Genomic DNA, 1,020,000 nt, shown 5'->3' on the forward strand with positions numbered 1-1,020,000 from the left:
TGTATATATATACACGGATGATGGATATATATCCATATATATGGATATTCCACTATTTTTTCTTAATATTGTTTTGATCATTCTCTTTCCAAAAATTTGATCTTTCTCTTTCCAAAATTACTATAAGACCAGCCAAAAAAAAAAAGTATCAGAGTTCTATCTTCCTGATTTTCCCACTGAAGGGTGAGAGAAAAGAAAGGTCTCGTCTATCATCTAAAATCTATTAGTAAGTACTTTAGCTGGGTCTGGAAACTAACATGTCACATATCAATTACACAGGAATGAGCTGACATTTGCTTTCTGCCAGGAGCAATACACAGATTCAGAGAACTGCTACTCGAACATAGTTACAGAAAATAGAATATTTACCTTTGCAGGGATCTGGGACTTACGAAGCTAGTATTAAAAGCTGTATGTTAAAAATGAGGACCTGGATTTCAGGGAGTCCGTGGAAGTCCTAGGCTTCTTCGGTGTGGGGTCTCATTAGCCAGCCTGTGTGAATGTGCTGAAACAAAGAGAGGATGCTTTCCCTTACTTCTAGCAGAGTTAGACAGAAGTAATGAAGGAGGTGGTGATAAATCATTAATTCTCTCCTAATGCCTTCAGAAACAGACTGAAATGTTAATACTGAAAGGGCTCGTAGATGCCATGTCTTTCCAGTTCTTATTTTACAAACAAAGAAACTGAGGAAAGGCAGACTGTGACTTTAGTGAGAGCTTCTAGTCCCTTTGTCATCCCTCCTGTATGCCATTTGGAGATGCTGTCTGCCTGGAGAAGTTTTGCTGGTGGGACTGTGATTTAGGTTCTCTGCAGCTGAGTGAAAGCAAGTGTAAAAACGACAGAGGATTATTGAGAATGAGAGTGTATCCCACTCTCAGAGAATAGCTGATCCTTTCCACCATGGCCTCTAAGGAATTTCAGGTAATCCAGATGAACTGGCGTTGATCGCAAGTGCAATATCCATCACTCAGGACAATCTGCTAACATAAGGTGCCTTGTGCTTCAGAATTAGCTTCAGGCTTTGCCAGCTAGAAACAGCCAGCCATAGACTGGCTTGCTTTTAAAAATATCACTTGGCTATGCTACAGACCTCTAATATAACAGTTGTCTACAGTCTTAATATAAAATGAAATTAAGTTGAAAGAACTTTCCTACTATGTGAGATCTGTGATCCATATTTATATATCAGATGTTTATAGTATATATATAATTTATTCTTAAAGCATAAACAATATATTAAACTATAAATATATACATTTACATATATAGACATTCTAATATAGGTATTTATTTAATATAGTAATTAGTAATTACTATACAAAATGTATTTCTCATTAGTATAAATAGATTTCAGTCTATATTAATGAGAAGAGCATATGCAACCCTACTGAACAACATATTTCTAGGAATAAAATTAAGTCTTAAACTATCATCTAAGAAAAAGATGAGTGTTGGCCGGGTGCAGGGACTCATGCCTGAATCCCAGCACTTTGGGAGGCCAAGGCAGGCAGATCACGAGGTCAGGAGTTCGAGACCAGCCTGGGCAACATGTGAAATCCCATCTCTACTAAAAATACAAAAATTAGCCGGGCATGGTGTCACGTGCCTGTAATCCCAGCTACTTGGGAGGCTGAGGCAGGAGAATTGCTTGAACTCGGGAGGCCGAGGTTTCAGTGAGCCGAGATCATGCCACTGCACTCCACCCTGGGTGACAGAGCAAGGCTCTGGGAAAACAAAAAAACAAAAAACAAAAACAAAAACAAGAAATGAGTGTCCTTTCTGAGACACAAAATATTAAGAACTTCTCCTTCTTGTTGAGAGTCGTCTACAGTAGACATGAGAAAATTCAAATTGCAGTTTCCCAGCTCTTGTAGCAAAAGCAAGTTTTCAAGCAGTAGATCTTATTCATTATTGAAGCAAAGATTTCCAACAGCACAGGCAAGATATATTTTCTGGAAACTGGGACATAACACCCAGCACTTGAATTAGAGACCACAGGAAAAGTGTTTTTTTCTGTTTCTCCGCTATACGATTCAATCATATTGAACAAAAGACTCATTCTGTTGTTACTGTTCTACATACAGTGAATATTTTTACTGGTAGTGCAAAGTAATACTGGCTCCAATAAGAGGAATGAGTCCGTCAAAGCCTGACTCCTGGGTGACAGTGTCCCACTGCTGCCATCTTCTGGAGAGTCCAGGCTCAGCGGCTGTGAGCAGATGGTTTTAACATTCAGATCACCTCCAGCTGATTCACCTCACTGACTGACAAAGACAGCCCTGCTGCATTTGCGGGTGTGGATGTGGTTACAGGAGGAAAAGCCTTCCTGAAATGGGCTGAAATCATGAAGGCTTGATCTAGGAGGCAAGGCATCCTTCCCGAACTGTATTATAAGTGACTACAATAGCTAATGAGTGGAACCCGTCTTAGATATCAAAACCCTGACTTGTCTCCCTCTTTCCTTCCTCCATTGAAAACAGAAATAGGTGCAGAGCCCACAGTATCCTCTCCCGGGGCCCTAGGCCTGCCTCTGAGTGTTTTCAAGCACAGTGGCAGAAACACGAGGCCACCTGCCCTCCCGCAGCTAGAGGGAGCCGTCTGGGGCCCCAGGATCCCAACCAGGATGGCGTCTGATCAGCAGAGGGCTGGGTGTCTTCCCTGTCCAGTCTCATGAGGTCAGGGTGCTTGATAGGGTTGTTGTCCAAAAATAAATTAATAATAATCAGCGCTGCTTCCTCTTCCTCCCTCTGTGCAGTTTCAGAGCCCACTTCCTGAGAGCTCCCTGGGCAAGGGCTCCATGCCATCTCCAAGGATTGGCCCTGACCAGCCCTCTCTTCTGTTTGGCCTCTCTCAACTCAGAGACCCCACAGGAGATGGTGTCCTCAGAGGCCCAGCGAGTGTTCCCAACCCACTTTGTAAACCCTGGGCAGTTGCCGAAGGCACATCTTCTGCCAAAGGAAAATACTGGGTGGAATTTCCAACACAGGAGGTCGCCCCGGTGCAAACTTGCCCTGGAAATATATGGAAACGCTCCCTGATCTATCAAGTCACCCTTCTCAAGGTTCAGAAAGCTTCAGTGACCCAGAGGAATACCAAGGGGGAAATGGTGAGATGGCGGGGCTGTTTGCTGTCCTCCTGCATCTCCTTACAGTCTAGTCTCATCTTCTCTTTAAGCACCCACCACAGGCACACGTGCACACACACACACATACACAGGAACTCAGAGACACTCACCCAACACACACACACACACACACTGCCCTCTCTTCTGCCTTGCAGTCAAATATGTGAATCCTTGGATGACACAGGAAGGATTTATTTAACAGGAGGCTGAACATTTTGAACATGGAAATGTGAGTATCTGTGAACACTGAATAGGCTAGATTAGCAAGAGCAGAGACTGGAAGAAAGGCCAGGTGGGTGTCTTCTCCTGTCTCTTCCTTCTAATTAGCATTCAGTTAGCCTGTATAGAGGACCTGCTACACCCTGGGGATGATTCACACATTGTCCCTGCCTCCCAGTTACTCCTCCTCTGATGAGGGTTTGCAAATGAACTTTCTTCCATCATTTCTCCCCCAAAACATGTATCAAATGATATCATTACTTGCCAAACATGAAATAACATAAGGACATGAATTCTAGAGGAATTTTGTTTTGAGAAATGAAAATATAGATTTCAGAAGCCACTGGGAAAGGAAGATTTACAGGACCAAATAACTGACAAAAAATGTTAACTTGCCAGAGAAGAAAGACTCAAAAATGTTCTATTGGCATAAACCTGGATGATGAGGAGAATGAGGGTGCCTGTGTAGGGGAGTGAAAATTATTTTCTCCTCTACCCTTCATAGGTTTCTAGCTGGGTCTCCCTGTTTGGGGCGTTGGAACCAGAGCGATTCCATCTTGAGTGAGGGATAGGAAAAATGAGGCTGGGACCTGCGGGGCTGCATTCCCAGAAAGTTAGGTATTCTTAGCCTCTAGGTGTTAAGGGAACAGGTTGATAATGTTTACTAAACAGACCTAGACTTACCAGTATCCTGATATCCCAAAATCTTGAGAACAGAAGCATTCCTAATTTTGCTTTAAAGATAACATCAATTCTTGCAAAATAATTAAGAAAATTAACCCTTTATCATAGACCCTTGCAGCAGAGTACATCTCCCCATGATCTTTTTTTTTTTTTTTATCCTGTATATAAACAGGATTTATCCTTATACACCTAGGGAGGACGCGTTTCCCCTCTTACTTTCGAGAACGCCCTGCTCTGCCTGTGAGTAGCTATTATGTCACCACTTTACTTCCTTAATAAATTTACTTTTACTTTGCACTGTGGACTTGCCCTGAATTCTTTCTTGCGGGAGATCCAAGAACCCTCTCTTGGTGTCCGGATCGAGACTCCTTTCCGGTAACATCGCTGTGTTGCCCAGGCTGGTCTTGAACCCCTGGCCTCAAACCGTCCTACAGATTGGACCTCCAAAAGTGCTGGGGTTACAGGCGTGAGCCACTGTGCCCAGCTGGGACAATCTTTATGAAGGTGAATTAAAACTGTGGGAGATGAGACCAGAAAAGAGGCACCAGGGCGAATGGATTCTGGTGGAGAATGAGCCACAGGTACGCGATCATGAGGCAAATGGTGGGGCCTAACGCTGCCTTCTCAGCCCTCGGGATGGGAGACAAGGCTAGAGAAGAGGAGGCTGGTGTGAAAACGCCGGGAGGGAGAGTTCTGGCAAAAATGGGGGCATCTTCAGTTTCACTTGGCACCAAAAGGAAAATTCAATGCGCATTCTTTTCCGAATGCCCAAAAGCCTAATGAGGTTTTGCTTTCTTTGTCTTCTCTTTCCGGAGCCCTCATCGAGCTTCATTCTCAGTCACGTCGTAAGGTTTTAGAGGCGCTTAGCACTGAGGACACTGTGGTGCCACAAAAACAGACAAGCAAGGCATGTACGCTGAAGTTGGAAGAGGCGTCTTCTACATTTTCATTGCAAAATCAGAACTTCGGTGAGTTTTTTTTTTAAATGTTTGGGCCCCTGTTTTCCCGATGCCCCAACTAAGAGCCCCACCTGCCCCTGGGAATCCCAGCACGGCCTTTTAACCCAGCGCTGCTTCTCAGTCTTCAAGAGAGCCCGGAGCTCTGTGCTCCGCTCTTCCCTGTCCTCCGTGCTGGCCTTGTGCTTTCGTGACTGGATCAGGCTCCTAGGCTCTGTGTCTGATGCAATCAGTGCCAGGTGAATGCCTGGGCGGCCTCAGCATATGGGACAAGACACCGGGCCAGGCCCTTGCGTGTGACACCGTGGCTGTTTCAGATCCGCTGCAACGCCCGGTCCCAGTGCTGCCCGTGGTCCCCTCACACTCCGGAGCCACTCTGTCCTTTTCTTTAGTGCAGCTGCTGGCTGATAAGCCTGCTCCCGCTCTCTCTAAGGCAGGGCCAAGCACAGCTCCTGTCCCCCGAGGGCGTGTACCTTTGCACTGCCTGAGGCTGCTCCTTGGTCCCAAGTCCTCAGAGCTTTGCTTCTCATGACAGTTTTCCACTCTCAGATGAGCACTCAGAGGAGCTCTCCCAGGGGCACAGTTCCAGCCCACCTGAATCCTTTCAGGAAGGACCTCGTCCCTCTGAATGCTGGTGATCACATTTCAGCACAATTTATGAAGTGCCTGTCATAGGAAAAAACTTAGAAAGCGTTTCCAGAACCACCAGGCTTAGGCACCCTTCTTTCTTTGCTTCAAAGAAACAAAGATAGTATTCAAGCATGATGTTTAAACTGTTTGGGGTCTCCTCTAGAGACTTCCTCATTGTTCTGGATCATCACCCAGGTATCCAGGAGACACCCATAGTGTTAAACTTCTGTTAGTTTTTCTCTTGTTAATTTGTCTTCTGTTAGAGAGACTCCCAGCTAGGAACCCATGAAGGTGGAGGTTTATGGGAATGTCTAGATATATTTAGGTATCATAAAATTGTTATTTTGCTACTCAACTTGTTCAGGAGAAGCGACAGTGTAGCAGAAAGAGGCCAACTGGGGACAGCAATCCCAATTCTGCAACCAGTGGGCTCTGTCACTGTGGGACCTTTCCATGCCTCTGCTTCCTTATCTGAAAATGAGCGGGTTGGACTAGATTTTTCACTGCAATTCCTTTAAGTTCTATCATGCGGAGGTTTTTTACATTGCTACCTTCTTATGTGACATAGTTTTGAATTAAGAACTCCCCAGTTCCTCTTTGCCGTTGGTATTTGAGATGTAAAGAATGGAAACACTGATCCCCTCAGACCCACTTTGCAGATAACCCTGCATTTTACGGAGACGTCAAAGCAGGAAGTGCTTGGCTGGAACATCTGCTGACAGCCTAGTCTCTTTTTGCAAGATCATGATGTTCTGCATGCTCCTGTGACCTCTTATTTCACCTTGCTAAGAATTTTATGTTTATTTATTAACCTAAGGTAATGTAAATTCCATGGTGGCTCACTGAACTTCTGAGTAAGCTTTTATTTTTATTTTTTTCCATGCTTCCTCCTGGTGAGCTCTCTCTACAAATTTTGAAACAACTTTAAAGCTGAATAAAAAGCAGCTCAGCAAATGAATCCCAGACCCCGGTAAGAGAGAGTCTCCCCCAACTCACATAGTGAGGGGCCAGTAGTGCGCATCGTCCCCAGAACCACCGTGAGGGTGAGGCTGGTAGCGGGCAGCACCCTGCCTGTGATGAAGCCAGTGCGCTATGACGAGCAGCAGCTTCTAGACCCATGGACCACGGGCACTGCCAATGCTCCCCCTCCGGGGACGACTCCTGCCTCCCATGCAGGCCCAAACTCTGAAGCCCACGAGCTTGCTCAGAATTGGCTCAGGCTGCAATTACTTCTCTTCTCCTATCTCTACACCATTCCTTGCTGGTAGGCAGCTTCTCCTTTGAGAACCACACCTCCCTTCCCAGACTAAAGGAGACACCACCCACCCTCCTGCTGAAGGCTGCTCCCCTGCAGCCTTCTCAGCACACCTTTCTCTAGGTCCAAAAACAAAGTTCACATGCTGACTTTTTACCTTTTTAAAAGTGGCTCCGAATTCTGGCACCAGCAATTCAACACTTGAATAAGATCTGAAAACCTCACAACAAATTACAAATATATTATGGGTGCTGTTGAAGGTGGTAAATTGTGGTTAATGTATTCCTCTCTCTCTCTCTCTCTCTCTCTCTTGCTTTCTCTCTCGATCTCTCTCTTTCTCTGTGTGTGTGTCTGGCTGGCTGGCGGTCTTTTCTGAGACAAGATCTTGCACTGTCACCCAGGCTGGAGAACAGTGGTGCAATCACAGCTCACTGTGCCCTTGAACTCCCGGGCTCAAGCAATCCTCCCACCTCAGCCTCCCGAAGTGCTGGAATTACAAGTGTGCACCACCTTTCCCAGGACCTTTCTATCTTTCTTTCCATATTCATTTATTCGTCCAACAAATATTTACTGAATCATTACTGTGTGTTACACACTGAGATTTCAAAGCCAGAGAAGAGTTGATTTTGGTAGGAGAAATAGGAATATTAATAAATTACACCACAAACAAAGTACTGGCTGTGCCCCTGGCACTATCAGGCAAAAATCCAAAAATTCTCACTGACAAGAAATAAGAGGCCATAGTCCCAGGGCACTGGCTTAGTGTACTCCTCCCCATACTGTACAATTAAAAATGAATTATTGTCCCATTTTACAGAGGAGCAAGCTGAGGCTCAAGGGGATGAATTCACTCAGTGAATTCTTCCTCCTGAAAGAAGAAAGTGGTAAAGTTGGTCTTGTCTTTTTGGCTGCAGCTAACACCCCGTCTCTCCTGACTCTCTCCAAAATGGGAAGGGTTGCCTTGACCCTTGAAGCCTTGTCCCAGGGTTCCTTGTGGCATGCTCCTAATGACCTCATGACAGCTAAATCTCCTGATCCTGCCCAGGGTCAACACGGAGGAAGGAGAGAAACCTAGGGTGTCTAGGCTGGAACTCAGGGACCTGTGGCTCCTGCGCCAAGCATGTGAAGCACCCCTTGGGCAATGGTTTCCTAAGAAAATCTGCCCTGTTCATGCATTATTTAAAAAACAAGGGAAAGAAAACAAAGAAACCCCTCAAAGCTCTTGTAATAAATTCACCATTCCCTTATTCTGTGAACTTTCATTTATTGAACACAGGCTTTGGGAATAGAGGGATCAATAAAACTCAGCTGAAATCCAAGGCAGAGCAAGATGTCTGAATCGAACTGTGCAGTGATCATGCCCCACCCTCCCCTGCAGGACACTGAATTGAGTGCAAACCCACATGAGAAAACACCTTCACAAGAGCTAAAATATCAGGTAAGAGATCACAGGACCCGGTTTTAGCATCATAACGAGAAAAGCGGCATGGAAGAGGGTAGGAAGGACAATCCCGCACTGCGCGCACCGTTCCTCCCCCAGGACCAGGCAGCTCAGTGCGGAGAGAGAATCTTTGTGCTTGGGAAAGGGAGGGGGAGGTGAGTGTGGCACTTCCCTTTGGATCTCACTGCCGGCCCCACCACAGGGGAACACAGCACTGGGCAGACTTCCATGCCCTCGATTCCAGGCCAGTGCTCACAAATGGAAAATTTAGATCTGCCCCAGGCCAGAGGGGAATCCACCACCCCAGTGGGAGGAACCCAGTATCCAGCATGCTTCATCACTGGGCCGATTAAAGTAGTTGCAGGGCCTTAGTGACCGTGGTCCTTTGGTAAGCCCTAGTGCTGCACTAGTCTGAGAGGTTGTGGGCTTGGGGTACAACCCAGCCTGACACCAGCTGCAGCAGGCATGGGAGTGCTCACATCACACCTCTCCCAACTCCATGCAGAACACTGTGGAAAGAGACTCCTGCTCAGAAGAAGGAGAGAGAAGGGTACAGAAGATTTTGCCTTGGAACTTGCTACCAGCCCTGCCACAATAAAAGAGAGCATTAGGGAAAACCCGGAAGCCCCCAGTTTTAAGCTGCTGCTCCTGGGCAATGTGTCTAAAGCCTCGCTGGGCCAGTAGGGAATCTGCTACAACAGTGAGACAGACCTCAGTCCTGACCAACTTCACCACTGGCTCACTAAAGTTGCCTCGCGCCTTGAATAAACATCAGCGGAAAGCAGGCAGTAGCTGTCTTAGGCCTTGACGAGCCCTGATACTGCACTGGCCTGGAAGGTCACAGGCTTCAAGTGTGATCCAGCATGGTGCCAGCTACAGTGGCCATGGGAGTGCTCTTGTCATCCCGCCCCCAACTCCAGACTTACAGAATGGAGACAGAATCCTTCTGCTTGGGAGAAAGAGAGGGAAGCAAATGAGGGACTTTGCCTGGAAACCCAGAGAATTCTCCCTAATCTTACCCAGGAACATGAGAGCTAGGTGTTTAGGAGTCTGCAAAAAAAAATTACAGCATACCTGAGCTTAGGGTGTTTTCTTGGATCAAATAAGGCACCAGTGACCAACCCTGGAGAGATGAAGATGTGTGACCTCTCACGAAATTCAAAACAGTTTTTATGAGGAAGCTCAATGAATTTCAAACAACACAGAGAAGCAATCAAAAAATGTATGAGTATTTAACAAAACGATTGAAATAATTTTTAAAAATCAAACAGAAGGCTTGGAGCTGAGAAATTCAATTGATGAGCTGAAAAGTGCAATACTGTCTTCACAGTAAAACTGATCAAACAAGAAAAAATCCATGAACTCAAAGGTAAGCTATTTGAAAATACAGTCAGAGAAGGGAAAAGGAAAATAATTTTTAAAAGAAAACAGGACACTTATAAGATCTAGAGAACAATCCCAAAAGAGCAAATCTAAGAGTCATTGGCCCTTAAAGAGGGGTAGAAATTTGATTCAAAGTAACAACAGGGAACTTTTCAAACCTAGACAAACATATGAATATCCAGGTAGAAGAAGGTCAAAGGTCACCAAGTAGGTTTAACCAAAGTAAGACTACCCCAATGCATATAATAATCAAACTCCCAAAAGTCAAAGACAAAGAGAGGATCCTAAAAGCAACAAGGGAAAAGAAGCAATAACATCTAAAGGAGCTCCAGTACCTCTGGCCACAGACTTCACAGTGAGAGCGTTACAGGCCAGAAGGAAGTGAGATAACATATTCAAAGTGCTGAAGGAAAAAACTGCCAACCAAGAACTGTAACCAGCAAAGTTATCCTTCAAACATAAAGCAGAGTTAAAGGATTTCCTGGACAACAAAAGCTAATGGAATTCATCACCACCAGACCTGTCTTACAAGAATGCTAAGGAAGTTCTTCAATCTGAAAGAAAAGGGTACTAATTTGCAACAGGCAGGCATGTATAAAACTCACTGGTAAAAGCAAGTACACAGACAAATTCAGAATACTCTAATAATGTGATTGTGATGTAGGAATTCATATCTTTAGTATAAAAACTAAAAAAAAAAAATCCATTAAACATAATGGCAACTACCATGATGTGTTGAGAAAAAGGCAATATAAAAAGATGTAAATTAAGACAATAAAAGCCTAACTGTAGAAGGAAAGATGGAGTTAAAATGCAGAGTTTTTCAGTTTTTCCTTGCTTGTTTGTTTCTTTTCTTTGCAAAGTTAAGTTGTCATCAGTTCAAAATAACTTGTTATAACTGTAAGATGTTTTGAGTAAGCTTCATGGTAATCACAAAGCAAAACCTATAATAGTACAGTAAAAATAAAAGGCAAAGAATTAAAACATACTACCAGAAAAAAAATCACTCTCCACAAAGAAAGATATTAAGAATGGAAGATGGAAGGAAAAACAGGCATTACAAAATAGTCAGAGAATAAATAACAAAAAGGCAGTAGTAAGTCTTTATAAATAATAACATTAAATGTAAATAAACTAAATTGTCCAATTAAAAGACACTGAGCGGCTAAATTTTTTTAAAAACTCAACTATATGCTGCCCTCAAGAAATGCACTTCACCAATAAAGATTCACATAGACTGACAGTGAAGAGATGGAAAAAGATATTTCCTATAAATGGAAACCAGAAAAAAGAAGGAGTAGCTATGCTTTTATCAGATGAAATAGACTTCAAGTCAAAAACTGTAAAAACAGACAAAGAAGGTAATTATGTAATAACAAAAGGGTTGATTCAGCAAGATGATATGACAATTATAAATATTTATACACCCAACATTAGGTCACCAAAATACGTAACGCAAATATTAATAGATCTAAAAGAAAGACAGACCTCGGCCGGGCGCGGTGGTTCACGCCTGTAATCCCAGCACTTTGGGAGGCCGAGACGGGTGGATCATGAGGTCAGGAGATCGAGACCATCCTGGCTGACACGGTGAAACCCCGTCTCTACTAAAAAATACAAAAAAAAAAAAAAACTAACCGGGCGACGTGGCAGGCGCCTGTAGTCCCAGCTACTCGGGAGGCTGAGGCAGGAGAATGGCGTGAACCCGGGAGGCGGAGCTTGCAGTGAGCTGAGATCCGGCCACTGCACTCCAGCCTGGGCGGCAGAGCGAGAGTCCCTCTCAAAAAAAAAAAGACAGACAGACCTCAATACAGTAAGAGTTGGATACTTCAACATGCCACTTTAGATCATTCAGACAGAACATCAACAAAGAAACATTAGAATTAACTGACACTCTAAACCAATGGACCTGACATTTACAGAACGTTTCATCTAACTTCTGCAAAATACACATTCTTTTCATCACATGGAATATTCTCCAGGATGGATGATTGTTAGGCCACAAAACAAGTTCTCAAAAAATTCAAAAAAATCAAAATCATATCAAGTATCTTTTTGACCACAATGGAATAAAACTAGAAATTAATAACAAGACAAACTATGGAAATTTTACAAATACATGGAAATTGGCTGGGCACAGTGACTCACACCTCTAATCCCAGTTCTTTGGGAGGCTGAGGCAAAAGAGTTGCTTGAGCTAAGGAGTTTCAGACCAGCCTGAGCAACATGACAAAACCCCATCTCTACAAAAAATACAAAAATTAGCTCGGTATGGTGGCCGCTGCCTGTAGTCCCAGCTACACGGGAGGCTGAGATAGGAGGGTTGCTTGAGCCCAGGAGGATGCAGTGAGCCATGATCACACCATCACACTCTAGCCTGGGTGACAGAATGAGGCCCCATCTCAATAAATGATTAAATAAATAAATAAATGGAAATTAAACAATATGCTCCTGAATGACCATTAGGTCAATTAAGAAATCAAGAAGAAAATGTTAAAATTTCTTAAAACAAATAAAAATGGGCCGGGCGCGGTGGCTCACACCTGTAATCCCAGCACTTTGGGAGGCCGAGAAGGGCGGATCACAAGGTCAGGAGATCGAGACCACGGTGAAACCTCGTCTCTACTAAAAATACAAAAAATTAGCCGGGCGCGGTTGTGGGCGCCTGTAGTCCCAGCTACTCGGGAGGCTGAGGCAGGAGAATGGCGGGAACCCGGGAGGCGGAGCTTGCAGTGAGCTGAGATCCGGCCACTGCACTCCAGCCTGGGCGACAGAGCGAGACTCCGTCTCAAAAAAAAAACAAATAAAAATGGAATTACAACATACCAAAACCTATGAGATACAGCAAAAGCAATACTAAAAGAGAATTTTATAGCAATAAATGCCTACATCAAAAAAGTAGAAAGACTTCAAATAAACCTAATGATGCACCTCAAGGAATTAGGAAAGCAAGAACAAACCAAACATAAAATTAGAAAGAAAAAAATAAAGATTAGAGCATAAATAAATGAACTTGAGACTAAAAAATACAAAAGATCAACAAAACAAAAATCAATAAATGTTTAGCTCTACTAAGAAAAAAAGAGAGAAAATCCAAATAAATAGAGACAAAGAGTCATTACAACAGATAACACAGAAATACACTCACTAGAGACTCTTATGAACAACTGTATACCAAAAAATTGAAAAACCTAGAAGAAATGGATGAATTTCTAGACACATACAGCCTACCAAGATTGAACCATGAAGAAATAGAAACCTGAACAGAACAATAATAAGTAATGAGAGTTGAAGCTGTAATAAATAGTCTGCCATCAAAGAAGAGTCCCTGACCTGATGTCTTTATTGCTAAATTCTACCAAACATTCAAAGAAGAATTAATGCCAATTCCACTCAAACTATTCCTAAAATTGTAGAGGAGGAAATACCTCTGAACTCATTCGATGAAGCCAACATTACTAATACCAAAACCAGATAAGAACACAAAAACAAAAAAAGGAAACTACAAGCCAATATCACTGATGAACACAGAAGCAAAAATCCTCAACAAAATGCTAGCAAACAGAATTCAACAACACACTAAAAAGATTATTCACCATAATCAAGTGGGATTCATCTCAGGAATGCAAGGATGATTCAACATATGCAAATCAATCAATGCGATACAATACATTAACAGAATCAAGGACAAAACTGTATGATTATTTTAGTAGGTAGTGGAAAAGCATTTGATGAAATTCAACTTGCTTCATGATAAAAATCCTCAACAAACTGGATATAGAAGGAACATATCTCAAAACAATAAAAGCCATATGTGACAAACACACAGCTAACATCATAGTAAACAGGGAATAATTAAAACTTTTCCTCTAAGATCTAGAACAAGACAAGAATGCATATTTTCACCACTTTTATTCAACATAGTACTGAAATTCCTAGCCAGAACAGTTGGGCGAGAGAAAGAAATAAAAGGCATCCAAATGGAAAAGGAACAAGTCAAATTGTTCCTGTTTGCTGGTGACATGATTTTATATTTAAAGAACCCTAAAGACTCTACCAAAAAAACTTTTAGAACTGATAAACAAATTCAATAAAGTTGTAGCATACAAAATCAACATGTAAAACCCAGTAGCATTCCTATATGCCAACAGCGCACAGCCTGAAAAATAAATCAAGAAAGCCATCCCATTTACAATACCTACAAAAAATTAAAATACCTAAGAATAAGTAGTGAAATTTCCAAAGAAATTTCAGTTTTACTTCTAGAGATAGTTCCCAAGAAGTATAATATCTCCAAAATTAGAACTGTGAAACAAAGAAGTTGAAGGGGACACACGTAAAAAGGAAAGATATCTCATGTTCATGGATTGGAAGAATTAATATTATTAAAATGTCCATACTACCCAAAGCGATCTACAGATTCAATACAATCTCTATGAAAATACCAATAATTGGCCAGGCGCAGTGGCTCACGCCTGTAATCCCAGCACTTTGGGAGGCCAAGGCGGACAGATCACCTGAGGTCAGGAGTTCGAGACCAGCCTGGCCAACATAGTGAAATCCCGTCTCTACTAAAAATACAATAAGTGGCCAGGCATGGTGGCACATACCTGTAGTCCCAGCTACTCAGGAGGCAGGAGAATTGCTTGAACCCAGGAGCGGGGGTTGCAGTAAGCTGAGATGGCACCACTGCACTCCAGCCTAGGTGACAAAGCAAGACTCTGTCTCAAAAAAACAAAAAACAAACAAAAATCCAAGAACATTCTTTACAGAAATAGAAAAAAAAAAAATCCTAGAATTAACATGGAACCACAAAAGACTCCGAACAGCCAAAGCAATCCTGAGCAAAAAGAACAAAGCTGGCGGCATCACAATATCTGACTTCAAATTGTACTACTTCGCTATAGTAACCAGAACAGCATGGTACTGGCATAAAAACAGACACCTAGACTAATGGAACAGGACAGAGAACCCAGAAATAAGTCCACCAAACTTTCAAAGAAGAATTAATGCCAATTCTACTCAAACCAATCCTAAAATGTAGAGGAGGGACTACCTCTGAACCCATTCAGTGAAACCCACTCATTTTTGACAAAGGTGCCAAGAACATACATTAGGGAAGGGACAGTCTCATTAATAAATAGTACTGGGAAAACTGAATATTGATATCCATATGCAGAAAAATGAAGCAAGACCCCTATCTCTTGCCATATACAAAAATCAAAACAAAATGAATTAAAGACTTAAATGTAAGACCTAAAATTATGAAACTACTACAGGAAAACACTGGGCAAACACTCCAGGACATTGGTCTGGGCAAAGATTTTTTTAGTAAGACCTCAAAAGCACAGGCAACAAAAGCAAAATGGACAAATGGAATTAAGCTAAAAAGCTTCTGCACACCAAAGGAAACAATCAACAGAGTGAAAACACAACTCACAGAATGGGAGAAAATATTTCCAAACTATCCATCTGACAGAATATATGAGGAAATCAGGTGACTCAACAGAAAATAAAAACCCAAATAATACAATGAAAAGAGGCAAATGATCTGAATAGACTTTTCTCAAATGAAAATATGCAAATGACCAACAGGTATATGAAAATATGCTCAACACCACTAGTCATAAGGGATATGTAAATCAAAACCACAATGAGATACCATCTCATCCCAGTAAAAATGGCTGTGTTCAAAAAGACCAAAAATAACGGATACTGGCAAGCAAGCCAAGGAAGGCGAACTCTCATGCAATGTTGGTGGGAATGTAAATTAGTATAGCCATTGTGGAAAACAGTATGGAGTTTTCTCATAAAACTAAAAATAGAACTACCCTATAATCCAGCATTCCCACTACTGGGTATTTATCCAAAAGAAAGGAAATCCACATATCAAAGAGATATCTGCCCTCCCATGTTTATGGCAGCACCATTCACAATAGTCAAAATAGGCCCTCAACCCAAGTGTTCATGAACAGGTGAATGGATAAGGAAAATGTGGTATATATACAATGGAATATTATTCTGCCAAAAGAAGAATGAAATCCTGTCATTTGCGGCAACATGGATGGAACTGGAGGACATTATGTGAAGCGAAATAAGCCAGGCACAGAAAGACAAATATCACATGTTCTCACTCCCTTGTGGGAGCTAAAAAAAAACAGCTAATCTCATGGAGGTAGAGAATAGAATGACAGCTACCAGAAGCTGGGAAGAGGACGGGAGTGGGAGGATGAAGGGAGGTTGGTTTATGGGTACAAATATATAGTTAGATAAATAAGTTTTAATGTTTGATAGCACAGTTAGGTGAATATAGTAAACAATAATTTACTGTATATTTTTAACTAGCTAGAAAATAATATTCTGAGTGTTCCCAACACAAAGCAATGACAAGTGTTTGAGGTGAAGGCTATCGCAATTTCCTTGATTTGATCACTATATATTGTATGAACATACATATTTTGATACATAGTGTATCAAGATATTACATGTGCTCCATAAATACATAAAATCATTATGTATCAATAAGGAATACATAAAATAATAATAAAAGTTAAATCTGAACATGTTTCTTCAGAAAAACAAATTTAAAACGTGGCCACCATTAGATAGAAGACATTTGCAATCACCTGGGAAGATACCTGCAAAGCCGGGGCAGACTCCTGGAACTCAGTTCACACGGTCGATGTCTCTTGTTCTGCACCCAAAGGTGAGAGCCTGGCCCACTCTCTAAGCCCCGAGGTGGTCTTCCAGGGAAATGTTTAGGAATGAGCACCCCTGAATCCTCCATATCTTTCAACGCCTTGGTCCCAGCATTCCTGGCTGACCAAGCAAACAGCCCCTTGAATCCTCCGTGTCACCAGCACCCATCTGAGGCAGCGCTCAGACGATGTATTCAGAAGGTGGGGAGGCCAGAGGCCAGGAGTCCTCTGAAGGTTCCTGCCATCTAAAGGCACTGTCATCACCCCGGCCGATGCATATCAAGAACACCATCTCAGGCCGGGCGCAGTGGCTCACACCTGTAATCCCGGTACTTTGGAAGGCCGAGGTGGGCGGATCACGGTCAGGAGATCGAGACCATCCTGGCTAACACGGTGAAACCCCGTCTCTACTAAAAATACAAAAAATTAGCCAGGCATGGTGGCGGCGCCTGTGGTCCCAGCTACTCGGGAGGCTGAGGCAGGAGAATGGCGGGAACCCGGGAGGCGGAGCTTGCAGTGAGCCAAGATGGCGCCGCTCACTCCAGCCTGGGCCACAGAGCGAGACTCCGTCTCAAAAAAAAAAAAAAAAAAAAAAAGATTAAGATTTTAGTGAGAAGTGTGGACTTGTTCTATAAAAGCTAGACATCAACTACGGTTTTTAAAGAAATGGCACAATTAGGATTTATTTTTAGAAAAACTGTGTGGATAGCAATGTAAAGGAACAGAAATTCGAGAAATTTTCTACAGCGGAAATTCTAGAAATTCTGGGGGCAATGAGTCTAGCTAAAAGGCTACTGCCCTTGTGAGAGGTGGTCAGGTAAGGACATGGAATAAAAAGTCGGCCAGGCATTGGTGGCTCGCACCTGTAATCCCAGAACTTTGGGAGGCCGAGGTGGGGAGATCAGCAGGTCAGGAGTTCCAGGCCAGCCTGGCCAACATGGTGAAACCCTGTCTCTACTAAAAATAGAAAAATTAGCCGAGCGTGGTGGCACATGCCTGTAATCCCAGCTACGCAGGAGGCTGAGGCAGAAGAATCACTTGAACCAGGGAGCAGGGGGTTGCTGTAAGCCAAGATCGCACTACGTGAGTGTGAGTGAATGTGAGAGTGAGTGGGGGAGGGTGTGAACCTGGGCAAGTTCCTTAATCTCTGGAGCCCACATTCTCAAACTTGTTAAAAATTTAAGTTTCTTTGTGGTGATTATTTCACCATGTCGATGTATATCAAAACATTACATTGTGCACCTTAAGATATACTTTTTATTTGTTAATTACACCTCAATAGAGATAAAAATAAAGAGTAAAATTTTTTAAAAAGCAATTTCTGAGCTTCATCCTAGAAGTTCTTATTTCCTGAGCCAGGAGCAGAGATTAGAAACCCAATTTTTAAATAAATGCTTCTGATGTGGATGATCTATGTATTATAATGTGAGAAAAACTGAGATTGATTTCTTGTGAGTTAACTTAGAATAATTTTTTTCCTGTGTTTCTCCTGAGGTCTCAGTGAGCAGAAAAAAAGACAATCTATATAAAATTATGTTGTAAACTGAAGATACTATACAACGGCAGAATGTTCTGTGAATAAAACTTCTATTATTCCCCATAAAACCTTTTGTATCCCCCACTAAAATAGCCCAGATTCTTTGCTCGGTATGTAGTACATCGGGCACAGAGTCTTTTATGATTTCTGTGTCACACTCTGCATTCTAACCTTCACATCTTTGTGTGGTTTTTTTTTTTCCTCTCCATTTTCCCCTCAAAGTCCAAGGCCTCCTTGAGTTTTGGGTTTTATATGATCTTTGTCAGTCCGTCTTAATCCAGTTGCATTTCAGTTGTAACAGATTCTCTTCGAGCCCCTGCACTGTCAATCTTGTCATGAAAATCACTCACAGATGCAGAGCTGTCAGTAGCATAGGTTTGAGACAGATTTGGAACATCATAGCCATAGGGAGTCCTGTGAGACTTTACCCAGGCCCTGGGACTTGGTCCAACTTTGGTTGGCGATGCTTTTATTCCTGGCTTCAGTGCTCCTGCACTCCCTGTCCAAAGCTGTCTCTGACCCTTGGTTGACACCCTCCGTTAACAGTCCCTCAATACATGACAAAGGGCTACACCTACACACTGGTCTTTCAGAGGCACCTGCCCCAAGGGCTGGCTGGAGAGTGGGGTTGATACAGACCTCAGTTCTGTCCTTCCCAAACCCCCCGACACCCAACACACACACATCATCTGTGCTTTATTGAATTCTCATCCTTTCCTCTTGTTCTAACTCAAATAAGCTGTACTGTTCCTTCTGTTCTGGCCTGTCAGCCAGTGAGCAGGCTGAAATGAATGTGAATCAATGAATAAATAAGTGATACAGATACAAGAGAGTCAGTGGTGTGATAGCTAACTCTTGGGGCTGTGTGAGCCAGGGTAAGGATAGAGCAAAACTCCACTGAGGGTGGCCTCTAAGGGTGGTCAAATACAAAGTATAAATGGCACCAGGGACTACTTACATGGCAACTTGGACAGACTGTGTAACTCTATCATGCTTCCAGCCATTGTCATTTTTCCAACTTTAGGTTATTCTTTCTTTTAAGAATACTTTCTTCTGCTACTCTGCAGCTGGGATGCTTAAAAGCTGGTTAATTGGTGCCAACATAAAGAAAGGCCCTTTGGTTCCATTTTCCCAGGTTTTGGGGGACATCTGAGCCAAGTAAATTGTGGCATCCTCACACATTAATGAGCTATCTGTGACTTGGGCATTTTGAAACAAAAGTGTGGTGTGGAAAGTGGCCAAATCACTCCTACAGTGTGTAAATGCATTCACTTCCTCCTCGTATATTATAGACTATAAGCAGGGGTCTAGCAGAGAGGGGGTGGCGGGAGTCCAACAGTGAACAAGACATCCTGGCCTTTCCGAGATCATTTTCTCAAAAGAAAGACAGAGGAGTCAACAGGCAAGTAAAATAGGCTGCAACAGAAGGTTCTGTTTGTTGCGTTTATTCTGGGGAAAAACTTCTCCCCTCACAGTGTATCTACGATGTTGTGAAATTAGAAAACAATTTGGAAAACTCTGTTCATATTAGATGCTTACTAGAACACTCCCATGGGAGGAGTGTGTTCCTGAGTCCTAGAGAAGCTGAGCAGGCAGATGGAGCTGATATCATGAGCCAGAATATTTTATAGGTGCAGGGTCCATCTTTCATCACTGCCATGCGAGTGAGCTGTGAAATGCGAGGGGACTGTATATGGACTGGACCTCAGGTGCTAAAGGAGAATGAAGACTCCAGAAAGCAATATTTGGTGTAAGACTTGCTTTGGAAGAAGATGTCGAGGCAGCAGGTTCTTTGGCTGCTGACTCCTCAAAGTTGGCAAGAATTAGGTGCTTGTCAGAAGTGTTGAATCTCAGGTTATACCCCAGATTTCCAGAATTAGGATATGCATTTAGTAAAATCTCCAGGTGATTCATAAGCAGTTTCAGAAGTGCTGATCTACAACTGGCAAGAAGGTACAGCTTAGGGCCTATCTCAGAAGTCTAGACCTGGAAAAAAGCTACAGCCTAGGATGGAGACAAGAGTTGGAGGAAACAGAGTAGGCACAATGCAAAGAAGCCCAAGAAGATGCTGCTACAGAGGACTGCCCAGAGAATGAGCCCATCTTATACTGAATAAACTGCTCACTGCTTTTTCTGGGACCTCTCCTTACAACCTGAAACCATCTGCCTTAATAAAACCAATAGTAGCTGAGTCTTTGATGGTGCCAGACACTCTTCCAAGCACTTTACCTGTATCAACTCATTTAATCTTCACAACCCATAAGGGGGTTACTAGGAGTCTCTTCATTCTACAGATGAGAAAATTGAGGCACTGAGGTGAAGTGGCTTCCCCTAAAAGCCCACACAGCTAGCAAGTACCAGACCAGGATTAAAACCCAGGCAGTGCCATCCTTTACTACCATGCTCTTGTGCCTTGCAGAATCTTAAGCTGTTTGTATTTGCATTTTGTTCTTTTCGTTTTCCTGGGTGCTATGGTTTGAATACGTCCCCCAAGAAAGCATATGTTAGAAGCTTAATCTCTGATGCAACAGTGTTGGGAGGTAGGGCCTAATGGAATGTGTTTAGGGTGTAAGGGCTACACTCTCGTGAATGGATTCATGCCAATTACAAAGGGACTTGAGGCTGCAAGCTCAGTCTCTCAATTGCTCTCTTGCCATGTGATTCCTTCTGCCATGTTACGAAGATGCAAAGAAGTCCCTCACCAGATGCTGAGCAGATGTCTGCAATGCCCTTGGACTTCCCAGTCTCCAGAATCATAAGCCAAATGTCTTAGTCCATTTTGTGTTGCTATAACAAAATACCAGGCCGGGCACGGTGGGTCAAGCCTGTAATCCCAGCACTTTGGGAGGCCGAGACGGGCGGATCACGAGGTCAGGAGATTGAGACCATCCTGGCTAACACGGTGAAACCCCGTCTCTACTAAAAAATACAAAAAAAAAAAAAACTAGCCAGGCGACGTGGCGGGTGCCTGTAGTCCCAGCTACTCGGGAGGCTGAGGCAGGAGAATGGCGTGAACCCGGGAGGCGGAGCTTGCAGTGAGCTGAGATCCGGCCACTGCACTCCAGCCTGGGCGACAGAGTGAGACTCCGTCTCAAAAGAAAAGAAAAAAAAACAAAAAACAAAAAAAACACAAAATACCAGGGACTGGATTATTTCTAAACAAAAGTTTGTTTCTTATAGATCTGGAGGCTGGGAAGTCCAAGTTCAAGTGTCTCACATCTGGCGAGAGCCCTCATGCTGTGTGTCATCCCATGGTGGAAGGTGAGAGGGTAAGAGAAGGCAAAAGGCAGTGGAGAGGAGGTCAAACCTACCCTTTTTTCAGAAGCCCACTCCCACAATAACAGCATTAAGCCATTCGTGAAGGTGGAGCCCTCATTACCTAATGACCTCTTAGAGGTCTCACCTCTCAACACTGTTGCATTGGGGATTAAGTTTCCAACACGTCAACTTTAAGGGATACATTAAAACCATAGCACAAAGTAAATTTCTCACTTCAGCTTGGGAGACAGAGCAAGACCCTGTCTCAAATAATAATAATAATAATTTTAAAATTAATTAACTAATTTCTTTTTTATATAAATTACCCAGTCCATGCAGCACAAAGGAACTAAGATGCTTAGAGTGTCTGTTTTGGTTTGTTTATTTGATTATCCTAACTCTACAGTCCTAAAGAGAGATAAGAGGCAGAGACAGGTGTGTCCTAGGCTGTCCCCTCCTCTGGTCTCCTGTCCTGTCACCTTTCACCAGAGCATGCAAACTGGCAGCCCAGGGGCTGAATTCAGCCCACGGTGTGTTTTGCTTCACTGAATGTGTTCTAAAAATCAGAACTTTTTACACAAAAATCTATATATTCACATTTGCTCTCTCTGGCTTGCCACAGTACCCACCACATTCTGAGGTCTTATTTCTGGCAGCTAATTTGTTCACACTCTGCCTCCATCACAAAATGATGTCTTTCTCCCATTTGTCTCCTCCTGTAAACTGTCAGCTTCACAAGAATGCATGTCTTCAACCAGGCATGGTGGCTCACGTCTGTAATCCCAGCATTTTGGGAGGCCAAGGCGAGCAGATCACCTGAGGTCAGGAGTTCGAGACCAGGCTGACCAACATGGAGAAACTCTGTCTCTACTAAAAACACAAAATTAGCCAGGTGTGGTGGAGCATGCCTGTAATCCCAGCTACTCAGGAGGCTGAGGCAGGAGAATTGCTTGAACCCAGGAGGCAGAGGTTGCGGTGAGCCAAGATCAAACCATTGCACTCCAGCCTGGGCAACAAGAGTGAAACTCCGTCTCAAAAAAAAGAAAAGAAAAGAAAAGAAAGAATGCATGTCTTCTAGTCATGGGTGTCCCCCTGAACCCAGCACTGAGCTGGATTGCTGATCCATGCTTATCACATTGCGTATTCTTGAGGAGGAGCAAAATGCAGAGCAGGTGGGAAGCAATGCCCCTGAGGAATGGTTGTGGAAGTGAGAACAGGGGAGTTAGCCTGAGTATCCTAGACTTGATGAAGAAGACTTTTGTACAATCACTGTGGTTCATGGTGATCCAAGGACAAATCTTTCCTTCAAAGCAAGCTGTCGGGAAATCCCTTTTCTCGTTGAAAATTGTAGTATTCCGTGGAAACTTGCCATGTTACATCAAGTAGCTGATTTCTTAATAAGTGAATTCATCTCCTTTTCTACAGTAGCATTCTCTCGCCTTCATTCACCATCTGTCCTTTTGAATTTATATTAATGGATCCCTTCCAAGACATTCGCAGGTTCTGATGTGGGATAAATGTGTGCAAAAATGCTCCATTGCCAGGAAGGCTGTTCTGTTCCCCACCCTCACTGGTGCCAATAAAGATGTTCTTCCCTGTGCTCTGCTTCTCAGAAGTGTAAGCATTTGTGACTCATCAACGCAACACTAAAATTCACTTTTCAAGAGCATACAGTTGTGCTCTCTTAAAGGATAATATCAATAAGGCTGCTGACGGTGACTGTTGAAAAAACCAAAGCCTCCATATTTTCCACTTGTCAGTTCAACTCTGGAACACAGCTGTGACAACGAAAGATTTACCATTCTTGGCTACAAGTAACTAGGTTCAAAAAACAAATCTCCATATCATGGAAGTGATTATTTGAGTCCACTTGAGAGAATCATGTAAGTATATTTTATCTTCTCGTGATCCTTTTATCTACTGGGAAATATTCAAGGGGAAAATCAGAGGCAGGTTATCATTTCTGGGAGGAGAAAAATGAGTATCTTCACTCAGCCCTCCTGGATATGAATGCTAGCCCCGAATTTACCACCTAGGTAGCCTTGGTCCAGTTACCTAACCTTTCTGGGTCTTAGTTTCCTCATCTGTAAAATGGAAATAATAATAGCGACATCACAGAGTCAGTGTAAGAATAAGGTAAGTGAACACGCGTGAAGTGTGTAACCTGCATGGGAAGCACCATACATTTGCCTTGTTGTGAATGTCGCAATATTGTGAATGCCCTGATGGCCTGTGACTGCCAGTCAGTATTTGGCATAAAAGTCAGTGGCCACATCAGAAAGTCATATGATCGGGGGTCCGTATCAAAACGACTAGGAAAAAAGAAAATTCAGCAGTGATTCTGGATATCAGTTTCCCTTTACTCTCTTTTAAATGCCACCCAGGCTGGAAGTAGCAGTAGTTTGGGATTCAGATGTTTAAAAAGCGGCAGAGGGTCTTTGGCCAATTGTTTGTGGAAATAGCGCACAGCTGGAAAGAGCATCCGTCACTGCAGGCCCTTATCTCCTGCGAGGGTGAGGAGCCCTCTGTCTCTCCTGGTCTCATCATTAGCAAGGGATAAAGGGCGGCAGTGGCTTACATTTCCACTTCAGCCTTCCCACAAAAAAAATTAAATCTGATAAGGCAAAATGCTAACCTATTTCAAAGCTCCCATTACATAATTCAAAAAGAGTTTAGAAGCCTTCTTAATTTCTCTTAAATTATTCATACCATAAATCTTTAAAATATTGAAACTCCTTTCCCTAGCAGTCAAAGGAGACTGCCGATGGCAAGCTCTCTGCGTGTGACGGAAAGAGACAGGATCGATACTGGGGGCTTAGGAAGGGACCGCGGTGGGCGGGGGAATGGCCTCCCCATAGAATCTTCAAAGGATTTCATTCAGCCTGCTCTGCTTTCTGGAACTGGGAATGTTTTTCTTTTGAGATCAAGGTTTTACCAAATGGCATTTAGTTTTTCAAATGTTGGTCTCAAGGAAGAGCCTTTAACAAGGCACAAGCAAAGATGGGAAGAAGTAGAAATGTCCTCCTACAGCAAATGAAAAGTCACTCATTAGCAAAACACCAGGGTGCTACTATCTAGACACTAGTGCAGCTGGCACCAATTCTGAGAGGAGAATGATTCATTACCATGGTTACTGATGCCAGAAATATTACCTTCTGCAATCAGCATACACAAAGATCCTTTAAAGAGAGTGTAAAAATTAGAGCACTGTAAACAATTCGTGAAAATTGCCAACAGCACGGAGGCTGAATTTACACAATGCTGCTTTTTGGGCATAAAAACAGGGGATGCACCATTGCTGCACCAGCAAATCTTGCTGAGGGCAAAAAACAACACTCAAGCCCAGAGAGCTTGCTGAAGGCCCCCCAGCAGATATTTCCATACAAGTTTATTACCTGTCCCACTGGCAATTTTAGAGCAAGATCCAGCTGATTGGTAATATCTGCACAATCAAGTTCTGGTTCATTAAACCCGTTAGTGAGATTTGCAAAGGGTCTTGAAAAATGCAGTATATTATAGTAATAGATTAGTATAGCCCAGCGCTATTGCTTCCTGGAAACAAGATAGGAATAAAAGCCGGCTGTGGTGGCTCACGCCTGTAATCCCAGCACTTTGAGAGGCCTAAGTGGGTGGATCACTTGAGGTCGGGAGTTAGAGACCAGTCTGGTCAACATGGTGAAAACCTGCCTCTACTAAAAATACAGAAATTAGCCAGGCGTGGTGGTGCATCCCTGTAACCTCAACTATTTGGGAGGCTGAGGCAGGAGAATCACTTGAATCCGAAGGCAGAAGTTGCAGTGAGTCGAGATCGCACCACTGCATTGCAGCCTGGGTGACAGAGCGAGACTCCAAGTCAAAAACAACAACAACAACAACAACAACAACAAAACCAAGATAGGAATAAAGAAATTTTGCTGTTAAATGACACACAGTTTTCATTTTCAGCTGCAGTGGATGATTTCCCAAGCTTTGAAATAGAAAAATAGATTAACACCCATGAGAAAGTTCTGCCTGAGTGGATGGGTCATTTCCGTACATATTTTATTCTGTTTAAAGACTGTCAATACCTTAAGTTAATCCATGGTACTTTATTTTTATTTTTGAGACAGGGTCTTGCTCTGTTGCCCAGGTTATAGAGCAACGGTGTGATCTCGGTTCACTGCAACCTCTGTCTCCCAGGTTCAAGCAACTCTTTCACCTCAGCCTCCCAGGCAGCTGGGATTACAGGTGCCCACCACCACACTGGGCCAATCTCTGTGTTTTTAGTAGAGATGGGGTTTCATCATGTTGGCCAAGCTGGTCGTGAACTCCTGACCTTAAGTGATCCACCCGCCTTGCCATGGTACTTTCAATAAACTCTAGTTCAAACTTGGCAAATTCTGCTGAAAATGACTACAGTGAAACCTGTTACTCAAAACTAATGTCTAAGTCATGAGTGTTTGAGCAGATAATGAACTGACATTTACCTTCCCCAGCATAAGCTCTTCATAAAAAGGTTGTTAAATCAATTAGTGGTATAAACAAAATAATAGTAGGGAATATCTCATCTAATTACAAGAATAAAGTGTTTCTGTATTTTGCAACATAATTTGCAAGCTAATAAAAATGCTCTAGATTTCATGTTTGTCATCTATTCTCTAAAGAAAGAATAGCGGTTTATTAATACCTTTTTAGCCACAGTATGGGTTCAAGTGGACATGATTTGACAAATACCTACGTATGCACATTCGTACACATACATATATATATAATATAGATCTGTAGATGTAATGGAATCTCCATAGGAGCAAGGTGTTTTGTTTACATTATTGTTTTATCCCAAGCACCTAGAAAAGTGATAGCACATAGAGGATTATATACAGATATAGCCTTCTTTTTTTTTTTTTTTGAGACAGAGTCTCACTCTTGTCACCCAGGCTGGAGTGCAATGGCGCGATCTTGGCTCACTGCAAACTCCACCTCCTGGGCCCAAGAAATTCTCTTGCCTCAGCCTCCCGAGTAGCTGGCATTACAGGTATGCACCACCACGCCAGGCTAATTTTTATATTTTTAGTAGAGATGGGGTTTCACCATGTTTGCCAAGGTGGTCTCAACCTCCTGACCTCAGGTAATCCACCTGCCTTGACCTCCCAAAGGGCTAGGATTATAGGCGTGAGCCACTGTACCTGGCCTAGCCACCACACCAGGTCTAGTCTTCTAATATCTATATAGTCTACAGGTACACACACACACACACACACACACACACACACGAATGAATATTAAGACTCTCCTTCTCCCTCTCAGAATTCAAAAGGTTTTCATTGATCTTCTTTGTGAGCTTTTGTTGTTAGAGTCCACGTCACCAGCGCTCCAGTTACGTGGTGAGCGTGGGTCACAGTTCTGTGGGCTCTGAGCCTCCTGACACTTGGCAAGTGCTCCCCAGATTGCTGCACTTGGCCTCTCCAGTTTGACTGTAGTCTACTAGGTTCATGGCCCAGCCCTATGCACTGCTTCTGTCCCTGATCCTGTGTCCCTCAAGCCCAACTAGGAAGGAGTACCTGATTCTTCTTTGCTTCACTTTGATATATTCCTTTCCACCTCCAAATAGTAGCTGACAGTGACATCATTGACTTCTGGTCTCTTCCAAGCATGGCAACATCCTCATTGGCTTTTCCTTGGTGCCAATGGTTGATATTCGACCATATGCCACCCACAGCTCTCAGAGAACAAAATCAGCTGCTGGAGAAGTCCCTTTGCACACCAAGGCATGGGCAGCAAAGGCAAGACTGGCCACAAGGCTGGGGATGGGCTAAAGTGATGGGCTTGCTGATGTGGTAGCTCCCAGACAGATGCCATCTGGAGGCAGTCACTAAACCTTGTTTTTTTCTCTTTGAAAGAATTACATACCTCCCTGAGATTAGCAGGCCTGAGCACAATCATGTGTTTGCTGGGACCTTGGAGTGGAGAGGCTAAGGCACTACAGAAATTGCAACCAGGAACTCCACAAGACGTGGGCGGATGGCGATGCCTGTCTCTCCCAAAACCTGCCCTATCTTCCGCAAAGTAAGGCTGATAGGACCCGGCTAGTGTGGACACCCTGTGAGGACCCTTGCTCCTCTACTTCAATAGAGTATTCACTTCTGTCCAGCGAAGAAACCTAAGAACAGAGATATTTGCAATTCTGCTCTTTCTCGGTAGGCAGTTTGGTGGAGTAGGTCAGAGCCCCAGCTTAGAGCCCATCACAGATGGACTTCAGTCTCTGCTCTGCTACTTACTACCTGCTTGATCTTGGGAAAGTTGTGTAACTTCTCTGAGCTTCAATTCCTGTAACTGTAATGTGGTGGAAGCAGTCGCCTTCCTCATAAGTTATGACGAGGACTGATTGCTGGTGAGCGTGGAGTGTCTGGTGCTTAGGAAGACGCTGGTGACTCTGTTCCCACTCTTCTCTTGTGATCATCAAAACAACCTGGATGGACCAGCCCCACATGAGCAGCCTCTGTTTTCTCCTGTGCCCTGAGCAGGGTTAGCATTTGGACCCAACTCCCATCTGTGGCTAACCAACTCCATGATGCAGTGACAGGAAATCCATACTTTATTCAAGATTTCATGAGGATTCCATAGACAGGACTCGCAACACCCAACCCACAGTGGAAACAATGAAATTCCCCGTTAGACACCTACTTCTCTCTTCTAACATGTTCCTTGCCCGTCAACCCCACGCCTTCTCCTTATCTCCCCACAAGACAGAATCTAAACATCTTGCTTGATGCTCTGAGCGGTCCAGTCCTCACCTTCAGCTTCAAACCCCATACTGAAAAACTCAGGGCTGGGGTCAGCAAACGCCTGCCTGGCCTGACAGCTGGTGTGATTCTGAAGCTCCACAACTTTGACCTAATCATCTCTCTAAGGGGTTCTCCTCTCCCCTGTCCTTGGGGAAGGAAACAAGACAAGTCAACCCCAGTGTGAACAATGTCAAGTTGATTCCTTTACTGTTTCTCTGGGATGCTCCAGTTTGCACAGCCGGGGGGATTTAAGAACCTCTGACTCCAAGGCTTTAGCCTTCTTCATCCTCCACAAGTGTTTCTTCTGGGCCTTACGCAGATGAAAGGTGTTTCCGTCTCATCCTACCTCGGTGCAGTTTAACAAGAATATCAGAGATGCCCACCTCCACTCTTTCATCAGCCATGAAATGAATCGAACTACAGTACAAAGCCCTTGACATCCTTTCAGGAATGGAACAAAAGGCATGGTTTCCTGGCACAACAGAAACCTTCCAGCCTTCTTCCTTCCCAGAAATGGGTGGGCAGCTTACCTCTGCAGGGCCCTACCCTGCTTCCACCCAGAGGCCTGGATCACACATCACCCCTTTCTGTGTAGTGGTAATAAGTAGAATATAAGCTTTACTATCCTACAGCTCAGAGTTTAAATCTTGGATTTCCCCACTTAATGGTGCATAAATTACTTACCCTCTCTGGGCCTCAGTTTCCCCATCTACAGAACACAGATAATATTATCTTCCTCAGAAGATTGTGGTTAAGACCCAGAGACACACATTCGACACACAACACACATTCCCAGCAGAGAGTTGTGATTTGTTTCTAACGTTGCTAGAGCTGGGTCTGGGGTTTCTGTGCCCACATGGCTGGCGTCATGGTAAGCATTGGCCCAAGGAGGCTGGCATGCTGACCTCAGGGGCCAGCTGCCTTGCCACTTGGACCCACATTCTGCCTTCCTGCCTAGACCATGGGATTTCATTCTCATCATTTATTTTCCTCAGGTACGAAAAAATAGACCAGTGGTCCTCAACTGGGGCAATTTTGCCACATCTCTCACCCCCGGGAGACATTTGGCAAAGTTCGTAGACGTTTTTGGCCATCACAACTGGAGTAAGGGTGCACTGGCATCGGTGGGCGAAGGCCAGGAGTACCGCTGATCATTCTGCGATTAACAGGACGGCCCCACAGCAAAAATCATCCAGCCCTGAGGTGCTGGGTGGAAAACCCTAAACTAGACCAAACGGGTCATTTGGTTTCATCTGTGTCCAGAGGTAGATAATACAAGGATATTTTTTTCTGAAGTAGGGGAATAAGTGGTTGGAGGTAACCATGTAAAAAATACATTTGTGGACAAATCCTTTGTAAAGGACAGTAAGAATTGTTATCAAGAGAGTAAGATCTCAGATGATTTTTCTTGTATTTTAAATCTTCCTCTAATGTTATTCGGGCAACAAACAAAGGAAAAAAAATCATTCTAGGATGTGGCAAAAGATTCAGCTGGTAATTTAAACAAGCAAACCAGCACTTAAGTGCTGCAAGCCCAACAATAGACTCAACAACCTTCAAACCCTATTCACCCAGTGGGCCAATTTGTCCACACCCAGTGCACTTTGAAATCACCTAAGATAGAAGCAAACTGAGCAAAATCAGCCTTGGGAGGGGTGAGAAAACCATCCACGTTAAAATAATTTAAGTAGGGCTTTTACATTCATTTAATTTTTACTTCACTGTTCATTAAACCAGAAAATGACAGCGATTGTCATGACTGGTTAGGTCAGTCGAGACAAAAAATTTCTGATATGACTGATTGTTTCTTTAATTATCATTATTATTATTTTTGCCAGAAACTATTTTGACCTGCCAAGTCATTAAAAACTTCCAAGCCAATCTGTATGTACAAATAGAGCCAAGGCAGAACAGTGGGGCACAGGGAAAAAAGCAGGCACTTAAAATACCTTTTACATTATTATAGGATCTATAGCTTCCATCATAATGAAGGTAAAAATATGATATTTATAATGAAATGAGTGGCTGAACATCAGAAGATGTAATTAAAATGAGGAGGAAAATGACCCCAGTACGTGATCTTAAAGGTTCATCAGGGCAACGTGTGTAAAGTCCTATTCATTTGAGGCGTAAAGTCCTATTCATTTGAGGCCAGAGAATGGCTTAGATCCCAAAATACTATACTATTAAAGAATGAGTTACTCACCATATTTCTTGTTAGCCAAACACATGAGATACAATAAATGCTTTTAGTCACTGTCAGCACAGTGGAGATAATTTGCATATGATTTACATATAATCTTTTTGCAGGCAGATTACGGCGTTCACAAGTCTAATCTTTTTTTTTTTTCAAAGAGAAGGAGCCATTGACTAATGGATTTCTTTTAGATAATGTTAGAGTTTTTCAGCTTTTGTTGTTCCTGCCTCTAACCACTGAATATTAGCAAGCTCATAAATTGTCCTTTTGATTTACATATTAACACTCTGATCAAGACAAGAAAGCATGACAATCTAACCTTTGAAATGATTATATAGTGTGGGACTGGGTTTAGTTTCCTGGGAGAAAATGCCAAAGTTATAAAATTATAAACTACATTATTTATGAAAGAGAAACGCATCCTGACAGAAATTAGTTTAAAGGCAAAATTCCGTAATGGGTACAGCTTGTTTGATCTGCCCATTCTACCTCGTGTAGTCTTGCTGTACTAATCTGTTTATTTACTCACCGATACATTTATGCTGCACTCCACAAATGATTCTAGAAAGCACACACACATAAAATACACACACATAGAGAATAGTTGAGATGACAAAAAAGAGGACAAAGAATTAAGCCAGGGAGAGATTATCACACAAAATGCAAGCCATACAGAGCTACAGTTGCCAGAGTGAGCTACAGATTTGGTGCCAAGCTTCTCAGCAGCCAAAGCAAAAAGTGCACCCCAATTATTACAGGGTTCACAGAAAACAAAATTTTTCAGAAGTAGAGCATTTCTTGACTATGAGACTTGGAAAATGTTCTATTGTGTCTCATGACAGCAAGTTCTCAAAGGATTTGTTAAATAACAGTAAATTTTGTTTTCTGTTTCATTACTTTCTGCACTTATCTGCATCGTTTTTGAAATATGTTAATAGAACACAATTTTGAAAAAACACTACCCTGAAGAAACTCATATTATGGGCATTAGGAAACATGCATAAAGATATTTGTACAGCGTTGTTTTATTACAATTCATTTTCATCCAGTAGAAAGATAGGCTCCCCAGCATGCACAATATGACCAGCCCATCTGATTTAAAAATATATATAAATTATCTGTTGTGTTCCTTCTGTAGTCCCAGCTACTGGCAGAGGCTGAGGAGCAGGAGAAGATCACCTGAGCACTTGGGAGGGTCAAGCTGCAGTGAGCATTGTGTCTGCACTGCACTCATCAGCCCAGCAAGATCTTGTCAAAAATATATATACTCTCTAGTATGTAGCTCATATATATATATATAGAGAAGAAGAAAAGAGAAATAGCTCTCATAATTTTGATATATCCGTGAAGGCTGGTGAGCAAACCCTGTAATCAGCAACACCGGGAGGCTGAGCCGGGGGATCACGGGGTCAGGAGGCCAGAATTCCATCTGGCCCCAACTGCGGTGAAACCCGTCTCTACTACCATGCAAAAAGCTGCTTGAGGCGGTGGCTGAAACCTGTAGTCCCAGCTACTTGGGAGAGCTGGTGGAGAATGGCAAGCAATGGGCTTCCTGGAGAGGCAGGCTTGCAGTGAGCAGAATCCGGGCCACTGCACTCCAGCCAGGGCGACACAGCGAGACTCAGGTCTCAAAAATTATATAATATTACATTGGGATATAATATGAGTTAAAAACAAATTCAGACCCATATAGATGAATCTCAAAAACATTAAAAATTGAAACACCTTTTTAAGAAAATTATAACAGTGAAAATATGTCGGTGAAGGAGGGTATAATTAACGAAATATATGCATATTTTTACAGCAACTCATACATCCATATGATTAACAAAAACATATAAACATGGATAAAAAGGATACATAACTTCAGGTAATTGATTCTCCAGGAGGGCTGCAAAGAGAGAGGAGAATCGGTGGCGCCACACTGTGAATACTGAATGGGATCCAGGCATGAGACCCTCCACCAGATCTGTGATATTATGAAATATATACTTGGTCCACCATTTCCTGATAGCACTCCTAAACCTTGGAATTTCAGTGATGATGTGTCTTTTGGCCAGGCATGGTGACTCACGCCTTACAATCCCAGCACTTTGGAGCCGAGACAGGTGGATCACCGAGGTCTAAAGAGTTCAAGACTAACCTGACCAACATGGAATACAACTCTACTAAAAATACAAAAGGCTCAGCTTCTGGGTGGTGGTGGCGCGTACCTGAAATCTCATGGCTACCGGGAGGCTGTGAGGCTGATCACTTGAATCTGGGGTGGAGGTTGCAGTGAAAGCTGAGATGGTGCTGCCACCCACCCCAGCCTGAGCAACAAGAAGTGATAACTCTGTCTCAAGGAAAAATGTCTTTATGCGCTAATAGAATGACTAGTAGTAGCTGGGGCCTGTAGATAGCTTCGGGAATCAGGAGGACTAGTGCTGGAAAGACAAGGGAATATGACTGAAGAAGGTTGAGGAGACTTTCAGCCCCACCCCCCAACCTCCAGGGAGGGGAGAGGGGCTAAAGGTTAAGTTGACCACCAATGGCCGATGATTGAATCAGTCATGTCCACATAATGACAGCTCCATAAAAACCCCTAAAGGACTGGCTTTGGACAGCTTCTGGGTTGCAGAACACGTGGAGGTTCCTGGAGGATGGTGCCCCAAGAAAGGGCATGGAAGCTTCAGGGCCCTTCTCCCATACTTTTCCCTATGCATGTCCATCTGGCTGTTCATGTGTTTCCTTTGTAATATCCTTCATAATAAATAGGCAACGGTAAGTAAAGTATTTCCTAAGTTCTGTGAGCTGCTTCACCCAATTAATCAAATATGAGGAGGAGCCATGGGAACCCCAATTTATAGCTGCTTGTACAGAAGCACGGGTCACAGATGAGCCTTATGATTGGCATCTGAAACGGGGGCGGGGAGGGCGAGGAGAGTCTTATGGAACTGAGCCTTTAACCTGTGGCATCTGAGGCTATCTCCAAGGAGACAGTGTCAGAACTGAATTGAATTGAATTTCAGGATACCCAGTTGGTGTCCACTCTAGAATTGTTTGGTGTGTGGGAAAAAAACCCACACATTTTGTCTCAGGAGTATTGTGTTGAATAGTGTGTGAGATTAGGAAAACTATCAAATATTTTAATATCAAACTCCACCAAACATCTTGGTTGGGATTTTTCCCCCATCTCTAAGATTATCTGTAAGACTTTCTTTAAACAAAAATAGGAAACAAATATGGAAAACCAATTAACAGTCTAATGTTGGTTGTGGGCACTTGGATGTCTCTTATTCCTTCTGTCAACTTTTCATTGTATTGAAACATTTAATGTTTAAACACAAAAAATGAAAAGGGAAGTTTGAGGACAGATTTTAAAGGATCTAGAAGACCATAAAAATGCAACCTTTATTCTCTAAGTAATAAGGCTGTTTGATCAAGGCGAAGCCTTGTCAGAGCTGTTCTGGAGAAACATGACTCTCCCAGCCACATAGAATAGATATACAGACGAGCTGGAAGCAAAGAGGTGTATTAGGAAGTTGTTGTGAAATTCCTATTATAAGAAATATGGTGCAACCTATATTACTTAGAAAATATACAAAAATTTGCTTAAAATATATAAGCAAATCTCTTGCTTTTAAATTCTTGAGATACATAATTAACTCCATCTCTGAATTTGATGGTCATATTCTCAAAAGTTGTCCTGTAGGGATTATTGGAGCACTTGCTGTCACATCTCACCATCAGGCTCAACGTTTTTTTCTGATTCAACTGTAGATTTGTGGAAAATATTTTGATTACTATAAAGAGTGAATGAGAAAAACTGAGACTGGGGTTGGGGAGGGAATTAGGAATCAAAAAAGATTATTGCTTCTATTAAGAATACCCTAAGGGGAGCAACATAAAATTAAAACTGAAAGCAGATTTTGTGCAAATCACATGCTAATTCACTGGTGGCCCATCTATTTTAAGTACTGGCTTAGTTATGTGTGATTAACATGAGCACATCAAATCCAACAAGGCACACAACTCACAGTCCTCACAGCAATGCACCGTGTTTATTCTGCTGAGGGATCATTCCAAAGCATGTAGCTACATTTTTCCCAAGAGTAAATTCACCTATAGGAGATGCTGAAGACCCACACCTGCTCCCTAGCCATAACTTGTCAACTTGTTGCATGATCTGTGCATGCCCCAGGAATTTCCCACAAATCAATACATTGTGACTGATTTAGAGCACTTTCCATTCTAGTTATAACTCTGACTACGTTGGGTATATGTCTGTGAACATTTCTGCTTTCACACTCCAGGGCTGGCTACCAAGTATTGCTTAAAAACAAAACAAAACACTCAGAATTGTGCTGATTGACTCATCTATGTATTTGTGCTATCTAACCTGGGGATGGGGTGGTGCTTATAATCTTATATTCATGTGTAAATTTATCTCTTCTCAGTCCCCAGGGTGCTGCTTCAGACTTTGGCAGTCACCTTAAGTCCCTCCCACTTTCTGGCTTTCCTTTCCACTTAAAGAACGTGAACCCTCCTGGACCTGAAGCAACGCCTGTGGTTCACATTTATCACCCTTGCTTGTCCTGTGTGGATTTCCTCATCTGCTTTCCACTTGGGGGAAATCTAGTTCGAGTGTGGTTCCTGCCCTGTGCTAAGGGATGGAACATGTGGCTCTTCAGCACCCAGCAATGATTGGATCAGAGGTGATCACATGCCCCAGGGGCTGACCAATCACAGTAAGGCAAATCCCTGGCCACGATGATTGGTTCAAAGATGAGATGAAGACCCCAATCAGTGGAATCCAGGTCAAGGCCAAAATTTGGACTCGACCTCCAGGAGGAAACCTCCTTTTTCTTTCCTTATGCTGGATCCTAAGAGGATGAACCAGGGACCAGGCAGTGGCCCCTGAGAATTGGAACCAATGAAACAGAGAGGGAAAGAAACCAAGATCTGATGGCACTGTTTGAACTCCTAGATACATACCTTCCTGAAACCATCCCTGCCCCTTGGCCTTTCCATGAACCAGTGACTGTCCTCTTTGTTTCAGTGATTCTGAGCAGGGTTTTCTGTCACCTGCCATTGGGAAGTCCTAACTAACCCAGTGCCCTGTTTCATTCTCCAAAGCAGCCTCTGCAGTCCTTCTCCAGGCTACAGGCAGACCTTGTTCTCACCCTCCACAGATGGCCAGCCTCTTATGCCACTGAGAAAAGAGAAGCCATCAGGCACAGAGCCCCCAGCTTCTCTCTTCTGACTTCTCATCTATCTGCACCTCCGCCACTGTTGCAATATCGGAAAAGGCGTCCTGTCCAAGGAAAGCCTGCCACGTCTGCTCCTGCCCCGCCTGCCTGCCCTCCTCTTCCACCTAGCTTTATCAGTTACTCCCTCTTCTTTGTGTAGCCTCAATCTCTCCTGCTGCACGGCTCTTGCTCTTCAGCACATGAACTTACATATGTCTCTCACTGTCAAAAAAGGAAAAAGAATCTCAGCACTTTGGGAGGCCGAGGCAAGTGGATTGCTTTGAGCCCAGGAGTTCTAGACCAGCCTGAGAAACATAGTGAGACCAAGCCTTTAAGAAATAAAAGCAAAAATTTGTTGGGTATGGTGGCACAGGCCTGTAGTCCTAGCTATTCAGGAGGCTGAAGTGGGAGGATCACTTGAGCCCAGGAAGCTGAGGCTGCAGTGAGCTATGTTTGCGCCACTACACTCCAGCCTGGAGGACAGGGTGAGATCCTATCTCTAAAATAAATTTTAAAAAAAATAGAAGAAAGAAAGGAAGGAAGGGAGGGTGGAAAAAACAACTTTTCTTCTTCCAGAAAATCAATCTCTCATTCTTTTATTTTCTCTGCTTCAGAACATGTTTTGTTCAAACAGCTCCTGTCCTTGCTCCACTCTCCCATCATTCATGGCAATTAGGATGCTGCCCCTCTGCATCCTAATTGGAGAGCTCTGGAATCTGCCAAGTGCAGTGGCCTACTTTCAGTATTTCACTCCTCTCTCACAATTGCTTCTGCTGATTTATCCTCCTCAGCATCCGAGAGGGCTCCCTCATGGATCTTACGCTTCTTTTCCGTGGCCCTTCCACCCCTTTCCATCCCTGAACCCAACCAGTTTTTTGGGATGACAAAACTTGTTGAAAATGTGACAAAGCCCACAGTTTGTTTCCCTAGAAACATGTACTTTGCATATCACTGTTCAAGGCTCTTAGTAACAAAGTACAGCAGTTTAAGCAGAAGGGGCTTTGCTCAGAGGACAGATAGCTCACACAACAGTGGGGAGCCCGCAGCCCTACAGTAGAACTGGTCTGCCTCTGCCCAGTGAGGAAGCTTCCAAATCAAAAGCCACCACCAGCACTGGCACAAAAGCAGTCCGCCTCCACCAGGATCTGTGCCAGCAAAACGGGAGCCCCACACCCCACTCTTCGCTCCTCCTGTGTAACTCCATCCCTGATCAAATCTCGCCTGAGGTTCACTGTCTCCAGGTGACCCTGTTTCTAATCAAGGTCTCGCACAAGCTCATCTTACTGGCAGAATCTAAACCTTGTCCAGAGTACCAGCTTCAAAGCGGGTGGGAATGTAGTTTCCAACTTTCCAACTTCTGCACTCTAGGAAGGGCTGGAATGGGAGCTACTAACCCGTCTACTGTATCACCACCTACCCACACACACAGAATCCAGGGACTGAAGTTCAAGAACCACATTTTAAAGGTTAATGCTTCTAAGTGCTTTAGTAAGGATTTCTGTTGTTGTTACAAGTATTGGAAATTATACTTCAAATCACCTATAGTAGGAAAGGGAATTAATTGCCTCAGACAGTAGAAAAGTTCAAGAGCAGAGCTTGGTCACATTTATGTCAGGTGAGTGTGAGTATCAGGATCTGCTTCCCGCTTCCTGGCTCTCTCTCCAGCTCTCTACTCTGTTTGCCACCTCTTTTCTCTCAGGCAGGATCTCCCTGCAGGGACTGGGGGCCAAAAGCCACCAAAAGGCGGAGGCTCAGTGCTGTGAAGGCAAATCAATACTGCCCGTTATAGGCCGGGTGCGGTGACTCACGCTGTCATCCCAGCACTTTGGGAGGCCCAGGCAGGAGGTTCACTTGAGGCCAGGAGTTCAAGAGCAGCCTGGGCAACACAGGGAGACCCTGTTTCTACCAAAAAGAAAAAAAGACCATCAATTATACCAGGATACTCTCAACAAATAGTGTGATTTCAGCTACTGCCTTGACTTACCCCTTGATTTATTGGAAGTAAATCCTACTTTATTTCCATTCAGTGAAACAGAAATTTAAAGTCACCTGAAGACATAATCCAGCTGAAAGGAAATTTCTAGAAGGAGAGGCACTCTCTTTCTATTCCTCATCCATTCCTTCAGAATGGTAAACAATATTCTGAAATGACTCACATTCCTTCTGGCTTTCCACTGAAAATGGAATTGTTTGCTGTTGCATAATCCAGCTCACTTTGTCAGAATGATGGGCATAGACATTTCTGTCCACAGGAGATTTTTTAATTTTTTATTTATTTATTTTTCTCTTGAGACGGAGTCTTGCTCTGTTGCCCAGTCTGGAGTGCCGTGGTGGGATCTTGGCTCACTGCAAGCTCCGCCTCCCAGGTTCACGCCAGCCTCCCGAGTAGCTGGGACTACAGGCACCCGCCACTATGCCTGGCTAAATTTTTTTGTATTTTTAGTAGAGACGGGGTTTCACCGTGTTAGCCAGGATGGTCTCGATCGCCTGACCTCGTGATCCGCCCACCTCGGCCTCCCAAAGTGCTGGGATTGCAGGCATGAGCCACTGCGCCAGGCCGATTTTTAAAACCATATATACATATTATTGCTTCACCAGGAACAGAACCGTGAATCCTTATGACCTCCAAATCAGATGATTCAATTACTCTTTCATCTCATGTAAGGAAGGCTCACAACCCAACACACCCTAATTAACTAATTTTCCTTCCAATATTTGCTTTTCATTCAATATTTTTCCTGTTTCAATTAATCACCTTCTACCCTTTACCCAAATTAGAAACTTCGGAGTTGTCAGGCCTCTGAGCCCAAGCCAAGCCATCGCATCCCCTGTGACTTGCACATATACGCCCAGATGTCCTGAAGTAACCGAAGAATCACAAAAGAACTGCAAATGCTCTGCCTCGCCTTAACCGCTGACATTCCACCACAAAAGAAGTGAAAATGGCCGGTCCTTACCTTAAGCGATGATATTATCTTGTGAAATTCCTTTTCCGGGCTCATCCTGGCTCAAAAAGCTCCCCCACTGAGCACCTTGTGACCCCCCACTCCTGCCCGCCAGAGAACAACCCCCCTTTGACTGTAATTTTCCTTTACCTACCCAAATCCTATAAAACGGCCCCACCCTTATCTCCCTTCGCTGACTCTCTTTTTGGACTCAGCCCGCCTGCACCCAGGTGAAATAAACAGCCATGTTGCTCACCCAAAGCCTGTTTGGTGGTCTCTTCACACGGATGCGTGTGACATTTTGGTGCCGTGACTTGGATCAGGGGACCTCCCTTGGGAGATCAATCCCCTGTCCTCCAGCTCTTTGCTCTGTGAGAAAGATCCACCTATGACCTCTGGTCCTCAGACCCACCAGCCCAAGGAACATCTCACCAATTTTAAATCGAGTAAGCGGCCTCTTTTTACTCTCTTCTCCAACCTCTCTCACTATCGCTCGACCTCTTTCTCCTTTCAGTCTTGGCGCCACCCTTCAATCTCTCCCTTCTCTTAATTTCAATTCCTTTCATTTTGTGGTAGAGACAAACGAAACACGTTTTATCCGCGGACCCAAAACGCCAGCGCCGGTCACGGACTGGGGAAGGCAGCCTTCCCTTGGTGTTTAATCATTGCAGGGACGCCTCTCTGATTACTCACCCACGTTTCAGAGGTGACTGATCATGCTGCAGGGAGGCCTCCCTTGGTCCTTCGCCCTTAGCGGCAAGTCCCGCTTTTCTGGGGGAGGGGCAAGCACCCCGACCCCTTGTCTCCCTGTCCCTACCCCTTCTCTGCTTTTCTGGGGGAGGGACAAGTACCCCGACCTCTTCTCTCCCTGTCTCTAACCCTTCTCTGCATTTCTTGGGGGAGGGACAAGCACCTCGACCTCTTATTTTTGTGCCCCAATCCCTCACTTCCACGCCCCGACCTCCTTTCTGGAGGGCAAGAACCCCCGAACTCCTTCTCTCTGTGTCTCTACTCTCTCTCTTCTCTGGGCTTCCCTTCTTCACCATGGGCAACTTTCCACCCTCCATTCCTCCTTCTTCTCCCTTAGCCTGTGTTCTCAAGAACTTAAAACCTCTTCAACTCACACCTGATCTAAAACCTAAATGCCTTATTTTCTTCTACAATGGCGCTTAACCCCAATACAAATTCTACAGTAGTTCCAAACAGCCAGAAAACGGCATTTTCGATTTTTCCATCCTATAAGATCTAAATAATTCTTGTTGTAAAATGGGCAACTGGTCTGAGGCGCCTGACGTCCAGGCATTCTTTTACTCATCGGTCCCTCCCTAGTCCCTGTCCTCAATGTAAATCTTCCTTCTTTCCCTCCCGCCTGTCCCCTCAGTCCCAACCCCAAGCATCGCTGAGTCTTTCCAGTCTTCCTTTTCTACAGACCCATCTGACCTCTGTCCTCCTCGCCAGGCCAAGCTAGGTCCCAATTTTTCCTCAGCCTCCACTATAATACTTTTATCACCTCCCCTCCTCACACCTGGTCTGGCTTATGGTTTCGTTCCGCGACTAGCCCTCCCCCACCTGCCCAGCAATTTCCTCTTAAAAAAGTGGCTAGAGCTAAAGGCATAGTCAAGGTTAATGTTCCTTTTTCTTTATCTGACCTTTCCCACATCAGTTAGCGTTTAGGTTCTTTTTCATCAAATATGAAAATCTTAGCCCAGTTCATGGCCCGTTTAGCAGCAACCCTGAGACGCTTTTCAGCCCTAGACCCTGAAAGGTCAGAAGGCCGTCTTAATATGCATTTTATTACCTAATCTGCTCACAACATTAAATAAAACCCCCACAATTAAATTCCGGCCCTCAAACCCCATAACAGGACTTAATGAACCTTACCTTCAAGGTGTACAATAGAGTAGAGGCAGCCAAGTAGCAACTTATTTCTGAGTTGCAATTCCTTGCCTCCACTGTGAGACAAACCCCAGCCACATCTCCAGCACACAACTCTGAATGCCTGAACCGCAGCTGCCACGGGTTCCTCCAGAACCTTCTCCCCCAGGAGCTTGCTACAAGTGCTGGAAAGCTGACCACTGGGCCAAGGAATGCCTGCAGCCTGGGATTCCTCCCAAGCCGTGTCCCATCTGAGCGGGACGCCACTAGAAACTGGACTGTCCAACCTGCCAGGCAGCCACTCCCAGAGTCCCTGGAGTTCTGGCCCAAGGCTCTGACTGACTCCTTCCCAGATCTTCTCGGCTTAGTGTCTGAAGACTGACGCTGCCCCATCGCCTCGGAAGCCTCCTGGACCATCACAGACGCTTTGAGTAACTCTTACAGTGGAGGGCAAGTCTGTCCCCTTCTTAATCAATACGGAGGCTACCCACTCCACATTACCTTCTTTTCAAGGGCCTGTTTCCCTTGCCTCCATAACTGTTGTGGGTATTCACGGTCAGGCTTCTAAACCTCTTAAAACTCCCCAACTCTGGTGCAAACTTGGAGGACAACATTCTTTTTTTGTTGTTGTTGAGACAGTTTCATTCTGTTGCCCAGGCTGGAGTGCAGTGGGGCAATCACTCAGCTCACTGCAAGCTACGCCTCCCGGGTTCATGCCATTCTCCTACCTCAGCCTCCCAAGTAGCTGGGACTACAGGCGCCCGCCGCTGCGCCCGGCTAATTTTTTGTATTTTTTAGTAGAAACGGGGTTTCACCTGTTACAGGATGGTCTTGATCTCCTGACCTCGTGATCCACCCATCTCGTGCTTCCAAAGTGCTGGGATTACAAGCGTGAGCCACCGCGCCCAGCCTGGACAACATTCTTTTATGCACTCCTTTTTAGTTATCCCCACCTGCCCAGTTCCCTTATTAGGTCGAGACATTTTAAAATACCTGCTTCCCTGACTATTCCTGGGCTACAGCCACACCTCATTGCTGCCTTTTCCCCCAGTTCAAAGCCTCCTTCACATCCTCCCCTCGTATCCCCCCCACCTTAACCCACAAGCATAGGATACCTCTCCTTGGTGACTGATCAGTCACCCCTTACCATCTCATTAAAATCTAATCACCCTTGCCCCACTCAACGCCAATATCCCATCCCGCAGCACGCTTGAAAAAGATTAAAGCCTGTTACCACCTGCCTGCTACAGCATGGCCTTTTAAAGCCTGTAAACTCCCCTTACAATTCCCCCATTTTACCTGTCCCAAAACCAGACAAGCCTTACAGGTTAGTTCAAGATCTCTGCACCTTATCAACCAAATTGTCTTGCCTATCCACCCCGTAGTGCCAAACCCATATCCTCTCCTATCCTCAATACCTCCCTCCACAACCCATTATTCTGTTCTGGATCTTGAACATAATTTCTTTACTATTCCTTTGCACCCTTCATCCCAGCCTCTTGGCTTTCACTTGGACTGACCCTGACACCCATCAGGTTCAGCAAATTACCTGGGCTGTACTGCTGCAAGGCGTCACAGACAGCTCCCATCACTTCAGTTAAGCCCAAATTTCCTCCTCATCTGTTACCTATCTCGGCATAATTATCATAAAAACACACGTGCTCTCCCTGCTGATCGTGTCCGGCTAATCTCCCAAACTCCAATCCCTTCTACAAAACAACTCCTTTCCTTCCTAGGCATGGTTAGTGCGGTCAGAATTCTTACACAAGAGCTGGGACCGCGTCACGTAGCCTTTCTGTCCGAACAACTTGACCTTACTGTTTCAGCCTAGCCCTAATGTCTGCGCGCAGCAGCTGCCACCGCTTTAATACTGTTAGAGGCCCTAAAAATCACAAACTATGCTCAACTCTCTACAGTTCTCATAACTTCCAAAATCTATTTTCTTCCCCCAACCATCGCTCAGGACAATGCTTATGCTGATAAATTAGCTAAAAAAGCAGCTAGCTTCCAACTTCTATCCCTCACGGCAGTTTTCCTCCTTCACATCAGCCACTCCCACCTCCTCCCCCACTGAAACTTCCACCTATCAGTCTCTTCCCACACAAGGCAAATAGTTCTTAGACCAAGGAAAATATCTCCTTCCAGCCTCACAGGCCCATTCTATTCTGTCGTCATTTCATAACCTCTTCCATGTAGGTTACCAGCCGCTAGCCCGTCTCTTAGAACCTCTCATTTCCTTTCCATCATGGAAATCTGTCCTCAAGGAGATCACTTCTCAGTGTTCCATCTGCTGTTCTACTACCCCTCAGGGATTGTTCAGGCCCCCTCCCTTCCCTTACACATCAAGCTCGAGGATTTGCCCCTCCCAGGACTGGCAAATTGACTTTACTCACATGCCCCGAGTCAGAAAACTAAAATATCTCTTAGTCTGGGTAGACACTTTCACTGGATGGGTAGAGGCCTTTCCCACAGGGTCTGAGAAGGCCACCGCGGTCATTTCAGACATCATTCCTCGGTTTGGCCTTCACACCTCTATACGGTCTGATAACCGACCAGCCTTTACTAGTCAAATCACCCAAGCAGTTTCTCAGGCTCTTGATATTCAGTGAAACCTTTATATCTTTTACCGTCCTCAATCTTCAGGAAAGGCAGAACAGACTAATGGTCCTTTACAAACACACCTCACCAAGCTCAGTCACCAGCTTAAAAAGGACTAGACAATACTTTTACCACTTTACCTTCTCAGAATTCAGGCCTGTCCTCGGAATGCTACAGGTTACAGCCCATTTGAGCTCCTGTGTGGACACTCCTTTTTATTAAGTCCCAGTCTCATTCCAGACACCAGACCAACCTGGACTGCACCCCAAAACACTTTCATCCCTACTGTCTTCTGTCTAGTCATACTCCTATTCACCGTTCTCAACTACTCATAAATGCCCTGCTCGTGTTTACACTGCTAGTTTACACTGTTTCTCCAAGCCATCACAGCTGATCACCACTCTAAATTCCCTCTTAAAGTAAATAAATAATCTTTGCTGGCAAAGCTACGCTGAACCCCCTTAGGCACTCTCTAATTGGACGTCCTGGGCCCTCCCAATTCTTAGTTCTTTAATACCCATTTTTCTCCTTGTTTTATTCGGCTCAATTCATCCAAAACCACATCCAGGCCATCACCAATCATTCTATACGACAAATGTTTCTTCTAACGCCCCCACAATATCACCCCTTACCACAAAATCTTCCTTCAGCTTAATCTCTCCCACTCTAGGTTCCTACGCCGCCCCTAATCCTGCTTGAAGCAGCCCTGAGAAACATCGCCCATTCTTTCTCCACACCACCTCCCAAAAAATTTTCGCCCCCCAATACTTCACACTATTTTGTTTCATTTTTCTTTTTAATATAAGAAGGTGGCCGGGCGCGGTGGCTCAAGCCTGTAATCCTAGCACTTTGGGAGGCCGAGATGGGCGGATCACGAGGTCAGGAGATCAAGACCATCCTGGCTAAAACGGTGAAACCCCGTCTCTACTAAAAAAAAAAAAATACAAAAAACTAGCTGGGCGAGGTGGCGGGCGCCTGTAGTCCCAGCTACTTGGGAGGCTGAGGCAGGAGAATGGTGTAAACCTAGGAAGCGGAGCTTGCAGTGAGCTAAGATCTGGCCACTGCACTCCAGCCTGGGCGACAGAGCAAGACTCCGTCTCAAAAAAAAAAAAAAAAAAAACAAACTAAGAAGGCAGTAATGTCAGGCCTCTGAGCCGAAGCCAAGCCATCGCATCCCCTGTGACTTGCACATATACGCCCAGATGGCCTGAAGTAACCGAAGAATCACAAAAAAAGGGCAAATGCCCTGCCTCGCCTTAACCGATGACATTCCACCACAAAAGAAGTGAAAATGGCCGGTCCTTGCCTTAAGCGATGATATTATCTTGTGAAATTTCTTTTCCGGGCTCATCCTGGCTCAAAAAGCTCCCCCACTGAGCACCTTGTGACCCCCACTCCTGCCCGCCAGAGAACAACCCCCCTTTGACTGTAATTTTCCTTTACCTACCCAAATCCTATAAAACGGCCCCACCCTTATCTCCCATCTCTGACTCTTCGGACTCAGCCCGCCTGCACCCAGGTGAAATAAAGAGCCATGTTGCTCACACAAAGCCTGTTTGGTGGTCTCTTCACACGGACGCGCATAACGGGAGGTATCTGCCTTTTCTCTCTCTCTGTCTTCTTTCATACCAAGTTCTTTGTCAAGTACTGTTACCAGCTTCTAAATCTCCCTCAGATCTGTATCTTCCCTCTCCTCCTCTCTACCTGCCTTAATTCAAAAGGCCTGGAGGTACAGCAAAAGCTTGAGAACAGGTTTCTCCCCTCCAGTCTGACCCTTCTGCATTCCACCCACTGCTGGAAAAGAGAAGCAGACACATATCTGACTTTAGAACCGCCCCTCACTCCCCATGGAATCTTGAGAAAAGTCATTTCTCCTCCTTGGACTTGAGTTTCTTCATTTGTAAAATAAAAGAGTTGGGAGACAAAATGTCTGAGGCCCTTTTCAACTCAAAACTCCTGGAATTCTAGTTCCAACAATTCCGCCCTACCCATTTCACTGGGTTATTGTGAAAATCAAGAGGTAACATGTGTGAGCCTGCTGGAAACCTAAGACTTATTAGGTTTTAAATCTCTAGGCGTATGATTAATTACCCTTAATTCATCACTGTCCTCTCCACCTGGTGCTGAAGGTATGATAATAGCTAACATGTATTGAGCACTTACTGTGTGCCTGGTGTTTTGTGAAGCCTTTTGCACTCATTATCTTATTCGATTAAGTCACATAAAAAGGGAACTCTGTCCTCACTTACCAGGTCCTAGAATGTGGTCTCCGCGTTATCAGATAAGCCACATTCGCTGCACTAGCTCCCTAGGTGAGCAGAGCTAGGAAGTCAGAGCAGATGAAACAAAAACTGCCGCGAGAATGTCCGTACAGCAGCAGGACCGCAGACCGTCAGGGACAAGTGGAGAAGGCACCTTACCTGGTGTGCAGCCTTCAGAAACCAGGTCCCCAGGGGTCGAAATGAGTGCCCCAACCACAACTGACCACAAACGTCTCAGGCTCCATCAGAGGTCTTTCTGGCCCCCTCCTTGGGCTCGGGAAACGACAGTTTCTTGGCAATTTTATTCCTCCCCGTAAGAAACACGGAATGTGTGCCTCTCCTAATTTCCTTTTTGCTCTCCTTTCTCAGCCCACGTTGCTGCTTTCCAACTAGACTGCCTCTCCCACATTCACGTGTACTCACATTGATTCCCTTGTCCTCACCACTCCCTCTCTCTGTCCTCCAACTCCAAATCTTACTAGGGAAATCTCAACCTCGGGAAAAATCCATCTTCCCCTTCTGTGTCAGGCTGGGTTCCCCAAAACCAGGGCCAGGTGGGACCTCTGGGCCAGTGTTTTGTTCCAGGAGGGCTCCTGGGAGCATCCTGAAAGGAAGAGTGAGGAAAGGCAAGAGGAAGCGTGAGCAAGGATGCGGTTTCTGGGGAGATCTACCCTCTGCCAGACCCCACGGGAGCCTGGAGCAGAGATTTCACCTGAGAGCCTGAGCTGCTTTCAGTCCAAGGAGCAGGGCCTCTGTCTCCCCTTTCCAGGCACAGTGTGGGATGAGGGCGGCTTGCAGACACACCTGGAGAGGGAGTTCCAGCCAAGAGAAGGTAGCAGAGATGGGTCTGTAGGGGCCAAAGGAAAGCTTCCCCTTCACCCTCTGAAGGTTCACTGAAAAATCAACTCCCAAAAGGAACACACATGTATTAAATACACACAGGGGCGAACCAGAGAGCCACTGCCCCCACCTCCAACGGGGTTCAGAAGCTTACACGCCATCTTGAGGTTACAGAAAGAATGGGGGCTTGCATTGTGGCAAAACAGGTTATGGGAGCAGGGAGAAGAGGAGGCCTGGCCAGCAAAGGTGGTCTTGTTATATAGGTGAAAGCAGCCTTCAGAGAGAACAAATGGTAAATTTTTTCTAGACCTTTATTTTTATTTCTTTAGATTTACCTTTTATTTATTTCTTAATTTTTAAATTGACAACCAATAATTACATTCATGGTCACACAGTGATATATTAATACATATAATGTACGGCGATCAGAAAAGGGCAATTAGCACATCTATCATCTCAGACATTAATCGTTTCTTTGTGTTGGAAACATTCAGTATCATCCTTCTAGCTATTTGAAACTATCTGATATATTATTGTGAACTATAGTAACCCTACAGTGCTACTCCTCCTGTTTGGCTATAATTTTGCATCCTTTTTTTTTTTTTTTTTTTTTTGAGACAGAGTCTTGCTCTGTCACCCAGGCTGGAGTACAGTGGCGTGATCTTGGCTCACTGCAAGCTCTGCCTCCCGGATTCACACCATTCTCCTGCCTCAGCCTCCCGAGTAGCTGGGACTACAGGGTTCTGCCACCACGCCAGGCTAATTGTTTGTATTTTTAGTAGAGATGGGGTTTCCCCATGTTGGCCAGGATGGTCTCGATCTCCTGACCTCGTGATCCGCCCGCCTCGCTCGGCCTCCCAAAGTGCTGGGATTACAGAGGTGAGCCACCGCGTCTGACCATTTTGCATCCTTTAACAAATCTTTTCCTGTCCTCCCTTCCCCCTAGGCTGCCTAGCCTCTAGTATCCTCTGTTCTACTTCTTACTTCTATGAGATCAACTTTTTTGGCTTCTACACATGAGTGAGAACATGCAGTGTTCAACTGCCAGCCTCTCAGTTCATTGTTCTTAGATGCAGACAAGGGAAGGCCTCAGAGAAACCAGGATGGCCTCAAGCCGGGTTTTCTCTACAGATGCAAATCTCCCTCACAAAGGCATTTTTGCAAGCTTAGTTCTGTTCGCTGGTCCTCCAAACGGCCATCTCAAAATATGCCAAAGGATATTTTGGGGTGAAATGTTTTTGTTTCCTTCAAGTTTTATTATTATTATTATTTTTTTTTTTTTTTTGAGATGGAGTCTCGCTCTGTCTCCCAGGCTGGAGTGCAGCGGCCGGATCTCAGCTCACTGCAAGCTCCGCCTCCCGGGTTCACGCCATTCTCCTGCCTCAGCCTCCCAAGTAGCTGGGACTACAGGCGCCTGCCACCTCGCCCGGCTAGTTTTTTGTATTTTTTAGTAGAGACGGGGTTTCACCGTTTTCGCCAGGATGGTCTCGATCTCCTGACCTCGTGATCCACCCGTCTCGGCCTCCCAAAGTGCTGGGATTACAGGCTTGAGCCGCTGTGCCCGGCCCTTCAAGTTATTATTAGCACGAGCACCTGAGCCTCCCTGGAGACCTGGGCACAGCTCCCCTAGTGTCTGCAGCAGAATTCCTCCTTCCTTCCATTCCATTTGCCTTCACTGTTTTCTCTTTTATGTAATTACATAGGTAGCAAGGGTGGAGAAACTATTTTTCAAGCTGGCATCAGACTTGCTACTAGGGAAACACCTGTTTAGGGAAACACTTGAATTGTCCTGTTATCTGGGCAGCTTGAGAGCAGAGGCTTTAGGGAGATGAGGAAACCAAGTGAAAACTATGAGCAGGTGGTGCTCAGAAAAAGAAACCCAAACGGCCAGTAAGTATAGAAAAAGATGCTCAGTCTCCCAGCTCAAAGCTGCCTGGCACAGAGAAGAAAAAGCCCACTCACTTGTGTCAAGGTGGCTCAGGGTTTGTCGTGAAATATATGCTCCAGAGCTCCTCTGAACCCACATTTTTGCTCAACTGAACTGCCCACTCCTGTGGTTTGAATATTTGTCCCCTCCAAAACTCATGTTGAAACTTCATCCCCAACGTGGCAGTATTCAGAGGTGACTGGCAGAGCCCTCATGATGGCTTAGTCCGTTCATGGATTCATGGATTGATTGGTTACTGGATTGATGGGTTATCGTGGGAGTGGGACTGATGGCTTTCTAAGAAGAGGAAGAGAGACCTGAACTAGCACGTGGTCACAATCAGCCCCCTCGCCATGTGAGGCCCTGTGCCACCTCAGGATTCTGTAGAGAATCCCCACCAGCAAGGCCTTCACCAGATGTGGCCCCTTGACCTTTGACTTCTCAGCCTCCATAACTGTCCGAAATAAATTTCTTTTCTTTATAAATTACCCAGTTTCTGGTATTCTGTTTTAAGCAACAGAAAAGGGACTCAGACATCCACCATTTGAAGGATTGCATTTTAACTCAAAAGACCAGGTTGTCATTTCTATTGCTTTCTGATTTTTTAAAATGAAAAATGTATTAAACCTGTGTTCTTACGTTTGTCATTGAATTTCATACTAGAATCCACTGAGATTCGTTATGCTATTCATTGGTACTATTGCTGCTATTATTTAACAGCTACTGGGGGAGGGAGCAGTAGAAAGTCATTTTATTCCAGTATAAAACAGGGAGAATAACTGAAATTACTGACTGCAGTCTGGAGTTTCCCTAAGAGGTGAGTGAATCTCACATGAGCTTGGAGACCTCACGACATTGAGAAGGGAAGGGACTCCCAAGGTTTTCCTGTCATGGCGCTCATAGAAAATGACAATATTTATACAGCACAATGGGGATCTGGGGACAACCATATGGGACTTGGTAAACCGCATTACATTTTCTTCATATTATATCATAATTATGTCAAGAAAAATAAGTAACCAGGGAAATATTTAATATTAACTTTCTATAAAAGTTTCCAATAAAATCTTTTTGAGAACTTCACTGAGAAATGCGGGCTTGCTGCCTTGGGCGTAGCTTGTTTCTTGGGTTTTGAGCCAAAAGTGGCTCCACATTTTTTTTCTAACTCTCCGTAGTCGCCATCCAGGAGAAAACGTGTTCACGCGAATGGGTGATAAGTTGGAAACCATTTTGCAAATCTTCCAAACATTTATAACACTTGAAATGAGATTTAAAGAATCTAACAACACTTTCTTTTCTTTCATGGTGAAAGGTCTTACAATAGTGACATATAGATTTTGACCCCAATTGGACTTTTCGGCTTTAAACATTTTGCAGTGAAAAAGCTCTCCCTTTTTCATGTTTATCGTACACGCTTTAGAGCAGTTATTTGAGGACAGAGACTCCACTCAAAGTGCCCATTAGCCAGAAACGGACAAGCCCGGTGAATGGGGAAGGCAGAGATTGGGGCCTGGCCCACCTGGCACTCCCACGCCAAAAAAGGCTACATGTTGAGTCATGGAGACCTGCTCCTTGGACATTTCCAACATGAACTCCACCAGCAGCTCCACCCGCTTGTCCAGTAAATAAGGAGCAGGCGGCTGAAGTCCATCTCCAGGTGCTGGGTCACCTTGGTTGCCCCTCCTAGCGCTACAGGGAGTCCCAGCGTTCTTCATCCACGCTCAGTCCTGGGGGTAACATGGGACAGTGTTGGACCCCCCACCTCCTTTCCAGCCAGTCTCAGAGGAACGCCAAGCCAGCATGCTGGCCAGCCAATCCAGGCCCCGCCAGGCTGCCCTGAAGGCTGAGGGGATCAGTTCCTCAAAGCACGCCTCTGAGGAGTATCCAGTGAAAGCCACAAGCAGGGAGGGGAAAAGTAACTCCTCAGGGAGACAAGGCTTCATGAAATAGCTGGGAAACAAGTAAAGCTGGAGAGCAATTGGGCATCCAAGCTCTAAGAACATACCATCAATTTTTACTTCTTTATTTATAGAAAATATAATGAAAATAATTTTTTTTTTTTTTTTTTGAGACGGAGTCTCGCTCTGCCGCCCAGGCTGGAGTACAGTGGCCGGATCTCAGCTCACTGCAAGCTCCGCCTCCCGGGTTCACGCCATTCTCCTGCCTCAGCCTCCCAAGTAGCTGGGACTACAGGCGCCCACCACCTCGCCCGGCTAATTTTTTTGTATTTTTTAGTAGAGACGGGGTTTCACCGTGTTAGCCAGGATGGTCTCGATCTCCTGACCTCGTGATCCACCCGTCTCGGCCTCCCAAAGTGCTGGGATTACAGGCTTGAGCCACCGCGCCCGGCCACGAAAATAATTTTTAAAAATACTTTATGCGTACCTGATAACATTGAGCCTTTCTTTTCACTGTATTCTGCAATACTGCAATTCGTTTCTGATGTTGGCCACTCAGGTTAGCATAGATTCCGTGAGGTGAAGGGAAAAAGAATGCCCTCATTTCAGATGGCAGCCACATATTCAGAGGTCCCAGGTCACTTGCACAATTTGGGGGTTCCAATGACCCCCTTATGTTTGATAATTCATGATAACCACTCAGAGAACTTAGGAAAGTGCTAAACTTAACTGTTACAATTATTATAAAGGATACAACTCAGGACCAGTCAAATGCAGAAACACATGGGGCAAGGTCTGGGAGGGTCTTGAACACAGAGCTTCATGCTCTCTGTCCTTGAAATTGGGACATGTCACCCTCTTGACACATCAATGTGTTTACCAACCAAGAAGTTCATCCAAGAAGCCCCAGCGTCCAGAGATTCTATTAGGATTTAATTCCGTGAATCACTGGCCATGTACTTGAACTCAATCTCCAGCCCTCCTCCCCATTCTGGAATTCAGGAGTCAGGAAGCCATGGCTCAGAGCTCCAACCCTTTAATCACAGGGCTGGTATTTCTGGTATGACCAGCCCCAATCCTAAGTCATCTCATTAGCATAAACTCAGGTGTGGTCTGGGAGCCCCCCATGAATAATGAAGACAATTTTATCACTCACGAATTTCCAAGGATTTAGAAGTTATCTCCTAGGAAGAGGAGCAAAGACCAGACAAATTACTTATTCTACAAAAATCCCAAAGAACACCAGCTCATTACCCCATTGTTGCAGGAAGTCAGGGACCCCGACGGGAGGGACCGGCTGAAGCCGCCGAAGAACATAAATTGTGAAGATTTCATGGACATTTATTAGTTCCCCAAATTAATACTCTTATAATTTCTTATGCCGGTATTTACTGCAATCTCTGAACATAAATTGTGAAGATTTCATGGACACTTAACACTTCCCCAATCAATACCTCTGTGATTGCCTATGCCTATCTTTACTTTAATCTCTTAATCCCATCATCTTCTTCATAAACTGAGGAGGATGAATGTCGCCTCAGCACCCTGTGATGATTGTGTCAACTGCACAAATTGCTTGTAGAGCATGTGTGTTTGAACAATATGAAATCTGGGCATCTTGAAAAAAGAACAGGATAACAGTGACGTTCAGGGAACAGGGAAGGTAACTTTGAACTGGCCGCCGTTGAGCCGGACGGAACAGAGCCATATTTCTCCTCTTTCAAAAGCAAGTAGGAGAAATATTGCTGAATTCTTTTTCTCAGCAAGGAACATCCCTAAGAAAGAGAATGCGCCCTGAGGGTAGGCCTATAAACTGCCCCCTTAGAAGTGTCTTTTAAGGTCAAAGCCGAAGGGATGAAATAAGCCCCAGTCTCCTGTAGTGCTCCCAGGCTTATTAGGAGGAGGAAAATTCTCACCTAATAAATTGTGGTCAGACAGGTTGTCTGCTCTCAAACCCTTTTCCTGATAAGATGTTATCAATGACAATGTGTGCCGGAAACTTCATTAGCAATTTTAATTTCGCCCCGTCCAGTGGTCCTATGATTTCACCCTACCTCCATTGGCCTTGTGATATTTTATTACCCTGTGAAGCATGTGATCTCTGTGACCCACACCCTATTCGTGCGCTCCCTCCCCTTTTGAAAATCGCTAATAAAAACTTGCTGGTTTTACCACTCGGGGAACATCACGGATCCTGCTGACATGTGATGTCTCCCCCGCACACCCAGCTTTAAATTTCACTCTCTTATGCTATTTCCCTGTATTTCTCAAACCAGCCGAGACACTTAGGAAATAGAAAAGAACTCACATAACCATCGGGAGCGGGTTCTCCCGATACAACATGATTCTCAGAAGAAATTTCCCCCAAAAGCAAGAGTTGTATGGATTTCCCCCCAAGAAAAAATAAACGAATTATTGGGAAGATAATGTTGGGCTAAAGGTCAGTTTGAAGAAAGGCAGTTAAGAGAATAAAAAATAATGACGTTAATGAGAAGGAAAGATTAAAACCAAAAGTCTGAAAAGAAATGATCAATTAAAAAATGCAAGTCCTTGGGCGGGTGGCACCGTAGACCATCTGCAATAGTGCAGCCAAGTACAGTGTCATCTTTTATTGCTATTTAAAGACCTACAGGTTGGGATATCAATCTTGGTGGACCATCACTCCTTGAACTAAATGTTGGGCTTAGACTTACCAATGGATGGGGCACTCCACTTAGGAGAGAAGAAATCCACCTGACTTCCACCAGGCAGCCACTATTATTGGTTGTAGACATGCATCAGACCTGGTGCATTTCTGAAAGACTGAGAAAACAAGAAGTGATGCAAATCTTCTGAAATGCAGTCCCATGGGCAAAAGAAAGAGCCAGAAGCTTGTTAAGAAACACATTACCATCTGGAAAGAAGTACCAGACATGTATCTGTGAGAAATTGGTGTCTTCTGGGAAACACTGAGGTGCCAGCAGCTGACAGGGAAAGATAAAATAATGATCACTGAATTCTTGCCTGCCAACTTGGGAGATCTTCTTGATGAAGAAAGATAAGAGGTGGCTGGAAGTGAGGGAATAGCTCAAGCCTGTAATCCAGCACTTTGGGAGGCCGAGGGCCAGGTGGATCACAAAGGTCAGAGAAGATGAGACCATCCCTGGCCCCAACTTGAGAATTTGAAACCCACGTCTCTACTAAAAATACAAAAAAACTAGCGGGTAGTGTGAGTCTGTAGTCCCAGCTACTTGGGAGGCTAGAGGCGGGAGAATGGCATAAACCAGGAGGCAGAACACAGTGAGCCGAGGGTCAGTTGTACCACTGCACTCCAGCCTGGGTGATGACAAAGCGAGACTCCGTCCTCAAAAGAGATAAGAGGTAAAAATGTCAGGCACGCAGGCCTTCACTTTCTTCAAAGAGTGAGAAGCTTGTAAAAGAATAACCCTACAATTACAAGTGAGTTTTTCCATGCTTATTACACAAAGAAGTATGGCCTGAATTCTTTGAAGGCAAGTCTGTAACTAACCAGGCTGGAGTGCAATGGCCTCATCTCAGCACTCCAAGCTCCCGCCTCCCAGGTTCCACGCCATTCTCACCTCAACTCCCAGTAGCTGGGACTACAGGCGCCAGCCATGCCTCCGGCAACCCCAACTTATTTTTAGTAGAGACAGGGTTTCACCATATTAGCCAGGATGGTCTCGATCTCCTGACCTCGTGATCTGCCCGCCTCGGCCTCCCAAAGTGCTGGGATTACAGGCTTGAGCCACCGCACCCGGCCAAGTATGTACAATTCTATGCAAGGAGGAATATACAATTTGCCTAAAGTCTGAGATCTTGATTGTGTCTGCCTCATACATTCTTCACTAAATATTAAATGCTTCCAAACGTCTGGACATTTGGTATCTGTAGATAACCGTCTTTTTCAAAAAGAAATAAAAAACAGAAAACCTTCCTTTCTCTAAGGGAAGAGGAAAAATATTATTGCTACAACTTTTAACAAATACATCAATATTTCATCCATTCTAAGATGCACGTTTTCACAATTTTACATCTCTGAAATTGGGTGCATCTTATAATTGGAAGACTTTTTTTGTGACACATGAAAGAAGAGTACATCTATAGTACCTTAAATTGAATGAAATGTGAGCAACTGCTTAAAATAGTGTTGCTAGACAAAGTGTTTAAAGTTTAAAGAAACCCACTGTCCTGAAGAGCTTAAGTACTCTTCAGGAACACGACAGGAATTAGGTATCCAACTTCTGGAATTCTTAGGGGACACTAAGAACTGCTTCAATCATGTGAATCTATCACTTTGAGATATCGTATGTTTCTCCTTCAGTCTCTTAAAGTAGTAAAAAGTATTTATAGAGATTTCATTCGAACAGGCAGCCATATTTGTATTCCTGGAATAAACCTAACTTAATCGTGATGTATGGTTGGTTTTACAGATGACTAGATTCAGTTTTTTCTAATAGTTTATGTAGAAATGTTGAATTTCACAATAGAGATGTGTCTATAATTTTTATAATTATATACATTTCTATAAATTCTATATATTTCTATAAATTTGGAATTGCCTAATCACTAGATTTTGCTGAAACATTTGTTCTGCTATCTGGTTTTACTGCTTTGCTTTGTTTTGCTTTGTTTGGAGGGGGAGAGAAAGAGTTTAACTACCAATTCACTGTCTTTCATAGTTCTAGGACTCTTTAGGTTATCCATTTCTTCTCAAGTCACTTTTGGTTATATATATATATATTCACATATATTCCTATGTTTTATACACACACACAAACACACACACACACATGAATTTGCATACTCTACCTGAGTTTTAAAAATCTATTGTCATAATAGGCCAGAAGTGGTGGTTGATACCTGTAATCCTAGCACTTTGGGAGGCTGAGGCAGGAAATCGCTTGATCCCAGGAATTTGAGATCAGCCTGGACAACATGGTGAAAACCCATCTCTACAAAAAATAAAATAATTAGCTGGGCATGGTGGTGTGGGTCTGTAGTCCCAGCTAATTGGGAGGCTGAGGCAGGAGACTCGCTTAAGCCCAAGGGGTCCAGGCTGCAGTGAGCCATGATCACATCACTGCACTCCAGACTGGGCAACAGAGCTAGACCCTGTCTCCAAAAATAAAATTATTGCCATAATATGTCTAACATTCTTTTTTTTTTTTTTTTTTTTTTTTGAGACGGAGTCTCGCTCTGTCGCCCAGGTTGGAGTGCAGTGGCCAGATCTCAGCTCACTGCAAGCTCCGCCTCCCAGGTTTACACCATTCTCCTGCCTCAGCCTCCGGAGTAGCTGGGACTACAGGCGCCCGCCACCTCGCCCGGCTAGTTGTTTTTTTTTTTTTTTCGTATTTTTTGGTAGAGACAGAGTTTCACCGAGTTAGCCAGGATGGTATCGATCTCCTGACCTCGTGATCCGCCCATCTCGGCCTCCCAAAGTGCTGGGATTACAGGCTTGAGCCACCGCGCCCGGCCCTCTAACATTCTTTCATTATACTTTTTATCTCTACCGCAACTGTGGTTATGCCCGTCTAATTCTGAACCATACTTTTATCTTTTCTATTTTTTTCTTTAAAAATATTGTTAGATGGTTTTCAAAACATTTTTATCTTTGTTGATCTACTTTAGAGTATCTTTGTCTTCTGTATTATTGCTTTCTGCTCTTATTAATATTAATTCTTTTTTTTTTTTGAGGTGGAGTTTCACTCTTATTGCCCAGGCTGGAGCACAATGGCCCAATCTCAGCTCACTGAAACCTCTACCTCCTGGGTTCAAGCAACTCTCTTGCCTCAGCCTCCCAAGAAGCTGGGATTAACAGGCCTCATCCACCATGCCAGGCTAATTTTGGATTTTTGGACAGGGTTTTACCATGTGGGGCAGGTTGGTCTCGAAATGCTGACCCCAAGTGATCCACCCGCCTCAGCCTCCCAAAGTGATGGGATTGCGGGTGTGAGCCACCGCGCCTGGCCAGTTCTTAATTAAAATTCCTATGTGTTTATTCTGTTATTCTTTTCCTAACTTCTTACATTTAATTAAAATGGATTCTCAGCTTATTAATCCTCAGCTCCTTATCTTTTACAATCTATTTGAAGCTATAAAATTTCTCCTAAGTACAGAATTGGTTATATTTCATGTCTTAATATAGATCATTTTCATAATTATGCACATCTAATTGTTTTTTAATATCCTTACTCATTTATTCTGTGATCCGTGAGCTATTGAAAGGTGCATTTTTCAAATGTCCAAATGTATGGAGTGATTTTAATTATCTTTTTAATACTAATTTCTAGTGTAGGTGTGTTGCGGTAAGAGAACACATTCTGTGAAGAACTATTTTTTGAAATGTGTCAAGACTTATTTCATGGTATAGGATATAATCAATATTCAGAAATGTTTTATTTGCAGTTGAAAAGAATGTGGATTATCTAGTTGTTTGGTCCAGGGTTATAATATGTGGCCAAAGGTGTTGCTCAAATATCTTTATCCTGACTGATTTTCTGTGCTTGACCATCAGCTACCAAAAAAGGTCTAGGAAACAGTCCTCGCCGCCCTACTGTGGATGCGTCCACCTCCCCTTAGGTTCTCAGCCCATTCTTGGACCACGGAATGGAAAGCTCTTGGCCTACAGGGATCAGTAGCTACATCTGGGGGTTTCCGGCCTCCCTTCCTTGAGAGGCTTCCCTACCTGTTACACAGAGAAAATGAAAACATACCATCAAAACCAAAATAAACAAAAACCAGAAAGCAACTTTTTAGAAAGATTCCAGTGGCCCTAATGTTGCTGCTACCTGACAGCGCGGATTAGCCGCCCTCATGGGAGATGATAAGGAAAGGAGATTTTCTAAGTAAAGGGCTCAGAATTCAGATCAGAGTCAGAATAACAAACGAGCTTTTCAAAAGGCAGCTGCCCAAACCAAACAAGGAATTTTTCACTTGTTTACAAAGTGTGGAAAGAAATATGGGCCTCCCATTGGTCTTTCCACAAGACAGTCACACACACATCATCTCCTGATTATCACCATCATTAGTATAATTTATAAAAATTGAAAAGACTGGAAATAAAATTGATCCTGGAGAAAGAACCACCAGAATTCACTTTAAATGCAAAGGAGCAACAAAATTTATTGACTGAAATTAAACACAACAGTTAAAATGGCAGTGTGGTAATTTCATTTTCAGATGTTTGAATGGAACAAGAAAAGTGCTATTAGTCCAAGCTTCTTACATTCATTAAAAGAGTGACTATCAAAAACAGCAACATGCACAATGGTACATATGCACAAAATGGAATTATATCAACAAATATACAAAATACCCAAAATAAAATATTTACAGGTTTAAAAATATAAACATTGATTCCTCTATCCCATTAAACCATTGGAGTGGAGAAAGGAGAAAAGACCCTATTGCTATTTAGAATCCCTCTTTAAAACAAGTTTTTAAAACATAGAATTAGTTCTAGGAGACAATTTTTGATGTTTTTCAGGGGTTTAACATTCTATTATAAAAATAATATCTATAAACCTACTAACAATTTTCCTCCTGTGCACAAAAATAATACCGCCAAAAGTTTGTCCTCAAAGACATGCCTGACTTTCAGGAAAACTAATTCTAGAAATGGAGTTTCTCGTTTGGGTTTTCTTTGTTACTATTTTCAAATAACCTGCAATTCCCTATATTACACTGAGATACTTTATATAAATAACATGGGCAAAACCTGAAGTTCACAATGAGCCTGCTAGGTAGCTGGTGTCAAGTACAAATGATAGGAATCTACTTTGCCTACAACATCAAAAGCATTTTCCCTGATATTCCTGATAGACCTACGACTATCAGATCCTCCATATTCAGTAAGATTTATCCTGGAAGCAGTGAAAATGTTAAATATTACTTTGCTAGAGTTTTTCCTCCTTTATTTAGAAATAAATGTGTAGTAGGGACCAATGGTTGTAATGTAGATATTTGAGAAGGTTCATTGATTCCTTCAGGCCACCTGGAGCCATTTCAAGGCAAGTGAACAAGTATTTTCTGCATGTCTACTCCATGCCCCTATGCTATTGAACCAGATATTTTTAGTATTTCTGCTTTATTTTGTTAAATGATTCAGGTCTGAGAGTATCTGAGAAAGTATAATATGTCTCAAGTAACCAGAAACCTAAGCCATATCTTATTTAAAATGTATCTTCTCGCATAGAGCAGAAAGTTATTCTACTCGATTATTGAAGAATTTCCAAAAGTATCCCATTTTACCAATACCTACCTTACATGGTTCTTGTGAACAGCAAAGATAACAATGTAAAAAAAAAGCACACAGCATCCTGTCTGGCACCATAGTAAACGTAGAGGATATGTTAATAGAATTCAATATAAAATACTCATCTTCACGGTGACTGACTTATTGAAGGTGTTCAATGGCTATTAGTTGAATGAGTTAATGAATCAGAAAATGTAGGACAGGATTCTGTGGCTGTGGACACAACACAGGATGGACGGCTTTTAAAGGAGCCAGGTGATTATTTCTGAAGTTCAGAATTGCATCAAGGCAAGGGACAACTCAAACAGCTGTCATTGAAACACACACAGATAACCAGTTGGCAAAGATGTGGAGAAATTGGAATCCTTGTGCACCATTGCTAAGTATGTAAACAGATGAAACCACTGTGGAAAGCAGCACAGAAGTTCTTCCAGAAATTAAAAATAATTCTATTTTTAATTAGAATTACCATATGAATGACCCAGTAATTCCACTTCTGGGTACTTATTCAAAAAAACTGAAATCAGGATCTTAAAGAGATATATTTTCACTCCCTTGCTCATTGTAGCATTACTCACAATAGCCAAGATGTGAAAATAATGTAAATGTCCGTCAGTGGATGAATGGGTTTTTAAAAATGCAGCATATACATATAAGGAAATATTATTCAGCCTGAAAAAAGACGGAAATCCTGCCATATGCAGCAACATGGGTAAACTTGGGGGATGTTATACGCAATGAAATAAGCCAGTCACAGAAGGACAAATACTGTGAGTTCCCACTTCTATAAGGGATCTAAAATAGCCAGACTCATAGAAGCAGAGAGTAGAATGATGGTTGCCAGGGACTGATGGGGGAGGAAATGAGGGCCTGCTGTTCAATGGGCATAGAGTTTCAGTTACGCAGGATGCATAGGTTAGAGAGATTTGCTGTACAACACTGTGGCTATAGTTAACAATACTCTATTGTGTACTTAAAAATTAAAGAAGGTAGGCCGGGCGCAGTGGCTCATGCCTGTAATCCCCACACTTTGGAGGTGGAGGTGGGCAGATCACTTGAGGTCAGGAGTTTGAGACCAGCCTGGCCAACATGGTGAAATCCTGTCTCTACTAAAAATACAAAAACTAACAGGCATGGTGGTGCACGCCTGTAGTCTCAGCTACTTGGGAGGCTGAGGCAGGAGAATAGCTTGAACCTGGGAGGTGGAGGTTATAATGAGCTGAGATCACGCCACTGCACTCCAGCCTGGGCGATAGAATGAGACTCCATTTCAAAAAAAAAAAAAAGAGGGTAGATCTCATATTCAATATTCTTACTTCAGTTAAAACACACACACATATGCATAGACCACCCAGAACCCACCAAGACTGGATTTAAGGTAGGAATAAAAACAAATGAAACAAACATGCTTGGAACGAATGATACCCTATCAGGGAAGAAGTATCGCCATGACAACAGAAGAGATTTCTGTCTGTACTTCCCACGTTAATCCTAAGAGAAGAGGATCCGTCCAAGGGAAGGCCAATGTTTGCCTACTCAGCGTAGCACAGCGGCAGGGTTCCCTGTATATGATTGTGAGCACCGTCATCTCAGACACAAAACTAATTTGCAGCTGCATGGACCTGGGTTAGCTCTTTCTATTACAAGTGAGCTGACAATGACACTAAGCAGTTCTTAGCTCTTCTATTACTGCAAATCACTAAAGAGTTTATATCCCTGTCCTACAGACTAGGGGAAAAGAGAGAGAGAGAGAGAGACAGAGATGGAAGGGGATAGAAACAAAAGGGATGAATTAAAGCTGTCATACTGGAGAGATAATATTACCTACCCCATATGGCTGTTAAGAGGACTAAGTAATTATTTCTAAATCTCCTAGCAGCGCCTGACATATCGTAAGTATTCAACTAATGTTAACTATTGTTATATTTACTATTTTTTTAGAGGCATTCGTGTGGCTTAATTCATAGTGCCCTTCCTCGACCTCACACCACTCTGCTTCACCCCACAAGCTATAAGCAACAAATGCAAATACCAAAAAAAAAGTAAAATAAAATTGTTTTGTGTTTTTAATGTATATTAAGAAAATCCAATTACAGCGCAGCTTAGGTGTGAGCTCCAAACTGGAGGGGTTTTATTAAGTATTCGAAACAGTAGATGCCCCATAAATAAGTGTTGCATTGAATTAAAGTAAATATCAATGATGAAAGGTGCCCAATTTCAGTTCTGGAGGCTTCGTGACTATTTTCATCTTTCCTTTGGCAGTTTGAGAAGGAACTCCTTTCCGTAATCATGAAACTATCATTCTGAATCACCTCTTAAAAACATCATCTGCAGTGACATAAAAACATTCCTTAGAAGTGGCTATTGTTGCAACAATCTGTCTCCTTTAAACCCTTATCACAGTGCAAGGCTTTTGAGAAGCAATGAATGCATGACAGCCACCAGGAAATCTTCAGAGCAAGATGAGGTCTCACAATGGATGGCCGCCTGTGAGGAGCCACACTTACACACTGCACTGACCGTGTTACAGCTTGCTTCTGCCTGTGAACTACACCCTTGCCTTTTGCTTCCCCACACAGGCTCTATAAGACACCCGTCTACCATACTACCCCCTTGGTCCCAAACTGTTTCATAAATATTTTTGTGTGTTATGAATTGACATTTTCTAAGGCTGAGTTTACACAAATAAGAACTGTTCCTTTCCTTGCTCTGCCCGGAGGTGGGGAAAGGGAAACTGGGTTAGGTGAGGTATTTGGGTTTTTTCTCTTATTTCACTCAGATACTTTAAACTAGCTTTCCTCAGTGATGAGACGAAGCGATTGTGATGCTTTTTCCTTATGTTTAACAGCAAAAAACTTCTTGAATTAATATCTTAACAATGAGAAGGGGAGCAAAGCATATGTGAATGGACTGGAACAGGTCTCAGTAGAAGCCAAGCGTCAGGGGAGCCAAACCCATGTATTTGTAATTCAGGAGAGAAATCTAGATGACTAACAGCAGGGAATGCATTCTGCCATGCGAACAGAGCAAATATGCTAGCGTCATGTGAAGTGTCCCGTCACTGCTGTCTGAGGGCACTTAGGAGACACGAGCTGCCTGAGTGGATCTCCTCACACCAAGCTGACAGTCAGGAGTCGCCTTTAAAATTAATCTGACAAAGGTGTAAATAATGAAAACTCTTAGAAAATTCAAAGAAATCTCAACACCTGACATAGTCTTTTTACCTGGATAATTGTGTAAGCAAAGGGCTATTTGCATACGGTTTAATTGCAAATACTTGAAGACTACCTCTGAGATGAAGAAATAAATCCTTTAAACACAGTGAGTTATTACCTTCATAGATATTAAACCCTTTGTATTTAAATAAGCAGTTAATTTGTGGAAAATGTATCTAAAGGAAGTCCTTTGTATTCTATATTCTATTGTTGTTATTAGATAAAATAATAAAAATCTATTTCCTCTTGTGATTATTTAAAATGCTGTAGTAAAATTTCTCCCAGTTGGTGCTAATGGCAGGCTAAAAGCATCAACCACCATCTGTACTAAAGCAGAGTGTTTCAAATAACAGTGTATGTGTAATATAGACATTAAAGTCAGGCTATCTTTGTGCAGAGCTATTAAGCCAACTGATAAATTTTCGTCCAACAATTGGTTGGACTTTTTCCTGTCTAATTTGGGCAGCTTTTCAACCAAAGAAAGTCAATCAACCAAGTACCTTAGAATATACATACATGGGAAAGATACAATTAGCCTCTATCCAATCCTTCCCTTAAAAAGTCAGCAAATATGGGCCTGAATAATCTTCACAAGGTCATTAGATATAATGCATTAATAAAAATTGGAATGTAAATCTAGGAAAATTCTTGAAAAAACAATCTCCGTGAACACAAATGAGAGAAAGTAGCCCTTGGCACAAGAAAGCAACTATGATCCCTGTTCCATGGTTGGAAAAAGTTGAGAATTTACTCTTCCTGCCACTCCAGGGATTTCCCATCAAGTGATTGAGGCTGTCTAATTCATTGCCCAAATCCTTTATTTGAATGATGTGGGTGCAATTCTTAAAAATATAAGGTTAAAAAAAAGGTGGAAAATATAAATTTAAAAAGAAAATATTTTATACCTTTTATAACTGGTTAATTGACAGGCCAGTGGAAATTAAGATAAACTTTGCTCACGTGTTCCTTTTCTTATGAAGAGGAGACACAGCATAATGATGTAAATGGAGGAATAAGTCCGAAAATCAGGAAAGCAAAAACTTCTCTTGTACTGCTTAAGAAATAGATTGCCTTTACTATTACAATATTCTCATAAGTTTTTCAGGTATTCTTAACTTTCCTGTACAAATGAACAAATGAACGAACATAACTTTGCCATGGATTCATGCAAAGGAGAATATAACCCTTGCAGGAAAATGTACCACAAGGAAATCAAGATCCTTTGTTTTACAGCTAGGAATAAAATTTATATTTTCTCCATTCACTAGGGGAAGATGAATATATTTTGAGTCTAAATAGTACTATCGGCATGAAATCAAATTTAAATCCCTTGTTTAATACAGAAATAATTTCAAAAATAATTTTCAAATCTAGAGTAGATGTCTTTTGTCTGTTAGTCTGTACACAGTTGTGTGCATGAGCACGTGAGTGTGAGATGCTTACATGAATTTCTGGTAGTGTGTTCAGAATGCTTAAGGCTATGACTGCATATAGGGCCTCAGCTACACACATAAAGAAATTAAATATTAAAAGATTACTTTGAAAAAGCATTATGGATCTGAGACAATGCAATAAAAGCCAGTCATATGACTAATGAAGAAATTCAGCAAACCTCTCCTAATCGAATCACTGCAAATTTAAAATGGGGAATGGCCTACTTTCTGCTACTGGCTCAAATTTGCTTTCCTTTGATGCCCATTTATTTTGTTACTTTCTTCATATTATTAAAATAGGCTTTCATATATTTCACTTGCCTTATTCTTTCATTTACGAAACAGAAAACAAACTTAAAAAGCATGTAATAACAGTTCATTACTAATGCAATCTCTCTGGAAATGAGACTTATACAGAAGTGTTCATGTCATTTACATATGTGTAGTTTCACTTGAATATGCATAATCTTCCTGCTATGATGAATCACCTCCTAGTAGAAGCTCTGGTCTTTTAATTAAATACACTGAAGTGTATTTTAAAAAGGATATTAATTTCATCATTAGACACTAATAGCATTCTAGGAACTGCTTCAGTTTATCATTGAAACTAGGCATATAATAACCCTTTCTGAAATAAATGTTTCGTCTGAATATTAGAAAACATACATAGAAGCAAACGACTTTTCAAAAAAAATCTTGGCATGAAGGGTTTACAATACAGAAGCTTGCCAACGTCATATTCTGCACACACTTGTCTTCATCATAAGTCCATAAAGCAAAAGGCAAATGATGTGAAAAACTATATCTTTCTATTGTGTTTCTTTATGTGTTCCTCATTTTGCACTCACCATATTGAGGAATGGTTGGATCCAAAATTTTATAATCAAGGTTAAAAAAAATATCTGAAAAGAGGCTTTGGGGTGAGAAACAGACTCTTACCCAAAACAAGGCAGAGCCATTCCTCTGGGACACCAGCACAATAGATTTGTTGTTGTTGCTGTTTTGAGAACCAGAGGACCCATATGAAACAAAACCAGAATCTCTTCCCATTACAATACATAACAGAACGTCAAGGGTTTGGGGGACCCTCATCACGTCTAGCTGTAAGACCGGATTTTATATTCTAGATTATTGACGATTACAAAATGTTAACAGCTGGATAAACTGTAAAATATGCATTATCTTCACATGAGAAGGTTTCAGCTTATAAATGCTTAAATACTGTATCTATTGGCATTTAGTAAAATCTTTCCCTGATCCTGATTTCTGCACTGGGTGGGGGAAGAAACAAACAAAAGCAAAAGCCTGCTCTCCTGAGCCTTTTATATCTCCCCAAACAAATTACTGAAATCAACCAAACCAAAACTCGCCTTTATTTTCCCAGTGTTAGATACTTGTCAATTTGCATATCTAGCAACTGAAGTAGGGAAGTTTTCTGCCAATCAATGGTCCCCTCTGCTCATCAGGTAAATACCTGGCTCTTTCAGCTTTGGAGGTGTTTTCCACACAGTGATACAGCAAAGGTTCTTTCTTTTTTTTCCTTTTTCTTTTTTTTTTTTTTTTCCTGGAAAGGAAAGAGGAAAGAAGGGAAGGAAGGAAATCTGTCTTGGAAGAGGAGATCTCCTCTGGTTCTTCAGTGGTTCCTTCAGGCCTCCGGACACTGGCTCATCCCAATATCCAGGCATGACTCTTATTTAGGTTTGGCTAAGTCCTGTTTTCTGCAAAGGCAAGTAAAGGTGACTTCCAAGTGTTCACTATATTAAAGAAAAAAAGAAGAAAAACTTAAAGGTAAAAAAGAAAAAAGTGCTTGAAAATAACTCTCAGGGACTTATCTTGAGAGGAGAATCCCAAGTGTAGCATCCCTCTTTCTGGTGTTATCCTGTCCCTGCTCAGGGCACAGAGACCTCCTTGGTCCATGCTCTGGAGCAGGCGGGGACGGGTGGTGTCCTAGAAGACTTTCTTTAGGAAAAGCAAAACTAACTGCAGTGGTTTCCAGGGAAAAGTTGTATTCCTTGACATGTGGCCCATCCACTTTGGCCTGGAAGACCTCACAACTTTTTGGCACTGTCGTGGCAGGCCGTTGCCCTGATGGTGGTCCCAGCCAAGCCCCGGTTGCTGACTCTGCGGACCAGCACTTTGGAAACCGGGATTTTTGTTCTGGGCATCTCACTCCTGGAGGGTTGCTGGTGCACCACGGGATGGCTAGATGGAAGGTTGGTCAGGTGCTTGATGCTAATAGGGATCTTAGAGTCCTTCAACAAGCTGCCTGGGGTTCGCAGTGGACAAGTGATGGTGCCTGGAGATACGGGCTTTAACCGGGACAGGCAGGACGTCTCCTCGTTGTCCTTCCCTCCAGGAAGGGTTGCTGGACTTCCGTCCGGGTCAGCATAGAGATCGTAGAGCGCGTCCCCGCTGTAGCTATCCCGGGGGATGCCCGCCTTCTTCCCGCTGCTGGCGCTGTCTTCCTCTGGGCCTGGCGTGGTGGAGTCCCAGTAGCCCTCGTCGCTGTTGGGGACGCCTTCCTGCTGCTCCTTCTCCGGGTGCTTGGGCTCCTCCTTCGGATGGGGCTCGATGGGAATCCGGTTGAGCCTCCTGCGCTTGACCGAGGACGCGTCCTTGGCCGCTTCCACACACCTGGTGTCTTTGGGGGTTTCGGGCGCCACCTTGGTTTCCAGCGCAGCTGCCACCTTGGCCGCGCCCTCCTGGGGCCCGGGTCCCTGCTCCTCGGTCTGGGACAGCATGTCCCAGAACTCCTGCAGGTAGGTGTCGTCCACCTCGTCCGGGCTGGCCATCTCCTCCCCGCCTCCCTGGTAGGCCACCACGCCGGGGTTCTTTTTAGAGAGAGGCGGCTTGCCTGGCCCGGGGGCATGCTTGTCACAGCTGGCACCTGCCTCTTCCTCTGGGTCTGCAATAATATCTCCACAGCCTGTAAGAGAGTCAAAGCTTTTCAGTGAAGTCACGTCAGAAAACATCAAACAAATACGATCTGCCGACGGGTCTGAGGGTGGATCGACAGAGGCAGGGTCCGGGGCGGCGGGTGCCCGGCCGCTGCCGCCTTCGGAGTCGACAAGGGGGACCGTCTTGACCGGAACGGCCCCCGTCCTGGACGCGTCCTCGGCCGTGCGGACCTCCCCGGGCCCCGGCTCGGGGGGTCCCCGGGGCTTCTCGGCGCGCCGATGCCCCGCGGCGTCCTCTCCCCGGGCGCCGGGGTCCGGGCCCTCGGCCTCTCGGCAGCTCCGCGCTGGGGCGCGGTCGGCGGGGGCGGGCACCTCCTCTCCCCCTGCGGGCTCACCTGCTGGGTCTGGCGGGGCGTCCTGGCCGGGCTCCTCCGGCTCGCGCGCGGCTCTGGGCGTCTCCTCCTTGACGCACTCCAGGCTGGCGGTGAGCGAGCCGGGCAGGATCAGGCCGCCCCCGGCCGCGCGCCCCTCCGCGGCCTCCGCCTTGGCCCGCTTGTCTTTCCGGTGCCAGCGCATGCCGCTGAACAGCCCCCGCAGCCCCCGCTTTTGTTTGCCGCCGGCCTTGCTCGCGTCCGCGGGGTCCCCCTTGCCGTTTTCCGAGCGCCCGTTCTTCTTCAGCAGCGAGAAGAAGCTGTGCGACTTGGCCACCGAGCTGGGGGCGAGGGAGCCCCCGCCGGGCCCCGCGGCTCTGGGGGGCCCCGGGTTCGGCCGCCCCCCGCCGCCCCCGCCGCCGTCGCCCCCGCCGCGCGGCTCCTCCTTCCTGCCGCTCTCCAGCACCAGCACCTCGGCCAGTCCGTCGTGGGTCCTGCTCCTCACCAGCCCCGTCGGACCCGAGCTCTTCCCGTCCCCTTTGTTTTTGACCCCAAAAATGCTGGGCATGGTGCCACCCGATTTCCTTTTCTTGAATAATTTGAAGGCAGCTTTATTAATCTTCCCCGACGGCGGCTCGGCGGCCGGCGTCTCGGCGGCACAGTCACAATGCAAGTCCATGTCTGCCGCGAGGGTCCCGGCCCCGGCCTCCGCCTTCCTCCTGCAGACCCCCGCGGACGCGCCAGCTCCGCCGCGCTCGCTGACAGCCCCGCCGCCGCCGCGGCTCCGGCTCGTCTCCATGGAAACCGCGCGGGCTGAGCCGCTGTCGTCAGCAGTGGGCTCGCGCCAGGCCACTGTCACCCGTGTTCTACATCAACCTGAGCCGCGCTCGCCGCCGCCGCTGCAAAAGAAACACACATAAAAGACCATCTTCCCTCCCGCAAGGGCTTATGTAATCCCCTAACCCACTTCCATCCGACTTGGCGCGGCGCTGCATGGCGTTTGTGGGGCACGAGCAGGCGACACAGCCGCGAGCTGATTGCAGACATTCGAGTCGTAATGATGGAATTCAGATTCCCTCAACTCTCACCCACCTTCCGAATCCTTCTCCAGACTCGCTGTTCGCGGGAGCGCAACCGTGGATCACGCAATGCCTCTGAAAACGACAGCGCAATTCAACCCAGCACAAAATGCTTGCTTTTCTTATCCTCTCTCTGCTGGACTCCATGCATCTTCATGCCTTTCCCAAGCCCTGCATGTCTGTCCTTAGCACTAGTGCACCAAGCGCAGCAGGCAGGAAGCACGTCTGCCTACATCCATGTCTTGTCCAGAGCTAAGCACACGCTAGGTCCATGCTGTGTGGCTGTCGTTATGGTTATGGTTCTTGTGACAAAAGTACACGGCACCACTCAGTCAGTGGATCAGCAACCCGGCAATGCACACACAACAGCTCCCCGGGGTGGAGTTTGCCTGCACCTTTGGGACAACCATGAGTCTTATCCCAGACTCCAGCCACCATGGGATGAAGTCACAGACGCCGGGGCCCAGCCCACATCTGATAACAATAGACAAGCTGACCGAGAACACAGGCTGGGCATCTCAGACCCACTCCACAGGTGGGCCTTCGGGTCTGGGTTCTGCCCTCTCCTTTCCCACTCAGCGGGACACTGGCATTATTCCTGTCACTGCTGTACCACTCCCCTCCCCCATCCCACCAGGGCTGACTTGTAGCCCCCTTCCCCAATAGACAGAGCAGAAAAAGCTTGGCAGGGGTCCCTGTGTGTCCAGGGGTCTCTGCAGACATTCCTACCGGCCTGGCCTGGGGAGAGGGAAAACCTTTTTTCTGGAAACAGCCCAGTCTAGGGGTCTCCTCTGTGTTCTGATTTAAAAAGTGACTGGTAATATTCTCATCGTGACATCTGATTTCATAATCCCAGATGAGTGCTCCTTAGCAAAAAGAAGAAATTTGGAGAGGCATATACATATATTAATATAATGTATACAATAATATGTATATTATATATGTATATATTATATGTGTATATATGTATATATGTATATACATATTATATGTATATATGTATATACATATTATATGTATATGTTATATTATATATGTATATATGTATGTATATAATGTATATTATATTATTATATACATTATATTGATATAATATATCATTATATATAATAATATAAGCATATACATATATTAATACAACATATATTAATATAATATTAATAATTAATTAATATAATTCATATATTTTATTTTATAAAATAAAATTATTTTATATTATTTATTATTAATATAATTCATATATTTATAATTAATATAATTAATTATTAATATAACATATATTAATATACATATATTAATATAAGCATATACATGTATTGATATATTACATAATTAATATAACTATATTAATATAATATAGTATATATAGTATATGTTATTTAATCATTTGATTATTTATTAAATATCGTTTAAGAATATATGTAATAATTACATATGTATACAAATACCAGTCTCTTCCCCACTCGTTTTTTATGTGCTGTTTGCATTATGCCAAGAAATCCCAATCCCCATCCACGTAAGTTGGCGTTTTATTAATGACGTATGTTGGCCATTGCAGCTTCTGTTGTTATGAGATACAGCTGGTTTACATTTAGACCTTGGAGTTATTAGTTGTATTATTTCCTTTTTTGTTTATTTTTATCAAGAACACTGTTTTGTAAAACAAAGAAATCAATGAGTTCAGGTTCACAAGAGGTTGTTACTTCCGGACTCTAATTCCATCAACTCTCTCTCACTATTAATGAGCGTCTCTCCTAGAACAGGAAGTTCAGGAAGTAAGGTGAGACCAGAAAGAGGCTTTCCCGGACTCTAACTGACCGCTTGACATCATGAATCAGACTCCTCAGTGCTTCCTGGGGAGACCGGGTGTAAGGAACTGTAAAGAGAAACCCATTCGTTATGTCTTTACAACCTTTTGAGAACAATAGAAAGTCTCAATTTTACACACACACACACACACCCCCCATACAGTTGCTTAGATTTGTGAGTTACTATGTAGCTCTGTCAGTTTGGAAGAGTTTGTGACTGGGATCAAGGAAAAGTAAGTCGCCTATTAAAAAATCTCCCTTTCTCCACTGGGAGAAAGTGGTCTGTTTATTCACCCATCAGGGCAGGTCAAATGTGACTCTAATTTACATGAGAATCTTTGGGCCTCCTGGGAGAAATCTGATAGAGGACTTTGGGATGGGTATCATTCCTTTGGGACATCAACACTCAAACAAAGAGAAAGAGACAAAGCTGTCTTCAGCCTGGGGAAGTTGCCCTCACCATGAGTTCCTGGCCCTGAGACAGGAGAAAGCAGGGACCCCTGGAACCATCTGAAGACACTGGGCATGGGAGCTGTAGAGTCTGCAGTGTGAGTGAGGACCCTCCAGCATCCTCCTACCCAACATCCTTGTTACAGGGATAGTGGGAAAAAGCAGGGTGAGGCCAGCTGAAAGGAACTCACCCCAAGAGCCAGAGAGGTAAGGAGAGAGTCTGCAGGGGAGAGAGATGAGGCACAGAATGGTCCGATGGTTTGACAGTTAGAGCCAGGTCATGAACCATCATAAAGACTGAGCCATACCTTATATTAAACTTCACAGTCAAGGGTGGAGAAAGCAAAATGGTGATTTATTTTTTTCCCTGAAAGACAGACCATGACAGTGAAGATAATTTTACCATAAACACTCCCATTTTTTGTTTACGGTTTCTTCTTTCATTCTTTTCCCCCATCCTGCTCCAGCTTGGGAGTGAACAGAAAATTTAGAGTAGAAAGGAATAGTGTACAGGGCCGAGGGGAAACATTTCGGGGAAAAGCCATTCCAAAACATTAAGACGCGTCACAAATGCAAACAGCAAGTGGATTTTGCTGGAAGACATGTGTGGGCTTTTCTTTGTTGGCACCAGGAAGTATTTGTCATTTTGTTGAGGCTTTTTTTTTTTTTTTTTGCTAGGTGGTGAGGTTCTCTGGAGGATGGTACTCAAAACAAGGGAAAAAAAATGAAGAGAAACACAGGAAGGATCATTTAAGAACTTAACATCATCATCATCATGATCATCATCATCATCATTTCCTTTTTTAGGGTGCCTTCAAAGCAGTCCAGCCCTTTGCCCAAAGCTTACTGGGTGGAATTCTTTTTCTTTCTTTCTTTTCTTTCTTCTTTCCTTTTCCTTCCTTCCTTCCTTCCTTCCTTCCTTCCTTCCTTCCTTCCTTCCTTTTTCTTTCTTTTCTTCTTTCTTTCTTTCTTTCTTTCTTTCTTTCTTTCTTTCTTTCTTTCTTTCTTTCTTTCTTTCTCTCTCTCTCTTTCTTTCTTTTTCTTTCTCTCTGTCTCCCTTCCCTTCCCCTCTCCTCCCTTCCCCTCCCCTCTCCTCCCTTCCCCTCCCCTCTCCTTTCCTTCCCTTCCCTTCCCTTCCCTTGCCTCTTTCTTTTCCTTCTTTCTTTCTTTATTTTTTCCCCCAGAGTCTTGCTGTGTCACCCAGACTGGAGTGCAGTGGCGTGATCTCAGGGCTCACTGCAGCCTCCGCCTGCCAGGCTCAAGCTGTTCTCCTGCTTCTGCTTCCCCTGTAGCTGGGATCACAGGTGTGCACCAAAAAACCCAGTTAATTTTTTTTGTACTTTTTTATTTTTAATTTTATTTTAGTAGAGACAGGGTTTCACCATGTTTGCCAGGCTGGTCTCAAATTTCTGACCTCAAGTGATCTGCCCGCCTCGGCCTCCCGAAGTGCTGGGATTACAAGCATGAGCCACCATGCCCAGCACTGGGTGGAATTTTCTATCCTAGGTGAGCTGCCGAGGAGCTTCCCTTTGAGCCGTTGTGTGGCTGCTGCTAAGGGACTTCTCATGTGTCACAGCGTTTCTGCTTAAGGAGGCTGCTAGCTTTACCTTAAACTTGCTGTGGGTCTTTAGAGGGATAATGCTTCATCACTATGGTTTGGAAACAATACCTGGATTGAGACCACCTCCCGTCTGCAGACCGCTTGGCCAGCTCCTGACCTCACCCCAGGCTGAAATGTCTGCCTCCCTGCTCATGTCCATTCCCACATGGGATTAGCCTCCAAGCTGGACTTGAGAAGCTGTGCTGCCAGTGAGAACCCCTAAATGTCCAACCCAAGTTCCCCTTTATGAGATGAACAGAAAAAAGCTCAGAGCCTCTAGTCTTAAAGTTCCCTGCTGTCCACTCTCTTCCTGTATCTGAGGCCTGTCCTTGCCCTCCATGGGCCTCATGGAAGCTGAGACCACAGTGTGAAGTGCACAGGTACCAGGAGAGAAATATGTGGATGCTCCTTGCAGAAAGCCTGGCCCTAGGTGCAATGCTGCTGGCATGTTCCCGTGTCCCCCTTGCCTGGGAAGATGAGGCTCGAGGCTAGGACGAGCAGCATGAGGGAGGGCTACAGGTCTGAGAATACCAGGCCCCGAGTTAAATTGAAGTTCTTGTGTTTTCTTTAGCATATTTTGATTCCTGATTTCCCCAAACATCAGCTTTCACTGTGAGTTAATAGCTGTTCTGGATATATGCTTATTAAAAGGATAAATTTATTTCTAATTAGTAATCTGCGAGCGAAAAGCCCGCTGCAACTCATAATTTTCCACATTAACCCTGGTGCACAGTCAAGGCTGCTAGGGGAAAAAGCCCATCCCAGGAGGAGCCACAACCCCACGTAGCCTCCAGAGTAAAGGAGCAGCTCAAAGGGGAGGAGTTCCGGGTTCATGGGACATTACCTCTGCCCACCTCCCATGGGTGTGTACCTGGATTCTAGGCAAGGGAAGTGCCACAGAAGACCAAATAAAAGCAAAATGAGCTTTTGCCTGTAGTGCTGGTAGGCACCAAGGGGACACTGGCCATGCGGCAGCTGACAGCACTGGTATTTGGGCAGTTTCCACGTCTCCCCCCAGGCTTCTAGTTGTTTAATCTTTGGCGTCCATTAGCTTCGAGACACATTTTTCCAATCTCTGCCTCAGTCTGAGGCAGAGATGTTATGTTCCTCTCTGCGTGCCTGTCTGTGTCTCTTCTCCTCTTCTTAGAGTGACACTAGTCACATTGATTAAAGGCCCACGCTACTCCAGTATGACCTCATCTTAACTTACACTTTGGTTACATTTGCAAAGACCCCATTTCCAAATAAGGTCACATGCACAGAGACCTGGGGTTAGGACTGCAGCAGATCTTTTGGAAGACACAGTTCAACCCGCCACAAACATGGTCAGCAATGGTGACAATCCGCCTCTCCTTCAGTCCTTCAATGCAACCACCAGGACCCTTGGCACAGACAAGACTATCCTTGGGCTCAGTCATTAGTGGGTTCAAACTGGGCATGAGCTTCTTCAGCAGGTGTAGGCCTTCAGCAGAGTTTGGGGTCACTGATGGCACTTCTGGGATTGCCAGCAGTATGGGACAGCACCACTGCCAACCAGAGGAAGCAAGAAGGGAAACAGTGTTGACCAAGAAGGGTAGATCTTGGCGTATACCTGTGAGACCCTGGGGTCTCTCAGAATTTTCTAGGAGGAACCTAAGACAGGTACCAAAGTTCCCATGTAGTGGAAAGGGTAGAACAAGAGGACCACTGTCGCTCTCCCTGTTCTCTATTCCCTGCGTAGAAGCCAGAATGGCCTGAGAAACATGTCACGCCATAACTGCTCCTCCCAATAATTCCCTTTTCTCTGGCTCTGCCATTTAGCTAGTTACTCTTAGAAAACATTGTATCTCAGATGGCATAGAGGGTGGGATTTCTTCAGCTGTTGGCACTAAGGTAGGTACAGTGCAGCCAAAAACAGGGCAGAATGAGGTCAGATAGCAGAGGGTGCACGGACAGGATGCCAGGGCTTTGGGCATGGATAGATGCCCTGTTAGAGAGCAGCCAAATAAGCAGTGGGAATCATCTCACCCCAGCAGGGATGCAAACCGGAACCCGAGCCCAAGATGAGGGCCCTCTGTTGTTAATGAGGAGGCCAGGCTCAGAGATTCAAGACTGGGAAGCTGCAGCGAGGCTGCAGAAATGATCTGGCCCACAGCGGGACACCGATAGGAAGCCCACGCCCCTGCTCCTTGGGTGTACTTGTGCTCATCTTACAAAAACTCTACTCTGCATCTGCTTCTTGAAACAAAGCTGGCCTCACACTCAGGCCTTGGTCCAGCCCACCCAGCATGTACACACAGTATGAACCACCCTGTGTAGCTAAGGTAGGCCTTCTGCCCGGGTTTCTCATTGCCCCCAGTCTCCAGCCATATGAGCAAGCTGCTTTCTGTCACGGCATCCCCACATCACAACCCCGCAACTCCTCTGAATCATGGCCCCCTTTCCCAGCTACTTCCACTTCTATCAAAAAGACATGGGAAAGTTCTCTTGCTTTCTCCTGCCACTCCAGGTCTGCCCCTGCCCCTTGTCTTAAGATCCCCTCCACTGGCCCTGCCATGGCAGCAGTGAGGACATACATGAGCGTTTCAGACAGTAGCAGGGTCCTCTCTACTCTCAGGTCCCTAAGCTCATGAGGGGAGGGGTGTCTTATCCCCACTCCTTAGGAGCTAACCTGGGTGGAGGGTGCAGGGAGCAGAGCCCCTTCCTAAAGACCCTCAGCAGGCTCTTGCATTCTTTCTGTGGAGCAGTTTCACGGTGCACAGGTATCAATCCCAGGGGAGGACTCTAAACACTTCACCAATAACCATGCACCAGTAGCAATCCTCTTGCACAAGTGCAGTGAGACAGAGCACTCACTCAGCAAGTGAAGTGAAGCAGTCCTCCAAGGCTCAGTAGCTCTGCCCAGGCCCCATGGAGTCCCATCTGCATGTGCCCTGTGTTGCGCCACAGCTGAGGGACCCTGATAGCACACTCTGAGTTAGGTTTTATGCCAGGGGACCCATGGATCGCTGGGATAAAGTATTGCAGGACATCCTGTTCTAGGGGTGATGGGAACAGAGCCCAGGCTATCCCAGCCAGTCCCTCCTTATCTCAGGATGTTGCATTCCCAGCACATCCTACAGTTATTCTGAGAACTACAGGCAAGTAATGGGGGAGGAGCTGGTTATCCGAGGCGCTCTGGGGACTTGTCCTGCACTTTCCTCCTCTGCAACTCTTTTCTTCCATTTCCTAAAGTCTTGGGATCTTTTTTTTTTTTTTTTTTTTTTTTGAGATGGAGTCTGGCTCTGTTGCCCAGGCTGGAGTGCAGTGGCCGGATCTCAGCTCACTGCAAGCCCCGCCTCCCGGGTTCCGCCATTCTCCTGCCTCAGCCTCCCAAGTAGCTGGGAGTACAGGCGCCCGCCACCTCGCCCGGCTAATTTTTTTTGTATTTTTAGTAGAGACGGGGTTTCACCGTGTTAGCCAGGATGGTCTCGATCTCCTGACCTCGTGATCCGCCCGTCTCGGCCTCCCAAAGTGCTGGGATTACAGGCTTGAGCCACCGCGCCCGGCCTCTTGGGATCTTAACTCATCTAGACAACAGACAAAACCACATTCGGAGCAATTACATATTTGTTTAAACTTACCGCTTAGGTCAAGATCTCAGCTCCTGAAGTTCAAATGACCGTAGCTTTGTCAAACAAAAAAACCTTTTTTCCCCCAAAGATATCATGGACTTCAAACACATATTTTGAACTCTGAAAGCTGAGTCTTACCATTTGCTTTGCCTACCTGTTCCAGCTTAATTGCCCAGCCCTACCCCATCCCTAACCTCCTGCAAACAATACACAAACATACTTGCTCTCACAGTCTATGCTCCAACAATTTTGAGCACGTTTCCTGAATACGTCATTGTCCTCTTGCTTCTCTAAACACTGCAGCTATCATCTGAGATGCTGTTACCCACTGTGTGCAACTAATGAATTCCTATCTATTTCCCATGTAATGGCTGGGACCCCAGATCCTCTGTTTCTGTCAGAGGCCCAGCATATTCCCATGATACATCACAAAAATGCTCAGGCCAATTTCTATACAGTGTCAATCATCATGGTGCCCCAGGGCTGACTTCCCATAAGTTGACTGACTTTTACCGAAAGAGATTTGTGATGAGAGTGAGAAGTATAGTTCTTCTCCTCTGTGACAGGCACATCAGCCAACCAGCAGAGCTGCACTTGAGTGGCTCAACCATCTCAGTCAGAGGTGGATGACTCCTCTTCCTGGGCCATGACCTCCTTTCCCCCTTTGAGTCACATAGCAGGGTGGGTTACTTCCCTTGATAGTCAAATATGTTATTTAAGATTGTGCTAGTTTGTGTAGCAAAATAGATTCCAAAATAAAACAGGTCAACTCAATAGAGGTCTATTCTTACTCACTGTTTTAGTCCATTTGGACTTCCATAACAAAATACCATGGATTGAGTGGCTTATAAAGAATAGAAATGTATTTCTCACTGTTCAGGAGGCTGAAAAGTCAAAGGTCAAGGGCACCAGCAGATTAGCTATCTGGTGAAGGCTTGCTTTATGGTTCACAGATGGTGCGTTCTACCTGTGTCTTCACATAGTAGAAGGGGGAATGAGCTGCCTTGGCCCTATTTTATAAAAGCACTAATCCCATTCATGAAGGCACCACCCTCGTGACTTAATCCTCTCCCCAAAAATCTCACCTCCTGATACCATCACCTGGGAGGTTAGGATTTCAACATGAATTTGGGGAGGGCACAAACATTCAGATCATAGCACTCATCTCTAAGTCAAGTATTGAAACCAGAAGGGTTAGTCTCTTCCATGCGATCATTCAGGGTCCCAGGCTTCACTTCTCTGTGTCCCCCCACTGTGGGGTTGTTGCTCTCTGCATTTAGCTGGTGGAAGGAGAAAGAGATCCTGGAAGAAGCACATCCATTTCTAAGAAGCTTGACTGCGGCATGAAACAAATCACTTCCTCTCACTTCTGTTGGTGACATCCAGTCACATGGCCACATCTGGCTACGAGAGAGTGGGAAATATGGTCTAACCACGTGCCTGGCCACATTCCTATTACTACAGAAGGAGAGAACAGATTAGAGCAGGCAGCTGGCAGAATGTGCTACAAATCAACCTACTCAGTAGCTGTGCTGGGGAAAGGAAGCATTCCGTCTCCCCCGTGGGTTCACTTTTCCTCCACGCTTCCCCCTCCCACAAGACAGTGCATTCCCTCTCAAGACCTCCCTGTACCAATCTCTATCGCCTGCTCCCAGCTCTCTTCATACCCTTCAGCCTTCCCTTAGGGGAATGTATTTTTTGGTTCAAGCAAACACGTCTAGTAAATGTTTGAAATACACTAGATTAAAAACCTGATTGTGGTGATTCCCACCTCCAGAGTAGCGCAGGAAGGACCTCTATGGTGTCCATTCTGTTCCATGAGCATTTGTAGAGTCTCTCCCGTGTGCCGGGTGCTACCATGAATAAACCATGATGCCTGCCCTGCACGGTAACCAGGAGGCTCGCCAGTGTGAGACTTGCTGCGGTGTGAACTCGCCAGCTCATTAGGCCGACAGTACCATTGTTCCATCCCGGGTTGTAGGTCAGTGTGATCAGGCCTCAGCAGCTTGGGTGTTTTCTCTTCTTCTTATTCGAAAAAAAAAAAAAAAATCTGTGTTTTCCTCCATGATGGTTAATCCCCAAATAGTCAGGCTTACTTCTGTCCCGGATCCTAACCACCTACCGGGTTTTCTTCGTGGGCTTTAGGTTAAGTCCCTGATCCGGTTTCATGCAGCTTTCATTGATGTTTCATTTGCTATCCACCACAGCAAGGTTACTTTTTTCAAAAGACAGAAATCTCAGCAGATGTATTCATTCTGGGATGTTTCCTGGACTCACACCAGTGAACTCATTAGCCTAGGCTAACTACGGGCCTTTGGGGGCCTTTTCTTTCCTTTTTTTTTTCCAGTTTGTAGCAAAAAGCGGGATCATGTGATTTGCGCATAGCAGCTCTCCTTCCTGTATGTTCAGTGAGCAGTGACTGAAATCCCCCCCAAGAAGGACGGCTGTGCTTTCTAAACATGCATACACTTCTTAGCAGTGTGTGCTTTTGTTTAGTGGGAGACTGAAGCTGAAACAGGAAATTTCTAGGTCAGCTATACTTCTCTCTAATAAAAGAAAAGTCTAGCCAAAAAGAACAGCAAAACTATGGCCTGGGCTTTTTGGAGTGTCTTGTCTGATTACCCAATTATTACAGCTCAGATTAGGAAGGGATTAACCCCTGAGGTTGGACAGATGGAGAACACTATTAAAATACCCCATGTGGGGTTTCGGAGTGAGTAGCAAAGTAACCACCTGTCCCTGTTTCTTGGGTCAGTCTGCCCTCATTTAGAGTCTGAAGATCACTGTCTTTGATGTCCAAGTGTGGAGAAACCGAATAGCACAGGAAGCAAGCTCTGGCCCCACCCCTGTCTGGCCCAGAAGCACTGCTCTCCCGAGTCTCTGTCCCTATCTGGAGCCCTGCCCTAGACTGACCTGATGAGAAATATTCAGCTGAATTACAAGTGATTTTAGGGTTGTTATTGCCCAGGGCCCGTGGGAGCAATCTGGGGACACTTTATGAGACTGTCACAGACAGAAAGGTTTCCATTTCAGGCCTCCCTATTCCTTTGGTAACTATTGAAGAAATTGGCACCTCTTCCTTTCTTGAACCTCTGCATTTCAGGGGCTACACTGGGGCTGTTTGCTCTTAAGTGTTCTCAGAAGCTGCAGAGGGGTGAAGTGAGATCTGTGTCTTTGTGCCTTTTCGCCCCTGCATTAGGGAAGTTGGGACAGTCCCTCTCTGGGCAGGGAGGCTGAGTGACTTTGCTTCATGTTCCAGCCTTGGATTCGCAGGCAGGAAGGTACTATAAGCAGTCCATTCAATAATTAATAAGCCATTTAGTTCTGCTTCAAGTCCCTCATCTTACAGATAAAGGATGTGTTCAGGAACTTTAATGGTTGATGAGAAAACACTATGCCAAATAAAATATGTTGGGTAATCTTGAAATTGTCATGATTTAGCTGGGTGAGTACTTCTTTCTTATGTATCTAACTTAAGTCAATTTGAGAAAAACCCGTTGAGCACATTGAATGCCTACTTCACCCCCAGCACCACGGAAACACAGAATCTCAAGGTCAGCAGGATCCTCGATCCCAAAATTATATAAGCAGCCAGCCATTCAAGATTGGAATGGTTCCAGGGAAAGCACTTCACTGCATCCAGAGGCAGTTTACTCCACGTCCCGACAATCCCACTAGAGATTTCTTTTTAGAGCTGATTTTTAAAAAATCGTCACAGCTTCTATCCCTTAGTTCTAGTTATACTCCTGTGTTGAGCAACTTTTACGTGCCAGATGCAGTTCCAGGTGATTTTCATGCATTCAATCTTTTTTTTTTTTTTTTTTTTTGAGACGGAGTCCCGCTCTGTCGCCCAGGCTGGAGTGCAGTGGCCGGATCTCAGCTCACTGCAAGCTCCGCCTCCCGGGTTCACGCCATTCTCCTGCCTCAGCCTCCCGAGTAGCTGGGACTACAGGCACCCGCCAGCTCGCCCGGCTAGTTTTTTGTATTTTTTAGTAGAGACGGGGTTTCACCGTGTTAGCCAGGATGGTCTCGATCTCCTGACCTCGTGATCCGCCCGTCTCGGCCTCCCAAAGTGCTGGGATTACAGGCTTGAGCCACCGCGCCCGGCCGCATTCAATCTTTTAACTCCACAGTCACCACATGAGGTGGGGTCTCTCCCATTTTTCAGATCACGCAACTGGCACAAAGAAATTAAATGATTTGCTCAAGATCAGTAACTAGTGAGTGGCAAAGCACTCTGGCTCCATTAGTCTCTCTTCTTCTTCTTCTTCTTTTTTTTTGTTTTTTGAGACAGTGTTGCCCCGGCTGGAGTGCAATGGTGTGATTTCAGCTCACTGCAGCCTCTGCCTCCCAGGTTCAAGTGATTCTCACGCCTCAGCCTCCTGGGTGCAGGGAACATGAGACATTATAGGGTTTATAAGACACCTTATTTACACTTGGGCAGGTCACAAAAGGCTTCATGGAGGCAGTGGCATATGGACTAGATTCTAAATAGCAGGTAAGTGCTGGCGAGTATGCAGAGAAATGGCTCTCCTACTGCTGCCTGTAGGTCTGGAAATTCATAGACATTCTTCAAGATGACCAGGTATTAATTTAAAATGCTTGTGCCATTCAACCTTGTGATTTCAAAGTCCAAGTAAATAATCTGAACATAAACTTATTCAAAGTGTTAGTTAAAGGATACTGCTCTTTAATGGAACATAGAGAAACCACTAAGACTTTGTGAACAGCAACCTGATGCCAGCTGAAGGACCAGGAGGGCCCTCCCCGTGGTCTCTCAGATGTCTGATTGACATGCCCTGATTCTCCCTTCCACAATTTATGAAAATGCAAATTTTTCCCATTAACTTTGTAGATGACCAAGAGCTTCTTTTCAAGTGCTTTTTTCTGGCTATGCCCTGCCCAGGGCTGCTTTAATTCAGCTCCTATTTCCCTCGAGTATTTCATGATTTGAGTGATTGACTATGCTTGTGCGGCTCCTGGACGGGGTGGGGATCGCGCAGTTTGGCACTGTCTCTCACTCATTCTTGTTTCCTCTACTCCCTCGAGCAACTGACAAATGATTCCCCACACTCCTCCTCAGAGCCTTTTTCTTTAAAAAGGCAAGTTTTCCCCTAAAAGGAATTCTCATATCAGTTGCTAATAATATACATTTCCCCTCGCATTATTGTATGAAGAATTTTTTCATGACATGGGAAAATGCTTATGATAACATTTCTCCCCACTCCCTTCTGAGCAAGGAAAAAGCAACACACAGTCTTGAAACTCCACCCAGGATAGTGTCACCCATGTAAAACAATGTGCATCAAGGGAAATGTAATCAACGGTAGCAGTGGCCAGCTCTGGAATAGGACACTGGATGATTTGTATTCTTCTACATGAATTTGCTCTCTTTACCAAGTCTTCAGAGATTACACAAAGATAACACATATTTGGAGCCCAGGTACCTGGGAAAATGGAAATTTTACTATTCGGAAAAATTTTTTTAAATCAAAAAGCGGGCAGCAGCCAGTGTGGGAAAGTCAGCCGCGGTTTCCTTTTCCCTCCAGGCGCAGGCGGCAGACCTGCGAATGGGTGCTCCTGCCCTCCTTACCCTGCCCTGGTAGCTACCACCTCAGAGTGGAAGCTGGGCGTTTGTAAAAGGCAGATCTCGGTGTTCTGACTTCTCCTCGTCCTGTTGGTAGACTGCCTCCATGACACACCGGCAGGATTTCTATAAGGGCACAGAAGGCACCAGGAGGGTGGGTGAGGACCCTGTGGCCTGCGAGTGCGCGATGGGTACAAGTGCTGGTTTCGGGCTACCCTACAGATCCCCAACTCACCTTCAGCAAGTACCTGCACCACGAACTGCACTTTCCAATACAGATGGTTCCCCTTTTGGCAGACTAGCAAAACTCAGGGAGCTACCCACAGAAAGTGCTCATCTTGCTACCTCTGTTAGACATTTAGCTTCTGACTAATCAATCCGAAACCATCACCCCACTGCAGACTTTCTGCAGCTGACAGACGTGAATTCATGAGGACCGGGAAGGGCTCCTAATATTTCCATCTGAAGCGATATCCCTGAAATTTCATAGACATGCGGTCACGCACACATCTTTCGGAGGTCTCAGAAGCACAGCAGCTATTCACAGCTCCTCTAAGAACAGACAAGGAGATTGCAGGTGGGTTGTCCTTGAATAAGCTTCTTTCTTCCCCTCCTGCCTCCAATAACATGAAGCACCAGAATAACTCCCTGTTACTAATGTGCAAGAAGTTTCTTGTAGGTGGTCCATGCAGACACTATTCTTTCATTTTTTAAACGTTTTTATAAGAGATTGGCTCTGTATATGCGGGCAATTCCTTCCTTCCTTCCTTCCTTCCTTCCTTCCTTCCTTCCTTCCTTCCTCCCTCCCTCCCTCCCTCCCTCTTTCCCTCCCTGCCTTCCTTTTTCTTTCTTTCCCTCTGTTTCCTTTTTGTTTTTTACTGGGTCTTGCTCTGTTGCCAAGGCTGGAGTGCAATGGCGGGATCTCGGCTCACTGCAACCTCCGTCTCCCAGGTTCAAGTGGTCCTCCTGCCTCACCCTCCCGAGTAGCTGGGATTACAGGCGCCTGCTGCCACACCCAGTTAATTTTTGTATTTTTAGTAGAGATGGGGTTTTGCCATGTTGGCCGTGCTGGTCTCAAACTCTTGACCTCAGGTGATCGGCCTCCCAAAGTGCTGGGATTACAGGTGTGAGCCACGGTGCTCGGCCTGTATGCTGACAATTTCTTCTTACACCTGTGAAAATGATGTTTGTCATTCTGACTAAGCAGAATTGTTCTCATGCCCTTGTGAAGCATTGTATTCACACTGAGTTCAAACCTCTGGTCCTCCCACTTTGTACACAGATGGCTGGAGACAACAGACACTCTAGTGCATGTTTCCGTGTCTCCCACTCTCTGCTCTCAGGCAGGAACGAAGCCCAAGGAAACCAGGCAATAATTCTCTGTCCTTACAGCAACAGGAAAGTTCTCCTGGAAGGAAAGGGCTATGGCTCCATGTAGACCTGCAGCCTGCCCTGCAGGGAAGTAGGGAGAAGGCAGGACCAGAGAGTGTGGAAGGGATCAGTGGCTAGGGTGGAAGAGGGCATGAGAGAGAGAAATGGCTGTCTAGTAGATTCCAAACCAAGGCAGGACCCAGACATGCAGGGATCCCCATCTCCTTTCTGATTCTTCCCACATGAACACGCTCCAGCTGGAACCTAGGTACCAGCAGCTCAGGCGGTTTGGGAAATACTTTAGCTTCTCCACTAGCAATCCCAAAGCAGCCCTGATTTTATACCCTCTAAGTGTATAATGACATTGTGCATTTGGTGCACAAATACAGCATTGAAACAATTCTTCTAGTCATCTTTTTTTTATGAGGTTAGGATTCTGAGCCCTTTCTCTATAGATCTTTCTCTACAGAAATTCTAGAAGGTTCTAAACATGGGCTGGTGAGAACTGGCTTACGTTTTAAGAACCTCACCTGGCTGCTGTGTGGAGATCAGATCTGGGGCAAGGTGGCATGGGAGGCCAATGAGGAGGGTTCCTGGTGGTTTCAGCTAAGGTGGTAGCAACAAAGACAGCAAGAGGTGGTGACGTGTTAACAGACCACATTCTCAGACCTTGTTGTCAGTGACATTAAACATGATGTTAACATTAAACACGATGTTGATAGAGCCACTTGTATAGGTGAATGTGGTAGCTGTGATAACTACGTCTGCATCTAGTCACTAATATTCAAAGCTATTTACTGAGCTCAGGAAAGCAAAATAAGACACAAGCCCTATCCTCAAGTAGCTTACAGAATCCAGGACAGAAATTTTGCCTATAACCAGGTGGAACAAGTGCATTTGAAAGGCACAATTCAGTGGGATTCAGACCCTCCAAACGAGGACAATGACTCCTGACGGGGTAACCAGGGGTGCTTCCCTGGTGTGGGTGAGCAAATGTGAAGAGGACGCCTTCCTAACACGCAGAGGCCTAAGGGGCAGGACAGGAATGGCTGGGGATAGGGAAGTGTGCAGTGTCCTCAAAAGGTGTGAATGCTGATTCGGGCTGGAGGGTAAGATTCACAAAGGAGTCGTTATTGGGAGGGGAAGCTTGGAGGTAGAGTAAGGTTAGTTTAAGGAAGGCTATAAATGCTCAATTAAAGGATTTATTCTGTGGGCAGAGGGAAATACTGAAGTTTCGGGGCAGGAGGGAGTTTATCATTGTCTGTAGGCAGGCAGATTACAGGGGGCAAACCGGGACATGAGCACGGAGCTCAGTCGCCCATCTGCTGCTAGACAGGAAGAAAGAGTAGATTCTAGAAACATTGTGGGCATAGAGCCACATTGTAATTACCTGGCTGAACGTGAAGGGTGAATGGAGGAGAGAAAAGAGAACTAAAGGATGCTGAAGTTTAATGACTAGGGGAGTTGGGAGTTGCTGTTCATTTCTCTCCAACTGAATTTCAGGTACATCTGGCACAGGAGGGTCGAGGTGGCCAGCAGGTACAAGGAGACGCACAGCTAACACTGGGGAAAACCAGAGTGGAATAATTCTCTGAGCCTTCTCCTTAGAGGCAGCAGTCAAAGCAATGGGAGTGCATGCAACCGCAGAGAAAAAATAATGAAGAACCAGAGAGGAGGAAAGGAAAGGGGGTAAAGGACTCATCTTGTAGAAAACCCACAGCTAAGGGTCAAGAAGGAGAAGGTTAAGCAGAGTGATCAAGAGGTTGGTTGATAGCCTTGCTCTGTAGACCTTTAATTTGTTTGGAACTTGGTGCCACCCTGACATAATAGCTGGCTTGCGAATGTTCCAAATGACCTCCAGCTTGCTTGTCTGGGTCTCTCTCTCTACTTTAGTGGACATTATGATGCCCAAGGAACAGAATACTGCTGCTGAGAAAGATCTTTTACAAAATCTCTGTTGTACGATTAAAACTTGTTCATTTTCAGGTTTTTAAATCAGACCATAGTTCTGCATTGTGAGTCTTTCAGATCTCTATAAATAGTATTTATGTCTTCCTGGCTGAGGATCTCAGAGACACTCAACAATATTTGAATCTTAGGCTGGAGAACATTTCGTATTTTTTAGTCAGGAATAGTACATTTCCTTTCATGAATAGAAGCTTTCAGGAATTATATCATGATGTACAAATAAAGAGGCCCTCACATGGTAAATAATCCACCATGTATGCATTGTGTACAGAACACGATGACTCTCGACCTCAGCCTGGCTTCCTGTGTAGAAGAGTATGGCAGAACCTGAGAGGAGAGAGGGATGGAGAGAAGGAACCCCAGCTCAGATCGCACGCATAATTCAGACTGCAAAGCAGGGCGGCTTCGTGGCATGCGGCATCAGTGGCACCAGGCCCATGCTGGGCTAATGCCCCGCTGGTGAGTTTTGAAATTCTTAATACTTTTTGAACAAGGAGCCCTGAATTTTTATTTTCACTGGGCACTGCATATGATCTAGCCAGTCCTGCTGCGGAGCTTAACATATGTCTGAATAGTAACAGAAGAGGTCAGTGGGGTCTCTCTTGGAAATACTGTTTGAAGCGGTTCTATAGGTCCTGCAAGCTGGGACTGCAGGATGTGGCCCCATGGGCTTCCCCAACAGTGGCCAACCGAGGCCAGCCTGGGAGGAGCAAGCGCTCTGCAGACCGTGGTGTTGGGAGCTCTACCTTTGAGGCCAGTGTCTGGGCAACAGCTGCTCACCCTGCATGGCCAAAGAATTTAGCTGCAAAAATCTAATTTGGGACTCCCTAATTAAACTAATGAAGTCAGAGCATTTTAATCTGTTCTTGGTGCAGCCCTATGTCTAATCCTAGAATAAATAGATAATTGTGACTTTGTGGCATATGTGTGCTGAGAAAAAATAATGTGTGCTGGTTTTTTTTTTTTTTTTTTTGGTGATATGTAAGTCAGGCAACATCTTTGTATCCTTTTTTAAAAGCTTGGGAAAGGAACTGATTTTCCTTAGCCAAATGCAATGTTTAAAACGAAGCAAAATTGTAGTGCCTTTAAAATCAATCACACTCCTATTTCACCATCCTTTACTCACTGCCATAAACAAGTCATGTCCAATAGTCTCAACCCCTGAAAGATCCTATCTGATCCTCAAATTTTTCTTGTTTTAAAGAACACTCATGAATAATAAATGCTACCACACAGATGTCGCCTAAAGAGGCTGAGGTTGGGGAAGTGCAGAGCGAGTCTTGTCTCCCTCCTTTAGCCTCGCATCCTACAAATGAGGAAAATCTACTGATTAGCCTTCAAACTATATCATGTTATTTCCCTGAGACACATACATCTTCATAATGTTGGAAAAGCCTATAAAATCCAGAAGCTAAAGGGTAATTCTGTTGAATCCTTCCATTGTTCTTCCCACCAAGACTGTTCTTTATTAAATATTTCTACCTCCTTTTCTTTTTTTTTTTTTTTTTTTTTTTTTTGGGGGCCAGGTCCTCTGTCCATCCCGGGCTGGAGTGCAGTTAGCCCGGACCTCAGCTCACTGCAAGCTCCGCCTCCCGGGTTCCCATCCATTCTCCTGCCTCAGCCTCCCAGTGGCTGGGACTACAGAGCCCTCTAAGCCGGCTAATTTTTGTATTTTTTATTAGGGAATGGGGTTTCACCGTGTTAGCCAGGATAGTCTCAATCCTGACCTGCGTGATCCACCCGTCTAAGCCTCCCTAAAGTGGGTTACAGGAAAAACTGAGCCACGCCCGGCCTCCTTTTCAAATAACTGAAATGAAGTCACTCATACCTCCTTTGGAGTTTATTGATTTATTTACCAAATCTTTTAAATATTAATCTAACTATTAGGCTACTTTTTTTTTTTGAGACAGAGTCTCACTCTGTCGTCCAGGCTGGAGATTGTCGCTCAATCTCTGCTCGCTGTAACCTCTGCCTCCCAGGTTCGAGCAATTCTCATGCCTCAGCCTCCTGAGTAGCTGGGTGACAGGCATTCGCCACCATGCCTGGCTATTTTTTGTGATTTTAGTAGAGATGGGGTTTCACCATGTTGGCCAGGCTGGTCTTGAATTCCTGACCTCAGGTGATCCTCCAGCCTTGGCCTCCCAAAATGCTGGGATTACAGGTGAGGGCCACTGCATCCGGCCCTCAGATTATTTTATGCAGGAGAAATCTCTGTCCTATAGCCTCTCACTTTGCCTCTAGCTCAGCTAAGTACTAAATGCAATGTTTTCATTTCAGAGCGACCTCCGAGAGTGCATGGACAGTCGGCACACTCCACCTCTACTAGCGGAGAGGAATAACTTCTCAAGTGAATGGTGAACACCTGTTTATCATGCCCAAGGCTGGCTGCTCCAGCCAGGGGATGCAAAAATAAGCAAAACACAGACCCTACCTAGAGAGGACATATGGACAGTTTACCAATTTTCCTGAGAGTAAATTTGTAATTTACAAATTTCCTTGAAAAGATGTGACTAACCATCTTAATTTGCTGAAACGGAGGGATTTCCCAAGATACGGGACTTTCACCTTCAAAATCAGGAAAGCCCTTGGCAAACCAGAAGGAGCTGGTTATTCTACTAATTAAAAAGTAAATAGTATTACTGTGTATGTGGAAAAGAAAATACAGTACACAGGGCCAGGCATGGTGGCTCACACCTGTACTATCGGTGCTTTGGGAGGCTGAGGCAGGAGGGTCACTGGAGTGAGACCCCGTCTCTAAAAAAAGAAAGAAAATACAGCACACAAGCCCTGTTTGTGGGACCTCTGTCTGAGCCAACACGTGGCTTTTGTGGACCTTTCTGTGTGCACCCCACGAACACGGAGGCAGAGTGAGTTCCGTGGTTTGGTGACATGCTCAAGATGCACACCTTGAGCTCTGAGTCCCTAAGACTCAGGTGAATAAGGTGATAAGGACCAACTCAGGGAAAGGTAGGCTCTGCAGGAGACCTTCCAGAAGCCCTGTGGGTGGGGAGGAGAAAAGAGTTGCCCACATGAGAGGCAGTGCTTTGGGAGGACCCCCCGGGAGCACCCTTTGACTCTTCTCCCTTCTCTCTCTTGCTGGACTCCCCATCACCATCCCGTAACACTTGACTCCCAAGCGTCACCCCACAACACTGGACTCCTCCAACAGCAGGCAGCAGGGGCCATGGCGCTGCTCGGACTCCACTCCAGCCTCCCCTGCCACTCTAGGCTCCTCCTGCTGGTGACCCCAGCAGCAATGTCCTTCCTATACGCTGCTGTCTCTTGTCCTGGACATTGGATAAAGCTCAACAGGACAGACATGCCGGAGAAAGCAAATTTTATCCCAAACACTACAGTCTCTCTTCAGAGAAGCCTTTGAAGGTGGGAAACATTACAGTAGACGGAACTGGAGGTTTTCATGAAGCCTGTGAAGAAATGCTGGGAAACTAGAGGAACAGAGACAAACAGCTCCTCTTTCCTTTTGTCTTTATTTTGATATTTGTTCTTGAACAGTCCCTTGTTTATTATCCTATGGTGTGTATTCCGTCCCCATGATGATGCCTACCGCAGAGCCAAAATGTGAAATGAGACTCATTGTCCACCGCAGATGTGCTGCTAGAGGCTGGCGGGGCAGCGGTGAGGGAGGGAGACGTGTCAGCTGAGCCCATGACAAAGGGATGCTCTGTGTGTTGTTTACCATGACCTTCACAAGAGTCCAGATGGGGAGCTGCACACTCAAGGTCTGAAATCCACAACAAGGGAAATTCTAGGCAGAGAAGAGGAGAACGCAGTTGAGCTTGGAGAGATGAACTGGATTGGAGTTCAAGGAGAGACGTAGTACTTCACTGTGGGCAGAGTCATTCGCTGAGCTGAGAACAAGTGCTTGTTCTTGGGCGGTTAACACATGACAATGTCTTCTGGAGACAACAGATGCTTGAATCTTATTACTACTTAAGCTGATGTAAGATTTATATTAGCTTGGTTTAAGTGTGTCACTAGAATAACATTTTTTACTTCCATTTTAATTTTGAAGTTGAACTGGAAACAATTGTGAAAACAAGCATGAAATTAATTTCTTTATAATCTCTCAGTAGTAATATGACATCAATATCAATAGAGCTCATATTGAAGAACTATTTGACTCAAAAACAATTATGTGTCAGGCACTATGTTAATCTTAGAGAATTCACATAGGCATCTCCTAGTAAAATAAGCACTCTATTTAATTTTATTCCTTATTTAGTTGTCTGCATTCCTGACTGAGCTGAAAATTTCACAGGAATAGGGATCAAATCTGTCTGTATCCTTTATGGCTTGCACAGTACCCAGCAATCATATAGTAGCCACTCAATAAATACTTGTTCAATGTATGAGTATATGAATGGACATAGTTCATATGAGGCATGATCTCTGCCTTTAAATTGTGCAATCTCATAAAGAAAACAAATATAATCTTTAAAAAATCCATACAAAACAGACTGAATTAATTGACAAACAGATAATCACATTCATTCATTTATTCGGTCAACAAATATTTATGGCCAGGTGAGTTGGTTCACGCCTGTAATCCCAGGACTTTGGGAGGCCAAGGTAGGCAGAGCGCTTGAGCTCAGGATTTCAAGACCAGCCTGGGAAACATGGCAAAACCCCATCTCTACAAAAAGATACAAAAATTAGCCAGGCGTGATGGTGCACACCTGTAGTCTCAGCTACTCCGGAGGCATATGAAAAGATACTCCACATCATATGTCACGTGTCATCAAGGAAATGCAAATGAAAACAATGGTGAGATGCCACTACGTATTTATTAGAATGGCTAAAGTCCAGAACACTGACAACACTAAATGCTGACAAGGATGTGGAGCAACAGGAACTCTCATTCATTGCTGGTGGGAATGCAAAATGGTACAGCCAGGTAGGGAGACAACTGGACAGTTTCTTATAAGACTAAACATATTCTTATCATACAATCCAGCAATTGTAGTTCTTAGTATTTACCCAATGAATTAAAAGCAATACATTTATGTCCACACAAAAACTTGCACACAAATGTTTGTGGCAGCTCTATTCATAACTGCTAAAACTTGGAAGCAACCAAGGTGTCCTTCAGTAAGTGAATGGACAAATAAATTGTGGTCCCTCCAGACAATGGAATATTATTCAGGACTAAAAAGAAATGAACTAAACTATCAAGCCATGAAAAAACATGGAGGAACCTTAAATGCATATTACTAAGTGAAAGAAGTCAATCTGAAAAAGCTGCATAATATATGATTTCCAACTATATGATACTCTGGAAAAGTCACAACTATCAAAAAAAATTTTTTTTAAATGGGAGGAGGAAGGAACGAATAGGTAGAGCCCAGGATTGTTAGGATAGTGAAACTACTCTATATGGTACTACAATGGTGATTACATGTCATTGTACATTTGTCCAGCCCCATAGAATGTTCAATACCAAGGATGAACTAACGTTAACTATGGACTCTAGGGGATAATGATGTGTCCATGGAGGCTCATCGGTTGTAACAAATGTACCATTTTCTTGTGGGATGTTGATAGTAAGGGGAGGTTTGGTGGGATGGGGCGGCAGGAGGTATATGGGAACTCTCTGTATCTTCAACTCAATTTTGCTGTGACTTTAAAGCTACTCTAAAAAAATAGTCTACTAAAAATGTATAGTGAGGAAATATATACAAATCAATAATTTCTATTCAGTAAATATTACCATAAATAAAATGAAAATTATAACACTTTAAAATACATTTATGTTTTAAACATTTAAAAATAGAAACACGTTAAAACATAATATGTTGAAATTATAATATTATAACATTTATTTTCACTGTTCCAAATGTAATCTCCCCAACCCCACAACATTTGCTTCAACACAAACAACTTTTCCCCATACCATCAACATCAACTGGTCTTCATGTCCCCATGGAAAGGGCAGCTAAGAAACTCAGCAGGATTCAGATCTCATTCATGTTATCCTCTGGATCCAGAAGGAAGAGCACCTCTCCCCTGTGCTAGTCCCAGCATCCATTGGTTTTCCTGTCCTGGCTGGAGAGGCCTGTTACAAAGTGCTTCCTTTGGTTACAGCATTTGTGAGCTTTCTGGGCATTGTTTTGTTTTTGATTGCAGAGCAGGTGTAGCTTCTCACTGTAGGCAGCTAATAACTTCACCTGTTTCCCATCTGCCTTCATCGCTCTGAGTTTAACCTCTTACCGATGGGAAGAAAGTAGCAAATCAGGAAGCCCAGGCTGCCCGTGTGGAGGGCACATCGCTGGCTGTGGTTTCATGTGTCTCTGACAATAACCAGAGGTGGGTTTACTTTCCTCCTGAGTTTTTTGTTTTGTTTTGTTTTGTTTTTTGAGATGGAATCTCGCTCTCTCTCCCAGGCCGGAATGCAGTGGTGCGATCTCTACAGATCACTGCAACCTCCGTCCTCCAGGTTCAAGCAATTCTCCTAACTCAGCTTCTGGAGTAGCTGGGATTACAGGCATGCACCACCACACCCAGCTAATGTTTGTAATTTTAGTAGAGACGGGGTTTTGCCATGTTGGCCAGGCTGGTCTCGAACTCCTGACCTTAGGTGATCCACCTCGGCCGCCCAAAGTGCTGGGATTATGGGTGTGAGCCACCACGCCTTGCCCTGAGTTCTTTATACCTGGGCTCCAAGTTGCTTAATTCATCACACTAGGAGCATGAAGCTCGATCAGAACACCTTTGTTTTCATCCTTTCCTAGTTCATCAAAACTTGCTGCTGCCACTACTCGGAGGCTCACGAGGATTGAGGGGCTGTGCTCTCATTTCAGATGTTCTTCCAGGTTACTACCAATGCCATTCCTCCAGGTTTCCACCAACGCCATTCCTCCTGCATGCCCCCCACACGGCAAACTGTCCTCCATCAGAGCTCTGAGAGCCACAACTCCAGCGGTGCCTTCTAAGCCCCAAGTCAGAAAAGTTATGGCCCAAAGTCTGCAGCTAGCTATGACAAAGATGGGATTCTGTCCAGCACCCAGAAACTTTTGTGCCACCAAATTGTTCTGTTTCTCCAATCATTAGACTCTTTCACGTTCTTTGCACAGTTCCCATCAAAGTAAGTCATGAGTGGGTCACTTCTTTGTATCAAATCTTGATTCTCCTTTGTCTCCTGAGAGTAGAATGTTTTCCTGGATAAATTGCTTTCATCTTGCCACTCTATGTGTTTCAATGACCTATTGCTGAATAACAAATCACCGTGAAACATCGTGACTCAAAGTAACACTTCAGTGATTTCCCATGGTCCTGTGACCTGCGTGGGTGGCTCTTCATGGGTGTCCCCATGGATTGCTCACACCAGTGTGTCTGTCTTGGGGCTGCGCTGGCCAAAAGGACCATGAAGGTGTCTTGTACATCTGAGGGCTGGGTGCTGGCTGTACACTGGAGATCATGGGTTCGCTCCCCACCCCAGGTCTCTCTGTCCCCGTGTAGTGTCTCATCCTCCAGGGTTCCCCGTGTCGCTGCTGTCTCCAGGAGAACAGTTTGGGCTTCCTCACCCCATGGCGGCTGGGTTCCAAGAGCTTCCAGGCTTTCCCAAGAACTGGCACAGAGATTCTGCATTCTATTAGCCAAGCGAGTCACGAGGCCAGTGCAGATTCAAGGGGAGGGGAAGCCGCTTGTACCTCTCAGTGATAGAAGTGGCAAAGAATCCTTAATCCACCACACCGTGCCACAGTCCTGCCCTCAAACTCACTCTGAAAAGGCGAAGAGTAAACAAACAATCATCTTTCTGGTGTCACGTGCTTCTTCACCAGATGTTCCTGTGTCTCCTCATGTGCTTGCGTTCAGGCTTGGGGCAGCTTTCAGGAGCCCTGAGTGAAGTTCACCGAACAGACCTTTGCAGAGCCCAACACAGAAGCATGTTAGTTAGCAGTGAATAAACGCCTCGACTTCTTCTGCCTCCACTGCTTCTTCAGGTGACTGACAATTCCACCTGACTTAGGCACCAGGTTTGTTCCCAGCTCAGAATGCCTTTGAGTCAGAGAAGTTCTGCCGTGGTGTTTGTCACCCGTGTTCCAGCTGCTTCAGTAGACCTGTGCGACGGAGATTAACTCTGGTGGCTGCCTCCTCTCATGCTGAGGAAGGCCTTGGGATGGGGCATTTTCTGCGTCAATGTGGCCAGGCCACCAGATATTTAGTCAAACACGTCTTGATGTTGCTATGAAGGCATTTTTAGATGCGATTTACAGTTAATCAGTAGACTTGAGTAAAGCAGATGCCCCTCCCTAATGGGGTTGGGCCTCATTCAATCTGTTAAAGGAGTTAAACAATGGAGGCCTCCTGAAGAAGAGGAACTGCTGCCTCCAGACTGCCCCTGCACCTGAGCTACATCAACTCTTGCCTGGGTCTCCTGCCCCACGAAATTTGGACTTCCCAACCCCCACAATCACATGAGCCAATTTCTTTTTGAGTGTGTGGGGATGGGGTTCTGGAAAAGGGTCTTGCTCTGTCACCCAAGCTGGAATGCAGTGGCACAATCACAGCTTACTGCAGCCTCCACCTCAAGGTTCGAGCAATCCTCCCTCCTCAGCCTCCCGAGTAGCTGGGACTACAGACGTGTACCATCACACCCAGCAAATTTTTGTATTTTTTTCGTACAGACAGGGTTTTGTCATGTTTCCCAGGCTGGTCTCAAACTCCTGGGCTCAAGCAATCCACGTGCCTCAGCCTCTTGAAGTGCTGGAATTATAAGTATGAGCCACTGCACCCAGTCCAATTTCTTAAAATATATCCCTCTCTCTATTTACACCCATCCTGTCAGTGTAGACTGTTTCAGATATGTGTGGCTGTTTCTCTGGAGAACCCTAATTAATGCGGGCCTTGCAGTGCCCTCCAGGTGGGAGAACTGGGTGGGTGGGAGGCTCAGGGAGCTGAAGTTGGAGACATGGCCCCCAGGTGGTCCTCCCTAAGCTCCACCAGAGGCAGGAGTAAAAACAGACCTGGCAAGAAACAGCACCAATGTAGAGAAAGGTCCAATGCACATCCTGAGTGAGGGGCTGAGGGAGCTGGAGGGACAGAGGGCCTGGACCCTGCTGACTTCAGCATCCCAGGGCTCCTGCCCTGAGCACGCACCCTCCGCCTCCCATCCAGTGTGCTCAGAGGATCTGTTCAGCAGAGAAAAACTGTGAATAGAGAGAGCATAGTTTGTTTGGCATTCAGGCTCACTTTTTATTAATAATATTTATTCACCACGAAGTGCCAGGCGTTCTGAAAGACTACCATGTATCAGTGAGCTTCTGCTACAGTAGTGATTCATAACCAACAACCCCAGATCTCAGTGGGCAGGAACCAGAAACAGTTCTCCCTCACAGACACGCGCCTTCCCTCACGGCCACCCTCCTATTTCATTCTCCACATGGAAATATTCCTGGCACTCAGAACTACTTTGCATACCTGCTGTGCTCTCCTAGGAAAGGCTGGGAATTTGGCTTCATTTTGTCATCTGAGGCCCTGTATCTCCTCAGTTGTAGGTCACTTGACCAGCTGTGTTCAGCAGAACCATATGAAGCAGTGGGTAAAATCACGGCCAAACCTCCAAGAGAGGCCAGACACGTGCCGTTTCTCCCTTTTCTTTCATTGCCGGGTGCAATCATGTGTTCAGTATTCCAAAGAATTGGCTGCTAACTCACACATTTTCAGGGCAATAGTAGCAGTTCCTATGCTGGGTTCATATGTGATTACTGCAATTACTATTAATAATAGCCCACACATCATCCGAATGCCTGACGTGCTCTCAGCGTGACCCCCAGCCTGCAGTGTGGGGTACGCTTCTTCAGAGCGCTGTTTGTGCCTATGCATGTGTATCTACACATCCACACATGTGCACGGTGAACCCTTGCTCAGCTGTGAGATGGCCTGTGCCAGTCCCCATCTGGCCATCCTTTCTGAACCCTCCCTCCTCTGGGTAATTTCCGGTACCCAGGCATTCCCTGGTGTTCTGGCAGAGTGGATCTCTGTCCTGGGCTTCAGAGATGACAACTATCACGACTACCACTGCTGGGTGAATACATATGAGACGAAGATCCTTACACATGAACCCTCTTACTTCATTCTCATCATAGCCCATTGAGGTAGGTGTTGCTATTCCCATTTATGAATGAGAAAACCTGAGGCTAGAAATGGTAATTCACTTACCCAGAGCTGGATGTGAGTTAGGGCAGGTCCCAAGACTCTCATCAGCGTCAGAAAATAGAAGTCTTTCCATCCACTTTAGTACAGTCTCATTTCTGTAATTAAAAATGTCCAATTTCCTGCAATAGTTGAATCTCCAACTTAATTTAAAGGGACGTGCCTCTCCAGACAGATTTGGTCTGTAAATATCAATTTACACTAAAAGGAACCAGGGCTCCTTGGAGAAATGATCGGTGTCAGAGTTGGAGCAGAAAATGTACAAGATGAGCCTAAAATTTCTTGACCCTGAAGGCAAGGAAATAATCAGACCACATCTTCAAAACAACACAGGACCCAGCCTGAAGGTGCACCAGCTCACCAAAGAGGAAAACCTGACCATCATAAAAAGCAAGATGATGGCAATCAAATACAGGAAAACCCATGGGCTTACAGTAACACTAAATCAAACAAAAATACCAAATTTATCAGCTCCCTTTGGAGGCTGCCGGACACCTACACATTATTCTGAAAATGGGTATATAACAGAGAAGAATCCAGCATTATTCTGATGTTTGTTTGTTCGCTTGTTTGTTTGTTTGTTTTTGAGACAGTCTTGCTCTGTCGCCCAGGCTGGAGTGCAGTGGCACCATCTCGGCTCACTGCAACGTCTGCCTCCCAGGTTCAAGTGATTCTCCTGCCTCAGGCCCCTGAGCAGCTGGGACTACAGGAGCCCGCCACTACACCCGGCTAATTTTTGTATTTTTAGTAAAGATGGGGTTTCAACATGTTGGCCAGGCTGGTCTGGAACTCCTGGCCTCAAGTGATTTGCCTGCCTTGGCCTCCCAAAGTGCTGGGATTACATGTGCGAACCACCGTGCCCAGCCCTATTCTGCTTTTTCATATACAGACTGCATTTCAGAGTAACCAAACAGTCAATAGGGGAAAATTCTGCTTAATAGAAGAACCCACCTAATTGATAGCAAAGTAATTACATTGTTAGAAAATCACAATTTTGCAACCCCCGAAAGAAATAGTGGAGCTTCACGGCAATCATTAGTGGCTGCTAAAATCTATCGGGAGAAAAGCCATGTGCTAAGAGGCCTATCCCATGAATGAAAGGCAAGGGTCCTGTTTAGACCCTGATTTGAATAAACCTGCTGAGAAATTCATTTCTGAGTCCAGCGGGGAAATTGAACATGGACTGCCTATTAGATATTAGATATTACAGGAATAGTATTAGTTCGGTTGGGTGTGATAATGTTATTGTGGTTATGGTTTTTCTTTTAATATCCTTATCTGTTAGAGACATATACTGAAATACATACCAGTAAAGTGATGCAATGTCTGGGATTTGCTTTAAAATACTCTAGGAAAAATAGTACCAGGGCAGAATAGATAAAACGTAAAAGGCAGAATACTGATAATCGTTGAGAGTAGGGGATGAGTGAATGGGGGTTCATTACTATAGTCTTTTTGTGTATATGTGAACATTTTCATAATAATTAAAAAAAAAATTTATAATGTTAAAGCATCTCCCAGCTTGATGCTTCTTTCGGCTGGAAGGTATAGAGGGAAAACAGGGGTTCCTGTTTCTCTATAAGTTTTCCATCTCTTCCTTACCCAGTGTTCCAAAGGAAAAGTAAGGATAGGAACTTCCTCACCCAACAGGTGCCTTTGTGATCAAAGGTTGGTGTTTTCTGGGCCTGGGAGAGGTCATAGCTCCTTTTCCTTCGGGGTTGGGTGGATTTTACTTTATTTTGTGGAGACTCTCCTTTATTGGGGCTCTCCCACCCACAGGTCTCCTAGCGTGGGCATCAGCTCCTCTGGCTGGCCGCTGGTTATCTCCCCCTCCCCACCCCATTGCCCCATGTATTTGGGTTTCCAGCCTGGCCTTCTCAGATGTCAGCTGTTTACGATGGCTTTGGGTGGGTTCCCTCTTCCATGGAGACCACACCTCATCCTAGCCCAGTGGCTCAGCAACGGAATTGACTTCTGGGTCTCCTCATTTGTTTCCTTTCCAAATCATCTCCTGAGAGATACAAATAGGGACACTTGACTGGGGTGGTATCTGGGGTCATGAGTGGGAACAACAGCAGATCCTGTCACCTTCTGGGGACTGGTGCCATTTCTTGGCTCAGGTTGTCAGTAGAGGAACCCATCCACCCTCCTATCTACCCATCCTCTCAGTCTTGTGTGCAACAGGCTTCCCCAGGCTAAATCCATCACTGTGGGCCTGTTCCAGGAGGCCTGGGGGTGTGTTGGTGTCTGCTACACCAGTCAGGGAGCTTTTGGCAGCAAGTAACAGAAAACATGACTAAGAGCGGCTAAAGCAAAGGGGGTTGTTATTACATATACTAAGTATAGAAGAAGACAGTTCCGGCCGGGCACGGTGACTCACGCCTGTAATCTCAGCATTTTGGGAGGCCGAGGTCAGGAGAAAGGACCATCTCGAACATAGTGAAACCCCATCTCACAAAGATGTACCACAGAGATGCCTGTAGTCTGGCATGGGGGAGGCTGAGGCAGAAGAATGTGGCCAGGTAGCTGCAGCAGCCGAGGCAGCACACTGCACTCCAGCCTGGGTGACAGAGCGAGACTCCATCTCAAAAAAAAAAAAAAAGGAAGAAGAAGAAGACAGTTCCATATTGATCCAGTGATTTGATGGTATTGAGGCTCTGCATTGCATCAGCTTCTCTGCTATCTCTGTATTTTCTCCTCTTGTCGCAAGGTGGCTGCCACAGTTCCAAGCATCATGTCCTCACACGAAAATATGCCAAGGCAGGAAGGAAAGGGTAAATCCTCTTCATGGGACCCTATTTTTCTTTTTTTTTTTTTTTTTTTTTTTTTGAGACGGAGTCTCGGCTTCTGCTGCCCAGGCTGGAGTGCAGTGGCCGATCTCAGCTCTCACTGCAAGCTCTGCCTCCCTGGTTCTATTCTCCTGTTCAGCCTCCCAGCATGGTCACCAACGCCTTCCTGCCAGTTTCTTTTTTTGTATTTTTAGTAGAGACTGGCTCACTGCATAGCCAGGATGGTCTCTCGATCTCCTGACCTCGTGATCCGCCCGTCTCGGCCTCCCAAAGTGCTGGGATTACAGGCTTGAGCCACCGCGCCCGGCCGGACCTCTATTTTCAACAGAATGGAAAACCTTTCACCAAATTCCCCAACAGACTTTACATTTCACTGGCCAGAATGGGGCCCCATATCCCCACTCCCCACTGCCCCAACCCAATCCCTCTCTAAGGGGACTGGGATTCTCATGGTGGGTTTAGACTAATGATCTTTCCTGTGGAACTGCTTCCATCTTCCCTCAATCAGCCTATCCCAGAACAAAATTGGGAGTCTGTTAGCAAGGGAAAGGCGGGGACTGGCTGTTGGTGAGCACCCACACTGTCACCACAGGCACCAAAGACAAACACCACCTACTTCCACCTCGTAGCGCTGCCCAAGGCAAGTTCTAAGACCGCATTCATCAGTCCTTCTGAGTTGAAATCAGTCATGTACGTGACTGAGGTGACAGGAACGAAGCTGAGTTCTCCAGTGTGAAGAGGTTTGTTCTTGCCTCACGGGCCCTGACGTGCCGAATAAGCTGAACGCCGAACAAGCTGAACGAAGAGTGGGAAACAGGCCCGGTGCTACTCCAGGACGTGAGCTCCGGGGCTGCAGGGCGGGGCTCCAACCATGCCCCTTCACTGGGCAACACTGCCAGTCTGGCTTTGCATGTGCCTCAACTTCCCCAGATGGAAGCCTGGGTCTGCTGAACCAGGGAGGCGGGAATGGATGGAGTCAGGGCAGGGGAAAGTGTGGGGGGTTGTGGCACTCAGCTAAGGACCAACACGGCTGTGACACAACAACAAAACACAAACAGCCTTTAGCGTACATACAGGGAGCAGTGGGGACATAAGGTGAAAATCCACCGGAACAGTGTGATCGAGGGGTGTAGGAATCTACAGTGCCTGCAGATGCAGCTGCCAGGATGCCCTGAGGAGCGGACTCAGAGAGCAATGAGATGAGAGTTGAATCCAGAAGGAAGGGAGAGAAAACAGTGAGTGGAGGTAGAGAGGGTGGGGAGGGACTGCAAAATGGGGAGGGAGAAGGGTCCTTTCCCCTGGGTTTGCAGGTTCACTCTTAGAGGCTGGACTTCTCTTTGTTTTCTCCTGAAAGGAAGTTAGTTAGGGGGAGCTTATGTCCACGTTAAGAGGCTGGTGGTGGGAGAGCCCCAATGAAGGAGCGTCTCTAAACTAGTTAGTTTCTGATGATCACTGAAGCAGGTTATAGTGTGGCTTGTTTTCATTAGTTTGAATATCCATGCTCTGGGCTTGGGGGTGAATTTAACGTTCACCACCATCATACACGAGTCAGACCCTCCTCTTGGGGAGTCTGAATGTGAAATACAGAGAGTTAGAAAATAGGGTCAGTACAGCGGAAGGGAAGGCAGGAGCAGAGCCCTGGAGACCCCGGAGCCTGGGAAAGCATTGAGGCGAAGAAGCAGCGGCCACAGGATCCCTGGAGAAATAAGTCATGTCCGGGTGGAGAGGGAGTGCCAGCACCAGGGAGGGGAGCGGTGCTGAGACACAGAAGGGAGGTCAGTGCTCCTGCTACCCCGGGAACCACACAGCTGCCCTACACTCAGAATGAGAAAGCTCCCCTCTATCCTCCTGGCCCCTGCCAGGTGACACATCCCTCATTTCTTTATTTCCTCATGTGTCCCTTTAATAAACCCTCCTTACTTAAAGTAACCAGATAAGCACCTTTCTTTGACTCTAAAAGAGCTCATTAAGATCATCATCCTGTACTTGCTTCTCCATTTTGATCCTGAATCAATAAGAACATTTTTCCCACGGTGAAATATATTCCAGTTTTCTATTCATGAATGTCGTCATTGCTGGGACTTTGGTATGCATGGATGGTGCCTGTGTGTGGACAAAAACATAAATTCAGTAGTTTATTCACTCACCACGCATGTTTTTAACACGCACACCGGGTGCCAGGTGATTAAGCTCCGGAGGTGAAGAAGATGGTATTAAAGGGTTATGATTCTATCTAGAATATTTTATGCCTCAGAAAAGAGCGTAGAAAAAACTGAAACCAAAGACAAAGGAACTATGGAGGAAGACAGATTTAAAAGACATTCACTGGCTTAAGGAAGAAGAAAAGAGAAAGGATCACAAGCCCATCCGTCTCTGTGGGGGACAGGAAAGCAATGAAGGTCCATCCATATGTGCACAGCACATGTCCCTCAGTGCCACTTGGTCCTCTCCAGGGTGATGGCTGTCCTCGGGGGCAACATGAAAAGTCTCCTGCAGCACCCCTGATGCACAGCCCCCTCCACCCTGGTGCTTCCATCATCCGAGTCTCTGTCCGCAAGTGCGGCGCCGGCATCGGGGATGCTGCCTGCGTGCTGGGCAACAGCAGCTAGGTGTGTGGCTTTTAAGATTGAAAAGATAGGCCAGGCGCAGTGGCTCACACCTATAATTCCAGCATTTTGGGAGACTGAGGCAGGTGGATCACCTGAGGTCAGGAGTTCGAGCCCAGCCTGGCCAACATGGTGAAACCCTGTCTCTACTAAAATTACAAAAATTAGCCGGGTATGGTGGTGCACACCTGTAGTCCTCAGGAGGATGAGGCAGAAGAAGAATCGCTTGAACCTGGGAGGTAGAGGTTGCAGTGAGCTGAGATTGCACCACTACACTCCAGCCGGGGCAACAAGAGCGAAACTCTGTCTCAAAAAAAAGAAAGAAAATTGAAAAACAATAAAGGTGTATGTGTCCAAGTGTGACTATTAACAGCACTGTAAATGATGTATCTGAAAGAGCCATCTAGACACGTGTGCTTTTGCATGCCAGGGGTTCAGAGGTCATCCAAGGAAAGGAAAGGAACCAGACTTGTGTGTCAGACACCAGGTCTGTGCCGGAAGGAGACAGCGCGGAAGCACCTGCTGCTCACATTTAGAACAATAGAGGAGTTGGGGCGGGGGGCAGGTGTGCAGCAGCTCATTGGCTGCCTGATTCAAGGCCGAAATGAAAGGCTGGATGCCTTTGCACTTCACTTACATGGTTTTCTTTTTAGAAAGTGGTGTCACCTGGAAATCCAGTGATTCGTGCACTCTCTCAGAATCTTTCCAACCTGCTGTGAGAAATGTGCGCTAAGTGCACTTTTTAAAAGGAGTCAAGAACGATTTTTCTTACTGCAGTAGTCTGACTTCACACTCGAATAATGATCTTATGCTCACCTTGACTGTTTTCATGTCATCGCTGCCTGGACTCACATACTGCATGGGAACTGCTCAAAGACAGTAGCAGCCACTGAGTAGTTTGTGAAATGCTTCATTCCACACCACCCTCGACGACCCTGCTCTTACTTAGTACAAGTGAGAACCATCACCGCCGGCTTGAACCCACCCACGAAGAAACACGGGCTCGGGAGGGGAAGCACCTGGTAAGAAACAGAGCCTGGACTTTCAACTCACAAGCCACGGGCCTTCAAAGAAATTAACCTAATAATCTGAATAAAACACAATAAAGCAAAAAAGTAAAGTTTTTGGATAAAGACTGTGGATTTTTTTGACTCTTCATACTAACACAATTCTCATCCCTCTGGCTGAGTTCACCTGACCCAAGACTGCAGAGCTTTGCTTCACTTCTTCTAGGAGCACATGAGACCTGTGAGGCTGAGTGTCTTGAGGAGTGACTAGGAGATTGGCCCAGTCCTGTTTGCTCATGTATGTTATGCATTGATACCAAGGACACTCCTTTCTGTCAGATGGAAAGAGTCGTTGATCTGCAGGAACAAGAGACGCCTTCTCCTCCCTGGCCATGCTACCCGATGCCCATGAGTACTCCACAGTCTCCAGCCAGGGGCACGTCTCACTGGGGGCTTGTCCAATTATCTGGATAGCAAATGGAGAAAAACAAACCACCCATCACCCACAAAATAGATCTTCCAACTGCTGCTTTTAGAAAAGCTCTTTGGACCCTTTTCACAAGATGGCACCAAGGGTGAAGAAGGAAGCTTCTGCCCCTCCTAAAGCCAAAGCAAAAGCTCTGAAGGCCAAGAAGGCAGTGCAGAAAGGCATCCACAGCCACTAAAAAGGAAGAAAGAAGAAGAAGGAAGAAGAAGAAGAAGAAGAAGAAGAAGAAGAAGAAGAAGAAGAAGAAGCAGCAGCAGCAGCAGCAGGAGGAGGAGGAGGAGGAGGGGAAGGAGGAGAAGGAGGAGGAGGAGGAGAAGGAGAAGAAGGAGGAGGAGGAGGAGGAAAGAAGAAGAAGAAAGAAGAAGGAAGAAGAAGGAAGAAGAAGAAGGAAAAAGAAAGAAGAAGAAGAAAGAAGAAGAAAGAAGAAGGAAGAAGGAAGAAGAAAGAAGGAAGAAGCAGCAGCAGCAGTGCACACCGGTTCAAGACACTGCAACTCTGAAGGTAGCCAAAATATCCTTGGAAGAGTGCCCCCAGGAGAAACAAGCTTGACTACTATGCCGTCACCAAGTTTCTGCTGACCACTGAGTCCGCCATGAAGACAGAAAACAGCAATACACTGGTGTTCATTGTGGATGTTAAAGCCAACAAGCACCAGATCAAACAGGCTGTGAAGAAGCTCTATGACATTGATGTGGCCAAGGTCAACACCATGATTCGGCCTGATGGTGAGAAGAAGGCATATGTTCCACTGGCTCCTGAAGACCATGCTTTGGATGGTCAACAAAATTGGGATTATCTCAACTGAGTCCTGCTGGATATATATACATAATATATATATAAAATTTCACCAGAAAAATAAATAAATAAATAAAAGCTCTTACAGGGCGGGTGCGGTGGCTTACACACTTTGGGAGGCCAAGGCTGCTGGATAACCTGAGGTCAGGAGTTTGAGACCAGCCTCACCAACATGGTGAAACACTGTCTCTACTAAAAATACAAATATTAGCCTGGTGTGGTGCTGTGTGCCTGTAGTCCCAGCTACTCGGGAGGCTGAGGCAGGAGAATCGCTTGAACCAGGCAGGCAGAGGTTGCAGTGAGCCAAGATGGTGCCACTGCACTCCAGCCTGAGTGACAAAGTGAGACTCCATCTCAATAAACAAATAAATCAGCTCTTACATTTGCCTGGTTGATGCTGTGGCTACATCACCACCCGCTCTGCCTGGCACAGTGTTTGGCCCCCAGGAGGGATTCAGTAAGTATTTGTTGAGTGAGCGATTCACACTGCATGGCCTCTGTCCATCTGCACACGGTTATCCCAGCTCACTTTACCTGCACTGCCCCTCTAAGTAAGACCACTTGCACAGGACCAGTGCAGGATACAGGTGTCTCAGCACCTGGGGCCGGAATTGCAGGGAGCATGGAGGTCCTACAGGATGGGCCAAGCTTCCAGAGGTGGTGTGGATAGCAGGAGCTCCATAGAGACCACACCAGCATCGTCTCTTCTATTTCCACTTTTAGAATAAATGAAGTCACTCTCCTGCTTAAAACCTTCCAGGAATTTCCCCCTTTTTCTTAGGGTGATCAAGTCTGAATTCCTTAACCCAGTCTACCTACCCCTCGCGGCTTCGCTCTTGACGCTCTGTCCTAACCCACCTCCCGCCACTGTCCCCTTCATCCACTGGGCTCTGGCCACCTGGCTTCCAAGTGCCACCCGCTCGCTTGCTGACTCAGGCTCAGCCTCATCTGTCCTTCACAGCACTCTCTCCATTGGAAACAGATGCTCACCGATGTAAGCCTCTCCCTTCAGACCATGAGCTCCACGAGGCAGAACCTCATCCGTCTTGCTCATCATCATCCCCATGAGAGGCAAAGTAGCAAAAGCCAAGCCAAGCTTGCTCATTCCAGCAGAATTTCACAAAGCCCCTGACTCTGCGACGACATACAGCAGCTCTCCGAAAAGATGCTTTGAAGACAGAACAGGATAGAGCACGTGGCTCCCTGTGTCTCTTGCCAGAGTCACTATATTCCTTAAAAGATAAATGACCATAGTCCTTGCCTTTTCCTACACAACATGTCTGATGGGGTTAGGGATTATTCCTCTGTAATGTATAACCAGATGCGCTCTTACACCCAAACCTTGATGTGATTCCGTGTCAGTGTAACATCTGCGCAAGTTTGATGTGATTTTTGTACATGCTGAATTTCCACCACCTGCATATAAGCTGTAGGCTAAATACTGTGGTGGAGCATTTGACAGAACCTCTCTAAAGGGCTGCTTCTGGGCTCTAGGCCCCAGTCAGTAAGACTTTTTGTGTATGTTTTATTTTTTAAATTTTTTTTTTTTTAGAGATGGGGTCTTGCTATGTTGCCCAGGCTAGTCTTGAACTCCTGGGCTCAAGTGATCCTCCTGCCTCAGCCTCCCAAAGTGCTGGGATTACAGATGTAAGCCACCATGCTTGGCCTAAGACCTTTGTTTTTTGGTTTTGGGTTTTTTGGGGGGTGGTTTTGAGACAGAGTGAAACTCTATCACCCAGGCTGGAGTGCGGTGGCACAATCACAGCTCACTGCACCCTTGAACTCCTGTGTTCAAGCAATCCTCCCACCTCGGCCTCCTGAGTAGCTGGGACTACAGGCATGCCCCACCATGCCCAGATACTTTTTGTATTTTTTGTAGAGTTGGGGTTTCACTATATTGCCCAGGCTGGTTTCAATCTCCAGGCCTCAAAGGATCCACCTGCTTTGGCCTCCCAAACTGTTGGGATTACAGGCTTGAGCCACCACGCCTGGCCTCAGCCTAAGACCTTTGAATAACACTAACTTTAAATCTTTAAAAGCTTGACTTTTTTTCATTAATTGGCACCCAGTAACATTACCTGTCACAGCGCAGATAAGCTCTGAATATTGGAAGGAAGGGAAGGAAGAAGGTGGTGGGGTGGGGGGCAAGGAAAGAGGGAAGAGGAGAAGGGGTGGGAGGCAAAGACAGTGGGGGACGCTCCTTACTTTAGGAAGGCCCCTCCTTCCTACCCATGGACTTACAGGTATCACAGAGACAGGCAGGGAGGAATTAACGAATAGCCTCCAAAAGACGATTCATTTCATTACATCCCATGCTCTGCAAAGAAACAGTCATTTTAGGAACTTTTCTCACGAAATTCTATTGGTTTTATGGTATTGACTGCATTTTAATATTAGTCTGTTTCATTAAAGACAAATGCTTTCAAAAGCTTCCCACTGGAAGCATGCCCTGGCCCAGATAGCATTGTGCTAAGCCTCTTAAATAAGCCATTTCTATAAAATCACCAGTTCCCTCATTCTGACCATAATGATGTAGGCTTTCTGACAGAAACTCAAAGTCAGGCCTGTTGTCACTGGGTGTTTCTAGGTTTTGTGAAGAGGCCACCCCTCACGTGGACTGGTAAGGGGCATTTTCCAAACCTCCTGGTTTCGTGGAGAAGGTAAGTCTAACACCAGCGTTTAGTACTCAAGGAGCCCTCGCCCTGTGCCAGCACTGGGAGAAGCAAGGCATGACTGGGTGAAGCTCTGCTTTGATCCACGTTCTGTTGTCCAACGGGTGGCCTCAGGTGGGGACTTCCTTTCCTCTGTAGAGTGAGGACTATGATACTCCCCATCTCGGGCAGTGACAAGGATCAAGGGTCAGGATGCTGCGTGGCCCATGAAGAAGGCTCTGAAGGCTGCGCGCGGTGATTCACACCTGTGATTCCAGCACTCTGGGAGGCTGACGTGGGCGGATCATTTGAGGTCAGGAGTTTGAGACCAGCCTGGCCAACAGGGTGAAACTCTGTCTCCAGTTAAAAAAAAAAAAAAATTATCTGCGTGTGGTGGCAGGTGCTTGTAATCCCAGCTACTGGGGAGGCTGAGACAGGAGAATCCCTTGAACCCGGGAGGCGGAGGTTGGTTGCAGTGAGCCAAGATTGCGCTACTGCACTCCAGCCTGGGTGGCAGAGCGAGACTGTCCCAGAAGAAAAAAAAAAAAAAAGCCTTTGATATAAAAGTTGACTGTTCTTGTTCAAGAAACCATCCAAGTGCATCCTCACAGGAAACTGACAATGGATGTGCAAGTATGAGCGCCACAGGCATGTATTTGCTGCTGTACGATTCTCATTGTGCAGAGGAGGAGACTGAGGTTTAGCGGAGTGATGCTAAGAGACAACTGTGGGAAGTCACCCTGACAATGTCAGGTCCTGGGGCAAAGGCAGGATTTTCACCCATGGGCCTGTCCTTCCAGCCCATGCTGTCCCTCAGGTCTGGGTCTGGAAGGAGAAGACAGCCACAGCTGTGTGTCCCTGCACCAGAATTGCCTTAACCCATGCAAAAACAGGTGAGATGCCAGAAGCTGCCACCGGCCGGTCTCCCCCATGGCCCAGCGGTGCTTTTCTCTCTCCAAAAACGAGCAGCAGACAAGGCAGCGGGGTCCACATTTTCACACTGGCTCATGAGCTCTGTGACCTTGGGAATGTCACCTCATCTTTTTCATCTTCAGATTCCTTAACTGTGAAATGAGAAAAACACATCCTGCTACACATAATCTAAAGGCTTATGGTGAAGATAGAATGGGATGATAAATGGTCCCATTCCTTACACATTTTGAAGGATTCCACACATGAAGTCTTTGGGCTTTGGGGTTTTTGGTCCAGCAGTCTCTCTGTGGTAACAGAAGCTCAGGCAGCCCTGGCTCCCGTGTAGTGGCCCCAGGACCTTGGTCCAAGTCCTTGGAACCTGTCAGACTCTCCTTCCCCCTTTGTAACTGGACAGTAAGCATGTCCCCTCCCTGGGGTATTGCAAGGGCTAAATGAGAAGGATTGTGAGGAGCTGTGTAAAGTGTAAAACTCTACCCAAGGGTGAGATGTTATTACTCCCTCTTTAGGGGCAAGGTCTGTTTTTCTTCCTCGTATGGCACTGTAGTTGCTTAATTGTGTGACCCTAGGGCAGGAGGGAAAATTAGAACTATCCAAAGGTTTCATGTCATTTCCTTTTTGTTTTTTTTTGATTTTAGAGACAGGATCTGACCCTGTCTTTCAAGATGGAGTGCAATAGCGTGATTATAACTCGCTGCAGCCTTGAACTCCTGGGCTCAAGCAATCCTCCTACCTCAGCCTCCCAGCGTCCTGGGATTACAGGCCTGAGCCACAGCGCCCAGCCTCATGTCATTTTCTTTTTTTTTTTTTTTTTTTGAGACGGAGTCTCGCTCTGTCGCCCAGGCTGGAGTGCAGTGGCCAGATCTCAGCTCACTGCAAACTCTGCCTCCCGGGTTCACGCCATTCTCCTGCCTCAGCCTCCCGAGTAGCTGGGACTACAGGCGCCCGCCACCTCGCCCGGCTGGTTTTTTGCACTTTTTAGTAGAGATGGGGTTTCACTGGGTTAGCCAGGATGGTCTCGATCTCCTGACCTCGTGATCCGCCCGTCTCGGCCTCCCAAAGTGCTGGGATTACAGGCTTGAGCCACCGCGCCCGGCCGTCATTTTCAAATTCCATTTCAGACTCCCTCTCTTCCGTGCACAGTACTGATGCCAGTGAAGCAGAGTGGAAACCAGTGTTCATGACCACAGCCGCTCCCAATAGAGCCCGCCCAGGGCTGCACGTAGGCTTTCCAACCGCACGGGCACGTGTAATCACAGTCACAGAGCTCTGACTTCCTGAGAGCAATTTCAGAAGGAAAATGTATGACTGATCAAATATTTCTGGAATACAGATTCTGCACATTTCGATTAAAAATAATATTTAGGAAATATTCCAGGCTTTTGGTTGAAAGTGAAACATGAGGGTCATAAATATCTCATTGAGCTCATTAGGCCGGCCACGGTCCTCATGCCACATCAAGTAGGTCTCAAGCTCTGGGCTTCATTCATCACATGACTCTGTGATTATCTCGAAACCAGCAGCGAGTCCCTTTGTGGGAGTGATGATTAAAGAAGACATTCATAACTAAGAAGTTTCAAAGCCCATCTGTGCTGCTGACATGTGAAGAAATGCTGGGTGTGTGCAAACTGAGAAAGTGGTGTTTGGACTCCCCCAGTAGCTGTGGCGTGGGGTGAAAACTATATTTGGAAAAGGGACGGTGTTGTGGCAGGATGGGTCCCACACTCACCCCCTCCCCCAAATAAGCAGAGAGGAAGGCCTCCGCTCTCTCCGCACCTGAGCTGCTGCTTTTCCAGAACCGTTCACACTGCAGGGAGGGAGGTGAGGACAACATTGAACGGGACTCAGTGAAGTCAGCCTGACAGAATCATGTCGGCGTCACCTTTAGCTATCGTTAGTGTTAGTGTATTTTATGTGTGGCCCAAGACAATTTTTCTTCTACCAGCGTGGCCAAGGGAAAGCCAAAAGATTGGACACCCCTGCTTTATAGCAACACAAAGCAGACTAAGACACCCCCATTCCAACAGTCTTGAATGAAAGCTTCCTTGCCATTTTTAACAAGTTCAGAATAATTCCTCTTTACCAGTTCCAATTCTACCCCAAAACTTAGTTGCAAGAAACCACCATCTGGTTTTGCTCGCAGTGTGGGAGGGGGATGGGAGCAGTCTGTCTCGGACCTATGAGGAGTCAGCTGGGAGCTGGGGCTGAGCAGCCACTTCCCCGATGGCATCTTCACTTCCACGTCTGGCACCTCGGGACTTCCTGGCCTCTCCCTCTCTTCCTGGCAGCTTCTCGTCCAGGGCTTCACACCGTGGCGTTTCCAGCATGGTGAGTGCAGGCTTTCCTGAGACATCTTCCTTGGGGTGGCAGCTGACATTCCTGAGTGAGTGTCCTAGCAGGGCCTGGAGAAACTGCAGAGCTGGAAGTCCCACATGTCACTTCTGCCACATGCTAGTGACTAACCAAGTCTCTGAGGATGGCTCAGAGTCAGAGGGAGGGAGGAACAGACTCCACTCCCAAAGGGGAGGTGGCTTGGTGGCTTACATATCCAGGGAAGGGAGGAATTGATGGTGGCATCTTAGAGACAAGCTACCCATCTACTGTCACCTGTTCCAGGTTTCGCTACTCTCAAAACAGGACACCTGGCTGGTCACAGTGGCTCACACCTGTAATCCCAGCACTTTGGAAGGCCAAAGCGGGTGGTCATCTGAGGTCAGGAGTTCCAGACCAACCTGGCTAATATGGTGAAACCCCGACTCTACTAAAAATACAAAAATTAGCCAGGCATGGTGGTGTGCACCTGTAGTCCCAGCTACTTGGGAGGTTGAGACAAGAGAATCGCTTGAACCCAAGAGGTGGAGGTTGCAGTGAGCCAAAGATCACGCCACTGCACTCCAGCCTGGGCGACAGAGTGAGACTCCTTCTCAAAAAAAAAAAAAAAAAAAAAAAAAAGAATAAAAATTAAATTAAAACAGGACACCCTGAGGAACTAACCCTGGAGTCACTGGCTTCTCTCTGACATTCCAAACTTCACAGCCACCTTATATATTTTTTTTTTTTTGAGACGGAGTCTCGCTCTGTCGCCCAGGCTGGAGTGCAGTGGCCGGATCTCAGCTCACTGCAAGCTCCGCCTCCCGGGTTCACGCCATTCTCCGGCCTCAGCCTCCCGAGTAGCTGGGACTACAGGCGCCCGCCACCTCGCCCGGCTAGTTTTTTGTATTTCTTAATAGAGACGGGGTTTCACCCTGTTAGCCAGGATGGTCTGGATCTCCTGACCTCGTGATCCGCCCGTCTCGGCCTCCCAAAGTGCTGGGATTACAGGCTTGAGCCACCGCGCCCGGCCATATTTTTAATAGTAGATGAGTTTCCAGCCTGAAAAAGTTCCAGTGGTCAAAGCTCAAACAATTTGAGCAACAGAGTAAATAACATCGTATTCAGTTATAATCCAAACTACAAAATAAAAATCCATGAGTTCTCATGAGGCAGGAGAATAAGGATTAGGGTAACCAAGGGTTAAGGCATAAGCAAAAGAACAGCAGGCACAGCCAGTTCTAGGCAAGATTAGTCAGCATCCAGGCCACATCCTCACTCCTGTGATAACAAGACAGAAATTTCCACTTCAGCTTCTGATTGACTGCGGGTCAAGTTTCCACTTCAGCCTCTGATTGGTTGCCAGCCAATCCTTCATAGGGTGTAACCAATTGGAGGCCTCTAAAGGGCACCTAGGAGTGTTACCAAATTCTTTCAGCCTAATAAAAACCCTAAACATTGCAATTGGTGAGGGAGCTCTTGAGCTGCTTTCTCAAGCTCACTTGCACTCTGTGGAGTAAACGTTCCCTTCAATAAATCTGTGCTTTCACTACTCTGTTCTTTTGTTGCTTTGTTTGTGCTTTTTGTTCAATTCTTTGTTCAATACGCCAAAAACCTGGATGACTCACAGTCAAGACCTTCCATCTGGTAACACTGACTGATAAAATGAATGAATGAACAAATAAGTGAAGGAGATGAGACGACTATCCCATACAAAAGAATTCCAGAGAGAGCAGTGCTTCTCCCAGCATGGAGTTTGAGCTCTGAGAATGGACAGACTGCCTCCTCAAGTGGGTCCCTGACCCCCGCGTAACCTAACTGGGAGACACCTCCCAGTAGGGGCCGACTGACACCTCATACAGGCGGGTGCCCCTCTGAGACGAAGCTTCCAGAGGAAGGACCAGGCAGCAGTATTTGCTGTTCTGCAGCCTCCGCTGGTGCTACCCAGGCAAACAGGGTCTGGAGTGGATCTCCAGCAAACTCCAACAGACCTGCAGCTGAGGGTCCTGACTGTTAGAAGGAAAACTAACAAACAGAAAGGAATAGCATCAACATCAACAAAAAGGACATCCACACCAAAACCCCATCTGTAGGTCACCATCATCAAAGACCAAAGGTAGATAAAACCACAAAGATGGAGAGAAAGCAGAGCAGAAAAGCTGAAAATTCTAAAAACCAGAGCGCCTCTTCTCCTCCAAAGGAACGCAGCTCCTCGCCAGCAACGGAACAAACCTGGACAGAGAATGACTCTGATGAGTTGACAGAAGTAGGCTTCAGAAGGTCGGTAATAACAAACTTCTCTGAGCTAAAGGAGGATGTTCAAACCCATCGCAAGGAAGCTAAAAACCTTGAAAAAAGATTAGACGAATGGCTAACTAGAATAAACAGTGTAGAGAACACCTTAAATGACGTGATGAAGCTGAAATCCATGGCACAAGAACTACGTGACGCATGCACAAGCTTCAGTAGCCGATTTGATCAAGTGGAAGAAAGGGTATCAGTGATTGAAGATGAAATGAATGAAATGAAGTGACAAGAGAAGTTTAAAGAAAAAAGAGTAAAAAGAAATGAACAAAGCCTCCAAGAAATATGGGACTATGTGAAAAGACCAAATCTACATTTGATTGGTGTACCTGAAAGTGACGGGGAGAATGGAACCAAGTTGGAAAATACTCTTCAGGGTATTATCCAGGAGAACTTCCCCAACCTAGCAAGGCAGGCCACATTCAAATTCAGGAAATACAGAGAACACCACAAAGATATTCCTCGAGAAGAGCAACCCCAAGACACATAACTGTCAGATTCACCAAGGTTGAAATGAAGGAAAAAATGATAAGGGCAGCCAGAGAGAAAGGTCGAGTTACCCACAAAGGGAAGCCCATCAGACTAACAGCGGATCTCTCAGCAGAAACTCTACAAGCCAGAAGAGAGTGGGGGCCAATATTCAACATTCTTAAAGAAAAGAATTTTCAATGCAGAATTTCATATCCAGCCAAACTAAGCTTCATAAGTGAAGGAGAAAAAAAATCCTTTACAGACAAGCAAATGCTGAGAAATTTTGTCACCACCAGGCCTGCCTTACAAGAGCTCCTGAAGGCAACACTAAACATGGAAAGGAAAAACCAGTATCAGCCACTGCAAAAATATGCCACATTGTAAAGACCATCAATGCTAGGAGGAAACTGCATCAACTAACGAGCAAAGCAACCAGCTAACATCATAATGACAGGATCAAATTCAGACATAACAATATTAACCTTAAATGTAAATGGGCTAAATGTGCCAATTAAAAGACACAGACTGGCAAATTAAATAAAGAGTCAAAACCCATCAGTGTGCTGTATTCAGGAGACCCATCTCACATGCAGAGACACACACAGGCTCAAAATAAAGGGATGGAGGAAGAGCTACCAAGCAAATGGAGAACAAATAAAAAAGCTGGGGCTGCAATCCTAGTCTCTGATAAAACAGACTTTAAACTATCAAAGATCAAAAGAGACAAAGAAGGCCATTACATAATGGTAAAGGGATCAATTCAACAAGAAGAGCTAACTATCCTAAATATATATGCACCCAATACAAGAGCACCCAGATTCATAAAGCAAATCCTTAGAGACCTACAAAGAGACTTAGACTCCCACACAATAATAATGGGAGACTTTAATACTCCACTGCCAATATTAGACAGATCAATGAGACAGAAGGTTAACAAGGATATCCAGGACTTGAACTCAGCTCTGCACGAAGCAGACCTAATAGATTTCTACAGAACTCTCCACCCCAAATCAACAGAATATACATTCTTCTCAGCACCACATCACATCTATTCCAAAACTGACCACATAGCTGGAAGTAAAGCACTCCTCAGCAAATGTAAAAGAACAGAAATCACAACAAACTGTCTGTCAGACCACAGTGCAATCAAATTAGAACTCAGGCTGAAGAAATTCACTCAAAACTGCACAACTACATGGAAACTGAACAACCTGCTCCTGAATGACTACTGGGTAAATAACGAAACAAAGGCAGGAATAAAGAAGTTCTTTGAAACCAATGAGAACAAAGACACAACATATCAGAATCTCTGGAACACATTTAAAGCAGTGTGTAGGGGGAAATTTATAGCACTAAATGCCCACAACAGAAAGCAGGAAAGATCTAAAATCGACACCCTAACATCACAATTAAAAGAACTATAGAAGCAACAGCAAACACATTCAAAAGCTAGCAGAAGGCAAGAAATAACTAAGATCAGAGCAGAACTGAAGGAGATAGAGACACAAAAAAACCCTTCAAAAAATCGATGAATCCAGGAGCTGGTTTTTTGAAAAGATCAACAAAATACATAGACCGCTAGCAAGACTAATAAAGAAGAAAAGAGAGAAGAATCAAATAGATGCAATAAAAAATGATAAAGGGGATATCACCACCATTCCCACAGAAATACAAACTACCATCAGAGAATACTATAAACACCTCTATGTGAATAAACTAGAAAATCTAGAAGAAATGAGTAAATTCCTGGACACATACACCCTCCCAAGACTAAACCAGGAAGAAGTTGAATCCCTGAATAGAGCAATAACAGGCTCTGAAATTGAGGCAATAATTAATAGCCTACCAACCAAAAAAAGTCCAGGACCAGATGGATTCACAGCCAAATTCTACCAGAGGTACAAAGAGAAGCTGGTACCATTCCTTCTGAAACTATTCCTATCATTAGAAAAAGAGGGAATCCTCCCCAACTCATTTTATGGTTTGTGACACCAAAGCCTGGCAGAGACACAACAAAAAAAGAGAATTTTAGACCAATATCCCTGATGAACATCAATGCAAAAATCCTCAATAAAATACTGGCAAATCGAATCCAGCAGCACATCAAAAAGCTTATCCACCACTATCAAGTTGGCTTCATCCCTGGGATGCAAGGCTGGTTCAACATACGCAAATCAATAAACATCGTCCATCACATAAACAGAACCAATGACAAAAACCAGATGGTTATCTCAATAGATGCAGAAAAGGCCTTCAACAAAATTCAACAGCCTTCATGCTAAAAACTCTCAATGAACTAGGTATTGATGGGGTGTATCTCAAAATAATAAGAACTATTTATGACAAATCTATAGCCAATATCATACTGAATGGGCAAAAACTGGAAGCATTCCCTTTGAAAACTGGCACAAGACAGGGATGCCCTCTCTCACCACTCCTATTCAACACAGTGTTGGAAGTTCTGGCCAGGGCAATCAGGTTGAGAAAGAAACAAAGGGTATTCAATTAGGAAAAGAGGAAGTCAAATTGTCTCTGTTTGCAGATGACATGATTGCATATTCAGAAAACTCCATTGTCTCAGCCCAAAATCTCCTTAAGCTGATAAGCAATTTCAGCTCAGGATACAAAATCAATGTGCAAAAATCACAATCATTCCTATACACCAATGACAGACAAACAGAGAGCCAAATCATGAGGGAACTCCCATTCACAATTGCTTCAAAGGGAAAGTGGCATGGAGTACAGTCAGCCCTCTATATCCGCAGGTTCTGCATCCACAAGTTCAACCACCTGCCAATCAAAAAATAACGAAGTAATATATAAAATAGTACAAAATTTTAAAAACACAGTAAAACAACTATTTATATAACATTTACATTGTATTTGATTTTATAAGTAATCCAGAGATGATTTAAAGTACATGGAAGGATGGTTCATGCCTGTAATCCTAGCACTTTGGGAGGTTGAGGTGAGTGGATCACCGGAGGTCAAGAGTTCAAGACAAGCCTGACCAACATGGTGAAACCTCATTTCTACTAAAAATACAAAAATTAGCTGGGCGTGGTGGCGGGTGCCTGTAATCACAGCTACTCGGGAAGCTGAGGCAGGAGAATCGCTTGAATCCAGGAGGCAGAGGTTGCAGTGAGCCGAGATGGTGCCACTGCGCTCCAGCCTGGGCAACAGGGCAAAAAAACCTCTGTCTCAAAGTAAAACTAATAATAAAATAAAGTAGAAAGAAGGATGTGTGTAGGTCATATGCAAGTTCTATGTCATTTTGTATCAGAGACTCGAGCATCCACAGATTTTGTATTGGGCAAGTGTCCTGGAACCAGTCCCCTGTGGATACTGAGGGGTGACTGTATATGGAATTCTCTGAGCCATCTTTGCAACTCTTTTGTAAATCTAAGACTATTCTAAAACTAAAGAGCTCATCTAAAAAGTCAGATAAGTCTAAGTCAAAACAATCTTAAGTCATTCATATGAGACTAAGGAATAGAAAACCAGGGGAAAAAGGTCTAAGCCTCACTGCTGTGGCACCTGGAGCCTGTTACTTAAAACAGCAGTTAAGAGGACACAAATAGAATCAAAGGAGATAATGACTTTACTAAATTATAATTACCTCAGATTTGGGATTTAGAATTTTGAAATTATCAGTGACGGTACATGGAGTCACTAATTATAAAAGATAAACCAGACTGTGATTCCATTTAAATTTGGAATTTCAAATTTTGCTCTCCTTTCTTCTGCGTCATCCTGATTGGATACATTTCTGAACTGTAAATTGCGTTTGCAATGACAGCAAAGGCGTTTGAGTCAGAATGTCCTCCTCCTGTGTGATGACTATGTTCACGAAAGGGGGATGAAGCAATGCAGTCATCTCGTTGCATTCTAGCTGCCTGATGCGGCTTAACCAACCACCAGAAGCAACTTCTCCCAGATGAGGGGAGACCGCAGGGATTTAAAGTTTTATTAGAGTGTTAACTCCAAAAGTGCTGGTATGGATGCCAGTGATACCAGGGCAGCAGCAGCATTTTCCCACAGCTGTTTCTCAGTGGAGATGCTACTTGGACGCTCACTTGGCCATGGCAACGGGCTGTCGGCTTCCAATCAAGTTGCCATTTGAGTGGCAGCTCAGTGGGAAACCCAGATGAGCACAATGAGGCCCCGCTCTTCAAGGCCGACTCCATAATAAACGTAGCTCTTTTCCCAGGCTAAGGGTGCTGTGAAAATGCCCCTTATTTCCTGCATCCCACTGTGTCAGTTCCCATCGCTGTCTTTTTCAATGAGCCAGCATTCATACAGGAGAAGTGGTAATAGCACATAGTTTTGAGAGTGCATTTGATTTTGTCTTCCTAAGAAAGGACTCACGCGGAAGACAAAGGCTCCCTTCATCACATTCTAGTGAAGTACTTGAGAGGGAGGCCAGCAGAGAGAAGGTTACATATGTGGTGAGGGGGTTCGATTTTATTCCCACTGCACTGGGAAGGCATTGGAAGGTGCAACCATTCAAGGAAAGTGTGTGCTGGGGAATTTAAGAGATCTGCCTGGAACTGGGGGCAAATTTAGTGGCTCTGCCATGACCCTTGTACATTTCAATGACATGGTAGAAAATTGGGACTGAAAGAAACAATTCCCTGAAGTTTTGGTCTCTTGAAAGGGTTTCCCCTACAAGCAGCTGTTTTCAGGGGATCCCACAAGAAGATGGACTCAGGTTTTAAGTTGACAAGGAGCTCCTGGAACCCTAGGCCATCAGGTAACAATTGTTAATTCATACACTAATGAATATTTCTTCACCACTAGCAATGTGCCAGGCACTGTGCTGGGTACCAGGATTCATAGAAAGCAAGACTTGGCCCTTGCCCTTAGTCACGTACAGCCAGCCCAGGGCTAGAGAGAGGCCGTAAAGGGGAACCCGCCTAGGAAAGACCAGCTCTGGTTTCACCAGGCTTTTGTAAGTTTGACCAACTCACGCCAAGTTTAAACATCTGAAAGAATGATTCCCAGATTGTCTCTGGGCTTGAGACCCAGCAGCTATTTATGTTTGATGCCTCCTTCAATCATCTGTAAAGCATGTATGTGATTTAAGAACAACTTTTCCCGTTGACATTAATGAATTTCCCAAGGTCAACAGCCATCCATTCAGATGCCTGAAAAGCTGGAACATTGACAAGGTTGCATTTGGGGGTCTCACATTCATCTTTCCATATCCTTCCCACTCTCCTTAGAATTCTAAAATCTTTCATTCCCTCTCCTCATTCCATCCTCTCAGGAAAGAATCTAAAACTTACCCATCTTGAGATTTAAGGAACTGATGAAGCTCAAAGCATGTTTTAGGGGGACAAAGTTGCTTTCTTTGCTTTTGGCGTAAGCTTCACTAAATTCCACTGTAGATGGTTACTATATGTTGAACAAAAGAATAAATGAATACACTTAAGCAAAGAAATTAAAATAAAAAATAAAAGAGATTGAGTACAGTGACTCATATCTGTAATCCCAGCACTTTCAGAGGCAGAGGCAGGAGGATCACTTGAGCCCAGGAGACCAGCCTGAGCAACACAGTGAGACCTCGTCTCTACAAGTAAATTAAAAAATTAGCCAGACGTGGTAGCATACATGTATAGTCCCAGCTACCCAGGAAGCTGAGGCAGCAGGATCAGTTGGGTCCAGGAGGTCAAGGCTGTAGTGAGCTATAATCGTGCCACTGCCCTCCAGTCCAGACAATAGAGCAAGACCTTGTCTCGCAAAAAAAAAAACAAAAAGCAAACAAATAAGATGTGTTGGCCACAGCAGAAGGGGAAGTAGAGTTAAGCAGTAGCATCTCCACTACGCCAAATGAATTCATTAAGCAATCAACAAACAAAAACAAAGACATGATATTATAATAGAAAACAATGTAGAGATGATGTGCCCCCAGAAACAAGCATCATCTGCCTCAAGAGAAGGTAGTTAGCAACCTGACCCCCACACACATGTACTGACCATACTGTCCACCCTTCACTTATTTTGCCAAGACTGGAAAAGGTGTACCATGGCCTGAGGCCAGTAGCAGCCCTCAGGCTATCTGGTGTCTAAAGCTACTGGGCCAGAAGCTGACCCCGCTGACAGAAGCCCTCTCTTTTTAACTGGGAGGGATGGAAAGTGTGATGTGAAGCAACAGAGTGTTGCATCCTATGTGTGTGTTGCTCTTTCCGGGGAAGCGGAGGCCTCTGATCTGCGAGGTCCACTACTGTAAAAGTAAGGGCTATTAAACTCGGTCTCCCTGATAACTTTGCTCAGAGAGAGGGCACCACCTCACTCCACTTTCTTCTTCCATTCCAATTCCACTGCCTCGTGTACGCATTTCCTTCCAGTAATCAATAAATTGTTGATTTCTTTTTTCTAAAAGGAAGACTTAAAGGTCTTAAATTATTCAACTTGTACCAATTGATATTGACTCTGTAGGTAATTCTTTCTTCAAGCCACGCTTTAAACAGCACAAAGACTCTGTATTGTATGTTTGTTATCCCTCTACACACACACACACACACCCACACACACAGACCCACCTTACATCTAAGTGACTCTTTTGCCTTTAAGATAAATTTTAAGTGGAGTTGCTTCCTCAGCCCTCCCAGCTTCTCTGTGGGTTGTATTGTGTGATAAACTTCGCAGAGGAAGGAAGAGACAAAACCACAATCTTTTCTTAATGAAGGAGGCTGCGATTACACTTCTGAATTATAACAGACTGTTTTAGACCAAGGAAAGAATGCGGCAGGTTGCTGGGACAGAAGCAAGCTAATAATTTGTAGGTATTTATCTTGCATTCAGGCCGGACACAGTGGCTCACACCTGTAATCCCAGCACTTTGGGAGGCCAAGGCGGGTGGATCACCTGAGGTCAGGAGTTCAAGACCAGCCTGGCCAACGTGGTGAAACCCCATCTCTACTAAATATTAGCCAAGTGTGGTGCGCCTATAATCTCAGCTACTCCGGAGGCTGAGGCAGGAGAATCTCTTGAACCCACGAGGCAGAGGTTGCAGTGTGACAAGATTGCACTGCTGCACTCCAGCCTGGGCAACAAGAGCGAAACTCCATCTCAGAAAAAAAAAAAAAAAAAAAAATCTTGCATTCAGCCACTTTACTGATTCTGTATTAAAGGAAATGCTTTCCCAGTAGATTATCTGGTGCTTTTTTAGGTAGACAATAATATTTCCTGTGACTTTTTTTCTCCTTTTACATAATTAGACCTCTTATTTCTGTTTGATATCTAATTGCATTGCCCAGAAAATCCTGGAAATGGTAAGTACTAATAGTGACGGCAGACACTCTTGGGTTTTCTTTTCAATTTTATAGGAAATGTTTCTGAGTTTCACATTTATTACTTTAGCTATTGTTTCATAAAGTCACATATTTTATCCCAAAAGTGCATCCTCATAATTCCTCATCACACACTTTTCTACTTATACTTTCAAAAATGTGTAAATGTAGAATCACACTCTAGATTTCTCGGCAGTACAGGAAGTCAGCAAACAGCAAATCAAGGCAAGTGACATTTCCTAATCTTTTAGCATCTCTGTGAAATTAATAAACTATCCTACATGTTGTTCTGGATTTGAAAAGGTTTTCAAGTAAATTACTTCTTTTCTTCGTCCCTTTAAGCCTCAATCCCATTTTCAAGTGTGAAATGTCTTTCAAACACAAAAGGGCAAAAAGGGATAGTATAAAATGATATATTCAAGGAACAGTTTTTATTTTATTTTAATGTATTTGAGATAGGATCTCACTCTGTTACTCAGGTTGGAGTGCAGTGGCACGATCATAGCTCACTGTAGCCTCTAGTCCTAGATCCTCCTGCTGCTGCCTCCCGAGTAGCTAAGACCACAGGTGTGAGCCACCATGGCTGGCTTGTTTTTTTTCTCTGTAGAGATGGGGGTCTCACTATGTTGCCTGGGCTGGTCTCAAATTCCTGCTTTAAGCGATCCTCCCATCTTGGCCTCCCAAAGTGCTGGGATTACAGGTGTGAGCCACCACACCTGGCCACAAGGAACAAGTTTTTTTTTTTTTTTTTTTTTTTTGAGACGGAGTCTCACTGTGTCTCCCAGGCTGGAGTGCAGTGGCGCGATCTCGGCTCACTGCAAGCTCCGCCCCCCGGGTTCACGCCATTCTCCCGCCTCAGCCTCCCAAGTAGCTGGGACTACAGGCGCCCGCTACCGCGCCCGGCTAGTTTTTTGTATTTTTAGTAGAGACGGGGTTTCACCATGTTAGCCAGGATAGTCTCGATCTCCTGACCTTGTGATCCACCCGCCTCGGCCTCCCAAAGTGCTGGGATTACAGGTGTGAGCCACCACACCTGGCCAAGGAACAAGTTTTAAAGAATTAGATTGCTTTATCACTTCACAGCAGACAGTTTGAAATGACAGTTGCTAGGACTTCTGGTGGTATTAGCAGAATAGTAAATATAACATATATGTCATTTTTATTCCAGACAGGAAGCATAGAGGTAGTTACTAGTGAATGACACAGTAAATTAGTAAATTATACCAGATGCCAAATAAATTTTAACAGCCTTGTAAGCTGCACATCTCATATTCACATATTCATCAATATGTTAATCTTTAGCTATATAACTTAAGGTCTGAATACAATACCACATAAAAAGAAAATTACAAAGGTATCTACAAAACAACATTCGGCTCTTGAGACAAAACTTCAGTTTGATCGATAAATTATTCTCTATCTACCCAAGAGAAATAAACCATATATCCACACAAGTACTTGTATGTGAATGTTCACAGCAGCATTATTCATAACCCAAAACTAGAAATGATCCAAATGCACTTGACCTGGTGAATGGCTAAAACGTGGTTCATTCAGACAATGGAATATTATTCAGCAATAGAAAGAAATGAACTACTGATAGATGTACAACAAGGAGGAATCTCAAAAATATGTGGAATAAGCCAGATGCAAAAGGATATACATTGCATTACCCTCCTTATATGAAATGTCTAGAAAATAAAAATTTATATATAGAGAAAACAGATCGGTGATTACCTGGAGCTGGGGCTGGTAGGAGGGAATGACTGCAAAAGGGCATGAGGGATCTTTTTGGGGTGATGGAAAGGCTCTGGGGGTAGATTTTGGTGATGGTTACACAACTTGTGGATTTGCTAAAAAACATTAAACTGTACACTTAAAATAAGTGAATTTTATAATATGTAAACTATAACTCAGCCAAGTATGGTGGCTCATGCCTGTAATCTCAACACTTTGGGAAGCCAAGGTGGGAGGATCAGATCATTGAGCCCAAGAATTCGAAACCAGCCTGGGCAAGATAGCAAGACCCCATCTCTACAGGAAACTTTAAAAAATTAATTAGCTGGGCATGGTGGCACATGCCTGTGCTAATTTGCTAGTATTTTATAGAAGACTTCACATCTATGTTAAAAGGTGAGTCTGGTCTACAGTCTTCTGTTTTGGAATTTTGTGGAAATAAATCTTTATTGAAATTTTTAAGTTTATTTTTTATGGGTCTATTCAAGTTCCTATTTTGTCCAGTTAATAAAGATTTTTCTATTTATATGCATTTACTGTGAGATATAATTTTTTAAAACTGCATACTTATTGATTCCTTCCTTCATTTGACAAATATTGATTGCTTACATTTGACTTTATAGATTTAATTCATAGTAAAGTGTCTGCCACTTCACATTTTAAGGATTTAATCGTTGTGACTGGCGCTGATTTTGCTGCTGGTAACACAGTTGTGAACACGACTGGAAAAGTCCTGGAAACCACAGACAGAATCAACAAATGGATTACAGACGGTGGAGGTAGGCGGATGTGGCTGCCTGGGATGAGCTGGTCAGAGACAGGGTGGCCAGGAAGACGAGGAGCTGCGATTTTAAGGGAGGGAGGCTTGCTAAGGCCAGGGGCCAGCACGTCTTGGCTGGGAGAATAGCAAGTACAAGGCTCTGAAGCCAGAACAAGCTTGATAGGTTAAAGAACAGAAACAAGGGTAGAAAGAAAAGGTAGGCAGGCAATGATAAAAGAGGCCAGAGGCCGGGCGCGGTGGCTCAAGCCTGTAATCCCAGCACTTTGGGAGGCCGAGATGGGCGGATCACGAGGTCAGGAGATCGAGACCATCCTGGCTAACACGGTGAAACCCCGTCTCTACTGAGAAATACAAAAAAAAAAAAAAAAAAAACATAGCCGGGCGAGGTGGCAGCGCCTGTAGTCCCAGCTACTCGGGAGGCTGAGGCCGGAGAATGGCGTGAACCCGGGAGGCGGAGCTTGCAGTGAGCTGAGATCCGGCCACTGCACTCCAGCCTGGGCGACAGCGCGAGACTCCGTCTCAAAAAAAAAAAAAAAAAAAAAAAAAAAAAAAAAAAAAAAGAGGCCAGAGAGGTAGGCACAGGTGAAATCAGAGGCCTCCAGGTCATCATGAGCAGGTTGCATGTACTCTAAGGGCAACGGCCATATACTGGAGGATTTTATGTAGATGGTGACACGATCCCAGTGTATGCTATATGATCAGTTGGGCTGTCACATGGAGTTGGGGCAGTGTCTTAGTCTATTTTTTTTTTTTCACTGCTAAAAAAATACCTTAGGCTGGGTCATTGGTAAACAACAGAAATTTATTGTTTACAGTTCTGGAGGCTGAGAAATAAAAATCAAAGCACAAGGAGATTCAGGGTCTGGTGAGGGTTCATTCCTCTTAGATGGTGCTTTCTGGTCCTCACATGGGAAGGGGCAAGGGAGCTCCTCTGAGCCCCATGGTGTTATGAGATGTATATGCATATGGTATATGTGTAGGCATTCCTCCACGGTTCCTCGCTCCTAACTCCTTTGTGTATTAGACTGCTCTCCTGCTGCTAATAAAGACATGCCTGAGAGTACATAATTTATAAAGGAAAGAGGTTGAATGGACTCACAATTCCACATGGCTGGGGAGGCCTCATAGTCATGGAGGAAGGCAAATGAGGAGCAAAGTCACATCTTACATGGTGGCAGGCAAGAGAACGTGTGCAGGAGAACTCCCATTTATAAAAGCATCAGATCTGTAAGACCTATTCACTATCAGCAGGGGAAAGACACCGGCTCTGTGATTGAATTATCTCCACCTGACCTCACCCTTGACACACGGGGATTATTACAATTCAAGGTGAGATTTGGGTAGGGACACAGCCAAACCATTATCACCTTGTTACAGTCTTTTGTTATAATGCTGGGTGTGTTGGGCCTCGGGACAGCCTCTGACCTTCTGACCTTCTCCCGCCCTCCTGTCACCTGCCCCAAGGCGGAACACCAGTCTTTTCCTGCCTTTCTGATTGCGGGTTTTAAGACCTTTTCCTGAGTGGGTCCCATCTCATGTCCTCGGGGAAAGGAACGCTTTCATAAAAACCCAGTAGGAGGACTGGGCTCAGAGTGCTTCCAGATGACTGAAAACGTGGAGGTTCATGGAAGCTCGGAACCCCTTCCCCCATACCTCACCCTATGCATCTCTTCTTCTGTATCCCGTGTACTATTCTTTATTATAAGCCAGCAAGCGAGTGTTTCCCAGAGTTGTGTGAGCTGCTGCAGCAAATTAATCCAACCCAAACAGGGGTCGTAGGAACCCTAACTTGAAGACGGCTGGTCAGAAGTTCCAGAGGTCCAGATTTGCAGCTGGTGTCAGGGCATACGAGGGGAATCTTGAGGACTGTGGGATCCAGTCCCCAGTGCTAGGGAGCCCCCAACCTGTGGGATCTGACACTGTTTCCGGGTAGTGTTGGAACTGAATTGGAGGACACCCAGCTGGTGTCTGCTGCTTCGTGTGTGGGGAGAAAAACCCACACATTTGGTCACAGAAGTCTTCTGTGTTGACTGTTGTGGTGATGGGAGAGTAGAGGGAAAATGAGGTTGGAGAGACTTTTTCCCTCAACAAGCCTCTTTTATAAGGGCCCTAATCCCATGCATTTGGGAGGAGCCCTCATGACTTAATTACTTCCCAAAGGCCTCGCTACCATAGCAAGTATTAGTTTCTAAGATATGAATTGAGGGGAACAGCATCGTTCAGGCTGGGAAGAAGAGCAGCAGCTGGGAGACTAGTCAGGGGTTCTGTGGATGCCCAGGAGAGAGCTGAAGGTGTTGCCACATTATTTTTCTCTTTTGTTTCATTTGTCTTTTTCACCCTTAAGTAGGTATGCGGAAAGTCTGCCCACTTGATCAATTTTTGTCTAAGAAACTGCTCTCAGGTTTCTCGACTTTTTTGATGTTCTCTTTTTAAAAATTCATTAACAGTGTTCTTTATCTTTGCTTTTTTTCTTCTTTCTTTCTGTTGTTTTTACTCATTTTCCCTTCTTAAGCTTAGCTCATTTGTTTGTTGCTTTCTTTAAAAACAAAAACAGGCTGGGCGTGGAGCCCGTAATCCCAGCACTTTGGGAGGCTGAGGCGGGCCAGGAGCTCGAGACAAGCCTGGCCAACATGGTGAAACCCTGTCTCCACACACAAAAAATTATCCGGGCATCGTGGCGCATGCCTGTAATCCTAGCTACTCAGGAGGCTGAGGCAGGAGAATTGCTTGAACCCAGGAATTGGAGGTTGCAGTGAGCTGAGATCATGCCACTGCACTCCAGCCTGGGCGATAGAGTGAGACTCCATCTAAAAAACGAAAACACACACACTCACACACACGCACACACACTCACACACACTCACACACACGCACACACACTCACACACACGCACACACACTCACACACACGCACACATACAATTTGTTGATTTCAATATATCCTATAAATCTGATAGGTAGCAAAATCTTAGTTTCCCCAGACATTGTCAGTTTGGGCACTAATGGCCTTGCATTGGTGACCCAAATTTCACTGGGTCATGGCCCCACGTGGATAGTTACCATCTTTTTTAACCCTCTTAAGTTTGAGGAACTCCCCACCATATAAAGCAGAACCTACCTACCATATTTTAAATGAATAGCCCCGATGCTTTCCCAGCTCCTTTTGTGCTCAGAATGAGTCCTAGACCCTAAATTAGAATCCAAGGACAGGAAGAGCTGGCGGCTGTGCAGAGCCCTCCTGGGATGCAGGTAGCCAGGGCCACAGCCACATACTATGATGGAGGAGGTTGTGGCATCTGGAAGCCAACAGCATAAAATGTTCCATGAAAGAGGGATGACCAAACACATCAAATGTTTTAAATGAACCAGAGAAAGGGAGCAATGAAAACGGACCATTGACTGTGGAGACCATGGGGAGTGGAATCAGGGACCGCTCTTTCTGATGGTGTCTGTGTTGTCTGTAAACAGGGAAGGAAGTGGCGTGACAGGATGTTGGAGGCTGGAGGAGAGAACGTGTGTGGGCATCCACAGAAGGGGACAGTACTGAGTAAGGTTGGCACTTTTTTGAGATTTCTTGAACATATGCAAATTTCCAAACATTCAAACATTTCTGTAGCAGCAAGTCCCCATAACGTGTGTATTTGTTTCAGAGGACGCAAGAGTAAAAGCCAGATCAACTGCACTCTAGGGCCAATGTTAGGGGTAGAACCTCCAGGCAGCTGGAAAGATGAACCAGGTCCACAGAGTCTGTGGAGGGAATTACAGGATTGCTCCTGGAAACCCTGAGTGGGTGACAAGGGCTGAGTGGCTGGTGGCCCGGTGGGAAGCTTGAGCTCCTCACAGTCCTAAGCCCTCCTCTATGTAGTCTTTCTTCCATGAGGAAAATTGGACTTAAAATGTTTGGATTTCACTGATGTAGATCTCCAATGAATGTTTTTTTTCCCATTTTCATAGATCCCTGTAATTGCAAAAATCTAGTGGAGGTTATTTCTTGCACTCACTTCTGTTTTGACTGAATAATATGAGGACATTCCCCAGATGAGGACACGTTTCAAATGTGCTCCATCGGAGGCCTCTAGTTTCCGCTGTGGTTTAAACGCTTATCTTTGAATGAGCTCCTAGTCTATGAGGGAATTGGAAGAAGTATATAAATATTTGAAATGGCTAAAAGCAGATTTCCCCTGTCAAAACAACTGCAGTTTACCTCGAAAAGTGAATCCCACAGAACCTAAGAGGCTTCCCTTTCAGGCTTAGACCCCAGACAACACTTCCCACCTAATCTTTGGGCTTTCTAATTAGTGACTTTCACTTTTTTCTTTTGAGATGGAGTCTCGCTGTGTAGCCCAGGCTGGAGTGCAGTGACACCATCGCGGCTCACTGCAACCTCCGCCTCCCATTCTCAAGCAATCCTTGTGCTTTAGCCTCCTGAGTAGCTGGGATTACAGGCACACACCACCACACCCCAGTACTTTTTGTATTTTTTGTAGAAACGGGGTTTCACTGTGTTGTCCAGGCTGGTCTCAAACTCCTGAGCTCAAGCAATCTGCCTGCCTTGGCCCAAAGTGCTGGGATTACAGGCATGAGTTATGACTTTCAATTCTAAAAGAGTAAGAGATTCTCCACACGTATTCCCTACGATGTTAAGTCTCTGTGGCAGACAAGGAGTTGCAAATGGAACTTACAAAGATGCAATCAAAATTATAAATTGTAAATTTAATTATAAATATATAATCTTATAAAATTATAAAAATAAATTATGCATTATAAATTGAATCTATGTATTGAACGCTACAAAAATTATAAATTGATTGCCAAGTACTACAATCCTATATTAAAGGGTTTTTACCCTATTACTATTTACAAAAGGATATTTGACTACCTGACTTTCACTTATTTTCATGCCAATGTTAAACGTAAGATGTATACCCGTGAGGATATAGACACAAGCAGTCCATATTCCAAGAGTGAAATACTGACTTCATTGTAGATGTGACGCTACACCACCGAGCTGCACTTCATTGGCTTCACTTAAGCTCCGGAATAGGACTCTAAGAGAATCCTCTAAATAGCTCATTCCTATTTTCCAAGCACACTAGTAAAACCACTGTGGAGAACAACTGAACATTCTACAGGTCAGCCTTTGAGACCATAAATAAATAGGAGATGATAAAAAGAGGTAAATAAATAAGAACAAAGTCCAAGGTTCTGTGGGTGCTTCTTGTCTTTCACTACCTGTTGCATTTCACACCGTGGATCACGCCGCTTTCCAAACCTTTCCCCTCTTGACTTTCCGTATCCCTTCATTCATTCAACAGATCTTCACTGAGCATCCAATATGCCCTCGGGCCTTGAGTTACATCCCACACATGAAGGTCCCTATCCTCGTGAAGGGTACGCTTGACGTTTGCTGTTTAAAAGCCTCTTTCTACAGCAGTGCTGAAATTGACGGGAACGGTGGGCAGGAGAGGGCACGCTGAAGTCAGCGTCTGCTCGGACCACCTGGTCCTCGCCTGCCTGGCAGCACCTGCCCTACAGCCTTCCATCTGAGGGCTGACCCTCACCTGTTCCATCTTTGCCTCCTTAGTGAGGCTCCCCATTGCCACCCCAGGCAGCCACAGCCTTCCCCCCCTCCTAAGCCCTATTGCCCTTACTGTTTTTCACAGCATGCATAGGTTTGCACTGTACAATAGAAATCGCTTCGACTGATGAGAGTTTAGTGACTGTCTCTCCCTCGAAGTTTCCAGGGAGACTCCTCAGTCTCCCTTGTCCTACCCCCACTTCATCTGTTTCCTTGGGTGTTATGCTCGGTTCTTTGCAGTAATGACTTAGTACCTGCTGTCGGTCAGACGCTGAGGATACAACGATGAAATAAGCCTTGGTCCCCATCCTCAGGGAGCTTATAATGTGTCACAGGAGGCAGGCATGTTAGCATTTTCACGGCTCAGTCCTTTGCTATGAGCTATGTTCAAGAAGTACTTGGATTTATTTGAATTCCTAGGAGATCACAAGCAGACCACTCAGCCCTGACTTCAGCCTACAGAAGACCTCTTGTTGACCATGAATTCAAGGATTCATTGGCCTAAGATGATATTGAAGGATGAGTAGAGGTTAGCTAAAAAGAGGGCAAGGGGGATAGTAGAACATGGGTTACACTGGCAGGGCCAGTCAACCCTCCCCACTCCCAGGTAGGGATCCTCGTGACCCAAGCACATATGGTCCTTGGTGGCTGCACCTCTTGATGATTTCCCAGCGGCCCTGGAACAAAACCTGAGCCCCTCATCTGCACACCTGCCCCTCCTTCCCGTGTGTCCTGCTCTCCGGGGTGATGGAGGCATTTCTGTCTTTACCATGAACGCTTTTCTCAGGAAGACAAAATTAAATACTAAAGCTATGATAATACGATTTGTAATGGGCAAATGCTCTGATGTTTAAAAGGGAAGAAGATGGTGATAGACAACTAAACAGTGAGGCAGGGGAAAGAGGGGCACTGCCATGGTGCTCTCATTGCACCTGACCCTTTCCCCAAAGGTCTGGGAAAAGATCTACATGCAAATGACCTGAGATAGTATTTGTATTTTCATGAGTCACAAAACTGCCAGAAACAGACCTGTTTTCTGAGCTACAGACTCCTGAACCCAGCTTCCTACTAACCATCTTCCCCTGCCTTTCCACAGTGCCTTCAATCCTTCCCGTGAAAAGCAGAACCCACAATCTTCCGCACATACACCCGACCCCTGCAGCTTTACTTCTCAACTTGGTTAATGACGCTGTGGTCCCAGCTGGCAATCCAAGAGATGTCAGAAATGCCTATTTCTGCTGTACCCTCACATTAAACTGGTCCTCAAGACCTTTCGATTCTCCCCACTACAACCCTCTCTACTCCTTCCCCTACTTGACATCCCAGCATGCAATGTTTGCTGTTTTATCATTGCCTGAGCAATTGCAAAAGCTTCCTCATCGGAACCTGCTGTCTCACGCTGGATCCCCACTCTCCTCCTTTCCCTAAAGCAGAGCTTTGCTAGAACCTGTGAGCAGGTAGCCCACCTGGGAACTACTCAAAGCGGCAGGAATGAAGGAGCCCACTGAATAATGGGAGGAGCAAAACCAACATAAACATGAATTACCGAGATCACCTCTGTAGGCAACTGGGGTTCGATGCCACCACTTGAGCACGTGCAGATTGCCTCTCTGAATGGACCAGGAGGAGCGTGTGGCCACTGGCTCCATCCCTCCCTGTGTGAGGGAGTCCCCTGAAAGGGTTAAATCTCCTGCACTTTGGAGCTGGATGGTTCTGAGCTGGGCACCCCCTACCTGGAGTCAGCGGCTCTGGAGAATACCTGGAGCAGGTGCAAAAGGTGTGAGGTGTACTCTTGGGAGAAAAGCTTTAGTGCCAGGTGTATCCAAGCCACAGGAAAGTGCTCACTGCCCGAAGTGAGGTGAGGGGGTGTGGGGCAAGGCCTCAGAGGCATCTGACACCCGATAACCCAAATCTGCCCTCCTTCCAAAAGGTCTTTCTAAAGTGTGTCCGATTATGTAACTTCCTGCTTAAAATCCTCCAGCTCCCGGAGGCTTACAGCGCAGCACCTGCTCCCAGTAGAACACAGTCTGCACCGTCCGGCCACCGCCACCTTCTGACCTCATCTCCCATCTACCTATCCCCACCAACACATCAGAGCGCCTGCAGCACCCTGGACTGGTCATGATTTTGTCATTCCTTTGTTATTCATTTATTTTTTATTTTGAGATGGAGTCTCGCCCTTGTTACCCAGGCTGGAGTGCAGTGGCATGATCTCGGCTCACTGCAACCTCTGCCTCCTGGGTTTAAGCGATTCCCCTGCCTCAGCCTCCCAAGTAGCTGGGACTACAGGTGCCCACCGCACACCTCGCTAATTTTTATATTTTTAGTAGAGACGGGGGTTTCACCATATTGGCCAGGCTGGGCTCGAACTCATGACCTCTGGTGATCCACCCACCTTGGCCTCCCAAAGTGCTGGGATTACAGGCATGAGCCATGACCTGGCCTCATTCCTTTGTTTTTGTTAATCTCTTTATCTTGAATGTTCCTTCTCTTCCACCTGCTGAATTCCTACTTATCACCTAAAACTCATCCCAACTATCATTTCTCCTGTGGAGCCCTCCTGACTCCTACCACATGCCCCCGTCTGGCCTACAGAGGGGGAGAGCAAAAGCACCCCTCTCTTGTTCCTAAACCCAGTCATCACAGGCCATGTCATGGGTGGAATGGTGTAGCCGGCCTGTCCATTTTCTTGTATTACATGCCGCCTCTCTCCCCACTGTGTTACGAGACCCTTCAGAGCAGAAACTTTTCTGTCCTATTTTTGCATTTTCAGTGCCTTAAACAATGTTTGACCCATAAGTCAGTCACAAAATGTTTCCTGAAGAGCAACATGAATTAGTCACGTATAATGAACTGGCCACTTTGCTAAGTATTTAATCCACGTGCCACGTAACCGCGTGGAGGAACCAAAAATTTCGCCTAATAAAGTATACCTGAAACCCTTATCAACCGTGGTCAGGCAAAGGGGTTAAACGAACAGAGTCAGATGTAAACAGCTGAGGGTTCCGTTCCTCTACCACTTACTCATCTTCACCATACAGAGAAGCTTCCTCCCTTTTATATCCTTTAAAATACAGTCCTGGAAGAGCAACCGCTGTACATTTATTAGTTCACGTCAAAATCCCCAAGGACTTGAAAATGGACACTAAATCAGAGGACCTGGAGTGAAATGCCTCCAGAAAGGGTAAGTGGAGAAAGGAATGGCCCTTGCGGACTGAGAAACTGGGTTAAAGCAGTGGGAACAGTCAGGGAAAACAGCCACAAACACTGCATCTCCCGAAGATGAAAGTGCTTCCCTAGCAGCTGCACAGGAAGGAGAAGCATGAAACATTTATTACTATTGCACATTTTCAGACAGCTTTTGGCAAACAGCCACCTGGCCTGGCTCCTGGAGGTGTGGCCCTAGTCCCCCCACCCAGCCCCGCTGCCAGGAGGTGCTGCAGAGCACAGAGGTCCACTAAGTGGGGTCTCTCCAATGGCAGAAGGCTCTTAGCCGCATTGGATGCATCCCATTATGATCCTGCATTCTATCTAGTATTAATATTCAAACTGAAATCCTAACTCGCTTCTAACTCTGTAATGCACTCAAATATTTACAATAAATATTTGCCTCCAATTAGGGGGAAGGAAAGAGAAAGCCTATTAAAAGAAAAAAAGGGCCAGGCACGGTGGCTCACGCCTGTAATCCCAGCACTTTGGGAGGCAGAGACGGGTGGATCCCCTGAGGTCGGGAGTTCGAGACCAGCCTGGCCAACATGGTAAACCCCATCGCTACTAAAAATACAAAATTAGCCAGGCATAGTGACATATGCCTGTAATCCCAGCTACTTGGGAGGCTGAGGCAGGAGAATCCCTTGAACCAGGGAGGTGGAGGTTGCAGTTAGCCGAGATCACACTATTGCACTCCAGCCTTGGCAACCAGAGTGAAACTCTGTCTCAAAATTAAAGAAAGAAAAAGAAAAAAAAAAAAAGAGCAATTCTAGCAAATGGAAAAGTCACAAGCTATCTGAAATTTAAAAGTACAATTCTTGGTATGTAGCAATATTTTAACATGGTTCCTTTACATTTCCTCTCAACTCAATCTGAAATTTGAAAAAAATAACCCTCAAAAGTTCGGACCTGTATATCCATCCATCCACCCGTCTATTCAATCAATAAGGACTTCCTGAGCACCAGTGGGATGGCAGGCACTGTGCTTAAGTGTTGAGGATAGAAAGAGGACAACACTTTCCTGCCACTAAAAGAAGCCTTATAGTCCAGGACAAGAAATGAGTCATTTTTCCTTTTCCATGTCCAGTCCCTGGGACATCTTTAATATATTCTGTTTTTCCAATTCTTCTTCTTCTTTTTTTTTTTTTTTTTGAGACAGGGTCTTGGTCTCTCACCCGGGCTGGAGTGCAGTGGCGAGATCATGGCTCACTGTAGCCTTGACCTCCTGGGCTCGAATGATCCTCCCAATTCAGTCTCCCGAGTAGCTGGGACTACAAATGCATGGCACTACACCTAAATTTTTGTAGAGATGGAACCTATGTTGCTCAGGTTGGTGTTGAACTCCTGGGCTTAAGCGATCCTCCCACCTCGGCTTCCCAAAGTGCTGGGATTACAGGCGTGAGTCACCAGGCCCAGCCCTACTTCAATTATTTTATTAGAAAAGTTATATAGATAAAAACGTAGTCTGCATTCATGGTCTCTATTTACTCATGTCCCATTAAACCACAAAGCCTCTACTACCTAATGTCAGCCTCTACTCCCTACTGAAACTGCTCTTGCCAAATGAAAACAACAGGGACAATTTCTACCCTTTAAATGACCTCTAGGTGGCACTGGACATAGTTGTTAATTTTCTCAAACTTCTTCTCTGCGTTCTGTCTCTTTTCAGTTTTCCAGTGCTCTCTCTTTTGCTGTTTTTTCTTAAGGTCTGCCCAGTTTTGAGGGATTCCGTCTCAGATCTCTTATTTTATTCTAAGAACTGAAAAATGTTATGCATGCCCATAGCTTAATTCTGCACTACAACCTGGTGGCGTCCAGATTTCCCTCTCTAATTGACGCCTCTTCCCTTAACACCAGTCCCACATTTCAATTTGTATAAAATAGCTCCACTTGGATGTCTCAGAGACATCTCCATGTAATACACCTAAAACCCAAGGCTTTTCCCACACACCCGATTCTTCTCGTCCATGCCCTTCCTAGATGAACGGCAGCCCCATCCATCCCAGTCAGCCTGTGAGAAACCTGGAAATCACCACTGCTTTATATCCATGCTCACACCTAGGCCCTCTAAATTCAATCTGACCTTATATCCCTCTTGCTTAAAACCAAAGCTCCAAACTGCCTCTCCATCTTCCTCAATATGACATCCAATACAGCTCTTACTACTCTCTAGTCACATTTTCATTACGATCAAATTTTGAAATATGTTGCTCCCCACTAAAAGCCATGATCTCCCTTATTTGCCTCTGTATATATTCTAACCGGATAACTTTCCCCTCCCTACCTGGCTAAAGCCTACATACACATTCATCCACAGCCTACTCCTATATGAAAGCAGGTCAAAAGGAAGCCTTTGATGACCCCTCCCCAGGCTAGACTTCTCTATGTTATAAGAGCAATAATTTACAGCAGCAAAACAATAACAAAACAAGTAACGTTTACTAAGGACTAACCCGTCACACTGGTTCTTAATTGTGCATCAGCATCCCCTGGGAACCTATGAAAATGCTGGTCTCCAAGGCCCAGTCTGATGCTCAGATCATCTGATCTGGGACTGAGCTCAAGAATCTACTACATTTTTAACAAGGTACTCTAAGTGATGCTGACACAGTTGATCGGGGAACCAGATTCTGAGAAACACTGAACTACTGGCTCTCCTCCAATCCACTCACTATATTGCCACCAAATTAATATTCATAAAATAGCTTTTGTATTAAAACATCAAGTACTTGGCACCAAGCCTGATTGTGTGCTTCACACATAGCTGTCAACTAACTTCAGTTCAGTGAGGTTGATATTCTCTACAAAGAAACAGAAGATTATAGAGGTTAACTTGCTCAAACTCTCATTCCTAGTGATAGGATTTAAACTTGAGCCTCATTTCAGCCTACAATATCTTGGGTCATTCTTTGTTATAAGAAAGTAATGACCACAAGTTTCACTGGTACCTGCCTGACAGTCGATGGACTCAAATGCTTGGGCTGGATTCGAAGGCCCTGAGTCTTCCCCTCCCTACTTAACTCCCCATATTCCCCACATGAATGCCTTCTGATAATTTTCTTAGCAACACTCCCTTTCCTCTTATATTTTAAATCTCTCTTCTCCATCCCATCCCTCTCTAACTGCCAGATACGTGGATCTTCCTTAAATTAAATCACAAGATCTTAGAACTGTAAGGGAACGTGGCAAACAATGCCTTCACGTAAAGGGTGAGAGAATGAGACCCCGTGGGGAGGTGCCTTTCCCGGAGGCCAGTACAGAGGTGGAACTAGGTCCTGGTTCTCCTGGTCCTTGGGCCAGCACTCTCTCCTCAAAAAACACCACCTCCCTTCATTTATTCCAAAAACTACACCTTCCTCTTGTGTGAAGGAGCTTTATGGAGTGATGGAAATGTTCTAAAACGGGATTGAAGTGACAGTTGCAAAACTCTATATTTACCAAAAACCACTGAATTGTACACTTAAAATGGGTGAATATTTAACTATGTAAATTATATCTCAATAAAGCTGTTAGAAAATAAAATCTTGCCCTTGGAGAATGAACTATACAGTCAGAAGCAGGCTCCAGCGCACGGCAGATAGCGGTGCATCACTGTTATCAGCCTACTGCTGGTCCTCAAGTTAGGGTCCCTGTCCTTCCTTAATATTTTTTTGAGATGGAGTTTCGCTCTTGTCGCCCAGCCCAGGATGGAATGCAATGGTGCAATCTTGGCTCACTGCAACCTCCATCTCCCAGATTAAGCAATTCTCCTGCCTCAACCTCCCGAGTAGCTGGGATTACAGGTGCCCACCACCACACCTGGCTAATTTTTGTATTTTTAGTAGAGACAGGGTTTCACCATGTTGGCCAGGCTGGTCTTGAACTCCTGGCCTCAGGTGATCCACCTACCTCAGCCTCCCAAAGTGCTGGGATTACAGGTGTGAGCCACCACGCCTGGCCTCTGTCCTTCCTTTCATAGCAGCCATCTTACCTGCTGACACTGGAAGGTAAGCTTCCTGGGGACATGGGCTTTTGTATTTGGTCCTCTTCTAGGTCCCCAGTTTCTGCAATACCTGGCATGTGGTAGGCATATCAAATATTTGTCAAATAAATGAATTTAAAAACATGCAAACCTCTTTTTCATCACTTGACCACATCGAACCTGGCTTGTTTTTCGAGGGAGGGGATGGCCAACCTGCCCAAAGTTCACAGACGCTTGGGGCAGGGCAGGGACCGGCCAGGCTCCAGGGTCTGCGTTCTAACCACCGCCCTGTGCTGCCTCCCATGAGCATTGAACACACATTAGCTGGGAGCGCCAACAAATCTGCAATTAGTGAGATTACCTAAGTCCTAAGAGATGGCCACGTTGGTCAGTATCATTTCTTCATTTAAGAGAGAGCTGGGTGAACTGTTTTTAATGAAGATTAAGAAGGGTTTTGGAATAGCAAGGCTAAGTGTGAATACAGATTGCTGGCTATGTAATGGTGAGCACGTTACCTAACTGCTGAATTGGCTTCTTCACAAAAATGAGTAAAAGACCACTGTCCTTGCAGGGCTACCGTGAATCTTGAACCAAATAATGCCTATAACGTACCCAGCAGCCTACCTGGCATGCACTAGGCACTCAATAAATGCCAAGTGACTGAAAGAAATTGGGGGGAGTGGGGGGCAAAGTGAAAAAGAATTATAGGAAAGAAGAGTAAGGAGATAACATGAGAAGACAAGGACAGAAAGAAGAGGCAGAGGGCCAGACGCAGTGGCTCACACCTGTAATCCCAGCACTTTGGGAGGCTGAGGAGGGCGGATCACGAGGTCAGGAGATCGACACCATCCTGGCCAATATGGTGAAATGCTGTCTCCACTAAAAATACAAAAAATTAGCCAGGTGTAGTGACACATGCTTGTAGTCCCAGCTACTCAGGAGGCTGAGGCAGGAGAATTGCTTGAACTCGGGAGATGGAGGTTGCAGTGAACTGGGATTGTGCCACTGTACTCCAGCCTGGGCGACAGAGCAAGACTCCATCTCAAAAAAAAAAAAAAAAAAAAAAAGAGGCAGAAAGAGGAACTCAGTAACACCTATGTAAATTTTAAACACACACACACACTCACAGGACGAGCACCTCGAAGGACATATATTCAATATGTTAAACAGACGTTCTGGCGGGCGAGGAATTCGAGTGAGCTGAAGGGGAGTACAGAACGAGGCCGCGGCTTGTATGAGCAGAGGAGCTGATGCTGAGCCCTGAGACCTGAGTCACCCAGTCCCACAGGCCTGTTTCTCTCTCTCACACACACACCTCCCTCGGACTTATGCAAAGACAAGCAAAGAAGGAAAAGACCACCCTCTCTGCCCACTCAACTTCTGTTCCCAAACTCTCTGATGTTTTGTTTCGCTATCTACCAGCTGCTCAAAAAAACCTACCTTCTGCTGGATCCAGTGAGCCCCAAATCCTCCACAATTCCCCTACGCCCTCCCTTGCCACAACGCCTTTGCCACCAGCCCTCCTTCCCCTCCTCAATGCCAAGATTGCTTGTCAAGGCCTTATTTCTTGACAGTCTGCCCCATGTCTGCTATTTCTAGCGAATACATTATTAGATAAAGACTTCGGAATTTACATCTTCCTGGAGGAACTGTCTTGTATACAAGCATGCGGTTGGATCAGTTAAAAACAGAGGGCAGAGAAGCTGACAATTTCTTCTGTCAAGCTTTTGAAACTAACTTGAGGAACAGCAACATCCTCTGATAATAATGTCTGGTGATCTGGTAATTTGAATAAGAGCTTCTCACTCACCCAATTTCACACTCAAGTCTTCTATTCAACATCTCCAACTTCATTTCTTTTATGATATTCCATGTTTGCTTTCAGATAGCTGGGCTAGAGCGCACCTAAAACTTCTCATATATCGTATATGATCCTTGTGTGTTTAATTTTCATATTTTTGACAACCATACCAACAGTGCAATTTAAGATGAGCAAAAGGATGGTGGTTCAGTTAATAAAGGTGAGAAACGTTTTTCTTCCTTCTTCCTTGCCGAAGTGGTCAGCTTTTCATGGTGACCGCCCTTCCTCTAGTTTACAAACCTATATTCTGCCAACATTAAGGAATAGCTGAATGAAAGCCAGAAAAGATGTTTCAAGAAAAAAAGGATACTGATGCAAAAATCCTCAACCGGAATACCAGCAAATTGAATTCAACAGCACATTAAAAGGATTATATACCATGACCAAGTGGGATTTATTCCTGAAATGCAAGAGTAGTTCACATACGAAAGTCAATCAGTGTAATACACCACATTAAAAGAAAGAAGGAAAAAACCCCACATGATCATCTTGGTGCAGAAAAAGCACATGACCAAATGCACACATTTTCACAATAAAATGACACTCAACAAAGTAGGAATAGAAGAAAGTACCTCAACGTAACAGAGGCTATACAGCGTATGAAAACCCCACAGCTAACACCACACTCGAGGGTGCAAGACTGAAACCTTTTCCTCTAAGATCAAGAAGATAAGGATGCCAGCTCTCACCACTTTCATTCAATATAGTACTTGAAGTTCTAGTCAGAACAATTAGCCCAGGCACAATGGCTCATGCCTAGAATCCCAGCACTTTGGGAGGTCAAGGCGGGAGGGTCACTTGAGTCCAGGAGTTTGAGACGAGCCTGGGCAACATAGCGAGACAAAATTAAAAAAAAAAAAAATTAGCTGAGCAAGGTGGCGCATGCCTCTAGTCCCAGCTACTCTGAAGGCTGACGTGGGAGAATCCCCTGAGCCCTGGAGGTCAAGGCTGCAGTGAGCCGAGGTTGCGCCACTGCACTCTAGCCTGGGCATTGGAGTGAGACTCTGTCTTAATAATAATAATAATAATAATAATTCCACTAAAATGTATCAAAAATAACACTTATAAACTTAACCAACGAGACTAAAGACTTGTACACTAAAAACCAAAAAATATTGCTAAAAGAAATTAAAGATGACACAAATAAATGAGATGACATCCCATGTTCACAGACTGGAAGACAATATTGTTAATTTGTCAATACTACCCCAAGCAATCTACGGATTCCATGTAATAAGTATCAAAATCCCATGGCAATTTTTGCAGAAATAGAAAAACCTATGGAAGAATACATATGGAATCTCATGGGACCCCGAATAGCCAAAACGATCTTGAAAAAGCATAAAGTTAGAAAACTCACACTTTGATTTCAAAACTTACTGCAAATCTACAATAATCAAATAGTGTCGGCTGGCAGGGTAAATCATGCCTGTAATCCCAGCACTTTGGGTAGCTGAGGTTGGAGGATTGCTTGAAGCCAGGAGTTCGAGACCAGCCTTGGCAACATAGTGAGACCCTGTCTCTACTAAATAAATAAACTTACTTATTTATTTAAATACAGTGTAGTACTGGCAGAAGGGTAGTCATACAGACCAATGGAATAACATAAAGAGCTCAGAAATAAACCCTCACATATGTGGTCAATTGACTTCCAACAAAGGTGCCAAGACCATTCAATGGAGGAAAGGAACAAAGGCACCAGGAAAACTGGCTCTCTATATGCAAGAGAATAAAGTTTGACCCTTACCTAACACTATATACAAAAATTAACTCAAAGTGAATCAAAAAGTGAATCAAAGACCTAAATGTGAGACATAAAAATATAAAATTCTTAGAATATAGGGCAAAAGCTCCACAAAATTGGATTTGGTGGTGATTTCTTGAAATGACATCAAAAGCACAGGCAACTAAAAACAAAATAGGACTTTATCAAAAGTAAAAACTTCTGTGCATCAAATGACACTATAAATAGAGTGAAAAAACACAGACTGGGAGAAAATATTTGCAAGTCATATATCTAAAGGGATTAATATCCAGAATATATAAAGTATTTCTATAACTCAACAAAAAGCCCAATTAAAAAATGAGCAAAGGACTTGAGTAGACATTTCTCTAAAGAAGATATATACAGGCCTGGCATGGTGGCTTACACCTGTAATCCCAGCATTTTGGGAGGCTGAGGCAAGTGGATCACCTGAGGTCAGGAGTTTGGGAGCAGCCTAGCCAACATGATGAAACCCTGTCTCTACTAAAAATACAAACATTAGCCAGGCATGGTGTTGTGTGCCTGTAATCCCAGCTACTCAGGAGGCTGAGGCAAGAAAATCACCTGAACCCAGGAGGCAGAGGTTGCAGTGATCTGAGATCTCATCGCTGCACTCCAGTCTGGGCAACAAGAGCAAGACTCCATCTCAGAAAAAAAAAAGGCCATATACAAATGGCCAATAAGCACATGAAAGGATGTTCAGTATCACTAATCATTACCAAAATGCAAATAACAATTACAATGAGATACTGAGATACCACTTCATACCCTAATGACCACTGGGATGGTTATCATAAAAATAGAGTGGAAAATAACAAGTGTTGGCAAAGATGTGAGAAACTGGAACCCTTTGGCATTGTTGGTAAGAATGTAAAAAAGTCACTAAGGAAAAGTTTGTTCTTCAAAAAATTAAACAGAATTATCATAGAATCTAGTAATTCACTTCTGGGTATACACAAAAAAGAATTAAAATTCTTATTCAGTTCTTGTTGAGACTTGAAGACTTATACACCAATGTCCACACCAGCATTATTCACAATGGCTAAAAAGTAGAAATAACACAAGTGTCCATTAACTGATGACAGGATAAACAAAACATGATCTATACATAGAGTGGAATATTATTCAGCCAGAAAAAAGGTATGAAATTTTGATACATGCTAATCCATGGATAAATCCTGAAAACATGCTAAGTGAAACACACTAGACAGAAATGGACATATACTGTATTCTACTTATATGAAGCAACTAGAATAGTCAAATTCATAGAGACAGACAGTAGAATGATGGTACCAGGGGCTGGATTGAGGGTGGGGTGATGAGGAATTACTGTTTCACGGGTACACAGTTTTTGTTTGGGATGATGCAAAGTGGATGAGGTAATAGTTATAGTTGTACAACATCGTGAATGTACTTAATGCCACTGAATTATACATTTAAAAATTGTTAAAATGTTAAGTTGGTGTTAGGTATATTTTGCCACAATAGTAATGAACAAAAGAATACTTGAGGGGAATGGGTTCCCACAGGATAAATGGCAGCTACCCAAATTAGAATTTCCACATCCACCAAAACAACCATACAGATCAACAGGGAGGACAAACTAGGTTGCCCCTGGTGTACACTTGCAGCATTATTAAGAGTCAGAGAATTTTATAAATTTCAATTTAAATATGACTGGAGAAATAAAGGCCTGAGACCAGTAGATCTGGTTCCAGTTTTCACCGTCTATACCTGAGTGGACAAAATCAGGTAAAGAATGCGCAGAAGAGAGTACAATGAGGTTTTGCTGGTGATGGATCAGTAAATGTCAACTAGAGCTCATTCCCAGAAAGAGAGGATCCCTCTCTCAGTAAAAATATTGACACCATGTCTGAAACTGGGGAGTCAAAGAAAGAGGCAGTGTTGAGAAAACATTATTTCTAAAAGAATATCTTTGAAAAGAATATCTTGGAAGGGTAGAGGTAACAGAAGAGAAGAAAACAGCTAAAGATGAACATCCTCCTGAAACAAGATGATATGAACAAGTTGAGATAGACAACAAAGGCACCCTTTATTAAGGACACTGTACTTCACTAGAGCAATGAAAGAGGAAGTTCTGGAACGAAGAAAACTGTTAAGACATGCAAACTCTTCCATTCTTCTACATAAGACTGTCTGTTATCACTGGTTCAGGCAAATCCAACACAAATACTCATGAACAGAAAATGAAAAACAAACAACAAACAAGCATTCATGGGAAATTATTAATAAAAAAAAGTTATACATAAAACTTTTCAATAGATGAAACCCAAAAGAGAAAGATTACAGGCAGAGGCAAATGGTACCAAAACTAAAAGATGGATTAAAATATAAGTAAAAATGCAAGTACTGATATGATAAACAACCACTTATCATAATACAAAAACTCAGAATAAAAACAGAGGAAAAAAGTGAAACAAGAACTACTGAACTTAAATAATAAGCTAAAGCAAAAGGAAACTATTTCAGAAATAAAAATTAAATTTTGTTTGCAAAGGGAAATATCAATAACAACATACAATAAGAAACATAAAGGAAAGAAATTAAAAGTGCCAAAAAATTAAATAGAAATTAACAAAAGATGGTAACAGGATCAGAGAGAAAATAATACTTATAGAAGATAAACAAGATCTAGTATGTGTACAATTTGAGTCCCTAAAGAAGGAAAGAAAAACAATGTTTAAAACTGATTCAAGAAAACTGCCTAAATACAAGCAGACTTGAATCTACATGCTGGTACACAGGGAAAACTGACTTAGAGGAGTCAAGATATAACTTTGCAAAACTATTGACTTTAAAAAGAAAACAAACAAACAAACCCCACTGGACTTTCAGGCAAGAAACCAAGTCACTGACAAGGGAAAGAAATGAGGTTGGCTTCAGACTTCTTGACAATATTACAAAGCAAGAAAACATTGGAACAACGTTTTCAAGAAAACCTAGGAAATAAGTGTGAGTATGGTCATGTGAAAATGGCTTTGTTCTTACAGGACACACACTTTAAATACTTAAGGAACATAGGGCATCATATCATAGCATCTTACTCTCAGAGGGATTCAGGAAAAACTGTCCCTTCTGTACTTGCCAGTTTTTCAGTGTGGCTGGATTGTTTCAAAATAAAAAAAAAAAAATAGCAAAGAAAACCCTGAGAAAGAAGAGTGATGAGGCAGAGCTAGCTCTACCATATAGCCTAGATAAATACAACTGGATGGGTTTGGCACACTAATATAGATACACATGCTACAGAACAGAATCAAGAACTACGTAAGTGACATCTCAAATCACTGACAAGATGAACTTACTAATAAATGATTCAAACAACTAGACAGCCATTTGGGAAACAGGTAAATTTGGATTCATACATCTTTCTATATATCAGAATGAATTCCAAATGGATCAATCAAATGCAAAAACATAGAACCCTTTAAATATTGAGAACATGAGTGAATCCTTTATACCTCGTATTAGAGTAGTCAGATTATGATTCAAAACAAGAAGTAATATAAGACTAATAAAATTCTACCTCCTAAATGTCAAACTCTTCTACAAGGCAAAAAACATAAGCAGCAAATGACAAACTGGGAGAATATCATTTGCATGTCTGTTTTCCCATATCTCAGGCTCATCTTGTCCTCTCCCTTCAGTTTTGGAATCAACCATTTGTCCAACAGAACCTTTGTTCCTTTGCACATTGTATCACAAAATATAAAAAGCTCCTAAGAAAAATACCTATTTTTTTTTTAGAAAAAATAGACAAAAGACACAAACAGACAATTCACAGAAAAAGTGCAAATGACCTTAAGTACACGAAAAAAATGAAAAAATATGCCAGGCACGGTGGCTCACACCTGTAATCCCAGCACTTTGGGAGGCCAAGGCAGGCGGATCACAAGGTCAGGAGATCGAGACCATCCTGGCTAACACAGTGAAACCCCGTTTCTACTAAAAATACAAAAAAATTAGCCGGGCGTGGTGGCGGCACCTGCGGTCCCAGCTACTCAGGAGGCTGAGGCAGGAGAATGGCGTGAACCCGTGGGGCTGAGCTTGCAGTGAGCCGAGATCGCGCCACTGCACTCCAGCCCGGGTGACAGAGCAAGACTCCGTCTCCAAAAAAATAAAAATAAAAAATAAAGAAAGAAAAGAAAAGAAAAGAAAAAATAATTGATGCCTTATCCATCAATGCTATCTTTACCATGCTCAAAACTTACAGACTACAATCCTATGTGGAAAAATGGAAGAGTTAGCATGTCTTAACAGTTTTCTTAGTTCAAGAGTTTCCTCTTTCACTGCTATAATGAAGCACAGTATCGTTAATAAAGGGTGCCTTTATTGTCTGTCTCCTGACTTGTTTATATCATCTTGTCTCAGAAGGATGTTTACTTACATGTGGTAGCTCATGCCTGTTATCCCAGCACTTTGGGAGGCCGAGGAGGGCAGATCACTTAAGGTCAGGAGTTCAAGATCAGCATGGCCAACATGGCGAGACCTCATCCCTACAAAAAATACAAAAATCGCCGGGCATGGTGGCGTGTCCCTGTGGTCCCAGCTACTTGGGAGGCTGAGGCATGAATTGCTTGAACCCTGGAGGCGGGGATTGCAGTGAGCCGAGATTGTGCCACTGCACTCCAGCCTGGGCAACAGAGCGAGACTCTATCTCTAAGTAATTAAATAAATAAGAATTCCCCACTTTGGGAGGCTGAGGTAGGCGGATCACTTGAGATCAGGAGCTCAAAACCAGTCTAACCAACATAGTGAAACCCTGTCTCTACTAAAAATATAAAAAATTAGCCAGGCGCGGTGGAGGGCACCTGTAATCCCAGCTACTTGGGAGGCTGAGGAGAATCGCTTGAACCAGGGAGGCAGAGGTTGCAGTGAGCTGAGATCACACCACTGCACTCCAGCCTGGGTGATCCCAGCGAGACTCTGTCTCAGAAAAAAAAAAAAAGAATTCCCTTCATCTTTACGCGATTCCCTGAGCTACTTTTAGTCTAGCTGACCTGTTCAAAACACCCTCAACAAAAATATCCTCCTCTCAGCCAGACATTTTCTTCCTCATATTTACAACCAGATCTGTCTCTGGAGAGATATTTCACCTTGAATGTTTGCACTCACTGGGCCCTGCTGTTTCTGGAGTTTGTTGCTTCTGGTGGGTTCGTGGTCTTGCTGACTTCAAGAATGAAGCCCACAACCTTTGTGGTGTTACAGCTCTTAAAGGTGGCAGGGACCCAAAGAGTGAGCAGCAGCAAGATTTATTGTGAAGAGCAAAAGAACAAAACTTCCACAGCGTAGCCACAGAACGCCGATTGGCGTGTTTTTACAGAGCACTAATTGGTGCATTTTACAAACCTCTAGCTAGCCACAGAATGCTGATTGGTGCATTTTACAAACCTCTAGCTAGCTACAGAGTGCTGATTGGTGCATTTTACAATCCTCTTGCAAGACAGAAAAGTTCCCCAAGTCCCCACTTGACCCAGGAAGTCCAGCTGGCTTCACCTCTCACTGCATTCCAGTGTATGTGTACTCACTGGACCCAGCGCTTCTTTTAAAAATGCCAGCAAGGCTGGGCGTGGTGGCTCATGCTTGTAATCCCAGCACACTGGGAGGCCAAGGTGGGGGATCACGAGGTCAGGAGATCAAGACCATCCTGGCCAACATGGTGAAACCTCATCTCTACTAAAATATAAAAAAATTGCCCGGCATGGTGGCACACACCTGTAGTTCCAGCTACTCAGGAGGCTGAGGCAGGGGAATAGCTTGAACCCGGGAGGCGGAGGTTGCAGTCAGCCGAGACTGCGCCACTGCACTCCAGCCTGGCAACAGAGCAAGACTCCATCTCAAACCAACAAACAAAGGCCAGCAAATACATGTAAAAAGTTAAGACAAAATTAGAAAATCAGCATTTTGTAACATCAATGAAATAACTGATTTGGGCAAGTATAATTAATGCATAGGTTGTTAGGGATGGGATATTTACTTTGATGCCAAAATATCGCCCCATAGAGCATTTGCTGAGTTCAAAGGGAAAAAAATGTATCTTTACAAGGAAAAGATAACCAAGTGATTAAATTTAGCGTCACCAACAGTGGAACCACCAGGCATTACATCCTCCTGCAGTAATTCAATATGAAGTACGCAGCATCTTTCCTGAAATGCAAACTCTGAATTGCATCTAGTACCTACTTGACAGCAGCTACAGTAGACAGAGGAACAAGTTAAATTACACCACGAAGAAACAATCAGACAAAAGCAGAAAGTGGGAAAACTACAACTGGTCTGGTGCAAAAGGTCAATGCAGAGGGGAAGAGGTGACCGGCTGTTCAACACAGAGACTGATGGGCTATCACCAAATGCAGTGCACAAACCTCAGCTGGATACTGACGCAAAAGAGCAGGACAAAGGCCATTTGGGAACTAATGGGAAAACAGAACTTCATACAAATGGTTCCATCCCTCAGGAGGGGCACGGTTACACCACAGTAACAAAGAGCCCAAAATCTCAGTGGCTTAAAACAAAGATTGATTTCTCGCTCTCACTTGTATCACAATGTTTCAGAAGTGTGATGCTCCCCAGCCTGTTGCTCTTTAGGCAAGAGTAATTCTGAGGCGGGGTACGGTGGTTCACGCCTGTAATCCTTTGGGAGGTCAAAGCAGGTGGGTCACCTGAGGTCAGGAGTTTGAGACCAGCCTGATTAACATGGAGAAACGCCGTCTTCACTAAAACGAAATTGTGGTGGCGCATGCCTGTAATCCCAGCTACTCTGGAGGCTGAGGCAGGAGAATCACTTGAACCCGGAGGTGGAGGTTGTGGTGAGACGAAATTGCACCACTTATAACTCCAGCCTGGGCAACAAGAGCAAAACTCCATCTCAAAAAAAAAATAAATAAAAATAAAAAAATAATAATAACTCTGCATCCCTTGAAGAACAAACGAGATGTTTACTGACCATGATGGATGGTTTACAGCAGTGTTTCTCAAAGTATGATTCCCCAACCATTTGCATCACAATATCCAAAATATTGCTAAATGCAAACAATTTATTGGTATGCAAATGATTTTAACTCCAGAGTCCCAACCCCTAACTACTAAATCAGAAACAGAACACCAGGGCTAGAGAGTCTACTACTAGCTTCTGAAAGTTCCTTTCAGTTCTGCAGGCCACTATTTTATAAAAGTTGCCATTTAAATGGATATTTTACTTTGCTAGAAATAACTAGAGTAGCACAAATACTGTTTATTGAAATATCAGGGTTTCATGTTTACATTTTCTTATATCAAGTACAATGGTATATATATATTTTTGAGATAATTATTCTAGATTATAGGCTTTCTTCTAGATGTAAGTTCCTAAAACTTAGTTTACATTGATATCTAGATATATATCTTAAACAGTCTCCAAATTTTCTTTAATTAATCAAGGTATGTTAATGTCACTTGGAATTCTACATGGAAAAGCCAACAAAATAACTAAAACTTGACTAATGAAGATCAATGTCACTAATAAAAGTCTGCAACTGTAGTAGTAGGTTGGTGCAAAAGTACTTGCGGTTTTTGTCACCACTGTCGATGGCAAAAGCCCCAATTACTTTTGCAGCAACTATATAGTTTTATAGATGATCAGCATTTAATCCAACTTAGCATGTCAGCTGGCAATTTTTCAAAATTTTAAAACTGGCCTTCTGCAAAAACCCCTTTTTCAAAACAGGCTTGACTGACACCACCTCCCTGCTCTGCTACCCGACCAAATAAATTGAATTTGTTTTTAAAGAGTTCCCTTCATCTTTACTCAAGATTCCCTGAGCTACTTCTAGCCTAGGTGACCTTTTCAAAACACCCTCAATAAAATTATCCTCTTCTCAGCCAGTCATTTTCTTCCTCATATTTCCATCCGGATAAAATTACCCTCTTCTCAGCCAGTCATTTTCTTCCTCATATTTCCATCCGGACCTGCCTTTGGAGAGACATTTCACCTTGAATGTCTGTACTCACCGGACCCTGCCTTCCATCAAGCTGGCAAGGGCACAATAAAACCCTGATTGTTACATGAGCAAGTGACAGAAACAAAAGGAAAACTTAATGACATTATTACCTACATCTGATGGGCCTTTTAGCCCACTATACCTATTTTAAATATTCTGGAAATTATTTTTGTATGAAACAGGTATGATTTATCAACAAACTTTTGGAAAATAAACTCCTCAAACCTTATGCTGTTATGTTAATGTAATGGGCAAGTCGACTTGCCTACGTGAGAAGAGAAAAAAAAAACAACTACAACTTGATTCTATTTGTTTTATCCAGAAGAAAAACATTCAAAGTAAAATGTGAACATTTAATTACCTTTAAATAACATATGAAATAATTTACATGCTATACACTTCCAAACACACTGAACATAAATCCAACTTTATAAGACATATACAGTCTGCTTTTGCCAACATATATCCTGTAGGTCACTTAAGATGTAACTGATTTCTCAGTCCACCTGTGAGCATATAAACACACAAATATATGTCTAAAGTTGAAGATTAAGATAATAAACCAGAGTTGAATACAAGAAGTCAGCCACAGAAGATTCTAAAACCACAATCAGTGACTGGAACACCAAGGCACAAAAACTTCCCTTTGTAGTCACAGAGATTAAGTTTCCATTCCCAGTGCTTAAATATGGAAGCAGTATTGGTTAATCACATACTATATTTTATAGTGCATTTCTGTTGCTGTTTAAAAAGGAGTATTTTTTAAATTACATAATGTATTACAGAAAAGCATTGGAAAAATAAACAGGATTAGATAAGCTCTCATACAATAAAGCTTTTTTTTTTGGTCTGAAAAAGATGTTTATGTTCAAAACTAATATAATAGAGGTGTAACACAAAGCAGCATGAGGGACCCTATGCAAACTGCCTAATACTCAAATTGTACCTCATGCCACCATGTTATTTAAATTTTCAATTTTAAAGCCAGTTGGGTGATATTGCTAATTCCAAGTGATAGTTTTGGGGTTTTTATGTTTTGTTTCTTGTTTTTTGGTAATTTAAAGATATGTACTTTAATAAACAGAATAAACAGTAAATATAACATGGCAAAATGAAATCTTTCCCAGAGTGTAAGTTGCTTTTGTTAAACAATAACTTTGTAGTAGAATCTCTTTTTCTTTTTTTCTATATTTAACAAGAAGAAAAATAATGTTCCCCATAGAAATGACTTCAAAATTCATGCAACCATGCACAACCTAAACTATCTATACTTCTCTTTTTTATTTACCCAAAAGTTTTTGGGTAAACTGAAAGTTAGATACTCCAGGAACAGCAACTCATTGAGCAATAAGGCAGTTAAAAAATATACGTATACATATACTATTCATTGTTTCTAAGAACAGTTTTAGAGCTTTAGCTCTTTAAACTTACATAGTTGTGAAAGAAATAAAGCCAACCACAAAATAAGAATCAATGGAATGCAGTAATCCATATATAAAAGACAGTCAAATGTGCTTATACGTATTCAAGAAATCAATAATCTAAGCTGTAAATAATAAATTACCAAATAGCACTAAACAAATTATGATCAGAATAAACCCTCAGTTTCATTAATTTTGAATACGAAAGTGGGGCAGGCTAAATGTGAACAGTGTACTTCTACAAGTGTTTATATAGAAGTATTGTAGCATGCAACCCCAACAGTAATGAGAGCACAATTCTTTACAAACAAAACAAGGCTGACCAAAAGAAAAACAAAACAAAAAATCTTGTTGTAGGCTGTAAAACGTAAGGGTAAAGAATCCACTGGGAATTTAAGGCTTTCTTAGAAATATTTTTCATGGCACTTCAACATTAAATATCACTAAAAGGCAAAATATGTAAATATTCATAGTTACAAAGCTACATAATTGAAAGCACATGCCATATCATTTATTAAGAAACTATGTTGTCAAATTTTGTTTTCTTGAAGTTAAATTGTACTTAAGGAAGGCTATTTATGTTTGGCTGAATTAACATAAATCACAAATGTCAATTCCTTAGTGTACAGTGCAAATTGTGTTTTGAGTAAATACATCAAATACCACTCATTTCTTACAGAATTGAATGTCATTCCTTGCTGGAAATGCAATTCAAATGACTTATCTCTCTCACAAGGGCAGTTATTATCCTTCCTTCAACTATTAGCCTACTGTTAAACCCTAAAATTGTTATTAGACAAATTCCTCTTGGTCATGCTTACAGACCATCCTCACAATAATCCTTTTCTTGTATTGCAATCATTGCAGAAAAAACTCTAGGAGCCTAACAGGTCATTCTTGCCACACCATACTCTAAGCTGACCACAGCAGGTTCTGATTTAGAAAACTCTTCTGCATATTCACTATAACGATTATCTGCCAGGCTGCTGCCCTCTATAGTTCGAAGAGCATCATTTACGGGTAGCAGAGTCTGCTCTTTAAAACACAGGGAAGTTTTGAGGGTAGGTGATTCAGGATGAACTGAATGCAACAATTCCTTGGTGAGGATGCCATCTGTTTGCTTATTTTTGCGCTGTTTAATTTTCTAGAACAAACACAAATTTGAAAAGAAAATTACTAACTGCATATACCACAATGTGTTACATGAAAAAAGAAAACATGCTTTTTGCAAAATATGTTCTCTGTATGTATAACAAAACTAAATCTCAAAAAATTAGAAACATTTAATGCATATGACATGGTTGAAAATCCTAATTGTGTACAATTTTTTGCTGTGGAAAATTGTTAGTTTTTATGTTTATTAAACAAACAATCCAGCAAGACTTGACGGCAGGCGATCACTAGGCTTCCACACTTGAAATGGACATATATTACCTAGAAAGCATAACAGTTAAACATTTACAAAAAAAAGAAATGTATATGAAACATCCACCCTGAAAACACAACAAACAATCTTGTGTAGCTAAAGGGCTCACTGTATGAAGAGTTTTTCTTACATGGTTTTCCTACAGTGGCTTGTTAGGTAAAAATAACAGACTTTAAACACAACAGAACTTTATTTATTTATTTTTTTTTTGAGACGGAGTCTTGCTCTGCCGCCCAGGCTGGAGTGCAGTGGCCGGATCTCAGCTCACTGCAAGCTCCGCCTCCCGGGTTCATGCCATTCTCCTGCCTCAGCCTCCCGAGTAGCTGGGACTACAGGCGCCCGCCACCGCGCCCGGCTAGTTTTTTGTATTTTTTAGTAGAGACGGGGTTTCACCGTGTTAGCCAGGATGGTCTCGATCTCCTGACCTCGTGATCCGCCCGTCTCGGCCTCCCAAAGTGCTGGGATTACAGGCTTGAGCCACCGCGCCCGGCCTAGAACTTTATTTTTTTAACAGAAGATTTTTAAAGTGTCCTGTGGCAGAGTATGCTCTCTAAATTCTTGGACTGTCCCGATAATCCTGTATTACCTATTAACCTGGACTTGCCTCTCTTGACCATATCCTTCTACAATTTACTCAAGCAGTCATTACCTCCTTATATAAAAGATGACTAAGGTAGACTCCTGCCTGAGAGGTAGGCGAGACAGTCTTACTGTTATAATTGTCTAGGATTTTAAAAATATATATGTACTTACTGATCCTTTTTGCTTATATAGGATGGCAGAAAAAAGATTATAGGAAAGTCTTAGGGTAGAGAGGGATTTGTTAAACAAGACACACCCAGAAAGCATAAAACATTGACCAATTTGACATGAAAATTCAAAACATCTATATATAGCATACCATAGAGTGGAAGACCATAGGTTGGACAAAGCCATTTGTAATATATATAACTAACAGAATTAGTGCCTGGCATATAAACAACTCTTACAAATCAATAAGAAAAAGGCAAATATGCCAACAGAAAATGAGCAAAGATTTGAACAGTCCGTTCACAGAAAAGGAAAACCAAATGGTCAACAAATATGGAAAGTCATTTAACTTCATGTGTAATCATGGAAATCCAAAACTGAAAACAATTTAAATATTCATCCATAGCTGAATGGATAGACTATGATATATTCATACAATAGAAAGTTATACAGTAGTTACTAAAACAGATGAATAAAAGCTGCGTGTATCAATATGGATAAATGTCAAAACAATGTTGAGCAAAATGAAGCACATAAACAGTATGGTAACAGTTTAAAAACATCAGTTTCTTAAGCAGAGTGGCGGGTATATGGGCATATACATTGTCTATTTCCTTTTACACCTCATACAAACATTATAGATAGTCTTTGGTACTTTTTCAATACACAATAAAAATATTTTAAGTCAAGAAAAACAGTATTATGAATTGTGGATACAAACATATATAGTAAAAGTATAACAACATGCACAAGAATGACTAAGAGCAAATCCAGCACAGTGAATCTGCAGACCTCAAAATACATGGGTGAAGACTGGCTAAGAGTATAGAGGGTCTTCAAATAGATCTATGTTTTATTTCTTTTTTGTTTGCTTGTTTTTGTTCTTGAGATAGAGTCTTGCTCTGTCACCCAGGTTGGAGTGCAGTGGTATAATCTCGGCTCACTGCAACCTCCGCCTCCCAGATTCAAGCAATTCTCATGCTTCAGCCTCCCAAGTAACTGGGATTAAAGGAATACACCACCATGCCTGGCTAATTTTAAAAATTTTTTTAGTAGAGATGGGGTTTCACTGTGCTGGCCAGGCTGGTCTTGAATTCCTGACCTCGTGATCCGCCCGCCTCGGCCTCCCAAAGTGCTGGGATTACAGGCATGAGCCACCACGCCCGGCCTATGTTTTATTTCTTAAAACAAGAATGAGAAAGATCTGAGGCATATATAGTAAATGTTAAAATCCCACAAAAGCTAGCTGGTGGGTACACAGATAGTTATTGTATTTATCTATACATTATGCTATATACTTCCAGTATTTTAATGTATTTTAAAATACAAAGAAAGTGATTCGAACTAACATATTCAATCAAAGTAGGGTTGACCTGATTTTGAAGCAACTGCTTACTTCAGAAGTTTATACGCTGATTTACACCAACAATACAAGTATTAGTCTAATCGTAAACTAATTTCACATTCCAAATATATTAAATTAGATACTTCAGAATACTTACAGATTCTAGGTCTTTAATATCTTTCTCTAATTGTTCATTTTGCTCGTTCATATTCATAATTATATTAAATACAGACTGCCTAGGATGCAGTGTTCGATCAAATTGGTGGTACATGTTCCTCCAAAACCTTTATGACAAAAAAAAAGTTTCAATAAATTGTGTTTGAGAAAATTCAAATATAAATACTTCAATGATGTCAACTTACTTAAAATTGAAAGATATTGTATTTGGCTCCAAAACTGTAAATCTGTGAGATTTGGAACTGTAGAGAGGATTTAAATACTTCTTTTGGTCTTCCAAAAGAAACGGCCACAGAGAATAAGTCTTCTCCTTCAACCTTAATGTAATGAGAAAAACACAGAGATCTTTCCTATAGGTGCAAGGTAGTAATGGTAATATTCATTTTTATAAACCAGGCGATGGCTTCTGAAGCAGATTTAAATTTTAGTTTTTTCTTCTATTCACAGTCTAACCTTGTCTCACAATTCCGTATTCTCTCTAATCTCCTTTTTCATTCATAATTAGGTAATAAATAAAGCCATGTTTCTTGAACACAACACAGGTATAACATTTTCTCTCACAACCGTATATTTTAAGGGATTCCTCTCAACTCACACAATTTCAAAAACTTGGTCTCTGTTTCACCTACTTCAAATCACCACAAACATACACATAGAACAAGATACTAATGTATCTTTCTGTCTGGCCTTCTTCTCTTAACCTTACATCTGGGCTGTAGGGGCAAGTACCACAGGGCAGGAACACATGTAAGTGTGAGTGGGTGCAAAAAGGGAAACAGGCCAAATCAGGATATTATGCAAGAATTTTAAAAACCAATTATTTTGCAAATCTAAGAGTAGGTGGGCAAAAGTAAGAATGGTTTTAGACTGCACATTTACCAAGTAAACATAGTGTAGGTATCCAGAGGGAAAGCGGAAAATCTCCTCATTTTTCCGTAACTCCTAAGATAACCCATAGGTGTGTCTTAGAGAAAAACTACTAGGAAATATCTACTTTTATTTCCATCTTTCCATGTTTGATAATGTTTGGCACTAATTAAGAGTAGTTTTTCCTAAAACAGCTCTGTACTCCAGCAAACGAGTCACCTCTGTGCTCCAAATTATAATAAACAGTTTTGAATCACCGTAGCATAGAGCTAAAGTCTCAGTGTTCTTTGATTGTTCATCTCCGCCGTTCTCTATTCACTTTTTATTCTCTTTACACATCTTTCGAATTTTCCACATGCTCTCAGTTCTGCTGTTAACTCTGTTGGGAGTGTGAGCATGTGGCTATCTTCAAATACTACCAGATTTAGCTTCCTCAGTATGTCCCTTGGATGTTCAAAAGTCTGTTAAGTGCTCTTTACTGCCTACTGTAGGAGGCAATAAAGAAATCCAAACTCAGAAGCCCAACCTAAAACAATATACACAGGACCTCTAAGACCTACTCCAGAGATCTTCCTTGTAGCAAAATTTAGGCAAAAACCCCTATCCCCAAAGATTGGTCAGGAAATAACATGAACTAGGGTCAAGTAGTGTCTCAGAGCTTTTCTCTGGACAGACGCGCTAGAGTCAACACAGCTAGATTTACTTTCCCCAAAGAACTGTCTGTTTAGAAATGCGGGGAGAGCTATAAGGCTCCATCTTACCTTAAAACAAACCAACAGTTTAAAATATTTTACACCTTAAAACTAGTCACCAACACACTCTGGGAAATTAAACAGCGTAAGGATTTCTGTGTTCTAAAATATATTAATGCAGACTGGAAAGAAGCATGAGGGGACTTCCCAGGGTGTTGGCAATATTTCACATTCTGGGTTCTGGTGACATAGGTGTGTGAGTTTGGTAAGATTTACTGAGCTTCATACTTACGCTATATGTACTTTTCTGTATGTATGCTACACTTCAAAACACACTTTATAAGGTGTTTTTCCTATTAACTGAAAGGCAGGGGAATATTAGAAGGGTACTCAGCTTTAGAAATACAAAAAATAAAATCTTTACAATAAAATTTCAAATTGTCAAGATATTTTATTAAGTTTCAACCACGATTTTTGTTAGACCTCGGCTAAGTAGGGGGAAAAGGAGACCCTTTTAACTGAATCATCTTACTTGAGCTCTTCTCTTTCCTTTTGACAATTTCCAAGGAAGTTTCCAAACTGGCATGAATGAATATGTTCATGGATCTGAAGAAGAAATGCTTCACTGAATTCAAAGGCTTGTGGAAACTGTTCGGTCAAATGCCACACACATTCCAAGAACTGAGTAAACACTGGTGAGACTTCCTTTGGGTCACCATCCAAATGGCCACACCTAACCCCACAGAAAGTACAAGCTTTTAAAAACACCTCTGAAAGAGTCCATTGTTCAGGTATTGTTAATCTTAAACACACAAAAATATTCCTAAAGCACTGTTATAGTAGCACAAAAAACTAGAATTTTTATTGAAACCATTTATGAGTTTTTAAACTACAGCTTTAAAGGATCTGTTACCATCTCTAAATATAATGCAGCCAAAAAGGAAGGTAATAGTCATAAAAATTAACAAGTGTACTAGAATTGAAAGAAATTACAGAAAAAAATTAAACATCTTCATGTAAAATACAGTAAAAACCATGACACTCTTACCTCCCACCACGCATGTGAGTTCATAAGGAACAAAAACATTTTGGCATTCTAAACTTGGTTTACTAATTTTATAAAATATATGACCGTGTAACTGTGACTCACCTCTCTGAAAATTTATGTCCAAAAGAGATCCAATCCTTTTCTATTAAAACCTTAATGAGAAAAAGTAAAATTCACTTTCTGACTACTTTCAATTATTTTGTTTAGGCTGGATTAAATCTTATTAGTTTAAAAACAGTATTTACTGTACACTTTTAACTTATAAACAAAACAGCACAAAAAACCACAGGCAAAAGAATGCCAAAACCTTGATTCGAGGTGGGGTTAAAGAAGAATAAAAATGTATAAAAAGAAATAGAGTAGTTTTGTGACTTAAATTATTTCCATTGAACTTTTTACATTTTAAGTGAAAAGAACATGTTATAAAGCAGTATTACATTTAAGTTTTTGTATGTATGAAGATGACGTATCATAGGAAAAAGGCTAGAAAAATGTAAACCAAAACTGCTAACAAAGGTTAACTCTAGGTGGTAGACTGAGGTGGATATTTTAAACCTTTTGGCTTACTTGTACATTATTTATATTATTTATACACTACTCTTTTGAAGAAAAAAAACTAATGATAAAAAGACCAATTATTTTAATCAAATCATCTTACTTGAGTTCATGTTCAAATCCAAGTGTTAACATCTATCCTCTTGAATGGACTGACTTTATGTTTTCCTTGCTGCAGCTTCTCTACTTACCCACTCCACTGTAAAAACAGATTTCTAACTTTTTCAGTCTAATCTAAACAAATATTTGTAGTATTTAGTATACTTTATCACTTCATTATACAGTCACCAAGCACATTCTTTTCATAGTGTCAAAACTGCCAGTTTTAGCTTCTCTGAGTTTTCTCAAGCCTCTGCTTTTGGCAGAAGGCTATACACCGATGTGGCTGAGGATGCAGTCGCTGGAGCTCAGGCACAGGCTCCAATCCCAGCTTCACCACTTTGTGTGACCTTGGCCAAGTGATCTTTTGGCTGGAGCTACAGATTTTATTCTGGTCTCTCTGCCATTCTTCTGCACAGCCACGTTTAAAGCATAACTCAGTATCTTTCTCACTAAATGTATTCTTCGGCTTCTCTCAGTGAAGAGCCAGAAAGCAGCACCATCCGTCCTGGCACCTAATTCAGAAACTTCGAAATCATCCCAGAGGAAGACTCCTCTCTTCTATCCCACATCCAGTCCATGACCAATTCTTACTGACTCCACTTTCTTCTCTTTTTTTTTTTTTTTGAGACAGAGTCTCACTCTGTTGCCCAGGCTGGAGTGCAATGGTGCAATCTTGGCTCACTACAACCTCCACCTCCTGGGTTCGAGTGATTCTTCTGCCTCAGCCTCCTGAGTAGCTGGGACTACAGGTGCACACCACCACGCCCGGCTAATTTTTAGTAGAGACAGGGTTTCACCATATTGGCCAGGCTGGTCTCAAACTCCTGACCTCATGATCCACCCGCCCCGGCCTCCCAAAGTGCTGGGATTACAGGAGTGAGCCACTGCGCCCAGCCACTGACTCTACTCTCTTTTTTTGTTTGTTTTTTTGTTTTTGAGAGGGAGTCTGGCTCTGTCACCCAGGCTGGAGTGCAGTGGCCGGATCTCAGCTCACTGCAAGCTCCGCCTCCCGGGTTCACGCCATTCTCCTGCCTCAGCCTCCCGAGTAGCTGGGACTACAGGCGCCCGCCACCTCGCCCGGCTAGTTTTTTGTATTCTTTAGTAGAGACGGGGTTTCACCGTGTTAGCCAGGATGGTCTCGATCTCCTGACCTCGTGATCCGCCCGCCTCGGCCTCCCAAAGTGCTGGGATTACAGGCTTGAGCCACTCGCCCGGCCACTGACTCTACTCTCTAAACATCCCTGGAACCCTGGAACCCATCACTTCCCCCTTCACTTGTGTGTTCCTCTTTTAGTGTGGTGAAATTAAGAACTTTTGTCTCGTGAGTTATTGTAACAGTGTCTACACTGGCCTAGCCTCCATTCCCACTCCCTCTGGCCTTCCAGACACCAAGCCATCTTTTTAAAAAGCACATCTAATCAAGTTACTGTTTGCTTGTTTAAAACTCTTTAATAGCTCCTATTATCCAAAGAGGGGAAAGCCCCATTCCAGCCTTCTCTTCCTCAGGCCCTGACCCCACTCTATTCCTCTGCACCTAAGCCCCCTATTCTAATACTCACTCTGAACTCCATCCATCACACATTACCTGCAGTCACCAAAAGAGGTTATGCTTTGGTTCACACTGTTCTTATCGCCTGGGAAGCTCTCACATGCTCCCCATTTATTACCTAATTTCATTTGGATGTCTAATAAATAATTAAAGCCAAATAAGGTAAAGAAAAGATTCCTTATCATATACTCTCAAGGTAAGCTGAGCATTATTTTCTTATTAGCAGCACTCCCGCTTGGCCTGTCCGAGTCAGTATGTTAGCAGCACAAAATAGTGGTGCTGAAAAGGGACTGGTGATTTTTAATCTTCCCTTGTTTTAAGATGGCACTGTATTTAATAATTCTAAACTCATGAAAATTTTCTAACATCTCTTCATTTAATTATGAGTTAAGATGTAAATTTTGAAAACATAAGTTAATCTGATCACACGTTTAAAAGCAAGCAAATAAAAATCTGATCATACCTTTAAAAGCAAAGAAACAAAAAGTAGGAACTAGGCCTTTATCTTCACAAAGGAGAAAATCTATTCAACCAGAAATTTTATCTTCAGATATAAAACATGGCTAACATGTTATTACACTTACAAATGCAGGTGCTTTAAATAGAGGGTTTCCTTCAGAATTTAATTTTAAGTACTCTCATTTGTGCATTGTTGTATTACATTATTTGTATTTGTTAGATAAAAATGAGGGACAAAATACTAAATATTTCCATTGCAACATTTTAGGAAAAAAAGTTATTTAAATCTAAAGTTTATTGTCAGTGTTAGCACACATGGAAATGTGTCTAATTCACGGTTTCCCAACCTCAACAGTACTGACATTACAGGCCAGAACATTCTTTGCTATGGGGCTGACCCCCCAGCAAAAATTTTATGCATTATAAAATGTTTAGTTAGCAATATCCCTGGCCACTCCCACAGATGCCAGTCTCATCATTTCCTTTAGTGCAAAATTGTCTCCAACACTGCCAAATGTCCTCTGGAGGGACATAAAATTACTTCTACTTAAGAACCATTGGTCTAACCAAATAAATCCTTACCATGAATCCCTTGATTGTCCTGTAGTAGGAATCCAATAAAAGAGAACCCAGGGAACAAACCTGGGAAGTCCTATCCCAACCGTCGGAACAATGCACCAGCACACTTGCATTTTCAACTGTTATTGCCTAAAAAGAAAGATCACATACATTCTAGCAACTTTAAGGTAAACCAATAAGTTCTACTTGAAAACCATACTACCAGGTATTGTGTTACAAAGAAGTGCTATGCCTGCAATGACGTCACAGCAACGATTTCCAAAATATGCAACAAAATACGGTAAAAACAAAAACACAAGCAAATAAACAAAAAACAAAGAAAAAATGCTGCTTCAAAGTACTTAGGAGCATCTTTTTAAGTTTCTACATTAAGTGCTACATGATATTTTTAAGGCTGAAAATAAAGTGAAGCTCATTAAAAAAGTAAAAAATAATAAAAGTTACCTGATGAATAGATACCAGCCCCCAACAGAATGAATCTACTCCTTCCCAATCATTATAGACCCCAAGACCAAACATGAAAGATAAAGTGTTACTTTGGCCAAGAAGATTGCAGCATCCATAACAGCTTTGATATGGCGAAGCCATCCTGAGCTCTCCAAACCGGAGTAGAAATCATTGACGGAAAGCCCTTTAGTGCCATTGACTAAAAGAGGGATAAAAATATTTCAATTAGAATATGGCTAGAGTTTCTGTGGTTTTTTTTTTCAAGATCTTTCTAGATAAGTGAATTAAGAAGACAAAATAAATAGGCAAGACTCTATAAATGAAAAGATGCTATTAAAAGCTCAATAACTGATTCTTGGATATATTTTTCTATTATTCCTGTGCTTACAAAAATGCTCCAATCTCTTTAAAAACATTGTAGCACAAGCATCTAACTAAAAATAATCTTCTATTTTAATTTTTTAAATTCCATACTATGACTGGAATATTTAAATGAACATTACCATAAATTAGTATTTACTGTACTGACTACTCAAGAATATCTATCTAATAACAATTTTTTTGCAAAACCATTAGAATTGTTCTAATACAGTAGCCACTAACCAAATATGGCTACGAAACATTTGAAATATGGCTTGTCCAAACTCAGATGTGTAGTAAGTGTAAAATACACACCTGATTTCTAAGAGTTGTTGAAAAATATCTCATTACTGATTTTTTTATATTGATTACATGTTAAAATAATGTTTTTAATATATTAAGTAAGGATATCATTAAAATTAATTTCACTCGTTTCTTTTTAATTTTTAAAATGTGACCACTGGAAAATTCTAAATTACATGTGACTAGCATTAGATTTCTTTTGGACAAGGGTGCCTAAAAAAGCAAGCAATAATATACCTTCCAATAATTTCTGAAGGCTGGACCTCATGACATGAATATTTTCAATTCCAACAAACTGAAATCTAATATTGGAATAGTTGTCTTCATTTTCATAACCTTTTCCAGCTGCTCTGTTGGCCATTGCATTCAGCTAAAATTAAAAGTTTTAGAAATTTAGAGACAAATTACTTTTCTCTTTTAATTTACCAAAATATCATGAAAATACTAAATAAGCTGTATTTTAGCTAGGAGAGAGTTTAAAGGAACTCATCAAAACTGAATAAGCTACCATCCACGTTTTAATAAGTAAAAATGCCACGTTATTAAATAGTAAAGAAGGAAATAATTAATATGATTGCTATATAATGGAAAGGTCAAAGTTCTCATAAGTTCATGAAACCAATTCATTTATGTTTTTGTCAGTTTTCCATATGTTTGTAATATTTTAAAATTAAAAAGAAATAAATGGCCGGGCGCGGTGGCTCAAGCCTGTAATCCCAGCACTTTGGGAGGCCGAGGCGGGTGGATCCTGAGAAGTCAGGGTCGAGACCATCCTGGCTAACATGGTGAAACCCGATCTCTACTAAAAATACAAAAACTAGCGGCGTGGTGGCGGGTGCCTGTAGTCCCAGCTACTCGAGGAGGCTGAGGCCCGGGGAGAATGCGTGAGCAGGTGGAGCTGCAGTGAGCGAGGTCGGCGCCACTGCCTCAGCCTGGGCGACAAGCGAGACTCCGTCTCAAAAAAAAAAAAATAAATAAATAAATAAATAAATGTCTCCTATCTAATTTTTAAATGATTCAGTTGAGCAGAGCTGGCTGGGGGACTTTTCTTTTACAGAATGAACCTATAAGTTTATTTCAGAACAAGCCTAGAGCACTGATCATTCTGAGAGCCACAGGGACCTGAAAATCAGATCTGAAATATGCTTCAGATTACTTGAGGTCTTCTATATGAGAAATTATTGGAGGCCCATACACCATATAATATGGCATATAACCGGCTATCGAGATACATCTCTGAGAACTGGGCCAAAAATAAACTGGTCTCCAGGAAAAAACAGATTGCTCATAGGCCCATGGTCTTTAGCTATTAGATCAAAATGTTGTCAGTGGTCCCCTTAGGATCTGTCATGCTCAATTCTTCCAGGCTAGGATTTCATATAGTATGTTAACACAATTTATTAAAAATTCTTATGAACGTGGATAAAACAGAGCCTAAATTAGAAGAAAAGGAGCTCTTCATTTTGTGGATTTGACCTCAGTTTGGTAACAAGTACAGTTAAATTGTATCCTACTGACTGTAAAATCTACAGTTAGATGTTAAAAAATGCTTCCACATTACTACTTGATTTACATTTAACTAGTAAAACAATCAAAGAATGATATATTTTCTGTGAAGATAATTATATAAATAAGAGCTACGAGGTCCTGAAAAACAAATCACTGTATCAGACCTCATCTTCAAAAATTCTCATATTACAATAGCCTTTTATATCTAATATTATCTAAAAAGTGTTCTAGAATTTTTCTTATAAGAGATATCACCAACAGTCTCAACTCCTGTCTTTTATTTTTAATAAAAGATTATCAAAGTTATCAATTTCCATTTTTAAATAATAATTATTATTATATATATTTTTTGTCACTCAGTCTGGAGTGCAATGGCACGATCTCGGCTCACTGCAACCTCTGCCTCCTGGGTTTAAGCAATTCTCCTGCCTCAGCCTCCCAAGTAGCTGGTACTACAGGTGCCTGCCATCGCGCCGAGCTAATTTTTTATATTTTTAGTACAGACGGGGTTTCGCCATGTTGGCCAGGCTGCTCTGGAACTCCTGACCTCAAGTGATCCACCCACCTCAGCCTTCCAAAGTGCTGGAATTACAGGTGTGAGCCACTATGCCCGGCCAAATAATTATTTTTTTTTTTGAGACAGAGTTTTGCTCTTGTTGCCCAGGCTGGAGTGCAATGGCGTGATCTCGGCTCACCACAACCTTCACCTCCCAGGTTCAAGCGCTTCTCCTGCCTCAGCCCCCTGAGTAGCTGGGATTACAGGCATTCGCCACCATGCCCGGCTACTTATGTATTTTTAGTACAGACAGAGTTTCTCCATGTTGGTCAGGCTGGTCTCAAACTCCTGACCTCAGGTGATCCACCCGCCTTGGCCTCCCAAGTGCAATTTACTCAATCTCTTCTTCTGTTTTCTAAATTATCTTTTGTGAAATTGCATAATGATGAGAATCACTTCTAAAATAGTGACCATTCCCTTCACAAAGCTGCCTAAAAGCCACTTGCGTTCTATATTGCTCACTCGCTTTTTCTCATTGCTCTCTCTTATTTTCTCATCATTCCGGATTTTTGAAGAAATCCTCACTATAAATCTGCCAATGTCCTTTTGTGTAGCCCACCAGCTCTGCATGCGACGCTATAACAAAAATTAAAAGTAATGTTAGCTATTACCACTGAGGATTTTAATTATTTTAGTTTCAGGATCCTATATGAATTGCTTGTTTAACTATGTTAATAAACAGATGGGACTCTGACATTTGTCCCAATGATAACAATTTGGCCCCATAGCACAGATGCCTAAGAGAACCCAAATTCCTGTTCACTATTTACAATTCTCTGGTTCAAACTGTTTCCTGACTTAACTGTTTTCCTTATTTTCTTGAATATTTCAAGCTAAAATCCATTATTTTAGCATAAAAATGTTTTGCCAATTGAAAATTCTACAAAAAAGAATAGTAAGAATTTAGAATGGGCGCAGTGGCTCATGCCTGTAATCCCAGCACTTTGGGAGGTCAACTGAGGTGGGTGGATCATTTGAGGCCTGGAGTTCGAGACCAGCCTGGCCAACATGGTGAAACTCCATCTCTACTAAAAATACAAAAAATTAGCCAGGCATGGTGGTACGTGCCTGTAATACCAGCTACTCAGGAGGCTGAAGCAGGAGAATTGCTTGAACCGGGCAGGCAGAGGTTGCAGTGAGCCGAGATCACACCACTGCATTCCAGGGTGACAGAGTGCAACTCTGTCTTAAAAAAAAAAAAAAAAAAGAAGAGTAACAATTTATTTTTCACAACACACATTTTATTATTTCTTCACAATAACATAAGATTTAAATACTAGCAAGAGTTCTCAATATACAATTCAGCTTTCCTGAAATTATATATATCAGAAGACATAAGAAATCACCATGAGCTACTCAGAAATTGGTCTTCTAAATTGGTATCCTTTAAATAAAGGATTGATTTCCTTAGTATGATTAACCTTAGTTAATTTAAAACTAGGATTCAGATATTTTATATATGGGCAAGTTTATTAACTCTCATTAGTAAAGTAATAAAGATAATTAAACTAGCAGACTGTACTGTATTTAAAATACATACTTTTGGCCTGGTATCCATGACATACATATAGCGATTAACTGGATTGGCTTTACTAATGGCTTGAAGCAAGTGTTCATCCTCCAGGCACCTGGCACTGAATCCAGAGAGTGGTTGACTACATCGACAAATGGCAGCCTATTTTTTTAAAGAACAGAAAACAGATTATGCAAATATCTCTAAAATGTGTCTTTAAAAATGCTTACAAGAAAAAAAGCCAAAAGTGTTAAAATCAAATATAACAATTAGAAGGCATTAACTTTAAGATCCTCTTTGAATTAAATACTACTTCAATATCTTGACATTCTCTAAGTTTTCCCAATATTCTCTTCTCATAAGAAAACTACCTCCTTATCTAGTTTGATTAAAAAACCCTGAGTCCTAAGAACTAACACCCAGTCAATTCTCTGTTAAGTAACCTTCTGTTAAGTAACTTTCTGTTAAGTAACCTACTGTTAAGATGCCTGCATTCTGCGTTCCATTTAGATTACAGGATACTTCCAACTGACGTTCAAGTAAAAGATTAGTCAATAAAAATAGAACAAGAATTTTTAAGTAGCATCATTAGAACTTTTACTTTCTAAAGGCTTTAAGATCTCTAATTAGAAATCAGCAATCTTAATATAAAATGAGAAAAATAAGCTTCAATTCAAATTTGGGTTAAAATACAGTCAATCGAATAGAGCAAGAATATCTATAAGTAGTGAATGGTTGGATTCATTATTTACTGTTTTTTGTTTGTTTGGTTGGTTTTTGAGACAAGGTCTTGCTCTGTTGCCCAGACTGGAATGCAGTGGTGCCATCACAGCTTACTGCAGCCTTGACCTCCTGGGCTCAAACAATCCTTCCAACTTAGCCTCCAGAGTAGCTGGGACTACAGGAACACACCATTGTGCTTGACTAATTTTTGTATTTTTTGTTAAGACGGGTTTTTGCCATGTTGCCCAGGCTGGTTGTCAACTCCTGGGCTCAAGCAATCTGCCCACCTCAGCCTCTCAACATGCTTGAATTACAGGCATAAGTCATCATGCTCAGCCTACTATTGTTTAAAGTCCTAAAAAAAGATTTAAAAGATTTAGACCCATATACTTTTTCTCCAATGCAAAACAAAAATACATACAAATTCACACAATTGCATATTTTAAACTCACAAAATAAAACCATGAAAATATGATAAAATAGTAGAAAATGAGTATTGCCTAATTAAATTCTTTTCAGACCTACTTTCTGATTTGTTAAGTTGTTCACTGAATAACTATTTTCAGCCCAACTTTCCAATAAACAATGTTTACACATATGGCTGTGTCAAGAGAGGCCATAATCATTTAACCTCTCTACGATTTATTTGTGAAAAGTAGATTAGAAATTTCTGTCTAAACCCTTACCCCTTTGCCTCTGCTCCTTCCCAAAATCCAAGTCAGGTTCTAATAAAGAAAGTTAAAATGTATAAAACCACAGGGACAAAGAGAATGGGAAAAAAGACATAGAGATGTCAATAAAATTTGGGGAGATGATAGCTGACTAGCAAGTGATACCCAATTTTACAGGACAAAGAAAGCTGCTAACTCCCTTAAGTCAATAAGAAGCAAGGTATTTTGTGCAGCAAAATCCCAAAAGGCTCAAAACCTCTGAAGGCTTGAGCAGGGATATAACTGAAAAAAAGGAGAACTGGTGGAATGTTTGCAGGAGGGCTAGCTAAGACCATCAGACTCTCCCTTACCTTGAAGACAAGGTTTATTCTATGATGAGGATGAACCTGAAGACTCTATAGACAATACACACAGCTGTGGGCAGGGGTGAAGCCCTATACTCACAAAAACTAGGAGCATTAAGTAAAGTCTACGTAACAAAATGTGAGATCCTGCCACCACTCTTTTCACCCTTGGATCACGGCCAGATTTACTATACACATTGGGACCAAAATTAGAGGTTTCTTCTTTAAGGAAACCAACTTATACAACAGAAAGAATCCCAAAGCCAGGCACAGTGGCTCACACCTGCAATCCCAGCATTTTGGGAGGCCGGGGCAGCTGGATCACCTGAGGTCAGCAGTTCGAGACCATCCTGGCCAAATGGTGAAACCGTACCCATCTCTACTAAGAATATAAAAATTAGCCAGGCGTGGTGGCACATGCCTGTAATCCCAGCTACTCTGGAGTCTGAGGCAGGAGAATCACTGGAACCCAGGAGGCAGAGGTTGCAGTGAGCCGAGATTGTGCCACTGCACTCCAGCCTGGGAGACAAAGTGAGACCTTGTCTCAAAAAAAAAAAGAAAGAATCCCAAGATACAAACCATTCCTGCACACAAACTTCAAAACAGCTTAAATATGAGAAGTTGGCCAAGAAACAGGTATTTGAAAGACATGAAAGACAAAAACACTAAATAAACAGAAAAAAATGGAACTCTTAGCAAAACAATAACTAATGTGGGAAGCATGTTTTAAAACTTTAACATCCTCAAAGAACTAAAACATCACATCCAAGAATAGAAAACTATCTTTTTTTTTTTTTTTTTTTTGAGATGGAGTCTCGCTCTGTCGCCCAGGCTGGAGTGCAGTGGCCAGATCTCAGCTCACTGCAAGCTCCGCCTCCCGGGTTTACGCCATTCTCCTGCCTCAGTCTCCCAAGTAGCTGGGACTACAAGCGCCCGCCAACTCGCCCGGCTAGTTTTTTGTATTTTTTAGTAGAGACGGGGTTTCACCATGTTAGCCAGGATGGTCTTAATCTCCTGGACCTTGTGATCCGCCCGTCTCGGCCTCCCAAAGTGCTGGGATTACAGGCTTGAGCCACCGCGCCTGGCCAGAAAACTATCTTAAAAAATTTCAGAAAATAGGAAAAGCTCTCAGATATTAAAAACACTACAGGAAAAAAAAAAGGATCTAAGACACAGACTGGAGATAAGGTTGAGGAAATCTTCCAGAAAATACAAAAAAATGAAAAATAAAGGAGAAAGTTTTAAAAAAAGAAAGTAGAAGTTTATTCTACAAAGCCCAATTTTCAACTAATAAATTAAAAGTACAAAGAAAATTAATAGAAGAGAGGAAACTATCAAAGAAATAGAGAAGCGAATTCCCAAAATTGAGACCTGAGTTTCTGGATGAGATTTAAAAAGACATTACTGTGAAATTTCAGAACAGGCAGGGCACGGTGGCTCACACCTGTAATCTTAGCACTTTGGGAGGCCTAGGTGGGTGGATCACTTGACATCAGGAGTTCAAGATCAGACTGGCCAACATGGTGAAACCCCATGTCTCCACTAGAAATACAAAACCAAGTCTCCACTAGAAATACAAAAATTGGCTGGGCGTGGTGGCAGGTGCCTATAATCCCAGCTACTTGGGAGGCTGAGGCAGGAGGATCGCTTGAACCCGGGAGGTAGAGGTTGCAGTGAGCTGAGATTACGCCATTGAACGCCACCCTGGGCAACGAGCGAAACTCCATCTCACACACACACAAAAAAAGGAATTTCAGAACACTGGGGAAAAAGAAGATTCTAAAGGTTCTCAGAGAAAACAAAACCAGGTCACAAAGGACTGGGAGTCAGAAATGGCATAGAATTCCTCAACTTATTTGCTGTGAGACAAGGAAGTGACTTACCCTCTTTGAACTTCAGTTTCCTACTTGAAAGTTACAGGTAATTAGTAAAGCCTACCTTACAAAGTCAGGAAGACATGCATAATAAAGCATTTAACATACAGTGCCTCCTGGCCTTCTATTAGCAGGCTACAAAGGTTAAGTTTTACTAATATAAGCAAACCTTATTACAGCATCTCACTATAAAGATTCCTCCTCCACTGCTTCATGTTGCAAAACCCTTTTGATTTGAGTTTACTATTAAAATGGGACTCTGAAAAGCCCTTGGTTCTCTCCCTTGTCTCAGCGGTCATCTTATCAAAACTAACTGGTTTTCCCAAATATAAGCAGAATCAAAAGAGAACCACAGGAAAGAAAGAGGATCCTATCTGTTAACTAATTGTATTATTTTCAAGTCACTGCTGGAAGGAAGGGAGGGTCAAGAAAAGATGACAAGGCCGGGCGCGGTGGCTCAAGCCTGTAATCCCAGCACTTTGGGAGGCCGAGGCGGGCGGATCACGAGGTCAGGAGATCGAGACCATCCTGGCTAACATGGTGAAACCCCGTCTCTACTAAAAATACAAAAAACTAGCCGGGCGTGGTGGCGGGCGCCTGTAGTCCCAGCTACTCGGAGGCTGAGGCAGGAGAATGGCCTGAACCTGGGAGGCGGAGCTTGCAGTGAGCCGAGATCGCGCCACTGCACTCCAGCCTGGGTGACACAGCGCGAGACTCCGTCTCAAAAAAAAAAAAAAAAAAAAAAGAAAAGATGACAAGAAGTATGAAAATTTCTATATTTGAGTAGTTTTGTTTTAAATTTGCAAAAGTGTAATTAAACAAAAAGCCAGTGCTTCTCCATTAGCAATCTTTTAATGTAAAAAATAGTGTTCTTGATCCGGGCAGTGGCTCATATCTGTAATCCCAGTATTTTGGGAGGCCAAGGCAGGCAGATCACTTGAGGTCAGGAGTTCAAGACCAGCCTGGTCAACGTGGCAAAACCTCGTCTCTACTAAAATTAGCCAGGCATGGTGGCATGTGCCTGCAGTCCCAGGTACTCAGGAGGCTGAGGCACAAGAATTGCTCGAACCAAGAGGTGGAGGTTGCAGTGAGCCAAGATCGTGCCACTGCACTCCAGCCTCGGCAACACAGCAAGACCCTGTCTCAAAAAAAAAAAAAAAACAAAGTGTTATTTAAGATACTTAACCCTGAAGATGAGTTATACTTTATTTCTAAAATCAAAAGAAAAGCATCCTACCTCCTTATCTTGATGATAGTAGGAAAGAACTGGGAATCTTCCCTTGCTCCGGAACTTGGAACTACCAACAATGATGGGTTTGCTTGCTATCCGGGGAACATACAGTTCTCTGGGGTACGTTTCACAAATCTGTAAATATCAAACCAAACATAACCATTGTATCTCAGTTCAAAACCTCTTTAAACACCTTGAAACCTTATTAAACGCAAGAACAGCACATTTCAGTACACAGACAACTTGCTATGCTGACACTCTCTAACCCTCTGGTATTAACATTTTCTGAATTTCTCCAAAACGTTGTTAAGGTACCTTATAGTCCCGGTTGGCATCAGACAACTGCCAGTGAGAATTTGGCACTCCCATCCTCTTATACTCCTCAGCGAGATCAATGAGCTGCCAGCCTTGTAGTCGTTCTGAATCATTTTGTTTGGGATTATAAGAAAATGCATAGAGATCTTCATATTTTGCTACAGAATACAAAATTTTAAGTGTTAGGTGCAATTTATAAGACATACTACAAATAAATGTAATTTTTCAGTTTTTTCCTTCATTTTTCTCTTTACAATCTTCAAAGAGATGGCTAATACCTGAATATATTTGATATTCAGTATGCAAATGATTATACCTAAAAAGCACACATATCAATCTGAGATGGGATTTTTTGTCATCAGCAAAAGTAAAGCTAATAAATACAGTTAGACTTACATGTTAAATCCTCTACTGCAGTATTTCTTTTTCTTAAAAGTAAAATTATAAAGACACTAATAGACATTTTCCACTAATCACTTTCCCAAATGAGATGTAAACTAGACTAACGTTATAATGAGAAGCTAGAGACAGCATGTAGAACATGAAATTGCATTATACATCCCTATCGGACACTGTCGACTAAAAACAGCAACTGTTGCACAGAGCTCTTGAGGCGCTTTGGAATCATCTTTACTAAAAACTCTGGCTTGAGACAATGGGATGTTACAGGCTTATGTCCTCAGAGAGAAGAATGAACAAAGACCTGCTCTGAGACCACTCTTGTAGGCAGCAATCCAGACTGCTCAACCGAAATTCAGTCCAACATAGAATTCAAGTCATGCTGGGGGAAGGAAGTCACCAGATCCACAGGGCATAAGTAGTGATAAGATTCTTCTTTAGTGGCTCACGCCTGTAATCCCAACACTTTGGGAGGCCAAGGAGGGTGGATCACAAGGTCAGGAGTTTAAGACCAGCCTGGCCAAGATGGTGAAATCCCATCTCTACTAAAAATACAAAAATTAGCCGGGCGTGGTGGTGGCTGCCTGTAATCCCAGCTACTCAGGAAGCTGAGGCAGGGAACTGTTTGAACCTGGGAGGCGGAGGTTGCAGTGAGCTGAGATGGCGCCACTGCACTCCAGCCTGGACCAGAGAGTGAGATTCCGTCTCCAAAAAAAAAAAGTTCTTCTTTAGGACTGAACTCAAGCTTACTTCTACTCAAATAGAATCCACCCTCTCTTGTTTCTCTGCCCAGCTTCTGTATCTCCCACTCAAATCTATTAAATATTTTAGTCCCACTGCTACCAAAGGACCTTCACCTTCCTTAACTTTTTATTTTGTAATATCAATTTCCAAGTCATTCTCTTTGATTATGAAATACCCTCTTAAAAAATATGTTGTGCGGCCGGGCGCGGTGGCTCAAGCCTGTAATCCTAGCACTTTGGGAGGCCGAGACGGGCGGATCACGAGGTCAGGAGATCGAGACCATCCTGGCTAACACGGTGAAACTCCGTCTCTACTAAAAAATACAAAAAAAAACTAGCCGGGCGAGGTGGCAGGCGCCTGTAGTCCCACCTACTGCAGAGGTGGAGGCAGGAGAATCGCCTAAACCCGGGAGGCAGAGCTTACAGTGAGCTGAGATCCGGCCACTGCACTCCAGCCTGGGCGACAGAGCGAGACTCCCTCTCAAAAAAAAAAAAAAAAAAAAAAATATGTTGTGCTACTTGCTATCAATAGACTTAAAAGATTAATATAAAACTGTGGTTTTGTAAGTCTCTACTATAAATGCTTTACTTTTTCCTTATCATTACCCCTTCCGATTATACCATTCTTAGATCAATAGTTTCTAATTACTTTCAGGCCAATTTAGGGGAGATAGAGTACACAAGAACTTGACTGTCAGAGTATAAAAGGATAAAATAACAATAATAAAACATTAAATAAAGTATCTTAGATAACCCATCTCAAAGTGAGCATGCAAGCTTTGGTCTCTAAGAACAATACCTTGTTTTGACAGTTGTAGCAAAGAGTTGTAAATATCATGGCAATCTCTTTCTCTGGGAACAATGAAATGCACGGTTCTGAAGTTCTTGCACTGAATCACAAGGGGACATCCAGAAGTAGTCAAAGCAAGTTTCTCTACTGAGGCAATATGGTGGTGTAATATCTACAGCATGAAAAAACATCCCGGTCATCAACATGGAAAGCACTGAATATTCTCTTCTAGAATGCATAAGTTTAAGAATGTCCTCCTCAACAAAAGTTGCAAATGTTACATACTCACTCAAACTTCAAGTTTTTTGTTTTTTTGTTTTTTGAGACGGAGTTTCGCTCTGTCGCCCAGCCTGGAGTGCAGTGGCTGGATCTCAGCTCACTGCAAGCTCCGCCTCCTGGATTTACGCCATTCTCCTGCCTCAGCCTCCCAAGTAGGTGGGACTACAGGCACCCGCCACCTCGCCCGGCTAGTTTTTTGTATTTTTTAGTAGAGACGGGGTTTCACCATGTTAGCCAGGATGGTCTCGATCTCCTGACCTCGTGATTCGCCCATCTCAGCCTCCCAAAGTGCTGGGATTACAGGCTTGAGCCACCGCGCCCGGCCTAACTTCAAGTTTTTAAATGACTGAATGCCCAAGGCAGAAATATGGGTGTCACTCTGATCCCTCCTCCATCTCTCCACATACTCAATACATTATCAGACCCCGGGAACTGCATCGCCTACATGTTTCTGTAACCTATCCTCTTCTCTCTCTCTCTACTGTCACATCCCTAGTTGTAATGTCCCCACTGTTTCTCACCTGAACTACTATAGATAAACAGCCTCCTAAACGCTCTCTCCATATCTACGCTTGACCCTCTGATCCATTTTCTACAACACAGTAGTGAATATTGAAAAGCAGACTAAAAATAGGAAGGCAATCTAGTCATTTCAAGTCCCTCTCCCGATCACTGACTATGTTCTAGTGACAACAGCCTTCTTTTGGCTCTTCGAATGCACCAAGCTCCTTCACACATGGTCAGATGCTCCCACTAAATGGAATACTGTAACTCTACCTCTTCATCTAAGATCTTCTAGACACATTTCTGGCCTTTGCTCAAAACTCATAATATCACCAAAAGTGTAGCCTGACATACCCCACAACCCTTCCCAAGTAAGTTACGCCCCCTCCCTTTTCTTACTGCAGCTCAAGCTATACTTTCCCTTCATAGTGATGGCAGCAGTGGCCTGTCTGGAGTGGCCACTGTGAGGATGCCAGCTGCAGTGGGGGAGGTGCAGCCAGGGTTGCGTGCTCTGCAGAACAGGCAAGACCTGGGAACAGGTGATCCCAGGGGAAGCCCCATGCCCTACCGAGTTGGCAGGGCAGGAGCCACACTCCTGGGCACAGCTGCAGCCGCCCAGCCATGGCTCTGGACCCAGGCATCCCTGCGTTCCTGGGGGCCTAGGAAACCCCCTCCCCCTGCAGGTTCAAAAGTGCCTGCTCCCGCTCCCTGGCCTCTTCCCACTCCCATTGCCTGCTCTGTGGCAGAGCAAAGCTATGGACATGTCCCGACAGCCCAGCCCAGGTACTGTCGTGACCTAGCTGGGTGTGCATGTGCTTGGGGCGGCACTGACACACCAACCTCTGGCTGCCTTGGCCCCTCCGGAAACTACTTCTGAGGCTGAAACTTTGGGTGCCCATGAGCACAGGAGGGAGGCCCAGGGCCTGCGAGTGGCATGGTGCCGCGTTGATCAACATTACATCTCCAGCACCTAACACAGTACCTGGAACATTATAATTGCCCCCCTCAGATCGAAAAGCTTACAAATGTTATATATCACACACTTCAACTTTAATTTTTTTTTTTTTTTTTTTTTGAGACGGAGTCTCGCTCTGTTGCCCAGGCTGGAGTGCAGTGGCCGGATCTCAGCTCACTGCAAGCTCCGCCTCCCGGGTCCACGCCATTCTCCTGCCTCAGCCTCCTGAGTAGCTGGGACTACAGGCGCCCGCCACCTCGCCCGGCTAGATTTTTGTAGTTTTTAGTAGAGACGGGGTTTCACCGTGTTAGCCAGGATGGTCTCGATCTCCTGACCTCGTGATCCGCCCATCTCGGCCTCCCAAAGTGCTGGGATTACAGGCTTCAGCCACCGCACCCGGCCAACTTCAATTTTTTAAATGTGAATGCCCAAGCCAGAAATATGGATGTCATCCCTGATACCTCCTTTATCACAATAAGAGTTTACTAAATGAATGAATAAAAAGTCCTACTATAAACTCAATATTTGATGGTATTTTAAACATATGCTTACCATTCTCACCTACTACCAATAATATTTTGTTTGCTACTAAAAATGCCTACTGTTTCTTTTTTTTTTTTTTTTTTTTTGAGAATGATCTAATAATAACATTTAAACAGAGAATAAGGAACAAAAGCTAACTGTAATATTACAAGTTGAGAACCCCTATCCAAAATGTTTGGGACTAGAAGTATTTCAAATTTTGGATTTTTAAAGATTTTGGTATATTTGCATTATACTTATTATACTTATCAACTGACATCCCTAATCTGAAAATCTGGAATAGCATTTCCTTTGAACATCATGTCAGTGCTCAATTTTTGGATTGGGGATATTCAACCTGTATATCACTGTTCTGATTGTAACTATAAAGACCCAAAAGCATATGCAGGAAGAAAATGATAAAGAAACCTGGTCCTACCACTAACTAGTTATGTGATCTTGAAAACATAATCAACTATAAAGTGAGAAAAAGGATATAAGGTTGGTAAGGCCCCTTCTGGATCTAAAATGTTCATTTCTATGGCTCTAGTATACTAAACAAACTTCATTTAGGGGAAATATAGGGAATATACTGATAAGAAAGCATTTAAAAGACAACAATAGGAGAGTAGAGAATAACACAGATATCTTTTTGCTGCCCCTCAAACTATATTCCTAGCAGCTGAAGGAATAGCTATATGGAAAGCCTTCATTTATATCTCTACGGGATGGATAATAGAGAAAATACTGAAGTAAGTGGACAAAGGAGGGGTAGATGGAGTGGATGGTATTATGACTAATTATTTCAGAAGGTACTGCTAGATAAAATTCCTGGCAATTCTTGGATTGGTAAAATTTCTGGCAATTCTGGATGGAGAAGGGATCCAGTGCCTCTAGGGAATACAACGTCTCTGAGATCAGTATCTCAAGTGAGTTTCCTTAACAGCTGATGTGAAATCATATATCAATTGGTCAGCCTTCTTCAGGAAATCAGAAGAGTACAATCAAAGAGAGAAAGAGAAGAGTACTGTATGTGTAGTACAGGGGGGTACCACAGAGCAACATGAATCTCTGGACTGGGAGGCATAATTGACCTCTAATCTTGATTCTACCACTTAGAAAAATAGTATGAGCAGCTATGATTTACTGCCACTACTATGTTTTAGGCACAGATGTTTTTCGTACTTTCTCTCATCTAAGATTCACGAAAGTCCTACATGATGACGGATGCTATATACCAATTTTATGTGGGTGTTAAGCTCAAAAGTTACATACTTTTTGGCAGACACTGTTGGTCTGCCATTCCTCCCCACCTTCCTTACTTGCAGCACCCTTTTCCCTCAAGAGATCCAAAATACTAGGGTCTGCATTCTCTACCTCCTTTTCAGGTAGGAGTAGCCAAGTGTCCGGATTTTCAAACAATCAGAGGTTAGGGAAAGTCGGCTGGGGGTCCTTCTGAGAGAGCCTCTCCTCCCTGATAAAAGGAGAGGGGGCTACTGAGGAAAGCCTACTCACCTCTCCTGCTTTGCAAGGTTTGGCACCATGTTCAGTCAGGTATTCACTTACTTACAGCCAAAAGTACCCTGACATAGTCGCCCAAGCAGTGAACAGCAGAGCTGACATTTGAACCCAAAGCTACCTGACAACACAGCCTACATGAGCTCCTTTTACCATGTTACACTGCCTGGGTAACACTGAATGAATTACCACTTCACTGAGCTTCAGCTTCTTCATCTATAAAGTGGAGGTTCTAAAACCTGGCAGAGCTAGTGGCACAGAAACATGCCCAAGTCTCTTCCTCTCAAGCACAGGGACACAAGCCCCATATTCTAACCCCCTTTCCTACTTCTTTTTCTGCTTAGCACTTATCACTATGTATTCTACTTATTTACCTATTTATTGGTGATGTTATCCGTATCTCTCAGCACTAGAATGTAGGCTCCATGAGGGCAGAATTCGTCCCTGTTATTATTGGCTATTGTTTCTAAAATATCTAGAATAGTGATATGAAACACACTGTGGATGCTCAATAAATGTGTGCTGAATGAATAAATGAATGAATTCTAAAATAGAAAAGGAAAAACAAAGAGTCCAAAATAGCCATGGCAATTTTGAAGAACAAGTTGGGAAGGTATGCTCTACTTGATATCAAAATTCATTTAAAAGCTATAGTCAATAAAACAGTGTGGTACAGTGTAGTCAGTATACCAAACGAATAGAAAAGAAAACTCAAAAGCAAAGCCTCACATACATGGAAGATGTTTTTATGACAGAGCTCGTACTAAAGATGAATGAAATGAAACAGTCAATAAATGGTGCCAGTCATCTATAAGAAAAAAAAAATTAATCCCTATTCACATCATACACCAAAATATTTCCCAGATGTATTAACAACTTACAGGATCAAACTTAAGCTTTTAGAAGAAAATATAGAAGAACCTTTATGACTTTGACATAGGAAAGGATTTCTTAAGTCACAACAGAGCACAAACAATTAAAGAAAAAAATGAAAAATCTATAACATTAAAAATATAAACTTTAACTGAAAGACACATAAAAAACACAGAACACAAGCCACACACTGGGAAAAGCTATCTATGTCACACACATCTGACAAAGCATTATAACCTAGAACTCTTTATTTCTTTTCTTAATACTTTTTTTTAAAATTTAGTGGGTACATGTGCAGGTTTGTAATATGAATATATTGAATGATGCTGAGGTTTGAGCTTCAACTGAACTCATAGCCCAGATAGCGAACATAGTACCCAAGAGGTAGTTTTTCAACCCTTGTTCCTCTACTTCCCTCCCTCCCACCTCTATTAGTCTATTAATGTCTATTGTTCCCATCTTTATGCTCATATGTACCCAATGTTAAGTTTCCACTTCTAAGTGAGAACATGCAGTATATGGTTTTTTGTTCGTGTTAATTCATTTAGAATAATGGCTTCCACCTGCATCCATGTTGCTGTAAAGGCCATGATTTTGTTCTCTTTTTAAGAGGGCATAGTATTCTGTGGTGTATATGCACCACATTTTCTTTATCCAGTCCACTGCTAATGGACACCTAGGTTGATTCCATATCTTTGCTATTGTGAACAGTGCTGCAACAAACATGCAAATGCCCGTGTCTTTTTGGTTGGATGATTTATTTTCCTTTGAGTATATATCCAGTAACAGGATTGCTGGGTTGAATGGTAATTCTATTTGTAGCCCAAAACTCTTATAAAATCAATAAAAGACAACCCAATAAAAAAAGAAAAGGAAACTTTTTCCTTTTTCTTTATCTGAAAAGGGTAAATTCTTTGTAATCAGCTCATCAACATTACAATTGGACATCTACTAGATAGGCACAAAATTTTAAATTGACAATATCAATGTTGTTGAGGATGTACAACATTGTGTAATACACTACTGAGAATAAATTGGAACAACCATTTTGAAGAGGTGACATACTTAGTAAGATTATATATGTACTTATTCAAGACCCCATAATTTTACTCCCAGGCAAATATCCCAGAGAAGCTCTGGCAAATATACAGAAAGAAACATATATGTCTCATATAAATACACAAAATGTTGTTTACATGTATATGCATACTACAACATTTATACTAGCAAAAAAAAAAAAAAAAAACCCTAATTAAAATTTGTATAAAAACACTGTGGAATATACCAAACAATCCATTTGATCTGTTAACATGTACATATTTTTTAGATTTTTAAAAATTAAAAGGAACAATAGGTATTTTTTTTTATTTTCATTTTTTTTGAGACAGAGTCTCATACTGTTGCCCAGGCTGGAGTGCAATGGCACAATCTCAGCTCACTGCAACCTCTGCCTCTCGAGTTCAAGCAATTCTCCTGCCTCACAATCCTGAGTAGCTGGGATTACAGGCACCCACCACCACGCCCTGCTAATTTTTTGTATTTTTAGTAGAGATGGGGTTTCACTATGTTGGCCAGGCTGGTCTTGAACTCCTGACCTCGTGATCCAGCCACCTCGGCCTCCCAAAGTGCTGGGATTACAGGCATGAGCCACCGTGTCCAGCCTAGGAACAATAGGCATTTCAAAATTATTTATGGAGATAAGAGTGTGGTATTTTATAGAATTCCATGTTACACATTCTATAACTGATTTATTAGAAGGGAGGGCTGGAGTGATCTGGAGACCAAAAAATATTTTGGTTGAGATAGGTAACCAATGATTAAAAATTGTGTTATATATTGTGTTATACACATTCAAAATAAAACATGACAGACCAAGTCCATTATTATTATGATAAACAGTACAGCTGCGGTGCTCCTTACCCAGGTCTCTTTTTGATGAGAGTCTATAAATAATAGATGTGTGGCCGTAAGATAGAGAGTTCCTGTTAATGACTTGTTGCTGGTACTGAATCGGTCAAGTAATTTTACTTGTTCTACCTAAAAGAAAAAAGATATTATTTTTCATTTCAAAAGTAGTATAAATTATTTTTCTGTTAGCCCAGGACTTACATGCACCATTCTCAATTTTTTCTTCGTTCTGTCTAAAATCATAAGAGCTTATTTCTTACTGTTAAATTCCATATATCTTTTTGGGGAATGTATAAGCCACAAATAACATACAGATTATTTACAGTTACAAATGTAACCAATAGAGAACCACATTGTGGAAAACAGTAACACTTATATTGAGGGTAGCAAGAAAGAGGGGTGCAGTACAAATAAGCAAAAACAGTTTTCATATCCGAGTCAACATTTTTATCTAAAGTTGGAAAATCAAAATATAAATATATTATTATCTAGAGTTTTAGAGTAAACTACCAGAAAAATTAAATCAGGGAACATTTAAATGGTTGCCAACTCCAAGTAGTCTCTATATTCTCCTCACTATCCCACACCAGGGCAATGATTGTTTTTTGTCCACCTCCGGGCTTTTACTCACACTGTTCTCTGCTTCTAAAATCGTCTCTTCTGCTTAGCTAAGTGGCAGGTATTCTTCAAGACTCACTAACATCCTGCCTCCTAACATTAATCCTTATTAGAGAAATCGTTCATTACTTACGTCTTGGCTTCGTATTCCTCTGTAGCTCTGAATTCCCTGGCACAGATTATGTCCTATGCTGCTCTGGCCTCCTCTAGTGCCTGAGCTGGTAAGGCACACAGTATGTCTTTATGAATACTAGTAGACAGACAGACAGAGACACACACATACACACACACGCACACACGCGCGCGCACATACACACACGATGTTGCTGCTGGAGTGGAGGGTGGAACTAGGGCTAACCAGGAATGTGCAGGAGAGTACTGCTGGGAATCTTTGTGTTATTCATCCTTATGAAAAAAAGTAAAATAACCACTACCAACCTAAAAAATGTTAATTTGGGCCAGGCACGGTGGCTCACGCCTATAATTCCAGCACTTTGGGAGGCCAACGCGGGCGGATCACCTAAGGTCAGGAGTTCAAGACCAGCCTGGCCAACATGATGAAACCTCTACTAAAAATACAAAAAGCAGCTGGGCATGGTGGCACACATCTGTAATCCCAGCTACTTGGGAGGCTGAGGCAGGAGAATTGCTTGAATCTGGAAGGTGGAGGTCGCAGTGAGCCAAGATTGTGCCACTGCACTCCGGCCTGCGTGACAGAGTGAGATTCCATCTCAAAAAAACAAACAAGCAAAAAAAAGTTAATTTATGTGTACCAGCAGGTTGTAGACAGTTTTTAAAATTGTTTATATCTTCAAAATCATCTAGATAGCTAACCACTAGCTCATTAATTCTACAATTTTCTCCCATATATTAATATATTTCATCACCACCACGCCCAGTGGCTCACACCTGTAATCCCAGCACTCTGGGAGGCCAAGGCGGGTGGATCACAAAGTAAGGAGTTCAAGACCAGCCTGCCCAACATGGTGAAACCCCGTCTCTATTAAAAATGCAAAAAATTAGCTGGGCACAGTGGCGGGCGCCTATAATCCCAGCTACTTGGGAGGCTGAGGCAGGAGAATTGCTTGAACCTGGGAGGCAGAGGTTGTGGTGAAACGAGATTGCACCATTGCAATCCTGCCTGGGCAACAAGAGCAAAACTCTGTCTCAGAAAAGAAGAGGAAAGGAGGGGAGGGGAGGGGAGGGCAGGAGAGGAGAGAGGAAGGTTTTCTACTTATAAACCTGAATAAAGATTTCTCTTAGAGGTCAACATTTATTTCATTGTTTAGGACCATTTCTTCCTTAAATAAAAATCTAGCTTCAGTTTACCACACACTGCGAATCCAAACTTAAACACCTTTTAAGACAAATGGGATCAACTACTGTTTACTCCTCTTCATTGTGCATGACTTGGCTGGAAAGGGCACTGTGGCCAACCAGCACTGAGCAATTACTGCAATATAGATCTCACCTATCTTTCTGGGTGGAGACACAGAGCCAAACCATATCATTTCCTAAGCTATTAAAACAAAGTTTTTAAGGCTCTAACAAGAAGACAACTGATGAATATACATGGAAATAAAGGTTACCATAAAGTATCAACACTACTCAAGCAAATAATCTGTGTCCACATCATTCAGTAGAGTTTCAAATAGCTTCTCAGAAAAAATTAAAAAGTCTACTGGCAAGTAGTTTAAAAGTGGGGAGGGGCTGATTTTATTACTATTTAATTAAATAGGAAGTTTGCTTTAAAAAGAAATCCACGTGAAATTTTAAATTTTGTGGATTTTTTGAAGATCATAAATATTCCTGGTTGTGCTCCAATTATAAATCTCACATTGTAACTTCTCTATGAGGCATAAGTATCTACAAAGCTTCTATACATGGAAAATAATCACACCACTTTTCATTTGGATTTTATTCCTCTTCTGTCCATCCCCTGTCCACTATTACTCTTCCTCAGGGGTCCATTCTCTATAGGAAACTTACCTACTGTCATTATGTAAGCCTATATGTTAATGACTCCTAAAATTGTACGTCCAGCTCCCCTCTCTCCTGAGTTCATACTGTCTGCTACACAGATAGTATTTCCTGACATACTAGTGAGGTCTCATTATATGCCTATTGGTGTGACAAGTGCTTACCATACATTATTTCTTTTAATTTTGACAACTCCTATATAGTATGTACTAGTACTGTCCCCACAGAAACTGGGACTTGGTGAGGTTGGTTAGTCATCTCAAAGTTACACAGCGAGAAGCAGCTAGTGGTATAGCTTAGTCATAAACCTATGTGATCTGATTCCCAAGCCAAAACACCTTCCTACTATGCTATACTGTCTCCACTAGATGTGTCGGAGCCATGTTATACATACTGAAAGCAAAACTGATTTCCCCCTCACCCCTCACAAATAGGTTTCTAATTCTGTATTTTGGATGTGAGTTAATGTTAATCCTCCATCCTTATCAAGTCACCCACACTGGAAATCCGTGAATCATCCTATGACTTCTTCTCAATCCCCAACATTCCATCAATCACCAATTCCTATGATTTTTATCACCTAAATATTTTTAAATCTGCCCCTTCCACCACTATTAAAGCAATTCCTAAATTATAATGAAAGCCTCTGTTCATGTATCTGTCTTTTCCACTAAAGACTAACATAGCCCAGGGCAAAGACTGTCTTTCATTTACGCACGAATATCTCCTAACAGCTAGTAGTGTCTGACACAATAAATGTTTGTTGAACTAAGATGAACGGCCACAGAAAAATTATTTTCCTCAGGTGAAAACCAGAAGGTGTGCCCAATTTACCAGTGATCCCTTTTGTTGAAATCATCTGATTTATTAAATAAGATTCTTCTTTATCCCATTATACTTTTCCTCATCTATCTTTTCCCTACACAGTGGGTGAACAGTAGGTATTCATTCAGTAATTCTTGAATAAACCAGCATGTGGAACTTGAGTCAATTAAACCTCTTTCCTTTATAAATTACCCAGTCTTGGGTTGTTCTTTACAGCAGTGTGAAAATGGACTAATACATGTACTCTATCTTTGTCTGCCTAATAAATATAAGCAACAAAGTGCTCTAGTAAATATTTGCAAAACTACTGTAGTTAGTAATCTGGTCAAGTAGGTCGAGTCCTGACAGTCCTCTCTGTCAAGCTACTGTCCAGTTAAGTTGAAATGGAGAAAGAAAGAAGGATGCATATGGAGTTTAAAAAGCAAACTCCATATTTAAAGGTGCTCCATAGTTGGAAAAAACTACTGTAAGTGATGAAAGCAAAGATCAGCAAAATGTTATTCACTAATGGGAATACAGAAAATACAAAATTCTCAACATAGGAAATACAACATTTATGTCTCAATAGCAGAGGCATAACATTTTATCTGATTAAAAAAAAACATGTTAAGGTACAAAATCTGTACTGTAGATTTAAAAAGGTACAGAGGTTTTTAAGTACAGTAGTCCTTTAGGAAATATAGCTTATAAGATCATTCCAGTGTCAATGTGGAGAAAATGCTGAATTGATTAAGGGCAACCAGGTAAGAAGCTAATGAAGCCATCTAGGTGACTGGTTCATATTAGGGCCTGGAGTAAGCTGTGATAGAGAGGAAGTCCCTCTTGAGATAATAACAAAACTGATAAGGGAAGGGAGAGGAGGAAAAACAGAGGTTCCTTAAGGGTTTTAAGCTTGTCACACTGGTGGCCATTCACTAAGATAAAGTAGTATAGAGAAGAAAACGTCTGAAAGAAAGGATATCTTTAATAAAATAAACTGAGGACTATCTTAGCATATGCCAACTTACATTCAAATCTATATAACAGAAAATCATTACATACAACTGCTTCAATAGGGTAATCTCTATATGAAAGTGACAGATAGTGAAAGTAATCTGAAATCATTCCAAAACATCTATTTAGTATTTACACTAAAGTTCTCAAGAAAATAAGAGAATTTCTGAGAAAATACACTGATTATTTTGCTCTTTGTGGCAAATCCCACCCCTCACCTCTAAGGTGAGACTGAGTCTCGCTCTATTGCCCAAGCTGGAGTGCAGTGGCGCCATCTTGGCTCACCGCAACCTCCAAAGAAAATCAAGTATTTTTCTTTACTAAAATCATTGGCATACAAATTTCAAACCACAGACTTAGTCACCTTCTAAAAACCAACTGCTTCTTTATATTTCCCCTTTTCACCAAGGAACTAAAAGTATTTTACAGATGTTGCTACAGATTTTCCCCAGTCTGTTCTCAGAAATGTGTTAAGTCAGATGTTAGGAAGCCACTATAACTCTTTCAGGTCACCATCACTGTGAGGTACTCTACAGAAACTGTTAGGATCCTTAAATTATAGGTATCACCACAGCCAAAAAGAAAATGGAAAAAAAGAAAAAAGCCTTTGGGAAAAGAAAGAACAAATGAAGAATAAAAATGGGGAAAAGAGAAAGGAATTGGAAGATGTCACTTCGGTGAGGAATGGTAAATGCCAACACACATTACTTTAAGGACTATTTAGTTGAATCGTTGCCAACTATGGGCCTACACTAAAAGGTACCCTAATGGTCTATGCAGAAAGTTCAAATTTCAGCCAATTATGAAGTCAGGACTGGAAAACACAGAGAACCCCACACATACGGATTCACATTCAGAAAATGTTGGGGCCACCACAGGTGTAGTGGCTCATGCTTATAATCCCAACACTTTGGGAGGCCAAGGCAGGAGGACTGCTTGAGATCAGGAGTCTGAGAACCAGCCTGGGCAACACTGTGACACCCTCATCTCTACAGAAAAAAAAATTGTTTTTTAATTAGCCAGGCATGGTGGCATGTGCCTGTAGACCCAGCTACTTGGGAGGTAGAGGCAGGAGGATCGTTTGAGCCCAGGAAGTAGAGTTATGATCATACCACTGCACTCCAGCCTAGGTGACAGAGCAAGATCCTATTGGAAAAGAAAGGAGAAAGACAGGAGAAAGGACAAAGAAGAAAGGAGAAAGGTAAGGGGAAAGAAAAAAAAGAGGAAAGGAAAAGAAAAGGAAAAGGAAGGAAAGGAAGAGAAAAGAAAAGAAAGAAGAAAAGGTTGGAAATGAAAAACACAGGGAGTCACACAAACAGAATCACATTCAGAAAACTCAGACACCTCTTTACCCCTCAGGAAGAAGTGGCCTCTGGGACAGGAAGGGACCAATGGCCTTCAATCAGACTTCTGTGACCAACAGTTGTACTTATTCTACAACTACAACAATAGACACGGTGGCTACTGAAGCAGAAAGTGCACCATCACTGCTCCTCTGGCTTGTTGCACTCCTTCCCTATAGCCAGGCACTCATCTGGGACTCTCAGAATCATTCCACACTGACATCCTGCCAAGAATTAGCTTTCAAAAACGGAGCACTTCAAGTTGTGTGCAGGAAGTGGAGAGCAGAGATTATGTTTTTTGTTCGTGTATCCCAATTTCCAGAACAGTGTCTGGCTGCATAAATTATGAAATGAAACAGTCACAGACCTCAAGAGGGGAGAGAGTAACCTCAGATCGTAAATCCAGTGGGCACTTTTCAGTTTTCTCTTACTTTGCTTATTCCATCAATGGCTTCCTATCTCACTCAAAAAAAAGCAAAGATTTTACAGTGGCCTTCAAGACTACAGTAACTTGCCCCTGTCCCCCAGCTTTAATCTTCCACTATGCTCTTCTTCACTCACCCTGCTCTAGTTGTCTTGCTTGTTCTTAGCAACCAGGCATGCCCTCAAAGGGTTTTTGCCCCCGTTGTTCCCTTTGTTGAGACTCTCCCCCGCATCCCCCATGTGGGGATGGCTTACGCCCTCACCAGTTTCAGGTCTGTACTCAGGAGTCACCTTCTCTGTAAGTGCTTCCCTAACCACTCGATTTACAGTGGTCCTCCCTTAAACCCCCTCCTCAACCCTCATACTCTCCAGAGCCCTGGCTTGCTTTATTTTTATCCATAGCATTTACCACCATCTAACACACTATACATTGAACTTAATTTTGTTTATTGTTATCTCTTCTCCAAATAGATAAGTTATAAAGGCAGTAGTTTTTGTCGGAACTTACAACAGTGCCTGGCCCGAGGAGGAAGCAGCCAGAGGATGGAGCAGAGAAGGAAATTAGAACAGGGAAGACTGTCCCCTTCCCATCTGTGCTTCACCTCTTCCAAATTCATCTGGCTTCTCCTCCTCTGCTTGCCTGCCCCCTACCCCATTTTTTTTTTTTTTCTTTTTGAGACAGAGCATTGCTCTGTCGCCCAGACTGGAGTGCAGTGGCATGATCTCGGCTCACTGCAACCTCCATCTCTCGGGTTCAAGTCATTCTCATGCCTCAGCCACCCAAGTAGCTGGGATCACAGGCATCCGCCACCACGCCCCGCTAATTTTTTGTATTTTTAGTAAGACAGGGTTTCACCACGTTGGCCAGGCTGGTCTCAAACTCCTGACCTCAAGTGATCCTCCTGCCTTGACCTCCCAAAATGCTAGGATTACAGGCATGAACCACCATGCCCAGCCTGCTTGCCTTTTTAAGTGTTTAGACTATTCTCTACAGAGTCTCAACATATTCTTGCATAAACTCATCCAAAATAGAAATTTCAATGATTTACCTAAACACAACTCCCTCCCAAATCTACTCTTGAAGCCAGACTTTTTCCCTCACACTAGATCTTCACAATCAGCTAGTTACTAGAAAAAGTCTGACCACCCAAGCTTCTATTCATCCCCTCCTCTCTATTCTTACTCACACTGCCCCAACTGACTAATCAAATCTCTCAATTAGATCATTATTCTGTGAGGCAAGAGAGTGTGGTTAAGAGAATAGGCTTGCTATCAGAAAGACCTAAATTCAAGTTCCCACCTCCACCTCTTCTTTGGCAGAGCTAATTGTGCGAGCCAGGACAAGTTATTTTATTTATTCTCTCAGGGTTTCAGTTTCCTCACCTGTAAAATGGGATAGTATTAGTGAAAATCAAAACAGCACTTTACTTGGAAAAAAGCTTTCAGGTGCTCCTCAAAACCTATTGGCTCTTATTTCAAAGACAATTTAAATACTATCAATTTATCCTTATTCTTATTTTTCTATCTCCTTCCTTCTTTCAGAAGGAAGATATATTTGTACACATACACGGATCATATCACATTCTAATGACAAAAAGAGGGAGCAAGCTAAAGAACAAGTTAGGCATTAACTTTTGTAATAACTCAATTTGGGCCTTAGTAGCACCAGATTTTTATGAGACATTCTATTTGATTACAAACTCTAGCAGTCAGTCTTTCATTTATAGCTTAAAAAAAGTTCTTCCATTCCATTCAGTAAAGTTCCATTCACAGATAAGACAATATCATTTGACATCAATATAAGATGTCAGCCAAAGTACTGGCAGAGAAAGGAGAAAGACTGCATGAAGAACTGTCTCTGCATATTTCTCATTGTTTCTTGGCAGGACTATGTCATTATGGCAAAATAAGAGCTCAAAGCAATAGGCAGTAGCTACATGATTCATAAGTGAAGCTTGGAAATGCTCTTTCAGAAATTCAGATTCAGGGACTTGACATCTTTGATGCTATACAGTTAGTAAACCAAATGTGACCAAAACAGAATGATATATATGTTCATTAGTATTCAGCTAAAATACTTAATCTGATAAAATTCTGATTAGCAAGCAACAGTAATCCTAAATATTATTTAAAAACAATACCACATAAATATTATTTATGGCAAAAACAGGTTTGGGGGGAAAAGCTCTTAGAATTATTATCAGCATTTATTTCTGAATTAATACTAATGCACATTTAACAATTAGATTAAAACTAGACAGGCACTGGAAAAAGCACACATAGTCTTTGGAGTTAAACACACCTTAGTTTAAATACTAATTCTATTTCTCATGAGCTAATTGAGCAGGTTTCTTAAATTCCTAAGCCTATTGCCTCCTCACCTATAAATGCAGATAATACTACCCAACTGACAGGGTTATTTAAGAGATCAGTGATGATACTGTATAAATTAACATATTTATGCAATTGTATATATTATAAAGTAATAATATTGTATAATTGGCTATACTGACATATAGTTGCTCAACAAATGGTAATTATTACTTTTCAAATACAGCTGATTGAACAACATAAATCACTAAATAGTCATAAAGGACACTCTACAGTCAATTTTGATCCTAATGACTAAACTACATAAAGGTCAAAACAGCTAATAAATCTAAAACAATCCACTTTTGGTTTTTAAATACTTACACTTATTTTTGCAGCAAAACTAAATCCAGATGAAGGCTATGCATAATGGAAACAAAAGGTTGGCTATGTTCAAACCAATCTTTTAAGAATAAGTTATTTTCCTAATATATTAATAATTTAAGAAAATGTTACAGTCCCCACAACAATTAACAGAACGTACCCTGAGGTCCACCTCCATCTTGCTCTGATACACCCAGTGTCAATAGAGCGTCTGGCACATACTAGGTACCTAGCAAATATTTACTTGCGGTCTATGTACACTCACTTAATATTACTCCAGAGTAGTGATCCAATACTAGAAAAACAACCCAAAGTAATAAAAGAGCATATTTGAAAAGTAGTTGTAATAGAAAATCATCAGAAATTTCTTAGTCTCTAAAAACGCCTTATTAAACCACCAGCATGGGACCACTATGTAAAGATAAGTCAAAATCAGAACATTACTTGAAGAAAAGTTCATCCATTGATAAAGAGGAATATCAGACAAAATGAAAGTCAACGGTGACAACTTTCAAAGAGCTAATAAGAGGGGCTAGAACTCTACAAATAAAAACAAAGATATATATTCATAATACATTGAAGGAGGAAAGATTTAAAATAACCAAGAGATCCTCAATATTTTCCAAGTCTGTTCACTCTTATCCACCTAAGAATAGGATTTGCTCTAGTTGATCAGATTCAGTTTACTTTTACTGATCTTTTTCTTCTTTTTTTTCCGCCCCCACTATGTCACCCAGGCTGGAGTGCAATGGCGCGATCTTGGCTCACTGCAACCTCCGCGTCCTGGGCTCAAGCCATCCTCCCATCTCAGCCTCCCAAGTAGCTGGGGACTACAGGTACACACCACCCGACACGGCTTTTTTTTTTTTTTTTTCCTTTTGAGACTGAGTCTCGCTCTATTGCCCAGGCTGGAGTGCAGTGGCGCCATCTTGGCTCACTGCAACCTCCACCTCCCGGGTTGAAGCAATTCTCCTGCCTCAGCCTGAGTAGCTGGGATTCCAGGCACCTGCCACCACACCCGGTTAATTTTTGTATTTTTAGTAGAGATGGGGTTTTGCCAGGTTGGACAGGCTGGTCTCGAACTCCTGACCTCAAGTGATCTGCCCACCTCGGCCTCCCAAAGTGCTGGGATTACAGGCGGGAGCCACCGTGCCCAGCCAATTTTTTTGTTTGTTTTTGTAGAAACTAGGTTTCACTATGTTGTCCAGGCTGGTCTCGGATTCCTAGGCTCAAGCGATCTGCCTGCCATGGCCTCCCAAAGTGTTGGGATTACAGGCGTAAGCCACTGTGCCCAGCCTTTTACTGGTTTTCGATTGTGTGCTATGCACCGTAGAAAGCACATGAAAAACAGAGGAGGTTCGAACTGATGCAGAAGTAAGTCACGTGCACTTAGCTACTATATAATAAGTATCTGGAACCAATACAAGAACCTGATCCAATGTCTACTCTAGTCCTCTTTTCCATCTGTGCACCTTCTACTAGTTTGGTTATAGACTTAAGCACCCTTCTATTTTCAAAATTTAAGTACCAACAACTTGAATTCTCAAGTTATTTTATCTTTCTTCTCTTAAAAAAACGTTTTAAGGGGTTAGTTTTCAGCATCTTCAATTTTGTTAGATACGGTATGCACAACGTTAAAGACAAACTCTAATAAAAATTCATGTGTACCTTTAAAAGGTTTGTGAAACATTTAAAAAAATTTTAAAAACACAAATTCTTCTTGGAATAATGAAGATAACGAACATCTGCTGGTACCCTAAATGAGCCGTAACTTTAAGATGGGCAGCAACTAACAGGGCTCCAGCTTTGCCAAAACGTGGAGAGGCCGCCTTGCAGTGGGCTCGCAGTGATTTTAGAATGTTACTCTTCCCGTCTCGATTTATGTTTTTCTCCCTCCCAAATTTAAACTTAAATGTCGTTGGAAACGTAATTTGGTAATATTCTGATGTCATTTCCTTCCGTTTTTAAATGTGTAATGAAATAAAAACATTTGTTCGTTCTCAAAATAAAGTTCTTCCACACACAAAAATTAAGCGTGGAGTGTAATAAGATTAATCGAGTAAAGCTGCATCCCGCCTTTTAAAATACGGAACAACATTTTCCCCTTCTCCAGAACTCCTGTTAAACTGACTACTGACACTTAGGACAATGCCTGAAGTTTGAAGCACCTACACGGAAACACCGGATCCGAAAAGACTGGAGACCGAGACAGCAAAGGGAGGTGGCGCGGAGAGCTGATCTCGGCTCCTCCAAAACTCGTATTGTGCATCTGCGACATGGGACAAAGAAATGTGAGCAAGGACAAGCTTACACAGCATCATAATGTTAATTTGAAGACCGATTTTCCGGTAGATGAGGCAACGAAAGGCCGAAAGACCCCAAAGTTAAAGGAGCCCCAATTTTGCCCGAGAAAACGTAGAGCTAGGAGGGCGGGGGAAGTTTTCCCGGACTTTTATCCCTACGCACTCCGAGATGCTGCAGGAGGGACCTCTGCTCCTGTAGGTACAGGGGGCCTCTGCACCCCGCTGGGCCCAAACTGACCCTGCCCTCCAAGACCAGGCCTGGCCGGACCCTCCCGCCCCGGGCCGGGTCTCCGCCGGGCCGGCCCCCAGCCCCGGTCAGGCCAGCCGAGCCTTCGTCTCCTCCTGCCTCAGCCGGGTCAGACCAGGGCCCCTGAAGACTGGTTGTCCCGCGCTCGACTACCTTGGTCGTCCGGATATGCTCCATCGCGAGGAGACGTCAGCCAGCAGCCGGCCTCACGGGCGTACCATGGGGCTAGAGAAACAGGGCGGTGACAGCCACAGAGAGCTAGCGGGAACTCCCTCCGCCGGCCAGCGACGCGGGTCCGTCAGCCGGCCCCGGTAGCGTCAACCGCGCAGGCGCAGCCGGCCAGCGCCGTCTCCTAGAAACACTTCCCCAAACCTCGCGGCCTCCGGGGGAACAAGGGGCTGGCGGACGGGCAGAGAGTCTGCGGACCGAGAGCGGCTTGCTGGTTCGTCCCGGACCGCGGCGGATCCCACAGCGCCCCCTGCTGGAGGAGGCCGATGCTGCTCACCACCCCTCCCGAGGCCGTCTTTGTCGTCCCGCCGAGCGCACGCGGGGCGGTCGGGGAGGAAGACTGCGCGAGAATGGATCCCCAGTAAAGGGCGCTTGTGGGGTGAGGGCAAGACTGGAGGATGTTCTGGGGTCCGTCGCCATACCAATGGACACCACCAAATTTAGTTTGAGCTGCAGTTCTACTCATAAGAATGTATTCTAAGGAAATAATTAGATTTGGAGTTATTATTCTAAGGCAATAACCAAATAACGAAACCAGCCTTATTTGAAACAATCAAATCTCCAATACTACGGATTCCTTATGTAAAGTATGATGATTAGCTAGTCCTCAATCTGGTCTGCTGTCAGAGTCCCGCCTCCTACCTCAATTCCATACGATGTTAGCACCAGCCTCCATTAAAACTCACCCTGTAGAGGGATATCACGTAATGAAAATGCTAATGCTGCATTACCGAGGGAAGAAAAAAACTGGCTATAGAACAATAGGTTCGATGTAACCGTGTTCTGTAATTTTTATTTATGTAAACAAAAAGTTTACATTTCTAGAGGAGGGTTATTTTTGTTAGAATACGTCTAATGTGGTACTTCTCAGCCTGGAGTGAGTGTTCTCCCCAGGGTACATTTGGCAAGCTCTGGAGATATTTTTGGTTGTCTCAAATGGGGGTGGTGGGTGGCGGCGGGAGGCAACTGGTGGGTGGAGGCCAAGTCGCAAGTCAGCTGCTGAACACCCTACTAGGCACCAGACCAACCCCCCAACAACAAGGAATTATCCGGCTCAGAGACGACAACAGTGCAGAGGTTGAAAAAACCTGCTCTATGCCAGGCGCGGTGGTTCAGGCCTGTAATCCCAGCACTTTGGGAGGCTGAGGCGGGCGGATCCATTGAAGTCAGGAGTTCGAGTTCGAGAAACCCTGCTCTACCTTTTGTAAGTATTCTGTACTAAGCGAATTAGGGTTTGTAATCTTCAGCTTTCTTACTGCGATTGGTGTTAGAAAAGCCTAACATCTACATTTTCTTTTATAATTAAAATTTTTGTTTCACTTATTTGTTTCATTTTGTTCAAGTTGTCTTGGCTTGTTTTGTTTTGAGTGCCTACTATGTTTCAGACAGATTGCCAACACAATGGAGATGGTTATTAAACACAACAGCCTTTGTGGTGGAGTTGCTGACTCCTTTAAGGTAAATATGTAAGAAGAGTTACATTAAACCACCTAGAAACCAACCTTAGTACAGTATCACATCCACCCCCTCCCCCGCAAAAAACCCCACAAAATCTGTTCAGAAAAAATATATATATACGAATATATATGGAGAGAAAGATAAAAATAATGTAGGTCTTTACTGAGGATTGCTTTTTGAGAAAACAGAAAGAGGTGAATTGTATAGCACACAGCAAGACTTTCTTAATAAAACCTCTTTATATCATTTTCCTCCCAATTTATATCTTCCTCCTTCCCCATTCCCCTACAGATCATCCTCCCTCTTCTCATCTCCTCACTTCTTGTGTCTTCTCTTTACCAATTCTCACAGAGAGGCCATCACAATGATGTCAGGTGACCAAATGTACTGAGTGCTTTGCAGGTATTCGGAGGAAAATGCTATTGCTTTCCTTATTTTAGAGATGAGACAAGTGAGACACAATGAAGTAAAGTAACTTGCCCCATATCACATAGCAGATAAAGCCAAGATCCATGTTATAAAGCCAGACAGGCTGACTTCAAAGTCTGTGTTCTTGACAACTGTTTTACATTGATTGGCTTCTCAAAATCCATATTAAAGTTCTATTTATGTTAATATGATAGTCTAGAAAATTACCTAGCTTTACAGAAATAAAGTAAAATAACAGACAAAATATTAAATGACATTTCTTTGACTCTTGAGTTGACTACTCTTGCACTAGATAGAATATTCCTTATGGTTAAATCTGACAATCACTCAGTTCCATTATTTTTCCTCAAGACGTCTCTTTAGAGGTCTCCAGATGCTTCTAGGAGCCTTTTCTCCTTTTGCTCCAGTTTGCACTTGTGTTCGCTGAGCTTACTGAATGAGTATTATCCTGGGACTCTCCTCACCATAGGCCTGAGAAATGTGTTGGTTACTTGCGCTGAATTTTTAGATCCTGTGGTTTATCTTTCTTGATTTACTTACTTGCATTGTTTTATTTTGATGTAGTATATTCTGTATTAACTTCCTGAGAAAGGGTGAATGCAGGATAAATCCTTGATGGGAAGTTTGACTGGGTCTAGAATTCTGTAATTTTAATTAGGATTTTGAAAGCTCCCAGAGACGTATCCTAACTTTCAATGCAGTTCAGAAATCCGATGGTGTTCCAATTTCCCTTTAGGTATCGCTTCTACTTTCTCAGGATGCTTTTTGGGTCTCTTTATCGCCAATGGTCTAAAATTTCAACAATAAACCTTAGCTTTCTTGTTTATTTTTCTGCCTAGTGTTTTGAGCTCTGTAATCTGAAAACATAAGTCCTTCGATTCTGGGACATTTTCTTGTATTATTTCTGTAATAATTACTGTTTCATTCTTTTTCCTTCTTCCTTTTTCTTTCTTCCCTTTTTTAATTTTTTTATTCTTCTCACCTGTCTTCTCTCCTGCATCTTTCTTCTTTCCTATTTCCCTCTTGTCCTTTCTCCTTTCTTTTTATTTTGTTTTATTTTTATTTATTTATTTTGAGACAGGGTCTTACTGTGTCACTGAGGTTGGAGTGCAGTGGCACAATCTCGGCTCACTACAGCCTCGACCTCTCAGGTTCAAGCAATCCTCCCACCTCAGCCTCCTGAGTAACTGGGACTACAGGTGGGCACCACCAAGCCTGGCTAATTTTTGTATTTTTTGTAGAGACGGGTTTTTTCCATGTTGCCCAGGCTGGTCTCAAACTCCCGGGCTCAAGTGATCTGCCTGCCTCAGCCTCCCAAAGTGCTGGAATTACAGGTATGAGCCACTGTGCCCAGCCCCTTTCTTTTTTCAGTAGAAATTCCTCGTCTGACTCCCTAATTTTACTATCCTTTCACTCCTATTTTTTAAGTATTTGCCTTTCTAATCTACTCTCTAGGAAATTCTTACAACTTAATACTCCAATGTTTCTAATATTTTTAATTGCTGCAATTATACAGATATGTATATTTGTGTATGTGTGTATATACATATGGTGTATATACACACATACACAAATATACATACGTGTATATATATACATATACACACATATACATGTACATACATATATAATTGTAGACAAACCTTGTGCTCAGATCTTGGATTCTTTTCCTTTTTCTTTTTTGTTTACTGAGCACAAGGTTTGCCTTCCAAAGTGCTGGGATTACAGGCATAAGCCACTGTGCCTGGCTTATATTTTTATTTTCTAAGTGTTTTCACTTTAAATAGACTTTATTTTTATTTATTTATTTGTTTGTTTTTTAGAGATGAGGTCTCGCTATATTGCCCAGGCTGTAATGCAGTGGTGGTTCATAGGTGTGATTGTAGTGCACTCCAGCCTAAACTCCTGGGCTCAAGCTACCTCCTGCCTCAGCCTCCTGAGTAGCTGGGAATACAGGTATGCTGTACCACAAGATGTTCCAGGCTCACCTTGCATCTTTCCCACCCCAGCCCTAGAATCATCCATTTCTCCAAGGAGCTCTGGTTCCTTTTATTGGAAAATGATATGAGAATCCAAGATCTGTTCTGAACCCAGGATGACCTAACTGGAAAAAAAAAAGAATCTAAAATCTGAGCACAACGTTTGTCTACTAGAATGTTATTGTTTCTAAGTGAAGAGATCTTTTTGGTTACATACATTTTCCTATTTTTCTTTGTTTTTCAGTTTGTTCATTTATTTGTTTTCTAGCCTCCTGCTCTGATACATGTAAGATCTCATCTCTCCTAGGTGAATAATAGTTTTTATTTATTTATATATTTCTTGTAATTTTTGCTTCCTGAATTCTATTGCTGTTAGGTTCTCTCTCTGCTGTTTTGGCCTCTGACTTTGATGTCAGAAGTGATCCTCCAATATCTGATCATCTTTAATGGTCCTTTCCAGCAATAAAATGTTGACTGGAAACTTACCCTTTATAGGAGAACTTGCCTATTGGCAAACTTAACTACTGAATGATGGAGCAGGGATTTGGTACTTTTGTTGGAGGTCCCCGCATCATTATTTGAAGACCCTGTGCATGTGAAGGGCACAGGGAGCTCTGGGAACAGGTGTCCTGTTAGCAGCAGTAGCTGAGTGGAAGCCCCAGTCAGGTGCCATATATAGGATCCAGATGATCCAGGCCATCTGCTTCTCTGTCGCCAGTTCTCCCCTTGGTGATTACTGCAAGGAACAAAAGGACCCATTTCCCTGCAATACAAGGGGTAGGACATGAAGAAACAGTGGAAAGAGAAGAGGTTCATTCACTAATACTTGTTTTATTGTTAGTAATATTTATAAAGCACATGATCCAGTCTCAGAGAATTTCAATATGCACCTGTGTTCCTACTTTCCTATCCTTCCCTTAAAAAATGTTGACATCCAATAACATTCATCAGATTAAGCATTTTCTGCTGTCTGATCTCATCAGTCATGCCAATAGAGCACTTAATACAGTTACAATTCAATTGAGTAGTCCGCTGCAACTTACAAACTAATCTGAAGGAAGACAATCAAGAAGAGATCTGTTTTTGAGGTTAGACTGGTGAATATCAAAATACCGGTATAATCACTGACCACAAGAAAGCAGATGGGAATGAAGGTCAACATGTTCTCTTCCTGTAAAGCTTTGGGGGAGGTCACATTGCAGTTGAGAAGATGGCTTAGTTAGCATGAATTCAGAGAAGGGGAAACTAGCTGGATGATAGGAGAGGCTGTTGCCATTCAGCAAAGATCTTGATGCATCAGTCAACCCTATCAGGATGTACCAACCACAAGAAAAGGCAGGAGTGGCTCTGGGCCAGGCAAGCCTCTAGAGGCAGTCCTGAAGGTTCATTATTTGAGGGAAATATTAGATTTCCCTAAACGAGGCCTCATCGTTGAACAATCCTCCTTCTAAGGGCCCTATTCTTTCTTGAGATATGCCATTCCATCTGCTAGGTTCCTATCAAGATGTGGTATAGAAGCTATGCTGTCTTTTTAACAAGACATATCTGTAACTTAATTTTGTTTTAATGTGTACATTTATAATTTCCTTTATCATCCAACTTCTAGGAGACATCAAGTTTTTTCTTACATGTGCCTACAAAAACAACTTAAAATATTGACATGACTAATACTTGATGATTTTAATAAAATATTTTCTTAATTTACTTTGCATTTAAAGATGGAGTATTTTTGCACAAAAAGTTAAAAGTTAAAAATTCACAAAAAGCATCAAAGAAACTATTATTATGGTTTGAAATAATGAGGAATCAGATTTTTTTTTTTTTTTTTGAGACAGAGTCTCACTCTGTTGCCCAGGCTGGAGTGCAGTGGCGCCATCCCAGCTCACTGTAAGCTCTGCCCCTGGGTTCAAGCCTCAGCCTCCGGAGTAGCTGGAACTACAGGTATGCGTTACCACGCCTAACTAATTTTTGTATCTTTTAGTGAAGACGGGGTTTCGCCATGTTGGCCAGGCTGGTTTCGTACACCTGTACTCAAGTGATCTGCCCACCGCGGCCTCCCAAAGTGCTGGGATTACAGGCATGTGCCACCATGTAATCAGAGTCTTCTACGTTTGTTTCTCTGTAATGTTTACTCTTTATTTTTACACTACTAAAAATAAAATAAAATAAAAAATGCCCCATAAAAGGCACAAGAGATATTTGATATTTTGATTATTATGTAAGAAAATATTTTACATTTAAAAATAAAATATTGATACTCTTTAGGGGGTTGGCTTAAACAACAGAAATTTATTGTCTTGCAATTTTTTAAAAAATTTTTTACTTTAAGTTATGGGATACATGAGCAGAATGTGCAGGTTTGTTACATAGGTATTAATATGGCATGGTGGTTTGCTGTGCCTATCAACCCATTATCTAGGGTTTTGTTTTTTTGTTTGTTTGTTTTTTGTTTTTTGAGATGGAGTCTCGCTCTGTCGCACAGGCTGGAATGCAACGGCACGATGATCTCGGCTCACTGCAAGCTCCGCCTCCCGGATTCAAGTGATTATCCTGCCTCAGCCTCCTGAGTAGCTGGCACTACAGGCACCCGCCACCACACCCAGCTAATTTTTTGTATTTTTAGTAGAGACGGGGTTTCGCCATGTTAGCCAGGATAGTCTCAATCTCCTGACCTCGTGATCCGCCCGCCTCAGCCTCCCAAAGTGCTGGAATTACAGGCGTGAGCCACCGCGCCCGGCCCATCTAGATTTTAAGCCCTGCATGCATTAGGTATTTGTCCTAACGCTCTCCCTCCCGTTTCCCCCTAACCCCTGACAGGCCCCAGTGTGTGATATTCCCCTCCCTGTGTCCATGTGTTCTCATTGTTCAACTTCCACTCATGAGTGAGAACATGCGGTGTTTGGTTTGCTGTTCCTGTGTGAGTTTGTTGAGAATGATGGCTTCCAGCTTCATTCATGTACCTGCAAAGGACATGAACTCATTCTTTTTTATGGCTGCATAGTATTCCATGGTGTATATGTGCCACATTTTCTTTATCCAGTCTATCATTGATGGGCATTTGGATTGGTTCCAAGTCTTTGCTATTATAAATAGTGGATGCTTTTATAATTATGTTTACTGTTTACCAGCAAATTGAATATTATAAAAGCAATCACAATTCCTAATCTTGGTGCTTCTTAAGTAAGTGTAAATCATTAAAAGAGCAAGAATATTTCACTTGATTTCGTTTCCTGGCTTTTATTTCTAGGAGTTTTATGGAAGAAGGTGAAGTCTATGATTAGAATTCTCTGTGAAGTCAAAGATATCTGAATTCAGATCTCATTTCTGCCATTTACTAGCTGTGAATTTAGTCAAATCATTTAACGTCTCTAACGCTTGGTGTCCTTATCTGTATAAATAGTAGTACTTATCATTATTTTCTTCATCGAGTTATTTGTACAGGTTAATGAAATAATGAACAGAAGTACTTAGCACAGTAGCTGGCCTCGATAAGTGCTCAATAGCTGGATATAGCAGCATCTGCCTGTAGTCCCAGCTAGTCAGGAGGCTGAGGCAGGAGCAATCAGAGCTCACTCAGCTCACTTGAGCCCAGGAGTTCGAGGCTGCAGTGAGCTATGATTGCACTACTGTACTCCAGCCTAGGTGACAGAGGAAGACCCCCATCTCTAAAAATAATCGTAGTAAATAAACACTCAATAAATAATAGTTATATGTACATGTTAAGCAGAATAAGTCCTAGAGTTCCCAGAAATATCTAGATACCTGTCGATCCTCATTCTAGTTCTTCACCATGGAGTTCAGAAATGTACTTGGGTCAGGCTGTGTTCATTTGGGGAGACTGATCTTGTCTCAGGATGAAGTTTGTCTGAATGCACTGTATACTGTATTCAAGTGATCACATTATGTATTCTATATCTCTGCAATTGAGTAGGTACACCTGGCCCAAAGAAGTGCACATGTCCAGGTTATCCTCATGCTGGATTGGAGGAAGACAATACTAGTATTATGTTTCCATAGGTTGGTGTGATCCTCACTCTTTCAGGATCTGGGGGTTCAGAGACTTGCTCCTCATTCTGTCTTTAAAAAGGTTACTAGCCTTTATTTTTTCTAAGTGTCCTTCTCTCTAAATCCTTTAGATAAGTAAATCTTGATGATTTGGCCAAGTGGCATCTGTGTCTGGGTTTTTGCACTTGCTATTGACACAGTGCAAATACTGCCGATACAGTGGTTAGTCATGCTGTATTCTACATGACCACTTTATTGAACACTGGGTTCTGTGGGATGCGAGCAGACAGTGTCTTTCTTTTGCTCCACCACTACCCTTCAAGCCTGCTTTGTTGGCTGTCTCTTCACCTCTCCTCAACAGGAGCTTGAGCTGATCCTGGGGAAGTACCTGTTTCTCTTGTATTTTAGAATAATCCGATGTATATTCATCACAATGTATCCAGTTCAAAGCTTCTCCTTTTCCCTATACCACCCAGGTTTGATGACAGTGGGATGGAGGTGGGACGGGGTAGGAGAATCTGTTTTGACTGTCTTGGCCCACTTCCCTCCTGCTCGCTTTTTAGCTGCTGTTTTGGCTCCCCGAGCATCAGGTCTTACTTGATAAAACCTTTTATAATCTGGCATCACTGATTTGTGTGCAGCAGATGCCTGAATGCCTCTTCTTTCTCCCCTGGGCAACTTGGTCAATTACTTAACCCTTCATCTAACCTCTGGGGCTTGCAGAACGCCTCAATTCCCTGAAGTAGGTGCAGCTCTCTCTACTTCATTTCTTATAAGCTGGCTCTTGGTTTCTGATATACACAAGGCTTGGCTACTCCCATTTTTTCTAGAAACTTGTCTGTGTCTGTACAATAACTCTGTTCTCACAGCTCCACCATATATGCACACACTTGTGCTTGAACTACCTTGAGAGAGTTCCTATTCTTTGCAATAAAAGAGGTCTAATTAGATTATGGGAAAACCGCTCAGAGCAACGGGAATTGGGCAGGCTTAGGGAACTTTTATCCATGAGATGGAAAAGACATGAATGTACTCCTGCTTCATGGAGGTGGACATCTCTCTAGTGACAGAATATGTGTATCCATCAAGCACAATGACTTGTTTCCATGAAAGGTGAGAGCAATAAATGCAGATATATTGTTCCTCTTTGGCTCCCATTTTTTTGAGACTACATGTTGACCACTGCCTTTCTTTTGGCATGTTTCAAGGCAATTAGATAATAGGTCACTGGTGGCATTTTTATTGTTATATTCCAGTCCTATATATACTATTGACCTTTGCCAATCTTGGATATTTCCTAGTTTTCCTCAGTAACACATGTAAAATTCATCTTTTGGGGTGAACGCCTACTAAAAAGGTATACTACATTTAGTTATGAATAATACAGATTCAGCTCTAATGGACTAAATAACATAGAAATTGACTTTTCTCTCATTTAAAAGAAATCTGAAGGTAGGTAGTATAGGCTTGGCATGGTGTCTCTATGGTATACCATCAGGGACCTAAGCTCATGCTATCTTTTTGTGATACCCTCGTTTGCATATGACTTCCATTCTTAAAGTCACTCATGGACCAAGATGGCTATTGGAGATCCAGCCATTGTGTCTAAGTTCCAGGCAGCAGGAAGAAAGGAGAAGAAAGTAGAAACAGATGTATGCCAGCTATCTGTCCCCAAGAAAATGAGTGATCCTGGAAGTCTCATCTCATGTTTCCCACCCACCTCTACCTGTAAAGGAAGATGGAGACATATAGTTGTTTATCTGGTTAGTTTGCCACTTTGGAGAAAACTGAGGTTTTAAGGGAGAAGGAAGGAAAGAATAAATATTGGTGGCCAGAAGATAGCTTCCATCGTTTATCTTATGTTGACATTGCTTAGTTTCTCTTCTCGGTCTTCCTTATCCACTACAGTTGTCAAGTCATAAAAGCAACTTTTTCAGGTCCCATCTCTGCCAATAGGAAGGGTGTATCTCAAAATAAATGACTATCATTTGAATTAAATACATTTATTTAGCTTTATGGCTAACTCCTTACATTTATTTTTCTCATTTCTTGGGTGATGAGTGAAAAAAATAGTCAGGAAATAGACCATTACTGTTCTGACCTGTGACTGGGAACTTTTGTTTTAGCTTTAAGCTTTTCACCCTTAACTTTTTAGTTTGAAAATTTCAAACCTACAGAAAGGTTGTAAAATTATTATAATGAACACCCATATACCTTGTTTTGACCATCATCCCATAACTTGCATTATTGATTTATTTCTCTATATACATTTGGTGGTGGTGGTTGTTGAATCACTTGAGAATTTAATGAATTTTTAAAGTGGAAGGACACTACTTAAATATTTAAAACCCTAAAATATTTAAGACCTTTTCTGAGAATAATTTTCAAGATAAAGACTGTGATTGAAGGCAAATGGTTACATGTAATTTCTAAAAGATAACCTCTCTTCTGGATATTTCAGAGGACCAGAACTAGAGATATTACAGACTCCTTTCAATAGACTTCAGATTCCCACTTCCTTTATGTGTTAGAACCTCTGCTGAGAGAGGTTCTCAAATGGTTATCCTGATCTGAACACCCCCACCAAAGCAAACCTATTTTAGATATATTAATGCAAACACAAATTAGAAGTTTTAGCCTGGGCAACATGGCGAAAACCCATCTTTACAAATAAACAAATTAGCCGGGCATGGTGGTGCACACCTGTATGTGGTCCTAGCTACTCAGGTGGTTGAGGTGGGAGGATCACTTGAGCTAGAGAGGCAGAGGTTGCAGTGAGCCAAGATGGTGCCACTGCACTCCAGCCTGGGCACAGAGCAAGACCGTGTCTCAAAAAGGAGAAAAAAAAAAAAAGAAAAAAAGAAAATTTTTTACAGCGCTATTTCTGTTTGGATAATTCAGTTTGATTATGACATTAACAATGTCATCATCCTGCTGGCAAATCAGCAAAAGATGGAGTTCTCTAACAGAATGCTTACAATGTAAGAAGCAAGGAAAGACAAAATGGCCTGCTCTAGAATTTAGAATCTGAAGCACTTGCTTCATCCTTGGAAGCAGCAATTCACACAGAACTGACACATAGGTTCAAGTCCTCTAATGCTGAAAAGAGTACTATCTGGAAGATCCTTTGGGATAGGTTTGTTACTCTACCTAGACTAGGTCAGGGTGAAGCCAGATTCCAGTGCTCCATGGTTCTGCTCGGTTGCAGATAGGATTCAGGCTTATGTATGCATAATGCTCAGTTACTGCTATTTTACTGTTTTCAATTCACTAACCAAACCATTGAGCTTATTGAAAACCGCTTTCTTTGGAGTTTCATTTCGGTAGAATGTAAGGATGTAATTTCTTTCTTCACTAATAGGACAAGCAGTACAAGGTATATGAGATGAGAAGGGATCTCTGGCCGGGCGCGGTGGCTCAAGCCTGTAATCCCAGCACTTTGGGAGGCCGAGACGGGCGGATCACGAGGTCAGGAGATCGAGACCATCCTGGCTAACACGGTGAAACCCCGTCTCTACTAAAAAAATACAAAAAACTAGCCGGGTGTGGTGGCGGGCGCCTGTAGTCCCAGCTACTCGGGAGGCTGAGGCAGGAGAATGGCGGGAACCCGGGAGGCGGAGCTTGCAGTGAGCCGAGATCAAGCCACTGCACTCCAGCCTGGGCGACAGAGCAAGACTCCTGTCTCAACAAAAAAAAAAAAAAAAAAAAAAAAAAGAGAAGGGATCTCTGAGATCTAGTCTTATACTTGGTGCATCTAGTGGTAGATTGCAATACTGCTCATCAGATATTCCAGATTTTGTCTCTGCAGTGCTCCTCCTTGAGTGATTTGGGGATTTATTACTGTAGCATAACTTAAAACTATTCTGTCAGATACAAGGCAAGAAATGCTACACTAAAATTTTGATAAAACAAAGTTGAAAGGATAGTTTGCTTGTTAATTGGAATGGCTTCCCCCAAAACCCAAACTTTAAGTCAGATTTCCTTTATTTCTTTTATAACCGTTTAGCTTTAAAACAGTTATAGATGTGGCTGGGCCTGGTGGCTCACGCCTGTAATCCCAGTACTTTGGGAGGCCAAGGCAGGCAGATCATGAGGTCAGGAGATTGAGACCATCCTGGCCAACATGGTGAAACCCCATCTACTAAAAATACCAAAATTAGCTGGGCATGGTGGCATGTGCCTGTAATTTCAGCTACTTAGGAGGCTGAGGCAGGAGACTTGCTTGAACCAGGAAGTTGGAGGTTGCAGGGAGCCAGGATCTAGCCACTGCACTCCAGCCTGGTGACAGAGACTCCGTCCAAAAAAAAAAGTTATAGATTTACAGAATTATTAATTACATAGAGAGAATGTTCATATTCCTCACACCCAGTTTCCCCTATTATGAACATATTAGTTCCTATATTTTTACATGCTCTTTCCTTCCTGCGAATATTACAAGTCTTGTTCATTAATATATATTTCTTAAGTGCCAGCCATTTTGCTATTACTAATTGTAGGATGGTATTCTTCAAAAGTTTTGGAAAGAATACACGAGAAAATCAAAAGACATAGGGAGTGCCTTTCTATCTTCCCATAAAAATCATGTGGATCTTTTTTTTTTCAGTCAAAAGGAAGACTTTGTGTGAACAATCCTCTTACTGACCACCCTATAGCCATTACTGAAAATAGCCTTCTCTATATCACTGAAGCTTTTAAAACTCACAACAATCTTTTATTTTTGCCTCCTGTTGGATAACTATGAAGTTTTTATTTATATCTTAATCCAAATATATCCCTTTTTTTCTTTTTTATCATTCCCATTATGACCTCCATGATGTTTAAAATGTTATGGCCATGAGCGGTGGCTCACGCCTGTAATTCCAGCACTTTGGGAGGCCGAGGTGGGCAGATCCCTCGAGACCAGGAGTTCGAGACCAGCCTGGCCAACATGGTGAAACCCCATCTCTACTAAAAAATACAGAAATTAACCGGGTGTGGTGGTGTGTGCCTGTGATCCCAGTTACTCGGGAGGCTGAGGCAGGAGAATCGCTTGAACTCAGGAGGCAGAGGTTGCGGTGATAGGCCATTGTATTCCAGCCTGGGCAACAAAGCAAGACTCCATCTCAAAATATAGTATAAATTTAAAAAATAATAAATTAAATTTAAAAATAGATAAAATAAAATGTACATGTTTCTTTTTAATTACACAAACACAGAGGTGGTGTATTAGTCTGCTTGGCTGATGTAACAAAATACCATAGACTGAGGTGGCTGTAACACCATTTACTTCTCTCAATTCTGGAGACTAAGTCCCAGATAAAGATGGGGCAGTCTGGGTTCCACGTGAGCCCCTTCTTGCTCTGTCCTCACATGGCACACAAAGGAGGACAAGCTCTTTGTTATTTTTTCTCTTAAAGGCACTAATCCCGCCATGGGGGACCCACCCGGGTGAACTCATATAAATTGAATTACCTCCCAAAGGCTCCATCTCCAAATACCAACATATCGGGGTGGGGCAGGGCTTTAACATATGGATTGGGGGAGGAGGGAAATAGTTCAGTCCACAGCTGATGGCAATGCCCAAGCTCAACGCAAGATTAAAGTACTGATTTACAGAGAGCTGTGAGATGAGGTTAGAAAGACTCCTCATACGGAGGTCATCAAGTGCCAGACTAAAGAGCCACTGGGCTTTTTAGATCATAAATCCGGGGGTTGCTTATGGGATGGATTTTGTTAGAGATCACGAGTGGGAACACCATTTGGGGGGGTAATATAACAATTCCTGAGGGAAAAATAAAAACGAACACTATGACAACCACTCTCGAATGCACCACCACCAGGAAGCCTTTCCTGACGCTTCGCCAGAGAGGTTCTCTTTAAACGCGAATTTTTCTTGAGTTACCCTAGAAATGTGAGTTCCCCTCCACATCTCGCCTTCTCTCGTACACGTTCCTGTGCGTTTCCCAACCCTTCCACTTCACGGTGCCTGCAGCACGCGGTGTGTCCGCGCGCCCTACAGCCCTGCACCGCGCTTCCGGCGCAGCCGCCCGCGCTCGGCCCAAGGTCCCGCCCTCCCGCATCAGGATGCGCGGACGGCGTTTGTGGACTTGACCGCATGCCAGGAAATCCCGCGGGCCTGGCCACTTCTGGGCGTCGGGACCACAGCCGGCCACCCCACGGACGCCGGGGACGCTCTCCTGGGCCCACTTCAGGGCTGCGCGTCGGGCTCGCAACAACGGCGTCCAGCTGGCCTGAGGCGCAGGGGTGGGGCTCACGTCGTCGGACGGTTGCATGGATTATTTTCGATTGATTTCCGAACCTTCAGGAGGCAGACACGCTCCCCTTCCTTCTTAGAGATGATGGGGCGGCAGCCAACGAAGGCCCGAAGCCGCCTCCTTTTCTGTGTGGGGAGCTAGGAGATGCTCAGGAGGGACCTCCCCGATTCTGAGCATCATTTTTGGCAGGAGGCTACATATGAGCAGGAATTGACATTCATCATTCTAATGTGCAGATTATGTCAGTACGGATGCTACGATAGAAGAACTAAAAAATGACAGAAATGGTTTCGCTGTTTTTAAACTCTGGGAGCCTACACCTTTAAGAGATTGGGCCGTGCGCCAATCCCACCCGGTCCCGGGGTGCCTTGCGCGGCTCGCCGACCCCCCCCCCCCCCCCCCCCTCCAACTCGCGTCCCAGGGCTCCCTGCGCGGCGGTTTCACTTCCGGCGGGCGTACTTTTGCGTGGTTGCTCCACCCCCTCAGCCTTACCTTCGCCGCCGTTGGGGCTGGAAGTTCCCGCCAGGTGGGTTCCGGGCGAGAGATGTTCCCCGGCCCGCCTCGGCTTTGAGGCGAGAGCAGTGTCCCAGAGCCCTTTCATCTTGCTGACGGCGTCGAGCCCCGGGCAGACATGTCCACAGGGTTCTCCTTCGGGTCCGGGACTCTGGGTTCCACCACCGTGGCCGCAGGCGGGACCGGCACGGGCGGCGGTTTCTCTTTCGGAACGGGAGCGTCTAGGTAACTGCACTTTCTCGCCTTCCTGGGCCGGATTCCCCCCGAGCCCCACCCCCGCAAAGCTCCCCTCGTGTCCGCGTCCTCTCTCTTCCCGCTGGCTTCCTTCCCGGTGAGGCTGGAGAGAAGCACTTAATCTAGCCGCCCGGCGTCGTAGGCCTCTCGCTCGCCGCCGTACCCAGGCCCAGCGCGGCCTGGTGAAGTGGAGGGCGGGATGGGTTTTGTGCCGTGAGGTTTCCAGAATCCACGTATAGCTCAGGCATTGTTTGGACCTAGTGGGGTCTTGACTGCGTGGAGGGGCCTGGGGGTCTTCCCCGGAGCTTTAGCGATGCGTCAGTCTTAGGCGTAGAATGAACGTTGAATGAATGAATGAAATTATAGCATGTTGTGGAGTTTTATGGTAGATAATTCCAATTTCATTGCAGCATTTGCGGTTTTGGATATTACGGTGTTTTAATAACTTTGTGGTTGTTTTTAACGAGCTTTTCAAGCTTCTGTGCCACATGGGACCTCATCTGCTTTTGTTAAAACAACAACAACAACAAAAAACACTTCTTTGCAGTGTTTTTTAGTGGTAATTTTGTGCAGTATGTGCAGATTAGTATATCTGACGCAAGAATGTTGTGTTGTAATCACTCAACATTGTCTTTTACTTAAATTACAAAACGTAGGTAGCATGTTCCTCGTTTTTGTGCAACCCATTAGTCCAGGTGGCGACAAAAACATAACTGTCCAGAAAGAGACAAAGTGGTGAGACATTTATTTTAATGAGAGATTTAAGCTTTAGAACTCAATTTTTTAAAAGATAAAGGTGGAGGGGTTCATAAAGTTAAGGAGTGTGCACACTGTCAACAAGATACTTCCTGAAGCTTAAAAGATGCGGCTGTAGATTTAAAAGGCAAAAACTTAAGCATGACCTGCAGTTTAAAAAGGGAGGGAGGAGGAATCACAGGCTATACAGCCAATTCAGAAATTTGAATTTTCATCCGTACCTCCGTTATTCTTACTCTACTCGCTCAACAACAGGTCCTAATAATTTTACTTCTGCCATTTCCGTTTGTCTTTATTTCCAGTTCCACCACCCTGCTCAGGCTATTATCATTCATGGAACAAATATTTATTGGACACATTCCCATGTGCAGGGCTCTGTTTTAGGTATTAAGAGTCTTGCTCTCTTGATCCTTAACATTCTTACGAAAATACTTCTGATTCTTGTCAGATTTTTAACCAGCTATCTTTCTTATTTTAGATGAAAACTACTGCAATCAACTTCTTCAATCTGTTCTGCCACATTGTAGCCAGAGTAATTTTTTTAAAAAATTGTCATTGCTCCCTCTTTAATCATTTCCCGCTATCTTTAGAGTGAAGTTAAAAAAAACAGACAAACAAAAAAAACTTACCATAGTCTGCAAGGTCCACTTCTGCTGGAACCTCTGGGTACTCATCTTGAGCCCGTCTTTTTATTTTAGTTATCCAGACCCACTGTTAAAAACAAACACGCAACTACCACCCGGTACACCACTACCTGCACACAAATAAATAAATGAAATAAAGTTTCAGAGAAAGATACTAACCCCTACTTCATGGGATGCACTTTGATCTTTTCTATTCTATTTCTTTTTTTTTAATGTTGTTTATGACTGGAATTAATTTTTATATTTCTCTCATGGTCCTGATCTTAGTGTGAAAAAGCCTGTCCTAGCAACATGACCTTTTCTCTTTTCAAGTGGGCTTTGCCAGCCCCTTCCTTGCCAGTATCAAATGGTCTCCTCCCCAGAGAGGCCTTTTCTGACCTGTCAGTCTAGGGGAGATTTCTGTTCTCCTAGTACTCTTGGAGTGCTGATCACAATTGTAATCAGTTTGTTATATTTATTGTTAACTTGTTTGTTGTCAGATCTCAGCTCTAGAATAATTAATATTTGTGTCTCTCACTGACTAGAAACTGCCTGAGGGCAGGGTCTGAGTCTTACCACCTCTTCCTCAGTCCCAAGGACAGTGCCTGGCATAGAAAAAGGGCTTTAATAACAATTTGAATGACTGAGCAAATGAGTTATTAGTAATAAGTTATAAAAAATACCCAAGTTTTAGAGAGGCTTGGATAAATTAGTGAAAGAGGAGACAGTCTGACATAAATTTGTTAGAGTGCTGGTTGGGAGGCCTGACAGCCCCTAGTGCCACCTGGTGATTTGATGTCTTGAGGTCGGTCATTTTAGGGGAGTTCTCACATCTGGAAAGGAGATGATTACCTGAGTTGATGAGTGAGATGAAGCATTTGAATATTTAGCATCAAATCTGGCACTTGCTAAGTGCTCAGTAAATGTTAGCTATTATGTTAGCTGCCAAGTCTGCATTAGGGCAAGCTGGGCAAGTTAAAATAACATTCCTGATGTGATTGAGTCAAGTTGGTTTTTATACAGCACATCCTATCAAGTGCTTGGCACATAACATTGGTTTGAGGCAATAATTGGTCAAGTCTAGGGTAGCGCTTGTTTTTCTTGAGTTTAGTAAATTTCACTGACACCAAAATTTCTCTTTTGCTTCTGTGATAGGGTAAAATTTCATTTTGATGTGTTTCTTTGGCAGCATTTTCAACTTTCATTATGTTTCATAATATCTTCAGTTACGTTGTCAAGACATTTAAAAAATGTCAAGATATTAAAATATATATATAATATATATATATATTTTTGAGACGGAGTCTTGCTCTGTCATCCAGGCTGGAGTGCAGTGGCGCGATCTCGGCTCACTGCAAGCTCCGCGTCCTGGGTTCACGCAATTCTGCCTCATCCTCCTGAGTAGCTGGGACTACAGGCGCCACCACCACGCCCGGCTAATTTTTTTTGTATTTTGAGTAGAGACGGGGTTTCACCATGTTAGCCAGGATGGTCTCGATCTCTTGACCTCGTGATCTACCTGCATCGGCCTCCCAAAGTACTGGGATTACAGGTGTGAGCCACTGTGCCTGGCCTTTTTTTTGAGACAGAGTCTTGCTCTTGCTCTTGTTACCCAGCCTGAAGTGCAATGGCGCAATCTCGGCTCACTGCAACCTCTGCCTCCTGGATTCAATTGATTCTCCTGCCTCAGCCTCCCGAATAGCTGGGATTACAGGCACACCACCACACCAGGCTAATTTTTTTTTTTTTTTTTTTTTTTTATGTTTTTAGTAGAGACGAGGTTTCACCATGTTGGCCAGGCTGATCTCAAACTCTCCTGGTTCAGGTGATCCGTCCTCCTCAGCATTCCAAGGTGCTGGAATTACAGGCGTGAGCCGCTGCGCCCAGCCACCAATAATGTTTTAGTATCCCCCAGATACTCATTTATTCTACTCCACATTATACACACAACAGTTTCAAAATAACAATACAATCAGACTACCCACAGCTAAGCTAAATGTTTTAGCATATATACCCCTTTTATGGTTGTACCTATGTTGTCTGGATATAGCCATTACATACTATATTCTTTTGCTTGTCGCGCTCACTTAGGTTTCTGTGTGTGTGATATCTCACTTAGTTTTGGTTGTAGCAATGTGTTTTTAATAATACCTTTTAAATTCAGACTAAATGTTTAAAGATCTGTGGGCCTTTTTTTTTTTTTTTTTTTTTTTTGGTGAGACGGCCTTGTTCTGTCTCCCAGGCTGGAATGCAGTGGTGCAGTCTCAGCTCACTACAACCTTCACCTCCTGGGCTAAAGTGATCCTTCCACCTCAGCTTTCTGAGTAGCTGGGATTACAGGCATGCCTCAGCACGCCTGGCTAATTTTTTTTTTTTTGGAAGTTTTTTGTTGTTTTTTTGGTAGAGACACTTCTATCATGTTGCCCAGGCTGGTCTCAAGCTTCTGGGCTCAAGCAGTCTGCCTACCTCAACCTCCCAAAGTGCTGGGGTTACAGGCATGAGCCACCCGGTCTGGTCAAGATCTGTGTTTTAATTGTTAGTGAGAGCTCACAGCCCTACTTTGTCTCCCACCTCGCCTTTATCCACCCAAGGTGCACACAAACACATTAAAGATCAGTGGTGAACTAAGTACTTCCTCTTCTTTTACCTACTCAGTATGGATGGCACACCTCAAGTTCTGCCCCTTAATAAGCTCCTCCGTCTCTGTTCCCCTCACAGTGGTTAGCTCTTTTCCTCAAACTTCTGCGGTATCTCTTTGCCATCATTTGGTACTTGATTATAATCTGCCTTATAGTAATTGTAAACTTACTGAAGGTGTGTACATTTCTGCTGCTTGAATGATCTACTGCTTGAGTATTTCCTTTCTTCCTTGTCCCCCAGTGATTGCAAAAATCTGAGTGGCTTCTTAAGCTGGTTATGCAATTGAAGACACGCACACCCAAGTCACTTGGAGAACTCTTCTGGCTTGGAGTACAGTTATTTGTGTTGTTTTCCCCCTGGTAAACGGCATGTTCCTTGACTAGGGACTTGATCATCTTTCTGCTTCCTTGCTATTCCTGGCATAACGCCTTGTACATAATATATTTAGTTGAATTTATAAGTATCCGTAATGATAACAGTCATAACAACCTTTATTGAAGTTAATTCATCCTGTGCAATTTCTGAAGTCTTATATTTAAAGAAAAAAAATCTGCTGGCTGGGCGCGGTGGCTCACGCCTGTAATCCCAGCACTTTGGGAGGCCGAGGCGGGCGGATCATGAGGTCAGAAGATCGAGACCATCCTGGCTAACACGGTGGAACCCTGTCTGTACTAAAAATACAAAAAATTAGCTGGGCGTGGTGGCGGGCGCCTGTAGTCCCAGCTACTTGGGAGGCTGAGGCAGAAGAATGGCATGAACCCGGGAGGCGGAGCTTGCAGTGAGCTGAGATCGCGCCACCGCACTCCAGCTTGGACAACAGAGCAAGACTCCGTCTCAAAAAAAAAAAAAAAATTATGCTAAGTGGGTACTGTTAATTCCTATTTTGCAGATGAGGAAATAGAGGCTCAGAAAGGTTAAGTAATGGCACACAAGTACCAGAACTTGGGTGAATTCGTACTGGAACCCAGCCACACTACTGCTGCCAGAGATTTTGAGACTTTGAAAATGATACTGGGTTCTCCCATGGTGATTACTCTTTATGGAAGAGCAGCAAAGGAAGCAATAAATATGTAGGATAAAGAGGATTCCCCATTATGCTATATAATCTCCCTTAACTCTCCTACATAATTTTTGAAGTGCCAACTTGTCAAACTTTGCTTGCTTTCACAATTTGTCTTCCCACCTTTTCCTAGCAAATCTGAACCTCTGAGTCTTGATAAGAGTAGTTGAAAAGTTGTGAACTTTGTTCACATTCACTTGCTTTTATCAGCTGTTCTTTTTTTAAGCTTTCCAACGCTCTATGAAGAGTTTCTGTTAATGCACACATGATCCTGAGACACGGTGATTTTGCTTTGCGTTTAACTTTTGCCAGGAAATGTGCCCACTAGTTTTCCTATTTTGCTTTTTTTGGTGGTAAAATCCCTAACTATAAGCTCTCCCCAACCCCACATTGCCCTATGAATGTGGTAATGTAGCAACCTTGAAGATAACTTAAAATCACTTTTCTATGGCCATTTTAAAATATGCTAGGTTTCAAAGATTGGTGAAAGCAGAATAATTGTGATCCATACTTATGATTACCTTGAGATCTGAAATCCTTATTACTATAGACTGCTTTTCTTGAAATCTGGTATTGTTTTTTTTTTTTGAGAGGGAGTCTCGCTCTGTCACTCAGACTGGAGTGCAGTGACACTATCTCGGCTCACTGCAACTTCTGCCTCCGGGGTTCAAGCAATTCTCCTGCCTTAGCCTCCTGAGTAGCTGGGATTACAGGCACATGTCACCACCATGCCCGGCTAAGTTTTGTATTTTTAGTAGAGACAAGGTTTCACCCTGTTGGTGAGGCTGGTCTGGAACTCCTGACTTCATGATCCACTCGCCTCGGCTTCCCAAAGTGCTGGGATTACAGGCGTGAGCCACCACGCCCAGCCTGAAATCTGGTAGTATTGTATTTTTTAAGACTACGTTTACATGTGGATTTATTTTTAAGGAAGAACAGAAACGTGTTTGAACTTGGTGGGTTAAAGATAAATTTATTTTTCTTTTTGGGTCCTATGACAATGTATTTGATATGTTACGTGAATGAAACTATCTTGAAGAGTTAATTTTTATTTCTCTTAAGTAAATATTGGCTCTAGTAGACTTCCTTTTGTGCATGTAGTTTTTGTTTTGTTTTTGTTTTTTTAAATAAGCAACCCTTCTGTGGGGCTCAATTTTGGAAATCTTGGAAGTACTGCAACTCCAGCAACTACATCTGCTCCTTCAAGTGGTTTTGGAACCGGGCTCTTTGGATCTAAACCTGCCACTGGGTTCACTCTAGGAGGAACAAATACAGGTGAGGAGGATCTGACCACATTGTCAGGGAGTAGGCTTGGGATATTCTTTCCTAAATTCTGTCCTGTATCTCCGTTTACAAGGATCATCACTGGTAGTAGACCTTAAAAAATGGTAAATACTAAGATGAAAAGAAATACAAGGAATTGGAATTAAGGGCTAGTGATATAGGCCCGATCATTGACTGTCATCTACTCTGAAGTAAGGAAGGAAAACATACAAACATTAAATTTTTAGACTGTGTAATAATAGAGTTTTTCCTTAGTGAAGATTGTTGTTTAAGCCAGCTTTATCAATTTGGAACGTTAACATACATGAGATAATCAGCACCCTTACTGTAACATAATTCACTTTTTTTTTTTTTTTTTTGATACACAGTCTTGCTCTGTTGTCTAGGCTGGAGTTCAGTGGCATGATCATGGCCCACTGTAGCCTTGCAACCTCTTGGGTCCAAATGATCCTCCCACCTCAGCCTCCTGAGTAGATGGAACCACAGGTGTGCACCACCACGCCTGGCTTTTTTTTTTTTTTTTTTTTTTTACTTTTTGTAGAGAAGGGGTCTCCTCCTGGTCTTAAATTCCTGAGGTCAGGTGATCCTCCTGCCTTGGCCTCTCAGAGTGCTGGGATTGTAGGCCTGAGTTACCATGCCTGGTAGAGATGTTTTACATTTTCGCATTATTAAAACAATAAGTGGGAAAAGGGCAATAGATAAAGGACTTGAAGGTTTCGAAAACAATGGAAAATTTTTGTTTTTAATACAGCTGGAAAAATAGTGTTTCACTGGAGCTGACCATTTAAAAAGTTTGCTTCTTTATTTACCCTTTATTTTCTAATACTCTGTTTTCTTACTACTTTTTGCATTGATCTTCCAGCTTTGAGTGCAGCACATTTCACAGCCACATCTAGAAAATGGAAGAACGACAGGAATAGATATGAGCAGATTAGTCAGTGAGCTGCTTGAGACAGCTCAGTGTAGCATTTTGTTTGGAATTGCTTTTTTAGATCTTGCTTAATTTTGTTATAAGCAATAGTTATTTGCATTTTATAAATTTTATTCCTTAATCAAATTATGCACAGCTTGTAATATGAAAACCAGTGCTGTGGGAAAAATGCGTGATTAGTGGTTATGGTGGCAGATACTATGATATGTATTGCTCTAATTAGAAGAGTTATCACTCCCTGAGGGTGATTTTAAGTCTTTGCCTTATGACGGGTAAACCAAAAGAATGTCATCTTCATTGATGATTAAATTTTATTTCTCTTTTTGTCCCCAGGAATAGCAACAACTATAACTACAGGATTAACTCTGGGTAAGAATTTTTGAGGAAAGATCCCAGCTCTGTGGGCTTCTAATAATTTTGATAAATTGAGTGATCTTTCTACTCTTCTCTCTTCTAATATCTCACAGAGCTGGGGTATAGAAAAAAGTGTGTGTATCACAGATGGTGACTTATCAGAGAACCTTTCAGTATTTGAGTGGTGAAAAAAAGGAATGACTTTGTAGAGTACTTTTATAATTCAGAAAAGTATTTTAAATGCAGAAATTGTTTTTAATGTGGAAGTTTATTTCATATTACTTTTTTTAGTCATTTGACTCCATTTAGTGGAAAAAACACCAAACTTTAAGCCAGAAATTTTGGAATTAAGCCTCTAAAATAGTTGTGAGGCCTTAGGTAATATTTGGGGGCTCTTAGTTATCTAAAAAATTGAGGGTATTGAACTAATATCCAAATACATAATACCTTCTGTAGTGTTACGCTAAAGGGAATGTGATAACTAGGGTTTCAGCCAGCTTTCAATCTGGATGGCAGTAAACAATGTGAATGGAAAGGAAAAGGAAATGAAGGAACATTTAGAAGCCCTTAAATTGAGTTTTAAAATAAGGATTGGCAGACTTCATTTGGATGCTACACCTGTTATTAACAGAAAACACAGCACATCTGTTTATCACCAAAGTTTTGGACTGGGTTGGCTACAAACACAAGCAAGTGAATCTTCTTGTTTTCTTTTTTGCTTTTTTTTCCCCCCATCAGACAGGTTCTTCCTCTGTTGCCCAGGCTGGAGTGCAGTGGCACCATCAGAGCTCACTGCAACCTCAAACTCTTGGGCTCAAGCGATCTTCCCTGAGGTTCCCAAGTAGCTAGGACTATAGGTACATACCACAATGCTCGACTAATTTTTTTTTTTTTTTTTTTTTTTAAAGAGTTGGAGTTTTGCTCTTACTGCCCAGGCTGGAGTGCAATGGCGCAATCTCGGCTCACCGCAACCTCCGCCTCCTAGGTTCAAGCGATTCTCCTGCCTCAGCCTCCCAAGTAGCTGGGATTACAGACATGTGCCACCACGCCCGACAAATTTTGTATTTTTAGTAGAGGCAAGATTTCTCCATGTTCGTCGGTCAGGCTGGTCTCGAACTCCCAACCTCAGATGATCCACCCACCTTGGCCTCCCAAAGTGCTGGGATTATAGGTGTAAGCCACTGCGCCTGGCTTTTTTTTTTTTTTTTTTTTTTTGGCGAGACAAGGTCTCACTGTGTTGCCTAGGCTGGTCATGGACTCCTAGCCTGAAGCCACGTGCCCTCTTTGTCCTCCCAAAGTGCTGGGATTATAGACTTGAGCCACACTACGCCTGAGTCTTGTTTTCTGAGGTTGTGACCCCATACATGATTTCAAAGTACTGTACTCTGACAGGAACTTCTAGTTGTGATCAAGGCAATCCAGAAGCATAGTTTCTGGCTTCTTTTCTCTCTGTGATTTCAGGTTAAGTCAATGCAGGTCATTCATACATTTCTTCACTTAGTATTGTTTGAGCAGTTATTCCTTCCTAACCATGCGGCCTTGTGTATACATGATGCCTTGAACATTGAATATTATCTTGTGGCACTGGTAGTGAGGATGGTCCTTGATGATGACATTGGGAACTGCTAAGGGTTGGAGCAAGACAGTCTGTTGTGAGGTGGAAGGGTTAGGCAGGTATATTAACATGTTCTTGTATTATCTGATAAATTTCCTAAAAGATGTAGGAGAGGCACCATGGAAGGCAGAGGAAGAAAACAGTATGGTTTACTTTACGGGCAAGAAGCATTTCAGACAGAGGATTGGCAAATGCAAAGGCCCAGTCATAAAAGCATTCAGGGAAATACAAAACATTTTGTTCTTGGAGCTTAGAAATCAGAGGTGGAAATGGTGGGCAGAGTTGAGATTTGAGGAGCAGGTTGGGACCAGATAGGAAAGGGAGGTATATGTCATGTCTTTAGACTATTTTAAAGACAATCTAGAGTTAATAGGAACCTTAAGTTGGGCAGAATCACCAGGATATTTGTGGGGGGTTTTTGTTTGTTTTTGGTGGTGGTGTTTTGTTTTTTTTTGTTTTTTGAGACGGAATTTCGCTCTTGTTGCCCAGACTGGAGTGCAATGGCATGATCTCGGCTCACTGCAACCTCTGCCTCCCAGGTTCAAAAAATTGTCCTGTCTCAGCCTCCCAAGTAGCTGGGATTACAGACATGTGCCACCACGCCCAGTTAATTTTGTATTTTTAGTAGTTTTTTTAAGGTAACCAAGATAATTTTAAGAATAGATTAGAGGTTAGAGGAGACTGATACCAGAGAAATAAATACTGTTGTAGTAGTTCTTAAGAGAGAGATGGCCTGCCGGGCGCGGTGGCTCAAGCCTGTAATCCCAGCACTTTGGGAGGCCGAGATGGGCGGATCACGAGGTCAGGAGATCGAGACCATCCTGGCTAACACGGTGAAACCCCGTCTCTACTAAGAAATACAAAAAATAGCCGGGCGAGGTGGCAGCGCCTGTAGTCCCAGCTACTCGGGAGGCTGAGGCCGGAGAATGGCGTGAACCCGGGAGGCGGAGCTTGCAGTGAGCTGAGATCCGGCCACTGCACTCCAGCCTGGGCGACAGCGCGAGACTCCGTCTCAAAAAAAAAAAAAAAAAAAAAAAAAAAAGAGAGATGGCCTAAGCTAAGGTTTTTAAGGATGCTTGTAGTACAGGATATTTCTGAAGTGCAGTCGACAGGATTTGTGACTAATGGAGTACGGGAGAAAGAAGGGATGTCAAGAACGACTGGTTTCTGGCTTGAGGAATTGAACTGAGCAACGTTGGAGATTTAGCAAAAAGTTTTTGTGGTGAGATATGTAGGAGGCCAAAGGGGCATCAAGATAGAACTAGACAATGAGGACTTAGGTGAATATCAGTTTAGACTTAATCACCTGTAGTTGAAATGATGAAAGTGGGTGAGTCATTGGGGAAGTAAGGAAGTAGGAATAGAACCCTAGGAAGTGTCATTTAAGACATGAACAGAGGAAAGACAGCTACAGAAAAAAAGGGCTGAAAAGGAATAGGGAGACAGCTGGGGGCAGACAGAGACACAGGGGCCAGAAGAAAGGAATGGAGAATGAGTATTAGAGAGGAGGGACCATTTTTCTGCTGAAAGGGAAAGGAGGAGGATAAATGCTGCATTAGAGGTAAATCTAGGAGTAGAATTAAAAATCGATGTATTACATTGATTAGATTTTTTTTGTTTTGTTTTTCTTTTTTTGAGACAGAGTCTCTTGTCTCCCAGGCTGGAGTGCAGTGGTGCGATTTCAGCTTACTGCAGCTTCCCCCTCCCAGATTCAAGTGACTATCATGCCTCAGCATCCCGAGTAGCTGGGGTTACAGGTGTGCACTGCCATACTCGACTAATTTTTGTATTTTTAGTAGAGGAGGCGTTTCACCATGTTGGCCAGGCTGGTCTCGAACTCCTGACCTCAAGCAATCTGCCCATTTTGGCCTCCCAAAGTGTTGGGATTACAGGCGTGAGCCACTGTACCAGGCCATTCTTTTGTTTTTCTTAACTCAAAGAGCCATTTTTTTTGTGTTCACCATGGTTTAGTCTCAACTTCTACATATTTTCTCTCACAGACACATCCTCCTTCTGTTGGCAAAAGGTAGTATCACAAACTTTTAGGGATCCATATTGAAACCAGTGTAATAGAACACTTACAGGTAAAGTAGAATTTTGTTTGTTTACTTATTTATTTATTTAAATAGGAACGCCAGCCACTACATCTGCAGCTACAACAGGCTTCAGTTTAGGATTCAACAAACCTGCAGCATCTGCCACACCATTTGCTCTACCTATTGCTTCTACCTCAGCTAGCGGTCTGACTCTTTCGTCTGCTCTGACATCAACTCCAGCAGGTGAGGTAGAATGAAAAATTGTTGCATTCAATGGTTAAATTTCAATTTTATCTGGTTAGAGAACATAGATAGTCACCTTTACTAAACATAACTTAGGATTTTGACTACAGAAATTATTGATTTATAAAGAAGAAAATTCAGCTTTGAGCATTGAAGCAGGAGAGGCTGTCTTGGGAGATAGTCCCTATTTAAAGAGCAAAGCAGGGAAGAGGGCTAGAGAGGTAAAATGTAAACTTGTTAATATTGACTTTGTTTTCATGGAGCCATTTAGTGACAGGGAAAGACAAAGACTTGGCATAAACCTCGCCTATCTTTTGATTCATTTAATATGAAGGTGAAGTTGATGGCCTGGGGTGAAGACAATATTGCTGTCTAGAATCAGTTACCTGGTACCATTGTAATATTCCTCAAAGCCCTTATTTCTGTCCCAGATTTTTGCTTTAAAGCTGCTGTTTCTCTTTATTCTTAAGTATGTAATTTTATCTTTAGCAAGTAGTTCTTCCAAAGAGCCAATTTTATCATGGATGTCAGTTTTTAAAAACATCGTATTTGTATTTTTCTATGATGCTGTTAAATAAGTTGCCTTTTGAAAGCTTACTATCTCTTTTTTTATAGCATCCACAGGATTTACTCTAAATAATTTGGGTGGGACAACAGCCACCACTACAACTGCATCAACAGGCCTCTCTTTAGGGGGAGCCTTAGCTGGTTTGGGAGGTTCACTTTTCCAGAGTACAAACACAGGAACATCAGGTAATTGATGGTATTTATTCTCCAGAATAGTAAATATTTATATTTAAATGTACTTATTTTTATTTTAGCCCTTTGAGCACATCACTTTTTAATCTGCGTATTTTCCTTTAAATATGAAAACTAAATTATAAAATGATGGTTTTCATACATAATTGGATGTATTCGCCATATTTTATTTATTGTTTATTTGGGATGGAGTCGTGCTCTGTCGCCCAGGCTGGAGTGCGGGGGCGCGATCTTCTTTCACTGTAACCTCCACCTCCCGGGTTCCAGAGAGATCCTCCTGCCCAGCCTCCTGAGTAGCTGGGGTTACGGGTGTGTGCCAGCACGCCTGGCTAATTTCTGTGTTTTTAGTAGAGATGGGGGTTTCACCATGTTGGCCAAGCTGGTCTCAAACTCCTGACCTCAAGTGATCCGGCTGCCTCGGCCTCCCGAAGTGCTGAGATTACAGGCATAAGCCACCGCACCCGACCTATTCGCCGTATTTTAGAAATCCATTTTCCTCTTTCTCAATATTGACTAACTAGATAAGAAAACAAAGAAGAGCCTGTTTAAGGAGTCAGTAAATTGATCTAGAGATAACATTTTTTCTAAAAAGAACAAAAGTTATATCAGCTCGGGATTGCATGGTCTTATAGAAGTATAGATTTATTAGGCTGGGCGCGGGGGCTCACACCTGTAATCCCAGCACTTTGGGAGGCCAAAGCAGGTGGATCACCTGGTCAGAAGTTTGAGACCGGCCTGGCCAACATGGTGAAACACCCCGTTTCTAGTAAAAAGACAAAATTAGCCGGGTATGGTGCTGCATGCCTGTAATCCAAGCTGTTTGGGAGGCTGAGGCAGGAGAATCACTTGAACTGGGGAGGCGATGGTCGCAGTGAGCCGAGATCATGCCGTTGCACTCCAGCCTGGACAACAAGAGTGAAACTCCATCTCAAAAACAAGAATAATAATAATAAATACAGATTTATCAACGCAAGATTCTTGAAATTTTGCTACTTGACTCACAAGTATACATTAATGACTTATGATTAACCATAGTCTGGTCCTTTTTATTCCTTTTGTCAGGGAGGGAAGATTTAAATAAACAAATGAATTCTAATACTTTTTTTTTAAGTTTGTGAAAAGAATTTGGGAGTATGAAATTATATTCAATACATGTCATATTCAAATCTTACAAATTCACACTAGGCTCTCTTAAAAGTATGCAGTTACAAAGTGTGTTCAGAAGGCAAGATGTATTCACCTGAAAATACACCAACTGAAACTGCTTTTGTAGAGAGGGTTTAAAAGCCCTCTAACAAAACCCCTTTATAACAAATAAAGATTGAATGTCTCCATATTAAATTGATACACATTCTGGCCCTTCTAATAATGACAAATCGCATCATCCAACCTACATATACCATTGCATTCAAGAAAGGGTATCAGTCTTTGACCAAAACATGCTCCAGACTTGTTTCTTGTTATTTGCCTAAATCAAATATCAAGAAAATCTAGGATCCAACTTTAAAAGCATTGGAGTCCTTTGAACAGTAAGGGGAAATTGTTGTTGTCTTTCAGTGGAATTTATAAGTGATGTTTTATTTATAGGACTTGGACAGAATGCTTTAGGGTTGACTTTGGGAACTACAGCAGCTACTTCAACTGCAGGCAATGAAGGCCTTGGTGGTATAGATTTCAGTAGCTCCTCAGATAAAAAGAGTAAGTAATGCTGTTGTAACTTTTATGTTCTAACAGTACTGTTGAGGGAATGTCTAGGTTGCCGTAAATTCTTTTGTGTGAAAGATTAGTAGTTTATATTTAGTAGTAACAGTTTTTACTTTTAAATTTGTTTGTATTAATATTTCACAAATTTTATGTGTGTTCATTTAAGGTTTTATTTTTGTAGATAACAGATTTGTATGTGCATGTCTTACGTAGCTATCTTAATGTGTATACGAATATGTATTTTTTAATAGGGATCATGATACATATGCAGTATTGTTTTGTAGTCTGTTCTTATGTAACATATCAGAAGCATTTGTCTGTTGGTAATTCTTTTTAAATATTTTAATGCTGCTTAATATCAGTTTTATGGATGGATAATTTAGTCAACCATTGTTCTCTTGTTAGATGTTTATTTCCAGATGTTTTACTCTGGGAAGTAAAACATTGGGCATCTTTATCTAAAAAGGCAACATAATATAGTAGTTTAAGAGTCTACTATGGAGTGGAATTGCCTGGGTTCAGATCCTGGCCCAACTGCTTATAAGCTCTGTGACCTTATTGAAGTTACTTATATTGTGTGCTTTAGTTTTCCTTATCTGTTAAATGGTTTGAGGGTTGCTATTTGTAAAACCTTAGCAGAGCCAGACGCATAAGTGTCTCCTTTTATTATCAATGTTTGTTTATACTTTGGGTTATTTCTTAGGGAAAATACCCAGAAATAGGATCATTGGCTTAAAGAGAGGGATATTTTGGAGACTGTTAGTATATAGATTGTGAAATCGCTTTCCCAGAAAGATGTTACCAGTTTACCCCCTAACCAGTATGAAAATACCTTTCTTGCTGTGCCCTTGCCACATTGAATATTGGTTTTAAAAATTTGCTAATCCAAAATCATTGTGAAAATGTTTTTATTGTTCTGTGTGTTACTTTGTTTTGCACCATCTCTTCTGCTTCTGATGAAAGCATGTTCCACTAGAATATATACCATATATACTAGGGTGTATACATACATATTGACCTTCTCTGAAGAATGACATAAATGGATGAAGATGTGAAATAGTATCTGTGTATCTATATGACTTTTTTAAAAAAAACAGACACAGGTTTTATTATAAGGAGATACTATTCTAGGTTGAATTACTATTTTAAAAGTTGGTAAAACCTTTTTAAACTTTTACAAAGTTTAGGTTTCTCTTTCAATGAAAATTGACTAATTTCTAAACAAAGTTCGTTTTTACTTAGTTTTCTTTGTAGCAGCTCCATAATTAGCAGCCTTAGCAGCTTATTTGTTCAAAATGGAATAGCCTGGTACCACTTTTATTACTTTTATTTTAAGCATGAGAGTACTTCTCTATTATAATTGTTTTTAGGCTGAAAGAGCAGGCTAAGGCAGAAGAGTAAGATAAATAAATGTGAGAAATTAATCTCCCCTTCTCTGCCCTTCCCCACATCTTCCTGCTTTCATAGTGTACCTAAGATAGAATTGAGCAAGGAGAATATATAGAATAAATGCAATAAATGTCTTAGATATGACATTAAATTTTATAAATATGTATACACGAACATGTATATAAAAAATTTGGATGTGTTTCTACTATGGATCTCTGATTACTACATCCCCGTTTCCTTTTATCTAATGCTCATATCAAGGGATTTTTTTTTAATCCAAATGATTTCTTTTTTTCTAGTAGTTGTATCAGTTAGCTTGGGCACTGCAGTACCAGTGTGGGGTTTAACCAGATGGAGAGTAGCAATAAACAGCATTCAGTGAAGAGGGTAAAGCATCGCGTGAGACTAGAGATGAGAAGAACCTTGACCCTTTTGAAGAAATGACTGAAGGCCAGATTAGCCACAGAGGAGAAAGACGAGGTTCCAGAAGTCATGGAGGCCTTATTTGCCACGTTGAGTTTTGTCATTATATTAATACCTCAGGCAATTTGGGTCTGTTAAAGGGATGTGATGAGATTTGTATTTTAAGATTAAGAGCTTTCTGACAGCCATATGGAAAATAGCATCCGAGAAGAATAGACATGGAGAACTGTTAGGAAGCTTTTGTAGTGGTCCACGTGTGTTATTGAGGCAAAGCTAGGTAGATTAATTGGGGGTCCATGGTAATCAGGGATCCATGGTGAAAACAGGCTCAAGTTTTTTATATACATGTTTGTGTGTACATAAGTATTTATAAAATATAATAAAATATATCAAAGAAATAATATGCTAGTCAGTTTAAAAGTTGGTGAATTATTTGGAAAAACATAAAATTAAATCCCTAATTTTATTTCCATATCTCATAAAATCTAGGACATCTATAGAAGATAGGTGGCAATTTTAGAGATACTAAATATGAAATTAAAAAATCTTAAACTCGGTAAAATACAAAACACGGAAACATAAATTACAGTTGGATAAAAGAGGTAGAAAAGTAAAACCCCATGTGCAGAGGTAAAATGTAAATGAGGAAAGTAAAATGCTTGATTTTTTTTTTTTTTTTTTTTTTTGATACAGAGTCTTGCTCTGTCACCCAGGCTGGAATGCAGTGGATGTGATCTCACCTCACTGAAACCTCCACTCCCTGGCTCAAGTGATTCTCCTACCTTAGCCTCCTGAGTAGCTGGGACCACAAGTACACAGCACCACACCTAGCTAATTTAAAAAATTTTTTTTGGCCAGGCGCAGTGGCTCACGCCTGTAATCCCAGCACTTTGGGAGGCCAGAGCAGGTGGATCACGAGGGCAGGAGATCAAGACCAGCCTGGCCAAGATGGTGAAACTCTGTCTCTACCAAAAATACAAAAACCAGCCGGGCATGGTGGCAGGAGCCTGTAATCCCAGCTACTCAAGAAGCTGAGGCAGGAGAACCGGTTGAACCAGGGTGGCAGAGTTTGCAGTGAGCTGAGATCACACCACTGCACTCCAGCCTGGGCCATAGAGTGAGACACTGTCTCAAAAGTGAAAAAAAAATTTGAAGGGACAGGGTTTTGCCCTGTCGCACAGGCTGGTCTCCAATTCCTGGGTTCATGCAGTCTGCCCAAAATGCTTGATTTTTAGGTGCTTTTTTTTTTCACATTTTAACATCTCTGAAATTTAGATATATCTTAACAAGGGTCTAATATTAGAAATACTTATGAAATTATGTAAAGGAGACAAATAATATACTTAATGCTGAAATAGCTCTTATAAATAAGAAAAATACCTCAAGAAAAGTGTGCAAATCACAAGCAGTTCACAAAAGGAGAAATATACTTGTCTCATGAGCATTTGAAGAAAATGGTTTTCTTCACCAAATATAAACTAAGAATTATTATGAAGTGGCATTTTTCACCTACATAACTGGCAAAGGTTTTTTAAAAAATATGTCTGTTGTTGTGAGGGTGTGATAAGGTATTCATGGCAGATGGGAAGATAAATTGTGATATTTGTTTTAAGGGATTGTCAGATTGGAGAAGTTCAGGTAATCTGACATAGTATTCTGTACTGATAGGACCTTAAAAAGTGTAAGGTAAAGTTTTCAGGAGTTAAACTGGTAGGCAACAACGTACATTTTCCATACAGGATATTTTTCATGGAAGATGGTTGAGAAAGGAAGATTCTTGCCCTTGAAAGTAGATGTACATCTGCTATATATATCTGCTTATGTGTACTGATGTCTTCATAAAATGCTATGCTTCTGAGTTCATGACGAGTCATGACATCACATGATGTTTAAGAGGCAAGCAAAAAAATGCTTAACAGTTTATATTTATACTTTAATTTGTGTTAATTTAAAACTTGTATTTGGAGTCTGTTGTTCAATTACCTACTTTTTTTACATGAAGCTTCTTGAATTTTCTAGGTGATAAAACGGGAACAAGACCAGAGTAAGTTTACAAATTTACCCTTAAGACATTTTAATTGAAGAGTTTAACTTATTAAATTGTAGACAGATGGTATAATTGGAAGTAAATAGAATCATATACATTTAGGAGAAAAAACTTTTTTCAACGGTATTTGTTAAAAGTAAAATAATAGACATATGTTCTGGAAAGATAATGAAAGGTCAAATCTTTAGTTTTCAGTCATTAAAAAAATTTAAAACTATTTCTTTCTAGAAAGGTGTTTGGTATTTCCCTAAATAATATAAATAAATACAAATATGTGTGTTTATTTCTTTAGTCTATTAAATATTGAAGAACTCATGGAACTTTACCTTTGGAGCATTTAAAAAAGATATGAATTATTGTGCCAGTCCCATTTTATGTCCTGGTGTTTTCAGTGAGGAGAGTAGCCTCCATATACATCATATATATGTTTGAAATTGGTCATTCTTCTTATTACCAATTTTATTTTCTTACATGATTTGTACTGTATTAAATAAAGCATTCATAAATGCATGACAAATTCACTCCTTACAAATATCCTATGTGTGTTTTAGCTTACTTTTTAAATGAAGAAGACTAGAGAAACTAAGATCTGCCTAAGGGTTATGAAATCTAACTCATGGTTCCATTGCAGCATGCCAAATTTCACTTGTTCTTGTTCTCATTAAATATTTTTTATTCCTGTAAGCTCTGCCTAGGTCTTACTTTTTCATTCTAATGCATGTTGAAGAACTAATTGAAATGAGAAGTTTTGTAGCTTTCTTTAATGAATACATTAATATTTTGGAACTGAACAAATTGTCAGAATCTTTAAGCCAGAGGGAACTTAGTTTAACATCTCACCCAATTTGCAGTATTTTCTGATTTTTTTGTTAGACATTTAGTCAAATGCTTTTAAGTATGTTTTTAATAGATGCCAGTCTTCTTAGATAAGAAATCTTCATGTCGGACGAATTGTTAAAATTATTTTATAGATTCTATTTACAAGAAATTTATTGTTTTTTATAAAGAACTTTGAAATCATCCAAAGAAGCTATACGTGCTTTTTTGTTATATTTTCTTGTGTCTTAATACTCTAATACTCTATTAAAACTCAGCTGTCAACTTTTTAAAATCTCAGTGATCTTTATACATGTTTTGCATTTTTCTTAGGGATAGTAAAGCTCTGAAGGATGAAAATCTACCTCCTGTCATCTGCCAGGATGTTGAAAATCTCCAGTAAGTGAAGATAAATAAAACTTGAAGAATTCTAGAATATTTCTTAAGGCGAGCATCTCTTCCTCCTCAAATCGCATCCTAGAAGAGCATCTCTTAATTAGGGTTAACATGTTAATGCTTTTAGAAATCAGAAAGAAAGCAGAACAACGGGAATTAAAATTCTATAACTACCCTTCTGTAAAAAAGTGTGAACTGTAGATGAATTTTTAGTTTTGTTTTTTAAAACACTTGGACTGTTTTAAGTATATATATATTTTTGTAAGAAACCAAAGATATACTTTTAAAAACTCGGTTTTAAATATATACTTTTTAGGAAATTTGTGAAGGAGCAGAAACAAGTTCAAGAAGAAATTAGTAGAATGTCTTCAAAAGCAATGCTTAAGGTACAAGAAGATATTAAAGCTCTGAAGCAGCTCCTGTCATTGGCTGCCAGTGGAATACAGAGAAACACTCTCAACATTGACAAATTGAAAATAGAAACTGCTCAGGTATACCATCTTATGGCCATTTTACCTTACGATTTTTTTGTTTTGTTTTTTCCCAAAATTGAAATAAGGTGTTTTGTTTTTTTGTTTTGTTTGTTTTTAATTATAAAGTTTGATACAGACATACTGGTAGGAAACCAGATAGCTCATACACTCTAATAATGAGTTTTTATTAAGCATTTTCTGTATACAAGACAGTATCCTAAGCAATTTATATCTGTTTAAACTGTTAAGTTTTCTGAAAAGGCCCAACAAGGTAGGTATTATTATCCCCATTATATAAATAAGGAAAAAAGCACAGAGCTTTGTTAGTAAATGGAAGTGCCTGGATTCAGACCCTGGCAATCCAACTCCAGAGCTTATGCTGTTAACTAACTAGGTTTCATAAGCGTAGTTGCTGGCTAAATTGGTCTATTATGTAAGAGGAAACATAGCTAGTCAGAAAATAATGTTTTTTAACTCTGTAAATTTGAGTGATGACTTGCAAGTCGTGGTTAAATCTTAGTTAATAAAAATAGTAGGCCGGGTCTGGTGGCTCACGCTTTATAATCCCTGCACTTTGGGAAGCTGGGGCAGGTGAATCACCTGATGTCAGGAGTTCGAGACCAGCGTGACCAACATGGTGAAATCCCATCTCTACTAAAAATACAGTAATTAGCTAGGCGTGGTGGCGCATGCGTCTAATCCCAGTTATTCCGGAGGCTGAGGCAGGAGAATTGGTTGAACCCGGAAGGCGGAGGTTGCAGTGAGCTGAGATTGCACCATTGCACTCCAGCCTGGGCAACAAGAGCAAAACTCCATCTCAGAAAAATAAAAATCAATGGTAATGTGGCTAATATTGTCTGTCACTAATGTCTACTTGTTTTTCCTCCCTATGGTGTAATATACAATACATATTTAATATGTAGTTCGTTTCTACCTCAGTGGGAAAGGATGATGATAGGTGATTTATTTTTGTTGTATTTATCATAATTACGGAACGTACTTGATCTCATCATAGCAGTCTAGAAATCTTTCCGTAAAGTTGTCACTGATCTGTTAATGAACTTCATGTGAGACACACCTTTTTGCTGTGGATTTATCAGAGGGCTATGAACTTCACAAATGAAATGGTAGTATTTTAAGTAAAATTTTTAAAGGTGCTTTTGGGTCTTTAAGTCCACCATTGGAGAATATCTTGTAATCTTTTTAATAATGATGTGTTACTAAAAGAGCTACTCGAAACTGTAATGGCTAAAGGGATTTCAAAGATGTTAGTGTCTGTTCTCAGATTTCCTGGTCTCTTAACACATTTTCTTGGTTAAATATGAATGTAATAGAGGTTGAGCGTCCCTAATCCAAAATCTGAAATGTTGCAAAATCCAAAACTTTTTGAGTGCTAACATGATGCTACAGGTGGAAAATTCCACACCTGAACTCGTGGGATAGGTTACAGTTAAAACTTCGTTTCATGTACAAAATTATTAAAATTGTATACAGTTACTTTCCGGCTATATGTATAAGAAACACAAATGAATTTTGCGTTTAAATTTGCGTTCTATCCCCAAGGTGCTGTGTGCAGATATTCCAGAATCAGAAAAATTCTGAAATCCAAAACACTTCCGGTCCCAAGCTTTTTGAATATGGGATACTCCACCTGTATTGCCCCATGTTTCCCTTCCACTTACTCTTCCTAATCATCACGTATATCCTTTCTAGGGAATAGAAAGAGTTAATTATGTTTTTATACTGGAGAATGTTTAGACTGTGATTAAATATCACATGAAATTATGTGAAATATTTGAAATTATATATAAGTTATATGGGAAACATCATTAGAGCAAAATAATGAAGGAGGCAAACTTGAAAGAAAGAAGTGAATGCTATATGGGACCCATTTTAACTCTAAAACTGAATGATTCCATTCACTGCTGTTTGTGGAGTAGCTGTCATATAGTGGGCATGTTAATAGTCTTTTAGAGATAAAAAGACAACTCCAAAGGTACTAAAAGTCTAGGAGGATGAATGAAATAATAAAAGATTGAGAAGAACTTAAAGGTGGCAAAGGAATAAGAGGTTGGGATTCAAAGTTTCCTTAAGGAAGAATCATCTGAGCTGAATTTCAGGAATTTTATAGTTAGTGCATATTGGGCTTAATACCTAGGTGATGAGCTGATAGGTGCAGCAAACCACGTGGCACATGTTTACCTATGTAACAAACCTGCACATCCTGCACATCTACCCTGGAACTTAATAAATTTAAAAAAACAGATTTTTATTTCCTGCTCACCAGGTCAAAGGGGAAGAAGAAAAAGAGAAAAAAAAATTTTTAAAGAAATTTGATCTAAAATTATTCCAATTTCTAGTAGACAGGAACTAATAATCTACTAAGAGTCTAATGAATTACCAATTGAAAAAAATGTTCTGAATCCTCTATAAAGTATCAATCTTATTTAACCCTAAAATGTTTTCTTCTAAGAAAGCCTTTCTGGGAAATATAAGTTCTGCAGTTAGAAGTGATGTAGACCAGATTCTTATGGAAGACAAAGTCTTTTATATACTTCATTTTTAGTAAGTAACTTGAGTTTAAATTAAAATAGGATAGTTAGTTCTTCTTTTGGGGTGAGTCGGGGCTACATGGTTTATTGAAGTTAAATTGCTGAGTTCAGCTCTCCAGTCATTCAACTAACATTTTTAAAAGATCTGTTGTGTGCCAGGCGCTTCAGCAGGCATTAGGGATCAAGACTTAGATTAGGGAGGGAGTTAAATCCATCAAGTGATATGATCCAGGTACGAGGGTTTTGTAGGGGCACAGAGGCCTCAAGTGGGCACTTTTATCATCTGTCCAGTGTAGAATACCTTTACATTGAGTCTTGAAAAAGAGGCAAGTATCATGAATGAGGGTATGGGCATGTCTGATTATCTGCAAGCAGTTTAGTGTTATAAGAGTCCGGGCCTGGCTAGAATCAGTGCTTAGAGTGGTAGCAAGGGTCAGTCTTGAATCATCTACACATGTATTTGTATTGGAGTGGGGTGGGATGGAAGCCTGAGTTGAGTGAAAAGGATGTAAAAAAAACAGTCATCAACTTAGCAGGTTGGCAGTTTAGTGAGGGAGAGATGTTGCTACAGGGAATATAAAGTTAAAGTAACTCTTTATGAAATAAAGAATACTTAAATAGAGTTCGAAAATACAGTGAAATTGATAGGAATTTGGAGTGTAAGGGGGTAAACAGAATACTAATCTTGAAAAAACATTGGCTGGAATGGTAGAATACAATATAAGAATGGTTGAGTGTGTAAGCTTTAAAAGATCCCGTTCTCCGGTCTTCTAGCAACATGGTATTGGGCAAGTTACTTAATGGCTTTGTAAATCCATTTCTTCATCTGTAAAAAGAGAAACATTGCCTGCATTGTAGTGTTGTCCTTGAGAAGTAACCTTTAGCATAGTGTTTGGTACATAGCAAGCACCCAAATGTTAATTGTGCCTGACTCAACCTCAACATTATTATTGCCACCTGCCTTTAAAAAAAGCATTTTCTGCATTTATAGTAAAGATTTTAAGTGGTAATATAATCTTTACACTGTGAATTCACTTCATGAATCCTACAGAAATCATAGTTTTAAAAATAGATCTACAGCTCTTTATAATTTTATCAAAGTTTGTTAAACAAACAGAAATTTATCTGCTCTTGAAAGGTTTTAGCAACTTGTGAAGCAGCTTCATCCATAATATGTTCTTATAGCGTGAACCTCCAAGGTATCGTTTGAAGTTTCAGTCCAGAGACTGAATATTTTTTTTAGTATGGTATTTTTAACCTAACTCTTAACTGGCTTTTTTTTTTTTTGAAACCCTCTGGTATATTAGGAGTTAAAGAATGCTGAAATCGCTTTAAGAACCCAGAAGACGCCGCCTGGACTTCAACATGAATATGCGGCTCCTGCTGAGTAAGTGGCTGGATTTTTAAAACAAATGTTTCTCACTTTCAGAAAGCAGAACAGTAATAATAGTATACAAACTAAATATTTTTAGTATGCTATGTGGAAAGGCTGAGCTAATAAGCACTTTACATGGATTTTAAATTTCATAATAACCCTAAAAAGGTTTATCTCCATTAACACCATTTTACTGCAGGGTAAGTGAAGGCTAAGATCTGAGCTTTTCACCACTATTATGCATTTATACTTCATGTACATACTACTTACAGAGTCTACTCCATTTTATTAAATTTTGCTGGTAATGGAAAATTACGATTATTCATTTACATAGGTAATACATGTTCTGGAAGAAAAAGTAGAAAATATAGATAAGTAGAAGAAAAAAACCAACCTGCAATCACATCACTCAGCTTGTATATACATTTGGTTTCCATACATGTAAAATACATCTTGTCTCTCTCTCTATGTCCTTCCATGTTGATGAAGATAATGATAACTAATGTTTACCAAATGCTTACTATTTGCCATGCAGTGTGCTTAGGACTCTACATGCTTTACCTTCATATTTCATAAGACCTCTGTAGCTGTTGTTATTCCAGTTTTAGCGATAGAGACTGAGGTATGCAAAAGTGAGTTGAGTGGTGGAGATCTGTTTGATTCCTGATCCCTCACCATTAATTAATTAATTAACTTGTAGAGATGCCATTTCACAGTGTTGCCTAGGCTGGTCCTAGGCTAAAGTGATTCTCCTGCCTCAGACTCCTAAAGTGCTGGGATTACAGATGTGAGCCACCACGCCTGGCCCCTTACTTATTTTATTCTTTTAGTTTTTTATTATAATTTTGGTCTTACAGATAAGTTTCAAGATGAGAACTAAAAATTCCTGTATGTCTTTCATTCCAATTTCCTACGTATTAACATTCTTACCATATTTTTGTTCCTCACACTCTAAATGTATATATACATTTCTCCCCCAGTTTGGGTGATTTGCAGAAATAATGTTCACTATACTAAAGTACTTCAGTGGATATTTCTTAAAAATAAGGATATTCTCATACTTAACAATTCTCAAAATCAGGAAATTCATAATGACCATGATATTCCTCTTACTCAGATTGGCATGGGATGTGCTTCCTCACTGGACTTCCTCTACTGTTTTATCCCTCTGTCTTGTTCTTAATACTGCCATCAGAGCTAATTTTGCAAAGTGCTTTCATGGTTGCCCATTTTTTACTGAAAAACATTCAGATTCCTTTGTATACTACTCAAGATACTTTTTTTTTAAATCTACCTAGCACTCTCTGTGAGTAAATTTATTAGAAAAGTAGCAATAATTACATGTGCTTTCTGTAGTATACTACAGTGTTCTCAGATTATAAATTTCATTGATAAAATAACTATAAATTCTTAATTCTGCAATCTGGTTGGTAGACGTTTCTACTTTATTGTAAATTTATTTTAACCTTACAGAAAACTTCCAAAATAGTAGTACAGAGAATTTATTTGTATCACTTCCCCTGCTTCTCCTAATGTTAACATATAACTATAGTATAATTACCAAGAACAGGAAACTAAAATTGTACAATATTATTAACTAAACTACTAAACTTACTTAAATTCAGCCAGTTTTTCCACTAATGTACTTCTGTTTCAGCATCCTATTTGGGATTCACAGTGCATTTGTAATTTCTCCGTAATCTCTTCCAATCACAGTTATTCAGTCCTTCCTTTCCTTGGATAACCTTGATACTTTTGAAGACTGTTACATTATTGCAGAATATTCCTTAATTTGGATTTGTCACTCCGAATTAAGAAAACATTTCATCTGACTTTTTAAATGTTTTTTAAAGCTACTTCAGAATCTTGGTTCAGCAATTTGAGGTACAACTTCAGCAGTACAGGCAGCAGATTGAAGAACTAGAAAACCATCTTGCCACTCAAGCAAATAATTCACATATAACCCCTCAAGGTAACATGCTTACTGTGGTCATTTTTTTTGAACTTTTGTTTATAGGAGATAGATGTGGTTATATAATAGGTATTCTGGATAACTACTGGTAGCCCCTTTAAGAAAATTCCCTTAGAAGTCATTTACTACTCCTTTATTCCCTATAAATGTAATATGCTTTATTATATGAATTGCTACTGTGGTAACAAGGGCAGAAATCTTAGGGCATTCCCCCCAGTTTACTGTTGTAGACATTCTTCTCCCAGTCTACTACTTTGTATGTTCTCTAGACATGAGAACATTGATAGAGTTTTTTTCTCCTACATGTTAACTATGCCAAAAATTGGACTCAAATAGAAAAGTAAAATGGATTGTGCTCTCTCTCTCTCTCTATATATATATATATATTTGGGTGATAATGTAATTTTCTTTTGTAGATTTGTCAATGGCTATGCAGAAAATTTATCAAACATTTGTAGCTTTAGCGGCACAACTTCAGTCTATTCATGAAAACGTAAAGGTAAGTTTTCATTGCCCATTTATCTACCTGGATATCTAGACCCAAGTGTTTGTTCATCTGGGGACAAATGTATCCATTCTTAGTACAGAAATAGCTAAAATCACATATAAGTGAAAAGATGAAAACTACTCTAATCCATAACATACCTAGACATAATGATTGATAGTATATGTTCTTTTAAAAAAGATCCAAGCACCCTGTACAGTCTGTTATTACAGCTTTTTTTTAAGCAGTGTATTGTGAATAACTTTCTAGGTTAATACACATATTTCCTGAATATCATTTTTAATAGTTAATGTAGGAGTTTGTTGTGTGTTTGTACATACATTGTTTAACCCGTTTTCTATTGGATATTTAGGTGGTTTCTATTTCTTTACCACTATAAATAGCACTATAGAAAATAAACATTCTTAGCCAGGCGTGGTGGCTCACACCTGTAATGCCAGCACTTTGGGAGGTCGAGGCGGGCAAATCACAAGGTTAGGAGTTCGAGACCAGCCTGGCCAATATGGTAAAACCCTGTCTCTACTAAAAATATAAAAATTAGCCAGGCGTGGTGGTAGGCACCTGTAGTCCCAGCTACCTGGGAGACTGAGGCAGGAGAATTGCTTGAACCCAGGAGGTGGAGGTTGCAGTGAGCTGAGATCACACCACTGTACTCCAGCCTGGGCAACAGAGCGAGACTCCGTCTCAAAAAAAAAAAAGAATATTCTTAGTAGCAAAATGATTTTATACTACCTTAATTTTATGTGTGTTTTAAGTGTTTATTGGCCACTGCATTAAAACCCTGCTTACAACATTTCTCCCTTCTAAATGCAGGGAACTGTTTGTGTTTATTAAATAATGTAAATAAAATGATTTATCACTGAATATTTAGACTGACTCTTGCTGTCTTTTGTGTGTGTGTGTGTGTGTGTGTGTGTGTTTAGTAGAGACAGGGTTTTGCCATGTTGCAAAGGCTGGTCTCGAACTTCTAAGTTCAGGCAGTCCTCCTTCGGCCTCCCAAAGAGCTAGGATTACAGGCATGAGCCACTGCACCCAGCCTGAATATTTTGACTCTCATATAATGTTAGTTTTGAAAATGTATTTAAGTGAAATATTAAATATAAGTACATCTTTTCTAACTAACTGAGCAAATGTAATTAAACTCTTTAATCTTAGAGTATATGTGGTCCAAAAAAACCTTTAAAATTCAGGCGGCCAAACCTGAGTCTAGATAAATTATCAACTGTGTAGAATAGAGTTTAATTGGAATTATCAACATTTTCATTTTTATTTTGATCTCATGCATAGTAACAGAATTTTTTTTAAGTTAACCATTTAAATTACACTGTTTTTGAAATGGTAGTGCACTTTAGACCTTTTGCGTTAGTAGATTTAAAACTGTAACCCAAATCTTTAAATTTTGTTCCAAAGGAGGAATTTTACCAGATTTTTAAAAAATTTTATTAGTCTATAATAAATGTTACTTTAATTTTTTAGTAAAATTAATGTATGGCACTTAGAAGTCCATTGTGCAGAATTTTTTTCCTTAATTTTTATTACGAAATCTTTCAAATGTACACAAAAGGAGGCTATCGTGATAATGAATGCCCAGGTATGACTACGTAACTGCAGCCATTATCAGAACCTTGCCGAACTTGCTCCACAGGAAATGCTTTTTTACCCCTCGAAGTATTTTAGAGCAAATGCCAGGTGTAAATATACTTTATTTATTTATTTATTTTAACAGCACTTTCTCCTCTCTGGTTTGGAAAATATATCATTTTTGGTAATATGACCATAAAACAGTGAGACAAAGACCACATAAAACTGCCCTAGATCATGTTAAATAAATGTTGTAGACGTGAAATTTTGACCTACTCTTTAAGCAACCCAAGAACAAAAGGATATTCCCAAGAACCAAACAATATTTTATGATCAGATTTGGTATGTTGCCATTATTTTTAGCTTAGTTTAGTGAGCAAACTAAGCTCTAGGCTTCTTTATTTCTTATAGAAATCTCACAAGACATTTTTTTGTTCATTTTGTTTTTCATTAGGAAATCTGTTGAAACAGGCATTAACTATCTTATCCAGCCAGGCGTTAGGAACATTAACACATTTGGACGTTTTAGCAATTTGTTTTATAAATCATGGCTGCTGTCAAGGTTTTTGTTTGTTTGTTTGTTTGTTTTATTATTTTCTTTTGTTTTGTTGAGACAGGGGCTTGCTTTGTTGTCCATACTAGAGAGCAGTGGCATAATCATGACTCGCTGCAGTCTCAATCTCCTGGGCCCAAGCGATCCTCCGGCCTCAGCTTCAGCCTCTTGAGTAGCTAGGACTATAGGCACGCACCACCACACCTAGCTAATTTGTTAACTTTTTGTAGAGAGGGGGACTTTTGGTGTTGCCCAGGCTGATCTTAACTCCTGGCCTCAAGGAGTCCTCCTGCCTAGACCTCCCAAAGGGCTGGGATTATAGGTGGAAGCCACCGCGGCCAGCCTGTTTCTTTCAACTAATGAATGGTCTTAAGTATCTAAGGTGGATCATTATTTTCCATTATCTGAAGTAGAACTAAAATTTATGGGATACTGATGCTTGCTCAGGAAAAGGAAGGGTAGATTTGCAAGAGATCAGTAAGGCTTGTTTTTCTTACATCATATGTCTTGATTCTGGCTTTATATCTTCTCCAATATCCAGTTCTTGGCAGGCCCCCTTTTTTAATACATCATAAATGTAGCAAAGTTTGGAACATCAAACACTGACAGCCACACAAAAAGGGCGATGATAGCTTTTAAATACTGTAAACAACAGTAAGATTTTTAAGTGCTGTACTGGTTATAATCAGAACCTAATGTTTATTAATTTCTGCTAAGAAATGTAAGAAATATGAAAAATCTGTGTCTCTTCAAAAAGTGTTAAAAACCTATCTAAATTAGGCTAAATCTTCAATGAAAGCATAAAATAATTCTAAAGTGAAACAGAATTGTTGCTTGTTAATGGCTTTAATCAAGGCAGATGCTGCATTGGGTAAAAGCAGCTCACTTTATGAACTTGGAAATTTTTCTTTCTTTGGAGTTATAAACTCATTTTTTTTTCTTTGAGGTGGGTGGTTGGGTTCATAACTTTAACATGGATCAAGTCTCATTGTTCATTGGTCAAATAATAGCAATAAAGTAGAAGCCCTCATGATACCCTCCAAGCATTCTGCTGAGGTGCAACATCTTGTTTTAGCATGTGTTACCCAGGCCTTCTAAAAAATGTATTTAAAAATATATATATTTAGTGCTGACTTTTTTTTCTTTTTTTAACTGTTTTAATCAAAAGGCTATGAAAAGGTTGGACATTTGAGGGGAAAGTTTCTTGAGAAACTGGAATATTTATTTTTAAAGTCTTTTCATCCATCTTCACATTGATGGAGTGTTTAGATACTACTCTGTCTAAAAGCATAGCTGATTTATTTCAAACAAGGCCTCACAAAGACAGTATTTTAGGAAGCATATTGTAAAGATAGGGAGTAAACTATTCAAGGGAGCAGTAGAACTCTTGAACTCATCACTTCCTATACGAAAGTGCATTATTAGCACTCTATTTGCAGTTCAGATTGAATGTATAATATTGGCAGTGTCTTTGGTAACTTATGGTTATATTCATCCACGTATTACCATAGTCAATGTGGAACTTCATTTAGCCTTTTTGTTTATTTTTTATTCTTTAGGTTCTGAAAGAACAGTACCTTGGCTACAGGAAAATGTTCTTGGGAGATGCTGTTGATGTGTTTGAAACAAGGCGAGCAGAAGCCAAGAAGTGGCAGAACACACCCAGAGTTACTACTGGACCCACCCCTTTCAGCACCATGCCAAACGCAGCAGCCGTTGCCATGGCTGCAACACTTACACAGCAGCAACAGCCTGCTACAGGTCTGAACGCATTCAAGTTATAGCTTCTTACTGTTCCAATGCAGAACATTTATGTGCGTTTTTATAAGTCTTCCATTTGTGTGAGCACTGAAGAAATTTATATGAGTAGCTGTTCCAATACAATCTAAAATTGTGATGGACACAATTATAAACATACCTGATAAAAAAGGCAGGGTAGTCTTAGCAATAATTATACATCAATTAGATACTGAATATTGTGAATTTACTTAATGTTATTTGCTGTATTGCTATAAATGCCCTTTAGAATATGGTGTTTCACTAGTGAATTACATTTAAGAATAACATTAGATTCTGAAATCATGACTGTACCATTTATTGTTTTAAAGTCAGAAATCATCCATCCTTACATTGAATTTTTCATATATGATACTGATAGATGGTGCATTCTCATTTTCCTCATACATAGCGATTACCCACATTCAGGATGAAGTATGCTTTTATTGACTGAAGTTATGTTGAAGATCAGTAGGCTTGTTTGTATGTATGTTGACTGTAAACAGAATACAGGCCCTCTAAACCAACTTTTGAAGAAGATACATGCTAGAATTGTACCTTTTCAAGGTGAACAGAACAGCAAGAGCCGGAAAAAGATGTTTTGAGATGTGGATTGCACATTAAGCACAGGAGAAAGATGTTTTGAGATGTAGATTACACATTAAGGAGCAACTGAGAAGTTGAACAGATGAAAATGATCGGTGACATGGAAAGCAGATTGTTTTATTCCTTGGTTTAGTTACACTTCTAATTAGAGAAACATTTTTGTGGTCATTCTACAGTGCTTTATTTGGTCCTGTGTCTATCGGAGGTTAATAATTATCTTAATCCTGCCATCCCTTTTGTCAAGTTTGAAGCTTGAGATGGAAAAATAGTCTTAATTGATACAGATTTTTTTGCTTTAATCATCATAAACTTCTTAGTAATGCTTATTACTCAATAGCATGTGTCTTTCTGAGAGTTCCATATAGTCCAATAGTACATTATAATACAAAAAAAATTAATACATATTTAGATTGCATTCAGGCTACCTATACTAGGGAAGCATTCTCTGGTTTTCACTATTGGCAGTTTAAAACATTGTTCTTCACATTTGGAGGTGACAGAATTGACTTGCCATAAGTAAAGGGTTGATGATAGATTTATGTCAAATCCTCCATATTCCATGGCTGGACCCGTGTGAGTAGTGGCTCGCATGAGCACTGTCTGGTAGCTCTCTAACTGAGTGGAGTGTAGGATTGCATTCTCAAGTTACGGAGGGAAAAAGTCATTATGGGATTGATTCCTTTGAGGATTGATACTTCTTAAAAGGAATCAATCCCATAATTATGACCATCAGCTCTCATTATTAATTAACCAGTTAATCAAACAACCATAGTACTAGTTTACTTTTTAGAGCCAGTATTAATCCTAAAGTAGATAAGTGTAGGTTTGGTTAAGTGCTCTTTAAACACAGTGAATTTCCATTCTATTAAATAAAACTTGAGAAATGTCAGTTATATAAAAAGTTATGTTGTAAGTGGATATATTCTATGATAAATACCTAAACTTGAAGCAAGACCACCTGTCAAGGGTTTGTGTGTGTGTGTGTGTGTGTGTGTTTAACTTTCTTATCTAGACAGTATTATTTTGAGAAATTCATAGGTTTTCACTCATACATTTTGAGCTCGTGGACATATGGAGATGTGTGTTCATTCTCTAAATGAGTGCCTACTATGTGCTGGGCTCGGGAAATGCAAAGGTAGACAATATAGATTTGGTCTTTGTCCTCTGTGGTGGTTGAGAATATCAGCCTAATTTGGTGTATTCTTGAGCCTTTTGCTCATAGGCTTTAATTTTGCCTGTGACATTTGCCAGGCTTTGGGGAAATTGACTGCCTTCACTCTTCCCTGAAATTTTGAAGTCCACATAAGGGCTTTCTAATCAGATAGCAGAAATTATAATTTATTAACCTAAACAACCTTACAGTGTTTTCACTTTGAATTGTATGAATTCTTAGAACTGAGAAGCTAAACAATAGTGATAACAATTTTACATTATCTTTTCTTTCTCCTTTTGTTTCTCTAAAGGTCTCCCAGGCCTTCCCAGTCAAAATTTTAGTTATTTTAGTCATGTCACCATGATGTGAGATTTATGAGCTCTGTTAGATACATTTAGAAACGTCCCTATTTATAAGTTATCCCTTATGCTCTGTGACTTCTGTGAAATCTTTTAAGTGCCAGTAACAAATTTTAGACCATCTAGATGAAGGTAGAGAGAGCTTACACATTGTTTTTATACGTCACTGTTTATCTATACAAGATTTGAGTTATCAGAGGGATTTTGCTTTTATTTGCATATGAAATTTTTATTAACATGAATATAGGCACATAGCAAATAGCTTCTTAGACTGCTGCCTTCTGAAGGTGGCTTCTGTATCTTTCTCAGAGGAGGAGTAATACACTTAAATGACTTCTTTGTCTTTCTTCAGTTTTTTTTAAATGAAAAAATCTATATACTAGGGCTTAGGCACGTGTGATTTACAGTTATTTGTTCTGAAGGCTGCAGAGAATTAAAAATCCAGCAGGCTATTTGTGTACGAAATCATGAGCATCATTACGTGGATAACGTAGTTTCATGTTGGCAGAACTTGACACTTGTAGTGCTTCCCAAGCCTCCTGAAAAACTGAAGACATTTACATTAGGCTTTTCAGTATAATTTTAATTTAGGATAGGTTTTTTAGCAATGTACTGGGATTGAGTTTTGCTGTTGTGTTTTGACACTTTTAAGAGTTCTTGATGTTTACATAATAAGACTTTTCTTATGTGACTTAGCTGCTGTTTTAAGGAGAGCCAAGACGTTTTGTTAGGAATTCCTACTTTTTAGCTTAGTGTAGGTTTGGACATTTAAGGTGTAGTGTTAAATAGGAAACGTTAAGTATTTCATCTTAGTTTCTTGTGGTTTTGTGATTTTGTTGTATTTAATGACCAAAGGAACATTCCCCATTGAATCAGTAAGAGTAAAACTTTTCAAACTGGGGAAAAGGCATTTTAGGTTTTTTAAAGAAAAATTATTTTAAAATGTGACTTAGAAATAACCATACTAATTACATTAGGCATTTTGGGTGATCATGGAAAATTATAAAATATTTTTAGCACTTTAGTCCTTTTTCTGTTAATGCAGTTTTACTTTTAAGAAAGTAGAATTTACTCTGGAAAATATGAATTACAGTGCTAAACCTGGCTTTGTTGTGTGTGAATATATTATATGGTAACTTTTGTAAAATGTTACTCTACACGAAGATTTCACTTTGGCCAGTCATTGATATACATCACTACTCACTTAATTTTATTTGTGGAAATAAGAACCTCTCATTGAATGACAGTTCAGATTTCAAAGCAGACTTCTTGAATTGTTTACGTAACTTTTGCCTGAAGGATTTAGACTCTGCTTTCTAATAGTGAAACTAATACATATGGTGGCCAGAGTGTAATATATGCTAGTACTTTGGCATGGGAGATATTTATCATGAGTTTTTATTATTAAAAAATGTTATACATTTGCCTACGAGTTTTTTAAATGATGTTGCCTTCAGAATTTGTGTGAAGGTACAAAACTAAAAATGTCATGTATCTGATGTGCAATGAAAAGTCTTGTCATCATTAGATAGTTCTTGATTATCTATATTATGAATATTGATGATTAGAAAAATCTTATGTTCTGTTGCTCTTAACAATAGACCCACACACAACAAAAAGCATGCTATTTGAGTAACTCTTATGACTTACAAGGCTGAGGGCTGTGGTGTGCATTATTCTTTAGGGTCTTCCACCAGCAGTGCCTCCTCTTAACCTGTGACACACAAGTCTCTCAATGTTAAACTGGACATGTGTTTTTTTTATGTTTTTTGTTAGGAATCAGAAAGTATAATAATATGCTTGGTTTCTTTTTCCTATAGTAACATTTTACAAAAGAGCTGCTAGGCAGGTATTTTATTCTCAAATTGATCTCAAACTGGATGTAAAATGTTAAATTATTTTTTTAATAGTAGTGTAAGAATTCTGGCTGCTATTAGTTATTGTTTATTTTCTGGGTAGAAGCTATTTGAAAAGTCCAGTTTCTGTCCCAGTGTAGCAAAATGTAGTTCCTCGGTTGTTTTTCTTTAAATGCTTTATAATTTTACACTACCTTTTTAATATACAAACCTCATTCTTCATTGGACAACTTGAAGGCTTTGATTTCTTTAAAAATTTAAATTTTAATGTGTGTATTACTTTGACAGTTCCCTCAACTTTGAGATGCACTGATCACTGTGCTTGAAAAAGACAAAACTGAAGATTGTACTATGAAGTTTATTGAATAATTTTCATAAATTATTTATCCAAATGAGAGATTTTTAGATTTTTGTATTCTGCTTAGTTAAAAAAAAAATAGTAGTTTAAAAGAGAGGCTAGTAAGTTTGATGCTATTCTTGCCAAACAAACTCAGCCAAAATCTTTAAAGTAACAAGTGGGAAAAGGATGACTAATCGTTCTGCTTCTGAGTACATTTTCCAAAACATTGGAAAGAAACTTCTGAATTGAAATCTTGAATGTATTGAATCTGTCAAGGTACACAGCGGTGCCTTTGTAAATGTTCATTACCTTATTTAATCAGGTGATAAGTGGTGTAATGTAGCAGAGCTTAAGAATAGAACTCAATTATCACTTTTTGTGAACAAGTTGGAATTGTCATGTTACTGTGTAATTGATTTGCTTTACAATGAACAATAAATTTAATAAAATAAAACATTGTCTTGTTTTTTATCTACTTACTGTATATATCATTTATATTTCATATGAGAAATCATGCCTAGTTTTTTGGGTACTTACTCTTATGAAATAACATGATAGTTTTGCCATGTTAGTGTCAGTCTCTCTTCATCAGTTGAGACTTGACTCTAACACTAAGGAACTTGATTAAAAAAAATTAAAAACCGCTTACTGATTATACCAACTAGTTTTATCAGAAACAAGTGAGGAGATCTAAAATAATTCTAGAAGTAAATCTAAAGGAACTATAATTTATGATACATTAAAGATTTCAAATTATTTAGTAGGTTAAACTAACATTCATCTTTCATTGCGGTAAGCCTCTTTTAATTGTCTAGTTCTGAACAGGTTAATTTTTTTAAAATCTTTTTTTTAATTTTTAGATATATCAATTTGGATAGTTAAGTTAGACTGGAGAGACATCCTGAAAACTAAGTTTTAACAAATGGAATCAGTTAAAAGTAATCACTGTTCATTTTAGAAATAATTTCATAAAGAATCTTTAATCTTGAAAGAGTAAGGCAAATTTGTTTTTTTTTCCCCCCCATTTTTTTTTTTATACCAGGGCCACAGCCATCTCTGGGAGTTAGTTTTGGAACGCCATTCGGCTCAGGCATTGGCACTGGCTTGCAATCAAGTGGCTTAGGTTCTTCAAACCTTGGAGGTACACTTTAACTTTTCTAATATTTCATTGAACTATTATATATTTGAATTGATACTAGCCTGTAAAAAAAAAAATTTCTAAGAGGATCTGCTGCTGTTTTGGAAGTTAAGGTTCCATCTGGCAAAAACGATTCTCAAACATAATTATTGCTTTCTAATATTAGATTTAGTATCATTCCATCTTCTGTGAATAGTAAATATAAAGTATTAAAATTAAGAGGTAGGCATGTTCATGTTTTCAGAGCAATATGCTGACACATGAACTTGAGAATTCTTTAGTTTTAATCATCTTAATTAAAAATCTTAAAATTAATAGTCTTAATGTTAGTTTGGAGTCTGAACTACTTCTGGATGATATACATTCTCCTAATCAGTATCTTCTTTTTTCTGAAAATGAGTACTTAGGGAAATTATTATGAATTGAACAGCTAAACTCATGTCCATTTCTAAGCACATTTGGCAAATTTGCCTATATACATACTTGTTTACATAAGCAATTAAGCTTATTTTAATAATACTTTCATAAGTTTAGTAAGGTAAGTCCTCTGCAGAAACATCATGCTAAATACAAATACATTCACAGTTCTTTGATATGGATAACTGAAAGTTGGTTGTATTTTCACAGGTACATTATAATGTAATGAGTAAGTTGCCCTTATTTCCACTAAAATATAAGACAGGAGACCTATAAGCTAGTATGGTTGTTTAATATAGACTGTTCTAAATTAGGAATTATTAGAATCATGGCAGATAGCATAATTCCTATAATCTAGAATTAATTTGCCATCACATTTCTTATTGTTAGAGGCAGTGATGCTGTCACACTCAGTATTTTAGCTAAGCTATTGCAAAGTAACCGAAAAAGCATTTGAACTTTATTTGTAGAGCACCTGGCTCTTAGGAGAGTGGAAACTAGTCTTCACGTACTGAGAATGTCGTGACCTTTGTGTGATGAAAAATCCTTCCTTTTTTAAATGATTAAGATAGTATTGTTAAGAGAAAAACCATGATCTTCTCACCACCAATTTTTCACTGTTACACTGGCTGGTAGTATGGCAGGAATCTGCCGTTAAACTGAGTAGATTTAAAGTGTTTGACTATAGTTATGCAGTTTTTCAGTGGTACAGATTCTTAATTAACTAAAATTGGGAAAGAGCAGAGTAAAATAACCTTGTAGTATTTAGTGTGTACATTGTTGTGCATGTCATGCTTATTAATGTATTTAGTCCTTTATTTGTGAAATGAAATACCCCTAAAGTGGAAATGTTTATAACTGACTAAAATCATACTTGAATGGTGGGTAAAATTTTCTAGCACATTTAAAAGAGAAAATACTAATACTTTCTTTTTTATGGCCTTGTTCTTTAAAAATTGGGTCACAAACATAGTCTAAATAGATGTAAACGTTTTATTTCAGAATTAGTCTGGTTCTTCTGAAAGTCTCATGCAAAGGAGTAAGCAGATTTCCTTAATAAGGCCATGTTTTTCAACACTGTATCTATTAGACCTCTGATGATTTTTGGTTGTACTTGTCCGTATCCTTTAACCTGTGTTTTATGTGCCATTGTATATTTTTCTATTACCCTTCCACTAGGATTTGGAACTAGCTCTGGTTTTGGATGCAGCACCACAGGGGCCTCCACATTTGGATTTGGAACAACAAATAAACCCTCAGGAAGTCTTAGTGCAGGTTTGTGTGTTTCTGCCTGGATTTCAGGCAAATTTAAAGGTGTAAATTATTTACTTTAAAAGTATGTGTTGTTATTTCCAGTAACCCAAAAAGTTCCCTCCCTGATTCAGTTTTTACCCCCTGGATGAAGTATGCAAGCCTAACTAATCATTTTACTTTCTCTCTCTCATAAACTAAAGGGCAGGTTTGTAAAGTATTTCTAACAAGACTTCTTAGTTTGATTTAATAATTAATTATATCTTCTAATTAAGTAGAGATTCATTTGAACCCTAGTGACTAACTTCGTGGTTAAGTCATTTTCTTCATTATTGCAAAAAGGAACCCATCATTGTGAAAGTTTAACCAAGTTTCTTGTCATAATTCATCCTGGAGAATGATTTCTATTCCAGAGTCCCTCTGGTTTTGAGAATACCAAATCTTTATTATTAATTTAGTTCCTTGTTCATTTTTGAAATAGGTATAATTTTTTTGACTCTTCTTATGAGAAATTCCAAATTTCATCTACTTTTGCATTTATATTGGTAAATATGGCTTGTTTTAATGTGCAGTGCTTAGGGACAAATACCATATCTAATATAATGACATAATACTGTGAAAGATGTGTTTAAATTTAGAGAATTTAAAGGAAGTTCCACTTAATATAAGTAGTGTTTAAAATCAGCAGTTCCAGTGGAGGAAGATAATAATAGGATTCCATGTTATCAGGATTATAATCAAAATATTGTATTAGTTAACTAGGCAGTAGTACTACTAGATCTTAATTTTGCAAAAGCTCTTATAAAATCAAAACAGTGAGTACTGCTTTTTTGTTGTTCATTGTCTTGAATATTGTGGGTTGACGCTTTCCTGGAGTGCATGGGATAGCAAGGGTAGGTCCAGATATGTGAATGTCCCTCTTCTACATGTGGATAAAATGTTGTTGGGGCTAAGGAGGAAGGCACCTTGACATATTTAATTAACAGGAAAGTTTCTGGCGATTTGAAGTTTGTATAGATTTTAGTTATTTGTGCTAAGGTTTCTCTTTTGGCCTGCATCACTAAACTCTCTTTCAAGGTGCCACTTAGTTGTTAGCTAAATTTTCCTGTTAAAATTTCATGTGAGAAATTTAGGGCTTTAAGATACTTGCATTTCTTACAGATTATGTATTCTTTTAGATAGAAGTTTACTGCTCCTCCCTGTTTTTATATTTGATTTTGGAATTCAACTTCTGATATGAATATTTTTTTCCCTAAACATAAGGCTTTGGCAGCTCAAGTACATCTGGGTTTAACTTCAGCAATCCTGGCATCACGGCATCAGCTGGTTTGACTTTTGGGGTGTCCAATCCTGCCTCTGCAGGTTTTGGAACAGGAGGACAACTCCTTCAGTTGAAGAAACCTCCAGCTGGAAACAAAAGAGGAAAAAGATAAACATGGGTTGATGTGTTGAGAGAATCCATAACAGCACCGTTCATTCTATGAGTCTATTTTTCTAATGATGCAGTAATTAAATTGCATCCCAGGAGATTTATAAAATTTTGATATTTTTCCCTACTCTGGAATTTGAACTTTCTTCATGTTTGCCATACTGAACATCTTTTTTCTTGTGAATTTAAAGTCCAGTTGTGTTCCCTTTTTAGTTTGATTCTCAGTGTAAGAAATGTTCTCATTACATCAGTGATTGATAATGGTTAGAAACCATTAACCTAACACTATTTAACCTAGTGTTTTTGTTGATGAGGTTTACATTATGTGAATACATGCACATTTGTTTCTTATACAGATGGTGTGAACTCTAGGGCCTATACTAGAATCAATTTGTTCCTTGATAAAGGCCTTTTGAATTACACTGCAGGGCATCTTGTGAATATGTATGTAAATGTATACAGAATAATACACACAGTTGTGTGTGCATATAGAATATATATTTACGCCGGGTATGGTGGCTCACGCCTGTAATCCCAGCACTTTGGGAGGCCGAGGCAGGTGGATCACCTGAGGTCAGGAGTTCGAGACCAGCCTGACTAACATGGTGAAACCCCATCTCTACTAAAAATACAAAAATTAGCCAGGCATAGTGGCAGGCGCCTATAATCCCAGCTACTCAGGAGGCTGAGGCACGAGAATCGCTTGAACCCGGGGGGTGGAGGTTGCAGTGAGCTGAGATCGCACCACTGCACTCCAGCCTGGACAATAAGAGCAGAACTCTGTCTTCAAAAAAATGAAAATAAAATATATATTTACAGGCCTACAACTTTTGCCTCAGACTGTTCCCCTTTTCTAAGGGTATTCAAGTTTTCACCTTTAAAGCTTCATATCCTCAGTGCTTGTAGAATGATGAGCTAGAGGTACCAGGTCATTGCAGTTGTTTGCTTAAAGACTTATTGAAATGGTTACTGGCGTAAATACTTGGCCAACTCAACTTTATTGCCCCGGCCTTTTCCATTTTTGTTTCCACCTTAACCTGTAGCAGCCCCTCCAAATGAGGAATGCTGTAAGACTCATCAAACAGATTTTAACAATTTTATTATCCTGTGTGTCCTTATTTGCTTCTGTGAGATGTTTTTTTCTTACCTGAGATGAACTTTCAGGAGCATATTTGAACTCCAGACTGGTGTTCTGGGGCAAAGAGCTATTAGCCAAACTGATTCTATGCAGGTGAAGGATGCACTAAAGTTCTCACTTTAGTGAGACCTTTTCTAGCTATTCCAATACAGAGTTCTTTCTTACAGGGCTATTGATATTGACACCAAATGGAGTGGCTTCTCAGCCTCTTAATGTCTTAAGTAAGTGCTTAATTTGGAATAGAGAAACCAGTATATTTTAAACAAGAAAATTATTCTTTGTAGCAACTGTAAATTCTCCCATTATAACAGTGAACAGAGCTCCAGGTAATAATGCATAGGCATGTCAGGTTGCATCTGTGTATTTGACTACGTTAGTATTAGTATTAGTGACGTCAGGTGGATATAAAAGAAAACCCTTGGAAAGAGAACTGCCTTAGCCATGATTTCAGAGAGAAACCATTAGTAGACCTATTTATGATTCAATTACAGTTTTCAGATAGGATGTGAACATGGAATTTCATTGAAAATAGTTTAATTTTTTATATAAAAGGTTTTGTATATAATGTGTGTCAGTGACTATTTTCAAAATCATTTTCATCAAGACACCTTTTTTCTAAAATAGGCATTGCATACACGCACATGTACGTGCTCACGCACACACATTTTTTGTATAATGTTGGGTTTGATTGTAAAAGTGTTGTCAAATCTGTTTTATTTATCTGCATATAGCAGTGATTGGCTTTTTTGAATTGAAATTTTTGTGCATTGATGCATTGAAATAAGGAAAATTATTTATCTCTGAGCAGTAAGCTTATTTTTGCATATTTCTGTAATATTGCAATTCCCAGATCCAGATCGTGGGAAGTTAGGGAAAAGGTGTGATTTTGTGTTTTGAATTACTGTCAGAATTACATACACAATTACAATAAACTTTTTTTAAAAGACATTTCATTGTACTGCAAAAATCTGAATATTTATATTTCTTGTTTTTTTCTTTATATATTTTGCATTTTAATATGTTGAGCCACTGGAAATTTGTAAGATTAATTTGTTATAGGAGTTTAAATGTGTTGTCATTGTCTCCATTGTCTTTGTCCAGAGCCTATTATTATGGAAACAATAAAATTTATTGTGTCAGTTGCTTTGATTCTTTATAGGTGTCAGTAGCTGTTCTTAATATGTAATTTTCTTATTATTGCTCTTTTCTTCTCCGGTTGGGTTTTAGTGTATTCCCTTCATTGGTTTATACATCTTGCTCTTTTTTAAACAGAAGAGTGAACATAAAATGGTAAATTATTTCTCACTTGCTTTTGTCTTCTCAAAATGACAAAAACCGTGAACATTTTTAGTTACAAAGAAGAATATTGAGTAAAGGAAAAATCCCCTTGAACTTTGAGGCCCTAATTCCCCTCCATTTCCTAGTGTGCACTCTAATGGTTTGATATGTATCTTTGTAGACCCTTTTAAATGTGTCTTAAAGAGTATATAAATGTTACTTCTCTTTTCTTTTTCTTTTATATTCTCTCTGATTTTTTTTTTTAAATCACGTTTTATTCTCTTAGATCCCTCTTTTTACTTTTTTAACAAATGGGTTAAAAAGTCTGTGTTCTGGACTTGTTCTTCTTCCCTTCTATTGGTACATCATCAGCATTTTTCTGTGTCCATATAGATTTACTTTTTACATACTGTCCCATAGAATGGGTGTACAATGATCTGTTCCAACTATTCTGTTTTGTGTTTTTTTAGGAAATGTAATTCTTACTTTAAATTTTTTTATTTCCATAGGTTTTTGGGGAACAGGTGGTATTTGGTTACATGAGTAAGTTCTTTAGTGGTGATTTGTGAGATTTTGGTGCACCCATCACCTGAGCAGTATACACTGAACCCAATTTGTAGCCTTTTACCCTTCACCCTCTTCCCACCTCTTCCCCTCTAAGTTCCTATAGTCCATTGTATCATTCTTAATGCCTTTGTATCCTCATGGCTTAGCTCCCACTTAAGAGATTGGTTTTCCATTCCTGAGTTTCTTCTCTTAGAATAATAGTCTCCAATCCCATCCAGGCTGCAAATGCCATTAATCCTTTTTTTTTTGAGATGGAGTTTCACTTTTGTCGCCCAGGCTGATGCCATCTCGGCTTACTGCGACCTCTGCCTCCTGGGTTTGAGCAGTTCTCCCTGAGCCTCCTGAGTAGCTGGGATTACAGGCATGATTACGCCTGGCTAAGTTTTGTATTTTTAGTAGAGATGGGGTTTTACCATGTTGGCCAGCCTGGTCTGGAACTCCTGACCTCAGGTGATCTGCCTGCCTCAGCCTCCCAAAGTGCTGAGGTTACAGGTGTGAGCCACCATGCCCAGTCAATTCATTCCGTTTAGTGGCTGTGTGGTGTTCCATCGTGTACACACACACACACACACAAACACCACACCAACTATTCTCTGTTGATGGATGGTTAGGTTCATTTGACTATTTCAGTTTCTTTAGGGTTGATCCTGGAAAGAAATTGCTGAAAAGTCATAAATTGTGTTTTTTAATGTCACATTGCCTTCCCAAAATGCTATACAAATATGTACTCCTACCAGCATGTATATCCATTTCCTAGTATTCTTTGTGATCCTAGTTAATTGTAATCCTAAGTCTGTGAGGTCAAACTTTTTAACGTGTACCAGCTATTTGTATGTGAGTGTAATTGCTTATTATGTCCTTTGACAATTTTTATATGAAATTAGGGTTTTTTCTTAATGATTTGGAGGACCTCTGTAGATAATAGGTATTAATATTTTTCCTGAGAGGTATGTCTAGTCAGCTGTGTTCAGAATCCTGCCTTGACCATGTGTGATCTTAAGCAAGTTACATAACCTTTCTAGAGTTCAGCTTTATCGTCTGGAAAATGAGAATAATATACATGGGTGGTTTGTATTAATAATCTAAAGCATTTGGGTAGTGTAAGCCCTGACACTTGAGAAGCATTAGCTGTTCCTGCACCAATACCCCACTGCATTAATCATTGTAGCCAGATGCTTTATTTGTATACCTGATAGGAAGCTGCTCTGTCTTACCCTTTTTGTTTGTTTTTGTGTGGGGAGGCTAATCTAGGACACTTAGTCTTTAAGATGAACTGTAGTCTGTACTTTATCGAGTTTGATTTTTCTTCAAAAATTCTACTGAGATTTTTATTGGATTTACACAAAATAATATGTCCTGGGGGAAATTGACAACAATAAGCACAGCATGATATATGCATTTCTTGGGTCTTTTATTCTTTTAGCAAACTTTTTATTAGATTCTTGTTTATTTTTACTAACCATCTTGATTTTATTTGAGCGCAAATTTTTATCCCGTAGTAGGTATGAGGTCATTTACATTATTACAACCAGTTAATTTATCTGTCCTTTCTGATGATCATACAGTAAATCCGAATTAGTGTCCTACCTTTTCTGTGAATAAAGCTGACTTTGCCACACTTTTTAAAGCACACACCAAGACAGGCTTGTTCAGTCACAGGATTCTGGGCCTTGCTAACATGAGCCAGTGTCCTGGGGAGTCTGAGCTGGCATACCTAACTTAAATCTCCTGCACAAAGTCCTCTTTGCCTCTTACATCACATTCCCATTTATTGGGTGCTTAGTCTGTCCTGGGTACCACTCTCGGCACTTTATATACTTGACCTTGTTTAGTCTGAATATTACCGTATAAAGCAGAAATACCCAATTTATAGATGAAGGAACTGAGGCTAACGTTAAGGAACTTATTTGAGGTCGCATAGCTAAGTCATAGGTCTGGGTTTTAAACCCAGATCTGTTTAATTCCAAAGCACAGTATTTTACTGCCTGTCTCTGATACAGGAATAGCATGCTGATTTTCATGACTAACAAAGGCACTGAAGGTAATGTGATTACACAGTTCATATGGGGGAAACTACAAGTATGTAATAGACCAGATAGGGCAAAGTAAGGTAAGTACCTAGGTCTATGTGATTTAAAAAGAGAGGGAATAATATCTGTGGTATAAAGAGTGTTATAAAGAAGCAAGAGCTGGACTTGTGCAGTCCATGTTTGACCTTTTCCTGCTGGTTCCCTATGAAGAGGTTATGGTCCAGCAGCTGGACCATGGGGGCGGTGGGGGGTTATGTCCACCTTGGAAAAGGTAAGCAGAGCAATGTTGACTATTTGAATTTTATCAACTGTCAGAAGTTTAACAGGAAAACCTTTCCTGGAAGGCTTGTATGACTCCCCCTCACATTCCCAGACCAAGTGAGACTTGCTGGTGCGGATAAACTTCAACAGGCCCTTTAGAAAAAGCTCAAGAGAACCTGGCCGGGCACGGGGGCTCACGCCTGGAATCCCAGCACTCTGGGAGGCCGAGGCGGGCGGATCACGAGGTCAGGAGATCGAGACCATCCTGGCTAACACGGTGAAACCCCGTCTCTACTAAAAATACAAAAAAATTTAGCCCAGCGTGGTGGCGGTGCCTGTGGTCCCAGCTACTCGGGAGGCTGAGGCAGGAGAATGGCGTGAACCCGGGAGGCGGAGCTTGCAGTGAGCCGAGATCCGGCCACTGCACTCCAGCCTGGGCGACAGAGCGAGACTCCATCTCAAAAAAAAAAAAAACTCAAGAGAACCATGGAAACAGGCAAGAATGAGAGACAGCAACATACATAGGAGAGAGTAGGGATTAATGGAAAAATTGATTGTGGCCCAGAATGGTTTTTGCCTTTTTCACATTCATTCAATAGAATGCATTTGTTTTTTCTACCTAGTCTGTCAGCTAATAGAAACAAAAAACCTGCCAGGCTAAACCTAAAGGTTTCATTGCTGACAAGTGTGCTGCAGAATTAACTTGGAGAGAACTTTCTTGTCATCACCACCCCTCTTTTAATCCCCCTGGTAGCAAGTCAGTTTAATTCAGTAAACATTACTTAATAATTTGTGTGCTCCACTGCTGGGAATTTAGGAATACAAATATGGGTAGGATATTGTCTATACTCAATAGTAGCTAACAGTGCTAAGTAGGGGCCAGGATCTACTCTTATGAGTTGCCATACATTAACTCATTTAGTCCTCAGTCCTGTGAGCTGGGTACTGTTGTTCCTTTTTTTTTTTTTTTTTTACAGGTGAGAAAACAGGCACAGTTGTTAAATAATAGTCACCACTCAACTAGCAAGCGAATGGGCCAGAATTCAAACCCAGGCAGTCTATGTACAGTCTATGCAGGCTTTTAACTTTACATAAATTGATATAAAGTGGGCTTTCTTAAGTTATAAGGATACAAGAAAAATTCTCGAGTGTATGAGGAGATTAATTTGGCCCGAGGGAATCAAGAAAATACGTGGCTTTGAGGAATAAGTATGAATATGGTTTATATTTTGTGAAGTATTTAGAAGTTTAAAGAACCATGTATTTAATTTAAAATGTTAAATTTGAACAACATAAAGGGGTTCAAAATAAAAAGCAACTAATACTTCACCCTCCAGAGGAAGTTTGTATCCCTTATCTCAAATGCTTGGGACAAGAAGTGTGTTTCAGATTTTAGAATATATATATATATATTTTGTTGTTGTTGTTGTTGTTTGTTTGGTTTTTTTTTGGTGACAGAGTCTCACTCTGTTACCCAGGCTGGAGTGCAGTGGCGCAGTCTTGCTCACTGCAACCTCTGCCTCCCGGGTTCAAGTGATTCTCCTACCTCAGCCTCCTGAGTAGCTGGGATTACAGGCATCTGCCACCACACCCAGCTAATTTTTGTATTTTTAGTAGAGACAGGGTTTCACCATGTTGGCCAGGCTGGTCTCGAACTCCTGACCTCAAGTGATCCACCCGCCTCGGCCTCCCAAAATGCTGGGATTACAGACATGAACTACCACTCCCGACCTGAAATATTTTCATATATGTAATGACATCTTGGGGATGGGACCCAAGTTTAAACATGAAATTCATTTATGTTTTTTATACACATACCCTGGGGGTAATGTTATACACTATTTTAAATCATGTCGTGTGTCAAATAAAGTATTGACTGACCCTTCACATGAGGTCAGATGTGGAATCTTCCATTTGTGGCTTCATGTTGGCACTCAAGTTTCAGATTTTGGAACATTTCAAGTTAGGGATTCTCAACCTGTATTTGCATTCCAGCTCAGGGGAAGAAGGAATGAGTGAAGAGAATACCTTTCCTTTCAGGAGTATGAGCCAGCAGTTGCATACTTCTACTCATACCACATTGGCCAGCACCTAGTCACATAGCTGCAAGTAGGTCTGGGGAATGTCTTTTGCTAGATATCCTGCACTCAGCTAAAACCCATACTGCTAAGGAAGAAGGGGAGAATTTACCTAGGGTACAGTAAGCAAATCTCCACAGGCTGCTGGGCCTCGGCTTGCCTCCTGAGCAGGGTTATAACCTCAATGTCTTTGTTAGCAGCCACAAGTCTCAGTGCTCCATCGTTCTCACACTTTCACTTCATTTTTGGCTTCCAAGAATTTACTTTATTGCTAATTCAGCTATGCATTTAAAAGATGTTTTTTAAAAATTGCCCTCATTATTTTCAGGTGTTTTGTAGTGGGGCTGTGTTTTAGGAGTCTACTCCATATACAGCTTTAAACAGAAGGCCTTATGAGTTAAAGTTCCACAATAGAGCTTGTTTTTGTAGATGTTTTTATAGGTGCATTAATAACAATTCTTTCAAATCATTGTTTACATCTTCTCTATTAGCCAAACAAGGATTGATCTAAAGAACAATACTCTTTTTTTTTTAGTAACTTAACCAAAAACAATAATGTGCTGTGCATTTGCTTCTTCAGGTGTCAAGAATTTCTACTCCTCTATACTGTGTTTTACTTGCAGTTGGTTTAGAACGAGAGATTCTTCCTTTTTAGATCCTGATAATAAACATTTTGTGGACATCTATTATAATCCAACAAGGGAGTGGCTGGCAAGTCATTCTCCCTTGGCTGAGAAGCAGTGCAGTCTGCACTGTCCACAGTGGTAATCACTGGCCATGTGGGGCTCCTGAGCACTGAAATATGGCAGGCGTGATTGAGGAACTGAACTTTTAACTTTAATTTTTATCAATTAAAATTTAAAAACTGACACACCATTCAAATATCAGGCAACATTTAAGTGTGTTTGGAAAAACTTGAGTACATGAGTCTACATTTTCAATAGCAAAATTTATAAAATCTAAATGCAAATTAAGTTTCAAAGGAAATTTAGCATTCAAATTGAAAATCTTTAGGTATAAAATTCACACTGGATTTTGAAGACAGTATGAAAGATGCAAAATACTTTGTTAAGGATTTGTATTGACATGTTGAAATATATTGAGTTAAATATATTTCAAAATGTTTGTTTACTTGTTTTAATGTGTTTAGTATAAAATGTATTATTATTATTATTATTATTATTATTTGAGATGGGGGGTCTTGTTACGTTGCCCAGGCTGGTCTTGAACTCCTGGGATCAAGTAATCTTTCCATCTTAACCTCCCAAGTAGCTAGGATTATAGGCGCACACCATCACACCTGGCTAGTATAAAATTTAAAGTTGTATATGTGACTCGCATTATATTTCTGTTACACCATGCTGCTTTAGATGGTGCAGACCATGGTTCTGGGACCAAATATGGCTTATATGTCTAAAAGAGAAATAAATTACAGATAATTTATTTTGCTTCTTTTTGCCTCTTACGTCGATTGTTAAAGCAGTTTGCTACTTGGTGTCCCTGCTTTCTTTTGTCTACTGTTGTTCATCATCAGAGTTCCTACAGTTATCTTCACGAACAGGATCCTTTCAAGCCCATACTCATTGGTACTCTTTATTTCAAACTCTTTCATAACATAAAAAGCCCCTCAGAGTCCGACCTCTACTTTTACCAGTCCCTTCTGACACTGTCCCACACCAAGGCCATTCCCAAACACTATGCTCTTTCACAACAGGGGCTGTGTCCTTTGTATGGAGTCAATGTTAGCCCTTCAGCATCATCTTTCCTCATCCTTCTCTAACTCCCCTGGACAAAGTTAGTTTGTACCTCTTCACTCTGGTTGGACTTTGGACCTTCTAATACAGGCTTACCTAGTTATATTTGTATTATTTGGTGGTATCTTTGTCTCCCATATTAGGCTGTGTAATCCCAGGACAGGAGCCCTGTCTTGTTTTAGTTTGGGTTTGTTTTTGCTTACCGTTTAACTGGATTCTATTAATGTTTATTAATTAAATAATGCAGTGGGAAAAGGGTTGCTTCAGTGGCCCTCCCTGCTGATCGTTCTCCACATAGGCCTTGCAACCATGCTACTAGGGTTAGAATCTCAGCTTTATCACTTGGTGGCTCTAGTTAGGCAAGTTATTTAATATCTTTGTGCCTCATTAGTAAAATGAAGATAAGAATCCATCTTATAGGTTGACTGTGAAGATTAAAATTGGTTAGCATATGTAAGGTGCTTAAATATGTTCCTGTAAGATGCAATAAGTATTAACTATTGTCATAATACAGTCTAAACGATTTTTCTCTTTCTCTCAGGCAACAAATCACAGGTTTTAACTGAATTTCGAAAACCCAGTGTTACAGAAACCAATGAAGTAGGAAGAAAAATCCAGTTCTGAGCAGTCCTTGAATCAACAAATATCTACCTTTAAGGAACTTCTAATTCTCATTTTGTAAATCCCATTATTTAAGAAAAGCGCGTTAAATTTAGAGTAGATTTGGTCAAGATGTTTAGAATTAAGGAAATAAAAGTTGCCCTTGGTGTTAAAGGACAATCTAATGGCTCATATACCAGATCCTAGGAGTATTTAGAGGAACTGGGAAGCAGACCACTAATTCAATGTATAGAAGACATTGGTGGAAAACTCAGAGTAGGAAAAGTTGGTGCAAAATAAAATTGACCAAGTATAGTGAATTAAATACTTTTAAATTCCAATTATGCAACTCACTCTTTTGTTAAAAAAATAACATTTTATTGAGATATAATTCACATACCATTACAGTTCATCCATTTGAAGTAAAATTCAGTAGTTTTTAGTGTATTCACAAAGTTGTACAATATTATCACAGTCTAGTTTTAATTTAAAAAAATTTTTTTCGACTTGCCTGAGCTCAGGAGTTCAAAACCAGCCTGGGCAACATGGCAAAACCCCGTCTCTACTAAAAATACAAAAATTAGCTGGGTTTGGTGGCAGGTGCCCGTTACTTGGGAGGCTGAAGCACGAGAATCGCTTGAACCCAGAGACAGAGGTTGCAGTGAGTTGAGATTGCACCATTGCACTCAAGTTTGGGTGACAGAGCGAGACTCTGTCAAAAAAAAAAAATTTTTTTTTTAGAGATAGTCTCTTCACCCAGACTGGAGTGCAGTGGGGTGATCATAGCTCACTGCAACCTCCAACTCCTGGGCTCAAAAAGTCCTCCAGCATCTGCCTCCCAAGTAGCTGGAACTACAGGCACGTGCCACTATACCTGGTTAATTTTTTTTTTTTTTTTAGATAAGGTCTCTCTGTGTTGCCCAGGCTGGTCTTGAACTCCTGGCCTCTAATGATCCTCCCACTTTGACCTCCCAAGGGGCTGGCATTACAGGCACGAGCCACCATGCCTGGCCACAGTCTAGTTTTAGAACATTTTTTGTCACCTCCCCCTCCTCCAAAAAACAAACCCCGTAAGAACATTTTGTTACTCCTTATTCCACCCTAAGCCCTAGGTAATCATTACTCTCTGCCTCTCTAGCATGTTCTGGATTAGTTTATATAAATGTGACCATCTTCTTTCACTTCACATAAGGTTTTCAAGGGCTATCCATGTTGTAGCATGTACGAGTAGTACTTCATTCCTTTCTATTGTCAAATAACTTTTTTTATTTTTTATTTTTTTGGAGATGGAGTCTCTGTCACCCAGGTTGGAGTGCAGTGGCGCGATCTCGGCTCACTGCAATCTCCGCCTCCTGGTTCAAGTAATTCTCCTGCCGCAGCCTCCTGAGTAGCTTGGATTACAGGCACACGCTGCCACACTTGGCTGGCTTTTTGTATTTTAGTAGAGACAGGTTTCATTGTGTTGCCCAGGCTGGTCTCAAACTCCTGAGCTCAGGCAATCCGCCCGCCTCAGCCTCCCAAAGTGCTAGGATTACAGGCATGAGCCACTGTGCCTGGCCTATTGTCAAATAATATTTGATTGTGTGGGTATAACACATTTTATTCATCCAAGCATCAGCTGATGAACATCTGTTTCTGTTTTTTGGCTATTGAGTATTACTACTATGAATACGCATGGAAAGATTTTTGTGTCAATGCATGATTCCAATTATCTTGGGGTATATACCTAGAAGCAGAGGTGCTGGGTCATATGGTAACTCTACATTTAATATTTTGAGGAACTGCCAAAGTTTTCCAAAGTTGCTGCACCATTTTACATTCTTACCGGCAATGTATGAAGGTTTCATATCCTTTATTGTCTGTCTTTTTTATTAATAGCCATCCCAGTGAGCATGAAGTAATATCTCATTGTGCTTTTGATTTGCATTTCCCTAATGACTAATGTTGAACATCTTTATTCACATGCTTATTGTCCATTTGCATATTATGCAACTCATTCTTATGTATACACCATTTCTAGATTCATCTAATTAGCTAACAAATATTTGTGAGCAACTATTATGTGTCAGACATGTTTTTAAGTGTTGGAATAGGTAAGTGAACACATCAAACAAAAATTCCAGGCCAGGTGCAGTGGCTCACACCTGTAATCCCTGCACTTTGGGATGCCCAGGCTGGTGGATCACTTGAACTCAGGAGTTCAAGACCAGCCTGGGCAATGTGGTGAAAGCCTGTCTCTACACAAAATACAAAAATAAGCCGGAAGTGTTGGTGCTCACCTGTAGTCCCAGCTACCCGAGAGGGTGAGGTGGGAAGATCACTTGAGTCTAGGAATTCGAGTCTGCGGTGAGCCAAGATCATACCCGTACACTTCAGCCTAGGTGACAAAGTGAGACCTTGTCTAAAAAACAAACAAACAAACAAACAAAAAAGACTTGCGCGGTGGCTCATGCCTGTAATCCCAGTACTTTGGGATGCAAGGCAGGTGGATCACAAGGTCAGGAGATCGAGACCATCTTGGCTAACATGGTGAAACCCTGTCTCTACTAAAAAATACAAGTGTTTATGTAGACAGATGCAGTAGCTCATGTCTGTAAGAACAACATTAAAGGACTTAATGTTACTTAATACTTAATACTGTTTGATTGGTAATGGTATCATTAATTTTGTTAATGTTCAGTGATCTATTTGTCTATTCATATGCCACGTACATGGGGGTCTAATACCATAGATGGTCTCGATCTCCTGACCTCGTGATCCACCCACCTCGGCCTCCCAAAGTGCTGGGATTCTAGGCGTGAGCCACCGCGCCCGGCCAAAGATGCATTTTTTTTATCAGAAAATGTTTTGAGGGCCCAGAAGAGACAGGTAAAGAACCCTAACTGAAGCTACATTTAGTGTAGATTCTTTTTTTGTTTGTTTGTTTGTTTGTTTGTTTTCGAGACGGAGTCTCGCTCTGTGGCCCAGGCTGGAGTGCAGTGGCCGGATCTCAGCTCACTGCAAGCTCCGCCTCCTGGGTTTACGCCATTCTCCTGCCTCAGCCTCCCGAGTAGCTGGGACTACAGGTGCCCGCCACCTCGCCCGGCTAGTTTTTTGTATTTTTTTTAGTAGAGACGGGGTTTCACCGTGTTAACCAGGATGGTCTCGATCTCCTGACCTTGTGATCCGCCCGTCTCGGCCTCCCAAAGTGCTGGGATTACAGGCTTGAGCCACCGCGCCCGGCCTAGTGTAGATTCTTACCAGCCTGCAGTTTTCAATGTAACTTGCCTGGCCTGGATGTTCTTAAGAAAATTAGAAGCAAAGGCCGGGTGTGGTGGCTCACGCCTGTAATTACAGCAGTTTGTGAGGCTGAGGCAGGTGGATCGCCTGAGGTCAGGAGTTCGAGACCAGCCTGGCCAACATAGTGAAACCCCTGTCTCTACTAAAAATACAAAAATTAACCGGGCGTGGTGGCAGGCGCCTATAATCCCAGCTACTCGGGAGGCTGAGGCACGAGAATCGCTTGAAGCCGGGCAGCAGAAGTTGCAGTGAGCCGAGATCGCGCCATTGCACTCCAGCCTGGACAACAAAAGCAAAACTCCGACTAAAAAAAAAAAAAAAAAAAAGTAAAAGAAAATAAAATCAGAAGCAGAGGCCAGGCAGGAGGGGCTCAGGCCGCACTGCTGTCTTTGCTAGCACAGATTCTTCCTGCTGAACTCTGTACTCCTCCTTGTCAGTCCCTAATGTTAATTTAGGTTAAAAGAAATGTAATGATCGCATCAGTAAATGCAAGGTCAGACTTTCACCTGAACGGTTTTATTTTTGTTTTGTTCCGTTTTTGCTCCGAGGTCAGAATGTCACAGGCATGATAAAGATTTAGCTTTTTATCTTCATGGGATTGTGCCCAGAAAGATCAAGCACAGTCTAAACATTATGCGATAAGTAAAAACAAAAAATAGATCAAGTGACCTTGAACAAGTCACCTTACCTCTCGATGGTTTTGTTTTATGAAAGTGTGAGTGTGTGTCGATGGGTCTGTGCGTGTGCGTGTGTGTGTGCTCGCGGGAGAGTGCTGCTAAGGTTCCTTAGGGCTACCTGCAGCTTTAATATGCGTGGTTAGAATGCCGGGCAGGTTGTGTAGAGTGGGGGGCTGGAGACCCCCGACCTTCTCTAGTGCCAAGCCACACATCAGACACTTTGGTAATAACCCTTCCACGAAGACCCTGAACAGAGACCACCAGGCTGGGCACGGAAGAACAGAAATTGCGAAAAGAAAGGGGCAGGATGCGTCCTGGGGGATCACAGCGCCTCCACTTCCACATGACAAGTGACAGGCAGGTAAATAGGCAGCAGACAGGCAGAGACTCCAAGTCCCCCAGGGGCACCCTTCTCCTGGAAGAGCCCACGAAAGCACAGGCCCAATCCCCCACCCCACCAAGCCCTCCCCATCGCCTTCCCCGACACCTAAAAGCCCCCCGTCCTGCGTAACATTGCGGATCCCTCCCAGCCTCCCGTCCGCTCCTCCTCCCGCGGGGCTCCGCTCAGGGCCGGTCCCCCGCCCCCACGCCGCAGCCCGGGCCAGCGGGGCCCGCCGCGGTGCCGTTCGCGGGCGCTGCCGCATTGGCCGCTGCGGCACGGACGGCGCAGCCTCGGGCGCTGCCCGGCACAGGCGCGGGCGGTCCCGGCCAGCTAGCAGCCCGGCGAGGTGCTGGCCCACCCATGGCCCTCGGGCCGCGGACCCTGCGCCCAGCCCTGCGCGTAGCCTCCGTCGCTCGCCCGGGGCCTCCGAGCCCCCCACACGGGCGAGATGCTGAACGGCGCAGGCCTGGACAAGGCTCTTAAGATGTCCCTGCCGCGGAGGTCGAGGATCCGCTCGTCCGTGGGTGAGCTGGGAGGGGCGCGGCGGGGGGGGAGTGGGCCCGGGGCGGGGGCGGCGCGGGGCGCGTCTGCGGTTCTGCGACACTGCCCCGCCCGCGCGCTGCTCCGCTCCCCGGGCTCCCCGGGCTCCCCGGGCTGCAGGATCCGCGGACGCCGCGCGCTGGCCGCACGGGGACTGGGCGTCGCTGCACCTGCGGGGCCAAAAGGCCCCAGGCCCGGGCGACGGGAGCGGCGGGCGTCAGAGACCCCCCGGGTCGTCCCTGTACAAATGTGTGTGCGCGCGTGCGCGTGCGTGTGTGTGTGCGCGCGCCCTGTGCGCGTGCCCGTGCGCCCCTACGCGCGGATGCAGCTCAGGGAGGTGACCTAGGCGGCAGTCCCCGCGGTGGTGGGCACTGTTGGGTGGCGCGGGAAGATGCAGCCTTCCCCGCCGGCGGCCGGCCCGCGGTGCTGCAGAGCTCAAAGGCAGAGGGGGGAAAAGGCATCCGAAAGGTTCCTCCAGTGATTCTCACCACTTGGAGCCCCGGGTCCTCGCGCGCACAGCGGCGACGTACTGGCTCATAACCGTCCGTGCATACGACCACCTGGAGACGAACACACACATGCACACGCGCGCGCACACACACAGGTGCACACACACCCTGCCTGTAGGCGCCTGGGTGTTAGAACTCGAAACCTAAACCCAAAAACGCATATAACATCCCTGACCCTTCGCACTGTTAGAGGCCTGCGTTCTATGATTATAGAACACATTTAGAAACCATGATGTCGTGCAGCTGGATGTTATGTGGCTATGACACTTGATAAGGTTACCTAGACCATTAGTTAATGCAGACGTAGAGAGGAGCCCCCAAAATGATTTCTTACCGTTTCAGGACTGCGGCAAATTTGCAGGCAGATCTTTGACATGAGGAAGGTAGAGGGTGTACAGTTTGGAGCTGGGGTCACTTGTCTTCGTGCTTTTTTATTTGTTTTGAGAAAATAGGCGCATGAAAATAAGCGACTTTAGTATTTCTGTAGTTGAGTAATGTGAGAGGGAAGCAAGCTTATCAGGTAATTTAAGCCAATGTTTGTTAAACTTGGGTAAAGTCAGGACACTTTCATATTCATTTTAAGGAGAATCCCAGCCTGAAGGGGTCACGGGGCGCAGGGTCAAGACTAAATAGCGGGGAAGAGCTGCGGCCAAGAGACAATGGGAGGGCGCAGGGATACAGGCGTGAGGTGGCGGCAGCCTGGGGAGACCTGGGGACACCCTCTGTACCTTCGCAGGTGGAGCCAAAGGCATTTGCTTGTGATTTGGATGTGGGGCTTCAGTACAATAAAAGAATTAAAGATGGCCCCAAGGGTGTTGGTCTGAGACACCGGAGGAATGCACCCCTTGCTGAGATGGGGAAGCTGCGGAGGACCAGGGTTCTCTTTTGCGGAGAGGGCAGGTGTGAAGAATTTGGTCTGAAATGCCTACCGCAGAGCCAAGTGGAGATGATTAGTAGAGAGCTGGGTTTATGAGTCTGGGCTCCGGGGAGTGTGCAAGGTATCTGCATTCAAGAGTCGTCGGCAGGACCGGCTCCAAGAGTGTATACCCTGCAGCTGCTCAGAGTCTGCCTCTTACAAGAGTAGGCACTTGCTTGGATGTTCTGCCCAATGTTGCTGTCTTGAAAGTCTTAATTTTTGAACAAGGGGCCCACATTTTCATTTCACACCGGCCCCTAAGAATTCTGTGATCAGCTGTCAATATGTATAGATGTGACCTAGAAAAGAGGGGTCCTTGGATACAGTCCTGGGCACTCTAACATTTTGAGGTCAGGGAGATGAGGGACAACAGAAAGGGCCTGAGAGGATGGCCAGGGAGGTCCCTGGAAACCCAGAAGGGGTGCTCTGAAACTCAGTGAGGAGATGTTCAGGGAGGGGTGGGGTGCACCTGTGTCCAGTGCTGCTGAGCTCAGTGAAGATGAGACTGGAGAACTGTCGTGTCAGTGGAGGTCACTGGTGATCTTGAAGAGAGCTGTTAACCTATCATTGTGAGGAACAGTGCCTGATAGAGCAGGTGTAAGAGAGTAACAGGACAGGAACTGGAAACAGCAAGTCCAGAAAACTCTTTTGGGTGAATATTGCAGAAAAGGGGGGGAGAAGCAGATTGACAGGTGGCTGGGGGAAGATGTGAGTTCAAGAGAGGTCACTTTGTTCTGAGACTGTCCTGTAGTCTGATGGCATGAACATCAACGCAGGGAGCTTTTAGGGAGCAAGGGGGAAGGCAGTGATCTGAGAGTAACCGTGGGGAGCAGGGTCCTCCTGGCACAGCAGTTAAGGCAAGAAGTTTCAGGAATAGTCAGAGGGGTCGGGTTGTGGGGGATCTTGCTGATGACAGGCTGAAAGTTCCAGGAGACAGAGTGGAGGCTCTGAGGTTGGGTCTGTTTAGGGTATTTGCATAATGTATGGGGAAGAAAGAGGATCTGCATAGTGTGGGCTTCTGGGGACACTGATGGAAACAGGGGCAAAGGGCCTGACAGTCGTATACTCCCATAAAAATACTAAACAAAGATGTGTGATTTTTAATGAAGTCTGCTACTTTTCATTTTTAAAAAATAAACTAATGATGAAAGGATTGCAGGTCATAGCCTCAAGATTATATGCTGAGCTGTATATTCTTTTTAAAAATAATTCTGGAATATTTTCTTGTCTGAACCATCTTTGATTCTGCACATTCAATTGCACTTTGATCAGTTTTACCTTTCCCCAAATATCTGCTTGGTGCCAGTGTGTCTCATTTTGCCAAATGATGAAAATCCAAAGATTTGTGACCATGGGGATCCTCCTGCCCTTATAGTGCTTATAGTCTGCTCCGGGTGGAGCCCCTTGGAATGGAAACAAAGTCAGTGACAAATATGTATCAGTGCCTTCTATGTGCCAGGCATGGTTCTAGGTGCTAGAGACAGAGCAGTGAATACAGCAGTGTGTCTCATGGAGCTTATGGTCTAGGCAGTGATTATAATGTACTTGGGAAGAGCTCTCAACTCTCTGCTCTCACCTTGACCCAGATGAGTAAGGAAATTAACTGTGTGCATGTGAATATGGGTGTCGGGGTTGTGGGAGGGGAGCAGTGGGGACAGAAAGGAAGGACGTTGCTCTCTATGGATGACAGCATCAGTGCTGTCTAGGGCAGAAGCTCTTCCCTATCTTACTGAATTTCTGGACTTCGTGAAAGAACAGGCAGGCAGGAAGTGCACAGACCAAATGCAGAACCCAGAGAACTACAAATATTCCTTTTTTTTTTTTTTTTGAGTCTGTCGCCAGGCTGGAGTGCAGTGGTGTGATCTTAGCTCACTGCAACCTCCGCCTCCCGGGTTCAAGCAATCCTGCTGCCTCAGCCCTCAGAGTAGCTGGGACTACAGGCACGCGCCACCTTACCCAGCTAAGTTTTGTATTTTTAGTACAGACGGGGTTTCACCATGTTGGCTAGGATGATCTCGATCTCTTAACCTCGTTATTCACCCACCTCGGCCTCCCAAAGTGCTGGGATTATAGGCATGAGCCACCGCCCCCAATCAGGGCTACAAATCTTCTAGAAACTGCCCCTGGAGCCCTCCTCTAAATTCCATGCCCAATTCACCCTGCCCTCTGCTGGTCATCAAAGATGTTTTTTAATGTATGTTTGCTGTTTTTGCCAGAACAACTTGCCTTAAGTTTCAAGGAGGAGAATCAGGGCAGCTGAAAATACAAGCAGAGCTAATGTGAGAATGTAATAGCTGGAGGATGTCTCAGAGATGGTCTGATCCCTTCACTTCACAAATGGAAAAAACAATTCAGAGAAATTCCTTACTTGCTGCGTAATTTCTGTCAGGACCAGCTAATTAGCAAGTCCAATGTGGTTCTTATTGTCCACCTGCCTAGTTCAATATCAGATCTAAATGGAACAGAATACTCTCATTGATTCTATATTGTTTTCTCTTCCTTGACAGGAAATAAAGATAATAATCTAATTTCTCCTGCTTCCATTCCCTGTACTACCCTGTGTGTGCTCAGTAATTACAGATTTTACTCATCTCTGTCATGGGCAGCTTTTGAACTTGGTCTAATGGTCTAGATTCTGTTTGGAAGTTTCTCAAGGGCAGTATATCTAGGGGTTAAAACCCCAGACTTTAGGGTTAAAGAGAATTCAGTTTTTTTTTTGAAACGGAGTCTCGCTCTGTCACCCAGGCTGGAGTGCAGTGGTGCGATCTTGGTTCACTGCAAGCTCCGCCTCCTGGGTTCACGCCATTCTCCTGCCTCAGTCTCCCGAGTAGCTGGGACTACAGGTGCCTGCCATCACGCCAGGCTAATTTTTTTTTTTTTTGTATTTTTAATAGAGATGGGGTTTCACCATGTTAGCCAGGATGGTCTCGATCTCCTGACCTCATGATCCGCCCGCATCAGCCTCCCAAAGTGCTGTGATTACAGGCATGAGCCACCGTACCCTGCCTGAATTCAGGTTTTAACACTGTCATTTCTACCTATATGACATTCAAAAGGTTCATTTACTTCTGTTACAGATAAAAATAAGAGTTTGCACTTCATGGGTGGTTGGTAGTGGTCTGTGGGTATGTGCATGTAAGTGCATGCATTAATTGACACATAATCAAGATGATATAGACAGCATGTCAGATTTCTCCCATGCTGCCCATCGTCATCTGAGGCAAAGTCCTCCATCTAGGCATTTATCCTATGTAATAGAAGAATTGGCAAAAACTTCCTTTATTATTTTCCCCTCTAAATCTAATGATGGAGGCCTAACTAGGAGAGGACTGCATAGTCATCACAGGAGAATTGAAATGTTCTGTTACTGTGATTATCCAGGTGTAAATGGTTACAGAAATAAGCGCTTACTCACCAGGAGCTCTGAATCTGGATAGAGTGTTGTTCATCGTCTAGGGGCTCTGAAGGTCATCACCTTCTGTTGAAAGGAGTCCTGCCTACAAGGCTGTCTTCTACCCCACACGTGGCCAATAAGCACCTCTGTGGATGCCTTCTGTTGTCCAATAATTGGTTTTACATTTACAACGGATACGTTATCTTAAAACCCCCTCAGACAGAGGTGCCAGCTAGGCAATGGAATATTTTATAGTTGTTTTCAAAAATGTTTTTAAGCATTTATGAGAGGAAGTGTATACAGTGCCTCTAAAGAAGGGTCTCTATTCTTCCTCCTTGGATCTTTACATTTACTAAATATAACTTCTGGTCAATACCACACTGGATACAAGATGTTATTTACATCCACTTAGGCTGGGAAAAGTGCTCAGCACGAATGTTAACAACCATTAAGAAGGGCTAAAAATAAAAAAGTGATCTCACCCATGCCCTGGGAGTCTCTCCCCATCATCATCAAGGGCAAACACAGAAACAGGACCTACTCTAGGAAAGGAGAGAGCCCTTCCAGGAATAGAGTAAGGCGTGGGGACCTGTCACACCCCAGTGGCTTCCTGGGTCTGCCTGCACAGATGTGTCGTAAAAGTACCTGGATGGGCTGGGCACAGTGTCTCATGTCTGCGCTCCCAGCACTTTGGGAGGCCGAGACAGGTGGATCATTTGAAGTCAGGAGTTCAAGACCAGCCTGGCCGACATGGTGAAACCCTAAAAGTATAAAAATTAGCCAGGTGGTTGTGGTGTGCGCCTGTAATCCCTGTAACTCAGCAGGCTGAGGCAGGAGAATCACTTGAGTCTGTGAGGGGGAGGTTGTGGTGAGCCAAGATTGCACCACTGCACTCCAGTGTGGGCGACAGAGTAAGACCCTGTCTCTAACAAAACAAAACAAAACAAAACAGTACTTGAATGACCAAGCCTGGTGGCTCACGTGTGTAATGTCAGCACTTTGGGAGGTCATTTGAGGCCAGGAGTTCGAGACCAGCCTGTACAACATAGTGAGACCCCATCTCTACAAAAAATTTATAAATAGCCAGGCATCGTGGCACATGCCTGTAGTCCCAGCTGCTTGAGAGACTGAGGTGGAAGGATCACTTGAGCCCAGGAATTCGAGGCTGCAATGAGCTACTGCACCACCTTATTCCAGCCTGGACAACAGAGCAAGACCCTTTCTCTAAAGAAAAACAAAGAGCACATGAATGATGCTGGTCGCCCCCCAGCTGTGATGGGGGATGGCTACTGGGCCCAATATTACCACTGATACGTGTGCGCGTGTTTGTGTGAACAGGTCTCTTGCTCTGATGCTTCATTTCTTCCCTCCCGCCCTGCCCCTGTTAAGCTTGTCATATAATATTTCATCATATTTCATGCTAAAAAGTGATCTAATCCTCATTCTGTTTTTTCCCCAGAGTTTTGCATGGTTTTTTTTTTTTTGTAATCATTAGTTTATAAATACTGCCCATTTTGCTTTCCATCACGATCATTCCCAGGTGAGTGTAGAAAAAGCTGCATTCAGGAATATGGTAAAATGTTACAGGAAGATTTATGCCATTTTGATTGGTTTGCTTCAGGTTGCCTGAATTTTTAACACCCTCTTCTTGTCACAGAGAAGAGAACTTTGTTATTTTTGGCTTTCACTGGAGATCTCACTTCAGAGTTGGTTAGTAGGGGTTTCTGCTTTCCAAGCTGACATGTTTTTTTTCTTTTTAGCATCTGTTCCATATACAGGGTGAATAGCTAAAGGGTTCCAAAATTGCGCGTGAAGCAGCTCCTCCACATATTCCTCACTAGCCAGCATAACTGACAGCACTTGGCTGTCTCCGTCCCTGCTGTCCTAGCTCCGTCCCTGCTGTCCTAGTTCAGTCTCGTCCTAGCTCCTCGCCCCTGCTGTCCTAGCTACTCTGGTAGCTCTGCCTCCACCTGGATACTCATGCTACCACCTGAGGGCAGGCAGTGCTGTTGGGAAGAGAGCAAAGGAAGTGAGTCTGGTGGTGTGAGAATAAAGATAATAAAGGTAATTACGAACACGTCTTTAGTGTTTTTCGCATATTTTTCTTACTGGTCTTCACACCATCCCTCTGAGAAATATATTGTTATTGCTTCCCATTTAAAAATTCTATATACCTATTTGTATACTTTTCTTTTTAAGTAAAGGCAGGAGAGAAGAAATACTCCAGATAGGAGAAATGTGTTTTTCCTTTTCCCCTCTTTTGCAGAGAACGTTAAGGCAGGCTCGTTACTTTTGATTCAGAGGTTTTGCATTCAGAAGTAAGTGTTCCTGTCTTGTGTAATCTTTTGCCAAATCATCAGCAATGTACATTTCACACATTGCAGGGAAGCATTCGGGTGCTCCTTCTCCCTTTTCTGTCTCTAGAGATACTGTGTAAGCCAGACACGGCACCGAGGATCCCAGGATTACTGTAAATATTTTAAGCACATTACAGAGACTGATTATGTAGGAAACTAGGGTAAGCGAACTACTCCACGGAATGAGTGAGTACTTCTCTGTGCTGACATTTGCAATCTCATTCCAGATGTTTAGTTCAAAGACAGTTGCTTTTTTCAAGGTCATGATATGTGAGTATTGGGGAGCAGTTCATTCATATTCAAAGGAGAGAACAGTGGCCTGGCTGATAATATATTCAGTCACTGCGCCATGGGATCAGGCCTCTTACCAGCTATTTTTAGCCACATAATGATTATCCTTATTTAAGTCTCTTCCATTTTCTTTTTATTGTCTTTATTCTAATGCATCGAGGAAACATAACATTGGTTTTAAAACTGCGGAATTTCTGTGTTTAACCCTCAAAGCAGTGGTTACTGTATATGTAGCAAACAAACTAAGGGGTCTTCTGGGACTCGGCGGAGCGGGCCCTGCTAAACGTGTAAGATAGTGTGCCGTTTCTGCGGCGTCCCCCGCCCCAGCCTGCCATGTCCCCAAGTTAGTCTGCTGTCCATTTGTGCTGGAGAGAATAACAGAAACACACAGTCTTTCTGGATCCACTCTAAGTTCATTTTCCTGTTGCCCCTTCCTGAAGCTTGGAAATACATTCATTCAACTTGATTGAACTCTTCTAGTGTCTGATTTTCTGGTGTTAGAGTTTGGGCAGATTTTCCGGAAGGGAAGACACCAGCTTGGGCAAGCAACTGAATAGGTTTCTCGGCTGGATGCAAACACAGGGATGAGTGAAGATTGTAAATGAAATGCACAGTTAGGGCCTATTATAAGACTCTAGGTGCAAAATAATGAGACCTGAACCTGGGCGGCATCAGAGAGAAGTGCAAGTGATAATGGAAAACAGCTGGGTTGCAATCAAGCCGTACAAATGGAAGCGAGGGAGATGAGAGATGAGGGAGGAGCTCTCCCTGGTCTTGGGCAAGTAGAATTGTTGAGCTTGTACCTTGCTTGTCTAATATTTGTCCTTTAGAGAGCCCGAGAGACTTCGTACAGAGCAGGCAATACTCTGTAGAGTCAGATTATTCAAGTTGAAGGTGACTTTGCAGATCTTTGCTGTGCAGTAGAGTGGCCACTAGCTGGGTGTGGCTGAAGAAATGGTGAGTCACGACTGAGCTGGGCTGTAACGGTAAAATATGCACTGGATTTCTGAGACTTAGTACGAAAAAGGAAAATGAAACAGTTCATTCACCATGTTTTCTGTTTATTATATATCGAAATAATATTTTGGATATGTGAGGTTAAATAAAATATATTATTAAAATTATTTTATGTATTTCCTTTTACTTTTTTAGTGCAGCTGCTAGAAAGTTTAAAATTGTATATGTGGTCTGCATTATATTTCTATTGGTGAACAAATTATAGATCATCTAGTCCAAATACTTTAATTGATTATTTATGGAATTGCAGACTTTCAGAAATAAAATTATCTGACAGTCAACACCCCCGTTGCTTCACAGGGAAACCAAGGTCATGAAAGGTGAAGATCCAGGGACTTGTCTGATCTTCCAACGATAGTACCAGTGTGAAAGAACTAAAGCCATGTCTTTGGATTCTCCAAGTATTAAAAAAAAATTGTTTTTCTTCTCTGCCCCCTCCCTCCAGCATTTTTTTTTCAGGGTTATTTATCTTCCTCTTGAGTGAATGTCTCCCTCAGGCACACTCTGAGATATCCACCTTAAGTTAATTTTGAAAATGAACTGGGTTATGGCACTAGGAAATAATAATATATTTCTTTGAACCTAATCTCTAATAGAATCTGTTTGCCTGAGTCTTTTAGTATTGTCTGATATTATCAGTCAGTATTTATGGAGAGGATCTTCAACACACTCCTCACTCCAAAAGTCAGATTTATGGTTAATCTCACTTTTGACTGCATGACAAATCTTCATACCCTCCACAACAACCTTCTTTAAGACCAGTGGGCATCTCAGCAGCACTTTTTTCTTCTCAGAGACCAGTCATTGATTGGAGTAGAGCACCTTTTAAAGCAACACATTTAAAAATGTGTTCCCGTTAGTGCACATTTTCTTCATAACACATTACTTTCTCCAATGTCGGAAAAATGGAGAAAGTAAATACAAAAGAGAAAAAGTCTGAATAGATAATGTTCAAATACCATTAGGTTGTGAGTGGCTCTGAGTCCCGCTAGGAAGACAAAGGCAGGTTTTATTACCAGGGGATGCTGCTGGACTTTTAAAATTGTTCAAGACCGAGTTTTTAGGCCTTTCTTTTAAACTACATTGATGAAATTATGGGCTGTGATAATAAACACAGTGCTGGCAACCAGGATAATACTGGGTGATGATTAGTAGTCCGATAACTTGTATCAGTGTGTGGTTACTTTGATTTCACTCATAATTTGTGAGTCCACATGATGAGAGCTGTGTTGTCTGCAGTCTGTGATATTTTTCAGTGGAGATCTTGGCCTTCTGAGTGTGAGTACAGAGTGTGGCTGAAGAGCCCCAGGGTAGGAGAGCTAGTCCGGAGTTCTGAGACTACCCGCCAGGCTCTTCTATGGAGGATGGTATGTTGACAAGATATTACAGGGCAATGTTGGCAGTGTTGTGCAGAGGAAGTGGGATGGCATCTGTGTGAACACTGTGATGTTGTCCGTGTTAACACTATGAATTCAGCACCAGAAGTCACACCATGATGTCACACTGTGTCACATCGTGACAATGTATAATGACAGGTATCCCCCATTATGGTATCATACAGAAGAGTTTCACTGCCCTAAAAATCCCCTGTGCTCCAGCTGTTCATCCCATCCTTCCTCTGTAACCTTCCGCAACCACTGATCTTTTTACTGTCTCCATAGTTACAGCTTTGCTCTTTACACAGTGTCATGTAGTTAGCATCATATAGTATGAAGCCTGTTCAGATTGGCTTCCTTTACTTAGCAAGATGCATTTAATGTTCCCCCATGTCATTTCATGGCTTGACAGCTCATTTCTTTTTATCCTTGAATCATACTCCGTTGCCTAGATGTACCACAATTTATCAATTCACCTCCTGAAGAAGATCTTGGGTGCTTTTACTTTTTGAAATTATAGATAAAGCTGCTATAAATACTCTTGTGCAGGTTTTTGTGTGGACATAAGTTTTCATGTCTTTTGGGAAAATGCCAAGGAGTGTGATTGCTGGTTCGTATGCTAAGAGTATTTTGGAAGAAACTGCCAGATTGTCATCCAAAGTGGCTGTACCATTTTGCATCCCCACCAGCAGTGAATGAGAGTTCCTATTGCTCCACATCCTCATCAGCATTTGGTGCTTTCAGTGTTTTGAATTTTAGCCGTTTGATAGATGTGTAGTGGTGTCTCGTTATTTAAATTTGTAGTTTTCTCATGACATATGACGTTCAGCGTTTTTCCATATTTAATTGCCATCTGTGTATCTTCTTTGGTGAAACATCTGTTCAGATCTTTTGTCATTTTTCTTTTTGAGACAGAGTCTCACTCTGTTGCCAGGCTGGAGCACAGTGGCACGATCTCAACTCGCTACAATCTCCTCCTGGGTTCAAGAGATTCTCCTGCCTCACTGGGACTACCGGCATGTACCACCGTGCCCAGCTAATATTTGTATTTTTAGTAGAGATGGGGTTTGGACATACTGGCCAGGATGGTCTCAATCTCCTGACCTTGTGATCCACCCGCCTCGGCCTCCCAAAGCGCTGGGATTACAGACATGCGTCTTTGGTCCATTTTTTAACTGCATTGTTTGTTTTCCTAGTTTTGAGTTTGAAGAGTTCTTTGTATATTTTGGATACCAGTCCTTTATAAAAAAATCAGAGGTACGTTTTCCAAATATCCTTTTCCAGTCCATGGCTAGTCTTTCGTTCTCTTAACAGTGTCTTTTGCAAGGGTGAAATTTTAATTTTAGCGAAATCCAACTTATCAATATGTTCTTTCATGAATTATACTTCCGGCGTTTCAAGGTTTTTTGATAATATTTTTGCTTAGCTTTTTGAAATTATATATTTAAATTTATTCCTTGAGAGGGTATGCTTAAATTATGCATATAATGTTTACTTACTCTGTCCCTAGCAATGGCTAGAGTTAATTAGTATATATATATATATCTTTTTCCTCTCCATAGAGACCCTCTCCAAACAAAAAGAAGGCAAAAACCTTGGCACGGTTTTACTCCCTACCCCTGACTCTCCCCTACTTTCTTCCTTGTCATAGTCACCTGAGTTGGTTCCAGAGAGTAATTAGTTTTCTCTGGGTAACAGGTGTGTGTGACTTTCTTTACTCAGCTGTGCTTCCTTGGGTTTCATTCTCATTGCTGGAGTAGATCCCTGAGGATCTTTTAGGGAGCATCTGTGAGTGGCCATCTGTCTGATTTTTTTCATGTCCCTAAAAATGCTTTCATGTCATCTTCACAAGTAAGTGACAGTTTTGCTGTCTAAGGAATTCTAGATTCAAAATTCTTTTTCTCTGGTACACTGCTTTATTATCTTACTCGTACCCAGGTTTGCTGATGAGCATAGATATCAATCTGGTTCTTGTTCCTTTGTAGCTTAGCTATTTTTTTGTTTTGTTTTCATTAGTTTTTAATGATATATCTATCTTTGATGTTCTGAAATTTCAATACGATGGTTTAAGTATTTCTTTTATTCCATTTGTTGTCTAGTCAACACTAGAAAGATCTTGCAATCTGACGCCGGGTCTTTGTTTTTGGTGGAGAAGTCCTTATGTCTCACGTCTTCGAGAGTGGCCTCCTGTGCATTCTCCCTGTTCTGGTGGCAACTCTGGAATTAGACTGCTCTTGCCACTTCTGTCTTTGCTTCCAGCTTTCTTAATTTTCCTTAAATCTCTTTGGGCCCCATTTTTGAAGAACTCTTGGCTTTGTCTTCTTGTTCGGTGATTCGCCCTTCAGCTTTGGTTTGCGTTGTTTTGTTTTTTCCTCTCCAGTTTGTAGTATCTATTAAGTTCTTATTTCAACAATTACATTTTTTCTTGGAAAGATTTCTAACTGACTCTTTTTTCATAACAGCCTAGTATTGCTTCATGTATTGAATATGCACCCATTTCCTGGAGGTTATGAATTACACTTATTTTAAAATCTTTTTCTGATTGTTTTATTATTTAAGTTCTGTTTGCCTCTTCTGTCTCTTGGTGTTCATGAATCTTAAATCCCTTATGATTCTAGAACCCCCACCCTCGTTTTCTGGCAGTCAGGAGTCCCAGGAGGGGCAGTGAAAAGCTGCAGGGCCGTGTGACACTGCCTTGAGCAAGTGCAGGGATGGGTGGGACATGCCACGGGTTGGGCCACACCAGTGGCTGCTTTGCTGAGCTATATTGCTCAGTGTTTCTTCCACATAAGCAGCTCCATGTTCCATAAACCGCGGGGAAGCCCTTTCCAAAGGGCTTTAGTTAGTCTTTTGATGTCCAGAGCGCCAGTGTTTTAGTGGTTTAACCCTGAACCCAGTGTCGTTAGGGACCACATTAGCCATGCAAGAAGTTTATATTGCTCTTTCCTTTCTTTCTTTTATTTTATTTTATTATACTTTAAGTTCTAGGGTACATGTGCACAACGTGCAGGTTTGTTACATATGTATACTTGTGCCATGTTGGTGTGCTGCACCCATTAACTCGTCAGCACCCATCAACTTGTCATTTACATCAGGTATAACTCCCAATGCCATCCCTCCCCCCTCCCCCCTCCTAGAATAATCAATGCTCTTTCCTTTCTTTTGCTGAAATGCCTGCATGCTGGTGGAGGAGGGAAGCCAACTGAACTGTGCTATTTCATGTGACTTGTGCTGCAGTTTAGGCTGAATTCAGCCCTTTCTTTAGGCAAGGGTATAGTCCGGATGACTCCAGCCAGACCTGCTTTTATGTTTTGATCCTGGCACTTGCTAGCTGGGTGTCTTTGGGGAAGTTACCTCATTCGCTCAGCCTCACTTTCTTCCTCTATAAAATGTCAGTAGTAATACCTCCCTCACTGGATTATGGAGAGACTTGAACAAGGTAACATATATAAAGCATTTCACACTACCTGAAACTTAAGAAGTGTTACCTATTCATATAAAATAAATAATTAAAAAAGATTGTTATTATTTCCAGAATAATATACCAGGGGCATAGAGAGCTGAACCTCTTCCATTTTATTTTGTCTATAACTGGATTGCTAACTTCTCTTCATATAATTTGAATTTCATGTGGATACAATGCCTTTGGAAAGTTTAATTATCCCCCTGGTGGGCTTAAGTTTTTTTGTTTTTGTTTGAGACAAAGTCTTGCTCTGTTTCCAGGCTGGAGTGCAGTGGTGCAGTCATGGCTCACTGCAGCCTTGACGTCCCAGGCTCAAGCAATCCTCTCACCTTAGCCTCTTGAGTAGCTGGGACTACAGGTACACACCACTATGCCCAGCTAATTTTTAAAATTTTTGGTAGAGATGAGGTCTCCCTGTGTTGCCCAGACTTAGGCTTAATTTTTTTTTTTTTTAGACGATTTTGCTCTGTTGCCCAAGCTGGAGTGCAGTGGCTCGACCTCGGCGGTTCACTGCAACCTCTGCCTCCTGGGTTCTAGCGACTCTCCTGCCTCAGGCTCCCGAGTAGCTGGGATTACAGGCGTGAGCCACCATGCCTGGCTAATTTTTGTATTTTTAGTAGGGACGAGGTTTCACCATGTTGGCCAGACTGGTCTTGAACTCCTGGCTTCAAGTAATCTGCCCACCTCGGCCTCCCAAAGTGCTGGGATTACAGGTGTGAGCCACCACCCCTGGCTGGGTTTAATTTTCAAAGAGCATTATAAAACTCTGCTCACATCAGTGAGTGCATGGGAGAATTCAGTCGTTCCTGAGAAACAAAACCAGTTTTCTTTGTGATGATGGTGCTTCGTTAAACTTAGAGGAACTCAGTCATTATGTAGGGTCCTATTAACCACCCCCCCGCCCCGGGGACCCCTACCCTGGTCACTGATAGGAATATGGAGGCAGGCTGAGGTGGAACCCATTCAGACCTGCACTTCAGTGAACTATGCTAAGCCATGTGGTAGTCTGAACTTTAATAGGGATGAATGGTTCTTCCCTTGGAATCCAAATAGCTGTTTCCTCTTCTCTCTAAGAATGAAAGCTGTGACCTCCACATTAATTCCAGATTCTGAAACAGTTTATTGGTGGCGTTTTTTCTCTGCCTTGATTTCCCCGGAGAACAACACATCTTCTGAGGCCCTCTTGTCCGTGGATCCTGCCAATACAGGATTCTTCGTGTTCAACTACTTATTAAAAAACACAGGATTCAGTCACTTCTCACTGGACTTTTCTGAAGATAATTTTCCCCCTTCTTTAGCCTTGTTAATATAGAGAACTGGCTCATTCTGTGCTTGGGACTAAGACAGTGAGTAACGGGAGAAACATTGCTGAGGTGGTTCTGCCTAGAAAGCAATCAAGGATTTCCAGGGCAGCCGTGAGCAGCCACGAGCCTCAGGCTGGATGCTTTAGCCGGAGTTTAACTAGCGCAAATGGGTCTGAGCTGCAGGGTCTAAATGGACCTGTCTTTTCCACACCTGAAACGTTTCTTTCTGTTTGTGTGTTTGTACACATTCATCTCTAAGCACTTGCTTCTGCTTTTGTGGGTCTCTTTGAGGTGGGCTGAGTCCTAGTCACGTCTAGATTCTTGTAGCACATTCTAACTGTTGCGGGTGTTGGGCTGAGCTCTTGGTGGGGTTCACCTGCTACAGCCCAGGTTTAATGGTGGTCCACTTCGACGGTTGGGATGTGCACAGCTTCACTGCCTTAACCACCTCACCAGTCACTAAAATGGGCGTAAATGACAAACCCATTTATCAACTTACTTCAAGGCGCACCTAGAGAAAGAGGAGAACAATTGGAGTGACTGAAACATTATTTAGAGCTGTAATTTTCTAAAACCTGAAGAATTTTATAATTTTCAGAGTTTATGATAGGTGTTTAAACTTAAAAGTTTAAAGATAGGGGTTTCGTTCTTTAATCTGTAAATGTTTCTATATATTGATTAAAATCACTTTATTAGGCTGGGCGTGGTGGCTCATGCCTGTAATCCCAGCACTTTGGGAGGCGGGGGTGGGTGGATTACCTGAGGTCAGGAGTTTGGGACCAGCCTGGACAACTTGGTGAAACCCCGTCTCTACTAAAAATACAAGATTAGCCAGGCGTGGTGGTGCATGCCTGTAATCCCAGCTACTTGGGAGGCTGAGGCAGGAGATTCGCTTGAGCCTGGGAGGCAGAGACTGCGGTGAGCCAAGATCGTGCCACTGTACTCCAGCCTGGGCAACAGAGCAAGACTCCATTTCAAAAAAAAAAAAAATCTTTACTAGTGTTTTCAGTTATTTTTATGGCGAGGGCTGTTTTGGTTGAGATATTGTTGTGTTATCTTATTTAGTGTCAGAATTAAGAAAGGAAAGGAGGGAAGGAGAGAAAGAAGGAGGAAAGAAAGAAGGAAGGAAGGGATAAAGGAAGTGAAAAGAAGAAAGCTGGCTCCTGGGGGACACGTCAAGGACACTTCAGCACAGTTCCCTGTTCCTGTGGTCGGGAGAGCTTGTCTCAGGAGTGAGCTGAACACAGGAGCAGTGACACGGCCAGCAATGGGCATGAGGGGAAGTTGGGGTGAGGGCAGGTATGCATGAAACACATGCTGAAGGAAACGATGTCTCTGCCTGTTTGATGGAAAATAGATTCACCAGGGAAGAGAAAGCCAATGAGAATCCAATGAAAGTGTCTTGGGCAAAGCTCTGTGATGTGGAAGAAATGCAGCTCTACAGCAGGGGTATTCAAGGAGTGTAGCACCAACTGCCCGCACCCAATAGGAGACTCATCACAATTAAATTACCTGCTATAAGGTTGTGATAAGACAAACAAGAACTTAGTCAAGATAGTGGCACTCAGTGAAATATGGGGGAATCCAAGTCTGGAAGTAGCCACTGTTTTACTTCCAGGAATTGAAAATAGGCAAGTTTGGAAATAGGAAACCCCAGCATTTTAGATGTAAGGAGAATCAAATAGAAATTGTTGGGTTTTTGTAATATTAAAGTAGAATATGATTTTGTTGAGTATAATAATTATTTTGGTCATGTTTTCCCCCTAAAATACTAAAACTCTGGACTTAATGAGGCCAGTAATTGTCAGCCAAGGAAATAAGACAATAGGTTGAAAAAGGCGGCATCAGCACTGGCTCAGTCCAAGCACTCTCTGGGAGGTGTGCTAAACTGGTCTAGGGTTACTTGGAAATCTTCAGCCTCTTCTTTTAGTCAGGGACAAATGAACTAGAGCACTGAGGGTGAAATGTACGACTGATTGACTTAGACAACCTGAGAGGCATTGAGAAAAGTTGTGTTTGGTAATTAATGCGGAAACGCATTTGTGAGCCTGTTCATCAAATTCAACTTTGGAATGAAGAAGTACACCGAGTAGCTTCTCTTACCTGCTTTTTCCTCAAATCAACAAATATTTGTTGAACATCTCTTGTGTCTAATGTGTCAGTCAGTGACCTGGATTCATAGTTGTGGATGAAGGATGCATAATACTGCATAGTTCCTGTTTCCAAGGCTTTTACCATCTGATTGGGGAGAGAAGACCTGGACATGTAGAAAGGAAATAGTAAAAGGTAGGCGATGTCCAAGACAATACTAGAAGAGATGCTCACAAGGCATAATTAATTGCTAAAGGAGTTGTGAGGATAAGTGAACACTTGAAGCAAAGAGTGGTCATGGTAAACTTTTAGGAAGAGGACACAAGTTAGGTTTCAATTTTTTGCCTTTTGTTTTGTTTTGTTTTGAGACGGAGTCTCGCTCTGTCTCCCAGGTTGGAGTGCAGTGGTGTGATCTCAGCTCACTGCAACTTCCACCTCCCAGGTTTAAGTGATTCTCCTGCCTCAGCCTCCTGAATAGCTGGAATTACAGGCATGTGCCATCACGCCCAGCTAATTTTTGTATTTTTAGTACAGATGAGGTTTCACCATGTTGGCCAGGCTGGTCTTGAACTCCTGACCTCAAGTGATTCACCCACCTTGGCCTCCCAAAGTGCTGAGATTACAGGTGTGAGCCACTGTGCCCAGCCCATTTTTTTTGCTTTTTAAAAAGTCAAGGTTATTAAGGTATAATTTACACACAGTGAAATGTGCCCTTTTGGGGTGTAAAGTATGCATAGTGTATGGGTGTATAATGTGGCTTGATGACTTTGACAAAAACACAGCTATGTACAGTCAAGATAGGGATTTTCCATCACCCCTAAAGTTCTCCCCTGTCCCTTTGTACTCAGTTCCCTTCCCCTCTCCCAGCCCCTGTTAACCACTGATCTGACTTCTGACTCCGTAGTTTTGTCTTTCCCAGAATGTCATACAAATGGAATTATCCAGAGTGCAGTCTTCTTTGGCTTCTTTCACTTACATACTGCTTTTAAGATTCATCTGACCAGGTGTGGTGGCTCATGCCTGTAATCCCAGCATTTTGAAAGGCTAAGCCGGGTGGATCATTTGAGGTCAGGAGTTCGAGACCAACCTGGCCATCATGGTGAAACCCTGTCTCTACTAAAAATACAAAAATTAGCTGGGCGTGGTGGTACCCACCTGAATCCAGCTACTCAGGAGGCTGAGGCAGGATAATTTTTTGAACCTGGGAGGCAGAGGTTGCAGTGAGCTGAGATCGTACCACTGCACTCCAGCCTGGGCGAGAGCGAGACTCCGTCTCAAAAAAAAAAAAAATTCATCCATGTTGCCACATGTCTCAGTGGTTTCATTCCTTAGTATTACTGAGTCGTGTTCTATTTTTATAGGGATGGACTGCAGTTTGTTCATTAGTTTCCCTGCTTCTTTGAGCTAAGTTTCAAAGGACAGTAGATTTAAATGGTCAGGAGAGAGGGGAAATGGGATAATTGGAGGTAAAATGGCATACGGCGAATAGAATGAGTCACTGAGATGTAACGCATCCTGCTTCTGGGAAGAATCAGTAAATCAGAGAAGACGACTCCTGGGTATGAGGTGTTATCTGCATTTTTATTATAAATGAATCCAGCTCAAGCCTTATCTCCTCCTTCATACTTCAACCTGCAGTAAATGCTCCCTACTCTGAATTTCTATTCATCCGTCCATTCTTCACCCATCTATTCATCTGTCCATCCATCCATCATTGGTCCACCCATTCTTTCATCATCTATTTATTTTATTTGTCCTTCATTTAACGACCTTTGTTTCAGGTCTCCAACATGCCAGGCGCTGACTCACGAACAGGTTAAACAAGTTAAAAATCATAATCTGGCCGGGCGTGGTGGCTCACGCCTGTAATCCCAGCACTTTGGGAGGCCGAGACGGGCGGATCACGAGGTCAGGAGATCGAGACCATCCTGGCTAACCCGGTGAAACCCCGTCTCTACTAAAAAATACAAAAAATCAGCCGGGCGTGGTGGCGGCGCCTGTAGTCCCTGCTACTCGGGAGGCTGAGGCAGGAGAATGGCGGGAACCCGGGGGGCGGGGCTTGCAGTGAACCAAGATGGCGCCGCTCACTCCACCCTGGGCCACAGAGCGAGACTCCGTCTCAAAAAAAAAAAAATAAATAAATAAATAAAAATCATAATCCCTGCCCGCAGGAAGTTCTTAGGAATCTACTGGGGGAAACAGCAAGAAAGGTGAAGCTAGTAACAGTTACCGTACACTGCTTTGCATCATTGTTTTACTCTCCGTGTGTGTCCTTGGGGCTAGGAAGCTCGCCTTGCCATCTACTTCAGTGCCTTGAATATCATAAGAGTTCAACAAGTACACAAAATAGCTGAAACTGCAGCACTGTGGCTTAGTTTTGGCCTTTGGAAAAGAAAGAAACCTACATGTATGGATGCTGACGTTTGTTCCCTTACAGGAGGCCATACAGAGGCTGTACAGAAGGAAGACCACAGTGGGGATCCTTCAACAGGCAGTCTTGAGTGGATGGAGGGCTCAGGAAAAATCGCAGCATGGAACAGTTACATTTTCCTCATCGAGAATACGCGGTTGAAAAAACGATTTGGAAAATGCCAACAGGCATCTATCACACTTCGATATAAATGCATGAATATAAAATTAAAACGATCAGATTCCATTGCCGAGGTGGATGGGCAGAGGCAGCCACTTCGTCGCTGGGTCTACTTGTTTGGTGCTGAGCTGGTGCAGTGTGATAGTGCAGTGAGCTCAGCCCACCCTGGTCAGCAGCAGCTCTCAGGGACTGACCTCACACACGGCAATGGGTAGTGGGCACCACCCAAGTGCCTGATGCACTAGTCAGAAGAACATTCTGTTTCTTTAGTGCATACTGTACCTTTCCTTTGCACATCAGCACATGTCTTTGAAAATAAGTAATTGAAAGTCTAAGCTGTTGAAACTTTCAATTATTTTGACCCTTAAGGGAATGTGATTATGGGACCTGAGTCATGTGACAGGCAGTTGTCACCTAGGAGCTGTAACCTTAGTTTCTCTGATTATAGATTGGCCTTCTTCCTTACCTACGTTGTTTTGTAAAATGCTGTAAATGACTGAACAGTCTCAGGGAAGACCTCTTCCCTCTCCACTGTCCGTCTTCATCATAAAATTAACTTCCCTCTTTGCTCCCTCACACAGACTTCGTGAGTGTCACACAGTCTAAGATGGGAATGTTAAATACATTCTTTTCTTTTTTCTTTTTTGTTGTTGTTAATTTTTTTTAATACTTTAAGTTCTAGGGTACATATGCACAACATGCAAGTTTGTTACATATGTATACATTTGCCATGTTGGTGTGCTGCACCCATTAACTCATCATTTACGTTATGTATATCTCCTAATGCTATCCCTCCCCCATCCCCCCACCCCACGACAGGCCCCGGTGTGTGATGTTCCCCTTCCTGTGTCCAAGTGTTCTCATTGTTCAATTCCCACCTATGAGTGAGAACTTGTGGTGTTTGGTTTTTTGTCCTTGTAATAGTTTGCTGAGAATGATGGTTTCCAGCTTCATCCATGTCCCTACAAAGTACATGAACTCATCCATTTTTGTGAACGCATAGTATTCCATGGTGTATATGGTACTTACATTTTTTCTTAATCCAGTCTATCATTGATGGACATTTGGAGTTGGTTCAAGTCATCTCTGCTATTGTGAATAGTGCGTGTAAACATCGTGTGCATGTGTCTTTATAGCAGCATGATTTATAATCCTTTGGGTATATACCAGGTGATGGGATGGCTGGGTCAAATGGTATTTCTAGTTTCTAGATCTTGAGGTGCCACACTGTCTTCCACAATGGTTGAACTACTTTACAGTCCTACCAACAGTGTAAAAGTGTTCCAATTTCTCCACATCCTCTCAGCACCTGTTGTTTCCCTGACTTTTTAATGATCACCATTCTAACTGGTGTGAGATGGTATCTCATTGTGATTTTTGGTTGGCATTTCTCTGATGGCCAGTGATGATGAGAGCATTTTTTCGTGTATCTGTTGGCTGCATAAATGTCTTCTTTTGAAGTGTCTATTCTTATCCTTCACCACTTTTTGATGGGGTTGTTTGTTTTTCTTGTAAGTTTGTTTGGAGTTCTTTTGTAGATTCTGGACACATTAGCCTATGTCAGATGAGTGCGATTACCAAAAATTTTCTCCCATTCTGTAGGTTGCCTATTCACTCTGATGGTAGTTTCTTTTGCTGGCTTGCAGAAGCTCTTTAGTTTAATTAGATCCCATTTGTCAAATTTTGGCTTTTTGACATCATGCTTGTGTTTAGTCCCTCATGGTCTCTGGTCTCCTATAGACTAAATCTATTGATCTCATCCATCTCAGTCAATTGTCATGAGGTGTGATGAAGGGATCGGTTTAGCTTTCTCGTGTGGCTGTGAACACATCATTTGTTAAATAGAAGTCTTTCCCCATTTCTTGTTTTTGTTGTCAGGTTTGTCGAAGATCAGATGAAAGTTTGTAGATGGTATTATTTCTGAGGTCTCTGTTCTGTTCCATTGGTCTATATCTCTGTTTGGTACCAGTACCATGCTGTTTTGGTTACTGTAGCCTTGTAGTATGGATTTGAAGTCCAGGTAGCGTGATGCCTCTAGCTTTGTTCTTTTTTGCTTAGGATGGTCTTAGCGATACGGCAATTTTGGTTCCATGTGAACTTTAAAAGTAGTTTCTAATTCTGTGAAGAAAAGTCATTGAAAGGTAGCTTGATGGGGATGGCATTGAATCTATAAGTTACCTTGGGCAGTATGGCCATTTTCCGCGATATTAGTTCAACATATATGAACATGGAATGTTCTTCCATTTGTTTGTGTCTTCTTTTTATTTCATTGAGCAGTGTTTTGTAGTTCTCCTTGAAGAAGTTCCTTTACCTGTATGTAGTTGGATTCCTAGGTATTTTATTCTCTTTGGAAGCAATTGTGAATGGGAGTTCACTCATGATTTGGCTCTCTGTTTGTCTGTTATTGGTGTATAAGAATGCTTGTGATTTTTGCACATTAATTTTGTATCCTGAGACTTTGATGGAAATTCCTTTATCAAGCTTAAAGGAGATTTTTGGGCTGAGAGATGATGGGGTTTTCCTAAATATACAATCATCCCAATAGAAATGCAAGCAGGGACAATTTGACTTCCTCTTTTCCTAATTGAATACCCTTTATTTCTTTTCCTGCCTGATTGCCTGGCCAGAACTTCCAATGCTATGTTGAATAGGAGTGGTAAGAGAGCATCTGTGTCTTATTGCCAGTTTTCAAAGGGAATGCTTCCAGTTTTGCCCATTCAGTATGATATTGGCTGTGGGTTTGTCATAAATAGCTCTTATTATTTTGAGATATGTCCCATCAATACCTAGTTTATTGAGAGTTTTAGCATGAAGGGCTGTTGAATTTTTGTCAAGAGCCTTTTTCTGCATCTATTAAAGATAATCATGTGGTTTTGTCTTTGGTTCTGTTTATATGCTGGATTACATTTATTGATTTCGTATGTTGAACCAGCCTTGCATCAGGGATGAAGCCCATTTGATCATAGTGGGTAAGCTTTTGATAAGCTGCTGGATTTGGTTTGCCAGTATTTTTATTGAGGATTTTTTGCATTGATGTTCATCAGGGATATTGGTCTAAAATTCTCTTTTGTTGTCTCTGCCAGGCTTGGTATCAGGATGATGTTGGCCTCATAAAATGAGTTAGGGAGGATTCCCTCTTTTCTATTGATAGGAATAGTTTCAGATGGAGTACCAGTTCCTCCTTGTACCTCTGGTAGAATTCAGCTGTGAATCCATCTGGTCCTGGACTTTTTGGTTGGTAGGCTATTAATTATTGCCTCCAATTTCAGAAGAGCCGTTATTGGTCTATTCAGGGATTCAGCTTCTTCATAGCTTAGTCTTGGGGTGCCATGTGTCGAAATTTATCCATTGCTTCCAGATTTTCCTAGTTTATTTCGCGTGAGGTGTTTAAAAGTATTCCGGATGGTAATTTGTATTTCTGTGGAGTTGGTGGTGATGTCCCCTTTATCGTTTTCTTGCATCTGTTTGGTTCTTCTCTCTTTTTCTTCTTTATTAGTCTTGCTAGCAGTCTATCAATTTTGTTGATCTTTTCAAAAAGCCAGCTCCTGGATTCATCGATTTTTGAAGGGTTTTTGTCTCTATCTCCTTCAGTTCTGCTCTGATCTTGGTCCTATTTCTTGCCTTCTGCTAGCTTTTTGAATGTGTTTGCTCTTGCTTCTCTAGTTCTTTTTAACTGTGATGTTAGGGTGTCAATTTGAGATCTTTCTGCTTTCTCTTGTGGGCATTTAGTGCTGCCATTTCCTCTACATACTGCTTTAAATGTGTCCCAGAGATTCTGGTATGTTGTATCTTTTGTTCTCATTGGTTTCAAAGAACATCTTTATTTCTGCCTTCATTTCGTTATGTGCCGTGATCATTCAAGAACGGAGTTTATTCAGTTTCCATGTAGTTGAGTGGTTTTGAGTGAGTTTCGTTTTTTTTTTTTTTTTTTTGGGATGGAGTCTCGCTGTGTCGCCCAGGCTGGAGTGCAGTGGTTGGATCTCAGCTCACTGCAAGCTCCACCTCCCAGGTTCACGCCATTCTCCTGCCTCAGTCTCCCGAGTAGCTGGGACTACAGGCGCCGCGCCACCAGCCAGCTAGTTTTGTGGCCACCCCAGTGGGCGGGGTTTCCACAGTGTTAGCCAGGATGGTCTCGATCTCCTGACCTCATTGATCCGCCCGTCTCGGCCTCCCAAAGTGGTGGGATTACAGGCTTGAGCCACGTGCGGCCTTGAGTGAGTTTTCTTAATCCTGAGTTCTAGTTTGATTGCACTGTGGTCTGAGAGACAGTTTGTTATAATTTCTGTTCTTTTACATTTGCTGATATTTACATTTGCTGAGGAATGCTTAACTTCCAACTATGTGGTCAGTTTTGGAATAAGTGTGATGTGGTGCTGAGAAGAATGTATATTGTGTTGATTTGGGGTGGAGAGTTCTGTAGATGTCTATTAGGTGTGCTTGCTGCAGAGTTGAGTTCAATTCCTGGATATCCTTCTTAACTTTCTATCTCGTTGATCTGTCTAATGTTGACAGTGGGGTGTTAAAGTCTCCCATTATTATTGTGTGGGAGTCTAAATCTCTTTGTATGTCTCTAAGGACTTGTTTTATGAATCTGGGTCTCCTGTATTGGGTGCATATATATTTAGGATAGTTAGCTCTTCTTGTTGAATTGATTCCTTTTCCATTATGTAATGGCCTTCTTTGTCTTTTTTGATTTTTGTTGGTTTAAAGTCTGTCTCATCAGAGACTAGGATTGCAACCCCTGCCTTTTATTGTTTTCCATTTGCTTGGTAGATCTTCCTCCATCCCTTTATTTTGAGCCTATTCGGGAGACCTGTCTCACATGTCTCTGCATTTAAGGTTAATATTGTTATGTGTGAATTTGATCCTGTCATTATGATGTTAGCTGGTTATTTTGCTCGTTAGTTGATGCAGTTTCTTCCTAGCATCGATGGTCTTTACAATGTGGCATGTTTTTGCAGTGGCTGGTACCAGTTGTTCCTTTCCATGTTTAGTGCTTCCTGCAGGAGCTCTTGTAAGGCAGGCCTGGTGCTGACAAAATTTCTCAGCATTTGCTTGACTGTAAAGGATTTCATTTCTCCTTCAGTTATGAAGCTTAGTTTGGCTGGATATGAAATTCTGGGTTGAATAAATTAGAAAGGAAATAAAAAGGCTTTCAGAAAAGAAAACAAACTGTAACCAATTAAATTATTGCAACTTAAACAGTAGCCTTTTATAGAAAATGTTGTAATCCTGTTAAATTTCTTTGTTTTCTTCTTACATAAACAAGACCTTAACTTCGACCTTCAGAGCACTGACTCCATTTCTCTGGAGCACATGTTTCTAGGATGCCAGTTTACAACTTATTGCTTGGATAAACTTTTAAAAACTGGATTCTAAGCTGGGCGTGGTGGCTCATACCTGTAGTTCCAGTGACTTGGGAGGCTGAGGCAGGAGGATTGTTTCAAGTCAGGAGTTTCAGACCACACTGGGCAAAACAGTGAAGCCTCAGCTCTACAAAAAACCCAAAAAACAAAAATGAACTGGATTCTGATCCTTTTGATTATTTCAGGTTGGCATGGCCTTTCAAACCCAAATGTCCCCTCTTCCCTGAGACCTTCCATGGCTGATAAAGGTTGATAAGCTTTTCTTTCCCTGAGCCGTAGTGGCACTTTATCTGTACCACTTTTTAGTTCATGGATCCTTTTTTTTAAAACATCCCCAAATTATTTACGTACTTTTATTTATTTATTTTTTTAAGACAGAGTCTTGCTCTGTCACCCAGGCTGGAGTACAGTGGCATGATCATAACTCATTGCAGCCTCAACTTCCTAAGCTCAAGCAATCTTCTTGCTTCAGCCTCCTGAGTATCTGGGGCTACAGGTGCGTGCCACCATGCTTGCCTAATTATCTTTTATTTTTTGTAGAGATGGAATCTCACTATGTTGCCCGGGGCTAATTTCAGACTCCTGGCCTTCAGTGATCCTCCCACCTCAGCCTCCCAAAGTACTGGGATTACAAGTGTGAGCCACCGTGCCCAACCTATTTGCATACATTTTTGTTTGTTTTTTGAGATGGAGTCTCACTTTGTCACCGAGGCTGGAGAGCAGTGGTGCAGTCTCAGCTCACTGCAACCTCCGCCTCCTGGGTTCAAGTGATTCTTCTGCCTCAGCCTCTTGAGTAGCTGGGATTACAGGCGTGCACCATCATGCCCAGCTAACTTTTGTATTTTTAGTAGAGATGGGGTTGCACCATGTTGGCCAGGCTAGTCTTGAACTCCTGACCTCAGGTGATCTGCCTGCCTCGGCCTCTCAAAGTGCTGGGATTACAGGCATGAGCCACTGCACCCGGCCCCTATTTACATACTTTTAAACTCCTCTATATAACTTTCAGCATCTTAAGAAGCTGAGGTTCATTTTATGTTGTGCATGCCTTGACTATGACACATGCTCAGGACACATTTATTGACAATCTGACATGACAGTGGGGTTAGCTGAGAAGGATCCAGAGTTCTGCATCAGGTAGACACAGGCTGAATCTTAAACACTGATCATGAGATCTTGGGAAAACTCTGAAACTTCTCCAAGACTCAGTGTAGTAACCTATAAAACAGGAATATTAGGATTAATGAGAGGAACTAGACAGTCTGCAAACTGCCTAGCTTTTGATAGTTATTCTGTAAGTACTGTTTTTATTGTCTTGGTTGTTATCAAAAAATGAAGTGAATGATCACTATAACTGTTACACCTTGTAAGTGCATCTTTAAAACAGGTTGTAAAGATTCTGATGGATGGTTTCAGTATTTTAGGTGGAGTTTACAGGCTGTAGATGAGCTTGGCTTGTTCTCTATAGTGTGATTAGACGTGTCTGCCTGTTCTGGCCACTGGTAGGCTGAGAGTGAGCTGGGGGTAGTCTAGTGGGAGGAGAGCTCATTACTGGCTAGCAGTGATGCAGGGAAGTTGGGCTCAGGCAGGCATCAACAGAGATGTTGGTCAGGATAATTCATTAAGACATAAACTTGTGGCCGGGCGTGGTGGCTCAAGCCTGTAATCCCAGCACTTTGGGAGGCCGAGATGGGCGGATCACGAGGTCAGGAGATCGAGACCATCCTGGCTAACATGGTGAAACCCTGTCTCTACTAAAAAAAATACAAAAAACTAGCCGAGCGAGGTGGCGGACGCCTGTAGTCCCAGCTACTCGGGAGGTTGAGGCAGGAGAATGGCGTAAACCCGGGAGGCGGAGCTTGCAGTGAGCTGAGATCTGGCCACTGCACTCCAGCCTGGGTGACAGAGCGAGACTCCATCTCAAAAAAAAAAAAAAAGACATAAACTTGCTTTGTGTAATTTTTGGTATCTGTGTTTTACTTAACAATAGAAAACAAAATAAAAGAAGCAAACTGAAAACCAAGACAAAATAAAACTCCAAGTCTAACCAGGATGTGGCAGGCTGAATCCAGGTTGTGCCCCTGAGCCTGAGGGGCAGCCAATCAGAAGAGGAAGATAAAGACAAAGCAGGAGGTGGCAGAGACCAATTGCTGGCCAGGCTGATGACATAGGTCAGATCTAGGCTTGCCAGGCCTGTGAAGGGGACCATAATATGTCACCCTGAAATATGCCTTTTGGGCTAAGGGTTATTTTGAGCTGAAGGCATTGAAGAAACATCAGATGCAGAAAGAAAAAGAAAAGCTTACTGTCCTTCCCCTATCTGGCTAAAAGCAGAACATAAATTTCCATTTGCAAAAGTGTCTCCCTCTCCCATACCAGAAAGAACAAAACAACTCTTGTTCACCTGAGATGACTGGAGTCTTATCAGCCCAGAGCACTGAGTGGAGCCTGCATGACAAGCCTTACTAAAGCAGCCTTATCTTCCATTAATTTCCCCACAATATTTACTCTCCCACAATTTGCTGCCCTTAGAAACCTTCCCTTTTCCTTTGTCTTGTTACAGCTTCACAACTTATCATTCTTTGTTGAAATGGTATGTAAGCTCTCTAGCCTATGTACTTCTTTGGGTCTCTCTCTACATATACATACAAAGACTCTGTGTCTTCCTAAAATGATGACCATCAAATAAAATGTGCATGTCTTTATTTCTCTTCATTTGTCTTTTGTCAGTTTGATTAGCAGGGCCCTCGCTGCTGAACTTAGGATGGTAGAGGGGCAGGGTTTTTCACCCACTATTGGCATTCTTCTGGTCGTCCCTCAGTAGGCTGCTGGTCCATCTGCAATGTGTCCACTTAGTCACCAAAGCCAGAGATCTTGTCTTGGGCCTGAGGGGGCTTCTGTCTTTTTTAAAAAGGCCTTGAGACTCTGCTTGTCATCCTCACCTTCAGTTTTGTGGCTTGTAGGGGTCAAGGGAAAGCTTTCCCTTCATCCTCTGAAAGTTTGCTGAAAAATCTACCCAGAAAAGGCAGATTACTTAGAGAAAAGGCATACACATTTATTAATGTATACATGGGAGCCTTCAGAATAAAGACCAAAAGATATGGGAAAATTGTCCATTTTTATGCTTAGGTTTAACGAAGTATGGAGAGCCAGGGAGAGAGATGATTGGACAGAAAGGGCCAGTCATAGCTCACTGCAGCTTTGAACTCCTGGCCTCAAATGATCCTCCCAACCCAGTCTACTGAGTAGCTAGAACTACAGGCATGTGCCACCATGCTTGGCTAAGTTTCGAATTTTTTTGTAGAGATGGGATCTTGCTATGTTGCTCAGGGATGTCTCAAACCCCTGGTCTCAAGTGATTGCTCTGCCTCAGTCTTCAAAAGTGCTAGAATTACAGGCACGAGCCACTGTGTCTGGCTGATCCAATTTTTCTTTCTTTTTTTTTTTCTTTTTTCTTAGAGGAGTCTCACTCTGTCTCTAGGCTGGAGTGCAGTGGCATAATCTCAGCTCACTGCTACCTCCGGCTCCCGGGTTCAAGAGATTTTCCTGCCTCAGCTTCCTGAGTAGCTGGGACTACAGGTGCACATCACCACGCCCAGCTAACTTTTTTATTTTTAGTAGAGAGGGGGTTTCACCATGTTGGCCAGGATGGTCTTGATCTCCTGACCTTGTGGTCTGCCTGCCTTGGCCTCCCAAAGTGCTGAGATTACAGGTGTGAGCCACCGCACCGGGCCCTGATCCACTGTTAATAGACTGAGTGGGGAAACCCAGCAAGGCCTGTCTGTCTAGATTCTTCTCGGCCTCTTGAAGGAGCCTATCTTCCTTCTTGGTGTGGAGCAGGATCCTTTCTGCAATAAGGAACTTAGGACATACAGTCAAACAAGGTAAGTCAGATAACTTTTTTATGGCCAGTTTTTACACAGAAAGAGGAAAAGTTTGAGTGCCTTTTTTAGGTTTTATGGCTGGTGGTGGGGAAAGGGGTTCTAGTTTCTATGACCTGCCTTGAAGAAGACAGATTCTAGTTTTTATGGCTAGCCTGGGGGATAATGGGACTGAGAGACAATAGGGCAGAAGAAGGTCAGAGGGAAACTTTTGCTTCTGAGGTCTTGATTTTAGGATATTGTTTTCTCGATCCCAGCAGGCTTCTGTCCTGGCTCTTGCCTGTAGGAACATGGGCTAATCTGCCCTTGAGCCCCGGTAGCCTGCAGTCATGAGGGTGCTCTTGGGTGCATTATTATCTTCATGTTCCCAATCTTTGCGCTCACGAACTCTATTTTGGGGCTGGAAATTTCATGTTTTTAACACTGACTCTTAGTTGTGGGCGAGCGCCCGCCACTAGCAAGCGTGCATTTCCTTTCCTTTCTACTTTCAGACTTTTCAGATGCATCTATCGCGGGGAGGATTCTAAAAACTTTGCCAGTATATGCAATGTTATCAATCCACTGGCATGACTGTGGTGAGGCAGAACACTCACACAGCAAGCTTTCAGCAAAGCAGCTTTATTACTCACAGATAGGCAGCAAGAGATGGTAGAAGGCTGGGCCCATGGCAGGCCAGTCCCTCAAGATTCAGGAAAGCTGCCCAAGGCAGATAGATATGTCTTGTCTCTGACACCGAAGGCATGCCCCTTGGTGGAGGTGGGGGTGGTTCGATTTGCTGGGTTAAATAAAGCCTTGCTGGACATCTTGTTCTAGGAAGACGGGAACAGAGCCTAGGCTGTTTTGGTCAGTCCCTCCTTATCTCAGGGAGTCGCATTCCCAGCACATTCTCCAGTTGTCCTTAAGAACTGCCAGTGAGAAGGAGGGGAAGAGCTGGGTCTCCAAGACCATCCAGACAGTTGTCCTATAGCAACTTAGAAGAAAGCTTGTCTCCTTCTTATAGGACCTTGTGAAAGTCCACTTGAATTATCAAAACCATCAATATACTGATATTTTTCTATCAAGTCATAAAACACCAGCCTCTATGAACACATGGTTGAAATCCTGTGACGCTCAGGTCCCTTTCAGCCTGCCTACTCTGCTGCTGCTGGCCCATGACTGCAACTTCCTAATAAGGCATGGAGGGGTCCTCTCTGCTCCTCACCCACCTTGACTCAGTGCACAGTCACACTCCAGGACGGGCAGCTTGCAATATGGGTCCATTTCTTGGGACCCATTTCCGTCTTCACTGGGAAATTTATTTTACAACCTTGGAGAATTTTCCTTTATTATTAGTCATTATGCTTTGTTGAGGAAAAAAGCCAAACTCTGTAAAATATTTGGAAAGGTTTATTCTGAGCCAAATGTGAGGATCATGACCTGTGACAGCCTCATCAGGTCCTGAGCACATGTGCCCAAGGTGGCTGGGTTACAGCTTGATTTTATGCAATTTTGGGAGCTAGAAGTTATAGGCAAACGCATAAACCAATACGTATAAGGTGTACGTTGGTTTGGCCAAGAAAACTGGGACGTCTCAAAGTGGGGGCTTCCAAGACATAGGTGGATTCAAAGATTTCCTGATTGGCAATTGGTTGAAAGAGTTAAACTTTGCCTGAATTGTTGAAGGCAGCAGGAAGAAATGTGTGGATTAAGATAAGGAGGATTGTGGAAGCCAAGGTCCTGTTATGTAGATGAAGCCTCCAGGTAGCAGCCTTCAGGGAGAGTAGATGGTAAATGTCTCTTATCAGACCTTAAAAGGTGTCAGACTCTTAGTTAATCTCTCCTGGATCAGGAAAAGACCTGGAAATGGAAGGAGATTCCTTACAGAATGTAAATTTTGTAATTTACAAAATTTGAGATGGCTTTGCAGGCCATTCCAAAATATGCTGAAGACATATGTCGAAGAAATATATTTTGGGGTAAATACTTTGATTTCCTTAAGAGCCTGTTACCTGTCATGCGATGCTATACCAGAACAGACTGGAATTGGGGTCTTACTGCTACAAAGAGTCTATTTTGTCAGTCTTCGGATCTGTAGTTTAGTGTTAATGATGGTCAATTGCACCTAAACATCAAAAGAGAGAATGTATAATGAGGTCTGTCTGAGCCCCCTCCTTCCTGTCATGGCCTGAGCTAGTTTTTCAGGACTTCTTTGGAATCCCCTTGGCTGGGAGGGGGATCCATTCAATTGGTTGGGGAGCTTATAATTTTATTTTGGGGTTACAGCTTTCATATGTACAGTTACCCAGTTGTCATCACTGTGGGCCATCTGGTGCATGGGGGAGACGTTGCCCCCTCTGGCTCACTGCTGTGTCCCTAGTACTAGACACACAGTAGATGCTAATAAACATTGTTGACTACATGCCTTGTGCTAAATCTTCTGGAAACAAAAGTTTGAATGAGACTTAGTCCCTGTCCTTGAGGAACTTGGGAGGGGAGGAAGGTGTCTGCAGAATTATTTCCAATACAACATGATAAGCTCTGTTAAGAGCTATGAGTGAGGTTGAGAAGTGGCATGAAAGAGAAGAGCATCCTTCTCACCAGGTATGGGGGTGACCAAGAAAGACTTCATGAGAGAAAAGGGTGCTGTCTGCCATAAAATGTTCATCCATAACTGAAGTAATGCATATGAAAAACAATAAGACAGGGGGTAGACATTATAAACTTCAGGTTCTGTATATATGTATAATAAGATATTTTTACTACTATTAGTCTTTTCCTCTACTTGAAAATTTGCTGCAGTTTACAACAGTTATCACCAAATGCCAGTTTGTGGACTGGCAGAGGCACGATCCCAGAAGGCAGGACCTGGGTATCTAATCTGCATGTATAACCAGCTCTGAGGAGGATGCGATATACCACCCAGTGTGGGGACTGCTGGGCATGGCAGTGGTTCTTACACTGAAGTGTGCACTGGAGTCACTTGGAGGCTTATTAACATGCAGGTGGCTGTTTCCCACCCTCAGAAGTTCTGATTCAGGAAGTGTGGGTTAGCTACTGTTGTTAGTCTGTGGCACACTTTGAGAATCACTGGTGTATAGTAAGATCCTGATTTCTTGGTGGTTCTTTTCTACTCCTTCCTCCTCTTCCTCTTCCTCCTCCTCTTCCTCCTCCTTCTTTTTCTTCTTCTTCCTCTTGTTTTTCCCCTTCCTCCCTCCTCCCCTTCCTCCTCCTCCCTCCTCTTCCTTCTCTTTCTCTTCCTCCCGTCTTCCCTCCTTCTTCCCGTCTTTCCTCCTCCTCCTTCTTCCTCTTCCTCTTCCTCCTCCTCCTCCTCTTCTTCTTTTCCTTCTCCTCCTTTTTCTTCTTCCTTTTCTCCTTCTTCTTCTCTTTCTCCTTTTTCCTTTTCTTCTTTCTTCTTCCTTTTTTGAGACAGGCTTTTGCTCTGTCTGCCAGGCTGGAGTGTAGTGGTGCCATCACAGCTCACTGCAGCCTTGAACTCTTGAGCTTAAGCCATCCTCCCACCTCAGCCTCCCGAGTAGCTGGGTCTACAGACAAACACTGCCACGCCCAGCTAATTTTTAATTTTTCTGTAGAGATAGGGTCTTCCTATGTTGCCCAGGCTAGTGTGTGAACTCCTGGGCTCAAGAGATCCTCCCACCTCAGCCTCCCAAAGTGGCTGGGATGACAGGTGTCAGCCACCACACCTGTTTTCTTGGTGCTTCTGAGGAACATAGCGTTCCACGTAAATGACTGATCTGGATAACTAAAGATTATCTCTCCCAATGCCAAATCTTTGTTTCTTCAGGTCATGTTAAAAGAACACTTACTGAAATAAATTTTCCATCTCTTTGCTTTCTTTTTTTTTCTTTTATTGATACATAATACCTTACTTATTTGTAGGGTACATGCGAGTGTTTGTTACCTGCATAGAATGTGTAATGATCAAGTCAGGGCATTTGGGGATCCATCACCTTGAGTGTTTATCATTTCTATGTGTTAGTATCATTTCAAGTCCTCTCTAGCTATTTTGAAATATGAACAATATTGTTGCTAACACTCCTTTGCTTTTTTTTTTTTTTTTTTTTTGAGATGGAGTCTTGCTCTGTTGCCCAGGCTGGAGTACAGTGGTGTGATCTCCACTCACTGCAAGCCCGCCTCCCAGGTTCACTTGTATTCTCCTGCCTCACCTCCCGTAGCTGGGACTACAGGTGCCCGCCACTGCCACCGGGCATGTTTTTTGTATTTTTAGTAGAGACGGGTTTTCCCACTGTTAGCCAGGATGGTCTCGATTCCCTGACCTCGCGGATCCTCCCGTCTCGCCTCCCAAAGTGCTGGGATTACAGGCGTGAGCCACCGCGCCCGGCCCTCCTTTGCTTTCTTAACCAGAGGATTCTGAACACCACTGAATCCTTTCCCGATGACTCAGGATTATTCTAATGCACATCCATTATGGTTCTGCACAGTAATACATAGGGTGGGTATTCAAATGGTTTAACACCAGACGGCATGAAGTCTTGCTGAAGACAGACTCCTGCTGTAATGGTGCAGAAAGGTTCTTGGGCCTCCTGTGCTGTGGCAGTTACTGGCTTATAGGAAGGCCTTGAGGGTTCTGGGAAAGGGTCTGAGAGGGCCGGCATTGTGGGGCCACAGAGGGCCTTGGGACAGTGGCTGTTTATCACTATGTGGAAGCATTTTGATATTTCAACAACAGGAAGGATGTATTATGCACGTCAACCCCGAATACACACTGGTTCTGTGACTGCCCACTTAACAGGACGTTTTTGTCTAGTGTTTCTTTATTATCAAGTCCTGGGGAATCATTTACAGTTAACTTTTCTTCATTCATAGAATAACTGCCAGGCACTCTGGGTTTAGAGGAAAATGAACCAGACGTGCAGTGAGCGTGCTGCACAGCTCGGAAGTGAGACACGGTCCTTAACTCCTCTGAGACGCAGCACTCTCAGTAAAATTTCAGTACATTCTTGCCCTTCCAATATTGCAGAATGGTGAGGATCAAAGTGAAAGAGGATGCAAAAGCCCTTTAAAAGGTGCCGTTTAAAATGAGTATTGGGCAGATGAAAAGGATTGTTATGATTTTTACTGAAAGTGTTAAAAAGAAGTGGCATTTCTTAAATATTTTCAACCTGAAATAGTCTACTGTAGCAAATGCTGATATCTATCGAGTTATAAATTGAATCTGATGAAAGAGCTAGCAGCAAGATTACTAATAAATCTTTGCTCTTGGGCTGTGGTGAGAAGGCTCTTGTTTCCTTTAAGTGGCAGCCAAAAGCTTTTTTCTCTGAAAATAACCATTTTTCATTATTATTCTCCTGCTTCAAGCTGTTCTTTTTTTAGCAGTGAATATGATTAGGCTAGATTGTGAGTGACAGAAATAAGTGCTTGTTGGTTCAGGAGGGAAAAAGCAGTAGATGTGTCCAGTATTCATGGGGTGCACATTCCAAGACACCCAGTAGATACCGGAAACCTCGGATGATACCGAAATCTATATACACTATGCTTTTTCCTGTACGTACATAGCTATGATAAATTTTAATTTATAAATTGGGCACAGTAAGAGATTAATAACAACAATAATAAAATAGAACAATGATCATAATATCCCAACATCAGCACCGTTGTGCTTTGGGGCTATTATTATCATTTAGAGAAAAGGTTTCACTCTGTCACCCAGGCTGGAGTGCAGTGGCATGATCATAGCTCTCTGTAGCCTTGAACTCCTGGGCTCAAACGATCCTCCCTCCTCAGCCTCCCAAAATACTGGGAATACAGACATGAGCCACTGCACCCAGCCTGGGGCCGTTAGTAAGTCAAATAAGGGCTACTTGAATCCGAGCACTGTGAAACCATGACAGTCGATCTGCCAAGAAGACTCCTAAGTGACTAAATGGGCTGACTGGGAACATCCTTCTAGTGAATTCGCTGGATAAAGGGATGATTCACACCCTAGGTGGGAAGGAGCGGAATGGTGCGAGATTTCATCATGCCACTCAGAACAGCATGCAATTTAAAACTGATGAGTTGTTTATTTCTGGAATTTTTCGTTTAATATTTTCAGACCACGGTTGACTGCAAGGAACTGAAACTGCAGAAAGCAAAACGGTGGGTCAAGGCGACTGCTGTATATGAGAGCAAGGTGTCAGACACAAAGCGGCTTCGTGGACACCTGGCCCTGCGTGTGTTAGGGTGTGAGGGTCTTTCTGCATGGATGAAAGGCCAGGATGATTTTAAAGGTCCTTTAAAAATAGCATTGTTTCTGCCGGGCGCGGTGACTCACGCCTGTGATCCCAGCACTTTGGGAGGCCAAGGCAGTTGGATCACAAGGTCAGGAGATCGAAACCATCCTGGCGAACACGGTGAAACCCCGTTTCTACTGAAAATACAAAAAAATTAGCTGGGCGTGGTGGCAAGCACCGGTAGTCCCAGCTACTCAGGAGGCTGAGGCAGGAGAATGGCATGAACCCGGGGGGTGGAGCTTGCAGTGAGCAGAGATCGCACCACTGCACTCCAGCCTGGGCAACAGAGCAAGACTCTGTCTCAAAAAAAAAAAAAAAAAAAAAAGCATTATTTCTTTTCTTCTCTGCTGGTGTGCCCTGGCACTGGCTTCTGGGTCAGCACCAAATCAAACGTATGATTTACTGGTTCAATCAAATTCTTTCTTTGCCTGTTCAGCAGGGAATAGCTGAGTCAGGTTGGGCTCCCGTGAAAAAGACCCCCATAGATATGTGGTTGCTATAGTTTGAATGTTTGTGTCCCCAGTGCAACAGTATTAAGAGGTGGGGTATTTAGGAGATGATTTGGCCCTGAGGGCTCCACATTTGAGAATGGGATTAGTGCCCTTAGGAAAGGGCTTGAGGGGGCAAGTTTGCCCTGTCTTAATCTGGTTGGGCTGCTCTAATGAAATACCTTACACTAAGTAACTTATAAGTAATAGAAATTTATTTCCCACAGTTCCGGAGGCTAGGAAGTCTCAGATCCTGGCACAGCCAGATTCAGTTTCTGATGAGGTCCCCGTGTCTGCTTCAAAGATGATGCCTCATTGCCATGTGATCACATGCAAGAGATAGAAAGGAAAAGAGGATGGACTCACTCCCTGACTCCCTTTCATAAGGGCACCAGTCCTCTCGGTGAGAGCAGAGACCTCATGACCTAACCATCTCCTACAGGCCCCACCTTTTAATACTGCTGCTTTGGGGATTACATGTCAATATGAATTTTGCGGGGGACACAAACATTCCGACCACAGCACCTCTTTTTGCCTTTCTACCATGAGGGGATGCAGCAAACAAGGCACCACCTTGGAAGCAGAGAGCAGCCCTCACCAGACACTGAACCTGCAGGTGCCTCAATCTTGGCCTTCCCTGCCTCCATTACTGTGAGACATAGGTTTCTACTTATGAATTACCCAGCCTGTGGCATTTTGTTACAGCAGGAGGAAGAGACTCAGACAAAGGTCCCAGATGGGTTTGCCTGGGAAAACGGTTGTTCCCAGACCAGTCCAGCTTAGTTTGTAATACTGAGTTAAATCAGGCTTGGAAAGTACAGCAATGTACTGTGCTAGAGAAAGGTATAGAAAATTCTTTAAAAAGAGAATTCAAGTTGAGTTGTGGATCCTATCTCCAGCTTCAGTGGAACCTCACTGAGTGACCTCGAATCCATTTTCAATTCCTCTGCATCCAGACTTTTCATTCTAGGCCAGCTTTCTAGATCAGGAGATTAGGTGGTTGCCTCTATCTGTGTGGCAACCATACTTTTTCCAGAACACAATAGGAACGTATGGTCTTTAGAAGTATTTTTTCTAACATGTATTTATTTTGAATGGAATGTTGCCTGCCAACTTAATTCCTTGGTCCCATGTTGTAGCTATGGCACTTGGAGATTAGTGGTTTAAAAGAGTAGATGACTTGAAGTTGAGACTGTCCATTAAAATCCAATGCAGATAGTTGTTATAATCAATGCAAAAGTTACCGGTTTGCTTTATTTGTCCCTGGTAAGATAAATCCTAGAAGTATGAGGGAGGGAGAGGGGCTGCAGGAAGGGATCCATGCATTCATTCACTCATCTATCCATTTGAATGTTTGTTGAATACCTGCTCTGTGCCAGGCACCGTGTTAAGTGCTGAGGATGTACTGGTGCGTTAGGTATAGTCTTTGCTCTCATGGGACTTAGGGCTCAGTGGGAGACGTAGATTGATTGGTAAATGCTTCAGCAGGGAAAGTAGAGGAAGCACCTAGGAAAACCACCAGGACTCAGAGGCCAGAGCAGGCTTCCTGAGGGGAGTGGTCTTGAGACTGAAGCCTCAGTTGTGCAGATAAGGCAGCTGGGGGTGGCAAGCATGAACAAAGCCACGGTGACCGGAGGCCTGGAGATGTGTGAGAGCCAGGGAGGACAGCTGGAAGCGTCCCCCTGGCTGGCGTTTGTGGAGCGAGGCAGAATTCACTGAAAAGCTCAGCCTGGTTAAAGGATTTGAATTTCATCTGCAGGGTGGTGGAGATCCTTTGGAGGATGTGACCTTGCCACAGTGAGATTCACACTTGAGGATGTTGGCCCTGGTTCACTGTGGAGAGTGGCTTGGAGAGGAGAGCGGTCACAGTGAGGAAAGCATTCGAGGAGAGGAATAAGCGGGGGAACACCCAGAGGAGTGGCAGTGAGGGTGGTGGGCAGTGGGTGTGCATCTGAGAAACATGATCCATGTGGAAACGAGGGAGAAAGAGGAGGCGAGTGCGCTGCTCAGATTTCTGGTTTACGCAACTGGGTGGGTGCAGAATGCGGGAGGAAGAGCAGGGTTGTGCAGGGATAATCATGTTTCTTTTTTGGCTGTGCTGATGTGAGGTGTCTGTGTGGGGGAGGGCAGGTGTCCAGCAGGCAGCTGGATCTGAGGGTGTGGTGCTGGCAGGTGAGAAACTGGAGAGTCATCAATGGGCACTCGTGATAACTGATGTTCTAGTGGTGGAGGAGTAGCCCTGGGAACAGGGGAGGCGAGGAAAAAGTGCCCTGGCCAGAATTCGGTGAAACGTCAACATCTAAGGAACAAGCAGAGAGGAAGAGAAAGCTGGAAATGCCACTGAGAAGTGGCCAGACCGCTGGGGGAAAGCAGAAGAGGGTGGTCTCCCGGAAGCACAGGGATGGCCGAATTTCAAGTAGAGTGTGCTCAGCAGGGCCAGATGCTGCTGGGCTGGTCAGGTGAAGGCTGGCAAAGGGTGTTTGGGTTCAGGAGCAAGAGGCTGTTGGAGACCTTGATGAGAGCCGCTCCACGGAAGGCTCAGGACAGAGGCCGGATGGCAGTGCAGAAGGAGAAGAGGAGGGAAGGAGCAGACGCGGAAGTGTAGACAGCACTTTCCAAAAGCTCAGCTTCAAGGGGAGGGGTGGGAAGAGGCTGCTGAAAGGTTGATCCGAGTTCAGCAAATGGAGTCCTGAAGAGAAATGGGATCTACCGCATATGATGAGTCATGGATGCCCTTCTGTATCCAGTTAAATTAGAATGCACAGCCATTTAGCAGTAAAGCTCATCTCCCTTCATTCATTTTTTCTAGGAGTCCCCAGGTCTTCTTTCTGAGTATGGCCCACATATCTCAGCTTCCCAGCAGGTGCATCCTCCTTTGCTTTGGTCCTCTCTCCTTGGGGTACTCCCAGTGCGCTCTCTTGAGACCCTAAAGAGCTCGCTGGGCAGCGAGGTACTGCCCAAACTTGTAACCTGCCTCTCCAGGAGAGTTTGACCAACCAACACATAAAGCTGATTCAGGGCCAAACATTCTGGATCATGAGTTTTGAAAAAATGGACAAAATCCTAGACATCATATATTAGAAACAAAGCATGAAGGTACAGCATTATATACACTGTTGTGCTATGTTTTTAGGCTAGACAGTGCCTTGCACTTCAAAGTGCACGTCCTAGGCAGGAACGTTCTAGGGGAAACGGAAAAAGTGGTTTATCCAGAGGCACACAGCCGTCTCTGCCTCCCCTTTAACTCTTCTTTTCTTCTCCTACCCTGTCTTCTCTCAGCCTAGCTTCTGGCATGTTGAGTCATGACTCATTCATCCGTCCATTCACTCATTCATTTATTTATTCATCGAAAATATTTTGAGGACTCACCTTCCAGGACATGATTGGCACTAAGAACTCAAAGATGGGTAAACCAAGAGTTTTGCCTGTTAGGGGCAATATGACCCGTTCCACTGTGGTCAGGTCTATACAAACCTACTCCCAGATTCTGAGGAAGCAGAGAGGCTGAAGAAAGAGGCTGGTATATAGAGTTTCTCAGAAAGAAACATTTAATAGGGACTTACGAACAGGAGCCATGCCTCTGTCTCAGGTGGTGGAGAGATGGTGGAACCCCGGTGCTATTACCCTTCAAATCCAGGGTTTACAGCCTACGGGGGAGGGGTGGTTCGGAAGGGAGATGTAGACAATTGAAGTATGATGACATAAGATTGCTTGGTAAATACCTGCTCTTACAGAAGAAATCATAGGTAAACTGGAAGTCTTAGAGGACTTCCCTAAACAGAAGTTAATCAAAAGCCAACATGGTGGGTTAGCTCCCAAGACAGAGTTAGAATTGTTTTTACTTTCACATGGCCAGTGCTCTCACAGGACTGTGCATACACTACAGTGAGAGCCCCACAGAGGGCACTCATCTATCTGCCTGGGAGTGCAGAAAGGAGAGGAGGGCTCCCAGAGGAGGTGATATCTGAGTCTAGCCTGGAGTTGGCTCTCTCCAGGTGGCTGGCATCGAGACCATGCTTGGGGTTGGAATCTCCTGCCTCATCTCCCTCCTGGGGACCCACCTCACTTCTGGAAAGCCAGCTCTGGGGTGAGGGATTGCTGAAGCAGTTTTGTTACTCTTGCCAGAAAATATGTTATCTCTTCCGGGTCAGATATTTTTATTTCACAAACCGTTGTATAGGTAATGCCTCAGCCCAAGCGGTGGCTTTCATGTGGGCCACGTTCTTAGGCTGGCAGATGGTCGTGCCTCTCAGATCGTCAGGCCACCAAGGTGGCTTCTCCTCTCCATTGGCTCCAGCCTGTTACCGCTGCTTCCAAATTCTGTACACGGCAATGGCATTGCTGAGAAAGGACACTTACCTGGCAGTTGTGATTTAAGGGTCACTTAAAGATACCGTGATTGGGTTGAATTAAGAACTGCAGAAGAGACTGCCTAGATCTCAGATGTTGTGATGATATTCTCAGTATCCACTCAAGGTTTCATGAAAGAAAAGACTATAGCATTAAATCTAATCAAACTAGGAAACCTGCTGGCTTGAGAAGAGAATGGATGTCCTATCGTCCTGGACATATATTTTTCCTTACAGGGTAATTTAAAGAGGAAGCAAAACTTAGGCATTCTTTCTGGATGGCATACTTCAGATAAAAGGAAGAATATCTTTGAATTCTGATATAGAGGTTTGTTTCTAGACTATATGTTGCGTGTTTGTTTCAATGAGGAGAGAAATGGATTTTTGCAAAAGGTGATTTGTAAGCCGTGGCATTGCCCATGCCTGTACAGATTTCAGGACGTAACAGGTATATGATAAATATTTGTTAAACATACAAATGAGGGAAAGAATGAACAGAGGTTTCCCTCTGATTGCAATGACTAAATCACTGTGAAGGTTCAAGGTTGCCGTAGCAGTTGCAATTTTCTGCCTTTGAATTAAGGCTGAGGACTCTCTCTCCCAATTAGTACTTACAAAAGTACAATAAATAAACTGAGCAGTGGCTGCTGATGTCCCCTCTTCTTCAATTTTAACTATTCTTTTCATCTTAAGACTTAGTGAAATCTGTCTTTGCAGACAGGATTGATTATTTTCACTACCCAGAAATATCTGGAAATCATACATCCTAAAGTACCGAAGGAAACCACCCGGTGAGAAATCTAGACTCTTTTCCTGTGCATTTAGATGCAACTCTAGCTTCTTCTTGCAGGCTGTGTTTGCCTGGTATGCACCCTGATAGCTTAGGAACTGGTCCTCATGAAGAGAGGAAACACCCTGTTTCCCAAGAAGCTTTGGTGGGCCCTGATGTCCAGACAAGCCAGTGTCCTGATCAAGCATTGGTGTGGCCAGAGGACAGGCTGGGCTTCTTCTCGGCAGTCTTCTAGATCCAGGGTTTCTTATGGAAATGCAAGCACTTCTGAAAGAATCAGTCCCACTTCAGCACAGATCATTGGTTGTAACTCAGAGGACGCTCTGGGAATGTGTCGCGCTGGTAAGTACCAAGGCCTGCAAGCCAAGGAGGAAAGCTGTACTGTTTGGGGGAGGCAAGACAGACAAATTCTTAAAGCTTCATCATTTGGCTTCTTTCCCAGCCTGTACCCAGAATCTTGAGGAAGAAAAAGGCTAATTGAATTTTTGCTCCCTATGAAGACCCTTCCTCAGTAGTGAGAGTTAAAACCCAGCAGACAAGGAAGCAATTTTAAAAAACCAAACTCTTCCAACTGTATGTATTTTGGAAAGTGCAGTTTGCCTCAGTTATGGTAATGCTGAAACATAATCTAAATGAGAAACTCGTATCCCAAATATTCAGTGAAGTCAGTAAAGAGTAAGAACAAATGCTATCTTCCCACTGCCTAGAATTTCCCTCCATATTGAGGCCTAGGGAAGTGGTTAAGAGCTTGACGAGTAGGGATTATTTGATTTTGAGGAGGATTATAAAAGAGCTTTATGAGGAAAATGATGAGCAGCTATTAAGAGACTGCACATGCGGGAACAATGGAAAGACCTAGAAGAAAGTGGATTAGAACGGAAGAGGATGTTTGGGGGGTTAAGAAAGACCCTCCTCCCTGGGTTTTGCTGGGGAGATCTACATGGGTTTCCGAAGGTGATTGCAGTCTGTCCGCCGTAAGTTGAATCAATCAGCAAACATGCCTTGAAAGGCATCACATCAGTCCTGTGGGAGATACCACGGAGCATAAGACGTGAACTCCCACTTAGGGGAACCCATGGTTTGAGTTGAGGGGAACAGACTCCGTAGCCTCTCAAAGCCATTTATCCAAGAGAATGAATTAATCTTCTAACAGTTTTCAAAAATCAATATGGTAAAGAATATTTTGCCTTCACGATTTGTAATTGACCCAGCCCCCATCAACCAGGCACAACCTCCTTTCCTCACAGTCCTCTCTATAACTTTTCCTGAGCACTCCGTGCTCTGAATCTGGCCTGATCCCAGCCTCTTTTGTTTTTTAATAGACATCATATTTTTTTTTTTGTTTGTTTTCTTTTTGAGACAGAGTCTTGCTGAGCTGGAGTGCAATGGCGCAATCTTGGCTCATTGCAACCTCCGTCTCCTGGGTTCAAGCAATTATTCTGCCTTGGCCTCCCAAGTAGCTGGGACTACAGGCATGTGCCACCACGCCCAGATAATTTTTGTATTTTTAGTAGTGACAAGGTTTCGCCATGTTGGCCAGGCTGGTCTTGAACTCCAGACTTTAAGTGATCCACTCACCTTGGCCTCCCAAAGTGCTGGGATTACAGGCGTGAGCCACTGCGTCCAGCCTTTTAATAGACTTTATATTTTAGAGCAGTTTTAAGTTCATAGAAAAATGTAGTGGAAAGCATAATCTCCCTCATCCCCCCTCCCAATCTCCCCCACTGTCAGTCCCCATCAGAATCCCGAACCAGAATGGTATGTCCGCACAAACAATGAACCAGTGTTGACACATCATTATCATTCGAAGTCCATTGCTGACATTAGGTTGTATGTTCTGTGGGTTTGGACAAATGTATAATGACATATATCCTCCATTACAGCATGGTACAGAGCAGTTTCGCTGTCTAAAAATTCCCTGTGTTTCACCTGTTCATCCCTCCCTCCCCACTAACCCCTGACAAGCACTGGTCTTTTGCCATTTTTGAGTGTCAGAGCTAAAATCATACAGTAAGTAGACTTTTCAAATTCACTCCTTTCACGTAGTAATATGTATTTAAGATTCCTCCGTGTCTTTTCGTGGCTTGTTAGCTCATTTCTTTTCAGTGCTGAATAATATTCTAACCTCTTTTGTAGACCTGTCATAGCTCTCAGGCTGCTACCTGGTAGAGAGACAGAAGCAAAGGGGGGGATATGGCTGTCTGGAGGGCCAGTGTCCCTTAGGCACTGCATTTGAGAAAGGGTTGCCCATGGAGAAAAGCTCTGTCCCTTTAAAGCTCTGTCCTATAAGGAAATTTTGGAAATTTAAAAAATCCTGTTTCAGTGGGTAAATTAACCCCTTACTTATTTGCATGATCATATCATCCTGCCTTTACAGCAGCTCGGGATAGTTTCCTAGTTTCTGTCTCTGAACTGGAAGGAGCAGAATGGAACTTGTTCCCAGTCCTGCCTCTTCACATAGACCCCTTTCATGCTCTGTCCCCTACTTTCTGTGCTGGCTGCCCACATTCCCCTGTTGTCACTGTCTCCATAGGGCTCCACTTTGAGGCCTCTGTGCCAGGAGATATGCTATTGCAAGGGATGATATGAGCAGGCCTGGATGTAGGTTGGTTTTGCTGCTGCAGTAGGTATAATTTGTCTGATTTTTATTGATGTGGAGCTCCTGTCTCTTTTGGTCAAAGAGAAGGCTTCCTCTCCTCCAGGGTTAAAATGCTTGTGGAGCACGTATGTTCATTGCAGCACTATTTACAATAGCAAAGACTTGGAACCAACCCAAATTCCCATCGATGATAGACTGGATAATGAAAATGTGGCGCGTATATACCATGGAATACTATGCAGCCATAAAAAAAGAGTGAGATCCTGTCCTTTGCAGGGACATGGATGAAGCTGGAAGCTGTCATTCTCAGCAAACTAACACAGGAACAGAAAACTAAACACTGCATGTTCTCACTCATAAGTGGGAGTTGAACAATGAGAACACATGGACCCAGGGAGGGGAACAACACACAAGGGGCCTGTTGGAGGGTTAGGGACAAGGGGAGGGAGAGCATTAGGACAAATACATAATGCACGCAGGGCTTAAAACCTAGAGGACGGGTTGATCAGTGCGGCAAACCACCACGGCACATGTATACCTATGTAACAAACCTGCACATTCTGCACATGTATCCTGGAACTTAAAGTGAAAAAAAAAAAGTGTATTTGACATTAAAAAAAAAATATGACTGGGTGTGGTGAATCACGCCTGTAATCCCAGCACTTTGGGAGGCCCAGGCGGGCAGATGATGAGATCAGGAGATCAAGACAATCCTGGCCAACATGGTGAAACCCCATCTCTACTAAAATACAAAACAATTAGCTGGGAATGGTGGCTCGCGCCTGTAGTCCTAGCAACTTGGCAAGCTGAGGCAGGGGATTTGCTTGAACCCAGGAGGCGGAGGTTGCAGTGAGCTGAGATCGTGCCACTGCACTCCAGCCTGGCGACAGAGCAAGACTTCGTCTCAAAAAAAAAAAAAAAAAAAAAAAAAAAGCTTGTGCAGGATCCCAGGTGAGTTGGCCCTGCCCTTCTGGGTCCCCACAGACAGGATGGTAAGCAGTGAAGACTCGTACACAGTTCACTGTGGCAGACTCATGCACATTGATGTGTTAACCTTTTCTTCTGTCTTCTGTCAATGGGTTTTTATTCAGTAACTAGGTTTTAATATAATGAGGTAAAGATTTGCAAAGTATTGTAGTAATGTCTTATTAATGAGTTCTATTTATAGGTGATCTACACTAAGCTGTTGCCTTAAACTCTTTACTTTCCCAAAATAATCTTGGCCTGATTTTAAAAGACTGTTTATAGAGACTCCTCAGATCTCTTACGCTCTGGGACCACTCTCTTGGTTCCTTGCTCAGCTAGTTCAAGGAAACTAATTTTACATTCAATAATTTTAGTTTCTGATTGTAGATGCAGAACAATATTATGATCCTCTTGGAATGCTGCTAAAGGAGCAGCTTAAATATGGAAATAATGAGCTTTCTGCAAACATGCAAAGAATTATAATAATACTTAGAGAAATAAAGCATTGTTGTGATGCTTGATTTTAGTACCTTCAATTATAGTTTGCAAATTCATAGGTCATTTCATGGAATTGTTATTTCAACATCTTTCTTCTTTACTTTTCCGTGCTAGTGTTTGCCCTTTTCTATTTTGATCTTTCTGTAAAGCACTCTTTTTCTGCAAACAACAATTTCTGAAAATAACACTATTGGTGAGACCAGCAGGTCTGCTTTCATCTCTTCTCAGCCCTGGTACATGCTGTCTACTGAAGTATTGACTTCAAGTCTGCAGGCTCAGTAATAATGTCTATTGTGTCTATTTATGGAAAAGGAATTTTCTGGACCTCATTTTCTTTCGGGAAGAAAGGGAATAATTATGGACATCTATATATCACCCTGAGCATAATTGTGTTGAAGCAGGAAAAACAGAAAACAAAAAGACAAGATCCTGGACATCCAGGGCTCAAGATCTAAGATGTAATATTCCAAATATCACAGCAAATAGCCAAGCTGAAATATGAAAGACATGGCAAAACAGGTAACTTGGAAGAGTCCATGGAAAAAGTGATTCAAGAGAATGATAATATCTTCTTTCAGATTCTTGTGTGGATTCATCATGAGCTTTAGACAGAGCAAAAACACTGTGTCAGGCACCATGAAGCTTGGTCAAGTGTGGTACCTCCCCAGAGAGAATAACTAGGGAAAATATTGAGAATTTTAAAAACGTTGATGTGCATCAATGAAACAGGAGATACAGCCTTGCAATCAGGAAGGATCACATGCCTTTCAAATTTTGCCAAGAGAGGTAATTGGATTTTTGTATTGCAGTGACACCTGATTTTGTATTGCAATGACACATAATTACTTTTATGGCAAGTAGTTGTGGTTAGGGTATAGTCTGACTCTAATTAGCCAAAGAGGCTGAACCCATTAGGACAATGACTATCTGAATACATGACATACAACGTGTGCTCAGCCTTCTGCACGGCTCTTGCTGTAGTGGTTTGGTTTACCACAAAGACCCCATTAGCTTCTCCCATCAGCCACGGCACTTACAAGTGTAAATGAATTTATGTAGACAGTCCTTAGTGGGTTTTTTTTTTCCCCTTATGGTAAAATGTTCTCCCTCCAGTTTCTGATTATTGAATTCATGTTTGTCTTCAAGACCTTGGTCAAACGCTATTTGTTCTGGGAAGCTTTTCATCTTTTGTTCTGTCAGAATGAATTTAACATTTCCTCAAAGCCCCAGTGGCATCTATTCCTACATAGAAGTTAATTCGCTTTCTTCTGCTGTCATTACATACCTGCTTCTCCCACTGAATTTTAAGTTATTTGAACTCAATGACCATCTCTTATTCTTATTTGTAATATCAATGCACAACACTGTGCATGGTGCATGTCAATTTGTTCTAAACAAAATAAAAGGATTAGTACCTTGTACAGCAGATCTCATTAAATCAACACAGTTTTTCAGTACTCCTGTGAGCAAGACCCTGAGTAAGGGTTGAATATTCTTCTAAGCCTTGCTGTAAGGGCTGGAAGAAAGTGCACAGAAAGCTTCCTCATCCATAAATGGGGTGGTCTGAAGATCGAGTCACTTGTATGTTCAGTGTCTAATGTGAGATAGGTGCTCAGTCTACAGTAACCATAGCTGTCACTTGGGAATTTTTCTGTTGGCTGTTGACTGAGCTAACATCATCCCTGGAATTTCACTTTGGGAGTTTCTCTGAAGTGGTTCTACTCCCTTCTAGGCCTGCAGCCTGCTTCCAAGTTTTCACGACCACTCCTTTAACCATTTTCCTTTGTTCTTGCTATCCAGACCTTCATATAACCAATCCTGTTGTGTTCATCCAGTTTTTCTGCTCTGTTTTTAACATTTCTGTTCTCCTACTGACTGTACTCCAGGAGTTCTGGGCTCTTAATCTCTCAGGTAGATCCTTTTCTTTTCCTTTCTCCTGGAAGCAATTCATTATGACAATATTAGCAAAAGATGATGGCTTATTTATAATGTTGTCAAACTTATAAAATTCTTACAACCTTCTTTTAAAACTAGCTCTATACTAGGGATATACCGTGCTATTCGTAAGTTTTAAGGAGGGTGATCTCTTTTGCAAAGACTAAAGGTTTTTCCCCTGCTGCAGCTCATGCTTTGTCCTTCTCAGTCAGAAGGAGAATATCAAGTGTGTTTCTACATGGTGGCTGGTTCCTGAGAGGTGGCTAGTACTAAGAGAGGAGACTTGGATGAAGAGGGAGAATCTAATATTTGCTTCATGGCTGCCTGCTTATCAGATTACATGAGTTTTCACAAATCACTTAGCTTTCTCAGAGCCTTAATTTTCGATACATAAAGCAGGAATAATAGTCACTGTCAATCTCAGAGGGTTGTCTATCTTGTCAGCAAAAATGTTTTATACTGTTGTTAGGAGACTGAGAAGACTGGTTTAACAAATTAAGTGTAGCCATATAATGAGGTGGCATAGCTCTGTAGTTCACTGCTCTGGGAAGATGCTTAGAATGTATTGTCTTAAAAAACTACTGCATAATTCTATTTTATGTTAAAAAGTGCATGTTTATTTGTGTGTATATATATGTACATACATATACATATTTATATATACATACATGCATTAAAAAGCGGCCGATACTGGAAGGCGGCACACATAACTGTGAGTGCAATGTGATCGGAGAGTTAATATCATTTCATCTCATTTCTGATATCTACATTTCTCTAAGTGGTGGGATTCTGGGTGACTTTTACCTTTTCTTTTGCAGTATTGAAAACAAATTAATAAAAAGAACTTTAAATCTTCCTGCCCAAACTCTTCTCCTCCTAAAACTATCTAAATAAAAATGCAGTTTTTGTCTGCCTGCAATTCTGTCTCTTCCTGCATCAGACCAGTATAGATTCTTTTTAGCTGTAAAGATTTGTAGGGAATGTTGGCAATAGTCTGGATGAAAATACAGACTACCTTGTCAGAAAGTTCCTTTGGCAGAGGGTGGTGGGTGCCCGTCTCAGATACCGGCAGGCATCCTCCGGGAGGGGAATAGATATAGCCTGGGTTGAGCTGCTTGGATCATGTAAATGAACAACTCTATATAGGGGTGCTTCAGGGGCAGAAGTACCAGGGAGTTATTTAATGATGGGCAGCAGTTTATCTAATGATTCCTGCAGGACACCTACGATGCCATAAAGCAGTATTCAACAGTGATGAATTGCTTATTCTATAAGGTCTATAGCTTAAGCCACCATATTTGGGGACTGGAGGCTACAGGGATTTATCTTCCAAGAAATAACTTTGTTTCTGATGGAGAGCATGCGTCTGATTGTTTGGAGATCATCTGTCTTCTATAGCCACCGGCTGTCCTCCCTCCTTTCCTTCCTTCCTTCCTTTCTTCTCTTCTCTTCTCTTCTCTTCTCTTCTCTTCTCTTCTCTTCTCTTCTCTTCTCTTCTTTTCTTTCTTTCTTTCTTTCTTTCTTTCTTTCTTTCTTTCTTTCTTTCTTTCTTTCTTTCTTTCTGTCTTTCTTTCTGTCTTTCTCTCTCTCTCCTTCCTTCCTCCCTTCCTCCCTTCCTTCCTTCTTCCTCCCTCCCTCCCTCCCTCCCTCCCTTCCTTCCTTCCTTCCTTCCTTCCTTCCTTCCTTCCTTCCTTCTTTTTTTGAGATGGAGTCTTGCCCTGTTGCCCAGGTTGGAGTATAGTGGCATGATCTTGGCTCACTGCAACCTCTGCCTCCCAGGTTCAAGCAATTCTGCCTCAGCCTCCTGAGTAGCTGGAACTACAGGCATGTGCCACCACACCTGGATAATTTTTGTATTTTTAGTGGAGATGGGGTTTCACCATGTTGGCCAGGCTGGTCTTCAACTCCTTACCTCAAGTGATGCACCCACCTCAGTCTCCCAAAGTGCTGAAATTACCGGTGTGAGCCACTGTGCCTGGCTCCAAAGGGATCAATTTGTAAATTCAGTAAACCAAAACAAAAAATCTAGCTTTGTGTTTGATTTTTTGGTGCAATACTGCAATAGAAGTAATTCTTCTAGTAGTTTTGGTGACAATATCTTTTATACTTGTAGTCAGACTTCTTTTTATTTCCTTTTTTTTTTTTTGAGTTGGAGTTTCACTCTTGTCGCCTTGGCTGGAGTGCATTGGCATGGTCTTGACTCATTGCAACCTCCACCTCCCAGGTTCAAGCGATTCTCCTGCCTCAGCCTCCCGGGTAGCTGGGATTACAGGTGCCCGCCACCACACCTGGTTAATTTTTGTATTTTTAGTAGAGATGGGTTTTGCCATGTTGGCCAGGCTGGTCTCGAACTCCTGACCTCAGGTCATCTGCCTGCCTCGGCCTCCCAAAGTGTTATTTTTCCAAAGACTTACAACCTTAATTGATAATGTGGTAATCTAAGTTAAAATCTAAGTGAGCCTAGTTGCTATTACTGATTCTGACTTATCCTTACATGTAGTGTGGAGTTCAAGCCATTCTGTTTTTTCCTTTTTAATGGGAATCTAGAGGCCAGAAGGGTAAGTTGCCAGCGATTTAGAGGCCAAACAGGTGTGGGGCAAAGGTCTTCTTCCCTGGAGTCTCTCTTCCATCGCTGGCCAAAGACCTTGTCATCATTTCAGAAGGGCTCTTTATTCCCTTAAAGGCTGCTCTATTTTTATTCTTCAACAATCCCCTGTTTTAATTTTTATTTCTTCTTTTATTTCTTTGATGACTAATGAGGTTTATCATTTTTCCATGGATTGACTGAAAATCTTTCATAGTTGGTGGCTCTTTTCTTGCCTTCATGAGGGCATTGGAGTGAGCGTGAGGCGTGGTCAGTATCTGCCATGTGGAGTGATGATGATCAGAGAGTAGAACCATGGAGGAACCTTGGTGATCACTAAGCCTGACTTTCACTCCCAAATTAGGAAACTGGAATCCACAGAGACCAGATGACTTGTCAATAACTAGAACCGTGATTGCATCCTGATACTTGACTCTGTGACTATCGACTATCTTATCACAAGGGCTGTGGTTTTTTTTTTTTTGAGTCGGAGTCTCGCTCTGTCGCTCAAGCTGGAGTGCAGTGATGCAATCTTGGCTCACTGCAACCTCTGCCTCCCGGGTTCAAGTGATTTTCCTGCCCCAGCCTCCTGATCAGATGGGATTACAAGCATGTGCCACCACGCCCGGCTAATTTTTTGTATTTTTAGTAGAGATGGGGTTTCACCGTGTTGGCCAGGTTGGTCTTGAACTCCACCCACCTTGGCCTCCCAAAGTGCTGGGATTACAGGTATAAGCCACCTTGCCCAGTTGGGCTGTGTTTCTTAAACAGAAGTACCCATCATAATAAACTATATAAGTAAATGTAATAAATTTTAGGAGATTAAGCTGGCTGTTCTCAACTACAGGACCTAGTCTGGAATGTCATACTAACCAGTCCCTGGATGCATCTTATGTTTATGTCGCTTTCCCACAAGTTGAGTGCCTTCATCTATTCAACTGAGGCTTCTTACATATTATTAACCCCACTCATGGTATTAATTCCAAGCTGCAAAGTCTCAGAAGCACACGTGATGCTGAATTTCATTGCCCAAGTTGTGGTTAGTTACCTGATGTACACTTCGTTCTAAGAGAATTGCCCTTGGTTGCTGTATGCTTATTTTCCCTTCTTTTGTGCTCTCCCCATAACCCAGCTATCATTCATCTCTTCATTAGTTCCTGTCCCATGCTTGTGGCACAGGGTCATGCAGAGCAGGTGCTAGGTAAATACTTTACCAGGGGAGCACACACATTGCCCATTTGCCAGAGAAGAAGCAAAAGAGCATGGTGCTTTTGCTCAGGGAGATGGTATAGAGAGATGGTTTCGGAGAAAACTGATGCTGAAAGCCAACTGAGACTGTGACGGCTGTGAGAGTTTCTAAGCTTTTGCATTAGAACAACATTTTCACCACTACAGATCCAATAGCACAGAATGTTATTCACTGTCTCATTTGCCTATGAACATATATTCATAGGCATATATGTGGGTATATTTCATTTAGCATATCCTCCTCCCCATGTGCTCTCCCTGCATCCAGTATGTGGCCCCAAATCTTGAGGCAATGCTTGACTGCCCCTTCTCTCACACCCCACCCCTAGTCCTTCAGCAAATCCTGCTGCCTCTGCCTTTGAAATAGGTCCCCAATAGAACCACTTCCCGCCACCTGCACAGCTAAGGCCCTGGGCCAATCCAGTGTCATCACTCAACAGGGGTCTGCACCGATCCTCTACCCTGCTCCCTTCCTAAACTGTTTATTCTCTGGTCTACAGCAGATTGAGCCTTTGAAGATTTCATCAGATCAAATGACACTCCCACTTGAATCGCAAAGTGGCTTTTTTAGTTCTGTGTAGACATAAACCAGAGCTCAACAGGGTAAATGGTCTTTGTGGTCCAGCTCTTGGGTCCAAACTGACATCCTGAGTCTCTTCCTCTTGACTTGCACGTGCGTACGCTGGCTTCCTGCTGTTCTTCAAAAGCAGTGAGCACATCCCCTGTCTCGGCCTCGGCTCTTCTCTCTCTCACTGGGTTTCTTTCCTCATCTCAATCAATTATCTGATCAAATGTCATCTCTTCAGAAATGCCCCCTTGGCCTCCACATCTAAAGGTGATCTTCTTAGTCACTTGGTCCCTCTCTATCCCCCTATCTTTTTTTTTTTTTTTTTCTGAGACAGGATCTTGCTCTGCCACCCAGGCTGGAGTGTAGAGGCCCAGTTGTAGCTCACTGCAGTCTCAAACTCCTGGGCTCAAGGGATCCTCCTGCTTCAGCCTCTCAAGTAGTTGAGACCACAGGCGTTCGCCGCCACTCTGGCTATTTTTAAAATTTTTTGTAGAGATGGGGTTTCACTATGTTGCCTAGGCTGGTCTCAAACTTCCAGCCTCAAGCAGTCCTCCTGCCTTGGACTCCCAAAGTGTTGGGATAGTAGGCATGAGCCACTACACCTGGCCTCTTTTTCTTTACTGAATACTTTATACGTTCATTCATTGATCACGTGTCCACCCCCAACTACCCCCTAGATTGCAGCCTCCATGAGACAGGCATTGGGTTTGGTTCACTGTTTCCACTACAGAAAATAAACATCTGTGGAATGAATTACTGGGATTATCTGAGAACTGTATTTCAGTGATTAAAATTCCTGTTAATTTTAATCCTCCTCCTGGGGAGGAGGATATGCTAACTGTAATATACCCACATATATGCCTATGAATATATGTTCATAGGCAAATGCGACAGTGAATAACATATGATTGAAAGGGCACTGGCAGCCTGCAGATGGTAAGACACTAGGGCTTGCCTATCATTGCCATTGGACTTGTTTGTGCTGCTGTTCCCCCGCTCCCACCCCTACCCCCATTTAAAATAAAATGTTATCAATAGATTTCACTTGAAAGTCTCTTGGAAGACTCCAGGATTAGTCCTGGCACCAGGGGTAGAAGATGAGAGCCCTGGATGATGTGTTTTCAGAGCAAGCACAGACAGCGTGCATCGATTCTGGACAGCATTAATGTCTGCGTGTTTATCTCCTTTACAGAAATTCAAGAACCCGTATTACCCTCCCACCCAGTCCTCTCGAAATGGACAGATTCCAAAGCCCTCAAGAAACATTAGCTGTAGTTTGTTGTATCACATGCCTTAGAAATTGCCAAGCAGAAGCATAAATTGTCAATACTTCTTCCAGAAGGATTAACTTTATTAATATTTATGATTGGCCTCTGAATGGTATCGTTCAGCTTTTTGACTTTCTTTTATTCATGGGAGATGCACAAAGCAACTTCTTTTCGGGTTGAAAATACTGAGGCATATACAAAGTAAAGATATCTGAATGGAGCCATAAGCCAAACCGTATTTTGTGCTTGTGACTTGTGTTTCTTGATGAGTGGTATACTGTCTTGAGCACTTTTGCTGCTTGGAATTGCCATGGGGTTGACAACTTGGGCTACCACAGGGGGTGGTTTAGAACACTGGATTCCAGATCAAGTAAAGCCATTTATCAGAACTGTAATTATGAAGTATTGAGGTATTTTCTTTTCACTTGCTTGTCGTCTTTGCATCCTGAGACCTTCTTTTGTCCCCAGTTTCCCATTAATTCTTGGCCATTTATGGAGACAGGTGTGGTTTAGTTTCCCCCAGTTTAGGCTGAGCCAGGTGTTTCATTCATCTTCAGCCTGTTGGTGTAACTGAGTCCCCACCTTCTACAAAGCTGGGTCCTAACTACCCAGGAACATTTGCACTTATTTGACTTCATTTCTCCCCTTTCCCCAAATGCCTGGGTTCTAAGTCCTGCCTTTTTGGTCTGGGCTAGACACTGGCCAGTTTCTTTACCATTTTGGTTTCTGTCTTCCTCATCCATAGATGAGATAGTTGTATTGACAATCTGTAAGTCTATTCGTTTATGAGCTGATATTTATGGACTGTCATCTCAGTTGTTGGATAAGTTTTCCTTGATTGATTCATTGATTCATGGACTCATATTCTAATTTGTTTCAGAAAGAATTTAAGGCAGCTGGATAAGTTTTTACTTCATTAGCTTACAAAGCACTTTCGCATGTATTATCCTGTTTGTTTATCCCAATAGTCCTGTGAGGCAGGTGAAAGTCTGATATTACTAATTTCATGGTACAGATGGGATTAAAGCCTCTTTAACACTCCAAATCTGAAGATTCTATAGCCCAATTGTTCAATTTAGACTTGTTAGGATAATTATTCTAGCTCAGTGATTCTGAAACTTCGTTGCGTAGGACTGGAAGTTTGTTTACAGTAGAGATTTCTGACTCACTATATTTGGGTTGGAGCCCAGGAATCTGCATTTCTCATAAGCAATAGCATGATTCTGATCAGGAGGCTGCTGGCTGCACCTCTGTGCTTACACAGTGCCTGCCTCAGCAGGGATGTTCACCAAATGTCCATTGACTTAACTTATGCACAGCAAATCTCAAGTCAGTACTAAAACTTTTAAGCATAAATAGATATACAATGGACACAATATGCAGTCAGTTTTACTGTGGAGTCAGTTGATTGGCACCCAAGTGTCTGAAAGTAAAATTAACTGGTGCTCTGTGTACTGTGCTCCCAGGTCTCCTTGTTAATGCTGTAGGCTTCAGATTTTACCTCTTACACTTCTCATACCCATATGTCCCATAAACTCTCATTTTCCCTTATTAACAGACTCTCTCAACCCGCCTTTTCCTTCAGTGGCTTGCTTCAGGAAGCCCATTAATTCTCCCATTAGCAATTAGGGAACCATGGTCTCCCTGCCCAGGACATAGCTCCCAATGAATAAATACCCTCAGACGTGGAATAACAGGAACCTGTATCAAAAGATCCCCACTGTCCTGTAATAATACCCCTAATATTTGCATGGAACGAGAAAAGGCTCTATGTTAAAGCAGCATCAGCTGATGTTTTCTTGCAGTCTTTTAAAGTCCATTGATAAATGGCAGTACCCTATAGAAGGTAACAAATAGGGTTTTAAGCCTTGCAGTGCCAGACCTTCACTGAGAAACTGTAGTCTCCTTGGGGACAAGGCTACTCTGCCTCCTCTAGATCTAGTACCGTATCATGTTAAAGAATATTTTTCTTTTCCAAAAAGTTAAATCATAACTCTCATAGACATAGTGTTAAAGAGAGAAGTGGGAAGATGTTACAATCGATTCCAGGCAGAATCCAAAGAGCAGATGCATTTGTAGATCAAGAAGATTGAAATGAATTTGCAAATAGAGGCTGAGCTGGCATCTTCCACAGTATGGTGGGCGCAATGAGCTGAGCTGCCACCTGACAGCATTTCCATGTCTACAGACAAGGACGATTTTGTATCGCCTTCCAAGATCCACAATTCGCAGAGCTCAGACAATGAAATGCTAGAATCAAATATCTCAGAAGGGTGTAAGTTTAACAGTTCATCATTTTCTATTGAAGCACCAATTTTCCTTGCCTTGACTATACGTACTTGTGTTTAACAGTCAGTTTAAGAGAGAATTCATCCTAAGTTGGGTTGCTCTGAGACTTCTCATCTGGGTCTTTCTGTCAGAAAGAGAACCACATTCTTTAATGAAGGGATCCTTAAGGTAGTGGGCTGGAAGAGGGGGAAAAAAAGGAAGAGAAGGGAGGGGGAAGAAGGATGTATCAGAATCATCTTAGAACCAGGGCCATGTGTGCGTGTGTGTGTGTATGTCTGCGTGCATGTGTGTGCACGCATGTGTTTAGGAAAAGCTCCTCATACCCTTGCTGAGATATTTGACTGCTCTGAAGTTTTAGGTTCCCATTGTGATCATTGAGTGCAGTGACTCCAGGCACTTGGCCCTGGAGACTTTAGTTCTTGTCTTGGTCAGTGACTTGCACCCTTGGGGCTTTGGTCCAATCGCTTGACTCCAAATATCCTCCTCTAAAACATGGAGAAATACTGATGTTGTTATTGTAGGGAAGTAGAATCTACTTTCTTTTCCTCCCCCATCACTAGGCTCATGGTTAAGGCCCCTATCTGTAACAAAAGACAGATTAATAAGAGAAAAGCATACACATTTAATGTAAGTTGTCTGTGACCTGGGGACTTTCAGGAGTGAAGACCCTGAAACAAGGAGATACATTTTTATGCTGTTTTGCATTTTTTATGCCATTTTTAGGCTATTTTAACGAATGCCCAATGCACTCGTTCACTGGGCAGGTGGAGTTTCCAGGAACACAGGAAGTACCATGATGCAAACAGAGAAGAGCCCCTGAGAACCAACAGTCAGGCTTTTGCTTGTTCTTATCAACTGTAATGTTTTACTACAAGTGTTGATTCTGTGCAGGCCTCTAAAGAATTGATATAATATCTTGCTTTAGGGACTTTATAGCAAATCGCAAATACAAGATTAATGATTAGGAAACAGCAAGTGCGAGAGTGAAATATAATCAAAGGCTATTAAGTGGTGCAATGTGAATAGATGATCATTGCTCTAGGTGGTCAGGAAAGAGTGCTCTGCAAAGAACCCTGGCCCTTACTTTATGTTTTCTGACAATGCACGTGCAGGCAGTTGTGACCCTGATTCTACTGACAATTGAAAGGAACAGAGAATTGAGGCAGGTGGACAAATAGTTCTAGAAAGGAATACGATACATACTTCATGGAAAAATGTACACACTGGTCATGGGTACGTTATCTTCCCGGAGCTGAAGGGTTTCTGTGGAAAATGCAGTCACAGACTCAGTATCCAGACTTAAGATTGGGAGCATCTCAGATTTTGATTTCATTTTGAAAGACAGGGAGAGGGCCCAAAGGGAGTCCTCCTTGTCCTTTCAGACTTATTTCTTTCTGTAATTTACAAATTCTTCATTTTTTTTTAAAACCATTTGAAAAGAGCCATTTTACAATGAATTGGCCAGAAGGAGGTTAATACAGACAGGAAGGTGGCACAGCAGGGCTCTGTGGCCATCAAAGACAAGGATGCAGTGGGACCAGGTGGCCAGGAGTGGTTTTGGCTAGAGCAGACACAAGGCTTTGGAAGAGGCTGTGCCTCCCTGGTTAGCATTTTAAAAATTGTTCTCTGGGAAATGTCACATCCTTGAGCTTATTACATTGAACAATAGATAGGCTTTTAGATGCAATTTGGTGACTATAAAATACAATCTTTGGTGATAATTGAAATGAGCTTCATATTTGATTTATAAAATTCAATGCTCTTGATAGATAATGCATGCAGGCCCGAATACCTAGGTGATGGGTTGATCTGTGCAGCAAACCACCATGCACATGTTTACCTATGTGACAAGCCTGCATATCCTGCACATGTATCCCAGAACTTAAAAAAGAAAAAAGTTGAATGCTCTCATTCACATGGTCACAGAGAGTTACCTATAAATATTTCTGGAATATTGATGGTAAGAATGGATATCCAAGCAGGCAACTTGAACACAAGAAGTTCAGTTTCATTTGAAGTCTCTGTTCTGTTCTTAGTAAGCTCAAGCATTAAAAGACAAACTTAAGGTTTAACTGGTGTGGCTATAAACAGCTCTGTACAAACCTCCACCTACTTTTAAAAAATTACTTCCATGGGATGTGTTCCTGAGGTTATTTTATTTCAACCATGCGTTCCCTTTATTTCTAGAGCTTTGACTGAGGTTCTAAGACTGCACATGAAGTATTTAGGATTTTGTCTGTTGTGTCCAGTGTGATGTAACTCTGGATCAACGGAGAGCTCACATTCTTTAGAAATATTACTAATCACTTTGACGTAGAAAGCACAGATTCAAATCATTTTGCATAGAGTATTCCCGTAGTGGTTCTAGCATTGCAGTGGATAACCAGATGCTTACTTAGGAGTACGTTTTGTTTTCTAGGTCCTTCCAGAGCCCCATTCTTTTACTATGTGTGAGACACAGAAACTGTCCTTTTCACATTTTTAAACATGTTTCTCTAAAACTTGTAGTCTCTCCTCTTTTAAATTTTTTTTAGAGTCAGGGTCTCTGTCTGTTGCCCAGGCTCAAGTGCAGTGGCGTGATCATAGCTCACTGTAGCCTCGAACTTCTGGACTCAAATCATCCTCCCACCTCAGCCCCCCGAGTAGCTAGGACTACAGGCCTGTGCCACTGCACCTGGGTATTTTTAAAAATTTTTCGTAGAGACAGAATCTCGTTGTGTTGCCTAGGCTGGTCTTGAGCTCAAATGATTCTCCTACCTCAGCCTCCCAAGGACTGGGATTACAGGGATGAGTCACCGTGCCTGGCACTCTTCTTTTAAAAGAGAAGTAAACTATATGGAAACTTGAAAATTACACGAGCAACTATTAGTTTTTACTTGCACAGGACTGGAAGTAGACACTAGAGAAAAGAAAACAAACGTGGAGTTTGGTCTCTATAGCCTGCAGTGGCTCTCCGTGGTGCCATGGAAATTGCTGCAGATGAAGCAACCGTGTCTATGTATTTGATGCCAAATTCCGCGGCTTGGCAGGACTGATAAAGGCAACATCTGATGAAAGTTCCCTTTGAGGATATTTCAATTTCTTTCCTTTTTTTTTTTCCTGCTTCTCTTAAATTCATCAGCATTTTTGCATATCATGCAGTACCTAGAACAGATCTGCTCATTACTTCCTCCCTACCTCAGTCCCACCGGTTATGAAATGGTGATGAGAAACAACTCCTGAAAGTGATGAAAAGAGGTACAGGGCTCAAAACCTGAGTTCTGGTTTTCAGAAAAGACAAAGCAATACCATTTCCCCCTCTTTTTTTTTTTCTGACTTGTTCCTATAGTATTATTTAAACAGTCAAAACCACTTATGAATCAAGAATAATAATATAAATATTTCTTAAGGACTTAGTAAATACATACAGAAGTGTTTTTGAAAGCAAGTATTATTGATCTCAGTAATATATTTTGGCACAAGCATTGGCTTAATAGACTACTTAAGTGTTTATTTTTAAAGCATTGACCTGTTTGTAAGGCTTCATGTCGGGCTACAGGTGAGGTTTGAGAGCACACACTTGGAAGGCTCCACTAGTTCTATTTAGAGATTTCTAAAAGGTCCCCATTAGACCAATGAGTTAAGATCCCCATTATCACTGTAGTCTTCTGTCAATAAACATCCTTGCCTTCCCTGTTTTGCGTTTAGTACAGCCTTATTAAAAAGTTACCAAAAGATGCTTGCATATATTGTCATAGGAAATTCCCATTACTATTCATGCTTTTAAGAAAACAATGAACTTGATCTTCACACGAGTCAACCTATATAACACACACAGAGAGGCTCTCTTCAAGGAAGGATGTTTATTTGGAAATAGGCATTGCAATGGGAATGTACATGCCACAGTGAAAACTGTGTGTGTATTCAGAGAGATAAAGGGAAGGCAACGTTTTTAAAGGAAAAAATGAGGAGGATTACATAATTGTTCAAAATCGTTATCCTTGGCTACAGAGATCAGTGACAAGAGTGCTGCCAGTCTGAGGGTGCACAGGTTGTTGCTGGGGCAAATGTCCTTACAAAAGTATTTTTTTGTGTCGGGTTTTGATAGCCTTTGTGCATGGTTGTGGTTTTTGCAGCTGTTGGTAATAGTTCTTGTTATCAGGCATACATGAATGACAACCCTCTCTTCATGGCCCTCCCTGGCTCTGTTTGTCAGGGTTATCTTAACATTAGTGACTCCATTTTGGTTCTGACAACTTTCACGCGTCTTCTTTCACTGCTGCACCCCCACCACAGCATCGTGACGGAAGGCGTCAACTTCCGCACTCTGACTCTTGGACACATGGGCACTGGTGTCACTTAAGCTTCACTTTCAGAGCTCCTTCTAGGCCTTTTTACCCACACATAGCCTTCCTTCTTTTTTTTTTTTTTTTTAAATAGATCAGATTATACATTAGTAGCAACTTTCTTTTTCTCTTAATGTACCTTTGATAACTTTCCTTATTTGTAGATGTTTACCCTATCTTAAAGCAGTATAATACATTTCATAGTAGGTGTGTACCAAGGTAATGAAGTGAATCTGCATTAATAAATGTTTAGGATGTCTGGCTTTTATAAAGCTTGCGAGTGATCCTTGGCCATGTGCATTTTTTGTGTACATTTTCGAATATTTTTGTATGCTAGAATCCTAAGGGTGGAATCGGGTTTTGAATTTTGTAGTACACGTTCATGTGATTTTTTTTTTCTAAAAGCTGTACCAGTCTGTATTTATAAGTCTACGAGAGCACCCATTTCTACTTAGACAAAGCAGCAATGAATATTATCAGTCTTTTTAGGTTGTGCAATCTAAAGGATGTCAAATGTGTGTTTAATTCTTATAATTTGCATATTACTGACTACTATTAAATTGAGCATCTTTTTACAAGTTCTTGGTCAATTTTATTAGTTGGAGATCAGATGTTTGGCATAGATCGTTCCTTGTAACAATATAACTTAAGGTCTACTAAGGACTAGTAAGCACTTGGGATTTAGAGATGAAGGAGTTTAAATGTTTCCCTTTAAGGAATCTACAAGCTAGTGAACAGCAGTGAGGTATGCACAAATAATCCTAACAAGGTGAGTTGTGTCCATTAACAGCATAGGCAAAGTTTAAAGAGGGATGTGAGGATGAGGATTTCAGAGGGTCAGGGTTGAGCCAGGTTTGAAGATTTCTCCAGGTGGCAGATGGGGAGGGCCATCAACAATGTGAAATTGTCGGCACACCGTGTCCTAGAAAGGCGAGTTGTCCTGCAGGGCTTGGTGTGGGAAATGGAGCTGGGAAGGGGATCGTGGACCTGCTGTGACAAGATCAGGGGAAGAAATCTTTTCCTGGGCCCAGCGGAGGGTCCAGGAATCCTGTTCTCACTGCATAAAATGCTTTTTATTATCTGTTATAAATATGTGTTGACTGAAGGTGATGATTCCACATCTTCACTTATCTGCTTGGCCCAAAGTCCATTCTTCCCATTCTTGTGTCGTTTCTTCCATGGCAGATCATTCTAACACACGGCAGTGTTGTTTCAGCCTTAGGTTCTCTGTAATCACATCATCAACACAGGTGAGTTGGCATTCCAGTCACCTTCCAATATAGAGGAAGTTAATTGGTGATTCCCTTTTTTTCTCCTCTGAGGACTGCTCATGATCTCTGCAGGGATTTCTGAGCAGGATGTCTTAGTCAGAGGCATATATTTAAGTCTAACTGCTGTTACACTTAATAGAAAGTGGCTTGTAAAACACGTTAAAATATTTACAGGGTTCCTTTGAAACATAGTGATAAAATACTCAGCCAAACTTCTTTTTGGAAACAAGTTCACTTAAGCCATTCAATAAAGATGGCTTGGCCAGGCGCCGCAGCTCATGCCTATAATCCCAGCATTTTGGGAAGCCACAGTGGGAGGATCACTTGAGGTCAGGAGTTCAAGACGAGCCTGGCCGACGTGGTAAAACCCCGTCTCTACTAAAAATACAAAAATTAGCCAGGCGTGGTGGTGGGTGCCTGTAGTCCCTGCTACTTGGGAGGCTGAGCCAATGGCGTGAACCTGGGAAGCGGAGGTTGTAGTGAGCCGAGATCGCACCATTGCACTCCAGCCTGGGCAACAAGAGCAAAACTTGGTCTCAGATAAATAAATACATAAAGATGGCTTGATTTATGTCATTAAAGATGTTTCCTGCAAGTTTTCCTGATAGATCATGTGCATTTCAGTGATGACAGTGGAGATTCATTTTGTTTTCTAGCTACTAGTGGTTTTCAAAGAGGTAATGACATGGTACATCCCTTAAAAATGAAGAAATGGACTGAGGTACACACCCTGAAATATGTACTCTGTGTGTAAGTCTCAGCACATTTCCCTCTTTTCTTATACTATCGTTAGAGCACTTGGGTTCCATTAGTGCTGTGTTTTGAATATACATTTTGCTTTTTAAGTGCCTCCAACTACTGCTCAAGATCAATTTGCTCCTATTTTTAATGCTAGAAGTTCCCCCCAGCACTCCCCACCACCTGAAAAAAATTAACTAGGAAACAACATCCGCTTCTAGTCCTAGATCTCTAGTACTTGCAAGATGTCATACATTTGAAATCGTGCAGTATGCAGGCTTTTCAGGTTGGCTTCTTTCACTTAGCACTATGCGTTTAAGGTTCCCCTATGTCTTTTCATTGCTTGATAGCTCAGTCTTTTTATTGTGGACTAGTACTTCTTGGATGGATGGATGGATGATAGTTTGTTTATCCATTCACCTACTGAAGAACATCTTGCAAAAAGCAACACCATGAAGACTGTAGAAAGAGCAGTGCTTGTTGGGGGTTGGCGGAGGGAGAGATGAATGGGTGGAGCATTGTGTTAGGCTGTTCTGGTGTTGCTATAAAGAAATACCTGAGACTGGGTAATTTACAGAGAAAAGAGGTTTAACTGGCTCACAGATCCGCACACAGTACTAGAAGCGTGGTGCCAGCATCTGCTTCTGGTGAGGCCTCAGGGAGCTGTGACTCATGGCAGAGGGAGGGGCAGGAGCTTGCCCCTCACATGACAAGAGTAGGAGCAAGCGACAGCGTGGTGAGGGAGGCGCCACATACTTTTAAATGACTAGTTTCCCATGAACTCACTCATTAGCATGAGGGCAGCACCAAGCCATGAGGGATCCACACCCTCAGACCCAAAGACTTCCCACCAGGCCCCACCTCCAACACTGGGGATTGTATTTCAACATGAGATTTGAGGGGACAAATGTCCAAACTATATCAAGCATGGAGGATTTTGAGGGCAGTGGAACTACTCTGTGTGATACCATTATGGTGGCAACATATCATCATACACTTGTCCAGACCATAGCCTGTACAACACAGAGTGAACCCTAATGCCAACTGTGGACTTTAGTTAATGATAATGTATCAGGGCTGGGCACAGTGGCTCACGCCTGTAATCCTAGCACTTTGGGTGGCTGAGGCATGTGGATCACCTGAGGTCAGGAGTTCGAGACCAGCCTGGCCAACATGGTGAAGCCCTGTCTCTACCAAAAATATAAAAAAAATTAGCTGGGCATGGTGGTACATGCCTGTAATCCCAGCTACTCGGGAGACTGAGAGAGGAGAATCGATTGAATCCGGGAGGCAGAGGTTGCAGTGAGCTGAGATCGGTCCACTGCACTCCAGCCTGGGCGACAGAGCCAGACTCCCTCTTGGAAAATAATAATAATAATAATAAAAAAAATAAAAAATCAGTATCAGCTCATCACTTGTAACAAATGTAAAACACCAGCGCAAGATGTTAATAAAGGGGGAAAGCCAGAGGGGGTGTGAGGGAGTATGTGGGAACTCTCTACACCAGGGGTTCCCCCAACATAGAAACCAGGCTGCAGAGCAGGAGGTGAGCAGTGGGTGAGCTAGCAAGTGAAGCTTTATCTGTATTTACAGCCACTCCCCGTAGCTCCCCATTACTGCCTGAGCTCCACCACCTGTCAGATCAGCGGCAGCATTAGACTGTGCATTCGAGGGATCTAGGTTGCGTGCTCCTTATGAAAATCTAATGCCTGATGATCTGTCACTGTCTCCCATCACCCCTGATTCTACATTATGGTGATTTGTATAATTACTTCATTATATATCACAATGTAATCATAATAGAAATAAGGTGCACAATAAATGTGATGTGCTTGAATCATCCTGAAACTATCCCTCTACCCCCAGGCCATGGGAAAATTGTCTTCCATGAAACTGGTTGCTGGTGCCAAAAAGGTTGGCAACCACTACTCTACACTTACTGCTCATTTTTCTGGGAACCTAAAACTTCTCTAAAAAAAACAAACAAACTGCTGAGCACGGTGGCTCATGCCTGTAATCCCAGCACTTTGGGAGGCCGAGGTGGGCAGAACATGAGGTCAAGAGATTGAGACCATGCTGGCCAACATGGTGAAACCCCATCTCTACTAAAATACAAACATTAGTTGGGCATGGTGGCACGTGCCAGTAGTCCCAGCTACTTGGGAGGCTGAGGCAGGAGAATTGCTTGAACCTGGGAGGCGGAGGTTGTAGTGAGCCGAGATTGAGCCACTGCACTCCATCCTGGCAACAGAGTAAGGCTCTGTCTCAAAAAAAAAAAAGAAAAAAAGCAAGTCGGCCGGGTGCGGTGGCTCATGCCTGTAATCCCAGCACTTGAGGGACTGAGGAGAACAGATCACTTCAGCCTAGTCCTTGGCAACATGGCAAAACCCCATCTCTACAAAAATTACAAAAATTAGCCAGACATGGTAATGTGCGCCTGTAGTCCCAGCTACTCATCAGCCTTAGGTGGGAGGATCGCTTGAACCTGGGAGGTTGCGGCTGCGGTCAGCTGTGATTGTACCACTGCACTTCAGCCTGGGTGACAGAGTAAGACCCTGTCTCAAAAAAAAGTCTATTAATTAACAAAATTAAAACTTATAAAAAAGAAGTAGGCAAATTTAACTGGTCATGTGACAAAAATATTTATGAATCATGCCTCAGTTTCCAATCCTTACTTCCTACAGAGTTCTGTGCACTTGGCGCCACCATTACAACACTGTCCACTACTTCTTGGTGACTTGCTCTTTCAGTAAATGTGAATTGAGCACCGAACGCTAGATGTGCTGGGTTCGAGGATGAGCCATAGTGTCTACTCCTTGAGATCTTAGTCTATTGTGGGAAACAGACATAGAAACAGGTGAATGGCACTTAAACCCCTGGGTGTGATATTTAAAGATATGAACAAAGTGCTGTGGGACCACGGGGAGCATTGTCTCAGCTTCCCTGTAGGAGTCAAGAGGAGCCTCCGAGAGGAGGGCGTGTCCGACCTAAGTGTGTTTTAAGTGTGAGGAGGTGGCAAGGTGTGTGTTTGTTGGGGCAATGCTTGCACGTATAACAAACCCCCAAGTACATAATGGTTCAAACACAGCAGCGTTACATGTTGCTCATAGAATGGCTCAGCAGACAGCCCACTTGCAAGCAGGATTTGGGACCCCAGGGTCCTTCCAATGTTACCTCATTTCTATGCATCAGCTGGAGAAAAAGGGAGAGAAGTAGAGGCAGCACAAAAGCTTGATGGCCCAGCCTGGACATGTGTCACTTCTGCTCAAGTCCCCTTAGCAAGAGCTCATAGCATGACCCCAGAACAGGTCTGGGAAATGCCTCCAGCTAGGCAGCCGGTGACACTGCTCCAGGCTATGGAAAGGGAGACTGAAGGTTCTTAAGAGGTAGTGAGTGCTCCCTGCCATACCAGGGGAAGTAGAGAGTTCAGTCTAAAGAAATAATCTAGTGGCCGGGCACAGTGGCTCATCCCTGTAATCCCACCACTTTGGGAGGCCGAGGCGGTTGGATCACTTGAGGTCACGAGTTCGAGACCAGCCTGGCCAACATGGTGAACCCTTGTCTCTACTAAAAATACAAAAAAATTAGCCCGTTGCGGTGGCGAATATCTGTAATCTCAGCAACTTGGGAGACTGAGGCAGGAGAATTGCTGGAACTTGGGATGCAGAGGTTGCAGTGAGCCGAGATTGAGCCATTGCACTCCAGCCTGGGCCCACAACAGTGTGACTCCATCAAAAAAAAAAAAAAAAAAAAGAAGTAATAAATACTGCGTGTTAACTTTTTGGAAGGACTCTCCCAAATCTGGGGAATTCACCCCATTCTACCCAAGGAGGAAAACGGGCAGCTGGATGGCTGGGTGGGTGGAGTGGGATAGTTCTTCATGCTGCAGTCATTTATACCCTCGAATGTTTCCCTTCCGAGTGTATTAATTATTAAAGAAATGAGTCACCTTAATAGACTGCTGCGTAACGTGTGGGAAACCCTGTGGTTCCGCAGGCACTGGGTCCCTGTGGGGAGATACACATTCCTCACAAGCTTAGGGGAAGTTGCTATTTGAGGAGGCAGTAGATGTCCTTTGAGCCCGGCTTGGAAGGGCCTTGTCTGGTCGCTGAGGCATTTAGGCGTCCTCGTGTGGGCCAGGAGGAGGCCACGGCATTGGGCAGGGAGCCCTCTCCAGGGCTTGGAGCCAGGCATAAGGCATTGGTGACAGGGAGGTGGCCTGAGCAAGAGTCGGCAGGGTGCAGTGGTCCAGGCTGGGAGATGAGGCTGGAGGAGAGGGATGGCTGTGGGGATTTTGAGGAGGGGTTGGGCTCTTAGACAGTTTGGCAGGGAAACCAGGAAGGTTTAGGAGCCAGTTATCCCGGAGGGAGAAAATCAGTCCTGGCTGTGATGTTTGGGTTTTGAGCCCTTAGATACATGGTAGGTTTGCTGAAAGGTAAACAATCCCATTCCAGTTTTAGAAAGCTGGAGAAGCAGGCAGGACCTCCAGGGGGAGATGTCTAGTAAACAGCTATAAACGTGGGCTCGGGTCCCTGAGAGGGTCCAGGCCGCAGCCTACCTCAGAAAAGGAGGCTGTGACCTTGGGTGAACGTGCAGCCGGAGCAGGGGGCTCCAATGCAACTGTGGGGGGTGTCCGGTAAGGAATGGACATGGGGGAGCCTGTGTGGAGGGACAGGAAGGCAACAACCACAGTGGGAATTCCTAGAAGCCCAAGTAGGGATTGCTGCAAGAATGGGGGATGCCAAATGCTGCAGGAGTTTGGTAGGAGCCGGAGTGCTTGTGCACGGCTGGATTTGGCAAAGACTTGCCATTGCTCTCGGCAGAGCAATTTCAGAAGATGGTAGCAGGAGGCCCCTGTAGGCTACTGAGGAATGAATAACGATCAGACTAGAGGACAGTTTGAGATGTTTTGAGAGGCAAACGACAGGGTAGGTTTTCTTGTTATTGTTTTTTGTTTTGTTTTGTTTTTGTTTTTTGAGACATAGTCTCACTCTGTTGCCCAGACTGGAGTGAAGCGGCGAAATCTCAGCTCACTGTAGCCTCCACCTCCTGGGTTCAGGCGATTCTCCTACCTCAGCCTCCTGAGTAGCTGGGATTACAGGCGCCCACCACCATGCCCAGCAAATTTTTTATTTTTAGTAGAGACAGGGTTTCACCATTTTGGTAAGGCTGGTCTCGAACTCCTGACCTCAGATGATCCACCCACCTCGGCCTCCCAAAGTTTTGGGATTACAGGCATGAGCCACCGCCCTCAGCTGAGGGGATAGTTTATAGTGGGCTCTTAGGCATGATTTTAAGTCACGGGAAGAAACTAGTTAATATTGTCACTCCTTGTTTAAGTGGCTATTCCTTCCTAAAACACACACACACACACACGCACACACACACATATACATATATATATATACGCACACACACACACAATGAGTGTGTGTATATAGTCTGTCTTCTGGTTATTTTGATAACATAGCCTTTGAATGGATTAGAAAACCTCAACATTGTTAAGTATATATGCTTTCTGTAAACAGATTTCAATTGATGAATTCTAATAGTGACTTTTACTTCAGGGGGAAAAATCTCATACAATTACGATGGAATGGGAATTGATTTTCTCTCCCCTGAGCTCCGGAAAACAATTTGAGATTATCCAGTTCTAGTACTAGCTTGATTTCTTCTAACAAACTTTGTTTTTTAAATGTGAAAAAATAAACATGAATTGCTTCTCTGTAAAGTATGGGCTTGTATTATTTTTTAAAGCTTACCTCATGATTAAAATATAAGCTATATACAGAAAAATACAGGAATTATTATTTTTTGTTTACTGAGCTATAAATTACTTACATTAAATTCATTTTAGTATATTCACAAAGTCATGCAGCCATCACAATTATCTAATTCCAGAACATTTTCCTCACCCCCCAAAATAACTCCATACCTGTTAGTAGTCACTCCCCTTCTCCCCGTCTCCCAGCTCCTGGAAATCACTAATCAACTGTCTGTCTCTGAGGATTTGCCTGTTCTGGGCATTTCCTTTAAACTGAGTCATGTGGTATGTGGCCTTTGTGTTTGGTTTCTTTTACTTAGTACAATATTTTCAGGGACCATCTGTGTAGTAGCTTGAATTGGAACCTTATTCTTTTATTTACTGCTGAATAATATTCCATTTCACAGATATCCCACATTTTGTTTATCCATGCATCAATTCATGACCATAACTGCTTTTTAATGTTTTCATTTTGAAGATCTGGGGCCTGATTTGTGCATGAAGAACGCTATGGTAGCTGGTATGAGCCCACCTCACTCAGCCCAGGAGCCAGGGCAGAGATGCCACTGGGGATTTTGCCAGTTTGCCTCGGAGGTCCTCGTGTGTCCACGTGCTTGGGTGCTCATGGCCCAAAGACAACTTTTGTGCCTCATCTACAGTGCTCCCCTAGGGAATAGGATGTCTACAGGGACCCTGGCATAGAACAGAAACCCCAGCCACTGCATGTCAGGTGACATTTCTTCCCTGGGGATCTTTAGATTTGCATAAACACAGAGAGAGCGTTTTCTTCTGGTGTGAACCCTGACTTCTTTAGTTTGGGGGCTTTGATGGTTTCTACCAAAATCCTAGGGATGTGTCTTATCACGTGCTTGTGGGCTGGTCAGAGGGCTCGGAGCTCCTAGGCAGGGGCCCCCCAGTTTTGCGATGTTCCGTGAATTGCTGCAAGCATCTAGCCTGCTCGTTTTCTTCCTGTCATTTTTTTTTTTCCTGCAGATGATACAACCATGTTTACCACCATGTTTACGCTTCTCAAAGGGAAGCAGTCCCAGAAAAAGCTCCCTTAGGATGCATAACTAGGTGGACTCCTGGGTGTTTACATGTTCTTAAGTGGTGGATGTTGTTCTTTCAAGGAGCCTGGCTGTTTTTTCAATGCATGCGTGTTGTATCTACTAGAACAGAGTTCATGACAGGGTCAGTGTGTGAGCGGTGCTTTCCGGCACGTGTGTTATCTAAAGAGACACAGCCACACATGGGGTGTTCTTGGCTCTGTGTGGAATGGGGATCAGTGAGCCTCCTTACGTACTTTCCCACAGTTTGGAGAAATCTGAGTTAGTCTGCAGAATGGCTTCTAATTCTTTTAAATCTGATCTGTGGGAGTTGAGTTGTTGCAAGGTCTGTCTGCGTTCCTAAGCCTTGGTACTCTGTCTTTCCACGATCGCAGGTCAAAGGCATTTTCCCATAGGTTTCTTTCCGGATGAGTAGGGGATGGGAAAGGAGAGAAGGAAGTGTTATGGATTTTCTCTGCACATCTCTGGTGTGTCCTGAAGTTCATTTCAGGTCTGTTCTTTTCGTTTTGTTTTGTTTTGTTTTTGAGACAGGCTCTCTCTTTGTCTCCCAGGCTGGAGTGTAGTGGTGTGATCATAGCTCACTGCAGCCTTGAATTCCTGGGCTCAACTGATCTTCTCACCTCAGCTTCCCAAGTAGCTGGGACTATAGGCGTGCACCGCCACTCCTGGCTAATTTTTGTATTTTCTGTAGAGGCGGGTGTCTCGCTTTGTTGCTGAGGCTGGTCTTGAACTCCTGGGCTCAAGTAATCCTCTTGCCTCAGCCTCCCAAAGTGTTGGGATTACAGCTGTGAGGTCTGTTTTTCAGGTGTTGTTTGTATACACGGAAGTAGAGTGCACATACATGATTCTTGTGTGTCAGATGAAATGCCTAGTTCCACACAGAACTACCCTGCATGAGAAATCACATGCTTCTGCTCACAATGGCAGTGTCATAGAACCAACCTGAGTACCCATCAACGGTTGACTGGAAAAGGAAATGAGGTAGATATACACCGTGGAATACTACACAGCCAGAAAAGGGAATGAAATCATGTCCTCTGCAGCAGCGTGGATGGAGCTGGAAACCGTTATCCTAAGCAAACTAACTCAGAAACAGAAACTACTGAGTGTTCTCACTGACAAGCGGGAACTAAACAGTGGGTACTCATGGACATAGCGATGGAGATAATAGATACTGGGGCCTCCAGAAGAGTGGGAGTGCTGAGGCTTGAGAGATGACCTGTCAAGTACAATGTTTACTATTTGGGTAATGGGTATACTAGAAACCCAGTCCCTACCAGGATGCAATATACCTGTGTAACAGACAAGCACATGCACTCCCGAATCTAAAAAAGAAGAAATCTCGTGCTTGATGGGAGCGGAAGGGGAAGGTTGGTCAGCCCCTCTGTGGTGCAAGGAATTCTTCAGAGATGGTCAGCACTGAGGCTCTTGGTGCCTGTAGGTTGCATTCAGGACACTGACCCAGTTTGTCATTTATTCAGGACTCATACCTGGGCTCACTGCCTAAGGTGCATGAGCCTCTTTCTCTTATCCACTTTTTTTTTTTTTTTTTTTTTGAGACAGTGTCTCTCTGTGTTGCCCAGGTTGGAGTGCAAAGGTGTGATCTTGGCTCACTGCAACCTCTGCCTCCCGAGTTCAAGTGTTTCTCGTGCCTCAGCCATCCGAGTAGCTGAGATTACAGGCGTGTGTCACCACACCTGGCTAATTTTTTTATTTTTAGTAGAGGGTTTTGCCATGTTGGCCAGTCTGGTCTCGAACTCCTGGCCTCAAGTGATCCACCTGCCTCGGCCTTCCAAAGTGCTAGGATTACAGGCATGAACCACTGTGCATGGCGTCACTTTCTTTTCAAGCACAGTAACTGCCCCATCACAGAATTAAAATACCGTTCTTTTTTATTTTCCCCTATGTTCCTCAGCACCCAGCCCTGTGCATTTTATTGATGACTTGTCTCTCACTCTTTTTTCAGTTTTGCACCACATGCTGTAAGGGGTATGAAGTGCAAATAGGCTTGCTGCATACTTGGTATTTTCTCCAGCGTGCACGTGTTCTGTTGGTATGGATGTATCACTGCATTGCTGATGCAAGTATGGCTTGTGTAGCATTTTACATCTCATCTTGTCTCATCCCTGCGTGATGATGGCATTAATGAGAAAGAAACCACACAAGTGCTTCTTGCCCTCTGCTCTTCTTGGGATCTGTGCACCCATTCCTTGCTGGGGCACCTTGAGTTCTTATGTGTTCATCTGCTGGAGACTGATTCCAAACTCTAGGAGTTCCTGGGCATAGGAAACCTTTTTTTTTTTTTTTTTTTTGAGACGGAGTTTGCTCTTTTGCCCAGGCTGGAGTGCGGTGGCATGATCTCAGCTCACTGCAACCTCCACCTCCCGGTTTTAAGTGATTCTCCTGCCTCAACCTCCCAAGTAGCTGGGATTACAGTCACCCACTGCCATACCTGGCTAATTTTTGTATTTTTAGTAGAGAAGGGGTTTCACCATGTTGGTTAGGGTGGTCTTGAACTCCTGACCTCGTGATCTGCCTGCCTCAGCCTCCCAAAGTGCTGAGATTACAGGCGTGAGCTACCGCGCCCAGCTGGAAATCTTTAAGTATACAATCAATTAAATGATGTGGGCTATATCTGCAGGGAGAGAAAGCCATTAAAGCTCAAGTTTTGTTTTTATCAACATAATCTTCGTAGGTTCTTTCTTCTGGAATCATCTAGCTTCAAGTGCGATGTAGTACTTCTTGGGTGTAAATGTCACTGGAATTGATGGCATATGTTACCTCTTGGTTTTTATTGGGTTTTACTTGTTGTTCTTTTTCTTTTCTTTTCTTTTCTTTTGCCTTGTTTGCACAGTTAAGGGATCTTGTGGTTTTTTTCCTCCACTTACTGTATTATATTGATTTATGTCCCTGCTTTCTTCAAGAGGCCTGCATAAGGAAAATATAATGTAGACTATTAATTTTAGGAGCAGTCATGGAAGAAGGATCTTATTTATGCTTCCCTAAATTTTATTTTAAACTGTAGACTAAAATGATCTTATGAAAAATTTTGCACAGTTAAGAAAAAGCAGCGTGCGTGTGTGTGTCTTTTGGACTAAATTTAAGCCACTGGCAATCTTTTTATTGAGTTGTAGCCATAAAGCTTCATCTTTTTTATTTTTTTGACTTGTTAATAGATTTTACTTTTATTTTTTATTTTAAAAAAAGAATTTCAACTTTTATTTTAACCTCAGGGGTTACGTGTGCAGGTCTGTCACATGGGAACACTGTGTGAAGCTGAGGTTTGGGGTATAGATGATCCTGTTACCCAGACAGTGAGCACAGCACCCAGTAGGCAGTCCCTCAGCCCCTACCCCATCCCCCATCCAGCAGTCCCCAGTATCCATTGCTCCCATCTTTATGTCCATGTGTACTCAGTGTTTAGCTCTCCTTTATAAATGAGAAGGTATGGTAATTGGTTTTCTGTTCCTGGTTAATTCACTTCAGATAAGGGCCTCCAGCTGCATCCGTGTTGCTGCAAAGGACATTATCTCATTATTTTTTATGGCTCCGTAGTATTCCATGGTGTATATGTATCACATTTTCTTTACCCAGGCCACCATTGATGGGCGTTTAGGTTGATTCCACGTCTTTGCTATTGTCAATAGTGCTGTGATAAATAAGCGTGCATATGTCTGTTTGGTTGAACGATTTCTTTTCCTTTGGGTATATACTCACTAATGGGATTGTTGGGTTGAATGGTAGTTCTGTTTTAAGCTGTTTGAGAAATCTCCAAACTGCTTTCCATAGTGGCTGAACTAATTTACATTCATGAACTAATTTACACACCAGCAGTGTATAAGCACCCTCGTTTTTCTGCAGCCTTGCCAATATCTGTTGTTTTTTGACAGTTTTTTTTTTCTTTTTTTTTTAAACAGAGTCTCACTCTGTCACCCAGGCTGGAGTCCAGTGGCATGATCACAGCTCCACTGCAGCCTCGACCTCCCAGGCTTAGGTGATCCACCCACCTCAGCTTCCTGAGTAGCTGGTACTACAGGTGCCCACCACCACGCCCAGCTAATTTTTGTATTTTTTGTAGAGATGAGGTTTCATCGTGTTGCCTAGGTTGGTCTTTAATTCCTAAGCTCAAGTGACCTGCCAGTCTCGGCTTCCCAAAGTGCTGGAATTATAGGAGTGAGCCACCATGCCTGGCTGTTTTTTGACTCTTTAGTAATAGCTATTCTGACTATTGTGTGAGATTGTATCTTATTCTGGTTTTGATTTGCATTTCTCTGGTTAGTGATAATGAGCATTTTTTCATATGCTTGTTGGCTGCTTATATGTCTTCTTTTGAGAAGTTTCTGTTCATGTTCTTTGCCCACTTTTTAATGAGGTTATTTGGAATACTTCATCTTAGCACCAGAGCTTTCAAAGATGCCTTAAGTCAAATTCCAAGATGACTTGGAAGGTGTGCCCATAACCTTCTCAGTCAGATTCAGAATTAATCAATCGATGGATTCGGAACAAGGTTTCCATGGTCTTGACATTGCTACTTTAATCGAAACCTTAATGTTTCCATATTTTGCTCCCGCCTCCTCCAGGGATATGTTCATGCTAAGAAATCTGATGACTTTTCAACAGATCAAAGTTCTTACATAAAGTCAGTTGTCAAAGCTTTTGAAGCTGCGGTAGGTTCAGGAAATCAGTGTAAATAAAATCAATAAAACTATTTTTAAAATAAAGCTTTTCCTGGTATTACTGGAGATTGTATTTAGCGTTTCTAAAAGATTCTTGATGTTAACACCTTTTACCATCAAACAGAATTAAAGAGTCATGTATCTTTTGGAGTCAGTGTTACAAATGGATTTTAAAGAAAATATGTTAAGGGAAGCTCCTGCTTTATCTGAAGTCTAAAGAATAGGTAGGGAGAAAGGGTGAGAGGGTGTATATATTGTTTTGGAGAAGGAGTCAGACAAGTTTGAAACAAATTGAGATTCTGGAATCTTTATAATTCCCAAAAGGATTCTTTGCCACTGGGCAACCTCTAATTTAGATATAATACTATATGTTGATGATTAGATAAGGTAGCCTTATTTATTCAGGCTTTAGAAAACAACTTTCAGAAGACAACCCTTTCCCTTTTAGCCTTTTTCTAATTATGAACTATGTTCATAATTATTTTTATTGTGTTTGTATTGTTTGAAAGTCTTAAATCCGTGAATGTCTTTAGGGCATTCCGTGACCTTTAGTTGATCTTTAATTGTGAGATAGTTCAACCTTGAGGGCAGATGAGAAATGAGGGAGGGTCTGGGTAGGAGGTTGACAAGCCAGAGACGTCTAGTGAATGTCAGAGAAGAGCCTACATCTAAAAACTGCCTTCTCTTATTTTCAAAAAAGCTTTAAAATATATTATCAACCTTTCATGATGATTTCCATAGAAGGATTTTCACTTTCTACAAAAGATCAAAGACAGTAAAAGATGAGTTAGAAAATGTAATCTTTGCTGGACACCGTGGCTCACTCTTGCAATCCCAGCACTTTGAGAGGCCAAGGAGGGAGGACTGCTTGAGGCCAGGAGTTTAGATGAGCCTAAGCAACAGAGACCTGCATCTCCACAACAAATACAAAAATTAGCTTGGCATGGTGGTGTGCACCTGTAGTCCTAGCTACTCGGGAGGCTGAGGTGGGCAGTTCACTTGAGACCAGGATTTGGAGGCTACAATGAGCTATGGTTGCACCAGCGCACTCCAGCCTGGGCAGCAGAGCAAGATCCTGTCTCCAAAAAACAAAAACAAGAACAAAAAAGAGATAAGAAGAAAAGAAAAGAGAAAGAACATACAATCTCCATCTCCCAGCTTTGAACCAAGTTTGTTAGTAAATTCAGCCTAGTTGGCTGGGTTTTTATTTCTCTGTTACTTATTGTTTTATTTTATCTCACTCTAGACCTTTTTGTGGTAGAATTTTTTACCCCATATATCTGTGTGACACAGTATGTCATAAATGAAAATAAATGAGAAAACAAAGGATAAGAGAAAATAGGAGTAAAAGAAAGGAAGACAAAATCAGAGGTCAGAGAGAGTATATTTGGCTCAGACCATTTAAGAATTCAAAGTGGAAAGGAGGCATGATCCCTCACGAGAATTAGTGTCCATTAGAGGAGATAAATTCTGCTCCAGAGACATCGAGCTGTTTCTGATACTGAGCCCAGTATCGAACTTCTCCCTTAGGAATCCAAAAAGGTGCTGTGATACGGGACCACATCCCCCACAACATCCCTGAAGAAAACCTAGACAGGCTGCCTGGGGCGTGCCGTAGGACCTGGCAAGGGCAGCTCGGGGCAGTTCCTGCCAGTGTTTCAACTCAGGGGCATTAAGCCAGGCTGGTGGCCTTGGTGCCTGCAGGGTCTCCCTAATAGGGAAGCGCCTGAAATCTTCCTGGGAGGCAGGAAATGCTTCAGGATGAAAAAAAGGACATCATGGAGCTTTGCTCACCCTCCTGTAAATCTCCATAAATGTCTTTGTTTGGGGCCTCCAGACTCTATTAGGGCATTTTCAATGAAAAAAAGAGGCTGTTATTTTGCTGTCACGTTCAGACATAATGTATGTCATCGCCTTTGCGTACCTGCTTGCTGCTTGTCAGGCTTTTAAAACTTTCTACCACTTGTTTTGTTGGTTTTAACTAGACACATTTGCCGCATATGGTTTTGTTAAACGTACTGAGTTTGGGGACTTATGTATGTTTTCTTTGTCAATGTTAACCAAGGCCAGGCACGGTGGCTCATGCCTGTAATCCCAGTGCTCTGAGAGGCCAAGGGCAGGAGGATCGCTTGAGCCCAGAAGTTCGAGATCAGCCTGGGAAACATTGTGAGACTTTGTCTCTAATTTTTTCAAAAATTAGCCGGTCATGATGGTGTGCACCTGTAGTCCCCAGCTACTCGGGAGGCTGAGGCAGGAGGATTGTTTGGGCCGAGGAGTTTGTGGTTATGGTAAACTATGACTGTGCCACTGTACTCCAGCCTGGGCAGTAGAGCAAAACCCTGTCTCTAAAAAAAAATAAAAAATACAAAATAAAAAAATTAAATGTCAACTGAAAGTTATCATATTGAGAGGTCATTGCAGTCTAAGAAGTTTGAATATTAAAATCCAAAGGTCATTTTATGAGAGAAGGTTAACAAGGGAGAAGTTCTGAGGGGTACCCGTGCCACCCATTTGTCCTTCTTCTTAAATGGTCTGGAGGGGGTGCTAGTGCTGGCGTAACTTAATCGTGCACGAAGATGCAGGTCAGCAGAAAGAGCTCTACACAGATGCTGGGGAAGCCTGGCTCTTGGAGCTGGTTCTCCCCAGTCATTTTCTCACAGGCTCTAGGAATGAATCATCCGGTGTCACTGGGAAAGTGAGCAAGCCAAGGAGAGGTCTCATTAGTTTCGAAATTGTTCTGTAGTGTGTCAGGATATACCACTGAGGGTTATTCTTCCTTTCCCCTTTTCCTTTGCTGATTTGGTAGGTGAAAGTCTCCCCTCCCACTACCATGAAACATTGCTCCCGCTCGTCCTGTATAACTCTCTACCATCCATCCTAGATTACTTGTACTCAAGAGCTCTGCCAGGTGAATTAGAACAGGACAGTCTCAGGGCATAATATAATTCCCCCAGATTATCAAGGATCAGCCTTGAGCTCTCTTAATACTTAGAAACGTCACTGCTGCTTTGTCTTCATGTAATGGATGTAAAGGACTGAACACCATGCCTCTCACCTGTGGCTGGAGAAGATATTGCTCCATAGGTAATGGACACGTCTACAGAGTTTTCAAAAAATATAGATGCAGTCTACCCAAGGCATGGGTGAAAGAGGACAATGTGACAAGCAGTGATTTTTTTGAGCTAACGATTTTGCAATCTGATGCCTTCTAGATATGGATTACAGGTCATATAGCTTAGAATAAAGCAAAAACAGCCTTGATGATTATTTATGGAGTTTTTTCAGTTTGTAATTGTTAGCCAGATATATTTTCAATATGTTGAGACCCTTGAAAAAGCTTTTTGTGTTAAAATTATTTAGATGAATACTTAAAATGATTAAATGATATGTAGACGCGGGAAATCCAGCAATTATATGTGAATATGTTCTAATAGTATTCTGTGGTCTTGGAATATCTTCTCTGCCTCAGGTGTCATCAGAAGGAAAACTATAAGCCCAGAACTATAAGCTCCTAATTGGGGATCAGGATGTTTCTGTTACTTTAAAATTACTTTTTCTCTCCCCCAATTGGTTTTCAGCTTATTTATTTCAGTTTAAATATCATGCTTAATTTTTGTTAGATATTTAATTTGCTCTTGCAGCTTAGAACAGTGGTGAAATGGCTGCTAAAGTATGGAAATCCAAAGAACATGAATGGAATTCTGAATTTCTGGGCAACTTCTTGTACTTGGTGAAGGTTATAACTGATGAAAACTCTAGTTAGGAGAAAAATCTAAAGCACTATGTGTCAGGATGTATTCATTTTGGCAACTGAATGCTTTTGTCCCAGCCTTACAGTTGGAACAACAGTGTCACAGACCTGAGCACAGAAGAACTGACAGTGGTTTATATCAAATCCATGTCATGAGGGGAAGGCTTGGGGCAGTCAGCGCGGCGTCGACTGTGAAATACTTGACCGTTCTGAGCTTCTCCTGGTCTCTCCATTCATTTATCAACCTACCTATAACTTGGGGTTCAGGTTTTTGCAATCTAGATACAAATTATGATTCTTTTAGACATACTTTTAAATAAACATTATTGTATTTCCAGGAAAATTGCCATAGTAAACAAACACCCAACCCTACAACATCCTGCTTTGCATATATACCTTATTTCAACAATTAGACTGTTTGCTTTTTCCTCAATTTTTTATTACAGTAAAATACACATAACATAGAATTTACTGTCTCCTCATTTTTAGGTATACAGTTCAGTGGAATTAAGTACATTCCCGTTGTCGTGTAACTATCACCACCATCCATCTCCAGGACTTTTTTCATTCGTAAAACCAAAACTCTGTGCCCATTTAACACCAGCCCTCCTCTCCTGTCTTCTCCCAGGCCTTGCCAACCAGAATTCCACTTTCTGTCTCTAAGATTTTGACTACTCTAAGTACCTCTTATAAGTGGCATCACGTTTCACTTATTTCACTTAGCACAATGTCCTCAAGCTTCTTCCATGTGGAAGCGTGTGTCAGAATTTCCTTCCTTTTCAGGCTGAATAATGTTTCATTGCATGCATAGACCACATTTTGCTTTTCCATTTATCCGTGGATGAGCAAAGCAGCCTGGGTTGCTTCCACATTGTAGCTGCTGTGAATACTGCTGCTGTAAATGTGGGTGTACAAATACATCTTTGAACCCTGCTTTCAATTCTTTTGGGTACATATATACTCAGAAGTGAAATTGTTGGATCAGATAATAACTCTATTTTTAATTATTTTTTCTTTTTTTGAGACGGAGTCTCGCTCTGTCACCCAGGCTGGAGTGCAGTGTCTCGGCTCACTGCAACCTCCTCTTCCTGGGTTCACACCGTTATCCTGCCTCAGCCTCCCGAGTAGCTGGGGCTATAGGCGCCTGTCACCACGCCCGGCTAATTTTTTGTATTTTTAGTAGAGACGGGGTTTCACCGTGTTAGCCAGGTTGGTCTCGATCACCTGACCTTGTGATCTACCCGCCTCAGCCTCCCAACGTGCTGGGAATACAGGCGTGAGCCACCGCGCCCGGCCTACTTTTAATTTTTTAAGGAACTGCCATACTGTTTTCCATAGCAGCTGCACCATTTTATATTTCCACCAACAGTGCACAAAGGTTCCACTCTCACTACATCCTACACAACACTTGTTATTTTCTGTTTGTTTTTTCTTTTTGACAGAGTCTTGGCTCTGTCACCCACGTTGAAGTGCAGTGGTGCAATTATAACTCGCTGCAGCCTCAAACTCCCGTGCTCATGTGATCTCCCTGCCTCAGCCTTCTGAGGAGCTGGGACTACAGGTGCACATCACCATACCTGCCTATTAAAATAATTTGTTTTGTAGAGTTGGGAGGAGTCTTGCTCTGTTGTCCAGGCTGTTCTTGAACTCCTAGGCTCAAGTGATCCTCCAGCCTCGGCTTCCTAAAGTGCTGTGGGTGTGAGGTGGTGTCTCATTGTAGTTTTGGCTTGCATTTCCCTGATTATTAGTTCATGTTGAGCATCTTTTCCTGTGCTTTTTGGCCATTTACTTGCATATCTTCTCTGGAAAAATGTCTGTGCAAGTCCTTTGCCCATTTTAAAATCTACTGTGAAACATTTGACCATTCAAGTATTGTGACAGCCCAAGACTCTGTCAATTTGTTGTTGTTGTTACTTTTTAGGAGTTCTCTGTTATAGTCTAGATATTAATCCTTTATCAGATGTGGGATTTGCAAAATTTTCTCCCATTCTGTGGTTGCCTTTTTCCTCTGTTAATAGTGTTAATAGATGGACAATTTTTTGAACTTTGATGAAGTCTAATTTGTCTGTTTTTCTTTTGTTGACTGTGTCTTTTGTGTCATATCTAAGAAATCATGGCCAAATTCAATAGACGAAGTTTGTTTTCTACAGTTTAATTTCATCCTTATAACTATGAGATGGATTATTTTTCTTGTTGTGCCATTACGTATAGCAGATGAAACCTACTGAATAAAAGTTGAGTTTGAAGTGATAGCAACCCCTGGTGATTAATCTTCACTTCAGATGGAATTTTATATTTACTTTAACTGGAAAAGTCTCCGAGGAAGAAGTATTGCCATTTCCTTGGGATACGGCGAAGGGTAAACATGAGCTTTATTGGATTTTTCCTCCCTTGAGTGCTTCATAAATAATAGAAACTCTGTCTTACAAAGTGAGAAAGAAAGAAGGATAGTAAGTTAATTTTAGATAAAGGTAATGTGGGAGGTGAGACAACTGCTGCTCTAAGTATGTAACGTGAATGGGTCACACTTCACAATGATCAAATAGAAATGCAATTTTGAAAAACAAACTACACATGGAATGTGTTGTACGCGCCTATCATGATTCAATTTAAACAGCCATTTATGTGGGCAATGCTGAGACTGTAGTCTACATTCCCTTTCCCCATTCCCTTTTGGGATTTTTTTGTTCTTTTCTCTTTATAAAATACCGCATAAATTGTTTGTTTATTTTGTTTATTGTCTCTCATTCCTCCCTAAAACATAAGCTACATGAGGGCAGGGAATTAGATCTGTTTTGTTCCTTGCTGTAGCTCTCATGACTAGAAGGGTTCCTGGCACCCAGTGGGTGATCAGCAAATATCCGTTGAGTGATATAATATTATAAGTAAAATAAACCACTTAAATGACAAATGCATTTGGCACATTTTATTTTTTAATGTCTTTTATTTTTGAGATTTAGCATAAAGTATATAAATGTAAGGTACATACCTGGATGAATTTTTATATACCTGTGATTAACACCCAAATAAAAATGTAGCCTAGTTCCATCTACCCCTTCTAGGTTAGATCTTCTCTTGCTCATTCCCAGACAATCCCCTTCCTGCCAAGTGCAATCACTGTTCCGATTTTTCTCATCGATAGATTAGTTTGCCTTTGAACGTCATGTAAATGGAATTGTACAATATGCACTCTTTTGGTCTGACTGCTTTTGGTCAGCAGATTGCGTCTGTGAGATCAGCAGTGTGTGGTATTCTGCTGCGTGATTGATCCCCACCTGTTTATTCATTCTCCTGCTGATGGACATATACGTGGCTTCCATTATTTTTTGCTAATGTGAATAAAGTTCTTGTATGAATTTTTGTGGACATAACTTTCAATTTACCTTAGATAAAATACATAGAATTAACTCAATCATAAGGTAGATGTATACTTAACTCTTAGAAACTGCCAAAGAGTTTTCTAAAGTGGCTGAACTCATTTACATTCTCTCCGGCAACTGTCTCACATTCTGGAGAACGTGAGGAGTTGCTCTTCTTTTGAAGCCATACTTATGGGTATGCAGTGGTATCTCCTTATAGTTTAAATTTACATTCCTCTAATGAGTAATGATATCAGCATCTTTTTTTTTTTTTTTTTTGAGACAGAGTCTTGCTCTGTCACCCAGGCTGGGGTGCAATGGTGTAATCTCAGCTCACTGCAAGCTCCGCCTCCCGGGTTCAAGCGATTCTCCTGTCTCAGCCTCCCAAGTAGCTGGGATTACAGGCACCCGCCACCACACCTAGCTAATTTTTGTATTTTTAGTGAAGATAGGGTTTTACCATATTGGTCAGGCTGGTCTTGAACTCCTGACTTCAGATGATCCACCCACCTCGGCCTCCCAAAGTGCTGGGATTACAGGTGTGAGCCACTACACCCGGCACCGAGCATCTTTATATATGTTTATTGGCCTTTTGGGTGGTATCTTCTTGTGAAGAACCTGTCGAAGACTTTTGCACTTTTGCTTTTCACATTCTTTATTGTTTTACATGCATTCTTTATTTTGGATGCAAGCATTAGATACATGTATTCCAAATATCTTTTCCCAGCCTGTGATTTCCCTATTCCTCTTCCTAATACCTTTCAACAAACAGAAGTTTTTGATTTTAATGAAGTCAAATGTATCAAATTTTCTTTCATTATTGCTTTTGCGTTGTGTTTAAGAAAACTTTGCCTCCCTTGGAATGATTTTAAAGGCATTAATACAGTTAGCGCAATTAAAATAAGGTTGAATTAGATGCTTTTATTTGAAAGAATAAAAGCGTTAAGTTTAAACAACTTTGAAATCTAAACCCCTCCTGGGGTACCTAAGCTCCTGGTAGCACCTGGTGTTCTCTTTGGAAATGACTTGCAGCCTTGCCTCCTTTATCCCTGACCTGGAGGATCGGTGAAGGACGGCAGCTGTCTCATTCATCTTTGTCTTCAGTGCACTACACTATTCCTAGCACAAAGTAGCCAGTGGTTTTATTGACTGAATTCAGGAATGCTGACTTTACTCAAATATTGATTAAAAAAAATTTTTTTTTGCCAAAATATACATCTTTGTGTCCTGATGTAAACTCTTACTATGCTTCTTGAATAGAGACTATGTAAGAAAAATACCATTTGAATTTTACAGGAGCTGCAGAGAAGGTTATAGAGGAGGACTCACTGGCATCAAATAATGATTAAGATTCCTGTAGATGGTGGCTGGGTGTAGGAAGGAGACTTTGGGCAGAGTAGGAGTAAATGCATGCACAGCCTTGGTGGATTAGTGAAGACCAAGAAGTGTGATGGGGTAAGATTGATGCCTGCAGATGAGAACCCAGTGGTGGTCATCCGATGAAGGTACAAGACAGGCAGTGATGAGGAGCTTGGAGTTTGACCTCCTTCCCAGCGCTACTACTTATTGGGAACCTGGACCGGTTAATCAACTTATCAGATTCCTATCTATGAAATGAAGTTCATGTGTACACCATGGAATTGCTCTAAATGATAGCGTGCGTGAGAGAAACAGACAGAGAGAGATACGGTATGTGGAATTATCCATAGAGTGCCGTAAGTGCTCTGAATGTCAGTGATGGTCTTCCTGAGACTTCAGTTTCACCCTTTGGGGCTGTCCTATCAGTCTCTGCTCCCCTGGCTGTCCGTCCAGGCCTGCCGTCATTGTCTCCTGCCCACCCCCAATTCAGAGAAAGGCCAGCTATGCTATTTCTGAATGTATGGCTTATAACTCTAATGGTGCTTGGAATGCCACAAAGAATGTATATTTATGTATACCACTTATCTTTCACCTAGCCCCCTCTTCCCCAAATTAGCACAGAATTTGTTTTAAATATCTTTATGTAGCTGCTCCTCAGACTGCTGCCTGCCCCTCCCTTACCCCCAAATGAGAGCATTAGTTTACTGTCATAGGCATTCAAATATGCTGAGTAAGTTAATTTATAACTTGTGTAACTGATCAGGACAAATGCTTCTGCCTAGGGATCCAAAGCCTGGAACCACGCCCGCAGTACATTGAGTTTTTTGTTCATTCCATTATCTTTTTTGGAACGAAATCACTTTGCCAACCCCAGATCTTCTTCTAATGAGACTGCAGTACTGAATCATTTGGTATTTTTATGAAGTTTCTCATTGAATGAAATATTTATTGTGAGAAGAACATTAGAAATCCAAAGTTTATCTAAAATAAATCTGGCTACAGCTGAACAAAATATATTTTGCTAAGCAGAAAAGAATAATAAAAATTTCCCCTAAATGTCATACAGAAGTCTTAGAGGTTTATGTAAGAGAACTTGGATTTTTATAGACCTAGGATTTTGTTTTGTTTTGTTGAGACAAGGTCTTGCTCTGTCACACAGGCTAGAGTGCGATGGCACACTCATGGCTCACTGCAACCTTGACTGCCCATGCTCAAGCAGTCCTCCCACTTCAGCCTCCCAAAGTGTTGGGATTACAGGCGTGATCCACCACACCTGGCCTTAAACCTAGTTCTAAAGAACAATAAAACAAGTAGAACATTCCTAATTGCGTTTAATGTTAGCTTCAAATTGCTTTTTAGACTAAGCAAGCAAACTAAAATTTTTATCTTTGTTCTAAATAATATATTTCCTTCTCAGTAAAATAGCAGAGATATTTAGGTTTTGACAAATAAATAATTTTTGGGGGGTTAGCCAAGGGCTTGCACACTAGATCATCTCACCTTAATTGTTAAGTAAAAACCTTTTTTTCTATTTTTAATCGATACATAATTGTACATATTTATGGGGTACATGTTATTTTGATATATGCACACAATGGGTAATGAACAAATCAGGGTAATTAGCATATCTATCTCCTTAAACTTTTATCATTTCTCTGTGTTGGTCAGATGGGAGAGTTCCTTTGACCCCCTCGTGGGACTTGTGATGGGGTGACTAATTTACTTGGCTGCCATTCTCAAACCCCTTGCGGAATGGGAAGCACACAGGGAGCAGGTGCAGGAGCTGGGGTGAGTGCCTTTGGGCATCGGTAGGAACAAACTCAGTACCAGCCCTGGCAGTGTCTAAGGATTGCCTGTGACATCTGGAGCACCAGAGGGCATGTGTTACAATCAGTGCTCTTTTAGCATTTGCTGTCCACAGATGGCTAAGTGTTAAATCAGCTTAGTGGAGGGTCAGGGTGACAGTCTTTTACACCCTGCCATTTTGGTACATGGAGTCTTGTCCAGTGTCCAGGAAGAATCAGGTCACATGGCCTCGAAGGATGGTGAATGTGGAGATTTTATTGAGCAGTGGAAGTGGCTGTCAGTGGGATGGGGAGCTGGAGAGGGGATGGAGTGGGAAGATAATTTTCCCCTGGACGGAGAAGAAGTCCTCTCAGACTATCCCTAGGCAAACTCCTCTCCAACTGTAGTCTTTGATGTCCAGCTGCCTCTCAACATTCAGATGCTTCTTTTCTTGCCTTCTCTGCCATGCTGTTTTACATCTCTACCAGTGGATATTCGGGACTTTATAGGCACAGGATGGGGCGTCGTGGGCCAAAAGGTGACATGTGGGCCAGAAAATGGGGATGTGAAGTACTCATTTAGGGCCACGGGTCCAGGCTTCAGGGTGGAACCCTTGCCAGGGACTCTGCCCTTTTCTACCTAGTATTCCCCCTGCTTCCTGTCTGTATTACTGGGAACCTTCAAAATCTGCTCTTCTGGCTATTTTGAAATATACAATAAATTATTGTTCACTATAGTCACCCTATTGTGCTGTCAAACACTAGAGCTCCTTTTAATGGAACGTTTTAGAGGGAAATTTAAAGCTTAGTTTTTGTTTGAAGAGTTTTGACTAATATTTAGGGTAAAATTAATTTTGTAATCTAAAAATACACATAAAGTCAAGAGAAAAAAACTGAGGGAGATAAACATAAGGAAAATAAATCACTCTGAATAAGCCTAGATCATTCTGATACTTAATCTGCCCCAAATAACCTTTTTGTAAAAGTGAGGGAAATGGTGTCATGTTTTATAACCTGTCTTATTTGTCTACAGTTTCATGAATATTTTTCAAGTTTATTACATATTCTTTTGTAACATTTTAAATAGCTGCATAGTAGTCTCATGAAGACAGAAGATAATTTAATAAAGTTCTTTTTATTTTATTTATTTTTTTGAGACAGAGTCTCATTCTGTTACCCAGGCTGGAGTGCAGGGGCATGATTTTGGCTCACTGCCACCTCCACCTCCCAGGTTCAAGTGATTCTCCTTTCTCAGCCTCCTGAGTAGCTGGGAATACAGGCGCCTGCCACCACGCCTGGCTAATTTTTGTATTTTTGTATTTTTATTTTTAGTAGAGATGGGATTTCACCATGTTGGCCAGGCTGGTCTCAAATTCCTGACCTCAGGTGATCCACCTGCTTTGGCCTCCCAAAGTGCTGGGATTACAGGCGCGAGCCACTGTGCCCAGCCAATAAAGTTCTTAAAGTTCTTAGTTATTTCTAACTTTTTGCTATTATAAACAATACTGCAAAAAAAAAAAACAAACAAACAAAAAAAAACACCTCATGATTTCCCTAACTATTTAGAAAGATCTTTTCAAAGAACCAATTCTGACTTTAATTTTCTTGTTTATTTCTTTCTTTGGCTTCCCTTCTCATCTTCCTCTCTTTTTGCTCTGCTGTGTGTTTATAATTTGCTCTTGTTTCTCTAGTTTTTAAATAAAGCATCTTTAGTTTAGACCTTTCTCTTTTTCTAATGGAAGCATTTAGGCTATACATTTCTAAGTTATATCACACGAATTTTGATATTTATTTTCATTCAGTTCAAAATATTTCCTGGTTTTTAAAAATCCTTTTTGTTTACCCTACAGTTTAGCAATGTGTTGTTTAATTTACAACGTATGGAGATTCCCCAGAGAGTTTTCTACTATTGATTTGTAATTGTGGTCGGAGCCATATGTTACATCATTTCAGTTCCTTTACGTGTGCTGAGACCTGCTGTATGCTATAGATGGTGGTGTATCTTGTGGAGGGCTCCATGTACATCTGCACTTGTGGGATGGGGTGTTCCCCAAGTGTCAGCCGTGTCCAGGGCTTCAGAGTCTTACTCACATCTCATATCTCACTATTATTTTCTTTCTCCATGTCGTATCAATTACTGAGAAAGAAGTATTGAAGTCTCCAAGTAGAATTGCAGGTTTTTCTATTTCAACTTGCAGATCTATTAGTTTTCCATTATATATGTGTTATCAAATGCATAAACGCTTAGGGTTATCAATTCCGGTTGGTGAGGTGACCCCTTTATCATTATGAAATGTGCTTTTTTACCCTTGTAATATTTCTGTTCTTTTAGCTTTTATTTTAAATTCAGGGGTACAAGTGCAGGTTTGTTACATAGGTAAACTTGTGTCATGGGAGTTAGTTGTACAGATTATTTTATCACCCAGGTATTAAGCCTAGTACCCATTAGCTGTTTCTCCTGATCCTGTCTCTCCCCCCATCCTCGACCCTCCTAAAGGCCCCAGTGTGTGTTGTTCCTGTCTCTGTGTCCATGTGTTCTCATCATTTAGCTCCCACTTGCAAGTGAGAACATGCGGTATTTGGTTTTCTGTTCCTGTATTAGTTTGCTAAGGATAATGGCCTCCACTTCCATCCATGTTCCTGTAAAAGACATGATCTATTTTTTTTTTTTGTGGCTGTGTAGTATTTCATGGTATATAGGTACCACATTTTCTTTATCCAGTCTACTATTGATGAACATTTAGGTTGATTCCATATCTTTACTATTGTGAATAGTGCTGTGATGAACTTGCGTGCATGTGTCTTTATAATAAAATGATATAAATTCCTTTGGGTATATACCCAGTAATGAGATTTCTAGGTTGAATGGTATTTCTGTCTTTAGATCTTTGAGGAATCACCACACTGGCTTCCACAAAGGCTGAACTAATTTACACTTTAACCAAAAGTGTATAAGTGTTCCTTTTTCTCCACAACCATGCCAGGATCTGTTATTTTTTGGCTTTTTAACAAGAGCCATTCTGACTGGTCTTAAACTCTTGGGCTCAAGTGATCCTCCTGCCTCAGCCTCCCAAAGTGCTGAGATTATAGGCGTGAGCCATCTGTGCTGGACTTTGATGTGTTTTTTAAAAATATTTTGTTTGGTGTTCATTGAGCTTCTGGACCTTTGGGTTTATAGTTTTCAGCAAATTTGGAAATATTTTTCCACGTTACTTCTTCAGATATTTATGCCCTTTTCCTCTCTAACCCCTTTGTTCCCTTGGGACTCCAATTATGTATGCATTAGACCCCCATGAGATTGTCTCGTAGGTCACTGATGCTCTGTTACTATTTTTCTTCTTGTGCTTCTTTTTGGAGAGTTTCTATTGCTGTCTTCAATTTCGTGCATCCTTCCCTTTGCAGTGCCTAACTGCTATTAATCCCACCTACTGTCGTTTTCATTTCAGGTATTCTAGTTTCCATTACGGACTCAATTCAGCAAGACCGTGAGACTTTTGTTTGAGTTCCCCACCCACTGTACTTTGGCTCAGAGATCATTTTTAGCTAGAAAGAGAGTGCGATCCTAGTGCTCATTTTGTTTGTTTTTCTTCTTTCGAGGATTGCGTTTCTATCCTGTCTATTTTTTGATATCAGAAAATAGTTGTTTCCTATCCTTTTTCCTGTTTTCTAGCTGTTAGAGTGGAATGGCTAGTCTACACCTCCTTACACCCTCATGGTCAGAAACAGAAATCCAATTAGTATACATTAAACTTTGTCGATTTGTGTGGTAAGATCATGTCATTTTAATTTCTATTTCCTTGGTAATTGATGTGCAATTTTTTTGTCTTTTAAGTTAGCTTAGACTTCGTAGGTTCACGACAGTACAGATTGAGGGAGTCAGTTGCTTGAATATCACCTAAGATGGGCTTTTGTTTGTTTTGTTTTGTTTTACAGTAGTGAAAAATCACCTCAGACCAAAACCACAGGTGTCCTACTGGGTTCAGTTTTCAGAATCTCAATGTAGATTTTAAAAGGGGAAGAGGTATCCTCTCCTATAAGCAAATATACCTTCATGAGTTTTTTTTTTTTGAGATGGAGTCTCACTCTGTGGCCCAGGCTGGAGTGCAGTGGCGCGATCTCGGCTCACTTCAAGCTCTGCCTCCCCAGTTGATGCCATTCTCCTGCCTCAGCCTCCCAAGTAGCTGGGACTACAGGCGTGCGCCACCACGCCTGGTTATTTTTTTGTATTTTTAGTAGAGGCGGGGTTTCACCATGTTAGCCAGGGTGGTCTTGATCTCCTGACCTCATGATCTGCCTGCCTCAGCCTCCCAAACTGCTGGGATTACAGGCGTGAGCCACCGTGCCCAGCTTAACCTTCGTGAGTTTAAAAAAGTCCACAGGTTTGAGTGAGAGAATTTGGAGAGCTGGAAGGTCACAACACAGCTCAGATGGTGGACGCTGGGAATGGAACAGCGGGCAACCACCCACATTCGCCTCTGGCATCTTCCCACCACCATGGGCTGAGCGCACTGAGAGGAGGTCGTGTTCTGTTCCTTAGGTGCAACAGGGTTGAAGGATTCTCAGTCTCTTCTTCACCAAAATACTTCTTTTTCTATTTAGATGCTTTCCTCTTCTTGTAAGATTATGACTGGTTTCTATTTCCACTTGGCTGTGATATTTTTGTGTAAGTCAAACATCAATATAGTGTTCTTGAGAAAAGCGCTATTAAAGATTGATACCCTGTTTCAGGCTGTATTAAGTATACAGTAGTAGTAGTAATTCGCTGGCTATGAAAGCACTTACAGACACAGATGTATTTAAGATACATCATTGTGTGTTATATTAGACATTTTATATTTCTGGGAAGATCTCAAATATTTAAAACAGTAAATATATTTTTTAGCTTCATCAATAGGTACTGAATTAAATAGGTAAGGTTGAGGCTTGAAAATGCAACTTTAAACTTTTAAAATTAAATGTTTAATTTAAAAAAACATAATAGGAAACTTTTGAATTAAAAATAACTTAGGGTAGGTTGGGAGGATCGCTCACATCTGTAATCCCAGCAGTTTGGGAGGTTGAGGCAGGAGGATCACTTGAGGCCAGGTGTTTGAGACCAGCCTGGGCAACATGGGGAAACCTGGTTTCTACTAAAAATACAAAAATTAGCTGTGCACGGTGGTGGCGCCTGTAACCCCAGCTACTTGGGAGGCTGAGGCAGGAGAATTGCTTGAACCCAGGAGGCAGAGTTGCAGCAGCAGAGATCACGCCACTGCACCCCAGCCTGGGTGACAGAGTGGGACTCTGTCTTTACAAAACAAAAACCAAAAAACAGTGTTATATGAACTTTTCTTTTCTTTTCTTTTCTTTTTCTTTTTTTTGGACGGAATTTTTGCTCTTATTGCCCAGGCTGGAGTGCAATGGCGTGATCTCGGCTCACTGCAGCCTCCACCTCCGGGGTTCAAGTGATTCTCCTGTCTCAACCTCCAGAGTAGCTGGGATTACAGGTGCCCGCCACCATGCCCAGCTACTTTTTGTATTTTTAGTAGAGAGGGGTTTCACTATGTTGGCCAGGCTGGTCTCGAACTCCTGAGCTCAAGCGATCCATCTGCTTCGGCCTCCCGAAGTACTGGGAGAACTTTTTCTTTTTCTTTTTCTTTTTTTTTGAGACAGTGTCTCGCTCTGATGCCCAGGCTGGAGTGCAGTGGCGCGATCTCAGCTCACTGCAAGCTCCGCCTCCTGGGTTCACCCCATTCTCCTGCCTCAGCCTCCCGAGTAGCTGGGACTACAGGCGCCACCACCACGCCCGGCTAATTTTTTGTGTTTTTAGTAGAGACGGGGTTTCACCGTGTTAGCCAGGATGGTCTCGATCTCCTGACCTCGTGATCTGCCCGTCTTGGCCTCTCAAAGTGCTGGGATTACAGGCTTGAGCCACCGCGCCCAGCCTTGGAGAACTTTTCCTAATGACTCGAGATGGTAAGTGTGAATACAAGGGATTACATTGTGCCTAAGCAGGGCCGTCTTCATGGCTGGGGTTTTAGGGCTTATAGCCTCGGGATTTGCTTGTGCCTTTTATTCTTTTGTGCTAGTTCTTGCCTGAGTTGTCATTTCTGACCAGTGACTAGTGTGCCTGCCTATAGCCATTTATTTTCCTCTATTGGTCCCTAATCTGAGGTGGGGTTGTATCTAGCCTATTAATCTTATTAGAAACAAATGTAAACTAAGTATGTGCTTTGCTTCTAAAGAAAGACGAACATTCTCTTATAAGAAAAGTGTTTTGATATTGTGAAGAACTTTCTGAAATGAACTAGATTTCTCGACAGAGTTTTTGATTCCTAAGTCCCAGGAGGTTGGGAGAGTTCACCAGAGGGCTAAGTTATAGGCAGGTGAGGTGTTAATACTTAGCTTTAGGGTACAGTGAATTTGGGTACGGATCTGTGTTTTTTGATAGATATTCCTGAAGCTGGTATTGAAATTCTGTTTCCTCATTTAGATACAAGCTATGGGTTTCACTGAGGAGTGGGGAGGGCTGTGCCAGGAGGAAAGGAACTGGTTTGGTAGTTGGCAGCAAAGAAAGAGATGAGCGGTAAGATGGTTAGTCATTAATAATGAGGTTGTGACTGCTAAACTGGCACTGTGGAATGTGTCCCTCAGGGGTGAACTGCATGGTCTTTTGGCACCGTGGAGCGTGTCACTCGGGGGTGAACTGCGTGGTCTTTTTGCGTCTGGCTCCCTGTGTTGTTTGTGGCTGGGCTCTCTCTTGGCAGATGTGATGTGTACTTTACTTGCTTTGCCATTGGCGTGCCTGTCGTCAACCCACCATATAGCAGTTCCTCAAGTGCTGTTGTCATTATTCAAATCGAACTAGAGACTGTCTTTTCATGAGTGTGAACATGTCAGCTGGAGCTAGAGGAGAAGCATCAACTCAGGTCCTCTGCCGAGCAGACAGAGATGGAGTTAGGAGAAGAGAGGTTTACTGGGGACAACCTCTCTGAATGATGAAGGTGGGGAGGGCGTGGGATTGGGCCCAGAAAGCCTTCATGTTGAGATGTTGATCTGATGCCTGTGACAGAAATGGGAGAAGCAAGCAGAGCCGGGCAGGGCAGGGCAGGTCTCAGACCACAATACCCATCCGATGGGACCCTCTTATACTAGGGTTGGCAGCGTAGAGCTGTTGGCCCAGTTGCCTTCTTAACAATGGCTTTGGCTGGGTGCAGTGGCTTTCGCCTGTAATCCCAGCACTTTGGGAGGCTGAGGTGGGCAAATCATGAGGTCACGAGATCGAGACCAGCCTGACCAACATGGTGAAACCCCGTCTCTACTAAGAACACAAAAATTAGCTGGGCGTGGTGGCGGGCGCCTGTAATCCCAGCTACTCAGGAGGCTGAGGCAGGAGAATCACTTGAAACCGGGAGGTGGAGGTTGCAGTGATCTGAGATCACGCCACTGTACTCCAGCCTGGCCAACAGAGTGAGACTCCTCCTCAAAAAAACAAAACAAAACAAAAACCCAAAAAACAAAACAAACAAAAAATCCCAAAACAAACAAACAAAAAACAATGGCTTTAACTACTTGTAGAATTTTAGGAGATACTCTGGTCTTGGGAGCATCCCATTTACTGATCTTCTGTTAGCGTGGCTGGTGTTTTGCATTTTGTAAGTAAATCCATTTTGTCTGTGTTTGCATGGAGTTCAGTTTCAGACGGTGTTCCTCAACTCTGGAGGGATATAATCCCTTGATTCCTGCTTCTCCCCCTCACTGTCCCCCGCAGCAATGTCTCCTGATACAGGGGTGTGGCTCAGCATCTGACTGTCAGCACAGAAAAAGGGAGCTCTGGACCTAATACGAGACTCCTTGACTGTGGCCCTTCTCGCTGCTAGTGCGTTGGCAGCATGTGCAGAGTTGAGTATGCCATAGACACTTAGCTATGATTCAAGATTGTATGTCAGACATTGCTGAGAGCCTGGCACCGTTCCTTCAGGGTTCTGTAGTGCTTGGCTCATTTGTAAGTAGTGCCTTTGGCAGAATGGTGAGCTCTGCCCAGGAGCAGCACAATGCTTTGATTACTTAGGCCTGTAATTCCTTATCTTTATGGAATTATGGGTCATAAGGATATCATACTGAACAGGTAGTATATTTGGTTATATTAATTTATACATTTCATTTCATAGCTCATTGATATGAAAAGCCTTTCATTCAAGGGGGAACTAATAATTTAGACGGCTAGAAATTCAATAAATTCAGGAAGAGTGCCAAGAATGCCACGCCTCTTGTCTTTCCTATCCGTGCCAAGCAGTCACCCGCCAGACTCGGTTCGTTCATTCCCTTGATCTGCTTCTGAGGTCAGCTGCTGCCCCCTTGGCATCCCAGACCCTCTGACTCATAATTAGAGACCCTTCCTTTGTGGGAACACCTGACCCGATTTGTATCTGCTATAACATGTCTTATTCTACATTCTTGTAATTTTGTACAAGTTTCCACTACTAGATCATTTTGGCTTGTTATCGTTGGTCTATCAAAGTAGTTTTTCCATTCTCTACTCTTTGCGCTCCTCGTCAGAGAAGTGTCGTGCAGGGAACCAGAGCGAGGAGGGTTTGTCCTTCTTGTGTGTCTGTCTGGCTATGGGGTGGAGGAGAGCACAGACTCAAAGGAGGGGCGCTCTGGGAAGCCCAGACCATGGCTGTGCATGTTGCAGCGTGTGTGCTCATGGCTTTGTCTTGCTGCACGGGATGTTCTTCTCCATCTTTACCTTTTGCTTTGGAAGCTTTCAGATGAATCCCAGCTGCTGACTTTACAGTGAAAGGCATCTTAAATCTCTCCAACCGATCACCCTTTTCCCCGGCTGGAAATCCGAGTCTTTCTCGTAGACTCTGAACATCCATAGCTCTCACTGGCTCCACTTCCTCCACTCTCACAGGTGCTGAGAATGGTAATATCGGTAGAGCACAGTCCACACTTACACAAGTGGACGTCTTGTTAACTGGAAAGGCAGACACATCAGCAGAATAATTCTAACGTGGAAAATGCACAGACTGGACCACTGCACGTGGTTACGTTGGTCGTGTGAGATTGAGAAATGTGCTTTCTGGAATTGCTGTCTGCCCACCTGTGCCTGGGGGCCCTATGCATAGAGGAGGGGGATGTAACCCAACCCGAGGATGTGTGATGAGGGAAGACATCTCAGAGGAGAGAAAGCCTAGGCTGTGTCTTTAGGGGTGAGTAGTAAGCAGGCAGAGAACCGGTGGAGAGGAAGGAAGTCTAGGTGAAAGGAAACACACCACATTCGAAGCTGTCTTAGTTATTCTGCGCTGGTCTGTTTCCTCTCCAGACTACAAGTCCTTTGAAGGCAGGGAGAGGGTTTTGTAACTTCTGCATTATGCATACAGAATGCCCAGAATTTATGGTGATGGAATGACTTCTTGTCTGCTTTAGCCTTTTTGCCTGCCTCCTTGACTTACTGAATTCTTAGACATGTTATCTTAAACAGGAGTGTCCAATCTTTTGGCTTCCCTGGGCCACACTGGAAGGAGAAGAACCATCTTGGGCCACCCATAAAATACACTAACACTAATGGTAGCTAATGAGCTAAAAAAAAAAAAAAATGCCCCCAAAACTCGTCATGTTTTAAGAAAGTTTACAGATTTGTGTTGGGCCACGTTCAAAGCTGTACTGGGTGGCATGTGGCTTGAGGGCCGCGAGTTGGACAAGCTTGCTCTAGAATACGTTAATCTTTAGTATTTGGGACTTAGCTTTTCCTGGCTTAAGTCTGGAATGGCTATTGGTATTTCTTTTTACTGCATAGACTCTAGGAATATACTTTTATTTTTAACAACCCCACAAAACTTAATAAAGATAAAAGATTTGGTTAGTCAACAGATATTTTATTGTGTATTTCGGGAAACTCTTTGAAATGCCACTCTCATTTATATAAAGGTCAGATAGATGATTTATGAAGGTAAAAGGTCATATCGATGATCATATAGATAAGGGTCATATTGATGATTCTTATAGTAACAAACAAAAAAATGCACCTGTGGGCATTGAGCTGGTTGCTTAATTACTCGTTGCCCTATTTTTATTATCTCTAAAAAATTATCTCTAAAAATAAGCATGCTCCTCATATGATTGTTATGAGGATTGGACGGAGTTACACATACAGATGCTTAGAACAGTGGTAGGCTCAACAATAGTTGTGCTTTTTATCACACTCGTCTATGGCACCTTAGTGACATGGCAAAGACAACAAATTGACCTGGCAACCTGAGTGGATTGTGGAGGCCTTGGACTCAGATGATTCGTATGCAGCTCTTTGGCAGTGCTCTTGCTTGTTAAAGATTTTATCATATTTTAAACTTTCTCACTTCTGTGTCTGAGAAGAAAACGTGATACACAAAATGTCAACTCAACAAGAGAGTCGGGAAAAGCCATCCTACTGGGAAAGTCTATTTTGTGTCAGTGGAGTTGGGAATGAAGGTGAATGAGTTGGTCTCTGTAGTGACTTGCTCAAATCTGACTGCATGTATTTAGTGGGTTAAGATTGCTGATGGAAGTAGAGCGTTGGGTTCATATGACCAGTGATTGTAAGCAAACAGGACAGGCTGATTGGCAGGAGAAACTGGCGTGATAGTTCTTGTACTTGACTGCTGACTTCCATCTGCTTGGAGCCTCCACCTCCCCGAGAAAGATTAGAATGAATGTCAAGAGAGACATCAAGGCGTTTTCATCGTATGTCTTTCAAAACTAGTAGGATTAGGCAAGTCAGCTTTTTGTTTATGAGGAGACTTTGTAGACTAATTCTTCTTTCTAATACATACAATACTTAATTGTATATATTAATCTGTATTATATAGTTATATTATAAATATCTCATACTTACAAGAGTTGGATGGCTTGACTCTCAACATTTTCCACATTAAGGAAGAGATACCTGAGCAGGGCTTTTGTTTTTGAGACGAGCGTCTTGCTATGTTGCCCATGCTGGCCTTAAACTCCTGGGCTCAAGCAGTCCTCCCGCCTCAGCCTCCTGGGTCGCTGGAATTTACAGGTGCACTCGCCATGCCCTGCAGAAGCCGCGTGTGCTGGGGCGCACCGCAGTTCCAGTCACTGTCATTTTAAGGATTGTTTGGAATGCAGAAGAATGGCGTGAGGGAAGTGCATTAAAACACTTACCTGTTTTTAATTTCCAGAAGATGGAGTGGAAGGCGGGAGGAGGAAAGGAAGCAGTGTGATGAGATACGTCTTGATGTTTCTCTCCCCGGGGAAAGCTTCCCCAGTCGGAAAGATGAAGTATGTGGGATAAGTGAGGGTACTGAGGAGCAACAGGGAGGTCCTGTTTTCTCAAACTGCCCACCTGTGCTTCTCGTGTGGTCTGGGAGCTGATCTGAAAGCTCCTGGGGCTTCCCTGGGGCCTGGCTTGGCAGGGTTGTGGATTGAGGCTGACAGAAGGTGGCAGAGAGAGCACAGCAGACTCTGTAGGCTCTGCAGAGGGTGCCCAGGTGAGGCAGAGCCATCTAGGGAACACAGATGCCCTTTGACAAAGCCAAGCGAGACCAGTCACAGACATCGCCCAAATGCCAGCAAGGGGACCAGGGATGTTATTCTGCAGACCCGAGGAGGCAGAAGGCATTTATGTGCAAGGATCCTAACTGTTCCCCACGCCCCCATCTCTACCCTCCGTGGACCCAGCACCATTTTCAAGAGAGAAGCCAGAGGAGGATGAAGTCATCTGGGAGCTAAAGCGTCCTTATTCAAGAAAGACTGAATACCACTTATCTTAACTTTTCACATTGGACGGAGCTACAAACAAAACTGGACATTTTCATTTTTTTCCCAGCTATCTATACTGGATGATGCCTTAGGAGGTGGGTCAGATTAGTTGCAGACAAAATTTGAAGAATTGCATTTTTCTCTGTCCACTTAAGACAGAATGTGAAATTTTGTGTTCACGTGAGTCACTCGTCAAACATGTTTACTGAATGCCTTCTGCGTCCCATTTCCTGGGGATGCAGAGGTGATGAAGACGAGCATGGGCCCTGTCCTCCCGGAGCTCCTGTAGAATGTTGGAAGACAGAAAATGAATATACACATTTTGTGGAGTGGTATGTGCCATGCAAGAAATAACGTGTGGTGTTAGGGAATAAGTGAGAACGGGAATGGTGTAGCTAGGGCGTGGTCACAAAGTGCTTCTGTGGGGAAGTGACATTTAAGCTGATGCCTGAGTGACAGGAGGAACATTTGAGGTGAAGGAAAAGTAAGAACCAGGTCTGTGGAGAAGGAACAGAGCTGATGTCTTGAGGAAAGAAGGTCATCATGGGTGGGGTTCAGGAGCAGCAGGAGAGGGGTCATTGATGTCACTGGGGAGGTGGGCTGGCTATGGGGCTGGTTGCAGTGAAGCCATGTGCCTTTGGCCAAGCTGTGTGGGTCTTCAAAATGCTTAGGACAAGGCTGGGTGCAGTGGCTCATGCCTGTAATCCCAGCACTTTAGGAGGCCGAGGTGGGTGGATCACCTGAGGTCAGGAGTTCAAAACCAGTCTGGCCAATATGGTGAAACCCCATCTCTACAAAAATACAAAAATTAGCCGGGCGTGATGGCAGGTGCCTATAATCCCAGCTGCTCGGGAGGCTGAGGTGGGAGAATTGCTTGAATCTGGGAGGTAGAGGTTGCAGGGAGCCGAGATTGCACCATTGCACTTCTGCCTGGGCAACAGGGAGAGACTCCGTCTCAAACAAAAACAAACAAACAAAATATGCTGAGGACAGGCAAACCACAACTTCAAAGGAAACCGCCCGTCTCTTAGATTAGCTGTTTGAAGATGGTGTTTATGCATATTGAATCAGCAATGAGATTTTAGAGCTGGTATCCCTAACTTGGGTCAGTGTTGGGGTCCTAGGAACAATGGAGAATGTCTATCCTAGCAACAGAGGAAGTTGCTAAGGAGAAGTCACTGGACTTGTATTTTTAAACCTCAACCAATCCAGCCCAGATGAAAAATTACTCTGAATTGAGTGTTTGAAGCATAGCTTTTCTTTTTTTGTTGGTTTTTGGTTTTAGATATGACATACATTTCCTTAAAAGCATATTTGTTTTCATTTAAATTGCAGGATGAATTTAATATGTCTAAGGTATAAAATGGGTTTCGAGGAACAGAAGCCCAATTTATATTGCTGTACTTATTGGAAACAGGGCTTCAAATTACAATGGCTCAACTTTCACCCACTGTGCTGGAGCCAACTAGGTTGTAAGTAAAGTATCACCAGCATGTGTCCCTGCTCACGTGCAATTACACCTGCAATGCTCTGCTGTTTCTCTGCACAGCCAAATCATAATCATTCTTATAAGCCTACTTCAAATGGCTTCCTGAATGAAATCACCCTGTTTCTTTGGCCCCCACTGAGACTGGCAGCCATCTTTGTGCTTTGAATTTCCACATTTCTCGCTCTCTGTTGCTGCAAAAATGGAAGCTTATGCCCCTCTCCCTACCCACTACTTTGCAAAATGCCTTCTATCTAGGAGGTGCTCAATAACTGAATGCATTCCACACCCAACAATATTTTAAATCATAAAGAATCCACGGCCTGTTACCTCTCTTTGCATCTTCTCTGATCTGAAAAAAAGAAAGAAACCAACAAGTATTTGCAGTCATAAAAAATCCTGACCCATCAGTGTCGCTTTCCCTTTGTGTTTATTTCTTTTGAATTCTTGGATAGAAGTGGATTGCAGATGCTATATTTGGAGAGATGCGGTTTGTGCAAAGGAGGGTCTTGAAAAGGCCTTCGAAATGTGTCTGGCAAGGCTAAAATAATCACATTTTGCATTTGCACAGCATTTTCATTGTGTCTGTTTGATTAGGAGAAATAATCAGCCCAAGTGCTTCCCCAATGGCTGAACTGCTTTTGATGTGTCTGTGTTCTGAAGGATTATAAAACATCTTTGTAAATATGGGGTAGAGGCCATAGTTGAACTTGAAACTCTTTTGAGGAGTGGAATGTGTGTGTATACACATGCGCACGTGCCTCATGTTACAAAGGCTTTGTAATGACTGCACTGTTTTTCTAGAGATTTTTCTGGGGGCAAAGAGAAAACTACCTTTACGTACTTTTCAAGTACCTAAAACATTAGAAAAAAGACATAACCAACTTCTTAATTCATGTAATAACAGTTTGAATACCTATGTTTACCAGGAAATTTCAGCTATAGAAATTTAACTGGGAGTTGGGATATAATCAGGCTATGAACTGCAAAAGAACTTCGTTTATATAAGGGCTCAGTACACCATGGCCTGTAAAGTAAGACTGGTTTTTACATTTTTAAAGATGTGTGAAGAAGAAGAAGAAGAAGAGGGAGAAGAGAAAGAAGAAGGAGACTATAAGACAGAGACCATATGTAGCCCATGAAGCCTAAAATATTCACCAACTGACACTTTACAGAAAAATTTGCCAACCCTTGATTTATGTAATCGATTTCTATTTTGCAGATGAAGAAACCAAGGCTCAGATGGTAGCCTGCTTACCTAAGCTCACAAGAAGCAGCCTGTTCTATTAATGGAGAATTGGATTCAAGTTTCTGCAGATCTGGCTTCTAATCCTATCTTTCATTTGAGCTAATATGGTTTTGTGACTGATAATAAGGTTTCCCTTTTGGCTCTATCATTCTAGAGTTCACAGAGAAATGTCTGCAATGCAATTCTAACATCAGCTACCTGGAGTGAGGTCAGACTTCACAGGTTAAGGGCACAGTCCTCTAGAAGATTGTCCATGCTTCAACTACCAGCTGCAGGCTCCGGGGTTCCCAGACCACCTGCACATCTGACCAACTGGCTATATACTCAAGGGTCCCACTGCCCCTTCAAAGAACTCAGAAAAATGCTACACTTATGGTACAGTTTTATTATAAAGGACAGAAGTCAGGACCAGCCAACTGGAGACACAGAGGTTGAGGTCTGGGAGGGTCCTGAACATGAAGCTTGTGTGTCTTCAAGGTGTGTCTCTTCCTGGCATATTGATGTGAATCACCAACCTGGGAGGCTCCCCTGAATTTCAGTGTCCACAGGTTTCTATTGGGGTTTCATTATGTAGGCATTATTAATTGGATCATTGGTCACATGAATTCAACCTCCATCCCCCTTTCCCCTCCCTAGAAGTTGGAAGGTCAGACTGAATCACCCGGCTCAAACCCCCAACCCTCTAACCACATGATTGGCCCTTCTGGGATGGCTGGACCCCATTCTTAAACCATTGAGCAACCCACCATGAGTCATCATCTTAGCATGAACTCAGGTATGCACAGAGGGGTCCACCATGAATAACGAAGATGCTCCTATCACTGGGAAATTCCAGGTTTTAGAGGCTGCCTCACAGGAACTGAAGACAAAGACCAGACATACTATTGCACAACAGTGTCCAAGCCCTGTCTGACTCCACCTCGACTTTTCATTCTGTGCGTAAGGAGCACAGTTACAGCCTGACTGACGTGGGACGGCCTGTGTGACTGGCGATGGGAGGAGGATGAGGGTGGCCTGTGTGACTGGTGTAGGAAGGAAGATGAAGGTATTTGTTTCCAAAGTTTTTTTTTTTTTTTTTTTTTGAGATAATGAAACTTCTTTGCCAGGGAAATGGACTAGATGTGTCTTAGGCATGTTTTGGAGTTTTAAACATTTTGAATTAAGTTAGGGTGAAAATACTGCAGTTTGGAGTTAAGGATTTTGTTTCTGTGTTACTTAAGGCAATGAAACAGTAATAATTTGCCCTAATGTTGACTGTTCTTTTGTGTTTAATCCCTTATTTGAAGTTCTTAACTCCCTGACCTATTTAGTTTATGCTTTTATTTATGTATGTTACATAAAAGTTATTATAAATAAACGAATACATGCATACATATTATTATAATATTTAATATATTGGAGCAAATTTCAAAAACTTCTCAGCATTTTTCATTGTCTTCCCCAAATCCCTCTCCATGGAAATTGTTTATGTAATGGATAGAAACTGGGTGTTGTCCTCACTTTTACCTGCTCCCCTGACAACGTGAGGTCCGCCATTGTCCCTGCTTCCTCGCCAGTGACTTCCACATTCTTGTTGCCACACACACATTCTAAGTGAGTGAAATGATGAGGAATCTGAGTCATTCAGTGAAATGAAAAACATGACCAATCATGTTTAGAAGGTTGAAAATATGAGAATGTACATTTTGTACAATGAAGTGAATGAAGTGCATGGAGGAGGCATCAACCAGAGAGCTAGAGCTGGTGGAAGGTGAGCGGCTGGCAGCACTGGAGCAGCTTAGTGAGCGTCCCTCCCCTTCCACCTCCTCATGCTTCTGTGGGTCACTGGTGTGTCTACTGTAACCGATCTGCTCTCCTCTGCCCTTCCCTGTTCTTCACCTGTCCTCTTATTGTGGTCTCTGGTGGGCATTCTCTACCATCTCTCTCGATTTCCTAACATTCTGTTCTTTCTCCAACCCTGGGCAGAAACTCGGAAGGCAGCAGGAGGAGGACAGGGGTGCTTATCTCATTAGTCTTGCACTTCCCACCCACTTTGGGGCTTCATCAAAACCTGCTGGCCCAGATGTGGCCGTGAAAACTTTCCTCTGTCAGATTCAGCCTCCTGGGTCTGGGTTGTGGCATCTAATAGCATCTGTGCCAGATTATCTAAAATCCTGGGCACCTGGTGGTGATCTACAGGTCAATAGGAATTTGTCCTTCCTCTTTAACCCTTCTTGCTTTTCCATCTTATAGGGGAAAACAGGTTCTCTGTATACTGCTTTACCATACTAGTTAAGATATGTGGTTATGAGAAGTTTATAGAATGATCCAGTGGTGGCTCATGGAACCCAAACCCCCTAGTGCAGCTGGGATCTTGGAGAGGACCGGACTTAGGACCCAAAAAACTGTTGGGGCTGTTCTTCATGCAGCTGCCTCATCTCTATCTCAAACAAAATCCTTTCTCTGTCTCCTGGTCCACTCAGAGGTAGAAGATGGCCATCTAGAGACCTGGTGTGTGTACGCTAATAGGTCAGCCACATGCAGAAATGGTCCTTACTAGTTCCCATGTCAAAGTTCCCAGGAGAGAGACCCTTGGTGGCCCAATTTGGACCAAGTAACCATCCCTGGTCCAAAGAGCTGTAACAAGTAGACAGGATTGCACGGTATGACCCAGCTCGTGGGCTGCCTGGCTTGTATGAGGAAAGAGGTCTGGTTCAAGGGAGACAGACAAGGGAAAGGCTGGTTCAGCCACTGGATAAAGGCACCTACTACATTAGCCTCTTATGTATTCGTTTACGGCCTTGACCTTCCACTGTCTTGTCTGCATTTCCACTTTGCAGGGTGGGGGCAAATGTAGTGCTTTTCTCTTTGCTTCCTCTTGTTCTCTTAGTTCTTTCCCTTCTCTTTGGTTTCTTTCTCAACTAATAGATATTTATTGAACTCCCACTCTCTGCTGACACGGCGCCTGATTATATGGGGGAGGTGTAAGCGTATACTCATTTTATGTGGTGGTATTTGCAAAATGCATTAACTCAGAATTATCTCATGAGTCTGAATTTGAAACCTTAGTCATAATGTGCTTTGCTGTAGATGGTATAATGTTTCCTTAGGCAATATGTTTTCCACAATTTTTTTTGAAAATATTAATGTTTTTCTCTAATACAGGGTTAGGTTGAGATGAGGCCACTGAGGTAGAAAAAATTTATCTGAATCTCAGGGACAGGTGCGGGGTGGTATAACTATTTCTACCTAGAAAATAATCCCCAGATTTCCCCTGCCATGGTATAGAAAGCTGTGTTGGCCTGAAGCATGCTAGGTAGGTAAGTGGTAAGATATTATTCCACTTTATTCTGTCATCACTATTTACTCGTGTCAATACTTTTTTTCATTACAATATTTGTTATCCAACATCTAAATTCTTGTTTGGAAAAGTTATTGTTCCTGTTATTATTTCTATCAGTGATTTTTTTTTTTTTTTTTGTCTCAGTCTTCTTCAAACCTCAGTGGTCTCGTGTTTCTTCCTTTTCTGGTGCACACATTTAAACCTCACCTCCCCAGAGATCTTGCAGAGTTTTTTTTCTTTCTTTTTTTATTTTTGGTAGAGATGAGGTCTTGCTATGTTGCCTAGGGCTCAAACACCTGGGCTCAAGGAATCCTCCCAACTTGGCCTTCCTAAGTGTTGGGATTACAGGCATGAGCCACCGTGCCCAGCTCAGGGTTTTCTTTTGAGATGTTTCTCATGTCCATCCTTTTATCCCATCCTCCATTTAATTCATGCTTTTATCATCTTGCTTCTAGATTGTAGAATTTATTTCCTACCTGGTCCCCTTATCTGAATATTCTCCTCTCCTGCTGTTCCCCCTTTGCCGTCACTGCCGGATGCTCTTCTCTCTGGCTCAGAAATCTTCTGTGGCCTCCTGTGACCTTCAGGATGAAGTTCAAGCTTCTGTGCTTGACATTGAGTCATCCACAGTCTGGCCACAGGCTATTTTTTTTGGTGAACTTCTTCTCTCCTTTTTCCCAGTTTGGACCCTCAGGGTTGATTTGTTTTTTTAGTTGGCCCCAATACCATTTTGTCTGCTTGAGCCTTTGCTTAAGCTCTTCTTGCCCTTGCCCACAATGCCCTTCCCTTTCCTAATCCACACCTCACCCACATTGCCAGGCTCTTCTGTCTGTACTCAGAATCTATTCCACCACCTGCCCTCCCCCAGCACAAAGAAGTTGCTGACCTCTGAGCCTCCTTAGCACCTTTGGGTCCACTCTTAGTCACACACTGGTAAGTAACCATGGTTACACCTTCATGCCTTAATTGAGGGAACATTTTCGAGGGCAGGAACCTGATCTTTTGTTTTTGTGTTCTCAGTGGCATCTAACAAGTGATCCTGACTGGGTGCTCATCAGCATCACTTAGTGAGCTTGAGAAACAAAACACAGTGACCACAGAATCTGAGAGGGCAGGGCCCAGGAACATTGTGAGAGCTGCATTGGTAATACGAATGCACAGGGGAACTGAGAGCCACTCGGTGAGCAATGAACCACTTTGACCAAGCTCTGTTCAGTGAACCCAGCCTGTCCCTACTGTTCTGGAGCTTGGGCTCCTGGGTGCAGTAAGACAGAGCATCCATAAATAAACTCAGGTAATGATGATATCTGGTACTGTGGAGGAAGACAAGGCAGGGTAAGTGGGCAGAGAGAAAAGCAATACTTCCATATAGGCTAGCTTCAAAAATATTCTCCATCTGTCTTACATCAGCAAATGCTCCAACACCTGTCCTTCCCTTATTGCAGTCCGGGCGCCCCAGCTGGTGGGCCAGTCTGGAGAAGGGATTCTTGCTCTCTGCTGCCGCTTGCTGATGAGTAGTGGACCAAGCAGTGTCCAATGGAGCCAGAAAGACCCCCGAGAGTGGGAGGTTGGAGGGAAGGAGGTGAGGGATCATGTCTGAGTGAGGAATAGCCAGGGCACTGTGGGCACACACAGAAAGCAAGAGGAAAACTGGAGTGTGCCTGGCCTGTGACCAGGGACCCGGCTTGAGCCCTGGACCCTGCATCCACTAGGCGTCCCCATCTGGGTGAAGGGAGAAGCCTTAGCCCATTTCAGACTTAACTCTTACTTAATATTCAGAATAATATGTCAGCTTTCAGTAAACGAGTTTACGTTTCGCTTGTCCCTTTCTTAGGATAAAGATTATCACCCTTCTAATCACTTGAAAAAGATGATGTAGCCAAAACTTTCTCTTTCAAAGTGTTTCTCTATGACAGTGAAAAGTATTCTTTGTAACAGGGAAGTGAAGGTTTGCTTGTGTAAGATGTCAGTTTTTTAATGATGTGCAACGTCCATTTCTTTGATAGTTGGAAAGCATGGCAAGTATTAGAGGGCTAATGTATATTTAAGAAAAACAAGATAAGGCTTCATCTGTAGGGTATTAATTTTTCTGAAAAGACGCCTCTCCTCTGAAGGTCACTTCTCAAGCTGGGCAGCCCCTTCTAACAAAGGATGCTGCTTTAGAGTTGGAGATGAGGTTAAGATCTACGTGCCTGTACCAGTTTCAGTAATAACTGGATCCTTCTCTAGGTCTAGGCTGGAACGTCTCAAGTGAAGGTTATTGGGGGGTGGGGGTTTGGGGCCACCCAAAAAGGCTTGACCCATAGGACTGAAATCAAATACTGAGCTAGGCTGGCTTGCCACGTAGCCACAGAAACAGTAATTTAAGCAATAAAATGAAAGCTCGCTCGCTGGTCCAGAGCTGGGTTGGGACAGCTAGTGTACTCAGTTCTCCAGGTGCCTGTAGGGAGAAGAGCAGCGGATCCCTTGCAGACCATGGTGGGAGCAAGCTCTTCACCCTGGGGTCTGGGAAGCCCATTTTTACTGCCCAGAGGTGTGCTTTCGCCATCTCTTTCTGCGGTGGCTGCTTGCAGGGTGCATTCCCATTGCTGCTGTCTCTGTTCCTAAGGAAGATCAAAGGAGCCCAGAAAACCCAGTTCCAGAGCTCAGTCCCCAGGACTAGAGGGTACGCTCGGCCAGATGGCTGGGGGTGCCGCTGGCCTTGGCGCCCCCGCGCGATCAGCCTCCCCGGCCCCGCACACAGCTTGGGCGTCCAGCCCGGCCAGGGCCCTGCAGGGAGGGAGCGCAGGAGCTGGGGGCGGCTCACCCGGGGCGGGGCTCGCTCCACAAGCGCCGGGGGCCGCGCGGCGGGGGCCGCGCGAGGCGGGGCCGGAGCCGGGGGCCCGGGAGCCGAGGCGGGGCCGGCCGAGGCTCTCTTGGCCCGGCGTCTCCAGGGGGAGCCAAGGTACAGAGGCGACGCCCGCCTCGCCCGAGCATCCTTCCCCGCCGGTGGCCGCCCGCCCGCGGCCCGCGCTCGCCGCCTCCCGCCTGGCGGTTGACTTCTTTGTGTCGTATTCTCTGCCTGCGCCCTGTCTCTGCAGGACCAGTTCGTTCTTCTTTGGGCTATAAGAAGGCGGAGGATGAGATGTCACGGGCCACGTCTGTTGGAGACCAGCTGGAGGCACCCGCCCGCACCATTTACCTCAACCAACCGCATCTCAACAAATTCCGCGACAACCAGATCAGGTAGGAGAAGGCGGCCGGCTCGCGCGGAAGGCGGTGGAGTCGCAGCGGGGAAGGGGCTCGCCCTCCTGCGCGGGGCTTGGCGGCGCACCTGGCCGGCCCCGGTTCGTCTCCGGAGCCTTCCGCGGCCCCCTCCCCACCCCGCCAGCCCGCAGTGCAGCCCCGCGCTTCCAATGGGCTCGTGCGAACGCAGCCCTCACCGTCCTCTCCTGCGCATCCGTTCTGCGCCCAGCCTGCCTGTGAGCCCTGAGAAGTTTTCCCTCTCATGTCACCGACAAAAATGAGGTCTCTGCTCTTTTCATGCCTGGGCTTCCTTCCCGGAACCCCCTTCTAGCCTTGTTTTAAGCCAGTTGATAGCTCTCTTTAGCAATTTGCAGACCGTACTGTGGGGGACGTGCTTCATCAGGGACTCCCACAAGTCACAAAGACTCACATTCGGTTGTCAGTGGTCCACGACAATTGTTAAGAGGTCTTCATTTGCTGGGAAACTTTGCCCAGAGTTAGCAGAAAGATGGACAGAAGCTAGCGTTTAAATGTCTACTTTTGCTGGCGGCTATGTCACACACTCTGGCTATAGCAGCTTAGTGAATCTTCATAACCTCTTGAAGCGGGCCAGGAGACTGGAATATAAAGATGCTAAATAATGTACCTATAGTCATACAGCTCCTAAATGGCAGACCTGGAAATTGAACCCAGCCCATCTGACTACTAAGGGTAAATTTTTTTTCTGCTGTGCAAAGCTAGTTCTTTAGCACGGGTGTGTGTACATTTTCAAATTTCATTAAACTTTCAGGCTTAAACAACTTTGTATCTGGGAGTGACTTCAGAGGATGTAGTTCTGCGAGCTGCTCAGATCACCGTGCTTGGGTGTAGAGAAGTTCAGTGATTTATCAGGTTACACATAGATTATTGACAAACCTGAGTTCCAATCCAGTGTTCTTTTTTGAAAGACAAAAACTTTGTTATATGTTCAAATATTCCACTACCGCACTCATACTTGTACAGACGTCTTAGCCTGACATCTTTATGTAGAAAGGTCAGGCTGTTGGACATTATTGGGGTAGAATAATGGTGCATGTTATATGGAGGTGGAATTTTCACTTATTAAAGGGTTATTAGATTATGCAGCTTTATTTTGGGTTTTAAGAATGACAGTTGGGCATATTTTATACTTAAAAGTGTAACTTGGAAGAATAGCTGAGTCCCCATTTCAGAATGTGTGGGCTTCGTTTAAGATACAGACCATCAACCACAGTGAGTTACCACTTCACTAACTAGGCTGGCTCCAATCAAAAACACAGATAACAAGTATTGGCGATGATTTAGAGAACTCGGTACCCTCATGCATTGCTGTTGGGGATGAAAAACGATGGCGCTGCTTTGGAAAACAGTTTGGTATTTCTTCAGAAGGTTCAGCGTAAAGTTACCATATGACCTAGCCATTCCACTCCTGGGTGTATCTGCCCAAGAGAAATGAAAACCTATGTCCACACAAAAACTCACATACATATATTTCACAGCAGCATTATTATGAATAGCCCAAAAGTAGAAATAATCTAAATGTCCATCATCTGATAAACGAATAAATAAAATGAAGTATATCCGTACAATGGAATACTATTGGGCCGTAAAAAGGAATGAAATATTGACACATTGTACAACATGGATGAGACTTGAAAGCATTATGCTAAGTAGAACAAGCCAGTCACAAAAGGCCTCATAGTGCATGATTCCATTTATACGAAGTATCCAGAAGAGGCAGATTTATAGAGTTATGAGGTAGATTCCTGGGGTGGGAGAAGAGGGAAAAGGTTGGAGGGACGTGGGAATGACTGTGAATGTGGCTGAGGTTTCATTTTGGGGTGATGGTTGCACAACTCTGTGACTTTACCTAAACCATTTGGAATCCTGCCCTGCTCATATAGTTCCGTTTCTTCACACCTTCTCATATGTGTTTCTATTGAATTGCTTTCAAAAAGGTGATTTTCTAAAATATATACACTGTATAAGGATATGGGAATTGAAGAGCTACTTTTCTTTTTACACTCTAGTGTGTTTTCAAGTTGTATTTTTGCTTAATTCCTATTAATTCCTTTAATTTTGTTATCCATTTGTGTATGCCTAAGTCTGGGAGAATAAAATAGAGACCTTTGTTTTTGTCTAAATTATTTTGTTTTAATGGAAGAGAAAGATTTTTTATTTTTTTTTGTGAGACAGAGTCTTGCTCTGTCCCCCAGGCTGGAGTGCAGTGGTATGATCTCGGCTCACTGCAACCTCCGCCTCCTGGGTTTAAGTGATTCTCAGCCTCCCAGATAGCTGGGATTACAGGTGCCTGCCACCGTGCCCGCTAATTTTTGTATTTTTAGTAGAGACGGGGCTTCGCTGTGTTGGCCAGGCTGGTCTCAAACTACTGACCTCAGGTGATCCACCCGCCTCAGCCTCCCGAAGTGCTGGAATTACAGGCGTGAGCCACCACGCCCAGCTGGAAGGTAAAGATTTTTAAGAGCACTGATAATGGAGCTTCACTACCTGTTCTGTAATCAAGATTGAAAGCTGACCCAGACTGATTGTACTATTAGCCAGAGGGATTCTGAGTGGCTGCCTGCTGTACAGTTTCATTTGTACTGTTTTGAGAGAGGCAGAGTAAGTTGTGGATGTACAGTGGGTTGGTTAGGAATAAAGTAGGCAGTTACCAACTATTCTATTTAAAGCTTTGTATAAGTATATAATTGAATTAGTTGAAATATATTACAATTCATATAATTTCTGAGTTAATGGCTTATACTGTGAACATAAGTTTCTGCGTGCACTGGATAGGGGCTAAGAAATTAAAATGTGGTCCTTGATGTTCTTTAAAATGGCCTTTGAGTGTTTGGTTCACCTTGACTGTGTGTTTAAATAGGAATTACTAATGGTTATCAGTGACTTGTAGTTCTTTAAAAAATTGATTATAGGCCAGGTGCAATGGCTAACCTGTAATCCCAGCACTTTGGGAGGCCAACGTGGGTGGATCACTTGAGGCTAGGAATTTGAGATCAGCCTGGCCAACATGGCAAAACTCCATCTCTACCAAAAATACAAAAATTAGCCGGGTGTGGTGGTGCGTGCCTGTAGTCCCCAGCTATTCGAGAGGCTGCGGCACAAGAATCACTTGAATCCAGGAGGCAGAGATTGCAATGAGCCAAAATCACACCACTGCACTCTGGCCTGGGCGACAGAGCAAGACTCTGTCTCAAACAAACAAACAAACAAACAAACAAAAATGATTATAAAGCTTCTTAGCATTATGGTTTAAGGATTTTAGAAAACGTCGAGCCATGTTATTTTAGCACTTTAATGTTATTGAACTCAAGTTTTATCATAATGATTTTAAAAAATAAGGCGTTTTATCTTGGCCATGAATGTTTGCTAAAAGTTAGTAAAGCTGTTCAAAGGAACATTTTTATAAAAGGATAAAGGATTTGTTTTTTAATATAATTTTTCTGGAGAAAAGGTTAATGGTTTTCTTAGAGGCAGGGGCATGGAGAGTTTATCCCAGTTCATTTGCCCCTAAATTGAGCTCTTTGAAAAGAAGGGAGCTCATGGGATAGATGAGGCTCAGGCTAGTCTGCGGACTCAGGGCTGTCTGACTTACCTGAACGTTGTACCCCCTGGCAGGCCTGTCCCCTCTGGAACAGAGTTCTCTCCCCTACTTTCCTCAACCCTAAGCCCGTTTTGGCTTGAAACCCTCTGGATCATAGCAGTTGCTCTGCGCTTGCCTTTCTGGGCAGCTGGCGTTTGACTAGGAATGGGAGTTTGATGCAGAGGAAGGGAGGGCAGCGAGGGGCGACATGCTGTCATTCAGGACAGGAATTCCATGGCCCAAGGTTACTGGAATGGAATTGATGTGACTTAAAAAAGAGGGTGGGTCTGGGGAAATACCTAGAAAGCAGGAGTGAGGTCCCCTCTGGGGTCCACTGTGGCCTTAGCAGCCCCAGGGGAGTGCACTGCGTGAGAACTCCAAATTCTGGCCAATTCGTTGAATTTTGGGGAGGGACTGTACCATGTATGTAGATGTCTCACCAAACCTTGTTCTTGTTCTTGACACTGAAAGTAACACCAGTGTTTGATCCGAAGCCTGTGGTAGGTTTATTAAGTTTTTCATTATTGAAGCCAATGAATTCAGATGATCATAATGATGGAGAATTATGAAGTAGTCTTTTTCTACTAGGGATTGATTTTCTAGGACCTTAACTATGAGAACAATAACTTTCCTCGTCCTCTAGAAGTGAATAGTAAGTAATGGGATTCAATGTGTATGTACATATGTAGGATTATGTGTGTGTCCACCTAACAAGGTCTCCTTTTGCTGAAGTGTACAATCATATCTCCTTTCAAATGTTTTAAAGGTTTTAGTGCATAATTCAGCCATCTAAAGTATACAATTCAGTGATTTTTAATATATTCATAGAGTTGTGCAACTATCATCACAGTCAATTTTGGAACATTTTCATCACCTCCAAAAGAAATATTATACCCTAGCTATCATCTCCCATCCCTTCCTCCCCCCACCCCTAAGGAACCACAAATTTACTTTATATTTCTATAGATTTCCCCGTACTGGACATTTTGTATAAATAGCATCGTATCCTTTTAAGTTAAATATTAAATGCTTACAAAAGCTCACTATTTAGAGGAAATGGGTGGTGAATTTTTAATTTTATATATCTAAATTTTCAAAAACATTTAAAGTTAAAATGTTTTTTTCCCCCAGAAAAATCTTGAAATAATGTACCGATCAAAGGAATGAGCAATACTTACGTCATCACTATCAGACATATGTAATCTTTCTATGCGATTATCAGCATGCCATTTGAAATAGTGAATTTCAAAGCCATAAGGCAGTTTTCTTCAATATTTGAAATGAGGTCTTCAAAGCTAGTTAGGAATGTTTACAGTTACTCAGTTTTGAATGACTCATTCATTTCAGGTGGGCGTTTTAGCTAGCAAAAACTTAATTACGGTGATAACTCGAGCTTTGTCAAGTTACTGCATTTCTTTGGGTTGGTTTGCCTTAAAGGAAAATTACTTCATGTAAATTTTTGATAAATTTTTGTTGGCTTTGCCAAGGTAAATTTTAAATAGAGTATTACCTTTGCAGAAAAAGGAATTGAGCACTGTGTGCTAGGTTGGTACAGTATCATTGTTTATAATATTATGCTGAGATCCTAAGTTTTTTTACCTTGTTTTTTTGGTTGTTTTGTTTTAACTTATATTTTAGGTTCAGGGGTATGTGTGCAGGTTTGTTATACAGGTAAACTCATGTCATAGGGGTTTGTTGTACATATTATTTCATCACCCAGATACTAAGCCTACTATTCAATAGTTATTATTATTATTATGATCATCTGAGACAGAGTCTCACTCTCTTGCCCAGGCTGGAGTGCAGTGGTGCAATCTTGGCTCACTGCAACCTCTGCCTCCTGGGTTTGAGCCTCAGCCTCCTGAGTAGCTGGGATTACAGGCATGTGCCACCATGCCTGGCTAATTTTTATATTTTTAGTAGAGACAGGGTTTCGCCATGTTCGCCAGGCTGGTCTCAAACTCCTGACCTCAGGTGATCCACCTGCCTTGGCCTCCCAAAGTGCTGGGATTACAGGTGTGAGCCACTGTGCCCGGCCTCAATAGTTATTTTTGCTGCACCGCTTCCTTCTCCCACCCTCCACCCTCAAGTAGGCCTCAGTGTCTGTTGTTTCCTTCCTTGTGTCCATGAGTTCTCATCATTTAGCTCCCTTTTGTAAGTGAGAACGTGTGATGTTTGATTATCTGTTCCTGTGTTAGTTTGCTAAGGATAATGGTCTCCCCCTTAATCCACGTTCCTGCAAAAGACATGATCTCATTCTTTTTTATGGCTGCGTAGTATTCCATAGTGTATATGTACATTTTCTTTATCCAGTCTGTCACTGATGGACATTTAGGTTGATTCCACGTTGTTGCTGTTGTGAATAGTGCTGCAGTGAGCATTGGAGTCCATGTACCTTTATGGTAGTAGGACTTATGTTCCTCTGGGTATATACCCAGTAATAGGATTGCTGGGTTGAATGGTAGTTCGGTTTTTAGCTCTTTGAAAAACCTCCAAACTGCTTTTCACAATAGTTGAACTAATTTACACTCTCACCAACAGTGTATAAGTGTTCCCTTTTCTCTGCAACCTCACCAGCATATGTTAGTTTTTGGCTTTTTCAATAGCCATTCTGAGTGGTGTGAGATGGTATCTCATTGTGGTTTTGATTTGCGTTTCTCTAATGTTCGGTGATCGTGAGCATTTTTTTTCATATGTTTGTTGGCTGCATGTGTGTCTTCTTTAGAAAAGTGTCTGTTACATCCTTTGTCCACTTTTTAATGCTGTTGTTAGTATTTTGTTCTTGTAAATTTGTTTCAGTTCCTTATAGATGCTGGATATTAGACCTTTGTCAGATGTACAGTTTGCATATATTTTCTCCCATTCTGTAGGTTGTCTGTTCACTCTGTTGATAGTTTATTTTGCTGTGCAGAAGCCCTTAAGTTTAATTAGATGGGATCATAATTCTAAAAGAATATTTTTGTCTTAAGGAATAAAAAGAATAAAATAATCTTCAATAACCAATTGGTCCATAAATAGTGGAGAGAGATTATATATGTGGTACTAGATTCAATGTCATTGAGTCCTGTGAGGTTGAAGAATTCTCTAAATGTTTTAATGCTACAGAATTTATGTAGGATCTGGTCTTAATGCACAAGCTGCTTATAGTTTAGCAAAGAAGCAATACCAGCATCCTAGTTAGAATCAAAACTTTTTTTTTTTTGAGATGGAGTCTCACTCTATTGGCCAGGCTACAGTGCAGTGGCGTGAACTCCACTCACTGCAAACCTCTGCCTCCTGGGTTCAAGCGATTCTCCTGCCCCTCAGCCTCTCGAGTAGCTGGGATTACAGGCACCCGCCACCACGGCCGGCTAATTTTTGCGTTTTTGGTGGAGAACGAGGTTTCACCATGTTGGCCAGGCTGGTCTCGAACTCCTGACCTCAAGTGATCCTCCTGCCCTTTCCTCCCAAAGTTCTGGGATTACAGGCATGAGCCATGACACCTGGCAGAATCATAACTTTTTTTGATTGATGTAAAGATCATTATCTTAAAAACCAGGTTTACATAATCTCTGGTTTGAGACGCAGTCTTTATCAAGCTTGGCAAAGGTGAAAGTATTCCTTATCAAGAGTAATTGCTGATGTTGAAAATAGTCTCCAGATTTTCCTTCTTGGTGTGCCGCTTTTGGTTTAGAAGCAGATACACTTGGGTAATTTCCAAGCCAGGCACTGTATTTTCCGAACGTGAATGGCACCACGATCCTGAGTTCTTATTTTGGATGTACCAGCAGCAATTAATGCCACAGAAGAATCTTGTAATGAGAACTGTTATCAGCTTTACACCCCTGGACAAGTCTTTTGAGGAATCCTGCAGATGAAAATATTGGAACTGGGGAAGCTTTGGTGTGGTACATTCCAGGTAACCATTGAATGTGTGAGCTTTCTTGAAGCGTATTTTTAGCAACAGAAAAGCCTGTCAGCATTGGGCTAGTTTTATATTTGGTGTTTCTAAGGAAACAGCAAATGTCTGACAGGACAGACTTTCATGGTGATTTCTTTATCAAGTTGACCCCTGTGTGGGTGGATAATGGAGCCCAGTTTGAATTTGACCAAAGAAACATCTGTGCCATTCCCACTGTTTAAAATAGGTAAAGGCATTTGGTTTGAGAATTTCGGCCAGTAATTTATTTCCCCTCTCTCCTCTTCCCAAATTCTGTTAACTCTTATTGTCTGCTGTGAACTTGGGAGCATTTATGATTCTTGATTAAAAAGAATTAAGCATCAGGATTTGTGAGACAAATTAAAATTCAACCAGAATCGGAAGAGACCCAAGACATGTCAGGTAAGTACTGTGTGGGTCCCTGAATTGGATTCTGGAACAGAAAAGATACATTGGTGGAAAAACTGGTGAATCTTGAATAAAGTCTGTAATTGGATTAGCATTGTGCCAGTGTTACTTTCTTAGTTTTGATAATTGTGCTATGGTGATGTAAGATGTTAACATTGTGGGGAAACTGGGCAAAGGATAGAATTCAGCTCTCTTATTTTTGCAACTCTTCTACAAGTATACAATTTTCAGCCAGGTGTGGTGGCTCACACCTGTAATCCCAGCACTTTGGGAGGCTGAGGCGGGCAGATCACCTGAGGTCAGGAGTCGAGACCAGCCTGGCCAACATGGTGAAACCCCATCTCTACTAAAAATACAAAAATTAGCCAGGCACCGTGGCGGGCACCTGTAATCCCAGCTACTCAGGAGGCTGAGGCTGGAGAATCACCGGAACCCAGGAGGCGGAGGTTGCAGTGAGCAGAGATCGCACCATTGCACTCCAGCCTAGGTGACGAGAGTGAAACTCCGTCTCAAAAAAGAAAAAAAGTGTACAGTTTTCTCAAAATTAAACAAATCTTAAAATCAACTAGAAATGCTAAACTCTTGTTTTTCTGTTGAATACTTTGGTAAATGTTTGGGTCTTTAATTGGAAACAGACAGGATTTTGAAGGGAAGATGGTCAGACGGAAAAAGGATCAATGTCTTCATATGTTTGTTGTGATGAGTAGATGGGAAAACCCTTGCTCTCTGGGCATCAAGGAATTCCCTATGCTCACAAACAGCACCAAGAGTTTGTTTGCATAATGTCTGATCTAGTTGCTTAAGTTGAAAAACTAGGTAGCAGAGTAGACTGCTCTGTTTCTGCTCAGTTTAGTCATGTGAGCTTCCGTGTGGTTATCCAGAAAGTTGCATCTAAGTGTTTGTTCTACTACTTCTGGCTGAGTCACTCAACAGACAGCAAAAGCTGACTCAGAAATGCTAATCAGCAACCCTTTCAAGAGGGACAATGCTTAGAGAGAACAAAAGGAGAGGTCTGACCATTGTGGGGATGTAGGGATGTTTAACAAAGAAATTTCCTGAAATCCATGAGGTTGGGTTTGGTCATTCAAATGCTGACCCATTCTTTTCTCTTAAATGAAAGCCAGCTCTTCAAAACTGAAATCATATGTTTTTAGCCGGTACTATTTTATATTAGATGTCAATGATTTCGGGCTGATTTTGGGATGGTAGTAGTCACTCTGATGGATTATTCTATGCATATCCAGTATCCGTATCACTCGAAAGACTTTTGGAGACCGTTGGCAGGTTTCAGCTTAGAAAAGACTTCAGCTTCAGAGTGGACCTAACTCTCATGCAAGTTCTCTGTCTATATCAGTGGTCTCCAAAACTTTTTCATTGGGTGTCCCATTTGTACATCTTTTTTTTTTTTTTTTCTTTTTTTTCTTTTTGAGACAGAGTCTTGCTCTGTCACCAGGCTGGAATGTAGTGGCGCGATCTCGGCTCACTGCAACCTCTGCCTTCTGGGTTCAAGTGATTCCCCTGCCTCAGCCTCCCAAGTAGCTGAGACTACAGGCGCGTGCCACCACGCCTGGCTAATTTTTTGTATTTTAGTAGAGATGGGGTTTCACCATTTTGGCCAGGATGGTCTCGATCTCCTGACCCCATGATCCACCCTCCTTGGCCTCCTAAAGTGCTGGGATTATAGGCGTGAGCCACCGCACCTGGCCTGTAAAATTTTTTAGCATGAACCTTTGATATTTATATTATATATTTAAAACACTCGTATACATATGCTATCATTGTTATTACTGAAGACCCAGTACGTATTTACCAAGATTCTCTGTTAAGAATTGTGGATGTAAATACATATTGTTCAGTCTTCTCTATTATTTTGAATGTTTTTGGCCGATTTGTCAGAGTTAATTAAATTACCCTAATGTTTAACCTAGTAAAATGGTTTTAAAGAGCTTTTACTAGGAATGTAAGTGTCAATTCTGCTGCTTTTTATTTTCTTGTAATTGCGTTATTAATAAGTATCATTTCCAATTTGTGGTTTTGTTGCGTGACTCTTAAGCCATTTGTTCTTTTGGGAGGGTTAATTTAGTTTAAATTAGATACAGTGATCCATGACTCCACCTAGCTGGGACCTGGAAATTGAAATGTGTAGTAGTAAGGAGAGAGACAGGGAGGGTGCCACTGTTGTCCCTGTGTTAGCTCAGGCTGCCATAGCAAAATACATAGACTGGGGAGCGTAAGCAGGCGTTGGTCTTCTCATAATTCTAGAGGCTAGAAGTCCAAGATCCGGGTGCCAGCATGATCCGGTTCTGGTGAGGGCTCTTTCCTAGCTTGCACATAGCTGCCTTCTTGCTGTGTCCTCACAGAACAAAGAGAGTGAGCAAGAGCAAGAGCAAGAGTGAGGGAGAGACAGAGTGAGAACTCTCTGTCTCTAGTAAGGGCACTAATCCCAACTTGAGGGTCCCACCCTCGTGACCTCATCTAATCCTAATGATCTCCAAAAGGGCCCAACAATAGGATCCCATCACACTGGGGGTTAGGGCTTAACATATGAATTTTAGGAAGGACACAGTTCAGTCCATAGCACCACTTACCCTTCCCATTTAAGGAGGTTCCTCTCCAGCCACATTACGTAGTATCATGTTGGGACACCAATGTCAGTGCTTTTAATAAATGTTCCTGAAGCTTATTTTTTGAAGGTATATATAAATATAAGCTCTGATAGCCTCTTCCCAAACCCCACTTGGGAGCCACCTGCTTTAGAGTCAGCTGGTTAGGGCCCTCCTTCCTTAGAGGAAACCCATCTGGTCAGACGCAGTCTGACTTTTACTTTAGGCCCCAGGAACTCTGCGACTGATCATAAGTCTTGTTTCTTAAGTAACATTCGTAATCCTACATTTGGTATATGTGAGGTAAGCATTGCAGTCCCTCTCTGTCATTAATTTGGGGTGTGTGGTTAGTGGCAGCACTGCAGGGGTGGGAAAGTAGAAGGATGGGGCAAAGCTGCTGGTAGAGACCAATGAGCTGGGCCTGAAAGATGAGTAGGAATCAGCCTGGAAACTTGGGTGGGGCTTGATGGGGAGGGCAGGCCAGACATGGGGAACTCCACGTGCAGAGGTGCAGAAGAGTGTAATGGCCATGTGTGTCTTCCTGGAAAAGATGTGGAAGAAGAAGGTGATGTGGTTTGGCTCTGTGTCCCCACCCAAATCTCATACTGAATTGTAACTCCCATATTTCCTATGTGTTGTGGGAGGGACCTGGTGGGAGATGATTGAATCATGGGGGCGGTTTCCCCCATGCTGTTCTCGTGGTAGTGAATAAATCTTACGAGATCTGATGGTTTTATCAGGGGTTTCCACTTTTGCATCTTCCTCATTCTCTTTTTGCCTGTTGCCATCCATGTAAGATGGAACTTACTCCTCCTTGCCTTCCACCATGATTGTGAGGCTTCCCCAGCCATGTGGAACTGTAATTCCAATTAAACCTCTCTCTTTTTTAAATTGTCCAGTCTTGGGTATGTTTTCTTCAGCAGCGTGAAAACAGACTAATACAGAAGGGATGAGGGACAAAGTGCTGTGAAAGGCCAGGCTACTGGAGACGGGCTGCCGTAGCCAGGAAGAGCTTTTACGGGCCAAGTGACAAAGTGATAGTGCTCGGGTTTGATGTGCACGGCCACCTGCTCTGCATTTAGAATAAGCACATGAGGCTGCCGTCATTGCCCAGGAAGAGGTGCAGGGCTGTACTGCTGCAGGAGAAGAGAATCACTCGGGGTGGTTAGCAGAGGGGCTGTGAGTGGACAGCACTAGGCAAGTGTGATTCCCAGGTTCCAGTGTTCGTGACGGGGAAGGCGTTGATGCTGCTTCTTGTGTTTCTGAGTTTTGTTTTGAACTATTTTGAACTGTGGGTTGGGGCAAGGTGGTTGACCTCAGAATAGCAGAAAGCCCCTTTCACCCCAGTATGAGACCACCCGGGGAAGCAGAGATACACATATAGGGGGCGACCTCTATTGGCTGCGTCATGAAGGAGCTCCTTCCTCCAGCAAGGTGGGGGCAGCACTGGCTCTGTTGGAGAGACACAAACTTTTGACAGATCTTTCTCTACCTCTAGATCTGTTTGGTGTCAAGATACTCCAGTTAGTAAACCGGAAGTAGAATAATGTCATCCCTTGTAGCATGGTGAGAATTAGATAACAGCTGGGCACAGTGGCTCACGCCTGTAATCCCAGCACTTTGGGAGGCCAAGGCAGGAAGATGGTTTGAGGTCAGGAATTTGAAACCAGCCTGGGCAACTTAGTGAGACCCCTATCTCTACAAGAAAAAAATAATTAGATGAGAATGTAGCTGTTTAAGGCCGCACTGTGTAAGAGCTCACAGACTCACACAGAGTTGCTCAGTGCCACCAGTTACCTGGTTATTATGAATGTTCTTCTTCTTTGCCACTCATTTTGCTCTCCAATTCGTTGATAACCAAAACAATCAATTATAAGCTGTAACTCAGGGAAAAGGGAAGTGGACTTGCGTACTACTCTGCCCAAGAGTTATACGTTGCCAAGAGGAGAAATATGCAGGCTGAAGAATCACAAAGTACGTTTTGGGCATTAGGGTCTTTTGTACGTATATATTTTCTAGCCTGTAACTGCTAGGAGCAAGCAGGCTGGACTACGAGCATAAGGCGAGTCTAAAATGTGTTTGAGTGTGCATGTGGGGATTGGTGTTGAATCAAGAAACTGGCTTCCCCTTTCGGTGTCGTGAAAGAACACAGTTGCATATAAATTCACGTTAAATTCACTGACACCTCCTCCCGCAAACAAGCACCAAGATTCTTTCTCATAGAATGGTTAAAACCTTAAACTTGGTCCACATGTATGACTAGAGTTTTATTGAATTGCGACTATGAAGTCTGCATCTGTGTCTTTCTACCCTCCCTCCTTTTTCCCTTCCATCTTGTTTGGGACCACCAACTTTTTGGCTCTGTGGGGCTCTCCTTTGAATATCTCTGAGGGACTTGGCACTGTGCATAATATGGAAACGGAATACTTAATTGTAGATTCAATGACATAAAGGAATATTACATATTTTTTAAATTTTTTCTTTCTTTGAGGCAGAGTCTCGCTCTGTTGCCCAGGCTGGAGTGCAGTGGTGCAATCTTGGCTCACTGCAACCTCCCGCTCCCGGGTTCAGGTGATTCTCCTGCCTCAGCTTCCTGAGTAGCTGGGACTACAGGCGCCCACCAGCAGGCCTTGCTAATTTTTTTTGGTATTTTTAGTAGAGATGGGATTTCACTATGTTGGCCAGGCTAGTCTTGAACTCCTGACCTCAAGTGATCCACCTGCCTCAGCCTCCCAAAGTGTTGGGATTACAAGCTTGAGCCACCGCACCCGGCAGGAATATTCTTTAAATTATTGAATAAAAGATATGACTCTTCTGTTTTGATCCCAGTGAAAGGTGGAAGTTTTGAAAGTATTGCTGTCTAGCATATGAAACATGTTACCAAGCTTGACAGTTTAAAAATAGAGCTCTGTATTTTAAAACAGTAAGGCCATTTGCTGAGTAGTATCACAATTGTTTCTCTAGTACTCAGCCTTGTTAAAACTGCCTCATACTCATTTTTAATGTTACTTTTACAAATTAGAATTCATTAACGGTTCTAACATCAATGTACCAGAGTAAATTGAATGATTTCACATAATGAAGATGCCGTGGTGAGGCAGAAACATGAACTTCTCTCACTATCACTGTTTTGACTGCCAGCTGTCATGCAGTTTCAACACTACACCTATTTTAACAAAGTTTTTTTCACTGTGTAAGATTAGACATAGCAGAGGAAGTAATTTTAAGTACAGGATAGTGCATGTGTGTGTGTGTTGGGGAGGTACCACCATTATTCTCTGTACATGAGTTAGTCCTATTTGTAAGCCAAACATTGTGGACATTGGAAGGTCAAAAAACTTCAAGACAGAAAATAACATAAGGGAAGATTTCTTCTCATACTTTTACCAACTCCTTCCACTGCTTTATGTAAATGTGTACACACATAGGCACATGCCATATCTTTCAACCCTTATAATTCACCGGGCCTACACATGAACATCTGTCTTCCTGAGGGACACACCAGTTCACCTGGAAAATCATTCTAGTCCACAGTGAGTTAGTGGTGAAGGTTCTTCCCCCTGCATCGAGGCTTCCTGTGAATCCCAGACAGTGGTTCTAGACTGGCCGACACACAAGCGGCAGTGGACCCATAACAACCGCAAACATGTTTAATCACTATAACAAAACGTTAGTTCTCACATCGTATTTGAGTTAGTATTGAACTGTCAGGAATTTAGTAGTTCTCTTAATGTTTAGTTTGATAGTCACAGACCCATTTATAGAGATGACTCTTCAGGGCTGTCCCAGGGAGCGTATGTGGCCTCCTCGTGTGTTGTTGGGTCTTCTGTTACATCGTTGGGAAAGAGTGAGTTTTCTTATTCCACCAATTGACAACATTGCTCCTATACTCAACAAAAATTCAAATGAGGATTGGAAAAGCTTTCAATTTTTTGCCCCTAAAATTGTACCCCCAAACTCCAAAACTCCATGTTAGTATGTACGAAGTCTGAGGAAATGCTGAGAAAGCTGGAGACTCTCTGTTACCTGCTGACAGTCTTTTCATGTGTCTAGTTCACCTTCTGAGGTCCTTCTATGTCTAGTTTTATGGTCCCTTTGCTAGTATTTTCTATGGATGGTTGATGGGTACAATGTGCAATGCAGTATTCCAAACTTTTTTTTTAAATCATGTGTCATGCACTTAAGTAGACAAGAAGCTATTTTCAATTCAGTGCTGGTGTTTGCTACAGAGTTAACTATGTTTTTTATATAAATCAACCTGTGATATTTATAAAGATTTTAGAGTAGTAGATTATAAGAAAGTTAACTGACTTGGATTTTAAACCATAGTACTTTTTATATAAATAGTTTAAAGATATTGATTGGGATATAAACCCAGGCATTCGAGCTGGCAACAGCTACTCTCTTTGGGTCCTCTCCCTTTGTGTGGGAGTTCTGTTTTCACTCTATTAAATCTTGCAACTGCAAAAAAAAAAAAAAAAAAAAAAAAAAAAGATATTGATTTAGCATTCTTCACAGCCAAGTATGCTTTCTTATATATCCTGAAGATAGATTGATTATGCATCATTTTTTTGAACTATTGTGTTAAGGGGCATGATTAATTTTGATATTTTGAGATACTACCATTAGAAAAAATGAAGGCAGTCAGAATATGTAGCCCATTAAAAGAAACTTATGTGCTGCTTACTTTCTGAAATACATGGAATATTTTAAAATTAGGACAGCATCAACATGGTTCCACATATGCCCGTGGAATAATTGTTATAATATAACAAATAGAGGCTGGGCATGGTAGCTCACACCTGTAATCCCAGCACTTTGGGACGCTGAGGCAGGTGGTTCACCTGAGCTCAGAATTTTGAGACCAGCCTGGGGCAACAGTGTGAAACTCCATCTCTACCAAAAGTACAAAAAATTAGCTGAGCATGGTGGTGCACGCCTGTGGTTCCAGCTACTTGGGAAGCTGAGGTTGAGGATTGCTTGAGCCTGGGAGGTAGAGGTTAAAGTGAGCTGAGATTGCATCACTGCACTCCAGCCTGTGTGAGGGACCAAGACCCTGTCTCAATTAAAAATATTAGTAGTAACAATATAACAAATAGAGCTATGGCTGAGTTCTGTAGAAGTGACGAGCTATATAGTAACTTCTAAGATGTATTATGTGCTTAGTAAGACTTGAAAGACAGTCTCTGACTAAAAAGGTGAATTATTTTGTAAAACCTTTTTGCCAAGGTTTATGTTTTCCATACAATTCTCAAATACAATTTCGTGGAGTCTTTGCAGAATGATGTCAGTGCTAGTATTTACTTTTGCTTTCCCGTTCTCATTCTTGGCATGTTTTTATTCCACAGGCTGTCACATACCTCTCATTTTCTGTTTTGTGCATATAAAGGTAACTTGGTTGGCGAATCCATGGTATATAGATCAGGTATTTTATTTTTAGCCTCACATTGCATAAGAAAAATCTAGGTTCATTTGGTCTGGGGCGGGCTCTGATTTCTGTTTGCAGCCAGCATTCCTGGTGATTTTATTGAAGGTGGTCCTCATTTGCTGTCACCCTCATGTGATGATAGTTCATAGGAATTTTGTGAAGGTTAAATGAGTTAATATGCATAAGGCACTTAAAACAGCACCTTACTGAGTGCTTTATAAATTCTGCTATTGCTGTCGTTTGCATTTTAGATAGTGTGTTTGACAATAACTCTCCCACCAGTTTTGGAATGTACCACTTGAGTTTTACAAAAAAACCAGGTTTTGACTTGCATTAGTAGAGATTAAAAGGTAAGGTGCATATCAAATAGGATAAATGTGTTTCAGGAACAAACTAGAAATGTTTCCTTTTTGCACTAACCTGATTTTGAAGATTAATTCTAGTTTGCCTGAGGTTATCATGGAGAACTTTAAATTATTAAACATGTGATGGAAAAAACTTGCAGTGTGATCTTTCTCTCTTTCTTTTTTGTTTTTGTTTTTGTAATAGCCAGAGTGGGAGGGTAATTAGCTATAGTATGAGGAACAAAAGATAACAGGTACGGAAGTCTTGGCTCTACCAGGGACCAATTGAATGACCTTAGGTCAAGTCCATGGTTTCGCTGAGCCTGACTTTCCTTGTTTGTTTGATGGAAACACACTTCCCTAGAAAGCATGTCAGGAAGCTAAATGAGATTTCAGATGCAAGAATGCCTAGAACACAGTACAGTGGCCGTAAATGTCGTATATCCCACCCTGTTTGACAGGTTGGGTAGGCTTGTTGTTCTTTTTTCTTTTTTCTCTTTATTGTGGTAAAATACACATAACATGAAATTTATCTCCTTTATTATATTTAAGTATACGATTCAGTAGTGTTAAGGATATTCACACTGGTGTACAACCAATCTCCAGAAAGCTTTTCATCTTGCAAAACTGAAACTCTGTCCCTGTTAAACAACTCCCTGTTCCTCCTCCCCCTGCCCCTGACAATCACCGTTCAACTTTCTGTCCCTGTGTATTTGACTTCTCCAGGTCCCTCATGTAATAGTTTTATTGCTCGTTGACATAGTAATTAAAACTTTATCATTACAAGGAGTCTTGGCTGGGCATGGTGGCTCACGTCTGTAATCCCAGCACTTTGAGAGGCTGAGGTGGGAGGATTGCTTGAGCTCAGGAGTTCGAGACCAGCCTGGGCAACATGGCAAAACCCTGTCTCTATGAAAAATACAAAAATTAGCCGGGTGTGGTGGCATGTGCCTGTAGTCCCAGCTACTTGGGAGGTGGAAGTTGCAGTGAACCAAAATCACGCCACTGCACTTTAGCCTGGGCATCAGAGCCATACCCGTCTCAAAAAGAGAAAAACCAGAAGGAGTCTTAGTACTCTATCACATGGTCATTTTTGGAGGTGTTTTTGTCCTTTTTCTATGCTTTATCTCATGTCTTGCTGTGTACCACAGTAAGCACCACTTTTAAAAAATAGGTATAAATGTTTAAAGGAAATTCAGATGACTCCCCCACCCCCCACCCCCCATTTCTGCTGTCTGGTTGACTTTACCATTCGCGTCTTTCCCTGATGACCCTGGCTAGGTTGGGATACACCAGGACCAGGGTGCAGAGTCGTAGTGGCCAGGAGGACGCTTGGTGGGGTGGGTGCAGATTTTAAACCAGATCCGCTTTTTTGTTGAGTGGATCATTTTCATGGCACTGGTGCTGGTTCAGTCTCTCGTGTCTGCACCTGTGACAGGGTTTCCCTTTCATGTTCCCGATTGCTGGTGGTTATCGTTCTAAAACAGCCAAGGCACGGTGATTCTCCCTGTTGAGGGACCGCTACTTCTCTTTTGTCTCCAGTAAGATACACAAGGTCACTCTCGTTCTGTTCCCGGCTTACCGCACCATCTCCCCAGGCTCCTCTTCCTGTGTCTGGCTGCTGCCTTTAATCACGGCACATTCCCTGGAACACGATCTCCTAACCTACTCAAGTTCGTCCTCCTGGAGGGCCCTGTCTTTTCAGGCTCAGGTCGCAGCTCTGTGAGCAGTATTTTCTTCCTCGTCCTGCATCTCCACCGTTTGCAGGCGGAGGCGGCCCCTCTGTGCTGCAGCATTTCTCAGACTCTTTTGCTCTGGAACTTAGCATGCAGCACCGCATCTATTTTTATCCGTCTCTGACTCTCCTGCTGTGCTGTGTCATCCTTGATGACAAAATCTGTCTGTTTCCCCTCGCATCCTCCCAGCGTGGCGCACAGTCCCTGCCAATGGGAAGTGGAAAAGCTTTGCTGCAGGACTGCGCTCTGCAAGGGAAGGTCAGAATTGAACAGAAAATGGGAATTGGCTTAATGTGTTGTTCTCAGATATCCCTTCACACTTAATTGCTTATTGAACAAAGTAGAACCCCCATGGTGATGTGCAGTTACTTATGCCTCGGAAATTGATGTATTGTGTGGTGTTGATGTTGTACTTTCCTCTATAAACTAAAAGGGGGCTGCCGAGTTACATGCTTTTAATGCCGATTTCTTCAGACTTGGCAGATGGATGTCTACCCTCAAATGGAGGTACATTTGGGATTTAATGTGACAGCTGGTATCTTTAGTCATTTATGTTGGTCAAGGTTTAAAACTTGTGTGTTCAACAAATTTATTTGTAGTAGCTGGTGTATACTGTCTTGGTGCTTGGAGTTACAGCGCAGTGGTGGAAAATCGAGGGCTCTGCCTGCAAGGTTACTCCTTCGCTTTTCGAGTATATTTGAGTAAGGGAAGTGTAGTAGAGAACACGCATGTTGAACGATCCATTTCCATGGCTAAGTTTGTGGCCCCTTTTTCCTCCCTGCCCTCCGGCTCATGCCCTTAGCCTCTTAAAGAAGAGTTACGGGAGAGAAACTCCTAGTAGCCTCCGGGCCTGTTTTTCCTGAGCCGTAAGGCAGGTGCTTCACTCTTCACAGGGCTGCCCCCGTGTAGCTTTGATTCCCACAGCACTTTTCTTAGAAGCTGTCCTCGCGGAGCACAGCACGGACGGGCCGGGAGCCGGGGCTCCCACGCCTGAGGCTGCAGTCCTCCAGGAGCCTCAGATGTGAGGCAGAGCCAGTCCCAGCTGGTATCTTCACGGCACACGATGAGGAAACACACCAGAAAGAGTTATGTAACTTGCCTGAGTTCCTACAGTCAGTGAGCACCAAAGGCTGTGTGGGGTGCAGGGGGCAGTGATCTGCCTGAGGTACAGGCAATCAGAAGGTACACACAATAAAATCCACTAAAAGTCCATCTGCTTTTAATTATCCCCATGTACCAGCAGTAACATTCTCCTCCCTGCAAAAGCCTTCATTTGGACTAAATTCTAAATAATTGCTGTTTTTTTTGTTTTGTTTTGTTTTGTTTTTTTTGAGAGGAGGTCTTACTCTGTGGGCCAGGCTGGAGTGCAGTGGTACAATCATAGTTCATTACAGCCTCGAATTCTCCCACCTCAGCCTCGCAAGTATCTGGGAATATAGGCATGCGTCACCATGCGTGACTAATTTAAAAAAAAGTTTAGAGACAGGGTCTTGCTGTGTTGCTGTGTTGCCCACACTGGTCTCAAACTCCTGCCCCTAAGTGATCCTCTCACCTCAGCTTCCCAAGTTGCTGGGATTACAGTTACAAGCCTGGCTAGTTTTAAAGATTTCACATACATATATAGTATATACATATGTAAAATATACGCACATATTTTCTTCAATGTAGCACATATTTATTTTATTTACTTTTTTTTTTAAGGGCTATTGGATTTGATTTATTTCTTTTAAGTGACCATTATATTCTACATGGAAATCCATTAGGAGCACTCCCAGTTAACCCTCTGTCTCCAGTGCCTACAACCAACTGAACTGTACGTGTGCATGTTGAGAGCAAGGTCCTAAGAGTTAGGGCAGATCCGGAGTTCCCTTTGGACACAGTGCTCTCCAGGAGCCCTATGGTACTACATATTCCTGAGTTAGTCAGTTAGTTAGTTTTTGTACTTATTTATGATTATTTTGTAAAGATGGGGGTCTCGCTGTGTTGCCCAGGCTGATCTTGAACTCCTGGCCTCAAGTGATCCTTCTAGCAGAGACTCTCGAAGCGCTGGGATTACAAGTGTGAGCCGCCATGCCCAGCACCTGAGTTTAAACAGTAGCTATGAAATAGTGACAGCACAGTGTTTATAAACACTAAGAAAGTAGAACTTGAGTTACTTCAATTCTGTCATTTTATGTGACCATGTGGGGGTTTTTACATATAACATTTAAGACAGCAAAACAGAATATGAACTGCAGGGTACGATATTTTGTTTGGTAAGCGCATATTTTAGTCTGGTACATTTTCCCTAGATTCTTACAATTGAAATTCATTCATAATTATTCATTGTTTTTAAATTGAAGACCAAGTCAAGAAAAGAAAATGTGACATTAGTGGTATGACTTAGTAGGTGTTTATACCTTTGACAGAGCATTGGTTTTGTTAGATTTCATTTATTAGTTACTTGCCAGTTAATGACATAAATATTGTATCAGTCTGTAACCAAAGGATCAAAGTTCGAGTTGCTACATATATAGATATAAAAACCATTGAATAAATATTTGTGCTTTTTTCTCTGTTTTTGGACTATAAAATTTTTATTATTTTATTTACTGGCAGGATTAGATGCAGTTTTGTTTGTTTGTTTTTGAGACGGAGTCTCACTCTGTTGCCCAGGCTGGAGTGCAATGGTGCGACTTTGGCTCACTGCAACCTCTGCCTCCTGGGTTCAAGCGATTCTCCTGCCTCGGCCTCCCGAGTAACTGGGATTACAGGCACCTGCCACCATGCCCAGATAATTTTTGTATTTTTGTAGAGGTGGGGTTTCAACATGTTGGCTAGTCTAGTCTTGAACTCCTGACTTCAGGTGATCCACCCTCCTGGGCCTCCCAAAGTGCTGGGATTACAGGCATGAGCCACCGCGCCTGGCCTAGATGCAAGTTTAATAAAGACTATTTTTGCTGTTTGTTTCTTTGTTGGTTGATTTTATGTTCTTTATAGTTATCACTGAAAGAAATTTTGCCATATAGAGAAGGGAATTGCTTACGAAAAAAAATTCTCTTGGTGTCAAGCACACTGGGGACATTACCGCCCTCAGCCATCATCACAAGAAGCCCAGCCTTGATCTGGTCTGGACCCTCCCACTGTTCCTAACCTTTGAGTGCAGCTCCTCCTATCCCATGTCATCATGTTTCTGTAGATGTAGCACTGCATCTTACAAGCCTCAGTTTCCTCCTGTGTGAAGGGAAGGGCTTGAATGAGAGTTTTCAAGGTCTCTCCCAGTTCTGAAATCCTGTGGCTGAATGGACCCTAAGCTGTGCCCTGACCGTGGTGAGGAAGGCGTTTCCATTACCTGTTGGCTCGTTATTACAGTGACTGCAGCCCCTGCCTTTTGGAGTGTCTGAGGCATGTGGGGCCCAGTTTCCTTTTGCAAAAGAAGAAACTGGCAGACGTGGAGGTGGTCCAACGATGTGCGATCCATTCCCCATTGCTTTAGTGCCTGCCTGAGGAGCAAGGGACTCATTCCAGGTTTCCCATTGTGCTTGGAAGGAAGATGTATTCTCCATAGGCTCCAAAATTCATTTGTTTAGACATTTTAATTACATTTTTTCAATCTGTATTTTTAGCTTGTCCAATTAGTCAGTTTGATAATAGCATCAGTCTCCTGTTACAACTTTCTTGGTCCATTTGCTTGTGAATTTTGTTTTACATGTTTTCATATAAAACATAATTTACATTTTGAGTAAAATTTAATTTTATGTAAAATAAAGTGTACCACACTGGTGGTAATGTGGCTGTAATTTTTTCTCTGGCCTTATACTCATTGATTATGTCTGTCTTAAACTTGGTGGTGATGTTACTATTTCAACCTTTCCTTTCTTTTTGCTCGTGTTTGTGTTATACAACTACTCATAACTTTGTTTTTGATTTTTTGAAGTTGCATAAGAAAATCCCCACAGAGATCCTTTTTCATTTGATGGGGGCGCTTAAACCATTTGTTGTTGTAACTTTTTGGTAGGGTATTTTTTGTTTTATGCTTCTTATTTTTGCTTCCTTGCTGTTTTCTCAACTCTTTGGCTTGGTTGAGGAAGCTCGTTGTGGGATTACTAAGCACATGGGGGAACTGGAAGTGAAGACATCAGTTGTCATCACATTGATCTTGCAGAGTCTGTGGACATTCAGGCAGGTGTATCCAGAGAAGTTAAATATGCTGGTCTAGACAGAGCTTGTGGTAGACATCCAAGCTGGGGGTGAATTTGATAACCATCTGATGAGTACACTGGTGACAATTTCAGCCATATGTGGAAAAGATGGCTCAGTGCATTGAATAAAGACCAAAGGCAGAAAACCTCAGGGATGATCTCTGTTTCAGGGTCAGGAAAAGGAGTGTGGAGGGGAGGTTGCACAGGAGCCCTGGGAGGTGTAGGGGCTAACCAGGAAAGGAGGGCTGCCAGCTGAGCTCAGGTGCAATGTTTATTGACTTGGACAAGAAGAAGAGAGACTTCGTTATCAATAGGGTGGAAAGAGCTTAGGGAGTCGGTTTGTGTGTGTGTGTGTCAAGGTCAATCACGTCCACTCTAAAGCTCCAGTTTACCCCATGAAATAGGGAGGAGGCAGAGTGCTCAAAGTGAAGGGGGTGGGGTAGGGTGGAGAGTTTGAGGAAAGAGAAGGGTTGGAACAGCCAGTGTGGGCATGGGAGAGGGAGCTGTCCAAGGTCTGTGGCACGGAGAACCTAGGTGACATCAGAAAACACATGTGGGTCAATGACTGTTAGAATTGCTGTGTTGAATAATGTACTTCCGTTTTTTAATCCTTTGATGATTAAAAAATTACAAGGAAAAGATCAGTCTGGGTCTGCTGCATTTAACTGTGTGTATAGTAGATGTAATCTCCAAGGCGGGCGGTGGGGGTAGTTGGAGGGATCGCTTTGACCTTTCTGCCACTGCAGAGACTCCTGCTGCCAATATTGAAACATTCATAAATATCTTATTAGGTTTCCTGGGAACAAAGCCATGCTGCAAAGGGTATGAAAGCCTGTTTGGCAGGGATGAATGTAGGAAGGATTATGTGAAAAGAGAGGAGACTGTGGGGACACAGCCCGCTTTTCTGTTTGTTTGCCTGCTTGTTTGTTTTTGTGAGGGGCAGGCTCTGTGGTATCTGCATCTATATTTTAGAAGCGCTTTGCTGTTGTTCTGAGATTCACAGGGCCTTCATCTGTGTTTAAAACACTGAAAACATAAGGATAAAAACTGATTTGAAGCTTCTGACATTTTTATAATTGTTTTCAAACACAGTTAACAGCATCTTCCCTTTTACTGTTCTGGACACCTTCTGTCCGAATCCTTCTAGCTGTGGGCGAATTCGACTTTGTAATTTCTTTTTTCGCAGTGATGTCAACAAAATCACACAGACCTAGGGATCTAGCCCGGAGCTCTGCCCTGTCCTTCTAGTTCCCTGGAGGCCCTTTGCTGGCTAGCATCCCTTGGGTGACAGCTTGCTTTCTCTCCACATCTCTTGCCTCTCAAATCTGTTTAAGATTCTGCTTCTTAAACTGTCTGAATTAGGTGTCTCTCCAGATTTCCCTGTGGCCAACTACCTCCCAAACCAAACACCTACGTGAGCCCACCTTGGGTGTTGTTCCTGAGGACGTCGAGGACATTTAGGCAAACACAACAAGAACAGGAAGTGGACAACGTTCCAGTTATAACCTCCTGCTGCTGCCCTTCCAGGGTGGGGCTGGGCTTCTTCCAACCCACTTTACCACCTGTCTTTGTTCAGGAAAGGCCAGAGTGTGACATTGCCTTGGAAATGGCCTGTGTAAGAGGCTGGGAAGGGGGTTGAATGAGTCCGAGAAGCAGTAGGACTGGATCTGGAAGGGTTGATGAGGACTGGATGAGGTGTTGTGGGGTTGTGAGTCTCGTGTGGAGAAGAGCTGGAAAGCACAGATGGAGGTGGAGGGACCCTTCCTTACCTTTTCTCTGCTCTCTCTTCCCACCTATCTGGCTTTTTGGTTTAGTTTTTGCTTTTTAAGAAACAGGGTCTTGCTCTGTTACCCAGGCTGGAGTGCAGTGGTGCGATCATAGCTCATTGCAGGCTCCAACTCCTGACCTCAAGCCCTCCTCCTGCTTCAGCCTCCCAAGAAGCTGGGACCACAGGCATGCACCACCAAGCATGCCTTCCTTCCTTTCTTTCTTTCTTTCTTTCTTTCTTTCTTTTTTTTTTTTAAGAGATGGGGTCTCACTGTGTTGCCCAGTCTGGTCTCAAACTCCTGACTTCAGGAAATCCTCTTGCCTTGGCCTCTGAAAGTGCTGGGATTACAGCCATGAGCCACTGCTCTAGACCCCTGTCTGTTTTTATAGCTTACAGTCACTTTTGTACTTCCCATGGCTGTGTTCTGACAGTTTCATACGGTGTATACCTTGATCTGAGCTGTACACATCAAGTTGCTTGGTTTAAATATATTTCATCTTTCTGGATTGAAACCCTTTGAACAAAGAGAACAGGATTCTTGTTCATCTTTATACAGGCAGCACTAACTGAGCAGTTTATCCACCAGAATGCCCATCACCAGGGCTCATGCACATTCAGGCTAGATGCTCTGACACTAGATGTTCCCCGCGAATTACCCGAGGGTCATCTGCCTGTATTGTCTGACTTCTTTGAAAGGTGCTGTCCTGGGGAAGGAGTGAGGGTGTGGGCTTTCTTTGCTTGCCTATTTTATCAAGTTTAATTGCAGGAAGCCATTCCTACAATTAATGACTTTATGTAATTATGTAATTAAAATGAATCATTGTTGAAGAGGAGACCGGGTGGAAAAAAAAGGATTGGGAGCATCTTGGCACATGGAAGCAGCTCTGGGGAAACTGAGAGTCTCACGCCCCTGGCTCACGTGCCGCCTCCAGCTTGGGTGTTAGACCACCTGATCATTTTCCTATTGCCTCTGGCTTATTTTGAACCCCTGCATGAAATCTGTGTTGAAGAGGAGAGAATACTTTTTTTTCTTTTCACATTATAGTTAATTGCTGAAAGAAACAGTTTGGTTAGGAAATTTGGAAAAAAACAGTGACTTAATCTAAAGGGGCCTTGATTTCCTCACTGGCAAAAAGGAGTGGATATTTGAAGGCTAAATAAATGATGCAAAAATAAAATAAAATAAAATAAAATAAAATAAAATACAAGTAAACAAACACATGATGAACATAGTGCCCAGAACACTTTGGATTTTCAGGAAATGTTGTCTTCCTTATCATCAGTAAATTGGAAGGTAACAGGGCTTGATGATTATCAGATGCTCTGATCTCGAGTAGCCCAGAATTTTTTAAAAAGTCCTGTTTACTTAGAGGAACAATTTGTTCTCTTAGAGAGGCACAGGTGGAGTTGACCTTTGTATGCAGGTCACATTTTGGATGAATGCATTGCTGTGCTTTTGTACTAGAGTATTTCATATTCTTATTAAAATATCAGGAGGAAATGAGAAATCTCAGTACTGTGATCTGCTTGCATGGGTTGATGTGTTAATTCAGCCCTTTGGATCTAAAACTACTCTGGGCACGGCTTGTGTTTGGCTGGCACCGTGCTGAAGTGTTGAGACCGTCGTGGTAATGAGACCAAAGTGCAGGGGCTGACTCCCTCGGCAGACTGCAGGGCCCTTGGAGGACCTCCTGCAGGTGCGTGCTCTTCATGTGAGCAGGTGGTGGGGCGTCCACAATATGTGATGTATCATGATCAACACAGGTCAATCACCTGATTTGAGAAATTCTTTGAAGTTTGAGGTAGGCCATTAGTAGTATCAAAAACAGAAGGAATATTATGTGTGATTAAAGTCGTGAAAGGAGCTATTATTCCTGTGAGATTTGTAGGCTTCATATTTTACTCTAACATATTTTAGACTGAGTTAAACACAGAGTACTTTTTAGGTTTAATTTAACCATTCAAAAGAATGGTTAGTTTTAGGACTGATTGCCTATTAAATTCCTGACTATTATGGGAAATAAAAAGTTTAATAGCTGAATGAAAATTGAGTCTGCACTATCTAATTTGGTTTAAACCATACTTTTCCAGATTTCAGGGGAAAATAAAGGCTGTTTTAATGTATGAATGCTCACGAATGTTTATTTGATTCTGCAATGTTAGTTTATTTTTCCATTAATGGGAGAATTTGAAGGTATGTTAAGCCAACCTAAGCAAATATCTATAATTTAGACCACTGCTTTTTCCTAGTCTATCTCCCCTCTTGAAGACAACTATTTAAAAATAAGATTTTCAGCCGGGCACGGTGGCTCACACCTGTAATCCCAGCAGGAAGGCCAAGGCGGGTGGATCATGAGGTCAGGAGATCAAGACCATCCTGGCTAACACGGTGAAACCCTGTCTGTACTAAAAATACAAAAAATATATATATAGCTGGGCATGGTGGGGGACACCTGTAGTCCCAGCTACTCATGAGGCTGAGGCAGGAGAATGGCGTGAACCCGGGGGGCGGAGCTTGCAGTGAGCAGAGATCGTGCCACTGCACTCCAGCCTGGGCGACAGAGCGAGACTCCGTCTCAGAAAATAAATGAATAAATACATAATAATAATAAAAGATTTTCATTGTCCAGCACTTGTTCGTTGTAATTTTTGCCTGTTTCACTTAATCCATATGCTGTCTACCCATACACGTGGACACATGTGCTCTGAATATGAGTTGAAAATTTTGGGCACCCAATACGGGGCAGGTGTCATGCTCGTTGTTAGGAATTAATGGTCAATAGGGTGAGACTTGCAGTGTCGGAGAGATAAACAGGTGCTTATACTATGAATGGTGGATATTTGTGAGGAAAACATCAGTATCAAGGCAGCAAATACAGCAGCAATATTTGTGTGCCTGCTTGGATTTTCAGATAGTGGATTCTGACTAATAGAATTTGATATTTCACCTTTAAAATTTCTCATCATAGAAGTAAATCAGTAAGCTCTGCGGTGTAAAGGGACTCGAGTCTTTCCGTGATCACCCATTCCACAGAATGCTTATTCTACACGTGCACACCTCTTCTGGTTCTCACAAATTCTCCAATGATACTGCAGATTCAGTCTCTCAGACGGGTCTTGTTACTGATGATTTATCTAATAGTTAAGCTGGTCTTTTTGGTCATAGAATTGGCCAATGTGGATAATTCTGTTAATACCCTACCTCAGCCAAGCTCAGAGGATGATATTAGATAGCATGAATCTAGTCTGAAAAGTTTTTTTTAAACCCTGCAGGTATATTCTAGTAAAAATTGAGTGTAGGGGTTTAAATAATATTGGGAAGAGCTAACATTTGTTGAGAACATACCATGTCCCCGATGCCATTAGAAGCATTTTATTTCTCTTAACTCCATGTTTGACATCCATTTTGCAGGTGATGAAATTGAGGCATGGACTGATTAAATAACAAGCCTGGGGCTCATGGCAGACCCAGGAGTGCAGTGGCAGAGCTCATGCTTTCAGCCACTCTGCTTCATCTTTGGAGGCAGGATGCTGAATCCCGTACTCAGAGACTGTTTATATACAGAGTATTGCTAATGTGTTGTTCTAATCAGTACCCAGGAGGACATGGACACTTTGCCTAAGGAAAGTAAAACTGAGATTCCTTGTATTTGACAATAAAATAGAATCTCCATGTGGCAGGGGATAACTGCCCCCAAGATCCATTCTCTATCCCACGCCAATTGTTGCCCTGTATTCTGGCCTAATTACGTGTTAGTACTCCCTCAGGCCAACTATGGGCCCAGACCTTAGTGTATAGTAACCCTTACTAGATTGAATGCAGCATTTAAGGAAGACTTGGCAAAGGTGAATGTGTTGCTCACAGAAACAAACCAAGAGGGAGGTGAGTCTTGAGTGTGACTTGCAGGTAGAGCTATATGTAAGACTCTACTTCACAAATAATGCCTAGTTCTGAATCTGTATCTGGTGGAATATTTCAGAACATGAGATTTGGAGCCAGACACGCTTGGCCCTGATGACACAGACACCTTGGTGAACCATGTATTGTCACGTTTGGGGGGTTGAATCTTGGTTTAGCTATTGCGTAGCTACATGAGCCTGGGCCAGTCAGCACCTTCTTCGAGAGCGTTTCCACCTTTGTAAGTTGGTGCTTATCTAGCAGATTTGTTTAAAGGTCAATTGCTGGGCATATGTTAATTACCAGGTTGGATGCCAATAATTTCTCGTTGGGGACATCATGTTCTATTCATTCAGGAATGGTGTGGCTATTATCTCAAACTCTGCCAAGACACGTACTGGTTTTCCTCTCCAGTGTCTTCTTTTATTTAATGTTTGTAGAGTACTTCCCTGAGCTGGTTCAGTTAGGAAAACAGACAGTAAACCACAGAACTAGATAACTTCAGATTATAATAAGGGCTGTTAAGAAAATAAACAGGAGACATGAGGAAAAGTTGGGATAGGGTGGGGGAAGACCAACGGGCAACTTACTGTGGAGGCGACGATTGTGTTAAGATGTGAGAAGGAGGAGGTAGAGCAGGGTGGGAGGAAGATACCAGGCAGAGAAGACAGCAAGGGCAGAGGATAGCTATGCTACCTCCTAGTCCTAGGGCAGCACAGCTGAAACTCCCCAAACATGACAACTCCACGGTTCACCAAGGCGTATGTGTCATGGGGGGAGTAGATTGTTTCTTCATAAATCCTTCATTTTATAGTTATCAAAATGCCCTCCAAAAGTGTATTGCCTGCTCCCTTCTTATCTTGAAGTGTGGTACAGATCAGTAAGATTCCTGTTTCCCTGTACTTGGAAGGAAGGCACAATAGGGTGAGCAAGGTTCCACACAAGTTATTAGAGACTGCTAGAGAGAGAGTGCTCTTGTTTGCCCTAGAGAATGCAAGTGAACTCAATTATGTTATTGTAGAGCTTTTCTGAAGGTGTAATTGAAATATTGAGGTGTAACATCATAGGATATGCAGGTAAGATTTGTCTCATTGAAATAACACCTTTAAACTTCCCAAAGGTTTTAAATGTCTTAGTCGATTAAAACAGTGCATCAGTGTTACACTGCAGGCATGGATTAGCTCCATAATATTGTGTGGAATGCTCTTGCACTGTTAGAGAAATGAACTAAAGTGAAATGGAATTAAAGTGGAATATAATGACCATGAGAGTAATAACAGTGGTAACTTGAGACCCAATATATAATATTTTTTCACTCTGTTGCCCAGTCTGGAGTGCAGTGGTGCAATCTTGGCTCACTGCAACCTCCGTGGCTCAGGGGATCCCCCTACCTCAGCTTCCTGAGTAGCTGGGACCACAGGCACGCATCACCACACTTGACTAATTTTTTTTGTGCTTTTTCTAGAGGTGGGGTTTTGCCACATGGCACCGGCTGGTCTCAAACTCCTGGACTCCAGTGATTCACCTGCCCCAGCCTCTCAAAGTGCTGGGATTACAGGCGTGGGCCACCTGGCCCCAATATATATAATTTTAAGTTAAAACATTTTTGTGTATTTTTACATTTTTGAGGCATGTAAATATATTCCCTGTGCATTTTTTCATTTGTACGCCTTATGTATTTTTTTCACTTCTGAAAAACTAAACTTGAATGCCTGTCTTCTTCAACCCATGTTCGTATTTCTTTGACATACTTGACTCCTACTCGATGATGTGATACTATTTTAGAAGCGTGGCTGGGCAGAAAGGGGGAGGCATGAAAGAGATGCAGAAGTCACGTGTTTCAACATGTACCTGAGATTTGTTTTAATCAAGGATGTTAAGACCTGCAGACACAGAAAGCGGCATCAGCAAGAAGTTTGTACTCACAGTTCCCTAGAAACACGAGGCTGCCACACCACGCAGGGCCACACACGGAAGCTCCAGGTGGCTTAGGAAGTGTGGACAGTGGCCTTCCCTATGGTTTCCATGGGAAGGGCAAGGTGGGGTGAGCAAGTTTGGAATTGGCTGGTATGGGTAATTTCAGTGAACTCTGGGCATGCAGGCTGCTCTGGTTGTGTGGGATCTGGCTCTGGGATGATCAGGGAAGGCTTGATGAATGAGAGTTTCTTAAGGGAGGCAGTTGGGAGGCACAGCACAAACTTTGGATCGGTTGGTTTGCATGTGAAAGACATATTCCCTGGCAAGTTGTTTGCTGTTTCTAGGAATTAGCCCTAAAATATGCTATCCTGTCCCAGGGTCAGTGAGGCCTCAGGGGCCAGAGCATTAGGGTCCAGAAAATAAGAAAACATAGTTATTAAACTATAATATGTTATGGGAAGCCTTCTGTTATTTATAATCAAATGGAGACAAGACACACATCCGTGGATAACTTGTAATGGAAGGTAGCATAAAGCTCAATGCTGAAGGGCGAGGTAATTTTCCCAGACTTCAGGGAAGGGAGATTTGTCCCCTGGGGCACTGAGGAGCTGTCTTACTGGATGGTAGAACAGCCCAGGGGTTTCCGGAAAGGAGTAGGACTAGAAGAAAGGAGGGTGAGTTCAGGACACAGAAAGACATGCGTGTCTGAAGCAGAGGTTTGCACTGGAGGGGGAGCAACCATTGGAAAGACATTGCGTGGAAGCAAATGTTGCACCCTTTAATTACAGGATGGGGAGCTCAAGAGAGGCGTTGTGAATTTATTAACAATGCAAAATCAGATCCCATACCCTGGCTTCGCTTCCAAACTCTGTTAGTTAAAAAGCAACCCTCTGGAGTAATGTCAAGCGCCTCAAAAATAAATTCTCAAATGCTGGCTATGATTTGGATCACGGGGTGTTTTTAAACATGCTGTGTGGCATGTCAGACAGCAGTCATGTGTCATTGTGGATAGATTCAGGCAATTAGGAGGTGTGATGTGGGGAGGGTTTCCAATAGGCCATGATGACACTGGCAGTGAAAAAGGAGAAATAAACGGGAGATGTTTGGCTACATAGTTTAATTCAGATAAATCCTCATTGAGCCTCATTATAAGCTCATCATCAATCATTGGGAAAATGAATTTACTGTCAAGTATTGAAGCTTAGAATGCTGCCAGTGGGCATGCGTTCTTTTTTTCTGTGGAGGGTATCTGTTATTGTCGTCTGATTCCCACAGGGACTAGAACCCAGTGAAAGTGATTCTGAGTCTGGGGTAGGGCAGACAGCAGTGTGAAGCATGCCTCTGTCACTTGCTTTTTGGGTGATACAGGGCAAGTTAACTTTTTAAGCTGCTAATAGTAGCTACAGATAGTAACTGCTATGATAACATTCAGAAGAACAGTGGTAGCGGGTGGATCCTCTACCTAGAACGCTGACGAATTCACTCCTACTTGTCCTTTGGACTCAGATGTGACTGCGTGCGCGTGTCGTATCACCTGCTTGTTATGGCTGTCGTACTTGGCACCGCACAGCGTCATGGCCTGCGTGCCGTGCTCTAGACTCACACACCTGGAGGCTGGCATTGTGTGGGTTCTGGTTTCTAGTACAATCGTGTGTAGGCATAGTGGGTGTTTTCACGGCTGTTGTTTTGCTATGCATTGTAAGAGGCATTGTCACACCCGAGTGGTGGCTCTGTTTATTAGCTTAAGAAGAAACCACCTGGGGAAGACTTGACTGAGCTTTTGAGCATTCAGAGCTCTCCAAGGGAGAGAGCTGTCGTGGAGGTGTCCAAGCGGGGACAGAACGTCCAGGACTACGCACGTGGGATCAGTGTACTACCTGGGTGGAAGCTTCTCTCCGATGTTGGGTCTAGAAGAGACATGAGCTGCCACCTGGCTTCACTCCTCACCCCTCCCTGTATAGTTCAAACAGCAAAGTTGTGTGATGAGTTGGTGACAGCTCAGCCAGACTCGGCCTGGTTGCCCTGTGCAGCGTCGAGACCAAGTCCGAAGCTCCTTCTGTGGAAATGCATGCTGGTTGACAAGAAATCCATGACATACCCAAGCAGAGCAGCCTTTAGAGAGTGGAATGAAAAGGGAAGTAGTCCTACAGTTCGTGAGGTGGGAAAGGGTGGCCGGCATGCTGACAGGGAGCGAGGCCGTGAAGCAGCGTTCATACGGAACTTTCCAGCTGCAGGAGTTGTGCTGAGATGGGAATTTGCTTTCTGGGTGAGACGCTCGGTACTGGTGCTACCCTTGGGCGTTTGGAGGATCCAAATCCACAAGAACTCAGCCTCCACTTGCACCTGGGGCCGGGACAAGACCTCATGTGCTCAGTAGAAAGAAATACCTCCCTTTTGGAAGGAGTAAGATGTTGGAAAAATAATTAAACACTCTGGATATTTTCTCGTGTGGATCTTTCAGAGTTCGATCAGGTGCCACACACTCTGATGCTGAAAAGGATAGGCATACAGTCAATTGTGAAGAAAATTAAAGTCCGGATAAAGCCGGAATACTTAATGGCGAGTTTGCCGTAGCATGTGACTCTGAGCCTGTTGCCAGCGTTCGGTAGGTAGAGGCGTAAAGATGTGCGTGCATACACAGAGCCAAACAAGGCGTGTAGATCTTTAACAAAACTTCTCCAGTAGGATTTTGGGACTGTCCTTTGTTGATGATTATCCAAATGTTTACAAGCACCGTGAAGTAACGTTCTCTCTCTGAGCTCCTCAAGCTGTAAGAGATGATTCTGTCGTGTCCATGGGTACGCAATGCACTAGAGAGCGTGTTGGAAGGAACCCAGTGGGGATTTGTAGTCTGCTTCCCTCTGCCTCATTCCAATGCAGAGTTGTTCACTGGTACTTTCTTGCCCCACTGCCCTGCTACCCCAGTCCAGTTTTGCATTGACTACTGTCAGTATTTAGTATTGTCTATATAAATGGTATGAGGATTAGGTATTATACTGATAGAATTATTGGTGGATTGGTAATTGGTATAGGATTTGGAAGAGATAGAACTGAATGGTACCCCATTATTTAAAAATCATTTTTCATCTAACATCTGTTTATGTTTTTTCAGAAGTTGTAGTTAGATTATTTATTGAGAACAATTTTTAAAAATCTTCCCTTTTTTTTTTTTTTTTTTTTTTTTAAAAGAAGTACACAGTGTTCAGACAGAGTCACTTTATAGTGTGATGGGAAAGGTCACATATAATGATCTGTGGTCCCCTTGCTAGTAAGTGCATGTCCCTAAACCAGGCTATTGTTCTCATTACTTCTAAATCTTTGCTTGGGTCAGTCGGCTTGAGGCCATCGGACACTATTAACTTTGGTCTGTATTCTCAGAATTGTATTTTTTTTAGTGAGAATTTACAGTTATTGTTTAGTTGTTGGAGAAATTACTGCTCTTACCCATCTTCCTCTTTCTTATGTGAGATAACTTGATAGTAGTCACTTTACTAAAAATAGTGTATGTGTTGGTTTTAGAATTATTGGATTGAATGGGTCTGAAATTGCTTTGACTCGAGTCTCAAGTTTGCAGATGATAAAACTTCTATTAGATTTGTTAAGTAGGATTTGTTTTTTCGGGGGTGGTGGTGGTGGTGGTCACAACCCATTGGAAATGCCTGTTAATCAATCTCTCTCTCTCTCTCTCACGAGATCTATTGATGTATACCCTTTATTCTTCCAGTTTCTTTTCTCAAAACCACATAAACCTGCTTGATTTATTTTTCCTTTTATAAGACCATTATTTTCTTTCTTGCTTTTCATATAACCTTAATGTCTGATATTAGTTTTAAAGTCTGATTAGTAAAATCATTTTGTGTTTTATAACTGGTTATACATGTTCAAGTCACCTTCACACATATAAAATTTAACTTCATAGACTTCTTAAAACACAACCTGATGTAAGTACCTTCACTTTTATCACACGCTTAACCCTTTATATTTTGTGTTCTCAGTGTATCTGACCTAGAGACTGTATCTCTCTAGAGATATTATAGTTCTGAATCTGTATCCAGAAGGATGTACACGTCCCTGTTTTGTACACATCTGTAGTTCTGTGGACATTACCAGGAAAGCCTACTCACTTATTTCCCTTTCAAAACTGTTGCCAGCTGGCTACCATGTTGATGGCTCTACATGACTTAATATTATTATATACAATATATGCTATATCATATTCTATGATAATATTAAATATCATTAACAAGATATTATTAATATCAGACATATTCTTGCCTTCCTTTGTATTCTCCTGTACAGGCATTCTTTCCTGCTCTAGAATTATAAATTAACTGCAACTTCACAAGACCTGCGAAAGAGAAAGGAAAAATGGTGGCCTCCAGGGCAGAGTGTAGAGATAGAGGTGTGGAAAAGTCAAGCAGCTTCTCCAAGCTGACGCTGGGATTAGACATCAGCTTTCCATGTCCCCGACCAGGCTTTGGTTATTCTGAGGAAATTGGATCTAACAAGTGTTTGGTTACAGCTTCCTATAAAGGACAGTTATGTTCAGCTTTGTTGAAAATCCAATTGTGTGTTTCTCCTAGATAATACCTAATGATGAGAGAGCTGTTCTGCTCTGCCTGCTGAAAGTTGTTGATTTTCTAGTTGAGTGGGACTTATCTGAGGGGAGCTGACAGATTTTTAGCTCCTGATTCTAGGTCATTCATTTCTATGGATGCTATAATGGGTACATGCTTTTTTTGTCATGCCTCAGACACAAACCATTAATATTTCTGCTCTTTCTTATTTATGCAAGGTATAGAATAGTCCCAGTTTGACTCCCTATAGAATAGTCCCAGTTTGACTCCCTATAGAATAGTCCGAGTTTGACTCCCTTACAGGGTGGACTGGGGCCAGATGTACCACCTGGCCGACCTCATGTATGGAAGCCAGGAGGCCATGTCTTGGACGTTTGTTTAATTCAGAAAAAGGCATCAAGGCATATATTGCCCGCCAGTTTTGTGCCAGATGTGCTCAGTTGGAAACCTTTGAAACTGGAAACATTCATGAGACAGAGTTCTGGCCAATGCGATGGTAGCTGAGGGCATCTGAGGAAGCTCCACTTCCCAGATTGAGCTGCCCAGTTCTCTGTTTCTCCTCGTGTGGAACACGGCTGTGGATCTAAAGGGGAGCAGCAACTGTGACACCGTGACACCATAATCCCGAAGTGCTGGGATTATGGGTGTGAGCCACCATGCCTGGCCTGAAGGTTATTTTAGACAATATTTTAAATAATTTTGTACATGAAACAAAGTTTGTGTACATTGAACCATCAGAAAGCAAAGGTGTCATGTCAGTGCTCAAAAAGGTTTGGATTTTGAAGCATTTCAAATTTCGGATTAGGGATATTTAACCTGTGTGTGTATATATACAGTACAGTACAGTATATATATATATAAAATATATATATAAAATAACATATATAAAACTTATAAATAGGAAACTAAATATGTGTGTGTATATCTATATATCTCTATATAAATTTTGGTAAGGAATAATATTGTGTAGAGGGAGATATTACCTTACCAAGAGCCAGAACATGTATAAAACTACTGTAAATTAATGTGATATTGGTTGGGAATTGACAAAGGTATTCATAAAACTAAATACATGCCAGTATATTGAAGAGTGATATCTCAGTTAAATGGAGTGGATAATTGTGCTGGTACCATTCTTTGTGTGTGTGTGTGTGTGTGTGTGTGTGTTTTGTTATTGTCGTCGTTTTTTTGAGAAGAAGTTTTGTGCTGTCACCCAGGCTGGAGTGTAGTGGTGCGATCTTGGCTCACTGCAGCCTCCACCTCCCAGGTTCCAGCAATTCTCCTGCCCCAGCCTCCTGAGTAGCTGGGATTACAGGCATGCGCCACCATGCCCGGCTAATTTTTGTATTTTTAGTAGAGACAGGGTTTCACCATGTTGGCTAGGCTGGTCACGAACTCCTGACCTCAGGTGATCCTCCCTCCTTGGCCTCCCAAATTACTAGGATTGCAGGTGTCAGCCACTGCGCCAGGCTGTGCTGGTACCAATTTTAAATAAGTGACTTTGTGTCAGGATGAAGTCAGAACTGAATTCTATCCTTTATCATAGATGAAAATAAATTCTGATTGCAGAAATTAAAGACTGACGTAAAAAAATCAGTAAAGACAGTCTTAGCCATTACATATATAATGAGGTTGGGGAAGAACTTCTTAATACTAATCTAAGGTGCTATAAATATTTTGGAACATGCCCAATGTCCAGTACCTCTTTGTATGTCAAAGATGCCGTTAAAAACTTGATATACAAATAAGTGATCTAGAAAACTACTAAATATAAACTACATAATATAAAATAGAGTTAACAGACAGTTCCAAGAGGCTTTGCAAAGGGACACTGGGAAAGATCAACAAACCAGTGGGAAAATGAGCCAAGTGTATGAGGAGATGATATGGCTCACAAATGTATGAAAATATATTCAACTTGATTAGCAGTCAAGGAAATGCAAATTAATGTGACAGTGATGTCTTACTTGACATAAAAAAAACTGTTAATATCTGTTGCTGGCAGGAATATGCATGCAAATAATACTCCAACACATTGCTGCTAGAAATGTGAAGTTTTAAAATCCTTTTAGCATGTTATCTACTATATATTAAAATTTATGCTCCTCTAGGAACAGAAACAAGACATTAGGTAGGAACTTAGGAAATCTGAATGCAGTGTGGACTGTAGTTTAATTTTTAACAACCACGTGACCCTTAGACTCATTAATTCCACTTCAGGACAATTGATCTCAAATAATCAAACTCGTCAGTATTTATGGCCATATGAACATGGGTCTTCATTGAGACATGTCTTATAGTATACAAAGCCTGGAAATAAAGTAAATGCTCATCATAGAAGAATGACTGAATAAATCATGGAATATTATATCACCATTAAAAAGGATGAATAAGAATTAGTACAATTGGCTTGCAAGGATTTTGCAATATTGTTGAGAAAGAAAAAAAATTCAGAAAATGGCGTAATGTCTCATACTTGTGGAACATTGGCAACCCTCTGTGTGTAAATCTGTGTGTTGAGACATCTATGTAAGATTGTATAAACTTTGAGAAAAGTCTGGAAACGTATATAGGTTATTATTAAAATAACCACATGTAAATCACTTACATATTTGTATTAGATGATGCATATATCCACATAAGCAGATTTTCTGGAAGCTAATGGTATTTACACTTCAGGATGTCTGCCCCAGGGCCCCAGAGGGGACCCTGCCAATTTCAACATGGCCAATTATTTTTGTATAATTTAATAGACTTGAGCCTTGCTTGGGGTAAGAACACAATGTCTTTTCACCCAAACTTCCCCCTCTCTCATCCTTCTTCTGTTAGGAGGCATGTTTTGGGGACCTGGGTAAGGGAAAGTTGAGTTGGAAATAACATTTTGTTGGGTTTAGAGATGTATTTACATGGTGTGCAGTCACTTTTGTGAACAGGTAAATTATTAGTTCTCCCAGCATAGAAATAAGGACCAGAAATATTCTTCCTGGCCACTTCTGCACCTGAGATTATTATATGGTGTAGCATTTCTAGAAGTATCAAAATATCAGTGTGGCATGTTATACTTGAAGTATGTGAGTCATATTGGAGAGACAGTGTTTGAAATGTGTGGAGCCAGAAGCTGGATTTTAAGTTTCACTTACGCAGGAAATTTCATAGCAATTCCTCTAAACTTGACAACGATCATAAAAATTTACCTGGCATAGGTTGATAAGTTGCGGAGCTGAAAGAAGCTTTACCAAAAGATCAATTAAAAATAATTGATCAATTATAGCTAGAGGAAAGAATGAATTCTCTGTTCTTTCTATACAAACTATTTACAAAATTTTCTAAGAAACTATCCACACAAAATTAAAAATATGGAGGGGGAAGTATTATAGACTATTAATATTAATATTATAGTATTTAATAAAAATAGTATGTTTTCTGGATAAAGTGATGTATTTTTCAGCCTTCATGAATTTGTAATATGTTGTGATTTTTTTCATTATAAGTAAACTTCTGTGCCCAATTTTGTTTTTGTAACACTGTATTTTTCTTAAAGCAAGATTCCCAAATTGTATACACATTGTATACAAATTGCATCCAGTCCCCACAACATTTAATATTCTCCTTCTCTGATTTCTGGGTAAACTAATGAGTAAATGAAATGAAAAGAGGACTAAACATTTTAGAATTACTTAGGAATGAATTATAGTACTTTGTGTTTTTAAATTAAATGGCTGTAAGTGAATATGCAAGAACCAAATGCAATAAGGCTATTACAGTTCTAAGGCTAAACATCGCTTCTCTGAGGATCCTTATTAGATCATTGATGAAGAACTGGAACTTCATCTGGCGCAGGCCCCCAGTGTTGTTTACTTTGCAGAAAACACTGCTATGCTGGCTGGCCAGTAGAGGGCACTGTGCTGTTGGTCTGAGTTGTACAGTGAGCGTTCCACCTGCAAGGCGTGGAGAGGTGGTTAAGATGATAAATATTTTATGTGACCAGCCTAGAGCTCGCAGTACAAGACAAGAAATTGCTTTCTCTCTCTGATGCTCTGCCTTTGTCTGTCCCCGTGGTCTGTCTCTAACACTCTCTCTCTCTTACACACACACACACACACACACACAGAATGTTGAAATAAAGGATGGATTACAGATTGTACACTTTGGGTAGACATGAATAGAGAAAAGCTTGTTAGAGAAGATGACCCCTTGGACTGTTGGCTCAGAAGAGAAGGATGTGGTTTGATGAAAAGAAGAAGAAAGATGTTCTAGGAATTTTGCGGAGGATGAAAGGAAGCAAGAGAACTTAATAAGAGCAAATACTTTTTAGAATAAAGTGATTTCTGTTTAAAGGGGAAGAACTGGACTCTTCGATTTCCCTGTGGGGTGAGTTTTAGGGTAAAGACTCCTGTGCTGAAAGCCAGCCTGCTCATCTCAAAGGAATACATACAAATGTTGCACTCTGAGTGCTGTACTCATGTTTGTTTCTAGTTAGACTCTTATGGGGCAGATGACAGTTTCCCCTTCTTTTATCCATGATCTAGGTGTCAGTTGCCCCTGGCAAAAGGAAGTGATCGTGGGGAGTGATAGCAGATATGAGTAGTTACTAGTTCTTTTGTGGTGGAAGCAGTATAGAAACAAATTAGGTCTTCAGTCTGATTTCATGTTCTTTTTTTTTTTTTTTCACAGTATTTGGGCCATATTTATTTAATGAGTTATTTCTTTTTTTTTTTTAATTTATTTATTATTATTATACTGTAAGTTGTAGGGTACATGTGCATAACGTGCAGGTTTGTTACATATGTATACTTGTGCCTTGTTGGTGTGCTGCACCCATCAACTCGTCATTTACATCAGGTATAACTCCCAATGCAATCCCTCCCCCCTCCCCCCTCCCCATGATAGGCCCCGGTGTGTGATGTTCCCCTTCCCGAGTCCAAGTGATCTCATTGTTCAGTTCCCACCTATGAGTGAGAACATGCGGTGTTTGGTTTTCTGTTCTTGTGATAGTTTGCTAAGAATGATGGATTCCAGCTGCATCCATGTCCCTACAAAGGACACAAACTCATCCTTTTTTATGGCTGCATAGTATTCCATGGTGTATATGTGCCACATTTTCTTAATCCAATCTGTCACTGATGGACATTGGGGTTGATTCCAAGTCTTTGCTATTGTGAATAGTGCTGCAATAAACATACGTGTGCATGTGTCTTTATAGCAGCATAATTTATAATCCTTTGGGTATATCCCCAGTAATGGGATGGCTGGGTCATATGATTTCATGTTCTAAAAAAATCTCCTTATGTATGACCAGTCCTAAACTTAGCTAAAAGAATGGGCTGTCCCTTGACAGTTATATCTGGGTACTACTTTTTTGTATTAAAGTATTATTAAAATAACACATGTAGTAGTTAAAAGTTCGAATAGTTTAGAAGTGCTTATCATGAAAATCAATAGTCTCCTGCCCCTGTGTGCCATCCCAGTCCTGTTCCACCAAAGGCAACCACTTTGAACTCTTTGTGTTTTTAATTCTTTTGAAGGTTTCTACCTTATTTCAAAATTAAGTTTAGAAATGTGGTTTTCTCTACATTGTAAAATACAGTTTAGAAATGATCTCTCTGAACTCTCTCATAGATGCAGATTTCAGTTGTTTACTTCAGATCCAAGTAGTGAGGCAGTATATCCTGTTTGCCTCTTTTCTAGTATAACTTGCTTTTCCTGCCTTATTCTTCTCCTTAAACAATTTTTTGCATATTAATTTTTATCTTTTCCATCAGATCAATACACATTTATATTATAAGACCTCTCTATATATTTTAAAATAAATATCCCAGAATAATCTCTTGGTTTTACCCCTTCTCCTCCGCAGCCCACCATCTTCTTGCCAGATGAGGCTGCCCTGTCCATGTGTTGCTGTAAAGTGGTCATCTTAGAACTTTCTCACTGCTTTCTTGATATTTAGACACTGTTGGGGAGTGGGGTGGGGGGGTTGTTTCTTGATTACTGTTTTGTATTGTTGAAGAACATCTTGCAGTAAGAGGCTTCCTAAAAAAGCTTATGTGAAAAGTAGATTTGAGTGTCTTGATAACTTGGCTGGGTATAGAAATCTAAAGTGTCACTTTAGTGGTCTGTGTTGCTATTAAGAGACTCAATTTCATCTTGATTGTTTTCTCTTTATAAATAGGCTCTTTTTAATGTCTTTATGTTTTAGAAATAGTATTCTATAAAGAAAAATATTTAGTATTCTATAATGAAAAATTTTGGTGTGTGTCTCTTATTGTTTTGGATACTTGGCGTACCCTTTCAATCAGAAACCTTTTTTCTTAGAGTTCTAGGAACCTTTTCTGTATAACTTGTTAATATTATCTTTCTCTAGTTTCTGTGGAACTCTTAATAGTTGGATATTGGCCTTGTATTTGTACTATTAAGTCTCTTTTATTTTGCATCTTGTTTTTTTTGGTTTTACTTTCTGGGAAATTTGCTTAGCTTTATTTTTCACTTCCTTTTTTTTTTGCAATATTTTAGTTATGCTAGCATACTTCCAATTGCCAATAGCTATTTTATTCTGTTTCCTTTTTAGAAATACCATCTTATTCTTGTTTTATGTGAATGTGTTATCATCTTATGACTCTGAGGATATTAGCATTAGCATTACTCCAAACTCTAAAATATTCTTTTAAAGTTTGCTGTACGGTTTCCTCAGGTCTCCCCTTTCTTCTGTATTCATTTAAAAATCTCTTTTTCGTGGTGGAGGCTTTCTACACACATTTGATAATTTTCAAAGAGGAAGTGTAGCAGGATGATGGGGTGCTCTGTGAGTGCAGGCCAGATAGCAAGCCTCACTTCTCAGTGAGGGACTTTTAGATGTGAGTGTATGAGGTTTGTATGGGTGCCCTGGGAATACTCCTTGCTGTGGGTGTAGCAGCCTGGCTGTGTAAGATTTCGGTGTAACCAGAAGAAGGGGGCTTGTGAGAGAGGAACCATGTTTCTTTTATGAAGGCTTTTGCTTTGAACTCTTTATAGTTTATCTTGTGCGGTTCCTCCATGCTCCTAGCCCTGATTTCCTGTGTGAGCTCCTCTGTGTAGGGACTTCAAATACCTCCCTTTGCTTTCTATGCTTGCCGCAGACCCTTTGCCATCATTGGTGTCTCATGAGTCTCCTGAGCTCTGCAGGTTGAAGCTGTTCCCCTCCTGTCCACAGGCTCCCCTGTCTCCAACGCACTGGGCTTGTGCCTGCCTCTGCCCTACCTAATATATGATCATGATAGTTAAGTTTCTGTGTCAACTCGACAGGGCTGTGGGGTGCCCAGGCATCCGGTTGAACATTATTTTGAGTGTCTGCGAGGGCATTTCTGGATGAGGTTAGCATCTGCATCAGTAGAGTGAGGAAAGCAGGTGGCCTCCCTAGTGCGGGCGGCCCCATCAAACAGTGGAAGTCCTGACCAGAGCAACCCTCTGCCGAGTAAGTGGGAGCTCCTCCTGCCCGACACACTTCAAACTGACACATTAGCTTTTCCCGCCTTCAGAGCTACTGAAACAATGGTTCTTCCTGAGTTTCCAACCCGCCGGCCTTTGGACTGGAACCATACCACTGGTCCTCTTGCCCATTCCCACTGCTGGTGTTGAGGTTTGCCAGACTCCGTAGTTGTGTGAACCAATCCCTTATCATAAATCTACATGTCTCCTAGTGGCTCTGTTTCTCTGACATAATGACACTCTTATGAAACTGAATTATTATTTTAAAAATGGATTGACGTATCTTCTGAGAACCCATTTGTGAAGGTAGAGCCCGTTCTTCCTGCCTCGCAGGCCAGGGCCCGCCCTTAGGCGGCCGCCCCTCTTGTGGGCGGGCTTCTCTCTCACTGCAGCTCATACTCGGAAGGCGTCTTGGAGGCACGTTCAACTTGTCTGGCAAAAGCAGAAAGAAATCTGCTTTAGAAAAAAGACAACCCCACATCTTAGCTAATGATTCCATTCCTAGTTGTGTGTGTGTGTGTGTGTGTTTTAAACTGACTGCATATTTTTACATTCTTTTCTAGTGTGGTAGGGGTGTCCCTGTAGGCAGAAGTGGTAAATGTGTTTTCATTTTATAATTGTCAGTCTGATCTAAAAGCTAGGCAGCCTTTAGATCGGGTCTTTACTGCTGTTAGAATCCTGCACATACCGACTGACTTACTCATGTCTCTATGTGAGATTTCAGTTAGACACCTTCATGGATGGGTCCACTTTATGAAAGTGTGAGCTGTACACTTTGGTTTTGTGCACTTTGCAATAGATGCATGATAGTCATAAAAATGTCAGTTAGAATAAAGTTTGACAATGATGTGAGCAATCCAGAAAGATAGAATAATGTATCTCACCCCAGATTTTTAACTCTACAACATGAAGGCCTGGTAGATATGGCTTTCTACCCAGACCTAAATGAAACAGTTGTGCTTTCCATACTGGAGGTCTCTGTGTACCAGCCATCTCAGCTCCGGATGTTCTCCCAGCTTCACCACTTCAGTTTAGCTTTCCATCCAGATCACGTTTGATGTTTTAGTTCCTGAACCCTGTCTCCTTGGGAATTGTCCTTTCTGACAAGGTATGTCCTCCCTGAGAACCAGTGCCCCCTTGACTGAGGACAGAGACGTTTGGGACCTGAACAGGATGGGTTTAGGCCCTTGCATTTGGATAACTCGATCTCAGAGTGGCTGCTCCACCTTACTTGGTTTGTGGCATGCCAACACTGAGGACAGCCTTAAACCTTTCCTCGTAGTAGGGATTATTTCCCTTTGGAAAGAATATGCTGAATTCTGAATGAGAGGCCAGATGTGGTATAATTAAATGCAATTTGTTTTAGTGTTAGAGTTTGACACACTGACCTGTTGTGTTTCTTTTGGGGCAGTGGCTGCATGGAGCCTGAATTGTGATGATTCCTGTACTTGTTGAGGCCAGGTATTTTTTATAACAAATAGTTGTTGTTTCTTTTAATTGAAAATTGAGAAGAATCTCATTTAGAATGATCCTTCCCTTGCAGTGCAAAATTAAATAAATCTCACAACTCATTTTTTTTATATACCGTAAAGTTCACATTTTTTCTTTCTGTTTTTTTGTTTTGTTTTGTTTTTTTGAGACAGAGTCTCACTATCTCACCCAGGCTGGAGTGCAGTGGAGCAGTCTCGGCTCACTGCAACCTCCGCCTTCTGGGTTCAAGCGATTCTCCTGCCTCAGCCTTCCAGGTAGCTGGGATTACAGGTGCCTGCCACCACGCTCGGCTAATTTATGTATTTTTAATAGAGACAGGGTTTCACCATGTTGGTCAGGCTGGCCTCGAACTCCTGACCTCAAGCAATCCACCCGCCTCGCTCTCCCAAAGTGCTGGGATTACAGGCATGAGTCACTGTGCCTGGCCACAATTTTTTTTTTTTCCTATAAAGCACCTGGGCATGCTGACTTTGGCAGCACATAGACTACAACTGGAATGATACAGAGAAGACTAGGATGGTCCCTACGCAAGGATGACACACAAATTCATGAAGTGTTCTATATTTTTAAAGTTAAAAAACATCACTTGGGTAAAACTTGCTTTCCAATAATGTCACATTTCATGATATTAGCCATAAATATCTGACGTCTTGCATTTGGAATTGGTTATCTAAGAGTTGTTCTCACTAGAAGATCTGCCTGGCAGCATGCTCAGTGGTCAAAATGTTATCTTCTTCTCAGCTCACGTTTCCATGCAAGTGTCGAGATAAAGTGTTTCATGTCCATAGTTATTTATTGAATAATGCATTGAGTAATAGAACAGATTTGGAAATCTGATAGGAGCAGGGCAGTCACACTATTTAATAGGAATTATAGGTAGACTCTAATTTATGAACTTACCTTCAAAGGTGTATTGTAAGTTGATTGGTCAGCGGTCAACTTCCATTTCACTTGTTGGATGTGTTTTGTCACACATAGTCTGAAGGAGCCTATGTGAGCCACAATAAAGGATTATATAGAATTATAGCACTAATACCTCTCCTGGTCCAATTACTGCATTCTGGGAACAGGCTATAAGATAAAGACGTGTCTGACACCCATTTTTCCTGCCGTAGACTAAGAATCAGGAACATGTTGAAAATAGAAATGACAGTGCTTTAAAATGAACTGATTGACCTTTTTTTTTTTGTAACTGATGAGATTTCACTAGGTTAGCATTAATAAAATGAAGTGGCCGGGCGCGGTGGCTCACGCCTGTAATCCCAGCACTTTGGGAGGCCGAGACGGGCGGATCACGAGGTTAGGAGATCAAGACCATCCTGGCTAACATGGTGAAACCCCGTCTCTACTAAAAATACAAAAAACTAGCCGGACGAGGTGGCGGGCGCCTGTAGTCCCAGCTACTTGGGAGGCTGAGGCAGGAGAATGGCGAGAACCCGGGAGGCGGAGCTTGCAGTGAGCCGAGATCGCGCCACCACACTCCAGCCTGGGCGACAGAGCAAGACTGTCTCCAAAAAAAAAAAAAAAAAAAAAAAGAAGTGAAAATTTCTTGTAAGGTGCTCCTATGTTACCATTGACAGGCTCTGTTTATCAGTGGGAATTCTTGTATTCAAGGTTATTTCCAGAACACAGTTTGGGAGGGATGGTTGGCAAAGCCTAAGGAATTGATGCCAGATGTGGAGGGCCGTGGGCTTTGCCATCCATTGGAATGTCCTCTGGGGTGGCTCCCAGGTGTGCGGTGATGTCCATCAAGAAGAGCGTCAGAGGGCCACTGAGGACGGCCTTTGCATTTGGTGGTGTTGCTCTTGTTCTTTCTCTTGACTGGTTGAATGCACTGCTAAGGAATCAGTGAATTGAACTGCTTAATGTTTAGTGTTATCATCTTGTCCTCAACTTCCAGTCATCTAGAACTCCTTGCTGAGTGACTATTTGGGAGGAGGAAGGTGAATGATACCGTATTGGGAGCCTGCTAGGATGGAAGGCTTCCAGAACATGGTCATGGAATGCTGGCCCTGTTCACAAAGTCAGCCTCTGGTGGGGAGGCTTAAAGACTCCTTTATTCTTTCGGTAAATACTGAACGCTTACTGTATGTTGGGAAGATGTAAGAAATGTGTTTTTCCATGGAATGCAAGAGAATAAGGCAATTGTTTTTGGCTGTCTTTACGCCTTAACTTGGATTTACTGTTTCAATTTTGGTGATGAGTGTTAAGCTTTAGCTGACTTTCTGTGTTTCTGGAGGCTTGCTTGAAAGGGAAGTTACACTTTGAGCAGCTACTGAACTTTGCCTCTTTTAGATCGGTCTCTGGAGAACAGCTGTCAACTTCAATTTTTCTCGTAGCTGGAAAATCAGACTCTGGCATTGTCTGTGGATTCTTGCTTTCTGCCGCATTCTGGAGGTCAGACTCCTAGGGTGCCTTGTGATTTGTGAGGATCAGGTAGACCCAGACCCATATTTTGCCAGACCCTATTTTCTAATGAAATGTTTCCCATATGCACCTAATTCTGAGTTATGGAGAGGAGCATGTCCAACATACGTGTAACAAGAGCCACCCCGTGAGTCGGGCTCCTCAGAAGAGGGTTTGCGGATGGATGTTATTACCAGGTTCTGTCCTCTCCTGGGAAACCTCCGGATCTTCCCATCTCCAGAAAGGAAAAAGGCCAGTGTGTCAACATGAGTGACAAGGCCAATGTGCTGGCCCTTTGTCACATCCATTTCAGTTCTCTCCATACTTCTCCACCTCCGTTTGCCCAAATTGGGCTCTTTACTGTCCCTCCTACAAGGGGAGCAACGGGACCTCTCCCACCTTGGCGTTTCTGCACTTGCTGTCCCCTCCCTCTGCAGAGCTCTTCCCCTGTGTGTCCAGCATACTTGCTCCTGCTCCTTCCCCTCCTTTAGGGCCTAGTTCACAGGTCACCTTCTCAGTGAAACTTTCCCTCGCCACTCTGTTGAAAATAATCCCTTGCTCCCAGCCCCAGCCATTGTACCCTTCTGTATCCTCCTTCCCCGATGTGTTTTCCTCTGCCGTGTTCATCACCATCTATGCTGGTATGTGTTCTATTTATTTTTTAAAAAAATCTCTTTTCTCCTCTAGAGTGCAATTTCCTTGAGGGTGTGCGTTTCTGACCACCTGGTTCCCTTCAGTATCTCCAGGGCCTGGCACACTGCCCTAGTGCATAATTAGGACTGAGGAAGTATCTGTTGCACATGATGGATGGATGGATGGATGGATGGATGGATGGATGGATGGATAGATGAATTTTTCATAAAACCCTGCCATCTTCATGTCACCCTGTTTCAGGAAACACACTGGTCTCATGTTTAGAGGGAGTCTGAGTGAATAATAGGGAGATGTTCCTGTTTGCTCCTGGCCACTTACCTCCAGCACCCAAGCTCTGAGGTCTTGGGTTTCCATGCAGCTAGAGCCCCTCCTTGCTGTGACTAGCCAGGAGGGCAGCGATGCTGACACATGCATTTCATCCCACGAGTGGGAATGCCTTTAGGGGAGGGGTGGCTTATTTACTTGGGTGAATAAACTATCCTGTTGGGAAGTTCTGTCATTCACCCATTTCTCCTGGAGATGTTTTCCCCTGGCAGAGTGAATGGTCAAACATCTCCCATCGTATTACATTTTTTAAAATTGCTACATAATAGTTGTATTGACACATATTTTAAAAGTACATGTGATAATTTGATACATTCATATAATGTGTAAAGATCAAATCAAGTTCATTGGGATATCCAGTGCCTTAAATATTTATTTCTATGCTAGGAACATTTTAATTATTCTCTTCTAGATACACTGAAGTGTACAACAGATTATTGTAAACTGTAGTCACCCTGCTGATCTTTCAAATACCAGCTCTTATTTTCTCTACCTGACTGTGTGTTTGTACCCATTAATCAACCTCTCTTCATCTCTTCCTCCGTGCTACCCCTCCTGGCCTCTGGTCACCACCAGTGTGCCCTCTCTCTTCATGATATCCACTTTTCTAGCTCTCACATATGAGTGAGAACATGTGATATTTGTCTTTTTATGCCTGGCTTATTTCACTTAACATAATGACCTCTGGTTCCATTTATGTTGCTGCAAATGACAGGATCTCATTCTTTTTTTGTGGCTGAATAGTACTCCATTGTGTATATATGCCAGATTTTCTTCATCCATTCATCTATTGATGGCCACTTAGGTTGATTCTGTATTTTGGCTATTGTAAATATTCTGAATAGTGCTGCAATAGATATGACACTGCAGATATCTCTTTGATATATTGATTTTCTTTCTTTTGGATCTATAGCCAGCAGTGAAATTGCTGGATTATATGGCAGTCCTACTTTTAGTTTTTAGCTTTTTTTTTTTTTTTGAGACGGAGTCTTGCTCTGTCTCCCAGGCTGGAGTGCAGTGGCGCGATCTCGGCTAACTGCAAGCTCCGCCTCTTGGGTTCCACGCCATTCTCCTGCCTCAGCCTCCCGAGTAGCTGGGACTACAGGCGCCGCCACCGCACCCGGCTAATATTTGTGTGTGTGTGTGTGTGGGGTTTTTTTTTTTTTTTTTTTTTTTTTTTTTAGTAGAGACGGGGTTTCACCATGTTAGCCAGGATGGTCTTGATCTCCTGACCTCATGATCCGCCCGCCTCGGCCTCCCAAAGTGTTTGAATTACAGGCGCGAGCCACTGCTCCCGGCCCTATTTTTAGTTTTTTGAGGAACCTCCATGCTGTTTTCTATACTGGCTGTACTCATTTACTTTCCCGCCATCAGCGTACAAGGGTTCTGCTTTTTGCATGTCCTTGCCAGCATTCAATCTTTCCTGTCTTTTTTATAATAGTCATTTACACTGTAGTGAGATGATATCTCATTATAGTTTTGATTTGCATTTTTCTGATGGTTAGTGATGTTGAGCATTTTCCTGTTGGCCATTTGTGTGTCTCTTTTGAGAAATGTCTGTTCAGATCTTTTATGCATTTTTAAACCGTATTATTTTATTTATTTATTTATTTATTTATTTTTGCTGTTGAGTTGTTTGGGCTCCTTATTATATTCTGGTTATATTCTCCTTATTTATCCCTTGTCAGATGGATAGCTTATAAGTATTTTCTCCCATTCTGTGGGTTGTCTCTTTGTTGATTGTTTTCTTCATTCTGCAGAAGGTTTTTAGCTTGATGTAACGTTATTTGTCTATTCTTGCTTTGGTTGCCTATGCTTTTGAGGTCTTATACAAAAAAAATCTTTGTCTAGACCAATATCCTGGAGTATTTCCCCAATGTTTTATTTTAGTAATTTCCAGTTTCAGGTCTTAGATTTGAGCCTTTAATCTATTTTTATTTGATTTTTGTATGATGAGAGATAGGGGTCTAGATTCATTCTTTGATACATAATTACCAGTTTTCCCAGCATCATTTATTGAAGAAACTGTTCTTTCCGCACTATATGTTCTTGGCACCTTTGTTAAAATGAGTTGACTGTAGACCAGTGCTGGGATTGGGCTGCGCCGTGTTATGGCCCTGTACCACACCGAGGAGCGCGGCCAGCCTTGCTCACAGAATTATCGCCTCTTCTTCGAGAATGTAACTGGTCACTACATTTCCCCCTTTCATGATATTCCTCTGAAAGTGAACTCTAAAGAGGAAAATGGCATTCCTACGAAGAAAGCACGAAATGATGAATATGAGACGCTGTTTAATATGATTGTAGAAATACCTCGGTGGGCAAATGCTAAAACGGAGATTGCCACCAAAGAGCCACTGAATCCCATTAAACAATGTGTAAAGGATGGAAAACTACGCTATGTGGCGAATATCTTCCCTTACAAGGCTTATGTATGGAATTATGGTACCCTCCCTCAGACTTGGGAAGATCCCCCTGAAAAAGATAAGAGCACGAACTGCTTTGGAGATAATGATCCTATTGATGTTTGTGAAATAGGCTCAAAGATTCTTTCTTGTGGAGAAATTTTTCATGTGAAGATCCTCGGAATCTTGGCTCTTATTGAGGAAGGTGAAACAGATTGGAAATTAATTGCTATCAATGTGAATGATCCTGATGCCTCAAAGTTTCATGATGGGGTCTCACTATGTTGCCCAGAATGGTCTTGAACTCCTAGGCTCAAGCAATTCTCCCACCTCAGCCTCCCAAGTAGCTGGGATTAGGGGCATGCCATGGCACTTAGCTCCAGGCTGAATTTGACAACAGATATTTTTAGCAACGTTTTATTGAATTCTTTCAGAACATTCAGATTACCTTCATAAAGACAAAAACTTTTGTACTCATAAATTCACTGGTGTATGTAATATTTAATTACATCTCATAATTATAATAAAAGATACAGTTAGCATAAATGGTTTGGGAATAAACACACCTGATGCTTGGTAAAGCTAAAACTTAACTGATGGAAACAAAAGTGTGGGCTTCCTTCTAGAGTATTCTGCCAGAGGCAGCATACATAATATGTGAACATGACTCAGAATGTTCTACAGAAGTAGAGTCTTTACTAATCAGTCCAGTAAGTTGATCAAGTAGAGTTCGATTAAAAGAGCTTAATTTGTAATCAAAATTAGAAACTGAAATAGATTTAGCTTGATTACATATAGAGCTTTTCCAGATTATCCTAACTTTATTGGATTAGTTCTTCTTTAAAATTCATACAAAATTAATTTCACAAGTGGGAATAAATGACTACTAGAGAATTGCCACTTTTCTTAAAATAACATAGATTGTAAAAAATGTATCTAATCAAAGATGTCCTACAAATAGATAGTGTTGATGGTTGCACAAAATTGTAGACATACTTAATGTAACTGAATTATACACTTAAAATGCTTAACATGGCAAATTTTATGTTACGGATATTTTATCACAATAAAAGAAAACTGAAAAAAAAATGAGTTGACTATAAATGCATGACTTTATATCTGGGTTCTCTCTAGTTCTCTTTTTTTAAGCGATGGGGTCTCACTATGTTGCTGGTCTCAAACTCCAGGCTTCAAGTGATTCTCCCACCTTGGCCTCCCAATGGCTTCTCTATTCTTTTCCATTGGTCTATGTGACTATTTTTATGCCAGTACTGTGCTGATTTGGTTACTATAGTTTTGTAGTATGTTTTGAAATCAGGTAGTGAAGTCAGCTTTGTTCTTTTGCTCAGGATTGCTTTGGCTATTCAAGATTTGTGGTTCCATATAAAGTTTAGGATTTTTTTTTTCCTGTCTCTGTGAAGAATATCATTGATATTTTGATAGGGATTATATTGAATCTGTAATTTGCTTTGGGTGGTGTTGTCACTTGAATAATATTCTAATCCATGAGCATGGAATATCTTTCCATTCTTTGGTGTCCTCTTCAATTTATTTCATCAGTGTATTAATAGTTTTTCTTATATAAATCTTTCACTTCTCTGGGGAAATTGATTCCTAGGTATTTTATGTTCTTTGTAGTTACTGTAAATGAGATTGTTTTCCTGATTTCTTTTTCAGATTATTTGCTGTTGGCATATAGAAATGCTACTGATTTTTATGTGTTGATTTTGTATCCTGCAAGTTGCAATCATGTCGTCTGTGAACAAGGCTAATCTGACTTTTTCCTTTCCAGTTTGGATGCCCTTTATTTCTTTCTCTTGCCTACTTTCTCTGACCAGGACTTCCAATACCATGTTTAGTAACAGTGGTGAAAGTGGGCATCCTTATCATGTTCCAGACCTTAGAGGAAAGGCTTTCAATTTTTCCCAATTCAGTATGATGTTGGTTGTGGGTTTGTCATGTATGGCCATTATTATTTTGAAGTATGTTCCTTCTGTATCTAGTTTGTTGAGGATTTTTATCTCAAAGAGATGTTGGATTTTATCATATACTTTTTTCAACATCTACTAAAATGATCACATGGTTTTTGTTCTTGGTTCTGTTAAAGTCATATATCACATTTATAGATTTGTATATGTCAAACCATCCTTGCATCCCTGAGAGGAATTTCACTTGATCATGGCAAATGATTTTTTAATATGTTGGTGAATTCATTTTGCTAGTATTTGGTTAAGAATTTTTGCATCTACTGGCTGGGCGTGGTGGCTCATGCCTGTAATCCCAGCATTTTGGGAGGCCAAGGTGGGTGAATCACTTGAGGTCAGGAGTTCAAGACCAGCCTGGCCAACATGGTGAAACCCCATGTCTACTGAAAATACAAAAAGATAGCCAGGCGTGGTGGCACATACCTGTAATCCCAGTTACTCTGGAGGCTGAGACAGAAGACTAGCTTGAACCCAGGAGGTGCAGAGTGTGGTGAGCCAAGATCACACCACTGCCCTCCAGCCTGGGCAACAGGGCTTGACTCTGTCTCAAAAAAAAAAAAAAAGAATTTTTTCATATATGTTCATCAGTGATATTGACCTATAGTTTTCTTGCCTGATTTTAGTATCAGGGTGGTGCTGGCCTCATAGAATGAGTTCGGAAGTATTCTACGGTCTTCAATTTTTTTTCAAGGCTTTAGGAGAATTTATTTATTTATTTATTTTTTTGAGTCAGGGTTTCACTCTCATTACCCAGGCTGGAGTGCAGTGCTGCAATCTTGGCTCACTGCAACCTTGACTTCTGGGGCTTAGATCCTCCCACCTCAGCAACCTCCTGAGTAACTGAGACTTCAGGCACACACCACCTTGCCTGGCTAGATATTAGTTCTTCTTTAAATGTTTCATAGAAATCAGCAGTGAAACCATCTGGTCGTGGACTTTTCTTTAATAGGAGTCTTCTTCTTATGGCTTTGATTTAGTTACTTGTTATTGATTGGTTGAAGTCTTCTGTCTCTTTGTGGTTCAGTCTTGGTAGGTTTTATGTACCAGAGAATTTATCCATTTCTTCTTGGTTTCCAATTTGTTGGTGCATAATTGTTCATAATAGTCTCTAATGATTTTCTTTTTTGTATTTCTGTGGTCTCAGTTTTTATGTTGCCTTTTTCATTTCTGGTTTTATTTGAGTGTTCTCTTTTCTTCTTAGTCCAGCTAAGGATTTGTCAATTTTGCTTATCTTTTCAAAAATTCGAGTTTTTGTTTCATTGATCTTTTGTACTTTTTTTAGTCTCAATTTTATTTATTTCTGCTCTTACATTTATTATTTCTTTTCTTCTACTAATTTTGGGTTTGGTTTGTTCTTGTTTTTCTAATCTCTTAAGGTGCTCTTAAGTCTTTCTACTTTTTTGATGTAGGTGTTTATTGCTATAAACTTCCCTTTTACCATTGCTTTTGCTGTATCCCATAGATTTTGATATGTTATATTTCCATTTCCATTTGTTTCAAGAAATTAAAAATTCTCCTTAATTTCTTCATTGACCTCAGTTGTTGAGGAACATGTTATTTACTTTGCATGTGTTTATGTAGTTTCCAGGGTTCCTACTGTTATTGATTTCTAGTTTATTTCATTGTGGTCAGGAAAAAATAGTTGATATGATTTCTACTTTTTTGAATGTGCTGGGACTTGATTTATGGCCTAAGATACAGTCTTTTCTAAAGAATGTTCTGTATACCAATGAAAAGAAAATGTATTCTGCAGCAGTTGGGTGAAATATTCTGTAAATGTGAGTTAGTCTTGTTTTGTCTAGTATACAATTTAACTCTGGTGTTCCTTTGCTGATTTTCTGTCTAGATGATCTGTCCATTACTGACAGCGGGAAGCTGAGGTCCCCTTCTACTATTGTATTGTGGTCTATCTCTTGCTTTAGATATATTAATGTCTGCTTTATATTTTTGGGTGCTCTGGTGTTGAGTGCATAGATGTTTATAATTGCCTTTATCATTATATAATGATCTTCTTTGACTTGTAGTCTGTTTTGTCTAGTATAAGAATAGGTAATCCTACTATCTTTTGGTTTTCACTTGCATGGAATATCTTTTTCCATCTCTTTCATTCTATGTGTGTTTATATAGGTAATACTGGTTTCTTGTAGGCAGCATATAGCTGAATCTTGTTTCTTTATCCATTCAGCTATATATATCTTTTAATTAGAGCATTAAGTTCATTTACATGCAGTGTTATCATTGATAAGTAAGGACTTACTACTGCCATTTTTCTGCTTGTTTTCTCATTGTTTGGTAACCAGCTTTCTTCCTTCTTTCCTTCCTTCCTTCAATCCTCCTTTTCTTTTTTCCATCTTCCTTTGTGGTTAAGTGATTTTCTCAGGTAATATGTTTTAATTTGTTGCTTTTTATTTTTAGTGTATCTATTATAGGTTTTTGCATTGTGGTCATCACAAGGCTTGCAAAAACATCTTGTAGATATAACAAGTTATTTTTAAAGAGATAACTTATCTTAGATCACAGAAAGGAATAGAAACAATAAAGTAAAAAAACCTCTGTGTTTTAACTCCATCTCCCCTACATATTGATTTTTTTGTTGCCTCAATGTGGATATATTTACACTGCCTATTTCTTAGCAGGTTGCTGTATGTGTTTTTGTTTTTTTTAGATTTGTCTTTTGGGCTTCATACTAGAGTTATGAGTGGATTGCACACCACAATTACAGTATTAGAGTATTCTTGGTATGTCTATATGCTAAATTTTACTAGTGGGTTTTATACCTTCAAATGTTTTCTATTTACATGTTAGTGTTCTTTTTTTTTTTTTTTTCAAATTGAAGAACTTCCTTTAGTATTTCTTGTAAAATGGGTCTGGTGATGGTAAATTCTCTCAGCTTTTGTTTGTCTGGGAAAGCCTTTATTTTTCCTTCGTAGGTGAAGGGCAACTTTGCGGGATACAGTATTCTTGGATGGAAATTTTTTTTCTTTTAGCACTTTGAAAATTTTGTTCCACTCCTTTCTGGCCTGTTTGGTTTCCATTGATAAGTCTGTTGCCAGATGAATTGGAGATTCTTTATACGTTATTTGCTTCTTTTCTTTTGCTGCTTTTGGGATCCTCTTTGTCCTTGATCTTTCAGAATGTGATTATTACATGCCTTGGGGAAGTCTTATTTGGGTCAGATCTGTTTGTTGTTCTCTGACATTCCTGTACCTGGATGTTTATTTCTTTCTCAAGTTTTGGAAAGTTTTCTGTTATTTTTTTGAATAAGCTTTCTACTCCTTGCTCTTGTTTAACTCCCTCTTGAACACCAGTGATTCTTAGACTTTGTCTTTTGAGGCAATTTTCTTTATCTTGTTGACAATCTTTGTTCCTTTTTATTCTTTTTTCTTCTCTGTGTATTTTCAAATTGCCTGTTTTTGAGCTCATTGATTCTTACTTTTGCTTGATTCATTCTCCTACTGACAGCCTCTAATGAGTTTTTCAGTTCCTCAAATATATTTCTCAGTTTGAAGATTTCTGTTTGTTTTTATTATTATTTCAGTCTCTTCATGAAATTTCTCTGATAAATTCTTGAGTTGCTTTTTTGTGTTATTTTGAAAATCACCGAGTTTCCTTAAAACTGCTATTTTGAATTCTTGTTCAGAGAGCTCACATATCACCATCTTGTTAGGGTTAGTCACTGGTTCCTTACTTCATTTGTTTGGGGAAGTCATGGTTCCCTGATTGCTGCTGTCACATATGAATGTATGTCTATGTGTTTGCACTGGAGAATTAGTTATTTTAGTCTTCTCTGTCTGGCTTCTTTTGTTTTTTATTGGATATATTTGCTTAGAGATTCGTTGTAATTTACCTGTTGAATTTCTTTCTTTTCCCATTAGGTCACTGCCTCCTTTTCAGCATTAGATAGTGCCTTAAGCCCAGGTTTGTCTCTGCTCTAATAAAGAATTGGAGCACTGCCCATCCCAAAAGGGGATAGTGCCAAAGGGGATGTCCTAGCACTGTGGGGAGGTTAAGTAGGGATTTGTGCTCAGGGGACCTGTGGGATGAACCTCCTGCAGCATGGTGTTGCTAAACAGACACTCCGATTTGGTATCTACTTTGGCCAACTTATCGAGTCAAGTTTCCAGAGTTGGGGATAGTAGTCCTGCCTCCTCACTTTGTCTCTGGCTGTCCCCAGGGATATTTTTTCCTTCAGGCATTCCTCATGCTTCCTGTGAGTTGAGGTAGGAGCAGGTATCCTGCCAGGGAACTCAAAATGATGGGGAAGCTGCTTATCACCTTGATTTTCCTTTTTTCCAGTGTTAAACTGAGAGTCAGGGGGAGATTTTCCATGTGCTTGGTGCCGGCAGATTGGGGAGAGGGGCGTCTTGGCTATGGATGTCCCATTCTCTTACCATTTGCTTGGAGCTTTTTTACTTCTCTGTGGCACTGAGAACTGTCTCATCTTCATATTTTCGTTCTGGGATATTTGTGGTGATAATCTAAGTGCTGTAAATTTGGTTTTTGTTTTCTGTGCGGGGAATGAAGCCAGCCAGCTTGCTTCCAAGCCACCATTTTGGAACCAGAAACCTCACTGTATTATACCTTACAGTGCTCTGCTGAATTAAATTCAAATAGGAAATATGAACAAATTTACCTCCTCAGCAACTATCCTAAATCCCTGCTACTCAAAGTGTGGTCATTGTACCAGCAGCATTGAACTCACTTGGGAACTTTTTAAAGATGTGGAATCTCAGGCCCACCCCAGACCTACTGAATTAGAATCTGCATTTTAACAAGCTGCCCTGGAGACTGGTATGTACCTTCATATTCAAGAAGCACTGTCCTGCAATATTCTGGTAGACTTATTTTGACAGGTGCTGCCTTCAGCTGTTCGTAGTGTTATATCTTTAATTCTGTAACCCGACTCCTAATGGCTGTCTATTTTGGCAATTATTTTAATGCCACACAATAACCTTTTCTTGGTTGAATGTTAGTTTCTCTGAATTATTGATCATGCTGACTCTATCTCAGGATGCAAGCATTTGGGCTCATTTTTCAAGTTCTGGTAGAGTCAAAGTTAGTATGCATTTCCCTCTCCACTTCCACCCTCTTATATTTCATTTCTTGCCACAAGCAGGATGCCTTTTCTCCTCAACTCTCCATCTTCATGCTTCTCAGGGATATGTAGGTCCCTAAGCACAGTCAGCATTTTGTTCAGGTGGAAAACGTTCATATATCGTTGGGGTCATGTGCCAACTGTGTGCATGTGTATCTGGTTTATACAGATGGAATCTCAGGTTCAAATGTTATAATCAAGCCATCTTGCAAGATAGTTTCTACACTCTTATTTCACAGTATGTGAATTTTCTTTTTGTTTTTCGCTGACAAATGTTGATTGTGTTATTTCAGTGGTCAGGATTGCTGTAGAGGTATGCATGATATTCCGTTTGATTTTGTCCTCTAAGCCATAGGTAAGAATTAACTTTGTATTGTGAGCCATCACATACATGAGTTTGGTGTATTTTCCCTACCTTTTAATGAGCTTAATGTCAGCTAGTTGATTCTGTCTGGCAAAATTTCACAGTGCCATCCTGTTATGCCACAGGGCCACGTAAACAAGGAGGAGATCCATGTCAGCAAATTTCTAGCTAGTTCAGGGATAGCCTTTCAAGTTTCATATTGCTTAAGTTTTGAGTCTTTAAAAAGTGGTCTTCATATAACATCACATACGTCTTTAGCACCTTAGGTAGAAGGTGCTAAAAATGATTTTGTCTTTAAGGATAACTCTGATCACTGTATTGTGAAACGTGAGGCCATTGTACCATGGGACATGATTTTCTCTAAGGCAGTGGCAGATGGCACTATTGGCAGTGGGACTATTTCTTGTTCCATCAAATGACCTCCGGCTGCTATATTTTTGAGTCGTCTGCTTTGGTATTACTCTGCTGTTCCAGGCTTGGTTGCTGTCCAGTCTCACAGTAGTGTACCTTGCCTGTGGTGTATTCTGTCTCCTGAGCCCTTTGCCCTTCTATTGTGGTGCTTCTAATTTGTTGTAAATTAAAAACCTGCTAGATAATTTTGCTAGAATATATTATAATTAAGAATAGGCTCCGAGTGATGTCTTCAGAGGGTGAGCTAGGAATCATATAGGTACTTCTATGGTGCAAACTTGAATAAAACCTGTGAGCAGCCACAGCTGGTTTGGTTCGTTTTGCCTTTGGGTTATTTCACCGTTCACTCACTATCTGCTGTGTGCTAGGAACATATGGAATTGAAGTAAACATTCTTGTTGTTCCCATAATCTGTTCTGGGGATAGATAAAATGCAAAGCAGAGCATTACACCTATATGATATAGGTGTAAACACTGTACTGTGGACTTCCATGAAGAAGAGTCATTATAAATTTGACCAGACTTACTAGAAGATGTAAGATTGGGTGGGAGGAAGGACACTTTAGTCATGGAGAGACAGGTGGGTGGGGTGTAAGGGACAGGATATCCTAGGCGGAAGCAAAAGTGTGAGCAAAGGTGGTCAAATAAAGGGTGTGTGGAAGGAGTGGAATTTATCTGGGTGTGATTGAAGCACGAAATATCTGTGGTGGGTACCCAGAGGGAACATCAAATTGTTATTCACACGCCTGCTGTTCATAGCATGTAGCCCCTAGAAGGTGGGTAAATGTCTCTGCTTACATTGTGTGAAAATTAAAGAAGCACATGTATGTCTTCCAACATGGAGAAAGAAGACCTCATTGGAAGAATTTCTCATCGGGGCGCCATGTTACAAACTAACGCTCTTTAGGAGAAGATGCACAGCAATTTCCTTGTTCTGAGTTTTGATGCTTTTTTTTTTTTAAAACAATTTGTAAAGCTTTCGAAACTTCTTGTCTTGTTCTTGTGTTTTAGAGTTTACATCTATAACTGATAGTATTATTTTTCTTTGCACTTACAGTACGGCCAAGTACAGCGTGTTGACATTTCTACCTCGATTCTTGTATGAGCAGATTAGAAGAGCTGCTAATGCCTTCTTTCTCTTCATTGCCTTATTACAGGTAATGGTTTTTTAACAGTTCCTTGGAATTCGCAACCTTAATTACATGTAAAATGAGATTTTGCTAAAAGGTTCCTTAACTGCTAAAGTGTTATCATCTTGGAATATAGTTTGTTTCCCTCCTCCGGTCATTGTTCGATAGAGTGAACAAGCCTGACTTTGTATACAGGGAGATTTCTTTCGGTATGGCCGTAAGGATGATTGCAGTGACTGAAAGAGGCATTGAAAAGTGGCCTTAGGGCCATACTTTTAAGCCTTTTTCTGTTCCAAACACATAACCAATGTTGGATAAAATTTAAAAAAATATGTAAAATACATAGCTGGTTTTTAAAGTAAGGTAATTATTTTTGAGTAACAGAAATGGAACAGAACTGCAAAAGTGTGAACCATGCGTGACTGCCATAATTTTCTTCTCATGGAGAGGATTTTTATGTGCCAACTTCCTACTTGTGGTCTCTTATCTTCCAGCAAATTCCAGATGTATCTCCAACAGGAAGATATACCACCCTGGTGCCATTGATCATTATTTTAACAATTGCAGGCATCAAAGAGATTGTAGAAGATTTTGTAAGTTTTTGCTTTTGGATAATAAAATCATTGTATGCAGTAGATCATAACTTACGTGTTGCCTCGGGTGATATATTTAAGGCAGAAAATTGGGCTATAGCTTAACCAGCCTTTTTAGATGCCTGATGATATTTTTTGGGGGAGGGGATGTATACTCAGAGTGTCCTAAATACCTGTACAGTGACACTAAACAGTTCAAACTTTGTTTTCAAATATTAGGTCTCTGGAGCCCCGTTGATTTTTATCACTGATGTTCCTATAGCCTGTGTTAGAGCTTGCTAATTTGGGCAGCAAATGAAGGATTGCTGTGCTGTCTAGGATGGCAGCATTGTCTCGCTCTGCCTGAGGCAACTGTACAAGAATCTTCTCCCCTCACAATCATCCTAGTGTAGCTCCAAGTTCATTGGCTACAACAACTATATTCCTTTTCTCTCTCTTTCTTACTCTGTCTTCCCCTATATATTTGTGTGTGTGTGTGTACATATATATATACGTACACACACACAAAAAACGTGTATATATATATTTGTGTGTGCTGTCTCTCTGTCTCTGGATCTTCCTCTCCCCCCTTACACACACATACACACATCTTGCTTTCACAAACATATATGCATCTTTCTGGGAATAGGTATGTAAATAAATAGGTATGTAAATGAATATTTAAAAAAATAGGTATGTAAATAAATATAACACAGCTTAAGCATCCCTAAATCCAAAAACCCCACATCTGAAATGCTTCAAAATCCAAAACTTTTTGCATGCCGACATGATGCCACAAGTGGAAAACTCCACACCTGACCTCATGTGATGGCTGCACAAAATTATTATAAACACTGTATGAAGGCTATGTGTATAAAGTGAATATGAAACATAAATCAATTTGATGTTTAGACTTGGGTCCCATCCCGGAGATACCTCATTGGGTATATGCAAATACTCCAAGATCTGAAACAATCTGAAATATGAAACACTTCGGGTCCCGAGCATGTCAGATAAGGGATCCGCAACCTGTACACATTGAAGCAACGTTACTTTATCAATAAAATGAAGTTGGCTGTTTGTTGCTGGGTTTATCATACTGAATAATCATTGCAGTCTGATCTAAAGCAAGGAGTGAAAAGTTTTGTACTTCCAAGTGCTAGAACCACAATAAAATAATTGAAACTAAGGAGACCACTTCTAAACTTAGGGAGTGCTGATAGATCACAAAATTGTTGAATTGAATTTTATAGCATGAGCATTGTTGGCAGTTTCCTTGTCCCCTGTAATTTCCTGATTGTTTTGTTTGCTATTTCAATTATTCATGTGGAACTTTTGTTAGAACTACTTTTTCTCTTTCTGTAACAGAAGCGACACAAGGCAGACAATGCAGTTAACAAAAAGAAAACCATAGGTAAGATCCCAGGCTGAATCACTTTTTCCACTGGAAAACTTAAGATTAAGGCCTGCATTTAAGGAATTTTAAATAAGTACTGAGTGGTATTGAGATAAATTGGGAAGATGATCTATAAAATACTTTAAAGAAATAGTAAAAAACAAATTGAACATGATTTTAGTCCTAATAATTAAGATTTGAACAGCATTTGTGTATTTTAGAATGTTAGAAAAGGTTGTAATTTTCAGGAACTAGACAGTTTTTATGTCCATAAAAAGTCTAAGCATTCACGTCCTTCATTTATAATCTCTCCTTACTTCCATCTTCTACTTCTTATTGTTTTATTTCTACAACATCAATTTTTGGTTTGTTTGTTTAATTTTTTGAGACAGGGTCTCACTCCTGTTCCCCCGGCTGGAGTGCAGTGGCGTGATCATGGTACCCTGTAGCTTTGACCTCCCAGGCTCAGGGGATCCTCCCACCTCAGCCTTCTGAGTACCTGGGACTACAGGCGTGCACCACCACCCCTGACTAATTTTTGTGTATTTTTGGTAGAGATGAGTTTCACCATGTTGCCCAGGCTAGTCTCAAACATCTCGGCTCAACCTATCTGCCTGCCTTGTCTTCCCAAAGTGTTAGGATTACAGGTATGAGCCACCGTGCCCAGCTGTTTAGTTTTTTTTTAAATTGTGGAACAGCAGGCCTTTTTTTTTTTCTTCTGGGCTGAAAATAAGTAGATTTAACTTACATACATAAACATTGATGTGTATGCATTAATGTACATATGTTACAGAGGTACATACACTGGTGTTCCATTGTGAGTGGGGGTGCTGATGTTATGCCGTCATGGCTAAAGATAGGGTATGTTAGAATTAATAAATGGAATTCTAAAAGAAGGCTTTTGGATTTTAGGAAACTGATTCGATTTATTACCAGTATTAACCAATATTTTATTTTTCTCTTTTTCAGTGTTAAGAAATGGTGTGTGGCATACCATTGTGTGGAAAGAGGTAACAACGAATTTTAAAGACGCACCAGTACTATTGGTTTGAAGACGTGTGATGAATGGCTGGTCTTGACTGCAGTATGAAGTTTGCGTTGAGACATGGTAGAGTTTTCCGTGAGGTCTGCTGAGACCCGAGGCGTGTTTACTCTGTCCCCTGCCCCTTCTAGTAAGGGCCCAGTGTGTCACTTCAAGCTATGAACTTCAGTGCTCCTGACTGACATTTCTGAAAGCTCAAAGTATTTTCTAGTTTCTAAATCCAATTTGAGAAACATTTTCCCTGGTCCTCTGTTGTCTTAATCTAAGTTAAAGTTTATTTTTGTTTTTAGCATTTGTGATTCTCACTTCTAACATTTTTGGGTGGAAAGGTCATTAACTACAGAATGGTGGAATGGGGGTAAGAAACCACCCCGTTTCCGTTCTAGCACAGCGGTTAGCTGCTCTTAATAACAGCAAGGAAAGCTTTGCCTCCACGTCCCCGGACGTGTGAGGTTTAGAGGGTTGAAGAATGGTGTGGTGTTTTGGTTGTTTGTGGTGATGAGTAGAAAATTTAGAAGAAATCTGCCAGACCATCTGGGTATTTTATATCTGATAAAATGAGCGTTTTAGCTGGACCTTCTTAATGGACACAGGACGTGTTGGGGGATGACTCTCATAGCCGATTAACATGATTTCAAAAGAAAACAATGTTTTAGAAGGGTAACTTGAAATAGTGTTTCTTGCTAAACATTTAGTAAACAATGTTTTTAAATGACTCTTATAGTCTTTTATATCTGAAAAATGCCCGTGATATGATAACTGCAGCATTTGCTTTAGTTTTCATTTTACTTTACTTTGTTGTAGGAGAATTCCCCCACCCTTTAAAGAAATTTCTCCTTTATAAAAGTGTTTTGCAGTAACACCTTCACCTTTGCAGCAGTCTTGAAGTCCTGTGTTGCAAATGTTCATCAGCCTCACGTTTGGAAAGGTCGTGGTTCTTCGTCAGGAGGTTGGGAATTCTTGACACACAGTGGGAGAAACGCTCCCAATGCTGAAGGAATTCAGGGGTTCTCCCAGCACTGGGAAATTGCCCCTCTATTTCTCTAGGGTCCTTCTTGTGACTCCCTCCCCAGAAAGGTATCAGTATCAGCTAGAGTGAAGAATGATTTGGATTCTGAGGGCCTGACATTGCTTGAAACAGCAGAAAATGGAGTGATGGTCTCTGATGGATGGTCCAGGAGCTGACGGCTTTGCAGACTCCTGAAACTCGTGACTGTTTCCAATGTTCATTTGGGAGAAAAACAACAATCACAAAGAAACGCCGGTTCTATATTGTACCACATGCATTTGTATTTCCATTTAAAATGTATATACTTGTTTCATTTCAGTGGAGCTCCTGGCATGTGTTAGAGATTGTACTAGGCATGGGAAGAATGAAACACAGCACTTCCCTTAAGGAGTTTCAAACGTCAGTGGGCTTCCCAGTCACTGTCCGCAGGGCTGCTAGAACCCAGATGGCTGGGCCCCACTCCCAGGGTATCTGATTCACTGGGTCTCGGGTGGGGCCTTAGAATTTGCACGTTTAAACAAATTATTAGTTGAGGCCGAAGCCGATGGTGTAGGGAGCACACTCGAACCATCGGTGTCCTGGGAGAGAGAGGGAACTAACCTGACGCAGGGCACTTGTTGAGCTCTGTGTAGGAGAAAGCGTCCACCTTGGGAACAGCTGGGAGGGGCCACCTGTCTAGACGCTGTGGTTCAGATCAGGAAAGTCTGCCCTCCAGAGACGCTCTAGTGCCTCTTGAAGGGTGAATCGGGGGTAACTAGCTGCGGAACTGTGAGTGGTTCAGTGTGAGGATGAGAATACAGGAGAGGGCAGAGATGTCAGGCAAGGGGGAGCTGGCTGTCCTTAAGGTCCCCAAAATGATAGTAATCTAATCTGAAGTGCTGAAGCTCAGGTCTGCCGTCCTCTGGGCTGTAGCTGAGTCACTGGTGAGCACCGAGAGGCAGCTCTCAGGTGGATCTCAGTGACTTTGATTGACTTCGAGAGGATCTTTCAGCTACTTCCTCAAAATTAAGAGACTTGAGGAACTCTCTGAGGCTAGAGTGGATTCAGGGATCTGGAGGGTTTCTGTTCCCACTGTACTAATTCTTTGAGGGAGTGTTGCACACACAAGGAACAATCACTTAAGCACATGAAATAGAAAACCATTTCCAGGCTGGTCACGCTCATGCCTGCAATCCCAGCACTTTGGGAGGCTGAGGCAGGTGGATCACTCGAGCTCAGGAGCTCAAGACCAGCCTGGCCAAACATGGCCAAACCCCATCTCTACAAAAAAATACAAAAATCAGCCAGGCATGGTGGTGCGTGCCTATAATCCCAGCTACTCAGGAGGCTGAGGTGGGAGATCACTTGAGCATGGGAGGCGGAGATTGCAATGAGCCTTGATCGCGCCACTGCACTCCAGCCTGGGTGACAGAGTGAGACCCTGTCTCAAAAACAGAAAACAAACAACCAAAAAAATTTTTTTTCAAGCAAAATCCAAGTAAGTCGTTTCTCATGTACATAAAACTTCTTAGTACTTGGTTACTGACATATGAATGTTGCTTTATTTAGAGAGTAAAAATGAGAGAAAGCCATAATTTCTCTTGTCCTCCCACTTGGAATTTTAAAAAATCCACTGCCTTGTTTCTTTGGAAAACATGACAAATTTTCCTTTCGAGTGATTTTTTTCTTTACTAATTACTTCTTCTGATTTTTATATGTAATTAAGCTATTCATATGAAATATTTTTACTTTAATTTTTTTTTTAGACAGAGTCTCGCTCTGTTGCTCAGGCTGGAGTGCAGTGGCGCTGTCTCGGCTCACTGCAACTTCTGCCTCCTGGGTTCAAGCAATTCTCCTGCCTCAGCCTCCCGAGTAGCTGGGACTACAGGTGTCCACCACCACGCCTGGCTATTTTTTTTTTTTTTTTGTGGTGAGATGAGAGTTTCACCATGTTGGCCAGGCTGGTCTTGAACTCCTGACCTCAAGTGATCTACCTGCTTCGGCCTCCCAAAGTGTTGGGATTATAGGTGTGAGCCACTGCACCTGGCCCAAATAGTTTTACTTTAAAAAAACACTTTCAATTCACATAACATCCCTTGCTTTTGTACTGGTGATTGTTAAAATAGCTTTGTGGCATTTTCCCCAGACACTTCAATAAACAACTTAAAGCACCAATAGGATACGTTTCGGTAAATTTGCCTTTTTCCCAGCGGAAAATTAAACATGGGCACCTGCTAGCTTCTAAGATCTGGTAGTTTTTCACAAGTATCATATCACTTGAAATTCCTGGTTTCTAAGAGAATAGTAACATGGCTACAATAGGAAATTGAAAGCGTAAGTGCTCATTTTGAGCTTTACAATTATTACTGTACTCGGAATGGTCTTCTAGTATCATCAGAGAATTCTAATGTCCTTGACCTTCACACTCATGATGTCCTTTCAGTTGTGCTCCTGCTGATGGAGACTGACATTTATATGGACCTGCTTTATGCTAGGTGCTGTGTATACTTCCTTAGTCACTGCATTTACCTTACAAGGCTGGTGGCGCTGTTTTCCTGTTTCAGACGTGAGGTGCTGGGGCGCTGAGAGGCGAAGCAGCTTGCCGAGATCGCAAAGCCAGCACACGGTTATAAAGCTAGGATTGGAGTTAGTCTTGCCTGATTTGAAAGCCCCAGTCCTCTCCACCCTGGTGCTTTCTGCGATGTTACTGAAAGGATTTGTAGAGACGTGGCCGTGGTGCCATTTTGGAGACCACAGCCCTTTTCCTTGGCTTGGGATCTTCTGTCTGGTGGAGTCTGTTCCCCAAGGTGGTCTCTGACTTTGGCCATGACCCTTTTTCTGGGAATTTCTTGAGGCTGTACAAATCTTCTCCATTTTACATGGTATATTTCCAGGGGGCCTTTTAGGCGCACTTTTCATGGGTGAATTTCCTGTTGCCTTTTAATCAGAGCATTGGTCTTCTGTGCAGCTTGCCCTGTTTTGAATCCCGGTTCTAACACTCAGTGGCTGTATTACTGTGATCAAGTTATTTTGTTTTCTGCATCTCAATTTGTAAAACAGAGAAAAATTTATGTGTGTTAACTTAGTTGATCCTTACAGTCACTCTGTGAAATATGTGCCTTTATCTTCATTATATAGATGAGGAAACTGAGGCACACAGAGTTTACATAACTTGCTCATCGTTACACAGCTCATCGGGGGTGCAGTGGGGATCGAGCCCAGGCATTAGGCGGGCTCTGGCAGGGCGTGGGTGACCATTCTACCCTACTGTGTACAGCTATGGAAATGCTCAAGTATTTGTAAATGGATGGGTAATTGGAAGAAAACGAGATCTTTATAGCTGTTCTGACTCCCTCTCCCTTTCCTTTTTTATTAAACATCATTGCAAAAAAGGCAACATTACCAGTGTCTGCATGGAAGCACTTTCCTTTTGTTCTTGTCAAGGAAAATAATTTGGGCTTCTGCATCTTAAACCTCATGGCTTAGTTATATAATAATTTTTTTCATCAAATATTTAAGCACCTTTTTCACCATGTGTGTTTTGTTTCTTTTCTTTCATGCCTCTTTGTCCTCGTCCCTGGCTCTCTAGGTGGCAGTGGGAGACATTGTGAAGGTCGTCAACGGGCAGTATCTTCCAGCAGATGTGGTCCTGCTGTCCTCCAGGTTAGCTGTGCTAGCGGGCACCTTTTTTTTTTTTTTGCAATAAATGTTAAGAACCATAAAATATTAAGCAGTGACTGGAGCAATCTTGAGCTACCTGTTTCCTTCTACCATCCTCTCTCTGTCCCATTCTTCCATTTCTTGTCATTTGCCTTCTCCTGCCATGACCCTTGGTTTCTTTCTCCCATTCATTCCTTTGTGCTTTTTCTGAACTCTTGTGTGTGTATTGTCTCCACTTAGTCTCCTGGCTACTTGGTGGGTATTTCTTATTTATAGGGATACTGAGTCTAGAGCAGTGGAGGGGTCTCCGGTTGCAGCATATCCGAGATTTCAGAATCTGTTTCCTGATGGGCCCTGCCAGCAGTCTCTCCTGCGGAACCCAGTGCTGCACTTTAATAGCTGTTCAAGAACCACGGGTGCTTTCTCAGTGTAATCGTGACCAGCAGATGGTGTTTGCTCTTCATCCGTCCATGTTTTGCCCCTTTTCTGTCCTAGTATCATTTTCACTTTCTCTAGGTAGTTTTATTCTAGGAAGGAATCATCACTCAGTGCAATTCTTGACTTTTTTTGGGCTTGATGCGTGAAAGTTTATAGCTAGGAAAGAAAGCCAAAATTAGGACGAGAATTGACATCTATTCTTGAATTCAAGATTAAATTGTGTGACGTTAGGACTATAACTTCCTATATTTATACACTGTTGGGAATCATAGATACGCAGGCCGTTTGCATTTTCTTTGATTGCAGATGGCATTTGTTGTATTGAAGTTAATCACTCATTGGATTTTAAGCCTAAGCATTAATTTTCTGCTTGAGATAATGGATTTAAAAATAGGACCCCAGGCCTATGGAGGGGGAGAAAGAACCAATAACACAGGGCAGGATTTGTATTTGTCCGTATTCATTGACAACAAAGAATCTCTTAGAAATATTAAAATATTCATCACTTGATAGTTCGGACTTTAAGTCTTGGCTGTGACCCTAGAAAATTGTGTGTGTGTGTGTGTGTGTGTGTGTTTCGTTTTGGAGACAAGGTCTTACTCCATCACCCAGGCTGAAGTGCAGTGGCTCAATCATAACTCACTGTAAGTTCAAACTCCTGGGCTCAAGTGATCCTCCCATCTCAGCTTCCTGAGTAGCTGGGACTACAGGTGCATGCCACCACACCTGGCTAATTTTTAAAATTTTTTTGTAGATGTTGACCAAGCTGATTCTGGAACTCCTGGCCTCAAGCCATCCTCCCGCCTCGGCCTCTCAAAGTGCTGGGATTACAAGCGTGAGCCACAGTGCCCAGCTAGTTTTTCTTTTTTTCTTTTTAACTTGGTCTTAATACAGGATTGCTTGAGCTGACATCATGTTTCCAGCATGCTCACTATTAGTGTCTGAGTGTGTGCTGTGTGTGTGCCGAACAGCCTGTTGAGGAGGTTGTCCCACTTAATCTTCCCAATAACCCTGGATAGACTTCCTTTGTACATGACAAGATTGAGATACAGAGAGACTAAACAATTTGCTGAGGCCTTAGAACCCATAAAGGTAGTGCTAGGGGATTTTACTTTAACTAGGGTTTTTTTTTTTTTTTTAGTTTTTGAGGCAGGGAGTGGTTAATCACTATGTCAATGTAGCTAAACTCAAAGATTAGAAATAGAAGTATAATATCTGTTATCCTTATTTTTATTCTTTGAGTTTTCTGTCTTTAATGCCAGGTGTTTTGATTAAAAAGTTGGCCTTAAGATTGTAAAAATGGCATAGAAGCAAAGCCTTGCCAAGCCTATACTTTGATCCTTCAACTCCCCTGGCTGTTGTTTTCTTCAAAAAATGTGTGTTTCTACTGGCTGTGCCTTGGGCAGCCTTTTTGGTCAGGCCCAGCCCTGGACTTGAAGGATTGCCTGAACCCAGTGGTTGGGTCTGAGTGGGGACATCACGTGTTTTCCCTTCTCTTTCATCTTCAGTTCATTCCTGTCTTGAGGCTCAGCAGTCACTATGTGGGGCTCATAAGGGGAGATCATCTGGGCAAATGACTCTGTACTCGTGCTGAGTCCCAAAGACAAGTGTGTGTTTCCTTTTTCATCCATTACTCCTACTATAGTGGTTATTTATAACAATTTATTTTGAAGGGCCAATCAGCAGACATAGATTCCATAATGGAGATTTTCTAAGCTGTGAATCTGTGGAAAGGACCTTATGAAACTTGGCTCTTTTTTTCTCTCTCCTTAGTGAACCTCAGGCAATGTGTTATGTTGAAACAGCTAATCTGGATGGGGAGACGAACCTTAAAATACGTCAGGTAAAGTCACCTCTGATGACTTGTGTTGTTATGGTAGACACAACTGCAAATGTGGTCCCCACACATCTTTTTCTAGAGAAATAAAATGTTCAGCCACTAAGGGTTATGCCTTAGCCTTAATGGAATCTATGGGAAGAATATGCCATTTATGATGAGAGAGAATATGTAGAGAGCTGGAAAAAGCAGGCTGCATCAAACTGTAGGTCACGAAGGGTGTCAGGCCTTCATGTAGCGTCTTATTGAGCTTTCTGCCTGTGATGCTGGAGAGAGGGGACATCTCAGCGAAGCTGAGTGGCTGGGAAGGGCACAGCTTAGTGGACAAATGGAGCAGAAAAGCTCCACGTACCCCAGTTTACATCATTGTTTAATAAAGATTCTAATCCTAGAGGGTGATATAATTAGATACAAAACTTCCGTGCCTTAAAGAAAACTATTCTTACCATATATTTTAATTCTAGAATTACGAATAGTCTTTTTCTGGTTCTTTTTTTTGTTTTGAGATGGAGCCTCGCTCTGTTACCCAGGCTGGAGTGCAGTGATGCGACCTTGGCTCACTACAGCCTCTGCTCCCCGGGTTCAAATGATTCTCCCACCTCAGCCTCCTGAGTAGTTGGGACTACAGATTCATGCTACTACACCTGGCTTAATTTTTATATATTTTTTAGTAGAGACGGAGTTTCACCATGTTGGCCAGGCTGGTCTCAAACTCCTGAATTCAAGCGATCCACCTGCTTTGGCTTCCCAAAGTGCTGGGATTACAGGCGTGAGCCACTGCACCTGGCCAAGAATGAAGAATGGTCTTTAACATAAGAAAATTTTAAGCATTTTGACACTTAAAAAATGTTTGCTGCTTAAAGTTGAATTCAGCAATTCTGTCCATATATCTTTCTTTTCTACTGTAGATATTTGCTTTAGACTTTTTTTTTTTCCATTTAAAGAAGAGTTACAGCCTGGGCAACATAGCAAGGCCCTATATCTACAAAAAACTTTAAAAATAGCTGGGCATGATGGCATGTACCTGTAGTCCCAGCTACTTAGGAGGCTGAGGTGGGAGGATCGCTTGAGCCCAGGATTTTGAGGCTGCAGTGAACAATGATCGCATCACTGCACTCCAGCCTGGGGGACAGAGTGAGACCCTGTCTCTTAAAGAAAAAGAGAAGAGTGCTAGATAGTGTAAACTATTGAAGGGCTACTCTGTTCTATCTTTATGACCAGTGTTAGCATACAGTTAGTAGATTGTGCTTGCTGTGAGGTGCTGGGGTATGTTAATTCTTACTTGTGCACGGATGTCTCCAGCATAGTGGTAGAATCTTAACTTTCAGCTTCATGACATTCTTTTGCCACTTTTGCATTAGATCACTGTGGCAAAAGCTACTGGAAAAGTCTGCCTTGAGGGGCTGTCAGTTTGACTTGTTAGCCCCCCAAATTATTGCACTGGAGATGCCTTATTTTTCCTTTTGATTAACCATAGGGATGCTGAATGGTGTCCCTAAGCACAGAAGATTGTGTTTGACTTCCTCCTTTGGTTTAATCTTTTAGGGTTTGAGTCACACTGCTGACATGCAAACACGTGAAGTTCTGATGAAGTTATCTGGAACTATAGAGTGTGAAGGGCCCAATCGCCACCTCTATGACTTCACTGGAAACTTGAACTTAGATGGGAAAAGGTATTACGTGTCTTTTCTTCATTGTCTTTTAAACTATGTGACTAAGAATTACTGGAGCTTTGGAAAATGTGTTTGTTTCCTAGTTTTGTAATATTTTAAGACAGTGAGATTTCATACCCTTTCCATTAATTTGAAGGCTTCCTTAAATTTAAGAAAAAAACCCTGAGCCCAAGGGCCTTGGATGAGGCTCAAAGCATGTGGCATATTCTTTCTGTGCCTATTCTCTACCAGAAAGGAGAAATGGTTTTAGCTGCATAAAATTGTCCAGAAAAGCAGAGGAGAGTTATCTGAGGTGTATACAAGCTAATACACTTGTTACAGAAATGTGTGTGTGTGTGTGTGTGTGTGTGTGTGTGTTTGCTAACCTTCTTCTAAGGAGCGTTTGTTTGTTTTTAGAAAGTTGATTATTCTTCCTTTAGAATATTCAGTGCCCTCCTGTCTATATTCTGTTATCTTTGTCCTTCTGGCATTTGTTATGTTGTTCCGGAGTTGTCTTTTGTTCTGATGTTGGGGAGCAGTTTCTACCTTCTGGCCGTCTTTTGTCTTGTGCCTCTGGCCAATGCACCCCCGCTAACCCTGTAACCCAGCCTCTTGGGGTGTCCTTTATATTTTGACGACCCAAGGCTTGGAAGGACCTGATCATGGGAATCCACCCAAATGATTATAAATATGACAGCTAAGTGTGGCTGCTTGTTGGTTTCATGTAGCATACAGAGCTATTCTACGGGTTCCCCATTTTGAATTTCTCAGTTATCACTCAGGTCTTTATTTACTCATTAAGTCATCCTTTAAAACATTGATATGATAGGTTGCTGCTTTTTAAGATTTTACTCCCTTCTAATAGTCTGTAAAATACACTAGATTTACTTTACAAATAACAACAATAATCATACTTCCAATAAGAATACTTACTACAAATGAGTCAGCTTCAGTTGTTATTTTAGCAACTTCCTTTCTGGGTGTTGAGTTTCATAACAGGATCATGAGAGATATAATTCCCTGTAACGTTTTATAGAAAAAACACTTTTGTTTGTGTAGTGATGAATGTAAAATAAAACTTTCTATGGGTCCTTTTGGGGTAGATTAAGCCAGTGATAACCTTTGTTGCCTGTGTTTCTCAGTGAAGTAGTTCAAATTGGAGCAAAGGGAACATTTGATTTATTGTGGGTTCATGTTTAAGGGAAAAACTCATGCTCATTTTCCAGACTATCATTAAATATCATTTTTTTTAAAAATTTTTTATTTTTTAGCCTTGTTGCCCTGGGGCCTGACCAGATCTTATTAAGAGGTACGCAGCTTAGAAATACTCAGTGGGTCTTTGGCATAGTTGTTTATACTGGACACGACACCAAACTCATGCAGGTAAAACAGTTCTCTGCTGATTTCAGTCTTTTTTTTCTTTCTTTCTGCTTTTATTGACTAGAAGGTGGAAAATGCAGATGTTGCATTTAGGAAGTTCGAGTTTGTCTATGAACCTAAATTTGGAAAGGAACTGCCTTTATTTTATTTAGTTCCTTAGGTAGCTTCTTCTAGATTTCTGTTCTCTTATCTGATATTTGTTACCTTATGCCTGAAATTCAAATGGTCTTTGTTTTCTGGATTAGGGGAACAATCAATTCTAACTTATTTTATCTTCTGGACTTAAGTGGGGATTAGTTCTAACTTTTAAATTTTTCTTTCTAATTCTCCTCTTTATCCCATTAATTAGGATTTTATAGCAAATTGTCTAATTTAACTGAAGTTTAGACACTTTAAAATCAGTTATTTTTGAACTGTTTATTTTTCATATACCCAAGAAAAAAATGAAGTTAAAATGATTTTGCTCTTTTTCCCTGTTAATGTTTTTTAAAAAATTTGTTTGTGAATTTATAGGTCACGTTAATATTATGACGTATTTTGCCAGACAGCTTTTGAAATTCTACATAAATCAGTGTCACTATATGTCGTTTCTTACATTTCTTTGGTATCACTTGGCATCTTATTTTTGCTAATGGTGGCTATTAATGAGAATTGGCTTTTCAGCTTGTCTGTTCTTTTGTATAACTTCTACAATGCACATTTGGCTGTATTTCTTGATTTAAAAATATTTAGTGACCACATACCAAGTCCAATGCTAGACCATACAGGTGCTTACCCTCGGGGAGCCAGTCGGGCTAAGGAGTAATATAGAATGACAAAGTAGAGAGAGAAATACTGGAATGTGTGTCATTACTAAGGGCTGTCAGTATGTATAGGAGGTCATTCAACCTAGGTTGGAAGCCAGTTGACTGCATGCTAAGAATGATTCCCCTGGCAGAAGCACATTTTAGATATGGAGCTAGGGAAGGGAAACTGTTGTGTTGATCTCCTCTTTGAGGTCAAATGATAATCAGATGAAAGAGGTAAGTATTAGAGGAGATGAAGCGGTAGACCCTGGTGGCCACCCCAGCTAGTAAACACGTTGAAGACAGGGAGGAGAGATGGGATTAGAAGGGTTGAGAGACTCCCTGAAGTTGAAGAGGGTTGTTGGAGTTGCTGAGTGACAGGCTGATCAGTGGGTAGAATCTTGTCTTTGTATTTCGGGGGTAGAGAGTTTCTAGCACGGGAGACCTGGGAGTGACCCGTGCGAGTAGGAAGTCAAAGGCAGAGCTGTTGAAGGCCATTCGATGTTGACAAGTAAGGATCTGAGAGACTAAGGCATTTGATGGGTCAGCGCTGTGAGTTTGAAGATGGGGTAATGGTGAGGCTGGGCCAGAGAGGAATGCCATGAGCCAGTTGTCAAGACTTCAGTGAGTGATGGGGAGCAACTGACAGGTCGGTAGTGTAGCCAAATGGCGTGAATTTTATGAGTGAGTTTTTTTTTTTAAAACATGGCATCCAAGGAATAAAGGTCCAGAAGTATTACCAGGTCTTGAATATACATCCGGGAATGCTACCCTCAGAGGCCAAAGGATGCAGATGTCTACTGGCGCACCCTCTGCTTGGGGGTGCTCAAAGGAGGCGTGTCCTTGACTGTGGGAGGCAAGGAGGAGATCGCTCTTGAGGGAGTAGGAGTGCAGGGGGAAGTTCAGGAGCTGGAAGGCTAGGGCCCAGGCGCAATGGCCTGTTGCAGAGCTTGTGTGTTGAAGCAAGGCGGGAGGGCTCCACGGAAGCTAGGAAAATGAAGAGTTGGTGAATGCTGAGAGGCAGCTCTTGGGTGGATCAGGATTATTTAGTGTATCTGAGGTGTGCTTGATCCATCTGCCCTCCTAGGTCCGTATCCATTCACAAGGGCTGACTGGAATGCTTTAAGTTTATTTTTTCTGAGTGACCTGCATATGGAGAATTTATCTTGATGAATAGTTTAGTGCTCTAGCCATGCAGGAACTCAGGAGGCTGAGATGGGTGGATCACTTGGGACCAGGAGTTTGAGACCAGCCTGGGCAACATAGTGAGACCCCATTTCAAAAAAAATAAAAAGAGTTTAGTACCCTGCCACCTAGAAAGTATCGTTTAACTCCCATAGTGCAGTGTCAGTAACCCTTGCTGAACACTTTGGGAGCTCTGCTAACCACAAATTACTACTTCTGGCTTTTTGTTTGTTTTGTGAGACAGGGTCTGGTTTTGTTGTCCAGGCTGGCGTAGGGTGGCGCGATCTTGGCTCACTGCAACCTCAGCCTCCCAGGCTCAAGCCGTCCTCCCACCTCAGCCTCCTGAGTAGCTGGGACTATAGGCACATGCCACTAGGCCCGGCTAATTTTTTTATTTTTGTGGAGACGGGGTTTCACCATGTTGCCCAGGATGGTCTTAAACTTATGAACTCAAGCGATCCACCCACCTTGGCTTCCCAAAGTGTTGAGATTACAGGCATGAGCCACAGTTCCCAGCCTACTTCTGTTTTTTGTGATGAAGTGGCCGAGAGGTCGTGGGTAGCTAGCTCACATATGGTCAAGGCCCCAATACTAGTTTTAAGATTGTGCATATTATAAATTTAAGCACTTTCCAACATTTCTTATACACTGGGTGTTTTTTTTTTTTTGGCAGGTTGTAATATTGTTTTTCTAGAGCATACATTGGTAATACAATGTATTACCAACTTTCTGGAGTTTTTGGTCTGGAAAAACAATACTACATGAGTTAAATGATCCTTTAACACGCTCCAGTCTTCTCTTCAGTGAGTAAGGCATGCACTGAGTTTGCATTCGGTGAGAGTGAGGGGCACTTTTCCTTGCCCCTAGGGGTGAGAAACCTCTTTGCAAGGCTTCTTGCTTGTTGACTGCTCCTGTATAGAATGATGGAAAACCCCAGAAACATCTGTGCTAGACCTGCTGTGCCTTTAGGGCTGAAACAACAGGTAAAAATAATGAGCTTTCAAAAGGAATATAATGTAACACACATAGCTGGAAGCCATCCTGTTTGTGAAATAACACTGTTTGTCTGTACTTGTGCTACTTGACCACAGAGAGGAAACTCAGTTGCCTTTGGGTTCTTCTACCATTTTTTTTTTTTTTTTTAAAGTCTCTCACCTCAATGCCTTTCTTCCTTCAAGGTTCCTTCAGTTCATGTTTAGTTTACTTACCTGTAGAAATGTTTATGTCTATTATTTCTGTTGGTTGATTCAGTGGGAAAAAGAGAGATTATCACACTAATTACGGCAAACATAATTACAACAAATCATGCACGATTCTGAGTGATGCACATATATCAACTCATTTATTCCTCACAATGGCTAGGTGGTATTGTGCTCATTTTACAGATGAGGAGGCTTGTGGCATAGAGTAACCCAAGCTCACAAAACTAGTAGGATTCAAAAGACAGGCCGTCTGGCCGGGTGCAGTGGCTCATGCCTGTAATTCCAGCACTTTGGGAGGCTGAGGCGGGTGGATCACTTGAGGTCAGGAGTTTGAGACCAGCCTGGCCAACGTGGTGAAACCCTATCTCTACTAAAAATACAAAAATTAGCTGGGCATGATGGTGCACACCTGTAATCCCAGCTACTCAGGAGGCTGAGGCAGGAGAATTGCCTGAACCCAGGAGGCAGAGGTTGCAGTGAGCCAAGATTGTGCTGCTGCCCTCCAGCCTAGGCGACAGAGCCAGACTCTATCTAAAAAAAAAAAAAAATTAAATAAACAAATAAAAGAAACAAAACCCGAACAGTCAAACTCCAGAGTCAGTGTAACCCAGGCGTCCCCAGGCCCCAAGCCACGGACTGGTACCAGTCTGTGGCCTGTGAAGAACCAGGCCCCATAGCAGGAGGAGAGTGGCAAGCAAGCTAGTGAAGCTTCATCTGTATTTACAGCAGCTCCCCATTCCTCACATTACTGCCTGAGCTCCCCTCCTGTCAATCAGCGGTGGCATTAGATTCTCTTAGGAGCGCGAACTCTGTTGCGAACTGCGTATACAAGGGATCTAGGTTTCTCATTCCTTATGAGAATCTAATGCCCAGTGATCTGTCACTGTCTCCCATCACCCACAGATGGGACTGTAGTTGCAGGAAAACAAGCTCAGGGCTCCCACTGATTCTGCATTATGGTGAGCTGTATAATTATTTCATTACACACTACAATGTAAGAGTAATAGAATTAAAGTGCACAATAAATGTGATGCACTCGAATCACCCCAAAACCATCTCCACCCAAGTCTGTGGAAAAATTGTCTTCCATGAAACCAGTACCTGATGCCAAAAAGGTTGGGGACAGCTTTTCTAACTAGAATTCAATTGCCTGTTTCCTCAGGAGGGAATAAAATATCTAAGATACAGGTCTGATTTTAGCTTTTTCAAAATCTGACATTTTGACCTGTTTCTATTTATAATTCCATTACACTGAAGTAGCAAGGTTCTTTAAGAATTTTATGGAAGAACTTATATTGCCTGTGGGAATTTAACCTAAAATTCCCTACGCTAAAAGCTCATCACTGGGCCAGGTGCGGTGGCTCACACCTGTAATCCTAGCACATTGGGAGGCTGAGGTGGGCAGACTGCCTGTCCTCAGGAGTTCAAGACCACCCTGGGCAACATGGTGAGACCCCTGTCTCTACTAAAAATACAAAAAATTATCTGGGTGTGGTGGTGTGCACCTGTGGTTCCAGCTACTGTGGAGGCTGAGGCACAAGAATAGCTTGAACCTGGGAGGTGGAGATTGCAGTGAGCCAAGATCGTGCCACTGTACTCCATCCAGGTGACTGAATGAGACTCTGTCTCCAACAAACAAATAAACAAACAAAAAACAAAAAAACCCCTCATCATTGATCATTGCAAGTAAAAATGTTCAGGGGATGGGAGTCAGTAGGCTGAGGTTGACTTTCCACAAAGTGTACATGTTGAAGCTTGAAGATCTGGGATTGTTCCTCTTCTGTTAGATGAAAGATAAAGTTCTCTAATCCTCCTAATTGGCCAGAATTCAGCCACTGAAAAAGATCAGAAGTCAATAACAAATGCGGTATAGAAATGAGGTTTATGGTAATTTTTTCCTGCCTGTACATTTAGTGAATATTTATTAAGAATGATGAGATCATGCTTCGTTTTTAAGAGTTAGGATGACCAGTCCTGGACCTGGCCTGCCAGCCCTTACCATGAGGCCAGACCTGGATGTGTCGTCTCAGTTGACCTTGATGTAGTATTTGATTGATGATAAGTTGGCTTTTACTAATGGATTTCCATTTAGACTCCTGAGGAATTTTTTTTTTAAAGTCCGTAAAGGATGAATAATTTAGAGAGATAAAGTAAAAGGGAAAAAAGTAGAAATAAAGGAAAAAGCTGCTGTGTTGTTTAGATATTTAAAGGACTTAGCTTTTCAGAATCACCAGTACAATCTCCCAACTCCTCTACCCCCAAAGAAAACTATGGGGAAATAGTATTTTTGGTTTGCCAATAGAATTCAAATAACAATTTCAGTGACGTGGTATACATTTTTCTTGGAGCTTAGGAGTGAATTGCCTCATGTTTTCATCTCAGTTTTATTTTCACATTGTGACTTTATTTGTATTCTTATCTTTGGAGACATTGTCATCCTAGCTCTTTTAATGATCAGATCAATGGAGACTAGTAAAGAAGAATGCTGACTTAAGTTTGGCACAAGTAAGTGCCTTACAAACTTTCAGATTATCCAAACGTGGCAAATCAGTGTTGTCTCCTAAAAGCCTGGGCCTGGCTGGGTGCAGTGGCTCCCACCTGTAATCCCAGCACTTTGAGAGGCCGAGGCAGGCGGATCATGAGGTCAGGAGATCGAGACCATCCTGGCTAACATGGTGAAACCCCATCTCTACTAAAAATACAAAAAATTAGTCAGGTGTGGTGGCACACGCCTGTAATCCCAGCTACTTGGGAGGCTGAGACAGAAGAATCACTTGAACCAAGGAGGCAGAGGTTGCTGTGAGCCCATATCGCACCACTGCACTCCAGCTTGGGCGACAGGGCAAGACTCCGTCTCAAAAAAAAAAAAAAAAAAAAAAAAGACCGGGCCCATGATTCATGGAAGGAGACCTGCAGGCTCATGCTGTGAGCCTCTCCCTGTCCAATTCCTGGCTTTTAATTTAAATCAGAAATTATTTCACCTCCAGGAATGGATTATAAATAATTCCCCTATGGCTTTCCTCTCTTCAGTGTCTCCTTCCCCAACCTGCTGTATTACTGTACTGGTTTCCTCTGGCTGCTGTGACAGATTTCCATAGTTTTAGTGACTTAAAAAAACATGAGTTATTATGTTGCAGTTCTATAGGTCAGAAGTCTACTATGAGCAGTAGACTCCCTACGCTAAAACTCGAGATGTTGGCTGCTCTTTCCTGCAGGCCTCAGAGGGGAATCTCTCTGATCATTTCTCTGTCGCCACCTCTCCCTCTGAGCACAACTGGGAAAGGTTCTCCCTTTTGATGACCCTTGTGGTTAGATCAGATCCACTTGGGTAATCCAGGATAATCTCTCCCTGTCTCACAGTTGTTAATTTAATTTAATCCCATCCACAAAGTCCCTTTTGCTGTATAAAATAGCATACTCAGGCCAGGCACGGTGGCTCACGCCTGTAATCCCAGCACTTTGGGAGGCCGAGGCAAGTGGATCACCTGAGGTCAGGAGTTTGAGACCAGCCTGGCCAACATGGTGAAACCCTATCTCTACTAAAAATACAAAAAATTAGCCGGGCGTGATGGTGGGCGCCTATAATCCCAGCTACTTGGGAGGTGAGGCACGAGAATCACTTGAACCCGGGAGGTGGAGGTTGCAGTGAGCTGAGATCACACCACTGGACTCCAGCCTGGGCAACTGAGTGAGACTCCATCTCAAAAAATAAAATAATATAACATACTCGCAGTGCCCCACAAGTAGGATATGGGCATCACTGGCGGGGGAGGGGTCATTTGTTTGACCACCACAAGTACCTTCAGATATTTTTTAATAAAATGACTTCAGGTGCATAACTGTCTTCCTCAAACAGTTCTACTGACTCTCCCATGGCTGAGAGGAGGATCTAGTCCCAAATTTTCCACCTGCACTGGAGTGATTCTTGAATCCAGCTTTAATGAATCTTTCTAAACTCTCCTGCCAACACTGGCCTCGGCTCCAGCTGGGCTGGTTTCCCCGCAGCAGTGAGAAGTGAGAAGGCAGGTGCTAAGCCTGTGATAAGATTGCTGTTCTCCTTCCGTTTCTCCTTTGCTGTCTCCATCATTCAGGATGCCGCTCAGCTTTCTCTTGCCCAGCCCCTTCCTGACTCTTCCTGCTGCTCCTGCTTCTTGTTCACAGTTCTCCAAGTGAACTTTTTGTCCATCCACTTACTTTGAAACCCATTAATGTTCTGTTTTGCATTATTGATATGTATGCGTTTGTGTATGTTTTTTTTATTCCTCAAATTCTGAGCTCCAGGGGGGAAAATATGTGTTTTAGAAATATCTCTGTATATTTATTGTAGAACTGTGCTATTACCGTGAAGGTCTTCTCTAGATTTTTATGGTATGGAATTTCTAAGTTTCTCTTGGATTACCAGCGTTCTGATTTCTTTGAAACTGGACTATATTTAGAACCTGTTGTGTTCTAAGATAAGGAAAGTGACAATTTTAAGCTATGATATAATCATAAGAAGTACAGAATAAATCATGTGACGTTGGAATGTGTTCTTTAAGCTGGTAGAGTATGTCGTCTTTCTTCGTTACTCAAAACTAGCTATTGATCAGGAGCATGGTACACTTTTGAATTGCATTGATTGTTTGGCAAAAAAAATAGTCTTTTACTTGTCGGTTGTTAAATACGGTTGTTTTACCTTCTTTCCCCCAACCCCTTGCCCCAAATCTGTTCTGTGACCCTTACTGATTTTCAACGCTGTTGTGTAGAATTCAACCAAAGCGCCTCTCAAGAGATCAAACGTGGAGAAGGTGACTAACGTACAGATCCTGGTGTTGTTTGGTATCCTGTTGGTCATGGCCTTGGTGAGCTCGGCGGGGGCCCTGTACTGGAACAGGTCTCACGGCGAAAAGAACTGGTACATCAAGAAGATGGGTAAGTGTCGGGGTGGGTTGCTTGCTCCAGTGGAAGAAAACCATTCTTGAGACGTTCTTGCAGGCGTGGTTGATGTGTGGTGTCCCTGCCGTCCTTCTGTTCCCTTCGGTTACTGTACATAATGCCAGCCCTCCAAGGAGAATTGAGATTAGGATCATGTGACGAAGCGAAGATAGGCACATTTTGGAATTGTTTTATACCCAAATGGTTATTTTTAAACTCTGCGTTAAAGTATTTTCTTAGTAGTTGCCCTAGGAATTACAACGTATTTCCTAATTTATCCAAATCTACTTTTGATTAATACTAACTTAATTCTAGTAAAATACAGAAACGTTACTCCAGGTGTACCTCCATTTCCTCTCCTGCTTGGTGCTATCATTGTTATATTCCATTTATCTGTGTCGTCAACTCCAAAATACAGTGTTAAAATAATCTATGTCTCTTAAAGAAGCTAAGGGAAAAAAGAAAAAAGCATATTGCTAGGGTTTTTTGTTTGTTTGTTTGTTTTGTTTTGGTTGTTGTTGTTTTGAGATGGAGTCTCGCTCTGTCACCCAGGCCGGAGTGCAGTGGTGCAATCTCGGCTCACTGCAACCTCCACCTCCTAGGTTCAAGCGATTCTCCTGCCTCAGCCTCCTGAGTAGCTGGGACTACAGGCATGTGCCAACATGCTTGGATAATTTTTGTATTTTTAGTAGAGACAGAGTTTCACCATGTTGGCCAGGCTAGTCTCGAACTCCTGACCTCAGGCAATCCACCCGCCTCGGCCTCCCAAAGTGCTGGGATTACAGGGGTGAGCCACCGCACCCGGTCAGGATTGTTTTATATTAACATATTTACTTACCATTTCCAGGTCTCTCTCTTCATTTCTTCCTGTGGATTTGAGTTAACAGCTGGTGCCATTTCTTTGCTTCATGTTCTTCATTCTCTCCTCACTCCTTTGTACTGTCATATATATTACATCTGTATATAAGTTCAACAATGCAATTTTATGATGCTTTTCGCAATTGCTTTTTTAAAATTGAGCATATATAAGTATACTATCTTTTATAAATACTAGAGAATTACCATTACTAGTGTCCTTTGTTTATGTGGATTTTAATTATTGTCTGGTATCTCTTTCATCCTGGAGAGCTTCTTTAGTATTTCTTGTATTTGTAATTGTCAGGTAGATATTTGTTTATACCTTAGAGATATTTGTAACTGTTGGAACTTAGAGATCTTATTTAGAAACTCCTTAATTCTACAGGAGAACAGGAGAGCAAAGTAATATGTCAGGAAGAAAAGCAACCAGCAGGAAAAGTGGAAGGCTTGGTAGTGAGTAGGAAGTGAAGGGATTGTGGAAAGGTAAAATTACTGGCCAGCGTATGCCTGCTTCTCCTGTACCTTCCCAGCTCCTTGGCTTTCCGTCACAGCCACCCTCCAGAACTCTAAATCGGAATCATACTACCACCATTTGATGTAATTTCCTGGGAAAAAACCCAATAACTGTGGTTTGGAGCCATTACAAATTCTCAATCTCCCTCCGATCCTAACCTGCTCCTATCTTTATTCTCATTCTAGTTCCCTTCACAGATAGCTTTAATACCAGTTAAACCCTGTTGCAGCGTTTTCCTTAAGCCTCTTGCTAAGTTAAGAAGATCTCACTACTTTACCCCTCAAGCAGAAGATTGTGGCTGTCGAGGAAAGAACATCCCTTTTGATGCCCCCAGACCTTCTGCCCCTCTCCCGCCCTCATTCTCTGTCCTCCTGGAGCTGATGCTGCCTCTGCTGTGGACTCCATCCCCCTAGGGTCCTGTTCCATCCTTAGGGATCTCGTTCCTTCCAGATGTCCCTTCTCTTATCTTTAGTCGGGCTCAAGACTTCTCCTCTTTGTCTGCTTCTCTTGTTCACACTTTTGTCCGTCTTTCCAGCTCTTTGGAGTATCCCCAATATACATGTACCTTAGTGAGACTGTAGGTATTCCTTACAACCATTTCAAAGGCCTGTCTTCTTTTCTACATTCTTTCAAGTTTGCTTCTTTTCTCTGTTCTTCAAAACTTGACACCAGCATTTCTTCTTCCGGATGGCCTTCAGGGACTGTGCCTTCCCATTGGAAAGCCCCCTGTGTTGGTTCCCGCCACGCCCTGTGAGCCTCTCTTTAGTAGATGCATCCTGCTGTGCAGTCGCACTGTGGGGCCTGTGTGCCTCGTACGGAAAGCAGCCTTGGAACTCACAGTTCCTGACATACAGGAGGTGCTCAATCACTGTTTGAACATGAATCTCTAAGTAAGCCAATAGACTCTGGTTGTGAACACCTTTCAGATACTCTGGTTTCCTTCCACAGACACCACCTCAGATAATTTTGGGTACAACCTGCTGACGTTCATCATTTTATACAACAATCTTATTCCCATCAGTCTGTTGGTGACTCTTGAGGTTGTGAAGTATACTCAAGCCCTTTTCATCAACTGGGTGAGTATGAAAGCAGAGTTGAGTCCCTATTTTCCAATGTTATTTCAGAGCTTTTGGCATTTCATTGAGCGCTCAAAAAAGAAGAACTATGTTCATTTACCATTATTAGGTCCAGGGGCTTAAACTGGCCGTACAGAGAACTGGCCAGGGATCCCCGGTGAGGGTGTTTTTGGGGAATGGAGAGGGCAGTGGTTCCTATTCGAGGGGTTGTTGTGAGGATTGGTCGGATGATGGGGTGGAATGCTGAGCCAGCGTCTGTCATCCGGCTGCACCTGCTATTGATGCTTTTAACATCTAGTTAGTGCTAAAGAAAAGGCCTCTTGGGTGTGTTTACTGTAGTGGTCACTCACATATCAAAATTCGTTGTGACAGTCCACTTGGATTTGATTGTAAGGGTGGAGATAAGATTTTTAAAGGACTGCCATGGCCCTTAAGCAGTGGACTTCAGCAGCCAGTGTTTGTAGACCAGGCACTTTGATATGCATTTTTATTTGATCTTCACAGCAATCCTGTCAACAAGGTCAGAATCGTGAGTTAGTCTAGGTTGTGAAATGATTATCTTGAAACCAAATCTCATATATATTATATGAATATAAATCATATATGTGTGTGTGTGTATATATGTATGTGTGTATATATATATATTTCTTTTTGAGATGAAGTCTTGCGCTGTTGCCGAGGCCGGAGTGAAGTGGTGTGATCCCAGCTCACTGCAACCTCCATCTCTCGAGTTCAAGCAATTCTCATGCGTCAGCCTCCCCAAGCAGCTGGGATTACAGGCGTGTGCCACCATGCCTGGCTAATTTTTGTATTTTGAGTAAGGGCAGGGTTTCACCATGTTGGCCAGACTGGTCTCCAACTCCTGACCTCAAGTGGTCTGCCCACCTCGGCCTCCCAAAATGCTGGGATTACAGGTGTGAGCCACTGCGCCCAGTCAATTTTCTGTATACTAATTCTATGCTTCTCCTCAAATCACAGGGCTTCTCTATCCTAGTTGCCACTGCTTTTCACCCCAGAATTTGAAATTAGCATTTCTTTTTTGTTTTTCTTTTTTTTTTTTTTTGAGACGGAGTCTCACTCTGTCGCCTAGGCTGGAGTGCAGTGGCACTTTATCGGCTTATTGCAAGCTCTGCCTCCCAGGTTCACGCCATTATCCTGCCTCAGCCTCCCGAGTAGCTGGGACTACAGGCTCCAGCCAGCATGCCTGGCTAATTTTTTTGTATTTTTTTAGTAGAGACAGGGTTTCACTGTGTTAGCCAGGATGGTCTCCATCTCCTGACCTCGTGATCCGCCCACCTCGGCCTCCCAAAGTGCTGGGATTACAGGCGTGAGCCACTGCCCTTGGCCAAAATTAGCATTTGTATTAAAATAAAAGTGTTTTAAATGACCCGTTCTTAGCTTCTTTTCTGTGTTCATCTGAATGAAGGATTAATGGTATATATTTTCTGAAATCCTGTCTCTCGTTCTCTCTCTCTCAGGACACAGATATGTATTATATAGGAAACGATACTCCTGCCATGGCCAGGACATCAAACCTTAATGAAGAGCTTGGGCAGGTGAAAAAGCCTCTTTGGGAATTTTGGGAATGGTGACATGAGCATGAGGGGACATGAGTGTTAGCAGAAGAACCGTGGAGAGATTTTGTAAACATGCCTCTCCATGAACATGGCTAGAACATCTGAAGAGCTATATAATACTTTTGACTGTGCCATTAGATATAAGCGTTACTCGGTTTTGTCTTGCTTTTTGAGACACAGCCATATCGTATCACCCAGAAGTAACCTGCAAAAAAAAAAAAAGTAATATAAAAAATACAGTGCAACATCATTTGGAACCCTTAAAACAGTATTATCAGGAGCAAATGACAGGGCAAACGATGGCTAAGATACTCAGATATTGAGTAACCCTTCAAAACGTGTTGGGGCCAATTTAAAGGACATGCATTTCTCGCATGTTCTGGATTTTGTCTCTGGAATATTCTAGGGAACAGTATCTTTTGCACGTTTACCCCTGAACTCCTCTTGCCTTTACTAAGTTATGCTTTGCATTATGTCTGTGTCTGCCATTGAAATTCTTGTAAGGAATAACCTCTTTTTAAATGTTTTAATTTAATTTAATTTCTTTTTTCAACTTTTGTTTTAGATTCAGAGGGTACCTGTGCAGGTTTTTTATGTGGGTGTATTATGTGATGCTGAGGTTTGGAGTATGAATGATACCATCACTCAGATACCTGAGCCTAGTACCCAACAGTTTTTCAACGCTTTTCCCCACACCCTTCTAGTAGTCCCCAGTGTTTGTTGTTCCCATATTTATGTCCTTGAGTATGCAATGTTTAGCTCCCACTTAGTAAGTGAGAACATGCGGTATTTGGCTTTCTGTTCTTGCATTAATTCACTTAAGATAATGGCCTCCAGCTCCATGCATGTTGCTGCAAAGAACATGATTTCGTGTTTTTTTTTTTTTTTTTTTTTTTCTGGCTGTGTATTCCATGGTGTATACGTACCACATTTTCTTTATCCAATTCACTGTTGATGGGCATCTAGGTTGAGTCCATGTCTTTGCTGTTGTGAATAGTGCTGTGATAAACTATTTTTGGTAGAACGATTTGTTTTCTTTTGGATACATATCCAGTAACAAAAATTGCAGGTCAAATGGTAGTTCTATATTAAGTTCCTTGAGAAATCTGCACGCTGCTTTCCACAGTGGCTGAACTAATTTTCACTCCCACCAATAGTGGATAAGTGGCCCCTTTTCCGTACAGCATTGCCAGCGTCTGTTGTTTTTTAACTTTTTAATGATACCCATTCTGACTGGTGTGAGATGGCATCTCATTGCGGTTTTGAATTGCACTTCTCCGATGATTAGTGATGTGGAGCATTTTTTCATGTGTTTTTTGGCCACTTGTATGTTTCTTTGGAGCATGTCTGTTCATGTCTTTTGCTCTTTTTTTTAATGGGGTTGTTTGGTTTTTGCTTGTTCAGTTGTTTAAGTTTCTTATAGATTCTGGATGTGAGACCTTTGTCAGATGTATAGTTTACAAATATTTTCTCCCATTCTGTAGGTTGTCTGTTTACTCTGTTGGTAATTTCTTTTGTTGTCCAGAAGCTCTTTAGTTTAATTAGGTCCTACTTGTTGATTTTTGAGGACTAACCTCTTTTGAATGCCTTGCCGTTGAAGATTTTGGTTTCATTTCATACACCCTACTGAAACCCACCAGGAACCCTAAGGGGAGGGTGCTGTACCTTCATTTTATAGAGAAGGAAAGGAGTAACTTATCAAAGGACACTTGGTTATTCAGCGTCAGATTGGGGACTTCGGGTTGTCTGTAGAGATCTGGCCTTCCCAAGCTTCCCTGCCTGGTGAAGGAACATTACCATGTTCCATCTCCCCTGCTCCTCAGTGTCCCTTTGTGAAAATGCAGGAGACGTGGCTCATCCATCTGAGGGTTAGAAAAACTCCCTATGGAGGTAGGCTTGCTTTCTTCGTTTCTCTTTCCTCAAGGATAGAGTGAATTCTGTGGTGGTTTTTGTGTATCATTTTTGAGTTTATTGCCAGAAAACTGAGGCTCAAATTTGTGGATTAAAATAGACCTTTGTAGACAAAAAAAGCAGGTGATTGTTTCTTTGATATAATTTTCCAAACCTACTTAATATTTGCTTTGTCTTTCCTTAAATTGTGTCTATTCTATGAGTGCTCTTAAATTCTTAGTATAATAGGATGGATTGTTATTACAGAGAATGTCCTTGGCACAGAGCACAAATCCTGCCACTGCCTTTGGGGCTCTGTTCACATAGGGCTGGGTACAGCACCCAGAGCAGGCCTTGGACCTTGGGCTTTCAATCCTCATTTTTTTTTTTCTTATGTTCTCTCATTCTAGAATGGCTTTGTCATTTCCTTTATCTGTTGGTAAAATCCTTCTCCTGTAAGAATCAGTGAGTTCTTGGTGCGTATCAGGCTACATTTGCCTCCTCTTTGAACTCTTCTCCAGTTTTCCGGGCTTGGTTAGTCTGTTTTCTATGTTCTCATAACAGTCTTTCCAAACATAAATACAGTAAAATAAGGGGTGTGAGTGCTGTAGTGTCCATTTCTCTCTGGAGACTTTGTGAGGGTGTGGGTGTGCCCTAGACAAGGTCTTTGGTTGCCTTTGTTAGTTTAGCACAGTGCACAGTATGGAATTGTCTGCAGGTGTCATTGAACTGGACCTGAATAATTCAAGGATTGAAAGTACCCGTGGATGCTTCAGTAATTCATCCTAATTGAGGGTATGGGGAACGTTTGCATGGGGAAGAAGTTTTGAGTTGGTACTTTAAGGACAAGTTAAAATTTAGTAGGCAAAGTGATAGCAAATCTTGATAAGCCCTTATTATAAAATGTTCATTTTTAATTGTTTTTTTTTTTTTGAGACAAAGTTTCGCTCTTGTCGCCCAGGCTGGAGTGCAGTATTTGTTTATATCGTGATCTCAGCTCACTGCAACCTCTGCCTCCTGGGTTCAAGTGATTCTTCTGCCTCAGCCTCCTGAGTGGCCGGAATTGCAGGCACCTGCCACCATGCCCGGCTAATTTTTTTCGTATTTTTAGTAGAGATGATGTTTTGCCATGTTGGCCAGGCTGGTCTCAAACTCCTGACCTCAGGTGATCCACCTGCCTTGGCGTTCCAAAGTGCTGGGATTACAGGTGTGAGCCACTGCACCTGGCCTTTAATTTTTTTATATGATATTTTAATTTTCTTGAGAATGCAGAAGGAATCCCTGCTTACTAAAAGGCAGATTCTACTAAATTTTCCATACCCCTAGACTTACTGCATATAAAAATGTGTTTAAAGTATAAATTACCCCTAGGGTACTAATATTATATTTAGAGGTAGTATTTGACTTCTTTAGGAGCTTGAATACTTGAAGTCCCTTTGATCGTTTTCAAAAAACTTCCCAGTGTATTCGTCTATATTGTATCTTTAAGAAAAATTACTGAGTAAGCAATTCATGTAATAAGTCCCTCTTCTATACAACAGTAAAACGCTGCTTCCCTAGGCCAGTTCCCTGGGGTCTCTGGAAGGTATCTACCACTCAGCAAGTCCTGACGCCTCTTTGGAAGGCTACTGAGAAACCGGAGATTCCTCTGGAGGCAATTCTGTTAATTCCTCTCCCTTGCTAATCCATGACATCATTTCTCACATGTTACATGTAGAGTGATAGTGCATATCAACCGGTAGCACATCATACAGTCAGAGCTCTTACTGCAGCTCCGTCTGCATATCTCGGTACACTTTGACTATACGATTCGTTATGGAAGAAGGTTTGTTAAGTGGTCTAAACATTAAAGTATTAATGTATTTTTTGTTATTTATTTGCTTGCTTTAAGGAAATCTACCCGTTTCATACAGGTTTTGAAAAATATAGAAGGGAAGACTTTATTTGTTGATCTTTGCATCTCAGTACTTCCTGATGTATATTTCTTTTATTCTTTGATTTAGGTGAAATATCTCTTTTCTGACAAGACTGGAACGCTTACGTGCAATATCATGAACTTCAAGAAGTGCAGCATTGCCGGAGTAACCTATGGGTCAGTGTTTATCACGTACTGAAAATTTACTTGTAGTCTTTCAAGAAAGTAAGTTTATTTTTAGCTACTTAGTCAAATATCTTGACTTACTGATGTTTTGAAAGGATAAAGATCCTTTCAAAATTAAAAAAAAAATCGAAATCCTTTACAATAGATTTAGATATGTAGTTACTATGGAATGCGTTTATAGCTGAATGGATCCCAAATTAAACTCAGAACAGTTAAAACATGGTTTATTTCTGACCGGGCGCAGTGGCTCACACCTGTAATCCCAGCACTTTGGGAGGCCGAGGCAGGTGGATTGCCTGAGGTTGGAAGTTTGAGATCAGCCTGGCTAACATGATGAAACCCTGTCTCTACTAAAAATACAGTATTAGCTGGGCATTGTTGCATGCACCTGTAATCCCAGCTACTCGGGAGGCTGAGGCAGGAGAATCACTTGAACTCGGGAGGCAGGGGTTGCAGTGAGCCAGAATCGCACCACTGCACTTCAGCCTGGGTGACAGAGTGAGACTCCATCTCAAAACAAACAAACAAACAACAACAACAACAAAAGTGGTTTATTTCTGCAAATATTAACTTGGTAAGAAGTCCCCGAGAATCTGTAAGTTTGTATATCTAATCTAAGAATTATACATTTACTCAGGTTTTGATCAGAATGTCTGTCTTTTGATCACAGTTTTGTGACCACTCTGTTTTCCCTTTCTTTGGCAGTCACTTCCCAGAATTGGCAAGAGAGCCGTCCTCAGATGACTTCTGGTAAGTAGATTCTAGCACTTCTTGACACTTCAGTGGAAAAGCCTGTGGAATAGTTTTTATTTATTTATTTACATTTTTAGAGACAGCCTCACTCTATTGCACAGGATGGAGTGCAGTGATACAGTCATAGCTCACTGTAGTCGTGAACTCCTGGGTTCAAGTGATCCTCCTGCCTCAGCCTCCTGCGTAACTAAAACTACAGGCAGGCGACACCGTGCCTGACTAATTTTGTAATTTTTTGTAGAAATGAGGTCTCACTATGTTGCCCAGGCTGGTCTCAAACTCCTGGCCTCAAGCCGTCCTCCCGCTGTGTCTTCCCAACGTGCTGGGATTACACGTGTGAGAAACCAGGCTCGCCCTGGAATAATTTTATTAGCATTTCTCACCTGCCTATTTTTTTATGTAAATAAAAGTTGCATATATGTTATTTTGAAAGAAAACCAGATAAAATTTAAGGATGAACATGGTTTGAAAAGTCCGGAGATACTACAGGACTTTTACCAAAAAATCGACTGCCCTTGGTTCAGTACTTCCCACTCACTCCCTATTCCCTGGAGGCAGTCAACCTCAGTGCTTTTGCTTTTTAAAAAATTTTATTTTTATATTTCAAGGTAATATTTATATTAATTTTTAAATTAAAGACATTTAGGCTGGGTGCAGTGGCTCACACTTGTAATCCCAGCACTTTGGGAGGCCAAGGCAGGCAGATCATTTGAGGTCAGGGTTCAAGACCAGCCTGGCAAACATGATGAAACCCTGTCTCTACTAAAAATACAAAAATTAGCCGGGTATGGTGGTGGGCACCTGTAATCCTAGTTACTCAGGAGGCTAAGGCAGGAGAACCAGTTGAACTCAGGAGGCAGAGGTTGCAGTGAGCCAAGATCGTGCCACTGCACTCCAGCCTGAGTGCACAGCAAGACTCTGTCTCAAAAAAAAAAAAAAAAAAAGAAAGACAAATTAAAAACATTTAGACATTGTTCTAGTTTTTACCGTGGATGATGAGAGTTTATCTCCTACTCTTGCTCCGCCCCCTTTGGAAGCATTTCAGATTTTCTGTACCTCCTTAGGCATATGCCATTTCAACCATGAAGCTTTGGGCAGATTTTGAAATGTTTCCTTTTTTTTTTTTGTTTTTGAGACGGAGTCTCGCTCTATCTCCCAGGCTGGAGTGCAGTGGCATCGTCTTGGCTCACTGCAAGCTCCGCCTCCCGGGTTCACGCCGTTGTCCTGCCTCAGCCTCCCGAGTAGCTGGGACTGCAGGCACCCGCCATCATGCACAGCTAATTTTTTGTATTTTTAGTAGAGACGGGATTTCACCGTGTTGGCCAGAATGGTCTTGATCTCCTGACCTCGTGATCTGGACCTCCCAAAGTGAATTTTTTCCATTATTTTGGACATTCAGTGGACCACTAGTGAGCCATTTCTGTCTCTGAATTTCCTCTTCTTGATTCTCAGCGGTCTCTTTGTATTATTTCTATGATAATTTTCCTCCTCTCCAGCTTCCCTGTTCCCTCTGCATCTCTTGATAGTCAGATATTGAATCTCTTGGGTTGATCCTCCAATTTTGTTATCATTCTCTCTCATTTTCCATATTTTTTTTGTTTTACTTCCTGGTATTTTTTTCAGCTTGATCTTCTATCCTTTATCATGAGTTTTTTGTATGATCTCACTTTTGGTTTTTGAAAGCATTCCCTTAACGTTGCTTTTGCATTCTGTGTTTTCTCTGCTCTCCTCTCCCACCCTCCCTACCGCTCACCCGTGGTGTTTTGATTTATTTTCTATAGGCTTTCTTCAAAAACCTGGTGATCATTAGCTGTGTGCTCAGATATTTTTATTTCTTTTTGTGTAAAATATGTGTAACATAATATTTATCGTTTGACTCTTTTAAATGTACAATTCAGTTGCACTAAGTATATTCATAGTGTTTTGCAGCCATCTGCACCATTCATTTCTTGAACTTTTTCATCTGAAACTCTATCTATTCAACAAAAATTCTTCATTGCTGCCTGCCTCCGGACCCTAGTAACCACCACTCTATTTTCTGTCTCTATGAGTTTGCCTGTTCTAGGTACCTCATGCAAGTGAAATTGTACAGTATTTGTGTTTTTGTGTTTGGCGTATTTCCCTTAGTGTGTCTTCAGGGTTCATCCATGTTGTAGAATGTGTCAGAATCTTTTCCCTTTGGAAGGCTGAGTAATGTTCGATTGCGTGTATATGCCACGCATTGTTTATCTCGTCATCTGTTCATGGGCATTTGTGTTGCTTCCACCTTTTGGCTACTGTGAATAATGCTGCTGTGAACATTGACATACAGGTATCTGTTTCAGTCCCCCCTTTCCATTCTTGGGGGTATACACCTAAACATGGAATTACTGGGTCATATGGTAATTCTATGTTTAACTTTTTGAGGAAAACCTTTGCTATTTTCCATAGCGGAGCCACCATTTGACATTCCTGCCAGCAGTGCACAAGGGTTTCACTTTCTCCACATCCTTGCCAACGCTTGTGATTTTTCCGGTTTTGTTTGTTTTATAATAGCCATCCTAATGGGTGTCAAGTGGTACCTTACTGTAGTTTTGATTCCTGTTTCCCTTATAAAGAGTGATGCTGTCTGTCTGCGTGTGTCTTAAAGCTTATACACAAGAAACCTGATTGCTAGGTCTGTGTGTGGAGTGGGGACCCTGTGGTTGATGACTGATTGCCTTCCCGGAGAATGATCAGCCAGGACCCATGATTGTATTAAGGGATCCCTGGATGTCAGTGTCTGTGGGTGTTTCTTGTCAGCCGGTCAGCTTTCTTTTCATAAAAAGAACTTTCTAGTTTCCTGCCAAGGGCTATAAATTTGGTCTGTTTTGGAAGCTGTGTGGAGGCAGTGGGCCAGTGATTGTACCTTTCAGCGTATATAGAATTTCATTTAAAACACTGTTTTGGGAGGTTGCCCCAGCCTATCCATATGTGTGCCTGTGTGCCCAGTGTCCCTGGGCTCAGGACTACTCTGGTTTAATTTCTGTAAAAGATAAGTTTTTTTTTTTTTTTTTCTGGCTGTGGAAGATTCAGTGGTCTGGCTGCATGGGATGTGAGAGGATTCTTGAAGTGTTTCACAAGTGGACGTGGAAGCTGTGCCGTCTTCCTCCTTCCCTGTACCTCACAGGTGCCTTGTACTGCCATTTGTTCTACCTTCCCAGCACTCTGTTGAGGGCATCAGCTTGCATTATAGGCGCTCCCCCTTGTGAGCTGTTGGTTGCTGTTTTCTGTGCTGTACTACACTCTGATACCTGTTTCGAGTGAAGACTGACGTACACTCTGCTGTCATGTCTTCTTTCATTGTCTTTGTCTTGACAATGATGCAATTTCAGGAGGGGGCCAGATGCAGTGGCTCATGCCTGTAATCCCAGCACTTTGGGAGGCCGAGGCAGGTGGAGCACATGAGGTCAGGAGTTTGAAACCAGCCTGACCAACATGGCAAAACCCTGTCTCTACTAAAAATACAAAATTAGCCAGGTGTTATGGTGGGCATCTGTAATCCCGGCTACTTGGGGGACTGAGGCAGGAGAATTGCTTGAACGTGCAAGGTGAAGGTTGCAGTGAGCCGAGATCACGCCATTGCACTCCAGCCTGGGCTGGAAGAGTGAAACTTCATCACAATAAATAAATAAATAAATAAATAAATAAATATTTTTTAAAAATTCAGGAGGGAGTGGAGATAAATGAATATACAGTTGGTTCTTCACATTTTCTTCAGTGTGATAGCTCACAGCCATCATATCGTTTCCTTTCTTGTAATTATTTGTTGTCTTCCGTCTCCTACATATGAGCTCTGGCCATAAATGGCAGCCATAAATGGCTGCATGTATACAGTGCAATGCTTCCTCTTGTTTTATTTGCTTTGAGCAGACACTCTTGGAAGTTCCCTGGTAGAAGTGACTCAGGGGCCAACTGAAATGACAGTCGTAGTCTTGATCCCCGGCTTCTGTTCCTTCTCCTTGTAACTATTGTTCCTCGTAACTGTTGTTCTTTACACTAACTCGTGAAATATTTTATTTATAGTAAACTCCAGGATTAATTGTTTTGAGGTTTGAAATAATAATACAGAATTCCAAGCCTTTGAAAGTTTAATGTGAATTCCTACAGGACTTTAGGTATGATTCTTCTGGAAGGCAGATTCTTTCCAGGTTTGGGTTGACTTAACAGAAACTTTTGAATTGGATACATTTTCTCTGTTCTCTCTTACAGTCGGATGCCTCCCCCCTGTAGTGATTCCTGTGACTTTGATGACCCCAGGCTGTTGAAGAACATTGAGGATCGCCATGTAAGTGCTCTGCTTTACTTTGAAGACAGCAAACAGCTTACTATGCACCTTTCTTATAGATACGCGTGTAGTATTTTGCAAGTTGCAGTTTTAGAGGCCGGGAAAAGTCTCAGTTTGATGGTGTGAGTCCTTCTGAGAAGTGATCTGAGATGCTTTGTGGTGAACACTGTGCATGAATTAGTGTATTTCAATACATGATGACTTTGTAAAGTAGCACAACAAGATCAAGACAAGTCTTACCACAGAATTCTGTAACAGTTCCAATTGCTGTTGCTTTGTAAGGTTTCTGCAGTACTATTTCGTCACAGTTGTGAATCTAAGAGGCCAAGTGTAATTGCATATCCTTTGACTAGGATACTTTAGGAAACAAAAGTAAGATCTATATAATAACAGGTAGCATTTATTGCATTCTACTGTGTGCCAGGCAACTAACATATATTTCCTTCAACATTTTAGTCAACATCTGAATCACATCTGGGAGGTGACAAGGAAGTTAAATAAAAGATTAAATTGGCAAATAGTTGCCCAGCACATAAGTGTAGAAATGAGCCTTAAACCTCAGTCTGTTAGATTTTTAACTATGACATCACACCACTTCAAATCAGTATTAACTGCAGCATCGCATCAATTCACTGTTATTTTATTTATGTATGTATTTTTAATTTTTCTATAAGTTATTGGGGAACAGGTGGTATTTGGTTACATGAGTAAGTTCTTTAGTGGTGATTTGTGAGATTTTGGTGCACCCATCACCTGAGCAGTATACACTGCACCGTATTTGTAGTCTTTTATCCCTCGCCTCCCTCTCACCCTTCCCCCAAAGTCCCCATAGTCCACTGTGTCATTCTTATGCCTTTGCGTCCTCATAGCTTAGCTCCCACGTATCAGTGAGAACTTACGATGTTTGGTTTTCCATTCCTGAGTTACTTCACTTAGAGTAATAGTCTCCAGTCTCATCCAGGTCACTGCAAATGCTGTTTATTTGTTCCTTTTTATGGCTAAGAGGTATTCCATCATCTCTCTCTATATGTATATATACATGTGTATATATTATATATGTATATTTCACAATTTCTTTATCTACTCGTTGATTGATGGGCATTTGGGTTGGTTCCACAATACACAGTTGTGAATTTTACTGCTATAAACATGTGTGCAAGTATTTTTTCCTCTGGGAAGATACCTAGTAGTGGGGTTGCTGGATCGACTGGTAGTTCTACTTTTAGTTCTTTAAGGAATCTCCACACTATTTTCCATAGTGGCTGTTCTAGTTTACACTCCCACCTGCGGTGTAGAAGTGTTTTCTGATCGCCACATCCATGCCAACATCTACTGTTTTTGAGTTTTTCATTATGGCCATTCTTGCAGGAGTGAGGTGGTGTCGCATTGTGGTTTTGATTCGCATTTCCCTGATCATTAGCGATGCTGAGCATTTTGTCATATATTTGTTGGCCATTTGTATATCTTCTTTTAAGAATTGTCTATTCATTTTCTTAGCCCACTTTTTGATGGGATTGTTTGTTTGTTTTTCTTACTAATTTGTTTGAGTTTGTTGTAGTTTCTGGATATTAGTCCTTTGTCAGATGTATAGATTGTGAAGATTTTCTCCCACTCTGTGGGTTGTCTGTTTACTCTGCTGACTGTTCCTTTTGCTGTGCAAAAACTCTTTAGTTTAATTAGGTCCCAGCTGTTTATCTTTGTTTTTATTGCATTTGCTTTTGGATTCTTGGTCATGAAATCCTTGCCTAAGCCAATGTCTAGAAGGGTAATTCACTGTTATTTTAAAGGCTACTCTGAAAAATGCCAACTTAGAAAATTATTCACTGATCAAAGCACTTCACAACTAGTTAAGTCAGTATAAATTAGATATCATATGATTTTTTTTCTGAAAAATGTCTAGATTTAAAATTAGGTAAACACGAGCAAAATTAAAACTTTATCTTTCCAAATTTCTGAAATTTTAAGAGACAGATATATTTAAGATTTTTCTAAGTTTTCATGAGGAAATCCTACTTTCCTCCATCGCAGTTAGTACCCATTTGTTGCCAGCACTTCTGAAATGTGGGTGTATAAGGCTCGCACACCCACAGGCTGTGATGCTGCTATCCCCACTGAGTTCTTGGTGAGGCTGGTGAAGTGGTCCAAGCCCACAGAGGATGCTGCTGGAGTCTATGTTCTGTTTCAGTCACAGACAGCTACAGAATCGTTTCTTGGATTCTGATCTTAGAGGTAGATCCAGCTACTAGGCTAGAGGTTCTCCAAGCAGAAGGGTGGCGCCTCTGAAGAATCGTCTCTGCAGGAAGGTGGTTTTAATCAAAGATGTCAAAGAAACAAGTGTACTTTGAGCACTGGAGAGGAAACAAGTGTTTTCAAATAGTATTCAGGTCGCGGGTAACCACACAGGTGGGCAACTGAATATATCTGTTCACATTGGGATGGTGACTGGAAAAGGAGACAGTGGAAGAAGGTGACACAGGAGCTCCGGAGACTGTTCTTGGTCCAGTTTCATGAGTTTGCTTTCCTAGATCAACAAGGAGAAAGTAGCAAAGGAAATAAGATGAGCACAGTGTACGGAACATCACAGAATTCCAGTATTGGGCTAGGAATAGCAGCAAACTGTTGGATCGCCATTTACATCAGGGACTTATTTATTTATTCACTCATTTCGCAAACAGTTTAAGGACCTCATTTACATGAAACACCTTGCTGTCGGTACTAGGGGAAGAGATGATTAAAAAATACTCAAGGGATTCCTGTTCACTGGGGAAGCAGACGTGGGAAATTCTTAGGAGTCATAGTATGCTTTTGCAGGATAGGTAAGGTGCAGCTGAGGAGGTGATTTTGGTTTGTGTAGACAGAGAGGAATCCCATTCTGTTTGGTGACTGTCATGGCTACCATAACTGTTGACATGTGAGCAGTGTGGCCACCCACACAGAATGGTATTTGCACTGACATAAAGGTGGGATGCCGTAGAAACCCAGTGGCCTGGGGCAAATCTTTACTTGGAAAAGAGCTTCTTTGGGGACCCCCTACATGGTTCTGGGATCCTAGTGTTTGAAAGATTTCAATGCTTGGCTCAGTTAATTTCTGACTCTCACTGGTGTTCTCTCCAAAGCTGGCCCGGGACTGGTGTTCTGGGTCCCTGTGAGGTTTTGGGGTTTTGACTGTCCATCCCACACTCTTCTTGAGCCTGTCCTCTGTTGATGTTTGAATGGAGATCTGAGCACAGCTAATACCTCTCCCATTGCCTTCCCCTGCCCACTGCTTTTTTCCTGACTCCTCCTTGGTGGCCATGGTGAGTGGAAAGCACTTTAGGAAGAAATCCTACTGTTGATATAAGTCAGTGATCTTTCTTCTTCTTTCCTTTCCTCCTCATCGTCTGCCCTCCTGAGCCAAATTTCCTTTTAGTTTAGTGGAAAAGCCATTGAGAGTAGGGACAGGTGCAATGCCTGTGAAAAGGAAGCCCTGCCGTGGGGACTTTATGATGACCATCCAAACACAGAGACTTCAAGGGCATTTTAATACTGGATACTCATAGAGTTTCAGTACAGGCATAATGAGGAATTGATTGATTGGTTTGGGAATTTATTTTCTAATTTTTAGTAAAAGCCTCCTAGCCTATGTGTACCATTTTTAAGCTTTCTTGGATCCTTGAGGCCTTCTGAGGTACCCTTCATCTTAGCTACTGTGTTAACTAAACTCTTTGACATTTAACTTCTAGCTCCACCATAATAATGAAGACCATAGAATAGGCTCCAATATTTTTCTTTGGGGAGATGTGGGATTGAATTAAATGTACCCATTGCATGTTTTTAAGTAGTTTTAAACCAGGGCCTATTAGATTACTTGTTCATTTTGCGAAAATATATTTGTGGAGAGGGAAGAAGTATTTGAGGATTTGCGGCTGCACATGCCCCACATTCTCATCTATATTGTCTTGGGACTATTGACTAAAATTAAAGCATTTGGTCCAAGAAAACCCTTACTTTCCTCCCAAGGGAATACTTGCATTTGCTACAGAATTTTCTCTTTTCCTATATCATCATTTCAAATTTTCTGGGTCCTTTAGGACTGTGTTAAGCTTTGTGTGGGCTGATAGCCAAGATGGAATTTGGCTCTTAGAGAATCAACCTGTGAGAAATTTCGGGGGACAGTTTATGCAACCCCCTGCTTACATTGCTAACCCAGTGCGTGGGATAAATTTCCAAAGGTTCACCAAGGAAGAAGATGTAATTTTCTGTTGAATCATTGTGCCTAAGACTTCTGAGCTTGAGTCTTCAAGAAGAAATCATTTATATATGTATATGATTTGGATAATTTGTAGCTGCAATTTCGCTTGCAAAACAATTTAGACATGTATCATTTTCTGCTATTTTAAATTCACCAAATAAATAGAAAATATTCATTTCTAGATATATGGCATTTTGTACATATTACAAGCGGTTAACTGAAGGAAAAATATTGTATGATTCTGTTTCTATGAGGTACATACAAAAGGCAAATTCATAGACACAGAAAACAAGATAGAGGTTACTGGGGGGTAGAGAGAAGAGAGAATGGAGAGTTATTGTTTAATGGGTATAGAGTTTCTGCTGGGGAAGATAGATAGTGGTGATGGCTGTGTAGCATTGTTGAATGTATTTAAAATGTAATTGAATTCTATACTTACAAATGGTTAAATGGTGGATATTACATGTATAGTTTACCACAATACAATTTTTTAACATCTAAGAAGATACACACACACACATCTCACACACACACACACACACACACACACACACACACACACGAATATAAGCATTCATAGGCTTCAGATTAATTTTGTCTCTTCTCCCTAATTTATTATAGAATGCAATAGGAAGAAAACCAATGATAGGTTAATTTTATTTTAGGATTAAAAAAAATCTTCATGGATTTTGTCTGGCTTACCATTTGAGGTAGAAGACTCTTCGTGTGTGCAGTTCTTTATAACTCTTAGAAAATATTTCACTACTAGGTTTACTTATTTGTAAAATCTAAGACCCTTTTTATGTTGTTTCATTATGGGACAAGGTTATGTTCAGGATTGGATAGTTCTCAGGTACAGGGGAAGGCAACCTTGAATTGAAGCTCAATTCTCACGGAAAGCGCTTTTGGGGAAAATTTCTTACCATTTTTGCAATGCAGGCCTTGAGGAATGTGTAAATTCCTTAAGCTCATTACTTCACTGAACTATAATTTAATGTGCCTTTTCTTTTCATGATAAGAAGTAGCCATGTGAATAGTTGTGATTTGATTCCATAAAATTCCTCTTAAGTCACATTCATAAGACAGAGAAGAAAGTAAAAATATTCTTGTGGAAGTCGTCATTCATTTATGACTAAAAAACCATAAAACTATAAAAAGAGGAAGCACATAACTGCTTCCTTCATATGATGATATAAATCGATCTCAATTTTATAGCCAGTTGCCTATTTAAAAGGGATGCATTAGAGACACTGACATTAAAGTAACCCCAGGAAAAGGAAGCTTGGTTATCACCCCTGCCTTGAACATAATTCTGGAAGTGCTAGCTCATGCAGACAGGTGAAAATTGAAAGTTTGTATATTGGGAGGAAAAGGGAAAACTTCTCATTTGTGGGTGATATAATTGTCGACATTGAAAACCTAGGATAGTCAACGGCAATTCAGAGAACTAGTAGGAGCTCAGTGACAACTGGATATTAACTTACAAAAATCAACGTTTCTGCTTACATCCCAACAAGAAACTACTGTAAAATGTAATGGAAATAGGATTCCATTCATAATATAAAAGGCAATAGATAAAATGCCTTACACAGTACTTCATGTACAATGGTCACCAAAATAATTTTTGAGCAAATAAAATAATAGACATACGCTAGGTCTTACATTTAGAATATTGAGAAGCTTTTAATCCATAGGAAGACACACTGTTTTCTTAGATGGGAAGGCAGCATTATTTTCCCACTAGGTATAAAAGTGCTCTCATACCAATAACAAAGTATACATTTTTTTCCCAGAGAGAATAAGAGAATTCCATTAAATACATATCCAGGGCAATTCTGGTTTTTGTTGCTGTTCAAGAGTAATGGGCGAGAGATGCACTGCTTTACAGGTGTTGAGAGGTTATAAACTTAAAGAATGGACACTGCATAGAACAGATGTCAGGGAGGGGAATGGGAGCTTGGAGATGGAAGCATCTTCTGTTTATGGGGCCTGAAGTACAGCAGTGAGGGAGACAGAACACAGGCTTCTGGAGGATCTTGCGGGAGTGAGGTGGAAGCACCTGGGTGAAGCAGAAGCACAGGGGAGGTGGAAGCACTTGGGCAAATGGAAGCACGTGGACAAATGGAAGCACCTGGGCAAATGGAAGCACCTGGGTGAATGGAAGCACCTGGGTAAATGGAAGCACCTGGGTAAATGGAAGCACTTGGGCGAGGCTGAGGCTCCTGAGGAGGCAGCGTGTGCTGAGGCACAAGGAAGGCTCTTCCTCTTTTCTCTCCCCATCTCTTGAGCTGAAGCGTAGGAGCTGCATTCCAAGAGAAACCCAAGGATTAGTGCGCGCGAGAACCGGCTTGGGGACTCCAGACCAGAGCGGTAGGAGGGGGTCCATATTAAGGACCTCTACCCTGTCCTACAGGGAGCACTAGGATGACTGGATGTTAGGCGGGGATCTGCTTGTGTGAGCCCTGGTGCCTGTTGAAGGTGTTGTGACTGACACTAATCCCGCCTCACGTTTGCAGCCCACAGCCCCTTGCATTCAGGAGTTCCTCACCCTTCTGGCCGTGTGCCACACGGTTGTTCCTGAGAAGGATGGAGATAACATCATCTACCAGGCCTCATCCCCAGGTGAGGACTCTGGCCGGGTGCCCCCGGCTGGCCCCTTCTCAGGAGACCTGGGTGTTGCAGTTTTCTTGGAGATGCTGCCGTGTAGTCCGCCCCATAGACCCAGCTGTCTTCTGTTGGCCTCGTCCTGAGGCCAGGCTGTGGCTCCAGGTGCAAAGCCGCAGAGAGCCCGGGATGGGCTCTGACTCTCATAACCCCTTTTTAACAGCAAAGGGAGGACCCCGGTTATGTTGCATTTCCTGGCAGAGGTGATTGGGCTTGACAGAGCTCTGAAGAAAGAACAGAGCTGGCTTCTTCCTCATCCTCCCCGCCTCACAGATTTTCCACCTGCTGGGGAAGCTGTGCATGGGGGTTCTCTTTACCCACTTCCTGGGGCTTGGGAATCCCACAGCACAACTAAAATACTGCCTTGCTCAGAGGAGGTGTTGGGTGGGAGCCGTGGGACTATGACTTAGGTTTATCGGAGAGAACTTGATCCCAAGCGAGAGGAGCAAGAATAGAAATCATTCTTGTCCTGGTGAATTAGCATAGATCCGAGCCCTCCACCTAACAGAAGTGCTCATTTCAGAACCCTGGTGGTAGGAAGAGCAAGTGCTTCTCTACCCCGAGTCCTCACTACTGCGCAGGTAACGCCAGGCCTCCTTCAGTAGAGTGGGTTTTGTTAATTTGAGAAGTGACACTGAACAGAATTCTATCATTACCAGTGATGTATGTCAATGTTTCCCCAACTCCCAATTGACAGATGAAGCTGCTTTGGTGAAAGGAGCTAAAAAGCTGGGCTTTGTCTTCACAGCCAGAACGCCGTTCTCAGTCATCATAGAAGCGGTGAGTAACACGTGTGTGCACGTTTCAGATCACCTACTTCTGTGAAGATTGTGCCTGTGAAATGGCATGTCTGTTGTAAATGATAGCTGAACTTCTCTTTTGGTGAAAAATCAGACCTGTGAAAAACTGGAGTTAATATGATTATATGAGCTTGTTTGAGTTGTTTGGCATTGCAGTACTGTTTCGCCCTTAAGGATGCTTTTCCACATGTCTTTCATACACTGATGTGAAATTATTTGTAGCAAAGAACTTCACAAATCTACTCTTTGTTCTATAATAATTGGGAAAATAACTTAGCGGTCCACTTGTCTTTGAGGGCAGGTCCTACGTCTCTTTGTAGCCTCGGAACCCAAGAGTTCTTACTCAGTGAAGCCTCACAGTCTCTTCAGAAGTCTCTTCAGCTAGGGGAGGAGTCAGAGTTAAGATCTGTCTCTCTTTTTTATTTATTTATTTTTTTTTTGGGGATGTAGTCTCACTCTGTTGCCCAGGCTGGAGTGCAGTGGTGCTATCTTGGCTCACTGAAACTTCTGCCTTCCAGGTTCAAGCAATTTTCCTGCCTCTGCCTCCCGAGTAGCTGGGACTGACTACATGCACGTGCCACCACGCCCGACTAGTTTTTGTATTTTTAGTAGAGACGAGGTTTTGCCATGTTGGCCAGGCTGGTCTCAAACTCCTGACCTCAAGTGATCCACCCGCCTTGGCCTCCCAAAGTGCTGGGATTACAGGCTGAGCCACTGTGCCCGGCTTTGATCTTTTATCTGTATGAGGGATCCCCCCCTGCAACTGAAGTCAAGGGGTTTACATATTTTCTGATTTTCTTCTGAGTTTCCCTACTTACAGGCCAAAGGGAGAAATTTAGTGATAGAAAAATAATTATATCAACAAGAAGATCAAATGCAGACCTTTGGAATGGGCAACAGGGGAAAATGGTGGTTACGACTGGTGAGGCGGTGGTGTTTTTCATGATAACCAGTTAGAAGGGCTGTTTTGTTATTGTCTGGATTGATGATGAGGGTCTGGGGCTAGTCCCTGCCATCCCTTGCCTTTCCCTACCCCTCCATATGGGGAAGACTCAGGGATTATAGTTCTTGGCTTTGTGGATACATCCTTAAATCCATAGACCTTTAATGCATTTGAAATTCACTTCCAAATGGTATAATGACTTGATATTGTTCCTGACTTGGGAGTACTGTAGTAAGTTTTTTCTTTTAGTTACATGCAAAACCTGTAAAATATCATATCTTATACAAAGTACCCATTTATTGGCATCTTCAGTTTTTTATGGAGTACAGAGATGAGATCCTGTGGTCATGTTTACTTTTACTCTGCTTAGTCAACAGAGGGAATTTAGCTTAGGGAAAGGTACCATCATTAAAAGTAGAATGAAGTAGTGATTGAATATAGAATTTCCCTTACAGAAGCTTTTTAAAAATGAGGTCTTTTCTCCCCTTCAGTTGGAGGAGAATTTTAATCTTAGCCGTAGGATTTTCAGTTGTGTGGGTGCCGCACGTCTCTGCATTTGCAAAAATGGAGGTTGGGAGCTTGGATCATAGGTGAGAGAGACAGAAGAGAACAGGTGCTTCCACTTCACTCACAATGCCAGGTAAATGTGGAACCTAGAGAGCCTATTGGTGTCGTCCTCCTGGTGTTATATGCTGCATTGACCCCTCTTTGTTACCTCATTACAGTTTTAAGGTCATATTTCTGGGGGTCACAAAAGACTACCTGATTAGTTAGGACTCGTAAATAACAATAATAAAAAGAATCCTATTCAACCATTCATCAAACCACCAATTCTCAAATTATAGGTTTTGCATATGAGTAAAAGAACAAACTTACTGCTGTACTACCAAGTCAGGAACGAATTCTCAAATTCCTACATATTTACATGAAGTGTCCTCGCCAGTAGTCAGAACAGCCGCGTCCGTGGGGTGCATCTGGAGGTGGTTGGTGTAACTGTGGTGCGGAGAGGAGGTGGCTCCTGGGAGTGGCAGCCCTGGTGCTGGGTGGTGGTGGTAGCACTGGGTGTCTTCTGAATGGGGATATGATGGAAAGTTGGGACAGTCTGTGGAGAAAGGGAACTCGGAATTCATGGTTCCGAAGAGGGGAATAAAGATTGAGGAAGGCTAGGTGTAGTGGATCATTAGTTGTTTTGTGGGATGCAAAGAGAGGGAGTGGAGAGTTGTGGGTGTGAATGAAGATAATGATTCCGTCATATACTTGGTAATTTGAATGTGTTACTTCATTGATTACTTCTCTGAACCCTAAAAGACAAGTGCTTTTGCCATGCGTAAGAAAGTCACACACTTAGAGGCAGAAACTGGATTCAAACTCACACGTATTGGATGCCAAAGGTCACGTTCTTTCCACTACAAAGTGTTGGGGAAATGGAAAGATTAGATTAAAAATTTGAAAATAGCATACACACCATCTGGAATTTTTAGATGGAAAAAAATCGTGAATATTGACATTCTAACTTGAAAGAACCCAAAGAAAAAGAGCGTTTGATTGATTGCTCTGAGACCAGGTACAGATTCACCATCTCTTTATCTGCAAATTCAAAACCCAAATGCCTTTGAATTCCAAAAGATTTTTTCCTAAGTTTGGTGAATAGTTATTTGGCAGCAAAACCAAATCAGAAGCAGTGAGGCTGTTTATGATCTTTATGAATCTCACTTCCTGTGATATGCATGCATTTTGCTGGAGAACGTGGATGTGTTGTATAACAGCATGTTACCCCAGACCCTGCTGGGGACATTATGGTAGATGGTCTAGAATATGCGTATATTTTTATAAAATTTGTAAAATCCTGAATTCAGAAGCATAACTGGGCCAAAGGTTTCTGACGGACCTGGGCAGCTGGTGTCCTTTATCTGCATCTCTTGGAAATGTCTACACCAGTCAACTGTTAGGACAGCCATAGCACTGAAGAAACATGAGAAGCTTCCACCAGAAGAGGGAGCTCTGACCCCACCAGACTTGTGAGAAAACAGTACATGTTGCAAAGGGCTAGAAGGTGGGAAGAGAGAGCCTAAGTCTGTTTATGTTTTGGAGACAATTGCTTTGAGATTTTAATACTCTGCACCTTGGGTAAGAGCCTATTTTTCTTCGTTTAGATGGGACAGGAGCAAACGTTCGGAATCCTTAATGTCCTGGAATTTTCTAGGTATGTTTCTCTTTCATACATTTGAAATAAAATAATTATATTTATTTCCCAACTTCATCAGAGTGTTTACATGATTGCATGGTATGATTCAATATAGTACTTAAGTGTTAAATGTAATAAATGTATCTCCATAAATTCTTCTCCTTGGAATTTGTGACTTTCATTAAGGAAAGTGAAGCAGGTTATTTTTCTTTGCTTTACTCAAGAGAAATGCTCTACGTCCATGTCCTCCTTTTTCTTCAGATTTCCAGAGCCTGATGTTCTTGCATCAGCAGCTGCAGACATGTCTGAATAGTTTGGAGCATGTGATGAGGGCATTATTTTCATTGGCGTTTCCCAAGTCCCATGAGGTCATTCCTCTTACTCCATCTGAGCACTCCTCTGGAGATCTGAGAAACTGACGAATGATGACAGATGAGATCAGTTCATCTCATTAGAGGCTGGGTCCACGTAGGGCAGTTTTCCTGGACTTATTCGGAAGCATTCTTCCCCAGTACAATTTTGAAAAGTAAGACCCAGGAATATTTGTTGGACTTTTTTGTTCACATAGAACATTCATTGTTATAAGGAAACATATCTTAATTTTTTGTTTGCCTCTTTTTAACATGGAATTGTCAGTACTAAAGCAAAGTTCTATTGCTATCTCAAAAGCATCTTTTCCTATGATTAATATTGGGTGGATTTTTCAATAACCTTTGTTAAACGATTCACAAATCGTTTGCTCTGTTTTATAAGCTATTTTTTAATAAGAATTAGTTTTTTATCTTTGTGTAGGAAATACTTTCCAGCTCTAGTCTTTAGTTTTAGGACCGCAGGCTTGGACTTGGAACCATGGGGAGGGGAGGAGGGATGGTTGATGATGGTGGTGGCTCATGTAGGAAGTGGTGACAGTGTCCCTGCGTGTAGAGGTGAGCGACGTGCTAGGCATCTCTCCAGACTGTTTCGTGCCCCATCTTTTGTTGGAAACTGTGCAGTGCCCTGTGACTGCATTAACTGGGACCAGCAGTTATTGGATAGGCGAGGCGGAGAAAAGAGAGTTAGATAAAAACAGGTGAATATGGATAGAGACACAAGGATGTATTAAAATGTATTTATGGGAGAATAAGAAGGAACAGAAAGATAATTTGTGGCTATAGTGGTGAGTCTATTTGTTTTTCACGGACTCATCTCTTTCCCAGTGCCAGTTAATCTTGATAATACTCCCTTGAAGTAGTTGCTTTACACATTGAGAAACTGAAACATGGGTTTTAAGAATGACCAGGAGTGCCTACCTGTAAGATGGTTGAGAGAGAAAGCAAATCCAGGTCAGCTAGAGTGCTATGGGTTAGGATGTGGGAATTTATCCAGAACTGAAGACTCTCCCCCACTCTTAGAGACTTACAGTCCATCGGGAACCACCACACTGAAAGGCCACAGAGATGGGGGGTGTAGGGCCCTCTGTAGTTGGAGTGTGCTTCAGGAGGTTGAAATGTTGTTGGCAAAGGAGGATCAGAATGTGTAGAAGAGGAGAATGGTGAGTCCCGCTGTGCTCAAAGCCTGGCAGTCATGCATGGGAGTGTTGGTGGGAGATGAGGTGAGGCTGCACAGGTGGACGGAGAGCAGTAAGAAGAATTCGTAGGCAGTGGAGACTCACTGAGGACTCGGTGGGTGAGAATGGGCCGGGAGGAAAGACATGTGAGGAAGTGTAGATGCTGTGGTGAGGGGAGGGAGAGTTCCTTGGTGCTGAATTGGGAGCGTTCTGTGGATTTGTGATTTCTTTTACTCCAGTTAAAAGATGACACAGGGAGGAGCTTCCGAGTTAAGTGGCTCTATACTGAGTCTCCCACTTTTGTACCTACTGGGCAAGTTACTTAATAGCTTAGAGGTGGAAAATAAAGAATATTTTTAGAGAGTAGAGTCAGAAGTCGATCGGATGTGGACTGTCAGTGCTGGAATTCTGCTTTTCTGTTTTTCCTACTGCAAATGAGGTGCTAGTTCATTTTCATGGCAGGGAAAGAAATAGGCATATGTTCATTTAAATGTAAATAAAAAGAGTAGGAGATACACAGTTAGGTCCTACTTTGAAGAAAAAGGCAGGGAAAGATAGACCTTGGCCGTTTTTAGGAACCCCAGACCATCTTTTGACTGGTGTTCAGCTGGGGGCTGTGCATCCTGTAAACAGACCAGTGAAGACTTTTTTATTTTTTTTCACTCTCCCAGTGACAGAAAAAGAATGTCTGTAATTGTCCGAACTCCTTCAGGACGACTTCGACTCTACTGCAAAGGGGCTGTAAGTATCGGAGAAGCGGTGTGCACAGCAGACTTCTTGGCAGCTTTGTTAATCTGCTGCTTTTCCTAACTGCTTTCCTCATCACTGCCTGACTGCTTGTCCAGAGTGGAAAGGCCCTTTCAGGTGGGCTGTGAAGCTGACTTCGTAGTAAAAGCCCACTGAAGATAACGGTGGTTCAGGGCAGTGTGGCAAAGATGGTCAGTGCAAAGCTTACTTTTAGCCAGTCGTTGATTTCAGAAACAGTGACTCCATGTGTCATGCAAAATCCTTGGAATATGAATTCTTATTCCAGTTTTACCAGCGTTGTGTTTTGACTTTGGGAAGATAAAGTAATTTGTGTTGACCTATGATAATCTTAAGTACTCTGATATATATTGGTTCTCTAGCACCTCTTCTTCTCAATTGTTATGTTTTTTTTTCATACATTATAGAGAACCGTGTTGTAGGTACAAAGGCAATGCCCATGTGTAACTACATTATTACTGCCCCTGTTAGTCAGTTTCCTAGGTCAGGCTTTGTGTCCTGTATACCTTCTAGTAGCCAAATCTAAATGGTTTATTTCAAAGGAAAGATGTTATTGCTTATGAATCTTAATTTTAAGACTAGATCCTGTTAAATTGTAGTCTTATGTATTGAGGGAAAGAATTATTAAACTTATTTTATTTGACTATGTCAAGAATACAAAGCTCTCCTAGGATTAATTACTGGTTGACAGTATTACTAATCTTTACCAGTTGTGGCAAGAAGGGTGGTTTTATTTGAGTACACGATGACTAGAGCTTTTTACAAATGAAGGAATGCATGGGAATTCTAAAGACATTATATTTGGACTTGCTAAAGAATTCTGTGTTTATGGTAAAATGACTTGAATTGAGCTCCTCTAGGTTTTGTTCTCATATGATATATTTTTAAAACTTTTTGTTTATTCATTTGCTATTGTGTTCTAAGTACCACATCGAGTACAACAAGTGTCAGTGTGAGGTGGTAGAGGAGGGCTGTCAGTATAGAAGAGGTACATATGAAAATGCTGCAAAGGTGTATTATTTTTATAGGATTTAATTCTCTCCAAAACCAAACTCAGTTTAAAAAAAATTTTTTTAGAAGCCTAAAACTATGCAATTTGTAGCATATTTGATGGATTATCTGTGGGATCTGGTCCCCTAACCCTTCTTGTCAGTCATGGAAATAGTTGTAGGCAGATGAGCTGTGCACCTGTGTGTTTCTCGACAGAATTGAGTTCAGCGCCCAGTGGGTTGTGCCCTCTGCTTAGGATTGCCTCCCGTGTTGGGAAGCAAGGTTGTATTTGAGTAACTTAGGATGTGCATTTTACCCTTTCCCCTTCTGCACAAGCACCTGATAAACTTTGGGATATGAGTTTTGCAAATTTTGGTGAATATAGGCCCCCTTGTGTTCCGATGATTCTCCCATACTTCTGGTTCTCTCCAGCATATTTTTGTTTGGCTTTTAAGATACAGATTTTGGTTTTGTTGGACACATTCATACCCAATTTGTTTTCCAAAGCTCATGCCTGAGCCCAGCCAAATGCTAAATTCCTACTTACCCACTCGGGTATTCTCATGCATGTTAGATAAACAGAAACAAAGCCGTGCTTAGCGTGCTGGCTGGAAGATTTACTGAAGGGTTTGCCAGTCACAACGTTTCCCTATTTTATAGGATAATGTAATTTTTGAGAGACTTTCAAAAGACTCAAAATATATGGAGGAAACATTATGCCATCTGGAATACTTTGCCACGGAAGGTAAGTGGAATTTGGAAATGCTGTTTTTGGCCATTGGAGCTGTACTTTCAAGCATGTTGACTTGATTTCCAGGAGCACATTCTTCCAGTGCCTGCCCCATCCCCTCCTGTGCCCATGGCAGTGACAAGATGCATAGCCAAATCCAAACTCAGTCACCTGTAGATGCCTCTGTCGCTCATCAGCAGTGGAGCGGAGGGAGAGGCAGGCCAACGCACAGCATGTAGAATCACCTTGAGTTACTAGTCCCTTTCTCAGAAAACTCGTGGTTGTTTTCCTGTCCGTCTCTTGGTGTCCTTATGTCACTGGCTTATCCGTGACTTAAGGAAATAATAATTCATGGAACCCATAGTGAGCAGGAAAGGAGTTCTCTGGAAGGCCGTAAACGACACTGGTGTCAGGGGTTCCTGCTAGCGAATGTCATGATAGCTGGAGCCATGCTGAAGTGCTGTCGGCCGCTTTCTGGCCTCTGGCTCTGCATGCATGCACATGTGAGTACACACTGACACACGTGGATGGGTGCGGCTGCCTGAAAGCCTGGATCTTTCATGGGATAGCACATGGGGCCTTTCCTTGCTGTCTTGAAACACACTTCCCACCACCTCTGCTTGCTGCTGAAACCTGCCTACTGTGCATGGATCATGCACAGCTCCTGAACCTCTCTGCCATGGAGAATTCACTCTTCTGACTTCTTGTGCGCTCTCAGACTTACAGAAGAGGTAGTTTATATTAGAATACAGGCGAGTTGTTTTTACATTTCCCTTGGTAGATGTGGGAGTGTTGAATTAGAGTGACCTAAAGTACCGAGTCTCTTCAATTTTTTTGAGCACGCTGATGGGAAAGGGAGCACAGGCTGTCCCCTAGGAGGTCACGCGTTCTGCCTGCCGCCATTCACCGGTGGCTGTCTTGCAGGCTTGCGGACTCTCTGTGTGGCTTATGCTGATCTCTCTGAGAATGAGTATGAGGAGTGGCTGAAAGTCTATCAGGAAGCCAGCACCATATTGAAGGACAGAGCTCAACGGTTGGAAGAGTGTTACGAGATCATTGAGAAGGTAACCGCACACAATACAGCCTTTACAGCTCCATGAGGGACTTAACCACCGATTTCACACAGTCTTTGACCAGGAATCCTTTCACTACGTAGGGATGTTCTCTTTTCTTGTGTCTTAATGGACCAGTAGCTCTGAGTCATTTTCTTTGCTTTAGGAAGCACTTGATTTGCATGGTCTCTCTGAAAGGTCTAGCCACCCTCAGCTAAGCATTATTGATAGCTTAAGAAATATCAGGTCAAAAACAGCATCAATGACTTTGCTTAAGATTAGGCTTAATGAGATTAGCTCACGCTGTTGAGTTACAGGAGCGATCAGAATGCTGTGGAGGCTGGTTAGATGTTGTAATGCTAAGCTTTCTCGCACTAACTTACTCTAATGATACTTAAACTTTGCAATGGCTACTCCACATTGCCTACTTTGATTTTATTGTTGTTGTTCTTTTCAGCTTATCGTAAGGCATTAGCTCACTTTCAATTTATTGGTTTCCTTCAAGTGTGGGAGCCAGATTTCAGCTTTTTCTGTTTCATGTTGGCAGCCTTAGGGCCATCCAATTTCCAGTTTCTGTAACTTTTTTTTTTTTTTTTAATATAGAGATGGGGTTTCCCTCTGTTACCCAGCACCCAGGCTAGAATGTAGTGGTGCAGTCATAGCTCACTACAGCCTCAAACTCCTGGGTTCATGCTAACCTCCCACTTCAGCCTTCCAAGTAGCTGGGACTACAGGATCATGCTACCATGCCTGGCTAAGTTTCATATTTTTTTTTTTAGAGATGGGATCTTGCTATGTTGCCCAGGCTGGTCTGAAACTCCTGGGCTCAAGTAGCCCTCATGCCTGGGCGTCCCAAATCCCAAAGTGCTGGGATTACAGGTGTGAGCCACCATGTCTGGCCCAGTTTCCATAGCTTTGAAAACATCACCTATTTGCTTTTTTTCATTCCTATGTTGGTTTTAAAAAATTCTCCTCTGCTTTTTTATACTCCGTTTTTGGTTTAAGTTTTATATTCAGTTATGTATATTCAGTCATTTTAATGTACTGAATTAAAATGAACTGAATAAAACTGAATTCAGGTGTTTATTTGCCCTATTTTACTGGAAATAGCCCACATTATTTTTAGAATGAGAAAAAAGTGATTAAATAGGTGACATGCATATGGTGGGTGCTCCAGAGGTAGCTGGATCTTCCCACAGTCTGTGACCAAGCAGAGGTGCTAGATCCTGGAGAGACTAGGATGTGGGTACATGGAGCAGGCCCATTGTGTAGTCTCTGAAATCTGCCAGACCAGCAGGCACAGCACAGGCAGCCGGAGTGAACCACACATCCACACCCATCCTCAGTGTGAGCTGATCTGCCCTGGACCTTAAAGAGCTCCAAAAGGGGCACCGTTTTATAGCTACCCTCAATCTTAAGATACTTGGATGTTTTTTTTTCTCACTGTTAAATCCTTAGCACCACAAGTCTCTTATTCCTATTTTGCTGTATCATCTAGAATTCTCATTTGTTAAATGTGATATAATGTGCTACTCATTTGTGGACTGAAAGGGAGGGCTCAGGTACTGTCAGTGTCCTTGGGATAACCTGCCCATCTGCTCTGCTGTAAGATGGTTTCTGTTCTAACAAGCCCCTGTGTCGAGAAATCAGTGATGAGTACTGGTCGGCCTGTGTCTGTAGAATGAGTCCATCACTGCAAGGCATTTGGAAATGCCACCCATCCAGATGCCATCTGCAGACACAGGTGTAAAATAGAGGAAATAGAACAACTGTCTCAGAACAGTTTGATTGCCTTTCTTTGTCAGAATTTATTAGTGCTGTTCTTAAGTATGTGCCAGTCTTTAACTGAGGATATTTTTTCAATCTAGAATTTACTGCTACTTGGAGCCACAGCCATAGAAGATCGCCTTCAAGCAGGAGTTCCAGAAACCATCGCAACTCTGTTGAAGGCAGAAATTAAAATATGGGTGTTGACAGGAGACAAACAAGAAACTGCGATTAATATAGGTAAGGATTTTTACAAATAGTTTCCTGATGCTGGCTTTTGTATTCTAGTTTTTCGAGTATCTTGTAAATGTGTCTAAATGTTTCTGAAATTCATTGACACATGGTGTTTTATAGGACTCTTCATTCACAAGGCTAAGAAAAATTGACCCGAATCAAATGAAGATGCCCTCATTCCTGTTACAAACATTAAAACCATCATAGTTCCTAGAAAAGGGTTAGACACACTTACATAGGGCATAGAATTCAAGATCTGACAGCTTCGATTTTCTTGTTGCTTGCTTCACAAGATTTTAGTCTGAGACTAAGAGAGCATGTTTTCACTAGGTTTAAATATGCCTTATTATTTTATGTAATTATAACCATTTTAATGGTTTTGCCCATTAATGGACTCTTCTAAGAGCCTTTTGTCTTTCCCTGCCCAGCTTGGTTGACAACTTCCTTGCTTACAGAGCATCACAGAGATGAAAATTGAAGAAAAGGAATTTAAGTCAGGATAACTATGCCATTGTTAAAGGAGCAGATTTTAAGTTTGAAAAGGAGTTGAAGCTACTCGTTTTTAAAAAGTCTAATCTTGATTATTTGAAATATTTAAACATTATCTGGCACTTTTTTTTTTTTTTGAGACGGAGTCTTGCTCTATTGCTCAGGCTGGAGTGCAGTGGCGCCATCTCAACTCACTGCAAGCTCTGCCTCCTGGGTTCATGCCATTCTCCTGCCTCAGCTTCCGGAGTAGCTGGGACTACAGGTGCCCGCCACCACACCTGGCTAATTTTTTGTATTTTTAGTAGAGTTGGGGTTTCACCCTGTTAGCCAGGATGGTCTCCGTCTCCTGACCTCGTGATCCACCCGCCTCAGCCTCCCAAAGTGCTGGGATTACAGGCATGAGCCACCATGCCTGGTCTGTCTGGTACGTTGATCACCATTATGGTGTAACAAGACCCGGTGCATATGTGGTAAAATGAGCACATAAGGACTGCATAACTTATAATATCTCGCTAGAAGTAGACTGTTTCTTTCTTTCTTTCTCTTTTTTTTTTTTTGAGATAGAGTCTCTCTCTGTCGCCCAAGCTGGAGTGCAGTGGCGCAATCTCGGCTCACTGCAAGCTCTGCCTCCCAGATTCATGCCATTCTCCTGCCTCAGCCTCCCGAGTAGCTGGGACTACAGGCGCTGCCACCACGCCTGGCTAATTTTTTGCATTTTTAGTAGAGATGGGGTTTCATGGTATTAGCCAGGATGGTCTCGATCTCCTGACCTCGTGATCCGCCCTCCTCGGCCTCCCAAAGTGCTGGGATTACAGGCGTGAGCCACCGCGCCCGGCCGAAGTAGACTCTATTTCTATATCTGTTTCTATGTCTGTGCTCTGTGTGTTAGGAAGAAGCCTGCGAGAGCCTCTGTATTCAAGTGACTGGAGTGCTCTTCAGAGGAGTCTTCTTGGAACAGTCTCAGCATACTCCAATGGTGTCCCTTTCCTGAAAACCTTATCTTTGAATCATCTTTGTCTCTCTTATAACCTCAGTTGTCAATAATACCTGCCGTCTTGGGTACATTGAATTTTTTAAAAGACAAAAGCCGTGTAATCGTTTCTTGTCAGGGATATAGCTAATTAAATGGAAGTTGGGGTCCCAAACAACTGAAGTTAAGCTCACAAGAGAGTGACACAGGATTCATAAGCAGTCCCTGAAAAACCAGCTGTAGATTTTGTCCCTGGATTTGCGCTGGTTGTCACTCAGATGCATGGTTTTGGAGAAGAGTATGATGGTATTTTAGTGCAGAATCATCACTGCTACTAGAAAATACAAACCCAAGCTTACAGCCCTTTGATGATGTGTCGGCCAGCATTTTTACAAATGAAAAAGAACACATTTGCTTTTTGTATACTATGTTTCTGTGTAAGTATATAGATTGACCCTTTATGTGTTATGTTTCATATAAGTTTGGCCTAAAACACCTGCTGTGGATCTGTGGCCCCTGTTCTTCACAGATGGCATGCTAAGTTGACTGCCACCCTGAAATACTTACCTAAAATGTAGGTGGCATGCCTTCCACCCTCTTAGAGCAATGTGAAAAAAGAGTGGGTAACTCCTCAAGTTAAAATTGAGCTGTATGATAACTTTAACCTGCAAACAATACCTCAAATTTGCCCTACTATCACAATATAGCCTAGATAGAGTTTTTTGATGATGGGCCGTAAAATACAGTATCTTGGATTAATAAAATGATGACTTTCTCAAAAAAAAAAAAAATAATTGAGCTGTAAAGTGGTAACCTTTCTTAGTTTTCCAGATCTTGAGTGTTCCTGCTGGCCTAATAACCTATGCATGTCGCTGGCCCTAGACTAAACTACCTTCAGTGTGTTCTTGGATGTGCCCTGGCTGGAAAAGGGCCACGGCTCCCTCTCACTGCCTGTCATCCACACTACACTGCCCAGCCCCTGGGAGCACATGCAGCCTTTTTTTTTTTTTTTTTTTCATGTTCATTTTGTTATACCTGAGTCTATCTAGCTAAATTTGGGATAAACACTGAAAGGCGCTGAAAATCAACCCAGAAAACACACATGGATTATTAATTGAAAAGGCAAGTTTTGCTTGTATGCGATGAGGCTGCTCTGAGCCTTATGAGATAATTGATACCATTCCAAACAATTTTTAAAAAATAACGATTGTTATTATCTTTTACTTTTTTCTAAGAGGGTGTAGTCATGTGTAGTGCTGGTGCCAGAACTGCTCGCATCATTTGCTATCTGTGAACTGATCTTTCTTAGCAAGTACTCTCCAAGACAACTAGAGGATGATGCTTTATAACCTGATGACTTTTTGTCAAAGTCTTATGTTTACCATGGAGGCTTTCTCTATTCACATTTTATCTAGTGTATGAGTCAGATTCAAACACATCTTGGGTGTTACCAAGTAAGCTTCTAACAGGAGAATTGATTTCTTTCAGAGAGCTGTGTCTGAATTGTTTCTTCACTTCGCCTTTGGAACTCAAGCTTGTAGCCCTGGGTGATATTGAGAATTTAAATGTCGTTTTATGATTTAAGGTATCTGTTGAGCCTACAAATGATGCAGAAGGCTCAGGAAAGCAGATACGTCCAGACGTTTTATTAGACTTATCAGTGTCAGACCACAGGTGGCAGCTGTCAGCAGCATGAGGTCATGCTGTAGATACAGGGTGGGTTTCTAAGCCTGTTTTCTCGTCATATAGCCCTCATACCCCTGGTAGTATGAACCATTATTGACTTGTCTCCCATAATACTTTACATTTTCATGCATCCTGTGTGGGTTTTAAGGTATCCAGAAGATATTTGGGAAGATCAAGTATCTAGCAGTTCTCCTTCTAGATGAAAAAAGGGAAACAGAGCAAATTAATGGAGTGTCTGGCAAGTGCCAGGCACTTGCTTCAAGATCACCTTCAAGCACGAGTTCTGAAAACTCTTTTAAATCTTTACATATGAACAGTCTTATAGCTAGGGGAGGAAATTCTGCGTTTCCCAGGGCTATACCCTACTTAATGAACAAACTGCTACTAGGTGTCAGGGCTCTTGACTTCTGGTGTGGGGCTTATTTGGAGGGATTCACATAGCTTTTGCAAAAAATGTTTTCTGAAATTTGATTTAAAAGACTATGGAGAATGGTAGTATATTTAATCCATTCCAAGGCACACATTGTTGTTACATGTTAATGTCCCTGAAATGGGGATGCCTTATGGTTGTTGACTCTTATTCTTTTAATTGACAGCATTATCTTATCTTAGTGGTATGTACCATAAGAGTTCATCTTTAGATTTGGTGACATTAATTATCTGTGGTGTTTGGGGGTGTTGGCTCTTTTTAGAGTTTTGTTTTTTTTTTTAAAGTATATCTCATAGTTTGAGAATTTATTTTTAAAGCTTAACATTTTGTTCATACCTTGGAAAAAAAATACACTTAGTCAAATCAAGTACTAGGACATATGTGTCTCCTGTGAGCCAGTGAATTTTATGTAGATAGACAATCATCTTGCGCATAGGTTTTAGTTGTTTGAAATGGGCATGTTGCCAGAATCCTGCAGCGCTGTGCTTGAATTTATGCTAACTAGCTGTGTTTTGAGGAGCTGGCGGTTTTCTCTTCTAGCTTAAAAGTTTGGCATCAGCTGGTCTAAAGTGAAATTTCAGATGTAGCCCTGGTAAATCTCACAGTGGTCATTTCCTTCTTACCACTGGATAAAACATCTATTAAATAGTTATGCAGTAGATGTGGAGTTTTCAGAGTCTGTAATTTTTTTTAATGGATGTGGGATGAGTGAGAACAAAATCCTAGTGTGTATTCCATTTTAAAGTAGTTAAATTGGCATTAGCTTTCCTCTTAAAATATTTCTGAATTGAAATTTCAAGTCTTTTCCCCACCCTCCCTGAATTTTGCTACCCATCATTTGATACTTTTAAACCATTTCTTACGGTCTTAGAGGTTTATTTTTAAAACGTTAATAAATTCTATTGTGTATATTTAAGGTAAACAATAGGATGATGTGAGATACATGTAGATTATTTTTGAAGTTTAATTTTAGGAAGTGACTCAATATGTCACTTGCCCTCCTGTAATTGCCCGTACATTTTCTTGTTCGTTTAAAGGAAGGTGAGTTGCCATTCTCAGGTGAAGCTGGACTGTGAGGGTGGCAACACTGGTACTGCTCTCAATCTTACTGCTGGTTTTCACGGAAGATTCAGTCCTGTATTTCTTGATGACCTGCAGCTGACATTGCCAGGTGCTCCACGATAAGCTTGGGGAACTTCCATTCCACACTTGGGGCACGAGTTAATTATGAGACAAGTCAGAGAATGCAATAGATGAGGAAGCACCAATTGTGCAGTGGAGATGTTAATCATGACTGGCTTTTGTAATAGTTACTAGCAAATATTATCTATTGTGTGCCAGATACTCCGCTAAGTCCTTTACATATGTTTTATATTTAATTCCCTTGGAGAATTTAAAAGGCATTATCCCCCTTTAAAGATAAAACTGAGGCACAGAGAGATGAAGTAACTTAGCCTAGGTCACACAGATATGAGAAAGCTGAAAATCTTGAGCGCTTAACCACAGCACACCATGTTCATTTCTCAGAAGGAACAATAGGGGTTGTAAAGGACCAGAGGAGTCTTCCTGGATGAGACACGTTTAAAACTTGAACCTTCAGAATTTGTTTAAAACAAAAATGACAGAGAATAGAATGGGCCAGGATGTCCCATCTTGGGGAGGAGCCGTGAGGTGAGGCTGAGGCAGCGCGTTCTTCTGTGTGGCGAGGGTTCCTGAGAAGGGCCTGAAGGGGCTCGAGGGAGAGGTGCCCAGGCGTGTGCTCCATGGCCAAGGCCTCAGCTCCCTGGTTCTCTGGATGATAAGGGGCTCTGGACGGGCTCCTTTGATCCTACCTGGAATAGCCTAAAAGACCATCTTTTAAGCCGGGCACAGTGGGTCACGCCTGTAATCCCAGCACTTTGGGAGGCAGAGGCAGGCGGATCACAAGGTCAGGAGATCGAGACCATCCTGGATAACACGGTGAAACCCCGTCTCTACTAAAAGAAAAAAGTATAAAAAATTAGCCGGGCGTGGTGGTTGGCACCTGTAGTCCCAGCTACTCGGGAGGCTGAGGCAGGAGAATAGCCTGAGCCCAGGAGGCAGAGCTTGCAGTGAGCCGAGATGGTGCAACTGCATTCCAGCCTGGGCAACAGAGCGAGACTCCATCTCAAAAAAAAAAAAGACCATCTTTCATCATGCGTTCTTGTTGTCTGCCAGTGGTTTTCATACGTGCAGACACTGACTGACTGACTGGATTATCTGTAAAGCTGTTGAGAACCAGTCACATGTTCACTGCGGATTGGTACCATGTTGAATCCTGTGATGGGTAGCTTGGTGGATTCGTGATCTCAGGATACATGGTTTGTAAGGATACATTGTTCCTGACTTGTTCAAAAATGTCTCCAGAGAAATCTGGATTTGATATCAAAACCAGTGTTCTCCGTTTTCAAGGAGGAAACTGGTTGAGAGAGCTGAGAGATTTGGTTTGGTAGTATTTTCTAGTGTGAAGCATTATCTTATTGTATTAGAATCAAGTCCTGCTGTAAGTACCATAGACTCTGTAATATTTTGGTTTCTTTGAATGTTGATTATACTCAGGTAGTAGAAAGACTAAACCGTTTTGTAGTATGCTGTTAATTTCAACTACAGTAAAAAATGAAATCCCAGAGGTTCTCCTCTCAGTCATTTTATGGCCGTCTTGTTAGATTGCGAGATTAAAAGTAGACCTCAATTTACAAGTGTGGACTGACATTCTATACCTGGCTCTTCTCCAAGAGTTGATCTCATTTTATCCAAAAACATTAGAAATCAAGCCCACCAAATGTGGATTGACACAATTTAATTTGCTACATTAGTTAAGCCACAATTAACTGGGTTAAACTTCCCTGGTCTGTCTAGTGCGAGTGCTCCGACTGATAATTCTCTAAGCAAAATCTCACTTCCGGATCCAAACTAAAAACAACAGCAGCAAAACCCTTACCCTGTTTCTTCTCAGAAGTCTTCAGTTTCGTACATTTAAATTCATGGAAGTGTCAGTAGTTTTTTTTTTTTCTCTTCCCCCAGCCATGGCTAGAAAAAAAAGACTTGAGTTTTTCCATAATATCTTTGTGTAGCTTCAGTTGTCAAATGGCATTTTGCTTAAATTGAAAAATATAAAATAAAGCAGCAAGTGAGGGCTTAAAAATTACAGCCAGCTTCTGCAGCTGTTGTTCAAATAAAAAACTACCAGTAAATCTTTTTGCATTAGTTACACTAAATTTGTAAGTCTACATTGCATGAAGTTGCTGGAAGTCTCTGGGGATGAAGAAAGAGTAAATCTAACATAGAGGGAAATGATTAAAGTTGCAATATTGCTCTTTGCAAGTGAAAAGAAAATGTAGACCTCCCTTCTGGACCTAATCTAAGAACTTATAGGAAGGAAGAATGCATTTGTAAAATTTTAATGGGAAACAAAGAGTTCGATTATTCCAGTCCTACCAGGCAGAGCTTTTAATGGCATTTTGAGAGGGTCTCACTTTTATCCATCACTGTTGTTAAAATACAGACTTGAACTAGTTTGTAAATGTATAGAAAATTGCTCCTTGTTCCCCCCTCCTTTTTTTTTTTTTTTTTTTTCTGTTTGAGATTTAACAGGTATTTGCCCATGTGGTATTGTGATTTAAAATTATTCAGTTTGTTTTGGCTTTAAAAACAATAATGTGTTTGTTTTAACAAGAGAAATAATCTGATTCCCTTGAGATAACTGTTGTTAACAACCTTGGCTATGTCTTTTTCATGTTGCCTTCAAAAATTCACATTTGGATGAAAAGCCGTAATTTTGCCCTTTAAAATTTGATCTCAGAGGTGCTTTACAAAATGTTCTACATGGTGGTCCTTAGGAAGGATGTACTTTCTCAGATAAACAAATGCTTTTTTTTTTACTGTTTCCTTCAATCCCTTCGTTCCCCCAAAAACCCACAACAGGGTTTTTCTTGGTCTCAATTTTTGTCTATCTTGAATTTCATTTTGTGCCTGTTATGAGGATTTCTTGGGGATGAAAAGAGAACCTGCTAGTAGGTCTGAGCACGTAAATGCAGCCGTTCTGCTGCTTGTCCCTCAGGTAAATGCCGTCTTCTTTTCTAGCCATGTGAAGCGTCTGTGAGAAGGACATCGTCTTCCTTTCCTGTGAGGAGAGTCCTTGCTCCCCGTGGCCGTAGGAACAGGACTAGCCAAGCCCTTCCTTGAGATTGTCACCTGTTTGCTTGGAGGCTGATGATTGATTTCCCTTTTCTATAATCATTAATCCGTTACCTTAAGGTGCTGAGACACAACTAGTTGTGAGGGCCGGTTTTCTGAGAAGGATTTTTTTCTTGCCTTTTCTCAATGAGAGAGATTGAGTTGGGGTTTGGTGGAAAGCACAAGTGATCGCTAACCCCTCAAGGCACTGAGAGGATGGCAGGGTGATCTGAGAGACAGGCCAGTGCGCTGGTGGGCACCTCTGGTCTTGGAGTTGCTAGAGCCCTCTCCTCCCCACCAAGGGTGTGGGTCAGAGGGGAGGCATCCCGAGAGGGGCTCGGCTTGGTCCGCGAGTGCTCACCCAGGGCGAAGTGTGGGTAGAAAACAACCCAAGGCTTCTTGGAAAATACGGTCTTCTGCTGGGAGGGAAAACGGAAAATAGTATCTTGCTTACCCTGTAGATAACTTGACTGAAAGATGGGAAGGAAATTGTTAAGAACTAGGACTACTTTTGTTCCAAATAAGCCTTTTTTTTTTAAAGCCTTTTTATAGTAACAACCAAAAAAAGACTTTTTTGAAACGTGGATTACTTTAAATTTTTCACAGGAAGAGTGACTCCCTCAGTGTATTCCGTTGAAACCTGTTGTGAGAACTGGCTGCTGTCTTAAAGGGAGGGAGGGAGCTGGCTATCCCAGTGGGCATGTGTGTGCTGATTGAGGGGCACCATTGGGATCCACTGCCTTCCTAAAGTGTTCACTGTCACTTTAGACAATCCGGGGCTTATCTTAATGATATACAAGGATAACAGAGAGAAAGAAAAATCCACCAAAAATTGGAAAGTATTTATTTTAGCCTTTAATTATAAAGACATTCCCAACTGGTTCTATTCAATCTGTCTACAAGAGTCAAAATCAATGTACTTGTCCTACTCCTCACTATTACCCTGTTCCTCTGTGTGAGCCAGTAGGCTTAAAGTGGCAGAGAGAATCAAGGAGGTTGAATTTAAGGAGCTCACAGAAGGAAAGAAAAATTCACACACGTTGTCTCTTCCTGCACTTCAGGGTATTCCTGCCGATTGGTATCGCAGAATATGGCCCTCATCCTATTGAAGGAGGACTCTTTGGATGTAAGTAGTTTTTCAAAGTTGTATTCGCTTTGCTCTAACAGTATTAAACTCTTTGTTTCTGCTATCATTGATAATCAGGCATCATGTTTTGCTAAAAAACAATTATGAAAAACTGTGTTTATTTTCTGTTTATATTATTTATGAATGGATGTCAGAAAACCTTATCTTTAAACATCAAAACAGCAAGCTAGACTATTGCCTCGTGGTAATACTTTTATTCATCTAGAATTGTGCATTTAAAATGGGATCGTTTTGATCTGATTTAGCTTTAATCATTAAATATGAAATATTAATGAAACCTATTATGACCTACATTAAATGATGATGGTTAACTTCACTATGAGTTACTAAGGAGACGAGTATGATTTTCTTTCTAGCACCGACCTTAGAATAAAGCTAATATTCAAGTGTTAAGCATTGTTTAAATTTATATAGTAAGGCCAGATTCAGGGGCTCATGTCTATAATCCCAGCATTTTGGGAGGTGGAGGCAGAAGGATTGCTTGAGCCCAGGAGTTCCAGACCAGCCTCAGCAACACAGCAAGACCCCATCTCTACAAAAAATGGAAAAGTGGGCCAGGCATGGTGGCATGACTGTAGTCCCAGCTACTTGGAAGACTGAGGCTGGAGAATTGATTGAGCCTGGGATGTGGATGCTGGGATGTGGATGCTGCAGTGAGCTGCGATCACACCAGGTTGCTTTCCAACCTGGGTGACAGAGTGAGACTCTGTCTCGAAATAATAATGATACATTTATATAGTAATAGGATACATGTACCCTTAATTCTCTGATGTCCCAGTGCCGCCACGTGAACCCACCCCATCACGGCATAAAGCCACTGAAGAGACAAGCAGTGGGAGCTGATGTGAGGGTCACCAGCAACCTGTGAAGTGGTATGATATGAAAATATGAGTTGAACAATGAGATTCCATTTGTCAGAACTTTTAACAAGGGCTTTGTTACTGGCAGGCACCCATAGCACCCTTCGAGGCAGTATATTTAATACTTATATTTAGCCAATGCCAGGGGCAGATGGCACGGCTAATTACACTTTTAAAGGGAGGCAATAAAGTACAGAGGTTTCTATACTTGCAAATTGAGAAGGCCATAATTCCTACCATGAACACCAGGATACTCTCTACCCCTTCATGAGACCAAGGGCAGGAGGCAGGAGAGAGTCCATAGTTCTGTGTGTTTCCAAGGCACCATTGGCGAGAGGCCACCCTCTGGCGTGGGTGCTTCAGAATTCATCTTGGTACACCTCCTATCCTTGTTCATGTTGCTGCCTGCAGCAAGCCCAGAGTCCCAGCTCATACCTCATCTCCTGGAGTCTAATTCTCACATGCTCTGAGGAAACCTGTCCTCTACCCAAGTGTTTCAGTCTTCCCAGCATTCCCTCTCACACATGTCTTTGTTTTTCTCCATGGAACGTCTCATCATTGGAAATGCTACGTGTGTGTGTGTGTGTGTTAATTATTGTGAAATACATCATTTAATTGTACAGTTCAGTGGCATTAAGTATATTCATATTGTTGTGTAACCATCACCACCATCCATCCACAGAACGCTTTTCATCTTCTCAAACTAAAATTCTGTGCCCCTTTAAACAACTACTCCGCATTCCCACACCTACCTCATCCTCTCGCAGACATTCTAATTTGTGTGTCTGTGAATTTCACGAGTCTAAGTACCTCGTATAAGTTCAATCATATAGTATTTGTGATTTTTATGACTAGCTCATTTCATGTAGCATAATGTCTTCAAGGTTCATGCATATTGTACCATGGGTCAGAATTTCCCTCCTTTTAAGGCTGAATAATATTCCATTGCATGCCTGTACCACATTTTGTTGATCCATTAATCCATCAGTGGACAGTTGAGTAGCTTTCAACTTTTTTTTTTTTTTTTTTTTTTTTTGAGACGAAGCCTCGCTCTGTCGCCAGGCTGGAGTGCTGGAGTGCTGTGGTGCGATCTCAGCTCACTTGTAACCTCCGACTCCCTGGCTCAGGCAATTCTCCTGCCTCAGCCTCCTGAGTAGCTGGGATTACAGGCACGCGCCACCATGCCCGGCTAATTTTTGTATTTTTAGTGGAGATGGAGTTTCACCATGTTGACCAGGATGGTCTCAATCCAACTTTTGACTATCGTGAATAGTGCTGCTATAAATGTGGATATACAAATATCTTTTTGAGATCCTGCTTCTAATTTTGGGGGACATATACTCAGAAGTGGAATTGCTGGATCATTTGGGAATTTTACATTTCACTTTGTGAGGAACTGCCGTACTGGCTTTTTTATAGCAGCTGCATCATTTTATATGGTTTGTGATTTTTCCACATTCTTGCCAACACTTTTTGTTTTTAATAGTAGCCACTCTAATGGGTTTGAGAGTGGTATCTCATTGGAGTTTTGATTTGCATTTCCCTAATTAGTGACAATGGACATGTTTACCTGTGCCTTTTGGTCATTTGTATATCTTCTATGGTGAAATGTCTATTCAATCCTTTGCCCATTTTTTAATCAGGTTTTATTTTTGGTGTTATGAAATAACTTATATTTTTTTCTACCTCTCTTTAGTCCCTTAGACTGTAAGGTCATGGTTGAAAACCTGATTTAAAAAAAAAAAACGGGCATCTCCACCTTCAAGACCTTGCTTTGTAAATATTATGCACTCAGTAAATGTTGGAGTGAATGAACGAGCTTAAGATAATTTTCTAGTCATCCATAAGAACTTCTATTTAAAAGTCATGCTGATGAGATAGTGGCTACAGTAGCAATGAGGGGCTGAGCACACGTTGATGTGACTAAGAAATAGAAAATGAGTAAGCCAAGACAGCGCATCAGTGGACGGGAGAGTAGAGTGCTCCTGCAGGAAGACTCCCAGAACCCTCGGATGTGTGCACGTGCCTTATGAACACAGCCACAGTGTCTGTACTTGAGGCTTCCTTTTTTCTGATGATTTTCTGGTTCAAAGGTATCTATAATCTTGAAAAAAGCTTCCTTTTTCTGGAGGTAACTCAGAAACGAGCCTCCGTTTTCCCCTTATAACAGATGTTCTCTGGACTCCAAGAGGTGGACTCTCCATACACATTGAGACTTCTGGTTTACCTAGACCAAAGAGTGGTTTGTGATGCCAAACTAAGAAGGTTGTGTATGGGTGTGTAGCAGACTTGCCTTAGTTTAACCTCCTAAGAATGATTCTTAACCAATTTTGAACTTCATCTTTTAGTATAATGACTGTAATGTATTCAGTATCTACTGAGCAGAGGTGCACTTTCTGTGTACTGTTTTTGTTCATTATTCAAAAGGGCACTTCATATTTCTGACTGGCGTCTACTGAGGAAGATTTTCCTCCTTCCTTGCCTTCTCCTCCCTCTCATGCTTTAGTTGGGTTAAACCCATTCCTATTCTCATTAAACTTGTATTTGGTGGTGGTGAGGGGGATACAAGCGGGATTCTAGGGCAATAAATTATACAATAGAGCTTTGGTGGAACTCCCAGGTTGAGTTTTTAAGTCTCCAATGATGGTGTAGACGAGACAGGGACACAGAAAAAGGCCCAACAGAAGCATTTGGCCTGGCTTCTCTTTATTTCATCTCTCATATAAGTGTGAGGGGAGAAGGGGCTAACCGCAAACATCCAGACCTGGCCCCCATCACTTTCACCAGACCAGTAAGTATGGCCGGGTTCGGACTCCAGATACTGTAAACAATTAGGATTTATCTCTGTGTTTTGAGTTTTTCATATGCTGCTAAAATAACATCTAACCTCCATAATACAGATGAGATCAGTGGTCTTTGAACAAGGCAGAGTGATGGTGGTCACCCCAGGGGGACACTAGATGATATATTCAAATGCAGGAAAAAAGTTATGATTTCCTATTTTTTCCGTTAAAAAGTATTGAGAGATTAGCTTTACTGATAATACATAAGGATTGCCACTGGCATCCCCAATTTTTTTTTCCTGGCGCACTGACCAGAAATCAGTCTGAGAGAAGTGGGTAGGAGGAGGGAGGCATGGCATTTTAAGTGAGAAAGGTTGCTACTGGAACTCCCACTCTTTTGTTTGCTTTTAGCCAATTGTGAAATATTGCCATTCATGGGTACTAGTTAAATGGACTTGTGGACTAGAGTTAGTTTTCATTAAAATGACTCTCACAGATGCTGACTTAATAGAATTCCTGTTAAAAAAAAAAAAAAAAAAAGTGAATTGAGGATAACAATATTGTAAGCAGAAGCTGCAATGATTTGGCCTTGCTCAATGTGTGTGCCAGTTCCAGCTCTTCTCAGCTACTTGATAGTTAAAACAGTGATCTGATCTGACAGATTAAGCAAATTTCAAAATTATTCACAAGATTATTGTCATTAACCATGAACTTTTGTCCTCAATGTACATGGTATCTTGAAATATTAGGTGTGGTAACATGAAACTATAGGAATTAATGAGATTTTAAAAACTAAGAATCTTGAGTAAGAGAATAAAAATCTACAATTTTACCAGCAATTTATTTTTTGTAGAATGTAGTAATCTAATTTACTCTAAAATTCACAAAATCTTCTGCAAATTAGTGAATGATAAATGTTTCTGATATTTGTTAGTAAAGGACAAAAAGTGCTGAGTCACTTGGAGAGCATTTGGTTTTCCTGCTGCAATAATATAGAGAACACAGTGCAGCAATAATTAAGTCGAATATAGTGGAAGACCTATACAAAACCTTGCCAGAGTTTCTGTGTTTGTGTATTTTTAAACATTTTTTATTTCTATAGGTTGTTGAACAGGTTGTATTTGGTTACATAAGTTCTTTAGTGGTGCTTTGTGAGATTTTGGTGCACCCATCACCTGAGCAGTGTACACTGCACACAATTTGTTGTCATTTATCCCTCACCCCCTTCCCACCCTTTTCCCCAAGTCCCCAAAGTCCATTGTGTCATTCTTATGCCTTTACATCCTCATAGCTTAGCTCCCACTTTTGAGTGAGCACATATAATGTTTGGTTTTCCGTTCCTGAGTTACCTCTCTTGGAATAATAGTCTCCAATGTCATCCAGGTCACTGTGGGAATGTAAACTAGTACAACCACTATGGAAAACAGTGTGGAGGGTCCTTAAAGAACTAAAAGTAAAAGTACCATTTGATCCAAGAATCCCAGTACTGGGTATCTACCCAGAGGAAAAGTCATTATACGAAAATGCACACACCTGTTGATAGCAGCACAATTCAGTTGCAAAAACATGGAACCAACACAAATGCCCATCAGATGAGTAAAGAAACTGTGATATATATATATACACACAAACACACACATAGATACACACACACATATATACACACATACATGTGCATATATATATGTATGTATATCTCAGCCGTGAAAAGGAATGAATTAATGGCACTTGCCAGGGTTTCTAAGAAACAAGTAATTGAACAAATTGTGAAACATAAGAAATTTACTACATATTTGGATAAAAGTGTAGTTTCTAACGTGTTTCAACTTATGGAATAAAACCAAAAGTTATTGCTGTTGAGAAGCCATCAAATGAAAGATGTACTGGCAAAGATGTGTTTGCTCAGAGTAAGCATTCATTCTTTAACACAAAAGGATGTACAGTCACTGGGGGAATGGCTCCTGAGCAATGAAAATGGAATCAGATAAAATTCATTAGTGACGCCTGTGGCAGAGACTACATTTTCCGGCATCCCTGTGGATGGGTGTGGCCATGAGATTAAATGATCACTGGTGGAATGTGAGCAGAAGTGAGGTGAGACCCTTGTGCATTACCCATCGAGAAGGAAATCTCTTGCCCTGGTTCCTCAGCTCTTCCCATTTGGCTGGCTGAAAATGGTATAAGGCTGGAGCTACTTTGGGGGCTGTTTATTGGCAAAATCAGAGTTGCTTCCCTAGATTGGGCCCCTGGCTGACTTTGGGAAACAGAATCTGCAGATTCCCTCTGGAATATTTTTCTGAGAAAAGGTTATATAGTTTGAACTATTGCTTGGGTAGTCTCTTTGTTTATCCTCACCCTACTAATCGTACGGAACATAATAAAAGTAGGGTCAATACATGCTCCCCCAGCATGACACAGTGCAGGGCTGTCCTCAGAGAGAAAGGAGGAGGGTCTGATGCTGTTGGCCAAGGAGAGAGAATGGGATTTTGAAGGTCAATTGGTTTGGATTCATTCAAACCAATATGTATGTCCTCATTCAGATTCTTAAGGTCCCACTCTTTCCCATCACTGCCCTCACTTTCATGGAAGAAACCTGGTTAATCTATGACTACAACATTCATTGAATTCTACAACCCACAGAATTAACTTTTTAGGCTGCGTATGTCGGGCTGCTACGAGAGAAGAGGTTCTCTTAGTCTGTCATAGGGACTGTCTTGTCTTCTGACTTTGTCTTGGCCTCTGATTTTGCAATTTTCATTCTTTAAACTTCCCAGTGCAGTGAGAAGTGGCTGACCTATCCTTAATCTTGTATTCTTTCTGCCCTAATAGTATATTTCAGTAGCTGCTTGATCTGCCACAGACTTGACTTTAATAGGCAGTTGTTACAAATTGGTCACAGGTAATGATTTTAAATCAGCTCTATTGAGATATAGTTTACATCCATACAATTAAATGTACCCATTTTAAGGGTACATGGTGATACGTTTTGACAAATGTGTATATGCATGTAATCACCACTCCATTTAAAATACTGAACATTTACGGAATCTCAGAAAGTTCCAACCCTCCATTTCCCCAGGCAGCCATGGACCTTCTTTCCAACACAATGGATTAATTGTGCTTGCTTAGAATTTCATAGGAAGACTCTTTGTGTCTGGCTTCAACACAATTATTTTGATATTCATCCATGTTGCTGTGTGTATCATCCGTTCATTCCTTTGCTTGCTGGGTATTTCATTTTATGGATATTTCACAATTTGTTTATTCATTCACCTGTTACAGGACATTTTCATTATTTCCAGTTTGAGGTTATTATGAATAAAGCTGCTATGAGGGTTTTTTTCTGTATAAGTTTTAGTGAACCTCTGTTTTTGTTTCTCCTGGGTAGATACCTAGGAGTAACATTCTTAGATTAGAGCGAAGATGTATGTTTAGCTTTACAAGAAATTGCCAAACAATTTCCATTTTACACTCCCGCTGGTATTACCTGCGAGTTCTCATTTTTGCATATCTTCACCACTATTTGGTATTGTCAATCATTTTAATTTTAGCCATTCTAGTGGATATGTGTTACTGATAATATGTCATTGTGACTTTCAGTTACATTTCCCTGATGACTAATCCTGCTGATTTTCTTGTGCTTATTGGTCATTTAAAAACCTTCCTTTGTTGAAGTCTCTGTCAAACTTTTGCCCATTTTAAAAAACATGTTTTATGCTTTTTACAATTACTGAATTCTAACAGTTTTCTAAATATGTAATTTGGATATAAACCCTATTTCATAGATGTCTGTTGCAAATATTTTTTTTTTTTCCCAATCTTTGTCTTGCCTATCCATTTTCTTACCAGTGTTAGGGAAAATACACCCTAGGGTGGCCTCCAATAATTCCTGCCTCCTGCTGTCTACACCTTTGCCTAGTTCCCTCCCCTTGAGTGTGTGTGGAACCTGTGACTTAATTTTAACCAATAAAATATGGCAAAGGTAATGGAATGTCACTCCCTTGCATGATATAAGAGTTTATCTTAGCAGACTGGAGTGAGAGACTTGTCTCCATTGATGGCTTTAATAAGGAAGTTGCTATGTTGTGAGAAGGCCTGTGGGGAGGGTCATGTGGCAAGAAATTGCAGACAGCCTCTACGAGCCAAGAGTGGCCAAGTCTATAGCCAGCAGGAAAATGGAGACCTTAGTCCGACAGTCACAAAGAGATGAATCCTGCCAACAACCTGAGGAAGGCTGGAAACAGGTACTTCTCCAGTCAGGCCTTCAAGTGAGACCCCAGCTTAGCCAACACCTTGATTACAGCCTCATGAGGTCCTGAGCAGCAGATTTAGCTAAGCTGTGCGTGGATTTCTTATGAGAAACTGAGATGATAAATGTGTGTGGTAGTCTACATTGCTAAATTTCTGTTAATATGTTTTATAACAATAGAAAAGTAGTATAAACACCTGTTGAGCGAGAAGTTTTTTGTTGTTGTTGTTGTTGCTGTTGCTGTTGAAGTCCAAATTTCTTTCTCGTTTTCTTTTTCTTTTGCTATGATTAGAGCTTTGGTGCTCTCTAAGAAATATGTACTTACTCTAGGACTGGGAAGAGTGCCTCCTGTGTTTTCTTCCAGGAGTTTTATAGTTTTACCTTGTGAGTTTAAGTCTGGGATCCATTCTTGTGCATGGTATGAGGTGAGGATTGAGGTCCAGTTTATATCCCATATAGTTATCTAGTGTTTACAGCATCATTTGTGAAAAATGCTATTATTTCCTCATTGAAATACCTGTGCTTTTGTTAGAAACTGATTGAGCATATATGTGACTCTTTTCCTTGACCCTCTAATTTATTCCATTTGTGTATGTATCCCTCTTAGTGCCCAATTCTACATTGTCTTCAATATGATAACTTTATATAACAAGTCTTGAGACCCTCCAACTTTATTTTTTTGAAAGACTGTTTTGGTCATTTCAGGACCTTTGCCTTTCTGTATACATTTTAGAATCAGACTGTAAATTCCTCCAGGAAGCCTGTTGAGATTTTTATGGAGATTTCCCCCAAATTTATGTATGGATTTCATGCAATTTGACACTTTAAATGGGATTAATATTTGTATTCTATGAACGTGTGGGATATGTCTCATTTACTTAGGTCTTTTAAAATTACTCTCAGCAGTATTTTGTAGTTTTTCAGTGTACAGGACTTGTGCATGTCAAATTTGCTTTTTCTGGTTGTAATGGTTCCTTTTGATTCTTCCATTTCTCTTCATTATATGTATACGTTCCTTTTAATCCTTCAATATTGTTAGGATACCTCATTTAAATTCTTCCTCTGCTAATTCCACTACTTTGTCATTTATGGGTCTGCTTCTATTTGCTAACTTCTTCTATTTGTTATATGTCACATTTTTCTGTTATTTTGCCTGTCTAGTAATCTTTTTTTGTATGACGGTTATCGTTAATATTTTGTGATCAAGTGTCTAGATTCTGTTGTTTTCTTTTAAAGAGTATTGTGTTTTGGCAGGCAGTTACTTGTGAGTTTATAGTAGCCTTTACTCTGGAACTACTACAGCTTTCCTGCCAAGTTACAACTCGTTGGTGCTGCTGCTTAAGACCCTAGGTGTTCACTACGGTTTCTCTACCGTGCGTGGCTGGAACTTAAGTATCTGCCAATTGTGCGTGAGCCCTGGGAATTTTTTTTTTTTTTTAAAACAGCACTGATAGTTGTTCTTTTTTCATATATATATGAAAAACTATACGTATCTATTTTAGGGTTTTTTTTCCCCCAAATCTCATGTCATGTCCCCATACACGTGCATAAATTCCCGTTTGCTTGAAGACCCAAGGGGACTCTTACAGATGCTTGAGCTCTTTCTCTGTGTGGTTCCTTCTCTCCCTTATGCACTTCTCTCCCTAGCCACCCGGCATTCTCTAGCATTCTCTGTCTCCTCATAGCAGTGAGAACATCATCCTCTGGGTTCCTCTTCCCTGAATCACAGTTTGGAAAGTACCTCCGGTCAGAAAGCTTCAGCTGCCATTGGCTCACCTCATGAACTTCTCTTCTCCTGAGGATTGTCCTCCTGTGTTGCCTGTTATTCAGTGTCTGAAAACAGTGTGTTTCATACACTTTCCCAGTTTTCTGGCTGCTTATAAGTCTCTTATACTAGTTACCTTATCACGCCTAGAGGCAAAATGTGAGTAATCACTCTGCCTCTGTCTTTGATAAATATTAATTTCCAGTTTAAAGACCTGTATCACTTGGATTTTTCTTTTGTAGTAATTTGCGCTCCTAGAGTGTGGCCAGTTATCTCTGATTTTGAGAACTCCAGGGAAACTTAGCTGGATCAGGAGAGAAGAATATCAGAATAGTGCATCTGTTTCAGCTCTGGGTTCCAGGGAAGAGGCAGGACGATGAGTGCAATGGCAAAGAAAGCAGGTTATACATGATCATTTCAGTAGCTATTTCAGTCCTACTTGCCATGGACAGCTAATATCTTTTTTTCCACTGATGATTAGGTCATCAGTACCTTCAAACCCAAGCAAAAGAAATAATTAATGCCAGTTTTTCATCTTTGGAATATTTCTTAGAACCACTTCTGATGCCAACTATAGGAACAGTTGGAGTTCCATGCAGGAAATGGTGACCGTCAAGTTCTGCTCAGGAGATTAAAAACCACATCTGGTGTCTGAACAGAGTGGTTTCAAAGTTAAGAATTGTTAATTAAGTATAGAGTTTGCTAACTAGGTAACTAAGAGTGCAGAAAGAAAACTCTAGGGCAGGGATTGTCAAAGTACAACCCTCAAGAGAAATCTGATCCTACATCTTTTCCTGCAAATAAAGTTTCATGGAATACAGACATCCCCAAGGCTAGGTCGAAGAAGTGACTGTCAGGCTAGCAGACAAGAGGCAAACAAGGAGGAGCACGTTTCTTTCTTTGTCTCCAGACCTGGAGTCTCTCATTCCCTCTCTGCCCCTCTCCTGCTGGCGGGGCCTAGAGCCACCTGTGAGTGAGGAGTACGGTTGGCAGAGTTCCCGCTCCAGTAGCACAGACTGAGCACAGAAGGGAGGCTGGACATTGAGAGATGTGAACAGCTGGCACAGAAACTAATTTCAAGTGTAAAGACTTAAAACGGGAAATTGGGTGCTTGGGAAATTATTGGGAAAGCGGAAGGAGCAGAAGTCAGCGAGCCCTAGAGAGGCTTCAGGTCCGTGCCCCTGCAGCTTGGTTCCCGGAGTCAGAGCCCTGTTGCTGCTACCCAGGAGACTCAGGGAGCCACGGCCGACGTCCCGGCATCCTCACACCTATGAAGTCAGGTTGAGATGGTAGAATGTGGTCTCTTCATGCTCTGTCTCCTCCCTGTCTTCCCAATCTTAAGCAAATGCATCTTGTTGATAGAATTCATGCAGCATCTTGGTAATAAAGGAGTCTAAGAAATACGGCTTTACCTTCCAGTCCCTGTAATACAGGGAAGAACATGGAACAAGACAGAAATAAATACTGAAGCCAGCAAATAATGTCTAGCACCAGCTCCCCTGTAGGCAGGAAGTAGGCATCAGGAGGACATGGGATACTACAAGGTCACGTGGATGGGGTCAATTCCGTAAAAGTCAGACCTTTAACATTCAATCGATCCTTTACAGTACTTTGCAGTGACAGGTAGAGTGACCTTGAACATCTCATGGACCACACAGAAGTTGACTGTTCTGTCTCTGTTGTTATTCTCATGACAAAGAACCGTTGTCCAGGTTAAAGGTGATGAAGGATGGCATAAGGGTCACGAGAACATCTGGGGCACTGACAGGGCGAAACTCCTGCTCTCCGTACTAAAAAAAGTCTGCCCCATGGTAAATGTTCATAGTAAGTCATAGTTAACTATTTTCAACATTTCTTTTACAAAAGTCCAGTTTTCCAATTTGATCTTTTCTCTGATGGCAGGTGGCTCGTGGTAAGCTATCTACACATGTATAATATGCACAGGCATAATGTCATCATTTGTTGCTTTAAGATGAATATGATGTTTTCATGTGGGATATGATGAAGGCTTTTTTGGGTTTAGAGAGACCACTTTGAAAAGATATGTTTAGAAATACTTAAATTGTTGCTTTTGTTTTGTTTTGTTGTTTGTGTTGTGTTTTGAGATGGAGTCTCCTTCTGTCACCTATGCTGGTGCCATCTCAGCTCACTACAGCCTCCGCCTGCTTCTGTGATTCTCCTGCCTCAGCCTCTCAAGCAGGTGGAACTACAGGTGCGCTACAGGTGTGCGCCACCAGGCCCGGCTATTTTTTGTATTTTTAGCAGAGACAGGGTTTCACTATGTTGGCTAGGCTGATCTCGAACTGAGCTCAAGTGATCCACTCACCTCAGCCTCCCGAAGTGCTAGGATTACAGGCGTGAGCCACTGCGCCCGGCCAGAAATGCTTGTATTGTTAACGTGATTTTTATTACACAAAATGTGGGTCACATATTTTAACCAGAGTACTAAGCAGCCTCTCCAGTAAAAAGAGCTCATGGTCTGTTGAGTGCTTTTTCATGAGTGCCTAGAACTTCATATAAATTATCTCTCTTAATGCCCTTAGCAACTCTGTAAGGTCATGAAATATTCTTTTTTTCAAGGTTATTGCTAAAATTTTTGATAGAAAATTTCTATTTTTTTTCCTAACATCTGCTAAAAAATTCCTGCTACTATTGCCTACTGGGTAAGATCACTTTGTAATTAAACTTGCTTATCAACATTTTGTGTGTGTGTGAAGGTGGTAAGACTGTGGTATACTAGAAATATTGCTTGAACAATTTTTTTCTAATTTATTTTTAGGCATGTTCAATTAATAATTCTTTTAATCCTTTGAAGGCGCTTGCATTTAAAGGTCAGAGACTATTATAAAACATGTTTTCCTGGGGTTCTGTAGTGAGTGTTATTGCGGAATGTCAGCAGGATGAGGAAACGGCTGGTGGGGGAGGGAGAAGCTGCTGTGTTGTGCAGGTGGTTAAGGAAATGCTCTCTAATGAGATGACTTTGGAGCCGACTTACAGGGAGGGAGCCATGGGACTGTCTGGATAGGAGATGGCACCTCCCACTTTGCCTGGAGCAGTCTCAGTTTGCACCTGTTTTCCTGGCATAGATTTAAGACTCCCCCTTTCTACTCCCCAAAGTGCCTTGATTTGGAGGGTAAAATTATATAATCACCCTGTATCTGGAGGAATTGTGCTTCAGGCAGATGGTCTAGCAAATGCAGAGGCAAAGGCCGATGCTCCCCACTGCATTTGAGCAGCGTGTGGCTGGAGGGGAGAGTGAAAAGGGAGCCAGAGAGACAGCGTGGACTCAGCCTGTAGCCGTGTAGAGCATCGTTAGGACATTCTGAGTGAAATGGGTGTCACTGGTGGAATCTAAGAAGAGTGACATGATCTGATTTACTTCTTAAAAGGGTATCTGGGCCGGGCACAGTGGCTTATGCCTGTAATCCCAGCACTTTGGGAGGCAGAGGCAGGCAGACCGCGAGGTCAGGATTTCAAGACCAGCCTGGCCAATATGGTGAAGCCCTGTCTCAACTAAAAATACAAAAATATTAGCCAGGCATGGGGGTGCGAGCCTGTAGTCCTAGCTACTTGGGAGACTGAGGCAAGAATCGCTTGAACATGGGAGGTGAAGGTTGCAGTGAGCCGAGATCGCACCACTGCACTCCAGTCAGGGCAACAGAGCGAGACTGCATCTCAAAATAAACAAATAAATTTTAAAAAGGGTATCTGTTGTTCTTTGCGTCTCTGTGTATTTGACTCCTCTAGGTCCCTCATGTAATAGTTTTACTGCCCTTTGACTTAGTAATTAATACTCTACCATTAAAAAGAGTCTTGGCCAGGCACAGTGGCTCATGCCTGTAATCCCAGCAGTTTGGGAGGCCAGAGTGGGGGGGTCGCTTGAGTCCAGGAGTTCAAGACCAGCTTGGGAACATGGTGAAACCCCATATCTACAAAAAAATTTTAGCCAGGTGTGATGGTGCGTGCCTGTAGTCTCAGCTACTTGGGAGGCTGAGGTGGGAGGATGGCTTGAGTCCAGGTGGCAGAGGCTGCAGTAAGTCCAACCTGGGTGACAGAATGAGACCCTGTCTCAAAAAAAAAAAAAAAATTAATTAATTAAAAAGGGTATCTGGCTGCTGGAGTAAGCAGAGACTAAAGCTGAAGGGAGGGAGGCAAAGGCACGGAGGCAGGAGCCCACCTAGTAGCTGGAGGTGCTGATCCAGGCAGAAGATGATGGGGGTGTTGGAGTGGAGGTTGCAGTATTGGTGATGGGACGTGGTGAGATTCTGGGTGTATACTATTCTGATAGTAAAGCTGACAGGATTTGCTGATGTATTGAATGTGGAATAGAAGAAGGATAAAACCCCAGGGGTTTGGATCTGAGCAATTGGAAGGATCAGGTTGCCATTTCTGAGATGAGGAAGACCGTAGGAGGAGCAGATACGGTGGGGGAATAAGGAATCTTTTTTGGGCATTTTAGGGTTGAGATAACTCTTAGATATCCTTCGGGTAGTTGAATAAGTACGTCTGGGAAATCAGGGGAAAGGTCTATTATGGAGAAAAATACTTAGGAGTAGTCTGTGTAGTGTTTTCAATTCTGAATCAGATCACCAGGATTGATAAGAGATAGCAAAGTGGTCTCAAGAATTCAGCTCTGGTGGTGGGTGTGCGTGTGGGGTAATTCATTGTTTAAAAGTTTGGGAGAGGAGAGGCAGCAAGGGAGACCAAGAAAAGGGAGACCAAGGCCATTGAGGTAAGCAGAGAAGCAAGAGAGTTTGAGAAAATATGGATGTTGAGGTAAGTAGAGAAGCAAGAGAGTTTGAGAAAATATGGATGTTGAGGTAAGTAGAGAAGCAAGAGGGTTTGAGAAAATATGGATGTTGAGGTAAGTAGAGAAGCAAGAGAGTTTGGCATTTTGGAAACCAACTAAAAGTCTATGAGGAAGAAGGAAAGGAACTGATGTATTAAATGCTGCTAATGGGTTCAGGGAAATGAGGTCTGATAACTAATTATTGGATTTAGCAGTGTGGAGGTCATGGGTGACCTTGTCAGGAGCTATCTGGGGCATTATGGAGATGAATGCTTGATTGGAGTGAGTACAAGGAATTGGGTGGAGAACAACTGGAGAAAACAAAGGAAGTTTACAGTGAGTTTTGCTGAAACTTCTTGTAGATCTTAGGTTAGCATGGTAATTGATTTCCCTGTCATGATGAGCAAATTAATGGGTAACTTTATTCTTCCAAAATGTGTAGTAAGCCATAATTTTTAAAGTAATTCATCCAATAAAATGAATATTCTTCCTTTTAACATTTCCTATGTTTAATTGAAAGTGGTGGATATTTGTTATTAATGGTCTTGAAATAATTGCTTGAATCAATCAGAACTTTCAACTTAATATACCAAGCTCTTTATAATCTAAGAATCTTACTTTTGGTTATGCTTTTCACAAAACAAAGGTGGATAGTATTAGTATTCCTGTATTCTACTGTAGCTACCTAACAAATATTTCGCATCCAGTGGGTCTGTTTCTGATAGATAGTCCATGTTTGTGAAATCTAGCTTTTGGTAGGGGTGGAACTCAAAAGTCCTTGTCCATCTTTTGTGCTAATGGTACTCTTGAAAGCCCCAACTCGCAGAGAGAGACAGGCATGCCTCATCTGTCAGGGAGCCTGACAGCTCTTGACTTAACCACTGTTGGCTTTCTAAGTGAAGAAAATCAGTAATTACATGGTGCATCATAAAGGTATATCATGAAAAATGTTTAATGTCAACAGCAATGATGGTTCTTAGGCTGAGATAACAACCTACTTTGTTGTGACAATGGAGTCTCAGGGTATTGTAAGAGAAAAATTATTATATGAAAGGCTAACATCTGTCAAGTTCCTTCATCAGTGAACTTTCTTCTGTGGTCAAGTTTCTAAGCATTGTTCTTCCTGTGTAAGGTAACTTATGTAGACCTGGACATGTTTTATGTGGAATGACTTCCATGATGTGGCTCAGACAGAACCTTTGATGTAGTTCACTTGATTAATGGGATTATAGCCATCAACCTTTGTTCTGAGGATGATTTAAGTTTTCTGGCAATCTAATAGGTTTAAACCTCATTTGCCCCCATTTAAAATTACCCAATTCATTTAATGGTGAAAAATATATATTAATGAGAAAAAAGAAAAGTAAAAAATGTTCTCTGGGTAGACTTCCATTACCCAGAAAACTGGAATAAGTAGAAGGATATAGTTTATATATATATTTGGCTCTTTTTATTCACTAATAATACAATAACCTTGTGTGTATGCAGTATATATACACATATGCCTGTGTGTATATTGGTAGCCATTTTTTAAAAAATGCAACTACACACAATAGATACTCTTGTTAACCTAGTTTTTTTTCTCTTGTAGCTGAGATTGTATCTCCAGATCAACTAAGATGTGGCTACAGCCTGGTTTTAGAGAACTATGTAGATAACATTTTGTATATTTCTGTGATTTATTTAGCCCTTTTCTTACTTTTGGACATTGAGGTTGTTTCTAACTTTTAATGTCTAGGAAAAGATCTCATTTCATTTTCTGCTGTTTATTTTGTTCGAATAAATTCCTAGAAGGCTCCTAGGTCAAGAGAAATATGCCTTCTTGAATGGAGGTGATCTATATTCACATGAGGTTGTATTTAATATGTTCTAAATTTGAGGCTATCATAGCAAAAATGATACCTTAATAGATGCTGCATCTATTAACACTGCTGAACTTTCCATTTACATAGCTGTCTCCTGCCTTTCCTATTTGATGTGCCACGGGAGGTGAACCATGAAAAGTAGTAGCTGTTGCTGATGCTGCTTCTGTTTGAATGATTATTTTCTTTTCAATTTTCCAATCTTAATTGTACGATTTAAGAACATGTTGAAGAAGAATAATTCATTGGCAGATAAAAAAATAAGCCTACTCTATAAGTTGGAACATGGTTGTTATTCCTTAGAGATTAGCTCTCTACTCTGCTTTCAATAGGGAAATTCTTGACTTATTAAATTGCCACAGTCTCCTTCATCCAGCTGAACGGTCTGGTTCTTCTACTTAAATTTAAATTATAAGCCTACTGGAAAGTATTTTTGTCCAACTGAGCATATTCATTTGGCCTTAACATTTCTTTATTCAGGTACTTTTGCCCCGTATTACCAGGAAATTAAATGTAAAAATAGTGTGAAACAAAATGATTGGTATACACCCATCCACCCACACATTTTCTATAGAGGGTTAATGAGAAGTGAAAATACTTTTCTGTACTATCCATTGTAATAGTTGCTAGTCACATGTGGTTATTAATCACTTGAAAAGTAATTAGTTTGGCTGAGGAACTATCAATTTTAAGTAACTTAAATTTTAATAGCCACATGTGACTAGTGGCTATTGTACAAGGCAGCAGAGTGTAGATAATTTTCAAGGGTCCTCAACCCCCAGTACTGGTCCGTGGCCTGTTAGGAACTGGGCTGCACAGCTGGAGATGAGTGGCAGGCGAGCTCCCATTACCAGCAGGGCTCTACCTCCTGTCAGATCAGTGGTGACATTAGATGCTCACGGGAATGCGAACCCTCTTGTGAACCGGGCATGTGAGGGATCTAGGTTACACGCTCCTTATGAAAATTTAATGCCTAATGATTTGAGGTGGAACAGTTTCATCTTGAAAATATCCCCCACAACCTGTGTTAAAATGGTCTTTCACAAAGCCGGTCCCTGGTGCCAAAACGGTTGGGGACCGCTGCCCTACAACAAGGGCTGGCCAGCTCTGGCCAGTATGCCAAATCCAGCTCACCACTTGTTTTTATAAAGTTTTATTGAAACACAGCCATGCACACTTACGGATATACTGTCAATGATCACTTTAATGCTACAATGGCAGAGTGCGGTACAGATGCCCCTCGACTCATAGTGGGTTTACTTCTGGATAAACCCATTGTAAGTTATGTCGAAAATAACATTTAATACTCTGATAAACTGATTGTTAAGTCAAAAAATCGTGAGTTGAACCGTCAAAGTCAGTGACCATCTGTAGTTGCAACACAAACCACACGGCCCACAAATCATAACATATTTACTATCTGGTTCTTTACCAAAAGTTTAGTGACCCCTCCTGCCCTGTGTAATCAGATGGAAACTGACCCAGTTCCAGTTCCATTGTCTGCTGTAGCTACGTTTCTGAAACAGTGTTTTTAAAAATGTTAACAAGCATTTTGGGAGAATTGGGATCTATGGCTAATTTGAGAAGATGCAGAGTTATAAATAAGTAGATTCATCTACTACACTTTTTACACAACCTTTAATCCTCTTATTTCACTATAAATCATGCAGAGGTTTATTATATAGAATATTTTGTTAACCAAACTTATTTGACCGGTGATTTTCTTTTTTGGTAACTCTTGTTATAAGGGACACAGAGTTAGAAATGCTGCTTGTTAAAAATAGTGAGTTTTCCTCTTAATAGATGATAGTAAAAGAAGCGTGTGCAAGAGAATCCTCAGAGTAGGACAAAGGATAAATGGATTGAATTAGTCTACTTTGTGTTGCTATGAAGGGAATACGTGTGCTTGGGTAATTTATAAGCCAAAGAGGCTTACTTGGCTTATGGTTCTGGGACTACACAAGAAGCATGGCACCAGCATCAACTCGGCTTTTGGTGAAGGCTTTTGTGCTGTGTAAAAACCTGTGGATAAGGTCAAAGAGGGAGCAGGTATGCAAAGAGGGCCTGAGTTCCACAATGGGGAGCAGATCTCCACATGAGATTTGGGGTGACAAAGCATATCCAAACCATAGAGTGTATGTTTAATTTCTGAGTTTCCATTAAAGCAACAGATATTTGAGCACTTTTAATAGGTCAGGCAGTTTGCCCAGGTTGTGTACATAGGATTACATGACAGTATGTTCTCTACTCTCAAATTTGTTTGTGCTGTTACGAATTTGAGCAGTCATCCTTAAATCTCAGCTCTACGTTTAAGTTCTGTTTGTGACAGTTGCCACAAAGGAAACGTCTAAGATGCTAAGTATATATGGTTAGGGAAAAGATTGCAAACTTTTTCTGTAAAGGACTAGATAGTAAATATTTTAGGCTGTGTGTGCCATTTGCTCTAGGTGTCACCTACTCAATTCTCCCTTTGTAATTAGAAAGCAGCTGCAGATGACACGCAGACACACATCACACAAATATGCCAGTGTGATTATGCCATATATACATCTGTATCTGTCTGCATTTGCACACTTCTCAAGCACTTTCCAAAAATGACCATACAAATCATAAAATATTAACAGAATTTTAGAGAACTGATTTTCGTTCGGCTCGTGTTCTGTGAGTATATGCCTTTGTCTAAGACCTTCATAAAGGTCATCATACAAATCTTATATTCTTGGAAAATTAAAAACCTGTACTTACCAATCAGGTGTCAAACAGGAAATCACATTGGAAATTAGAAAATGCTTAGAACTGAATGATTAAAAAATACTTTTTCATCAAATTCATGGGATGTGAATATCCCAAAGAGGGAAATTTTTGTAGCTTTACTGATTACATTACAAAATAAAAAAGACTTAAAATGAACAAGCTATACATACAATTTAAAATTTTAATAAAAGAGCAAGAGAAGATTAACAAAACCAATAGTAAATTCTTCAAAAAAACTAATGAGATAGGCAAGAAGCAAGATGGTCAAGGAAAAAAAGCAAAAAGATAAACAATTTTAGGAATCAGAAAAGAGAAGTCACAGGTAGAGCAGTGAGTAGAATAATATGAGAGTACAATGAAGGACTAATTAGAAGCCTAGATGGAATGGCCAGTTACCTAGGAAAAATCCATAATATTCAAAATCAGGCTTGAATAAATAGAAAATGTGAATAGATTTGCAACTATTAAAGGAGTGGCCTCATTACGTACAATTTCTCATGAAGAGAGAACACCAGAAACCCATGTGATGCTTTGAGTGTAGTTCTGACAAGCATTAAAAGAATAAATGATTACAATTTTTTACACTGTTTTCCAGAAAATGGGAAAACAGTCAACACCTTTCAGTGTAGTTTGATGCTAGTAAAACTTTTAAACTAAAACCAGTAGAGGCAGAATGTTAGAGGAAAATTACAGGCGAATGTCAGTTGTGAACCAGACAAAAAATTTTAATAAAATATCACAAACTAAATCCAATAATGTAAAAAAAAAAAAAAAAAGCATACATTATGATTAAATTGGACTTTTTTATGTTTTGCAGATTTATTGAGATATAGTTAACATATATAAAATTTACCCATTTGAGGTGTACAATATGCTCAGAGAGTTGTACAAACATTGTAGTAATCAATTTGGAACATTTTCACCACTGATAAGTTTGTACCACATTATTCATTCATTTTTATTTCAATAGATTTTTGGGGAGCAGGTGGTGTTTGGTTACATGAATAAGTTATTTAGTGGTGATTTCTGAGATTTTGGTTGACCCATCACCCAAGCAGTGTACACTGTACCCAGTGTGTAATCTTTTATCCCTCAACCCCCTCCCACCCTTTCCCCCCAGTACCCAAAGTCCATTGTATCATTCTTATTATGCTTTTGTGTCTTCATAGCTTAGCTCCAATTCATGAGTGAGAACATACGATATATGGTTTTCTATTACTAAATTACTTCACTTAGACCAATGGTCTCCACATCCATACAGTTTGCTGTGAGGGCCATTATTTCTTTCCTTTCTATGAGTGAAATATATATATATATTTCACAATGACTTATTTTCCTCTGGGTAGATACCCAGTAGTGGGATGACTGGATCAAATGGTAGATCTCCTTTTAGTTCTTTAAGGAATCTCCACACTGTTTTCCGTAGTGGTTGTACTAATTTACATTCTCACCAGCAGTGTAAAAGTGTTCTCTTTACTGCATCCACACCAACATCTATTTTTTTTTTTTTATGGCCATTCTTGCAGGAGGAAGGTGATATCTCATTGTGGTTTTGATTTGCATTTCCCTGATCATTAGTGATGTTGAGCATTTTTTCATATGTTTGTTGGCCATTTGCATTTCTTCTTTTGAGAATTGTCTATTCATGTCCTTAGTCCACTTTTTGATAGGATTTTTTTTTCTTGCTGGTTTGTTTGAGTTCCTTGCAGATTCTGAATATTAGTCCTTTATTGGATGTATAGATTGCAAAGATTTTCTCCCATTCTGTGGGTTGTGTGTTTACTCTGCTAGTTGTTTCTTCTGCTGTGCAAAAGCTTTTTTGTTTAATTAAATCCCATCTATTTGTCTTTGTTTTTGTTGCATTTGCTTTTGGGTTCTTGGTTACGAAGTCTTTGCCTAAGGCAATGTCTACAGGGGTTTTTCCAGTGTTATCTTCTGGAATTTTTATGGTTTCAGGTCCTACATGTAAGTCTTCGATCCATCTTGAGTTGATTTTTGTATAATGTGAGAGATAAGGATGTGGTTTCATTCTTCGACATGTGGCTTGCCAATTATCCCAGCATCATTTGTTGCAAAGGGTGTCCTTTTCCACTTTATGTTTTCCTTTGCTTTGTCAAGGATCAGTTGGCTGTAAGTGTTTGGCTTTATTTCTGGGTTCTCTATTCTGTTTCATTGGTCTATGTGCCTCTTTTTATACCAGTACCATGCTGTTTTAATGACTATGGCCTTATGGTATAGTTTGAAGTTAGGTAATGTGATGCCTCCAGATTTGTTCTTTTTGCTTAGTCTTGCTTTGGCTATGTGAGCTCTCTTTTGGTTCCATGTGAATTTTAGGACTTTTTTTTTCTAGTTCTGTAAGGAATGATGGTGCATTTTTGTGGGAATTGCATTGAATTTGTAGGTTGCTTTTGTCAGGGTGGTCATTTCCATTTGTGGGATGTATTTCCATTTGTTTGTGTTGTTTACGATTTCTTTCAGCAGTGTTTGGTATGTATTTCCATTTGTGTTGTTTACGATTTCTTTTAGCAGTGTTTTGTATTTTTCCTTGTAGAGATCTTTCATTTCCTTGATTAGGTATATTCCTTTTTTTTTTTTTTTGCAGCTATTGTAGAAGGGGTTGAGTTCTTGATTTGATTCTCATCTTAGTCGCTGTTGGTGTATAAAGAGCTACTGATTTGTGTACATTGATTTTGTACCCTGAAACTTAGCTGAAATCGTTCGTTAGTTCTAGGGACCTTTTGGATGAGTCTTTAGGGTTCTCTAGGTATATGATCATAACATCAGCAAACAGCAACAATTTGACTACTTCTTTACTGATTTGGATGCCTTTACTTCTTTCTCTTGTCTGATTGCTCTGGCTAGGACTTCCAGTACTATGTTGAATAGAAGTGGTGAAAGTGGACATTCTTGTCTTGTTCCAGTTCTCAGGGGGAATGCTTTCAACCTTTCTCCATTTGGTATAATATTTTTGACTGTGGGTTTGTCATAGATGACTTTTATTACATTGAGGTATGTCCCTTGTATGCTGATTTTGCGGAGGGTTTTAATCATAAAGAGATGGTGGATTTTGTCAAAGGCTTTTTCTGCATCTGTTTAGATGATCATGTGATTTTTTTCATTCTGTTTATGTGGTATATCACATTTATTAACTTGCATATGTAAAATCATCCCTGCATTCCTGGTATGAAACCCATTTGATCAAGGTGTGTTAACTTTTTGATATGCTGTTGGATTTGGTTAGCTAGCATTTTGTTAAGGATTTTTGCATCTGTGTTCATCAGGGATATTGTTCTGTAGTTTTCTTTTTTTGTTATGTCCTTTCCTGGGTTTAGTATCAGGGTGATACTGGCTTTATAGAATGATTTAGGGAGGATTCTCTCTTTATCTTGTGGAATTGTGTCAACAGGATTGGTACCAATTCTTTGAATGTCTGATAGAATTCAGCTGTGAATATGTCTGGTCCTGGGCTTATTTTTTGTTGGCAATTTTTAAAATTACCATTTTAATCTCACTGCTTGTTATTGGTCTTTTCAGAGTTTCTATTTATTCCTGGTTTAATCTAGGAGGGTTGTATTTTTCCGGGAATTAATCCATCTCCTCTAAGTTTTCTAGTTGATGCATGTAAAGGTGTTCATAGTAGCCTTGAATGATCTTTTGCGTTTCTGTGGTATCAATTGTAATATCTCCGTTTCATTTCTAATTGAACTTATTTGGAAATTCTCTCTTCTTTTCTTGGTTAGTCTTGCCAATGGTCTATCAATTTTATTTGTCTTTTCAAAGAACCAGCTTTTCATTTCATTTATCTTTGGTATTTTTTGTTTCAGTTTCATTTAGTTATGCTCTGATCTTGATTATTTATTTTCTTCTGCTGGGTTTGGGGGTTTGGTTTGTTCTTCTTTCTCTAGTTCCTTGGGTTGTGAGCTTAGATGGTCTATTTTTGCTCTTTCAGACATTTTGATGTAGGCGTTTAATGCTGTGAACTTTCCTCTTAGCAATGCCTTTGTCGTATCCCAGAGGTTTTGATAGGTTGTATCACTGTTATTATTCAGTTCAAATAATTTTTAAATTTTTCTCTTTTATTTCATTGTTGACCCAATGATCATTCAGTAGCAGGTTATTTAATTTCCTTGTATTTGTGTGGTTTCGAGGGTTCCTTTTGAAGTTGATTTCCAATTTTATTCCAGTGTGGTCTGGAGAGTACTTGATCTAGGTTCAGTTTTCTTAAGTTTATTGATACTTGTTTTGTGGCCTATCATATGGTCTATGCTGGAGAATGTTCCAGGTGCCGACGAATAGAATTTATACCCTACTGTTGTTGGGTAGAATATTTTGTAAGTAACTGTTAGGTCCATTTGTTCTGAGGTGTAGTTTAAGTACATTGTTTCTTTGTTGAACTTCTGTCTTGATGATCTGTCTAATGCTGTCAGTGGAGTATTGAAGTCCTGCACTATTATCGTTTTGCCATCTGTCTCATTTCTCAGGTCTAGTAGTAATTGTTTTATAAATTTGGGAGCTCCAGTGTTAGGTGCATATATATTTAGGATTGTGATATTTTCCTGTTGGACAAGTCCTTTTATCATTATGTAATGTTTCTCTTTGTCTTTTTAAACTGCTATTGCTTTAAAGTTTGTTTGGTCTGATATAAGAATAGTTACTTCTGCATGCTTACGGTGTCTATTTTTTTTCTACCCCTTTACCTTAAGTTCATGTGAGTCCTTGCATGTTAGGGGAGTCTCTTAAAGACAGCAGATACTTGGTGAATTCTTATCCCTTCTGACATTCTGTATATTTTAGGTGGAGCATATTCGCCATTTACATTCAATGTTAACATTGAGAGGTAAGGTACTATTCTATTCATCATGCTATTTGTTACCCGAATACCTTCTTATTTTATTGTGTTACTGTTTTATAGGTCCTATGAGATTCATGCTTTAAGGAGGTTCTATTTTCTTGTGTTTTGAGGATTTGTTTTAAGATTTAGAGCTTCTTTTAGAAGTTCTTGGCTGGGCACGGTGGCTTACTCCTGTAATCCCAGCACTTTGGGAGGCCGAGGCAGGCAGATCACGAGGTCAAGAGATCAAGACCATCCTGGCTAACACGGTGAAACCTAGTCTCTACCAAAAATACAAAAATGAGCTTGGCATGGTGGTGTGCACCTGTAGTCCCAGGTACTTGGGAGGCTGAGGCAGGAGAATTGCTAGAACCTGGAGGCGGAGGTTGCCATGAGCCGAAATTGTGCCACTGCACTCCAGCCTGGCGACCAAGCAAGACTCCGTCTCAAAAAAAACAAAACAAACAAAAAAAGGAAGTTCTTGTAGTGCTGGATTGGTAGTGGCAAATTCTCTCCACATTTGTTTGTCTGAAAAAGACTATCTTTCCTTCATTTCTGAAGCTTAGTTTCTCTGGATACAAAATTATTGGCTGATAATTGTTTTGTTTAAGGAGCTAAAGATAGGACCCCAGTCTCTTTTAGAGATTGAAGTTCTTTTGTCAGTAGACAAAATTCTGTTCAATTCTGTTGCTGAGACGTTCCAGTGTATTTTGTATTTCTTTAAGTGTGTCCTTCATTTTTAGAGGTTGTGGATTTTTTTTAAATTTATGTTCTGTTTCTCTGGGGATTTTTCTGCCCATATCCTGTAAAATTACTTTAAGTTGGTATTCACCTTTCTCTGGTGCCTCCTTGAGTAGCTTAATAAGCAGCCTTCTGAAGGTTGAGAGCTTTTTTGTCTTGGTTTGGATCCATTGCTGTGAGGTAGTGTGGTCTTTTGGAGGTGTTAAAGGACATCGTTTTGTCATATTACCAGAATTGTTTTTCTGGTTCATTCTCATGTGGGCACGTTATGTCAGAGGGAAGATCTGGAGCTCAAGGGCCACTGTTCAGATTCTTTTGTCCCCTGGGGTGTTCTCTTGATGTGGTGTCTCCCCCTTTTCCTAGGGATGGTGCTTCCTGAGAGCTGAACTGCAGTTATTGTTAGTTCTCTTGTGTTTCTAGCCACCCAGCAGAGCTGCCTGGCTCCAGGCCACCGCTGGGGAGTGTCTACAAAGAGTCCTGTGATGTGGACTGCAGGTCTCTCAGCCATGGATACCAGCACCTGCTTTATTGGAGGTAGAAGGGAGTGAAGTAGACTCTCTGAGGGTACTTGGTTGTATTTTTGTTTAGTGCACTGGTTGGCCTCCAGCCAGGCGGTGGCACTTTTCAAAAGAGCATCAGCTTTGGTGGTATAGGAGGACACAAGCTTGCCCTAGGGTCACCTGGGTAAGTATTGGGGTTTCTCAGGCAGTGGGCAGGGCCACAGAGCTGCGAAGAGATTATGTCCTTTGTCTTCGGCTACAGGGGTGGGTAGAGAAAGACCATCAGGTGAGGGCAGGGTTAGGTGTGTCTGAGCTCAGATTGTCCTTGGGCAGGGCTGTCTTCCGCTGCTGTGGCGGATGGAGGTGTGGTTTTCAGGCCAATGGAGTTATGTTCCCAGGGGGATTATGGCTGCCTCTGCTATGTCATGTAGGTCACCAGGGAAGTTGGGGGATGTTGGCAGTTACAGGCCTCACCAGCTCAGCTCCCATGAAGCCCGAAAGGCCAGTCTCATTCCTACCGTGTCTCCCCAAAATGGCACTAAGTTTATTTCCAGGCAGTGGGTGAGCAGGGCTGAGCACTTGCCCCAGGCTACCAGCCTCCCACTGAGAAAACAAGCAGGGCTTTCAGGTTTCACACCTTCCCACCTGCCCTGCTTTCTGTGCTCCTGTCTGCACTCCGGATTCAACCCCTCCTCCGGGCTCTGTCCAGGAAACTTCAGGTTCTCTTGAAATTATTACAAAGTTCAGCTGGAGGTATTTTCCCTGCAGTCTTTCCTGGATTCCACTGGCAGCCCTCTCCAAGGGTTCCTGAGATAAAACCAAAACTGTGTTTTCTGGGGACCGAGAGATCCCGTGGGACTCTTCCCACTTCTTCCTCCACCTTTGTATTTTACTCAGCTCTTTATCATCTCAGCTCCATGTAAGGTCAAATCCTCTTCTCATAATCTGGACCTTCGGTGCCCCTGTGGTTCGGGGCAGACAGTCCCGCTTTCACACTTTCACGCTTTGGGCACTCACAGTGTTTGAGCTGTCTCCTGGAGCATGCGGCAGTAATCCGCTCCCTTCAAAGGGTCTGTGGATTCTCTCGGCTTTCCTGGTGTGTTCCTGTGGTAGTTCTTGGAGCAAAAGTTCACAATATGAGTGTCCACATGCTACTCTGTTTGTCTAAGTGGGAGTTGCAAGTTAGTCCTGCCCCCGTCTGCCATTTTCTCCTGTACCCCAGTTATCAGAGGCAGACCAAAAAGCCCCCAAATAATTAGCATTCATTTATCATTGACCACCCCCAACAACACACTTTCCCACGTTCAGTGCTGGAATTGAACTTTCTGAAACTGATAAGGTACATCTGCCAAACCCATGCCACCCAATATTCTTCCAGTCCTTCTTCCTGGATGCATAAATACGAATCTTTTCCTTGTTTTCATCCTTTAGTGACCACTGAATTTTCTTTTCTTTTTGTGAGACAGAGTGACACTGTTGGCACCCAGTCTGGAGTGCAGTGGCACCATCTCGGCTCACTGCAACCTCTGCCTCCTGGGTTCAAGCGATTCTCGTGCCTCAGCCTCCCAAGTAGCTGGGATTACAGGCATCCGCCACCACGCACAGATAATTTTGTTATTTTTAGTAGAAATGGGGTTTCACCATGTTGGCCAGGCTGGTCTCGAACTCCTGACCTCAGGTGATCCACCCGCCTCGGCCTCCCAAAGTGCTGGGATTATAGGTGTGAACCATGACCACTTAATTTTCAAGAGTAGTATTTGGTACCGCTTAATTTATCAGATTCTCCAAGTCCCTAATGATTTCCTATTTGGGAGCTGGAGAGGAGATAATACTTCTAGGATGCTTCAATTTCAGGAACATTCATTTTCTTTTTCTGAGTCATGAGCACCAGGGTTCACCCTAAAATGTTAGCCAGATCTCATAGGCTGAATTAGGTCACAGGGTACAAAGTGCTGTGCAGACTGATGCATGTGGCTCCCATTGAATGTAATAACAGCCCTTTGACACGTGTGGCAGCTGCTGCCAGAATCTCCAGCCAGGATCTAGGCTAGAGGGTGGTACATGTGTAATTTAAGTAATAACATAAAGATTAAATATGTAATTGGAAATGATTTCATAGAATAAAACTGAAGCCTGGTTTATCTTGAAAAGGAAATTATTGCAGACATGTAAATAGTTTACTGTACAGTTTAATTACAGTTTTAGTAGCAGACAAGACTCAATTGATAAATCTCCACAAGGAGACTCAAGTAGGACTGAAAATCTCACTGCACTTGCATGAAAACAACAAAAGCTAAAATGCCAAACCGAATGCAAACTTCATTCATTTTCTCAGTTAATTGTTTTGACTGTAACCATACAGTTCTTATTTAATGGCTATACACAATTTCTTTATCATTTTCTAAGAGATTAATTTGAAGGTCTTTTTCTTGTTATTTATGTGGCATTTGCAGGAAAGTCAGATATTAGGTTGTAGTTTTAGGGGGTGATTATATTTATAGCTCAATTTATTTCCATGTTAGGTTTTGTTGTTTCATTGAATCTGTGAGTTATAATCAGTATTCATTATTTCAGTTCCCTCTGAGAAATGAGAGGATAGTTTTGTGAGTAGAAAATGATTTGAAGAGTTTGGCAGAACAAAATTGAAAACTGATTCATCTGACAAAACTCTTTTAGGTTTGGTACAGAAACAAGGACTAGATACTTGCCTCACTAGCTCCATTCTTGGTGTTCCCTTGGCTTTACTGTTTATTGTGGTTTCATGTTAGAATTTCTTGAATGTATTAATTTTTGTGACAGTTCCATCATGAAAGTTACTGAGTTACATAGATTTAAATTGTTTTCCATGGTATTTCCTTATTAATGCGGAATTTGAAAAATTCACGCGGTTCTGGGAGACTGTTTTAAGATACACCCTGTCCTCCTTCCTTTTTCATTTGAGCTTCCCCTCATCAATCTTAGTATTTACACCTAAAATCTTATGAGTTGAGACAATCTAGAGATTGATTATTGATCTGTAAATTATGTGAAAGTTCCCAACATAGAAGCATGTTATATATATGAAATCAGTGTTAGAATTCATGGCTCGGTACCCATAGTGTAAAATCGTATTTAGGAGCTGAAAGACGGTGAATGTGGAGATGTTGAGGTGGCAATTACAAAGATTTCCCAGGACTCTCAAGAGCATAAGCTATTTGACCTATTTGACATAAGTCTTATACTTCCTTTTACTTGGATTTCTGGTTTTGCTTTCTTTTGGCACATATTATACCTGATACTGTTCTACAGTGGTCTTCAGTAATTTTTTTAAAGCTTGAAATAGAATGGAAAGCTTGAGAGTGACCTGCTGAGGTAACTGGGCCAGAATTGGTTAGGAGCACGCGTTTATAAACGCAAGGGAGGGTCTGTGTAGGAGGACCTGGGGAATGTGTAGGGCAGTGTGGAAAGGGAAGACATGGAAATGATATTGATACAGATGGTGGTTCATGCCGGGTGTGGTCACTGCCCCGAGACTGCCTCATTGCAGTGAGGGGAGAGAGTTGTCATTTTCGGGAAGAAGGTGTGGAGCGGCCCGGAGGCAGCGCACAGTGGCTCTCCTGTGGGTGGGGTGTTCACTGGGTCGGGTTTACTTCAGTGGAGACCCGTGTTTAGGATGCTTGAAAACATCTCATTAGCAGCTTTGTCCGTTTTAACCTCTGGAACAGTGAAAAATTCTATTAATGGCAGTGAACTTTTTTTTTTTTTTTGACAGAAACCCAATTGTGTCCCTAAAGTTCTAATAGTTAGATTTTTTTTTTTCTTTTTTCCTTTTTTTTTTCCAGCAAGATCCCTGCGTAGGGTAGGATAGGGAGATTTCATGCTGCTGGGAGCAAGACAATGGTTAATAGTAGTTGATGCCTTAAGACTTTGCAGGGTCACATAGAATAGCGTAGTCCTGGGCTACATCCAACATGCGTTTCGTTCGGTTCTTGGATGATGGAAAAGGATTTCCTCAAGCCGCTTCTTAGCATCGAAATGAAAGAACTCCCAATTCTTAGAGTGGCAACGATGTGATTAAAAACTTGCACTTGGGTTTCTGTTTTCCAGTCATGGTAGGTTAGGTTACCCTGACCACTTCTCCTGCTGAAAATAAGTAAGGTTGTTAAATAAAATAGTTAAAAATACATTTTTTCAAGCATTGAAGAAAGGAGAGTAAGGGATTCTTAGGTAAACTGATGGAGAGCAGGAACCCAGAGAGGCGAGAAGGGCCTCGGATGCAGAAGCACCTTGTGTGGAGGCTTTTCAGGGAGCAGAGGACGGGGTCTGCAGTCTAGGGAGCTTCCTCCCGTTCAGCCGGGGGCCTTGCAGGGCCACACCTGCAAGATAAGGTGACAGAAGACAGGCAGGCTTCCTGAGGATTTGAATCCTGGGTTCTCCTCCCCCGTATGCTCTCAGGGCCCTTAGACTGCATTTCTCAGAAGCCAATGCACCTCTTCTTCTCGGGAGGGCACTTTGGTTCTATTAATTCACTTTCAAAAAATCATAAAGCACAAGAAAAAAGACATCTCCAGCTATTAGCACAAAAAGACACTATAAATAAACTACAGAAATTGAAGATACTAGAATAACCAGATACAGAATATGAAACAACCATGCTATGTTAAAAAAATAATAGACAGTAACCCTATAGGGATATCTGTGGAGACCAGCAGACTATAAAATGTAGCACAGCAGATGTGAGAAATGAGTACATAGAACTTCTGGAAATGAAAACTATCACAATAAATTAAAAATTATAAGGAAAGGTTGAATAGTATATCAGGTAATACTCTAAAAAGAATGAGGAAAGTAGTAGGTAAATAAGAAGTTATCTAGAACAGAGGTCAACAAACTTTTTCTGTAAAGGATTTGCTAGTGAATATCTTTGGTTTTGTGGACCACATATGGTCTCTATTGCATAGCCTTCCCTATTTTAATTTTGTTTTTACAGACCTTTAAAAATGTGAAAACCATTCTTAGATTACAGGCCATGGGATATATCTGGCCCACAGGCCGTGGTTTACTGACCCCAGTCTATATATACAGAGAAGAGAGGAGTCACGAGAAAACCCAGAAGGGCAGTTGAGGCGTACAAAGTAGAATAAGGAGGTTTACTGTGCTTGATCAGACTAAAGGCAAGAGAAAAACTATGGCGGTGTAAATATTTGAGGAAATAATAGCTAGGGATTTTCTAAAGGTGATAAGAAGATACTAATCTATAGATTCCAAAAGCCCAGTAGGTCCTGACAAGGATCAGTAAATACATTCTCTCCACGGTGTATGACAGCGAAACTTCAGGACAGCAGACACTAAGAGAAGGTGGGAAGTAGGGGACCGGTACAGCATTGCTTCCTCAGAGAGAGGTGAGCTCTCACCAGCAGCAGAGACGCCAGAACACAGCAGAATACCATTTTCAGTGCTGAAAGAAAATACCTGCCGACCCAGAGTTTTATAGGCAGACAAATCTGTGAGGAATGGGGTTAAAATCAAAACACTCACAAAAGTAAAGAGCTGAGAGTTTGCTACCAGCCAACCCATACTAAAGGAAATTTTAAAGGTTGCATGTTGTGCAGAAAAAAATGATCTTGGTTGGAAGATCTAAGCTGTTCAAAGTATAAAAAGCAAAGAAAGTGGGAAATCAGTGATACAACTTAGATTAATACTGAATGCATGGAAAAACATCTTGAGGGGTTTTAAAAATATTGACTTGAAATATAATGCCATTGCCTGTAAGTTGATAAGAGTGTGAAATAGATATGTTTAAAAATCCTCATATTACCTTGGAAAATAATTTTTAAGCACAGTTCTGTAGTTGATAGAAATATGAAATTAAGACAAAATTCTTTACTCCATTTTAAGTCGAATAATTGAACAAAATGTTAAAAAGAGGCACAATGTAGCATGTTGCGTGATTCCGGTAATCAAGGGGGAAGTGGAGATCAATGAACCAATGGCGACATTTCACTGTTTTGTAGTAAAATTGTCTGGAGCCATAGAGAAAAGGGAAGAGAGACTTAAATAATAAGAAAAACCTCAACAGATCTGTGATGCTTATGATGGGAAGTTCTTTTGAGAGAAGTGGAGAAGTGGGCGGTTGGGCCTAGGAGTGCGAGTGGAAGGATTATCGATGTTGCTGTTGGGCCTCCACGGTATCACTCCCATGCTGTTGGATTTCTTAATCTGTGTCTTCCTCACCAGACTCTGCGTTCCCAGGGAAGTCATCTTATCCTAGGTACCTTTATGTCTGGCTCTTCACCAGTGCAGAAGAAGGTACCTTGAAATGTGTCAAAAATGTTTACTTAATAACTAGGAAATATGCTCCTAATGTAACTTGTTTTGTGAACTAATACCTATGAAATCTACATAAGTGTGTTAAGTGTCAGATTTCATCATCTCTGGGCTGAGTGTGGGTGGAACCATTAGAGGATAAATTAACCATGAGATATGTTCTGTTTCTGATTTAATCTTTTCATTTTTCTCTTTTTGTTTTTCTCGACCTTTTCTGCTACTTAGCGCTTTCTTGCCTTTGTCTAAGATTTTTATGAGCCAAATATTCTTGTATTCTAAAATGTGTGTTCTTCCCAACCAGAGGTGTTATCTGCAGAGATTTTTTGTTATCAGACTGAAATCTGTCCTGCCTTTTTAGAATGAACTCATTTTTCTTCACTCTAGCTAATGCTGACATTTGCCAAATCCAGTCCTGATATATAAGTAAGCTTCCATCACCAAGCAAACTGAAAAAAAGGTAGGATTGCTCATAAGACAATAGATTCCCCTCCAGTGCTTGTAGCTCTTTAGAACTATCTGAGGGTTATCAAAATTGGAAATCGTAGAGGAAACAACTTTGCACTGAATTTGGACCTAATTTACCTGAAAATGGATTCCTTTAAAATCCACAGTGAGCCCACAGTTTTGTCCTGCGACTGAGATTCACTCACACCTTGACCATGTGTTTATTTCATAAATTAAGCCTTCAGGCCAGGTGTGGTGGCTCACACCTGTAATCCCAGCACTTTGGGAAGCCAAGGTGGGTGGATCACCTGAGGTCAGGAGTTTAAAACCAGCCTGGCCAACATGGTGAAACCCCGTCTCTACTAAAAACACAAAACACTACCCGGGCATGGTGGTGCGCACCTGTAATCCCAGCACTTGGGAGGCTGAGGCAGGAGAATTGCTTGAACCCGGGAGGCAGAGGTTGCAGTGAGCCGACATGGCACCACTGCACTCCAGCCTAGGCGACAGAGCAAGACTGTCTCAAAAAAAAAAAAAAAAAAAAAAAAAAAAATTAAGCCTTCAAGGAATGTACATGCCAAGTTGGAGATGTGTCAATAGAGCTAAGCAGATTTTTGGTAACTGCCAAATTAGTTTCTTATGGAGAGGGGAAGCAAAGAAACAGAAGTAGTAACAATAAGATAAGCAATAGTGAGAGGAATGATGAAGAGCAGAAGGAAGGAGAAGGCTACCACACGAAAGTGGGAAAGTTGAGAGCTGAAATTACTATATTTTGAAACCCAGAAAAGTAATGAATCCCATCCTGTCCTCTCTTCTCTGCCCTCCCATACTTTGGGAAATGGTGAAATAATCTGGAACAGAAATGTTTATACAGGGTGAGCATCCCCAATCCAAAAATCCAAAATCCAAAATGCCCCCAAATCTGAAACTTTTGAGTGCTGACAGGAGGCCACAAATAGAAAATTCCATATCTGACCTCATGTGACAGGTCACAGTCAAAATGCAGGCACACAACACATAGTTTCTTCAGCATCTCCAAGGGAATAAAAGACCCTCTTAGCTCCCTTTAGCTGAGACTTGGGTCCCATCCCCAAGATATCTCATAATGTATATGCATATATTCCAGAATTCAGAAATCTGCAACCCTCTGATCCCAAGTATTTCAGATAAGGGATACTCAACATGTAGTACTTATTGTAGGGTTATTTCAGATGTGCTATCATATTAAAGTGAAAAATTGATTTGCAAAGTTCTGATCATTTTAGAATTGGTATTTAAGTCCAGTAGAAATCTTCATCATTAAATATATTTAATATTTTGTTATAAATTAAGTAATGAGCAACTGAACTTTAAAGAGTATATTCCTAGAGACACCCTCACTTCAAAAGAAACTGAACTTGAACAAAATGCCAGGACTGGCCAGGCTCAGTAGCTCATGCCTGTAATCCCAGCACTTTGGGAGGCCAAGGCAGGAGGATTGCTTGAGCCCAGGAGTTCGAGACCACCTGGGCAACATAGGGAGATTTTGTCATTACTAAAAATAAAATAAAAATTTGTAAAAAACTACCTGGGTATGGTGATGTGAGCCTGTAGTACCAGCTACTTGTGAGACTGAGGTGGGAGGATCACTTGAGCCCAGGAGTTTGAGGGTGTAGTGAGCTATGATCATGCCAGTGCATTCCAGCCTGGGCAACAGAGTGAGACTTTGTCTCTACAACAGCAACAATAAAAAGCCAGGAGTATGATTGTTTTTTTCTTTCAAAAGTTCTTCTCAGTGTCAGCTCAGAAGTGATAAAAGGTTCCCCACCTTCCTTTGTGTGTTTTTTCTTAAGAAGTAAAGATTTGAAAGGTAAATAGAAAAATCTTGTAAATTCACCAAGTACATATTTTGCAGCATAGTAGTTTTTCTAATTTATCAGTCTCGTTTTCTAATTCTATCCTTATGACCAATATCTCTGTCTTTGCTCTGGACTTATCACCTTCGTGGACTTTTGGACATGGGGGAATTTTATCCTGATGGAAGTAAAACGGCATGGACTTTTCTTGTGTTATAGAAATGTGTGTATGTGTATACGTATATATAGATATATATGCACATGCGTATATAGATATATATGCCTATCTAGATATACATAAATGCATAAATTATGAATATATATGCATATACCTAGGTATGTGCATATATCTATAATGCATGTATGTGGGTGTATATATATACATGCATAGATATAGATACATGTATATCTATATTTGTGTGTGTGTGTGTGTGTGTGTGAATGGAGTGCCATCCTTCCCCTTCCTGGGCTGTAAGCTTGTTTGTTGGTTAAGACTTCATGGTAGAAACTGCTGTATTCATCTTTAAAATATTTTGCACATAGTTGGTGCTTAAACCGCTTACTGAATTGGACTCTCCAAGAAGGGTATTTCTTAAAAGAAAACTGTCTTGCTTTATTTGTTCTCATTTACACCTAACTAGTTGACATAACCCTCAGGACAAGGACTGTGGGCATTTCTTTCCTTGTTGGTCTTACAAGCTACTGATATATGGCATTTATGACTTTGGAAGAGACTGTGGGTTAAATCAAGGGGCCAGGGTTCCTTCATCACCTAAGGACTTATGGTTCATAAATATAGAAGAGGAAAAGGAGACAAATGAAATTACAGAAATGGCCTCAGGTTGACTGAGTTATAACCTTAACTGTCTAATTTTTATAGCTCTAGGCAAGTACTTTACCTTTTTTATTTCACCTCAATGTAATTTATATTTTGCTAAGTTGTTAGGTGGCCCGGTTAACCTTAACAAGATACTTAATGTTAACTAGTTTTCTGAATATTTTCAGTGGTGCCTCTATTAGAGAGTATTGTATGTAGGTGAACAACGTACTTCCCAAGCACAAATTACAGTATTTCCTCAAATTATATGTTCTAAAGGCAGTTGAGGTATGTATGTAATTATGTGTTAATCAAGTTAGTGATTTGCTATTAATTGGGTAAGTACAACTTGTGTGAATTACACTTGCACAGGGGTGGTCTTGTCTCTGAGCTGCTTTCAGAAAAGTAGTTCACCCAAGTAAAGTGATTAGTACAATTTTCCTGATGACCAGTCCTCTTAAGTTTTTCATTTCTATTTCAGCTCCTGTAAGTTTAACAAGATGATCATTTTAAAAGAAGTTCCTTCCATCTGCAGATGTGTGTTGCTTCTGATACATTTGAATCAGCTGAAATCTAAAAGTTTTTTACATAGGAATTATCTCTAAAGACATAAAATGGTCTTATTTTTCCTTAATGGTGTTAGGAAAACCGAATAGCAACAAAGAATTGTGCATGATCAGTTTTATGTAGTCACATTTTGGGGGAGCTTTAAGCAAGAATAGGCAACGAGAAAATGTGCATTTAGTGGTGGAAGGGATGAGAGATTAGTTGTGGATCTGAGGATTACTCTTGCCTCAACAAGTGGAGAATTGGAGCTCGTCTTCATGAGGAGTGACTCTCAAGTTTGAGCCCCATAATCAAGAGACATGAGAAATGTTAACAAGAGAAAACCTTTTATTTTGTCAGATCCCTTTTCGAGGAAGAACAAACGCCATTTTTGAAAACATTAAGCATTTAGAAAAGGATGCAGAAATGTAGTAGGACAAATGTGCCTTAAAACATACAGCCTTTCTATGTCCAAACCTTCCACACAATGTGAAGTAATTGTCTAAAATTACAAGTGCTACTATAGTGATTGAACTCTAGCTGCTAATTGAGCCTTCAGGTTTAAAAATACACAGGCCTCAGCAATTCAAAGATTATTAAATTACACCTTCTTGTGGGAACCAACATCAATGTGTTTGAGCAGTGAGTAGTGAAGGTCTTTGGGGAGGCAGGGGCGGCGGGTGTCTCATTACAGCGTTTGCCACTGCAGAGCTCTTGAGGGTTGTTGCTTTTTCTCAAGACGAAAGATTTTGCTAACACTTCATTCCATAGAATGTTGAAAAAAAAGTGGAGCTCTCTTGCGTCACGTGACTGTTACTGCAAGTTTTGTGTTGATCTCTGAATAACCAGAAATTTAAAAAATTTACTTATGAACCAAAAGGCACACTTGGTGTATAACTCAATTATTTTTATTTAATCCTCACGACAGCCTATGATGTAAATGGCTGTGTCTCCATTTTACGGATGAATATGTTAGGCTCAGAAGTGACCTACTCAAAGGTCACACAGCTAAGTAGAATTGCTGAGACTGCATTTTTTAAACCGTGTCTTAGCCATCTGACGTTTCAAAGGTTTTACAGTCAAAATTGAAACAATGAGATTGTAATGTGCTTTTCCAAGGAAAGAAAACGAATACTGGATACTCACTAAACACAAGTGATTTATTCTTTGGTTCAGCAAATTTACTGAGCACCTTTTGGGTGCTAAGCACATTTTTAGGCAGCTGGGAATGCACGATTAGAAAGGATCTAGAAGATTCCTTCCTGTCTTTGTCCATTTTCTATTGCTATAACAAAATGCCACAGATTAGGGTAACTTACAAAGAAAAATGTATTTATCTAATGGTTCTGGAGGCTGGGAAGTCCAAGAGCATGGTGCTGACATCTAGTGAGGGCCTTCTTGCTGCATCATAACACAGGAGAGGGCATCATACTGCAAGAGCACAAGAGCACGTGTGTCAGCTCAGGTTTCTGTACATCTTCTTTTAAAGTCACCAATTCCATCATGGAGATCCCACCCTGATGGCCTTGTCTATTCCTAATTACCTCTTGAAGCCTCCAGTCCCATCAGCATATGATTTAGGGGATTGTTTTCAATGAATGAAATTTGGGGAACATATTTACACAATTGCAGTTCCTTAAATAGAACTCAGAGTTCAACTGGGGGAATGTAGATGAATAAATGAATAAGATGGCATAAGTATATTGAAAGGTAAGTAACAGGATGATGTGTTAAGGAGTGGTCTGGGGAGTAGAGAAGTCACCCTTAGTGTATTGCTCTGTTTTCACACTGTGGATAAAGACATACCAGAGACTGGGTAATTTATAAAGAAAAAGAGGTTTAATGGACTCACAGCCCCATATGGCTGGGGAGGCTTCACAGTCATGGCAGAAGGTGAAGGAAGAACAAAGGCATGTCTTACACAGCAGCAGGCAAAGAGAGAATGAGAGCCAAGCAAAAGGGGTTTCCCCGTAGAAAACCATTGGATCTCGTGAGACTTACTCACTACCACAAGAGCAGTATGGGGGAAACTGCCCCCATGATTTAATTGTCTCCCACCAGTCCCTTCCACAGCACGTGGGAATTATGGGAGCCACAGTTCAAGATGAGATCTTGGTGGGAACACAGCCAAACCGTATCACTTAGGTAGGGTGGTAAAGAGAGTCCTCAGTGAGGAGCTGTTTCTGACTTGAGACTCCAGGAGAATGAGATGGGACCGGGGTGGATATGCCAGACAGAGGAAATAGCAAATGCAAATCCGCCAAGGTGGTACAGTGGCAGAATACATAGGAGGTGGTGTGGCAGAGCCTCAGGAGCAAAATAAGCCCAGTGGGGTCAAGAAGCAGACAAGGCAAGACCATGCCATGCAGGGCCCTGTAGAACATGGAAGGAAGCAGGATTATTCTAGATGCAATGTGACTCCACTGACAGGGCTGTGGATTGAATTATGTTCCCCCAAGATTTATATGTTGAAGTGCTAACCCCCAGTGTGGCTGTATTTGGAGTAAGGAAGCAATTATGGTTAAATGAAATCATAAGGGTAGAGCCTTAATCTGATAAGATTAGTGTCCCTAGAAGAGAAACACTCAATCTCTCTCTCCACCGTCTCAACACCATGTGAGAACAGTGAGAAAGTGGCTGTCTATGAGCCAGAAGGAGAGCTTTTATCAGTAACAGAATTGACTGACACCTTGATCTTTGACTTCTAGCCTCCATAACTTTGAGAAATAAATGCCTGTTGTTTAAGCCACCCAGTCTGTGGCATTTTGTTATGGCAGCCCAAGCAGACTGAGATGGAACTGAAAGTATTGTCATTAACTGAGATGGAGATACCCGGAGGAAATGCATCATTTGGCAAGGCCACTTTGGCTGGATATTAGACCTCAGTGTTCTGAAACACATTCTTCCCTGTTGGATTCTGATATGAATGTAGTTGATGATGCCAACTGTTGCCATCAAGGCTCATAAGTACTACGAGCCAGGATGCAAGGGTTTTACTTGACAATGAAAATTTTACCCATCAGGTGAACTGAATCTATGGCTTGGGCTGACAAAGAAGAAGCCATGATCACATTGAGAAGCCATGTTACCCATATTGCATGGTGAACTGGGACTCTGGATAGAAGGGTACTTCATTCTCCCATTTCACTGTTTACTGGTGTCAGATGTGTGGCTATGGTTCCACAAAGCCTGACTGGACACTCCTAGGCCACCCTCCCTCTTGCTGACTTAGACACCCATGCTGTCTGTGTCTAACCATCTTTACAGTCTTTCATTTTAGACCTTTTTCTGACCCACATTTTTTTCTTTAATGTTAATTCCTTCAGTCAAGTTATAGTGGAGGTCCACGGGGTCTGGGAGCCATTCATTCTCTTTCAGATAGCATCGCACAGCTTTGCTTTACCCTTTATGTTAATTAATCCTGCTGTATGTCCCGGTTGTGGAATGTCTCTCCAAGCCCACCGCCATTACTCTGAGCTTCTTTTTCTGTAGTCCACACCTGTAAATGCACTTCATTTTCATACTTCTCTGCCTTTATTCATTCTCATCCCTTTACCTGAGTACTCTTTCCTCCCTTCCTAACTCAGGACAGCGCTGCCTGTATTAGTCTTCTAGGCTGCTATGACAAAACACCACAGACTGGGTGGTTTAAATGACAGAAACTTGGCATCTCACAGTCTGCAGGCTAAAAGTCCAAAATCAAGGTTTCTGCAGAATCAGCCTCCTCTGACAGTTGAGGGGAGTCTGCTCCAGGCTTCTCCTCCAGCTGCTGAGTGCTCGGGCGTCACCTTCCCTCTGTACATGACTGTGTACACATGGTCACTTTATAGGACACCAGTCATGATAGATTAGGGCACACCCTGATGATTTCATCTTAACGTGAGTACCTGTGCAAAGACTCTGTCTCCAGATAAGGTCACAGGCTGAGAGCACTGGGGGTTAGGACTCCAACAAACGTTTCATTGTGGGACGTTATTTAACCCACATGCCCCATCTCTCCTCCATGAGGGGGAACATCACATCACCAGCATCCCAAGCCCTTGTTTGATAACTTGGGTGATCACCGCTCTTCCAAGGGAGCGTGATTGGTCACCTATTAGACTAATAGGTCTGTTGGCCACTGTCCTTGTCACTCTTCTGTCATGTTTATTCTCTGACTTGCCTGTCACCCTCAGTGGACCATAGTTTCCTTGAGGACAGGGGTCAAACCTGCTCCTGGGCACATAGAAAGCGTTCATAGAACACATGGGCAGTCTCAAGTAAACATATTGGCTGTTGGTTGTTGTAACCTCTTCAGTCTAAGAATAATTTGGCTCAATAAAAAATTTTTTAGAAGAAGCAATAGAATGGCAAATCGTATCATTGAAAAGCATAGAGGCTAAAAATATTTTTAAAATTAAGACTGGTTAATACACTATAATGAAGGCACAGTTACATTAAGTCTACTTTCTTTCGGCCGGGCGCGGTGGCTCAAGCCTGTAATCCCAGCACTTTGGGAGGCCGAGGTGGGCGGATTACGAGGTCAGGAGATCGAGACCATCCTGGCTAACACCGTGAAACCCCATCTCTACTAAAAAAATAAAAAAAACTAGCCAGGCATGGTGGTGGGCGCCTGTAGTCCCAGCTACTTGGGAGGCTGAGGCAGGAGAATGGCGTGAACCCAGGGGGTGGAGCTTGCAGTGAGCCGAGATCGCGCCACTGCACTCCAGCCTGGGGCACAGAGCAAGACTCCGTCTCAAAAAAAAAAAAAAAGTCTACTTTCTTGGTATGAAAGATGAAAAATTAATGATTTTCCTTTTAATCAGCTGTTTAGTCTTGCAGATGGTCTTCATAAATTTCTTCCAATCACCATTAGTAATACTCTTTCCTTTTTGAAATAATAGCTCAAAATATAAATCATTTTATTTGCTATTTAAAGAGCTGCCAAGTATTTTGCGTTAGGTGAGATGGTGCATATGATCTGTAGCAGTTTCCTGTAGCTTTCGGGAGGCAATTTGAAGGAATAGCATAAGCTATGTGGCAAGGCCCATCAGAATGTCATCTTTCATTTTTTTTCTTTGCTCTGTGGTCACCCATCCCCTTCCACCCTCTGCCTTTTTACTGTGTTAGATCAGTGTGGCTTCTGTTGTCCAGCATAAAACCCCTGACCTCAAGTGAAGAAGAAATACTAGTTTAACATATACGGTGTAAATTGTTCTGCTTTCTATAAACTTTATACTAATATTTTTATTATTTTGATATTTGAGAAGGAAAGGGTAATATAGTATTGCAGTTCGTATGGCAGCCACAGTTTAATTTTATGGCAAAGTCAATGACTTGAGAGATGCTGAAGTGTTTATAGTAGCTTTGTGTTGGTGATTTCTTTCAAAGAAAGCAATTCTTACAATATCATACACAGGCACACCACCCTCATGCTGTTTAAGACACCTTTTTGTCCCCTGCCCCCACCAAGCAGGGAACTGGGAGGGAAAACCAGGCCTCAAATTTTGTGTGCTTGCTTCTAATGTTTTATTTCTAAGTGAATTGAGTCCATATGGTCACATAAACCCAAAGCTAGGTGGTGCAGAGATTTAAGTTTGTGGCCTTGAAGTGATACTAGTTTTGCTTTCAATTAGTGGAAAATAATGCATTCGTAGAACAATTTATAACTCACACAGACCCATTCGTGAAAAGCCCACTCCAGATACTGTTGCGTGTGTACAGAAGTGGCAGCGTTGATCTCCATACAGATGACTAATCAGTTGAGACTGAGCCCTTTCCCTTTTCCATGCAACAGCATTTATTTGTTGTGACACTAATTTCACCATGTCAATATTCCCTGCCAGTGTGCCCCAGCCCTAATCCTCATTTCACATGCATCACTGTTCTCGCCTCATTGAAACTTGGCTTGAGGCTAACAATATTAAGTGGCGGAACTGTGGTTTGCTAAACGCAACTAGCTGATGCTCATGTACTCCTATGAATAGAAAGATCTTCTGAATATTTCCTTGAGGGAATGGTTCTACAGGAAATCTTGAGACAACCCTTATGTTGATACATGTAAAATATGCTTCTTAATAATACATGGTGGTGATAATCAGATAAATGGAGTGTTGACTGCGAACCTGAGCAATGTACCTGGCTAATGAACAGGATGTTTATCTTCTGTTACTACTCTGGACGTACCAGAGGCAACTGCATCATCTATTGAGAACAAAAAAATCCTTAGGGTCCGCTTTCTCATCCTTCATTTTAATTTACAAGAGCAGTAACTGCTTCTGGGACTGACTGGAGTATTTTCTGGGGATTAAGTCTGGTTCAAAGGCCTTTGGCTGTGCCGGAGGCCATAGGCTTCAGTGTGAAATAACTGCCTGGGTGTCTGTATTGTCATAGCTTAATTACAGTATTTGCATCTTGAGTTGTTGACTGTGGGTTTTCTAAGACTTTGAGAGTGCTGAGTGTGATTTGCTTTTCAGTTTCCGACCCAGCAAGCGAATAAGGTTTCCCAGGCAATGTTACATAAGGAAAAACATACCTGTAGTTTTTGCAGGGAGAAAAACTCATCTTCAAAATTGACAGCAGCACTGTCCAACAGGACTTTCTGCAGTGATGGCGAGGCGCACCTGTGCTCTGTTCAGCACCTCCACTCACATGTGGCTAGTGCAACTGAGGAATTGAATTTTAAGTTTTATTTCATTTTAATTTATGTGTAATTAGCCACATGCAGCCAGTAGCTACCATATTGGATGGTGCTGATGGAGAATATCTTAGAAGACCAAATACAGCTCTTCCTGATGATCTATAGTAAATTTGATGTACTTAGGTCCACTCCAGGTATTTTTTATATTTTTGGTCCTAAGTCGATTTGAGAAGAGCCTTAGGTTTTTGAAGTCGTGTAAACTTTATATTTATGAAACATCATTTTGTCAAGTGCTCAAGTGCTGGATAATGATTATATTCACTCTAAAAGAAAATGGTTGCTGCTTATGTGTGAAAAGAGTAATTTGGTGAGCTCCTACTTCATTCACAAGCTGGAGGGGACAAATGCTATACCTATACTAGGCACTGTACTTTCTCAGTGGGTGCTCATATACCTTTAGTGACTCATGGAATATCATGACAGTGTTTTGCAGAGGTATTTTCAAAATGCTGCCACCACCAGCGTACAGGCATGATGCCCTCCGCTTCTTGCAGCTTTACATAGACTGAGATACAGGAAAAGCTAAAGTGTTTTGCCTACTCTCACTCACTCAGTACAATACTTCTGAAACCAGAAATGTGGGGAGTTTTCCCCACATACCAAACCAAGCAGTTTTCCAGCAGCAAACACCAACTGGGTGTCCTATGATTTAACTCAGCTGGAGTTGGATCCCACAGATTAAGGGCTCAGCCCCATAAAGCTCTCCCCCACCTTAGATTTCAATCGCAAGCCCCACCCCTTGACACCCCTCGTGGTTCGGTTAATTTACCACAGTAGCTCACAAAACTCAGGGAAACACTTTGCTTACATTTTCATATTTATCATAAAGGATGTTATGGATGAACAGCCGGATGGAGAGATGCACAGGTCAAGTATGGGAAGAGGCTCAGAGCTTCCCTGCCCTCCTCAGGAACCTGCTTATGTTCATCAACCTAGAAGCTCCTGAACCCCGATTTTTGGGGCTTTTATGGAGGCTCCATTACATAGGCATGACTGGTTAACTCACTGGCCATTGGTGGTTCACTCGCCTTCAGCCCCCTCCCCTCCCTGGAGGTTGAGGGGTGGGACTGGAAGTCCCGACTCGCTAATCCTGCCTTGGTCTATCCTGTCTCACCCTGAAGCTACCTAGGGAAACCAAGAAGGTAGGGTGACCTAGGGGTCAGTGGCAGTCATCTCATTAACATGCAAAAGACATCACTCTTGAGGTTCCAAAGGCGTTTGGGGCTCTGTGCCAGGTAACAAGGATGAAGAGCGAATACATATTTTACAATATCACGCACATTACACACCCCCCTGACTTTTGCTCTAATGTTTCCCTCCTTCACCTCATGCTACCTTTCACCTGACTGGCTTCTGCAGGCCTTGCGTTAAATCCCCGCAGGGGTAGCTCATTGGGTAGGTTGGGCCTTAGGTAAAGACAGAATCCTGAGCTACTCTGTGGGCCAGCCCCTGGGAGTACCTTTAATTTGGCAGAGGTTTAGAGGCAGATTGACAGTCTGTGTCTTCTGTGGTGAGGGTGCCTTTTACTCCTCCAGCTCAGCTGGGAAGCTGTCGTCTTCCGAGGGAGAAGTTGTGCTCTGCTCACCCCTCTGAGCTTTTCCTCACTTTCCCAGGGAGGAGGCTCTAGAAGTTACTCTCAGAGTCACAGTCTGTTTGCCGCCGATAGTTTGGTTATGCTTTTATGCCTAAGTGACAAACTGTAAGTTTTTACTTTGAAGTAAAACTGCCGAGTCACGGAAGCGTGTTTAGTATCTAAGAACGTTTGATTCTCAAAGTATTGAAAAAGAAGGTTCAGCCTCTACTTGATCCCTGTTAGCAAAGAAAGATGCAGTTAGATTTCTCTTGAGCTTGATGATCTCTTTTCTAATAACCTTTAGAGATCCGTTCTGTTAATGAGGCATGATATTGGTACTCCAAGTGTGCACACCAGCTGGGGAACCTCCCTTTCAGAATGGCATGTAAAGAAATCGCTTCCCTCCTGGAGGCTTCGTTATAGACTCTCTACACACAGTGCTCGGCAGTCCGCTTTTAAGGTGAGTCATCATATGGTATGATTTCTCAGGCTTCAAGGGCAGATAATACACATCAAGAGCCTCAGAACAGCTTACTTTTCAGCCTTGCCTTCCTTTACAGAGAGAGAGAGAGAGAGAGAGAGAGCGCAAGAGAGTGCATGGGAATATGAGCAAGATCACCCCTTTGTCTTTCTAGAAATCTTGTATGTGGGCATTAAAATTAATTTAGAGTTTCTTATTATGTCCTTTCAGTAATAGCAACAAAATAATTATAATGACAGCAATGAAGTAGCCAACTTGTGTAATTTTGTCTTTGGCTAAGTCTTGAATTCCAGTAATTTAGGTGAGAGATAAGTTGGATGTAAAGTAACATGATTTAAATCAAGATCATCGGGAGACTGGGCGTGGTCGCTCATGCCTGTAATCCCAGCACTTTGAGAAGCTGAGGTGGGTGGATCACTTGAGCCCAGGAGTTCAAGACCAGCCTGGGCAACATGGTGAAACCTTGTCTCTACAAACATGTAAAAATTAGCCAGGCATGGTGGAATGTGCCTGTAGTTTCAGATACTCTGAAGGCTGAGATGGGAGAATGGCTTGAGCCCGGAAGGCTGAGGCTGCAGCGAGGCAAGATCATGACACTGCACTCTAGCCTGAGCAACAGAGTGAGACCCTGTCTCAAAAAATAAATAAATAAGTAAATAAATAAGTAAATAAAAGATCATAAGAAAATAAGACTGCTTCACAAATACTTTTATTGTTGATGGAAAAAACAATTGACTATTAGGAGCAATAGAGACAAACTTTATGCTGTATCTAAAAATCTGAAAACTTAATCAGGAAACGTATGAATTTAAAGCAGATAAACTCAGTCAAGCTTGACACAGACACTAGCAGTCTCTACTTCTGGTCTCTACAGCTGTTTCAGGAGACAGCATCTCAAAATGAGTTGTCAGAAAATCTGCCTGATTTTCTCGAGGGACCGAAGCTACAATTGGAAATTGTGCTCCTGATGGAGTAGGCATCACATAAATTGGACTCATGAATATTAATAATTTCTTAAAAGTACTCATTAATTCTAAATACTAGCCTTTAATGGTGACATTATGCTCTAACTGCAGTAAGTCCTGTTAGGGTGCTGTTTTTAGTCCCATAAAGTGCTCATTCAGAAATAAAATTCTAACATGTCAAAAATTGAACCAAAACTAAGCTATAACATTTTTTTAAGTTTAGTGAGTAATAGTTTGTCTTAAGTCTTTTAAATTACGACTTACATGATTGCTTAAGGCCCCCTTGGAAGTCTGAACTGATGAAGTTTTCTTTTAAATCGATCTTAACCAAATAGTGGCATTGAAAGTAAGTCCACGCATCTTGGTTTGCCTCTGCCATTGTCTCATGCAGTTGTGTTTTATTTTATTTTTTGAAATTAAAAATGGCTGAAAGACCTGTACCAAGCATTTCTTTTACTTGCCTTCTCTACATCTGTTCAAGTTTATTCAGAATTGTAATTTTAACTCTTTGGTCTCTGACCAAGCATAGGCCTCTCACATTAGGGAGTTAAGGAATGTGAAGGCTTAAACTTATGGACACTTACTATAGTGTTTAGCAATTGTTTGGAAACCGTAAGAACAATTACTAGATCATTAGCAAGCACTTTTATTTTTGGATGGGGGAGAAGCTGCAAAATATCTCCTGAAATGGCTGTCAGGGATGCTCCCTCTAATTTTAAAAAGTAAAGGGGAAAAATGAATTTACATTCACTGGTGTGTGCTGTTTCAGTGTCATCACCATGAGTTAGGCTTGTATTGTGTGTCAGAGCTTTGCTCTGTGCTGGGGATTTAAGACCAAAGTCACCATACTCATGGCTTCAGTCTCATGAAGCATGACCCACATAACATTTTAAAAGAGACAATTCATAAACAGACTTAGAGAGCGTTGTAGAAATAAAGAAGAAGGTGGGGAAGGGAGTGTGCTAAGATTGAGGAAGGTCAAACTTGAACAGTGACTTGGGGAGAAAGCACTTGGGGAAAATAAGGTGTGTGAAGCCATTGCTGAACAGAAATAGCCATAGTTTGGGGAGTGTTCTACTAAATATTTGTACTGCAGGCTGTGTAAATGAATGTCCCATGTGAGGAGGTAATTGTGGCTGAGATTGAGGATGTGACATCTCAAAACTCCCCTTTTGGAGATTCTCAAATTACAGAACCATATTAAAGTCTCTGAGACAACCTCTTGCCAGGAAACCTGTTTAAATCTGTTTATTGCAGGATTTTTCAAACTCAGTTGAGCATGGAGTCCTTGTAATACTCCACAGAATGATTTCTGTTAAATGGTTTGAGGGAATGCTGTCTGTTGGAGGCATCAGACAGACTGGAAAGCTTGGCTGATGTCAGGCATAGGAGGCCCTATAGGCCATGCTCAAGTTTTGAAGATTTCCTCTGCAAAAATTTTAGTGTCCTCACATCCCTTATCAGAAATGGAACTGCTCTAATTGCACTGAGCCTCTCTGCTTTGGAGAGACATAAAAGGAAAAGCTGGACCTTTATCCTCAAGGGGCTCAGAGATTAATGAGAAGACAGAAATGCAAACTATTGTGATACATAACATAATTATTTTAAAAGGAGCTTTTGCGAAATGCTTTCTACGAGGACAGTGCACTCCCTCCTGTTCTGCGGGGATTCACTAAAGCTTCAAGTCCAGATTTGCATGCCTGGAGGATGGATGAGGAAAGATGGATGAGTGTGGGGGAAGAGGTGGGGGATGTGGTGGTGCCAGGATCAAGGACTGAAGTCCATAGTGAAGGCCGTGGGAGTTGGTGAGAAAGAGGTAGAAGGTGAAACTGGCAGGATTTGGGGAGTGGATTTTGAGGATAGGAAGGAATATCTCAAAATTATGGAAGCTTTTGTCTCAACTTAGTGTCAAATACATTCCCTGTAGCAGGGCCCTTTTTTCTAACCTTCTGCTGTGTTTCTGTCTAGACTCTTGCTCAGCGGAGTAGACATTAAGAAATATGAGTTGACAGATTGTTATATTTTATAATGTGCAAAATCCTATGCTACTAAGTTTTAACAGCTACTTTTAGTTAAGTGTTTTATATGCATGGGGTATCCTCGAAATAGAATCGTAATCCTATGATGAGGATTGTCATTGATTCCATCAAATCACATGTAGGTTTGTAAATTCTTGCTTTAGGAATTGCTGTCTCTAATCTGCCCAGCGTTCTTCGTATTCCCCAAAATAGCATCTTATTGTTATTATTTCCTAAATCTATTATCAATGGACACAAAACAGATATGATAATCCATGAAACATAAACAGACATGAACCTGACATCCAACTAGGAGATTTCTTTTGGTTCCACCTGATTTTCGCCTACCACAATCTCGCCTTCACTCCTGTTCTGAATTTTGTGTTTATTATTCCCTGGTTTTTAGAAGCAGTTTCTTCTCATATATGTATGTTTTTTCTAAACAACCTATGGTTTAGTTTTGCTTATTTTTGAGCTTTAAAGAACATTGTGGCCAGGTGTGGTAGCTCATGCTTGTGATCCCAACACTTTGGGAGGCCAAGGCAGGATGATGGCTGGAGCCCAGGAGTTTGAGACCAGCCTGGGCAACATAGTGAGTCATCATCTCTACAAAAAATAAACGTAGCCAGACATGATGGTGCGTACCTGTAGTCTCAGCTACTCAAGAGGCTGAGGGTGGAGGATTGCTTAAGACTGGGAGGTTGACACTGCAATGAGCTGAGTCGCACCACCGCTGCACTCTGGCCTGGGTGACAGAGCAAGACCCTGTCTTTAAAAAAAAAAAAAATTGTGATCATCTGGTTTTTGCTGAAAAATGTATCCATGTTTTAATACAGGTATAGTTCCTCTTCCCTGCTGTGTATTGTTACATTGTAGCATCATGTTTTCATCCTTTCTCCTGTTGATGGACATTTGGGTTGCTTGCAGTTTTTTGTTGTTAAGACAGTGTCTTTGCGAACATTCTTGTATATAACCCCTGCTGTGTGAAGCTTTTTCTACCATTTATATATGGTAAGAGATAGAGTCCAGTTTCATTCTTCCATGTATGGACATCCAGTTTTCCCAGCATCATTTATTAAAGAGACTGTCCTTTTCCCAATGTGTATTCTTGGCACCAGTGTTTAAATCAATTGACTGTATATGTGAGTTCATTTCTGGGCCTTCTATTGGTGAGTCTTTTTTTATGTGAGTACCATGTTGTTTTAATTACTATCACTTTATAGTATAGTTTGAGGTTAGGTAGTGTGATACCTGCCACTTTGTTCTTTTTCTTCATGATTGCTTTTTTTTTTTTTAACGGTTCCATATGAATTTTAGGATTGTTTTCCTATTTTCATGAAAAATGACATTGAAATCTTGATAGGTATTATATTGACTGTTTAGCATGCCTTGGGTAGCAGGGGCAATTTAACAATATTAATTTTTCCTGTCTATGAACATTGCTTATCTTTTCATTTGTTTGCATCTTTTTTCATTTCTTTCTTTAACATTTTATAGTTTTCAGTGTACATGCCTTTCACCTCCTTAGTTTAATTTATTCCTATTTTATTTTATTTGTAGCTATTGTAAATGGGATTGTTCTCTTGATTTCTTTTTCAGAATGTTCATTGTTAGTGTATAGAAATGCTCCTGATCTTTGTTTGTTGACTTTGGATTTTGCAGCTTTATTGTATTTATTAGTCTGACAGTTTTTCGGTGGAATCTTTCGGGTTTTCTCTATATAAGATCATGTTGTCAGCAGTGATTTTTTTCATCTCTTACTTTCCAATTTGGATGCCTATTATTTATTTCTCTTGTAGAATTGGTCTTGCAATGACTTCCAATGCTATGTTCAATAGACATGTTGGATTTTTGTCAGATGCTTTTCCTGCATCTAACGAGATCATGTAGTTTTTGTCCTTCATTCTGTTAATATATTGTATTACATTTGTTGATTTCCATATGTTGAGCCACCCTTGCATCCCAGGGATAAATGCCACTTCATCTTGGTGAATGATTCTTTTGATGTGGTGGCAAATTCAATTTGCTGTTTTAATTGAGGATTTTTGCATCTATGTTCATCAAGGATATTGGCTTGTAGTTGGTTTTTTTTTTTTTTTTTTTTTTTTCTTGTGATGCCCATGTTTGGTTTTTGTATCAGAGTAATACTGGCCTCATAAAAGGATCCCTTCCTCTTTTATTTTTTTTGAAGGAGTGTCTGAAAAATTGGTGTCAGTTCTTCATTATAGTGTTTGGTAAAATTAAACAGTGGAGCCATCTAGCCCTGGGATTTTCTTTAATAGAAGACTTCTTATTACTAATTCAATCTCCTCACTTGTTAGTGGTTTATTTAGATTTTCTATTTTTCATGATTCAGTCCTAATAAGTTGTATATATCTAGAAACTTACCCACTTATTCTAGGTTATCCAGATTTAGGTAGTATAATTTGTTCACAGTATTCTCTTATGGTCCTTTGGATTCCTGTGCTGTCAGTTGTAATATTGCCTCTTTGCTGATTTTATTTATTTTGAGTCTTATTTTGGGTTATCTCTCTTTCTAGTCCATCTAAAGGTTTGTCAATTTTGTTTGTCTTTTAAAAAAGCTAACTCTTAGTTTTGTTGATCTTTTGTACTATTTTTCTAGTCTTTATTTTATTTATTTCTGCTCTGTATTAGTCCATTTTCATGCTGTTGTTAAAGGCACACCCAAGACTGGGAAGTAAAAGATGCTTATTTGGATTTACAGTTCCACATGGCTGGGGAGCCCTCAGAATCATTGTGGGATATGAAAGGTACTTCTTACATGGCTGCAGCAAGAAAAAAATGAGGAAGAAGCAAAAGCGGAAACCCTTGATAAACCCATCAGATCTCGTGAGACTATTCACTATCACCAGACTAGAACAGGAAAGACTGGCCCCCATGATTCAATTACCTCCCCCTGGGTCCCTCCTATAATATGTGGGAATTCTGGGAGATACAATTCCGGATGAGATTTGGGTGGGGACACAGCCAACCATATCATGCTCTGATCTTTATTATTTCTTTCCTTTCACTCACAGTGAGCTTAGTTTGTTCTTCTTTTTCTATTTCCTTGAGGCATAATACTAAGTTGTTTCTTTGAGATCATTCTTCTTAATATAGGGATTTTATTGCTGTAAACTTTCCTCTTAAAACTTTTTGCTGCATCCCATGAGCTTTGGTATGTAGCGTTTTCTTTTTTGTTTGTTTCAATATATTTTTTAGTTTTTCTCTATTTATTGATCCATTGGTTGTTCAGAAGGATGTTGTTTAATTTTTATGCATGTGTGAATTTTTGTTTTGAAATTTCTCCTGTTACTGAATTCTAGTTTCATACCATTGTAGTCAGAAAAGGTGCTTGGCATGATTTCAGTTTTATTAAATTTTCTAAGACTTGTCTTGTGTCCTGTCATATGATCTGTCTTGGTGAATGCGTCATATGTGCTTGAGAAGAATGTGTACTCTGTTGTTGGGTGGAATGTTCCATATCTGTCTGTTAAGTCCATTAGATTTAAAATGTTGTTTAAGTCCAATGTTTCCTTATTAATTTTCTGTCTTGATGACCTATTATTGAAAGTGGAGTATTGAAGTCCCCTGCTATTATTGTATTGGATGGAATCTCTCTCTCCCTTCAGATTCTTTAATATTTGCTTTATATATTTAGGGGGTCCATTGCTGGATGCATGTATAGTTACAACTGCTATATCCTCTTGATGAATTGAACCCATTGTTATTATATAATGTCCTTCTTTGTCTCTTTTTCTAGCTTTTTACTTATAAAGTCTGTTTCCTCTGATTTAAGTATAGCTACCTCTTCTCTCCTTTGCTTTCCATTGAGTAAAATATCTTTTTCTATCTCTTCACTTTCAGTCTATAGGCACCCTTAAAAATGAGATGAATGTTTTGTAGACATTACATGGTTTAGCCTTTTAAAAAAATCATTTAGGGCCGGGCATGGTGGTTCACGCCTGTAATCCTAGCACTTTGGGAAGCCAAGGCGGGTGGATCACGAGGTGAGGTCAGGAGTTCAAGACGAGCCTGGCCAAGATGATGAAACCCCATCTCGACTAAAAATACAAAAAAATCAGCCGGGTGTGGTGGTGAGTGCCTGTAATCCCAGCTACTGGGGAGGCTGAGGCAGAGAATTGCTTGAACCTGGGAGGCGGAGGTTGCATTGAGCCCAGATCGTGCCACTGCACTCCAGCCTGGGCGACAGAGCGAAACTCCATCTCAACAAAAAAAAAAAAAAAAAAAAAAATCATTTAGTCACTCTCTTTTTATTAGTGAATTTAATCAATTTACATTCAAGGTAATTATTGATAGATAGGCAAGGACTTAGTATTTTGTCAGTTTTATTCTGGTTGTTTTAAGATACTTTGTTCCTTTTTTCCATTCTTGCAGCCTTCTTTTGTGGTTTGATCCTTTTCTGTGATGATGTGCTTCAAATCTGTTCTGTTTTTCTTTGTCTACCATAGATTTTTGCTTTGTAGTTACTATAAGGTTCACATGGAGCATATTATACTTCCAGCAATCTATTTCAAGCTGATAAAAACTTAATTTTGGTTACATGCAACAACACTACACTTCTCTTTCCCCCATTTTATATTTTTGATGTCAGCATTTGTCATTTTGTAATATGTATCCTTCATAATTTATTTTAGCTATTGTTGTTATTAATAGTTCTGTCTTTTAACCCTTGTACAAGGAATAAAGTTGCCTTACACACCACCATCACATTCTTAGAGTATTCTGAATGTAGCTCTGTATTGCTTATACCATTAACTATTATGTTGTTAATTCACAGCCTTTTGTTTCAGCTTTAAAAATTGCCTGTAGCGATTTCTGTAAAGCAGACCTAACGATGATAAACTTCCTTAGCTTTTATTTGTCTGGAAAAGTTTCTGTTTCTGCCTCATTTTGGAAAGACAGCTTTGCTGTGTAAAATATTTTTGGTTGGCAGGTTTTTTCCCCCTTCGGCACGTTGAATGTATCATCCCACTCTTAGTCTGCTGGGTTTCTGCTAATAAATTTGCCAAGATACTCATATTGGGACCTTGTTGTATGTAATGTATTCCTTATCTCTTGCTGTGCTTAGAATTTCTTCTTTGTCTTTGATTTAGATAGTTTGATTATTATGTGTGTTAGTGAATGCCTCTTTGGGTTGAAGTTGATCAGAGACCTCTCTGCTTCCTATACTTGGATATTGGCATTTTCCCACCAGTAAGAAAAGTTTTCAGCCATTCTTTCTTTTTCTTTCTTGCTTTCTTTCTTTTTTTTTTTTTTTTGAGTTGGAGTTTTGCTCTTGTTGCCCAGGCTGGCATGGTCTTGGCTTACTGCAACCTCTGCCTTCTGGGTTCAAGCAATTCTCCTGCCTCAGCCTCCCAAGTAGCTGGGATTGCAGGTGGCTTCCACCATGCCCAGCTAAATATTTTTGTATTTTTAGTGGAGATGGGGTTTCACCATGTTGGCTAGGCTGGTTTCAAACTCCTGACTTCGGGTGATCCACCCACCTTGGCCTCCCAAAGTGCTGGGATTACAGACAGGATTATAGACATGAGCCACTGCACTCAGCCCGTTATTTCTTTAAATATGCTTTCTGGCCCTTTTTCTCTTTCTTCTCCTTTTGACTTGCTATTATGCATAGGCTAGGTCTCTTGATGATATCCCATAATTTTCATAGTCTTTCTTTATTCTTTTTTCTTTTTATTTCTCTGATTGGATAATTTCAAAGTTCTGTCTTTGAGCTCACTGATTCTTTTCTCAGATTAATTGAGCCTGCTGTTGAAACTTTCTATTGCATTTTCCAGTTCAGATATTGCTGCTTCGTCTCTATGATTTATTTCTTTTACAAAAAATTGTTTCCATTTCTTTGTCAGTCTTGCCATTTGGATTAGTTCCAGGACCCTCCTCTCCCCCATGTATACCAAAATCTGCAGATGCTTAAATCTCTTATACAAAATGGTGTAGTAGGCTTGGTGCAGTGGCTTACGCCAGTAATCCCAGAACTTTGGGAGGCCGAGGCAGGTGAATCACAAGGTCAAGAGATCGAGACCATCTTGACCAACATGGTGAAACCCCATCTCTACTAAAAATACAAAAATTAGCTGGGTGTGGTGGTGTGCACCTGTAGTCCCAACTACTTGGGAAACTGAGGCAGGAGAATTGCTTGAACCTAGGAGGCAGAGGTTGCAGTGAGCCAAGCTCACATCACTGCACTCCAGCCTGGCGACAGAGCGAGGCTCAGTCTCAAAAACAAAACAAAACAAAACAAAAATGGTGTAGTATTCATATAAAACCTATGCATATCCTCCCCATAGACTTTAAATCATCTCTAGATTACATGTAATACGTAATACAATATAAATGCTATGTAAATACTTGTTATACTGTATTTTTAAGTTTGTGTCATTTTTTATTGTTGTGGGTTTTGTATTGTTTGTTTCTGAATATTTTTGATCTGCTGTTGGTTGAATCCATGGATGTGGAACCCATGGATATGGTGAACTGACTGTATTATGACTGTGTTCTTGCAGTTCATGGAATTTCTTTAAGAGGATTCTTCTGAATTTTTTGTCATCATTTTATAGATCTCCCTTTCATTCTGGTCCATTTTTGGAGCTTTGTCAGTTTCGTTTGGAGATGTCATGATTTTTTCCTGAGTCCATGTAATCCTTGTGTCCTTGCATTGGTGTTTGTGTATTTGAGGAAACAATCTTTTCCAGCGTTCACAGGCCTTCTTTGGAACAGGCCTTTATTATGTAGTCTAACGTGCAATTCTGGTTGGGCTAGCTGGTAATAGCCTTGGGCAGGCAGAGCTTATTTTGGGGTTCTCTAGATGTCTGGGGTGCTGCCTTTGCCTTGAATTCACACGGGGCGGCTGGCTGGACTGAGCTTCACAATCAGGCTGAGCTGCTGGATGGGCACTACAGTAGCCTCAGGTTAGGTCACGGTGTGTTCTCTGCTCAGGCGGTACCACTGTTTGAGTTCTGCAGTTGGACAGGGTTGTGGGAGGGGCCCCAAAGTTAAGTGGAGACACTGAGATGGACAAGAGCAGATGCTATGCACAATAGAAATGCATGGTTGAAGTTTTCCTTCCTGCCTGTGTGGGGACTTAGTGTGAGTTAAGTGTTGAAGTTAAGTGTGGTGTAAACTTTCCCTCTGCTGCCCTGTTCTTCAATGAAGTTTGATGCCTTGGTTATCTCCCTGCCTGGGTAGGGTCTAGGGGTAAGCTTTGAGGTCACACCAGGTGTTGTTAGACTCCCAGGTGTGGCACAACTAGCTTTCCATTTTGCTGCAATTCCCTGTGGTGGTCGTTGCCCTGCATAGGCAGGGCCCTCAGGTAGAGTCCAAGGCTGGTCCTGGATTGTGCCTCTCTAGGAATTCAAGCCAGGTAGCACTTTCCACCTCTTCCAGGAGCGATCAGCTCAACTTTGCCTGTGAGCTACACTGTTAGCTGGTACCTCTAAACAGGTACCTCTGCTGCCAGGTACACAGAGCTACCACCAAGATCTGTACACTCATTGCTTTGTTTCCACCTGACCCAAGGTGGTCTAGTTGTGCTATATTCCCCTGTGTTTCCTTTGAGGTGAGACCAGAGTGGACTTCCTAAGAAGCATCTTGGAATGCTAGGAAGCTGGATATTTGCTTTCAGGTTCTCTTTTCCCTCTGTAGAAACCACGGTTTTTGGGAAATCCCCTTTGTGTGGCACTGGGCCAACCTGAGGGATGGGGTGGGGCAATGTTGTCAAAGTGAGAGAGTTTCTCTCACCCTTTCCATGCAGCTTTTATTCCATGCTGTGGACCACACCGGTTACTCTGACTTATTCCTAACTTGGGGGGTTTTCACCGAGACCTTCTTGTCTGTGGATAGTTGCTAGTTGAAGTTTTTGTGGGGTGGTGGGTTAGTGAAACCTGTGACCTCCTATCCCACCATCTTGTAGATGTCCTCGGAATTCTCTTTGTACATTATTTTTGTAATCTTGGAACATTGCTGAACTCTCTTATTAATCTAATATGTAGATTATTCTGCATTTTTAAATGTAAACAAAAATACCACTACTGAATAACAGTTTTGATATGTCCTTCCAGTTTTTATGGTCTCTTTCTTTTTCTTGACCTACATAGCTGACTAGAACCTCCACTGCAAAATAGAGTAGTGTTGGGGCCAAATAGAAGTAGTGTTAAGGGTACTTTTGGTTTTTTCCCAATCTGAATTCTACTAATGTTTTACATTTAAGGATGATACTTATTGTAGATTTTCTGTAAGTACTGTTTATCAGGTTATTATGAACATAGTTTGAATTGTATCAACTACTTTTCCTGTATTTATTGAGATGATCTTACGATCTTTCTTTTTTAATCTTTCGATTTGTGAACTACCTTCAATAATTTCCCAATATTAAACCAATCTAGCTTTCCTGGAAATAGCCAACTTGGTCATGATGTGTTAATTTTTAAAATATATTATTTGATTTTGTTTTCAGTATTTGTTTAACATTTTATATCCATATTTGAATGTAATTTTCCTCTACTGTTCATTTTCCTGCATTGTCCTTATTGGATTATGATACTACAGTTACATTACCCATAATAATGGGTTAGGGAAACTTTCCCTCTTTATCTCCTTTGACTTAATTTTTGTGAAAGCTGAAATTATTTCTTCCTTGAATGCTCGATATAACTCACCTGAAATTTTCTTTGTGAGAAAATTTAAACTACTAAGTCAACTGCTTTAATTATTATAAGATTATTCAGCCAGGTGTGGTTGCTCAAACCTGTAATCCTAGCATTTTGGGAGGCCAAGGTGGGCGGATCATGGCCATTCTGGCCAACATGGTAAAACCCCGTCTCTACTAAAAATACAAAAATTAGCTGGTCGTGGTGATATGTCCCTGTAGTCCCAGTTACTCAGGTGGCTGAGGCAGGAGAATCACTTGAACTTGGGAGGCAGAGGTTGCAGTGAGCCAAGATCGCGCCACTGCACTTCAGGGAGTGAGACTCTGTCTCCAAAAAAAAAAAAAAAAAAGATTATTCATACTTTCTCATTTCTTCTTTTTGAGACAGAGTCTCACTCTGTCGCCTAGGCTGGAGTGCAGTGGCGCAATCTCGGCTCACTACAAGCTCCACCTCCCAGGTTCACACCATCCTCCTGCCTCTGCCTCCCCAGCAGCTGGGACTACAGGTGCACGCTGCCACTCCCAGCTAATTTTTGTATTTTTAGTAGAGACGAGGTTTCACCGTGTTAGCCAGGATGGTCTCGATCTCCCAACCTTGTGATCTGCCCGCCTCGGCCTCCCAACGTGCTAGGATTACAGGCGTGAGCCACTGCGCGTGGCCACTTTCTCATTCCTTAGAAGTCAGGCTCTTATAGTAAGCTTTTTTTTCTGAAGATTTATTTTATTAAATTTTCAAATTTATTGGCCTAAAGTTGTTCACACCTATCATCCTTTTTTATTTATGATTATAGCATCTCTCAGTTTTATTCAAGTTATGTATGTATTGCAGATTTTATTTATTAGAGAAATGTGATCAGGGGAGTTCATTAGATTTTTCAAAGGACAACCTTTTGGCTTCGTTCGACATTTTGGGTATGTGAATTATATCTGTTAATTTATCTCTTATCTATTGTGGTATTAGTATTTTTCTTGTCAGTATCTTCTAAAGTATGTCTTTATATATTTAAGGTATTCATTATTTAACTGATATCTTGGTTATAAATAATGATCTCTGTTTTTCTCTAATTTTGATTTTAGTCAATTTTTTATATAATTTTATTTTATACTTAAAGAATCATCCTTTATTTAGAAATGGAAGATTAAAATTTTTTTTTAAACATTAGTTTTATTTGTATCTCTAACTGTAATCAAACTATGTCTCTGATCTGGAATTTTATTCCGACCTATGATATTGAAACTTCAAATCTATGGTTGAAAATTATGATAGAATCACCTGAAGTTCTTTTTAGAGACCTTTGCCCAGTTCCCTTCCACACTCACTAAATGTAGGAGTGGGATGGGGCGGTAAAATCTCAGAATATTTAAAATATATGTATATCACAGACAGTTCTTGATGCACAGTCAGGTTTGGAAAACACTGATTTAAATGTATTTATTTTCCAAATAGCTACCTTAGCCATTTCCAGCGCCGTTCACTGAGCAAGCGTTTTCCTTACTACTGGTTTGGGATCCCTCCTTGGCCGTGTGTGTTAAACTCCAGGGTATGCTGGGGTCCAGGGTATGCTGGGGGTTGTTCTGTGGCTCATTGGTTCTATTAGCTTGTACCAGCGTCACAGACTTAGCGATTCAAACTGTATGACATATTTTGAGGTTTATTAATGCCAGACCTCCCTCTTCCTTATTCTTATTTTTTCAAATGTATCTCATCTTTCTCCTAAAAAGATTTAGGATCTTTTTCACTTAAACATGTTATTCAGAACAAGGTTGGTTGTATGTGATCATCTTTTCCAAGTCATTTCCACTGCTTTGTTGTTAAGATTTATTTCTTCTGTGTGTAAACTTGTGTCGTTACATAATTATTTTCTTTGAGTTTGTGAGAAATACGTAATTTCCTTGATTTTCTGACTGGCTGTTATTGGTGCATAGGAAAGTTCCTGATTTTCTTTCAGGAGAGTTTGTAAAGCGCACTCTGCCTTTTGGCTCTGCCGAGGTTCTTTCAGTTCCTGGGTTGTGTCTCTTGCCCTTCCACTGACTGCGCCATTCTTCCTTTTATTTGGAATGTTCTCCATCACTCCCCATGCTCCCCACACTCCCACCTGTACCTAACGATTTCCTAAGCTTTAGATTTCTGCTGAACCATCCCTTCCCCTGAATGTTCCTTCAGACTTTTCACTAGGTCATGACCTCCTGCTGTGTACTTCATCACAGTCTACATCTTCTGTTACCGTGCTCTGTTCCAGCGCAGTCACTCTTCGCTGCTGGATTGTAAATGTCTTCAGGTCCAGGAAGGTTTTTGGTTTTGTTTAGGTCTTTAAACCATGTGACTTAATTTTTGTATATGATGTAAAGAAGAAATCCAGTTTCAATCTTTTGCATATGGCTAGCCAGTTATCGCAGCACCATTTATTGAATCTGGAGTTCTTTCCAGACTGGATAAAGGTGGTACATATACACCATGGGATACTATGCAGTTATAAAAAAGAATGAGATCATGGGTGGGGCTGGAGGTCATTAGCCTTAGCAAACTAGTGCAGGAACAGAAAACCAAATACCACATGTTCTCGTTTATAAGGGGGAGCTAAAGGATGAGAAGACACGGACACATAGAGGGAACAACAGACACTGGGGCCTATTGGAGGGTGGAGAGTGAGAGGAAGAAGAGGATCAGAAAATATAACTAATGGATACTAGGCTTAATACCTAGGTGATTAAATAATCGGTATAACAAACCCCCATGACTCAAGTTTACCTATATATCAAACCTGCACATGTAATCCTTAACTTTAAAATAAAAGTTAAATTAAAAACAATATTTCGTTTTTGTTTTTGCTGTTGTCTCCTTAATCAGGAGAGCAGACCACACATAGTGGGTATTTAATAAATTGCTTAAATGAATGCTTGAATGTTTGCCTCAGCAACATTACTTTGGCAATGTGGAGATTGTGGTGGAGTAGGGAAGAAGACGTAGAGAAGCCAAATGAAATCTGTTCCAACTTTTCAGGCAGAGGATGGTAAGTGTATGAGCTAAGGTAGACGTACTCAGGATAGAGGGTAAGGGTTAGCTTTCAGAGTGAAGAGAGAGTGTGATTGGCATCAATTAGGTGCTGACTGGATGCTGGCGAGAGAGAGAACCGGGTGCATGGGATACCTCTGGAGGAGCTGGCCTTGGGAAGAAAGGTGAGGGAAAGGTGGGGACGTTTGCTTTCCTCCCTGTACACCGTGAAGGTAAGGCATAAGGGAGAATGCCCCGTAGGAACTGTTGTTTGCCTGAAAATTCAGCAAAGTTCTCTTTAGGTTTGAAAAGAGAGCAGTTCTTTTTTGCTCATTGATGGAATACTTTTCAGTGAGTTGCTTCTAAGGACGGCAGAAGAGTTTTTGTTGTTGTTGTTTTGGTTTGGTTTTTGGTTGTTAGGGTCTCTCTCTGCTACTCAGGCTGGAGTGCAGTGGCACAATAAGGGCTCAGTGTAACCTAGACCTCCTGGGCTCAGGTGATCCTTCCACCTCAGCCTCCCGAGTGGCTGGGACCACAGATGTGTGCCATATGCCTGACTAATATTTGTAATTTTTGTGGAGATGGGATTTCATCATGTTGCCTAGATAGTCTTAAACTCCTGGGTTCAAATGATCTACCCGCCTAGGCCTCCTCCCAAAGTGCTCGGATTAGAGGCATGAGCCACTGTGCCCTGCCCTTGGTAGAGTTTTGAAGACAGTTGTTATGATGATAAGCCATTGCCCTGAGTCACTAGGCCATCCTTGGGCTTTACAGGATATAAAATGTGGGAGTTTCATCGCCAGACAGTGGGTGGTGCTGGGTTTCCTATTGGGTGGACAGTCCTGCTAATGGGAGAGTTCTGTCCTTAGTCTATGCCCTTGGACTATAGGCAGAGACACAGAAGGTCATCTCCCTTCATTTCGCCTTTCTGCCTTCATTATCAGTGGGGAGACAGTCCCCCCCCAAGTCTCACTGTGTGTGACACTGTGCGGGTGGTTCAATGAAATGCCCATCAGTGGTACCTGTTTTGGTGCTGCTATGATCCTGAGAATTTTCCCACTTATAGGTGCTCTCTATGGGATATCTGTTGACACTCAACTGTTTTCAACCAAAGTCTCCCAGATTGGCACTCATCCAGGGTTATGTTAACTGCCCAGTGTACCGAAGGGTGATGTGGACAGGTGGAAAAAGACTGGGTTAATCTCTTACTGAGCCTAAGTGTTTTTTACAAGTGGTTGGTTGTCTGAGGGTAGAAGAATTAGAGGAGTTTTACATTCTACATTGAGGAAGTAGGCACTCACCCATGGTGGGTGGTCCCATGTCCTTGTTTCTTCAGTGGAGTTCTTTTTTCTTTTTTCTTTAAGACAGAGTCTCCCTCTTCACTCATGCTGGAGTGTAGTGGCACAATGTCAGCTCACTGCAACCTCCGCCTCCTGGGTTCAAGCAATCTTCCTGCCTCAGCTTCCTGAGTAGCTGGGATTACAGAAATCTGCCACCACGCCTGGCTAATTTTTGTATTTTTAGTAGAGACGGGGATTTGCCATATTGGCCAGGCTGGTCTTGAACTCCGACCTCAGGTGATCCACCCGCCTTGGCCTCCCAAAGTGCTGGGATACAGGCATCAGCCACCACACCTAGCCTTCAGTGGAGTTCTTAATGTCATTTAGAACACTATTATTGTTGCAGCTGAACTGGAGATGGTAGGAAATAGTGAAGTTCTGCAGTTGCTGAAACAAGATGCTCCCTCAACTGTGCCATTGCCCACAGTAGGGAGGTAAGACACTCCAGAGGCGGTGATGGTCGAGCAGCTATCAGATGCCTCTAACTGGGAACCAGTCTCACAGATTCCTTACTGACCTTAAACATCAGTAGTTTACTTCCCAAGCTCGTGGCCCCAAACTAAATCTCTTTAAAGGAAAAATAAAAACAAAAACAAAAAAACCCGAAGTACATTATTAGATCTTGCAATACAATTATTGACAATGTATTTTCTGTAGTTTAAATGAACCATTTGTAAAACTTTAGAAAATGTGATACGTACCTTATGTGGTTTTAGAAATATTCGTGTGCAAATGGGCAGAGTGAATCGGAGTTTAGGTCACTTTGCCAGCTTGTGAGATGTCGCTAGATTTCAATGCATGTAGATAAACAAGCTCTTCTTTCCAAATACAACTGCGTTTGTTGTTTCCGAGAGTCTTTCAACAAATGGGATGGGAATTCACAGGCAGGGCCCAGTGCTTGGCTGAATCTGACTCCCCTGTGTAACCTTGGACCCACTGCCGAAACCCTATGCCTTCGTGTCCTTTTTGTAAAATGTGGACACTGTCGTACTCAGGAACACCATGAGGACCAAATAGGTTTACACACATAAATGCATGGAGAACAGTAGCTGACAGCGCTCAAATGCTCACATTAGCGAAATTAAGTGATTCCTAGTGAATCACACTGTTACTTACAGTTGGATTTTTTTTTTTTTTGAGATGGAGTCTCACTCTGTCACCCAGGTTGGAGTGCAGTGGCATGATCTCGGCTCACTGCAACTTCTGCCTCTTGGGTTCAAGTGATTCTTTTGCCTCAGCCTCCCGAGTAGCTGGAATTACAGGCGTGTGCCACCATGCCTGGCTAATATTTGTATTTTTAGTAGAGACAAAGTTTGACCATGTTGGCCAGGCTGGTCTTGAACTCCTCATCTCAGGTGATCTGCCCACCTCAGACTCCCAAAGTGCTGGGATTACAGGTGTGAGCCACCACACCCAGCCAAAATTTGATTTTTTTTTTTTAACTTAAAAGTCCTGATGGATTCACATCATTGAGATTTGTAACCTATTAAGATACATTTTCTGGCAGGGCATGGGAAGAGATTGCAGTGAGCTGAGATTGTGCCACTGCACTCCAGTTTGAGCAGCCGAGTGAGACTGTCTCAAAAAAAAAAAAAAAAAGATATATTTTCTTCGGCTGGGTGTGGTGACTCACACCTGTAATTCCAACATTTTGGGAGTTCATGGTGAGTGGATCACTTGAGACCAGGAGTTCAAGACTAGCCTGGGCAACATGGTGAAACCCCATCTCTACTAAAATTACAAAAATTAGCTGGGCATGGTGATGCATGCCTGTAATGCTAGCTACTCCAGAGGCTGAGGCAGGACAATCGTCTGAACCCAGGAGATGAAGGTTGCAGTGAGTCGAGATCGCGCCACTGCACTCCAGCCTGGGTGACAGAGTGAGACTCTGTCTCAAAAAAAAAAAAAAAAAAAAGATAGTTTTTTCATTAATTCGGGGTATATATTGTCCAGGGGAGTTGGGAAAAAGCCTAGGCTTGAGACCTGACACACTGACTTTATAACTCCAGAAAGCCACGTGAAATGAGTTTGGCATTCAGGTCAGGAAACCAAAGTGTGAAACAAGAGGAGGAGCTGTCTGTATCCTCTTATGCCTTGTCCAGAGGTGTGTAGGAGGCTGAGAATGGTTTCGTGAGCACATTGCAATACATCAGTGATTTCTTCCCTCCCGTCTCAGAAACTGATTCTGTGCCCCAGGATCCGTCTCCGTGAAGCAGGAGCTACACGCTCAGATGCCTGGAGGGGTGAGACAGCAACATAAATGTCTGTCGTGGGCCAGATGGGGACTGTCACCAGCGGCAGAACATATTCAGCCACTACTCACTGCCAAGCAGTTGTTTCCTGTAGGATTTCAGGTCCGTTGTTCCAGAACTCCTGATTTTTCAAGAAGAGACAGAAATCTGTACTGCGTAGCCCAGATAAATCTTGGATTAGATTTTGGCTGCAGCCACACCAGTTTGCAATCTTTATAATGAGAAGGAAATATTTATGATCTATGTAACACAAAAATGTTGGTGTTAAACAGATACTTTTACTCTAGAATCTTTGAGTAAAATGAAGTCTGATGACCTTGTTAAAACATATTATATAGTACTTGACTTTGGTCATTCAGGAAATACCTACTGTGTGCATAACACATAATTTAGTACATATTTTCTCTTTAAAATGAGCAGTTGCTACAAATGAAACCTGGCCCAGAAGTAGCAGATTGTCATTCTGCAAAATATTTGGAAGGCCTATCTTTTGCCTTTTAGGTTTCATTAATTTGACGGAGGTAATGTTACTTTTGGTTCTTTTATATTTAATTGACGGTATCATCTTCCAAAGATTTCAGTTTTACAGATTGGAGTAGTGAACTCAGGAAAGCATCAAGAACTAGTAGAAAGATTTGAGTAGGTTGGGCAACTTGGCACCAAGGCCACTGGTAAGGGACGTACACAGTCTCTTCTTCTTTTTTTTTTCTTTTGAGACGGAGTCTGGCTCTGTCGCCCAGGCTGGAGTGCAGTGGCCAGATCTCAGCTCACTGCAAGCTCCACCTCCTGGGTTTATGCCATTCTCCTGCCTCAGCCTCCCGAGTAGCTGGGACTACAGGCACCCGCCACCTCGCCCAGCTAGTTTTTTGTATTTTTTAGTAGAGACGGGGTTTCACCGTGTTAGCCAGGATGGTCTCGATCTCCTGACCTCATGATCCACCTGTCTCAGCCTCTCAAAGTGCTGGGATTACAGGCTTGAGCCACTGCGCCCGGCCCACACTGTCTTCTTAATGACTTAGAGATGATGAACTCCTGAGTGATTGCCTCAGCCAACAGTTATTTGGCTGTCACTAAAAATTATCTCAGTTGTATACTTGAAAACTTAGAATTTAAATGTGTTACTGTAGAGGCAGATGTGCATCTGGAATTACCTGTGTCCAGACCACCAAAAATGACCAGACATTCCCCTTTCTTCATATGAGTGACTGCTACTTCTTGACTTACTAAAGATTTAGCTTTGGCCGGGCACGGTGGCTCACACCAGTAATCCCAGCACTTTGGGAGGCCGAGGCAGGGAGATCACCTGAGATCAGGAGTTTGAGACCAGCCTGGACAATATGGTGAAACCCTCGTCTTCACTAAAAATACAAAAAATAGCCAGAGGTGGTGGTGCACACCTGTAATCCCAGCTATTTGGGAGGCGGAGGCAGGAGACTCACTTGAACCTGAGAGGCGGAGGTTGCAGGGAGTTGAGATTGCACAGTTGCACGCCAGCCTGGGTGACAAGAGTGAAACTCTGTCTCAAACAAACAAAAAAAAACCCAAGAAGAGTTAGCTTCACTTTGTTTGCTCTTCCTATCTTCCAGATAAAATTATCAAGAGATTCAGTCACAGATTTGCCTCTGCTTTCAGACACTACCAAATCCAGAGCAAAACCAAACTTCTGTGAACTTGCCCCAAAATCGTCTAACAAGAGCCCAAATCTGCAGCAAGTCCCTCCTAAAGTTCTTTCGCTCAGAGCCACCCCATAGTTTCCCACAGACTGCTGGCTCCCTGATTACAAAGAGCCGATCAACTCAACTTGGTACCACTGTAGTCTGCTCCTGGTGACCTGTGGATGAAGGGTATTGCTACTTAGGTAAGATTTGAAGATATTATTACATGATTATTTACTTATTGGCACTTGTGAAAAATTAAAGGTAGCAGGCAGGACCTATCATAGGAGGAAAGGAAGGTTGATGGTAAAAATGGAATGATCTATTTCAGTGAAAGCTATCTAACAAATCGTCTCCCTCAGAAGGTTATATATGTGCAAGCTCTTCATTGTCTGGGAGAGCCAGTGAGTCACTCTAGGCAGGTTTGCAGACGGTCGTTTGATTTGAGTTACAGGTAGTAGGAGGTGATCCTTTGAAACCTATTTAGAAAAAGTTCTTTATAAAAGCTATCGATTGTGCTGATTATGATCATAGCAGGTTTCAACCTGCTGTCCAAGTCTGGAACTTTAGACAAGTTAACATCAACAAGCACTCTGCGATCGAGTTTCATTTAATTAGGGTTTGCTGCCAAGTCATGGTTTTGAGGCCAACTGCATGCCAGGCGCCTTTCAAAGGTTGTCTGTCTAAGCTGGGGGAACCTTGGAGGATGCTCTGCCCTTTCTCCAGTATTAACCTTACACCAGATCCCTGGGGCTTGCCCTGAGATAAGCCATCTCTACACCACTGGAAAGAGAATGCTTTGTGGCTAATGCATGAAGGCAGAGCAAAGATGTAAGGCAAATAAGTGGGAAATCCAGTTTGGTAGGCTTTTCCCAAAAGCAAGAGAAAAGCATTTGTAGTCCTTTATCAGGATGGTGGGGGAGAAAGAAAAAGTAAGCTGACTTTTATTTTTTCAAGTCACTTTCCTAAGAAACTTGCAAGGACCTCTCTAAGGCGCTGCTATGTGTCTTTGTAGGGCAAGCGTGAAGCTTTCCCTTGCCAGCTTTATGATGTCATTGAATTAATAATACTGTAAAGGCTAGATCAGAAGTCAATTTGGCAGCTGTGCCTTTAGGGAAAATTTTGGGAGAGTGACCTTCCATTTCTAATAAGCGTGTTATTACATTTAGAATTAAATTACTAAGAGCCAAGCTACCCTCTTGAATTTGCTATTAGCCGTTTTTTCCCTTTTATTTTTAATGAACTAGAACAAGTCGAAGCCAGTTGTTTCTATTAGTAATAGTACACAGTAAGAAAGGAACAAAAGAATCTATTACTATCTGGGCCTTTATGTTAGACAAGTTTAACTCTTCTAAATGTCAGAATTTGTGAAAGACTTCTACAAAGTCTATTGCTGTTTTCTTAATTTGGGTAGAGTGGGAGAAGCCAGTGGGTTCCTTTCACCAATTTTATATTTGAATGTCTCCTTATGTGTGAGTTTTCTTCCTTAAGGTAAGAAAGATCATCTTCATTTAAACCTTTGTGGGATTCTGAAATTCATGTGGAATATACATGGGCCCCAAAGTCCAATGGTATATTCTGTAACAATGCATCTACAGAGTATTTAACCCATCAACCACTAGAGCCCAATTTAAAACACCAATCCTTAAGGCAGGGTGGTACCTGGGCTGATGTAAATGAATAGAAACCCAGAGGGCAGTTGAGAAATAGCTAGCAAGCAAGTTGGATCAATTTTAATATCAAATAACACTCTCAAATAAGACCGAAGAACCTTTTACGAATGATGTTGGCAGAGAGAGATGGCAGTTTGGAGCCAACATTTAAATCGTACACTGTAAACCTAAAACAAACATAAAAGGGTGCTCCAGGTTAACTAAAGATGACAAATTATTGAATTGTGGAAAACATAGAAGGAAAAAAAAAGAGTGTGTTCAGGTATGAAGCAATAAACCAAGTCACAAAGCTGGAGATCCTCCCTCGTTAAATAAGACCTCTTTAAGAGCAGGGGCTGTCACAACAACTTGGTAATATTCCACACATTTGCTAAGGTTAATTCAACAATGCTGGGTAATTACCAAGTTACCTAGCTGTTTCCATCCCCATGGAAATGCTGCTACTGGGGATCCCGGTTACCCCAAAAGGGGCTCTTTCCTGTTGGGCGTCGTGAAGACAATACATAAAACCAAAAGTGAGTGCCAAGCAGTGCAGGCTTTATCCGACGTCTGCGCAATGGAGAAGTGGGAGCATAGCTCGCAGATCAACGTCTCAGCTCTTGAGAACTGGGAAGTTACAGATATAGGGGATTCTTCATTTTAATAAGCCTGTAATGATGGCCCATTTGTGTCTGTGTTCACATGTGGGTCACTGAGAGGCAGAGACAGTTCACTACATGTGGGTATGGTATTTAGATTCCTTTCCTGGAATGCAGGTTCCTTGAAGTTTGAGGATATTGTGATGCACAGATGCTTTGACCCAGAAACACAGTCTGGCCTGCCTGTCAGATATGGACCACGGGAACCGAATGTTCTAGTACCTTCCACCTCCAAAAAATCTGCCACTGCCTAGGCTACCCCTACCAAGTCTAGGTGTGTACATTAGCTTAAAATCATTCGTGGTATTAAAGGTCAAAATTATTTATCTATTTGTACCTTTATTGATTCTGATGATATTCATCCATTTTGCTTATTGACTGGTGTTTTCATTGTGGTCGAGCCACACAATTTTTGTTTTTGATTGTCATTACTTATATCGACTTTTGAGAGGAACCTAAGGTTGTCTTTTTCTTTCTTGCTCATTAACTTGTAATACCTCATATATATACTTAATAAAGTAAAAATTGCCTTAAGTAAAGGGTGAAAAAATGATTATGAACTTAAGAAGAATTCAACCCAATTTGCACAGCTCTGGAGAGTCTGTCTTTCCTTGCATTAGTTGGGTAGAGCAAAAATTAGAAGAGATGAGATCTATTATCTGAATCATGGATAGTGTGACCTACCCACACAGTACCTATTTTTTAACCTCCCAGTGGGCGCTGAAATCTGATTCAGCACATTCTTGGAGAGCGATGAGTAAATTTATTGTTATATAAAGATTTTTCAAAAATAAGCATCAGATTTAAACATGACAAGAGAGGAGGAGATGCTGATTTAAGTGATTATGGGAAACTGTGATTTATACACATGAAATCATTCATTTGGAGATGGGTGGTAAGAATAATGAGGATCTTAGGGACTGAGTATCTGTTTCCCAGGACACTAGAGGCAGCATTAGGTAGTGATTAACTTAAGAATTCTGAAGTCCGATTGCCTGGATTGGAATCCTGGTTCTAGTCCTTTCTAACTCTCTGACCAGGAGCAAATTACCTAAGCTGTTTCTGCCTAGGCCTTCCCATCGGTAAAATGGTGTTAATAATAACTTCTACCTCATAGCATTATTGTGAGGATTAAAGTGAGTTAATAGATGCAGATTTCTAGAAGAGTACATAGCATATTTTAAGCACTGTTACACACATTTACTCTCATCACTTACTGTGATGAGTGTGCAGAGGTTAACCAGGAGACAAAGGAAGCTCACACCCCAGTTGTTTTGGGGGCTACATTCTTGGTGATGTTTTATCATTGCCTCTGATAGTTTTCTAATTTTTAAGAGAAAAGAATTCATAGGCTTAGCATGTGGTTGATTTAAGCCTAACTTTTGACTGATTCTATATGGGATTCTGGTTCTCTGACTAACTTTGATGTTCTAACTTTACCTAGTGAATATTTTTTTTTCTTAATTTTATCAAACAGGGAAAGGGTCTTTTGATTTTTGGATTATTTGGCATAAAATTATATTCTTGAAATCATCTTGTTACTGTCAAAAACCTGACTGGAAATGAACAGTGAGTCACTGCAGACCGAAACAATTACTCAAGGAAACATAAATTTATAATCACTGGACCTAAAATGAATTAGTGAGTAATCCAGTCTGGGGGTGAGAAATGATCCCTTGGCAACATTGTCTTTAGGCTGCAGATGGTCCTTGAAACTATTAGCTGGTGGATCTCAGCACCTGAAAGGTCTAAGGAAGCCTGGGTCTATGCTGAAGTTGTCTTTGGGTAAACTGTCATATTTGCATGCAGCATCCTTTTAGAATATCGACGAGCTCTTTATATGCATGTATTATCTCATTTCCAAGCACCCTGTCAGTACATGGATGGGTGGCATCAGCTCAAACGCAAAGGAAAGGGGTTCATCTCAAATGAAATAGCACGAAGGGAGCAGGAGATGGATATGTGATGGCTGTCCTTCCGTGTGTGTTGTGCGAATGCCACTAGGCGATCGTCTCAGGGCACCTGCACCGGCATCTGAAATGCAGTGTAGCGGCTCTGCTTGGCAGATTTGAGGACATTAAGGCTTACAGAAGATAACTATCTTGGTCAAGATCACATACATGGGACATGGCAGAGCCAGGATTCAAATTCAATTTTGAATAATTCCAAAGCCAATGCAGCACCTGAATGCGTAGGTTAAATCAAATTCAGCCTAATCTTTCTGAAAGTTAATTCAATGCAGGAATGACTTTAGCATCCATATTAATTTAATTTTCTTTCTTACAAGTTATTTCAAGTTCACTGTTTCCCTACAGTTTGAATTGAACTTTTTCTTCGATTGCTGGGCAGATCTCATTTATGAGTTTGCAGATGGGAGAGGTATTTTTTAAGTCAGCTTTGCAGTTAAAATGAACTAGAGTACAAATATCTCAATTTAACCTTCATACCTGATATAATAGTCAGATGGCCTCATCATCCATCATCTTTTGTATGTCACCGAGGTGCATTGGGCCACTGGCTTTTATCCCATGATCTATAGAGTTGCATTCCAAATTTTCTGTTTCAAGGATCGCAGACCAGCTACTTTTTCTGAACTAGAATTCTCTTTGTTCTAGACCTGTTATTTGGGTGATATATAGAGATGAAGCAGTCTTCGACCTGATTACTATCTGGCTATAGAACTTTACTGTATCCGATAGTGTACAGGACTGCTTTAGTTTTGCCTCTATTCTAGCCATTTGCTGAGAAGAAAGACATTTGTGGAGGTCTCCTCAATAGGAATTTTTATTAACCATAAGTGATTTAAAACCATTGTCAAACCTGTAACTTTCAAGAGTTACTATGGCAGAATGAGGGGAAAATATTCTGAAGTTTAATTAGAAACTACAGAAATTAGAGGGCCTGGCACGGTGGCTCACACCTGTAATCCCAGCACTTTGGGAGGCCAAGGTGGGTGGATTGCTTGAATGCAGGAGTTTGAGACCAGCCTGGGCAACATGACAGAACCCCGTCTCTGCAAAAAATACAAAAATTAAGCTTTTGTGGTGGCGGGCGCCTGTAATCCTAGCTCCTCGGGAGCCTGAGGTGGGATGATGGCCTGAGTCTGGGAGGGCAACAGAACCAGACCTTGTCTCACAAAAACAAACAAAAACTGAAGAAATTAGAAGCTGACTAACGGCTGTGGTAATTTACTTTCTTCTAAGTAAAGATCTTTACCTACTTTACAAGAAAGATCTTTACTTACAATAAAATAAGTTACCTGTAAATGGCCTTAAATATTGATTAGTTTGTAAGAGAGAATATGAAATTAGATAAATGTAGCAATATTTGATTTCATCATTTCCTTCCTCACCCACGCCTCTTCTGGAGTGGGCGGTCGGTCACATGATCCTGCTCCCCTTCAGCGACTGGACTGTGGCTGTTACTGTCAGGAGATGCCCGTCTGTGGGTCTGCTGATAGAAGTCTGAGATAGACTGGCTCAGAGACCAGCTGTGCCAGTAAGAATGCCATAAGAAACTGTTCAAGCCAGTGAGAGCGTTGCCAGTGGGCAGTGGTTACTGGAGCTGGAATGCCAGATGAAGTCTGATGGGTTTGGCTCTGATGGGTCTTGTGAATCCAAAACCAGGTGGCCAGAAGGAGCCACTTGATCAAGAAGACATAGAAAGATCTCCAGAGAGAAGCAGAGGTACCATCCAAAAGATGTGAAAAATTTGTCCACATCCCGATTGCTACCTGGATTCCTGAGACTTGGTTTTCATTTTCTCCTGTGAATCTAGTGACCATAAACCTTTTTCCTTGTGGTGACATGGGACGTAACTGATTTTCTTGAATGCGAGAGAGCTTTAACTAAAAGAAGATTGACACCCAAGACAAAATGAAATATTGCAAATAGTCAAGAAGATCTACACTTGGGTCCAGAATGTTACAGAATTAAGAAAATAATTTTCTGTGGCATTGGAGATTTAAAAAAGCCATTGAGACCAGGAGCAGTGTGGCTGTGAATCCTTCCAGAGCCCAGATGTACAAGGCAGCAGATGTAACAAAGGCTGTGGCCAGGAACAAAGGCCGTGGCCAGCAGAGTCCCCGGTAGGCGGAGGTCCCCGTGCACAGTGTGGTGCAGCAGTGAACACAGGATTTTCCTTCACAGGGCAGGAAAACTGTGTCCTAATAAGCATTGGCATTCAGGTTAATAACCAGTTGATAGGATTATATCAACCTGTCTCTAAGTCAAAACAGATTATTCAACTTTTTTGAGTGGTATTTTAGAACACAGAGGTCAAAGGTGGGCATGGTGGCACACACCTGTAGTCCCAGCTACTTGGGAGGCTGAGGAAGGAGTGCTTGGGCTCAGGAGTTCAAGTGAACCTGGGCAACGTAGGGAGATCCTGTCTCTAAAAATAAATATTAAAAAAGAACATGTAGATCAGAATTTGGATGACTCTTTTTCCTCAGGTGCAGAGATGGTAGGGGCATACTTTCCATCCCTGGTACATGACTTTCTTTCTGGTCTGCTGAGCAATATGTGTGAAATGTGGCCAAGGATATGGGTCTTGTGTGGAAGAGTACTAATATGTGTTTTTATAGTTGTGCCTGTGCCAGGTAAGAGCCTCATCCAAATAAGTCTGTACCTCCATCTTAAATTCCAGAAACCATGGATGCATACAATAAGCATATTGGATAGGTTCTCTAACCCAGAACTTACTTGTTTTTATTATTATTATTATTATTTTAGAGATGGGGATTGTGCTACGTTGCTCAGGCTGGACTTGAACTTCTGGGCTCAAGGAATCCTCCTGCTTCAGCCTCCTGGGTAGCTGGGACTACAGATGTACACCACCATTCCTGTCTCAGAGCTTGATTTTTAAGCCTTATATATATGTATAAAATATATTCAGGATATATTTTATAAAATAAATATATAAAGATATATTTACAAAATATATGTAAGTCTTAAAAGTTTAACGTTAAGAATGCTGTTTCTCTTTTTCAGTTTCTATTGGCCAATGGAAAGGAAAGTGATTATAGGCCAAATTTATAAAATGTTTACCCAGGACAAGGCTGGTTTGCTTTCATGTATTCAAGTGTTGTCATTGTATAATTTAGTTATTTATACTCCCTGGAAAGGTGTTTCTTGGAGCATTTCAATTATTGAATCTTAAGAATATTTTTATTAATTCACCATTTATTTATTTATTTTTATTTTTTATTTTTTTGAGACCAAGTCTTGCTCTGTTGCCTAGGCTGGATTGCAGTGGCACGATCTCGGCTCACTGCAACCTCTGCCTCCTGGTTCAAGTTATTCTCTTACCTCAGCCTCCCAAGTAGCTGGGACTACAGGTACCTGCCACCATGCCCGACTAATTTTTTTTGTGTGTGTATATATTTTATATATATATATATATATATATATATATATATATATATATTTACATATATATGATATATATACACATATACACATATATGTGTGTGTGTGTGTGTGTATCTATATATCACCATGTTGGCCAGTCTGGTCTTAAACTTCTGTACTCAGGTGATACACCCACCTCTCGGCCCCCCAAAGTGCTGGGATTACAGGCGTGAGCCACCACACCCAGACAGAATATTAGTTTTTGAATTTATGATTTCAAGCTAAGCTTTGCTATTGGAAATATAGGAGTTAATTATGACAATTATCAGTTGATGTTGTGGGAGCTAAATGTGGGTATTTTTGGTGTTTTTCATTTTTCTGTTACATATGCTAAATTCTGAGTCTTTTGACAACATCAAAAGGCACTATGACAAATGCATATACATTTATCTTTGCTTTCAGGGAGACTAGGTCAAGGGCGTAAAACTTCAAAATGAATTTGCGACTGAATTAAGGTTTTCTGAGTAGAGGTAAGGCTGAGATAGCCAAAACTACTTCTGCTATCTCTTGAGAAAAACTACTTTTATTCAGTCTGTTCTTATAAGAAATAAGTGTGGTTGTTTTCATTTTTACCATAAGCAGAATGAAAACAAAATTAGAAATTAGAAGTCATTACTTTTTTTTTCCCAACTTACTTTTTGTTATTGAGGTCAAAATTACGTAACATAAAACTAACCATTTAAAGTGAACAATTCAGTATATTTAGTACATTCATAATGTTGTGCAACCACCACTTCTATCTAGTTCCAAAACATTTTCATTACCCCAAAATTAAAATCCTGTACCCATTAAACAGTAACTCAACTCTTTCCCCTCAAAATCACCAGTCTGCTTTCTGCTTTATGGATTTACCCACTCTGATTATTTCATGTAAATAGAATCACACAGTATGTGCCATTGTTTAGATATAGTTTGTTTGCCCCCACCAAAACTCATGTTGAAATTTGATCCGCAGCATGGCAGTATTGGGAAGTGGAGCCTACTGGAAGGTGTTTGGGTTATGGGAGTGGATCCTTCATGAATGTCTTGGTGGTGTTCTCCCAGTAGTGAGTGAGTTCTCATTTTTAGGAGAATGGATTAATTTTCATGAGAAAGGATTAGTTCTCACGAGTGTCAATTGTTAACTCCCTTAAGACACCTTCTGTGTTTCCCTCTTTTTGCACATATTTGTTTCCACTTTGACCTTCTCTCCCACTCTCCATCTCATCTTGTGATGCAGCATGAAAGCCCTTGCCAGATGTGGGGGACATGTCCTTGAACTCCTCAGTCTGCAGAACTGTGACCTAAATAAACCTCTTTTCTTTATAAATTACCCAGTCTTAGATATTCTTTAATAGCAATACAAAATGGACTAAGACAATTTGTAACCTTTTATGCCTGGCTGCTTTCACTTAACATCTAATATTGCCTTCTTTTATGTTTGATTTTTTTTTTTCTAGTGTACTTTTTTGATTCCCTTTTCACTGCTTTTTCTGTATACTTTTTAGTCATTTTCTTACTGATTTACCATGAGTATTGCAATTAATATTGGAAGTTTATAACATTCTAGTTTGAAATGGTGCCAGTGTAGCTTCAATAGCATATAAGAACCCTGCTGTTATATTGCTCTGTTCCCCCTTTATGTTATTTTCACAATTTTATCTTTGTATATTGTATTAATATAGATTTATAGTTATTGTTTTATGCACGAGTCTTTTAAATCATCTGGGAAAAAGAAGTGATACAACCCCAAAATACAGAAATAATGAATTTTGTGTTTACCTATGGTTACCTTTACCTATGATTGCTATTTCTTCATATAGCTTTGAGTTCCTGTGAAATATCCTTTCCTTTCAGTCTGAGGTATTTCTCTTTAGCATGTCTCGTAGGGCAGGCCTAGCTCCTTCAGCTGCTGTATATCTGGGAATGTCTTCATTTCTCCTTCGTCTTAGTAATTTTGCCAAGCATAGGATTTTTGGTTAAGTTTTTTGTGTCTCAGTTTTTTAAATATTTTACCCCATTGTGTTCTGGCCTCCATGGTTTCTGATGAGAAATGGGCAGTTGATTTTATTAGGATTGCTTGTATATAATAAGTTGCCTCTTTCTTACTGTTTTCAAGCTTCTCTCTCTTGTTATTGGCGTTTGACAATATGTCTCAGTATAGATCTCTCTGAGTTTATACTACTTGGAGTTTGTTGAGCTTTGTGGATATGTAGATTCATGTCTTTCATCAAATTTGGGAGTTTTGAGTTACAGTTTATTCAGATATTTGTCTGGCTCTTTATCTCTCTGTTTTGCTTCTGGAACTCCCATTTGCATATGTTGGTATGCTTGTTAGTATACCACAGGTCCCTAAGGCTCTGTTTATTCTTCTTTTTTCTTTCTACTTCTTAGTATAATTTAACAGTATATAAAATACACATAAGAATATCTTCACATTTGCTGAGTCTTTCTTCTGCCTGCTCAGTTCTGCTATTGAACCTCTTTAGCGAATTTTTTACTTCAGTTACACTTTTCAATTTGAGAATTTCTATTTAATTCCTTTTTATAATTTCTATCTCTTTACTGATATTAGTTATTTGCTTATACATTGCTTTCTTTATTTCCTCTACTTTTTTTGTCCATATTTCCTTTTCCATTTAAGACAGTTAATTTAAAGTCATTGTCTAATAAGCCCAGTGTTTGAGCTTCTTGGGGAATGGTTTCTGTCAATTTATTTTTTTCCTATGAATGGGACATACTTTCCTGTTTTTTGGTATGCCTTGTAATTTTTTTTTTTGAAAACTAGTTGTTTTGAATATTGTTATGTGGTATCTCTGGAAATCAGATTCTCTCCCCTAACCAGGATCTATTATTGTTTACTGTTGAGGGCTGCCATCTGTTTAGTGATTTTTCCAAAGACTGCATTCTTTACTGTGTATCATTACTGAAGCCTCTGTTCTGTTGACATGTGGTTACTGACATTTCCATTTTGTTATCTCACTGGTCAGCCGGTTATGTGACAGAGGATTAAATGTCTGGAACCAAAAAGAAAAAAAAAAAAAACACCAAACTTTTTTCTAGTCTTTGCATCTTAGTTCTGACCTAAATCATTCCCTCAATGCCAAACCAGGTCACCCATGACTCTGCCTTAAACTTGACCTCCCGCTGTGCAGAACCCACAGACCCACCAGTGGGTCAAACCTATGGTCCTCTCAGGTCTTCTCTGAGCATGTGGCATGCCGTCCTAGGCATGTATTTTTCACCCTAGCTTCCACAGCATATACATTTTTTATTCCCTCTAGAAACTTCCTTCTTAGCCTCTGCCTTTCCTGCCTTTTGGTCTGTCTGTTGCTTGCCCATCCATTGTCCCAGGCATAGGTAGTGTGCATCTTTAAATCTTTCAACAAATGCCACTGCTACCTGAAACTCCACTGCAGCCCTAGGGAGCAGGAATGAAGCAAGTATCAGCCTCTGTACAGCCCCTCAGGGAACCACCAGGCAAGTCCAAATACATACCTGCAGTATTTTAAGAATAAGGTTTACTTTAGCTCCCTGATACCAGCAAGCCACACTGGGAGGGCAGGCCACCATTCCCATGGCTGCCCCATGGTGCTAGGGTTACAGTGTGGTGGGCAAGTGAGAGAAAAGACCCCAGTGCTTTCTTACTCAAATCCAGCTGCGTTTTTCTTCATTCAGCATACTCCTTACTATCATAGGTTTTTAATTAACTCTTAGAGTTCTGAAAAAGCTGATTGTGTCACTATTTGTTAGCTTACTCATTATTTTAGTTCAGGGACCACTCGTTTGAGTGCCCTACTCCACCATTTTGTATGATGTCATTTGGTGATTCCTTCGATGTCATTTGGTAATTCCTTCTGAAGGAAGATAGTCCCACTGCATAGAAATCTAAGTATGAATATTTTCAGTGAAACACGCTGTTATTCAGGCAGCCTTTTCTGCCTGGGGTTATTGACTCTGACGTTCTGTAGTCTCTTGCCCTGGTGTTGAGCCCTGGGAGCTGGATGGTGTCTGAAATGAGTTGTTCTCGTCCTCTTCCCTCTCGCTGCAGGTTCCCTTTCTGAATTTCCTGGCATAATGCCCTGCTGTCTTAAATGTTTACTAATATTTGCTAAATAAATGATTATTTCAGTTTAGCTATATAAGGTGAAAATGGTTTCCCATTTTCAGAAGAATGGTTTACTACCTTTTGACTCGCATACCTATACACAAATGTGATTTAAAATTTAAATGAATTTGCAGAGCCTGAAAGATCCTCTTCTTTGACTACCCAGGAGAAAAACAGGTAGCAACACGTTATGTCTTAGAGGATGTTCCTCCCGGTGCCTTAATTAGAAACTTGTAGATTACGTGCAGTCCAGCTGTGTGCTCATTTGCATTGTTTAGTCTAAAGGCTTTACCTAGAGAGTCACAACTTGATTGTTGTCCAGCTCACCCTGGGTCACTAACACTGCAAGCTTGACCTATATGTGAAATCATGATGCCGGTTCCTCATCAATTTCATGACTTAAAACTTTGTCTACTTCATTTATTCTTGTTGGCAGTTCTGTTAAGTGTCCTGCTTCAGCTGTGTCTGCAGCCTGTGGACAGGTATAGCGGAGCAGCGTACTGTTTTGCCTAGTGGGGGACACTGTAGGTCATAGAGTCCCCCTTGGATGGGTATCAACTTGAAGTTAGTGTCTGCCTGCCTGCCTGTCTCTCATATGTTTGTTTGGGGGTGGGCGTATCTGTATATATGCTTGTGTCTTATTTGAAAATTCCAGTTTTTTTCATAGAGAGGCAATAACAGAGACCCAAGGATGTTCTGACTCCCTTTCAACTTTTCCTTGTAAGACGCCATAGAGAAGATCTCTTAGGTCTTTTCTTTTTTCAGACTGTGGCATCATCAGCTTTTCTCCAAAGTTCTGACCGCCTCTCGCAACATCACTGCAATGTGTTGTCATGCCAGCAGAGTCTTTCCGTTTCTCTTTGGGGCAGGAATGGAGGCAGGAAGATAATCTTTTCTGGCACGCTTGGCAAGGGGAGTTCCATTCAAAACGCTAAGGAATTGGTTTTTCAAATCTGTACCACCTTTGTTCTTTTTTTTTTTTTTTTAAGGATATTTAATTTTTCTCAAGTGCAAACTTCTCATTCTGGCTGCTATTTATTTTCTTCATTCTCTAAATTTATTCTGTCAGCGTTTCTGAAGCTGCCTTTGCCGGTTGCCAGGCACTGGCTTTACTCCTTTTGGAGTAAAGATGAGTCTGACCCCAGGGTGGTCAAAATCTGTACCCGTAGGTCCCAGTTCTGGCTTTCTGAGCTAATATAGTCAATGTAATTTCCCTTACATATGAGAGCGATTAAAACATTTTAAGACTGTGAACATGCTTATTTAAGACCGGAAGAGACTGGGTCACAGAGGAAGAAGGAGGCAATTACAGAGTGGGAGTGGGCAGGCTTCGGTGGTTTGGAGACTTCGGGAGACATGGATAATATAAGGGATTGGTGGAAAAGAGGGAGGGAGCAGGGTGGAGACAAGAACCTTTGGTCAGCTTGTAGTTTTTAGGGTCAGTATTCTCTGGAAATAATCTCTCCAGCTTCTTCAGAACAAAAACATGAGTAGTGTATTAGATTAAAAATCACAGGACTCCCAGGCTAGCACTGACTCTCCATTCAACCCTGCTTCTTTCCTACCATGATGGACACGGCAAGGAGAGGAGGGACAGAATGCTTTCTCCTCCACCTCTCACTGTTCCTGTGATTTTCAGATTGTACTATTAGTAGAGTTCTGCAGACACTATAACAGCGAATACTGATGATCTTCTCTAAATGTACGTGGAATTCTATTTGATGATTCTTGTTTAATGCCACAGAGATTTTGGATAGGATACAAGAAGATTACCCATGATGTGGCAAATGAGACCAGTTGGGGTAGCTACAAGGCAGTGACTCTGACTTCTGTATACTGCACAGGACGCTGAGTCTCCTTACTCTCCTCCTGTCTTGTATGATACCAATGTAATTATAGAAATAGAAGTCAAAAATATTTTAACAAACGTGGTACTGGAAAATCATACCCTACTGGCTAATTTTCCTTAATTTCATGATGTTTTACAAATTGGCATTTATTGTTCCCTGTCTACCCTGACTCGTTTCTCTACTAAGCTTGCTTTTTCCTACCTTAAACACAGATCTGATCATAATCTTCCATGTATCCAACCCAAACAGCTATTGGTGAGTAGGAAAAATGGTTTAGGCTGATAAAGAATGATTCACAGCAATGGAAAGAAAGCCAGCCACTGAAGTAACTTATAAAACGAATCCAGTAATTCAGATGTATTTATAATTTTATTTGCCTGTGTGGTCCTAGTTAGACTTGGCTCTGCACAGGGAAAGGAGGGGAAAAAGAAACAATTTTAGGGGAAAAAGTGAAAGATGGTACAAAAATTTGGTGAAAATTACATAGCCCACATGCCGCTTTGTCATCATTAAGCTAATGTTTTCAACAAGCTGTTTTTTGTGGTTCAGCAGAGGAAACTCGGCAGTGTGATCGCAGTTATGGAATCCTACCTGGCTTTGGTTCCACCGTGGCTACATCCTGCCATAAACGGAGACTTCGGGAAGGTCTAGGAAATGTTGTGGCGTTAGTGTCTTCAGTTAAAAGCCAACCATTCAAGGTTGTCTGGCCCAAAGTAACGTTTCCACACTTAAGAGAAGCCACCCAGCCTCTGTCCCTGTTTAGGCTAGTGTGAACAAATTCATCCTGGCCATGTTGTCTTACCAGACCTCCTATGAGGATCCAGGTGTGTCCCCCAAAAAACTAAATCTGTTCTATAAGGACCTTTGGCTCTCTTAGCTGCTTTATTTTTTGTCTCCAACCATGTATGAGAGTGAGTGTGCAAAACAGGCTTTTTAACAAATTATACATCCTTAAATAATAGATCGTTTCCATTCCAGTTAGCTTTAGGCCCCCAAACCAGATCATTAGGTCTCTGGAATTGGCTGAGAGAAGCTGGTTTTTATGTCTCTGATGCCTCTCAGCCCATCCTTTTCAGCAAGAGAGGATTAGAATGGATTCATTGGAAGGGCTGCGGGGAAGTGGTGTATTTAGCGCTTTGCAGTGCCCGCCACAGACTGGGGTGTCAAATTCCTCCTTTCTCTAAAGAGCATAAAATTCCCCTCAGACTTGGAGAGCTAAATGCAATTGAAACATTGAGGGAAAGAATGTTCCTTGGCACATTCTCCCATCCCCAGATCCTCAACAGTGCATTTCCTCCAGTGTAGTGACTATTAGGAGTGCGAAACCTGAATGCTTTTTTCTTTTTTCTTTTCTTTTTTTTTTTTTTGAGATGGAGTCTCACTCTCTTGTCCAGGCTAGAGTGCAGTGGCGTGATCTCGGCTCACTGCAAGCTCATGCCACTCTCCTGCCTCAGCCTCCCGAGTAGCTGGGACTACATCGCCCGCTGCCACGCCTGGCTGATTTTTTGTATTTTTAGTAGAGACGGGTTTCACTGTGTTAGCCAGGATAGTCTCGATCTCCTGACCTCGTGATCCGCCCGCCTCGGCCTCCCAAAGTGGTGGGATTACAAGCGTGAGCCACTGTGCCCAGCCAAAACCTGAATACTTTTTCAAAATTAGAATTGACCACAATAGTAAATAGGACAGAATGGGAGTGATATTGAAGTAAGAATTTGCTTATAGGATTAAACCAAGTCCAAATTATTTCTCACTCGCCTTCAAAAGATAATTTTGAACTTTTGAACTTATCAGATTTGCCGGTCGTGCCACTGAGTAGTTTGAAAGCGAATTTCAGTCACCAAATGGACGTTAAGTCTAGAAGGACCCTTGACTTCTTTGTGTTGTCTGTTTTAATGGGTCCATTCTGGAACCAAATGGGAGTCATCCTGCTCTTTCTTTTTCCCTTTGTCCCTAAGTTTCAGTTGCTTGTCTGAGTGTTCAGCTAGATTGTTCGCCTTTTGTAAAGCTGAGCATATGAAACAGACATGGTGGAGCCTTGGGGCCCTCGTAGTGCAGAATTTTTGGAATGGCAGCAATGTTACCTCTATAGTGTCCGCTTTGTTCTTTAGATTTGCGTTGCATGACCCGTAACACCAGGTGGAGGAAACCATGTTGAATTTCTCTGGGGGCCACTCCTCAGCAGTTGTCAATCTGTAAGTGCTTAAAAATGTCTAGCATTCTTCCTTTCCAGAGGGCATCCTGTGTTTACACATTTACACAGTGGAAATCAAGCCTAGTGGCTAGAGGAGTTGTAGAACAGGACAGACAGAATCAAATCAGGCCTGGTGTAGAGGTGTACCTTGGGAAATACCTCCAGTTGTTTTCAGACACTTGCAAATATGCGTAAGTAATAAGTTTTATCAAATAGCTTTTTATTTTCATATTTTGGGAAATGAGATAACACAACCTTTTCTGGTGAATATCTTTTATTCTTTTAACAGAATGTAAAACGATTACACTCTAAGTAGCAAGAAACGAATATCATATAAACATGTTCTGAAAGATCTGGGCTTTAATTTTGTTGGGATTAGTGTATTTAGAGAAGGGAACATGTTTGGAAGAGTCTTGAAAATACTCTCCTGGGTTGTGCCGGTGTTCACGGGTTGGACAAGCTCACCTTTGACAGGCAGGTTTGGATGCTGCTGATGGAGTTATAGAGAGGGCTTTGCATGCGAAGAAAGCATTTTTAGTTGAAATGCTGCAATTAATCATTTCCCCCTTTGATTCATGTTATAGAAATCAAATTAACATAATTAAATTATGTATATTTTTACAATCATATATTAATAGAAACGAAAAATACTCGAGGTATTGGAGGCCCAAATATCCTGACTTGATCATTACATATTCTATGCGTGTCAAAAATACTTACACGTAACCCATAAGTGTGTAAAATATTGTATCTTAATAACAGAAAAACAAATTATATATGTATATTTTAAGAATCAGTAGTGCCTTGAAGGATAAATATTCTGATAGGCAATGGCTAGCTGCAAATGATCTGATTGGTGGTCTGGATCAGAAAATTGGAATTTCAAATTAGAGAATATGTTTCTGACTTGACATCATAAGCATAGATGTCTTTAAAATGCTTTAAATATTCACAGGCATTTAGGGGAAGAATGAGCTAGATTCTTTCTTCCCTCATCTAGCTCAGATATTTCTACGTTTGCTATGCTCAGTACATCTTATCTCAGTAGCTCTTTCCCCGGCCTGAGTTGTCCTGGAAAGGTGCAGACCTCGTGGGAGGTGGAGGATAGCAGGGAAATAAGAGGTCATCTTAGGGGTCTGCAGAAGGGTGACATCTAATTGAGTTCTGAGACCACACATGAACTCTGCCTCAGGACATTGCAGTCATTGTCCTGGCCACACACTTTATTGCAAGCGAGTGCCTCACACTACCCAACCAGCTTCACTATGCCTCACCAGAAAGCTCTTATTTTACCTGTGCCAAAGTAAAAAAGATTGAAGTTTGCCAAGTGGAAAGGAAAAGACAGACAACATATTATTTTTTTTTAATTTTTGTATATCCCTTCTGGAAACTGTTTTTGTGTTTGACTTGATGAAAGTATACGTGTATACTTGTATGCATGTTATAGAAGACTGTAGCAGAGAATACAGGCCAGTATTCTCTGTAGTCGAATAAAATCTCTTGTTGCTAGAGTTATTCAACAGGGAACTCCCAATTTGACAAGTTAAAACTCCTAAACAAAAAGGTGTCTTATGTTTTGTAGTCTTGTTCTTTTGAAGGGATTTAGGAAACCTCCAACTTCTTTTTTTGTTTTTCTTTTCCTGGTGCCTTTGTTATAGGGAAGAGGAGTTTTTCTTTTCCTTTCCAGAGGAAGGGAAATCTCTGGGCCAGATCATTGCCTGGGACAGGATTCTCTTGCTAAATGCCCTGCACACTATCTTCCATCCTACTGCAGCAGACTTGCCTTTTTAAAACTCTTCTATTGTAGCATCAGCTTAGTCTAGAAGTCTGCTGCCCACTGTGGTCTCTCGTAGCCACATGGGGCTGTTTAAAATCACATTAATTAACGTTAAATAAAATCAAGGTTTTAGTTCCTCAGATGCACTCACCACATTTCAAGCATTCGGTAGCCACCTGTAGACGGTCCGGAACACTTCAAGCATCATAGGAAGTTTTATTGGACAGCACTGATTCAGACTCATAGTGGTTTTCAATTTCTTTAAGACTTTAAATGTGAACTCTTTAACCTGGCCTATAAACCTGCCCAAATTTTGCCATCTGTACAGATTGAATATAACGTATCAGAAGGGAGAATGCAGAAGGTAGTCAAGAAAAGCCATATTAGTGTAACTCATGTGAGACCCGGGTGATGGTGGAGAGACATTTAATTCCCTTCTGAAGAAGGCGTGGCACTTGGACAGACAGGAGGTGGTCCAGGTAGCTCTGGGATAATGTGTGAACATGAAGATCAATTCGAGGAGTATAGAAGATCTTGGCCTTGGTGAAGCGTAAGGTGAATAGAGGACAACGAGAGAGAGATAGGTGGCCTGTATTCTCTGTTATGGTTTTCTATAGGGGACTGTCTTCTTATGGTCTTCAGCCTGTGTTTGAATTCAAACATTTCAGTCTCCTCTGTCCTCAAAAAGAACATGAAGGAGTCAGTTCACTCATGGCAAAGCAGATGGGAACCAAGCAGATGGGTGTTAGTGGATAGTGTGGGCTTCAGACTTTAAGGAATGATGACGAGAGTTAGTGGTCCACAGATTCTGGAAGGAGCACCGTGGTGATCTGGTGTAAATGAGAAGAGGTGGGGGATATTATAGAGGGGCTATGAGGCAAGTAATACCTTTACAGAAAGTCAGATTTTAATGATGGAAAGAAGGCAGGAATGTAAGAACTTTAAAATGAATAGAACATGACTCATGATAGCTCAGGCGACCTGGAAGATAGAGTGGATAAGTAATAGAGGTGCAGATGGTTCTTGATGACTAGAACTTGGCCTTCAACTCTGTGTGCCTAGTACCTGCCAAGGCCCTTGGTGATTAATGGATTCTGTTAAACATTTGTTGCCTCTGTGGGGAAGGCTGGGCTCACCAAGCTAGTAGTTGTGGAGTATGGGGGAAAACAGAGTTCTGTGTCTCAGGCAGTAATTTTAGCAACAAATGAAGAAGGCAGATAATAGCCTGGGGAGAGGCACTTAGTGACAGGCTGGCAGCAGGCAGAGGATGTGCAGGATAAAAAGGCCCCACTGGGGAGCTGCTGAGTTGATTGAATTCCCTAGACCCCAGATGCCAAGGTAAATGCTGCTGGGGCAGCTCTGGCACTTTTCTGTAGTGCTGCCTGTGGTCCTGAGAGCGTGCCAGCAGGTGGGATTCTTCTGAGGCAGGAGGGCAGGACTGGTAGAGTCAAGCAGAGGAGCCGGCTCTGCAAGACAGCTCCTGGGTGGCGGCTTACCTTGCAGCGCACGTTTTATGCAGCAGAGACCTGGTAAAGCCTTGTTGTTTGGAAAGACAACTTTGGTAGCAGGATAACTGGGAAGCCCCACCTTGGAAATTAGTCCTGGGGTTGAATTGTCACTGTGCCACTCACTTGCTCTGTGACCTTGGGCAAGTCAGTTCACCTTTAAGGCTGTTGGCTTCCTCATAAAATGAGGAGAATAATTCTTAATCTCCCTATCACTGTAAGTTGGTGTGTGTATTTATAAGTTAGGTATGTGATTTCATGCAGTTGGGTTGTATTATGCTACAGAAATGCAAGTTGTATTTGTAAGTTGGGTTGTATTTGTAAGTTGGGTTGTATTTGTAACTTGGGTTGTATTTATAAGTTGGGTTGCAGGGGCAAAGAAAGACAACCCAGTGAAGATGTCTTTACAGTAATCGCTGTGAGTTAATGACAACATGAATCAAGAATACAGTAATGGAGGCCGGGCGCGGTGGCTCACGCCTGTAATCCCAGCACTTTGGGAGGCCGAGGCGGGCGGATTATGAGGTCAGGAGATCGAGACCATCCTGGCAAACACGGTGAAACCCCGTCTCTACTAAAAATATTAAAAAATTAGCTGGATGTGGTGGCGGCGCCTGTAGTCCCAGCTTCTCGGGAGGCTGAGGCAGGAGAATGGCGTGAACCCGGGAGGCGGCAGAGCTTGCAGTGAGCAGAAATTGTGCCACTGCACTCCAGCCTGGGCGACAGAGCAAGACTCCGTCTCAAAAAAAAAAAAAAAGAATATGGTAATGGAAAAATTAGGGAGACAGCAGAAATAAAGGCCTCTAGTTAGAATTTTAAAATTACAGTTGGAAACCAGGTAAGCAATGGGAGGAAGGCAATAGGATGAAGGAGAATGAAGGCTTGCAAAAGATAGTAGGGTTCTGGGTTTGAATGGTTGAGAGAATGGTGGCAACGTTAACCTTGAGGCAGAAAGAGAGAAATACTGGAAATCAAGATGATAGGCTTTGTTTTGGACTTATTAAATTCTCTGTACTACTGGAACATCCTGATAGAAAATGGTAACAGGACTTGCTGGTTGTAAGCACAGAGAAAAAATTGAGACTGGTTTTGGAAGCCAACCACCAGAAGCAGTGTCTGAGGTTTTGCAAGAGAATGTTATCACCCAGGCAGCTACCCAGGCAGCCGTGTAGCATTAGAGGAAGGCCAGGGATAAATTTGGGGGCAGATAATGCGATTTGACTTCCTTGGGTGTTAGGTCTTCCTCAAGGTGAGCGTAGTTTTCTTACCGCTTGTATGGTGGCCATGACACTTATGGCTGTTAGCACTATGTGTTTATGTGTTCATATTTTTCACATACTTTCAATTCTTGGAGCTCAGGGATTCTATTAATCTTGTATACCATAGACACCTGAACATAAGCTAAATGCCTACTAGCACACAGTCAGGATTTCAATGTTATTTTGAAATAATCAGTGCTCTGAAACAAAGGTGGTCATTGTTAAGGATGATCTGGAGAGGCCTGGGTGAAGGATACCACCCTGGGCCCATTCCAGGTTAGTGACATGAAGAGACCAGTTGACATTGTCAGTGTCTTTCTCCTTTGATGTTCTGTAGATTGAGTTGAGAACATAGATTGTTGATTGTGGATTAGGAAAAATAGGAGGTCCAGGTGATTAGGACAGCATCAGTCTTCATGAAGTTCAAGGTGATGGGAGAGGTGGGTTAAACCGAGGAATACCAGTCTAGAGTGATTCACAGTGGCTTATAGAACAAAACACTTTTTCAAACAAGCCAGGTGGAATTAAAGTGGGGGCAGAAATTGAACAGGAGAGAAATTTCATGCTCTAGGTTCTCGGGTGTGACTGTGCTAGTTGTATGGCTTTTGTGGGTTGGATTGCATTCTTGAAAAGATACATTGAGTTGTTGAGTCCTAAACCTCCCTGCTCAGTACCTTAGAATGTGACCTGATTTGGAAATAGAATCATGGCAGATTAGTTAAGATGAGTTCATAGGTTGAGGCTTTCGTGCAATGATTGATGTTCTTCTAAGAAGAGGGAAGAAATGCACACACATAGGGGGATCACCATGAGATGATGGAGGCTGAGATGGAAGTTAGCTGCAGCTGTGTACTAAGGAATTGGCAGCCCGTCACCAGAAGTGGGGAAGAGGCTAGGAAAAGATCCTCCCTACAGGTTTCAGGGGGATTGTGGCTACCTTGAATTCAGATTTCTAGCCCCAGGAGCTAGGAGAGAGTACTTTTCTGTTGTTTTAAGCCACCCAGTTCGTGGTGCTTGGTTGTGGCAGCTTTGGGAAACTGACACCATGGCTCAAGGGAAGCGGAAACGAAGATCATGGAGACCAGGCTGGTAGGAACCATGGATGCAATGCTGAAAATTTGGAGAACAACACGGAGAGACAGAGTGAAGAAAATGGAAGGGGAATGTTCTGGAGTGTTCTGTAGCCTTCATAGCTAACTGCTCATGTCATCCTAAGGCTTCTTGTACCCCAGTCTCTTTGAAAGCAAAGTGAGGGGCTTTTGCCATGGCCACCAAGGTGCTCTCTACAACCATGTTTGTATTATCTCAGCGGCCCAGGCCTGTCAGTTCCTGGCATTTGGGTTTAGGTTGTACTCGGTGTGGGTACTTGGTTTCTTTTAGAGATATTATAAAAGGGACACTGTATATTTAAATAGCATGGAAGACTTCAGGTTGAATTGGGTCAAGGTGCTTCCCACTCCCCGCCCAAAAGAATTCTAATTGCAGACAACTCATTCAAACAATATAACTCAGTATATTTTTCTGAAGGGAGGGAAAAAATTGGAATTGAAGTGACTTACTCCTTTTGCAAGATCCTCTAGGAAAACTAGAAATTCTAGAATGGCTTTCTGGAGAAAAGTCTTTGAAGGGGTTGGGAAACTGTTTAGAAAAAAGAAAGTAAAGAAAAATCTGTGTCCAAGGAAACAGACTTGACAATATTGAGGATGTAGGGAGTGTCCAGATACCCAGCATGCTTGTGTTTCCGCCTCCCATGACTCCAGTTTGGGTATGATGAAAATGGGTGTCTTTAATTGTTAGCCTGGAGTTTCTCCTGCATTGGAAAATGATTTTGGGATTAATGCTAACATTTTAGAAGATTTTTCCCACATTGAGTGTAAAATTAAATGTTTATGTACCCCTCACTTAGTGTTTACTTTAATTTTTCCACACTCTTCAGGGGTTGGCAGGTGTATAATTCTGGATGATGGCACATGCTGTGTGTACTCTCCAGTCCTGATGCTGCAGGGTTAGGGCATGGTACCTCTTGTTCAGTCCATGCAGGGAAACGTGCAGGCAGGGAGCCGGTCCGAGACGCCTCCAGGCAGATTACAGGAATGGCTGCTCCCACAACAACAAAAAATGGCTCCTGGTGGAAAAAGAGAAATAGAGATAGTCTGAACTTGTGGACAGGTGTGTTTCCTTCTTCTTAGATATGAGTATTTAAAATTTTCTCTTTGTAGCTCCCTCTCTCTACCAAGACAAAACAGACAACTCTTTGAAAACACCCCCAAATGATTTATGTGCCAAAGATGCGTGAAAGTGATCATCTTAGATATTGTTGGGGCTGGGAAACGACCCTCAGTGGTTTGTTCCATCCTTATCTATCCTTGAAAATAGTTGAGAACAAAGGAAGACCTCGGACTGGCTGCCTTGGATGTGGTCTGGTTTGCCCTGTAACTGTCAGAGTGATGGGCCCCCATCGGGTGACAGCGTTGGACTAGAACCCAGGCTGAGAGAGCACTGTGTCCTTGACTGAAGCACCAAAATGTGTCAGATAGAAACAAAATTACTGTGTATCCATTTCTGTGCGTAACTATAGCGGAAGAAAAGCAAAATTTACAAAAAAAAAAAAAAATAAAAACGACAAATGTGATCACCATTCTCTGTAATTTAGTCTCTTTTTTGTAGTAAGAAGTGCCATGCAGCTTTCGTGAAGATACTGGTATCTGTTAGCTGCACTCCATTGCCATGGCCCATCTTCTCGACCTTCCAGTCTTATTGTGGGTTTCCCTGAAATCAGATCCTGCCTCCCCCCTCCTCTGCAAACACCTTATAGTTTTGAGAGATGATAATCAGGCATAAAATCCTTCCCCTGAGTCTGAGTCTGGGACTTCAGTCACCTTCAGCCTGAGAGGCTGGAGCAGGCTGGCACGCTCCCCGGCAGTTGTTTTCTTAGTTGGTGCGCTGCTTTAATTGGCCACAGTTCTCCTCATCTGTCATGAAGACTCTTAAAGCTCATACAAGAGTAATTTTCCCCACCTTCTTTATTACGAGTTATTTTCTCTTGACGGGGCACACCACTGACTCTCTGGAAGGCTTCTCTGCTCGCTTTCTCGAGAAAGCCGTTATTTGCTGAGTTTCTGCAGGCTGGCCGATTGAGTTACAGCCCCAAGAATGTTGAACCTGGTTCTCGGCTGCAGGATGTCTTTCCCCAAAGTTCTGGTACTGCTAGGCCTACCCTGAGGATTCGCATGTGTGTATTGGTTTACAACAACATTCAAGCGTCGCCTGAACTCCCCACCCCGCCTGCCGCCAGGTGGGTAGGTTACTTTTAGGACGATGAGGTAGTGCTCTCACAGGGGCTGGAGCTCAGGGTTGGCCTGCAGTATAAGCCCGTTCCCTTCTGGCTGGTTTCACGTACATTTATAGCTTTCTTTTACACCTGATAGGCTTGCTTTGGGTTTTCAGGAAAAACATTCTTCGTGCAATCAGGGGGAGATTCTGTGGTCATTTACCGTAAAAGGTTGAAAGCTCTAATAAGGTAAAACATAAAACAAACCCAGAAAGTAAGCATTAATTGGATCTCTAAGTATTGCATTTGATAAGATATACGTAGTGAAAGATCATAAACAGAAAAGTGACTTGCTGATATTACAATTTGAGGTTGTTTTAGTAATGGCGTATAGGATGAAATAGACCAGGAAACAGCTTGGAAGGAGGGGCCTCACGTTCGCACATTGCCCTTAGACAGGAAGCCTGTAGCAGCTGCAACATCCAAGGTGAGGTTGTGGTTGAGACTGTAGTGAGCAATTTGTATGCAGTTCTGCATCATCACTGTCCGTGTGGGCTGCAGTTGGTCCTCTTGCTTGTTAGTGTTCTAGACATGTAAGTTTCTCAAAATGTGTGATTTCGTAGTAGAGTCATATAATTCTACTAGATCTTGTGTGTAGTTTTATGTGTGTGGACTAACACTTATGTGGGTTTCAGTCTACACATTTGTATTTTATTCTTGTCATTAGAGTTCTGAAATGATAGTTGGCAGGAATGAATTCTCGTCTCAACTGAAGTGCCGGGTTGCCCTTGCTTTCCTCTAACCAGTAGGGGGAGGTAGGAGCCGTGTGGAATTACAAATGGTGGCCTTGTGAAAGCCTGTTCAAGTGTTGTTCAGAGTTTCAACAACAACAACAAAATGCTATCCAAACCATCATTTCCTTTTTTTTTTTAATTATGAATTTTTAGTCATTCTTGATTTTGTGGCAAATTGATAGTCAAGAAGGCCAAGTTGAGCCTGCAGTGGTGTTTTGTTTGGACAGTACTGTGAACATCATTCGGTGGGGGCAGGCACTTGCCAGTTTTCCACAGTCCCCACTACTCCTAATGTCCTGGCATATCTTTTTTAGCTGCACGGTGCCTTTGGGTCATTTATTTGCATGTTACACAAACACAAAGTACATTTTCATATTTCTTCCTTAAAGAGAATCAAATAGTAAAGCAGATTTCTATTTTTATTTGTTTCCCCAACTATCTTATATAACTGTGATATAAAGTGAACAATGAGATGCTTAAAAGGTTTGAGAGGAAGCAAAATTGCTAACGAATAAGCTATAATAACAAGGCTTCCGTCCAGGATAATATTATTAACCAGCTAGTTAGCCCTTGAGTGTGTGACATGGATCTTATTGACTGCGCTTAACAGAGTGGGAAGTTTGTATGTTTCAAGTTTACTGTGTGAACAGTCTTAATAGTGAATAATTCTGGTTTAACCTTTTTCAGTCTTACTGGAAATAGTTTTGCTTCTGCATTTCCTTTATTCCTCAAATGTTGCTGAATTAACTCAGGCCTTGGAAAGCCCTGAATAGTCATCTCCATTTCACATACTTCTCTTATTTTTTCAATTGGAAGTGTTGATCTCAAGACAAGCTGAAGTCGGAGCCTGCTTGCATTGATCTGATTGATTCTGCTGTGTGCTGTGCTCGGCCGCCATGGCCTTCTTCTAGAAAGACCGTATCGAGTTCGTCCACTGTTGTGAATGAAAATAATCAGTTGGTGAAAGCACAAAATTAGAAACCTCTTGGTATATTTATTTCTGTGTCTCAAGAATTCTGATTTAAAGCAGACTTTATTCCAAGTAATGTGAACAGTAGGTCGTTCAGGAGTCTCGGATGAATCAATGTTTTCTTCCCTCCTCTCCAAGAAAATCTATTTAAAGCAAAGGTCAAATCTGTGCTGGATTTAGAACCTATTAAATGTAAGTCTGGAAAACAGAGCCACTTCTCTTTTTTTTGTTCTCCACATAGTTTCAAGCACTGGGGACACTGGTCTTCTGCAAGTCGTCGTCTCCCACGTATTCCTGGTGTTTGTAACTTTTCTTTTGTTCTGGAGGCTGGAGTGTAACCTGTAGCGTATATACTTGAGTGAATTTGAGCTCTTTTGAGTCTTGGGCTTATTACATTTAGAAATAATTTAAACCTCGAAAGTTGTCTTGGAAGAGTTTATTAGGCTTTGAATTATACCTGCGAAGAATGTGTTAATATATATATTAATCAACTCATTTAATTAACCTGCTTAAAAATTGACTCTTCCTGCCTGTGGTTCCTCTCCAACCCCTCCTATCCTGTCACCCTCTGGCCGCCTCCATCTCCATGAAGGCTGATAAGCTGTAGTTGGAGGTGACAGCCTTAGACACAGTCCCTGCCTGGGCCTCACACTCAGTTACCAAGCCCAGTCCCCTTTGCTTCTGTAAAGACTTCAGTCCCGCTGCTCCCTCCTCCAGGCCGATTAGATATGTGGGTGATGGCATAGTCTCTGAACTAGACTCCCTGTTTCCCATCTTTACCTTTTTTCTGTCATTCTTTCATTCAGTAAAGATTTGAATATACCCTGCAGGCCAGGCTGCGCCCTCGGCCCTGGAGATACAGTCGTGAAAGAATCGGCTGGGAAATCCCTGGCCCCTGCAGCTGATTCTCTAGTGGGGAGGGTGGACGGTGAGCAAAATGTGTCAGTGAAAGATGTAGAAGATGGAACATGGTACGTGCCCCGAGGGAAATGGAGGAGGAAAGGGAAATAAGGAGTTTGCATGGGGAAATGTGATTTTTAAATGGGGGCACTCAGGAGGGCCTCCCTAAGAAGCCACATTGAAGTGGGATGAGCTGCATGGAAATCTGGGGGAATGGATGCAAGGGAGCAGCAGGTCAGCCTATTAGAAGAAAAGCAGAAAGTTAGTGGGGGCTCTGGCATGAGACGAGGTCAGAGGGGTGCTGGGCCTCGCCAGCCATCAGAAGGCACTTGGCTCTTATTCAGATGGAGACCAGAAGCTTGGGAGGACTTTGAATGCAGTGGCAGGACCTGCCTTCCATGGTAACAGGGTTTCTCTGCTGGGTGGAGGCCCAGGGACAGTTCAGAAGGCTGCTCAGATGGTCCAGGTGAGGGAGGGTGACCCCAGCAGTGGCCTGGTGAGATATGGTCAGGGCCTAGATGCATTTCAGAGGCACAGGCAGCATTATTTGGTGATTGATGGAATATATAGGGCATGACAGAAAGGAAGCAGAATGATTCTGATATTCTTGGTGTGAGTACCTGGAAGCATGGAGCTGTCCTGGACTGAAAGAGATAGAAGTGTTCACTGCTGTGTTTCTCTGGGTGGTGGTCCATAACTATTCCATGCGGGGGGCGTGCGGGCATGGGAGGGAGGGGGCCAGGAACTCAGTTTGGGGCATGCTATATTTGGGATGCCTGATCGGACTACTGTTTGAGATGAGTTCTGTCCTGTTGGAAATCACAGAGAATAGGGCTCACAAGGAGCGGATGCAGAACGGGCCTGTGGGGCAGGAACATGAGGGAGTGCTCCAAGGAGACCCCCATCTCCAAACCAGAAACTTACAGCCGCCCTGGTCATCTTGATTCCCACTTTTAATGGCGAGGTGGGTCCAGAGGAAAAAACAAGCAGTACATGCTAAATGACAGTGACACTCAGTATCCCAGTATCAGGGAGGCAGTAGAGACTGGGAGGCACCTGGCCAAGAGCGTGTATGTGTATTTCTCAGGGGTAACAAGTTCAGTGGGAACATGGGCCCGGAACTCCCAGACACTGTAATGTTTCAAGAGAAGCGAGATAACAGAGTTTTCTTGTGGAAGCTCTTGGCTTTTAAATTTTGGCTTAAAAATATATTTTTTTAATGGGATGAACAATTAACCTCTTGTCAACCTACTGATTGTATTTCCTGGTCACTCAAATTCACCGTCAGGACATTTCGTGCACTGAAGTACAAACTGTTCTACTTCCGTTCCCAGGTAAGTCTCAGTCTTCTTGACCGCGGCCCTGAGTGCCCAAGATTCTGATGGGCTCCTGCTTCCCAAACCCTGCTTGGTTTTCATCCATGGCTCTCGACAGCTCATGACACCGTGTTCTGTTTTTATTTGTGTAGTGTCTGTCCCCTCACTAATGTGTAAGCCCATTGAGAGCTGGGCCTTTGAAGTTTTGTGCACAGCTGTGTTCCTATAGTCAATGTTTCATGACTGCTTATTGACTGTATGAATGGCCCACCAAGCTAAAGTCTCAAATACTTTCCAAAATGTTATCAGAAGGCCCTTGTCACTGCCCCAGTGCCGAAGGGAGTCGTGGAGCAGAGGACAGTGCATGGCCCACAGCGGCCATGAGCGGAGTGCTTGGCCAGGGTTAGGAGTTCAGGAGGCAGCAGATAGTCCCCAAACAAGAGGTGGCGAGCGTTTCTTCAGCACCTGCAGTTTGCTAGGTGATTTGTTTGTTTGCTTTTTTCACCCGGTGGGAGTGGTAAGGAGACAACCAGGTGATCTCTTCTTCCATTCTTTAGCCAACATTGATCGAAAGCTTATGTGATCCACAAAGAGCAAGTGACAGCTGCCTGATGCTCATTTGAAATGTATAGACACTAACGGGGTCATAGCAGTGGAAGTGACTCTCATCAGGCTGTCTCCAGGCACAGCAATGTCCCTAGAGAGCAGTTCTGGGTATTCCAGGGCCTAGAGAGGCTTCCTGATCCCCCACCATCCCAGGAGGCCTTCCCATCGCAATCCCAGGGAGCGGTAGGCAGCTCTTAAACCAAAGAGCCAGCTCTCCCTCCATGGCATTGATACTCCGACTTCTGATCTGCCGTCGCTTGATCCCCACCCCTCCCCAGTTCTTTGCTTGTTGCTTTCTTAGGGATTGGCTCCTTTTTCTGCTGGCCACACACCTATTATCCCCATTTCCTTTCTGGTCCCCTCACCGTTCACCGAGCACTGTTGATTCTTTTCAGTAAATACACTTCTTGGTTTTGTCTGTTATCGCAGGCAGGGGTGATACCATAGGAAGAGGTTAGGCTCCCAGCATCCTAAACCTCTTTAACTGACCTGAGTCCTTGTTCCAATCCATCTTCCATACTGTTGGTGGGTGATCTACAAATAAAAATTCAAGTATGCTATTTCTATCCATACAAACCTTCACAAGCTCCCTGTAGACTCTGGGATGAAGTCCAAGTGCTTCCTCCCAGCCTGCAAGAGTCCCCACCCTCCAGCACCTTCCTGACTTGAGCCTGTGGCTCCCCACACTTTACAGGCCTGGGATACTCCCTGCGCCAACAGCCAGACATGCGGGGATCTTTGGCTGTTTTGTGCTGTTGTGTCGCTGTTTCATTCTGAAACTCTTGGGTCTCTAGGATCCTGTGCACATTATAGGCCCTTCCTGCCTGAGTTAATCACAGGATTTTGTTTCTTGCTCTGTATTTCAGTGTTAACATCTATCTCCATGATCTTGACTACGTGCCAGTCTGTGTAGGATAAAGAATGGTGAGGAGAGCCCGGCCTGCCCCAAAGCCCACCCTCACCCACCCTGGTTGGTTATGGCTTCTGCACGGCCAGGAGTCTTTGGCCAGGTGTGTGTCAGGGAGAAGATGAGACTTCTTCCTCACTGTCTCTTCAGTGCTGAGGCCACCAGCGGAAATGAGATGTTTTCTACATTTTTTGCTTAATTTTTTCGTTTACGGATTTTTAAAGTTTATGTATCCTAGAGTGTGCCACTGACATTACCAACTGGAGACTCTCATGTAGAAAGTATTTCCAGTTTTAAATGTGGTAACAGTGTCCCATGTGAGCATGAGAGATTTTCCTGATATAGCAGAGGATTTGTAGACAGCTGTTCTTTTCTCTCCTGTAACTCTCTCTGTACTCCCCAGCGCCTGATGATTCAGGGAGCACCAAGGAGGTCCTGCTGGCAGGGCTTCCCAGAACCATGCCCTGTGGGCTCACCCGCAGCCTGGGAGCCTGTGGGGGACAGCCCAGTTTCAGCCCTTTCTGTCTGGCACCTTTGCTTCAGCAAGTTCCAAATGTGAGCCTGTGCTCCCATTTTCGTCCCGTGGCTATGATCTTCACTGCCAGTTTGCACAGCCTGCAGCTGCCACACATGCATTTAGAATATTTTTAAATGATCTCCCTTCACTGTTTCTCTTTCAGAAATTTTTCACTGTTTTCACTTGCTGTTTGCACAAGACTAAATACAGCCTGGGCACATTATATTTGCTAAGAGTCAAAGAGACCTTGGAGACAGTAAGTGTGGTAACTGTGTCTTCAAAATATTGAAGTTCTAAGTTTAAATCTCCAGGAGTCAGGAAGTTAAATAATTAAGTTGAGATTAACATGTTCATTTTCTTATACAACATCTGTGAGGTTTGCTTTAAAAGTTTTAGCATGTGTCTTAAGAAACTGGTTTTATCTTAAAGCAGATAATGAGTTCAAGAATTGTAACGACTGCACCACTTATGTGCTGCTTATGTTGACGGAACATATATCAACATTTGTCACTGCGAGCCAAATAAAGATCTTAATGACATTAATAACCCTTTGTCTTCCTTTAGTAAAATTTACCTGATATACTTAATCACATAGTTATTAAAAACGCTCTTTGGAAACTTAAGTTGCCTAGAAAATAATTTATCTAGTAGTTTCATTTTTAGTTTGTAAATGTAATCCCCATTGTGCTCTGTTTGGGCACTTGATAATTTTCCCAATTATCAAGGAGACTTTAGAAATAGTAAGCGGAACGGCCGTATCATTAATATGTTAAAGTTGAAAATGTTAATCCCCAAAGGTCGGGCAATTAATTAAGCGAAGGTTGTTATGTTCATAGTAAAACTATTCCTAGAGTGATGATATTAAATGTGGCAGTGATTCATTGTGTCCCTGAAGAATACAGTGACTTCCAGAGATCCACTCTGGGCAAATGGTGTGACAAGCAACTGTTCCGTGGGATCATGGAGGTCATTTTATACATAGCTGAGTGGTGGCTTGCAAGTGCTGATTTCACATTCTTCTTGGAGGAAGATCACACTTTGAAATAATTTTCTTGTAGAAAAAAACCATCTATTTTAAGGCGAATTCCATGTTTTAAAAACTACAAAAAGGATCCACAGTCAAGTAGTAAATGCTTCTTAAAACATATGCATTATTTTTAAGAGATTACTGTACAGAGCTATTCAATGATTTATTTAGCATATAAGAAGATTCCTGGTATTAAAATAAAAAATTTAGTTTGGGGGAAAAATATGCATATTAAGGGTTGCTATTTAATATCTTTAGAGAAATGAAAACAGTAAATATCTTCAGAGTTTTTTTTTTTTACCTGAATGATTTGAGCCCTGTCACACTGTTAGTCAAATTTTCTTTCAGTAAATAGTAGTAATTAATAGTGTTCAAACTTTCTAGGCTCTGGAGGCCGAGTACATAAATAGTCTCTTTCTTACAAATGATCCTTGATCATTAACCGCATGGCCAGTTTTCTCTTATGCATCTCACTTCCTAAGTCTGTCCTCTAACACTGCCTGGGATGCTTTATCAGGAAAATGTGGGTTTTTAAGAAATTTGTGACTTTTTTTTTTTTTTTTTAAAGAAAGAAACTAAAATTAGTGTATCTCAGCTACCCTGCAAGAGAGCTGCTTAGACAAGGCAAGCCCATGCCCACAGTATGTCCCTGGTGGTTTTTTTTTTTTTTTTTTTTTTTTTAGTAGAGACGGGGTTTCACTGTGTTAGCCAGGATGGTCTCCATTTCTTGACCTCGTGATCCACCGGCCTCAGCCCCCCAAAGTGCTGGGATTACAGGTGTGAGCCACCGTGCCCGGCTGTCCCTGGTGTTCTTGAATCATCCCACTGTATGTGTCTTGAAATCTCAGCAAATAGAAATTCGGTTCATTCATTAAGCATTTAAAAGGTCTTCAACACACCATTGGTTATTTGGGAAATGCAAATGAAAACTACTAAATCTAACACTACGCACCCACCGGAAGGCTAAAGTTAAGGAGACTCAGCTTGCAGGTGTTGGTGAGCATGGACTGGTTGCAGAGCTCACCTGTGAGCTCACCTGGGAACCCACAGTGACTCAGGCACTTTGGAAAACAGCCTTGCAGTTTCTGGGAGGTTAAATACGCACTGGCTCTGTGTGTGTCTGTCTGTGTGGTGTGACTGGGTAAGTCCAATCCTGGGTTTCTACCCAAGAGAAATATAAACATAAGTCTACACAGAGACTAATCACATAGATTCATAGAAGAATTCTTCATAATATCCTCCCAGTGGAAACAATCCAAATGTCGAATAATGGGTGAACACCGAAACATGTTGTGCTATGTCCATACATTGGAATACTGCTTGGCAACAGAAGGAATAAACTATTGACATGTGCATTCATATTGGATGAATCTGAAAGCATCAGGCTAAGTGAATAGGCCACACAGAAAAGACTGCAAACTATGATTCTGTTTATGTAACATTCTAGAAGAGGCCAAACTGTAGTGAAAAGAGGTAGACGAAAGGTCAGCAGGACCTGGGGTGCGGGAAGGGACTTGTGTGCAGCATGGAAGGAGGGAACTTTGGCGATGACGAAAGGGTTCCGTATCTTGATTGTGGCCGGGGTTACCTGACTCTGTGTACCTTTGGCAAAACTTGTTGAATCGTGCGCTTAAAATAGGTCAGCTTTACTGTATGTCAGTTGTATCTTAATAAAGCTGATTAACAGAAGAATATTTCTGTAGAGGCTTGCATGCTAGTATGAATTCAGTAAATTGGGTTGGCTTATTCTGAGAAGGATAAGAGTTTTTTTTTTTTTTTTTTTTGGAAATAGAAACATTTTGTGGGAGGTAGGGATGGCCAGTGTAGAGAAACGTGTCATGGGGTAAGTGAGAATAGATAACCTGAGGGCACCAGACTGGCACCTGGGTGCTTGCAGGTGAGAAGCCAAACATCTCTTGAAAATGGTTGCTTAATGCCTGTGAGATATCATCCTGTCTTCCTTTGAATTATTGGTATTATAGGTAGTCCTTGAAATGTTATACGTTTAACAGAAATTTCTCTTGTCTACTTATGGACTTTAAATTTAGGGATATTCCTAGATTGGAACAAAGCAATATTCAGAGCAAAAAGGTACAAGCTTTACCTGCCACCAGCAGCTGCCAGAGTGGAGGCCTTATGTAATTACTTTGGCTTCAGCCTTGGCAGCTTTTGTTAGCCCAGAGTGGATTTGCTATATTTGTGCTTTGAATTTTACCATTTACACTCATTAAGTTCTATAAATACAAAAGCATTGAGAGTATTAGTGCTGTCAAGAAAGAGATGTGATTATGTTGGAAATGAATGTGATAGTAAAAAGAACATGAAAGTGGCAGGAAAATGGTGACTGCAGCTGCACTGGGTGTGGGAGGCTGGGCAGGGAATGATCTGAAGAATGGGGAAAGGCGATGGTGAGAAAAGACACAGGTGATGGTCGTCAGGGGACAGGAAAAAGAGATTCATGGAGGGGAAGAAAAAGCACTGAATGTGTGGGATAAAGAAAGAGCATTATCATTAGATACTCAATAGCCCAATTAATTCAGGAGAAGGGAGTCTGCCCTGGAACTCGAAGGCTAAGCATGGTGTGGTTGAAGTGCCGCTAATGAAACTTGAACCATCTGCTTTGGGCATGGTCAGCTCTGAGCCCACTGGAATTTGCAGGACATCAAAGGGAGGGCTGCAGCAGCTGCTGCTCCATGGCGTCGAGGAAATCCGTCACGGCCCTGCCGAGCTGACGGAGGAAGAGGGCTTCTGCCTGTGCAGATTTCAGTGGTGCTGGAACCATTCAGTTTTGAAGCGAGAGTCGTGCCGTCTGCAAATTGGTAGAAATGCATCTAGGGTCTAGAAATGTTCATCTGTCCTGGCTTGTTTATTAAATCCAAAGTGATTAACAGTGGAACCACCTTTTGGATCCTGTGTACCCCTAGGTTGAGCAGGGCTGCACTTCCACTTTCAGGGTTCACCAGATGAACCTCTGAGGATCTTCTATGAATCAGCAGAGGCACGACATCTCCTGAGACTGGAAGGTGGTACTGTCTGTGGTGACAACATAATTTTAATTTATAAGCTGGGAATGCAAAGGCAATGCTGACCTTGCTAAGAAATGTGAGGTTCACGGGAGGACAAAACTGGGGAAAAAGGTAGGGAACAGTCGTCAGTAACAGTCACTCACTTTCGACATTAAATTGTGTGTGTGTTTAATTGTGAAGGGAAATACAATGGTAGAACATGCACCAAAAGCTAGAAATAGACAGTTTAATATTAACACCTAAAAGCAAATTCTATCTAAGGATTTTGGAATATTTTTTATCTTTCCGGGTATGAAACCTCCAGCCCCGACTTTCTATGCCCCTTATAACAGCTAAGTCCATTGTAACTTTCAGTAATTGGCTTTTTATTAAAATAAGAGACTGTAGTATAAATTTTAGCAACTGGACTAAACAGGCATTAACAGGCCCTGGGATCCAACCATAATTTGTAACATCGTTCCTCTGGGAAAATGGATTCTAAGTGCCCAATAACTACCTTACAAATAGACTCTTGAATCATAGTCCATTTGAGAATAAGGAACTGTTTGTGATAGTAATACCTTCGATTGGCTCGCTTGAGAACTGCACAGAAGGGACCTATATTCCACCACATGTGTGTGGTGAACCCAGCTCGTCTGGGTTTGATCAAAGATTATTGCCGAGTGGGCATGGAAAGTGCAGGAATTAAACTCAAAGCGGAGGCTGGAGACACGTCAAGGATGGCGTTGGATGGACCTGCAGAGCTCTTAGTGGTAGGAAAAAAATTTTAATCCTAGAGGCCAAGGAGTGTGTCTGAGCAGATGAAGGGCAAGGAGAGAAGAGAATGGCAGGGTAAGTAGGATTGAGAACCAGTCATTTTCAAGCAAAATGTAACTCAAAATGTACCAGGAAGGCTGGGTAGCCCACAAAAAGGTCAGAGAAAGAGACGTCCCTCAGATCTGCCTCGCCCTCTCTCTTTTGTTTATATTTATTTATTTATTTTTATTTTATTTATTTTGTCTGTCACCCAGGTTGGAGTGCAGTGGCATGATCTTGGCTCACTGCAACCTCTGCCTTCCAGGTTCAAGTGATTCTCCCACCTCAGCCTCCCGAGTAGTTGGAAATACAAAGGTGTGCCACCACACTTTTCTAATTTTGGGGTTTTTGTTGTTGTTGTTTGGAGACGGAGTCTTGCTCTGTTGCCCAGTTGGAGTGCAGTGGCACAATCTTGGCTCATTGCAACCTCCACCTCCTGGGTTCAAGTGATTCTCCTGCCTCAGCCTCCCAAGTGGCTGGGATTACAGGCACGCACCACCACACACATCTAGTTTTTTTGTATTTTTTGTATTTTTAGTAGAGACCGGGTTTTACCACATTGGCCAGGCTAGTCCCTCTCCTCCTCCTGCCAAGGAAGAACCACCATGTGTTGGCATCCAGTCTGTCCTCATGTGTGCTGCAGAAATAACCCTAAGTAGAGAAAGCACCCTGCCTACGATGACCATCAATGTCTCCATTTATGCTGTGCCCTCTTACAAAAAGCCACAGGCAGTGGTCTCCACATTTCAGAGATTTCTGTTCGTCACTCTTTCCCTCCTTGGATCCAGGCATAAGTCCAGTGGGGAGGCCCATGGGTCTAAAAGGCACTGAACGAGACTGGGCCTCTACTGTAGCACCTGGCTGCTCTCCCTGGGCCAAATCTCTGTACCTTGTCTCATCTCTTTGGTGACGTGCTTCTCAGGCTGTTTTTCTGTCCTTCATTCATTGATCCTCAGCAGGCACGCCCTCTAGAATTTCCCACACTTACCTGAATTTCCTGGTGAACACACCCAGGCTGTCAAGCTGGCATTTTCCCAAGTCAGGATAATTTTTTGCTCTCTACGCAAATTCTAAAGGGCAGGCTGTTGTTTTAGATCAGGAAGGCATAGATGTTTTCAGGATGCTTGTTTGAGATTCAGAATTACAAAGCTCATTGACAATAAAAAGTACGAAGTTTTCTTTCTTTATTTTAGAGACAGGCTGTTGCTGGACTGCAGTGGCATGATCATAGCTCAGCACAGCCACCAATTCCTGGGCTCAAACAATCTTTGCACCATCATACCTGGCAAATTCTGTGCCTATATGTCCCTTTTTTTTTTTGTAGTGACAGAGTCTCACTCTGTTGCCCAGGCTGGTCTTGAACTCCTGGCCTCAGGTGATCCACCCTCTTCGGCAAAAGTGCTGGGATTACAGGCATGAGCCACCATGCCTGGCTTCTTTGTTTTTAATGAAAGTCCATTTAACTTTTATGCATAGAACATTATTCTGTTAATGATTTGTCTATTGTAGGCATACCTCAGAGATATTGCAGATTTGGTACCAGTCCATAGCAGTAAAGCAAATACTACAGTAAAACAAGTCACACTATCTTTTTTTTATTTTTTGGGTTTTCCAGTGCATATAAAAGTTATGTTTACACTGTACTGTAGTCTATTAACTGTGCAATAGCATTATGTCTTTAAAAAACCCAATGTGTATGCCTTAATTTAAAAATACTTTTTGCAAAAATATGCTAGCGATCACCTAAGCGTTCAGCAAGTCATAATCTTTTGCTGGTGGAGGGTCTTGCCATGACGTTGATGGTTGCTGGCTGATCAAGGTGGTGGTTGCTGAAGGTTGGGGTGGTTTTGGCAATTTCTCAAAATCAGACAGCAATAAAGTTTGCTGCATCTGTTGACTCTACCTTTCACAAAAGATTTATCCGTGGCATATGATGCTGTTTGATAGTGTTTATCCACCATAGAACTTCCTTCAAAATTGGAATCAATTATCCCAAACACTGCTGCTGCTTTATCAACTAAGTTTATGTAATATTCTAAATCCTTTGTTGTTATTCCAAGAATGTTCACAGCATGTTCACCAGGAGTAGATTCCACCTCAAGAAACCACTTTCTTTCTTCGTCCATAAGAAGCAACTCCTCGTTTATTCAAGTTTGATCATGAGGTTGCAGCGCATTGTCGCATCTTCAGACTCCACCGCTAATTCTAGTTCTCCCGTTATTTCTACCGCATCTTCAGTTACTTCCTCCACTGAAGTCTCAAACTTGTCAAAGTTATGCACAAGGGTTGAAATCAACTTCTTCCAAACTCCTGTTCATGTTGATCTTTTGACCTCCTCCCATAAATCGTAGGTGTTCTTAATGACATCTAAAATGGTGAATCTTTGCTGAAAGGTTTTCAATTTACTTTGCCCAGACCCATCAGAGGAATTACTATCTATGGTAGCCATAACCTTATGAAATGTATTTCTTAAATAATAAGACTTAAACTCTAAATGACTCCTTGATCCATGGGCTGCAGAACGGATGTTAGATAAGCATGCATGAAAATGACATTCATTCATCAACATGTCTCCATCAGAGCTTTGGGTGGCCCAGGGTGTTGTGACTGAGCAGTAATGTTTTGAAAGGAGTCTTATTCTGAGCAGTAGGTCTTAACAGTGGGCTTAATATTCAGTAAACCATTCTATAAACAGATGTAGTGTTCGCCAGGCTTTGTTTTTCCCTTTCTAAGAATTGATTTAGCGGAAATTTTCAGAACGGTAAGTGAGCATTGGCTTCAACTTCAAGTCACCAACTTCATTAGCCTCTAACAAGAGTCAGCCTATCCTTTGACACTTTAAAGCTTGGGATTGACTTCTCTCTAGCTATGAAAATCCTAGATGGCGTCTTCTTCCAATAGAAGGCTGTTTCATCTGCATTGAAAATCTGTTATTTAGTGAAGCCACCTTCATCGATTATCTTAGCTAGACCTTCTGGCGAACTTGCTGCAGCTTCTACGTCAGCACTTACTGCCTCACCCTGCACTTTTATGTTATGGAGACAGCTCCTTTTTTAAACTTTGTAAACCAATCTCTGCTAAGCTTCAGCCTTAACACAACTTCCTCACCTCTCTCGGCCTTCGTAGAGTTGAAAAGAGTTAGGGCTTTGCTCTGGGTTACGCTTTGGCTTAAGGGAATGTTGTGGTTCCAGACCACTTTCTCCATATCAGCAATAAGGCTGTTTTGCTTTCTTATCATTTGTGTGTTCACTGGAGTAGCTCTTTTAATTTCCTTCAATAACTTTTCCTATGCATTCACAAGTTGGCTAACTGGTGCAAAAGGCCTTGCTTTTGGCCTATCTAATACGTGCATGAATACATGCTAGTGATGGCATGTATTCACTGCCTAAAGTAGAAGAGAAGTGTATTGTCCTTGATAGGGGAAATTCTTTTTGTTGTTGTTTTGTTTTGTTTTGTTTTGTTTTTGAGACGAAGCCTCACTCTGTCACCCAGGCTGGAATGCAGTGTTGCAATCTCGGCTCACTGCAACCTCCACCTCCCAGGTTCAATCAATTCTCCTGCCTCAGCCTCTTGAGTAGCTGGGATTACAGGTGTGTGCCACCACGCCCAGCTAATTTTTGTATTTTTAGTACAGATGGGTTTTTGTCATGTTGGCCAGGCTGGTCTTGAATTCTTGACCTCAATCAAGTGGTCCACTTGCCTCGCCCTCCCAAAGTGCTGGGATTATAGGCATGAGCCACTTCACCTGGCCCAGATGGGGGAAATTCTTGATGAATAAATAGTAACAGGAGGAAGAATGGGCTTTACTGAGTGTTTGCTGTATGCCAAGCCCCGTGCTAAATAATTTATGTTAATTAGTTTATTTGTTCATGAGAAAAGTGCTATGAAATGTTTTTAGCTCCCTTTTACGCATGAGAAAATGGCAATTTAAAGAGGCTAAGTATCTTGCTGAAGGTCACAGAGGTAACAAGTAGAGAGCTTGGACTAGAACCCGGGCCATTTGACCACAGTGCAGGGCTCTAGACCACATCTTTCTTAAATAAATCTTTATGAAATTGTCAAAAGTCACTTGTTGAGAATAAACACTGAACAATAAGACAGTTTTCTGGAACCTGTTTCTCACTTTTTAATGGTAACTGATCCTCAATATTACTAGAGGTAGAAGGATTCTTGTTCATTAAACATATTTCTTTAAGATTATAGCCAGGCGCGGTGGCTCACGCCTGTAATCCCAGCACTTTGGGAGGCCGAGGCAGGTGGTTCACGAGGTCAGGAGATCGAGACCATCCTGGCTAACATGGTGAAACTCCGTCTCTACTAAAAAATACAAAAAATTAGCCGGACATGGTGGCGGGCGCCTGTAGTCCCAGCTACTCGGGAGGCTGAGGCAGGAGAATGGTGTGAACCCAGTGGGCGGAGCTTGCAGTGAGCAGAGATGGTGGCACTGCACTCCAGCCTGGGCGACAGAGCGAGACTCCGCCTCAAAAAAAAAAGATTATAATTTGCGTTATGATATAATAAATTGCATGTGAATGTTACTTAATAGTCGTCTTCTAGACAGAATAATTTCGGCAGAATTCTGTGCTTCCCGATTAACTTAAACTATATTTTTTATGAGCCCAAAATTACATTCTTATATTTGAGTGAGATATCCTATTCATAGTCATAAATTCACTGTGAAAACAAGAACATCTTTTTTTTTTTTTTTTTTTAAAGAAACAGAGTCTCACTGTGTTGTCTAGTCTGGAGTGGTGTGATCAGGGTTTACTACAGCCTCAACCTTCCAGGATCAAGCTATCCTCCCACCTCAGCCTCCAGTGTAGCTGGGACTACAGACATGCAGCAGACATGCAGCAGATGTGCACCACCATGCCTGGATAATTTTTTAATTTTTTTATAGAGATGGGGTTTCTCTATGTTGCCGAAGCTGGTCTTGAACTCCTGGGCTCAAACAGTCCCTCCTATCTCGGCCTCCCAAAGTGCTAGGATTACAGGCATGAACCAGCATGCCCAGCCCATTTTTTTTTTTAATCTAAAAAATGTTTCTGTGCTTTAATTCCATGTGATAATGGACATTACACCAAGATGCTTTTAAGACTGGTAGTAATGTTTTGGCAGGTATCGGCAGTTTAACTTGATTAGATACTTTCTATAACATGGGACAAATGATCAGCTTATTTCTTCTGCTGGCGATGCATGGAGAGAATGGTTTAATCCGAAGATCTCAGCAGGATTCAAAATTAATATATTGTCATATTTTTATATCCCTTGATATCTTTTGGATGCTTTAAAGATTATCTTGTGCAAACTGAGAAATGTTAGTGTTTGCCATTCAAGTTCCAATAATGCTATCTTTCCCCAAAAAGCACATTTGTTTATGTGGAGTTTTCTATTCTAGGGGCACCAAGAATAATGTGTATATAGTGTAAAGAAGTGGATTATTGTAAATTTCAAAACAGATCTCACTATGAAGATGTTTGCACCCATAAAACAGACCCAGAGGGCATTCCAATGAAATTTTAATGTGTAAATGCACAAAGCTGAACTGTTAATATATTTATATTAGAATCGGTGTGTTCTCATTTCAAGAAATTTAATTTTGAATTCTATTTTGTTTTTGGTATTAAACACACAAAAAATGTGATTTTCCCCTGTACTCTTGTTTCAGGCCACAAGGGCAGCCATTACTCAGCACTGCACTGACCTTGGGAATTTGCTGGGGAAGGAAAATGACGTGGCCCTCATCATCGATGGCCACACCCTGAAGTACGCGCTCTCCTTTGAAGTCCGGAGGAGTTTCCTGGATTTGGCACTCTCGTGCAAAGCGGTCATATGCTGCAGGTAGGAACGTGCAGGCTGTGCACAGCTCACGCTCTGCTGTGTCTGTATCCCGTGTTTATATGAAAGAAAGGGATGCATGGGAATTCTAGGTTTAAAGTTTCATATCTAAAAAAGCCAAAACAAAAGTACAAATTTATTTTTAACTGTTGGTGCACAGATTTTGCAGAGGCAGTTAGTGGCTTTTACATTTCGGTTTTGTTTATTGTCTTCTGAGAAGATAAAAAGAGTAAGGACCAGGGCTTCCAGTCACATTCACCATGGGGGATAAATTGGAAAAACACTGGCTCAAGCCCCTTTGGGAAATTACTGGGGTCCCACTTACTGCACATGTCTGAGCTCAACTTCCAAGACTTATGGGACTTTGATGCTTCTTTTCTGACGTTTGTTGGGGTATTTCTTTTCAGTTAAGGAGGAACTTTGGTCGGGTTCATGTGATAGCAATTTTTGTGGTAAGATCTAACCAGAAATCTTTGTAAGTTCTTCATGGAGTCTGGGAAGGTTTTTTTTGCTTTTTTTGTTTTTTTTTTCCATTGGCAGTGGTGGGGTATTGTTACATTCCATTGACTGCTGACTACGTGGAGGTCTAGTTCTGATAGAAATATGAAAGTCGGCCGGGCGCGGTGGCTCACGCCTGTAATCCCAGCACTTTGGGAGGCCGAGGTGGGCAGATCACGAGGTCAGGAGATCGAGACCATCCTGGCGAACATGGTGAAACCCCGTCTCTACTAAAAATACAAAAAAATTAGCCGGGTGTGGTGGTGGCGCCTGTAATCCCAGCTACTCGGGAGGCTGAGGCAGGAGAATGGTGTGAACCCGGGAGGCGGAGCTTGCAGTGAGCCGAGATCGCGCCACTGCACTCCAGCCTGGGCGACAGAGCCAGACTCCGTCTGAAAAAAAAAAAAAAAATGAAAGTCAGACAGAATTATAAGGACAATAAACCCCTAGAAAGATGAGTGGTCACAGAGCTGGAGGGGCTGGCTAGTGGAGCATCGGTAGTGGAAAGGCACGTCACTTTTATGCCTGTGGTCACAGGATATTCAGGGACCATAGGGATGAGGACAAATTCAAATGTGTTTGAAACAATGAATGATGAGTCTGTTGTACCTTTAAGTCAGGAAGCCTGGTGCAGCTGTCAGGGACCTGGTGCAGGAAGCAATGGCCAGAGCACCTGAAAGTGAAATACACTGCTTCTGGGTTTCAGGATGGCCTCCTTCTCTTTTCCTCAAACAGCTTGATTGTGATACAATTCACATACTTTACAGTTCACCTGTTGAAAGCAATTCACTGGCTTTGAGTATATTCACAAAGTTATGTAACCATCATCACAACCAATTTTAGAACATTTTCATCACCCCATAAGGAAACTCCTGTATCCATTATCAGTTAATCCCATCTTCCTCCACTCCTTCACCCCCACCCCAACCAACCAATCATCTACTTCACTTGGCTCTTGAATTAGCCTGTTTGGGACATTTTCACATGAATGGAGCCATAAAAGAGATGTTCTTTTTCTGACTTCTCTCCATCCCTGTTGTTGCATGTGTCAGTACTTAGTTCTTTCTATGGCTGAGTAATATTCCATTGTTTAGATGTACCACATGTGTATCCATTTCTCAGTGTATGAGAATTTGGGTTTTTCACACTTTTTGACTGTTATGTGTAATGCTACTGTGAAGACTGATGTGCAAGCTTCTGTTTGGACATGGGTTTTCGATTCCCCTGGGTATGTACCTAGGAGTGGAGTTGCTGAGTCACGCAGTAACTCCATGTTTAACCTTTTGAGGAACTGTGAGATGGTTTTCCAAAGTGGCTGCACCCTTTCTGTTCCCACTGTCTATATGCGATTGTTCCGGTTCCTCCATATCCATGCTAACACTTGTCACTAGCTGTCTTTTTGATTAGTTAGCCTCGTGGATGTGAAGTTGTATTGCATTGGAGTTTGGGTTTGAATTTTTCTGTTGATTAATGATGTTGATCGTTTTTTCATGTGTTTATTGGCCATTTGTATATCTTCTTTGGAGAAATATCTATTCAAATCCTTTGCCCATTTTTAAGTTGGATTATCTTTTTATTATTGAGGTATCAGGGTTCTTTAGCTACTTCATCAGATGGGTGATTTGCAGTTTTTGCCCCGTTCGGTTACCTTTTCACTTTCCTGACGGTATTACTTGCAGCAAAATTATTTTGACAAAGTCCGATTTCTCTATCTTTCTCCTTTGTGCTTTTGGTGTCATAGCTAATGAGCTTTCTTTTTAGAGTACTGATCCTGTGCTTGCTTTCCTGGATTATATTTGAGCAGTTTAGATTAGGGCTATGCAAATGGAAGGAAGGATGGAAAGAATGGTGGGGAAATACTTTTATTCATAAATTTCCCTTTGTTTCTTCATTGTAAAGCTGCTGAGTAGGTGGGTACCTAATCATATGAATTGCTCCACACTGGAGGTTGTTACCACTCTACCTCAGAGCCGTGAGTCACGGTGAGTCAGCCGCTTCTGCTGTCACTGCCCTGTTGATCAAGGGGTCGTCCCCCTGACTTGCTGGTGGACAAAAACAAGTAACAATGTGGAAAAGTCTGGTAAACTGTAACCCAATGCAAACACGCTAAAACCTTGTAAGTTTTTAAGAGGGAAATCAAAATGAGTCCGTTGGATTCTCAGGGGAGAGCCAGGAATGCCTATAAGGGTTTACAGGAACATGCTCTTTTCTTGCCAGGTGCTTGATACTAAAATACACACACGTGCACGCACGCACACATACGCACGCACACACATGCACGCACGCACACACACACCCATACCTTTTTCCCCTTCTCGCTGTGACTGCTTCACAGTGCTTTGTGTGTCTCATAGGCTGTGTGCTTGAAGACTTCTCAGGGGAGTTCAAACTGGAATTGGCACAGAAAGAGGAAATTTCAAATTAAATACTGCTACAGTCTACAAAATGGAAGCATTAATTGAAAAGGGGAATTTAGGATAGTGCATCATTTTCTTACTCTTGGAGACATTTCCTGGCTGATCTCATACTTAAGGTTTTAAAAAAATCAACATGTACTTAAAAATAAAAGAAAAAAGTACTTGTACACTTCAGATGTACTTACTAGTCATGGAAAATTTAAACTTAAGCTAAATTCAATATGTGGCTTCAAACATAAATTTGACCTTAATTTTCACTTTTCATCTTCAAAATATAATAGTTGTGAGAGTACCTGTTTCTCTAATAATGGAAAAAGTAATTTTTTTTTTCAGAAAATAACTGGCCTATGAAGTCATGAAGCATGTTCTTATCAATATTGATTCAGAGATTGGTGAAGTTGTATAGAAATAAATACCTTTAAACTAAAACAATATTTTAGGTGGCAAAAAGAGAGGAATGCAAGAATCTGTTAAATATGTTGCTGAAATTAGAATCAAACAATTTCCTAATTATGCATTTCTGTACCCAAATATTTTCCATATGGTTAAAATCCTAGAGAGGTCATATATATCAGTACTCCAGTACAGTTTACTTTGTGTCTGGCAGGGATGTTGCCATGTAATTTGTTGAAGCGCAAACTGGTCCAGCCCAAGGTTTCTGCTGTGGGCTTGCAAGTATTGTGACATTTACATTGCAAATTCCTAGTGTCATGGATGAATAAAGAGAGGAGACATGGTCTTTGGCGTATAAGTGCAAGTAGTGAATAAGAGACTGTGTTATTGTATCTGCCTGTATTCCTTTGCATCTCACGTACATCCCAATTCCTTGAAACCGGCCCTCAGTGAAGAAAGCATAGCCGGGGCTCCATCTGGCCACACGCTGCAGACTCCCTTTTGTTCTAGATTTTCAGATCCTTTCAGCATCTGGTGTTGAGGCTTCTTCCCTTGAGGGGTTCTCTTTTTCTTCGGTGGCACCTTTCTCTTCTCCTTAGTCATCTGTCTCCTTTATGGGCTTTCTGGCTGCCTGTGAAATGTTGTTTTCCCAAGGTTTTACCTCTGGTCCTATGATGTTCCCACTCTGCATCTCCCCATGTGCTTTCCATCTGATGTGTGGGATGGCCTCGTTCATCTTATACATTAGTGACTTCTCACACCAGCTTCACATGGAATCATCTGGAGAACTTTTGTTTGTTTGTTTGTTTGTTTTTGAGACAGAGTATGGCTCTGTCGCCAGGCTGGAGTGCAGTGGCACGATCTCAGCTCACTGCAAGCTCTGCCTTCCAGGTTCAAGCAATTCTCCTGCCTCGGCCTCCCGAATAACTGGGACTACAGGCGCGCCCCACTGAGCCCAGCTAATTTTTGTATTTTTAGTAGAGACGGAGTTTCACCATGTTGGCCAGGATGGTCTCGATCTCTTGACCTTGTGATCTGCCCACCTTGGTCTCGTGAAGTGCTGGGATTACAGGCGTGAGCCACACTGCACCCGGCTGAGAACTTTTTAAAAACATATTTTCCTAAAAAGCTAAATCTGGAAAATACCCTATGACCCAGAAATTCCACTCTTAGGTAGGTATACACCCAAAAGAATTAAAAACAGGTACTCAGACAATACTTGTATGTGCATGTTCATAATGTTCATAATGTTCATAGCAGCACTGCCCACAGTAGCCCCAAATTAGAAACAAGCCACGTAGGAATCCATGCAGTGGAATATTACTGAGTCATAAAAAATGAAGTAGTGACATGTGCTACAATGTGGATGTACCTTGAAAACAGGCTGATTGGATGTACCTTGAAAACAGGCTGAGTGAAAGAAGCCAGTCACAAAAGACCACATATGATATGATGCCATTCCTGTGATATAGTCAGAATAGGCAAATCCACAGAGCCAGGAAGCAGGCTAGTGGTTGCCAGGGGCTGGGAGGAGGAAGAATGGCGAGTGACTGCTCGGTGCGTATGGGATTTCCTTTTGAGGACGATGAAGTGTTTTGGAACAGGCTACAGGGGATAACTGCACAACGTTGTGACCATGCTAAATTCCACTACATTGAAAATGGTCAATTTTATCTTATGCGATTTTTACCTCAGTAAAATATAAATAAATGGATAAAAGAATTTATCCATTTAAATGAAATGTTTGTTGAATTAGAAAACAGAAATGTTTGAATGAAAGTTCACTCATTTGAATGAAATGTTTGTTGATGACAAAAAAATGAATCCTTTGAGCAGAAGTTTTGTTATTTTAAATGAAATGTTTGTGGAAAGAAAAACAAGGAGTCTGATTCCCAGGGCCTTCCTCAGAGCAATAAGATCAAAACTCTAGAAGTTCTACAAACTGCCGATGACACCTCTCTTTTCCTTCGTTATCTGTTGATTCTAATGAGCAGTCAGGGTTGAGAAGGCGACTTCCACCATCTGCTTGTCCAGCGTGGCCCCTCACTTCAGCTCCAGATCTGTACATCCAACCGCATCTAGGACTTTTTGAGACAGGTCTGGCTCTATCCTGGGCTGGAGTACAGTGGCCGGATCTCAGCTCACTGCATCCGCTACCAGTTCCGCCATTCTCCTGCCTCAGCCTCCCGAGTAACTGGGACTGAAGCCGCCACCTCGCCCGGCTAGTTTTTTGTATTTTTTAGTAGAGACGAGGTTTCACCGTGTTAGCCAGGTGGTCACCGATCCTGACCTCGTGATCCACCGTCTCGGCCTCCCAAAGTGCTGGGATTACAGGCCGAGCCACGGCGTGACCAGACTTTTTTTTGAGACAGTCTTGCTGTGTTGCCCAGTCTGGAGTGCAGTGCCATGAACACAAACACAGCTCACTGTAGCCTTGACCTTCTGGGTTCAAGCGATCCTCCTGCATCCGTCTAGGTGGGACTGGCGTGCCACTATGCCTGGTTAATTTTAAAACAATTTTTGTAGAGCTAGGGGCTCGCTATGCTGCCCAGGCTGCTCTCAAACTCCTGGGCTTAAGTGATCCTCCTGCATCCTCCTCCCAAAGTGCTGAGATTATAGGCATGAACCACAGTGCCAGGGCCTTTTGACAGCGTTAGCAAGCATGGTTTTATATGTAGCGGACCTTCAGAGAGATTGAACCATATAAGCACATTGTTACATTGAAGTCAGAAATTAAAGTCTCTTAATTTGTTTATCCTTTTCAGGATCGTATTTAGTTTTATAAATAAGGAAATAAAGGCCTCACAAAAATTATATCATCTTGTCTGTGGTCTCAGCTAGGAATGGAAGAGACAGCATTTTATGTTCTATCTGAATAATATCAGGGCCTATGCTCTTAAGTCACACAGTTGGCTGTGTCAGCTAATTCATTGTCACACATGTTTATTACTGATAATACAATTTTGCACAAAGTTTTGCTTTTAACGTATTTTTCAACTGTCTTATATGTTTAGACTCAAGAAATGAACATAAAGTCTTGTAGGATTTGTCATTCTCCAAAGGGGTAAAAATTATGTGGAAAATGTGTAAACCATTTTCAGTATGTTCAAGAAGGAGTTCTCTGTTCTTCCCCCTTTCTCATTTTCCCTTTTTCTTTGAAGGTCTTTATTTTTGTCCAAACGGAGATAATTTCTCTAGCACAGACTACCAGGGGACAGGACTTTGACCTCTTGAGAACACTCAGAAATCTTAAAAGTGACTGTCTTGTCAGGAAGAGAGTCATGAAAGAATCATCAGTGTCCCCCCTGTGAGGACGTTAGTGGTGGCCCCATCAGAGTCCCCAGCAAATACAGGTGACACGGGGGCCTCTGGGCACCGCCTCGTTAGCAGATGTGATTTACGGCTTCACGTCTCTGGGCAGGAGATGGAGTGAAAGGAAAACACCGTGGCAGGGATTTCCATGGGATGTGCAAATTAAGGGTTTCCAAAGGCATCATTTATTTTCTCTGAGATGTTTAGACTTCTGTCTTTCAGGATAGATTCAAAGATAAACATGTATAAGCCTTCTGTGATATCATAGGTATAAAAACAGGAGAGAGAAAAGGCACAGTGCATGCACTGAGTGTTTAAAAAGACTTCTTGGGTTTATTTTTCTAACTGTAAGAGTGATTTATATTTTTTGGTAAAAAGTTAGAAAATATAGATAAACAAGAAGAAAGAAAATGGCATTCACAATCCCCCAACTAGAGAGTAGCACTGTTGACAGTTGGTTGTGAAGTCTTGATCTCCTTCTGTGAAAACACTTTTCAATGGACGAAGGGTTACACCTTTTACAATATGCAAAGTTAAAGGTTATACACAGTTTCTATGTCAAATTTGAATATAAATGTGTTTTTTAAAAGCATAATGGCGTTCTGTTATATGAAAACACAGCAATTAATTTATTCCTAATTGATGGATAGTCAAGTTAACAATGTTTTTTACATGAATAGTTGCAAAGACACTTGATGATTTCCATAAAATAATAATGGATTCAAGTATAAGCAACATAGAAATTTGCAAAAGGGCTTGTAGCCTTAGACTCGGAAAGTAAGATGAATTGGCTTAGAGTCAGAGAGAGATGAGTAGTAGCTTAGTCCCTGCTGGGACAAACGTATTCTCCTCTGTTTAGTAAGCATAGTATGGATTCCAAGCCCCAGTTTGGGGTGTGTTACCCTCACTAAGAAAGGGGAGCAGTTCAGAGGTTATTTTGTGAAAGTATAGATATGTATATATGTATATATATATCCTGTCCAGCATTTTAACACACTGGCAGTGTATCATTCCCAACGTCGGGTCAGTCTTCCAGACTATCCTATGCTTATCACTCAGCCTGCATTAAAAAACCTGGTGGACATCTGTCTTAACTTTATACTGCTGAACGTAGAAAAGAACTGGCTCTTCTGATTTGGTTTCTTCCCCAGCTTAACTTTTTTACCTGAATGAGGCATGATGGATAATAGGAAATCAGAACGTTATGCATTTTGTGTGTGGTGTCTTTCAGCCTGTGAACTACACACAGAATTATGTCAAAACAGAGTTCAGATGCAGTAATGAGAATTGTACCACCAATTGTGTTTTAGTTGGCCTCCATATTGGTAGGGATCCAATTATACACTTGCACAAATAAAACTTTTCTTTAGTTTCATTCATGATGTGATTTCTCAGCATCCCGAACGTTTAGTTATAAGCCACCTTCCTACTTTGACACCCTATTCCAGAGAGCATTATTAACTTGTCGAGGCTGTAAGTCTATCCTTGGGTTGTTTGATTGTGGCTTAGCATATATTTGCCCATTTGTTGATTGCATGCAATTAAGGTAGAATTCACTTTTAGATAGGTTTTTTTAAATTTAGCTCTAAAATGAATGTTATTATTTGAAGGATTACAGCAATTTTATTTGGTTCTAAATGGCTTCATTGTTATTTTGTTAAGGATGAGCGTGATCAGATGTAATAGTTCTTCAGCATCATCTTGAAGAAAAAAAAAAAAAAACAATTTCTCAAAGCCCAAAGTTTAAACACTGTTTTTCCACCCACAGAGCTTACCATAGTTTCTCTAGAATAAAACTGGACTGACGCAGATTTTGTAGTATATTAAAAATAGCTCACTTGAATCATTGTAGAGGCCAGAATATGTAGACACTTGAGTATTAATCTAAAGTAGGAAAAGGAAACCGTTTCTAAATAATTATTTACAACTTAGGAAAAAAAACCAAACCTTTTGAAATTAAAGCTAATTTTGATGATAACACATTTAGAAATGGAGGACAATTCTCATCTTAAATACCTATTGGAGCAAATAATTTATATGAATTGCTCTATAAGATCAACTTCTAACTGTTAAGGATTTCTGATGTTTTGATTCCCCTCTAACTAAAAGTTATACAGGATCACTATCTGGGTGTTACTATTTCAGAAATTAAAAATAATTAGCCTGTCACCTTGTTTCTTATGTCCTGGACTAATAAAACAATTCGGTGGGGAGCAATATAGTACATGTGATAAAAATGTGGACAAATATTCAGCATAAGATTGAAAATACGGGAAGCTCTTCTGTGTGTCAGCTATGAGCAACTGAGTGAACAGACACGGATAACATGTTGGGAATACTTGCCAAGGGGCATTTAGTAATGAGGGTTGATCTATAATAATATGCTATGTAATTGGGAACATGTCTCTTCGGAGATTTTTTTTTTTTTGGTTTATAAAATTGTTACATATCATTTTGCTTATGTAGTAAGCCTACTTTTCCTAATGGTTCTGAAACCTGATTTCCATGGCACAAGTTCCCTTCCACACACTAATGTTTGTTTGCAGAAGCTCAGATGCAAACTGAACAGTGGAAGTCAGGAAGCCCTTTCCTCTTTTGGCAGTAGTCTAAGAATTATGGTAGTTGGGTCTGTGTGATCTCCCATCCATCCGCTCTGCAGCTTTCAACACATGAGGACCCTTGTGAGACACCGGAAGAGCTCACAGACACATGACTTTTCAGGACTCTTCCTGTGTTGTTTTTTCCTTTCCCCCTTTTCATGAACGATTACTTCATCAGTGCATGTCATTTTTGACAACAGTGCTTGCCAAATGAAACAGGGTGATACCAGGTCACACTGTGGCCTAAAATTCTGAAGTAGAAGCTCATAATATTTGGCATCTTTCCTACTAGAAAAACAAACCAGGAAAAAAAAAAAAAAAAGTCAAGAACAGAGCTTAATTAAACATGCGGAATATGTCATGAATATTTATGTCCCCAAGTCTTGCCTTGTGATGGTATTTGCACTTAAAATGCTTTTTCTCCTCTTTCCTGTGAAATCGTTCAGAATGTGTTTCATTAGTACAAGAACGTGTCATGTTAGCTTTCATTAGGAAAAAATTTCACTTCTGACAACACTGACACCTTTCTGATTGAAAGTATGCAAAACAGCTCTTACGTTAATTGGTCCCAAAGAAAATTATGTTATCCGTTTTCCTGTCTATACATCTGACACTTTCCCTCATCTGTCACCCCCTGAATTATCAATGCTTTCCCTTGCCTGATTTTGACAGCCAGTATTCTGCCTATGACTTTAAAAACCATAGAAAACCTCCATACTGGGAGCTTTACTGTCCTCCAGTTTGAATAGGAAACACCAAGATTACAGTCAGCAAGGTGTAGCCACATCTACTTCTACGCCACATCTAGACTGCAGTTTCTCTGTTTTAAGCCTCTCCCGTTGTTTCTTACTCGTTTAACTTTAGAGAGGAAACAAATGACAAAGAAGAATGTTTATACTTTTTTAGTATTTAGTCTTATTGAGGGTCACAAGTAGATTTTGTCAGCAGGAGCTAGGTCAGACTGGCAGAGCTAACTAAAGTTGCCAAACTTTGGGAGCCTGTGCTTGGTTTGAGTTTTATGATTGGTGATGTCGGCGCCTTATGGCCATTGTCATCTGCAGAGCTTCGCTGGGTCAGCAGAGTCTGAGAGAGTCTGTTGAATGATTTGGTTTCTGTTGTTTCTTGTTAGCCAGTTAACTGAGCTCTGTGAGAGTTCCAGGGCTGAATTGTCGCCAGTGGTTTAGTTTCTGACAGGCCTGTAAGTGAGAGAGGCAGACAAACAGAGACAGACAGACACCCCCTCCCCAACCATCCCATCAAATTCTTGGCACCTGGGTCATCTGAGCAAAACAGAACATGCATTTTTTTCTCTTACTAAGCAAGTAAGTGGCGTCCTTTCACCACTTGGCCACACCAATCATTAAAGACCAAAGTAAATACACCAAGTTGAAGATAATCCTTTCACAAATACACAAGTGCGAAGTTAAAACTGCCTGCCAATCATTTGTGCATTTTTCCTCACTCTTGTTTGTTTTAATGGATGGATGTTGTTTGAAGATATTAGAGCTTGAGAAATTAGGAGTCCCGTGTTATCACAATTAACTTTCCACTTTACACATAATTGAACCTTAAGTTCTTAATTTCTCTTTAAAAATAGATACCGAGTTTTTTTTTTTTTTTTTCTGAAACAGAATAACAATAGTAGGGAATCTATGTGTCTATGTAGATACATGAACACGTGAATATACATTTAAGCTCAATGTTTTCAAACCCTGATGAGAAATGAATTTTGAACGATCAAATATGGGAACAAGTTTTAACAATAGTATAGAAGGAGATTGAGTCTCTTTTTAAGGGAAAAAAGTAAATGTTGAATGATATTAATTTAATGACGACACTTAGATCTGAACTGATAATCCTGTATACCTGTAACTGTAGTATTAGCCTATGCCAATATAAACCTAGTTATAATACTTAAAAATAATGAATAATGAATGCAATTAAGGGCTGATACCAACATTTCATGAAGTTTTGAAATATTTATAATTAGAGAGATTAAAGAAACAAAGTAGGGTCTTTCTGCGGTCATATTTGTGTTTCCTTTATTTGAAATCTGCTGCCAAAATCATTAAAAAGTCAGGAAACAACAGGTGCTGGAGAGGATGTGGAGAAATAGGAACACTTTTACACTGTTGGTGGGATTGTAAACTAGTTCAACCATTATGGAAAACAGTATGGCGATTCCTCAAGGATCTAGAACTAGAAGTACCATATGACCCAGCCATCCCATTACTGGGTATATACCCAAAGGATTATAAATCATGCTGCTATAAAGACACATGCACACGTATGTTTATTGCGGCACTATTCACAATAGCAAAGACTTGGAATCAACCCAAATGTCCATCAGTGACAGACTGGATTAAGAAAATGTGGCACATATACACCATGGAATACTGTGCAGCCATAAAAAAGGATGAGTTTGTGTCCTTTGTAGGGACATGGATGCAGCTGGAAACCATCATTCTCAGCAAACTATCGCAAGAACAGAAAACCAAACACCGCATGTTCTCACTCATAGGTGGGAACTGAACAATGAGATCACTTGGACTCGGGAAGGGGAACATGACACACTGGGGCCTATCATGGGGAGGGGGGAGGGGGGAGGGATTGCACTGGGAGTTATACCTGATGTAAATGACGAGTTGATGGGTGCTGACGATTTGATGGGTACAGCACACCAACATGGCACAAGTATACATATGTAACAAACCTGCACGTTATGCACAGGTACCCTAGAACTTAAAGTATAATAAAAAAAAAAAATCTGCTGCCAAGAGTCTTCAGTGTAATTCATCACTGGGCGTCTTGCATTTGTACATTTCTGCTTCAAAATGTCTCAAGCTGAAGTTTTCTTTGGTTTAGTGTCACTTGTGTTTAGATAATGTTGCAGGAGAAGGAGACTTTATTTTTTAAAATTTTTTATTTTAAATTATGGATACGTACTAGTTGTACATATTTATGGGATACATGCGATGTTTTGATATAGGCTTACAATGTGCAATGATTAGATGAGGGTAATTGGGGTGTTATCATCTCAAGCATTTATCATACTTTTTGTGTTAAGAACATTCCAACTCCACTGTTTTAATTATTTTGAAATATACAATAAATTATTAACTCTAGTTACCCTGTTGTGCTACTGATCTTGAGATCTTATTCCTTTTATCTTACTGTATGTTTGTACCCATTAGCCAGCCCCTCCGGATCTCCCCTCCTCACCACTGTTCCCAGCCTCTGGTACCCAGCATTCTGCTTAGGAGAGGACTTTTAAATATCTTATAGGTCTCCGTAAGATCGATTTTGTATTTGATCCTAATCTTTTTTCGAAACAGGCTTTTATTAGTGTGGTTGAACAGGTAACCACACTGCTTGTCAGGCCAGCTCCCAGGACTGGCCAGGCTGTTCACTATGACCCAACTGAGGAAGTGCCTATTGTTTAAGGTTGTTGGGTGAACACAAATGGCACAGCCTTTGCCTGCCTAGAGGACTCAATCTGGTGGGAAGACCCGTCTGGTTATGACAAATAGTAACACAGTCACAGCATGAGGTGCTATGAAGCTGAATGTTGGAAGATGACAGAACCTAGTAAGCTCCAAGGGATGAGTGTGTGGTGGGATATCCTAATGCCATCACAATGCTAGCACTCAAGCTGTTGCAATGTCCAGACCCTCTGCAAACACTTAGCATCTACTACTTCTGAGAATCCTGAAAGTGAAGAGGAAAGTTATTGCTCTTATTTTATAGGTTAGTGAACTGAGGCATAGATGAACAAAGATACATTCCTGAGGTCATCTAGGTATTTTTTTTTTTTCTGAGTCAGAGTCTCACTCTGTCGCCCAGCCTGGAGTGCAGTGGTGCGAACTCAGCTCACTGCAACCTCTGCCTCCCAGGTTCAAGCAATTCTCCTGCCTCAGCCTCCCTAGTAGCTGGGATTACAGGGGCGTGCCACCACACTCGGCTAATTTTTGTATTTTTAGTATAGACAGGGTTTCACCATGTTGACAAGGCTGGTCACGAACTCCTGGCCTCAAGAGACTGGCCCTCCTCAGCCTCCCAGAGTGCTGGGATTACAGGTGTGAGCCACCATGCCCGGCCGGTCCTGTAGGTATTCATGAAGGGTTCCAGGGTTTGAACTCCAGAGTCCATGCTGAAAGACTTTATTCTAAAGATCATGGTGTGGAATTAAAGTATTTTGAGCAGAGTAACAGAGCTAGATCACAGGCTGGGCATGGTGGCCCATTTCTCTAATCCCAGAATTTTGGGAGGCTGAGGCGAAAAACTTGTGTGAGGCCAGGAATTCTGAACCAACCTGGGCAGCACGGTGAGACCACATCTCTACATTACCAAAAAAAAAAAAAATTTTTTTAAGCAAACAGAGCCTTAGGAGAAGGCAGCACTATAGAGGTCAAGTTAGAGTTCATATGCAAGGTAGAGGCCCTTGTAATACTTCAGTTTAGGACAGGGTAGACCTCCACTAGGGTCCCAAGTCTCTGGCACATAGTAGGTGTTGAAAAGTTGAACTGAATTTCTAGATTCTCTGGAATGGACTATGATCCGGATTTGTAGTCATGTAAGAGTTAGAATCTGTAATTCTTAGTGACTGACTGAATGTACTTGGGGATGGTGAGATAGGGGTAGAGGTGAAGCACTGCTGTAAGACAGCTCATGTCAGAGGGGGTCCTGGAGGAGGATTTCATTTCCAGCATTGTAAGATGTTTAGAATTGCCACCAGCTGCTGGGTGTTCAGTTCTGGTGCAGATAGGATTCTGCCAAGCCCGTATTCTCCCGGTTATAGGCTATCAATCTATCTGAAGCTAGAAAAAAAAAAATCCCTCTTTATTTATTTTGTATCTAGCATTTACAGAAGGCCCGTTTCTGGTTAGTCACCATAGTGTACAGGGCTATAGGATGAAAAGGAACGAGAAACCATGAGTCGAGGATACAGTCTCACTCCTGTATCAAGTTACTTTGCTTCAACCAGATGTATTTATTAGACTGATCTTTGACTTTTGGCTTATGAGTCAGGGGTGTCCACAGAGTTCCCCATTAGAAAGGAATTCTTCCACCTATCTCTCAGTCTGCACAGGACCATGAAGCTCTTCATCTTCCAGGTATGGCGGTGGCTTATGTCAGTTAGTGCTGCTGCCTCCTAGCAACCGTGGAGCCTGGAAGATGAGCCTTGTAGGAAATCCTTCTTTCTAGGTGCACACTCAGGACTAGGAGAAATGTTGAGGAAGATGAAGGATTCTCCCATGACTCAATCCTCCTGGGCAGGTGACTGGCAGGGCCAGACTTTGAGTATCCTTGCTGAATAATAAGCCTGTTTGGTATGGAATCCATGTGCTACTGATAGCAGGGTAATGCTGTGGATTTGCTGAAACCGTAAGGGACTAGATGATATATAAAAAGGATATCAGTGATCCCACGAGAGTGTAACACAAGACAAAAGACATAATAAAAGCCAACCTAATACTAAGCTTAGATTTCCATACTGCTCAGGCTGTGTAATAAAAATTCTTACTGTAGAATTTTTAATCGACTGGAGTTTCCTAGTAAACTGAATTTGTGTATGTTAAAAGGGTCGGAAAGCCGGGTGGGGACGATGGGTGGGGAGAATTGCTTGAGTAAGAGATAATGACCTTAAGAATATTTCCTTGCAAAATATACCTGGGAATTCTTCATGTTTAAAATTATGCCATTCCAGCAGCGATCAGTTATTTCATTTGATAAAAGCAAAAGTAAGAATTATTGTCATGGAACTAAAACCCTATTATATTTAGTTTACTATACCATGTCTTCCATTAAAACTATCCTGAGATTAACTTGATTTATCTTGTCTCAGTTGAAGTTTAGCAATTTAATCCCTAAAAATGTAGATAGTGCTCATTGTATAGAATTCTCCCCTTTCCCAAAATGATGTATACTTCTCTTTTACTAAATTCTCAACTCTGTTAGTCCACTCCATATTTCAGTCTTGCTGTAAGTTTTAGAAAGCAGAAATCACATCTTCTGTTTCCGACTTGAAAGGCATTTTTACAACGCTGTGTAACAAATTTCATCATTCCCACTACGTCTGTTTTTTTCCGATAGGGCTAAGAGGCAAGTTTTATTGATTTAGAATTTTTCACCAGTTTATATGCATTATGCTCTTCAAACTTGCTTTTATGTGTGCATGAAAGGATATTGATTTAGAACAAATTTATATTAGCCCACTTTTCAAAACCCCGCAGCTAATAAGCATTATTTTTGGTGCTACAGCTTTCATGTAGACATTCTGCAGGAAAAAACCAGAAAGCTCTCATTGCCATGTACTGAGATCCTCAGTCAGGATTCTAGAGAAGTCTGTCTTGAATCTAGTAGTTAGTGATTCCTAAGTTTTTGTTGTTTATAACTTAGTACTTTTTTCTGAAGCTATTCCAGCCAATTCACAAGTCTCCTAAGGATTATTTCAGAGGCAGGTCACTTTGTGTTTCTTGAGATGACTTTGAAATCCATCTGCATGTGTGCTGAATGAACACTGAGCATATGTGCCGCAAACACGTTTCCTGACGACTTGCCTTGTCCTGGGTCCTGGGGACCTAGCAGCTACCACAGTGGACGCGATCAGCACAGCCCGGCACAACCGCTGCCTCTGAGACTCGGCCTGGGAGAAGAGCTGGCCGGTAAAAATTACGTAGACTGTACAATTATGAATCAGATGCTTCGTCTCTTGTATTTCAGCAAGTAGATGCCTTTGATCTTAGATACGTTGAAATCTTAAATTTAATAGCTTCTCTAATGCCGTAGGCTGATGTAGATTTCTGTGGCTATCTTTAGATCAGCTTTGATTAACCCAGAGTTTGATGTTAAAAGAGAAGTTATATCCCTCTGCTAAAAGAAAGAAAAAAAACAACCACCACCTTCTGGTGACTTCCTGTCTTTCTCAGAATTAAATTGAAAAACCTAGCGGGATGCTGCTTCTCCCTTGTTTTCTGTGCCCCGGCCATATTGGACTCCTTTCTGTTCTTTTGGCTCTCCAAGCAGACTTTGCCCCAGGACTATAACAGGATTTTGCCCCAGTGACACATGGCAAACTCACCTGATTCATGTCTTTGCTCAATTGTCACCTTCTCAGCTGGAGACGGGGTGCCTTGAGTACTCTGGCTCTGTTAGTGTTGCTTTCCGTATATTTATTTTGCCTGATGGCATTTACCACTACCTGACATACGGTTACACTTTCGCCGGATTGTTGATAATCTGTCTCCACCCAACAGAATGTTCATTTCATCAGAGCAGAGATTGTGTCTCCTTAGCCTTCTCTTCCATCCTCAGCACTGGAAATGACATGAGACATGCAACGAACACTCAATCAGTATTTGTGAAGGAATGAAGGATGTGATAGACTCGACCCAAAGCTTCACTTTCTTGGAGGCGGCCTACTCCCTTCTCATGACAATTGCTGAAGTTATGCTGAGAGCAGTGGTTATAACTCTGGAAAATGTTTAGAGTGTCAGGGTCAACTTTTTCCTCCTTTGGTTATTTTTCCAGTGCAGGACACCTGCTCAGCTACTTTTATCTCCATGTTCTTGGCTATCTACGTATAGGAAACTGACACCCATGTAAGAGAATGCACAAGTCTCTTGGAGGAACCAAGGAGCCTTATGTCTCTAAGTTAGCATGAGTGCAGGGTGCTCTTAAGATCTCTGCTTGGACACTAGAAATAGAAAAAAAAAAAATGTATGAGGAAGTTTGGATAAATGCTTCATTTGGAAGTTTTGTACCTTGGCATTTGCTTTCCCATTCTCATGCCGCTTATGAAGGGTGAAGTTGGCTTCATTGACAGCTAATACTGTTGAAGTCTATTGTAAAATCAGTTCATTATGTTAGTGTTTATTGAGCAACTACTATGCGTTATGTGTTGTGTTGGGAGTGGTACAATATGAGGCTGGAGGAGAAAACTAGGGCCGAATCACCCAGGTCTGCAAGTCTCACTGGAACTCGGACTTGCCCCTCAGTGCAGTGTGAAACCTTTGAAAAATTTTAGCAAAGGAATGATGTGGTCAGATTTGTATGTTTAAAATAACAGCTTTATTGAAATATAATGAGCGTACCATATAATTCACACATTTGAAGTATACAATTCAGTCAAATTAGCACATTCATACAGCAGTATAACTATCACTGTTACATTCCATTTTAGAACATTTCATCACCCCCAAAAAGAAAACCCTGTATCCACTAGTCATTCCCAATATCTCTCCAGTTCCCCAGCCCAAGGCAACCACTTATTTACTTTCTGTCTCTATAGATTTACCTATTCTGGACATTTCTTAGCAACTGGCTTTTCCCCCTTACTGTAACGTCTTCAAAGGGGTCATTCATATTGTAGCACTTCAATTCTTTTTATTCCCAAAAAAGATTTCATTGTATAGATATATCACATGTAGTTTATTCATCACTTGGCGGATAGTTGGGTTGTTTTTGGCTTCTTGGCTACTATGAATTATGCTTCTATAAACATACATCTACAAGTTTTTGTGTGGGCCTGCGTTTTCATTTCTCTTTGGGTATATACCTAGGAGTGGAATTGCTGGGGTATATGGTCACTCTATGGTTAACCTTCTAAAACAGAACTGCCAGACTCTTTTTCAAAGTGGCTACCCCATTTTACATTCCTACCAGCAATGTATGAGGATCCCAGTTCCACCATATCCTTGCCCAAACTTATCTTTTTAAAGTTATAGCCATCTTAGTGGATATAAAGTGGTATTTCATTGTAGTTTTGATTTGCAATTTCCCTGATGATTAAAGATGTTGAACAACCTTTCATGTGTTTGTTGGCTACAAATAGCCAAAATATCTTCCTTGGGAAATATCTGTTCAAATCCTTTGCCGATTTTTAAATTGGATTGCTTGTCTTTTATCACTGAGTTGTAGCAATTCTTTATATAGTCTTAATGTCAGTATCTTATCAGATATACGATTTGCAAAAATTTGTTCCTATTTATTGGGCTGTCTTTTCACTTGATGGTATTGTTTGTAGCACAAAAGTTTTAAATTTTGATGAAACCAGGTTTATCTACTTTTTCTTTTGTTGCTTATGGAGTCTTATCTAAGAAGCCATTGTCTAATCTGAGGTCATGAAGATTTGCTCGTATGTTTTCTCTTACAAGTTTTATAGCTTGGCTCTTACCTGTAAGTCTTTCATCTCCTTTTAGTTAGTTTTTGTATCTGTTACAAGATAAAGGTCCAGTTTCATGCTTTTGCACATGGATGTTCAGTTTTTCCAGTACCATTTGTTAAAGAGACAGTCTTTTCCTTTTTGAGGGGTCTTGGCCAGGTATATATTTTTAAAAGATCACTGTCAGCAGGGTGTGAAGGGTTTAAAGGAAGAGCAATAAGAATAGAAGAGGGGAGATAAATTTGAAAAATATTTATGTAGCTCTTATGTGTTAAACATTGTTCCAGGCACTGGAACTGTGATCATAAACAAGTCAGAAATAGCCCCGGCCTCATGGAGGTTACATTCTGGCACTGAGGATGAGGGATACAAACCTAACAGGAAAGAGGGAAATAAAAGCAAATGCAGTGATGACAAGTTGTGAGAGAAGAAACGGTGTTGTGCAGTGTAAGTTATGTGACTATTGAATATATAAAGCATGAATTGCTTATTTAGTTTTTTCCTTTAATTTCAAAGGGTCAAACATGCCGACTCAGAGGCAGATTGGCTAGAGTGGAGTTAGGAAAAAACACTCTTTCTGGAAAGAAAGGTGCCTTTAATCACTGCTGCCTGTACATGCCGCTATCACTGGTGAGTCTTCGCCTAATGTGCAGATCCAGCTGCTGGCAGCATTGCCAGGGAGCAGCAGTCTGAAAGAATGACTGCTTGTTCATTCGTTCATTCATCCAGCAGATTATGGTAGCATGGATTACAGAGGTGAAGAGAAATGAAGAGACTTGAGGGTGGTCTAGATGTAAAATGGAGAGGATTTGTAGTCACATATGAAAGGTAAGAGTGAGGAAGAAGGAGCTATCGAGAATGGGATCGGGGATTTGGGATTTTGGTAGTGATGATAGCCATTGAGTGCTGAGAATGGGCTAGGCTCTCTGTTGAGCGATGTCCAGGCATTATTCCGTATGATCTGGAAAAAATTAAAAAAAAAAAAAAAAACACCCACCAAGGTAGGCACCACCACCAGTAGCAGCAGCAGACAAAACCAAGGCTTAGGGGAGGTCAGGTCACTTACCCTAGATCACAAAACTATGAAACCAGATAAGTGATGGTGCCATGTGCTACTTTAATGAACTACTTTTACTTTGTTGAGCTCTTCTTTTCAAAAAGTATCTAAAGATTGCATGAAGAAATATACAACAATTCTAACTAAATGTTTAATGGAGAAATTCTGAAGGGAAAAAAGGAGACCAAAACCACTTTCTTGTCATCTCACCGACTGTGTGTAATGAATGGCTGTCCTTTGGTGGATATGTTTCCTTTTCGAGAGAACAACCCTCATCTGAATGCCACCCTCGGGATAGATGCTGCTGGTCTTGTAGTATGTGCTTGGCTGTGTAGTTCCTGTGGTCTGGCTTGTACCTAATGCACACGGGTTGGATTGAAGATTGAAGTTAACCTCGCTTATCGTTGGCATTTTAATTTCGTTCCTCTTACTACATTATATGTGTTTTTTATGATAGTGCTTTAAAGTCCAGGCTTACAAGGAAAAGGAAACAATCTCGTATACAAGTCCCCAGGGTTTCGGTGGAGCAGATGGCAGGAGGGGTCTGGGCATGGTGTGTGTTGCCTGTTTTGAAATTATGTCCCGTGCACCCCAGCATTTATTCCCTTGATGTCAGCAATGGGCAGGTGATCAGATTTTAATTCATGTGGTGTGGTGGCCTTTTAGAGCAGGATAATAACATTGGGAAAATTGGGTTGAGGTCAATTTGTCATTTATTTTGTCCTAATAAAACAGAGTAAATCTTACGTAAGTTCCTTGAATGGGAGGAAGCCTCAAATTTAAAACTTTGTTAAGGAACATCTTAATATCACAAAGACTTGGGATCAGAAAAAATTTAAATGACATATAAATTAGCAGAATTTTTCATCTGCTATTCATTTTTCCCCCTTTTTCTTGCCCTGGTATTCTGAGTCTCTTGGCTCATTCTTTCGTGCGTATCATTTTGGTTTGGGTTATGAATGCTCACTGGCATCCTGGTGTACAGCACTGAGAGCCGGTGGGCTGTTCTTTTGCTGCCATTCTATTGTGTCTACAGAAATATCCAGGGACGGGGTTGTTTGTTTTTGCCTGATGAGGCGCAGACGTCGGGAGTGTGCTGAAAAACAGAACGCGTAAGAGCCAGCACCAATCTGGGAAACATCCGCCAAGAACCCACCCTGAGACAGAGTGTGAATCACAGAAAGGAAATCAGATTTTTTTAGCCCCAAATAAGAAAGATTAAAACACCAGCAAATTGTTTTAAATTGATTTTTTAAGGTTAGTTGGAAGTAAAGGCTTACAAACATGTACTGTTTATTTAGTGACAGATGAAGCTTAGAAGTGTTTCTTCTGTTTGATTGGCTGGCTCTTTGCATTGATTAGAACTAGATAGACAAGTTGGTACAAACATGGCAGGAGTGAAAGGGAATGGGCCGGCCCCTGGTGATGTGTAAGAATATACGTGTGGGTGTGGGGACAACGGTGGCGTTTTCTGCATGTTTCAGGGTTTCAGAAGACTTGCCTTATTCTGCCCCTTTAAGTTAGACCTCCTGTGAAAAACTTACAGATCAGTGTCTGGGAGTGCTTGTCTCCTTGGACTTTCTCAGCAGAGCACTTAGATCCTGTGAATCCATCTCAGCGTCGGAGACTTCCGTGACTAGGCTCTACGCTTTAATTTTGAATGTCTTGTCTTTTCATTTCATTGAAAATAAAACAATTCCACAATATTACAGCCCTGTGCTGTCTGGGCAGCTACTCATTCTCCTTCAGGGATTGCTGGTTTTAATTGGTTGATTCACAGAGGAGAAAGAAAAACAGACAAGTTGTTACTTTGGCAAGACTGGTTTTTCTAAGGATGCTACAGCCTTGCTGGATCTATGTGGCAGTTACTAAGAGAAGCTGGCTTAGCACCTCTGAGGTGATATGAACCTTGCTTCTTAAATCGAAAGGTTGGATGGGTAGGTGGGTGGGTGGGTGGGTGGATGGATGGATGGATGGATGGATGGATGGATGATGGAGACAGATAAGATAGATACTTGCGGCAAGCATTCCCAGAACATTTGTTACTCAGCTCACTAAAATTAAGCTGCTGTTATTCTGAGATGATGTGGCAGATAAGGTAGATTGAATCACTTAACATCCATTCCAGTCTGCAGTCTGTATCTTTTCCTGTCCTGTAGACACGAGAAAGCTGAAAATCATCCTCTGGCAAGGAGGGTTCTGAAAGTGACTAGTTAGCCTGTCAGAATCACTTATGTAAGACTTGAACACAGAGTGGAATGAAGTGGGTGGAGGGATGGTGTGGTCCAGACATCAGCTTGCTGACTTGACTGGTAGGTGAGCTGTGCCCAGAGCTGGCACTGCTGTGGGGCCCCCATGGTGGCCCCTGTGGTCCACGCTTGGAGGCGATGTAAGGATGGGGCTCTGGTGGGGCCTCTGGTGGCCCCTGTGTCCTTCCTTGACTTGGAGACTTTGGTATGAGGACAGGTTCCCTCATGTGGCATCCCCTCTGTGCTGGTGTCTGGGTCTTGGGGGTCATCCTGGAGGCACATCTCAGAGGCTATTCTTCTAGTCTCTCTCCTGATTGTATAAGCTCTGAATTCTTGTATAAAGTTACCTTCTAGTTAAAATACCCAGCATGATTTCTGTTATCTGCACATGACCTCTGATAAATGTATACTTTCTGTGAGACAAGTTTTCAGAGTTGGCAAAATAAATAGGTTCATCTTTATGGACCTTGGGATCTCCATGTGAAACTGTCACCTTCCCTCAGGTCTTCCGCTCATCTCACATGTGGCCTCTTCCCTTACACAGGAAGGCGACTCTGGGATGTTTGTTGATGATGGCTCATCTTGCCCACTCCTCAGATGTGAAACCTCAGAACCATGGGCATTTCTCCTGCTCCTCGTCCCCTTTAACCGTTCTCCAGTTCTTGCTCCCTGATGCTTGCTTCTTTTGAGTCTAACTTTTCATTCAGCCTTCAGCAATCCCTGTGCTACGACAGCCTCTGCTAAGAACTTCGTGCAGCTTCTCTTATGATAGCTTCATACAAACCTTTTGGAGGCAGGTTAGGTGCCGTGTCCCAAGGCTGAACCTAGTGCTAGACTGGGCAGAGAGGCCTCAGCTCTGACTGGTCCAAGCTGTGAGAGCTTTAGGAGCTTTTTTATTTTTCTCCCCCTGAGACAGGCTCTTACTCCGTTATCCAGGCTGGAGTGCAGTGGTGCAATCTACACCTCGAACTCCTAGGCTCAAGCAATCCTCCCACCTCAGCCTCCTGAATAGCTGGGACTACAGGCTCGTGCCACCCCAAATGGCTCATTATTATCTTTTTATTTTTATCTTTTGGTAGGGATGGGGTCTTGCTGTGTTTCTCTGGTTGGTCTCAAACTCCTGACTTCAAGTGAGCTTTTTTTTTCCAATAACAGTTTTGTAGAGATACAGTCCATATACTAAATAATTCCACATAGTTCAGTGGTTTTTAACACAGTTACAGATATGTACACATCGTTACACTAAATTAAGGAACATTTTCATCACCTCTAGGAGAAAGCTTGTGTTTGTCTATATTTGCTTTGGTTGCCTGACTCTGAGGTCTTACTCAAAAGTCTTTGCCCAGACCAGTGTCCTGAAGCATTTCCCCAGTGTTTTCTTCCAGCAGTTTTCACCGTTGCAGGTCTTACATTTACATCTTTAATCCATTTTGACCTGAATGCTGAGAGTTCTAAATATGTACAGCTTTTATGTGTCGGGTTTTTAAGACAGGAAACCCAGTACACTTGAACAGCCCTAGCCCCCAGCCCTAAGCAGCCACTTATCTACTTCCCATTTCTGTAGATTTGCCTATTCTTCCCATTTCATCTAGATGGAATCATACGTCATGCGGTCTTGTGTGTGTCTGGTTTCTTCCACTACGACAGTGTTCTCAAGGTTCATTCACATCCGTGTGTGTGTGCTTCATTCCTTTGTGTGGCTGAATAATACTCCATTTGTATAGATATACCACATTTTGTTTATCCATTCATCAGTTGGTGGACATTTGGACTATTTCCACCTTTTATTGGCTATGATAAATAATGCTACTGTGAACACACATGTACAAGTTTTTGCAAGGATATGTTTTCGCTTTTTCCTGGGTATATGCCCAGGAGTGGAATCGCTGGCTGAATGGTAACTGTATGTTTAACCTCTGGAGGAACCATGAAACTGTTCTCCGCAGCGGCCGCCTTATTTGACACGCTCACCAGCGGTGTGGAAAGGTTCTAATTCCGCTACATCCTTGCCAATGCTGGTATGTGAGTTTTTGATATTATGTGATGTCATGTGACTTCTTGCTTACAGCCATCCTAGTGGGCATGCAGTGGTAACTCAGTGTGGGAGCTGTGGCTCTGAACACTCTTGCAGTAATACCCTCTGCTCCTGAGTAGTCTCCTCAGTTCAATTTCCCCTTCTTCCTTGATGGCAGTAGCTGATCCCTTTTGTTTCCAGAGCCTTTGCCAATACATTGCTACCTAAGAGGGTTACTCAAGTACTGTCTGGTCCCAGGACTTCCCTGAACAAGGCCATCAGGAGGTTCCCCGCTCCCTATAGGGTGCTGCCTGCATTTTGCTGGGGTCACAGGTACCCCATTATTGGCCTCAGCCTTGCATTCTGCTTTTCTCTCAGGCGGACTTTCTGACCAGTGAGACTGGTATATGTTTTGCATCCGTACATGCTGTGTATTTTGACACTTCTCTTTCTCGATCCACTTTCTACCCATGCCAGCCAGAAGGGACTTCTGTGCTGCTACAGAATTTATTATTAGTAGCAGACACTTGGCACTAATTCATTTCTTAATGTTAGCTGTCTGTTTTGACTTTTGTCTGTATGTACCAAAAATGCATATAACTTTTAAAAGTCACAATAAAATAAGTATTTTTTTCTAATTCCCTGGCTAAGATTCTCAGTCTTTTCAAGATCCCTGTTGTACGTAAGATCATGTTTTCCTTTCTGTCCTACAAAGGTAACTAATTTTATTAATTTTATCATTCTCTTGCTTTTCTTCCTAGTTTCTATAATGAATCGAATTGCTTATTTGCTCCATAATCAGATATGCATAATTTGAATGGAATTGTTGTCTATTATATTCTGCATTATGGGTTATTTTGTTCAAGGTTGCTTGAGTTTACTCTATGTTAATTCATGTAGCTGGAGGGTATTCATTCTCGCTGCTACATAAAGTTCCATTGTATGAATTTTACCTGAATTTACTTTATTATTCTCCTGGCGATAGATATTTGGGTTCTTGCCAGATTTCGACTGTTCCATATGATGTGGCTACAAAATTAGTAAATGTCTTGGGCACATTTTTTTTTAGGGCATAATACTTGGGAGGAGAATTGCTTAGTAGTGGGGAGTATGCATTTTTAACTTCACTAAGTAATACAAACTTATATTCTTGAGTGAATTGCCAGGAGTTTATAAAAGTTTCCTTAGATCTACATTCTTGCCAAGACTTGTATTTTCAATTTATTTTAATCTTTACCAGCCTCGTGAATATTAAATGCTGTCTCCTTTTTCTAATTTTATACTTTTCTTCTTGCTAAGGAGATGACATTCTTTAACTTTAGCAATGTGTTTTTGCCTTAGAGGCTCTTACTTGATATTAAGTTGTCTACAGTGAGTTTCTTGTAGTTAGAATTTGCCTGGCACATCTTTTTACCTCCTTTTACTTTTGGCTTTTCTGTATTTATTTTAAACATCATCTAGCCAGATTTTGTTTGTTTTCTGTTTTTAACTGCATTGAAGCTGGATAATTCAGTTCATTTGCACAGAGGCTATCGTGATTGTTAGCTGTTGTTTAGGGTAGGTGAAAAATGGAAGAGAGGAGTTTGCTTGCAGCCATTGTTCTGGGCAGCGTTCCAGTCCAAGATGGCGTCAGGATTTGTCACCCGCTGGGGCACTCCCTCCACATAACCCTGAGACTGCAACAGGGATGACTTTTACTTCCATGATGAGCTGACTTTAGCAAAGGGAGATTATCTGAGCAGGCCTGACCTATCACATGAGCCTTTTACATCTGGGTGGAGAGAACAGAGAAAGGGGAGGTCAGGGAGATTTCAGATAGCAGTAGGATTTGATGGGCCGTGGCTGGTGTGAAGATGGAGGAGAAAGCGTGGCCAGGAAGTAGGTGACCTCTAGGTGCTGGGAGTGACCCCCAAATGGCATCCAGCATGAAAATGGGGCCCTCAGTCCTACAACTCTAAGGAACTGAATTCTGTCACAGCCGTGTGAGTTTGGAAGAGGATCTTTAGCTCTAGACGAGAACACAGCCCGGCTGATACCTTGATTTTACACTTGGGAGACCCTGAGAAGAAAACCAGTTCTAATTTGTCATGCAGCAAATAGAAAAGAAATGTATTCATGTTGCATTTGGGAGGACTCTGTGCCCATGATCAGGAACTTCCAGAAGGTAATTGGGCCTAAATACCCAGCACTCCAGAGAAAGAGTCAGCCCGGGGATGGATTCGCCATGGCTGTCACTAACAAGCGGTAGAAATGGGACGTGTGGGTGAGGTCAGTCCAAGAGACAGAGTGAACAGGCAGGGAGAGGCCGAACAGGGAAGCTTGGGCAGCATTTCCCAATGTCGAATTGTGAATGATGGCCTGAGGGCCTGAAAATTGATAGCTCAGGGCAATGTAAGTTATAACAACTGTAAGTTTTATCTCCTTGATGAGTTATAACTCCCTTATGAGCTGAGAGCCCATTATACACTGACTGTTTCCAAAAATGCCCAGTGGCCTCATCTGCTATTATTTCTCCGTTTTAAAAATTCACATTGACTTCTCTGGGCTCCACAGCATGTGCAGGCTGCTGTCTAGTCCTTGGGTCATTTCCTGGGAGTAAGGAAGAGAAATCACTGTTATATTTCCCTTCCAGCAGGAATATCTTATGGTAGGCATGGAAAAGTAGAAGAAAATGAGGCCTCTGTTTTTATGATGTCCTAGGCCCGTTGACCACAGGTTGGGCCCACAAAGGGTGTAGACAATTCAGTGAGGACAATCAGTATAAAGCCAAGATTAATTTTATCCTATACCAGTTCAGGAAACCATTGACTCTTCCAGTTTCTAGGTGTCTTAAATAAAAAATTCTCAGAGTAAACAAGTGATTGAAATACTACATGTCAGACCTTCTGCTAGGACTGAAGAGTAAATGTCACCCTCGATAGGCAGATTTCTTGTCCTCCCAGAGCCTGTTATCTGTCAGGGAGTGTAGCCTTTAAACAAGCACTCTGAAGAAGCTGTGATGAATGCTGGGTTCTCTATTATTGTCACCTCTGAAGGCCATTGGTAACCTGGAGGAATGTTCTTCCACTAACAGGAGAAAGCACAGGCTCAAAAAGAAAAACTTCCCTTCATTCGTCCAGTTTCTCTTAATCGTTTTACTTTTACTTCCTGTTGTCTGTGAGCACGTGTCTGTACCGTTAAGCACGGATGGACCCAGAGGTTTCAGGTAAAGCCCCGGTGAGGAGCTGCATGCCTGTCTTGCAGGTCAGGGCTAGGAATGGTGACAGGGCTAGGAATTGACCATTCTTCCATTAAAGTGGACCAAAGTGGGATCTAAGTCCCTTTCAGGCCCTAGGTTCAGTCTGTGCTGACTCTGACCCTCTGAGATGTCTATTCCCAAACCGGAGGGACTGAAGACCAGAATCAAGGACAGCAGAGAACGCTCTCTGACAGGGGTGCGGGGGTGCGGGGTGCAGGTGTGAGCGAGCTGGGTCTTCTGGAGCGCTGATCACTGCATGCTGTGGGTATAAAATGGTCGGTCTAGTGGAGGCAGCCAGGCTGCTGGGAATGACTCCAGGTAGACCAGCCACGTGATTCTCCTGTGCCTTCAGCCCCATGCTGCCGAGTGGCGTGCCTTAGCTGTGCACATTCTGACCCCGCCTTGTTGAATACTTTTTGTACTTTTGCTCAGAGAGAGAAATCAGAGTGATTTCTTTTTTGTCTTGTAGATCCATCTTGTGACTTTTCTTTTTTTTCCCAGACAGAGTCTGTCTCTGTGGCCCAGGCTGGAATGCAGTGGCGCAATCTCGGCTCACTGCAAGCTCCACCTCCCGGGTTCACCCCATTCTCCTGCCTCAGCTTCCCGTGTAGCTGGGACTACAGGTGCCCGCCACCTCGCCTGGCTAATTTTTCGTATTTTTTGGTAGAGAAGGGGTTTCACCGTGTTAGCCAGGATGGTCTCGATCTCCTGACCTCGTGATCTGCCCACCTCGGCCTCCCAAAGTGCTGGGATTACAGGCGTGAGCCACCGCACCCGGCCTCTTGTGGCTTTTAAGGCAGCTCTCCATAAAGAGCACAAAAGATCAGTCTGATAGCTAGATGTCACATGCCATGGCAGAAACACTCCTACCAGCATACACTCATTCTGTACTAGGAAGTATACTGGGAGTTTTATTTGTGTTATTTATTTCATTCACATGGCAACACCATTTTCCTGGTAAGATGACTGACGCTCAGAAAGGATAAGTAACTCAAATACCATTGCTAAATATGTTTACCTTTAGTATGTAGATAGACATGCATTCGGAAGAAAACGAAGGTGAAATATTTTGGACCCATTTGTTTCAAGTGCATCAATGGTGTTTATTATTTAAAGAAATTCTTTAAAGAGAATTATTTTGTAAAGAGGATAATTTTCTAATTTATGTAAAGCAGGTTGTAATGTTATGTACAAGTACCTGAACTAGGGTACCCTTGTTGAGAAGGTAGTAAAGTGTGGCTATAACTGCATGTAAATGTAACTAAACGCGTCGGGTGTCCCTGTAATTAAAGGCGCGAAAGTGTGAAGAGAATGGCAGGCGAAGGGCACCTGGACGGTGGGCATGTTCGTTTCCTGTGGCCACTGCAACAGATTACCACAAATGTAGTGGCTTCAAACAACAGTAAGTTATTCTCTTAGGTTCTGTGGGCTCCAGGGAGAATGTGTCTTTGCCTTTTCAGCTTGTAGTAGATGCTGGATTGTGATGGCTTTTTAAAAATAGTAAATTCCTTGACTTGTGGCCCCTTCCCTCATTTTCAAAATGCATCTCTTCATTCTCTGCTTCTGTTGTCACTTTGCTTTCTCTGATCCTGTAGTGAAATCTCCTTCTCTGTGGACACTTGGAATTCCATTTAGCACTCACCCAGTCTCAGCTCATCTCCCCACTTCAAGATCCTTTACTTTTTTTTTTTGTTTTTTTTTTTTGTTTTTTGTTTTTTGAGACGGAGTCTTGCTCTGCTGCCCAGGCTGGAGTGCAGTGGCCGGATCTCAGCTCACTGCAAGCTCCGCCTCCCGGGTTCACGCCATTCTCCTGCCTCAGCCTCCCGAGTAGCTGGGACTACAGGCGCCGCCACCACGCCCGGCTAGTTTTTTTTTTGTATTTTTTAGTAGAGACGGGGTTTCACCGTGTTAGCCAGGATGGTCTCGATCTCCTGACCTCGTGATCCGCCCGTCTCGGCCTCCCAAAGTGCTGGGATGACAGGCTTGAGCCACCGCGCCCGGCCAAGATCCTTTACTTTATGTGCACATTTCCTTTTGGCCACCTAAAGTAACACGTATAGGTTTCAGGGATTAGGGTGTGAACATCTTTGGGGGCTGTTATTCAGCCTACTCCAGTTGCCTTGAAAGGACACAGGAATTTTCAATTCCAGGGAGCCCTTTTTACATGAAGAATGCTAGATTTTTGAGGATCCGGAGGAAAAATACCCTGCAATATGCCAGGAATGCTGGGAGAACGCCTCCACGGGGAAAAGAGAACCGCCGTAAGGAGAGGGGGGCGCAGGGGGCAGACACATATACGTGTACATTTCAGCCTCATTTCTTCGTTGTCTTGATTTTCTGTGTAGTACCTGGTGTCTTTAATATCATATCCCTGCCCTTCTCCAGCGGGGGCACGTGCATGAACGTGATGTAGAGCTGGGGGAAGCAAGCCGCAGAGCAAACCTGGCACATCTCGGCGTGTGTTTTTCTCAGATCTCAGAAAATAGCATTTATATGTAAATTAACCTAACTATGGTGTGATGGAGAAACCACAAAACAGTAAATAATCAAGCTTCACCTTTCTGTCACAAACTTTGGTAGTCTTGGAAATATTTTTGAATGTGTCGGAACATGACAGAAAGAAGTTGAGAGAGTTTTCTGGGGGTGTTTGGTTTCACAAAACGTTAGGTGCCGCACAATGCTGTGGCCGACCAGGAAAGTGATTTTGGCACCGTTACTATTTGTGTTCTCTTTTGTCAACGCCAAGGGAGCCGCCCGATGCCAGAGCTGTATTTGCATTACTGAAAAGCACATATCACAGGTCTTTGGACAACACGATACACTCTCACGTGCCCGGGAGACTCTGCGTGTGAGATGGTTGGAAATGCTCACGGCTAAAGTCAACCATTATCCGGAATAAACTTCCCCAGGGGGAGTTTTTCAGAAACACACCGGGGACCAGTAATAAAACAGAAACTATGAAATGTCCTCCAGCAACAAAAACACGTGGGATGTTTTTCTACATAATATTTCACATTAAACATAATTGTAGATTAACTTTTATAGAGAAAATATTTTTTCAAGCCAGATATGCTTAAATCCTTTCATTTCCTCAAGTATGACAAAGCACTGGGAATATACTCCCCTTTGTAATTTCCTACCGATTTGCCCTAGTTATGAACGGAACATTAACTCTGCGAAATCTCCATTTGGAAAACGACCCCAGGTGAAAATCTTAACTGGCCAGAACCCTAAGTCTGGAGTCCAAGGCCTGTGCTCTGGTCCTGGCACTGTGGCTCACCAGGTGGTCACGTGACCCTGCTCACCTGTGCAGGTGCCCCCACGCCTCTCAGATCCCAAGCTCAAGGGGGCATTGAGGATCAGGTCACCCACAAGTTCCCTTCCTGCCCTCAGCTTGCACGCGGCTCATCTGTCAAGGAATCACATACTGTGTCAGATTTTGTTAAAGCAAGAACCGGTTTTTATAGTCTTTATAAAATGTAAAAACGTGGAATAAATGTAACAATATCTACATTCCTGGTGTGAATGAACAGCAGCTACAGTGACAAAGGGAACAGGTCTTGAAGTGAAACCTGCCTGGCTTGGAATTCTGCCTCCGCCACTTACCAGCTGCAGGCCTTAATGAAGGAATTGGGTGGAATCAGGGGTTTTCTCATGGGTGAAGTGAGAATACCTCATGGAGATAGTCCATGCAAAAGTAAGGTTCTCAGCACAATGCCTGGCTAATAATATTACCTGCTTAAGAGAGTAGGGGTAACAGCAGCTACAATGTCATGTCTGCTGTTTTAGCTACACCAAGCTCCATCCATATCTTGAGTCGATGCTGTGAATAAAGGTCATATTACTTTTCAGTATTACTGGCGATATTTGATCCATGTGATGGGCAGATAAAATGTCTCTGTCTTAGAGAAAAAAATGACTTTTTAGGTAGCTGGGATTGCAGCACACTATTGTTAGCAGACATTTGAGATGGCTTCTAAAAACCGTGCAAGCGAAACACCCCAGGTTTTGAGAAGGGGGAGAGCACCGTGTCCCAGGTCACAGGGCTGTCTGTGAACAGAATTTGCCTGTATCCTCTATCTCATTCTGTTTCACCACTGCAGACTTTTGATTAGACACCTTCCTTGCATCCTGAGTGATGGGAAAATGTGTACTTAGCAAATGCATCTGCATATAGAATTGTGTGCCTGAAACTGCTGTGCTTTTAGTTCTCATAGGCGTGCTCTTTGGAAAGTGACTGTTAGTAACAGTTTTTCACATTGCAAATGTAACTTCTTTCCAGGTCCTATTAAATGGAGATTTTCCTCTTGCATTCATAAAAACTCATAGCTAACCTTGGAGTGGTGTCTCTCTCTCTCCGCCTCTCTCTCCCTTTCTCCTTCTCTGCTTCCTCCTCCACTGTTTTTTCCCACCCTCCCCCTCTCTCCTTTCTTGTGCAAGATTGCAGTCAGTTTACTGAACTGCCTTTACGTGACTATGACCTTGAATTGCTTCTCTTAGTTCCCCTGTACTCTTACACATTTTTTCATTTTAGGACTACAGGCTAAGCATCCTTAGTTATTACCTTGTAATACACAATCAAGATGACCTGGCCTTGGTTTCTGTGACTGTATCTCAGCCTCTTGCCCTCTGTCTCGCAGAGAACTAGGGAAGGAGGGAAAGTGACTAAAGGTGTGGAATGCCTGAGGCATGGCCAGGCCAGGTACTGTGGCAGGTACTTTTGTGTGTTGTCTCATTTAACCCTGATTCATACCTTTTAGGACAGGTCATGATATTCCCATTTAACTGCGCTTTAAAGAAGTTGAATGTCTACTGGGTCACACTCAGAGGGTTTAAGATCTGGATTTGGATCTGAGTCCAACCATGATGTCATTTATGTGGACTGTGTCGCGACATGCGTGTGTTTTCCCTGGTTTGGTGGTGTTACTCCCCTGGCAAGGTGTGCATGAAGTCAGTCCTGCCCTATACCTGTTAGCTTGTTTTGTTTGACTTTTGTTTCCAGTCCTTTTAAAGATGACTTTGTTAAACCGAAAAAAAAAAAAAAAAAGCTAGAAATGTTGATCAGATAGCAGATTTGCAGGAGACCTAGGTACTAATCACTCTAGCACTTCCTAAACTGTAGTTAAAGAAAAATTGTTCAGGATGCTAAGGGTAATGTGGGGGAAAAAGATAGCTGTCTGTGCAAATAAATATGTATAATTGTTAAATGTGATTGCTTTCCCTCTGCATCTTTAATCGGATAATGTGTGTTCTGCCAGAAGGGAACATAGTACAAGCACAAAAACAAGCACCTCCCCAGCTTGTTTTTGTTCACATCTAACTTAATTTATTAGAAAGTAGCCTGGTGCAGTGGTGCATGCCTATAATCCCAGGACTTTGGGAGGCCAAGATGGGCAGATTGCTTGAACCCAGGAGTTTGAGACCAGCGTGAACAACATCATGTAACCCCATCTCTACAAAAAATACTAAAAATTAGCCGGGCGTGGTGCCATGTACCTGTGGTCGCAGCTGCTTGAGAGGATTGCCTGAACTCATGAGGTTGAGGCTACAAGTGAACCGTGATCATGCCACTGTACTCCTGCCTGGGTGACAGAGTAAGACCCTGTATCAACAACAGTAATAAAACTATTAGAAAGCAAAAGTCTCTTTAAGACAGGTTTGTCTTCTACTCTATCAAGCTGACTTTTGTTTTGAAGAACAAAAGGGAATCGTGGTTTTGCAGTTTCAGTGATGTGTGGAGACTACCTTCTATTATACTGGTCCTGATTTTATCTCTGGTGTCTAAAATGTAATAAACATGTGAACTAGGGCTCATAGGGTAGCTTCAGCCCTGCTTAGAGTTTATAGCTTCAAGTGGCGTGATATCTGTCGCACTCACATGTAATATCCATTGCTGATTTCTCTTTGTGGTTGAGCTTCTTTATTTTGTTCTATATTCCTACTTTATAATTTTTCATGTATAATAGACCAAATGTGATGCCATAAAGAAAGCCAAATGTAGAATCCATGCCCAGTTTACTTATTCTGGAAACGCTTACTATGTAAGCTGAGATTTGAGGAGTTCTTGGATTTTTATTATTATTATTATTATTTTTGAGACGGAGTCTCGCTCTGTCACCCAGGCTGGAGTGCAGTGCCATGATCTCGGCTCTCTGCAAGCTCCGCCTGTCAGGTTCACGCCATTCTCCTGCCTCAGCCTCCCGAGTAGCTGGGACTACAGGCGCCCGCCACCACGCCCGGCTAATTTTTTGTATTTTTAGTAGAGACGGGGTTTCACCGTGGTCTCAATCTCCTGACCTCGTGATCTGCCTGCCTCAGCCTCCTAAAGTGCTGGGATTACAGGTGTGAGCCACCTCGCCTGGCCTATTGTTTGTTTTTTAAAGGAAGGAATAGGCCAGGCATGAGTGGTTCACACCTGTAATCCCAGCACTTTGGGAGGCCAAGGCAGGAGGATTGCTTGAGACCAGGAGTTGGAGAACAGCCTGGGAAACAAAATGAGATCTGTCTCTACAAAAAATTAGCCAGGTTGGTGGAACACACCTGTGGTCCCAGCCACATGAGAGGCTGAGACGGGAGGATCTCTTGTACCTGGGTTGTTGAAGCTCTAGTGAGCCGTGTTCCTCCCACTACACTCCAGCCAGGTCTCAAAAAAGAAAGAGGGGAAGAAAAGAAAAGAAAGAAAGAAAGAGAGAGAGAGGGAAAGGGAAAAGAAAGAAAGACAGAGAGAGAAAGAAAGAAAGAAAAAGAAAGACTGGAAGGAGAGAGTAAAGGGAAAGGAAAGAAGAAAGAAGGAGAGAGAGAGAGAGAGGAAGGAGGGAGGGAGGGAAGGAAGGAAAGAGGGAGGAAAAGAGAAAGAAAAAGACAGACTGGAAGGAGAGAGAAAGGGAAAGGAAAGAAGAAAGGAGAGAGGAAGGAAGGAGGGAGGGAAGGAAGGAAGAGGGAGGGAGGAAAAGAGAAAGAAAAAAAGAAAGAGAAAGGAAGGGAGAGAGAGAGAGAAAGGTAGGAATAAAGATAAGGCTTAAAGCCATAATAATGTAGAGTGTGTGACCACATTGAACTGTAGAGTGCCTGACAGAATGTAGAGTGTGATCACAGAATGCAGAGTTGTGACAGAGAATGCAGAGTGTGACACGATGCAGATGTGTGACACAGAATTGCAGAGTGTCGTGACACAGAATGTAGAGTGTGACTAGAATGCTAGAGTGCTGACAGAATGCAGATGTGTAGTGACACAGACCACTGCAGTAGAGTGTGACACAGAATGCAGAGTGTGTGACACGGAATGTAGAGTGTGACACAGAATGTAGAGTATGACACAGAATGTAGAGTATGACACAGAATGTAGAGTGTGTGACACAGAATGCAGAGTGTGACAGAATGCAGAGTGTGTGACACAGAATGCAGAGAGTGTGACACAGAATGCAGAGTGTGTGACACGGAATGTAGAGTGTGACACAGAATGTAGAGTGTGACACCCTCTTGGTTAAAAAAATAAGCAGAGGGTTTTCTGGTGGAATCCAGCTTACACTCGCAGAAACGAAGCACATGAGTTGACGAATACACATGGGTCACTTAGAACTGGGAAAATCCATTGTCACAGGGCACAGCGCTTGTTCTTTTTAAGCAAAAGAGTCTTGCGAACATCCACATTTATTTCGTTCATATTGAAGGTCATCGAAAGCTTAAGCTCTGAAAATGGAAGTGGTTGATTTGAAGATGACAAATAGAAACTGGGAAATTAGACTGCTTCCATAGGTGGGCAGCTTGTCCTCTTTTTCAGGATTCCGGGGTCCCTGAATTGCGAGTTTTCCCTCACAGCCTCTCCACATTCTCTTGTGCTGTTCACCTCCCACCCACTGCTCTGTCTTCCCTGTGTTCGTGAAAAGATCGAGCTTTCCTTTCCCTAACCCAGAGGGCTGAGCTTTTCCCTACTTCACTATTGTGTTTAGGAAAAGGAGGCAGCTTTTTCCTAAAAAGCAGTGTTTGGAAGTTGGAGGCACGGATGATGCTTTCCGGGCTGTTATCTCCAATATTCTTGCTGGAATAGCAGCCTCGCATGTTGGGAAAGAATCCGTACCAGAATTCGGAATATGGGGCTTGTGGCCACGTAGCAGTGAGGTCACTGACCAGCTACAGTCCCTGGAGCAAACCATGCACGCTGCAGGCCTCCGTTTCCTGTTGGTGAAATATGAGGGAGGGGCCATGTGAACTCCGAGCTGTGGTATGTTGTTGTTCTGAAATTCTGTGTGTTATTTAAATTATAGTACCTCAGATAAATAAATGAAACATCTCCTGAATTTATTTTTAATATGTAATTCATGGCCAAGAATATTAACTGATGAAGTGAATCGTTTCAAGAAGGACTTTGTAATTTTTCTGTGGGATTGTATTTCACCAGAAGTGCTTCAGTTCCATTGGGTCCTGTGTGACGTACCTCAGCTTGTCTGTGAGCTGAGCTGGTCTGACACGCTAAGTGATAACAGAATAGATTCTGTGTTTTATGAATCAATCAGCCAGTTCTCAAAGGGATAACAATTATGAAAAATATATATAATTTATCCCAGCAAAAGAACTAGCCTATTGCTGAAAAAAAATTGTACCCTGTATTATTGCTTTTTTCTTTGTCCCACAGGTGTGAATAAACCTGGAAAGCATAAACATTTGGAAGTTATTGAAATTTATTGAAAATATAGTACAAAAACTCCCACCCTTCCTTTGTTTCCACTCAAAATGTAGAATTATTATAGTTGGCTGCAGTTTTTCTTATATCTCAGTGGTGTAATTTTCCCACAAGTAAGAAAACTGAATGGGTAGTATCTAAGAATAAGAAGCTATTAAACAGCAATTTTACATGCCTTTATGATGAAATACTACAGAAGATGGGGACTGCGTGTCATGAAGTCACGGAAGTCTTCAATGACTAATAAGGAAATAATCTGACTGACAGCAGATGTTCTGATTAACAGAGAAGTTAGTTCATAGCATAATAAAGAATGGCATGAAGAATTATATTGTCAAGAAAACCGAGCCAGATTTTGTTTTTGAGCAAAGAGGGGTATTTCTACCCCCCACTGCCCACTGTAAGAATAAGAGATGCTTATTGTAGAATTGGAAGACGATGAAGGAAATGGAAACTGCTAATGGTGTCAGTCTCCTAAGAGGACTACTGTTATTTCCTCCTAGGCGCTTGGTGTTCACGTATACATGCGTGGGCATACCCATACCTGTGTGTGCACGCGTGCTTCGTTTTGCATGGTGTGCTCTGTGTACATTTTCCACAGGGTCCAGTAGGCCATAAATGACAGAAAGAGACTGGGAACCTCTGTCATTAGCACTCTAAAGTTATATTCTTTCCATTAGGAACCTTTGCCTTTTGATTTGCGCCGGTTCAGTAGTCATGTATGATTTAGTCTGCTCTTCATGCTTTGTCGCCGTCTCACATACTGGATTTTAATAGTTTTTCCGAAGGAGATGGTATACAGAAGTTGAAAACATTGAAACAATCTATTTTATAGATGGGTCCATATTAAAAAGCAAAAAAAAAGTCATTCATGGTCCCAGGAAGTATCTTGAGAATTCATCAGTTCCGTCTCCTTTCCTCAAATAGAACTGCTCAGATCCTGTGAAACTAAGGACCTGCTGAACACAAAATTGTAAACCACAGATAAATTGTAAACCACCCTTTGATGTCAGCAACTTTCTTCTTCTACCTAACTTCAGTACCTTATGGCACAACTTAACCCCATTTCCTTTTGATTTTTGTTCATTGGCGATGAGGAACAGCTGGTTACCTCTTTTGTAAAAATTACCTTTTCCCAATATACAAACAAGATCAAATTACCCTCTAACTTTCTCTTCATGTTACATTTCTTCTTTTCATCCTTCTCTTTTACCATGAAAAGCTTGTTATGCACACCACATAGTGCCTAGCATATGGTCTGCATTCAACAAATGCCTATTTGACTGAATAAACTTCAGTATGCATTGTTAATTGGTGTGTAAATAAAGCATCACCCTCCTTCCTAATTACCTTCTCCCATTCCATCCCCATTCCTGTACTGGTCAGTGCTACTGGGAAAGGCCCTGTGTCCAGCTGGGAGTAGGAGCTAGGCCATTGCCGAGACAGCACTTGCAAAGACCGTTTGCAAGGACTTGATCACATCCTTACTTTTCCCATCTTCAGTTTATGTCTCGAGGATAGGAAGTGAGTAGTGAACTGAACATAGAACAGTAGGTAGCATAGGTTTATCTCTTTTCAGCTGATGTAGTACTTTGTAGTTTACAATGCATTTAGTGTCTTAGCAAGCATTTATTGAGTGCCTACTGTGTGCTATCCAGTGGGCAAGTCCTAGAGCTTGAAGGTTGCTTACAGAAACCCTTGCCTTTAGGAAACTACAGCCTAGCAGAGGGCCTGGAATGTAACAGAAAAAAATCATGACACATTGTGATAAGGTTTCTTTTTTCTTTTTTCTTTTTTTGAGATGGAGTTTTGCTCTTGTTGCCCAGCCTAGAGTGCGGTGGTATGATCTCAGCTCACTGCAACCCCTGCCCCCCAGATTCAAGCGATTCTCCTGCCTCAGCCTCCTAAGTAGCTGAGATTACAGGCACGCATCACCACACCTGGCTAATTTTTATATTTTTAGTAGAGACTAGGTTTCACCATGCCGGTCAGGCGGGTCTTGAACTCCTGACCTCGAGTGATCCGCCTGCCTCGGTCTCCCAAAGTGCTGGGATTTCAGGTGTGAGCCACAGTGCCCAGCCGTGATAAGGTTTCTAATAGAGGTGAGATCAAGGCACAATGGTGGCAGAAAGGAACAAGCGATCAGTTCTATCTGATGGTCAGGTGAGACTCTAGAAAAGGTGGTTGACTTGGGCTCTATAGCACAGTACCTAAAATGTAATTTATTTAATATGGTTCCGTTCCCCTGTCTTGAAGGTGGATACTGGTCTTCTGTTTTGGAATTCGTATTGCAGGTTGCTAGCTGGCTAGAGTATTGGATGGCAAGGAAGAAATGATTTTAGATGTAGCTGAAGAGTTAGGGGTCATATCTTTGAGGACACTGAAGGAGAAATAGGGTTGCAAATTTTTTGTTTTTGTTTTGAGACAGGGTCTTGCTTTGTTGCCTAGGCTGGAGTGCAGTGGTATGATCATAGCTCACTGCAGCCTTGACCTCCTGGGCTCATGTGATTGTCCCACTTCAGCCTCCCAATTAGCAGGGACCACAGGTGAGCACCACCACGCCTGGCTAATTTCTTAAACTTTTTGTAGAGACAGGGTCTCACCATGTTGCCCAGACTGGTCTTGAACTCATGGGCTCAAGTGATCCTCCCAAAGTGCTGGGATTATAGGCATGAACCTCCACACCAGCAAGGGTTGGAGGTTCTTATGTTAGGGGAAAAAAAAAAAACACAAAAAACTTACAGCAGGAGGAGGATGAATGAGAGGAAGGTAAGTCAGGAGGATAAGTGAAACAGGAGGCTTGTTGTGTAGTCGTGCACCATATGATGACATTTTGGTCAATAACAGACCACATCTACCTTAGTGGTCCCATACGATTATAAGGGAGCTGGAAAATTCCGTTCACTCGGTGACGTCATAGCTGTTGTAATGTCGTAGTGCAAATACTTCACTTTTTATAAATTTGAGGGTAGCCTAAGTGTATAGTATTTATGAAGTCTACGGTAGGTACAGTAATGTCCTAGGCCTTCACATTCACTCACCATTCACTGACTCATCCAGAGCAACGTCTAGTCTTGCAAGCTGTGATTATGGTAAGTGCTCTACACGGGACTACTGTTTCTATCTTTTACACCATGTTTTTACCATACCTTTTCTCGGTTGACATGTGTTTAGATACACAGATGCTTATCATTGTGTTACAGTTGCCTACCGTATTCAGTACAGTAGCATGTTGTACACATTTGTAGTCTAGGAGCAATAGGCTATACCATATAGCCTGGATGTGTAGTAGGTTATACCATCTGGGTTTGTGTAAGTGTATTCTATGATGTTTGAACAATGACAGATTTCTCAGATTGCATCCCCCTTGTTACGTGATGCGTGACTACATTCCAAGGGTGAAAAGATGGCAGCTCGAGAAAAGGCCGGAGAGGCAGTGGGTTAAGATAAGGAAAAATTTAGAAAGTAGGAGGAGGACTGAACTTACTTTGTCCCAAATGTATGTCGTCACAGAAGGCACTGCTGCGATGAACCCTGTGTTCCTGGGTAGGAATCATGTATTAACTTCAATGCGACATGAGGTTGAAATGATTATTTGTAAACTGTTGACTGTCCAACGTTTCAGAGGGGCCTGTGAGGTGTAGAGGTTGGCAGGATTCTTTGGAGACATGAATACAAGTGTGACTTTGGACACAAGTCTGAATGAAGGGTTAGTGTACCTTTTCTGTAAAGGATCATTTAGTAAATATTTTAGGTTTTGTGGTCTCTCTGCATCTGAATTCTGTTGCTGCACAGAAGCTGCCATGGACAGTACATGAATGAAGGAATGAATGTGGCTGTGTTCCAATAAAACTTTATTTACAGAAATGGACAGTGGGCCTGATTTTGACCCAGGGCAATAGTTTTTTGATCCCTGGTCTAGATGATTATCAACAGGTAGGTTCTAATTGGTCACGGGAGTGTGCATGTTCATATGTGAATATGCCCGGACAGGTACCCCAGGGAGTATAACCAGCGATTGCAGAGTACAACACACCAGCAAAGAAAAATGAGATAACTATCGATAGGGGAAAGACTGAAGTGGGAGAGTTTTCAGTGTTAGGGAGGGTGTGTGCGTTGAAGTCAACTGTCACAGGGATAACCTGAGTGCAGAGATAATAACCCACAGTGCTTGTGGGATTTGTGTGTTAGGAGGGGAGTTTTAGTGGAGGGTGGGGCAGAAGGAATTTTAAGAGCGAACAGGAGGCAGGAAGTGAAGATAGGAATTCTAGGCCATGTTTCCTGTGTGTTGTCCCATTCAGAGATCATAACTGCAAGGGAAGAAGGCAGCTATATTTACTCCACTGTTAAATGTGAGGAAATGGGTCCTCAGGAAGTAAAAGGAATAGCTCAAGTCTGAGACAAAACTCACACTCAGGTGTTTGCACCTTATGTTTGTGTTATTTTATTTTACTTTTTACTATAGCCACCTGGATCCCAGTGAATTCTCTTGGTGATTCTGTAAAATTTCAAGTTGAGGGAACCCTTTCTGGTTTGACCAAGAAGAGTTAACCTGTTGGTTTACTGATCCCCAGTTGAGTTCACAGGTAAAAGCCACCCTTATAGAAGAACCCAAAACAGGTTCTGTTTTTGTAAATTATTGCTTTCTTTTCTGTGTGTGTGAGACAGGGTCACAGTCTATCGCCCAGGCTGGAGTGCAGTGGCACAATCATGGTTCACTGGAGCCTTGACCTCCAGGCTCAAGCAATCCTCCTACCTCAGCCGCCCGAGTAGCTGGGACCACAGGCAAATGCCACTACGCCTGGCTAACTTTTTAATTTGTATTTTTATTATGTATTTTATTTATTTATTTTTGAGATGGAGTCTCGAGACGCTCTGTCGCCCAGGCTGGAGTGCAGTGGCCTGATCTCAGCTCACTGCAAGCTCCGCCCCCTGGGTTCACGCCATTCTCCTGCCTCAGTCTCCCGAGTAGCTGGGATTACGGGCGCCTGTCACCACGCCCGGCTAATTTTTTTTGTATTTTTAGTAGAAACGGGGTTTCACCATGTTAGCCAGGATGGTCTCGATCTCCTGACCTCGTGATCCGGCCCCCCTCAGCCTCCCAAAGTGCTGGGATTACAGGTGTGAGCCATCACGCCCAGCCAAACTATCACTTTCAGTTACAGAGATCAGATGACATTTAGTGTAGATACGATGCCTCTTTCTGGGTCTGAAGACTGTGTCGTACATTAGGCACACTGGCTTGGTTAATCTCTGCATCACTTCCTGGTTGCAGAAATGCTATTTCCATCTTGTCAGTGAGAAACTCCTTTTAGAGTGCAAGATGCTGTCCAGAGTAAGTTGGGGACTGGGATTTAAACTCCAATGTCCCAGAGGCTTCACACAGGTAGAGTAAATGTAACATAAACTGATGGCATATTCTGGAACACAGGTATGGCCCTCCCTCTTGTCTCTTGCTTTGATCACATTGTCTCTGCTTTTTTTCTTTTTGTGCCCCCCTCCCCCCACACACACACTTCTGGTAGTTGCTGTAGTTTAATCTTTAAGAAGGTTGCAGGGGTGTGGAATTTTGTTACATCCTGTCTTCTCATTCCGAGGTCTACCACCATGGCTGGGCATGTGAAGCCAGCCAGTGGTAAATGATAAAAATATGCTGTGATTGGAAGGAGGTGGAGAGCAAGCAGGGAACACAGGAAGCAGAGAGGGATTTGTGGTGAAGGGTGGGAAGGGGCCTGGGCCTGGAGGGCCCCACCAATGTGTCTGTGTACCCTAAACACTTCTGTTTTCAGCTGGCTTGCTTCTGCTCACAGTTTCTCAATTTACATATGTAAGAACTGCAGGCAGAATGACTGGAATCGAGGGCACATGCCACTTGGATCCTTGCCAGCTTTTGTTTCAAGCTGACAACTTTTTGGATGTAATACAAGATTTATAGTTGTTTGTTTCTTCTAATGAGGTGGCAAGGTAAGTCTGCATCTGTTACAGCTGTTTGGCACAGGATCTATTGATTTATTTTTTAAAAGAAACATGAAAACATAAAAGTTTCAAGGTCTAAAAATAGTGTACATTATTGAGATGGTAATTGAACTTACCATAAGTCAACTTATCCTACCTTGTTGATGAGTGTGGGTGGGAGGCACGGCTGAAAGATACATTGACAGTGAAATTGAGTAAAAGCTCTTCCATTTCTCTTGAACTTCTGGAGCAGGAGAGTCACATCCTGGGATTTGAGCAGGGGAAGAAAACCTGCTGGTGTTTCTCTCAGGTGTCTGCACAAACTGACCTCATCCAGAGCCCGGATGCTGGAGTGCCAGCCTTCCATGGCACTTGCTAAACACAGGGCCCAGAGCAGCTTGGCGATGCTTTTAGGGAGGTTCCAGGAGGAGCTGCTGTCTGCTCATCAGGGGCTTTGAGTGTATCTCACGTATCCTAAATGGAGCTTGTTCACCTCATGCTCTTCTTTGAATGAGAAATTCTGTTCTCTGTCATCAAACTATACTGGAATGGAAACGGTGTGGAGCTTTTGAAAGGTTTAAAGAAGGAAACCTATGGATTTTTAGCTTGCTTATGTATAACTAAGTCAACCGACAGAAGAGAGCAGTCTTAATATAGCGTAGAGGGAGGTCTTCTCTTTTTATTTTTTTTAGCAGAAATTTTTTAGCCTGTTCTATTGCAAAATAAATTCAACTCATCTTGGAGAAGAGCCACACAGATGAAAACAGTGGAAAGACAGTTAAAAAAATAAATAAATAAATAAATGGCAGGGTAACCACTTGTAGCTTTATGTTATGAGGATTAGTATGATGTATCCTATTTTATTTAAAGAGGAATAAACTTAAACTTCATGTTAATGAAGTTGGCAGATGATCCTGAATCAGGGGAGATATCAAAAATCTGGAAGGACAGAAATATTATAATTATGCCTTCAGGAGATTAAAAATATAGGCAGGAAATAACAAAATGAGATGCAGCTTGGAAAATGCACACTAATGCAGCTGGGAAAAAATAATGTAAAATGCAGAACCTAAGTGAACAGAAGAAATGTGCACCAAAATGCCAAAGGCAAGCAATATTTGGATGTATACATTGGACTACAGTCCACCACAGTGGGCTGACCATTAGGGGCCACCTACATGGCTCATCCTCAATAGAGAGAAAGAGGTGATTATTTTTGCAGAAGGATGAACAGCAGTGTTTATTTTTCATTTCCATAATTTCACTGTTTAAGAGATAAGGAGATGGTAAGTCAGTCACTGGCAAAAAGCAACATAGCAATAGGGAGTGTGGGACTCTATGACGACAGGAATGATGAAAGTCCAAACTGAGACAATGTAGCAGGGTAGGTGGAAATAGTGGACTGAAATGAAATTTAGGAGGGAAAAATCAACAGAGTGAAGATCCAACAGGGAGGAAGGAGACGTTGAAGCTGATTCTGTGTAGCTTCATGGCTTTGTGGAGTGCATGGCCATTGTCCCTACCCACCAGAGGGATTATAGGTGGAAATGCAGATTTGGCATGAAAGATAATGAATTCCACATTGGTTGAGTTGCTTACATTGGTTGGAGCTTAAAGGATGCTCAGCTGTAGGAGTTCCTAGCATGTAAATGACTGTTAAGGTCCAACTGGGTTAGTGTGTCAGCTAATTTGAAGTGTTGGTGAGTGATAGGAAATTTCACATTGTTATATTGTAGAGCATATTATCCCAAGAGGCTGAAAAATGTAAGAACCTCAGACATCTTGGTGAGCCAACGGAAGCCAATCATTTAAAAAAACATCTTTACATAAGACTCTGCGTGTTCAACTTTCTTAAATATGGCTACGGTATTATAGATAAAGCTATGTGAGTAACGAAACATTTAAAAACACATATTGTTTTTAAGAACTATATAAGAAAATAAGAATTTTTCAGAAAGCTATGAGTTCTCAAATTTAGTTTCATTGGAAAAATTTTTGTTTGAAAAGATTTATTAAAAAATCATCACCAATTCCCAAAAATCATGGACATTTTGATGAGCACTGGATGTAAGTCCTGCATTTTAAGGAAGCCATGTTGGAAGTCAGATTGTTGCCTCGTTTCTGAAGACATCGGGACTGATGATCTCCCTGGATAGTAATTAGCTGTTAATGAGCACAGTACCCAGACCAGAAGTGTCCCTAAAATAGCTGAAACATACACTCAAGCAAAATTTTAGTTGTTTGTTTGTTTTTAGACAGGGTCTTGCTCTGCTGCCCAGGCTGGAGTGCAGTGGCATGATTACGGCTCACTGCAGCCCTGGCCTCCCTGGGCTGAAGTAACCCTCCCACCTCAGCCTCCTGAATAGCTGGGTATACAGGTGCACACCACCACGCCCAGCTAATTTTTATTTTATTTTATTTTTTTAGAGACGGGGTCTCACTATGTTGTCCAGGCTGATCTGGAACTCCTGGGCTCAAGCAGTCCTCCCACCTCAGCCTCCCAAGGTGCTGAGATTACAGGCGTGAGCCACCGTATCTGGCCAAAATTTTAGATCTTAATTGAAAACTTAGGAAAGTTGAATTATCGCTCTTCAACTAAAATGCAACCTTCACAAAACAAGGGCTCAACATCACAGAATTTAGGGGAAAGGTGCTGGACCCAGAAATGTGAGAATTGGGTTCTGAGACAGTATCTGCCCCTTTTAGATACATGAGCTTTACAAGGCTCTTGAGATACCCGAGCCTGAGTCTATAATGCCTAAGGACAGGTGCCACTCCTTCCTTTCACATCTTTGTTGTAGAGTTTCAGGAGGCGTAAATGTTCGTTGTTGAAAATTCCAGCAACCTTCCTTACAGGTACAGTCATGCATTACTTAATGATGGAGATACATTCTGAGATATTCATCGTCAGGCAATTTTATCATTGTGTGAACATCATAGAGTGTACACACACGAACCTAGATGAGATAGCCTACTACACCCCTGGGCTGTGTGGAATAGCCTGTTGCACCTCGGCTACAAACCGATGCCACATTACTGTTCTGAATACTGTAGGTGATTGCAGCACAGTGGTAACTATTTGTGACCTAAACACATCCTAAATATAGAAAAGGCACAGTAAAAATATGGCATTATAATCTGATAGGGCCACTGTCGTATATGCAAAAACATCATTATGGGGCACATGACTGTATTTGTAAAAGTCAAATGCCTTCATGTGCATATGAGGCACAGGAGATGATGTATATATATAAAGTACATTGTTAATGTAGGCAAAGACCAAGTGTCTGAAACAGACAAGAGATTAGGGGTACACATGTGTTTCATCATAAATAAGTTTCACTGCAAGTTAGGGGCTAACTAGAAACTGAGGCTGTGTGCTTCTCAAAATGTTTTCTACTTCCTCCCCCTCATCATTAAAGTGTCTCAGTTATTGTCATTGTTTATATTTAATTTTCAGAAGGGAGATAAATAGTATTCAGTCATTCCTAAACATATTTGACTTAATTAATTCCCTTCCAACCCTGCTCCACTTTTCTCTCTCTCTCTCTCTCTCTTTTTTGGGGGGAGGGGGTGGGGTGGTGAATCTTTTGGATCACTTGCTCTGAAGAATATGGGCTGGGAACTCATGAACAGAGATTCTAGAAAAAATGGAGGAAGCAGTGTTTGGGAAATGACCTTGGGCAGTGGAAGAGAAGTTCGTCGCCCCTTCGAGTCTGGAGCATATGGGATGTGGGAAGATGTATAAACAGACAAGTTTGGCGGAGGTGCTCTTATAGCACAGCCCTTTCTGGGGGAGCCAGCTTCCAGTTTGGAAGGGAGGGGATTTATTGAAGAGGTGAAAGGTATATGGGTGTTATAAGTTGTACTGTGTCCACCCAAAATTCTCATGTCAAAGTCCTAACCTGCTAGTACCTCAGAATGTGAGCTTGTTTAAAACTAGGGTCATTTCAGATGTATTGAGATGAGGTCATTAGGGTGGACCTCACCTTAATACACCTTTATAAGGACTGGTGTGTCCTTATGAAGAGGAGAAATTTGGACACAGGCACACAGGAAGAACGTCATGTGAAGATGAAGGCAGAGGTTGGGTGGAGCTTCTGCCAAGGAGTGCCATGAAATGCTGAAGGTGGCAGCAACCACCAGAGGCTGAGAGATGTCTGCAGCAGATGCTTCTTCTCAGCCCTCAGAAGGAGTCAACTGTGCCAGCACCTTGATCTACACCTCCAGCTTTCAGAGCTGTGACAATACATTTCTGGTGTGGAAGCCCCCCAGTTTATGGTGCTCTGTTACAGAAGCCCCAGGAAACTAAGGGGAGATGTTAGCATGGAGAATTCTAGCAGAGTGGTGGACGGTCCAGTCAAGGGAAAGCGTGGAAATCATGAGAATCGTTCCCTTTGTGGGTGGTCACAAAAGTGTGGGAGCAGAGTTGCACTTTTGCAAGTGGATTTGCCAGCCACATTTTTCATTTGTAATGGTAGATGTAGCTCAGGTTCTGGCATGTGTGGGACAGGAAACGCCTGAAGACATTTTAGACAAATGTGTCCTGCGATGTCCAGCCGCACCACTGAAAGAGTACCACAGTGATTTGTTCTAGAGCTTTCAACAAGTTGATCAGTTTCATCCACTTCACCTGTTGCTGGGTTTTTCTTAACCTTAGCAAGAACACTAATTAGTTATGAAAACCTATATTGATGAATGAGGTGAAGGCTGTGAGGAACACGCATACTCTCCGTTAGCCATTGATTTATTCATTGGTGGACTGCCCTGGGGAAGAGTATATCAGATTATAAGAAAAGCTCCAAAATGTTGTAGGATGTCAGTTAATCCTGTGACTACCTCTACTACTTACGAAAGAAGTATGTACTGTCATTTGGAACAGTATAAATGTTTAAAGTCATTAACTATCTTATATCATGGGTCTGGTTTAGTAATTTTTACAAACTCACATCTTCCAGTATGTGCCTTGATCTTGTAGGAGGGAAGACACTGAAATTCAGTGTGAATTTTCTTAGGCAGTTGCCCTATTCTTTTTCGTTTTTCCGTTTATAAACCAATTTGAATGCAGTGGATTTTACTTAATCCTGAAACTGTATGCAGCATATCTTTTCTTCCTTGGCAGCTGCTTCACAGCTATTAAAATCAGCTCTCATGCCTGCACACGGCATCTGGCTCACTACCCACCGTGTGTATGTGCGCCCCTCTCTGTGAGCCGGTGGTTCAGCCGCCCACAAATGCAAGTCTGTGGGTCAGAGATGGTACTGAGAAGCGGGAAGCTATGCATGTGTTTGCACATTTCATTTAGACTACTTCCCTTAGTCCTTTCAAAAGAACTAAAATGGGAGGAGGGGAGAACTTAATTTTTATACAGATTGTTCTGTATTTTCAAAATGACGTCATTTCAGTTACATCAGTGATAAAAATAATTAGGAAGTAATAGTGGGCTGATAATTAGATTGGGAGCAACAAGATGGTGTTATTGATCCTAGCCCAGCTGTGTCCTTATTATGAGATATTGGTTAGAATTCTCAATAGCCACTGGGGTGATAGGAACCTGCCTCAGACAGTGTTTGTAATAAAAAGCTCGCTACAAGGCATGTTGTGAAATTAAAACGCATTCATCTGGAGAGAAATCCTGGAGTTTCTTATCGTTGCTAATTAGAAACAGGTTGTATTTTCAGAGGAAGGGACCTTAAATACATTTTCCGAGAATGTTTTTACAGTTGCATGACATGACTTGGGGAGTACGTAGGGGAGCACTAGAGCAGTGACCCAGGTTTTTTTTCTTTTTTTTTCTTTTTCTTTTTGTTGGTGTCTCTTGCTCTGTTGCCTAGGCTGGAGTGCAGTGGTGTGATCTCGGCTCACTGCAACCTCTGCCTCCCAGGTTCAAGCGATTCTCCTGCCTCAGCCTCCCGAGTAGCTGAGACTACAGGCACCTGCCACCACGCCCAGCTAATTTTTTGGTATTTTTAGTAGAGATGGGGTTTCGTCATGTTGGCCGGGGTAGTCAAACTCCTGACCTCAAGTGACCCCCCCCCCCACGCCTCGGCCTCCCAAAGTGCTGGGATTACAGGCGTGAGCCACCGCGTAGGGTCCGGCTTTTCTGACTCAGCTTAGGAATTTGGAGGATGTGGCTGGGGTGCTCATGGCATAGGACTCAGCTTCCTACTTGTTTTCCTGAAGCTGACATGGCAAGCCCCATGTGTTATGCCACGAGCAGTTGATGTCAATGGGAAGTGGCGTACTCAGTGACAGGAGCCAGCCTAGACTATAAAGTCAACTTACAATGAACTTATCTTTATTTATGTCCTGTTTTGGTTCCAAAGACTGGACATGGACATTTGATTTGGCATCGTTTTCAGTATTATCTCCTGAGGACTCTTGGAATGTTTCATTTGCTTGGTCTACATCTATCCAGGCTCTGGACTCTGTATCCGCTCTGTGATCAAACATGGAATTTTCCTGATGCCTGGGGATGGGCTGGAGTGTTTACAAGTAGAGTAAATATGAATTCAGCCAAGATATAATTGATACAAAAAGAGGATAGTATTTAAGGAATGAGATGATCATCGTATGAATGAAATAAAGGCCAGTATTGGTTTCTAATGCCAATAGAACTTTGATTGCTTATTCTTTAAGTAAGTTTACTTTTAAGCAAGCAAACAAAAACCACCTGAGTGTTTTGAATCATCCTCTAGTTCAGTTTCTTAGGAATGCAGTATTTTTGTGGTGCCAAAAAGGGTATTTTACTAAAAGAGAAACTGTGTCAGGATACATCACCCTGAATGTGACGGCACGCTAGGCAGGAGGCTGATTACATGCTATCATGTTGATGTTTTATATTGTTTTCACCACACTCCAGATGCCTGTCGGGGCTGACTTCTCATTCATCTACAGTGAGCCTCCGTAAAAATGTTCTCTAATACCCAAGAGATATACCCTGTTGCAAATAATATTTTTCAGAAAAGTCTTTAAAATTCAGGTAAAGGCAATTCATTCATACGAGTTGTTTCTCCAGCTGAAACTGGCATTCTCAATGATGTTCTCAATGAACTGATGATAAAGCCAACTGAAGACCCCCCACCCCCAAAAACCTCCCAAACCCCCAGAACTGTCGTGAAAAGAAGGAAATCTTGTTCATGGCTCTCAGGATGTCTGTAGGAATTTGCACACAGACATGAACTTAAAGCAGGATAGATGGATGGCAAGGGCTGCGCATCTCATTGGATATTTAACTTGGGAAATGGGAACAGTGAGTCTAGCACGTAGGCAAATAAAGTTCTGCAGAATGAAGCTGATTAAAGAATTTGAATTTGAATGTGAAAGGACTTCTATGGTCCTTTCTATGTATGTAATGGTGTTTTTGTAGGTGAAAAATTTGAGGTCACTCTGTATAGTAGAGAGGTTCAAATATTTGTGAAATTGCATTATAGTTAGAACACAGTTAACCCAGGTTGAGTCTATTACGTTTCCTGCTCAGTTGTGGGAAAGCTGTGATCCCACACAAAAAGGAAACTGGACCAGCAGCTTCTCTTCCCTGGACAGACATTATCCACGCTCCAACAGCAACAACAGTGCCTTGCCTCAAGAGCTAAAAATCTGTTGATTCTAGCTGAAGTGTTTAGAGAAAAGTGCGTTGAAGACTGAACCGTATAAACAGGTCAGAGTGAAAGTCAATTGTTATAACCAGAGTCAAAATCAGTGTGGAATAATTCGTAGGTCATTCTTAATTTCATATGTTAAACATTGTGGTAGATTATCTCCAGCTTTTTGGCCCATGCTTTCAAAATACCCGCGTGATCAAAGCTTCTTAGATAGGATTGTTTTGCTCCGTTGTGGGGAAAGACAGAGCCTATGGTCATTCTGTCCTGCGAGCCTCTGCTTCCTCTGTAAAATGAGAGCTCCTTTTCCTCGTGTTTCCTGACCTCATCTAAGGGTTTTTACATTATTTTCTAAGGGAGGGTATCACTGTCTTTGGAAAGATCTCAAATAGCACATTTTTGTTTTCCTGTATACATATAAGAAAACTGGAAGTAGGGATCAGTGGAAACTTAGCTCTACCTCAGCTACAATTCATTTATTTATTCAATAGTAGTAATAGAGGATTAGTGCCTGTGAGAGCCACAGCACTTGAGCAGGCAAACGGGCCTCATCTGTCTGTGCTCCTTGGGCTCACATCTTCATAAGGAGGACAGTATTGTGGGAAGGTTAGTAGAGAAGTCAGTGTTCAGTATTGCGTTTCCAAATTTTTGTGTTCTTTCCACATAAGAGTTTGAAATATAAAGGGCTTCAATTCGAATTGTTTGGCAGATGTAACAAAGGGTATCCTGAAGGTCCTTTTATTCATGTTTGTTTCATATCTTCCACATACCCGGTAACTCTTGCAGAACAGTACGTGCCGCGGCGGAGGAGGTAAGCTCCGTCATGGCGGAGGAGCTAGGCACGTGGAGGTGCGCTAAGTAGACCAAAAGCTCTGCAAGGGGCTTAGCGTTGCCTGGGGATAGAGTGCATGGGGAGGCGTTTGTTTAGGGAAGAGTTTCAGGATGTGTGCTTTATAGATACGATTTCATTTAATCTTTAAAATCCCCCAGAGTATGGATCAGCTCCATTTTACAGATTAGGACAGAGTGGCAGTGACTAGCCCCAAGACGTGCCCACACATGGACTAAAATAACATTGAATTACCAAGAAATGTTCTTCAGGGATGTAAAATGCTCCAAGTTTGACTTTCCAATAAGCCGACATTTTTAGCTGGCTTTGTTCAGATAGTTTTCTACAAGTATATAAGTTTTTATTACAAAGACATTTATTGGGTTTTAAAAAATTCATTCAGCCCATCATTCAGAAAATCTATAAGGGTTAACTGCTAACATTTGTAGTTCATTCTGATTTAGGAATCACAGTATGGTTTAAATTCCAATTTGAGAAAAAAATTGCTAAGTAGAGATATATTTGTATCTCATATTTGTTTACGCTCTGGGTTTCCAAAACAATTTCACTCATAGTAGAAAAATTATTTTTCAATGAAAGGAGGTGATAGGATTTTTCCCCCATGCTGTTGCATGTTGAAGATATTTCAGCAAATTGGTCAGAGTTCTGCCAAAGTGTTTCGAATGTTCTTCAGAACCGTTTGGAATGACTTGATTTTTCTCCTCAGGACACATCTGAATTTTCTTAAGCTTTTGGAACTCTTTTTTTTTTTTTTTTTGTTTTAAATGTTACATAAACTCTTTGGTTCGAGCATTGAATGAAATGTTATGACATTTCAGGGGAAAAAAAATTTATAAGCATTAATCAATGTAAGATATTTGTTGCTTTTTCATTCGACCCCATCCAGCTTTCATCCTGACGCGCACCATACTGGAGGCACGGCTGCTTGTTTAATTGTTTAGTGCAGAACGCGGTTTGATCTCTTTCTTGTGCTTTCAGTACTGGTAAATTAATCAAAAGAAGTTACTGCTCTGCTGGGCATTAGCATGGGTTTAGATGTTTCTGCTTCAGGGCCTGTTCATCAACTAAAATGCTTTTAAGCCCTAAATGGAGAGTAAACAGTGTTGCTGCGGCCACTTTGAGGTGAGCCATTACTTGTGACCCGCTTACATTTGGGAAGAGGCCTGTTTGTATTAGCAGTTATTCTGGTTTGGGTTACAGCGTTTTCAAAATATTTTTTCTCCTTTTTATTTTAGTGTTTTTAGCATTTGTAAAGAGCGCCCCCCCCCCCCATCACCACCATGTATACACACATAGGCATTTCAATAACAGTATGTGGAGATTAAAATCAGTGGACATTTCTATGAAGTTTGAAAGGTGAAATGTGTGTCCTCACCGTGGCTTGTAGTGAGAGGACAATGAAATTATTATGCCAATTGAGAGAGCAGATAGCAGAACAGTTTTGACTAACATGAAATTGTGGATGCTTAGGTTGTTTTTCTGTCTTCCGTGAAATAAAAGTTGACACATTTCTAACTATTGGCAGCGGGTGGGCCAGGCATTTGGGAGGCACTGCACATGCTGAAGAGAACAGATTTTTGCCTTGCAGGAATTAGTCCCTCCAGGAAGGCAGGCCTGGAAATGGTGATTTCTGGGCATGGACTGAGTATTCTGATGGGAACAGAGTGGAGGAGGGGGAAGTGAAACTGGCAGAGGGGAAGGAGGGCCTGACGGAGGTGGGAGAAGCATCAGAGGACCCCGCCAGGAAGGAGGTGACATTGGAGGTGGTCTTCAGCATGGAGCTGAAGTTAGCTGAGGGGAGTCCAGATGCGAGGGAGTTTGCAGTGCAGATTTTGTCTGGAGAAAAGCAGAGCAGTGGGAATGTGGGTTCAGAGGGGGTGTAGGCAGCAGGCAGTTCTGATACAGGCATTGTCACATCGATGTCAGAACGGGAGACTGTGCTAGGTGGCGGCAGTCAGGAAGCCCCTTGAGTGAGCAGCTCCGGAGCTTAGGCTGTTCCTGGGGCAAGGGGGATGGGGGGATTTAAGAAAGCGTGAAGTGGGCGGGTTTGCCTTAGGAGCAGACCAAGGCTGCAGTGTAGACAGGCAGCAGCCAACTCGTGTTCCTTCCGATTTTCTTTAAAACTGGAAAGGAAGTTAGAGTGGGACATTCTGGTCATTACAGAGTAGAATGAATGACTGATGATAACCGTCATACTATCTCTTTAGTTTCTAATTGTTGACATCTAAGTTTGTTTTTAAAATAATTATTTGGCCAGGCATGGTGGCACATACCACTAGTAGCACATGCTACTTAGGAGGCTGAGGTGGGGGATTGCTTCAGCCCAGAGTTTGCATCCAGCCTGGGCAACATAGCACGACCACATCTCTAAAAAACGAAACAAAACAAAACAGAAAAACGAAGAAGAATTATTTGCATGTATGTGAGCTCCAGTTTGTCTATGAAACAACCACGTTCATCTTTAGAAATAATCTGATTGTCTCCATATTTATTTACTTATTTGTGTCCCTCTAAAGCCACCGTAAGGAGAACTTGGAAGACAGGCCGGTGTCCGGACAGTGGCTCACTGGTCCAGTTAGTGTGGAAGACAGGCCGGTGTCCGTACAGTGGCTCCTGGTCCAGTTAGTGTGGAAGACAGGCCGGTGTCCGGACAGTGGCTCCTGAGCCAGGCAGAGCAGGCTGCGTTTCTCAGAGAGCTACTTTCGAGAGTAGTCGCTAGACTTTTCAGGAGACGAAATAAAATAGTACACACCTGTGTGTAGAGTTACCAAAGCCAGGAACATGGGCCCTAACTGTGGGCAGTTTCTCTGTGCTAGGGCTCCCTCTTCCCTGGCTACTCTCATCTGTCTCTAGTTTCGGGCCATACCCCGTGGCCACCCCCACACCGAAGCAGCCTCCCTCCCCACAGCCCTCCCCACGACTCTGACTCCCACCGCTTCCATGTTGCTCTGCCCGGCTCCCATTCGGAAGGCGGGCGGTTTCAGTCCAGCTTTGGGAACACCGTAGATATTTTCAGTTCCGCAGGGCCCTTCTCCCCACCACGTGATGGGATTCCAGAAACGAGTGTGTTCGAGTAATAGGGAGGACGTGTGGGGAGCCTGGGGGCCTTGTCGTTAGGCACCTCACATGTGTAGTTTTGGCATTGAGTTTATAGGCGCACAAAGGCGTCAAAAAGCTTGCGAAGAAAAATCCTCTTCTGCTCTATGTATATAAAACTTCTATTTTGAAAGAATTGCTTGGGGAATAAAATAGAAATCTTTTTGGAATTACATATGTAGTTCACTAAAGTGTTCCTCGTGACAACATAGCCATGTTTAAAGCCTGAGATTGTAGTGTTCTCTGTCCAGGGTCTAAGAGTGAACTGGAGTCTTGGAGGTCTTCAGCGTCACAGTGTATCAGAGCACTCACGGAGAGCTTGCGAGCCTCAACGACAAAGGCACCCATGGGCTCACAGCTAGTACTGCTGTCTTTGGTGGACAAAGGCTCCATTTTCCTGATAAAATTTAGCTTACTGTGCAAATGTGATTTATTTGGTGGGTTTCCTGATTCTCCTACAAGGAGATTCTCTGTGGTTATTTGAAAGTAACTAAGTCAACCTCCCATACCTTGGCTTACTTTGAATTCACCCTCGTCAACAGATGCCCTGAGGGCCCCAGACTGCAATTAAGCAGCTTGGCTACAGTGCCTACCAGAAGAGTAAAGGCGCGGTGCAAAGAAATGGCCACATCTTGTTTTCTAGGGACGTCTTCAAATACCTTGTACTTGGAAAGTTATGATGGAAATATCCTGTAATATAGCATCACTGAAATGGCTACATTTTAGGCAAGGATTGTAAAGCTTTAAAATTGACTGAAACCTTGAAGTGTATTTATTATTTATTTATTTTACTTTATAATCTTTTTTTTTTTTCTTTTTTAAGAGACAAGGTCTCACTCTGTCACCCGAGCTGGAGTGCTATGGCACAGTCATGGCTCACTACAGCCTCCAGCTCCTGGATTCAGGCGACCTTCGTGCCTCAGCCTCCTGAGTAGCTGGGTCTACAGGCGTGATTGCCATGACTGGCTAATTTTAAAATTTTCCGTAGAGACAAGGTGTCGCTGTGTTGCCCAGGCTAGTCTTGAACTTTTGGGCTCAAGCAGTCCTCCCACCTAAGCCCAGGAGTTTGGCCTCCCAAAGTGCTGGGATTATAACGCCTGGCCTGCATTGTATTTACACTGCTTTTAATAACTTATTTGCTTTTTCTTTACAAAAGTAATCTATGTTAATAATATAAGCAGAAAGAACAAAATGAAGGAATAATACACACAAATCAGAGATAAACACTTTCTAAATCATTTTCTCCTGAAGTTTTATCACTGCATATATATGTATGTATACATCTAGTATGTGTCTAAAATTGGATGCTACTGTACATGTACTGTTGTAACTTGCTTTCTTCATTCAATGACAGGTAGTGAGGGCCAGGCGCAGTGGCTCAGGCTCATGCCTATAATCCCAGCACTTTGGGGGGCAAAGGCAAGAGAGTACCAGTGGGCATATATATTGTTGCAATCCTACATAAAGGCAACCTCAATACAAATTTAACATGTGCATAACTTCTGAATAGGCAGCTTGGCTATTTATCCTAAGAAATTTATCCTAAGAGGCCAGGCACAGTGGCTCACACCTGTAATCCCAACACTTTGGGAGGCTGAGGCAGGTGGATCACTTGGGGTCAGGAGTTCGAGACCAGCCTGGCCAACATGGTGAAACCCCATCTCTACTACGAAGAAAAAAATTAGCCAGGAGTGATGGTGTGCCCCTGTAGTCCTAGCTACTTGGGGGACTGAGGCAGGAGAATTGCTTGAACTCGGGAGGGAAAGGAGAGGAGAGGAGAAGAAAGGGGAGGGGAATGTATCTTAATGAATAAGTAGACAAGGTCATAGGCACAGTCACTAGCTCATTGTTCATCAGCAGGTCCTTGAGAGTACAGGAGATGTAAAATGTATTGTTCTGGGAGAATGGACATGTGCTGACTGCGTGTTGTTTTGTTTTGTTTTGTTGTTAGAGACAGGGTTTCACTATGTTGCCCAGGCTGGAGTGCAGCAGTGGCACAAGCGTAGCTCAATGCAGCCTCTCACTCCTGGCCAGTGCTTGATTGCCCACACATCAGCGTTATGTAGTATTAGTCCACTTTGTTGTTGGCAAACTCTGTTCAAAGTGTTTCCTCCACCTCAGATTCTTTTTGGCTAGTTTTGGTTCAGCATCTCTATCCATGGTCTCAGAACTAGCTCATGGCAAGGCTCCTCTGATTTTTCTGACTCTCCTCCTTCCCTTTCCTCACCACCCTGTAGTGTGTCTTTGAGCTGTGTGTGATAGCAGTTTTTACTGGGGTGACTTATAAATAGGTCATGTCTCCCCACTTGAAGTTTGGAGTACTGGGGGGCACCACCAGCGCTGGTTGCTGTGGGGTCTTTGTGCCCTCCCTTGGTCTCCTTCAGTAAGCTGGGCCGTTAAGCTCTTGTGCCAAGAGAAGGAACAGATGGGACAGACTGGAGGAGTGGGCATGGGGTGCCGCTGAACAAAGAAAGGGTAGCCTGGCGGCCAGCAGCGCATCCAAGAACACTGTATGAGCAAAAGTGGCAGGGAAATCCATAAAGTGGGAGCTGACAAACCGAGTGCTAACACTTACTGGGTGTGGTCCCACAGCTGCCCTTTGGCTCCGCCCACAATCATTGATAAAGCCATTTCTAGCTAATTTCCAGCCCCCAGCTCAGTGCTGACTCATGTGAATGTTGGCCAGACACTCTGGCCTGTGTGGTTATTGGTTTCCTCTCCCTTTGTTGCATACAGTCCTCTGTCTGCCTTTCTACAGAGTACAGCAATGCGTAGCTGCAAATTTGAGCATCTCATTCTAGTGCGGTAGGTCAGTCCACAAATACACTCTGAGTGCCAGCTCCATGCTGGCTATTGAGATGAACACCACCAGGGCTATGCTGGGAAAACAGCAAACACGGTGCTGGTGTTGCAGGGAAATCACTGGAGGGAAAATTATCCTCAACCCGGAGGGATGGCTCGTTAGCTCAGTGATGTCCTTTCCCAGCTTCTTTCTTAGAGATGTTTTGTCTTTGGAACTGGCAGCCACATGAGAGCCATGTGTCACTCCCTGATTGTGGAAGGGTCTCAGTATCCTGAGTGCTTGGGGTGCACCCAAAAGACAAACACCGTTTGCGTCAAAACGCAGCCCCTAGAGCTAAGGAAAAGTCTGTCACTAACACAGCATCTGGAAGAAATCGAAAATGGGTATTTCCTAATTCCTGTTAAAGCGTATAAGCCAACATCCATGTATATTTTTCCTCTCCTTCATTCACTCAAGGACTTTCAAAGAATTTGCACCCCTTGCACTTAGCATGGTGTCTGTGTGACTTAGTCAATGAACCATTAGGCACTACAGATACCGTTTGCTCAGTCAAGATGGATAGCCCTGCCTTGTCACTGCGTAACGCCTTGGAGGCCATAGGCTATCTCTGCACATCTCCCTTAATTGCCTGGTGCATTTATGTGGGATGACTAGTTTGTTGCCATCTGCATAGCTGGGTTGTTTAATATATTTTTCTTTGTTCTGCTAATGACCTGAACTTCATTACATGCTGATAATCCTAAAATGTGCAAAGAAAACTGACAAAGAACGAACGGGCCCTGGCCCTGAACAGAACAGGCACACCACTATGTCGGCTGCCCAGACGCTGCAGTTGTTGTTACAGGAAGGAATGACTTTCTGTTTGCATTTTAGGAAAACTTCACCTTTTAAACATTTTAAATGGAAATAAAATGTATGTGATTTTTTTTTTTTTTGGCAGTTTTACTGATAAGAGCTACAGATAGCTTCTTGGAAGCCAGTCAAAACTCTCTTTTCAATAATGTTGAAACATTTTCCTTTGACTGGAAATTAATACCTTCAATTTAGAAGAACTCTAGTTAGAAGTTTATAGCACAAATACAGCCCCATGTGACTAAGGGAATCTTGGAGAGTTATCCGATGTCAAAAAACAGAGCAGTGTTAGCTCATTTTAAAAAATTGTTCTAGTCAAATATAAAGCAAAAAATCCAATTTTTAATTTAATTTTTATAATATTTAAGAATCATTTCAGAAATAAAGTACTTCTGTTTTTTAATATAGCAAAAGACAGATTATTATGGTAGAGAATAAATGAGGATTTTAGGCTAAGAAAAATGGGCATCTGTTGGAGTGCATGGTTCTGTTTTTCACTTTTCACTTTTTGAATGGAGTCTCGCTCTGTCACCCAGGTTGGAGTGCAGTGGCCAGATCTCAGCCTCATTGCAAGCTCCGGGCCTCCCAGTTCACGCATTCTGCTTCAGCCTTCCCGCTGTGAGTAGGACTCATAGGCTACCACACTCAGCCTAGCTAGTTTTTGTATTTTTAGTAGGAGAGACGTGAGTTTCACTAGCCAGGATGGTCTCGCTCTCTTGACCTCGTGATCCGCCCACCTCGGCCTCCCAAAGTGCTAGGATTACAGGCTTGAGCCGCTGCGTCCGGCCTGTTTTTCACTTGTTAATTGTCTGGTGTTATTTTACATAGTTAGGCTTTTTCAAAATTTATTTTATGTCAATTTCTCTCAATTTTCTTAATGAAAAACTGTTTCTAGACTTCCATTTATACTAATTGCACCTTGATTGGATTATTTGCTGGTCTGCTTTTTGGGGTTTTTGTTGTTGCTGGAGATATGAGTAAGAAGAAAAACTATTTCCAGCACATGAATGGAAAAGAATCACTTTGCTGTGTTTGACGTTGCTTGAGGAGGCAATGTTTGCGACAGTTGCGCATGATCGTATGTTTGTAATTTATTCTTGTGAACAGCTGATATTGTCTTAGGGTATCAGGTCAGGTTGAGCTAAATGTACAGTTCTAATCAATCAAGACAAATGATGATACTATCACAATTCCACCTCCAGAAGCAGGCCCTCTCCACTGTAGCTCCCAGCTTCACTCAGGGACAAAGCTATGGAAAGGGAGGCGTACTGACCCTGCCAGAGTTCCTTCTTCATTCCTCATTCATTCCATCTCCAAACCCACCTGTGTCCTGTGGCCCTCACACTGCTTATCAGAACTGTTCCCATTATTGCTGCAATCTGATTCACATAGGCAAAACTGGCAGAAGCCACTGTGCGCAAAGCATTCTGTTGGATGTAGGGGCAATTAAACAATGAACACACAATCTTTTCCCTGTAGGAACTTACAATCTTATCTGTGTTATTCATATTCAGTGAATGATAATTTTAGTGTGAATATGTAATATAATATAATAGGTTGATACACAAAGAAACCCCAGGCCGGGCGCAATGGCTCATGCCTGTAATTCCAGCACTTTGGGAGGCTGAGGTGGGCAAGTCATGAGGTCAGGAATTTGAGACCAGCCTGGCCAATATGGTGAAACCCCGTCTCTACTAAAAGTACAAAAAATTAGCTGGCTGTGGTGGCGGGCGCCTGTAATCCCAGCTACTCGGGAGGCTGAGGTAGGAGAATCACTAGAACCCAGGAGGTATAGGTTGCAGACAGCCGAGATTGCGCCACTGCACTCCAGCACAGGCGACAGTGTGAGACTCCATCTCAAAAAAAAAAGAAAGAAAGAAAAAAGAAACCCCATATAGATTTAGACATGGAGACAGTGGACTTGAAGGGAAGGGAGATAAATTCAAACAGGGACTCATCAGCCAAGACTTTCTTCTTGTTTCTCTTCCCACCTCCATCCTGAAGACCTTGAGAGGACTTGAAGTCAGAATGGAATGGAATTAGGATCTGAATGAAATGGATGGAAACAAGGATGGAACATGGGGGGATGGAAGTGGAATGGAATGGGATGAAGCCCCACGGGATGGAACAATGGATGGAAGGATGGAAGGGGGGGGATGGCCCCAATGGATGGAACAACAGAGGGATGGAACCACAGTGGATGAATGGATGGAAGGGAATGGGGACAGGTGGAAACCACAGTGGATGGGGATGAATGGATGGAACCCTCAATGGGGGGACGGTCAACAGGGATGGAAGCACAGGGATGAAATGGAAATGGGGATGGAAGGATGGAAGGATGGAACAATGGGGGATGGAACAATGGATGGATGGAACAATGGAAGGGGGACACAGTGGATGGAACAACAGTGGAATGGAACAACAGTGGATGGGATGGTGTCCTCACAGAGGGGGGGATGGTGTCCTCACAGAGGGATGGTGTCCTCACAGAGGGGATGGTGTCCTCACAGAGGGGGGATGGTGTCCCCACAGAGGGGGTTGGTGGACTCAATGGAGGCGGGGAATGGCAGTCTCACAGAGTGGGGGATGGTGTCCCTCACGGGGTGGATGGTGTCCTCACAGAGGGGGACGGTGCTCCAGGATAGCATGCAGCAGCAGCACCTACTCCAGGTAGCAGCCATGATAGGTTTTTTTCACCTTTCATCCATCTTTATCATTTATTTGGTTTTCACGGTTATCTTGTGAGGCAGATGGCAATGGCGGTATCCCCATATTATAAGCAGAAAACTGTGAATTGCAGGATTAGGTAACTGTTGGATTCTTTTTTTTTTTGAGACAGGGTCTTGCTCCGTCATCCAGGCTGGAGTGAAGTGGTCACTTCACATGAGAAGTGAAAGCCTTTTCTCAGTCAGCCGAGACCCCTGTTATATGTATTTCTGACCCCCAAGCCCCTCATTTCTCAAGTTTCGTGGCTGCAACTTTCTTCATTCTCAACTCCCGCTTTGGTACTCACCCAATCCAGGCAGTTGTGTGTCTGGCTCACTCTGGCCTTTATCTCCTTTCTGAGCTCAGTGACTAGCTCTGCTCTGAAGGCACAGGGTCCTGCTGGCCCCATGCTGCAGCTTCCAGCCCAGGTGAGTAAGGCAGGTGTCGGCAGTATTGACCCCACCCATGAAGCCACCACAATGGCATACGTGATGTTTAGGTTGCCGCTGTTAACTTACAAAACGAGGTAACCTGATAAACATGGCTGTCCTCATGTTAATTTACTCTGAAACGTACTGAATAGCTACCAGGTGGAGTCAAAAGTTGAGATTTGGCTTCTGTGAACAGGTGATGTAATAAACTCATAGCCTTACCCTTTCACCCCTTTGATCAAAAACTGCAAGATGATCATTACTCATTTCATATGATAAGTGTGTCCTTGAACATGAAATGGAAACAATTGAGGAGAAAGAAAAATGAGCTGTGTTTTAAGTCCAAAAAAACATTGCAAAAACATGGGCAATTCAACAAATATTTGTTTGTTACCTATTGTGTATGGTACTAAGAGGCCTAAAGATGAGTAAAACAAGTCCCTGACACCAAGTAGCTTGTAGCCTAATTATGGAGATGGAAGCACATAGCCAACCACATTTCAGATCAGACTTTGTCCAAGGAAGTGTTATTATGATGGTATTAATCAATTAGGAAAGCAAGTTGCAAAATAACCTTTACACTAGAGTATGTCAACTGCTATTACAATTAGCTATAAAAATGTATTTCTTCTACGGATACACAATGTTTTGGGGCTCATGTCCTCTCTATATGCAGGCCCCCATGTGGTTGACCATGGTACTTACATTCATCCATCTGCCACCACCACCACATCTATCTGAAATCTATCTGTCCATCTTTTTTCTGTCATTCCCCAGGACCTTATCAGACGTATAGAATCACTAGAAGTCATTTTCATGTTCCATTTTTGGAACAGTAGAATGCCACTCCTGTTTTTTTAAAACGGTTTTACACATATGATCACAAAAAAGAAAAGCATTATTATTTCCCGCTATTGAGATCTAGAATAAGTGGCTTGTTAAACAGTCTTCAGGTTTTAGAAAGTGTGTATGCTACTTGGAAGAAAGACCTTTGTGTGACTTACCTCCTTTCCCACCCAAGAAATTCCACTTCCAAATTAAGAAAGAAAGAGAAAGAAAGGAAGGAAGGGGGGAGAGAGAGAGAGAGAGAGGGAGAGAGAGATATTTATCTGCAAACTACCCCCTGAGTGTGAAGCACACATGGTGTTGGCCGTTGCTGTCCCTGTCCCTGTCCCTGTGGCTCTGGGGTCTCTTAATTGCTTGGATTAGGACTGAGGCGAAGGTCAGAACTGGATAGCCTGCCCGTTATTTCCAGAGTGCAGGAAGTTAGTTTGGTGTAGATGCAGGACTGGTAATCAGATGACCTTTTGTTCTGTGCACAGGTGATGGGTGAAGGGCAGGCCTAATTAAAACCATCCAATAGATTAAGCATCTCCATTGTCATTAATTTTCAGCCATGCATGAGCTCATGATGCCTGGTCCTGCAGGAGTCACAAGTTTGCTCTGAAATGTCAAAACTCAAACACTTCTCAGCTTTCCTGTCCATTCTGATTCCTGTTCCCACCTTCCCCGCAGCAGAGGTCAGGCACACTGTTTTGAAATACTAGTAAAATGTGCAGTGGGGAACAATACATGTATGTGAACTTCGAGGAAGCCAGACACTCCTGAGAGGGTCTTGGGGGCGTTAATAAAGCATCTCAAGGAAGCAGAGTATCAAATTCATGCTTTTTGTGCTAAAAACATTAAGGTATTTAAATGTGTTATTCTAATCCTTGTTTCAGCCTGGGAACAGAAGGATCTAATATCTTTTATTTAAATCCCAGCCTTCCTCAACTGCTCCATTCTTTTCAGTCTAGTACAGGAAGAGACAGACTATAACCAGTTGATTTCAGTGACTACAAAACTGTATATAATTCACAACATACAACACATTCAACTTTTACATAAAATGCACTTGCCCAGATCTTAATACATTCCACATCATTTAGTAGAGATGTCAGGTTTTCAGAAGCTAGACTTCTGTCAGAATGCCACTTTAATTGTTCTGTTTTTTTTGGACATGTGATAAAATTGTCACAGACGCAAGTACCGATGCATAAATTCTGAACCCCCAAGCAAAGTATCCTTATTTCAAAGTGAGCCCTTTCTCAGTTGTGGAGTAAACTGATCTTGAGCAGACAGGGTGTCCTCCTGTTTTTCTGAGAGCCCCTCTGCAAGTCTCAGCTGCAGAGGCAGCATTTACGGCTCGAATGCAGGATCAAGTTTTAAGGGTTTTGTTCAGTTAATAAAGAATATCAAGTTGCCCTCACCACTAACAACTGTAGGATGGCTGATCTGTAACTCCTGTTTCAAAGAAGACGATGCTCATAGGATGTTGAAGCAGTCACAAGTCATCATGTAGTAATTAAGATCAGTAAAATATATAGAGAGAGATGGCCATATATATGCCTCATATCTAAATCAATTGTTATGGCTTCTTCTCTTTAAAAATGTTTGGTTTTCAAGGACATTATTAGAGCCTGAAATCAGAATTTAGACGCCATATAAAGGTATCTTCAGGTAAATAGAATAGCTAATCTTAAAGTTCTTCATATTTTGTGTGTATACGTTGGGAGGTGTATATAACACTGAAATAATTAGAATTGAGCTTCCTATCATTATTAAATATTGAAAATGAGTTAAACGAACCCTTTGTACAAGGAAATTATTAGTAAATGTTCATGTGTGTTTGCAGTAGCATATTAACATAAATATTTTCTAAAAACTGTCTATTTGTGGAGTGTGAAGAAGAGCTCAAATTCTGTTTTTGAAAGTTGAGTTATAAAGAATCTCTTTTGGAATATGGAAGCATTTAACCTTAGTATTTTTGAAAACTGATACACCTTATTAAATAATTTTTGTACTTATACAATGCTGTGGAAATTTCAAGCTTTCCACAATTTATACATGCTCAAATATATGTGTTAAATTCCTAAAATTACCATGGAATTGCAGCACTAAGATAAAAAGCAAGATGCTTGCACAGCTGCCTGCCTCTCCCCTCTCCTTTGCACAGACTCCTGGTGTTGTGACCTTAGCACCCGTTCGATTGCCATGTCACCCAAAGGAAAGGACCTATGGCTGGTATTGCCAAAATATGGTGGATGTTATCAAAACATGCATGTTTCAGCCATACCAAAATAATGCCGTCAGTACATCTGGGCTCTTAGATTACTTGCTCCACAAATCCTGGAGCGTGTTGACCTGTATTTCTCAAGGGTGGCTGGATAGCATCAGGGTTCATTATTATGTCATGCATGTTTTATCACCAATAATGAGATATACGTTTGTCATACTAGTCAGTCAGCAAGAATCCTTATCCTACTGCGCACTGTGTTAAATAGTCATTTGTAATGCAAAGATACTACAGAGGTATTCTATTGTGATGGAATCGGATTCTAGGCTTAAATCATTGCACAAAGAACAAACAGGTGGTTGAGCTAAGCTGGGCAAAGTAACGCACACCTGTGGCCTCAGCTACTTGAGAGGCTGAGGCAGGAGCATTGCTTGAGACTAGGAGTTCAAGACCAGCATGGGCAACATAAGGAGATCCTGTCTCAAAAAAAAAGTGTATGTGTATAAAATATATGTTAGTACAGTATACATACACACACATATGATAAGGTACTTGAATATAATTTGTTGGAATGATTTGCATCACGCAACATCCCCTTGTAAACGTTTGGCAAGCTGGTGTCTGTTAAGCCCTCAAAGTGCTTTTGTCAGGTGTTATGCAGGGGCCAGAGACGGGCTTATAATAGTCAAAGCATTATGATCTAAAGAGGCCAAGAAAAAAACTAAGCTCAGGTGTTAGCTTTTTCCAGGAGAGCTCTTTGTGAGGACAAAGATTGTTGTCAGCCATGTGTCATTAAAAGCTGTCACAAGGCTGGGCACCGTGGCTCACGCCTATAAACTCAGCACTTTGGGAGGCTGAGGCGGGCTGATCACCTGAGGTCAGGAGTTCAAGACTAGGCTGGCCAACATGGCGAAATCCCATCTCTACTAAAAATACAAAAGAAAAAAATCAGCTGGGTGTGGGTGTGGTGGTGCACGCCTGTAGTCCCAGCTACTTGGGAGGCTGAGGCAAGAGAATTGCTTGAACCTGGGAGGTGGAGGTTGCAGTGAGCTGAGATCATGTCCATTGCACTACAGCCTGGGCGATGGAGTGAGACTCTGTCTCAAAATAAAAAAAGAGCTTTCCCAGAAGGCCTAGAATGTTTTTAAGGGTATTTGGAGAAAATAGAATCAAGACCCACTAGCATGTTGGTGAGGAAGTTTGCAAACGATATCTTTTCTCTTGAATCACAGGACAAGTGGGGTGTTTTTATCTGCTTTCCATGAATGATGCATTTAGATTTCTCAGAGGTGGCCAGTCATTTATCTATTCCTTTCGTCCTCTCCATCTGCGAGTAGGCTTTCAGAACTGCACACTAATAGCATGTTCCTAGGTCTGTTGTTTATATGGAAGTTAAGATAGTTTTGTTTAAATAGAACTGCATTTTTTTTTTCTATTACACTTAATTATGGGTGGAGATGTAACTAGTCTTGAAATCATGATTTTGGTAGTTAGTCACCATTTATTGAATGTCTGCTGTACAAATCTTAAATTAGACATTTGCAGAAGGGTGAGGAAAGGGAGGGATAGTAAAGAAATAAAAGATGTCATCTCTGTCCTTGTGAAGGTTAGAGAGAAAAACGTGCTCCCCCAGGATGGATATAACCAATTGCATTGAATAGTTTGTGGAAAGAAATATACAGATTAAATAATTTTTTAAAAAAGCCAATTCTTAAAACTTGTATGTCACCTGTCTGCTGTTTCATAATGCAGCTGATGGTGTTAGGGAAAGAATGGTAACTCAAGTCACATGGCATTTTGTAGGAAATCCCCTCTTATGTTCAGACGTAGTTTTGAAACGTGTAAGGATTCCGAGAAATGCTTCCATGGGAGGGTTCCATAACACCTTCATCTTTGGAGGAAATACTGGCGTAAGAGTTCCAGAATTTTTTGCCGCAAAAGCAACCAAAGCTAGAAACGCTCATCCCTGAAAGTCTGCACATGTGGCTCATTTAACAGTGAGGTGCATGTAGTCACTCTGAAACCCCTTTGCTGATGGATTGTTCTTTCCGCTGTCAGCACTCACCTTGCTTTTCAAAATATGTCCCACCTTAGACCCAACCCTTGTGAGGCTGCCTCTTGGTCAAACACTGCATTCTTTGGAATAAAAACTAAACTGCTCTCACCTTTCCTTAGTTGTTGCGTCTCTCTAAGGCACACTCTCTTGCAGCTTCCTTAGTTACAGCTCCCCGCCATGTGTAAGTTTTTATAGGGAGGGAGCTTTTATAGTGAGGGAGCACTTACATCTCCCTTAGAACTATTGAGTGACTGAGTTGCAATTTTCTTTCTTTGTGCCTCTAAATAAGCTAACCCACAGGTACCTATTGGGCTTGCCTGAATGTACCCCCATTCCTGCCACTATCCTTTCCCACTGCTGCCCTCCCAACCCCAAATTCTACATCTGCCACTGTGCTCCAGCGGCCATTCCAAGCTGCCCAAATTGTCTACTTTTAGAATTTAGGGCTACAATGAAGTACACCAAAATCTGGGGCATGAGATGAAGTTTTGAGGGAACCGCACAGTTCGGGTGAGAGCACAGATGTTCCAGAAGGGAACGACTGTCCAGAAGACCGGGACGCCCTGGGTTGCATCCTGCGCAAATGTGCTAAATGCATCTGAAGAAAGAACACAGTGGTCCGAAGGGATGTGGTCAGCCATGGAGGCATTTAACAAATAGGATGGGTTAATTAATTTAACTGGTTTTAGACTCAAATATCAAGTGTTTGTATATCTATCTACTTAAGCTATGAGATTTTTAAAGGTACTGAAGTTTTTGACTGCTGTGGAAAAGAAGACGTTATATTTTATTTAAATAACTATTTTAATAAGAAAATCCTTTTCATAGGATAGTATTTTCAACAGGAAAATGAACACTTTTCCAAATGAAATCTTCTGATGTATTGGAGCACTTTATAGTTAAATATCATGTATTTTAGGCTTTGTATTGATAAGTTGGTTTCTGTGTCATTACAAAAAACAACTTATGAAGTATTGTATGTTGTATTTCAGTTAGTTTCTGCCCCTACCACCTTCTTATTTGAGACACTCAGATTAGAAGAATATTTTTAATGAAATACCAAACAAAATACATACTTTCTGGGTTTCTGTTTAAAAGTGAAGAAGAAAAATCTACATATGCAAAACTTTAAGAAAGGGGATAAGATTCAGTGTTTCTTGTAATTGTTAACTGTCAGTATGGTAATGTTGTATGTATCTTAGGCTATGGAAATTCAGGCTTAGCTAGAAAACATTTGTACTAGAAAGAACTTGTGGTATTGTCTGGGCCAGTGCTGGTGACTCCAGTGTGGTCCAGAGACAAGCAGCAGTGGCAGCAGTCAGGAGCTTGTTAGAAATGCACATTCACAGGCCCAGCCCAGACTTTCCGATCAGAGGCTGTACCTTGACAATCCCTCTGGGTGATTCTAATGCTCACTTAAAACTGGAAACTCATTGATCTAGGACAGTGGTTTTCAAACTTCCTTTTAGTCATAAGGACTGCTATATGTAATAAAGATGTTTTCAAATCCAGATAGTGAAAGAATTTTGTGAGTCTGGTTAATTAATAAGTGTTTTGGGTCTCTTGGGGGGTCCTGGGTGGAGTTCCTTGTAACCTCTCTGGCTCAAGTGAGCTCAGTGTACGAATCTGCAATCGAGATCCAGCCCTTCTTTGACAACTGGGCAGGTAAGATCAGAGGAGGTAAAGAATCTGCCTAGTTTATCAGGGAACCCCGCCCCCAGTATTTCAAAGTAGGTTCTTTCTACTTTCCATAAGTGTCAGCTGGTCTGAGAAATAAAGAGAAAGAGTAGAAAGAGAGGAATTTTACAGCTGGGCCTCTAGGGGTGACATCACATATCAATAATAGGACCATGATAGGACCATGATGCCCACCTGAGCTGCAAAACCAGCAAGTTTTTATTAAGGATTTCAAAAGGGGGAGAGGGTGTACGAACAGGGAGTGGTCACAAAGATCACATGCTGCAAAGGGCAAAAAGGAGAACAAAGATCACAAGGCAAAGGGCAAAAGCAGAATTACTGATAAGGGCCTGTGTTCAGCGGTGCACGTATTGTCTTGATAAACATCTTAAACAACAGAAAACAGGGTTCAAGAGCAGAGAACTGGTCTGACTTCAAATTTACCAGGGCAGGGTTTTTCCCCACCCTAGTAAGCCTGAGGGCACTGCAGGAGATCAGGGTGTATCTCAGTCCTTATGTCAACCGCATAGGACAGATACTCCCAGAGTGGCTGTTTATAGACCTCTCCCCAGGAATGCAATTCTTTTCCTAGAGACTTAATAGTAATATTCCTTGCTAGGAAAAGAATTTAATGATATCTTCCTACTTACACGTCCATTATAGGCTCTCTGCCAGAAGAAAAATGTTTTTTTTTTTGCCTGACCCTGCAGGCAGTCAGACATTATGGTTGTCTTCCCATGTTCCCTTGCTGTTAGTCTGTTCTTTTTCAAGGTGCACTGATTTCATATTGTTCAAACACACATGTTTTACAATCAGTTTGTACAGTTAACACAATCATCACAGTGATCCTGAGGTGATGTACATCCTCAGTTTATGAAGATAACAGGATTAAGAGATTAAGATAAAGACAGGCATAAGAAATTATGAAAGTATTATTTGGAAAGTGATAAATGTCCATATTAAAATGAAATCTTCACAATTTATGTTCCTCTGTCATGGCTCCAGCCAGTCCCTCTGTTCAGGGTCCCTGACTTCCTGCAACATTGTTTGCTCAGATGATATTGCAAGATCAGAAGTAGCAACTCTGAGAGCAGGATTTATGTATATCAGATAAATTAATGTATGATCATTAGTTCTATAAAAGCAGTTACCCAAGGTTTCACTTAAGTGTTACATTTGAAATAACTTTAGAGAGCTAGTTTTTAAATTTCAGGGACATGTATCCCATAAAATGAGATACTCCAGGAACTGATTTTTGTAAGTCTCAAAAGAAAAACTTATTTTTCATTTTAGAATCTATTATATTATCCAAAAAAGCAGATAGAATACTCCAGTCAACTGAATGCTTTTGGTTTATATTTCTATTCATAATACACCAAAATAGGATTAAAGAAGTGCCCCCAAGCACCTAGGTTGGCTCAGCTGTGGTCTGGAGTTTTTATTTTATAGGTTGAATTATTATATGTTGGGCATACTTATTAAGTGTGGCATGTGATTCCAGGTCACAAGATTAAGAAAGAGCCGGCTTGTGCTTCCTGGCAACTTGGTATACTAAAATACTGCATATGGCTAAAGCGGGGTGGTGCCTCTTCAGTTCTGTAGAAATTAGCTGTTGGACATCTGTTTTGAACCCCTAGTGTATGCTAGAATTATGTTTTCTCAAGGCATTACAGCTGAGGGCGTAATAAATCCTTGATGAGAATTTCATGCTCCTAAAACACTGCCGTATGGCTTGCTTTATATACCCCGGTCGGGTTTTCCCCTAATTTTTGCTTTTTGGGAAAGGCAGCTGTTGGATGTTCATAGATTGTACTTTAAGCCATTGGAATCCTGACTTGACTTACTTGAGATCCAAATCCCAGAGTGGCAAGCCCAGTGAGTCTATTTGACTTGCTCCTCATTTCCCATTGGTTGGCCTATCGCTAACCTCCCTCATAGAAAACCAACAACTTTAACCTCAAAGAAAACCCGAGTCTGTTTAGGTCCTTTCCGGTTCCACTCCCGAGATTTTCCGACCCCTGAAGTGTGAAGTGACCAAGCCTTCCGCCCATGGGCTTCCTTTCTCTCCAGACCACCTCGAATTTGCTTAAGAAGAAGCCAGCTTTCTTGATCACTTGAGTGACTTATAGACTCAAGGAGGAGTCGCAGCCTCAGGCCTCCTGATTCCTGTTTAAGTTCCTGTTTTACGCTCTCTTGTGATACTTTCATGGATGCACAAGAGGAGTTGTAGATTAAGCGATGGCCTCCTTAGTGAGGTTCCACCTCAGTGAGTGAATGATTTTAATTAAAGAGTGATTAATGTAATCATAGGACTCCAGACTCTGGATACACTATGTCCTCAGTGTCTCAGAAATTCCTTTGCACAGCCCTTAGACCAAAAGGAAAACTTAAGTTTCTAATTATTAAGTAGGTAAAGTCAAATAAGAAGTATTTATGACCCTACAACTTAGCAAACATTTGAATCAATAATGTCATTGAAAGACATACATTGAAAGAAATAATCCTTATTTCCTCCATTGTTAAATAATCATTACTGTTGACAATGGCATGTGGTTATGTGACTGTTGAACGCTGCACAACTTCCCAAACTTTAGGCTAAGCATAGCTGCTGCCTTGCTCATTTTCTATTCCACATTGATTTTCACAAGGCATTTGCTTTTTATCATCACCACCATGAGAGCTCAGCTTCACAAAGACATACCATGAAAAGGAATGCAGTGTGATTTATTGTTGAAACTGTGAGCTACTTCCAGCTAGTCTTTTTCACTGTTACCTGAGAGACATTGCTGTACTTCCCTCAAAAATTAAAACATTTCTGCTGCAGCATCCCCAGGGCACCTGCACACCCAGTTGGGAACCACAAGTCTGATGGCATGCAGTTCTCAGAAGTGTCCAGTCTTGTTTTGTTTTTCCAACAATTAAGATGTTTCACAGAATCCTATGCTAGGTGGAGTAGGAGATGCAATTGTTTTATACTTGCTAGTCAACACAGTGGTTTAACATTAATACATCACCACCATTCCATGAGGTGGCTGGTTCTCATTTTCCCAATCCCACTCATGGAAAGCAGGGGCTCATGGACCTCCTTTCCCTGCTTAAATGGTTAATGTGTGGTGCGCAGGAAAAGGTCATACTCAGGCCTTTAACCGTGGCTCCCAGGTTGTTTTCTCCAACCATATTTGATCTGTGGTTCTGTGGAGTTCAAAAACAAAATGGGAAGTCACTTTTGTGTAGCCAATTACAGCTGTGGATTGCCTCTGCCAAAAAGATCAGCCCTTGGCTTTAAGTAGCAGTTGCACAGACTAGGAGGGAACACATACAGCTTAATATCCCTTCATGTTAAAATTGCTTATGTGGAGTTGACTAGAGGCTTCATTGATAATCAGTGGTAAAGCTCAAGTAACTTTCTTTTAGGTCACATTAAAGTGAATCTGGCATCTGCTAACAGGGAGATGGTGATTCTGTTCTATCCTGCTCTCAGTTGCCTAAAAGATTATACGTGGAGGCTATTTTTTAAGTTCTGAAGCATGCCTATTAAATAATGGTTGAAGAACCTGAGAATATGTAGCAAGCAGCAACAGAGCTTTGGGAGGAAGGATGTCATAGCTATTTTTATATTTCAGCCTCCCAAATATTTGTAAGAGAAGTTAGACTTTTCCTGTTTAGCCCCAAATGACAGAGTTAGTACTCTTAAGTATGCTTAGTAACAACAAAAAAGTAAAAATAATTTGCAGTGGTCGCACCTACTCCAGGAGGCATCGAACTGCTGCCATTGCAAACCCTTGTGAAAATGCTAAAAGGGACATCAGGTTGTGTAACCCGGCTCCTAAAGTCCTTTCATCATGTTTTTCTAACTTTCTAACTCTTATCTTTGTCACTGAGCAAAGGCTTTTTACACGGTTTTACATTCAGTTTGCTGTCTCGCCAAATGCATTTCTTTCTCAAGTTGGTAGAATGAGATGTCAGGTAGCACTTCAGTTTTCTGTTTGGAACAGGTATCTTTGTGGGTAGGGACCATCTAGGAGCAGTTGAAGTTCTTACTGGGCAAATCTTTGAGTGTCCATTCTAGCTGATGCATGAAGTCCAATGTGGGCGTGGCCAGTAGACCTCTGGGACATCCAGAAAAATCTTTTACTTTGTGTTTATTCTGTGTGTGTGGCAGCGGGGGGCTGCGGGGCTGTTTAAGTGATCCAAGAGCTTACCTGTAAATTCCCCAAATCAAGCATCAGCTTACCAATTCAGAATGCAGAGTCACTCAGTCCTGAGATGCTAGTCTTTGCTTCATGTTGCTGTGTTTTCTGGTCTACACTCTGAAGAAGCACTTCACTATCATGAATACCCCTCTGCTTTAGACCCCACAGATTTATACTGGCTCCTCTTCCCAGACAACTTGAGGACCTGGGAAAGCTTGGCCGCCATCTTGGATTCCTTGTGGAAAGAACCGCTCCTAGGCAGGGGCTGATCTTCTCGCCCCCTTGAGGGCTGTGCTTGCACGGCTCAGCGAGGGGAGACTTCCGCTCCCTGACTCCCATCCTAAATCCTCTGCCTTGGCTGCCCTTCAAACACAGCTTCCTTTTATGAGGTGGATGTAGAGAAGTCTTTTTTTCTTTCCTCTTACCCCAGCCCTCTTTCTGCACGTTCTCATGCCCTGCCAATTTCCTTTCCTTTCTGTAAAAGCAGATTTTACAGAAAATTCCCTTGCCAGCCCTAGGTTGTATATGATGTACCATAAAGCAAAAGGAGGTCTGTGCTGGCTTTCTGATTTATTGGAAAGATATTTCCGAAGACCCCTGTAACTAGCCTGACTGCCTTTATCATTCAGCAGGGCACACGTACCCCTGAGGAGTTTGTGCAGATGCCTCCCACTGAGCAGCGTGATTACAAATAGGCTGTGTTTTAAGTTAGTTTTCTGTTGTGTGTTTCATCTGAGAAGTTGGCAAATACTTGAAAGCCACAAGCTCCTGTTTTCTGAAAGCTTCTTTGCACATGAGCATAAAATGTATGTATTGAATTTGGAGATCATCCAGTAACTGTCCTTTTAATGCAGCGGAATGTAGATTACAGCTGTTTCCTCTGGAAAGATGTGCATAGTTCTGATTTCCCTCTCTTTTCTCACAGAGTGTCTCCTCTGCAGAAGTCTGAGATAGTGGATGTGGTGAAGAAGCGGGTGAAGGCCATCACCCTCGCCATCGGAGATGGCGCCAACGATGTCGGGATGATCCAGACAGCCCACGTGGGTGTGGGAATCAGTGGGAATGAAGGCATGCAGGCCACCAACAACTCGGATTACGCCATCGCACAGGTCAGCAGTTTGGGCATCCAGCCGCCCCATCCTGTTGAGAGATGGTAGCTGGGCATGAGGACCTGGCGTTTAAGCTTCAGTGCAGCCCCAAACCTCTGCCGCTCCTCTTGAGGTTGCTGTCTAGATGAAAACCCAGGGATATTCGGATTTCTCTGTGGTTGTGATCTTGTGCAGTTTGGAGGCCCTGTCCTGCTGGTGGGTTTTCTTTGGCCAGCTGTGGGGTTGGCCAAGCTGCTCTGTGATCCAGGCAAGGTGCTGCTCCTATCAGACAGGTCCCTGATCTTGCTAATAACAACCTCTCACCCTCAGCTTCTGCATCTGCTGCATTGCTTTTCCTACTGCATCACCTGCTGAAGCACAGCTGTGCTCGTGACAGCCTTTGTCTGTAATCCCGTTCTGGTCTCAACCCTGCCAAAGGTGCTGGGACACCCCCTGGTTAGGTGCTTAAGATCAGGGGCGAGCAGTGATTTACAGCTGTCGTCTTCCCTGTAGTTGTGACGGGTGCTGCCCAGGACCACGCCTGTGAGGTGAATTGCCACGAGCATGAGCTGGGTTTGGGCCGTAATGACCCGTGGTCAGTAGCAAACAGCCTCCTGAAGTTAGGCCAAGTCCAGTCCATTCCTCTCTGCCCTGAGCCTCGCATGCCAGGGCTCCTGATGTGCTGTACTGCACTGCTGGCCTGAGGATGAAGGAAAGCTCCACTCTGCAGTGATAGCCCAAAGGTGAGGGAAGATAGCCGATTTCCTGACCTGTAGGATGCATATCTGAGACCACCTTTGCAAAATCATGACAGAGACTGTGGAAGAGATTGAACTTAACCGACTCCATGTTGCTTCTAACCTCCAAGCTGTCCTTGTTCATTCCTGGGTATAAGCTGAACTAACTTTGAGAGAAACTTAGTTTATCGTTTAAACAAAGATGGTAACAGCCCTTTCCCAAAGCAGACCTCCTCCTTGCCTGGGGACTAGACTGACATTAACCACAAGATTTGAAATGATGGCTTAGGAGTCATGCAGTTGGAGGCTACAAGATTCTGACCCTCTTAAACTGCTCCTAAGATCAGGGCTTGAGACATTTTGCAGACCCTGCACTTGATGGATCAGCTGGCACCACCCAGATCCGTAAACTGGCTCATCTAATCTTGTAGCTCCCACCACCCAGGAACTGACTGAGCACAGGAAGACAGCTTTGGACTCCTGATGATTTCTTCCCTGACCAATCAGCGTTCCTGGTTCACTGGCTACTCCCATCCAAGTTTTCCTTAAAAGCTCCCTGAATGCTCAGGGAGACTGATTTGAGTAACAGTAAAGCTCCAGTCTGCCTCACATTCAGCTCTGCATGAATTATTCTTCATTGCAATTCCTCTGTCTTGATGAATCGACTGTGTCTAGACAACGGGCAAGGTGAACCCCTTGGGTGGTTACATATCTAGATGGTTGGCCCTGCTGGATCATCCAGAAAACCTGAACATCACAGTGAACCTAGGGCATGTCCCTCTGTCTCCAGATTGCGACACATCGTGAGTAGATGCCTGCCCATTGGCTGGGTAGCAAGAATCCCCTTGTGTTTCTGCGGTGTTGAGGTGTTTGAAGAATGTGTTCACCTCAGTCACATGAACACAAGGAAAAATGGCTATCCACCCCTTCCAGCTGAAATCAGGGGCTGCATATAAAATGTGAACGAGCTTCCTATAGCCCCAGGGCTTCAGACCAGTCCTCTGCAGCTCTGGGGCTCCACCTCCCCAAAGTGGGGGCTGTGTGTTAGAACACCTCTCAGGTTTCTTCTCAGCTCGCAGTTCTGCAGATGCAGGGAGGAATTACAAAATCCTCCTGGCTCTGAAAAGTGCATGCAATCAATCTTCTTCCTTTGCCGATTTCAAATAAATCCTCAAGATAATTTCTGAAGTAGGTAAGAGAAGGAATCCTGACTTTATAGGTGGGAAAACTGGGGTTCCTTCATATCAGGTGACTTACTTCAGGTCCAAGCAAGCGAACGTCTTGGGGTCAGAAAGCAACGGACCTGAGTGTGAACTTGGGGGCCGGCCCCACACACACCTGCCTGTTTACTTTCCTGAGTCAAATGCTTTGAGGCCTGTGGGACTCGCACTTCCTGTAGTCTGTCAGCAACCATAGATGTTATACACCCCAGCATTATTAAATACTTGAGTTATAACATCATATGGCTGGAAGGGATCTTAAGAGGTTTCCTAGGAGTTCCAGGCAAATATTTGTCTGTCTTTTTCTTTAAAATGTCTAGGGAAGGGAGATCCCATGACCTGCTTTATTGAAACTGCATATGAATAGGATGTGTTATCCAGAGCAATTGCTCTCTTCAAATTAAAAAGTGTGAAAGAAGGGTGGAGCAGGGAATGAGGCTCTAAAACGCCACTGGGGGTTTTCCTGCCCCTCCAGCATCATAGTCACCTCTGCCAAAGGAACTGACGCAGCCCGCATGTGTCTGTGCACCCTCATTTCTCCTGTCCATGGTCCTATTGCCGATTAGGCAGGGGTGCTGTTACTTCAGGGCAGGTTCCTGCTAACCTCACACCCTTTCCACCAACCAGCATGCTGCCTCTACCTTAATCACCAAGCCAGAAAAGCCACAGCTTGATGAATTTCTTTGCCACTCTTGAAATGATAAACATCTCTGGTTGTTTATCACCTTGGGCTTTATCTGTTCATTTTAATGTGGATGCATTTTTTTTATTACGCTTTGGAGGAAGTACCCTGTAGGGTTATTATACTCAGAAGGAAAAAAATTTTAGCTCAAAGACTTACCTTGGGAAAGTTGTGAAGCAGGCAAAGCTCTGGTTCTATTTCTTCCCTGCCTGCCTCATGCTTTTATGCACATGGGCCGCCCGAGACTGAGCGCCGTCCTTTTCCAGCTGCCTCGTCCTGGGCAGCCTTGCTGCCGTCCCTGCGTCATGGTGCTCCCCTAGCCCTCGGCTTTCCCTTCTCCTCGGGAGAATCATTCCTGCCCCCTGCCCTCCTAATGTTTTCGGAGCGACCCCATGAAGACAGCATTTTGATTTAGAATATACCTTTTTTTCCCCCCTGAAAACAAATCACTGTAGCGCTGAAGTCGACGCGTTCCGGACGACTCAAGCAGATGTTTTCTGTGCCCACTGAAGTTTAACATCAGGGGTCCCGGTCAAATACAAACTTCCTTTTTATTTGTTTAGCCGGTTATTTTATGATTTCCCATTCCCCTGTGGAATCCTTAATGAGCCTTTATAGGGAGTTTTATTTTTCCATGTGCACCTACTTCTGCCACTTCGAAGCGGTGATTTAGATTCCGAGTGTGTGGTGAGCCCTGCACCTTCCTCAGCTCCTGGAAGGACACGCGGAGCTGCGACCCCGCCTAGGATGGAGTCCTCCTTTCTTTAGTGCTAATGGGGATTATTATGCAGTGTCCTCCTGAAAATACTTTGTTTAAGTATTGTATTGTCAGTCTGGTCATTTCTTTTCTATCGAGAGTGACATTTTATTTATTTATTTATTTTCTTTTCTGTTTTTTTTTCCCCCCCAAGAATTTCACTCTTGTTGCCCAGGCTGGAGTGCAGTGGCGGGATCTCAGCTCACTGCAGCGTCCGCCTCCTGGGTTCAAGTGCTTCTCTTGCCTCAGCCTCCCGAGTAGCTGGGATTACAGGCACCCACCACCACGCCTGACTGCTTTTTGGATTTTTAGTAGAAACGGGGTTTCTGTTGGCCAGACTGGTCTTGAACTCCTGGCCTCAGGTGATCCGCCCACCTTGGCCTCCCAAAGTGCTGGGATTACAGGTGTGAACAACTGCGCCCAGCCGAGAGTTACATTTAATTTCAAAAGTCATCTGAAATTAGTAAGAAGTGTATGACTGCAAAAGAATTTCTAATGTTCTGGGGCATTCTCAATACAGCCTGCTCGTCTCTCCTAGTAGTGTAATAGGGTTCAGGCTTGTGGACTTACTGACACTCTGACTTAGAACAGGAGGCATTAAGGTTTTCCTGCAAGGGAACCAAGAAGGAACTCAAATCCGGGGTAAGGCATATCAAATGTGTAGAAACATGATGTAAACAGGATTGCCCCTAACGGCACATTTATGCCAGAGCAGGACACCATGCACCAGACCAGAGAAACTCGTTTGCCTCCCTCCAGCGCAAGGTTTACACTTTTTGGGACCTTTTTGAAACGGCACACAGAAGGCAAAGCCAGGCTAAGGGGTGGCTGAGGAGATACGATCCAAGTGGTGTCCAGAGACCCCCTCCCCCAATGAGGATTCCTGGATGTTACTGGAATATCTATGGCTCCAACTCAAACCACAGGAGCCATCACATCACTCCCAGCTTGGGACCCACCAGCCGCTCCTGACTGCATAGCACTCTGGCCAGAGGTGTTCTGTACTGGGTGGAGGCAAAAAGAGAGAAGACAAAATGGGTCAAGAAGTGGAGGCAAAGTGTGTGTGTGTCTTAGTATATCTGTGTGTACGTGTGTATTTCTGTGAGTATCTGTGTGTGTGTGTCTGTGTGTATGTGTGTCTCTGTATCTCTGTCCTGTGTGCCTCTATCTCTGTGTCTAGGTATGTGTGTCTGCCTGTATGTGTCCGTTTATCTGTGCCTGTATGTGTCTCTGTGTATCTTTGTGTGTATATCCATGTGTATCTATATATGTGTGTAACTTTTTAACCTATGCAGTTGTTAGTGGAAGTAGTGTGTGTGCACCTGTGTGTACCTTTCCTTTAAACAAGACTCTATTGTGTGAGTGTCCCTGTCCCTTGTTCTTTTCATCACTGAAAAATCTGTGATTGCTTAGACTTTCACTGTACTTTTCTTTCAGTTTAGTAGTTCAACTTTGTTTAGTAATTAATCCCTATTGAAACACTATTCACAATAGCAAAGACATGGAACCAACCCAAATGTGCATCAATGCTGGACTGGATAAAGAAAATGCAGTACACATACACCACGGAATACTATGCAGCCATAAAAAGGAAGGAGATCACGTCCTTTGCAGAGACTTGGATGGAGCTGGAAACCATTATCCTCAGCAAACTAACATAGGAACAGAAAACCAAACACCACGTGTCCTCACTTATAAGTGGGAGCTGAACGATGAGAACACATGGACACAGGGAGGGGAACAATGTGCACTGGGGCCTGTTGGGGAGGCAGGGGGAGGGAGAGCATCAGAATAAATAGCTAATGCATCCGGACCTTAAAACCTAGGTGATGGATTGATAACTGCAGCAAACCAACATGGCACATGTTTACCTATGTAATAAACCTGCACATCCTGCACATGTATCCTGGAACTTAAATTACAAAAAAGCATTTGTTTAAATAGAATTTCATAACAATTAGAAGTCCAGCAGTATGTTTCGGGAAAATGATAATTATGTAGATTTAAGAGAGGATTTTAGTTGTTCTCACTGGGCCTGAAAGCTCTGTCTTCAGAGAATGGTTTTCTGAGATTCCTGCAGAATCTTGTTTCCTCTACCTACATTATCTGACTTCTGTTCGTAAGAACATTCTGTTTGTGACTTTTATTCCTCAATGATGGGCTCTTCTGAACTTTGTAATTTTCCTTTTTCAGTTTTCCTACTTAGAGAAGCTTCTGTTGGTTCATGGAGCCTGGAGCTACAACCGGGTGACCAAGTGCATCTTGTACTGCTTCTATAAGAATGTGGTCCTGTATATTATTGAGGTAAGAAGGAGTATTTTTTTTTTTTCCTTGAAGGGAAAGATCTTTTCAGAGGATATCTTGAGGTATTTAAAGTCATTTCAAGGGAGGGTTTTGTTCTTGTAAAATTAAAAGATGCTGCTGTGACTTTCTATAGCCTGGGTCACATGTAAGCTCCCGTGAAGCTGGGCTCACCATCCTGGTCTAGATCCTCATGCTGGATGACCAAAGCGGGCATCTGAAGCCTTTCTGCCCTACCCAGACGTGCCTTCCTCCCTAGCTCTCCTCCTGTGTTCCTCTTTGCCATGCCTCTTCCTCTGTGTCCTTGGCTGGGGTAGAATCTTGCTGACACTCACACCCCTTCCAGAGGGACCAGATCCTAGCACCAGAGACCTACACCTCGCCAGGTGAACACTGAGGTGTTGCTGGAATGAACGGGGGAGCCTGATTTCTGCCTTATTTCTCACAGACTCTGCAAGTTTTCTAGCATCCATTCACTGCTTCTGAGATACTTGGACACTGGCTCTTATGTGGGAAGGGTGTGGGAGTGAGGGGACGGTGGGGAGTAAACCGGCGAGGTCATTGACAGTATTGCAGTGAGTTCACATTGTGTTGTCAGACAATTTTCCAAGATGCTGATTCAGTTACCAGTAAAACAAACGTGCTTGCTGGAGGAGTGGGCCCAGGAAGAAGTGGAAAAGTCACTTTATGTTTGCTATTCGTGGGATTACAGCCCTGCTATAAAGGGGTGGCTTTTGAGGCCATCATGACTAATCGATTTCCAAATATGTTTGTCTGTGGAGGAAGGCAATGTTAATTGTTTATGGTGTTTTGATGCTTCATTCTACTATGGGTTATTTTATGTCTGATTTCTTGACTCTTAGTAAAAATAATAACCAAGGAAGAAATCCACTGTTTCTGATGTAAGCTCTGACAATACTCAGTTCAAATAAGTAGTAATAACAAGCGCCTTGCTAAGGTAGCTGTAACTAACAACTTCTTTACTGGGTTTTCTAATCTTTCCTACTCAGTCATTCAGGTCAAACATGTAAGTTCTTGTCACACATCTGGTAACTAAACTACTAAGGAGTGATTTCCCCAAATTGTTCAGGTTGTTCACAGCCCAAGACAACCCGGCGAAAAGAGTAAATGAAGCAGAAACATAACCTGTGCTGCTTCATTCTTCAGTTGCCCAGAGTCCAACTGGAAACAGCAATGCATTTTTCTAAGTTGCACAAGGGCCAGCCTATTCACCATGATGTGTGCATTTGCAGAGAGGATGCCTCTTCTAGTTCACACAAAAGCCCCCTGTGGGCTGAGGAGCAGACCTGATTCTTTCTTTTTTTTTTTTTTTTTTGTGAGACGGAGTCTTGCTCTGTTGCCCAGGCTGGAGTGCAGTGGCACGATCTCGGCTCACTCCAAGCTCTGCCTCCTGGGTTCATGCCATTCTCCTGCCTCAGCCTCCCGAGTAGCTGGGACTACAGGTGCCCGCCACCACGCCCGACTAATTTTTTGTATTTTTAGTAGAGATAGGGTTTCACTGTGTTACCCAGGATGGTCTTAATCTCCTGACCTCGTGATTCACCCACCTCGGCCTCCTTAAGTGCTGGGTTTACAGGCCTGAGCCGCCGAGCAGCCTTGATTCTTAAAGAATGTTCCAAGCAATCAAAAGGGATCTGGTTAAAGTCCTGAAACTGACCCGTTCTTCCTAATTTGAATCTTTTGTGGGAGGTGTCCTGTCTGCTTAAGTGTTATTTCCCTAGGAGGAAAATATACAGTAGAGGCTTGAGAGATTTGGTGATATAATTGACATTTTATTCGGTGTAATGAGGTTAAAATCAATAATTTAAAAAATTATTCATAATTTGCCTGCTGGTCTTGTGCTGTAATATTCAATACTCAATTCACCCTGGGTAAGAACTTGTAGATGTTGGTGTCAGAGCTTTAGTGGTTTCTCTTTATTTTTACAATTCCCTTTTGGTACTTAAAATTCCCCTTTGGTACTTTGTTCCCCTCCTGCTCCCACATGTTTTTGCGTCTGTGGTAGGAGTCACTCCTCAACGTCACCTAGGGTCATGGATGATAGTGCAAAGAGGTATTGTAGGGTCATGGGCCATCGTGTAAGGGGGTATTGGAATCCCCGTTTCTTCGTGCTATCCCAGGCTTCCCAGCATTTTGTGCTCCTGTAATTGCTGGCTTTCACGGTTTCTTAATAATCTGGTCTTCTTCACAATCAGCACATTACAGATAGTCTAGACTTCTTATCAAGACATTCTGCATGGGGCTCTCAACCCTTTCACTTTTCAGATCGTCCCCTAGGCCCCCTTCTTAGTCATTTACACCTACTATCTTGCTGGTGGTTTCCCCCCCGCCCCCTTTTTTTTGACTTCAAGTGGGCTGAGTCTGAGAAAAGTGCAATTTTAGTCTGCCTGAAAAACCCTATTTGGAAGGAGGCCCTGAAAGTGCCGCTTGCTGCCTCAAATTAATATTTCAGTTGTAGCTGAGCAGCAGTTGTTAAATGGTCTTTTGTAAACAGCCTTTTAAACATTCTTTATCAAGTTAAAGAAAATGTAAAAGTCTCCACCACTCCATGCCCAATTTTCTGTTTAGTGTTTCTCAGGGATATTAATTTGAAAACTGAGAAAGAAAAGTCCTTGACCGAGCCCGTGTGGTTGGAGCATTGACTCAGGCAAAGCCTACCTGCCACTGCCAAATTACTTCCTTGGCATCAACATGCACTTCAACTGTAGTTTTAAAAATAGGAAAGTACTACTTACTTGCATGCCATTTTAGTGTGTTGTGAACTGTAAGATCAAAGATTATTGTAAGTTGATTTGCTTATTTGCAAAGAATACTTTTTTGTTCTAAAGGCAACCCTTATAATTAATTACTTAAGTGAGAATAAATTAAACACATTACTTATTTATCTTAAATAGTTTTCTTGTAACTCAAGGAGCGATTCTTTACAATAGCCAATATGTTGTCATCTCAAATGCCCTATAAGATACATAACTACTAATCATTTAAAAATGTAGTCTAAAGGCAATTTGACAAATTAAAAAAAGAAACCTACGCATGTGTGCATGCACACACACATTTTATGGCCTTAGCCATTATTATGAGGATCATTATATATAGGACTTGAATTGCCAATATTGTAGGGAAGAACTGTAAGCCTGTGATGTAATGCAGTCTACTCAGTTGGCATACTAACCTATAAAAGTGGATTTTTCTGTATAAGGAACACATGGATATATTCACGTTGCTATATGGAACACAAACTGAAAGTTCCCTCCACTCTCACCCCCAAGCCTCCTTCCATACTATCTGTCCTGACCTTTTTCTCTGTAGGTATGGAGATATTTATGTATACAAACAAATCAGGAATTTTAGATAAATGTCATCATGCTGTGCAGAGCCTCCTGCAACTCATTTCACCTGACAGCGTATTCTGGAGAGCATTCCCAGTTACTATGTATAGACCCAGGGCCATTTCACAGAGGGATTTCCTGCTATCTATTCAGCCATTCCCTGCACTGATAAACATTCCACTTCCCTCCAGCTTCAAACCCCAAAAGCCTTGTGGAATAACAGCTTTCTCACTAGCCCATAAATATTCCACCCAAATGAAATTGATCAAATTAGACCATTTTTACCCCAGTGCCTTGAACATAACACATGCTTATGTGTTTTTATTTATACAACAAGTTATTTGTTGCTAACAAATCTTATTTAATGCTTCTTGAGTGTGCCACATAAAATTCAAGCCAAAATAACTGTTGGTTCGAGTGATTTAAAAAATAGGAACAAAATTATGCCATACATGGTTTCGTGTTAGCCCTATTCGTAGGTAAAACTGAAAATACTACAATCTGTACGTCCATCCCCGTGCGACTGCCTTAATTTAGTACTGTTTTCCTGGTGGATTACAAAAATCGCTAGTTTCACTTCCTTGACCATCTCTGCTGCAGTTAGGATACGATTTCTGAAACATACATCTGATCAATTCCAGTGTCTGGCACAACGTCTGGAATGGAGGTGCTCGAAAATGCTGGCAATGAAAGAGCGATGAATGCTGCACCCTGCAGCCCCTTCCCAGGCTCCCTGTGCCTTCTCATGAAATGCCCATCTCAGTCGCGTCACCTTCCCCTCTGTTGTCTGGGTTCCAACTGTCACCAGCCTTCTCTGCCACTGTATCCTCCTCACTTTGTTTGTAATCAGTGTTACTGAAGTATGATTGATGTACAGCAAGATACACACTTTTTAAGTGTTCCTTTCTATGAATTAAAACTGGGTTTTTATCATTGGAAACAGACTGGGGATTTTGTCTGTCTGCCATAGACGGTGACCAGAATGTCTCAGAGAGCTCTGAAGACAGATGGCAGTGATGGTTGCACCAGGCTGGGCGCTAGAACTGCAGTGCAAGTGTCCACATGGGACCATACACTTAAAAATGGCCAAGGCGGCAGACTTTGTTATCTATATTTTACAACCATTTTAAGATGCTAAAAAAAAAGAGAAAAATGTCACAGACACTTGGCTGCTTTCATCGCCTTGAGAGAGACAAAAATGTATAAGGACAGACTGTATGCTTTGGCGAGCTTATTGAAGATTTGGAAAACAAATTTTACACGTAGTTTTGTTCTGCATTAAACTAATTAAATGCTACATTTCATGGTCGTGGCCAGATGGACCATATTTCTCAGAAGGTAAAATCCTGTCGTTGTCTAGAATGCTCAGAGCTTCAGAGCCTTGCAGGGCAGCCAACTGGGAGTGGGGTTGGGGTGGGCGGGGCAGGAGGGCGGAATGTAATTCCCTGTGTCTGCACTGGGGGTGGGAATGGGATGAAATTAGCAAAAGCAAGGAGATAGAGCTGGGTAAGGATATGTGAGTGACCAGGGAAGGGCATCTGAATGGCTCATTTGGAGTTGTGTTGCCATTAGAAGCTGGGATTCCTTTTTTTCCTTCTCTTTTTGCAATAATCAAATTACATAGTAAATGTGATTTAGGAAAATTTGTCTATCAACATGTAGGGCAGATGGCAAGCAGAGAACTTACGTGTAATTTTGTAGTTTTAAGCCTGGGGCATAAATCATGCCATTATGTAACTATCTCTCCATGTAATTTATAAGCAGAAAGCAAAGACAGATTTTTTAAACTCTTCGATTTTGACAATGGGAGGAATTTGCCTTAAATGTAAAGATTAGAGGTAAAGAGGTTAGGAAAGGTCCTATAAATTTTTGAAGTCCTGATTGACCTCTGTGTGGTATCTCTTAAGGAGAGGGGTTGCGTAGATTCTTTAGCACTCCTACACTATTTAACAAACTATGAGTTAGTTATTTGGAGTTTTCTTAATAGAGGACAGTTTCAAAGCACAGCAGCATCAGCATTTTAAGCACGTATTAGGTGGCATATGCATTTGTTTGTGGACTTTCTGAACGCCTGGGAAAAGGTTATTTGGAATAGATAAAATTTTTAGTGACCATAAAATTCAAATAGAAAAATAATAGGGGCATTACTTGAACTTAACCTATATTTAAAAAAAAATTATCATAGGGATCTCTTGTAAACTTTGGTATAACATAAGGAAAATATGCCAAATTATTTTTGAAATAGAGATGAGTCTGAAATCATAATGGTGATTAGTTGGTGGTTCCTAATACAAAGAATAACCATAACATATGTATATTGATGTGAAAAAGTGGATATTATGTACAGCTTGGAGTCTACTTATTTTTGGCAACACATATAAGGAATTTTAGTGTTTTCTTGGGGGTGATTAAACTGATACGGGATAAAGGCCAGGAAATGAGATGCATATTTAGCATGAAGGTCTGGAAATACTATCACTGAAATAGACATAGAGATTCTAAGACCACAGCAATTTGGGGACCAAATGAAACTAAACCGCAGAATTTAGTTGATAGCCATTTAAACATTTGTCAATATCTGACAAGCCTAAAACAAGCAAACAAACTTTTATTATACTGCAGCAGAGGTTCCCAACCTTTCTGGCACCAGACACTGGTTTCAGGGAAGACAATTTTTCCCACAGAGGGGATGTCTTTGGGATGATTCAAGCACAATACATTTATCGTTAGATCCTCATAAGGAGTGTGCAGACTAGGTCCCTTGCATGCGCAGTTTACAATAGGGCTCACGCTCCTATGAGAATCTAATGCTGCCACTGATCTGACAGGAGGTAGAGCTTAGGCAGTAATGTCCGCTAGCCCTCTGCTCACCTCCTGCTGTATGGCCGGGTTCCCAGCAGCCACCGACCAGCACCAGTTCAGTCTGTGGCCCAGGGGTTGCGGACCCCTGCACTACAGGATATGAGAAAAGCCTTTACTGGCATTTTGTTTTCCGTGTCTTCGAATTTAAAAAGTGAAATGAATTATGGTTCATTATAAATTGCCATTCTAATCCAAAACGTTTTCAGTAGATGAATACTTTGATTTTTTAAAAATTGTTTTGCAAACATATATTTCCTTTTGCTGTTTTACAGCTTTTTTTTTTCTGTTGGACCTGTGAGATTTTGTTTTATCATCAATTTTTTTATTATTGTTTGAAAATAATCATTATTTTGCAAACTTTTTTTTGTTTGTTTTTTGAGATGGAGTCTCACTCTGTCGCCCAAGCTGGAGTGCAGGAGCGCAGCGTTGGTTCACTGCAACCTCCGCCTTCCGGGTTCAAGCGATTCTCCTACCTCAGCCTCTTGAGTAACTGGGATTACAGGAGTGCACCACCACACTCAGCTAATATTTTTGTGTTTTTGGTAGAGACAAGGTTTCACTGTGTTGGCCAGGCTGGTCTCAAACTCCTGGCCTCAAATGATCCACCTGCCTCGGCCTCCTGAAGTGCTGGGATTACAGGCATGATCCCTTTGCCCGACCTTCCAACATTGTTAGAAAAAAATCATATCTAAGTTGCCCCTTCTTTCCATTATTATGTGATTAACTTCTTGTTTGGGGAGCCTTAATTAAATATGTTAATGCAGGGAGATGCTATGCACTTGGTCAACCCTATTACAATTTGGTATCTATGTCCTGTTAGTAACCCACGCGTCATTATAAATGATGAAAGAAGTCACTGGCTTTGGGCTGGATTTCATTTTAAATGTTAGAATCAACAGAGAGTAGATGTTTTAAACCACGATCAGAATTTCGTCCAGTAACTTTTCCCCTCTTGGATATAATGCATGACTTTACCTGTACCTCAAAACAATGTGTTTCATTCGGGGGACACAAGAAATTTCATTACATGGTAAAAGATAAAATCCTAATAGCTAAGTTTTCCTCATCTGTTCTGTACGTCTGCCTTGGCAGAGGTAGCTTTATGTTTCCTGTTACAGCTTTTATTTGAGGGAATAGATTGGCAGCTATGAGTGCGGTGTTAAAATGTTAATAAGTAAAAGGCAAATTGAAAAAATACCATTGACATATGGACCTTTCTGTAAAGGCTGTGGCGTCAAGTGTGGAACCATCGATTTTCTATTAAAAGCTTTAATAAGTATTGAGCACCTACTCTAAGGCCGGCAGAATGCAGAGCCTAGGGTACTGGGACATGCCCCACAGAGTTCCCCATCTAATATGGGTTGGGGAAGAGGTGAGTACAGTCATCCCTTGGTATCCACAGGGTACTGGTTCCAGGACACATCCTCCCCACCTTCAGATGCCAAAATTTGTGGATGCTCAAGGCCTTTATATTAAATAGCATAGTACTTGCACATAATCCATGCACATCCTCTTGTGTACTTTACATCATCTATAAATTACTTAAATATCTAATGCATTGTAAATGCTATGTGAATAGTTGTTACACTGTATCAGTTTTGTTTTGTTTTGTTTTGTTTTGTTTGAGACAGAGTTTCTCTCTTGTCGCCCAGGCTGGAGTGCAACGGCACAATCTCGACCTGCTGCAACCTCTGCCTCCTGGGTTCAAGTAATTCTCTTGCCTCGGCCTCCCGAGTAGCTAGGATTACAGGCACGTGCCACCACACCTGGCTAATTTTTTGTATTTTTAGGAGAGACAGGGTTTCACCGTGTTGGCCAGGCTGGTCTCGAACTCACCTCAGGTGATCCACCTGCCTTGGCCTCCCAGAGGGCTGGGATTACAGTTATGAGCCATCTTGCTGGCCCAGTTTTTAAATATATACTATTTTTGTTGCTGTATTGATATTTTTACTGTTTTTCTTTCCTGAATATATTTTTTTCCCTGTGGTTGGTTGAATCTGTGGAGACAGAGAGCCCGGCTGTACAGCATCAGTGCTCTGATGGCTGTGTGCACAGAGAGCTCTGCATGCACAGGCCTGGTGCCAACCCCATCCCAAGAGCATCTGGGCTTACAGTTTGTGATTACCTGGGTGGTCCCTATCTTGTGCTGATTATTGTTGAGTCATAACTGCAATTGGAATATGTTGGTGGGAAAAGTACTTAGAGAAATTTCCCATTGGACAATTGAAAAATGGGAATTCACCAGAAATGTAAACATTCTGAATTCTGCTTTCCCTGCCTCATGCATCCTCATTCTCCAAGTCAAGCACTCTTGGGTCATGGGGACAAGAGGAACAACTCAGTCCCTCCTCTTGGAATCAAATAGAGAATGTGGATAAGAATTCCCACAATTTTAATATGGCATGGTGGGGCTGGCTTCGAGGAAGACAGCTTGCAATGAGAACTGTTAGAAGTGGTGCTTTACAGGCTTGGTGGTGGGGTAGGGCCTCAGGATCCCAGGATGAAATGAGTTAAGACCTGAAGGATGAGTAGCAGCTAATCAGGTGAAGGGGCAGGAGGAGAGGGTCAGGTATTGTGCCAAAGAGACCCCAGCACCTGCCTTTCCCATCCATGTTCTCTGTCTGTTCCAGCTCTGTGATAAATGTCAGCAATTAGCCCAGCCCTTAGTACCCAACAGAGAAGAAATGCATTATGCTGCGGTTTTCTATTTCAGTCAGAAGAAGGCTGGAGAACTAGTTAAACACGTGCCTAGGAATGTTCTCTGAAAGGCCAGCTGGTTGCTGCTGGTTGATAAAGCTGGGAGTTTATTAGCAAAAGGTGGAGAGGGGGTGAGAGGGCAGGGAGGAGGTAGGTATTAAGCCAGAGAAATACTAGCAGTCTGGAGGGATTCCCTACAAGATACACCATCACTATGAACTTTATAAAAATAGACTCTTACTGCCCTTTCCGTGTGACAATCTATGCTTTTTTTAATGATGGTTTTGCAGCTGCCTTACCTAAAAGGATCGTTATGAAGATCCAGCACTAAAAAAATGTTTTTAGGCGTTGATGGTTTAAAAATGGAGTCTTTGGAACTCTATAAAATGTTTAAATCTCCTTGGAATAAAAAAATGCAAGTCCAGAAACAGAGCCTATGCGAAGAACTTCCAGGGCCCACGTGAGCTTCGAGAGGTCAGCCCTGTGCTGGAGCTGTGCTTCGTAGCCCGGTTGCCTCGCTCCCACCCTACCTGTTACTGTGGCAGATGTGGTGGGAATCCAGCCCACTTCACCTCACAAATGCCAACTTGCTTCCCTTCCTTAAAGGCCTCTTGCATTCAGAGACAGCACCCATGTAGTTTAGTACTGATTGCTTGCAAGGGGTGAATGTTACTTTTATTTTTCCAAATTGGTTGTGACTTCCCTAAGGGTAAATAGTCCTGCCTACATTTCAGTAGAGGCACACATGTAAGAATCTGTTGGACATTTTGGTTTTGGGATTTTGTTTGGTTTTTTAAAAGATAAGAGAAGATTACATAAGTAGCATATTCTTATCTAACTTAAATCTTTCCTGGTATAATTTTCATGCAGAGAACTAAACCCTTCAAGTACTAGAAGATACATTTCTTTTTCTTTTTCTTTTTTTTTTTTTTTTTTTGAGAAGGAGTCTCACTCTGTCACCCAGGCTGGAGTGCAACGGCATGATCTCAGCTCACCGAAACCTCTGCCTCCCGGGTTCAAGCGATTCTTCTGCCTCAGCCTCCTGAATGGCTGGAATTACAGGTGCACGCCAGCACACCCAGCTAATTTTTGTTTTTTAGTAGAGACGGGGTTTCACCATGTTGGTCACGCTGGTCTCAAACTCCTAACCTCATGATCTGCCCTCCTCGGCCTCCCAAAATGCTGGGATTACAGGCGTGAGCCACACCTGGCCTACGTTTCTATTATATTGTGTTTAACCCTATTTTTTGAGAAAATAAAGAATAATTTTGGCTGGGTGCAGTGGCTCATACCAGCACTTTGGGAGACTGAGGTGGGCAGATCTTGAGGTCAGGAGTTCAAGACCAGCCTGGCCAACATAGAGAAACCCTGTCTATACTAAAAATACAAAAAATTAACCGAACATGGGGGCACACATCTATAATCTCCAGCTACTTGGGAGGTGAGGCAGGAGAATCGCTTGAACCCATGAGGCAGAGGCTGCAATGAGCTGAGAGTGAGACTCTGTCTCAAAAAAAAAAAAAAAAGTAATAATAATAACAACAACAACAATAATTTTAATTGAATGATTTAAACACATTTCTACCTTAATAGAACTTCTATTTTGGCTGAAACTCTCAAAGAGATTTTCATTCTTATGTAGTTGACTTTACCAATTAGGTTTTTCCCTGCTAAGTTTTCTTGCCATTTTGGTTTGTGTTGGTCTCATTTTTTTCTTTCTGTTCTTTCTTTTGCCAGTAGAGACTTAGTTGTCTAAAACTTTTGAAATCAGATTTCATTTAAGTGTACGACTTCTGTAACAATGTCTGAGCACAGAGCCACTGATCATGCCTGTCTATTCATTTTTCTCTCTGTATACCCAAATAGCACCATTCTAACTAGATTTCAGTAATAACTGATTTAGGGTGGTAGAAAGCCCAAGATCAAGAATAGAGACTTCGTGTATAGGCTGTAGAAAAGGAGAAACAAAGGGATTTTCCCACACTGACTGTAAAAAGTTCGGAGAAACAAAGGGATTCTCACAGCAGTGCTTGCTATTCCAACATCTGCCCTATTCAATTTTGAGTTAATATTTGAAACTGTCCTCGTTGCCTACATAAGTGACCAAGTGACCATCAATACAGAGACTTTTTCACGTACCTGTTTTAATGGCTCTGGAGAATGCCTGATTCTCTGAGTTATTCCCTAGAGGTTTTCAGAGTCAATTCCAAGAGTACTACACAGACTTTATATTAAGTCGGGTCATCCCAAATATTTTATAAAAACCTACCCAGCCATTTCTACATGACACGGTAGCAAGCACAGAGATGAAAATTTTATTTATCTAGATTAGGCAGAATTCTCCTGCGCGCTATGTGTAATGCCATGGGTTGTCTGTATTTTATATTTATATTGTGTGAGTGTGTGTATTATACACACATGTATGTAGAAGTACATATGTACGCACATACATATATATGATTGTATGGACACAAATACATACATACAAATACTATATGTACTACCAGGCTTTCTCAGAGACTTAGTGTTCTTTTTATCTTTACTGGAAAAAATGTTGTTGGTAATAGCAAAGACCTTTGGTGTTAGCCATTAATGAGGCAGTGCTGTGAAAAATCCTGTGCTATCTAATATGTCACGATGAAGGCCACTGGTATGAGCTTACGTTGGAATGCAGGATTTTTCTGATGTCATGAGTGTACTCAAGTGACCACAGTTTGAATCTTTTTACTTTTAAAAACAATTCCACACCCCAGTTCTTTAGCTAAGATTGTCATCTGAAGACCTGTGCCCTGTTCATCCTGTTGCACGTGGCCAGAAGGCCCTGAAGAACGGTTTAAGCCATTTTGAGGAGCACGGACGTGGGGGAGAAGGAGGTAATCATCATCGATACGTCATCCCTACCTCTTTCAAACGTTTGTATCTGTTTTGTACTTGGTTGGTTTGTTTTTGAGATGGGGAGAAGACAGAGGGAGGACAGAGGCTCTCAAGGAGTTTGTGAGTTTAGCGCTGGCCTGATAGCCACGAGCAGCATGTTTTCCATCTTGAAGAAAGGAGAGGTGGGAATTCAGAATGGTGCAGCTGCCTTGGTAAAGCCTTACGGTGGCTTTATTTCTACTTGCCAAATACTGGAAACAACCTATATGTTCCTTGACTGAGAAGTGGATAACTGTGCAGTATATCCATGCAGTGGAATATTACTCAGCAACAAAAAGGCGCAATGCACAGGATACAGGGCTTTGCTGTGCAAATGCATTGTGCTAAATGAAAGAACCCAGACTCAAAAAAATGACACCCTTTCGTATGATTTTGTATAAATGCATGATTCCACTTATTTGACATTCTGAAAAAGACAAAAACTGTGGGGACCAAAATCAGATCTGTGGTTTCCAGGGTGTTTGGGTGGAGGAAAAGGGTGACTATGAAAGAGCACACAGGGTTTGGGGGAGTGACAGAAATATTCGGTGTCTTGATTATGGTGATTACACAGGGTGTGCAGTTATCAAAACTCACAACTGTACATGAAAAACGATGAATTTTACTGTATGCAAATTATATCTAAAAAGAAATAACCATATATATATATATAAATATATATATATAAAAATATATATGTATATATTTTCCAGTAATTACTTCTTGGTAATTGAATCGGGACAAGGATAACATCTATCAGAAAGGTCTTTTACTGATTTTGAAATTCTGCCCCAACACATCACCCCTCCCCCATGTTTTTTGTGATCATTTTTATGGGATTTATAGGATGTCCAGCCCATGCACAAGTGACAGACTCTTGTTTGTAATCTCGGTAGCTTAGCCTCCCAAGAGTAATCCATCCATCCATGACTGGTTTTGATTCAAGAACAGGGCTTGTGATCAAGATATTGATTCTACAGCTTATAAACCAGGGAACAGTTGAAAAAAACTAAAGCTTAGTCTCCTTTAAGACAACTGAAGCCTGGAAAAGTTGTACTTTATATATGCATATGTGAATAGTAGCAGGGAATTTTCTTGCATTCAATTTTCTTATTCCTGAGAGGTTAGATGGTTCAAATGTGCTGGGGCAGGGCTTTTCACTGGGCTGTCAGAGCTTCCTCTCCCTCATTATTTTCAAGTTTTAAGAAGATATTTAAAATGCTTATGTTTCTATACATTACATTAACTTTTAAATCTTTTAAATATGAATATTATAGTAAATAATAAATCGTACTTCACAAATGCAAAGACCTTCTGTGCCCATGTTTAGCATATTTGGTCGATTTCTTTTCCATGGCACTCAATGACAGCTGAAGAAATTTCTTTAGGGTGACAGATTGTCAGCACGTTGACATAGATTGTTTTAGATGTATATTTTTAGTGGGAATGAACAGAATTTAAGTGAACTTTTCTCGTAACTGTAATAACAAGGAGAAGACTTGCTATTTCATGTGTCAAGCTTACAGGACTTTTTTCCCCCTCTTTGGATTATAGTCAACCTAATTAGCAATTATTAACGAGTATCTTATAAAATAAAAAGAAAATTTGGAATTTGCTGAAAACATCCTAACATCTAGTAGAATAGCACTATTGACAAGTAGTAAAGAAATTTATCTCAAATCTCCCTTGCCCAAGATAGAGAAAAATTAATTCAGAATAATCTAAAATTTTTTTCTGGTCCTTCATTGTACTTCATTACTTAATTAGTCCTTAGAGGAACCGTCAAAACTTGGTAGGTGGAGACAGCCTTTGCTTATATTTATCTGTGAGATGGAACTAGAATATGGAGTTCACAGGACATCTTTTCCCTAATGTGTATCTTTCTTTTCTTTTCTTTTTTTTTTTTTTTTTTTGAGGTAGAGTCTTGCTCTGTCACCCAGACTGGAATGCAATGGTGCGATCTCAGCACACTGCAACCTCCACCTCCTGGATTCAAGCAATTATCCTGCCTCTGCCTCCCTGGTACCTGGGATTACAGGCGCCTGCCACCATACCTAGCTAATTTTTGTATTTTTAGTAGAGACAGGATTTTGCCATGTTGGCCAGGCTGATCTCAAACTCCTGACTTCAGGTGATCCGCCCACTTTGGCTTCCCAAAGTGCTAGGATTACAGGCATGAGCCACCACACCTGGCCCATATCTAGTTTTAAAACTATGATTACTTCATAGAATCCTGGTTTCTTCAGACAATACTTTATCAGGATGAAGGGCTAATTGTGTAGTTATGACCTAGTTACTGCTGGAAGGGCTGGAAATCATTCAATAAGAAGGCAGGTGTGTGGTATTTACTCTCTCCAAAAATTTGGGACCCTCTCTTCACTGCGTAGGGGCCATGAGGACTGGAGTTCCGAAAGGAAGCTGGGACACACATGAAACGCCTCCTTTTTTTTTTTTTTGAGTCGGAGTCTCACTCTGTCGCTCAGGCTGGAGTGCAGTGGTATGATCTCAGCTCACTGCAACCTCTGCCTCCTGGGTTCAAGTGATTCTCCTGCCTCAACCTCCTGAGTAGCTGAGATTACAGGTGCGCACCACCACGCCCAGCTAATTTTTGTATTTTTAGTAGAGACCGGGTTTCACCATGTTGGTCAGGCTGGTCTCGAACTCCTGACCTTGAGATCCACCCGTCTCGGCCTCCCAAAGTGCTGAGATAACAGGCGTGAGCCACTGCGCCCAGCCAAAACCCCTTTTAATGAAGGAATGTCCAAGCTGGTTCCCCAGAGGATGAAATTAGGCAGGGACCTAACGGGGAAGAGCTATTTCCAGAGAGGAGAGAACAGGCCTGGCTTCCTAAAGGGCTGTCTCAGATCTTCATTCAGCACTGGCCCAAAGGAAAGTATTTCTCCACAGTCATTTGAAATGGCCACCGTGCCACACACAGCCCTTACCTGGATTTCTTTTAAACTGCAAAGATTTTAAAGGAGAGATCTTTAAGGACATGGAACCCAGGGAGGAGGAAACACCTATAAATTTTATGTAGAAGAGAAAACAGTTTTAATTTTTTTCTGGAAAAAATAATGAAGAGCTTCCAGGGACCTTCAACAGTTACCTGCAGACACTGTAGGTTTCTTGGTGTGATCGCCAGCAGGGCTTTTCCAAGCAGATCCACAAACGTCCAGTGAGAATGTGGATCTAGCTCTATAGATTCTGGCGCTGGGGGCCGAAGTGCCCCCTCAACACTTCAGGAGCCCTGCTACCTGCCCTGCGGTATCCAGATCCTCACTCAGCTGTCAGAAGGCTTTTCCCTTCTCCTTAAGGGAAGGAGGCTTTAAGGCGTTACCATCGCTCCAGAGGCAGGAATAAAAGAAGCCTACAGTGGTAACTTAAAAACAACAAATACAAAAATAAAGCTACTAAAACTTAGTTGCAGAATGAGTGACATTCACAGCTTCACTTCTGACCCTAAAACTGTGCCCCTTGACAAAGGTGTGTCCTTGGTCTTAGCCTGTGTCAGTCTTCCCTTCTTGGGTGAAGGATCATCTAGGTGGGAAGCACTTGGAAACTTTATTTGTAGTTACTGAGCCAAAGTTTGTACTTAAAACTATGATTGTCAAGCATATTTAATGACCAAGAGAAAGCTTTGGTAAGGTAAATAATGATAATTTTTCATATATAAACTGAGCTATGCAAAATATGCACATATAAAAGACTAGCAGGATGAAAAAGAATATATCAATATACATATATTTGGATGGTAAATTCATAAATGAGTTTTTTCTATGTGTTTTATGGATTTTTTTCATGTTGTAAAATGCTGTGTTTTTATAATCAGAAATATATCACATTTTAATTAATACATGTTTTCGAATTGATTCTATAAAGAAGAGGTTTAGGAGAAAGCCAACCACGAGTTGTAGCTGGCATGCATATTAAAAACAAAATACTTACCCCCAAAACCCATAGAAACAAAAGTGGCCCACTGCAAGAAAAATTAGGATATTATGGGAAGGAGGATCACTTGCAGAATCTTAAAATATTTAAATTATTTTGCTGTCAAGAATACTCATGTTTTTATTACCAATATATACTATTCAGTACTTTTTCAAAACGCTAGTCCACCTCAGCATGGTGTCACAAAGTTCCACTTCATGAGTCTCTAGTGGACATTTGATAGTGTAGATACCTCTGCATAAGTTGGATTTTAAATGTACCAAAATATCATAATAAATTTATGATGACGCAAGGTACACAAAACTGTGCTGCTGCAAAATCTATTTTAATCTTTAATTTTACATTACTTTTTTTTCTTTTTTTTGGGGGATAGAGTCTCACTCTGTTGCCCAGGCTGGAATGCAATGGCACAATCTCAGCTTACTGTAACCTCTGCCTCCCAGGTTCAAGTGGTTTTCCCTGCCTCAGCCTCCGCAGTAGCTGGGATTACAGGCACCCACCACCACACCCGGCTAATTTTTGTATTTTTAGTAGAGACAGAGTTTCACCATGTTGGCCAAGCTGGTCTCAAATTCCTTACCTCAGATGATCCGCCCGCCTTGGCCTCCTAAAGTGCTGGGGTTACAGGCATGAGCTACCGCGCCTGGCCTACCTTACTTTTTTGAATTCCAGGTGTATTACTCATTAAATGTGGACATTGTAGCAAAGAACAGTGTAGTTTCCATGGTAGTGGACTGTATTGTGTTTTATTTGGTTCTTCTATATTACTTGGTTGTTTTTTTTTAATCTGTGTTTGGCTATTTGAAAGTTTATATTTTGATCAAATGAGTAAGATCTGGTATTCGATAGCACAACCAGGTGATTATAGTCAACAATAATTTATTTTATATTTAAAAATAACTAAAACAGCCAGGCACCGTGGCTCATGCTTGTAATCCCAACACTTTGGGAGACCGAGGTGGGCAGATCAGCTGAGGTCAGGAGTTTGAGACCAGCCTGGCCAACATGGTGAAAACCCATCTCTACTGAAAATACAAAAATTAACTGGGCGTGGTGGCACACACCTGTAATCCCAGCTGCTCGGGAGGCTGAGGCAGGAGAATCGCTTGAACCCAGGAGACAGAGGTTGCAGTGAGCCAAGATCACGCCATTGCACTCCAGCCTGGGTGACAAGAGCAAAACTCCGTCTCAAAAAACAAATAAACAACTAAAACAGTAGAATTGGATTGTTTATAACACAAAGGAAGGATAAATTCTTGAGGTGATGGATATGCCATTTACCCTGAGGTAAAATGCCTATTTCAAAATATCTCATGTACCCCATAAATATATACACCTAATATGTATCCACAAAAACTAAAAATTTTAAATTTTATTAAAAAATAGAATAATTTACATTTCAGTAATTGGTTATAGTAAGTTTTTAAGAGAAATGAATAAAACTTTGCATTAACTATTCAGACTTGAAACGATTTCATCTGCAACTATATAGACTGTTAAGGCGGGTGTTCCCACTTTTTTAGGAATTTGATGGAGAGGTTGTCTTACTACCATAGGTTTTACTTGGTTTAGGTTTTCTTTTCTATAGTATTTTTATATTTTAAAGAGTCCAAACTGTTCATTTAATGGCATGACTGTTCATGGGTGGAGTCTCCCAGAGCTGATTAGCTGTTTGAATGCAAGTTTATTACTCATAATGACACTTTCTTTAAGTGTTAAAGTTTTGGTAAACATTTCATCTGAATTCATAAAATTAAAATTGTTGATATTTCATTATCACTGAAGGGAGAAACTGTATAGAATTAGCAGTTGATTCTGTTTACACTGTGAATAATTATCTATGGGAAGGGTACCCTGATTAAATCTGATCTATTTAAGAGATAAGTGAATCTTAAATGCTTAATTTACAGAAGTTTGATCTATATCCAATGGGAATGAATCTCTTTTTGTATTCCATGATTAATTTTTTTCAAGAATTCCTTAACTTCCATGTTATTTTCCCTGTTTAATTTTGCAGAGGCTGTAACTTCCTCAATGCAAGGTTCCTTCACTCTTGAGAATCTCCTAGTTACTAGTGGCCACCATGTGTCACATAATGAGCTTCTATACTGAAATCAAACCAAGTTTGTTTCATCTGCCTTGTAAGAAATGGTAGTTATTCTTCTGTGAAGACATATATAAAATGATCAGTGATGCATGTAACTGAAAGTCCCTCAGGGAGGCATTTATTTGTGAAAAGTGTCATCTCGTTCTCTAAGAACGTCCTCAGCGTTTTTTGTTTGTTTAGGGGAGGGCACAGGAACATGGTGGCATGGTGTTACATTTAGTGATTTGGTGTGCACACAACAGTTTGTGGTCATGCCCTTCAATGTAACTCTTGTCCCACTAGCCTATCCAAAGTGCAGATGTATCTTCTTATAGATGGCTTTTTAAAAAATAGCCCATCCTCAATGGATAAAAGCTATTGCAAACAATGTTAAATCCTTAATAAGAAAATAATCTCAAATTGCTGTGCATTGACAATATTTGAAGGGAGTGGGGATGTTGTAAGGGATCTTTTTAGAAAGAAAGAGCTGAGAGACATGAATTTTGCAGTGCAGAGAACATGAGCTTTAGATTGAAGCTCCAGTTGAGTGGTCTTTCTGTACTTCAGAGTCAACATTATAAAATAAGATTTAATTGACCTCTCAGGGTAGTCGTGGCAGTTAAATGATGCAGGGGAGACAAAGCTTTACCTCTGTCCTCTTAGGGTCCTGGCTGGGTCTGAGAATTAAATGGACATGACAAATTAAGCCAGGCACAGTAATCCCAGCTACTAGGGAGGCTGAGGCAGGAGGATTGCTTGAGGCCAGGAGTTTGAGACCAGCCTGGGCAACATAGTGAGATCTCCATCTCTAAGGGAAAAAAAAAAATTGACAGAACAAATTAACAGGATAAAAGCATACCAATTTATTTAATGTAAGTTTTATGTGGCACGGGAGCCCTCAAAGGAAAATAAAGATTAGAAAAAAACACAGAGTCAGGTATTTTTATATATTGAATTGGACAAACAAGGGTAAGTTGTGAAATGAGATAAGGCCAGCAGGCTTGGCCTAGGATAGGTAACTGTCGGAGAAGGAACTAGGATGATGAGGGTTAATTAACAGCCTTTGCACAGATGTCCCTTGGATTCAACCTTCTATCCCTGGTGATAAGAATGCTACTTTCCTTTTGGGGTAGGAAGGACATCTTTCACCTGGGAGTTTCACCCCCTGCCTTTCAGAAACAGAACGAAGGTCACAGTGGTCTTCTTGTGACTCCTGTTTTTTAAGTTCCCTTAAATCAGAACCGTCAATATGCCAGAACGTCTTATTTTTAACTCCTTTGGTGGCATGAATGTAGGAGCTCCTACCTGAGTCTAAACACATGCAGCCCCTTCCCAGACACAGAGTCACGGCCATAGATGATTATGTGGGATCTGACAGAAGTTTGTCACTTGAATATAGTTTCGCACAAGTCTGCCGCGTTGGAGGGCAGCTGTGGGCTGCGGGAGAGCCTGGAGAGAGTAGTCCCTGTGGACTTGCCTCCGTCCCTGAGTGTGTTTAGATGAACAAGGACCTTTCCCCTGAACATTCATCTGCATGGATTTTTAAGGACTCCTTCTCTGGAAGCCGCCCTCACAGCTTTTCAGGTGCTCTTGCTGATGACAGATGAAGCTGCCGTAAAGCAGGGGGATGTGATTAAGCAAAACATATTTTCTCTTTCAACCCAGAAGAGCAAAATAGTAACTCTACTTCATGAAAGCAAACTTGGATATTTCCAACAGAACACTCAGATCTTCAGGAAAATGTAACATATTTCCTAAAGGAGATTAAAGATGAAACCTTTCATCTTTATCCATATATGGAGAATATATGGCTCCATATATTCTACCATAATCATCATAACAACAGCAGCTCACATTTATTGGAGCTTTTAATGTACCGTCCATTGCTTTAAGTGCTTTACACATACTGTGTTCACTTATTTAATGTCAGTCAACTCCTAAGCCCCTGTTAGATGATCTTCATTTTACGTGAGGAAGCCAAGGCACCCAAAGGTGCGATGTAACTTGTCCACACTCAAACAGCGGCAAAGCCGGCGTTTAAACCAGACATGCTGATTTTAGAACACTGACTGCATATGCTGCATCTATAACGGGTAAAAATGTACAATGGAGAATGGTGGGAACCAGTGCCAGGAATCTGTGTAGACCTGGTCAGAGCAGGAAAGGAAATAAACACAGTTACATAATTAGAAAACAACAAATTGGATAATAAGGTCAGTCCTGAAAAGTCAACCAAAAGATGCTCAAGCCAGACATTATTGCACAATATCTTGAATCAGGTCCAGGTATCTAAAACAAGCCTCTTTCCAGTGGTTTTTCGAGAATCTTGCATATGATATAGGGTGAAGCAACTCATTTTGACTTTAAAGGAGTTGTGTGGCAGGTTCCTGGACACCTGGAGGCACTATATGAATTTCTGCCTAAAAATTCATCCATAGGAAGGAGATTTGCTGAACTGAGAAAGCGAACATTTCACAAGAAATACATATGTCTCCATGCGAAGAAGTAGCTCCCTGGATGATCGCCGTCATGCTGCCTGTTTCCATCTCCAAGCCCTGCTGCAGCCTGCCTCCTTGTCTCCACCCAGGCCTGGAAAACCTAACCCTCATAGAAGTCTCAGTAAGCAACAGTGAGAATAACCATAGGGTGTTACAGGAGGGATGGTTTTGGCAGCCAAAAAGGGCTTATGATCCCAAGATCCACCTTAAAAGTGTTCTGTTGCACAATTCTGTATTAATTCTGAGCAGAGGCAGCAGAAGGCATCTTTCGGGGTGGAGAATTTCTGAGATCTTAACCGTCAGGAAAACGACACTTCCAGGCCGCCGTGGAAACTGAAATCCAAGCCCTAATCTTGCTCAGAGCTTCTGAGGTCTGTTTGTAGGAAAACACTGGATTATTGTCTGAATAACATACATCCAAGTTACAATGGAAAATAAATCTGCCGTATGGAAAGAGAATGAACATTTGCTGGGTAGAGTTTATGCCTGGCTAGATGCTCCACCTCCAGGCCCTAGTTATTCTACTAGGGAGTGCAGTCTGCGCTCCCTCTTCTGGGATGGCTGTGGAGCCCAGGGCATCTCTCTCTCAGGCTTTCAACAAGTCTTATGGGCTGTCTAGACTCGTTCTCCTGGAATGAGTTAGTGCTCTGACCTGAGGAAAATTCCCCATGTTTCTCAGTGTCAAGCCAAAATCTCTAGGGCTTCGGTATTGCCCCATAGTTCTGGCCCGTTGGTCAAACACATAACTCTCTTTGCAGCTCATACAGGTAAACGTGAGCCAGTGCTGCTCTTACAACCTACCTCCCACATCCCTGTCTGTGGGTGGCTCTCTCCTGAAGATGGTACTTCTCCAGAAGTTTCCAAATGATCAGAGAAGAGCTGCTTCTGGGTACTCCTCCTCCTCCTCCTCCTTCTTGCCAGAGGCCTTGAATTTGCTATTGAGAGATTTGGCAATATACTCTGAAACGTGAAGATAACGAAGTGGTTGGGTGTGAACAAATGTTACTTGACTATTCAAATATTAAAAATATAATATACGTGGTGCATTAGTCCATTTTCACACTGCTAATGAAGAACTGCCTGAAACTGGGTAACTTATAAAGGAAAGAGGTTTAATTGACTCACAGTTCTGCAGGGCTGAGGAAGCCTCAGGAAACTTACAATCATGGTGGAAGGGGGAGCAAGCGTGTCCTTCTTCACATGGCAGCATCAAGGGGAAGTGCAGAGCAAAGTGGGGGCAGAAAGCCACTTATAAAACCATCAGATCTCATGAGAACTCACTCATTATCACAAGAACAGCATGTAGGTATCTGCCCCCATGATTCAATTACCTCCCACCAGGTCCCTTCAATGACACGTAAGGATTACGGGAACTACAATTCAAGATGAGATTTGGGTGAGGATACAACCAAACCATATCACATGGTAACCTACGTTAGAGATTTGTTGTATGAATAGCAGAACTTTCTAAAGTTTTGCCTTGCAGAAAACACTTCCTATTATTGTTCCAAATAAGTATACATCATCTTAGAACTTGTCTTTACAAATATGAACAATGAGTAATGGCAGGGAAACAAGTGATTAAGATTCAGTGATTGAGGCTCGGTTTCTATACTGGCAACTCGATGGAGAGCTTGAAGACCAGCAGCTACATTCCCTGTCTTGATCATCTGGGGGTAGGAAAAGTATTGAAAGATGGGATGACTAATGCCTGCTAAATGCTCGCCAACTTTAAAAAAGAAGTGACTTTAGTATTATGAGATACGAATGGTATGTTTTAATTAGAAACTACAGCAATCCTAAGTGAGCTTCATTTCTTACACAAAATATAGGAAAATGATACATGTTCACTGTGCTTGAGAACTTTTATCTCAAATTCAGTGCAGAAAGGCAGTCTGTGAAGCAGTAGGAAATGTAGATGCTGGAATTCTGTTATCAGTATGTGTATCAGTTCTGACTGAGTTGTAAAATAGAAGCCTGAGGTGCTGGATATTAATTTAGCAATAGATAAGTCTGAAAGTAGACTTACCTTCAATTTCATCATAAAAGTCAACCTCCCACCTAACATGTTGAAACTCCTGTGGTTGTGAAAGAAGAAAAATGAGGTTCTACTTCCCTTTCATTCCATGAGCCCCTTCAGTGGTTACTGCCTCACTAGACGTGCAAGTTACTAGAACCACAGAATATAAACTGTTACATAAAATGATGAAATATGCGCACGGAAAATAAGGGAGCTTTTTAAAATAAAAACTAATTTGTATGCTTTGGAAAGACTCAAAGGTGAGTTTGTTATTTTTTTAAGTGAATTAGATACGGGTGAGACAACTGTGAAAAACTGGAGAATTTTTTTTAAAGTCATGAAGGATGTGCACTCAAATTGCCTTGTAATTTTTCCTTTACTTAAAAAAAACCCCGTGAAACTGTACATTTTCTAACTGAAATCACATTGACACGTTGCAATATCTATGTGTGACGGAGAATATGGAGCCGGGAGAGCCGTTCTTGGATGCAGAACCACATTTTGGTTGAATGACTTTATGTTTATGTGTTCGTAGTTAAATGCAATATGTATGTGGTCAGGTTTCATGGCTTTTTCAAGTGACTGACTGCAGGTCTTAAGTAAATTGGATGACAGGATTGTACGAGATTTAAAAAACGAATTTAATATAAACTCATCAATTTGTTGCAACTGAATATCAAAATGAGAACCTCAATGTTTGGGGAACAGTTAAATCTACAACATAGCAATTTAGTAGAGGTTCACAGAGTCGATTTAAGGAATATCCCATGATATATAAAAATATATATGTGTATTATTAAATTGTATATTTGTAAAGATGTGGCCCAGATATAGACTTTATTTACCTCCATTCATATAATAAATAAATATCACACAGATTAGTTGTGCTGTCCACCTCTCGGCATGTGCACAGATCAGCCTCTGGACCCAAAATGCCACATCTCTCTTTCCCATGTGTTAGTATTGAAGTTCTACCAATCCTTCAAAAACTGACTCCGATGTTACCATTACCTGAAGGCTTTCCTAGGTTCTCCACATCAAACTGTGGTTCACTTAGCCAAACCTGTTTGTCGTTAATACGTTGGAATATTGCCTACTGTTTCCCGTAGCTAGAAGTGGTGCTTAGTACTATGGTTTTTGGAATCACAGAACTGAAGAGGCATCTGAGAACTGTGTATGTGTTTGTACACAGTACCCAATCTCTAGTTTTTCTAAAATGCCATCTCTGGCACATTTGCTTAACTTATTTTAAAGAGCGCACACTGAAATCGTATGACAAGCAGCACAAGAACTTCTGTTTTCTGTGTCGGAAGAAGTAACAAATGATTATACACAGCAAGGACAAAGATATGAGTTTTTGGAGAAAAAAGCACCTTAGCAATAATATTCCACTGGCGAAGTAACTACCTATGCATATCATATATTGTATACATTGGCAAAGCATTTTGTTTAAACTTTACCTTTTAGTTTTTTCCAGTATGTATAAAATGCTTGTCTTAATTTATAGTCATTTTCTGCTGGGGGTGGGGTAAGGAATGGCCATTTTAATGATATTAGTGTACAGTGGATTCTTGGCTATGAAGGAGTGTTACCAGATATTACAGCTTGTATTAAAAGTGTGAAGATAGAAATAAGTGGTGCCTGTTTGAAAAGCTATAAGATTTAGAAGCCTGTCTGCTCTGACAGGGATGGTAAAGCTAATTTTAATTCTGAAATGTAACTTCTGTGTGTTTTACAGTTTAATTTTCTATGATGTTAACCGATTTTATATACTTAGTTTTGTAGCTTTATAAGTATATTAATCTAACAGTTAAATAGAGAAAAACAATTGTTTCTACACCTATAGGACTAGAATGTGTGGCTAGTTTCTCTTATTGGTGCCCCCACACAGTGGCGCTTTCTGGAAACACATTCTAAATGTAGAAGTGTCTTTAAAAATGAGCCTTTCCTCTTTTTCTGTTAAGACAGAGCTTCTTTTGGGCTGGCATTTTGTTTACTCTGAAGGGGCTCCTCCGGGAGAGACACTCTGAACCCGGTGCACTGGGGGTGCCAAGCTGCCGCAGCCTGCTTTGGGGACCCTGCTGAGTGACTTCTCAACTTAGTGCACAGAAAAATGAATTCTGTGCACTTAAAATCAGAGTCTCTGCCCAAGGGGACTTCTAGCATCAAGAAAAGGTGGAAGCTAGCTGAGGTTTAAGAGGTTTGTGTAGGAGAAAAATGAGGCGTTAAACAGTTCAACACTGCCAGCAGATTTTTAGCATTGTTTAATAGCTTTAAATTATGGCGGTCTTAGGTCCAGAATGTAACAGTTATCCAACTCACTGACATTAAACATGCAGCTGCCAGCTTCTGTTTTCTTGGTCATTAATTTTCAGTCTATGTATTTTAGGTGCTTTGCTAAGGATTTTGTTAAAATAACTTTTCTGGTTTGCATTCTCATTTCCTACAAATTCGGACTTTGCTTTAGAATCCAACAGATACTTGGAGTTAGCTTATTTTTTTCCTTCTACCTTTTATTTAATGAAGAGGCCGGGTGTGGTGGCTCACACCTGTAATCCCAGCACTTTGGGAGGCTGAGGTGGGCAGATCACTTGAGCATAGGAGTTCAATACCAGCCTGCACAACATGGCAGAAATCTGTCTCTATAAAAAATACAAAAATACAAAATGAGCCAGGCATGGTGGTGCACACCTGTATTCCCTACTTGGGAGGCTCAGACAGGAGGATCACCTGAGCCCAGGGCGGTCGGCTACTGTAAGCCAAGATCATGCCACTGCACTCCAGCCTGGGCAACAAGAGTAAGACCCTGTCTCAAAAGAAAAAAAAAAGTAACGAGGTAAGATATCTTTTGTCTGGTTATAATAAAAGCTGTAATATGTGTAATTTACTCAAAAGCAGAGCTTGCTTTGGAAATCTCTACATGCTTGAAATTTAAAGCAGTGCAGATATAGTCTCCATATTAGTCTGTACTGTAAACTATGCTGGTATTCCAGGGATTGAGTATGAGTGTTTATAAAATGGCACATGGCACTTAATTTTGAAACTGTGGAAATATTTAAACTACTGTCTTGATGAAGGCTGTAGATCAATGTGAGAACTAGTAAGTTCAAATCAATGCCTCACATTGATTTGAAGGCATTCAAAGATGCTAAATGATTGCCAATATAGCTTTTTTTTTTTCTGGACTGTTTAATTCATGGTAGGTATATCCAGTATGTATAAGAAAGTAAAAAAAAAATGCAAACACTTGAATCTCAAATAACAGTATGCAGTGCTCTAATATAATATCTGCTACTCTGAAAGGCAGGTCATAAGAGCAAGCTGCTGGTGATGAGATGAGAGGTCATTCTTCATTTGTTGGAAGAACAATTTTATTTCATGCCCTGGAAATGCTTGCTTTACGAAGAAACATATGTAGGGCAGCGTGTATCATGAGGTCTCCAAAAGAGAAAGGATTTGTTCACAGGGCTAAGTTGAGGAGGCAAGAGAACAGCTCTCAAATCCATCTCCCTGTACATAGGCTTAGGAATATTTTTGGGTTAGGAAGAAACAGGTTCATTTGTGCAAGCCTAGTGGGGGTTCATGGCACTTCATATGACATATATACAGAAGATGGCAGCTTTAGCATGATCTGTGGGTGGAGTTTTTTGGTTCTCTGGCTTCAAAAGGCCACCTCTCAGGCATTTGCACAGGCCCACTTGAAGGGTTGGTGGTCTCAACTGGTTTGAACTGAACAGCAGCTGGCCAAGTTCCTGAAAAACAACTGAAGCCAACATTACCACGGTGACCCAGGAATGTCGTCTGTAATGCAGCCAGTGCTGGTTAAGTTTCAGTGTTCTGTGGCACGGCCTTCAACTTCATGGAAAAGGGACAAAAATAACATAAAGCAAGTGGCCAGAAACAAGCAGAGCAGCAGTTGTGATCAGATTAACCTCTTGGTTTCACTGCTATGAACATCTGGATACAGGTTTTTTGTATAGAAATATATTTTCAGTTCTCTTCAATACCTAGAAGTGGAATTGGTGAATCATAATGATAACTCTGTTTAACATTTTGAGGAGCTGTCGCACTGTTTTCTGAAGTGGCTTCCTCATTTTACCTTCTTACCAGCAATGCACTAGGTTCCAGTTTCTCCATATCCTCACCAGCACTTGTTATTGTCTGTCTGTTTTTTTTACTAGAACCATTCTGATGGGTTTGAAGTGGTATGCTATTGTGGTTTTAGTTTCCATTTCCATGATGAGTAAGGATGTTAAACATCTTTTCATGTGATTATTAGCCATTTATGTATCATCTTTGGAGCAATGTCTATTCAGATTCTTTGCCCATTTTTAGACTGGGTTATGTCTTTTTAGTGAGCTATAAGTGTTCTTTATATATTCTATATACAAATCCCAAATCCTATATCAGATATATGATTTGTAAATATTTTATCCCATTCTGTAGGTTGTCTTTTTACCTTCTTTATGGTGTTTTTTTTTTGTTTGTTTGTTTTTTTTTTTTTTTTGCAGCACAAATGTTTGTAATTTTGATAAAGTCTAATGTATCTATTGTTTCTTTTGTCCTTTATGCTTTTGGTGTCTTATCAAAAAACTATTGCCTAGCCCAAGGTCAAAAAACTTTACTCTGTTTTTGTGTAGGAATATAGATGTAGCTCTTAAACTTAGGACTATTATTTATTTTGAGTTATTGTTTGTTAATGGTGTGAGGTAGTTGTCCAACTTCCTTCTTTTGCATGTTGATATATAGTTGTACCAATTCCATTTACTGAAAAGACTATTCTTTTTCCTATTGAATTGTCTTGGTAACTTGTTGAAAACCAAATGACTAAAACAGGAAGGATTTATTCCTGGACTCTCAGTTCTGTCCCATTTATTTGTATGTCTATCCTCAAAATTATTTTAATAAAATCAAATAGTGAGCACATTAATCCAGTGTGAGTAATTCATGGATCCATTACTAAATCCATATGAAAAATACAGAATGGAAAACTATCTTTATTCCTGTTACTGTAAATGTTTTGCTGTATTTCCCTTGAGTGAGACTTAGACCATTTAATTCCTTTACAACAGCTATTCCTACCTGTTTCTTTTTTTAACTCACTCTGCTCATGTTACTTCTTTTCCTGTGCACTGGAGAAGCCGAAGTAACACTGCAAAGCAGCATAACCCCTAAAAATCACTTGTCTGTCTCACACATACAGGAAGAAAGGAATAAAGGGTAGATTTCCTTTAAATATTTTATGTTTTATTGTTCCCTTTTCTACCATAAGCTACTCATTTACTGCATCTGATACTGAGGCTGTACAGCAGCCGTGCTCTTTAGTCTGTCTCTTAGTACACTTTTGGAGATATTGTCATCAGTGGTTTAAATCACGAGTTGCCTTAATTTAAAGACAAGAAAGAGAGCATTCTGAACAAAACATCAACATTTTTTTAGCCCAAGTTCAAACTGGCTTTTTTGCTCCCCAAAACTTTTTTTTCCTTTTTTTTTTCTTTTTTTTTTCTTTTTTTTTGAGACAGGGTCTTACTGTGTCACCCAGGCTGGAGTGCAGTGCCACAGTCATAGCTCACTGAAGTCTTGACCTCCTGGGCTCAAGTGATTCTTCCACTTCAACTTTCTGAGTAGCTGGGACTACAGGCGTGCACTACCACGTCCAGCTAAATGTTTACATTTTTTGTAGAGGTCAGGCACGGTGGCTCACTCCTGTAATCTCAGCACTTTGGGAGGCCGAGGCAGGCAGATCGCTTGAGGTCAGGAGTCTGAGACCAGCCTGGGCAACGTGGTGAAATCCCTTCTCTACTAAATATTTGCTGGACATGGTGGTGTGTGCCTGTTATCCCAGCTATTCGGGAGGCTGAGGCAGGAGAAGCACTTGAACTGGGGAGGCAGAAGTTGCTGTGAGCCAAGATCATGCCGCTGCGCTCCAGCCTGGGTGACAGAGCAAGACTCCATCTCAAATAAATAAATAAATAAATGATTTTTTTTTTTTTTTTTTTTTTTTTTTTTTTTTTTTATTGCAGAGATGTGGTCTCACTATGTCACCCAAGCTGTTCTCAAACTCCTGGGCTCAACCTCCCACCTCAGCCTCCCAAAGTGCTGGGATTGCAGGCTTGAGTTACTGTTCCCAGTCCCCCAAATACTTTTTATACCTGAAATATCTATTTAAAGTGTATTTCTACTTAAATTTTTTAAAAAATTTTTAGATACTTATACTTTAATATGCGTGCCTTAACTTTTACAAACCTCTGTAACTTTATAAACAGAGATGACTTGAGAACCAAACTGGCAAGCCGTATTTTCAGAGAGCTGAGAGGTTTTCCACAGAGCTGAAAGAGAGCTAAGGAATACACATCTCAGAAGGAAGAACTGTGTCCTACCTAAGAGGTAGGCATGAAGAACACATGCACTTTTTGCAAACTGTGCTGTTGAAATTTATGTGCTACGTCTTCAGTTGTCTGACTTGGACAGTGACACTGCTTGTATATGAAATAATGTTAGCTTAAAATTATTAAACAGTGAAATACTGCTTTTAGAAATGAGATGTCTTCAAAGATGGGAACAACAGACACAGGGGCCTCCCAAATGGGAGAGGGAGAGGCCGCAGGTTGGAAAAACTACCCATTAGGTACTGTGCTCACTATTTGGGTGACATGCTCAATAGAAGCCCAAACCTCAGCATCTCGCAGTATACCCATGTAACAAACCTGTACATGTACCCCCCGAATCTAAAATAAAACAAAGAATCAAAAGGAAGTATCTTATCAAAAATGTAAATCTACATTGCTTTGCCCTCTCAAACTTAACATGTCCAAAAGAGAGCTGTTGGTTCTTTCATCTCAACACTTGTTCTTCCTGCTCTGTCTTCCCCCGCCCTGTCCTTTCCCCTCCCTTTGTGATCCACCCCTGCCGAGCTTCTCACCTGTTGGCACCACGCTCATAATTCCTTATTATGCTCCAGCTGTATTGCCCTGTTTACTGATCTGAACAGGTGACACTCTTCTTCCTCTAGCTGCTTTGCTCCCAAATGTTCTGTCCCCTTTTGAAAGGTTGGTGGGTCTCTCCTCTAGGTCACAACACCCTATGTTCTTCAGAGCTCTGATGTTCTTGTTTGTACGTTTCCTTCTGTATCACTTGTGTCCTCAGTGGTCCATAAGTGCCTTGGAGACAAGGGTTCTATCTGTCTTTCCCCCTCAGTCTCCAGCACCTGGAGTAGAGCCTAGTCCATAGTTGGTGCTCCATAAATATGTGTTCAACAAATGATCAAGCAGGAGTGAGTTATAACCGAAGGTCAAAACCCTGGGGCATTGGGGAAGACATGCACATGCGTCAAGCCATAATTAATGCGTTGCCTCAGAGGGGACCACGCCAACTGTTTGCTTGCTGGGGAGCTGGCTTCTGGCCGCTTCACCCGTCTAAATACAGTCAAGGAGAAAGTTGTATCCGTTCCATTTGTGTTTGTTTTTCCATCAGGTTTCGAACCCCAGGAGAATAGTTGCCATAACAGTTTTCCTTCAGCTTTTGGTGGTCTCTAACCTCCGTTCAACATTGACTATTGTGGGAAAAGCACTCTCTCCGAATGAGGCTTCTTAAACTGTCTCTGAATTTATCCATACTTCGAATCTTATTACTAACTACTTTGCACAGAAGTCTGTTTCTTTAGATAGTAAGTTAAAGATGAAAATTTGAATGGAGACTGCTGATCCTGCTATAGGCCCATGCAGCCAGCTCCTGGCCATCTCTCAAGGCTCAGCTGAAGTGGCCTTTCCTCGGGGAATCCTCCTTCAGGTCCTTGGCACATTTTACTGTCTTTAATAAATAGCACTGACTCCATTTGGGATGAAAAAAGCTAATATGCAATCTGTTATTGGGCTCAGCCCTAACTTAAAAATCTCCTTGATGGCAGAGAACATCTGTCTTTAAAAACACAAAAACAAAAAAACCAAACTCTCTCCACAACCTGATATATACTCAACATTTAATAAAAATAAACTGACTTAATTAATCCTTTCCAACTTTACAAATATCTCTGATTGATAGATCCATTTTCCAGCAACAATAGTATGTGACTGTGTCTATCTTAGTAAATAGATTTCTGGAAAGCTCAAGTACCAGGACAGGAATGGCTCACTGAGAGCAATAGGGTGTTGAGAAAGAGAGAGAGGGAGTGAGCAGAGGAGCTGGATGTACACTGCAGTTCAGTCAGTCACTTGTTTCCTGAGTAGACTTTGAGTTTTTGAACGGTTATTGGTGTGATTATGTCTATGCCATCAAATTGCTGATGAACTTTGCCAGGTTTTTTTTGGAAAATAAATATTAAAGGATATAATTCTGATTATGTTTATATTTTGTTTCATTTTGTTTTCAGCGTGCCCTGTGAATTTTCTCCATGATGTTATGGTATCTTAAGGGATGAATCTAATACAGAATTATGCACAATGTTTGTCATTTGCCTCCCTTAAAAGAAAAAAAAATGTCCACAACTGTACTAAAAGATCCTGTCATCTTAACTAAGAGGCAGCTGTTTCCCTGGAGTTTTTTCCCTCTTAACTATATCAGCTATACTGAGTGGGATGTAATCACATGATTTAAAATTGATAATTAGTGTGTGAAAGGCACTTGGCAATGAAATACATAGCAATATCAGTGACATAATTTTGGCAGCAGAAGAATGCTAAATATAATCCAAATGTCAATGTAGAAATGAAAACAGTACTAGCTAGTCAATGATTTCTATAATGTCTTGGGAAAATGAAGTCAATTACGTTAAATTTTAAATCAAAATAAAACAGGAAGTTTAAAAGTTACAGAAGCTGGAGGCATAGTATACTTGTGTGTATGTGTATGTATATACAACATATGAATATATTTAATATCATTAACAATGACGATCCTTGCCCCCATTGTACTTCTCTTCTAGTCACAAACCCTAAAGAAAGCCTCTTTAGATGTTTCTTCTAGGGCAAGGCGCAGTGGCTCACATCTTTAATCCCAGCACTTTGGGAGGCTGAAGTGGGTGGATTGTCTGAGCCCAGGAATTTGAGACCAGCCTAGGAACATGATGCAACTCCATCTTTACAAAAAAAACCCTACAAAAATTAGCCAGGCATGGTGGCATGTTCCTGGAGTCCCAGCTACTCGGATAGCTGAAGCAGGAGGATCGCTTGAGCCCAGGAAGTTGAAGTTGCAGTAAGCCATGATTGTGCCACTGCACTCCAGCCTGGGCAACAGAGCAAGACCCTGTCTCAAAGAAAACCCAATTGTTTCTTCTGGAAGTTATCTTCATATCTCTGAATGTGTGTGCCTATTTTGCAATATACCAAAATTTGTTGGTTTTAGACATTATCTTTTGACTTCCTGTTTCAACAGATGAGGATTTCCCTCTCTAAATTGCAGCCTTACCTTCTCCCCTTCTCCCTTCACACATAGTTACATCTCTAATTTTAACTAATTCAGATATCCATGATAACCTTTTTAAATTATGTAAATAATGTTCATTGTAGGGCTAAGAAGTATGATTATTTTTTCTTTCTTGTTCAGGTTTCAGTTTTCTCTGTAGTTTTTAATGGCCTTTCTTTTTGTCTTTTACCCTAACTGCATCCCACATTTGTTTAATACTCTCCGGATGTTCCATTATAGTATATGTTTTCCTGAGTCTCCTGTCCACCTTCCCCTTCCTTCTGAAGCACCCTCTGCTCCAGTCTCCATCTGGACTGCTTGCTCTCTGGGCCTCTGCTTTCTGCTGAACTTCACTTCTCTTTGATGCTCTCCAGGAGGGCACCGTTTCCTGGATTCACTGTTTTCCTTACTCTCAGTTTCTTCACTATTATTCCTGAAGCACATATATCAATAGATTTTTACTGTTATATCAGCAGTATATTTCTGAGACATTGGATAGCCAGAATATCCTTATTCTTTTATTATATTTGACTGGTAGATTAGCTGGGTATAAAATTCTAGGCTGAAATTCTTTTTCCCTCAGAATGCTACGTGTTGTTTAGCTTCCTTCTGGTTGATTGGAGACTCAATACAATTTTGATTCTCCATCCTTGTTATTTGGACTCCATTTTCTCTTTATGTTTAGTGTTCTGAAATTTACAAAGATATGTGTTTGTGTGGATCTCCTTTTCTTAATGTGCTTTCAATCTAAAGACTGGTTTTCTTTAGTTTGGGAAATTTTCTTCTATTATTTTTTGGTAATATCCCCCTTTGCATTTTCTGCATTTTGTCTCTCTACAACTTAGTCATATATTTATCCTTCTGGGTTTACATTCTAATCTTACCCTTTTACTGTTTTGGATATTTCCGTGACTTATCTTCTAGGTCCTCTATTGAGGATTGGGTTTTTATAAGCCATGTTTTTCTCTCTTTTTAATTTTCAAGTGCTTTTCTATGTCATTTTTTCCCTACAAGCATTCTTATCTTAGTTTACAGATGTAATATCTTCTCCTATCTCTTTGAGGATATGAAATAACATTTATTTAATGTTTTCTTTTGTTCTCTCATTTATCTCTGTTTTCTCTGTGTTCTTTCTTGTGAAAACTTTTCTTAAAAGCTCCAATGAGTGAGTTCAATCTTTATTTAATTAGCTTTTATTTCTTAATTACGTTGTTTAACATCCATCTAATAATGCAAACGTTGAAATACTGAATGGCTAATACATTTCAGATGCTAATAAAATTAACATATGTTCACAGTAATTTGGCCCTGTGATAAAAGGTGAGAGCTTTTTTCATTGCTTATCACTTTTATTTTCCTTTCCTGGAAGAACTTCCAGAAAGCAATAGAATTTCTATTGTTATGAAAACAATAGGGAACAAACTTGTTAGCAGATGTAGATAATGAAAAGCACTATCCCTCTGCTTTAAATCCTGTTGTGGAAAGGGATTTTACACTGTGCAATTACAAAGAATATTGCATTTTAACTATTTATTGATACTTGGATGACAATTAAGAGAACCATTCATGGAATTAGCTGTGGATTTCTTTTCCAGATGTTCATGATTGTGTCATATATTCAGGTTACATCATCCATTAACTTAATTAGTGAAAGTCTAATATACAAGTATCTACAGCAATAAAATATATTTTGAGGATTTTACTCCTCATAAAACACATTCCATGCTGTAATTATTGCCTTGAGCAGTTGCTGATTCCCTATCTATATTAGTATTCTTAGGCTTTTCAGCGGGATTGAAAAATATTTCTACTGATTGTTCAGCTACTATTCTGAAGTCATAAAAGTATGCACTTACAATAGACAACTTGCTATATCAATGCCTTAAAATTATTTGCAATAAATTACGTTATTTTCTGAATATTAATAATGCCATAATTAAGCATAGGGAATAAAATGACCATGATAGTAGCTTGATTGCTAGGAATTTTTAAAGGCAGTATTACTTGTTCCTTCTGAAAATAAAAGCTGAGAGCAGAGAGAAAGGGGAAGGAGAAAGGAACAAGTGTTCAAGAATGTTTTTCCACGTGGAGCTGTGAGCTGAATGCACCAGCATCATCCATCTGCAGCTTTCTGAGGCCTGGGAGGGACACGTGGTGCTGACTGAGAGGTGGGGCTCCTGGTGCCGTCTGCCATTTTTGTTCTTGCAGGGTTCTTAGTGCTGAGCCTTTTGCAGCAGCTCCCAGTGTGGGGCCCTTGAGGAAGCCGCCGCTTCCGAGGACCAGAAGCTGAGAGCCGGGATGGTGGGGTCTAACAGCTGGGATAAGGGCCGAGGAGGAGAATGTTTTTACCATGGGCGGCACAGGTTAGGCCTTGTTTGTCTCCTGTCGTTTTTGCTCTGTTGGACAGACGTGGCCATTGGGCCAGCTTGACCTCTTCTGTCACCTCTTCCCTGCTGCCGTTCTCACCGATGGCTCTGGAGGTTGTCATGCTTCCTGATTGTGGCCAGTGATGTCTGATGAAGTCTCTGCCCCAGAATAAATACTTAGGGTTAAAACAGAGGAGCCATATGATATATGTTGAGTGACTGATGTATGTTGGGGAGAACCTTTTTCACAAATAATACAATATGAGGAAGCTTAGCCCTGTGTGATAAGAGAAAACTATTTTATCAAATGGCAGTGAAGTAGCAAGAGGCTATTACAAATGAAACAGTTTTACTTTCCTCAAACTTTGCTGAGTATATTGAGTGAAAAAAGATAAATCTAAATGAGACCACAGCAGGGATAATTCAAGGTCATTTGAAACTTCTTGGTATACCTCCAGATACATACTTCTCAGAAGTTAAGAAAGTAAATGATTCTTGTGACTAATTAACAAATATTTTCATAAGTCAGTGGTTTCTGTTTCTTTGCTTTTTAGAAATTTAGAAAATGACCTAATCACAATGTCAGCAGATAGAAGATTTCAAATAACTTTGCATATTATTTTTGGCATATGGTTCAGAAGAAATCTGAAATATTGATGGCTCTTGCTATAATGAAGCTTTACATTCTTTTCAATATGTGAACTATTAATAAATTACTCAGGACTGAGATCTATAGAAATGAGCAATAGGAATAGAAATGAAAACAAAATTAATTTTGATTTCCGTTTACCATTTCTGTGAAGTGTAACAGGTGCTCAATACAATAAACAAAACTACATTAAATTACGGTAAAACTATATGTGTCAAGTGGAATGGCAAACAAGTTTGAGGTAGAAGGAATGATACAAAATTTTTGACTGTTCAAAAAATGCTTGTTTCTATTCACAGTCGCAAAGACACGGAATCAACCCAAATGCCCATCAATAATAGACTGGTTAAATAAAATGTGGTACATATATGGCATGGAATACTATGCAGCCATAGAAAGAAATGCGATCATGTCCTTTGTGGGGACATGGATGGAGCTGGAAGCCATTATCCTCAGCAAACTAACACAGGAGCAGAAGACCAAACACTCCATGGGGAGCTGAGCACATAGACATAGGGAGGGGAGCGCCACACACTGGGGCCTGTGGGGGTTGGGGAGGCAGAGCATCAGGAAAATAGCCAAGGCACGCTGGACTTAATGCCTAGGTAATGGGTTGACAGGTGCAGCAAACCACCATGGCACATGTTTACCTCGGTAACAAACATGCACCTCCTGCATATGTACCTCAGAACTCAAAATAAAATTAAAAAGTTGGTTAAGTATACAGCTAAGAGTAGGAGAGCCAGGATGTCAGCCAGTTGGTCTGACTCCAGAGTAAGGTCTTAAGGACACTGCAGAGACATCAAGGAGTTCACAGTCTGGTGGGAGAGACAGGCAAGCCAGCCAGGATTATGACGTATGATATATGATATGATGTGATATGATATGGTGATATGATGATATGTGATGATATATATGTTATTGTATATGATGATATGGTATGATATATATGATATGTCATATGGTATGATATGGTGATATATGAGATGATATATATGTTATCATATATGATGATATGGTATGATATATGATATGATGTCATATGATGTGATATGGTGATATGATATATGATGATATATATGTTATATATGATATGGTATGATACGATGTATGATATGTCATATGGTATGATATGGTGATATGATGATATGATATGTGATGATATATATGTTATCGTATATGATGATATGGTATGACATGATATATGATATGTCATATGGTATGATATGGTGATATATGATATGTGATGATATATATGTTATCATATATGATGATATGGTATGATATGATATATGATATGATGTCATATGGTATGATATGGTAATATGATATGATATGTGATGATATATATGTTATCGTATATGATGATATGGTATGATATGATATATGATGATGTGATATAATACGGCCTGTGATGAGGCTGTGGGAACAGAGAAAGGACACTTTATGGAATCTTGTGGAGGTGGGGAGATCAAGGAAGCATTTCCAGAGTAGACGTTCTAGCTATGTGTTCCCCTGTGATGGTTAATGTTATATCAACTTTACTGAGCCTTGGGATGCCCAGATATTTGGTCAACATTATTCTGGGTGTTTCTGTGAGGATGCTTTTGGATGAGCTTAACATCTAAATAGGGAGACTGAAGACAGCAGATTGCTCTCCCTAATGTGGGTGGGCCTCGTCCAATCAGCTGAGGGCCTGAAGAGAGCAGAAGACTGTGAGTAAAAGTCCTCTTGCCTGGCTATCTTCAAAGTGGTACATCAGCTTTTTTTCCTGCCTTCAGACTGGAACTGAAACATCAGCTTTTCCTGGGTCTCCAGCTTACAGACTCCCTCTGCAGATCTTGGGACCTGCCCACCTTTCTACTTGCATGAATCAATTCCTTATAATGAATCTCTTCATATGCACACATACACACACACACACACAGAGTAAGTGCTTGTTAATGTCTTTTTAAAAGTGGGTTGTGATGAATGTCTGTGGTATTTAGAATCCATTAGCCACATTAAAAAGTGATGTAAATTTATTTTATAGTTTTAATATTTATAGTATGCCAGAAATGATATCTTTTACAGCTATTTATCCTTATCATTAAAAATTTTAGATGTTACCTAAACGCAAATATGTAGAGATTGCATTGAGTCTGTAGACTCAAAATCCCAGTGACATTTTTTGCAAAAGCAGGAAAACCTATTCTAAACTTCATATAGAATCCCAGTGGATCCCCAAATAGCCAGAACAATCTATTTGGAGGGCTCAACATTTCCTGATTTTAGAACTTACTACAGAGCTACAGTAGTCAAAACTGTGTGTGTTACCATAGAGATAGGTACGTAGACCCACTGGAATAGAATAGAGAGCCCAGAAGTAAACCCTGGAATATGTGATTAAATTATTTTCAACAAGAGTGCTGACAGCATTCAATTAAAAAAAAAAAAAAAAGACAGTCTTTTCAACAATTTGGCTAGGAAAAACTGGATATCCAGATGCAAAATATTGAAGTTGGACCCTTACTTAACACCATATGAAAAAGTTAATTCAGGATGGACGCCGTGGCTCATACATGTAATTCCAGCATTTTGGGAGGCCAGGGCAGGTGGATCACTTGAGCCAAGGAATTTGTGACCAGCCTGGGCAATGTGGTGAAATCCCATCTCTACCAAATAAAAATACAAAAATTAGCCAGTAGTGGTGCATTCCTGTAGTTCCAGCTACTCATGGAGGTGAGGGGGGGTGCTGAGGTGGGAGGATCACCTGAGTCCAGGGGAGGTTGAGGCTGCAGTAAGCCATGATTATGCCACTACATTCCAGCCGGGGCGGCAAAGTGAGACCTTGTTTCAAACAAAAAAAAAAAAAAAAAAATTCAAATGAATCAAAGACCTAAATGTAAGACCTAAAACAATAAAACTCTTAGAAAAAGACATAAAGGGACAGTTTCATGACATCGAATTTGGCAACGTTTACTTGAACACCAAAAACGTAGGCAACAACCACAAAAAATAGGTAAATTGGACTTCATCAAAATTAAACATTTTTGCCGTTCAAAAGATTCTATCAACAGAGTGAAAGGGCAACATATGGAATGGGAGAAAATATTTGTAAATCATATATCTGATAAGAGATTAATATCCAAAATATCTAAAGAACTCCTAAACACAGCAGTAAAAATCCAATTCAAAAATGGGCGAAAGACTTGAGTAGACATTTCTCCAAAGAAGATATACAAATATCCAATAAGCATATGAAAAGGTGCTCAACGTCACTAATGATTGAGGAAATTGAATTCAAAACCACGTTGAGATACCACTTCATACCCATTAGGATGGCTACTATCAATAGAAAACAAAAAGGAGTTGCTGATGATGTAGAAGAAACTCTTGTGCATTGCTGGTGGGAAAGTAAAATGCTTTAGCCACTTGAAAGATAGTATGACTATACCTCCAAGATGTTAAACGTAGAATTACTATATGATCCAACAATTCTACTTCTGGGTATGTATCTCAAAAAATCGAAAGCAGAGACTGAACGCATGTTTTTATCCCACTGTTCAGAGCAGCATTATTCACAGTAGCCAAAAAGTGGATACAACCCAAATGTCCATGTATGGATGAATGAATAAACAAAATGTGCTATATACATACAATGACATGTTATTTAGCCTTAAAAAGAATGAAGTCCTGGTACATGCTACAACATGGACGAATAAAACTTTCTGTTAAGAAGTATAAGCTACACAGACAAGGACAAATATTATGTGCTTTCATAGAGGCAGAACAGGGATTGCGGGGAGAGGAGAGTTGCTTAATACCCATGAATACAGAGTTTAATGGTTTAATTAATACTATTAATACAGAATTTCAGTTTGGAGTGATGAAAAAGTCCTGGAGATGGTTGATGGTGATGGGTACACATCAAGGTAAATGTTTTTAATACCACTAAACTGCACACTTGAAACTGGTTAAAATGGTAAATTTTATGTTCTGTGTGTTTTACCATACCAAACAGTACATAAAACGTATTGAGATAGTTGTTGAGATTTGTAGATACACGGATCTTTAGATTTCTCTTAGGGAATGTGTGTACAGCTGCTCATGTATTTGGAGAATTCCTGTCTAGTGTCCTTCACGGTCTGAATCCAGCCCTCTTCTCTCACTTCATTTTCCTTGTTCCAGCCACCTGGCAGTTCACACCTGCTAGGGTTTTGTACAAGTTGTTCTCTGTACTTTCACTGCCCCTTCTCCCCCCACCCAGTTGATGAATGGAATCTGATACTTCAAGACCCAGCCCAAGTGGCCACCACATTTGGAAAAGTTGTGCTCACTCCTCCAGACAGAACCTGTTTCTCCCTCTCCTGTGTTCCCAAAGAACTTTTCTGCACCTCAGATACGTCCCATGCCTGTCCCCAAACAGAGTGAATTGTTGGACAGAGATGGTGTCTCACCTTTGCAAGTCCTGCCCATAGCACAGAGCAAAACTTGAAGCAGGACCTTAGTAAACAGTTCAGTAACTGAATTTTTCAAGTATATGTATGTGATTCTTTCCTTATAACCCTCCTCTGGGAGAGGAGACAGACCTTTTGCTCTATTTTCCAGAACCAGAAAATAAGACACAGAGCAAGCTCACACCTTGCCCAGGCCACAGGCTCACTGTGGCAGATGGGAATAGAGGGATAGCGTCAAAATCTCTTCTGATGATCCTAGTCTATGCAGCCAGGCACTAAATCTTACTTTCCATAAGTTAAGAGTGTGACTTTATTGGTTATAAAACACATGTTCTCAAATATTTGCCATAGATCCTGTCCATAAATGAAGTGATCTTGTACATATTTCTGCTACCCCTTCCATAATAAACCCCCTGCCACTGTTCCAACACCAGGAGGTTGGAAACAGCTGTGTCATTAATGAACGACAGCAGATCCTAACCAGTGACCTCCAGATGAAAGGCTCATTATTTCCTTACTGGTCTCGAGAGCTGTTCAGTCCCCTAGCAAGCCAGCTCAGGATTTGGACTGAAGAGTCTAAGCCTTGAACTATAAAAAAAATTTACGAAGTCCTTGACACAATGTGGAGCGATTATGTTCTATTGTGCCAAGAATTTCTTATTAAAAATCAATTTAATTGTGCATACCCCATCTGGTCGGTATTACGGTCTTTTACGGGGGGAGAACACGATTTTGTGTTTACCTGATGTTCCATCGAGTAAGCATGTAGTTTTGCAGAAACAGAGACATTTTATAACGCTGAGAAATGACTAATTAAAGACAATTTTTAAATGTTTGACCAGACTTCTTTTTACTAACTTTTGTGACTTTGAGCTGTAAGATTCAACTTTCTCGCATTAGTCGGGATTTTAATGGAAAAGAAAATGCCAGACTAAAGTAAAAAATGTATGTGTGCACATCATTTGCTATATTTATATCCATGTAATAATTTCTATTTTAAACTCTCGAGATTAAAATTCGAGTCCATTTATTCTTCTTTCTTTTTCTTTTTTGGTTTTGTTTTTTGTTTTTGAGATACGATGTCACTCTGTCATGGAGCCTGAGCACGATCATGGTTCGCTGCAGCCTCAACCTCTCTGGCTCAAGCAACCCTCCCACCTCAGGCTCCCAGGTAACTGGGACTACAGGCATGTGCCACCATGTCCAGCTAATTTTTGAAAAATTTTTTGTAGAGACAGGGTCTCACTCTGTTGCCCAGGCTGATCTCAAACTCCTGGGCTCAAGCAGTCCTGCTGCCTCAGCCTCCCAAAGTGCTGGGATTATAGGAGGGAGCCACTGTACCCCCTCTAGGTTAAAAGGACCTCAAGACCTTTTAAACATACCTAGATTTCCCATTAGTATTTAATTTGTGTTGTTTTTTATTCAAGGAATTTGGATAATGAAGGGTGAGAAGATTACTTCTGATTGTCTGCTAGGTCTCAACCATATTAGCAAAAGATTGCAATATTTTCACGCAAAATATTGCCAGATAATATTTCAAACTGGAGTGGTTGCATTTTGTTGTACAAAATGGGGACAATTTTTAAAGCTTGCTTTTCAAACAGTTTATAGCCTAATCTTAAAAGGATCCCTTGGCATTCAAGGAAAAATATCTGGATAATTCATAAAGTTTTTGGTGTGCTTATGTGCTTATAGTTAAGTGTTTTGTTCACGTGACAATCTTAAAGTATCAGTAATATACTAATTTAGTAGCCACGAATACTCATTTGATTCTGAATTGCCTTAACTTAAATGTTTTAAAAATTAATTACTTTTAAATAAGTAGAATTGACTACTAGTCACTGCAGTCTACTAAACGCCTATTTGATATGAGCCATAATATCTTTTATATTCTCCGTGCCCCGATTTCCTCATTTGTGAAATGGAATAACACCTTTTGTTAGGAAGGTTAAGGTATTTAAATTAGATAATTCATTTAGAGTATCGCAAGGTTCGTGGAACAGAGTAAGCAGTAAATATACGTTAGCCTGTATCATCATCAAAAATAACAGAAACGACAATCCTGCAGTGTGTGGTTTTCTTATTTAAAATCCTCTTTTAGATGAGCTTTCCGTTTAACATGAAGTATTAATATTCTGCATATATCCATTTATTGAGCACCTACTGTGTGCCCACCCGTGTGCTAGATCCTAGATGTGCAGTATTGAGTGGAATCAGTATAATCTCTGAGCGCCTGGAGTAGCCAGATAACAATACAATAAAAATTACAGAATGTGACAAGCCCGAAGAGAAGAATGAGCGTGGTGGTGTGGTGATAAAGACGAGCAGGTTCTCCTCTTCTACATAATTCTTTGAAGTTGAAGTAATGTTTATTTGTTACACTGATAATAAAAATGTATAAGGAAAAAATAACGTCCCCGCTTCTGGCTCCATGTCTGCTCAGGAATCCATAGAAACAGTTTGTTCAACCGTCCACACTTTTCTTTGTGCTCATACAAATGTATGTAAACATATAGCATTTTCGTTGTGGTTTTACACAAAAACAAAAATGGATTCTATGCATTACTCTGCAACTTTGTTGGTTTGCCTTGAAAAGTCCTTAGAAGTGTTATTAATATGTGATGTTTGCTGCTGGCCATTTTATCTGCCCAAGACTCAGTCAGCGACAGAAAACTCTACAAAGATTTTATAGATGAGGCCTGTCATTACTACAATATCCTTTCTAGTCTCCATTTAATTCTGGCCACTCCATCCCTTAATTTATTGAACAGAAAAAGATACTCTAGGCCGGACGCAGTGGCTCACACCTGTAATCCCAGCACTTTGGGAGGCCGAGGCGGGCAGATCACAAGGTCAGGAGATTGAGACCATCCTGGCTAACACGGTGAAACCCCGTCTCTACTAAAAATACAAAAATCTAGCCAGGCGAGGTGGCGGGCGCCTGTAGTCCCAGCTACTTGGGAGGCTGAGGCAGGAGAATGGTGTGAACCCAGGAGGCAGAGCTTGCAGTGAGCAGAGATGGTGCCACTGCACTCCAGCCTGGGCGACAGAGCAAGACTCTGTCTCAAAAAAAAAAAAAAAAAAAGATACTCTAGGGTGTCCTCCTACTATTACTGTTATTATTCCTGACAACCTCTGCTCTGTAATAGCATTTCTGATGTTTTTCCCATGATTTCCTACCTACTTACCTATTTATTTATTTTACCTTTTCCTTTGTCAATCTCATGCTATTTCTTGAGCATTCCTTCATTTCCATACTTATAAATTTAACATTTTAAAAGATAGGTGTTTCTAGTTCATAGAATTGCTACAATCACCCCCTACTAAAGAACTTTAGAGGTTTTTTTTTGGTTTGTGCTTCCTATTTTGTTTTCTGCTACCAACAGTACTGCAAAACAAGATGGGTTTTTATATACTGGTACTTTCATTTATGTGAAGTGGATTTCCAGAAACAGAATTTCTAGACAAAGTATATGTTTATATTTTATCTTACTACATATGGCCAGATCAAATTTCAAAAAAAACTGAAGCATTTTGACATTTAAACAGATATCTTTGGTGCCAGTTTATCAGCCCAGACCTGATATGCAAATTAGTGGATCGTGATGTTGTTGCCACTTCAGTGAGAAACCATATGTTAATTTACTTCAATATTCTCCATAGGGTACTTTTTCTCTTCAGTCTTCTACCAGGGATCCTGAAAGAGCAGAGTAAACAGAGGAGCAGGTCATCCCTTTTCCACATTAAGTAGTCATCTGTTAAGTGTCGGCTGTTAGCTGAGAGCCTGAGAGTGGCGGCAGGTACAACCCGCCGAGGTTGGACGATGGCAGCGGGACGTCCAGACAGGAGCCTGTGCAATTAGCCAAGACGGTTACTGCGTTTTTGGCAGTCAGGCAGCAGTTAAAGCAAAGAAGGGTCTTTTTTTCCAAGAAGGAAAAGCCATTTAATAAGTTTGGGTCAGTTTGCTCATAACAACACTACATTTGAGGACCAAAAACCCCAGGAGCTTGGCAAGCCAGCAGTGCTTGGCAAGTCTTCCCACCAACTCACCAAGTCTGAGGCCATCCTGCCGGGATCTGGCTCTCTGGGCTTTGACTGTATTCATTTAACAGCATTCCTAGTTAACAAGAAACTAAAGGCAGAGGAATCTTTTTTTCCCGTTAATCCAAAAGTAAAATTTAGTGGCTATAAGCAAGCCACCATCCAAGTAACTGCACGTCAGATGGGGGACGGACCGTCTGCATTGAGGGCTCTGCGTTTGGTGTACACAGCTGGGAACTTGTGGCCCACCAAAAATGACATTTATGTTTAGGAATTGGGTGGTGCCGTCTTTTTTGTGTATGAATTAACATTTGTATATGACTTACTGGTGTGAAAGTCTGATTTTATAATGTGTCAGAGAGCCATCGTTTACCTGTCTCATGAATAAATAAAATAAAAACTAAGTACGTTTGTATAAATATTTAAAAATACACTGCATTCTCATACTTTCCCCGTTTCACCTATGGAAATCTTGCCAAAATGAAATCAAGTTTGAGTGTTTTCAACGTAAGAGAAAACCAGGTCATGGATTTTAAAATTAAGAAGTGGATTTTTGTTTGTTTGTTTTGTTTATGTTGGCTTTGGGGTTTTTTTGTTTGTTTTTTGTTTTCTCTACCAAATAAATAGTTTCAATGAAATAAACAGGTCCAATAATCTAATGATGGATTATTTGAATGCATATTGAAATTGAATTGAAAATGTTGAGAAAGAGCTTGTTTATGCATCTCAAAAAGCTGCAGCACCTGCAACTGATAAAAATTAGTACAAACATATCAAAAGTCTTTGAAGAAACATGTGGCCAATCCAGTGCCAACTTGGACAGAATCAGAACACTGGCTGCCCAGAGGAAATATCCCAACATTCAGCTAATCAACAATGTTAAATGAAATGAAGAATGAAACTTCTTACATGACTCAGTATTGCTTGGAACAATGTTAATGTCAACAAGGTCAGTTCATGGAAGGAGATGCTGTATTTCTTAAGATTTTTAGCCTCTCCTATGTTTTCAACAACTGGGGTGTCTTGATTACACCGAATTCACTCAGTCTTTGAAATAATTTCTCATTAATAATTTATAAAGTTATGTGTTTGTTCTCAGGATCCAAATTTGTGGATCCTGAAAATATTACTCTTTTATTCATAAAAGAGTAAATAAAGCTTTCTAAAACCAAGCCCCCATACATAACAAGCAGAATCATGGCTTTGTGCAACCAGCCACGTGTTATTATCTTGTTTGTAACAAACATCTGTTAGAAACAAGATTTCTAAGTTTTGTATCAGGTTAACCAAATAAACTTATTTCTTTAGTCCAGGGTTTCTCAGCAGTGGCATTATTGACATTTTGGATTATATAATTTTTTGCTGTAGAGAGCTCTTCTGGGCCTTGTAGGATGTTTAGCAGCCAGCATCTTTGGCCCACTCAACATCAGTAGGCCCCTCCCCCAAGGTGTGACAATAAAAAAAATTTCCAGATATTGTGAAATGTCTCCTCAGAGGCAAAATCACCCCTAGCTGAATATTACTGCTTAAAACAGTTACATAAATAAAACATGAATGTGTTAAGCAAGTGTCCCTGTTTCCCCCACAGAACACTTCTACCACCTAAAGATGATGAATATTAATGATCTCTTATGTTTCCCAGAAAGTTGCCATGCATATATGAGTATGTACATCTGTTCTGCATGGTCATGGCCATTCAATATTACCCTTATTTTTTCATTTTTAACGTATCTGTGAGATTCTTGCATTGCAGTGTGTGCGAACTTATATTTAAAATGAAATCTTTTTAAAATTACATAGAGTTCATTACAGGAAGAGCCGTAATTTCTTTAACCAGTTATCAATATACATGCAGGCTCTGATTTTTTGTTTTCCATATATAAGGGTGTGGCATTGTTTTCCAGATAATACCATACCATTATATTTTTGTGTTGAACATTATGTGATTACAGCTATAAGGTATAATTTAGAGCATGTCCCTACAAGTGGAATCACTTGTTCAAACGAAAACGAAATTAAACGTATTTGTAGATAATGCTGTATCACCAGCTGGGTATTACGGTGTTGTTTCCCCAGTTTACCAGACTTTTATATTTTTACCCATCTGATAAGAAAAAAAGTTATATCCATTTGTGTACATGTTTAATAAAAATGAGATTTCCTATGTTTCTAAGCCTTTTTTCCCTCTGTGATCATGCTGCATATACTCTTTGCCAATTTTTCTAGCGGCTTGTAGGGTGTTTTCTTTCTGATTTGTAAGAACTCTTTATATATTGAGGAAATTGGGCCTTTGTTTTCCTAGATATTTCAAATATGTTTGTACTATTTAATATTAGTTTTCTTTCAACTTTGTTAATATTTTTCTCCATAGAAATTAATTAGTTTCAAATTTGTCCCTCATTTCTAAGTGTAATGTCTTACAAAGGGTCATTTTTCACATACAGCAAAATCATGTTTTTCATGTTTACTTCTAATGCTTTCAGAGTTTTGTTTTTTATGCTTAAATATTCAAGGCATCTGAAATTCATTTGAGTATATAGAGACTGAAATACCACATATTCTTTTCCAAACACTATGGTAATTTATCATGTGATAAAGGACATTTCAAACAAGTGGGATAAAGATGACTTATTAAACAAATTCTGCTGACATAATCGCTGATATTTAGGTGCAAAATAATAAAGCTGCGTCTGTCCTTGGTGCTTGCAAGGAACCGACAGAAGGCCGTTGTAGCTGACTGAAGGAGATGCAGTGTTGTCAGAAAGATAGGTGGGGACCTGATTGTGTTGGGCTTTGTAAATCCAAGCTAAGAAATTGATCTTTTTTTGACTAGAGTGTGTCTTTTTCATGTTCATTTGACATGTTTCTTATATGTAGCATGTATTTTGGATTCTATTTTCTTATCCACCTGAGCTTTTATTTTTTATTATTAATATAACGCACATGTTTAATATTACTTCTGTCATCACATTCTATGTTAGTTTTCAGCTTTTGATGTTTCTTTGGCTTCTATCTTTTACTAAAATTCCTATCACCCTTTATTTCCCTAGGGACTTGTAAACATCTTTTACTCTCTTTTGGTATTGTATACCTCTAGAGAGAAGTAGCAAACCTCCTTGATTTTTTTCTCTTTGTTACTTTCTCTCTGTGAATATACTGAAGAATTGATCCTATAAAATCTTAAAACTCATTAATTCCTATAGCAGGACGTGTGTGGGTATTGATCTTTCTGTGTCTGTTGCTTGTTTTGTTTCCTGGGATGAAGGATCCTCTCTCTACTGGCTGATTAGAGTATTTCAGAAAATTTTCTTCTGTTATATCTTTGAACATTTTTTAAAAATCTGTTTTCCTCTTTTTTTTTTAAGTACATCTTTTTGGGAATTTTTTTGCTTATGTTTAAGGGCTTTTAACTCTATCCATTTCTATTAAAAATCTTTATTAACCTTTTGACCTTTACTGAGAATTGTTTTCTTAAGCTTCACTGTCTGTCTCTACATGTGGTTTCAGCAGTGCCAGGTTTTTTTTTTTTTTTTTGAGACAGTCTCGCTTTGTCATCCAGACTGGGGTGCAGTGGCACAATCTCGGCTCACTGCAACCTCCACCTCCCAGGTTCAAGTGATTCTCCTGCCTCAGCCTTCGGAGGAGCCGGGATTACAGGCATGTACCACCACGCCTGGCTAATGTTTGTATTTTTAGTACAGGTGGGATTTCACCATGTTGGACCAGGTTGGCCTCAAACTCCTGACCTTAGACGATCCACCCTCCTTGGCCTCCCAAAGTGCTGGGATTACAGACATGAACCACCACGCCCTGCTAACAGTGTCAATTCTGGCTTTCATTTCGCTTTAGGGTGGCTTCAGTCTGTGACATTGACCTCTTCCTATTTGTGTCTTTGTTTTCTATATTAGACATATTATTGTAAGTTTCATTTCTAAGAAAATTCACGTTTTTATTAGCTCTCTTAGTCTCACCAAGAATGTTTGAGATTTTCTTCTGCAGTGTGGCCTTGTTCTCCTGGAAAGATAATTTCATGTGCCTTTGTCATGTCCTCATTTTTTCTATGATATTTTTGGAAGATGTCTAGGGGAAAGGGGATTCCAAGTTGTCTTGGAGCACTCCTGCTCTGGTCTCCTATCGCTCTGCAATCATAAGCACCTGCCTTGCTGCTGTTTCTTTCCCTTAGAGGAGGCCTGTATTCCCTAGAGGAAATTTCTGTGTGTTATGGGTTTCTCTTGGATGATTCTGCATTTTTTTTCCTTTTCAGTTCATCTTGAAACTTGATCAGTGTCTGCCAAGTTGATTGTCATTTGTATTTTCCATGCTGCCCTGGTGTCCTCCCTGCTTGATTCCTGAAAGAAAGGAGGGAAAGAGCATATTGCCCTTCAGCTTTAATTTGCCTGCTGTGTTGAATCCATCCAGAATTCAACCTCTGCCACTGCTTGCCCTGACCTCTATATTTTATCCTCTAAATTAGAGTTCGTTTGGCTATTTCTTGGATTGTTTCACCTATTTCTTTGAAACCTTTTTTTAGTTGGTTTAATCTGTAGGTTCTGTCTGCTGTGGGCATTCTCCCTTGATTTGATCTAATCTGATCATATTTGTTTGCATCTATTGTATATCATTTGTAGTTTTAAGTAAAGCTACTCATAGTTTCATTGTGTATGTGTTTGCTTTTTTTTTTTTTTTTTTTTTTTTTGAGACATGGTCTCACTCCATAGCCCAGGCTGGAGTGCAGTGGCACGATCAGAGCTCACTGCAGCTGCCCACCTTTTAGGCTCAAGGAATCCTCCTGCCTTAGCCTCCTGAGGAGCTGGGACTACAGAGGCATGCATCACCACACCCAGCTAACTTTATTTTTTGTGGAGATGGGGGTCTCACTATGTCACACAGGCGGGTCATGAATTCCTGGGCTCAAACGATTGTCTCCCCTTGGCCTCTCAAAGTGCTGGGATTACAGGCATAAGCCACTATGCCCAGCTCTTTTCTATTGTTATTTATGTTTGCTATTTTCAGTTGATAATAGGGAGGGCAGAGCAGTAGAAATATCACTGCTACCTTCAACAAGACAACACATTAACTGGATTTTGCAATAAAATAAAATACTCACTAGATATCTTTTTGGTCAATCGTTTGAATAGGAGAACTCAGAATTATAGCATAGTCTTGGGAAAATTAACTTAAAACCCTTGAAACAATTTACTAATGTGTTTGAATCTGATGTGGATCCAGGCTCTCATTGCACTAAAAGTGTGGTTGAAGTATTGATTGCCAAGACCTCCAGTGGTAGGGAGAGAGTGGGGTTGAAATTGTGGTTTTAGGGATGGCTAGTATTTGAATAAATGTTGTAGGAATTTTCCAAGCACAGAACACAGCATGAATCTCTGGTTCTTAGTTCTTCACCAATATTTCCTCACTGAGAATAGCCAGACCTCTTGGAAGAGTAGTTGAAATTGAGTGACTAGGAGAGAGAGCATCAAATCCTACATAGAATGGTGATAACAGAGGATGGAGGGAATTGGGGTGATGGTCAAAGGGTACAAAGTCTCAGACAAGAGGAATAAGTTGTTTGGGGTTTTTTGAGATCTATTTTGCAGTGTGGTGAGTATAATTAATAGTGCATTGTACATTTCAAAGTTGCTAAAAGTAAATTTCAAATAGTCTCACCCCTTCAAAGTAAGTATTTGAGGTGATAGATGCGTTGGTTAGCTTGACTTAATTATTCTACCCTGTATTCGGAAAGTTTCATATCACTTTGTGCCCCATAAATACATGCAGTTATAAAGGGTCAATTTACAATAAAATAAAACGTTTTAAAGGAGAAAGAAATGAAGAGTGAATAGAAGTGTGGAAGGATTTTTGAAAGTCAGCAAGTTTATCTTGGATTGAAGAGGGGACCCTAGTAGTTTTTTGAACAGGGGAATGACAAGGTGAAAGCTGTATTTAAGGAAAACTTTAACTAGCACTTGAATTGGCATTTAATTTGAGCTCACGGGGACTTGGTGAGTCCCTGTTTGTACCGAGTATCATACTGGATATAGTAGTGCACAGAGCGGCGTGGGAAACACCTCCTGCTTCAAGAAACTTAATCTGATGGACACAAGAAACTGACTTTGAAAAATCTGCCTCAGTAAAATTTCTGTACCAGAGCTGACCTGGACTCTGGTTGCCGTGGTGTCTGTTCTGTGTTGCCAGTTAGGGTCTACCCCAGCAGCGGTCTCCGTCTGTGATGATATAACACAGCTAATGTTGACTCTGTGATTTGTATGGGACACTCTCAAGTCTGCCCTCAGTCATTGGAATCACATCTCATACAAATGTAGCTGATTATTCAACAGCAACTTTTAAAATTCCATATTTTCATGTTCGCTTCCTTCTAATTCAGGTTTCTGTCTTGGAAGAAACCTCCGGGTGGCTCGGCCCTCTTCCACCCCAGTCCTGCTGCCTCCGTGTACTCAGATTACATCTGGGTGACCTTTCCTTCTCTGACAGTGTTGTTTGGTTTTTTTTTGGGTTTTTTTTTTATGTTTTTGAGATGAAATCTTGCTCTTGTCACCCAGGCTGGAGTGCAGTGGCACGATCTTGGCTCACTGCAACCTCCACCTCCACCTCCCAGGTTCAACCGATTCTCCTGCCTCAGCACCCCCGAGTAGCTGGGATTACAGGCGCCTGCCACCACACCCCGCTAGTTTTTGTATTTTCAGTAGAGATGGGGTTTCACCATGTTGGCCAGGCTGGTCTCGAACTCCTGACCTCAGGTGATCCGCCCACGTCAGCTTCCCAGAGTGCTGGGATTACAGGCGTGAGCCACCGCACCTGGCCTCTGACAGTGTTCTATCCTTTGTCGTGCACACTAATTATATCCTGGCACTTGGCTCTGTATTTGTTTTTATATCAGTCTTGCCTAATCAGTTAGAATCATAGACTACTTGGAAGCATGAATAACAGTCCACATTTTATTTATTTATTTATACATCTCTCATTACTTCAAAAAATGATTTGAGCATGTTTCTTTTATGTGATTCTGTTTTGACCTTGGTCAAGGTGGTAGACGTCCGATTAAGGAGGGTCGATAATGTATGAACTCAGCACACACAGAACAGAGGAGCTTTTGTTGTTGTTTTAAATTTATGATTTATATCTATTTGAAAGTCCTGCAAAGACACATCATATTTCTCAAATCCACTTTAGAGAAAAACAAGAATGTGAAGCTGAGACTCCTCCAGTCAATGAGAAAGTTTTGATACCAAACCTATTAAAAACAAATTAAATATATTTTTCTGTGAACGTGTGCATATTCTCTCTTAATAATGGATGTATGCCTTAAATATAAATTTTCCTTACAATACGGATTTCTGTGATATCGGGAATCTATGTTTTACAAAGGAACAACTGCTACAGTCCTGTGGCTCCTGATTCCTTAGCAGCTGTGTCCAGCTGGTGGTCCACATTCCCGCTACTTCTTCGGTGAATGGAAACATTTAGGTCAATATTGATATAAAACTTCATGAACTTTCTTCTCTTGCAGCTTTGGTTCGCCTTTGTTAATGGATTTTCTGGGCAGATTTTATTTGAACGTTGGTGCATCGGCCTGTACAATGTGGTAAGCATTCTTCATCTCTATCTGATAGCATGCAGAACTTAGAACTTCAGTGGCATTCCTTCACTGTTTATGTCTGGGAAGTGTATCTAAGTCAATCATCTGTATACTTAGCAGGCAGCACAAATACATCTTTAGGCCCTTTGTTGCTGTGAAACATCCTGCAGAAGCCCAAACTCTCCACACATGGTTTCCATCATAGCAGATCATTCTTGAATAACCCCATGAAATTATTAACCCATATATCTTGATAATAGACCCTTGTTACCCCCTCCCCAAATGCCTGTGCAACACTTTCGTGTTTTTAGCTCAAGTACACATTTCTGAACTACGTCTAAACTCATTCCACTTCATTATTTTTGTTCTGAATTCTTAAACATAGATACGCATATACAGTGTGTGATCTGGTGTCCCTTCTGGCCTTCCTGAAAGGGTATCTGTCCTTGTGGAAGCACATTTTCTTCTGCAATTAGAGCTAAAATAATGAATTCTGACTTCCAGCTACTGTGGAGGATGGTCATCAGCTCATCTGGTACTTTTTATGATTTTTGAGTTCCTTTTTTATTACTTTTTATAACTATGATGAATTCAGAAGCTAGAAATAAATATAAACTGTAGCTAAAATGGCTCAGTAGCTGCTTAGCTTTCTTGCTTTTTGTTTCACTGGCAGGAAGAACTAAGGGGCTTGTAGCTGAGCACTCTGGAGACCCCAGAAAATGGAGACCCCATTTTTTGAATTGTTCTCTCACTTGGGAATTTACATTCTGAAGCAGCCATCGTGGATAGATGTAGATGGGAGTTACCAGGCGTACAATGATAAAACCTATGGTACTAGAAATACTTTGCGTGCATATCCATTGGTGGCTAGATATTTAAGTCTTCCATGCTTTCACCTGCCTTTATGGATAACCTCAGTGCTGGGCGCGGGTGTAAAATGCTGAATGCAGTAGTTTGCCCTGGCCCTGGGTAGCTTGCAGGTTAAGAGGGTCAGATGTGTGGATTCAGACACCTCCAAGGAGGACTGGGTCCGGATCTTGAGTTAAATATTGTGTTGGTGAGTCCGTAACTGTGTTAACTTGCTGCAAAGTGCACTCACGTATTTCTTGCTGATACTGATGCCCTAAAAGACAAAGATTAGGAGGGGTAAGAACAGGACAGAATTGATGTCCATTCCTCTCCTGTGCTGGAAAAACTACTCTGACCACCTACCCATGGATAAGGGCTGCAGGGCCTCCCTTTGTGTACTAAGGGTAGACCACAGGTTGCTAACTCTGCACCTCCTGGAACTATTTTGAGTAGGTTAAAGCTGTTCTACCATTTGGGGGAAATATGCAGAATGCTCCACGATTATTCAGGACTTGAAAGGGGTCAGGTGTCCGTGGAATTGACACTTCACACAAACACATGCCACATCCCTATTTTAGAAACAAGATGCTGAGACCTAGGAGAGATTCTGTTGTAGAGCGAAGAACAATCACCTGCTTATAGCATGAGTGGATTTTAGCCTGATTTCCATGCTCAGGGCATGAGGGCTGGATTCTTTTCTTAGCTCCATGCAGTCTTGGCCAATTCAAATTAATCCAACAGATTTTATTGAGTGCCTACTACACATAAGATGCTGACAGCCTAGAGGGCAGTGTTGGTCAAAATAAGGCCCACAGACCATTTGCAGGAGAATAACAGGGGTTTATTTGAAAAACGCAGATTCCTGAGCCCCGCCTCAGATTACCAAAGAGTATCTCAGAGATATTGCAGTTTTTGCCTTTTTTTTTTTTTTTTTTTTTTTTTGAGACTGGGTCTTGGTCTGTCACCCAGGCTGGAGTGCAGTGTGCCATCACTACTCACTGAACCTCTCTGTTTCAAGCAATCCTCCCACCTCAGCCTCCTTAATAGCTGGGACCACAGGCAAGTGCCACCACAGCCAGCTAATTTAAAAAAAAAATGTGTGGAAACGGGGTCTCGCTATGTTGCCCAGATTGGTCTCAAATTCCAGGGCTCCAGCAATCCTCCCACCTTGGCCTCCCAAAGTGGTAGGATTACAGTCATGAGCTACAAACTTTTCTAGTTATTGTTATGCATGACTTTAGAGTTGGGATTATATTTTATGCAGTTTTTCTGTCCCCCAAACTATAAAGAGAGTACACTGTGATAGAAAAGAGTATTTCAAGGTGAAAGGGCCTAGATTACCACAGAGTCCACAGTGCAGGCATTGAAGTGGGCTGCTGGTGAGTGCTGGCAGTTGGGATGGAATGGTCAAGGATCTGCCAAGTGAACTCAAATGCATCACTGGGCTCTGGACTTGCTCATACTGGAGGGGCCAAACCTTTTGGGAACATGAAAATTTGCCCGCATGATAATTGTGACATTCGTATAATTTAGAGAAAAGCTACAAAAAAGATACAAAGAACTACTATTTACCCTTCACCCAGATTGAACAGTAATTAGCATTTCCCCTACTGCATTCTCTTTCTCCATACTTGTCCGCATGCACACGTGCCTACACTCATGCACACACTTGTGAATGCATTTATTTCTGACCCAGCGGAGTATTACAAACATCATGTCCCTTTCCTGCTTAAAGATCTTGTAGCAAGATCTTCCTCTTATACAACCAAACTATAATGATGAAATCTGAAACATTTAACATGAATTTAATACTATTATCTAATTCATCTTAATCCATATTCCAGTTTGCCATTCTTGCTCCAATAATGCCCTATTTAGCAATTTTTCCAGCCCAGGATCATTCTAGAGACTACCTGCAAGAGAACATTTGTGATGTGGAACGCATTTCCTAGTGATCCTCTTCCTCTGGGCTGGGTTCTCCCCTGTCATATTCTTCAAGCAGTATTTCTCTCCTGCTTTTTCTTCTAAATGTACTCTTTCTTTGATTCTGCAAGTCAGCTGAAGTAGCAAGTCATTGTTTCTCAAACTAATTTTATTTCTTTTTTTTTTTTTTTTTTGAGATGGAGTCTCGCTCTGTCGCGCAGGCTGGAGTACAGTGGCACGATCTCCGCTCACTGCAAGCTCCGCCTCCTGGGGTCCACGCCATTCTCCTGCCTCAGCCTCCCAAGTAGCTGGGACTACAGGCGCCCGCCACCACACCTGGCTAATTTTTTGTATTTTTAGTAGAGATGGAGTTTCACTGTGTTAGCCAGGATGGTCTTGATCTCCTGACCTTGTGTTCCACCCACTTTGGCCTCCCAAAGTGCTGGGATTACAGGCGTGAGCCACCACACTCAGCCTCTCAAACTAATTTTCATAACAAGTTAATAGCATTAAAACAGGCTTGAGGCCGGGTGCGTTGGCTCACGCCTGTAATCCCAGCACTTTGGGAGGCCGAAGCAGGTGGATCACCTGAGGCCAGGAGTTTGAGAGCAGCCTGGCCAACATGGTGAAACCTCATCCCTACTAAAAGTAGAAAGATTGACTGGGTGTGGTGGTGTGAGCCTGTGATCCCAGCTATTTGGGAGGCTGAGACAGGAGAATTGCTTGAACCTGGGAGGCGGAGATTGCAGTGAACTGAAATCACACCACTGCACTCCAGCCTGGACAACAGAGCAAGACTCTGTTTCAAAAACAACAACAACAACAAGAAGAAACAGGCTTCTTCCTAAATAATAAATGAATGCTGTCCCAGAAGATTTTCATTATATCCATAGTCAACTTTCTTTATTAATTAATTAATTTATTTATTTATTTATTCATTCATTTGAAATGGAGTTTAGCTCTTGTTGCCCAGTCTGGAGTGCAATGGTGCAATCTTGGCTCACTGCAACCTCTGCCTCCTGGGTTTAAGTGATTCTCCTGCCTCAGCCTCCCAAGTAGCCAGGATTACAGGTGTGCATCACCACACCTGGCTAATTTTTTGTATTTTTAATAGAGACAGGGTTTCACCATGGCCAGGCTGGTCTTGAACTCCTGACCTCAGGTGATCCGCCCACCTCAGCCTCCCAGAGTACTGGGATTATAGATGTGAGCCACCGTGCCCGGCTTATAGTCAAATTTCTATATCATTTTGTTTTGTAGGTAGAATGAGACTAAAAATGCCACTAGGGGCCAATGCCACTAGGATCAAATGGATTTCAGCTAAATTTTATGTTTGTTACAATGCAGAGAGCACTCTAGTATTATTGAACCTCTTGCAGAAAATGAGTCCTGTTGTCAAGCCAGCGTCATTTGAGGAAGAAGTCTCACTTAAAAACAGAAATACAAAAATTCTAAATAAAATATTGGCAAATGGAGTTCAATAATTAAAAGAAAAGTATGTGACAAAGTAAGATTTATTTTAGGAATACAGGAGACTTGAAATTAAACATCTTTCTAAATATCACCAGATCAATAAAATAAGAAAAACATGATCCCATCAGCAGATGCTATAAAAATGTTTGAAGCAATTCAGCTGCCATTCCCAAAATAAGAACTCTAAATAAAATAGGAATAGAAAAAAGCCACTTAACTGGAATTCATACCATTTACAAAAACCAGTAGCATGCTGCCCAAAATGGTAAAATTCTGAAATGATTTCATTTAAAATAAGAAGTTAATCAAGATGCCTGCCATCGCTATATAATTCATTGTTTCCGTATTTTTGGCAACTGCAAAGAAGATTGCAAATATTGGGAAAACAGTGAACAATCTCTGTACTTATACAAATATGCTCACAGAAATATAGTAATGTAAATATGTTCATATATGATTGTTTATCTAGAAAACAAAGAAAACCAGTAGAGAAATACTAGAATTATAAGAGAATTTGATAAAGTGACTAGATACATGATAAATATATTTTAAAAATCAACAGCCATTTTCTAGCCTAGCAATAAATAGCTTTTTTTTTTTTTTTTTTTTTTTGCTCTGGCAATGGACACCTAAAAATGCAAAGGAAGTAAGAATTCTTTCAGTAAAGCAATTACAATTATATATTGCATAGGAAAAATGTCTACAGTACCTACATTTTTAAAAGTCTTATTGAACAAATGGAAAAGCATACTATTTTCTTGTATGGGAAGACTTAATATCATAAAAGATTCAACTCTTCTAAAATTAATGTAGATATATGTGATTCCACATAGAATCAATCCCAACAGGTGAATGTTTTGGGAGGAAAGGGGAAAGTTGCATATAGTTATATTAAAGTATTAATGGAATTTACACATATCTGAGAATAAATATGTAAAGCACACTCAAAAAAAGGTCATAAAATTAGACTTATTTTTACTAAATATCAGACTATACTATGAAGCCACCATAACCAAATCACTGTTATTGACAAATAAGTTGGAGATTCTAGAACTACATTCCCATTCTAGGGTCTACATGTGTAATACATGAGAATTTGATTAGCCTTAAAGGTGATCTTTCAATATATTGGGGAAAGTTTGGCCTCATTTATTATGTTGTCACAACTGGCTCTTTATTTGGGGGAAAAAAAAAATGGACTCCTATATAGAAAAATTAATTCCAGATATATTAAAGACTTAAATGTGGAAAATAAAATAGTAAAATCCTACAAGACACTCCTGAAAACATGTAATTTTCATGGAGGAGAAACTTCTGTAGCCACAATTGGACACACAGAAGCATTTCTTGGCCATTTAAATATTAAAAGCTTTTATATGGCAAAAGAACCCATTTTAAAAACCAATAGACAAAGAGTGCATTTGCATGAAATTTCATAACATAAAGACAGAGTTGATATCTGTTCTACTCAAAGAGCTCTTTAAAAAGAGGATAAGCCATGGATACAAAGTAGACAAAAGACGTGAGTTAGACATTCCACAGAACTGCAAATGCAGATAGCCAACAAATGTGTGAAAACATGCTGAAACTCACTGGTAGTTGGGGAAATGCAGCTTTTTAAAGTAAGAAGTAGACAAAAGACATGAGCAGACATTCCACAGAACTGCAAATGCAGATAGCCAACAAATGTATGAAAACATGCTGAAACTCACTGGTAGTTGGGGAAATGCAGCTTTTTAAAGTAAGAAGTAACATCTTTAATTTTTAAGACTGGAAAACATTAAAAGACCAATGTAACAACCATTGCTGATAGGGAAATAGGGAAAAATCTGTGATTGTCTTTTGCAATGGGAGAGGAAAACGCTTTCAAAATCCTTTGAAAGGCAGAATCTAGTAAAATTAAAAATGCATGTATCCTTTTAACTCTGCTGCTGGGCCTTCTTCCCATAGAGATAAAAGAAAAAGCCTGTATGTTATAATATAGTACAGATATGTATTACATGTTTGTGGTAACAAAGAACTGGGAAGAAAATGAATGCCCATCAGCGGATGAATGCCTAAAAAAATGGTACATCCGTACTATGAATTATTATGTGAGCATTAAAAGACTGCATTAGCATCAAACCCAAGGGACTTGGGGGGGCTTTCTGTAATGCATTGTTTAGCGAGAAGAGCATGATGAAGAAAAATGTGTATAATGTCTACTTTTTTGGTTGGCAGGGGACAGGGTCTCACTCTGTTGCCCAGGCCAGAATGCAATGGTGCAATCATAGCTCATGCAGCCTCGACCTCCTGGGCTGGAGCAGTCCTCTTGCCTCCACTTCCCAAGCAGCTGGGACTACAGGCACACACTGCCTCGGTGTGTTCTGTGAAATTGTGACAGGGTCTTGGTGTGTTGCACAAGCTGGTCTCGAACTCCTGTCTTGCCCTCCCAAAGTGCTAGGATTGCAGGCAGGAGCTACCATGACTGGCCAGCGTCAACGTTTGATGAAACAAATTATGATCCCTAGTGTGTGTGTGTGTGTGTCTGTGTGTGTGTAGTATGCTATAGGCAGAGTGGAAAATGTGTAGGCATGCTGGGCTTCATTATAGCATGGTGATGAAGGACAGGGGAGAATTTGAAGATAGGTAGAAGGAGAAGCTCAAGTTTAAAAAAAAGAAAAAGACTGCCACGTCAACAGTAGGCATGACATCACACGTACACATGGATGCAGAGCAATGGAGGTGAGGATATGGACTAAGAAAGTGTGCATGGCTCCTGGCTTCTGGTAGAAGCTCTGTCCACCTATAAAACAGACAACTTTTGTTGTTGTGAGGAAGTGAGTGCAACAAGTCTCCTGTGGATTTCTCCTTGAAGTCTTTGTAGCACATTGAAATCCCAGGGCTGCTTTCCATTCTGCTGTGGCCTGAAGGAAGAGCGTGAGAGTTTTACTGCCTCTACCCACCGCACATCCGATTGCCTGCTCCCAATAGACTTGGGAACAGCTCCCTCTGGCCGCACACTCCATCTCCAGATAGCTAGTGTGAGTTCAGAATTCTCTTACAGACGCACGTCCAATTCCCACAGGCCTGAGAGCTTGCTGGGCTTGTGGGTGGGGATTTGAGGGATGCTCAGCAGCAAGGGACCCAGGCTCTGTGAACCATTCCCAGAACCAAGCAGGAGAAGGACCCTCAGGGCCAACATGTCCTGAGTTAAAATGACATGTGTCTTCCAAGCACCTTCTTCAGCTCCTGCTTTATCTTTCTAATACACAAATGTGAGTACAGGTGAAAGTCAAAGGTCTTGCAAGGCACCGTCTGCCCAAGAACTCATTGTCACTGGAGACTGGTCTGGTCTCCCTCCTATCCTTGCCTTACACTGCACCCCTCAGCCAGCCACCATCCTGTGTATCTTAGAAGGTTCCTCGTCCAGAGACAGAATTACAACAATTTAAAGATCGAATTGGCTTTTGTTAGCCATTCTGGAATTGGGTAGCATCTCATTCCATGAAACAGAATGAGTGCTCTGATGAGCTGAGCAGGGGAGGCCAGCTTTATAGGCAGAAAGGGGCTAAGGAAACAGAAGCAGAGCAAAAAGCAATAGGTTGTTTCAAAGTGACTTTCTTTACAGAGTTGAAACAGAGGGGACTTCCATATCATGCTGCCTCAGGTAAACTGGGCCCTTTCTGGTGCCCGGGTAAACTGGTTGCTGTGAATCTCCTGTGTTTTTTGTTTGTTGGTTTGTTCGGTTTTGGAAGACTGGCCTGTTTCAAAGTTTAGTTTGATGACACAGCTCTTAGCACAGGTAACTCCATTCTGGTTTGGTCAGGTCTGCTGGGGCTGAGTGCAGGAGCTCAGTCCAAACAGTGGCCTTCTATAAACTTCGTTCAACACCTCCAAACAGGCATGCGGATGGCTCAGAGCTTTGTGAGGGGTGCATCTCTCGTGGGACTGCTTCCTCACCCACATCCCTAGCATCTTGCCAAATCCTGTTGGTCCAATACCTTGCAGGTCAGATACTCTTTGGTGCAAGAATCCTTTGGTGACTCTCCCTTCTCCTTCTGCGTCCTCCCTCAACAGGTATTAACAGTTTTGCAGAGCCCTGCGTTTTGTGTATTTATCTCTCTGCCTGTTGCCCCACTCCCCTCCCCCACGTTTGCAGTAGATGGCGTTGCTGGAGGTCAGGGACCTGATTTTCCTTCTTTCTTCTGTTTGTAAATCTCTCCATGCCTGGTGCTTATCACAGTATCTAGCCCATAATTCATTTGTAGTAAACGTCTGTTGAATGAATGAATGGACGAAGTACATTATGCTTCCTGAACTTTAAGTATAGCGTCAAGATGGAAGGTTGTAAGTTTTACCTCTGCTATAGCGTGAACAGAAAACAAAGCAGCACTTCACAGAGCTAACTGTGGCACGATTCCACATCAGCCCTCGTTTGACAAAGGAAGGTAGTTGCTAATTTAACAAGAAGTCTTGGCTAATCGGATAATGTATGATTTTTTAGTGTTCAGTGTATTCATTTGATAGTGATGAATGTAAAAATGGTCTTTCATTTATTTCCTTTGTGTGGAGGGTGTCTGGGGATCTGTGAATCATGAAGTCTCAGGTTGGGACTTGACTGGAAATGAAGTCATCGTTTGGTAGAAGGGAACACTGCAGCCGTGTGGGTCGGAAGGACTGCTGTTAATGGCTCATTGTTCTCCCTGCAGATTTTCACCGCTTTGCCGCCCTTCACTCTGGGAATCTTTGAGAGGTCTTGCACTCAGGAGAGCATGCTCAGGTTTCCCCAGCTCTACAAAATCACCCAGAACGGCGAAGGCTTCAACACAAAGGTAACAGGGTGTGATCTCAGAATTGTCACCTCAGAAAGGCATGGCTGTTTGATTCTAGTCATCTGCCTATGAGATATTTGAAGCTTGAGAAAGAACATTTAAGAAGTGCTGAGAACATGATCTGCTCGCCCCACCACCACCACACACACACACACACCCCACAAGCCCAGTGAATTCAAGACGCCTTCTCAGGCGACGAGTCCGTGCTGCGTGGGCTGCAACCTCCGGTCCCAGCATGTTGACTCCTTCCCGCTTCTCCCTGTCAGCCCCTGACATCAGTGTGGGCAGCAGCTCCCACAGCCCAGGTTCAGGATCCGCTGTGAGAGACCCCTCCTTGTGCGGTCCTGCAGCCCTGTGTGGAGGCCCGATGGCAGCTTACCTAACTGTTGCCGGGTTTGTCATTTGAAATAAAATGTGTCTTTAGCTTGTGCATAACATTGTCTAGATATGAACTCAGGGATCACATGAGTTGTGGGGGTTTTGTTTGGTTTTGTTTTTCTGGACCAGAGAATCAGAAAGGAGCCAAAGAAAGGTATAGGTGATCCTGACAAACCCAGCCCAAAGCTGGGTGGGGTGTTAAAGGGGTCGGCAGTCTCAGGCAGCAGAGGGGTCTGCCACACAGATGCCATTTGCAGCTGAAAGTGGCAGAGTGCTCGGGTGACCCCATCCAAAGAAAAGAGAGATGTGTGCCTGGGCGCGGAGGGGCGAGATGTGAGCATGGCCGCATGGCCTTGTTTCTGCCTCAGGTCTTCGTTCGGGGGGATTCAGAAGTTTAGAGAGAGGTCTGTTGCACAGTTCACCTCCAGGACTGTGTGCTGGTGGCGGTCACGATTTGCGTGCGTGGTTCCTGGGCCGTCAGTGAGAAGGACATAGGGAGTCACCTCTCCAGGCCTCAAGGAGTGAAAGGTCTCCCAGGGCCTCTCTTCTGAGCCAGATGTTCCTGATATCCCTGCAGCCACCTTTTTCTGGGGAGGCTCACTAGTTACATCCGAGGCAGGGAGGAAACAGAAGGGCTCCTTACTGGTTCTGCCATCCCCATATCCAAAGAGGCCCGAGGGACTCCTTTTAGCAATCCTTGTTGACTATGATTCCGTGAATGGGAAAATATGACCCATTTTCACTGCATTATTTACATAAATCCATTTTCTACAGAATTTGAATGCAAAGGCCATTTGAGGTGGGAAGTAAGTAAGAGCTGAGGATGCACGGAAACATCTGCAGGCACTTTTGAAGAATTTTTTTTTTTTTTTTTTTTAGATAGATCAGAGATGGTGCAAAATGAACATTTAAAGCAGGGGGAAATTCCATTGTCTTATAATAACATTTTTCACTATTTTCTGTCATCTCAGGCTCAAACTATATGATAATTCCCAGGGACAACTGGTAGATGTTTAAATAAATTTAATCTGGCTTTAATAGTTAATAATTCTGTCATCACAGTGGTTAAAACAATGATTGTGATATATTAGTGAAACTAAAGTTTAGAATAAACTAAACCTTGTGTCCTTTTTTCTGACCTTTAAATATTAAAATAAAGAGAACTTTCAAATATGCATATTATCTAAAATCCCAAAAATAATAGAAAAAGTTGAATGAGAGGGATTTGAAGTAGTAAAACAAAACAGTGAGAATGCCGTGCAAACATTTACAAGTGGAATGTTTTCAGTGCTTTTAAGGCATCCCATCTGCCCCTGATACAGGTTAATTGTTAAGAAGAGACACAGTTTTAGTCTCTTCTTAACAATTTTGACCTACCATCCCTTCTCTGGATGTTTGTGAAATGTTGTTGTCTCTCTTACAATGCTAAAGAAAACTGATCAGAATGAATTTTTCACGTGTGGATAGACTGTGTTGGTCTGCATACGTGTGAGTAGATATTTAGGTCTTTGTAACTAAAGTAATATGATCTGGAGATAATCCAGTCATTTTATGTAAAAATTAAATGGTTGATTTGGGTGAGGGTTTTGTTTTGTTTTTCGAAGTCAAGAATAATATGCTACTCCTGGAACCGTGCAGCGCACGGTCAGGATCCCTCACAATGTGGCGTTTGTTGAGAGTTTCACAGAGGTCAAGCATTTTGGGCAGCTCCTGACTCCCTTGGTTTGTTTTTCCTTAGGTTTTCTGGGGTCACTGCATCAACGCCTTGGTCCACTCCCTCATCCTCTTCTGGTTTCCCATGAAAGCTCTGGAGCATGGTAAGGGCTGTGTGATCTCACCTGTCAGCAAGGAGCTTTGCAGCCGCTCTGCTGCCTGTGTGCTTACAATTTTTTTTTTTCCAGTTCTGCAGAACAAGAGATCACAGGAACACATTTTAGAGTGAAAACATACCTAAAGCATAATGAGAGCTGGTCTCAGGTTTATAGCTGGTAGGTTTCATCAGTTCTGGCTTTGAGAACCCATTTTCTTTCCAGTTGACTGGATAGTTTGAGTACTAGGAATTCTCATCTCAGTTTGTAAACACTATTTGAGTCAGAGATCCTCAAGGAAAGCTCTGTACTATAATGAAATGTTGACGCTTATTGTCTGTGGTTTGAAATTCTCTGTTAATTACTTGGACTTTTATTTCCGAGCCTCCCCTACCCATATGCAGAATAACTCAGATCTTACAGGAGTTGGATCTTATTCCTAGCTTTCTAACAGAGGGTCCTGTCCTTGATGTATGCCTTTTGAAATTAGGGTTTGAGAACTAATTCTCCAGATTGGGGTTTGTCTTTACAGCTGGAAGAGGATATCTGAGAACTGTGGCAGACTCAGTGCTTTTTCACACTTCTTAATACATCCAGAACGTGGCCTCCTAAAGAGACATATTTTTATTCTCAGAAAATAAAAATGTATCATGAGAATGCTACTCTTTCATCCCTCTCAAATAGTAATAATCCCCCTGGGAAAAATTGCTCCAAATGTTGACTAGACAAGGCCCTTTATTGTTCAAAGAACCAAAGAATATAAAGTTTCCAAGCGCCTTTGTTTCTGTGTCAGTGAGTTTTAGGCTTCCAACAGAAACGATTCATCCTCACTGATATTCTTTAACCTATTAAATACTGACAGAGAAAATGCGTGCACTGCCGTTTTCTTATGCCACGTGACATATTCTTTCAATTTCATCAGAACTCCTTTTCCTTTGAGGGTTCTTAAGTCTTTAAATCAGAGAATACAATTTTATGCTTTCTAGCCCCACCCCAGAAAAGAGCATTCTTGTGAAATCGTTTTCTTTTAACGTGAAACCCTTCTTGTGATTCATCTTTACTCAGTGGATTTAATTTATTTTAAAATGGTTTTGTAAATAAGAGTGCGTAAGTAGAAGAGTTGGGGATGTGATTTTATGTCAGAGGCTGTGATATTTTGGTGACAGACTCAGCCATCATTGTAGCCGGAAGAAGTAGTGATGGGAAGTGGTATGTCTGATGAGCATAAGAGAAATTTCAGCCATCATCCTCCGTACCTGAGCCCAGGCTTTAGTACTTAAGAAGAGTCTGCAAATAGCATGAACTAGCCGCAGTACTCTCTGAAGACCCCTTACCACTTATCTAGACATTCTACTGTGTTCCTAACTCAGAAGTGCTTGCCTTTTGACTCTCAGAAGCTTTACAAGATGGTCATTTACTTACCTGCTTCAAAGGAACTAATGTGGCCGTTCTGCAGTGGAGACGATGGTTTTCTAATCCTGGAATTATGATCACATACTTTCAGTTGGTGCCTTGTAGTTTATGGTGAAATTGCTATAGTTTACCCAGATTCCATTATGTAAGTCCATTCATTCACCTAACATGGTCTGTGTTTACAAGTGGTAGACTCCCAGCAGTTGCTAACTTACCTAAGAGACAGCACCAAGTGAATTTTAAATTAGTTCTGCTATCCTTATCTAATTCCTCCAAATTTGGCAAATTACCTGGCAGCCAGCCAATAGGATGCTGGTTTCCTCTTTTTATTATCACCATCATCATCAATGTCATTATTTCACTGGATTTATTGAACCTTCAGCATAGGGGTTTTCTTTGAGTTGTGTTACAAACAATAATCTATTGAGTGAAACTGTGTAAAGTGAAGTAAATTGCAAATATTACGTATATCAGAACAGAGGGACATTGGTGTTCTTGGTCATTAGTTGACTTCCTTTAACAAATTGAATATTTTAGAATTAATTTCTAAATTCTCACTATTAGGATGGAGAAAAAAATCATTATATTATTGCTTATTAACCTTATTCCTGTTATGTTCAAGACACTGTGGTAGATTCTAAGGATAACGGTAGATATATCAATGTTGGCCTCACCTTCCAAGAGTTTGTAGTATGGAAAGGGAGATTAGATTTTGTCTTAGTCCATTTTGTGCTGCTATAAGAGTACCAGAGACTGGGTAATTTATAGTGAACAGAAATATATTTGGCTCCTGGTTCTGGAGGCTGGGAAGTCCCAGGTCAGGGAGCTGGCTTCTTGTTAGAACCTACTTGATGTGTCATCCCATGGTGGAAGGATATGGGGTAGAGAGAGGGGGAAGGAACCCATGCCAGTGACACCAGCATTAATGCATTCATGAGGGTGGTGCCCCCATGACCCAAACACCTCCTGTCCAGCCACAGCTCCCAGCACCTCTGCATTGGGGATCAAACTTTCAACACATGAGCTTTGCAGGCTGCATTCCAACCAGAGCAGATTTGCAAATGAATAACTCTAGTACAAGGCAGAAAATAGCTGTTTCAAGTAAACCATAGATAAAACGCTATTAGATATCAGAGGACTGAGAGACGCCTTTCATTTGGAGTTATTAGTAGCTTCCTAGAGGAGGTAATATTTACGTTTAGCCATGAAATCCAACAGAAGGAAGAATCAAGCAAAGTGGGGAAATCAGGACAGGGGTGGAAAACTGAGCAACTAAAGGGTGGAAGATGGGGAAGTTTAGGAAGGCAGATAAAAGCTGAATTACAGAGGGCTTTGAGTATGAGGTTAAGAAACTGGGACGTGGCCAGGCGTGGTGTCTCATGCCTGTAATCCCAAAACTTTGGGAGGCCGAGGTGGGTGGATCACCTGACATCAGTTCAAGACCAGCCTGGCCATCATGGTGAAACCCCGTCTCTACTAAAAATACTAAAATTAGCTGGGTGTGGTGGCAGGCACCTATAATCCCAGCTACGTTCGGGAGACTGAAGCAGCAGAATCACTTGAACATGGGGTTCAAGGTAGAGGTTGCAGTGAGCCAAGATCATGCCACTGCACTGCAGCCTAGGCAAAAAAGCAAAACTCTGTCAAAAAAGAAAAGAAAGACAAAGAAAGAGAGAGAGAGAGGGAGGGAGGGAGGGAAGGAAGGAAGAAGAAGAAAGAAAAAGAGGGCGGGAGGGAAGGAAAGAGAGAGAAAGAAAAGAAGAAGAGAAAGAAGAAGAAGGGGGAGGAGGAGGAGGGAGGGAAGAGGGGAAAGAAAGGAAGGAAGAGAAAGAAAGAAAGAAAAGGGAGGGAAGGAAAGAGAGAGAAAGAAAGGAAGGAAGGAAGATAAAGAAAGAAAAGGGAGGGAGGGAAGGAAAGAGAGAGAAAGAAAAGAAGAGGAAGAGGAAGAAGGAGGAGGAGGAGGGAGGAAAGAAGGGAAAGAAGGCAAGGAAGGAAGGAAGAAAAGAAAGAAAAGGAAGTTAAGAAGGAAAAGAAGGAAGGAAGGAGAGAAAAAAAGAAGGAAAGAAACTAGGACTTAACTGTTTAGGCATTGAAGGGTCAGTATAGAATTTAAATCTAGATCTTTATGATCAGGACAATTTGGGAAAATAAACCTGTCGTGTCTTGTAAGGTGAGCGGTAGAAAGAAAACTACTGGCAGAGACTCCAGGGGACAGCTTAGGGAGGGTTAAACCCAGGAATGGGATTGTGTTTGGAGACGATGTTTTGAAAGGAGCTTCTTTGTTTGCTGAGATTGTAGCATATCTGTGAGGTAAGAGGCTCTCTGAGGGCGCGGTGAATGTAGATACCAGCAAGCCAGGCACTGCCTGTCCTGCCCTCTGGAGGCTTACCTGAGGTCGGAGTTGTTGGGCAGGAATTTCGTACATGTTGCTTAATGACCAGTGCACTGAGTCCTAGGATCTGTGAGTGGAGCTTGTGTAATAAAGATACACAACCTAGTCTAATGAGTCCGGGAGCGTCTTCTTCCGGGAAGTGATATTGAAGTTCTTGAAAGAGGAGTCGGGGGTGGTCACGTGGGACAAGGGAGATGTGGGACAAGGGCCTGGTTGGGAGAAGGAGCATTCCTGGCCAGAGCCACGCAGGTGCACAGGACCTGAGCTGCTGAGGCCATGGGAAGTATTTTAGTGGGACTGGGGGCGCCTGGGCTCTGGACTCTTCTTTATCCACCTCTGGTGAGAGGCTCGGGACACTGGGCATTCCTGCCCTGGACTGGAAAAATCAGTAACCTCCTGCTGTGAACTGACTGCTCATATACCCCCCTGCCCCCCAGCTGATATGTGAAAACCTCAAACTGTAAGGTGATGGTAGATAACATAGGGCCTCTGGGAGGTGATTAGGTCATGAGGGCGGATCTCTCAGAAATGGGATTAGTTTACCTCTAAAAGGGACCCTCGAGAGCTCATCTGCCCCTTCCACTGTGTGGGAATGTAGCTAGAAGACATCACCTATGAGGAATGGGCCCTCACCTGACACCACAACTGCCACCTCCTTGATCTTGGACTTCGCAGGCTCCAGAACTATCAGAAATGAATTTCCAGGGGTTATAAGCCATGCAATTTATAGTATTTTGTTATAGTCGGCCGAAAGAACTAAGACACTCCCTCTCCCTCTTTCCCTATCCTTCTGGAACTATCAATCAAAACACATCTCTATACATTTCTAGCATCCCCCGTGTAGTGGACAACCAGCCCTAGTCAAGGCAACTACAGCATAGAGAGGAGGTAGGGGCTGGAAAGGGGGCAAATAAGTGAGGGGGATCTGATCACTAACAGCTGGTCAGGGGGACTTTTTCTCAGGGCAGGTTGGAGGTAGGAGAGTTGTGTGATGAGATTTGCCCGTAAAGAAGATGGAGACTGCTCTGTAAAGAAACACGTAGGATCTGGCAAGAGTGTGCCGGGACCATGCAGTTGCACAGGACCTGAGCTGCGGAGGCCATGGGAAGTATTTTTAGTGGGACTGGGGGGATTTTTTTGGTGGGGAGGGGAGTGGCAGGGATAAAGACTGTAAGCCCCAGAGGACCGGGATATGCCAGTTGATATGCCAGCTGACTGGAGGACTTGTTCATGTGTGCTGATTTGCTGTCCTGAGTACAAGTGAATTCTTGTTACACTTTTTTTTTTTTTTTTTTTTTGAGACGGAGTCCCATTCTGTTTCCCAGGCTGGAGTGCAGGGGTGCGATCTGGGCTCACGTGATCTCCGCCTCCCAAGTTCAAGTAATTCTCCTGCCTCAGCCTCCTGAGTAGCTGGGATTCCAGGCTCAGGCTCCCACGCCCGGCTAATTTTTGTATTTTTAGTAGAGATGGGGTTTCACCCTGTTGGCTAGGCTGGTCTTGAACTCCTGACCTCGTGATCGGCCCACCTTGGCTTCCCAAAGTGCTGGGATTACAGGCCTGAGCCACTGCGCCTGGCCTTATTACACTCTTAATTGTCATTTAGGAGAATGTATATCCTCCCCACCCCCAAAGAGGCATAGGAACATGGTACCAATTTGAGACAAACTAGGGCACTGTCAAAGCCGGGGGCCCTTGGTCTAACAGAGGGGCGCCTTCTGGCCTCTCCCCCTCCCCCAAGAGCTGCCTGAAGCCGTCCCTCAGATGCCCACCCACATCCAGAGACGCAGAGGAGTTTTGTTTGACCGGGGCTGAAGTCCCTGGAGTAGTTCATTTCCCCCTTGATACTGTACGGATGATGTCACAAAGACAGGAGGTTTTACTAGAAAATTCTGCCTCCACCATCTGTGGAGAGAACCTCAGGTATATATCAGCGGTGTTCACTTTGGGCAAGGCGACAGAAACACACTTCTTGTTGGGAAGAAACATTTTCGGGAAGGTATATTGTTCGTTCCCTAGAATGCTTCCAAGAATTTTGCTTTGCTTATTTTCGTGTGGTTTTGGAGAGACTTTTCAAAGCGCTCCTTTGCTGATGGAGTTTGTGATGATTCATTTCAAATTTCAAAATAAATTTTTCCACTGAAGCAATTCAGTAAATCAGATTTCTTCCAACCATCACAGCCATACACTTACTGCCATGGTCTGCCTGCAGCTCCTCGCCTTTAATCTGGAAAGCGATGCTAGGTTAGACCTAGGATGTCACCTTCACAGGGAGCCAAGTCCATCAGGAGCCCTGGTGTCAACCCACACCCGGGTTTCCTGTTGGTGTGTCCCGTCGGCAGAGTTGAGCAACCCTCCTTGAAGTGTAATGTGGTTATTGGCAAAATAATATAAAATCGGTCTTGATTTTAAAAAAGGAAGTATTCAGATGATAAAATTTAAGAGAGAGGTGATGGGAAAGAGACTATACTTAACAGAAGAAAAGAGCTGCTAAAAACATTTGTTCTTGGTTCCCCAGAGTCCACACCGTAGAAACTGTTCCTTCACCCTTTAAGGAGAATACCACCCGGATTCTTATGTATGGGCACTAATTAAGCAACTGGGCCTTTCGACATTTTTGGAGAAGGCTATTTTATAATTTTTAATAAATGTGCTCCTGTAAGATCAGGCATGTTTTACATACTGAAATAGTAGTGCACGTGTATAAAATAAAACTTAGTGTGACTCTCTTTGCCCGTGGCATTGTTGGGTCATATTAGTTTAAACTATTTCTGACCCTTGCTTTATTACTGAAAACTTGAGTGTTTCATACCATATAAATCCTGAGACTTGCGTCGTTTCACATTAAGCTAAATTTGGGCAAGATTGCCAGTGTTCTCTGAGACTGCAACTTCTTAAACTCAATTATTCACTCATTTTTGTAAAAAGATAAAAGAGTGGCTGGGCAAGGTGGCTCATGCCTGTAATCCCAGCACTTTGGGAGGCCAAGGCAGACAGATCACCTGAGGTCAGTATCAGGCCTCTGAGCCCAAGCTAAGCCATCATATGCCCTGTGACCTGCACATATTCATCCAGATGGCCTGAAGCAAGTGAAGAATCACAAAAGAAGTGAAAATGGCTGCTTCCAGCCTTAACTGATGACATTACTTTGTGAAATTTCTTCTCCTGGCTCATCCTGGCAGGGGTGGGGGTCACAAGGTGCTCAGTGGGGGAGCTTTCGAGCCAGGACAGAGTGTGGTGCAAGTTCATAAAATCCTGAAGTTAGTAGAACTTGCTCCCTAAGACCTAGAAACACAGAACATTCTGGAGTCTTTCAGATTTACACAAATGAAACTATAGCTCGTAAATCTGCGTAACTGGTTACTAACCCAATCATAGTACGTTTAAAATATAAACAGTAAAGCCGGGCGCGGTGGCTCAAGCCTGTAATCCCAGCACTTTGGGAGGCTGAGACGGGTGGATCACAAGGTCAGGAGATCGAGACCATCCTGGCTAACACGGTGAAACCCCGTCTCTCCTAAAAAATACAAAAAACTAGCCGGGCGAGGTGGCGGGCGCCTGTGGTCCCAGCTACTCCGGAGGCTGAGGCAGGAGAATGGCGTAAACCCGGGAGGCGGAGCTTGCAGTGAGCTGAGATCCGGCCACTGCACTCCAGCCTGGGCAACAGAGCCAGACTCAGTCTCAAAAAAAAAAATAAATAAATAAATAAAAAATAAAATAAAATAAAATAAAATAAAATATAAACAGTTTTCCAAATTCAAATGCAAAATTTTTGTTTGTTTTGTTTTAAATGCAGTTATGAACTGTGGTAACACTCTGACTTCAGCTCTTTTTCTGGATTGTGACAGTGTACCTCACACATCCTGACACCCAGAATTGGGCTGGAAGGGTCATTGTTTTCATTCAGTTTAATGTTTCTCGTGTTTCAGTGTCTCTTTTAATAACCTCTGTGTTGCGTGTGTTTTAGACAGTTGGGTTCGGTGTAATGTTGTAAGAAGTGTGAGCCAGAGTTCCTAGATTTCACTCTTAGCAGGAAGTTGAATCGAGATGGATTAGCCAGGGAATCTCACGGGCTTAACCCAGTAAAGATTTATTTCGCACCCACGTCCCTATCCAGTGGAGGAGTGCCTTGTTCATTGGCGTGTTGAGTATATTTTTCTTATTTTCCGTATTCCCGATGCACTGGCATTGGGGGCCTTGGTTCCGGAGAGACTGTCCTCCCAGGGCTAGCTAATTCCTGAAGATAGCAGATGCCTCCCCTGCCTGCACCCCTTTGACATACAAATGAACCAAGCCTGAGCCCACGCCCCCAGCCACCTCCTTTATCAAACTCTCACACACTGAGCCAGTGTTCCTTCTGCCCAACAGCACCCCAGGGCCAGGTACCCGACAACTGGGGACCGTCCTCACAGCCCCAAGCCTGCCAGAATTACTCCAGATATACAATCCTAAATGTCCTCATTCAGCATACCTACCCTGCCTCAGCCGTTCCTCCCTGTGGGAACCCCAGCAGAGGCCTGGGCCGTGCTCAGCGTCTCTCCAACCTCCTGAGTTCCGTGGCGCTACCTGGCATGGCCTTGCCTGGCATGCTGTGCCTCCTGCTTCTAGCGTCTGTGAGTGTGAACTTCTGCCTCCATGACAATCATTCCAGGTCTGCCTGTCTTACCATATCTGTTCAAACGAAGCCCGCTTCATTTCAGCACAGCGAGGCTCCGGGGAGTACGCCCTCAGCCTCAACACTGGAAGGGGAGAGACGGGATGGTTTGCAGGGCAAGGATCATTTGCTCTTCCCCGTGTCTGGCAGGAAGAGATCCATCAGTTCTGCCCACATCTGATTGGCAAGAACTTGTCACAGGGCCTCGCACGGTGTGGGGTGCTGGGGGATATCACTTAGGTGTGTACCCAGGAGTGAGAAACACGTGTGGCCTCGCTGGGTGACTGCCTGGGCATTGGCAATCAAGTTTACTTTGCATCATTTTTACTTCCTTTTTCAGATTTATTTTTAGTAAACAAAAGTGAAAAAAGAGAAAGATTGAAATTTAAGTTTCATGTCCTTAACTTTCTCCAGCAGAAATGGCAGTCGAGGAGAAAATCCAGCAATAGGCTTATATAACCAGGAGCTTCAGCCGGCAGCGCTGGTTGTGAATGTAATTGTAATCGCTAACACTTGTATAAACCCTGCTTTTTATAAAGCAACCTCCAATACTTTATACTACTCTTTACGGGGAGGAAAAAGTACATTTTCTCTTCATGAATTCATAGTGTCGGAGGCAGAAAGCGTAATTTTAATTCTAGTGCAGGCACTACAGGCATATGCAGGTTAACTTCTAAAAGTTTGTAATTTAGTGACCTGAAAGTTGGAATACATCTTCACTCTTGTAAATCTAGAAGTCGCTAGTTGGGGTGCGCTTCCTCTGAGCCACTGGAGTCTTGAGAGGCCCAGAGAGTAAGGTGGGGGCGGGGGCTGGCTCAGTTAATGTTCTGGAATCCTGGCCGCTCGGAAACAGTGCTGCTGGAAGCTCCTGAAGGGAAAGGAGGAGAGAGGAAAAGCAGGAGAAACTTGGTATCTGCTCTTGGACCAAAATATCTTGGCAAATGCCTTGGAGTTGAGGGAATGGTGCCACCTCTGCCTCAGTTCTCCCTCCTGAGCCCTGCATGAGTGTTGCCTGCATTGTTCAGTTCAGCTGTGCCACTGATTCTGACTACATCAAAAGTATACATGTAAATTCAGCCCATCTGTTTTCATGGTTGTTAAACCCCGTCTCTTCTGACCACTATATTATAACGTCGTCTTGAAATTTTGCCTTTGTCAGAGCTATTTCTGAATACATTTTGTGGTTTAGCTGGATGATGATGTAATGTTTTTAATGAGCATTTAATTGAAATGGCATCTTTATAAAATGGCATCAACCTAGCTCTTTGGAATATTCTGAAATAAGTTCCTTGATCATTTTGTCTGTTTAGAAAATGAGACATGCTTTTCTTATAAATTGTGGCTTTTCCCACAAATATTTTCAAAGAGATTTTTGCAGACAACGTTTTTGGGCTGTTACTGCTAATGTTGGAGGGCCCATGTGGTTTTGTCCCAGTTGTTCACAGTAGACTGGTTTAGTGACTATGTTTCCAGACCTCATTTGGCTCATCCTATGTTAATTATGTCTCTTCCTGAACCCCAGCCAGATTTGACGACTGATAGGAGTCTGGAAGAACAGGCTTACCTGCTGCCCTGGGTCAGTGAATGCTGGAGCCATACATAACACCGAATTGTCTCTAAGAGAGCATCTGGGACTGGGTTTCTGTCTCTTTCATTTTATGGCACTTTTCATGCATGTCATAAGCCCCATCATTATATTAGGTTTATATCACATGCAATCAGAGATCATTCTAAATGTGACTTAGTATTTTATCAAACCAAGCACATGGGGAACTTGTGTTACCTTTGTTGTTGTTGTTGTTTACCTGGTAGAAATTGTCCCCTGGATTTCTGAGATGGGTGATGGCCCTCCTCTCTCATCTCAGCACTCACCAAGGGTGGACCTGATCCTGGATTTGCAAAAGGCTAACTGATCTCAGTCTAGTTCCTGTAAATGGCAGCCCCTCTGATGCAATGGGGAGACGAAGCCTTCTCACCTTTCTCCTTGCTCTTTAGGCCTTTGTGTACCAATGATGGGTGTCTGCGAGGAAGAGCTTGGCTCTTGGAGAACGCAGGTTTGGTGAGATCACATCTCTCTGTATGCACTTTGGATGAATTTCTTTTATAGAGACCTGTTTTGAAGCCTCATACATTTGACCAGTGCTGACCTCACCACTGTAGCCCCACCCCCACCTCATCAGCTCACCTTTCCACCTCCGTGCCCAATACAGGCTGGTTTTCTTTTTGCCTGAAATGTCCTTTCCCCTCTCAACTGACCCCCACTCCAATATCCATCTCTGCGCCCCACGCTACTTTCTCTGAAATTATGCTCTTACCATGGTTTGCACAGACGGTGGGTAAATACTATTCCGAAGGCTGGCTTGGGGAACCCAGGTATTCCAGGTTTAGGATTTTGTCCCCCTTTGCAAACATTCACTTGAGATTTTAAATATCTGATTAAAATAAAGACAGGGAAGACTCTCAGAGTGGTAGAATCGTGACGGAGCTGTTCAGATTTCAGCTCAGTGGGAAGGAATATTTTGTCAGCAACCTGCTTCAGAAATAAACTGGACAATCAAAGGAGGTTTTTCCAGCCTGCATTATCAGGAAGCTGTAGCTTGGGAACACCTTCATGACAAACACTGCACTAGGACGTCTTTTCTCCAGGAGTAGCTTATTGGCAGGTTTTAGCAAGAAACAACACCCACAGTGTTTGCCTCTAAAACAGTCGAAACAGAACCATCTGGTCCCCGGGGTGTCCCCACAGGGTGTGCAGGGTGATGACTGTGACTCGTTTGAAGGATGCTGTCTTTTCAGAGGCTCTTGGCAAGTCCGAGAATCTCACCTTGGTTTGGGAGTTTCTCCTCCAAGGGAATAAACTATGTATTTCCAGATGGTGTTAGCTTTGCCTAGGGAAGGAGATACTCTTTTCTAGGCTGAAAACTAAAATGCATCGCGGAGTTACCTCTCCAAAATGAGGAACTGAAATATTAGGCTTAGCCCGTCTTCATTAAAGTTTAATGCTCAAATTACCTTATGTGTTAACATTTTATTGAATGCCAGTAGCATTCACTGTCATGATAAGTTAGAAATTAATGCATGGTTGGCTGGGCGTGGTGGCTCACGCCTGTAATCCCAGCACTTTGGGAGGCCGAGGCAAGTGGATCACCTGAGGTCAGGAGTTCAAGACCAGCCTGGCCAACATAGTGAAACCCCGTCTCTGCTAAAAATACAGAAGTTAGCCAGGCGTGGTGGTGGACACCTGTCATCCCAGCTACCCAGGAGGCTGAGGCAGGAGAATCGCTTGAACCCGGGAGGCAGAGTTTGCAGAAGCTGAGGTCACACCACTGCACTCCAGCCTGGGTGACAGAGTGAGACTCTGTCTCAAAAAAAAAAAAAAAAAAAAAAAGGAAAGAAAGTAATGCATTGTCAAACTCTAGAAGTTACATTTAAAAAAACATCCTTTAGAGTTCTCTGTTTCTGCTGTTCTGCCAAATTGCCAGCCTCCTGTACATAGTCTTAAGGGCCTCCCCCCTCCACGTAGGTGTTCTCTTCATAGATTAGCATTCAGTCCTGAATGATCCAAGGGTTTGTCTCTTGTAAAGGCCATCCAGCTTCATGAATTGCGTTGCTCTGTGCTAATGCCTCATGCTATTTATTTTATTTTCTTTAAAAAATTTTATTTTTTCTTTTTTAGAGACAGGGTCTCACTCTGTCACGCAGGCTGGAGTGCAGTGGCACGATCATAACCTCAAACTCTTGGGCTCCGGCAACCGTCCTTCCTCAGTTTCCTGAGTAGCTGGGATAACAGGCACACGCCACCATGCCTGGCTTCTTCATATTGGTTCTCTGTCCTGATTGCGTAGAGGATTGTATCCCACCCCATTGTCTCCTCCTCCGCCTGATGGGAGAGATGAGAACTCTCTGTTAGACATTGTCTCTTCAGTGTAGGTTCTCTGTATTTACTCCACCTCCTCCTTTGTCTTCCCTCTGAGGCAGTGGTTCTCAACCAGCATTGATGTTTGCCTCCCAGGGGACATTTAGCAATGTCTGCAGATATATTTGGTTGTCACAACTAGGATGGCTGCTACTGGCATCTAGTGGGTGGAAGCCAGAGATGCCACCAAGCTGTCCGCGATGCACAGGACAGCCCCCAGACAAAGAATTATCTGGCCCAAAATGTCTGTAGTGCCAGATTTAAGAAACTCCGGGCTAATGAAATGCCCACACCAACTCAGAATAAAAGGTCAGGTCTCCAGGTGTTCCTGACACTCCCGGAGTTGTTTACTTCCTGTGCTTCCTTGTGTGGTGCAAAATTTCATATGAAATTCATTTTCATATGATTTCAAATTTCATATGAATCTAATTTTCTGTCCACCACAAATCTCTCCTGGATATTTCCTTACCATTAGGTGTCAGTATTTAAAATGAGTACTTCTTAGTCTAATTATTTTTTTCGTTGAAATTATCTTCTGTCATTCTTAGGAGTCCATTTTTCTAACTCAGTTAATTAGTACAAACTCTCCTTTACCAAATTTACAGTTTCTTGGCCGGGCGCCATGGCACATGCCTATAATCCCAGCACTTTGGGAGGCCGAGGCAGGTGGATCACCTAAGGTCAGGAGTTTGCAACCGGCCTGACTAACATGGTGAAACCCCGTCTCTACTAAATATGAAAAAAATAGCCAGGCGTGGTGGCACATGCCTGTAATCCGAGCTGCTTGGGAGGCTGAGACAGAAGAATCACTTGTACCTGGGAGGTAGAGGTTACAGTGAGCCAAGATCGTGCCGTTGCACTCCAGCCTGGGGAGTGAAATGGCACACCCAGGGGCTTCTGGGATGAGAGAGGCCTCCTTGGGAGGCCCCCAGCACCCGCTAGGCCTCACCACTTCTCCCCTCTGCCTGCCTCAACATCCCCCTGAGTCCCTGCCAGCCCACCCATACCATCCTGCAGCCTCGCTACCACCCGTGGGCAACAAGAGCGAAACTCCGTCTCAAGGAAAAAAAAAAAATTGCTGTTTCTTACTAACTGTGTGACCTTGAACATATTTGACTTATCTTTGCTGCATCAGGTTCCTCATGTGAAATATGCACAAAATTATACTATTTCATGTAGTTGCTAAAGTATTATAGGAGCTGATATATGTAAAGTGCTTAGAACTGTGCCTGTCATATAGTAAAGAGCTTATATACGATATTTTTTAAACATAGAATTTCTTGGCCGGGTGCAGTGGCTCACAGCTGTAATCCCAGCATTTTGGGAGGCCAAGCCAGGCGGATCACTTGAGGTCAGGAGTTCAAGATCAGCCTGGCCAGTATGGTGAAACCCCGCCTCTACTAAAAATGCCAAAAATTAACCAGGCATAGTGATGCACACCTGTAGTCCCAGCTACTCGGGAGGCTGAGGCAGGAGAATCACTTGAACCCAGTAGATGGAGGCTGCAGTGAGCTGAGGTTGTGCCACTGAACTCCAGCCTGGGTGACAGAGCGAGACTTTATCTTAAAAAAAAAAAAAAGAAGAAAATAAATAGAATTTCTTGTAATGTCTAAAAAATTTGTTTATTGTGTGTGTGTCCATAAAATATGAAACACGTTCTAAGTCCTCCCTGTTAAATAAATGCCTTGTATGTTTTAGTCCCTGACTCAACCAGCATTGGAAATATTGGTATTAGAAGAAAATTCAAAAAGTTGTCAAACCGTAACCACAAATTTTGATTTTCAGCTTAGTCTCCCATGCCTGCTAACCCTTTCGTCTGCTCAGAGTTTTCTCTAGGGCCCCTTAGGGCTAATGCCGGTGGCACTTCAAGCATAGAGATCATTACTCTTCTCAATTCAGATGCCTTCATGAGCAGGTGGCTTGAGATGGAGATGAGGAAAGACATTCTAAGCTATGTTGAGGAGGGAGAAGATCTGAGACTCAAATTTCTGCTGTTAAATCCACGGGGCTGATTTAGCAGCTAAGAATATGGGCCTTAGCCTTTTAGAGTTCCCTATCCGAAAGGAGCCTTAGAGATACCTTAGTTGTCATCATCTGCATCTGATATAAAAATGTCCGTTTTATGGGTGGGGGACTGAGACTCAAAACTTAAAATTTAAAAAAACGAAATAATGGCAGAGCTGCAACACAGAGCGGGGCTGCAATAGGGTCTTGTAACTCTCATTACTGGGACTCTCTCCACTAACCCTAGTTCCCTTCTCTCCACCTCATGTTTTCTTTGTTTTGTAATACAGTCATGTTTCATTGCTGTCTGTTCTTCCTCTCATGAACTTAAAATAGGAATCATTTGGTACCAAGTTTTCATACGTCTTCCTGTATTCATATGACCAGAATCAGTCTTCTCCATCCCAAACACCGCTGTTTGCCTACATACTCCAGCCAAAACCTTTCTTGATTCCCCACGTTCTTTTCTACCCTACCTCCAAATCATAAGAAAATGGTTTTGTGTTTGTTTGTTTGTTTGTTTTTATAAGACACAGGGTCTTGCTCTGTCACCCAGGCTGGAGTGCAGTGGTGATCGTAGCTCACTGCAGCTTCAGCTTCCTGGGCTTAAGGAATCCTCCCACGTAGCTGGAACTACAGGCATGCACCAGCATACCTGGGTAGTTTTTAAGAATTTTTTCATAGAGATAGGGTTACCCAGGTTGGTCTCGAACTCCTGGGCTCAAGCAGTCCTCCTGCCTCAGCCTCCTAAGTGCTGGGATTGCAGGTGTGGGCCACTGTGCCTGGCCAAATGCTGTCATTTCCACCTTCAAAATATTTCCAAGTGGCTTCTGTCCAAACTACTCTGGGCCTGCATTGTTCAACAGAACTTTCTGTGAGGATGGAAATGTTCTGTAGCTGTACTGCCCAATACAGTAGCCATTAGCCACAGGTGGCCATTGTGTATTTAAAATGACTGAGGAACTGAAGTTTTATGGCAGCTTTATTGAGCTATAACTTACATACCATCTAATCATTTAAAATATGCAATACTACGGTTTTTAACATATTCACAGAATTGTACAGCCATTACAACACAACATTATAGAACATTTTTATCACCCCCAAAAGAAACCTTATATTCATTAAGAGTCACTCCTGGCCGGGCACAGTGGCCCACGCCTGTAATCCCAGCACTTTGGGAGGCTAAGGCAGGTGAATCATCTGAGGTCAGGAGTTCAAGACCAGCCTGACCAACATGGTGAAACCCCGTCTCTACTAAAAATACAAAAATTACATGGGCATGGTGGCACACGCCTGTAATCCCAGCTCCTTGGGAGGCTGAGGCAAGAGAATTGCTTGACCTGGGAGGTGGAGATTGCAGTGAGCCGAGATCAAACCATTGCACTCCAGCCTAGGCGACAGAGTGAGACTCCATCTCAAAAAAAAAAAAAAAAAAAAAAAAGTCCCTATTTCTCCCAAGCACCTCCAGTACTGGAAACCACTGATCTGCTGTCTGTCTCTGTAGATGTGCCCATTTCTGGATATTTCATAGAGATGGCATATGTGACCTTTGGTGTCTGGCTTCTTCACTTAGCATAAGGTTTTCAAGGTTCATCCACGTTGTAGCATGTATCAGTACTTCATTCCTTTTTATTGCGAAAGTGTTCTATCATATTGATATACCACATTTTACTTACCAATTTGCAGTTGATGGGCATTTGGGTTATAAATAGGCTATTGTGAATAATGAATAATGCTGTTCATTATTTTGAGCTATTATGAATAATTATAATAATGGTTCCATGGCATTTAGGTACAAGGTTTTGTGGGTTTCATTCATATGTTTTCATTTCTCTTGGGTATGTACCTAGGAGTAGAATGGCTAGGTCACATGGTAACTATACATAACCCTTTGAGAAACTGCCTCACGGTTTTCCAGGCTTTGCACCGTTTCACTTCCCCACCAGCATTGTATGAAAGATCTAATTTCTCCACATCTTGTCATTGTCTGTTTTTTTGTAGGCACCCTGGTGGGTGTTAAGCGGTATCTTATTGTGGTTTTGATTTTATATTTCCTTGATGGCTAATGATGTTGAGCTGTTCTTCATGCACTTACTGGCCATTTTAATGTCTTCTTTGCAAAACTGTCTATTCAGATCCTTTGCCTATTTTTAAATTTTTTTTGGGGGGCTTTTTCCTGTTGAGTTGTAAGAGCTCTTTGTGTATTTTGGATGCAGGTTTCAGTACATAATTTGCAAGTACTTTTTTCCATTTATCAGGCTGTCTTTTTACTTTCTTGGTGTTGTCCTTTGAAGCACAGAAGTCTCCAATTTTGAAGAAGTTCAGTTCATCTACGTTTTTCTTTCCTCACTGTACTTTTGGTGCCATATCTAAGAAACCATTGCCAGATCCAAGGTCATAAAGATTCATCGCTATGTTTTATCATAAGAGTTTTATAGTTTTACAACTCAAAAACAAAAAGTCAAATACTGCATGGTCTCACTGATAAGTGGTAGCTAAGTAATGTGTACACATGGACATGGCATGTGGCATGATAGACACTGGAGACTCAGAAGGGTGAGAGGGTGGGAAGGGAAAGGGTGACGAGAAGTTCTTTAATAGGTACAATGCACATTGTTCAGGTGATGGAGACACTAAAAGCCTAGACTTCAGTCCAATATATCCATGTAACAAACTTGCACTTGCACCCCTTAAATTTACATCAATTAAAAATGATTTTATAGTTTTGTTTCTATGATCCATTTTTTGAAATTTTTATTGTGGTAAAAACAACAGCTTTGCCATTTTAACCACTTTAAGCATACAATTCAGAAACGTTGATTACAGAATGTTGTGCAACCATCACCACTATGTTTTTCCAAAAATTTTCATCACCCCAAACTGAGACTCTGTGCTCGTTAAGCAATAACTCCTCATTCTCCCCTTCCTCCCCAGCCCCAGGTAGGAATGAATTTTTTATTGTATTTTATTTTAATTAATTTAATTGTAAACAACTAAATGCAGCTGGTGATTACCATATTGGGCTGCACAGTTATAACACGACTAGCGTCCTCTTGGATAGACTGCTACAATCATTTCTAAGCTGGCTTTGCATTTATTATTATCCCATTTATGGTTACCTATGGTCCATTCTCCCATAGAAGCTGGACTATTCCTTTAAGAACATAACTTATTCCATTTCATTCCCAGCTCTGAACCTTCCGGTGATTACCTATTACAATTAACAAAGAAATCCAAGCTCTTTGTTGCGGTCCACATTTGTCTGCCCCTCTGACTGTCTGTATTCTCCTTTTCCTTCTCCCAGTGCCTGCAGCCCCACTGGTCTCTGTAATGATCCTTGAGCTCATCAAGTGCTGTCTGTATTCAGACTGCACAGTTTCTCTTCTCTGCCTGGAACACTCACCCTGTAGATCCCCATTTAATTCTCTCCCTCATACCATTCAGATCTGCTCAAATGTCACCTCCTCAGAAAGATTCTTCCCGAGCTCCCTATCTAAGATAGCAAACCCTGTCACCCTGTATGCTATTACTCTACCTTATATCTGCTGTGTTTTATTCTTATTTTTTTTATTAAGACGGAGTCTTACACTGTCACCCAGGCTGGAGTGCACTGTTGCAGTCATGGCTCACTGCAGCCTCAAACTCCGGAGCTCAAGCAATCCTCCCAAGTAGCTGGGACCACAGGCGAGCACCACCACACTCCGCTAATATATTTCTTTTCTTTTCTTTTCCCTTTTTTTTTTTTTTTTTTTTTTTTTGAGGCAGAGTCTCACTCTGTTGCCCAGGCTGGAGTGCAGTGGCATGATTACTCACTGCAACCTCCGCCTCCCGGGTTCAAGTGATTCTCATGCCTCAGCCTCCTGAGTAGCTGGCAATTCAGGCACCTGCTACCACACCCAGTTAATTTTTATATTTTTAGTAGAGATGGGGTTTCATCATGTTGGCCAGGCTGGTCTTGAACTCCTGACCTCAGGTGATCCACCTGTCTCCACCTTCCAAATTGCTGGGATTATAGGCGTGAGCCACTTCTCTCAGCAGCTAATGTATTTCTTCATAGCACTTATTACACCTGACATTTTATTGTGTATCTGTTCAAGGATTTATGTCCTGTCTCCATATAAAAACAGGGACCTTCTCTTCCCAGTTCTCATAATAATGCCTGGCATAAAATAGGCTGTAAGTAAATATTTGTTGAGTACATAAAAGAAGAATGTTATTCGTTTCAAGGCTATAATCTATGTTAGAATCAAAGAGATGGTCTCCGTGCTAAACTGAAGTATTTCTTCACTGAGGCAGGCATTTAAAAGTGTTGCATTTGTTAGTAAAACAGTCTTAAGGCCAGTTCCTGAAAAGTGAACCCCTACAGTTTTGAGTAACTATTTGCTAATACATCAGTGTGTTGCCTTCGTGGGATTAATTTGGCCTTTCTCTTACTTTTTTAACTTGCTCCATTCCTTCCCTTTTAATGAAGTCATGCCTAAGCCCCAGTCTGTCCTTGCCCCATCTCCCCTGAGCTTTGAGACCATTCCTTTTTAAGTCAGTGGCCATGCCTCGCCCTGTTCTCCTGTTATAACTCTTACTTTACCCAGCAGCAGGCCCTCCATTTAGTGCAGCCCGTCATGTTGCCTTCCTGGTTCATCCTCCCTTATCCACAGATTTACCTGGCTGGAATCGGGAGACTGTATGTGCCCAAGGGCTGGATTCAGGGACCCATGCTTCCCCAGTTCCACTTATGACTCCATCATTATGCTGTTTTAGGAAAAAGAAAAGATACTGATTCTCTAATAAGAGTGGAATTGTTCAACAAGCATTGGGTAATTCAGCGAGCCCAGATATGTATGTATAGCAGCTACTGGTTGGAAATTTGAACACAAACATCCTTATCTACCCAGACTGTGGGCCACAGACCAGGACTGAGTATAAAAAATAATAAAACCCAATGCCACATGTTGTCTCTTATAAGTCGGAACTCAACATTGGGTACACATGAACATAAAGAAGAGAACAATAGACGCCAGAGAACTTGACAGGAGAAGGAGGGAGGAAAGGCTTGAAAAACTACCCATTGGGAGGCCAGGCGCAGTGGCTCACGCCTGTAATCCCAGCACTTTGGGAGGCTGAGGCGGGTGGATCATGAGGTCAGGACTTCGAGACCAGCCTGGTTAAGGTGGTGAAACCCCATCTCTACTAAAAATACAAAAATTAGCCGGGCATGGTAGCGGGCACCTATAATCCCAGCTACTTGGGAGGCTGAGGCAGAGAACTGCTTGAACCCGGGAGGCAGAGGTTGCAGTGAGCCGAGATTGTTCCATTACACTCCAGCCTGGGCGACAGACTGAGACTGTATCTCAAAAAAACACAACTACCTATTGGGTACTGTGCTCACTACCTGGGTGTCAGAGTCATTTGTACTCCAGACCTCGGCATCACATATACCTTTGTAACAAACCTGCGCACACACCCCCAAATCTAAAACAAAAGTTGAAAGAAATAAGAGTAAAGGAAGGTTGGCAGTGTCATCCAAGGAAACTAAGCCTGATGTTAAAATAGGCTCTGACCACTCAGGATTAAAAACAGACTTCTCTATGCAGGTGTAGTGGAGACGATGAAACAACTCTATTAGCATCCGTTGTTATAGACATTGTCATAGCCATCACTGAGAAGGAAAAAAAAAAAGGAAAATATTGGAAAACTGAAGCTTCAAATCCTTCTTGTATTTTCTAAACTCCTGTGGTTGGAGTGCTTGCGTTCCCCCAGGTGATAGGCTCTGGAAGCTCATACAGTTGCAAATGAGAACATGAATAGTAAATACCCCCAAGATTCTTTCCAAGTTCAGCCATTATGAATTGGTTTAATATGCATGTAGTTATCTTTTTATTGGTCCGTAATTCCAATTTAGCAAAAATTAAACATGAATCATAAGGGAACACCTGGAAAAAGCCTCAACATTGGTGGCACTTAATAAAAATGGATAAATATGTTCTTATTCCTTTTTTAAAACAAACTGGACAAAGATAAATTTTAATGTTTATAAAAATGTAAATTTCAATGCAGATCAAGCGTTTGGTTGGTTGGCTTGTTGGAAGCTTGACTTTATTTGCTTCATTTGGAGAGAATATAAGATGAAAAAGTTCATCATTAGGAAGAGAAGTAGGCATTAGAATCACAAGATGGGATTTTGAAATATTCTGTGAGTTGATAGATGTTCTTAAAGTTCCCTGTTTAATGCTCCGAATTAAATAGGTGGCCATGCTCGGCTCCTTGGATGTTAATAGTAACTTCTTTGTTTTTCAGATACTGTGTTGACCAGTGGTCATGCCACCGACTATTTATTTGTTGGAAATATTGTTTACACAGTAAGTTTATCTCTGTTTACTAAGCCGTTCTTAAACAGCTTATGTGTGGCTTGCACTTCTCTAAACGCTTAAAAAGAGCCTTCCTCATTATTTATTTCAAATCTTCAAAATGTATTTTGTATATCCTTCAAAGTTCAGAATGGCTGTGAAATGCTTACAGCATCATTTCTGAAGGTTATGCAGCGCCAGGGTTTCTTGGCAGGTGGTTAACAGATTTCCCCATTCTTCAAACGACCATTTTACACCTGCCTGCAAAGGAAAACAACACTCAGGAAGGCAGTTTCTCCCAAGCTAAGAAAAGGGCAAAACTATTATTTATGAGAAAGACTGTTACTAGAACGAAAGCTCTTCTGGAAGTGAATCTGCCTGTATGTTCCCTGAAAATAACCCCTAGAGAACTAGCTACTGACATGGCTCATACTTTCAAAGCAGAGCTGCCTTGGGGAAGCTAGCTGTGGAGTGGGGAGATGGGATTTCTCACGGAAAGTGAAAGTAACTCATTGAGAATGATGGTTTTCCAAACTGCTTTTTGTTTTCACAGTATGTTGTCGTTACTGTTTGTCTGAAAGCTGGCTTGGAGACCACAGCTTGGACTAAAGTAAGTTTTCTCTAGAATTGTTTCTCTGTTCAGTATAGATATTTTTCATGCTATGGTTTCTTTTTAAGCCTTGGGGAAACAATAAGCAATATCTGGCTATCTTCTTTCAGATTTTCTGTGTAAAAATTGTGGTTTGATCTTTATCGGGGTAAATTTGTAATCCAGAGTCTCTTGGTGATTCATTTGCTTGGCACATAGTACAGCTCTAAACTATTAACAGTCATCTCATTTCAAATGTATATGCTCATTGTAAAAACAAAAACCATATATACACACATATATATGGAAAATATAGAAGGACAAAAAACATTTAATGTCCATAATTTTACCACCAAGAGACAATCACTGTTAATGCTTTCCTGTGGAAACTTCCAGACTTTGTTCTGTGTCTGCATGTGTGTATTTTTTAATAAGATGATGCATTATAAAACATAAGACTTCATAATCCCTTTTAATTTAAATATATGTTAGGCACATTTTCTGTGCCTTAAAACACAATTCAACAAAGTTATTTTTCTTGATTAAAGAGTATTCCATTTTAGAGACGTTTCATCATTTATTTCATCACTCTCTTATTTTAGACATTTTGGTTATTTCCAGCATTTAAAGATTATAACCAAAGCTTCATGTGTGTCTCTCACAAAGTGTCATGACCTGGCTGCTGTTTAAATGCTCTGCTAAGAAAAATGGGGATGAGGTGGGAGGTCAGTGAGGAATCAGGGAATCCCCTAAGAGACAGTGGCAATTAATCCCGGTCACAGGTGATGATGACTTCGCTTAGGATGTTAGAGGAGGAGGTAGTGAGAAGTGGTCAGAGTCTGGATTCATTTTATCTTTTTAAAAGCCAACAGAGCTTGCACATGGATTAGATTGTGGGGTGTGAAGAGAGAAAGAAGTCAAGGATCATCATATTAAGAGGACAAAGAAGAAAAAATGAACAACTCAGTAGGTGCTTAAAGGGGCATTGTTAAGAGGCAACATCCATTTCAGATTTAAAAATAAAAAACTCTGGGCTAACGGAATGGGACGATCAAAGTCTTGAAATGATAAATAAAAGCATCTTATTTATTTTTTCTGTTCAGCCACTCTGTTGCCAGATTAATGAGTCCTTATTGTAAGACAGCCACAGGTTGGAGCAAACACTTGCTATGAACTGAGAGGGGCCCACTGTCACTACGGGAGAAATCTTAGAATACGGTCAGCTGTGACAGCAAAAGCACCTTTATCTTCAGGGTACTTTGGGGCCATTCATTACTTGAATTCATTGTTAAACATTCTGAGACACAGGAATTAGAAAGATTTAACTTCCCATTAACTGGTGAGTCATCAACATCTTTCCATAAGGAAAGGCTGCTTGGATGCAAGGATTCTGCAGCAAGTGGAGTTGGAGTGAACCTGCCAGGCCCGCCGAGAAGCCTGTCTGAGTGTCTGTTTCCCTCTGCAGTTCAGTCATCTGGCTGTCTGGGGAAGCATGCTGACCTGGCTGGTGTTTTTTGGCATCTACTCCACCATCTGGCCCACCATTCCCATTGCTCCGGATATGAGAGGACAGGTAGGTACTCCTGATTGGGAGTGTGTCTTCTGTGTCTTGTGACATCAGGGTTTCTCCATGGGTGGGTGAGCAGGTGCTGTGTGTCTTACAACCACAATGAGCTTCAGGAGAGGCTGGTCCTACCTGCTTCCATCAGAGTCTATCAGGAGAGAAACCAAACCAAAGCACCTGGAAGAGGTCATCCAGTCCACAGAAATGGCATTTGAGGTTGCAGGTGTTATGAAAACTGTCAACTTAAAACCTCTGGCTCATTGGCGTGCTCACATTTCCGTAATGAATTATGTGTTAATTACACACAGTACCAATATGTACAGTTTGGAAACTGGAGCTATTTTGAATGGTTCGTCATCCCGTGATTATGTCCATTACAGTTTTGATGCTATACTCTGGTTTGTTGTTATACTCTGCTGGGTCACCTGTGAGAGATGAATCTAACAGCTCTATGAACCAGATCATGGATAAACCAGAATCTCTCATTGTTCATCTCTTTGAACTAGAGAGGCTGAGATTAAAGACCTTTACACTCATTTTAATGTTTTTTATTTTTTTCTTTCACATGATCTTTGTCCAGTGCATAAGATTGAGCCATCAACAGTGACAAACTGTATCCTATAATCCCACAGTATCGGGTGTGGAGAGGAATGAGCTGACAATCCTGTGGTCCACACCTCCTCAGTTTACCAAGGAAGCTGTGCAGACCCAGGTCTCCGAGCCCACCCCACAGACCCCACCCTGGGGTTGCCCTCATCCAACACTGCCCTTAGACCCCAAGAGGCTGCTGGGCCCTACACTTCAGGGGCCTCCGCTCTGGCCCTCAGTGGCTGGGTGTGTTCCTCGGCATGGAATGAAAAGCTGTGATGCACAGTGTCGGTCTTCCCACTTGTAACCTATTCTCTGGGCTCCCAGGACCCCTTGTTTCCTTCCCAAACAGCCAAAGGCCCACTCTCCAGGCCTGCCTGGTCCTCTCTCCATATCCAGGCCAGTGTGTACACCCCTGGGCCAAAGGGGCAGCTGTTTGCAGGGGTGTGCACTGAGTAGATGATGTTTGCGCCGGTGTTCCCGCCCATACTTGCAGGACGCTTGTGCCGGGGCACAGAGCCCAGAATGAGAAGGGACCTGTGGGTCAGGCTTCCACTGGTGTTCCTGCCCCAGGATACGTACTGCAGGGCCAGGCCTGTGCATGGTACACCTGGCTCCTATCTCTGCCTTACTTACTCTGTAGACATGAACAAAACCTCCTGGGTCCACCCAAGTGTGGACCATGTCTAGCAGCTGTTTCTTGTGAGATAGCCCAGGGTAGCATTATTTGCCATTTCACCTGGTAGCTCTGTCAGCTCATAGCTCACGTTGTCTGAGACCTCCACTGAGTGTGGGTGCTGAGCGGGACGGACCTGTCCTATAGGAGTGGGCTTGCATGTCGTTTAGTGCATCTTTGCTTTCTGTAAGGAAAGAGGACAAACATATAACATGCTTTTCAGGTTTTTTCCAAATCCAGACAGTAGAGAAAATTAGAGGGCATTCAGTGAACCCAGAAGATTGTTGTGTAGCAAAATGAGCATTTTCCAACAAAGGTATTTTGTGTTTAAATAAATCAGCTCTATTTTAAAGCAATGTGATTGATCCCCACAAAAAGCAAACCAAGAAAAGTATCCACTACAAGACAGCGATCCTTTGGTAAGGCATTGGTGCTTAGAATATCTGCTTTGTGTTCTCTTCCTTTTGGTTCAGGATGGATCTGCTGTGATGAATATTTCATTTGGGGAATTTTATGGTGCTGGACAATAGATGGGGCCTCGGCCGATGGCCATAGACAGTGTTCTAAATTAGAGAGTGACAGCTGACAGGACGGGGTCGCTTGGCGTGTGACTGACAGAAAAAGCCCATTCGTTTGAAAGCCCCTCCTGTGCCCTAGACAGAGAGCTGTGCCAGGGAGCCACGTGTGCTTCAGTAACTCCAAATGTGCGTAAGGTAGGCTGCTTGCCACCTCCCATTCCCGTCGAGATACCGACTTTCCAGCTACGGAAGGACCGGGCTGATCATGCGGCTGCTAAGGTGCCGACATTTTCACTGTGCCGGTCACGTAAGCATGATGGTCTGTATGGTTAGAAGGCTCAGATTAACGGTGACATTCACATATTTAAGGACTCTTCCAGCAGAAATGTAGTGAGCTGTTTCTACCATCCAGAAGCAAAGAAGTGCTCATATTCAACCACATTTCACTTCTCTGTAAAAGCTTATTTTTATTTGAAACATGTCATTTTAATGACTTTATTGGTTGGTTCCCATGAAGCAAATGATAACGATGTGAAATAGAGGATAGCTGGGTGAAACTGAGGTTCTCATTAGGCGGTAAATGAGAGGATTAGTGTGGTTCTCTAGTGGCCGGACTTCCAAGCAGGTACTCTGCTGTCTGAGTCTAAAGAACCGTGTGTCATCTCTAGTTTACCTCCAGGGCAGGGGGCTCCAAGTAGGTAAAGGGGACCAGGAAACCATGTGTAACTTTAGTGGCACAGCCAACCTTTCTAGTGTTTCACCTGCAGTCTGCCACTCTGTATTTTGACTCAGCGCTTTGTTCATTCTTTGAAACATGGCAGGGAAGTATTACAAAACATTGTTTTAAACGCTTTTGAAGGATTGCTTGGGTGGAGAGTGGCTAAGACTAGCCTGAAGTCTCAGAAAGCCTTCCTGCTGGCTCGGGAGGACTTATATGCTGTCATAAAAAGATGTAGGAACTGGGTTCAGGTGCAGTCAGTAAAAGGAATTGGCTGTTTTGGGGAATTACTAAAAACATGCCCACGCCCTGTTCATTCCTGGGGGTCTAGGTTGGTAAATGCTTAGGAGTAAAGGGTGTTCCAGGAAAAGGCCACTTTTCAAAATGACTATTTGAAGAATGCTTCTAGTGATTTTTATAAACCATTTTTTACGGTTCACTAAACAGTAGGTTTTTGGCAAGTGAACCTGGTTATGTGAAGTTCTAGAATTAAACTAGTGCCTAACAGCAAACGGCTTTTCTCACTCAGAAGCCAGAACCAGATTGGACACACAAAACGTTCTGTCTATTCATAACTTCTTCAGCCATTGAAAAGATGCATTGTTTCTACCGGGGGTTTCCTAAATTAATTTGATTAAATATGTCTTTGTCTTGTCCATTATATTTGGAGTTTTTGTCACGAGGGAGAATGCGGGCTTTCCCTTGAGGGCAGAGGAAAGGAAGAGCTATAGAATTGAGTTATTCTATACTATCAAAGAGTCTTTATCTTCCCTACATCACCTCATGATATGGTATGTGAAACCCAGCCAGACAGCGTGTCAGGAAGTCCCAGTGGAAGTTTCTGAAATCAAAGAAGTCATCTGCATCCTTCCCCTCCTGAAAGTACACCACATTTGTGGGATTTTAAGGGGCACCCTGTTTTTCCATTTTTCTCTTTTGAAGCTTGGATTTATAGTAAATTGAAAACTTGGGTTGTGTCTGTCCTGGGGAATGCCAGTCCTCAGCTGTGGAAAATGCGTGATGATGTTTTTTCCGTAGGGGACCAGGTGGTTCTCTTTCCCTCATAGCATAACCATTAGATAGAATATGGGTCCCCAAAGCAAATGCTTAAAGGTGGAAAATGACAAAATCCCTTAGCTCACCGCCTGCCCCAAAGTTGCCTGCTGAAGTAGAGCTTTGAATGGGAAAGATGAGGGAAACTTAATCCTAGACCAGGTCAGGAAAAGTGTTTGTTTTCTTCATGCATTTCCCAACACTTCTGACTTTAGTGGTGCTGGAGGGAACGCCATCTGACTTGACCTCTGTTCAAAAGTCCGGAGACCTGGCTGTGTTCATGCCCCAGCTATGATAGTTATGTAACCACTGGCAAATCATTTTACTTGCATTAATCTCCTAATCAGCAAAGTCAGAGTAATGCCACCCACCCTGATTACTTTAGAGGATTGTGATGAAGATATAATAGGCTAGTGGGAAATCTACAACATGCATGCTCTTCTTTTTCCTGGAGTGACGAACTGTTTTTGAACCTTCATCAATAAGAATATTGCTGTGATTTAAACTCCAAATTCTTTTAGCCAAAGAATTTTAACATTTTATAGGTTCTAAATGGGATGTTTTTCAGTAAGGTCTATTGACCATCTGCATCCAAATCATCTGGGTTGCTTGTCAAAATGACAACCCCCACACCCCAAAAATATGTGCAGGCAGTCACATACACAGAGACATACATGTACACAAACACATATACACAGACACAAAAATATGTGCAGGCAATCACATGCACACACATACATGCACGCACACACACACACAGATGCACATAGACACACAAAAATATGTGCAGGCAATCATACACAGAGACATACATGCACGCACACACACACACACATATGTGCAGGCAATCACATACACAGAGACACACGTGCACACACACACAGACGCACATATACACAGACACACACAGACACACAAAAATATGTGCAGGCAATCACATACACACACAGAGACATACATGCAGACACACACAGATGCACATATACACAGACACACATATACACAGACACACACAGACATATACACACACACATATACACAGACTCACACACAGACAAACATATACGCAGACACACACACACACATACAGACACAGACACACATATACACAGACACATACACAGACACACACAGACACACATATACACAGACTCACACACACAGACACACATGCACACAGACACACATATACACAGACACACAGAGACACACAGTGCACACACACTGACACACATGTACACAGACACACACACACAGACACACATATACACAGACACACATAGTGGATTGCAAACTCTGGGTGTGGAGCCCCAGCATCTTGGCTTTAGTAAATCTCCAGGTGATTCTTCCCTTTAAAGTTTGAGAACCGCTGCTTTAAAACGCCTAAAATACGACTCTATTAGAATGTTTTAGCTCTTGCGGGGTGTTACAGGAGAAGGTGGTACACTGAAGACACAGCTGAGTGATTGCTCATGTTAAGTGGTTATATAAGATGGCCAGCTGGTGACGGTGACCGCCTTCAGAGCAGCTAGCTTTCACAATAGGGAATTACACCACAAGACATGACATCGTTCACCATGGAAAAATTCTCCTCACGAACGTTTGCTGCTTTTCCCTGAAAGTTCTTTTCACTGCTAGTAAGAGAGGGGAAAAAACCTTTTGACTTCAAAGCATACAATCCGCAGCTCTGCCTGCAGTGCCAAGCTCCTGACTCCAGCCAGTTTCTGGAATAGGACAGCCTTTTTTTTTTTTTTTTCATTCTAAATGCAGGAATGAGTTTGCGTTTGAGTTTTATGTACACACTTATGTACACACAATGCAAACCCCAGTGAACCAAAAGTAAACAGAGGGAGGAATGGTTCTGCCATCAGTGAATCAGTGATTAATTCCTCATCTTCCCCAATCATCTCCCCTGGATTTATAGCAGGCCTAGGTATATTCCACATGAAACTTGCAAAGACTGATGTTAGTTTCCCAGTTGTACGTGCTCTAGGAGGTAAGCTGAGAAGTTGGGGTGATGTCAAGTAGGTGGCCATCTTTGCTCGGCTACCGTTCCAGGATGTCTCTGGAGGATGGGAGCTTAAGTGTGAGAATCCACCTGAGGGTCAGGAAGGAAGACCTGTTTTCAGGTTAAGGTCTGTGGTGTGGGGCATGTTCGGTTGTCCCACATCCATCCTCCTTCACCCTTTCCTAAGGGTGCCCAGTGTGTATTCACTGATGTGACTTCCACCCCTAAGTCCGGGGAAAGCTTCATTCCGTCCCCGCTGCCGCAGTGAGAGGGTCAGGAAGCCTGCAGGAGACACAGGGAGACACTTGCTGGGGGCTTCTAGGATAGCAACGAGTTTGCTCCTAAAACAAATCCATGAAAGAGCTGGCTTTCCCGGCGGAGCCACGTGGCTGCTGCTGTGATGCTGGGAATGGTTCAGGCACAGACGAAAACCACCCTCAGAATCCTCCTACGGCCTGAAAGATGGACGAGGAAGACAACACGGCAAACAAAAACGAAAGCCTCTTTTTACTCTTTGATTATTTTTTATTTGACAAGTAAAAGGACTCCAAAAGTCTCTCTGCGATTGTTGAGACACTGTATGAAGCCAGCCTCGAAGCCCATCCCGGGTGGGGCGCTCAGTGAGAATTTCCTGTGTGCTGCCTGGCCTTGTGGGCAGCCCTTGCCAAGGAAGCCTCTCTTCACCCAAGTGCGGGTGTTGGGATGTTCCCTTAGCTTCCTCAGCCAAGGAAATAAACGCTTTTTACAAACAAGCTTAGGGCTTTAGCATGTTTAAACTGTTGTATTATACTCAAAGCTACAGATTGGTTTAAGGAGCTGGTAAAAATTACTTTAGCATTGCAATTACTAGTTTTTTAGATTACATTCCAGAAAACAACTAATAAGCATATCTTACGCTTACTGGAATTAATCTTTAATACAATATTGAATAGACTCGGTCCCGTTTTCCTCACGTTTCAGAAGCCCGTGGCATGGCTGGTGAGGAGCGGTCAGCCTCGTCCAGGAGGAAGTCTCGTCAACAGAGACTCGCCTTGTGGTTTGAAATAACATCGTGACATCTTTTTGTACAGTTTTCTTGAGTATTGAAATTGGCCCAGTTATTCACTGACGTCCACTTTACATTCTGGCTTTTAAACTCGTACGTTTTGTGGAATAGTGAGACTCGTTTGCAAGAAGTAACACAGTGTTTCTGGATGACGTTCTCATCTGAATGCAAAGCACGATGAGCGAAGTTAAGACGGCACCGACTTCCTGGCTTCTGCTGCACCTGTGACTGTTGTCGCCTGCACCCCAGGGTCCCCCATCTGTGTGCATTTCCTTCCTAGAAGGCTCCCAACACCAGTCCCTTTCTGAGGCAAGCCCTAGGACCAAAAACAAAAGTGTAACAACAACAACAACAACAACAACAACAAACCCTCTTCATTGGTAATAAAAAGAAAAATCAGAGACATTCAGTTGGGCAGTGCTAGCTAGGTGAGTTCTCACAGCCTGTACATATTTGGGTTCTAAAATCAGAATACTCAGGCGTCCATCAGAGAACAGTTCTGTCAGAAAATGGCTTTTGTCATTGTTACATATAATGTCAACTTGTTTCTGTTTTTCTCCTTCTGGTTAAAAACAAAGGAGAAAGTATATTTTTTTAAGTTGGAAGCTCCTTAAAGTGGTTTCAGATTCTTTCCACAGGCAGTGATGGGAACATAACTCCCATTATCCTCATTGCCTCTGGATTCTCCGGAATCCTCCTGGATTAAAGGGACCCGAATCCGATTTCTTTCCTATTCAGTGCAAATTGTAACTGTGAAAGCAGGATTTGAACTAAATTACGCTAATGCCTAAGACATTTAGGACGCTAAGTCTATTCTCTGTAATATCCATACTTGCGTTATTTCTGAGCTTGTTTTTCAGGTGTACGAAGGGGATGATATCTATCTTAGGGTTTAATAGGGAAACTAAAGAAAATAAGACATGTCAGTAACAGTAGGTAATGTTATTGAACAATTGAAATGAGAAAAGTTCTCTTGTCCCCCTGGCAGGGCGTGTGGCAGGGGCGTGGCTCGCTTCTTCAGTGCCCCGCTGCTCAGACCTCTAGGGGAGCATACAGACGGGCAGGCTGAGGGGCTTCGACCCCACTGCAGTGTCTAGGGGTGAGTGTTTACGGCTCCTGAACTCCAGTGGGCATGTGTTACAGGGTGCTCTTTTGGTTTAGCTGTCCGTAGGCTGCTTGTGTTAACCAACTCAGTGAGAGCCTCTACTTTGTCACAAGGACAGAGGGCTTTGTGTAGCCCAGGCTCTTGCTTTGGGTGTACCGGAAGAATCGGATCACAGGTGGGCTTGGAGAATGAGATGTTACTGAATGGAGGTAGCTCTCAGCAGACGGGGAAACCAGATGGGAGTTGGTTTTTCCCTGGAGTTGAGCTGCTTGGCAACCCGGCTGTCCTCCAACTGCTCCGGCCAAACTCTGTGTCATTCTGGTGATAGGTGGCCTGACGGTGCGCTGGTGCCTGTCCGTGCATTCGTCTAGACATCCAGCCGCCCAGTGTTCCTCTGCCCATGTGTTCCTCTCAACATCCAGCCACCAGTGTGTCTGCCTGTTAGGGTCTTGGTTTTTTAATAGGCACAGAATGGGAGCGTGGCAGGTCAGGGTGGTCTTGGAAAATACAACATTTGGGCAGGAAAACAAAAATGCCTGTCCTCACTTAGGTCCCTGGACACAGGCCTGGGGGTGGAGCCCTAGCCAGGGACCATGCCCTTCCCGCCTTCTGCATCATTTAAAGGGATCACGCCCTTCCCTTCCTAGCACTTCCCTTCCATATCACAATTACTACATACCAGGCAAAACACATTCATGAAAATATGTTTAATATATGCAATTACATGTGTAATGAAGTAAGCGTCACCTCATTCAGTAATCTGCAACCACATGAGGAAACTAAGGCTTAGTGAGAAAGGATCAGTCTCTTGGCCAGGCAGTGAGTGGAGTGGCTGGGATTCTTCTCGAGTCGGTTGGACCCCAGGCTGGGTCTCTCACTTTGTGACTATGGAAAGCAGCTACAGTGACGATGAACCAGGCGTCTGAGAAATGGTGCTCAATTCTCCTTAACATTTTGCTTTTTAATACATTTTATCTGAAGTGACTTACCCTGCAATGCAATCGAATTTTTAAAATATGAATGTTGAGTTAGAAGGAATATTTATGTTTGAGCTGCAGTCTCCTGTCCATGAGCCCAATCTTGTTTCAAGTAAAGCAGGTTTCAAACAACAGGATTGATTTTTTTACGTTCATTATGGAAAGCCCTCATTTCTTCAGTCCTTGTCCTCCCTTCCCCCATATACAATTTCCTCCATTTTGGCAGTTTATTTTCTTTCTGGCCTCTCATTTCAAGGATGCTGTGTGCTAATTAGAGGCCAGGCGGCTTTGATTGTGAGTGGGTGTTTTTTCTCTTCAGAGGTTTTGTTGTGGTGGAGGCATTTGTCATTCATTCTGATGTTAATTTTTAAAATATCTGTCAGCAAATTAAAGTACACATTACATGCTGATTTTGTTTGTTTGTAATATTTATGCTCAGTGGTCACAGTGTACGTTTGATGTGGTTTTGAACTTTTCCTTTCTTGAAACATGTGGAAATGTGTATGTGGGCCACTCTTGTTAAGATTCTGCACAGGGGTTTTCTTCTCCAACATCTGCAGAGGGAGGTGGCCTTGTCTGATGGCTGGAGATCATCATCATCACAGTTCTCCAACCCAGAGATGGCAGGGATCCTCTCAGGTTTATCCTATTTAAAAGGTATAAAAATGCCAGAGAAAGACCACCAAGTCCAGTTATGCAAGAAAACGTGACCACGGTAGGTTAGAGAAGAGAGAAGCGTAGCATGCTAGTAAGCATGTACCAAGATGTTTCTGTTTTATGGAAGTGATGATGCGAAAGCTATTGTGGACAATATCTGAGAGGCCCAAAATACTGAACAGACTTAAAGTAGGTGCGATTTTCAGTGACTGTTGCTTACGTCGGCAGCACAACACATCGAGGCATCCACTGAGTAAACTGGGTGCTTTCTGAACTGTGATTACCAGCTGTCCTAAGTGTTGGCATTCCTTTGGCTGAAGACAGGAAAGAGAAATCAAGGTTGCTTGTGTCTGTGCTCATATGTGTACTTCGAGTCGCAATACTTTCTTAGTGATTGAAACCTGATTTCAATGCAGGATGGAAACTGAAAGACGGACGTATTTAAACGCGCAGAATGCTTTCCACTGTGCTCTGAAGGCAAACCCTAACCACCTTGCCCAGCAGCGGCAAAGACATCTCTGGTGCAGGGTGCAGTGGCATCTTGTCATCTTCCGCCCGCCCTCCATCCATTCCCCTCACCCCTTGCCCTCTTTCAGAACACGCATTCAAATGGTGCTGATTTTACCTCTTTGCCACCTCTAGGGTCTGGATCTGTGACCCAAACTAGTCAGCCGGGTCCTCTGCCTCACTGACCGTGGCAATTGATTCAGGAATGCACATGGTGCCCCAGGCTGGACTATCACTTAAAGACAATTCAAGGATTTTTTTTTACAGAAACTAATTGGGGGATGAAGCTCTTTTGCTGCTGGGTCTCTTATAGGAGGGTGGTGTCAGCCTGGAGCGGCTAGGACCCCCTGCAGAAGGTGGCTGGCTGAGGACGAATTGAGCACAGAGGAAAGGTGAACTGAGAGCCATCAGCATGGAGCGCACCCCTGGATCCAGCTCTGCCTGAAGCTAGAGCCATCTCTGACCTGTTGGATATTGTTGTTCTATAGCAGAAACACAGTTGGTTGGTTCCCTTTTCCTACCATGAGTCTATCATCTTGGAGTAGGAAGGGACTTTGTCTACTTTTTGTAGCCTTCAGTATGTCCTTCCCCCAGCTTCTTTACCCAAGGCAAAGAAGACAGCCTTGGGTAGAAGCTAATTGTTTGAAATAGAGAAGGAAATAGGAGCTTTTCTAAGCGAGGCCTCTGTCTCTTGGCAGCCAACAATTCTAAATGCCTTACAGTCAAATAGTCCTGAGCAGTGCTGTCCAATAGAAATATAATGGGAGACTTGTGTATAATTTTACATTTTCTGGTGGCCCCATTAAAAGAGCAAAAAGAAATTCATTTTATTGATATATTTTATTTAACTCAACATTTCCAAAATATTATCACTTTGAGATGTAGTCAACATAAAAAGAAGTGGTTAGTGAAATAGTTTGTGGGGTTTTTTTTGTTTTTTTGTTTTTTTGTACTAAATCTCTAAGTCCAGTGTGTGTGTTGTAACTACTGCACGTCCTAAATCAGGCTAGACGTATTTCAAGTACTCAGTAGCGTCTGGCCAGTGGCTGCTGTGTTGGACAGTACAGCTCTTGACCAACAGACATCTGGAAATGCAGATTCATTCCCCAAAGCTAAATTTAGTGCAGGCAAGATCAAGAGGTAGGAAACTCAGCTCAGCCCAGATCCTCCAGGTTCCTCCCACACACTTGGGGTGTGCAGTGCCTGACTTCTGTTTTAGTCACTCATTGAAAGGGTTTTGGCTTTTACACAAGACTTTCCCTAAAAATAAAACCTGGGAACAACTGAGCTCTTAATCTACAGGCTGATTAATTGCTTTAAGTGGAGTTTATAAATCAAGATTTATAAAGTGTGGATCTGACTCAAGTCATTTTTCCACAATTTTGGCTAATCATTTTCTCCTAAATGTTGGAAGGAAGAGGTCACGACCTGGGACTTGGGTCATATTTATGTCGCACGGCAACCAGCTGAGCAAGAGGAATCTGTGCCACTCAAAATAGGTTAGGTCTGTTCCTTCTAAATCATTCCTTTATTATGTAAGTGACAATTTCTAAGCAAGATTATTGTTTAGTGTCTAAGATTGTGGGAACCTTTCATCTTTGTGTCCTTTTTGAGTTTCAGTCCTCTCCCCCCTTATTATGATGAATCCAGGTCCTGTCATTTTTACCCCCTAAGTGTATCTTTTTTTTTTTGAGACAGAGTCTCGCTCTGTCACCCAGGCTGGAGTGCAGTGACGTGATCTCTGCTCACTGCAAGCTCCGCCTCCTGGATTCACACTGTTCTCCTGCCTCATCCTCCTGAGTAGCTGGGACTACAGGCACCCACCACCATGCCCAGCTAATTTTTTTTTTTTTTTTTTGAGACGGAGTCTCGCGCTGTCGCCCAGGCTGGAGTGCAGTGGCCGGATCTCAGCTCACTGCAGGCTCCGCCTCCCGGGTTCACGCCATTCTCCGGCCTCAGCCTCCCGAGTAGCTAGGACTACAGGCGCTGCCACCTTGCCCGGCTATTTTTTGTATTTGTTAGTAGAGACGGGGTTTCACCGTGTTAGCCAGGATGGTCTCGATCTCCTGACCTCGTGGTCTACCCGCCTGTGCCTCCCAAAGTGCTGGGATTACAGGTGTGAACCACTGCACCCAACCTTTAACCCCTAAGTATCTCTTAAATATATCTGTTTCCACCCAGTTTCGTCCCATCCAGTTAGTTTGTGCAGCATCATTTCTTGCATGGACAATTGCAGTAGCCTCATGACTAGTTCTTAGCATCTGATCTGCCTGGACCCATTCCTCTACTGGAGCCAAAGTGATCTTGCCAAATGTAAGTTTGATGTCACTGTTCCCTGGCTCCTGTTGCCCTCAGGATAAAGCCTGGGGACATTCACCTGGCCTCTGAGGCCCTGCCAGGCCTACTGCTGCTCCCTTAATGCTCCGCCTCACCCCATCCACTCTGGTGGCCTCCCACTTCCTGGTGTGAGGAGTGAGCTCCCACAGGGCGTTTACACCTGCTCCTCTCACTTCCTGACTGCACTGGTCTCTGCCTTCTACCAAGTTAACGCTTACACGGTGTTTAGGTCTCAGATGCTTGATCACTTCCCAAGGGAAGCCTTTCCTCACATCCTGGACCTGCGTGCTCCTATTGTACGTTCTCTTAATACCGTTTACCTTTCGCTTGCTGTGTAATACTTAGGACAACTAAAACTCTACATACGTGTGTGAGGTATCATCTCACATCCATTGGGGGCCACTCTCAAAAACACAAGAACAGAAAACAGAAAATAAGGAGTTGGTGAGGATGTGGAGAGATCGAAACGCTTGTGACCTGTTGATGGGAGTGCAAAATGGTGCAGCTAATATGGAAAACAGCATGGAGGTATCTCGAGAAATTAAAAATAGAACTACCATATGATTTGGTTACCGCACTTCTGGGTATATACCCAAAAGGATTGAAAACAGGGCCTCAAAAAGATACTTGCACACTCATATTTATAACAGCATTATTCAAAACAGTCGGGAGGTAGACACAATTCAAATGCCCATTAAAAGATAAATGGATGAACAAAATACGATATATACACACAATGGGATGTTATCCAACCTCACGAAAGAAGTCAGTCCTGTCACCATCCTACAACACGGTTAAGAGTTGAGGACCTTATGCAAAGTGAAATATTCCAACATGGTTAAGAATGGAGGACATTATGCAAAGTGAATAAGCCAGTCACAAAAGGCAAATACCCTATGGTTCCCCTTCTGTATAGTGAGTACTCATAGAGACAGGAAGTGCCATGGCAGTTGCCAGGGGCTGGGGGAGGGGAAATGAAGAGCTGCTGTTTGATAGACACCGAGTTTCCAGTTTTGCCAGATGAAAATATTAGAGAGCTGTTGCACCACAGCGTGACTTTAGTTAACGATACTGAACTGTGCATTTAAAAATGGCCAAGATGGTAAATCTTATGTTTTTATCACCATTTTTAAAATGTACCTTCGTGTGATTTACTAATTCATACCAGCTTCTCTCTCTAAACTGGAAGCTCTGTGAGCGAAGTGAATATTCTCAAATATATCCTTAGTACCTAGTACCCATCCCTTTTTGGTATTCAGTAAATATTTAAATGAAGGAATTAATAACATTGAACAAACTCTCATGTACAATTGGGGAGTCTGTCGCTGGCTCTGTGCAGTTAGTGCATGGTGTCTGCTGCATTAACACAAACAGATGCCAAATATTTCAGCATTTATACAATTGTATAAATTACACACAGGATCTGTACTGAAGAAGTGATTAATAGATTAATGAATTTAGCGTTTTTCTTAAGTGTGTATAAAAAGTCAGCACCACAAACCATATTTTTTTCACCCAAAGAGTGATAGACATTTCCATTTAAAATTTCAGCCCAACTGTTTTAGCCACATGGGTGATGTCTGTGGTATGATATTCATTGATATTGGTGTTTGGAAACAGTTAATAGTCACGCTTAATTTCTTCATGGAAAATGTTTGTTTTGGAGGTGATATTAAAGGAGAGGCAAAAATGAAATTAAGGTGGATATTTTTGAGCACCTAATTCCAGGAAGTACTATGCTAATCATTCTCCGATGGTTTTATAAGAGATTAAAACTGAGGAAGACAGTGGGTCACAGATGGCAGTAGCAGAAGTTAATGTACCCTAAACCAACACATTGTTGGGCAGCATCGTCATTATGATGTTTAAGGGACTGCCATTTCCAAAGTCATAAACATAAGCATGTGTTGGAGACAGGGTTTGGTTGAGAAAAATGTGACACATAGATAGCAGCCAGCCTCCAATAAACCTGGGATGATTTCATGGAAGAAATGGAACTTCTCTGGGGCGTTGTTCCTCGGCAGATCGGGGGTGGGTGTTTCAAGGCCCGCTGCTTTGGAAGAGGCTGAAAGGGAAGGGTGGGTCTGGCCCTACGAGCTCAGCTGGGGCGTAGGATTTCAGTGTCAAGTAAAGCTGTATTACAAGAGAAGAAAAAGTTTAGGATTTGGAAAGTCTGTCCCCAGCACAGCATCTTAATTAAAGGAAAGAGTAAGGAAAAGCAGCTAATAAAGTGGCTGTGAGTGCAGTAAAGAAGCAGAGCTGGGGAAAGGAGAGGGAGGCAGGAAACAGTGATTGATATCGGGAGGATGAGGAGCCTGACTGTGATGGGGAAGGCCAGGTGGAGCCATGAAACCTGGAAAGAGAGGCTTTAAAAATTTCACTGCAGGAAGTTACGGGCCTGTTGAGAAACTTTCCTATGTATGGCATCAAAACAGAGTAAGACTGACCATGAAAAAAGATCCTTTGACATAGTAAGTCAGAATTTTGCCTTTTTATGATTAATGTGGGAAAAGTAATTCTTAGAAATAAAAGGAAATGGAGGGAATATCAACATATGAATTTTATTTGTGCTCTTTTTCTGAATGCTAAATCGTTTAAAGTGAATCCTTAATAAGAAAAAAGAAAAAGTCTTTGGAATGTAAAGAAAAAAAGAATTTTTCCACTATTCAAAGAGAATTAAATATTGCATTAGGGCATTATAACAGTTTTCTATAATATGAACTAATTGATTCTAAGTGAGATTTTAAAATCTAAGATGAGCATGATTTTGGAAAATAGCTCATTATTGCTGAGATTGTTTATTTTGAACAGGAAATATAAAATCAAGAAGCAACTTTAAATAATTAACAAAGTTATCTACTTGGGGATTTATTTTTATTTAAAAAAAAAAAACCTAATCCTTTTTTTTCCCCCAATGTTTTCAGTGATTCAAACTTAGTGGAGTAAACCTAATGAAGTAATATTCTCATACATGATGTGAAAGTAAATTTGATTCAAACGTTTATGTAGTTCTTCTGACATAGGTCATCTTAGTGACAGATTGCCACCTACTAGATGCCATTTTAGGCCACTTTCTCCCCCCAAAACTTTTTTTAAAAAGGAAAGTAATTCTCTTTATTCTTCAGTATCACTATGCTAGAGTTAGGAGTTGTCTAGAAAGTTACAGTTTGGGTCCAGATGGTCCACAGAGCTCACTTCTTTGTTTTTTAAAATTTGATAGGGTGAAATGAGCTTCCAACACTTAAAGCTCCAGTGTTGGAATGTCTGACCCATACAGCGATGCTTAAAGCTGTATTTTTTGTGACTTCTCCATGTCGTTTTACTTTGTTTCATTGATACAATATTCATTCATGTTGTATGTCTCTTGCCTTCAAGTTAGTTCTCAGTTGTCTTTCCTTTTGACGTCCTTGGCACCCACCTCATCCCCCTCCCCACCCCGCAATTCTGTTTCCAGTTCAGTAGTAGTTATTTAAGGGTGTTTCCTCCTGTGTTCCTTAGAGCAAGTGCCTTTCTAAACTTTCATACTAGCCATGTAGCGTAAGTTTCTGGGTAGTTTATCAATCCCAGTTTTTGCCTAGAGACCCCTCTTCAGCTGTTTACTGCCAGAATCACCATTGCAGTGAATTCTAAAGCCATTGTATAAGCTCCCAAGCCCTTCAGACATGTCAAGGAAAGTAGCTGTGTTCATTAAGGACAGTACTTAGTGCTTTCAATTGCTGACAAAGGGAAAATGCTGCTTTTCCAGTGACTTCTTAACAGCGTCACCTGTGTATACAGAGAACCCTCAAAGACCTGATATGTCTATGTCAGACTCAGAAGATTGCCCAAGAAAATAACTAGTTTGCTAAATGGATTGTAAATAAAATGTTACTAGTCTAACCACTCACTTCCACTCAGCTCTGGAGAATAGTGGGGGTTCACTTACGCCCTTTAGATGAGAAACCTTTTGAGGACAGCATATTCTATAGCGTGAAGAAGACAACTCAGGAAATGTCTGAGGAATGGGTGATGAGAACAGGAGGGGAGAGCCAGAAGAGAAACCACAGGAGCCCCCTCCTCAGTCACCGCCAGTCAGGCTCCTTCAGACAACCCTGTGACTTGCTGTATAAGGTGTATCGAAACGAATGAACCTAAATCATTTTGAGTAATTCCATGTCATCCACACGCATGGTCTCCCGGTGTTACAGGAAAGGGGTCCCAATCCAGACCCAAGAGAGGGTTCTTGGATCTTGTGCAAGAAAGAATTCAGGGCGAGTCCGTACGGTAAAGTGAAAGCAAGTTTATTAAGAAAGTAGAGGAATAAAAGAATGGCTGTTCCATAGGCAGAACAGCCCCAAGAGCTGCTGGTTGCCCATTTTTATGGTTATTTCTTGAGTATATGCTAAACAAGGGGTGGATTATTCATGCCTCCCCTTTTTAGACCACATAGGGTGACTTCCTGACGTTGCCATGACATCTGTAAACTATCATGGTGCTGGTGGGAGTGTAGCAGTGAGGATGACCAGAGGTCACTCCTGTCACCATCTTGGTTTTGGTGGGTTTTGGCTGGCTTCTTTATTGCAACCTTGTTTTATCAGCAAGGTCTTTATGACCTGTATTTTGTGCCGACCTTGTATCTATCTCATCCTGTGACTTCGAATGCCTTCATTGTCTGGGAATGCAGCCCAGTAGGTCTCAGCTTCATTTTACCCAGCCCCTATTCAAGATGGAGTTGCTGTGGTTCAAACGCCTCTGACACCAGCACCTCAGGCTCTCAACTCTCTGAAGGACAGTCCCTGCCTTCCCCTCGCCTCAGCACATTCCACTCACCCTGTCTCCACTCACATCCATCATCACTTCCCCAGGAACAGGAGCTTAAAATTCAGCCACCTTCCCACTCTGTCTCCCTCATCCCTCACATCCAGAGCGGTGTCATGAGCGTTCACTCCTGCAGCTGTGTCGTTTGCGTGTCCCAGCGTTTATACCATTCCACCACCGCTGTCCTTGCAGATCGCCATGCGATTTGCTCCCAGAGGGCACAAGCCTTGTGCACACATACTTGGTCTATGGGGCATGTGGACGGAGAGCAGAGGGCATTCGGCCCTGAGGATGAGAATTTAAGTAAACTCAAAGAATCAGAACTTTGGGTATCTTCTTTTGTTGTAGTTTATTCCCACCAAAGCGTATTTTAAACTCTCATTCTCTGCTAGTGTCTCTTTTTGAGAAATGCTTTATCAGGCGCCTGGGACAATATCTCCAGTGGTGTCACTAATCGAAGCCGGCTGGTGAGAGGGAGAGCAGGAGGCTCTCTTGACCACCGGCCTTGACCTTATAAGTTCGGGGCTATAACCTAAAAATGCTAAACTTTATTAAATATGCCAGTCAGGATCTTTGGTTACAATGAAGGAAAAAAATGGACTTTGCTTAATAAACAGAAAAAGAATGCATAGATGGTTATCATGCAATCCATAGAATATATGAAAAAGCTGAAGGACCAGGCTCAGAAAGCTGGTAGAAGCCACGGAGGCTACTCCAGACCACCTGGTCAAGACTCAACCCTAGCACTGCCACCACTGGATGTGCACCTGTGCTGGCAATGGATTCTGGACTCCACCCTCCAACTAATCTTTGAGGTGCCCATTGCTGGCAGGCGCATCTGATGGACAAGCCCAGGTCTCCCACTGTGCACTTGCTGTTTCCTTTCTGCAGTGGTTCTTCAAGCAGAGTTACGCAAACAGCCCCAAATGTGTTTTAGGACGGTCCTGGTGATACCCGCATTCTCCTGCAAATAATAGGAGGGAAAATGTCTTTTTCATTTGGCTTCCATAAGGGGAAGAGGAGGAAAATCCTAGACCTTTTCTTCAATGTCTTCTCCCAATGAGAAGACACATTTACCTACCTCAACAGATAATTGAGTAAGTTTAAGAAATTAAACTTAAAAAAAAAATTCAGTAATGCACATAGACAAAGCAAGGGTTTTCCCTGTGAGAAAACTTAAATAAGGCAGACCTGAGCTTGATACACTTTAAAAAGGTAGATGGTGAAGAAGAGGTGGCCTCCTAGACAAAGCCACAGCGGCATAGGCCTGTCCATGGAGTGGCCTGTCCATGGGGTACTGTTTTGGGCACAGCGACAGCAAGGAATAATCAGTTATCAGATAATCCTAAAAGCAGAAATTGACTATATGTAATCATACATAATTCGTCAGTGTCTAAAGCAATTTGAATAACAATTTTCCTTTCCCTCGTGCTTCCAAGAAAATCCAGCAGCTAATCCATAGACGGCTACCTCTTGGCAAACTTTGCTTTTTGTGAAGTAGCCACATATCCCATCAGATTAAAAAGTGTAATTTCTTTGTTTTCACAGGATGCTGTCTAGTCAGGAGCAACCAAAAAAAAAAGGAAAAAAATGCGATTAGTATTATATCATTTTATTAATGAAGGCACTGGTAGTTTAACACTTGAGTAAATCAGTTATTACAAGCAAAGAAAGTTGCTTTCCAACCATAATCCTGACAGTGAGGCCTCAGGGATATTGAAAGGTTCCAGATGACTTTTGTTTTTGCAGCAGAATTTAGGCACTGTGAACTTCTTTCTAGAACACAGTTAGGTCAGTTCATATAAATCTACTGGAAGAACCTTTACAATAAGGAAATGGTATTGATAAGCTACCATTTTTCCATTCCCAGGAGCTACTATTTATTGCTACAAGTTATGTTCCCCTAAATGAAAAAGGCAACCTCACCTATCCCTTCATGCCCCCAAAGCTATTCAGCACAAGTTAATCTTTTCAACAGAAGCAGCCAACTTTTCTAGCAAAGGAATTTGCAGTCTTTGTGGTTTGGGTAAAAAGGTGGCTCATTTTACCAGTTTCTTGATGAAATATGTTTCATGATAAATTCAATCTTTCCTCAGAAAAATTCCCCAAATCTACTTTTCTGTACAAAATTCAGCATGAAAGCCTTTCTCTGTTGAAGCAGCCAAAGATTGAGTTTGTATAGACCTGGGCAAACAGTTTCGGGTCCAAGGTTAAGGATATTTATTGCTGGAGGTATTACATGTATTCGTATCCAGGAAGAACAAAATTCAACACCTTGACACTGGTTTTCAAATATATTAATTTACTTTCTTTTGTTTGGGAGGCATTTTTTTTTTCTCCCTGCCCTCTTTTTAATCCTTTTCCACACTTGGTAGAATGTGGAAGGATTTTTGCCAGGGATAACTAGCAAAGGTATACAATGTGTTAATACACAGGAGATCTCCTGGTTTCTTGCACAGACTTCAGAGAAGGCTGCTTGCACTCTGACTTTGGCATCACATGCAGGAAATTCCTCATTGGTCTGCCCATTGCAATAAACAGACCTCCTGCATCTAACCGCGTCCACGCTGAAGTTTCTCATGTGGGGTTACTTGTGCTTTTTCTGTAAAAGTTAAGGGTCGCAGCATTCCCATTCCACACTTTCTTTCGCTCCTTGGCTTTGGAATTTGTGTAGGACTGTGCTTGAGGGTTAACAGGACTTGTGGTTTTATATTTTTATGTTCTTCATGCATACAATAAGGATAGACTAGGTAAACAAGTCCTCCATTGGGGGGGGGGCGGGGAGAGAGAGAGAGAGAGAGAGAATAGATGCTCCTGATGTACCTTACAGTGTATCAGCTTGATGGGAAAGCCAGAAGTCACAGGCTATATACCTATGGGTACTCTTTAAGGACATTGCTTGCTCTACCCACTGCAGGTGAGTCCCTCAGTAACCCCTGCTACTCAAAGTTTGGTCCCCAAGGCAGCAGCATCACCTCATCAGAGGGCTTGTAGAAATGCTGAGTCTTAGGCCCCAGCCCAGAACTACTGGACTAGAATCTACATTTTAAGCCCCAGGTCATTCCTAGAACCTAAAAGGCAGAGAGGTCCTGGGTGACATGCCATGCCACCAGAGTGTCTGAGTCCATTTCAGTAAGGACGCCACGGGAGGGTATGAGGGGGAAAGCAGGCTGACCACTGGGGCAAAGAGAAACAAGAGCCTGGAAGGACATCGCCTGAGTTAAATTATGCTCATTAATTCAATTTGAGGCAGGAATGTGTGTAAATAAACGCTGGCAGCTGCAGCGGCTCTGTTTCCTGCAGGGCTCAGGCAGGAATGCAGGGGCCATTGGACGTAAAAACCTGACTCGGCGTTGGGTGGATATTTCTGCAACCACGAGATAATGACGGAAAAGATGGTATTATCATTATCGTATTAGGGAAGTCTTAAATGCAGAGTTAAGTGCCAAACCAAGGGGAACTGGAGAGGCTGTGTTAGCATAGATAAAATCTTCATTATTTGAAAAGATTAAGCTTACTCGACTGCTCCCTCTCCTATTTTTTTAAGTCAGTACAGATCGGATTTCCAGGGGGTTACAATGAGTAGGACAGCGCCATGGTCAGACGCAGCCTTGTCAGTTTTTCCAAGTAAATAACCTTTTCGCATCCACTTTTTCTCGTACAAAAAAGACTAAGTTCATGAGAAACAGGGAAGAGAAAATTGAATTATGTAGGTTAAGAACAACTCCATTGTACCGTAAACCTGTAATATGTTTATTTGTTTAATTTTTGGCTCATTGTGTGCTCATTCATTGTTTTGAGGGCTGGGCAGCGATCACCAGTTGCCAGTTAATGTTTATGAAACCCCATGCGGCATCCTGGGCAAAGACACTTGCTCACTTAACCATTGGAAGATGGCTCTTGTTTGTACTGTCATTTTTGGAAGCTCATTGAATATTATGAATTCTAAAGAGATGTCTGTTTTGCAGCCTAAAAATGAGCCACAAACTGCTCGTGTCTACTCACTGATGGAATGGAGCTATGAATGAAGAGAGTCGTGTTCTTCTTAAACTGGGCGTGTTGTCCTTAAAGCCCCTGTGCCTGAGATGATGATGATGATGATGATGATGGTGATAATGATGATGATGATGGTGATGATGATGATGGTGATGATGATGATAGCGATGGTGGTGATGGTGATAATGATGATGATGGTGATGATGATGATGGTGATGATGATGATGATGGTGATGGTGGTGATGGTGATGATGATGGTGATGATGGTGACGGTGATGATGGTGATAGTGATGATGGTGATGGTGACGGTGATGATGGTGACGATGATGGTGATGATGATGGTGATGGTGATGGTGATGGTGATGATGATGGTGATGATGGTGATGATGATGGTGATGATGGTGATGATGATGGTGATGGTGGTGATGGTGATGATGATGATAGTGACGGTGATGGTGATGATGATGGCAGCAGCTACCTACATGCTGCTGACTTTATTGAAGGCTATATATATTTAATCCACACTGTACCTACTCTCCATAAGAAACCAAAACCAAGTCCTAGTGATGTTACAGCCCTGCTCATGGTCACACAGCCAGGAGTGGGGCGGGGCTCTGACCTCAGGCTGTCTCCAGGGCTTCTAACAGCAACCATTCACCCTCAGCCCCCCGCTGTCTCGCTCTCTGGCTCTCCCTTTCCAGTGTGTGGTATGCCTTCTCTGCCCTCTCAGAGCTTGCTGCATACTCTTATGAAAAAATACAAATTAGCCGGGCGTGGTGGTGGGTGCCTATAATCCTAGTACTCAGGAGGCTGAGGCGGGAGAATCATTTGAAGCCGGGAGGCGGAGGTTGCATTGAACCAAAATCACACCATTGCACTCCAGCCTGGGCAACAAGAGTGAAACTCCATCTCAAAGAATAAAAAAAGAGAAAATACTTGTGTTATGATTACAAACTAATGTGTGTGCAAGTCTCTCACCCACTGGATTGTCAGGAGTTTTAGAGGCGGAACTGGCATGGAGTAAGCCCTAGGTCCACAGCAGTTCCTCCTGCATGCAAATAGGCCCGTGTCTTCACTCCTGTGCCTTGCACTGGTCCCGTGCGAGGACTAGATAGGCAGTCTGGCATTGCCAACATGTGGACATCTGGGGAAGAGTAGAGAACGCTTGTCCCCTGGCTTCTCCCAGCTTCTCACAGCCAGAGAAAGCTCCCCGCTACCAGCCACTGCAGGTAAAACCAGAGAAAACCTCACCACCTCCCAGTCTGCTGCACTGCCTGAAGCATGCATGGATGTTGATGTGGCCTGCGTGTGCAAGTCAGGCTCATGCAGAAAAACCTTGCAAGTTCCTGAGGCCTTGAGGGACCTTCTTGGTGGACACACTGCTTTTATCTTAGGAGAGGCGATTTAACACCTGGCTGAAAATGACAGGAAGCAGAGCAAGGTGTGTGAGTCTCCGGTTATTTTATCCCTTTTGTGCACATGGCCTTTTCCCTTCAGGAGAAATGGAATTCAGGGGGCCAGAAAGATGAGAAATGGGGTTCTTCAGACTTACCTGTCTGGGCCATCCCTCAGTGTTCCTTCCTTGCACCGACATGGTGGGAGAATGGTTAATGGAAGGACAGTGGGGCCTTTCATTCCTGCCTCCTGAACGTCCACCTTCAGAAGGGCCAGTGTCCCTTAGCAAACCAGGAAAAGTTGAACTTACCTGGGTCTCTGTTCCCTTCTCCATCACAGCAGCATTGGGTAGGATTCAACAAGTTCATGTCAGTCCTTGGGAATTGGGGATGGTGGCTGCACAGTGTTGGAGGAAGGAAATCATGTCGGGACCTCATTCCCTGGCACTCATCACCCACACGCCCCACTCCCAAATATTCAAGGGCCAATTTATTTGTGGATAAAGCAGATCCCCTGCTTCTGCTCCCATTTTCTGCTCTCGCAGGCGTCTTCCAGCTTTCTCTGCTCGTTAGCAGGCTCTCAGAAGGCAGGCTGTAGAAGGAGGCAAGAGATCACTCCAAAATCAGAAGTGCTTTAGCTGGCACTTCCCAGCAGCTTCCTTGGGAAGATAGAGGATGTTGTGATCGCCTGGGCTGGGACAGTGATTAACTTTCTGCCTCCTGATCTTCTCTCAGATGCAGGCAGCCCCAGCTACTCTGAACTCTTGAGCTGTTGCTCTAACCTTGGCCTGAGACTCTCCTAAGCATGCTTTGAAACGTAAAATGCGTGAGAATGGGGCCCAAACGTCAGAATACCTGGGTTAACAGAGTTTTATTTTGTTGCCCCTGCGGCTTCTCCTGCCCCACTCAGGCGCTTGCCCTCCTCCCACGAGCCATCCCAGGTCCCCGGGGCTTTTCTGCATCACCTCTGATGAGTCCACTCTTGTCCCCTCTCCCAGCCTCTGCCGACTGTTGACTCTGCAGGGAACATGGGAACTGTCTACAGAGATGTAAGGGGCTTGACGCTGTGCCCTCACCTGCATGCCTTCCTGTCACTTTGTGGCAGGGCCCACAGTGGTCCCACTATCCTGAGCTGGCCTCTATGTCCTGGTCTGCCCAGGGCTCGCTTCCTGTCTCCAGCCTGGAGAATCAGTCTCCTTTCTCTGCTTTTTTTTTTTTGGAGACTGAGTCTCGCTCTTGTCGCCCAGGCTGGAGTGCAGCGGCGTGATCTTAGCTCACTGCAACCTCCACCTCCTGGATTCAAGCAATTCTCTTGCCTCAGTAACCCTAGTAGCTGGGAATACAGGTGCCCGCCAGCAAGCCCAGCTAATTTTTGTATCATTAGTAGAGATGGGGTTCCACCACGTTGGCCAGGCTGGTCTCGAACTCCTGACCTCAGATGATCCGCCTGCCTCCACCTCCCAAAGTGCTGGGGTTACAGGCGTGAGCCACCGCGCCAAGCCCACTTGCCTCTTTTCTCAGGTGTCTCTTTTCCTGACCCCAGCCCTCTCTTCGTCTGTTGGGGTGACCAGCATGCTCCTTACAGAGGCCATCCTGAAGGCTGGTGAGGAGGGCCGGATCCTGCTGGGGAAATAGTGCCTGCCCTGCCCAGCTCATCTGCAGAGCCCCTGGGGTTGGAGACCCCAGCAATGTCAGCGTGTCAGTCTAGAACAAGAGAAATCACAGTGTCCTGCTGTTTCTCATTATGCTGTTTTCTTCCTATTTATTCTATGGTCTTGTTTCTCTTAGAATTAAACAATCAGAAACTGATATGAGGGGAATTCAATCAGAGCAGGGTGTTTGTGGAGTCAAAGCATTTCTCCTCTTTGACACAGCCACATGGCTTGTTTTCATGCATTACTGCTTAATAATGTGTTTATTTATCTAGACTCTCACGATTCTCTCTTGCCCTGGGTAATCCACTATTAACTGTTAATAACCAGGATCCCTAGTGAAGGAAGGGATTTTTCTAAGAAAAGCAAAGGGAATTGCAGGTTTGAAATTCTAGGAAGAATTTTGGTGGGGGTGACAATACACCCCCACCGAAGAGGATGTGGGAAAATAGCTGAGAGTGCTCTTCGAGAGGCAGATGTTGTACTTCTGCTGATGCTCCACTGTATTCAAGTTGCATTTTGTTTGAAAGAAACTTTTCCTCCAAGAATATCACCGTAGTTAGTTCTGAAATTGACAGGCAATGTTATATCACGTCTTGGATAAGGTATATATTTTTATGTATCTGTAGCTAATCAATAATGACATTAAGCTTTCCAAATTACTTAATAGGGCACCTGTCACTCCCAAAAGAAAAGTTGGAATGTCGGGGTGGCGATGGTGGGATAGCGTATTTGTTGCTGGGATTACATCATAAAGCTAACTTAGCTCTTGTTCTGCAAGAGTCTTAGAGTGGAAAAACGGTGACCCTTGCCCTGGCTGGGTTTGGCCGCCTGAGTTTTGTGTTTTTATGGTTAAAAGGGAGATGTGCCTCTGCTTTATGGACAATGCCTGGCAAATGCTGTGCTCCCTATTTTTGGCTCATCTGCAAGTGTGTTGTGCATCTTGTAAACAGGTCACTCATTCCAGGCTAGGGGCTGGAAGGCAGCTGCAATCTCGCTCGCGTGGTTTCGCCCGCTCCACGTGCGCTGGATGCCGATGGCGCAAGGGAAAGCCTCTGAGAGCTTGGCTTCGTGGGGCCGAGCGTCTCCCAGGGCCACTCCATGGAAATCCCTTCCAAGTGGCAGCCCGGAGCCTCTTTGTGCCATCCGATAGCTGTTCCATAGCGTATAGGAAAAACAGCTGAGACTCGGGGCCTTCTCCAGAGGGACCGCGGAGATTTCCTGCCAAGAGAGTGGGAAATGGTGAGAAAAACATGAGGTGGCTTCCAATCTGCAGGCCGTTAGCACTACAAAGGCTTTATTTACATGCTATTGCTGGTTGCTCATTGTAGGGTCAAATTTATGAAGAAAGGGGTAATCGGCTCAGGTACATTGACAACGGCTGGTCTGCTAGCCGACCCAGAACACTTTTCCATGTACCAGCCAACGATGCATAATGTCTGAGTAGGCTCTATAAACATCCGTGCTGTGTGACTCATTTGTGTAAAGGTCCAGAGCTTGCAAAACTAGTTTATGGTGTTGGAGGTCAGGAGAGTGGGTATGCCCGGGTGGAGGGGAGGATGAGTAAGAAGTGGAAGAGGCATGAAGAGGCTTCTGCTAAGTGCCTGGGTTTTGTTTTTTTTTTTTTTTTTTTTTTTTTTTTTTTGTAATCTAAGTTCTGTCCATGGATATTGATTTCGTGAAAATGGAAAATCATTTGAGATGCACACATGTGATGTGTGCACTTTATGTACGAATATTTTACTTCTATAAAAAGTTTACACTAAAAGTATGACATAGATCATAAGGAAAAACTTCAGTCCAACTTTTTTTTTTTTTTTGTAAGACAGAGTCTCGCTCTGTCGCCCAGGCTGGAGTGCAGTCATGCAGTCTTGTCTCACTGCAGCCTCCGCCTCCCGGGTTCAGGCGATTCTCCTGCCTCAGCCTCCTGAGTAACTGGGACTACAGGCATCCGTCACCACACCTGGCTAATTTTTGTATTTTTAGTAGAGACAGGGTTTCACCATCTTGGCCAGGCTGGTGTTGAACTCCTGACCTCGTGATCCACCCGTCTTGGCCTCCCAAAGTGCTGGGATTCCAGGCGTGAACCACCACACCCAGCCCCTCAGCCCAGCTTTTATTAATAATAAATTCAGAGAAGAGAGGAAAGGAAGACAACAAATGTTAATACTGTGTGTCTTCCACATGCAGGCCCTGAGCCGGGAGCTTTCTTTACATCCACCCTGTGAGCTGTTCAGCTTTTAATCACTTCTTACTAAGTTTTGATTTGTCTATTGAGGAGTCCCAGTTTGTGTGTGTGTGTGTGTGTGTGTGTGTGTTTTTAGTTTGATTCTTTTAACAGACCAATAATCGTATCAATATGTTTTTGAATCTCAATGGAATACTTTCGAATAAATGCTTCCATGGGTTGCTTATCCAGTGAATAATCTACAAATTCATTTCAACACACTGACTTGGATATTACCACCATTTGAGTGATATTTGAGGTCGTGGAAGTAGATGACACTGCCCATGGAGAGTAGGCAAGGAGGCAGGAAGGAAAGAACCCAGACCCGCCCCCCCCCACCCCCCCCCGAGAACACTGGCATTTACAGGATGAATAAACAGCCTTCTGCTTAACAAGGGTAGCACAGCACAGGCCAACTAGACAAAGGTTCGTGATCGCTCTGGAAGGATGCTTGAATAATTCAATCTTGCTTTCACTTTATAAAAGTGAAATAGCGTTGGGCCGTCTCTGTCTGAAATTTTAGGTTAGGACCTAAACAATACCCTGATGAGAATTTAGTAGCACTGCAGTTTTCCTCCTTAAACAACTTTATCTAAAAGATGCCTATAAATATTTTGTATAAAACTTCCGAAATTGGCTGATATGGAGACTTTCCTTTTTCTTCTGTGTCAAGTTCAGAAAAAGCTAAAAGCAAAAGAGGAAGCAACCAAATATGGGCATTGTATGCAGTAACTAATGAAGAGAGGGATGTGGCTTGGAATATACAGTGTGCTCCAACGTTTTACAGCTGGGTTCAACCCGGTTAGTATATAGAAGTTTGTAGAGTTCAGCCGCGTGTGGTGGCTCACACCTGTAATCCCAGCACTTTGGGAGGCCAAGGCAGGCGTATCACCTGAGGTCGGGAGTTAGAGACCAGCCTGACCAACATGGAGAAACCCTGTTTCTACTAAAAATACAAAATTACCTGGGCATGGTGGCACATGCCTGTGATTCCAGCTACTCGGGAGGCTGAGGCGGGAGAATTGTTTGAACCCAGAAGGCGGAGGTTGCGATGAGCCAAGATTGCGCCATTGCACTCCATCCTGGGTGACAAGAGGAAAACTCTGTCTCAAAAACAAAAAAAAAGTGTAGAGTTCATGGGGTCATTTGTATAGAGGAAATTTTATTAAAATCAGTAAATTTTTATTTTATGTATGTGAAAATACTATTTCTAAAGGTCTCCTCTCTTCTTCACCTAAATATGGCATCTTTTTCCTACAATCTGTCAACAACTATGCCAAGAAGCAAACAGTGTGAGTTCTACCACATAAGAGAAACTTCCTTTATACGTTCTCCAGAAAAGATTTCAATGTTATTTCATATACCATCTTCAGACAGTAATTTATTTGTTTTACTATTTTTGCTGTTGTTGCGTCAGGCCTGATCATTTTCCCCATTTCCTAACAGGAACCAATGTCTGTTAATTGCTATTAAATTTGCTTGTTCATGCTTTGTCATATATATAATTTAAATGATTTTTAAAAAATAATATATGGTCAAAAATCCTTATATTGAAAGGATTGAAAATCCCCTAAGTGAAGGATTGTATGAATACTTTTTGTTTAAATCACTTTCTTTTTATCTGTTTCTGAGCTCTAGAACTCTTGAAGAAATAATTTCACTGTTCTTAAGAAAAACTCAGAGATGTGGTTTGGTCATAACCCTATTCACACTTGCTTGAGGCCCATTGGTGGATTAATGCTGTCCTTAAGAAGGACGATTATCTGAGGCTTGGTATAGGTTTTCAGGCACCTTAGCTCTTTTCCTGTTGGATGCTGTCAGTATCACGGCTGCATCCTGCTTCCCCAATGCATGACCTCTCCTTAGCCTTCACGGTGGTCAGTCTCCGGCAGCACTTAACCTCCTGCCCATTCGTTCCTTCTAGAAATTCTTTCTGTTTTTTGCTTCTGAAGCATAATTCCTTCCTAGCTCTCTTGACTGTGACTTTGCCACTATTTCATTGCTTCGTTCTCCTCCATGGCCCGTTCCTTAAATGTAATTGGTTGGAAGGATTTTTTTCCTCAGATACTTTTCAATTTTTTTTTTTTTAACACTTTTTAAACTTTAAAAACAGATTTTACCTTCTCTCTAGATTACATTATATATACCAAGGTTTCAATTCCAGCTGAAAACTAACAACTTCCAAATATATATCTTTAGCACAACACTTTATAGTTGTTTCCAACTCAATTTCCTTTGAAAGTGGAGACTGTGCCGGGCACGGTGGCTCACACCTGTAATCCCAGCACTTTGGGAGGCCGAGGTGGGTGGATCACAAGGTCAGAAGATCAAGACCATCCTGGCTAACGCAGTGAAACCCCGTCTCTACTAAAAATACAAAAAAATTAGCAGGGCATGGGTGGCAGGCGCCTGTAGTCCCAGCTACTCGGGAGGCTGAGGCAGGAGAATGGCGTGAACCTGGGAGGCGGAGCTTGCAGTGAGCTGAGATCACACCACTGCACTCCAGCCTGGGCGACAGAGCAAGACTCCATCTCAAAAAAAAAAAAAAAAGTGGAGACAGATCTTTTTTGTCTTTTGTATCTCTTTAAATACCTAACAGAATGCCTGGTACACAATATTAGATAGAAGAAAAATGTACATCAGTTAAAAGTTCTCAATTTCTATATCAATTTTAGGATTTATTCTAATGAAATATGTTGTACTAGAAGATGTACTCGAAGCATAAATGTAGATATTTCCTTCCCTGATACGTATTTGTACTTCTGTCTTAATGACCAGCAGACCAGCCTCACAACTGGTTCATTCGTAACTAAAATCTCTATCAGACAGAAGTGCATATGGGGGTTTTAGATGACATTTTACACAATTATTGTTTTTTTCATTTTTCTGGGACAGACTGATTTTTGAGCATAAGTCTGTGTAGTGGAAATACGAAAATATTTGGGAATTCTTTTTTCTTTACTGGGAGCCTTTTATTGCTAGAAATGAATATCCCATAGAGCTAGAGAAAGACCTATGAAATTTAGCTTTTAAAAACAAAGCTGTGTTTAAGTTCTATGGAAACAGAAGGTATTGCTTAAAAATGACACGGCAGATGTTATGAAATTTGTTTTAAAGCATTACTCTCAGGTTAAGTCATGTTTGCCAAGTTACAACCTGGAACACATTTTTACAACTCAGCAGAGCCCTGAAATTGAGGGTTTGTGATGATAAAAGGGTACTCATGTGGTGCAGTGGACCACGAGTGCTCTGTCAAGCTGTGGTGAGGAAATGAACCTCGCGTCACCTTAGAAGAGTCCAGCATCTCTTCCTGAGTTGACTGAGTGAAGCCAAAGTAAAGTTGAAAATGCAAGCTACATTGTCCCTAAGATTTACTTTTGTTTAACGGAAGTTTGTTTTAATAGATGCTGTGTGTTGCTCTCACTCAGTTTTGGAGTTACCTGTGGTTTTCTTCAACGTGTATTTGATGTTTCTTTAGGGCAAAGTTAACGCCACTCGAAAACGATGGTGTTGAAAGTATGTCATATTCAGAATGGGATAGAAATCACGTTGCTCATTAGATCTGAGCCTTTGTCTTGTTTTGTTTTTTTTGAGACAGAGTCTCGCTCTGTCGCCCAGGCTGGAGTGCAATGGTGCGATCTTGGCTCACTGCAACCTCTGCCTCCCAGGTTCGAGCAATTCTGCCACCTCAGCCTCCCAAGCAGCTGGGATTACAGACACTCAGCATCATGCCCGCCTAATTTTTGTATTTTTAGTAGAGACGGGGTATCACCATGTTGGCCAGGCTGGTCTGGAACTCCCAACCTCAGGTGATCTGCCTGCCTTGGCCTCCCAAAGTCCTGGGATTACAGGTGCGAGCCACTGTGCCCAGCCAGATCTGAGCCATTTGATCCCTGCTTTCATCTCCATTAATTGATAATGTATCTATTCATTAGGGAGCTCTGTGAGGTGGGTTCTGACTGATGTTGGAGGGGATGTGCTATAATTCCTGCCTCTGCATTTAAGTGTATGAGGGATGTCCAGACATCACCAGGGATGTCCAAACTGTCCCACTTTGGGTAAAGGACAAAAAGCAGGCCAAACAAGATTTTCTTTTGTCTGACACATTTTTTAAAAAAATATTGCAAGGTAAAATATTTAACAGAATGATTGTAGTGGGTTGGTATTGTGTGTGTGTATGTGCGCGCGCGTGTGTGTGTGGTTTGCTTGATTTCGAGGCTTCATGGTCTTTTAAAAAGATGGAGGTGTATGACCTTCAAAGCCTTTCTCTCGTTTTTATTAGTAGGTAGTGTCAGCTTGGGTACTTACCGTGCAGAGCCTATCTTGGCACGGGGTGGCATCTCTTTAGTTATGAGACATTCAATTTGGCTTTATGGGTGGAATTTACTTGATGCCTATGAAAAATAAGTGAAAAGGCAATGGAAACAACAAATGGAAACATTTCTCTCTCTCTCTCTCTCTCTCTCTCTCTCTCTCTCTCTCTCTCTTTCTTTCTTTCCCTCTCCTTCCACCTGTGTTATACAAGTGTACTGGGAATGAAAAATCAGTTAAAAGGCAATGGAGGGGGGAGTGGGGAGGGATAGCATTAGGAGATGTACCTAATGCAAATGACGAGTTAATGGGTGCAGCACACCAACATGGCACATGTATACATATGTAACAAACCTGCACGTTGTGCACATGTACCCTGGAACTTAAAGTATAATAATAATAATAATAGTAATTAAAAAGCAATGGAAACACTTTTCTCTCTCTCTCTCTCTTCCCCCTCCTCTTTCTTCCACCTGTGTCATGCAGGTGAACTGGGACAGGGTATAGAGTGCAATGCTCGCCTTCGCGCCTGGGAGCTGCTCCCTGCCCCGCTGCTCTGCCGTGGCCTATTTGATGAGTCTGGGAGTGTATGGGGGCCACAGGCTGGGTCTCAACTTGGTGTGAAGCACAGGTGTTTTGTTTAGTGTGTTTGGGTTTTTTGCATCCAAATGGGGACCAAATATTTGATGACTCCTGATAGAAAATATTCTTCAAGGAATACCCAGCACTGAAAACATTAAAAGTTAGCACAACGTGTTAAGTGGTTGGTAATATTAGTATTAGATAGGCTCAGGTTTGGGACTGTTTCTGTCACACATAGGACATATCAATCAAATGTTGTTGTAGCATAAGTCCAGAGAAGGTGATTGCTGGCGAGCATGGAAACGTGCCTGCTTGGGTTCCCAGTCTGAGTGCTGGAGCTCTGTAGAACCAGGACAGCTTGGGATGGCCTGCCATGTCATGTGCCTGGCAGTTCTGTGTTAGAGGTGCTGTCCTTTCTGCCCCTTGTGGTGTGACATGCTACAACTCATTTAACCCCCTGCCTGGGTATGTCTGACAAATTGAGGATATAGAACCTGATTTATCTAGAGTTTTTCCAGATAACACGTACAGGTGTCTGGTGTACTCTCCTGAAAATACACTGTGGTTATACAGAGAATTACAATAGCAAGTGACTGGGTACTTCCTGCAGATGGCAGGGATAATGGAAGCCTCCCAGGAGGGGCACCGTCTCGGCTGAGATCTGAGTGAGGAGCAGAGCCGGCGGTGTCCGCACCAGGGGAGGCCAAGCTGAGCCAGGGACACAGAGCATGGTGTGTTCTGAGGACAGGGCCACAGTCAGACAGGCAGGAAGGAAGAGGTCGGTGCAGGGGAGGGCGCAGAAAGAAGAGCAGAGGGGTGCATGGTAGCCAGACCCAGGAGGTCTCTGTAAAGGACAGAGCAAAAAGCTTGATTTTCCTGCAGATGGGATGGAGAGTTTTTGGAGAGCTTTCACAGGAAAATGACATGCTCTGATGTCCATTTCCAAAGCTGACCCTGCCTCTCTATGGGGAAAAAATAAATGGTACATGGGAAAGAGTGGAGGCAGGGAGGCCAGCTGGGTGATGGGGACTTGCAGTTGGAAGTCAGGTGGACATGAGGCACATGACTGTGTTTGAGGATGCTGGGACCTGCACAGGGACTGGAGTAGAAGCTGTCAACTGAGGCATAACCAGTATCATACATTTGGAAGAGCTTTATTTCTCATGAAGGGTTACAGCCTACAGGCTGGCCAGTCCTCCTGCTGGGAGGCAGAGCTGAGAGGGAGGGAGGGTAAGACAGGAATTTATGCTGAAATTTCTGAGTGGCTGGAAATACATATTTAATGAGCTATAGGAGGAGTCATGAATATTTATGAGAGGAGAAACATGTGCAGGCACAATTGACTTCCGTGCTTCTTCATGGATCACATGTTCAAAAACTGGCCACATTAGCATGATCTGAGGTGGAGTTTTCAGCCCTCTGACATGAAAAGGCACAGTGGAGGACACCGGAACCTCACTGCATCCTCCGAGAGTCAGCCAAAATGTGTCCCAAGGTGGTGGTCGAGGGTATTATGCGAAGAGTCGTTGTGAGATGGTATCCGTGAGCAGTGAAGAGGGAGGGGCATCTGTTCGCAGCCTCAGATGATTGGCTAAGGTGATAAAGGAATGAGCTGTCCATTGGTGAGCTGTCACGTGGAAGCAGTGAAGAGGGGAGGGTGTCTGTTACATGGCCTCAGATGATTGGCTAAGGTGATAAAGGAATGAGCTGTCCATTGGTGAGCTGTCACGTGGAAGCAGTGAAGAGGGAGGGGCATCTGTTCGCAGCCTCAGATGATTGGCTAAGGTGATAAAGGAATGAGCTGTCCATTTCTTGTTCTCCAGAGCTGGTTTCTGCTTACCCCTTAGGAAAGAGTTGTGGCTAAAGGTTAGTAAGGAAGGGGTACACTGAGGCATGTTCAACCTTATGTGTGATGTGGTCAAGAACTCCATTTTTAAGGTTTCTCCAGGGTCTCCTTGGCCAAGAGGGGGTCTGTTCAGTTGCTTGGGAGCTTAAGATTTTGTTTTTATTTCTCAAAGGCCAGGGAGAAAGAAGCATCCAAGGCACCTGCTAGTTTTACCTAAGCAAGGAGGCGGGAAGGTGTTAGAGCTGTTGACCAAGATGGAAAACACTGGGAAAGGAGAGGCTTGTGGGGAAACCACACCTCCCTTCTAGCCATGTCCATTGTGAATGCAGGCGGCACGCAGAAGCAGCAGGAACACCCATGAGTATCTTCATGGAGTTTGGATGGAGATGGAAGAAAAGCCCATGTGTTGTTGAAGGCTGCCTCATCTCAGAAGCCAGTGGGTGCTGTAATTAGTGCTGAGAGGTGGGCTGGGGGATGACTGCATTGCTTTAGCGACGAAGGAGGAGCAGGGAGCTGAAGGGAGACAGGTGGAGGAGGCCAAGCAACTGGCTAAGCCCATGAGGACTAAGGGAGGCCCAAAATGAGCGACATTGGAGAGGAAATATTCTGGAAGCTTCTACAGGCAGACTGCGTTGTACTGGAAGTGGCCAATGAATAGTGCTGGGTCAAGGGTTTTTAAGTAGAATTTAGAGTAAGGGAAGCAGAAAGTTGGTTTGAAGAGGCGAAAAAAGGAAAATGGACTGAACCGAAAGGGCCTTGAGAGTGTTATGGGATTGGAGAACTTTTCTTAAATAATTTAGGAGCTCCAGCAGCATTTATGTTTATGTGAAAGAAAAAAAAAATCACACATGTTACTTAGAATTGGGAAGTTTTATGCACCCGTGTCTAGGAATTAAATTTTATATGAATTCATAACTATATTATATACACAAAATTTAAATTGTGATTCTTAAGAAGAAATCAAATCAACTAGAAAGGACAAAATAAAATTTGTAATTATCTGTTTTTCCATTATTTTTATACACAAATCTTAGAAGCAGGAACAGAGTCGTTTCAAAGGCCAGTTTCTGAGAGGAGTAAATAAACATGCTTAAAATTGGCGCTGATAACAAAGAAACTACTATGAATGGCTGAGGTTTCAAAGTTAGATTAGATTTCACTCTAGATCATATTTGCTAAGGTAATAAAGCTGTGTAGGCTTGTTCTAGCCTGTTGGCTGGGAAACTGTCTCTAAACAGGATATGGTGATTATTTGTGAATGATCATTACTCATTCTGACAATAGATCCTCACTGCATGCCCAAGGGAACATCCCCTTTTAAACATGTGTATAAAGATGACTCCAGTAAAAATATCGTATATACAGTGCATCAATATTAGCTGACCTACCAAATCTGAAAATGCCTAAGTAAAGATAGTACACGATAATTTAGTTGTATTAAGCTAGATTCAGGATCTGTTAAGTAGCCTCATAGTTATAGAAAAGGACAACAAAAAAAATTTTTTTTGGCAGTCTAGTGGAATAGGAGTATGGGGTTTAAAAAGGACAGTGAAAAAGTTCACTGAGCAGGAAAGGAATGGAAGATTGCTCAACAGATCTGCCGGAAACCGTTCCCCTGCCATCACCTCTGCATTTCAAAAAGCGAATGCAATTCCGGTCAGAAGACATTATCTGGCTTTGGAGTGATATGCTGTGTGTGTGTGTGTTTTAACTCCCACAGTGAAGCTTCAATTACATGTTCTTAACCCCTTCCCAAAGCCTTGGGAAACACTGGACATTTTTCTATGTAAGCAGATGGGGTTATTTGTCCAAATGATGGGTGTTTTTGAACTAGGACATCTAGCGTCTAAACATAGGAAATCCCGTATCTGGTGGGCAAAGAATAGAGTATAAATATTATGTATCTGATATTTACGCTTTAGGCCATAACTGTTTGAAACGGTTATATGTATTCATGTGAAATTTCTGGTCACATTATAGCAACCACATCAATTTTAGAAAAACAAAAAAGAATTCCCTAAGACTGTCCACTCTGCCTGTGTGTGTGCACGTGCGTGTGTATGTGCAGGCATTTTGCACCATGCTGCGAAACAGCTCCTCTTCCTCCATTTGCCCTTGACTGTTGATCGCCCAAGGCTCAGGTCTTCATTCTCCTCTGCATGTTCCTGTGCTTTCAACCCCTGTCTTAGAGTGACCCCAGTTCTATGTGTTCAGCCCAGACCTCTTCCTGAACCTCAGGCCCACGCTGGTTGAGTGAATTTCCAGAATTTTCAATAGGACATTTCCTCCTAAATGTCTGTGGTCTTACAGTCCCTGAAAATCAACTGTCAAAATATTAACTGACTTTATACATCCCCAGATGCACACACGCACACACATACGTAAATGCACATGGCAGGGGTTGGGGCACAAAGTAGATAGAAACTCCTGTCTCGAATCGCTTGAACCCGGGAAGTGGAGGTTGCAGTGAGCCGAGACCGTGCCATTGCACTCCAGCCTGGGCAAGAAGAACAAAACTACATCTCAAAAACAAAACAAAACAAAACTCCAGTCTCCTGCCATAGCTCCTGTCTTGGTTTCAGGTTACTCATACCAGGAACCCAGAGACTTATTCTTGATTTTTTCCTCTCCCACACTCTCCATATGCAAACAGCCCCCAGATATGGCTGCTTTAACCCTACTGTTGCATTTGAATCTTTCCTTTCCTTCCTGCTGCCCTCCACCACAGCAATAGCCCCCTGCTAGGTCTGACTGCCATGGCTCTCTTCCTTCCCTTCATCTCACATGTCACTTCCCACTAACCCCACCTGGTCTCCCATCCTCCATCCTGTCCCCTCTAAGTCTGTTCTTCACTGGAATGATCCTTTCGGAACCTGAATCACTCATGTCATTCATTCCTCTGTTCAGAAACTTGCAGTGGCTTCTGGCCTCATTAAGAGAGTAAGTCTAAGTCCTTGCAATGATCCAGACCATTGGTGATTATCCCTGCCACTCCTGTCCTCGCTCATTGCTCTCTGCCACGGTGGTCTTGTTAGTCAACGTCCCTGGGTAGATTTTGTCTTTAGTTTCTGAACTTCTTGTTCCCTTTGCCCTCAGCCCTCTCGAGGGGTCACTGAGATCCTCAGTACTGCCCTCCTCAGTGGACCGACATCGACACCTTATCCTGTTTCCACGTCACTTTTCACCTCTGGACACACTATGGAATTTACTTATTTCTTTGGCTTGTTTTCCCACACACGTTCACACAGTGGATAAGATCTATGAGGCTGCAGTTTGTGTGTGTTCTGCTGCTGACTTCTCAGCTTCTAACAGGAAGTCAATAGGTAGTTTTGAAGTAAATGAATGTGAATCTTCTGGGGAGCATTAAAACAAAACAAAACAAAACACTGTTGTACAGACTCTACAGGTTGAGGATCCCTTATCCACAATACTTGGAATCAGAGGTGTTTCAGATTTTGATGTTTTCAGATTTTTGAATATTTGCATTGGACTTACCAGTTGAGCATCCGTGGTCTGAAAATCTGAGATCCAAAGTGCTCTGGCGAGCATTTCCTCTAAGCGTCGTAGGACACTCAAAAAGTTTTGGATTTTGAAGCATTTCAGATTTCACGTGTTTGGATTCGTGATACTCAACCTACACTTCAGACCTGTCAAATCAGAAACCTCGGGGTATGGGATCCAGGAGTTGATATTTTTTACAAGGTTTCCAGGTAATCCACTGCCCAGCTCAGGCTGAGCACCATTGGTGCCAGACAGATTTCCTAAACCATGGACATCATCCCAGCTTCATGCCCTTCGACATTCTCCGTTTTCTCATGGAATCATGCCCAGACTCAAAGTGACAGTTACAAACCCGCACCCATTGGGCCCCAGGGACCTTTTGGCCTTGTGTCCTGCCACTCACCACGCGCCCCTTCCTGCCTGCTGGAAGCGCTTGTGTCTTCCCTCGGGTGTGATGCTGCCTCGTGCCCTCCCTTGCCTTTGCCTGTGCTGTTGCTCCGCTGAAAATTCTTTCCATCGTCTGCTGAGTGAATTGCTCATGGATCAAGTTTGGGTTCAAATGTCAGTGTTTAACTGTAGTTTTCCCTAATGCTCTCTTTTTTTCTCGCACCCCCCCGATAATTAATGATTGCTTGTCTAACACATTGTGTGTCACGTCCATATCACACACCGTTAGAGTTCCTCATTCTCTCATCAGACTCTAAGCACCTAAAGGATGAGAACATTTCATCAGTTTATCCTCAACATTCAGTGAATTATCACATATAGTTCTTTTATCCTCAACGTCTACCAAATTGCCAAATATCGATGTTTAGTGTGCCAAAACAAAAATTATGTTAATGGTGTGAGGTATCTCTTTATCAAGTTTTCCTGAGTATTCGGTAGCCAGATACCTGCATGGGCGTGTCTGTAAGCATGTGTACACCCCCCCCCCCCCCCCCGCCACCGCCCCCAGGAGAAGTGCGTGTGCCCAGCCTGGTCCCTTGGTCCTGAAGGGAGAGCACATGTCACCCATTGTCATGCTATTATCCATTAACATGACGTTGTATCTTCTCTCTACCCAGAGACATCACCCATCTTCTCCTCCTTCCTGAAGACCTCACTTCAGCCTCTACTACTCTCTCTTTCCGCAGATAACCTCCTCAGGTACTTTACTTTAAAAAAAATTTTTAAGGGAGGCTTTCTAAGTGATATCTCTTATACACTCATCATTTCTAAAACGATAAGATTTTCTCTTATCTTATAATTCACTGAATGTTGAGGATAAACCGGTGAAATGTTCTCATCCTTTAGGATGAGTCTGATGAGAGAATGAGGAACTCTAACGGCGTGTGATATGGACGTGACACACAATGTGTTAGACAAGCAATCCTCTCCGGATTTAGCTTCCTATTGTCCTGATCTATCCCTTCTTAATGCACGCTGATTCTGCTCTAAGCCTCATTCACTTATTTTTATATTCTGCCTCTCTCTCTCTCTCCCCGTCCCACTCTCTCCCTCTCCCTCTCCTACCGCCCCCCCGCCACCCCATCCCCTCTTACTTCCCTGTTGGTCTTTCAATTTTCTGGTTTCTCCTAGCATAAAATAAAAACAAGAGCAGCAGCCGCCCTGCCTGGTATCCCATGCTATCCCTGTGCTCCCTCCTCCACAGTTTCGCCATCAGTCGTTGGTGCGTGTTGAGTTTCTGTTCACACCTGTGGCTCCTCTCCATGCCCTCCACAGGCCGCTGCCATCTGGGTTTCTCTGGAATTGCAGAGGCCACAGATTGTCGTCTACACTCTAGCCTCGATGCCTGTCTCTGTCCTGGTTTTCCTCTGCCTGCTGACCTCTTGCCTTCTGATTCCTGGAAGGACAGGGCGTTGGTTCCTGTAATTTTCCACTCTCCCGGGGCCCCTTCCTGCCTCTAAAGTGGCCATGCCCACCTCAGCTCTTCCTCGCCCTGAGGGCTATCAAACCATAAATGAGAGAACTTGCCGGAAAGCCTGAGGCCACAGAAGCATTCCATACACTGTGTTTTCCTTCCCGAGTCTTGGTTATTTCCTCTTTGTTCTTTGTCTGTACTCCTCAAGCAAATCTCTCTCTTGAGATGTTAGATTTCTCCCAACGCTCTCTGCAGTTTTTATTCTAGTACCAGTCTATATTTGCCTACCTGATGAGGCCTTACCTTAAACTTTACATGTCTAAAACATATCGTTTCTCTTCCTCATCCTTTTTAAGATAAGTCCTTCCAGATTTCTCTCTTTTTGTCATTCATCTTCTGACTCTAGTGCCCCAAGTCTGTGATCATCTCTGTATTCCTCCCCCTTTATTTGCCCTTCATGGCCAGCCAGTCTTTGCATCCTGTTCACTACCCGCCCCCCCCCCCCCCCCCCAATCCTAGCATAAACCATCATATCCTGTATTACTTCCTGTCTTCAATCTCTTCTTTTGTATTACAGCTACAAACTTGACCTTTCTGAAAGCCTGTTTTCATTGTGTCACTCTGCTCAGAATCTGCAGTGATGCCCTTATTTCTCTTCCAAGATTACGTAACTCTACCCAGTCTTCAAGGGTTTCCACAACGTGCCCCACCTTAGCAATTCCCAGCACCTAAGGCCTGAGCAGCAGTGGGGTCTCCTCTCTCCTCTCCTCTCTGCCTTCTGATGAATGCTCTTGTTCTTCCTTTGTGAAACACTCCCCCGCCTTCTCTCTCCCCCTCTTGCCATATATCCCCTTTCTTCTTCTTCTTGTTCCTCTGTGGGTACATCCGTCACAGGCCCTTGGTTTTCTGTCACTGCTTCTACTTAACTATTGAGATGACAGAATGAGAGCCTTCAGATAGGAAATTCTGGTTTCTAACGTTGCTTAAAGTCTTACCACTTTATTAAGCAAGCCTAAGCTGGTGGCAGAGTCCCTGAGTAAGCCATGTCTTCCTCTCTTTCTCCCTGGTGATCAGCTCTGTGCTTGGAGCATGGGTCCTTAATAAATATGTTTTGTAAATGAGCAGTTAAAAACAGATAGAAAAGATGCACGTAACTATTGTATTCTGACAAATGATAGCTTTGAAAAGGAGCTAAGCTGGCTGGGCATGGTAGCTCATGCCTGTAATCCCAGCACTTTGGGAGACTGAGGTGGACAGATCACTTGAGGTCAGGAGTTTGAGACCAGCATGGTCAACATGGTGAAACCCCATCTCTACCAAAAATAAAAAAACTATCCGGCATGATAGTGCATGCCTGTAGTCCCAGCCACTCCGGAGGCTGAGGCAGGAGAATCCCTTGAACCTGGGAGGTGGAAGCTGCAGTGAGTAACCACTGTGCTATCTGTGTGGAGATCACACCACTGCACTCCAGCCTGGGCAACAAAGCAAGACTCCATCTCAAAAATAAATAGTAAAACAAAATAGAAGGAGCTAAGTTAAAGTCGAACACCCAGTTTGATAATCATTTTCTAAGAACGATAGGAGCTTGACCTCTGGTGAGTTTCTAGATGACAGTGGTCTTAGACCTCTCTCTCTCTCTTGCTGTTTTCATTCATACAGTAAAGAGGTTTATTGACTCAGCCACTCAACAACCATTTCATAACATGGGGACATGTTGATCTTTAAGGGCCTTTTCGACTGTAAAACAGCGATGATGACATTTTCTGAAGACAAACACTCAAAAACCTTGCTTGTTAACAGGCCTGTTGAAGATTTTCTTTTTCCCATCTTTGCCATCACAGGCTTTCTTTACCCTCCCTCCACTCCACCCCTGCTTGTTCTTGTCCTAACTTTATGTCTACACCAAGGCTAGGCCCTTGTGCTTTTAGCTGCCAAACTCCATATTCTGTTAAATAAACAGTAGAATTCGAGTAAAAAGAGATTTTCTTAGAGTTCTGTGATGGACCAAAGCATGAAATGATACAGCCAACTCTACGAGGAAATAGGAAATAGGACCTCGAAGGTCCTTTTCAGAGTTAAACTGTCCTGTTGGATTCCTTGTCCATTTTAAGACTTTGACTTATTTCAGATATTTTTTCACATCAACGTTCAGTGACGACAAATGAACTCTACATAGTCTGGCATCTCCCCCAGCAGACTATCAAAATTGAAATAATTAATGTAACATTCATCATCTGAGATAAATACCTTAGGAATCTCATTTAAAGATAATCATGTAATGCCCCATGGTTTTCTACGGAGGCGTGCTTTCTCTGCTCCTGTGTCTGTGGGGCAGTTTTCTAATGCAGTGGTGTCAGTAGTTTCTGTAAGTCAGCAGTCACTGTGTGCAACTCTATTCCGAGCACTTTAGGTCTGTGGTAATGGTGACTTAGGTGTGTTGAACATAGTTTCACCCTTCAAGTTGTCTTGTCCAGCTGGGATTACAGAGGAACTGAGAATTTCCTAATTAGTCAGTTAGACTGATCTTCGATACTTTCATCTTTGCAACGTCTTGACGTCTTGCAAGAAAGTAATGAAGCCATGATTGTTCTTCCTATTTAGAATAGACCAGGGTGTCCACAAGGCCTCGGGTCCCTCCGAGGTGTCTGGTAACAGCATTCCACAACAGCCGTTCTGTTTTAAGGCTCGGTGCACTCCACGAATTCCAGACGCCCCACGGCTGCTGCAGTTGCTGAATGGTGACTTCAGGCTTCACTTGGCTCAAGCCTCAAGGGGGCTGAGCCAAAGCTGGCATGACTTACTGTTCAGGCAACAAGTTCCAAATAGAGAAAACATTTCAAATACCAACTGACTGCTGCTTCCTTCAAAAGAAACTGCCTTCAGAGGAGAAGCTCTTCCCTGTGCTCATGATCCTGGTTCAATGACTTCCATAGCCTTTTCATTTCCCAGCCTTTCTGTAGTGGGGACAGTTGACCTAGTGATTGTGAATAATTTTAGTGTGCAATGCTTACCTTTTACAAAACAAGCCAACAAAGCAGAAAGTATTATTTGGATGATAAGAGGACCGAACAACCTTAAGGAATATTTTTAAAGTGTGGATTTAAATTGAATGATAGTATTAAATTTTTAGGTTTGGTACCATGTACCTTGAACTTCAGGGATTGTTATTTACCAGTAATATCTACATATTAAATCTTTATTTAAACCTGATATCTGGAGGAGGAGGAGGGTGGGGAGAGGATGGCCAATGGGTACAGAATTCCAATTAGAAAGGAACAGTAAATGTTGGTGTTCTATTGCACAGTAGAGCGACATACTAGTCATGTGCTAATTAGCGACATACTAGTCATATGCTAACTGGACAATGCTAATTAGACTTATTTGATAACTACACAGTGTAAATATGTATCAAAACATCACATCGTACCTCATAAATATGTATAATTATGTGTCAATTAAAAATAACTTTTTAAAAAAGCTGTTATATTTTAGCTGAGTGTGAAAGCTCTGCAAATACAGTAGAGTTGTGGATTAATTTTTCGTATTATGCATTTTAGGTTGGTGCAAAAGTAAACCACAATTACTTTTGTACCGACCTAAAATACATAATACAATATTTACTTCCTTGAAGAGGAAATCCTGAATGCACATTTAAATTATGAGTTCCCAGAATAATGTGGCTGGGAAAATAATACATTTTAACCATTTTTAAGTGTACTATTCAAGCCAGTTATATCCACTGTTCTACTTCCTGTCTCTATGAATTTGCGTATTCTAGGAACCCCGTGCAGGTGCAATCATACAATATTTTCCTTTGTGTCTGGCTCATTTCACTGTGTTTTCTAGGTTCATTATGTTGTAGCAGATGTGCGATTTCCATTCCTTTTTCAAGCTGAATAATGCTCCGTCTTATACTGGACTATTTTGCCTGTCCCATCGTCTGCTGCGGGATGGTGGTGGTGGTCGTGCCTGTGGCTTTGGTGAGGAACACCACAGTGAAAAGGGATGCACCAGTTTCTGTTTTTGCACTGATTCATTTTGAAATGTGCCTCGCTCTTTTTCCTGTAATAGGTAATGCTTTTTGACAAGAAATATTAAATATTTTTCCAAAAGTGGTGCAGGATTGGCTTTTTGGCTGTTTTCATAATGGAACAATACTTTAATGGGTATAGGCCCTTATTGGAAGTTCTGGGTTCTAGACTGGCTGGTTAGAGATTTGTGTAAGTCCTCACGCCTCACTGTAAATAGCGAGCTCACTGTAAGTAGCGAGTCCATTCAGGGCACCTGTAAGTGATTAAGTCAATGTGAAGAGAAGACTCATTATCCCTCTTTAGATAAGGCCAGGAGATTTGTGAGAGGGTTTGGCAAGTTCCCTGCAGAACTGCGGTATGGTTGAAACTGGGCTGTTACCTTATCAGCCCTGCGTGTGAGCCCTGCAGGTGTTATGTGGACAGCAGTAGAGAGAGTCAACAGATTGGATTCTTAATTTCTGTATTGGAAAAACATGAGACAACGGGTGTCTCCTGTATATAGTCTGTGCTTAGATGTGTACTAGAACCTGAGGAAAGTGTTTTTGTTTTCCCAGTTAGGAAAACACGCTGTTTCGCTCACAAGGTTGAATGAAGATGGTGGTCTTTGCCCAGTTTCCACGTATTAATACATTAACAACAACTGAGCTTATAATAAAGAATTGTGCCCTTTCAAATTATCTGAACTGTCTGCTGTATGTCACATTTTACCTTTTTAGAGAAGTGCTAATTCATGTTAAGTCCGCCTGAGAGATTTGTTTAATGAGCAGATTAAATGGATGATTATCCCTCTCTTAATTTTTTTTTTTTTTTTTTTTTTTAAGGAAGGGCTTCTTGTGATGTCCCTCTATTATTTGGCACAGGAACACAGAGGGGTCTTTTTAAAATTACCCCTGCAGGGTCACTGGGACCCAAGCTGTTTGCTTCATTAAACCCTGGTGGCTTCTTTAGAGCCAGCCCCTCCAAACAGCCCTGACACAATTGTATCTAAATTAGCATCTGACTGACCCCCTTTGTCTCCTCTTTTCAAGCCCCCGCTGACAGGGATTGGCAAAAGATGTTAATTGGTTGGGCCTGGCTTGGAACAATAGGCTTGCCAAGATGACAAAAGGACTAATGTTTCTTTCAATATGCATCCAGATTCACAGAAGTACCTCTTTTAATTCCTGGGAATTATTGTAATGCCTGGTCAATGGGATAATTGACCCTCAGCAGCTAGCTCTTACTCCATAATACGGCATGGCACGGGCCTATCAGAGTAGCAGGTACTAGGGTGATTTGCGGGGGACTAAAAAGAGATTTTCTCAGCCAGCGTTCTGTGATGTACCAAGGCAGCCCAGTGGGAGTCCCAGAGAGGGGACTAATTTGAGCTTAACAGGGGGAAAATGTGCTAAGAGCCACTAAAACTTATCCTCGGAATCATAAAGGAGTTGCATAAAGGAATGAGTTAGGAGTTTGAAAGAAGTGAGTTAGTAGCTTGGCAGCTTAGAACTCATATGGTCAAGGATAGGACATGGGTCCAACAACTCTAGACAGGTAGAAACATTGCAAAATGTTGGCTTCCACACGTGGAAACACAAGATTCATTTCCAGCACGTACCATAGCTGCTCGTCTTATGGAAAAGGTATTTCCATTTCAGACGTTAGGCTAAATGAGCCCCCAAACCTATTCTTATCTCACTCTTTATTATCCCAACTTGCTAGAAATCTTACAGATAGTTTTGCATGGTACTGAAACTCTTGGAGAATTTGTTTTAAAAAATTAACTGTGGAAAAAAGGGAACCCTTGTACACTATAGTTTGGAATGTGAATTAATACAACCATCATGGAAAACTATATGGAGGGAGGTTCCTTAAAAACAAACAAACAAAAAAAAAAAACTAGAATTGTCATATGATCCAGCAATCCCACTTATGGGCATTTACCCAAAAGATTTCAAATCTGTATGTTGAAAAGATGTTTACACTCCCAAATTAACTGCAACACTATTCACAGTAGCAGAGTTATGGAATCAACCTAAGTGTCAATCAACGGATGAATGGATAAAGAAAATGTGAGACACACACGCACATGCACATGCATACACACTGGAATACTATTAATCCTTAAAAAAAGAGATTTTGTCATTTGCAAAAATATGGATGGAATTGGAAAACATTATGCTAAGTGAAATAAGCCAAGCACATAAAGGCAGGTGCTGCATGTTGTCACTTCCATGTGAAATCTGAAACGATCAAACTGAAAGAGGCAGGGAGTAGAATGGAGGTTATCAGAAGCTGGGGATGGGAGATGGAGAGATGATGGTCAGAGGATACAGAGCCTCAGTGAGACAGGAGGAATATGGGTTTTTTCTCTGGAATATATTATACAGAGTAATGAATATACTAAATAATAATGTGTCGTACACTTAAAAATCAAAGTAAATTTCAAAAGTTCTCTCCACAAAAAGATACGTATTTGATGTGAGAGATATATTAATTTGCTTGATTTAATTATTCCACTTTGTATTCGTGAATCATGACATCACTTTGCATCCCATAAATACATGTAACTCGAATCTGTGAATTTATAACCTAAAATTTTTTTAATGAACTGTGTAAGTGTGGTATAGTATGCACTACAGAACAGTCTTTGAGCTTTGGGTTGTAATTCCCATCAAGGCTAATGTTTAAAGCTAGCTGTCTCCGACGTCCATTACGATAACAGTTGGCACTCCGCGGTGCTTAGTGGGAGATTCATTTTGTGGTTATGACAAGCCAGTCTAAGAAGTAGGTGTTTGTCAAAGCACCAAAACGCAGCAGTGCGTTGATGAACTGAGTAGCCTTTGAGTCAGATAGCCCTGCATCTCCCTCCCAACTTAGCTACCTGTGTGACTTTTAGCAAGTTACTATAATCCTTAAGTGTTGGTTCCTGCTTTCGAAAAGGGATAAAGAGTTACAAATAGCAATTTTCTAAAGAAATCGCAGAGCAAAGTGAGCTGATCTCATGTTACTCCATACAGTGCCAGATATAGAGTAGCACTGGATAGGCCATCTGTTGTCATTATTGCCCCAAGATTGCATAGCCAGGAAGGAATAGAGAGGCAGTTCACACCGACTGCTGCTGGACTCTGAAGCCTCCACTGTTTCACGATGCTGCATTGGCAGTTCATTCCTACAATTTCAGGGAAAATATCCAAACACCTAAAAAATGGTGAAAAAATAGAAATGCTTGTTTCCATCTTTTTCTTTTCTTTTTTTTTTGAGACGGAGTCTCGCTCTCTCGCCCAGGCCGGAGTGCAGTGGTGCGATCTCGGCTCACTGCAAGCTCCGCCTCTCGGGTTCACGCCATTCTCCTGCCTCAACCTTCTGAGTAGGTGGGACTACAGGTGCCCACCACCACGCCTGGCTAATTTTTTGTATTTTTTTTTTTAGTAGAGACGGTGTTTCACCGTGTTAGCCAGGATGGTCTTGATCTCCTGACCTTGTGATCCACCCACCTCAGCCTCCCAAAGTGCTGGGATTACAGGTGTGAGCCACCGCGCCCGGCCTGTTTCCACCTTTTAAAAGAGCAGGTGAGAAAAAAAATTCAAATAAACATAGCAAAATTCAGATACGTCATTCTGACCTTCTTTGCCAGAAAATTATTTTCCTTTCATAAAACTGTAATTTACTTTTTTCTAGTGAATGTCTGTCGGGGAAGGAGAGCATTTAAGCAAGATCTTGATTGTTAGTTCTCAAGTTTATTGGTTTCTCACAAAGAAAAAGGTCTGATTTATACACTAGAGTGTGGGGTGCATGCCACTGCCCGAAGCTGGTGTAGAGGATCCTTTAGGCTTAAAGTGTCTCAATCAGAAATCACGTTGTGTTTGTTCAGATGCTCGATCTGGAGAATAAGTTCAGTCTTTAGGAATTAAGTTCTCTTAGGTTAATGTGAATCAAATTTTAAAAATGGTGAAAAGCAGCGATTTTTGAAGTGATTTGAGTTAGGAAGTTAATGGAGAGTACAAAGTCTGTGTGAGCTTCTCTGTGGGCAGGTCTGGTTTTTATCACAGAACGGGGATCCTTTAGCAGGAAGGTTTCTGGCTGACCATGGAAGTCAGAGCTCTAGTCCAGCTTCATTACTAAGCAGCTCTGAGCCCTTGGGTGGTTCTGTCCATCACTCCAGGATGTTTGTTCCCTGAGCAGTAAAATGAAGGGACAGAACCAGGTGACCTCATATGACTCCTCAGCATCAGACCAAAAGACACTCCTGTCATCATCTCACTTGATGTTTGTGCCATTAGATACTCACAGCTACCTCTGCTTCCTGAAACTCTTCTTTGTGGATATCCAGATTATTTCTTGCCTCATTCCCTCTTATCCATCTCTTTCCATCTCATTTGCCAGTTCTTCCTTCCCTGGCTTGCATTTAAGTATATTTTTCCTTAAAGTTCAGTCCTTCCTAGATTTCATGTGTTTTCTTGTGGTATCACTTCCGTTCCCATGACAATCTGCAATGTGTATGTGTGTATTAAATGTTAATATAAATATCCAGCCCTTACCTCTTTCTTGAGTGCCAGACTTGGCTTTTCTGGGAACCTGTCCCACTTTACACCTGTGTGTTTGCTTGGCCACCTAAGCATCAAGATACTTGAAAATAAAACCTACTGTCTACAGCCTGTGTACTGATGAGCACCCTTATCCATCTCGATGCTCAGGTGTGGAATGTGGAAGGTTTTTTTATGCTCTTACTATTTCCTAACCTACACATCCACCTGTTTCCATCCCTCCTCTCCTTCACCAGTGTGTCTTCAAATCCACATTCTCAATGCTGCTGTACTGATGTGGCCTTGTCACCTTCTGCTCAACTGCAGCAGTTACTCCAAACCATAATCCCCTTCACGCCATGCTTTACCTTATGGTACACCCCTGTCACTGCACAGACACTTGATAAGGGTCACAGCTACCTACAGAGCAAACCTCAGTCTCCTGAGAGGGGCTTCGCGGTGCTCCCCCATGGGGCTTTTCTCTGCCCACCCTTTCTTTAACTCCACCTTCTGACTCCAAGATTGGAACCAAGCTATGGCTTACACGTGCCATGCATCTCTCTGTGAAATGCCCTTCTTCCCCCTTCCCGACCTGTTAGGATTTGGCTCACCTTTCAAGCACCAAACTCTCATCATTTGTCAAGGTTTTGCCATGAAAGGTGTTACTGCCTGTGTGGAATCTTCTCCAGACTTCCCAGCAGAGTTCATCTCTTTCTGTGCCGACCCACAGCTCTTAAGCATTTCTGTTCTAAAGTGCTCCTGTTCTAAAATTACATTGTTCTCTACCAGTGCATTGGAACATTTATCATAATGTTGAAACAAAAACATGAAACATTTCCGTGAAATTCTTCTTTATAGAAATCATAGATTTCGTGTAATTATTTACTTAAACCCACGCTAGAGGAGCATCTGTCATACTGCATTACCGTCAATGGGTTGTGGATCAGTCAGGGTCTAACTGGAGACAGAGAAGCCAGGCTAATTATTTAAAAGATTGTCATTTAATTAAAGGAATTCATTGCAGATGTAATAGAGGGGGCTGAGAGAGAACCTGGGGGTGAACAACGGAAAATCGCCACCACCCCGTGATGAAAGGACCAAGATGAGAAGCAATAAATACACCCGAGCTCAGTAGCTGGGTCGCTGGGCTCGATGGCTCAGGAGCTGGAGCCCTAGTGGGCTGGTCCAGCAGGGGCGGGAGCCATGAGTGAATCATGGCCAATTTTGGAAACCTCCAGGAACACGGGGAGAAGTCCTAGCTTCTCCCTTCTTCTCACCCTCTGATCTCTTGCCAGTGCTTCCCGCTGGGAGGACCCAGTTGGAAGGCGCTAGAAAATGCAGCCTGCATGAGTTGGCCCCTGCAAGGATGAGGCAGAACTGACTCCAGTCCTAGAGACCCAGCACAGACCCAGGCTGGATCTGTCTCCCTCATATGTTTTCTTAAACACAAGAACCTCATCTTACTTGCTTTTGCAATTACAGTGCCTAGCACCAAGTAAGGTTTAATAAGTATTTAGTGAATTGCAGTGAACTCTAAGGTTGCCTTCCAAGACTAAAATTACATTGTTCTCTACCGGTGCTTTGGTCCATTTATCATAATGTTGAAACAGAAACATGAAACATTTACAACGAAATTTTTCTTTTTTTCTAACATAGAGTTTGTGTAATTATTTACTTAAACCCATGCGTTAGTTCAGTCTCAACCCTATTCCTTTATTAACATGAAACCAGTGCTATTTATCTGCTCTTGGTTGGTTTTGAAAACATTTTCCACCAACTGTGCGTCAGATTAAATACAGGAAGGGAAATGGAGACATTGATTTAATAAACGCTAACAATGTGACAGAAAGAGAAAAAATTATGTTGTGGACAATTTTCACATAACTCATCCTAAATATGCCTTTGAACAGGCTCCTCCTGGTCTGTGACCAGGCGCCCTGCACCACTCAGAACAAACCTTCTGCAGTACAGCCTGCAAGGCCGAGGGCACGGCACACCGGGTCTGAGTCAGAGAACTGTGTCGCCAGTCTCAGCCTTCCTTTTTAAATTGTCTTGCATTCCCTTGGTGGGGACATTCCAAAGAAGACAGACAGTCCCCGCAGCAGGTGCACGTGGTGCTAGTGTCCAGCTGCGTGCATTTCACAGGCAAAGTTTTAAAATAAGTCTGTTTGTTTTGGACTTACTGATCAAAGTGGTGAGGTTATGGAAACCATATTAAGATTTATCTAATATAGTGAACAGTAATAAAATTATGCTTTTTAAGTTCTAAAAAATATATAATTTGTTTAACAAGATGGCAAATCAACCTTCAGCCTCTTTTCTGTCACCGACCCTCTGCAGAACTCTGCAGATTGCACTGATCAGACGTAAAGTTATCGCATCGGCTGTGCCATGGGAGTCAATGTTTGATGCACGTGGTCCAGCGAGGTTGGAAAAAATCTTAGAGAACACCCCAAATTCTTTGTTTCCAAATGAGGAAATCGAAGCCCAGAAAAGAGTGACTTTTTGTGGCTTTTGGCCTGTAACTCATGTCACATCTAACCCGTCATCATTTTCGTTTTACTATTCCAGCTCTGAAAGTTGTTTTAAACCTTAACTCTGAACAGAGTATTGTTGTGTGGTTGTTGTATTTGTGAATTAGTTTGCTTCTCTTCTTTCTGCCTCCTCTTATCTCTGTTATTTTTTTCTATATACCTCTTCTTATTACCTTGAGACTTGAACTCGAAAATCACATGTTGAGCCCTTGCTGAGTCCTAGATAATATCCAGGGTCCATTTAAGTTGGAGTTTTTTCCAGGCACCAACATCCTTATCAGTCCAATTGCTCTCACTACAAAGTCCTTAAATCTTGCACTTATTTTGACTTCTTAGTGCATTAACAGATTGTACATAACTCAGAAGGATTGACTGTAGCCACCCATGCCTGGTAGTAACCTCTCTTCATGTCAGTGGAATTTTAGAGTCCTTGTCTTTGAGGTCATCCTCCAGTTCAGCTCCTGGTCAGAGCAGGGGTCTCTTCTGTCCTAGATATCCTCATGGATACAGTTAGCAAAGTTGACACCAAATGTTAAGCATAATGAGATTAACCTGGTTTTCTTCCTTCCCTTGCCTTCCCTTCCTTCTTTTTCTCCTCCCATTTAAAGTCTTTCTAAATCTGTAGAGAACCAATTTTAACTTACTCAGCAGCTGAAATTACCAGGTACAAAGTCAAGGCAAATACGATACAGTAGTAATTGTTTTGCATTGATTATATCTGCTCCTCATAGTAACCCTGAAGGGGTTTTTACAGTTTGTGTCTTATGAAGAAATTGAGAAAGAGAGAGAAGAGGTCATCTACCCAGTGTCACAGAGATGTTAAGCTGCAAAGCTAGGCTATAGTCCCAGGGCCTCATGGATTTCACACCTGCCCATTACACTGTGTAAACTCACTCTACTGTGTTAGGTACAGCATCAGCTGGTGGCTATAACACTTACAATGCATACAAACAAGTGTAATTTCAAGACCAATCACTCATTAATGTTGACATAAATAATTTACTGGACAATTCTATCTTGGCGAAGTTTTAAAATAGCATGGCTTTCACTGTGCTAATAAATATTTAAAGAAAGATGTATTTTTTCCCATAATTTCTTCGAAATTTGATGTATTATTTTAAAAGTTAATAGATGTATCACAGCCGTGGACTACAGAATTTTTAAAACCTTATTTAATTCTAAAATTTCTTAAATATCAGCGAATACTTTTTTGTTCTTGGACTGTTAGAAGCCCCAAAAGATGGTTGACCATGAAGAAGAAGATGAGGGAAATAGGAGAAGGCAGATGTTTGAAGAGAATAATTATCTGTAGAGGGACATATGTTTTTAGATTCAGTGAATTCATCTCTTGTCAAGTGGAAATCCTGGCCAAACCACATAAATGGACTTGAGCTGACTGCCAGATAAGGAGCATTTCAGAAATAAAAGGGCAACGGTGCAGCTTGAAGGATAGGCTTCCAAAAGCATTCTGATAAAAATAAAATGCTTCAAGATGCTCAGGGTTCCTGGGTGATAGATAGGAGCTTTTCCTGGGAAGAGTGGCAGTTATTAAAATAGGAAGGAGGGAAATTTGTAACAGGAAATGAAGAGGCCAAAGTGTGATCGCTGTTGATTGGGCTGCATATGCTTTCAACTATGTGATACTCCAGTTACACAGTTACTTGTTGATGGTGGCTCTGTTGTTGCCCAAGGAGCCAGATCCATGGTTAAACAAGAAAGAAACCAATGTGTTATATCATTCAACAGTGAAAAACCAATGTCTGTTACCCAGGACACCAAAGGGAACCCCTCGGTCCAAAGGGGCTCTTAATTTGGAAGGGAATAAGCAGCACTTTATGTTATAAAATATTACAATTGTTTATTTTAAAGGGAATTTGCCCTAGTTTTTGAAAGCTCCCGACCCCCCGCCAACAACATTCTATGTATTGCACGAGTCAACACGTAGAAAAGTTGGATGCAGTGATACCAAGGATAACATGATTCGGTGTTTGTTGATTGGCACTTGTCTCCCATCCCTCCCAGCAGCCCATCCTGGTTATTGCGTTTCATTTTGGACCCCACTTGTAACATGATGTTAGGGGACTGCTGTATTGGTTACTGTGATTATTTTAAATAACTTATCATGTATTCCTCATAAAAATTATTAACACAAATTGCAACCTGGGGTTTGGTATTCAGATGGGAGCTAAACAGCAAGAAGAAGTAGTTTAAAATACTATTCCTCATAGGCAGAGATGCTAACACCTGTGATCCCCAAAAGTGGATATGAGCAACTGTGTTGCATGAAAACCACAGATAATGAATTCTCTTTTTTAAACCTGAACTAAGTACTGCCTGGAAACTAAGTGAAATTCACATGTAGAAGAATATGTATTTTTCCAGATATGAAGCTACCTATCCTTTAATATGTTCTTTTCCAAAAGTATACGTTGTCCTTTTTACTCAAAATGTTCAGGTAAGTCCACAGTGAAGACGCAGACCTGAGGGAAGACAACATCAGTTCATCTGGGGAAAACACAAACAAGGTCTCCACTAAAGCATCCAGCATATGGCAGATGACGTCAGCCAAGGATAGATTCTTATCTGAGTGTACCCTCTCCTTTATAACTGTATTCAGATCTCCTCATCTGAGAGATTGGAGGGATTTGGATTTTGCATTTTTGGTTTCGGGATGTGAAAGAATGTATATCTTTCTGCTGAGGAGGGCTGTCTGAGCTCTGAGTTTGTAGGAGGTGAGGCGAGGTGGGCTGCGGGAGCCTCAGGGTTCTCTACTCCTCCTCCAGCTCCTGCCCTAAGAGACTACAGTCTCACTTTAAGGGACGTTTACCCTCCCTCAACCCACTTCCCTACTTCCAGGTCAGCCCTTACCCGTTAGAGCCCATCACTGCCCCTCATTACTCTGAAATTAGTCTCACCTGAGTTGGCAGCTGGCTTTGAATTCCAATTCCAAAGATTTTCTGTCTCTTTCTTACAGACCTCTCTGTACTTTTGTCTGTTTGGGGGGATTTTTTTGAGACAGAGTCTTGCTCTGTTGCTCAGGCTGGAGTGCAGTGGTGCCATCACAGCTCACTATAACCTCGATGATAGCTCCCACAACCTTGAACTCACGCGCTCAGGCAGTGGCCCCCACCTCAGCCTCCCAAGTAGCTGGGACCACAGGCATGTACTACAATGCCCGGATAATTTTTTAAATGTTTGTAGAAACAGGGGTCTCGCTATGTCGCCCAGGCTGGTCTCGAACTTCTGGGCTCAAGCAATCCTCCCACCTCAGCCTCCCAAAATGCCAGGACTACAGGTGTGAACCATTGCGCCCAGCCTTGTTTTGTCTCAAACTCACTTCCTTTGGTTCTTTAAAACCCTTCTTCAGATTCTTTTTGTACTCCAGCTAGCTCATCTCCTTCTCTGGTCTTTCCCTGTTCTGTAACTTACAGGTTCAGGTTCTACACCCCAGCATTCAGCCCGTAAATACCGGCTCATTCTTCCTGAATGGTCCTTGTACTCTTCTGGCCTCCATTCATATCTGCGTGTGTATGACCTCCAAATCTAAATCTCTTAAAGGTTGGGTCACCCTTCCTAGTGCTGGACTCAGTGACCCAGTGCCCTCCAGATGTATCAACCTAGTTAACACACACACACATCCTAAGCTCCGCACGTGTGAAAAAGATGTGTTCCCCTGCCCACTTCCTCCTCTGTCTACTCTTCTGCCTTAGTAAATGGCTCCACCACCCACCAGCTCACAGAGCCAAACGCCAAAGTCCTCCCTCTCACCAGACTCATCAGTCACCAGGCCTGGTAATTTGCCAAGTCTCCTTGCAGGCTACCCTGCCTCACAGTCCCTGGCCAGGATGTCCATGGAGGCCCATCCTGCAGCTTCCAGTGCTCTTAGGCTCCCATGCCCTTCCTCTGCCTTTGCCAGACTCCTTTTCCTAAATACTCTCAACATTTCTTTATTTTGCTTTTACGTATTTATGCTCTGAGAAAAACTGTTTGCATCCAGAGGGCAGGCTGGGCGTGGTGGCTCAGGCCTATAATCCCAGCATTTGAGAGGCTGAGGCAGGTGGATCACTTGAGCCCAGGAGTTTGAGACCAGCCTGGTGAAAACCCTCTCTACTAAAAATACAGAAAAATTAGCCAGGTGTGGTGGTGCATGCCTATAGTTGTGGCTACTCGGGAGATGGAGGTGGGAGAATCTCCTGAGCCCAGGAGGTCGAGGCTGCAGTGAGCCAAGATGGTGCCACTGCACTCCAGCTTGGGCAACAGGGTGAGACCCTGTCTCAAAAACAACAAAACAAAAGCAGAGGCAGAAACTGTATCTTCCTTGTAGCTTGAGAAGCCATCTAGTCCTCTTTTCCTCTTTCCCTTTGCTCTCTAAAAGCAATGACTCAGGAATGAGATCTTAGCAAAATTTAACAGTGAGGCTAAAAGACTTTTCCTACAAAACAGTATGCTAATATTAGAGTACATATCATGGACTCTTTTTCCTCAAATTATCTGAAAAATTATCAGACATCAGAAAAACTGAGCTGAGGCCGGGTGCAGTGGCTCACACCTTGTTATCCCAGCAATTTGGGAGGCCAAGGTGGGTGGATCATGAGGTCAGGAGTTCAAGACCAGCCTGGCCAGGTTAGTGAAACCCTGTCTCTACTAAAAATACAAAAAAAAAAAATTAGCCGGGCGCAGTAGCGGGTACCTGTAGTCCCAGCTACTTGGGAGGCTGAGGCAGGAGAATTGCTTGAACCTGGGAGGCGAAGGTTGCAGTGAGCCAAAACCGTGCCATTGCACTCCAGCCTGGCAATAGAGCTAGACTCTGTCTCAAAAATAAAAAATAAAAAAAAAAAAGGAAGAAAGAAAAAGAAAAACTGAGTTGAAGTTCATATTTTGTTCCATGTTTATTTACTTGTGAAATCTTGTACTGGCACAAAAGACTTAGGTCTAAAGCTGCATATACTATTTTGATTGATTAGGTGATATGTTGTAGAATCATATAGTATTTATGGTTTGAAGTATAGCTTATTGTATTTATTTGATCGAATGTGTATTAAAGTGAGAAGTATATTGAAATATTAATATAGTTCTAAACCAGATTAAGTAAATAACTTATTGAGGTAGTGAATCTTTTTCCTTCTATAGTTTATTTGTTAGATTTTTGTAAAACCCTTGTTAGATTTTGTAAAACCATTTGTTAGATTTTGTAAAACCATTGGTGCTTTTGTTTTGTGACGTTTGGGGAATAAGAATTAACTACATTTTTGGGGTTTTAGAATAAAGCAGGAAAATTCTGGTGTAAATGATTGCCTATAATGTCAATATAGAAGAATAAAGCGGTGGAATTGTACCACATCATCAATAAAAGTTCTCTTTACCCTAAAATTCTACAGGTGGGTCCATCATCCTAATCAGTAACACGCAATTTCAAAATATCTCTGTGGTCAGTTTATTATGCTCATTAAGAGTTTTTCTTCTAAAGCAACATTCAGAATTTGGATGAACTGAGTGAGTCTGAGCAGGGGCCCCAGTGGATTTATAGGTGTTTAGAATAAAAGGATGCCTTTACATGAATCAATACAATTCTTTTTATTATTGCAACCTTGTTTTAGGCATTTATGTTAGCTGGTGACAAGATGATGAAATCTTTAGATCCTGATGTTTCAGTGAACCACAAATAGAAGGAAGTTGACAACTATCACACTTTGGAATTGCAGCTATTTGCAGAGATGACAGAAAGGGACATCTGTTTCCAGTCAGTGGGCAGGGAGTTGGTTTCCCGTAGGCAGCTGCCTGCACCTTCTGTGGAAGGCCACCAAGTTCTCAGAGGTTATACATACGCATTCCCGGAGCTCTTCGGAGGGCACAAGGAGGGTCAGTGACATTCTCGCATTCTTGTTCTGGCCGGCCATTAGAATGATTAGGCCACATCTAATACGTCCGCACGTGTCCAGATATCCTGCACAGGGGTGTGGGTTCCTAAAGAAGGGGGGTTCGGTAGGCTCTACACATTTGTTGCTCATCTGTTTGCATCTCAGGCAACTGTGAGCTGGCTGGGCTTCCTGACTGTGACAGACACAAATTCTAATCCTCGCAGCCTCTTTCCTGCAATTGTACCTAGACCCTTGCCCAGGAGATGCCTTCTCTTACGGGGAACCAGCCTTGGACCCTGCGCCATGTTGATCCAGAACTAATCCACATCAGTTTTCTGTTGTGGATCTTTTCTGTTGATCTTCAACGTGAAGGGCAAGGGACAAGTGGAGTTAAATCGAGCCAGACCTGGCCTCCCTGTTTACTTTAGACAGCAAAGGAACAACCTAGAAACACATGTCTTAGTAGGAGCACAAATTAAGAAATAGTGGCCCTCCTCACACCAGAGACGGATCGCAATTATCGTATTTGACCTAACAATACCCGTCAAGTTTTCCCCTTCCCAGATCCACCAGTGTAGCCCTGCCAAGAGCAGCAGCAATTTACTTGCCAGTTCATGAAGTCTTTCTAAAATTGTATTTTATTAAAGTCTTTTATTTCACTTTCAGCGAACATTTATTATTTGCCTCCTACAAGCCAGCATACCACAAGACATTTGGGACAGAAGGGGTAGGCTGCAGTCCACAGCTGCAGAAGGCCAGGCTGAGTGCTAAGAGCATGAAACGTACAAGTTGTGAAATCCTTTTCTGCTTTTTCCTACCACCGTTTTCAACTTAAGAAAAATGACACTATTGATATTGATGTCCAGCCAGCCAACATTTCTTTTTGTAAATTGTCAAGACTGAAGTTGCAGTGAACAAGTCCAGATCCCATCCTGCCCTCTAGATCCAGTGTATCCTGGGCATAATTCAACCTTTAGCCTCCATTTTTTTTTTCTGTAAAATAGGCATGATCGCAAGTCCCTCTGTCTCCTAGAAGTCATCAAAATAATCAAAAAATGGACATGAAAGATGTCCATTATTCTCATAAAAGATGCGACCTAGATCCAGGGTAGGCGTATTTGATGATGGCTTTGATCTTCATCTTTCTGTAGACATGTGGTTGAACAACTTAAATTCTTTCTGGCTTTATTTTTCTAAGATTGCCTCATAGGTAGATTATGTAAGTCTAGCATTTTCTGTGTGGTTATTCTCTGGCTGCATATACATTACAGGAAAATGATAGTATCGTTATAGTGTCCGGTTTGTTAAATGATGGACTTTCATCAGTATCAAAGGGTAATTCTTTTCCAAATAGCCGAGATGGATGGGGAAACCAGTACTAGCCAGGAAGCTACCCTTCATCCTGCTTCCCCCATCTGCGCAGGAACCGAATGGATGGATAGTGTCCTACACACAGTCCCTCCTCCTTCTGCGTTGTCTGCTGTGCCTCTCCCACTCAGAGCAGAGTTACTGAAGGCTTAACAAGAACAATTAACGCTGTGGACACAGACCCAACCTCCTGTGGATATCTGGATTCATTTCCTAGGGCTGCAGGTAGAAAATGCCACAGACCGGGCTGCTTTAACCACAGAAATGATTGCCTCGCCGTTCTGGAGGCTGGAAGTCCAAGACCAAAGTGTTGACAGGCTGGTTCCCTCTCAGGGCAGTGAGAGAAAATCTGTTCCAGGTCTCTCCTAACTTCTTTTTTTTGGCAATCTTCCACATTCCTTGGCTTATAGAAGCATCACCCTGATTCTTCCTTTCCTCTTCATGTGCAGGTCTTCCTGTGTGCATGTCTGTGTCCACATTTCCCCTTTTTATAAGGACGTGAGTCATACTGGATTAGGGCTCACCCTATTTACCTCATTTCAGCCTAACTAATTGTATCTGCAGTGACCCTATTTCCAAATAAGATCATGTTCAGAGATACTAGGGGCTGGGACGTCAACGTTTGATTTGGGGGAGAATACAATTTAACGTATAACGGTATTTATTTCATTGAGGTATGATATGGTTTGGCTGTGTCTCCACCCAAATCTCATCTTGAATTGTAGCTTCCATAATCCCCCTGTGTCGTGGGAGGGACCCGATGGGAGGTGATTGAATCAAAGGGGCAGGTTTTTCCCGTGTTGTTCTCGTAATAATGAGTAAGTCTCACGATATCTGACGGTTTTATAAAGGGTAGCTCCCCTGCACACGCTCTCTTGACTGCTGCCACATAAGACAAGCCTTTGCTGCTCCTTCGCCTTCTGCCATGATTGTGAGGCCCCCCAGCCATGTGGAACTGTGAGTCCATGAAACCTCTTTTTCACTGTAAATTGCCCAGTCTTGGGTATGTCTTCATTAGCAGCATGAGAACAGACTAATACTAGGTGTTCTGGGTTCCTTCTGTATAAAATTATCATATTTGATAACCAGATAAAAGACTGAATTGCCTTTTTCTTTTTTTTTTTTAATAAGTGATGTGGTACTTTTATTCCCTGAAAAAAGTCACCCCTCAGCTGCGTTTGTGAAGTCACAATGACTTTCAGGTGCTTATTGTTTTTATATGGATTAAAAAAATTAAATTATTCAGATTACGCCTGTAATCCCAGCACTTTGGGAGGCCGAGGCGTGTGGATCATGAGGTCAGGAGATCCAGACCATCTTGGCTAACACAGTGAAACCCCGTCTCTACTAAAAATACAAAAAAGTAGCCAGGCTTGTTGACACGGACCTGTAGTCCCAGCTACTTGGGAGGCTGAGGCAGGAAAATGGCGTGAACCTGGGAGATGGAGCTTGCAGTGAGCCGAGATCATGCCATTGCACTCCAGCCTGGGCGACACAGTGAGACTCTGTATCAAAAAAATATATATTAGATGGGCCTCCTCCTTGACAGGCATTGAGCTAGTTGCTGAGAATGTAATGAAATGCTTGGCCATTGTCCTCAAAGAGCTAGTGAAGGGAACAAATGTGAAGTACAGTATGTTTTAGGTAATTATTGAAATATGTACACTGAACAAAAAAAATTAACTTGACTAAAGTTGTCAATCTTTTTTTTTTGAGACAGAGTTTTGTTCTTGTTGCCCAGGCTGGAGTGCAATGGTGTGATCTCGGCTCACTGCAACCTCCGCCTGTCAGGTTCAAGCAATTCTCCTGTCTCAGCCTCCCCAGTAGCTGGGATGACAGGCACGCCACCATGCCTGGCTAATTTTTGTGGTTTTAGTAGAGACGGGGTTTCTCCATATTGGCCAGGCTGGACTTGAACTCCTGACCTCGGGTGATCCACCTGCCTCGGCCTCCTGAAGTGCCAGAATTATAGGCGTGAGCCACCGCACCCAGTCAGTTCTCCGTTTTCACAGGAAATTTCCATAATGAAATTGTCTTAAATGTGGACTGAGTGTATTGTTACGCTGTTTAAAACCCTTCCATAGCTTCAACTTGACATTATGAAATAGTCCAGGATTCCTAACAAGACTTAAACACCCTCCATAATCTAAGTCGTTTCCATGGCAGCTTTCCCTTGCACTCTGTGCTTCACCATGGTAGCTCCTGGAATGTTCCAGGCCCTCTGCAGCGTCTGGGGCCTTGCCTAGACCTAGAGCAGGGTCCTCTGTTTTTCCCATTCCAGTGGCCCCTCTCCTGTCACCAAATCAACTCCTATACATCTTTCAGGCATCCAGGGTCCTTCCCAATCACTCTCCACTCTGGGAGTCAACTCCCAGAGCACTTGACTGTAGCTTTTATGCCGTTTATCATTCATTTAATGTCTTTGTTTTCCACTGCATGGACGGGGACTCTGGGGAGCAGGGACTGGGTCTCCCTTACAGTCCATGGTCTCTGCTGCGTGGAATCCTGTGTCTGGCGTACAGTAGGTGTTCAGTGACTGTTTTGCTGAATGAATGAATGAAACACCCAACAGATCATGGGGATTTGGGGATCGTGTCCCCAAAATAAGCTTAAAATTTGAAAATAAAAATAAATGATTTATTACCAGTCACAAAAAGACTGAAATTTTAAATTATCGTAGGCTAGGCACAATGATTCACACCTGTAATCTCAGCACTTTGGGAGGCCAAGGCTGGAAGACCAGTTGAGGCCAGGAGTTTGAGACCAGCCTGGGCAATATAGCAAGAGCCCCTCTCTACAGAAATGTTATAATTTTTACAAATTTTAAATTATTGCAGAGCTCTCAGAGATGTTTGAAAGCATGAACAAATGGATTGACAATGACTCGGTAGTGACTTCTCTTGGTGCCCAGAAAGCTCTGGGAGGACCACAGGCAGATAAGCAAGGCACTTTCCCTGCATCCCGCTGTGCCTCCCGCTCCTCCTGCTTGCCACTCTCTCCCGTGTGATTGTTTTGTGTTTGATTTGCCTCCTACCCAGTCTTCATTCATTCACCTTCTTCCCTTTCCTATGGCTCACATGCGTGGTTTGTCCTGATACAAGCACACAAACACCAACTGGATATTGCCCTCCATGCTGCATGGCAGGTTCCTGGGCCCCAGAGCCCCGCTCCTCCTCGGCTGCTGCACACACTGGAAACTGCGTCTGACAGAAAGATTAAACATCTGCATTGTATCACCTTTGCTGAACAAAAGTCCATGGCTTCTTCATTTCAGGAGTGAGCTCAGTGTTTGGTTTTTTTCTTTGAAAACAAATCAGGTTTGACTTTTGGGGGCCCCGCATGATTTCCAATCTCCAAATAGGCTGGTAGCTGCCTGTGTCAGAATTCTGCGCTTTTTTAGGTCATAATGCCAGTTAGCATTTCTCAAACCATGGCGCTGCTTTTGGGCCAGCAGAGTCCAAAAAGAAATAATAGGACGTATGTTGTAGTTAGATGAGTTCATGCTGAGAAATACGTGTCTCCACACGCGGAGATTTAAAAGGCCTGAATATTCGTACAGTCTTATCAAAGCCACTCACTGGTTATTAGTTCTTCATAACAAGTGAAAGATATGTAAATCCTCAGAGGTTCATGGTATATCCAGGCTGAATAAATCTGAGCCTTACAAAAGAATTGGCGCATTGAATTTTTCATAGACATTCATCCATCTCTGCCATTCACTCCTAGAACCAGGTGTTGCTTTCTCAGGCTGCCGTCCTGCCTAGAGTCTGGCAAAAGCCCAGGTGAAATCGCGATCGCTTTGTCTCCAAACTGTATTTGATTTAGCTTTACGTTGATACCATTTATCTTCTTTGGCTTCAAACATTCTACGTTGACGAAGACGGCTTTGAGAGCGGAACACCCACGTTTGGTCTCACTGCATTCATTTCTCCTGTGTTTTGGCTTCAATTCAGTGCTTTTAATATTCATGAAGGTTGAAAAAATAAACATCCTAGACTATTTCCTCTGAATGGAAATGTTATGGTTACAAACCCCAGAGAAAACAACTGGTAAGTTCTACAAACCCACATCTTCTCCCCGTCAGTTGGAAAGTGGCCCCAGCTTGGCAGAAGTCACAGCCCCCTTGACACTCTGGAGCTTTCCCGAGCAGATGGCCAGGGGCCTGTGTTAGGGAAGAGAGAGCGTCAGCAGACATGCATATTTAAAGACTCCCTTCGGAATCATAGCTACTAGAATCTTTTCAGTTGACTCGGAATTCTATTATTTCTGTCATGAAGAATATAGAAGCAGCATTTATTCTGTTGACGTCTCTGTGTTCAAATGAACATCATTGACATTTTTTCGTCGTCCTCTCTCCTTCATTTACATTGAGCCTGAATCGGTTTTCATCCTCTCTAGAATTAGCCAGTCCCTTCAACAGAGAGAACTCCTATAGAATATGAGAGCAGGGGGGAGAGAGCAAGAACTTCATGCAAATTTGAAAGCCAACCTTTAAAGAGAAAGAAAATGATTACTCTAAATAATTAAAAGGAAACTAATACTCAGAAGTGGTGTTTCAATAATAGAACACTGTTCTAGGATTCCTGTGCCGTGGGAACTCCATGGATTACCCATCTTGTTGACTTTCCGTCACCACAGTCCAAGGGGACACTCCCAAACTCACCAGCTCTCTTCTTCCCTCCCTTGCGTTCAGAGGGCGGTCCCATGCCCCAGGCTGATGGCTGCACTGTTTCATCAATGGCAATGAAAGTTCTCCCTTATTCTTCCACGGTACAAGTTGAGGCTCCCTAATGTGAAAATCCAAAATGTGAAGTGCCTCCAAATCGGAAACTTTCTGACACCTGACAGGACACCATGGGTGGACCGTTCCACACCTGAGCTCATGGGCTGAGTCGCAGCCAAAACACGGAGGCCTCTCTTTTTCAAAACTTCTCTGTATCATGTTTCTCCTCTGTCTTTTTTGGGAACCCTGCAATTTTTCTATGTGCTTAAGGCTAACAACCTCTTCCCGAGGTTATGGTCTGCATCTCTGCGGCTGACTCACAAGCCGCTAACAACCTCCTTCATTCCTGCCACTTCCCACGGAGGATGCTGAAGAGACAAATATGGGCATCCCCAGCCTCTGTCGTAAATGTGCGTGGCCATGTGAGCCAGAGTGGGCCAGAGAGCACCAGGGAAGTCACTGGGCGTCCAGCACGCAGGCAGAGCTGGTGGGGACTGCCTCCTCTCCCTTCCCTGAAGGCAGATGGGATGCCCATTGCCACAGTGACCATCCTGGAACGGTGAGGCTGGAAGCCAGAGGAAAGGCGGCCCACATGAGGGTGGCAGTGCTAAAGGACCGAAAGGTCTGGGCACTTGAGAACACCAAGAAGGCAGATACATCCTTCAGAATTACACTGGGTCACAAAGCAACCACTGCTTGTTTGAGCCACTGTTTGCTGAATTTTTGGTTACATACAAACACAACCTGATACTCCCCTCCATGCTACCCCTGAACAAAATGAAGATTAAAAAAAAAACCTTGCCAGGGACCCAGCTCAGTGGCTCATGCCAGTAATCCCAGTGCTTTGGGAGGCCGAGATGGGAGGATCCCTTGAGCCCAGGAGTTTGAGACCAGCCTGGCAACATAGTGAGACCTTGTCTCTACAAAAAAAATAAAAAATTAGCCAGATGTGGTGGCGCTGCACCTGGACAATGACTTAAGCCCATGAGTTTGAGGTTGCAGTGAGCTGTGATCATGCCAGTGCACTGGAGCCTGGGCAACAACGAGACCCTGTCTCTAAAATAAAACCCCAAATCCAAACCTTGCCTAATCCTGTGACTACTTGTACATTTTTAATTCCCCTATCCCCATGGGCTTTTCCCTCATATCATTTAACTTCCCTAACATGAACTCCCAAATGCCTGAAATGACTGTGCTCTGTTGCTCCACGGTTCTCTCCAGCTTATAGGTAGAGCCGCCCCACGTGCCTTTGCTCCTTGCACAACACGGGGCTTTTCTCTCATGGGTTGTGAGGGTCTTTCTAGTCTCTGAGACCCATAGGTCTCTGCCAGTCTCCCCCTCAGCCCACCTGCAGCATTTAATGCTGTTCTCCTCTCCCTCCATGCTGACACCCTCCCCTCTCTTCTGCGCTGCACCTGGAATGATCTTTTAACAATGTGAATCAAACTATGTTCCTTCTCTCTTTTAAACCCTTTAATGATTTAGAGTTATACTTAGAACCCAGATCCTTTACCTACTAACAAGTCCCAGCCTGGCCTGGCCCTGTCCTCCTGTTAACTTCCCCTTAAAGCACTGTCTGCCCACCTCCACCCCCGTCCCCCACCACACCCAGTTCCTCCCGTGCATTAAGGCCTTGCGCTCAGGGCCTTTGCGAGCCTATTGCCTCTGTGTGCAGCTCCCCAAACTCTCTTGGCAATTTCTGCACCTCTTGGGGGACTCAGCTCAAATACCACCTCTTAAGGGAAGCCCTAAGCCCTCTCTGAAATGGCACCAAAATGCTTTCTTTCACTGCCATTGATGACAATAATGTTAATTGTGTTCTTTGTTTCATGTTAACATGTTTGCCCTTCCCCAGAATGTAAGCACCTTGAGATGAGGAACCTTATGTGGCTTTTTTTCTTCATTGTGTGCCCAGAAACTGGCTCAGTGTCTCACACATAACACGGGCTCAAAAGTATTTTTTGGTTGGATAACAAATGAAGGCTCAGTGCCGTCTCGCTGTCTGTCAGACAGAATCTCAGCCACCCAGCTGCTGTGCACGGGCCTTAGGGTCTGGCTGCAGCCGACCTGTCACGCCTCCTCCGCATCCCCCACGTGGGAGGAGCTACTCAGCCTCGCCGCTGGCGTTCCTTCCTTCCTGCTGGTGCTGCATCTCCAGCTCCCTCCTGTTGCCATTTTAATACGAAAACCGCACCCACTTTGACAAGACCAGTTCATGCTGCATTTTGGATTTGTCCCCAACCAGAAGTGACCTCTGCCTCCCTTGTTCTTCCACAGTAGAGGGTGAGCCTCCCTAATGTGAAAATCCCAAATCTGAAGTGCCCCCAAATCGGAAACTTTCCGACACCTGACAGGACGCCACGGGTGGACAGTTCCACACCTGAGCTCATGGGCTGAGTCGCAGCCAAAACACAGATGCATAAGACACGGTTCATTTAGCATCCCTAGGGGGAAAAGAAAATCACCTTCAGGCTATGTCTATGAGGTATATAGGAGATGTAAATGAATTTCGTGTTTAGACCTGGGTCCTATCTCCAGGATACTTCATGGTGTATACGCAGTTATTCCAAAATTCAAGAAAATCTGAACTCCAAAACACTTCCGGCCCCAAGCGTTTTGATTAAGGGATACTCAACCTGTATATTGCTTTATCTTCACTATGGCTCCTGTCCTATGCTGTGCAGTTCGAATGTAAGAGGCCACAGAAGCGACTGTGCCCCATGGGCCCTGGTGTCTTCCCCCACCCTCCTCCCCTGCCGAGTGCAGAACCTTGTTTGACAGGCACGTTGGACAAGCAGTGGGCTGTGGTGGTGGGTGCTCTGCCCGCTGTGAGGCTGAGAGCACTGAACAGTCTGCAATCCCTGAATCAAATGGAAGTAAATTAGAAGCAGCTTGAGTTGGGGAAGAATCTTGAAGCCTGTGGCCAACCTTGAGAAGAGCCTTCATCAGAGTGTGAAGTGGCATCCAAGACAGGGGAAAGCCAGGGCCGGGCGCAGTGGCTCACGCCTGTAATCCCAGCACTTTGGGAGGCTGAGGCGGCCATTTCACCTGAGGTCAGGAGTTCGAGACCAGCCTGGCCAACATGGAGAAACCCCGTCTCTACTGAAAATACAAAAATTAGCTGGGTATGGTGGCGCATGCCTGTAATCCCAGCTACTTGGGAGGCTGAGGCAGGAGCATCGCTTGAACCCGGGAGGCGGAGGTTGCAGTGAGCTGAGATCACGCCACTGCACTCCAGCCTGGGTGACAAGAGTGAAAGTCTATCCCAAAAAAAAAGAAAAAAGAAAAAAAGGAAAGAAAGAAAGGGAAACGCTGGAGAGTTGAGGTTTGGGGCCCTATTATACATTTACCCACACAGTGATGGATGCTCCCCGTAAAGTAGAAAAAACGTATCACAGAAGCACGTCAGCTTAGCCGGCTGAGCAGATGTTGTGCTGAATGTGGATCTCAGAGGGCAACAGAAAGGAAAAAGGCCTCTGGTGTGGTCCTCAGAAAACAGCGCCTGCCTCCAGCCTCTTGGGATTGGTCAGAGAAGAAACGCCAGGGAGCATTTTGCTTGGGGATTCCCTGGTGTCTGTTTTGTCACAGCTTCCTGCAAGAAAGAACCCTTTTCATCACTTGAGTAACCATTGCCCCCTCCCCACAAAGGAAAATAAACAGGAAAATTTCCCTGTGGGGCGGCTCTGGAGCATCAGCTGTAGCTGCTGTAGCAAAGATCAAACCTGAATACTTGTACCTTGTGGTCATTGGCATCAAAGGCTGCAGAGTTTTCTTTCCACCTAATTTTAATATGCTTGTGAGCCTTGGGAGGCTTAATTAAAACTGCAGGGGAGCCAAAGTAAGCACACAAAGGAACTGTTTTGATGCTTCAAAAACCCAAGCAAACAGAATCTGGATTATTCAATTAGGTATGCTTATGGGATTTGTCCTGGGTGTTTTGATTGCTCAAAGCCTGCTGGGGAAGTCAGTTATGAGGTTTAGACCTGAAAGGAACCATAGTTAATGCCCCCCAAATTTCACTTTTCATCTTCTTAGTTAGGCTTCCCGTTACCAGTGCATTGTTGTGAGCTGTGCATGAACTTTTTTTTTTTTTTTTTTTTTTTTTGTGGAGACAAAGAGTCTCACTCTGTCACCCAGGCTGGAGTGCAATGGCATGATCTCAGCTCACCGCAACCTCCGCCTCCTAGGTTCAAGTGATTCTTCCACCTCAGCCTCCCCAGTAGCTGGGAGTACAGGTGCGTGCCACCACACCTCGCTATTTTTTTGTATATATTGGCAGGAACAGGGCTTTGCCATGTTGGCCAGGCTGGTCTCAAACTCCTGATCTCAGGTGATCCGTCCACCTTGGCCTCCCAAAGTAATCCCCAAAGGGATTACAGGCATGAGCCACCGCACCTGCCGTGTGTGAACTTTTACTCCAACTTCTGTTTCCTCAGCTTCTCCTTCCACGGATGCCAGATAACATGGCAGGGCCAGCCCAGTTTCCCATCTTAATTTTCTGCCTCACTTGGCAGGGATGTTCTTGGATTCCCTTCTCCTTTCCCTGATGGTTTTGGCTATGCAGGATAGCCTGGCAGTTCTGAGCACAGGATCTCTAAGCTAGACCACTTCTCTCTGCTTGGCCCCAGACATATCACCTAATCTCTTCATGCCTCTTAATACCATCTGCAAGATGAAACTCAAGATCACAGGGTTTACTCTGTTAATTCAGTTGGTTTTTTTTTTTTCTTTTTTAATTCGTGTTAAAGTGCTTAGCACAATGCCTGGCTCAGGATGAGTGTTGAATAAATGACAGCAGTGATCGTGATTACACGGGGACGTAGGTAGGTGCATCTCGGTCAGGTGTAGCCGGTGGATATGGGAAGACTGGGAGGGTGTGCACCTAGGCCTTCCCAAGGGCATGGGGGTAGACCTAGTTTCAGTGCTGCACTCAAGCCCAATCTAAGTCAGTCTCAAAGGCCATGTGACAGATACTCACACAAGTTGGTGGAGTGTCTGTCCATGGGACTGGCTTGCCCAGAGTACATTTCAAGTGACAAGGACTCTTGCAGTGAGCTTGGCTGCAGTTAGTTTGTCATTACATCATGAAACTCTACCTCTGAAAATGGAACTCAAGAGTCCAATCCACAGAGGAATTTATTGCCAAGATCTCAGCCATAGCAAGACCTGGAGGCAGGCAGCTCTGTCTGCTGGGGCTGAGTCAGTCTGGGCTGATGGTGAGTACCAAGCAGACCCCTCCGAGAGTGTATACTTGTAGCTAACCAGCTCAGAATAAACTCATGTGCAAAGGCCTATGAGGAAAGCTACCCAAGAGAAAAGGTTTACCTGACGCTAACTTAAGAATCCAAACGAAAAGACTTAGTGTCAGTTGCTAACAGTTTATGAAGTGGTGTTACCTGTGCTGGGCCTTAACTTCTTTTCCAGATGTTTATACCCCAGCAAAGCAGCCTGTATAGGATTTATGGTATGTACGGGTAGGCTGTGTAGAAAACAGCTTCCCTTTCAGTGTCTCCAGTGAATCCATTAGGTAAGTGTCTGCCCGTGACAGAGCAGCCACTGAGAATACAGGGATGTAGAGAACGTGTACCTCGCACTAGGAGGCCGTCAGTCTAGTGAAGAAGTGAGTACACATAGGCATGGCATTGAGCTGATACAGATCTCAAGGCGCAGTGGCGGGAACACGCTCTGCAGGGTCTGCAGCCTTGATTCCAGTGGTGGCTTTTACCTCCAGTCAGCAGTGTGACCTTAGGAAGATTATTTGACCTTTCTGAACAAACCATCCTCATCTACCAAATGAAGGATAACACTCTTGTGGTAGGGTCACCGTATGTATTAAATGAAGGGAAGGCCAGTGACCAGCACAGTGCCTGACAAATGGTCGTCATACAACAAATGGTGGCTCTAGAACTGTTATCATAGAGGAACACGGGAGGGAGCAGGCCATTCTGCTGGAGAAGCTCAGGCAGTGTTCTTTCAGCCGTGTCTTGAAGGAGGAAGAGGAATTCTCAAGGCCAGAACAGTGGCGGAGAGGCACTGCCAGCTGAGTGAAGACGGGGAAAGACAAAGAAATAAAAGAAGGTTGAGGATTTGAAGAAATTCAGACAGTTGGGTATGGCTGAAACGCAGGTTGCCGGGGACTAAGGGCTGGGAGCTGGGTCCTGAAAGAAGGGGCAAGAGCCGGAGTGGACTCAGATACCATTCTGGAGAGTTCGATTTGCCAACTTTTGCAAGAATGTGCCAGAAATCCCAGCTGCTCTTACTAAGTGCTAAGGATGCTACTAAGCTAAGCTACATATCCATAACACATTTGATGTCCAGCAAACACTCTGCAAGGATGACACCCTGTTTTACAGATGAGTAAACTCAGGCTTATGGAAATTCAGTTACTTAATCATTAAAGTCACCTATTAAATTATGGTGGATTAGGGCAGCTGCCTCCCTGAAGGACATGTTGTCTCTGTTGATATATCATGTAAATTCTGTCGTCTTATTTTTCTGATTCATAGTCACTCATTGTTATTCTACCTTGGTACAGCAAGCAAATAAACTCTCTCCACCATTGTCAGACTTGAATGAGTTTAGGCAACTTCCCCTGCTGGGCAGTTGATTAGAGAGAAGGAGAAGTGGCTCACTATTATAGTGTAATTTTCTGATATAAAGATTCATTTTTACTTTGTGTCAGTCTATTTGCATTGCTGTAAAGGAATACCTGAGACTGGGTAGTTTATAAAGAAAAGAGGTATTTTGGCTCACAGTTGTGCACTCTGAACAAGAAGCATGGTACCAGCATCTGCTCCTGGTGAGGGCCTCAGGAAGCTTCCAATAGTGGTAGAAGGCAAAGGGGGAGCTGGTATATCACACGCAAGAGAGAGAACAAGGGGTAGAGGAAGTGCCACACTCTTTTAAGCGGTGAGATCTCATGCAAACTCATTACCATGGAGAGGGCACCAAGCCATTAGTGAGGGATCTGCCTCCATGGCTCAAACACCTCCCAGGAGGCCCCACCTTCAACATGGGGGATCACATCTCAACATGAGATATGGTGGAGGCAACCAACCAAACTATATCACTCCCCAAATAAATCAAGCATTACATTAAAAACTGCAGACTCTATTTTAATTTTTCATAATAGATATTAGGCTTGAGTTGCAGGTAATATGAGACATTTGATGGAGGTTAAGCCTAAGGATTTCATAAAATTGTGAATATCACCAAAAGTAAGTAAGATTCAAACTAACTTTAGATGAATCATCCTCAGTCAAAAGATGGGAAAGTAGGTGTTAGCATCAGCCTTAGAAATGAGGTATGTCATACATCAAGCACCCAGAGTCCTATAATCTGAATTCCTGCTATCACCCTCACCCCTCAAAGTACCCAACTCACATTGATTTGGGATGAATTCTAAACAGGTGTTTCCTCTGTGTTGCAAATGGTTTGAACTGGAGCGTTGCACACCTCTGGCATGTTCATCCAGACCCAGCTGATGCTCGTGAACGTGTTTGCTCATCTGACAGCCAGTCCTTGCTGATTCCCACGTTGGTCAGCACCGGACACAGAACAGATGTTGGGGATTATAGAGAAGGTTTCGGGAGGCTGTGGGCCTGAGTGTCTGCGGAAGTCATTCATTGTGGAGACGCAGACAGGCCCTGCGGAGCCTTCAGTGAGAAGTTCGATTAAATAAGTCTCAATGGGCCTGCGTATCAGGGCGCAAAACAAATGTTTTCCAGGTATCCCTTATTTGAAAGAAAAATAATAAATCATCATCTTCAAGTCAGGCTGAATGAGGAAGGGAAATAATCCCAATCCCACAAATTTTCATCTGACTTCTAATCTAGGAGTTCATTAGGAGGATCATGGCACATACTCATCTGAGTAGAGTCCTCTGATTAATTCCATGACGAAGCATCGGAAGACAGTTTGCAGTTTGCAGAGCGGGGGAAGGCTGACTGCCCCCCTGGGAAAACTCTTTTAAGGTTGGGCCCAGTTTTCCCCAGTACAACACAGGACCCTTTCTTGCTGGTCTGCTCTGGTTGTCCTGGAGTTTCTTTGTGAAGCTGCTCCACTGATGGTATTGTCTACACCTCAGCTCACTGTCCGAGATGCTGTCAGAGGTCTGAGGCCTGGAACTCTGTGGGCTGTGACGGGGTTTTACCCTCTGCTGAACCACCCACCTACAGCCCTCCGCTTATGGAAGCAACAGAAAGCTCACCAGAGGTGGCTGCTTGTTTCCTTCAGTGTCTCCAAGTCACTCTGTAGACTTAGTGGACCTCAGCTTGGCACTCCTCCTAGCTGTATATGAGTCTTTTTCTGGGATAAGTATAGAAATGTTTCAGCTGAGGAGAAAGCAAGTTGGTAATAAGGAGAACAAAGCAACTGACAATAATTGATTAATATTTTTTAAAGAAAAGGGGATCAAGGACACATGCAGCTGTATGTCATTGGCATCAAATGCCGTACAAAAACGCAAGTAAAACTGTAAGGGAAAACAAAATGTACCATTGCAGTAAATATTCTGTGAAGCAAAATCTCAAGTGCAGTCATAGAAGTCCTTCATTCAACTTGTGTGGCTTTTCATTTTCTCTGCTTTGTCTTTGTTTTCTTTCTTTTTTTTTTTCTTTTTTCTTTTTTTTTTTTTTTTCCTTTTTGAACAGCAGCCGAAAGTAACCTCATTGGTTGTGTTTTTGGAAAATGAAAGAAAAGGCTTATTATTGTCCTTTGCTTTTCTTGCTCTGAAAACATCTTCTATTCTCCAAAATTAATGGAGAAATATAAGAAGACAGTTCTGTATAAGCAAAAGAAATACCTTGGGGCCTTTAACAATTAAAAGGAACAAAGACGGCCGGGCGCGGTGGCTCACACCAGTAATCCCAGCACTTTGGGAGGCCGAGGCTGGCAGATCACAAGGTCAAGAGATGGAGACCATCCTGACTAACACGGTGAAACCCTGTCTCTACTAAAAATACAAAAAATTAGCCAGGTGTGGCGGCGGGCGCCTGTAGTTTCAGCTACTCTGGAGGCTGAGGCAGGAGAATGGCGTGAACTCAGGAGGCAGAGCTTGCAGTGAGCTGAGATGGCACCATTGCACTCCAGCCTGGCCGACAGAGTGAGACTCTGTCTCAAAAAAAAAAAAAAAAAAGAACAAAGACATAGGAAAGGTCTGGTTGATGTTTATCAAGAGTATATGATATCAAATATTATTTACATATTAATCCAGTTTTAAGAAAGGAAAATGCCATAAATGTAGGAAGTTCTCCATAGAAGAATCAGTCAAAAGTATTCCTGTTTGCTCACGTCTAAGAATTCTGAAACTAGGAAAACTGTATTGAAAAGATAAATTGAAATATATTGGAACGGGAAATGTAGCTGAAGTGTTTCCATTAGGGTACGACGAGAAACACTGAATCTGTTTTATGTAAATTTTCAACAGTGACCTGGTGAAAAAAAGTCAAAGTACATTAATTAAATTTACAGAGCCAGAAAAGGTGAAGACCCAGGAGGTTAAACATAGAAAATACAGATGGACTGAAAGAGATGAGAGGAAACGGACAGACTTTTACAGCATGATACTCAGCTTGGAAATATGCAGGAGAATACGACGGGGAATACCAGCCAAAAGTCAGATAGCTAGTTTAAAGAAAAAGTTAATAAAACATTGAAGTCTGAAAAACTGTACAGACCAAAGCCAGGAAATTACAAAGTTATGGATCCCACAGTAACTGTAAATTAACCCCGTTGCACATATGTAGTATTTCACATTACCGTCTGTGGTGTTAACTTTCACGCCTAAACATGCATGTGTGTGTTTGTTTCACCTGAATTATGGTTGTAAAGGGAACAAAGGTGCTAATAGGACACCGAATGGATTGCCAGCGCCTTTCATGGGTCGCCCAGGAGCCTCCAGGCCCAAGCTGCTTGTCCACCTTGGAATAGAGCAAGCAGGGAGACAGGCTTTGATTCAAAAAGTGTTCTCTAGAGGGGCTAGAGACGCCTGTTTCTTGACAATTGTAAGGAAGTTGTGAGCGTCATGGGTAGATGGAAGGACGTCTGCAACACGTTCTAGAGACGATGCATTGGATTTCTATCATCCCTGCTCCTTCCTCCCTTCTCCTTTCCTTTCTGTTCCTTTTTTTGAGATGAAGTCTCACTCTGTCCCCCAGGCTGGAGTGCAATAGTGCGATCTTGGCTCACAGCAACCTCTGCCTGCCCGGTTCAAGCGATTCTCTTGCCTCAGCCTCCTTAGTAGCTGGCATTGCAGGCATGCACCACCACGCCCAGCTAATTTTTGTATTTTCAGTAGAGACAGGGTTTTGCCATGTTGGCCAGGCTGGTCTTGAACTCCTGGCCTCAGGTGATCCACCCGCCTTGGCCTCCCAAAGTGCTGGGATTACAGGTGTGAGCCACCACACCGGGCCTTCTCCTTTCCTTTGATTGCCTCATGGGAACTACTCTCTCTTTCACCAGCGTGCTCCTTTTACCCCCATTTTTTGCCTCCAAAGCCTAGTGTCTTTCCTCTCTGCATACCCCTTTGTCTTGGAGGGCCCATTCCAGGTGCTAAGAGGCAGTCCTTTCTTTTGAAGCTTCCAGACTATGGATCTGGTTATTTCTTTGCCCGTTTTGGTTAATGTTTTAAAGCATGTTTTAGTCAACTTACATGGTGTGCGTTCCAACGCATCTCTCACTTGGGGCACAGGACGGGGGTGGAGGAGTCCACAGCCTCCCGAAGTCATTGCTCAGGCCTCTCTTCTGGTTCCTGTGTCTGCTTCTAGCATCTGCCACCTTTCCTCATCACAGCAACATGGTGGTTTTCCACTCTCCCTCCTGACTTTTGCCACACTGGGGACGTTTGTGCCAACATGGAGACCCCTCTGTTACCATGTCTTCATACTCTCTTGACTTCCCTGGCTCCTGGGAGGTCCCTGTCCATAATTCCTTCTCCTCCCTTGGCAGGGCTGCCCTTCCGTCACCTGGAATGTGTGTCATCCTCGCAATCTTAGCATCTGATTCCCCGACTCACAGCCATCCTTGGTTCTGCTGCCACCTGCCACCATCCCCACTGAAACCTCTTCACCTTCACTGCGATTGCCAGCCCCTCAGCCTTGCAGTTGGCATCCACTCCTACCAGTTCTCCCAGGCTTCGCCTCTCTTCTTCCAGCGGGGCTCCAAAACCACTTATGTAGGTGGGACATTTCTTCTCGTCCTTCACGCCCTTGCCCTTCTTGGTTCTGGGTTTCTGCTCTGTCGTCCCCACCATCTGCTTGGCTCTGTGCGCTCAGGCTGCTCCGCATTCGGGGAAACGCGAAAGGCTGTGGATCCTGCCCTCAGTCCTCGGGAACGTGAAGGGCTGTGGATCCTGCCCCCAGTCCTCTAGTGGCACTGGCGGGTGGGCTCTGCTTTGCTGACTTCCTGTGCCTGTCGCAGCAGCTTCAAAGGGCTGGACTCCTCTGCTCTTCACCCCGAACTTGACTCCGCCTTCCGCTCACCACAGAGTGAGGCCCCTTCCACCGGGGAAGCCTCTTCCCAGAGTCCTCTGCTGATGCTGGTTCCTCCCATCTCCAAGTTAAGAACTGGCCTTGGCCTTCAGAGCTGCCGCTTTCAACTCCTTTCCCAAAGCTGTTCCTCTCCTCACCCCAGGGCCTCCCTGCACCACTTTCCTTCTTGAGGTTTTACATTTCAAGACTTTCTCCCTCCTGCCCACTTCCTGCTGCCTTCCTGTCCTCTGGCCAGTCCCCACCGGCCCTTCTTCCACACTGACTTATGATATTGCCGCCCCCTCTTCCCCTCCCTCACCATCCTCCCAGAATTTCCTTCACCTTCACAGCACAGCTGCCACTGACGAGGACTTCATGGAGGGCTGGCTGCTCTTATTCCTCCACCTCCTAGCATAGCTGTCACCCGGGTTCTGGCCACAAGCCTCTGGCCGCCGTGTCCTCCTTTCCTCTGTGATCACATGAGTCTCCAGGGGTTCACTCAGCAGCAGATGCAGGCGGCCCTGTCCCACAGAGGACTAGCCTGGCCTCTGAGAGAGGCTGAGAGCTTGGGTTCCAGGGTCTTGTTGGATGCTGGCTCTGCCACGACCCTGGCCAAGTGGCTTGACCCATCATGCCTGAGTGACCTCACGTGTGAGAGGGGAAGCAGCAGCAACGTGGGCTGTCAGGAGGGTGAGCTGAGCTGATTCACAGAGAGGGCTGGGAACATGCCATGGTGTGCGGAGTCCACGTGGCTCTTTCCTCACTGTCACAGCCGCCCTCCTCCGGCCACATGGATCCATCTTTGTGGAGCACTCCACACCCACAGTTCCTCAGCCTCTCTCCAGATAAAGAACTTTCTGACTCCCTCAGGGAGGGAGATCCACAGAGCCTCAGAGCCGCTAGTTCCACCTCCCCCGAGTACTGCTCCTGCTTCCCCCTCCCATCTGGCTCTGGCTTGACTTGTGCCCTCCGCTACTTCAGGGGCCTGCTCCTGTGCCTCCCAGATCCTGTCTGCACTTCAGTTGCTCTCATAGCTGGTGCCTTGGTGACTGTTCCCTGTTTGAAGTGATCCCCTGGCTTTCTGTTGTGTCCTGAAGGAAATCTGAGCTCCTCAGTTCAGCAGCCCTCCTTCCTCACAGGCTTCCCCCCGCCATGTGTGCCCAAGCACACTGTTCTCCTGCAGGAAGCACCTCTGTAGGAGGCAGGTGTCTGGTCCTCTTCTGGCTGTGGTGCTCTTCCCACCTGCACTGAAATGGATCCTCAGTGAACCCCACACAGGCATCTCTTCCAGAACCCGTGTGACTCTGCTTTGCCCTACAAGCATCTCCTCACCCGTCCCATCCTGACCAATTGCTGCTTGAGGACAACAACCGTCCCTCTTGTTCCCCCTGCAGTTCTGGCAGCAGCACACACTGAATCCAACTGTGGTGACTTCATGCCTGTGTCCATTCTTTTTTTTTTTTTTTGAGACGGAGTCTCGCTCTGTTGCCCAGGCTGGAGTGCAGTGGCTGGATCTCAGCTCACTGCAAGCTCCACCTCCCGGGTTTACGCCATTCTCCTGCCTCAGCCTCCCGAGTAGCTGGGACTACAGGCGCCGCCACCTCGCCCGGCTAAGTTTTTGTATTTTTTAGTAGAGACGGGGTTTCACCGTGTCAGCCAGGATGGTCTCGATCTCCTGACCTCGTGATCCGCCCGTCTTGGCCTCCCAAAGTGCTGGGATTACAGGCTTGAGCCACCGCGCCCGGCCCTGTGTCCGTTCTTTAAATCGGCATCTCAGGCCTCGCACCAAGCACCAGGGTAGAGTGGAATGTATCAAAATTGTGACAAATTTTGCACAACAAGACAAAAGCCCAGGAATTAAATAAATGGCCTATTCAAATATTAACATGCCATTTGCTTCGTATCTTTTGGAAGATAAATAAAATGCTGACCACATTATATGAATCTCCTTTGCTGTCCTCCCAGTCTCAGTCCCCCTGAGATAGAAATACTCTCATTACTGTTGCCTGTTTTCATGCATGTATTCTGCGTGCATAAACCTATAGAAAATATTAACAATACACAGTGCTAATCATGCAGGGTTTTGAAACTTTAGATTGTATTATATGTACTCTTCCTCAACACTGGGTTTTAAAAACAAAAACAAAAAACTGTTTTTGAAGTTTATCATAGTGATATAATTGTAGAACATTCCTTTTAATGCTGTTTTTCATTATATGAATATGCCAACATTTTTTTAATTCTCCCATTGATAAACATTTGAGTTTCCTTTTTTTCACCTGCAATTGCCAGAAATGCTATAGTGAACACTCCTGAACGTATCTGTTTGTGGACATGAATGAATTTCCCAAGAGGGCATAATCTGGAATGGAATGCACATTGCACACTTCTCGGGCTGTGGCTTTTCTTTAACTTTGTTGATAGGTGTCTTTTAGTACGAAAGTTTTCCATTGTTAATGTAGGCAAGCTTATTGATTTTCTTTCATGGCCTCTGCTGTTTGTATGTTCTCCAAAAGCTAATCAAGGTCATAAAGATATTCTGCTATGTTTTCTTCTAAGAAAAATGTTCAATGCTTTTCCCTGTGAGTTCTGTGCTGTACCTGGAAGTAACATCTGCCTGGGGTACAAAGTAGATCCTGATGTTTTCCATCGGGATGAGTAGTGTTGCCTTTTTGCCAGAGCTCCCTCCCCTGTCCGTGGACAGGGCATTGACTAGATTTCAAGCATTGTCCAGGGAGGTTTTTCATGTCCCTGCTGAGAGTCTTGGGCATTGCACAGAAGGGAAGGGTCTGAGCAGGAGCTGCTCTGTGTGTTCCATTAGAGGAACGAGAGCATGTGCCTCCAGCGTTTGAACCTAGGGAGCATCTGAGATGATCCAGGGTGGGCCATCTGGAGAAGCGTCCTCTCTCTGGAGATTCTCAGAACAATAATAATACCTCCAGGATAGTTCAGCAGTTGCAAGCTTGAAATCCTTGGAGAACTGCTATGCTGTCAACTGGAGGCTTCCTCTCCTCACTCAAATTACTTCCCTTTTATAAAAATGATTCTAGTCATGCCCCGTGTAACAATGTTTCAGTCAACAGCGGACCACACATGTGACCCACACATATGACGAGGGTGGGCCCCTAAGATGATAATGCCATATTTATACTGTACCTTTTATACGTTCAGATGCACAGATACTTAGCGTTGAGTTACGGTTGCCTACAAAATTCAGTACAGGAACATGCTGTACAGGCTTGTAGTGTACAAACAATGGGCTGTAACAGGTAGCCGAGATGTCTAGTGTGCAGTCCCATCTAGGTTTGTATCAGTACACTCCAGGATGCTCCCACCACGATGACGCACTCACCTAACTATGCATTTCCCAAAATGTATCTCTATTGTTAAGCAATATGCATCTGTGTTTTGTAACCTGTCGATCTCCTCTGGTATGATTTGAAGACTGTTATTTTCGTTTCATAGGTCCCAACCTTAACAGGACTTGTACTGCTAAGGAATAGTGAGGAACCATGAAATCCAATCAAACCTGGCTGCCTGTTTAGACTCCCAGCCTTCTATTCATGGATAAGCTGCATGTTGCTTATTCACTGAGCACCAAGACGTAGCAGTTTTGCTTTATTGTGTAATGATGCATGACTGCTTGCTCAGTGAGCACAACTGCAGTGTGCTGGAGGAATAGAGAAATCCTCTGGAAACAGTCCAGTTATTATGTTTATCGTTTTAAACTGTTACATTTTAAGCAAAATGGAAAAAGACAGGGGTCAGAAATATAGTAAAAGAATTAACTTATGTATGGTAAAGTCAGACTAGGATTACTGGGCTAAAAATTGAAGCTGGACGATACAAATTTAAAGGCTTGCAATCGATTAAAATGAAAGTTATTTAAATGCTAACAAATCATGATATAGAAAATATTAGTAAAGCCATTATCTGTTAAGCATATAGGCCTGTAAGGGCTGGGCGGGTGGCTCACACCCATAATCCCAACACTTTGGGAGGCCTAGGTGAGCGGATCACCTGAGGTCAGGAGTTCGAGACCAGCCTGGCCAACGTGGTGAAACCCCATCTCTACTAAAACTACAAAAATTAGCCAGACGTGGTGGCATATGCCTGTAATCCCAGCTACTCGGGAAGCCGAGGCAGGAGAATCGCTTGAAGCCAGGAGGCAGAAGTTGCAGTGAGCCAAGATCGCGCCACTACACTCCAGCCTGGGCGACATTCACCTCAAAAAGAAAAGAAAAGAATCCAGGCCTGTAGAAGGATTTCTTGAGCCCAGGAGTTCTGTAGTGTGTCGTGCCAATAGTGTATCTGCACTAATTCGGCATCAATATGGTGACCTCCTGGGAGCAGGGGACCACCAGGTTGCCTAAGGAGTGACGAACAAGCCCAGGTCAGAAACAGAGCAGGTCGAAACTACTGTGCTTATCAGTGGTGGGCTCACAACTGTGAATAGCCATTGCCCCTCCAGCCTGGGCAACATAACGAGAGTCTATCTATCACTAGTCAAAAAGATTATTAAAAAAAATACATATCGGCCGGGCGCGGTGGCTCACGCCTGTAATCCCAGCACTTTGGGAGGCCGAGACCGGCAGATCACGAGGTCAGGAGATCGAGACCATCCTGGCTAACCCGGTGAAACCCCGTCTCTACTAAAAAATACAAAAAACTAGCTGGGCGAGGTGGCGGGCGCCTGTAGTCCCAGCTACTCGGGAGGCTGAGGCAGGAGAATGGTGTAAACCTGGGAGGTGGAGCTTGCAGTGAGCTGAGATCCGGCCACTGCACTCCAGTCTGGGCGACAGAGCAAGACTCCATCTCAAAAAAAAAAAAAAAAAAAAAAAAAAACATATCTCTGACACCATGGGACAGGTACTGATTCTTGAATTGGAGAGACCTGGATTCAAATCCTGAGTTGGTCTCTTACTGTGTGACCTTGGACTCTCCATTCAACTCCTGAGCCTTATTTCCTTTATCTGTAAAATGGGAATAATTAATATCTCCCCTACAAGGGTTTTTGAAATAATGTATGTGGACATACCCAGAAAAGAAGGGTTTGACAGAAGAGAGTGGAGCCTGAAACCAAGACCTGCCTCTCACTTATGCCCAAGGCCAGTGTGTCATTGATGAAAATAGGAAATACTAGGGACAGGGGGGAGGAAGTGAGGGTTGGTTTTAGGCCAAAAATATACATGTTTGTGATTTGGGATACCCCTTGTTGGAAGTCGGAATGATTGCAAGGTGTGCTGGTGAATCTGCCTGTGCCCCCAGCAGTGGGTGTGTATGTGCGGGAACCGCTAGCCTGCAATATGCACCTCATTCTGTCAAATGCTTGGATGCTTATTGATGAGGTCCGTGGGAGTGTGTTCTCTTCATCTTTGTGTGTCTCAGGAGTAACCAACAGGTTGACACATAATAAGTTCTCCAAAACTGCTGGCAGAAGGAAGTCACATTAGTGGTGGATGTAACATTATTCTTTTCATGAAAAAAAGAAATCGACATTAAAATTAGAAAGCATTATTTTCATTTCTGAATTCGGTACTTGGGATCGACATTCTTCACAATTTTCATTGGGTTATCATAAAATCTTTATTAATTCAAGTCTTTTCTCCCCCAAGAACGTTTTTCTATTTAAAAAAAAAAAAACACACAACCATGAACTTCGGTGTGGAGGGGCAGTAAAAAGTGTAATAGTGAGAGGGAGAGAGAAGAATCCCTGGGGGGGCGAGAAGCTGCTGCTAAATTTCAGTTGCAGTTGTCAGAATTAAAGAAAACATTGGAGAAAATGTCTCATCAAGGGGTCCCCGGATTTTTCTGCTCCGGGAAGGCTGCCTGAGGGATGGATCGTGGCCAGCTGGCAGGGGCTCAGACGCCTGGTACCGTGTTCCAGCCACTGAGCTCATTGGCTCCAGCTAAGTCATTTTACAGTCAGAGCTGCTTCAAGATCAGCACAAGGCACTGTACAGATGTTTGGGGCCAGGGAGGAGTAGAATTTGTGGAAGGAAGAAATACATACTTAGTTTGAAGGGTTTCATTCCACGACCTCTCGGGGTTCTGGTGAAAGGATCGTGTGAGAGTGGGAGCGCGGCTGACCAGGCTAGGCAGGACAGCCCTGTGAGGCAGTCTTGATTTTACAGAGGAGGAAAATGAGGCACAGAGACGTTAATTAACCTTTTGAGTGTCGCAGTCTCAGGCTCAGAGGCACAGTTCCATCCCAGGTCCCTCTGAATCCCGTGTCCTCACTCCCGATTCACCAACTTACTCCACTGTGGAGACCGTCCCTGCGAGACCTGCCACTCTGAGGTCAAGGAGGCCAGTGGCCCTGTCCCCAAGGGGACATCTCTCGCCTCCTGAGAGTCTGTCTCATACATCTCAAATCTGAGATACAGATTGAGAAGCGCCCCAGGAAATCCACTACATGAAAGGCAAAACAGCCTTAGCCACAGCAGTGACCACGAGCAACAGAAGTCTGGCTGGGAGCACAGTCATGATGTAGGTCAAGGTTGGGGAATTCAAGGCCTCCGTGTCCACCCCAGCATCTTCAGCGTCTGCTCAGGTCACCAGTGGGTGTCCTCTGCAAGCTGATATAAATTATTTTCCAACCCAGATACACATTCATGACTTAATTCCACTCTCCTCAAACTCGCCCATGGAAGGCCTCTAACAGAGGAGAGCGAGGGCACACCGTGGGAGGTCTGAGTATGTATCCTGTGGCATTACATCTCAAAAATGATATTTACTCAAAGACGCTAGTTTTAGGTAAAAATAAATTATTCAAATGTATTGTGAAAATGTTACTGGTTTTTTTGTGGGTTTGTTTTGTTTTTCTGAGACAGAGTCTCACTCTGTTACCCAGGCTGGAGTGCAGTGGCATGATCTTGGCTCACTGCAACCTCCACCTCCCGGGTTGGAGCCATTCTCCTGCCTCAGCCTCCCAAGTAGCTGGGATTACAGCCATGCGCCCCCAGGCCTAGCCAGTTTTTGTATTTTTAGTAGAGATGGGGTTTTGTCATGTTGGCCAGGCTGGTCTTGAACTTCTGACCTCAGGTGATCCACCCACCTCAGCCTCCCAGAGTGCTGGGATTACGGGCATGAGTCACCACGCCCAGCCATGTTATTGGTTTTAATATGAAAGGATCTGTTTTCTAAATCTTTGGGTGAGATTGAAGATCCAGGAGGATATGTCTTGTTGATCATGTGGCTTGACGTAACTGCCCACACAGTATCTGATGTAGGATCCACACGTCTTCCAGGTCCAATTAGCATTTTCAGGGGTATTCTGAATGCCCAAAGGAGTGACTGACAGGGACTCTTCGATAAGATGAAATATCTCATATTCAGAGTATGTTCATGCATATACGCTTTCTGTTATGTGATTTCCATTCTCTACATCTTCATTAATTCTGAGTAGGAAAATAGAGGCTGGGGACCGTGTCCTTCCTGGCGTCACTCCTGTGAAGCCCTCTGGGTTACTGTTTGCCTTTAGCACCGGTGAGGCCCGCTGTGGGGTGGGAGAAGTCTTTACCATCATCAGTGACAATAACTAGATGTCTTCAGTGTATGATTCCTGCCATCTGGGAGTCTCTATAAAAGCCTCAAGGCCAAGAGGGTCTCCAGGACTCCCAGCTCAGAAGTCCCCTTTCATTCAGTGATAAGGCTAGGATAAAGATAAGCATGTGGCCTGGGCAGTTCCACTCTGTGTGATGGAGGCAGCTTCACTCCTTCCCCATCCCTGTGGAAGCAGCTGAGGCTCTGGAGCACAACCTGGGCCAAGACTCACCCTCTTCTTCCTGGGGCCGTGACTCAAGCGGACAACCTGGTCAGCCTTTTGATGTGCAGCTACTTGGCAGCACTTTTCATGAGCAATCATCTCCTCTTTTCTCGTCTATTTGGGCACAGAATTATTGGTGAACATCCTTCATCATCAAAGAGCGAGATCTGAGTGCATCTTCAGTGGTGTTCTATGGAGATAAGAGCAGATAAGAGAACATCATGCTTGCCACTGCCTGATGAGGGGATGTTCACCTGCACCAATTAATTAAAATAGAAGGCAGCCAATTGGGCACCAGGGGCTGATGTTTGTATTGGAGTATAAAAAAGAGACTTAGCTTTCTCTTGGCACCAGCGTCACTATTAACACTTACTGTCTGTCACCAATCAGCAGCCTATTCCTAGTATAATCTGGGACTTCTATAGCATGGCTCAACCCTTGCACCTCTCTGAGAGGAGTGGTGGGTAGCCCTTCTCCTGACAACAGGAGCAGATCATACTCCCTGGGACCCAGTTCCCCCTCAAAACTCATTAAGGAATCATCACACATCACCGTTGGCCACATCTAGGATGTCTGAGTAAGAATTGTGGTTATAATCAATAGTGTAAAAAATCATTAGTTATAGGTAACAGGTATGGCACTTACCATGTGCCAAGCGCCTTTTATAGTACTTTACACTTAGTAATTCACTTAAGCCTCACAGTAGCCCTACAAAGTATGTTTTCCCATTTTACAGAGGACAAAACTGAGCCACAGTGGTTAAGTAATGAGTCAATGGCAGAGCTGGGATTGGAGCCCTGGCAGCCTGCTTGTGCTTGCTATGGACTGAATGTGTCTTGCTTCAACTCCCAGAGTTGCAGCCCTAACCTCCGGTGTGATGGCTGGATCATGGGGACTTGAGCAGATAACTAGGGTTAGCTGTGGTCAGGAGGGTGGGGCCCTCGTGTTGGGATTAGCGCCCTTTTAAGGGACAGCAGAGAGCTTGATCACACTATTCGTGCACAAAAAGGAGCACACAGTGAGATGGGAGGTCTCTGCAAGCCAGGAAGAGGTGCTTGCCAGAACCCAACCATGCTGGCTCCCTGATCGCAGACTTCCAGCCTCGACTTCAAGCAGATACATATCTGTGGTTTAAGTCACCCGGTCTGTGGTGGTTTGTTATGGCAGCCCGAGGGGACACAGATGATGCTTTTCAAGACTGTGCAGCCCCTCCTGGAAGCTTCAGCTCCTCGGCCTTGCAAGAAACACTTGCTGGTCACTGTCTTTGGTCCTTTCAGAAGCCCTTCCTCAGTGGTGCCTCCACCAGGCTCCTGACTTCATCCCCCTCTGTGGGAGGAGGGGTGAGCAAAGTACCCTCTCCCTCTGTTGTGGGAAGCGTGAGTAACTCATGGATAGTGCCAGAGGGCGTGTGTTCAGGCAGTGCAGCCAGCAGTGAGTGAGTGAAATGAACTGGAATCCATCTGTTCCAGGGCTGGGCTCTGCAGGGGCAGGAGAACAGCTTTAGTCCCTGCATCTCTGCACCTTCCACCTGCGGAGGCCAGTGGGCCATTGCCGATGGGAGGGGACCCATCTCAGGGCTCCCCGCTCAGATGGTGACAAGGTGAGGTGGCCATCTGCCCTGTCTTTATCAATGTCTGTCCTAAATACTGCGCTTTGACCTTGACCCTAATAGTCAGAATTATCAGGGGTTTGGCGATCGTTAGGCATCCAGTTTTTCTCTTCTGGACCGGGATAACTTTGCACAGGGCCTCTCTTGGCTTTCTGTATAAGCACAGGAAGATTGCAATCTAGAAATAGTGATTATTAAAATTGCCTATAAGCACACAATATAAACAAGATACCAGAGACACACAGGCCCCCAGCACAATTCCTGGAAGCTGCAGTCTCACCTCTGCCAGAGGAGAGCCCCAGCAAGGGTTGAGGCTGGGCGTCCAGGTGCCTCTGCAGCCCTTCCCATGGCTCCAGCCCCCGTGGCTCCAGGCAGACAGTTGCCCCTGAGACACGGAAGACAGAAACTGCACATGTGTCTTCAGTGAACATTGCTTTATTTATGTTGTTCGTGAAAGTAAAAGAGTACAGACTGCCTGTGTTTTTTTTTTTTTTTCTGAGACAGAGCCTCACTCTGTCACCCAGGCTGGAGTGCAGTGGCAAGATTATAGCTCACTGCCACCTCCGCCTCCCAGGTTCAAGCGATTCTCCTGCCTCAGCCCCCCGAATGGCTGAGACTATAGGGACACACCCCCACGCCTGGCTAATTTTTGTACTTTTAGTAGGGACAGGGTTTCACCATGTTGGCCAGGCTGATCTCGAACTCTTGACCTCAGGTGACCCACCTGCCTCCTTGGCCTCCCAAAGTGCAGGGATTACAGGTGTGAACCACCGCTCCCAGCTCAGACTGCTTATTTTTAAACCACACAGTACCCGTTTTAAACCTGCCCCATTTTTACCTTGGAAATAAAAGTCGCGTATCTCAGGGGCACTGTGCTGTTTCCCTGCCTGGTTTCCCACGTCAAGCCCTGTGGAGAATGGCCCAGGAACCACCTGTCTTTACATCCAGATAACAGCTTCAGGAAGAGACAGCAGAGTAGGGCAGGGGTCGTTCTGGGTAATGTAAAATAGCTATTTGGTTAAACCAACATTTTGGTCTCTCAAATTGGGTCCTAAGGAGAAAAATAGGAAATTAAAAACCAGCCAATAATTTCTGTCCTGAAAAGGAAAAACCAGCTAATAATTTCAGGGAGTCAAGGGTTTCACCTTTCTCTGAAATAAGTAGGTAAAGAACAGTAACAGCACTCCCCTTCCTCACACTCTGTTTGGGAAAATTGGGAAATGTCTTCTCCTCACTGCCTGCCTGTTTATTTAACGATGAGCAAGAGTTTAAATGTTACCACCATTAAAAACCAAACACACCCAATTCCGTACGTCCTGAATGGAGAGGGAGTCTAGAGTTCTTGTTTTCTTCAGGGTTTCCTTTCTGGAGCTTTATCTATTTATTTATTTTTTAATTTTGTTTAACTAGTCAAGGGCAAGGGCAAGGGCGGTAGCGAGAAGTGGGGAAAGAGAAGAAGGGGGAGTTGGATCTGTACCTGACTGTGAATAATCAGTGGAGGTAACTTGCCGCCTCCAGACCAGTGTCCTCTCTGGAGCTTGTAACCTTGGGCCGTCCTGTGAGTCAGAGGAGAGCAGTTGCTTCGGTCCTGAATAGCTCACAGGGTGGTGGGAAGGTTTGCCAGAGTCGTCTCACCTCATTCACACTCCCTTTCCCCCATGAGCCACTGGAGTGGAAACAGACACCATACCAAGTGCTGCTGAGGATGTGGAGCAACCAGAATGCACGTGCACTTGCTTTGTTCAGACGGCCACTTTGGAAAACTCTTTGGCTGTGTCTAATAAAGCTAATCACACTCTTCCCATATGACAGAGCAAGCTCACTCCCAGATGTTGACCCAAAAGAATTGGAAACATATGTCCACACACACAAACAGACTTGTGGAAGCTTGTAAATAGCAGCCTTATTCTTAATTATAGGAAATAACCCAAATGTCCATCAACAAGAGACTGGATAAACAAATTGTGATCTATTCGTGCAATGGACTACGATTCCAAAACTAAAAAGAATGAATTACAGATACATGCAACAGCACGGATCCCATCTCAGAGACATCATGTTGAGTGAAAGAAGACAGATTCAACAGAACTGTACTCTGTCATTTCATTCATACGAAGTTTGAGAACAGGCAAAACTTAGCTATAGTGACAGCAGGCAGGGCAGGAACTGCCTACTGAAGGTGGAGATTGACTGAAAAGGGCACAGGAGGACTTTCTGGGATAATGGGAATGTTCTCTATTTTGTTTGGGGTGGTAGTTAGACAGGTGTAGACAGTTGTGTTAATAGCTGAAGATCTGTGCATTTTAGCATATTTAAATTATAACCCCCAGAAAGCATTGCCTCGTCCTCCTGGGGGGTGAATATGCTTGGTAAGAGCATACTGGGGGTGCTTTTGAGAACCCCTTACCATGTTATGTTAATGAACCACCACTAACTTTTGTGGTTTCGGAATAGCAAGGTTCATTGATAAAATTCCCTTGTGCCTTGGTGACAAAAAACACTGATAAAGTAAGTGTGTTCATTATTTTTGTTTCTAATGACACTAAGTTTGTAGGAATGATATTTTTAGATGGTTGCTTAATCTCTCCCGCCATCAGTTGTAGGTGACAGGGATGCTAAGTTGGCAGATTTTCATGCCAGAAGCTGTGGGTTTACATCTCCTTTGTGCAGGTGTCCTAGACATACCAGTGGCTTGTTATTTAAACATCGGGATCGGGTGTGTGGGTGGTTTTTAAGTTATAGTAGGGATGCAGGTGCTGTGGGATCACTTCATCGTTTATCTGAGAGTTCCTTTGCATTCACACAGGGCTTCTGAAGTGAGTGCTAGTAGAATCATCTTCAGAGGATGTACCGATATATTGAACTGAGATACCTTCCCTGTTTGCTGTAAAATTAAGCTTCAAATTGACCCCAAGCTCTAGGCATTTCGTACAGGGAGAGAGTAGGCATGAATGATTTCGGGAAATGAGGAACTACATTTCAGCCTGGAATTTGCTTCCTCCCTCCTGTGGCAAATTAGTGTGGGCTCACTAAGCACTTTGTGTGGCCATGGCATTTTCTTTTTCTTCTGTTTTTTTTCTCCCAGATATGGTCTCACTCTGTCACCTAAGCTGGAGTGCACAATCATAGCTCACTTCAGCCTTGAACTCCTGAGCCCAAGCGATCCCCCCACCTTAGCCTCCCAAATTTCTGGGACGACAAGCACACTACCACACCCAGCTATTTTTACTTTTTGTAGAAACAGGGTCTCACGATGTTGTCCTGGCTGATCTCAAACTCCTGACCTCGACCCGTCCTTCGCCTCAGTGTCCCAAAGCGTTGGAATTACAGCATGAGCCACCACGCCTAGCCAATTTTCTTTTCTGTTGCTTTGCAGAGTTAGGGCCAATTTCATTCATCCTGCACTGATGTTTGCCTTCCCGGCAGATGATGGGTGAGCTCAGCACACCTGCATCTCAGCCAGGCCTTTAGAGGGTGCACAGCTCTTCATTGTGTCAGCACCGCACAGCCACCCTGAGCAAATAGGTTTGGAATGTACATTGCCACCCTTCCTAAAAAGGCTCACAGTCACAAGAGAAGGAGATTTAACTTTTGACGTGCACGCTCGTGAAAACCAAGGTTTTCAGAAAGCCAAACCTCAAAAACAATACAGAGAGGCTCCCTTGACGTTTCAATGGAACAAAATTTTAGGAGGCAACACTGAGGGGCAAGGAGGGCTGGGAAAAGAAGTTGGCAATAGCAACGGCAAGGATTCTTCCAAATCCCATTGTCCTGATAGGTTTTGCTTTTCTTTGTTGTTGTGTTGTTGATGCTGAGTGGGGATGGATTGGAAAAATTGCTTCCCTCCTGTGTTTCTTTTTGTCTTGTAACTTTACAAGTGCTCCTCATTTTCTTTTACTTACAATTTGAAGTTGGCGCCGGTGTTTCTGGTGTGAAATGGAAGTGAGGCTTCTGCCGTGAGTGTTGTGCAGATACAAGCTCTGTCCAGAGAGGTGCAGGTGCAGAGTGCAGCTTGTCCTCCTCTTAGGGAGGGAGCAGCATGCAGGGGCCGACCAGCATCTTGAGGACTCAACTCTCTGCCTGCAGGTGCTGTGGGGAAGGTACAGATTTAAATTTTCTGTAAAATGGGGACGGGGGATTAAATAAGATGCTTTATGGGAAGTCCTGGCACAGAGTGATGCATGAAGAAGTTTGAGCTTCCTTCTCCTCACAGGTGAGCTGTTGCCGCTCCACCTTTATTATATCTCTTCAAATCCATGCCACACTGGGGAACACAAACTGACCTTATGTCGCTCTGGTTACTCCTGCCTTTAAAAAAAAAAAAAAAAGGAAATAGGCAAGACAGTCAAATAGGAACAGCTCCAGTCTTTAGCTCCCAGGGAGCTCACACAGATGGTGGGTGGTTTCTGCATTTCCAACTGAGGTACCTGGTTCATCCCATTGGGACTGGTGGTGGGTGTAGCCCACAGAGGGTGAGCAGAAGCAGGGTGGGGCATTGCCTCACCTGAGAAGTACAAGGGATTGAGGAACTCCCTCCCCTAGCCAAGGGAGGCTGTGAGGGACCGTGCTGTAAGGAACGGTGCATTCCGGCCCAGATACTACGCTTTTCCTATGGCCTTTGCAACCCACAGACCAGGAGATTTCCTCAGGTGCCTATGTCACCAGGGCCCTGGGTTTCAAGCACAAATCTGTGGTCGTTTTGCACTGAGCTAGCTGCAGGAGTTTTTGTTCATACCCCAGTGGCACCTGGAATGCCAGTCAGACAGAACCATTCACTTCCCTGGAAAGGGGGCTGAAGCCAGAGAGCCAAGTGGTCTAGCTCAGCAGATCCCACCCCCACAGAGCCCAGCAAGCTGAGATCCACTGGCTTGAAATTCTCCCTGCCAGAACTGCAGTCTGAAGTTGACCTGGGACACTCAAGCTTGGTTGGGGGAAGGGCGTCCGCCATTACTGAGGCTTGAGTAGGCAGTCTTCCCCTCACAGTGTAAACAAAGCCACCCAGAAGTTTGAACTGGGTGGAGCCTACCACAGCTCAGCAAAGCCACTGTAGCCAGACTGCCTCTCTAGATTCCTCCTCTCTGGGCAGGGCATCTCTGAAAGAAAGGCAGCAGCCCCAGTCAGGGGCTTATAGATAAAACTCCCATCTCCCTGGGACAGAGCACCTGGGGCAAGGGGCAGCTGTGAGCACAGCTTCAGCAGACTTAAACATCCCTGCGTGCCGGCTCTGAACAGACCAGTGGACCTGCCTCCTCAAGTGGATTCCTGACCACTACGCCTCCTGACTGGGAGACACCACCTCTCAACAGGGGTCAACAGACACCTCATACAAGAGAGCTCTGACTGGCATCTGGCGGGTGACCTTCTGGGATGAAGCTTCCAGAGGAAGGAACAGGCAACAATTTTTGCTGTTCTGCAGCCTCTGCTGTTGATACCCAGGCAAACACCTACAGCAAACTCCAGCAGACCTGCAGCAGAGGGACCTGACTATTAGAAAGAAAACTAACTAACAGAAAGGAATTTCATCAACATCAACAAAACAGATGTCCACTCAAAAACCCCATCTGAAGGTCACCAACATCAAAGACCAAAGGTAGATAAATCCACAAAGATAAGGGAAAACCAGCACAAAAAGACTGAAAATTCCAAAAACCAGAATACCTCTTCTCCTCCAAAGGATCACAACTCCTCACCAGCAAGGGAACACAATTGGATAGAGAATGAGTTTGACACATTGACAGAAGTATGTTTCAGAAGGTGGGTAATAACAAACTCTTCCGAGCTAAAGGAGCATGTTCTAACCCAGTGCAAGGAAGTTAAGAACCTTGAAAAAAGGTTAGAGAAATTGCTAACTAGAATAACCAGTCTGGAGAAAAACATAAAGCAGGAAAAACCCAAAATCGACACCCAAACATCACAATTAAAAGATCTAGAGAAGAAAAAGCAAACAAATTCAAACACTAGGAGAAGACAAGAAATAACTAAGATCAGAGCAAAACTAAAGGAAATAGAGACATGAAAAAGCCTTCAAAAAAGTCAATTAATCCAGGAGCTGGTTTTTTGAAAAGATTAACAAAATAGATAGACTGCTAGCCAGACTATTAAAGAAGAAAAGAGAGAAGAATCAAATAGACACAATAAAAAATGATCTAGGGGATGTCACCACTGATCCCACAGAAATACAAACTACCATCAGAGAATACTGTAAACACCTCTATGCAAATAAACTAGAAAATCTACAGTAAATGGATAAATTCCTGGACACATACACCCTCTCAAGACTAAATCAGGAAGAAGTCGAATCCCTGAATAGACCAATAACAAGTTCTGAAATCGAGGCAGTAGTTAATAGCCTACCACCCAAAAAAAGCCCAGGACCAGATGGATTCACAGCCAAATTCTACCAGAGGGACAAAGAGGAGCTGGTACCATTCCTTCTGAAATTATTCCAAACAATAGAAAAAGAGGGACTCCTCCCTAAATCATTTTATGAGGCCAGCATCATCCTGACACCAAAACCTGGCAGAGACACAACAAAACAAAAAATTTCAAGCCAATATCCCTGGTGAACATCCGTGCGAAAATCCTCAATAAAATACTGGCAAACTGAATGCAGCAGCACATCAAAAAGCTTATCCATCACCATCAAGTCAGCTTCATCCCTAGATGCAAGGCTGGTTCAACACACACAAATCAATAAGCTTAATCCATCACATAAACAGAACCAACGACAAAAACCACATGGTTACCTCAGTAGATGCAGAAAAGGCCTTCAATAAAACTCAACATCCCCTCATACTAAAAACTCTCAGTAAACTAGGTATTGATGGAACGTATCTCAATAAGAGCTATTTATGACAAACCCACAGCCAATATCATACTGAATGGGCAAAAGTTGGAAGCATTCCCTTTGAAAACCGTCACAAGACAAGGATGCCCTGTCTCCTATTCAACATAGTATTGGAAGTTCTGGCCAGGGCAATCAGGCAAGAGAAAGAAATAAAGAGTATTCAAATAGGAAGAAAAGAAGTCAAATCGTCTCTGTTTGCACATGACATGATTGCATATTTAGAAAACCCCATCATCTCAGCCCAAAATCTCCTTAAGCTGATAAGCAACTTCAGCAAAGTCTCAGGATACAAAATCAATGTGCAAAAATCACAAGCATTCTTATACACCAGTAACAGACAAACAGACAAATCATGAGTGAACTCCCATTCACAACTGCTACAAAGAGAATAAAATACCTAGGAATACAACTTACAAGGGATGTGAAGGATCTCTTCAAGGAGAACTACAAACCACTACTCAAGGAAAAAAGAGAGGACACAAACAAATGGAAAAACACTCCATGGTCATGGATAGGAAGAATCAATATCGTGAAAATGGCCATACTGCCCAAAGTAATTTATAGATTAAATGTTATCCCCATCAAGCTACCATTGACTTTCTTCACAGAATTAGAAAAAACTGCTTTAAATGTCATATGGAATCAAAAAAGAGCCCACATAGCCAAGACAATCCTAAGCAAAAAGAACAAAGCTGGAGGCATCACACTACCTGAATTCAAACTATACTACAAGGCTACAGTAACCATAACAGCATGGTACTGGTACCAAAACAGAGATATAGACCAATGGAACAGAACAGAGGCCTCAGGAATAATGCCACACATCTACAACTGTCTGATCTTTGACAAACCTGACAAAAGCAAGCAATGTGGAAAGGATTCCCTATTTAATAAATGGTGTTGGGAAAACTGGCTAGCCATATGCAGAAAACTGAAACTGGACCCCTTCCCCATACCTTATACAAAAAAATTAACTTAAGATGGATTAAAGACTTAAACATAAGACCTAAAACCATAAAAATCCTAGAAGAAAACCTAGGCAATGCCATTCAAGACGTAGACATGGGTAAAGACTTTATGACTAAAACAGCAAAAGCAATGGCAACAAAAGCCAAAATTGGCAAATGGATCTAATTAAACTAAAGAGCATCAACAAAAGAAACTACCATCAGAGTGAACAGGCAACCTACAGAATGGGAGAAAACTTTTGCAATCTGTTCATCTGACAAAGGACAGTATCTACAAGGAACTTAAATTTACAAGAAAAAAACCAACCCCATCAAAAAGTGGCTGAAGGATATGAACAAACACTTCTCAAAAGAAGACATCTATGCAGCCAAAAAACGTATGAAAAAAAGCTCATCACTGGTCATTAGAGAAATGCAAGTCAAAACCACAATGAGATACCATTTGGCACCAGTTAGAATCACGATTATTAAAAAGTCAGGAAACAAAAGATGCTGGAGAGGATGTGGAGAAATAGGAACGCTTTTACACTGTTGGTGGGAGTGTAAATGAGTTCAGCCATTGTGGAAGACAGTGTGAAAATTCCTCAAGGATCTCGAACCAGAAATACCATATGACCCAGCGTATATACCCAAAGGATTATAAATCATTCTGCTATAAAGACACATGTACACATATGTTCATTGCAGCACTATTCACAATAGCAAAGACTTGGAACCAACCCAAATGCCCGTCGGTGATAGACTGGACAAAGAAAATGTGGCACATATAAACCATGGAATACTATGCAGCCATAAAAAAGGATGACTTCATGTCCTTTGCAGGGATGTGGATGAAGCTAGAAACCGTCATTCTCAGGAATGATGCTTAGTTAGCAAACTAACACAGGAACAGAAAACCAAACCCCGCACGTTCTCACTCATAAGTGAGAGTTGAACAATGAGAACACATGGACACAGGGAGGGGAACATCACACACCAGGGCCTGTTGGAGGGTGGGGGGCTAGGGGAGGAATAGCATTAGGAGAAATACCTAATGTAGGTGAGAGCTTGATGGGTGCAGCAAACCACCATGGCACGTGTATACCTATGTAACAAACCTGTACATGTTCTGCACATGTATCCCAGACCTTAAAGTATAATAAAAATAAAAATAACCTTTTCTAGTTTGTCACCACATTGGTGGACAGCTGGTCCTGGGGCACTGGGGTGCACGTGATTAGTGGCATGGCTGAAGCTAATGCAGTCATGACTCCTGATCCACAGGTGCATGCGTGTCCCTTGTTCATACTCCTCGTCTCACCCTAGGCAGTGCTACACAGCTCATTGGCTTTACAGTCAGACAAGCCTCCAATCCTGTGTCTGGCTCTCACCAGCTTGGTCCTAATGTATCAATAATTCTACCCACCTGAGCCTCACTTTCCTGTAATTTACTGCAGTGAGTTCCTAGGCATATGGCACCTAAGTAGTCAGTAGATCACCTTAGAAGGATTTCAGGACTCTGAGTCTCAGTCCATCTGTGAAAATTAGGATGGTAGGAACCTTTCTGAGACACACCTTTAAAATTAGTTATATGTGTCACAGTCACAGCTCCCAGTTTTGAAGACCAGCAACAGAACAATACTTTCAAGGCTCCGTGTAACCTTTATTAGTTTAGGACAGACTTCATATTTTCAACAAGAGAATTCAAAGTTCCTTTTCCTTTTTTCCCTCAGCAACTAAAGTTCTGAGTTTCATAATCTATTTCTTATTGATACATAATATTTTACATATTTACAGGGTACATTTGAGTTATAATCTATTTTAAATGATACCTTATTATAAAACCACTGATTTCTTAAATAAATACACATAGTGAATGATCCTGCATGTATCCGCACAAGTACAGCTTGAACGAGTCCATCTTCCAGGGGCCAAGCACCACCTCGGGCATCTGTAGCATGAGCAGAACCCAAGGTCGCCTCTGGAGACCCTGTTTGCCCTGGAGGCAGGACAACAGGAGCTGGAAGAAGCAGGCTGATCCAATCCCTTTCGAGAGAGTTGAGTTTTGCCAACATACATGTTTTCTGTAGAAGAAACAGGAAATGGAGATACACAAAGAGATATGACAATACAAATCACCAGTTGTGCCGCCCAGATCCTCGTTTCCGTGTACCGTTCCGTGCATTGTTCCTGAGCACGCACGCACGTCCACACTTTACCGCTCTGTGCATTGTTCCTGAGCACGTACGCCTGCCCACACTTGAAGGAGGCACTCTCAAGTCCATCGGGGCCTGGGACACCCCGCTGTTTTTGAAGGCCTGGAGTGTTTTTGTAAAGGTCAGGAAATACCAAAACAGGACTACAGAAATGATGGTATCTATTGATATGTACTGACAAATGTGTAATAAAGATGTAATAAAGACGTGTACGTGTGGGCATACCTCCTCTAGGGGTGACACCTCAAGTTTAATTTTGAAGCTTGGGCCAGTGGTGCTTCCTTTCCCACAACCGCCATGATAGGTCCTCTATGAGATGTTATCATAGAACCCATGTTTCTTAGCGGCAGTAGAATACGACAGCTCTGTCAACAAATATAATTCTACATTACTTGAATTGCTTGCATGGAAATCCATTGTATGTAAGTGCCATGGTACATTTAACAGATCTTCTCCTGGGACATCTACTTCTGGTTTCTTTGATAGAATAGCACTCTTGTGAATATCATTCTACTTGCTGCTTTGCATGTTTCCTTCCTTCCTCAGGATGAAGACCTAGGATGAATTCTGAGAGATGTAATTGATGGGGCAAAATGTACTCACACATTTTTAAGGTTTTAAACTTTTCTGTCAGAAGCTGGTACTCTTGGTTGTCTGAAAAGGAAAGCAAGTCCTCCCATTCCAGGGTTGGATTTCAACTCTTTTCCTGTAAACCTCACTGCTTTTTTGTTTAATTGTCATAAAATGCCAACCACCACCAACAGGCCTATGTGAAGGGGCCCAGAGGCAGGAGGGCTGGGGTTAGGCATGGCCTTGGCCAGATGGGGAAGCTGGGTGCTCGGGATCAGGGTAAGCAGGTGGGGATGCTGTGAGTATAGACGCTGGGCAGGGAAGCCCTGCAGGGAAGAGGGAGCAGTAGGGCTGCAGTGCGTGTGGCCGTCCAGCTGGAGCAGAGGATGGAAACCGAAGAGTGGGTAGACTCTTGGGTGCCAGGCTTGAGTCGGGTGAATCCTGCCCTCATTGTACTGCATAAAGGGAGCTATAAATCCAGGCCTCCGGGATTCTTAGACCCTTCCAGTCCCTGTGGAGGGTCCCAGAGGCGGTTAATTGTGTCTCAGGCCCTCTGCTCTCCCCCCCTCTGTAAGTCTCACTCTCCTTTGCAGTGAGCTCTAGCGAAACGTCTATTCCAGTAGGACCAAATGGTTGAGGCCTCCAGAAAAGAAATCTGGTGAACACGAAGGGTTTGTCACACTAACCTGAGTCCCTTTCTCAGGTGGCCCACCTGGTAGGCCAGCCTCCCAATTCCTAGCCAGCTGCAGGCTCCAGGCTTTTGCTCATTCAAAACCAAAATTGGGCCGGGCGCGGGGACTCAGGCCTGGAATCCCAGCACTTTGGGAGGCCGAGGCGGGCGGATCACGAGGTCAGGAGATCGAGACCATCCTGGCCGACACGGTGAAAACACCTCTCTACTAAAAATACAAAAAATTAGCCAGGTGTGGTGGCGGCGCCTGTATTCCCAGCTACTCGGGAGGCTGAGGCAGAAGAATGGTGTGAACCCAGGGGGCAGAGCTTGCAGTGAGGCAAGATCGCACCACTGCACTCCAGCCTGGGAGACAGCAAGACTCCGTCTCAAAAAAAAAAAAAAAAAACCCAAAATTGAAGGCATCTGCCCTACTCAGGCCCCCATCTCTGTTCAGAGTAAACTCCCTCCCTCTGCTTTTGCCCTAAGTTCTCTTTTCAACTCACCTAACATCTAACTTGGTCCTGCAGCTCTGATCCCCAAAACCCTCTCTACCTGTTCCCTCCCAGGCTATCCCTGACCAGCGTGCCAGGAACAAGGAAGTCATGAAAGCTGCACTCCTTACCGCTCTCCCCTGTCCTTCATCCTTCCACTTGGAATCTCTGTCCATCTACCCATCTCTGGCTACTGAAATCCTGTTCATGTTTCCAGGCACATCTCATACTCTGTCATCTTTAAGAAATCTTCCCAGAACGCCATCGGATATTTTCGTGATAGGTGCCATATTCCCTGTGTAATGTAGATTGCACCACAGGGTATTTAATCCCCTGAAGGCAAGGACTATAACTTACTCATCTTCCTTTCCTGGGTGGGGAGAACCATCCTGCCTTGTACCAGGGACACGGGTCCTGGCTCCGTGAATGAACAGAAACTGAGAGAAAAGAGCTGATGATGAGTGAATGGAGGAGCCTAGTGAGGCACCGTTTACTCCTCAGTGGAGCAGTGTTGGTGGCTCCAACAGCTCTCTTTCGGAAGGATTTGGGACCGCATCCTGATCGGAAAGCGCTTGAAGCACTTTCTGAAAGAGAGGCAAGGACACACGTGAAACTAGAAGAAGGAAAGTGAGAGGAGAAAGGGCTGCAGAGAGGAGCAAGCCCCTTCCGTCCCCTTAATGGTCCTGCCAGTGCACGGGTTACCTCTCATTGCGTTTAATACCATCTGTTGTTTTTGTGTTGTGAAATATTTTCCTTGATTAAATTATGTTGCGCTGTTTTCGAAAGACAGCGTATTCAAGCAGGTGTCACTTGTGTTTCTTGCAGGCAACTATGGTCCTGAGCTCCGCACACTTCTGGTTGGGATTATTTCTGGTTCCTACTGCCTGTTTGATTGAAGATGTGGCGTGGAGAGCGTAAGTGTAAAAGTGAAGCGGGGACCCCACGTCTGGCTTTTCTGTCCCTAGAATTGTCTTTCCCATGAGCCCTGCTACAGGGTATGAGAATGACAGGAATTCGGGAGAAAGGGGTCTCCTGCCACGTGCCAGAAATGAAAAAAAGGTTTTTTTTTGTTTAACGTGTGCTTCATCTTGATATGAAAATATAGACAACCATAGCAATAGGAAAATCGGCGGGGCCTGGCGGCGCATAGCTCTAGTCTGAGGCTGCAGTGAGCTATGGTCGTGCCACTATACTCCAGCCTGGGCCACAAAGCAAGACCCTGCCTCTAAATAAAAAGAAACAGAAAGAAAAGAAAAAAGTACAGACACAAAAGAGCCGTGGGAGAAACTGTGAAGATCAATAGGGAAGTTGCTTGTAAGGCAGAGTTTCTAAGTACACACCCATTCCATCCAATTGAGAAAGTACGACTCAAAACTCATCTCTCTTCATATCATAAACTCAGTGCTAAACATGGCCTGGCTTCACCTCCCGTGCTTAGAGGGAAGCTATGTATAGGTGAGTCGTTTAAAATTACAAGAACGAAGTATTCTTCATTTTTCCAAACAATTCAGAGTAGGAATGCTTTCAATAAAACTCTTCCAGAGCGAGCTCACAGGTCTATGAGGAAACCGGTCACAAAGATGGCACTATCATGTACGTTAAATAGGAAATCATTCATGTTCAATTTTGCTTTTATGTTTTAAAATATGTCATTTTCAAGATACCTTCTTACAATGTAGAAGAAGCCACTAAGTTCCAAGGTCATGTCAATTTTAATTTCATCCATGAGCAAAAGGAGGGGCTACTCCAGATGAAATGGGACTGAGTTTTGGTTTGGTTTGACCCAGTTTCTCCTACAAATGGGTGCCAACTTCTCTGCAAACTGAGACTCCGAGCTCGGCTTTACTTCGGGCAAAACACAATTATTTGGGGGCTCTGAGATAGAGAAGTGAGACTTCAATCCACACCTTCCAGGAACAGACGTCAGATTTCATTCTCAGCCCTCCGTTCCTCCCACACTCAATGAGAATTTTTCTTGCCTGACAGTTAAGGATGGCTTTTAAAAAAGTCTTCCTTTTGTCATTATCTTCACAACCGATGATACCTCATGCAGACCTAGATAGAGGGGGAAAGAGTATTATAACATGGATTTTCTTTTTTCTTTTTTTCCTGTTCATTAAGTTCTTTTAACTGTTAGAAAAATTAATTCTCATTTCTTAAATCCTTTGATTTACCATTACTTCCATTTTATTTCGTAAAACCATGTTCTGCAAATAGCAGAATCAGAATCCTCGGAAATGAAAAGACTACTGCCAGAAAAAAATATTTTCTTGATCTAATAGATGTACCGTAAGAAAATATTAGTTGTGGCCGGGCGCAGTGGCTCACACCTGTAATCCCAATGCTTTGGGAGACCGAGACGGGTGGATCACAGGGTCAAGCGGTTAAGACCATCCTGGCCAACATGGAGAAACCCCATCTCTACTAAAAATACAAAAATTAGCTGGGCGTGGTGGTACGCGCCTCTAGTCCCAGTTACTCGGGAGAGTGAGACAGGAGAATCGCTTGAACCGGGGAGGAGGAGTTTGCAGTGAGCTGAGATCATGCCACTGCACTCCAGCCTGCCAACAGAGCAAGACTCCATCTCGGAAAAAAAAAAGAAAAGAAAGAAAATATTAGTTCTGTTATTTTGCTCTTCCAACCAATAGGCCCAATTGTGGCACAATCTATTCCCTTGCTGAATTTGTTCGAAATCTTTGTTTTGCAAAGATAAGTCAGTTCTAGATAAATGGAGAATAGTCTTGGCCACATCAGCTGGCCTTTTCTATTTACAGTGATTGAAAACTAGTAACATGATTATAAATTAGTTTATTTTAATTCAGCTATGTCAAATTAGTGTTATTAAAAAATTCTATTGAGACTGTATATTTGCCGAAGACTTTAGCAATAGTCTCTTCCATCTGAAAGAGAATGTTTATACATGACAAAGTATCTGTGCCTCTTTGTCCGTTTTCTGGTTCTTTTCCAGTGCGTTCTGAGTAATCATTCCCTGTCACCACAAAGCAAATTATCTGTTCCCTCAAACAGGACTTGATTTTGGTTTCCCCTGGCACTATAAAATTAGCACCATTTACATTTTAACAAGGATAAATCAAATGACACTACTCCCAGCTTCACCATATGGAAAGAGTAAAAGTCACTCCGTTTCCAAGGAGCTTGCCAGCTGGGTCAGAGAATAAACCCGGGCTCTGCAGTGAAGGTGCTGGAGGGGCAAGCAGGGGAGGCTGAGGGCCATCCCTCTGCAGCAGGAGCTCTCGGCCACCCAGCACCTGGCACCATGGGCCCAGAACTCAGCTTTTCCTGGGAGCCAACAGCATCTCAGCTCTGGGCTGAGCCAGAAAGGCCCCTGCTGAATTCCAGAGGTGCTTTCTAAAATGGATTTGTGTCTTGTTTTATTTAGGGGAGCAGGGAAAATAGCGTATATTGGCTGTCAGCTGGAATATTTGCCCAAAGCACATAGATGCTCAATTTGTAACATCTATTTAATATCTAAACTACCCTCACCCCTCTCCTCAAAAACAGGACATTTTTCAGTTTATTGGCGCATTTTCCCTCTGATTGTGAGGCCCATATTATGTCTCGTATTATTCTGCAAACCCGAAATGCTTGTTTTTGAGGCAAGTAAATTCGGAGGCCTCTCGCAAAAAGAGAAAGCCTATTGTGAATCACTTACCTCTGAGAAGGCTACAGTGCTTCGTGGAGATTTCTCTTTCTGAATTGCAGCTTTAGAAAACGCTGTTGGCTGCTTCTTACCATGCGCTGAACAAAAATATTAATCCTGCTTGTCCCCAACCACCCATCATCGGATTTGAGTTGTCAGGTATCTACCGAGGCACGATATCTGTGATGCGCCTTGGGGTTCCCAGAAGGGGTGTGCCTTCGTGAGTGGGCACAGGGGCAGCTGTGATGGCAGTACGTGGTGATGCTGGGAGAGCTTCCACTGGGGTGCTGCAGGCCTCTCATCTTGCCTTGGGCCCATCTTCAGGATGTTTTGTTTTGTTCTGAACTTTGGTGGTTATCACTCTCTTTTGAAAGGGCTTTTAGGCCGGGCGCAGTGACTCACACCTGTTATCCCAGCACTTTGGGAGACTGAGGTGGGCAGATCACCTGGGGTCAGGAGTTCAAGACCAGCCCGGCCAACATGGTGAAACCCTGTCTCTACAAAAATACGAAAATTAGCTGGGCATGGTGGCGGGCGCCTGTAGTCCCAGCTACTCGGGAGGCTGAGGCAGGAGAATGGCGTGAGCCTGGGAGGCGGAGCTTGCAGTGAGCTGAGATCCGGCCACTGCACTCCAGCCTGGGCGACAGAGCGAGACTCCGTCTCAAAGGAAAAAAAAGGTTTTTAAATTCCAGCCCAACGCAGGCCTGCCTTTTCAAGTATATTTCTGTGAGCACTGAAGAAAGTGAGTTGCTCCATCTTTCTACATTTTCCCCATTTCTTTGTCCAGTTTCTCGCTTCCATTTCAGGACCTGAGCTGTTAAGAGTAAGAAAAGAGAACCAGAATGAGGTAATTCAATCACTTTTTCCATGAGGTCTGTCGACTTTCTGGATGAAGATCCGTTATTAGACTATCTTAAGTCAGATTTGGCATGCCATAAAATGCCTACACTATTATCCTGCTAACCAAAATTTTCATATGGGACAAAACTAACCTACCTTTTATTAAAATAATTGATTGATTATATGTGATACCTGGCTAATGAGTATTTTTATTAGAAGCATGAAGTTTAAATTGCCCAGAACTATTTTAATATCCCTTTGCTTATATTCATCCAAAATGTTTACTGACGACAGCATGCTGAGGTAAGCTGCCATGTACCCACTGTCATCTAGGTGACATTTGTTAGTCTTGCTTTATAAAAATGATATAAGCTCAAGGCCACTGAACACAGAGGAACGCATTTCCTTTTATCTAGCTGTATCTCCTGTATTTTACCGTACATCAGCAATATAGTCCCCAATTCCAGAATGACTTCATTTCCTTATTATAATCCCAGATAGGCAGTTAAATGGAAATAAGGGGTAATGAGCAATTTCTATATACAAATGGGCCTTGATTTCTTTTAACTTTCTGACTTACCTAATTTCTTTTGCAGCACGTTATATTTACGCTTCCATCCACATTTAGAATTAAACATTTCCTTTTGACTTGCTATTCTTGCATACAAAAGAAGAGTCCAGGGAAAGAGTTTCAGAAAAAAAAAAAAAAAGGATGGAAAGTTCAAGATCCTAAAACAATCTATTTCTTTTAAAAGTCTCTGAGAACCTGGAGACACCCTTAGGTATATCTGAAAACTCACAGACAACCCTCACACTCACGAGTCAGTAGCCAGCACCCCAACTCTGTCTCTTCTGTGCTCATCCAGCCTCTCGATGTGGGGTTAGATGACGCAAGCCTGGGCCACTAGGCAATAAGCCATTTACAGATAAGGGGCTTACTCTGTCACAGCTGCTGCTCAGAACACGCCAAACTCCAGCTCCTGGTGAGACCTAAGTGACATGCCAGTGGCTAATGCTTAACAACTGACTTTATAACCTATACGTATTAATTTTAGACCCCTCACACGTAGCCTTTAGACGGGAGATTTTAGAATCAGTTTTTCTAATTCAGGCGTTATTAGATAAAGGTGCTTGAGAACAGGGTTTTAAATTGCCAGCATCCCTTTACTCAGGTGCTATTAAATACACGCAGAAAGAGAAGTTGCATCATCCCCAGCATTGCAATTTAGTGTTTTCCAATAGCGACAAAGTTCGCAGGCTAGCTCACAGGGGCTAGCCTGGCGGAAATAGTATCAAATTGCTGAGTAACTCTTGAATATGGGCGCAGTTTCATCCCCTGAGAGCACACACAATGCCGGGGAGCACTGAGATGCTCAGACCATTGCCCTCTAAGGCCGTGTTTTGATTGAGTGAAAACCGGCAGCTTCCACAGTGGGTTGGATTCTGACCTAAGCTGTAGGTTCCCAGTGCCCACCCTTCCTATTCCAGCCTCCCACTTAGGAACCCCATTTCCTCCCAGCCCGGGAAATAACAATGGGGTCTGTTCTACCCCTGTGCAGGGGAAAGGGGAGAGGGAGGATGATGGTGGAGAGAGGGATCCTGGAAGAACCAGCCATGCTGCTCATAGTAACCGGGCTGTTCTAGGACCCATGCAAGCCCATGGCTCAGGGCAGGCGGGGCAGGCACTTGGTGGCCTTGTTGTCAGTCTAACCCCAGAAGCCCGTGAGATAAAAGACCACTTTCGGGGCCCCACATATTACATAATAATGAACAGGGTACATTTTAACATCGTTTTTGACTCTCCTTTCTAGCAAACTGTTAGATGTTTGCTCATTTATTGTTTAAATTAAAATTCCACAGGCTCTGCTTTGAACTGCAGTATTTTATCAATCCTGAGTCTCGGGACACTGTTTGATGGAATTAAGGCATTCTGTGTTAAAGCCTGTGTGGCTTTCCGTTGTTTACTTTGGGGGAAAGGATGTCAGGGGCAGAGACAGTGTCAGTGCTAATACTCCATTATAGATTAACTCGGAGTGTCGGGAGATGGCTCACGTTATCTCAACAGGCTTTCTCTCCTTGAAGGTGGAGGGTGGGTGAGGTGGCCCAGGATTCTGCAGGAAGAGCCCACATCTTCGGAATGTTCCCACGGCACTGTTTTCATTTCTGGGCAAAGGTGCTCAGTTTTTGTTCTCATTCTATCTTTCTAGTACCTCGCAGGATCCTCACATGTATTTATATTGGAATTAAGCTGATGCAAAGCTTTTCAATCTGGTGTGTTACTAGATTATGAGTCTTTTCCCTTTACGGTTTTTCCCTCTTACATAACCTGTATCTTGTTAAATGTCTTTTCACCTCGACTGTTTCCAACTAGCAGCTAGATTGTTTCCAACTAGTAGCTCAATTTGAGCTTTGTTTAGTTTCCATTTTATGAAGATTCTGAGATCAGCCAGTTATTGTGAGGTATTCATCTCAGTTTCATCAGTAAAAGAGTAGCGGGAACTCTTCCTACCATTCAAGAAGAGTGGGCTGTCCAGGCCGCGGGTTGTTTCACACGTTGTATTAATGCCACTGAGGCCTGCGTGTGTGGACTGCAGTGGTGAGTTGTTGCCAGAGGAAGATGGGAAACCTGTACTCGGGATTTGTGTTGACTCCACATTTGAAGCCGATGGTTTTGCATCCAGACTATGCACTCTAGCATCCTAGGCCCCGTGGCTGCCGTGGCAGTGGCTCTTTTCACACTAAAGAGGGCGGGAGGAAACTCGCTAACCCCTGGGATCTCTGACTGTAGTTGGGGTCCTTGGACCAGGCAGCCAGTGCCTGTTCACTGAGGTGAGGGTTTAAAGTGTCTTCTGAGTTTTCAGTTCCTGCCAAGAAATGCTTTAGAGGCAGACCCAGGGTCTTCGTGAACCCCACCCGGTCTTTGAGCGGCTGGGCTCCTCGGCAGACTTCCAGTTCTTTGCCGGGTGGGGGTGACTGTTGACGTGCATGATCCAGGTCTGGTCTGCGGCACTCAGGATGCCTCCGGGCTGTGGAGATGGAACCCGGGCCATGCATGGAGACTGTGAATGCTCCGCCACTTCCCGAGCCTCCGCCTCCACCAAAGGGCATTTGGCTATGGCCTGAGAGGGGAACGGCCTGTCTTTCCCAGCTGCGTCGAGTCTCTATGCCATGTTCTTTTTGTCTTTTCCTCTCAATACAGAGCCAAGCACACCTGCAAAAAGACATTGCTGGAGGAGGTGCAGGAGCTGGAAACCAAGTCTCGAGTCCTGGGAAAAGCGGTGCTGCGGGATAGCAATGGAAAGAGGTGGGGAAACTCCGTCCCTGTCCGCACAGAACCCATGTTCTCCCGGCCCTTTTCCCTTCTTCCTTCCTGTATTTCTTTTTCTCATCTTGGTTTTCGATGGGAGCACAGTATGCTCAGGTTTAAGAATTTTGGTTATTCTCAGATTTAAATCACAGTCTCTCAGTGACCACATGAAACCTAAATCTCTGGAAGTCTCCAGGTAAGACTGGGGGTTTTACTAGGGTTACAGGTGAACGAAACAACCCATGTGCAGAAAGTCGACGTTGTGGCCGATTATCTCAAGGTGGAAGAGTCCAGGGTTGGCAGTATTACCACTGAGGAGTTAAAGCCAGGCCTTTGGATTTCAAACCCAAGGATCGTACCCAAGCATGAGTATGTACGGTGAAGGTTTGCGTGTGAAATAATGCACGTTGTTATTCATGTAAACCTTGTCACATTCCACTTCAGCAGATCTACATGGGGGAGTAGTTTTTAGTGTTAACGTTTTCTGCTGGGGGTGAAAGGAATCGTGTGAACTCCTGGAACTGACACTGCTGCTTGCTCGCCTAATTCCTCCTGAACGCGAGCCTGCCCTTCCCCACAAGGAACAGATGGGCCTGAGCATAGTTTTTGTTTCATCACAAGATGTTAAAATGTTGTTAGAGTGCACTGTGTTAAAATCTACGTACCATCAAGGGAAATTTCTCTGGGCCTAAGAACAATTTGCAGGGTACTTGAAAGCCATTGTTCTATTAAGGACATGGAATATCTATAACATTCTGAGTACAACTCTCCTATAAATGCTTTGAAGGAAATCAGTAACTAACTGTTAATGAAACAAACATCAAGAAATCAAATACTTACAGAGATCCTCACTTTGTGTTTTGCTTTATATTGTGTTTATTTGCACCATCTTTTAGAGCAATGAAGACAAAGCAATTTTTTTGGTTAAAGAAAGAGAATGCAAACATTTTGAGAGGCTTTCAAAATACAACTTCGAACAGATTTTAGGAAAGGGATGATGGCATAGAGTTGAAGTTGTGGTTTTGTATTTATTTATGAGTTACTTTTTAGTCAGTTTATCCAGCATTCATTTTATAGCAGCTATGCTAGTCCACTTCTGGTCCTAAATCTCTGTGGTCTCTCCATTTTCTATAGAATGAAGTTCAGAATTCTAGGCAGACAAGTTCAGAACAATACCCTGTGTGAACCTGACTTCACGCCTTTGCTTGTGCTCTGTCCACAGTCTGAAGTGCGCTCACATTTCTTTCTGTCACTGTCTTTTTCACATATTCAGGAGTCAGGGACATCAGTCTTGTTGACATCAGTCAACAGGACGAAAAGCACTGTCTTCCATAAGCTTAAGTTTGTGAATACATAGGGATGGGGGCTGATTTTACCGCAGATGTACATGTAACCACTATGCGTGGTTGAGGCTTGTTCAGGGCTGTTCTATCCGTCAGACAGCCGAGGCATAGGGCTCAGAACCTGTTCGAGTTTCAGGGACCTACCATGCTCTTTGAGACTTGGAAAAAAAAAATACATTGATAGGCTCCAAAAATTAGGGAGCAGGAAATTAATTTCATTTCTGCATAATGAAATTAATAAATATTTAAAACCCTGTAAAATGCATATCCCTCTTAACCGTTAAGTTTAGTAAGCACAGTAAGTTTATTATACTTAGAAATAACTTGCAGGCTCTCTCATATCTCAAGTTACACAATGATTGCTCAGGGGGCGCAAGTCATTTCTAAATAAAATGAGAATTTCAGAGCAAAATTCTCAAACTCCTTTCAAACATTTTACAGGAAAACATTACATACAATGTGGTGTGAGAATGTGCTTTAGCGTGTTTGTTGTGATGTGAGGAGGGGTCATCTGGCTGGAGCAATCGAGAAAGGCTTCATGTTGGAGATGGACGAACAACAGGCCTTTGAGGATGGGAGGGTCTTGAATGGACAGAACTGCCGAGAATCTGATTTGGACAGAGGGAGTGGCACATGCCAAGGCTCAGGTCCAACACTGTGTGCAGGGACCAACCACCCAGTTTGGAGGGCCACGTGCATTGTGCAGAGATACGGAACGTGCGTTTGAATTCTGGCTTTGCAACCTACCGGTGAGGCCTTGTGCAGGATATTTCATATGTTGAGATTGTCTCTTCATCTGTCATAGAAGAAGGCTAATATTTTCTTTGGGGGATTAGGGTTCGTGAAACATGTACAATGCAGCATATTACCTGACCCATCTCGGGTGCGTAAAAGGTCAACTGCTCGTCTTCACTTTGGCAGGAGAGTTATGAGCTGTCAGCCTTGAATTGTATTGACGGGAGTCGTGGGCTGTCAGCCTTGAAAGAGTGTGTGAGCCCATTTTTGCTTGTTGTTGATCAAACGAATGTTATTTTTACAATTCACTGATCCTGTTCAAAATTCACTTTTAAACGTTCAAATGGATATCAGAAAATAGGAGTTTAAATGTGGCTTCCTACCTTCTACATTTAAAAGTCTTATTTTCTGGTTCCTTGTAAATGTCACTTTGTAGTTCATGTGATGGTGTGTGAGTGTGTGCGTGTGCACACGTGCGTGGGTGGGTCTGCATGCTCCCACTTGGTTGCACCATTTCCTTTTCTTCTATCCCAGCATCTTACTTTACCCTGGAATTCCTAGCCAGAACATAGTTTGGGGACTCCGCAGCTCATCCTCCTCAGTAACCCCCTCCCATCTGTTTTTCTCACTTCTAATTGCTCACAGATTTTCTGGGTGGTCCATCTGCAAACTAAATAATGGTGGCGTGCCGCTCTCTGCACGGAGACTGTGCTGTCCTGCTTGGCCTCCTGAGCTGCCTCACAATTGTTCTTTTACCACCTTTGCTTTCTTCTTTCACACCTGCTTAGATTCCTGAGGGGTGGAGGGCAGAGACTTCTTCTCCAGCTCTGTCCTCCCTTCTAAAGATCTTATAGACCCCGCCTCTGAGGGGTCCTGAGTGTTTTTGTCTCTTCTCACCCCTTCCTGTTCCTTCTTTCCTACCCTCATCTGATCTGTCAGCTGATTTGTGTATCTCTCTAGCTGTTACCCGCACAGGAAGCTCTGTCAATATTTGCTGACTGACTGGCTGGCAATACCAAAGTCTAGTGCGGTGGTAGTGAGGAAAGGACGGTGACTTTAGCGCCAGATGAGCTGACACACTGGTGCCTGGTGTGTCAGCTCGTGTGTCACATGTGCACAAAGTGGCCACAGAGAGATGCTGTCAGTCACCGGGCCTCCAGGGAGGGACAGTTTATCTCATTGCTTAAGAGTACAGCTAACGTAGACTCACACATGGAGAGGCATTTGTGATGTAAGATTAGCAAATCCTATCCTTGCAAAGATGCACAGGCCAGGAGCCCGTCCTCCCTGAAGCCCGCCGTCTCTCCTGCCTTCCTGTGCCAGCCAAGCCGGGGCACCCCTGGGGGTCCTCAGCATCCCTAACCCCAGGGGCTTACTCAGCTCAGTCCTGACAGCATTGCTTAGGGCCCCTTAAGGGACATTCTGCCAGGTTCTGAAACCCAGGTCCAAGTCACTGGCAAATGTTCTAGCAGTTTTTCTTAGGAATGTAATCACAGGAAGTAGAACAAAAAAAGTCTTTCTGCATTAATCTTTTTAGAAAACCCTCTTGTGCCAAATTCACAATTACAATTTTGAAATTGTAGCCAGGGATTCTAAGTTTCTCTCTGCGCCTTGTATTCATTCAATAAAATATTTTCATCTAACATGTTGTTGAACTTGTCTAAGCCCCATACGTTTATACTATTTTGATAAAGTTAAATTGTCATGAACACACTTCTGCACTTTCTCATTAATAAATCTTGTCTCCCAGAATCAGCCTGTGGAATTGATACTTTAATAAGCCTGTTCTCATGAAGAAGCAGATAATGAGAAAGGGTGAGATGAGGGAATTAGATATCCAAAAGCAGAGTGAAGAAAGTGCTTTAGGGAGTAAATAAAAATGTGTGTCTTCATTTTAGTTTGTTCTTCTTGAAGGACTGTTTTTCACGATGTAGTGTTTGTGCACCTCATAGACACTGGACACATGTGACGATTTGGGTTGATCCGAATACCTTTTCCCAAACTCTTCCCAGTTATCCCTACCCGGGGAAGCAGGAAGCCCCCTGTACCGCACAAGAAATAGTCTGCCCTGCATATCGTTATTCTGAGTGTCTCAACAACGAGGAGCTAAATGGAAGAAAATTCCTTGTCTTTAATGTCTTGGTAATATCTTTCCCTTCTTTATTCCTGAAGTGTAAGCCATGCAAATGTCTTTCCTGGTGAAAGAAAATCTATCTTTGGCCACTCACCTTTACAGATACAACATAAACCGATGACGGCAGGTAAGATGACAGACTTTTGTTCCTTAATGTATTTTGGAGTGAGATAAGCGGTTGCCCTGTAATATTTTAGGTACAATGGCAAGCAAGAAGGAAAAGGGGGGGAATATATTTGTTGAAAACATCTAGTTTTTGAGGTATGTGTAGCCTGAATAAACAAGGAGAGCTTGTTCTATTTCTAGATCGCCTTTCACTGCCTTCATCCCAGTTGGTGGGAGTGGGGTGGGAGTGGGGTGGGAGTGGGGTGAGAGTGGCGTGGGGTGGGCCCAGGGCTGGTTTTCTCCACTGTCAAGGGCAAACAGACCCAGCTGCTGCCCCTGCCTTCGCCAGGAAGGCGGTGGATTATCTTCCCCTTAAGTGCCTTCCCTGGGTGCAGCTTACACTGTGACTCTGGTGAAGGTAGCTGTGTGGCTGGTCTTAAACCTTCTGGCGAGAGCCATCGCCTCGTCTCCCCTCAGTTTTGTGTTCTGTGAACATGTGTGCGTGGCCCTGTGACCCAGGGTAATCTGGACGGCCCATCACCGCCAGGGAATTCAGGAGGGAAACCTGACTCTCTCCTCCGCCCAGGCGCCGCGGCCGCTTGCTCTGCGGCTTCCATTTCATCCAGGCTGCCTCTAAACAGACAGGGCCCTGGTCACAGCCTTGGACAGGTGGCCAGGGATCCTAATGGAGCTCTCTCTGCCGAAGAATAAGGGACGGAGCCTGAAGCACAGCAGCAGGATTTCAAACAAACCCAAGATTGTTCCTCCACTGCAGGCAGTGCTCTCGAGTGCTCCTTTGAAAACCAGTCGTATGAAAGAAACTAAACAACACAAACTCCCCAATGCATTCTGAGTGAGTACTCAACTCAGAAATACCTGCCATGCTTTGATCTTTAACGGAAATCCTTTGATCTTTAAAACAGCATTGCGAAAGCTGTTTGGAATCATCACACCTCTAAGTCAAAACCAGTCCCACTGCCAGGCTGAGCGTGCCGCTGAGCCAGCCTGAGGCAGGAGGGACGCTGGCCTTTTGCATGGGACTACGACGTTGCCTGCTTTAGGACGTTGTCACTTTAGGAAATCGGTTTTCTCACAGTACTGGCCGTTGGCAGTGCACGTGTGGTGCGTCTTCCTTTTGCTTTCGCCCCACCTCTCCCACGCTTTCCTCCTAAAATACCTATTGTTGACTTTTTGCTAGCCAAAAGGATAGGAAATGAGGGCATCATTTCAGCAAACCTCTCCAGGCCAGGTGGCAAATGTCTGCTTCCAGCACCTGGTGGAGATTTATTTTCCTTCCAGCTGCATTTTTTCCACGACTCTGTCATGAAGCAGAGAAACGAGTGCAGACGGTGAAGACGGACGACCTGAGCTGGGCTCTAGCTTAGCTGTGTGGCCTTGGCTGGGTTATTCACTTCTCTGAACTTCAGTTTTCTCATCATACATTTGCTTGGAGGTTTAAATAAATAATGCAGATTAGGGTCAGGCGCGGTGGCTCACGCCTGTAATCCCAGCACTTCGGGAGCCCGAGACCGGCGGATCACAAGGTCAGGAGATCGAGACCATCCTGGCTAACACGGTGAAACCCCGTCTCTACTAAAAAATACAAAAAACTAGCCAGGCAAGGTGGCGGGCGCCTGTAGTCCCAGCTACTCGGGAGGCTGAGGCAGGAGAATGGCGTGAACCTGGGAGGCGGAGCTTGCAGTGAGCTGAGATCCGGCCACTGCACTCCAGCCTGGGCGACAGAGCGAGACTCCGTTTCAAAATAAATAAATAAATAATGCAGATTAAATCTATAGCATATGTAGATGTTCAGGAAGCGTCCCCTAACTGAAAAGCTGCATAACAAGTACATTTCACTGGCCATGTTCACCATCTAACATGTGAGCCTGGGGAAGATGCCAATACAGCAGGCTCTCCGAGTTGCCTCATCGGGGTGCGCCCCCGAGTCTGAGGTAAAAGGGAGAATCTAACAGAATCCCAGGCACATGGGAGCGGTGTGGACAATCGGTCATGGTGAATGTTGGATGGGGGCTTGGGGGAAACTCTAGTGAGTTCTGAATCTTGTGGTCTCCTCAAGACAGCCTTTGGATTACGGCTTCAAGGAGCTCCTCTTTGTGAAGAGGACAGTGTACCCAGCCCAGGCTGTCCCTTCTGCCCCAAGGTCTCCGGCCGGCCTGCCCTGTCCATCTGAGCTGCCGTCTGTCGGTACCGTCTATGCCGGCTGTCACCACTCCTCCCAAGAACCAGCCCTTCCTGCAGCGTCTCCTGCTCCATCGGGATGAATTGTTCCCACACTGCAGACTCCCTCTTGGTGTCCGCACTGTCCCCTCGTGTCCTGAGCATCCCTGGGTGCCAGGTCTCGATGTCTTCCCAGCATCTGTGCAGTTATCCCCCCGGTCCCCTGCTGTGGTGCCCATCCCTCTTCACCCACCGTCCCACAGCTGAGGACATCCTTTGTGAAGCGCAGCTTCATCATGCCACCTTCTGCCCTCAGCCCACCACCTGCTGAGCCAGTGCAGACCAGAGCCACAGTGATTTCCACCTCTGCTTCTCTTCTGACGTGTACGACCTTCAGCCTCCACCTCCCCTGTCCTCCCCGCACTGTGCCCTTCTGTGGTTGACGCTACCCTTGGCCCTTCTTGATTGACTGGTTTTATGTGACAGTGTCGCACTCTGTCCCAAGCACTGGACCACGCGTGGGCTACTCAGGGGCAGCAGGACAGGCCTTGTCCTGGGAACAAATGCCGTCCACCTCAGGACACACTCTCTGATGTCACCAGCTTCCCTGCTGTGCTGATGGCAGCCTGGGCTTCCCTTAAAACACTCATTTTGCAAGTTTTATTTTCATTATTCAAATATTCAAGCATATACAGTGGTAGGGAGATGAGCACAATAAGGTCTTATGAAATCATTGCCCAGATCCAATCATTATCAAGATTCTGCTTCATCTCGCCCCTTCTGCTCAGAGCCTTTCTTTCCAGAAACATAAAGCGAATCCCAGGCATCACGACAGTCCACCTACGCTTTAGGGGGCATCTCTAAACATTCCACGAGACTTTATAACATATGTGATACACAACATGCTTGTTCATGTTATTAAATGTGAAAGTCCAGTCCCCATGCTCACATCTAACAAGTGAATAATAATTCCTTGGTGTCAAACACCCAGTCCATAAAAAGACTCTCTGGATGCCTCAGCCCTGCCTTTTTAGGATTGGTTGATTGGTGTTAGGATCTGGACAAGGTTCACACATAACATTTGGTTTCTGTGTTCCTCAAGTTCCTCCGAATCTGGGGAACCTTCTCTTGTTTTTTTGTTTTGTTTTTAAGATACAGGCCCCCATTAGGTTGCCCAAGCTGGGCTTGAGTTCCTGGACTTGCTCCATCTTCCTGCCTCAGCCTCCCAAGTAGCTGGGATTACAGGGAAGTGCCACCATGCCGAGACCTGTCTTCCTGGTTTTTAATGCCATGGATTTATTCATTATGCTCCACTTTAGTTTTTTTTTTTAATCATAACACTGATCCCCACATGCAGCAAATGAAAGTTTCCTCATGTGCAGAAAAGGTGATGAGGACTCAGAGAGAGGGAGTCACGTCTGCTCATTGTCCTCATTGTCACCCAACTAAAGAGAGGCAAACCGGCATCTTCTTACTTCAGGCCTCTTTCCACCAAGCCAAGACATGGAGAGCCACCCAAATGCTTGCATTTGCAATTACGTCTTTATTAGAGAGACTGGAAAGCCACGGAGCCCCCAGACAGACCAGGAGGGATGCTTACCTTCTGGCAGGGTCTGATGAAAAGGGTCACAGTCTGCTGGCTGATGAAGCTTCGTGCAGAGTCCAAGGAAGCTAGAGAATTGTAGTTGCACGTTGTTGACTTTTAGATCCCTACATGTAGGAAGAACATGGACCAAGCAGGGAAATCATATCCCCCCCTCCACAAGAAATGCTGAAGCCAAACCAGTGGACAAATTCAGAGCAAATACAGGGAAAGGAGTGCGTGAAAGAGGCTCATTTTGTTTGTTTGTTTGTTTGTTTGAGATGGAGTCTCGCTCTATTGCCCAGGCTGGAGTGCAGTGGCGCGACCTTGGCTCACGCAACCTCTGCCTCCCGGGTTCAAGCAATTCTGTGCCTCAGCCTCCTGAGTAGCTGAGATTACAGTTGCCCACCACCACGCCCAGCTAATTTTTGTATTTTTAGTAGAGACGGGGTTTCACCTTCTTGGCCAGGCTGGTCTTGAACTCCTGACCTTGTGATCCCCCTCCCCACCCCAGCCTCCCAGAGTGCTAGGATTCAAGGCTTGAACTACGGCTCCCAGCCGCGGCTCACATTTTGATATGGCTCAGAAAAGAGAAGCCTTGCTAAAGAAGCCAATTTCCACCCACAATCACCTTCATGGAGCCTAGTATGGTCTATGAAAGAAATTAATTGAATGCATTTAATCTTGTAGAGCAAAGAACCTTGGGCAAAGCCTAATGCCGCAAACATTTTAGTTGAGACAACAGCAAGAGTTCTTAGGAGAACAGCTGGAGAGCCAAGGACGCTCCCAGGCAAAGCCAGTTGAAGCTCTCGCCTTGCTGACAAATACTCGCGACAGGTCAGGAAATGCATTAGTGGAACAAAGGGAGTGAATGGGGCAGGAAATTACCGAAAGGCTGCCCGCATGACCCAGCCGGGCTTCTGGGGACTGTTTGCATCCACAGGAAGGAGAGGAGGAGGAAAATAAACTCTTCAGAAAGTAAAACACCTCATTAGCATTTAGTTAATGCCTAAGCTGCCTGTGTCAACTAAAAATAATTGATTCTCTGTTATTTTAAGAATGTTAAATTCCAAGAGCCTATTGTTGTTGTTGTTCTTATGGACCGATGTTTAATAATGAGAAATTTTTAAAATTAAATACCAGATGTTGTTTATTATTAAGCTTCTTGTTCAGCTTTAAAACGGTGCTGCAGCTGAAATCTAATCAGGAGCTTAGCTGCTTGCTCAGTGCTGTGACGAAGAAGTGCAGCATCTTTAGGAAATGCCTGGAGAGAAAATGGGAAGAAGTGTCCTCGTGAGGGAGGGAGGTAAGCCTGGAGGAACCATCGGTGTTAGTGGTTTGCTGGTAACACAGCCTCAGGCTGTATTTCCACGATGACTTGAGTACATTTCCTTTTTTGAATTATGACTTAAATTAGTTCCATGTCAACTTTCTCTATTTGCCAACAAGACTTTTCTTCAAGAACCATTTTTACTGATGAATTTATTGTCCGCTCCGAACAAAACTAGTGTGGACAGCTCGCTGTTTCCCTTTTTAAGTGGTAAGGAAATATTTTAAATCTCTTTTGGGGGAAGATAGTTTTATTTAACCCACTTGAGCAGCAACAGAAACATTTAAAGGTAGATTTGCAAAAAAAAAAAAAAAAAAATTGCCATTGTATAGGTCGCGTAATTTGAATAGTGACATTATACATTCCAGGCAGGGATTAGTTCTTCAGGAGGTTCTGGGATCTCTTTGCTAATCGCTTTTCTCCTGCGTTATCAGTGAGTTGTTTGCTTTTCCCTCTGGCTTCCCGTTTTGCCTACCTCCAACTGTGACTGATCTCTGAGAGTAAGACATTCCAGCCTGAAAACAAACAGGCAGGTTCACCCAATCTGAAACTGAGTTACAATTTAGATGTTATCTGAGAATAACCGGATTCTACTGTTCATTTCTTGACTAACCTCTCCCTAAGTTCTGACAAAGGCGTAGAGAAGAAGTGTAGACTCCCAGGCACCCCAGCATTCAGGGTTAAAATGACTTTGTAGTGCATCTGAGAGAACTGCTGGATTCCCGGGACGTCCTGGACTGTTAGAGGGGGAAAGAAGCCTGGGGAGAAATGCTGGGTGTTTTCCATTCATATTTGATGGCTGCTTTTGCACACTACAGCACACAGCATGTCCTCCCAGGCCCCTGACGTGGTCTCTGTGGTAAGGTACACTAGTTCTGTGTCTAGAGCCAGCCCTTGGAAAGCCAGTCAAGGTCCCGTTAGATCACGGGTGAATGACATCATTGACCTTGTGGTTGAGAGGAACGTGGAGAATATGTAAAAGTTATCACTAAGAGATGGTCATTGTAGCAGGAATCACTGCATTTAGCAATAGATGTGTTGGATTTTTGGAGACATTTCTCTATTAACAGGAGCAGGAAAAAAAAATTATTCTTGGGTTTAAAAAAACCTGGCATGGGTCTCAGGCTGGTGTCCCTAAGAGGAAATTCTGTAGACCAGGACACGTGATTGACTGTCACACAGCCTGGATTGTTAGTGATTCAGTGAGTCCCAGTTAAGTCTTCCTTTTCTAATAGGGCAGTGATAATATGATTATTCAGTGTTTATTCTCTTTCTCTGGCAATTAGGATTGGCTCAAGGCCCCTTAGGTGGTGGTAATTGGGACTTCACAGTCACTAATGAGTAAACATGTTGGCCTCATAGCAAATAGAACCAGTGATTGGCCTAATGTGGGGCGAGTCGTTTATGTATCCATGCAACTGACATTTATTAAAAACGGAGGAAGTGCCAGGCCGGACCCCGGCCTAGAATAAGAGAGGGAATTCCTACTGCGTTAGGGCTCACCTGGTAGTGGGAGACAGTGAGTGGTGGCTCTTAGGAGGAAAATGAAGCAGACGACATAATGGGCAGTGAATGGCTGGGCTGGAGCAGTCAGGGAAGCCTCCTAAGATGACAGTGTCAGGGAAGAAAAAAGTAATGTCTTTTCCTCATGCATTACAAGGCTCATGGCTGACACTTCTGTAACAACAGAGTAATCAGAGAAAAGCATAACAGACTGACTTGTCAAAGTTTTATGCGACATGGGAGCCTTCAGAAGTGAAGACCCAAAGACCCAGGGAAAAACGTATGTATTTTTATGCCAATGAAAAACGGACAGTCATGCAAAAAGGTGATTGGACAAAAAGGGGGTAATTTATCAAGCGTGGGGAACTCAGCAAGACCTGTCTGTTGGCACTGCGGGCCTCTCTGTGCAGCCCTCTTTCCCGCTCGGGGTGGGGCAGGACCGCTCCGGAACGCAGACCTCCTCTCAGGGAAGCTCCTTCATGACCATGCTTCCCACTGAAGGGTAGGGAGGGTCAGAGCAACCCTCTTGCTTCTGAGGCCCTCTCAGTCTCCTTCAGTTCACAGTGCTCAGGATCATGTTTTCCGAGCCATGACAATCTTTAAACTGAGACCTAAACAGGCACTCAACCAAGAGGAGGTCTGGGGAAGGAACGTTCCAGGCCCCAAAATTTGATAGGAAGGCCTGCAGGGGGAGTGGGAGAGACGCTCGGTGTGACCAGTGCCTGGGAAATGCATGACAAAGTCATCTAAGAGATCTAAGAGGCAGCAGGAGCCAGATCACACGGGCGTTTGTGAGCAAGGGCATTGAATTGTAGCCACCGGGAAACATTTCCGTGGGAGGAGTTTAAGCAAGGAACATACATGACACGAATTTTTAGAATGTGTGATTGCCATACCACTTAAAAGCCATAGAATCCCGTTCTCAGATTTAAAAACTGAGTAAAATCTCTAGCCAGGCACAGTGGCACGCACCTGTATTCCCAGCTGCTCAAGAGGCTGAGGCAGGAGGATCACCTGAGTCCAGGAGTTTGAGGCTGCGGTGAACCGTGATTACACCTGTGAACAGCCACTGCACTCCAGCCTGGGCAACACAGCAAGACCTGGTTTCTAAAAATAAAAAGTTAAGTAAAACCTCAATACTGTATATAAAACATACACAAAATATTTATTAGGATGAATTTGTGATGTGTGTTCAAGTTAAGACATTTATTGTTTTAAAATCAATTAGCGTTAGCAATGAGGTGATTTTTCAAAAGGATAAAAATTAGAAGTGAGTGTTAGGGAAGACAGTTTCCCTTATATCATCTCTGTATTTAGTTTACTTTTGCTTTGTTTTGGGTTGTGTTGAGAAAAGCCTTGAGGGATAAAGATTAGTTGCCGAGTTTGTGTTTTCATAGTTTGCCTTGTGACCTCAGACTTTCTCATTTTTGTTCTTGATTATATTTAACTGTTGCTTAAATATACAAGTCATATAAAGAAAGAACCAACAGTTTGTGTACATGCTCTCTCTGAAATCAAAATAGCCTCATGTGATGATTGTTCTCTTCTTATGTGACTGACTTATGCAGACAGGAACATGGATCAGGTAATATACTTTGTGAGAATAAGCTAGTTGCCAGTATTATTTTATGTGAGCGGACACGTAAGAATGCTTGTTTGAAAAATAGCAATATGTAATTACAATTACTAATTACTAATCAGTGACCTATTTGTAAGACCAAAAATAAGAACCTTTATTTAATCTGAGATCCTGACAGAAGCAAGTTAACTTGAAAACATCTGTGGATTTCAATATATTAAGATTTTATGTGTATTATATGAAACAATTCATATGTTCTTATACTAATTAAATATGTTTTAAAAATATTCAATGTATGAAAAATGCACTTTAAAAACCAGTGGCTGGCCGGGCGCGGTGGCTCAAGCCTGTAATCCCAGCACTTTGGGAGGCCGAGACGGGCGGATCACGAGGTCAGGAGATCGAGACCATCCTGGCGAACACGGTGAAACCCCGTCTCTACTAAAAAATACAAAAAACTAGCCGGGCGAGGCGGCGGGCGCCTGTAGTCCCAGCTACTCGGGAGGCTGAGGCAGGAGGAATGGCGCAAACCCGGGGAGGCGGGCGGGAGCTTGCAGTGAGCTTTGAGATCCGCCACTGCACTCCAGCCCGGCGCATAGAGCCAGACTCCGTCTCAAAAATAAAAACCAGTGGCTGAAAGAATAGTAAACAGCACTGTAACCCTAAAAGCTTGCATTAACTTTATATTTTAATTTAGTCACAACATCCAGATGCATACATTCCTCAAAAAAATGTGAGGTCTTTATTAAGAATAGACAGTTTTGAGAGAGTAAGGCACATTTAATTATTTAATATTATACATTTACTTTTGGAACATAAAATGAGGAATTTAAAATGTTAATGATTTTAAGGGTATAATTTAAGAGTTTTACATGTCCTCACTGAATTTACTGATAAATACAACTTTTCATTACTAGTGGAATCAAAAATTTTTAGTTCTCCCATATCTATTTTTTTGGCTGGTTCATCAGAAATACCCAAAGATCTTAGATGGGAGAAATTTTAGATTCTTAAGATATTTCTAGAATGATGGTGGTTTTGTTTCTCAAAGCATTGATCTGTCGCCCAGACCTTTTGCCCTTTTTGCTCTGTCTCACCTATTCAAAAAGCACTTGCTTTTTAAAAAAGAACTGAGGACAGGAACCGGCTGAATACACTTTTGTCATATGGAACTTTGGGCTTATTGTCTAAGCTATCATCTTTTCACCATCCTCACAAATCTGTTGAAAACTGAAGACTTGTCCAAGTTGTCACAGACAGGAGACAAATTCCTTTTGCATGTTCCCAATTTATGCATAGTGCCTTTCACATGATGCAGAAGATTGCAGACATGAAAGCACTCAAAAGCAAAGAGACACCGGGGCTGGGTCGGACACAAGCTTGCTGCCATGTTGCTGGACAAATTGGTTGTACAAATTGGTTGTACTCTGTGATCAAACATCTAAAGATATTCTGTACATTGGAGTATTTGAGACACAATGACATTTCAAAATAAAATCCAAGTGAGCTTTTGTATTTGATAACCCGGAGAAATGCAGTGGCCACACATTTCTGCTCCATTTTGGCCTCTGCTTCTTGGACCCATACACTATGTGATTGCAGTGCGGCCAGCTGGAGATAACACTTCTGCTGTGTCCTCGAGGTTTTTCACTTTAGTTTCTTTGATATTTGGAAATGGAAATACACCTATGCCCTCAAAAACAATTTATTAATCTTTGTAACTGTACAGTTTTGCAAGGAATATCTACAAAGTGCACCGTTTGATTCCGGGTACATAAATTTCTTTCTATGGATCTTCAGGCAATTCTTCCATTAGGCATAGCAGACAGCCTCATCTATGTGCCTCAGATTCTCTGTTCTTTTTGTTCCGTATAGGATGTCTTTTTCTTCTTCCTTTTTATGTAATATTCTCAAAGGATATAACCACATCATTCCATCAAGTTTACTTCATGGTTTGTGTCAATGTATTATTCTTGCATTTGCTTCTTTATAACACAGCGGTTTATACCATGCGTAGGTTTCATGTTTTCTGACTTTAGTTCTTTCGTAGCTGTTAGAGTGAGTCCAACTTATGACATCATTAGCAATGTTGTGTAGGCTCTGGGATGCACCTTCTGTGTGTTTGCTTTGATTTTCTGTGCTGCCTTCATGACAGTGTCCCCAGAAAATAATTTTACATTCCTAAAAACTGATATATATTCAGCAACATTTCTCATTCACTTACACGATGAAGAACAACAGCAAAAGAAAATGAAGTTACAACAGCAAATGAAAAACCAGATTATACAGTTAGCAGTAGAGTTTGTATTTGTTCCCCCAAAACTTTGTTCGCCCACCTGAGAGCAGCACAGAACATAATGCACCCGTTTTTGTCTTCTACAAACCATTACCCATTGACATTCTAATCCTTAAAAAAAAATCACACATAAGACCTGCTGAGCGAGTAGCATTATAAGTTTTTTTAAATGCCTGTGAGTAGGCATATCCTATTGTAGAGAATCATGTTCTAAAAGTAGATTTCCTTTAGAGAACTTTGGTGAGTTTTCTTCTTAATCTTCAGGGGTCAACTTGGATCAAACTAGGGCTTCTGAGAATTTTCCAGGCATGGTTCCTCCTGTAGTTGTTAACTTAAAGATGTATTTATTGTCATCCTTTATGGCGATGCAAATCCAGGCAAAAGCATGTATCAAACCCTTACGATTTGCCAGAGGTCAAGCTAAGCAGTGAAGAAACAGAGAAACAGTAAGGTAATGATGACAAATGGTAGACACAGGATGAGAACACAATGTGAAAAGCATTTTAATAAAGCGATGAGTGACATTCCAGAGAGCCCAGGGAAGATTAGAATTACAGAGCAGGTAGTGAAGCAGGGGACGAGAATGACACAGCTGATGTAAAGAGTTATCTGGAGCTGGGGTGCAGTGGCTCACACCTGTCATCCAAGCACTTTGGGAGGCCGAGGCAGGAGAAAGACTTGAGGCCAGGAGTTCAAGACTAGCCTAGACAACATAAGGAGACCCCCATCTCTACAAAAGTTTTTTAGAAAATTAGCCAGGTGTGGTGGTGCGTGCCTGTGGTCCCAGTTACTTAAGAGGCTGAGGCATGGGGATCGTTTGAGCCCAGGAGTTCCAGGCTGCAGTGAGCCATGATCACACCACTGCACTCCAGCCTTGGTGACAGAGCAAGAAACCATCTCAGAAAAAAAGAAAAAAAAAAGTTATCTGGGAATAATGAAAAGTTTGGTATGATGAGGCTGAGAGTCCAGAAAGGTGCTAAGAGGGTAGGTTGGGGCTGGGCCTGGTGGCTCATGCATATAATCCCAGCACTTTGGGAGACGAAGGCAGTCAGATCACTTGAGGTCAGGAGTTCAAGACCAGCCTGGTCAACATGGTGAAGCTCTGCCTCTACTAAAAATACAAAAATTAGCCAAGTGTGGTGGCACACACCTGTAATCCCAGCTACTTGGGAGGCTGAGGCACAAAAATTGCTTGACCCGGGAGGTGGAGCCTGGCCAACAGAGTGAGACTCCATCTCAAAAACAAAAAGAGGTTAGGTTGGATAAGTAAGTGAAGGCCAAATCATAAGACCTGTGATGAAGTTGGGGCTGTATTCTGTAAGCCACGAAGAGTCATCAAAAGCCTCACTTGTAAGAACTAGTTATTGAATGAGAACCTGTGGGTAGAGAACATTTACCACTTGGCCTTTGCTTTATCAAGATCTTGGCAGCATGACCATGCAGAAACAAAGGGATGTGTCACCAGGATTCCTCTCTCATGCAGGGCTGTGTTAGGACACACGTATTTCATTAGAGATTGTTTGGAAAGTCACCTCTTACCCCCACTCTAGAACAATTTACATTAGAGAAAGGTTTTCTTACAGTGACCTCACACACACCCTTTTGAGGAGAAATGAAAAGCTGTAGTTTAACAACCGCCTTACATGTAAGAATGAAGGAACCAAATGTGCAAATTTAGAATGACGTTGCATTGGGCTGACCGTAAAGTACCCTCCATCCCCAGAGCACTGCTAATGCAGAGAATGTGGTTTGTTATACAAGACCTACTGGGTAGCTGTTTATTTAGTAGAAATAGTGTATGCTGGTTACAAGAATGGAAAAGAGAATAAAACTAAAATTACTATTATCAATTACATCCAAAAGGCACACAAAAAAATAACCACAAGGTGTATATCTCAAGGTCAGAAGGCCAAAATAAAGAGCCAAGTTCATTCTTTCTTCATCTCCTTTCAGTTCATTCTCCCTGCTGTCACCCCACGCATATACTCATGCTTCCTTAAAGTCTGTCCTTGGGCCAGTGGTTCTTAAATAACTCTTATGTCAATAGAGGATGCTTTCAGTTGCCAATACCAGAGACCCCACTTCAAACTTATCTTCAGGATTGGAGAAGCACCTAGCTTGTTTCATTTGAACGTCCTGCTCAGGGGCAGTCATGGTCGGTCGATCCCTCGCCAGAATGTTATCAGAGACCCACCAGTCTCTTTCCATCTTTTCACTTTGCCCCCAGTGCTTTATACTGAGTCTGGTCCATGGCCCTTGTGGAAATAACAGGAAGGTGACCCAAAGTAATGGGGACTATAGGCATCCTTGTTCACCAGTGGAGAGGGGGTGTTTGCCCCTGACAACCAACTGACCAAAGTTACTGTTCGCCTTGCCGGGACCACCCTGAGCCAATCCCTATAGTCCGGGAAATACCACGGTGGATTGGTTTAGACTTGGATTACCAAAACCCATCCGTGTAGGAAGATTGGGGCGGGGGTGTCACTGTGGCTATACATGCTCTTCAACAAGGAGGGAAGAAATGGATGTTGGAGAGAACACTCACATGTCTCCTTCAGGCCTCTGAGAGTCTCATAAGAGCAATGTGCTATCTCCCTGTGCGTTAATTTTGCATTTGATTTTTGGAGGATTCACTAACCCAGTGAGGACTGTCATTCTTTTTTTTTTCTTCAGCTTCATTGAGGTATAATTGACAAATAAAAATTGTATATATTCGAGGTGTGCAACAGATGGTTTGATATATGGGTACGTTGGGAAATGATTGCCACGACCAAGCTAAATAACTTATCCATCACTTCACAGTTACCCTCACGTGTGTGGAGAGAACACTTAAGATCTACTCTCAGCACATTTCAAGTATGCCAATACATTGTTATTAACTATAATCACCATGCTGTACATTAGCTCTCCAGAACTTACCCATCTTAAAACTGAAAGGTTATACCTTTGACCAACTTCTTACTATTTTTCTCACTTCTCAACCCCTGGTAACCACCCTTCTCTTTGTTTCTGAGTTTGACTTTTTCTAGATTCACATACAAATCAGATCTTGCAGTGTTGTCTTTCTGTGCCTGGCTTATTTGGCCTAATGTGATGTCTTCCAGGTTCGTCCTTGTTGTCACCAATGGCAAGATTTCGTGTTTTATAGCTGAACAGTATTCCATTGTGGATTTGTACCACATTTTCTTTATCCATTCCTCCGTTGATGGACACATAGGTTGATTCCGTATCTTGGTTGTTGTAAATGATGCTGCAGTGAACATGGCAATGCAGATGTCTCTTCAACATACTGATGTTATCTCCTCTGGATGTATATACCCAGTATTGGGATTGCTGGGTCATAGGACCATTCTATATTTTTGAATTTTTTGAGGAATCTCCATACTGTTTTCCATAATGGCTACACCATTTTACATTCCTACCAAGACTGTAAAGAATAAGGACCATTATTTACCTTAGAAAAGCATTGCTTCCCAGAGGCAGACGTGCACCTCATTCCTAGATTTCAGCATTCTCCGGTACTGTTTATCCATTCAGGAGGAACTACAGTCATCAGACACTGGAGATAAATTGTGGTTTTAAGCTTTTACTTCATAATTTTTACAGATGATCTAGAGACAGGCCAAGTAATAATTTGTAAATAATTGATTTTAAACATTCAGCTCATTCTTTAAAAAAACTCATAGCCCAAATGTTTTGTTTTGTTTTGTTTTTTCCATTGGGAAAGGACAGGGAAATGTGGCTTCCAGCTCCTGCGCCCCGGATGTTGTTATATTTTACCATGTCTTTCACATCATCCTCCCATCGTTGGTTGCCGTCAATCTTTTCATAGACGGCGAGGTACCAAGAGAAAGGTAATTTAGCCAGACCTGTCAGGACAGCCTCACTTCATGGAGCCCAGGCGAAGTTTTTCAATAACAGCTGTTCTCCCAACTGGAATATACCCACAAGCAACAATGCCGCCAGTCATCTCATGTTGCGGTTTTAAAAGAAAGGGTTTGCCAGAAGTACTGGGCAGGTTTAGCAGCTGTTCTACCTGGAAGAAGGAAAGGTTCTTGACCTGTGAAGGACCCTTTAGCATTGTCTGTCTATGTGCTGATCAGTTTTAAGTAAACCCTGCACTGAAGCAATGAAGAAAGACACTGGCCAAGTCAGCATGCTGTTGCCTCACTCCCCATCACCACCCTGAAGCCTCCTCTTTAAACACAAGGCCCAGAGAGGATCCAAGATGTTGCCAAGACCATCTGTAGCCACCAGCCACGCACGGGTGGGGTCATGTTTCTTAGCCCACAGCAACACAGATGGTAGGCCTGGTTCTTAATCTGGACAGCCTTCACACAGCACCAGATAACCGAATGCTAATTTTCCTTTCCATTTACCTTAAATCTCAACAGTAACACAACTAAAAATAAAAAAGGCACCATGGAATGGGTCCCGTTTGTTCCACAAAAGAACTTTTCCCCAGGTGTGGCCTCCCTTGTAAAATGGCTGCACCCTTGGCTTTCTTTGTGTGACTGATTTGCAAATCCATTAGTCACATTCACCTTTGGCTAAAGACTATGGGATAGTTGATTTATTTTGGATGATGCAGGATTTTTCAAGAGACGTTTTCATATATTTAGCCCAACTGCTTGACCAGAAGAAACAAAGTCATAAGTATCTATACAGGATTACAGAAAATGGAATTGTAGCTTCAGCTACAAAGCAGCTCAGCCAGTTCATGGAGACTTGTCACAGGTTGGTGACTGAGAAGGGTCTGCCTGAAACACTTGTATGTCCAGGTCCAGCTAAGCATATGCATGTCAGCCTCAGCCGCTGGGGTCCCCGCCTGCTCCTGTGGCATCACGTGGCTCAGATGGCATCTTTACTATGAGTGTGGAGACACTGGGCACCAGCACCTGCACAGGCAGATGGTGAAAGGCCTCAACTCTCTAGTAATGAGGATGGCAGCCATATGCTTTCTCATGCATCAAACTCAGCCTCCAACCTACAATACCATAATGATGACGTGGGAAAGTCTAGATCCCATGCCACATGCCAGTTAAAATACACGCACTGGAAAAGGGAGGGGAGCTTCGCTGCACACACATGACTTTTTTTCTATGGCCTTTTCTGCATCTACCCAGGACTTCATTGCTAATACTGCCTCCCTCCATGTGGGATGAGGTGGGAGAAGGATGATAGGAAAATACTTCCACCCGTTTGCTGTGGCAGGGCTAGACTCCATAGTGCCCAGGACTGCTAATTCATTCACCCCTTCGTGACAGCTTATTTACCCACACCCCACCTTATTTCCAGAAGGACTCCAAGTAGCTCAAGAAAGGAATAAAGAGCTATAGTTAAAAAATAATTTCTGGCCGGGCGCGGTGGCTCAAGCCTGTAATCCCAGCACTTTGGGAGGCCGAGATGGGCGGATCATGAGGTCAGGAGATCAAGACCATCCTGGCTAACACGGTGAAAGCCCGTCTCTACTAAGAAATACAAAAAATAGCTGGGCGAGGTGGCGGGCGCCTGTAGTCCCAGCTACTCGGGAGGCTGAGGCCGGAGAATGGCGTGAACCCGGGAGGCGGAGCTTGTAGTGAGCTGAGATCCGGCCACTGCACTCCAGCCTGGGCTACAGAGCGAGACTCCGTCTCAAAAAATAATAATAATAATAATAATAATAATAATAATAATAATAATTTCTCCAAGTCCTCTGGCTCTCTCCATGGGCTGGGCTGAACTTTGAGTGACTCACCCACGGTCTAAAGTCCAAGACACAAATACCCTAGGCTGAGATCTGGAGACTCTTCTATTTGCAGTTCTTACGGAGGAGGTTACCGTGTTCTCCACCGATTGGGCATTGTGTTTTCCCAGGGAGACAGCATGAAGCAGGCACCTGCATCCACTTTATTCTTTTCCTCTTTGTGAGTCTTCCACGGGCCGTCAGCCTGTTTGTGAACTGTGGCAGGACATGGAGGTCAGCCTGTGCCAAGCACCTTGAACCCTCATTATCTTTAATTAGTGTTTAGGAGGTTAATCGGTGGCGAAGCTCATCTTTCTTTAATTACTCCAACAGTTCAGTCGGGGAGTCCTTGTAGCCAGCTTTGAATTCTTCTGTTTGTTTGGATGCTTATTTGAATTTGTAAAGTTGGATGTTTATTGCCCAGACCTAGACCCCGTGTGCGTTGAAGAAAGTGTTAGGAAAAGAGGAGAGACGAGTATGGGGAAGGTTATTTTTATTGCAATTAATTTGCAGCCTAATGAGCCCAGAACGTTTGCAGTTTTAAAAGTGCATCACAGTCACGTGAGAGATATCAGTAATTCAAACTCGATGCACATCTTTTTAAGCTCCAATGAGCACATTTGTTTTATTTTTCATATAAGGATAAATTCCCATTCAAATAATTTGTTGATTAAAACATATTATTAGGTCTCTACTCCATGTCTTGACATATTAGGTGCTTTGTCCAGTCACATTTAATTTTCAGTGTTGTACGTAATAAAGCTATCAACCTTGGGAAATTATATTCCAGCCCAAAGGCTTTCTTCAGAAACTCTCCTTAATGCCTGGCCGACATTTCCTTTTCTTTCTTTTCCAGCACCTTATGCTCATTCTCTCCTCTATTTCTTTTCAGTGACGACCAGACACTTTAAAGATGATCTGTATTTACCTTTTTATAAGGATCCTTCCCACCCTCCATTGCTTTCCTTCCTCCTCACTTCCACCTACTTGTTCCTTAAATGCGGCCGTTGTTCTCATGCTTCATGGAAGGGTGAACTTTGGCTGAAGTCACAATTTCCACTCAACAGGACAGTAAGTCTCAGCCACATTGTGCCTCTGTCTGCAAAGTGTCCACTGCTCTTTGGCAAAGTTAGGATGTAGCCTTGGTTATCCTTTGGCCCTGGAGATGGTGTTGTTAACAAAGCAGCTCCCTTAGAGCGGGTTTTAGAGGGTCAGCAGGCCAGCGCCTCCCTTCCCGTTCCAGGAAGAAGCGGAATCTCAGACATGGTTTCAGGGAGCTGCTCCCAGGAGCCTCTGGCAGGAGAAAGGCCTTGTGGCCCTGCCATTTCCATCTTTGTCTTTGCTTTTGTACTTTGGCCCAGCCTGTGTTGACTCTTTCATCTCTTTGCTGCTTCAGTCCTTCAACAAATAGTTTTTGAGCATCCACTGTGTACCAGGCACTGTTTTGGGTGCCAAGCATATAACTGTAAAAAAAAAAAAAGGCAAAATTCCTGCCCTCATAGAACTTACATTCTAGTGAGGAACACAGACAGTACACACAAACGATGTCGTGAAAAGTATGACACGGAAAAGCCAAGCTAGATGTGGGTGCAGACAGTGATGAGGGGAGGGTTTCTGGGAAGCTGGTCGAGGGAGTCTGGTCCGAGTGAACTGAGGGGGAGAGACTTGTCCATGGGAAGAACATCCCAGGCTGAGGGAAAGCATATGCAAAGGCCCTGAGGCAGGAAACCGGAGTGATCCGGGAACTTGCAAGGATGGCCATTTGGCTGGAGCAGAGGGAGGGAGGGAAGCACAGTAGGAAATAGCATCGGGAGGAAGCCAGCGTCCTTGCGTTTACTGTGTGATTCTGAGTAGGTAAGCAGCATGGTCCTGTTTGTGGATGTAGAATTTTAACAGAACTTTCTGCTTATAAAGCTGCATCTTTGTGGTTAACTCAGTGCTTCCCTGCTATAGTATGTTTTCTCCATTTCCCAAATGCCCCTATTTGTAAATGCACAGAGCCTAGACTATCCTTCACTTGGTTTGTGACACCCAGGCCTTTTCAACCCGTGGCACGGCATTTCGCTTGGGGCCTCTCCAGGTCAGCCAGGTGCCCTGCTAATTTATCTGTTCCTAGCAGCCCCGTGACTCCAACCTGACCTTTTCATAGGCTTGCCGACAGGACCACGGAGCTCAGCCTTGCAAGTCGTGGAATGAGGTAATGGTTTCCATATGTGCCGAGGCTGTCATTCAAATTCTTTGCCTGCTCAGCTAATGAGGTCAGAATGGCTCTGCCTGCAGTGGACAGCCTCTCCCTCGGCTAGTGTGTCTGCAGGAGATGCTGGAGGAAGTCTCCCCACCCGCTTTCAAGGAAGCTTGGCGAGATAGCATTGCTCTGCGCTGCTCACAAAGGGATAACTGCAGAAACACATGAAATAAAAGGGAATAGAAGGGAAGACACAGACTGACATTTTTTATTAAAACCTTTTATTTGGAGATAATTGTGGCTTCATAGGCAGTTGTAAAAAATAATAGAAAGCTCACATGTACCCTTTACTCAGTTTCTTTAATGGTAACATCTTACAAAACTATAGTGTCACAACCAGGAAACTGACATTGACAACGGTCAACACGAAACACCCATCACCACAAGAACCGCTTCCCCCCCACCCTACCATTGTGCTTTTACAGCTACCCCTACTTTCTACTCACTCCTTAACTCCTGGCAACCATTGATCTGTTCTCCATTTCTATGATTTTGTCATTTCAAGAATGGCATATACATGGAATCGTATAACGTGGAACCTTTTGTTAGTGACATTTTCTCTCAGTATAATTCTCTGGCGTTTCATCCAGGTTGTTGCATGTGTCTGTAGTTTCTTCCTGTTTACTGCTGAGTAATATTCCACCTCACACATGTACCACACTTTGCTTAACCATTCACCCGTTGAAGGAGATCTGGATTTCCAGTTTTTGCTCTTATAAATAAAACTAGTACAAACATTTGTTTACTGGCTTTTATGTCAATATTAGGTCTTAATTTTTCTTGGATAAATGTCCAGGAGTACAATAGCTGGGTTTATAGTAGATTCATATTTAGTTTTAGTTTTAGGTTTTTTGGGTTTTTTTTCAATAGCAACCATGTGTATTTAGCTCATGATTCTGTGGGTTGACAGTTTGGGCTGCACATTAGTGGAGGGTTACCTGATTTGTGTGTGTGAGAGACATAATTCAAACACATAAACTTCATTTTAAAGTGTATAATTCAGTGGTTTTTAGTGTTTTCACAAGGCTGTGGTATGTTTGGTTTTTAAACAAACTGCCAAGCTGTTTTTCAGAGTGGGCGTACCATTTTATATTTTCATCATGATGCATGAGTGATCTAGTTTTTCTATGTCCTTGCCAGCCATTCAGTGCTGTCTTTTTTTTTTTTTTTTTTTAATTTTAGCCATTGGGATTGCTGTTTAGTGATCTCTCTTTGTGGTTTTAGTCTGCATTTTCCTAATGGTTAATGATGTTGAACATCTTTTCATGTGTTTATTTGCCTACTGTAGTCTCTCTGGTGAAGCGTCTTTTCATGGCTTTTGACCATTTTCTAATTGGATTCTTTGTTTTGTTTTATATTGAGTTTTGAGAGTTATTTATATATTCTAGATATTAGTTATTTGTGAGACATATGGCTTCCAAATATTTTCTCCCATTCTGTACCTTGTTCTTTCAGCTTCGTAATAGGGTCTTTCATAGAAGAAAAGTTAATTTTAGTGAAGTCCAAATATCAGTTTTTCTTTGTGAATTATGTTTTTGGTGTCTAGTCTAAGACAACTCTGCTTAACCCTAGATGTCAAAGATACTCTCCTACTGTTTTTCCTAAAAGTTGTATAGTTTTATATTTTACTTTCAAGTATGTATGTTGAATTAATTTTTGTGTAAGGTATGAGACTTAGATCAATGTTCTTTTTTTTCTGTGCATATATAGTTGCTCCAGCACCATTTGTCAAAAAGGCTTTCTTCCACTGAATTGCTTTTGCACCTTCATCAAAAATCAGATGGGCATGTTTATGTGGGTCTGTTTCTGGATTCTGTCTTCTATTCTATTCATCTGTTTATTTGGATGACACGCTGTCTTGCTTATTGTAACTATATCGTAAGTCTCGAAATCAGATACACTGATTTCTTCCATTTCATTCTTTTTTTCCAAAATTTTAACAATTGTTCTTTTACCTTTCCATATATACTTTTTGGAATAGTCTTATCTGTAACTACAAAAAATGGTTGAGATTTTGACAGGAATTGCTTTAAATCTGTATTATCAATTTGGGGAGAATTAACATCTTTACTATGCTGTGTTTTCCAATCCATGAAAATGGCAAGTCTCTCCGTTTGTTTAGATTTTCTTTGATTTCTTTCATCAGCATTGTGTAGCTTTTAGCACACAAATTTCGTATTGTGCTCTGTTTATGCCTCAGTATTTCATGTATTTTTGAACAATCACAAATTGCATTGTATTTTAAACTTTTAGGATCTGTGTGTTCATTGATAATACATAGAAATACAACTGATTTCTGTATGTTGATCTTACATCATGTAACTTTGATGAACTAACTTAGTACTAGGAGTTTTATATCTATACAGAAACGTATATACATATTTATGTATGCATATGTCCATACAGAAATATATATACATATTTATGTGTATATATATATGTATTTCTTGGGATTTTCTGGACAATCATGTCATCTGCAAATAGCTACAATTTTATTACTTCCTTTCTGGTCCCTGTATTTTTTATTTCCTTTTCCTGTGTTATTGCACTAGCTAGAACTTCTAGCACTGTGTTGAATAAAAGTGGTGAAAATGGTCATCCTTGCCTTGTTCCCAGTATTTGGGAGAAAGCATTTAACTTTCTATCATAAAGTGTGGTGCTGGCTGTAGGTTTTTTTGTAGATGCTCTTTGTCAAGTTGGGGGAGTTATTTTCTTAATTTGCTAAGAGATTTTTTGTCTGTTTTTAACTCATGAATGGGTGTTGAATTTTGTAAGATGCTTTATCTTCATGAACCGATATGATTGTGTGTTTTTTTTTTCCTCTTTAGCCTATTAACATGGTAGATTACATTGATTTCTGAATAGTGAACCATCCTTGTATCTCTGTAATCTCCACTTGGTTGTGTTGTGTAATTCTTGTTATATGTTTATGAATTGCACTTACTAATGTCAGGTTTTTTGCATCTATGTTTGTAAGGTACATTGGACTGGGGCTTTCTTTTTTTGTCATGTCTTTGTATGGACTGGTATGGTATAATAATAGCTTCATAAATAAATTGGGAAGTGTCCTTTCCTTTTCTGTTTTCTGGAAGAGATTATGTAGAACTGGTGGTAAGTCTTTAAACTTTTGGTAAAATTCTCCAGTGAGGCCATATAAATTCAATTTCCTTAATATTTAGAGAGCTATTACAATTATTTCAAATTGTGTGATTTTTGGTAGTCTTGTTTTTCAAGGAATTGGTCCATTTCATCTGGTTTGTCAAATATATGTGTAGAATTGTTTCTAGTATCCCACAGTTATCTTTTTGATATCTGCAAGGTCTGAGTAATATCTCACTTAATTCCTAATATTGGTAATGTGTGTCTTCTCTTTTTTTTTCTTTGTAAGTATTGCTAGAGGTTTGTTAATTTTATTGTTCTTTTCAAATAAGCTCTTTATTGACTTTTTTATTGTTTCTCTGTTTTTTGTTTTTTTTTTTTGAGACGGAGTCTCGCTCTGTCGCCCAGGCTGGAGTGCAGTGGCCGGATCTCAGCTCACTGCAAGCTCCGCCTCCCGGGTTCACGCCATTCTCCTGCCTCAGCCTCCCAAGTAGCTGGGACTACAGGCGTCCGCCACATCGCCCGGCTAGTTTTTTGTATTTTTTTCATAGAGACGGGGTTTCACCGTGTTAGCCAGGATGGTCTCGATCTCCTGACCTCGTGATCCATCCGTCTTGGCCTCCCAAAGTGCTGGGATTACAGGCTTGAGCCACCGCGCCCAGCCTGTTTCTCTGTTTTTAACTTACCAATTTTTATTCTTTATGATTTCCTTCCTTCTGCTTGCTTTGGGTTTATTTTGCTCTTCTTTTCTAGTTTCTTCATGTGAGAACTTGGAATTTTTTTATTTTTTTAATATATAGATGAACTGCTGTGAATTTGCCTCCCAGCACTGTTTTAACTGTGTACACAAATTTTAATGTATTTTCTTTTTCATTTAGTTCAGTAATTTATATATTTGTCTTAAGGCTTTTTCTTTATCCCTTATTATTTGGAAGTGTGTTATTAGTTTCCAAGTGTTTGAAGATTTTTCTGTTATCTTTTTTATTTATTTCTAGTTTGATTCCATTGTGTTTGTAACATGTATTGTGTATAACTTTTAAGTGTGTTGAAGTTTGTTTTATGGCCCAGAATATTCTATTTCTTGTTATATATTCCATGTGCGCATGGAAAGAATGTGCATTCTGTTGTTATTAGGTAGAGTGTGCCGTGAATATATCCTGTTGGTTGATGGTGTTCGGCAGTTCTTTAAATTTTATTGATGATTTTCAGTTTGTGCTACCCATTGTTGAATGAGGGATATTGAAAAATTCAACTATAATTGTGAATTTGTCTATTTCTTCTTTCAGTTCTATCAGTTTTAGCTTCACATATTTTGCAGCCCTGTTACTTGGTGCATAGATATTTAGGATTGCTATGTATTCTGAATGGATTGATCCTTTTGTCATTACATGATGTTCTTCATTTTCTCCAGTAAATTACTTTGCTCTGAAGACTACTTTATGTAATATTAATATAGTTACTTAGGCTTTATTTTGATTAATGTTTGCATGATGTATCTTTTCCATCATTTTCTGTCTGCCTATATCATTATATTTGAAGCGAGTTTCTAAAAGGCAGTATGTAATCAGCTCATGTTTTTAAATTCACTATGTCATTCTGTATCTTTTAATTGGCATATTTATACCATTTATATTTAATTTATTGCTGATATATTGGGGCATAAGTCTGCCATTTTATCTTTTTTTTCTGTTTGTTCTGTTTTTCATTTCTCTGTTTTCTTTTTCCTGTCTTCTTATGGATTATGCAGACATTTTTTAGAATTCCATTTTGATTTATCTGTTTTGAGTCCATCTTTTACTCTAGATTTTTTTACTGGTTGCCATTACATATATGTATATATCTCTCTTATCACAGTCATTTTACCAATTTGAGTGAAGTACAGAAACATTGCCTCTTTTTATATCTCTATTCCCCACTCCCATTTATAATATTATTATCTTAAGTATTTTCTCTACACACATTTATTTTATTTTATTTTATTTTATTTTATTTTATTTTATGAGACAGACTGTTGCCCAGGCTGGAGTGCAGTGGTGGGATCATGGCTCACTGCAGCCTCAACCTCTCAGGCTCTCAGGTGGGAGGATTGCTATCCTCCCACCTCAGCCATCTGAGCAGCTGGAACTACAGGTGCATACCACCACACCTGGCTAATTTTTTTAAAAAAAAATTTATAGAGACAAGGTCTCACCATGTTGCCCAGGCTGATCCTGAACTTCTGGACTCAAGAAATCTGCCCACTTTGTCCTCCCAAAGTGCTGGGATTACAGGTGTGAGCCATCACACCTAGCTCTACATACATTTAAAACCATATCAGACAATGTATAATTTTTGCTTTAACTCATCAAGCATAATTTGGAGAAATCAAGAGCAAAAGAAAAGCTTCTCATATTTACCCATATTTTTGCTTACTGTATTCTTTCTTTTTTATGTTCCAAGATTTCTTCTTTTATCATTTCCTTTTTGTTTCTAGAACTTTCTTTATTATTATTTTTTATTTTTTGAGATGGAGTCTTAACTCTGTTGCCCAGGCTAGAGTGTGGTGATGTGATCTCGGCTCACTGCAACCTCTGCATTCTGGGGTTCAAGTGATTCTCCTGCCTCAGCCTCCTAAGTAGGTGGTATTGCAGGTGTACACCACTATGCCCGGCTAATTTTTTTTTGAGACGGAGTCTCACTCTGTCGCCCAGGCTAGAGTGCAGTGGCTCGGCTCACTGCAGCCTCCACCTCCTGGGTTCAAGCATTTCTTCTGCCTCAGCCTCCCAAGTAGCTGAGATTACGGACACCTGCCAACATGCCTGGCTATTTTTTGTATTTTTAGTAGAGACAAGTTTTCTCTGCATTGGCCAGGCTGGTCTCGAACTCCTGACCTCAGGTGATCCACCTGCCTCGGCCTCCCAAAGTGCTGGGATTACAGGCGTGAGCCACCGTGCCCAGCCAATCTTTGTATTTTTAGTAGAGACAGGGTTTCACCATGTTGGCCAGGCTGGTCTTGAACTCCTGACCTCAAGTGATCCTCCTGCCTTGGCCTCCCAAAATGCTGGGATTACAGGTATGAGCCACCGTGCCCTGCCTGACAGAACTTTATTTAGCTATTCTTGTAAGACAGTTCTGGTGGTGACAAATTTTCTTAGTTTTCCTTCCATTCGAGAGATTTCTTTTCATTCCTGAAAGATATTTTCACTGGGTTGACAGTTCTGTTCTTTCAGCACCTGAAAAATGCCGTACCACTTCCTCTAGCCTCCATGGTTTCTGATGAGAAATCCACTGTCAGCCTACGTGGTTTTCCTCTGTTGGTGTCATTTCTCTTTGGCTGCCTTCAGAATCTTTGTTGTTAGTTTTCGGCGGTGTAATTAAAGTCTGTCTTGGTGTGGATTTCTTTGGGTTTATCACCTTTAGAGTTTGCTCTGTAAGTTTATATTGTTCATCAAAATTGACACATTTTCAGCCATTATTTCTACTGCTTTTTTAGTCCTGCCTTATTTCTCCTCTTTTTCTGAGACTATGAAGATATGAATGTTAGATCTTCTATTATATTCTTACAGGCTCCCGAGGCTCTGTTAATTTTCATAGTCTATTTTGTCTCTACTACTCAGACTGGGTAATTTCTACTGTTCTGTTTTTCAGTTCACTGACTATTTCCTCTGTCCCATGCCTTCTGCTGTTGAGCCCATCCACTAAGGTTTTTATTACAGCTGTTATATTTTTCCATTCTAAAATTTTACATTTGTTCTTCATGTCTTATATTTCTTTGCTGTGGCTTTCAATTTTTTTTTGTTTGTTTTAAGTGTGTTGATAATTACTTATTGAAGCATTTTTACCATGACTACTTTAAAATCTTTGTCAGAAAATTCCACTGTTTCTGACATCTTGGTGTTAGCATCTATTGATCATTTTTATTTTTCTACCTGTTTGAGATCTTCCTGGTTTATGGACAAATAAGTGATTTTCAAATGAAACCTGGACATTTTGGCTATTCTGCGATGGACTCTGGATTTCTGGCAGCCTGGCTCCTGCCAGGTAGAGGTAATCCAGATTCACTAATGGCCTCTGTTTATGTGTTCAGGGTAGGGATGGCAGCTCCTGCTCTCCAGGTGCAGGGGTCCTGATTCTGCATGAGACCTTTTCTGACATCACCCAGTAAAGAGGGAAAAGGATGTCTTCGCATTTCACTGGGTTGGGGATGGAAGTCTAGTCATCCGAAGTGATCTCTGCTGACACCCCAGCAGGGAGGGGGCCTTACTGGCTGACTGGGATGAAAGTCCAGGCTCCCTCCTTGGTCTTCTTTGTCACCTCCCCATAAGGGTGTTGGAGAGCCTCGTAACAGTCTCCTGAGGGAAGAAGTCTAAGATCACCACTAGGTCTTCGCTGGCATGGGTGGGAGGGGCCACCCTGTTCTTTGGGGTATCTGGCTGCAGGTGAGTAGTTCAGGCCTAAACGTTTTCTGTCTTGCTAGGCTGCCCCTTTCCTGTTCCTTTGTCTGGAGAGAAAAGGCATTTGCTAGGCTCTTTTATTCATACCTGTGGACATCCAGAATCGTCCCCTGCCTCCACTAGCAAAACCTTGTCCAGGACAGAGGAAATCAAGCACTGTGCTGCTACAAGCCTCTCTCCTCTCCAGTGCCCCATTTTTATTATTAGAGGAAAGTTGGGTCCAGGGAGGACTGGAGGAACCTGCTGTTTATTTTTGGAACGGAATTTGTAGTAGGGTTAGTTAACCTTGAACCCTACGGTGTCTTCAGCCGGAATATCCCCCAAACTGTTCCATGTAACCTGAATTCTTAAAAAAAATTACAATGTTTCATCTCCATAAATCCACAAACACTGCTCACAGTATCTTCCTGAGTTTGGAGAGGGCTTGTCTCTCTGGAAGAGAATAGGGACAGTGTCCATATTCTGGCATTTTAAAAGAATAATACAGAGGAATTTATCTTGGCCACTATTGGAAAACTTAGTGTGTTCTGAGCTCAATGCTGGGCATTATGGACAGACAGAGACAAATGATGAAGGATTGAGTTGTGGAGACACAACATAAGAAGAGAGTCACACCACGAATCAGTGAATACAAAGCCCAAATGCAATTTTACATATTGAACCATGTCCTCTGTTTTCAGCCCAGGATAGATACTTTGAAAAACGTACAAAAAGTGTAAGACTTGGTTCCAGCTGAATGAAGCCTCTAGTTGAACACACAGATGGTGTGTGGGTGTTTTCCAGGAATCACCATGCACAGCGCCCCTTCTCAGTCTGCCAGCTCTCCAAGGGTTTCTATAAGCTGAGTCCAAAGTGGCATCTGAGCTTTGGCCTCTCTCTGGTCCCTTGACTTCTGAACACCTCAGAGGTACTCACAGGCCCCACATCTGAAACTGGATTCATTGTTGTTCCTGCTGAACCTTTTCCTCCTCCTGTGTTTGCATCTGGATGGTCAGCAAAGAGCCATCCATTGTTCAGGACCCAGCTTCAGTGCCGATTCTCTCCCCGCCCTTCTCCAAGTTCTTCACCCCTCCATGTCACCTCTCCTGAGCCTAGCACAGTCTCTGTAAGGGCATCATCACCTTATCGCATGGTAAGTGTCTGCACAGCGAGGTCACCTTGAGGACTGTGGGTTCATGAGCACAGAGGCTGTGTCTTGGGTACCTTGTTTCCAGCATTGGGTCTCACACACAGTAGGTGCAGTACAAATGCTGAATGAATGAGAGGTCAAGAAGTCATGTTTTTAAAAAGAAGATGCATATGGATTGGCAGAAAGGGGGAAGGGGAATCATGTACTATCATCTAATAGAAGGGAATTTCTGCAGGGCTCCTAGTTCCATGGTATATAAAATAAATACAACTCTTATTGAAGTTTTAGGCTGGAAAACTGATTTTGTTTTGTTATATTCTTGTGATTTTCCTTCATTACGTAAGTGTCTTTAACTGAGGTAAATTTTCAGATAAAACAAAGGCCTAGGTAGGTCTGGAATACACTTGAGCCCCAAAGGTTTTCGTTTCCTAATGATAATGAGTCAAATAAGTTGCCAATTGAGGCTATGAAATATCATTCCCTTTAAAACAGGTTAGAATGTTAGCAGCCTGGTGGATTGGTCGATGGTTGGCCTTCCCCGAAGGACAGGGAACCTGGGACCAACTTTTTTTCTTGAGGGCCCGTCACATCTGTGTTTTGCAGACTGCCCAGCAGCTAATTGAAAAATAAGTTTCTAAAACTACCTGCTTGTTTTTGGCTTTGTTGTTGTGTCAGCTGTGATTCCCATCAGCTGTAGCTATTGACAAGATCTAAAGTTCAGATTTGGCGTTCTTTGCTGTGTTCTCCACGCTCCCACTCTTTGGCAGTTACGCATGTGTGATTTTTGCAGGAATAGCTTTCTAACAGAAATGTGGACACAGGAGTTTATTTTTCTCCATCATAACTCAGCTCTCCACTTCTTCCTGAAACTGATCATTTTGCAAGGCAGGAGCATAACACCTTCTGTAGGATTTGTCAGCTTCTAAAAAGAACCTTTTTGTAAGGACTTGTATGAGCTTGGGTTTCACCATCATTACTGGGGAGGCACCAAGACTGCACATATCTCTGGTGAATTAATGTCTACACAACACCTTTCATAGCAATAGTTCCCAGCTAGCATACCTGCTTCTGCCAGTACAGAGCCAAAAAAAAAAAATTAAGTACTTTAATGCCAATATCCCCTCACCATGGGAGAAATAAACTGTAAAAATGGCATCATTACCAACAGCTCATGTGATAGGAGGGAACTGACCTTGATTTGGGACCCAATCCACCTTTTTTTATTTTTTTTATTCAACTTTCTTTCTCAAAAAAATTGTGATAAAATGCACACAGCATGAGATTTACTATTTTATAGTGTGCCATTACGTGGCAGTTGGTAGATTCACAGTGTTGTATAACCATTGCCACTGTCTAGTTCCAGAATATTTTCATCTCCCCAAAAGGGAACCCCATATGTGTGAAGCAGTCCTTCCCCCTTCCCTTTCCCCACCTCCCTGCCCTACAGCCCCTGGCAACCACTAGCCTGTTTTCAGTCTGTACATATTTGCCTATTTTGGACATTTCATATAATCATATAATACACAGCCTTTGAGGTTGGGCTTTTTCACTTAGCATAATATTTTCAGTCTTTATCTCTGTGAAGTGCGTATCTATACCATACTTTTTTATATGGCTGAATAATTCTCCATTGTATGCATAGACCACATTTGCTTACACATTTGTCAGTTGGTGGACATTTGGGTCATTTCTACTTTTGATTTTTGTGAATAACGCAGCTATGGATATTGTACTGGTATCTGTCTGAGTCCATTTTCCATTCATTTGGGTATATTCTTAGGAGTGGAATTGGTGGGTGATGAGATAATTCTGTGTCTAACTTACCAAGGAACAGTGAGTGCACCATTTTACATCTCACCAAGTAACATGCAAGAGTTCCAGTTTCTCCATCTCCTCTCCAACACTTATTTTCTGAGTTATTTTGGTTTTTGGATTTTTTTAATAGCCATCCTAGTAATGTGTGAAGTGCTATCTCATTGTAGTTTTGATTTGCATTTCCCTAATGACTAATGATACTGATTATCTTTATGTGCTTGTTGGCTATTGTGTATTTTCTTTGAATAAGGGTCTATTCAAGTCTTTTGCCCATTTTTTAATCAAGTTGTTTATTTTTCTCTTTTTGCTTTTGAGTTGTAGGTGTTCTTTATATATTCTGGATACTAGACCTTTATCAGACATCATTTGCAAATATTTTCTCCCATTTTGTGCTTATCTTTTCATTTCCTTGATAATGACCTTTGATGCACAAAAGTTTTTAATTTTCATGAAGTCCCATTTATCTGTCCTTTATTTTGTTACTTGCATTTTGGTACTTGCATTTGGCCATTGCCAAAGTCAAGGTCATAAAGATTTACCCCTGTATTTTCCTCTAAGATTTATATTGTTCTAGCTCTTATATCTATGCTTTTAATTAATATTAATTTAAAAATTATAATTTATATGCCTCTGGGGTACGAAGTTATGTTTTGATACAGCTATACAATGTGAAATGATTAAATCAAGCTAATTAACACAGTCATCACTTCACCAACTTACCATTTTTTTGTGGTGAGACATTTGAAATTTACTCTTAATTATTCTGAAGTATATAACACATTATTATTGACTATAGTTACCCTATTGTGCAATAGATCTTAAAACTTAATCCTTTTGATGCGTTCATGTCCTTTGTAGCAACATGGATGAAGCTGGAAACCATCATTTTGAGCAAACTATTGCAAGGACAGAAAACCAACCACCACATGTTCTCACTCATAGGTGGGAACTGAACAATGAGAACACCTAGACACAGGGCGGGGAACATCACACACCAGGGTCTATCATGGGGTAGGGGAATGGGGGAGGGATAGCATTAGGAGAAATACCTAATGTAAATGACGAGTTAATGCGTGCAGCAAACCAACACAGCACATGTGTACATATGTAACAAACCTGCACGTTGTGCACATATACCCTAGAACTTAAAGTATAAAAAAAAAAAAACTTACTCCTTTTGTCTAATTGAAATTTTGTACCCTTTGACCAACAGTTTCCCATTCCTTCACTCTTCCACTCTCAACCCCAGCCTCTGGTAACCATCATTGTCCTTTCTACTTCTATGAGTTCAACTTTTTAAGATTCCATATATAAATGAGATCATGCAGCACTTGTCTTACTGTGCCTGGCTTATTTCATTTAGCATAGTGTCCTCTTGGTTTATCCATGTTATAGGAAATAACAGGGTGTCCTTTTTAAGGCTGAATAGTATTCCATTTGTGTTTGTGTGTGTGTGTATGTGTGTGTGTGTATATATATATATATATTATACACACACCACAGTTTCTTCATCCACTCATTCATTGATGGATGCCTAGGTTGGTTTCATATCATGGCTATTATGAATAATGCTGCAGAGGAGCACAGATATCCCTTCAGTGTACTGATTTCCACTCCTTTGAATTATATACCCAGAAGTGAGATTGCTGGATCATATGATAGTTCTATTTTTAATTTTTTGGAGGAACTTCCACTGTTTTCCATAGTAGCTATACTAATTTATTTTCCCATCGACAGTGTACAGGGGTTCCTTTTTGTCTGCATTCTCACCAATACTTGTTAGCTTTCTTTTATTTTTTTTTAAATAATAACCATTTCAACATATGTGAGGTAGTATCTCATTGTGATTTTAATTGGCCTTTCTCTGATGATTAGTTGTTTGAGCATTTTTCATATACCTGTTTGTCATTTGTATATCTTCTTTTAAGAAATGTCTATTCAGGTCCTTTGTTCTTCTTTTAATTGAGTTATGTTTTCTTGATATTATTTGAGTTCCTTGTGTATTTTGGATATTAACCTCTTATCAGATGTATAGCTTGCAAATATTTTTTCCCACTCTGTAGGTTGTCTCTTCACTCTGTTGATTGTTTCCTCTGCTGTGCAGAAGCTTTATTGTTTGATGTCATCCCATTTGTCTGTTTTTGCTTTTGCTGCCTGTGCTTTCAGAGTTATATTGAAAAAATTACTGTCCAGACCAGTGTCTTAGATCTTTCCCCTATCTTCCTCCAGTAGTTTTAGTTTCAATTTGTATATATAAGTCTTTAATTCATTTTGAGTTGTTTTTGTATATGGTGTGAGATAAGGATCAAGTTTCATTCTTCTGCATGTGAATATCCAGTTTTCCAACACCATTTATTAAAGATGTTGCTTTTTCTTCATTGTGTGTTATTAGCACCTTTATTGAAAATCAATTGACCATAAATGCATGGGTTTATTTCTGGGCATTCTATCCTGTTCCATTGGTCAATGCGTCTGTTTTTATGTCAGTACCATGCCATTTTATTTGCAATAGCTTTATAACATATTTTGAATACAGGGAGTGTGATGCCTTCAGTCTTTTTCTTACTGCTCAAGATGGTTTTGGCTATTGAGGGTCTTTTGTGGTTCCATATAAACTTAAGGATTTTTTTCTCTTTCTGTGAAAAATGACATTGCCATTTTGATAGGGATTGCATTGAATCTGTAGATCACTTTGTGTAGTATGACTATTTTAACAATAGTGTTGTTTTACAGTTCATGAACACGGAATAGCATTCCATTTACTTGTATTTTCTTCAATTCTTTGATCAGTGTTTTGTAGTTTTCTCTATGCAGGTCTTTTACCCCTTGGTTAAATTTACACATCAGTATTTTGTGGTGTTGTTGCACTTGTAAATGGAATTGCTTTCTTAATTTCATTTTTGGATAGTTCATTATTAATATATAAAAACACTACTCATTTCTGTATGTTGATCTTGTATGCTGCAACCTTACTAAATTTATTAGTTCTAAACAGTTTTTTGGTGGAGTCTTTAGGATTTTCTAAACATAAGATTATGTGTACCAACAAACAGAGATAAATTTGCTTTTTCCTTTCCTATCAGAATGCTTTTTTTTACCCTCTTGCCTAATGGCTCTGGCTGGGACTTTCAGTTCTATGTTGAAAAGAATTGGCAAGAGTGGGCATCCTTGTCTTGTTTCTAATCTTAGAGGAAAAGCTTTCAACTTTTCACCATTGAATATGATGTTAGCTATGGGTTTTGTCATATATCCTTTATTGTGTTGAGATATATTCCCTCTATACCTAATCTGTTGAGTTTTATCATGAAGAGGTGTCGAATGGTTTTTCTGCATCTATTGAGATGATCACATGGTTTTTATATTTCATTTTGTTAATGTGGTGTGTTTATATATTTGTGTATATTAAACCAGGCACAAATCCCACACGACCATGGTGAATGATAGTTTCAATGTGTTGTTGAGTTCAGTTTGCTAATATTTTGTTGAGGACTTTTGTATCTATAGTCATCAGAGATATTAGCCTGTAAGTTTTTTTCTTGTGATGTCCTTGTCTGGCTTTGATATCAGGGTAATGCTGACTTTGTAAAATGGGTTTGGAAGTATCCCTTCCACTTCAGTATTTTGGAAAAGTTTGATAATTGGTATTAGTTCTTTAAGTGTTTGGTAGAATTCAGAAGAGCAGCCATCAGGTCTTGGCCTTTTCTTTGATGGGAGATTTTTTACTAGAGATCCACTCTCCTTCCTTGCTATTGGTCAGTTGTGATAGGCTGTAAGTGTCTAGGAACTTATCATTTCTTCTAGATTATCCAATTTGTTGCCATATGATTGTTCGTAGTAATGTCTAATGACCCTTTACATTTCTGTGGTTATCTGTTATAGTGTCTCAACTTTCAATTCTCACTTTATTTGAGTCTTCCCTTTTTTTCCTAGTCAGTCTAGCTAGGAGTTTGTAGATTTCATCTTTGAAAAAAACCAACTTTTAGTTTCACTGATATTTTCCATTGTTTTTGCAGTCTCCGTTTCATTTATTTCACTCTGATCTTTTTTGTTTCCTTCCTTCTGCCAACTTTAGGCTTAGTTTGTTCTTCCTTTTGTAGTTCCTCAAAGTGTAACATTAGGTTATTTGAAACTTTTCTTCTCTTTTGCTGTAGACATTTATTTCTATAAGTTCCCCTCTTAGGATTGCTTTTGCTGCAACCCATAAGTTTAGATATGCTGTGTTTCCGTTTTCATTTGTTTCAAATATATTTATATCTCTGATCCATTTTAAGTTAATTTTGTATGTGGTGGGAAGGGCCCAATTCCATTGTTTAGCATGTAGAAATCCAGTTGTCTCAGCACCATTTGCTGGAGAGATTATTCTTTTATTATTGAATGGTCTTCACATCCTTGTCAAAAATTAATTGACCGTTGATTGTATGGGTTTATTTCTGGACTCTCAATTATATTCTGTTGATTTGTAAGTGCCATGCTATTTTTATTACTGTAGTTTAGCAATAAGTTTTGAAATAGGTATGTGTGAGTTCTATAGCTTTGTTCTTTTTTCAAGATTATTTTGGTTATTTTGGGTCCCTTATAATTCCATGTGAATCTTAAGATCAGCTTTTCTATCTTTGCAAAAAAAAAAAAACCATTGGGATTTTGATAGGAGTTACACTGAATCTGTAAAACACTTCGATTAGTATTGCTATCTTAACAGCATCATCTTTTAATCCATGAACACAGGGTATTTTTCAATTTATTTGGGATGTCTTTAATTTTTTCAGTGGTGTTTTATAGTTTTGTTTTGTTTTGTTTTCAGACGGAGTCTCGCTCTGTTGCCCAGGCTGGAGTGCAGTGGCACCATCTCGGCTCACTGCAAGCTCCGCCTCCTGAGTTCACGCCATTCTGCTGCCTCAGCCTCCCAAGTAGCTGGGACTACAGGTGCCCGCCACCACGCCTGGCTAATTGTTTTGTATTTTTAGTAGAGACGGGGTTTCTATATTAATATACAAATTGATGGAACCCATATGGCCCTGGCAGAGGCAAAAGAAAACTCATTCTGAAGAACTAGAGCACACGCAGGAAATGAACCACAATGAAGGAGAAAGTCCTTCTGTACTGAGGATAGGCAAATTAGCTTCCCAATAGCTGGAATTGCAAGGAAAGTCTGAAAGATTCTATAAAATAGTGATGAAAGAAGATACAGAAATTAAAAAGCAAGAGAAGGGTAGCATGTAAGAACAGGTGGATTTGGAAGAAAAATAAAACATATAGACATGAAAAGTCCAGTGATTTAAATTAAAACATATTGGAAAATTTTAAGGTAGTTTAGATAAAGCTGAAGGGAGAAGGGGAATGAAAAACATGGAAGCGATTTAGGGATGTGGAAGATAGAATGAGATCGATATGGAGACACTATAGACAGAAACTCCAGGAGAAGGTAAAACAGAGAACGGAGGGGAGGCAGGAATCTCAGTGTTTTCCGTAAGTGAAGATCCACAAACGTTCAAGCTATTGTAGTTTTCCAGACCTGAGCAGCTGAACAGGATATAAAAACAAACCTATTCCTGGCTAACACGGTGTATCTACTAAAAAATACAAAAAACTAGCTGGGCGTGGTGGCAGCGCCTGTAGCTACTCCGGAGGCTGAGGCAGGAGAATGGCATGAGCCGGGGGGGCGGAGCTTGCAGTGAGCTGAGATCAGGCCACTGCACTCCAGCCCAGGCGACAGAGCGAGACTCCGTCTCAAAAAAAAAAAAAAAAAACCCTATAACCAGTCATACTAAATATTGTCATGAAACTATAGCCCATCAAAGACAAAGGGAATTATTGTAAAAGCAACCAGAAGGAAAAGACAGATTCCCTGCAAAAAATGGCAACCTGAGTAAGCTTCAGTGCTGAAGACAGGAAGAGATGGGAAAATCAGAGTTGTGTGTTCTAAAGTGTTTGCATTATTCAAGAAGGGGGTTAAATTATTTTCTAACTTTTGACCTTGTCAGATATGAAGGCTAGAAATGTAAGGGTGACCACCGAAATAAATAATAAAGTATTCCTCTAAACCAAAAAAAAAAAAAAAAAAAAAGCAAAAAACATGATAAACAGGAAGCACAAAATAAATGTCACCATTTATACGTATTTTTAAATATAATTAGATATTAATTACCCATACGTATCTATGAAGCAACAGTATAAAATGTAGACTGGAAAGTTATTTCTTTTTTATAGAAGGGAGAAGAATGGGGAGTATAAGGAACTTATATTTGAGACTTTATTATTTTATTAAAATCTGAAGTAGTTATTATCATAGTTAGGCCTGCTCCTGACATTTGCAGAACTCAGTATAACAGTACCAATGGAGACCTTGAACCACGCATAAATATGTGAAAGTTATAAATCAAGCTAGCACAGAATTCTGTCCCTTCATGATGACACCTTCATAAAGTCTGGTGCGCTTCCTGATTCCTGGCTTATTTGAAGGCCTCAGCCAGAGCAAGGCAGCATGGGAAGGAGCGCACTCCCTGGACACCCTGTCTTTGCTTCAGAACCCCAGCTCTGCCCTGCACTGAGGGCATCTGCACACGTATGGTGTGGTAGACATCCCAGCCCACACATCCAGGTTCTGTTCACACCCCCATGCAAAAAGCACCCCTTGGCCACCCCCACAGGCCTGGGGCATGCACACTGGCTACATGGTCTACTTTTAGGGGGATGGAGCTCAGGATGAAGTCAAGTTAGCCTTGGATGCAGGCCTGGGACTTCTAGGGTCCCAAATAACTGAAGTGGTGGACGGCAGGCCTGGGCCATGGGAGGAGGTACCTCCTTGGCTGTGGACCCCTCACCGTGTGTGGAGGAAGGGCTGTGGCACAGCGTGGGTTCCTCTGAAGCAAGATGTCGCATTTTTAAATAATATTTCATTATAGGCTGAGCGCAGGGGCTCATGCCTGTAATCTCAGCACTTTGGGAGGCTGAGGTGGGTGGATCACCTGAGGTCAGGAGTTCAAGACCAGCCTGGCCAACATGGCAAAACGCCATCTCTACTAAAAATGCAAAAATTAGCCAGGCGTGGTGGCACGTGCCTGTAATCCCAGCTACTGGAGAGGCTGAGGCAGGAGAATCGCTTGAACCTGATAGGCGGAGCTTGCAGTGAGCTGAGATTGCGCCACTGCACCCCAGCCTGGGCAACACAGCAAGACTCTGTCTCAAAAAACAAAAAGAAAAGAAAATCATCATAAAAAAAGAAGAGAGAGAAAAGCGTTCCCCACTCTAGGCAGCATCTGCCAGCACAGGAGCCCTGCCAGCAAAGCCCCATCTGATCTTTGTCAAGTTATTTGACGCAGCTGAGTCTGTTTTCTCACCTGCCTGGTGAGAGACCAACATGTGTAATTTCAATGACCCCTCCCATTCCTGAGGATCTGTGACATTCTCATAAGACCCATCATGAGCTTCTGGGACGGCCAGAGTGGTTCAGGGGGCACGTCCCTGTGGTCCGGGGTATGGGGGCAGAGCTAGTCCTGCATGGTCCTCAGCTTCGGAGGAAGTGATGTATCAGGTGCCCGTTATGTCCCCATGTGGGACCTGGCTGGTGAGGCTACCTTGGGGCCAGGCAGGGGGAGGAGCCCCCTCTGCACACAGTACCCTTTATTTTGTGCAGGGGTCGTGGCCAGTGCTGGGAACGTGTTGGACAGGGAGGACAGGTCCTTCTCTATACCTGCCACATTCTGAAACCAGGCAGCACAGGGAGCTGCGGACAGTCGGTGATGGCAGCTACACAGAGGGACAGGTGCCCCGGGCTCGCTCCTCCTGTGTCTGCACATCCGTGCCATCCAGGGCAATTGCTCAGCCGGACCCGGTGAGATTAACTTGGCCCATGAAAGAAAGAGGAGAGGGGAGGGAGGACCAGTGTGAAAGAAGGGAGAGAGTGTTTTTCTTCCTCAGCCATGAGATGTTTTGCCAAGCTTAGCTAGCTGAGGCTCACCCTTAATTGGTGATGAATTAAACATTGTTATTTCAACCAAGGCACTCAGAAAAATGCTCTCTCTTGGAAATTCAAAATGAACTTCAGCTCAAAGAACTGTGAAGAACAGCCAGGGCCCCCCTCCTCTTTCGATGGCCCTGGGGGAGCTAGGCGAGTCTGCAGTCATGGGAGGGGCCTCCTCAGGCTCCAGACTCACCGATAGTCGGGGCAGGGAGGTACATGGGATTCCAGCACCTGCAGCTTCTTCTACAAGTCTGTATGTCCTCACATCCCCACAAACGCCATGGGGGCTGTATTTGTCTGCCTGGGCTGCCATAGGCTGTGTGGCTTCAACAGCAGAAATTGAGTTTGTCACAGTCTGGAGGCTGGAAGTCCAAACTCGAGCTATCTACAGATTGGTTTCTTGTGCAGGCGCTCTCCTTGGCTTACATGTAGCTGTGTGCTCCGTGGTCTTCCCTCTGTGGGTGCCTGTGTCCTCATCTCTTCTTATTAGGACAGCACCCATGCTGGATTAGGGCCCTCCCTGATGACCTCATTTTACCTTAATTACCACTTTAAAGGCCCTGTTTCCAAATACAGTCCCATTCTGAGGTACTAGGGGTAATGACTTCAACATGTGAATTTAGAGGGGACATTCAGCTCATAATCTATTATGCCTCTAGGTGACTGGCAGACTCCCATAATGACAAGTGAAATGACAGCCTGATAGTAAAAATCAAAGCACTTTGACCTGCCTGGGCGGTTTTCAAGCAGTCCCTTTGGGTTTATAGAAATAAACAGACTGGGCATGGTGGCGCACACCTGTAATCCTAGCACTTTGGGAGGCTGAGGCGGGAGGATCACTTAAAGCCAGGAGTTTGAGACCAGCTTGGGCAGCAAAGCGAGGCCCTGTCTATACAGAAAATGTTTATAATTAGCCAGGTGTGGTAACGCACACCTGGAGTCCCAGCTACTCAGGAGGCTGAGGTGGGAGAATTGCTTGAGCCCGGGAGTTCGAGGCTGCAGTGAGCTGTGATTGTGCCACTGCACTCCAGTCTGGACCACAGTGAGACCCCAGCTTTTTAAAAATTAGAATAGAAATAGCCAAGCTCCCGAACAGTTCCACATTTCTTCACAGCAGTGGCAACCTTGAAGGGAACAGGTTCAGGAAAGGCAGGGACTGCTCCTTAGGCGTCTGTTTTAGATCGGGGTTCAAAATAATCAAGTTCTGCAGAACGGAACTGGGCTGTGGCTGGGGTCCTGAGGCCCCCGCGGGGCTCTCACCCCGTGCAGGCAGGGGGCTGCAGGCAGGAGTGAGCGCTGAGCCCTTTACCCGGAAACAGGCCTCTCCTTGCAGAAGTGGCCTGAAAAGCCCAGGGTCCCGCGGGTATGGACCGGGCACAGGCACGTTTTTCACCACAGGGAGCCAGCAGCGAGGCGCCCAGATGGCAGGTGCTGGAAATCACGGGCAGCTGGTGAAGCACCAAGCCTTACCCGACGTGGGGAGGTGATCCCCACCTCACCCCACCCCCTTCTGTCTGTCTCCTTGTACAACCCGAGTGTTCAGGTGACTCGAGACTGACGCGCTTGCTTTATCTGCAGGCTGAACGAGCGCGACCGCCTGATCAAGAGGCTGGGCCGGAAGACGCCCCCGACGCTGTTCCGGGGCAGCTCCCTGCAGCAGGGTCTCATGATAATGCATGGATGCAATGGATGAGTGGTGGAAGGATGGGAGGGGGAATGGGTGGAATGGAGGGAATGGAAGGAAGGGGAATGGAAGGGTGGAATGGAATGGAGGGTGGAGGGATGGATGGAGTGATAATGCAAGATCAGATGGGCAACGGTGATACCAACACGGTGATGGGCGATCCGCGGATGTTTCACCGATCAAAGATGGGCAACGCGGATACTCTGGATGGGCGTCCGCATTTGGGGCGGATTGGGTGATGGGCAACGAGGAAATACCGACGGTGATGGCAGTCTGCAATTTTAATGCAAAGGATTTCAGATGGCGTGATAACGATCGTGAAGATGGGCATTCCGCGGATAACGCAAGGACGTGATGGGCGTGATGCACGGGGCGACGTGGATAAGCACCGTCCCGGATACCGGGCGGACGCAGATGGGTCCGCGTGATGCACAATCGACGGATACGATCCGCGGATAACGCAAATCGACTGCAAAGATGGGCGTCCATGATGGAATGCAAAGACAGATGGGCATTCCATGCATTTAATGGAAGGACGGAGGGTGGTCTGTACAATGGATGGGGAGGGAATGGTATGGATGGAATGGGATGGATGGAGGGAATGGAGGATGGAATGATGGAATGGAGGGGAATGGATGGAGGGTGGAGGGAAGGATGGGGAGTGGACGGTGGAGGATGGAATGGATGGGGTGGAGGGAATGGATGGAATGGTGGAGGGAATGGATGGGAGGGAATGGTGGAGGGATGGAAGGATGGAAGGATGGAAGGAATGGATGGAATGGAGGGACCGCCAAAATCCCAAATCCTGATGTATTATGATCCTTCCACTGTAGCCTCCCCAAGAGGACTTTTAAGCCAGCAGGCATGACCTTTAAACCAAGCCAAGTAGTTGGGGCTACCATGAACTGTTTTGTGTAGTATTGCCATATTGATTGAAACAGTGACTATCATTGGGGAAGAACATCATGCTTCTCCCAGGAAGGCTGCCCCACGTCTAAGGCTAACGTCCCCCTGCCACCCCCGCCCTCACCTCCGGATTCCAGAGGAGAGTGGGAGGCTGTGAAATATCCCCTCTCCCCTGTCCCAGACTTTGGAGCTCGGCGCGGGGGAGCTCGTGGGCTTGTTTTTAGCAATCCAGTCATCAGATCCCAGCTGAGGCAGATCCAGGCCACCTTCCCCAGGGCCAAGGCCAACCCAGCCCTGCCTCTCTGGGTCCTGTGGCCTTCCCCAGCCCCTCTCCACCCCCATCACGTGCACATGCCAGCTTTTCCTCCCATACCTACTCCCTGCCTCCCTTTCCCTTCCCAAGGAGTTTAGAGGGAAACTGGCAGAAAGAGATGAGTTGGGTCGGATGCGGTGGCTCACGCCTGTAATCCTAGCACTTTGGGAGGCCGAGGTGGGTGAATCACTTGAGGTCAGGAGTTCAAGACCAGCCTGACCAACATGGTGAAACCTCATCTCTATTAAAAATACAAAATTAGCCGGGCGTGGTGGCTCCTGCCTGGAATCCCAGCTACTTGGGAGGCTGAGGCAGGAGAATCACTTGAACCCAGGAAGCGGAGGTTGTGGCCAGCTAAGATCATGCCATTGCATTCCAGCCTGGGCAACAAGAGTGAAACTCCATCTGAAAGAGAGAGAGAGAGAGAGAGAGAGAGAGAGGAAGCGAGGGAGGAAGGGAGGGAGAGAGGGAGGGAGGAAGGAAGGAAAGAAGGAAGGAAGGAAAGGAAGGAAGGAAGGAGAGAAGGAGAGAGAGGTTTATGAAAGTGAAGAATCACTGTTCACACAGTACAGGCAGTGAAGGATCTGTGTTCAGTTGAGCTCCGCCTGTCAACAGGTATTGGCAGATTCTCTCAATGGAGAGAGAAGGAGGGAGATAGAATATCATTGCTTTTTAGTGATCTACTCCCTGTCCTCACTTTGCCATGTGGAATATCGTATGGGAAGAAGGGGACTGACATGCTTCTGTCCTTTAATGCTCCACTGCCCTGGGAGGTGGCTAATGCCACCCCAAGGAGACAAAGCAGAGGCTCAGGTCAGAAAGTGGTTGGCCCAGCATTGCTCAGTGGCATGCCATGAGGTCTGGATTGCAGCCTCAGACTCTGGCCCAAAAGAGAGGTCAAGTCAAGAGGTTTGATGGGACAGGAGTGCTAACTGTAGGGCAGCCCTCTGGAAATGGGCTGCCTGGGTTCCTGTCCCTGCCCCCCTACTTTTTTGTGACTTTGGGCGATTTACTTAATGTCTGCTTCTGCATCTGTAAAGTTGGGTAATATGAGAACTTACTGGACGCTAGAGGTTCGGTGTAGATCCTGCCACCCGCAGCTGCACAGAAAGCCAATCACTGAGACAACAGTTATTGCCAAGGAAGAAGACTTTATCTGGTGCTATAGCCACGGAGGTGGCAGATTAGTCTCAAATCCATCTCCCTGACTGACTAAAATCAGGGGTTTATATATCAGGGAAGAAATGTTAGCAATGTGTAAGAAAACAGGAATCAGGATGGGTAAGGAAGCAATCAAGATTAATGAGAGGCTTAGCATCTTCATTGGATGAGATCACTGGGTGAGTTTCAGATCTTTGCTGCTTTTTGAGAGGCCTGGGGGTCCTTACCGAGGAAGGAACTCAGATAAAACAAATATAAGTGTCAAGCTTTAAGACCAGAGGAGTCATTTCTATGTTAAAAAAAAGGAAAAAAAAAAAAACTGTCTGTGGGACTATTGGGTCAGTTTCAATTAGGAGGGTTAAATGAGATCATAAAGATAAAGTACCTGGAACAGTATAGGCAATATAGCATTCAATAAATGTTGGGTATTATTTTTCTGTCATTAGCTGAATAATTTTGGGAAACTTAATTTCTCTAAATTTTTATTTTCTCCTATGGAAGAAAAAGAATTTTAATGATATACATCTTACACAGTCCTTGTGAGTCTTCATGACAGTAGGTGTAAAGCACCTTCTGTATGCCAGACACAGAGAAAACACATACAGGTTCCCAGAACTCTACAGGGTCTGTTCTGTGGAGCCGTGTTGCCTCTCTGATGAATGTTTCAAAATAACCATAGACAGAATATACACGAGATATATATTGTGATCAAAGACCAAATGAGAATTTTTATGGGAGAGTCATAAATGTCTTAAGACAACTACTAAATGCTTTTCTTAAGTCAATATTTGGAAGGCCAAAAATATCTACTGAATAAATATAAGAAATAAGAAGGCTTCTAAAATCACACCATATTTTTTAAACACTCAGTGACTAGTACCAGAACCTGATGGATAACTTAGGACATTTCTGTCACTAATAGCCAGAGAAGATCATCGGGTGGTCAGAGCTGGTCCTGGGGTGCAGGACGGGCATATAGCAGATCTCAGCCTTTTATGTTCCCCCTGGGTCTGTCCAGGAAACTGGCAGGAAAAACTCTAATCTTGGTAGTATTTTAGTTCCTGTGAGCCACCAACATACAATATTTGTAATCAGCATTTCCCACACAGTCTGATTTCCTCATTGTCCCCATGGTCTTCTCATTTCTATGGCTATTAGGAATCTTTCCAGACAGGAAACTGCTATTTTCATTAAGATGCTATCAGAGCGCAGATTCAAAGGAATGCTACTTAAGGGGAGTTTTATTCCAAAATAATGAAAAAAAATGACATGATTGTATGGATTTTACCAAATGTTCTACCCAGAGAAGACAAAACAGCTAAGAAATCCATTTATCTTCCCACCTCCTTTCACCTACACGATTCCATCCTCCATTCTGGCTGTGGCTATTTAGAAAGCAGATGCTTTAGGAAGCCAGCCAGGGAAAGTTGGGTCCATGAGAGCTCCCTCCAGGCCCCCATCAGGACTTTTCTGGCTGCTTGGACTTCCTGAAGGATGAGTGAAAGTGGGGGATACAAAGACCTGGAGGCTTCCTCTGAGCTCCCTGTTTGGATGCAAATGGCAGTTAAAGGTTCAGTAGGCAGAGCTGGGAGCAGGGCTGTATCTTCCTCAGGTGGGGCGGAGGCTGGGCAGGCAGGGATGGTTGAGGGGTGATGGTGTCTGGTTTTCCAGTAAAACTCCTCCCGTGACAGCTCTAACTCCCACCAGGCCTGTTTTCTAAGAGGAAAATGTTTTATCTGAACCTGGGAGGACTCCCTCTCCCAAGATAAACGTATCAGCCATCCTCCTTTCACTCTTGAATTGTAGACTCCACTTTCATTCTTGGTTAAGGTTAAGAAAGTCTTAGCGTACAACATGCTGGAAATGTGGTGGTGGGTGCAAACAATGGGAACTAGGGAGGATAGTGGGAGACATTTAGCACAGACCTCGGGGTGCTCTACTTACCCTGGGAGGTTTACAACAGGAGGGGGAACTCTTCTCTGCCTGTCTCTTCAGAGGAAAACCTTGAAACCCTTCCCACCCCGGGGGGCCGAATTACCTGCTGCAATCCCATGGGAGGCCCTTGTGGCCATGGCACTAATGCACACAGAAGAAGTGACAGAGTTATGAGCTGAAGAAGCCCCCGGAGTTGGGTTTCCAGCAGACATAGGCATGTTATGGAAACCAAGATAAATAGAAGAAAAAAGCTTTTGCACCTTCCATTTAAACAGGAAGTAGACTGTTCCAAAGGCTAAGATACCTTTCCCAAAAGGACACTCCCAAATTTGTTTTTATGTCTCCGTGAGCTCCCCACAACCAGGAGAAAAAAGCAGGCCAAAAGAGATATAATACGTAGTTAATTGTTCTTTTTGGACAGACTGTTGACACCAAACACCAACCCTTTCTTTTCTGGCATGGATGCGGAGGCCTCCATGTTGGTGCAGTGCGAACTAGTACTGACAGAGGGAGAGGATCCTGCAGCCTGGGTGTGACGGGCCATGAACGTGTCCTGGAGCCCATAGAGAGGACTGGAGCTTGAGAGAACTTGTGCCTTCCCTGGTCCAAGCCATTTAATTTACAGAAAAGTACACCAAGACCCAGGGAGCTTAAAGAGCCCAAAGTCACATGGACAAGTAGCAGCAAGCAAGGACTAGAACCACCCTTTGTTTCCTGGCCACCACCCCGACCCCATGCTGCAGCCACTTGGGGCCCCCAGAATCTAAGATAAAAACAAGCAAGTGGAGAAAAACGTCTTCAGGGTAGAGAGCTCAGTAGTCCTCAGCCTGCCACTAGAAGAGTTTATAAAGAGTATGTCCAATTCTTTGGGGTGACTGTTCCTTACTCAGAACCCCTTCAGTAGGACTGAGGAGCAGCCCCTTGGGATGGTGCAGCAGCTGTGGAGCTGGTGGTGACCCTGCCATTGCAGCTGCTTCTCTGCCAGGCCTCCTCAGGAAGACATCAGAGGTGTATTAGAAACGTTCCTTATTAAAGAACTAGTGGAGAATGGCAATTGTCCAAGTTGACCACAGTACATAGCCTCGTTACTGGAGCAGATGAGGCAGTGTTATTTACCTTGTTACTGGAGCAGATGAGGCAGTGTGATTTACCTTGTTACTGGAGCAGATGAGGCAGTGTGATTTACCTTGTTACCGGAGCAGATGAGGCAGTGTGGATTTACCTTTGTTACCGGAGCAGATGAGGCAGTGTGGATTTCACCGCTACCGAGAGCAGATGAGGCAGTGTTATTTACCCTCGTTACTGGAGCAGATGAGGCAGTGTTATTTACCTTGTTACCGGAGCAGATGAGGCAGTGTGATTTACCTTGTTACCGGAGCAGATGAGGCAGTGTTATTTACCTCGTTACCGGAGCAGATGAGGCAGTATATTTACCCATAATGAGCATGGCGAGGCAGTGTGATTTGCTGGATTTGCTTTGAAACATCCCAAGGAAAGATGTCTCTTCTTGGATTGCAGTAGAAACGCTTCACAAGGACCTGCTTGTGCAGGATTTGGGATGAGAGTGTGTGTGCCGCACGGTGCCAGAGGGAGGCAGGAGGCTGGGCAGCTCCTCCAAAGCCGGGCAACGGAGGTTTCCTTGTCCCTGCTGATTTCTGATTAAGCAACTTGGTGAAAATCCAAAAGCTCTTAGGAGAACAGGAGGGGTGGCATTTGCTCTCCAGTGCTTGGAAGCAGATCCTGTGAAGACTCTAAAGCCCCAAGTATCAAAGCACAGCCACCTGGTCAGGAAGTTCAAGTGTGCTAGGTGTGGGCCCAAGGCTGGAACAAGCATGTTCGCCTCCAAGGGAGCTCCCCTCCCGGCTGGTGCTGCCTTCAGGCTCAGGGACCCACCTGCTCCTGTTCCCAGCTCTCTGGGGGCTCACACTGGTGTGGGAGCTGCTTCACTGTGGCTACCACGTGGTGGGAATTTTTGGGTTGTAGGTTTTGTTTTGCTAGAAATGGAGGTGAGCAAGTAGACAAAAGCCCCTGTGGAGGATTCCTCTCTGTTCTGTTCACCTGGCTCAGCTTGCATCACCTTCTCTCCCACCTACTGTCTCTTCCTCCCATGGCCTCACTGGCCTGGGCCCTCCTCTCTGCTGCTCAGCCCATGTCCTCAGTCAACTCTCAGGCCACCTCTGCAGACGAGCCCTTGCCTCCCCGGATAACCCCCCGAGCCCTCGGCATTCTCAGGCAGTGGCTGGAAGGCATGCCGTCTGGAAGAGCCGGGAAGCCAGCCCTGGACTGGGACTCTCAGTTATGGGAACACACAGAGTAAGAAAACAGCCTGAATGTCTTCTTTTAAAATCTCCTCCTCTTCTCCATCCCGCGAGGACTCTTCTGTCTTGTTACTGTACGTCTTGATACTCTAGAAATTTCCTTTTTAAGCCAGATGTCTGAGGAAATTAGCAGGCAGTCCAGGAACTGATACATGGGCACACTTTCCGACTTCTTTTCTCCTGTTAAAGAGTATGATAGTGAATTCACAGCTCCCCTGATAAGTTGTAAGCATGAATGGATGGAAGTCAAGATTGTCGGGTTTCGATTGTGTTGTCTTTTGGCCAGAATGTCTAATTGAGCTGTGGGGCTTTTCCAGACCCCTGACACACAAGGGTTAGCCTACGGAGAGCGGGCCTTATACATGTCTTTCTGTGGGAAGGGCCAGTTGGAAGCAAAGCCCCACTCTGGGCTTGTGAACACTAAAGCCGTTTCTCGGCTGTAGAGTGTGGATCCTGGGTTTGCTTCCCAGCTCCGCCACGCATGAGGCCTGTGACCTTGAGCAGGTCACAGATATCTCTGTGCCTCAGTTTTCCCATCTGTGAAGTGGGAGGAATATAATCACCCATCTCATAGAGTTTCTGGGAGGATTAAATGAGCTCTATGTTATAGAACAGTGTCTTAGACACATGGCATTTCATGAGTCTTGGCTACTATTTATTTTATTAGTAGTATATGAACTGATTGTGTAAGAACCAGTCTTCCTGTGGCGACAGGTCCAGTCAATCACTAAATTCCTTTTGACTTTATTGTGTGACCTTTTTCTTTCTTTACACGGAAACAACCCTACTTTGATTACTTATTACCAGTCCAGATCAGTCTTGGTTTAAAAACAGGGCTGGGCGCGGTGGCTCATGCCTATAAATCTCAGCACCTTGGGAGGCCAAGGTGGGCAGATTGCTTGAGGTCAGGAGTTCAAGACCAGCCTGACCAACATGGTGAAATCCCGTCTCTACTAAAAATACAAAAAAAAAAAATAGCTGGGCCTGGTGGCGCATGCCTGTAGCCCTAGCTACTCAAGAGGCTGAAGCAGGAGAATTGCTTGAACCCTGGAGGCAGAGGCTGCAGTGGGCCAGGATCGCACCACTGCACTCCAGCCTGGGCAATGGAGCAATATTGTGTCTCAAATAAATAAATAAATAAACAAGAAGGCCCCGGGCATCACGTGCATTTTGCCAGCTTGCACTGTTAGTGTTGTGTGTGTTTTCCCTGCATGTTTTCAGCTTCATAAATTAGCGGCTCTCCTGCGGCATCAGGCAGACGGGAGTATTTCCTCTTAATTGGCAGTGGGAAAGTGGAGACGGGGACCAGTGACCCACTGTGTATGATTCCCACCCTGAGCTCAGCCGCAGCCCCCTAGAAATAGGAAACCTACCCTCAGAGCCGTTCCCATCCCAGCATCAGCAGCGAGAACCATGGGACCCCAGTCAGCCTGCACACGGCTGCCACGGCCCCTCTATGGCCACAGGTTTCTTCATCTCAAGCCTCCAACTATCCCAGGCTAAGGAGGCCAGGTGTCGCACACCGCTCGCCCGCACGCTGCCAAAAAAGCAGCGTATCTAAACCTAGTGTGCTCCCCCAATTCTCCTGTTAACCAGTTTCTCCTGTGTGCTTCACTTTCAGATGGGTATGCTTTTTCTCAAGAAGAACACGGAGCTGTGAGTCAGGAGGAAGTCATCCGTGCTTATGACACCACCAAAAAGAAATGCAGGAAGAAGTAAGACTTGAATTTTCCTGACTGATCTTAGGAAAGAGATTCAGTTTGTTGCACCCAGTGTTAACACATCTTTGTCAGAAAAGACTGGCGTCCGCAGCCAAAACACCAGAAAACACATTTCTGTGGCCTTAGCCAAGCAGTTTGTTAGTTACATATTCCCTCGCAAACCTGCAAACCTGGAGTGTAGACCGCAGGGGAAGCTATCTTTGCCCTCCCAACTTGTCTGCAGCGCTTAGCCTAACTTTTGTTTACGTCGTTATGAAGCAGTCAACTGTGCTCTGTGAGGTGTGAAATTAAAAACATTATGTTTCACCAGTATTTAAACATCAGTACTAGTTGTCCTGGGAGAAAGGGAAAGTTTTATGTTGCGTGAGAAGCCCGTCTTGTGTAATTGGAGCAGGGCACACTTGCTTCCTGTTTGGTTAACTCACAGATTACATCCAGCGGGCCACATGCAGACTTCACTGTAGGCAGGTCGCTCTCCTGCTTTGATTCCTGTTTTGTTTGTGTAAAGTTGGCATAAACTTCTTGATTGCAGTGAAATCACAAAATTCTATGTCGGGGTAGTCAACCTGAGAAGATTTATTTGAACCTCTTAGCCACATTTCCAGCAGGGCAAACCGACTGATGCCCTGGCAGAGTCTTGCGCACCCTCTCCAGGTGCACTTGGCCCAGTCCCGCCGCCGTGTCCAGGCGTCCCTCACCCCGACACCTGCATGGCTGGCCACGGCGCTCAGTGCATGGCGGCTGGTGGGCAGCCAATCCAAACCTGCGCCTTTCCTTGTTCCACTGCAGACTCGGAAACAGATGCGAAAAATTCCTTCTTCCGCCGCCCTTTTTGTTCTGTAAAGAAAGAAAAGAAGCATCGCCTTTCCGCATATATTCTAAATGTCTCTGCCTCTGTCTGACATGGGGCCGCCCCACAGGTCAGAGTGGTGGTAGAACCCCTTCAGCACTCCCAGCCGTGGTCAGGCTCTGAATACTCCCTTCCCAACAGCCAGACTGCTGGGTCTTTGGCATCCACTGACATTAGAACCCACGCTTCTTTCAGAGCACATTTTGGACTTTCACTGTTGGGAAATGAATGAATTTATAACATGCCCGTGCAGCGAAGGAACACACCTGTCGCTCTTAGCTCTAGAGTCAGAGGATGAGTAAACCCAGATGCGAGAGTATAGGACATTGAACGGGGAGAACAAGACGACCACAGAAGTCCTCAGAAGGAGGAGGAAGGGCACGGAAGACACTGAGAGGAGGACACGGAGGAATCTCCACCAGATCTCCGCAGTAGAAACTCTGAAACGAACCCTGAGACCCAGACAATTGTCATGATCAGCCCAGTGTGTATGAGAGCTTAAACAAGAGCTTCACACGCAGTTTTAATTGAAAAGAATTCCAAACATTTCAGGGAAGCACCTTTTTTTAAATACACCGACATGGTTTCCTTTCTGTATCCCATCAGTGTTAGACACAGGTACCCATCAGAATACGGCATATCCTGAATTCTGAGACAAGGAAGCGAAGTGCTGAATCACTGATTTTCCCAACTGCAGAGTCCCACACTCTAAATCTTAACCAAACCTAGATGCCTTCAGGCGTGAATGTGAGCATCTGGAGCCCTTCCTAAACAACCTGCCTGGACCCTGTTCTCTGCTCTGGTTGCCAGGCCAGATTTTTGGATGGCCTAAATACTTCTGGGCAGCTGTTACTGGTGAAAATGGGAGTTCAGAGCACGTTTTGGATCTTCACTGTTGGGAAATGAATGAATTTCTAACATGCCTGTGCAGCGAAGGAGCACGCCTGTCGCTCTTAGCTCTAGAGTCAGAGGATGAGTAAACCCCGTGGGGATGATTGTGCTAAATTAGGAAATAGCACATTAGTGCACTTTGCTTCCTAACCCTTTATTTTTAGAAATCTACAACTTACTGGGCATGGAAATCATTTAAAACATGATTTACATTGACTAAGAAAACAAATCCTCACTTAGGAGGTGATCAGGATGCAGAGAGGGCCTGAGGGGCAGCAGAACAATGCAGTTCACAGGTGAGGCTCCCAAAAGGGCCATTCCTTTCTCCCCAAGGTGCATAAAACATTTTTAAATACTGGAGTGCCCAGTGAGACTGAAGGATTGTCATGCAGGAACTGTAACACAAAATGTGCCTATGACTAACACGACAAACCAAGGTGTATGGTTTTTTTTTTTTGCACACCCAGAAAGGTGATGGCCGAAACACAGAGGAGAAACGAAAACTGGAATTGAATGCGCATTAGGCATCGTAACTATTAATATTTTGTTTTATTTGGGAAATAAGCCTATTTGGAAAGAGTGGATTAGAAATTCAGTTCTTTGTCAAACAGTTAGCTCTGTCTTGAACTTGAAGCCTTCCAAATCAGAATTATGAATTTGTGTGTTTGTGTTTGTTTGGGGTTTTTGTTTTTATTTCTTACATTAGAGTTCATATTTTCTGGGGTTTAAATTACAGGTGTATTTTCCTATTCTCTTGAGAAGTAGACTAAACAATCTTTGCAATGATGACGGATGCACACAGAAGAAAACATTAGAAGACATTACTTTCTATCCTCTCATGTGGTTGAGCATTCTTACAGCCAAATGACTAAATTGGGTTTCTAGGAGGAGCAGCTGTCACTACATGTGATATATAATGTTTAGCCAGGGCCAACTCAGGGGCTGTGTCATTTGTCCTATCTTCAAATTGAGGTCAGAGTGTCACACACAACCCCTTCCCTGGGGCAGGGTGGACTGGACTAGGTTGCATACGCTGGCTGTCAGCTCAGCGAAAATGCCACATGGGGCTTGTCACTCTGCCACACACTAACTGACTCACAGGCTGGCAGGTCACACTCGGTTAGCGCTCCAGGGCCTGACTCTGGATTGAGCTAAACTGGCAGAATCCACTTAGGCCAACCCTTGGTCTACTGCTGTACACAGCCCAGTCCTGTGTTGAGTCTCTCTTGTCCTGGATGACCCTGCAAAACGAAGAGACCAGTTATGCTCTGGGCTTAGTTCTGGGTGTCCACTGCACATGGACACGTGCCAGCAAGGGTAGCTGTGGAAAACATGTATCAGGAGAGCAGGGTTGTCTGGTTTAATACTCCGCGTTGACTGTGAACGGCTCGCTTATACTCCTAGGAGCGGGAGCTAATGGGTCTGTCCTGCCTCAATGCAGAATATTCCAGGCTGCTTGACCACGGTTATGTCCGCCACTCCTACACACACATGAAGACAAAACCGTGGTAACTCTTTTGGTTCTGTACACCGTACAAAACGTGCTTTGGAGCAAGGAGTGCTGTTTCTGTAACACTTGTAGAGGACTATCCTGAGAAGTGAACCTGGGCTTTCGGAGAGCTCAGCTGAGAATTCGGTTGACATTTTCTTTCCCTTGACAAGGCTTCAGGTCTGTCTCACTATGGGGAGCTGGCTGTGAAAATCAGTAATAACTTGTCAAGAAGTGGTGAAAAGGGGGGAAAAGTGAGTCTAGGTAACTAATGTCTTATAATGCATATATAAGTAAATATTGCAGGCTTTAAGGTTGAATTTTGTAAAAAGAAAGCTGTCGTCTATAATTTCCATTTGTTATAATAATGACCTTTAATCTTGTTGTTTGGAACCATAAAGCATTTTTATCAGGTACTTCTGTTCCAAGGGATTTATGTCTTAGACTATAGCTGAATTGAATGTTTGCAAAACTCTGCTATAGGATAAGGTGGTCTTTAGTTTTGAACGTGTGAAAAGACTGCACACTCTTCAACCAGGGTTTGAGTTACTGCCCAGGGTCATTGTCTCAAAGTAATTCAAGGAGTGATTTAACTTCAGCATTTGAAATGTAGCCTTTATCTCCTGGGATCCATAAAAAAATGTGAACAGGGAAATGGTGGCTGAGCAGAGCCTGAAATAATAACTTGGCAAAGAAATGCGTTTATCAGATCGAGTCAAAACATGGCATCCCCTGTTACATTCAAGTAATGCTTTCTTCATGTAAATGTTTACACGGACGTATATAATAACGATGGGGACAGTTAAAACCCCCTCCCTTCAAAAAAAGGAAATCTACATCAGTTGGGTTTGTTGTTGGTTCTTCATTGGCTCAAGGCAGTTAACCGGCTCATAATAGCCTTGGGGGAGATTATTTAACCTCATTCTAGCCATTTTTCCATCTCGAAGGCCAAGAAGGACTATTAGAAGGGTTTTGGATGGGTTTCGGAGGTGAGGGCCCAAGACCCCCATAATGACATCATTAGGTATCCTTGAAAGGAACAGACCAGCATGCTCGATGTGTTGTACCCTTCATTTATTTATTTTTTCTCAGTATCCCAAGTTGTCCATCAGTACATTCCCCTTCACCTTACCTGATGTTCACTTAATGCCCAGTCTGTAACTAATGTTCTGTTTAAAGCTCTCTTAATTTGTTGGCTATGAGTGATTTGTGAATCCTGGATGTAACCCTGAGTGAGGAGAAAAGAGCATTGAGCCAACATAAATCTTAACAGGCAGAAGCCACAAACAAATGGGAGCAGAAAAGAAGGGCGAGCTCCCCGCACCGCACCCCTTGTATAATCCAGTGTTAACCTCTGAGGAACACCTCGGCTCTCCCGACCGAGGACGGACAAAAGAGGGATTCTTTTTACACCCAGGCTGGCGTGTTTTCAAGTGACAGTCTCTGGCTCTAGTTGCCTTTGAGATATCCACTCTGCTCTTTCTCCCAGGCCTCAGACCAAGAAAAACATGCTCTCAAGATTAGCCCATAGGCAGTTCTTGTGACCTGGCTGAAGAAAGAAAGGAGACCTGTTTGTTTTAAAAGTCAGGCGCAAAGTGTCAGGTAGCTTTGATTTACGACAGAAAGAGGAAGAAGAAAGTTGGAGTAATAGCACTGTCCAAATAACCCTGCCCAGGAAACTTGGGGGTCGAGAGAGCTTATCAAGAGCCTTTTATAGGTAAGCTCTTCCGTGTGAAAGAGAAAAGGCCGGAAAGAGGGAGAGAGCCCAGAGAGCCGGCTGTGAACTCACTTCCAATGGGATTGGAGTCTGTTGCATTCCTAGAGATAGCCTGATATATGATTTATAGCTGAATCAATAAACACCACAAAAAAAAAAAAAAGGAAAAGGAAACCTGCCCTTTTGTGGAGTTTCTCTCTTTCCCTGCGCAGTAAAGACTTTTGGGTTTTCGTGGATAAAATCAATGTCAGTACTGAAACTCACCCTCCTCTCCTGCCGCACTCTCCCCCGTTGCCCAGGATGGCCAAGTTCAGGCCTATGCAGTGCCGCTTCCCTCTGAGCCTCCCTCTCGAGGGCCATGCAGGCAGCCGCAGCAGGGCCAGCTGCAGGATGGGGCTGCAGGTCACTGAACTGTCGTTCAAATACATCATATTTGTGGCCTCTTTCTCATGCAAGCAAAGCCGTGTGCTCTCCTGTCTGCTGTCACATCTGTGCCTGGACTGCGTAAATACTGTTTGCGACGGGGAGGTTTTAATCTGGTTATGCAGAGGGAAGCGGGGCGGTAGGGGCACGTTTAATTGGCTCCCAGCAGAGTGGTGAGCGCTTCTATGGTGTGTGGGGCTTTTTGTTCCCTCCCTCTAGAAGTGTTACCGTTTTCACGTCCTCTTAATGTCCTCTGGTTGTTAAATTACAGCAGCACATTATAGTGCACTGGGTTCCCTCCTGGAGTGAATAAATGAAGGGCATCTACTTGTGTTTTTAGAAGTTTTGGGAGAATGTAGTGATTTGTGGCTTTGATCAATCCTGTTGACTGGTGTATGTCTGTGCAAACCTGTTTCAAATAAATTTTTTGTTAAAGGAAGTGATTGGACTGTTTTATTTTGGAATTTTCTTTTCCACTAATAAGCATTTACTGCCACAGGGACTGCGGCCTGTAACACAGGGGTTTGTCAGCAGGTGCAGGCTCAAGGACACGTACACTGCCTGGAGAGCCGAGGCCCAGGCAACAGTGTTCACTGGCAGGAGCGCAGGAGAGTCTGAGTAGCAGATGAACACGTGCTGTTTTCTCTGAGGCAAGGCCCCCTTTTCTTTTCTTTTCTTTTCTTTTTTTTATTATTATACTTTAAGTTCTAGGGTACATGTGCATAACGTGCAGGTTTGTTACATATGTATACTTGTGCCATGTTGGTGTGCTGCACCCATCAACTCGTCAGCACCCATTAACTCGTCATTTACACCAGGTATAACTCCCAATGCAATCCCTCCCCCCTCCCCCCTCCCCATGATAGGCCCCGCTGTGTGATGTTCCCCTTCCCGAGTCCAAGTGATCTCATTGTTCAGTTCCCACCTATGAGTGAGAACATGCGGTGTTTGGTTTTCTGTTCTTGTGATAGTTTGCTGAGAATGATGGTTTCCAGCTGCATCCATGTCCCTACAAAGGACGCAAACTCATCCTTTTTTATGGCTGCATAGTATTCCATGGTGTATATGTGCCACATTTTCTTAATCCAGTCTGTCACTGATGGACATTTGGGTTGATTCCAAGTCTTTGCTATTGTGAATAGTGCCGCAATAAACATACGTGTGCATGTGTCTTTATAGCAGCATGATTTATAATCCTTTGGGTATATACCCAGTAATGGGATGGCTGGGTCATATGGTACTTCTAGTTCTAGATCCTTGAGGAATCGCCATACTGTTTTCCATAATGGTTGAACTAGTTTACAATCCCACCAACAGTGTAAAAGTGTTCCTATTTCTCCACATCCTCTCCAGCACCTGTTGTTTCCTGACTTTTTAATGATCGCCATTCTAACTGGTATGAGATGGTATCTCATTGTGGTTTTGATTTGCATTTCTCTGATAAGGCCCCCTTTTCTAGAAGTGAGTCCAGGGGGCCACACTGAGTTTGGATTCAGTCGCTCAAAGGAAAGAATGGTGCTTACAAGACCTCCTTCTTCCATTACTTCCTTCCCTCTAATTCATCTCAGTTGGCTACAAGCTAAGAAGGAGGCAGCTCAAATTCAACTGGCAAGCAGGAAATCATAACATTCTTACTTTAAAAAGAAGAAAGACACCCCTACCCTTTCTCTCTAGGTACAAGGAGTTGCATTCAGGTAAATATCCATTGCCTCCAGGGTCTCTGTGATGCCTCAGCCAAGGCAGCCTCCTCGCACCTGGGATAAGGTGGGAGGAAGCTGGGGGGCCCAGATGTTGGCCCCTTCCTTGCCTGGCTTTGTTTGGGTAGCTCTATACTTCCCCAGCAGGGTGTGACCCGGGGATGAAAGACAGCCTGTTAGATGACAGTTCTCTGTAGAGGCTTGAGCCTGCTTCCCAAAAGACTTCTTAATTGCACTCTGAATTTATAGCAATTTTCCATAGCGGACTTTGATTCCTCCCAGATGGTCCAGTTCCTATCAGACCTGGATTTGACCAGCCCAGGGCAGTCCTGACCTCGGTGTAGGTGTCCCAGGCATGGCAAGGACACGGGAGGCCTCACTTGCAGGCAGAAAGTTCTACAGTTTAGAGCTCACCAGGGAAGGGCTTTCATCTCCTGTTCTACATTGGCCAGGCCTTTTTTTCCCCCAATGGTGAAAAAATAAAAATGATTGAATACAATCAACAGCGAAGTGTTAAATTCCAACCTTTGCCATTTCTTGGTCATATCTTTACAACATCTGCCTTTGCAGCTGCAATGGTTTTCCTGAAATGTCATTCTTCACTGGTTCTCAGCAAAATAAACTCAAACCAGTGAGAGGCCCTTATCAGCTGAAAACAGTTTGCAGACCCTAACCTTTCTGCCTAAAGCAATGTTCTTTGTAATGATGTCCTCCGAAAAAGTCTCAGGATACTTTGAAAAATCGTTCAGCTTCTGCTACTATTTTCAAAATGTTTATTATGGAAGAGACATATGTAATGTGAGGGGTTAAAGTGTATAGCAAACTTGTCCAACCTACAGCCCAGGACAGCTTTGAATGTGGTCCAACACAAACTCATAAACTTTCTTAAAACATAATGAATTTTTTTTTTTTTTTTTTTGACACAGAGTTTTGCTCTTGTCGCCCAGGCTGGAGTGCAGTGGCACGATCTCGGCTCACTGCAACCTCTGCCTCCCGGGTTCAAGTGATTCTCCTGCCTCAGCCTCCCGAGTTGCTGGGATTACAGGCGTCTGCCACCACACCCGGCTAATTTTTTGTATTTTTTGTATTTTTAGTAGAGACAGGATTTCACCATGTTGGCCACGCTGGTCTTGAACTCCTGGCCTCAAGTAATCCACCCACCTCGGCCTCCCAAAGTGCTGGGATTACAGGAGTGAGCCACCGCACCTGGCCAGTGTTACTGTATTTTATGTGTAGTCCATGACAATTCTTCCAGTGTGGCCCAGGTAAGCCAAAAGATCAGACACCCCTGGATGTATGGCAGAGCAACAGGGCATGTGACGTGGGACTGCTCTGCCTCTGATATCTTCCACCTCATTCTGTCCCACACGTGAGTCTTTTGAGGGAACTTTCCAGCTCTGGTTGGAATGCCAAGCAGTTAATGTTAACTGGGGCTACAGATGAGGTTCTGGGACTTGATTACCAAAGGGGGACAAAATAAAACCCTTCCACCTACTAAAGCTACAAGCACCAAACACATCTGGTCTACCTCAAAAGCATTAAGCTTTCATTTACGAAAAGTAGGCCATGCACATAAATAAGAAGATTTAAAATTCCTGAGGGTTGGTCTCAACGCTCTGTCTTCAGCTGTTCGTCCCTCTCTACAATAACTGTTGTTGACTTAAGATTCCAGAACAATGGCTATTTGAAGAAAGGGTGCGCAGGTGATCTCTAAAGCAACAGCACTAGCCTGAACCTTGGATTTGCATGGTCTGCCCTGGGAGTTTCTATATCACTGTTACTAGATAGTTGACAAAATGTAATGCTGCTGGTACTCTCTCCTCTACTCTAAAAAAATGGGTTTCGATTTGAAATATTCTAAAGTAATTGCTGAGAAACCTTTCTTCCTGATTTTCCCCAAATTTTTTTTTTTTTTTTTTTCCTGAAATGGAGTCTCACTCTGTCGCCCAGGCTGGAGTGCAGTGGTGCCATCTCTGCTCACCACAGCCTCTGCCTCCTGAGTTCAAGCGAGTCTCCTGCCTCAGCCTCCCGAGTAGCTGGAACTATAGGCACCACCACTGCACCCAGCTAATTTTTGTATATTTAGTAGAGACGGGGTTTCGCCATGTTGGCCAGGCTGGTCTCAAACTCCTGACCTCGTGATCCGCCCGCCTCGGCCTCCCAAACTGCTGGGATTATAGGCATAAGCCACCGCACCCGACCTTCCCCCAACTTTTAAAACTGTGGTGTTCGCTTAAAAAGCTCTTATGCCTGGCAGGGCGAAGTGGCTCACACCTGTAATCCCAGCACTTTGGGAAGCCGAGGCAGGCGGATCACGAGGTTAGGAGTTCGAGACCAGCCTGGCCAATGTGGTGAAACCCTGTTTCTACTAAAAATACAAAAATTAGCCAGGTGTGGTGGCACATGCCTGTAGTCCCAGCTACTCAGGAGGCTGAGGCAGAAGAATCGTTTGAACCTGGGAGGTGGCGGTTGCAGTGAGCTGAAATCGCACCACTGCATTGCAGCCTGGGCGACAGAGCAAGACTCCATCTCAAAAAAAATAAAAAAAGGTGGGGGGGGCGCTTATGCCAACCTAACACATCTTGCCCTGTGACTGGGAGGCCAGATGGTTGTCGCTTGTTGCTGTTGCTTCCCGAGTGGCCTTAAGTGGAAGGTATGACTAGCTGTTAAGAGCTGAAAGAGAACAGCCCACAGCCCGCTAGCCACAAACAAAACTGTTAAGCTCACTTTTTTTCCTTTCCCAGTGTCCTTAAGAGGAGCTGCCTGCAAATTACTTACAAAAATGGCTGCAGGAAAAGCCCTTGAATTTGTTTCAATATTACATATAAATTGCATGTGGTTGCAGAGAATGAGGTTGGGAGGCCCTTATTCAAGAAACTGCCTCCAAGCAATGTATTTAATACGTTAGCTGGAGAATGTCTTCATGCAATCCTACTTCCCGATTTATATGATGAAAACCCCCCTGGAATGCAGAGCGGAGAGCTAAGGGGTGCTCCACAGAAGCACCTGTCCTTGTGAGTGAGGGAGAACTAGTCAGACAGACAGGATGCGTTTGCATTTGTGTGCGTGAGTATACACAGGCATACGTACCTGATAGTTCTATGGGAAAAAATGAAGTAAACCACTGTACAGGAATACAAAAGAAAAAAATTCTAAACTTTCCCACAAAGACCTGTTTCCGCAAGTCCATGGTGTGGTTCGTGTGGCAAGATGAACATTAGACTTGGAATCGGAATGATTGTGTTCATGTATTTATTTGCCCAGTTATTAGCCTCGTGACCTTGAAGAAATCATTTCACTTCTCTGCACTTCATTTTCCTCACCTACAGGACTGGGACGTTACCTTCCTACCTCCTCACAAGGTGATATAAACAGGGCTCACCTGCTGCATCCACACTGTAGTGGTACTATTACTGTTTGATCAATAGCTATTTCTCTTGTCAGTTAAGCAGTTGAGGCACCCACCACTACCTCCGGACCTTCCCACAGCCCAGCAACGAAGAGGTAATGCTGGTCATGGGGCCTCCTTACCATACGACACTTTTACTCTAGGTTCTGTTGCTGTCCACACAGGAAGCTAGTGGCTGAGACAAGTACTGCCAGGGAGGGCTGCAGCGAGGAGAATGGGAGATGAGTCTCAAACCCATCTCCTCTATAACTGAAATGTGGGGTTTATTAGCAAGGAAGAAATGTAACCACGTGTGGAATTAAGGAGGGGTAAGGAAGGGGAGCTGGTCAACAGGTAGTCTTAGGCAATCATGACAGTGAGGAGTCTGGCATCTCATTGTCCAGATGCATCTGGCTGTTGTGAAGACTGCTGCTGTGTATGGGTGTACAAATATCTCTTTAAGATCCTGGTTTTAATTCTTTTGGGTATGTACCCAGAGGTGTGATTGCTGGATCATGTGATAATTTCACCTCGATGCATGAATGCACATCGATGCATGAATGGGTAACAAAGTATAGTCTATAGAGACAATGGAATACTTGCGTCTCAAAGGAAAGAAATTCTGACACTTGCTACAACAAGTGTATGAATAAACCTTGGATGGACCTTGAAGACATTATGCTAAGTGAAATAAACAAGACACAAAAAGAGAAATACACAATTCCACCTATAGGAGGTGCCTAGAGTAGTCAAATTCATGGAGACAGAAAGTAGAATGGGGCTTGGGGGAGGGAGGATTGGAAGTTCATGTGTAACCTGTACAGTTTCAGTTTGGGAAGCTGAAAGAGTGCTGGAGGTGGTGGTGGCCGCAGTGGCTGCCCAGCACTGTGAAGGCGCTTCAGTGGACTGAACTGTCTGTCCGCTTCAAAATGGTTAAAATTTTGTTATGCATATGTTACCACAACTTTTACAAATTCAATCTTTTTTTTTTTTTCTTTTTGTTCTCATCTACAATTTGGAGAGTGCCCAGCAGGAATGACCTATCTCTGATCCATGAGTTTTGGGAGCTCAATTGGGATGATTTAAATGGCTGGGGCTGTGCTGTGAACTGAATGTTCTGTCCCTCCACCCAGACTCATATGTTAAAACCCTAACCCTCAAGATGATGATATTAGGAGGTGGGGCCTTTGGGAAGTGATTAGGGCATGAGGGTGACACCGTTGTGATGGGATTAGTGCCCTTAGAAGAGAGAGTAGGAAGAGGGTTCTCACTAAACCCTGACCACGCTGGCACCCTGGTCTCAGACTTCCAGCCTTTAAAACTGTGAGAAAGAAATGCTTGCTATTTAAGGTCCCCAGTCTGCAGAACTCTGTTATAGCAGCTGGAGTGGACCAAAGTAGGCTGTCTGGGCATCTCCCATCTCTTTCTGGCATCTCAGGGCCTCTCCCTGTGGCCTCCCCATGTGGTTTCTCCACGACGATAGCCTCAGAGTAGTTAGACTTCTTACGCAGCAGCCCAGGGCTCCAAGACTGAGTGTCCCAGGAGCCAGGAAACAGAAGCTGCCAGGCTCCAAGGCCTGGACCAGGAGACAGGCTCAGCATCCTTTAGTGAAATTCTTTGGGTACAAAGCCACAGTACCCACCCAGATTCAAGGGGAGGGGCTTGCACTCCCACTTCTCCACGGAAGGAGTTTGAAAGAATCTGTGGTCATTTCTATTGTACCGCAATGTGATAAGTGAAGTGCATTCAAGGTACAAGACGGTGTGGGGACAGGATGACTCTGGGGATTCAGAGCGACTTCTAGGGAAAAGGAGAAGATTGCCTCTAGGATGAGGTCATTCATGTGAAAAGATCTTGTAAAGTTAAACCATAAAATGTTCCACTGATGCATTATCAATGATGGCTACAGTAAATATTGAATTAAGACGAGGTTTTACAGCTGTTTCCCAATCAATAAGATGTAAGAGGTAATAAAACATAGACCTGACCTGCACCCCCATTAAATTTATGAAAGAAACTCTGTGCTACTGATCTGGCAGTGCCTGCAGCAGGCCTGCCACACAGAAATGTGTGCGTACTTCAGGAACCAAGCAGCCTGTGGGTGATGTCCAAGTAGAGCCTGTCACTCTGAATTCCTCTCTCCGGCAAATCAAGGCCACAAGCAGGCATTGAACACTATGTGCCATGTACTGCAAGGTGAACTGTGGTCACACCAACATAACCAATTCATTTTCTGTTCATCATAAAGATGCATATGGGCTCAAAGGCCATCTGTTAAGCACGGTTCTTCTTAATAACCACATTGTGAAAATGTCACTGAATCAAATCAGGCTCTTTAACGTTTCTTTCTTTTTTTGTTTTTTTATTTTATTTTATTTTATTTTTTTTGAGATGGAGTTTCCCTCTTTTTGCCCAGGCTGGAGTGCAGTGAAGTGATCTTGGCTCACTGCAACCCCTGCCTCCCAGGTTCAAGCAATTCTTCCGTCTCAGCCTCCCAAGTAGCTGGGATTACAGGTGCCGGCCACCACGCCCAGCTAATTTTTATATTTTTAGTAGAGACGGGTTTCACCATGTTGGCCAGGCTGGTCTTGAACTCCTGACCTCAGGTGATCCATCCACCTTGGTCCTCCCAAAGTGCTGGGATTACAGGTGTAAGCCACGGCGCCCAGCCTGATGTTTAAATGTTTTTAAATGTTCCTGCCAGCATTCTTCCTAATAGCACAAAACTGAAAAGAACCTAAATGTTAATCAATAGTAGAGTGGATGCAAAAATTACGGTACAGTCACAGAATGGAATACTAGACAGCAATGGAAAGGAACACCACCACCACCAAGCCAGACACCAGAGAGTACTTATGGTGTGATTCCATTTATATGATGCCCAAAGCCAAGCGGAGCTCATCCATGGAGACGGGGATCAGAGGAGCATTTGTCTTTGAAGGGGGCTATTAACTTGATACTTTTCTGTCTCCTGATCTGGGTGATGGCTTACTGAGCTATACATTTAAGATTTGTGTGCTTTACTGTGTGTAGGTCATAATGAATTCAGTAGGAAATTAAAATAGATCAACGTGGGCAGATCACCTGAGGTCAGGAGTTCAAGACCAGCCTGGCCAACATGGCAAAACCCCGTCTCTACTAAAAATACAAAAATTAGCTGGGTGTGATGGCGGGTGCCTGTAATCCCAGCTACTCCAGAGGCCAAGGTTGCGGTGAACTGAGATTGTGCCACTGCACTCTAGCCTGGGTGCCAGAGTGAGGCTCAGTCTCAAAAAATAAAAATAAAATAAAATAAAATAGGCCTGGCTCAGTGGTTTATGCCTATAATCCCAGCACTCTGAGAGGCCAAGGCCAGCTGACCGCTTGAGCTCAGGAGTTCAAGAGCAGCCTGGGCAACATAGAAAGACTCTGTCTCTACAAAAAATTAAAAAATTAGCCAGGTGTGGTGGTGACCCTGTAGCTACTTGGGAGACTGAGGCAGGAGGACTGCTTGAGCCTGGGAGGTCGAGGCTGCAGTGAGCCATGATCACGCCACTACACTTCAACCTGGGGGACAGTGAGACCCTATTTCAGAATAAATAAGTAATAATTGTAAAATAAAATGATTTGGTCTATATTCCTGACTGAACCTTGATCAGTTCAGAGAGATGGCAAGAGGCAGGCTAGAAAGGCTCACGGGGAGGGGCCAAGCCCAGCAGAGATGTAAGAATGAGATGTTCTGTGACTGCAAAGCAACAGTGCAGAGAAATAAGACAAGACCACTTAGGGCATTCCAAAGTGTGGTATTGACTCAAGGGACAGAGAAAGTCAATTCTGTACAAGTTGCTTAGTCAATCTAAAAATACAATAAATTTAGACCTTCCTTGGTAAAACACTATTGATTTGTTACTGGAACAAAAATAGGAAAAATATCTTAAACTGGTTCTAAGGATCTACATTTATTTGACATATTTTGTCAATATACATGTATATATTTTTCTACATTGGAAAGGTTTAAAATGTCTGGAAAGAAGTTATATGCTTATTACAAAAATCTATTGGACACTACTAGCATGGCCCAATATTATATCCTTCTGTCCCCACGCCGATCCCCTTTTACAGAGAACACTCCAAGCTTCAGAGACACAAAGTGCACACCAAACGCCACAGCACAAGTGGTAGAACTGGGTTCATCCCATTCCAGAGGAGGTTTGATAGAATCAACTACAATGGAGACAAGCAATGCTGAGCACTGTAAACTCCTCTTTTAAAAAACAGCCAAGAATTGAGAACAGAGTCTTGGATAAGATAGCCTGATATAGTAAGTTCTTTCTGTTTGAAATTTTCCTATGATCCTTCTATACATGTATACACACATGGCAATGTTATATACATGTTACAGATGTCAATCAGTCTTCTCCAGCTGTGAAGTCTTCTGAGTAAATAATGTATTGTGTAACCTATGATTTTTCTAAATGGAAAGACCTACATTTCAAGATGGTTAAAATTAAGGTGCAAGTTGTCATGCTTAAAATTCGTCTTAAGGCTGCCGTTATTAACTTTTTTTTTTACTGTTTTATTATTTCTCATTTAGACGTTTTAAAAAGCATTAATTTTAAACTTCTCATTCCCAACTTGCATCTAGGTCCTTCAATTCTGAGTATAAACGGTAAAGATATTACGAAGATTTTCCTGGAATGGCAAAATGACTCTCACAGCCAAATCTCCACTCAAAGCTGTAATTTTATCTCCAAGTTATTTTGTCATGGTGATGCAGGGTCATTGTTGATATCCAAAAATACCTAACATCTTTGACAGCAATAACTGAGTGTTTTCCTAGGGTTTTATTTTTCCATTTTTCACTGATCAATGATTCTATACAGAAAAAAAAAGAGAGCAAAGGAGAGAAAATGCAAATTAGTGCCCTAAAAAACATTCTACCTAGTACACTGCAGTGATTTTCAAGGAGAAGAGTTAGTCATTTCTTTTTTTTTTTTTTTCCTGAGACAGTCTCACGCTGTTGCCCAGGCTGGAGTGCACTGACACAATCTCAGCTCACTGCAACCTCCACCACCCAGGTTCAAGCGATTCTCTTGCCTCCGCTTCCCGAATAGCTGGGATTACAGGCGCCTACCACCATGCCCAGCTAATTTTTGTATTTTTAGTAGGGACGGGGTTTCACCATGTTGGCCAGGCTGGTCTTGAACTCCTGACCTCAGGTGATCCACCCACCTTGGCCTCCCAAAGTGCTGGGATTAAGGAGTGAGCCACCACACCCGGCCAGAGTTAGTGATTTCTAATTCTTTGTCATCTCTCCCTTAATCTCTGGTAGGCACTTGAATCACAATAGCATTAGTGCTTTCAATTAAGAAAACATTTCGGAAGGCAAAGAAATATTTGATACAGGTATTTTTGAATGAATAGGCTGAATGAAAATAGCTGATCTCCAGCTCTGAGACAGAGAGAGAGAGAGAGAGAGAGAGTGAACATGTCCTCAAAGCTCTACCATCTAAGCAAGTAGAATAAAAGGAGGATTGACGTTGAGTGATGAGGAAGGGTGTTCTCTTTTGTATGCATGCTTCATTCCTCATTGCAATATTTCAGCTGCCCCCTTTTAAACATAAAATGTGCACAAAACTTGAGCACAAGTGTGGCTTCCTTAATGGCCAGGCCCAGACCAAGAACCATGTCTTCCCCGTCCCTTCTCTGGCAGGTCACAGGGAATCGACATACTCCCGGTGCGTAAGCCTCGGCGCCCCCATTCCGTGCCTTGAGATTGCTCTGCTTGAGCGCAGTGCCATTGTAAGACCATGCAGCTTCCTCAGGGGGTTTGGTTTTCTCTTAAGAGGCAAGAGAAATAAGCAAAATGGGAAGTGACCACATTTTTTAAAATCCTAGAAAGTTCATTGAACCATTACTGCTGATGCATTATTTACTTAGCAGTAACTCAGTCCAGTAGGGCTGGCAAGTGCCTGGGATGCTTATTTTCTATCCTGACAACTGACAGGGTCAGTCTGGTCTCTCTGTCTGCCCAGCACCACCTCTCTCCCCAGATTCCCATGAGCTGCCCCCAACTTCTATGAGTGGAAGTCAGCCCCAGACATGGGTGAAGTACACACTGCATATTTTTATGAGACCATTCTGATTGACTGGAGGTAGGCCAGGCTAAGTGAATGAGAAGTCTCCATTCTGAAATCCACTAAAAAGAAACAAACTTACTCCCTTTAAGCATTTAGGAAGCTCAAGCAACTAAAAGCAAGCTTGCTGTTTATTAATTTCAACTGCTGACCCACTTGAAAAAATCATTGAGAATATGCATGGTAGGGAACTTGCACTCTTAGCAAAAGACCACAGTGAGTTTGCAGGAAACAGAGACAAAGTCCCTGAGAGAAAAAAGGACTAGTCTTAAGTGCCACTACAAGGTAAGGGCCAAACAGAAGAGCATGTGTTATTCTAAGCTCTCTACGATCTCAACTTTTAGCAGCAAACTTTCTCTCTGGGATTCAGTCCATTTCTGAACATTTGCCCTGACTTTTATCAACTTTGTTCTAACCTTCATGGTTTCTTCAGTCAAGGCTTCTGAAAGGAACTTAAATCCTCACTTGTCATTTTGGGAGGCCACGGTGGGAGGATATCTAGAGCCCAGGAGTTCAAGACTGTGGTAAGCCATGATGGTACCACTGCACTCCAGCCTGGGTGACACAGTGAGACCCTGTCTCAAAAAAAAAAAAAAAAACATTTGTAACAAAACAAGGAGAAAGTATGGGTTACAGAGATTGTGAAATAAAACTGTGCAATCTTAAAAGAATGAGCTCAAGGTAAATTTAATAGATGAAATATTTCATTAGTCAAGCTTATGAGAACGTAATCAGAAATGGAAGGCTACGTGAAAGTGCGTGTTGCAGAGGATATACACGAAACCAAAACACACTTGTCTTAATGGTATTTTTGCCACTTTGGATGTTGATCTTATTGCTAAATCTTAACTTCTCCAGTGGCAGCAGCAATGACAGATGTGCAGTTTTCACGCTCTTCATAGACACAATATGCTAATTTCTTCTTCCTTGCAGTCAGAGTCTGATTCTGTGTCCTATAAGCAGGGATATAGAATCCCCTAGAACTATCATAAACCGACACTAGAGGTTTAGATACAGCAGAAAAGGTACAGCAGCAAACTATTTTTCTATCTGTAAATGAAAGAACTTAGAATATTTCTGCAGGGTGCAAATTACCCTTTATAGGTTCTGATTTATATTTCATGACAAGGAAGGTGTCCTTAAATCAGGTAGTGGAACATTTTTGCTTTGTTAGCTAAATTTTTCCAGTTCTTACCAAAACCGAAAAGATCTGAGGTTGCTTCTAATAATGTTATACTTTTGGAAAACCAAGTAGCATTCACTAAATGAAAAATTCATTCATTAAGGTGTATTTAATTACCACATAGAAAAAGAAGAATACAATCTCATGCTAAGAAAAGCAAGCATTTTCCATCCCTCTGTTTAAAAAAGAGTGCCAAAAATGTCACAGAGGTGGCCCCTGCATAGGCGAAGGGAGGATTAGATGAGGGACTGACAAACTATAGCCTGCCAGGGAAATCCTGCCCACTGCCTGCTTTTGTACAGCACTGGAGCTTACAATTACGTTTTGAAACGTTTTGGGGAAAAAATTGAAGATTATTTCGTGACATGTCAAAATCATGTTAAATTTGAATTTCAGTGCATATAGAGAAGGTTCTGGCCAGGCACGGTGGCTCACGCCTGTAATCCCAACACTTTGGGAGGCCAAGGCAGGCAGATCACGAGGTCAAGAGATCGAGACCATCTTGGCTAACACGGTTAAACCTTGTCTCTACTAAAAACACAAAAAATTAGCCGGGCATGGTGGCGGGTGCCTATGGTCCCAGTTACTTGGGAGGCTGAGGCAGGAGAATGGCGTGAACCCAGCAGGTGGAGCTTGCGGAGAGCCGAGATTGCGCCACTGCACTCCAGCCAGGGCAACAGAGTGAGACTCTGTCTCAAAAAAAAAAAAAAAAGAGAAGGTTTTATGAGCATATAGATTCGCTCATTTGTTTATGTATATCTATGGCTGCTTTTGTGTGCTACTGCAGAGCTGAATAGCTGCTAGATCCCATATGGCTGGCAAAACCTAAAGTATTTACTCTCAATATCTTTTTTTCTTATTTTTTTGAGACAGGTTTTCACTGTCACCCAGGCTGGAATGTGGTAGTGAAATCACAGCTCACTGCAGCCTCAAACTCCTGAGCTTGCAAGTGATCCTCCTGCCTCAACCTCCCAAATCACTGATACTACCAAGTACGCCACCACTCCCAGCTAATTTTTATTTATTTTTTCTTTTTTTTTAGAGATGGGGTCTCGCTATGTTGCCCAGGCTTGTCTGGAACTCCCGGTCTCCAGCGATCCTCCCGCCTTGGCCTCCCAAAGTGCTGGCATTACAGGGGTGAGCCATGAGCCCAGCCAGTCTCTGATTTTTACTGAAAAAAAAAAAGCTTGCCAATCTTTAGGCTGGGTGATATCTGAGGTCCCTTTCAGTTCCAAAGTTCTAAGAATTTCACTTCCAGAGATAAGCAGGAATCTGCCATCAAACACAATACAGGGAACACCCATTAGCCTCATAATATAATGATTCCAAAAGAACTGTTTCTTTTGTGTTGTCAACATTTCCCATGAAACCTGTAAAATAATACTGACTCACAGAACATTCACGTAAGCTTCCCAGATATTGATTACTTTGAAAAGCAGGCTCTTGGTTCTAGAAAGCAATATTCATAATTTTTAGAAATTTTATTCTATTAACAGGTTGACTAGACCATCTGAAAACTTACCAAGTACAATGAAAATGAAAAAAGAAACCCAACTCCCCTAGGAATTCACATCATAAAATATTTATTAATAAGTAAAATGATTTTCCCCTGCCTTTGGTTATTAAAAAATGAGTATCTTTGATGATACCAGTTGCCAACAATGGTTTTACATTATTCAGTCATGAAACAGACAGAATAGAAAAATGATCGATAGATATCTATAGATATAAATGTGTAGAAGACCATACCATAAAACGATTTGTTTAATTACAAAATCTTGCACATCCTTAAAGTTATCTTTTTTTAATAAGTAAACAACACACGAATAAATTCACTTGAATTTGATAATTTGGAACCTTGGCAATGAATACAGTGCCTGTTGAGGCCTGAAAGACGAAATCAAGAACTGTGTGGGAGAAGAAAGGCAATACGTCTTTGAAAAGCTTTTCTCTTGACTTAATAGTCCCTATTGCCCGAAAAACAAGCCATTTTGATAACAAGAGTATAAAAAGCCCTTATGATCTGCAAAGTAAACCATCTCTGTGGTTTAAATTTCATCCCAAGTCTCAGGTTATGACTAAGGAGCTATACTAAGTATCTTTGTAACACATTTCTTTGAATTTTTATAACTAAAACAAGAAAATGTTTTATCAGATCTAGGCAGAAATACTGATCCTCATGTATAAGTATAGTAATTACTTGCACTCAGGACTATATAGACACGGGGATCTGAAAACCAAACAGAAGGAAATCCCAAACCGTAACCACAAGGCAAAATTAAAAGTAACTCAGAGAAGCAGCGGGTGATAGCTTATGATTTCAATATAAAAAAGAATGCATTACCTCTCAGATGTCACCTTAAAGCCAGAAAATTAAGATACAATCAAGAAGGGGGTGAATGGTTTTAATACTACACCACCTACTACTTCAAGATTAAAATCATCCCAGAGTTCTGAAATGTCTTCATTAGTTAAGTAACTATACAATTTATTTCAGTCTCTTTTTAATGTAGAAAATCACTTTGTAATAAGATCTCTACACAAGGTAAAAAAAAAAGCACAAAATAGGCCCCAAAAGCACAAAAATAGACAAAATGTATATCTTTTTACGATGAAATGAAGGTGTGCCTGTGGAATACTGAGGCTGATGACTGATCTCACAGAGTTCAAACAGGTTTCCTTTTAGAATAGTCCTGTTATTTGTGTCTTCCCCTTAACCTTGGATGCATTAAAAAAATAAAAATAAAAACATTAAATAATGGCTCAGGCTGGGGGCAGTGGCTCACGCCTGTAATCCCAGCACTTTGGGAGGCTGAGACAGGCAGATCGCTTGAGGTCAGGAGTGTGAGACCAGCCTAGCCAACATGGTGAAACCCCGTCTCTACAAAAAATACAAAAACTTAGCCGTGGGGGCAGGCACCTGTAATCCCAGCCACTTGGGAGGCTGAGGCAGGAGAATTGCTTGAATCCAGGAGGCTGAAGTTGCAGTGAGCCGAGATAGCACCACTGCACTCCAGTCTGGGCAACACAGCAAGACCCTGTCTCATTTAAAAAAAAAAAAAAAAAAGGCCCAGGTAAAAGGGAGATACCAGGCATTTTGATCTTGTGCACTCAACAACAAAAAAATAATAACAACATAATAAAAACCCTTAATTTATCAGTTTATAAAATTCTTTCGCCAACCATATCTCAAGGGCACTTGGGACTCAAGCATTTGTTACACGCCCATCAGCAACATCACAGCCATCTCCAGCTGAGGCCAGTTTCCCATCATAAATCAATGATACCCTGGGTGACACATATCCAGAAATGCTCATTTGGAGATGTTTTCATACAGTCTGGGGGCAAATGAAGCCATCCAAAGGAGTCGTGCCACAAATACCACCGACACGTGCGGACGTCCACCTGGAGAACCCACCCCTGCCTTCCTCTCCCTTCAGTAAAGGAACCCGCCAGTGACTCTGCGTTATACAGTCACCGCTGGGTACATCTTCTGTTCACTGTTGGTGTGAGGGAAGGGGGACTGAATCTGCCTGTAGCCAGGCTGCAGGCCGTCCATGAAAGGTGGCACAGCAGTCATGGGCACAGAGTCATGCTGCACCGCATACCCCACGTATGGGGGATGCAGATACTGCCCTTGATGTGGCACAATCTGGGTGGCCTGCTGACAGTTCAGCACCGAGAAATTCGTGGGCATGTTGACATACACATTGTTCATGGTCCCTTCCGGCAAGCAACAGTTGGTCTGTGACCTTGTTGGGGGCGCCCGGGCCCCCGAGTTGGCGCTGGAGCTGGAACTGGCAGCTGTGCTGGACTGGCGTGAGGATGACCCCCGGGAGGTGCTGGCACTGGGGATCATGGGGATGGTCTCCATCAAGCGGTTACCCCCTGGGGCTCGGCTCTGTTGGGGATCCTGCTTAGGCCGGAGACATCTGCAGCAACAGGCTGCCACCAGGGACCCCAAGATGATAAAGGCGACAAACACAGAGCCAACGATGAGGAACGGCACGTAGATGGGCACTGAAGCAAAGGACAGAAACACAACATTATGATTTACTCTGGGAATGCAGTCCAATCGCCGACTGGCAATGGCAATGAATGAATGCGCAACACCGATACGCACAGCTGAAGGGCCGACACTGGGCTAATCTGTTCATATATTAGGAGTCCATAAGATGCACCATTCTTTATCAAGCGTTTAGAAAGATCCTGAGACCCTACAGGCTTGGCAGTTCAGCCCCTAGGAGCAAACTGTTTCTATTTAGTTCAACGCATCAACTGCAAGACTGATTGAGCCAGATATCCAATTTAGCAAAAATATGGGTTTAATAGGTTAAGACAGTTATGGTTCTAAACTTCCTACCATAATCAAACTGTCCAAACAAGTCTGCCCTACCATATTGTTGTAGGATCTTCATAGTAATAATGACTTTAAACTTATTTAAAAGTCTTTTTTCCCCTAGAAAGTTAAGTTCCTTGCAAATTTCTCTTTACCATTCTTTAGCAAGTTCTTTTTTCATCAGCAGTTAAGTCAAAAATGTAGGCCAGACTCTAAGTCAGTACCATTTCCAAAAGGCATCTGTACAGCACAAGAGGGTCAAGGAGGGGCTGAAAAAAGACCCTCCTCACTCTTCCCTAGCAAAAGCCAGGGTCCTTGGGTAGCACTGGGTCCAGGTGACGGGGTCTGTGTGGAGGTGGCGGGAAGTTATTCCAGGCATTGGGCCATCCTGAAACAGTGTGCCAAGAGCAAACATCAGGAGCAACAAGACACGTGTTGCAGGAAGAAGAGTCACCCACAGCGAGCCAAGAAGGCAAGAGTGCCCAGGGAAAGCCCTCAGAGCATAAAGCAACGGCCATGATACTTCACCAGGGAAGCTGCTTTTAAAATAGAAAACAATAAAAAGTAAAAATAAAAACCTTTTGATAAAACCACTAGCAAACTCCATTTTAAAATTAGTTTCTAGCGGGGCACGGTGGCTCACGCCTGTAATCCTAGCACTTGGGGAGGCCAAGGTGGGTGGATCACCTGAGATCAGGAGTTCCAAGACCAGCCTGGCCAACGTGGTGAAACCCCATCTCTACTAAAACCACAAAAATTAGCTGGGTGTGGTGACGCGCACCTGTAATCCCAGCTACTCTGGAGGCTGAGGCAGAAGAATCGCTTGGACCCAGGAGGCAGAGGTTGCAGTAAGCCGAGACTGTGCCACTGTACTCCAGCCTGGGCGACAGAGTGAGATTCCAACTCAAATAAATAAATAAATAAAATTCGTTTCTTAAAACAATCTTTTAGGAGCCATAGGGATGGCACTACAAGGCTTTAGAAACTAGATGCAGGTTGATGGGGTAGAATCAGACGGGAGGTGCCTGCAGAATGCCTCTGAGCCACTTTGGTGGAATTCTACCCTATGTTACCGACAGCCTGCATTTTCTGATGTGCTCCTGCCCCATCCCCCTGACTATATTTTTGGGAAATACATGAGGACAGGGACGGATTGGGTCTTACTGGTCTTGGCAAAGCATAATGCCACCCCACAGTCAGATGGGGCAGCACTTTCGGAAGGAGCCCGCGCCTTTGAGGTCAGCTCTATGAATACCCTTTGATCATCCATTAGAGCAGCCAGGCTTTCTAATTACGCTCCTTTTGACTGTTCTGGTATTCCTGGAGTCAGTGTTTTTAAAGTATAACACCAGGTGGAATTATGGAGAAATAATGCTTTGTAAGTAAAACAATACTTTATAGGTATTTAACCAAAGGCTGACTGTGGAAGATTTCCTGGAGTTTCAATGCTAAACAGAGCAGTTTCTATATATAGCGCCCGTTTAGCAGGTAGAAACACTTGCCACAGTGCAGCACAGCTGGTGCCTGGCAGTAGACCTGTTCTAATTACACTATCACTTCAGGCTAACTATGGATCACTGGAGAAGTGGATGCAGGGCTTTTTCCTTGGCGTGTTATAAATATTTCATTCTCTAAATTGAGACACAAGCCCAAAATATGTTATCAAAAAATAAATTAATAAGAGAAAAACAGGAAAAAAATGTACCCCAGTCATAGCAGAAACTGGCTGAAACCAGCCTCAGTCCACATAATGAGTTTTGGGGAGAAATAACTGTTCTCTTTCCAGGATTTTTAATTGGAAATGTAAATAACTACACAGGGGTAAGGAATGCAGCGCTACCATAAGCCCCCCGGCAGGCTTAATTAGGCGTGTTGTCCTTCACTGCAGAAGAGAAGTGGAAGAAATACAATTTTTAGGAAAAAAACGTTTAAAAGTAGCGTGAAGAAGGCACCCACACACAACACAGGGCGTCGTAAGTCTCGTCATGAGAAGTCCCCACTAGTCCAAAGCCATCCCAACTTTTTGGAAACCATTAATGAGCCCAATTCAGCAGACATCTGACTGTAGCTGTCTGGGGTCTGGCTCGCTTCTCCGGGCTGTCTTCCATGGCCACACAGTCTGCGAGGCTGAGCCTGCGTTTTAAGACTGCGCTGGTTCTGGAATTACACGCTCTTCAGATTCAAGACAGAACAATGGGAGTAGCATGCTAATAAAATGCTTGACTGCAAAAGGGAACGGCACTGAAAAGAGCTGTCTCTCACCGGGTCCTGGGAGGCAGCTCTATAAACACAAACCACGCTGTGCCAAAGCTCAGGCAGCCCGAACCCAGGCTCCGGGTGCTACCAGGCTAAGTCTCCCAGGTACACCCAACGGGCCCACAAAAAGGAGGAGCCGCCCCCTCGGGGATACGTTTGCCATTTTACCTCCCCTCCCCCGAACGAGAGAGAGAGAGAGAGAGAGAGAGAGAGAGAGAGAAGAGAGGAGAGAGGAGAGAAGACAGAAGAGAGAGAGACTGGTGTAGACAACACCCCAGGGAGGCATTCCGGAAGGTTTCTCAAGAATGAAGTGCAACCTACCAAATTCTTTAACGGGTTTACTTTCCAAGTCTGGCTTTGGCAATTTGAAAAAAAAAAAAATCGAAGCCACAAAGAGCAAGGCTGGGCACTGCTCCGATGTTCCACCTACTAAGTCTGACGTGGTAAGGAAAACAGGCCAGAAACCCCAGAGGCGGGCCGCTGCAGGGGAGAGGGGCCGCCGCGTGGAGAAGATGGGAATCCGCGGGGTCTGGCACAGGGCAGCAGCCCCGGGGAAAGCTCTGAGGAGCTGCCTTCTTTTCGGGGAGCCTTCCGGGAAGGACGCCTGCCAGGCCCTCACGGGCGGGGGCGCACCCTCACCGTCTTCTCGGGTACCCCTAAGACACGGAGCCCTATGGAGACGGTAGACGCCAGAGGGGCCCGGAGGACCCTGGTCGGAAGGAATATGGGGGCTATCTGTGGCCCACACTGCCTTAGGAGTGTGATTTTCTTCGGAAAATTCACTCTAAGCCACCCTTTGGCTGACAGATGCAGAAACTGAGGCCCGTGGGGGTGAATTAGTGACCCACATCGACCAAGTAATAAGCCAGACTGCAGACTCCGCTTCCTGGTCCCAGGTCCTTTCCTGAATCTCCCCCTCCAAGCTCCCAGGTCCCTGATGTCCAGGCAACGCCAACCGTCCTCCCTTTCGCGCTGGGCGCAGGCCGCCCTACCTGCCGAGCCGTCGGGGCCGTCTTTGTCCGCCCTGCCAGGCTCGCCGGCGCCCTGCTGGCGGTCGTTGTCGCAGCCGCCCTGGTCCAGGCGCGCCTCGGCGCTGGAGCAGCAGTAGCGCAACGCGCAGCTGCCGCAGCAGATGGTGGCGTCGCCGCCGTCGAAGCGCTCGGGACACTGGAAGCCGATGCGCCAGACGCCCTGCGCGTCCAGCCAGCCGTGGCAGTACTCGCCGCTGGCCCTCGCCCCCGCCGCCAACAGCGCGGCCAGCAGCAGCTGCAGGAGCGAAGCGGCGTTCCGGGAGGAGGCGACGGATGAGCGGCGACCGCCCCACATGGCACCACCCTGGCGCGGGCGGCGCGTCTCCAGAGAGCGCAGGGCGGTCTCCGAGAAGTGGTGGCCCCGGCGACCCCCGGGCCTCGTCGCTGACTGTCCCGCGGCGCTTTCCGCGCGGGCCACTCCCCTCTGCCGCGACGCCCAGGAGGCGACGACGCCGGGCCCTAGGTCCAGGAGCTCCTAAGCCATCCGCCTCCTCAGCCGGTGGCCCGGTCCCCTTAGGGGCTGCCTTATGAGTTGCACTCGCTGATGGAGATCTCAGGATGCAGTAAGAAGGCCCCCGGGACTGTCGTCCCGAAGCCTCTGGAGGCTTCACCGGCAACGGGACCCTCCCTGAGCATCCCCGAAGGGACGCTCACTCTAGCCGGGTGACCGCTGGGCGCGCCGCCACGGACCTGGAGCCAGGGCTCCGCCGCAGGGTTTAAGCCTCAGGGTCCCGCGCGCGAATCGGGGCCCGTCTCCCCTCCTTTATCCCCTCCTCGGGCGGGTAGAAGGAGCGAAGGCGGGCAGTGCGCGCAAGACTCTGGGCAGCAAGTGAGGCAACCGGCCGCGCTCAGCCTCCTCTGCCCCGAACTTGGTCCGCATGGCTCCGGCCGGGCCGCCCGGGCAGCCCTCAGGGGTGCAGCCCCGACGCTCCACTCGGGGGGGGCCGACGGCCAATCCTCCCAGCACGTCGCCGAGGGAGCGCTCCAGATCCCGGGTACGTCCCGGACGAGGCGAGGGTCCGGCGCGCCCCAAGCCGCAGTCCTCGGAGCCTGCCCGGCTGGCGGCGGCCGCGGCTGCTGCTGGGCGCGGATCCAGCCGGGCGGCTCGCCCGGGTTCCCCTTCTCCGCCTCCCCGGCTGCAGCGCGGTCCCACAGGAGCCCGGCAGCCTCCGGCCGGAGCTCCCTCTCCCGGTCGCTGCTTCGCCCTCGGGAGGTGCGCACCGATGGAAGCCTCCCACGGAAGTTTCGTTCCTCCGGGCCACGGGAGAACCCGAGCGCTGCAGCCGCCCGCAACCTCGCTTCGTCCGGCGCCAGGCCACCTCCGACTCCGCTAGCTGCGCGCTGAGCTGCGCTTTTATAGAAGCCGGCAGCGCCCCGCTCCCCGGTGCGCATGCGCGATGCGCGGCTCCCCGCCGCCCAGGAACCCCCGCCGGCGCGGGGCAGCCCCTCATTTTCCCACCCGCGCGAGGAGAAAGGTGTGGCCGTGGGCGGGGTCTGCCTGCTGGAATAGGCGCTGGAGGAAACACAACCTAAGCAATCCAGGCCTCGCTAACACAAATAACAATAATAATGGAAGAAACTCAATTTGCTTTGTGAAGATCTTTGGCATTCAACATTCGGTTCGTTTCTGCAAACTTCTCAAGGGATTACTATTACTGTCCACCCTACAGATCATGAAATCGCCGCTCAGATGAACTCTCTCAGCTTCCAGCAGCTGATGTCCCGGCCCCGGTTGGTCCCAGGCCCTATGCAGGAAGAGCTCCGATGTTGGTGGCTCACTCACACGCCTGGGGCTGTGTCTGGTGGGCTGGAGGCCTCCGCCACAAGGTGGAACGGAGAGAGTTCCGCAAAGATGTCACACATTCGGCCACGGTCTGGATGATCTGTATCCCTTTTTCTTTCTATATTTGGGTGTGGTGATTTATCGGAGTCCAGCAGGAAAGTGCCTCCGTCCAACATGTGGCCTTAGTGGTTTAGACAGCTGCAGTCAGGAAGAAAACAAGGTTCAGACAGACCAGAAATTCAGCTTTGATGAAGGAGAAATTAATAGCTTCTCTCTTCCAGAAGCTGGAACAACAGGTGCTGATGTTATTAAAGCAGCAGTGATTATTTTTAAAGGAACGGATGCCCCTTCCCACACCGTCTGGGAGTCAGCAGACCTGACTTCTAACCCAGCTCTACTAGTAGAGAATCACTGCGTTTTCCTGGCCTCAGTTTCTTCATCTATAAAGTGGAGCATAGGACGTGATGATCACTAAGGTCCCTTCCAAGTTCATGACTTCAGAACACAGGCAATTTTACTTACAGCAAAGACACTCAGATTCAAGCAGCCGTTGGATGCTTGTGTGTTCTGGTTAATGTGAAGATTCAGACATTGTTGATTATTCTTCCACTTGTCCCAACAATGTCAAATCCAAGAAAAAACCCTACCCTATGTCCCCGCCCCCCAACACACACCTTATTCTTTTCACTAAACCTCTCTCCAAGCATTGCACTTTGTTTTCTTGCAGTTTTTTGGTTGTGTATCATTTTTAGCTACACAGAATTATGTATTTTAAATGCACTATTCACCAAATTTCTTCAGCTAGTAAGCTAAAAAAATTTCAATATCAAGAAATCATTCATTCAAGAAATACATGCCATGCACTTACAGTGTACTGTGTTTTGTGCTGGCTACTGGGACTCATCAAGAAGCCAGACAGCATGGCCATTTCCTTCAAATGGGGCCTAAAGTCTCCTGGGTAAAACACAGAAATCAGACAAAAAGACAAAGAACTGAATAAGCAAAGAGAATGCAAGTATGATCAAAGCTCTCACCCACAATGAACAGCATCAATTTAAGCACATAATCTAGGTTAGGGTGGGGAAGGAGGTCAGAAAAATCATCAAAGGAATAACACTTAAAATGAGACTAGAAGAAGTCAAAGGAAGACTGAGTTTTTCAGAATGAGTCGTTTTCTTAGAAGATACCATTAGCCAACATTTATTGAGAGCTTACTATGAGCCAGGCACCATGCTAAGAATTTCACGTGCGTGGTTTCATTTAATCCTCACAGCAGCCCCATGAATAAGACAGTATTACTATCCTCATTTTACTGGTCCCTAAAGATAGAGAGTGTTAGTTTGCCTGGACTGTACCCAATTTCTCCTGACTCCTAAGCCCACCCACCACACTGCTGGTCACCACAGCCTCCATCACAGAAAGCCCAGGATTGATTAACTGGGAGATCTGTACAGACCATGAGATGGTTAGGTATCATCTTCCTATGGCAGCACGAGTTGATTTGGGTGGTGTTCAGAGGGTGAATACTTTCAGTTTTTGCCATTTGGAAAAACAATTAATGCAAGAGAATTGTACTTATTGTACTATTTAGAATTGTATAATTTCAGACAGCACTTATGCCATAACCTCCTTCCACGATCCACTGATCCTATTCACCAAAACATCCACAATTTGTTAGAATTTATTTATGAAGAAAAAAATTGTTTAACATTTCATATTGGAATTGATTGGTGACCGGATAGTGCCACCTTTAAAACACAAAGTTTTTCCCAAATAGTCTACAATTTAATCTATAATTGGTGAACTTAGAGGTATGGTGCTCTAAGCAAATTCGTCTTCTTTTTTTTTTTTTATTACTGTGTTTCCTTTCTTCCTTAACAGTTAAGGGGAGGCCCTCTCACGGTTACTCTACGTAGTGGCTGACTATCTTCAATGCTGAAAGGTCATTTATGTCACTTTGTCACTCTTGTATTATCGTTTCTTTGTGTATCTGGAATGCTGTACTGAAATTTTATAAAATAACTTGCCAAGGATTTAGTGAGGTTCTGCATGGGAGGTGCTACTGGGAGATGTTAAAATAGTCTTGTTCCTTCCGTAGGAAATAAAAAAATCCCTCATCAGTCTTAAAAGACAACCAAAACTATTTTACTCATTTCTTCTGAGAAACTATAACTAGTAATTACAACATAAAGGTAGTAGTAATCATAATTTATGATAATCAAAATGAAATGTCAGGCAGTCTGCCAAAATATATTTAAAAACATATGAAAGAGTGCCGCCCCCTTTTTTAAACAGTTGAATTCTATAGACACTAACTGAAAAAGTGTATTTTCAAGTTATTTTACCTTTCAGTATGTGCCTGTGTGTGTATATATATAGGTATATATATAAAAATAAAATCCAATTGATTTAAAAGCAAATTTCTGACACATCTTCACTAGTACAAATAGCAAGTCATGTAACTAAAGAAATGATTACTGATGACTTTACTAACTAGAGTTGATACAAATCAGATGGAGGTAATCATATTTCATTTGGCTGGCAGTTCTAAAAGCTGCAAGATCTACAGTGTTTTTCTGCAAGTTTCAGCAAGAGCAGAAGGTTCTTACCATCTGCACACCCATCAGCAGTCTGTTTAGGGAGAATGGCTTTCACTAGGTTCATTCATCTTTTTCTCTTCTTCTCTCGTAAATAGAAATAGTATTGAATATTTGGCATTTGGTTTACCAAAAGTTCTTTTAAATTAAAGTGTTTTTGTTAAAACCCAAACAAATATGTTAATTTACATTTATTTTAATTTTGTCTTCTGATTACCTAACCTCATCTAAAAATAAAAATGTTCCTAAATTTGTGAAAAAATTGTTCTTGCTTTAAAATTTTTAATTTTTCACCCTCCTTATTTTTCTTGTAATTGACATACTGACTTCCAGAAAAGTAATTTTCATATTTTCAATTATATTTCTTCTCATTTGTCATTATAAACTATTGACATAGTTCTCTCTCATCCCACCTCCTTATTCCATTGTTTTACTGAACCCCCTTTAATTTTTGATTTTGAGGTTTACTATGGATACATTTTCATTTTGGAGATATGGAGTTTCATGGAGGGCTTATTTCACTAATGCCTTCATATGTAAAAGAATGGCATAAGGGAAAGCAAAATGTGCGAAGATTTGCAAATCATATATATGAAAAGAATCTAGTATCCAGAATATAAGAGAACTCTTACAACCCAGAACAAAAAAGCAACCCAACCCAAAAAACTGGCTTGAATAAACATTTCTCCAAATAAGATCTACAAAAGGCCAATAAGCACATGAAAACACCTCCAAAATCATTAATCATTAGAGAAATGCAAATCAAAACCACAAGATACCGCTTTACTTTCACTAGGATGGCAATAATAGTAATGATGATGATAATGGGAAATAATGTTGGTAAGGTTGTGGGGAAATCAGATCCCTTGAACGCTGTTGTTGATGGAAATGTAAAACGGTTCAGCCACTGTGCAAAACAGCTTGACAGTTCCTCAAAAAGTCAGACATAGAATAACCATATGACCCTGCAGGTCCACTCCTAGGTAACCCCAAAGAGATGAAAACATATGTAGAGACCAAAACTTCTATATAAATGTCCATAGCAGCACTATTTACAATAGCCAAAGGGTGGAAACCACTAAAATATCTGCTAACTAACGAATGGATGTACAAAATGTGTTATAGTCGTACGATTGCAATGTTATTTGGACATAAAAAGAAATGAAGCATGAATACATGCTACAACCCAGAAGAACTTCGAAAACACTGGGCAATTGAAAGAAACCAGACACAAAAGGCACATACTGCATGAGCCCATTTATATAAAATGTCCAGAAGAGGCAAATCCAAAGAGACAGAAAGTAGATCAGAGCTGGGCGTAGCGGCTCACACCTGTCATCCTAACACTTTGTAGGGGTTGAGGCAGCTGGATGGCTTCAGCCCAGCAGTTTAAGATTGGCCTGGGTAACGTAGTGAGACCCTGTCTCCACAAATTTTTTCTTTCAAAGTAGATCAGTGCCTGTCAGGGGCTGGGAGGAAGGAAGAAGGAGAAGTGACTGCTTAATGGGTACAGGGTTTCCTTTTGGAGTGAAAATGTTCTGGAACCAGACAGTGGTGATGGTTGCACACATTACGAATATAATAAATGTCACCAATGGTATTTTCATGTTGTGTGTATTTTACCATAATAAAAAAGAATCTAGAACAAATAAATAAATACAACACTGCAGCTGTGAAAGTAGTTATCTGCCCATGATGTCACTTCAAGGTTCTGAAGCAGGTGCACCAATTTTGAGAGGATCTATTCTTTTAACAGTGAAGAGAAAGAGAAACATTTAGAAAGTCTGAAACACAGTCAGATACCTCTGAGCATGATTCCAAGTCCCTAGGCTCAATGTTGCAAACCCTGTTACGGACTGAATTGTGTCTCCCCCAAATTCATATGTTAAAGCCCCTAATCCCTAATGTGACTTTACTAGGAAATAGGGCCTCTAAAGACGTAATTAAGGTTAAATCAGTGGAGTCCTAATCCAAAAGGACTGGTGTCCTTATGAGAAGAAGAGACACCAGCCATGTGTTGGCAGAGAGCAAAGGTGGTGTCCTCACTCAGTGAGAAGGCAGCTGTCTGAAAGCAAAGGAGAGAGGTCTCAGGAGAAACCCAAACTTGCAGGCAACTTGATCTTAAACTTCCAGCATCCAGAACTGTGAGAAATAAATGTCGGCTGTTTAAGCACCATCTGTGGCATGTCTTATGGCAGCCCGAGTTGACCAATAGACCATCCCTCCCCTTTCTCCTCTCCACTAACATCAGGAATGCCATGAGATGCAAGCATGAGGTCTTCCTTCACCATAGTCCTCAAATGTAAGGCAGCTTGGGCCTTAACTCTATCTATGGATCATGCAGGGATGACTTGAATTGACAGGAGCTACATATGCCCTAGAAACAGTTTGAGAAAACTAGATCTCAGTGTAGAATAAGAGACAGTTAACGTGTGCTGACGTGAAATGGTTGGAGAATGGAGTGAGGCCAACTGGCTGCTAAGATCTGAATATTGTACATATCCAAGTTCAATTTCCTCCAGTATATTTTATTCTGGTCTCTATGGAATTAGGATTTCTTTTATTCCCTTGTCTCTTCTTCCAGACAATCAACTCCTTGAAAATGGAAACTAAACCTTACTCATTGTTTTTTGCTGTTGTTGTTTGTTTGTTTGTTTTGAGACAAGATCTCATTGTCACACAGGCTGGAGTGCAGTGGTGCAATCATGGTTCACTGCAGTCTTGACCTTCTGGTCTCAAGAGATCCTCCTGCCTCGGCCTCAGCTGGGTCTACAGGTGTGTGCCACCATGCCTGACTAATTTTTTATTTTTGTGGCGATAGGGTCTGGCTATGTTGCCCAGGCTGCTCTTGAACTCCTAGGCTCAAGCAATCCTCCCATCTTGACCTCCCAAAGTGCTGGGATTACAGATGTGAGTCACTGCACCCAGCCCTTGCTTATTTCTGAGTGCTCTGAGTGCTGGACATAAAGTAGGCTCAATTTATCCGTTCAATAAATATTTATTAAGCATGTAGTATATGCCAGGCACAAAAATCCTCAGTATGGACTTACTCGTTTCAAGGAATTTGAAACCAGTGAAATTACCTAAATGTGAAAATCATTCTGAGTACTGTACAGCAGCTCGGATATAGGCTATCTGATAAGACTAGGGGAAAAAAAAATATCTGATGCTTCCTCGCACCCAGTGGTTCACGCCTGTAATCCCAGCATTTTGGGAGGCCAAGGCAGGGGATCATTGGAGCTCAGGAACCAGTCTGGCCAATATGGTGAAACCCTGTCTCTACTAAAAATACAAAAACTAGCCAGGCGTGGTGGTGCACACCTGTAATCCCAGCTACTAGGGAGGCCGAGGGATGAGAATCACCTGAACGAAGGAGGTGGATGTTGCAGCAAGCTGAAATTGTGCCACTGCGCTCCAGCCTGGGCAACAGAGCTAAGTTCCATCTAAAAAATAAATAAATAAAAATAACCGATGCTTGAGAATAAATCCTTGGACGGTGGTTTTAGAGGGGAAGGTGATTCCTAGTGATTCCTAGTGCATAGCCTCCCATGGTCCTGCCCCCACAGATTCGAGGCTTAAAATAAGAGTTTTGCAATGAAAGAAGATGCAAAAAAGGAACGAGTGTTTCCTCTCCATTACCATGTGAAAGAAAAATGGAAGCTACCCACAGACGGACGGTAGGACGTGGCAGCTATGTGCTGTCATTGGCGGTCTTCACTTTGGTTGTAGCTGCCTCATGTTCAGTGTCGGTGGACAGTGGCAGTGCCAGCGTGTTCTGCAGGCACTAGCTGTACCTCCCGCACTTCCGCTCTCAGAATAGAAGGCATGGCTCAGAGCTAGAGGAGGGATGAGGAAGCTGTGCCCACTTCCTGGTTACCGGGAATATGAGTTCGAGAAGCACCTGGAGACACTCTTCAGGGATTCCCACAGTGGAGAAACATTTCTGAAAGGGATGGAGCAAGAGGAGGCAGAGAAATGTTTTGTGCGAAATTATATTGTTTTACATTCAGGCTGAGAAACTAGATTGCTTGAACATAATTTCACATTTTTCAATAAAGTAATTCGGAAGGCATTTTTGGATCATAGTTTCCTTGAGATTTCTCGTTATTAAAATCATTGTTTTTATATGATCAGGTCGTAGGGAAAAAAGTCCCGTTGATCCTGGGTGTTTAGATTTGGTATAAATAGGAACTCCCTTTATCAAAGCTGCCTTAGCAGCCTCCTGGTAAAAACATAAAAAGATAAAGAATCATTGTGCTGCTTATTTTAACAGAAGCAGAATTATGGCCTTCACGGCACAGCCTCACAGTGGTCGCAATTATCCCTGTCCAAATACGTTAACTTTTTCAAACCAAGCCCTCCCTCGTTCTATGGTTTCAACCTCGTTTTTGTACCTTTTGGATTAGTAAGAGATTTTCTTTGGCTTTTGGAAGAAGTCAACCTCTCAGGAAACAATTGAATTAAACTTCATGTTTGTTTAAAGAGTCCTTGGATAGTACCCCACATCTGCCTTTCCTCAAAACGTCTCCGATGAAAGAATAAACAGAGAATGTCCTGCATTGTGTGGTATCCAAATGAGCAGGAAAATGTTTAACAAGTTCCATATTCTGAAAATGTTCTCGTCCCAATAACACCTTAAGACTTGTTAAGTATTTCAGACCATTTCACAGCTTTACAGCGTTCAGTACACTTCCGGCTTCATGTTGTTAATTCTTATATGATATAGTAGTTATCTAGAGAGTCTCCAACTAACTAGCCTTCACTACCAAATTAGAAGGAACGGTTGTTTTGTTTTTTAATGTTTTTACATTAGAAAATATACTTGAACAGATGAAGTTCAATCAGCTAATAGCCGCTATTTATTGAGCATCTGGTATGTGCCAGGCATTGTGCTAAATTTTTTGGCATCATTATAGTGTCTCACCGAATAAATACATTATTAAGTAAGGTTAAAAAAAAAAAAAGGTTTCACTTCATCCGCTTTTCTAAAATTTCCTAAGTTGAAAAGAAATTTCCAGCCTATGCAGAATGTCATCCAAGTATTTTAACACAAAGCCTTTTCTAGTTTTTATTTTCAATGAACTGTTTTCTCATGTTACACAAATGAGATGCGATGTCTTATCAGAGAAAAGTCCACAAAGCACTGGCATTCTTAATTTCTATGACTAATTTCCTTTTTGGTGCACAGCGGTTTGGTTTTATTAGTGAACGTATTTTCAGTTACTTTATTCCTGAAAGTGGAACAATTTATCTTGGAGACATGAGGCCCAGAAGAAAATACTAGAAAAATGCAAAACAGAAAGTATAGAAAAGTTTAAGATGATGATTATTACGCACAAGGAAAGTAAAGGGGGAAGTTGCTCCGAAACTATCTTTAACAACGTGAAGGAATATTTTAGGAGGGACCTGAGTGCAGAGAAGACAGACCAGAGGAAGTGGAGTTGAATTACGGAAAAGTGATGTTTAAAGAATCCTCTCTAACCAACATAGATGCAGAAACGGTCATGCAGATGACCTGAGAGGTGAGGAGATCTCCCAACCCCTCTGTTTCTTAGAGACTTGTGAAATCACCTCTAGCTTTAGAAGGAGAGGGGGAGTCTTAGGATATTACTATGCCAGTGGACAGGGCCAGCACTGGTTAAAATCCTGGAGACTTCTTACTAGGATTTCTTTCTACCTTACTATACAGTGAAACATTTTGAGGCTTGTCATAAAGAAAACAGCAAACATGGTTGATATTTGTTCTTTTGACACGGGTCAAGCTTTCTAACTTCCTCAAACAAATAAAAAGATGATGATGATTATTATCATTTGAGACAGAGTCTCGCTCTGTCACCCAGGCTGGAGTGCAGTGGCGAGGTCTCGGCTCACTGCAACCTCTGCCTCCCAGATTCAAGCAATCCTGTCTCAGTCTCCTGAGTAGCTGGGATTACAGGCATGTGACACCACGCCCAGCTAATTTTTGTATTTTTAGTAGAGATGGGGTTTCACCATGTTGGCCAGGCTGGTCTCGAGCTCCTGACTTCAGGTGATTTGCCTCCACCTCCCAAAGTGCTGAGATTACAGGCGTGAGCCACCCTGCCCGGCCTAAAAAGATTTTCAAACAAGACAAAATTGTGACTGCTATTAAATGTATCTGGTAACTGATTCCAGTAGTATTTCAATGCTTTGGAACAATAACCATTTTTAGTGCTTTTGAGAGTGTAAAGAAAGGGAGAGCAGAGAGTGACTTGCCACAGGCCTGCTGCCTGGAGATCTGGTGATCTGTGGGAGTAACACAGTTCCGACTTCTGCACTCGGGAAAGCCAGAGTCAGTTTCAGATGTAGGCAATTTACATTTATAGACCGGGTCAAGCAAATTGGACAGTTTAAGTGAGCACTGAATGAATGGGAACATAAATATGTTGGGGCCTATAAATGGTCATATTTATGGAGTGCAGTAAAATCCGTATCTCTCCCCACTTGGAGAAACCTTGCCAAGTGGATTGAATGCAGTGGTCATGATACTGAGTGCTGAAACCACAGGAGAGGCAAACTCTGCTCTTGATATTGAACTTCCAACGTCTGTAGTACTATTTCAGATGCACTTGAATATTCACTATCCCATGGTAGAGAATGGGTAATAAGTGCTAAGAAACATCAACAATATCAACAACAACAAAACACAAATAAACAAAGAAGCAAACCCCCCAAACCAAAAAGCAAACCACTTCCTTTTGAACTCATTCATAAATCTCCAAAATCTGTACCAGACTGCCAAACTCAGCCTAATTTTTGGGAAAATATACTCCATATGTCATCTGATAGGAAGAGAAAGATTAAGCCAACTCCAAGTAATAAAAAATGGGTAACCAGTCCCACGGCACAACATTCACTACTGTTTTATTCATTATAGTGGGTTCTGTTTGGTAGTCTTAGAAGAGAAGCTGAAGATTGGAGCCTGGCTTACTTTACAATCCAAGTGTCGGAATAGATTTAGCCTTCCAAATATAGGAAGCACGGTCCTCCAGTTGTTGAACTCCAGTGTGAGCTAGCATTGTGGGGTCTGAGTCCTGAGTAGGGAGCAAGCTCACTAAGCCGTAAGTCTTTCTAAAAGACGACTAGAGAAATCCAAGAAGAGATCCTCTCTGCCGCGTTGCGTGTCACGGTGAGAAAACACCGCCTCCCTATGGAAATATTCTGACATTGTTGCTTTGTCTCCAACTCACTGGAGATTCCAAGATTCCAAGAATAAAGAAAACTTGGGATTCTGATCATTGATGTGTATCAATTTTCACACTCCCTTAATTAATTTCACCATGAGCTATTGATCTCAGCAGACTTCAACACTGATTGTTTTTTCCCCACTAACAAGTAGATTAAGGGCAGTTTAAGTGCTCTAGTTTTCACGGAGTGATAAAATCATGCTATGTCTAATTGACTAAAATGAATTAGAAATTCTGTTTTTTGTTTGTTTTTAACTTTTTATTTGCAAGTAATTTCAAAATAGAGAAAAAGCTGCAAAAATAAAGAATAGTACAAAAGAACTACTGATTGTTAAGATTCTGGGCGATCCATTTTATGTCCATGTGGTGACTCATAAAATTGAATTAACCCTACTCCTGATTTGTGGCTATCTGTCACATAGACTTGTAGACAAAAGCACCATCATTACTAGTTTTACATTGTTTTGTATGACAGAACCCAAACCATTCTCTTGCACTGGTCATTGATTTTTCCCTGTTTTCAACAAATTATTAAATCTAAATCCTATGCTTAGTGAAATACTATTTGGGTAGCCCACTGTTAGCAGCTTGGCTAACTTCACACATATTATGAGGCTGAACTTTGGGCCTAAGTGCGAAACTGAATACAATTCTAGGTCTTTCAATTCAGAGAAAAATATATGAACACCGTAACAGGCCTAAGATTTCCTAACTTTGGCTCTTGCACTCCATCCTCTGGCGAAAAGTTGGTCTTGAGATGTTTAAATTGAATACACCATTCGTTACAATTAGTTACATGAAGTAGAGCCTTCAGAGCATTAGATTGATTTCAGCAAAAGAAACGCATGAACGTTATACCCATGAAAATGTACCACCTCCATGGAAAAAAGCAATTTACAGGATCAGAAGGAAGATGACTACAAAGCTAAAATGACGTCCTGTGCTCACCTGGAATGCCGATCTGTGATGCCCATGTCAGGAGTATGCAGGCCAAGGTTTTATGGCCAGGTGACACAGGCAGAGAAGAAAGAGGTGGGAGGAGGGGTTAGGCACAGGGATCCATGGTCTGATTATTGGGATTTTACTTTACATCTTAGGTTAACTTTTCTCCAAAACACCAGCTCTGAGATCTACACTCCTTGAAGGCAAGAACTGAGTCCTGTTCGTCTTTGTATCATCCACAGACCACACAGTGTCTTGTTGAATGAGTGAACTAAGAATGAGCCACTAATGTATTCACTCTTTTTTTAAATGTGCAGCCATGCTATTTAAATTAATCTGAAACACAAACATTAAATTTAGAAATATTTCTAGAAATACGTCTATGTAGTCACATTTTTCGATTTGCTCCTGAGATGGAACCTATTTGTGGAAACAAATGATCTATTTAGAGTTCTAATTATTCCAGACCTGGAGTGGGCTAGAATGAGTATATAGTTTACATCCAAAATTAACCATTATCTTTTTGGTTTTTTAAAAGCATCATAAACAATTCTACAGATCCTATCTATAGATTCCATATGCTTTGGCCTCTTCTGGATTTAACAATATTTGCAACATACTCTTAAAAGAAGTGAAATAATTGTCATGATGCCATGGTAGTGACTGTCTCAACTGTGAGAAACATGAAGGTTTTGGATAATTGAAGCAACAAGGCATGGAGACAGGTTTCTACACAACATCAAGTTTAAATCTCCCAGGGACTAGGATCCTTTTTGCATAGATAGTCCCTGTCCTTAACCTCATCTATACTTTGACTCTACAAGCTTTGCTGATAAGTTTCACTGAGGGTCAAAATACAATGCAGGGCCAGGCATGGTGGCTCATGCTTGTAATCCCAGCACTTTGAGAGGCGGGCGCTTGAGCTCAGGAGTTTGAGGCCAGCCTGGCCGACATGGTGAAACCCTATCTGTATTAAAAGTACAAAAATTAGCTGGGTATGGTGGCCTATGCCTGTAATCCTAGCTACTTGGGAGGCTGAGGCAGGAGAGTCACTTGAACCTGGGAGGCGGAGGTTGCTGTGAGTGGAGATGGCGCCACTGGACTCCGGCCTGGGCAACAGAGAGAGACTCCATCTCAAAAAAAGACAAAAATATACAGTGCAGTATTATAGCTAATTCTGACCAAAGGGAAAAATAGTGAAAAAGACCTGCCATTTATCAAAGACCTACTGTGCGCCCCAGATTCTCTACATGCATTGCCTCCTTTCATCTTCTAAGCACCATTTGGGATCATAGAGACACGCAGAGCTCAGCTTTGGCCTTGCGTTCAGCTGAAATCCTGCTGTCTGCCTTTGCTTCCATTCTGGAAGCCTGCTTTATGTCACCCCTGAACTTGCATCTGATCAATGGTCATCTACTTGCATAGGCTACCATTGTATCTAATCATTATAAGAACATCAGTGATACAAAGGTGGTGTGACATTTTAATTTGTTATTAATATTACGACATGGTTTTCACTTTTAAATATAGATAAACATTCAACTTGGAGTGAAAAACCTCCTTTAAGTGTTTAGAGATTGGAATTTCATCAGTCCAAGTATGAATTCATACTTTTTTTTTTTTTGAGACGGAGTCCTGCTCTGTTGTCTAGGCTGGAGTGCAGTGGTGCAATCTCAGCTCACTGTACACTCCGCCTCCTGGGTTTACACCATTCTCCTGCCTCAGCCTCCCGAGTAGCTGGGACTACAGGCACCCACCACCATGCCAGGCTAATTTTTTGTATTTTTAGTGGAAACGGGGTTTCACCGTGTTAGCCAGGATGGTCTCGATCTCCTGACCTCGTGATCTGCCTGCCTGGGCTTCCCAAAGTGCTAGGGTTACAGGTGTGAGCCACCGCACCTGGTCGAATTCATACTTCTTATTGCAAGACTGCAGTAAGCGCAAAAGTCATTAATCTTATGTAAAAGAAAGCATGTTTTAGGATCCATATCTTTTTTTGAGTCCACCAACATACATGGAAATTTAGATGATAATACATGGCAGAATAAAAAAGATTAATAGGCCGGGCATGGTGGCTCACGCCTGTAATCCCAGCACTTTGGGAGGCCAAGATAGGAGGATCATTTGAAGCCAGGAGTTTGAGACCAGTCTGGGCAACATAGTAAGACCCCATCTCCACAAAAAAAAAAAAAAAAAAAAATGTAGCTAGGTGTGGTGGTATGAGCCTGTAGATGTAGCTACTGGGGGAGCTGAAGGAGGAGGATCACCTGAGTTTAGAAGGTTGCGGCTTCAGTGAGTTGTGATTGCACCACCACGCTCCAGCCTCTGAACATGTGAGATTCTGTCTCAAAAAAGAAAAAATCACAGGAGGAAAATCTTCCAAATCATTCTACAACAAGGTATGTTATACATCATCTTTGATTCAGATACAATAAAGACTAAAGGGAGAAATGTAGACTATTTATATTAAAATGAGCTACTCGAACACCTTGCTTCTCTAACAATCACAGGTGAAAGTGGGCTCTATTTATATGTTCGGTAGGCAGCTGACAGAGGAGAAATCTTACTGACAGTGGAGAAATTATTGTATCTTCCCCATCATGTCAAACTTATAACATTTGACTGATACAACGTTAATGATAAAATCATGTTAATGAGGTGAGTTGAATGCAAGAGTGGCTCTAATTCTCTACCCCTCCACATATTCAGACTCTTGAAATGTGACTTTGGAGCCCCTCCCACCGAGAGGTGGAGTCTATTTTCCCACACTTAGAATCTGGGCAGCTTTGTGATTTACTTTACCTAACAGAATGCAGCAGAAGTGACCATTCTGAACTCCGTTCTCAGGAGGCTTTGCAAGCTTCCATTCTCAACCTTTGAACCCTCTCATGTCATGAGGGCAAGCTCAGTTCTCTACAGGAAGATGAGAGACGGTGTGGAGCAGGGACATACGACAGGCAGCCCTCCACCCACCCGGCAAGTGGCTGCAACCACGGGAGCTGAGTCAACCCAACTGAGACTCTACAGTTCTGGCCCAGGTCAGTAGAACCACCCAACTAACCGACAGAATGGTGAAGAACAGATGTTTATTGTTAAATACAATTGAAGTTTTATGGTTACTGGTTACACAGCGTTATGATAAAAATAATGATATAGTTAATGATTACTTTTTTGTGTGTGTGTTTTTTTTTGAGACGGAATTTCACTCTTGTTGCCCAGGCTGGAGTGCAATGGCGTGGTCTCGGCTCACTGCAACCTCTGCCTTCCAGGTGCAAGTGATTCTCCTGCCTCAGCCTCCCAACTAGCTGGGATTACAGGTGCCTGACACCAAACCCAGCTAATTTTTGTATTTTTAGTAGAGACAGGGTTTTACTGTGTTGGCCAGGCTATTCTCAAACTCTTGACTTTAGGTGGCCCACCAGTCTTGGCCTCTCAAAGTTCTGGGATTACAGGCATGAGCCACCTTGCCCAGTCAATTATTACATTTGAATAAGAATATCAGGTTTATCGTTTTATTCCAGAAATCAACGTTATCATGGTAATGTTTGGCCTTGTCGCAGTAACTTTTCCACTTAGCCATTTAGAATTCAGCCAAAGTATGGATTTGGTGCATCTCTAAGAGGTAATAATTGTTATCTTCAGCTTAAAAATAATTTTTAAAAAGCACACGTACAATTGAGGCTCATGAGGGGTTCTCAGACCCAAGTTCTAGTCTAGCTCACTCCAGAGCTGTGTTCTTACCACTAAGCTACATCCGTCTGAGGAAGCTCACACCTGTAATCCCAGCACTTTAAGTGGCCAGGAAGGGAGGATCACTTGAACCCAGGAGTTCAAGACCACTCTGGGCAACATAAAGAGGCCTTGTCTCTACAGAAAATTTAAAAATTAGCCGGGCATGGTGTTGCACGCTTGTAGTCCCAGCTACTCAGGAGACTTGAGCCCAGGAGTTCGAGGTTGCAGTGAGCTGTAATCACACTATGCACTTCAGCCTGGGTGATAGAGCGAGATACTATCTTTAAACAAACAAACAAAACAAATAAAACAACTCCAGCTACACCAGGAATGAGCTCCAGCAAGAACAGAGAAGTCATTCTGTGGCGTGATAGATGATTTATTCTGGGTAGAAAATGAAGAAAGCTGCTTCCGTTTGAAAACTGATACCTGTGTACACTATTAAAAATAACTTGGGCCAGGTGCGGTGGCTCAAGCCTGTAATCCCAGCACTTCGGGAGGCCAAAGTGGGCAGATCATTTGATGTGAGAAGTTTGAGACCAGCGTGGCCAACATGGTGAAACCCCGTCTCCACTAAAACTACAAAAATCAGCTGGGTGTGGTGGCTTGCACCTGTAATCGCAGCTACCCGGGAGGCTGAGGCAGGAGAATCACTTGCACCTGGGAGGCAGAGGCTGCAGTGAGCCAAGATCATGCCACTGCATTCCAGCCTGGGCAACAGAGCGAGATTCTATCTCCAAAAAACAGTATTAATTTGATGATTTTCTGGGAAAAGGGTCTGATAGCAGGAAGTACTATAATCCCATCACATACTGACACACAGATACTCAGTAAAAGTTTGTTGAATTGATGAAACACGTTTCAGTGAAATATATTTTGCAGTTTAAAGAAAAATCTTACTTTTTTTTTTTTTTTTGAGATACAGACTTGCTCTGTCACCCTGAGTACAGTGCAGTGGCACAATCATGGCTCACTGTAAACTTGAACTCCTAAATTCAAGTGATCTTCCCACCTCAGCCTCCCAAGTAACTGGGACTACAGGTGTGAGCCATCACACACAGTTGATTTTTTTTTTTTTTTTTTTTTTTTTGTAGAGACAGGGTCTTGTTATGTTGCCCAGGCTGGTCTGGAACTCCTGGGGTCAAGTGATTCTCCCGCCTTGGCCTTCCAAAGTGCTGGGATTACAGGCGTGAGCCACCATGCCCAGCCTCTTAAAATTATTTTACAATACAGTCCTTTCTGTTACGCTCCTGATGTAGTTAATCTAAAATTAGAGCACTAATGTGACCACATGGGTCTCCTCAGATACAATTAAACTGCCATTTGAGGGGAAGTTGTTGGGGAATGAAGCAGTGTGTTTGTAAGATTGGCACAAACGAAGCCAACTAGCCTGTGAGTGAGGATGCCAGTGATAGAAGGCAAATGGACGGGGCAGATAAGATCAGTGGTTCCCAAAGTGATTTTAGGACCAGCAACATCAGCATCACCTGGGAACTTGTTAAAGGCAGATTCTCGGGCCTCGCTCCGGCCTGTGGAGCCAGGCTCAGCAATCTGGGCTCTAACATACACTTTTTTTTTTTTTTTTTTGAGACAGATTCCTACTCTGTTGCACAGGCTAGAGTACAGTGATATGATCTCAGCTTACTGCAGCCTCCACCTCCTGGGCTCAAGTGATCTTCCCGCCTCAGCCTCCTGAGTAGCTACAGGGGCATGCCTCCACGCACAGCTAATTTTTGTAGTTTTTATAGAGACGAGGTATCGCCATGTTGCCCAGGCTGGTCTTGAACCCCTGAGCTCAAGTGATCCGCTCGCCTTTGCCTTTCAAAGTGCTGGGATGACAGATGTGAGCCACCGCGCCCGGTCTCCAACACACTCTCCATGATTCTGATCCTGCTGAAGCCTGAGCACCACCAGGTAAGAGAACAGTGGCATTCCAAAGGAGGGTTTCCTCCTTCCTGTGCGTTAAGCGTGGGTCTTACTCTCAGTCCAGAAAGGTGGGACCAGGCAGCTCTTCCTTGCCTTGTTCTCTTTTCCCAGAGGTTCCTGCAGAAGTTGGAATTTCCTTGTTCTGTGTCTCAGTTTGTTAAAAATGAAAGTGTAGGGGAGAAAAAGGTTGGGAGAAGGTAGCTAGTGATTGCCATTGGCCTGCCTGTGGCTGTGACCTCCTGCCACCACCTCACTTTCCTCTGGTTTCTGGTGCAGGTCAGCAGCCTCCCCTCTCCTTCAGCGGAATCTTTTGGCTGCTCTGAGGAGGTCGAAGCACCTTGTATGTCATGTGAAAACTATTTCCAAGCAAAGTGCTTTGCCTCCAGCTGCGAAATTGATTCGTGGCTTAAAATCCCCAGTGTCTACCGCCAGCTGGAGCTGCTATTTTAAACCTGGACGAAAAGGAGTGTGTGAGACGGGGAGGGATTGTGTATTATGTACAGGAAAAAAAAAAGTTTTAAAATATTTTTTTCCTCAGAATTGGGAAATGGCACATACAGAGGAAGAAATGTGTGAGGAAAAGTGATATTATTTTACTTCCTATATTATAATTGTTTGGTCTAATAGCCTAAAATTTAGTTAATTGTAACAAAGCTCCTTCTGAAATTAGAATCAAGAAATTCAGCTTTTGGGGATTTAAGGGACTGTGGAATTAGATGAAAAAGAAGATGAAATCCAGCCCCTGCAGACTCCGGGGAAGGTGCGTTCCTTGCTGACCGCTTGCCTGGGTGAACTGTCTGGTTACATTCAGGAACGCTCTGTGCAATACCGCATGGAAATCAGAAGTGCCTTTTACCACAGACACAGCAGATTCAATATTCCTCAGATCTGGACTTTTTTCCCCTCCAAATTCATTGTTCTCCATAAAAATGAGTTTCAAACATCCAGTTAAAACCTGCCAATCATTCCCTGCCTGAGGACACTAAGCCTGTAGAAAAGTTCACCCATGAATCATCCCATTAGTGTTGCCATAACTTGTGTTTTTTATTGATACCTAATACACATATTTATGGGGTACATATGATATTTTGATGCATACATACAATACGTGAGCAAATCAGGGCAATTGGGGTATCCATCACCTCAAACATTTATCATTTCTTTATTTTTGTTTGTTTGTTTGTTTTTTGAGATGGAGTCTTGCTCGGTCACCCAGGCTGGAGTGCAGTGACGTGATCTGGGCTCACTGCAACCTCTGCCTCCTGGGTTCAAGCAATTATCCTACTTCAGCCTCCCAAGTAGCTGAGACTACAGGCACTTGCCACCACGTGCAGCTAATTTTTGTACTTTTAGTAGAGACGGGGTTTCACCATGTTGGCCAGGCTGGTCTCGATCTCCTGACCTCGTGATCTGCCCACTTCAGCCTCCCAAAGTGCTGGGATTACAGGCCTGAGCCACCATACCTGGCCTATTCATCATTTATTTGTGTTGAGAACATTCCAAATCTTCTAGCTATTTTGAAATACACAATATTGATAACTGTAGTCATCCTGTACTAAAAAACACTAGACCTTATTTCCTCTAACTGTATGTTTGAATGCATTAACCAACTTCACTTCATCCCTCCTCTCCCCCCACCCCTTCCCAGTCCCTGGTAACCATCACTCTAACTTCTGCTCTATGAGATCAATGTTTTTAGCTCCCCAATATGAGTGAGAACATGCAATATTCGTCTGTGTCTGGCTTATTTCACTTCACAGAGTGACCTCTGGCTCCATTCATGTTGCTGCAAATGATATGATTTCCTTCTTTTTATGGCTGATGAGTATTCCATTATGTATATATCTCACATTTTCTTTATCTATTCATTCGTTGATAGATACTTACATTGGTTCCACATTTTGGCTGTGGTGGATAGGACTGCGATAAACATGGGAGTGCAGATATCTTGATAAACTTACCGCTTTTGGGGGGGTATATATGCCTAGAAGTAGGATTGCTGGATCAAATGAGCCATTATTTTATTTACTCTGCAAACATTTATTGAGCACTTACTAGGTGGTAAACTAACACAGAATATAAAAGTAAAAAGATACTTAACCTATAGGAAGGAAACAAACGTGATAAATAATGAATTAAATAAAACGTAGTGAGTGCTATGGTGAATCTTGTTCAACCTGGGCATAGAGGAGGGGAGCAGTGAAGAAACCTCCCCTGAAGAGGAGAGTCACAAGCTAGGTGAAGAAGAGGGAGGGGGGTTTCAAGCAGGAGGAGGGGACTCTGCAAAGACAGACCAGTCTGAAAACACAAGGGACTGAGAAGTCCTCCTGACTGGCAGGCCACACCTGGAGAGTGGCTGCGGAATGGAGCTGGGAAGAGCATTCAGCTATTGCTAGCATTGTCTGCCAAGGTCAAGCTCTAGAAGATAACTGCACTGGGAGTTTGCAGATGGCCTGGACAGGTTGGATGGAGGGCAGACAGAGACTACAGGAGAAGCAAACTGAATATTTTCATTTGTCTCCAATTAGTTACATCATAAACTCTCATCCTCCCAAACCACAGCTGACACTTCCCCAACCAAAATAGGCCAGGATTCTGGAGGACAAAATTCATTGTTATAAGATCAGTGACTAATTGCAGAATGGAACCAACAAATCAATAAAAGGCTTCTTTTGAAATTTCCAGTATTATTAAAGAAAAAACAGAAATAATGTTTTAAGTTGTTATGTGCGTTTAAAAACTGTTAAAAAGCTTAAAAATGTTATATGTTATATTTGTTTTTAAAATGGTGAATGCTACTGAAGCACCTTTTCAATGCACCCTAAGATTCTGAAGCAGAAGGATGCTGCCATCTGGTGCTCGGCCACTGCTTTGGGAGCAAGTTACGTGGAACAGAAAACTACTATTCTTTTGGCCCAGATGTTTTCTTTTCAGCTAATGCGTAGATTCTTACACAGTGCAGCGGGTAAAAAAATCAAAGTTGGTGATAGAAAAATACATAAAAATTGAAGAAACAAATACAGATGGGTGGAAAAGCTGCAAGGATCGCATTGGAAGCAAGTGTGCTCTGCCTTCACAAGCCGGGGGACAGGGCCGAGACCGGGAGAAATGTCTCTTACGCCCCCCAGTGTCTACTGGCCTGACCTGCAGCATCCAAAGATTTTTCAATCATTTTAGAGAAAATCCCGCCAATTTACATCACAGTGAATTTTAATTCATCATCCTTATTTACAAAAGCTTCCTCCTCCTTTTTTATTATGATGACAATAATTTAAATATGTAAGTGCGGTAGACAGAGGCCTGGTGTTTGCTGATGGCTGTGTGCATGGAATTTACGCTGGCTGCAATATGGGGCTAATTAAGGACGCCAAGAGGAGCTCGAAGATGTGATGAGGTGCCTGCTACCCGTGAAGAAACGTGGGAGATCTTCTGAAATTGTTACTGAGCGGACAGGGACCAGGGCTTGTGCCTATAAACTGCAGCAGAGTGTGTGAAAGTGAAGACCGGTGCTGAGCAGAGACCATGGCCAAAGAGGAAAACCGTGAGGACAGGAGGAGAACCAGAGGTAGGCACTTGGTGGGAAGCCCTTGTGTACACTGGACCATGGGAGGAAGAAGAACCTGACTAGACCTGGAATTCAGTGTTGCTCCTATCTAGTTTAGCTGGAAGACACACAGTAGAATAAGCATCTCTCAGTAAACAAACAAACAAGAGGCCATTAAGAAAAGAAAAGAAATCCCATTTTAGAGAACCAACCAAATAATGTGATCAAACTAGTGAAGAAAATGGTTTACCTATATCTGTTCTTCCAGTTCTACCAGAAGCTGCTAAAATTTGATGTTTAAAATTCTTTTAAATCTAAGAACGTGGACAAAATTAAAATTCACACCACAGACTTTGAGGAAGTGTTTCCTGCATGTGGTTTTGGTGGGAAGAGGAAATAGAACCACCACAACTCAATGAATCTAATTATTCATCTGTTCCTTGGAAGCCTGATCTCCTCCACCTCCTTAAGCCTTGAGACCAAGACCCCAGAACTGTGCCTGCTGCACAGGAGATCTCAGTAAATGTTTGTTTATAGGATTTGAAGTGACCAAGATAAAAGGATGCAAGGAGGTCTCACAGACACAGAACAATGACTACTATTATATCACTAAATACTCTACAACTCATTTGTCAGTAGGTTGGATATTTTTGTGAAGCAACTTCTCATGTGCTGATACCCATCCTTCTATATTTCCTCAAGAGTACCTTATTGTCCGTCTCCACCAACTCCCTCTTCCCCTCAATGAAAATGTATTCCTGGGCTGGGTGCAGTTGCTCATGCCTGTAATCCTAGCACTTTGAGAGGCTGAAGTGGGTGGATCACCTGAAGTCAGGAGTTCAAGACCAGCCTGGCCAACATAGTGAAGCCTCATCTCTACTAAAAATACGAAAATTAGCCATGCATGGTGGTGCACGCCTATAGTCCCAGCTACTCAGGAGGTTGAGGCAGGAGAATCTCTTGAACCCAGGAGGTGGAGGTTGCAGTGAGCTGAGATTGCACCACTGCACTTCGGCCTGGGTGGCAGAGTGAGACTCCATCTAAAAAGATAATAAATAAACAAATAAACAAATAAATAAAAAGTATTTCCATCAGAAAGCCACCTGTTCATTCTTTCTGACACTGATTTATTATAATCACAAATGCACTGCTTTCCAGAGCACAATTTGTGTGGCTGCTCAAAAACGTCATAAGGCACAACAGCTAACAAAACTTATCTTACCAATAAAGTATCAAGATAATCCAATTGTATTCAAAGGAAGAAGAAACACTTTTTATTGACTAACACCGCTGGTTTGACATAAGTGAACCCGGAGCAGTGGGAAGAATGGAAGCAGGTTTTAGTCCACAGCTTCCCGTGCTTCATGCTCTCATGGTCCAGGGATAGTATTTTCAAAACACAGTGTCTCTGCCCTTTTGAGATGCAGCAGATGAACACGACAGTCACGCCTTACTTTTCCCCAAGAATCAAAAGAATGTGAAGTATGCCCGGTAAAACAATCTTCGGCTATACCCACTGAATGAACCAGGAACACGGTGTGTCATCGGGAGAGGGCAGCACATTCCCCCTGGCTACGTCCAGAAGCTGGTTTCCCTTTGAGTCGGCTGAAGAGCATCCCAAGTCCTCACTCCACCCTAAAAAGCCCAGAGTTACAAGCATGGGTGGCTGTGAACTGCAACTGCGAGGCTTCCAAAAATCAAGGCTGACTCCTCATGCAAATTTCAGGACCACCCTGGACATTAAAACACACAAACAAACAAACAAAAACCATATAGTGAGTTCTCTTTTCTGGGACCTGGAGTGGTTCCGGCTCCCACCCACATAGAAATGATGATTCCTCGACGTGAAAACCCCAAGAGACCTTAGGGGCAGATGGCTTTCTTGGTTCTGTGGAAGTAAAATGTTTGAGAAGCGACTTATCCAGGGGTATCTAAATTTTTGTTTTTAGTTTTCTAAGTATTAGATGTGGCTGGTCTTTCTGGGCATAGTTCCATTAATGTCGTCTTTAGGATAACTTGACAAATCCTGACTTGGGCAGGTGCAGTGCACATACCTATAGTCCCAGCTACTCAGTAGGCAGGAGGCTGAGGCAGAACATCTCTTAAGCACAGGGTTTGAAACAGCCTGGGCAACATAGCAACACCTCATCTGAGATTAATTAATTAAAAAAAAATACTGATGTGAGCGGTAAAAAATCACATTCAGGAAAAGCCTGATCTTGTAGTTGGTGTGTAATCACATATTTCCTAGTGGAGATTGCATTTTATTCTGCCTGAGCTGAGGGTCAGCAGTGGACCACAGACACAAGTCAGCAGAGTGGAGGAAACACCCAAAGCCGCACGTGGCCGGTGGCTGGCCTGTATTGAGAGGAAAATGACAGACCATGGGTTCCATCTAGTGTCCTTGGTTTTCTTAGGAAAATCAAACAAACAGCAAACAGAAAGTCTGAGCAAATAGCCTTGAGAAAGGCAGGCTGGCAAGAGACTGCAGACACTTGCCTTTAGAAAGTTCCATCCCAAGAGGGAGCTTTACAAAATAAAAGTCTTGAGAACATGCGGTGTTTGGTTTTCTGTTCTTGCGATAGTTTGCTGAGAATGATGGTTTCCAGCTGCATCCATGTCCCTACAAAGGACACGAACTCATCCTTTTTTATGGCTGCATAGTATTCCATGGTGTATATATGCCACATTTTCTTAATCCAGTCTGTCACTGATGGACATTTGGGTTGATCCCAAGTCTTTGCTATTGTGAATAGTGCCGCAATGAACATACGTGTGCATGTGTCTTTATAGCAGTATGATTTATAATCCTTTGGGTATATACCCAGTAATGGGATGGCTGGGTCATATGGTACTTCTAGTTCTAGATCCTTGAGGAATTGCCATACTGTTTTCCATAATGGTTGAACTAGTTTACAATCCCACCAACAGTGTAAAAGTGTTCCTATTTCTCCACATCCTCTCCAGCACCTGTTGTTTCCTGACTTTTTAATGATTGCCATTCTAACTGGTGTGAGATGGTATCTCATTGTGGTTTTGATTTGCATTTCTCTGATGACCAATGATGATGAGCATTTTTTCATGTGTCTGTTGGCTGTATGAATGTCTTCTTTTGAGAACTGTCTGTTCATATCCTTTGCCCACTTTTTGATGGGGTTGTTTGTTTTTTTCTTGTAAATTTGTTTGAGTTCTTTGTAGGTTCTGGATATTAGCCCTTTGTCAGATGAGTAGATTGCAAAAATTTTCTCCCATTCTGTAGATTGCCTGTTCACTCTGATGGTAGTTTCTTTTGCTATGCAGAAGCTCTTTAGTTTAATTAGATCCCATTTGCCAATTTTGGCTTTTGTTGCCGTTGCTTTTGGTGTTTTAGACATGAAGTCCTTGCCTATGCCTATGTCCTGAATGGTATTACCTAGGTTTTCTTCTAGGGTTTTTATGGTATTAGGTCTAACATTTAAGTCTCTAATACATCTTGAATTAATTTTCATATAAGGAGTAAGGAAAGGATCCAGTTTCAGCTTTCTACTTATGGCTAGCCAATTTTCCCAGCACCATTTATTAAATAGGGAATCCTTTCCCCATTTCTTGTTTTTATCAGGTTTGTCAAAGATCAGATGGCTGTAGATGTGTGGTATTATTTCTGAGGACTCTGTTCTGTTCCATTGGTCTATATCTCTGTTTTGGTACCAGTACCATGCTGTTTTGGTTACTGTAGCCTTGTAGTATAGTTTGAAGTCAGGTAGCGTGATGCCTCCAGCTTTGTTCTTTTGACTTAGGATTGTCTTAGCAATGCGGGCTCTTTTTTGGTTCCATATGAACTTTAAAGCAGTTTTTTCCAATTCTGTGAAGAAACTCATTGGTAGCTTGATGGGGATGGCATTGAATCTATAAATTACCTTGGGCAGTATGGCCATTTTCACAATATTGATTCTTCCTATCCATGAGCATGGTATGTTCTTCCATTTGTTTGTGTCGTCTTTTATTTCACTGAGCAGTGGTTTGTAGTTCTCCTTGAAGAGGTCCTTTATATCCCTTGTAAGTTGGATTCCTAGGTATATTATTCTCTTTGAAGCAATTGTGAATGGAAGTTCATCCATGATTTGGCTCTCTGTTTGTCTGTTACTGGTGTATAAGAAAGCTTGTGATTTTTGCACATTAATTTTGTATCCTGAGACTTTGCTGAAGTTTCTTATCAGCTTAAGGAGATTTTGGGCTGAGACAATGGGGTTTTCTAAATATACAATCATATCATCTGCAAACAGGGACAATTTGACTTCTTCTTTTCCTAACTGAATACCCTTGATTTCTTTCTCTTGCCTGATTGCCCTAGCCAGAACTTCCAACACTATGTTGAATAGGAGTGGTGAGAGAGGGCATCCCTGTCTTGTGCCAGTTTTCAAAGGGAATTTTTCCAGTTTTTGCCCATTCAGTATGATATTGGCTGTGGGTTTGTCATAAATAGCTCTTATTATTTTGAGATATGTTCCATCAATACCGAATTTATTGAGTGTTTTTAGCATGAAGGGCTGTTGAATTTTGTCAAAGGCCTTTTGTGCATCTATTGAGATAATCATGTGGTTTTTGTCTTTGGTTCTGTTTATATGCTGGATTACGTTTATTGATTTGCGTATGTTGAACCAGCCTTGCATCCCAGGGATGAAGCCCACTTGATCATGGTGGATAAGCTTTTTGATGTGCTGCTGAATCCGGTTTGCCAGTATTTTATTGAGGATTTTTGCATCAATGTTCATCAGGGATATTGGTCTAAAAATTCTCTTTTTTTGTTGTATCTCTGCCAGGCTTTGGTATCAGGATGATGTTGGCCCCATAAAATGAGTTAGGGAGGATTCCCTCTTTTTCTATTGATTGGAATAGTTTCAGAAGGAATGGTACCAGCTCCTCCTTGTACCTCTGGTAGAATTCAGCTGTGAATCCATCTGGTCCTGGACTTTTTTTGGTTGGTAGGCTATTAATTATTGCCTCAATTTCAGAGCCTGCTATTGGTCTATTCAAGAATTCAGCTTCTTCCTGGTTTAGACTTGGGAGAGTGTAAGTGTCCAGGAAATTATCCATTTCTTCTAGATTTTCTAGTTTATTTGCGTAGAGGTGTTTATAGTATTCTCTGATGGTAGTTTGTATTTCTTTGGGGTTGGTGGTGATATCCTCTTTATCATTTTTTATTGCGTCTATTTGATTCTTCTCTCTTCTTTATTAGTCTTGCTAGTGGTCTATCAATTTTGTCGATCTTTTCAAAAAACCAACTCCTGGATTCATTGATTTTTTGGAGGGTTTTTTGTGTCTCTATCTCCTTCAGTTCTGCTCTGATCTTAGTTATTTCTTGCCTTCTGCTAGCTTTTGAATGTGTTTGCTCTTGCTTCTCTAGTTCTTTTAATTGCGATGTTAGAGTGTCGATTTTAGATTTTTCCAGCTTTCTCTTGTGGGCATTTAGTGCTATAAATTTCCCTCTACACACTGCTTTAAATGTGTCCCAGAGATTCTGGTATGTTGTATCTTTGTTCTCATTGGTTTCAAAGAACATCTTTATTTCTGCTTTCATTTCGTTATGTACCCAGTAGTCATTCAGGAGCAGGTTATTCAGTTTCCATGTAGTTGAGTGGTTTTGATTGAGTTTCTTAGTCCTGAGTTCTAGTTTGATTGCACTGTGGTCTGAGAGACAGTTTGTTACAATTTCTATTCTTTTACATTTGCTGAGGAGTGCTTTACTTCCAATTATGTGGTCAATTTTGGAATAAGTGTGATGCGGTGCTGAGTAGAATGTATATTGTGTTGATTTGGGGTGGAGAGTTCTGTAGATGTCTATTAGGTCTGCTTGCTGCAGAGCTGAGTTCAATTCCTGGATATCCTTGTTAATTTTCTGTCTCGTTGATCTGTCTAATGTTGACAGTGGGGTGTTGAAGTCTCCCATTATTATTGTATGGGAGTCTAAGTCTCTTTGTAAATCTCTAAGGACTTGCTTTATGAATCTGGGTGCTCCTGTATTGGGTGCATATATATTTAGGATCGTTAGCTCTTCCTGTTGAATTGATCCCTTTACCATTATGTAATGGCCTTCTTTGTCTCTTTTGATCTTTGATGGTTTAAAGTCTGTTTTATCAGAGACTAATAGTGCAACCCTTGCTTTTTTTTGTTCTCCATTTGCTTGGTAGATCTTCCTCCATCCCTTTATTTTGAGCCTATGTATGTCTCTGCATGTGAGATGGGTTTCCTGAATAAAGCAAACTGATGGGTCTTGACTGTTTATCCAGTTTGCCAGTCTGTGTCTTTTAATTGGAGCATTTAGTCCATTTACATTTAAGGTTAATATTGTTATGTGTGAACTTGATCCTGCCATTATGATATTAACTGGTTATTTTGCTCGTTAGTTGATGCAGTTTCTTCCTAGCCTCGATGGTCTTTACTTTTTGGCATGTTTTTGCAATGGCTGGTACCGGTTGTTCCTTTCCATGTTTAGTGCTTCCTTCAGGGTCTCTTGTAAGGCAGGCCTGGTGGTGACAAAATCTCTAAGCATTTGCTTATCTGTAAAGGATTTTATTTCTCCTTCACTTATGAAACTTAGTTTGGCTGGATATGGAATTCTGGGTTGAAAATTCTTTTCTTTAAGAATGTTGAATATTGGCCCCCACTCTCTTCTGGCTTGGAGAGTTTCTGCCGAGAGATCTGCTGTTAGTCTGATGGGCTTCCCTTTGTGGGTAACCCGACCTTTCTCTCTGGCTGCCCTTAAGATTTTTTCCTTCATTTCAACTTTGGTGAATCTGGCAATTATGTGCCTTGGAGTTGCTCTTCTCGAGGAATATCTTTGTGGCATTCTCTGTATTTCCTGAATTTGAATGTTGGCCTGCCCTACTAGGTTGGGGAAGTTCTCCTGGATGATATCCTGGAGAGTATTTTCCAACTTGGTTCCATTTTCCCCCTCACTTTCAGGCACCCCAATCAGACATAGATTTGGCCTTTTTACATAATCCCATACTTCTTGCAGGCTTTGTTCATTTCTTTTTCTTCTTTTTTCTTTAGATTTATCTTCTCGCTTCATTTCATTCATTTGATCCTCAATCACTGATACTCTTTCTTCTAGTTGATCGAGTCGGTTACTGAAGCTTGTGCATTTGTCACGTATTTCTCGTGTCATGGTTTTCATCTCTGTCCGTTCGTTTATGGCCTTCTCTGCATTAATTATTCTAGTTATCAATTCTTCCACTCTTTTTTCAAGATTTTTAATTTCTTTGCGCTGGGTACGTAATTCCTCCTTTGGCTCTGAGAAGTTTGATGGACTGGAGCCTTCTTCTCTCATCTCGTCAAAGTCATTCTCCGTCCAGCTTTGATCCGTTGCTGGCGATGAGCTGCGTTCCTTTGCAGGGGGAGATGCGCTCTTATTTTTTGAATTTCCAGCTTTTCTGCCCTGCTTTTTCCCCATCTTTGTGGTTTTATCTGCCTCTGGTCTTTGATGATGGTGATGTACTGATGGGGTTTTGGTGTGGGTGTCCTTCCTGTTTGTTAGTTTTCCTTCTAACAGTCAGGACCCTCAGCTGTAGGTCTGTTGGAGATTGCCTGAGGTCCACTCCAGACCCTGTTTGCCTGGGTATCAGCAGCAGAGGCTGCAGAAGATAGAATATTGCTAAACAGCGAGTGTACCTGTCTGATTCTTGCTTTGGAAGCTTCCTCTCAGGGGTGTACTCCACCGTGTGAGGTGTGGGGTGTCGGACTGCCCCTAGTGGGGGATGTCTCCCAGTTAGGCTACTCAGGGGTCAGGGACCCACTTGAGCAGGCAGTCTGTCCGTTCTCAGATCTCAGCCTCCGTGTTGGGAGATCCACTGCTCTCTTCAAAGCTGTCAGACAGAGTCGTTTGCGTCTGCAGAGGTTTCTGCTTTGTTGTTGTTGTTGTTGTTGTTGTTGTGTAGCTGTGCCCTGTCCCCAGAGGTGGAGTCTACAGAGACAGGCAGGACTCCTTGAGCTGCTGTGAGCTCCACCCAGTTCGAGCTTCCCAGCGACTTTGTTTACCTACTTAAGCCTCAGCAATGGCTGGCGCCCCTCCCCCAGCCTCGCTGCTGCCTTGCCGCGAGATCGCAGACTGCTGTGCTAGCAATGAGGGAGGCTCCCTGGGCGTGGGACCCTCCTGGCCAGGTGTGGGATATAGTCTCCTGGTGTGCCCGTTTGCTAAGATCCTTGGTAAAGCACAGTATTGGGGTGGGAGTTACCCGATTTTCCAGGTGTTGTGTGTCTCAGTTCCCCTGGCTAGGAAAAGGGATTCCCTTCCCCCTTGTGCTTACCCAGGTGAGGTGATGCCTCGCCCTGCTTCAGCTCTAGCTGGTCGGGCTGCAGCAGCTGACCAGCACCGATTGTCCGGCACTCCCTAGTGAGATGAACCCAGTACCTCAGTTGAAAATGCAGAAATCACCTGTCTTCTGTGTGGCTCGCGCTGGGAGCTGGAGACTGGAGCTGTTCCTATTGGGCCATCTTGCTCCGCCCCCCATTCCCATATCAAACTTTTTAACTTAACCTCACTACTTCTGACTTGGCTACTAGCTTTTATAACAGTATCATCATAATTTTATAAGATTATTAAAAGTTTTCTATTTTATTCTATCATCTATTTTATTATTATTATTTAAGATATAAAGTCACTGTGTTGCCCCAACTGGACTCAAACTCCTGGGCTCAAGCGATTCTCCCACCTCAGTCTCTCAAGTAGCTGGAACTACAGGCTTATGCCACTGCATCCAGCCAACCTTTTTTTTTTTTTTTTTTTTTTTTTTTGAGACGGAGTCTGGCTCTGTCGCCCGGGCTGGAGTGCAGTGGCCGGATCTCAGATCACTGCAAGCTCCGCCTCCCGGGTTTATGCCATTCTCCTGCCTCAGCCTCCCGAGTAGCTGGGACTACAGGCGCCCGCCACCTCGCCCGGTTTTTTTTTTTTTTTTTTTTTTTTGAACATTTGTCAACAATTCATGTAACACTATTTTGCACATGGTGTGAGGTAGGACCCTAATATTATTCTACAAATTGTACCGAGACAATTGGACGATGAATTAGATGGCTAGAGTTGCCCTAACAAAATACTACAGACTAGGTGGCTTAAACAACCGAAACCTGTTTTCCTACATTTGTGGAGGCTGGACATCTGAGAGCAAGGTGTTGGCAGAGCTGATTTCCTTCCGAGGCTTCTCTCCCGGACTTAAAATGGCCTTCTCGCTTTGTCCTCATGTGACCTTCCCTCTGGGCGTGCATGCTCCTGGTGTCTCTCTGGATGTCCTCAGGTCCTCTTCTTATAAGGTCACCAGTCAGAGTGGATTGAGGCTGACTTTAATGGACTCGTTTTAACGTAATTACCCCTTGGAAGACCCTATCTCCAAATACAGCCACATTGTGAGGCACTGGGGGCTAGGGCTTCAACATTTGCATTTTGGGGAAACAAAAATTCAGATGGCCATAAAAAGAAAAAAAAAGTCATCCTCGGCCTTCTGATTTGAAATGTCATTTTATTAATTTTAAATCTCATAATGAAAGTGAATCTATTTGTGTTTTCTCCATCTTGTCCCATGGACCTGTTTGACCGTTTGTGCCTCAGTACCATACTAGTCGAATTGCTGCACCTTTATGACGTGTTCTGATATCCAGATTAGCAAATCCCATCTGTATTCTTTTATAACATTTTTAAAAATGTTCTCATTTAATCTTCCAGATATACTTTGCCTTCAACCTGTTAAATTTCGCATAATAAAAACTCCTACCCTGATTCTGAATAAAATGTTACGAACTGTATGAACGGTTTGGGTAAATTTGACTTTAAACATCGTTGACTTTTTCCTTTCAAGAATATGAAGTCTATTTATTTAGGTCCCCTTTGTGTCCTTCAGTAAAGTGTTTTTGTTTTATTTATGAAAATATTATACGTATTGCTTTTTCCCCTAGGGTACTACACGGTTTTTGTTGCTATTGCAAATAGCATATTTTTATTATGTTTACTTGTTGGTTGTTGTTAGTTTATGGTAAAACTATTTTTCTGTGTTGACCTTATATCTAACTAACTTACTGAATTATCTTGTTGGTTCTAGCACCTTTTATGTTTGAGTAGTTTGTGTTTTCTCTGCAATTTTAGAACTTAATTATAAAAGTGTGTCCTGAAAGTCCTCAGATGTTTTTGTCGGGTTCACCTCAGCACACTCTTCCCCCTTTGCCCTGCCTAGTGGAAAATCCCATTGTGTCTTCTCTTTCACTTTCTATTCCACTCAAAACTGCCTCCAGTTAACTTCCAGGGAATCCAATGTCATGTTGTCAGTTGACCCAAGTCAACCCCCAGATTTCTATTACTTTCATATACTGAGCAATTTAAATCTTTTGTCTAAACATTACCTATCAATGCTATATGTATTCTTTATAGTTTTATCTTCTATATATTATGGTATTTTCACATCTTAAAAACTCTTCTGACTGGTGAGAGACTGCCTTTCTAGGGCTAGCCAATTCTTAGAGACAGCTAAGGACTAGGTCAGAGCATGCCTTTGATACAAAATCTAACCAATGAAGAGTCTTCTATCTGGCTTGTGTACCCCAGAAGGGGGTGCCTTCATCATCCCAGAGCCATGTCACAGGCCACTAAAGACCACCCCTATAGCTTAGAACCCACCAGAATTATTCAAACTAGCCAGTCCTAAACTGGTCACCATGCCCTGTTTTTCCTGGGGAAATCACAGTAAAGACTATAGCCTAAACTCTCCCTTTCCTTCTGTCTTCTGCCTCCTGAGGAAAACCTGGTACTTCCCCTGTGACCCTGCATGACATGTGCTGACCTCTCTGTAACACCCGTGAGTGCAATAAACTCTGTCTCCCAGCACCTCTCCTGTGTCTCCCCTTTTGCTGCACCTGACTGATCATCTCATGGAGGAACATAGAACACTGTGCCAGGGCAGAACTACTGTCAAAATGAAACATTCATTAAGGCATGTTTTTCCTCAATGGAAGAGAATACTATTTCCTATGAGTAAATCTGCTTCTCTCCCCAGCCCGCAAGCCCCAACTATTTTTAATTTGTCTTAGAATTCTACTATTTTGGCAAAACCAAACATTAGTATGAGATATCAACAAAATAAGATTAAAAACCATTGGAGTTATGATAAAATTTAGCTAATATACTTTTAGAATGAAGAGCTATTTTAAGACTTGTTAAAGATAGCATGACAGTTTATGATCGACACCTGACTGTAATATTTACAACATCTCTGTAGCACATTGATTCCAACAGAAAGAAATATTTATTGATCAACTAATTTTTAAATATTTGTTTTACTGTGGAAACTTTCAAATATATACAAAGATGGAGAGACTGGGTAACGAAATCCCACACTTATCTCCAAGCTTCAACAATTATCAACTTGTGGCCGGTTTTGTTTTGTCCGTACTCCTCACTTTACCACCGGACCTCTGCATTATTTTGAAGTAAGTCCCAAGCATCCTGTAATGCCAACTGTCAATACTTCAGAATAAATTAGATGGCTAATTTTAAAACTAGCTTTACATATATATCTGTATAAGCTATATGTATCCTACCCATAAGTATTTACATCTAAGAATGAAGATATAGGTAAATTCCTTAAATAAATTTCAAAAAGAAAGAGCACACCCTAACTCTGGCCAGGGACCTGGGTTCACATCACTAACTCTGGAACCTGGGTTGCATCCCTTCCCCTCTCAACACCTCTGCTGCTTCATGTTCAACCATATTATGCAACACAGTATGTTGATTCCTTAAAGAGCTAAAACCAGAACTACCATTTCACCCAGCAATCCCATTACTGGATATACCCAGAGGAATATAAATTGTTCTACCATAAAGAAATGCACACATATGCTCATTGCAACACTATTCATAATAGCAAAGACATGGAATCAACCTAAATGTCCATCACTGGTGGACTGGATTAAAACGATGTACTACATATACACCATGGAATACTATGCAGCCATAAAAAAGAGTAAGATCGTGTCCTTTGCAGAAACATGAATGGAACTGAATATCCTTAGCAAACTAACACAGGAACAGATAAACAAATACCACATGTTCTCACTTACAAGTGGGAGCTAAATGATGAGAACACATGGACACAAAGAGGAAAACAAGAGACACTGGGGCCTACTTAAGGGTAGGAGGGTGGGAGAAGGGAGAGGAAGAGAAAAAAATAGTTTTGTACTTAGGTGATGAAATAACAAGTACAATGGATCCCCGTGACAAGAGTTTCCCTATATAACAAACCTGCTCATGTACCTATGGACCTAAAATAAAAGTTTGAGAAAGAGAAAGAAAGCACTTTTCCTCATATTTATAGATGTTGCTAAGGAGAGCTCTCTCTCTCAGTGGACTGCGTGGTAATGGCTATGAACAGGAGTAAATGAGAGCAGAGGCCCCTCAGGCAGATGGGCCCTTCTGCGTGAGATAAAAACACATCCAATTCTCGATAGTGCACCTGAAAATTTAAAGTTCCTCAAAGGTTTGAGAAAACCACTGTAGCCTGAGTCACATGAATTGGTCCACACGAAGTGTCGTTTTGGGGCAGGGGTAGGACCACATCTTCTTCCTCCTTTTCTCTTCCCAGCTACATACGCTTTTCTTATCTGATGAAGTTCTTGCAGAAAATGTTCTTACAGGGGTTGTTTACGTAAATGGTGTGGCATTTTGGCTCTTCTGAGCCTTGCATAGTTTGTAGCCAGCTCATCCTCTCCTTCGCTCTCTGAATGCCCAAGGACAAATGAGTAGATCCTGCAGCAAGAAGGCACAGGGCACTACACAGAAATGCAAACAAAGGCAGACACCGGCCAGGCGTGGTGGCTCACGCCTGTAATCCTAGCACTTTAGGAGATTGAGGCAGGAGGAATGCTTGATTGGAGACTGGCCTAGGCAAGAAAGCAAGACCCCATCTCTACAAAACATTTAAAAATGAGCCGAGCATGGTGGCCGCACAGCTGTAGTCCCAGCTACTTGGAAGGCTGAGGTGGGAGAATTGCTTGAGCCCGGGAAGGCGAGGCTGCAATGAGCCGCAATTATGCCACTGCATTCCAGACTGGGTGATAGAATGAGTCCTTGTCTGAAAACCAAAACCAAAAGCAAAAACACTCCCAGAAACACAGGTTCACAGATGTCAGCTGTGTTGGGTGCCCTGGGAACAGACTGTACTCCCAGCCACAAGCTCCTCTCCTGCCCACCCTCTCCCTCAGGGATCTGTTACCCTGGCCAGGTGATGGGGGGCTGGCTGCATAGAAAGGGTTCCCTGGCAGCTCACGCACCCCATTCCCTCCCTGCTCCACAGACTCTAGGTGGGCATCCAGGCTCAGGGAGCTGTGGGGACTAGGATGAGAAAGGAGCCAGGCTGGGCTCAAAAAAAGGAAGGAGTGTATGGGAGGGAGAAGCGCAAGGAGGAGGGACAGAGGTAAGGGGAGGAGGGAAAGGGGAGATCCACCTGAGACTGTCTTGGCTGAAGAACATTATCTCCCTGACCAGAGAGGAGCTCTCTGACCACAGCAGCCATTAATGTCCCATCAGCTTGGCTAACCCGTAAATGGGTTTCTTCGAGACTACAGGCCCCTGACCTACCTTTTTTTTGTGTCCTACAGTAAATTCACTTGAGAAAACTTGTAATCATACATTTTTCCTCTATCTTCTTTGAAATATATATAAGTCTTAAGAGCCTCTTGCCAGCTTTAAGACCCAGGAAATGTCTCGAAGGAACTAGGGCATCTCTTATAAATGTAACCACCAAAGAAGACAGCGCCCCAGCTCAGTTTCTTTGAGAGGGAAGGAGCCTCACTTTAGTGAATGCCTTGCTCCAAATTCTAAAACTACCTCCAGTCATGAAGACAGGAGACAGTTTACTTTTCCTTTTGGTAAAGCCAATTAGCAAATACAGCTAACATCCTAGCTCACACACTAAGTACCTCCCTAGACACTTCTTAGTAAAGATATTAGATTTTTAAAATAATAATAAATTTTACGATTCTTAATCACAAACCAACTGAATTCACTTACAAAGGTTGGAGAAAGGGAATTTTCTTTTTTTTTTTTTTTTTTAGAGAGAGACACAGGGTTTTGCTCTGTCACCCAGGCTGGAGTGCAATGGCACAATCATAGCTCACTGTAGCCTTGAACTCCTGAGCTCAAGTGATCCTCCCACCTTGATCTCCCAAAGTCCTAGGATTACAGGCATGAGCCACTCCACCTAGCCCTCAGTCTCGTCTTTAAAGACTTTTGGGGGGATTGAATTGTGTCCTTCAAAAAGATATGTTGACATCCTAACCCTTAGTACCTGCGAATGTGACTTTATTTGAAAATAGGGTCTCTGCCAATGTATTCAGTTAAGATCTTTAGGGTTGGCCCTAATCTAATACGAATGGTGTCCTTAAAAGAAGAGGAAAATGCAGGCTGGGCACGGTAGCTCACACCTGTCACCCTAGCACTTTGGGAGGCCGAGGCAGGTGGATCACCTGAGGTCAGGAGTTTAAGACCAGCCTGGGCAACACGGTGAAACCCCTGAATCTACTAAAAATAGAAAAATTAGCCAGGTGTGATGGCACAGGTCTGTAATCCCAGCTACAGGATTTGTCCTTGTCCCTCCCAGAACAGGAGGTCCTGCAATGCTTGTACTCAGTGATCCCAAGTGCCCCTGGATACAGAACGCAGAGCAGAGTGCTTTTGGGGTCTCTCAGCTATGGTGTGAAGTGAGGTACCGGCAGATGAGACTCCATTCATTCCATGCAGCTCTCCTGATACAGGAGGCTGAGGCAGGAGAATCACTTGAACCCAGGAAGCAGAGGTTGCAGCGAGCTGAACGTGCCATTGCACTCCAGCCTGGATGACAGAGTGAGACTCGGTCTCAGAAAAAAAGAAAAAAAAAGAGGAAAATGCCAGGTGAAGACAGAGATACAAGGGAGAGAATGCCAAGTGATGACAGCAACAGATATGAGACTGATGGGTCTACAAGCCAAGAAGGAAAGATCGACGGGGACCACCAGAGCTAGGAAAAGGCAAGGTAGGTTTCTGTCCAGAGTCTCAGAGGGAGAAGGAACTTCTCACACCTTAATCTTGAACTTCTGGTTTCAGACCTGTGAGAGAACACATCTACGATGGTTTAAGCCAGCCGTCTGTGGCAGCGCTAGGAAAGTGAGAGAAAGATAAACCTCCTGGAAGCAGTGTCTGTACCAGCGACTCTACTTCGTCGACTCCCATTCATTCCTCAACTCGGTAGAAACTGGCTGCCGCAACTCCATGGAGACCACTTTGCCGACATCACCAATATCCTGGTTGTCAACAGATCTAGTGGATTCTTCATAGACTCTCTCCTTACCTCCTGGCAGCATCGTCTTCCTCTGCCCTTCTCTAACATGTCACTGTCTATCAGTCAGAGTTCTGTCTCGGTTCCTTTCTCTTCTAATTGTAAGCACCCAGTGGGAGAGCCCACCTGTAATTCAACACACAGGTGATAACCATAACCATGAGAGTGGTCCTGACAGTATGCCCCAAACCCAACTCACCCAAACCTCCTCTACCTTATGTTTTCTGTATCTCAAGAAACAGCTTCACAACCTATCCTGCTGCTCTAGCTAGAAACCCAAGTACCACCCTTCGGCTTACCCTCTTACCCTCCGCATCCAATTGATAAACGATTTCCTCCTAAACATTTTCCTATCTATCATCTCTGCCAAAAGGCTATGGCAAGCCGCTGGCCTGCATTTCTCAGCTGCATTGGTGCAAGAGACTCCCAGCTCTAGCTGTGCCCTACTCCACCACGTTACTTCTTTCTAAAACAGAAATATGATGTCACTCTGCTTAAAAACGCTACTGTCGACTGGGCGCGGTGGCTCACGCCTGTTATTCCAGCACTTTGGGAAGTAGAGACGCACGGATCGCTTGAGGTCAGGAGTTTGAGACTAGCCTGGCCTACATGGTGAAACCCTGTCTCTACTAAAAATACAAAAAATTAGCCAGGCGTGGTGGTGGGTGCCTGTAATCCCAGCTACTCAGGAGGCTGAGGTGAGAGAATCACTTGAACCTGGGAGGCAGAGGTTGCAGTGAGCCAAGATCACACCACTGCACACCAGCCTGGGCAACAGAGACTCCATGTCAAAAAATAAAATTAAATAAAATCCCTTAATTGGGTAGCTAATATGCAACATAAATTTGTTTCTCACAGTTCTGAAGGCTAAGAAGCCCATCAAGATCCCAGCAGATTCAGTGTCTCGGGAGGGCTTACTTTCTTGTTCATAGATGGTGCCTTCTCACTGTGTCCTCACGTGGTGAAAGCGGAGAGGGGCCTCTCTGGGGCCTCTCTTATGAGGACACTAGTCCCATTCATGAGGGCTCTATCCCCATGACCTAAACACCTCTGAAAGGCCCCACCTCCTAATACCATCACCTTGGGGATTAGCGTTTCAACATGTGAATGTGAGCGGGGGGCGGGGGAGAGCACCCGAAAACATTCAGACCATTTTCTTTTCTTCCCCCCAGGCAGACCAGGTGTCTGCCTAGTCCGTGTGTGTGTGTGTGTGTGTGTGTAGAAAGCTTAAGATCTACCCTCAGCAAATTTCAACTATATAATACGGTATTGTTAACTACAGTCTTCAGACGTATATTCGATCTCCAGAATTTATTCATTTGCATAACCAAAACTTTGTACCCCTTGACCAACATCTCCCCGTTTTCCCCTCCCCTGAGCCCCTGGCAGCCAGCATTCTACACTCTGCTTCTATGAGTTTGGCTGTTTTAGATCCCACATATAAGTGAGATCATGCAGTGTTCGTTTTTCTGTGTCTGACCTATTTCACTTAGTGTAATGTCCTCCAGGTTCATCCGTGCTGTCGCAAAGGACAAGCTTACTTATAGTATTTCATTGTGTATATTGTTAAGCAGAAATGCTGTGCACTGGTGTTAATTCCTGGGAGGAGAACACTGTGCACCAGTTACCAATCCCAGAGGTGGACTCTAAACAGCTTGCCAGTTTCTGCTAAGGTTCCTAGTCCGGCAGGTTTTGCACAAACCCCGCTGCCAGAGTTCTGTAAGCGCTCTTGACTCTGCCAGGCGCTCAGAGCAGATCCAGCTGCCATAGCAGTCGGACCTCTACAATTTGCATTCTTAGGTCTAGTCAACGAGACAGACGCTCGCATAACAAGTCAGGCAAAGAAAATGTATTACCCACAGATAGACAGCAAGAATCAACAGAAGCCTAGAATCCGTGGCAAGCCAGTCTCCCAAGGATCAGGAGAGCTGCATGGAATGGAGTCTCATCTGCCTGTGCCTCACTTCATAGTGTAGCTGAGAGACCCCAAAAGCACTCCGCTCTGGGTTCTGTATCCCAGGGGCACTTGGGATCACTGAGTACAAGCATTGTAGGACCTCCTGTTCTGGGAGGGACAAGGACAAAGCCCGGGCTATTCTGAATAGTTCCTTCTTATCTCACAGCTCTGCATTCTCAGCACATTCTATTCTGATGAGAACTGTAAGTGGGAAGGAGAAGTGCTAGGTCTGCCAAGGCCATTCAGGGTCCTGTCCTCCTGCAACGCATTCCCCCAACCCAGGTACCCCCTAGGCAAGGCCAGTCCACCTCACACACCCAGTGACCTCCTTGGTTCCGGAGGCAGAGGTTTGTCTCTTAAGATAGATGTAGCACCTTGACTGACATGATCTCAGGGCAACATCATTGAGCTTTCACCAGCACACACTTCTCCAGGCCCAGGAGGACTACTACTACAAGCAGGACACCCAGGCCTGCCCGAAGCAGGGTCTAGCCCAGGATCCCAGCAGTCCAGGCAAGAAGTTGCTAAAGAATCAAAGAAGGATCCTCAGGTGGCTCCACTGTGTGCAGCCAACGACCCTGCTTCTGGGCCTCTTCCGCTTGTGTCCCTATAAGCCTGAGGTGTTTATCCGGGTACAGCAGGAGCATTGGCAATAACCCAAATGCCACCCCGTTCTGCCCCCAGATCATCAAGGGCTGTCCAGTTATCCATCGCCGTCTTGGCTAGTGAGCTCAGTGACCCTGCTGGCCCCAAATAGCTCCAGCTGTAGTGTGAGCTATCTCTGCCACAATCAGAGACAAGTTGTGTACTATTTTTTTTTCCAGAGCATGTACACCTATGCCAGGTATGAGGACATGGTCAGCAGAGTGGAACCAGCTGTCTGTTTGTCGTCCTACTAGGGTGTCTCAAGCAACCCTGCAACATGGCAAGAGTGTGGGCCCTTTCCAGTTTAGAGGGTCACCTTTCACACACAGTTGACCCCAAATTTCCAAACGGCATGCCCCATTTGAGGGTGATGGGTACTCTGCAGCCCAGTAGGCCCCTCAAAGGAACAGATAACCCAGGGAACCACATGTCACTCTGGTCAGAGAGCAGTTGCTATAAAAGTCGCTAATCCAATTGGACACAGCCTGTGACTGGTTTAGCCATGAGTTAAGTAGCAGGATAAAGTTGCGGAATCTATGGGCCTTGCCATACCATTGCTGATGTTTAAAGTCTGTCTCTGACTTTATGTCCATATTCTAGACAACCCACATTTAGGATGTCTTTCCCCGATTAGAACCATTGATGGCTATTGGGATGTCATCAGATTGGCAATAGGCCACACGTGGACTATTGGCATCTGGGAGGAAATGCTCCAAATATCCGGTGGCAGAGCCCGCAAAGCTTCCAGTCACCACCTGCTCCCACTGCCGTGCTGATATTCACCAACGTTTTGTCAGTCCAGGGCCCGCTGGGTATTCCAAAGGAACAAGAAGGGGAGAGGCTGGTTTCCCCAATCCCTTGCCTGCTTCCTGCATTTCCTGTAGTTGGAGATGTTCCCACCTATCACTTGGGGTGCTGGCTGTCCAGCTATTGTAACCCAGTCTGTCTGTCCAGTCCTGAGGTTACTACCTCTGCCGCTCCTGCTGCCCTGCTTCTTAACCCAGGCCTTTATACATCAGCCTTCCAGTCTAGGAAGGGGGATTACATCCTGTACTTGACAAGGCACTGGACTAGATCCAGGTACCCCTTGGTTCCATTCCCAACCCCTGTGCACCCAGGAAAAGCAGCACCAGGGAAAGTATGGCTTCCAGATTAGAGTCAGGGGACTCTGCCTGGGGTACTGTAATGGCCTGAACTGCAGAGCACCTCCATGATGTGTACTCTAAAGGGAAAAAGGAAAAAGAATCCTTGGGAACCCCAAGATTGGGATGTCACTGGCAGGTACAGGCCAATCAGGTGTGTGTCTGGTCCTTTAAGAATCTAGTCACTCAATAGCCATTCTCCTGACCAAACGCCTAGGCTGTTGGCAACAGCCCATGAAACCATGAAAATGTAGCAAGATGTGATGTCAGGGGTGGCCTGCACAGCCATAACCACTGCACATAGTTTAACCCATTGGGTGGAAATGTCCATGTCCAGTCTCAGTCAAAAGATGGTCAACCCAGTGGACTCTGTCTGCATTCAGTTTCACAGAGCTGTCAGTAAACCAAGCTATACCATTGGTAGGTATGTCTCTGTATCTTGGACCCCTCCCCACAGAACGAAGAGAGAAGGTCAAGTTCAAGGGGATTCCTCTTGCATCAGCAGTGGTTAGAGTGATGCTGGAGGTTAGAGTGATGCAGATAAAATGCTCCAATGCTTTTCTATGCAACCATCTTCAGTTTTCGTGCTCCACTGGAATGCTACAGGTTCCTAATTATATTCTGGAGCACTCTCAGAGCTATTTTCATTGGTAGATAAATTGCTGTTTTTGCAGGACAAGAGCTGGTGCCTCCTCATCCACCATCTTGCTGAAGTCATTTCTCTTCAATTCTAAATCACATCCTTTGAGTTTTTTTTATTTCTTGACCCAGGATCTAATCAAGGATCAAACAGCTAGCCGTCTTTAATCTGGAACAAATAGTTCCTCCATATTTAAAAAAAATCTTCATGACATTGACCTTTCTTAAGGCTTGTTTTTATAAAACTCTTCTGATAATTTAATTGAAAACACATATCTCCAGAAGTTTTCAAAAATGCTTTAAGCAGATGTGGAGACAGGACACACAAAATACTTTAATGATTTTAATCACTAAAATGATTTTAATCATTTAATGATTTTAATGATTATCACACTTACAATAAAACATTACTACATAAAGCAAATAGCATGGATTGAAATGTGGTGTTTCATGATCATTCTCATGTTTATTTTTATTCTTATTTCTAGACATTTTTGAAGAGTTCAGACCCATTGATGTAAAGAATGTCCCTTATTTAGGTTTGTCTCTTTGCTTCCTCAAATTAAATTTTGATTAAACATTTTTGGCAAAAATGTTACATAGGACAGAATGCCCTACTCAATGAATCACATCAGGGGCATAAAATATAAAATATCAGTGTGTCCTTTTATTGATGATAATTGATCATCTAATTAAAATAGTATCTTCCAAATTTCTTCATTGTAAATGGTACTTTTTTCCATTTGTAATTAATAAGGAATCTGTGGCTGGGCACAGGGGCTCACTCCTGTAATCCCAGCACTTTGGGAGACAGAGGTGGGCTGATCGCTTCAGCCCAGGAGTTCAAGACCAGCCTGGGCAACAGGGAAAAACTACATCTCTACAAAAAATTAGCTGGACATGGTGGCACACACCTGTAGTCCCAGCTACTCAGGAGGCTAAGGCAGGAGGATTGCCTGAGCCTGGGAGGTCAAGGCCACAGTGAGCCATGATCATGCCACTGCAGTCCAGTTTGGGTAACAGAATGAGACCCTGTCTCAAGAAAACAAACAAACAAACACAAGAAAATCTGCTATTTTCAGAAACTCTGATTACCATACACAACTTGGTATCCCACAAAACCTATTAATAGATTTGAAAAAAGAATTTCTTTGGTGACCTTGAGTAGCCAAATGGCTGGGAACATTGAATTAGCATGTAGGCTTTGAGGTAAGAATTCTGGGAGATTTGTACCCTTTGTATACTATTGATGGATTTTATGCTGCTGCATAATTTTCTTTGCTGACATTTGTTATTGAGCCAAGGACAGCCTCTCCCCCAGTTTAGCCTCCGCTGAAAGGCACTTTAAAATGTGTTTGAACACTGAACTATTCAAATCAAAAAGACATGCTGTTTTATAGAAATCTGTTATATGCTTTTGCTCTAAAAGTCTTTAAGGCTTAAAAATCAGCAGAACTACAATAGTATCATCAGTTTGTCTTCAAATGGGAAAAACTCGTGAAACTCGACACAGGAGAATAGATTCACTAATTGTTTTCCCTTTATGGAGTATTGACCATGACATTACAGAGAAATACAATACATTGTGAAGGAAGCCCCACAACTCAGAAGCGCCAGTGTGAGGAGCTTGAAATCAATGAGACACGTAAAGCAATTCTACTTTTTCTTGCTTCCTTCCTTTCCCCACTCTGCCTAGACACTTTGGGCATCTGTGTATATTTGCTGGTAGGTGTTTTATTTGTAAGATAGGAGGAAGGATCAGGACTCTTATTCACTTATGATCATTTGCCTTCCTGCCTATATCCATAGTAGACGGTGAGCAACTTGAAGGTAGGAGCAGCTGAAACAGATTCTGAAACATATTACTTTTTGCAGAAGTGGAATTGAGAAGGTAAAATGGAATATGTTAGTCATGCAGTAAAGAATAGTTTTGGACTAATACAGAATAGCAACTGAATTATTTATCTATACAATTTGCAGCTTAGCAAACAATTTCATGGTTGACTGCATTCTGTGCTATACTTTTCACTCATATTCTCACAGAAAGTAAAGATTACTTTGCTGGAAAATTCATACAAAAATCTGCAATATATTCCTCAAATTATGTTTTAATCAGTTTTCCTCAGTTTAGCCTCTGCATAAAGGCACTTTAAAACCTTTCGAACACTGAACTCTCAAGTGAAAAAGACACGCTGTTTTATAAAAATCTGTTCTACGCTTTTTGCTCTAAAAGTCTCTAAGGCTTAAAAATCAGCAGGGCATATTCTGCTATCAAAACTACAACAGTATAATTTAGTTGTCTTCAAAGTAAAAGGATTTGTAAGACTTGACATATGAGAACAGATTAACTAATTGTTTCCCCTTTATTGAGTATTGGCCATGATGTTACAGAGACGGACGTTCAGTTTTGACTCGTTTCTACTCGCAGATGTTTCAACGTTTCCTGGTCCATAATGACTGCACAATACGAGTATCTCAGCCTTTTAAAGCTGTTCCGGCTTAAAACAATGCCTCCCCTTACATTTTCTATGAGTGAAAATAACCTAGACTGAATGCTAAGTGTACACACTGTGTAGGCCACAAAGCATACATCTGTGTGTGTGTTCCTGCAGGAGGCAGACGATCCAAAGCAAATGTCCTTAGCTGCCCTCCACCAGTAGAGGGCAGCCTTCTCCCTACAAACTGTCTACCTAGTGGGCTCCAAAGTGCGCTGCAGGAAATTATTTTAGAACTTGCAGGTATTGTTATCATCTTATTGATTGACTGATTGATTGACTGATTGAGACAGGATTTCACTCTGCCACTCAAGCTGTAGTGCAGTGGCACAAACACGGTTCACTGCAGCCTCCACTTCCCACGCTCAAGCCATTCTCACACCTCAGCCTCCCAAGCAGCTGGAATGACAGCCACGCACCACCATGCCCGGCTAATTTTTTTAAATTACTTTTTGTACACATGGGGTCTCACTATGCTGCCCAGGCTGGTCTCGAACTAATGGGCTCAAGTGATCTGCCCGCCTTGGCCTCCAAAAGTGCTGGAGTTACAGGCATGAGCCATCATCCCCGACCAAGGTATTATTTTTATTTTAGCTTTTTAAAATTTCTATTTGGTGAGCTCTTTGTAATAATACATAAATATAGATGAGCATGCATTACATTTTTTTTTTTTTTTTTAAACGGAGCCTTGCTCTGTCACCCAGGCTGGAGTGTAGTGGCCGGATCTTAGCTCACTGCAAGCTCCGCCTCCCGGGTTTACACATTACATTTTTATAACTTATAAATAAATATATATACATATACATTTGAAGTGCATTTTTTTAAAGTTGTTACTTAAAGTAATGTATTGTCAACAAAACTGTAGACGCCATGATTGTACACTTGTGTTCTCTACGCCTAACTAAGAACCTGGTGCCTTTCCAAAACCAAAGGTCACACTTCTGGAAAGTTCCTTCCTCCCTTACATTCAATATCTGTTTACAGAACATACACTATGTCCCAGTTTCTGCAAGGTTCTGAAAACACAGTAAGAGGCAAAAGAGCCATAGCCCCTCCCAGCCCGTGCCCTTATGAAACTTGCACTCTATATAAACATAGATATTAGGCCGGGCGCGGTGGCTCAAGCCTGTAATCCCAGCACTTTGGGAGGCCGAGACGGGCGGATCACGAGGTCAGGAGATCGAGACCACCCTGGCTAACACGGTGAAACCCCGTCTCTACTAAAAAATACAAAAAACTAGCCGGGCGAGGTGGCGGGCGCCTGTAGTCCCAGCTACAAGGGAGGCTGAGACAGGAGAATGGCGGGAACCCGGGAGGCGGAGCTTGCAGTGAGCTGAGATCCGGCCACAGCACTCCAGCCTGGGCAACAGAGCGAGACTCCGTCTCAAAAAAAAAAAAAAAACATAGATATTAAACAAACACAAAATGCATGTTTTAACCCTAAAATGCGACAGGGAAGCCACTCAATTTACTCAGGAGTGAGAATTCAGATCATTCACCAAGGCGCCCATGTCAAAGATTCATTACCCCCCTCGCGGCCCTAAAACATGTCAGAGTCATGATATACACCCTGTAGAGGAAGAGTTCAAAAACAGATCTTAAGAAGAAAAAGCAAGCGATCAAAACATTTCTGGAAATCTGACACATCTGGAGTGCTGTGTGGAGACGCCAGGGCGCGTGGAGCTTTGAGCGGTTAAAAACCCAGACACGGGGAGGCCAGTGCGTGCGTGACCGCGTTTCTCTGCAGGGCTGTCCCGCGGTCGCAACGCGCTCGTCGGGCCGCAGAGCAAGAGCGGGACGCGCCAGGGGGCGTCTGCGTGGCACGTGGGCGCCGCAGCCAGGCGCGCCACCGACGGGCAGTCAGCGGAGACGCTTCGGAGCAGGTCTGTTAGGGCGCGCGCAGACACATGCACGTGCACGAGCACACGTACACGCGCACACCGCCGGCGCGGACCCTGACGGGGCCGAGCCTCGGGGTTGGGCCTCCTCGGCCGCCGTCGTCGTCTCGGCTGTCACGGGGCCCGCAGCGGTGCTTTACCCTCGGCCGCAGGTAGCGCGTTCGTTCGCTATGCTGACTGTCGATCTCGGGACGCTAGAGCGCCGGCTCCGGGGAGGGCAGGGAAGCGTCAGGGACCTTTCTAGAGCCTTGCCTGGCCTGAGGTCCGGGGCTGGGGCTGCCCCTACGACCTGTCTCTGCCATCAGTGGGGCCACAGGCCTGAAGACGGCTTATACCGCCACCTTGGGCGCCTCTGCTCCTGGCTGCGACGTGGGGCGTCCTAGTCATCGGACTGGGAACCTGATAGAGACGAATAGAAAGGGGGAAAGCCCTGGAAAATTAAGCCGGCACAAGAAGGGGGAAACGTTTGGAGGTCAGGCAAGGCTGGTGGCCTTGGGGATCGCAGAGCAGGAGACTTAGAGAGATGTCCAGTGAGAATGTCAGCCCATGAGCTCTGGTGTGCAAGAAAAATGCCTCTTTTCTGGACTTCAGGTGAATTTCTGACTCCTCTGGGCTGCATACGACCGCCCTTCCCTGGCCCAACTGGTGAACTGGTTAAAAAAAGAAAAATGACCCTAGTTCTTCCAGGGGTCCCCTCCCCAGCGATTAGGCCAAGTTCTGAAAGCTTATTCGGTGACTTGGTGGGTATGTTAATGGTTAAGTAACTTACCCAAGGTCTTATTGCCAATCAGTGGTAAAGTCAGGATTGAAACTCAGATCTCTTGGACTCCAGAGGCTGGAGTTTATTAAATGTTTAGGCCCACCTCTGTTTGATTTTGGGGGTTTCTAAAGACAGTCTCGATCTGTTGCCCAGGCTGGAGTGCAGTGGTACAATCATAGCTCACTGCAGCCTTGAACTCTTGGGCTCAAGCCATCTCCTGCCTCAGCCTCTCAAGTAGCTAGGACTACAGGCGTGTGCCACTACACCTGGTTCCTAGCTCTATTTGAGACCACAGTGGCCTCAAGTGTAAAGCACACTGGACACTAGGTGTCAAAAAATAGAACTAGAAGTCAGCAAGTGATCTAAAACAAGATTCTGTAGGTGTCTGGGCATCAGTTTCATCATCTGGATGAAATGGGCTTGAACCTGTGTTAATATCAAGGTCCCTTCCAGCCCTAATAGTCTAAGAATTCTAGAGAGTGTAACTGCTCATTTGAAGGCTGTCATCTAGACCATCACAACTGTCTTGTGGCTCATGGAGACTTTCAGATTGGTGCAGCAGCTCCAAGGCGAAGTGACCTCAATTGCTGATGCAAAACTAGGTTCTATAAGGGTAAACTAGTGATTCACAAGGACAGGTGAGAAGTGCTGATGGTGGCAAGGGAGGCAATTATAACAATATCCCCCCCTTCTACCCCATCCTCCACCCCACTTCTGACATAGATGAGGACTTAATTGTGGCACAGAGAAAGGGCAACCGACTCTTGAGACCAGTGAATCTGCAGTCAAAACGCTACTGATCACTGTTGCACAGAGAGCCTCCCAACACAGCTGGCTGAATAACTACTGGAATTATCCAGAATCTGGTTGCATTTACATTTTACTTTCCAAAACAAATATAACCAAAAATTCCAGCCACTGTGTAAGCCAGAAGCAGGTGACACACAGAAGTGCAGACTGAGGGGAGTTTAGGTGAAAGCTGCAGCTATCAGCTATTCTCTCCCTTTTAGTGAGGGCCTTAGTTGGACAAGTCAGAACAGATTTCCCTTTTTTTTTTTTTTTTTTGAGACAGAGTCTCGCTCTGTTGCCAGGCTGGAGTGGCGTGATCTTGGCTCACTGCATCGCTGCAACCTCCGCCTCCTGGGTTCAAGCAATTATCCTGCCTCAGCCTTCCGAGGAGCTGGGACTACAGGCGCCCACCACCATGCCCGGTTAATTTTTGTATTTTTAGTAGAGATGAGGTTTCACCATGTTGGCCAGGATGGTCTCGATCTCTTGACCTCGTGATCTGCCCACCTCAGCTGGGATTACAGGCATGAGCCACTGAGCCCGGCCCAGAACAGATTTCTGAAGAGGTTGTGTGCAAACTGATTTGTAGACTCAAAGGCTTACGCTCCCAGGAAGTAAGAGGGAGCTTTCTTAAATTTAAGAAAGAATCAAAATCTTCCTATTAGCCAGGCGTGGTGGCTCACGCCTGTAATCCCAGCACTTAGGGAGGCTGAGGCAGGTGGATCACCTGAGGTCAGGAGTTCAAGACCAGCCTGACCAACATGGTGAAACTATGTCTCTACTAAAATACAAAAATTAGCTGGGTGTGGTGGTGGGCACCTGTAGTCCCAGCTGCTGGGGAGGCTAAGGCAGGAGAATTGCTTGAACCCGGGAGGCAGAGGTTGCAGTGAGCCAAGGTCGTGCCACTGCACTCCAGCCTGGGTGACAGAGCCAGATTCCATCTCCAAAAAAAAAAACTTCCTGTTGTAACAGATCCTTTGATGAAAATATGCCGCCTTGCCTCAATTACTCTAAATCAAATAAAAGGCTTAGTGTGAGTTGGAATAAAACTATCAATGGCTACATTTTTTGTTTATATATATCTGTGTTCATGCAGAATTTCATATTTCATGCCAAATAGGAAATGGAAAACTCCTAAAACTTTCAGAAGGGAAACTATTCTCATTTAAAGGCAGTTTGCCCCAATCTTAAGGAAACTCTGCCTGTTTTTGCTTCAGGCTTCCTTTTGCAGAATCCAGAGGGGTAGAAATTGATTTAGCTTCATCCTCAGGACATTGGGTGATGAAACTTCAGACTGAGTTTGAGACAGGTAACATTCATCTACTCTCATTTTTAAGCTCCTTGTAGATAGGGATTTCACAATCTGCTTAATAAACCACTTCCATGTTTATTTATTTACACTGTCTGCTCAATTTTGCTGTAACCACTTCCGTGTTTAATAACCCTTACTGTTGGAATTGTTTTCCTGACTCTAATCCAATCACTCCTCTGACAGTTTAGCATTTTGGATTCTTAGATCTGGAAAATATGGAAAATAGCCCTGAAGATCACTGTATTCATTTTCCACAAATTTGATGGACTAAAACACACAGACTTACTTTCTTACAGTTCTGTGCATTAGAAATCCAACACAGGTCTCGGCTAAAATCAAGGTGTTGGCAGGACTGTGATCCTTAATGGAGGGTGCAGAGGTGAATCTTTTCCTTGCCCTTTCTACCCTTCAGAGGCTGATCAAATGTGGTTTGTGGCCCTCTTCCTCCATCTTCAAAGCCAGCAATGTTGAATCTCTGACCATTCGTCACGTTTTCCTCTGACTCAGCTCAGCAGGGAAAGGTTCTCTGAGGACATGTGAATAGATTGGGCCCGCCCTGATAATCCAGGATCATCTCCCTATTTTAAGGTCCTTAATTTAATCACATCTACAAGATCTTTTTCCACATAAGGCAACATATTCATAGGTTCTGGGCATTAGGATATAAACATCTTCAGAGGGTGAGGTGGGGGCCTTGTTTTCCTGCCTATCATGCCTATCATCGTTATCCTTCTAACTCACTTCTCAAAGCTGGACTCCCTCCTATGTGACTTCTGACAGATGCTTACTTAACTCAGTACTTCCACTGATGTGGAGGTTGCTGATTCATGAAGCTGCCAAGGAGAATGTTGGCCAACCCTAAATGTGAGAAAATTCTTCTGTTCAGTCACAACAATTCACATACATGGGTTCTTACCTTAAGACAGGAGAAAACCTCACCTTGTATCCCCATAACACACCCACCACATGAAGTTTTTTAAATATTTGAAGACAGCAAATGTTCTATTCATCAATTGAACATATGAACACCTATGATATGTGGGTGCTATTCTAGGCTCCAGTAATAAAATGATTAATCAGCCAGGCAAGGTTTACTACTGTTAATGTGACCTAATTCATCATTATTTGCCACCTCCCTTCCTCAAAGGTTGCAATGGTTAGTGGATTCATGGGTTCATCATCATCAATATCAACATTGTGATCTTTTGGTCATTTAGCATGAAACAGAAAAATCTATAAATCCAAAGGGGCTAAGTCACATGAAATGTCAGAATAGAGTGACAATCCATAAATTAGTTCTGAGAATACAGAATCATCATCTAGCTCCAGTGTTCAGTAGGCCAAGCCTCATTAAAGGATGCCATAAAATGAGAACATTAAACACTAATAAATAGGTGATATTCCATGGAACAGCCTTTCCATTTAGGAAAAAAAAAGACATTTTAAGTTGGGGGACAGGGGTGGTTTAATAAATAGATTGTTCAATACACAATGGTGAGATAATTGGCCATCTGTTTAGAAGGGAAAAAATGGCTAAGCCACATTCTTATCTCCAGCCATTCATAAAAGTTAATTCCAGATGGATTAAATATATCTAAATACATTCATTCATTCAACAAATAGTTATTAAGCCACTATCCTGTTCAAGTTGCTGTGGATGGAAAAATCACTCAAAAATCTCCTTTCTTGTGGAGCCTACATTCTAGTGCGGAGTGGCGGTCAATTACTAAATAAGCAGTGAGCTTATTTATTTGATATGGTTTGGCTCTGTGTCCCCAAATCTCATCTCAAATTGTAATCCCCACGTCGAGGGGTGGACCTGGTGGGAGGTGATTGGATCATGGAGGCAGTTTCCCTCATGCTGTTCTCATGATAGTGAATGAGTTCTCACAAGATCTGATGGTTTGAAAGTGTTTGGCAGTTCTCCCACACTCTGTCTCTCCCGCTGCCTTGTGAAGAAGGTGCTTGCTTCCCCTTCACCTTCCACCATGACTGTAAGTTTCCTGAGGCCTCTGCAGCCATGCGGAACTCAGTCAATTAAACCTCTTTATAAATCGCCCAGTCTCAGGTAGTTCTTCCTAGCAGTGTAAAAATGAACTAATACAGTTGATGATATGTGTTATGCAGGAATGAAAGAAGAGAAGTAGGGAACATAAGTTTGCAATTTCACACAGATTATTTAGGGAAAGCATTGCTATAAAGATGACATTTGAGTAAGACTTACATGAGGTGAAGAAGTTGGCCATGCAGTTATGGAGGGAGGACATTCTAGGCAGAGGCAATATGTAATAAAGGGCCCTAAAATGGGAGCGTGTTTTTTGAGAAATATCAAGCCTAAATGGCTGAAGTTAAGTGAGCAGAGGAACAATAATAGGAAACAAGATCAGAGAGATAGCCAGGGACAAGATCACATAGAAGCTTGATAATCATTTTAAGAACTTTGGCTTTTTCAAGTAAGATAGGAAGTTGCATTATATGATTTACATTTTAATGGAATCACTCTTATTTTTGTACTGAAAATGGGCAAGGCAGGAGCAGGGAGACCAGTTAGGAGGCCACCACAATAATCCAGTGGAAAGAGAACAATAGCTGGGAACAGAGTGGTAGTAGTGATGGTGGTTAGAAGTAGTTGTTTCTGAAATATATTGAAGGCAAATCCAATAGAATTTGCTTACGGATTGGTTGTGCAGGCAAAAGAAAAAGAGGAGTTAAGGATGATGTGGCTGGAGACTCTAAGATGGCCCCCAGTTAGCCCTGCCTTCTGGTATTCATGCCCTTGTGTAACAGTCTTCCTTTGAGCATAAGCTCAAGGCAAGACAAAGCAAGCGCGGCCTGCTTCTAATTAGAAGAATATTACAAAGGTGGTAGGATGTCACTTTCATGATTATATTATGTGATATTGTTATATCTGTCCTACTAGCAGACTCTATTGCCTTCTTAGTTTGCATGGTTTGATGAAACAAGCTTACGAAGACAGCTATCTATGAACCAGAAAGTAAGCAATCACCAGACACCAAATATGCCTGTGCCTTAATCTTGAACTTCCCGACCTCCAGAACTGTGAGAGATAAATGTTTGTTGTTTATAAGATACCCAGTCTATGGAGGATAGTGTGAGCAGAGGAGATGCTCACAATATGTGTGCTGTTTCTTGCTGCCCCATTCAGATACAGTGTTTGCAGTGACCTATGAGCATGAATTCTGATGGGCAAAATGCATGGGAGTTCAGCAAGACTCAAAGTAAATAAAAAGTAATCATGTTATTTTTCAAAAAATTAAAAATAGAATTACCATATGATTCAGCAATTCTGTTTCTATATATGCCCAAATAATTAAAAGCAGAGACTCTGGCATTGCATAACATAAAGATGAAACAGCAGTAAAATTCATGCTGATAATTAATAGCATGAATAGCAAATTAAAAACACCATGACAAGTCAAGAAAATACTGCAGAAGAAAAAAGCTTTGTATTTCCCGTTTTTTTAACAATGGACCCCACATTTTATTTTGCACTGAGTCCAGCAAATTATGTAGCCAACCGTCTTATACATCACTAGTAGGAACCTAAAATGGTCCAACCATTTTGGAAAACAGTTTGGTGATTTCTTGTAAAGTTAGCAACGCGCTTACCACATGACCCATGGGAGCCAGAAGCTGTTTGAACTAATTTGGTTACATTTGTACACTAGCGAAGACTGTGAAACAGATTTGATGATTGGCAGCCCAAGAACCACATGGAATGGAGGAGGGGTAATTCTCTCAAATGAATGGAGTAAAGGATGCTGAGCAAGCAACAATAACGGAGGCAGAAGATAAATAGTGGGGGATGTTGGGGGAGGGGAGGAAGGAGGTAAGAAAGGTGAGAATATTCCATTTGCAGATGGCAGAGCTCAAATTTAAGATTCCTGCCAGCCTCAATAAAGCACTTGTTTGATTCAAGTCTACATTAGGACACTATCTAGAGGAATGGCTTGTTTATGCAAAGGATTGCTTGTCAATTCCTGAGACAACTGAGCATGGATTAAATGCACACAACTGCGTATGGGACTCTGATCTTGGGAGTATAAAATTATTAATGATTTTGCTTAAGAGTAGCATAATTAAGAGGCAGACATGGGCTCAGATTCCTAAAATAATAATTTATGGTTAAACGAGGCCCATTACATGCCATTATGTTACAACCCAAAAGTTTGGTTTCTTCCTTTGAGAGCCAGTTGACTGATACTCAATGTCCCAGCTGTGGATCTGCTTGGAAGCTGCAAGGACTAACTCCTTATTCTTTATGAGGACCACAAAGAGAGGCCACTTATGAAGGCGTGTGGTTCTAGACCCCAGGATAATGGAAGAAAGAGAGGTTTGTGCCACTAGGCCCTTATTCTGCAAGCGGAGCCCTATCTACCATATTTGGCAGTCTGGCCAAAATGAAGCTAACAGTGATAAACTTGGAGAACCAAGGCCTGCTTCAGGTGCTGCCAGTGGCCTCTCAGATGACTTGTGTAAATTATACATCTGTCTGTACTCCCGTTTCTTCCAAAATAAGCACAAGTAATTCTCACCAATCTACTGTTGAGTTGGTTTGAATATCAGATGAGACAATGAGCATGGAATCTCTTCAGAGAAAATGAAATGTGATAGAAAATTAAGATGATGTGCCGGTTATTATTCTTAGCATTTCCAAGGGGGTGCTGACACCCTCCCCTTCCCTTTCAGATTATTGGCAATAGGAGAGGATCAAATTAAGATCATAATTAGATGATTTGAGAAATTCACATTACTCTTTAAAATACTGAAGAATTCATTAAACCAAGATCAAAAACGTTTGTGGCTATGCCAGGTTCCTGGAATCCTAGGAACCACTATGAATCCAGAAGAAGCGTTAACTGTTAAAGCTCAGAGGAAATATTTTAGCAATGACACAAGGCAGCTTCTTATCTCTTGCTTCACAGCATCACTAAAAATAAATTTAAAAAAATACGAAACAAAATGAAAATAAAACTTTTAACTGATCCCCAGAAGAACAGACTCTTCGGAAAAGCTGACAGACAGAGGGTCAATGATCAAGAATGAAAATAGTATGGTACATTTAGAAAGGAAAAACAAACACCCACATCACACGGGCAGTTACTTACTGTGAACAAACCATGAACAAAAGCACCTCAAGGCTAAGGCAAATGGGCCACAAACTGGATATGAGTCAGCAACAGAAGTCCTTTTATTAATTAAGCTCAAGACTGGATACAAGGTTAACAATATTTTATGCTGATGTTTACGAAGCCCTTACCACATGCCAAGGACTTTTAGTGTATACCTGTATTATCTTACTTAACCCCACTAGGTCAGTGTGACTGTTATTTGTATTTCACAAATGGAAAAACAGATGACCAGAAAATTAAGGTACTTGCATAAGGCCTCCAAACCATTATGTGGCAATTTGGGCCATGAGCTGACATCTGTCGCCAAAGTCTGTGTACCTCATCACTGTTGTGAACTGCCTCACGAGAGCATCCTGCTCATACAGAGTGCAGGTTGCAGCTCTGGGCTTTGACAAAGAGGCTTGGCAGACCTTAAGAGGATTCAGAGGAGAGCAGTGGAGTAAGGTTATTTCACCTGGAGAAGAGAAAACTAAGATATGATCCCTAGCAGTGTTAGCTTCTCTGATGGCAATTGGGATCAAGAAACAGATAATAGATGCAGGTGGTTTGGGAGAGCAAAGGAGGATTTGGGCTAAGCCAGAACCAAATTGTGATTGTTTCTAAATGTGCTAAGGATGTTAAATATTTGTGGCAGTCATAGAGGTGCACCACTTTAGAGAACCTGCGTGAGAAGCACGACTGACTGAGAGCCTCCAGTTGTCTCACACCTTTGGGTGTGCCATGGTGCTCAGGCCCAGGCCATGCTTTCCCCAGGCTGCTCCTAGCAGTGACTACGCATGAAGGCAGTATTAGAACTGGGCCATTTCTGTCCAGTGGTGGCTCCTCTATGATCCTGGAGAGCTCTCTTAGAACTACAATGCAGGCCGGGCGCAGTGGCTCATGCCTGGAATCCCAGCGCTTTGGGAGGCCGAGGTGGGCAGATCACAAGGTCAGGAGATCGAGACCATCCTGGCTAACACAGTGAAACCCCGTCTCTACTAAAAATACAATAAAATTAGCCGGGCGTGGTGGCAGGCGCCTGTTGTCCCAGCTACTCGGGAGGCTGAGGCAGGAGAATGGCCTGAACCCGGGATGCGGAGCTTGTAGTGAGCCGAGATCGCGCCACTGCACTCCAGCCTGGGTGACAGAGCGAGACTCAGTCTCAGACAAACAAAACAAAACAAAACTACAGTGCAGTCTGGGGCTTTTCCTGCTCGGGCCTCCTTCCTTCCCTTTCTTCTCTGGAAGGTGTCAGACCCACAATGCAGCCTGGAGGTTCTCCTCACCTACTCCCACTCCCTCTGCCTGTATCGTCAACAAGTGTTTCCCCAATAAATTTCCTGTATGTATAATCCTATCTTGGTGTTCACTTCTCAGAGACCCAAACTGACAAAATACTGAGTGTGTAGAAAATGGAAATAAGGCCAGGCACAATGGCTCAGGCCTGTAATCCCAGCACTTTGGGAGGCCGAGGCAGGTGGATCAACTGAGGTCAGGAGTTCGAGACCAGCCTGACCAACATGGTGAAACCCCATCTTTACTAAAAATACAAAAAATTCGCCAGGTGCGGTGGCAGGCGCCTGTAATCCCAGCTACTCGGGAGGCTGAGACAGGAGAATCTCTTGAAACTAGGAGGTGGAGATTGCAGTGAGCCGAGATTCCACCCCTGCACTTTAGCCTGGGCAACAGAGTGAGACTCCATCTGAAAAAAAAAAGAAAAGAAAAGAAAAAGAAAAGGGAAACAATAACACCTTTGGTCTTTAAAAGCAGGTTTGGCAATTAACTGAGAAATTTTAAGTGCAGGTGCTCAAGAGCCCAAGGAGGATGTGTTTAGAAGACTGTCCATCTTCTCCTGGACCTGAGAGTCTATGAGTCTGTACTCATCAATTAAATATAACAGGTTAAATGTTCGTAGTTTATTTCCATGTAAGAAGAGCCTAAGAAATATGACTATTCATCTAATTGAAAATGAGAAATGCCTGACATGGCATCTTCACTGCATCGGCCACGGTCTCTGATCTGAACCTGGTCTACTCTCACCCATGCTATTAGAATTATTGCAGGGTGAACAGAGACCATACTCTCCAGACCATAAGCTGCAGAGCTGAGGCCTGGGCCCTCCAAACTGGTTTGGAAAGTGCACTCGGAGTCCCTGGAGCAACATGATAAACTGGCCCAAACTTCCCCAGAGTCCTACCAAGCCAGATAGACCATGGCTCATCATTTTGTCCTGAATAGGTTAGAAGAGGTCTTTCTCTGTGTTGAGCTTCAGTTATTAGCCTTAAACACCAATAATTAGACATCTTCTGACAATAAACACATGGCGTCAGACATTAAATTATGTAAATTATTAGTAAAGACATTAAAAAATACAAGATATTTTGCCTTGCTTCTAACCAGCCACTTGACCTTGGATAAATTATTTAAGCTCTCCAGATCACCTAAGAAATTCTGAGAGTTGATGCTCAATGTTATAAAATCATTGAAGTTGTAATCCTCACCCTGTTAAGGGGTCACTGTTTCTCAATAGGACTGTACTAGTTCAGAAAATGCCTTTCCATGGGATAGATATCCATTTTGCTCAGGTGGGTGTGGTAATTGTCCCTGTCTCAGTATACTCAGTGAAAGCTCGCTTCTCACCTGAACAAACTGTTTGAAGAGCTTCGTGTAATATATTGAACAGGAAGGTGTCTATTAACATCAGTTTCCAAGACACAAACAACTCTACTATCAACCACACAGGGTAAACCCTCTTTAAGATTAAACCTAAATCCTTTTTCTTTGTTTAAAAAATAAAATAAAAAGGCCGGGCACAGTGGCCACGACTATAATCCCAGCACTTTGGGAGGCCAAAGCAGGAGGATCGCTTGAGTCCAGGAGTTCGAGACCAGCCTGGACAACATGTCGAAACCCTGTCTCTACAAAAAATATAAAATTTAGCTGAGTGTGGTGGCGCATGCCTGTAATACCAGCTACTCAGGAGGTGAGGTAAGAGGATCACCTGAGCCCAGGAGGTCGAGACTGCAGTAAGCTGTGATCATATGCCACAGCATTCCAGCCTGGGAGACAGAGTAAGACCCTGTCTCAAAAAATTTTTTAAAAAACTCTGAACACACTTCAGCATTAAGCTTAATGCAGCATTAGGGTGTGAAGGGTTAACCTGCTCTACCATGCTTTCTCCCACTTTGCTCTGCCCACAGTCAGAAGAGCCACAGCCTGCCAGCCAGCCCTTTGATTGGGGGGCCCTTTTACCCACTCCCTGCTGGCTGGGGGAGGGGAGCCAGCAGAGGAAATAGATGGATGCAGTGAAAGACAAGACAATGAGCATATAGCCCAAGCCACCATCTGCCTGGCAGGGTGGCACGAGACAGAGTTTGGGACACTGGTGTAGCCACTGTGGTTAAGCAGACAGTGTCTGCAGCAGGCCGTCGAAGATCGGGCAATTTGAAATGTGAGAAAGGCAGGCTTCGCAGAGTGTCAAACACTTGGGTGCAAGATAAACTTGAACTGTTGAAGAACTCTTGTTCTGTTTTGTTTGTTAACTTTCAGGACCATTGGATTTTTCTGCGTTTGGCTGCACTTGAATAGTATTTCAGAAACACTGTGGGTTATATGGGTTATATACATTTTTGTGGACTGGCCTGGGAGCCTTTCCTCTCTTGCCTCAAACCACTAATATCTGATATTATTTCTATGGGAAATGTGTTCTGAGTTTCAAAGAAAATCTTACAAACAAGGTTTTAATGTAGAAGCTATTTGTAAGCCAGGATCTATCTATATACTGAAACTTCTACGCATTTGCTTATTAAATATATATTGAGGGACCTAGCATGTACCAGATATCATGCTAGGTGCTGAGGATAACCAAGGGGTTCACAGTCCTTTGAAGAAGCACATAGATGGGGAAGTGAGCAGGTCCACATTATGACTCTTGTGGGCCCTCGACACTTTTCCCTTCGTGCGCCCCTTCCTCCTTAAAAAAAAAAAATTAAAAATTGTATTTTACAATTGTGTTGGTATAAATACAATCCAAGTTGGATTATATTCTCTCTCGGTATGTGGCTGGTTTTAAAAGAAATTAAAACATTTTCATGGATCCCTAAACGTATCCTAGACCCTCAGTAGGATTGTGCCTACTGAGCCTAATGGATAGGTTGGCCCTGGAGAGGAGGAGGGCAAGATGAGGACTTGCAGGAGTGACACCTGAGGTGACAGTTAAAGGACAAGCAGGAATGAACCAGAGAGGCAAGAGGGGAAAGGCCATTTTAGGGAGAGGGAACAGCATGGGCAAAACCTTAGAAGTATGAAAGGCAAGGTGAGACACCCTGCAAGTGATCCTAAACGGTAAAAATGAGATTGCAAAACACAGGCAGAGGCCAAAATATGAAGAATCTTGTGTGCTATTCTAAGAACAGTGGGAAATTAACAGGGACAGCTGAGGAGTGACAAGTCAAAATGAGGCTTGTAGAAAAATTACACTGGAATAATTGGAAACAGAATATGAGACTACCTGAGAGATGATGGCACAAATCTATGTGAGAAATAGTGACAACCCTAACTGAGACAATAAAAATGAAAATAACAAGTATTCCAAAGGATGCAGGTTGATTCATTGGGTAGGAGGAATGAGGAAGAAGTCTGGGTTCCTATTTGTTCCCTTCTTAGCCCTTTAGTGCTTGACTAGCCATCAAACATACGCCACATCAAAGCAGCCAGCCAGCTCAGATATGGGAAACTGCTGGTCTGACCTTCTGGCCTCATCTCCAAGCCCTCCTGTTCTGACAACACCCTATTTTAACTCAGTTCTCAACCTATAAAGCTTTTCAGTATCTTGGTCACAGTTTCATGTTTGACCCTTGACTACACCAGTGCCGTGAATACGGGGCAATCCTGCTGCCCATTCTGGCCCCTTGGACCCATGCCAGCTAAGGCAGTCCCACCTGGCCTCCACATGGATGTGGAGCAGACTCTTCTGCCTTGATTGAACTGGTGCATGGTAGAGGCATTGGCTGTGCTAGGAAAAAGATGACGAGAAAACGATGTGGGGAAGATGATTATTTCCAGTCCAAATATGCTGAATTTGAGGTTCCAAAGGGACAACCTAGTAGACATTAACTAAGGCAACCACAAATGTGGTGCTAGAATTTAGGAGAATGTGCTGGAATGGAGAGGAAGATTTAGGTGTGTGTAGAAAAGAATTTACATGGTGTCAGGCTGGCCCTAGAAAGGCCTGTTCGCAAGGTTGGCTCTTAGCTGGCACCTAGGAACTCGACTGGGGGAATATTCTCACTATTCCCTGAGAAGGGTGGACCACTGTGCCTAAACTGTTTGTGCAGACAATATAGTTTACGCTGAACACCTGCTTTCCTCCTGGGCGTCTGGAACTTTGGTGTGTGCTAGGCAAAGGGTGCCTGCATGACCAGCCCTCAGTAGAACACTGGGCGCTGAGTCTGTCACGAGCTTTTCTGGTAGACAACACTTCTCTCATGTAGCCACAGTTTGATGCTGGAGGAATTAAGTGTGTCTTGTGTAACTGCTGGGGCAGGACTCTTGGAAGCTTACCTGGATTTCTCTGGACTTGGTTCCATGCGTCTTTCTCCTTTGCTGACTGTGCTTATATCTTTTCCCTGTAATAAATCTTAGCTGTGAACATAACTATATGCAGATTCTTTCAGTGAATCACTAAATTTGGATGTGGTCTTGGAGACCCCCAACACAGAGATTTATCAGGAACACCTGGTCATTCGGTGCTGGGAATAACACCGTTAAGTGACCCCCTCCCAAGCTACATGGTTGCAATGGACTGGCCACATAATCTGATCCCAATTGGCTGGAGTAAAGAAGGTCATGCTGCTCGATCCTACAGACAAAAATGAAGATACCTTCTTCTATCATAAAATGCACTGACCTGAAATGCAACGAAAGGACAAGGGTGACATTCAAGGGAAGATTAAAGAAAGACTCCTAACTATTCCAGAGGCAAACTCTATGTGGCTAAGAGTTAAGAGTCATAGAAAGATCCTCTTGACAAAATGCAAAAAGAACAAACAAAAGACCTAAAGGTTGTGTGGACCATGGCTATTCCTTTAGCAAATTGAGAACAGTACAAGATTTCTGGTATTGGATACAAGATCCTAAGTAAAATTGTTAAGAAACTAGTTACGGTTTTAAGGAAGGTGTATTGTCAAAAAGTCCCTAGCCTGTTGTACAGAGACCCGTGACCATCCAGCATTATGGTAGACCCTGAACGAAGCCCCAACACTGAAGTGCCAAGATCAAAGCCATTCACTAGCATCTCCTCAAACAGCTGCCTGCCATCACCACCACAAGCACCAGTAGGAAATCCTCCCTCGGTGCCTTTTCCAAAAGTGGCCCCAACAATTTATTCTATGTCTAAGAAGTGAGGCAACAACAAGAATGCTTATGAGACTCATTGTTTCTATCATTCATCTTGCTAAGCTTGCTCAGCGAGATACGGTATTATATAACCTGTCCCAGTAATCAGTGTATGGCACTTATTTCTCCCTTTTTGGTTTGACTTTTATTCTATTTCACTGTATCAGGTAGGCAGGAGAAGCTACTTTTATCATTTATCCCATAATCTGCAGAATGGTGAGAAGTCACAAACCTGATCAAATCCAAGCTAATGGAAGAATTGACACTACCCAGAAAACCTGAACTCAGAGGGGCTAAATCATGTCACTTCACAGTACAGAAGCTGTATGTGATTTTAGATTGTTACCCACTGGGGAGAAGTGAGCACATTTGGAATTGCACAGAAGGTGGCTGGATTAGGATTAAGTAGGAACATTTTTACAATTAAATGTGTGAGAAGATGTGATATATATATACACATATATATACTGGGCAGCCAAGAAGTTACTCCATCGTCAAATGAGACATTAACACAATAGAGGAAAAATATGTCTGAAAGTCATTATTTTCCAGAAGAAATGTGAAGTTATTTTTAAAAAGGAATAAAAAATATATAGGGGCCAACTCAGAGTCTTCAGAGACTTAATACTCAAAACTTGCTGAAATTATGGGTCTCCAGTGATCAAAAGGGCAAATATATTCAGGGACTAACACACTCATACTCACTGAAAATAACTCACAATCTGTCTCTAGAGACTAAAGAAAAAATCATCACTGACAGCCATCGTCATGTCTTTTGAAACGTGGGATGATGTTCTCAACGATAGATGAATCTGGCTTCCTGGGAAATCATCTCCTAATACAGATACTCCAGCTCTCTGACTTCCAATGTTGCACAGGACTGAGGGAGAGACCCCAGCTGAGCCTCCTACTACTGCAAAGGGAATTAACCACCCTGGCTTTCATGGAAAGTGCTGTTTCTAGTTTCTCCCTCCCCTGGCCACAGATTATTCCAATGGAGAGATGCAGGAAGATTAAAAGTTCATTAGATGTTCTTGTCTGGGAGTAATATACATGAAAATGCCTCAGGCTGAGCTTGTCAACTCCGGCCCTTAATGCAGCATCTTCAGATGCCTCATTCGTCTCTTTCCTGGATTCATCTTTTTTTTTTTTTTTTTTTGAGACGGAGTCTCGCTCTGTCACCCAGGCTGGAGTTCAGTGGCCGGATCTCTGCTCACTGCAAGCTCCGCCTCCCGGGTTTACGCCATTCTCCTGGCTCAGCCTCCCGAGTAGCTGGGACTACAGGCGCTCGCCACCTCGCCCGGCTAGTTTTTTGTACTTTTTAGTAGAGACGGGGTTTCACCGTGTTAGCCAGGATGGTCTCGATCTCCTGACCTCGAGATCCGCCCGTCTCGGCCTCCCAAAGTGCTAGGATTACAGGCTTGAGCCACCGCGCCCGGCCTCCTGGATTCATCTTTATAATACAGATTCTGTTATATCTTTCAGGGGCAACCCTTCTCCATTCATGAGACAGAAGGATGTATTTGCATATGGAAATTAGGGTAATCAGACATATGATAGAACAAAGTTGTAAAATTAGAAAAATCTCTTTAGGAGGGATTAAATTAGACTGAAAACTTCCCAAGGCATTTCTACTTCTCCAGAATGCAGCATAGCAGGAAAAGCAGGAGTTTTGGAGGCAAATAGCCACGTGACTGACTCCCTAAACTCTGCCAATTACTAGGTTAGATAGCAAAAATACTTAAAGGAGACCTTCAGAGGTTCAAATTATGAATTCACATTAAATACTGAAAGGAAAATAACCTCATAAGAGTGATAACTAAGTAAGGGTCATAATGCTGGCTGAAACAAAAAAAGTCTAGGAAAGGAGAAAACAGGGTAAAAGGATGTAACTATGTGAGAGGGCGGCTGGAAGCTGGCATTCTAGAAATAGAAGTTGCCAGACAGCCACACTATAAAGAACAAGCTCTATGGACCTGACATGGAACATAATATTCAAATGAAGAATTTCTAACTATTTGTTCCTCTCTATATTGGAACCACCAAGGGTATAATCATTGCTAAATAGAAACTATAAATAGATTAATGGGTCTTTGTATTTGTCATCAGCCTTGTTTATTGGGAAATGAATGAAAATATTAAAGAATATCCTTTTTTGTTCTCAACTGGGTTATCAACTTATGAAATTCATTAAGCTGTACTGTTGTTTTCAGGGAATTTTCCATACAAAACACAACCTACTTCTGTTTCAAATGCCTATATGGGATTTCTTTCCATGCTGGTAACACTATCATGTCTTGCAAAGGACTGAGTCAAAGAATCAATATGCCTTTATTGTTTCTGTAACCTTCCTCTTTCATTCCACCCGTCCTTTGTCCTCCTCCTAATGTTCCTATTGCATCAGGCCCAGGGAGGTAGAACTTCCTAAGTAATACTCCATATAAGAAATAAACGGGCCAGGTGCAGTGGCTCATACCTGGCCCTTAATCCCAGTACTTTGGGAGGCCAAGGCGGGCAGATCATGAGGTCAGGAGTTCCAGACCAGGCTGGCCAACATGGTGAAACCCCGTCTCTACTAAAAATATAAAAAATTAGCCGAGTGTGGTGGTACATGTCTTTAATCCCAGCTACTCGGGAGGCTGAGGCAGGAGAATCGCTTGAACCTGGGAGGCAGAGGTTTCAGTGAGCCGAGATTGCGCCACTGCACTCAAGCCTGGTCAACAGAGTGAGACTCTGTCTCAAACAAAATAAATAAATAAAAATAAAAAATAAACGCTGGATTCAGTCTCTCCTCATACTGGGGGCAAATTGTAACACTAAAATAAGTGAGATGTATGAATTAAGCTATGTTCAAGATGTTTAAATTGGCATACCTTATAAAGGTAATTTGTGCTAGCTCTCCCTCCTCCACCTAGGTGATTCTCTCTTCATCTGTGAATATATGACTCTCTTCTACCTCTTCATACTGAACTAGAGACCAAATAACGTCTTTTTTAAAAAAACAACATTTTTACACCCTTCTCTTTCCTTTCTGTTTCACCAAATAATGTCTTTTTTTAAAAAACAACATTTTTACACCCTTCTCTTTCCTTTCCGTTTCATTGCCATCGTTCTAGGTGAGATAACTGATGATAACTGGTAATACAAATAATGACGTCTTTCATCACAATAGTGCTCTTACTGGTTTCTGTGCTTCCTATCTCTCTCCATTCCAGTGTGTTCTATATGCTGTAGCAGACCCATCTTCCTGGGCCATGGAAAATGATCTTACCCTCTGCCACTAAAATCAAGAGACACCTAACATCTCTATAAGGTAAGATAAAAAGTCCTTAGTTTGCTATGTAAAGCCTTCAAATCTGATCGATCAACCTTCCCAGCTTTATGTCCTCAAACTGACCTATGTAAATAATTTACTCCAAACAAAGTCACAACTTTTATGAAAACCTTTTACTCCATGCGTTAAATGCACTCCTTAACATTCCTGGGCATGAATCTAACCTAATGAATCGAATATAGTCACCAGTCAGAAAGGAAAATTAAATGTGGAGATATTTCTAAATCTCACAGAATCTGGCCTTAAGTACTGTTCTTGTGATTTTGCCCAAGCGGTATCACCACAAGAAAACCCTGTCATATATTAATAAGCAAATATGAAAGAAAGAATAATAATCCACTTTATCAATTGATTTTCAGTTTCTAAGAGCAAATATATCTTTTCCATGAAGCCAGGGACTTTTGTCTGTCGTCTGGGGAATACTCTATCCCATAACACTGCCTGGCATCTAGTATGAAATATTAGCAGGGGTGAAAAAACCACAGAGGAGCAACAGAAAAAATAGTTCACATACAGTCTTTGTTTTAATGTTTATTGGTAGAAACAGATCTTCAATGCGTACTTTGTGTTTATATAAACTCTACATTCTCTTAAAGGTTTTTGTTTTGTTTTCATTGGAGATTTTTAGCCTCCAAGTAAACTTAACATAGTATCTATGCATCTGATTCTTTATAGACTTTTTTTAGACTTTAAAACTAGATTTGAGAAACCATGCATATTCTATACCTTATTTAATAATCCAAAGAATTGTTTGCACTTTCAAAAAAGTTACAAAAAGGCTGAACACAAGTTAAATAACCTATATGGATCTAAATTTTCCATTTCTGAATACTTTTTCAGTATTATATATTGCTTGCTGTCTAATAAGTTAGATTGTCAGAGACGCGTCAGTAAATTATCTCTATTTTAAAATTATATCTGAATCCCCTTTCTCTGAGATGATCTTGCCAATATTAAACACTGTGCCATATGCAGTATTAGCCCAAAAGCTTAAATAAGAACCAAACTTGTAGACTGAATATTTTAATCTTAAAATTACATACCTATATATACACCTATGGTATGCTGCATATTAAATTTAACATTTCAAGTAACATATATAGCAAACATTCAGCCAAATACTCTTTCATGAAAAGATACTATCCTTAAAATAAAAAGTTAATGAAAAGCTTTAGACACAAATGTCTAGACATAAGTACTAAGCCTATGAAACTTGAAACTAAAGTCTGCTGTACTATTAAGAAAAAGAAGATTGATTCTTAACCTACTGAATTGCGCAGATACAAAAGTGCTTAGCATGACAAAATTACCAAAAATAAAAACATTTTAGAGGTTATTTGGTTCTAGCAATATTAACTATTCTGTATTTCTGGATAATTTAACATTTGTATTTTAAATTTTATATAAATTTCTTTTTAACAAGTTTAAAAAAGCACACAAAAAATAGTTCAAACTATATATAATCTGTTATTTTTCATCCTGGTTAGCTTATCACAAATAACTCAGCAAAACAATACTTGAACATTCAGTTCTACTAAAAAACAATATTTGAGTAGATCTCATCACTCTACCCATTGTTTGCTATGTTGGACCCTAAAACAGGCTGCCGACAGACTGGACAAGTGCAATTCTCTGAGAGCCATCGGTCAATACAATGAATGTGAAATTCATGCATGCAAGGTAATTGCCTGAGCTTGTTTCCAGTTACGTAGTCACTGATACAAACACTACAGATTTTACCTAGTTCACTATCAATACTGTTATGCTCATAGTGCCGGGTGGAAAGATTGTCAATCTGCTCTTTGGTTAAACCACGTATTCGATCATCATCATCACCTTCATTTAGTAAAAAAAAGTGAGCAAGGCGAAGAATAGGTAGTGTTCCAGTTTCAACTAAATTGTTTGAATTTCGCGACTGCCTGCCACCCCTACTGTCACTGCTTCCAGTATGAGGCTGGGTGGTCTCGTTTTCACCATGCATTTCAGTGCTGACTCCTTGGGCCTGCCTGTCTTGAGAGGAACCTTCCCTGTGCTGGCTCCTGTTGTTAACTGTACCTAAGTTACTTAGTTCTGAGTGCATCTCTGGTAAATGCTGGCCATTTCTCTGAAGCTCTGACTCAGATTCAGCCTCCATTAGAGAACTCAGTTCTCCAAACCCAGTCATGATCTGCCTTAAAATTGACCGAAGAGCCACTGATGATGGCTCAACCAGCTCATTCTCAGAAATCCTACGAAGAGGAACTGTTATGGTACTAACATAGGTTCGAATACCTGACCGCTCTAAACGAGAAATGGTTCGGCGAAAGCCTCCACTATTGCTTTCAATGGTGACTGTATTTTCTGCTAGCCCTACTCTGGAGCGAGTTCTGTTTGCAATACTATCCCGATCTCTATTTTCTCCAGGACGGATCCTTCTCACTTGAAGGTCCAGTGTGATTGTTGGATGTCGTCGTACAGCAGTTGAGGATCTGCTGGATTCTTCTCCTTCTTCTACTGTTATTCTTGACACAAGCCTTGAATTAGAGAATGGGGTATATGCAGTACCTCTGCGTTCTCGTTCTCTATCTCGCTCTAAAAAGACTCGAGTTCTACCTCTCCTTCTAACAGATCTTCTAGTGCTTTGCTGTACTGGTCTACTTTCCCTTTGGGAACTATGATAAACAGTGCCACTCTGTCTCTGAATTGGTGAACGGCTTCGACTATTGAAAGTAGATCGTAATCTTATTGGCTCTAATCTTTGGTTTGTATTCCTCACTGTAACATTACTTCTAGCCCCATTTTCCCAAACATGTGCTGCCCCAAACCGTTGCCCCTCCCTTTGCCTGAGTTCACTACCACCTGATTGGTTTGTGTGACTACTGATATTAGTGTGTGAAGCGTTAGCTCGAGGAATGCCAGCTGCTCCCCCAATTCCATTTCTTAACCTTCCCAGTGTTGAGAAAGATCCTTCAGCTGGATTTTGCCCCCTTGAAGCAAGCCTAGTCCTTGGAATGTTGGAACTACTACCACTGAAATTCACTGAGGTTTGGCTTCTTGTTCGCCTAGCCACAGGACTAGTTGACCCTTGTTGCCTATTTGCAGTATGATCTCTGTTACTATCTGAAAGTGGAATGTCTGTATAATCTTCTCCATGAATTTCAAATCCTCTATTTTCATGATTTATGTGGATTTCCAAACTAAACCGAAACTCTCCACTGTTCGGGTTTGTTCGACTCACAGCTCTCCAAGTTTGGTTCCCATTTTGTCCGCTTCGAGTTGCATTTCCTGTGCGCCGAAAGGTGTTCAACCATTCTAGAAGAGAATCTTCATGTGAACTTTCTCTAGGGACTTCTGAGTCTAGAAAGCAAAGAAAATCAACTTAAGGTCAATTCCTAAGACACATCTTACAGCTTTATTGAAAACTTGTAAGAAAAACAAAGTTTGTAATAAATTAAAGAAGAGCTGTGGATTTTAATGAATAAAAGATGGTAAAAAGACAACTTTCTAAAAGAAAAGTATATATACTATAAGCATATTATAAAAATTAAATTACTATTTACATAATTACAAAGTATTAAATACTATTTATGCAACGCTATGGAGAAATCCTCATTCTTACTTTCTATCTGCCCATTACTAGCAAAATACTAAGGCAAATGAGAAATATATCCACTACCAAAATTTTACATTTAAACTGCTCTATCAATATAGTAAGATCGGCCGGGCGCGGTGGCTCAAGCCTGTAATCCCAGCACTTTGGGAGGCCGAGACGGGCGGATCACGAGGTCAGCAGATCGAGACCATCCTGGCTAACATGGTGAAACCCCGTCTCTACCAAAAAATACAAAAAACTAGCCGGGCGAGGTGGCGGGCGCCTGTAGTCCCAGCTACTCGGGAGGCTGAGGCAGAAGAATGGCGTAAACCCGGGAGGCGGAGCTTGTAGCGAGCTGAGATCCGGCCACTGCACTCCAGCCTGGGCGACAGAGCGAGACTGTCTCAAAAAAAAAAAAAAAAAAAATAGTAAGATCAATAAAATACAATGACAAACTTTATGTAAAATTTGTCCTGTATTTGTGGAATCTTTCTGGAAAAGTCAACTCAGTCATTTTTGCAACTAGGTATTTCCGTAATCTTAGAAATTTTCCCTATTTCTCAGGTGCTGCCAAAAATGTACGTATCAAGAAACGTGAGTTTCTGAATATAACATTAAAACCACATTACTGTACTTGTCTTTGTGTGAAGCTGAGAAACTAGGCAAGTTACTTAAGGTCTCTATGGCTGATCCTTGTCTATAAACTGGAGATAATAATAGAATCAATCTCATAGGGTTATCCTGAGGATAAAATAAGATGCTATATATAACATAATTAGCATAATATCTGGCACATAAAAAGCCACCCCATAAATGTTAGCTGTTATACATAATAAAATACATTTTCTATTCATTTAGAACGTAAGCTCCAAGAAAACAAAGATTTCTGTAGTTTTAGTCACTGTTAACATCTCCAGCCTCTACAACAGTATCTGGTATAAATCAGACTTTCAATTAATATTGCTCAATTAATCAATTTAGAAGTAAATGTGTCACACATAAACTTCTTTGACTAAGATACTGCCACTGTGCCAAGCTTAAATTTCCCATTTATAACCAGTAGAGATTATATAAAGTACTAAACTTAATAAAAAGCATCAACACATTAACTACATAAACTTCAACTTTAAAGTTTGTTCTACTCAAAAATAGCTATTATAGGCCGGGCACAGTGGCTCACACCTGTAATCCCAGCACTTTGGGAGGCCAAGGTAGGTGGATCTCAAAGTCAGGAGTTCAAGACCAGCCTGACCTACATGGTAAAAACCCGTCTCTACTAAAAATACAAAGAAATTAGCCAGGCATGGTGGTGTGCAATTGTAATCCCAGCTACTCAGGAGGCTGAGGCAGGAGAATTGCTTGAACCCGGGAGGCAGAGGTTGCAGTGAGCCAAGATTGTGCCACTGTACTACGGCCTGGGTGACAGAGCGAGACTCCTTCTCAATAAATAAATAAATAAATAAAACAGCTATTACATGACATCATTCTGATTTCATTTCATTCCTGCAATCTCTCATAAGACTTTTTAAAATGTTAAAGTTGAAGCTATTAATCAGCTGTTGATGCCAATAAAACAGCAACTGAGTCATATTCCAAAGATGATGACCTGTTTTATATATGATGAGTACATTTTCCATTCAAACGTATCAGTATTAATTATCGTATCTATATAGTACAACTCACATATCTAAACACAAAGAATAAAATGTGTTAATGTCTACTTTCCATTTGTTTGGAAAAAGATATGAGTAAAAGGCAAGTGAACATGAATTATTTTAAATGCTACTTCCTTTTTTGATTAACTTTTGATTAAGTGTAGCGATGATGGTGCATGTGAAAGAGTTTGCCAAGTACCTAGTCAAATCTACCCTACTCTTCTTCCATTGCAAAAGCATTGGAAACGGGCATGTGGACAGCCTGGCAGTTAGGTATGGCCATGAGACTAAGTTCTCATGAATGGAATGGGAGAGTAAGCAATACATCCTACTCTCAGGCTAGTGCCTGGAGCTCCTTCCTACCAGCTAGAACCTAGATATGGTTGTGACGTAGCCAGATCACACAAATGGTACCCTGGAGCAGTGATGACCCATAAAACTGTCTCAGGGAATGAGTATGTTCTGTATTCGTGCTGTCCAGTACAGAAGCCACTAGCCACATGTGACTATTAAGCACCTGAATGTGGCTAGTATGAATGATGAGCTAAATTTTAAATTTTATTTAATTTTAATTAATTTCCATTTAAATAGTCATATGTGGCTAGCAGCTACTGTACTGAACAGCACAGTTGCAGAACCATTCTGTTAGCTAAGTGGATTCTAGGAGGATTTCTTTCCCCGGACTGTTAAGTAAGAAACTTCTAGCTTATTGAGCCATTGCATTTTGGGGTTTTTATATGACTTCATGGTAACTAACACAATGATTTTGACATAATATGTGAAACTACTACTAAATACCTCTGAGGAGGGAAGTAGAACTGGTTAAGAGGAACATAAAAGTGGCTTTTACTTTTAACTGTGCATACTTCATTTAGTTTGAAGCTCTTTTACAGTACTTTCTTTATAAGAACTTTTTATATGTAAACCATCAAACAGAACAAAGAAATAGAAACAGGTTTCCTAACTCAGTCTTTCTACACGGTTCTATATACAAATTTTTAGAAGCTGAGAAATACCACTTTAGAACAAGTAGTGTCTACATTCCAAGATTAAAAATAACTATGGTGGGAATTAACTTAATTGTATATTATTTCATAAAGTTCTCTGAAGGCAATCTGTGTGTTTAAGACATCTTTGCATTCACTCCTCTGTCCTATACTGCCTAACCATACTGCTTTACTACTCATATACATATGATCTGAATGAGTATCACATTAAAACTGGAAAAAATTGAAGACAAACATACTATACAAGGTCTAAGAATTTCATTTCTGCAAGTCCTCCAATCAAGCCTGTTCCTTATGGAAAGGACTCCATAGTACCTCTGTAATTCGTTCCATTTCTCAAGTCAGGCTGAGATGCTAGCTGTTCCTTGACGCCATCTAACCGCTGTTGCAGTTCTTCTGATGTTATTTCTCCTAAAACAATGAAAAATTGCTCATTTAAGAATTCTGAATTAAGTTTTACGAGACCTCATGAAGGGTAGACTAATCTTTAGTAACCTATATTAGACAAATGTCTTATTACTTTCATATGTTCCGTAAATTGAAGACAGTTAAAAACTTGTACCAACGCGCATCAATTCGGTTGTGCTTCATTTATTAATCTTGTATTAAAAATTATTAAAACAAGATTAATTTGAATAGCCAGGCACGGTGGCTCACGCCTGTAATCCCAGCACTTTGGGAGGCTGAGGTAGGTGGATCACCTGAGGTCAGGAGATCGAGACCATCCTGGCTAACATGGTGAAACCCCATCTCTACTAAAAATACAAAAAATTAGCCGGGCACGGTGGCGGGCGCCTGTAGTCCCAGCTACTCAGGAGGCTGAGGCAGGAGAATGGTGTGAACCTGGGAGGCGGAGTTTGCAGTGAGCCGAGATCGCGCCACTGCACTCCAGCGGGGGGATAGAGGGAGACTCTGTCTCAAAAAAACAAAACAAAACAAAACAAGATTTAATTTGAATAGTTGGTAAAGTGCTGCCAGTTGATATACTCAGGAATCTATAAGCAATAACTCTGTGGATTTTTGTCAGTTAAAAAGAAATCAACGGAGCATTTATAGAGAAAACTTCACATCTTTACTTTAATTTTATCCCCAATACTTCATTATATGGATCATCAATATAAAAACACACAATATATAAATATACAAATTTCCATTAGCTCATTTGTAAAAAACTTTATGGAACACATTGGGCTTTGGGGGGAGTTATTAATTCAGCTGAATAAATTATAATACCCCAAATGAGTTCAAATTGGGTTTTAAGTCAATTTTTTTTTTTGAGATGGAGCCTTGCTCTGTTGCCCAGGTTGGAGTGCAGTGGCATGATCTCGGCTTACTGCAACCTCTGCCTCCCAGGTTCAAGCAACTCTCCTGTCTCAGCCTCCCAAGTAGCTGGGATTACAGGCACGCACCACGACGCCCGGCTGATTTTTTGTATTTTCAATAGAGATGGGGTTTCACCATATTGGCCAGGCTGGTCTCGAACTCCTGACCTCAGGTGATCCACTCACCTTGGCCTCCCAAAGTGCTGGAATTACAGGCGTGAGCCACCACACCCGGCCAAGTCATATTTTATTTGTATAAAAATTACAAATAGGACCATATATGTAAATACTTAACACCATTATGTACATTAACCTGTTTCTTAGTTTGGCATTTGTGTAACAGTGCTCCATGTCCCATATTTTCACCTTATAAAATACAGAAGCCAGCGATTTTCTACTTTATTACACTAAAAAGTTCTTAAACTCACAAAAACAATATACTATATTTTCATAAAGAGAAACAGGGAAAAAGAATACCAATTCTCCTTATCTTGAAATCCTTCCACCTAATGATGGAAAAAGGTGTCTCCTCTTTTACCGATCTCTTACCAGGGGTGCCTAAAAGGTTATGGTCTCTCATAAGCCGATAATCTTCATCACTGAGTTCATTAATAAACTGATAATAGGCCTCTTCTCTGTGGAGACGCTCTTGCTGCCATCTTCTCTCATTTTCATGATGATTATAGTCTTGAGATAAGCTTTCTTCACTGCCACCATCTGATCTAGATGTAGATTGATTCATCCTGAGATTCCTGGCTTTCTGTTCAAACAATATAAACAAAATTCAAGGTGTTAAGTCATGGACCACATTTGGCTTTGTATTTATAACTTACAGTTTTTAATTTTTAAATGTTGTCCCCTACCCAAATACTGTATTTGCCAAGTCTTGCAGTGAGAACCTCACATATAAAATGAAAAACAACTTCTAGGAAATACAACACAATTGGAGCTACTTCTTTGCCTAAAGCCATTAAGTCAGACTGGATTTGGGTTTACCACACAATGCTCATGCCTGAATACCATAGTGATTATCTCATTTTTGACCCGGCTAATGATCTGGAAAAGTTGATCGAGAAGTCCTCATTTATGTTTCAGTATCTGGGTACTTCACATTAATTACAAAATTTTAGGCTTGAATTATGCACATTCTTCACTTAATGAGCAAAGGGATATTGGGATGATATAATTTACATTTATTTTCAGCAAGGTATTCTTTCCAAAATAAGGCTCATGAATGTAATATTATCCCCCACTGCACTTTGTTGAAGTAAAAATCATTTAGCCTAATTAATATCTACTGAACAGACTGGGAGGTGATCTCTCATTAAAGCTTACCAGGAAGACTTTGAAACTCAACAGGAAACAAGACATCATGTATGACTCAAGGATTGTGAAAGTGCATCAGAGCACTTTGTATCTCCCCATAACAAGCCTCATCCTTAAGCCTGGAATGGTTAGTCCCAGGAGTTTCAGAGTGCCAGTGAAAGTTCCTAACTTTGCCTAAGAAAACACTATTTTTGAATTATATTTAAATGTCACTCCTGAGAAGCTCGCTTTTAAACGATAAGGAAATCAAGGGAGAAAGATGTTTGTTTCATAAATACTTTAAAATTTCTTAAACATATCTATTTAGTAAGTCACACTAAAGCAATGGTTCTCAAACTCACTTAAGGACATTTTTAAAAATCCAGATGCCCAAATCTCATCCCCAATCCTTGATTAGAGTTTTCCAGGGTAGGACCAGGTCTGCTGTTAAGAGCTAATTTGGGTGTTCTACAGATGAAATAAACTATTCCTCAACAACCTCTGGCATGTCACTAAAGGGTATGAGTGATACAGCACCTGATTCAGTAGAGGCTGGAGGCTCAAATGGCTAGGCTACCAGTGAAGCAACTGTGCAACTCCGCCTCTCGAAATACACCAGGTGTTTAATAAGCAAGCTGCTTTAAATATAAGGTGAAATTAGCCTACAAGTCTAAAACACTGTAGGAGTAAGCAACTATTCAATTTCACCTGTAACACTAAATTACAAATTCAAGGATTTTTTTCACTGTGGTTATTTTGTCATTTTGAACAAATGACCTAGTAACATTATCCACTCAAATACGAATTAACACTACTAAAAACTCAAGATTTCTATCTTCAGATTAGGACCGTAATTAGCAAAGAGCATATTTCGTAGGTACAGCAATAATAGGATTTTTGTAATAAATAACTTTACAGAAACCTATCATAAAATCAAGCTACCTTAATATTATTTAAAACGTAACAGCTTCTCCTTAAAGGTAATTTTCTTATACAATTAATCACCATGAAAACAAAGCGAATACCTTATTTTCCTTTCGACATGCTTTTACCATATGCCATGGTATCCATCCTTCAATTGTTTGTGCCTTTTTTGAGAGTTGCCCATCTGAAGCAATAAAAGAGAGGTGAATAATTCAATAAACTGTCTCTTTGAAGGCCAGGAACGGGTGGGAGTCTCCCCACTCTGCTGCAAAGCCAAAGCAAATTCTCCAGTGGATTTTGTTAGACACATCTAGAAAATTAGATCCCCATACAATTAGGTCATGAACACCTCCCGCAAGGCCCCTACCTCCCGCAACAAACTTAGGCCTTTCGTCCTACACTGTCACTGCTCCTGGGCTTACGCCTCCTCTCTCAAAGGCCTTCCTTCCTATCCCGTTCCCATTCGGATGTTACCAGGGTTAGGCGTCTCTGGCTTACTTCTAAACCTTGACTTTCTTGCCACCCCCGCCCTCCGTCCCGCTACTGGTTTCTTTCCTGGCCGTTGCGACGGAAGCTCGCGCCGGGGGACGATCCCCAGTACGATAAACAGAGTGGGCTCAAGGGGCCCAACCAACCTCTTCCCAACCGAGCCTCAAGTAACGCTTCCCTTAGCGACCTAGATTCCCACAGGGAAGCAGGTGATAGACGGTGCATCCCAACCAATCCCCAGCCAGCGGAGCGCATTAAGAGGGCAGTTAACCAATCGGAGAAGAGATGGGTGGCTCGAAGGATGGCCTGCTTTCCCCGGCGTCTCCAGGAAGTAGTGGTGGGACCCAGATCTTTCCCTCGAACCCACCTCTCCAAGTCCCGGGCCTTCCGCCTCCTGCCCGGAAAAAGTGTGCCGCGGACGGCGGTTCTCTCGGGTGCTGGAGGCTGTGGCTAGGAGGTGGGATAGGCTTGCCGCTGCGCCTCCGGAGCCCGCTGTTCCCTCGAATTGGCCACTGAGGAGAGAAGCCGGAAGCCCGTGCTGCAGCGTGGGGTCGTCCAGCTGCGGAGGATGCTCCGCGGGCGGAACGGCAGGCCCCAGCCCTTCTTTCCAGACAGCCAGGCCGCCCACTCGGCGGAGGGGAGTCGCTCCGCAGCCGGCCCGGAGCTCGCACCGGAGCTCGCCCGTGCGACTGAAAATTGCGTCCGTCGGGAGCTAGGGTGCCTGCGTCCCGCGTTCCGCCCTCTCCGCGCCGCCCTTACAGTGCCTCCTCCTCGAGGCCAAAAACCGGCCGCTCAGCGCTGTTGGCAGCCGCGTAGTCGCAGAGACACAGCTTGCTTTCCAGGCTTGGGAAGTCCCAGCACTTAACTCTACGCGTCGGTGTTGCTTGTTTGCCAGCCAGACTACAAAGTGCACCCAAAGGTGTATTCGTCCCTTTACTTCCGGGTGTAACGTACTACCCAGCCAGGCCCTTTCCCTTGCTGTTCGTTGGAACCTGGAAATTACAAACCCTAATACATTCTGAAGTCTGTCTGTCTATCTCTATTTGAGAAAAGGTCTCTCCCTGTCGCCCAGGCTGGAGTGCAGTGGAGCGATCGTAGCTCACTGCAGCCTCCAGCGTTCCGCCCTCCTCATCCCAGTAGCTGGAACTACAGGCGCTTGCCACTAATTTCACATTTTTTTCTTTTGTAGAGACAGGGGTCTCGCTATGTTGCCCAGGCTGATTTCGTACTCGGCCTCAAGCAATCCTCCCACCTCAGCAAAATGGGATTACAGGCATGAGGCACTGCACCCCACTACATTTGTGTTTTTTCACCTTCTCACTAGGAAAGCAGTTTGAAACTCCCAACATTCCTCTCTCTGATTTTATTTCTGAGATGTGAGGCTTACTAAACTTGCCTCACCATTAGTTAATATGCTGAGTAGGTCTCCGTCTAACCTGGTATAGGTCCCCTTCCTCACATCCCCCCTATCCAGATGACTTCATCACTGGAGAGTGCTCACAATGCCGTTACTTGTCATTCTCCCGTTTGTTATTTCATTTCTGCATTAATTTTTGAGGAACTACCATATTCCCATTATTATGCTGGGCAGTCCTTAGCATCAATGAGCTACCAGTGTAGTAAGGATCTATGGACAAGTTTTTAAAATAAGCATATGGATATGGATACTAAAATGGAAATATGTAAAACAGCCTAGAAAGTCCTTCCAGGTCTCTCCGCTGCTTACATTGACAGACTGATGTCTTGGCACTCTGAAACTGCTGGAAGTTCCGCCACAAGATACGGGAACTCCTACGCAACCCCCAACTCCACTTTTACCTAATTTTCTCTGTCTCCCAAAACTCAGCTCAGTTCTCATCTTTAAGGAATTTTTCTTGATACCTCTGAAGTAACACCCTTATCTCACCCTCAAGCCCGATATCTACACATAAAACTAGGCAAATGTCCCTTTTGGGGGCTCCCATACTCCCTCTATATAAACCCATTTTAACATGTATTCATGTATTTAACAAATAGTGTGACGATGTATTAGGTGCTGGTAATACAGACTGAATCAGACAAACAGTCACGTCCTCACAGAATGAAGTCCTTGCCCTCTTTTCCCATGGAAAAAGAGTCATTGAGCAAATACTTGCAATGATTTTCTGATTTTAGGTTTTTCCTACCTAGAGTCTGAACTCCTTAAGTGTGAACAAATGGTCTTATTCGTTGTTGTAATCCCAGAACTGAGCACAGCACCTGGCAGAACATTCTCCTCAGCCTACTGCATATATGAGCAGAGAAAAGTGCAATCTTTTGGCAAAGAGGATTAATGCACATAGTGCAACGACCTCAGATATTGTGAACACATATCATAGAAAATAAGTAGAGATCATTTTTAATATCTTTATGAATTTTGGAGAGTGCAATCAAATGCAATAATCCAAGTGCAAATACTTTTTACATGTTGAGTGGGAAGGACATTTGTGTCTCTTCCTATTTTTCCTATTTCCTATTATATACCCTAAGAATTAAAAATATATATAAAAATGTGTAAATAAAAATGCAATCAAGTGATTTACCAGGTAGGAAGCTGCAGGTTTTTGTGAGTAGAGAGTCAGGTAATATATGTAACTTGAATCCAACACCTTGCTTCAGTTTTTGCGGTCCAAGAAAAAATGACTACCAAGAGGGCCTTAGGTACCATAGCTGGAATAGACAGCTGAATCATTCTAGATATCTACTCTGGGTCTCAGGACCTGCCAAAGCCTCTGGTCTAATTAATTTCTGTTTATTGGATTGGTACCTGGCCTTTTTAAGTGTGTATGCCTCATGTAACTCCTGCACTTTTTACAATTAGGAATAAAAAGGTGTAAAATAATTAAAACCATAAGATTAAAAGGATTTTCTGTATATCTGGTAAATTATGTACTTGTCATGTTTAAGAGATTTTGGCTTCATAAAACGACAGCCTTAATTACAATTTAAAACAAAATGGAGCACTCGATTTCAAGTTTTTAAGTTGAAGTTGAAATCTTAGAACTAAGTTTATGGATGGCATCGGAACTGCAAAGAGAAATTTAGGCTTGCCATATTGTCTTATTGTTTAAAAATTATTGTGTAAGATTTCAAGAAGGAATTAAATTTAACATTTGAAGTACTTGTGAATGGGATAAAATATTAAATTTATAAATACAGTTTAAAATGTTGGTTTGAAGATAATTAAATAAGTATGTGAATGAGATTGAAAGTTAGTGAAAGGCTAATTCCAAATGACTGTTAAGATTTACTGTACTTGGCCAGGCACGGCGGCTCACGCCTGTAATCCCAGCACTTTGGGAGGCCAAGGCAGGCAGATCATGAGGTCAAGAGATCGAGACCATCCTGGTCAACATGGTGAAACCCCGTCTCTACTAAAAATACAAAAATTGGCCAGGCATGGTGGCGCACACCTGTAGTCCCAGCTACTTGGGAGGCTGAGGCAGGAGAATCGCTTGAACTCAGGAGGCAGAGGTTGCAGTGAGCCAAGATCGTGCCACTGCACTCCACCCTGGCGACAGAGCGAGACTCTGTCTCAAACAAAAAACAAAAACAAAAAGATTTACTACGCTTACCACTAGAATAATAAGAGCTGTGAACCAAATGTAAAAAGCTAAGGTGTAACTAGGACATTGAATTTGGAACTAATAAGTTGAATATTAACTGTTTAAGGCAAATATTTTTTAAAGAATGTTTTCTTTATTTCCTCATAGCTCTTTTAACAGCTTTATTGAGATATAATTCACATACCGTAAAATTTGCCCATTTAAGGTATATAATCCAGTAGTTTTTAGTATAATCAGAGTTGCGCAGCATTCACCACAATCTAATTTTAAAACATGTTCATCACCCCAAAGGAAACCCTACACCTATTAACAGTTACCCTTATTCCTACTCCACCCTATTCCCAGCCCCTGGCAATCACTAACGTACTTTCTGTCTCTGAATTTGCCTATTCTGAGCCTTTCAAACAAATGGTATTCTATGTCACGTGGTCTTTTGTGTCTGGTTTCTTTCACTTAGCATAATGTTTTCAAGGGTCATCATGTTGTAGCATGTCTCAGTATTTCATTCCTCGAGAGAAACTTCGGAAGAATCCTTTTCTGCATATGAAAACAACCCTCAAGGACACTCCTGATAACCTGGGTCTTAATTAGGCCAGAGATGGTCTTGGATCAGGTTATCTAGAAATGAAGCCTGAGACAAGGATTCTTATTGAGGTGTTTTATTAGGACAGCGCACTCTGGAGAAGGGGATAGAGGAAGCAGGACTAGCCAGGAGGACAAGGAAACAAGAATGAGCCTCCACTGATCCCATGAAATTCACCACCAAGTGCTGGCCGACAAGACCAGCTCTTTGTACACACATGCCCGTCCATCACTGGGTGAGATCTTCAGGGGCAGGGTTGCAGCAGAACCTCATGCGTGAGGTGGCTCCTGTTTTAGCCAAGGGAAATTCTCGAGAGAAGAAGGCAGCTGAAATTGTTAGCCACCACTCCCAGCAGCTGGAGTACAGATGCATAAGCTTATAGAGTGGATTTGGGCAGGAAACAAAAAACGTTCACTACGGTCCACGCTTTGTCTTGTTGAGATCATTTGCTTCTCGTGTTAAGTTTCTCCATCTGAGCAGTTTCTAATCCCAATTTCTGGGAAATTTTTAAAAGACAAGGGTATTGGGACAAACTACAGCCCCTGCTGCTGCAGCTGGTTCCAAGGCCATAACTGATACTCATTATCTCCCTCCTGCACTACCCTTTCTAGATTCCCCTCCACCTCCGCTAGCACTTCTGCTGGTGCAGGTGGCTTGACTGATGGATTGAACCAGGCACTCGTCCCTGAGGGGTTTCAGACCCCAGTTATCATGCTCTTACCAGGCTGTGGTGGCTGTACTTATTCATTTACAGTTACAACTAGGCACGGGAATACCAAGAAATGCCCCCATTGGATCTCCTGAGTACCCAATGTATTCCTCTTTGGTCTAATTATGTAGCAGCAGCCTCCACCTTGTTCTGATGGTTCCAACACTAAGAGCCCACAGCGATCAGAGAGCAGCCATAGCTTTCAGTTTAGTGGGACTCTTACTGTGTCCTATGATGAAAGCATCCCACCTCTGAGTATAGGACCTGATTATCCCTTGATCACTGGATCCACGTATTCTATCTACTGTGGACACAGCACCATCTACCAGCCATTGGTTTAAGGAGTATATTTGCATTATCCTGAAGGATAACGCTCCAGTCTCACAAGGGGTTATTTCCAAGATGGAATTTCAGCCATGCCTTCAATTGGCCATTGCTCCACTCTATCAATTTGATAGCTTCCAAGTGGTATGGTATGTGGTATGACCAGTGGATCCTCTGGTCAGGTGCCCAACACTATACCTTCTTGCTGGAAAGTGAGACCCTTGGTCTGAGGCAGTGTTACGTGAGATCCTGTGTCAGACTGTCTGACATTCTGTAAGTCCTTCAGTAATGGTACTGGCTGAAGCACTGTAGGCAGGAAAAGCAAACCTGTACTGGGAATATATGTCAAACCCAGTCCTGATGAAATGGGACTCTTTCCAGGCTAGAAGGACCCAATGTAATCAACTTGCCACCCAGTAGCTGTTTGGTATTCTTGAGCACTCAGTGTTGGTCCCTGCTGCAAACAGGTCAGACATTCAATAGCAGACGTAGTTTTATCAGCTTTGGAGAGAGTCCAAGCTGTTGGGCCCATGAACGGCCCCCGCCTCTGCTACCATGGCTACTCCATCTATGGGCCCCTTGTGCGAGAACTGGGGTGGCCACAGACAGAGGCTGCCGAATATCTGCTGGCCTAGACATCCTGTCTACACAGTTGGTTGATGCCTCTTCTGCAGTGGAAACTTTCTAATGGGCATTATGTACTAAAAGGTCCTTATACTATGTGCCGCCTCCCATAAGTCTATTTACCTGCCTATTCTCCAGCTTTTCCCAGTCTTCCTTCTTCCAGGCCCTTGCCCAGCAAGTGAAGCTCATATTTGTCATTGTCCATGAGTATATGGGCAACATACTTCTGTGTCCAAAGTCGATGACTAAATGCACTGCTTGAAGCTCTGCCAAATGGGATGCTTTCCCTTTCATCTCTTTCAGAACCACCCCTGAGTGGGGCAGCAGTGCTGCAGCAGGTATTTCCAGCTTGCATCCACACCCAGCTGACCATCCAGGATCCAAGCTTGGAGTTTTTCCTTTGTTGTCAACTGTTCATGGGGAACTCCCCTAGGCCATAGCTATGAGTTTAGGGAGAGGCATTGGTACAACAGTAGCAGGTGACATGGGGGTCCCAGCCACCTATTTGTGCAGCTCACTCATGCTCTCTGGACTTGCTTGAACCTAATTGCAGACCTACTGGATTCCTTACAGAGGATTGCTGCTGCACCCAGCTGACCTTATGACACAGAGAGTCTGACAGAATCCAACTTAGGATCGCTTTTGTGTCTCATGGTTACTTAGTGACCCGTGGTCAGATGCTCAGTTTCTACCAGGGCCCGGTATCATGACAGAGCTGTTTTTCAAATAGAATATAGTTCTCTGCAGCAGATGGCATGGCCTTGCTCCAGGATCCTGGGGTCTGTGCTATGACTTGCCTATTGGGGCTTGCCAGAAGTACCACATGGCATCTTTCTTTACAACAGACACCTCTAGTACCATGGGATCTGCTGGCTCACAGAGTCCAAGTGGCAGGTCTGCTTGTACCAAAGAATGTACCTACCATAAAGCCCTTTATCACCAGGGCTTCACTAACAGCTAGCGGCTTTCCAAGTCACCTGATAAATACATTGCCAAGTACAGTGAATGTGCTGCCTCCAAAACCCAGAAAGGCCTACCAAGTATTCCGCTTTTTTTCTTAGTGGTAGGAATTCAGGCTACAAGAACTTGTCTTATACTTTGGAGGGGATGTTCCAGCATACCCCAGACCACTGGATCTTTAAAAACATCACTGATGTGGCAGGCCTCTGAATCTTGTTAGCTTCTATCTTCTACCTTGTGGAGAACATATTTTTTTTTTCCATTTTAATCATTAGTTTTATTTGAGGCAATATATCCAAAATAAATTTTTAACATTCAATTAACATGAAGAAATACTAAGGAGATACTTTGCACCCTTTTTTGGGACAAAACCTCTGAAGTCCATGTGTCTACAACACTCGTGAAACGTGACAGGGACCTGCTGCTTCTCAAGCACCCAACACCACACATGGCCACCACGGCATGGCTGGGCTCGGTGTCCCACTGCCCTGCAAAAAGGCTGGGGCCTCTGGCCCAGAGCTTGTGGCCCCTCATCTTCTCCACTGCGGTGCCTCTGGCCGGGCTTTACCCTACTTGGGAAACGACTCTACCCCACCTCTGTTAGCCCAGTGCTATCTGTCCAGACCCAGGGCCAGGGCCCCCCGCCTCCTAGGGGCCTTCCCTGAGACTCCATGGGAAACAGCCCAGCCCCCTCAAAGCAGGTGAACAAGAGGAGTTGCTATGTACCCAGGGGCGCCCGTCCCTCCGGAAGCTCTCAGGGGAGGCAGCCAGCAGGGATTCACCCCCACCCTCCCCACCAGCACCTAGCAGGAGGGCAGCTCCCTGTGGAGGGGGGGCACCACACGTCCAGCAGCCACACGTCCAGCAGCCACATGTTTCACTGGTCTTGGAGGCAGGCCCAGGCTCCCTGGGGTTGGGCGGAGGCAGAGGAGGTATCTGGGTTGGACTACATGCTGATTTTGGTCCGAGACACATAGTTGCCGATGGTGTCTTGCCCCTGCATGGGGACGCCCTACACGGTGGGTCCCGTGGGGTTGTAGCCGGGCCCTGTGATGCTCATGGAGGTTGTGGGCAGCTTGCTCTGCGCCGTCTGCTGCATGGACACGTGGCTCAGACCGCTGCCGATCAGGCCCTGCGTGAGGGAGGAGGGCAGCAGGCTTGTGTTGATGGTGCTGCTGACGCTGCCCTGGGAGTGCAGGGATCCGACGCCCAGGTTCATGTTCTGCGTGGGCGGAGCAGGGAGCAGGGACTGCATGTGGAGAACATATTTCTTACCAAGGCATATAGAGTACTTGCTATTTCTTGCTTCTAACATCTAATTAACATGGTTTCATCAATATCGGCGACCAGTGCTGTGTTCTGCAGGATGCCCAGGTTGTCCAAGTCCCTTTGGACTACATTATACGACAGAAAGCGGGATATTAACATTGCCCTGGCAAGAGAATATCACGTCAATGCCATGTAGCAAAAAACTGCTTCGAATCTTTCTTCCTGGTGCATATAGAAAAGAACACATTTACAGAACGATAGCTCTTAGTATAGTGCAAAAGTAAAAGTAATGGCAAAAACTGCAATTAATTCTGCACCAACCTAATGCATACAGGTACCAAGGCTGTAGTAATATGCTCTAGTCAAGATACCAGATCTTACAAACCAGCTGCAATAGGGCCAATATTTGGCTAAGTTCTTGGTAGTCCACTGTAGTACACTGTGATCTAACCAGTGTTTCTGAGGTCAGACTGGTTAATTAAATAGGGTTATGACAAAGAGCACCATCTCTGCATTCTTGAAGTCTTTCGGGATGGTGCTAATGTCTGCCGTTCTCGGGACCTGCAATACTCTTCTTAGTGTGAGAGGGTCTGTTTCAAGGACTACTGTTGGAGTTCCTACTAAAATACCTCTAGTTTCACAGCTCAGGGAACCAATGTGAGGATCCTGCCAAGTGCTAGGTATTTCCGTTCTCCATGAGGGAACCAGAGAAATAAGCACTGGTGGAGTCCACAGACTCAGTGAACCTGTTTTAGATGGACCTGGGCCAGACCTTCAGTTATCACCTGTCAATCAGGCCTTCCTCGTATTAAAGCAGCCTCTCTTTCAGTCAACTGGTTCTGAGTCTGAGAAATGGCTCAGGTCTGGAAACGGGACAAGAGATCATGACTTTCCATTGGGGTGCCCGACCTCAGCCTTCTGGTAGCCTGTTATTAATTGCAGGTTATCTTCTATTTATATGCCTTTAGCACTATTTTTTTCTGTTGCACTATTCTACCTATCTTTCTTGTTCCTAGGAACACCATATTCGATTAGTCCTCTCCATAGGTCCCCAAAGGTCAGTCCCCCTGGCTGACATCCTGACCTGGCTGCCCATTACAGTAATTAAGTGGTTTTAATGGTTAAGTGCTTCTGATGGCTAAGTGCTGTCACCTGGCCTCTGCTATTCTGGAACACTCTAATCTCCTTTGCTACCAGGAAGTCTAGCTCCGTAACAGCATCGCTCATCATCAGCCTCAGCTGCAGAGGGCAGCTTCGCAATGATGTCGGTATCCCTTTCACCGGTGAGTTTCTTACTCCATTAGTTTCCTCGGAACCTCCCAAGGAAAGTAATCACTGGTGGACTTCCTGGTGTTAGACGGTAGATCTGTTCCAGCATGCCCACTTCCCTGAGCCTTTTGTCCTCTTCCTCCACAGCCTGCCGTGGCAGTTCTGGCCTCTCCACGTCATTGAATGTACACCGCTTTTCCCCCAAGCTTCCCAGAGTCATCCAGCAGCATAATAGAACCATCCCAGAGGCAATTCCCAGTGAATTACTATTATTATCATTATGATTTACCCTCATGATCTCTGTGATGGTAACTTTCCAGCGAATCAAATCCTGTCTTGTAGACCCCATACCCCACACAAATTCTCCCTTCCCCTGCTTGATATTCTATGCCCCTTGGTCCAGCACCTCATGGTCCCCTCCCATTCTCCCTGTTTTGCTGGTATACATTATCCATGTCCGGTAACGCTTTGGCCTGTAGCCCCTTTTCACTCAGCACAGCAAACATTAATTACCCCAATTGAGTCATGATGAAGTGTGACCCCAGTTTTGGTCTGATGTCCAAAAGTGAAAGGTGGAAGGCAGGAAAACTTTGTCCTATAAGGGTCTGTTTCATCTGAAACTTCTGCATAGCAAGGAAAGGAGGGCACTATCTTTTAGCAGTGGGAGTGGATCACTTCTGCAGGCACCTTGGTTTGGTGGAATCTGGGGGCAAAGGCTGCGTCTGTCTACCCAGCAATGAGATATAGCCTTATTCCACAGTTCAGAGTCCCACCCTACCCTTGCAGGGCTCTGCCTTTAACGAAGGAGATCTGCTTTGACTGAACATTAAGCCTTCACTGTAGTTCTTTGTTGCAGAAAAAGGTTGGGCTGTCCTCCAGCTGCAGGTGACGAGAGTCTCTTGCAATGCTGTCTAGCAGGCCCTCTGTCTCTCACACTGCCCTTTTCATTCATGATTAGCTGACTTGAGCCTGTCATTTTCTCTCTTAAGCACATCATTGGTGACCAGCAGCAGCCATCCAATTCTACGGTCCCTTCAATTACCATTTTCCAATATCTCCACAATGCCAGGGACAGCACCAGCCACTGCATTCCCTTTCACCCGCATCATATTCCAGCCCACCACAGGTGAAAGGCAGCCTGGGCAGGTATGCTGAGAACTGACGATACTCCACCAAGGTCCTCATGATCCATTGTCTAGTAGATGATCCAACTCCAGAAGTCTGTCCTGCTTCCTGGAACTCCTCTGGCACCAACTATCGCAGGTGGGATTCTCTGGAAACAAAGCCTGAGTCGGTGATTTAAGATGAAGTACTCTTCAGGAGAGACCTCTCAGTAGGGAGGGAAGAAGAACAGGGAAGGGGAAAGAGCTGAACAAGAATTTGCCAAAGACTAGCCGGAGCTTAGGCCTTTTATTTGGAAAAACCAACCCTATCTCCCTTTGCCTGGCTAACTCTTTTAGGAGTCATTGCTCTTATAGCTCCTTTTGGATAAGATTCACTGACCCCCTCGGTACTGGCTAGGATTTCTGTCTATGTGATCTTACAGTAACCTGCAGTAACCTGTGTCTTTCACTTATCAGATGGTATTATCATTTCCTTTCTACTTGTTTAAGGAAAGGAATTTTCCAAAATACATATGGTACTCCCTTCTCTAAGGAGCTCAGCATGCCTTAGGGTGAGGGGAGGGATAGGAAAGGATACATATATACCCACACATGCATACACACATATACACTTTTAACTTCCCAGGTGATCGTATTATATTTGCAGCCCTACCCTAAACCCTTCAATATCTACTAGCCCAGTGGTTTTCAATGTTGGCTACATATTGGGATCCTCTAAGGAGCTATTAAAACTACTGATGCTGGGTCTGATTCCCAAAACATGCAGAATTGATTGGTTGGTTATGGGGCCTGGGCATCAGTGATTTTAAAATTTTTATATATTTTTTGAGATGGGGTTTTGCTTTTGTTGCCCAGGCTGGGGTGCAATGGTGTGATCTTGGCTCACTGCAATCTCCACCTCCCAGGTTCAAGCGATTCTCCTACCTCAGCCTCCCAAGTCGCTGGAATTACAGGCGCCTGCCGGTTAATTTTTGTATTTTTAGTAGAGATGGGGTTTCACCGTGTTGCCCAGGTTGTTCTCGAACTCTTGACCTTAGGTGATCCACCTGCCTCAGCCTCTCAAAGTGCTGGGATTACAGGCATAAGCCACTGCGCCCGGCCATCGGTGATTTTTTTTAAAAAAGCTCCCAGATTATTCTAATATGCAGTTGAGATTGAGAACCACTGGACTAGACTATGATGTCCATGGTGGTTGATTTTTCTTCTTACTCCTCTAGATAGTTCCAGGGCCTGCCTCAGTATCTGTAGTAGGCAGATAATAAATATGGAACAAATGAATGAGTGATTGTAAAAGGTAGAGAGATAAGTGCATTTTTTCCCTCATTATGTCATCAGCTGACATTTAATATTAAGTCACATTTCTAAATACAATTGACCTGAGCGAATTTTTCACTTTAGTGATCACAAATATCCCTGGGAGTATAACCCGCAGAGAACACTCCTGTGATCTCAAATAGCTTCAGGTAAGATCCCAGACACTCCTCAACTTTCCTGGCTTTCAGTTTTCAAAAGTAATTATCTCTGCCTTGTGTACATTAAATGGAGGTCAAAAGTTACCAAACTAGGGGCCGGACAGTGTGGCTCACGCCTGTAATCCCAGCACTTTGGGAGACCAAGGTGGGAGGCTCACCTGAGGCTAGGAGTTCAAGACCAGCCTGACCAACATGGTGAAACCCTGTCTCTACTAAAAATACAAAAAATTAGCCGTAGCCAGGCATGGTGGTGGGCGCCTATAATCCCAGCTACTTGGGAAGCTGAGGCAGGAGAACTGCTTGAACTCGGTAGGCAGAGATTGCAGTGAGCCAAGACTGCGCCACTACACTCCAGCTTGGGCAACAAGAACGAAACTCCGTCTCAAAAAAAAAAAAAAGATAATAAAGTTACCAAACTAGGGCCAGGCACAGTGGCTCACAGCTGCAATCCCAGTACTTTGGGAGGCTGAGGCAGGAGAATCACTTCAGCCCAGAAGTTCGAGACCAGCCTGGGCAACATAGTGAGACCCCCATCTCTATTTATTTAAAAAAAAAAAAAAAAAGTTACCAGACTAGTTTTAGGTTCTCTGTCGGTGCACAAACCCTGCAGAGCTGGCCTTGCTGCCTCCTGAGGCAGTGTGGGGCCACAGCGCAGATCTTCTGTGGTGTCCCCACCTGTATGCAAAAGAGCACATGGTCCAACTTGGTCTTCTTCAGGTTCCCACAGGATCTATCTAGATGCACAAAGTAGGTGGAGAAATGTCAGAGAGCAGACCTATAAGATAAAACATCTAATTAATTAAATACACATTCTCAATTAGGTGCCAACCTCTTCTGAGTCCTCTACCATCTGTAGAGCTAGTCCTAATAGAAAATCTTCAAGATAATGCAATCCCAGCAATATTTGATCTTTTTTTTTTTTTTTTTTTTTGAGACAGAGTCTTGCTCTATCACTCAGGCTGGAGTGCAGTGGCACAATCTCGGCTCACTGCAACCTCCACCTCCTGGGTTCAAGCAATTCTCCTGCCTCAGCCTCCTAAGTAGCTGGGATTACAGGAGTGTGCCACCACGCCCAGCTAATTTTTGTATTTTTAGTAGAGACGGGGTTTCACCATGTTGGTCAGGCTGGTCTTGAGCTCCTGACCTCAAGATCCGCTCACCTCGGCCTCCCAAAGTGCTGGGATTACAGGTGCGAGCCACTGTGCCCGACCCAATATTTGATCTTACCAGTCATTTGAACATCCACATAGTAGACACAAAAAATGAATAAAATAATTGAGGAAAGATGAAATTAGCACACTGAAACAGAAAAAAGTTGATGGAACTTCTGAACAGGAATGAAAACATAAAGATACTAACAACAGCAGTGTTCAGAAGCCCAGTGTAGAAGAAGCCAGCCAAGGGAAGAGTGTGGACACTTTGCCTCTAACCCCTAGAGAGAAAGAAAATAAAGAGCCCCTAAAATCTCTACTGGAAATTTTGATTTTGATGGAAAAACAAAATATATCTCTGGATAGACATGAGGCTGATGGAATGCCAGAAGGTCTCTTTACTCTTGATAACATCGAAACACTGCTGGAGTACAGATAAATTCTGGTGAGGAGGTCTTGAGAAAGTGTTTTGAGATGACAACCATGAGCACTTTTTTTTTTTTTTTTTCCCTAAAATACAACCGAATTAGATGCTAGAGTCTGTGAGATTTTAGAGGCTGCTAGAGATCTGTGAGAGCTGCATTTGGGAAGAAACCTTCAGGGACGTGAGAGACTCACGCTTCTTTTCCATTATCACTGACATAGCCAGAGAAGAGCACCTACAGTGTTGGTGAGGTTTGTTGATGAATCTCATGACCTGGGAGTGGAATCTGTGGGCTTCCCACCTTATGAGGCAGATGCAGAAATTTTGGCTGCGAAATTTCACTCTGAAAGTTAGAAGTGGGAACTAAATATGGAATATTGTCATGGCCAGATTTACATTCTGTCCGGTGGATTTTCTTCTAAAATGGAAATTGTTTGCTTCTAGATGCTATCTACATACTCTGCTCTTCCTGTGCCTTAAATATGTGGGGGGCAAAATCAATGCCTGTTATGGGAGCAGTTGAGGAACAAATGCTATAACTTTTCCTATAATAATTGTTATAGGAACAGTTGAGGAAGCTTGTTCTTTTTTCCATCGTTGGCTGCAACTACTTTTAGAGCTTGGCAATGTAATTTCTGTTCTTTTTCAGAACAGTGAAGAAAAGGGTAAAGGACTGAAGGAAATGTGCCATTCTCTGTGGACAGGCAGGCGTGATGCTTTTGAACTGTAGCGGACCTCCTATAAGCACTTGTTTTAGATGGTATAAATAGTGACCTAAATACTAGATGGAATAACTGTATAGCTGGCCAAGCATTTGTACTCTGTAGTACAGTAGCAGATTTTGATTTCACTGTTATCATTGTTGTTCTTTAAAATGTCCTATCTTTTACAAGAGCGTCTGGGGAAAATTTCCGGGGGCAAACCTCTGATTTCTTCTTTGCAGCCAATAGCTTGACTGCTGTACTGCATGCACTCAATAAAGTGATGGAAAATATTGAATTCATCACGAGTTTTGGTTTGAGGAAGCCACAAATTTGGCAACCAAACTTGATATTCAAATGAAACTCTCTGGGAAATTCCACAGAGCTCAGCAAGGCAACTTGGAATCTCAACTAACTTCAGAGTTACTGTAAAGAAACCCAAAGTGCTCCAACAGTGCAACACGTTCTTCAGGAGCTGAAAGATATATTCTCAGAACAGCACCTCAGAGCTCTTAAATGCATATCTCTGGTACTATCAGTCATGGGATAACTCAAACTCAGTATGTCAGAGGAACGCCATGTACAGAAGTGACTTACCAGATCCCGACATGCTCTCAGCTGAGCTTCATTGTTGCAGAGTCAAAAGGAAACACAGAGCAAAAGATATAAAGCTTCCATCAACATTTATGAAGCCCTCAGTCTGCCTGACATCAGGCAGATGTGTAGGCATTAATGTGCACATGTCGATGAAGGTCTCATGTATTCTTCCTGTGATGAAGGTTGAGAATGAGTGCTATAAAAGTGGACAAAAGCATTTCAAAGTATATTTGACGAACACATTGACTGACTAAAGATTGAGTGACTTGGCTTTGCATAACATAAATTTTGAGATAAAACATCATCTGGATTTAATGGTAAACACATATAGCAACTCTATACAACTAAGTCAGCGCTTCCTACAGGTAATTCAGAAACTAGTTAAAATACCCAAGAGACTTTAAAAATAGGGCTTCTCTTATAGTTGATATTTGAAAGAAAAGCTGTAAGGTGTATGTAGGCCACTTAATCACTGAGTATCTTTGTCTACAGGCCTCCCATTGAATACTTTAGCTGTTGATAAATCTGCCGATTTGAATGGGCTCTGTTTGAACTCTCCTGTTTTGGGGACCTATCTGTTCTTCCAGAAAGTGACCCTGAAGTTTCCAGGTTTCGCTCTACATGAGCTCTACTAGTAGCATTCTTGAATTGTTTTAATTGTCATTTTAGATATGACATTTATTGTCGAGTATTGAGCTATCAATTCTTCCAAGAAATAAATGTTGAAGAGATGTGGGAGGAAGAAATAAATTTTATAAAATGTTACAATGAAGCTCATGATTGATCTGTGACTAGTAGGAGTTTTTTTGTTTGTTTGTTTTGTTTTTTAAACTTTATGTTCTAGGGTACATGTGCACAACGTGCAGGTTTGTTACATATGTATACATGTGCCATGTTGGTGTGCTGCACCCATTAACTCGTCATTTACATTAGATATGTCTCCTAATGCTATCCCTCCCCCCTCCCCCGACCCCACCACAGGCCCCAGTGTGTGATGTTCCCCTTCCTGTGTCCAAGTGTTCTCATTGTTCAATTCCCACCTATGAGTGAGAACTTGCGGTGTTTGGTTTTCTGTTCTTGCGATAGTTTGCTGAGAATGATGGTTTCCAGCTGCATCCATGTCCCTACAAAGGACATGAACTCATCCTTTTGTATGGCTGCATAGTATTCCAAGATGTATATGTGCCACATTTTCTTAATCCAGTCTATCGTTGATGGACATTTGGGTTGGTTCCAAGTCTTTGCTATTGTGAATAGTGCCACAATAAACATACATGTGCGTGTGTCTTTATAGCAGCATGATTTATAATCCTTTGGGTACATCCCCAGTAATGGGATGGCTGGGTCAAATGGTATTTCTAGTTCTAGATCCTTGAGGAATCGCCACACTGTCTTCCACAATGGTTGAACTAGTTTACAGTCCCACCAACAGTGTAAAAGTGTTCCTATTTCTCCACATCCTCTAGTACCTGTTGTTTCCTGACTTTTTAATGATCGCCACTCTAACTGGTGTGAGATGGTATCTCATTGCGGTTTTGATCTGCATTTCTCTGATGGCTAGTGATGATGAGCATTTTTTCATGTGTCTGTTGGCTGCATAAATGTCATCTTTTGAGAAGTGTCCATATCCTTTGCCCACTTTTTGATGGGGTTATTTTTTTCTTGTAAATTTGTTTAAGTTCTTTGTAGGTTCTGGATATTAGCCCTTTTTCAGATGAGTAGATTACAAAAATTATCTCCCATTCTGTAGGTTGCCTGTTTAGTCTGATGGTAGTTTATTTTGCTTTGCAAATAGAAGCTGTTTAGTTTAATTAGATCCCATTTGTCAATTTTGGCTTTTGTTGCCATTGCTTTTGGTGTTTTAGACATGAAGTCCTTGCCCATGCCTATGTCCTGAATGGTATTGCCTAGGTTTTCTTCTAGGGTTTTTATGGTTTTAGGTCTGACATTTGAGTCTCTAATCCATCTTGAATTAATTTTTGTATCAGGTGTAAGGAAGGGATCCAGTTTCAGCTTTCTACTTATGGCTAGCCAGTTTTCCCAGCACCATTTATTAAATAGGGAATCCTTTCCCTATTTCTTGTTTTTGTCAGGTTTGTCAAAGACCAGATGGTTGTAGATGTGGTTATTTCTGAGGGTTCTGTTCTGTTCCATTGGTCTATATCTCTGTTTTGGTACCAGTACCATACTGTTTTGGTTACTGTAGCCTTGTAGTATACTTTGAAGTCAGGTAACGTGATGCCTCCAGCTTTGTTCTTTTGGCTTAGGACTGTCTTGGCAGTGCGGGCTCTTTTTTGGTTCCATATGAACTTTAAAGTAGTTTTTCCAATTCTGTGAAGAAAGTCATTGGTAGCTTAATGGGGATGGCATTGAAGGAGTTTTAAGAATATATCTAAAAATCAATAATTATATTGATTTTAAGAATATATCTAAAAAAATCAATAACAGTAAAGGGAATTACCAGACAGAAACATGTGGGTTTGCCAAACAAGAATTTCAGTGTAGATTTTGTTTTTACCAAATGAATGTGAAGGAACAAGTTATAGTGAAAGTTTGAATGGAAGAGCCCACCAGTGTTGTTCACATTTGGTTGCTGCTGTCTGCATTCCTTTGTTAAGGCTATATCTTCATAAGCTTTTTATCAGGTGCATGTTCAACACTTCTGTTTCATGGTCAAGACAGAATGAGAGGCCATGGATACTGACAACTGACCTGTCTGTTGTCTTCTGTCTTTTTCAATGAGTATATCTACAGCCTTGTCTTGATTTTTTTTTTTTCTTTTGAGAGATAGGGCCTTGCTCTATTACCCAGACTGAAGTGTAGTGACGTGATCGAAGCTTACTGCAGCCTTGACCTTGTGGCTCAAGTGACCCTCCCTCCACAGCCTTCCAAGTAGCTGAGACAACAGGCATATGCTGCCGTGACTGGATAATTTTTTTTTTTTTTTTTTTTTAGAAATGGGGTCTCACTATGTTGCCCAGGATGATCTCAAACTCCTGGGGTCAAGCAATCCTTCTGCCTCAGCCTCCCAAAATGTTGCGATTATAGTCGTGAGCCACCGTGCCCAGCCCTCATCTTGATTTATAAGCAAAACCTGAAAAATCTACAAAAAATAAGTATTTGGTGGTTTACCTAGAAATAATGCAGAAAATATTGCTATTATTTTCAGTGAAGAAAATCAATCTTGTATTGTTTATTTCACTGTAAATAAAATACAAATTTTCTTTTTAGAAAAGTTATCATATTATACTTAGACTTATAAAACATAGCCCTGGCACAAGAGTTTAAGATTAAAGCATATCTGCTTTACTAAAAGAGATATTAGAACAGGGATGTACAATTTCATATGAAGGTCAATGTTAGTGAAAACAGAATAAACATTTATAAGGACCCATCATGTTCCAGACACCATACTAGCTATCGCATAATAGCCAGTGAGGCACAGTATACAAAAGGAACTCAGCAAGTATCACGGGATAGCCATCTGTCTAATGGAGTAGGCATGGAGCGGAGGGCAGGTGGGAATAGGAATACCTCCTGTGCAAGTAGTGCACATGTGCCTTGTTAAACCATCTGTTAAAATATGAAAGATAGGCTGGGCGCAGTGGCTCACACCAGTAATCCCAGCACTTTGGGAGGCCGAGGCGAGAGGATCACTTGAGGTCAGGAGTTTGAGACCACCCTGGCCAACATGGTGAAACCCTGTCTCTACTAAAAATCCAAAAATTTGCCAGGTATGGTGGCGCATGCCTGTAGTCCCAGCTACTTGGGAGGCTGAGGCAGGAGAATTGCTTGAACCCAAGAGGTGGAAGTTGCAGTGAGCCAAGACTGTGCCACTGCACTGCAGCCTGGGCGACACAGCAAGTCTCCATCTCAAAAGCAAAAAACAAAACAAAACAAAACAAAAAAACGCTGGGCCACGGTAGCTCATGCCTGTAATCCCAGCACTTTGGTAGGCAAGGCGAGTGGATCACATGATGTCAGGAGTTTGAGACCACCCTGGCCAACATGGTGAAACCCTGTCTCTACTAAAGATACAAAAATTAGCCAGGTGTGGTGGCGTGTGCCTGTAGTCCCAGTTACTTGGGAGGCTGAGGCAGGAGAATTGCTTGAACGTGTGAGGTGGAGGTTGCAGTGAGCTGAGATCGTGCCACTACACTCCAGCCCTGGTGACAGAGCAAGACCCTATCTTTTAAAAAAAATTAAATATGAAACATAATGTATGTGGAAGAGATGCAACTGAACTGGGTAGGAATGGGGAGAATAGGATGCAAGAACATAAAGCAGGAAGCACAGGTTTGGCATGTGTGAGAACAAAGAGAAAAAGAACAAAAAACAAGGCATGAAGCATAGTTCGGAAAGCTCAGTTTGTAACTGCCATTCATCTGTGTCATTTTTTATTAATGCTTATTGTTTATTTCAAGAGAAGTCACAGACTTCAAAGGCATTAGGCTAGACTGGCCAGGGAAGAATTACTATCATTATTATTAGATACAATTTGCTGAATGTCCGCTATATGCCAGGCCCTGCACTGAACCCTTTAAATACAATCTCTCTAACCTGTACAACAATCCTACAATCTTGGCAATATTCCTAGTTAACAAATATGAAAACTAAAGCCAAGTGAGGTTATATAACTTGCACAAGATCCCACAAATTATAAATGGAAAAGCTGCTGCATTACTAAATTTCTGAGAGGGAGACAAATGATTTGAATAATAAAGATACTTTGATCTACGTTTTTCCCCCTCCCTTTGGGTCACTATATATATAAGTAGATCAGACTACTGTAAAATTCAAACATAAAATTTAAAACGATGTATGAGTTTATAATGTTATTAAAGTAATGGTATTATGTAAACATTCTCAATTTATGAATAGTACATTTTGTAAATTCATTCCAAAATGCATTGTTTGTAATTCAGAATGCCTATTCTAGAGACAAAGCATGCATGGTAGTTTCCAGGCTAGCCTAAATATACACATTTAATATGTACTAGATCTATTGTTTTGTTTTGAGACAGAGTCTTGCTCTGTCACCCAGGCTGGAGTGCAGTGGCACGATGTCGGCTCACTGCAACCTCCACCTCCCAGACTGAAGTGATTCTCCTGCCTCAGCCTCCCAAGTAGCTGGGATTGCAGGCATGTGCCACCACACCTGGCTAATTTTTGTACTTTTAGTAGAGACAGGGTTTCACCATGTTGGTCAGGCTGGTCTCAAACTCCTGACCTCAAGTGATCTGCCTGCCTCGGCCTCCCAAAGTGCTGGGATTACAGGCATGAGCCACCATGCCCAGCCTAGATCTAAATTATTAATTGTCCAAATATAGGTTTTACTTCCTGGGATCAGGGGTACATACTATTAAGAAAGTATTAAGCGAGGAGTGAGGAAGAGGGAGGCAAGTAGAAGAAGAAGATTTTCTGGTGGTAAACTAGAAATGAAGTTTCTAAACTACAAGCTGTTGTGTTTCAAATGTTTGTAAATTGTTTATTGGAACTCAAAAGTTATTTTGTCAAAAAAAGTACACATGATGGTTTAGTTTCTAACCAGCCCATAAAGCTTATTAAAGTGGTCATTTGTTGACATTTATTAATTTTTTATTTGATTTGAGCTTCTACTGTCCTTGTTTTTCCTTTTCCTTTTCTCAGCTGTTCTTTTATTATCTGTGTGACCTTCAGCAAATTACTTAACCTCTATAAGCCTCAGTTTCCCCGTGTGTAAAATGAGGATAACTGTAGTACCTATTGAATTCTGAGGATTAAATTAGTTAATGCATTGCACATAGAAAATATTCAATAAATAATAATCACTATTACTAGTACTCTTATTATATTACTATTATCTGTCTTAGGCTGGCTACCTGTCCCCACTCCCCCTATAGGCAGAACCTTCGACAATAATTTATGTAAAAATGATTTATTTAGGAAGTGTTCCCAGGAAAACCAGCAAGGGAGTGGGGAATGGAACTGAGAAGGAAATGAGCCTAAATGAGGTATAATCTAAACTGACTCAAACTCAGAGGCGACACAGGAGACAGTGCAGGTCACCCCAGTGTTGTCCCAACCGGGGGCCAGGAGAATTGGGGTACTCAGAGTCATTGAGTTAAGGCGGGAGTGGCTGAATTCCCAAACACTTCAGCTTTGTCTGTAAAAAGTAGAGTCTGGGTTGGACGCGGTGGCCCAAGCCTGAAATCCTAGCACTTTGGGAGGCCGAGGCAGGTGGATCACTTGAGATCAGAGTTTGAGACCCGCCTGGCAAACATGATGAAACCCCATCTCTACTAAAAATACACAAATTAGCTGGATATGGTGGCGCATGCCTATAGTCCCAGCTACTCAGGAGGCTGAGGCAGGAGAATCCATTGAACCCAGGAAACGGAGGTTGCAGTGAATGGAGATTGCACCAGTGCACTTCAGCCTGGGCCACTGAGCGAGACTCTGTCTCAAAAAAAAAAAGAAAAAAAAAAAAAAGTAAAGTCTGTTCCAGTTGCCTCAGGGCAGCCCCATTAAGAAATAAGGAAATCTGGCCAGGCGTGGTGGTTCACACCTGTAATCCCAGCACTTTGGGAGGCCGAGGCAGGCGGATCACGAGGTCAAGAGATCAAGACCATCCTGGCGAACTCGGTGAAACCCTGTCTCTACTAAAAACACAAAAATTAGCTGGGCATGGTGGCACATGCCTGTAATCCTAGCTGCTCTGGAGGCCGAGGCAGGAGAATCGCTTGAACCTGGGAGACACAGGATCCTGTGAGTGGAGATTGTGCCATTGCACTCCAGCCTGCAGACAGAACGAGACTCCGTCTCAAAAAAAAGAAAAAAAAAAAAAAGAGAAATAAGGAAATTTAAGAGGCTAGGTCACAGCACTGAACGGGCATCTGCTATATCATCATCGCCATCATCATCATCGTTACCATCATCACCTCCCGTAAAACACAAACATGGCACATAGTGTGAAAGGTATTGTGTTAGGTTCTAGGGATTTTTAAAAAGCTGTAAAATAACAGTCCTTTCCCTTCTACACCTTCAAACTTTTGAAGAGTCAGGAAGAACACACAGAAGTAAAATAAGTATATGCTAAGAGCCAAATAAATACAAACAAGGTATATGCTATGGGAACATATTGGCATTGGGTGGTAAAGAAAGATCCCATAGTATTCTTTGAGTTGGATCTATGAGTTTGGATCACTATATGACACTTTGAGTTGAGATCTGTGACCTATCCTTTTGGTCACTTTGAGTTGGATCTCAAAGAGGGTAGGGGTTAGACAAGCAAAGAAGAGAAGAGTAATATTAATGGGGAAAGCAGTGAATGCTATAGGGAGAATTAATAAACTTCTAATGTAGTGCTTCTCAGCTCTGAATTCATGTTAAAATCACCAAGAGCCTTTAAAAATCCCAGTGCCCACCTATAACCAGTTCAATTACATCAAGATCGCTGTTTTCAGATCTTATATTTAAGTCTCTAATCCATTTCAAGTTAATTATCGTATGTGGTATAAAACATAAGTCCAACTTCACTCTTTTGCCTGTGGATATCCAGTTTTTCCAACACCATTTGTCAAAGAGATTTTTCTTTCTTCATTGTGTATTCTTGGCACCCTTGTCAGAGATTTGTTGACCATATATGTGTGAGCTTATTTCTGGGATTTCTATTTTGTTTCATTGACTTATGTGTATGTTTTTATGCCAATACCATACTGTTTTGATTACCATAGCTTTGCAATACAGTTTGAAATCAGGGACTTTGATGCCTTTAGCTTTATTTTTCTTTGTTAAGATTGCTTTGGCTATCTGGCATCTTTTGCGGTTCCATATAAATTTTAGGATAAAAAATATTTCTATGAAAAATGCCATTGGAATTTTGATAGGGATTCCATTGAATATGTAGATTGCTTTGAGTAGTAGGGACCCTTTAATGATATTAATTCTTCTAGTCCATGGACATGGATATCTTTCCATTTATTTGTGTCTTCAGTTTCTTCCATCAATGTTTTATAGTTTTCAGTGTATAGATCTTTCATCTCTTTTCTTAAATTTATTCTTAAGTATTTTATTCTTTTTGATGTTATTGTAATTTGGTATTATTTTTCTTGATGCCTTTTTTGGATAGTTCATTGTCAGTATACAGAAACACAACCGATTTTTGTATGTTGGTTTTGTATGTTGGTTTTGGCGGTGGAACAAGACTCCATCTCAAAAAAAAAAAAGTGAACAAGTTCTGAGGATCTAAGGTACACCATGGGTGGTGATGGATACATTAATTAATTTGACCATGATAATCATTATACAACATATACGTATATGAAATAATCATGTTACATGCCTTGAATATATATATAATTAAATATATTAAATTATTAAATTAATTAATTAAATTTAATTAATTTAATTATTAAATTAAATATGTTAACTATATTACATTAAACATATATAATTAAATATATTAAAATGTTAAAAAAGGGGGAAAAGCAATTGCTGGGGGGATTCCCTAGGTAATTCCAATGGACAACCAAGGTTGAGAACCACTGTTTCATTGGATAGGAAGCAGCCTATGAGAAACTGTTCAGCAGCTATATTGGAAATATAGAAGAACTCAGATTGTGGAAAACTTAGCTACGTGGAGCTAACTAATTGAATTGTAACATTTCTACTGAAATTATAAAACTCCTAGAAGAAAATATAGGAAAAAAAAACTCCTTGACATTGGTTTTGTCAGTAATTTTTGGCTATGCCCCAAAAGCACAGTTAACAATGGCAAAGATAGACAGATAGGATTTTATCAAACCAAAAAACTTTTGCCCAACAAAGGAAACAATCAACAAAATGAAAAAGCAACCTATAGAATGGAAGAAAATATTTGCAGACCATATATCTGATAAGGGCTTAATATCCAAAATATATGAGGAATTCACACAACCCAAAAGCACAAAAACAATGGGATGAAAAGACGGGCACAGGACCTGAATAGACATTTTCCTGAAGAAGACATACAAATAGCCAACAGGTATATGAAAAGATGCTCAACATCACTAATCCTCAGGGAAAGGAAAACCCAAACTAAGAGATACTGCATCACACCTGTTAAGATAGCTATTATCAAAAAGATAAGAGATGACGAGTGTTGTCAAGGGTGTGGAGAAAAAGGAATCCTTGAACACTGCTGGTGGGGATGTAAATTGGTACAGCTATTATGGAAAACAGTATGGCAGTTTCTCAAAAAATTAAAAATAGAACTACCATATGATCCATCTATCCCATTTCTGGGCATATACCCAAAGGAAATGAAATTGGTATCTCAGAGAGATATCTGTATTCCATGTTTATTGCATGATTATTCACAATAGCAAAGATAATGAAGATAACCTAAATGTCCATCAATGGATGAATGGATAAAGAAAAAGTGATGTGTGTCTGTAAAAGTGGTGTGTATACACACACAGAGAGACAGGAATATTATTCAGTTACGAAAAAGAAGGGAAGGCTGGGCACGGTAGCTCATGCCTGTAATTCCAGCACTTTGGGTGGCTGAGGCGGGCGGATCACCTGAGGTCAGGAGTTTGAGACCAACCTGGCCAACATGGTGAAACTCCATCTCTACCAAAACACAAAAATTAGCTGGGTGTGACGGCGGGCACCTGTAATCCCAGTTACTCGGGAGGCTGAGGCAGGAGAATTGCTTGAACCCCGTAGGCATAAGTTGCAGTGAGCCAAGATCACACCACTGCACTACAACGTGGGCGACAAGAGTAAAATTCCGTCTCAAAAAAACAAGAAAGAAAGAAAAAGAAGGAAATTCTGCCATTTGCAACAACATGGATGGAACTGGAGGCTATTATGTTAAGGGAAATAAGCCAAGAATCAAAAGACAAGTACTGTATGATCTCATATTTATGTATAATCTAAAAAAGTCCAATTTATAGAAACAGAGTAGAATGGTGGCTGTCAGGGGTTGGGGGTGTGAGGGAAATGGGGAGATGTTGGTCAAAGGATACAAACTTTCAGTTATAAGATGAACAAGTTCTGGTCCCGCAAGGTGGCTCACGCCTATAATCCCAGCATTATGGGAGGCTGAGGCAGGCGGATCACATGAGGTCAGGAGTTTGAGACCAGCCTGACCAACATGGTAAAACCCCGTCTCTGCTAAAAATACAAAAATTAGCCGGGCTTGGTGGTGCATGCCTATAATACCAGCTACTCGAGAGGCTGAGGCAGGAGAATTGCCTAAACCCAGGAGGCAGAGGTTTCAGTGAGCAGAGATCACGCCACTGCCCTCCAGCCTGGGCAATGGAGTGAGACTCCATCTCAAAAAAAAAAAAAAAAAAAGATGAACAAGTTCTGAGGATCTAAGGTACACCATGGGTGGTGAAGGATGCATTAATTAATTTGACCATGATAATCATTATACAATGTATACATATATGAAATAATCATGTTACATGCCTTGAATATATATAATCTTTGTCAATTAAATATATTAAAATTTTAAGAATGGGGAAAAGGGATTGCTGGGGGGATTCCCTAGTAATTCCAATGGACAACCAAGGTTGAGAACCACTGTTTCATTGGATAGGAAGCAGCCTACGAGAAACTGTTCAGCAGCCATACTGGAAATACAGAAGAGCTCAGATTGTGGAAAACTTAGCTACGTGGAGCTAACTAATTGAATTCTAACATTTCTATCGTAAGCTGCCTTAAAGTATTTTCATAAGCCAGGCTAAAGTAAATACGGGACCTGAAATATTAGAGGAAGGAATTTAAATGAAGCTGTAGGCAATGGAAAATCATGTAGGGTCTTTAAAGATTTTTTAAGCAGAGGAATGATG

At 42.5% G+C, this 1,020,000-nt stretch overlaps 8 protein-coding genes, 2 long non-coding RNA genes, 1 other non-coding gene and 1 pseudogene across 26 annotated transcripts; 6 read left to right on the top strand and 6 right to left on the bottom strand.

Moving 5' to 3' along the window:
- Positions 1 to 56,817: 56,817 nt before the first annotated feature.
- On the bottom strand, positions 56,818 to 67,240 carry AMER2 (APC membrane recruitment protein 2). Of its 2 annotated transcripts, XM_003913683.5 has the most exons (3): positions 66,984 to 67,240; positions 65,916 to 66,790; positions 56,818 to 65,549 (listed from the first exon to the last, which is right to left on the bottom strand). In XM_003913683.5, the coding sequence occupies exons 2-3, from the start codon at positions 66,688 to 66,690 to the stop codon at positions 64,672 to 64,674; spliced, it is 1,653 nt and encodes a 550-aa protein (XP_003913732.1). In that variant the 5' UTR covers positions 66,691 to 66,790; positions 66,984 to 67,240; the 3' UTR covers positions 56,818 to 64,671. The 2 variants fall into 2 exon arrangements, with proteins under 2 accessions (XP_003913732.1, XP_009189917.1); XM_009191653.4 differs by having other exon boundaries at positions 56,818 to 66,790; positions 66,984 to 67,074.
- A 76,050-nt stretch (positions 67,241 to 143,290) lies between these two features.
- MTMR6 (myotubularin related protein 6) lies at positions 143,291 to 185,209 on the bottom strand. Of its 5 annotated transcripts, none has more exons than XM_031655771.1 (15): positions 184,942 to 185,178; positions 173,375 to 173,491; positions 166,813 to 166,975; positions 164,872 to 165,029; positions 164,563 to 164,691; positions 159,741 to 159,875; positions 158,663 to 158,776; positions 156,373 to 156,505; positions 155,562 to 155,671; positions 155,029 to 155,154; positions 151,884 to 151,933; positions 151,266 to 151,466; positions 149,360 to 149,491; positions 149,155 to 149,281; positions 143,291 to 146,620 (listed from the first exon to the last, which is right to left on the bottom strand). In XM_031655771.1, the coding sequence occupies exons 1-15, from the start codon at positions 184,963 to 184,965 to the stop codon at positions 146,360 to 146,362; spliced, it is 1,980 nt and encodes a 659-aa protein (XP_031511631.1). In that variant the 5' UTR covers positions 184,966 to 185,178; the 3' UTR covers positions 143,291 to 146,359. The 5 variants fall into 5 exon arrangements, with proteins under 5 accessions (XP_031511631.1, XP_031511632.1, XP_031511633.1 ...); XM_031655774.1 differs by lacking the exon at positions 143,291 to 146,620 and adding an exon at positions 146,663 to 146,910; XM_031655772.1 differs by lacking the exon at positions 158,663 to 158,776 and having other exon boundaries at positions 144,355 to 146,620; positions 184,942 to 185,209.
- Positions 185,210 to 198,134: 12,925 nt separating this feature from the next.
- Positions 198,135 to 199,440, bottom strand: LOC103879107. The gene has a single exon (XM_009191654.4). The coding sequence runs from the start codon at positions 199,157 to 199,159 to the stop codon at positions 198,770 to 198,772; it is 390 nt and encodes a 129-aa protein (XP_009189918.2). The 5' UTR covers positions 199,160 to 199,440; the 3' UTR covers positions 198,135 to 198,769.
- Positions 198,135 to 211,974, bottom strand: LOC110741717. Its single transcript, XM_021929713.2, has 2 exons — positions 211,817 to 211,974; positions 198,135 to 200,193 (listed from the first exon to the last, which is right to left on the bottom strand). Exons 1-2 carry the CDS (start codon positions 211,972 to 211,974, stop codon positions 199,464 to 199,466), a joined length of 888 nt encoding a protein of 295 aa, XP_021785405.2. The 3' UTR covers positions 198,135 to 199,463.
- Positions 199,626 to 248,347, top strand: NUP58 (nucleoporin 58). 3 transcript variants are annotated; one of them, XM_021929498.2, is made up of 16 exons: positions 199,626 to 199,879; positions 206,100 to 206,242; positions 207,516 to 207,551; positions 211,281 to 211,430; positions 212,046 to 212,183; positions 213,777 to 213,887; positions 217,725 to 217,749; positions 218,902 to 218,967; positions 219,281 to 219,455; positions 223,297 to 223,376; positions 225,218 to 225,336; positions 225,753 to 225,835; positions 229,535 to 229,736; positions 235,108 to 235,206; positions 236,800 to 236,895; positions 238,135 to 240,580. In XM_021929498.2, exons 1-16 carry the CDS (start codon positions 199,773 to 199,775, stop codon positions 238,302 to 238,304), a joined length of 1,800 nt encoding a protein of 599 aa, XP_021785190.1. In that variant the 5' UTR covers positions 199,626 to 199,772; the 3' UTR covers positions 238,305 to 240,580. The 3 variants fall into 3 exon arrangements, with proteins under 3 accessions (XP_021785190.1, XP_021785191.1, XP_021785192.1); XM_021929500.2 differs by lacking the exon at positions 238,135 to 240,580 and adding an exon at positions 247,948 to 248,347 and having other exon boundaries at positions 199,773 to 199,879; XM_021929499.2 differs by lacking the exon at positions 207,516 to 207,551.
- A 4,333-nt stretch (positions 248,348 to 252,680) lies between these two features.
- ATP8A2 (ATPase phospholipid transporting 8A2) lies at positions 252,681 to 895,485 on the top strand. 2 transcript variants are annotated; one of them, XM_031655775.1, is made up of 38 exons: positions 252,681 to 252,868; positions 356,225 to 356,369; positions 414,421 to 414,520; positions 414,988 to 415,086; positions 416,434 to 416,479; positions 417,431 to 417,471; positions 422,081 to 422,154; positions 424,363 to 424,432; positions 425,972 to 426,099; positions 427,350 to 427,461; positions 435,376 to 435,541; positions 437,865 to 437,992; positions 439,471 to 439,548; positions 443,463 to 443,551; positions 444,266 to 444,310; positions 448,544 to 448,619; positions 455,367 to 455,472; positions 456,212 to 456,294; positions 459,411 to 459,460; positions 461,660 to 461,729; positions 463,404 to 463,488; positions 464,398 to 464,537; positions 466,394 to 466,532; positions 475,357 to 475,421; positions 579,339 to 579,511; positions 651,330 to 651,513; positions 657,082 to 657,192; positions 707,983 to 708,057; positions 716,988 to 717,110; positions 719,227 to 719,305; positions 739,970 to 740,031; positions 740,573 to 740,629; positions 742,074 to 742,181; positions 836,962 to 837,050; positions 843,837 to 843,941; positions 886,714 to 886,801; positions 892,429 to 892,432; positions 895,074 to 895,485. In XM_031655775.1, the coding sequence occupies exons 1-38, from the start codon at positions 252,793 to 252,795 to the stop codon at positions 895,169 to 895,171; spliced, it is 3,567 nt and encodes a 1,188-aa protein (XP_031511635.1). In that variant the 5' UTR covers positions 252,681 to 252,792; the 3' UTR covers positions 895,172 to 895,485. The 2 variants fall into 2 exon arrangements, with proteins under 2 accessions (XP_031511635.1, XP_003913736.3); XM_003913687.5 differs by lacking the exons at positions 836,962 to 837,050; positions 843,837 to 843,941; positions 886,714 to 886,801; positions 892,429 to 892,432; positions 895,074 to 895,485 and adding an exon at positions 794,054 to 794,769.
- Positions 400,181 to 400,287, top strand: LOC116270654. Its single transcript, XR_004178802.1, has one exon. It is a non-coding gene; the product is annotated as a U6 spliceosomal RNA (small nuclear RNA).
- Positions 404,985 to 406,580, top strand: LOC103879109 (annotated as a pseudogene). Its single transcript, XR_639549.4, has one exon. The product of XR_639549.4 is annotated as an inorganic pyrophosphatase 2, mitochondrial pseudogene (transcript).
- Positions 774,873 to 775,997, top strand: LOC116270551. The gene is made up of 2 exons (XR_004178630.1): positions 774,873 to 774,916; positions 775,012 to 775,997. It is a non-coding gene; the product is annotated as an uncharacterized LOC116270551 (long non-coding RNA).
- Positions 895,486 to 915,932: 20,447 nt separating the features above from the next.
- On the bottom strand, positions 915,933 to 920,963 carry SHISA2 (shisa family member 2). The gene is made up of 2 exons (XM_009191661.4): positions 920,515 to 920,963; positions 915,933 to 916,947 (listed from the first exon to the last, which is right to left on the bottom strand). The coding sequence occupies exons 1-2, from the start codon at positions 920,846 to 920,848 to the stop codon at positions 916,394 to 916,396; spliced, it is 888 nt and encodes a 295-aa protein (XP_009189925.1). The 5' UTR covers positions 920,849 to 920,963; the 3' UTR covers positions 915,933 to 916,393.
- A 22,565-nt stretch (positions 920,964 to 943,528) lies between these two features.
- On the bottom strand, positions 943,529 to 995,072 carry RNF6 (ring finger protein 6). Of its 7 annotated transcripts, none has more exons than XM_017951145.3 (6): positions 994,533 to 994,661; positions 993,999 to 994,081; positions 992,218 to 992,428; positions 990,662 to 990,757; positions 987,331 to 987,449; positions 943,529 to 944,015 (listed from the first exon to the last, which is right to left on the bottom strand). In XM_017951145.3, the coding sequence occupies exons 1-6, from the start codon at positions 994,639 to 994,641 to the stop codon at positions 943,980 to 943,982; spliced, it is 654 nt and encodes a 217-aa protein (XP_017806634.2). In that variant the 5' UTR covers positions 994,642 to 994,661; the 3' UTR covers positions 943,529 to 943,979. The 7 variants fall into 7 exon arrangements, with proteins under 7 accessions (XP_017806634.2, XP_003913738.1, XP_003913739.2 ...); XM_017951144.3 differs by lacking the exon at positions 943,529 to 944,015 and adding an exon at positions 986,433 to 986,626; XM_003913689.5 differs by lacking the exons at positions 943,529 to 944,015; positions 994,533 to 994,661 and adding an exon at positions 994,754 to 995,072 and having other exon boundaries at positions 984,619 to 987,449.
- On the top strand, positions 965,860 to 985,264 carry LOC116270552. Its single transcript, XR_004178631.1, has 2 exons — positions 965,860 to 966,542; positions 983,995 to 985,264. It is a non-coding gene; the product is annotated as an uncharacterized LOC116270552 (long non-coding RNA).
- Positions 995,073 to 1,020,000: the final 24,928 nt, after the last annotated feature.

Source organism: Papio anubis, chromosome 15 (assembly GCF_008728515.1).
Source record: "Papio anubis isolate 15944 chromosome 15, Panubis1.0, whole genome shotgun sequence".
NCBI lineage: Eukaryota > Metazoa > Chordata > Mammalia > Primates > Cercopithecidae > Papio > Papio anubis.

Bases quoted from the DNA above. Each gene is read 5' to 3' on its own strand.
- AMER2 (XM_009191653.4), bottom strand. From the start codon at position 66,690: ATGGAGACGAGCCGGAGCCGCGGCGGCGGCGGGGCTGTCAGCGAGCGC.
- MTMR6 (XM_031655771.1), bottom strand. From the start codon at position 184,965: ATGGAGCATATCCGGACGACCAAG. The intron at 173,492-184,941 runs GTAGTCGAGCGC...TTTTTCTTTTAG, and splicing joins AGCATATCCGGACGACCAAG to GTAGAACAAGTAAAATTACT. The intron at 165,030-166,812 runs GTATTGTTCTTA...TGTATTCTGTAG, and splicing joins GCTACAACTGTCAAAACAAG to CAAAATATGAAGATCTCTAT.
- NUP58 (XM_021929498.2), top strand. From the start codon at position 199,773: ATGTCCACAGGGTTCTCCTTCGGGTCCGGGACTCTGGGTTCCACCACC. The intron at 207,552-211,280 runs GTAAGAATTTTT...TTATTTAAATAG, and splicing joins AACTACAGGATTAACTCTGG to GAACGCCAGCCACTACATCT. The intron at 217,750-218,901 runs GTAAGTTTACAA...CATTTTTCTTAG, and splicing joins AAAACGGGAACAAGACCAGA to GGATAGTAAAGCTCTGAAGG.
- ATP8A2 (XM_031655775.1), top strand. From the start codon at position 252,793: ATGCTGAACGGCGCAGGCCTGGACAAGGCTCTTAAGATGTCCCTGCCG. The intron at 456,295-459,410 runs GTGAGTAACACG...TTCTTCGTTTAG, and splicing joins TCTCAGTCATCATAGAAGCG to ATGGGACAGGAGCAAACGTT. The intron at 461,730-463,403 runs GTAAGTATCGGA...CCTATTTTATAG, and splicing joins GACTCTACTGCAAAGGGGCT to GATAATGTAATTTTTGAGAG.
- LOC110741717 (XM_021929713.2), bottom strand. From the start codon at position 211,974: ATGTTTTTAAAAACTGACATCCATGATAAAATTGGCTCTTTGGAAGAA. The intron at 200,194-211,816 runs GTAACTGATTCT...GCATCGCTAAAG, and splicing joins GAATATTACAATGGTACCAG to CTCCGGGGAAGACCCCCAGG.
- RNF6 (XM_003913690.5), bottom strand. From the start codon at position 994,641: ATGCGCTCCGCTGGCTGGGGATTGGTTGGGATGCACCGTCTATCACCT. The intron at 994,082-994,532 runs GTTGGTTGGGCC...TTATTGCTTCAG, and splicing joins TGAGGCTCGGTTGGGAAGAG to ATGGGCAACTCTCAAAAAAG. The intron at 992,429-993,998 runs GTATTCGCTTTG...TTGTTTGAACAG, and splicing joins CATGTCGAAAGGAAAATAAG to AAAGCCAGGAATCTCAGGAT.
- LOC103879107 (XM_009191654.4), bottom strand. From the start codon at position 199,159: ATGCAACCGTCCGACGACGTGAGCCCCACCCCTGCGCCTCAGGCCAGC.
- SHISA2 (XM_009191661.4), bottom strand. From the start codon at position 920,848: ATGTGGGGCGGTCGCCGCTCATCCGTCGCCTCCTCCCGGAACGCCGCT. The intron at 916,948-920,514 runs GTAGGGCGGCCT...CCTTTGCTTCAG, and splicing joins CGGCCCCGACGGCTCGGCAG to TGCCCATCTACGTGCCGTTC.